Here is a 1075334-nt window from a genome sequence, read left to right on the forward strand (position 1 = left end):
GTGGGAAGTTTGGTGGTAAAAGGAAATAAAGAGATTAGATGGTAGCTTTATAGACTTAGGAGGAAATAGGACCAAGGAAAAATAATAGCCAACATTTAATCATCATTTATTTTAATTAACCAACACTTACATAGGACTTACAATGTGCCATGCACTGTTGTGTTTTACAAAAATGTATTCATTTAATCCTCACCAGTTTCCTATGAGATGGCTATTATTATTATCCACACTTTATAGATAAGGGAACTAAAGCTTACAGCAGTTAAATAAATTGCTCAAAGCCACACGGGAGCAACAATAGAGCTGAGCTCAACTATAGGCAGTCTGTTTCTAGAGTCCAGTTTCTTACTTTTCCCTCTGGGATGGTTTGGTAGTAGCTTAAGAAGGAAGTATCAAGATTTTTTCTTTTTTAATAGGGGAGACTTCAACTTGTTTGGATGCTAAGAAGAAGGAGCCAGTATTTTAAGAGAATGAACAAGAATTTCTGGTCCTAAGAAAGCAAGATCTCGGAGGATGTGAGTGGCCACAGTGGGAAACTATAGATGAAGCAGTTAGTTGTGGGCAAGAATTAGAAATAATTCTTCTTCTTAGACAGGAGGGAGATGGTGAAGATACAGATTAAACTTTGTTGTGATAAGAAGGAAGGTTGAGCAAATTCATATCAGATAGGCTTTTGTAAAGTTTCTGTGGAGGGAGATTGGGGATGTGGCTCAGAGCCTGAGTAGAAAAAGCTGCAGCTTCATGGAGTGGAACGGGAGTCGCCATTACCAATCGTGCTGAGGGCTGACTGGGGAGGCCTACCACGAGTACCAAACAGCCCTGTATCCAAAGCCATTTGCTGGGATCTCGCTCCCCTTCTGTCACAGTGTTTAATCAGTTGAGAATGACATAGGAGAAGCACATAGAGAACAACAGAAGATCAAATAGCACTTGTATGGCTTCATGTTTTCATGAAGCTCAGGGGAGGGAGGGATCTGCATGCTTCGGAGTAGCCAGGGAAAGGCTGGGGCTTGAGCTGGGGCTTGAGCTGGGCCTTGAAAATCAGGAGAATTTGTGGCATAGTATAGGAGGCAAGGAGTCCCTGGTTAACATTCTTGGCTGCTAACTGAAAGGTTGGAGGTTCAAGTCCACCCAGAGGCACCTTGGAAGAAAGGCCTGGTGACCTACTTCCAAAAAATCAGCATTGAAAACCCTAGAGAGCACAATTCTACTCTGACACACACAGGGTCACTATGAGTTGGAATTGACTCCACGGCACCTGGCACTGGTAGAGGAGGTGCAGTTTTTGGTGGTGGAGAAGGTGAGAGGAACAAAGGATCACAGGAAGGGAGGAAGGTGAAGCTCTTGATAAAAGCTTAGCTGTGGTGGGAGGTGGTGATGAGAGGAACAGTGTATTGAGGCCAGAAGACAACCCCACCCGAAGATCCACTCCTGAATTGGGTCCCCCTGAGCTTGTGTCGGCCTCCTTGGCTCTCTCCCGTCTCTGCTTTCCTTCTCTCCATTTTAATGATAGTTTCCTAATATACCATACTTAATGTTTTTATTTTATTCATTTAAATTGACTAGACTGTAGACGGAAACCCTGGTGGTGTAGTGGTTAAGTGCTACGGCTGCTAACGAAAAGGTCGGCAGTTCAAATCTACCAGGCGCTCCTTGGAAACTCTATGAGGCAGTTCTACTCTGTCCTGTAGGGTCACTATGAGTCGGAATTGACTCAATGGCAATGGTTTGTTGTTGTTGTTGTTGTTGTTAGAAGATAGACTCTGTGAGGTTAATTGTCTGTTGGTTCACTAGTGTATCTCCAGGGCCTAGAGACAGGGCCAGGGACAGAGGAGGCACTTAGTAAAATTTGCTCAAGGAAGGAATGTACAGCCATTTCAGGGTTAACCTGAGGTCCTTCCCATGTAGTCTCAGGAATCCCTGACCTCACAGTCTAACTGTGAAAAAAGCCTGACCAGAGAGGGTGGCAGCCTGCTTCTTGAATGGAGGCTGTTTTCTTTTTGGTCATTGCTTTCATTGTGGTAAATATACAAGTAACAAAACATTTGCTACTTCAGCATTCTTCACACATACAGTTCAGTGAGGTTAATACGTTCATCATGCTGTTCACCCATCACCTCACCATTAACCATTCAGAATTTTTCCTTCACCCTTAACTGTTCTCAAATGGGGGCTATTTGACACCCAGGTGAAAAGAAGGGGATCTGGATTCTGAGGAAAACTTCCTCCCAGTGGAGGTAGGGGTGAGTATGAAAGGACTGATGGTTTTTAGGCTAACTAGTAGGACTTGATGACTTCGGGAGGTCCTTAGGTTTTATAAATCTGTTCCTTCAGCACTCACTGGGGACTGTGCCAGCCCTAGTCAAAGGGCCCTTCTATTCTAGAGTCCTTTCCTGGATAAAGAGCCTGGCCAGGTAACAAGGGCCCCTTGTATCCTTGCCAGCTTTTTAGACTCCCAATAGGTAAAAAACATGATTTTTCCCTCACACATTTAGGTTTAAAATTGGCCTCAACTAGGAGATAAAACACACGATGTTCAGAGAGCAGGGCTCTGCCTGGAAGCGGTAGGCCCATTCATCATAGGTATTCCCAGTGGTCATGGGCCGTGGGTCTTGTATCCACCCTTGAGCTATCAGTTCCCTAGGCCATTAGCCAAAAACAAAACCAAACCCACTGCCACTGAGTCGAGCCCTACTCATAGCGCCCCCATGTGTTGTAGAGTAGAACAGCTCCTCTGAGTTGAGTCCTACTCATAGCACCCCATGTGTTGTAGAGTAGAACAGCTCCATAGGGTTTTCTTGGCTGTAATCTTCATGGGAGAAGACTCCAGGCCTTTCTTCTGTGGAGTCGATGACAAGCCACTGGCACCACCCAGGCTCAGCCCCTCTGTGAAAGGGTGGTCCAGTTTTCCTGTTCTGTGAAATGTGTGTGAGAATCCTCACTTGCTTTCCCTAACCCTGCACCAGCAGGATGAAGGAAATCTGATCCCACCTATGGAACACCTTGTGTTCCTGAAAAAAGAGGCACTTTACTTTTAGGCAGTAGCACTGCTGTTTTAAAAGTCAACTGGCCACTCGTCAGGGAGCTTGAGCTGGCAATTTCCTGGGAGCCTTGGCATGCGTCTGCAATCTCCAAGGGGGAGGGGCCCCTTACGCCAAATGCCCAGAAGGAAAGTCTCACAATGGGACGCCTCTCATGTCTGCCAAGAAGGGGTGAGCAGGTGGGGAAACCTGGTTACGCTTGTCAGTCCAGCCTCCTCAGCTGAAATGCCAGCCGTGAAGCACAACTCCCCACCCTGAGGCCAGGATGTCAGGATGTGAGGAAAGAAGTGGCCGGGGTGTGAGCCAACTCCCTGTTGTCAGGGCAGCCCTGCAAGAGCTGGGTCCCTTGGAGCTCCAGTCTCAGTTGGGGTTGGTGGAACAGCACTCGAGGGCTGGACTCTGACACCGGTCTCAAGACACATGTGTCGTGGTCACCTGATTGTGACGAGCAGGCGTGGAGTATCCACACTCTAGTCCACAAGTCTGATGGGCTAATGTTTGGAGGCAACAATGTGGGGGTGGATCTGGCTCCAGGATCAGCTGAGGGCCAAGTGTTTCCAATCACGTCTCCTCCCCGCTCTCCGTCTTTTCCTTCTCCCAAGCAGTAGACACCAACTCTGCTCAAAGGGCAGGACGGCATCATAGCACCTGCTCTGTACAAACAATGCCAGGGCTCTAACCCCACCTGGTAGCTGTTTGTCCTTAGGCAAATTACTTAGCGTCTCTGTGCCTTGATTTCTTTAAGTCCACCTGTAATTCTAGCTGCTGTCAAGTGATTCTGACTCATGGCAACCTCACGTGTGTCAGAGTAGAACTGTACTCTACGGGGTTTTCAATAGCTGATTTTTCAGAAGTAGATCACCAGGCCTTTCTTCCAGGGTGCCTCTAGGTGGACTCAAACTGTCAACCTTTCTTTCTCTTTTTAAATTTTATTTTATTGTCATTGTTGAAAATATACACAGCAAAACATACACCAATTTAACTGTTTCTACATGTACAATTCATTGACGTCGATTACATTCTTTGAGTTGTGCAAACATTCTCACCCTCCTTTTCTGAGTTCTTCCTCCCCCATTAACGTAAACATACTCACTGCCCCCTAAGGTTCCTAACTAATCTTCAGAGTTGCTGTTGTCACTTTGATCCCATATACGTAGTTCTTCTGACAGCATAATTCTTAAGGCAGAGATTTTTTACTAGTTAGCTAAACTATTATTTGCTTTTAAGAAGGCTTCACTGGATATTTTTGGTTCAAGGTTTAAAGATTATCTCAGGGCAATAGTTTGATTCCATGAGAGTTTCAATGCCTGTTCTGCATTTTTCCCCTTCTGATCAGGCTTCTTCCATTGAATCTTTGATCAAAAAGTTCAGTAATGGTAGCTAGACCAAATCCAGTCCTTCTGGTCTCACGGTAAAGGAGGCAGGCAAGCTGGCACCCTTTCTGTTAGCAGCTGTTTGCACCACCTACAAACTCCATGTTCTTAGTTGCTGTTGAGTTGATTGTGACTCATGGCAACCCCATGTATGCAACGTAGAACTGTTCCACATGGTTTTCAAGGCTATGACCTTTCAGAAGCAGATTGCCAGGCCTGTCTCTCAAGGCACCTCTGGGTGGGTTTGAATCGCCAACCTTTTGGCTAATAGCCAAGTGCTTAATCATTTGCACCACCCAGAGACTCCCTAGAAACTCCATAAAACCCCAAAACCAAATCTATTGCTGTCGAGTCGATTCCGACTCATAGCAACCCCATAAGACACACTAGAACTGCCCCACAGGGTTTCCGAGGAGTGGTTGGTGGATTCTATCTGTGGACCTTTTGGTTAACATTCAAATGCTTAACCACTGTGCAGCCAGGGCTCCAGGAATTCCACAGGACGATGAAAATAATGCTACCTATCTCAAGACTTATGAGAATTAAATGAGTTAATGCAAATGAAATGAATAGTGCCTGGCACAGAGTATGTCTCAATAAATCATTGTATTAAATAGCAATAATGCCTCTGACGGCCCTCTGGAAAGTTGCCACTGCAGACAGAACTAGGCAGAAGGCAATGAGCAATATTAAATTGATAAAGAGGATGGTTTAGTCCCACCCCCCATCTTCACCCATGGGCCAACCCCTTCCCTTCCCTGATCTTTGAAAACTAGTGTTACTTTTGTAACTGCCTTTAGGAATCCTCAGAATTATTCTCTGACATTGCAGAGCTCCTGCCTCACCCAGATTATACAGCTACAGTGGACTTGGTTAAACCTCTCCCCACCCCTAGGCCCTATAGATACGTTCTCCTGGGGGCAAAATTCTTTCCATCACTTTCTTTTTAGCTTCCCTGGCCCTTAAACTAGACTTTCAGTGGATTCTGGAGAAATATCAAGAACCAACACTAACACCCAGGCACCAGATTTATGTTTTCCAAGAATAACTTGTTGTTGTTGTTATTAGGTGCCATCGAGTCGGTTCCAACTCATAGTGACCCTACGTACTACAGAACGAAACACTGCCAGGTCCTGAGTCATGTGCACAATCATTGCTATGCTTGAGGCCATTGTTCCAGCCACTGTGTCAATCCATCTCCTTTCGCTGACGGTCTACTTTACCAAGCATAATGTCCTTCTCCAGGGACTGATCCCTTCTGATAACATGTCGAAAGTATGCAAGACGTAGTCTCGCCATCCTTGCTTCTAAGGAACATTCTGGCTGTACTTCTTCCAAGACAGATTTGTTTGTTCTTTTGTCAGTCCATGGCATATTCAACATGCTTCATCAACAAAGCTGTAAATTCTTCTTCGGTCTTCCTTATTCATTGTCCAGCTCTTGCATGCATATGATGCGATTGAAAATACCATGGCTTGGGTCAGGTGCACCTTAGTCTTCAAGGTGACATCTTTGCACTTCAACACTTTAAAGAGGTCTTTTGCAGCAGATTTGCCCAATGCAATGCGTCTTTTGATTTCTTGACTGCTGCTTCCATGGCTGTTGATTGTGGATCCAAGTAAAACGAAATCCTTGACAATGTCAATCTTTTCTCCATTTATCGTGATGTTGCTCGTTGGTCCAGTTGTGAGGATTTTTGTTTTCTTTATATTGAGGTGTAATCCATACTGAAGGCTGTGGTCTTTGATCTTCATCAGTAAGTGCTTCAAGTCCTCTTCACTTTCAGCAAGCAAGGTTGTATCATCTGCATAAAGCAGGTTGTTCATGAGTCTTCCTCCAATCCTGATGCCCCGTTCTTCTTCATATAGTCCAGCTTCTTGTATTATTTGCTCAGCATACAGATTGAATAGATATTGTGAAAGAATACAACCCTGATGCACACCTTTCCTGACTTTAAACCACTCAGAATCCCCTTGTTCTGTCCGAACAACTGCCTCTTGATCTATGTACAGGTTCCTCATGAGCACAATTAAGTGTTCTGGAATTCCCATTCTGCCCAATGTTTTCTATAATTTGTTATGATCCACTCAGTCGAATACCTTTGCATAGTCAATAAAACACAGGTAAACATCCTTCTGGTATTCTCTGCTTTCAGCCAGAATCCATCTAACATCAGCAGTGATATCCCTGGTTCCACATCCTCTTCTGAACCCAGCTTGAATTTCTGGCAGTTCCCTGTTGATATACTGTTGCAGCCACTTTTGAACGATCTTCAGCAAAAAGATGGTCTCTAAATTCAGGTGGGATATACTCAAGGTCATACTTTGGCTCTCATGGACTTGTTCTAATTTTCTTCTGTTTCAACTAGAACTTCCATATGAGCAATTCATGGTCTGTCCCGCAGTCGGCCCTTGGCCTTGTCCTGACTGATGATATTGAGCTTTTCCATCATCTCTTTCCACAGATGTAGTTAATGTGATTCCTGTGTGTTTCATCTGGCCAGGTCCACATGTGTAAATGCTGTTTATGTTGGTGAAAAAAGGTATTTGCAATGAAGAAGTCATTGGTCTTGCAAAATTCTATCATGCGATCTCTGGCATCGTTTCTACCACCAAGGCCATATTTTCCAACTACCGTTCCTTCTTCTTTGCTTCGACTTTGGCATTCCAATCACGAGTAATTATCCATGCATCCCGATTGCAAGTTTGATCAATTTCAGATGGCAGAAGCTGGTAAAAAGCTTCAGTTTCTTCATCTGTATCCTTAGTGGTTGGTGCATGAATTTGAATAACAGTCGTATTAACTGGTCTTCCTTGTAGGCATATAGATATTATCCTATAGTGGACAGCACTGTACTTCAGGATAGATCTTGAAATGTTCTTTTTGACAATGAATGTAACGTCATTCCTTTTCAAGTTGTCATTCCCAGCATAGTAGACCCTATGAGTGTCTGATTCAAAATGGCCAATACCAGTTCATTTCAGCTCACTAATGCCTAGGATATCGATGTTTATGTGTTCCATTTCATTTATGATGATTTCCAATTTTCCTAGATTCATACTTCTTACATTCCAGGTTCCGATTATTAATGGATGTTTGCAGCTGTTCTCATTTTGGGTTGTGCCACATCAGCAAACGAAGAACCTGGAAGATTTATTCCACATCATTAAGGTCGACTCTACTTTGAGGAGGCACCTCTTCCCCAGTCGTCTTTTGAGACAGTGTCCCGCTGCTATTCATAAGGTTTTCACTGGCTAATTATTTTCAGAAGTAGACTGCCGGGTCCTTCTTCATAGTCTTAGTCTGGGAACTCAGCTGAAACCTGTCCCCCACGGGTGACCCTACTGGTTTCTGAATACCAGTGGCATAGCTTCCAGCATCACAGCTACACGCAAGCCCCCACAGTACGACAAACTGACAGACACGTAGGAGATTGGTGACTTGTTGTTGTTAGGTGCTGTCAAGTCAATTCCAACTCATAGTGACCCTATGCACAACAAAGCGAAAAACTGCCCAGTCCTGCACCATCCTTATAATCGTTGTTTTCCTTGAGCTCATTGTTGCAGCCACTGTGTCAATCCACCTTGTTGAGGGTCTTCCTCTTTTCCACTGACCCTGTACTCTGCCAAGCATGATGTCCTTCTCCAGGGACTGATCCCTCCTGACAACAAATTATGTAAGACACAGTCTAGCCATCCTTGCCTCTAAGAAGCACTCTGGTTGTACTTCTTCCAAGACTGACCTGTTCATTCTTTTGGCAGTCCATGGTACATTCAATATTCTTTGCCAGTACCAAAATTCGAAGACATCAATTCTTCCTTGGTCTTCCTGATTCATTGTCCAGCTTTCACATGCATATGATGTGATTGAAAATACCATGCTTGGGTCAGGTGCACCTTAGTCTTCAAGGTGACATCTTTGCTCTTCAATATTTTAAAGAGGCCCTTTGCAGCAGATTTGCCCAATGCAATGCGTCGTTTGATTTCTTGACTGCTCCTTCCATGGGTGTTGATTGTGAATCCAAGTAAAATGAAATCCTTGACAACGTCAATCTTTTCTCTGTTTATCATGATGTTGCCTATTAGTCCAGTTGTGAGGATTTTTGTTTTCTTTATGTTGAGGTGTAATCCATACTGAAAAGGCTGTGGTCTTTCATCTTCATTAGTAAGTGCTTCAAGTCCTCTTCACTCTCAGCAAGCAAGGTTGTGTCATCTCCATAAAGCAGGTTGTTAATGAGTCTTCCTCCAATCCTGGTGCTCCATTCTTCTTCATATAGTCCAGCTTCTCGTATTATTTGCCCAGCATACAGATTGAATAGGTATGGTGAAAGGATACAGCCCTGGCGCACACCTGTCCTGACTTTAAACCACTTTAAACTACACAGTATCCCCTTGTTCTGTCAGAACAACTGCTTCTTGATCTATGTAAAGGTTTCTCATGAGTATAATTAACTGTTCTGGAATTCCCATTCTTCCCAATGTTTTCCATAATTTGTTATGATCCACACAGTCAAATGTCTTTGCATACTCAATAAAACACAGGTAAACATCCTTCTGGTCTTCTCTGCTTTCATCCAGGATCCATCTGACATCAGTGATGATATCCCTGGTTCCACATCCTCTTCTGAACCCAGCTTGAAGCTGTGTTCTGTATTTCTTGGCATAGATGAGTGAGCACCTCCAGCGCTGCATCTGTTTGTTGAAACACCTCAATTGATATTCCAGCAATTCCCGGAGCCTTGTTTTTTGCCAATGCCTTCAGAGCAGCTTGGATTTCTTCCTTCAGTACCATCAATTCCTGATCATGTGCTACCTCTTGAAATGGTTGAACATCCACTAATTGTTTTTTGTATAATGACTGTGTATTCCTTCCATTTTCTTTTGATGCTTCCTGCCTCGTTGAATATTTTCCACATAGAATCCTTCACTATTGCAACTCAAGGCTTGAATCATATTTCAATTCTTTCAGCTTGAGAAACGCCAGGCGTTTTCTTCCCTTTTGGTTTTCCATGTCCAACACTTTGCATGTGTCATTATAATACTTTACTTTGTCTTCTCGAGCCGCCTTTTGAAATCTTCTGTTCAGTTCTTTTACTTCATCAATTCTTCCTTTTGCTTTAGCTGCTCGACTTTTGAGAGCAAGTTTCATCGTTTCCTCGGACATCCATCTTGGTCTTTTCTTTCTTTCCTGTGTTTTCAATGACCTCTTGCTTTCTTCGTGGATGATGTCCTTGATGTCATTCCACAATGCGTCTGGTCTTCAGTCACTAGTGTTCAATGCGTCACATCTATCTTCAGATGGTCTCTAAATGCAGGTGGAATGTACTCAAGTCATATTTTGGTTCTCATGGCCTTGCTCTGATTTTCTTCAGTTTCAGCTTGAACTTGCATATGAGCAACTGATGGTCTGTTCCACAGTCGGCCCCTGGCCTTGTTCTGACTGATGATATTGAGCTTTTCCATCGTCTCTTTCCACAGATGTAGTTAATGTGATTTCTGTGTGTTCCATCTGGCGAGGTCCATGTGTATAGTCGCCGTTTATGTTGGTGAAAAAAGGTATTTGCAATGAAGAAGTTATTGGTCTTGCAAAATTCTATCATTTGATCTCTGGCATCGTTTCTGTCACCAAGACCATATTTTGCAACTACTGATCCTTCTTCTTTGTTTCCAACTTTCGCATTCCAATGGCCAATAATTATCACTGCATCTTGATTGCGTGTTCGATCAATTTCAGACTGCAGCAGCTGATAAAAATCTTTTCCTTCATCTTTGGTCCTAGTGGTTAGTGCGTAAATTTGAATAATAGTCGTATGAACTGGTCTTCCTTGTAGGCATATGGATATTATCCTATCACTGACAGCGTTGTACTTCAGGATCGATCTTGAAACTTTCTTTTTTGATGATGAATGCAACACTATTCCTCTTCAAGTTGTCATTCCCAACATAGTAGACTATATGATTGTCCAATTCAAAATGGCCAGTACCAGTTCATTTCAGCTCACTAATGCCTAAGATATCGATGTTTATGTGCTCCATTTGATTTTTGACAATTTCCAATTTTCCTAGATTCATACTTCTTACATTCTAGGTTCCAATTATTAACAGATGTTTCCAGCTGTTTCTTCTCATTTTGAGTCGTGCCGCATCAGCAAATGAAGGTCCCAAAAGCTTTACTCCATCCACGTCATTAAGGTCGACTCTACTTTGAGGAGGCAGCTCTTCCCCAGTCATCTTTTGAGTGTCTTCCAATCTGGGGGGCTCATCTTCCAGCACTATATCAGACAGTGTTCTGCCACTATTCATAAGGTTTTCACTGGTTAATGCTTTTCAGAAGTAGACTGCCGGGTCCTTTTTCCTAGTCTGTCTTGGTCTGGAAGCTCAGCTGAAACCTGTCCTCCATGGGTGACCCTGCTGGTATCTGAATACCAGTGGCATAGCTTCCAGCATCACAGCAAGAAGCAAGCCCCCACAGTACAACAAACTGACAGACACTCAGTGTTTCGGAAAACTGAGGCCTCCATGTGATGTGACCATGAATCCAAATTAATTAATTTTGTAAGTGTCTGTTTTTTCAGACAAGTGTTCCCTAAAATACTCGGGTTGGGGAAGGGGAGACCAGAGAAGGTAGGATGTACCAGAAACCCCAATTGTCATCTGCCCTCTGACACAAGATCGAGGACAGCCAAGGCTTCCATGTGCCACTTTTGTGGCCAGCCCTCTTCTAATCCTTTTCTAAACTCTGTTTCCATCTTTGGTGAGGAATGAGTTGAAGAATATACTGTAGTAGGAGCAGCTCGGCAGCCATATTCACCTGTGGAGCCTAGGCACACAAAAAGCCCATCGCCGTCAAGTCAATTCCAACTCACAGCAACCCTATAGGACAGAGTAGAGCTGCCCCATAGGGTTTCCAAGGCTGTAATCTTTGTGGGGAAACCCTGGTGGTGTAGCAGTTAACAGTTTGGCTGCTAATGAAAAGGTCGGCAGTTCGAATCCACCAGGCACTCCTTGGAAACCGTATGCGGCAGTTCTACTCCATTCTATAGGGTCACTATGAGTCGGAATCAACTCAGCGGCAATGGGTAATCTTTATGGAAGCAGATTGCCACATCTTTCTGGTGTAGAGGGGCTCGTGGATTTGAACTTTAGACCTTTCGGTTGGTAGCTGAGCACTTAATCACTGCTCTACTAGGGCTATTTAGGCACATAATAGGTAAGAAGTAAGTGAGCATTGCAAGTCTACACAAGGGTTTTCTTGGATTTTAATGGTGCCTCAGAATCACCTTGAGGTCTCCTTAAACCCTAGCTTGCTGGGCCCAGCACCAGGGTTTCCATTTCAGTAGATCTGGGCTGGGGCCTGAGAATTTGCATTTCTAACAAGTTCTAAGAAATGTCTAGGCTGCTATCCCTGGGACCACATTTGAGAAACATTGGTCACAGAAAAGGTCCCTGGGTGGCACAAATGGTTTTTGCTTGGCTACTAACCAAAAGGCTGGCAGTTCAAACCCACCCAGCAGTGCCATGGAAGAAAGGCCTGGAGATCTGCTCCTATAAACATTACAGCCAAGCAAAATTTATGGAGCTCAGTTCTACTTTGTAACACATGAGGTTGTCATGAGAGGAAACTGACTCAATGGCAACGGGTCAGGTCTACACAAACCAAAGGGGCTGTCCAGGTTTTCTTTAGCACCTCAAAGTCACTGGTTCCTTGTTTCTCCTTAATTCTTCTTCAGAGCAGCCGGGCTTATAGTGCTACCTTTAAGAGGGCAGGATCTGAGCTCAGACTACCTGGGTTTGAATGTGGGCCTCATCTCTTACCAGCTGTGCAATCCTCGCCAAGTTACTTAACCTCTCTGTGCCCCAGATTTCTCACAATAATAAAAGCTAACATTTTCTGAGAGTTTACTATGTGTCCCTGTATACACAGTTCTAATGAATTTACTATTTATTTATTAAATCCTTGTAAGATTATGAAAAACCAACCAAACCCGTTGCCGTCGAGTCGATTCTGACTCATAGCAACCCTGTAAGACAGAGTAGAACGGCCCCATGGAGTTTCCAAGGAGCGCCTGGTGGATTCGAACTGCCGGCCTTTTGGTTAGCAGCTGTAGCTCCTAACCACTGTGCCACCAGGGTTTCCAAAGATTATGAGGTAGGTGCTATTATTACCCCCAACTGAGGCACAGAAAGGAATAATAATAGTAAACACCTCATAAGATTATTGTGTGGATTAAATGAGATATTCTCTGTTAAACTTTAGTTTGAGCATCTAAGAATGTCACTTACTCCTACTATGGACACATGGATCTGAACGCCCTCTCCCTTCTTTTGAGATTTTTAAGAATTCCCCGGGAAAATGAACCACCCACTTCCTTCTGGGACCTCTGGAATCACATGCCCTAAGCTGTCCATCACCCAGACCCTCCCACAAAAGCTGGGCTCTCTTCTGACAGGCTTTCTGCCTCCAGAGTTGTCACAGTTCTAGGGGCCCTGGGGCATGTGTGGGTGGAGAAGTGGGAGTGTGGGGGGTGCTGCAGGGAGGAGGAAGCCTGGAAGCAAAGCAACGTGGTGTACGCGCCTGGCTAGGCAGCGAGTCCTGTTTATGAGATCTGACAGGGCGTCTCACAACAATGCAGAGGGTCTGCAAGCTCACTAGACCAAAAGAGAAGAGAGAGAGAGAGGAGAGGGAATGCCCCAGCCCCTGACCTGCGCCAGCACATTCCAGCATGATTGACACTGGTGATGGTCTTTGTTTTCCTACCAGAGCTGACGGGTAGGGGATAGAGACCGGGCCTTTGCTTTTCCTGGCCTTGACACATTTTAAGCTTTTTTTCTTTTATATCTTCCACAGATCAGGATGGAGGGATTTGGTAAACCTAGCCAGAATGTACATACTAACTGTTGTTTAATCACCATCATTGAACTGAGTGAAAAACTGGTGATTAAACCTTGTGGTAGGGAAAAAACACCAAAAGTTTAGTAAAGGAAAAAGAAAGTTTCACTCAGCATATATTCAAAAAGACAAAAGTGGGAAGCGGACAAGCACGCTGCCACAGCCGTGTCTGCACAAGTCCAGAGAATATTACAGAACAGGCGAGAACGGGAAAACAGACGAGCACACTGCCACAGCCGTGTCTGCCCAAGTCCAGAGAATATTACAGAACAGGCGAGAACGGGAAAACAGACGAGCACGCTGCCACAGCCGTGTCTGCCCAAGTCCAGAGAATATTACAGAACAGGCGAGAACGGGAAAACAGACGAGCACGCTGCCACAGCCGTGTCTGCCCAAGTCCAGAGAATATTACAGAACAGGCGAGAACGGGAAAACAGACGAGCACGCTGCCACAGCAGTGTCTGCCCAAGTCCAGAGAATATTACAGAACAGGCGAGAACGGGAAAACAGACGAGCACGCTGCCACAGCCGTGTCTGCCCAAGTCCAGAGAATATTACAGAACAGGCGAGAACGGGAAAACAGACGAGCACGCTGCCACAGCCGTGTCTGCCCAAGTCCAGAGAATATTACAGAACAGGCGAGAACGGGAAAACAGACGAGCACGCTGTCACAGCCGTGTCTGCCCGAGTCTGAGGAAATATTACAGAATAGGCGAGAACGGGAAAACAGACGAGCACGCTGCCACAGCCATGTCTGCCCGAGTCTGAGGAAATATTATAGAATAGGCGAGAACGGGAAAACGGACAAGCACGCTGCCACAGCCGCGTCTGCCCAAGTCCAGAGAATATTACAGAACAGGCGAGAACGGGAAAACAGACGAGCACGCTGCCACAGCCGTGTCTGCCCAAGTCCAGAGAATATTACAGAACAGGCGAGAACGGGAAAACAGACGAGCACGCTGCCACAGCCGTGTCTGCCCAAGTCCAGAGAATATTACAGAACAGGCGAGAACGGGAAAACAGACGAGCACGCTGCCACAGCCGTGTCTGCCCGAGTCTGAGGAAATATTACAGAATAGGCGAGAATGGGAAAACAGACGAGCACGCTGCCACAGCCGTGTCTGCCCAAGTCTGAGGAAATATTATAGAATAGGCGAGAACGGGAGAACAGACGAGCAGGCTGCCACAGCCGTGTCTGCCCAAGTCTGAGGAAATATTGTAGAATAGGCGAGAACGGGAAAACGGACAAGCACGCTGCCACAGCCGCGTCTGCCCAAGTCCAGAGAATATTACAGAACAGGCGAGAACGGGAAAACAGACGAGCACGCTGCCACAGCCGTGTCTGCCCAAGTCCAGAGAATATTACAGAACAGGCGAGAACGGGAAAACAGACGAGCACGCTGCCACAGCCGTGTCTGCCCGAGTCTGAGGAAATATTACAGAATAGGCGAGAATGGGAAAACAGACGAGCACGCTGCCACAGCCGTGTCTGCCCAAGTCTGAGGAAATATTATAGAATAGGCGAGAACGGGAAAACGGACAAGCACGCTGCCACAGCCGTGTCTGCCCGAGTCTGAGGAAATATTATAGAATAGGCGAGAACGGGAAAACAGACGAGCACGCTGCCACAGCCGTGTCTGCCCAAGTCCAGAGAATATTACAGAACAGGCGAGAACGGGAAAACAGACGAGCACGCTGCCACAGCCGCGTCTGCCCAAGTCCAGAGAATATTACAGAACAGGCGAGAACGGGAAAACAGACGAGCACGCTGCCACAGCCGTGTCTGCCCAAGTCCAGAGAATATTACAGAACAGGCGAGAACGGGAAAACAGACGAGCATGCTGCCACAGCCGTGTCTGCCCAAGTCCAGAGAATATTACAGAACAGGCGAGAACGGGAAAACAGACGAGCACGCTGTCACAGCCGTGTCTGCCCGAGTCTGAGGAAATATTACAGAATAGGCGAGAACGGGAAAACAGACGAGCACGCTGCCACAGCCATGTCTGCCCGAGTCTGAGGAAATATTATAGAATAGGCGAGAACGGGAAAACGGACAAGCACGCTGCCACAGCCGCGTCTGCCCAAGTCCAGAGAATATTACAGAACAGGCGAGAACGGGAAAACAGACGAGCACGCTGCCACAGCCGTGTCTGCCCAAGTCCAGAGAATATTACAGAACAGGCGAGAACGGGAAAACAGACGAGCACGCTGCCACAGCCGTGTCTGCCCAAGTCCAGAGAATATTACAGAACAGGCGAGAACGGGAAAACAGACGAGCACGCTGTCACAGCCGTGTCTGCCTGAGTCTGAGGAAATATTACAGAATAGGCGAGAATGGGAAAACAGACGAGCACGCTGCCACAGCCGTGTCTGCCCAAGTCTGAGGAAATATTATAGAATAGGCGAGAACGGGAGAACAGACGAGCAGGCTGCCACAGCCGTGTCTGCCCAAGTCTGAGGAAATATTGTAGAATAGGCGAGAACGGGAAAACGGACAAGCACGCTGCCACAGCCGCGTCTGCCCAAGTCCAGAGAATATTACAGAACAGGCGAGAACGGGAAAACAGACGAGCACGCTGCCACAGCCGTGTCTGCCCAAGTCCAGAGAATATTACAGAACAGGCGAGAACGGGAAAACAGACGAGCACGCTGCCACAGCCGTGTCTGCCCGAGTCTGAGGAAATATTACAGAATAGGCGAGAATGGGAAAACAGACGAGCACGCTGCCACAGCCGTGTCTGCCCAAGTCTGAGGAAATATTATAGAATAGGCGAGAACGGGAAAACGGACAAGCACGCTGCCACAGCCGTGTCTGCCCGAGTCTGAGGAAATATTATAGAATAGGCGAGAACGGGAAAACAGACGAGCACGCTGCCACAGCCGTGTCTGCCCAAGTCCAGAGAATATTACAGAACAGGCGAGAACGGGAAAACAGACGAGCACGCTGCCACAGCCGCGTCTGCCCAAGTCCAGAGAATATTACAGAACAGGCGAGAACGGGAAAACAGACGAGCACGCTGCCACAGCCGTGTCTGCCCAAGTCCAGAGAATATTACAGAACAGGCGAGAACGGGAAAACAGACGAGCACGCTGCCACAGCCGTGTCTGCCCGAGTCTGAGGAAATATTACAGAATAGGCGAGAATGGGAAAACAGACGAGCACGCTGCCACAGCCGTGTCTGCCCAAGTCTGAGGAAATATTATAGAATAGGCGAGAACGGGAAAACAGACAAGCACGCTGCCACAGCCGTGTCTGCCCGAGTCTGAGGAAATATTGTAGAATAGGCGAGAACGGGAAAACGGACGAGCACGCTGCCACAGCCGTGTCTGCCCGAGTCTGAGGAAATATTACAGAATAGGCGAGAACGGGAGAACAGACGAGCACGCTGCCACAGCCACGTCTGCCCGAGTCTGAGGAAATATTATAGAATAGGCGAGAATGGGAAAACAGACGAGCACGCTGCCACAGCCGTGTCTGCCCGAGTCTGAGGAAATATTATAGAATAGGCGAGAACGGGAAAACAGACGAGCACGCTGCCACAGCCGCGTCTGCCCGAGTCTGAGGAAATATTATAGAATAGGCGAGAACGGGAAAACAGACGAGCACGCTGCCACAGCCGCGTCTGCCCGAGTCTGAGGAAATATTATAGAATAGGCGAGAACGGGAAAACAGACGAGCACGCTGCCACAGCCGTGTCTGCCCGAGTCTGAGGAAATATTATAGAATAGGCGAGAACGGGAGAACAGACGAGCACGCTGCCACAGCCACGTCTGCCCGAGTCTGAGGAAATATTATAGAATAGGCGAGAACGGGAAAACAGACGAGCACGCTGCCACAGCCGTGTCTGCCCGAGTCTGAGGAAATATTATAGAATAGGCGAGAACGGGAGAACAGACGAGCACGCTGCCACAGCCACGTCTGCCCGAGTCTGAGGAAATATTATAGAATAGGCGAGAACGGGAAAACAGACGAGCACGCTGCCACAGCCGTGTCTGCCCGAGTCTGAGGAAATATTATAGAATAGGCGAGAACGGGAGAACAGACGAGCACGCTGCCACAGCCACGTCTGCCCGAGTCTGAGGAAATATTATAGAATAGGCGAGAACGGGAGAACAGACGAGCACGCTGCCACAGCCACGTCTGCCCGAGTCTGAGGAAATATTATAGAATAGGCGAGAACGGGAGAACAGACGAGCACGCTGCCACAGCCACGTCTGCCCGAGTCTGAGGAAATATTATAGAATAGGCGAGAACGGGAGAACAGACGAGCACGCTGCCACAGCCGTGTCTGCCCGAGTCTGAGGAAATATTATAGAATAGGCGAGAACGGGAGAACAGACGAGCACGCTGCCACAGCCGTGTCTGCCCGAGTCTGAGGAAATATTATAGAATAGGCGAGAACGGGAGAACAGACGAGCACACTGCCACAGCCATGTCTGCTGGAGTCCGAGGACCATTACAGAGTCATCAGTATATATTAACATTACAAATGAGCAAAACCATTGAAACCTTCACCTTTTGACATATTGGCTAGAAAGTGTGATCCTACATTTTAAATTGTCTTCCTTAATGATCATTGGTACAGGTTTCAGTAATGACAGTCAGGACGGTCTTCACTTGTCCCACAAATTTTCTGTTTTCACTAAATGTTAGTATTAAAAGATGAGTGGAAACTCTTGTGTTCTGTTTTATGATTCGTTTATGTGAAAGTTTCCCTAAAAGATATTTTCTAAGGTTATCCTAGCTATTGTCTTTATACCTCAGGGCCCAGTTGATATGTCCTTGTGCGTCCTTGTGAGTGCAGCCCCAGCTGGGTCACATTCTCCATGCTCAAGGACAGAGAATAATGACTCCAATATTATCTCCTAAATCAACCTTCAGAACTTTCTAGCTATGAGTAAAATAATCTGAGATACAAGGGCCCTTCCCTAGGAATGATCATTCATTCTTACCTCCCTGCAGCTACCCTGGCTCCTGAAGCTCCTGTCTGTTCCTGCACCCTGTCTTGTCTTTGGATCTGCTAATACCTTCTCACCCCTTGGAATATCACCTCCCTCAGATGGTCCCTTGTTTCCTCTTCCAGCCCCCACCTCTCACCATGGCTGGATTAGGTGACCTTCCTAGTTACTCTTCTAGCTCCAGCTCTTACCACCCATATTGTTTAGTGATGTTCTATTTACTTGTCTGGAGCCCTGGTGGTGCAGTGGTCAAGAGCTCGGCTGCTAATGAAAAGGTTAGCTGTTCGAAACCACCAGTCATTACTTGGAAACCCTATGGGGCAGTTCTACTCTGTCCTATAGGGTTCCTATGAGTTGGAATCGACTCTGTGGCAATGGGTTTGGGTTTTGGCATTTACTTGTCTGCTTCCTCCTCCCATCAGCATGAAGGCATAAGCATCTCATTCATCTTAGATTCCCAGTGCCGTGCACAGAGCCAGGCTGTCACTAAATAATCAGTACCTGTTTACTGACCAGCGTTTGTACATGTCCACCCTGTCCCCACCATTCTCCTACATGCCGTGGACCCCCTAGACGTGGAGGGCCTGATTCCTGCATTCAAAGAGGACAATGAAAGGCAGAAAGCACTCACAGAGTCATTCAGTTAGTTAGTGGTAAATCCTGACTGGGGTGAAAAGGTATGCAACACACTCCAGCTTAAACAAGGGCACATTGATGGGGCAGAGCAAAAAAAGGCACCCACTGAGTGTGTGAACTCCTCCCGAGTAGACACATCAATGAAAGTCAAGCCTAAGCAGAGACAGAAGAACACAGACCCACACAGAAGGCCTCACTGCCCAGGTTGGTGCTTTTCCAGACACCTAGTTTTTTTTTTTTTTTTTAGTTAGTTCATCCCAGGAGCCCCTGGGTGGTACAAATGGTTACTGTGCTCAGCTTCTAACAGAAAGGTTGGCAGTTCAAGTCTGCCCAGAGGCACCTTGGAAGAAAGGTCTGGTGATCTACTTCCAAAAAATCAGCCACTGAAAGCCCTAGGGAACACAGCTCTACCCTGACACACATGGGATCGTCATGGGTTGGAGTCAATGACAACTGGTGGTGGTGGAGCTCCTCCTGGGGTAACAATTCTGATGAGGCGAGCAGGTGCCCCAGGTGACCAGCTTTACAGGGAGCCCTTACCTACCTCTGGCAGACAAACCCACTTCCCAGTCCTCACAATTGCAGACTTTCTTTTTTACTCTAGTCAGCTAATACCAAACTCGAGTCCTTGGGCTTAAGGGGAACCAGAAGAAAAAGTATTTGGGTGATGGGGGCACATTTCTTTGCCACTGGACAGATTTCCCAAAAGATATCTCCTAACAAATCAGCAGCATTCTTTTTCTGCAGGACAGAGACAATGAAGATTAACGTTTGGGGTCTGGGACAGCGATTAGTCTGACCCTGAGCGGGGTCGGTATGTGTGCACCTGGAACATAGGATTCCATGATCTTAGTGCTGTCCCGGTGACTGGTTTCTGCTGGCCCACTATCTAATCTGTTTTGTATTCCTGCCACATTGCTTTTGTGTGCATCTAGTCTTCTTAATATAGGCGTACGCTCCTTCAGGGCAGGGTATGTATTATGGTGCTTCCTTTGTATTTTAGCACAGTCCTGGGGACTTGGGAGAGGGAGAGACAACCTTGATGAGATGATATAAAAATCAAGAAAGGCATTTGGCACAAAGCTCCAGGCCTATCCATGGTCTTTCCAACCAAGTGTACTTGGATTGCCCTAAATTTAGTCTTCTGATTTTATTAGTTTTATAAACATCTAGCTGAAACTCTGTGGAAAACTTCTGTAACAGGGAAACAGGCTCCACAAAAAATGAGTGCAATTTATTGTGGAAGTTCATAAAAGCTTTTCTGAGGCTACTAGGAAGCTTAGGTTAAAGTTAAGCAAAGGCCAGAGTTGCCTCCTGATTTTGGAGTAAAATCTGGCTCTACCAGACACCTCCCTTCAGTGAGCAATGGAGGCCAGATTTGGCAAGACAGCATGAAGAAAACTCATGGCTGGGACCAGTTTCCTTTTTCCACAAACACTAAAATTAGTTTTGCGTTCATCTAACCCTTGCAGCTGAGAGATCTGCAATAGCAAAGCAGTGACCTTTCTGGTGTCCAAGAAGAAATGACTAAGGAAAAACAGAAGGGTCATCTTCAAATATTTGAACTTTTTTTTTTAGAGAGAGGTGACTGCTTCTGTACTACTTACTATGGGAATGGGCCAGCACCAAGGATAGAAGCCACACGGAGGCTGATTTCAGCTCAGCATGAGAAACAATTTCTTATTGCTTTCAGCCATCTGAAATGGAAGGGTCTGCTTTTTGGGGTAATGAGTTTCCTAAAACTGAAGACATTTTTTAAATATTTAATTTTGTTTTTTGAACACACAAAACAATAAATGTTGGAGAGGCTGTGGAGAGATTGGAACACTTATACACTGCTGGTGGGATTGTAAAATGGTACAACCACTTTGGAAATAGATTTGGCGCTTCCTTAAAAAGCTAGAAATAGAACTACCATACGATCCAGCAATCCCGCTCCTTGGACTATATCCTAGAGAAAAAAGAGCCTTTACACAAACAGATATATGCACACCCATGTTCATTGCAGCACTGTTTACAATAGCAAAAAGATAGAAGCAACCAAGGTGCCCATCAACAGATGCATGGATAAATAAATTGTAGTATATTCACACAATGGAATACTACACATCGATAAAGAACAGTGATGAATCTGTGAAACATTTCATAACATGGAGGAACCTGGAAGGCATTATGCTGAGTGAAATTAGTCAGTTGCAAAAGGACAAATATTGTATAAGACCACTATTATAAGAACTCCAGACATAGTTTAAACAGAGAAGAAAATATTCTTTGATGGTTACAAGAGGGGGGAGGGAGGGGGGGTGGGAGAGGGGGAGAGGGGTAATCACTAACTAGATAGTAGATAATAACTACTTTAGGTAAAGGGAAAGACAACACACAATACAGGCAAGGTCAGCACAACTGGACTAAACCAAAAGCAAAGAAGTTTCTGTAATAAACTGAATGCTTCGAAGGCTAGTGTAGCAGGGGCGGGGGTTTGGGGACCATGGTTTCAGGGGACATCTAAGTCAGTTGGCATAATAAAATCCCACTTTGGAGAGTGGCGTCTAGGGTCTTAAAGACTAGAGTTTCTAAGGAGCGCCTGGTGGATTTGAACTGCCAACTTTTTCATTAGCAGCCATAGCTCTTAACCACTACCCCACCAGGGTTTCCAGTAATGTATACAGTAAGATGAAATTCAAAAGGAACAAAAAAGGTATATTATGAAAAGTTTGCACCCTTCCCACTCCATGGTTTGCATATATTCAGCTTTCTTCTGAAGAGGCAAGCTTTGTTACCTGGTGTTTAATCAAAGGCCGGACAACTCTCTAAGAGGCATATGATAAACGGGCCTTGGCTTCTGACGCTGTACAAGACAATCGCTGGAGAACCTTTCAAATCTCTTGGGTCTCCCACTTTAAATTTCCAGGTTCTCTCACGAAATACAAATCCACTTCTCAAGGATTGGGCTGGAAGCTTAGACTTGACGGTGGCAATGCTGGGCCAGGCTCTGAGAAGCCCTATGGCAATAGACACATGTCATTAGAGGAATAAAAAAAAAAGAGGAATAGCTAAGGAAAATGGAATGGAGATCGCTGTGCAAAGGTGGAGAAATTCTTTTACCAAACGTAGTCCTCCCCCACTGAAGTTCAAAACAGGAACAGAAATGCAGAGTGATTGGATGGGTGGGGGTCAACAACTGGGGGAAGGGGCTTTGGGGGAAGAGGGAGCCTAGGGGAAAGAGTAGAATGGAACGGTGATGGTATCAGTCAGGAACTGTGGAAAGTCCTCACTGCAGTGACCCCGGACAGTGGCCTTTCCTGCCTGTTAGAACACACCAAGTGCTCTTCTTGGTCTTTATTCCTGCCTGTCTATTGTTTTTTCCAGATTTCTCAAATGCTTCGAAAGCCTGTGCCAGAGACCTAGGAAGCATGGTTAGTCCCCTCAAGTACCGAGCTGGACTGTATAAATGGAGTCTCTTTTCAAGTATCTTGGAAGATTCAAAGGTATTTTTGACTTTGAAGGTGAGCTCAAGTCTCTGATCCTGACAGATGAGGTTCATCTGCAGCCTTCAAGGGCATCCACACCTAACAAATCCAGGCGGCATCTGTCTTATTTTGGGATATTTCCCCAGCACGAATGGAAGGAAGTGAAAAAAGGCAGAGCCTTCAAGCAGGGCTCCAGACTGGTCTTCAACAACAAGAGGTACAAGAGCCCACCTTGCCTATCTCTGGTCCAGCTTCTTCGAGGGAAAGCAAACAATAAGACCATTCCATTACCATCGTTGTAAAGATGGCAGCTATTCATTTTAAATGCCAAGTAGTCAGTATTAACCAAATGTAAATTGAAGAGAAGGAGTATATTTTTCTAGGCGTCCATTCACATCAGAAATAACAGAACACGTGGCGAGCAGAATTGGAAAGTATTTAAACAGTTTCTCACCCAAGATGAACGCACAGGTTATCTCATGAGGCGGATCACATGGCTCCGTGCTTGCAAGTAAGTGTGGCTTAAGTTTCACAAGCATCTGCTCACATATTAAGCACTTATCGACACTTTGTTCGGCGACCTTGGCCACAGGGCTCCCTGAAATGAGAGCTGGGCTGAGGCTGGGACTGTGGACGTCACCAAAAGCTACTTGAGGCAATGTTACTTGCACGAAAAATCCACTTCTACCAATCTCAATAATAATATCAAGGATAAAGGTAATGTTAGGAAGAGCTAATGTACAATAGCATCTAAAAGAATACCTAGGAAGAAATTTAATCAGGGAGGTGAGAGACTTATACACTGAAAACAATAAAACTTTGCTGAAAGAAATTAAAGAAGACTTAAATCAATGAAAAGATATTCTGTGTTCGTGGATTGGAAGACTTAATATTGTTTGGATGTCAGTACTACTCAAATTAATCTACAGATTCAACACAATCCCTATCAAAACCCTAACATCCTGTTTTGAAAAAATGGAAAAGCTGATCTTCAAATTCATATGGAATTACAAGGGGACCCAGATAGCCAAAATAATCTGGAAAAAGAAAAACAAAGTAGGGGGACTCACACTTCCTGATTTCAAAATATACTATAAAGCTACAGTAAACAAAAACTTGTGAGACTTGTATAAGAATAGACATATAGACAAAGGGAATATAATTGAGAATCCAGAAATAAACCCATACATCTATGTCAACTGAGTTTTTACAAGGATGCCAAGTCCATTCGATGAGGAAAGAATGTCTTCAACAAATGGTGGTGAGACAACTGTATCTCCACGTGTAAAAAAATGAAGTTGGACCCCTACCTCGCACCTATACGAAAATCAAGTCAAAATGGATTAATGGTCTAAATATAATAACGAAAACCATAAAAATCTTAGAAGACATAGGGGTAATGCTTCAAAACCTTGTTTTTGCAGATGGTTTCTTTTTTCTTTTTTTTTAATTTATTTTTTACTATTGTAGTTTAGATGAAGGTTTACAGAACAAACCAGCTTCTTATTAAATAGTACACACATTGTTTTGTGACACTGATTACCAACCCCATGGCATGTCGACACTCTCCCTTCTTGACCTTGGGTTCCCTATTACCAGCTTTCCTGTCCTCTTCCCGCCTCCAATCCCTGCCCCTGGACCTGTGTGCCCCTTGTCTCATTTTTTTTATGGGCCTGTCCAATCCTTGCCAATGGTTTCTTAATATGACACCAAAAACATGAGAAACAAAAGAAAAAAGTAGATAAATTTAACTTCATCAAAATGAAAAACTTTTGTGCATCAAAGAACTTTAACAAGAAAGTGAAGAGACAACCTACAGAATGGGAAAAAATATTTGGGAACCATACTTCTCATAAGGGTTTAATATCCAGAATATAAAAAGAACTCCTGTGACTCCACAACAAAATGACAAACAGCTCAATTTAAAAATGGGCAAAGCAGTTGAATAGATATTTCTCCAAAGAAGATATACACATGCCCAAAAAGCACATAAAAAGATGCTCGTTAGTCATCAGGGAAATGCAAATCAAAGTTAGAATGAAATACCACTTCATACGCACTAGGATGGCTATTATCAGAAAAGTGGAAAATAACAAGTGTTGGCAAGGACAAGGGGAAATGGAAACCCTCATGCACTGCTGGCGGGAATGTAAAATGGTACAGCCACTGTGGAAAATGGTTTGGCACCTTCTCAAAAAGTTAAGTATAAAATTGCCAAATGACCCAGCAATTCCATTCCTAGGCATACACCTAAAAAGTCTTGAAAGCAGGGACTGAAATAGAGACTTCCACACCAGTGTTGTTTAGCGGCATTGTTCACAATAGCCACAAGGCCAAAACAACCCAAGCCCATCAACAGATGAATGGATAACCAAAATGTGGTATATCTAAACAATGGGATATTATTCAGCCATAAAGAGCAATGAAGCTGTGATATATGCTGTCACATGGATGAAACTTGGAAACATTACACTAATAAGTCAGAAACAAAAGGACGGATATTATATGACCCCATTTATATGAAATATATAGAATAGGCAAATGCACAGGGACAAAAGCTCATTGTGATGGCCAGAGCTTAGAGGAGAGGGGAATGGGTTATCGCTAAGGAGCACTGATTTCTGTTTGGGGTGATGAAAAATTTTTAGAAGTGAATAATGGTGATGGTTGTGCAATGTGGTGAATATAACTAATGTCATTGAATTGTACTCTAAAAATGGTTCAAATGGCAAATGTTTTGTTATATATATTTTACCAAAATAAATTTTTTTAAAAAGAAGAGTTAACATATTTAAGTTCCTACCGTAGGAGATATTTGCAAAGAATTTGGCACGTATGCTCTCATTTTCTGCTCACAGCCCTTATTAGATAGGTCTGAGTTCATAGCAACCTTGATTTACAGATGAGGAAGCTGAAGCTTAGAGAGGGGAAAACAGGTTTCCAAGCTCGCGCACAAGCCAAGGCACAAGCCAGGCTGCCTAGCTCCTTGGATTCTGCTGTTAACTCTTCTGAGAGGAGTCAACGCAGGAGAAAACACAACACAACAGGGTAATTCCGAAGAATGAGCTAAGGGAAAAAAAAGAAGTGAACCATTAGCAAAGTGAATGCTGGGAAAGCCACGGGCAGGATGTGGTGACAGGCATGAAGCAGGTCGAGGTGAGTGCTATAGAACTAAATCTGTTCGTAGAACAATAGGCCTATCAGTGTGGTAGGGGAGGCCTGTGCCTTAAAGGAGCCCTGCTGACTGGCTATCATTTCTCCCTGGAAGGATCCCACCTCCCCCACAGGGCTGAACTCAGCTTTCTCCAGCATTGGTGGGTGAAGGAAATACCTGCTCTTCAGGTGGAACCAAGCCCCCCTCCCCCTCCCTAGTACATTCCTATAACCCATACAAGAACCCACTGACTGGATCAGGCTCTGGATATGACCTCAGTGTTCAGAGTGTATTGTGAAGAGGCTGTATTGGCTTAAAGCAGTCACAGTGGGCTGAGTACGTTTATCTCTAAAGAACGAACACGTATCCCGCATAAGCAGGAAACCCTATCAATTTAGCAATGTGAGAAATGGAGAGACTTTTAGCAAAAACTAGTATGAATGGTGTAAGTTGTGGGAGAACAGAAACAGTGGCCTGTTTGTCTTAATGAACTATACTTATTGCCAAACACAAAAAGAAGAACAAAAAGTGTTTTTGGTATACCACAAACAAGTGTTTCCCGTTGTCGTTGAGTAGATTCCAATCCATAGGTAATTAGAAATAACCCTCGTTCATCCAATCTCTCCATTACAAAGACATCTTCTATTTCTGTGATCTGGGCACACCTCATTCACATATGCCTCAGCCCTACTGGGGAGGCTTTGTGAGTTCTGAGGTTTCTTTCTCTCTTGCTTAGAGGAAGAGGCATCCGGCATGCAGAGGAGGGGTCTATGCGCAGTTCTTCCATTTTTCATACTAGGCTAGGGACAGAAAAACTTTTTGGCTCACAGGACACCACTGACATGCTGTTCTAAGCAGAAGGCCTCATCACACTATAGAATTTCTGTACCCAAGCCACCTGCAGCTTTACCCAGATCCCTTCTTCCCTTTGAGAGCTAATACACTGAAAACCCTCAGTGCTGTCCTGCTTTGAACACAGAGAGCCAAGAAGGTACTGCCACTGCTGTGCCGGAGCTCAGTCTTAGTGGTCATGAGAGCTGATGGTAAATCTCCAGAAATTTTCTGAGCTGACTGTGAAGTCGTTGGTATTTTGAAATTGGCCATAGCGGAAGTATTTACACCATAGAAATTTGGAAATACTACAAATTGTGGCCCTTTTTTTGAGAACCAAAAATAAGAGGCCATGGTTCATCACCAAACGTGTCATGCACTTACATAGTTTTCAGCAAACCTTGCTGAGTTTATTGACTGAGTGCCAGACCCTGTCGTGGGTACAAGAGCTATGGAGATAGGTGATGCATGATGCTTGGACTAAAAGAGGCCCCATCAACTTTGACCATTCTTATGCCTCCTGCTGAGACAACTGAACAGACTTCGGGCGATTCACACTTGTTATTGAGATATTCTCAAGTCTCTCCCACTTGCCATTATCAAGTATCCTGAGAAAGGTGTTCATAAGCTTGTAACCAATTCATCTCAAATTAACATCTTTACTAAATAGCAGAAAAATCAAGTACCTGACCCTTTAGAAATATTTTTCTTCCACTTTTTCTTCTTCTCCTGACCCTTTTTTTCTCCGGTTCCTTGGGGGGGTTTTCATGCCAAAGAAAAAGGAACATAGGGTAACTCCTTTGGGTAACTTGGGGCATTTGCTTTTGCTAGTGCCTTTGGGAGTTCTGTGAACTGGTTAATAGGGATTTCAAAAATGCTATTTATCATTTACCTGTTGCCATCAAGTCAATTCTGACTCATAGCGACCCTTGAGATGACACAACCTTGCTTGCTGAAAATGAAGAAGGCTCGAAGCACTGACTGATGAAGATCAAAGACTACAGCCTTCAGTATGGATTACACCTTAACATAAAGAAAACAAAAATTCTCACAACTGGACCAATAAGCAACATCATGATAAACAGAAAATATTGAGGTTGTTAAGGATTTCATTTTGCTTGGATCCACAATCAACATCCGTGGAGGCAGCAGTCTAGAAATCAAACGACACATTGCGTTGGGCAAATCTGCTGCAAAAGTCCTCTTTAAAGTGTTAAAAAGCAACGATGTCACTTTGAGGACTAAGGCTCACCTGACACAAGCCATGGTATTTTCAATTGCCTTTTTCATATGCATGCAAGAGCTGGACAATGAATAAGGAAGGCTGACAAAGAACTGATACTTTTGAATTATGGACTGCCAGAATAAAGAACAAATCTTAGAAGAGATATAGCCAGAATGCTCCTGAGAAGTGAGGGTGGCGAGATTTCGTCTCACATACTTTGGACATTTTTCTTAGTCGTCTAGTGCTGCTATAACAGAAATACCACAAGTGGATGGCTTTAACAAAGAGAATTTATTCTCTCACAGCTAGTAGGCTACAAGTCCACGTTCAGGGCGTCAGCTCCAGGGGAAGGCTTTCTCTCCCTGTTGGCTTTGGAAGAATGTCCTTGTCATCAATTTTCCCTTGGTCTGGGAGCAACTCAGTGCAGGAACCTCAGGTCCTGTGTTCCTCGCGCTGCTTCTTTCTTGGTGGTATGAGGTCCCCTTGTCTCCGCTCGCTTCTCTCTTTTATATCTCAAAAGAGACTAGCTTAAGACACTATCTAATTTTATAGATCTTACCAATATAACTGCCACTAATCCATCTCATTAACATCATAGTGATAGGATTTAAAATACAGAGGGAAATCACATCAGATGACAAAATGGTAGCTGATCATGCAGTACTGGGAATCATGACCTGGCCAAGGTGACACATATTTTGGGGGGGTACAATTCAATCCATGACAGACATGTTACAGGAAGGACCAGTCCCTGGAGAAGGACATCATACATGCTCAGCTAAAAAGAGGTAGGGCCTCATCGAGATGGATTGACACAGTGACTGCAACAGTGGGCTCAAACGTAGCAACAATTGTGAGGATGGCACTATAAGTTGGAACAGACTCGAAGGCACAGAACAACAACATTTATCGTTTATGTTTTAATCGTGTACCACAAATGGGTTTCTCACTAGTTTGCCCTTCCCCTCTGGTTTTAATTACATAGCTCGGTGTTCAGCATAAAAAATGCAAAAGAGAAAAAAAGACTATGTTATATGACCCTAATGCTTCTGTTGGCCGGAGCTGGAGTTAACCTCCTGGTTCTGCCACTCATCTGCTAAATAACCCCGAGCTATATAAAAACAGAAAAAAAAAAAGAAAGAAATCTTTTCTTTTTTTATAGCTTTCCTAATCAGTGTGTAACAGGATGACCTTTCCACCCACAGGGGCATTTAAAGGAATAACTGTGGGCCACTAGGATACTTAGAAAAGATAAAAGCAGTTGGTTACTATTAATCCAAGCTGGGCTAGTCCCATAGACAGGCTCTGCATTGTCTAGGTTATTAAAAGCCTTGGGTCCCTTACCCCCCACAAGAGCCATAATCTGATTAAAAGAACCTAAAACCATGACTGCTCAGAATTTCTGTTGAGGAAAAAGAGTCAGTGCTGTGGTTGCTCACAGGAAATGACGCAGGATCGGGTAACAGCCTGAAAGACCTGGGTTATGGGTGAACATGACTCCGGACATTCTCTTAGAGGAGCATGGAAATGGAAAACAAGTGTCAGCACCGAATATTCCCCTCTATTTATTTCTCCTTCTTTTGGGCTTCAGTTCTTTATCTTTGCTGATCCTCGTAGATACTTGCATTTTTAAGCCTCCTCTATTATAAAGGTTCCGAGCATTTTTGGAACACTTACTCTGTGATACATTCCTAAAACCAAAACCAAACCCATTGCCATCAAAACGATTCTGACCCAGAATAGAACTGCCCCATAGGGTTTCCAGGGCTGTAAGTCTTTATGAAAAAAAAAAAAAGCACACTGTCAAATCTCTCTCCTACGGAGTGGCCGATGGATTTGAACCGCCAGTCTTTCAGATAGCAGTCAGGCATTTCAACCATTGTGTCTCCAGGGCTCCTCCTGTGATGCATGCTGGGGATATTTTGGAGAACAAGTTGCTGTTCCTTCCCCTAAAGAAGTATGTCTTAGTTTCCCAGTACTGCTGTAACAGAAACAAGTGTGTGGCTTTAAAGGATAGGTATTTATTTTCTCACAGTTTAGGAGGCTTCAAGTCCAAATTCAGAGCGTGGATCTAGGGGGAGGGCCTCTCTTTTGTACTTCAGCTTCTAACCTGTTGCCAATGGTCAACTCATAGTGACCCTATAGGACAGGGTAGAACTAACTGCCCCATAGGATTTCCTAGGCTGTGATCCTTATTAGAAGCAGATTGCCACACCATTGTTCCAAGGAACAGCTGGTGGGTTCAAACCACTGAAGTTTTGGTTTGCAGCTGAGCACTTTAACCACTGTGCCACAAGGACTCCTTATTCAGCTTGGAGTTCTCGGACTTGTAGATACATCTGCCTCCGTAGTGTCTGTCTTTTCCCTGTTTCTGCTTGCTTCTGTGCTTAATCTGCTCTGTTTACATCTCAAAAGTGATTAAGACAAACCCTACACTTATTAACAAAGAAAATCCCATTCCCAAATGGGATTACTTCCACAGGTGTAGGGGTTGGATTCCAAAAGTATGATAGAAAGTATGATGCAGTAGAACACGATGATATAAGTATCTCTAAGTCAAGCTGGTCACATTAGGAGGAACTTCCTGGAAGAGGCGATACTGGGGTTAGTTCAGGGACAAGGAGATGCTAGCCAGGGGAGTGATGGGAAAAGGGTATTTCAAGCAGAGGGAAGAAAAGGTGCACAGAGATGTAAGAGAACAGTAAGTTCTCTTACCTCTCTTTCAAGTAAGAAAAGAGACTTCAAAGAACTCTCTGGAGTTTAAGGTTTGGGCAGGGTGGCATGGCGGGAGATGAGCCAGCAGAAGCCAGTCCCAGGATGCATCTATAAGTCTTGCTAAAGAACTTGCAGTTTATCTAGGAGAAAAAAGGAACTATTGAAGTATTTTAAGCAGGGGAATGGACCAGTTAGAATTGTGATTTAAAAAGCATTTTTAAATATAATTATAATAGTAAAATCTGTTGATATTTATTGAGCACTTATTATGTGCCAGGCATGTTTTAAGCACTTTTCTTGATATAATGCATTTCATTCTCACAACAGTCTTGCCTGAAGCCAAATGGTAGCAGTAAGTGGGGCCAGGATGCAAACCACGCCAGGCTGCCACCAGTGACCCTGCTCTCAGCCACTAAACTATAAACATATCTTATGTTATTGGCGTACTAATATTAATATAAATTCTCATTGCTTATCTTTTCCTTGTTGTTTTTCAATTTTAAACCAATTTTTACTCCCAGCAATTCTCATGCACGAAAGAGGTTTGACTGTGAAAAACTCTAGATTTCAGTTATCTTCAATAAGGCCTAGGGGATCCCAAATTAGAAAGCATGCACAGAAAATTCTGTGCCGGCTGGACTTCTTTGTGTGATGGTTGCACAGTCCCTCAGAGAAGATAACTCTGCAAGACTCCATCAGCCTGAGACCAGAAGAACTAGATGGTGCCCAGCTACCACCAATGACCACGGCGACAGGGAACACAACAGAGTCTCTGATGGAGCAGGAGAAAAGCAGAGTGTAGAACTCAAATTCATGTAGAAAGGCCAGACTTAATGGTTTGACTGAGACTAGAGGAAGCCCAGAAGACATGGCCCCCAAACTCTCTGTTAACCCAGAACTAAAACCATTCCCGAAGCCAACTCTTCAGACAAAGATTAGACTGGACTATAAAACACAAAATGATATTTGTGAAGAGTGTGCTTCCTAGTTCAAGTAGATACAGGAGACTCAATGGCCGTTCCTGTCTGGAAGCAAGATGAGAAGGTAGAAAGGGATCGGAGCTGGTTGAATGGACACAGGAAATTCTGGGCGGAAAGAGGGAGTGTGCTGTCACATTATAGGGAGAGCAACTAGGGTCACGTAACAATGTGCGTGTAAATTTTTGTATGAGAAACTAATTTCAGCTGTAAACTTGCACCTAGAGCACAATTAAAAAAAAAAAAAAACTCTGCAAGGTATTTCCCTTCGTTTCAGTCTGGAGCTTTGCTTACAATCCACAGGAATCCCTATCTTAGGCTCAGTTTCTGGATCCCTGAATGAGGATTAGGAGAGAGGATACTCATCTTCTATATTTCACTTGGAGCCCACTTTTGGGAATCGAATTCCCAGTTACTAATGGGCACATAATGACTGGTTTGATTTTGGGGAAAATCGAATCAGAGTTAATGAGGAACCATTTTTAAAAAACTAAAAAGAATAATTTTTCATCCCTAGAGAGCAAATCTTCTGCCTTTAGTAAGTCCCAGATTGTGTATGTTGTTGTTAGGTACTGCCAAGTCGATTTCTACTCATAGTGACCCACGTGACACAGTAGAACTGCCACATAGGGCTTTCTTGGCTGTAATCTTTATAGAGCAGATTGATAGGCCTGTCTCCTGTGGAACTGTTGGCTGGGTTTGAACTGCCAACCTTTTGGTTAGCAGCTGAGCGCTAAACCATTTGTGCCACCAGGGCTTCTTAGATTGTGCATAGCTCCTGGGATGTGCTGACAAATAGCAAATATTGCATTTACTTAATCCACAGACTAAAATTTACAGTGTACCTGCTATATGCCTTGTACCATACTAGCTAGAGATACAGAAATGGCGAAGTCATGATTCCTGCCTTCCAGCCACAGGAGGGGCTCAGAGTCAGCCGGTAGTATTCTACAGTGCAGGTGTTCACCATCTTATCTCTCTGAATACTTCCATCTCCCCGGTGGCCCTGGCCACATTTGTCCTTTGATTTGCAGGTAATCTTAAAACACTGCTTCTCCTGACATGTTCCAGTTCTGGGCAGTCATGCTGATCCAGGGAGAGGAGAGATGGCTTCTTCCTGCTTTCCCATTTGACTAACAAATGAGTGGGCTCATGCTAGACTGTGTTGTTGTTACAGGCTGGTTTGAGAGTTATTGGCCTGTGGCCATTTTTTAAAGGTAAAAGTGAAGAATTTTTATCTTAAGTCATCTGGAAAGAATCACTATTGCTTAAAGTATCAAAAGCAGAAATATCTCTAAAAGTAATGCCAGCCCTTTGGAGAATCTTTGAAAAGCCCAGCTATTTGGCCACCAGCCAACCTCAGCCTTTTTCCAAACATATAAATTCCTTCTTAGGAAGGTGCAAGCTAAAAGGGCCCAAAATGAAATGCTTGAGGATTAGTTGTCATGGAAACAAAGCTAGGCCATGAGTAGCACCCAGCCTCACGCTCCCTTCCCGTCCAGGCCCTGCTCTGGGGGAAGAGCCGAACAGAGGACAAAGTAACAGAACCAAAGATCAGGGGGTTACAGATCAAGGAGCCTTGCCTGCTCAGCATTTTCCAGGGGAGCCATCTTTCTCATCCCTGGACAGTTGGAGCCATGAAGAAAGTCAGGTTTGGAATTCATCCTTTTACATTAACTAGGGGCTATCGTCTTTTCCCTTCTCTTCTCCCTTTCTCTTCCTTTCCCCGTTCCTCTTCTCTTCATTTTTCTTGTTTTCTCTCTTTCCTTTCATTCTCTCCATCTCTCCACCTACTCTCTGTTTCTCACTTCATCCCGCTCATCCCCTCCCTAACAGTGTCGTACTGACCTCCTTTTGATACTCCCAACACTCAACAAACCAGTTCCTCAGCTGTCCTCTTCACCTCCCCAATCACCATCAAGTAACAGGCCAACATTCTGGAAAGACAAGATTTGTCTTTTACGAAGAAAATGAGGGCAGCCTCCTTAAAGAGAGATGCCAATCTCAGCTGCTCCTAACCCAGCATCTCACTAAGGCTTTGACATCATTGACATTATTTTAACGTAGTGCAGCAGCTAATAATAGCTTGGTTTTACAGGTATGAATTAAACATCTTTGTCTCCAGTGCTTAAGACAGTGCCAGGCCATAGTGAATGTATATGGTATTATCTGCTCAGCAACACCGATTTCCTTTGAAAACTGTGACTCTTCCCCTGCCTCACTTCATCCTTATGAGTTCTTATTTAATCTCTTGCCAATGGTCATAACTGATTGCTCGATGAGAGCACACCTGTCCAAGTTGGGCCAAGTGCCTTCTCTGGGATTTTTGAACTTGGGATCACAAGTGGTCAAAAGTATAAGGCATAAAGCTTGGAAGCTGCCAATAGTCAGGTTTCCCACCACATGAAAATAGGCAGGCTGCAAGAGAAGAGGGAAAATGACAACGCTCAGACAGCAGAAGAAAAAGATGGAGAGAGAATCTTCATCATATTAGGCCCTGGCTCTGTGGTTCCTGGGGTCAGCTGCATCCTTGCCATTCTTGTGGCTTGCTCGCTCTGGTAGATAATGCAGGATTTTTGAAACGTATGAGTTAAGTTTCTGTGACTTTTGACTGAAACAATCCTACTTCCTGTCATTTAGCAAGAACTTTGTAAATGTTTGCTGAATGATAAATGAGTTGTTTTTCAGTGCCCAAATGCAGAGTATCGTAAGGCTGGAAGATGTTGGAGAGGCCACTTGGGTTATCCCTCATTCTTTGGGAGATCCACAGGGACACAAGCCTAGGAGAAAGTGCTCTTATTTTTAAAGCCCTCTGTGATAATTAAGGTTGTGTGTCAACTAGGCTGAGCCATGATTCTCAGTGGTTTGGCAGTTACGATGTAGTTTGGCAGTTGTATAATCATGTAAACACCTCCATGATGAAAACTGATACAATGTGATCACCTCCATGTTGAGATCTTCTGTGAGTAGCCAATCAGTTGAAAGGAAGTTTCCTTAGGGTTGGGCTTGCATCCAATATATGTGAACTTTCTGGCAGAGCTTTCTGGCTTTTGCTCTGCTCTGGATCCTGCTTTCAGCTAGTCAGTATTTGACCTCCAGTTCGTGGGTCTTGGGCCAGCAGCCTATGGTCTTACCTGCCGATCTTGGATTCGTCAGCCTTTGCAGCTGTGAGTCAGCAGCCTGCTGTCTGACCTGTGGATTTTGGGTTCACTGGCCCATCAGGCTACATGAGTCAGGAGAAGCCCCAACTTGGTGCCTGACCCATGGACATGGGACTTGCCAGCATCTACAACCATGTAAGCCATTTCCCTGAGATAAAACTCTCTCTCTAATATACATATGTGTGTGTGTGTGTGTGCGCGTGTGTATAAAAACCAAAAACCCATTGCCGTCGAGTTGATTCTGACTCGTAGCCTCCCTATAGGACAGAGTAGAACTGCCCCATAGAGTTTCCAAGGAGCGCCTGGTGGATTCAAACTGTCGGCCTTTTAGTTAGCAGCCATAGCACTTAACCACTATGCCACTATGATTTTACTTCTCTAGAGAACCCAGCCTAAGACATTTGGTGCCGAGAGTGGCTCTAGAGAAACAAAATTTTAAGGATGAGTTTTCGAAATTGGTTCCCAAGTCTGGTTAGTCTTAAAGATGGTGATAACTCTGCTTCCAGTAGTAAAGAGGGCACTACTAATCCATGACGTGAGGTGGCAATAGAAATACACAAAATATCATCACCAATAATCAGGTATTGATAAGAGGTGAGGCTCTGGGTGGTTGCGTGTTTGATTCCTTTCTACAATTTTGTCAGAATGAGAAGTATAAGGAAGCTGGTTGGTGGTCCTACTTTTGCTAGACAAAGTGGTGAAAGAAGAAAATGAGCTCAGGGCTTCAGAGTCAAAGCTTGAGCGCCACATAAATGACCTCAAATATGCCACTTGTGCCTTGAAGAAAAAAAAAAAAAACCAAACCCAGTGCTGTCGAGTTGATTCTGACTCATAGCGACCCTATAGGACAGAGTAGAACTGCCTCTTATTTCTGGTTGTAACAGAGCTGATATTGCCAAAAACCAAACCCAGGGTCTTATTGTAGAGTGGCTGATTTACAATGCCAGCTGAATTCCCAACCACGAATGGTGTCTAAAGTCAAAGTGAGGGCATTAATTGGGAAGAAACAGGATCCTGAAACTTGGGTGGAGACATATGCGCAGATAATCAGGAGGGTGGGGACACTGAGCCCCTAAATTCCATTGAATTATTCCTGCCAACAGAACCAGCCCTCTCACTGCCATCTGAAGAGACTACTCTATCTTTGTCTGCTAAACCACCCTCCACAGTAAAACCATTAGCCTTTCTACCCCCATCTGATGAGATAAATCCAGCTGTGTCTGAAAGCCTTTGGCTGAGTCATTGCCTGGGGCATCACCTGAGGCAGATGCATTACAAGACAATGCTGAATGTTCTCAAAATACACCCCACCACCCATTTTGGTTTCTAGATCTTTAACTAGACTTAAGTCCCAGTGAGCCCCAAAATGTGAAGCACAAAGTGTGACCCAGGAGGAGGTACACTACACTCCAAAAGAATTGTTTGTAATACGTACAAACAGAAACTTGGGGAATATGTGTGGGAATTGCTACTAATGGTGTTGGATAATGGTGCAAAGAACATAAAGATGGCTCACTCTGAGTTTATTGATATGCATGCACCAGTTGAAATTGGAGAGCGGCAGCACTACAGATCCTTGCTGAGATCTCCCTGAGGGACAGTGGGGAAGGGAAATCTTCCCCATGGGCAGAACTTCGAGCAGTGCGCCTGGTTGTTCACTTTGCTTGGAAGGAGAAATGGCCAGATGTGCAACTGTATACTGATTCATGGGCTGTGGCCAATGGTTTGGCTGGATGGTCAGGGTCTTGGAAGGAACATGATTGGAAAATTGGAGACAAGAGGTATGGGGAAAAGTTATGTGGATAGACCTCTCTGAATGGTGAAGTGGAGATATTTGTGTTTCATGGGAATGCTCAGCTAAAGATGACCTCGGCAGAGGAGGATTTTAACAATTAAGTGGATAGGATGACGTGTTCTGTGGAAACCAGTCACCCTCTTTCCCCAGCCAATCCTGTCATTGCCCAATGGGCTCATGAACAAAGTGGCCATGGTGGCAGGAATGGAGGTTATACACGGGCTCAGCAACACGGACTTCACTCACGAACGCCGATTTGACTACAGGCACTGCTGAGTGCCCAGTCTGCCAGCAGTAGAGGCCAACACTGAGTCCTTGATAGGGCACCATTCCTCGAGGTGATCAGCCTGAAACTGGTGGCAGGTTGATTACATTGGACTGCTTCCATCATGGAAAGGGCAGTGTTTTGTTCTTATTGGAATAGACACTTACTCTGAATACAGATCTGCCTTCCCTGCACACAACGCTTCTGTCAAAACTATCATCCATGGACTTACAGAATGCGTTATCCATCATCATGGTATCCCATGCAGCGTCATCGCCTTGGATCAAGGAACTCACTTCACAGCAAATGAAGTACAAAAATGAGTACACGCTCATGACATTCACCAGTCTTACCATGTTCCCCATCATCCTGAAGCAGCTGGTTTGATAGAACAACGGAATGGCCTTCTATAGACTACACGTAGGGCACCATCTAGGTGGCAATACCCTGCAGGGTTGGGGCAATGTTCTCCAGGAGGCTGTATATGCTCTAAACCAGTATCTGATATATGGTGCTGTTTTTCCCATATCCAGGATTCATGGGTCCAGGAATCAAGGGGTGGAAATGGGTGTGGCACCACTCACTATTACCCCTAGTGACCTACTCGCAAAATTTTTGCTTCCTGTCCCCATGACCTTATGCTCTGCGGGTCTAGAGGTCTTAGTTACAAAAGGAGGAATGTTCCCACCTGGAGACACATCAGTGATTCCGTTGAACTGGGAGTTAAGAATGCCACCCGGCCACTTTAGGCTCCTTATGCCTCTGGATCAACAGGCAAAGAAGGGAATTACCATACCGGCTGGTGTGATGGATCCTGATTACCCAGATGAAATTGGATTGATATTACATAATGGAGGTAAAGAAGAGTATTTCTGGAATGCAAGAGATCCCTTAGGGCATCTCTTAGTGCTACCACGTCCTGTGATTTAAGTCAACAGGAAACTAGAGCAACCTAATCCTGACAGGACTACTAATGGCCCAGACACTTCAGGAATGAAGGTTTGGGTCACCCCACCAAGCGAAGAGCCACAACCAGCTGAGGTGCTTGCTGAGGGCAAAGGGAATACAGAATGGGTGGTGGGAGAGGGTAGTTCTAAATACCAGCTACGAGCACTTGCAGAAACAAGGAATGTAATTTTTATGAGTATTTCTTCCTTGTATGTGTGCATCAAATATTTTCATTTTTTTCACTTATAAAATATAAGACGTAAACAGGGCTAATGCATTTTCAGTTGTGCCTGTTAGTTGTATCATGTTAGGCACAAGTATGACTTTAAAATTGTCTTTATTCTGGGATTATGTACAGTTTAAGGAGATGCATACAGGTGCCAAGTTGACAGAGGGTGCATTGTAATGGTTAAGGTTGTGCATCAGCTTGGCTGGGCCATGATTCTTAGTGGTTTGGCAGTTATGCTATAGCTTGGCAGTTATGTAATGATGTGTTCACCTCCATGAGGAAAACTGATATAACGTGATCACCTCCATGATGGGATCTGATAAGAACAGCCAATCAGTTGAGAAGAAGTTTCCTTGGGGGTGTGGCCTGTAACCAATATATGTGGACTTTCTGGCAGAGCTTGTTGGTTTTTGCTCTGCTCTGGATCCTGCACCTGGCTCATCAGCATCTGACCTCTGGCTCTTGGGCTTTGTGCCAGCAGCCTGCCATTTTACCTGCCCATCTTGAATTCATCAGCCTTCACAGCCAAATGATGACTGCTTTTAACCCAACACTGCCACATTTGTAACTTATTTGTCAGTTCCTTAAGGTATCATCACCCTAATTGACTCATGTAACAGTCTACAAGTGAAGAGACCAAAACCTTAGATTAGCGTGGAAAGAAAATTTCTAAGCACAGAAAGTCACCAGAATAACAGCCCCCCAAACACAATTTCAGATCCATCCAGTCATGTTGCATTTAAAATTAATTGATGATTAATATTTATTGAGAGATATGCACTAAGGTGCTTTATATGATTACTTCATTTAATCCTCACAGCAACCCTATGAGATAGGTACTATATTATCATCTTGATGTCATAGATGAGGAGATCAAGATCTAGAGAGGCAAGTCATGTGCTCAAGATTACACTGTCCAGACTGAAACTCAGCTAGCATAAGCACAGAACCCAAGCTTGTAAAAACTACAGTTTATCGTCCCCATAGAGGCTGGCCCATTGCATCAGATCCCGTACCAAGTGCTCTTTAATCTTTAGCTTCTGGTCAGCTCTTCTAGGAAACCCTCTCTGCCCACCCCTGGCCCAGGCTAGGGGCCCTGCCTACTACCCTTTACATACCTCTACACAGCACCGCTAACATTTTATCTTGACATTTTATCTTTAACCTACAGCTATTGCCTGCCCAATTAAAGAGCCCTGGTGGTGTAAATGGTTAATAGTTGGCTGCTAACTGAAAGGTTGTCAGTTTGAACTCACCCAGCTGCCCATTTAGACTCTGACTTCTCAGAGGCGGATATTGGTTATATTCACTGTTGTATACATAGCACCCAACACAATGCCTGTTGTGTAGCAGGTTTTAATTGAATGTTTATTGAACAGACATAAACGAAATGGAGAAAAGCCCTGGGTTAACTGATGACCTACCCCCAGAAATAAACTCCCTTTACTTTCCTCCTGCTCTCCACAGTTTCTCAGTAGTTAAACTGATACCCTTTTGGTCTGACATAAAAGTTTCACAACCCTTTTGAAAATCACTAGTATGCAAAAGACAACTAATTTTTTTTTTTTTTAGCTAGAATTCATCTTCTGCATATCCTCACAAGCTAAAAGACTTTGTTCAGATTTACTTTCTTTATTTTGTATTATGAACACAACAAGCATAGTTTGTTTTAAATACACACGCACACACACACACACACACACACAAATGATTTCAATGTTGAATGCAATTTCTAACTGCAACCCCTGCCCCCACAGCTCATGATGTGGCCCCACTGAGAATCTCTGGGTTTCCCTTTCCCAGACTGGTTTCTAGTCCCTTGAATCTTGCCCAGTGGCTGAGCTTTGCCACAGGTAACCAGACTTCCAAGATGGTGAATTCCTTCCCTTCACACACACCCCTCCACCCCCACTCCTCACTCTGCTGGACCCCTCCATTTTATTTGGGCTCCAACTGCTGACCCGAACCCCACGGCTGACTGGGGCAAGATGTGTTCACTGACTCTGTTGCGCTCTTGGGTCTGGTCTGTCTTCCTACCCACCTCCCAAGCCTTGTTTATTCTGGTGGGCAAGTTTCCTGTCAGGACCTGGCTCTTTCTGGTCCCTCCTTGCCTTCCCATTCCAAAGACATGACACATTCAAATAAACCTGAATGTTTAACAGGCTGAGAGAACAGAGGCCTCTGCCTGAAGCAAACGTGTGGTATTTCCCACCCCAGGACAGCCCAACAAGATGAGGCTTGACTTTGCCTGGCAGTCAGTTTTATCCCTCAGAAGGTACAGGATTCCAAAAAGGGAATGGCTCCTTTGTGTTTAACTCTAACCAAGGCTGAAGGGATTTGCTGATAGGAAATCTTAGATTTCATGCTAACCAACAGGTGGTCCTGTTCACAATCACACAGACAGAGTAGGACGGGGAAGGGAGCTGCAGGTGTGGACTCAGAAAGATCTAAGTTCAATCCCCAGCTTAGCGTGAACCTGGGAGGTTATTTGACCTTTCTGAGACCCCGTTTCCCCATCTACACCGTGGGGATAACAGTAGCTATTTTGTAGTTCATTGTTACCGTACGGAGGAAACGCGAACTCACCGACAGTGCTGAACACCACCTGCCATTGAGTCAGTTCTGACTTTTGGAGATTGCCTGTTTGTCAGTGTGGAACCGTGCTCCATAGGGTTTTCAATGACTGATTTTTTCAGAAGTAGTTTGCCAGGCCTTTCTTCCAAGGCGCTTCTGGACTCCAACTTCTAACCTTGCAGTTAGCAGCCAGTGCGTTAATCACTTGTTTGCGTTAACCATTGACACCACCCAGGACTTGGACATGTAGTAGGGAGTACAATAAATGTTCAGCTGACCACCCTCTTTGTCAGCACACAGCATAGATTTGAAAATGTTAGTTTCCTTTTCCCTTAAAAAAACATTAAAACTTCATGTTTCCAAATGTTAACTAAAAACATGGGTTTGTTCCTCTGATCAGAGACCCTAAATGCAAAGCTTGGATGCTTATTATATCCATCCTCATGAGAATCTTCTTATTGTGACAGGTGTTTTTATTCTCATTATGCTGTTGCTGTTGGTCTGCCATCAAGTCCATTCTGAATCACAGCAACCCTACAGGACGGAGTAGAACTGCCCCTTAGGGTTTCCTATCCTGTAACCTTCACAGAAGCAGATTGCCAGGTGTTTTCCACCTCGGAGCTGCTGGTTCAAACTACCAACTTTTGGTTAGCAGCCAAGAGAGTAAACACTGTGCCACCAGGGCTCTTTATCCTCATTATAGAGCAGAGGAAACCAAGACCCATGGAGGTTAAGTAATACAACCAAAGGTACACAATTATTAAGTATCACAATTCTGGGCTTATCCCTGAGATGCTATCAACCCAATAATAGTAAGAATGTTACTTCATGCTCATCAGAAGCTCTGATTGGTAGTTACATATGGCTTTGATTAATAAAAAGAAAACCAATAATTATTTCCTAAGGGGAACTTATTTGACAGCAGTGCTTAAAACTAACAGAACATAGAGAGGGGTGGTATTTAAAGAGGTCTTTGACATTCTACAAAACAATTATCTTGGTCTCTTCAACAGGTTTATTTTAGGCTGGGTTCTCTAGAGAAGCAAAGTCAGTGAAGTGTGTGTGTGTGTGTGTGCATAGAGAGAGAGAGATTTATATCAAGAAAATGGTTTATGCGGTTGTACAGGCTGAAAAGTACCAAGTCCATGGATCAGGCTCTGCCTGGAGGCTTCTCCTGACTCACACAGCTGCAGGGGATGATGAACCCAAGATCGGCAGGTCAGAGAGCAGGCTGCTGGCTCATAGGGAGCAGAGGTGACAAATCCAAGATTGGCAGGTAAGATGACAGGCTACTCAAGTACCAAGAACCAGAGATCAGATGATGACAAGCTGAATGCCGGACCCAGAGCAGAGCAAAACCAGAGAATTTTGCCATGAAGTCCACATATATTGGATGAAAGCCTTACCCTCGAGGAAACTCCCTTTCAACTGATTGGCTGCCCATAACAATCTCATCATAGAGGAGATTATATTATATCAGGTCTCATTATGGAGGTGATTACATCATTACATAACTGCCAAACTACATCATAACTGCCAAACCACTGAGAATTATGGCTCAACCAAGTCAAAACATAACTTTAACCATCATAGTCTACCCCTTGTCAACTTGGCACCTGTACACATCTCCTTAAACCATACATAATCTCTAAAGACAGTTACAGAGTAATTCCTGCCCCTAACATGATACAATTAACACGTGTACAACTGAAAATGCACTAGCCCTGTTGATATTTTATAAGCGAAGAAAACAAAAATATTTGATGCATACTGTCATGGATTGAATTGTGTCCCCCCCGAAATATGTGTATCAACTAGGTTAGGCCATGAGACCCAATACTGTGTGGTTGTCTTCCCTTTGTGATTGTAATTTTATGTTAGGAGGATTAGGGTGGGATTGTAACACCACCCTCACTCAGGTCACCTCCTTGATCCAATGTAAAGGGAGTTTTCCTGGGGTGTAGCCTGCACCACCTTTTATCTTAAGAGATAAAAGGAAAGAGAAGCAAGCAGAGAGTTGGGGACCTCATAGCACCAAGAAAGCAGCACCAGGAGCAGAGTGCATCCTTTGAACATGGGATCCCTGTGCCTGAGAAGCTCCTCGCTCATGGGAAGATTGATGACAAGGACCTTCTTCCGGAGCTGACAGAGTGAGAAAGCCTTCCCTTGGACCTGATGCCCTGAATTTGGACTTGTACCCTATTAGAAAGTGAGAAAATAAATTTCTCTTCGTTAAAGCCATCTACTTGTAGTGTTTCTGTTACGGCAACATTAGATGACTAAGACACATACATAAAAGGAAGAAATACTCATGGCAATTAAAGTCCTCCTTTCTGCAACTGGTTATGTGGTCGTAGCTGGTATTTAGAACTATCTTCTTCCACCACCCGTTCCGTACTCCCTTTACACTCAGCAAGCACGCAGCTGCTTCTTTGCCTGGTAAGGTGACCCAAACTTTCATTCTTAAAAGGATCTAGGCCATTAGTAGTCATGTCAGAATTGGGTTACTCTAGTTTTCCATTGATTTTAATCACAGGGCATGGTAGTACTAACAGAGGTCCTAAGGGATCTCCTGCATTCCAGAAATACTCTTCTTTACCTCCAGTATGTAATATCAGTCCAATTTCCTCTTGGTAATCAGGATCCGGAAACTCTGGTGGCGTCGTGGCTAAATCCTACGGCTGCTAACCAAGAGGTCAGCAGTTCAAATCTGCCAGGCACTCCTTGGAAACTCTATGGGGCAGTTCTACTCTGTCCTATAGGGTCGCTATGAGTCCGAATCGACTCGACGGCAGTGGGTGGGAATCAGGGTCCATCATATCAGCCAGCATGGTAATTCCCTTCTTTGCCTGTTGATCCAGAGGCATAAGGAGCCTAAAGTGGCCGGGTGGCATTCTTAACTTCTGGTTCAATGGAATCAGTAATATGCCTCCATGTGGGAACATTCCTCTCTTTGTAACTAAGATCTCTACGCCTGCAGAGCACACGGTAGTGGGGACAGGAAGCAATAATGTTGCGAGTAGGTCATTAGGGGTAATAGTGAGTGGTGCCACTCCCATTTCCACCCCTTGATTCCTGGACCCATGAATCCTGCCTATAGGAGAAACAGTTGGTTTAGAGCATATACAGCCTCCTGGAGAACACGCCCAACCCTGCATGGTATTGCCACCTACCTGGTGCTGTAAATGTGTCTTTAGGAGGCCAGTGCATTGTTCTATCAAGCCAGCTGCTTCAGGATGGTGGGGAACACAGTAAGACCAGTGAATTGCATGAGCATGGCCCCATTTCTGCACTTCATTTGCTGTGTACTGCGTTCCTTGATCCTATGCTGGTGGGATATCATGATGGTGGATAAGGCATTCTGTAAGTCCACAGATGGTAGTTTTGGCAGAAGCATTGTGTGCAGGGAAGGCAGATCTGTATCCAGTGTGTCTATTCCAGTAAGAATAAACACTGCCCTTCCTGTGATGGAAGTGGTCCAATGTAATCAACCTGCCACCTGGTTGATGGCTGATCACCTCTGTGTTGGTCTCTGTTGCTGGCAGACTGGACATTCAGCAGTGCCTGTAGCCAAGCTGGCATTGGTGAGTGGAGGTCCTTGTGGCTGAGCTCATGCATAACCTCCATTCCTGTCACCATGGCCACTTTGTTCATGAGCCCATTGGACAACGACAGGTGTGGCTGGGGAAAGAGGATAAGTGGTTTCCACCTAAAGTGCCATCCTATCCACTTGACTGTTAAAATCTTCCTCTGCCAAGGTCACTCTTTGGTGAGCATTCACAAGACACAATATCTTCACTTCTTTGTGCCATTCAGAGACTTTGTCTCATGTATTTGGTCATGTTATCAGGCGGCACCATTCCCTGGAGAAGGAAATCATGTTTGGTAAAGTAGAGGGTCAGCAAAAAAGAAGACCCTCAATGAGATGGATTGACACAGTGGCTGCAACAATGGTCTCAAACATAACAATGATTGTGAGGATGGTGCAGGATCACTATGAGTTGCAAACGACTCGACAGCACCTAACAACAACAACAACATCTGTTTTGGAGCCCTGGTGGTGCAGTGGTTAAGAACTCAGCTGCTAACTAAAAGGTTGGCACATAACTTTTCCCCACACCTCCTTGTCTCTAATTTTCCAATCGTGTTCCTTCTAAGTCCCTGACCATCTAGCCAAATCATTGATCACAACCCATGAATCAGTATGTAATCACATATCTGGGCATTTCTCCTTCTAAGCAAAGTGAACAAACAGGTGCACTGCTCAAAGTTCTGCCCACTAGGAGGATTTTCCTTCACCACTGTTCCTCAGGGAGGCCCCAGCAAGAGACTGGAGTGCTGCAGCTGTCCACTTTCTAGTGGTACCTGCATATTGCACAGAACCATCTGTTAACCAGGCATAAGTTTTCTCTTCCTCAGTCAACTGATCTTAAGAAACTCCCCGTGAGGCCACAGGTGCAGACTGGGAGTTGGATGGTAATGTGATAGGAAAGGAGATCATGGGCATTTGGGTCACTTCCTCATGAAACTTACTTGTACCTTCAGGTCCTGCTCAGGTCTGATCTTGTATATACCACTTCCATTTAATGATGGAGTGCTGCTGTGCATGTCCAAGTTCATGACTCTGTGAGTCAGCCAACACCCAGTTCGTGATGGGCAGTTAAGGCTGCATGGTGACTTGGTGTTCTGGGGGTAAACATTCAGTTTCTTCTAAGGCCCAGAACAAGCCAAAAGCTCTTTCTCAAAAGGAGAGTAGTTGTCTTAGTCATTTAGTGCTGCTAAAAAAAAAAAAAATTTTTTTTTTTTTATAACAGAAATACTACAAGTGGATGGCTTTAACAAAGAGAAATTCATTTTCTTACAATCTAGTTAAATTTTTTTTTTTTTTAGTAAGCTAGAAGTCCAAATTCAGGGTATCACCTCCAAGAGAAGGCCTTCTTTCTTCATCAGCTCTGGAGGAAGGTCCCTGTCCTCAGTCTTCACCTGGACTAGGAGCTTCTCCAAGCAGGAACCCCAGGTCCAAAGGACACGCTTTGCTTCCGGCACTGCCTTCTTGGTGGTTGAGGTCCCTAACTCTCTGCTTGCTTCTCCTTCCTTTTATCTCTTGTAAGATAAAGGGTGGTGCAAGCCACACCCCAGGGAAACTCCCTTTACATTGGATCAGGGATGTGACCTGAGCAAGAGTGTGATATCCCACCCTAATCCTCTTTAACGACAGGCAGAGATTATGATTTATAACACACAGGAAAATCACAAAATGGAAGACAACCACACAATACTGGGGATCATGGCCTAACCAAATTGACATATATTTCTGGGGGACACAATTCAATCCATTACAGTAGCTGTCTGCAGAGGATGGCAAGGCTTTGCTCCAAAACCCTAAGGGTCTATGTTGTGATTCACCAATAGGGGCTTGCCAAAGACTGCAAACAGCACCTGTGTCTGCCACTGCCACCTCTTCAAGCACCATTAGATCAGCTGCATCTCACGGCCCAAGTGGCAGAGACACTTGCACAGCAGCCTGAACCTGTTGCAGAACCTTTTCTTGTTCTGGGCTTCACTCAAAACTAGCAGGTTTTCAAGGCACTTGATAAATAGGCCAGAGAAACACACTCAAATGAGGGGTGTGTTGCCTCCAAAATTCAGAGAGGCCCACCAGATGTTATGCTTCCTTTTTAGTTGTGGGAGGGACCAGATGCAATAACTTATCCTTTCCTTTAGAAGTAATATCTTGACATGCCCCACACCACTAGGGCTCAAGAAATTTCACTGAGGTGAAACGTGCGTGAATTTTTGTTGGGTTAGTTTCCCACACTCTAGGACACAAATGGAGCCCTGGTGGCACAGTGGTTAAGAGCTTGACTGCTAACCAGAAGGACGTTGGCATTTCAAATCCACCAGCCACTTCTTGGAAGCCCTATGGGCCAGTTCTACTCTGTACTATAGGGTCACTATGAGTCGGAATAGACTCAACGGCAACAGATACATAGCATGCAAATGTTTTACCAATAAGTCCAGAGTAACTGACATTTCTTCCTTACTAGGTCCAATCAGCATAATGTCATCAATGTAATGGACCAGTATGACATCTTGTGGAAGGGAAAGGCAATCAAGGTCCCTGTGGACTAAATTATGGCATGGGACTAGAGAGTTGATGTATCTCTGAGGTGGGCACCTAAGGTGTATTACTGGCCTTGCCAGCTGTAGGCAATCTGCTTCTGGCAGTCCTTTGAAACAGGTTGGGAGAAAAAGGTATCAGCCAGATCAATAGTTGTATACCAGGTACCAGAAGATGTATTAATGTGCTCAAGCAATGAAACCACATCTGGAACAGCAGCTGCAAGTGGAATCACCACCTGGTTAAGTTTTTGATAATCCACTATTATTCTCCAAGATAAATCTTTTTTTGCACAGGCCAATAGGCGGGCTGAATGGGGATGTGGTGGGAATCACCACCCTTGCATCCTTAGGTCCTTGATGGTGGCAGTAATCTCTGCAATCCCTCCAGGAAGGTGGTATTGCTTTTGGTTTACTATCTTCCTAGACTGTGGCAGTTCTAATGGCTTCCACTTAGCCTTTCCTAAGAGCCCTTACTCCACATGTCAAGAATCCAGTGTATGACCCATTGAGAGTTGCTGAATATTTTCTTTTCCTCAATGAACAGTCACTCTCGTAAAATGTTGTAGATCCCTTTGGGGAAGTCTGGGAGAAAGGTTAACAGTATATATTTTGACAGTGTAGTGGGGTCCCTCCTCAAGGGGACCCAGCTTCTCCTTCACTCGAGGAATTGTAGGTCTGTAAACTTGCTCAAGTCTGGGAACTTATTGAGTGGCCGTAACTCTCTCTTTTGGCAAATGGAGTTAGACTGCTGTTCACTTGACCTAAAATTCCTCCTCTTGTACAGACCAAGTAAATATTTAGTAGATTTCACAATTATTTTACTCCTAGGTACACCATGACTAAGTAGCCAATGCCATAAGTCCATGTGAGTCAGACTATTCTGATTACCGCTTTGACTCCACTGTCCATTATTGTAGTAACTATGCCCACCCTGTCTTTGTCAACTCAGTGCCATCATTTTGTCCATACCACCATAGGGTCCAATCATACCCATTGCAGTTAGGTATCTTAATTCAGTTAGGGCATTTCCTACTGTCAAATCTACCTTGCATAAAACAGCAATGACAGCAGTCTTCAATGATGTTGGGGGTCCCTTCACAAATTTGTTCCTCGCTGTTGTGATAAAAGGTATGTCCTCTGGGCACTCCATATGTGGTTCTGTGAGCCTAACCTGATAAACCCACTCTAACATGCCAATTCCCCTAATCCTCTGGGCTCCTTCTTTTCTACAGTATATGAAGGAGGTCTCGTACTTCAACTTTAGTGTAGGCCACCACATAATCCATTATTCAGCAACCCAACCAATTAAACTATTAGATCCTTTCCTAACCTCTTGAGTTGAAACACTGAATGAAGAATCTGTACTTAGTGGGCCCATGTCAATAAACTCAAATTGAGCCATCTTTATGTTTCTTGCATCATTATCCAACACCCTTAATAGCCATTCCCACACATATTCCCAGGTTTCTGTACATATTAGAAAAGTCAAGCAATTCTGGGTCACACTTTGTGCTTCACCTTTTGGAGATCACTGGGACTTAAGTCTAGTTATAGGTCTAGAAGTAAAAATGGGTGGTGGGGCTGTGTTTTGAGAACATTCAGCAATGACTTGTAAAGCATCTGCCTCAGGTGATGCCCCAGGGGATGACTCAGACACCACCCCAGGTGATATCTCAGACAGAGGCTCTTCAGACACAGTTGAGTTAATTTCATCAGATGGGGTGGAGGGGCTAATGGATTTGTTGGCAGGAGCAATTCAATGCAATTTAGAGGCTTAGTGTCCCCAGCTTCCTGATTATCTGTCCATATGTTCCCATCCCAATCAATACCCTCATTTTAACTTCAGACACCATTTGAGGTTGGGAATGTAATTGGTGTTGTAATTTAGCTACTGGTACAATAAAACTCTGCATTTGGTTTTTGGCAGTATCAGCTCTGTTACTACAAGAAATAAGCCTTCTTTTTCAGGACACAAGTGCCAACTTTGAGGTCATTTACGTGGTGCTTGAGCTTTGACTCTGAAGCCCTGAGCTCATCTCTTTCTTTCACCACTTTGTCTAGCAAAAGTAGGACCAACCAACCAGATTCCTTATACTTATTCTGAGAAAATTACAGAAAAGTATCAAGCATGCGATCACCCAGATCCTTGCCTCACTGATACTTGATTTATTTTGTGTATTCATATTACCACCTCACACCTTGGATTAGTAGTGCCTTCTTTACTACTAGAAGCAGAGTCATCAGCATCTTTAAGACTAACCAGAGTTGAGAACCAATTTAAAAACTCATCCTCATAATTTTGTTTCTCTAAAACTACTCTGTACCAAATGTCTTAGGCTGGGTTCTCTAGAGAAGCAAAACCAGCGAAGCATATTATATACATACAGAGGCGGAGAGAGAGAGGGAGAGAGAGAAATGATTTATATCAAGGAAATGGCTCACGTGGTCATCAAGGCTGGAAAGTCCCAAGTCTGTGGTGTCAGGCATCAGGCTGGAGGCTTCTCCTGACTCACATAGCTGCAGGGGCTGATGAACCCAAAATTGGCAGGTCAGAAGGCAGACTGCTGGCTCAAGTCCCAAGAACTGGAGTTCAGACGATAATGAGCCAAATGCTGGATCCAGCATGCCATACCCCCAAGAAAACTCCCTTTCAGCTGACTGGCTGCTCATAACAATCTCATCATAGAAGAGATTACATTATATCAGATATCATCATAATTGCCAAACCATTGAGAGTTATGGCCCAGCCAGGTTGACACACAACCTTAACCACCACAATGTCAACGTCATAAAAAGAGATTAAAAGAGACACAAATGCAAAATGTCAACCTTTATTTGATTCAGCTTTGAACAAACCAGCCACAAAAGACATGTTGGACACAACTTGGAAATGTGAATATGAGCTGAGTGAAGATAACAATAGGGAATTATTACTCATTTCTTGTTCAGTGGGATAACGGTATTACATTTTGAAGGAGAATTTGAAGTATTTAATGATAAAATGTCATGTCTTTATTTTAAAATGGTTTAGCAAAACAATATGTAGATGAAGGAAATGTGAAAAAATATAGACAGTTGTAGACTCTAGGTGGAAGACATATGGGTGTTCACTGTGTTATTATTTCTACTTCTCTGTATATTTGAATATTTTCATAATGAAATATAAATCAAAAAAGAGGACTGTGGGAATCCCTGATCTGAAGGAAGGGCTCCAGAGTTGTTGGTTCCTGCTCCTGTTCCTTTCAACATGTGTATCAAAGACTGAGAGGGAAGACAGGAGACCAGGTCATTAAACCTGGGAGGGCTAGTGAAGGATGGAATCTAGATTCAGAAAGGTAGTCACTGACTGGAACCTAGCCAGAGGAAACTTAATAAGGAGGAATATAAAACCTGTTGCTATGGAGTCGATTCCAACTCATAGTAACCCTATAGGACAGAGTAGAACTTCCCCTTAGGGTTTTCAAGGCTGTAAATCTTTAGGGAAGTGGACTGCCACATCTTTCTCCTGTAGAGCAGCTGGTGGGTTCAAATCATCGACCTTTCAGTTAGGAGCCAAGTGCTTAGCCACTGTGCCACCAGAGGAATACAGGGTCATGCACATAGGTTTAAAAAAAATAGCAGCCAGGGAAATGCTGAAAGAACAGCTGAAAGAACAGTAAAAAAAAAAAAAAAAAAAACAGTAGACGGACAAAAAGGCTTTAATTAGTGTGAGTCAATGTGAGAGAATGAGTGGGATGCAGATGCTAGGAAAAGTAATGCCATTTTAGTTTCCATTCCTAGAAGCAGGAGATCCAGAACGAGGGCAGTTAAGAATCCCATAGTCACATTTGACCAGACACACCTGGAGTTTTGGGCGCCACTTCAGCTGCCATGTTTTGAGTGACACTGGAGTGGATCTAGAGAGGATGACTGGGGCCATGTCATACTGGCCAAAGGACCTACGGATCTTAAGTTAAGAAAACTAAGGGGATCGTGGGCCATGTCATCAAATATTTCAAAGGCCATGGTTTTGTGCAAGAGGGTCTAGTTCCATGTAGGCAGCTCCACAAAAAAGAGCCAGGTGCACTTGTTTCAGCAAAGGGAAGACTTTTTGTAGAGCCGCCCCAGGGAGGGACTGGATTTATTAAATGGCATTGTGTAAAACATTATTGCTTCTGTTTAACCACAGGAGAACAAGGGTAAATTTGAGAGAGAGAGAAGAAAAGCAAGTGAAAGTGCTTTGGCAAGTTTAAAATGCTACGTAAGCTTGCAGGGTTTGATGCTATTGCCAGTAGCAGCATTTCAGTAGCAAAACTTCCAAAGGCCAGTGATAAAATTTATTCTTTAAACTGGATGCTTGCCTGAATTTTGTAGTATTCAAGGACTGTGTTTGAGTGTCAGGAAGACAAACAATTATGTTGATAGTTTATCGGGTTCCCAACTCCAAAGCTAGATAGCCCTCAGGCAACTTTAAAAAGGTTTTTTGTTTGCTTCATGTTGTTTGTTTCTGAATCAGTGAAACATGCAAATGATTCGAAATTCAGCGAGTAAACAGAGTATAATATGAAAAGTGCTCCCTCACAATTTCTGTCCCCCAGCCACCCAGTTCCACTCCTCAGTGCCAGCTAAGGTGCCAATATCTCTTTCTGGTTATTTTATTCACATCTGACTCTTTATGCAATTTCTCAATGTGAGAATCTAGGCCGGGGCTTCCTGACTTTTCTGGCTATGTGACATCCCTCAGGATGATCTCTGCTACATAAGACTGAATCAAGGACAGCCCCAAGAGTTTTAGGAGTAAGTTGTCCTTGAAACAACAAAGAGCTGCCAGTGCCCCATTTCACTATTCCGCAGTTGGCTGCCCAGGCGTTAAACATCTTGCCAAAGACTTTGCAAAGAACAAGATAACATCCTGTGTGGGTGAATGTGGCTACTTCCCCCTGACCAACTTTCCTCACAGGGTAACACAATTGCATCTTTGTCCCTGTCCAAAGAGGTGGACAGTTGGCGTTAAAGAGAGCGTTATTGCTGTAATCACAGGATGTTCAGTTGATAGCAGAGAGGAACTTGTGCTTATTCACACTCTGCCCCGTGCACGTGCTCTTCACTTACTTGTGTGTGTGCACGTGTGTGTGTGTATGTGTGTGCATTATTTCTCCAACTGAAATTCTAAGTTTCTCAGGAGTAGAATTCTAATACCTAAACCCTTTGTATCTTCAGAGCCCAAATTCAGGGGTCTTAGCTCAATTATTTTCTCATATTGCTTGACAAGCCTTTTCACCATTCTGAACATCTCTCAAGTATGTGCCTGGATAGCTCCTGCAGGGATATGGTGTCAGCATGAAATACTGCTCTTGACCCCAGTAAGTTATCATTTTCTAGAGAGGGAAGAGTTGCACATATGACACAGGGACTGTATTTAATGAAGTGCTACATTAGGATGGGCTGGAGGGGACATGGTTGAACACAATTGATCAACCCCACTTCCCCTAGCAGGAAGTTACGTTCTGTCCATTTCTAAAATGTTCTAATTTAACCTTGATTCTTAAGGATTTAGTTCACAGAGAATAAAACATTTGAGGTTGATTAATAGAAAAAAGGCCCAAGCTTCCTCCTCATCTTAGAAATCTTCTATGCTCCTCATCCCAAAGATGCCCCCTGACTTGAGTAACTGCACCCTGCACCCAGATAGGAGCATTCTCGATAGAGCTTTCCTTAGGAAAAGACAAGGCAGTTCTGCTAAACTTGTTACACTTCTGATACTCAGTGCAATGGGAACCTCCAATGTGATACCACAAGTCCCAGGAGACAACAGATCCCCTGACAGGCCTCCCCCAAGCTTGGACAGAGACAAGGAAAATCATGATTGACCCTGAGCCGAGCACAAGGCCATGGAGGCCCAAAGGGTTTCCCGATGTTAAGCTGGCAACTGAATGCAACAATGATTTTGAGTTAAATACCCAAAGAGTTATATTTTTAGAGCTACAGCATGACTCTTCCTTGAATATAACATTTCTCTGCATTCCCGGCAATGAAGGAATTGTGTTGATTGATTGGTTTTTGAGTTCCCTCTTGGGGTGAAGAAAGATGAAAAGTACGAGTGAGTCTGGTTCATGACTGTTGATTTTTACTATGACTTTTTTTTTTTTTTTAAGAATAGCAAAATCATATGTTAGCCTTGAAACAGAAAGCAAGCCAAGATTATCCATTTGGTAAAATTAATCTGAATTGTACATGACTTTGAACCATAAATAACATTATGACTAGATTTCCATAATGAAGAAATTGCCCTGGCCTACTGGTGAGAGATTTTGGGATAAACCATAGGAACATACTATACATAAAATAATAACTGCCATGCCCACATTATTACCTCTAAGGAGCCAACTCACTATACGAAAGGTTGTGCCAAAAAGGATGACAGGGGAACCATCTGACCCCACACTGGAAGTGGCAGCAACGGTTTCCGTGGTAAAATTACTTCCTTTAAACATTTACTACTGGTAAAGAAAATCAGGTAGCACAAGTATACGTAGATCTCTTTTCAAGTTTAAATTAAAATGGTGTCACTGGGTTGGTCATGTGGTGAAGTCTGTCAGAGCAGGATTTCTCAATTTAGGAAATTCACCCCTTGGTGCCATTACTCTCCAGGATTCGGTTGTAGGAGCAAAGGGAAAGAGGAAATTAACCAGCTGGCTAGCCATTCAACAGGGCTGCTGAGGGGGCATCTCTGAAGGGGCATCACTAGTGGACCTCAGATTCTGGGAACTGAGTTCACACTAACCAAAAGCAAATAAATTAATACTTAACAGACCATCCATCTAGAGAAATGACAGTTTAAAAGGAATTGAAATTATTGTGAATAGCTGGTCAGTCCACTCTAATCTTGCTGGCACACTATTTGAGAAACCGAATTAAGTTTACAAGGTTGCTGGGTAGACAATGATGCTGGAATGCCGTACTAACTCTGAAAACCTGCTGCTCCTGTTGCTCTAAATCCTGTGTCAAGCGAATCAGGTCACTGGGGTGGGTGCGTGAAAGCGTCTTGGCATCCCTTTTCCTGAAGGGATGGAGACAAAAGGATATATCACATAGACCAGAAGTTCTCCACGTGTGGTCTCGGGAGTCTATGAAACCCTTCCAAAGTACCTGTGAGGTCAAAATCATTTTCACAATAATGCTAAGGTGTTATTTGCCTTTTTATTCTCTCTCTCTCACAAGGGTACAGTGGAGTTTTCCAGAAGCTACATGACGTGATAATGCCGTCACTCTGGCAGCTAACAGAAGGCATGCTTGTGTACTGAGAATTTCTCCATTTTGATTTCTAATATGATAACTATCAATAGCTATAAGCCACATTTTTAAAAAGTTCTTTACATTTCTCAATATTTAAGTGTATAAAAGGTTCCTACAACTAAAAAGTTCAAAAATTACTAAAATAGACCGTCAGCAGGCTGGGACATCAGTCAACACTAGAGTGTTCTTTTTGATGGGATTTTGGAAGCATCCTACGTGAAGCCTTCTTAAAGAGACTTAGGAAGCATTCTATCTCACTAAGCCAAAAAAGCCCCAACCAGTTGCCGCTGAGCCGATTCTGACTCATGGCGACTCCATGTGTGTCAGGGTAGAGCTGTGCTCCATAGCGTTCCCTGTGGCTGATTTTTCAGAAGTAGATCATGAAGTCTTTCTTCCAAGGCACCTCTGGGTAGACTCAAACTGCCAACTTTTCAGTTAACTGTTCGCGCCACCCAGGGGCCCTCTATCTCTTTACCAAAAAAAACCAAACTGTTGCTGTGGAGTCAATTCTGACTCATGGTGACCCTACAGGACAGAGCAGAACTGCCCCGTGGGGTTTCCAAGGCTGTAAACTTTACGGAAGCAGACTGCCACATCTTTCTCCCTGGGAGTGGCTGGTGGCTTGGAACTGCTGACCTTTTGGTCACTTAACCACTGCACCACCGGGGCTTCTTTTTATCTCATTAACCCAAAAACCAAACCCACTGCCACTGAGTGGATTCCAACTCATAGGAACCTTATAGGACAGCGTAGAACTGTCTATAGGATTTCTAAGGCTGTAAATATTTACGGGAGCAGATTGCCACATCTTCCTCCCATGAAGAAGCTGTTGGGTTTGACCCGTGGACTTTTCAGTTAGTAGCCAAGCGTTTTAACCACTGTGTCACCAGGGCTTCTTAGCCACACAATATTCAGATTATCTCAAAAGCTCCAAATAATTGTTTTTTGGGCATGCATCCCCCTTAATGGCATGAGTATAGGTACCCCACATCTTGTTACTGGATATGTTATATTTGCAAAAATCCAAACAAGAAAACTTTTACCTGTGACATGTTTATTTTTCGACAATTATATGAAATGGGATCAGATCAATGCACACAGCCTTCACCTTGACAGGAAGTGCACACTGTTGTTGGAGTTCTTGAACTGGAGTGAAGCCAAGAATTATAGGAGGTCTGTTTAGGCACCAGGCCATTTGATCTAGATTTCTGAAGCCCATTCTTCAGATAGACTCAGCACACAGGTCGGTTCTCACCTGTTGGTGAGTGTGCATTCGGTCACGATCCTGGGATTCCACAAGGCCATTGTCTCTTAAGGAATGGAAGGGGTCTTTTTTATATGAGCCTTTCTGAAGCTGAGCACAGAGCATATGTGCCCACAAATAAAATATTTGAAAGCCTCGAGTTTTCCTTTGACTCCCTCATACTGCTGACACGTGGTCTAGGACAGATGTGGGGGCGTACATCCTCGCACCAAGGTAACCGAGCTAGAAAACACAAGCACTTGGCATGGATTTGAATGAGCAAAGATTAGCTGAATATCTGATACATGCAAGGCAGGAAAGGAGGTGACTGGGGGGGCAAGGCAAGGCACAGTTTCTGTCCTCGAGGGTTGCAACAATTGATCACTTGCCATTTTCCAGTTTTGCATCAAAGTATCCTGTCATTTACCAGCATAAACTGACAGAGATAAGCACCGAAGGGTGACCTCCATTTCTCTCCTTCCTTCTTAACAAACTAAATTCATACGGTATCCCCTGGGGCCGTCTCCAGCTCCCTGCCCTGAAGGAAGAGCTGAAATAACCTTCACAAAATACTCAGGTCTTAGAAACAGAAGAGTATTGTCTATTACAACATGGCTAAGAAAATTTAACCAAATAAAAGGAGATACACTTCCATGGCTCTGTTTCAATCAATAAATTTTTATAATCATGTAATTAAGCCATTTTGTCTTTGGGAGAAGTAGGTGAGAAGATAGTAACAAGAGCTAGAATACCAGCAACTCTTAAGAAAGGCAAGATTTAGTCACGTTATTGGAAACAGGAGGAAAGTATGAGGAGAGAGCCCCAGTGTTGGAAGCTGGCTTGTTGAGGTTGTTTTCTCCCTGGGAGCCTGGGTGAGATGAGCTCAGATGATCACTCACCGCCTCATTGTCTTGCTGACTGACTCCTTTCTGGGCAAGGAAGAGGGCTGCCTCTCCTGCAGAGTTTTGTAGGCGTCTGAGAACAGGTCTTGGAAGACAGCTATCCTAGGGCCCAGGATGGGCAGTCGGTAGTGAATGTTCTCTGGAGGGCAATGCAAGAAGAAGGAAGGACAAGGGCTCCTTACGTTCTACCCTTAAAGAAATTCAAAATAACTAAAGGACACCAAAGACTTTCTTAACCTTATAAAACAGATTCAAAATTCACAGTAGAATTCTTTGAGGAGAACCACCTTATCCCTCACAATAGTTAAGCTTTTACAAATTTCATCAGAGGTCAGAAAGGAGTACCCAGAAACATACAACTCAAGTATCAGGAGCCATTGCCAACTGAATTGAAATGAAGATAAAACGTGTCTGGAGTTGTAATGTGAGTCAAAAGGAAAAGAGGATTCAATTTTCAGGGGGCTTTTCAGGGACCGTATATATGGTTCTGAACTTTTTAAAACAAAACATAATCTTACAAAGTAGAGAGAAAGTGGTTGCATCTCAAAAGGAACCTTTGGCTTATGGAATAATTTATTCTAGGAGTCTTTAAAATCCTTATCATCCTGACCTTTTTTGCAAATATGATTTTATTTACGAAAGTTGGTTAATATTTAACTTTTCAGGAAGACATGTCACTTGAAGCAGAGTAAATCAAGGTATGAAACAACAGACTCCACTGGGAGTCTCTGAATAGTGAATGGAATTGGAGCCCTGAATTCTTTGGAACAAGTTCCTCAGTCCAGCTAAATGAGACCTTAGAGATGTTATGGAATCATACACACCCAGGATCCAGTTCAGTCTCATCACTACAATGAAGAGGAAACAGAGGTCCAGAGTCACAGGCACTGGTGAGCTGAGGGCCAGAACTCAGATCTCTTCAGTCCTAACCCAGCGCTAACGGTACCACGCCACTGTGCCAGGTGGTAGCCCAAGTCAGGTGGTTAGCATCTGTAGCAATGTTTATCAAGACCAAGAGTCATGGGACGCTTGGCTCAAGGCAAAGATAAATGAAACCAGAAGGAATCCCCATCACTTGTGGAGATAGGCCCTTTCATTCACTTGAGTCTCATTAAGAATTATGGGTAATACATAAGGTTTAGTTCATTCCAGAAAAAGGTTAGAAATCACTGTTGTGACCAACAGAAGGAGTTAGGCAACTACTGGCAGTAATGTTTGCTGGGATGAGTCGGCCACGTGGTATTTGTGACATGTCCACAGGGAACAGAGCCCAGCAATACGCAGCAAGTGCAGCAACATGGACATGTCTAAGCTATAGAAACCAGCGAGGCTGGGGCAGTGTCAGCAGTTTTCCGGGGTGACCAAAGGTGAAGGCTGCTTGTGCTGAGTGTCTGCTCTCAGCGGGGCAAACGGCTCTCTGGTTTTACAGGTGGGAACAAAGTCCCAGAGAGTTTAAACAATTTGGCCAAGACTATAGAGCAAGGCTTGGATCAGAATTCAGGTTTCTTTGCTCCTAGTCTAGTCCTTTTTCCATGATCTCAGAGAAAAACACCAGACCAAGGCTTTAGCTTAGAAGGGTCACAACTGGAGTTGACTGTAGATCTACTAAGCTTCAGCTCCTAAGCAGCTCCACAAGCCCCTCCTGCACACTTCACCTCCAATATTGCTGTCCTAGGTTGGACTGTGTGGGCAAGAACCAGGTCTGTCTAAGAACATAATGTACTGATCTTGTGTACACCAAGTCTAGCTCGTTCTCTGCTATTTGAAGTACACTGCCAGGGCTAATCAGCTGTGAAAGGCATCTTGTCACACTGTCCTCCATGGTCAGATAATAAACATTCTTGTTGAGGGCAGGGCATGTAATAGTGTGTGTGTGTGTGTGTGTGTGTGTGTGTGTGTGTGTGTAGGGAGTGGGGAGGAGTTAGTTCATCCCTCCGTGAGGGCAAGCCTGAAAAAGTCCAGGTTCAAGGGAAACTCTGAATGAATGTGTGGCTGGTACAGAGAACCTTGAAACAAATTGCACATGCCTGTCACTCAGTGCTCTTTTGGCTTCAAGAGAATGAGGTGGTCACAGACCAGAGAACAGTAGAGTGGGGAGCTTTCTTTGGGCGGATGCTCTTAGCTCTAGGCTCTTCTGTCCACTTGGGCTAAATAACAGCCATGAACTAGGCCAATGTTTTGGGGCAAATAAGAAGGGACTCACTGGGACTAACAGCCTCTCACTTCACTAGAGTAACATCTCCAAGCTTTAGCTCTTCCCTTGGTCTCTGGTCCTCCTTTCGGCATCCCCTCCTCCAAGACATCCCTCAAACTTCCTTTCTAGATGCCTTCTCAGCTCAGATCTGGCTCTAGCTCTCCTGCAACTCCCAGGGTGGAGCTTAGATTTCCCTATCTGTACAAAGTGAAGAAAGTGGTCTTGATTTTCCTTATTATGTGTATCAAATTAAAAAAAAAAAAACCTCAGATGGCTTCAGCTGATGTGGGAGCAAATGAGAAGATGTACAGACCTACTAAGGTGACAGCTTGTGCTGCATTAAACCCTCAAATGGTATCACTTCAAAAAGGCCCCTCTCGCCTTCACAACTTGGCTTCTCTAAAGGGTGAGACTTAGGTCAATGCTGAAGCTGGAGACAGAGCCTCTATCCTTTTTTCTATCAATAGTAAAGATAAAAATAGCAATGGTCAGCTGTTTAGAGAAGGCAGGTGTTTTAGGGGACCCGCAGGGGTGGCAGGTTTAGGGCCGTGGTCAGGCAATTTCAGGTGTGTGCGGACGTAGCTCCCTTCCCACCTTAATTGGTACCATCAAGACTGTTTGTGGGGGGACTATAGTCTGTACCACATACCTATGGGAATTCCTCAGCAAGTAGATTACAGGGCTCTTTAGAAGGAATGGGGCAGAGCCATGTGGTATGGAAGGGGCCTGGGAAGGAACATAACATGGATAAGAAGGGCAAGGAAAGCCTGAAGAGGGAACAGGTGGGGCTAGAGAGAGTGGAGGGCTGTAGATCAGCCAAAGCAGGACAAAAGGGCACCATGCAAAAGAGAAAGGGACAAGGAATGGGAATTTGTTCAGAAAATTTAGGAATTATTTCAGGAATTAATCTTTTCATTCTCCCACCCTGGGGTAGTCTGTCTCACACTAAAAGAACTCCAAAAGAAACCAAACCTGTCAGGATGTCATCATGGGGAGGTTTGGGTACAGTCTTCGCTCTTGATGGGTGAAGGCCCATCGTCCTGGTTGGAGGGAGCAAGAACACAAATCAGTGAATTGGTGAGGGCTTGGTGGAAAGGGATGTGTACTCATGCATTTTAAAACAGAGGTGGTCTCTCGGCTCCAGCACCTGTCAACCTGGTGACTAGGCCACTTGTGCAGTGGTGTGAGGAGACTGGGGCTACTACTTATCAAGCTGTTTTCACTTATAGCATTTTAATGGTCTTCAAGAAAACCTTCATTGTAAAAAAATGCTTTATTCCACTGTCAAAACATACATGGTCTGACAACAGGGGTATTAGAAAAAGCAACCTCCAATTTCCAGGAAAAAAAGTAGCAACTCTTCCAGACCAGTAACCTGCCCAGTGATTCTGGGATGTGGGACTTTATTTAAGGTACCGCACTAGCAAGATGAACAAAATGGGGCAAGGCTGTCAAAAGAATCTTCCACAGAAGAGTAAACCTGCTCAGAAATCCCTAATTTTAGATAGTCCAGTTATTCATTTAATGTCCATAAAGAATATTTATTAGAATTATTTTTATTGTGACCTGATATAAGAGCTCTTTGGAATTACAGAATCAGTATTAAAAAAAAAAAAAAAAAAACCAGTTGCCATTGAGTCAATTCTGACTCACAGTGGCCCTATGGGACAGAGTAGAACAGCCCCATAGGGTTTCCAAGGAGCGGCTAATTGATTCAAACTGCCAAAATTTTGGTTAGCAGCCAAGCTCATAACCACTGTGCCACCAGGGCTCCAGAATCAATATATATATATAAACAAAAACAAACCCGTTACCATGGAGTTGATTCCGACTCATAGCAACCCTACAGGATAGAGCAGAACTGCCCCATAGGGTTTCCAATGAGCAGTTGGTGGATCTGAACTGCTGACCTTTTGGTTAGCAGCCATATAGCTCTTAATCACCGTGCCACCATGGCTCCAGAATCAGTATAGGTAAATGTCATTAGCGCTGGAGCCTGTACTACCCAAATACCCATTTCCTCTACCACCCTGTCCACCTGGGCCAGGTACCTGGTACATAGTTTCAGCACACCTGAGTCCAAACCTCAGCGTGGAACAAATGGCCGTGAGTTCATAAAAGCAATCAGAACATCTGCCACTGTGCAGTGTAAGGTTACAAAAAAGACCTATTTATTTTCCCACATTATTGTTCTTTATATGAGGAAAAAAGATTTAAAGATTGCCATTAGATAACATATCACTTCTCTGGTTGGTCATATATAACTTTGGTTGTATTTCTACATTCCAGTCATAAGGCAGGTCTACCTATACTGGTGTCTTATACAAGGTGAGTATATGTTTTGAATTTTTGAAGAAAGTAAACACTGAGCCCTTTTCCCCTATCTGAGAGTTAAATACAGTAAAAAAAAAACCCAAAAAAACCCGATTATTTATAACCCAGCTAACCAGAATTCTGACTGGAATTTATTTCTGTTGCACTTGATCTTGATAAGAAAGCAGTAAATGACAACAAAGTAAACTGATAACAGGGATTTAGTTATTAAAAAGTAGCAGAGGCTGTCCTGAACTCAGGGCAGAGTGTGTGTAACCTCCCACGCCTTCTGAATTAGATATGTCATCTATACGGGCAATTCGTGTTTTGTTCTGCCTGAGTTAACAAAGAAATCTCCTATGCTACCCTTTACACTGTTCTTATGAAGGCAGAAAGGAAGATAATACCTGCTACAGTAGTTTCAATAGCTGTTCAAGCAAAAATACGAAAAATATGTTTGATTTCACCATAGCTAACCAGAGAATGAAACCAGTCAAGGAGTCCATTCCCTAAGTATTCTCTAACAATCTACTGACTATGTTTCTCAATCCACTATCCTGTGTCCCCAAACAAATATAACCAGAATTAAACTCATGTTCTGATTTAAATCTTTGGCTTACCTATGACTCATAAAATTCTCAAAGGAAAGTTTCAGGTCGTCTGGGATGAGCATAGTTCTTGGTTGCACCTGAGGAAGAAAGCCTTATTTAGAACATTGCCCAAAACTGCATTCCGATTGAAATAAACAACGCACCACCTCAGCGAACCCAAGTTGTGTTTAATACCAAAGTCAGTCGTACATCCTGTTGTGACGTGAATGAACCAGAGGGCACCATCCTGCCCTCCACGCCACAGGGTGTCTTTTCTTCCCTGCTTATCAGATTTTGCCCTTAGGTAGCTTGGGATTAGTACCCGTTGCCATTGAGTCAATTCTGACTCATAGTGACCCTATAGGGCAGAGTAGAACTGCCTCATAGGGTTTCCAAGGTTGTAAATTTTTACTGAAGCAGACCTCCACGTCTTTCTCCTGAGGAAGAGCGGCTGGTGGGTTCTAACCACCAACCTTTTGGTTAGCAGCCAAGCACTTTCGCCACTGCGCCACCAGGGCTCCTTTCAAGACTAATAAACCTTCAAATTCTCTTTGCCTAAATCACTCCCCCACGCATTCTTCTGGTCTCAGGTCAACTATCACTTTCTCACAGAGACTTCTGACGCCTTCTGTTCCTATTGTTCTCTGGGCTCCCTCTCTCAGAAGACTCAGCCTTTTTATGGTATTTATTGGCTTCCCTGAGAGACTTACAGCTTCGTAGGACAGAGACAATGTCTCTACTTTTATATTTCCAGGTCCTAATACAGTGCCTGTTTAAGAAGTATTTGCTGACAGAATTAGTGAATGAATGACCCCACTTTGAAGCACATTTGAAAAATTTAAGTGTGTCCTTCATGCAGGGCTAAAATCATTTATACAGTTAACAGTATTCCTGGTTAAGGGACATCACTTCCTTGAACTTTTTTTTACATTTATTACTAGCACTAGATGTTGATGTTCTTTTGGAGACCATGTTTTCACTAAGAAGCATTTATTTTTATTATTTCTCAAAAATTACTGTAGTCGTGACAATGAAAAGATAATCACAAAGATGTGGATGAAGGTGTACAGCTGGGTTACTAAGTGACTTGTAATTTAAATTTATGACTCAGAAAAACTCCAAATTACTCTGTGTCAAGGACCTTTAGAGGTGTTTGAAAATAGCAAAACAAAACAAAAAACACTGAATAGTAAGTCTACAAGAATGCCAAGCACCACTGTATTTAATCATTTTGTTCTTCTAACTCATCAGCCCAGGGGAGGATGAGGGTGAAGAAGGAAGAAGGTGATCTGATAATAAGTAGCATCTGGTGACGCAGTGGTGAAGAGCTTGGCTGCTAACCAAAGGTCAGCGGTTTGAATCCACCAGCTGTCCCTTGGAAACCCTATGGGGCAGTTCTACTCTGTCCTGTAGGTTGCTGTGAGTCAGAATTAATTTGACAGCAACGGGTTTTGGTACTTGTCTGGTAACAAGAGTAGTGGAGGAGGCAGAGGCTTCAGAGAGAAGCTAACAAGAGTCTTCTAGACACATAAAAAGAGATAAGAATGTACCAGAGACAGACTTTGCCTTTCTTTAAAATTTCATCTACAGCTGGCCCTGTTCCAGGCAAAGATGAAAGGAACTTTCTACCTCCTCCTGCATAGCATGACCCCTGATCTGAAGCCTTGTAACCCAGCTAGTACAACTGTTTCCCATCCTTATGTGTGAAGTGGGCTGTAGGGGCTATGTCAGAACAAAGCTGTCAAAGAGAGCATTTTGTCTCTGAGAAAAAGTGTGGTAAATTCCTATTAATTCTTGAAAACTCTGCAGTATCTTCTTCCAGATAGGCTTCCCTGAGCAACCTTTCACTCCCCACCAGGTCTATTTTTATTTACATTCATCATACCTTGTCGTAATTTATTTGCTTATCTATTTGGCTCCTTAAAGGCAGGGCTTACGTCATTACCATCGTCTTTTTTGTATGTGTGTGTGACTGACACATTACCTAAGTACCTGGCCCATGGCAGGCAACTGATAAATATTTGTTGAAATAAACTTAATTACATACATGGACTTCTGGAGCCAATTAACACATATTAGAGAATGCCTACCTATAGTATGTTCAGCTTGACAGTTACTTTTAAGAGACCTAAATATGTTAACAAGAGAATAATGCAAACAACAGAAGGGCTACAAAATAGGTGTTTTAAGGGGAAGATGAGCTGTTTGCAGTAGAGATGTGAAAAAAACAGACAATAATCTTGCTGAAAACCAAGGCCGATGACTTGGTAATTCACAACCATGATCACACGAGAATACAAGTAGTTACAAAGGACTATGAGTAGCTACAGAAGCCAGGTCCTACTTAGGAAATCTTTTCCTTCTTTCTTTCTTTTTTTTTAAAAGATGAATCCATTTTATGTTTCTATTTTAAAAAATATTTTTCTAATGCTAATCTTTTTTAAATTCAGACATAATTTACGTACCATAAAATTAACCATTTTAGAGTACACAACAAGTCAGTGATTTTAGTTTATTCACAAAGTTGTACAACCAACGCCACTATCTAATTCCAGAACATTTTTATCTCCCCGAAAAGAAACCCTGTACTCATCAGCAATCACTCCCCGTTTGCCCCTTCCTCAGTCCCTGGCACCACTAATCTTTCTGTCTCTAGGGGTCTGCTGATTCTGGACATTTTATATAAACGCAATCAGATGCTATGTGGCCTTTTTGTCTGGTTTCTTTCACTTAGCATACTACTTCCAAGGTACATTCATGTTGTAACACGCATCAGTACTTCATTTCTTTTCATGGTCAAATAATACTTATTATCTTGAAAGACCACATTTTGTGTATCCAACAGATGATGGATATTTGGGTGGTTTCCACTTTTGAGCTATTATGAATATGGGTGCTATGAATGTTCACCTATAAGTTTTTGTATGGACACATGTTTTCAGTTCTCGGGGTACATATCTAGTGAAAATGCTGGGTTGTATGTAACTCTGTTTTAGTTTTTGAAGAACTTTCAAACTGTTTGCCAAGGCATCTGCACTGTTTTACAGTCCCACCAGCAAGGTATGAGAGTTCCAATTTCTCCCTATCCTTGCCAACACTTGTTATTGTCTGTCTTTTTTATTATAGTGACCCTAGTGTGAAATAGGATCTCACTGTGGTTTTGACTTGTGAAATAGTATCTCATTGTAGTTTTGACTTATATTTCTCTAATGACTAACGATGTTAAGCAAAGGTCTATTCAAATATTTTGTCCTTTTTTTAAATTGGGTTGTCTTTTTATTGTGTTGTAAGAGTTGTTTATATATTCTGGGTGCTTGCCCCTTATCAGATATATGATTTGCAAATATTTTCTCCCATTCTGTGGGTTGTCTTTTCACTTTCTTGATACATAGTGTCCTGTGATGGACAGAAGTTTTTAATCTTGATGAAATCCAACTCATGTATTTTATCTTTTGTCATTTATGCTCTTAGCATCGTATTTAAGAAACCGGCCTAATTCAAGGTCACGAAGATTTATGGCTATGTTTTCTTATAAGAGTTTTATGGTTTTAGTTCTTACATTTAAGTCTTTGATTTTGAGTTAATTTTTGTATGTGGTGTGAGGCAGAGGTCTAACTTCATTCTTTTGCATGTGGATATCCAGTTGTCCCAATACCACTTGTTGACAAGATTATTTTTTTCTCACTGGAATTACCTTGGCACTTCTGTCAAAAATCAATTGTCTGCCAAATGTCCATCAGCTAATGAATGGATAAACACAATGTGGTATATCCATACAATAGAATACTGTTTGGCAAGAAAAAGGAATGAAGTATTGATACATGCCACAATTTGGGATAACCATTGAACACATTATGCTAAGTGCAAGAAGCCAGTTACAAAACGATCACATATCGTATGATTCCACTTGTATGAAATGTCCAGAAAAGGCAAATCTATAGTGACAAAAAGTAGATTAGTGATTGCCAGAGGCTGGGAGGAGGGGTTAGTGGGAGAAGGAATGAGGAATGATAGCTAATGGGTACCGGGTTTCTTTTTGGGTTGATGAAAATCTTCTAAGATTAGATAGGGGTGATGGTTGCACAACCCTGTGAACATACTAAAAGGTAATGAGTTACACACTTTAAATGGGTGAATTATATGGTATATAAATTAAATTTCAATAAAGTTCTTTAAAAAATTGTCCATAAATGTAAGGGTTTATTTCTGGACTCTTGATTCTGTTCCATTGGTCTATATGTCTATACTTAAATCAGTACCACACACTCTTGATTATTGCAGGCTTCTAGTAAGTTTTGAAATCAGAAAGCGTAAGTCCTCTAACTTTGTTCCTTTTTGAAATTATTTTGGTTATTCTGGGTCTCTTGCATTTCCATATGAATTTTAAGATCTGCTTGTCAATTTCTGCAAAAAAGGTATCTGGGTATTTAAAAGGGATTTAATTTAACCCATAGATCAATTTGGGGATTATTGCCATTTAACAACATATGGCCTTGGTGATAGAAACGATGCTGGAGACTGCATGATAGAATTTTGTAAGACCAACAACTTCTTCATTGCAAATACCTTTTTTCAACAACATAAATGGTGACTATACATGTGGACCTTGCCAGATGGAATACACAGGCATCAAGTTGACTACATCTGTGGAAAGAGACGATGGAAAAGCTCAATATCATCAGTCAGAACAAGGCCAGGGGCCGACCGCAGAACAGACCATCGACTGCTCTTATGAAAGTTCAAGTTAAAACTGAAGAAAATTAGAATGAGTCCACAAAAGCCAAAATAGGACCTTGAGTATATCCCACATGAATTTAGAGACCATCTCAAGAACAGATTTGACACACTGAACACTAATGACCGAAGGCCAGACAAGTTGTGGAATGATAAGGACATCATGCATAAAGAAAGCAACAAGTCATTAAAAAAGATAGTAAAGAAAGACAAGACCAAAACGGATGTCAGAAGAGGCTCTGAAACTTGCTCTTGAATGTCAAGTAGCTAGAGCAAATGAAAGAAATAAATGAAAAGAGCTGAACAGAAGATTTCAAAGGGCAGCTTAAGAAGACAAAGTAAATTTTGCTGAAGATCATTCAAAAGTGGCTGCAGCAGTATACTGAAAAGGAACTGCCAGAAATTCAAGCCGGATCCAGAAGAGGACATGGACCCAGGGATATCATTGTTGATGTCAGATGGATCCTGGCTGAAATCAGAGAACACCACAAAGATGTTTACCTGTGTTTTATTGACTATGCAAAGGCATTTGACTGTGTGGATCATAAGAAATTATGGATAACATTGCGAAGAATGGAAATTTCAGAATGCTTAATTGTGCTCATGAGGAACTTGTACACCGATCAAGAGGCAGTGGTTCAAACAGAACAAGGGGATGTTGCATGGTTTAAGTCAGGAAAGGTGTGCATCAGTGTTGTATCCTTTGATCATACTTATTCAATCTCTATGCTTGAGCAAATAATCCAAGAAGCTGGACTACAGGAAGAAGAACATGGCATCAGAATTGAAGGAAGACTCATTAACAACCTGTGATATGCAGGTATGCAGATGAGACAACCTTGTTTGCTGAAAGTGAAAAGGACTTGAAGCACTCACTGATGAAGATCAAAGACCACAGCCTTCAGTATGGATTACACCTAAACATAAAAAAAATCCTCACAACTGAACCAATAACCAACATTGTGATAAACAGAGAAAATATCGAAGTTGTCAAGGATTTCATTTTACTTGGATCCATAGTCAACACCCATGGAAGCGGCAGTCAAGAAATCAAATGACACATTGCATTGAGCAAATCTGCTGCAAAAGACCTCTTTGAAGTGTTGAAAAGCAAAGTTGTCACCTTGAAGACTTAGGTGCACCTGACTCAAGCCATGGTGTTTTCAATCACCTCATATGCATGCGAAAGCTGGATGATGAATATGGAAGACTGAGGAAGAATTGATGCCTTTGAATTGTGTTGTTGGTGAAGAATATTGAATAAATACCATGGACTGCCAAAAGAACAAACAAATCTGTCCTGGAAGAAGTACAATCAGAATGTGCCTTAGAAGCAAGAATGATAAGACTACATCTCACATACTTTGGACGTGTTATTAGGAGCGATCAGTCCCTGGAGAAGGCCATCATAGTTGGTAAAGTAGAGGGTCAGCGAAAAAGAGAAGGACGCTCCATGAGATGGATTGACACAGTGGCTGCAACAATGGGCTCAAGAATAGCAACAATTGTGAGGATGGTGCAGGACTGGGCAGCGTTTTGTTCTATTGTACATAGGGTGGCTATGAGTCGGAACTGACTCGATGGCACCTAACAACAACCACCCCCACAATATTGTCTTCCAGTCCATGAGTGTGGGATTCTTTTCACTTATTCATGCCTTCTTGAATATCTTTCAACAATGTTTATAGTTTTTGATGTACAAGTCTTGTACTTCTTTGATCAAATTTATCCCTAAGTATTTTATTCTTTTTGATGCCATTGTAAATGGAATTTTGTTAATTTCATTTCTGGATTGTTTTCATTGCTAGTGTATAGAACTACAGCTGATTTTTGTATATTGATCTTGTATCCTGCAACCCTACTGTACTCACTTATTTAGTTCTAATAGTTTTTTGTGAGTTAAGATTTTCTGTATTCCGAGAGTATGTCACCTGTCAATAGAAAGAGTTTTACTTCTTCTTTTCCAATCTCGATAGTTTTATTTCTTTTTCTTGCCTAATTGCCCTGGCTAGAACCTCCAGTACAATGTTGAATAGAAGTGGCGGGAGCAGGCACCTTTGCTTTGTTCCTGATCTTAGCGGGAAAACATCCAGTCCTTCACCATTAAGTATAACGTTAGCTGTGGATTTTTCGCAGATGCTGTTGATCAGGCTGAGGACATTCTCTTCCATTCCTGGGTGTTATTCTGTATTCCCTGGCATCTCCATTCAACTTGCTGCCGAGAAAGGATTGCTGCTGCCTAACCCCCGGAAGGACTCTGACGTGCTACTGCACACAGTGAGCTAAGGGTATCGCATCCTTGTTTCTAACTTTTTACATGTTTCCTACCTGGATCTGGGTGCACTAGTTCTGACAGCAGTAGGGAAGGATTCCCTGGGCACCTTGTATTTGAGGCCCTTCCTTGAGGTGGAGGAGTGGGCAATCTGGAAGGAAAGGCTGCAAACAGTAAAACCATAGCATGTGGTCCCGCTCCTGGACAAGGGCAAAGGACAGGGAGGAGGTCTTGAGAAAAAGGACAACTGTTGAAGTCTCAAGCGAGCCAGCTGGCCAAGGCCAGCTTAGGCCCAGGGTCAGTGTGTTCTAAGTGTGGTCACAAGTGAAGTGATTCCAGGAATAAGACCAGGAGAAATCCCAATCCTGGTTTCCCAGACTCTACTCAATGTTAATATTGAATGCTATGCTCCTATTTATGGTCAAAATAAACATTGATTGTAATATCCAGGTATGCCTTTGCCAATGGCTTTGGTTGAGTTTCCTAATCTCACACAAAAATTTCACAAAGCTGCTGCCCTCTTCCATGTCCTGCTAACATGTAGCACCTCTGCCATGCACTTATTGAAGGAGCCTCTCTGTGTCTCCTGTTTTTCTGCCATCCGTTGCTCTTCCTCTTATTGCACACCTAGCCTGACCTCTCTCCTCTAGTCAGAGGAGATTCGTAGGGCCTCAGGGTTGAAGAGACCGTTCCCTAAGCTCTACCCTAAACCTAATCATTTAGCTAAGTTAACCTCAACCGAAGTCTGATTGTTACTCTGACCCTAACAACCATTCTAATGCTAACCCTAACTGACCCTAGTCCTAACTCCGACCTTGGAAGACCTCTCCTTCAGCACCTCTAACAGATGGCAGAGGTGTGTCCTTGTTTCTTCCACATTCCCCTTGATATCCTTCTTTCTTCCTAGTACCCCTCCCATCCTGTCCCACCACTGATAATAGATACCCAGTGTAGGTGACATCTCCACCAGCTAGAAAGTACTATAGAATCTCTCTGCAGGTTTTTTCCTGAGGGACTGATGGAATTAATGATGAACCCCAAGATGAAGTGCTTGTTTCATGATGCTAATGGTGGAGGACTGTGTGTGTGTATATGGGTATGTGTGCACATGTGTGCTGTGTTGGGGAGATGCTAAGGGGGGCAGAAGCAGCTCCTTGTCCCCCTGCACCTGAACTCTATGACGATGCAGTCACCCTAGGTGTCTAAAATCAGGCAGCTCATCTCAACTCATCTCTTCCCCTCTGGCCCACCTACCTGGGTTCACTCTCGGCTTGCTGAAAATAGGGAAGGTTTATCATATTGTGTCAGTTGCTGGTGCTCCCAGGGCCAACAGCTCCTCACTTGCAGCCCTTTCCAAGGCCTCCCCTGCAAGGAGCCCCAGCATAGTCTCCTCAACGGGGCTTTGCTGGGGAGGCAGAGCTCTGCCCTCGGAGTGCCTGAGCCCAGCTCTAACACCCCCCTGCCTGCCACGCCACCTACCAGTTTCATTTCTCGACATGTGGAGCACAGCCGCCTGTTTCTGAGCAGCATGGGGTTACTCTGGCTCCCGCTCGCCTGAGGGGCGACAGACAGAGAGAAGTGAGGAACTGGTAGAGCACCTGGGGCAACAAACAGGTGGGGAAGGGTGGGGTGGGGAGAGAGGTAACAGTTCCTCCTTTCCTAAAACAGAGATGGAGGCTTGGGTCTCAGCCCCATTCAAGGTGGACGTTGAATTTGAGGTTGGCTGCAGCTGGTAGATTCTGAAGGGGCCTAGGCAGGAGGGAATGAGCTATAGACTCACTTGTGGCCTTGGCGGAGGCCTTGGGCCCCTGCATACAGTGAAGCAGGTATAAAGACAGCTCACAGAGGAGGCTGCAGTCTTACGGGGGCTCTGCTGCCCACCAGAGCACCTATGAGCTGCCACCTTTCATAGGTGGTGTGTTTTTCCTTTATCACACAAAGGCTGCTTTACCTGGACCAGCTGAGGATCTCTAACAGCCTAAGAAAGAATGAAGGAGAAAACTTCTCTCCTGCAAACCTCCTTAGCACCTCCCTGTCATTATCCTCTTTTTTGGGCTTTAACTCTGGCCCCGCATCCGTTCTCCAGCATCTGATGGTCAGCAACACTTGTGCCCTTCCTTGCTCCTGGGAGCTGCAAAGAAAGCCCGGAGCAGAACTGGAGCTGGTGTGTGGGCCATGTAACCCTCCTTCCTCTGGAAGCAGAGGCTGCTTAGGTGGGCAAAGACAGTCCCAGTGCGGGGAGGGGGAGGGCGCCCAGTCTGCTTACAGCTTTCTTGTTTCCCTTCTGCCGAAGGGTGAAAGAAAGGGCTTACTTAGGAGCATTGACACCTGGAACACAAGGTTTTCATCAGCATCTCTGATAAATGGTTTGGTTAGGGAGCAAGAAGGAACTTGTGGCTGAATCTGTTTGGGGGTTTTCTCTCGGCCTTCCTCAGTCACTGACACCAGCATTTGTGAGCCACGTTCATAGTGAGTGTAGAATATAGTGAAGGGTAAGGCTATGGGGCCAGCAGACAGCTGTCACCTGAAATCTGCTCCTTCGTTTGATTGGCTCGTTGACCTGTCACTACATGTGTGTGCAGGCCATGCCGTGTTCCATTCCTGCTATCCTGAAGCCTTCCTGCTCCGGTAGGTTTGTAGAGCCATGCTGCCTGGGGAGCACTTGGGGTGCTCCTGAGGTGGTCTTTGCAGCAGAGGTCTCCAGGTAGCTTCCCCTCTTAGAGACATGACACTTGGCTGGGCAATGCTGGGGCTGGGGTACTGAAAACTCTTGATGAAGTTGGAATATTTGACAAATATTTAAAATACATTCCATTTTTACAGGACATTTTAAAAGAATCAACTCAGTATTGCAGTGTCGTGGGTTGCTATGTGGAGCATGAGCGGGAATGACTAGATTCATTCATTCAACAACAAACATTTATTGTGGCCCCACCATGTGGAGGCACTGTGATAGGGCCACAAAGCTGAGTAAGACAGAGATCCTGGCCTCGAGGAAAACAAGGGAGGGATACAAATCCTTTCCTTTGCCCATTCAGCTTGGTTCTGGGGACACTGAGATGAATACAACACAGCTTCCCACCTCAAGCTGCTCACCATCCACCAAGCAGTGTACCAAGAAGTACGACAGTGTTGACGGTGCAATGACAGAAATATACTGAGACCACAGTAAAACCAAATGGAGCTACTGAGCTCCAGTGGATGGGCTGAGGGCTGGGGCAGAGAGGGAAGAGTCTGAGAAGAGTTCACAGAATATACAAGCTTGGGTAGGTGTTCGTGGGAAAACAGAGATGGGGAGGGCACTCTGAGCCCAGGAAACAGTATACAACAATATGGGGCAATAACGTAGCAAATCAGCTTCAGGGAATCCTTTGGGATGGCTGGACTGGGAGTGGGGAGGTAACGAGAAGAGAGGCCAGAGAGGAAATGTCTGTATGTGTGGACTCCTCTGCTTCTGGGCTAATTCAACTTTCTACCATGTGTTACCTGAGGCCTGGGAGTGGTATCCCCTACAGCTCAGGCTCTTCCCCCATCCCTCACATCTCTGATGTCTGAGACTCACATCCTTTTCTGAAACCTCACTTCAAGCTAGGATATATTGGTTATCAGAGAGGAGGCAATGGTACCTGTGGTTCTTCAGAAAAGTGAGACTACTACTGATGGGAGGAATTGGGAAAGGCTTCCTGGAAGTAGCATTTGCACTTGTTCTGAAAGGAGGAAGAGGGCCTGGACAGGTAGAGGTGGGGGTAGAAGAATGCTTAGGTGGGCATGCTTTTAATAGAGTTACAAGCAGCACTTGCCTTCCCTGCAGTTGATTCCTTCACCTGCCTTCACCTTTTCCAGACTTCAGGTTTCTGCATGAGAATACTGCAAGACCCTACAGTTTGGGATTCCATGTTCTGTAGGCCTCAGATCAGCCCTCCAGTCTTGCTTTCCCTCTTGGCCTCGAAGCCGAGGACCTCTCCTTCTGCAGCACTCCCCACTCCTTTCTCACTCTTACTTTCCTTAAGGCCAGCTCAGCAGCACCAGGAGGAATCCAGAATGAGCTGGCCAAGGTTCACAGCACAAGCCCCTGGTTACATCATCTTTAGAGTCACAACCACCAAGAGAAGACGCTCTGAAATCTTAATGGGGCGCTCATTCCTCGAGCAGCTGTCCACATGACAGCAGATGGCAGCTGTGACAGGAGAGTGACAGCAACCTGTTTGTAGCTTGGCCAAAGTATGATGCTTATTTCACCCAGTCCCCAGAAGCCAAGGCCTGCTCTTCACATTCCACAACTGAAAATATCCTAATGTCCGAGGTCAGTACCTGCTGTGGTTCCTAAGGCCTGGCTCATGGCCTGTCTTGGTCTTCTTGTGTCCACACACACACACACCTGTCCACATAGCAAAAGCTAAAAAATGGAAGCACAGATGGAGATTTTAAAAATAGACGTGGCGAGCATGCGTTGAATAGCAGTGACAGTCCTGCCTCTGTCCTTCTTGGCCTCTGACACCCGTACCCCCTTTCTTCTTTTTAATGGAGAGACCTCACAGGTCACCTAGTTCAGCTCTCTCAATTAATGCAATGAGGAAACTGTGGGCCAGAAAGGTTAGGAGGTTTGCCCAATAGCACACTTATTTAGTGGCAATCAGCCAGGAAGTTCTTTGGATTAAAGAGTTGAAGAAAAACTATATTTCCTCAGAGGAAGAGTGGGATCTTAGGACCCATATGATGCTTATACCCTTTAAAAAAAAAAAAATTTTTTTTTTTTTTTTTTTTTTGTCCAAAAATTAGTGGCCAGAGAACCATTTTTAATGTCCCAAAAGACTCTGTTGTTGTTAGGTGCCGTTGAGTCAGTTCCGACTCACAGCAACCCTATGTACAACAGAACGAAACACTGCCTGGTCCTGTACCATCCTCACAATTGTTGTTACGCTAGAGCCTGTTGTTGTGGCTACCATTGTCAATCCATCTCGTTGAGGGGCTTCCTCTTTTTTTACTCGATGGCAACAGATATACATATATGTGGAGCCCTGGTGGCATAGTGGTTAAAAGCCTGGCTGCTAACCAAAATGTCAGCAGTTCAAATCCACCAGCTGCTCCTTGGAAACACTATGGGTCAGTTTTACGCTGTCCTACAGGGTTGCTAGGAGTCAGAACCCTTCTTGACGGCACCTAACTACGAGAAAATATATATATATATATATATATATATATATATATACTACTTTACCAAGTAGTATACATATATACTACTTAACCAAGCATGATATCCTTCTCCAGGGATTGATCTCTCCTGATAACATGTCCAAAGTATTTGAGACAAAGTCTCACCATCCTTGCTCCTAAGAAACATCCTGGCTGTATTTCTTCCAAGACAGATTTGTTCATTCTTTTGTCAGCCCCTGGTATATTCAACATTCTTTGCCAACACCATAATTCAAAAGCATCAATTCTTCTTTGGTCTTCCTTATTCATTGCCCAGATTTCTGATAAGTTTTTTTTTTTTTTCAGAAGTAGACCCTCTTAGTCTGGGAGCTCAGCTGAAACCTGGCCGCCATGGGTGACCCTGCTGGTATTTGAATACCGGTGGCATGGATTCTAGCACCACAGCGACGCACAAGCCCCCAAGGTACGATAAGCTGACAGATGCATGGGGGAAAGCCAAATACAGTTTTAAAAAATGCTTTACTGTTCATTAGGAAAAAATTTCAAACAAACACAAAATAATAGACAGTCATGAATCCACCATTCATGGTTTTATTTCCATCAGTATATCAGGTCAGTGATGTCCATTATTACTTCCCTTTAAAAAAAAAAGTATCTGTGGTAGTATGTGTTTGATCAACGTAAACAGGAAAAGGACAGGAGTTTTTAAGGTAGGCTACTTGGTGGTCATGAGCTTTCAAAATTGATAGTCAATGAGTGAAAAACAATAAAAAGAATTCTTGAGAAAATTGGAAGTCTCCACCCTATACATTTCCCAGCTGTGCCTCTTTTTAGCCAGGGCTTTCTGCCACAGGTCTGCTAAAGACAAAATAAATGTGTTCCCATCTTTACTCTAACTCATCCGATTGGAACAAGAAACCCACGTCAAAGAGCGCAGAGAGAGAAGTGGGGACAGGGATTAAAGAGGGTGAGGGTGGCATTTTATAATCTGCTACGAACCTAGGAGCTCCAGCTAAATTTACACCCCACCCCCAGCAGTGGGCAAAAGTGTTTTCGGGTGTCCAGCTGCAGAGCTGCAGATCACTCCCACACACCTGCTCCTGCCACGCTGTGGATGGCTGAGTAAGGCACCTCTTGGCCTCAGTTATTCAGCTACTACCATACGCTTTCCTGTTTCACTGCATCTTGAAAGGTAGGAAGTTGATGCCTGTAGATGGCAGGTGCTAGTTGTGCCTAACAAAGGCGGCTCTCCACCGGAGATACTTAAAAGTGGGGAAAGGTTGAGGCTTAATTTCTTTATCTTTTATTTTTTATTTGTTTTTGTTCTTAGCTCTGCCTCTCCTTTTCTGTTTTTTGCCCGTCTACTTCTCTGTCTCTCTCTCTGTCTCTCCCTTTCTCTCTCCGTCTCTCCCTTTCTTTGTCTCTCAGCTTCTCTTCTCTCACTGTCTCTGCCCCTCCTTGACTCCTTGCCTCCGCATCCCCTCTATTCACTAGGAAGCACTGCTCCACACAGGTACACTGCATCTGCCGCACGCGGGGCTGCTCCTGGGCAGGAACGTGCAGTTCAAAGTTCTGCCCTTTGACCGGTGACAGTGAAGAGAGAGGGAGCCAGGTGGCAGGACCTTTGTGCCTACACATGGGGGCCAGGTCCTCTGGCTGGCTGCGGGCTGCCAGCAGCCTGTTGGCAGGACCCTGAAGTGCAGGTTGCAGGAACAGACTGCGTCCACACTGCATTCCACTCCCCTGAGAAACAACACAGTTTCTTTCCACAAAGGAGCAGCTGCCAGCTGAGCCCTGTTTGCTCACGGTGTCCACGTGTATGCCTTCATCCTCACAGCTGACTCTCGAGGCTGGAATCACATTTGAGGAGGTCTGTGTACCAGGCAGGCTTGAGGTACCTGCAGGCGTCACCAACAGAGCAGGGATCCTCGGTTCCCTGTTTGCCTTTCCAACGTGCAAGGACGATTCTCTTTCTCCTACCCACACCAGCTGACGGTCGAAAACACAAGGGCCCTGGTCACCCCCCGGCAGGGCCAGGGCGAGGTGCCTTGTTCTCCTCTGGCAAATCCGTTGCCATTCAGCAGATTCTGATTCATAACGACCCTATTGTAGGAGCCACGTATTTGTGACTCCTCACGAGTCGGCCCGAGACTGGCCTCCAGTGCGGCCTATTGGGTGACCAGCTGTTGCTCTTGGCTGGCATCTAGTGGCCAGCGGTGAGTATTGCAGGCGAGAACCGCTAAGCCCGGCCGGAGGATGGCCTCTCACTTCCGGTCATTGCGACCACACTGCTCCTCCGTCCGCTGGCCTGGCGAGCCCGGCCTAGTCTTAGCGCCTAGGATGCGACGGCGCACGAGACCCAGAGCTGACCTGGGACGAGGGGGCGCCCGGCGGCAGTGAGGTCCTGCCAAAGTAGGAAGTTCAGAAAGACGCAGTGGCTGAAGGCCTTCTTGTTGATTCTGCATCAACTGCGGCCCGTCGTGCCTCCGCTCACCCCCTCAGTCCGTGTCCTGGCGGCCACTCTTACCTGCTTGCCAAGGTGTCACCCAGGTGTTGGGGGTTAATGAGGTGACTGTCAAGCACAGCTCTGGCCCTGACCCTCCTCGGCTCAAACCTGGAATGTCTCCTCATGCTCTTGACCTTTGGGCCCTCTCTGCTCTGGTGGGGTGCCCACCCATCTCCTGGCTCCCCTAGTCTGGCTCTCCTCCCTGCACTCCCATGCTGCTGTCTGCCGACTCCTTGAGGAGCGTTTCCGGCACTTTCAGTCTCTGTGTCTTTGCTCTTCCCTTCACCTGAGAGTCCTTTCAGTGCCAGCTCCTCCCCTGCTCTTTGCTCTAAGTGTGATCCAGGGCACATGCCACTTCCTTTTCGGATTATCCACCTGCTGCACCTCTGCTCACCCCTCTCCCAACCTGGAGGTGACCTTTCCCTCCCCTTCCCCTCAAAGTACTTCGTACTGCGCTATGGAACTCCTGTTGTTGTGTACCTGGCCCATCCACCCACTCATTTGTGTAGGCTCCAACTGTGACTCACTGGTCTGTGAACTACATTAAAGCAAACACCAAGGGCTGGGTAAGCATCTGTCGGCTGCTCCTAATACTTGTGGCTCACATGGGCCTGAGATCTCCCGAGGGGCCAGGCGCTGCGTTCACTGCCTGCATCAGCACCAGGAGGGGTGTGCAGTTTTTCAGGTGAGGAGACCGCCTATCTCCCTCTGTGGGGAAATGCACCACTAAGGTCAGAGAATCCTCCGTACAGCATGCAGGGTCGCCGCGGGTTGTCCAGGAGCCAGATCCTTCTATACATTCTGTGAGGTGGAGGGGAGATGATCGGTTTTTAATTTAAAATTCCATAGGCGAAGGGTTGTAGGTGGGAGACATGAATAATTCATTTTGGGGGAGTGCCAGGGACTCCAGAAATTAGGATTGGCTCAGGTCACTAAGATTTCACAGTCTTCATGGGTTAGATCATGAAATGTTTACTTTATTGGTTTTGCTTTTTATGATTCTAACCTTATAGTTTTCTTATGCATGCTTTCTGTGTTGCTCTCAAACCACGTACGCATAAATCACTTACAATGTGATGTTAGAAATAGAAAATTTCTGAATTTAGAAATTGAAACCTTGAAGCTTGTGAAGTTTGTAGTAAACAACCTCTCTAAGATAGCCCTGCACCTGCATACTGTTACAAAGAAAATGCAACATATAACTAAACTGGTGTAAATTGGCCTCGGGATTTAAATGTGTCATAAACAACCTCCTTAATCTCTCATCTTGAAGAAAGATGCAACATACACCATCTGGCTGGCCTTAAGAAAACGATGTAACACAGTACTCTTGATTAAGGATGACATCACCTGGCCTGTACCATGCAAAGCCAAGGTGAAAAAAATCACATAGAAACCCTGGACTTTGGCACATTCACCAAAAACAAGGCAATGGCAAAGCGTCTCTCTGACTCCCTAAAGACGGAGAGCCTCTAAAATACTGCCTGCCACAGCCAACCTGAGACCCTAGCTATGGGGGACCTCCTCCAAGTTTGAGATGTGATCAAGCCTCCCTCCCAAGGCCACTCGTTAAATGCCTGAAGTCTAAAGACTGACTCTAACCATTGAACTAACAATGTAACTGTTAATTCTAATTCTCCAGCTCTAAATCAGTGTCTTGAGGTCTTACCTGTGTGCCTTGCCACAACTACTTTGCAGTAAACTAAACGAGTTTCTGTACGACAAATCTGAGTATTTCTCTACTTATTTCAAAATGAAAATCCCCACAGGATAAGCTTTATTCTTAATTCTAGGGGACTGGGGCCCGAAGGCACTTTGAGATGGGGTGGTTGGGGTGCTCATTTATTTCATGCAACAAGTACTCATTGGAGACTGATGATGTGCCAAGCGCAGGGCTGTGCTAAGGAGATAGGAAATGCCTTCGTATTCACATTCTATACCACCCCAGAAGTGCTATTGGTTTCATCTTAATATTTAAACAATTGAGTACCTTAGATGAGGCATCTGGAACTTGAAACAAAAATGGCAAATTCAAATCCTTCTTGGATGAAATCAGGAAAGTCGTAGAGGACTGAGGAGACCTGAAACATCAAAACATGAGAAAGTTAGAACCAGAATCAATGGACTGAAGAGCCAAACCCTCAGTTGCTTCAGACAGAACACCCCTGGGAGCTCTCCTCCTCCACCCCAATTCTGGACGGCCCAGGCCATAAAGGAGCTCCCAAAAGATGGCTTCACCCTCCTGAGTTCCTTGGGCTTCTCTGTCCCTTTTGTTTTGAACTAACTGGCGCCAATTCTGGATGGTTAGAGACAGTGTACAAATAAGGCAGGGAAGAGAGAGTTCATCAAAGCAGATGAGTAAAGTGCACCCCAAATCTCCTTCTGAAAGGATGAAGTTACTGATGCTTCACGAGTGCCTGTCCTTTCACTCCCGACCTGCTTCCCTGCCCACTGACACAATCCAGCCATTTCCTTCCATGGAGCATCATCTTCTCCCTCCAACCACTCTTTTCCTCCAGAAACATCCCTTCCAGGCAGCCAGTGATGCAGCCATGCTGCAAGCGCACACTGTTCTCTTCCCAGGGTGACCTGCCTGTGGCCGCCTCCTGGCTGCTGGGATTCCTGTCATTCCAGCGGAAGGGGCCACAGTGTGTGGGGCCTGGTGAGCACAAGTCACCTGTGTGTGTGCAGCACTGTGCATGCCCCCGGCATCCATGCACAGGGACTCAGGATGCTGGTAGTTATGCCAGGAATACCTCTTCTCTCTAACGAGGAAGAATTCCATCGTCCATTGTTCATGTATAACCAAGATGTGTGAAAGGAGTCTGGTGTTCAAGAGGCATTTGTTGTTTCATCCTCCTCACCATTTCCCTGGGCCCTGCGGGACCGGGGCAGTGGGTCGGAAGGAGCTCCTTCACTGCCTTTGTCTTGGACCTGCCCCAAATGCTGACCAGGAGAGACCGGAAGGCCAGGTTAGAACTGCTTCAGCGAATCGTAATCTTAAATAAACAGGACCTCTGTGTGAACGGAAGGGGCTTTGGAGATGGATGATGAGCGAGGCTTCAGCATAGTCAGGCTAACCTGAGAGAATAACAGGCCAGTGTGGGTCTGCACCAGGCACATGTCTCCCCTCCCCAGCCCCACAGGTGGGTCTGCAGAGCTCTGAGCTGGGGCATTCTGGGCACATTTCACTAAATGTCCTTTTACTTTTTCAGGCTGTTCTTTGTTAGAACTGCTTCCTCAAAGCTAGCTAATACTTAAGGCACGTCTAGACCATTTTGCCAAGGTCAGTAACTTAGAAAAGGGTTTTGCCAAAAATAAATAGCCAGATAGCCAGAACGCAGGGCTTTGCCAGGTGAGGAGTTTCTACTCCTTAAGGAACACTGACACTGAAACAAACCATCCTTTCAAAATACTTTGCATTCCTATCTTGCACTCCTGAAAGCTTAGGGCACCTCACAGGCACCGTCAGCTTGTTTTCTTAGAATTCTTGAGGTAGGTAAGCTCCATTTCTCTTAATGAGGGTTGAGAATAGTGGCCCGAATCCTCCCAGAATAGCAGTGAGTTGAGCTTCACTGCCCACCTGAGGTAATTTCTCCTGTGACTCGTTTAAGCTTGGCTGGAGGAGGACAAACCACCCCTTCCCTTCCCAGCTGCTGTCTACGGATATACACTCTGACACTCGGCACCTGGCTGGGACTGGGGGCAGGCACTGAGAATGCCACTTGTGTTCTTGGCCTGCCTTTCTCAAGCCCTCCTCGCCCTTCCCCACCCCTCTCAAAGGCTTATGAGTCCCTGGGTGGTACAAATGGTTAAGTGCTGGACTACTGGCCAAAAGGTTGGCAGTTCCAACCCACCCAGAGGTGCCTGGGAAGAAAGCCTTGGTGATCTGCTTCCAAAAGGTCACAGCCTTGAAAACCCTATGGACTGCGGTTCTATTCTGCACATGTGGGGCTGCCGTGGGTTGGAATCAACTGGATGGCAACTTACGACAATAACATGAAAAGCTTATATAATGAAGGAACAAGGGGGCTGGGGGCGGGGCAGCCTGGCACCAGGCACGCTTTGTTCCTGGCTGGAGGGACAGGTCCATTAGGTGTGTGGGTAGGATGAGACAGTGGGGTATTACCCTGTTAGAGGTCAAACACTAGCAATTTCACATAAAAATCCAAATTTCTGGCCTTGTTAGAAAAACCAGTATTTCCAGCAACTGGACTAAGGTACCCGCAGGCAACACTGGCTGGGGTTGAGTGTGGGCTGCTCCCTTTGTGGAGGGGAGTGGAGGGGTGCTCTATTCACTGCAGTCCCCATTTGGCCAGCTCTACTCATTTGTGCCCCTGACCTGATGCTCCTGAGTGCTTGAGTTTGTACCCCTGCCCCACCAATGAAAGATGCTAAAGTGTCTTTACTGGTGTTGATCCCTGGTGGTCTAACAACTCTTATAAGACCTGTATCTCCTGGTGTTATTTTGTAAGCAAGTTTTGGGCTTACTGAACCTCTGAGTGGCTGCTCTACACTAAGACACTAGGTAGAGTTTACATACATTCAAAGTTAAGTGAAAACAACAGAAGCGAACAACAAGCACTTGCAGGTGCTCTGAAAATACCGGAAGCTGTGTGACAGCTTATTGAGAATGTTGTTTTTTCAAAGGTGCAGCAGACAAAGCCACAGTATGTGTTACTGACATGGGGATGAGGCGGGAGCCACAGGAATGTCCCTCATGGAGAGTCACTTCTCTAGGGGCAGGAGGATACCTGGCAGTTACCAACAGGAGGAAAAACTCTTTGTAGCGAGTACAACCTATCTTGTAAGCTACCCTACATGCCGGTGCGCTGACCCCTCCTGTGGGTGTGATGTGTCTGTGACATGCCTATGAACTTCCACCCCCTCCCTGGCCAGCCCTTCCCCAGCCTCCCCTGGCTTCTCCCATCCAATTCCTGCTTATCACAATTTCATCCCCCTTCCTTCCATTTCCCCTTCGCAGGAGCATATCCAGGGGAGCAGCTCATCAAAAAAGAGGGGAGGAAGGGCATGAGGAAACCCAGTTATTTCAAGTGGCAGCACTGAAATGCTCTTTGCACAAAAATTCAAACAAACAAAGAAAACCCAGAAATATGTGCTCTATAGCAGTTTGTTTGGAAGAGGAGGGACTGGTGGCATTGGGAGAGATTGCCTCAAAGTCAAATTTAGGGAGTGGCTACTCTATAAAGACTGGAATTGCATGGCTCTAGGCTCTTGATGATTGAAATTTGAAAATTTCAAAACAAACTAAGGCAAAGTAAAAAAGGTGGGGTGAAGAGGGAGAAGGAGGCCAGGGCGTGTCTAGAAAGGTAGCATCCAGGGGCAAAATTCTCTGGTAGAGTTAAGATGTGGCAGTAGAGAGGGAAGTTATTTCGGACAGTATCTCCCCAGGCCATGCCTGTACTCAGTGCTCACTTCTGTCTGGGGAATACAGGCTATTTCAGGTTTTTGTGCACTTGACTTGGGTTTCTCAACTGCTCAGGCTTGCCCTTCTGATAACTACTCTCCACCCCTTATTAAGAAATCATCCTCTGTGAGACCTTTCTTGAAACCGCTGCCCTCAGAGGCTGAGCTGTTACCTTTTGGGAAGGCTGAGCACTAATGGCTTGTTTGTGAAGCTGGCCTCACTAAGCCAAGGAATCTTGTCAAATTTTGGAACAGAAACCTGAAGAGAAATGCAAAGAGGTTATTTTGTAGAATTTGTCACACTTGGCCCCTGCCATTATTACAATGATCAAACTAATCTGAGAGCAGCCATGCTTTACAGTCAATACTTTACAAAACATTTTCATGTTTTATATTTGACCTTTATAACCATCCCATGAAGTAGCCAAGAGCAAACACTGTTGTCTTCATTTAACAGATGAGGAAATCAAAACTTCCCCTGAGTCACAGAGCTAGTACGTGGCCTCAGGTCTGCTGACTTTTGTGTCCAGTATATCTTGTGTTCTACTGTATCTTTTTGCTTCTTAGTGCTTTCATCTGTTTATTCATCCTCTAATATTCCATGAGCACGGAGGACTATTAGCAACCTCCCGTGTCAAGCCTCTGGCTATGTTTTCAGCCACAGGGTCCTCCACTCTCACTCATTCCGGGAGCCAAAGAGGAAAGCACCAAGGTTTGAAACTAGAGAGAACTGGGTGTTAATCTCGGCCCATCCACTCTCCACCTGCGTGGTCTTGGACAAATGACAGTATCTCTGAGCCTCAGTTTTGCCCTCTACGAAAGGAGCACGATTTCATTACTTTGAAGGTCAAAGTGGAAGAAAGCAAGCCCCACGAGTACAGGGATTTTTTGTCTGTTCCACTGACTGCTTTATCAGGAGCACTTGGGAACAGTGCTTGACGCTTGTCCGTACTCGGTGAATACCTGCCCAAAGAACGCACGGATGCGTGGAATTCCCAAGCTGAGGACCGGGCTTAATAACAGGAGCTCAGTAAAAGAATTATTATTATTTTATATTATTATTATTAATTATTATTATTATTCTCTCTCGTCTCCCAGCCAGCGTCCACCCCTATCCTCGCCCGGCCCCCCACACCCCACTACCTCTTTCTGTCGGGATTAGCTTTCCCAGGTGCCCAGCGTTCGGCTTGGGACCAGGCGCAGGGCGAGCAACCAGCAGGGGGCAGCAGCGTCCTCGCGGCGCTCCCTGGGCGGAGAAGGACGCTCTGGCCGCGGAGGAGGTGGCGGACCCGGAAGTGTTCCTTCGCCGTCGCGACCCCGGCGCCCCGGATGGGGAAGGAGGCGGGCGGCCGCCCTCTCCCGGCCGCGCACCCCTGGGAGCCCGCGGGCAGGTGGGTTCCTAGTGGACGTCAGTGTTTCCGGGTCCCCTTCTCCTCTGCCATCCCCCGTAGGCCCAAGGCTGGATGAGAGGCGGCGGCAGGCAGGGGAGGCCCGGGAGGGCGGGAAGGGCGCCCCCAGGGCCACCCTGCCTCCGCCGCGACCCTGAAGGCGGGCGTTGCCCACATCGGCGCCGCACAGCGGGTGGCTGCGGGCTGGGGTCCCTGCTCCAGTGCGGGGGCGCCCAGGGTGTCTGGCTTGTGAAGCAAAGCCTATCGTGGTCTCCATGGAAGAAATAAAGGTTGGGCAGTAAGAATTTTCTTCGCGGGTTTGCTGGATTGGCCCTGGTGTTTCTGACTTTTTCCCGTTGTGGAAAAGGAGTGATTTTTTTTTCCGTCCTCACAGGAGTTTCGCGGTTTTAAGTCGGACCGTAGCTCTTCAAAGGATGTTCAGCTCGGTTAATGGTTGAAGAATCTTTAGTTCCTTTGAGCCCTTGGTTTTGGGTAAATAAACCGCAGAGCTCATACCTTTCCGTATTGTGCGGTTTACTGTTGACTTTAGAGCGGCCCCTCTGAAGCCCATCCACGGACTCTGGTATGGGAACCAGCAGTGAGGAGCTGGCTTAGAGGGAGACAGGAGGTGAGGCCCAGGCTTTGGGATCAGACTAGGGTTTGAACACTGGCTCCCCAGTTTACCACTGTGTTACCTTGGGCTGAAGTTACCTAAGCAATTGGAACCTCAGTCGTTTTCCTAGTTAAAGTGGAACTAATACAACTTGGAAAGATTATGAAGATTAAATGAAAGATGGTACGTAAGCCACCTAGCACATAGTAAAAAATACAGGTACTCAATAAATGCTAGCTAACAGTAGTAAGTATTATTGTTCAAGGAATTATAATTTTAAAATGTGAAATGCAGTTTAAATGTCCATAATTATGAAATGGCTACTACTGCTCAGACTTTTAGTGGGTTGAGTTGGTTTGATTTTTAACTCAGTCCTATCCTTGACCTTTCACAGCTTTTGTAGGTTCATAGTCTCTCTTTTTCTAGGAAGTTGCTGTATTGTCCTGCCTCAGAGAACAAGCTCAAGCCTAGCCTGGGTTGCTGCCTTTGAAAGCAAGGGAAGGTCTGTAAAATATCAACTACAGCACAGCATGGAATTTCCAGAGAACTCTTATTTCAAAACTTCATAAAGAACCAGAACTACATGGACTTCTGCGAGGGAGACTGACCTGGCCTGAGCTTGAGGGAAAGGATAATGTGTGACCAGCCAGTAACTAACACCAAGGAGGCCAGGTGGCAGAAGGTCTTGTATGAGCGACAGCCGTTTCCCGATAACTACGTGGATCCACGGTTCTTGGAAGATTTCCGGAAAAACATCTATGCCCGGAAATACCAATATTGGGCTGTGGTGTTTGAGTCCAGTGTGGTGATACAGCAGCTGTGCAGTGTGTGTGTTTTTGTGGTTATCTGGTGGTATATGGACGAAGGTCTTCTGGCCCCTCACTGGCTTTTTGGGACTGGCCTGGCTTCTTCATTGATTGGCTATGTTTTGTTTGATCTCATTGATGGAGGTGAAGGGCGGAAGAAAAGTGGGCGGACTCGGTGGGCAGACCTGAAGAGTGCACTAGTTTTCATTACTTTTACATATGGTTTTTCACCAGTGCTGAAGACCCTGACAGAGTCTGTCAGCACTGACACCATCTATGCCATGTCAGTCTTCATGCTGTTAGGCCACCTCATCTTCTTCGACTATGGTGCCAATGCAGCCATCGTATCCAGCACACTGTCCTTGAACATGGCCATCTTTGCCTCTGTCTGCCTGGCCTCACGCCTGCCCCGGTCCCTGCATGCCTTCATCATGGTGACATTTGCCATCCAGATTTTTGCCCTGTGGCCCATGTTGCAGAAGAAACTGAAGGCATGTACCCCTCGCAGCTACGTGGGGGTCACACTGCTTTTCGCGTTTGCATCCTTGGGAGGCCTGTTATCCATCAGTGGTGTGGGAGCCATACTCTTTGCCCTTCTGCTTGTTTCCATCTCGTGTCTCTGCCCTTTCTACCTCATTCGCCTGCAGCTCTTTAAAGAAAACATTCATGGGCCTTGGGATGAAGCTGAAATCAAAGAAGACTTGTCTAGGTTCCTCAGCTAAGTTAGGAATCTCCAGACTCCATTACTAAGGCAAGCTTGTAAACTAGCCTCCTAGCTAACCAAGATTTGAAGACGGAATTCCGTTCTGGGAGTAGCATGCTGATGTGGGTGGGAGAGCAGAGATTAAAAGAAAAAGTTAACCAAAGGCTGAGGTGGTGAAGGTCCTTATCCTTTCTATTATTCTGTGGATGACAAAGCTTTGTGGGCCGTCTCGAATTATTGCCTCTTATTTATTATTTGCTGTAACCAGTGAAGTGATGTGGCTTCTATTTATTAAAAAAACAACAACACATCAGTCGATTTGTCTCATGATTTTTCTGTAAGTAGGGGATAGACAAAGGGACATGCAGAATGAGAGAATAAAATTCTATGTATATAGACTTACTGTTTATATATAGAGTCACCGTGTATATAGAGCCACCGTATATATAGTTACTGTTGATATAGAGTCACTGTCCAGTTTAGTTGCCCAGGATCACAAAGTTGGTCGGTTAAACTCAGAGTTTCTGTTTAGTTCTGTATATATCCATAAATATATTTTAGCAAACATTTATGGGCAACTTTATCTGTCATTGGGCTAAGGTGCTTTTGTGGGGACACAAAGATGAACAATGTAGAGGCACTGCACTTAGTTGCTTACAGTCTAATGGAGACAGTGAAGCAAGTACACAACTATAAGAGTACTATGGGATGCTATGGGAGCTCAGAGAGACTGGGGATAAGTTCAGCTGGAATGATTAGGAAATAATGAAGGGGTTGGCATTTTAGGTTAGTCTTGGAGGATTTAAATGGGTAAAAGATGGTTGTTTAGAGCAAGATGGCAAAGGCCTTCAAGGGCCAGGTCAGTAACGTGAGCAAGTGAAGCTGGTCTACTTTGACTAATGGCAACTGTGGAAAACTGGAGAAAGCAAACCCTGTCCAGTGAGGCCAACTACTCTGCTCAGTCTGATTGTTTCTATTCAGAACTTGGGCCTAGATTCAGATCTTTGGAATTCAAAGGAAATTTCACTAGCAGCACACCTGATTTTTAGTATGAAATCTGACTTGTAAATTTTGTCTCAAGTTTAAATAAAAGGAACTCCTAGGCAGGCCACAAAACATTTGCAAGTAAAATGTGACTGTTACTACTGTGCCATGTGTGTTCTTGGCACAGAAGGGAGAGTATGTTTAATGGGAGTCTAAGGTTATGAAGACTTGCAGGGTGGGTGTTGGAGGGTGGGAGGTTTGAGTAACAATTTGGGGCCTGTGGATACTCAAGAATTTGGGCTCTAAATTGCAGGTAAATGGGGGGGCGGAGAACCCAGCTTGTTTAAGGAGGGAGTAAGTTACCAGATACTGGACTAGTTACTTAACTGCACTATGTCTCAGTATTTTCATCTGTGAAAGTGGGAATAATATCTATCTCTAGGATTGTGATGATTAAATGAGACCATATATACAGACTGCTTTAGAAGAATGAGAATGGCTGATAAGTCCCACTATTTAATGTTTTATTACTGTTCGTACATTGATAGGAAGACTTGAGAGCAGAGACAAGGTGTAAAAGGTAACAGGTGCCTTTCAGAACAGATGGTCTTCAGGGGGTAATTCATTTGGGGTAAGTTGCTCTACTGCCCCCTTCTTCCTAGATATTCAGAAATCTCATCAGGGCATGGTATTCCTAAGAAGTAATGTTCTTATTTCTCTAAACTTAGATTTATTAAACCTTGAACAGGATTTTGAACTAGTGCCTTCAGCCCTGTCATCTCACATCGTTTTTTTCTGATTAGAATTGGGACAGATGGCTATTATGTTTCATGATCAAAAATGGGTGGTTTTCTTGACTAAAGTCAATTGGACTAGTTTTATGGACCCAAGGACACTGGCCAATGGTAGAGAAGGGTCTCAGAGACAGACCTGTGGAGCCTGGAGCATCCATTTACTGACCTGCATTGTGTTTGGCCTTCTTAACACCTCTAGAGTGGCCAGATTTGGCTCACGTTTATTATATAGTCTACATCAAGAACAGGGCCAGGCATTGCTGGTTGAAGGCGGTAAAGAATTGTATCAAATTGTGTCATTTGTTTTTTATGTTTTAATACATTTGCCATGTTTGAATGAGTTTCCAATCACCAATTTTAGGGAACTTATATGGCAACCTATCCATGGATATGAACAGGGTTCCCGAAATTTGAACCACTTTGAAGAATGGCTCCTTCGTGGGATGAATTATGTGCCTGTGTCATTTACAGCTCTTTCTTATCACACTGTATAGGGTTTAGAGTCACCCAAGGTCTGATTCACTTTGGTGGTTGTAGAAGTTCAGTATGGAGGTGGCACAGGATGGGAAGTTGTGGATTGGATGTGGGGTGAAGGGTGGGGCAGGAGACTCTGTGGATAGAAGAATGGTGGTTGTGGGAGAAGGATATTACAACTAGAATGAACATTGCATTCTGGCAATGATGAGAAGCCTAGGGTAGATGGGCTATAGTGAGAGGGGATGAGGCCTGAGAATACTGAATACTTTGAATTATTGAATCCTGTAGTCAATAGGAAATTAAGGAGATTTTAAAATGGAAAGATTATGTATTAGTATATGCATACATATATGTAGAGAGCAGAATTTTGAACTGGTTCTAAGCAGTTCAGTCACGGTGACAGAAACAAGGGCAGCAAACATGTTGCATAGCAACCAAATCTTGCACATGGGCTTTTGAGTAGGAAACAGCGGTGCCTGGCTCTGAGATAGTGGCTGACTGTGCTGCTTTGAATGTGTGGTGCTCTCCACAGTCTTGCCAATAATCCACCCTCTGTATCAGGAAACTTTTCAGGAGCCAATAATCCAGCCTCCTGCATGAGGAAACTTTGAGGAGCCTGGTGTGGAAGATTAGATTATTGGCAGGACTGTGGAGAACAACACACATTCCAAGCAGCGCAGTTGGCTGCCATCTTTGAGTGGCTGCCTGTTCCCTGCTCGGGTCAAAAGCCCATGCACAAGAGATTTTGGTTGCTATGCGATGTGTAAACTGCCCTTGTTTCTGTTGGCCATGACTGAACCACTTCAAACTGGTTCAAAGCCCTGCCTTGTTCCCATCAGCCGTGACTGAACAGATTAGAAGTGGTTTGAAGCCCTGGTAGAGAGAGTCCCTGGGTAGTGCAAATGGTTAAGCACTTGGCTACTAACAAAAAGGTTAGTGGTTTGAATCCACCCAGAGGAGCCTTGGAAGAAAGGCCTGGTGATCTATTCTGACAGGTCTGTTCTGAAAGCCACTGAAAATCCTATGGAGCAGTTCTCCTCTGGGACATGTGGGTTGCCATGGGTCAGAGTTGACGGCATCTATCAACAAATATATATTTTGTCCCACCAAACATACCTTTCTTTCTTCCTATCTGTTAGTTCTGGCAGCAGTTTTTGGGGTGAAATTAGAGGTTGAGCATGGAGAGCAAAGAAATTATGGGGCCAGTGGTCTGGACTGAGGGGGGTGGCAGTGGGCACGAAGACGAGTGGCCTGATTAGAGAGATTTTCAGAGGATTTGGCAACTTCATGTTGGGAGGGAGGAAGAACATCAGAGGATGATGATGGGGCTTCCAGCCTGAGTGATTTTGTGTTTCCATTGACTGCCATGAACAAACAGAATTGGGAGTGGGTTTTAGAGGTGATGCCCATCGTGAGGTCAGAATGGGATGTGTTAACTGCGAAGTGCCTGAGGTGATGCATCCAGGCTGAAGTGTCCCATACACAGTATCCAGTGGACAAGGGCTCAAACTTCTGGGCATAATTTAGAAGGGTATTGAAATCTAAAGAGAACCCAGTGCTTCTTACTGGGAATTCTTTATATTGAGTGTTTGCCCCACAACCAGGCTATAGTGGAATTGGAAATGCATCACAGAAGGATAACCAGGATAATCAAAATGATAGGAATAGAGGGAAAGGGGCTGCCCCATGAATGTGGGTTAGAGACTAGACCACCACACTCTGGGAGGAAGGCTGGAAGGATATATAAACTGCCTATAAAATTGCCAAGGGTGAAAAGGAATGTTGATTTATCCACCAAGTTGTGACTTATTGGGAGGAGCGAAAACGAATGTTGATTTGTCCACCAAAATATGACTTGTTAGGAGGAGAAGACACCCTTTGAAATTTGGGCAAGACAAATGAAAATATAAATTTATACACTTTTTGCATTTAACTCCAAGAAGTCGGCAAATGCCTGGAATACAAATGGATTCCAAAACAGTTTGGGAAAAACTGCAAATGAAGAAGAGCTAAACCACTTGTAAGAAAATATTAAGAACTCCCCACCCTTAAGCGTTGCCAATGGCGTGGGATTCAGGCCGAGGTAGCGACTGGCATGACCTAGTGTGAGAGTTGCTGGGAAAGGTACTTATCACTTAGTTTCAGTCATCCAGCCAGTCTCTGAAATTGAAACCACACTTAAAGGGTGCCAACAAAATACCAGTGGTTTCCACTTACTGGGAATGTTATGGTGAATGTGAGCCAAGGGAAGGGAAGGGTTAAATCCGGATCTGTTGCATCTTGTTTGCATTAGATCTCCTCCCCTCAGCTCTGCTTCTTGTCACTCTGTATAAGATGGGAGGCTGGTGGCAGCGGGCAAGTGAGAGCCAGGAGGGAGGAATGGGGAGGCAGCTTTGCCCATCCCTCCAAAATGGTGCTAGGGATTGTAGTTGGGATGGGAGGGGTAGAGGAAAGGTTGCAGCTGTGCTTATCTTGTGCCATGATGTGGCTGATAAACGATGGGCATGTAGCTAGAAGCTGCACAGGGATGTGAGTGCAGCAGTAATCAGACACCCGCACACGCACGCACGCACACACAGCAGTGATCCTGTGTGGTGACCACAGTGATGTCAGTGTTATTCCTGTAAGCTGTGTCACTATTGTAAACTTTTGAGAAAGCCTTTGGGCAGCCAGCTTAAACTATGGATTTAAGAATTCATACCGAGCATATGAGAGGGTGCGTATGGAGCCATCTTCAAAGCCAAAGGCTCAAGGACAAAGAAAACAAAAATAAGCCAGCAGAGGGCATCAGCCACACAGTTATACAATATTTCAAATCCCTTGAATTTGGGGAAATAGGGCTGGGACATAGTGGCATCTTGTGGAAGTTATTCATATTCATTTTTATAATGAAATTCAGTAAGCGTCTTGAAGGTCTTGCTGAATTGTGGTTTTGGAAATAACTATACTGTCTGAGGTTCCTATAAGTTCAGGAAGAAAATGGCACACTGGGATTTAATGAAAAATAGTAGCTACTTTAGACACTTTATAGGAAACCCTCCTGGCATAGTGGTTAAGTGCTATGGCTGCTAACCAAAGGGCAGCAGTTCGAATCTGCCAGGCGCTCCTTCGAAACTCTACGGGGCAGTTCTACTCTGTCCTATAGGGTCGCTATGAGTCGGAATGGACTCGACGGCAGCAGGTTTGGTTTTTTAGGCACTTTATATGTTGTTGTTGTTAGGTGCCGTGGAGCTGGTTCTGTCTCATAGCAACCCTATGCACAACAGAACGAAACACTGCCCGGTCCTGCGCCATCCTTACAATCGTTATGCTTGAGCCCATTGTTGCAGCCACTGTGTTAATCCATCTTGTTGAAGATCTTCCTCTTTTCTGCTGACCGTGTACTTTACCAAGCATGATGTCCTTCTCCAGGGACTGATCCCTCCTGATAACACGTCCAAAGTATGTGAGACGCAGTCTCACCATCTTTGCTTCTAAGGAGCATTCTGGTCGTACTTCTTTCAAGACAGATTTGTTCGTTCTTTTGGCAGTCCATGGTATATTCAATATTCTTCGCCAACACCACAATTCAAAGGCGTCAACTCTTCTTCGGTCTTCCTTATTCATTGTCCAGCTTTCACATGCATATGATGCGATTGCAAATACCATGGCTTGGGTCAGGTGCACCTTAGTCTTCAGGGTGACATCTTTGCTCTTCAACACTTTAAAGAGGCCCTTTGCAGCAGATTTGCCCAGTGTAATGCGTTGTTTGATTTCTTGACTGCTACTTCCATGGCTGTTGATTGTGGATCCAAGTAAAATGAAATACTTGACAACTTCAATCTTTTCTCCGTTTATCACGATGTTGCTCATTGGTCCAGTTGTGAGGATTTTTGTTTTCTTTATGTTGAGGTGTAATCCATACTGAAGGCTGTGGTGTTTGACCTTCATTAATAAGTGCTTCAAGTCCTCTTCAGTTTCAGCAAGCAAGGGTGTGTCATCTGCATAACGCAGGTTGTTAATGAGTCTTCCTCCAACCCTGATGCCCTGTTCTTCTTCGTATAGTCCAGTTTCTTGGATTATTTGCTCAGCATACAAATTAAATAAGTATGGTGAAAGGATACAACCCTGATGCACACCTTTCCTGACTTTAAACCAATCAGTATCTCCTTGTTCTGTCCAAACTGCCTCTTGATCTATGTACAGATTCCTCATGAGCACAATTAAGTGTTCTGGAATTCCCATTCTTCGCAATATTATCCATAATTTGTTATGATCCACACAGTTGAATGCCTTTGCATAGTCAATAACACACAGGTAAACATCCTTCTGGTATTCTCTGCTTTCAGCCAGGATCCATCTGACATCAGCAATGATATCCCTGCTTCCACGTCCTCTTCTGAAACCACCCTGAATTTCTGGCAGTTCTCTGTTGATACACCGCTGCAGACGCTTCTGAAGGATCTTCAGCAAAATTTTGTTTGCTTGTGATATTAATGATATTGTCCTATAATTTCCACATTCAGTTGGATCACTTTCCTTGGGAATAGGCATAAATATGAATCTCTTCCAGTCAGTTGGCCAGGAAGCTGTCTTCCCTATTTCTTGGCATAGACAAGTGAGCACTTGCAGTGCTGCATCCGTTTGTTGAAACATCTCAGTTGATATCCCGTTAATTCCTGGAGCCTTGTTTTTCGCCAGTGCCTTCAGAGCAGCTTGGACTTCTTCCCTCAGTACCATGGGTTCCTGATCATATGCTATCTCTTGAAATGGCTGAACGTTGACTAATTCTTTTTGGTATAATGACTGTGTATTCCTTCCATCTTCTTTTAATGCTTCCTGTGTCGTTTAATATTTTCCCCATAGAATCCTTCACTATTGCAACTCTAGGCTTGAATTTTTTCTTCAGTTCTTTCAGCATGAGAAATGCCGAGCGTGTTCTTCCCTTTTGGTTTTCCATCTCCAGCTCTTTGCACATGTCATTATAATACCTTACTTTGCCTTCTTGAGATGCCCTTTGAAATCTTCTGTTCAGTTCTTTTACTTCATCAGTTCTTCCTTTTGCTTTAGTTGCTCGATGTTTGAGAGCAAGTTTCAGAGTCTCCTCTGACATCCACCTTGGTCTTTTCTTTCTTTCCTGTCTTTTCAGTGACCTCTTGCTTTCTTCATGTATGATGTCCTTGATGTAATTCTACAACTCATCTGGCCTTTGGTCATTAGCGTTCAGTGCATCTAACCTATTCTTGAGATGGTCTCTAAATTCAGGTGGGATATACTCAAGGTCGTATTTTGGCTCTCGTGGTCTTGCTCTGATTTTCTTCAGTTTCAGCTTGAACTTGCATATGAGCAATTCATGGTCTTTTCCACAGTCGGCCCCTGGCCTTGTTCAGACTGATGATATTGAGCTTTTCCATCATCTCTTTCCACAGGTGTAGTCGATTTGATTCCTGTGTATTCTGTCTGGCGAGGTTCACGTGTACAGTCGCTGTTGATGTTGGTGAAAAAAGGTATTTGCAATGAAGAAGTCGTTGGTCTTGCAAAATTCTATCATTCGATCTCCGGCATTGTTTCTGTCATCAAGGACATATTATCCAACTACTGATTCTTCTTCTTTGTTTCCAACTTTTGCATTCCAATCACCAGCAATTATCCACGCATCCTGATTGCATGTTTGATCAATTTCAGGCTGGAGAAGCTGATAAATATCTTCAATATCTTCATCTTTGGCCTTAGTGGTTAGTGTGTAAATTTGAGTAATAGTTGTATTTATTGGTCTTCCTTGTAGGTGTATGGATATTATCCTATCACTGACAACATTGTACTTCAGGATAGATCTTGAAATCTTGAATGCAATGCAACACCACTCCTCCTCAAGTTGTCATTCCCAGCATAGTAGACTATAGGATTGTCCAATTCAAAATGGCCTGTGCCAGTCCATTTCAGCTCACTAATGCCTAGGATATCGATGTTTATGCATTCCATTTCATTTTTGATGATTTCCAATTTTCCTAGGTTCATACTTCACACATTCCAGGTCCTGATTATTAATGGATGTTTGCAGCTGTTTCTTCTCATTTTGAGTCGTGCCACATCAGCAAATGAAGGTCCCAAAAGGTTTACTCCATCCACGTCATTAAGGTCGACTCTACTTTGAGGAGGCAGCTCTTCCCCAGTCGTCTTTTGAATGCCTTCCAACCTGGGGGGCTCATCTGGCACTATATCAGACAGTGTTCTGCTGCTATTCATAAGGTTTTTGCTAGCTAACTCTTTTCAGAAGTAGACTGCCGAGTATGTCTTCCCAGTCTGTCTTAGTCTGGAAGCTCAGCTGAAACCTGTCCTCTATGGGTGACCCCGCTGGTATCTGAATACCGGTCACATAGCTTCCAGCATCACACAACATGCAAGCCCCCACAGTACGACAAACTGATAGTCACTTTATATACATTACCTTATTTATGTCTTATAACAACCCTTTAAGACAGCTATTTTTCCACTTTACAGCTGAGAAGACTGAGAATCAGAGGGGACTACATTGACAGTTTGGGCTGTACATGCCTTCTTGACAACTGAATTGTGTCTAGGCATAAAGGCAAATTGGTAGACAGTTACATTTAATGCCTTGTCAAATCCATCTTCATCCCCTCTCTTACTCTCTTCCTTCAACATCCAAACATTTAGTATCTACCTTGGCCTACCTGTACATACTTTTATGATATTTGGCCTCAGGAATTTATTCACTCAACAAATATTTATTGAGCATTTATATGTGACAGTCACTGGTCTATGTGCTTGGGATATATCTATGATTAAAACAAAGATCCTTGACATAGTGGAGCAATAAACATATAATAAGTACATTGCATTACTGATAGAAGGTAAGAAATGCTATGAAAACCAGGAGAAGTGGCATGGTGTCAAACTGGGGTTCAGACAGGTCTCATGGAAAAGGTTAACATTTAACCAAAGACTTGAAGGAAGTGAGGGGAATAATCCAGATTTCCTGGGGAAGACCATTCCAGATACAGGGAACAGCTGCTGGAAAGGCCCTAAGGCAGAAGAATGCTTGGCATCTTGGGAGAAGAGCAGGCAGAGGCTGAAATGGAGTGAACAAGGAGAATAGAAGGTGAGGTCAGAGAGGCTGTGTGTGTGTCTGTGTGTGTGTTTAGGGGGGCTACATCATAAGATACATTCTAGGCTATTAAAAGGACCTTGGCTTTTATTCCGATTTAGATGGGAGCTGTTGGCAGGGCTTTGGCAAAGGAGGGACATGATCTGACACATGCTTTTAAAGGCTTATTCTGTTTACTGTAGGGCAAGAGTAGGTGCAGGGAGAAGCATTTGGGAGGCTGCTGCAGTAATCCAAGCAAGAGATGTTGGTGGCTCAGATCAGGGTGATAGCAGAGGAAGTGGTGAAAAATAGTCACATGCTGGATACAGTTTGAAGGTAGAACCAACAGGGCTTTCTGACAAATGTTGGGTGTGAAAGACAACTCATGAATGATCCTGAGGTTTTTGGCCTCAGCAACTGGGAAGATGCCGACTCCATCAACTGAGAAGGGAGTGAGGGGTGGAGTGTGGGTGGAGTTTTTGGGAGGTAGATCAGGAATTCAGTTTGGGGCATAACCAATCCAAACCAAACCCACTGCTGCCGAGTTGATTCTGACTCATAGTGACCCTATAGCAGTAGAACTACCCCATACGGTTTCCAAGGGGCAACTGGTGGATTCAAACTACCGACCTTTTGGTTAGCAGCTGTAGTTCTTAACAACTACGCCATCAGGGTTTGTTTGTGGGCATATTGGTTTTGAAATGTCTTTTAGACATGCAGGCAGAAATGTTGAGTAAGGAATTGGAGATATGATTCCGGAGTTTGGGAGAGATGTATGGAATAGAGATAAAAATTTGGAAATTATTGGTATGTAAATTGTATGTAAAGTCATGAGACTAGACATGGGGATAGACAGAGAAGAGGCCCACAGACTGAATTAAAATCTTGGGGAGAAGAAGAACAAGCAAAGAGTCTGGGACAGCACAACCACTGAGGCAAGAGGAAACCAAGAGAACTTAGTGTCCTGGAAGTCAAGTGCAGAATGTGTCTCAAGATGGAAGGGTGAACAACTGTCAAATTCTGATAAATTGAGTAAGACAAGGACAGAACTGACCATTGGACTTAGCAAGGAGAAGATCATTGGAATCCTTGAAAAAAAATTTTGTTTGGGGCAGTAGTGGGAGGAAACCCTGGTGGTATAGTGGTTAAAAGCTGTGTCTGCTAACCAAAAGTTTGGCAGTTTGAATCCACCAGGTGCTCCTTGGAAACCCTATGGGGCAGTTCTACTCTGTCCTATTGGGTCACTATGAGTTGGAACTGACTTGATGGCAATGGGTTTTTTTGGTAGGAGTAAAAAACTCTTTGGAGGGTTTACGAGAGAACAGGAGAAGAACTGGAGGCAGCAAGTACAGACAATTTTCTGGAATTTTTGATCCAAAGGGCAGCCAAGAAACAGGACAGAAACTGAAAGGGGAAGTGAGGACAAGGACTTTTTTTTTTCTTAAGATAGGAGAAATGATAGCATGTTTGTGTGCTGGTGGAAATGAAACAGTTCAGAGTAAAAACTGATGAGAGAGAGAGGGGAGCATTGCTGGAGCAGTATTCCTGAGTAGGCAAGAGGAGGTGGGATCTAGAACACCAGTGGAGAGATTGGCTTTAGACAAGGCCAGGAAGAGCTGATTTGTGGTAACAAGTGGGAAGGCAGAGTATAGGGATTCAGATGCTGGAAAGTGGGCAGATGAAGTGATAGAAATCTTTGGAAGTTCTTTTCTGATTGGAAACCCTGGTTGCATAGTGGTTAAGGTCTATGGCTGTTAACCAGGTGCTCCTTGGAAACTCTGTGGGGGCAGTTCTACTCTGTCCTATAGGGTCGCTACGAGTCTGAATAGACTTGATGGCAACGGGTTTGGTTTTGGTGAGTATGTAGTCATTAATTTAAAGTGAAACCAGAGAGCTTGGTTGTGTTTGTGTGTTTTCTAGACCATGAACAGTGACATGGGGCACACCAGAGTAGGTGGAGAGGTGGATTTACCCAGGGTAAACTGAGAGAAGGTTAAGGGAGAAAGGTATGTATGTACACACACACACAGGCATGATTATAATGATTGGCCATGGAGTTTAAGTGGGGTAAGAAGGACAGTGAACCTCAAGGGAATGGGGACAATAAAAATGTGTTAGAGGTCTTGGGGGTTATGAGAACGGAGGGAATAGACTAGAAAGATAGGAAGTGGAGGTCTGAGAGTGGATAAAGACAAGGGTGTACATTTGGAAGTAAGTAGCTGAGTAGGGTGGAGGGCAAGATCACTGGAGGAGTGATGTCCAAGAAAATGAGAGGCAAGGTGGGAGGGTGAGGATTACCTGCAGGGATGTGGCCATCCCCAAGAGTTAAGACAGGTGTAGTACTGGAGACAGTGATGATAAAATAGGAGCTAAAATTGTGAAGTAAGGGGGAATGAACTGGGGTTACATGAAACAAGGATGAGGGGTTGTGTGTGCTATGATCTGGTGCCATGGGGCTCAGAGCCGTGGGTTCTAGGGAGGAGGGCAAATGGTCTGAGAGCAAATGTGGGGAACAGCAGTCCCACCCCACTTCAGGTGCAGCAGTCTGAAGGTTGTGGACACAAGCAGCCACCTTTCAAGAAGGCTGCAAAGGAAGCAGTGCCCTCAGGGGAGAATCTGGCTTTGTCAGAGCAGGAAGGTGAAGAATCTGGCTTTGTCAGAGCCAGGGGACTGAAGATACAGGAAATATGCTGATCACAGGCTGTGAATTGCAGAGGACACAGTGGAAGGGCTTCAGGAGGGGAGAGCTGGGAAGAGGGGACAGGATAGGGACGTACGGAACTGTATGGGGATTAGAGGTCAAAGAGGAGGGCAACCTAGCCATCTAGGGGTTCTCGTGATGACTGATATAAACTGTGATAAAAGAGTTAAAGATATAAGTCCCAGGGGGTTCAAGGGAGGCCCCTCTGTGATACAAGTGGTTTGTGATTGGCTGCTAAAGTTTGATGGCTTGAACCCACCCGGTGACACTGTGGAAGACAGGCCTGGTGATCTGCTTCCGTGAAGATTACAATCAAGAAAACCCTATGCGGCGTTCTACTTTGTCACATAGGGTTGCTATGAGTTGGAATCGACTTGAAGGCAGTGGATTTGGTTTTTTGGTTGGGTTCACAGCAGATAGCAGTGGGTAAGAGTGTGCATGTTGGTGGGGAGGAGTGGTGCATTTCTGGAGGGTTCTCTTCACCTTGAAGGAGATGTGGTCTTTGTGCACAGGCCTCACATCATCATGAACATGCTATTACTGTTTGCTAGTGGGATTAATGCACTAATTCCCTGGGTAATGTGCATTTTGACAGGGGCCTTCAGTGGATAATGACACAAACTTCTGAGAACTGTGCAAACTTCCATCAGTGGTGTGGTGTCATCTGCAATGTTCTACAAAGTTTGATTCTGGGCAAAGTGACTACAGCTTAGGTGAGAGCCAGAGTTGAACTTAACATAAAGTCAGAACCAAGGCCCTGTGGAAGGTCAGGCCTGAGAAGGCACATGCCCTGGCCACTTGGGGGCACCCAGGTGTGCTGAGCTGCATGGGAGAGGTGGAGTAGAAACGGCAGAAGACCTGGTGGAATGAGCTAGCTTAGACCATGCCAACACTCTTGGCTTCCGTATTCTTTTCCCATCAGTATTGGTTTATCTTGGAAGACAACACCAATTGCGCACCAAACCAAAACACCATGTTCCTCCCAGGTACTTTACTGTGACTGATGAGAGGATTCCGCAGAGCGGGTAGTTAGGAAGCATGTGTTTCCCAACTGCCCGATGTTTGCTCACCACCATGAGCCTAGCCGCCCTGTCCTGCTGGAGCCTCCTTGTGCCCATCAGGTAACACAGGGGCCCTAAGGTAGGTATAAATGGCACCAAGGACCAGCCCAAGGTCTCCTGTCTTCTTCTGTCCGAAACAGACTGTTTCTGCACTCCTGACTATAGTGCTGTTGGGACAATGGAACAAACCGGTTTCATCCAGGCTGAGGTCGAGGGAAGCTACTGTTCCATGGGCACCTGTAAAGCTGGGTCAGAGGAGCCGCTCCACTTCCCAAGCGTGACTGGCTTGCTGCTCACCCCAGGATGGCCCATGGCCTTGTGCCACCCAAGTAACATTTGGACTGTGGATAGTGGAACACTGTGGGCCTCCTGCTCTTTGTAAACCGCAAAATAAACACATCTTTAGGCCCCTGGCAGCTTTTGTGTATGCAGCCGAGAGGATTTTTGTCTTTGAAAAAGAAGGCTGGCAGAAGGAATCGTTTCCTCAGCTCTAACTTGCTCTCTGTTGAGCAGCAGGAGAAGAACAAATAGCCTTGAAAGACCCTGAGCGACTAGGCTTTCTTGAAGTGTTATATAGAGCTTCAAAAACATACTTTGCCACCAGCTGTTTCAAGAGGTGGGTACTCCTGCAGGGCCAACTTCAGTGACTTCTCGGTCACTGTCCTCGGGACCCTTAAGACTCTTCCACCTCCTGGGGATTGCCGAGGCTTTCTCTGCTCCGTGCCTGCACTGGCGATGGCGCCTGTGCATGAGGTTCCTTGAAGATATGGCCTCGGGCTGAAAATCAAGACCTGATATAAAGTCCTATAAAATTTGATTTGATTGAACAGCGAGTATAGAAGTAGCAGTTCATTGTCTTGACTTGTCCAGTAGCCTGTCACCTAATCTGATTTTAATGCTGACCACACTGCAATTCAATAGTAACTGGTTGTAGGGTAATGCTACCCAGCTATATGCAGCCCCTCCTAATGGAATCAGCTTTGCTCTTCCCTGAAGTACGCTGGGGATGAATTTGGGATGGACTCAGGATAAGGTACGAGGCCAGGGGTGGCATGACTGGGCCAGCGGCCAAGGCCAAAGAATGCCTTAGCAACAAGAAGGAAAACATCTGGGCCTGGAGGTGAAGTCCCTGGGAACACTGACTGCCCAAGGATGTGGGAGAAAACAATGAGCCTTGGTCCCAGCTGGAATGGTATATAAGCTTGTGTCCCTTGCTAGGTGGTTGCGGAGCACTAAACTGGTCCAGCTGCCGCCCTGAGCCACGGTCCTGTAAGTAAGCTTCCCAAATAAACCATATGTCATGATCACTGGTTCACGAGTCTTTCTTTGGTCTCTTGGAGATGTGGCTGACCTTGGGTTCAGGTGCCGGTGGGTTGTTACTCAACACTGGTGTTATAAAAGAAAAAGGTATGCATTGTGGTAGTAGAGACAGCTGGCGTGCCCCTTTAAATGGTACCCAGGTGGTGTAGTATCATAAGCTCAATGTGATTTATTCAACATACGTTCTATTTTAAAGGGCTGCAGAGGTTTCTTTTCTTTTTCAGCAATCTTAATCTGCTATGACTGAGGGTCATGCTTTTAAAATGAGTTCACAGTTGGAAAGGTTCACTTCAGAGTCTCAGGGAACTGGGCTAAAGAAATCAATAACAATTTTCTGAGGATTTTTTAAAAAAAATCATATGTAATGCTGAGTTATAGACACAAGTACAGTTTTTTTTCATACTATAGAATAGTTAGGATTGAAGTGCATCATGTTTCAAAGCCATTAAAAGTATCCACGACTGGAGGTGAACAGCAAGCAGAGTTTACCTCCTTTTCTCCATTTGATTTTCAACTTCTAGGATGTCTTTTGAAACACCCCTCAATCTATACATGGTTCCCAAGGCTTATAGACATTTACCTACCAGTGGAACCTCCTAAGGAGAAGACTGGAGCTTTTTAAATTTGTTTCTTACCTTTAGTTCTCTCCTCTCCATCTCTTAGATGTCCAGGTCAGTTCACTGCTGCCCGTGGCAGCGTGCCTTCTCGGTCCAAAGCCTTTTGTTAGAAGCCAGCGCAAGTTAACAGCCCACAGTTTCAAAACCAATGTGTCTTTTTCTCAGCCAACACCTGAGTAATTTATAGTCTTGCATCATTCCATTAGAAATGAAAAGTTTGGTTTCTGATTGGCTAAAAATGAGTTCTATTCCTTTCTTTGTCTGAGGTCAAAATCACCACATTCTGGAACGTTAACATGTGAGAGTCAAGTAGTTAACCTGATTCTAGACCTCAAACAGCTGCTTCTGCCCGTTCATGTGAGAGTCAAGTAGTTAACCTGATTCTAGACCTCAAACAGCTGCTTCTGCCCGGAAGTCAGTACACACTTTCCCTGTATTATAACACTGTAGACTAACTGCCTGTTTAGCTATTTTGTAAGTTTCTTTTATCCTGTCACTTCTCTGATGTAATTACATGAGTGCAGGAAATGCTTGCTACATCGATGAAGGAATGAATGTATTTAAGGAATATTATGTTTATTAAGGAGTCCTGGTGGCACAGTGGTTAAGAGTTCTGCTGACCTTTTTTTCAGCAGTTCAGATCCATCAGCCCCTCCTTACTAAGGATAAACCAGGGTATGATAGTTTTATGCCTCCTGACCATCCTGCCTTGTCATTAATTCTGAAGAATGCTGTACCTTTCCAACTCGATCAAATACTGAGGGTGAGAGTGAGGGTAGAGTGAAGTAGACAAAGGTATATCATGAGACACAGAAACACCGTTAACAGTAAGTAGATGTTCACAAGCCTCAGCGTAGTCTCCCTCTGCTCCGGGCTGCTTCCTTTCTCCCCGATTCCCCAGCCCTCCTTTTTTTGTGCTGATAGAATGTGAGACAAGGGGCCTAATTCTTCACTGAGGAGACGGAGTAAGGTTACCAGAGAATCATTTGATTCTGCTCGTTCCTTGAGTTTTCCATTCTCATTGTCAGATCAGTATAAGTTTTAAGCATCTAAATCGTGTAACAATGTATAAAAATAAGTCCATGTTTACAACACAGTGGAAAAGTACCAAATACTTTAAAAGGATGAACTGGAGAAACCTTCCCATGGACAACTGTTTTTTTTGCGGGGGAGGTGGAATGAAATAATCTAAAAGCATTGGGTCTGTTGGGATGGGCATGCTATCTGATGGGAATCTCTCTGATAAGGGTATTGATTAAAAAATCAAATGCCTGGCCTGGAGGTGAAGGGAAGGGCAAAGGCTGAAGCTGTACATTCTTCTGTATCACCTTGATCACCTCCAGGGATGGATCGGCTGCTACTGATCCCCTGCTTTGGAGGCTCTGAACTTTTCTTAGTTCCCGGTGATTCTACCCGGTAGTCACTGGATGTGAGATACAAGTAAAAAGGAGGTAACACGCCATATGGATTTTAACCTCAGAAGCAAACTGGTTTTGCGCTTCTGAGTGAAGGGATCAGTTCTCAAAAAAGATTTTACAGTCCGCCTTCATGCTGGGGGTTCCTACCACGTCTTCCACATGGCTCTCTTGCCAGGGCTCACCTAGGTCAGGCGTGGAGTGAAAAGTGACAAACATTCTGACTCTTCCGCTGTGTGGTTTTCTATCTTCATATGTTGAAGTGAGGCACACTGGGAAGTGAGCTCATCTGGGAGGGCATACTTTTAAATTCTAATTTAGTCACGTCAGTCTTCAAACAAGAACATTTGGAATTAAACCTCAAAACTTTGGGCAGGCTTCAAATCCCATACTTCGCAGGATATACTATATACTAATATAGTACATATAACAGTAACAGTGCTATTGAGTATATATACTATACACTATATTACCTTAGTAATAACCATTCATTTGGATAAATCTTTGGACACTTTTTAAAAACACGAGAGCTTAAAATTTCAACGTTGGAATGAAAGATTAAGGCACAAAGCTCTTTTATTCCCCAAACTCATCTAGATTCCATTCTTCATGAAGACACCATTAAGAATCTTTCTTCTCAAGGTAGCAACGTTTCCTTGCCTTGTTGTACTTTCATTCTGGATGATACATTTTTCCCTGAATTTGCCAAATAGAATTTGTGAAGTTTGTTTCAGACCTACTGTTTCTTTACTGATCTTACATATATTTTATTTCCTACAAGAGTGTTTAGAAAAGCAACAGAAAGAGGAAAATAATATCTTGGTGAAACAATAGTTATTAACGGGATTCCTGGAGGCAGGGTGAAGCTATTCAGTCTGCCGTGACTTTTTTAGACACCTAAAATTTTTACTCTGTATGTTCATTCTTCTATTGGACGGCAGCTTCAGTCGAAGATCGATTACTGTTCTCCACCAAATAACACCTTAAATCACATGCTTTAAGAATGTAAAAACAATCTTTTTCTATTTCAGCTCCTTAAAAGATCAAATTATGTATTTGTTACCCTACCTGCTTTTAGTGGAAACAGACTTTTGTTTTTACTTGGGTCTTCATTAGAAACAGAAACTGAACACATTCCATGTTTTTATACAGAATAAATTTTGTTTTTATTATAGATAGAGATCAAAAATAAAATTTTTTATGTGCACATGACACATGGTGCAATACCACAGACAGACACGTTGTTGGGAACAAAAGGAGATGAATGATGGGGGTTAGGATGGTCGTCCTGGAACTGCAGGAGGGGGGCGCCTAGTGAAAACAAAATAACAAAGAGAAAAACACAGATGCAGGGGAAGAAAACGATGTCTAAATCATAAAACAAGTCCAAATAATACCATGCAAAAATACCCCACAAAAGTCAAATTCAGCTCAGACAAAAACATGCAGACGTGCAGGGAAATGAAAGAATGGCATGCGGCAAGGTTAGCAGCTCCCAGGACTTGTCCTGGTGACCAGCAGGGTGCTAGGTACGAGCCATCTGAGCCTGCTCAAAAATCTCATTATTTTGCACCACGGAATGATAAACTGAAATCTGTGCAATCATTTTCAGGTGAAATGGGAACCACACCAGAGCCAAATACCTTTTTAACTTGAGTGTTTGATCCTTAGCCCTGATTTTGTGACACTCAGCTATTTCCAAAGATTTCAACCAATGTCCTGAAACATCCATGGGGGGAGAGGGGACCAATACGGAAATATGGCAGGGGACACTTTTTTTACGGTGAAGGAAATTAGGTGTCAAAAGATCAGATGAGCGATAGAATCACAACACAGAAATGTCCGGGGTCCATCTAGGAGAGAAGGATTTCTAAATTAGAATTTGCTCCGGGTGAAGAGTCCTGCGTGTGATACGTGTGATAGCTGGAACCAAGCTGAGGGAAACTCGGCAGCTAGGTCTGGTCCTTGGTATCTCAGAGTGAGGTACAACTGAAGTTCTGATTTGTTCTGAACCGGGTCTGGTAAGTGAGACCTGGCTTGCTGGATCCTTTTGCACATCCCTAGCCTGGTGCGCACCTCATCAGGCCCACAGTGGTGAAATCAGGGTCCAGGGCTGTGCGTCATTTTGACATCAGCCTCTCTGATGTTCGTCTGCCAGGATGATGATCTGCTGCTAGAGAGGACACAGGAAACTCTACATCGTAACAAACAGCTCTGGAAGTAGGAAAACGGCCAAATGAAGCTTTTCCATTGGTTTCCAGCAGAAGTCTACACTTTGACTTCCTCTTTCTAACCAGCTTGGTAATGAACTCAACATTACCACGAGCCACAGCACTGTGCGGCTATTGCAGTGCCCTATTCTTGGTGCGGCTTCTTTTTGGCTACGCGTCCGCATGTTCAACACCGCACTCACTTCCACCTCACTCTGGTAACCCTTCAGTGAGTGGAGCAATGAGGTCTACAAAACACAAAAACAAAACAAACCAAACTGCGTTTTCATCTTCTATGAGGTGTTAATGGAGCCAAGCTGACAGGGCTATTTCTGAGCAGTGGTAAAAAGAAAAAGAGTTTACCGTCCCCAAAGTCCGAGACCAATTTTTCTTCAGTCTAATTTAAGCTGGCTAAGGAGGCCTCCCACCCATTTAAATGATGAAGAACTTATTACTGGTACATAACCTTTGAATTGCGGGGGGTCTGCAAGCTTTTAGCTTTAGATAGATCCAGGTAATGGTTATCCCTGGTGTTTTCATGAAAAAGTGTAATTAAATTCCTGTCAGGCTCAGTAAGATTTACCTCCTGCCCAGCAAACAGAAACTATTTTTGAGTTCTGAAGGGGCTTTAGGACACTTTAATTACCTCAGCAGGGCGGGGAGGTGAGCCATTAAAACTGAACAGCAAGTCCACAGTGCTGAAGGGACATTCTGTCAGCATATGCCAAAGCACTTTCCTGTTTGAGCTAGTCTGGTGTTCTAATCCAGAAACAGGATCAGAAACTTTACATCTCAGAATGTATTTCACAGACAGAATGTTTCCTTCAAAAATCAGGGTGCCGTTTACCCCCTCACAGCTTTTTCCATCTTCACTTATCCTGTATCTCACTTCCCCTGATTGCCAGAAAACACTGTTGATGATGACACTATTTCAGTCTCAGAGTTAGTTATATCATGGATCTCAGAAATTTGGGTTTTTGCTATTTCTTCCCCAGAATTTCCTATGTGACAGTCACAGGGCTGAAGTGCTGAAGGCAAGTGCTGAAAATAACACGAAGAGCTACAAGGCACTCGATACTGTCACTGCCTCCAGTATGAAAGTTTACTGACTACTCAGTGGCTAACTCATTTTACAGCTCAACACACTAGTATTCACCACATAAACAGACTTACCTAATCAAGATTATAATTTCGGGTTATTTCCTTTTAAGTATTCTAAAAAAAAATAATTTCATAGAAGTGGTGCTTGGCCAAAATGGGAAGGTAAAGAGGCAGGAAAGACTGCATGGAACACGGACACAATTCATATGTAAGAGACTCAATCATTGGTAAGAACAATGAATTACCCACATTCTCCTGGATCTACCTCCGGTCTGAGGGTGACATTCTTCTGGCAAGACGCCCGGGAAGGTCTGTCTTTTCTTTCACAATCTCACAACACTTTCTTTGCTTGTTTTCTTTGCCCATTGTTTAGGTAACTTAATATCCCAGAGCTATTTTTTTATAGACAAGCCTGAAGGCTTGGGAAAGTGAGGCAAGAAAGAATAGCATTCTTCTAAAGTCTTCTGTGATGATCTTTAAGAATTTTAAATCAACTTGGATCTCTTCCTTTACAATAATCTCATGGGAGGAATGTAATTAATTTAGAAGTGTGCTTTTCTTGCAGAGTACCCAGAAAAGAGTAGATGTCGCTAATTTGCTTCCTGTTTCTATCTGACCTTCCTCCTTGAGATTCAGACAGTGCTGTGACAAAGCACCGGAGCTCCAGGAGGATTGTCCTAAGCTGGGAGACCTTGTTGTTCTTACATTCGATTTTATCACCCGACTGTTTGTTACTGACAGGCTGTACTGGGACAATCACACTCAATACCTTTCCCTCTGGCCTAAAGCCACCAGGGCAGTGTTTTCTAGGGCACGTACCTCAGAACATTAGTCCTGTGAGATGCTCTGTAAATAAAGCTGGTACATTCAAATAAGTCTGGGAAACATGTAGACACTAACGTGCTCTTGAGATTTACAACACAATCTGATTTTAAAGTGTCTGTCAAGTCTTCCAGGAAAGAAACATTTCATTTTAAGTTGTCATTTCCAAAATAGATTTGATCAAGAAACCCTTGCTTTATGTGTATGTAAAATTTGTTAAAATCTCATGGAAAACTCTTTGGGAAACTCTGAATTAAGGCTGTTTTTTCAGCCAACGTCTTCTACATGTATTCCAATTACTACGAATACCAGCAAGTGGTTTTCAAAGTGGCAGTGCCAGGCACGTGACCCAAATACCAGATAGGTTTCTCAGTATAGAACCTAGGTGTTCCAGCAGAAAAACAAGAACCTTGAGAACAGAAATTGAGTTGATGTTTACATTGACAGCAGAATTGTTTTGAAAGTACAAATGGACAATCTGCCAAATAGTCACAAAAAGGTCCTTTGATTTTGGTAACTTTCAGTTGACAATTCTAGAATATATTATTAACATATTTTAGAATCAAGCAGTAAAGAAACAAGTGTACAACACGATCCTCCTCCAGTCTCTTCTAGTAAGAAGCTAGCTTCCTTTGATGGTGCCTCTCATGGAAGATGCATTGATACAAGAAATTACAACAAAAAAGGGTGGTTTAACACAGCAATCTGTCCAGTTCATCTTCTCACAATGACCATCTCCTGATCACAGAGGGAAAGTAAACCATCATCTCTCTCCTCTCCTTGTCTTCTGCTTTTTCATGGCTCAACCTGAGACTATTGATAATACCAATCAATAGATACTAATCTCTCACCAAATTTTTGTAACAGTCTTTTGTTCTCTGGAGACTCAGGACAAGGATGTATGTAATGGCTGAACTTTCTTCCATTCTTTGAATTCTGGGGAACTGAGGACTATACTGTTCCTTCTATGCCCAGAGCTCAGTTATTTCCTGTAAGAGATGCCTTCTGTGGGTCTAACACCCAGGCAAAAAGCATCTTTCCTCCTTCTACTTCCAGTGTTTCTCATGAGCCCTGACATTTTCAATGGCAAAATTTCAAGGTGCCTCTTGGTAGGTCTCACATCGCCCCTCCAGCTATCTAGGATTTGTGTCCTTCAGCTTTACCCAACGATGACTCAGGTCAGAAGTAAAACGTCTCCCACTCTCTTGCCTTTGATTTATCCAATTTGCTCCCTTCAAAAATATCATCCTTCCCCAAATGAATGACAGCAATGCAAATGCTATCATTCTCCACTTTGGTAACTTTGGGCTAATTCTCCAAAACAGGTATAAATATTTAGAAATTTCAGGTATTACTGAAATGCACAGGTATGACTCAAATATATACAAGAATGAAGAAGGGGGGAGTCCTTCAAATGGTATAATTTATTTCAGGTTCAGAGATACAGCTTCACATTTTCACAATAGGTGCATGTGACCTCCCGGAATAATTCAGGCTTTAGGAACTTACTTCAAAAATTCCATTCACAGAGTCCATATACCAGCATTAAGAAATCCCAAAAGTGCCAAGAAGACAGTAGAAAGTATTCTGGCTCATATTAATTACAGAATCAACAGAGAAGACACCATTTTGCTCTGTATACTCCTTCCTCATAAAAAAGAAAACTTCAAAATTTGATTCACAAAAGAGAGCAAAAAACACAGACAGGCAAGCAAAACAGGCTATACACATGAAATAAAACACAAATCAGGTAATAGTGTGGCATGTCTGGTTGGGGATAATTTCTATCAGGTTGGCAGCAGACAATCCAAGAGGTTAGACAGAGTAATTTTTTTACCATAGTTTTTAGAACATTAAATAATTAGCACAGTTTAAGGAATTAAAGGGTAAAAATTAACAAAGAAACTAACGCCTTGAGCTGAGCCATGTGTGAAACTCCAGATCAGAGAGGAGTCTCACCAGTATACCAGTATGAACAGGTCTTAAGACAAACAGGAGACTCTTTCTTGAGTTTCCTCTCTCTTGCTCTCACACACGCACACGCTCTGATATACACACACTCTTACGTATATTTACACACACACAAATAGCCAGGCATATATTACAAGGCATCAAAGTCATCTTAAAGTTTTACAATACAGAGCACCGCATAATTTTAAACATACCAAATAGACAGGATAATTAAGATTACCTAGAAGACACATTTGAGCCTTTTGGAAAGGGTTGAGTGATCTGGTGAACTAATTAATAGTTGTTTCTCTAAAATCATCTAGTGTCATTCGCATTGTTACATTCTGAGCTCACAGCTAGCAAGTCCACCAGGTGCAATGATACCAAGCCATGGCTTGAGTCTCATACGCTGTCTTCTTCCATCGAGTTCCACAGCTGAGACATCTACTATTTAGTCTTTATTCTCAGTGCTAAGGAGATTCCCATCAATTTCAAAACGTACCATTTGCCAAATGAAAAATATTCATTGGAAAAAGTGGATGACCTACCTCCAAGGTATTAAGTACCTTCGCCCTGGAATTTTAGCAAATTTGTTTAGAAAAATCCACTCATTTTATTACACTGTTGTATCCATCTACTTTCTCTTTTGATGTTTGCCACAGAAAGACAATGACTATGTAGACCAACAACCCCCCCCCCATTTAGAATTCTAATTACAGATCTTAAAATGTAGGTTTCCAGATTTCACACTTTCTTTTATCAAACTGCATTGGCAAAGGTAATTCCTTCTTAGATAACAGTGCTGTGAATTCCATGCACGTGCCTGCGGATGTTACTCACCATGTCATCTTGGTGGTTCTGAGGTTTGTACCTCTCAGAACGCATACAATCTGGAGCTGGAAAACTGTGTACCTCCTGTATGCCATGAGAAGTGAATTGCCGTTATCACGTATTACGGCATATCTCCCAAAGCTACCTCTTGTATTAGCACAGTTTAGAAAATATATTCATACACACATGGACTAAGGACATGTATACATAGATATTTACACCCCCATACATGTACATTATACAAAATGCACACACAATCACACTCATGCTTATGACATTTTAACAAGCGCTTTTAAACCTACCTACTCATTTTTTTTTTTCACTCAAAGGTGCACAAAATACATGTACTTACAGAAACAAAGTTTACTATGTATATAGTGTATACACAGAGACACATGCATAGGAAATATGTTCGTACACAGAAAAAAATGAACATTTATCACATACTGGTATTAGGTCCCTTTTCATATTTGAGAATTATGGCTACAGTCTATACTAAAACGTCATAAAATTAGCCTATATGACTCCTTTAAGTTCAGAAGGCTTATAGTTGTATCACAGGAACTGGTTTTGTTATAATTGGGAATAGAATGAGTTTGCATCTGAACAAGTAGGAGATTTGCTAATAAACAGATCCTACTGCTCTTCTATGATACAAAACACAGCTAAATGCAATATTCAGAAGAGTAGTCTTGGTAGATGATTTTTGGAAATGCAATATACCTGTTCTAAATCAATACTATTTCAATCATCTGTCCACAATTGAGTAAGTGGTTATTCCAGTTAGTCAATATGCATGCAAGGTTTAACATGTGACAATAAAGCTAGAGTTACCTATCAAACAAACATACACAGTTTATTTTTTCCAAGTCCTAAAACACAATGTTTTATTTTATTAGACTAGACACGATGGAGCTACGTCTACTATGCAGACAATATCAGAGCAGTCAGTTGGGAGAAGTCACAGAAGAAGAGAAGTGGTGTGGGGAACACTGAGGAAGCTCCACAGGTACATGCCCTCTGAGGTGCGGGCTGTACCTCAGACTACAGAGCTGAGAGCTTCGGGCGCCCTGGCATCTCCCTTCAGCAGAATACAAACTCTGAGAAATGGGATTCATACTGACAGAGCAATGTAGCGCTGCAGCAAGCTGGAAATGGTCTCCAACACGCCTGCTGAGATTCCAAGGAGACTGGGTTCTATGAGAAATAATTTAGAAGCAGAAAAGAGCAACAATGAACCCCAAAGGGCGACAGTTGCAACAGGGCAATGGCTGGACTATAATTTAAGCATAAAAGCCAAAGATGACAAACGCGATTGTTTACGACTGCGTAAGATCAGTGAAAAGAAACGTGGAAAAAAATGCCCAACTTTCTTTGACATGGTTTATGCTGATCTTACAACACACCAGTGGTTATCCACAGTATTTTCCTTTAACAGAAGGAAATTTTTGAAATACAGCAAAATGCAAAACCGCATTTAGCAGAAGGCCAAATCCTGAACTTTATAATCTGTTAGCTGTTTGTTTTAGAGAACTCAAAGGAAGAAGCAAAGGGAATCCTAAAAAGAAGGAATTTTATGAAAAGATCTCACTGCAGATTATTCTTTTTTACTGTGGAGGTTTACTTAAGATTTTTCCATTTAGCTGAGACACTATTTTAAAAATAGAGTATGTATTTACATGTCTGTTCCATTCACAGATTTAATTTTTTTTCCAGTGAGAAAAAAGAAGGCATGAGAGGACTCGTAGTGGTGATGTGCTTTATACGATCGCTTGTGACTTAAAAAGGTGAAATGCCCTTTTTCTATAGCATGTATTTTCCAATTTTTTGCTTGTTATAAATGGGCTAGTTGTAACCCTTTCAATACAATGCCACACACTTGGCAAGTTCTCTTTTTAATAATGGTTAAGAGGTTTTTTTTGTTTTTTACTTCATACTTTATGGGTGTCTGCTTTGGGTATAATCTACACAGGAAATTAAAGTTACGTTAACATACAAATCATGCTTGCTGCTTTCAAAGGGAGACATTTCAGTTGGCGAAACGTAATTTACTCCTGTAGAATATGAAGTAGTGTCCTGGGACGCCACTGCCCAGTGAATGCTTGGTCTGCTGTCTGGGAACAGTTAGCAGACAAAATTCCAGTTGGCTTCTGGCTGTTTCCCACAGGCTAGTCGTCTGGTCTTGGTAGCCCAAAAACTCAGCCTCGAGGCAGAACTATTAACCCCTAGGCTAACTTGCCCTTGTAAATTTCAGAAATTGCTGATTTACTTTAGATCTCAGTGCCTCAATACCTTCTTCCGGAGTGACCTGGATAGAGAACCTGAAGTTGTTCAACTGAAAAAGCACGGCATCTATTACTGACTCACTTTCCTTTCCATTCCTGGTTCCATTCTTTAAAACATGGTCATCCCATAGTAAGGCTCAAGATTTATTAAGAAAGCCGATTGTGGATAGTTACATTAAGCCTAGGATAAATTCTTACATGAAGGAATTACAAATTAGCAAGGAAAAGGAGTCTTATTTTTGTTCCAACCAAAACTAACAAATAATTAAATAAAGGAGTTGGTGTCCAAGTATAGGTAACCATGCCAGCAAATTATATCAATATGAAATATTTAAATATTTTTCATGTTGGCGGTCACTGAGACCTGTGAGGAGGTGAATCTATAAGTGAGTAAAGAAATTACATTTCCCCAGACACTTCTAGAAATGTGATACTTTGCTTCTTCCTGGAACTCTGAAATTAACTTGCCCAGTCTGTTGACTGACTACTGAAAAACAAGCGCTGATTCACTCCTGGATGAGCTTCTAGCATGAAGCAAAACACACTGGTATGAGGAGAGGCCCTTGCCAGCAAGCAATGCGTTGCTTTTCCTTTGCAAGCTACCTTCTGCTTCTGGAAAAGTTTTATTCTTACAGAATTGTAATTTAAAAAAAAATCATTTTCTAGCAGTCCTGTGAAATAAGGAGGAAGGCAAGAGGATGGAAATATGCAACCATGGAGACAGCAGCATCAGTAACAGACAACAGAACTTCTGTTGACCTAAACAGAATGTTGAGAAAAGAAATATGTACGGCTTAGTCTAAGCCCACCGTCGCATGTCACTGAAGGATGATGCTGAATGAGTTACCTGACCAAAGCAATTTCAAATATATGCAGGGCTCGGCAACTGGCCCCCGAAGTCCAGGGCTGCTCCACAAACCCACCGTGGTCAATAGCACATCGATAGCCTCCGGGGTCAGCAGATTGCAGGAGTCAAACCTCAAAGGTCTGACATTAGGAGCAAAGAAGAACGAGCGATGAGGGCGTTAGTGAGACCGGTTACTTGCCTACTGATGTCCATACACGAGGCTACTCATGAGTTACTGCAACGGTTATCAAATGGGTTGCTTTCGCGTAATTCATTAGTAATTAATCGCCACGTCAGACACTTCGTTTAGTCTAACAGGGAGGATTCTAGTGAACGGATTATAGTGGGACGAGTTGGTGATGGGGGTGGTCTCCGGCTAGAAGAGAGAAAGAGAGAGGTAAAGAAACAAATAGGGTAGCTGGCAGGAAGCTGTTCCCGGGGCCCTGAGGAGCCCTCACGCACATGCTCATGCACACATAGGCCAGCAGGAGGCGCTGCGAGCTGTGGGACGTTCTACGCGCTCACCTTTCACTCATCTAGCATTAGGTATGTTTTCATATACACACCTTTCTCAAGACAGAATAGTAACAAAAAATATTAAATCATTTGAACGCCATTTAAATATACTGCGCATTTCTCAGCCTTAAAAAAAAAAAAAAAGTCTACTGATTGCATAGAGTGAACTGCCGGAAGATAAAGCTACGAGGTACATCGGGCCCCAGAGAATGATGGTTTTCAAGTTTTATCTCTGCTTTGTATACTGCCTCTTTTTCTGACTGTTAGGGTATTAGTTAACACTTCTCATTATTTTAGCAGTAGCTGTCTCCAGTTTGTTTCATACTTTGCTAATTTGCGGGAGCTGAGAAAATGAAAAAAAAAAGGCTTCTAGAATTCTCTACAAGCGTAAATAGGTTCACGGTGAGTGCCTGCTAACTGCATGAGCTCTAGTTCCTGCTTTGAGCCTTAAAGGTTTTATAGAAGGAGTGGTAATAGTATTGCTCACTTTCTGGTTGGTAAAAATGTTTCTGATAGCCTGAGGTTGCTGAATAAGAAAACTCTAGATAATAGTACTATAGTTGAGAATTTTAACATTAACAAAAAATATCACTTATTCCCCGATCCCCTTCTCTAACTCCTAAATTCATTAGTAAGATGTTTTCTGTGTGTGTACTGGACCTCACCGGTAGTATCTAGGGGAATAATTTTTATCACCAACAAAATTCAAAAAGTTCTACAAATCAAAACCTTTCTTTTTTTGATAAGGCCCTCCACATGATTTTTAAAGAAAGACTCCTCTGTAGTTAAAATGTTCTGGCTATCAACTCTTCAGACATGGATTGGAGTGGACAATGGGTTGGAGAGGGATGCTGGTGAGGAGTGAGCTTCTTGGATCAGGTGGACACTTGAGACTATGTTGGCATCTCCTGCCTGGAGGGGAGATGAGAGGGTGGAGGGGGCTAGAAGCTGGCGAAATGGACAGGACAGGAGAGAGTGGAGGGAGAGAGCGGGCTGTCTCATTAGGGGGAGAGTAATTGGGAGTGTGTAGCAAGGCGTATATGGGTTTTTGTGTGAGAGACTGACTTGATTTGTAAACTTTCATTTAAAGCACAATAAAAATTATTTTAAAGAAAGTGTGCACAAAAAAAATGTTCTGGCTATCTTCTGCACTGGAAACATCAGATTCATCAAATCAAATGACATTTCTCAGTTGTGAAGAAGTAAAGTTAGAAAAGTTGAAGATAAAAACAATTATGAAATATTGTTAAAAATCACAGAGATATTAAATGAAATTAGATGGCGAAGGAAAAATCAAAGCAAATGAGATATTGTTGACTAGTGCTAAAAAACTAAAGCTCCTTGGAAACTCTATGGGGCAGTTCTACTATGTCCTGTAGGGTCGCTATGAGTCAGAATTGACTCCACGGCAGTGGGTGTTGGTTTTTAGTGCTAAAAATACTTAAGCGCAAACTCAGGTCTTAGTAGTTTCTTTTGCTTCCTGCACCTGAAAAATGCCTCAGAGACTTTAAAGGGAAAGTTTGCTTGGGAAGGTGCATTTCAATTTAATGCTCTGTACAAACCCTGGTGGCGTAGTGGTTAAGTGCTATAGCTGCTAACCAAAGGGTCGGCAGTTCGAATCTGCCAGGCGCTCCTTGGAAACTCTATGGGGCAGTTCTACTCTGTCCTATAGGGTCACTATGAGTCGGAATCCACTCGAGGGCACTGGGTTTGGTTTGGTTTGGTTTTATTTGTTGTTGTTAGGTGCCATCAAGTTGGTTCCAACTCATAGCGACCCTATGTACAAATGAGTGAAACACTGCCCAGTCCTGCGCCGTTCTCACAATCATTGCTATGCTTGAGCACATCATTGCAGCCACTGTGTCAGTCCATCTAGTTAAAGGTCATCTTCTTTTTCGTTGACCCTCTACTTTTATCAAGCATGAAGTTCTCCTCCAGAGACTGGCCCCTCCTGATAACAAGTCCAAAGTAGAATGTTTTTACCTTCCTCGCTTCCAAGGAACACTCTGGGGTTACTTCTTCCAAGATAGACTTGTTCGTTCTTCTGGCAGTCCATGGTATCTTCATTATTCATTGCCAATACCATAATTCAAAGGCATCGATTCTTCTTAGGTCTTCCGTATTCATTGTCCAGATTTTGCATGCATATAAGGTGACTGAAAATACCATGGTTTGGGTCAGGAGCACCTTAGTCCTCAAAGTAACATCTTTGCTCTTCAACACTTTAAAGAGGTCTTTTGCAGCAGATTTGCCCAAATGCAATACTTTGATTTCTTGACTGTTCTTCCATGGGTGTTGATTGTAGATCTAAGTAATATGAAATCCTTGACAATGTCAATATTTTCTCCATTTATCATGATGTTGCATATTGGTCCAGTTGTGAGGATTTTTATTTTCTTTATGTTGAGGTGTAATGCATACTGAAGTCTGTAGTCTTTGATCTTCATCAGTAAGTGCTTCAAGTCCTCTTCACTTTCAGCAAGCAAGATAATGTCATCTGCATATCACAGGTTATAAATGAGTCTTCCTCCAATCCTGATTGATGCCTTGCTCTTCTTCATATAATCCAACTTCTCAGATTATTTGCTCAGCATACAGATTGAATAAATATGGTGAAAGGATATAACCCTGACACACACCTTTCCTGATTTTAAACTACGCAGTATCCCCTTGTTCTGTTTGAGTGACTGCCTCTTGGTCTATGTATGGCTTCATTAAAGAAGCAGGTACTCGATTTTTAAAAGTGTAATTAGAGATATAGGCATGACAGCAGAATTAGACCAATCACTTTTTTAGTGATTGGACCAATCACTACTAGTGATTAATTTGAGTAGACAAATAAGTCCTCTTCCTACAGAAAGGAACCTGACCAACTGAAGTGTTCCGGCAATTTCACAATGGGGAAAACACTCTCTGATTTCCTTCTTACTACTGCACAAAGCCTCCTGCCCTTTCACTGGCGTATTGTTCATTTTCTTTTAAAATGACCATATTTATTTAACTCATGTCCTGAATCTTGAATCTACATCATTTTCTCCTTTGATGTAAAGTTTCTAGAGGCCAAAGGTCATGTCAATTTAACTCCTTCCATCCAGTGTTTAGTATGTTGCTACGTGCAATTACCTTCTCAGTGTCCTTTTGTTCACCTGCTGGATCTATTGTTCATCCTTTAAGACTCACCTTTGTGATGCCTTCTCAGAACCCACCTCCGTCTTCTGATACAGTTGCTTCCATAGCATCTCGTTGTATTTCTATTAGTAATTATCACACTGAATTCTAATTAGGTTTTTGTGTTTATCTTCATTGATCAGAAACGGCCTTTCATCTTACTCACCTTTAATTCCAACGGAGTCTAGCTCAGTGCTTGTCATTCATCATTGAATGTTCGAAAAATAAATGAATTAGTAAAAGTTACTTTACTCCTTGGAAGTAAGAAATCATTTATGAATGCTTGTGATATCTATCTATCTTTCCATGATACAAGGGCATTTGTCAATAAATCACTGCCGTGGCAACAAGGCCTGTAGGATTCAGACCCTTGGAAACTCCACCTATAAAGTATTTGACTGCTTCACTTTTTAGTAGGTGTTTGGATTATTATTACGATGATGATGGTGATCATATACTAAATTATAGATTCTCTGCCCACAGGGAGTTTGCCAAATAATCATGTATTCTTAGCAATTAAACAATTATGGGAGGGAGGGAGGGTGACCAGAATCTGAACTTGAAGGAGAGAAACTCTACCAGGAAGTTCAATAATGAGACTTAATTAGGGGATTTTATTTGAAAAAAGTAAACCTTAAGCTACAGATTTAGTGACAGGCAGGGTACAGCAAGGCGTGGTGCCTTGGGAAGTATTTTATGCCCAGGTGACAGCTTGGACTGAGGGCTGCAGCCAAGAGAGAAAGGAATGTAAACCGGGTACCCTTCTGATCCTTCTGGTCTTGGTTTAAACGTCACTCCTCAGTCTGTCCTAACCATCCCATAATTTTCCACCTCCCCGTCCATGACCACTTCTTGCTATTTGTATATTTCACAGCACATACTCCTATTTGGAGTTACTTACTTACTAGGTTATTGTCTCCGTCCCCTCCCCACAACAGACTGTGAATTCCTGGAGAGCAGAGACCACGTGCTTTCGATTTATCACATGTATCCAGCATTTAGTGTAATGTGATTAGAAGGCAGTAAATAAATACTTATTGAGTAATGATCAAACAAATGAATGCTTGAAAAGTGCCTAAACAAAGGTGTTTAACCAGGTTAGAGTCTAGCCCAGGTCAGGGCAAGCAGGTCTAATGAGGCCAGAAATACAACACTTTTGAGGCATCTGTCAGAGGCTTATATTTGATGGCAGCAGCATGCTTATATAGAGAGAGTCCTGGACCAGAAGTCAAAAGATGTGGATTCTAGCTCCAACTGTCAATTTATACAATCATTAATCCACTCAATTCCTCCAAGCTTCAGTTTCCTCATCTCTGCTACAGGGAACTCAGGCGAGATGACCTGTGTGGTGCCTTCTGGTTACGTACCACATGCATTACTATTCAGCATCTACTGCGTGGACTGCAGCATGCTGCATGATTGCAGAGAACTGGATTCAATTCAGAGTGGAGGAGGAGTGCAAGAGGACAAAGATGTAAACTATTACATACCATAAAACCAAAAAATTTCCATAAAGCACCCTGTTTTAAGTGGAAAACTTAAATTCCATAACTCGGACTCTGCAAATATATTCTGAGAAGTTTGAGAACGTAGTAATGTGGTCAAAACCAAAACAGGAGAAAATATGATTTTAACTGCTGCGTATAAAACCTGGAAGTCATTAGAGGATGCAGGATATAACAAGAGGTGACAGACTCTGAAAAGTAAGTGATGAGATCTGAAGGAAAGAGGCCAATGGTGAGGACAGAGAACAGGAAGATTTAAATACTCTGATGGGTGCAGGAAGTTTCATAAATCTCCTCCCCAAACCTTGGTCCCTGCTGATGGGACAAGGGGGCAAGAATAGGCAACTGCAGAAAGAAGGCAAAGGCCGAAGACCAGAACTAAGTTCCTGCTATACACCAGGCTTTTGCTTGTCTTGCTCACCAGAGTAGCCCAGAACTTAGCATGATCTCTGGATCAGAGTGCTTTTTTATTTATCAGATAAATAAGTTTGGAGAAACTATTGATTTTGTCTTTAAGGGTGTCCCTAGGGCCTTGCATTGAATAGGCACTGTGTACCTGTTTGGTGAATTAGTGACCTAAGAATAAAAGACAGCATTTCCATCATCTTCTCTCAAAATAATTATGACATATTTAAAATATTTCCAGTTTCAGGTTAAAGTAAACGATATATGTAGTTGCTTCATAATTAAAAATCCTAAAATAGTTCAGGCCATAAGAACCTCCCACCCTCCTACAAGAAATGAGTATTATTTTCTTTCTAAAACAATAAAAACCCCAGTAATCTATATATACAATGCTATCAGAAAGCGATTCAAGAGGAACACTAAGTTGTTCAGGGTGAATTTTCTTAATAAGCAATGCTAAGGCATGTGCCAACTTCAACACCAGAAAAGCATTTAAGGTTTACCGGTGAGGTTCGTTTCATTGGTCCAGTTCCCAACCATTCAAAGGGTTTCCAAAGACATTGATTTCATGAGAGTGTTTTGAGCAAGGCAAAGTTGTTTGTTTTGTACCAGATTTCCCTCAGCTATGTTGTTTAGTGATGGGCTTCATTAAGTAACCCGCTATACTGAAATGGACCATCTTGCTTTACTTCAGTGTTTATTGAAACCCTGTGTTGTGTGTGGGCGGTTTATGGCTAAGACAGAAGAGCCATGCTTCTGCTTCCAAATCAAAGGGAACAATGTAAGACTCGAAGTTGTATTTGTAGCTTCAGGGATGGCCCGTTTACAGTATTTTAGACAATGACAAGTTTTGTAAGACAGGCAAATGCTCATGCAGGGTGGGTGGCATTGTGGGGGAGAAGCTGGTTTCACTGATAAGAGAGAAAAATGCATTATTTGTTGCCTCATCTTATTCTCTTCTAAAAATGGAAGAATTAAAATTTTATCTGCTCTTCTTTGGATCAGCTGGCTCTGAGTGTTCACCCTGGGAGGCTGTTCTTAACAGGGGCCAGGGAAGACCCAAATGGGGCAAACTGCTTTGGGGCATCGGCAGGCGGTGCATGCGGTGAGGTGGGAACTGCCTCTCCTCTAGCTTCTTGCTTCTGGTTAGTGGAACACCAATGACTGAAATGGCCTGGTCTTTCAGCCCCTGCCTTCGTTCCCCCTCAGGATGGGAAGTGGGGATTATCTGACTGCAAAAGTGTGAGCCAGACTGGGCTATGAGCTCAGTCTCCTTCCTTCCCTATGCTTACACCAAGATCTGGTGACCCCCAGCTCTGGGCTCTTTCAGTTAGGCAGTCCTGTTGGCATGTTCTGAGGCGGTGATTCTCACACTGGAGGGAGCACTGGAATCCTCTGGAGGGCTTGTTAAACACGGATTGCAGAGCCCCACACACAGCATTTCGAATGGGTTGGTACGTTTCTAAAAAGTTCTTAGGCGATGATGATGTTGCTGGTCCTGGGATTGGGCTTTGAGAACCACTGCTCTGAAGCATAATAAATGATTTTTGACCTGACTTTATTAGCACGTCAGTTCATTTGACAGATAAAGTAAGAGCAAAAAGAGAAAAAGTGCTGAGAAAAGTCCTAGGAAGGAAGAAGAAATGGTTGTCAAAATAGTTTGATGTCTTTGGGAGTTAGACTTACACACTGGTCGAATCAGTTTGGGCTTGTTGTAGAGAGCGAGGCCTGATACTAGAGCGGTCTTCTTATATTAGTTATTACTGACAAGCACTTGCTCGAGGATGCTTTTGTTTGCTTATGAAAATGGAAGGAAGTATAGAAAATGAGTATCTTTAAACCTCCATCCCAAATTCTCATATTTAGAAAGAGTAGGACTGAAGTCCAACCTAAAAGTTAACCAAATAAAAAGGAAAATGCTTAAAAGCTATATACAAAGATTGGCATTTCTAGCAGAGGTAACTGCCCTGGGGGGAGTTATTTGCATAAAAATGACATAGAAGAGTCTCCTTTCATACCACCAAAAAAACCAAACCCACTGCCCTGGAGTGGATTCCGACTCATAGCGACCCTATAGGACAGAGTATCCATGGAGCGCCTGTCGGATTCAAACTGCTGACCTTTTGGTTAGCAGCCGTAGCACTTAACCACTATACCACCAGGGTTTCCTTTCGTACCACAGCTCAAACACAGTAAAACCTGCAGAAGCCAGAACCTGGGTAAGGTGGAAACCTGTCAGAGAAGAAAAATTCAAATATTTTCCACTAAATAGAGAGCAAGAGAAAAGTGGTGTCTGCACCCTGCCAAAGGCGGAAAACTTGTGAGACCTGGAAAAGCAAGGCAGTCCTGTTGAGTTCTGGCTCTCACAGGTTTCACTGTATAACTCTCAAAAATTCAATTTATACATAACTCCATCTAGGAACGTGGAGAGTTATAGACCCCAGGTTTCTAAGGGTGACTAGAATCTGATATCAACTTGCCCAACTTTTTTACTTTATTGATGAACTAGGTCCAAAAAAATGAAGGGTTTCATCTGCTGGTGCCTCCTTTCTTTTGGCTATATCTGACAAATTTCTTAGAAAACAAAAGAAAATGAAAACTGCTGAGTTTTCTGGAATTGCAAAGAATACTTCCCAAAGGGGACTCTGCAGAACCACTTGTCTCTGGAGCTGCTCCAGGCAAACATGGTTCTGGAGGCATCAGCTTGGGTAGGGTGTACCATACTGCATCTCCACCCTAGGAACTCAAATGCCTTGCTTCTCCATGACCTTCTTTAATCCTTGCATCATTTTTCAAGGTCTGAGGCATGCATATCTTATCATCTGAACTACATTATGAACTTCCTGTGAACAGAGATTACTCCTTGTACTTCTGTTATAGATTGAATTATGTCCCCTAAAAATATGTGTTCTAAATCTTAATCTCTATGCCTATAGTTATAAACCTATTTGGAGATGGGTTGTCTTTGTTATGTTAACGAGGAAGGATTAATGTAGGGTTTCTCTTGAGTCAATCTCTTTTGAGATATAAAAGAGATTAAACAAGAGAGCAGAGCAGAGATAGGAGAAGAGAGATGCCAAGCCACACGAAGAGTACCCAGGAGCAAAAGCTAAGGACCTTCCTCTAGAGCCCACAGAGACAGAAAGCCTTCTGCTAAAGCTAGTACCCTGAATTTGGACTTCTAGTCTCCTAAACTGTGAGAAAATACATTTCTGTTTGTTAAAGCCATCCACTTGTGGTATTTCTGTTATAGCAACACTAGGTGACTAAGACAATGTATTGCTGTCCCAACACCAAGAGAGGGGAGTGTCCCAACTAGTACTTCGGTAAGTAGGAATCAGTGGATTGACTCAGAGTGCCCTTCTAGGTGGAATGGAAAGGCAGCTCCTTCTGATCCAGGACCTTTCCTTCCTCTTGTGAACGTCTGCCCTGAGAGAACAGATTGTGGGACACGGTATTATACATTTCAACACTGTGTTTGTGGTTTGCTTCTTATTTTGAGTATCCATTCGATAAGCAGATTTTGGATAACTAGAAGGTATGAGGCTAACTTGAGAAAAATCCTTTAACAGTCATGACTTTGTCCACATGGAAGATATTTTCTAATTTCTCGTCAAAAATACTATACGATGCTATCCAGCATATTTTGGCCTTTTCAGCTTTAGGAAAAGTGAGCCAATATTGTCCAAGAACAGTTTACAGTAAATGTTGGAAAGAACATAGGACTTGGAGTCATTTAAAAGGTTTAAGGAATTCTCTAATGTGATTCTTGTTGTATATTAGAGCCAACATTTCTTTCCCCTGTGAAAATGAACCCATAATTTTATAATCTATGTCACTGGGAAAGTATGAATCAATTCATGAAATCTGATATACGAACATAAGAAGAAAAAGAGTCCCCAATTTTTATCTGTGATACACACAAACATATAATATCCTGTATAAACTAGCCTCTGAGATAAATGGTAATATAATCTACTTTGTCACACTTTCTTTACGTTGTCTTAAATATCTAACTTGGATTTTACCCAAAGGGATGGTACAGACGTGCCCACTTCCGTAGTTGCGGCAAAAAGGGAGTTTAAAGGATGATTTATTTGCCCTGATGAACTCTGCTCGGTTTACAGTCTGCAAGAAGTTTATGACAGCATTCACTCTGGCAAGGTTTTCAATAGAACAGAACAAGAGAAGGGGTGTTTGTGTTTTAAGTGGCTCTTAAAATACACTAAACATTGGACTAATTCATAAGCTAATTTTGATTAAGCATTGCAAGCACCTCATTTTGTATCCTTTCATCCCCTCAGTAAGCCCGGCTTATGTGCCAGGCACTGTATCAAGAGTCAGGATGCAGAAAGGAAGACAGTCCCTCACTGCTCCTAAGGAGTTTCTAGTCTAGCTGGGGAGAGAGGCAAGCAAACAAAGACAGGAAGAAGAGGAGTGCTGTGACAGGACTGTGCTCAAGGGCTTTTGGGGACACCTGACCTGGAGGTGGAAGGAGGCTGGGGGATTAGAAGGACTTCCAGAAAGGTTGCGGGGACTGGCACTTCAGGAACAGGAAATAGTATGTGCAAAGGAAAGAAAGCTAGAAAAGGTACTGTCTGTTTGAGAAACCAAGTGTCGTTCTTTATCACAAGCACCAAAACTACTTGTTTGCCCCAAACCTTAATTTATAAACTGGATATCTTAGAGGATTTTTGTCTGTATTAAATTTGATGTCTGAAAAGCATTACTTTTCAGATTAGTTTTGTAATATTTTGGCCCCTGCACTCTGTCATTAACAACGGGTAAGATGGGGAGAGGAACCAACTAAAAGAGACACACAGAAGCAGAAGGTAAGAGGAATACAGTGTTGACAAAACTACACACAGAGAAAGGAGGTGATATTTTAAAAAAGACTTACAAGCACATGGCTACTGAACAAAGCTAGGCAGTCCTTTCTAATGATTCCTCCCTCCCTCCTCCTCCTCCTTCCTTCCCTCCTTCCTCCCTCTTTCCCCTCCTTCCTTCCTCCTCCCTCCGTCTCTTCCTCCTTCCTTCTTCCCTCTCTCCCTCCCTCCTTTCCTCTCTCCCCTCCTTGCTCCTTCCCTCCTCCTTCCTTTCTCCCTCCTCCCTCCCTCTTTCTCTTCCTCCTTCCTTCTTCCCTCTCTCCCTCCCTCCTTTCCTCTCTCCCCTCCTTGCTCCTTCCCTCCTCCTTCCTTTCTCCCTCCTCCCTCCCTCTTTCTCTTCCTCCCTCCTTTGTCCCTCTCTCCCTCCCTTCCCTCTCTCTGCTCCCTCCTCCTTCCATCCTTCCCTCCCTTCCTCCTCCCTCCTTCCATCCTTCCCTCCCTCCCTCCTTCCATCCTTCCCTCCCTCCCTCCTTCCATCCTTCCCTCCCTCCCTCCTTCCATCCTTCCCTCCCTCTCTCCCTCCCCCTCCTCCTTCCCTCCTTCTTTCTTCCTACCCTCCCTTCTTCCTCCCTCCCTCCGACCCTCTCTCCCTTCCTGTTTGGGAAATTCCCAAGGTGACCTCCAAGAGCTTACATTCTGTAGAAACTTCACCTATCTGTTGATGGTGGATGAAGTAAAACGATTTGTGACCCTCTTCTATGCTTCTGGCCTCTTCTTTCTCTGTTTCCCCTCACTCCCACCCCAGGCACAGGGGAGATGGGGAGGCAGACTGCTGCCAGCTGGGCCAAGCAGGAGAGGAAATGGAAAAAAGAGAGGGTGGGAAGGAGGTGCTGAGAACTAGCTGCCAACCAGAGTGAGAGGCAAACTCATACCCTAAGGTGTACATTCCTTTGTCATCATAAAGTCAAGGAGAAGAAGAAACAGAATCAAGGATAGGGAGGGAAAAGGCAAGACTTCAAATCTGCGTATAAAACTGTAAAATTCATTTCTGCTTTGGGAAGATGGAAAGGCTTTTATACCCCTTTTTGAGAGAGCAAGAACTTTTCAGGCATGGGTAGTGACCAGGATGTGGGTATATATTTACCTCAGAGAGGGGAAATAGGAAATTAGAAACACTGATAAAAAAAAAGTTTACTGTCCATTTCTTTTTAAAACAAAAAGTGATCATGAGGAGTTTGACTTAGAGAGGACCTGTGTTGTACCCACACCTCATTTCTGCCTGTTCATGATACCTGCTGAATTAAGAGGCCAGTTTAAAAAGCACCACCTGGTATCTTTCTGGTCACTTCTATCAGTCCAACTGGTAAAATGGAGACAAAGAGTTACTGTTTCCTAATTATGAGCCCAGTGATTTAAAAAAAATTTCAGCAGGGGGAGCTCTAACATGTCTTAGCGCTCAAATGTCAAAAACAAAGTTTCAAAGCAAACGGAGAAATACAAACAGAAAAACAAACAAGAGAGGCAGTGTGCTCTGCAAGCTGCCCTGTCAGTGAGCAGATGTTTGACCAAGTCCAATTAAACGCTTCGTGCAAAGCCAAGTGATGGTACTGGTGGAGGGGGCAGGGTCCACGTTTTCTCCCTCCTGCCATCTCCTGGTTCGGAGGCATTAAACTGGGCCCAGATTTGTGGTGTCAGCTCTTAAAAAGGGGAGGAAAAGGCTGATTTATAGGCAAGTCGAGAAGTTATTCTTTCCCTCTTAAAGTGTGATAGTGTTTTCGAATGAATCTTTGACTGCGTTTTAAAAGTGAATTTTCACTGTTGGCTGAAGGCACTCGGGAATTCCTATGGTTCACTCTCCCTTACTCCGTGGCTTGTCGGGACTCTTAAAAAAATTTTTGTATGTATTAGATATTTCTATGCTATCTTTCTGACGTACCATTCAAAATGTATTGTTAAGGAAAGATTTAGATTACAAAACAAGATTTAATAATAGGCCAGTTTTCTAAAAACACGCACAAAGATTTTTCCAAAACAGTATGTAAGGGAATAGACAACAACAACAACAAAAAGACTGGAATAATAGAAACCAAATATAAACAGAAATTATTTCTGGGTGGTAGAATTTGGGGTGGATTGTATTTCTTCTTCATGCTTTTCTCTGTTTTATTAAAATTTTTCATAATGAACAATTGCTATACTTTCGAATCGACACAAATAACAAATATTATTACATAAAAGAGAGTTTGTTACTCCAAATGAAACGGGACTCCTCAGGTTCTGAAAAAGAGGACTGTGTAGCACACATTTAAACCCTACTTTAAGGCCATGTCCCTCCTTTACATTCTTATACTTAAGCATAGGATTTTAAGTGGCCAATAATTCATTTGGAGAATAAAAATATAGATTTGGAGGGCATAGTTTCATCTATGAAGAATAAGAACTTACATTGGGTGAAAATATATCAGAGTCCACCTACTTCTTAAATTGTCAAGGAAAACCCTAAATGTCTGAGTTTCAACAAAAGACTGTAAGAATGGGGCCACGTTGTTCTGTGACTGCCTTGTGTGATTTTGGGGGTGGCTGATGAGGCATTTCATCCTGGTAAGGACAAATTTGTACCACTGTGAAGTCATGATATCACCCCTTCCCTTAAACTTGCCCGTGGTCTCTTGGTTCCCCTCTCACTTCTTGGGTGACTACTGTGCCATTTCCTTTGCTGATTCCCCTCCCTTCTCCTACTCATCCCCCCTCCCCAGCCCCAGAGGAAATATTCTGTAGGCTCCTGGCCTGGGTCCTCTTTCCTCTTTCTCTGCTTTCTTCAGAAAAGCATCTTCTCCCTGGGCTTCAATTATCACCTTCCTGCAGAAAACTCCCAAATGTGCATTCTTAGTGGTATTGTCTCACCAGAACCACACATTGACATTGGCCCAACAATACCTCAAAATTCAGATACCTAAAACTGAACCCATGAAATCCCTCTCCTTGACTAATTTTGTTCCTTCTTTGATGTCCCAATTTCCCATAATCAACTCCTTCCCTGCGGCTCAGTTCTTCTACGGTCTTTGCCTCGTCTCTCCCAGTAAGTTACAGAGTCATTCTCCCTCCGCCATCATTCTCCCATCCATCCCTGCTCCCTTTGTCTGTTCAGGCCTCAGATGACTGCAGTGGCCCTGAAGCCCCCCAGTTCTACAGCCCATCACAGCTACCAGGTGACTGCTCTGAAGAGAAGCCATAACCACGTCACTCACCCTCTCATAAACAGCCTGCGATTTCTGACGGCTTGCTGATTTAATTCCAAGCTGGCAGCCTTGCTTCTAATATCCTCTAGGCCCAATCTTTCTTTACAGATTTCTGCCTGTCTACTTATTTGTACCTTATTCAGACAAATGAAAAAACTCCGCTATAATATGAATGAACACCACACTTCATGCACTGCTCCCTCTGCCTGGAGCATTATTTTCAATTCCACTGTTACCTCTAAACCGCCCCCCCCACACCTTTTGATTTTTCCTCTGAATTTTGTTTATTTCGTTGCTGTTGGGCATATACACACAAAGTGTACACCAATTCAACAGTTTCTACATGTACAACGTAGTGACATTGATTACAGCTTTCAAGTTGGGCACCCATTCTCACCCTCCTCCCTCATTAACATAAACCACTGCCCCCTAAGGTTCCTATCTCATCTTTCGAGTTGCTGTTGTCACTTTGATCCCACATGGATAGTTCTTAGAACATAATGGGGACTCTTTTTTAAAATGAGAGAAAATGCTGGGTTTGTAAAAATTGGTGCTAAAAGCGTAAGGAATCACATCTCTCCTGGGCCATATAAAGAGTCTGCAGAAAGAGTTGGAGCTTTCTAACATGCACACACCAACCGGGACACAAAGAATTCACTCAGGAAAACACCGAGGCTTATATGAGTTTAACAGTCACCGGAGCTTTAGGGCAAGGCTTCCATCCTGGACGGCGCTGTGGGGGTGGAACCCACGATGATCAAAATTACTTAACCTGAAGGAAATTTTCAACCAACTCCTTTTAATCTCTCGCCAGTAAGAAGTCAAACTTTTTGTTTTACACCTTAATGGTATGCCCACATTTAAAATTTTTATACAAGCTCCTACAGAAACTTTAACTAGACCAATTCAGACCAAAAGTCACTAAATAAAGCTAGTCTAGACGGAAAAATCTATGAAAACCATATGTCTTCTAGGCATCCGTCTTACAAAAACTGCCATCATCCAGGAGAAATAGGCTACAAAATATGCTCTCAGGAAAACACTGCCGTAGGACCAGAGGAGCCTGTGCTTAAAAGACGGCTGGATTCAGGGAAAGTACACCCGAAACGTTCATAAATGAACGGCCTCCATTCCCACTTACGTCTAACCAGTAACAAACAACACTGAAAGACCAGGCAGAGGCAGATACCATCTATATTTTGATTATTCTAGAAGGGATCAAGAAAGGTTACAGTTTTGTCCCTCCACACTCCTAGAGAACACTAGGCCAAGGGATCCCAAGGCAGCTGAGTTCTCATCCTCAAAGAACTGTTTGGAATAGCGATGTCCATGGGTGATGCTAAAGAACCGGAACATTTTCTTCTGATCATGACTTCATCCTGCTAGCCTGCCAAGCACTGTGAGAAGGCAGGTGTCTGACATAAGTAATTAAAGGTGTAGGGCCCCGCTGAGAGACAAGGGGAGTCACAGGGACGGGGGTACGGAGCGGGGGTACGGTGAGAAAGCCGTGAGGGGGGGATTTCTAAAAGTTTGCTTTTCTAACGGGACATTACTTGCTGAGCCTTCGCTATTAAAAATATTACACCTATACATTTTCACATGGCAAAATGCACTTGCATTTAATAAGTGATCTGAAACTCATAGAAAAAATTAGAATTGCAAACTTTAATGATAAAAAAATAACATTTTAACTGAAAACTATGAACAATCTGCGGAGACTAGGAAAGTATTTCTAAATTGCACAGATTCTGTGTGACCCTCAAATATATTTTGCTGAAAGTTCTTGCTCTTCAGGGAGGGGACTTTGGAACACTACTGTAGCCATGGTTATTGGCATGACCGCCCTGTGCATTGTTCGGTCACCTAGGGGCCTGAGTGAACAATATATATTAAACAGCCACATGGTGAGAAAGGGCCTGGGTTGGAGGAGGTGGGGACAGAAAAACGAAGGAAATCTATAAGACGTAATCAATCATACATCAACTTTTTAAGGAAAGACGAGAACCAATATTTCAACATATTTACTCAAAGGTAATTTTTTTTTTTAATGTGCTTTAAGATGAGTTTTCGATACACCATATAGTTTCCAAGTATTGAGGTGGCGATGAGGTGATGTGGAGTGTTTGAACATGAAAACAAATCAGGCCACCGTATCAACAGCCGTCATTACAGATTCATAAATGGAACTGTGGTGCATTTAAGTAAATTCATCAAAGCCTATTGATGGATGAATCAGGGGGATATTTCTGGTCCACTAATTTTAGTCCTGAGTACCTGGATGCTACTGTTATTAGAGCTAAGACTACAAGTTTGCTTTAACTCAAATGACATGCAGAACATGGGTTTTATTCTGACTTTAGATCTAGGTGTGTGGAGGGAGGTTACTGCAGTGGGTTTTCCAGTTAGTACATACACTGACATTTCCTTAATTTTCCACCCCAAGAGGCAATAATTAAGGTAGAATTTGCCTCATGTGAAGTTTTATTCTTTTAGTTATTAAAATATTTTCCAACACTACTGACAACCAAAAAGGAATTCTAGTTGTTTTAAAAATAAGCAGATGGTGCCATGAGTTTTTGTAGCTTTTCCTCCATGAATGGTGGTCTTGCGGTGCAGACTTACTTGGCGAAGGCCCTTGAGCACAATCCTAAGGGTAGATTTCCTTGAGGGAAAAATTTCATTCACTCTTAAAATTGGCTTTGAGAATAATCCTAATATAAACTTAAAAAAATACACATGGTACTGACTCTGAGTTTCAACATGATTTCAAAAATCGTTTTCTTCTCCTGCTTTCCTAAGAGGTCTCAGTGTACATGAAGGAGGATGTGTACTGATCTTTTGAGATAAACAACATACCTCAAATGAGTGTTACTGATTTAAGTAAACAGGCTGAAAATACATTTAGTTGATGATGCCTCATGAAAATCTGAAACCAAATACAGGTGGTATTCACACGGTGTGAGGCAACTGGGCTACTGGATTATAAAATAAGGTCTTTTCCATTGATAATAGCCCAGATCCTATGCAAAGCCACCTAGGGTCTCCTTGCACTGCCTCACCTCTGCTTAGTTTTCAAAACCGCCAGAGATGCTTGGGGATGCTGGTGTGATGGTCTGTCTCGGTGGTGGTGATTCAGGTCTTTAACTTAATCTCCCTTTAAGTTGGTTCACAGCCCTTGTAACTTGCCATTATCCCTTCCGCCAAAAAGAGGGTAAGACACGGAGCTTATTTCTGAATTTCATATTATTCTGGGTTCCCCTAAGATCAGCAAGAAGAGTATTTACACTGTCTCTTATTTTTCAGCATTGAACTCCCAGTGGGGAAAAATGTTCGACTTCAGGAAGATTTAGAATTCTCTGAGTAACTGCCTTGCCACAGATTATGAGTAATTAAGAATTTTACCACAATTCTGACTCATAGCAACCCTGCAGGACAGAGTAGAACTGCCCCACAGGGTTTCCTAGGCTGTAATCTTTATGGAAGCAGACTGCCACATCTTTCTCTCTCAGTGGCTGGTGGGTTCGAACCACAGATCTTTCGGTTAGCAGCTGAGCACTTAACCACTGTGCCACCAGGGCTGCTTGACTGGAAAATAGGAGTGGACATTTGCTAGTGCCGATGGGAATAGTTCCAAAATCATTCAAGAAATTAGGGCACTTGCTAACTGTGGGTTTAGACTCTGGCCTGTGTAGAGAGTTGCCATGTGACCTGGACTTCATCTAAACACTAATACTGTGGCCACAACATGCATGTGGATTCACCAGAAGAGAAGGGAAGAAATGCAGTTTATTTCTCAATTTCATATTAATCTTGCACATTCCCGGGGTTCCCACAAGATCAGCAAGAATATTGACACCTTGTCCTATTTTTCAGTGTTTAAAACGACTCCTCACGCGGACAATGCTGACTTCGTGAAGCCTGAGAACCCTCTGTCTCTGAGTAATGGCCTTGCCACTGATTATGAGTAATTAGGAATTTTGCTACAATCCTGACTCACGCCTGCACATTCTCCCTTCCAACACTGCCCCCACCCCGCTTTCTAAAACCTTGGCCAGAACCTAAAGTGTCATATGCTTTTGGCAACAATGTTTGGTAAGCCAGATGGATTTCATCTGGCAACTGAAGGGTGTAAATATGTGTTTAGAGGCAGAGGCTCCCCTGACAATGCTTACAGTATGTTGGCACGAATAAGCTAAAGGACTTCAGTGTCGGGCGTTTCAGAATTCTACATCTGAGCAGCAATGCAGTTACGATAAGCAGACAAAAGCCACCAAACCCTCAGCTAAATCCTTAACTCCTTTCTCTCATTGCCCGAGATAAGCATTTAAGGCACGCCCTGAGTGAAAGATGCAATATTTACATTTTCTTTGTGAAGGTCCTGGCTGTCATAGGCTAAAGCCTTAAGCGTGACTTAACTTTTGCTTCTCATCTTTCCTGTAACTGATAAGTCAGAGGGAAAGGAGGACACTCCGGCAGCCCATTCTTGCATTTGGTGCCTGGACGAGATCTAGAGGTGACCGAGCCCTGACTCAGGGTGTGCCCTGACCCATCACCTGACGGTAACCGTCTACACGTGAAGTCTTTGCTCACAGTGAGGGACCACAGGGGGCGGTGATGAAATCCAAGTGCTAGCCTGTGTGTGTCTACAGAGCTGTCTGCTTACAATGGGGAGAATTTTTTTTCTTGTCTTTGAGCTGACACCAACTTTTATATAGGAACGTTCAGCAGATTCCAGCTGGTGACAATTTGCTGCTGGATGGCCACAGGAAGAATAATAACCGTTTGTGCCTTTTTCACTGGCCAGCGGCCCCCCTGCCAGACTCCCGTCTCGGCTGTCTATTGCTCAGGTGAAGCCCAGGGCAGGGCTGGGTACCCCGAAACTTGAAGCGGCTTTCCCTTCGACAGCAGAAATGCAGAGCCCCAAAGAGAACAACGACCCAGCTATTTGATATTATTTGTCACGGGACATGGATGCAGTTGTACTTGGTTAGCCGAAGGCCGGCTTCCACGGGGCTAAAGCGGAGCCTGTTACGTTTACTGCTGCCGGCCGGCCGTCTGCATTTACGTTGCTCCCATCTTGCCTGACCTGGACCCCCCCACCCTTCCCTTTTTTCTTTTCCATCCGACATTGGATGTTTGGCAAAGTCAGGGATACACAGAAACCTGAAAGACAATCTGAAGTCTACCTGATGCATCTGCAAAGCTCCCGGATTGATTCTGACCTTAGGAACGCTGGCAGTTCTGTTCCCAGGCCTCGCCTAAACAAACTGCCAGTCATTCTCTACTGTGGGAGGGTGGGGATGTTTGTGTCAAGTAGGCTACAGCTTGCTAGACCCAAGGAGGAAACCACCAAACTAATTTTACTTTCACTTAAACCAGATTGAAACCAAGACCCGAAGAATGAGAAACTTTGACGTTAACCACGGATTCACCTCAGTGAAATACTACGTTACAACCAGAACCATAATGGAGTTCTAATGAGGCTTTTGATGGGATATTTAACTGAGGGGCTTAAGTTCAACTGGACACTTTCTTTAGTAAACAGCATGTGACTGAATTTCTGTTTTCCTTGAAGTACATTAAGCGTCATGACAGCTCATTTTAAACCTGCAACAAACTGTTAACTGCATCTGGGGTCTCAGTCACAAATTCTGTCACACACTAGCCTGGTGAAGCGCTGAAAATATCAAGAATCAGAAAGAAAATCCTCAATTTGTTTTGATTCTTGGCAATTATACTCTTAAAAATCTTTGCTTGACTTTGAAATCCAGTTGCTAAAAAAAAAAAAACATTCCCTGAATATCAGAATACCTAATTACAAATTTATTTGTTCTTGAAAGGGGGAGGATAGCTAGTGGAATAGAAAGCTCAAGGCTGAGAGCAGAAATTACAAGAAGAATTCATCAGTGGTCCAAGCGACACTCAGTGTCTAAAAGAAGTCACAATCTGAGAGAGCTGCGGGAGGGAGGGAGCCAGGGAGCGTCCAGCGCGTGGCCGAGGGGCGGCAGACGCAGGCTGGTCACAGCAGTTGCTCAATCGTCCATACACCCTTAGCCCACGGCTTCAAGGCTCTGCAGCTTCATCCTTCATGGCACCAAACCTTGATGTTAGGGATGCAATGACACACTCATAACAACCGTGGGTTTGTCCTTACTCAAAATTTGGGGGACTGGCTGGAAAGAAACAAAACAAGGAGACCTTATCCCTAAGTGAAAGGAATTCTATACTCATTGTAAATGACATCAACACAGAATTTAAGTAAAAGAGATAAAACATTGCAGGCCATCAAGCTCAAACACTTAAGACAGGATTAAAGTAAATTATAAGGAGAACCAAGTGGTTTTATCTCTGAAAAGAGAGAGAGAGAGAAAAAAAAAAGGGTGCGTTAATTGTCTCTTTACGTAGAGGGGCTTATATGTGTTTGGGGGTGGTTGATTTCAGAAGAAATGACTGAGAATGTGGGATTGGGGTAAGACGCTCGTGTAATGTCATGGAAACCGCGTGAGCCAGGCTGGGCCCAGGTAGGAGGCCCTGGGATGGTCCTGACGCTGATGGGACTGTGCAGGTAGAACAGGGCATCAGGCTTACCACATGGCTCCCCAGAGACTTGGGATGAAGCTCTTCTCAGTTTCCACCCTGTGTTTCTGCCATCTAGATGAGCTCGAGTAGAGGCCAAACCCCTTGGTGATTTTTTGCCATTTTTTAAAATGATATCATCAGACTTGGTGGACAAGGGTGGTTAAAAGAAAGTTGTTCCATTTTTCAATTTTTTTTTGGTCATGTGGGTTGAATTGAAGGTTGAGTGATGAGGTAAATGAAGTCTGCGTTTCCTTGGACAGAGACCCTTCCTCCCACCCTTGTCCCCTTTTGACCGTTGCAAAACAGCTTAGTCCGAGGAATGGGGAGAAGAGAAGACAAATGAGTGAAATAATGCCAGAGTCAGTTGTGGCCAGGAAAAACACACTCTGAATCAGTTAATTTGTTCTGTTAATGTCAAAGGATGTGATCCCCACTTAACTAGTTTTAAGAAGCTGTAACCAAAAATAACTACCTCAGCCCTCAAGTTAGTGTCTGGTGAAGATTTGGATCTTCAGTTAAGAGAACAGGGGCTCTAAGGAGGCAGTGGTGTCTAGGCTTATCTTCCTAAGCTAGTACACGGCTGGCTGGGATTTTCAAACAACAGAGTTTTAGCCCCTCCAGAGAAGTTGGGTGGGGATGAGTGGGAAGGGGGCAATCCAAACATTCTGGCAATAGAAAGTGTCCCACAAATCACAGATCTGTGCACACTTTCTAATGACAGAAGGATCCATAGTGGTAAGGAATGGATAGAGAGGCCCCCCTAGTTCAGGTGGAACTATTAAAACAGGCACGTAGGCTGCAATATTCCCAGCTCCCTCACTGAAGGGCTCGGTGCAGGTAAACCAGGACAGCCTGAGCAGCTGAGAAAAGCTGGGCCCAAGGTGACTCCACCTCCTCCTCCCTCTTCCTCTCCCTTTACATTGAAGCGGAAAGAAAGAGTAATAACGACACTCGTGGTTTCTGTACAACTCTAAGTGCTTTGGTTACCTTTGAATAGAGTTAAAATGAAAGTACGTATGCTCTTAAAAGTCAAGACCACAGCTTGCTAACAGAGCCGTGAGTTATCCACTAGAAAGCCACGCACAGGCACGTGCTGAATGGCAGACCTCTTTGCCGCTAGAAGTTCAGTTATTGCCTTTGTAATATTAAAGCCCAACAGGGAGCTGGCAGGACACTGTTTGTGCTGTCTTGTCACGTTACGAGTTCCTGGTTTCAGATAAGAGAGGAGAAAGGGCCCTTAAGAAAGCAAAGAACTTGGGGGGAAAAAAATCAAACTTCCTTCTTGGAAAGCTAAGGGTTGTTTTCCTGGAGATGATGGATAATGGCATTTCAACTGTTTCGGTTTTTAATGGAGAAAACGGAGGCCAATCACGGGGGGGAAAAGGGACGATATAAATAAATAGAACAAGGTAACGTTTCAGCAAGAACTTCCCTCAGCTTCTTTCTTTCTCTTTTACTTTCCTTCGTTTCCTCTCTCTCTTTTTGAAATCTTAAACCCCATTTCTGGCTTGCATTTGGTAGGATTCCTGCTCTGGCTTTTATTAAAAACAGACTTTGTGTGGTGAGAAGTCTCCATCTGAAGCTGGGCTTTAATGGGCATAAGGACCCTGACAGTCTTTCTCGCTCTCGCAGGTGACCCTGCTTGGAGGGGTTCCCCTCCCCACGTGCTGAACTGGCACTTAAACTGAAGGCTCAGCACAAAACCACCAACTTTCCTCTTTTACTCCCTTTTCAATTTTACATTTGGGACTCTTTGCAGGGCTAGATCAAGTTAACTCCGACTCTAACAAGAATATTCTAGAATCTTTGAATAATGCGACCATTGTGCTGTAAGTTCCCCAGTGCCGGCAGGTTAACCGGTGGCTCCGCTTTCCAGCTCTGCTGCCAGTGGCCCAGCCAGCTGCCCAGCACAGGCTACCATTTCCCGCCTGGCTCCTTCTGCCTGCGAGCTCAGAAATACCAACAGCGACTCCAGCACGCTTAACAAATCAGTTTAGCATTCAAAAGATGATATTTTTTGAAGGGCTTCTGGCAAGCTGGCTTATCTGAAACTAAGAGGTAAAGCAGCCAAGCGAGCAGACAAGACATGCACGTTCATTCCCGAGGACAGGCACCACCAGGTTGCTCTGGTTCCTTCTGACAGCGAAACAGACAAAATAGCCCACTTCAAGGCTCCTGGACCGACTCCGCCTCCCCACTCCCGACCCTACCCCTCCTCCCCGTCACCTCCATGCCTTCCTGGCACAATGGCAGACACCTTCCCAGTCAATCTGAGGTTTTCTAAACCAATACATTTGAGCTCGCTTATAGCGGGGCTCACTGATGAAATCGCGTGCGTTTTTCCCAAGTGAGTAAAGTGCTTTCGAATAGTACAGTACAGTGGCTCTCGGGGAGGAGGGTGATTTTGCCCCTCCTGGGGATACTTGTCAAAGCCTGGAGTCGTTTTTCAGTTGTCACAACTGCGCCTACTGACATCTAATGGGTAGAGGCCAGGGACGCTGATCAACTTCCTACAATGCACAGAACAGCCACCCACAACAGAATTATCTGGTCCCAAGTGTCAGTATTGCCAAGGCTGAGAAATCCTGGTGTAGTGGTTAGGAGCCTGGGCTGTGGAGTCAGCCTGCTGGGGATTACATCCCACCTCCACTATCGACTGGCCGAGCAATCTGGGGCAAGTTGCTTAGCCTCGGCACCTCATCCATAAAATGTGGCTATAGATCTATCTTGTTGGGCTGTTGTGGGCATTAAATAAACAATGTCTGTGTAGCGCTCTGAGGACATCGCCCAGCACAACAGCAAGAGCACAATATGTGCTGGCTATTGTCACTATTAGTACTAGATGTTTAGCTCAGTTCCAAATATGTTATAGGCCAAACCTATTAAGTTTAGGGGAAAAAATAGGTATAAGTAGGATTGAGAGGGCATATCTCCTCTTTAATGAGGACCAAAACGATAACACTTAGTAACAATCACGTGCTTTACAGCTTATTAGACTCCTTCTCATGTGATCTGGACAGCAGCCTTGTTGTTGACTTCTCCCCATTTCAGAGATGTGGAACTCCCAGCTCAGAGCTGAAAGAGATGCCCGAGGCCCAGCTCAGAGCTGAAAGAGATGCCCGAGGCCTTCGGCACTCAAGCTCTCCTGATTCCCAACCTCCTGCTATTCCCAATACGCCACCCTCTGTTTACTAGTTTAGGATCCCCTTCCTGCTCTTCAGACACCCCACAACCTGAAGATCAGAATGAAAATAGAAGCACCTTCATGGGTGGGTGGGCACATTCAAAGCCCCAGTCACTTCCGTTTTCACGGTACAGATACAGCAGGGTTTCCTTCGTGGAGCATGAGAATAGTTTTATTCTCTGAATTGATTTTTTAAATAATTAACTTTTTGTATGTGCTCATTTTCTTTCCTTTTTAAATTTGGAAAAAAAAAACTTAATGCCTTCTAACTTAAGAATCTACAGGGTTTACACATTGTATATATTTTGACTGTAAATGTATGAAGATGAGAATCTAGTAAGTTGCATTTACTTATTAGCTGTTTTGTTTCACATTTAGGCCTGAAGAGCTGCTTATAATTGTGTCCAAATGTGTCACTGAAATGCAGGATGTTCTGTTTCCTACACACAGCTGGTCATCACACACAGCAATCATTATGTCTAATGTTAAATTCTGCATGCATAGTTTTTTTTGTTTGTTTTTGAACAATTGCATATTAAACAGCCAGATTTTACTCCAGCTACATTAAGGTTTAAGAAACGCTGGTGGCGTAGTGGTTAAGAGCTACAGGGGCTAACTAAAAGGTTGACAGTTCGAATCCACCAGAACTCCTTAAAAACCCTATGGGGCAGTTCTACTCTGTCCTTTAGGGTTGCTGTAAATGGAATCGACTTGACGGCAACAGTTTTTTTTTTTTGTTTTTTTTTTTATATTAAACTTGACAATATTGGGCTTAAGAACCATAGTTCAGAGGGCAGATGGGTAATACTCCTTGAAGTCAGTGGTTTTCTATTATTCCTTTGGTAAGACAGAAGGCCCACGACACTGAGCAGATGTCACACCACAGCCCAGCCACAGCTCCTTTGTTTCAAAGCCCTCAGTTAAGTCCTATAAATGCCATTCATTTGGACCCAGTTTTCTTTTGTTCCATCTTGTATGTGCCAGTTGATAAATGAGAGGCTTTATTGACCACATATTGGTCTTTAAATGGTACAACAGGCTTAGCAACTTCCCCATGATCCCCCTCTAGGGTGAATATTGCAAACACACCTAATAACATTTTCGCAGTTTTCTTTTTCAAATCCGTTTTGTCTGTCCCACTACAAGAAGAGAACCATAGAGCCTCCCTGCCATTGTTTTGCTCCACTCCTTACCTTGGAACACTGGGAGGGGCCCTCGTGGGCCGAGATGGGACTTGCGGGGGGGCTCCAAATGAGTCAGCGCTGTTGGGAAAAGGAGGTAATGGGCCTGGACGGAATGGGACTGGGGGGGCCCCAGCGTGTGGGCCTGGAGAGGGAATGGCAGGAGCCGGTCCTCGGCTGGATGTGGGCCTCGTGGGGGGAGCACTTAGTGTTGGCCTCCTTTGGGCTGTGGGGCTTGGAGGGGGTGACCTGAGGAAAAAGACAGACAGCAATTTGCCCACTCCTGCTTCGTGTCTGAATTCATCTGAAAAAATATTTTATAACTTCCTAATTGTAAAAATTACTATTTTTTTTTTTAACTGAGTAATTCAGATACAGGCTGCCAAAGTCAACAGGTACGAAAGAGTAAAGGGTGGAAAGTAAGTTCCCTCGCCCACCTTTCGTTCTGCGAAGATGACCACCGTGGCAGTTTCTGTGTGTCCTTTTAACTGTGCTCTACTATGTACAGATGTATATTTTCTCTCTACATATAAATTCCTTTTTCTTGGTACATAAATGGCAGCACACTATACACACTACTCTACAACTTACTTTAAAAAAAAAAAAACTTCACATGAACTCGACTATCTTTTCATTTCAGTATTTACAGAACCACCTTTTTCTTTTTAATGGCTGCATGATATTCCATTGCAAGGATATACTGTGCTTATTTTTAAACAGAGTTATGATAATCTGGCCCTCTCATTCCTAAATTTAAACATCTCTCTTTCCTTCTTTTCTTTAGGTTCCTACTAGTTTGAGAAATCTCTCTTAGAAAAGGATATTGGATAAGTTCAGTGGGATTCAGGCGAGGTGGGGAGCACCTTCCTACCTGCGAGAGTGCTGTATCCAGGAGTCGTCCACTGGAGGCGGCGCAGGGGTGGACACAGTGGCAGTGCTGACGTCACCAATGATCACTAGCGCTTCTTTCAGCGCCTGGTACATTCGCAGCATCTCGTCCCGGCGCTGGGCCTGCTCAGCAGACTCTTCCATCAGGGTGTTTTGGTCCTCTGAAGAATATAACTGTGCTAGGAGCTCTGAATTGATGAAATCTTTAACCTGTCAGATCACCACAGAAAAATAAAAGCGGGAATGAATGAGTGACTCAATGGTCTAAAGGTGGCTGAGATTTTCAGAGGCTGTGGACAAAGTCCACAAATGTCCACTCTGGGAAGAGGAAGCATTGTGCATCTGGTTATTCTTATTTGCTTCATTATCATCCCCATCCTTAGTACTGGTGCCAGTAAAAGGTTTTCCTCTTGTCTGCAGGTGTTGAAAAGAATAACCGAGATTAGCTGAGGAAAGGGCCAAACCCTGCCGTCACCAGGACAGGGCTTGCTGGCTGTGCAGGCGTTCCAGTGATGCTGTCTGAGGCTGCTTGGCTTATAGGAGAAAGTACCGGGAGGCAAGCAACAGCATTTTGAACAGGAAATAAAGACAGAAAAAAAAAATCTGTGTAATAACTTAAATTTTCCAAGCCTTGCATTCCCAGCCCTTTACCTAGCTTTTACCAAAGTCACTGGCCTATTGTTAAGACCCCAGGTTTCAGTGTTGTCTCAGAAGTGGAATTAGGACCAAGAGTGATTTCACAGTTAACAGACACATAAAAACAAAGTGTGAGCAATACGTGTGAGTCTCAGGAGAGGGACTTTTGTGGCAGAATAAACACAGAAAGGATGGTTACGTTGTTGTATAGCTGTGAGAAGGTCATCACCAATCACCGTGTTTCTTCCAATCTAAGACACCATGGATTTTAAGTTACGTGATTTAATTCTCCCCATATACCTAGAAAACAATTTTTTTTCAATTTTATGGATGAAGAAACTGAAGGTCAGAGAGCTTGAGTGGCTTCCCCAAAATGACAGGGCATTCAGCTGGATCCCAAATCTTCCGACTTGAGGTCTAGTGCTCCTTCCACCACCCCACTGTGACTGAGTGCTTAAAAAGACGACTTGCCTGTGTGAACACCATTATTTTAGAGTGGTGTAGCGAGTAAGCCTACAAAAACAAGCCAATTTTGATTTTTCACTTTCTCTGTTAAATGAGAAAATTAACACTTATCCAGGGTCACTGGGTATCTGTAAGAAAGGCTAAACCCAAACCCAAAACCAAACCAGTTTCCATCAAGACGACCCCTCCTCGCGGCGACCCCACGTGTGCAGGGTAGAACTGTGCTCCGTAGGGTTTTCACGGCTGTGACCTTTCGGAAGCAGATTGCCGGGACTTTCTTCTAAGGTGCCCTGGGTTGGTTTGAACTGTCAATCTTGTGATTAGAAGGCAAATATATTTGCTACCATTCAGACAAACAACAGAACATCTGTCATGTGCTCAAAATTCCTGGGCTGTAGTTCAGTTTGTAACTCAGAGATGACCAGAGTCTAAAACATCCCAAAACCAAACCAAATCTACTGCAGCCAAGTCGATTCCAACTTGTAGCGACCCTACGGGACAGAGCAGAACTGTCCCAGAGGGTCTCCAGGGCTATCAATCTTTATGGAAGCCGACTGCCACACATTTCTCCTGTGGAGCGGCTGTTGGCCTTGAATTACCAACCTTTTGGTTAGCAGCTGAGCACTTTAATGACTGCGCCACCAGGGCTACTATCTAAAACATACACCGTCATTTTTTAAAATATATTTGAATTAAAAAAATTTTTATTGTGCTTTTTATTTTTTTTTTTTAGGTGAAAGTTTACAGAGCAAATTATTTTCTCATTCAAAAATTTATACACAAATTGTTCAGTGGCATTGGCTGCAATCCCTGCAATGTAGCACTCTCCCCCTTTTACCCCAGGTTCCCCGTTTCCATTCGTCCAGTTTTCCTGTCCCTTCCTGCCCTCTCGTCTTTGCTTTTGGGCAGATATTGCCCATTTTGTTTTTTATAGCGGATTGATCTAAGAAGCACGTTCCTCATCTGTATTAATTTATTTTATAGCCCTGTCTGAACTTTGGCTGAAAGGTGAACTTCAGGAGTGGCTTCAGTTCTGAGTTAGGAATGCGTCTGGGGGCCGTAGTCTCAGGGTTCCCCCAGTCTCTGTCTGATCAGTAAGTCTGATCTGTTTTTGTGAATCTGAATTTTATTCTACATTTTTCTCCTGCTCTGTCCAAGACCCTCTATTGTGATCCCTGTTACAGTGGTTGGTGGTGGTAGCCAGGCACTACCTAGTTTTTCTGGGCTCAGGCTGGTGGAGGCTGTGGTTCATGTCATTCATTAGTCCTTTGGACTAATATTTTCCTTGTGTCTTTGGTTTTCTTCATTCTCCTTTGGGATGGCACCAATAGCCGTATCTCAGATGGCTGCTCACAAGCTTTTTAGACCTCAGACAAACTCATCAAGATAGGATATAGATTATTTCTTTATGAACTATGTGATCCCAATTGACCTAGATGTCCCCCAAGAGCATCGTCCCCCAGCCCTCAGCTCCAGAAACTTGGTCCTTCCTGGTGTTTGGATGTGTCTAGGGAGCTTCTAGGACTGTGCTCCCTTTGTGCTCTAGTATATACATGAGTATACATGCTGTACATACAACTATGTGTGTGTAAAAAATCTACAGCCTAACCTATATAAGCACATGGGTAAACTCCTATATATCCTCCTACCCCTGCTTAGCATACATATCTGCTTGTAAGTTACTGTTTGTTTTTACTGTTGCTGTAGTATTTTATATGCTACAGTATTTACTGTGGTTCTCTCTTTTTTTTTTTCCTTGTGTTCCTCAAAGTATCTTCCTTTGCCTTGGTCAAGTTGTGCTGACTTCCCCTATATTGTATATTGAACTTCCCTTCACCAAAGTTAACACTCGTCTACTATCTAGTTACTGATTCCCCCCAATCCCTTGTAACCTCAAGGTTGTTTCTTTCTGTGTGAAACCTTTTCTTGACTTTTTATAATAGCGGTCTCATACAATATTTGCCCTTTCGTGATTGACTTATTTCACTCAGCATAATGTCCTCCAGATTCATCCATGTTGTGAGATGTTTCACAACGGTTCTTCACCCTTGCGCGTAGTATTCCTTTGTGTGTATGTACCATAATTTGTTTGTGCATTCATCTGTTGATGGGCACTTAGGTTGTTTCCATCTTTTTATTGTTGTGAATAGTGCTGCAGTGAACATGGATGTGCATAGGATGTGACGACTCTTATTGCTCCGGAATATGATTCTAGGAGTGGGATTACAGGCTTATACGGTATTTCTACCTCTAGCTTTCTAAGGAAGCACTGTATCGTTTTCCGTAGTGATTGTACCATTTTACACTCCCACCAGCAGTGCAGAAGAGTTTCCAGCTCCCTGCAGCCTTGCCAGCATTTACTGTTTTCTGAATTTTTGATCAGTGCCCTTCTTGCAAATTGTTCATTATTTTTTAAAAGTATCAAAACATGTAAATAATTCTATAAATTAAAAAATTCAAATCAACCACAGCTTCATTGTGGTGAAATGAAAACTGTTCCCTGAGCCTTTTCTTAAACCAAGAGTGATTCAAACATGGATGTAATCTAATATACAAGACGTGTTCAGGGAACCGTCTGGTGGAGTCGAGGGCCCATGTGTGATAGTTGTGGAGGAAGGTAAATTTGGCCAGGGAGGCTGGGGCCAGATGTGAAAACCTTGAATGCCAAGGAAAAGCGTTTGAACTTCATCCACTTGGCAATGGAGAGCCATGGAAGGCTTTTAAGCAAGTCAGTAAAACAATAAAAGAGAGTTTTTAGAAAAATTAATCTGGCTGTGATTGAAAAAGAATTTTCAAGGGTGGTAGTGGAGGTAAAGAAATGTGTTAGAAGCCTTTGCAGATCACTCATGAGAAGACGAGGGTTTGCTATGGAAAGGCTACTGTGGAATAGAAAGCGTGGGTAAATATAATGGCATTGTAAATGAACAGTCAACCGAATGTGGTGTGATTTGTGATTTGGACGTGAAGGCCAAGGTAGAAGAAACAATTACAGACACCTCAAGTGCTGAGGTCTGCGTTTGAGTAAAAGCATAGAAGATCAAAAGGCAAGAAAGAAAATCAGGTTTACAAAAAAAGACAGTAAGTTTGGCTTGAGGGATATTTCTTTTACTTTCTTGAATATTCGTTCACTTCTAAACACACTTGCAGGTACTCGAGGAGTCAGAGACACGTGCACCAATCTTCCATTGTTGGGTGTATGTGTGTGTGCCTGGACAGACGGTGCAACTCAAAACCAGACAATTTTCCTGGCAATGGCCAACAATTGGGTTAAGCTCTTTTGAAGCTTTACATTTTACTGGAGTATCACTTAGAATCTACTAAACACAATTTAAAAGATGCTTCTTCCAAGAATAGATTTAAAGCAGATCTGAATTAAGAAGCAACTGTCAAACAAACCACAAAATAAAATAGTGAGGGCCTGTTTCACCATTCTGATCAAAGATCTGCCTTGACTCAGCTCTTCCACTAAAAATGTCACACGACTAACGCTTTCCTGCCATCCAAATGTTTTGGCAATGTTTTCAAATAATGGGTATTACAGGCAGTCCCATTCCACACCCCCCCCCCCACTTTGAGTTTGTCTTTAAGTCGAATCTGTAAGTCAGAACAGTTAAGTACAGTTTGTATCTAACGTCAGTTAGTCAAATGTTTGTCTTAGTATATTGTACATAATGTACCTTTCTGTGTATAAAAAACATTAAAGAAACACTTCCAGATACACTAAAACCTCTTTAACATAATACAGTAATAATAATAATAATGTGTGATGTACATCACAAAGTAGCACCCCTTTGTTATTAGGAACCATTGTATGAACCTCAAATTTTAATATAATAGGCTGTGCGGCGGTTGGTTCTTAACTACTGGTCAGGTGTTGGTAACCTGGGTACTGCCTGTAGTAGTGTGAGAGAAAACGGCAATACAGCTAAGTGGGCTAAGAGCACGGGCTTTGGAATGTGACGGCTCTAACACTTATTGCTCTGGGCCAAATAACTTCTTTGGGTCCCAGGCTCCTCATCTGTAAAATGGGAATATCAGTAGCTACCTCATGAGTTGTTGTGAAGATTAAGTGAAATAACGAGTATAAATCCTCTAACACAATGCCCAGCATATGGTTAGCGCTCAATAAACAAAAGCTATTGTTTTTACAGTTGTTGTTGTTGTTAGGTGCCACTGAGTCTATTTCGACTCATAGTGACCCCGTGTGATGGAGCAGAACGGCCCAGAGGGTTTTCTAGGCTGTAATTTTTTAATCTTTATCGGAGCAAATCACTAGGTCTTTCTCCCATGGAGCCACCAGTGAGTATGAACTGCCAACCTTTTGGTTAGCAGCTGAGTGCTTAACCGCTGTGCCAACAGGGCTCCTTTTTCTTTTTTTTCTTTTTACAGTACATAGGCTAAATTGGCATTGGGTACATCGAGGTAGCAGAACAAGTAGAAAGCTGTTGTAGTAGTGCAGGCATCAAGGACATACAGTTAAGTACAGAGCATAGATGAACATTTTCTTTTGCATTCAAAGCAAATTTTTAGAAAGACCCTTCTACCTTCCTCCTGCTAGCTTAGTCTTGTAAGCCTATGACTGGAGTTTAGAACAAAGGAGGGGGGTTTCGGGGGAGTTTCCAGACACCCCAGGGACTTTCTGAGCAGTCTGTATGTCTAGGGAACAAACATGTAAATTAAGAATTCTGCGGGACCATTAGAGGCCAAGTAGATCCCTCCTGGAGGACAGCATTTAGAAAGTGCCTCACAGAACACAACATAAACTAATTAAGCTGGGACGTGAAATTTGAAATAATATTTATGCTTTTAATTACAGCACGTTATATTTGTATGGCTCTCAAACATTCTCACACACCAAGCTCCATGCCGGCGCAACCTCTACGGGCGAGATAAACAGAAATTACTGCGCCATGTCGTTCTGCTCAGCGTAAAGGAATGTGAGGCTGTTAAAAACCTTCTCTTCTGTAGCAACCTGAAATATGTCTGGATCTTAACCTTTCTTGGTCTTTATTACTAAGATCAGTTCAAAGCCCTCACAAATAGAAGAGACATTTCTAGGGTTTTCATGCAGCTCGGTTACCAAGGAGACCCTTGCTTTGGAACGGCTTCGTTTCTGGATAGGAGGACCAGAGTACGCAACAAAACCTGCCCACGGAGGTTATTTTAATTGCCATGTTTAATTTAGTGTAGTTTTAGAGGACGGCTTGGTTAGAATCTGGTGCTTTTTTTGGAGATCTCAGATCTACCTAAGCCTGCTTTCCTTTTTCCAGGGATTTAGTTTCGATAAAGACCAATGGAGATTTCCTTGTTTAAAAAGCAGCGCCCTTGACTCTCAGAAACATAAAGCTGGGCAAAAGAAATTAGACACAAAAAAGCATAAACTGTATGATTCCAAAGTTCAAAAACAGGCAAAACTAATCTACGGTGCGAGAAATCACGAGTCTCACCTTTGCGCGGGGGGCTGAGGGGGCAAAGAGTGGGGTTTCTGGGGTCCTGACCAGCTCTGTTTCTTGAGCAGGATGCTGGTTATAGCTAGACAACTATGAGGTGTGCATTTTCTGCACAAGTGTTAAGCTTCAATAATTCTTTTTTCACCCATAGGCTGACTTTAAGGAAATCTTTGCGCATACATGCAAGAAGTACAATGCCATTTATAGTATTTAAAAGGCGTTATAAATTGCTTTGTTTTTTCAAAATAACACCCTTCACGAAGTTTTCTCACCTGAAAATCCAAGTGTAAATTCTTGACCCTTGGAAAGAAATCAGTGCTCTGGCATTGAAGACGGTCTTTCTCCTCAAATAATGAACATTTAAAATAACATTTTTCTTCATGTGCATTAAAAGTACAGTAAGTTTTGAAACTAGGGCACATGTTACTAATTTTCCACCAAGGTGCCAGTGGACCTTCAGTGGTCCAGAAGCTCACGGTATAGGTGGGAGATGCCTTTAAGTTTCATATTTGTTCTTTTAAAAATTCCATAAAAACTTTATATTCTACTTTGTATTATTTGGGCTTGTTTTAATATGAGAAATGTGTTTTAAGTTACTTATTGGTTAAAATAGCTATCTTCTTCCTCTCCTCCCACCCCCCAATTAAATCTTCAAGTAAATTAGCTCCCCAGGAAGATGCTCTATGTACACCCTCAGGGGGAGGAGAAGACCCCTACTTTGAGAAGGCTCACTTGCAGTTTTCCTAACCCTGCCATAGGCCAATATCTGATGTTGAAATGAGAAAACACCAGACTATAAGAAGAAAGCTAGATTTTAATCTTGACTCTGCTGCCCTTAGCTGTGTGCTCCAGGACAAGTCTCCTAACCTCTCGGAGCCTCAATTTCTTCATTTACAAGCTGGGAAAAAGAATGGCTATCCAGCAGGAGGCTGATGTGAGGACCTCACAGAATCAGGTGTTGATGCCGAGGGTTTCATATACAGGATTATGCGCCGACGGGCCACACACAATTTTAGAATAAAGCTGGATCCATTTCCTTGCTTTTCGGGTGGAGAGCTTCTGGTGGGGTAAGCGGCGGTGAAGAGGCCATCAAAATGTGCCTGCCATGGGGTGTTAGGTGTGTGTTGGCTTTAGGGTCCCGGAGCCAAACTCTGCTGCTTTGCCTGTAGCCTGTCCAGAAGAACCGCCTGCCATAAACTTGCTATTTCTTTGTGCCGTTGTTACCTGGTATGTTTAAGTAATGAAACAGCTGCTGCATTTCAATAGACAAAGGCTTACAGTATGTCTGAGGCAAGGCATTTACTGCTGGGCTTTAAACTTCTTAAACAATTCCATATGGAGGCTTGAGTGGCAGAGCACTTAATGTAAACTTTCAAAGGAAACTGCCCACCAAATTCTGAACTTTATGAAAATTGGCTGAAACATATCCTTTTTCAGAAGGCAGAGTAGCCATTCCAATTTCAAAGAGGAAAGGCCACAGCACTGCTTTAGATAAACCAGAAATCGGGGACCTGTTTTAGGAATTCACAGGCTCTGGAGGGACAACTAGCTTTTTCACTCAAAGCCATTTATAGAAGCGGCAGGGTTAAGGGAATGGACTATAGAATTAGGAGTCCAAGTATTAGTTTTCTAGTTGTGATTACATCATTAATTCTCTCGCTTGAAGGTCTCTTCACTTTAAATCAAATAAAAAACCAACACACATGCATGGCTCAGGGCTGGGTGTTCACTATGCTTCAGTTTCCGTTTGTTCAACGGGGAGCTCTGGGAGTGAACAAAAGGAGCCTGGACACTCTGCACAAGAAAATGTCAAGAGAATATGAGTGCACATGTTAAAAGGGATTTTACATACGTAGTAAAAATAATACTCAAAGAAAAGTGGCTTTTCCTTCTTCTTCCCTCCCTCTCTCCCTTCCTTCTTCCCTTCGTTCCCCCCACTCTTTCTTTATTTTTGTGTTTAATGTCAAGGTCTAGGAGCCAGGGCATCTGGTTTTATTGCTGCCTTTGAAACTAATTTATACCATGACCTTGGCTATGGTATTTTTGCTGCACTTTATTCTGAGCAAATCCACACCTTTCTAGAGGAGACATCCAATGGGGAACACTGCAAAATGAGAACTTTTTAGTTTTACATTTTCTTTCCTAAGTTCCCTTTCACTGGTCAGTCACTTGTCACTTGTAATGGAAAATGATGAATCTGGGTAATAGGTATTTCAGCCATCCAGAAAATATCACAAAGGAACGGAAGAGACTGTGAGCAATGACCATGCCAGGATGGGCCGGACGTTAAAACGAGACAGCTCAGAACCACTTACGTTATTGATCATGAGGTGCATGATGGTTTTGGGAATTAGGTCACGGATACATTTGTTGATAATAGACATGTAGGAGTCTACGAGGTTGCGAATGGTCTCCACTTGTCTCTCCAGCTGTGGGTCCATGGAAAAGTTTTCTGCTTGTCCATTCTCCTCACTCTCAGTCTGGTAGATTGGGAACAAAACATGAATTGTCTCCCATTAGTACAAAAGAAAAAATACACCAGGCACTACCAGGTAATCAACTTCTGCTTAGCATGTTTGGAGTTTATACTACCACACGGTAACATCTTTATCTTATCGCACGTCCATTAATTCCAAAAAGAAATCAGAACTCTGCAGCTCTTATACTACTTTTAGCCTGCCACATTCTAGGAAAAGAAAGTATTCCAATTCTGAATGAATGTTGAGATGAATAACCAGATAAACAGTCTACCTAACACCATACCTCTAGAGAACCATCTCATTTTAAGCCATTTCCAAGCTGGCCAAAGAACTGAGTCCAGATATATGACGCAGATGTAAACCTCTGGGAGGAGTCTCCTGGGGATTCCACAGATTAGAAATAACCTTGGTGTTGTTCTGGAAATCCTGAGTCTGCTCTGAAACGGATCAGCCCCGATGCAAAACTAAATCTCCCAGGGCTGGCCTGGAGCCGCGTAAGAGATAGCAAGCATAATTCATTCTCCCATGCACTTGCTGGAATCTGTTATGTAAATTCATGCTGCTGTCATCACTACTAAAGGCTGGCTCCATTGTGAAAAATGTACAATTTTAACTTCCAACGTGTTATTCTTTGTATAAAGCAGAACACATCGATACACACAAAAAAATTGTGCAATAGGAGAAAAGCATCTGTTTTCTATACTATGGGACCTGAGTTAATTAATGTTGGCTTATTTTTTTTTATCCACCAGAGGCTGGGCTGGAATGGTATCTTCATCATTAAGGGCTGACCTATTGGCTTGGCTTTGAAATCAATTTAGAACAAAAGGTCTCTATTTCAAGTCAGACTGAACCATCTAACCCCCCGAACACGATACGGATATTGTTAGTGGTCTCGCTACTTTCTAGTGTTTGGAAAGATTTAATTGCAAATGCAAAAAAAGGGAAATAATTTATTGCTTCCAATGTGGACATGGAGTACTTTTCTTAGGAAATGTACATACTTTGATCTGCCAGCTTTGCAATCCTCCAATCAGTTCTAGGCACAGCACTGTGCTAAATAGCCTAGCTGGGTCTACAAATGCAGAGCCCTCCCACTGAATTAACATGCACACGTGAAAGGCAGACTATAGAACACCAAATTAACAACAGCATCGTTCACACAGCCTTCTCTCTCTCTCTCTGGAATATCTAACACTTTAAAAAATGTATTAAAACAATACAAGCTCACTCTAAAAAACAATAGTCAGTTTCCATCCCTGGGAGTATGGCCCATGCTTTAGAGTGACAGAGGGCATTTCTGAGGACGTGTACTGCTCCTACAGCAGAGGACTGGGGGGCTCAAAAATGAAAGCTGTTGCCCCATACCATTTCTTTGAAAATAATCTTTTTAGTCAATGAAAGAAAGAACTAAGTCAAGTCTGATACAGCTTCTCACTTTTATTGATAGTCTGTGATATAGGCACAAGAGGACCTGGGGTAGATAGGTAAAAAGCTAAGGCTACGAAGTGGTAAAATGATACAGGAAGGGTCAGCAGTGAAAAAACCAATCCCCTTCTCAACTTCTTTCTGGGGTGCATGTGCTCCACACTGCACCTGTATTCCAAGGATCAGCGGTAACTTCAGTGCTATTTCATGGGCACTGTATTTGAAAGTAAAAACTTTAGGTTCAAATTCAGGCTCTCTCAGGTGCTGGTTGTGTGGCCGTGCTTCAGCTACCTGATGTGACTGAGACTCAGCTTCCCAGCTTTAAAATGGGAATACCTGCCTGAAGACCTGTGGCAGCTAAATGAGATAACCTATACAGAATGACCCAGCAGAGGGCCTTGTGGGTGCTCAGTCAATGTTAGTTTCTTTTCCTTCCTGCCTGGATATTCATGGACTAAGATTAAGAGGGGTGTTTGACTCTCAACACAGTATGAAGATTTAGATGACAAATTGCAACACAAAACATTTTCAATTCAAGCAATATATGAGGCTTTTTTGATTGTTTTCCAACTCCATGTTTTCTGCAAGCTATTTGCCTTGCCTGGAATCCCCTCCTCCCACCAACCCTTTCCCTACCTGTGAAGACCTTTCATCTTTCAAAGCCCTATGTCCCTATCACCTGTTCTAGAAAAGCTCCTGGAAGCCCTCAGACCCTCCATATTCCACCTGTGCCTTGCACTCGCTTTTGTTATTTAATACCCAGCTTAGGCATATCCAGAGTCCTGGTGGTGAAGTGGTTAAGCGTTTGGCTGCTAACCAAAAGGTCAGCAGTTTGAATCCACCAGCTGGTCTTTGGAAACCCAATGGGGCAGTTCTACTCTGTCCTATAGGGTCGCTAGGAGTCAGAATCAACTCAATGGCAACAATTAGTATATTGGGGTCCCCTGCTAGACTTGGGGATCTTGTTTCTCTGTCCCTTCTCAGCACCCAGCACAGAGCTTGGTGCACGGGAGGAGCTGGAGTGAACACTACAGGAGAGCTAACCCAAGTCCAGGAAGCTGCCCAGTGCATTTCAGTGTCCCTAGTTTAGGAGTGGCTACTTGGTGAAGCAATGAAAGTGTAGAGAAACCCCAAGCTGATGGGCTAGGATCCTACTTGATAATAAAAAGGATGATAAGATAATTATGAAATTACATATATGAAGGAGAAAAGATGACCCACACCTTTAAGGAAAACACCTTTTATATAAAGCAGTACAAACCTCCATAATGAGTACAATACGATTCAGTTGTCTCTTTGATCTAAAACATACTTGGGTTTTGCTATAGTATTTGGCGTTATGCGGGTGATGGAATTTCAGCACCAACCTACTACCTCCAACCTATTACCTCTCCTGGGAACATTTACCAAGCACTTACTTGTGTTCCAGGCACTGTGCTATGCACTTTACACAGAAGATACCTGCCATGAGGTTAGGAAGTGGGTACCATTGTTGTTGTCAACCTACAGAAGAGGACTCTGAGGCTCCAGGAGCTAAGATTTCAACCCATGTGTTCAATAAACACAAGATGGGTACAATTTTAAACCAATTTCTTCTTTTGCTTAGGTGTGAAAAACAAGAAGTATGATCAAACAGTGAAAAATTCATATCAAGTAGGTTTCACAGATAATATATGTAAAAAGAGCTTTTTGGAAAAAGATGTCAATGAAGTACTGATATTTGCGAAAAAAATGTTTGGGTCAAAACAGAGCAGAATAAATAGTATTTATTAAATAAATTTCCAGAAATATGAAAAACCAGGTAAATTAAATCACACTCTACATTTTCATGTTGTTGTTGACAGGTTCCTTCGAGCTGATTTTCGACTGGTAGTGACCCCATGTGACAGAGCAGAACTGCTCCATAGGGCTTGCTAGGTTGCAGTCTTTACAGGTGAAGATCAACAAGTCTTCCCCCGCAGAGCAGAGCTGCTGGTTGGGTTCACATTGCCAACCTTCCAGTTAGCAGCTGAGTGCTTAACTGTTGCGCCACCTGGGCTCCTTCATTTCCACACAGAAACATCAAATTTCCCCATTTCACACTATTCTGAACATTTAGCCTTGCTTTACTGTTTTGCATATCAAAATATGCAAAAACACTGACTTTCACTGTTTGAAACCAGATACAACTAATAGGCAAAGTGTCAGAGTGAGTGAAGAAGAACAAATGTTCTAACACTCAACATTTGTGAAGAACTAAGAGGCGTTTCCAAAACAACCAACGGAACAATTTGAAATTCTCTTTGGGTTTTAGAAATACTAGTAGTGTCGAAGTGGCTAAGAGCCCAGGCTGCTAACCAAAAGGTTGGCAGCTTGAATCCACCAGCCACTGCTTGGAAACCCCATGGGGGAGTTCTCCTCTGTCCTATAGGGCTGCTACGAGTCCGAATTGACTGGAGGGCACAAAGACAACAGTAGACATGTGGTCACATACAAGTTGTAACTACTCTGACACCATGGACATGGTGGGAAGTCACAGAATTCAGAATACAAATTTGATGGCTTTAGAAAGAAACAAGCAATAATTTACCCTTCTGAAATGTCTAAGATGAATGGGGAAAAAGGCACGTAGATGGAATTCTTCTTTTAACTGAGTAATTGCAGAGAGCAAATGCTGGCTTTTCCCCACCTCCAGCTCTAACCGGATTCCCTATAGTGCTCTTTTCTGTATGTATAACACGGATGACTATGTATTTTTTCTTTGTTTAAATTACAGGATTGCAATAAGATTCTTTGCAGGCGAAGCTCTGAAGTGACAGCTGTTTATCATTATCCTCATCAAGGGAATGTAAAATAAAAATAGTAATTTGTCTCTGATCTTTGAGGCAAAAGAGAATGGTCTGCAAACATTTAACCTTTTATGTGCAGGTTCATTGATGCTGTTTACAAATGTGAATGATGTTGTAGAAACCAGCTTTCTTCTGAAAACACAATGGACAGACTTTCCTAGTGCCATTTTTTTTTCTAACAAGCTTTTGATAACTTTAATGAAATTTAAACAATAAAAAATAAACAACCCAGCTTTATAAAGGTGAGGTTGTTTCCAAAAATTAATATCATAACTTTCTTTCTTATGAAACTCTTTGCACAATATTTAAGAAATGAGCTGTTTTCCAAAATTTAAAGACTTTCTCCTCAAACCTTTAACAGGTAAGAGAATGAAACAGCTGCATGAGAAATAATTCCCGCCATACTTTGAAACATCATTACGGATGTTCTGGGCTTGACTGGGATGTCTGTTTTTCGTGTGCTTTGTTTTGTGTCTTCCTTTCCTTAAATTTCTTATCTAATTATGTCTTAGGCTTATTTGAGGACCATTGAAACTTTCTAAATAAGGTTGGTGACTTTAACTCCTTAAAAGTAGAATACTGAAATTCAAAGTATCCTGACAGTATGATGTACATAAAATAATACAGAGTGAATGGAGTGTTCGCTGCATCTATATTTACCAATGGGAAGCACTGGAAAATAATCTATAGATCTACACAAGTGATTTTTCTAGACAGCTGATGCCTACCCCTGGTGGTGCAGTGGTTAAAATTAAGCGCTCGCCACTAACCAAAAAGGTCTTTGGTTCAAACCCACCAGCCGCTCCACAGGGGAAAGTTGTGGTAGCCTGCTTCCATAAACATTTACAGCCTTGGAAACCCTATGGGGCGGTTCTACTATGAGTCAGAATTGACAGCAATGGGTTTGGTTTGGTTTGCGCATTTTTTTTTCTATTATTGTTACACAGCTCTCCACTGCCTTAAACAAGAGTGACAAATATTATTTAACTTCTCCATAATGTATCAGGTCATTGTCATGAAAATACTGTTAACTATGAATTTTTTTTTTTTTTTATGGTAACGCAGCTTTGAACTTTTCAGCCCCACACTGTCGAGAATGTTTTCACTGAAAACCTTTCCCTACTCCCAATAATCCAGCTAGTGTGTAGTGGCAAGGAAGGTAGAAACCAAACTTGTTAAAAACTGTGTGAGAAACATGCCTGAGGACGCTGCTGAGAAAAGGGTTAGGTAATAAACTACCAGGCTGTAGTCTAGCTCTTTGTGATAGGTATTTCACTAATTAATTCAACGAATACATAGTTAGCATCTATGGCAGACTGTAAGAGACACAGAGGCAGTCTAAAAACACAGGCTTTGCTTGTGAGCTTACACTTAAGCAGGGAGGGCATAGAATAAGAAAATAAAAAGTGTGAGGAAAGCCACTGAGCAGGTCAAAGAATATGCTAAATGAGCTCAGGACATGGTGGACCCCAGGGGTAATCTTTATGGAAGGGTAACCTTTGGGACAGACCTTAAAAATTGGGTGCGATTTCAAAGACAAAGGCTGGAACTGAGGGAACATGACATTGTTTTATCCCCAGTAGCCAGCCCAGTGGTCTCCATATAAACCCGTTGCCCTTGAGTTGATTCTGACTCATGGTGACTCCAGGTGTTTCAAAGTAGAACTGTGCTCCATAGGGTTTTCAATGGCTGTAATCTTTTTTCTTTCTTTTTTTTTTTTTAATTAATTCTTATCGTGCTTTAAGTGAAAGTTTAAAATCAGGTCAGTCTCTCATACAAAAATTTACATACACCTTGCCATACACTCCTAACTGCTCCCCCTCCAAAGAGACAGCACAGTTCTTCCCTCCACTCTCTCTCCTCGTGTCCATTGGGTAGCTTCTGGCCTCCTCTGCCCTCCCATCCCCCCTCCAGACAGGAGAAGAATGGCTGTAATCTTATACCACGGACTGCCAGAAGAGCAAGCAAATCTGTCTTGGAAGCAGTACAGCCAGAAGGCTTCTTAGAAGAGAGGAGGGCGAGACTTTGTCTCACAAACTTTGGACATGTTATCAGGAGGGACCAGTCGCTGGAGAAGGATATCATGCTTGGTAAAGTAGAGGGTCAATGAAAAAGAAAAAGACCCTCAATGAGATGGACTGACAGAGTGGCTGCAATGATAGGTTCAAGCACAACAACGACTGAGAGGATGGGGCAGGACTGGGCAGTGTTTCGTTCTGTTGTACATAGGGTTGCTATGAGCTGGAATCAGCTCCATGGCACCTAACAACCTGACAGGCTTTTCTTCCACAGTGCTGCTGGGTGGATTTGAACTGCTAGACTTTCGGTTAGTAATTGAGAGGAAACCACCCGACACATAAACCAAACCCATTGCCATCAAGTTGATTCCAACTGATAGTGACCCTATTGAACAGAGTGGAACTGCTCCATAGGGTTTCCAAGGGGTGCCTGGTGGATTCCAACTGCCAATCTTTTGATTAGCAGCCGTAGCTCTTAACCAGTACGCCACTTGGGTTCCCAAGGGTCTTAATAAACATGTGGAATTAAGAAAAAAACCCAACCCAGACCATTTTTAGTTATGCCTGAGATTGGGTTTTTGTTTCAGAGGGAACCTGAGGGACTGAGCTGCAGATACCCAGGGTGTTACTGTACAGTAAATGCGATTCATCTCTTGGACTCCTAGAACTGAGGTCTCAGAAGGGTTGCTTCTCTGCCTGGGCAGTATATATAACTATCTACAACCAGGGTTGCATGCTGAAAGATATAAAGAGTTTGATGAATCTGATTGAGGATGTCTACGTATTTGAACTGTGATTATAGCCAAAAATGCTGGGTGGCAAAGGGGATATCAATTTGAATCTCCAATCTGCAAGAAACATCCAAAATGCAGGAGAAAACACTGAGCCTACTTCGGTTGGGTCAGCCTGGATAGCCGCTAAGTTAACAGGCAGGACCCAGCTTTGTTTGCTCATGTTATTTTCATTTTTATTCTCCCTTGTCTCTCCTCCTTTACCTATTATTGTCTTTTTATTTTCCCTATTGCTTTTATTCTCTTTTCCTCTTTATAGTATCATAATAAATATTTTGAAACCATGTAAAATTAATGCAAAATTAAACAGCTATACAATAAAATCCTTTAGGATTTTAAAGCTATTGTTTAAAAAAAAAACTATTTTAATTTTGATGTAGCCCTGTACCTTTTTTTTTTTTAACTCTGGTTCAGCCCAATAGCTGCCTGGTGGAGTGTTTATTTCTGTGTGCTGCTAATACTTGTGTCTGAGTCCCTAATAAATAACTTGGATGATGATAGCAATGAATGACTGGAATTTAAAGGAATAAGGAGGGACTGCCTCACATGACTGACAGTCATTACATTTGCATTTAAGATGCATTGAAACAATTGCTTTTATCTGCGACTATAAAAATATATGGATATGAGGATTCTTAGACAAATATGAAAACTTATAAACCCTGTTCTTAGTTTCTCTTAATAGAAGTTATAATAATTCTAATATGGTTTATAATCTATCTAAAGATCTGTCTTGCTTTATATAACAGATGAATTGAAACATGAAAATTCATATATTAAATATTTTAAACACATGATCAAATATTGTTATTCAAATAATCTTACACAGAGGAAAATATATATACTGAGTTTGCTTACAATGAAACAAACTTTTTCTCCAGATAATAAATGGTCTCCACAGGAGCAATTTAAATGGGTTCTTTAAAAAGAACCACTCACCTCACCATTATTTTTGGTTTTTTAGATAATATTAGTAATTTTCAAAGGAACAAAATTATTTTAAACTGTTGATTATCAAAGATATGTCTGTGTTTGTTTAAAATTCACCTTTGTCACACAGAAAATCCTTTTCCCAAAAAGAACTAAAATTAGAATCCATTGATAAACATTTCCTTAAATTTCTTTTTTAGTGAATAAAACATCTCTTTGGAACCGCAAAACAGGAGCTGAGTATTTTCAAACAGGAAATCTCTAGAAAATGGTAAGAGGTAAAATGAGGGTGAACATACAAGCCGTCGTCCTATGACAGAGTATAAGACGATAACTTCTAACTGACGCTACGTTGCCCAGTGGGGTCTGCAGGTGCTGTGGGCAATGAGAGAAGCAGGATCAGTGAGGGCTATGATGGGGTTTACGTGGCTCACTCTAACCATGTACCCTTCATGTCACAGCATTCTTTAAGACAGACGGATGGAGGAATAAAAAATTAATCCACCTTCATCCCCTCTATTCAGCCACGAGGTCTTGCTACCCCTCTTCTAGATCAAATATAAATTTGGGGAGCCCTGGTGGTGCAGTGATTAAGTGCCCAGCTGCTAAACGAAAGGTCATGGTTTGAACCCACCAGCTTCTCCTCAGGAGAAATATGGGGCAGTCCGCTTCTGTGAAGATTTACAACCTTGGAAACCCTACGGGGCCATTATGCTCTGTCCCACAGGGTGTCTATGAGCCGGGATCCACTTGATGGCAGTGGGCTTGGGCCCTTCCTACTCTGGGTCCTGGTGCTTACAGTGGGGCTGCTCAACTCCCTGGCGACAGGTTAGTTTAGTTGGTCTGGCCAGTCCACTCTACACTCCAGTCCTCCCGGCCTCCATGGTGACGGGATGGCATGCGACCAAGCAAAACCAATCAAAGCACTTTTGTCAGAACTATCAGGAAAGAGACATCTCTTTCAGCTAGGAATGAAAACTTGTTAAGTAAGCCTGATAGGCGAGCCTGCCTAAGAATGGAAAGGAGCCTGAACCTGCCTGAGGAAGGAGCCAATGCAGAGAAGAGCATAGCTGAGACATAAATAGAGACAGATTTTTGAAGCAGTTGTTTGAGTGCCTGTATCCGGTTGAGACAGATCTACTTCTGGGTTGTGCAGTTAAATGCGGCAGCAAATGTCTTTCTTTTTTTTTTTTTTTTTAAGTGGAGTAAGTTGGAATTTAATTTCTTTTACCTATATCCTGAAGAATCCAAGTGAATAAAACACTTAAATATTATTCATCTTTCATGGCTTAATGCAAATGTAACGTACCTTGGATTGCCACAGCTAAAACGTAACATTCTCTTCTCTTTGCCCATGTGCACTTTGCTTAGACTTCTCACCCTTCGCCTTGCAACATAGCTAGGTATGTGAATAGAATTTCCCTCCCCAAAATGAAAGTGTCTTGAAGGCAGGGACCATAATGGTTGGTGGCAAATCTATACTTGATATAACAATAAGGTGAAAGCTATAGGATTAAAAAAGATGCTTAGTTGATTCTCAGGGGATACCATTACTACAATGATACGTTCTTAGCATATTAATACATAATCTGGTCAGTGGGCTATATTTTTCTTTTTTCCTTCAAGAAAATTGGGAGAGCAACTTCTACCACATGAAGACATCTCTGCATTGGAAGTTATTGTGAGAAAAAAAACTTAATGACAGTTAAATGTCAGAGAGTTTTCAAAAGGATTTACATATACTAAGACCCACTTAATCCTACAACAGTATGAAGTAGGTATGATTATTATGATTCCTACTTTGCAGGTGAGGAGCCTGAGTAACAGAGGAGTTAACTCACTTGCCTAAAGTCACTTAGTTAATAGCTGGTAGAGCAGAGATTCAATTCAGGCATTTTGATTCCAGAATGTACTCTCTCAACTACTGCATAATATTGCCTCTCCTCCATTCTCGTTTGGGTGGGCTTGATGCACAGCCTACCAGGAAGAGTGATGTGCAAAGACCCTGAGATGAAACCTGTGTTTCCAAATGCAGCTAGGATGACAAATATGCTCAGATGACACGTGCCTTATAGACACAAAATAATTCATGGTGTTGATCACGATGGAGACTCTTCTTTGATTCGGAAGTAATTCTTTTGCTGCTAATTTTGTAACATCGCCATCATCACAAATTTTTATAAACTCAAGTAAGCAGATATTACAAAACCAAACAAAACCCACTGCCCTTGAGTCGATTCTGACTCATAGCTACCCTACAGGACAGAGTAGACCTGCCCCATAGGGTTTCCAAGGAGTGCCTGGTGAATTCAAACTGCTGACGTTTTGGTTAGCAGCCAAACTCTTAACCACTGTGCCACCTGGGTTTCCATCAGAGATTACAGTCACAAGAAAAATCCCAGTGGTTTCATTTGTAAGAAAACACCTGAAGATTAGGGAAAAAAATGACCAAGCTTGCAAGACAGTAAGTAATCTGTGTTCTGGGAATGCCAATTTCATTACCTAAAAATGAATAGCTACAAAGAAATTTTAAATTATTACATCCATCATATGATTTGTTCAGTAGACTTTCTTAAAGCTCGTTCCTTTCAGGGTTAGTGTATGAAGGGGTTTTAAAACCTACGCAATGAAGAACTGGGTCATGTTATAAAAATATAAAAATGGACAAAGATATGAAAGAAAAAATCATAAATATTGTGAACCAAAATGTCAGCCAGTTTTCTTCTTCAAAAACATTTAAATGGAGGAGTATAGATGCATCATGGTCAAATTAACAAAGCACTAGAGAAAGCAGACAACAAGTTCAGGTATGCCAGCAGCATAGAAGGTCCTAGCCGATAAGCTACATGGTAAACAACAGGATAAGTGCTCAGCAGCCTTGATTCATTCTTCCTTACGTAAGTCCTGAATATGAAATATTCATATACTAAGTATTTTAAACGCATTACTGAATATTGCTATTTAAACAATCTTACTGAGAATTCTTCCTAAACTGATGAGTATTTATATTTGGAAAATCTCTATCTTTATATACTGAGCTTGCTTACCATGAGATAACCTTTCATCCAAACAATAAATGCTCTACACGAACAATTTACACGGTTTCTTTATAATTTTTCTTTTAAATTTCACTTGCTTTGTGTGCAAAAACTTCTCTAGTTGTAGCTGTCTTAGTAAAACCCCAAACAAATGAATGCAATGAATTAAAAAAAACACACAATCATGAAACTCTGTGGGGAGAAGCATTATTTCTCTCAAGAGCTTAGGAAAAAAAAAACTTTTAAAGAAACAGTCATAGTCAAGGGTTTTAGATTTCCCTGAGGTCTAGTGAACACCGTAGTTGATAAAGCCATCATCTGGATTTGATGGCAGCACTCCCCAAAGACCTCAAGATAACTTTTTCAGCCATCCCTTCACATGAGTTAGTGAGTACATCTTTGTCAAACATTCCATTGCCCAATGGCCTTACCATACAGATTAAAAAAAAAAATCTGTCAATAGGAGAGATGAAAGTAAAATCAGAAGAAAGTTGCCTGGTTAGGCTGCTGTGAATCTTATCTCCAACATTCAAAAATATAACCTACCTGGCAACAGCACTGAACTCCGTGACTCAGGTTTGGAAAACTACTTCCAAATTTGCCAAAAACAGAGCTAGTTCTGCCTCGGCAAATACTGGTATCAATTTAGGCAAATTTTCAGTTTTCAGAAGTTAGAAATTCACGAAGGTGATGAAAGTAAGATGGATGGAAGAAGCTGAATCTGAGGATATTGAGAATAACATTAACTGGACAAAGATCTATATGCCAAGAGTAACAACCATTGAGTGTGGGATATATTCTCTTCTTGTTACTTCTCTTCATTCCTCTTCCGAAATTGAGTGTGTGTGTAGGTGTGAGCATGTGTGTATGTGTATGTGTGTGTATTCTGCTTACATGACAATGTGGAGGACATAAAGTACAGAAAACAAAACTTCCTTTGCTTCACCGTAAAACTGGTTCGTTTTGGCTACCAAATTTTGTCTACTTCTCATAAAATTGCAAAAACCGAGAAAAAAGATGACTTACAAGTCAGCAATTTATACCTACATTTATAATAAAAGTTAAAATTATTCTAAGGTATATTTAATAGGAAGATGCAATTATTGTTTTAAAAAATTTGTATTTTAAAATTCATGGTTTATGAGATAATTCGTATCACTTGGTGTATAAGAGAAAAAGTTAATGTGGTATCTTTAAAAACTTTCTTCACCTAGAATGTTTTTTAAAACGAAGTTTAGGAGCAGGAATCAGACTATATCTCCTAACAAACTTTACTCCAATAATGATTTATTAGTGGATGAAGATGTCCCTTGAGAGAGTACTAAGGTAACTTTAGATTAAAGATGTAAATGTTGCTAAGAAAACCTATCAGTGCATGCATTCATAATTTCTACAAAATGGCTTCAAAATTCCTGAAAATGTTATTGTTAGTGAACACCAGGATTTTCCTTCTGCCAATTGGTTATGTCTATGCAATCCATATTAATGCTTTCAAATTAAAACAGATGTAATGATTTCTGAATTAAAGAAGTTTAGTTAAATGAAAAATGTGATAGAATCACTTGCCTTTGAAATCTCTCTTCACACTATAAAGGCAGCCAAATGAATCAAAATGTGACTGTGACAACATTATCTGTCTAATTCAGTACACTTTCTAGCAATATTCCTCAATCACCTACATCCGGAAATATGTATAAAATAGAAAGGTCATGATACTGATTTTTAGAGGGCTAATTCTATGAGTCGGATTCGACTCGAGGGCACTGGGGTTTTTAATTATAGAATGGAAATCCTGGTGGCATAGTGGTTAAGAGTTCAGCTGCTAACCAGAAGGTCGGCGGTTCAAATCCAACAGGTGCTTCTTAGAAACCCTATGGGACAGCTCTAACCTGACCTATAGGGTCACTGTGGGTTGGAAATGACTCAACGGCAATGGGTTTTGGTTTGGTGATTACAGAACACACATGATTTTAGGTAGCCTCACACTACTTCAAGGTTGTACACTTGATTAAAATCCAAAAAGAATTAAAATAAATGAAATAATCCTAGATGGTAATTCTTACCATCCCAATTTAACTCTTTTCAAATTTAATTATATTTTTCATATTACTACAAACAATATAGTACACAAAGTCTGTAGGAGAATTGCCAAATCAGTTACTGAAAACAGCTGGATCAAACCTACATTTGTAGCATTCTTTAAAAATAAGTTAAAAAAAAATCTACCTGACTTCGGTGGATTACCCCAAATGCTCAAGTCATTTACTTTGAGCAACAATTTAGAATAACATTCAGGAGTAATGTTATGGACTTGCACTGTGTCTCCCAAAAATATGTATTGTCCGTCCTAACTTCCATGCCTGGGGGTATAAGCCCAGTTAGGAATGTGCTGTCTTTTTTATGTTAATGAGGCAGGATTAGTGTAGGATGTGTTTTGAGTCAATCTTCTTTGAGATATAAAAGAGACTAAACAAGCAAGGGAAAGCAGAGATGGGGGAAGAGAGATGCCAAGCCACAAGAAAATCGCCCAGGAGCAGAAGCTCACAAGAGACAAGGACCTTCCTCCAGAGCCGACAGAGAGGGAAAGCCTTCTCCTAGAGCTGGCACTCTGAATTCAGACTTCTAGCTTCTTAAACTGTGAGAAAATAAAGTGGGTTAAAGCCACCTACTTGTGGTATTACTGATATAGCAGCACTAGATAACTAAGACAAGTATGAACTATGAGATCAGACGACCCATATTTATATCTTGGCTGTCACTTTGTGACTTTACTGAAGTTAACGTTCAGAAGTCACTTAGCCCCTCTAGGCCTTAGATTCTACGACTGTAAGACAGGATAGTAATAGCAACTTATGCATTTTATAAGGAGCCTTGGTGGCACAGTGGTTTAGCACTCATCTGCTAACTGAAAAGTTGGCAGTTTTAACCCTGGGGGAAAGATACGCAGTCTGTCCTATAGGGTTGCTATGAGTCGGAATTGGCTTGATGGTAACGATATTTTTTTCTTTTTTAAAATTTTTATTGTGCTTTAAGTGAAAGTTTACAGATCAAGTCAGTCTCTCACACAAAAATTTATACACACCTCGCTATATACTCCTAATTGCTCTCCCCCTTATGAGACAGCACACTCCTTCCCTCGACTCTATTTTCATGTCCATTCAGCCAGCTTCTGACCCCCTCTGCTCTCTCATCTCCCCTCCAGACAGGGGATGCCAACACAGTCTCACTCTTCACCAGTATCATTTTCTATCCCATAGTCCAGTCCAATCCCTGTCTGAAGAGTTGGCTTTGGGAATGGCTCCTGTCTTGGGCTAACAGAAGGTTTGGGGACCATAACCTCCAGGGTCCTTCTAATCTCAGTCAGACCATTAAGTCTGGTCTCTTTACGAGAATTTGGGGTCTGCATCCCACTGCTCTACCATTCCCTCAGGGGCTCTCTGTTGTGCTCCCTGTCAGGGGAGTCATTGGTTGTAGCCATACACCATCTAGATCTTCTGGTCTTGGGCCAATGCAGTCTCTGGTTTATGTGGTCCTTTCTGTCTCTTGGGCTCATAATTACCTTGTGTCTTTGGTGTTCTTCATTCTCCTTTGCTCCAGGTGGCTTGAGACCCACTGATGCATCTTAGATGGCCACTTGCTAGCATTTAAGACCCCAGAAGCCACTCTCCAAAATGGGATGCAGAATGTTTTCTTAATAGATTTTATTATGCCAATTGACTTAGATGTCCCCTGAAACCATGGTTCCCAAACCCCTGACCCTTCTATGCTGGCCTGCAAAGCATTCAGTTTATTCAGGAAACTTCTTTGCTTTTAGTTTAGCCCAGCTGTTCTGACCTCGCCTGTATTATGTGTTGTCCTTCCCTTCACCCAAAATAATTCCTATCCACTATCTAACCAGTGAAAACCCCTCTCCCTCCCTAACTCCCTCCTCTTGTAATCATCAAAGAATATTTTCTTCTACGTTTAAACCATTTCTCCAGTTATTATATTAGTGGTCTTATACAATATTTGTTCTTTTGCAACTGACTAATTTCACTCAGCATAATGCCTTCCAGATTCCTCCATGTTATGAAATGTTTCACAGATTCATCACTGTTCTTTATCGATGCATAGTATTCCATTGTGTGAATATACCATAATTTATTTATCCATTCATCCGTCGATGGGCACCTTGGTTGCTTCTATCTTTTTGATATTGTAAACAGTGCTGCAGTGAACATGGGTGTATATATATCTGTTCATGTAAAGGCTCTTAATTCTCTAGGATATGTTCCAAGGAGTGGGATTGCTAGATCGTATGGTAATTCTATTTCTAGTATTTTAGGCAGTGCCAAATCGATTTCCAAAGTGGTTGTACCATTTTACATTCCCACCAGCAGTGTATAAGTGTTCCAGTCTCTCCACAACCTCTCCAATATTTATTATTTTGTGTTTTTTGGATTAATGCCAGCCTTGTTGGAGTAAGATGGAATCTCATCGTAGTTTTGATTTGTATTTCTCTAATGGCTAATGATCGTGAGCATTTCCTCATGAATCTGTTTAGTGAAGTGACTGTTCATATCCTTAGCCCGTTTTTTAATTGGGCTATTTGTCTTTTTGTAGTTGAGTTTTTGCAGTATCATGTAGATTTTAGAGATCAAACGCTGATCGGAAATGTTATAGGTAAAAACTTTTTCCCAGTCTGTAGGTAATCTTTTTAATTCTTTTGGTGAAGTCTTTGGGTGAGCATAGGTGTTTGATTTTTAGGAGCTCCCACTTATCTAGTTTTTCCTCTGCATTGTTAGTGATGTTTTGTATGCTGCTTATGCCACGTACTACGGCTCCTAGCATTGTCCCTATTTTTTTTCTATGATCTTTATCATTTTAGATTTTATATTTAGGTCTTTGATCCATTTTGAGTTTGTTTTTGTGCATGATGTGAGGTATGGGTCTTGTTTCATTTTTTGCAGGTAGATATCCAGTTATGCCAGCACCATTTGTTAAACAGACTGTCTTTTCCCCATTTAACTGACTTTGGCCTATACTTTTTTTTTTTTTATACTTTTTTATTGATATAAATTGACCTCCGAGTACCACTTTTGCTGTATTCCAAAGGTTCTGATAGGAAGTGTTTTCATTCTCATTAGATTCTATGAATTTCTTTATTCCATCCTAATGTCTTCTATAGCCCAGTCCTTTTTGAGCAGGGTGTTGTTCAGTTTCCAAGTGTTTGATTTCTTTTCCCTGGTTTTTCTATTGTTGATTTCTACTTTTATGGTCTTATGGTCAGAGAAGATGCTTTGTAATATTTTGATGTTTTGGATTCTGCTAAGGCTTGCTTTATGACCTAATATGTGGTCTACTCTAGAGAATGTTCCATGTACACTAGAAAAGAAAGTATACTTGGCTGCTGTTGGGTGGAGCGTTCTGTACATGTCTATGAGACCAAGTTGGTTGATTTGTGCCATTTAGATCTTCCATGTCTTTTTGAGCTTCTTTCTGGATGTTCTATCCTTTGCAGAAAATGGTGTGTTGAAGTCTCCTACTATTATTTTGGTGCTCTCTATCTTGCTTTTCCATACTATTAGAGTTTGTTTTATGTCTCTTGCAGCCCTGTCATTGGGTGCATAAATATTTAATATGGTTATATCTTCTTGGTATATTGTCCCTTTAATCATTATATAGTGTCCCTCCTTGTCCTATGTGGCATATTTAACTTTAACTGTCTATTTTGTTGGAAATTAATATTGTCACTCCTGTTCTTTTTTGATTGTTGTTCGCTTGATATATTTTTTTCCATCCTTTGGGTTTTAGTTTGTTTGTGTCTCTAAGGTGTGTCTCTTGTAGGCAGCATATAGACAGATAGTGTTTTTTTAATCCATTCTGCCACTCTCTGTCTCTTTATTGGTGCACTTAGTCCATTTATATTCAGTGTAATTACAGATAGGTATGAGTTTAGTGCTATCATTTTGATGTCTTTTTTTGTGTATTGTTGACAGTTTCTTTTTCCCACTTAATTTTTTTGTGCTGAGTAGTTTATCTTTATATATTGTCTCTTATTTGTTGTTGTTGATTTTGTATCTGCTGAGTCGCTAATTTTTATTTTATTTTGATGCGTAGGATTGTTATTCCCCTTTGTGGTTACTTTAATATTTACCCCTATTTTTCTAAGTTTACACCTAACTTTTCTTTCTTTATATCACCTTGTCATTCTCTCCATATGAAAGATCTATGACTACATTTCTTAGTCTCTCTTTATTATTTTAATGTTGTCTTCTTTTACATAATAACATTGCTGTTTCCTTGTTTTGAGCATTTTTTTTTAAATCTTATTTTTGTGATTTCCCTGTCTGGGTTGACCTCCGATTGCTTTGTCCAGTGTTCTAGTCATGGGTTGATATCTGATGTTGTTGATCTTCTAACCAGATAACTCCCTTTTGTATTTCTTGTAGTTTTGGTTTGGTTTTTATGAATCCCTCTAAAATTCTGTTTATCCACAAATGTCCCAATTTCACCTTCATGTTTGAGAGACAGTTTTGCTGGATATATGAGTCTTGGCTGGCAATTTGTTTTCCTTCAGTTCTTTATATAAGTCATCCCATTGCCTCCTTGCCTGCATGGTTTCTGCTAAGTAGTCCAAGCTTATTTTTATTGACTCTCCTTTTTAGGTGACTTTTCGTTTATCCCTAGCTGCTCTTAAAATTCTCTCTTTATCTTTGGTTTTGGTAAGTTTGATTATAATATGGCTTGGTGATTTTTTTAAAATCTACCTTATATGGAGTTTGATGAGCATCTTGGATAGATATCTTCTAATCTTTCATGATACCAGGGAAGTTTTCTACCAACAAATCTTTAACAATTCTCTCTGTATTTTCTGTTGTCCCTCCGTGTTCTGGTACTCCAATCACTCGTAAGTTATTTCTCTTGATAGACTCCCACATGATTCTTAAGGTTTCTTCATTTAAAAAAATTTTTTTTATCTGATTTTTTGTCAAATATATTGGTGCCAAGTGCGTTATCTTCAAGTTCACTAGTTCTGCCTTCCACTTGGTCAATTCTACTCCTCTGACTTTCTACTGAGTTGTCTAATTCTCTAATTTTATTGTTAATCTTCTGAATTTCTGATTGCTGTCTCTCTACGGATTCTTGCAGCTTATTAAATTTTTCATTATGTTCTTGAATAACCTTTTTAATTTCTTCAAGTACTTTTTCTGTGTGTTCCTTGACTTGTTCTGCATATTATCTGATCTCTTTCCTAATCTCGTTCCTGATGTCTTGAAGAGTTCTGCATATTAATCTTTTGATTTCTGCATCCGGTAATTCCAGGAAGACACCTTCATCCAGAAGATCCCTTGATTCTTTGTTATGAGAGCTTGCTGAGGCAATCATGGTCTGTTTCTATATGTGACTTGATATTGACTGTTGTCTCCGAGTCATCTATAAGTTATTGTATTAGTTTATTTCTGTTTGCTTACTGTATCCTAGCTTATTGGTTTGTTTTGATATGCCAAAATGGGTTGCTTGAGTTAGCTTGATTATTTTCCCCTTTGAAGCTCTGACATCTTGTCACCAGATGGCTAGAGCTGTTATCATGTATATTAGTCTAGTTGTCCATTCACTTTTCTTGAATGAATTCAGCTCAAGTGTCCAGGTAGCTGGTCATCAAGTGTGTGGTACAGGCTCTGTCCTACAGCCTTAGAGGGGCGGGGTGATTGGTGTAGGTACCTGTATCTGGTTGTAGCAGGGAGTCACGCTCTGGACAAGGCAGGGGGCTGAGAACTGTCCCCCAAGTGTCTGTAAGGAAAGCATGTCTCTGTTCTTTAGAGCGTACAGGTGGGTGTGTTCTGCAGATGGGCCATGGGCACCCAATGGTTTTGGTTTTAAGGACTGGGAGGTACCAGTTATCCTTGGACCCCTGTCACGGGTGGCTGGTTGACCTGAGTTAAGCCACCAGTCCTTAGGCCCCTGACGTGGGTAGGTGAGGACCCTGTTTAATAGCAAAGCCGTGTCAAATATCAAACACTCACTTCTTCACCGCGCAGCCGAAATGGTTGGAGTCTGCCAACAAGGCCTATTCTCCTGAAACTGGCCCATACAGGTCTATGCAGGGAGGAAAGGTATTCAAAGTCCAGGGAGCATTTATGCCCGGACAGGGGTTGCTTCTGTCCTGAGCTCCCGAGGTTAGTGGAGCTAGCAAATTATCTTTTCCCCCAATCATGAATTTATTCTTACTCCAAGTCTGGGAGGATGGCTCTGGGTGCTCAACAGGACCTATCTCAGGCCCAGGGAAATCAACAGCCTTTGAAGCTGGCTTGGGAGTGGGGGGCGGGGTAAAATATACACAAGTACATAGCTTTTGCAGAGAGCGTCATTCTTCTCTGGTTCTGGAGGCGTGAGTAGGCTGTGCGGTTGGCTGCTTCTGCCTGAGGAACTGCGGCTGAATGCTACTACCAGCCTGCTGCAGCCACTCCCGGGAATGGCGCCTGAGGGATCCCAGCGATTCAATTTTCCAGCCATTCCTCTCTGCTTCTGAATCGTATCTCTGTCCCCCTGCCACTTCGTCCATTTTCGGACTTTGCCTTTGCTGTTCAGGGCCCCTAGCTTGTTGATATAGTCGTTTCACTTGTTTTTTGGGGTCTTTTTTTTTTAAGAGGGAGTGTAGGAAGCATCTGCCTATTCTGCCATCTTGGCCCCGCCTCCTTTTTTTTTTTTTTTAATATATATACACATTTTATTGGAGCCCTGGTGGTGGTATGGTTAAGTGGTCAACTGTTAACTGAAAGTTGGCTGTTTGAGCCCACCCAGTGGCTCCATGGGAGAAGTCCTGGTGATATGCTTCCCTAAAGATTACAGCCTAGAAAACCTTATGAGGCAGTTCTACTCTGTCACATGAAGTTGCTGTGATTTGAAAATCGACTTGACAGCACAGAACAACAACATACATTTCATAGGGTGGTGCAAGTATAGCCTTAAATGAGTTAATGCATAAACCTAACACATAGTAACTGCTCAATAAAAGTTAATTATTTTTTATTATTTATTGGTACAAATAATTTTATTGTACCAATATAATTATTATTTAACTGAAATTAATTATTTATTTCTATTACTGAAGATAAATGTTGTTACACTGACATTTGAATCTAGAAAATATGAGCTGGGGTTAAAAAAAAAAAAAAAGTGTCCCTTGCAGTCTCTGTTCTTGGGAGTATTTTCTAAAACAGAAGAAATCTGGGCTACAATCTTACCAACAAGTATTTGTGGGTTTTTTATATCAAATGTACGTACGTGAGTTTGGAAACCATCGACTTAATCTCCAGAGACCCATTCAGCTCTAACAACCTATCATCATAAAAAAAAGGAAGCCATATTTAAATTTAATATAAGAAGTCAGAGATACTCAGAAATGGTATGTGAGAAGTGAGTGTGCATTTGCTATAAGAATTCAAGCAAAGTCTATCAGGCTTGCTGAAAAAAGAACAGGGCTGCAATGAGTGAGGGGGTGGGCTAGAAATGATGACTTCTGAGAATTCTTCCAAAGATTTTGTGAGTCAACAGTGTGTCAAAAGCAGATATATTCACTTCTTTTAGTGCCAAAATTACACAGTTAAGGAAGATGTATAGACTTGCCAGTCAAAAGAGAAAAAGAAATTTTATTTGTACTATTACTAAGAAAGTAAACAATTAACAGTCAATATTTTTTTAAATGCCTTTAATATGCCACCTTAGTTGACCCTGAAAATAGTCTTATAAGACAGAAATACAGGGAGAGAATAAAATAAATGACATATTGCAGTGGGCAAATCTGCTGCAAAAGACCTTTTTAAAGTTTTAAAAAGTGAGGTGTTCCTTTGATGACTAATGTGCGCCTGGCCCAAGCCGTGATCTTTTCAATTGCCTCATATGTATGTAAGGAAAGTCAGGAAAGGTATGCGTCAGGGTTGTATTCTTTCACCATACCTATACAATCTGTATGCTGAACAAATAATACAAGAAGCTGGACTATATGAAGAAGAATGGGGCATCAGGATTGGAGGAAGACTCATTAACAACCTGCGTTATGCAGATGACACAACCTTGTTTGCTGAAAGTGAAGAGGACTTGAAGCACTTACTAATGAAGATCAAAGACCACAGCCTTCAGTATGGATTACACCTCAACATAAAGGAAACAAAAATCCTCACAACTGGACCAATGAGCAACATCATGCTAAATGGAGAAAAGATTGAAGTTGTCAAGGATTTCATTTTACTTGGATCCACAATCAACAACCATGGAAGCAGCAGTCAAGAAATCAAGACACATTGCATTGGGTAAATCTGCTGCAAAGGACTGCTTTGAAGTGTTGAAGAGCAAAGATGTCACCCTGAAGACTACGGTGTGCCTCACCCAAGCCATGGCATTTTCAATCACATCACATGCATGTGAAAGCTGGACAATGAATAAGGAAGACCGAAGAAGAGTTCATGCTTTTGAACTGTGGTGTTGGCGAAGAATATTGAATATACCATGGCCTGCCAAAAGAACGAACAAATCTGTGCTGGAAGAAGCGCGGCCAGAATGCTCCTTAGAGGCAAGTATGGCGAGAGTGCGTCTTACATACTTTGGATGTGTCGTCAGGAGGGATGAGTCCCTGGAGAAGGACATTGTGCTTGGCAGAGTACAGGGTCAGCAGAAAAGAGGAAGACCCTGAACGACGTGGATTGACACAGTGGCTGCAACAATGAGCTCAAGAACAGCAATGATTGTAAGGATGGCGCAGGACCGGGCAGTGTTTCGTTCTGTTGTGCATAGGGTCGCTATGAGTTGGAACCGACTAGACGGCACCTAACAACAACAACAACAACAACATATGTATGTAAAAGTTGAATAATGAAAAAGGAAGACAGAAGGAGAATTGATGTGTTTCAACTATGGTGCTGGCAAAGAATACTGAATATACCATGGACTGCCAGAAGAACAAACCAATCAGACTTAGAAAAAATACAACCAGAATGTTCCTTAGAAACAAGGATGGCAAGACTTTGAATCGCTTACTTTGGATGTGTCATCAGGAAAGACCAAATGCTAGAAAAGGACATTTTTATGGATTGAATTGTGTCTCCCCAAAGTATGTGTTTTAAATCCTAACCTCTCTGCCTGTGGTAATAACCACATCCGGCAATGCGTTGTCTCTGTCATGTTAATGAGGCAGGATTAGTATAGGGTGTATCTTGAGTCAATCCCTTATAAGATATAAAAGGAAGGTAAATGCCAAGCCACTCTGAGATCTCCAAGGAACTGGGAAACAGAAGCTGAGGAGGCAATGATCTTTCTCCAGAGCCGACGGAAAGAGAAAGCCTTCCCCTAGGACTGACACCCTGAAATGGACTTCCAGCCTCCTAAACTGTGAGAAAATAAATTTATGTTGGTTAAAGGCATCCACTTGTGGTATTTCTATTATAACAGCACTAGATAACTAAGACAGACATTATGGTTTGTAAAGCAGAGTACCAACAAAAACAAGGGAAACCCTTAATGAGATGGATTGACATAAGAGCTGCTACAATGGACTCAAATATACTAATGATTATGAAGCTGGCTCAAAAATGGGCAACATTTCACTCTGTTATACACAGGTCTTCACTAGTAGGAGCTAAATGGTGGCAACTAACAGCAACATCTTAACAGATATGCACCCTAGATATTATGCTGTAGAGGAGGAAAAAACTCCCTTACAGTGTAAATACCATTGTTTATAGCACTTGTAGAGTCTTTTTCTTGGTCTAAACTAGTTTAACAAAGAATAGATTATTACTACAATTAACCAATGCTACATATTAAACATTTAACATATGACCAGAAGTGTACTAGGTCCTCCGGGGGTTCAAGGGAGGAACACAGCACAGTTGTGATACTAAGAAGTTAATTATCTATTTGGGGAAGAGAGGAGTAAAAGGCTGGAAACAACGTGCCATAATGGTAGCATGTAGTAAGTGCTAAGTGGTATGGTGAAGATTGTAAGTGTAATTAGCTTTCCAAGAAGGGAGAGATTTCTGGAGGCTACAGGAGCCAGGCAAGGGCATTGTGAGAAAATGGGTGGGATCTGACTAGATGTACTGGGGGATGAAGACATCAAAGAACATCTAGGTGAAGGGAGCACACAAGCAAGGAAGGGCATGTAGGTAGTATTTCTGTAAACACATCAAGAAATTAGCTTGATGTGTTTACAGAAATACTGATGACGGCAGGGTGACGAATGTGTTGAGTGGGAGGACATAAGGATGGATCGTGAAGTGAGTGGTCAGACTGTGCAGAACCCAAATGTAATGGATTGAATTGGGTCTGCCGAAAATACGTGTCAACTTGGTTAGGCCCTGTGTGGCTGTCCTCCATTTTGTGATTTCCCTATGTGTTATAAATCATAATCTCTGCCTGTGGTAAAAGAGGATTAGGGCAGGATGTCACACTCTTGCTCAGGTTACATCCCTGATCCAATGTAAACGGAGCTTCCCTGGGGTGTGGCCTGCATGTGGCCTGCAACACCTTTTATCTTAAAAAAAAAATTTTTTTTTTTTTTTTTTTTTTCTTAGGAGAGATAAAAGGAAAGGGAAGCAAGCAGAGAGTTTCTTGCTCATACCACCAAGAAAGCAGTGCCGGGAGCAGAGCACATCCTTTGGACCCAGGGTCCCTGTGTGGAGAAGCTCCTAGTCCAGGGGAAGATTGATGAGAAGGCCAACAGAGAGAGAAAGCCTTCCCCTGGAGCTGACACCCTGAATTTGGACTTTTAGCCTACGTTATTGTGAGGAAATAAACTTCTCTTTGTTAAAGCCATCCACTTGTGGTATTTCTGTTATAGCAGCACTAGATGACTAAGACACCAAGTTAGGCTAAAGAGGTGAGATATGATGTGGGAGGCAGGCAAGGCCACCAGAAGGCATGTGATCAAATGCTGTTTTAGGGAAGATTAGTTTGGCAGCTGTTTACAGGCTGAATTTATTTAGGGAGGGTGAGACTGGAAGCATAGAGCCCAATCATGTATCTGTGGTAGTAAACCATGTAGGAGGTTATGGAAGTCTGGATCACGTGGGTAGTTGTAAAAATGGAGAGGTTGGACTGGATCTTAGAGGCATCTTAAAGAAAGGATAATTAGAATGCATTGACCGATTACATACAAAACTGAATGGGAGGTAAGAGTAAAATATGAAGCTCAGATTTCCAGCCTAGAAGACTGAGATATGTTGGCTTCACTCATTGAAGCAAAAACCAAACAAAACAAAAAAGAAAGAAAAAGAAAAGCAAGCAGGGAAACTGATTTTCATGGAGGGAAATCAATTTTGAGCAAATTGGGTTTGAGGGGATGCAAAGGATGGATCTGTTGGTGACTGGATACATAGAACCGAGAGTCTGAGTGAGAAATCATGCAGAATATGTAGATTTAGAAATATTCTCTACAGAGGGAGAAGCTATAAGAATAAAAAGCATGCTTAAAACGAGTGTACAGAGAAGACCAAATTCATCTCTGTGCTTGGCGAAGTCCCAATATACTGCATGTGCTCGATAAAAGTTTTCAGAGTGGAAGAATGAACAATGGAATGAAATGAGCAAGGGAGAGAGGAAAGCGTTTTTGGAATATGCACAGTAAAGGAGGTAGAAGAAGCGCCAGCAAAGGAGATCAAGAAGTGGGAAAGGTCCAAAGATTATGCAACATCATAAACCACTTTAAATTAAAAAAAAAAAAAAACTTCAAAGAAAAATGCAATCGTTAACAGTGCCAGATATTGCTAGGAAGCCAAAGGAGTGAGGACTGGTTAGTGGTTTTGTCTGAATGACTTGGGGATCCTTAACAGTGGCTTTCAGTTGCGGGGGAAGGATGGGGGAAGCCCAGAAGCTGGATTAGGAAGGTGAGGTAGGGAATGTGGAAAGGGGACTGAAAAGAAAGTATAAGTTATACTCTGAGAGTCTGGCAGAGAAATAATGGTAACTATTTTTTTTAGTATCTACCATGATTTTTTTTTTTTTTTAGTATCTACCATGATAACAGGGTCAACAATGTTTCTTTAGGGTAGTGAAGACGTGTGTATACATGACGTTAACAAAGGAGCTAGGAGACAAAAGACCATAGACACCAGAGAAGGAGGTGTGGGCATGACATTTCAGATGACATAAGAGGAATGAGACTCAGTACTGGATTTACAACAGAGAGATATTTAGAAAGATTCACCTCCTGTGCCATATTTCAGCTGTATCAGACTGTTCACTATCCCCAGACCAAACCATTTACATCACAAACCTAGCACCTTTGGACTTGCTGCTCCCTTGAATTTAAATGACCTTCAGCTGTTAAAACCTTTCCATTATTCAGGGACTAGCTCAAACACCGTCACCGCCTCTGTGATAACTGTCTCCAGCCAGACTGATCAGCATTGATCTCTCTTTCTTACATACCAATAGACGATTAAGTGTTTCTTAATATTTAGAATTTATATTCTTTGGGAATGTATTGTTAGCTGCATCACAACTGGTCTTTTCCACTGTATTTTGGTCCATTGTACACAGCTGGAACTCAATAACGTTTTGAGCAAAGGTGAAAATTTTCTGCTAAGATTTAAGGGAAAGATAAAAACAGAATAGGGGAAGAATGCTTGGCTGAGGCTAAATCAGGGACATTGGGCAACTTCTTCTGGTTGTCCTCAATGCTCTCCTGAAGAAAGAGGTGAGATACCTGCTGAGACGGGGAGTGCGGAACTGATGTGAGGGAAGATCAGATTTGGCGCAGGTGCCAGGCTAGTCATCATAAAGGTGAGCAAAAGAAGGTGTAGGTCCCATAAGCATTGTTGTTGTTAGGTGCTGTCGAGCTGATTCCAACTCATAGGGACGCTGTAGGACACAGTTGCACTGCCCCACTGGGTTTCAAGGAGCAGCTGGTGGACTGGAACTGCTGACCTTTTGGTTAGCAGCCATAGCTCTTAATCACTACACCACCAGGGCACCAAAAAGGCTCCCAAGGAGTGGCTGGTGGGACATCCTGTATGATATATGATGTATGATATATATGAAGCCCTATGTAAGCATTGGGCATCGTGAATTTGCAATGGCCAGGTTTTCGTAGCAAGTTTCTTTTGCCAGGAGTTCACAGTTGCAAGGACAGAAAAAGCAAACAGCGTGGAGACCCAACATTGTTGGCTGGATCAGTGAGCTTCCCACAATCCCTAACAAACATTTAACAAGGGAGTGGGCAGTGTTGCAGGATGCTGGTGTAGACACTGCTGAGATGCCAATTGGGAAGTTCAGGCTGAGGAGACAACCCATCGCAGCCTGTAAGACCAAGGCTCTCCACTTGGCTGTGGGGAGAAGTGCCGGGTCAATTTTAAAGAATGCTGACACCTAGCTCCCACCCCTGAGACTCTGATTTAGTTGGTCTGGGGTGAGGCCTGGGCCTCTGCATTTTGGCTAAATGCTCCAGGTTGAGAACTACACAGTAAGGAGAGACAGGTCTGGGAAAGCAGAAGGGGCTGAGCAATGGAACCTTCTACTGAACACAGAGCACAGGATGAAATAAAAATGCTATTTATGGTCTCAGGCCTGAAAATTCCCCAGGAAGAGAAGGGTCTGACTTTACATAAAAGAAAGTATCTATGTTTTAAGATCCAAATGTGATCTCAACAGTTTCCACTGGACAGACGTCACTATTCCCTAACCGACAGTCATAATTGGCACCGTGGCAGGCAGATAGTTGAGGGGTGAGGGAAAAGTTACAAAACCGCTTTCTAGTCTTGATTTCAGAAAGAAAGTGGTCCATCCCGGAACAGACTTAGAGGGTCCTTCTGAGACCCACTGCGATTTGGGAGAGACAAGGGTGGAGGTGACGTGGGATACACAGGAAACCCCACACTGGGTCCCACAGAAGGTCAACCCATGGCCTGGGACTGCGTGGGAGGCCGTGGAGCAGCGCTCTGACTTCAACTGTAAAAGCCAGACCCAGCGGTCCTTTGCTCAGTCGCCTTCTGTGGCTCTCATTCATAAATTTGGCTAAAAGGTTTTTGAATCCACATACATTTCCCGCCAGTATCACCTTTTGGGACTAATGAGTTCCTTAAGTTTATAACCTGCTATGTGAAGCAGATTTCTTTTCATTTGCCCTAAACTTGCTTCACTCTGTTTTAAAGAGTGCCCTCCTTGTCCGCTAAAGAAAAAGTAAACAGGATTATAAAATGAGGACAGATTGGCTGAAGTAGGCAGGGAGAAAAAGAGCTAGGTGTTAGAAGGAACCGCAGACGACCTTAAATCGGTAGTATAGTTTTAAAAGGCGAACGTGGCTGGAATGCGGGCATGTGAGTGGAGCTGAGCAGCCACCAGACAATGGCTCCATTGTTCTCCTATTCCCTAGCCCCTTCCAGGAGCTCTGCATGCTGTTTGGGGCCCCGTGCCTAAATGAAAGGGAGAACTCGGAATGTTTAGCAGATATCAATAAAACCCATTAAAACACTGAGAGTGGAATTCAGAACTAAAATGAAATGAATTAGGATTTTTCAAGCTAGAAGAAAGCCATTCTATAGAAAAATATCTTCGATGCTATGTATAAAATGGGAAATAGTTGTTCTACATTTGAATTTAAACGTCAAAATCCTTCCATTAGTTCTAAGAATGAACTTCCTGACACTGACAACTACATATGAGATAAAGTGGCAGCAGAAAACGACGCATTGTTTTTTTTTTTTCAAGTTCACATTTCCAAAATGATTTGAGGTTCATCTTGCCTTTGTACCTGCCTCAACGGATTAGGAAGGTGGCAGAATGAGTTGTTTACTCACAGGGGTCAGGTAAGAATGGATTGGATGAGTATGGATATACACATCTTAGAGAAAAAGAGATTTATGATTAAAATGTTAATATGTGTAATTTTAAAAGGTATAAGGAAACAAATATTTCAAAAACCTACTAAACTTAGTAGGCTAAATAGTAAAGTATCCGTTGCATTTTTTTCTTCCAAGGTCATAGTATGAAGTTGATTACAGCAAAGTCTCGTGTTTTAGTGGAAAATAGGGCAAAGGTTATGTACAACAGGAACCCAGTCCTGTGGAGCCTGCAGAACCTAGGTTAGGCTCATAAAACTGCTCATTAAAGTGCTCTGTTTTGAAGCAAAAGCAAATAAATGAGCTCAGGGAAAAGAGCCACAGAAATCGTCTAGAAATATTTCCATGAAAGACTGTGAAAATAGTCTTCCGCAGTTATAAGAAAGGTGCAGCTATTGCTTATACAAATAGCCCACACTTAAAAGATATTTAAATACCTTCCCTGCAATGCTGGTTTTGACCTTCTGCCAAAAGCTACTTAATGTCTTTTTTTTTTTTTTTTAATTTTTCTGAATAGACTCTATGATGAACAACAACAACAACAAAAAAAATAAAATAAAAAGGCACACACACACCAGAACAGTTTCAAACAGCAGAGAAAAACTGTTTAGTTATCTACTCTCCCTAACCCCCACACCTCTGCCCCAATTCTGGATAAAACAGCAAATTTACAAGTTAGTTTTACACTGGTTTAAAATCTTAATCTCAAATTACAGAAATGGAAAGTGAAAGACATCTTGAAAATGTATAGGGCTAAGCTTCTCTACAAAAAGTATAGACTGAAGAGTTTTAAATGAATACTACTAGTGGCTTGCCAGCAAGATAATGACCATCAAGAGGACTTCTCTGAAGGCAGTTAGCCCCAAAGCAATTCAGACAGACCGTGCTTACACAACGGCTGGCTGATATCTAAAGCCTCAAGCCAAAAACAACACCAACGGTCAGCAGCGCCCATCACTTCTAGAGGGAACTGGACCTCTGGATGCTGATTAACTGTGGGGGTGTCCAGACACCCATCTGACTTTATATGTAAATCCAGTGATACCCCAAGCCCTGTCTGAGTTACCAGGGGCAGCCTGGTGGAATCTCACTGTGCCAAGTGACTGATCGGAATGAGGCAAGCTCGAAGAAAACAAGACTGCTCCAGAAAGAAGAACAAGTAGCGTGTCATGTGGTCTGAATTCACACATGACTATCTGTGGCTTTTCCTTGCACCATTTCCACAGTCTGCTGGAATCAGGATGAGGGACCCGGGAGGGAGTAAATATGAGTGTGGAAATTTGTCCCACTACTTATTTTTTTCATGTAAAAAGAGCTACTGATGGCAATATTCTATTTTCACTTCTACAACTAATTTTATCTTATGAAAAGCAGTCTGGAGCTTGCTTGGGAGAAACAATAAATCATACTGAGAGATGTCTTCTAAAAGCAAGGCGGGATTGCAGTGGGCTTCCCGCCAACGTTTACTGTTTCAGGAAGGTTTTGCTGTTGTCGGTGCTGTGGCTGTTCCAGTCTAGTGGAGGAGGGAGCTGGCTGACAGTCTTCCAGAGATTTGGCTAAAATAAAAACAGAGCTAAAATTTTACAAAGCTAAACTAAATCGCACTTCCTGTGAGATAGCCTAGATACTTGATAAACACATCTTGGCCAACAGCTTGTCTCTTCAGAGTTAGCCACAAAGAGGGTATTTCCTAATTCATCCGGCTCTAAACAAAAAAAAAATCACTACTCTTTCCCACTGGCCTCTAAAACGCCCTATTCAGGAATAATGATTTCTTTACTTTAGTAGATTTTAAAACCAGCATTGTTCTTTCTACAGTGGTAGTTTACATTTCTACTCACACACACACACACACACACGCACATTCTTGCACAAGTTAGCATGATTTAAAGCCTCTCATTTTTTATTCTTGAAGCCCCAAAAGGGAAACTGTGATTCATGCGCCAAAGAACACAGTCATTCATTATTTTTTCTTTCTTTTGCCCTGTACACACACCCTCCCACAAGGATTAAAAGCAGACTGGGATGTGGGGTATGGAGGGAGCCGGAGAGAGAGGGCAGAGGGAGAGGAAGACGGCATTTCACCAGCCTCTACCACACCGATGCAACACAGTCGGCACCTTGTGCTTCAGACTCACTGTTTCCTTCTTTCTAAGCCTTGGCCCCGTTCTACTGAAGCAGACAGTGTCATCTCTCCATGGAACTTGGAGAGGTGATAACTAATAAATGGCCTTTCTGAATTACGGTGACGGAGGATGGATAGGCCTAGAGAAATGATAACAACCCTATCTTTAATTTAAAAATTAAAAACAAAATTTGCACCCTGATATAATTTCAATCTTATAAATAAGTTGCAAAATAAATACAAATAATTCTTGTACCCTCCTCACCTGATTCCTCAAATGTTAAGCATCTCGTTGTTGCTGTTGTTAGGTGCCATCGAGTCGGTTCCAACTCATAGCGACCCCATGCACAACAGAACAAAACACTGCCCGGTCCTGAGCCATCCTTACAATCGTTGTTATGCTCGAGCTCATTGTTGCAGCCACTATGTCAATCCACCTCGTTGAGGGTCTTCCTCTTTTCCGCTGACCCTGTGCTCTGCCAAGCATGATGTCCTTCTCCAGGGACTCATCCCTCCTGACGACACGTCCAAAGTATGTAAGATGCAGTCTCGCCATCCTTGCCTCTAAGGAGCATTCTGGTTGTACTTCTTCCAAGACAGATTTGTTTGTTTTTTTGGCAGTCCATGATATATTTGATATTCTTCGCCAACACCACAATTCAAAGGCGTGAACTCTTCTTCGGTCTTCCTTATTCATTGTCCAGCTTTCACATGCGTATGATGTGATTGAAAAAACCATGGCTTGGGTCAGGCACACCTTAGTCTTCAGGGTGACATCTTTGCTCTTCAACACTTTGAAGAGGTCCTTTGCAGCAGATTTGCCCAATGCAATGAGTCTTTTGATTTCCTGACTGATGCTTCCATGGGTGTTGACTACGGATCCAAGTAAAATGAAATCCTTGACAACTTCAGTCTTTTCTCCTTTTATCATGATGTTGCTCATTGGTCCAGTTGTGAGGATTTTTGTTTTCTTTACGTTGAGGTGTAATCCATACTGAAGGCTGTGGTCTTTGATCTTCATTAGTAAGTGCTCCAAGTCCTCGTCACTTTCAGGAAGCAAGGTTGTGTCGTCTGCATAACGCAGGTTGTTAATGAGTCTTCCTCCAATCCTGATGCCCCGTTCTTCTTCATGTAGTCCATCTTCTCATATTATCTGCTCAGCATACAGATTAAATAGATATGGTGAAAGAATACAACCCTGATGCACACCTTTCCTAACTTTAAACCAATCAGTATCCCCTTGTTCTGTCCGAACAACCTCCTCCTTATCTATGTAAGAGTTCCTCGTGAACACAATTAAGTGTTCTGGAATTTCCATTCTTCGCAATGTTATCCACAGTTTGTTATGGTCCACACAGTTGAACGCCTTTGCATAGTCAATAAAACACAGGTAAACATCCTTCTGGTATTCTCTGCTTTCATCCAGGATCCATCTGACATCAGCAATGATATCCCTGCTTCCACGTACTCTTCCGAAACCGGCCTGAATTTCTGGCAGTTCCCTGTCAATATACTGCTGCAGCCGTTTTTGAATGATCTTCAGCAAAATTTTGCTTGCGTGTGATATTAATGACATTGTCGTATAATTTCCACATTCGGTTGGATCACCTTTATTGGGAATAGGCATAAATATGAATCTCTTCCAGTCAGTTGTCCAGGAAGCTGTCTTCCATATTTCTTGGCATAGACGAGTGAGCACCTCCAGGACTGCATCTGTTTGTTGAAACATCTCAATTGATATTCCATCAATTCCTGGAGCCTTGTTTTTCCCCAATGCCTTCAGAGCAGCTTGGACTTCTTCCTTCAGTACCATCAGTTCCTGATCATATGCCACTTCTTGAAATGGTTGAACATTGACTAATTCTTTTTGTTATAATGACTGTGTATTCCTTCCATATTCTTTTGATGCTTCCTGCGTTGTTCAATATTTTCCCCATGAAATCCTTCACTATTGCAACTCAAGGCTTGAATTTTTTCTTCAGTTCTTTCAGCATGAGAAATGCCGAGCGTGCTCTTCCCTTTTGGTTTTCCATCTCCAGCTCTTTGCACATGTCATTATAATACCTTACTTTGTCTTCTTGAGATGCCCTTTGAAATCTTCTGTTCAGTTCTTTTACTTCATCAGTTCTTCCTTTTGCTTTAGTTGCTCGATGTTTGAGAGCAAGTTTCAGAGTCTCCTCTGACATCCACCTTGGTCTTTTCTTTCTTTCCTATGTTTTCAATGACCTCTTGATTTCTTCAGGTATGATGTCATTCCACAACTCATCTGGTCTTCAGTCATTACCGTTCAATGCGTCAAATCTATTCTTCAGATGGTCTCTAAATTCAGGTGGGATATACTCAAGGTCATATTTTGGCTCTCGTGGACTTGCTCTGATTTCCTTCAGTTTCAGCTTGAACTTGCATATGAGCAATTCATGGTCCATTCCATGGTCGTCCCCTGGCCTTGTTCTGACTGATGATATTGAGCTGTTCCATCGTCTCTTTCCACAAATGCAGTCAATTTGATTTCTGTGTGTTGCATCTGGCAAGGTCCATGTGTATAGTTGCCATTTATGTTGGTGAAAGAAGGCATCTGCAATGAAGAAGTCGTTGGTCCTGCAAAATTCTATCATTCGATCTCCGGCATTGTTTCTAGCACCACGGCCATATTTTCCAACTAGTGGTCCTTCTTGTTTCCAACTTTTGCATTCCTATCGCCAGTAATTATCAATGCGTCTTGATTGCACGTTCGATCAATTTCAGAGTGCAGCAGCTGATAAAAATCTTGTATTTCTTCATCTTGGGCCCTAGTGGTTGGTGTGTAAATTTGAATAACCAGTCGTATTAACTGGCCTTCCTTGTAGGCGTATGGATATTTTCCTATCACTGACAGCATTGTACTTCAGGATAGATCTTGAAACATTCTTTTTGACGATGAATGCGACACCATTCCTCTTCGAGTTGTCATTCCCAGCATAGTAGACTACATGATTGTCCGATTCAAAATGGACAATACCAGTCCATTTCAGCTCACTAATGCCTAGGATGGAAACCCTGGTGGCGTAGTGGTTAAGTGCTATGGCTGCTAACCAAAAAAAAGGTCGGCAGTTCAAATCTGCCAGGTGCTCCTTGGAAACTCTATGGGGCAGTTCTACTCTGTCCTATAGGGTCGCTATGAGTCAGAATTGACTCGATGGCACTGGGTTTGGTTTTGGTGTTTAATGCCTAGGATATCGATGTTCATGCGTTCCATTTCATTTTTGATGATTTCCAGTTTTCCTAGATTCATAATTCATACATTCTAGGTTCCGATTATTAATGGATGTTTGCAGCTGTTTCTTCTCATTTTGAGTCGTGCCACATCAGCAAATGAAGGTCCCGAAAGCTTTACTCCATCCACGCCATTAAGGTCGACTCTACTTTGAGGAGGCAGCTCTTCCCCAGTCCTCTTTGGAGTGCCTTCCAACCTGGGGGGCTCATCTTCCAGCACTATATCAGACAATGTTCCGCTGCTATTCATAAGGTTTTCACTGGCTAATGCTTTTCAGAAGTAGACTGCTGGGTCCTTCTTCCTAGTCTGTCTTAGTCTGGAAGCTCAGCTGAAACCTGTCCTCCATGGGTGACTCTGCTGGCATCTGAATACTGGTGACATAGCTTCCAGCATCACAGCAATATGCAAGCCCCCACAGTATGACAAATTGACAGACATGTTGGGGTTACATATCTTACCATGACCTAAATCAGGAAATTATCACTTACAATACTACGGTCCAGGGTCCAATCCTGGACCACACTTTGCACCTAGCCATTATGTCTCTTTGTTGTTGCCTGCCATCAAATCAATTCCACTCATAGTAACCCTGTAGGACAGAACAGAACTGCCCCATACTGTTTCCTTGGCTGTAATCTTTATGGGAGCAGATTGCCAGGTGGTGCGTTTGACCTGCCGACCTTTTGGTTAGTGGCTGAGTGCTTAATCATTGCACCACCAGGGCTCCTTATGTCACTTTAGTCTCCTTTAGTCTGGAAGGGTCCCTCAGTCTTCCTTAGTCTTTCACGACCTTGACACGTTTGAAGAGCACTGACCCGTTACTTTGTAGTATCCCTCGATTTGTGTTTGTCTGGTGTTTCCTTATTTTTAAATTCAGGTCATGCATTTTTTTTTTTTTTTGCAAGAAAATCACATAAATACTTTGTCCTTCTCAGTGCATCATATCAGGAGACATGTGGAGTTTCTAGTTTTTCCTCTTTGAAATTAATAGTATCTTGTGGGATGATACTTTGCAGCTATGTGAGTATCCCGTTTCTCATCAGACTTTCCTCTACTAATTTTAGCATCACTGAGGAGTCTCTCCAGAAACAATTATTACTGTGGTGTTTGCAAAAGACTTTTTTATTTCCACCTTTGCTTCTAAATTTATTAACTGGACTTCTATTTTAAGGGAGAGTTTTCCCTCATTTAACTATTTGTTCAGTTATTTATCTATGTAAGTATGGATTATTATTTTATCTATGGGTTAGAACCCATTACCCTCATTACTTACTTTGTTACTCACATTGTCCCAAGTTTAGTCATGGGACGCCTTCTTCAAGCTGGCCCCTGTGCCCTTCTGACACAACCCCATCAGTTGTTGAGTACTTGCTTTCCCACACCATGAAATATGCCAGGCTCACCTGCACTTTCTTTGCTCCAGTCCTGGAATAAGGCATTTCTCCAAAGACCCACCGGTTCCTTTAACTGGAGAAAAGGTATAAAATAAATCTATCTTTTTTTGTGAATCAGAGTGAATAAATAACTCTCCTAGTAATAAAAGGTCCCAGCACATGGTTAGGAAGAAACAAAGGCCCTGGATTCCCAGTGTTTTTCCAGGTAAACTTTTCCACAACCATAAACTTCAATACAATATAACGTCTTTCCCAGTACCCCTTAAACTGGAAATCCTTCCTAGACAGTGACCTTAAAGTCACAGTATTGATTGTTCCAGATCATTAAGAAATTAACCTAAAATCTGAGATATCAACAGATCTATCATTATCAATAAAAACTGAACTAAAATTTTACTGTGGTTTGCAAAGAGTAGCTTCACTTCAAATGAGTAAATCTTATACCACAATATTTATTTTTTCTCTGATTTTTTTATAAGTCAAAAGTAAACAAAAGATGATTAAAATATCTTAAGTGGTGATCTAATTAAATGAATAATAACCTGTTTAGTATTATACTTGTGGGAAAATAAAATTCACTGTTCACATGGCTTTTAATTCCCAATTAGACATTATCATTATTGTTGTTTTTGTTGTTTTAGCTACTGTTGGCTTAGATTTACCTGAATGTTTACATATTTCTTTGTCCATGTTTTCTGGATCATTTTCCTTCTTTATTCCTAAAGAACATTTTTAAAAGAAGTCTTTTTGTGAACATCTACTGGCTGTAAACTCTCTGTTTTTGTTTTCTGAAAATGACCTTACTTTTAAATAATACTTTAATTAGGTCTACAATTCTAGGTTGATAGTGTTTCCCTCTGTACTTTGAAGGCTACCCCCATTACTTCTGATTTCCACTGTTGCTGTTAAGGAAAAGTCTTGGATGTTGTTCCTTTGCAGTTGATCTGTCTTTTTTCCTCTGGATGCTTTTAACATTGTCTCCTTGTCTTTGGTGTTCTGCAGTTTCATTAAAATGTGTATCTGGGGGTTATCTGTAGTACTCCTAGATCTGAGATTTCATGACTTTCATCAATTCTGGAAAAAAATTTAGCTATTCTCTTCTAGCATGATGATTAAACACATGTTAGGCCTTCTTATCCTCTTTTTCACGTCTCAGATACTTTCCCCATTTCTCTGCCTCTTTAGGCTGTATTCTGGGTAATTTATTCGGTTATCTATATAGAGTACTGGCTTGAACTGGCTCACAAGAACTGATTGTGCACATCCCTTTGCAATTCTGTGTTCAGTGACAGCACCTTGGTAGCCTGAAATCATCCAAGGTGGCAGTGTTTACACCGCTGAAACTGGCAAATGCTACAAAGTAGGGCTTTTTCCCTGAAGAGCTGGTTGATAAATATCTATCAGCACACCACTGTAAGTAGCCCATTTTATTAGTCTCTAGTCAGCTGTCTAATCTATTTGTATGGTTTTAATTTAAATGATGGCACTTTTTATTTCTAGACATTCTATTTGGTTCATTAAAAAAATATACCTTGTCTTTAAAAAATATATAGCAGTCCTTTCTCTCATTTGTGATTTTTCCTGTCTTTAAATATTTTAAACATGGTCCAAAATCTTTTCTGCTATTTGCTATTTCTCTTGACTTACTCATTACGGCTTCATTATGTCCTTTTAAATTCTGGATTGTATATGCATGTTCAGCTGGGCTTTATGTGTATGACTCTTATTAAGCGTGAGTTGAGGGTGTGTCTCTCCAGAGAGTGTATGTATTTCTACAGGCTCCCAGAAATGCTTCCAATCTGAGTCTACTTTAAGTTAATTTCTCAGCTTTGTTTCTGCTTGACCATGCAAATGATGCAAATTTGAACCCCAAACCACGTGACAGAAGACCTATAAAAATGGATTCTTAAAAAGGAGACTTTTATTTTATTTTCTTCTACCCATTACACAGGCTGAGACAAAAAAAAAAAAAAAAAAAAAAAACTTCCTTGGTTTCTCTCTTTTTTGGCAAGTAGATTTTTCTTGCTTTACCATTTCACTGACGGTATAGTTCTTTTGAGTGTCCTGGCTTACTGCAGGGATCTTGGTTCCAATTTCCCAACTTATTCTGGCCGATGCCTTTTCTCTTGTCTGTCTAAGACTATGTAAACCAAAGCTCTTGTGTACAGGGATGACAAATGCCTCAAGGACATCTGTGGTTTCATCACTGGCTTTCCAGCTCCCTGTTTACTTTGGTGCTCCAAGGATTTCTCTTACTCCCGTGTGATCTCAGTCAGAAATTTAAAAGACCGTTTGTAACATTGTCCTCAATATTTGAAGGTGTTTTGAAATCTAAAATACCTGCCAGAAATCAAAGACCACATGTTTTTAAAAAGGTCCTTTCCTAAAATTATGATGGTTTAGAACAGTAACAATTTCAAAGCTGATTGGTACTTAGCCATTTCTTTTTCTTCAAAGAATTCTATAGCAAAAATGTTTTATATGCCACTTCCCCACCCACACATATCAACACATTTTTGTCTGGGTACCTGTGATATGTTAGGCACTATTAGCTATTTCAGAATAGCTGCTGATCCATATAAAACATTTTAAAAAACATGATCAAATAGAGTAAGAGTTTGATGCTGAAAAAAATTTACATCTTAACTGCCATTTTTGGCCCAATTTTATTTCTGTTTCACATACTGTAGATTTCTAGTTTCCTTTGGTGCCAAAAACAATACTGCGTACTACTTAATATAAATGTAGCACTCTACAGTTTTCAAATTTCTTTTATTTACATAATTTGTTTTCAGCATTAGATCAACTTTGTGGCATAGGGAGACTTACTATTTCCTTTTTCAGAAACTAAGAGTCAGAAAAGCTGGATAATTTTTCTAAGGACACAAAGTGTAAGTTGAAGAGCTAGAATTGTAATTCTGGTCTCCAAGCTCCAAGTTCAGTGATCAATAAATACAAATCAATCAGAAAAAATAGGACATTTTCCTATCTCTATGGGGAAGATGGGGCCCTGGTGGCACAGTGATTAAGAGCTCAGCGGCTAATCAAAAGGTTCGAATCCACCAGGTGCTCCTTGGGAACCCTAAGGGGCACTTCTATTCTGTCCTATAGGGTTGCTATGAGTCAGAATCAACTCAATGGCATTGGGTTTGGTTTTTTGGTTTATGGGGAAGAAGGTCTATTGGAACAGAAGACTGTGATTGAGATGGGGGACCTATGGACACATTTCAGCTATCGGCTCCTTTGCATATATTTTAAACATTTTTTTCAACATTGGATACAAAAATGATTAAGAGCTCTGAAGAAAACTCCTGGTTTCCTGACTGCTTCTAACACTTCCCTAACATTTTCTGTCTGTAAGTCTTAATTTCATTATCAGTAAGATAAGGACACTGCTGACATAAACCTTAGAACTGTTGTGAAAAATAAGAACAAATTTTGATGAAAAACTGATAATAATCAAACCTACATATTCTGAGGAATGCAGAAAGGAAATGTGTATAAATATGAGAACTGGGTTTTGATGAGCAGCAAGGGGCTCCTCAGGTATGGAATGAAGGGGAGGGTCTTTCAGGCAGAGGGGGCTACATGCACAAGGGTGCAGAAGGATGGAAGCTCATGGTGCACCCGTGGAACAGAGAGTGTGGCTGTCCGGTGGATGCAGCATCGCAGGTGTGTGCAGCTGGGGGCGCCGGGCAGGAAGAAGGCAGAGGAGAAATGGCCTGAGACAGGGACGAATGAATGAACACACTTCAGAGATTTTAGGGAAGTGAAATAATCAGATCTCTCGTGTGTGTGTATTTAATCTGTTGAAGAGGATTTTTGAGACTATTTGGTCCGCACTTACTTTTTATTCATTTAACGCCCTCCAAAGGACCTGGGTTAACCCAAAGTTCAGAGCACAGAAGGTGCATATGGGCTTTCCAGAGTGATGTGAGAGCAAAAATATTAGAAGCCAGAGGCTCAGGATGTTAATTGTCCAGAGCTGTGTCTTCTAAGGGCACACCAGAATGCCTGAGGGAAGCAGGCAGTGATTCTTTCCTTAGCACTACAACTTCCGAAGCTGAGTCATGTGGTATTTCTACAACCAGAGGTATATCCCAGATAGCTTTAAAAGACACACCCTTATTGGTTAAGATATTAAAAAAAAAAAAATTATGTTAGCTAAAGGCAGAGGGCTTAGCAGGTACGCTAGGGTACTCTGTGGCTAGACTTTCGTACAGTGCTATGTTGTGGTGACTTGAGGAATCTTTAGCTCCAATAAGTTCTGCAACATGGACCACTGGCAGAAGGACTGGTGTGTTGAAGGCCTGTCACCCCTTGCCTTTCTATTTTCAATTAACACTCATATAAAAAGAAAAATGTTCACATTAAAAATAGCCAACTAAAAAATATCAGGACTTCATTGAAATGATTTTTCTATCTTGAATGCAACAACAATTTTAAGATTCACCCTCTCCAGCATCACAGGCAAATCCTTGCAAACCAATAAACTGGAATTCTTGGTGAATTCTTACTCTGGTAGTGAGATTTGTAGTGACAGCTTTAGGGTCAAAAGTGCATTCCTGTTGTAAGTGGCCTACGTGGGATCATCCAGCGGAATGAAGTCCGGTATAACCCACACAGCTGTACTCTGAGAAGTAATTTTAGATGGTAGGATAACGTATGGCGGAGCTGTGCAAAACCACAATTCACCAGTGGATCGCGATGCCTTTTGGCAAACTGCTGTTTATTCTATTAGTCTCCTTGGGCTGTACGATGATCCGTACGATGATCTGGGAAGCTGAGGGATTGGAATTTGTCCCTTAAGCCATCTGTCCTCAGCTGCCAAGAGGTGGGCACGTCCTGACCTCCGGCATTAAAGCTGGGCAGAGTTCCATGGACCATCCCACTAAGAATGTGGTAATTGTAGCTCCAATGAAGACATTCTGTCTCAACAATACAGCGTGAAGAAAACTTTGCACTGTCAAACGCTTTAGGTGGTTCCTGTTCTTTTTAGCTGGCTAAAAGTCTGTTTTCTCTTTACCTATGTATAAAGTAAAGTGGTGTTTTGCAATGGTATGTTAGATTTTTTTTTTTTATTCTCCGTAGCACTAACTTAAAAACAGCTGAACTTGTTTTCCTGAAAACATGTAAAAACTCCTCAGCTGAGACCTGATGTATCAAGTTTCAGCCTGAAGAATTGTTTTGAGCTGATGGTTTATGCTGAAAATGCTGACAGATGTAGAACAGCCTCAGCAAAGCAATGTTTAAGGGAGTCCTGGGCAACGGACCATGTGGCTGCTCGGAAACTGCTAAGTTCTTGTTGCTAAACAATTTTACCTAAAAACAAAACAAAACAAAACAAAACCTAGCTTTTGTTATAATAAGTTTTTAACAAAGGTTTGGAGAAAGCCGTCAATGACTTTGTAGCTGAATTTCTGGAACCTGCTAGTTACCATTTTGCATTTTCTCTGGTACACAACAAATTCTTTTAGATTTATCTTACTAAAGGCTCAGATAAGAGCCACACTTCTGGAATTATGATCTTTAAAGCAAAAGGCAGATGTCTAAATTTTAAAAATAGCTGCAGGAAGTCCCCGGAACCTAGAGAATCTATATGGCAAACATTTGATGTTTCTGGCCATGATTTTTCTTTGCTGGGATACTAAAATGTGAGTCAGGGGCATTACAAACAACACAAGTCTGAGCAGAAACAACTGAATGTTTATAAGTGTTCTTCGGGGCTGCAGGCTTTCCCTGAAGAGTAATAATTTAAAGGATGTCAGTGGATGCAAATGAATTTCAGCCGTAAGAAGGAAGAAAAAGTGAATAGTACTTTTGTTGCTGTAAGACTTGGAATTTCAGACAGCCTCCATTTTGAATAATTTTCTTTAGCCTGCCTTCGTTTTCTGATGTTGTTTTAGTTGGGAATGATAGATGGTCTATCTCCTCCCCATGTCCTGAACTGTTCAGCAGTGTTATGCTATGTTGTTAATGGCCATCAGGTTCCGTGTGATATGCAGAGAGAAAAGTTCCCTGCTGATATAAAAAAGAGTATGAATTGTGTCTTGTGAAAAAGAGAGCAAAACCCTTTACAAAGCAAGTATAGCGTGAGTAAGAATCCATGCCTTTTTCTCCTTTTCTCAGTCCTCTAGCATACTCCAGGCTCTGATACTCTGAAAGAGCAACAGAGGTACTTCATTCTATTGCTGTGCTTGGAGAACTGTTTTTAACACGAATTTTTCTCCAAAATTAAGCACTTCCTTTCTTCCTCTCTAGTTATACTGTGGTAGTTAAACAAATCTCCTAACAATCTAATCTGAATGCTCCATGAATAGTCAAGTGGCAAAGAATGTTGGCTTGAAACGGGGAAGAAAAAATCCAGGACTCTAATTCATCAGTATATTAGTCATTAACAGGAGGGATATTTCATCTGCAGAAACATATATGTAAACAAGGAAAAATGGAAGGGTATGAAAATTGTGAGAGAAATCACAATGGTATTAGTGTACCAAAAAAAAAACTCTGAAGAACTGAAATTCCAAGTCAACTGCCACTAATCACCTAGAAGAAAGAAGATGTTCTATACAGCTTTTATCTTCTTCTTGGAAAAAAACAAAGACAGAGTGCTAAGTTGAAAGGGAAAACATAAAAGTTTCTGCCTACTAGGTTTGTCAAGTTTGCATGATTTGAAAAAAGAATCATCATTTTTATTTTTAGAAAGCTATTTATGTCAATTAGCATTTTATATGTACTATGTCCACCACCCATCTGTTGTTTTATTGTACCATGGGGGCCTGAATGTTGCTGTGATACCGGAAACTATACCACTGGTATTGCAAATACCAGCAGGGTCACCCATGGTGGACAGGCTTCGGGATAGCTTCCAGACTAAGACAGACTGGGAAGAAAGACCTGGTGATCTACTTCTGAAAAAACTGGCCAGGGAAAACTTTATGGATAGCAGTGGAACACTGTCTGATACAGTGCCAGAAGATCAGCCCTTCAGGTTGGAAGGCACTCAGAATACGACTGGGAAAGAGCTGCCTCCTCAAAGTAGAGTCAACCTTAATGATGTGGATGGAGTCAAGCATTTGGGACCTTTGCTTGCTGATGTGGCACGACTCAAAATGAGAAGAAACAGCTGCAAACATCCATTGATAATCAAAATGTGGAATGTATGATGTATGAATCAAGGAAAATTGGAAATTGTCAAAAATGGAATGGAATGCTTAAAGATCGATATCCTAGGCATTAGTGAGGGGGGAATGGATTTTGAACTGGACGGTCATATGATCTATTATGGTGGGAATGACAAATTGAAGAGGAATGGTTTCACGGTCATCATCGAAAAGAACATTTCAAGATCCATCCTGAAATAAGATGCTGTCAGTGATAGGACAATACCTATACGCCTACAAGGAAGACCAGTTAACACAACTATTATTCAAATTTACGCATCAACCAATGATGCCAAAGATGAAGAAATTGAAGATTTTTACCAACTTATCCAGTCTGAGGTTGATCGAACATGCAATCAAGATGCATTGATAATTATTGGTCATTGGAATGTGAAAGCTGGTAACAAAGAAGACGGATTGGTAGTTGGGAAATATGTCCTTGGTGACAGAAATGACCCGGGAGACTGCCTGACAGAATTCTGCAGGACCAACAACTTATTCATTGGAAATACTCTTCTTTCAACAGCATAAACAGCGACTACCATATTTCTATGCACATAATGCGCAACTTTTACATTTGTTTGCCAGCTGTGCCCTCCCCCTGCAATGTATTTTCATAAGCACTGCTATGCCAATTTTTTTTTTAATATGTTGCAGTAAAAAAAAAAAAAAAAAAAAATCAGCAGAGTGTGCATAAAAAATACCTTGCAGGGGAAGGACATGGCTGGCAAACAAATGTAGAAGGTGAACTTTATGTAAAAATACAGTATACGTGTGGAACTTGCTGGATGGAATACACAGGAATCAAATTGACTATATCTGTGGAAAGAGATGATGGAGAAGCTCAATAGCACCAGTCAGAGCAAGGCCAGGTGCTGATTGTGGAAAAGACCATCAGTTGCTCATATGCAAGTTCAAGTTGAAGCTGAAGAAAATTAAAACGCCCATGAGAGCCAAAGCATGATCTTGAATATATCCCACCTGAATTTAGAGACAATCTCAAGAATAGATTTGATGCATTAAACCCTAATGACCAAAGGCCAGATGAATTGTGGGATGACATCAAGGACATCATACATGAAGAAAGCGAAAGGTCACTAAAAAGACAAAAAAGAAAAAAAGACCAAAGTGGATGTCAGAAGAGACTCTGAAACTTGCCCTTGAACATAGAGTAACTAAAGCTAATGGAGAATATGATGAAGTAGAAGACATGAACAGAAGATTTCAAAGAGCGGCTTGAGAAGACAAAGTATTATACTGAAATGTGCAAAGTTCTGGAGGTAGGAAAATAAAATGGAAGAACACGACTGGCATTTTTCAAACTGAAAGAACTAAAGAAAAGATTCACGTCTTGAGTTGCAGTACTGAAGGATTCTATGGGCAAAATATTGAATGACGCAGGAAATAGGAAGCATCAAAAGAAGATGGAAGTAATACACAGTCACTGTATCAAAAAGAAGTGGTCAACATTCAACCATTTCAGGAGGCAGCATGTGATCAAGAACAGATGGTACTGATGGAAGACGTCTAAGATGAATTCTACAAACGGACGCAACACGGGAAGTGCTCACTCATCTATGCCAAGAAATTTGGAAGTCAGCTACCTGGCCATCCTGGCCAACCAAATGGAAGATATCAATATATACGTCTATTCCAAAGAAGGGTAATTCAACAGAATGTGGAAATTATCAAACAATATTATAATATCACATGCAAGTAAAATTTTGCTGAAGATAATTAGAAGATGGTTGTAACAGTACATCAACAAGGAAGTGCCAGAAATTCAAGCCAGATTCAGAAGAGGACATGGAACGAGTGACATCATTGCTGATGTCAGATTGATCTTGACTGAAAGTAGAGAGTACCAGAAAGATGTTTAACTGTGTTTTGTTGACTATGCAAAGGCACTCGACTGTGTGGATCATAACTAACTAAGAATAACCTTGTGTAGAATGAGAATTCCAGAACACTTAATTGTGCTCATGCGAAATGTGAACATAGACTAAAAGACAATTGTTCAAAACAGAACAAGGTGATACTGCATGGTTTAAAATCAAGAAGGGTGTGCATCAGGGTTGTATCCTTTCATCATACTTATTCAATCTGTTTGCTGAGCAAATAATCTGAGAAGCTGGACTATATAAAGAAGAATGTAGTATCAGGATTGGTGGAAGACTCATTAACAACCTGCATTATGCAGATGACACAACCCTGGTTGCTGAAGTAAAGCGAACATGAAGCACTTACTGATAAAGATCCAAGACTACAGCCTTCGGTATGCATTACACCTCAACATAAAGAAAACAAAAATCCTCATGGCTGGACCAATATCCATCATGATGAATGGAGAAAAGACTGATGTTGTCAAAGATTTCATTTTACTTGGATCCACAATCAACATCCATGGAAGCAGCAGTCAAGAAATCAAACAACGAATTGCATTGGGAAAATCTGCTAAAAAAGACCTCTATAAAGTGCTAAAAACCAAAGCTTTGAAGACTAAGATGCACCTTACCCAAGCCATGATATTCTCAATCATCTCATATGCATGCAAAAGCTGGACAATGATGTCCCTGGAGAAGGACATCATGCTTGGTAAAGTAGAGGTCAGCAAAAAAGAGGAAGACCCTTGACAAGATAGATTGACACAGTGGCTGCAACAATGAGCTCAAACATAACGAGGATTGTGAGGATGGTGCAGGACCAGGCAGTGTTTCATTTTGTTGCACATGGGGTCACTATGAGTCAGAACCAACTCGGCACCTAACAACAACAATTGTATTTGCAATTGTTCATATGCATGTGAAAGCTGGACAGTGAAAAAGGAAGACCAGAGAACTGATGCCTTTGAATGATGGTGTTGGTGAAGAATATTGGATATACCATGGCCTGCCAGAAGAATGAACAAACTCGTGTTAGAAGAGGTACAGCCAGAGTGCTACTTAGTGATGAGGATGGCGAGACTTCGTCTCACATGTTTTGGACATGTTATCAGGAGGGACCAGTCCTTGAAGAAGGACATCATTCTTGGTAAAGTGGAGGGTCAACAAAAAAAGAAGTCCCTCAACGAGATGGACTGACACAGTGGCTGCCACAATGGGCTCAAGCATAACTATTGTGAAGATGATGCAGGACTGGGCAGTGCTTCACTTTATTGTACACGGGGTCACTATGAGTTGGGACTGACTCCATGGCATCTAACAACACGTGACATGTCTCACACAGTGTACATACTGACTGATCCATGATGATGTCTCCTCTGCCTCTCCTCCCTCGTCCCTGGCCTCAGCTTGAGTTCTACTTTTACATGTGGATTTGGCGCAACATAAAGTTGCTACCCTGGCACTACAGCAGTCTTCTTCACATATGACTGTATCATTTAAATGAGTTTTAAATAAGCACCTAATTGAGAGTAATAAATCCCAAAGGCAAGAATACTCTTTGGCCAAAATGGTCCATGTAACATGTGCGTTCTTTAGAGTCTTGGTGAATACTGTCTTCATTTCCGTTCTGGTGAATTCAACTCAATGGATGAAAGTCTGGACATTTCTTTTAGCTTAATTTGAAAAATTGATATTTGGCAATGTCACATGACCTCGATATGCAATTCAGAATAGAATATTTTATCATGAATTTCATGTTAAAATGAGCTAAAATTAATACTAACTAGGTCCAAGACTACATCATACCATAACAGAAGAGATGAGATAAAAATGGGCCACTTAGGCAAACTGGGAAGGGAGAAGGAATACCACTGACTATAAAAGCTACCTCTGTGTCAGTGAAAGGCTGGATTTGTATACTAACACCAGCAGCAGCAATCACTTATTGAGAACTTCTAAGAGCCAGAGACTGAAGTAAGTGCTTTACTGGATTTATTTTTTCACCTGATCATTAAAGTAATCTTTGAAGGGTATGTATTATTGTCCCCAGTTTTCAGATGAGGAAACTGAGGCTGAACTAGTTTCAGTAATCTGTCTAGTCAGTGGAAGAGCCAGGCTTCAAAAACCCTTCCACCATCTCAAAATGTTCAATATACTTTAAGTGAATGATCAAACATGGGATGGAGAAACTGGTAGTGTATCCAAGGGTCAAAGAATCCTAGAGAAGTATAAGTAAGGGAAGATTTGACATTCCTGAGTATCTCTCTGGGGCAGGAACCCCTGACATGGGGAGTGGTGGCATCGAAAGGCTACTCTGAAAGTCTTGTTTGGTGTTCCTTAAGAATTATAAATTAGATTGTTTTGTTACTGACAATGTTACTGGGGAAATGGTGCTGGAAAGGGGTGGTGGCACCACTCTAGAATTTGAATTTACCATTTACTAGCTATGTGAAATTAGGTAAGTTATTTAATCTGTTCACACCTTAGTCTCTTATACCATAAAATGAAAATAAGAGAGCCAACCCACACAGATTTGTTTTGAGAACTGAATGGCATTTTTAAAGTACCAGCACAAAGCCTGACACATACTTAGGCATTAAACAAACGCTAGTTCCTTCCTCCCTTCTGTACCTAAATAAGTTTTACTAAAATTTTCATATGTTAAAAAAGTTATCACTAAGTTTTCTGCCAGCTTTTCCAATTATTGGGTTCCTTGATTTTGTTACTTTTCTTGTTTGCATTCGTGACAGTGCACAAAACACTCTATATACGGATATGTGATAAACTTTGATGGAATATTAGAAAGAACAGGGCAGAGGGGACAGAAGACATGTACCTGAGCTCTGGCTCTACCACTTGTCCACTGAACAATAACGCGCAGGTTAACTGTTTGCAAAGATTCCATTTCCTTTGTAGGTAGACCTATCCTTCTAGATTCTTTTAAGATCTCTTTTTTCTTTGGTGTTCTGTAGTTTGACAATGACATGCCTAGGTGTATATCTGTTTACTATTATTAGTTTTAAATATTACTTGGAATTTGTTGGGTTTCCTGATTCTGAGGATTTGTGTACTTCAACGATTTTACAAAGTTCTCAGCTAGTCTGTCTGTCTGTCTCTCTCCTCCTTCTCCTTCCATGCCTCCTCAATGTACTTCTAGTACACAGAATTGGATTAATCATAATCCTTGATTCGCAGCATACTCTCGTCACGTATGGATCAATTTTCTTTATGCATTTGTATTTTTAACTAGCTGCTTTTATAACTTAATAAGAAAAAAAAAACCCAAAAATAAGCACCTATGAATTCATTGCCAAAAACAAAAGCTAGGACTCTTTCAAGAACGTGTATCTACTCATATGGTACCTTCCACTAAGCCATCCCCCTGCTTGCCCCCACCCAAGGTAACCAGAAATAATAACAACTATCATTACTTATATTGTTTTACGGCATCTACATATAGTCTTAGTTATTTTTATCAGTTTTTTTATAAAAAGAGTTTATTATCTATAAACTTTTCTCACTTCTATTGCTAATTCATGCCACTGTAGTTCCCTTGCTTAGATGCTGAAATAATCCTCCCATTTGTGAATATACAATTTATTCATTTACCATCCCACTGACGACCATTTTGGTTGATTCTAGGTCTTCACCGTTCCAAACAGTGCTACTATGAATGCTCTGCTATGACTTCTTTGAATACTGCCTTTTGCTCATTCTTTCTATTCTCTCCTTCTAGAACTCTTTTTATATATATGTTAGACCTTCTCGAGATACAATCTTTGTTGTTTTTTCTGGGCTTTATTCTGGTCACTTATTAATTTTACTATAGATTCTCCAATTCATTAATTCTTTATTCATCTACATCTGATCTGCTCCATTGAATTTATTGCTATGATTGTATTTCATTTTTTAGAAGTTACTCCCCCCCACATAAGCTTGATCTCTCGTGCTCAATTTTACAAGTTTCTCTTTATTTCTTTAATATATTAAACATTTTAATTTTATTTCTGTGCCTGACAGTTCCAATATTTTATCTTTAGAGGTCTGATTTTGCTATCTGCTCTTTCTCCTGGCTCTCAGTAGTGGCTTGTTTCCTTGTGCTCCTTGTGAGCTGTTCATTTTTCTTGGAACTCTGAGAGAATTACTTAAGGCCTGGTTGAACTTGCATTTTTCCAGAAAGGATTTATGTTTGCTTCTGCTAATTTTCTCTGGGGTGCTACTAATCTAGGAGAATAAAATCCTGTACTTAAGGTTTTTTATTATACACATATAGTACAAAGTCAGACTTCACAGTCATATGAAGTCAGGCTTGTAGTTGTGTATTCTAAAGACAGACACCCCATCCCCTTCCATCTAGTGCTAAGGTCAATACAAGATAATTTCGTTCTGTATCCTTCTAAACACTGGATTTATTTCTACTATAACTTTAGACTAAGAGTACAAAATTTTGCAGTACCAGTCTTAGCACTGGGAGTGTCCTAAGCTTTATCAGTTTCTTCCCAGGCCTGCTTCAGCCACCGTGATAGAGGCTCAAGATCTAGAGTTTGTATGAAACCAGTAAGACGAAAGCCAGCTCTTGCACTCACTGTCCTCCCAGGTCTTCTGCTCTCACTTCATTTTCTGGCCCCTGTGGATTCTTTCCTTTCACTCTATTTGGCAATGCATTTAAAAATATATTCCATATATTTTCTTCAACATTTTAACTGTAATTGGGAGGGTCAATTGGGGAATCTTGTCTGTCATTCTGCTGAAAATGGAAGTCTGTCTGTCCCCATTTCAGCACTTCTTTCCCATTGCAATAGCTTCCTTGCTTCCAGCCCCACATCTTGGTATATTTGCTCACTCCCAGTATAAACACCCTTACAAAAATGTAAAGATAATCCCATGTCTAAAATTCTTCAGTGACTCCATAATACTCTTAGGATAAAATATAAACTCCCGTCCATGGCATACCAGGCCCAGAAAGATTTGTCATCTCTCCGCTACCCCATCCCCACCCTGCCTGCGCTTCCTCTGTAAATCTTCATACACGTGCCATAGCTACAGCCATCTGCCTTCACTGTCCCCCAGTACATTCTCATTTTTCTCAATCTTTACATATACTGTTCTGCTGCCTGCATCCACCGGCCTTCTTCTGGCCTTCTCCCAGTTTCTTACTAATAGCCTTGAAGTTACTGCCTCTTCAAAGCATTTTCTGACCTACATCCTTGCTTGTCAGGAAAGCATCATTAGGCCCTTCTCATCTCTACTTCCTGATGTAACTACGATAGCAGTTATCACACAAAAACCAAACCTAAACCGGTTGCCGTTGAGTCGATTCTGACTCATGGCGACCCCATGTGTTACACAGCAGAACTGCTCCATGGGGTTTTCTTAGCTGTAAGCTTTACAGAAGTAGATTTCCAGGTCTTTCTTCTGTGGTGCTGCTGGGTGGGTTCAAACCTTCAACCCTTAGGTTAATAGTCAAGTGCGAACTATTTGTGCGACCCAGGGATCTCCTTTATCACAGCAGGTGATAAAAACTGATTTTCTTCTCAGTCTTTCTATTAGACTAGGGGTCTTTGAGAACAGGGGCTATTCCATGCCGTATATCCAGCAGTGAACGCAGTGCCTGGTACATGGAAGGTGCTAACTAAATGTCTGTGAAATGAATAAGAGAATCAAATGGGCACAATTACACTTAAAAGTTTGGTAAACTTGGAGAGGAAGACTTACTCTAATGGTTATAACAGTGTACGTGTGCATACAGGTGTGTGTGTTTTAGATTATCTGTGCTTTATAATCATGCATAATTTCATGTCTTTCATCAATGAAGAAAACTGAGAGTTAACTTTCCATTCGCTCTGCCCTATAGATTTTGAAATGCTGATCTTACTACCATACCACCTCAAATGCCTTTGGAGCCAAATTAATAAGGAGAAAAGGGATAGTAGTTAGTTCATATGTGGTAAAAAAAAAAAAAAAAATTGTGTGGTAGGAAGCCCTTAATTCACAGTGGTCTGAGAACTGTTTTGTCTTCTAATATTATTTTCTCTAGCATAATCAATTTCCCTCTCTGAAAGAAGCTCAAATAAGAAATCAAGATACAGTTGAAAAAATAGTTTTTGAGAAACATTTTTAAATGTGATGAAACCAAAGCTGTCTGTTTGATTCCTTTCTATAAAATGGAGAGATAACTAACTGTATGGTCTCAGGGTAACGCCTTGGAATAGTCTGGAGAGGGAATTCTTATTCCCTTTATGAATACAATTATGTTTTCTTTTCTAAGCTATATTTTAGAAGAATGCCAGTTTAGCAAAAGTTCTTGGCACATCAGATTTGGACAGGAGACCCTACACATTAGTTATGAACAAACAATGGAATAAAGTCTTTACTGGCCATAAAATATGAAAATACTATAACAAAATGTTCGGAAAGCTTTTGGTATAAATGTATTAATCCCACGTGAACTTACACAGTGGGATACAACTGATAGAATGGCAACTTCTTTAGAAAAACAAATTTTGTGGTATGTTCGTATGTATCCTTTTGTGGGCATGTGCGTACACACACACATACACATACGTGGGCCACAGAATACAGAATTCTGATGACGGTTTTTTTTCCTCAAAATTTAAACCATCATCCATTAATATTTTGAAGCAATTCCTCGTCTATTTCCAGCCTGAGCTTAGTCTCATCTTGAAAACTCTGTGAGAAAGGGAAACAAGCTGCAGAGATTCCATCTGGCCAACAAGGGGCCTGTAGATCTGACTGTGGTTCAGCCTATGGCGCCATCAGTTGGGCTCCAAGTCAAAAGCTGTGGAAGGAGGTGATTAGCAGGGACTCTTAACCGCCCAGCTGGCAACAACAGACTTCTTATAGCCACTGGGAAAGTGGGTGGGAAGGGGTTCAGAGTTATTCTCTGAAACAACATTTCTCCTTTAGAACGGATGCTTGTAATTATAGAGCTATTTTCATGGAGAGAAAGTTAATTTTTATTAACATGCACATTGATGAATTTTTTTTTTTAAGGTGTCAATATTTAATTACAGAGTCCAGCCACTAGCAAGGACAATCATTACATCTTCTTACTCAGTTAGAAGATAAGAATAGAAGACAATACAATACCTTCTAACCAACTAACAAAGGTAAAAGGCGGGCCTGATCTGGGCATAGCGACCACCAACAATTCTTAGCAAAAAAGGGCACAATTCTCTACCCCATTAACTCTAGTAGAAATTAAACCAAGGGGAGGTCTTTTGCCAAAGCAATGAAAATACAATTATGAAGGTCACATTCAGAGGAGAGTTCTCTGAATCACTGGCCGGGCTGTTGATTTCTTAAAGTTGAGTGTTAAATGGAAAGAAATTGGCTAGGTTCAAGCCGCTAGATTTGGCCATAGATGTGATCATTTACAGATGAAGGCGAAGCAGCCCCAAAGTGAAGAGAAGATGAGAAGACTGTGTTCCAAGTTGACCAGCTGAAGGAAAGTTTATATTTAAAAAAAACAATCACTTGGTCAGTGACTCATGGGGAAAGAATTCTTAAGCTTTCTTCAGGGAAACCCCAGTAAATAACATGTATAATAAAATGGAGATGGTGTTGTCTGTTTTGTTAGACCATCCAGTCCACATAATAAACCATTTGGCAAAAAAAAAAAAAGAACGTTCTGAATATGATTCTCTCTGGGAAACCCCAAAACAGCAAGGGCTACTGTGGCTTCCTTACAATTTTACAGAATATTTTGTATCTGAGACTCGCATGTGAAATAAAAACTTGGAAGAAATGTGGGAAAAAAAATCTGCTTTTTGTTATAAGGTTGAGGATTTTTCACTTGGTTGCTTCCATGATTCACACAGCAGTCCTCTTTTCTGAAACACAAAACCACATATCATAAAAAGCAGCGCTGGCCCAAGTTAATTCTTCCTGCGCTGTCCCAAGAAGGAACCACTCTGTGTGTGCCCCACATGACATACAAGAGAAGTGAATGAAAGCTCTCGGCCTACATCAATTGACTGGAATGTGATGTAAATCATATACTTTAAAAGGGACCTGCAGTGGCACTTTTTTTTTCTGTTTTTAATGTGGGTTTAACTGACATAATCTACAGCAGTTTCAGTTCCTCTCTTTTTAATTAGCAAAAGCTTTTGGAATTTTGTTGTTTTTGGTCTCTAAAGACATTGTGCAAGGAAAAAAGGTTGAGCAAAATAAAATGGGCTCTAAATGATTAAAGAAAGCCCTGTTTGTTGGGGATAGGAATGGTCAAAGATTCACTATTCCCCAACCCCCTGCCCAGAATGCTTTGTTTAAGCCCCACGGTGTCTAATCAGTATGTCTTTAGATTATTTTATGTTAATTAAAACTATGGTTAGTTTCAGAGGCTAATGTATACATGTGCTTGTGGCTTCAAAGGCTTCCCAAATTACTGGCTGAGCCCCCTGGCCTCTGGCAGGCCTGAACTGTGATAAAACTGACCACATTAAACCAAGTTTATTGCTACGAAGTTTTTTTTTTTTTTAACTCAATGGGCAAAATACATTTTGCAGATTTAAAAAAAAAAAATTCTCATTTTAAAACACTCTTTCAGGACCCCCCGGAAAGGTTAAAAAAAAAAAAGGAAAATTGTAAAAAGAACAAAGGAACCAGCTTCTATCAGAAAAACTGGCATTATAGATTATAGACAGGCAATGGGTAAGACAGAAGCAGACTACGACAGATCATGACATGGACAACATTTCTGCTGTTTTCTTTTTTTTAACTACAGAAATGTTTCCATGCATTGATTTACTGAGAGCAAACCCTACAGAAAAAAAAAAATCAGTAAAAAGTGGTTAATACAATTTTTTCTCTACTTTGTGTTGCCCAGATTATAAACCTCACAATGAGTGCTCAGTGTTTGTCAATTACAGTAATTAGGAAAAAATCCCAGTGGTCAGCATAAACCTTGCTGGTAATGGCTGCAGAGTAGCCGTGGGTGGGAGCTGGGAAGGAGACGGATTTTCAAGATGTGAGCAAAAAACGTTGGGACCAGCAATGGGGACAGAGTAGTGCTTCTCCCATGGAAGAGAGGCTATCAATCCACAACTTATTTTTATTATATATATATATATATATATATATATATATATATATATATATATATAGTACTTTAGATGAAGGTTTACAGAACAAACTAGCTTGTTAAACAGTTAGGACACATATTGTTTTATGACATTGGGTAACTACCCCACGACATGTAGACACTCTCCCTTCTCAACCTTGGGCTCCCTATTACCCGCTTTCCTGTCCGCTCCTGCCTTCTAGTCCTTGCCCGTGGGCTGGTGTGCTCCTTTAGTCTCATTTAGTTTTATGGGCCCATCCAGTCTTTGGCTGAAGGGTGAACCTCAGGAGTGACTTCATTACTGAGCTAAAAGGGTGTCCGGGGGCCATACTCTTGGGATTTCTCCTGTCTCTGTCAGGCCAGTAAGTCTGGTCTTTTTTACTGAGTTAAAATTTTGTTCTACATTTTTTTCTAGCTCTGTTCTGCACCCTTTATTGTGATCCCTGTCAGAGCAGTCAGTGGTGGTAGCTGGGCACCATCCCGTTGTACTAGACTCAGTCTGGAGGAGGATGTGGTCCATTAGTCCTTTGGACTAATCTTTTCCCTTGTATCTTTAGTTTTCTTCATTCTTCCTTGCTCCTGAAGGGCTGAGACCAGTGGAGCATCCTAGATGGCTGCTCACAGGGTTTTAAGGCCCCAGACGCTACTCACCAAAGTAGATTATAGAACATTTTCTTTATAAACTATGTTATGCCAGTTGAACTAGATGTTCCCCAAGACCATAATCCCCACAGCCCTCAGCCCAGCAATTCGGTCTCTCAGGGAGTTTGGATTGTCTATGCAGCCTCCATGACCTTGCCTTGGACATGTTGTTCTGGCTTCCCCAGTATTATATACTGTCTTACCCTTCACCAATGTTGCCACTTATCTATTGTCTATTTAGTGTTTTTCCATCCCCAACTGTCCCCTCCCTCGTAACCATCAAAAATTATCTTTTTGTGTATAAACCTTTCCATGAGCTTTTACAGTAGTGGTCTCATACAATATCTGTCCTTTTGTGATTGACTTATTTCATTCGGCATAATGGCCTCCAAATTCATCCATGTTGTGAGATGTTTCACAGAGTCATCATTGTTCTTTATGGTTGCATAGTATTCCATTGTGTGTATGTACCACAGTTTGTTTATCTATTCATCTGTTGATGGGCATCTAGGTCGTGTCCACCTTTTTGCTATTGTGAACAATGCTGCAATGAACATGGGTGTGCACATGTCTATTCGTGTGACAATTCTTATTACTCTAGGATATATTCCTAAGAGTGAGATTATAGGATCATATGGTATTTCTATTTCTAGCCTTCTAAGGAAGTACCATATTGTTTTCTAAAATGGTTGTATCATTTTGCATTCCCACCAGCAGTGCAAAAGAGTTCTGATCTCCCTGCAGCCTCGCCAGCATTTCTTATTTCCTGTTTTTTTGATTTGTGTCAGTAATGCTGGGGAGAGATGGTGTCTCCCTGTGGTTTTGATTTGCACTTCTCTAATGGCTAAAAAAAATTTTTTTTTTTTTTTTTTAATGGCTAGAGATCGTAAGCATTTCCTCATGTATCTGTTAGCCATTTGAATGTCTTCTTTGGTGAAGTGTCTATTCATTTCCTTTGCCTATTTTTTAATTGGATTATTTGTCACTATATTGTAGAGCTGTTGGATTTTCTTGTAGATTTTAAAGATCAGACCTTTTTCTGATTTGTAATAGCCAATTTTTTCCCCCTGCCTGTAGGTTCTCTTTCTACTCTTTTTTTGTGAAGTCTTCTGATGAGCATAAGTGTTTACTTTTTAGAAAATCCCAGTTACCTAGCTTATCTTCTGGAGTTTCTGTATTGTTGGTTATGGTTTGTATCCTGCTAATGCCATGTATTAGGGCCTCTAGTGTTGATCCTATTTTTTCTTCTATAAGCTTTATAGTTTTTGACTTTATATTTAAGTCTTTAATCCATTTTGAATTAGCTTTTATATACGGTGTGAGGTATGGGTCCTGTTTCATTTTTTTTTTCAGATGGACATCCAGTTTTGCCACCACCACTTGTTAAAAAGACTGTTTTTTCCCCATTTGATGGACTTTGGGCCCTTGTTGAAGATCACATGACCGTAGGTGGATGGATTTACATCTGGGTTCTCAATTCTGTTTCCATCAGTCAATGTATCTGTCGTTGTACCAGTACCAGGCTGTTTTGACTACTGTAGCTGTATAGTAGCTTCTGAGATCGGGTAGTGTGAGTCCTCCCATTTTATTCTTCTTTTTCAATAGTGCTTTACTCCTCCGGGGCTTCTTCCCTTTCGGTATAAGGTTAATGATTAGTTTTTCCATCTCTTTAAAGAATGTTGCTGACATTTGGATTGGTATTGCACTGTATTTTTAATTTGCTTTGGGTGGAATTGTCATTTTCACAATGTTGTATCTACCTATCCATGAACATGGTATGTTTTTCCATTTGTGTTAATCTCTTTTGGTTTCTTACATTAGTGTTTTGTAATTTTCTTTGTACAGGTTTTTTACGATCCCTGGTTAGATTTATTCCCAAGTATTTTATCTTTTTAGGGGCTATTATAAATGGTATTGTTTTCCTGATTTCCTTTTCATCATTCCTTTTATTGGCGTATAGGAATCCAACTGATTTTTGATGTTTACCTTGTATCCTGCTACTCTGCTGCATCTTTCTATTAGTTCCAGTAGTTTTCTCATGGTGTCTTTTGGGTTTTCTATGTACAGGATCATATCATCCACAAATAGCAACAGTTTAACTTTTTCATTACCAATTTGGATGCCCCATTTCTTTTCCTCGCCTTATTGCTCTAGTTATGACTTCCAACATGACGTTAAATAGGAGTGGTGATAAGCATCCTTGTCTTATCCCTGTTCACAAGGGGAATGTTTTCAGCCTCTCTCCATTAAGAATGATGTTGGCCATTGGTTTTGCATATTATGTTGAGAAATTTCCCTTCTATACCTATTTTATTGAGAGTTTTTATTAGGAATGGGTATCGGACTTTGTCAAATGCCTTTTCTGCATTGATTGAGATGATCATGTGATTCCTTTCTTTCCTTTTATTAAAGTGGCGGACTACATTGATTGACTTTCTAATGTTGAACCATCCTTACATACCTGGTATGAATCCCACTTTGTCACGGTGTATTTTTTTTTATATGATGCTGAATTCTACTGGCTAGAATTTCATTGTGAATTTTTGCATCTATATTCATGAGAAATATTGGTCTGTAATTTTCTTTTTTTGTGATGTCTTTGCCTGGTTTTGGTATCAAGGTTATGCTGGCTTCATAGAATGAAATAGTTTGAGTAATACTGGTGTAAGCTCTTCTCTGAATGTTTGGTAGAATTCTCCAGTGAAGCCATCTGGACCAGGGTGTTTTTTTCGTTGGAAGTTTATTTTAATTACTTTTTCTATCTCTTCTCTCATTATGAGTCTGTTCAGATTTTCAACATCATTTTGTGTTAGTTTGGGTAGGTAATGTGTTTCTTAGAAATTTGTCCATTCCCTCTAGGTTTTCAAATTTGTTATGGTTTTTCATAACACTCTGTTATTATCCTTTTTATTTGTTGTGTCTGTTGTAATGTCCTCCATTTCATTTCTTATTTGGGTTATTTGCATCTTCTCCTGTTTTTCTTTTGTCAGTTTGGCCAGTGGTTTGTTGATTTTGTTGATCCTTTCAAAGAACCAACTTTTGGTTTTGCTGATTTTTTTTCTATCGTTTTTCTATTCTCTATTTCATTTACTTCTGCTTTGGTCTTTATTATTCCCTTTCTTCTGGTGGCTGTGGGATTTTTTTGCTGTTCTCTTTCTATTTGCTAAACATGTGTAGCTAATGTTTTGATTTTGTCCCTTTCTTCTTTTTTGATGTGTGCATCAATTGCTATCAATTGACCTCTGAGGACTGCCTTTCCTGTGTCCCAAAGGTTTTGGTATGATGTGTTTTCATTTTTGTTTGATTCTAGAATTTTTTGATTCCATCTCTGATTTCTTCTATTACCCAGTGGTTTTTAAGCAGGGTGTTATTCAGTTTCCATGTAATTGATTTTTTTTCCCCTTGTTCTTCCTGTTGTTAATTTCTACCTTAATGGTGCTGTGGTCAGAGAAGATACTTTGTATTATCTCAATGTTTTGGATTTTGTTCAGGGTTGCTCTGTTCCCTAAAGATGTGGTCTATTCTGGAGAATGTTCCATGAGTGTTGGAAAAGAATGTGTGCCTTGCAGCTGTTGGGTGTCAATCCTCAACTTATAATACAAGGGAATGTGTTCACCTATATCTGATTCTGATCACATATTAAATTCTCAGGATGAATTTAACCCAGAGATTTGGGAAGGGAATACTTTTCATTTGCCTCGTCATCTACGCCTTGGTTCAGGAACTCACCACCTTTCTCCTTGGCTTACAAGAATCTCCTGACTGAGTGTCACACGATCTAGCTATCTCACTCCTAGGAATATATCCTAGAAAAATAAGAGCCATCATATGAATAGACATATGCACACCCATATTCATTGCAGCATTATTCACAATAGCAAAAAGATGGAAACAACCTAAGTGCCCATCAACAGTTGAATGGATAAACAAACTATGGTATATACACACAATGGAATACTACGCAATGATAAAGACAGTACACAATATTGGGGAAGTCAGCACAACTTGACCACGGCAAGGCCATGGAAGCTTCATAGACACATCCAAACTCCCTGAGAGACAGAATTACTGGGCTGAGGGCTGGGGACCATAGTCTCAGGGGACATCTTGCTCAATTGGCATAACAGACTTTATAAATAAAATGTTCTACCTCCTACTTTGATGAGTACCATCTGGGGTCTGAAAAGCTTGTGAGTGCCCCATCGGGAGTAAGGGAGTAAGGGAGAAGGAGGAAAACCAAAGATACAAGGAAAGATTAGTCCAAAGGACTAATGGACCATAACTACCACAGCCTCTGCCAGACTGCGTCCAGCACAACCAGATGGTGCCAGGCTACCCCTACCAACTGCTCTGACAGGGATCACAACAGAAGGTCCCAGCCAGAGCTGAAGAAAAATAGAGCACAAAATTCTAATTCACACACACACAAAAGACCAGACTTACTGGACTGACAGAGGCTGGAGAAACCCTGAGAGTATGGACCCCGGACATCCTTTTAACTCAGTACTGAAGTCACTCCTGAGGTTCACCCTTCAGCCAAAGATTAGACAGGCCTATAAAACTAAATGAGACTAAATGAGCACACCAGCCCAGGGGCAAGGATGAGAAGGCAGGAGGGGACAGGAAAGCTGGAAATGGGGAACTCAAGGTTGAGAAGGGGAAGAGTGTTGACACACTGTGTGGCTGGCAACCAATGTCACAAAATAATATGTGCATTAATTGTTTAATGAGAAACTAATTTGCTCTGTAAACCTTCATCTAGAGTACAATTTTTTTTTTTTTTTTTTAAAAAAGAACGTCCTGACTGGTCTTCTGGCTCACATTAAATTCATCATCACACTGCTGCTAGACTAAACAATCTGAGCTTTTATAGCTTCTCAATAGCAAGCAGGATGAAGTACAATATACTCGGTGATTTGATCCCCTGCCTGGTCTCTGGGCACATGCTCCCCCACTGCTGACCTCAATGCGTCAGGTGTTGCTGTATGGGATCCCTTCCCCACCCATCCCTCAGGCTGCCAGATGCCCCTCCTTTAAGAGCTGTGGAACCATGAGCACACCTTTGGTCATCCTCTATTGTAATTTTCTGTTAGGTATGATCTTGATAAGGACAGAAATCATGACTTAGTTTTGTTTGTAGTCTTAGCACATAAACAACAACAAAAAAAACCCAAACCCGTTGCTGTCGATTCATAGTGACCCCATAGGACAGAATAGAACTGCTCCGATAGGGTTTCCAAGGAGCAGCTGGTGGATTTGACTGCTGACCTTTTGATTAGCAGCCAAGCTCTTAACCACTGTGCCACTAGGGCTCCTACCCACCCACTGCTGTCAAGTCGATTCTGACTCATATCGATCCTAGCAAGTGTTTAATACGGGCTTGTTGAACTGATCTGATGTGAAGTGAGAGAAATAATAAGTGATATAAAGCTCTAACATATAGGACAAACAGGAATGATGAAAGAAAGCTGGCTCTAGGCTTCCTTCATCTATCAGAGACTGAGCGATTATCTGGGAAAACCCAGGCAGGTATACTGGCTTCCTAAAGTGGCAGAAGTTTCAAGAAGCTGTTGCCTACAAATGTGGCTGAACACCAAGTGTTTGTTTCACTTCTGGTGCTTTGACCCCTAAGTACAGCATGGCAACAATCCATTGCAAACAACAAGATTTTGATGGACTAGTCTGCAAAGCTTGGACACCACTGATCCTGACCAGGAGACTGCCTATTTCTTACAACAGGACAAGGGCGATTGACAGAGACGAGGTTCTTACGGCAATATGAGCTCATGTAAGTGTTCTAGAAACAGATTAGTAGGAAAATAGACAGAAATAGATAAAACAGTGTGGGTATACATTTTTAAGAAAAGCATCTCCATCCTATCACTTTTTCCTAAAAGCAGCAAATACAAGTATCCAATACTGTGAGAAGTCAGGAAAGAAATTTAGTTAGAGACAGACTTTAAAAGAACGCTAAGATGGAAAAGCCTTTTACTCATTGAAAAGGAAAAACTTAACATACCAAAATATGACCAAATATTTCACAAGAGGTTGCCCCCAACTCCCCTTCAAAAGTAATCAAACTTTATTTTCCATTTGGAAAACCAAAGGTCAATGAACATCATGGTGAAACCTGGCAGAGGACAAAGTATGGAAATCTCCAATGAGAGGAAATGTGAATATAGTTTTTACAAGTTAAAAGAATATTTGTAAAAAAGCAAAAAGATTTAAAAAAAAAAACAAAACTTTATACCTGTACAGATATACTTTCTACTACTCGCATGTGTCAAGTTTAGATTCATTTTCATTTTTATTCTGGAATTAGAACGAAAACGAAGTACTGATTATACACTTAGGCTCATCTAGAAAAGTCCCTGAAGGTTTTCAGAGCTCTTTACCACACAGGTACAAAGAGGATGGTAATGACTTCCCCGAGCAAACAAACATACAGAAAAGAATAAGCAGCTATGCACCCTCAGGGCATACCCAGTGGCCGGTGGCTGCTCTGGTCACTTGCCATTAAGAAATATCTTAGACCTCTCTAGACCATCCCTCTAGCCCTGTTACTGCCAACAGTCCTTTTCAAGGAAGAACTGAATGACTCCCCACAATGAGCGTCAGAGCTCTGAACAGAATCTGTCTACAAGCTCCCGCCCTACAGGTAAAATGACTTGCTATTGCTCACAGCTGGCAGGGAATTGGGAAGGTGTGATCAGAAAGCTGAATTTCTGCTTTCAGAAAACCCAGACTTAGGCATGATTCTTACTGTTACACCAATCTGCCTCAGTAAAATCAAAGGCTGTGGGTTTAAAATCTTCCTTGGTGGTGGCAGAAGGGAAGTACTAACAATTTGTGTAACTTACACTATGGCTGGCACCCCGGAGGTCAGATTGGCTGTGCACAGTGAGGCAAGCAGTGGAGCTTGGGATGTGTTTTCCACATCAGGACAGACCGAGTGGTGGAGAGCCCACTCATACCTCCAGAATCAGTGTAGTAGGACCCATCACATGCCCTGAGCCATTCTCCCAGCCTTGGAAAGGGAACAAATTAACAAACAGGAAAAAAATAATCTGCCAGCTCCCCGAAGCCAGGAACTCAGGCAGAAACAGCTCCTTTGCCTAGGCACAGGCATAAGTGGTCCATGGACTTTGAATGCCTTTTACCCCTCATTAACACAGTATATATACCTGAAGCCTAATTTTAATTGTTTCAGCTATATGGTGGAGAGGCAGGTTCTTGACATTTGACACTGCTCTGCCTATTAAGCAGGGTCCTCACCTAGCCATATCGGGGGACTGAGAACTGGTGGCACCACCCACACCACCGGTGATGGGGTCCAAGAATACGTGGTGTCTCCTAGTCCTTATAGCCAACAGCATTGACTGCCTATAGTCTGGCTGCAAAACCCACCCACATATGTGCTCTAGGGAACAGGGACTTGCTTTCCTCACAGCCACTCAGGGGCAGCTGTCAGCCCCCTGTCTTGTTCAGCATGTGCCCTCCTACTGCAGCCAGATACCTGTGCCTACACCAATCACCCTTGCCCTTCTAGGACTGTGGGTGAGAGCTTGCAGCACAAACTTGATGACTGACTACCTGGCTACCTGAGCTGAATCCATACAAGAAAAACAAACTGACTCCTGGGCTCACATACCTAGTAACAGCTCTAACCACCTGGTGACAGGACGTTAGAGCTTCAAAGGTGCCAATAATCAAGCTACCTCACATGAGCAGACTATTTGGGCATATTAGAACAAAACAAAACAAGAAGCTAAGACACAGTAAGCAAACATAAATAAGTACAATAACTTCTTGATGGCTCGGAGACAACAGTCAATATCAAATCACATACAGAGGCAGACCATGATGGCTTCACCAAACTCCCAAAACAAAGATTCAAGAAATCTTCCGGTTGAAGATAACTTCGTGGCATTACCAGGGGTAGAATACAAAAGATTAATATACAGAACTCTTCGAGAGATCAGGAAGGAGATCAGGCAAAACACAGAACAAGCCAAGCAGCACACAGACACAACAATAAAGGAACTAAAGATTAGAGAAAAACGTAACGACAAATTTAACTGGCTGCAAGAATCCATAGAGAGTCAGCAAACAGAAATCCAGATTAACAATAAAGTCGTACAATTAGACAACTCAATAGAAAGTCAAAGGAGTAGAACTGAGGCAATGGAAGTAAGAATTAGTGAGATTGTAAGATAAAGCACTTGACACCAACATATTTGAGGAAAAATCAGATAAAAGAATTAAAAAAAATGAAGAAACCTTAAGAATTACTGGGATTCTATCCAGAGGAATAACCTATGAGTGACTGGAGTACCAGAATGGGTGGTGGGGAGGCGGTTAGCAGAAAACACAGAGAGAACTTTTGAAGGTTTGTTGGCAGAAAACTTCCCTGATATCGTGAAAGATTAGAAGATATCTATCCAAGATGCTCGTTGAACCCCACACAAGGGTAGATCCCAAAAGAAAGTCACCAAGACATATTATAATCAAACTTGTCAAAACCAAAGATAAAGAGAGGGTTTTAAGAGCAGTCAGGGATAAATGAAAAGTCATCTACAAAGGAGTGTCAGTAAGACTAAGTACAGGCTACTCAGCAGAAATCATGCAGGCAAGAAGGTGATAGGATGACATATATATAAAGCCTTGAAGGAAAAAAATTGCCAGCCAAGAATTATATATCCAGCAACACTGTCTCTCAAATATGATGGCAAAATTAGGAGATTTCCAGATAAACAGAAGTTTAGAGAATTTGCAAAAATGAAACCAAAATTACAAGAAATAGTAAAGGGAGTTCAGCTAGAAAATCAATAACATCAGATAACAACCCAAGGCTAGAAAACAGGACAGAGCAACCAGATATCAACCCAGACAGGAAAATCACAAAAATAAAATGTATACTCCTTGACTTCATCCCCAGATATTCTAATGCAGAAAACTCAGAGTAGTTCAGGGGTTTGCATTTTTAACTAGCACCTTGAGAAGTCTAATGCAGGTCAGATGGGCTACGTTGAGAATGCCTGGGCTAGCAGCTGCTCATGGTCCTCTTGCCTATTTTGTGAGCGTGTTCTGTATTGGGGAGGGGCATTTGATCAATTAAGTTCAGCAACTGCAGTATTAAGCAAAAATTGTATTTTCTTTATTTCAATTCTCTTAAAAAATCTTTAAAATTTTAAGGTACTCTGTGTCTCATCAAAACACAATGCAACCAACTACCTGGATCAAGTCTACTTCACCTTCTTCTTTAAATAGGCTGAGCATATTTGGCTGCTATAGAACTTTTATATAAAAAAATATAAATACAGAGGACTCTTGAGGATGGTAATCTGTAACTCCCAGGTGGAAACGGTTTAGTAGGCAGGTATATCAGAATATTAGCAGTGCTCAGGGAAGGCTGGAGCAAAGAGGGGTGCCATGAACATATTATGAATGTAAAAACCAGGCAGTAGCTCAGCTACAGATAGCCCAATTGATGTCCTATTAGGGCATTACCAAACACTAAGTTCTTGGGAGTCAGAGCAGCTAGTGGATCCAGAATCAGGGCAATTTGGTAAAGCTTAAAAGACCATGAAAATATAAAGAATAATAATACTGAATATAGCCAGCACCTTTCGAGAAGTTACTTTGTTTCCAGCACGGTTCTACATACTTCACACGCAGAGTATTAACTCATTTAGTCGTTGTGAGGGGAGAATTATCATCAAGGCCCATTTAACAAATGAAGAGAGGCTCCAGCAACTTGCACAAAGTCATCCAGTTATTAAGTAGCAGAGCTGGGGTTTGGGCTCAGACTGGCACTTTTAAACTGCACCTCTTTGTCTTCACAATTGGAAGTGTCGGTAGGTTTGCAGTTAAAGGAAACTACAGAGCAGCAGTGGCCAGGGAGAGAGATACTGAAATAATAATCAAGACAGCAGATGTTATGGATTGAGTTATGTCCCCCAAAATATGTGTTATAAATCCTGACCTCTATGCCTATGTTATAATCCCATTTGGGAATGGGTTGTCTTTGTTATGTTAATTATGCAGGATTAGTGTAGGGTATATTTTGGGTCAATATCTTGAGATATAAAAGAGATTAAACAAGCAAGCAGAGATGGGGGAAGACATTTGCCAAACCACATGTAGATTGCCCAGGAGTAGAAGCGCAGAAGAGACAAAGACCTTCCTCCAAAGCCAACAGAGAGAGAAAGCCTTTCCTTAGAACTGGCACCCTGAATTCAGACTTTCAGGCTACTAAACTATGAGAAAATAAATTTGTTTGTTAAAGCCACCCACTTGTGATATTTCTGTTACAGCAGCACTAGATAACTAAGACAGCAGAGTAGGAAGCTCCATACTTCCCTCCTCCCATGGAGAAAGGAAAACAAGCAGAAAACAACAGGGCTCTCCTTGTTAAAATGTTGGTGAACAGCCAGGAGATCAAGACAGTGGGATGAAGACTTGCAGACATTAGGAAGACTTGAACACATTTTTTCCTTGATGCCCAGTAGCTGGCCAGAGGCAGCTGCATTTCAGCTTAGGAGACTGGCCTCTGGCTCTGGAGTGAACACAGAGTTCTTTATTAATGGGTATGCTGTTTGTCTGCCCAAGTCAGTTGAATGACCATTCAAAGTACAAAAGCAAAGTGTGTCTCTCTGTTTCATCCACTTTGGAAGTTATTGGGGAACAGCACTGGGCACAGCCTGGGGCACTGTAAGGTGAACAAAGGAATCCATGGTAGCTTGGAAAAATGAAGGGTTATTGAGATGCCAGCATAAAAACCCCAGAGGAAGAATTTCTTTGGGAAATTGGGAAATTTAAAGACATCCAGGTACATTTAATTTAGAGAGCCAAGTGCACGTCCAGGGCAAGATGTGTGCCCAGAAAAACCTGAGGTAATCTTAAACTCTCTCCTCAGGTGTATCTCCCAGCTCAGTGTAAGCTTACTTCAGGATTGTCCCAGTACAGAGACAGTCTGCAAAGACTGCAAGACTCCCCCTTCCACACCCAATAGTTTTTCCTCTATTTGTTTCTGCAAAAATAGTTTGAAAGAGTCACTAAGCTAAAATCCTTCAACAACAACAACAAAAAGATAGAAGAGAAAGAAAGAAAGAAAAAATCTAGCAAACCCTGAGGGAGACAGAGAACCTGAGTTCTAAAACTACGATATAATATTATTGAAATGTCTGATTTTCAATAAAAAATCACAATACATATAGAGAAACTGATAAAGATGGCCCATTCAAAGGAAAAAAATTGGACAACAGGACCATCTTTGAGGAAGACTAGATGGCTTCCTATAGATACAGATTTTAAAACAACTGTTTTAAATATGCCCAAAGAACTAAAGGAAAATATGGACAAAGAATTACACCCTCTCCTCACTTATTGACATGGTTAGGTTCCAAAGACCAGGTCACTATGTGAAATAGGTGTTACACAAAAATGGAGGATGACCACATTAGATCACAACGTGGAGGACAACTACATCATTACACAACTGCCAAATTACATCATTACATAACTGCCAAGTTACGTCATTACATAACTGCCAAACTATTGAGAATCATGGCCCAGCCAAGTTGACACATCATCTTAAACATCAAAACCAGTATTACTCTTGCCTCACACCTTGGCATTTGTTACTGCCAGATGTATGTCATTAATGTGCAAAACAGTCAGATAGTAGATTTTTTACTATTGTAAATGTGAAATGTTGGATAATGAGACAGTTGATAAGTGAGGAGAAGGTATAAAGGGAATCAAGAAAACAATGTATGAACAAAATGAGAATATTAACAGAGTTCCTGCCAGGCCATGCTGCACTGCTGCAGGTGAGAGACCTACTGGGCAGCTGCCAGCCTGGGTCTCCCCCGCCCCCACCCATCAGCTCCTGCCTTGAGATTTTCTTTTCTTTTCCTTCTCCCTCTCACCTGGCCCCATATCCCATCTTTACCTCTTTGTGATGGGCCACCATGTGTTGCCTTGGCTAGGGAGGTACCAGCTGGCTGCCACCCTGGGCCCACACCACAACCACCCATGGATCCTGCCGTGACCTTTTTTTTCTCCCTTTCTTTCTCTTTTTCCCATTCTTCCTTCTCTTTCTTCCTCCCACCTAGCCCTCTATGCCACCTCTACCACCTGTTCCCACCAGGTCTTACTGCACCAACATGGGTAGAAAGCTACTGGCCTGCGGTCACCCTGGGATGTCATGCCCTATTTGGCACCTCCACTGTGCCATATTTTTTCACTTTCTGACTTTGCTTTCTCCCTTCCACCTAGCCCCACATGCCACCTTTACCTTTTCCCACTGGACCACGCTGCGGCTAGAGAGCCACTGGCCTGCTACCACCCTGGGTCCACTTGCCCCCAACCATTGGATTCTGCAGCACCATTTTTTTTCTTTCCCTTAATTACTTTTCTTTCTTCCTCCAACATAACTCCATATGACACCTCATCCCCTCTTCATCAGCCCTCAGGTCTGCCCCCCCCCCCGCACCTGCCAGCTACCCCTTTTCTTTCTTTGTCTCTCTTTTCTTTATTCCTATTACCTAGCCCCATACGTCACCCCACCCTCTTGCTGGCTTTTGCAGGGCTGCCACATGTAGAACATCCTTGGCTCTGGCCTGCCACTGCACCAGACTTGCACTGCTTCTCCCATTCCACCATTAGACCAGTCCTGAATGAGGGGAAGTGAGCCCATACCACTCCCCATATAACACACTGTCTCACTGGTGAAGGGCTGTGAATGCTCCCACATCACCAGGCCAACACCAGGAGACATATAGTACCTGCCCAGTCTGCACTCAGTCACTTCACCAAACCAGTGTACAGCAAAGTGGGCTAACCCTGCCTGCTGTTGCCCTGCCCACCTGAACAAAGTGGTGAGAGCTATCATGCCCACAGACGAGCAAGTAGCAAACCATGCCTGGGCAACCTGCCCTGAAATATCAAAACAAAACAAAGAAGGACAAAACACAATGAACACACAATCAATAAATACAGAAAAATAGTACCTTAATGTCTCAGAGACAGCAGACAATATCAAAATATATAAAAAAGCAGAACTAGATGGCTCCAGTAAGTGATCAAAATAAAGAATCAGATGACCTTTTGGTAGAAGAAAAGACAGTGGAACTACCTGGTATGGAACTCAAAAGACACATTTAGGGCTCTGCAACAGACTGGAAAAGAGATCAAGGAAAAGGAGACAAAACCAAGGAAAAAAATAGACAAAATCATGGAAAATATAGACAAAACCAGCAAGAATATAGCCAAAATAAAGGAAAACATAAACAAGGGAATAGAAGAATTCAGAAAAATAATACAAGAACAAAATGTCAAAATGGATAAATAATCAGAAATCATACAAAAACAACTAGAAATCCAAAAGATAAACAAAATTTCAGAAATAGATAACTCAATAGATTTTTTTTTTAATTAACTTTTATTGAGCTTCAAGTGAACGTTTACAAATCAAGTCAGACTGTCACATATAAGTTTATATACACCTTACTCCGTTCTCCCACTTGCTCTCCCCCTAATGAGTCAACCCTTCCAGTCTCTCCTTTCGTGACAATTTTGCCAGCATCCAACTCTCTGTATCCTCCCATCCCCCCTCCAGACAGGAGATGCCAACACAGTCTCAAGTGTCCACCTGATATCATTAGCTCACTCTTCATCAGCATCTCTCTCCTACCCACTGTCCAGTCCCTTTCATGACTGCTGAGTTGTCTTCGGGAATGGTTCCTGTCCTGGGCCAACAGAAGGTTTGGGGACCATGACCACTGGGATTCCTCTAGTCTCAGTCAGACCATTAAGTCTGGTCTTTTTGTGAGAATTTGGGGTCTGCATCCCACTGATCTCCTGCTCCCTCAGGAGTTCTCTGATGTGCTCCCTGCCAGGGCAGTCATCGGTTGTAGCTGGGCACCATCTAGTTCTTCTGGTCTCAGGATGACGTAAGTCTCTAGTTCATGTGGCCCTTTCTGTCTCTTGGGCTCTTAGTTATCGTGTGACCTTGGTGTTCTTCATTCTCCTTTGATCCAGGTGGGTTGAGACCAATTGATGCATCTTAGATGGCCGCTTGTTAGCATTTAAGACCCCAGACGCCACATTTCAAAGTGGGATGCACAATGTTTTCATAATAGAATTATTTTGCCAATTGACTTAGAAGTCCCCTTAAGCCATAGTCTCCAAACCCCTGCCCTTGCTCCACTGACCTTTGAAGTATTCAGTTTATCCTGGAAACTTCTTTGCTTTTGGTCCAGTCCAGTCCAGTTGAGCTGACCTTCCATGTATTGAGTATTGTCCTTCCCTTCACCTAAAGCAGTTCTTATCTACTAATTAATCAGTAAAAAACCCTCTCCCACCCTCCCTCCCTCCCCACCTCGTAACCACAAAAGTATGTGTTCTTCTCAGTTTATACTATTTCTCAAGGTCTTATAATAGTGGTCTTATACAATATTTGTCCTTTTGCCTCTGACTAATTTCGCTCAGCATAATGCCTTCCAGGTTCCTCCATGTTATGAAATGTTTCACAGATTTGTCACTGTAATAGATGGTTTTAAGAGCAAATTTGAAACAATGGAAAACAGAATCTTTGAGGAAAAATCAGAGAAAAGAAAGACGAAAAATGAAGAAAACCTAAGAGTTATGTGAGATACAATCAAAAGCAAAAATTTACGTGTGTTCGGAGTTCTAGGACAAAGGGGAAAAAAATGGAAAACACTGAGATTGTTAAAGATTAGCTGGCAAAAAACTTCCAAGATATCATGGAAGACAAAAAGCTGACCATCCAAGAAGCTCAATGAACCCTGTGTAGGGCAGACCCCAAAAGAAAGTCACCAAGACATATACTGCCCCATAGGGTTTCCAAGGAGTGGCTGGTAGATTCACACTGCTGACCTTTTCATTAACAGCTGAGCTCTCAAGCACTACGCCACCAGGGCGCCATATCATAATCACACTTGTCAAAACAAAAGACAGAGATAGAATTCTAACAGCAGCTCAAGAAAAACAAAAAGTGACTTACAAAGGGGAAACAATAAGACTAAGCTCTGATAACTTGGCAGAAGCCATGCAGACAAGAAAGCAATGGGATGACATATACAAAACCTTGAAAGAAAAAAAAGGAAAAAAACTGCCAACCAAGGATACTAAATCCTGCAAAACTCTCTCTCAAATACACTGGTGAAATTAGGACATTTCCAGATTAACAGAAATTAAGGGAATTTGTAAAAACCAAACCAAGGTTACATGAAATATTAAAGGCAGTCCTTCAGTTAGAGAACCAGCAATATCAGACAACAACATGAATCTAGGACACAGGACAGCATCAGCCAGATACCAGCCAAGGTGAAGAACTCTCAACAATAAAACAAAGCTAAAAGACTAAAAACAAGGAAACAGAGATGACAATCCATAAATGACAAAATGTCAAAACTATAAAAGGGGGAATAAATGGTGTAGGTACAGAACTTTCAAATGGAGATGAAGTCAAGGAGATACCAAGTAATAAAAGACTGGTTCAAGCTTAGGAAGATAGGGGTAAATTTCAAGGTAACCACAAAGAAGCTAACAAACCCACTTATCAGGATAGGAAAGAGGAAAAACAAAGTCTCAGTAAACACGAAATCTATAAAAACAAAAGCTAAGAAAAGAAAATTCACAAACAAAAGGAATTCAGCAGGAGAGTAAGAGGAACAAAAAAAAAATAAAGCACAACAATATGAAAGCAATAAACTCACACATATCGATAATCACACTGAATATAAATAGCTTAAATACACCTGTAAAGAGACAGAAAGTGGAAGAACAGATAAAAAAAATGACCCATCCATATACTGTCTACAAGAGACACACCTTAGACACTGACATAAATATATTAAAAATCAAAGGATGGAAAAAAAAAACCAAGCAAGCAGTAACCAAAAAAAGGCAGAAGTGGCAATACCAATCTCATATAAAATAGGCATCAAGGCAAAATCAAATATAAAAGACAAGAAAGGGCATTGTATAATGATTAATGGGACAATCCACCAAGAAAACATAACCTTAATAAATATCTACACACCCAACAACAGGGCTCCAAAATACATAAAACAAATTCTAACAGCACTGAAAAGAGAAATAGTTCCACTGAAAGGAGACAGAGGAAACTTCAACACACCATTCTCAGTAATGGACAGAACATTTAGAAAGGAACACTACAAAGATACAGAAGCTCTAAAGGCCGAAATCAAACAACTTGACCTCATAGATGTATACAGAACACTCCACCCAATAGAAGCAAAGTATACATTCTTTCTCAACATACATGGGACATTCTCCAGAGCAGACTACATTTTATGCCACAAAGCAACCCTCAATAAAGTCCAAAACAATGAAATAATAGGAAGCATCTTTGATCACAACACCATGAAAGTGGAAATGAATACATGAACACCAAGCAGAAAAAAAAAAAAAAATTAAACACATGGAAACTGAATAACACCTTGCTTAAAAACAACTGGGTAATAGAAGATATCAAAGAATGAATCAAAAAATTCCTAGGATCAAATGAGAATGAAAATACATCATGCCTAAACCTTCGGGACACAGCAAAGGCAATGCTCAGAGGTCAGTTTATAGTAATAAACGTACACATAAAAAAGAATGGGCCAAAATCAAAATGTTTACCCTACAACTTAAACAAATAGAGAACAGCAAAAGAAGCCCACAGCCACCAGAAGAAAGGAAATAATAAAGATTAGTGCAGAAATAAAAGAGAGAACAGAAAAAAAAAAAAAAGAAAGAAAGAAGAAAGAATCAATAAGACCAAAGTTGGTTCTTTCAAAAGATAACAAAGTCCGCAAATCATAGGCCAAACTGACAAAAGAGAAACAGGAGAAGATGCAAATAACTCAAATAAAATATGAGATGCAGGACATCACAACAGATGCAACTGATATAAAAAGGATCACAATAGAATACTATGAAAAACTGTACTCCAACAAATTAAAAACCTAGAGGAAATAGACAAATATCTAGGAACACACTACCTACCAAAACTAAGACAAACTGAGATAGAAAATCTGAACAGACCCATAACAAGAGAAGAAATTGAAGAGGTAATGAAAAAAACTCCCAACAAAGAGCCCTGGCCTGGATGGCTTCACTGGAGAATTCTACCAAATATTCAGAGAAGAGCTTACACCACTACTACTCAAACTATTTCAGGGCATAAAAAAGGAAGGAAGCTCCCAAATTTATTCTACCAAAGACAAGCAGAGAGGCCACAAAAAAGAAAATTACAGATCAGTATCTCCCATGAAAATAGATGCAAAAATGCTCAACAAAATTCTAGCCAATAGAATTCAGCATTATATAATAATAATAATACACCATGACCAAGTCAGATTCATACCAGGTATGCAAGGATGGTTCAACATTAGAAAATCGATAAACGTAAACCACCACATAAATAGAACAAAAGAATCACGTGATCATCTCAATCAATGTAGAAAAGGCATCTGATAAATTGCAACGCCCATTCCTGATTAAAAACTCTTAATAGGATAGAAACTGAAGGGAAATTCCTCAGCATAACAAAGGGCATCTATACAAAACCAACAGCCAACGTAATTGTGAAAAGAGAAAGGCTGAAAGTATTCCCCCTGAGAACAGGAGCAAGACAAGGATGCCCTTTATTACCACTCCTATTTAACACTGTGCTGGAAGGTCTAGCTAGGACAATAATGCAAGAAAAAGAAATAAAGGGCATCCAAATTGGAAAGGAAGAAGTAAAACCCAAACCAAACCAAACTCGTTGTCATTGAGTCGATTCCAGCTCATAGCAGCCCTATAGGACAGAGTAGAACTGCCACATAGGGTTTCCAAGGAGAAGCTGTTGGATTCTAACTGCTGACCTTTTGGTTAGCAGCCATAGCACTGAACCACTATGCCACCAGGGCTCCAGGAAGACATTAAAACTACCCCTATTAGTAGATGATATGATCCTACACATAGAGAACCCCAAAGATTCCACAAGAAAACTACTGGAACTAATAGAAAGATTCAGCAGAGTAGCAGGATATAAGATCGACATACAAATTCCACTGAATTCCTATACATCAACGAAGAGAACTTAGAAAAGGAAATGAGGAAAGCAATACCACTTACAATAGCCCCTGAAAAGATAAAATACTTAGGAATAATTCTAACCACGGATGTAAAAGACCTACACAAAGAAAACTACAAAACTCTACTACAAGAAACCAAAAGAGACCTACATAAATCGAAAAACATACCATGTTCATGGATAAGAAGACTCAACATTGTCAATCCTACCCAAAGTGATCTAGAGATATAATGCAATCCCTATTCAAATACCAACAGCATTCTTTATCGAGATGGAAAAACTAATCACCAACCTTATACAGAAAGGAAAGAGGCCTCAGATAAGCAAAGCATTACAGAAGAAAAAGAACAAAGTAGGAGGCCTCACATTATCTGATCTAAGAACCTACTATACAGCCATGGTAGTCAAAACAGTCTGGTACTGGTACAACAACTGACAAATAGACCAATGGGACAGAATTGGGAAACCATATGTAAATGCATCCACCTATGGTCAGTTGATCTTTGACAAATGACCAACATCCATTAAATGCGGAAAAGACAGTCTTTTTAAACAAATGATGCTGACAAAACTGGATGTCCATCTGTAAAAAGTGAAACAGGACCCATCCATACCTCACAGCATACACAAAATGAAACTTAAAAAGGATTGAAGACCTAAATATAAAACCTAGAATAATAAAGACTACAGAAGAAAAAAATACAGACAACACTAACACATGGCATAAAGAGAATACAAAACATAACTAACAATGCACAAATATCAGAAGATAAACTAGGTAACTGGGAGCTTCTGAAAATTAAACACTTATGCTCATTACCAAAAGAGTAAAAAGAGAACTTACAGACTTGTAAGAAATTTATGGCTATGACATATCCGACAAGGGTCTAATCTCTAAAATCTATAGAATACTTCAATACCTCAGCAACAAAAAGACAAAAAGTTCAATTTTAAAATGGGTAAAGGACATGAACAGGCACTTCATCAAAGAAGACATTCAGGTGGCTAACAGACACACGAGGAAATGCTCACAATCATTAGCCATTAAAGAAATATGAATCAAAACTACAAGGAGATACCATCTCACCCTGACATTACTGGCACAACTAGAAAAAAAAAAATGTTGGAGAGGTTGTGGGGAGACTGGAACCCTTATGCACTGCTGGTGGGAGTGTAAAATGGTACAATCACTATGGAAAACAATATGGCACCTCCTTAAAAAGCTAGAAATAGAAATATCATAGAAACCAGCAATTCCACTCCTAAGACTATATCCTAGAGAAATAAGAGCTGACACACGAATAGACATATGCACACCCATGTTCATTGCAGCACTATTCAAAACAGCATAAAGATGGAAATAACCTAAATATCCATCAACAGAAGAATGGATAAGCAAATTATGGTACATGCACAAAAAGGAATACTATGGAGCAATAAAGAACAATTATGAATCCATGAAACATCTCACAACATGGATGAATCTGGAGGGAATCATGCTGAGCAAAATTAGTCATAAAAGGACAAATATTGTATGAGACCATTATTATAAAAAGTCAAGAAAAGGTTTACACACAGAAAAAACACTCTTCGATGGTTATGAGGGAGGGGAGGGGAAATCAGTAGCCAGAAAGTAGACAAGTGTTAACTTTGGTGAAAGGGAAGACAACACACAATATAGGAAAAGTCAGCACAGCTTGACCAAAGCAAAGTCATGGACATGTCCTGGACATATCCAAATACCTTGAGGGGCTGAGTTACTGGGGCTGAGGGCTGGGGACCACGGTCTCAGGGGACATCTAGGTCAATTGGCATAACATAGTTCATGAAGAAAATATTCTACATCCTATTTTGGTGAGTATCATCTGGGGTCTTAAACGCTTGGAAGCAGCCATCTAAAATACATCTATTGGTCCCATGTTTGGAGCTAAGGAGACTGAAGAAAGCCAAAGATACAAGGAAAATATCAGTCCTAAGGAGTAACGGACCACATGAATCATGCTTCCCACAGTCTGAGCCCAGAAGAAATAGATGGTGCCTGGCTACCGCCACTGACCGTTCTGACAGGGATGACAATAGAGGATTCCAGACAGAGCAGGAGAAAAATGTAGAACAAATTCAAATTCACAAAAAAAGACCATATTGAGCTTCTCCATAGTTTCTTTCCACAGGTGTAGTCGATTTGATTCCTGCATATTTTACCTGGCAAGGTCCACATGTATAGTTGCTATTTATGTTGTTGAAAAAAGGTATTTTCAATGACACAGTTCATTGGTCTTGCAAAACTCTATCATGTGATCTCTGTCACCTTTTCTACCACTAAGGTCATAATTTCCAACTGCTTATACTTCTTCTTTGTTTCCAACTTTCACACTGCAATCACCAGTAATTATCAACACATCTTGATTGCATGTTTCAGACTGATGAAGTTGTAAAAATCTTCAATTTCTTCATTTTTGGCAGTTGTGGTTGGTGCACAAATTTGAATAATATAACTGTATTAACTGGTCTTCTTCGTAGGTTTATTTAGATAAAAGTATAAATACTAAATATTATAAATATGTGGTATGGGTATATAATGTATAAAGATGTAATTTGTGACAATCAATAACATAAAGGAGGGAGCAGTATAGGTACAGAGTTTTGGTTGGTATTGATGTAAACTAGTTTGTTATAAATTTAGAAAAGCAAAGGTAATCTCCATTTAACCATTAAGAAAATTTCTCCTAAAATGTGCATAAAAGGAAATGAGAAGGGAATCAAACGACTCACCTCAACAAGCAAACAACAAATAAACAAACCCAAACCAAACACACAAAAAAGGAAAGAATTCAAGGAAACAAGGGACAAAAAAGGTATAAGACACATAGAAAACAAACAGCAAAATGGCAGAAGTAAGTCCTTCTTTTGGTAATTACATTAAATATGAATAGATTGAACTCTCCAGTCAAAAGTCACAGATTGGCAGGATGGATTAAAAAAAAAAGACCCAATCGCATGTTTTCTACAAGAGACTCCTTGTATTTATTTTGAGAGACTTATTTTAAATCAAAAGATACAAATAAGTTGACAGTGAAATGTTGGGAAAAAAATATTCCATGCATGAGAAACCAGAGGAGAGCTGTGGCGACTATATGAAGAGCAGACAAAATAAACTTTAAATCAAAAGCTGTTAAGAGACAAAGAAGGACATTATATAATGATAAAAGGATCAATTCATCAAGAAGAGATAATGATTGTAAAAATATAAACACCTAATATCAGAGCCATAAAGCATGTGAAATGGAAACTGACAGAACTGAAGGGAGAAATACAGAGTTCTACAATAACAGCTGGGAGCCTTCAACACACCACTTTCAACAGAACATCCAGACAGAAGATTCAAAAGGAAATAGAGGATGTGAGTGATACTATAAACTAAACCTAACAGACACTCATAAAATGCTCTGTCCAACGATACAGCAGGATATACCTTCTTCTCCAATCCACATGGATCATTCTCCAGGACAGACCATATGTTAAGTTATAGAATAAGTTTCAATAAATTTGAAAATATTGAAATCATACAAAATATTTTCTCCAACCATAGTGGAATAAATGTAGAAAGCAATAACGGAATACTGTAAATCCCACAAAAATATGTGCAAATTAAGCAAGATACTATCAAAAAACCAATGGATCTGTGATCATAAGGTTGCATGTCAACTTGAATGGGCCATGATCCTCAGAGATTTGGAAGATATGTAATGATGTAATCACCTCCATGATCTTATATAATGTAATCTCCTCCATCATGAGATCTGCTATGAGCAGCCAATCAGTTGAAAGGGCATTTCCTTGGGAGTACGGCCTGCATCCACATATATGGACTTTCTGGCAAAGCTTGCTGGCTTTTTGCTGTGCTCTGGTTCCTTCATTTGGTTTGTCATCATCTGAACTTTGGTTCTTGGGACTTGAGCCAGCAGCCTGCCATTCTACCTGCTGATCTTGGGTTTGTCAGCCCCTGTGGCTATGTGAGGCAGGAGAAACCTCCAGCCTTACACCTGACCCATGGAGTTAGGGCTTTACAGCCTCTAAACAGTGTGGGTCATTTCCTTGATATAAATCTCTCTCTCTCTCTCTCTACACATACACATGCTTCACTAGTTTTGCTTCTCTAGAGAACCCAACCTAAGACAGGGTCAAAGAAGAAATCATAAGAGAAATTAGAAAATAGAGACAAATGAAAATGAAAGCACAACATGCTAAAACCTAGGGATGCAGCAAAGGCAGTACTCAGAGGAAAATTTATAGCTATGAACACCTACAGTAGAAGAGAAGAAAGAGACCAAATAAATTACCTACTTTATATCTTGGAAAATTAAAAAAGACCAATGATGCCCAAAGCAACCAGAAAGAAATAATTAAGAGTAAAGGAGAGATCAATGAAATAGAGAACAGAACAACAGAGAGAATCAACAAAACCAAAAATAGAACTGCTGACTTTTTGGTTAGCAGTCATAGCTCATAACCACCGTGCCAGCGGGGCTCCTTAGCAGTCTCACCTACTTTTCCCCTTGAAATCTATGCTTAAATTCACAGTTTCTGATTTATTTTCTTCTATCATTTATATTGATTTATTAAATCTTTCCACCAATATTTATGTACTATCTATTATGTGCCAAGTTGTAGAGATAAAATAAGTTAACAAAACCACAGGAAGTTCTTGTCTTCATAGAGTTTGAAGTACAGTTAAGAAGACAGACAACAACAAAAAATAAACCAACGGCAGAATATAAAAATATTTCTAACATAAAATCTTTTTTTCTGCTAAATCTGTTCGTATTCCCTGGCTGGTACGAAAAATTTAAATACTAGTTTTTCACTATTTGGGAAGCCTACCAATGTACCTCATGTGCAGCCACCTCCAGTCTGTAATTGGAGGCCTGTGTGTCGCTATGATGGTGAACAGGTTTCAGTGGAGTTTCCAGACTAAGACAGACTAGGAGGAAAGGCCTGGTGACCTACTAAAGAAAAATCTGTCAACAAAAACCCGTGGATCACAAGAGTCCAATTCCCAATGGATCATGGGGATTCTGCAGGACCAGGCAGCACTGCACTCTGTTGTGCATGGGATCACTGTTAGCTGGGGGCTGATTCGACAGCCACTAACAGCCTGTTTGTTAAGCAGTTGTAATAACCAGCTTCTTTAAAGACCTATGCCTAGACCAAAACCGCCCTGTAATTTTATAGGATCTAAGCTGAAACTAGGAAACTCTGGTGGCGTAGTGGTTAATTGCTACGGCTGCTAACCAAAGGGCCGGCAGTTTGAATCTGCCAGGCGCTCCTTGGAAACTCTATGGGGCAGTTCTACTCTGTCCTATAGGGTCGCTATGAGTCGGAATCAACTCGACGGCACTGGGTTTGTTTTTTTTTAAGCTGAAACTCAGATGTCAACCACTCTCTGATGTGATATTTTTATTCTGTAAACCTATGATACGTAAACTTTTTACTTCCATAATTCATCATGATTATAACCCTCTCAGCACTTTGTGTGAATTGGAAATGCAAAATCATGGATAGCTTTCATAAAGTTTGGTTTCTACAACTGACTTAACTTCATCACATTTGAAGAAAATCATAGTATCAAAGCTTATGCTGCTGTGCTTGAAAAATTCTACCTTTAAATGAGTTGAGCAAATTGATGATGGTGGCTTTACCTTTGGGCTTTAGTTTCCCCTGTCTTAGCCACCTGGCTTTTTAATCTTGATTGGCAGACAATATTATGAGTCGGAATCGACTCGATGGCAACTGGTTTGGTTTTGGTTTGGGGCAGACAAAACATTCCATACCTTAGTCAAGAAAGCTTTTTGTTTGACAATTCATGAGTTGAGTTGTTGCGTCATGTGAAAATCAAGAATGATGATGTTTAGGTTAAAACATTACAAAAAGTTTTCCTGATAAAGACTCAGATTTCTGACTCAGTCTATTTTGATATCTTGTTCTAAGGCTCAAACAGAGAAATATTTTAACTTTTATTCTGTTTTCATGGAATTCCAATTTTGAAATAAGCCGTTAGTAGAAGCACATAAAAGTTACCCATATTTATAAAATTTTTTTTTTCTTATTTAATGAAAGACATGTGTTCACATAAAAGTATTGGTAAAGGCAATTCTTTGTAAACAGTACCAGCCCTTGACCCTGAACCCCCTGCCCAAGTATGCAATTCCAAGCATGAAAACCTTTTTTGTTATTTTCTTGTCTCCTAAGGCAAAGCAGCAAATCAAAGGCCAGAGAATATTTTTCATATGAAATAGATACTGCTGAAACATGATGGGAAGTGAGGCTGTATACAGTTAAGAGTTTGCAGCGTGACCAGTTTCCGGTTCTTCAACCAATCCTCAGTGAGCTGGGCTCAGTTAATGAAGGGCATAGGTTCAGGGCTTCTTAGGCTTTGGTGTCGGGGGATTTTGCATGTCTATTTCATCAAGCACAGAACTGCTAACATACTGGGCTGGGTAATTCTTTGTTGTGGGGGCTGCCTGGTAAAATGTAGGATGTTGAGCGGCATGCTTGTCTTCTACCCATTAGATGCCAAGAGTAACTCCCTAGTCTGACGATTTAAAATATCTCCAGACATTGCCAAACATCCCCTGGGGAGCAAAATCGCCCTTGGCTGAGAACCACTGATCTAAGTAGAAACAATACTTAATTTTCAGCTTCTTACTGGAGGGGATAGCTGTAGCGATAGAAAGATTTTAACAAGCTGATCCTTTTTGTAAAGTTCTGTTTTGCTCTTTGCATCAAAATGGCCTCTTTTGCCCCAATCCCTTGAAGCATCTCCAATACTCCTTTCTGAAAGCCACTGTTACATAAATGAAAAAATTTGTGAGACTAATGGTGAATTACCACAAAAAGAAAAATAAAAACGTTTCCATTAGAAATTTTCTTCAGTTAAAACTTGGTCAATAATAATATTTTATCCTGAAGAATATGTCTCCTCATTACGCAATGTTGGTCTTTACTATCCCGTTTTGTTATATAATTCAAACTCCCCCAAAAAACCCCTTGTCATTGAGTCAATTCCAACTCATAGTGACCCTAGAGGACAGAGTGGAACTGCCCCATAGGGCTTTCGAGGCTGTAATCTTTACGAGAGCAGACTGCCACATCTTTCTTCGCCAACTTTTTAGTTAGCAGCCAAGCACTTTAACCACTGTGCAACCAGGGCTCCTTGTTACACAATTAACCAAACTATTTTCTTTTTAGAACTTTGTTTACAAGAGTCTGCTTACCCCAATAATTAAGACAAATCCATTCCTAACTCCAGACTAAGATAGTATACCTCAAGTGAGGCAAACAAAATGAAAATGCTTTAGAAAAGGAATATTGTTTTAAGTTAAAATATGCTAGTCCTCTTTGCTTATAGTTTCTTTAAGGAAAAAAAAATTTTTTTTTTTTCCAATTGCTGTTGAGTTGATTCCAACTTATGGTGACCCCAAGTATGTCAGAGTAGAACTGCACTCCACGAGGTTTTTTTCTGAAGTAAATCACCGGGTCTTTCTTATGAAGCACTGCTGGGTTGACTCAAACCGCCAACCTTTTGTTTAGCAGCTGAGTGCGTTAACTGTACCACGTCTGGGTCCTAAACAAGTGACTTACTTTAGGTTTTGTTCTGGGATGCCTGTCTGTTTATTATATCCAATTAGGCTGCTCCATTTTAATAAGCAGGCATATGGCGTCTATGCAGTAACTATTACCACCAACTGTGTCCAGACCTAAGCTCTGCAGGCCTTCTTATGCTCTCCTACAATGTGCCGCGTACTCACTTTTCAGTCCACTTAAATGGACTGCTTCCTCCTACACTTTTTGTGTAAAATTTTTTCTTATCCTATTGGATTCATAAATTTTTAAAAATAATGCATGAGTGCAGTAACAAGCAAATTAATACACGGATGTCTAAAGACATTCAAGAGTAGTAGAGGATCAGTTAACAATATCCCCTAACTTGTCTTCAAACTCATTTCCTACACTTTTCCCTATGTGCTCTCTCACTCTCATTCTTCTCTTTCTCTAGCTTGAAACTGAAGCCCCTCCTGGAGATCACCTTTCACCCAAATAATAGACAGGCCTTTAAAATAAGCAATAACACCTATGAGGGAAGTGCTCCTTAGAACATTCATCTGCATGAAACCAAAAGGGCAACACCTGCCCCAAAGCAAAGATGAGGAGGCAGGAAGGGGCAGGAAAACTGGACCAATGGAAACGTGGAACCAGGTGGGAATGGGCAGAGTACTGACACATTGTGGGAACTGCAAGCAACATCACGAAACAATTTGTGTATAAATTATTGAACAGGAAGCTAATTTTCTCTGTAAATCTGTAAACCTTCACCTAAAGCACAATAAGATGCCCCCCCCCACAAAAAAAAGAAAAGGTGATTCAGTGAGTGAAAAGAGCATATTTGCCCAGGTAGGGCAAAGGGAAGGAAGTTAACAAAATCTACATAATTGTTACATAAATAATCGTAATAAAGGGAATATATAATTTTTCCAAGTTTACTTTCTCAGATACTTAATTTCTACTATTTCTTTATATTCTTTTTCATTAAGTTTCATCCATTTCTTTTGTTATATATTTTCCTGTATTCAGTTTTCATCGTTTCACACTTCTTTTTCTTTCTAACCATCTTCCATTTAAATACTTTCCTCTTTCTCTTTTATTTACTTCTGTGTGTGTTTTAAAACCTTTTAGAAAATTTCACCAAAAAAAACAGTCATAAAAAGTGGGAAAATGACATGGAAACAAAAATAAAAATTGACCATACCATTAACACTTTGGTGTACATAATTCCAGAATTTCTATGTGTATCATCCTATATAAAATTTTTAAATAAAAATGGAATTATGCTACACATGATATACAGGTTTTTTTTTCCATTTAATTTAGCATGAGAATTTCAATTTTTATTTTTTTGAAATTTGCTATGTGGCATTCTGTTGAACCATTCATCTATGATAGTATTAATGCCATCTTTAAACATTAATAATTATGAACAATATTTCAGAATTATCTTTGAACACATACATTTGCACAATTATTAAATTATTTAATAAAGATAAATCTTTATGAGTGGAATTGCTGAGCCAAAAGGCTTGTACCTAACCAAGGCATTTGATACACATCACCAGACTGGTCTCTGGAAAGCCTGTGCATACACTCTCCCCCATGTGATACACAAGGATGGCTTCCTCATTGCCACTTGTCATGTCCATTCTTTCTCACTACTCCTAAAGTGCATGTATGTGTGTACATATATTTCTCCTTACTCCTAAAACATTTATATGTATATACATGTCCCTGGGTGACACAAAGGGTTAAGTGCTTCAATACTAGTTGAAAGGTTGCCAGTTTGAACCCACCCAGAGGCGCCCTGGAAGTCAGGCCTAGCGATCTGCCTTATAAACCCTATGGAGCAGTTCTACTCTGCACACAAGCCAACTTGACGGAAACTAACAATAACAACAACAATTAAAAACAACAAGAGTTGCTGTTGACTCAACTCCAACTCCTGGTGACCCCAGGTATGTCAGAGTAGAAGAGTATAACTGTGTCCCATAGTGCTTTCGGTGGCTCACTTTTCGGAAATAGATTGTCAGGCCTTTCTTTTGAGGTGCTTCTGGGTGGACTAGCATCTCCGTTCTTTGGGTTAGCAGTGTGTTAGCCATTTGCATCGCCCAGGGACTCACTTCTATTCTTATTGTCGTTGTTGAGTGGATTCCGACTCATAGTGACCCTAGAGGACTGAGTAGAACAGCCCCACAAGGTTTCCAAGGAGTGACTTGTAGATTGGAACTGCTGAACTTTTGTTAGCAGCCTGAGCTCTTAACCACTTTGCCACCAGGGCTCCATTCCTATTTTCCTATTCTAGAGAGTCAGAAATGATGTCTGGCAGTTATAATTTACAATTCTTGGTTGCTAGCGAAATTGAAACTTTTTTCATGTTAGTCTTTTTTTTTTTTTTCATAAATAAATGTTCTATTGATATCTTTGATTGTTTTTTTCCTCCCAATATGATAGGTTTTTCTTTCTTTTCAATGACCTGAAATAGAAACTATTTTGAGGATATTTAATTTTTTTATGTCATATATGCTGCACATATTTTACCAATTTGTCAATTGCCTTTTAACTCTTTACTGTCTTTTGTCCCAAACAAAGGAGTCCGTGGGTCGTGCAAATAGTTAATGTGCTTGGCTGCTAACCAACAGGTTGGATGTTCTAGCACCCAGAGACTCCTTGGAAGGCTACTTCTGAAAAATCAGCCATTACGAACTCTACGGAGTACAGCTCTACTCTGACACACACACACACGGGGGTCACCACGAGTCAAAGCCAACTTGATGGCAACTGGTTTTTTGCTCCTTTGCAAAAACTTTAAATTTCCGTGGTCTAAGCTCTTATATTTTTCCTTTTCTATTTTCTAATTCACCCACTTTTATTTTAATCTTTAATTTTTTTTTCTTTCCTTAGGTTTTTTTGTTGATCTCATTTCAACCTTTAAAATTTATTCACTTCCATTAAAAAAATTAATCCTGTTTAAAGCTATTAATTTTTTCTCTATGTATAGCATTGACTATATCTTACAACATTTCCTGTGTAGCGTTTGACCTGTTATTACATTCCAAATAGACTGTAAATTAGGTATTGGTTTTCGTTTGGATCCAATAGTATTTTGGAGTATATGACGTCATTCAGAAGTAGATGGGTTTTTATATTTAAAGGTTTCTATATATATGTCTAGTTTTCTGTACCTTACTACATATTCAATTCTATATATCTTTTAAATATATTTATGTGTATATAAGTATAAAATATTTTAAATCAATGTTATTTCTTATATTAGTCACATCCTTTTTAACCCTGATTTTTTGTCTAAAGGAGAAGGATTTTAAACTCTCATAACTGTAGTGATTTTGTATGATTTCCTGTAGAGTAGTTATAAACATATTAAGGTAAATTAACAAAATAACTACTTTTAGAAAAAAATGCTTTCTATAAGGGCTTAAATTTTAAAACAAAGCTTATCACAGTATAACATCTAAAATCACACTTGATGAAAATGTTTTCAAAACAGAGAATTTTTTTTGGTGGTGTTAAACCAATTCCATTAAAGATATCACAGAGCATATGAAAAGGACATACCTATAACACTGTGAGAGAAAGCATGTCAAAACAGCTATGATGTCTTAAATATTTCCCATTAACTAGTGAGAAGTCTTTTTGGACAGAACAGAAGAAATAAAACATATAAATAAGTACCCCAAGTACCCTTCAGAAGTGCTGCACTATCACACACTATGGGGTTTCTGAGTGCAGATCAGTCCTTGCTTCCCCGTAGAGTAGGACCAGTGAATTTAGGAACATATTGCAGATTCTAGCTCCCTTCTCAAGTCGTCTATCCCCAAATGAATTGTCCCTTCCTCCACCTGGTTAAGATTACAGTCAGGGTTCAAAAAGCAGGTACTGACAATGCTCTTTTAAGGCTGGTTTGCAAAAAAAAAGAACCAAAGGTTTATTGGTATTGTGCCGACTGACACAGACAATGCATTTTTATATGCACATGGAACTAAAACAACGCTTGGAGGCCAATGAGTTTTCATCCTTTCTTTTAACTTTAATGATATCCTTATTGGGTTATACACACACTTAGTGAACCAGATGGGCTCTCCTTAAATCCCAGGGAAATATATTTGCTAAAGCCTTTCTAAAAAATCAAGGAGAGTATATAGATTATTCAAAGAAAATAACCGTAACTGAGCTGACTGTACCTAAACTGCTTAGAACTTTCTGACTTTCAGTCCTGCATCTTAAACACAGTATTAGAGAGGAAACGTACTCTCTGCTTCTTCATCTACCAAGATTATAATACACATTATCAGTAAGACATTTCCAGGTTCTGAGGATGGGCTTTCAGCGCCTTTCCATAGTCTACAATATGTGAACAAAACAGTAAATCAGAAGGTGAAGGTCTGGCTTAAGAAGGCATAACAAATTATTAAAGATTTAATATCCGTGTTCTTCAGTGCCGTAAGTATATACACTTCTGTGTATCTTTTACTTAATTCATCAATTGTTAACATTTTGCCTCATTCGCTTTATCATTTGCTCTCTCATTACATATATGTACTATGTATCATAATTTTTTTTATGTATAATATGTACTTACACCTATATGTAAGTATATGCATATTATTTCTTCTGAATCATTTGAGAGTCAGTTGCAGTCATTATGCTCCTTTACCTCTAAATATTTCAGTGTGTATTTCCTAAGAACATAACTGCAGTTTAAGTATCAAAATTAGGAAATTTAATACTTATACAATATTATTTTCTAATCCACATTCTATACTCAACTTTTGCTCATTGTCCCAATTATGTCTTTTATAGCTAGTTTTGTCCTGACCCAAGATCCAATCCAGAACCAGGCACTGCACTTAGCTGTCATGTCTCTAGCGATACCAAAACCAAATCAGTTGCATTGAGTTGATTCTGGCTCATGGTGACCTCATGTGTGTCAGAGTAGACCTGGGCTCCATACATATATTTTGATGTCACTTGATTTGGCAAACTATTTTTGCAAATGACTGAAAATGAATTTGATGGATCACCAAAATGAGTACTCCAGGTATTAAACTACTTTTCCCACTAACGGAGGGTGACAACGTCCACTACCCTTGCTGAATGTGTCTGGAAATCTCTTTAACAAGGTATTTTTTTTTCTTTTTACTTTTTTTTATTGTACTTTAGATGAAGGTTTACAAAGCAAACTAGCTTCTCATTAAACAATTAATATACACATTGTTTTGTGACATTGGCTGCCAACCCCATGACACGTCAACACTCTCTCCTTCTCTACCTTGGGTTTCCCATTACCAGCTTTCCTGTCTCCTCCTGCTTTCTCGTCCCTGCCCCTGGGATGTTGTGTGCATTTAGTCTCATTTTGGTTTATGGGCATGTCTAATCTTTGGCTGAAGGGTGAATTTCAGGAGTGACTTCAGTACTGAGCTAAATGGGTGTTTGGAGGCCATACTCTCAGGGTTTCTCCAGTCTCTGACAGACCAGTACATCTGGTCTTTTTTTGTGAGTTAGAATTTTGTTCTACATGTTCTCCACATCTCCCCGGGATCCTCTATTGTGATCCCTGTCAGAGCAGTTGGTGGTGGTAGCTGGGCACCATCTAGTTGTGCTAGACTTAGTCTGGTGGAAGCTGTCGTAGTTGTGGTCCATTAGTCCTTTAGACTAATCTTTCCCTTGTGTCTTCAGTTTTCTTCATTCTCCCTTGCTCCAGATGGGGTGAGACCAGTGGGGTATCTTAGATGGCTGCTCACAAGCTTTTAAGACCCCAGATGCTACTCGCCAAAGTAGGATGTCGAACATTTTCTTTATATACTATGTTATACCAGTTGAGCTTGATGTCCCCCGAGACCACGGTCCCCAGGACTCAGCCCCAGTAACTTGGTCCCTCAGGGAGTCTGGATGTGTCTACTGAGCTTCCATGACCTTAAACAAGGTATTTTTTAAAAGTTTGTGAAAATAGGTATTTATTTAAATTGGGTTTTTTTTTCCTTCTCTGTGTAAATATCAAGGCCCTCTAATATGTATAAAATTATTTCATTTAACCTAACTAGAACTTGATAAAGAATTAGTTATTTTAAAAATTTATCTTGGTATATTTCTGTTCTATTTCTTCTTTTCAAATGTTCCTTCTCTTCAATCAGTGTAGTCAACCTTTTAGAATAAAAGAATCTTTGAGTTTAAAAAGATCGAAGTTAAGTAAAGTGATAGTAGATCTCTTTTTCAAAAGTAATAAGGGATTCATGAAGGAAGAGGTTAAATGTAGCTTTTCCCCATAACTGAAAATTTTTTATAGCACTCATTTCTGAACCTAGTATTCTTTCTAGTTTGTATTTCTGTTTCTGCACCATCACTAAAAAATTTGAGAGCTCTTGTTATAGTATTTAATTCACTATATTTCAAGTTTTTCTCTACCATTAATTTTCTTAATTTATCATCTAAGATGTTTAACCAAAATTCAAAGTCTCAAATAGAGAAATAAAATTAATAGTTTATTAAATTTCTAGGAATCTCCAAGCAAGAACGTACCAACAGAGGGCATCAAATTAAAGAAGGAAATAAAATGGCTTCTTTCTAGGGCAAAACATGGAGGTTACTTTTTTACCTGCAGGCCTCAGGTCTGAAAATGACATTCTGATTCACATTTGTGTTCAAAAGACAAAATCAAAACCAACCAACCAAACAAAAGCAACCACCCTTTCTCCTGCTGTATATGTCCATTTATATCCACAAACTGACTTGGCAGTCCTGGAGTCCTGTCTTCCTAATGGGAACCTGATCTGGACTCCGTGGTCCAGCGAGACCCGTCTAGGGAGGAAACACACTCCACCCTAAGCAACTGAGGATGTCACTATGCCGACAGAAAAACATTTTCAAAGGGAAAAATAAATAATGGGACGGGAAGGAAAATTTTTCTGAGCAACTGTGATCCCCTCACAAAAGGAAACTTTGCTTCTTAAGGAGAAATGACAAAGTACAAGAGAAATGTGAACTTTGGTGCTATGTTCCATCATGCATTCATAATGTAAATTTGCATTGATTGTAGAAGCTTGTTTTCCGGGAGCTTAGAGAATTTTTTTTTTTTTTTTTAGAGAATTAGCTCCCAAACCAGAAGCATAATCTAAAGAAAGATGAAGTATATCAATTTAGTTGTCACTGATAAAAATGAATAATAGGGTCAATACAGACACCACAAAATATGTGTGTGTGTGTGCGCACATAATATGTGTATTACAATTAACATATGTGGGAAGATGAATTCATTTCATCCGGATCATCTAAAGACACATTAATTGAGCAGGGTTCATTTTCTTTGAACCTGGTTAATAACATAAATAATAAAATGCCATGTACTAAACAAACAGCCTTTGCAAGTCTAAAATGAGTCACATTTTATAGCTGGTTTACGCATGTGGCAGGCAACAAGTCAGGTATGTTGCCTTGGGGACAACTCAGAACAAGCATTCCAGCATGAGAGGGAGAAAAGAATCTCCTATTCTCCTTCTGAAGGCTCCAGATCCATACTCTGGAGACAGCACAGCTTGTATTCCAATGCTTTCCATTTTCACTGAAATTCTAAGCTAAAGGCAAATAGCATGCAGATGTACTGTTTGTGATTTCAGGAGGCTCTTTTGTGCCAGAGTCCATTGTGAGTATACTGACCATATTTTTTCATATTTCTTAAGTACTGTATTAGCATTACATTTTGCCCAAACTCTCACTTACCGAAAATGTAAACAGTTAAAATAAGGCATAAGCATAATAAATACCAGCACCTACGAAGCATTCACTCTCTGATGAAAAAACAAAACAGCCGGCACTTGCTTCTCTGGCACCCTTCACCTAACACACCAACCCTACTGGCCCCGAAGGTCCCCAGTGTACCAGTGCTCACGGTGCAGGTGATGAATGCCGGTACTCTGAGGTCCTAGAGGGCCTTCAGCATCATCCTAGATGTGCCCTTAATGAGTAACAGTTCACGATTTTTTCGTTTCATTGTGGGTTCTATTACAATGATTTGAAAATCAGTAAACTGTATTAAAACTGAACATTTTATTACCCAGAAGGACTTTACCAAGCAAGATACAACAAATGGATGACTACCACTATGGAGAAGTGTTTTCTTTGGGGAGTTTCATAAATGCTTTTAAGCCATCAGTGAATCACTAGTGAAAAGAGACAAATCACAACTGCTCCTTGAGAGGTCTAAGGTTTGCACCTCCCTAAAACGTCAGCAGCAGGTCGCCTGATCTCCAGCATGCACAGACTCTCTACTTAAGCACCAAAACAAACAAAAAACAAACCCAAACCAAACCTGTTGCCATTGAGTCCATTCCGACTCATAGTGACCCTATAAGACAGAGTAGAACTGTCCCACAGGTTTTCCAAGTAGCGCCTGGTGGATTCAAACTGTTGACCTTTTGATTAGCAGCAGTAGCTCTTAACCACTACACCACCAAGCACAGAGCTCTTAAAAAGCAAACAAGAGCAAGCAGCACATGACATTCCAGGCAGAGACCCAATGCAATGGAAGAGACCAGGATTAGTCAGACTTACTATTTAAGAATTGAAACACATTACATGGTACAAGAACTAAAATATGGGCTTTTATTATCTGTCCAAATGTTTTTTCCAAGAGAAGCAGTATTAGTTAGAAATACCCTTTGCTTTGTAGAAGAAATCTTAAATCAATTTTTAAAGTTACCTACTGTTTTTAAAAATATACTGTGAATGGGCTGAGTTCAGCCCTTTGTATCCTTCACAAATGCCTATCTTGTGTAGTTCTTGTATTATTTTAACTTTATTAAATATTATTACTTGGGTTATAAGCAGTTAATCAAGATATAAATTTATGAAGTAACACATTTTCAATACCAACCACTGATGTCAACTTATTCCTTAATACCACATTCCATCAGACTAAACTGCAAAAGATTTCCCACATTTGCTTTACATTCTATATGTATGGCTTATGAATAGCAATTTTGATGAATTCCAGCTGGTTTAAGTATGTAGGCCTACCCATACATAACAGATCCTTTTCAATTCCTCTTGTATTGAAAAAGGCCCATTTTAAGTGAGCCACCTTGTAGGATGAAGTGCTAATATTTCTCCAAAGAAAACTCAAGGGAAAAAAAAAAACAAACACAAAAATTCCTGCCGAACTTGAGGCATTTTTCCCCAACTACATTATTATTACACTACTAATATAAGTAATATGTAGTTCTTATCTTTTGGAAAAGTTGAACTTGAAATTTAAACCAACCAGCAAACCCAAGAAAGACTAAACTGCTATTTATCTATTATAATGACATTAAAATACTTTGCACTACTTGTGTGCGTTGCCTAGTTTCACAGATCTATCATACACATCTCTGTCCCCCTCCGTTCCCCACACGTTCCTACTTCAATCCAGCTGGAATACATCAAGGGCACAGAAGCCAAGTCAAAAGTTCACCCCACCCTCCTCCACCATTTTGAGGCACCTTCAAAGTCAGAGCACTGATCTACTTCAGTTTCGCCAACAAAGCCAGCCATCCTTCTATTTAAGACTCCAGTGTGGGATTTTCACAACTGCATATTAACATGAGAGCTTTGATTTTGGTCAGAAACTTCAGCTGCACAGAGCTGCATGAGGTTGTTGTAGTCTTTCCACAGAAGATTATTAAAGCTTCATGATCTTCGCTTTCAGTGTCCATCTCTCCCCTCACACTATCAGCCTCTCGGAACTGCCCCAGCCCTGAACACAGCATGTTTCCCTCCCAAAAGGTTACAACAGGAGAGCCATTGTGGTAGTCCAAGTACACGTTTCCCCCACATTTTCACACCCCAGTCATTTGTGCATGGAACAGATGCAGTCACTTCAACTCACACAACAAGCACACTCTTGAGAAGACATTCGGGAAAGGAGGGGTTTGGGAGACAGAAAAGTGGCAACAGAACCAAGGACTTACTTTGTTGTTCCCCTGTGCGTGTAGCCGCAAGGAAGAAAAAAAAAAAAAAAAAGAAATACGTTAAACATGACTTTATTTTTTAATTATGAGGGTTTTTCTCACTAGAGCAAAATCACAAATGAGTAATTTTGTCCCTGATGGCCCATGCACACATATAGGGCACCCAGACCTACAGACAACTCAAAGGCTCTGGCTCTGCTAAATGCGATCCTACATTTATAACGGGAGAAATTATGACAGAGATCTCCCCCTTCTTTCTCCTCAGAATACTTGGGGTGTGGGAACCTGGCCAAAAAGAATAGGTTTGAATCGGTAATAAGTGAGCTGTTAGCATGAAAGGCAAAGCCTTCAGTACGTCTGCTTGCCCTTCCCCAACAGCCCCTCCTCCAACGTGCCAAGTGGTGGAAAATTTCATCAGCCAGTGCGTTTTTAAACAAACACTGCATCCTTGGTTTCAAAGAAGGTGGAAAAAAAAAAAAAGAGAGAGAGAGAAAAGGGAAAGGGAGTAGAGGAAAGGAGCGGTGGGTCTGGGGGGACAGGGCGAGCAGACGAAGTCACGCCCCCATCTGTACTGTTCGTCAATTCTGTAAATTACAAGTTTCGTCTTGGGCTGGCAGGGGAAGCAAAGGCTGTATAGTGGGGAAGCCGCCAAAATAAACACTGGTCCACATTCAAGAAAACGGGTCTGGAAAGGTTAGTCACAAAAATGTAGTCGTTTCTAAAAGCGACACTCTGGGTAGAGACACAGAGCGGCGGCAGTCGGAGGGCAAATGGCTCTCCTGTTTCAAATTGGCGCTGCAAGAGTGTGATTTATATCAAACAATTTAACTCGCATATGGCTTAAAAAAATACGACAGTGATTCATTACTCCCAGGGCAGCCCAAGTCCTCGCGAGGTCAGACCCTGTGGGGGAGACGTGATGGGATGTGGGCAGGGAACACATCTCAGTCCTCTCACGAGGGGCCCAGGAGGGGTTTCTCCAGACGCGGAGTGGAAGAGGGCTGTTGCTAAAGCGTCCACATCTGTGGAGGCGGCTGAGAACAGGGGGAGGAAGGGCCCTCTGAGATCAGCATACCGTCTGAAATTTAGGATGTGGAGGGGGAAACGCTACAAACAGACGTTTTCTGGAGAGCGGTGAGGCAGTGATCCCCGGAAAGTGTGTTTCTTAAAAAGCAACGCTAATTGGCGACTGGAAATGCCTAATCCAGAGACCATCACAGACATCATATTTAGTAAACATAAATTTAAAGACACTGATGAAATAGTGCAGAGAAGCTTCTTGGCATTGTGAGTTGCTATAGGTATAGCCGTTAATACCACCAGCTTATCTGAGACATGAATAACGGTACAAGAATGAATGAAGGGAAAAAGAGTCCATGCTAAAGAATACGCCAACTTTTCAATAGGCAGTAAAGATCCCCACGGGGAATTGAACAGGAGTAAAAGGCTATTTTAGAGCATAACAGAGCTCTGGTTCCCCCAAGAAGCACAATATTGCTGAAAATACCTCAGACAGAGTTTATTGCATCCCACAGCAGGGCGGCTTCTGATCTATTAAATACGTTTCAGGAGCTCCACCGAGTGCTTCTGCACATTAGGGAATGCCTGGCTCCCACACTCGGGCAGACAGTTCTGTCTGGAGTGGTAACAGTGATGTCACAAGAGTAGGAGGCCTGAATCCTGACACACGAAACACACAACCCGAGGACGTGGTATGGCTTTGCCATTTCTTCTTTAGTTCAATTATTTCCCCATTGTCTCTTCTGAGAGAGTCTTAACAGACATGAATGGTGAAATTTAAATTCCTGATATTTCCCTTCACTGCTCTGCTGAGTGGCAGCAGTTTATGTTTAAATCTCTGAAAATGATTTAACTTCGTTTTCCATCGAAGAAAAACTAAGACTCTTCTGAATTGACCTGTGCAGCGTGACGCTCAGCTGAATATGCCAAGAATAACGTGATACTTAGTGGGGCTAAACAGTGAGTGTTTTACAGCTTGTATTATTACACTGCAGAATAAATTCATTGGAGTGACCATCCCCATATTAACAAATATGTATGGAGGTCTGTGGCCATTCCTCTTCTCCCCTTAGAATGATACAGACACCCTTTACTCTGTTAGTTACCACAGAGGAAAACCTCAGTGGCAGAGTATATCCAGGAGGAATTTCTGAAATACCAAAAGGACTTCATTCTAAGATGTTTTCAATCTCCAAGGCAGTGCTATTAATTATGGTTGGGAGAGTCCTGAGTTCCAAGGAACAGTGACGCTCCACAGTGTTTCACTTTCTACTGTCATTTTTAATCTCTTAAGAAATAATATACTACAGGGAAGTGTCACCCATATAATACCTAGTAGAAACCTCTTAAAACGTTCTGAGGCGCCAATATGCAAAAGTGAATTTACACCAAATTTATTTCCAGGGCACGCCTGGGTCTGTGGCTGCTTCCTTCAGCTAGCCAGCAGGCCAGCATGGAAGGCAGCCTTGTGAATTCTCACTTCCCCTGAGAGTCTCTCTGGCCTCACTCAGGGCTGAAGAGAATCTGAGGCTGGCCTCTCTCTCAGGCAGCATTACCCCAAGCACTCCCTCTAAACAATTTGGCTTCCTCAGCCAACAGATGGGAAATTCTCCCTCACATGCCATGAGTCCCACTGGTTGTTTCCAAAGAAAAGGGAACTACTCAAGTGGTAATTATAGCTTCATGAACACTTTGAATTACTTCATGAATTACTCTGAATAATAATAAGAAAGGCTACAAGTGTTGCACACATTTAACATGCTCCAGGCACTGAGCTAGGTGTGGTATGCAAAAGCCTTTATTTAATCTTATAAAATCGCTCTGAGGAAGGCACTATTATTTTGAGCGTAGAGAAGCTGCCCAAACCATGCAGTTAATAAACGGTTGGGCTGGGATTAAAATGTGGGTGGATCTGACTCAAAGTCTCTCTCATTTCACTGCACACATTTTTTCAAAGATTAGAGCTCCTTAATGTTTATGTATAATTGAGTCATATTGTAAGGCAACAGAACTGTGTCAGAAAAACCAGGCTTTAGATATTCATTTGTATTCACATTTGTAAGAAAAATTTATTCACATGTGTCAGTAAAATAATCATTTTAATGGTTCTTTAATTTAGCCTCTAGCTACACACACACACACACACACACACACACACTTTAATTGTATCTCAGTATCATCAATGAAAATAATATTAATTTCAATAGAAATATCTTTATTTTAAAACTGTATAAAATCTTATATAGTTATTTAACAATGTAAAACTTTATCCGAAAAACCCTTCTGGCTCATAGCGGCCCTATAGGGCAGAGTAGAGCTGCCCCTAGGGTTTCCAAAGCGGTAGTCTTTACAGGGGCAGACTGCCACATCCTTCTCCCGTGGTTTACCAGCCCAATGTTGTGCAACCAGGGCTCCTCCAAAACTTTATAGAGGTTATAACTTCAAGTTAGTGGCCAAAAGAAATTGAAATAAAGAAGTGAAATTCTGTTATACCCAAATTTAGGCTTAAATATATTTTTAAAACACTGTGGCTGCTCAGAAATATCAGGTGACTGGTAGAATGCTAAATCTGTGGCTCAGATGGGTTACGTGTAAATTCCTGATTAAGTCAGCAGCACAGTGGGAACATGAATGCAGGACTCCTCATTTCAATTTTAAGGCCACGTGCTACTACTCAGATAAGAGTTCTACATTTTTCTTAGGGTTCAGAAAAATGAAGGGAGTGAAGGTAATCAGAAAATGTGCCTGGGAAAATAGATGAAAACAGCAAAATATTGCTGGCTGTTGTATTCTGCAGATACCCACTGTAGTTCTTATTGCAGTGTATTATATTTGCATCTTTCTCTTTCATGGACTTGGGACTCCTATAAAGTAAGAATTACATATTAAAAAAAAATTTGAATCTCTAGTATCTACCATAAGTGATAGATGAAGAGAAAGAAGAGAGGGAGGAAAAAGTGGCAGAAGAGAGGTAAAGAAAAAACTTTTTTGTAGGAAACCCCAAGAGAAATGACTTAAGAGGCAGAGAAACAGGGTAGGGAAACATTCTGATGTGATTAACATACAAACTTCCATCATGTGAAGATGAGGAAATAAAATATGGTGGGAAAAGCATGTTATAAAAATGTGTGGATATAGTACGTTAGTAGAGAAAAAAAAAGTTCGTTCAAAACACCATTGCATTCAAGTTTGTATGCTAGCTATCCATCTAAATGAAGTCAAACTTACACAATTAAAAAAAAAAAAATACTTAGAAAATTTTTCTGGTCAAAACAGAGGTATCTTGTGCCGAAAATTGTACTTTCTGACTCCAGACTTATATCTATGTGTGACACATAAATGTTTAATTATTAAGGTAGCCATTGACTGATTTGGTATCAACTTAATGGCTTATTGGTATAAAAGCAAAATGATACACTATTCAGAAGTCCTGAAGATTTACTTAGGTAGAGACATCACTGTTATTAGGTTAATCTGAGTTCTTTATCAAATCTTTCTAGATTGGGAATAACTGTACCTGAAAGTATCCTACTCCCCAAAAGAAATCTTTAGGTAAGCATTCTACTTAGATTGATTTCAGTTGTTAGCTGTCATTTAAACATCTGAAACAAAGCAATCCTATAATATGACTAGAGAATTTATAAGAAAAAAAATATAGTGCATAAGAAATATAGTTTATGATGAAAGCTGAGAAAAATGACATTGATGGCACACTGTCAAGTTTAATTTCCTATCTTTTCCTTGGTACGTATTAAAAAAAAAAAAACCCAAAAGCCTTTGTCTTGATTTTCCAAGCAACCATACCAAATACATATTTATAAAAATGATATGAAAAGAATCAAAACACATTATGTAGGAATCTCCAGATTTGTTTAAAATTGAGTATTCTGATTAAAAAACAGTAAATATTTTTGAGTATCTTCTTTGTGTAGAGCTATGGACACATGAAAACTCAGCTTTATGGCAACAGTTCACTGGGGATGGGTAATGTTGCTTTTCCAAGACTGTTTCCCTCCTGGCAAAGCTAGTGCGTCACATACAGGCACACCTCGTTTTACTGCACTTCTAAGATGCTGCCTTTTTACAGATGGAAGGTTTGTGGCAACCCTGAGTTGAGCAAGCCTACTGGTGCTATTTTTCCAACAGCATGTGCTCACTTCATGTCTCTGTGTCACAATTTGGTAATTCTCAAAATATTTTAAACTTTCCCATTATTATTACATCTGTGATGGTGATCTGTGGTCAGTGATAGTTCATATTACTATTGTAATTGTTTTGGGGAGTCACGAATCACGCCCATATGAGATGGCGAACTTAATCAATAAATGTTATGTGTGTTCTGATTGCTCCACCGACCGGCTGCTCCCCTGTCTCTCTCCCTTCCTCAAGGCCTCCCTGTTCTCTCAGACACAACAATACTGAAATTAGGCCAGTTAATAGCTCTACAACGGCCTCTAAGTGTTCAAGTGAAAGGAAGAGTCGAAGGTCTCTCACTTTAAGTCAAAACTAAAAACGATTACACTTAGTGAGGAAGGCATGTCAAAAGCCAAGATAGGATGAAAGCTAGGCCTCTTGTGCCAAACAGTTAGCCAAGCTGTGAATGCAAAGAAAAAGTTCTTGAAGGGAATTAAAGCTGCTACTCCAGTGAACACATGAATGATAAGAGAGCGAGACAGCCTTACTGCTGATATGAGCAAGTTTGCGTGGTCTGGATAGAATATCAAACCAGCCACAAAATTCCTTTAAGGCAAAGCCTAATCCAGAGCAAGGCCCTAACTCTCTTCAATTCTGTAAAGGCTGAGAGAGGTAAGGAAGCTGAAGAAGAAACGTTTGAAACTAGCAGAGGTTGGCTCATAAGGTTTAAGGAAAGAAGCTGTCCCCATAACATAAAAGTTCAGGGCAAAGCGGCAAGTGCGGATGTAGAAGTTGCGGCAGGTTACCCAGAAGATCCAGCCAAGATAACTGATGAAGGGGCCACACTAAACAGCAGGTTTTCAGGGTAGATGAAACAGCCTTAATATTGGAAGAAGATGCCATCTAGGACTTCCGTAGCTAGAGAGGAGAAGACGATGCCTGGCTTCAAAGCTTCAAAGGACAAGCTGACTCTCTTGTTAGGGGCTAACGCAGCTGGTGACTTTAAGTTGAAGCCAATGTTCCTTTACCATTCTGAAAATCCTGGGGTCCTTAAGAATTATGTTAAATCTACTCTGCCTGTGCTCTATAAATAGGACAACAAAGCCTGGATGACAGCACATCTGTTTACAACACGGTTTACTGAATATTTTAAGCCCACTGTTGAGAACTACTGCTCAGAAAAAAGATTCCTTTTCAGAATATTACTGTTCATTGACAATGTACCTGGTCACCCAAAAACTCTGATGGAGATGTGTTGTTGTTGTTGTTGTTAGGTGTCCTTAAATTAGTTCTGACTCAAAGCACTGCTATGTACAGTAGAATGAAACACTGCCCTGTTCTATACCACCCTCCCAGTCGTTGATGCTTGAGCCCATTGTTGTAGCCACTGTGTCAATCCATCTCGTTGAGGATCTTCCTCTTTTTTGCTGACTCTCTACTTTACCAAGCACGATGTCCTTCTCTAGGGGCTGATCACCCCTGATAACATGTACCAAGTATGTGAGACGAAGTCTCGCTATCCTTGCTTCTAAGAAGCATTCTGGCTGTACTTCTTCCAAGACAGATTTGATGGTTCTTTTGACAGTCCATGGTATATTCACATATACTATAGAGATGTATAAGGAGATTAACGTTGTTTTCATGCCTGCCTAACACAATAACCATTCTGTAGCCCATTGATTAAGGAGTAATCTTGAATTTCAAGTCTTATTATTTAAGAAATACATTTTGTAAGGCTATAGCTGCCATAGATAGTGAGTCCTCTGATGGATCTGGGCAAAGTAAATTGAAAACCTGGAAAGGACTCACAATTCTAGATGACATTAAGAACATTTGCAATTCATGGGAGGAGGTCAAAATATCAACATTAACAGGAATTTGGAAGTAGTTGATTCCAACCCTCATGGTTGACTTTGAGTGGAGGAAGTAACTGCAGATGTGGTGGGAACCGCAAGAGAACTAGAATTAGAAGTGGAGCCTGAAGATGTGACTGAATTGCTGCAATCTCATGGTAAAACTTTAACTGATGAGGAGTTGCTTCTTATGGCTGAGCAGAGAAAGTTGTACTTGAGATGGAATCTACTCCTGGTGAAGATGCTGTGAACATTGTTGAAACGACAACAAAGAATTTAGAATATTACATAAACTTAGTTGATAAAGCAGTGGCAGGGTTTGAGAGGACTGACTCCAATTTTGAAAGAAGTTCTACTGTAGCTAAAATGCTATAAAACAACATCACATGTTACAGAGAAATCTTCTGTGAATGGAAGAGTCAATTGATGCAGCAAACTTTATTGTTGGCTTATTTTAAGAAATTGCCACAGCCACTCCAACCTTCAGCAACCACCACCCTGATTCGTCAGCAGCCATCAACATCGGGGCAAGACCCTCCACCAGCAAAAAGATTATGACTCACTGAAGGCTCAGATGATGGTTAGCATTTTTTAGCAATAAAGTATTTTTAAGGTATGTACATTTTTTTTTTTTTTAGACATAATGGTATCGAACACTTAATAGAGTACAGTATAGTGTAAACGTAACTTTTATGTGCACTGGGAAACCAAAAAATTTGTGTGATTCTCTTTATTGTGACATTCACTTCATTGCAGTGGTCTGGAACTGAACCTGCAATATTTCCAAGGTATGCCTGTAATTTCTTTAAATGGTAACGTTATTTAGCATATTTACAATAGGTTTCATCTATAAAATCATGGCAATAATGAAGATATGGATAGATAAGTCAATATATTATATATATATATTAAATATATATAATCAAGCAAATTTGGAAGATAGGAAGTAAAGTATTTATGATCTCATTAGGCTATATTTTAATATCCACATTGTTTCTTCCCTCTCCTACTTGTTAATGAAAGCAGCTCTGTGACAGTAATTACATAATAATTATTATAAATAAAAATAGAGTGCTCACTCAGGCCCACCCTCTTGAGTGCTTTTCCTCCATTATCTCATTCAACCCGATGTCTATGACGTAGGGACTATTGTTATCTTCATTCCAGAAAGGAGAAGTTTGAAATGCCAACAGGGTAGCCAATCTTCCCAAGATCCCACAACCTGTATGTGAGCATCTGGCATTTAAATCTAGCTAGTTTGACACTGCAAACCCTGGTGGCATAGTGGTTAAGTGCTACAGGTGCTAACCAAGAGGTTGGCAGTTCGAATCTTCCAGGTGCTCCTTGGAAATTCTGTGGGGCAGTTCTACTCTGTTCTATAGGGTCAATATGAGTCAGGATGGACTCGAGGGCAGTGGGTTTAGTTTTTTGGAGTTTGACACTAAGGAGCCCTCGTGGAGTAGTGGGTAAGCGCTCGAGTGCTAACCGAAAGGTTGGAGATTGCAACCTACTAACTCTTCCGTGGGAGAAAGACATGGCAGTCTGCTTTTGTAAAGATTAAAGCTTCAGTAAACCCTATGGGGCAGTTCTGCTCTGTCCCGTAAGGTCGCTGTGAGTCTGAACAAACTCAGTGGGTTAGTTTGACAAAGAACCTTTGCTTGAACGCCCATGTCGTACTGCTTGTCATAATGTAGCCATAACAACCTTTTAAAAAGGTAAATCTCATCATGCCATTATGTGGCTCAAAACCCTCTAGTGGCTTTCTATCTCACTCAGAATAAAATCCCAAATGCTCACCATTTCTTTCAAAGGGCTCCTGACCACCCTCTTGGCAACACTTTTCTCTTCCTTTACTGTGTTCCAGACACACTGACCTTCTTGCTATCCTCTAAGACGCTAAGCAGGCTTTTCATTTCTATTCCTCTGCCAAGAATACTCTCCTTCAGACCTTCTTGTCATTCACTCTCTCTCTTCCTGGCATTGTTGTTGTGTGCCATTGAGACAATTCCAACTGCTAGCCACCCCACAGGACAGGGAAGAACTGCTCCGTAGGCTTTCCGAGGCTGTGATCTTTAATGGAGCAGACTGCCACATCTTTCTCCCACTGAGCAACTGGTGGGTGAACTGCTGATTTTTCGGTTAGCAGCTGAGCTCTTTAACCACTGTGCCACCAGAGCTCCTTGAGTAGTCGATTCAAATATCTGCTCTTCAAAGGGGACTTCCCTGACCACATTTATAAAATAGCACTCCCCCGCATTCCTCACTCTCACTCTGTCCCTTTAACTTACTTTTTTTTTTGTAGAACTTACCATTACCTCTTATAAAATTACACAATTAATAGTTACTTATTCACTCATTTATTATCTGCTCCATGAGGGCGGAACTTGATTGTTCATCTCTGTCTCATTACCGCGTAGAACAGTGCCTGGCAAAAAGCACACGCTCAACAGGTTTTTGTGGAACAAATGAATGCAAAAGTAAGGCTACGTGAATTTTAAAACACGTAATATTGTGAAATTATACACACTACCATCAATGGATAGGGACGTGTAGTAAAAAAAAAAAAAAGTAGTAGGTAATGATTATAACTGATGACAAAAATAAAAATAGTACTCCGGTTTTTAAATGACTTGTCATAGGTAGTCTTTAGTGTGGTACATATCTATGCAAATATGTATGCATGCAACAGGAGAAAAACTGGACAATAACAAAGAAAATCGTATATAGGTACTTCTGAACTTGGGTATCACCAAGAAAAGTACTAACTCCCATTTGTAGGGCCCAGGGTATATGAAAGGGTTTATTGTTTTAGGCACTAACCAGACAGGTCTAGGTTGAGAAGGGGTTAAGGGGTCTATAAGTGAGCTACAATAACAGAAATGAGGAGACCATTTAGGCACAAATCCTCAATCCTTTATTCCTGGAACTCTGTTAAATTCCAGTGTAACCCCAGGGATGTGGTCAGGTTTGAAATTGCCCCAGAGATGCTTCAAGTATCTTACACTGCACCCGTCTCATACTTTCTCTTGAAAGGACTCTATCCCAGTGTTTCGCCTAGAAACGATCAACTTATGCATGGTCAGTTCCATGAACTTATCTAGAACCAAGCAAGTACTGCGAGGGTCAAGATGGACCAAATTGCCAAGGCTCAGTCTCAGGACTTGTATTTCTGGGGAAAAACTTGGATAGTACAAGCTCTTGGGGAGAAGCCACTCATCAGCAGAGCCTGCTTAATGGTGTGTATACATTTGTGGGGTGTTTCTTCTAAAGTTTAAATTCAGACCAGTCTGTGTAATATTACATTTTCCAAAGAACACAAAGAGAAGGTCTGTTTATTAACTGGAATTAGAGAAGTGTCTCCAAGACACTTGAAGTATATTAATAAAGATAAGTATAAGTGGGGATAGCAATATAATTTATATTTTTTTGTTCTTTCACACTCATGATGACAGTAACCAGAGTTTAAATATAGATATAGCTATGGATAAAGGTAATACAGACAGAAAAAAAAGCAGATTTTTTAAAAATGGGAATAAGCACATTTTTAAGAATGTGAAATATTGGTGCTCTCATGATTGATGATATGTATCCCATGACATATATGCTGGTGATGTATATAACATGAGTGTTGCAGACTGCTTGTCTTAATGCCATAACAACTGTGGGACAGCATATAAAGGAAAATTTAAAAAACCAAAAAGCTCTCTTTTGGTCTGACATCACATATATCATGTTTTATGGCAGAGTATGACTTTTTTTTTTCTTTAACAAGTATACTGTTTACTTCTTAAACAGAAATCTAACGGAGAAAAAGAAATGTAAGCAAAGTATACATTAAAACTGTGCCAAATTAATTAAGTCAATAGAGCGCTTGTTTGTCCAGAATATGGTTAAGGTATTTTCTTAAATATGGTTAATAATAATTTAAAAATAAGAGATCCATTCAACTTACTAAAGATTTGTCGGGATAGACCCCAGCTCTTAGTAGAGACGCCTTCCAGCTGTCTACATCCTCCTGCGAGTCGCACGCCAGCTCAAGGAAGCGATAGTCTTTGTATACATTTCTGGGGTAAAAAAAAGAAAGCCATGCTCTTAGTTTTGAACCAAATTCAAGCAGGCTGCCACATCTTTCTCCTGCAGAGTTGCTGGTGGGTTGGAACCACCAGCCTTTCATTTAGCAGCCAAGTATTTAACTACTGTGCCACAGGGCTCCTTAAAGAGATACTAGACAAGTGCAAAACAAAGAAATAAAAATATGAGATGAGGTGGAATTAACATCAGGATAAACCATTTAAAAGCACTAAGTAGGATAAAAAGAAATATTATATAATATTAGGAAGAACAGAAAATACTCATAAGCCTCTCTGCACCAAACAACATAGTAAACAACAACAATAACAAAATGCTACTAAAAATCCAAGGTGAACTTGATAAAATACAATGTAGACAGAAATCTTAACATAAAAAAAACATAAGTCTTTTCAAATTGGACAAATGAAGTGTACAAAAATTTGAAAACATGTAGAGGAGATACGTGTCTTGAATAAATTTTTTTTTTTTTCAGTATTCACAAAACATTTACAAAATCTGTCATACATTTGGACCTACATACATACACACACACAATAGCAACACCAACCAACTTTTAAAGGGAGAGATTTTACAGGCCACATTCTTTGAGCCCACCCCCCTAAAAAAATTAGAAATGAATTTCTAAAAAAGAGACTGCCAAAAAACACTTAAGAAACATACTCCTAGATAACCTTTGTATCACAGGAAAAACCAAAATCAAAATGATAAATTGTTTAGAAAGCAATAAAAATATAAACACTCCCTAGGCAGCTAATGGAGCACTGCAAAGGCTGTGTTCCTAGGAAAATTTATGGCCTTAGTTAAATATGTTCATTTATAGAAAAAAGAAAAAATGCTCAATATTCATTTAGAGAAATTATGAAAAGGTAATAAAAATCAAAATAAACCAAGAAGAGGGAATTAATACAGATAAAAGGCAAAATTAATGACACAGAAAATACAAAAATAACATAAAAGATAAGCACATCCGCAAGTATTTTCCCCTTAGGAACAGATAAACCACTTAAAATCCTAATTAAGGGGGAAGACAGGAAAGAACAAACATATAGAAGATCACTAATGAGAAGGGATTCATAACCACAAATAGAGAGGAGACTGATAAAAAACAAGTATTATCAAAAAAAACCTAAGAACCTAGAGGAAATTTATAATTTCCTTAAAAACATAAATTACCAAAATTAACTAAGGAAGAACTAGAAAATCCAAGTGGCTTTTAAAAACACTACTAGAATTAATAAAGAAAACTTTGCTTAAAAGGAGCTAGCATTAGCTACGAGATTTATACAAAATTTACAAATATACAAAATATACAAAATTTAATGGTTTTTCTCAATACTACCGATAACTTAGAAATGGAAAAATATTCCATTCACCTTAGGAGCAAAACCTATAAAATATAGAGGAATAAATTTTACAAAACAAGACAATTATAAAATCTTATTAAATAGCCTGACACAGAATCTTAGTAAATGGAAAAGGCATGTCTGGATGAACAGACTTGATAGCGCTCTGCTACTAGGGTCTTACAGAGCGACTAGTACTAGCAGGTGTTCGATAAATACTTATTCGTATGTGGGTGAATAGTGAATTACATTAAACCACAAAAAACACTGAATAACATCTTAAAACACTTCTGCTAAATTTATAATTTTAAAGTGATTCTTCAGCAATGCTTTAATATTTTTACTCCCTGAGGAGATTGCACATCTTTATATGTTTATAGACATTATCTTCTTTTATAATAATTTCATCATATTTGGGGGGCAGTATTATTGCGATGGCGTCTCACTTTTTTAAAATTTGCATTTGCCTGACATATCTTTGACTTTCTTACTTTTATCCATTTATTTTTTTAAAAGACTCATATATTATAATTATCAACAACATAGTATTTTTTTTTTTTATCCCAATATGAAAATCATCACCTGTGATTTTAAATCACGCTTGTTTCTTGCTATAGCTGTGTGCTTGGTCTTAGTTTTGCCACTTTGATACATTCTTTTTTTTTAAAAAAAAAAAATGCTGTTTACTGTTTCTTTTGTTTATGCCATTAGAAATGAACTGCCTCTTTTGCTATCTTTTCCAGGGGTTTCAGTTCTACAGGTGAATTGATGAAGTGTTTCAAGTCATTCTTGAACTCATGTTTGTATATATGAAATTTAGGAGTAAAATAATAACTCCTTGCTTCTTGAGAAATTCAGCAGCTTTTGCTTTCTGCTACTGCATTTCATGACATTTGCTAATCTGTCTAGAAATATTCTTCTGGATTATTTCTGAATTAGTGTTTTCACATATCTTTCAAGAGTCTCCTTTTCTTTGTATTGTATTCGATTTTGTTACATTTAAACAATTATTTAGATGAAACCCTCTATGTTTTCCTTCAATCAGTGTTAATCATCAGGCATTTTCCACCTAGACTTTCCCATTTGTACGTTCTTACTTCAATTCATTTTTGAATTAGCTCTACAACAGAGAGCGGCTTGCTCCCTGGATTCCCTGGTGCAGTCTCTACATTTTTCACATGGATGTAGCTAGGATGAGTCAAAGTTTCTTTTTGTTGACTTTCTGCTTAGCCCCATTTTTTTTTTTTTTTTACTTATGCTAAAACATGCACTGGTCACTGGTAGTTTTTCATCCAGTTTGCTCCTCAATAAGTCTTGCAAATAGCTAACGGTCATCACTACTTTCCAGTTGTTTTTGGATTTCCCATCTCTTTTGTATATGACTGGATGCAGCAATGGACAGAGGAGGGTAAAAGACTCCTAACTATCTGCCTTCTTAAAATAAAATCATTTCATGTAATCTGTAGAGTTGGTAATAGAGCTGTTTAACAAATGAGGAAACTGAGGCTCAGGGAGATTGTGACCTTCCAGGAATCACACAGTTAATAAATGGCAGAGCCCATACCTACCACAGTGCTTGGCATATGGCCTCTGTGAAACAAATATTTGTTGAATGAATCAACAGTTGAATGCACTTGGATAATATTTATTTTCGAAGCCACCTTTATAATTTTTGACTCATCCTTAAATTTCTCCAGAAAACCTAAAATATAAAAGATTGAAGGGACAAATCTCAACAAGCAGAATGAGTAATTTTAGTTAAAAGTGGGACATTTTTAAAGGGAATATATTCTCTCTGCATGTAAGTTTATTACCAGAAAATTCGAAAGGTCATATCTTTGTGACAGAGCAGAAAGGGTCATGAATTATCTTGACAAAATTGAAATTTATCAGTTTTTAATTAACTAGTTACCTCTTTATCGTAGCTCTTAGCTACTACTTAGGCTTCCATCTGGAGGCATTTCCACTGAACACTTATCAGAAGGGACCAGTCCCTGGAGACCGACATGATGCTTGGTAAAGTAGAAGGACAGTGAAAAAGAGGAAGACCCTCAACAAGATAGACTGACACAGTGGTTGCAACGATGGGCTCAAACATAGCAATGATTATGAGGCTGGCACAGGACCAGGCAGTGTTTCGTTCTGTTGTACACAGGGTCACTCTGAGTCGGAATCAACTGAAGGGCACCTAACAACAACGACCGCTGAACGGGGCGAGTATCCTTTAAGATGTAAATGCATGGGGAAGGCAAAGCTGCGCAAATGCTATGGGAGCTCTTTGCCAGCTGGCAATCCAGAAGAGTGAAGAGGGCGCAGACTTTCCACATTCTCTAAGCAGATCCGAAGAATTCAGCTTTGGCCCATTCTCATTGACCTTTCTCCAGAGTATTTTCTTTCAGGGGCTCTTCACATGGAAAATCTTGATTTTTTCCCCCCCCTCAAAGGATAGCCAAATTCTTGAGAAGGAAAATAATTATCTGGTTGAAACATTAGAAGAGGGTCAAAGGCTTCCGGTGGCTTTGGTACTTTATTTTTGCCCATTTTTGAAACCGTCATTTTAGGCTGTCTGGAAATCCACGGAGAGTTGGATGCAAGTCTAAAACACTGAGCTGTGCAGATTGACTGCAAGTCTTAGAAATTCTGTGAGCGCAGCCCCCAGCTTCTCACCCCACGCTGTTGCTGTATAGATAACCCACAACGACTTGTACTGACTGCATTCTTTTTGTTTGTTTAGTCTATTTCAGCTGCAATCATGCAGATATGAGCTTCTGAACGATTTCACTATGAAACCAAGCTGACCCATGTGTTTTAAAGTTTGAAGAAGTAAAAGTCGTTTCAAAGCTAAAAAGAAGCCTGAGAAATTTTATCCCATAGGTAAAAGGTTTTCTTTCAAGTGTTGCAGTGAAGAGAACAAGACCCTATGATAAGCCCGTGTTTTGATTACATGTGTAACTTTCATTCATATGTCCCAAGAATGCCTTTGGGAGTTACACATATGACATTTAATCCCCTTACCTCATGATGGTGCTTTATACGTCTGAGACCAGATATTATGAGTTCCTCAAGTCTTCTGGTCTCCAAGCCAACAGTCTTGCCAATTTTTTCAGACATTTCTCATATGAAGAGGTTTCTAGATAAGCCAGTATCCTTCTTGCCCTCCTGTGAATTTGCTCATTTCTGAAAGGATTTTCAGAAAATGAGATCCCAGGAACTGAACACAAATCTTCAGGTGCAGTGTTACCAAGGAAAGTGGAATTTTCTGCCTGCTTTCTGGACAGTAAACTTTTACTAACGTAAGCTATTTTTTTATGAGCTTTTTGGCCTGCCGGGCTGAGCAGTAAGTAGAATACAGTAAAGACCTTGAGCTCTTGAATCAGATATGTTGCTTTTGTCAGGTGCCATCAAATCTATTTTGACCCGTGGCAACCCCTTGTGACGGACCAGAACTGCCTCACAGGGTTTTCTGGGCTGTACTCTTTACAGGAGCAGATTGACAGGTCTGGGTGGCTTCAAACTGCTAACCTTTCAGTTAGCAGCTGAGCACTTAACCGTTCCAGCATCAGGGCTCCTTGAGCCAGACATTCCTGGTGGAAATTCAGCCCATTCCATGTATTTTCTTAGATGACACTGGGTAAGACACCACCTCTGAGTCTCAGCTTACTCATCTATAAAATGGGAATAATAACACTATCTGCCTTGGCTTACTGTGAGGATTAAATAAGGTTTTATGTGTGAAGATCTTACTTAACACCATGTTCAGTTTAAGGAAAGATATACATAATACAGAAATCAGTATAATGCTTTATAATCACTGTCTTTAGGTCCATTGCACTTTACCTCCCATAAAACTAGGCCTCTCCTCTACTGAATGCAGCCAGACTTTTTAAAACATAACAGTAAAATTTACATTTAGCATTATTAAGTTTCATCTGGTTAGTTCTATTAACTGACACCCATTGGGTACCAACAATAACACTTCAGGTCTAGTTATAAATCCATCATATATGTACTATCAAGTCATATTTCTCTATTTCCCCTCATGGATACTCTAAAAGACTTTACCAAGCCTAAATATAGTATTTATAGTTAATTCCATCAAAAGTAAAGTTTGGTTTAACTTGTGTTTCAAGATTCAAAGCAAGTTCCTATTGAACACTGATTTCCTTTCTTAGAAAGTATGAATATCTTTTTATAACTCATTATGGGTTTATATAGCAGAGCATTGATGTTTGTCAGTTGAAATTTCCATTTTGTTTTCTTGGATAAAAGCCTCCACTGCAGATTTTTACTGATCCGCTGATCCTACCATGGTCACACTCATCATTATGGTCCTTATTTTCTCACTTCTATGTACACCCTGTTTACCACTACAACCACTACCTTGCAAACCTCAACCTCCTTTCCTGTCTTTTCCTCCACTATTTCATCTACCTAAGAAAACTACAATCTGATTATTTCCCTACTCTGCTTTCCTGCATCCAAGTTGCTAAACGATGCAAGAGAAAAGCCACACAATGATGCTTCACATTTGTAACTAAAAATATCAAATAGGCACCCAACTTTTCTAGCTATCCCTGCTATAATTCTGTACCAGATGATTACTTCCCACTGTACCAGATAATTTCATACATTTTCTTTTCTCAAATCTCCAATAAAGCCCTTCCCCACACACACATAGCTGATGATGATACTTCATACTTCATTGTGAAAATATATGCAATCAGATGAGAACGCTCTATCGTCCTTCTCCCAAATCCACCAGCCTACATGCCTCTGCAACCAGACTGCCTTTTCCTTGTACAATGAAAGGCCAACCCGTCAGCTACTCTGGGTCCCATCTCTTCTGACATCCTCATGTTTCTCCCAGGAGACTTTTCTACAAGGATTACTATCTATGGAGTTCTTGCATTCAGTACCATGGATGAGCTGGCCACTCACAAATGCCACACTTACCGCTAAGCTCCAGTGGCCACCTTGATTATTTCCACTTTCAAAATCTTAATTTATTCTCAAAGCTTCTCTTCCTACCTCATGTTAGAAAATGGCACTCGTGCCAGATGCCTTGACATCTCTTTCTCCCTACTTCATTTCCAGTCAGTCAATTCTGTCATTGTAGCCCCCAAATAAACCTCCTTTATTCTATTTCTACCGCCTCCATTCTAGTCCAGGACACCATCACCTTTCGCCTTGATCACTACAAAACCTCTTAACTGGTCCCTGCCTGACTTACCCACTCCCACTTCCGGTCTGCAGACAAATCTAACTGCATTGCTCCCCTTCAATGACTGCATTAAGATGCCATGGCCTACAGGGCCATAAATCACCTGGCCCCTGAGTCTTACTCACCAGGCTCCAGTTATCTGCAGCACAGACACACCGAACTTCTTCCTGCGTCAGTGTCGTGGCATGTGCTATTCCCTCAGCTGAAACAATCCTCCTTTTTCCCCTTTCCCTTGTTAGTATCTAAATGTCATGGATTGAATTATGTCCCCCCAAAATGTGTATATCAATTTGGCTGGGCCATGATTCCCAGTATTGTGTGATTTTCCTATATGTTGTAAATCTTGCCTCTACGATATTAATGAGGGAGGATGGGCAGCAGTTGTGTTAGTGAGGCAGGACTCAATCTATTGTGTCTTGAGGCAGCCTCTTGAGATACAAAAGAGAGAAGAGAGCAGGGAGACAGGGGGACCTCATACCACCAAGAAAGCAGTGCCAGGAGCCAAGCATGTCCTTTGGACCCGGGGTCCCTGTGCAGAGAAGCTTCTAGTTCGAGGGACGTTGGTGAGAAGGCCAACAGAGAAAGAAAGCCTTCCCCTGGAGCTGACGCCCTGAATTTGAACTTTTAGCCTACTTTACTGTGAAGAAATAAGTTTCTCTTTGTTAAAGCCATCCACTTGTGGTATTTCTCTTATGGGAACACTAGATGATTAAGACACTACATATTCTTCTAGTTTTAGTTTTAACCATTTCTCACCTTCCACAAAGGATAGGTCACTCCATTATAAATTCTCACAGAGGTCATAATTAACAGTTGTAGTTAAATAATTATTGTTTGCTATTAATCCCTTTACGATACTGTCAATGCCATAAGATTAGGAACCATGTTTCTCTTGTTCACAGAACCTAAGCACAGTGCCCAGTATGTAATTGTGAATTAATAAACGAATGAGAGACTGAAGCAATCACCAATACCAATACCTGTATTAGCTCGGGACTCTTCATTTCCTTAAAATACGTTTTCCTTATCTTTCAATATCACGGTCTCGGATCAATATAACAAATTAAATTGGAGGCTGGCAGTTGCCTACAGACTCCGAGTATCATGATTCACTTCCAAAAAGACACATTTATTTGACCTGAGTTGATCTGATATTCAATGCATGACACTTCCTTTTCCTGACACAGTGAAGAACAAAAAGTAAATAAATGAATAAATATTTGACATAAAATTTAAAATTTGTAGGAGAATTATTTTTAGCTATAAGAACATTGCAAAACACATTTACTGTAAGAGCAGCTGCAGAGTCAGCTGAGTCACCGCTGGTCCTGACCTTCTCTGGCTGCCAACGGCCATGGCGCCAGGTCCATGTCAGCATTAATCACGGTCACGATTAAAGAGCTGAAAATGTGAGCTTTGGCTATAACTGTGGGGGTCATGTTTATGATTAAAAAGGTCATAGAGAAGGAGGATCACAACTTAAATGGGTGGAAATTCTCACAATATAAACTATCTAATTCCTAAATATTCTTCCTCACACCAAGCTGCTAAAATAATCTGGTGTCACCGAAATTAAGAAGGTATCTAAATAAAAATAGAAAAGTTGGTAGTGATTAGTTAGTGGCATTTATATCCCTGGTCTCTTGGAGGGACCTTGGCTCCTGGCCTCTTTTCCTCAGCCTTCATCATCTCTTCCCCTCAGGGGGAAAAGGAGGGACTTGATTGGTAAGTTATAAAGGAGAAATTGAGCAAGCCTGTGCCCACAGGACACACGCATTTCTGTCCTATTCCAAGATGTTCTGGTGAGCTCTGCTGGTGTAGAGGCCTGTGGCTGCTCGGCTGAGGCTGTGATTACTGTGGCTGAAGTATCAGCAAGAAATGTAGCCACAGATCTAAAGTCCATTTGTTTCATGCCTTATCTGTTTGTTTGCTGTGTACTGTTTCTAAAAACAAATGAAAAAAAAAAAAAAGTAATTTGAAAGGGGAAGGAAAGGGTATGATTTACTGCCGCCTAAAACTCCAACAGTGAGGGATAGCTTTGAAGGGAGTGTGATGGTTTTGGTTTCAGATGGATTAATGAGGAAGTGACAGAAGGTTTCTGAGTGAAAATGCCCAGTAGGCAGTTGGAGATGTGGGACTGGTGTCTCAGGATAATAAATAATAACCATATTACATGTGGCTGCAATGCTGGGTGCCATGTGAATTTGTTTATTTTATTTTAATACAGCTTATTAGCTTTGTTAAGTATTTTCCCATAGGAGGACAAGCCAAATAGCCACAGGTCTTGTGTCTACTTGAGCATAACTAATAGCAGGCAAATTAGCCAAAATTACAATATTGTTTTAAAAAAAAAAAGTTGTTGCAATACAAACTTCGTTTTGCCCAAAGCAATGAAAGGCTTTAGAAGGGAACAAAAAGCAACTGGTGAGGAAAGCGAGAGAAAACCACAATTATTCTCAGTGTGTGACTTGCTTAATCTCAGCATTTCTAAAGTCTGAGGAAGAAACAGAGAGCAGCTATGGGCCCATTCGTGCAGTGTCTTATCACGTGCTGGGATTCTGCCCATTCTGTACCAGTCTGGCCTTTTCCCTTCAACACTTACTACTATATTTGAGAATCACTCTACCTGAGAGCTTTCATTTGAAAAATTAACACATTAAAAATCTGTCTAAGGAACAAGATTTATGAAGAACTATCAACATGGAGAAAATGGCATCTGATTCCAGAAGGTACAGTGTGGATCAAGAAGCCAAAATCAATGATCATGAGATAATATGAACCACTATGATTCATGTTAGCCTCCAAATACCTAGAGGGAGTCAGATGAGCATTCTTAGAGCCTGGGTTTGAAGTGAGCACATCTGCCTGTTGAGATACTATTAAAGAGTACAGAGTGAAGGAAAACTTAAAAGTCATGAAATGCACTCTCAGAATCATGGTATTAATCACATTTTTAGACAATGGCTCCTCACAAGACAAGCATTTTAAGTTATTTTAATATTATTATCTCTTGATACTGTTACTATTTTAAATCTTGGCATGTTTTATCAAAGTCAGTTCCTTGAACTCATTTTGGAAAGTTTTACATAAGTCTTTATCACATGATGCGGTGTGATGGATCACTTTTGTGTGGCCTCTCTAGCCATGGCCTTGTAATTCCCACCCAAGCGATTGGGCGGGACTGTGCAGATATGGTAATTGTGGCCCACCAAAGGGACTGGTCAGTTTCACCAACCCACTGGGCTTGAGGTGAGCCATCCCAGAGGCAGGAAATAGAGAATTCCACTACCACCAAGGAAGAACAGACAGGAGCCAGCTTGTCCTTTGGACCCAGGATCCCTGCCCTGAGAACCTCCTGGAAGCAGAAGACCGAGAGAGAGAGAGAGAGTGAGCTGTAACCCTAAAGATGCTGAGAAGCGGTGGCAGGAGGGACCCGGCTGCAGGAGACAGGTGGTAGGCTCCCCAGCCCATGGAGAGAAAAAACTGAGTGTCTTTAGGGAGAGGCCCAGAGCCAGGGAGGGGCATGCCTATGAACACAGCTGGGAAGAGGCTGTCCTGATGGAAGAACTGTATCCTGAGTGTTCCTGAGCCTGAATTATAACTGTTAGTTCCCTAATAAACCCAAAATCATAAGCATGGTCTCTGCGTTCTTTGTGGCCACTGCCATGAATTATCGAACCCAGCAGAGAAGTAGAGAGCGCTGTGGGAGGGACAGTTGGTGTTAGAATTGGTAAAGATGGCAGAGGGACGAAGCATGTCTGACCTCCTTGTAGAAATCAGCCTTGGGCTGTTGATCTTGATTCTGCTTCCCCCTTGGGAAGTTAGAGGAGGTCAGACAATGTCCCCATGTCACTTTTACACATGATAAAACCAGTCTTTGCGCCATTGTTCAGCCGGAGGCTTCAAAAAGACATCCTGGAAGGCAGCGCCAAGATGATGGAATAGAAAGATGCTTCCGGTGAGCCCTCTTACAACAAAGACCTGAAAAAATAAGTGAATGAGTATGTTTATGACAAGCTAAGAGCCATGAACATCAAAGGCAAAGTTAGAAAACAAACTGAGCAGCAGTGGGAGGAAGAGACAGTTCAGAAGTGGAAGGGAGTTACTGGACCTGAATCGCCAGAAGCCCTCAGGCATCATTCCTGGGAGCGGCTGCAGTGGGCTGGTACTGGCATTTGGCTGCAGTTTCTTCAGGGAGAAGCAGCCAGCCACACAGCCTACTCACACGTCTGGAACCAGAGAAGAATGGTGCTCTCGCAAAAGAAAAGTACTTGTTGTATATTTTACTGTGCCCCCTGCCCCCAAGCTGGCTTCAGTGGCTGATTTCCCTGGGCCTGAAATCAGCCCTGATGAGTGCCTAGGGCCATCCTCCAGGCCTTGAAGAAGGAATAAATTTGCAGCTGGGGGAAAAGATAATTTGCCAGCTCCACCAACTGGGGGAGCTCAGGACAGAAGCTGTTCCTGTCCAGGCATAAATGGTCCATGGACTTTGAGTACCTTTCCCCCCTGCATGGACCTGTGTGGGCCTATTTCAGGAGAATAGGTCCTTGTCGGCAGACTACAACTGTTTCAGCTATGCAGTGGAGAGGTGGTGGGTGTTTGATGTTTGACACTGCTTTGCATATTAAACAGGGTCCTCACCTACCCACATGAGGGGTCTAAGAACTGGTGGCTCCACTCAGGTCACCCAGCCACCCGTGACAGGGGTCCAAGGATAACTGGTACCTCCCAGTACCTTCAACCAAAAACTTTAGGTGCCCATGGTCTGTCTGCAGAACCCACTCACCTGTAGGCTGTAGGGAAGAGGGACGTGCTTTCCTCAGAGACACTTGGGGGGTGATTCTCAGCCCCCTGCCTTGTTCAGAGCATAACACCCTGCTGCAGCCAGTTACAGGCACCTACACCAATCACAACTGCCCCTCTAAGACTGTAGGAGAGAGCCTCTACCACACACTTGATAAGCAGCTACCTGGACACCTGAGCTGAATGCATACAAGAAAAGAGAATGGACTCCTAGACTGACATACCTGATAACAGCTCTAGCCATCTAGGGAGAGGATGTCAGGGCTTCAAAGGTGAAAATAATCAAGCTAGCTCCCTCAAGCAACCCATTTGGGCATATCAAAACAAACCAAAGCAAGAAGCTATGATACAGCAAGCAAACATAAAATAAACTAATAAAATAACTTACAGATGGCTCGGAGACAACAGCCAATATGAAGTCACATAAAGAAACAGACCATGATTGCCTCAACAAGCTCTCAGAACAAAGAATCAAGAGATCTTCTAGATGAAAGTGCCTTCTTGGAATTACTAGATGCACAATACAAAAGATTAATATACAGAACCCTTCAAGACATTAGGAAGGAAATCAGACAATATGCAGACCAAGACAAGGAACATACAGATTAAGCAGTTGAAGAAATTAAAAAGATATTCAGGAACATAACAAAAAATTTAATAAGCTGAAAAATCCATAGATAGATTGCAATCAGAAATTCAGAAGATTAACAATAAAATTACAGAAGTAGACAACTCAACAGGAAGTCAGAGGAGTAGAACTGAGCAAGTGGAAGACAGAACTTGTGAACTTGAAGATAAAGCACTTGGCACCAATATATTTGAAGAAAAATCAGATAAAAGGATTAAAAAAATGAAGAAACCTTAAGAATCATGTGGGACTCTATCAAGAGAAATAACCTACAAGCAATTGGAGTACCAGAACAGGGAGGGATAACAGAAAATACAGAGAGAATTGTTGAAGATTTGTTGGTAGAAAACTTCCCTGATATCATGAAAGATGAGAAGATATCTATCCAAGATGCTCATCGAACTCCACATAAGGTAGATTTTAAACGAAAGTCACCAAGACATGTTATAATCAAATGTGCCAAAATCAAAGATAAAGAAAGAATTTTAAGAGCAGCTAGGGATAAATGAAAAGTCACCTGCAAAGGAGAGTCAATAACAATAAGCTCGGACTACTCGCGGAAACCATGCAGGCAAGAAGGCAATATGATGACTTATATAAAGCATTGATGGAAGAAAATTGCCAGCCAAGAATCATATATCCCGCAAAACTGTCTCTCGAATATGAAGGTGAAATCAGGACATTTCCAGATAAACAGGAGTTTAGACAATTTGTAAAAACCAAACCAAAACTATAAGAAATACTGAAGGGAGTTCTTTGGTTAGAAAATCAATAATATCAGGTATCAACCCAAGACTGGAACACTGGAGAGAGCAATCAGATATCCACCCAGACAGGGAAATCACAAAAATAAATCAAGATAAAAATACCCTCAAAGCAGGGAAACAGTGATGTTATTATGTAAAAGAGGACAACATTAAAACAATAAAGAGGGCCTAAGAGATGTATTCATAGATCTTTCATATGGAGAGGAACACAAGGCGATACAAAGAATTAAAAGTTACATTTAAATTTAGGACAATGGGAGTAAACATTAAGGTAACCACAAAGGAGACTAACTATCCTACACATCAAAATAAAATACGAGAAAAAAAAATTGAGACTCAGCAGAAACAAAATCAACAACAACGAATGTAAGGAAAAGGCAATATATAAAGATAAACTACTCAGCACAAAAAATTAAGTGGGAAAAAGAAACTTTGCACAACACACAAAAAAGGCATCAAAATGATAGCACTAAATTCTTACCTATCCATAATTACGCTAAATGTAAATGGACTAAATGCACCAATGAAAAGATAGAGAGTGGCAAAATGGATTAAAAAACACGATCCCTCTCTATGCTTCCTACAAGAGACACACCTTAGACTTAAACAAACAAACTAAAACTCAAAGGATGGAAAAAAAAATATATCAAGCAAACAACTATCAAAAAAGAGCAGGAGTGGCAATATGAATTTCTGACAAAATAGACTTTAAAGTTAAATCCATCAGAAAGGATAAGGAAGGACACTATATAATGATTAAAGGGACAACATACCAGGAGGCTATAACCATATTAAATATTTATGCACTCAGTGACAGGGCTGCAAGATACATAAAACCAACTCCATCAGCACTGAAAAGTGAGACAGACAGCTCCACAATTATAGTAGGAGGCTTCAACACACCACTCTTGATGAAGGACAGGACATCCAGAAAGAAGCTCAAAAAGACACGGAAGATCTAAATGCCACGATCAACCAACTTGACCTCATAGACGTATACAGAACACTCCACCCAACACCAACCAACTGTACTTTCTTTTCTAGCGCACATGGAACATTCTCTAGAATGGACCACATATTAGGCCATAAAGCAAGCCTTAGCAGAATCCAAAACATCGAAATATTACAAAGCATCTTCTCTGACCATAAGGCCATAAAAGTAGAAATCAATAGCAGAAAAAGCAGGGAAAAGAAATCAAACACTTGGAAACTGAACAATACCCTGCTCAAAAAAGACTGGATTATAGAAGGCATTAAGGATGGAATAAAGAAATTCATAGAATCCAATGAGAATGAAAACACTTTCTATCAGAACCTCTGGGATACAGCGGAAGCAGCGCTCAGAGGTCAATTTATATCAATAAATGCACAGATACAAAAAGAAGAAAGACCAAAATCAAAGAATTATCCGTACAACTTGAACAAATAGAAAGAGAGCAACAAAAGAAACCCACAGGCACCAGAAGAAAGCAAATAATAAAAATTAAAGCAGAATTAAATGAAGTAGAGAACATAAAAACAATTGAAAGAATTAACAAGACCAAAAGTTGGTTCTTTGAAAAAATTAACAAGATTGATAAACTACTGGCCAAACTGACAAAAGAAAAACAGGAGAGGAAGCAAATAACCCAAATAAGAAATGAGATGGGCGATATTACAACAGACCCAACTGAAATTAAAAGAATCATATCAGATTACTATAAAAAATTGTACTCTAACAAATTTGAAAACTTAGAAGAAATGGTTGGATTCCTAGAAACACACTACCTACCTAAACTAACACAAACAGAGGTAGAACAACTAAATAGACCCATAACAAAAGAAGAGATTGAAAAGCTAATCAAAAAATTCCCAACAGAAAAAAGCCCTAACCAGGATGGCTTCACTGCAGAGTTCTACCAAACCTTCAGAGAAGAGGTAACACCACTACTACTAAAGGTATTTCAGAGCATAGAAAAGCACAATGGATATAGCTGACTCTTCAAGAAAAATAAATCAGATTCTCCACTGAAAAAAAGATCACGTACTTCAATGGCAACCCTGGTCTTGCATGGAACAGTAATACTTAAGCAGACAGACGATGAAGGTGATGGTCATATGATGAGTGCTTCATGGCACGCCCTTCATCCCTCCAGGGGAAAAATACAAACAACTTCAGAGCTGATCTACATAAAACCATGGGTGAGAGATACCTATTGGCTTAATAAACAGAGTTGAGATTTTGAGGTATATCTTTGGCCTTCAAGCTTCTATTAAGGGAAACTTCTATGCCAGGTATTTCTACAAAAGATAATTGAAGGATGGATAAATTATGTATCTGATTACATATCATTCTGTATAATGATTCTTATGGTATTCATTTATTGATTCATTTGATCAATAAACATTTACTGAGACACTACCCCATGCCAGGCATTGTGCTTGGCCCCGAGGAAGACATGGTGATTGAGAGAAACAAAGTCCCTGAACTCATAAAGTTTATATTCAGGCATCAAGTACAGAAAATGATGGTGAATGGAATGGCAAGACGCTAACTATTTACTGTCAAGGTACTGAGCAATATCCCAATATCCCAATGATATTTCTCTTTTACCCCCAAAACAAACCAAAACTAAAAACAGACATCTGTTTTATTCCAGTAAGTTTCATCATTTTAACAATTACTCAAAGGACTGAAAATAATTCATAACCCAGATAAAGGGAATCCTTACAAAGCTCCAAGTGGCTTTTAAAAATTGCTGTTTAAAAATGTCCACTACAAAGGAGTTTTTGACCAGACAGCTGTTTCAAGGAACAATGATTTCATGTCTTAAGACTGACTTTAAAATTGAGATGTCTTTGCCTTCCAGGAAAATTGAGCAGCTGTGGACATTATTTCACTTCTCTTTCTTTCACATATTACTGGATTTGATTTTAAGAAAAAAGAGGAAAAAAAGATATAAAAAAAATTGCAAGCAGCACAGAACAAAAACCTATTGCAAACTGAGCAACTGCAGAGTTTTAACACAGGAAAACAAAAGGCAACACCAAATCCCTTTTAAGAACTCAGCTGAAGAAGGAGACAACGTAGCACTTTCCTACTCAAACTTACCTCTTTCCTTGCTACGCTTAGAAAATGAGCCCCCTAAATTTCAATCCAGGTTGAGTTGCTTTTCTACAGGAATGAACACTCTCAAGGAATAACTAAAAAGGTTTCAGAACGTAGCAATGGAGAATCAGTCACAAATGAAAAATGTAAGGTACTTGCAACCTTTTCCCTTGCATGGGCCAGGCTCTGCCAGCCCACAGTGCCTGGTCCTTGGGTCCAGCTAAAAATGTGGGCTCATCAGTGAGGGTGCTGGAGAGGCTCCAAGGGGCTAACGGGGATACACACGAGGTTAAAGGTGAGGGGAAGAACCTTCCAGATGAAACCAGCAAGCAAGGCACTATCAAGAGCAATACAAAGCCCCGTTACATTTTAGCCCTTGCTACTGAGGAAAAAAATAAGAGGAAAATGACAATGTGGCACAAAGAGTTATGACTGAGAATTTTCTGATAATTCCAACAAGCCTCTGCTAATCACATCTCCCTCAGTGGCCAGCGAGGATCTAAGGTGGCTGTAACCTTGGGAGGATAAAACCACAGAGTAAAACAGGAGCAAATTGATGTTATGCTGTTGGAGCTCAGCAGGCATAAAAGCATTTCTGACCCAAAGATGAAGTCTCAACCCCAGACAGCCCCATGAGCTGTCCAGGTGCCTCGGCCGGAAGACTGCGCTTTCCTTCTCTTTCCATACGGGGGACACGTGTGAGTTTCCTGTAGGGGTCCAGTTACAAGACAAGGCACACAAGAACTCTGAGACTATCTCCAAGTAAAGCCTAGCATCCCAATGGAAAATCAAAGTGACATTTTAGTATGCAGAGTAGGCAAACAGATCTACCCCACCAGGGATATCCTTATCCCCTATCAAAACTCTTACCAACCAGTTATGTTTCTGGCAGTTTCATTCTTTTGAGTCTCGAAGGCTTTTGGTTTCCACAAAAATCAGTAATGATGTGGTGGAAAGAACATAGACTTTGGAGTTAGAAAGACAAATTCAAATGCTGGCACTTGTGGATTACTTGACTTTGGGTCAACTTACCTAAGTTCTCAGAGCCTTGACCTCCTCATTGGTAAGTGGGGATAGTGCTAAGAGGCTTGTTTTAAGGATTTGAAATGATGTGTGTAAAATATTTAGTACGGTGGTAGTGTTTATTATCTAAATGCAAATATTCCTAATGAAAGTTATTAGCTCAAGGGCCTGATTCCTACAAGATAAAGCTAACTGAGAAAAGCAGACTGAGGAGGAGCTGGGCACAGTGAACAGTGAGGATAAGGAACTGACAAGATCAAGTACAAACTTCAGCTCCTTCACAGTTCTGCCTCAGGCTGGATGAAAACACTGGGACAAACAGGGAAGCAAATATAGTAGATTTTCATCTTGCTAATATATTTTAGATGTGGTCTTGCCTACATGTGGGATGTGACAACTCTTGGTCCCTTTCAACTCTGACATTATATAATTCTAAAATTTCAAAGCAAAAAAAAAGGCTGCTCAACAAGTACATGTTAAAACCCTGTGCTGTCAAGTCGACTCTGACTCATACTGACCCTATAGGACAAAGCAGAACTGCCCCATAGAGTTTCCAAGGAGTGCCTGGTGGATTCGAACTGCCAACCCTTTGGTTAGCAGCCAGAGCACTTAATGACTACACCACCAGGGTTTCCAAACCAAAAACCAAACCAAGTGGAGTTGAGTCGATTCTGACTTATAATGACCCAATATTAGATTTTTCAAAGTATCAGTCAGGGAAGAAACAAGTACAACACTGCCAAGCAAAGAAGCTGACTTTAAGAACAGAACTATGAATTATGGAGTTGGATCTACAAACCAGCTTGACTCATGTTATAAAGAAATCACAAGATCAAGTTTAGTTACTATATTTAAAAAATTAATAACAACTATTTATATCAAGAACACTAGCTATTTGCAAAGTAATTTATAGTACTAAACACTGTAGATGTTTCCATGTGTTTTATTGACTATAGCAAAGCCATTTGACTGTGTGGATCTTAACAAATTATGGATAAAATTGCAAAGAATGGTAATTTCAGAACACTTAATTATGCTCATGTGGAACCTGTACATACACCAAGAGGCAGTCGTTTGAATAGAACAAGGGAATGCTGCATTGTTTAAAATCAGGAAAGGTGTGCATCAGGGTTGTATCCTTTCACCATACCTGTTCAATCTGTATGCTGCGCAAATAATCCAAGAAGCTGGGCTGTATGAAGAAGAATGCAGCATCAGGATTGATGGAAGACTCATTAACAGCCTTCGGTATACAGATGACATAACTTTGCTTTCTGAAAGCAAAGAGGACTTGCAGCACTCACTGATGAAGCCCAAAGACTACAGCCCTCAGTATGGATTACACCTTAACATAAAAGAAACATCCTCACAACTGGATCAATAAGCAGTATCATGATAAACAGAGAAAAGATTGAAGTGGTCAAGGACTTCATTTTACTTGGATCCACAATACATGCTCATAGAAGCAGTAGACAAGAAATCAAACGATGTATTGCATTGGGCTGCTGTTCATAAGGTTTTCACTGGCTAATGCTTTCCAGAAGTAAACTGCTGGGTCCTTCTTTCTAGTCTGTCTTAGTCTGGAAGCTCAGCTGAAACCTGTCCTCCATGGGTGACCCTGCTGGTATCTGAATACTGGTGGCATAGCTTCCAGCATCACAGCAACCCACAAGCCCCCACAGTACGACAAACTGACAGACACGTGGCGCAACTCAAAATGAGAAGAAACAGCTGCAAACATCCATTAATAATTGGAACCTGGAATGTATGAAGTACGAATCTAGGAAAATTGGAAATTGTCAAAATGAAATGGAGCACATAAACATCAATATCCTAGGCATTAGTGAGCTGAAATGGACTGGTATTTGCCATTTTGAATCAGAAAATCATATAGTCTACAAAATTATGCATCAACCACTAGGGCCAAAGATGAAGAAGTAGAAAATTTTTATCAGCTGCTGCACTCTGAAATTGATTGAACATGCAATCAAGATGCATTGATAATTACTGGCAATTGGAATGAGAAAGTTGGAAACAAAGAAGAAGGATCAGTAGTTGGAAAATATGGCCTTGGTGATAGAAACAATGCCAGAGATCGAATGAGAGAATTTTGCAAGACCAACGACTTCTTCATTGCAAATACCTTCTTTCACCAACATAAATGGCAACTTATACACATGGACCTTGCCAGATGCAACACAGAGATCAAATTGACTACATCTGTGGAAAGAGATGATGGAAAAGCTCAATATCATCAGTCAGAACAAGGCCAGGGGCTAACTGTGGAACAGACCATCAACTGGTCATATGCAAGTTCAAGCTAAAACTGAAGAAAATCAGAGCAAGTCCACGAGAGCCAAAATATGACCTTGAGTATATCCCACCTGAATTTAGAGACCATCTGAAGAATAGATTTGACACACTGAATAGTAGTGACTGAAGACCAGATGAGTTGTGGAATGACATCAAGGATATCATACATGAAGAAATCAAGAGGTCACTGAAAACACAGGAAAGAAAGAAAAGACCAAGGTGGATGTCAGAGGAGACTCTGAAACTTGCTCTTAAACATCGAGCAACTAAAGCAAAAGGAAGAATTGATGAAGTGAAACAACTGAACAGAAGATTTCAAAGGGCATCTCCAGAAAACAAAGCAAAGTATTATAATGACATGTGCAAAGAGCTGGAGATGGAAAACCAAAAGGGAAGAACACGCTTAGTGTTTCTCAAGCTGAAAGAACTGAAGAAAAAATTTAAGCCTTGAGTTGCAATAGTGAAGGATTCCATGGGGAAAATATGAAATGACAAAGGAAGCATCAAAAGAAGATGGAAGGAACACACAGAGTCATTATATCAAAAAGAATTAGTCGATGTTCAACCACTTCAAGAGGTGGCATATGATCTGGGACTGATGGTACTGAAGGAAGAAGTCCAAGCTGCTCTGAAGGCATTGGGGAAAAACAAGGCTCCAGGAATTGCTGGAATATCAATTGAGATGTTTCAACAAACAGATGCAGTGCTGGAGGTGCTCATTCACCTATGCCAAGAAATATGGAAGACAACTTCCTGGCCAACTGGCTGCAAGAGATCCATATTTATGCCTATTGCCAAGAAAGGTGATCCAACCAAATATGGAAATTATAGAACAATATCATTAATATCACAGGCAAGCAAAAGTTTCCTGAAGATCATTCAAAAATGGCTGCAGCAGTATATCGACAGGGAACTGCCAGAAATTCAGGCCGGTTTCAGAAGAGGATGTGTGGAACCAGGGATATCATTGCTGATGTCAGATGGATCCTGGCTGAAAGCAGAGAATACCAGAAGGGTGTTTGCCTCTGTTTTATTGACTATGCAAAGGCATTCACCTGTGTGGATCATAACAAATTATGGATAAGATGGCGAAGAACGGGAATTCCGGAACACTTAATTGTGCTCATGGGAAACCTTTACATAGATCAAGAGGCAGTTGTTCGGACAGAACAAGGGGATACTGATTGGTTTAAAGTCAGGAAAGGTGTGCATCAGGGTTGTATTCTTTTACCCTAGTTATTTTTTTTTTTATTCAATCTGTATGTTGAACAAATAATATGAGAAAAAAAGCTGGACTACATAAAGAAGAACGGGGCATCAGGTTTGGAGGAAGACTCATTAACAACCTGCGTTATGCAGATGACACAACCTTGCTTGTTGAAAGTGAAGGGGACTTGAAGCACTTACTAATGAAGGAAGATCAAAGACCACAGCCTTCAGTATGGATTGCACCTCAATGTAAAGAAAACAAAAATCCTCACACCTGGACCAATGAGGAACATCATGATAAATGGAGAAAAGATTGAAGTTGTCAAGGATTTCATTTTAATTGGATCCACAATCAACAGCCATGGAAGCAGCAGTCAAGAAATCAAAAGACACATTGCATTGAGTAAATCTGCTGCAAAGGACCTCTTTAAAGTGTTGAAGAGAAAAGATGTCACCTTGAAGATTAAGGTGTGCCTGACCCAAGCCATGGTATTTTCAATTGCATCATATGCTTGCGAAAGCTGGACAATGAATAAGGAAGACTGAAGAAGAGTTGACGCCTTTGAATTGTGGTTTTGGCGAAGAATATTGAATATACCATGGACTGCCAAAAGAATGAACAAATCTGTCTTAGAAGAAGTACAGCCAGAATGCTCCTTAGAAGCAAGGATGGCGAGACTGTGTCTTACATACTTTGGACATGTTGTCAGGAGGGATCAGTCCCTGGAGAAGGACATCATGCTTGGCAGAGTACAGGGTCAGCGGAAAAGAGGAAGACCCTCAACTAGGTGGACTGACACAGTGGCTGCAACAATGAGCTCAAGCATGACAACGATTGTAAAGATGGCTCAGGACCGGGTGGTGTTTCATTCTCTTGTGCATAGGGTCGCTATGAGTCAGCACCGACTCGATGGCACCTAAGAACAACAACAACATTGCATTGGGCAAATCTGCTGTAAAAGACCTCTTAAAAGTTTTGAAAAGCAAAGATGTCACTTTGAGGACTAAGGTGCACCTGACCCAACCCATGATATTTTCAATCACCTCATAGGCATGTGAAAAATGGACAACAAATAAGGAAGACCAAAGAAGAATTGATGCATTTGAATTATGGTTCTGACAAAGAACACTGAATGTACTGTGGACTGCCAGAAGAACAAACAAGTCTGTCTTGGAAGAAGTACAGCCAGAGCGCTCCTTGGAGGCGAGGATGGTGAGACTTCATCTCACGTATTTTGGACATGTTATAAGAGGAAGGACCAGTCCCTGGAGAAGGATATCATGCTTGGTAAAGTAGAGGGTCAGCAAATAAGAGGAAGACCCTCAACGAGATGGACTGACACAGTGGCTGCAACAATGGGCTCAAATATAGCAATGATTGTGAAGATGGCACAGGACTGGGTAGTGCTTTGTTCTGTTGTACACAGGGTCGCTATGAGTTGGAACCAAATTGACAGCACCTAACAACAACAATGACAAACACGTGTATCAAAACTTTGGGCTCTAAATCACTGTATGGGAGCAAAGAGCTGACCCAGAGATGTACTGCCTTCTAGTTCAGCACATTTCAAGCTTGCTTACATTGTGGGAAAAGGGATGTCTTGGCTCACAGGTCACCTGACCTCCATTTGGGGTAGGATTTTCCTGGTGACTCTCCTCTTGAGATGTCCATTGTGATGATTAACTTGTGGACCATGGAGAAGAGGGACAAATTTCAAGTGGATGGCTTAATTGGAACCATGTCATTTTACCATCTCTTAGACCATTACAACAACTTCCTAGGCTCCTTTTCCTGTATCTCTCCTCACCTCCTTTCAACCCACTCTGTGTTTCATTAGAACTATATTCCTCTCCATAGTACTGATAGCTCCCTCCTAAAATCGGGAAGAGTTCCTTATTCCCTAGCTTTAAAATTTCCTCAGATCAGCTTCAAGAAATCCCACTATTTAATTCTGCTCTATCACAGCATACCTGAAAAAAAATCTTATTATATTCAGTTTTCATAACCTCCTATTATAAATCTTCTCATTCCATCAAAGCAAAACTTGCTGTTTCCGGAACACTATTTTCTATCTTTGGCCATGGCTTTCCATATTCCAGCTTTCATATGTGGACTGCCACTTTAATCCACTCTTTTTACCTCATTCACAATAAAATATTTCAGGATAACTTAATTAATAATGTTTGGTTTGAACTACTACTCTCAGCTCTTTGTGTGTGTGCATGTATGTGTGTGCATGTGTAAAACTTGGGATACTATTAATTTTCATAATTTTGAGTTTTAGTGACTCTCTCTATAAACTTTTTATAATTGTTGTTCCTGTTCCTTCCTAATATTACCTTGGAATCTCTTCTGAATGGCTTTCTAAAGGTTTAATAAAATACATAATTTTATAAAAGCGGATCGTAAAGTGCCATATAAATACCCAGTGCTGCTTTTTGATATCCTCACAGAACGTGCAGTTACCATTAGATAAATGTTGCCTAAAGCTTAAGACTGAGGAAAAATCCAGCAAGCCCAAGGATATTAAGGAGCACTTCCACAATTTGTTCACTCACTTATTCATTCCTGAATAACTACTACATGCTAGGCACCGCTCTAGGCACTGAAGATACACCATACCTGTTGCTGTCGAGTTGATCCTAACTCGGCAACCCTGTAGGAGAGAGTAGAACCGCCCCATAAAGTGTCCAAGGCTGTAATCTTTGTGGAAGCAGACTGCCACATCTTTCTTCCATGGAGTGACTGGTGGGTTCAAATCACCAGCTTTTCTGTTAGCAGCTGAGCTTTTAACCACTGAACCACCAGGGCTCCCTACTGAAAATATAACAGTGAACAAATGAGACGAAATTCTTGTCTTTACAGAACCTATACTGTAATGGGAAAGACAGAAAAGCAAAAAAAGGAATGAAAATATCAAACAGTAACACGTGCCGTGAATAAAACAGAGCAGGATAAGGGGACAGAATGACAGAGGTGCCTCTTTAGGGAGGTGGCCAGAAAATGAGGTGGTGGCATTTGACAAGAGCCATGAACTGAAGAGGGGCAGTGGCTTATGAGAATTTCTGGGAGAAGAACATTCCTGACAGAGGGACCAGCACATTCAAAGCCCTGAGATAGGAACAAGCTCAACATATTCAAGGATCATAGGCTATGACAGCAAGTTTGCATTATTTTCCGCTGAGAATGTAGGAATTTACACAGAAATGTGACAGGATCTGATTTATTCATTTTGAAAAATCTCTGGTTGCCGCGTGAAGAACACGCTGGCTGGAATGTGGCAAGAGCAGAAACGGACCAGTGAGGAGTCTGCTGCAGTGGTCCAGGCAAGAGATGACTAGGTTGGGGAGACAGAGGGATGGGGAGAGGTCGTATTCTAAGCACACATCCCAGGAAAAGCCAGCACTATTTTCTGAAGAACTGGCTATGGGAAGTGAGGGAAAGAAATCAAGGGTTACTCCTAAGTTTCTGGCATGAGGGACGGGGTAGGCTGGAGGAGGAGTTTGTCTGGGTGGGGAAATGGAGATCTCAGCTTTAAACTGCAGTTAGTAGGAAGGAGCTGAGTATATATTTGAAGCCCAGGAGAAGCATGAGGGCTGGATACACACATCTGGGATCATCAGCATATAGATGGAGCTAGGGTACTCACTCAATATTCTCACACGATGACAGTGGTGACTGAAATGTTCAAGATGTCACTTAAAACCAAGATTGATAATATTTAGCACCAAAAAAAAAAAAAAAACAACCAAACCATTGTCGTTGAGCTGATTCTGACTCACAGCAATCCTATAAGACAGAGGAGAACTGTCCCACAGGGTTTCCAAGGCTGCAAATCTTTACAGAAGCAGGCTACCACATCTTTCCCCCAGGGAGAGCCTGGTGGGTTCGAACTGCTGACTTTTAGGTTAGCATCCAGCATTTTAACATTTGGCAACAGCAATGTAAACAGACCAGAACCATGAGTTTGCAAATTGTGTCTCTTGATTTGGGAATTATTCAGGTGCATACACCCCAAAAAAGAAAGAAAGAAAAACCAAACCCGCTGCTGTCGAGTTGATTCATTCATTTGTTCCTGAATAACTACCACATGCCAGGCACCGCTCTAGGCACTGAAGATATACCGTACCATACCTGCTGCCATCGAGTTGATCCTGACTCATAGCAACCCTGTGGGACAGAGTAGAACTGCCCCACAGAGTTTCCAACGCTGTAAATCTTTAAGGAAGCAGACTGCCACATCTTTCTCCCATGCAGTGGCTGATAGGTTTGAACCACTGACCTTTGTGTTGGCAACCGAACGCCTTAACCAGTGCACCACCAGGGTTCCTCATACCCTGGTGTATTGTGCATATGCAGAGCCATAAAAGACCCTGTATTGGTTATACAGGTTTATGGTCCACATCTACTTCATTAAATATTTTTTTATGCTTGTGTATTTCAAATGAGTGAGTTTTTATTATAAACATCTGTGGATTAAAAGAAATTATAAATACTCCCAACTATTTTTCTTTCCAACATAAAATTACGATTCTCCAGCTTTCTCAAAAATGAATTGCGGCCTCCAAAGGTGAGGCAGCATCAATCTTTTTCTCAACACTCACACTCGTTCACTTCCTACACTGAAAGGAGAAAAATCCCATGCTGTCTGGCACCGTTATGTTTATAAAACCAGATTGCTAGTGAAAATAAGCAAAGCAAATTTCAGCAACAACAACAAAAAAAACTGGCCTAACTCTCCAGGTTAAGCACGGGGAGTCTGATCTCATATGCCAGGAAATGTCACAGTGATAATAGAAACCACCAGAGAAAGAACAGTTTAACCTTCTAATTAAGTCAGTCTCTAGGGTCTGCTGGGGACCTCTCTTCAGGCCACGCTGGGGTTTACAACGGGAACGAGGCCGAATGTTAAAGGCAGTGGAGTCAATGGTGCGATGTGACATGAGCTGAGTTTACACACTTGTGCAACAAGCCACATGTTGACGCCCCGGTTTCTAACTGAAGACAGATGAAGCAGGGGTGTTTACGAGGAAGAGGGCCAGTGAGCCACGGACACCTGCCCTGTCCTCCTGGCCTGTCAAAGAGCAAGCAGTGAACGCCTCCTTGACAACAACCGTGCTTGTTATCTATTGTGAAATACTAGTGGCAGTACACAGCCCTGCAAAAAGCCTATAAATCATGAGTTGTGAAAAAATGTAGCATTAGTAATCTTTTTTTAAATCATGGGACTACTGACCTTGTGCAGAGAAAAGGGCAACTTATGCATCTAAGAAAACTAGACTACAGAGCACTTTTTTAAGCACTTTGCTGTTTTAATTCCGCGGTACCTTGGAAAGAACACAATAATAGTTCTGGATCAAATCTAGGGTCCACCTCAACAGCAGTAATCCAGACATGAGAGAGAAAGTAGAAAACATACCAGAAAAGGCAAAGAGGTCTTCCACGCAATCAATCTCAGGGCTCAGGGATGTTTTCCTTGAGAAACGGCTAAATTTTGATGCAGCCATAATTTCATATAAATTTCTTGGAAAGTGTCTATATCATGCCTCAGGATTAATGAAATTGATGAGGTCTCTCACTGATGGTAAAGCAGTTCGGTCTATTTTTTTTTAATCCAAAGGATCATTCCTCATTCTGTTAAACCGCTGTTGCTGTCACTTGATTTCGACTCATAGCAACCCTATAGGACAGAGTAGAACTGCCCCGTAGGGTTTCCAAGGAGCAACTGGTGGATTCAAACTGCTTTTGGTTTGAAGCTGTAGCTCTTAACTACTGTGCCCCAGAGCTCCTTCCTCATTCTAGGAGTTCACAATTTCTGGGCAGTGAAATAATCTAGTGGCATTAACACTGAAAATACCCCTCTCATCTTTTCAGACTGAAACATCCCAATCTTTTCAGTATGATCATGCAAGGTAATTTTCTTACCTTGTCAATTATTTTAATTAACATTTACAGCATCTTCTCTGGTTATATTGTACCTTTTCTTCCAACTGACTGAGAAGTTTTTATGTATCATGCTTTAAGTGTAGAACACTATGGTTTTGTACAAAAGCGGAACGTTTTCGTTCTTGATGATATTCACTTGTTTCTGGATCTCTTGACTACATTGCAGAGATACTTCCAAGGACTAATCTACAGAGACTCCTAGGTCCTTGTCACACACTGTACACAACTAGAGCCCAAGATCCTCTACCTACAGCCTGGATCATTTTCCTCTAAGTATATGGCTCCTCATGCTTTCCCACATCGCAATTAATCTTCCATTTTCCTTCTCACTACTAAAGCCCTGTAAAACCTTCTGAAAATTGTCCTTTCACTACCCAAGAAAGCCTGATCTGAAAATTTTGATTTTTTGCCGTGCATTTCTGGTTCTTTATACAGATGTTCAGCCTGGTCTGTGCATTTCAAATCTGAAAAATTGGCATCTTGGGAAATCTCATTTGACATACCATGACTGACAGATACATCATCTCCTCCCAATGCACTGTGAGTCATGAATGCAGAGAGGGAAGACCATCTTTGTGTCTATTAGCACCTACCACAGAGCCCAGCACATGCTCAGTGCTCAATATCACGCTCACAGGTGGGATCACTTCTATCCTCAGTCTATTTCTCTAAGACAGTTTCCTAGGCACATACATTTAAGTATATGTGTCTCCATAAAATGACCAGGCTTCATGGTCTGACAGAGACTTTAGAGACTGGAGGAACCCCTGAAGCTATGGCCCCCAGACGCTCTGTTAACACAGAACTAAAACTATTCCTGAAGCCCACTCTTCAGACAAAGATTAGGCAGGACTATAAAACGTAAAATAATACACGTGAGTAGTGTGATGCTTAGTTCAATCAGATGCATGAGACGGAATGGGTGGCTCCAGTCTGGAGGCAGAATGAGAAGGTGGGAAGGGACAAGAGCTGGCTGAATGGACACAAGAAACCCAGGGTGGAAACGGGGAGTATGCTGTCACATCATAGGTATTGCAACTGAGGCCACATAAAAATATGTGTATGGTTTTTGTATGAGAAACTAATTTGAGCTGTAAACTTTTACCTGAAGCACAATAAAATAAATACATTTGTCTCAATTCCACAATGATTTATATTTGTTAACAAACTTTACAGTAAAACTTTGCTAATAAAACTTAAATATAGAATCATCCATTGGTTATTCTTTATTGCCACACATATTTAACCTCTCAGAAATAGTTCAGAATAGCAAGACATGCTTTTCTCTTAAAGAAATTATCTTGCCTTTTCTCTTTTAGTTTTCACACCCTTTATTATAATTTACATTAGCTTAACTAATATAAAAGCCAGACTCCTGATTTCTGTAAATTAACAGTTCTAAAAGCATTGTCTGGGGGACTTTTGGGGTCCTTAAGACTCTTTCAAGATAGTTCTCAAAGTCAAAACTATTTTCATAACAATACTACTTTTTTGACTTTCATTCTTTTACGAGTACAGGGTGGCGTTTTCTAGAAACTACATGACATTCGATAATGTTGTCACTCAGGTGGCTAATGGAAGGTGAGCTTGTGTAGTCTGTTTTCTAGAATTTTCAAAAGTAGTATATACATTTTCAGAGATTAACCCATTTGCCCTTGGTCCTTCTTTTTTTTTAAAAAAAATTTTTTTTTTATTGTGTTTTGGGTAAAAGCTTACACAGCAAATTAGGCTCCCATTTAACAATTTCTATGCTTATTGTTCCGTGACATTGATTACGTATTTCACAATGTGTCAACATTCTCATTATTTCCATTCTGGTTGTTCTCTTTCCATTAATCTAGCTTCCCTGCTCCTCTTACCGTCTCATCTTTGCTTTAGGGTAAATGTTGAACATTTGGTCTCACATAAATTTATTTATTTATATTTTTAAGAGCACATTACTCACAGGTGATGTTGTTTATTGAATGAGCTGATCTGTTATTTAATCGGAAGGTAACCCTGGGTGTGGTTTCAGTTCCACGTTTAAAGGGTATCTCAGGATGATAATTTGGGGGGATCCGCTGGTCTCTATTGGTCCAGTAAATATGGCTTTTTTAAGATTTTGAGTTTTGCTCTACATTTTTCTCCAATTCTATCTGGGACCATCTATTGTGTCCCTGGTCAGAATGGTCAGTAGTGGGTACCATCTGGTTCTTTTGGTCTCAGGATAGATGAGGTCATGGTTTGTGTGGGCTATTAATCCTGTAGTTTCCTAATTGTGTCTTTGGTTTCCCTCTTTCTCTTTTGTTCCAGATGAGGAGAGACCAATAGTTGTATCTTAGATGGTTTTTAAGACCCCAGATGCTACTTACCAAACTATCATGTAGAACTTAAACTTTATGAACTATATTATGCGAATTGACTGAATTGTCCCATGAGACAATGGTCCTGAGCCTTCAAACCCAGTAAACCAATCCCATGAGGTGTCTGGTTATGTCTGGGAAGTATCTGCAACTGTGCCCCCTCTGTGCTTTATTATATATATGAACATATATACAGCACAAATATGTATAAAGCTATGCATACAGATACATGTACACACGTATGTACACAAAATACATAACTTTCTATACACATATGTGCGTACTTATCAGCCTATGTAGCCACACATATATTTTTTGGTTGATATCACTGTCATTGCAAACTAGTATATGTTACCACATTTATCCAAACTGCCCCTTCTTTGTGTGCACTGTCCTCAGTACTCCTACCGTGCTGTCACCACCTTCAGCCAGACCTGGCTGCTACAATACCTGGAGCCTCAGGGTCACCCCGAGAAATACACCAAGAACCAAGTATACTTTTTTATCTTGTTTTGCAGTGCTTTAATAAAAAACTTTCTAAATTTTAAAATATTATCTAAGATATTACTTTAGAATTTAATAATTTTACTCTAAAATGAAATAATATGTATTTGTATGTTTCTTATATTTAAGGGGTGCTCTGGTAAAAAAAAAAAAAATTTTTTTTTTCTGGTGGTCCAGTGGTTAAGTACTTGGCTGCTAACCAAAAGGTCTGCAGTTTGAATCCTCCAGCTGCTTCTTGGAAACCTTCTGGGGCAGTTCTACTCTGTCCTACAGGGTCACTATGAATCAGAATCTACTTGATGGCAATGAGTTTGGTTTTTTTTTTTTTGGTTTATATTTAAGAATGGATGCTTGACTTAAAAAAGATCTGAAGATTCACTTTCTCAACCCACAGCCACAACATCTACAGCTGAAGATGTTAAAAAAGGGAAGCCTGACACACCTGACTCCCAGAAGGGAGATAGCTAACCCAACACATACGACAAAGTTATAAATAAGAAATAAAAATACCATGGAAGCTATCTTTCCCTCAGCTTTACAGATTTTTATAATTTACCTCATTGTCTTATGCTACTGAACATTTCTGGACAGTATTATAATGCCAGTTAAGACATCATTTTGAGGCCAATCATTGGATATATAAAGAAAAATGAATCAAAAAATTTAAACATAGACATGATGAGTTCTTCGAAAGCCGAATATTGTTTGTTAGAACTTTTCAAGCTAGAAATGAACACATCACTAAATCATCTTATGGGGTGAGTGTTACACTGATGGGAGAAGTGACTAATAAGGATTTATACGGTTGACATGAATGCTTGATGGACAAGAAAGCCAAGGAAGAAAACCATCGTCACTTTCCAGTAACATTGTAACTTGTCTAACTAAGGATTTAGTTGCTGACATGAAGCTTTAGCTAAAAATCTCATCTGCAGAATTTGTGCCTTTACCTTAAAAAAGTACAAATCTAAAGACATAACTACACTTGCTGTGTTGGTTATATCTATCCGGAATTAGTACCAACTAATCCTGAAAGAAGATCTTCTTTTATGTGAACGCTTATCAACAAACGTGAGTGTTGTTGACGGTCAAATTGTAGAATAATTTTTTTGAATTTAATGGTTTATCTTGCAATAACTGTGTTGACATTTGCACTGATGGTGCAAAAGCAACGGTGGGTAAAAGCATCGGGGCCTTAGCACAAGGCTGTCCCAATGGCCATTGTCTTCTTCACTGCCACACTCTCACAGCAAAATTCAAGTTTCACTGAAGGCTGTCCTGGAGGAAGCAGTAAAAACATTCACTTTTATTAAGTCTAGACTCTAGATTTTACTATTCTGTGTGACTAAATGACAAGTCCATAAGCACTTCTACTAGATGCCGAAGTGGTTTTCTGAAGAAAAGGCCTCGTACAATTGAATTTTAAGCTAAACTAGCTGCTGTTATCACAAGATGCCGTTTTCACTTGAAAGGCTGACTGACTGAAAGACCACTTTAGTTTTTGGCAGACATTATCCCAGAAATACACGAAATGAGCCTGTCACTTCAAGGAAAACAATTGACAACATTTGTGGCCAATGATGCAATCGGGCTTTATAATTTTGGAAAACTTAGCGAACTAACACGTGCCTTCTGTGTCTGCCTGCCTGCTGCCCCTCCCGCCCCCACCAGGTGTTTTCATAAGTGTGCTGTGCAAATACCTTTTTTAAAATGTTTACAGTAACACGTGGAAGAGGACTGGCATGGCAGCACTTGCAGGGGAGGGGGCGCGTGGCTGACAAACAGACACAGAAGGCCTGGGTTGTTGCGTAACACGCAGCATATCTGCCACCATGGACTTGACAGCTGCTTCTTTTCTAACAAGATTAGTGGCTATATTAGTGAATGTGGCTTTTTAAAGAAATATTGTATAATGATTTGTGTGACTATTTGGAAGATCTGTATAAATCAGTGAGTTGATATTTTCCAAATGACAAAGGAATGATGTTACAAAACCACCTGTAAGTAAAAGATCCATTTGAAGCACAAGACAGGCTAATGGATTTTAATGTAACAAAGTATGAAAAGTTCACTGATGACTGACACTGACTTGCTGACTTTTGGTGAGGTGTCAACATTCACGATGATCCAAAAAGGTTATTAAGATACTCTTCCCTTTCCAACTACACATCTATGTGAGGCCGAATTTTCTTTGTATATATTGATCAAAACAACATATTACAATAGACTGAAAGCTGGAGGAGATACGAGAATCCAGCTGCCTTCTATTAAGCCAACCATTAAAGAGATTTCGAAAGCTGAAAACAATGCCACTGTTGTCACTAATTTCTTAAAATATTTTTGCATAAAGTCATACTATCATGTTAACATGAAGTGAGTCTATTACTGTTATTTAAAGGAAGAAGGAGAGTCAGGAATAGGAGGAGGAAATGAACAACTGCCTCCTTTGCCATGAGACCACAAGAACTGGATAGTGCCTGGCTACCATTGCTGAATATTTTGACCAAAGATTCTATAGAAGGGTCCTGATCAAAAGGGGGAAAATGCAGAACAGGATTACAAAGGCACACAGAATCCAGATTTTCTGAAGCCATTAAGGCTGGATGAACCCCTGAAACAATTGCCCTGAGATGATCTCTAAGCTTTAAACCAAAAATATCCCCTGAAGTCTCCTTAAAACCAAACAATAGTTTAGTTTACCTAGTAAATGAATGTCTGCCTTGAGCATTGCACTCTTTTAAGAACTATCCATATGGGATCAACTTGACAATAACTTGAAATATTAGATAGGAAACTTAGGAGGTAATCCAAAAAAACCAAAACCAAACCCAGTGCTGCCGAGTCAATCCTGACTAATAGCGACCCTATAGGACAGAGTAGAACTGCCCCATAGAGTTTCCAAGGAGCGCCTGGAAGATTCGAACTGCTGACCCTTTGGTTAGCAGGCGTAGCACTTAACCACTATGCCACCAGGGGGTAATCAGTTTATGTTAATGTCACTGAATTGTGCATGTAGAAATTGCTGAACTGGTGTATTTCTGCTGTGTACATTCTCAACAACAAAAAATAAAATAAATTTTAAAAAGTTCAAACATCTCAGTTTTAATTTCTAGCATTGGGCATAATCAGCGGTGTGTTAGAAAATGTTTAATAACTGGCTATCTGGAGAAAAAAGCCATGGTTTGTAACATTTGCCAATTTCCATGGTGTAAACCCTAAAAATTTTTTTTTTTTAAACCCTACCACTATGTCAAATTTCAAAATACAATGAATTGTCAATGAACTCACAAATTCCTGATATAACTCACATAATCCATATAAACAAAAGCTCTTTGAGGTCCTCAATAAATTTTAAGAGAGGAAAGGGTCCTGGGACCAAAAAGTTTGAGAACTGCTGGTATCGGTTTTATATGGCCAGTTTATTTTTAAATTAACAAGGCAATCATCAAAATACAGAAATATTTTAACTATCGTAGCACACTGAGCAGACAAGTTGTAAGTACTTATTTACTAAAATAAAATCATTCTACAACATTAAAAAGTGTACAGGCTAATATCTGGTATTATAACATGTATCACTCATTTTCCTATGAAAGATTTCAACGGAGTGTGGATTTAACACACAGTGAAAGCAAAGATAGATAGACACTGTGTTTGAATAGTCAGAACTATTTTGCAATTGCATTTTTGGAAATTGTTCTTTATCAGCTCAATAAAAAAAAAATACTTTCCTTAAATTCTAAGAAATGAACATAGGCAGTTTCAAAATTAGAAAAAAAAGTAAAGAAAAAACTTGCTACAGTTAGGCTCTGCAAATATTTTCTTTATGAAACCAGGCATCTGCTCAGAGTTAGCTGCAGAGTGTGACTAATGTTTTCTACCAAGGCATGTACCATGTCAGTTCCCTCCACTGTGGCTCTGTGTGTTAATTAAAATTAATTACACATGCCAGTAAATAGTTTCCCTCTGAATGCAGCAAACTGAAGCAGGATAATATAAGTTACATTCAAGGTATGTAATTCAAACCTTCACAATATTTTCTCTCAGCAGGTACAGTCAGTAAAGACATTCTTTACGGGCAAGCTGGTTCCGCACTAAATCAGTTGAGGAAAATAAAAAAACACTGCGCATGCAGTGCTAAGTCACAAAAAGGCACTCCTGATTGGTAAATGGACTTGACATTATAAAAAGCCAGATGTATAATATTCTTGAATGTACGATCTGATGCAGTTCAATGATCATCATATAGCTTCAAGTGTCCAAAGCACGGGGCTGCTGCTTTAGTAATAAGTCAGGACTCTATACGGTAACACTGGAAATGATGGAAAACACCATGCCTGCCAGAGTGCCCTGGATACATAGGTCAGCTGCAACTGATTTCAGCAGCAACAGATTTGAATAATAACCTTCTTTGGTTTTTTTCTACTATTTGATGTAAGCTTTTTTTCCCCTTTAATATGCAGATTGTTTTACAATATCCTATAGGTCATCTCTAAAAACGTGTTTATTCTAATAGTAAGACAGGCCCTTAATTTTCTTTATTTTTTTCCTTGAGAGGCCTCTACGGCTGCCAAAGAAATTTGGGTATTTAGAAACTTCCTTCAGGCTAGACCCAGTTAGGGAAATATTCACACTCCTGCTTATTCCTTTCTTAAGAGCTCTCCTCCTCCGGCTGCTGACTGAAATACATGAACGTTTGGCTCCCCCACCGCTGGCCTCGGCTCGAGGGGCGGAGGGGGCATGTCACCACAAAATTGCCACCACACTGGCTGAAAGGAAGCTATAGCGTACACTTGCTTTGATTCCACCCTTATCATAATTAACCAGAATGTAAATTCATTTTTTTTAAAACAGAAGTCTGAGACAAACCAGCTATCGTGAATCCAGCTCTTTAGTTTAGAATAACTAGTCAGTATTCAAAAAGAAAGCTAGAATTGTAAAAAAAACTAGCACATGGCTAAAGATATGGGATCATTTGTACTAGTCTCTTTTAAGACGGAATGACGAGCTGTCAGACTTTCTCTTCCATGACCACGACAGTGTCTCATTTAAAGACTGTATCTTAGAACCGACCCTCTATTTTTCTGCAGCCTTTTTGCAACCAGCGGCTGCCCCCCCATCATTAATGAGCAGCAGCTGGGACATTTTATGGCTCCCGAATGGAGGCACACTCTTGCCCCAAGCCGCCAGTGTCTGTCTGAAGGAGGTGCCGGGGTAGGGAATTGCCCATAAGCAAAGGGTTCCGTGAAAGAGGTTGGGAATGGGCAAAATGTTTGTTCTGAAATCCTAGAAGAAAAGTAAACTTGCTGTGAAGGACAGAATTTCTTTTCTTGAAATTTACACAGCCGTGCTGGGCTCATTCATCAAGACGGTCCTTGGATGGGAACCTCCTGAACACAAATGCTGCAAACACTTTGACCAAAAATCCCTGGTGGTCCTATAATGGCTTAAGACATAACTCCAGTTCCAACCCTTGGGAAGAAGGGAGCTGAATCTAAATGGCTGGCTCTATCCTCTCCATCTCTTTGTTTGAAACCCCCAAAGGCTCCTGAGGAGGACAGTACTATTTCTCCTAGAAAAATGGATCTGGGGTACACGCAGGTGTTTTAAGCATGAAGAATTCTTCCAAAGCCTTTTAATGGTATCTGAAAAAGTGGGAAAGCACAAACTTGCTATTTTTCTCCCTCAGAAAAGGCAGAAGCACTCATCCAAGTAGGGCATCACACTCAAACTCTTTATTTCAGAGTTTAAGTTGAAAACTAGTAAGAGAAGAATTTAAATAGATGGCTTCAAGTCACAAATATTTCATACGCAAGCAATTGTGCTGCCTTTCATAAGAATTTATCTTAGCTGTGAAATCAATTGTTGCAGACTTAGTTGACAAAAATATTACCAAACCATATTCGATTTCTGTCTTGGCGTGGTTGGTGAATGGAATAAAACCAAAGGGGCAGACGGTTTTGGTTCTGCAATCCATCTGCCTCCAGGCTCCTTCTTGGAATGTTTTTCCCCCTCCTCTCTAGTCTACCTAGGGCTTCCTAATGGTGCTATTTCACAACCAGAAAGATGCTCATAAAGGGAGAAGATGCGGTAGCGAGGACTAGGAAACTATTGCAATGTGCAGGGTCAGAACATACGACAACAAAGAGCTCTGCAGTGACAGCCTGGACCAAGGAAGACAACAGCCCAAAAAACAAAGTTCTCTGATTCAAAGATTTGGATTCAACCACTTTCAGGATATAACTTGCCCTTTATATTAACTTGCTAAACATGTATTCCTATCCAGTTCCTAGACAGGGCATGTGCACGGTTTATCTTCCTAGATTTATAGAGGGAAATAGACATATTGTGAACTCACAATCAATAACTCTGCAAAAGTCCTCAAGTCTCTGTCTCATCCATGTGAACTTAATAGTTCTAGCAGATAAAAGAAGAAGTCGCAACTCAGGACCGGAAAACTTAAGTCCTGTCTTTCGGCTCTCCTCCTCCCTAACTTCTTAAAAGCTCTGTATATTAGAGAAAGCCTGAGATTTCTTAACACTTTGCTACAACTGAAGAAGAAATGCAGATTTAGAAAGACTGGTGTAGATATCTACAAAGCACTTTTGAATAACAAAAGGTAGTGAGAACAGAGTTAAGACTGCATTTATAATAAAATATCTATTCTGTATTTTTTTTTTCTTAATCTCATGGAATTCTGTTCTATTCATTCAGCAAAACCCATTTTTACAGCTTGTACATAACTGAAAATTCTCAGGTTCTTCCTTTTTAAAGAAAGGTTTCTTTTTGGGCTTCCGCTATTTTCTCTAAGCTTTTAAATCTATATTTTCATTATCAGCCCACTAAGATCTGAGGTTCCAGGCTTCCAGAGCTCACCAAAAGAATGCTTTCTTTCTACTGACAACTGGCATTACTTATATCTTCTCCATATAACTGAGGAAAACATTTAACATCCATCCATTCATTCATTTGTGCTACTGAGAGCCTATTCGATGCCAGGCACTGTGTTAGGCCCTCAGGATGAATCAATGATGAAGACAAACACAGCTCCTCCCTCAGGGAAAGAAGTCCAGCAGAGAAGACAGACACTGAATACATTACTTCATTTTTAATTAATTAATCATTTTTATAAAACTAGAAAGAAAAGTAAAAGTAAAAAAAATGCAATAAAAAGAAAAAAGTACAACATCCTCTTAACACTCTGCGTTACCTAATTTCTGCATGTTTAAGTGTTTCTCACAGCAGCATCTCTGACACCTGGTTAATACCAGTTTACTTGGGCTCTCCTCTGGACAATGCATCAGATGGCAGTTGGCCTCATATCTGGTGGCATTTTTTGAAACTAAGAACAAAGTATGGGGGAAAACCAAACCTTTATATCCTACTAAAGTTACAGAAAAGGTACAATGTACTGGGTAAGTCATTTGACAGTCATAAAGAGTTTTCGCTCTTAAGCTGATTTTTATTTTCTCCACCAGGTGCTCTGGTTAGAGGATATTACAAACACCTCGTGTGGACAGATGGCCCACAGACATGCCCTAGACAAATGTAAGGTGTCACACACTGCATTTTCTCAACTTGGGCTGGTTACTGACTGAATCTTCATCTGACAAAGGAAAATCTTGAATCAGAGTATCCAGAAGATAAATAATTCTCATTTAGTATTCTGTGAGGCAAGAAGTAATGTCTTAAACATCATTTTGACAACAGTGGAGTAAAAAGAAAGTAATTTGTCCCGGAGTCTTGTATATGCTCCATGATCAAGCTTAATTGTGGCTCCTTACACAGAGTTTCCTTTTCTAGACCAAAATACTACATCTTTTCACTCTATTAAAATACCTATAAATATAAGCCTCCACTATCCCTATTTATGGAGGAGTAATTCCTTCCCTTTACACAAATATTTGATACTCAACCATCTCCAAAAGAGACACTTCCTTTCAAAAAAAGTTGTGGAAGACCACCTTTTGCCCAAGATATTTGTCTAATCAATCGCTTCTGCAAACAACTTAAATTCTGAGAAGTTAAGTACCTGGTGGAGGAAATAAAAATCAGTTTGAGACATGGAAGCTTCATAGACACATCCAAACTTCCTGAGGGACTGAATTACTGGGCTGACGGCTAGGGTCCACGGTCTCACGGTCTCAGGGAACATTTAGCTCAATTGATATAACGTAGCTTGTGAAGAAAATGTTCTACATCCTACTTTGGTGAGTAGCATCTGGGTCTTAAAAAGCCTGTGAGTGGCCGTCTAAGTTACCCTACTGGTTTCACCCCATCTGGAGCAAAAAAGAACAAAGAAAACCAAAGACACAAGGGAAAGATTAGTCTAAAGGACTAATAGACCACAACAACCACAGCCCCACTAGACTGAATCCAGCACAACTAGATGGTGCCCAGCTACCACCACTGACTGCTCTGATAGGGATCACAATAGAGGGTCCTGGACAGAGCTGGAGAAAAATGTAGGACAAAATTCTAACTCACACACACACACAAAAAGACTGGTCTGACAGAGACTGGAGAACCCCCAGGACTATGGCCCTTGGACACCCATTTAACTCAGTACTGAAGTCACTCCTGAGGTTCACCCTTCTAATTGAAAAAATTAGGCCCATAAAACAAAATGGGACTAAATTGGCATACCAGTCCAGGGGCAAGATGGGACAGGAAAGCTGGTAACGGGGAACACAAGGTTGAGAAGGAGAGAGCGTTGACATGTTGTGGGGTTGGCAATCAATGTCATAAAACAATATGTGTAATAATTATTTAATGAGAAAGTAATTTGTTCTGTAAATCTTCACCTAAAGCACAATTAAAAAAAAATCAGTTTTGAGAGTGAAAATTCTGACTCCCAAGTGACTTATCCAGTTCACTGTAGCTTTTCTGTAACTTTGGTAAGATATAAAGGTTTGGTTCTCCCCCATGCTTTATTCTTAGTTTCAAAAAATGCCACCAGATACAAGGCCAACTGCCATCTGATGCATTGTCCAGAGGAGGGCCCAAGTAAACTGGTATTACCCAGCTGTCAGAGATGCTGCTGTGAGAAATTTAATATATTAATATAGCCATAAAGGTATATGAATGGAAAACTTGAGTCCAGTTCCTTTCCAGCTACTGAATTGAAAAATATACTGCTCAACAATAAGAATAAAGAGCTATTCTTTTCAGAATGCGTAAAGAGCACATACTTGCTATATCGCAGTATTATTTGACATTTATTGAGTGTTGACAATGTGCTACGGACTAAGTGGAACAGTGAAACATCCTAAAATCATTTTCTGTAGGAATGGGGTAGGGGAGGGGAGGAGGGAAGTTGGAACACTTGGTAATGTTGATAAACCATATCCCGAATTGAAGCTAGAAAGCAGTGTCAAAGAAAGAATGCCTTATTTTAAAAGAAAACAAAGCTCCACAACCCAAGGCGCACTTAGGAAACACCATGTGGCTGCCCTACAAGCCTCCTGGACAGAAACAGATCTCCCCTGGCTACCAGAGCTGACATACCTTGAACCAAATGGGCCTTAGCATGACCTTAACACTGCAGGCCTGCCTGGGGAGAACAAAGACTGACACAGTGCAACCATTATCTAGACACAGTTCTACCAGAGAAAATGTGGCATTTCCAGCAAAATCAGGTGGAACAAAAACCGGGGGAACGTTCCAATCCTTGATTTCGACCGTGCCACAAAGAAGTCCAGGAATCTTTTAACTTAGATTTTTGAAATGGTTTTGTGATGCAATCCATGTGAGAACACAGTATTGGAACGTATCGATCTCTGCAGGTATCTATGATGCCCTCCCTCAAAGGCACAGAGGAGGGCTCAGGAATGCATATTCTTACCTGGAGTTTATGTAGACTAAATCAGTCTGTGTGTGACACTCACTCTCCTCCAGTGCTGAAGTCATTGCTACTGTGATAAGTCCTTCCATTTACAAAAATCTTAGCACAAAACACTGTTTAGAACGGCTCAAAAATCTGGTCACCAGCCTCATAAATATCATGTTAATTCATCAAGCCACTTGAAGCTTTTTAAAAGATGCTAAATGTATCAGTTCCCACACGCCTGATGATTGGGGACTACAGAATAACTGTTTTAAACTTTATAGTGGAAAGCTGAAATAGCAACTGAATGAGCACTTAGGAAAAATGCAGCAATACAAGAAGTAATGGCTGAAGTAGTTTTTCAGGAACTGTGGCAAGGGTACTGGTTTGTTCCAAAGCAGGGCTTTGAAAACGAGACTGAAAGCATTCCACCGAAATTTGTAAGACCCGACAGCAAACTGAAACACCTACAAAGCGAGATCAAAAATGTCTTCGTTTCTGTTCTTTTAGGAGCAATTCCAATTAAAGCCAGAGGTGTAATTGTTATTAGTTAATATATAAACTGTGGTGTCAGAAACACCCCTAGCTCAGGAGACATCAGACCTGGGTTCTAATTCTGGCTCTGTCATTAACTGCTTTTGTGACATGGTGAAGGCATTTAACTGTTACAGCTGTCAGCTCCTTAACCTGTGTGGTGAGGAGGACAAACAAGGTCATCTCTAAGTGAATCCTAAAAAGCTGTGATACTTTATACTTATATTACTGCCAACTCCCAATGTTCACATAGAAACTCTTATCCCCAAGCCAGGGGATCTCACATGGGGCCACTGAATGGATAAATAAATTGATTCGAGACACTCTGCCATGGAAGACAGATATGAGGAATACAAAGTAGTGGAAGCATTTAGAAAATCTCTTCTAAATTAACCAAGGAGAAATTCATTTAAAGGTTGGGAAAAAGAATGCTTTTTTTTTTTTCTTAAGTGATTTTGTCTCAAAAGAAAGAAAAAAAATGGAACATAAGCTCAGAATCCATGTCTAAGTGGTGAAAAGAATATAATTTAAGTATAAAACCCAGTGCTGTTGAGTCTGATAGAGTTATTTTAAGCATATTGGCTTTTGATAGACATATGGTTTTCCCTCTGTGTAGAAAATGAAAATACACAAACTTACATGCATAAGGCCAGTTCAGTGAACTCTATAGAAACAAAAAAGAATTGGTCTTATTTTTGTCACTAAGAGTTTGCCTTCGAAGTTAGCACCTTCTCATCCAGGAGAAGCTGACAAAAGATTTATCAAAGTACCGTTTCCACCCATTTGTTTGGACTAATACTATTCCCTTCTTCTGGTATTCCATTCTATTTCCTCTCTACCAGTCATGTCAAGGCCTAATGAGGGTCACCTTCTATGGTACTAACTCCATTGCTTGTGGCTTAATCCTACACCCTGTGTTACTCTAGCATTTACATTCTGAAATGGAATACACTATCATGTAATTCAGTTAAATGTCAGCTTTTACACTACAACCCAGTTGTTTCATATATAATTTCCTTACAACTAGACTCACTTTTCTTCCTTTTTTCATTCTTCATTGATTTCTTAAAGTTTATATCTTAGGATCAGTGAATGATGAATGTTGTTGTGACATTCATTGGTCATTACAAATGTCATGAAAATAAGATCACATGTTATATTGCATTTAGAGTGCCAGCACTGACATGCAGGGCTGAGTATGCAGACATGCTTAATAAATGCTTTAGAATGAATAACAGAACAAGTATTTATTGAGAGAATTAGAGAACGAGATCTGTCTCTAACTGGTTTATAAAACATTCATGTCTAAACGTACAGTGAACCACAGTTCCAGGTTCATGTTTATTACAATCTTCACCACTGGGGGTAGTCAGGAACATAGTTTTGTGTTTCTACAATCTAATGGCAGCAAGAGACCACTTCATTGAAATCAAAATGGCAGAAGAGAAACTTTTAAAACTTTTAGAAAACCATTATTCTAAATGCCTAAGCTCTCTCAAAAATGAAAGACATCTCTTAAAGAGTCCCCCCTCAAAACAAAACAAAACAAAACAAAACAAACCCAACCCAACCCAGAGGAAATACATCTATTACCACTTTTGCCACTGGGTGGAATTGGTTCTAAACCAAAAAGCTTGGATTTTAATGGCCACAAAACAACAGGAAAAAAATCTTGGAATTTATACAAGGGCTGGGACTTTGCAAAGAACGAACTAGAAAAATAAAATAAGTCCACTGCCAAGGAGAGATGACAGGCAAGTATATACTGGTCTGGTCACAAATGAAGAGAGCATTAGTGAACTGAAGACAGAACTAAAGAAATCACCCAAAATGAGGCACAAAAACAGATATACAAAAGAAAGGCTTAAAGACACGAAGAACAGGATAAAACAATCTAGTGTACATCTAAAAGTAATTCCAGGAGGAGAGACAATGAAAAGTCAAAAAGAAAATGGCATAGTTTTTCAGAATTTACGAAAACCACGTTTTCTTAGATTTAGGAAGCACAATGAACCCCAAGGAGGACACATAAAACAAAACACAAGCATAGCAACATCATAATGAGACTTCAGAACATCAAAAACAAAGAGATATTAAAATCAACCACTGAGAAAAAAAGATTATTTATAAAAAGGAGCAACAATTAGCATGACAGCTGACTTCTCAAAAGCAGTATGGAAGCCAGAATACAGAGGAATAATAACTTTAAAGTGATGACATAAATTATCACTATATAATTTAATATCCCGCTAGATTATTATTCAACAATAAAAGTAAAATAAAGATATACTCAAGAAAACAAACACCAAAATGAGGGCCCATGAGTTGGAATCAATTTGCCAGCAACTAACAATACCACCAACTACCAAGTAGCATCCATTGATGGAATTCCTAAAAGGTGTACTTTACTGTGAAAGAAAATGAACCAAAATAAGCACTTGGAGTAAAGAGGGAAGGTGAACTCAGAAATTGGTAGACATGTTAGTAAACCTAAACAAGCATTGCCTATATGAACCAATCACAATATTGGCTAAGGTGGTAAAAAAAATAGATGGAACTCAAATACTGGATAACAATAACAGAGAAAACCAGAGGGGCTCACTGGAGTTAGTGTTCTAAGGTCATTTTGGACAGAGAGTAGAGAGGCTAACTTTAAATTTTAAGTCAAATACGAATGTCAAAAATATTAAAGAGATGTCTAAAAGAATAGAAATAAGAGTGTGCAACTTCCAAGCCAGGAAAAACGAAAATGAGGCTGAATTAAAGGAAAGGAAGGCTGGAAAAGAGGGGCAAAAGTATAGTAAAGCAAGTTAAAGAGACAGACTAAAACAAAATGTTCAAATCAAATTCAAACGCATTAGTAGTAATAATAAAAATGTAAAGTGGCTAAACTCATTCATTAAAAGAAAAAGATTTCACACCAGATTAAAAACAAATATATCTATATGCTATGATAAGAGACACAATAAAAATACAAAAAAAGAAGGCAAAAGGAAATAAAACGATATACTAAGCAAATATTAACCAAAAGAAAGGTAGTATAGCTACATTATTGTTGTTGTTGGGTGCTAGAGGGTTGATTTCAACTCATAGTGGCCCCATGTGACAGAGTGGAGCTGCCCCACAGGCTTTCTAAGCTGTAATCTTTACGGGAGCAGAGCGCCAGGTCTTTTCTCCCTCAGAGCCTCTGAGTGGGTTCGGTTAGCAGCTGAGAACTTTAACCATTGTGCCACCAGGGCTAATTAAGATCAGATAAATTTTAAGGCAAAGAACACTATTAGGAATAAAGAGGGCTGCCACAAAATTATTTTTAAAAAGTGTCAGTGGGAAGATACAACAACTCTAAATTTATATGAATCTAGTAACATCAATTGGCCTCAAATACATAAAGCAAAAATTAAACTTAGTAAAAAATCCAAACTCACAATCATAAAAAGAGATCTTTAACATGTCTCTGATAAAGTGATACTGTTTATGGCTTCTATCTGTCTCCCTGCCAACACCCTTCTCTAGAATGTGATCTAGAATGAATAATCTTTTTTTGCCAATTTTATTCACAGACGTATTTTAAACCCATAGAGCAGTGCCTGGCACAGAAACAGGCACCTAATATATACTTGTTGAACGTCTGACTTAACCAAGGTGGAATAAAAACAGTAACTATAGAGACTGAATGACACAATTAACAGGCACAACCCAACTGACTCTCGTGGGACCTTGCACTCTCAAATTAGCTAATGTACGCTCTTCGCAAGCACACAAGAAGTATTTATAAAAATTCACTATGTACTAGGCCATATTGTCTGACCATAATACAATTAAGTTAGAAATCAACAACAATACGATAACATTCCATGCACTATAAAATGTGAATAAAAAACCAAACCCACTGTCCTCGAGTAGATTCCAACTCATAGCGACCCTACAGGACAGAGTTCCCAAGGAGCGCTTGGCATATTCGAACTGCCGACATCTTGTTTAGCAGCCATAGTACTTAACCACTACACCACCAGGGTTTCCATAAAATGGAAAACATACTTCTAAATAACTCATAAGTCAAAGAAGAAACCAAAATGGAGATTAGGAAATGGAATTGAATTACAATAAAAATATTGTGTTTCCAAAAATATCCAGAGGAAAATCTACAGAGTTATATGCATATCCAAGAAAAAGAAAAGATAAAAACTGATTGGCTAAGCATCTAAATTAGTAAGCTAGCAGAAAGACCAACAGAGTAAATACAAAGAAAATAGAAGGAAAGAAAAAATGAAGAAGAGAGAACTGAAATAGAAAAATAAATAAATTAAAAAATATATATAAACATATATATATATATTTTTTATATGATAGAAGATTGGAAAAAAAAAAAAAAGCCTAAAGCTGGTTTTTTCAAAATAGACAAAACTCTGGCAAAAGTTACCATGGAAAAAGAAGATAAGGCTTACTCTTAGGAATGAAAAGGGGTCAAATGTTCAGATACTACAGAGATTAAAAAAAAAGAGGGAATTATGAAAGATTTGATGCTAACATATTTAAAAACAGATAGGATTGACACTTGCCTAGAAAAAATATCATTTACCTAAATCAAATCATGAGAAAAATACAAAACCTGAACAAATCTATACGGTACTCATTGAAGAAATTAAATCACTAGTTAAAAGTTATTTACCAAAAATACCCACCAGGGCCAGGTGAGTTCTACCAAACATTGTGATTACTTCACAGTTAAACCCTATCTTACTCAGACTGCTCCAAAGAACACTGAGGGCCTTGTCCTACCTGAACGCATGAAGCTAACAGAACCTTGATATAAAAACCAGGTGGGGTCAGCACAAACGTCCAGGCAAGACATTTAAGTGCTAATCTCACTTATGAACACGTAACAAGCCTAAATAAAATCTTAGTAAATCTAAAACAGGAACATACAATAAATAATAAAACACCAAGACTTAGCTCAGGTTAATCCCAGGAGACCAAGAATGGTTTAACATCCTAACGTCCTACACCACATTAGCAGGTTAAAAGAAGAAAAATCATAGAATCTTCTCTGCAGAGGCAGAAAAAGCATTTGATAAAATTCAACACCCAATCATGATTTACAAAACAAAAGCTTTAATAACTAGGTACAAAAAAGATCTGATATCAGGTGCCTACCAGAAAGTACTGGACTATAGAATTTTAAAACCCTTCTCCTTAAAATCAGGAACAAGACAAGGGTGCCCCCTTCTATTCAACATCATACTGGAGATCCCAGCCAGCACAAAAACAATTTAAAGAAATCAAGATGCCAAAGGAAAAGACAATGGAAAATGATCTGACAGGAGTCTCTTCTGAAAGTGGCTGAAGAGTTCAATACCTTTGAGAAGTCCAGGATTCCAGAATACCCAGACTCCTAGAAGCCCAGAGTTGTCTTATTTTGGTGACTCTGGCTCTTTTTAAAATCCACAGCTGTACTTCATCTAAAGACATGCTCTACTGCTGTCTTATTTTTACTTTGCACCAAGCCCTTTTATAACCTACACTTTTCAGGGTAACCGAAGATTCAAATTGACTTTGACTTCCCGTGTGGTAGTCAGGAGTCCCACCCCCTTCGTCCAGGCAAGAAGGCTGAGCAGGCCTCTGAGGATTCCCTCAGGGCCTCCCAATCCTCCACTGCCCCGAGAAAGGTGTGTAAACAGTAATGAGGGTGGCCCTCGTACCAAAGACTCACTACTGCTCTCTCCAGAAACCTTCTTATCCTTACCATCTTCAGTGTTTTTTGCAAACTAATACCAAGGCTTTTTTAAATCCCATTTTAGTATTTGGTAGGGGAGCTGTATTTAATTTTCTTTCCCCTTGATTCCTTAAGTGCCTTGCTCTTGTGGGTTTTCCAAGTATTTCTGTGCAATGAGTCACGCTGAGCAACTGACTGGGAATGTAGGAAGAAGTCTTCTTCTCCAGCTATTCTGATTTACTCTGTGGTTGACCCTGGGCCAGTCCTTGAATCTAATCAAGCAGCTTTGCTCGTTGCTAAATAAAGGTAAAAGGAGGTCTGGAGGAAGGGGTTAAAATTAGATTCCACCAACTAATGATGCATTCTCTTAATAACTAATAAAAATTAGTTAGCTTTATCCTATAACATTTCCATTTGAAAAAAAATCTCCTTGCCTAGTGGTGGCCTATTTACAACTCTCTGTCTTGTCCTCCTGGAGGCCTGGTGGTTAACCATTTGGCTGCCAACCAAAAGGTCAGCAGTTTGAATTCACCAGCCGCATCTTGGAAACCCTACGGGGCAGTTCTACTCTGTCCTCTAGGGTCGCTCTGAATCAGAATCAGCTTGATGGGAAGGGATTTTTTTGTTTGCTTTTTCCTTGCCCTCTGTTACCCCTCCATATGTTTATTTAACTTTACTTCTGAGTTTCAGTGAACACCTACAGCACTCCATAATGATCAGTTTTGATGTCACAGGTGAACAGCAGTAAGAAACGCAGAAGTGAGAGTTAAAGGAACAGCAGAATTAGACCCAGAAGTCCTGACATAAATTCCAGCCCCCCCCATGTTCTAGTTTCATGATCTAAAAAAGTAAAGTTCTCTGAGCCTAAATTTTGTAAAATGACAACCACATACACCACCATATCTTTTTAAGTCACAGAGCTTTTGTTAATAAAAAAATCAAAGATAATCAATGTGGACAATGCTTTGAAAAACTGTAAAGTACCATATATTATACATACTAACTGTGTAATTCTATCCACTGATGTAAGAATTTAGTTATATATATATATGAAGGTCTTATTTAAGTGATTTCCTTCCATGCTGAACAGATACTGTTAAAACTGTAACTGAATAATTTGTAAGTATGTAAACCATAAATTCAGCACAAGGAAGACTCGACGGTAATAAAATGTAGCTTAAGAATGGAAGCATGCTGATTTGCGTGCCTGTTGGAAAAGCAGAGAAATAAACTAATTCCTACTAGATGATCCCTCTTATTCTAAATTTTAAGCCATAACTCATGGTGGAGCTAAAAATATAAAATAAACAAAAGGAAAACAGAAGTGTTAAACGGTTTTGAGGTGGGACCGAAGGGGCTACTCTGGAACATGTAGGAATTCAAGGGAACAAAAGTCTGAAAACAGAAACGGCTTCATTTTCTTACCTCTGCTCCGTGTTAAAAAGTGCAAAGATGTGCTTGCTAGACATAAAGCTCTTTTCCACATCCCGAACTTTCAGGTTATCCAAGGGAAGCATGTATTTCTTTTCTTTTTCCTATTAAAAGAGAGAGAGAGATTGGCTTTAAGAAACGATCTTAAGGCATGCCAACAGCAACGTAACACCTGAGTTGGCTAAGACCGACTACACAATTGTGATATATCACACGTATTTGATACCAGCTACCAAGTACAATTGTCTGAGATAGGAGACTCCAGGGATGCTCAGCATGTGGGTCAGAAGAAAGGAAGGGCTCTGTGACCGAGAACACACGCGGTCCTCCGTTCTTGCCCCCTCGTGCGGGCCCCTCAGATGTTTTAAAACATTAGTTCGATATTAAGAATTTAGCCATCTGTTAATATTTAGCAAAAATGTTCTGGTCCTAATTCAATGAGAAATGCCAGATGGATTTCATTGCATATTTTATTTGCAACCTCGGCAGTTTTGATAGCCAGTGCTGGCAGGGGATGGAAGCACAAGGACCCTGGTATCAAATGCTCCCTGTAAACTATGATACAGCACTGAAAATACTTCCCTAGTTTGGGTCTAGAATAAAATATGTGTCCAGAAATTGTTGAGCTCATTGGGTTGAAAAGAATCCATTAGAAGTAGACTGATACAGTAAAACCTGAGACAGCCGGAAGCTGTGTAAAGCAGAAACCTGTTAGAAAAGGAAAACTCAAATATTTTCATCTAAACTCAGCGATAGAAAAGTGGTAAGACTGCACCCTGTCAGAGGCAGAAAACGTGCAAGACTCAGGAAAGCAGGGCAGTCACAGTGTTTCAGCTCTCACTGTATTAACTAAAACAAGTTCTCTTTTGAAATTAACTTTTTTTTTTTTTTTTTTAGGAAGACAATGGATATTGGAAAGATAAGGTCTGAAAACGGAACCAGACTCATTTCAGTAAAACATATTGGATGCCAAAGAATTATTAGAAATATTGACTTCTAGGGACAGTCCAGGGACAATATTACCATGTGTATAAATGCCTAACTCTCAGGATCATAGGAGAGAGTCAAACACTTGGATTCAGAAACCTAGTAAGCACTTATTGTTGTTTGTTGTCAATGAGTAGATTTCGATTCATGGTGACTCCACGTTTTACAGAGTAAAACTGCTCCATGGGGTTTTCTTGGCAGTAATCTTAACGGAAGCAGATCACCGGGCCTTTTCTTCCACAGTACCACTTGGTGGGTTCCAACTGCAAACCATTAGGTTATCAGTCAAGTGCAAACTGTCTGCAGCACCCAGAGACCTCGAATACCTATTGTTGTTATGTGCATTCAAGTCAATTCAATTTATGGTGACTGTGGGACAGAGTCAAACTGCTTCATAAGGTTTCCTAGGCTGCCATCTTCATAGGAGCAGATCACCAGGTCTTTTCTCCTGTGGAGCTGCTTGAGTGGGTTCGAACCACTGATCTTTCAGTTAGCAGCCAAGTGCTTAACCCCTTTGCCACCAGAAACCCAAAAAACCCAAACCCCTTAGCACTGAATGGATTCTGACTCATAGCAACCCTATAGGACAGAGTAGAACTGCTCCATAGGGTTTCCAAGGTGTGGCTGGTGGATTTGAACTGCTGCTTTTTTGGTTAGCTGCAGAGCTCTTAACCACTGCACACCCAGGGCTCCTTCATTACCGATTACCAGGCGCATTTTAGCATGGACCTTGTTACATGGGTCGTCCTTTGTATGGCCTCAGGCTATAGCTCTGGTGCTGTGCCTGAGAGAGAGCAGGACTAGACTCCAGGGGAAAGCATGGAGAATTCACCACAGTTCTAATAAGCAACTATTAATGCCTATCACAAATGTGTGCACTGCACCAACAGGCTTGACATAAGCCTTTTTGTCCTACAGCATATAGAGCACTTTCTTGAGAATCTGTGAAGGGGCTCTGCAGCATGGAGCAGAACTCTTCCATGCTCCCTAGACAGGTTGTGGGCACCATGTTGTATGCAGGCCCCATAGAGAATATTTGCAGGGAACATCACTGGCTTTGCCACTTCTTATTGCCAAATTAAGCAGGGTAAAGTTGGCAAGAGCACATTAGAATAGCTAAAAGGTGGCACTCTACTTGACACAAAGTAAGGCAGAGTGAAACAGCTGAAAGCTGGCTGGAGAACAAATGGCTGCCTTGGCAAATACTATCTTCAGAGAAAAGAAAAAACAAAACAGAAACTAGATGGGAATGGGAGAAATGTAAGAAAAGATGGAAAAGCAAAGCACTATAAAAATGCCAATATTTCTTGTATACAAATTAACAGTATATTAGCAAACACAAGGGTATCCCCAAAGAGCCAAATATAGAATTTAAACAAATGAAGTATCATAGTTGAGTTTAATTTGCTTAAAACAAATGTCAGACTATTTTAGGACAGAATTCTAATAAGCAAGAGCCTAGACTGAATGAAAATCTATCCAATGTATAATCAAATAAAAATGCTTGAGACCCAGGGAACATTTTTTTTTTTAATTGGACTTTTTTCAATGCCCTAAATTTAAGCAGCTGCATTTTTATTCTCATGCACCATCCTATTCAACCTTCGAAATGATGGATTTGCCTTTTAATGGGAGATCTGTGTTTCATTGTAAAGATGGAACACAATGTCCTTGGCTTGTTTTCTACAGAAGTAGCCTCCCTTCTGTACTGCATTCTTGAGCATATAGCGAAGACTGAAAATCCAGCGTTCAGACGTTAAATACTGGAGAAATGCACACATATGCACACAGGGAACAGAAAAAATACAGTTTCCATTTCCAAGTACTAAATGTCATTTATCCAGGGTTCTGAAGACACATTGCTAGATTATTGCATAACAAAGAGTTTGAGGCTGACAAGGAAAGAAGAAAGAGAAGATAGATTTGTTTAATTAAAGTTGTAAGTCAAATGGAGAACTAGAGACAGCAGAAACTGTAAGCAGTGAAACAGGATATCATGGGTATTTCAGAAATTCCTGTTGATTTGGGGAAAGAATGATGCTGTGCTTAAAGAACATCTTGAATCTGAAATAACTAAAATCAACAAAAGAAATGAGGAGGAAAGAGGATACATAATTCATAAATGGCCTCCTATCTGGTCTCCTTGCCTCTAAGCCCGCTAACATCTCCAGGTTGGACAATTTTCTAAAACTACTCTGTCAAATTCATTATAATCCTTCAAAACTTTCAACATCTCACCATTATTTATAGGAGAAAATCCAAGGAAGTCCTTAATGTGACATTTGAAACACCTACACAATTGACCCCACTGTGATTTGTCAATGATATCTCCTCTATTCCTCCATAAGAAGTCTCTCCTTCAACCAGATACATCTATTTACAGCCCTTGAACGTACCTCTGTGTCTTTACCAACAGTCTTCCCAACTTGAGATACTCTTTCAATGCCTCCCTACAAATCAATATTTATTATTTAGAGTCCGGCTCAAGCTAGAACTTCTGTGAAAAAAATTTTCCCAAGCTTCTAACTGTCTTTCTGTCCCATCCCCAGTGTCTCTTTCCTTCAAGTTCATATTATAGGTATTGTTTATTTTGTTCATTTTGAATTTAATTTTATATATGATGTCCTCATCTTATAAATGCTTTCCATTCAAAAACCTTTGTGGAGGTTGTTCATTTGGGACTCAGAACGCTCAGCCAAGTTGGTTGTTCAAGTAGGTTAATTTGCGAAGAGAAACAAAAAGTGGAGGATATTTTCTACAATATTTATAAACAGACAAGAAACAAAATTAGATATTTTAAACATTTTATCTTGAATAGATATTTTGGAGGAAGCACTTGTAAAATTATAGAGAAATATTTTTTTAAAGGACATTCGGAAAGGAATTTCTGAATATTTTCAAAAGCTTCGGAGGCTAATGGCACCGACTTCACATCAGTCTTTTCTTCACCTGTAAACACGGCGCCTTCCCTTTTCTTTCCCCGATAGGAGGGTCACCAGCACTGTTTGCATGGGAGGTCCACGGTGACATTCTTTGTTCAAACTGAAAGGTAACATGAGAGAGCCAATATTGTTTCTCTGTAGAAACTTGGCAAGAGTTAGACGAAAGAGAAAAAGGATAGGCCAAAAGAGGCTGCATCTATGCATGAAAGAGTGTGGTCTGGGGTAGAATTAACTGAACTATGAGAGAGAAATCAAGGTGGAGGGATGTAGGAATTACGGAATGGCCACCCTGTGTGCTCGTCTATCTTGAAAGGCAACAAAAGAGTTAGTGAGGGATAAACTACAATGGCTAGTGTAGTGTTGGATGACGAAGTTTACACAGCATATGTTATAAATCATTTTTTAAATTGACTTGAGAATGTCTCATATCCAACACCAAGTGTTGAGTAAGATACTTGACAGTCACATCTATTTGAGAATCAAATAAAAATTCTACTAAAAAAAAAAGCTGTGTAAGATGCTTCCCCAAACCGTTACAAGGTTTAGGTGATCACCATGTTTATTTCTATCTTTGTTTGTGTTGCTTTCACTTTCTAGGAACATCTTCTCTGGAAGAAGGTGAATCCTACCTAACCATTGCCATCAAGTTGATTTCAACTCATGGCAACCCCATGTGTGTTAGAGTAGATCTTATGGAAGTAGATCGGCAGGCCTTTCTTCTGAGGTGCTCTGGGTGGATTCAAACTGCCATGCTTTGTCACCTTGGAATTTATGTCAGATGACACTTCCTCCATGAGGTCTACTCTGATTACCACATGTCATAGACCTCTTTCTTCAACAGCTCTCAAATTGTCCACAGATTTTGTTGGAGGCTATTTAGTATACTATTTCTAATTTTTGTTCAGCTAGCCTCTTCAAGAAGGAGCTCTGGTGGCGCAACAGTTATGCGCTTGGCCGTTAACTGAAGGTTGGGCGGTTCAAACTCACCAGTGGCTCCGTGTAAGAAAAGACCTGGCAATCTACTTCCACAGAAATTACAGCCTGGGAAGCCCAGTGGGATAGTTCTTCTCTGTAACACACAGGGTCACTATGAGTCAGAATCAACTCAACAACAACAACAACAGCTTTTTCAAGTAGATTGGCATCTCCTTGAGGGCAGGGATCACTGTCATAGTTCTTTTGTGTTTATACCTATCAGTTACTATGCTGTTGCATGCACAGATATTGCTTAAAGAACAATTGATTCATTGTCGATAATGTATTACAAATAAGATTCCAATATGGTGGGTCTACCTATACTGTCATGTTAAAAATTCTCTAACCAGCTGTGATAGAAAAACTTATTTTTAATGCTTCAAATATTGATTTTAAATGAACTTACAGCTTTCTGCTTAGTATCATGTAGTTTGTTAGGTGAAGTTTTACTAACCTAGGCCAATATACCTGATTTGACTTAAACTAACCTCATGGCCTAACCATATGAATGTACTGTGAAAATCCAATATACTTCAAAAAAATGTTTTAAAAAAGCAGAGATTTTGATCTTAAGAACTGACATAAATTTTTTGAAAAGGATAAGGCAGAGAAGAGAATAAAGAAAAACACATGAAAAAGCCAGTAATGGCACCAAATTTGTTTTTCAAATATGTGATATTTGTTACCCTTCTTCACAGGCTTGCTCTGACATTTTAAAGCATCATGTGGATATTTCTGATAAACAATCAGAGTAGAAATAGGTTCCATGCTCCTGAAAACAGCCAGGAGCCCTGGTGGCGCAGTGGTTAAGCGTTCGGCTGCTAATGAAAAGGTTGGCAGTTGGACTTCACCAGCCACTCCTTGGAAACCCTATGGAGCAGTTCTACTCTGTCCTGTAGGGTCGCTATGAGTTGACATCAGCTCCACAGTAGTGGGTTTGAATGCTGTGCTTCATTAGAGCACAGACTCCTAGTTTTGACCGTCCCTGCTCTGACCCTTGCATTATAGCGTTCCGTGTGCATCCTCCACGGCTGCTTTTACCATACTTGTACTCCGAATGTGTCAAACGTCTCTTCGCCTTCTGAGAGACGTGGCTTGCCCTCTCTTGGAGCTGCACGTCCACGGGCAACGAGTGGAACACCCTATGGCACAACGGCACCAACAACATGCACACACCGCCCAGGTGGTCCTGCTGTGCCACCCTAGGGAGAAGGGGCTGAAGGATTTTGCCACTCAGCTTTCTCTCTCTGTGGTCTGGGAATCCCGCTGTGTCATCCTCTGCTGTTGGGTCTCTCCTTCCTGGGTGGTGGTGGGCTCCTCTTCTTTATTCTGGAATTGGCTCTCTATTAAGGCAAAACTGACCAATCCCCTTGGTAGGTCACAATTACCCTATCACACAATCACCTGGGTGGGAGTTACCAAGATCATGGCTAGAAAGGCCACGCACAGAAGTAATTAATCGCACCTCAGACTCACTAAGAGTTACGTAAACACAGAAATTCATCATGCTCCCCATTTCCACCTCATTGTCTGGGATGACACTGTATTGTCCGTCATTGTTGTTGTTGCTTTAGTTGCCATCGAGTCAATTCTGACTTACGTGTGCAGAGGAGAACTACTCCATAGGGTTTTTAAGGCTGTGACTTTTGGAAGCAGGTGGCCAGGCCTGTCTTCTGAGGCACCTCTGGGTGAATTCAAAATGCCAACCTTTTAACTAATAGACGAACACTTAACTGTCTGCACCACCCAAGGACTTCTATTGTCTGTCACAGTAAATTCACACTCCTCAATGCAGGCCCTGCACCAACCACGGGACTCCTGCTTCCCAGGGAAGTCCATGCTTTTTCACATTCCACATGGAACACATGCAGCTGTATCTTCTGTCTTTGTCTCTATTATTTCCTCCACTAGAAATTCCTCTGCCTACCTGCCACTCCACTTCTCTGTGCCTCAAAATCCCTGCAAAAGATTACATACCTAGCTCAGACTTAATTTGCTTTTTTTCCTCAAATGTGTGATAGGTCTCATATTTCTGTCTTCCTTCCCCATCCCACTTGTAAACTGTCTTTTTTTTTTTTTTTTTAATCAGTGGAATCATTTTTCAAAAAAAATTTCTGGCACCAAAGCGCAATACAGGAAATAGATTAAAATGCAGAGCTCCTCGAGATGAAGCAGGGCTGAGGCTATCAGAAAAACCTGTCCACCAAGACTCACCCTGGGGCCTTGCTATTGCCTCTGACACACCCCCAAGAAACGTGGCCGGAACATGCACGCACTACTAGTACAGGCCTGGTTGTCCGATCACTGTCCACAGTCTGGTGCACCGCTGGCCTTGTTCTCCAGGTGTTGCCACAGTGCCAGGGTCTGTCCTAATCCCATGTCTGCTGGAGCCTGATGCTTTGCTCATTCCTTCAGGTCTCCTACATCAAGCAGCTCCTTCTCACTCCTGCGACTTCTAACTGAGGAAACATACCTCCCAGAACTACAGGTGTAGTTAGTCTAACCCTTCCAGTTCAACCTCTGCCATGCCCTGCCTACCTGCTTGGGCACTGTGATGTGCCCACCTAAAACTCACCCTACTCTGCAGAGCTCTGGAGCCAGCAGAAGCTTCTGCCGTGGCCAGGCACTGCACTCAGACCAGCTGAGACCCTCCTCCACCATTTCCAGATTTCCTCTACCAATTCCTTACACCGTAATCATTATGTGAGACCTCACCAGCACTTGTGTACTTGGTTTCTACTTCATTCCTTTGTACTTCTGTCTTACTTTCTAACAAGCTTCAAATGGAGAAGAAATGATGGAGAAAATAGAACAAGGAGAGCTACAGAGTGGAAGTCCCCTGCCAGTTAAAGGGACACAAACTCGCCATCTTGGACTACAGTCACCAGTGAATGCAGACACGGAGTATGAGAGGGCAGCTTCACGGAGCTCCCAACAGGAGACAGAGCACCTGGTAACCAGGGATACATGTTTAGCAACCCCTCACCCTTCTGCCCTGTATGCTGCCTCCACAAATTCCCCATGTGGGAGAGACACAAGCTCACTGCCACCCCAGGTCTGCCCAGCCCCCAACAGCCTGCTCCTGCTGTGCCACTTTTTTTTCTCCTTCCCATTTTTCTCCCTCCCAACTAGCCCCGTGTGCCACTTCCACCCCTTCCTGACAGGCCACACCATGGCGCTCAGCTAGAGAGCCACAGGCACACCGCTATTCCAGGTCTGCCTCCCACCCACCCACCTGCTCTTGCTGCGCTGTTTTTTGCCTTTATTTTCTCCTTTTGCCTTTCTTCCTCCCACCTAGCCCCATATGCCACCTCCACCCCGGGTCTACTCCACCCCCACCCACCAGCTCCCGCTGCACCATTGATTTTGTTTCTTTCTCTTCTTTCTCCTTCCCACCTAGCTCCACACATCACTTCCCCTTAATTCCAACCAGCCCTGTGGTTGTTATATTCCTATCTTCTGGTGGCTGGTGCTGCTCTCTTTCTATTTGTTCCAGTTATAGGGTGAATGTTTTGATTTGGGCCCTATATTCTTTTTTGCGTGCATTTATTGCTGTAAACTGATCTCTGAACACTGCCTTTGCTGTGTCCCAAGGTTTTGGTATGATGTGTTTTCATTCTCATTTGATTCTAGGAATTTTTTTTTATTCCTTCTTTGATTTCTTCTATTTTCCAGTGGTTTTAAACAAGGTGTTATTCAGTTCCATGTATTTGATTTTTTATCCTTGCCCTTCCTGTTATTGATCTCTGCTTTTATGGCATTGTGATCAAAGAGAATGCTTTGTATTATTTCAATGTTTTGGATTTTTATTGAGGGTTGTTTTGTGGCCTAAAATGTGGTCTATCCTGGATAATGTTCCATGTGTGCTGGGAAAGAATGTATATTTGCTGCTGTTGGGTGTTCTATACATGTCTGTGAGGGCCAGTTGCTTGATCTGGGCTGTTAGACTTCTGTCTTTGTTGAGTTTCTTTCTGGACGTTCTGTCCTTTACCAAAAATGGTGTGTTGAAGTCTCCTACTATTATTGTGGAACTGTCTATATTTTCAGTGCTGTTAGAGTTTGTTTTATGGATATTGCAACCCTGTATGTGGGTTTACAGATATTCATTAAGGTTATGTCTTCTTGGTGGGTTGTTCCTTTAATCACAATATAATGTCCTTCCTTGTCTTTTATGTTAACTTTGCCTTAAAGTCTATTTTATCTGAGATTAGTATTGCCACTCCTGCTGTTTTTTGGTTACTGTTTGCTTGATCTACTTTTTTTCCATCATTTTATTTTAAATAAATGTATGCCTTTGTGTCTAAGGTGTTTCTTTTGTAGACAGTATGTTGATGGGTCGTGTTTTCTTACCCATTCTGTCACTGTCTCTTTACAGGTCCATTTAAACCATTTACATTCAGTGTGAATATCTATAGGCATAAGTTTATGGTGTTGCATTCATCATCAAAAAGAACATTTCACGATCTATCCTGAAGTACAATGCTGTCAGTCATAGGATAATATCTGCATGCTTATGAGGAAGGCCAGTTAATATGATATTCAAATTTATGCACCAACCACTAATGCCAAAGATGAGGAAATTGAAGATTTTACCAACTTCTGCCATGTGAAATTGATCAAACGTGCAATCAAGATGCATTGGCAATTATTGCTAAATGGAACGTGCAAGTTGGAACCAAAAGGAAGAGTAGTTGGAAAATATGGCCTCAGTGACAGAAATAATGCCAGAGATCACAGGATAGAATTTTGCAAGACCAATGACTTCTTCATTGCAAATACCTTTTTTCAACAACATAAATGGTGATTATACACATGGACCTCACCAGGTGGAATACACAGGAATCACATTGACTACATCTGTGGAAAAGACAATGGAAACGCTCAGCATCATCAGTCAGAACAAGGCCAGGGGACCACTGTGGAACAGACCATCAATTGTTCATGTGCAAGCTCAAGTTGAAGAAAACTAAAACAAGTCCTTTAGAGCCAAAGCATGATCTTGAGTACATTCCACCTGAATTTAGAGACCATCTCATGGATAGATTTAACTCATTAAACATTAATGATCGAAGACTAGACAAGTTGTGGAATGACATCAAGGACATCATACATGAAGAAAGAGGTTATTAAAAATACAATAAGGAAAGAAAAGGCCTAAATGGATGTCAGAAGAGATTCTGAAACTTGCTCTTGAACACAGTAGCTAAAGCAAAAAGGAAGAAATGATAAGGACAGAGCTAAATAGAAGATCTCAAAGGGCAGCTCAAGAACACAAAGTAATGAATTATAATGAAATGTGGAAAGACCTAGAGTTAGAAAACCAAAAAGGGAAGACCATGCTCAGCATTTCTCAAGCTGAAAGAACTGAAGAAAAATGTCAAGCCTTGAGTTGAAATACTGAAGGATTCTACACGGAAAATATTAAACGGTGCAGGAAACATCAAAAGAAGATAGAAGAAATACACAGTCACTGTACCAAAAAGAATTAGTTGCTATTCAACCATTTCAGAAGGTAGCATATGATCAAGAACCAATGGTAATAAAGGAAGAAGTCCAAGCTGCACTGAAGGCATTGGCAAAAACAAGGATTCAGGAATTGATGGAATACAAATTGAGATGTTTCAAGTGCTCACTTGTCTATGCCAAGAAATTTAGAAGACAGCTGCCTGGCCAGTTAACTGGAAGAGATTCATATTTGTGCCTATACCAAAGAAAGGTGATCCAACAGAATGGGGAAACTATCAAACAATATCATTAATATAAGGCACAAGTAAAATTTTTCTGAAGATCATTCAAAAGTGCCTGCAGCAGTACATCAACAGGGAACTGCCAGAAATTCAAGCCAGATTCAGAAGAGGACATGAAATGAGGGATACCACTCCTGATGTCAGATAGATCTTGGCTGAAAGCAAAGAACACCAGAAAGATGTGTACCTGTGTTCATACCACTCCCCATCCAACATCCCACCTGTCTTAGTCATCTAGTGCTGCTATAACAGAAATACCACAAGCAGATGGCTTTAACAAAGAGAAATTTATTCTCTCACTGTCTAGTAGGCTACAAGTCCAAGTTCAGGGCATCAGCGCCAGCGGAAGGCTTTCTCTCTCTGTTGTTTCTGGAGGAAGGTCCTTGTCAGCAGTCTTCCCTTGGTCTGGGAGCATCTCAGCACAGAACCTCAGGTCCAAAGGACGCGTTCTGTTTCTGGCACTGCTTTCTTGGTGGTACGAGGTCCCCATGTCTCTCTGCTCTCTTCTTTCTTTTATATCTCAAAAGATTGGTTTAAGACACTACCTAATCTTGTAGACCTCATCAGTATAACTGCCACTAATCTATCTTATTACATCATAGTGATAGAATTTACAATATATAGGAAAATCACATGAAATGGTGGATAATCACACAAGACTAAGAATCGTGGCCCAGCTAAGTTGACAGATAATTTTGGGGAACACAATTCAATTCATGACACCACCTATCTGATGAGGGACTGTGAACACTCCCACACTGCTGGACCAACATCAGGAGGCAGACAGCACCTGCTCAGTGTGCCCTCAGCCACCTCACCAAGCCAGTGTCCAGTGAAGTGGACTCGTCCTTTTTGTTGCTGCCCTGCTCACTCACACAAGGTGAGTGAGTCTTGTGCCCACAGATAAGCAAACAGCAATATACATCTGGTCTGCCAGCCCTGATGTATCAAAACAAAATAAAAAAGCAGGACTAAACAAACAAACATACAATCAATACATAAAGTAATACCTTAATGTCTTGGAAACAGCAGATAATAACAAAACACATAAATAAGCAGGACAAGATGGCTCCAGCAAGTGACCAAAATAATCAGATGAGCTTCCAGTAGAAGAAAAGGCATGGAACTACCTGATGTGAAATGCATTGTGGTTAAAGTGATGGACTACAAACCGAAAGGTTGGCAATTTGAAACCACCAGAGGCTCCACAAGAGAAATACATGCCAGTCTGCTTCTGTAAAGATTAAAGCCTTGGAAACCTTATGGCATCACTATGAGTTGGAATCAACTAGACAGCAGTGAGTTTGATTTTGGTTTTCCAAGAAATTAGGGAAGAGATCAAGGAAAACACAGACAAAACCAACAAAAACATAGCCAAAAATCAAGGAAAAACACAGACAAAGCAATGGAAGAATTCAGGAAAAGCAATAATAAAAGAACAAAACATGAAAATAAACAATTAGAAATCATATAAAAACTCAACTAGAAATCCAAAAGATAAAAGACAAAATTTCAGAAATGGACAACTCAATAAAAGGGTTTAGGAGCAAATTTGAAACACTGGAAGACAAAATCAGCAAGACTGAAAACAAACCCATAGACATTATTTGAAGAAAAATCAGAGAAAAGAATGACAAAAAAGAAAATCTAAGAATATGTGGGACACAATCCAGAGCAAAAATTTGTGCATGATCAGTGCTCCAGAATGGGGAGAAAATGGAAAACGCAGAGAAGATCGTTGAACATTTTCTGTCAGAAAACTTCCCAAATGCCAGAAAGACGAAAAGCTGATCATCCAAGAAACTCACTGAATCCCATATAGGATAGACCCAAAAAGAAAGTCACCAAGACACATCATAATCACACTTGCTAAATCCAAAGACAAAGAAAGAATACTGGGAGCAGCTTGAGAAAAACAAAAAGTCACTTACAAAGGGAAGCAGTAAGAATAAGCTCTGATTATTCAGCAGAAACTATGCAGGCAAGAAGGCAATGGGATGACATATATAAAGCCTTGAAAGAAAAAAAACTGCCAACCAAAAATAATATATACTGCAAAACTCTCTCTCAAATACAATGGCTAAGTTAGGACATTTCCAGATAAACAGAAATGAAGGGAATTTGTAAAAACGAAATTAAACTTACAAGAAATATTAAAGAGAATCCTTCAGTTAGAGAACCAACAACATTAGACCACAACCTGAATCCAGGACACAGGACAGCGTCAGCCAGATACCAACCTGGGTAAAGAACTCTCAAGGATAAAACAAAGCTAAAAGACTAAAAACGTGGAAACTGAGATGTCCATTTGTAAACGATAATGTCAAAACAATAAAAAGGGGAATAAAAGGTATAGGTAGAAAACTTTCAAATGGAAAGGAAGTCAAGGTGATATCAAGGATTAGACAGGTCTATAAAAGAAACAATAACACATGCGAGGAGCGTGCTTCTTAGTTCAATCATGTACACGAAACCAAATGGGCAACATCTGCCCAAAAGTAAAGGTAAGAAGGCAGGAAGAGACAGGAAAAATGGATGGATGGAAATGGGGATCCTGGGGTGGGAAAGGGGAGAGCGTTAACATACCACAGGGATTGCAACCAATGTCATGAAACAATTTGTGTATAAACTAATTTGCTCTGTAAACTTTCACCTAAAGCACAATATAAAAAATTTTAAAGTGAATTTAAAAATTATCAAAGTATTAAAGAAAAAAGGGAGACTATTTATTGAGAACATGAGAATACTAGTTCCACAGGCTGTTGAAAACTACAACACTACTGTTTACAGCTAGTAAGATGTTACAGCTATAGAAATGTACAGCTACCCATCTTTTTATTTGGATTTTAATTCCCTGCTTTAATCAGAATGACATTTTGAGTAGTAAACAGCATATGTGAACCAAAAAACCAGCCCGTCGAGCAGGCTGCTAATAAATAATGTTTCATTGGAGTTTTTCTTGGGCATTGAAGAAACTGCCCTGGTGCGCTTTTGATGGGCTGTGCTAGTAGGTCTGAGAAAACTCCACAGTTTACATGCCATTGGCTCAACGGCTGCTGCCACTGTCCTCAGAAGCTTAAGTGGAGCTACACTTGGCATATTTCAGCTGGGTAAGGAAAATACAATCATGCTTGTCATTAACCCAGCTGAAGTACCCCACTCTTTTCTCTGGCTCCTATGCTTGCTTTAAAGTTCGATTCAATTTCTGCCTCCTCCAGGAAGCCGCATGGCCAGACAGGCCACTGGAGGGCTCTCTCCTCCATTTTCACAGCAGCCCCCTGCCCTTGGCACTTACCATATGTTGCCCTGTATTTTAAAATACATTTTATATCCTCAAAATGTTGAACATTCCCCACCCCCACTAAAAAATTCATTTTTATAATTTGAAAGTGAGAACATTAAGTATTTTATTCTTGATAAATCCTTACATTTAAAGAAATATTCATATGTGAGAAACTGTGTGTATAAGAATGATAATGACAAACGTACCAAAGAATAAATTACAAGTACTGATGGCTGAACATGGCAGATTGAGCCCATGCATACAGTTCTTCTCCCCATGCCTTACTGTAATGACGGGGTTGTAGTTGTGCGCCATCGAGTTGATGCTGACTCATAGTGACCCTATAGGATAGGGCAGGACTACCTCATTGGGTTTCCTAGGTTGTAATTTTTACGGGAGCAGATTGCCAGATCTTTCTTTCCACTCAGCCACTGGCGGGTTCCAACTACTGACCTTTTGGTTAGCAGCCAAGTGCTTAACCATTGTGCCACCATGGCTTCTCATAATGACAGTAAAGGGATAAAAAGATATTGATCCACAAGGACAAAGGAAATGGTAGAGGAGAAAAGAGTGGACAAGAGATTTCCAAAAACGTTTGGAAGAGAGAAAGCAGACACAGGAGCTTTAACTGACCTAGCAGAGAGGAAGGGGTTATTGTCCTAATTATCTGCAGAGGGAGGGGATGGAAGAAAAGCCACCATTTGGGTTGAGTTCTTGGAGGCACCCGATACCACAAGCAAACAGGTGTAGTTGTGGGGTGGAAGCAGCAAGGCTGGATGGAAGTCATTTCCTCTACCCACGGCAGTCTACTACTCTGCCCAGCAGGAGACTGGAGGTTTAGTCGTTAGAGAAATCACACCAAAGAAGTTTTGGTCTCAGAGATACCAGGCAGGGGGGATGGGATGGGGTAAAAACAAGAGAATTTAGTGGAAGTCTACATACTAAAATGTTGGCCCTCAGCCCACTTCCTGACCTGCCAGCAGCCAGATGGGTTTCCCTGCTCCTACCAGGTGGGATATATTGGAGTGTCCTTCTGGGGGAGGATAAGATGGTTAAGTTTCCAGAGAAAATATGTCACATACTTGCATCTCAGTGAAAAGGCCAGCTTAACTGCCTGAGCACCTCACTGAGAGGCCGGTCATTCGAAGGCTCCACCCACATATAAGTAGAGTTTCCAGTTAGCTGAATGGCACAGGATCTCAGTAGAGTAGGCCTGTCAAGGCTACTAACCGGCTGGACTGGATTCTGAGGACGGGCCATCTCAACGCCCACTGCAACGTCCGTTTAATGTTTCAGTTCAATTCAAACCTCTCTGTTCCTTCCCAGCCTTGCTCCTGTAGCTAGGGCTCCGGATGAGATTTCGTTTCAGCCACTCAGATCTACTCACGCTAGACTTTGCTTCAGAGCTGAGTCCCATGGGAGAGAAGCAGGCTGTGCGGCACCTGTTGTGTTGGCCTGGGTCGCGGCAGAGGTGGCGTGCTCTGGATCCCATGGCTATAATGGTGACGCCCTGACTGCGCAGCCTCCGCAGTGGTGGCAGCCACAGCTCCTTTGCAAGCTCAGGCCTGAAATTCAGTTTTGAGAGCTGCCCCTGGAAACCCACTCTAGTTCTATAATTTTGCACTCCCAATGGTTCTTTTTACAATTTATACTCAACAAACTCTTTTCTACTTAAACTAGCTAGAGTAGATTTTGTTGTTGGCAGTTAAGAACTCTGAATATACAGTAGCAATATTTAGTTAACACATATTACAATGCCTTAGCAAAAATGAATAGCCAACAACCAGAACAGAAATCAATGAGAACGTTCACGAGCAGTGAAGAATGCAACCAATGTCACTGAACAATTTGTATAGAAATTGCTGATTGGGAGTATAAACTGCTCTGTAAATCTTCACCAAAAACACAATGAAATATTATTAAAAAACAAATAGCTAGTAAAGCAGAATAGCATTAACCAGCAATACTTCATAAAAAAATAATAAATGTGTGTGTTATATGTATATGCAGTTTTCCAGTTTCCAAGATAATTCACTCGAGCAAAGAGTCTGTAACCAGGAAAAAATTATATACATGATAAATAACATACATGAGAAATTTTCAATTAAAAATTCCAGGTGTGAGTGAGAGGGGTAGCATCTGAACAGCTTTACAAGACAGAAAATAAAGCCATAGATGTGGCTAAAACAGAAAGCATTCCTGGTGACGCGTATTCACAAACTACCACAAGCTGCGTCTGTAACAGCAGGGTGCCTCACAGGTTACATTTTCTCTCCTAGCGAGCTAAGTGCATGCGATTACTTTGTATTTTATACTTTTCCAGTTACTAGGAAGGAAAAAATTTACTTAGCATAGCAAAGCCTGCTGCAAGCACTTTAAATTAACATATTTCACGTGCTTAAGGGTCACTCTTCCCTCATCCTTTTCTGTGTCAGAAGGCAACACAGCTTATATTCTTCAAGCAGAGAAACTTTCAGGTTTGAAATAGTGATTGGATTACTTGAAACAGTATCCAGTAGAAAAAGGACTCTTGCTAGCAAAAGGCACACAGAGAAGTATCTCTCAAGTCTGACTTCTTCAGTGGCCGAACGTTAAACCACAGAGTAAATTTAAGAGACACCGCAAACTCTGGAATGATGTTTCTTCTTCAAACAGCTTTTAAGTGCATATTAATCATACAAAATTCTACATGTATAGCCTGCTGGCTCTACTTTTACTAAATAAAAGTGTTATTTTGACTGAAGATACCACACATTTGTAAAAGTTCAACCTAATGAAAGGATCTTGTTTACTAATACAGCACTATTTTTACTTATTCGAGCAAATGGGGGTCAGAATGGCATAAATACAATCCTCTGAAAATTCCCAGAACTCAGCAGATGAATGATTTAAAATTTCCCCCTTCGTTTGTCACCAAGTTGCAGACAAAAATCAAAGCTGAATTTGCCCCTTCCTCCCCTATCATTCCAGCAAAGAAAGACTCAAAAGGAGCCGGCACTAAGAAAAGAACCACAGGGCCTGAGTATTCAACCAAATTAGTCTCTGCATGAAGCTGAGTTTCCTCCCTCTGCTGATGCTAACATAATTCAACGAGGCTCCTTCTAGGAGGGAAAGAGTCCCTTTGAAAAGCACAGCTGAGTGGCCCCGCCCTCCATCCTTAAACGAGAGCTTCTCTCTGGGTTCTCGGAGAGCAGACTCCGAGACCTATAAGGGAGAGGAGCCCCTTCCCTAAGCCTTCTGAGACTCAGCCCTGGGCTCAGGATGACATTTGGCTGGATCGCTCCATGTACAGCTGGTGGTCTGTGCACAGCCATTGGCTCGGACTCGTTTCTGCGCAGAAAGAGGGCTTTGGACAAGGGAAAAAGAACTAAAGGAGTTCTCCTCCATCAATTCTAATCCTGACTCCTAGCCTGCCCACTGCTTTCTGGGGGAAGGGTGAAGAAAACTGAAAGCTTGGATGGGGCAAGAGAAAGGTGGGAGGGAGAGGGAAAAGGGAAAGGGGCGAAGTGAGAAGGTAAACTGACTATTCATAATTGGGGAAGAATTAAAGCTGCCGTAGCCAGGACTGTTCTCTGCTGTCACAGCACACTCAGGTGGGCCTCACCCCCCTCAGAGAAAAAGACTGTTTAGAGAAGACTCCCAGGAGGGTCCCTGCAGTAAGGCGAAGGACAGACAGTTTGGGGTGAAGACCTGGGGATTCACCCATGGGCTTGGACACTAGCAATGTGAACCCCAGAGAGTGGCTTGATTTCTCATTTCTGTATGGAGGTGATAATTCATACCTCGTAGGGGTACAAGGATTAAATGAGATCATGGAGCCAGGTACTTCCAATAAATGCCTATTTTCTTTTTCATGGAAAAAATCCTTTTAGCCATCATCTTCCCACCCATAAAAACAGTAGGTGTTCTCTCTTCAACAGATTTACAACTAACTGTAAGCTTTTTATACTTCTAAACTACAGAATTACAGAAAAATGAAGGGAAAATAGGAAATTAATTACATGCCCAGTGGATAAACACACATTGAACTTGAACAATATCAGGCCAGGAGGGTGAAAAGCAGCGGACTGTTATTAGCAACTTTAAACTATGCTTTTTTATTCCGGGAGGGTTTATAAGAAAATCAGGATTGTGGGATCGTGTCCACAGCCAGAGAGAGGAAACGCAGCTGCAAGCTGAGGGGCGTGTTTGGTTCTCCTCTCACTCCCACAATGGGTTGCCCAGAACATATTAAGGAAGTACTTGGGGGAAATTCAAGTTCTGAAATAACTATAAAGATAAAAAATCCATAATTAAAGAATCATTTACCTCTTATTTCAGATCTTTAAAAAAAAAAAGAATGACCAAGAGTCTCAAGACTGGCTAGACCAAACTACAGCTTCCATTCAAGCAGCTTTTCTCTTCTCTGCTGGCTCCTAACCAAGATGCCCTGGGTCCGCTGCTGGTGCTGCCACCTCCTTTCGAAGTTTCTCCCTGGGCTATACCCCAGAAGGTTTCCCGTCGCTCCATCTGTCCTGTATTACCAGCTGGGTGTTAAGAACCAAGAAGAGGGACTGTGTGCTTATCTCTGCAGCTCCTACACTAGTAGGCACCTGGTGCCATTTATTCAATATCAACTCGTAGCAACCACATGTGTGTCAGAGTGGGACTGGGCTCCGTACGGCTTTCAAGGCTGTGACCTTTCAGAAGTAGATAGCCAGGTCTTTCTTCTGAGGTGTCTTTGGGTGGACTTGAACCTCCAACCTTTAGGATAGCAGCCAAGTGTGTTAACTGTTTGTACCACCCCGGGACTCCTGGGGTATCTTTAAATTATCCCAAGAGGTAGCTGCCTAGTCCACGGCTGGCCTTAAAAATGCTAACTCCTTCTCCAGTTCTTGGAAACCCTGGTGGTATAGTGATTAAGTGCTACGGCTGCTAACCAAGAGGTTGGCAGTTCAAATCCACCAGGCGCTCCTTGGAAACTCTATGGGGCAGTACTACTCTGTCCTGCAGGGTCGCTATGAGTTGGAATCAACTTGACTGCAGTGGTTTTTTTTCTCCAGCTCTTAGGGTGGTAAGTTTAGGGCAGTGTTTCTTCAACTGAAGTCCTCCAAGCCCCAGAGTTGGTGAGTTCTTACGAGAATTGAAAAAAAAAAAAACTGTGTTGGTATTTAATAAAATTAGCATTAGGGATTTTCTGAATTGTCTAGGGGACCACTTTCTAAGTGAACACTGCTGCTCATTTACACTGCCCATGTTGTGTGGTGGAAGTACCTCATTTGTAGTACACTAACGAGAACACAGGAGAGACTGATGGAATACTTTGATTAGGTACTTTCCTCCAATGACATCGCAGTGCCCTGGGTAGGTGAGAGGATAAAAGTGACAGGAGAACTGTGGGCCATACAGCACAGGGTAGCCCAGGTGTGCTGATCTCCAAGGCACCTCTGCCTGGTAGCCAGAACACATTCCTGTTGACTAGCTAATGATTTATCATAAAAGAACATCATCTCTCCCACTAATGCCGATCAAGAGAGTTTCTCAGTGATATGGTTCTGTTTGCATTTGACGTGCAGTTTTGGTTTGCTATTTTCTATGTAGAACAATAAGCATAAAGTAGATATTTAAGTATAAAAAAAGTTTTCTGTTTGTATATATTTAAGCAACATTATGAATAAAAAAATTTGTCTATACTCAGAATTCAGGGGGCGTCTTTCTTTCAAGGGTGTTTGCGCATTACTCAAATTTGAGAAACATTGGTTTAGGGAAAGTATATCTGAAATCCTTTTAAAAGAGTTGACATATTCAAAATGTTGTTGTTATTGTTAGTGGCCACTGAGTTTACCCTCAACTCATGGTGACCCCATGTACAGCGGAACAAAACTAGGTACAAGTAAATGACCTCGACGTATAAAGAATTTGGAGCGATCTTAGAAGTTGCTTCGATCTTTAACTGTCCTCTGCGAGCCAGGAGTAAAGCTCAGGTCTGGCCCTCAGAGCCCAGGAGGCCCAGTCATGCTTGGGGCATACACCAGGTGTCCTTGGGGGATTACTTCCCTGCTCTGGGCTTCAGTTTCACCATGTGTAAAGCAAGGATAACACCCAGGCTCAGCCCTTTACACTGAAAAATGAAAACAAACAAACCTGACTTTATGGGAACAAAGAAGCAATAGACGAGAAAGCATTTTCATCTCTTCTGGGCAGGGAGGGGGGAAGGTATTATTTAAAAGAGGAGCTCTTGAAAATATCTCAACAATACGTGTCTAATTCATACTGGCACATGTAATTTAATCTATGTTTAATTTTTGCTGAAAATGATCTGCTTCCTTTTAAAACCTGGGTTAGTAAAATGGCTGAATCGTTTGACTCAATCAGACAGACCCACAGAAGAGTGACAGACCCATGGAAGAGTGACAGACCTCTGGGGAAAGACAAAAGGGGCCCTGGTGGTGCAGTGGTCAAGCACTGGGCTGCTAACCAGCCTCGGGAGAAAGATGTGGCAGCCTGCTTCAGTCAAGATTACAGCCTGGGGAACTCCATGGGTCAGTTCTACTCTGCCTATAGGGTGGCTATTAGCTGGAATAGGCTGGAAGGCAGTGGGTTTGGTTCTTGGTTTTAGGGGAAAGACACAATATGGTTGATCCCTCAATAAGAGACAAGAGAGTGAGAATAGGACACAAAGGAAAAAGAAGAGAGAATTCTGAAGAAAAACGTGGTGTCAGCAGTAAGACAAGCGGCATCACATTCAGACATCACCAGGGAGCTGGTGGAAAGGGTCCTTCTTCTCCTGCTAACAGCAAGGAAGCAGCGGTAACAAGGATTTTCACCCCTAAACCTCAGTAAGCACAGACAGAGAAGTTTCGCACAGGCAGCACCAGCCCAACGAACACTCAGAACAACCCAGAGGGAGTTAACAACAAACACAAACACTGAATGTGACCCCACTTTATTGGGCAGGATGTATACTCTCCTCCTCCTCTCTTCTTCCCTGGTCTTCCCCCCACCTTCCTCTTCCTCCTACTTTTCCTTTCCTCACTTGCTCTAAGCTGAAATAATTACTGAATTATTTAAAAACCGAACTTAATCCATTTTTGTTTTATTACTCAGAAGAACTGCATTTCACTATCGGAACATTAATAACTATATAAAATGACAAACTGCAGATTCCCTTCTTGTTTTTAACCACCTGTGTTAAGGAGTACCACGCATTTGAAATAAAACTAAAGTGAACAGAAATACACTGCCTTTCTAGAAGTACCGCCCGCTCTCTTCTCCTCAAGGGTAAATCTCGGTTCTTAGAAAGTCACGCCAATGTTGCACTACACCACTGTCCTTGTGGCTCATCTAGGAAGTCTTCCTTGACATGTGAAGTGACATACCTGCTTTAAAAGACCCTTCAGACTTCTTTGCGGAGCGTGGGTTAGAAGTGCCCAAGAGCAGAAGCAGGAAACCAAATAGGAGAGTAACACAGAAGCAGGAAAGAGAGAATGGTCATCTCAACTAGGGTGGACACTGCAGAGAGAAGCGGCTGGGTTTGGGATGGGTTTTGCAGGGTAGTAATGTTTGGTAAACTATGGCTCTGCAAGCTAAATCCAGCCTCAGCCTGTCTGTACGTTCCCAATAGCTAAGAATGTTTTTTATTTACATTTTTAAAAGGGCTATGAAAAGAGAAGAATATATGACAGAAACTGTATGTGGCCTGCAAAGCCTAAATATTTACTATCTATTTATTTACTATCTATTTACAGAAAAAATTTGCTGACCCCTGGAGTAGAGTCAACAGATACTAAAAATAAACCAGATGGATGGGTGAAAAAAAGAGTGGTCTACAGGGTCGCTATGAGTCAGAACCAACTCGATGGCAATGGGTCTGCAAGGAGCAGGCTGTTTTGTTAGGAAAGTCAAATGTGAGATGCCCTTCAGACATTCAAGTATATATGTGAAGAGGGGAGTTGGATATCCAAGTCTGGAGTTCAGAGTTGGAGACACAATTGTGGTGTGGTGGGTGGTACTCACATACATATAGCATATACCAAACCCAAACCAAACCCAGTGCCGTCGAGTTGATTCCGACTCATAGCGACCGTATATGGTACTTATAACCACAGGACTAGATAAGTTCAGATGGAGGGGGTGTGAGGCAGAGAAACTGATGGGCTCAGGCCAGCCTTAAACACACCAACACTGAGAGGCAGAAGAGAGGAGGAAGAGCAAGCCAAAGGAGGCTAAGGAAGCAGAGCTAGTGAGGAAAAACCAGGACAACACAGTGCTCTGGATGACAAGACAAGAATGTGCTTTAAGATGGAGAGAGGGGTCAATTATATTTACTCTTTCTAAGAAACAGTAAGATATGGATAGAAAATTAACCATTACATTTGTCAAGATAAAGGAAACTGATAAGCATAAGACACACTGTTTTGGTGGAGCAGTGGAGACAGAAGCCTGCTTCTAGATGGTAAAGAGAGAGTGAGAGGGGAGAAAGTAGAGAGAGTGACTACAGACGTGTTAAGAAGAGATATTCCCAAGGGACATCTAATGCCCAAGTTGTAATAAAAAAAGAAACTGCATGTAAGAAAACACTGACTTAAGAGAACATTTTGACTTTGTTAAAATACTGTTAGTATGTTTATTTTTCCCATTTTTTAAAAGGAGTGTATCCTATACAATAGTGGGCACAAAGTGGTTAAACAAAGGTTCAAAGTTTTTTTTTTTTTTTTTTCCTAGAGAGTCAATAGAGCACTAGGGATTCTGGGCAAAGCAACCAATTCCCTGAAACAATATGCAAAGTGTTGTGAATTCATCTACACTGGGAGGGGGTGGGGTCTCAAAAATCAACTGTGTTAACCAGCAATACCATTTGATACTGCTCTGGTGAGGCACCCTGTGCTTTTGAGTGAATTCCGACTCATAGCGACCCTATAGGACAGAGTAGAACTGCCCCATAGAGTTTCCAAGGAGCACCTGGCGGATTTGAACTGCTGACCCTTTGGTTAGCAGCAGTAGCACTTAACCACTATGCCACCAGGGTTTCCTGGTGAGGCACAGAGGGCTATAATTTTAAGGAATTTCATAGGTTTGTTGTCACATCCATGAGTCTGCTTGATGGGGAAAACCCAATTTTTAGCTTGTATCCTAATCATGAGCTTTGTCCCCACAAAATAAAATAGTCTCATTCATTCTCATGTGGGACAGAGCCCAGCATACAGGGAGTTGTCAGAACAGAGGCCAACCAAGAACCACACAACACAGCAGAGCCACCACCAGGGTTACAGGCTAAGGAGGAAGTCAGTTTTGCCTCTCCTGGTGAGGGGATTAGAAAACAAAACCAAACTCTTTAGGAACAGCAGAGAGGGAGCTCTGAACAAATACAAAGGCAACGGATGAGTTTTCTAAACATTTTCTTACATATAAAAGAAGACAATATCCTGGCAAAGACCAGCAGCACAATAACAAAGTGGCACACACCAAGAAGAATCAGCACAACTTGGACAATGAAAGAAGTGTCCAGGGTTTTCCTCAGTTTCATGGTAAGAAGAAACAAGTAGTTTACATAAGAATCTCACTGCAGGCATGTGTATGTGAGTGTGTGCACACATGTGTGTGTGTATATACATGCCGTTGTTTAGGTGCCGTCGAATCAGTTCTGATTCACAGCGACCCTACATACAACAGAACGAAACACTGACCGGTCCTGTGCCATACTCATAATCACTGTTATGCTTGAGTCCATTGTTGCAGCCACTGGGTCAATCCATCTCACTGAGGGTCTTCCTCTTTCTCAAAGACTCTCTACTTTAACAAGCGTGATGTCCTTCTCCAAGGACTGGTCCCTCCTGATAATATATCCAAAGTATGTGAGAAGAAGTCTCACCATCCTTGCCTCCAAGGAGCACTCGGGCTGTACTTCCTCCAAGACAGACTTGTTCATTCTTCTGGCAGTCCATGGTATATTCGATATTCTTTGCCAAGACCATAATTCAAAGGCATCAATTCTTCTTTGGGTTTTCTTTATTTCTTGTCCAACTTTTGCATGCATATGAGGTAAATGAAAACACCAGGGCTTGGGTCAGGGACAACGTAGTCCTCAAAATGACATCTTTGCTTTTCAACCCTTTTAAGAGGTTTTTGCAGCAGATCTGCCCAATGCAATACGTTGTTTGATTTCTTGACTGCTGCTTCTATGGGTGTTGATTGTGGACCCAAGTAAAATGAATCCTTGATAATGTCAGTTTTTTCTTTGTTTATCATGACGTTGCTTATTGGTCCACTTATGAGGATTTCTGTTTTCTTTATATTGAGGTGTAATCCATACTGAAAGCTGTAGTTTTTGATCAGTAAGTACTTCAAAAGTCCTTTTTGCTTTCAGCAAGCAAGGTCGTGTCATCTGCAGATCGCAAGTTGTTAATCCGTCTTCCACCAATCCTGATGCCACGTTCTTCTCGATATAGTCCAGCTTCTGGGATTACATATACATATACACATACTTTTATTAAAACTTATTTTATTATACTATACATGGATATGTAGGTAATAAAAAGGCAGTTCTTATTTCATACTGTGAACTCAGCCATTCTCCCCAAGTCTTTTTATTAATCACTTGAGTTTTACAATTCCAAAAGCTATTGCTATAGTCAGATCTATGGACAGGGAAGACTCAACCTGATTATTATAGATAATATTATTGCACTTAGAGTAGCAAAAAGTGTTAACAATCAGACCTCACATAAAGATGCCTTAGCCAGGCACATTTCTAAGTGTGCTATTCATTACAACTAAGTGCTACTGATTCACACACACGCACACATTCATTATGTATTTAATTGCCATTTGATTGTGAACGCTTATTGGCTTTATGGGATTTAATTGTATATAGAGCATGTATTTTAACTACTTGTTTCATGTCTGTCTCTCCTACTAGACATAGTCACTTGAGAGCAGGGATATATTTGTTAGTTCTAGAACTCTGAACACGATAAATCAAAAACCCAAAACTGTTGCCGTCGAGTCGATTCCAACTCACAGTGACCCAATGGGGCAGAGTAGAACGTCCCACAGGGTTTTCAAGGCTGTAATCCTTACGGAAGAAGACTGCCACATCTTCCTCCTATGGAGCAGCTGGTAAGTTTGAGCTGCCAACCTTTCGGTTAGCAGCTGAGCACTTAACCACTGAGCCACCAGGGCTCCTTTCTGAACATAACAGACCCCTATAATTGTTTGTTGGATGAATGGGAATTAAGCATAGTGGTTGTTTGACTCAATATAGAGTAATTAAACTCCAGTGAGTTTGCATAGAGGAGCCCTGGTGGTGCAGTGGTAAAAGTGATAGACTGCTAACCAAAAGGTTGGTGGTTGGAAACTACCATCGGCTCTACAGGGGAAAGATGTGGCAGTCTGCTCCCGTGGACATTTACAGCCTTAGAAACCCGGTGAGATCGCTATGAGTCGGAATTGACTCAATGGCGGTGGGTTTGAAGTTTTTCGAAGTTTTGGTTTTGTATAGTCATTGATTTCCCAGTTGTGTTTTTTAATCAGGTGAGAATGAAATAATCATGAAAGCCTAACTCTTTAAACAAAAAAAGGAGCTCTGGTGGCACAGTGGTTAAAGCGTTTGGCTGCTAACTGAAAAGTCAGTGGTTTCAACCCACAAGCTGCTCTGTGGGAGAAAGAAGTGGCAGTCTGCTTCCGTAAAGATAATTTACAGTCTTGGAAACTCTATGGGGCAGTTCTACTCTGTCCTATAAGGTCACTAGGAGTTGGAATTGACTCGACAGCAACAGGACTCTTTAAGTAATTTATGGCAAAAATCTTGGCCAAACCATATTCCAAAAATACACAAGCTTTCCATGGGAACCATGTATAGATGAAGAATGTTAGGAAGGGGCTACTGCTTACTGGATCCTGAGGTGCTGCTTCAGCTGCTTGGGAAAGTGTTTTCCATAGTGGAAAGTCGTAAAAGGAGAGGTCTTTGGTGAAAGCTGTTGGTGGAATTAAAAAATAAATAAATTGTATTCTTACAGAAGACACAATTTGTAGGACTATTTTCCATTGAGTCATTAAATAAATGCAGGGTGTTAACCAGAAAATACCTGGGAATATACCTAACAAGGAGTGTGCAGAGCCAGTATAAAGAAATTTACAAAAAGTTATGCTGAGGGACACAAAGATGAAATAGAGAGACAGACCTTGGACTAAAATCTCAGGATTACAAAGTTGTAAAGTCTTCCTTAATTAACTAACTATAATAAAATCTGAGAGAAAAAAATTCAATATCATTTTGCAAGAGGTAACCTGACAAAATGATTCTATTTGGAAGAATAAACAGGTGACATTAGTGAGGAAAAAAAGAAAAAAGAAAGTAAGTGGGGGAAATACGTTCTCTCAAACATTAAAATCAAAATTTAATGTAAAAAAATGACAAAATGGTAGACATTACAAGCCTGCTGTAAAGGTCCACTGGCAGACAGTGAGACAGAAAATAGCGCAGAAAGAGAGGAACATATGTGGGAGCTAATGATAACAGCAGCACCACAAATTAGACTCCTGAATGCATGATTTTAGAAAAACTAGTTACCTGTCCCTCTCCCAAAAAACTTTGAGATGAGTTAAAACTCAAAGTGATAGAGTATAGTATGGGTGATGATTTTGGCTAAGATTGGAATTAAAAAAAAAAATCTTTTGGTATTTTGACACAAAATGGCTATGGGGCACTTCTTTGTGGCAAAATAATGGACAGAATTGAAAAACAGAAGACAATTTGAGAAAAAGTACCTGCAACATATATGACTAAAAGATTATAATAATGAAACTCAAAGGGCTTTAAAAAAATCTGTCCAAAAAAAAAAAAGGTAGGTTGGGCAGGGCCAAGATGGCTGACTAGGTAGATGCTACCTCGGATCCCTCTTGCAACAAAGACTCGGAAAAACAAGTGAATCGATCACATACATGACAATCTACGAACCCTGACCATCAAACACAGATCTAAAGAGTTGACCTGAGTGACAGGTGAGCGAAAAGCTGCGCCCTGAAGCAGCAACCGCTTCTGGATCCCGTGACCCACTCCACAGCCTTGAGCCCTCGTAGTTCCCTGGTGCCGAGTGGCAGGGCTGATTGCAGCTTGCTGAGGCGGGGCAGGCATAGGACACAGCCCTAACCCCTAGCCCCTGGGGTAACCTCCATAGAGACTCAGCTAGCGCAAGCAGGCTGTACACTGACGTGGCTAAGGAGAGAACGAACGAGCAACCACGGGGAAGCCACGACTGTTTTCGGAGCCTGGAGCCACCATCCCAGTCAGAAAACCTTGGTGCCGGGTTTTGGACTAGGCGCAGGGGAGCTGAGCATGGCATCCTGAGAAGGGGCAAACACGGGACGCAGCCCTAGCCCCCTGAAGTGACCTCAGGGGAAGCCCAGCCAGTGCACGCAGGCAGCGTAGTGACGCGGCTGACAGGAGGAGAAGTCACCAGGAGGCAGCGACTGGTTTTGGAGCCGGGAGTGCAGCATCCCAGCTGGGGAACCATGGCGCTGGGCTTTGGACCGGGAGCGGAGGAACTGACCACGGCTTCTGAGACAGCACATGCACAGGACGTGGGCCTCACCCCCGGGGGCAATCTCGACCCAGCCAACACACACAGGCTACCTGCCCCTTGGGAATCTCAGATAAAACAGTCCTCACCAAGCAAGATAAGTAACTTTGTCTATATTCCTGGGTGCTGCTCTCTCCTGTATATCTGATCCCTCCCCTCCCGTTCCCAGGTGGCTTCATTAACATTGGAATTTCCTGGGCCAGAGAGTGAAGTGCTCTACACTTTTTTTTTGTTTGTTTGTTTGTTTGTCTTTTCCTAACCCATTCTCCTGGCCTGAGAGAAGCAGCTACAAAAAACCCAGGGACCAAAAATCCTTCCCTGACTTCCTGAAATTGGACTAAAAATACAGAACCAGCTCCAGCCAAGCATATGTGATCCACAGTCTTGGGCTTTCATCCCTACAGGGAACAAGGTGGCTATTAAAATGCGAAGGTAATTCTGATAGGGATCTGACTGTAATTATTTTAGCTGATTACTAGAAAGACAAGTTTCCCAGGTCTGATATCTCTACCTATTAAACACAGCCCTCACTGACCCACAACGGGGAACTGAGGGCTGAAGCTCCACCCAAACCACCTAACCTCCTCTCATAGGGGTCTGAGGATAGCAACATCTACCAATCTGTAGAGGTACATGCATTGGGTGCCTAAGGTACAGCTGCAGAGCCCACCCACCAAAGTGCTTTAGGAATAGAGACATACCTACATCACTGGCACTTGGGGAAAGCCTGTCACCATCCTGCCCCCCCAGAATGTGACCCCCTGCTGCTACTAGAATCTGGTGCACACAACTATCACCACTACTCCTCTAAGCGAATAGGTGACAGTGTACCCCACACACTTGGTGACCCAAAATCAGATTCTACTCAAGAATAGTGAATGGACTCTTAGGCTTATATTTCTGGTAATGGCCCAAACCACCTGGTAAGAGGACAGAAGTGATTTAAAGGCTACAACAATCAAGACAGCACAACCTAGTAGCCCATCTATGTATATTGAAAGAAAGCAAAACAAGATAAGACTCAGCGAGCAAAAATAAAATGAATCATTACAATATCTTATAGATGGCTCGGAGACAGCAGTCGATATCAAACCACATAAAGAAGCAGACCATGATTGCTTCTACAACTCCCCAAATTAAAGAATCAAAATCTTTCCCAAATGAAGATACAATCCTGGAATTGCCAGATGTGGAATACAAAAAACTAATTTACAGAATGCTTCAAGACATCAGGGATGACCTCAAAAATGAAATAAGGCAATCTACAGAAAAAGCCAAGGAACACACTGATAAAGCAGTTGAAGAAATCAAAAAGATTATTCAAGAACATAGTGGAAAAATTAATAAGCTACAAGAATCCATAGAGAGACAGCATTCAGAAATCCAAAAGATTAACAGTAAAATTACAGAATTAGACAACTCAGTAGGAAGTCAGAGGAGCAGAATCGAGCAGTTGGAATGCAGAGTGGGGGAGCTGGAGGATAAGGCAATTGACACCAATACAGCTGAAGAAAAATCAGATAAAATGATTAAAAAAAAATGAAGAAACCCTAAGAATCATGTGGGACTCTATCAAGAAGAATAACTTGCGTGTGATTGGAGTTCCAGAACAGGGAGGGAATAACAGAAAATACAGAGAGAATAGTTGAAGATCTGTTGGCAGAAAACTTCCCTGACATCTTGAAAGACGAAAGGCTATCTATCCAAGATGCTCATCGATCCCCATTTAAGATTGATCCAAAAAGAAAATCACCAAGACATATTATCATCAAACTTGCCAAAACCAAAGATAAAGAGAAAATTTTAAAAGCAGCCAGGGATAAAAGAAAGGTCTCCTACAAAGGAGAATCAATAAGAATAAGTTCAGACTACTCAGCAGAAACCATGCAGTCAAGAAGGCAATGGGATGACATATATAGAGCACTGAACGAGAAAAACAGCCAGCCAAGGATCATATATCCAGCAAAACTCTCTCTCAAATATAAAGGTGAAATTAAAACATTTACAGATAAACACAAGCTTAGAGAATTTGCAAAAACCAAACCAAAACTATATGCAACACTAAAGGAAATTGTTTGGTCAGAAAATCAGTAACATCAGATAACAACACAACACAACACAAGGTCACAGAACGGAACATCCTGAAATCAACTCAAATAAGGAAATCACAAAAACAAATTAAGATTAATTTTAAAAAGAAAAAAATGCTCAAAACAGGGAATCATTGAAGTCATTATGTAAAAATCACAATAATCAAAAAGAGGGACTAAATACAGGAGGCATAGAACTGCCATATGGAGAGGAAAACAAGGCAATATAGGATGATACAAGCTAGGTTTTTACTTAGAAAAATAGGGGTAAATATTAAGGTAACCACATAGAGGTCTAACAATTCCATAACTCAAAATAAAAACCAAGAAAAACATAACGACTCAGGAAACATAAATTCAACTACTATGAAAACGAGGAACACACAATTTACAAAGAAAAACATCTTAGCACAAAAAAGTAAGTGGAAAAATGAAATTGTCAACAACACACACAAAAAGGCATCGAAATGACAGCACTAAACACATATTTATCTATAATTACACTGAAAGTAAATGGACTAAACACACCAATAAAGAGACAGAGAGTCAGACTGGATAAAGAAACACAATCCATCTACATGCTGCCTACAAGAGACACACCTTAGACTTAGAGACACAAACAAACTAAAACTCAAAGGATGGGAAAAAAATATATCAAGCAAACAACAATCAAAAAACAAGAGGAGTAGCAATATTAATTTCTGACAAAAATAGACTTCAAAGTTAAATCCACCACAAAGGATAAATAAGGACACTACATAATGATTAAAAGGACAATTGATCAGGAAGACATAACCATATTAAATATTTATGCACCCAATGACAGGGCTGCAAGATACATAAAACAAACTTTAACAAAACTGAAAAGTGAGATAGATACCTTCACAATTATAGTAGGAGACTTCAACATACCACTTTCGGAGAAGGATAGAACTTCCAGTAAGAAGCTCAATAGAGACTCGGAAGACCTAATTGCTACAATCAACCAACTTGACCTCATAGACCTACACAGAGCACTCCACCCAACAGCTGCAAAGTATACTTTTTTTTCTAGTGCACATGGAACATTCTCTAGAATAGATAACATATTAGGTCATAAAACAAACCTCTGCAGAATCCAAAACATTGAAATATTACAAAGCATCTTCTCAGACCACAAGGCCATAAAAGTGGAAATCAATAACAGAAAAATCAGGGAAAAGAAATCAAATAAATGGAAACTGAACAATACCCTGCTCAAAAAAGACTGGGTTATAGAAGACATTAAGGAGGGAATAAAGAAATTCATAGAATGCAATGAGAATGAAAACACATCCTATCAAAACCTCTGGGACACAGCAAAAGCAGTGCTCAGAGGTCAATTTATATCGATAAAGGCACACATACAAAAAGAAGAGCCAAAATCAGAGAACTGTCCCTACAACTGGAACAAATAGAAAGCGAGCAACAAAGCAATCCATCAGGCACCAGAAGAAAACAAATAATAAAAATTAGAGCTGAACTAAATGAAACAAAGAACAGAAAAACAATTGAAAGAATTAACAAAGCCAAAAGCTGGTTCTTTGAAAAAATAAACAAAATTGATAAACCATTGGCCAAACTGATTGAAGACATACAGGAAAGGAAACAAATAACCCGAATAAGAGACGAGATGGGCCATATCACAACAGACTCAACTGAAATTAAAAGAATCATATCAGATTATTACAAAAAATTGTACTCTAACAATTTGCAAACCTAGAAGAAATGGATGAATTCCTAGAAAAACACTACCTACCTAAACTAGCACAATCAGAAGTAGAACAACTAAATAGACCCATAACAAAAAAAGAGATTGAAAAGGTAATCAAAAAACTCCCAACAAAAAAAAGCCCTGGCCCGAACGGCTTTACCGCAGAGTTCTACCAAACTTTCAGAGAACAGTTAACACCACTACTACTAAAAGTATTTCAAAGCAAAGAAAATGATGGAATACTACCTAACTCATTCTATGAAGCCACCATATCCCTGATACCAAAACCAGGTAAAGACACAACAAAAAAAGAAAGTTACAGACCTATATCCCTCATGAACATAGATGCAAAAATCCTCAACAAAATTCTAGCCAATAGAACTCAACAACATATCAAAAAAATAATCCACCACGACCAAGTGGGATTTATACCAGGTATGCAAGGTTGGCTTAATATTAGAAAAACCGTTAATGTAATCCACCATATAAATAAAGCAAAAGACAAAAACCACATGATCTTATCAATTGATGCAGAAAAGGCATTTGACAAAGTCCAACACCCATTCATGATAAAAACTCTCAGCAAAATAGGAATTGAAGGAAAATTTCTCAACACAATAAAGGGCATCTACAAAGCCAACAGCCAACATCATTCTATATGGAGAGAGCCTGAAAGCATTTCCCTTGAGATTGGAAACCAGACGAGGATGCCCTTTATCACCGCTCTTATTCAACATTGTGCTAGAGGTCCTAGCCAGAGCAATTAGGCTAGACAAAGAAATAAAGGGCATCTGGATTGGCAAGGAAGAAGTAAAATTATCTCTATTTGCAGATGACATGATCTTATATACAGAAAACCCTACGGAATCCTCCAGAAAACTACTGAAACTAATAGAAGAGTTCGGTAGAGTCTCAGGTTACAAGATAAACATACAAAAAATCACTTGGATTTCTCTACATCAACAAAAAGAACATCGAAGAGGAAATCACCAAATCAATACCATTCACAGTAGCCCCCAAGAAGATAAAATACTTAGGAATAAATCTTACCAAAGATGTAAAAGATGTATACAAAGAAAACTAGAAAGCATTAGTGCAAGAAACTAAAAGGGACCTACTTAAGTGGAAAAACATACCTTGCTCATGGATAGGAAGACTTAACATAGTAAAAATGTCTATTCTACCAAAAGCCATCTATATACACAATGCACTTCCGATTCAAATTCCAATGACATTATTTCAAGTGATGGAGAAACAAATCACCAAATTCATATGGAAGCGAAAGAAGCCCCAGATAAGTAAACCATTACTGAAAAAAGAAGAAGAAAGTGGAAGGCCTCACTCTACCTGATTTTAGAACATATTATACAGCCACAGTAGTCAAAACAGCCTGGTATTGGTACAACAACAGGCACATAGACCAATGGAGCAGAATTCAGAACCCAGATATAAATCCATCTACATATGAGCAGCTGATATTTGACAAAAGCCCAGTGTCAGTTAATTGGGGAAAAGATAGTCTTTTTAACAAATGGTGCTGGCATAACTGGATATCCATTTGCAAAAAAATGAAACAGGACCCATACCTCACACCATGCACAAAAACTAACTCCAAGTGGATCAAAGACCTAAACATAAAGACTAAAACGATAAAGATCATGGAAGAAAAAATAGGGACGACATTAGGAGCCCTAATACAAGGCATAAGCAGAATACAAAACATTACTAAAAATGACGAAGAGAAACCAGATAACTGGGAGCTCCTAAAAATCAAACACCTATGCTCATCTAAAGACTTCACCAAAAGAGTAAAAAGACCACCTACAGATTGGGAAAAAATTTTCAGCTATGACATCTCCGACCCGCGCCTGATCTCTAAAATCTATATGATTCTGTTAAAACTCAACCACAAAAAGACAAAGAACCCAATCAAAAAGTGGGCAAAGGATATGAACACGCACTTCACTAAAGAAGATATTCAGGCAGCTAACAGATACATGAGAAAATGTTCTCGATCACTAGCCATTAGAGAAATGCAAATTAAAACTACGATGAGATTCCATCTCACTCCAACAAGGCTGGTATTAATCCAAAAAACACAAAATAATAAATGTTGGAGGGGCCGTGGAGAGATTGGAACTCTTATACACTGCTGGTGGGAATGTAAAATGGTACAACCGCTCTGGAAATCTATCTGGCGTTTTCTTAAAAAATTAGAAATAGAACTACCATGCAACCCAGAAATCCCACTCCTCGGAATATACCCTAGAGAAATAAGAGCCTTTATACGAACAGATATATGCACACCCATGTTTCTTGCAGCACTGTTTACAATAGCAAAAAGCTGGAAGCAACCAAGGTGTCCATCAATAGATGAATGGTTAAATAAATAATGATATATTCACACAATGGAATACTACATATCGACAAAGAACAGTGATGAATCTGTGAAACATTTCATGACATGGAGGAACCTGGAAGGCATTATGCTGAGTGAAATTAGTCAGATGCAAAAGGACAAACACTGTATAAGAAGACCACTATTATAAGATCTTAAGAAATAGTATAAACTGAGAAGAACACATTCTTTTGTGGTTATGGGGGGGGGAGGGAGGGGCGAGAGGGGTATTTACTGATTAGTAGATAAGAACTATTTTAGGTGAAGGGAAGGACAATACTCAATACAGGGAGGGTCAGCTCAACTGGACTGGACCAAAAGCCAAGAAGTTTCGGGGATAAACTGAATGCTTTGAAGGTCAGCGGAGCAAGGGCGGGGGTTTGGGGACTATGGCTCAAGGGGACTTCTAAGTCAATTGGCATTATAAACTCTATTATGAAAACATTCTGCATCCCACTTTGAAGTGTGGTGTCTGGGGTCTTAAATGCTAACAAGTGGCCATCTGAGATGCATCAATCGGTCTCAACCCACCTGGCTCAAAGGAGAGTGAAGAACACCAAGGTCACATGATAACTATGAGCCCAAGAGACAGAAAGGGCCACATGAACTACAGACTTAACATCATCCTGAGACGCCCAGCCACAACTGATGACTGCCCTGACAGGGAGCACAACAGAGAACTCCTGAGGGAGCAGGAGAACAGTGGGATGCAGACCCCAAGTTCTCATAAAAAGACCAGACTTAACGGTCTGACTGAGACTAGAAGAATCCCGGTGGTCATGGTCCCCAAACCTTCTGTTGGCCCAGGACAGGAACCATTCCCGAAGACTACTCATCAGACATGGAAGGGACTGGACAATGGGTTGGAGAGAGATGCTGATGAAGAGTGAGCTACTTGTAACAGGTGGACACTTGAGACTGTGCTGGCATCTCCTGTCTGGAGGGGAGATGGGAGTGTAGAGAGGGTTAGAAACTGGCAAAACAGTCACAAAAGGAGAGACTGGAAGGAGGGAGTGGGCGGACTCATTCAGGGGAGAGTAAATGGGAGTATGTAGTAAGGTGTATAAAACCTTATATGTGACAGACTGACTTGATTTGTAAACTTTCACTTAAAGCACAATAAAAATTATTTAAAAAAAAGAATACTGTAATAGTCAAGCAGCAAAGAATAATTTTAGCAGTTCTCAGATGATGAAAGACAAGTGGTCAATGAGATAGAAGACACCGAACCTCACTAATGATCAAAAAAACTCATGAAAGCTACATGTGTGTATATTTGCATATTAAACTGATAACATTCCATACTGACCAGATTTGGGGAAATGGAGATTTTTACACACTCTTGGTTGGAATATTTATTGGCACAGCCTCTTGGAGAACAATGGGGATATGAAAATATTTATCAAAATTTAAAATGTGTTCATCTTTGACCCAGTAATTTCATTTTCTATATTTAAGAATGTAACCTAAGGAAATATTTACACAGATATACCTATATGAAATGTTACTTGCTGCATTACTGTGCAAAAACTAAAGAAAACTTCAACGCCCATCAACTGGGGACTAGTTAAAAAATTGTGTTACAAATTAACAATAGGTAACATTTATTGAGTGCTTATTGTTCTAAGCATTTTACCAAATTCAGAGTTATTTTATACTTCCGGCAGTATTATGAAGTCAGTGCTGCTATCATCTTAGTTTAAATATGCGGATAGTAAAGCACAGAGAGTCTACGCACCATCCAGTCAGGTAGCTGGTGGAAGGAAGGGAGCCAGGTTCCAGAGCCCTGCTCTCAACTTCCATTTCTCTGTGCATGAGACACTCTGTAGTCAGTAAAGGAAGGAGCTGCATAGACATGCCCTGATTCATGAGCTGGTTCAAGATCCAGTGAACAAGTTGGTTTTTTTTTTTTAATTATATGTATATTTAAAAATAAAAAATACCTCTGTCTTTATGGTGTTACATTGACTTAAAGTCTGAAGTCTATACAGGGTTTCTTCTAGAGAGTGGGGTAAGAAACACGGGGGTTGTAGGAGGCTGTCACTTAAACCTACAGATTTGCCTGTGATTTCTTTTGCTCTTTAACATTTTTTTTATGTACAATAAACACTCATTAAAGATATTTTAATTTAAAATAGAGATAATGTGGACCCATCAATTTCTGTTCTACAAGTTTATCCCGAGAAGATAAAATGGATATAAATATGTATGTGCAAATGATGTTTATTTTGACATTTAAAAGAAATAGTTAAAAACTAGAAACAATGTAAATAACCATCAACAGAGGGCTGATTAAATAAATTATAACAAATTCATACAAAGCAACTTGGTATAACTATGGAATAGAGTGACACATCTATCTTTGGTGGGAAGAGCACCAACATATTACTTGACTAAAAGAATCAGGGTGTAGCACACATAATATGTTATTGCTGTTAGCTGCATTCCAGTCAGGTCAGACTCAGGGCAACCCCAAGTGTGCAGAGTAAACTGCTCCACAGGGTTTTCACGGCTGTGACTTTTTGGAAGCATATTGCCAGGCCTTACTTTTGAGATGCCTCTGGGTGGGTCTCAACTGCCAACTAGTTAGTAGTCTAGTGTTAAACCATTTGTGTTACCCAGGGACTCCCTGCATATACAGTATAATTCTATTTATACTAAAATTATATAAATTCATGCATTTACATTCAAAGAGAGATGTCTAAAGGAAGGGTTAGTGGTATTTTTTCTCTGAACGGTGAGATTTCTTTTTTAAAACTTTCTAATCCTCTTTAATTTTTATAAAATGTTCTTACAGTGAAGTAATTTTCATTTTGGAAAATATAGAGTTGATAAAGCTTTTTTTTTTTCCTCAAAAAAAAAAAAAAAAACAAAAACTGTTTTTCTCCCATTTTTTTAATGCTGTCTATTCCGGCCTCAAAATAAAATTCTTAGCCCTTTCCCCTTGTCGATCTTTATTATCCCAAGTTTCTACAAATCCTGAAATGAAACAGAGTTCTTAAAATTGCCTGTCACACAGACCCCAAATTCTCATAAAAAGACCAGACTTAATGGTCTGAATGAGACTAGAAAGATGCTGGTGGTCATGGCCCCCAGACCTTCTGTTGACCCAGGACAGGAACCATTTCCGAAGCCAACTCTTCAGACATGGATTCAACTGGACAATGGGTTGGAGAGGGATGCTGGTGAGGAGTGAGCCTCATGGATCAGGTGGACACTTGAGACTATGGTGGCATCTCCTGCCTGGAGGGGAGATGAGAGGGTAGAGGGGGTTAGAAGCTGGCAAAATGGACACGAAAAGAGAGAGTGGAAGGAGGGAGCAGGCTGTCTCATTAGGGGGAGAGTAACTGGGAGTATGTAGCAAGGTGTATATAAGTTTATAAGTGAGAGACTGACTTGATTTGTAAACCTTCACTTAAAGCACAATAAAAATTATTTTAAAAAAATTGCCTGTCAACATACCACCAACTTGTTAGTGCATTTTTATATGAAAATAGAGTAATACCTTAGGAAGGAGATGTACCAGGGAGTTATGGGAGGAAAAAATGGCTGTTTAGTAACAGTTGCTAGTGAAAGAGTTTAGAGGAGAAGCTATCAAAAGAAGGAAGACATTCAGAAGGTCTTTTTGTTCACACGTGCGGCCAATGAAAAGGGTTTTTTTTTTTCCTCCAAAAAGAGTAAAGACTAAATTGATATGACAAGAAGGATGTACATGCCACCAAGGAAAATAGCCTGGTGTAATGGGAGGAGAATACTGGCTTGGGTGGCAGGAAACCTGAGTTCTAGTCCTACCTCTGACCAATACTGTAACTCTGGGCATGTCATGTAAACTCTCTGAACCTGTTTCCTCATGTAAGAAACGAGAGGTCAAGACCAGATCCTTGGTGTTCAAACTGAGAAAAACCAGTGCTCTAAGGTTTCTCTGGAGGTGCTTCAAGGGCCACCATGGAAGCTGCAGAGCCCAGAGGCAAGAAGGCAGGATCCTGGGCTCCCACCCTGCTGTAACCAAAGTGACTCCATTTTTATTTATTTCACATGATGGGATTTCATGGAGGATTTTGATTGAATAAAGAGTTCTAATGTTGAAATGCAAAAAAAAAGGAGAGACGGAAAAGTTTGAAAACCACAACTGGCTGATGTCTGAGGTTCCTTATAGCTTTAAGTTCTTATTTTAAAATCAATCTATGCCTCAGAATGTATGCTAGTAAGCAATGGAAATGCAGTTTGCCCGAAGAGAATTTCCAAGTCACTGAACATCAATCATGGAGCGTCTGTGATGCTAACATGTGGCAAGTTGATTTTTCGTTCCCTGGAGTCAATTTGCCATCTGCCTCATCTTCATCAAAACATTAATTTCGGCTTAATCCCCTTTCTTCCTCTCTGGTGGTAAACAGACCTGGCTCACTTTGAAATAAAACAAATACAGTACAGCTATGCTTTCATATGCAGGGTGGTTTCCATTTGATTAGTATGGAACTCTAACATATTAAAATGAATTCAGCAGTTCAGCTCTGTTCTGAAATAGACTCAAAGTCTAAAACATGATTCAGATAAAATTTACTAAGATTCACTAAATGTATCGACGATTTCCTACATGAAAGAGACAGTGCAAGGTGTGTCTGATGATAGAAATGTGGTAAGACTCTGCTGTTAAGGTAGTCTCTACTCTCTGGCAAGAGGAGAAGTCAAATCTATGTGCGTTCAAAGAACATAAGGTTTTATTAGGCTGGGAGCAGTTCACAAAAGGCTTCGAGAGTCCTGAAGGTTGGGCAGGATTTTATAGGCATAGGTATAAGGAGAGGTATCTATGGTGAAAAGAATGCTAGACTAAGAAGTTTCAATTTAATTCAACAAGCAATGGGGTAGGTAGGAAGCATGTGTGCTTTATGAAGATTAATTTGGTATTGAAACGCAGCATAAATAAGAGAAGGAAGAGACTAACCACTGCGGTACCGGCTGCTCCAGTGGCCCAGACAAAGAGGTAATGAAATGGAGTGATGGCAGTGGGAATATCTAGGAAGTGATCGATGCGAGCTACACCTAGAGCCCACCACCTGACTGTCAGTTTGCTGTAATGTGGTTTCTGGTGTGTCGCTGGAAGCTCTGCAACCGGTATTTCAAATACTAGCAGGGTCACCCATGGTGAACAGTTTTTAGTGGAACTTCCAGACTAAGACAGACTAGGAGAAAAAGCCTGATGATCTCCTTCCAAAAATTAGCCAAAGAAAACCCTATGGATCATAACAAATTATTGCCCAATATAGTGCTGGAAGATGAGCCCTTAGGTTGGAAAGTGCTCAAAATACAATGGCTGCAACAATGGACTGAAGCATACCAAAGTTTATGAAGGTGGTGCAGGGCTGGACAACATTTTGTTCTGTTGTACATGCCATTGCATGAATCGGAGCCAACTCATGGCAACTAACAACAACACGTACAGCAGAATTCGAAGGACTTTTTTAGAGGATGTAGAGCACGCAGGAAGCTATTACAACAGTCAAAGAAGAAAGCAATGACAGCTAGGACTACTGTGGCTGTGGTGTAGAAGGAGGAGAGGAGATGTGTTTGAAAACTATTTACAAGGTAAAATTGTTAGGGATTTGGTGATGGATTGGATATGGAGGTGATATTCACTGAGACAGAGATGAAGACAAGCAGGGACCATGAGTTCCATTTTAGATATTTTGAGGTTGAGGAGCCTTTGAGACATCCAAGAGCAGCTAGAGAAATGAGAAAAAGGGAACTCTCTGTTTGAGATATTTTTGAGGGATAAGATGTTTTCAGAGGAAAGTTAGATTTCAAGGAAGGCAAGAAGTTTAAGGATTATGGGTAAAAATTATAGGACACATGGGAATTTTTCACAACAGAATGAAGGTTACAGAAGAGAAGGTGGAAGGGGTTCGTAATGGAGCCTGCGGTTGAAGAATGTGTCTGAAGAGGTAGTATAACCGAAATGAGATAATTTTGATTAGGTTTTATATGCATACTTAATATAAAAGAACAAGGGATGTGAATACTTATTTTTCTGGGCTTTGTGTGTGTGTGTGTACTAGCGTTCAATGAATGAACAAGTTATCTCTTCTGAGATCTCTGACCAGTGGAATTTTCTCTTCATCACATGTCTGAATGTTTAGAGCTCTGTTAATGTTCTATTTAGTTCAAGTGGTTGTATGTTGGTTCTTTGGCGCCATTGTCAATAATAAAATTCAACAAAACAAACCCCTAAATATGGCTTTGTTTTTCTCTTTTAAGCATATCTGATTCTCAGCCCAAACCAAGATCCAATTTTTTCTTCTTATGTGGGAGACAAGTGTAAGTGACTGATGACCATTAAAATTGCTTCACTCAACAGGCCCCCTGCCCTTTTGCTAACCTATCTCTTTGCGTGGCCTCCCAAATCCTTGCTTCCCTATTATCTATAATCACCACCCTTGGCACACACCTCTGTCCCTTTGCCAGCCTCCCCCTATACACTCATTCCTTGTGAGGGGAGGAGTCAGGGAATCTGGATTTTTAACAAGCTTCCCAAGTGATTTTTGAGATTAGGAAAATTTGAGGAAAAACTCTGCAGTTTCTGCAGGGAGCACTTTGAGGAGGCAGGAGAAAAGCAGGCTGGGCAACGTCCCCTCCTTCTGTCTCACCCGGACTAGGTCTGTGCCTGATCTCTTTTCACAGGAGGCTTCTACACAAGTTTTCATTTGAAGCAAAGATGCTATCACTCAAAATTATTGAAAATTATTGTCTTGGATCCAGTACCACTTCTGACTTTCCTAGTTTCCCTGCCCATTCTCACTTCAACAATGTACTCACAACCACCCTGAAATTCCTTGATAATCAAGAATTGATTAACATTACTGAGGGCCTACTATGTAATTAGCCCTGGTGGCACAGTAGCTAAGAGCTTGGCTGCTTACCAAAAGGTCGGCAGTTTGAATCTACCAGGTGCTCCTTGGAAACGCTATGCAGTTCTACTCTGTCCTATAGGGTTGCTATGAGTCAGAATCGACTCGATGGCAGCAGGTTTGCTTTTTTTTTTTTTTTTTTTTGGTTTATTATGTAATAAGCTTGGTTATAGGCATTAAGCATACAGCATTGAACAAAACAGTCAAAACTCTTGCCCTCGTCTCCCCTTTTGGTAACAACAGACAAATAATAAGGTAGAAAAATAAAAAAGTAACTATTTTAGAATATTAGAAAGTGATGATTGTCAGAACAATAAAGCATGAAACGGGGAATAGGGAGTGTGAGAGGGTGAGGGGGTGTGTGTGTGTGTGTGTGGAAGGCCTCATGAGAAGATGACCATTGAGTGAAGACCTAAAAGAGGCTTGGAAATAAAAAGGGTGGATATCTGGGATAAAAGCATTTCTAGACATAGGAAACACCAAAAAAACAAAGAACAAAACCAAGCCCGATGCCGTCAAGTTGATTCTGACTCATAGTGACCCTAAAGGACAGAGTAAAACTGCCCCACAGGGTTTCCAAGGAATGCCTGGTGAATTCAAACTGCCAATCTTTTGGTTAGCAGCCATAGCTCTTAACCACTGAGCCACCAGGGTTTCCAGGAAACACACAGTAGATGTTAATTTGTCTTAGCAGAATGAATGAATAGCAATGTACGAATTCCTTCACCAAGGCAATTCTGGACTCTTGCAGGCCTTCTTCCCCTTCCTGCTGTTACAGTGGGTGCCATTTCCTTTAGCTGGAATCCCCATCTAGACTGCAGTGGTCAAATCACCAAGAACATTCATTACTGATACAGTCAAAAGTTCTCTGAGAGCCAAAGAGGGCATGTGACTTGTCCAAAGTCACAGTGCTAAGTAGGGGCAGGTCCAGGGCTTCTAACTTCCAGCCCCAAGTTTTTTTGGTTGGGAAGAGCTTTAATATGTAGACCAGAAATCCAATGAATTCATTTCTGATAGAAATATTTTCTTAATGAGTATACACTCAGTTTTCAAGATTTAGCTCAAGTACGGTCCTCTCTTGTATATCCCCTACCCTCACCTCCCAAACGCTCTCTGTGCTCCACTGTGTCCTGTGCATGCCTTTAGCCCGACATTTACGACACTTCATTTTATTGTTTCCTTGAAGACTAGAACCAGGCCTTCTGCTCCATGTGTCTACCCTTCATAGCAGTATCTGCTGCATAATAAGAGTTCAATAAATGTTTGTAAAGAGAGTAAATGATTTAGCATTTTAATTGCACAAAATGTTTTAGAGCCTTTTCCCCTGATTAGAATAAGTCAGAAGGTTAAAAAGGTAAAAAAAATGGAGCATGACAACATACTAACAAAATCCACTGCTATAAATATTGCTTGCTTCATCACAGCGTATTTGTTTCACATTTAACTTTACATTATTCTGGAAATGAATATTGTTATTTAAAAATAATGATAAGAAAAAGAAATAGGCTAGATGTATGAACTTATTAACTTTCTAGGTATTTTCTACATTAAATAAATATCCTTAATAATAAATTATTTTTCTTTGAATACCACTGTGAGTTCCCACACCTCCTCATCCCTCAATAAGAAGAAAAGATAAAGAAGTAAAGAGAAAGCAGGATGAGGACAGAAATGAATGAAAAGCATGTGAAGCAATCGCATCAACTGTCTCATAACCCCAAATCTTCCTAAACCTAAATCCTCCAGCTGCTCCTTGGAAACCCTATGGGGCATTTCTACTCTGTCTTATAGGGTCGCTATGAGTTAGAATCAACTCGCAGGCAATAGATTTGTTTTTTGTTTTTTCTTATGGTGTTATTAACAAATAAAAGAATCACCCAGTATTGTCACTGCTTGACAGAACCCAACCAGCTACACTGTGATATTTTGATGTTTACTGGTTTAATACAATATCCCCTCACACTTCAGATCCAAATTCCACCCGGCCATCCCAGCCAGTTCCACTTAGGCTCACTGGTTTCCCTTCCTGTCTTATTTGGTAATGCCATCTCCGTTTCTTCTACCACTTAATCTTCCCTGAGAAGCACTACTCTTTCTGACATCTGTTCCTTTCCCATCCGCCGCTGTGAACTCTGAGATAAAGAGAAGGTTTTAAGAAATGTAAAGCTCATCTGTCAACTGGCTTCCCTGCCACCTGTCAGGGGCCTCAGGCTTCTCCCATGTGCACTCTTTACCCTATGCAGACTGGAAGCATTGACCGCTGAGCTCTCTTTGGAGAATTTTCCCATTCTCCAAATGTTTTCCCCACTAACTCTCTGTATGTTGTATTTAATCACAATGTACCTGATCGCTCCCCATTGCAATCACTTTGCATACAGCTCTGCTGCCATAGTTTCTGCTGTATCAAAAGCCTGGTACCTCATGAAATTTCTATCCAGTCCTAAAACTCCAAGGTTCAACTTTAGGGTTTAACCTAATCTGGACGTTTGAAGAGTTATCACAGCTGCTGCAGCCGCCAAGATGGGTATGCAAGCAAATAACTCTTACTATTTGATGACCTCATCATATTTGTTCATGCCCTTAAAATCTTTAGGTTGGATTAGTGTAATGAATTCTGGTTTTAGGGCTGTCCTTGAAGACGACCTGGGAGATTTAGTGAGCCCGCCTACCTCAGGATCCTGGTCAGATGAACAATGCTTCACTTTAGACATTTTACTTGTAATCTAGAAAAAGGTAACCTTATACTGTTCTTGTTGAAAATTTTGCCTGCTCATGTACATTTTCCCAGGGTCTTCCATTTTGAGAATAAAATTGAGACATGAGTTTCCTATATAAAATGAACTATTCCGCACCCCCTCCCCGAGGAAAAAAAGCACCATCTGAACTGCTTCCTCTTCACCAGGGAAGGCAGGTTTAATTTAAAGAAACTGCCAGCAGGTTTTCGCTGGCTACAGAAAGGTATGGAAAAGGGCTGTCCATCGTCAGCTTTTCTATATCTTCTCTCCATTTCCATCTCCCTCTTACTCTCTTAGAAACCCTGGTGGCTCAGTGGTTAAGAGCTATGGCTGCTAACCAAAAGATCAGCAGTTCAAATCCACCAGCCACTCCTTGGAAGCCCTGTGGGGCAGTTCTACTCTCTCCTACAAGGTCGCTATGAGTCAGAATCAACTTGATGGCCATGGGTTGTTGTTCTTACCCTCTTACTGTGAAGCCTTCCCTGACTGACTTCCCCCTTCCTTCTCCCACAGCCCACCAGGCCCATCCTATGTACATACATACATATAGATAGGTAGGTAGATAGAAAGGTAGAAACAGGCGCAAACACTCAGGTCTCTTAGTCCTGGAAAATACTAATCACTGTCTTCTCTATTCATATAGCCAGATTGTCACTTCTTGTTTTATATTATGCTTAGTTGTTTTTAAGTGTATTTTCCATGTTAGAGCCCTTGAAGGTTTTAATTTTTACATTTCCAGAATCTAACACAGTGTCTAGTGCATTGTATACACTCAAGACAGATTTGTCAAAATACTTCATTTAATTTTTAAAGCCCAAGTGATACAGGCATGTGATAATAGTCCAGAGTGTTTGGAAGGCCAGACGATAAAAAGCAAGCCTCCCATCCCATCCCTCTCCACTTCTAGGCCCCCTTTCCAGATACCATTTCTTTTATTGTTTCTGTGTTTAGATCTTTCTTTCCATAAACCTATATAATATGCTTACACTTTTACTTCCTGATTTAGCCACTTTAGACAATAGCTACTGACTTCTCATTAAAGAGGGGGCTTTAGCTCATTCACAATACCCCTTACAGCTCCCTTCCCAAGGGTTGGTAGTTAATAAGTACACAGTCCCTCATCCAAAGTCCTTCGGACCATATATGCCTCAGAATTCAGAATTTTTCAGAATGTATGAAGGTAGTATTGTGCTTAGACCATAGGTTACAACCTCCTCACATTAGTGCTTCTCCCGTAAATATATGAACAGTCACATTAAACCAGATACATAAGGATTTTAAGTAACTTCACATTAGTGCAAATCAAGATTTGCCAAAAAAAAAAAAAAAAACTTGCCAAAAGGTAAGATAACTTCAGCGTCTTACCAAGAACCACAAGTAACATCAATTGCTCCTTGCCGTTACTCTAATTCAACACCCTGGTGGTGTAGTGGTTAAGATCTATGGCTGCCAACCAGGTCAGCAGTTCAAATCCACCAGGTGCTCCTTGAAAACTCTATGGGGCGGTTCTACTCTGTCCATAGGGTCACTATGAGTTGGAATCGAATGGATGGCAGCAGGTTTGGTTTTAGTAACAAGATACATTGTTCCCTCACTTTTCTAATGTACTTTTCTTACATTTTCTTACATACTAACTCCAGGCTCAAACCACCCAATTATTTCGTTTCTGTCAGTCTCACTATTATTTTCTAATTGTACTATACAGCTACTTTCTTATTAATTGCTTTTAACTAAGAGTCTGGCTAAATATGCTATTTTCTTTCTTTCACTCTCCTCTGACTTGATTGCTTACTAAGGTACTTCTCTGTAATGGTAAAATGTAATGGTTGTTGTTGTTGAGTCAAATTCAACTCATGTTGTACATCACTGTAATTATTTCTACAGAATAGGAAGGAATTTCACAAGTGGCATATAGTATCTTCTAAAATAGTAGTAGAATTGATTTTTCAGAAACTAAATTAGTCAGGAGAAGGAAGAGAAGGCAAGAATGAGGTGAAGAGAACAAATAAGAGATAGAATGGCAGGCAGTGAGCAGAAGAAAACAAAGCGTGGAGCCAAAACCAGACTAGACAGGACATCTGTAATGGAAAAGCACCCTATGGTTCACTGAAAGCTTTGTCCTATTGAATCTCCACTTGTTTTGACATGAAAAGAGCCACCAGGAGCACTGAATTATCTCAGAGGGTAAAAGACTGAATGCAGATGGTCGGCAGGCCTGAACCATAACCAGAGGAGCACTGGTAGCACAGTGGTTAAGCACTTGAATGCTAACCAAAAGGTTAGAGGTTCAAATCCACCAGCCGCTCCGTGGAAGAAAGATGTGACAGTCTGCTCCTGTAAATATTACAGCCTAGGAAACCCCCTGGGGCAGTTCTACTCTGTCCTATAGGGTCACTATGAGTTGGAATCAACTTGATGGTACACAAAAACAACCATAACCAAGAACATGGCTTCGCAGGAGCCATACTGATTTTGGATCTCTGAAAGTAGTGCTGCTGCTTCTGAAAGAGGCAGAGTCAGCGGTGAAAACAGGGTGGGAGGACACTCCCGAGCTCCCAAAGATCTCCCCACCTCTCCATGTGTCAGGGGACAGGGGCAACGCTGTAAGGGTCAGTGAAGTCAGGACAGCTATCACTATGTGGGTGGTAGTGCTTATGAACCGGAATTCTACTCAGAGCATTGTCTTCCTAGGAAAGATTCTACTTTCAATGGAATAAATACAGATGTATCGTCTCCATTAGTAAGGTGAGATTCTTGTGAAGCTTGGAAATGGCCTCATGAAAAAAATAAAAGATTATGAAATTTAATGTCCAGAATCCACTGCTGATGGCACGTATCAGGTATCAAACTAGAGTGGGAAGTATCTAGGTGGGAAACTTGGTTTATTCTGGATTTGAAATCTGAGCATAAGCGAAGGTCATAGACATATTCAACAATTGCTTTATACACATATTCCCCTAATGTTTCTGTTCACATTTGCTCTGAAGAAGCTCTGGTGATGACAGACGTGAAAAGCATGTTACATTTGCCCAAGGGGTCTGCACGCATAAGAGCCGATGTAAAGGCTAATTTCCAAAATGTGAAGATAACTTATACCCCCACTTTATCGCTTCATGAAGACACATTATCAGGCAAGGTTGGGAGAGGTCCCTGCACCTCTATGCTTCCATTGTCCCAAGGTGTGCCACACCCTCTTCCCTGCATGGATGTCCTCACCAATCCCTGAGGCCTCCGAGAGAGCACTCCAAGGTTCCAGGTCATGTGTATAACTTGGGCCTTAATGCATAGTTATGATCAATCAAATCAATGACTACGCATGACTGCATCAGCCCCCCACCCTTCCTAAAGTTAGTTCTCCAGGCTTGGATCTGTGTAGCCCCGACTTGCCTGGCTGTTTTGGAAAACAAAGGCATCTCGAGTCCTCCGGTTATTTTCATAAACCAGTGTCAAAAGGCCAAACCAAGTTTCTTGTCCCACAGAGTTAAATTCCACCTATTGAAAAGAAATGTTCACTGAGAGGAATTAATAATTTTTCTCTAATTTGGTCTTGAGTATCTCTGAATAACTTTAACCGTTCAAATTTAGAAGCCAACAAGATTCAGTTTTGGGCTTTAGATGTAATTGAACGGGTTGAAACCTTCTGTCTGGTCGTTCTGTTTTGACCGAAGCATCCATCACAAGTGAGGAAGCCAGGTTTTTGCTTTTTTAAATGGAGGGTAATTATTTTCAGGAACGAAGAGATCGATGCCCTCTGGCTATTCTACCATGTCATCACTGCTGTGGTAGAACATATCTGAGATAAAAATGCTGGTAAGGAAGTTAAAGTAACCCCAATTTTATTACACAGTTTTCCCTGAACATTTTCAGAGATAAACTACACAAGATACATGTGAATTTTCCAAGGGAATTTACCTTTGAATGGAGAAGCCATTCTGCAATATGATTTCCCTGTATAATATTAAGAGGCTATATTTGGATGAAGTCTTATTTTAGAATTAAATGACTAAATTATTTTATTCCAGTTCAGCACCTTTTGTCTTAAATCTCCTTTGTACATTTTTGCTATTTGTTCTGTTTTGTTTCTGATCATCATGCCCTCCACTGGGAGCTGGGAGAGGAAAGGAAGAGAGAACACCAAGTCCAGTGTTCTTCCTTCTCTTCCCACACCTGTCCTCTCCGTGTAACTCTTACAGGTGGGAGTATTATTTCATTCTTACTACTGAACACAATGACTGATTTTTAATATTAATAAGTAGTAATTTATTCCACAATCTCTCTATACATAAACTGTTATGCATTTACTTTTTAATTTATATCCTGGTTCACTTCTTGCCACTTTTGCAGGATATTAACTACAGTATGCAATAATTAAGGTGCTACAAGGTCCTGAAATGCTTCTGACTTATCACAAACAAATTTAATTACATCTAGTAGAGCTTTCACGGTGAAGAGTATTTACCACACTGCAATTCTGTGTGTGTACATACATATGCATACGTATGTGTGTATACATACGTGTGCATGTGTGTGGTATGAGCCGTGTGCATTTATGTATAAACATCTTTTTGTTAGTGATAATATTTAAATAGCTACAATAATATATTACCCAACTAGGACTTCTAAACTTTTTCTCCTTAAGAACTATAATGGGTTTCCATGAAGTTTTGGAATAGATTTTGTAGGTATTCAGATATAAATTATAAGCTCAAATGAAGATCAGGGAAAAAGCTATGGACCTATAATGAGCTCTGATGTAGAGTTATTCCCCTGGTGTAAAGATGCTACAAGTGTCTAATAGCTTTTGCTTTTTAAGGGTTCCTTCGGCAGTTACACAATATGAAGGGAAGACCCATCATCCAGAAAAACCTTCCACCTGAAGGAGCTGATTAGATTTTCTTCACAATAAAAACTGTAGTTGTACCAAACGATGATGGCTGTTTTTGCTTAAATTTTTAAAAACATGGCTGCAAAATAATTTCTAGAGGTATTTAATTTCTTTGAAGCCAAAACTCTTTCCTTAAAACGATTGTTTTAATTGCTCTGTAAAATGCTCCAACTTTTATTGAAGCATCCAGACAAGCACAGCTCCTAGAATTTTCAGGAACTGAATGCTCCATGTCCCCGACACTCAGATCAAGAATCAGAAAATCCCCAGTCCTCCAGACAGCCCATCATGCCCTCTTCTAACAGTGGCTTTTAACCAAAGATGTGGAAGCCATTTCTACAAAGAAGTAATTTCTGAGGCAGGGCTGGAGTGAAGAAAGGCCATGCAGTGGTTTCGAGTTCTGCTGGCCTGAAGCAAGCTGGTGCCGTGTGCAAGGGGCTCCCTCTGAATGTCCTCTGCCCATCTGCTGCTGGTGGAGTTAGCACTCCTGTCTCCTGTTGTCAGGGAGGGAGGAGGAAGAGGGGGAGGACAGAGCGTGGGAAGAGAAGGCAGAACACTGGACTTGGTAGGCCCAAACCCACTTCTTGAGATTCGGGTTTTCTTCCTTTAATTAGCTGTCTGACCTTCGGCAATTTAATTTACCTTCCTAGGCCTGAGTTTCCTTTATCTACCAAAAGAGGAAGTTTGACTAGATGATCTCTACAGTTTGTTCCAAAGCTAAAATGTCATGATCTCATATGAAAGGCAGCTTGGGTGCATGGAGGAGATGAGAACGCACCAGAAAGCAAAGAATGGCTCTTCGCTCCCCTCCAGTGCTGGCCTGGCTAAGGGGCCTTCTGCCCTTTACCTTCTTCCTGTTTGCTGAAAGCACACGTGGAACATGATTAGAATTATTTGATCACCTCCTCTTCTGTACCAAAATCATTTTGTGATTTTAACAAATAATTACTAAAATCATAAATGCATAATATTATTGGATTCTTTTTTTAAAATTCCTGGTGACAATATAAAGTAAAAGGTTTGGGCTTCGAAAATAGAATCTCATACCTCCTTCTGAAAAATAATAAGAATTTCAGTTCACATGTACATGTAACAGGAAATACTCCAAAAATGTGATGCTCATGGATGAGTGGATAATTTGGGTCAGTTTTGAGGCAAACCTCGCTCAAAGAGTGGTAATAACCGATTTTTTTCTGAAAAGCGATTTTATATCATATAAAATATCTTCAGCAACTGCACAACAGTAAAAAAACGCATATTGGCTTCTATTTAATAACTTCCAAGCTTCTGATGATTGGCTACAGGAGTGACTGTTGGGAAGAAAGCTCCCAGCAGTGGTGACGAGCCTCCATGTGCTACGAGCTGAGTTGCGATCGACACCAGGGACTGTGCAACCTCCCAACTTCTAGCAAGAACATGGAAACGGCTATGAAAACAAGAAAGAGCAATTTCATAGCTGATATCCTTCCTGTCCTGCCTTTACTAAGATTCAAATATCTTCTCTGCATTTTCTTTTCCCGGAGTCACTGGACTTTTTTGAGGTCACATTACAAGAGGGCTGGCGACTGCTCTGCTGCAATCATCTGAACCAGGTGAATAAAAACCGAAGCAAGGCCTGTCGGCCACAAGCCCCTCCTTGCTACCGTTTAGGAACAGATGCAGTAGAAAACGTGACCCGTGTGATCTCCATTATGTAAAAACATTATGATAAGCCCTTCAACCCCCTCCTCCATCCTCACAAAGCAGACAGAACGACACTCACAAACTCCACGTTCCATTTTCTTTTCAATTTCTACCTGTTCCTTGAAAAGCCATTTCTTCACATTTATTCTCTGACCTTATTTTCACTTCTGCAGCAGGAAAACTAGACATAAACTCAAGTTTTTGGAACCAATATATACTTTTGAATGTGTGGTCTCCACAGGTTCAGACTTTTACCTTTTTTTTTTATTCTCCTAACTCATCAGTTAGGAAAAAATAATTTAAACTAGACATCGTCTATCAAACTCAGAGCTGTAACTTTCTCCAGTCACAATCAGGCCACATGACATACTTAGGGATGTAATAAAACATAAGAAAAACATATTCTAGCTGCTTGCTCTTTTGAAAAAAGAATGCTTTCAGACAGTAATCAGTTGCATTGTGGTGGAGATTTCTGCAAAATGCATTAAGAAGTTCACGCCTGTGGCAGCGGTTGCTGCGCACATTCTGGAATGTCTCCCAGACCCTAAGACTTTTTCCAGACATCTAGGAGGGACTTTAGTATGACAGAGATTCTGCTCTGAGTCTTTAAAAAAACCGTAGAAGGAAAACTTTTGAAGGTTCAGTTTCAGCTGGATTTTGTTTCTTAGACAGCCGAGTTGCCTAGGTTATGGAAAATACTAGTAATTATGGAGTGATGATAATCTCTTTTTTCTGAAGCCTTTATTAGTCAATCAAGGTATTGGTTAAACAGCAACGCTATTTGGTTTTCTAAGGGTCTTTATGGCTAGATTCTATCCTATCCCAGATAATGAAAGCACCAAAAGGTATTATGATAATACTTCTTTAAGCTTTGGAAATAAGATACATCTCTGCTTACTCAACTGCCTTAAAAAAAAAAAAATTTTTTTTTTTTTTTATGTAGCAATAAAAAACAAAAACCAAACCCATTGCTCTTGAGTCAATTCCGATTCATAGCGACCCTATAGGACAGAGTAGAACTGCCCCATAGAGTTTCCAAGGAGCGCTCAGTGAATTTGAACTGTTGACCTTTTGCTTAGCAGCCACACCACTTAACCACTACACCACCAGGGTTTCCTTATGTAGCAATAGCAATTTTAAATTAAAATTTTTCTCAGGAGTTTGCCTTGGAGAAGGGTGGCTGAAATCACTGGACCTAAGAAGTACCGTTTAATCATTTCTTTCTCTATCACGTTTAATTCTAAAGTGTTCACTTACAAGTGGCTTTTGCTGTGGCTGGGAATAAAATCTGAACCCAGAAATTTACATTGTTTAAACCCTAAAGAACATACTGAAATATCTAGGACCTCAGGTTTGCCACAGACATACGCTTTCCACTTTCTTCTCTCTCTCAAGAGTGTAACTGTGTTTTGGACATCTTCTACCTTCTACAAATCTAACTTATCTTACAAATGAAATAAACAAATGAACGAAAAATTGTTTCTAGTCATTTGTTTCACATTGTATCTTGATGTCCTTTAGAGTTTTTTCTGGTTTGTTCAGCTGTAAATTTACAATTTCTTTATTATCCTTGTATTGGCTTAGTATTCCTTTTTTGCCCTTCAGGCACCTCAAGTTCCAGCTCAGCTCATTCTGTCCCCCAACCCATACAGCTCCCCAAAACACTGTGGTGCTTTTACTCCACTCTTCATTTCGATCCTCTGGCAAGGGCCAAGAGTTAACGGCCCTTTAGGGAGGCAGACGTCATTTTCTTTATCTTACTGATTCTTTCATTTCTTTGTGTAGGACCCAAAGAGTCCAAAGGCACCTTCATGCTCTCTCCATTATATACAAAACATATCAGATGTCATTCACAAGAGAAGTGGTTTCGAGAAAGCGCTAATACAGAAGTCAGAAGACCTGAATTATGCTTCAAACTTTGCCATTTGTGAGCAGGTAAATGAGGAAATCACTGAACTTCTCTGAGCCTCGACTTACTCACTTGCAAAATGGGAATAAGACCTGCCTGGCCTACCTTACAGCTTTGTTACAAGGATCAAATGAGATAACTTATGTCAAGATACTTCTAAGTTAGTATCTGTAAAGAGCTTAGGTATTTGCTACATTATAGGTGTTAGCCACTCTATTATTTTAATTATAACAATAAATAATCCTTATTATCATTATTAGACCTGCAAAGCACAAACAAATAAGGAATAACTGGCAACTGCAATTTCCATGGCTGTATAATAAAAAAAAAACCCTGTTGCTGTCGAGTCAATTCCGATTCACAATGGCCCTTCAGGACAGAGGAGAACTGCCCCATAAGGTTTCCAAGGCTGCAGTCTTTACAGAAGCAGGCTGCCACATCTTTCTCTCATGGAGTGGCTGGTGGGTTCGAACTGCTGACCTTTCGGTTCATAGCCGAGCACTTTAACCGGTGTGCTGCCAGGGTTCCCTGGTTGTATAATACCATCTTATAAATTTGTAGCATTTTAAGAATTTTAATTTTATAAGTCTACTTAGTTATTTAAACCCAGAGAGCGGTAACTGATGTGATGAAGCAATATTTAGATATACTCATTTCCCAGGTGATTAAAAAAAAAAAAAAACAGCCTAGGAAATACTAGGCTGAAAAAAATCACTGGGCTTCTTGAAATGCTCTGTAATGTTATATGGCTTGCTGTTTGCCTGAACAGACCAGATCTTTCTGGAGCTGCAGCTGTGGACTGGCCGAGTCCAGGCGGGAGCACCCCAGACACAGGAGTATATAACTGTAAAGTGGGGTCTTGTAAGAGGTAGCCGAATCCCCTCCCTGTTTCAGGGCGACTATCAACAAACACTCCAGTCTCCCTCAAGCCAGTCAGAGACCAACCAGTTCAGCCACCCAAAGCAGCTCCCAAGCTGTATGGATCGCTTATGGGAGAACCCAAACCATTGCCGTCAAGTCGATTTTAAATATTTTTTTAATTTTTTTAACCCTATAGGACAGAGTAGAACTGCCCCATAGAGTTTCCAAGAACCGCCTGGTGCATCTGAACTGCCAGGCCTTTGGTTAGCAGCCATAGCTCTTAACCACTATGCCACCAGAGTTTCCTCTGGGAGAACAGAGATGTCTAATACACCAGAATCAGGTCCAGCCCTAGGCAAAACTGAAAAATAATCAAATGTCACCCTTGGGCCCTTCCCTCTCTTCTCCTTCTCTTCCTGTTAGGTCTCCTAACACCAGTTACTTCTGAGAAACTGTTTTAATACATATTTCTGGGGTCCATGGAATTGGGGTGATCCATCAAGGACATTTGCCCTTAGGTGTCCTTTTGAACCTGGAGACTTGAAGCTAAAAAAAAAAAAAATCACCTTTGAGCCAAACGATGGTCTAGATAAAGCAGTAAGGCTGTTTTGCCTTGGGCATTGTACTCTTTTGAAGAATTCAGTCAGTTTCCAGAAATTGAGACTTCAAAGGTCAAACTGGGAGCTATGTTTTAGAGTAAATCAGTAATTATTTTAATTGTTATTCAAGACAATGCTATATGAAAATCCTTCCTGAGCACAAATTTGTTTATCAGTTCTGTTCCAACCCTTTTTTCCACAGCAATGCCGATCAGATTTGACATGAGTGTTCCAAGGTTTTCTCACCTTTGGAACATTTTTGCCTCTCTAGTTGAAATGTTACCTCAATTTGCAAATTGCATATTCAATAAACTTCAATCTCTATTGTTGGCTTACTATGATTTTTGTTTTAACATTTCTTATCTACCTGGGTCCATGCAGTTCAACACATTTTCTTTTCCCCCGGGTCCCAAGTCTTCACTGCTTCTGAATACTTCCACAGAAACAGTTGATTATACACAAATCACACCAAAATAAAATGCAGAAGTGTTTTGAAATCGATAGCAGAAGCTGAAAATGTTACACTATTATCACTTCTAGGAGTCTGCACCTGGCAGTATAAGGAAGCAGAGGGTATGTGGTGCACACCTTCCTTGGACTACCTGAAAACAAAAGCAATGAGGACAAGCCGGCAAAGCATAAAATAGTGATGTGAAATCACAGTACGTGGGGACGAACTTTGGAAGTAGGTCCTTAAACTCAAAGACCAAAGCCAGCAGCTCTGCTGTGTCTACTTTGTAGCCCCCACTACTTTGGTCTCCTGTCTTCTCAGCCTTGGGGGAGAGCGGCAATTTGACGTTGGGCCACTCCCAATCATCGTTCTCACTTTGTTGGTATGAACATTTCTGTACTTGGTCTATCTCCCCATTAAATAAATAGTCAGCTTTTGGACAAGAAGGGATTTTTTTTACTCTCTGAGCAAAACTATATAGACAGTAAATGTTACAGCAGAATTCTGAACGAAAATAAATGTAGGTTTTTTTTTTTTTTTTAAGAAATATTTACTTGTAAAGGTGCACATAATTTCTTAACATCTTCAAAAAAGTCCGAATCCAATGTAAAGTTGAAATCCAGTGCTGAAATACTATTATACATCCTGGTAAACAACAGAAATCTGTTACGAAGTGTCATTGTCTTTATTACAGGAGTCTCACTCTGAACTCTGAATTTCCAAATAGCAAACTAAAAACTGTTTTCAATGCCGATGACAATGGATAACCAAAAGTTATCTAACACAACCTTTGCAATCTCAGCTTTAATTCATAGAACATACTCTTAACAAACAAAAACTTATTTCCCAAATTTCAAATTATAAGAAATAAAAGCACTATAAATGTAGGGATCAAATCCAAACGCCTTTGCCCCATTTCTCTACCGTACCCCTTGGGGACGAAGCCCACATCATACTCATCTTTGTACCCTGAGCACCTGGCACAGAGTGGATGCTAAATAACTGTTTCCTGAATGAATGTAAGAAACGGAAGTTTAAAAAAATATTCTAATAAGGTCCCATCACAATGATCTACTATGAGACTAGTAGATCCAAGGGCAGCTGCAGTTAGCGTAGAATTATCCAAAATGACCCCTTAACCTGCATCATGGTTTGAGCCAAAGTAAACAAGGAGCTGCTGACCTGGTTACCGCACAGGGTGGACTCTGAGCGTTACCCGCACCACGGTCACCGTGTCAGTATCACAGCACAGTACCGGGACCCTCAGCATCAGCTCAGCATTTCCTAAGCTTGTGGAAGTGGCACTAAAGACACGCCCAATGTTTCTGCTTTCCTTGCTAGAAAATGGAGGGCAGGTCATCACTCCTCGGACTCCACGCCAGAGCTGAGGAAGAATAACAAATGCCAGGACACGTAGCCAGGGCAAGTAGGTCCGCTGCTGCTTAGTATGTACTGTCAGGCGTTGTGGGGTGACGGGAGAAACAAGACACTACCAGGAGCATCTCACGGACAGAGGGAAATGTAACAAAGGCCAGAATAGGAACTCACAGAGGGAATGATGTTCTAGCCTGGGGGGCTTTGGGAGGCTTCATAAAGGATGTGACATTTGAGCCAGCTCTTAGGTTTGAGTATAAATCCTCCTAGCAGAAAACTGGCTCAGGGAAGATGCTTCAGGTCAGCAGTGCTCAGAGCACGGACAGGCCTCTAGGAGTCAAGAAGATGCTTCCAGGGGGTCCACAAAGTCCAAGCTACTTTCACAGTAACTAAGGCACTATTCGCCTTTTTCACCGTGCGACATTTGTACGGATGGCGCACAAAACTGCGGACACCTTAGCACACATCGAGGCAGCAGCATCCAGTTGTACTAGTAGTTGTATTCTTCAATGCCAAGCACTTGCAGTTAAAAAAAAGCCTAGTTTACACAAAAGTTTGTTCCGATGAAGTAGTAGAAATCACTAATGTTACTGAATCCTGACCCTGCAGTACACGCCTTTTTCATATTCCCTGTGATGAAACTAAGGGCCCTGGGTGGCGCAAATGGTTTGCGCTCAGCTACTAAAGGTTGGAGGCTCGAGCCCACCCAGCAGCGCTGCAAAAGTAAGGCCTGGTGATATGCTTTGCTAAAGATCACAGCCAGGAAAACCCTATGAAGCAGTTCTGCTTTGTAACACATGGGTCACCATGAGTCGGAATTGACAGGTTTGTTTTGTTTTTGGTCATCACAAAACCCTTGTGCCGCGTACTGAGCTTCAATAGCTGTTCTGAGGAGAAGCGCTCCTGAGATCTTTGAGCTGTGCTGTTTTTCATGGAGCGCTATTTTCACTTGAAAGAATGACAAGCTCAGGGACGCAAAGTGCTTCACATGCCGTGAGGTCACTCTTCTGTTAAATTTGGCTTCAGCTGGATGTCACTTCATGGAAAACTGACAGTATTGGTCATGAACCACAAAATTAGAGCTTTTAAGTGAACAGTAGGATTTTGGAAAACTTGAATCTTGAACTTAACAATTTCCCAATACTTAAAGACTTGTTTGATACGATCAATGGTGACATTAACCAATGTGGTTTTTTAAGTGTATAATTAAAGGGGTAAACATTTGGAAGATCTATATGGAATTCAGAGAACCAATATTTTCCAAATGACCAATACGTGATATTATGAAATTATATATGCACAAAAGACCCACTAAAAGTACAAGTGAGACAGACCAATGGATTATAATGTATCAGAGAATAAAAAGTTCACTGATAATTTTTCAAATTCCATATTGCAACTAACTGTTAAAAAAAACTACCACTTGCTGAGTTTTGGTGTAGTACAAATGGAGAATTAGTTAATTGACACAATTATCTGAAAAGGTTTTTAAAATATCCATTCTTTTTCTAAGCACGTATCTGTTAGAGGCTAGATTTTCTTCATATCCTTCAACCAAAAGAACATACAACAGACCGAATGCAGAAGCAGATATGAGACTTCAGCTGTCTTTGATTAAGCCAGACATGAACAAAGATTTGCAAAAATGCAAAACAGCATTATTCTTCTAGCATTTTTTGCTTTATGAAAGGCATTTTTTACACAAATATATTATTTAAGTCAACATGTAATGGGTTTATTATTATAAGAATTTTTTAAATATTTTAAATTCTCAATTTTCATTTCTAATATGGTATATATTAACATAAACAAAGGTCCTGTTGGGTTTTTAATACTTTTTTTTTTTTTTAGAGTTTAAAGGGCTCCTGAGACCAAAAAGTTTGAGAACACTGTTCCATTTATAGGAAATAGCTGATATAAAGTACATGCAAGGGAAATACAGCTAGTTCTTCACATGGAAACAGGCAGAGGTTGCTCTGAGGAGGTGGTTTGGGATGATGGCCAGGTGAAAGGTAAAAGTGGGGCAGATTACAAAAGAAACTGCTAAAAAGTTTGACCTTTATCCTCTATTCTTTCAAGCTTTCCTGACCCTAACCCATGGTCAGAAATGCATTTTGCACCACGAAACACTACCCTACCACATACGTATTTACATGTTTACATAAGATGAAGCAGTTTTACATGCTAACACCCTAAGGAAACACAACGTGCTGTGATGCTTTCTTCTATTTCATTTAAAAAGCTGACTGCAATTCACTAATTTGATTTCACTACTCATTCGTGTCTTGTAACCGACAACGTGTAAAACACTGCTCTACGTAAAGGAGAATCAGGGGCAGCAGCCCTTTTACCCAGAAAAGGGACATGATCACATTTGTGTTTCCAGAATCAGTGTATAGCGTGGAGGGTGGAACATTCGGGACATGTGGTAACTGTCCAACATCTTACCAAGAAATAGTAAGAATACAACCAGAGGCAGGGGATGGTGGAAGCAGCCGTCCTTGAGAGAAAAAGAATTAACAGGGTTTAAAGACAAGTTGGGTGTCCAAAAACAAAAAACAAACCAAACCCATTGCCGTCGAGTCGATTCCGATGCATAGCAACCCTATAGGACAGAGTAGAACTGGCCCACAGAGTTTCCAAGGAACACCTGGTGGATTTAAACTGCCAACCTTTTGGTCAGCAGCTGTAGCAATTAAGCACTAGGCCACCAGGGTTTCCAGGTTGGGTGCAGTGCTTGTAACATGCGAAGGACACAACCACGATGACTCTAAGTTGGTAACTGGGAGAACTGTGTGGCTGCTGAGGACACTAACTAAGACAGAAGACGTAGGAGAGCAATAGGTTTGCAGGGCATCAGGGTGGGGGTGGAAACAAGCCAAGGGAGGTTGGCTGAGATTTAGGTGGGCTGGCTTTCAGATGCCTGCAAGATACTCAAGTAGAGATGACCAATAAGGGAATAGAAACTCGGTTCTACTGAAGTAGAAAGAAATCAAGTCTGCAAACACACAATAACTGAAGCTAGGTCACTACCCTGCCATTTTGGGAACACTGTTAGTCCTCTCAGTTCTGTATTCACACTCTCAGGTGTGCTCTCTTTGAGCAAAAACAATACACTGTTTATGTGAAGTAACTACGGACCTATAAGACACGGTATGACTACAAACAATAAATAAAAACATATACGCCAATTTTAAGTTTAAAACCAAATTCACCAAGGCCATTACATTGTGAGGGTTTCTCAGCACGGCTCAATCACACAAAAGAATGGCCATGCACGTGGTCCTCATTAGACTGTGCCACAGCATGGCAGGTGCTGCACACAGCCACGAAAACCTTCTACAGGGCTATAAAATCTCAGTGTGCACAAGGGTATGAATACTTTAGGCGCTAACTGTATGAGAGTGCTCTACTTGCTTTTCGTCTTTTTAAATTTTGTTTTGTTTTTGTACAGATCAAAGGATAAAGTATAAAAATACCCATATCATATGAGTGGAGAAATATTAAGTCCACAAGCATTTAAAATTTAGGGTAAAGTCCCTAATTCAATTAGTTTCTTTTTAAACTCCTCATGTCAGACTTACTTCTTGTTATTAGATACGTGTTTAGTGGCAGTGGGATCCTTTGTACAGTGAATTTCGCTGGAAATATTTCCAAGGCCCTTATGAGCATTATAAGTGTGGCACATAGAGAGACAGACATCAAGAATCAAACTGGTTAAGTCAACTTGTAAACATAACACTCTGGATTAATATCCAATTTAGTAATCAAACTTATATCAGAATTGATTCATTACTTCATACAGCCTTGTAACCAAGGAATTACACACATTTTATTTTGGTACTAACCAATAGACTACACTATTTTTTTTTAAGAGTATGCCATTTTAAATAAAATACTGTTACTAAACTTTTTTTTAACAAGATGCGCTAATTTTGCTTGTATTAAACAACAAAAATAAAAATAAACACCCTATGATAGAGTACAGAGAAGAAATGCAGATTGAAAATGTGATAAGCTCTATGAGAAGTAAAGCAAGAGTCAGCTCTACAAAGGAAATCTGGTTGTTTATCATAATAATCACGAATCTCAAAAAAAAAGAATCGTTTAGTGTTAAACACACGCAAATGTCTGGGATCAGATATTATACAAACAACTTGCCGCTGCTACTGCTGCTAAAATGTTGTTCCCTCATAACCTGCTTGGGCAGCCCGGCGGCCAAAAACTGCCCCAAGGCTCAGACTTGTCAGTGCAATGTTTATGCCTCAGTTTCTGTGACCAAAAGAGCCTGAGCGCACCATTGAAGCACAGCGCTGAGTCTCAGCGGATGCAGCACTCGAGGGCTCGTGATAATCTAAACACAAGGTCTGGAGAAAGCAGCCTGTGGCTCAGCCCTTGGGGAATATGAGGTACCTCAATTACACAATAGCAGTTAGCAGATCAGAGCAGAGATTAAAGAGCCCCTGCAGCTCATTCTTTGTCCCGGGCCCAATATTTAATCATAGCCAAAGAGTAAGCAGAAGTTTAAATTACAAGTCTAACTTCCTGTTTTGTAACATTTAATGATCAGGTCACCCCAGCGGGGCGCAGGTTGTATGCTTATTGTGTCTACTCAGGTGTGCTCTGGTTTGTGCAACAGAGAATTTCTAAAAATGGAAGGTCAGAGTGAATCACATTTTTATAACTCTATTAATATTTCCTCCAATGACAAATGTCATCATTTTGGAGTAAGCTTCTTTAGCTTTATATTTTCTTGACTGACTGTTGGTCAGCCTTCTCTCAAACAGTAAACTGTCTGTCGTTCAACATTAAAATACACCAGGTGACAAAACCAGTTAAAAGGACTGGGTAGATTAGTCTTTTGTAAAGTGAAAAAGTTTATGATATAAATAATAAGCTCATTTCTCTTCTTATAGTTGTGGTTTTCTTAGTTAAATGTCTTATATACCTTCGATATTTTGGAGAAATTCAGTTCATTTCACTCAATATTTATTGAAATGTTCCAGCCACTCTGCTAAGTCCTAGAACAAGACACATATAACGTATATAAACTATTAATTATGGAAAAGTGTGAAATATGCCATATAAAAAGTAGATACAACTTGAAGCTCAATAAAAGTTAATAAAAAAAAAAAAGTAGATACATGGTTCAGAAGTAGAATATTTGAAAGAGCAACTAACCAATTCCTTGAAAGACTCAATCTACTAAAACTCACACAAGAAAAAACATAGTCTGAACAGATCTACGCATATTAAAGAAAATGAATCGATGACTAATAATCTTCTAAAAAAATAAAGGACCAGGCCCAGATGGTTTCACCGAAGAATTCTATCACACATTTAAGGAAGAAATGATACCAATTCTCTACAATGTCTTCCAGAAAATAGAAGCAGAGAGAACACTTCCTAACTTATTCTATGAAGCCAGCATTACTCTAGCAATGCATTATAAAGAACAAAAACAACTAAAAAAGAAAGACCAATACCACTCACAAACGAAGATGCAAAGATCCTCAACAAAATATTAGCCAGTTGAATCCAACAACCCATAAAAATAGTTATACACCACAACCAAGTAGAATTTATCCCAGGTTTCCAAGGCTTGTTCAGCACATCACATCAACAGGTTAAAGAAGAAAAACCATATGGTCATATTAATAGATGTAGAGAAAGCATTTGACAAAATACAACACCCATTTGTGATAAAAACTCTCAGCAAACTAAGAATGGAAATGATCTTCCTCAATTTGACAAAGAATATCTGCAAAAAACCAATAGCTAACATCAAACTTAGTGGGGGAGAAACTAGATGCTTTCCCTTTAAGATCAGGAACAAGGCAAGGCTCTTCCCTCTCACCCTCCTTTTCAACATCATACAGGAAGTCCTAGCTAATGAAATAAGACAGGAAAAAGAAATAAAAGGTATACAGATTGAGAAGAAAGAAATAAAACTGTCTTTGTTTGCAGATGATATGACTGTCTGTAGAAAATTCCAAAGACTTGACAAAATAACTCCTGGAACTAATAAGCAATTATAGCTAGGTTGCAGAATACAAGGGTAATATATAAAAGTCAAATGCTTTCCTACATAGCAGCAATGAAAATTTGGAATTTGAGATGAAAAACACAATACCATTTACGTTAGCACCAAAAAATGAAATACTTAGGTATAAACCTAACAAAATATGCACAAGATCTATATGAGGAAAATGACAAAACTATGATAAAAAGAATCAAAGAAAATCTAAATAAACAGAGATATTTGATATTAATGGATAGGCGGACTCAATATTGCTAAGATGTCAGTTCTTCCAATTTGATTTTATAGATTCATAGAAGCTCAATCAAAATCCCAGCAAGTTACTTTGTGACTATTGACAAACTGATTCTAAGGTTTATATGGAAAGCCAAAAGACCCAAAATAGCCATCACAATACTGAAGAAGAACAGATGTGGGGGACTGACACTACCTGACTTCAAGATTTACTATCAGGCTACAGTGATCAAGGCCGTGTGGTACTGGTGAAAAAGACAAATATCGATAGAACAGAATACGTTCCAGAAATGTTGTCGTTATTGTGTGCTGTTGAGTTGATTCCAGCTCATAGTGACCCTATAGGACAGAACAGAATTGCCCTATAGGGTTTCTAAGGCTGTAAATCTTTATGAAAGCAGACAGCCACATCTTTCTCCCATGGAGTGGCTGGTGGGTTCAAACTGCTGAGCTTTTAATTAGCAGCTGAGCACTTAACCACTGCACCACCAGGGCTCCAGAGTCCTGAAATAGACCCACGCAAATATAGTCAACTAATCTTTGACAAAGGAGCAAAGGCAATTCAATGGAGAGAGGACAGTTTTTTCAACAAATGGTGCTGGAATAACTGGACATCCAGATGCAAAAAAAAAAAAAAAATCTAGACAAAGATCTTACACTTCTGATAAAATTAATTCCAAATGAATCACAGACCTAAATATAAAACACAAAATTATAAAACTTCCAGAAGATAAAGGAGGAGAAAATCTAGGTGACCTTGGGTTTGGTGATGTCTTTTTAGATACAACACGAAAAAGCACAATCCATCAACGAAAAACTTGGTAAGTTGGGCTATGTTAAAATTAAAAACTTCTGCTCTGTGAAAGGCACTGTTAAGAGAATAAAAAGACAAGCCACAGACTGGGAGAAAATATCTGCAAAACACTTATCTGATAAAGAACTTGAATCCAAGATATACAAAGAACCCTTAAAACTCACCAACAAGGAATACAAAGAACTCAATTAAAAAGGGGACAAAAGATCTGAGTAGACACCTCACGAAAGAAGATATGCAGATGGAAAACAAGCATATGAAAAGATGCTCAACATCATAGGTCATTACCCATTGTTGTTGAGTTGATTCCAAATCATAGTAATCCTACAGGCCAGAATAGAACTGCCCCATATAGTTTCCAAGGAGCTCTTGGTGGATTTGAACTGTCGACCCTTTGGTTAGGAGCCATAGCACTTAACCACTACACCACCAGGGTTTCCATTAGGGAATTGCAAATTAAAACAAAAGCGAGATACCACCGCACACCTATTAGAATGGCTAAAATCCAGAAGACTGGCAATACCAAATGCTGGCAAGGATGGGGAGCAAGAGCAACGCTCATTCACTGCTGGTGGGAAGACAAAATGGTACAGCCACTTTGGGAGACAGTCTGGCTGTTTCTGACAAAGCTACGCATAGTCATACCATAAACTCCAGTAATACGGTCCTAGGTATTTCCTGGGTCACTAGTAGAAGGCACCACGATGAGTGGATAACAGGCAGACTCCGGCCCAGACACACTGGCATTTTCAGTTCCCCTCCATCCTTTATCAGCTAAGTGACTTCCTGCAAGGTGTCTAATTTCCTTATGTCTCAGTTTGCTCATCTGTGAAGTTGAGTTTTTGCCTCAAAATGTAACGGCTAGTTAATTTACGTAGCATGCTGAAACCAGTGCCTGGCACATGGTCAGCACTACGAAAGTGTGAGATACTATCAGGATCGTTATCACTATGATTAATTATTAACTGTGACTTTAAGCAAGTCATTTCACCTGTCTGAGCTCCAGTTTGGGTAGCTGTAATGTAGCAAGACAAAACACCTGCCTGGAGGAGTTGATGTAGTAATTAGTGACAGTGTAAAGTACGCCAAACAATGTCAACCATTTGATAAGGTTACTATCTGCTATTCTTAACATTATACTATAATAATGCATACTGGAGAAGTGAAAAGAAATCTAGAGACCTCGCTCTCACCCCAGGCTCTGCTACCTGAGATAGCATTTAACGTTCCTAGCCTTTAACTCAGTTTCCTTACCTGTGAAATGGGGGTAGTATCAGGCCTCCAAGGGATTGCAAAGAGGGACAAATAAATTAATGGATTTTTTAAAATATATAAAGATACAAGGTAAAGCAATGATATTTGCAGAAAGAAAATGAATTTGCCTATTAATAGTATAAAACTAAAACCCATTGCCATTGAGTCGATTCCAACTCATAGCGGACCTATAGGTCAGGGTAGAACTTCCCCATACAGTTTCCAAGGAGCGCCTGGCAGACTTGAACTGCTGACCTTTTGGTTAGCAGCTGTAGCACGTAACCACTACGCTACTGGAGTTTCCATTAATAATATAGTTCGCATATATTTTACACTATTTGAATAACAATTGTAAGGATGGCGCAGGACCGGGCAGTTTTTCGTTCTGTTGTGCATTGGGTCGCTATGAGTTGGAACCAACTCGATGGCACCTAACAACAACAAATTTGAATAAAGTTCTAGGTGACCTAAATCAAGATTATTTCTTCAATCTACAAACAAAAAATGAGTCTGAATCATGCCTGATATAAGGAAATGGGAGAAGTGAAGAGCAGTTCAACAGCCATAGAATTATAAAATTTGGTATAATCTGAGTTTTGTTCTATGGAAAGTAGAGGGAAGGAGAGAAAGTGGTCTTCCAGAAATGTCTGATAAAACATGACTGAGGAAAACTGTCCTTGTGGGACAAGAAAATACAGGCAAACCTTAAAATGAGGAAGACCTAGAACCAGGTGACTCCACCTGTACTCATCTGCAGTCATTTATTAAGGATCCCTGAGCATTGAGCTAAACATAGCAGAAGAAATGAAAAGAAAAATAATGCATCTTGTCTATTCTCAAGGAATTATATATAGTCTTATTAGAGAAATCAGATCTATACACAGGAAAAAAAAATTAAAGAGAAAAGGATGAAGCACACCTGGAAATGACGGGCGTTACTTCCAGGGAGGGAGGAAGAGGGGGTTGTAGAGGGTCAGGCAGAGGGTCTTGACTGTAATTTTTTTGCGGGGGGTTGATGCAAATATGCTATAATGCTAAGATTTTATTAAAATGGGCAGTTACTTCTGTTCTTGATTCATATGTGTATATTTAAAATATCCCATAGTAAAAAATAATTTAAAACAAGCAAAAATAATAACAACCGTCACTCACTGTACAAAGTGTGGGTGGCCACCCTGGGAGAGTAGTGACTTGGAGCCGCTGGCAAGGGAAGGCAGTCAGGAGAAGCAAATGGAGCAAGATATCAGCATGGGTAGGATTCTGATGCAGAGAAGGGAGGGAAAGGAAGCCTGTTCAAACCTCTGATCAGACCTTAGAGAAAACACTGATATAAAGTTGTTAGGTCCCTTCTGGGAGGTGTTCTGACATTTGAGAGAGAGGCAGAGGTGGGCAGGATATGAAGAGAAATTTACGAGGTAAGTTTTCTCTTTACCTTGAGGGCACTTGGCCAAGGGGACCAGTTCCTCATTTAGAGAAGACATCCAGGTGGTACAGAGTCAAACTTTATAGAAACAAACCCTATGGAGCTAGGGAATGGGCTTCAGGACTGGAAAAGCCTTGAAAATCATGTGTAATGTTCTGCAAATGTGTGCAATACTCTGAGGAAGGAGTCCATGACTCTTATCATGTTCTCAAATGGGTAAATGGCCCCTAAAACTTTAAGAACTGATTCTAGGATGGCAAAGATGGGTCCAAACACTTTTATCAATGACTGATTCTGATTTCTTCAGCTGGGTGGGCCATCACTAGAGGGTAAGAACCCCCTTGGAGAAGCAGGACCTAACTACCCTTGTATCAAAAAAGGTAGATGCCTGCATCCTGGACCTCCCAGAGATGGCTAAACTCTTGTTATGAACCCATGTCATCTTCAAAAAGGGGGGCAAGGCACTGTCCTAGAGCATTTGCCAGTAAATGAAAGAAAATTTGCTCTGTTTTATCTGCAGTTGGTACTACCTTACAAGAGTCAGGAGAAGAGAAACTGTATTTTGTCATTACAAAGTGAAGAAAAAACCTGACACAGGGTTAGCATCAGAGTCCAGGGTCCCTAACCTCTGCTCGGCTCTTAAGGTCATGCTATCTTTCTGGTTTATATCTCCACATTTCTTGGCATCTGTAACCGACATTTAAATTAACTCTTATGCACACTGCGTTCGGAGGTAAATTCAGTTGTAAGCAAAAACAACTTCAAAAATCTAAAGTCTTTACTCCCTTCTGGACCCTAAGCACTCAGAAGATGTGTTTTGTCAGCTCCCATACTCTGGAATTTCTTCCCAGAAACTGAGTTAAAATGACATTTCTGCTTCTTCCCCATTTCTGCCACAATTCCAATTATAAAACAATGTAAAATTCAACAACTGTTTGCAATAAAACTGCTTAAAATTAAAGCACAATTTTTATTTGAGGATGAGCCAAATTCCTGAGAATAAAACAAAATATGACTTCTTAGATGTTTCTACAAGTTTATTATGACAGTGGAACTAAATTCTTCCATATTATTTTACTTCCAGCTCCAAACCTCTATAAAATCACCTTAGTTAACTTGATTAAATATTTAGTAACCTTTAACTGTGAAGCAGTGTTTGCAATGCACTTACAACAGAATCTCACAAAATGGCTGAACAATTACAAAACTCTGGAAGAATGGCTCCGAAGTGCACGAACACATTAAAAATCCTCTGCTCAGGCCAGGTTGCCGTATAATTCTGAACAGTGTGACTGTGCGTCCCTTAGAGACCCTTTGGAATTTGGCTCCTATTTCAGCCTTTCCTCTGCCAAGCATATAGAATGAATTAGGTGAAGCCCTGTTACAACACTCCACCCACAATGGCGGCCAAGAGAGCTGGAGGTTTTAAACCCACAGTTGAACTTTAATGTGAAAATGGTTCTGCTTTTGAAATTGAGTTTCACTTCCCTTTCTCCTGCGCTCACCCCTTCTTCTCTTCCCTCCAATTTTACTCCCCAGTGAGAGAATAAAATTGGAGCAAATGTAAACAGGAAGCCTAAAGTAAACAGTCTAAACGCATATTTGTAGCCTTGTAATTTCAGGTATTCACACACTACAGGGGCATTTTGATCTTACTGCTGATGTGAATAAAGAAGGAGGCCATTCGGCACTTCCTTCAATTCCATTTTAGCTGTTTTCCCAGAGTGCACTGGAGCCCTGAGCAGAGAGCCTAATTTGCTTCATCTGAGAGCTCCCTGCATACTGCTGACTGACAAAGCTCACCAGCCTCCATTTTATGCTCTTTCCCCATCTTTTACCATATCTACTTCTATTAAAAAAAAAAAAAACCAAACCCGTTGCCGACGAGTCAATTCCAACTTATAGCAACCCTATAAAACAGAGTAGATCTGCGCCATAGGGCTTCCAAGGAGAGGCTGGTGAATTCTAGCTGCCAACCTTTCGGTTAACAACTATAGCTCTTAACCACTGCACCACCAGGGCTCCTCTATTCTAGTAGTAACCAACTGATGCTCTGAAGGGTTAACACTTCTTCCAACTCAGAGGTTACGTCATGAGATTGCTTCTCTATGGCTGCTTGAAATATAAATTCTTTTCCCTGATCTTAAGAGTCATATACATATCTCCAAGCTACTAGAATGATCCCACATAATGTTTGCTTATGTTTCTTTCTCATTAAGTGACTGTGAGCTCCCAGAGGCCAGAAACAAAATTAACTTTGCATTCCTAGCACCTGGCATAGTGCATTCCAGAACGTTCTGCATTCCAGGCAATATGTTTAGTCTCTCTGGATTCGGCAATGAACAATAGAGATATAGCTCCTGGCTTTCTGCCACTTACATTAGGGAACAAATCCACAAATAAATATGCACTGATAAATGAGAAAGGAGCCCTGATGGCACAATGGTTAAGCACTCAGCTGCTAATCAAAAGGTTGATGGTTTGAATCCACCAAGTGGCTCCAAAGGAGAAAGACCTGGTGAAGGTCTGCTCCCATAAAGATTACAGCCTAGAAAACCCTATGGGGCAGTTCTGTTCTGTCACATGGGGTCACTATGAGTCGGAATCAACTCATGGCACCTAACAACAACAGCAACAATGATAAACTAGAACAAGTGCTCCATGGGAGAAGGAGAGGGTGCCATGAGACAGGGTGACAAGGAAAGTCTAATTTAAACTTGAAAGGGAAGTTAGAGAAAGCAACTCTGAAAAAGTCATGTTTATGTTGACTCTTAACACTGAAAGAATTTAGGCAGGTGGAATGAACAGTTTTCGTGGCAAATGGACTAGCACGTGTGAAGGCCCTGAAGTAGGAAAGAGATTCATCTCTAAGGAATAAAAGAAAGGGGGCTGGTGTGGATACAATGGAGTCCCTTAATGTATGTGTTGGCGGGGGAGAGGGAGTATGCTGGTGTAAGACAAATGGGAAAAGGCAGGAAAAGGTCAGGTTGTGGGGGTCAAACTAAAGATTTTATATCGTATCCTAAGTGCAGCCATGACCACTGGAAGGTTTAAAGGAAGAGAGTGACAAGATCTGATTTATGCTTTTGAAAGATTACTCTGAGGGCTGCATAGGAGAAGGCAGAGGGACAGAGTGACGCAGGAGACAATGACAGACCACTGAAGTAGTCTAGATGAGCAATAATGATCGCGTACATACCCCTGCTGAACATATAGAGAAAACAGGTCCACTGAAGCAAAGCAATTAATCCAAGGTGAAATCATCTCAAAGTGGTGCAACCGAGTCAAGAACACAGATTTCGCAGTTATTGTGGGGGCTGTTTCAGTGTCGCTTTGAGTACTACTCGAGAAATTTCCACTACCTTTCTCTGATTCTTTAGTGAGAAAATGTTTGAATGCATCTACCAAATAACTAGCCATAATTGTAAGCGAATGATATGCTTTCCTGTTCTGGAAATTGAAGATTTTATCATCTGCCAGATTAAGCACATTCCTCACTAAAAAAAAATTCATAAGGTTTTGCTGCATTTGGGTTTTGAAACACAGAATGATTGCATATTTCCAAAACTTACAGAAAAATAATTCTAGAGTACTCATTTACCAAGTCCGAAGTATGACATCAAAATACAATAGATGTTAATTTACTTTTTTTTAACTTTAGATAACATAGAATATTTTTAATATCATGAAATTATATATCCATAGGGTATGTAAAGCCAATATACTTAGCTTTCCCAGAAATTATTTGCATTCCAAACCAAAACTGGGTAGCAAATATATTTCTGCTGAGTAGAATGCAGAGACAACGTAGAGGAGCACAGGCCTGATGTAGAGATGGAGCCGTATATGCACATGACATACTGCACATGACAATGCAGTTCCCTCTGGGAAAGGAACTGAGAAAATGGACCCATGCCTGTTTTGATGTAAGTTATTTCCAAAAATTATGATATTAAAATTAGACTTTAAATTACATAACTATCTGCACAATTGGAATGATATTAGATAATCAACATGTATTCTTAAAATAAAGTGTTAGTGCTGTTCTAATAGTGAAGTTTTATGATAGAAACCTGAGAATTGGGGTCCTAAATCTGGCAATGGGTTTGGAATTCTTCCTAAAATGGGATAAAAGTTTTGGGATTCAAAATTTCTCTACTCTTGTTTTTTCTGCTTGAATAAAAGATAATCCCAATCTATGGTCTCTGTCCCCCACATGTCTGTCAGTTTGTCGTACTGTGGGGGCTTGAGTGTTGCTGTGATGCTGGAGGCTATGCCGCCGGTGTTCGAATACCAGCAGGGTCTCCCATGGAGGACAGTTTTCAGCTGAGCTTCCAGACTAAGACAGACTAGGAAGAAGGACCCGGTAGTCTACTTCCGAAAATAATTAGCCAGTGAAAACCTTATGAATAGCAGCGGAACATTGTCTAATATAGTGCTGGAAGATGAGCCCCCCAGGTTGGAAGGAATTCAAAAGACAACTGGGAAAGAGCTGCCTCCTTAAAGTAGAGACAACCTTAATGATGAGGATGGAGTAAAGCTTTCAAGACCTTCGTTTGCTGATGTGGAATGACTCAAAATGAGAAGAAACAGCTGCAAACATCCATTAATAATCAGAACCCGGAGTGTACGAAGTATGAATCTAGGAAAAGTGGGAATCATCAAAAATGAAATGGAACGCATAAACATCAATATTCTAGGCATTAGTGAGCTGAAATGGACTGGTATTGGCTATTTTGAATTGGACAATCATATAGTCTACTATGGTGGGAATGACAACTTGAAGAGGAATGGTGTTGCATGCATCATCAAAAAGAAATCTCAAGATCTATCCTGAAGTACAATGCTGTCAAGTGACAGGATAACATCCATATGCCTACAATTCAGGTGGGATATACTCAAGGTTGTATTTTGGCTCTCGTGGCCTTCCTCTGATTTCCTTCAGTTTCACCTTGAACTTGCCTATGAGCAATTGATGACTATTATTCAAATTTACGTACCAACCACTAAGGCCAAAGATGAAGAAACTGAAGATTTTTAACAGCTTCTACAGTCTGAAATTGATCAAACATGCAATCAAGGTGCATTGATAATTACTGGTCACTGGAATGCAAAAGTTGGAAAATGAAGAAGGAACAGTAGTTGGAAAATAGCCTTGGTGAAAGAAACAATGCCAGAGATTGAAAGACAGAATTTTGCAAGACCAATGACTTCATCGCAAACACCTTCTTTCACCAACATAAACAGCGACTACACACATGAACCTCACCAGATGGAACACACAGGAATCAAATTGACTACATCTATGGAAAGAGATGATGGAAAAGCTCAATATCAACAGTCAGAACAAGGCCAGGGGCCGACTGCGGAACAGACCATCAATTGCTCATATGCAAGTTCAAGCTGAAACTGAAGGAAATCAGAGCAAGGCCACGAGAGCCAAAATACAACCTTGAGTATATCCCACCTGAATTTAGAGACCATCTCAAGAACAGATGTGATGCATTGAACACTAGTGACCCAAGACCAGACAAGCTATGGAATGGCATCAAGGACATCATACATGAAGAAAGTGAGAGGTCACTGAAAAGACAGGAACGAAAGAAAAGACCAAGATGGATGTCAGAGGAGACTCTGAAACTTGCTCACAAATGTCGAGCAGCTAAAGCAAAAGGAAGAAATGGTGAAATAAAAGAACTGAACAGAAGATTTCAAAGGGCGGTTTAAGAAGACAAAGTATTACAATGACATGTGCAAAGAGCTGGATATAGAAAACCAAAAAGGAAGAATACGTTCGGCATTTCTCAAGCTGAAAGAACTGAAGAAAAAATTCAGGCCTTGAGTTGCAATCGTGTAAGATTTTGTGGGGAAAATATTAAATGACACAGGAAGCATCAAAAGAAGATAGAAGGAATACACAGAGTCATTATACCAAAAAGAACTAGTCGATGTTCAACCATTTCAAGAGGTAGCATATGATCAGGAACCAATGGTACTGAAGGAAGAAGTCCAAGCTGCTCTGAAGGCACTGACGAAAAACAAGACTCCAAGAAGTGATGGAATATCAATTGAGATGTTTCAACAAATGGATGCAGTGCTGGAGGTGCTCACTTGTCTATGCCAAGAAGTATGGAAGACAGCTTCTTGGCCAACTGACTGCAAGAGATCCACATTTATGCCTATTCCCAAGAAAGGTGATCCAACTGAATGCAGAAGTTATAGAACAATATCATTAATATCACACGCAAGCAAAATTTTGCTGAAGATCATTCAAAAGTGGCTGTAGCAGTATATTGACAAGGAACTGCCAGAAATTCAAGATGGATTCAGAAGAGGATGTGGAAGCAGGGATATCATTGCTGATACCAGATGGATCTTGGCTGAAAGCAGAGAATACCAGAAGGATGTTTACCTGTGTTTTATTGACTATGCAAAGGCATTCAACTGTGTGGATCATTACAAATTATGGATAACATTGCAAAGAATAGGAATTCCAGAACACTTAATTGTGCTCATGAGGAACCTTTACATAGATCAAGAGGCAGTTGTTCGGACAGAACAAGGGGATACTGACTGGTTTAAAGTCAGGAAAGGTGTGTGTCAGGGTTGTATTCTTTCGCCATACCTATTCAATCTGAATGCTGAACAAATAATCCGAGAAGCTGGACTATATGAACAAGAATGGGACATCAGGATTGGAGGAAGACTCATTAGCAACTTATGTAATTCAGATGACACTACCTTGATTGCTGAAAAAGTGAAAAGGACTTGAATCACTTACTAATGAAGATCAAAGACCGTAGATTTCAGTATGGCTTGCACCTCAACATAAAGAAGACAAAAATCCTCACAACTGGACCAATGAGCAACATCATGATAAATGGAGGAAAGGTTGAAGTTGTCAAGGATTTCATTTTACTTGTATCCACAATCAACGCCCACGGAAGCAGCAGTCAAGAAATCAAATGATGCATTACATTGGGTAAATCTGCTGCAAAGGACCTCTTTAAAGTGTTGAAAAGTAAAGATGTCACTTTGAAGACTAAGGTGTGCCTGGCCCAAGCCATGGTGTTTCCAATCGCATCATATGCATGTAAAAGCTGGACAAGGAATAAGGAAGACCAAAGAAGAAATAACGCTTTTGAATTGTGGTGTTGGTGAAGACTACTGAATATACCATAGACTGCCAAAAGAACAAACAAATCTGTATTGGAACAAGTATAACCAGAATGCTCCTTAGAAGCAAGGATGGCGAGACTGGGTCTTACATACTTTGGACATGTTGTCAGGAAGGATCAGTCCCTGGAGAGGGACATCATGCTTGGCAAAGCACAGGGTCAGCAGAAAAGAGGAAGACCTTCAATGAGGTGGATTGCCACAGCGGCTGCAACAATGAGCTCAAGCATCACGACGATTGTGAGGATGGCGTAGGATCGGGCAGTGTTCTGTTCTGTTGTGCATAGCATCAGTATGAGTCGGAACCGACTGAATGGCACCTAAAAACAACAACAACATGACCTCTGTACCTAATGAGGGCCACACTCTAATTCCAAGGGAAAGTCTTTAAAGACTGCACACGCTGAGTAGAGGGGGGAGCCCGCAGGGTAGGAAGTCTTCCTATGCTCCACTTTAATGAGTACTTCTAAGCAGGTTCATTACAACTTAATTTCATCTTTATTCTCATTCTTATACAAAGGCATAGGAAAAGCGAACCACAGAGAAAGCCACTTCTTTAGAAATTAGTTTACTTTATCATTTGATTTGGTTATCGTGTTTTTGAGGAACTATTTCTCGGCATTTAAGGAGACAAGATGTCTTATTACTTCACCTCTGCTACACATGGGGTTGTCATAGTACTGACTCGATAGCAACTGGTGGTGGTTACCATTTAAGATACATATCATGGTGGGACACCAACCTGTAAAGGTTCTTGTTTAGAGTACCTTTGTCCCCCTGTTTCTCATATTCCAAAGTTGTTAGGTCCTAAGTTAATTTCATGCAGACAAAGTCAGTATTATTACATCCATTCTTATTCTTTATCTTGTGAGCTAAGCATTTTGAATGCTTAGATCCTTATAGGGTGTCTATGAGTTGGAATCAACTCAATGGCAATGGGTAAGCATCTTAAAAATAAATCCTTGTCTTTGCACTAGCTTCTCTGGCTGTTCTTGGATTTTTTTAAAAAAAAAAATAATAAATTCCACAAATGCTCTTATACTTCTTTTCCTCTTAGACTTTGCTTCCCATCTTAAATACTTTCTCCACAGTAGACAATTTTTTTAATATAATTTTTATTGTGCTTTAAGTGAAAGTTAACAGTAGACAATTTAATGTTGCTCATTTCTAAGAGTAAAAAGTTCCAGTTCATGACAACTAAAAACTCAAGAAAATCAACAGTCATTCCTGAAATCTCTTGCATATTGTCATGGATTGAATTATGTCCCCCCAGAATATGGGTATCAATTGCACTTAGCCATGATTCCCGGTACTGTGCAATTTTCCTATATGTTGCAAATCCTGCCTCTATTATGTTAATGAGGGAGGATGGGTGGCAGTTGTGTTAGTGAAGCAGGACTCAACCTACAGGATTGGATTGTGTCTTGAAGCAATCTCTTGAGATATAAAAGAAGCAAGCAGAGAGACAGGGGCACCTCATGCCACCAAGAAAGAAGCACCAGGAGCAAAGCACGTCCTCTAGACATGGGGTTCCTGAGTAGAGAAGCTCCTAATCCGGGGGAAGATTGACCAGAAAGACCTTCCTCCAGAATCAACAGAGAGAGAGAGCCTTCCCCTGGAGCTGACACCCTGAATTTAGACTTTTAGCCTACTTTACTGTGAGAAAATAAACTTCTCTTTGTTAAAGCCATCCATCTGTGGTATTTCTGTTATAGCAGCACTAGATAACTAAGATACATATTATCTTCAAATGGAGTGCATGAAGTTGTGGCAACAGCCACCAAGAACAGCCATAAGGCAGGTTGATTCTTCAGTACCTAAGAAGTTAATTAAAAAACAAAGACACCAAGAACATACACGATTACAACTGATCTAGCTTTACCTATTTGGTTTCAGTCAGACATGACGAATTCTTTCAAATAGTCCTAGTTTATTTTTGAGGGGGGAAAAAAAAACCCTGTCTTCAGACAGGACATAGGGGAGGAGCTACGTGGCGATGTTTTACAGATGCACATCTGGATACAGTCCAGTTATTCCCCTTAAACATTCCCCTGCTTGTTTTCATTTTGCTCCATGCTTTGGCATTCATAAATTTGTGAGATTAATTATATGTCAGCAGTCTGCAGGGCTGGAGCTGGGCACCACTTTAATAGCAATACAACTACAAGACAACTCTGTGAAGAAATACATCCATATTTTTAAAAAGGAAAGTACAGGCACATATTTCATTTCTGTTTAATATTGTGGCATTGACATTGTACATAAAGAAGGCAGTGTAATCTTTCAGAAAGTTGCCTTCTAGCAAGATTTATATAAACTCAACCATTTTGAAGCATAAGAAAGGGCCCATGAAGAGGTACACTGGAGGGTTTGAGACTGGGCATTTGTGTTCCTTGCTTTCATATGATCATTTGTGGGGGGCGGGGAGTGTCAACAGAATGTGTTTCTTGTTCTGGAACTGTGCCAACAATTAAAATCATCTTTGCCAAAAAAAAAAAACGAAAAAACTTATCTCAGAGACGGTGGAAAAGCATCTTTGTTTTAAACTATATTTTGAGAAGTCTCATATGCTTTCAAAACTACCATATGAAAAGAAAAACTTGAAATCACTTTCCCTGGTGTTTGAATCAAACAGTCTACATTATGAGCCCAATAAAGGAAGGGCTTTGTTTCCCAGAGCTGGCATGCAGTAGGTGCTCAGTAAATGCTGGTTGACAATGAAATATTTTAAAAATGTTGGTAACCAGGAGGTGGTCCAAGATGGCGGAGTAGTCAGATGCTTCATAGCATCCCTCTTATAACAAAGGCCCAAAGAAACAAGTGAATTGGATATAGATGAAAACTTAGGAATGCTAAGCATCAAAGACAAGACCAAAGAATCAGACTGAGCATCAAGGGGAAGGAGAGACAATACAAAAAACAGTGGAAATGGAGATTTTTGGATCACTGGTGCCCTGTTAGCAGAACCTGAACAGCACAAAAATATTGAGACAAAGCAAGCAGCCTTCCCAACCGAAACTCCCACCATCTGGTGCAGTCAAGCAGGAGCGACTCCGCACACACGTCCAGACCAAGACAGGAGTACTTTCCACCCTGCAAAACTTAAGTGCAGGCGGAGCCAAGATGGCGGACTAGGCAGACGCTACCTCGGATCCCTCTTACAACAAAGACATGGAAAAACAAGTAAATCGATCACATACATAACAATCTACGAACCCTGAACAACAAACACAGATTTAGAGACGGAGAACGAACTAATACGGGGAAGTGGCGATTGTTTCCAGAGCCTGGAGCCAGCGTACCAGTCAGGTACGGCACAAGCACAGAGAGCTGCTCCACCCCCCTGAACTAACCCCGGGAGGGGGACCAACCGGTTCCGCGGGCGGCGTGGGATGCAGCCGGTAGGAGAAGTCCCCGGGAGGCAGTGACTGGTCTTGGAGCAGAAAGAGCAGCGTCCGAGCTGGGGAACCGTCCCGCAGGGATTTGGACTAGACGCAGGTACGGCATAAACACGGAGAGTGGCTCCACCCCCCTGAACTAATCCCGGGAAGGGGACCAGCCGGGTCGCGCGGGCGGCGTGGGACGCAGCTGGTAGGAGAAGTCCCCGGGAGGCAGCGACTGGTATTGGAGCAGGGAGAACAGCGTCCCAGCCGGGACACTCGGTCACGGCACAAGCACGGGGAGCTGCTCCACCCATCTGAACTAACCCCGGGAGGAGGCCCAACTGGTTCTCGGAGGCGGCACAGTCACGCGGCTAGAGGGACGAGAAGTCCCCGGGAGGCAGCGACTGATTTTGGAGTCAAGAGTGCACCGTCCCAGTAGGGGAGCCTTGACGCTGGGCATGGGGCTGGAAGCGGAGGATCTGACCGTGACTCCAGCGGGCCAGACCCCCCGGGGGCAATCTCCACACAGCCAGCACACATAGGCGACGCGCCCACGGGAATCTCAGATATAATAGTCATTCCAAGCAAGACAAGCAACTCTGGCTATATTCTGACGTGCTACTCTCCTATCTCTCTGTTCCCTCCCCCACCCTCCCCAGGCGGCTTCATTAACATCTGAATAGCCTGAGCCAGAGGGAGAACTCTGATAGGGATCTGACTGCATTTTTTTTTAGCAGATTTTCTGGAAAAACTAGTTTCCCAGTGATGGCTCGGAGACAACAATCCATATCAAACCACTTAAAGAAGCAGACCATGACAGCTTCTCCAACCCCCCAAACAAAAGAATCAAAAGCTTTCCCAAATGAAGATACAATCTTGGAATTATCAGATACAGAATATAAAAAACTAATTTACAGAATGCTTAATGATATCACAAATGAAATTAAGATAACTGCAGAAAAAGCCAAGGAACACACTGATAAAACTGTCGAAGAACTCAAAAAGATTATTCAAGAACATACTGGAAAAATTAATAAGTTGCAAGAATCCATAGAGAGACAGCATGTAGAAATCCAAAAGATTAACAATAAAATAACAGAATTAGACAACGCACTAGGAAGTCAGAGGAGCAGACTCGAGCAATTAGAATGCAGACTGGGACATCTGGAGGACCAGGGAATCAACACCAACATAGCTGAAAAAAAATCAGATAAAAGAATTAAAAAAAATGAAGAAACCCTAAGAATTATGTGGGACTCTATCAAGAAGGATAACCTGCGGGTGATTGGAGTCCCAGAACAGGGATGGGGGACAGAAAACACAGAGAAAATAGTTGAAGAACTCCTGACAGAAAACTTCCCTGACATCATGAAAGACGAAAGGATATCTATCCAAGATGCTCTTCGAACCCCATTTAAGATTGATCCAAAAAGAAAAACACCAAGACATATTATCATCAAACTCACCAAAACCAAAGATAAACAGAAAATTTTAAAAGCAGCCAGGGAGAAAAGAAAGGTTTCCTTCAAGGGAGAATCAATAAGAATATGTTCTGACTACTCAGCAGAAACCATGCAGGCAAGAAGGGAATGGGACGACATATACAGAACACTGAAGGAGAAAAACTGCCAGCCAAGGATCATATATCCAGCAAAACTCTCTCTGAAATACGAAGGCGAAATTAAGATATTTACAGACAAACACAAGTTTAGAGAATTTGCAAAAACCAAACCAAAGCTACAAGAAATACTAAAGGATATTGTTTGGTCAGAGAACCAATAATCTCAGATATCAGCACAACACAAGGTCACAAAACAGAGCGTCCTGATATCAACTCAAATAGGGAAATCACAAAAACAAACAAATTAAGATTAATTAAAAAAAAATACATGTAACAGGGAATCATGGAAGTCAATAGGTAAAAGATCACAATAATCAAAAAGAGGGACTAAATACAGGAGGCATTGAACTGCCATATGGAGAGTGATACAAGGCGGTATAGAACAATACAAGTTAGGTTTTTACTTAGAAAAATAGGGGTAAATAATAAGGTAACCACAAAAAGGTATAACAACTCTATAACTTAAGATAAAAACCAAGAGAAACGTAACGACTCAACTAACATAAAGTCAAGCACTATGAAAATGAGGATCTCACAATTTACTAAGAAAAACGCCTCAGCACAAAAAAGTATGTGGAAAAATGAAATTGTCAACAACATACATAAAAAGGCATCAAAATGACAGCACTAAAAACTTATTTATCTATAATTACCCTGAATGTAAATGGACTAAATGCACCAATAAAGAGACAGAGAGTCACAGACTGGATAAAGAAACACGATCCATCTATATGCTGCCTACAAGAGACACACCTTAGACTTAGAGACACAAACAAACTAAAACTCAAAGGATGGAAAAAAGCATATCAAGCAAACAATAAGCAAAAAAGAAGAGGAGTAGCAATATTAATTTCTGACAAAATAGACTTTAGACTTAAATCCACCACAAAGGATAAAGAAGGACACTATATAATGATAAAAGGGACAATTGATCAGGAAGACATAACCATATTAAATATTTATGCACCCAATGACAGCACTGCAAGATACATAAATCAAATTTTAACAGAATTGAAAAGCGAGATAGATACCTCCACAATTATAGCAGGAGACTTCAACACACCACTTTCGGAGAAGGACAGGACATCCAGTAAGAAGCTCAATAGAGACACGGAAGACCTACTTACAACAATCAACCAACTTGACCTCATTGACTTATACAGAACTCTCCACCCAACTGCTGCAAAATATACTTGTTTTTCTAGCGCACATGGAACATTCTCTAGAATAGACCACATATTAGGTCATAAAACAAACCTTTGCAGAGTCCAAAACATCGAAATATTACAAAGCATCTTCTCAGACCACAAGGCAATAAAACTAGAGATCAATAACAGAAAAACTAGGGAAAAGAAATCAAATACTTGGAAAATGAACAATACCCTCCTGAAAAAAGTCTGGGTTAGAGAAGACATCAAGGAGGGAATAAGGAAATTCATAGAAAGCAACGAGAATGAAAATACTTCCTATCAAAACCTCTGGGACACAGCAAAAGCAGTGCTCAGAGGCCAACTGATATCGATAAATGCACACATACAAAAAGAAGAAAGAGCCAAAATCAGAGAACTGTCCCTACAACTTGAACAAATAGAAAGTGAGCAACAAAAGAACCCATCAGGGACCAGAAGAAAACAAATAATAAAAATTAGAGCTGAACTAAATGAATTAGAGAACAGAAAAACAATTGAAAGAATTAACAAAGCCAAAAGCTGGTTCTTTGAAAAAATTAACAAAATTGATAAACAATTGGCTAGACTGACTAAAGAAATACAGGAAAGGAAAAAATAACCCGAATAAGAAATGAGAAGGACCACATCACAACAGAACCAAATGAAATTAAAAGAATCATTTCAGATTATTATGAAAAATTGTACTCTAACAAATTTGAAAACCTAGAAGAAATGGATGAATTCCTGGAAAAACACTACCTACCTAAACTAACACATTCAGAAGTAGAACAACTAAATAGACCCATAACAAAAAAAGAGATTGAAACGGTAATCAAAAAACTCCCAACAAAAAAAAGCCCTGGCCCGGACGGCTTCACTGCAGAGTTCTACCAAACTTTCAGAGAAGAGTTAACACCACTACTACTAAAGGTATTCCAAAGTATAGAAAATGACGGAATACTACCCAACTCATTCTATGAAGCCACCATCTCCCTGATACCAAAACCAGGTAAAGACATTACAAAAAAAGAAAATTATAGACCTATATCCCTCATGAACACTGATGCAAAAATCCTCAACAAAATTCTAGCCCATAGAATCCAACAACACATCAAAAAAATAATTCACCATGATCAAGTGGGATTTATACCAGGTATGCAAGGCTGGTTTAAAATCAGAAAAACCATTAATGTAATCCATGACATAAATAAAACAAAAGACAAAAACCACATGATCTTATCAATTGATGCAGAAAAGGCATTTGACAAAGTCCAACACCCATTCATGATAAAAACTCTTACCAAAATAGGAATTGAAGGAAAATTCCTCAACATAATAAAGGGCATCTATGCAAAGCCAACAGCCAATATCACTCTAAATGGAGAGAACCTGAAAGCATTTCCCTTGAGAACGGGAACTAGACAAGGATGCCCTTTATCACCGCTCTTATTCAACATCGTGCTGGAAGTCCTAGCCAGGGCAATTAGGTTAGGCAAAGAAATAAAAGGTATCTGGATTGGCAAGGAGGAAGTAAAGTTATCACTATTTGCAGATGACATGATTATATACACAGAAATCCCTTAGGAATCCTCCAGAAAACTACTGAAACTAATAGAAGAGTTTGGCAGAGTCTCAGGTTATAAAATAAACATACAAAAATCACTTGGATGCCTCTACATCAACAAAAAGAACACCGAAGAGGAAATAACCAAATCAATACCATTCACAGTAGCCCCCAAGAAGATAAGATACTTAGGAATAAATCTTACCAAGGATGTAAAAGACCTATACAAAGAAAACTACAAAGCTCTACTACAAGAAATTCAAAAGGACATACTTAAGTGGAAAAACATACCCTGCTCATGGATAGGAAGACTTAACATAGTAAAAATGTCTATTCTACCAAAAGCCATCTATACATTTAACGCACTTCCAATCCAAATTCCAATGTCATATTTTAAGGGGATAGAGAAACAAATCACCAATTTCATATGGAAGGGAAAGAAGCCCTGGATAAGCAAAGCACTACTGAAAAAGAAGAAAAAAGTGGGAGGCCTCACCTTACCTGACTTCAGAACCTATTATACAGCCACAGTAGTCAAAACAGCCTGGTATTGGTACAACAACAGACACATAGACCAATGGAACAGAATTGAGAACCCAGACATAGATCCATCCACGTATGAGCAGCTGATATTTGACAAAGGACCAGTGTCAATTAACTGGGGAAAAGATAGCCTTTTTAACAAATGGTGCTGGCATAACTGGATATCCATTTGCAAAAAAATGAAACAGGACCCATACCTCACACCATGCACAAAAACTAACTCCAAGTGGATCAAAGACCTAAACATAAAGACTAAAACGATAAAGATCATGGAAGAAAAAATTGGGACAACCCTAGGAGCCCTAATACAAGGTATAAACAGAATACAAAACATTACCAAAAATGATGAAGAGAAACCCGATAACTGGGAGCTCCTAAAAATCAAACACCTATGCTCATCTAAAGACTTCTCCAAAAGAGTAAAAAGACCACCTACAGACTGAGAAAGAATTTTCAGCTATGACATCTCCGACCAGCGCCTGATCTCTAAAATCTACATGATTCTGTCAAAACTCAACCACAAAAAGACAAACAACCCAATCAAGAAGTGGGCAAAGGATATGAACACACATTTCACTAAAGAAGATATTCAGGCAGCCAACAGATACATGAGAAAATGCTCTCGATCATTAGCCATTAGAGAAATGCAAATTAAAACTACGATGAGATTCCATCTCACACCAGCAAGGCTGGCATTAATCCAAAAAACACAAAATAAGAAATGTTGGAGAGGCTGCGGAGAGATTGGAACTCTCATACACTGCTGGTGGGAATGTAAAATGGTACAACCACTTTGGAAATCCATCTGGCGTTATCTTAAACAGTTAGAAATAGAACTACCATACAACCCAGAAATCCCACTCCTAGGAATATACCCTAGAGATACAAGAGTCTTCATACAAACAGATATATGCACACCCATGTTTACTGCAGCTCTGTTTACAATAGCAAAAAGTTGGAAGCAACCAAGGTGTCCATCAACGGATGAATGGGTAAATAAATTGTGGTATATTCACACAATGGAATACTACCCATCGATAAAGAACAGTGACGAATCTGTGAAACATTTCATAACATGGAGGAACCTGGAAGGCATTATGCTGAGCGAAATTAGTCAGAGGCAAAAGGACAAATATTGTATAAGACCACTATTATAAGATCTTGAGAAATAGTAAACCTGAGAAGAACACATACTTTTGTGGTTACGAGGGGGGGAGGGAGGGAGGGTGGGAGAGGGTTTTTTATTGATTAATCAGTAGATAAGAACTGCTTTAGGTGAAGGGAAAGACAACACTCAATACATGGAAGGTCAGCTCAGTTGGACTGGACCAAAAGCAAAGAAGTTTCCGGGATAAAATGAATGCTTCAAAGCTCAGCGGAGCAAGGGCGGGGGTCTGGGGAACATGGTTTGCGGGGACTTCTAAGTCAATTGGCAAAATAATTCTATTATGAAATCATTCTGCATCCCACTTTGAAATGTGGCGTCTGGGGTCTTAAATGCTAACAAGCGGCCATCTAAGATGCAGCAATTGGTCTCAACCCACCTGGAGCAAAGGAAAATGAAGAACACCAAGGCCACACGACAACTAAGAGCCCATGACACAGAAAGGGCCACATGAACCAGAGACCTACATCATCCTGAGACCAGAAGAACTAGTTGGTGCCTGGCCACAATCGATGACTGCCCTGACAGGGAGCACAGCAGAGGACCCCTGAGGGAGCAGGAGATCAGTGGGATGCAGACCCCAAATTCTCATAAAAAGACCAAACTTAATGGTTTGACTGAGACTGGAGGAATCCCGGTGGCCATGCTCCCCAGACCTTCAGTTGACACAGGACAGGAACCATCCCCGAAGACAACTCATCAGACATGAAAGGGACTGGTCAGCGGGTGGGAGAGAGACGCTGATGAAGAGTGAGCTAATTATATCAGGTGGACACCTGAGATTGTGTTGGCAACTCATGTCTGGAGGGGGGATGGGAGGATAGAGAGAGAGGGAAGCCGGCAAAATTGTCAAGAAAGGAGAGACTGGAAGGGCTGACTCAAGAGGGGGAGAGCAAGTGGGAGTAGGGAGTGAGATGTATGTAAACTTATATGTGACAGACTGATTGGATTTGTAAACGTTCACTTGAAGCTTAATAAAAGTTATTAAAAAAAAAAAAAAAACTTAAGTGCAGCACCCTATCCACAACACCCAACCTAGCACCCCATGCTGGAGGTACACGGGCCCACGGGGCACTCTACCTCCTCTCGGCCATCACCCTCTCTGCTCGCAATCACCACCAGCGGCTCCCACCATTGCCCTGTTCCCAAAGCCAGGAGCCCACGATTGGGAGATGTCTGCCCCTTCACTCAGCTACTTACACTGGGAGCCCACGGTTCTCTAGCGCCTTCTCCCCTCAGTCACCCACACTGGTGCCCTGCTAGCTGAGCCTGCACAGCACAGCCACACTGAGACAAAGCAAGAAGCATTCCCACTCAAAACGCCATCACCTGCTGTAGCCAAGCAGGAGTGACACTGCAGAGCCAGAGCCAGATAAGAGTGCCTCTTGCTCTGCTCACACCCACCGGGGCTCTGCTACTTGAACCTGTATAGTGTAGCCATATTGACACAAAGCCTGTAGCATTCTCAGCTGAACCACCATCACCTGATGCAGCCAAGTAGGAGTGAATATGCCCTCGTGGCCAGAGCTAAATACCCATGCCAGGATCTCAAGGACTGGTTGTACCCACCTACTCCCTATAGCTACCCGCTCAGGGGCCCAAGGACAGGCTGCACAACCTCCTTCATGACACACTCTGGTGGACAGGGGTATGCCCTCCAACTGGGCTCCCATGGACAGGCAATATCCCCTCTGCTTTGTCCCCTGCTTCACCCCCTCTTGCAACTAGAGACTTGTGCCTGCTCCAAACACCCCAGCCCTGCTCAACCAGGAACATCAGTGAGTTTCCACACAACCCACCTAGTGACCAACGATCTGGCACCCTCGCCTCTGACCACCAGACAATCAACAAAGCACATGCACAACACCCAACCCAGCGACCAGGGAGAAAGATCCCTGCACCCAGAGTGAGGTAACCAGCTGCACAGATGTACCACCTCACCAGAAACACCACCTACATTCTCAGTGGCCCTGCAAGATCAGCAAAAAGAGACCTGGACTCACATACCTAGTCACTGCTTCAGCCACCTGGAGACAGGAGGTGAGAGCTTCAAAATGGCGAGAAGCAAAAAAAGCGGCACACACACTCAGCCTACTCAGATATATCAAAACATAACAACAACAACAAAATTCAGAATGTAGAATGCAAACATATAATAAATAAATAAATATTTTAACTTCTTGATGCCTCCGAGAGACAGTATCAAATCATATAAAGAAGCATGACAAGACGGTACAGCCAAGTAACCAATATAAAGAATCAGAACACCTCCCAAAAGAAGAAAAAGCAATGGAAGTACCTAATAGAAAATTCAAAAGACTAATATACAGGGCTTTCCAAGAGACAAGAAAGAGATTAAGTAAAACACTGACAAAACCAAGGAAAAAAATAGAAAAAAAATCAAGGAAAAAAACAGACAAAATCAAGGAAAGCACAGACAAAGCAATAGAATAATTCAGGAAAACAATACAAGAACAAAATGACAAAATAAATAGACAACTGGAAACCATACAAAAACAGCAACTTGAAATCCAAAAGATTAACAATAAAATCTCAGAAATAGACAATTCAATAGAAGGATATAGGAGCAGAATTGAACTAATGGAAGACACAATTAGCAAAATTGAAGACAAATATGTTGACAACAATTTGTTTGAGAAAAATTCAGAAAAAAGAATAAATGTTATTCAACCAAAAAGCTCAATGAACCCTATACGGGATAGACCTCAAAAGAAAGTCACCAAGACATATCAGAATCAAACTTGCCAAAACCAAAGAGAAAGAAAAAATCCTGAGAGTAGCTAGGGAAAAACGAAAAGTCACCTTCAAAGGAGAAGCAATAAGATTAAACTCTGATTACTCAGAAGAAAACACGTGGGCAAGAAGACAATGGAACGACATGTATAAAATCTTAAAGAAAAAAAAAATGCCATCCAAGAATTACATATCTAGCAAAATTGTTTCTCAAATTTGATGGCAAAATTGAGACACTTCCAGATAAACAGAAATTAAGGAAATTTGTAAAAACCAGACCAAACTTACAAGAAGTATTAAAGGGAGTCCTTCAGATGGAGAACAAACATCAGACAGCAGTCTGAGATTTGGATACAGCATAGACCACCCAGATACCAACCCAAATAAAGAATTCTCAAAAATAAAACAAAGCTAAATAACTGAAACCAGGGAACCAGAGACTTCAATATGTAAATGAGGACAACATCAAAACAAATAAAGAGGGAATAAACAGTGTAGTTATAGAACTTTCATCTGGAGAGGAAATCAATGTGATATCAAGAGATAAAAGATCATTTTAAACTTAGGAAGATAAAGGTAAATTTCAAGGTAACCACAAAGAAAGTTAACAAACTGTGATCGTTAAGGTTGTGTATCAACTTGGTTAGGCCATGATTATCAGTGGTTTGGTAGCTATGATATAGTTTGGCAGTTGTATAATGATGTGATCACTTCCACGATGAGATTTGATACAATGTGATCACCTCCATGATGGCATCTGCTGTGAGTAGCCAATCAGTTGAGAGGGAGTTTCCTGGGGGGTGTGGCCTGCATTGACTATAAGTGGACTCTCTGGCAAGGCTCATGGGCTTTTTCTTGCTCTAGATTCTGCAGTTGGCTCCTGTTTGTCTGACCTCTGGTTCTTGGGTCTTGAGCTAGCAACTTACCTGTCATCTTTCCTGTTGATCTTGGGATCTGTTGATCTTCACAGCCTGTGAGCAGGAGCCCTGCTGTCTGACCAGCTGGTCTTGGGTTACCCAGCCCCTGCAGCTATGTGAATCCAGAGAAGCCTCTATCCTGACCCACAGACTTGGGACATTCCAGCCTCTACAACTGCGTGAGCTATTTCCTTAATGTAAATCTTTGTCTCTCTATATATTTATATCCGTTACTGGTTTTGCTTCTCTAAACACAACTTCAGTTACAGTGAAAGAAATGAAAATAAAATCTGCAAACAAAAAGAACTCAGCATAGAAAATTTAGTAAAACAAAGAAACCGTCAACACCACAAAAAAGTACAACAAAATGATAGTAGTAAACTCATAACTATTGATAATTAGACAGAATGTAAATGGATTAAATGCACCAGTAAAGAGACAGAGAGTGGCAGAATGGATTAAAAAAAAAAAACACAACTCATCAATATGCTAACTACAAGGGACACACCAGAGGCACAAAGACATAAAAAAACTAAAACTAAAGGATGAAAAATATATATCATGCAAACAATAACCAAAAAGGAGCAGGAGTGGCAATATTAAAGGACAAAATAGACTTTAAAGCAAAATCAACCATAAAAGATAGGGAAGAACACTATATAATGATTAAAGGGTTAATCAACCAGAAGGACATAACCATAACGAATATTTATGCACCAAAAGACAGGGCTCCAAAATACATAAAACAAACTCTAACAGCACTGAAAACATATAGACAGTTCCACAATAATACTAAGAGACTTCAACACACCACTCTCAGTAAAAGAACACGTAGAAAGAAACTTAACAAAGAGAGGATCTATAGGCCAAAATCACTAATGTGACCTCATAGACATGCACAGAACAGTCCAACAAACAGCAACAAAGTATACATTCTTTTTTTACCCACATGGAACATTCTCCAGAATAGACCACATTACAGGCCACAAAGCAACCCACAACAAAATCCAAAACATTGAGATAATACAAAGTATCTTTTCTGATCACAGTGTCATAAAAGTAGACATCAATAACAGGAATAGCAAGGAAAAAAAAAATCAAATACATGGAAACTGAATAACACCTTGCTTAATAATCACTGGGTAACAGAAGAGATCAATGATGCAAAAAAAAAAAAAAAAAAATCCTAGAGTTTAATGAGAATGAAAGTACATTTTACCAAAACCTTTGGAACATGGCAAAAGCAGAGTCCAGAGATCAATTTATAGCAATAAACACACACATCAAAAAAGAAGAAAGGGCCAAAATCAAAACATTTACTCTACAACTTGAACGAGTAGAAAGAGAGCAGCAAAAGAAGCCTACAGTCACCTCAAAAAAAATAATAAATATCAGAGCAGAAATAAATGAAAGAGAACAGAAAAACAATAGAATCGACAAGACCAGAAGTTGTTTTTTTGAAAAGATCAACAAAATTGACAAACCATTGGCCAAATTGACAAAAGAAAAGCAGGAGAGGAAGCAAATAACTCAAATAAGAAATGAGATAGGTGACAGCACATCAAAACCAAATGAAATAAAAAGGATCATAACAGAATACTATAAAAAAAAACATACTCCAACAAATTTGAAAACCTAGGGGAAATGGACAAATTTCTGGAAACACACTACCTACCTAAACTAATGCAAACTTAGGTAGTAAAACTAAACAGACCCATAAGAAAAGAAGAAATTGAAGCGGTAATACAAAAACTCCCAGCAGACAAAAGCCCTGGCCCCAGTGGCTTCACTGGAGAATTCTACAAAACATTCAGAGAAGAGCTCACCCCAATACTACTCAAACTATTTCAGAGCATGGAAAAGGAAGAAATACTCCTAAATTCACTCTATGAAGCTGGCATAATGCTGATACCAAAACCAGGCAAAGACACCACTGAAAAAGAAAAATGACAGACCAATATTCCACATATGCAAAAATTCTGACCAAATTCTAGCCAATAGAATTCAACAGCATATGAAAAAAATACTACATCATGACCAAGTGGAATTTATACTAGTTATGTAAGGATGGTTCAACATTAGAAAATCAAAGTAATTCACCACATAAATAACACACAGGAAAAGAATCACATGATCATCTCAGTTGACACAGAAAAGCAATTTGATAAAGCTGAACTCCCATTCCTGATAAAAACTCTAAGCAAAATAAAAAATAGAAGGGAAATTCCTCAACATAATAAAAGGCATTTATGCAAAATCAACAGCCAACATTATTATTAATGCACAGAGACAAAGCATTCCCGTTGAGAACGGGAACCAGACAAGGATGCCGTTTACTATCACTCTTATTCATCATTGTGCTGGAAGTACTAGCTAAAGCAATAAGGCAAGTAAAAGAAATAAAGGGCATCCAGATTGGTAAGGAAGAGGTAAAATTATCGCTATTCACAGATGATATGATCCTATACATAGAAAATCACAAAAATTTCACAAGAAAGCTAATAGAACTAACAGAAGGACTCAGCAAAGTAGCAGGATACAAGATTGAGATACAAAAATCAAATAGATTCCTCTAACCAACAAAGAGAACTTTGAAAAGGAAATCAGGAAAACAATACCATTACAATAGCCCTCCAAAAGACAAAATACTTAGGAATAAATCTAACCAGGAATGTAAACGACCTATTACAAAGTAAACTACAAAACACTGCTGCAAGAAACCAGAAGAGGCCTACATAAATGGAAAAACATACCATGTTCATGGATAGGAAGACTCAACATAGTGAAAATGTCAATGCTTCCCAAAGTGATCTACAGATATAACACAATTCTGGTAAAAATTCCAACAGTAACTTATTGTTAACTTTATATGGAAAGGAAAGAGGCCCCCGATAAGTAAAGTATTAATGAAGAAGGAGAACAAAGTAGGATGCTTCACATTACCGGATCTTAGAACCTACTGTACAGCCACATTAGTCAAAACAGCCTGGTACGGGTACGATGAGAGACGCACAGACCAATGGAACAGAATTGAGAACCCAGATGTAAATCCAACCATCTATGAGCAGCTAATATTTCACAAAGGGCCAAAGTCCATCAGATGGGGAAAAGGCAGCCTCTTTAACAAATGGTGCTGGCAAAACTGGATGTCCATCTATAAGAAAATGAAACAAGACCCATACCTCATACCATACACAAACACTAACTCAAAACGTATCAAAGACCTAAATACAAAATCTAAAATTACAAGGATGATGGAAGAAATATAGGAACAAGTCTAGGGGATCTAATGTATGATATAAATAGGATACCAAACATAACTAAAAAGGCACAAACAGCAGAAGATGAACTAGATAAATGGGACCTCCTAAAAATTCAACACTTACGCTCATCAAAAGACTGCATCAACAGAGTGAAAACAGAACCTACGGACTAGGAAAACAATTTTGGCTGCAACATATCTGGTAAGGGTCTAATCTCTAAAATCTATAAAAAATTCCGACACCTCAACAACAAAAAGACAAACAACCTAATTAAAAAATGGGCAAAGGACAAAGGACAAAAGGACCACATGAACCACAGCCTCCACTAGCCTGAACCTAGAAGAACTAGATGGTGCCTGGCCACCATTACCAACAACTCTGACAGGGATCACAATAGAGGGTCCAGGACAGAGCAGGAGAAAAATGCAGAACAAAATCCAAATTCACACAAAAAAAGACCAGATCTACTAGTCTGACACAGAATGCAGGAACCCCTGAGACCATGGTCCCTGGATACCCTGCTAACTCAGAACTGAAGCAACTCCCAAAGCCCAATTTTCAGACAAAGATTACACAAACCTATAAAACAAACAATAACACACGTGAGGAATGTCCTTCTTAGTTCGATAAACTATATGAGCTCAAAGGGACAATTCCTGACCAAAAGCAAGATGAGAAGACCAGGAGGGACAGGAAAACTGGATGAATGAATCCAAGGTAGAAAGGGGGAGAATGCTGTCACGTTGCAGGGACTGCAACCAATGTCACAAAACAATTTGTGTAAAAAATTTTGCATGAGAAACTAACTTGCATTGTAAACTTTTGCTTAAAGCACAATAAAATTACATACAAAAAAAAAAATGGGCAAAGGATACGAACAGACACTTCACCAAAGAAGACATCCAGGTGGCTAACAAACACATGAAGAAATGCTAGCGAACATTAGCGACTAGAGAGATAGAAATCAAAACTTTGATGAAATGTCATCTCACCCTGACATTACCAACACTAATCGAAAAACAAAAACAAATGTTGAAGAGATTGTGGAGAGACTGGAATTCTTATACACTGCTGGTGGGAACATAAAATGCAAAACGATATGGTGCTTCCTCAAAAAGCTAAAAATAGAAATACCATATGCTCCAGGAATCCCACTCCAAGGTATATTCCCTAAAGAAATAAGATCTGTGACACTAATAGGCATATGCACACCCATGTTCATTGCAGCATTATTCACAATAGCAAAAAAGATGCAAACAACCAAAGTGCCCATCAACAGATGAATGGGTCAACAAACTGTGGTACATACACATAATGGAATACTATGCAACAATAAAGAATAACGATGAAGCTGCAAAACATCTCACAATATGGATGAATTTGGAGGACATTATGCTGAGTGAAAGAAAGCAGTCACAAAAGTAAAAATATTATATGAGGCCACTATCACAAAGAAAAGGTTTACAGTCAAGAAAAAAAACAAAAAACAAAAATCTTTCTTTGATGGTTACCAGGGATGGGGGGTAGGGAGAGAAAATTATGAAATAGATAGAAGACACATGTTAATTTTGGGAAACAAACAAAAAAAAAACCAACATTTTGGGGGAAATTTTGAGAAAGGCAATACAAAATATGGGGGAAATAAAAAAAAATAACATGATAAAGGACACTGAGAGGAACACAAGGACAAAGGGCAACAACAGTTATTACTATAGCACAGAGAATCCTGCAGCAACAGTATTAACAGTTAACACTATTTTACAAGTGGATACATAGCTAGATAGATATAACCAGAGGGTTAGAGGGTATAAGGGAACACACCCCCATGTGCAGATATAGGTATGGCAGTGGATATTTCTACATGCATAATTGTAAGTGATGCTTATACATCAATATAGACAACACAGCACACAAGGGTGACAGTCAGGGCAACTTCTAGGCTCTAAGGTTATGGACCATAGACTCAGGGGATATCTATGTCAACCGGCATAACATAGTTCATAAAGACAAAGTTCTGTATCCTACTTTGATGAGTAGTGTCTGGGGTCATAAATGCTTGCAAACGGCCATCTAAGATATAACTCTTGGGTTCTTACCATCCGGAGCAAAATGAAATTAAGACAATCCAAGACTCAAAGGAGCAGTTAGTCTACAGGACTAATGGACCATGTGAACCACTACCTACGTGACCCCGAGAACAGAAGAGCTAGATGGTGCCTGACTACCAATACTGATCACTCTGACTGGGATCACAACAGAGGGTCCCAGACAAAGCAGGAGAAAAACTGAAGAACAAAAAGTCAAATTCACAAAAAAGACCACACTTACTGGTCTGACAGAGACTGGAGGAACCCATAAGACTATGGACCTAAGACACCCTTGCCGAACCAGAACTGAAGCCATTACTGGAGACTCCCCATCAGCCAAACCATAGACAGGCCCATAAAATAAACACCACCACCCGAGAGGAATGTGTGCCTTAGAACAATCGATTATGAGATCGAAAGGGCAACATTTGCCCAAAAGCAAAGGTGAGAAGGCAGGAAGGGGTAGCAATTCAGGATGAAAGGAAACGGGGAACCTAGGAGGGAAAAGGGGGGAAGGCAGGCACATTGTGGGGAAATGGAACTAATCTCATGGGACACTTGTGTACAAACTATCAAAGGGGAAACTCATTTGCTAGGTAAGATTTCACCTTATGCACAAGGAAAAAAAAAAACAGTAAAGGAATTTTTAACAAAATGTATTCTCCTAATCCCATCACCCAAACACTGGGTGATTTCTAGTTCACTTCTGAATATTCCTTTCTATTATTCACACTTCTCTTGTGAAGTACAAGAGTTGCAATTTTAAGTTATTATATCACACATTTTCCTAAGTTGAGACTTTTTGTAGTTATTTATTGTTTTCTTGTTTGCATAATATTCCACTCGCTACTGTGCCATTTGTCTTTAATATTACCATATTCTAAGGTATTTTAATCATTGTCAATTTGTTACTTTTATGGAGAGCACTGAAATGAATATCTTAAAGGGGCTTTTATTATACATCATTTCTTTTAGGATAAATTCTCAGGAGTGGCATTACTGAGCCATTGAGCTCAACGTTTTTATAGTTTGTGATGTTTTTAAGTATACCAGTTTCATCACAGTCTTGCCAACATCGGATCTTTTTTAAAATTTTACGAATGTAATGAATGCAAATTAGTAAACCGACATTATTTTGATTAGAATATTTTACGTTTATTTGTCTACTGTTTTAGGTCCCTGAGTGGTGCAAATGGGTTTTCACTTGTCTGCTAGCCTAAATGTTAGTGGTTCAAGCCCAGCCGGTGGTACTACAAAGGAAGCCCTGGCAATCTGTTTCCATAAAGATTGCTGTCGTTGTTAGGTGCTGTCGAGTCAGTGTCAACCCATGGCAACCCCATGTGACAGAATGGAACTGCCCCCATGAGATTCTCTAGGCTGTAATCTTTACAGAAGCAGATCACCAGTCTTTCTCCCATGAAGCTGCTGAGTGGTTTCACCCACTGAACTTTTGGTTGGCAGTTGAGTACTTAACTGTTACACCAGGGCTCTCTCTGTAAAGATTACAGCCAAGGAAGCCCCACGGAGCAGATCTACCATCGAACACATGGGGTTGCCATGAGTCGGAACTGACTGGACAGTAATGGGTCCACCTACCATTTAAGTGTGTTATTATATATATTGTCTAAATTATTTGTTTATTAATCTACTATAAATTAAAACAGCCTTTCTAAATATTATGGAGACGAATCCTTATTCACAGTTATGTAAATGTTTTCCCAATCCATTGGTTCTGTCTTTACGCTGATTTTGCCATTGTCTCTACATAGAAATTTTAAAATTTTCAGTATTGCCTATTGCCCTCAACCAAAGGAAGTTAACATTTCCCTGCAGATCTAATAAATCTAGGTTCTGTTTTCTACCAAAAAAAAGAAAGTTGGTAACCAGATAACGTCTTCTTTTTTAACGTAATTTTGCATTACATACATGATGAGGAAACGTGTATCAGGTGCTGTGCCTTTTCACAGGTAAATACTACATGCCAGAGTTAAATAACAGGTAAGTGAATTCCCATGTGTACACATAACCTAGCAGAGTTCTCTGGATCAAAATTCTAGGCTTGGTAACATCACTAAGGGAAGGGAACTGGCAGCTTCTCTTCTAACCTTCCACACAAACATACTGTCACTGGAAAAGTGTGCAGCGTTCTTCTGGGAAATAATTAGGGCTCCAATGACTGCTATAATACCCTACCGAAGAAGGGAGTGGGAAACCTTTTCATCCTCTGTGTTTCTTCAAGTATGCTATATGGTGGCAAGTTTTACCTAAATCAAACCATAAGCCAGCACTAAGCTCAGAGCTACATACACAGCAAGATGTATTGCAGCTAATGTGCTGGATCTACTTGACCTTAGAATATTTATCTATCCGAATCTCTGCTATGTAGATATACAAGAAGGTTGAACTCAATGGTGCAACTCAAGATGTCATTTGAAAAGCAAAATCACACAATCTCCTTTAGCTGCAGTTTTTTTCCTGTAAAACGAGGTAATAACATTAGCCCTATCTACTTCACAAGGGGATCCCGAGAATCACATTAATGTGATCGTGTCAAAGCAGTCAGCAAACCATAAAGCACAAACACATGTTAGAGTCCACGAAACGTTATTAATCATTTTATAATCTACTCATGGTTCTAGGTTAAAAACCGAAGAAACGTAATAGCTCATTCCTTACATAAATTAGAACTTATTAATTTAGGGACTAACTGGAATTATGGTAACAAAGGCACATTGATGAGATTTCCACCCAAGAGATTCCTACATGGCAAACTACCCTGTGTTCATGATAAAGCAAGGGAAGAGTGGTCTGGTAACACGAGGAAATGCTGCATCAAAACACTGTAAATTTGACTCAGAGACATGATATTTGTAACATATTTACAGATACAATTATGTTTTATCTAAGCCAATCAGTCTTTATTACCTGAACTTGTACCTATTAATGGTGGCACTCTAGTTGTAGATTCAAACTCTTGCTATATATGTCATAGGCAGAAAGTGTCATTAACCTCTCAGAGCCTTACTTTCTTTATATATAACCTGGTAATAACACCTACCTTGAGGGAGATCGTGAGGATTGAATGAGGTGAGATGCCAAGAAGTGCTTTTCACACAGTGGCTGTTCAGAACTTACTGGTTTTAGGGGTCAAGAAGGGGAGAGTGTTGACATGTCACGGGGGTGGCAGCCAATGTCACAAAGCAATGTATGTGTTGATTGTTTAATGAAAGGCTAATCTGTTCTGTAAACCTTTATCTAAAATACAATAAAAAAAAAAAAAAGAACTGGTTGGATTAGATAATTATTAAGTCCAGATTTCCAAAAATATGCTGGAAAAGTCAGTCCAGAATTAAATAAGCCCAGAAATAGTCCAGAAGCAAATGATCAAGCCTGACGTCATTAACACACGCAAATATTTATAAATATTCCTATACACATCAATTTTCTTAGAAAGTTCATGTAAGTTATATAAAAAATGAGATAAGCCATAGCAAACAACCTCTTCCCCTCTTTTCAAATGACATCTTGAATTCACTCACTGTAATATTATTTTAATAGAATAAAACTTCAAATTGCTTTACTAATGATGTAATAATGGTTAGTACTTGTATGATCCTTTAACTTTTCAGAGCACATTCGTATCTATTATTTTATTTTGGCTTCCTGAAAAACACTTTAGAGTACTGACATTATCTTGAATTCTGTATCTGATTTTAAAAACTATAGGACAGAATAGGAAACCTTAGTGGCGTAGTGGATAAGAGCTAGGGCTGCTAACCAAAAGGTCGGCAGTTTGAATCCACCAGGCGCTTCTTGGAAACTCTATGAGCCAGTTCTACTCTGTCCTATAGGGTCCCTATGAGTCGGAATCCACTCAACGGCAACAGATTTGGTTTTTGGGTTTTGGCTGGTGGATTGAAACTGACAACCTTTTGGTTAGCAGCCGAGCTCTCAACAACTGTGCCACTGTGGCTCCTTAAAAGCTAGTAGTGGTAACAAACTTCATAAAAACTGAGACCCAGCAGGACCAGTTAGAAAAGCTCTGGGAGCACCAATGGACAAATAACACTTCTCCACACATAAACCAAAGGCCACAACCAACAATCGATTAGGCACCACTAGATCACAGCTGGTGGAAGCTGTCTACATTCCTTGTCTTGTGGCTCCTTCCTCCACCTCGTCAAAGACAGCAGCACAGCATTTCCTTTCCTCCCAGATCTGTGCTTCCATCCTCACACCTTCTGTCTAACTCTAGCTCCACTGCCTCCCTCTTAAACGAACCCTGTGATTACACTGGGCCCACCAGATAGTCAAGAATAACCTCCCCATTTCAAGGTTCTTATCTCAATCACAAATCATACCTGCAAAGCCTCTTTTGCCAAATGAGGTAATTATTCACAGGTTCTGGGTGTTGGGATGAGGCTGTCCTTGCAGGCCACTCTTCAGCCTATATATACCAATCCTGGCACAATGTGGGAAGGAACTCTACAAAGCTGCGTATAGAAATCATTGGGGCTGGCCACCACAAACTTTGTTTTCTATCTACTCTCGACCTTGAGCACTCACTGGTCATTTCAGCTGGATCTATCCGAGTTTCATGTATCATTAAAATGTACATCATATGCGATAAAGCAAGTACAGTAAAATATCAATGGTGGTAGTGGTGGCAGGTATACAGATGTTAACTGTAAAATCCTTTCAAGTTTTGTAGGTTGGAAATTTTTACCGTGAGGTGTTAGAGAAAAAAGTATACTTCAGCTCCCATCCCCTTCAGGAAATTTTCTTCCTCACTATTGGTTCTTAGCAGGTTATCCCACCTCTAGTCTCTTATTATATTTATTATCTATACCACTCACTTGGCTTTAAATACTATCAGCTTTGTAATGTCGCTGAAATAAAATACATGAAGGGATGTTTCCATATGATACTGTTAGGGCTTCAGGAAATGAGGGCTGCTATTTTCCCATGGCACAATCTATAACTATAGTAAAAACCAAACCCAGTGCCGTTGAGTTGATTCTGACTCATAGCAACCCTACAGGACAGAGTAGAACTGCCCATAGAGTTTCCAAGGAGCACCTGGCAGATTCAAACTGCCGACCCTTTGGTTAGCAGCTGTAGCACTTACCCACTACGTCACCAGGGTTTCCATAACTATAGTTAGTACTTGATAATTATTATTTTTTTAGTACTCAATAATCATTAATGAATAATTTATTACCAATAGTTTTTGAGTAGCTAAGATATGATTTCCTTGCTACATCAGTTTACTTATAACTACTTTTAAAAATTAAAGAGGAAAATCAAAGTGCACACATAATGAATAAAAGAAAATTGTTTGTAAATACAGATCTTTCAGTCCATGGTACTATGGCAGCTTGTGTGTTGCTTATGATGCTAGAAGCCATGCACCGGCATCTCAGGTAGCAGCAGGTCACCCATGGTGGGCAGGTTTCAGTGGAGCTGTGTTGTGATGGATTGCTTTTGTGTGACCTTTCTCATCACAGTCCTGTAACTCCCACCCAGTGACTGGGTGGTACTGTGCAGATAAGGTAACTGTGATCCACCAAGAGGATTGGTCAGTTTTGCCATCCCACAAGGTTTAAAACAGAGCCAATTCCAGAGCAGGAGAGGATCTCACCACCACCAAGAAAGAACAGCCAGGACTGGAGTGTGTCCTCTGGGCCTGGGTCCCTGCGCTGAGAGGCTCCTGGAACTAGGAGACTCAGACAGAGAGAGAGCTGTAACACTGAAGACAGTGAGAAGCTGTGGGAGAGAAAGAGTGGCAGGAGACTGGCAGGATTTCACAGTGGGCTTCCAGGCCCACTGAGCGAGAAAACTGAGTACCTTTTGGCAGGAGGCGCTGGCAGAGTAGGGTGCCTCCAGGCACTTGATGGAGCTAAGTTTGCCAACCCACAGAGCTAGAGCTGAGCACCTTTGGGCCGAGGCTTACTGGCAGAGTGGGGTGCCTTGGGGCACTTAAAGAGCTTTGTAACACTTGCCTGAGCAGGGCAGAGGCCAAGGAGCCGGAGAGAGGTGTGCCTGCAAGCACTGCTGGGAAGAGACTGTCCTAATGGAAGAACTGTATCCTGAGCATTCCTGAGCCTGAATTGTAACCTGTTACTTCCCTAATAAACCCCATAATCATGACTATTGTCCGTGAGTTCTCTAGTGCCATTGTAATGAATTATGGAACCCAGCAGAGAAGTAGAGATTGCTGTGGGAGTGTCAGTATTGGTAAAGATGGCGGAGAGAGGCAGCATGTCTCACTTCTGCCTCATAGGAATCAGCCTTGGGCTGTTGATCTTGATTCTCCTTCCCTCTTAAGAAGTTAGAGGAGGTCAGATGCTGCCCCTACACCATTTTTACAGGAGCTATCAGAGTAAGACAGACAAGGAAGAAAGGCCTGCCAGATATAGTGCTGGAAGATAAACCCCTTAAGCTGGAAGAGGCACTCAAAATACACAGCAGCCACAACAATGAACTCGAGCACACCAGTGTTCATGAAAGATGGCACAGGGCCGAGCAATGTTTTGTTTTGTTGTGCATGGGGTTACCATGAATTGGAGCAGACTTGATGGCAACTAACAATAATATATGTGTTTTTTCTTATCTTTCCAAAAGTGAAAATACATTTGTGCTCATCTGGTCATACCCTTCTACCTTGTCTCCTATGTGAGCAATGGCAGTAATTTGGAACATAACTGACCAAGGTCAGAAGAGAGTCTGTGGCAATGAAACAGATAGGCTGTTGCTATAAATGTAATTTCCGGATACTTATTAGAATGCGGCACACTTTAATGAACTGAATTTACTCTAGACCCCGATATATATGGAAGATAATTACTTCTAAAATTCAGCACCTCCACAATTGATTGGTTATCTCACTATTCAAGTATTTCTTCTTAAAATATATGAAAGCTAAATAGCACCTTTCTGAGCCATACTGTGATAGCTTACTCAGGAAATGTTTGCTAGTGTTCACAATGAATGCTTACTATAAGCTGCTTTAATGGTAGAGAAGTAACTTGAAACATGGGAATATCTTCCACTCATTTTGAAAGCATAAAACAAACAAAAAAATAAAGTTAATCTATTTGCAGTCTACATACCATTCACAGTACGTAGGGTCTGCCAACGCTTTGTCAGTGGACACTGCTTTTACTGGACCTTTAGTGTTCTTTCTCTGATATAAGGTAAATTAACAAGTCATTTAAGCAGTAAGTAAAGGAAACATTAAGCACGACACCGACTCTAAGTATAACACTACGGCATTTGTTCAAAAATGTCAGCCAAGGAAGATAAATCACCAAGGTGTAACTTGTCAGTCCCTCCTAAACCAAACAGCAAAAATCAAGAGTTGGTGTCCAAGTCTCAGATGCTGCCAAGGAAAAAAAGTGTTTTTGGTCTCAAATCTTCTCCAATCAGTTATGGACACATTTATTTCAAAAGAGCATTTTCACTTGACAGTGGACCCACAGTTAAGAAGGAAAGGTCTCAAAACCTTGTATTTAAAACTTAAACTTATGCTCCATTAATTTATATTTCCTTCCTGAGCTGATGGAAATCTAGAAACTATTCTATACTTAATCATCAAATTGGTTTAAGGTTCAACTACAGTACTTAAAAGAAATATCCTCTAATATTGAAAGCATAATAATATCCCTTCATTTTCCAGAGACCATAGTTTAAAAAAGTTGCATCATTTTAAATATTTCTAGCCGGTGAACCAACAGAACTAGTTTTTCCTATAACATATGGTTATAGCATGACTCTTGCCTCCTTACAGATTTCAAGTTCTGCGTTTAAGATGCTAATTTCCTCTTAGGTATGTGGACTCTGAAAACTGTCGAGCTGGCTTGGTTTTGATTGTATGATCCTGAAGACTTAAGCTGGAGGCAGCTCCAGTTAAGGATGAAGAAGCTTTTATATTCATCTTATAAATGTAAAATTATTATAGGCCTAGCAAAATTAACAAATTATAAATCTTTGAAAGACAAACATGATGGCTTTAAAAAGCACTTTAATGCTTTTCATTCCAAGTAAATCTAACCATAGTTTTATTCCCTTTTTAATTTATCCTGAAATCATTCCTTGGAATAAGACTTCTCTCTGGTTAGCTTCAGGATTTAAAATTCTCTTCTAAGACTAAGTCTGGAATTTTCAGTTGGACATGAATCTCAATATATCCCAAGCTGAAATAATTATTTTCCCTACCATTGCTACAACCTGTACCTTTTCTTAAACTCCTCGTTTAGCTATTGATTCTGCCATTTTGCCTGCTTGCTGAAGCGAAAACCTTGGAGTCACCCCTGACTCTTCTCTCTCAACTCCCTCATCCAACTGCTCACCCAAAGTCTACTGATTCCATGATTTTAACAACCCTCTTCCTTCCCCTTCTGTCTGTCTTCCCTGTCAGTGCCTTAGTTCTGGCATCCGCCATCTTTCACACAAGTAACAGTCATTTCTTACATGTTCTCTTGTCTCCCCTTTCCCCTCCTTTCAAACAGTCCTCCACACCTCTACCAGAGCAATCCATCAAAAGCACAAGTCTGATGACATCATTTCCCTGCTCAGATCCCTTCAGAATCTCTGCCTATACCTGTGTCTCACAATCTTTTTATGTTCTAATACCAGTGACAAACAGAATTACTAGATGACATTAAAAGGTGAACACTGGTTAGAAAACATGACTTTCTGAAAAACAGGATCTCCCTCCGTTCCTCCCTCAGCAAGCAGCCCTTCAGCATCCTTGAGAAGAACGTCCTTCTTCCCCAGCGTGCCTCCTATACACTCAGGAAGGCAGGTCCTTTGGTGGGCTGCTTAATTCTACCACATTTCTTTGGTGGTTGGCTTGACTTTACATCACATTTCCATCTTATCTCTAATTGACATAGAGCGTCGGGTACCCTTCTCTATATACCACATCACGCAATCTGCTAACTCAGCATAAAGCCAGCACACATCAGTATAACAGAATATATTTTCAGATATAACAAAAATGAATCCTGGTGCTGGTGGAGGCATGGAGTCCCTCTATAAAAGGCTTGGGCTTCCTCAATGGGCACAGCAATCAAGTTGTGAACCACTTACCAGAAGGAGGGAGTTTCAGCTCTTGGGCAGGCTCCCTGTCCTGCTCCCGTTTATATTTCCAGACACAGTTCCCATAATCCCTCTCAAGGCACCCTGTTTATTCCTTCAACAAATAATTATTCCTTCAAGAAATATCAAGCACCTATTATTTGCCAGGCCACAGGTGCTATTCTCAGTCACGTGTAAAGTACCCTGAGCACATGACACTCTTTCACTTCAAAGTCTTTAGACTTGACGTTTCTTCTGTCTGTAATATAGCTCCCACTCCCCCTTCTCAGTGTACTTAGGAGAATATAAAGACTTAAGAACTGTTATTTACAGGGCTGTGTGTGTGTGTGTGTGTGTGTGTGCGCGCGTTTGGCGTTACCCTATTTATGTCCATCTATCTGAACAAACGGTGTCAAGGTAACTACACAAATGTCTGTTAAATCACTTTAACAAACACCGTTTGATATTGTTATCAGCTGAACCCTTTTGTCTAACGTTGAAATCAGCATGTTTTCGAAAGCCTGCTTGCAGCTCCTCACTCGCACCAAGGTGGAGCTGGTCCTGAGGTCTTGCAGAGAAGGTATAAACTGTATGCAGCTACTCTGAACACCAGCTTTAAACAGATTATGCAAGTACATAGGAATTTCAGATAAAATACACTTCAAATCTACTTCCCTTCCTTTGCACAAGTCATCGTGCTCCGAAAGGGACATTGCTACTCAGCGTACCTCATTCCTATATTCTACTCATATGCTGTTATATGACATTAAATGTTACTTTTCAAATACAACGTCATAAATTACGCAACAGCATGATCGTAATGACCGGCGAGAAACCGTTCTATTGTTCATATGTTCCCAGAAAGTCGAAATAGTTTAACTTACATGGCGATTTAAAAAAATAATGCAGACTGCATCAGGGGAGAAGAATCGATATCCGCGGTTAGTTCACACCAGGCACAAGCCCTCCTCTGTTCGAAATCATGGGCCTTTTTGTCACAGCTTCCTTTGGACTCATTAGAGCGATCAGAGGTGTGTCCTTTGAGGCACAAAACTATTCGATCTTTATATCTCTAAGTTATGTTGAAAAGAAACAGAAAAGACAGACCAGGATATAGAAGAGATTGTGAATTCAGTGATGGACAGAAGTTAAAACTCCAGGCTGATGAAAAATAACATCGCTATTTGACACCATGGCACACAACAACAACAACATTCCCCAAAGAGTGTGGAAATATCAGTCAGCTTTTATTCTAACTCTGTTTTAGTGTAAAATGAAGACAGGGTTGGTATGGTCCCCGGAAATGCTAAATGTCATTTTCCTTCTAAAGAGCTTACTATATTGCAGTTGCTAGGCTATGAGGTTACATAATATTTCATTGTGTCTTCATTTACATTTTATAGATTCGAAACTGAAGTGGCCCCAGGCCTTAGAGCCTATAAATGGTGGCCTGGCTCCAGAGTCCACACTGCTCACCTCCACCCTCCCTGGTTAGTTGTCAGCAGCTTGAATTCAGATATCAGCTTTGCCACTTATTAGCTGTGGGACATGAAACAAGACACTCAGCCACTCAAGATTATTTCCTCCTCCAGCATTGGAAATAATGGTGCCTCCACTTGCAAAGATTATTGTGAGAATAAAGAATGTATTTTACATATTTTAATGTTCAATGTATGTAAATTTAAAACATAAATAGAGCAAAACAAAAAATCCAGTTTCTTTTCATGTGATAGTCTTCTACTGTCTAATTCTTCTCCTCTGAAACATTGACATAGAAGCTGGTTTGCTTTGCCCTGCAAAGGATTTCTAGCTCCTTCCAAACCTGCTTCCTAAACAAGCAGAAAAACAAGTTAGAAAAAAAAACACTAAGTTTACAAACAAAGCTACAAGGGATTTCTTCACACACTGTCAAGCCTAAAGCTTTACTGTTAAGTTTTACTCTCAATTCTTTGATGCTATTAAAACAGAGAGTCAAAAGTTCTTCAAAAGAAGAAAAAGAAACACAATTGTGGGTATTTCATCTAAATACCACAGTAAACCATTTCACAGTTACAGAAACTGAGGTTCACATCAAATAACAACTTAGTCCAACATCACTCAGCCAGTAAATGGCATAATAGGAACCTATATCCATTTTTTTTTTTTTTTTTTTAATATCCATAGAGGAAACCCTGGTGGCGTAGTGGTTAATTACTATGGCTGCTAACAAAAAGGTCAGCAGTTCAAACCCACCAGACACTCCTTGGAAACTCCATGGGGCAGTTCTACTCTGTCCTGTAGGGTCGCTATGAGTTGGAATTGACTTGATGGCAATGGGTTTTTTTTTTTTTTTATCCATAGCTGCAAATACATACTTTATAACAAATTGGGCTTACTCATGACATTTTCTCTTAAGGCACAAAATCTTTCTAAAGTTTCTTCCTATCCCCAAGTTTAGTAACTCAACTTAACTAGAATATTAATAAGGACAACTTGATCAAGGCTCAGTGGCATTAATGGTCATACTTAGAAACCTTACAAGGCAAAAATGCAAGCAATGGATCAGCTATTTGAAAACTGAATACCCTTATGCAAAGTGGTTTTTCCTTAGACCTGACGCCCAGGAAAGCTTGTGAAAAGATTATATAATTCTTCTGATTCATGAAGATAACAGTGAATACTTTCCATGTTTTTCTTCTGAGACACAGCTGTCATAGAGATGTAGCTGGGAGAGCAGGGCTTAGAGTAACCAGGAGCCCAAGTGGCAAATAAAAGAGAGTTTGAACCATTCAAGCTGTGGGAATACCTGACCTCACGTCATTCAAGTTGATAGAGAGCTGGAAGACACCTTTCTTCTTCCAAATATCTGGAGTGGGGGAAATGCAGCTCAATAGGAAATTTCTCCCCAGACAGAGGAAGTGTAGAGACATGGGAGGGCTCTGTCTTCTAACAGGAGTTCATGGTGATGATAACTGAGCAAGACACAGTATGGTGAACCTTCTCAGTTAGGTAAAACCTGAACTATGTGAATCATCGTTTTAAAAAAAAGCCAATATATACAGCTAAAACCTAGCATTATTTTCATCATTTCAAATACTTTTTATTAGTTATAAACTTTTTTGCCATTAGGCTTCTGCAAATTTAAATACAAAAGAACCCAATTCATTCCAAAATGTATGCTCTTGGAGTAATAATATAAACCCCTTATTAGGTTCATCCACCTCTGGTTATTGCAATGTGGTTTGCAAAACTTGATACCCTATATCTAATTTTAAAATGTCTGTAGGTTTTCATCCAAGCAGGTCTCGACAAGCAATAAGACTGTGTGAGTGGCCTGTGAATGCCAGCCCCCCAGCCCTTTGCACTGTCTCACGTAGAGTGGGCCAGGGCCACCTTGCAAGCCTAATGTCTGCGTTAGGACTTCCTGTGTGGAAACCTGCTTTGCATTTAGTACTTCCACGGAGGCAAAGAAGGCTACAACAGGAAGAGAGTACTTTCAACTAAGTCAAGTCTCTCAGGGCTCCCATACACTTCAATCGCCTCGTGGAGACAAGCCAGGGTATTTGTTGCTCATGAGCAATTCTAATTGCTCCAGTGCCCTGTGGTAATCCAGAAACATACTTGGAGTTGTTCCAGAGAGCTGTTCTCAATCAGGCAATTGTCCTGATAATAGAACAATTGCACACTCAGCTCTGTTTAAAGCGTCCAGCCTACCATAACTGCTAAACCTTTTGTTAAAACCTACAAGCTTCCTTTCTATCCTCTGTGTCAGAATATACAGGAAGAAATGTTGGACCTTAACGAGGAAATGGAAGGTGTGCTTCCTGATTTTTCCATTGCAAAGTAGTACTGCTTTCAAGAAAAGACTGGAAAAATGACATGGAGACCGTATTGAACAACTATTAAACCAGAAAAGACATTCATTCCTTCAGTAAATATTGCAGAGTGAATTATGATATGGGTGGTTAAAACTATACGGAAAAGCTTATTTTGTTCTGAAATATAGCAAGGCCAAGCTGATGCTCAGGAAAACAGCATAAATGTCCATGAAGTCTAAAGAGTATAATTACTCCCGGAGACGATGTGTCCATGTTTTCCCTGCGTAGCCTTTTCTCTGAAGAACCCACACCCTCAAAGCATCAGGAATTAATCTCCACTCTAAAAAAAACTTTTTTTTTTCTATAGGAAATGGTGCTTAAAAAAATCTTAGTGTGGTAATATGAGTGATCAAGACAGAGTCTAAAACTTTTGAACAATGTGGGCTACATAACTAGAGTTGGATTTGAACTCTCAGTACCCTGAGTTTGATAAATTCTTTGAAGGTCAAGTACATGCTTGTTTGTATCAAGTAAATAAGATAAGTGAGGCCTCCAATGTGTAAGATAATCATGAGGTTTTCTTTCCTGGTACGTAATGAGCTATTTTCAGTTTAAATTCAGTAAGAACTCAATTCTTAGCCATTTATATAGACCTGAAAATGAGTTCCTGGATGAGACAGGCTTCATTGCTCTTTTTTAGTCTCTGGGCTCCACAGTTTGCCATTTCAGGGTTTTAGAGAGCAAAGACAGGGAGGGCAGCAGGAATTCAAATCAGTAAGCTCTCTTTTTTAGCAGCTCTCATAAAAATTTAAGAGATCAAAGTGACTAGCAAAAACAGACGTGGAGAGGGGAAGGGAACTGTAATTATTATATTACGAATTCAACAAACATTTACTAAGCGTATACTATGTTCTAGGGACCTTGCTTATGTTAGATAGTAGGGATATAAACATTGATTAAAACCCACATTCCTTGCCTTCAAGGGATTCATGGTTAACTCTACTTGATAACTGTTGGTAGAAATAACAGTTTGCAGCACACATTCCTGGAATTAAACAAACAAACAAACAAACTTTGTATACTCAGATACGTAGGTCTGTAAGTCTCTATACGGAAAATGACCACGAAGATGGCGGATGTAGCCATACCACAACATACGTAAATCCTGTGTTGTGAGGCACTTTAGTGCTGATGTCTACATCATGATTAAATACATATATTGACTGCAGGAGGAGAAAGGACAAGAAATCACAAGAATGTGATTCTCAGACATTTTGTGTGAAAGCTGAGGACCTGTTTACTTAAGGGCCCTGGCCATAATTAACCCACCAACTAACTACGACTTCCAGCTGCACTTTATTATCATTTGTTTCTTTCAACACGTGTGTACTGAGTGCTGCCCTATTCTGTGTATAGAGGATACCATCAATAAAGACTGAGTCCCCACTCTTGAGGAGCTTGCAGTTTAGTGTAGGAGATACACACATAATCCAACAACCAATACAGTGTGATACCCCTAAGTAATGACAAGATACAACTGGATCCCAGAAGACGACCTTCTGACTAAGCTGGCCAGGGGAGACAGGAAAGCCTTCCTTAAGAACTCTTTCTATTAAGCTTCATGTTGCAAACGACCAGCATAGTGTCTGGCACATATAAACGCAACTGATAAAAACTTGTGGAATGAGTGACTATTCTAAGCAATGTGGAGAATTCAAAAAATATGTAATAAGATCCTGACTTTGAGCAGCTTAAAAATTCTAGCAGAAAGATGATATATATATAAATTAATATTATAAAGGGGTTGTAGTAAATAAAAGTGCTAAAGGTTTATATACAATATTTGCTGTAAGAATACAGAAGACAGATGTATTATTTTGGGCTGGGGATGGTTAGGGAAAGCTTCTTGGAAGAGGTGAGATATAAGATGTAACTTGAAGGGCTGCTGTAGACTTCATGAGGTGGTGGAAGGATGGAAAGAATCCTGTAGGGAAATTCCCGCCGAATGTCCATGAGGAGACCAGTCTGGCTAGAGATTTGGGGAAAGGTAATAGTAACCTAAAGGAGCCCTGGTGGTATTGTAGTTAGGTGCTTGGCTGCTAACCAGAAGGTCAGTGGTTTGAACCCACCAGCTGTTCCATGGGAGAAAGATGTGGTAGTTTGTGTCCATAATGATCATAGCCTTGGAAACCCTATGGGGCAGTTCTACTCTGTCCCATAGGGTTACCATGAGTTGGAATTGACTTGACAACAATGGATAATAGTAACCAACTGTAACCTGGAAAAGTAGCACAGGGCTTGATTTAAGAGATTTTAAATTTCAAGGCTAAAGAGTTTGAACTGTGTCCGGTAAGTAATAGGAAGTCAACAAAAGTTTTTGGGCAGTGTGATAACATAAAAGCTGTATTTTTTTTATTTTTTTTTTATTTTAAACATGTAGGAATATCTTTAGTTCCTTAAAGACATATGTTGTTCTGTGCTGTTGAGTCGACTTCGAATCATAGCGACCTTATAGGATAGAGTAGAACTACCCTATAGCATTTCCTAGGGTATAATCTTTAAGGGAACAGATTGCCAAGTCTTTTCTCCAGTGAAGCCTCTAGGTAGGTTTGAACCACTGACCTTTTGGTTAGCAGCTGAACTCTTAACCATTATGCCACCAGTGTTGACTGACATATTGAAAGACATATTCTCTCACTCATTTCTTCTGAAACACATTGTTGCTTTGATCTATCTTTCATTCTCCACTTTTTAAAAGAAACTTTTTATTTTGAGATAATTTTAGATGTACTAAAGAGTTGGAAAAACAGCACAGAGAGTTCCTGCACACGCTTCACCCACAAAAGGTCGATTTTTGAAAGATTAGTTAAGGATCACTTAGGTCATTAACACATACATCCATATAACCAGACTTACTAAGATTGGTTCTTTGGACAGACCGAACATGGACACCTGCTGAAACTGGATCTGAAGCCTACAGTGTAAGCCTGGTTAGAATGACAAAGTTGTACTCGTGCCAAGCTCTCAGCCTCAAGAAAAGGAGTTATATGTACCATTACCAAAAACACACGGCATGTGTGCTCTGAGCAAAAGCACAGCAGAGCTGCAGCGTGGCTCATCCACTTCCCACCACCATGAGAGTTACCAATCCTGGTGCCTTGGGAGAAAGCACCTTTCAGACCACTCCCCCCTGCCACCTTCCTCACACGTTGCCTCCACACCCCCACCCCTAAAGAGCCTTGCTGTGGTTTGAGCCAATGGGCCACCTTTGCTAAAAGGCAAACAGGAATTAGGACCCAGGCTGCTCCCACAGGGTCAGGCTCCTCACTCTTATTTGAGTCCTTCTTACATGTGGCTGGAGTCTGATAAGATTAGGACAGAAAAAGCCACCTTTGTTTGAAGGTACATAGGCCTCACCACCTCAGGAGAAACGGCTGCTCCGCATAGGTGGTCACGCCCAGCTGGCCAAAGTTCTTTGGGCTGGGAATTGGGGCCAAATCCCCAGCAAAGAATGAGGTGTTACTCTGCTGTGGTTCCTTCTTCAGAAACCACGAGGGGAGCAGTTGTCGTGGTCTCAGGGAGGACTGGGTGTTTCCGGTCTTCTGGCCATAACACCAAGGAACAGTACCTGCAAGCGGACACAACCCTCAATGCTGCCTGTTGTCTTAACCTGCATTTCATCACACTGGCACACAGTTCGGTCTCCGAAAAAAGGAAAAACAGGTGCTAGTTCTCCGCCTCTTTCCCTTTATCACTGTAAGAGAAGACGAGCTGTTTCCATCTGCACTTTCTTCTCTTATTTGAAAAAGCTAAGTGAATAATTCAATATAAAGTCTCAAAAAGCTGTTCGAACGAACAGGCAGAACCCTACCAAATATTTGTTAACCTAAGTACCTAGAAAAGGACACACGTTTCTGTATCGACGGAACATTTAAAAAATTTGACAGGTCTTCATTCTCAAAACATCTCCCGCACCTATTACTCAGGTCACCTTATATGGAGCCCTGGAAACAATGAAAAGAATAAAACTCTCACATAGCGATCTGAGCATAGGTTGAGAAGGACTGAAGTAAATTATTCTGGGAAATCTGATGGTATTTTTTCAGTTCTAAAGAAGAATTTGTAAGAAATTTTAATAAGATAAAACTGGAGTATTTAAAAGATACTTTACATCATAATGTAACATTTTAAGTTAGGCAATGCATTCATAAGGAGCCCAGGTGGCACACTAATTAAGCACTCATTTGTTAACCAAAAGATTGGTGGTTCGAATCCACCAGCCACTCCGTAGGAGAAAGATGTGGCACTCTGCTTCCATAAAGATTTACAGCCTTGGAAACCCTATCAGGGACAGATTACCCAATAAGCAAAGTATGCATGGGCTTACTTATGCTTACTTATTAACCTGTAGTGCACAATTTCACCTGCGACAAAAACTATGTGCAATTTTGCAGTATAGATTAGTAAATAAGCACAAGTAACCCTGTGCATACCTTGCTCACTGTAAGCCATGTGTACCTTGCTCACTGTAAGCCCTGTGTACCTTGCTCACCGTAAGCCCTGTGTACTTTGCTCACTGTAAGCCCTGTGTACCTTGCTCACTGTAAGCCTGTGTGTGCCTTGCTCACTGTAAGCCCGTGTGTACCTTGTTCACTGTAAGCTGGTGTGTACCTTGCTCACCGTAAGCCTGTGTGTACCTTGCTCACCGTAAGCCCTGTATACCTTGCTCACCGTAAGCCCTGTATACTTTGCTCACTGTAAGCCCTGTGTACTTTGCTCACTGTAAGCCCTGTGTACCTTGCTCACTGCAAGCCCGTGTGTGCCTTGCTCACTGTAAGCCCGTGTGTACCTTGTTCACTGTAAGCTGGTGTGTACCTTGCTCACTGTAAGCCCTGTGTACTTTGCTCACTGTAAGCCCTGTGTACCTTGCTCACTGTAAGCCGTGTGTACCTTGCTCACTGTAAGCCCTGTGTACCTTGCTCACTGTAAGCTCCTGCATACCTTGCTCACTGTAGTAAGCCCGTGTGTACCTTGCTCGCTGTAAGCCCTGTGTACCTTGCTCACTGTAAGCCCGTGTGTGCCTTGTTCACTGTAAGCCCGTGTGTATCTTGTTCACTGTAAGCCCTGTATACCTTGCTCACCGTAAGCCCTGTATACTTTGCTCACTGTAAGCCCTGTGTACCTTGCTCACTGTAAGCCCTGTGTACCTTGCTCACTGTAAGCTCCTGCATACCTTGCTCACTGTAGTAAGCCCATATGTACCTTGCTCGCTGTAAGCCCTGTGTACCTTGCTCACTGTAAGCCCATGTGTGCTTTGTTCACTGTAAGCCGGTGTGTACCTTGCTCACTGTAAGCCTGTGTGTACCTTGCTCACTGTAAGCCCTGTGTACCTTGCTCACTGTAAGCCCTGTGTACCTTGCTCACTGTAAGCCCCTGCGTACCTTGCTCACTGTAAGCCCATGTGTACCATGCTCATTGTAGTAAGCCCGTGTATACCTTGCTCGCTGTAAGCCCTGTGTACCTTGCTCATTGTAAGCCCTGTGTACCTTGCTCATTGTAGTAAGCCCGTGTATACCTTGTTCACTGTAAGCCAGTGTGTACCTTGCTCACTGTAAGCCTGTGTGTACCTTACTCACTGTCAGCCCCTGCGTACCTTGCTCACTGGTTTACCTGCCCCTGCCTATGGGGCAGTTCTACTCTGTCCTGTAGGGTCGCTATGAATTGGGATCAACTCAATGGCACACAACAATACATTCACATCATTCAAAATCCAAAAAACAAAAAGAGGTATTCAGAAAAGAGTATCTTTCTCATCCCTGACTGGAGTATTTTTTAAAGCAGAAGAAATACATAAGAAAGTCATTTTTTTGGTCTATTTTGTATGTTTATTTGTGTTTCAGAGTAATTGTTACCCTGACAACATCTTACATTAAGCTACCTAACGTGAATCAGGAGGTCAGAAGTTACTATCAAATGTTTGGAAAGCAGCCCTGACGTGTATTATTTGACCAAAGATGACTTTTTTTTAACTTACAAATTATGAATTCTCTAAGGGAAATTTCAAAGATGATAATCAAGCATTAACAACAGATAGACCTTTATATTCTACAGTAAAACCTACGAAAGTTGGAATCTGTGTTAGGTGGAAACCTGTAAGAAAAGGAAAATGCAAACACCTTCCACTGGTATTGGAAGGCAAAGGAAAGGGGTAAGACTGCACCCTGTCAAAGACAGAAAACTTGCAAGACCCAGAAAAACAAGGCAATTCCATTGAGTTCCGGCTCTTCCAGGTTTCACTGTACTAGGTTTGAAGTATTTTCGTTATATAAAACTCCATGTAAATAATCAAAAGTAGAGGTTGGGTAAGAAATTATGCATTGCTTTTCAATGACAATAATAGCACATATGGCTGTTTCTTAGTATAAAAACATTTACTAACATTAAGTCCATGCCCAATATATTTCTGTTGAATGAATGCTTTGAAGTATATAAATAACAAGAACTTTAACAAAATAATGGAGGCAGGAAGAACTAATTTTCATTCCTCTGCAGATACACTTTAGCCGGAATACTGCCTTGGAGAATATACCTTTAGAAAATATGATAACCAATCATCCAAGCCAAATGGATCAATTCCACCATTAAAAGATAATCACTGAGAGCAAATCCATGGTCCACCCTGGTGGTATATTCTGGAGTCTGACAGCAGTCAGTTCCACCGATTTCTCCCTTTTGTTCAATCCAGGTAGCAATCTTTGGTAGCAATTTACACCAATTTACTGTTTACTTTCCCTTGGAAGATGAAGTGGTGCTGAACATCCTTCTTTCACTGAAATCTAATTTACTTTAAGGCAGTGAAGTGGATTTTAAGCTTCTTCCCCAGTCAAAACAACACCCACTTCTTTAACCTCCCCCACACATTGCCAGATTGCAACCTGGAATCATTTCAGTTGCTCATTTACGGTGTCCTTCTCAAGTTTTCCATACCTCTCCCAAAATGCAGATGCTGAAAAGGGATCGTGTCGCTTTATACCGAACCAGTGCCAAGCAGAAGGTGTCCATTACTCTTTTTTTTTTAATAACATTTTATTGTTTTTTCAGTGAAAGTTTACACAGCAGATTAGGTTCCCATTTGACAATTTCTACACAAATTTCTCAATGACATTAGTTTTCAAAATGTATCAACATTCTCTTTAATTGTGTTCTGGTTGTTTCATTTTCAGTACTCTAGTCTCCCTGCCCCCTCATCTTCTCATCTTTGCTTTAACGTAATTGTTGACCTCTAACCATTACTCTTGATTGAGCTTCCCTTCACTCCATTCCGACGGCACTGGGTGGTTTCTGGGTCACTCCATTCCAGTAATACTCAATATTGATTTATCTTGTATCATTATTTCATTCAAATACTGTAAACTTATATTCTTAATAAGAGTCCTATAATGTTGAATTTAAGCAGAGAAAAGGACCACAATAATAGTTAGGTCTTGGTTTTTCTATTAGCTCTGTCTTGTTCACTTGTTCCTCCTGAACTGTGTTCTATTTTGTGTGTGTGTGCTAAACATACATGTAACGAATTATTTGCCATCAACATTCTTCATGTGTATACTTCAGTGACATTAGTTATGTTTATCATGTTGTCTAACTATCACCATTTCCCATTTCCAAATTTTCCTACCACCATTGGCAGGGGCACATCGCATTCTATTTTTCACTCATTATTTGTGTGAACAGCAAGTACCACTTTGTATTTGGTTCATACTGGAGGTTAACCCCACTGCCTAAGTTAGTGACACCCAAAGACGACTGAACTTATTTAAGGTCTGTCGTCAAAGTCAATGATGAAAAGAATAAGTAATCCAGTCCTCAAACCAAAGTTAGTAAACTCAAATTGTTTAACAGTGTGTTGCAGCCTATCAAAGGGTAATTTTATGATTTTTAAGAAGTAATTCATATTTTATACCAGACTAATAGCTTTGTATAGTCCCTTAGTGAAAATCTATTATGGGCATTAACTAGCATTTTGCATTTATTTTACGGAGACACTCCGAACACGGAGCAAACGCATTGCCACAGTTCCTGCTGCAAACAAACAGCGAGGCCAGGAAGAGAAGGAAGTTTTCTCACGTTCTATCCTGTGTCACAACTGATGATCACGTCCTCTATGCCTAATATCTGTTTTCATTTCAAGAAAATCCACTTAACACCAGATCTCAATCACTTCTGGAAACTAAGGAAGCTTGTTTACAGCATATGGCTAACTTTCGAAGGAGGGCCGATCAATTTCGTCTCCATGGGGCAGGCTACGCTGATCCCTGCCGTCCAGGGCAGTAGCATAGTGTGACATAAACTCCCTGCAGCAGACACACAGTGACAGAGCCATTTTGTGATGGAAATTGACTGTCAAGTAAAAGGCCTTCTTCGGAAGAGATTGTGCTGAGAAAGCATAAGCCAAGGAGGACAGCTGCAAGTCTGTGATGGATCTAACAGGAGTCACAGGTCAGGTGTGTTCTGCGCAGGGGTGCCTTTTTTCTCTACCGTCACTTTTTTACACAGCTTAACATTGAACAGAAAGTTAAAAGAGACCGAAATTAGTAAACAGTGTTGATGGGTCTCAAGTTGCAAGATAATTTTCCAAAGGAAGTATGTACCCATTTCTATGTCTTGGCCCATGTGCCGCCCTAATTTTGTACCACATTTGTGAGAATGTGAGCATACATGTCTATCAACAAGCAAAACAAGCCTTATGTTTAAAGCTCCATCTGGGGATAAAGAAAAGAGCCATTAGAACAAGATCTCCTGCATGTTTTTATCAACGCCGAGATTAGTCATACAATGGATTATGATTTTAATGTTTAAAGTAACACCTAATTTATCAAGCCAGGATGCTTAAAACTGTAGTACGCATAGTGGATGGTTAAGGAATCTTTTATTTAATTGTAAGTACTTTGCTTAGAGCATCAATATTTTTTCTTTGTTATACATCAAAACCATGAATAAAATTACAGAAATTTTATGTATATACTGTACACATGGATTTTTAATTTGTATTTAAAGATTTTATTCTTAGCTAGCTTCTATTGACTGCAAGCATTTTTTTTTAACCAGTAGAAACCAATAGTCTTCTGCCCAGCTCTGCAGGCCCTCCATCATGCAGTCCCACTGTATTTACGCCATCTTGTTTGCCTCTCTTCTCCACTGCACACCCTCTGTCCTAGGTAGGATATCCTGGACACTCTTCAGGCCTATCTCTTCCATGCTCTGTGCCTTTGCTCACATTCTTCCCCTTAACAGGAATGTTCTCCTTTTTCCAGACGCGTTTTCATAGCCTATCCATTTTCAAGGTCTACCTTCTCATTGAAGAAGCCTTCACTGGTACATACCAAATCCCCTTCTTTATGCCCATCAGTGTGCCACTCAGATATTAAGCAGGTCCCTAGGGCTGACCTCACCTCCTCCTACTTTTTACCTAACCCTACTCCAGCTCCACTGGCCTCCAACCACACTCTTGCCTCAAGGCCTTTGTATTTGGGATTCGCTCCATCTGAAAGGCTCTCTCCCCAGCAATCTGCACGTTCAATCCCTTACGCCTCACAGATATTTTCTCAAACATTACCTTTCCTAATGTCCTCGTTTAATATTACACTCATTCCCAGGATTCTCTATTTCCTTTCTTTGCATTATTTTTCCCATTGCACTGGATTGCAAGTGTTACCAGGGCAGGAACTTTTGTCTATTGTATATCCCCCGTGCCTAGAATAGTATCTGCCACGTACTAAGTACTCAAAATACCTGCTGAATAAATTAAGTGAATTAATGAACGGGAGCTATTCAACAAGTGCTTGATAAGTAAAACAAATCGAGTGAATTTGCTGGAAATTAGCTATGTCCTACATGCTTGGTAAGTTTTATTTAATCCTTACAGCACTCTATGAGAAAGGTTCTACATTATCCCAGCTTTATACATGGAGAAAGGTAACACAAAGAGATCATGTAAATTACCTAAAGTTAAGCAACTGGCAAGTGGCAGTGTGGGACTCAAGACTAATGCTTTTTGAACTTTATATGTCCTTTGAAAATTTGCTGCAAAAGGCCTCTTAAAAGTGTCAAAAAGCAAAGATCATGTTCAGCAGTAAGGTGTGCCTGACCCAAGCCATGGTATTTTCTATTGCCTCATATGCATGTGAAAGCTAGACAGTGAATAAGGAAGACTGAAGGATTATGCTGTTGGGGAAGAATATTGAATAGACTATGGACTGCCAGAAGAACGAATGCTCCTTAGAAGCAAGGATGGCGAGGCCATGTCTTACATACTTTGGACACGTTATCAGGAGGGACCAGTCCCTAAAGAAGGACATCATGCTTGGTAGAGGGTCAGCAAAAAAGAGGAAGACCCTCAATAGGATGGATTGACACAGTGTCTGCTACAATGGGATCAAACACAGCGACGATTGTGAGGATGGTAGGACAGGGCAGTGCTTCCTTCTACTGTACATCAATGCTTTTTCAGTCTTCCATATTCATTGTCCAGCTTTCACACACACAGGAGGCAGATGAAAATACCAAGGCACGGGTCAGGACACCTCAGTCCTCAGGATGACTTAAAGGGGTCTTTTGCAGATTTGCCTAATGCAATATGTCATTTGATTTCTTGACTGCTGTTTCCATGGATGTTGATTGTGGATCCAAGTAAAATGAAATCCTTGACAAGTTCAATATTTGTGAAAATGCATATTTATCTGAAACACTGAAATTATTGCCTTCCGTTTTAACAATCGTTTTTGTCTTATGCCATCCCAAGCACGCTCATTGAAGGCACAAATTTTGTGTTATTTATATTTTTATCTCCAGCACAGAATTTGTAACACGGTAGGATCTTAATGGAAACCCTGGTGGCATAGTGGGTAAGTGCTACGGCTGCTAACCAAAAGGTTTTTTAGGATCTTGATAAATGTTTATGGAGCGAATGAGTGAATGAAAGAACAAATGAATGGAGTGACTAGAAGTTTTATTTTCACATTTCCTTTGAAAGATGGTGCCTTCCAAGGACACAAGACTCCTTGGCTATGAATGTAGGCTTAGACAAATTATGTATTAGTTGTTAAGCGCAGCCAGCTAGAAGTTTTCGAATTGGAAATTAAAATAGTAAAAAAGCACCATGATAAATAAACCTTAGTTACTCAGCCTTCCCTTTCCACAAAAAAAGTGGCAGAGAAACCAAGCTACAGGAGGAAAAGTTTTAACCCACTTAAGTATATAGTCAACTTTATTTTATAATATTCTTAATTTTATAGGTTTTTAAAAGTACTAGGCCTCCTGAGTTCAGAAAGGCATGTCCATTCCTGCTAAACACAGGCATGTATGATTTGGCCATGTTTATTAAAGGAAAATCACAATTTGAATGTTTGGTTTTTATGTTTCAAATGTTAGCTTTTTTTTTTTTTTTTAATTAACAGTATTTTCACCAGGTTTATTCCTCTTTAAATGCCAATCTCATAACACATTTAAACTGTATGAGGGTCAAAAAACAGAAAACTAAAAAAGAACCTTCAGGGTATTTTTCTGATTAAACAAACAACAACAACAACAACAGTCCAACGCTTTTCCTTCCATCTACTCTGCCCATACCCCTTTTCCTAAAAGGATTTTTTAAAGAGCTAGACTAAAACACTACATTCAAGCTCCCCTAGTCCTAGAAGGATGATCTGAAACTGACAAAATGAAAGGGTTCTCCCGCTTGCTTCCCTTGTCTGAGTCCTAAACTAATGTCTGCTTACCAAAGACCAGAAGGAGCCTTTCACGTGAATTCCAGCTGAAGCAAGTGTTACAGCTAGAGGCTGCACATAACAGGAAACGCAATTACTCATCCATTCCACTGAGGTATCTAAGACTAGAAGACTCAACACATTTTTTCTCTTCTTAAAGGATCCTATGGGAGGGGATTAAATTTCGAAAATTCCAAAACACATTTACGATACGGGATTTAAAATTTTAATCCCTTTGCCATTCCCTTTAGCTCGAAACAGCTTGTTTATCTTTTTCCTGCTAGCACAAAATGCGGAGCAGAAATGGAAACCAGATTTCTTTATGTAGTGAATTTCATGTGGTTTCCACATTTCTCCTGGCAGTGGTTTCCCGGCAGACATTCATCTAAAAAATTCCTCCTTGAGTGATTTTTAAAATAAAACGGCATTTGTGGCATTTTGTGGCACATTCTAAGCACACTCTCAAATGCACTATAAATGGACTACACATTATAGCATTCTGCATTGCAGTTTACGCTGAAAGCTTTGGTAATGGTAAATAAAGATGTTAAAAATATAATCTAGGAAGGTGATTTTTGGTGGCCTTCATTCTTTCTTACTTAAGAAGGGATTCCTTTTCTTTGACTCTATATTCAGGAAAATAGCAGAATGGCCGTGGTTCCACTTGGAAATCCACTGGGGCATACATAGAAACTACAGGCATGGCCCCTGACCTCAGGAAGCTTATGAACAAGTTAGAAAGGTGAAACATAAATATCATAACAAGTCAGACAATAAGCTAAGGAGGGTCAGCATATCATAAGAAATAAATGGATAAATGAGAGGAATAGATAATAAGGTCTATATGGGTGATATGGAAATATGTGCTACACAATAGTCTTTGGAGCCACGAGAAAGTTGGTTTTAAAGTAAAACAGTGTGACCAATCTAAAGTTCCATCATTCTCTGTCTTCCCTTCCCTTTTGAAGACATGTAACATTAAAACAAACAGAAAAATAAATAAAAAGCCACAGGCTCGCTCTTTTCCTCCTTGGTTGCCTGAAGAGTGACTGTTATCACTGTTAACTATCCAGGCCAGGAAGTTTGTGACAAGCCAAGCGCTTCAGAGGGAACAAATGGCCATCAATGTCCTTCACCCTGGGAGATAACGCGCCTAAGGAAAACTAGCCAACCTGTACAAGACACTAGATGTCATCTTTGTGTTTGGATTCAGAACCCGTTTTGGTGGTGGCAACACAACGGGCTTACACATGCTTTACCACCTCTTGGATTACAGAAAGAAAGATGAACCCAAACCCAGACTTGCAAGGCATGGCCTGTATGAAAAGAAAAAGGCCTCATGAAAAGAGTAAAAGGAACACAAGAGCACAATGAGGAAAGTTAGGGGGACCGCAAAGGCCAGTGCAGTGCCAGCAAAAAGGAGCAAAGATTCTGCAGGATTCATAAACTGTAAGACCACCCCTGCCCCCTGCAAAAAAAAAAAAAAAAAAAGCCACTGGCTCATAAAAGAGTTATTTTAAAGTTCACGTGAAAGTATAAAAGCAATTTAATTTAGTTTGGGAGCTGTTTTTAAGCAATGTTCAGATAGAGTTAAATTCATCTGCTCTGAAATCCAAGGAGAAGAAGCCAAATTTTACTGAACAGTCTAATAAATATTTTTACCAGTAGCTCAATGCCCACTCTATGTCCAGAAGAAGAAAGCAATAGGAACAACAGAAATGGGAGCTATAAAATGGAAATAGGAAGGGAAAGATGACCAGGAAGAATTAGGGCTTACAAGAGGGAAGAGCTGTGCAGAGTCTCTCACCGAGCAGACGAGAGGTGGGGAAGGGAAAAGAGGAGGAGAAATGAATAAAGATAATTAATAAACCTCTTTGACTGAATGCCTTTTGATCACTTGACGGAGGTGTAGTGTGGGTAGTTAACACGTACCACTGCTCTTTGACAAAATCACTACTTCAATATTCTCCACTCCTGTTTTTGCATGTTTAGGGGTGCAATGGTCGCCAAGGGTAGAGACGGTGTTTGCTACAGCGCCATAACTGCCTGCCTCGAGACAATGTCACGACAATTCGCCAAACTGTTGCCACAGGAGCTAGTGCAAAATGTTTTTAAAAGCGTATGTTCAGGCCTCTCAACCACCTCTGATGTAAGGAACCTTCCACTATTCGACTCTAAGAACATATAGCACAGCTGAACTTGAACCCGTCAGTACTGCTGCTCCTTCTCTTATACCTCAGTTCTATTTAAGAAAACAAAGGTTTAATTTAACATCAAAGAAGTGGAATTTGTTCAAGAAAGTGAAAATTTTGAAATCAAATATAGTTAATTAAATCTGTACAAATACGAAATCATCCAAGTCTTCTGCTCTAGGGACTGAGAGACTTGGTTTTAGTGTTTTCACCGTTAATTCAAAACTCCTATTTCACAGTCATACATTGACAATCAAAGGGAACTGTGTTATGAAAATTATCTTATGTAGTTGGAACCATTTTTAACATGGTCTTTCCAGTTTTTATCAGCGTGCGCATACACAAAAAAATTCACTGAAACTCTCCAGTACTGAAGGTGAAGGAGACATGTGTTGTGGGAACGGTAGTTTGAAGTGGGGAGTTGGACGCAGTCAGAACACTGGGTATGTGCATACATAGGACAGAGGCGCTGAAAATGACACAGCGGTGCAGCAGAAGTGCATTCATCTAAGTGAGCCCACGTGTACTACAGTCACAACAAAATCAAATCTCACAATAATAAAATAAAGCTAGCGCTGGCATTAACTCCAACAGGATCCAGCCTACTCAGTGCTAGCATTACTGGGTGACCACTACCAATTATTTTCTGGTCTGAAGGCAAAGACGGAACCAGAATTAAGGCTGATTTACAAAACAGATAGGGCAAAATGTACTGGAAAATCAGCTTCCACTAGCTTTCCTGTTCTTTGTCAAAGGTTAAAAATAATGAGGGATTCAACTTTTCAAAAATTACCCAATTGAAGTGTAGTACTGAAAACGTCATCATGGTCTGAATCATAATCATGGGAGGGAAGTTCACGATCCTCAAACTGGCTCCAGTGCTGCCAGAAGGCACATAGTTCTGGAAAAGTCAAAAGACTCCTCCTAGGCTACTTATCCTAGCTCTTTTTTACTCTTCTCAGAAACCTTGAAAAATAAAAAAGACTCATTAGTGAGCTTCTTAGTAATAACTCCACAAGGCCCTGAAAATGCCTGCGCAAGGAAGCTGAACTCCAAGCGCCTACTTCCAATGGTTGACGTGCACACTACTGACCAGGTGGCACCTGAGGCCACCCCAAACATTTTCAATGGGATCAAAATCCCTTAAAAAATTAGTAAAAAACCTACTAGTACTACAGCAAAAAAAAAAACAAACAAAAAACAAAACAGCGAAATGAGCCATTATTTCAAAAGTAATCATAATCCATACTGGCCAATGAAATCCAAGGGTAGTTTTTTCTTGAAGAAACTAAGATGAGATGAAAAGAAAGTATATTGTACCAGAGGAAAACATTTTATCAGGGAGCAGAGGACTGAGGGTGAACTACCTGTTCCCCAAACAAAAGTGAACCAACAGTACACAGTGTGTGTGTAGTTTTTAAATGCAGACAGCCATAACTCCATATATGTAAAAGTCAATCCTTTTAAATGTTGCATTTGCAAACTTACAGAGGTATTTCCTACCTACTGTGCCCTTGTTGGAAACCCTGGTGGCATAGTGGTTAAGTGTTATGGCTGCTAAAAAACAGGCCAGCAGTTTGAATCCACCAACCTCTCTTTGGGAACTCTACGGGGCAGGTCTACTCTGTCCTATAGGGTTGCTTGTTAACCTTCAACCATTGCTGTAAAGCTCTGAGAGGTACAATTAAAAAAACAACACAACTGAAATGCACACATGCTAACACTACTTTAACCTTAAAAAAATAAAAAGGGAAGAGGATTAATTTTGATGGTGATAATAGTCGTGTAGATATTCCGGTTTACTTAAAAAATACATATACATATATATACATGGTAAATGTATACACACTAAACATACACAAACACACATGTATATACTCATGCATATATATACATTCATACATACGTATTAATATATAAGCATACAAAAACTGTAATAAAAGCAGATAAACTCAGAGGAAAAGAAGATCATTATTGCCTTTTCAAAGAGTTTCTCTGAAAGATTATTTTAAGGAGTTAGCTCCCACTACAGAGTTTTAAAAATAACGCTATTTCTTTCAGAATCAAGTATTTCCTACCATTATTACCTGTTTGGCACACACATGATTCATTTACACAACGAGATTACAAACACCTTGAGGAAAATGACATACTTTGTTCCTCAACAGTATTTGTGCTGTTCAGCCTTTGGAGTCGTGGACCCGGTTTTGAACCCGTGTCAGTAACTGAGTAGAGCTGGGTGCCTCCATGCATCCTCACAGCAGGCCCTAACCTGCTAGAGGCCTAACTCTGGGCCACACCTGTTCTAAACTCTTCTCACACATTAACACATTTAATTCTCACGAAAAACTTGTTTTATAGATAAGGAATATCAGAATAGTTAAATAATTTGCCAAAGTCAAATAATAATAATTAATGGTGAAACCAAGACTCAAAGCCAAGCAACCTAGCTCCAGAACCCTCACATCACATGCCTTCTTGAGCCTTAGCTTCTTTATCTGCAAAAAACAAAGAAAGCCTACTTTTCAGGGTTCTTAGGTTAAATTATATGACATGTGAGAAATGCTAGCACAGGGCCTAGCTTCAGAATAAGTGCTCAAATTAAAAAAAAAAATATTGTTGTTGATGTTAGGTGCAGTCAAGTCAGTTCCAACTCATAGTGACAACAGAACGAAACGCTGCCCAGTCCTGTGCCATCTTCACAATCATTGCTATGTTTGAGACCATTGTTGTAACCACTTTGTCAATCCATCTCATTAAGGGTCTTTCTCTTTTTTGCTGACCCTCTACTTTACCAAGCATGATGTCCTTCTCCAGGGACTGGTCCGTTCTGATAACATGCCCAAAATACGTGAGAAGAAGTCTCGCCATCCTTGTGTCCAAGAAGAATTGCAAGACACATTTGTTTGTTCTTCTGACAGTGCATGGTATAATCAATATTCTTCACCAACACCATAATTCAAAGACATCAACTCTTCTCTGGTCTTCCTTATTCACTGTCCAGCTTTCACACGCATATGAGGCAACTGAAAATACCATGGCCTGAGTTAGGCACACCTTAGTCCTCAAAGTGACATCTTTGCTTTTGAACACTTTACAGAGGTCCTTTGTAGCAGATTTGCCCAATGCGATACATCCTTTGACTTCTTGCCTGCTCATTCCAAGGCCATTGACTGTGGATCCAAGTAAAATGAAATCCTTGACAACTTCAGTGTTTTCTCCATTTATCATGATGTTGTTTACTGGTCCAGTTTTGAGTATTTTTGTTTTCTTTATGTTGAGGTGTAATCCATACTGAAGGGTGTGGTCTTTGATCTTCATCAGGAAGTGCTTCATTCAAGTCCTCTTCACTTTCAGCGAACAAGGTTATGTCACCTGCATATCGCAGGTTGTCAATGAGTCTTCCTTCAATCCTGATGCCGTGTCCTTCTTCATATAGTCCAGCTTCTTGGATTATTTGCTCAGCATACAGACTGAATAAGTATGGTGAAAGGATACAACCCTGACAAACACCTTTCTGATTTTAAACCACTCAGTGTCCCTTGTTCTGTTTGAATGACTGCCTTTTGGTTCCTCATGAGCATGATTAAGTGCTATGGATTTTCCATTCTTCACAATGTTACCCATAATTTGTTATGATCTACACGGTAGAATGCCTTTGCATAGTCAATAAAACACAGGTAAGCATCTTTTTGATATTCTCTGCTTTCAGCCAAGACTATCTGACATCAGCAATGATAACCCACGTTCCACATCCCCTTCTGAATCTGGCTTGAATTTCTGCCAGTTCACTGTTGATGTACTGCTGCAACCATTTTTTGGTTATTTTCAGCAAAATTTTATTTGCGTGTGACATTAATAATATTATTCGGTAATTTTCGCATTCTGTAGGGTCACCTTTCTTAGGAATGGGTGCAAATGTGGATCTCTTTCAGTTGGTTGGCCAGATAACTGTCTTCCAAATTTCTTAGTATAGACAAGTGAGTGCTTTCAGCATTGCATCCATTTGTTGAAACATCTCAGTTGGTATTCTGTCAATTCCTGGAGCCTTGTTTTCACCAATGCCTTCAGTGCAGCTTGGACTTCTTTCAATATCATTGGTTCTTGATCATATGCTACCTCTTGAAATGGTTGAATGTCAACCAATTCTTTTTGGTACAGTGACTCTGTATATTCCTTCCACCTTCTTTTGATGCTTCCTGTTTTGCCCATAGAATCCTTCAATCTTGCAACTTTAGGCCTGGATTTTTTCTTCAGTTCTTTAAGCTTGAGAAATGCCGAGCATGTTCTCCCCTTTTGATTTTTTAACTCCAGGTCTTTGTACATTTCATTATAATACTTTACTTTGTCTTTTCAACCCACCCTTTGAAATCTTCTGTTCAGCTCCTTTATCATTTCTTCCATTCGCTCTAGCTACTCTACGTTCAAGAGCAAGTTTCAGAGTCTCTTCCAGCATCATTTTGGTCTATTCCTTCTTTCTTGTCTTTTTCATGACCTTTTCCTTTCTTCATGTACTATGTCTTTGACATCATTCCACAACTTGTCTGGTCTTCAGTCATTAGTATTCAAAGCTTCCAATCTGTTCTTAAATTCAGGTGGAATATACTCAAGGTCATACTTTGGCTCTTTTGGACTTGTTTAAATTTTCTTCAGCTTCAACTTGAACTTGTATATGAGCAATTCATGGTCTGTTCCCGCAGTGGGCCCCTGGCCTTGTTCTGACTGATGATATTGAGCTTCTCCATCATCTCTTTCCATAAATGTAGCCAATTTGATTCCTATATATTCCCTCTGGTAAGGTCCATGTGTATAGTCGCCGTTCATGTTGTCCAAAAAAAAGGTATTTGCAATGAATAAGTCGTTGGTCCTGGAAAATTCTATCATTTGATCTCTGGTATTATTTCTACCAGAAACCCTGGTGGCGTAGTGGTTAAGTGCTACGGCTGCTAACCAAAGGGTCAGCAGTTCTAATCTACCAGGTGTTCCTTGGAAACTCTATGGGGCAGTTCTATTCTGTCCTGCAGGGTCACTGTGAGTCAGAATCAACTCGACAGCAGTTGGTTTGGGTTCGGTTTATTGTTTCTATCACCTAAGCCAAATTTTCCAACTACCAATCCTTCTCCGTTTCCAACTTTCACATTCCAATCACCAGTAATTATTAATGCATTTTAACTGCATGTTTGATCAGTTTCAGATTGCAGAAGTTTGTAAAAATCTTCAACTTCCTCATCTATGGCCTTAATGGTTGGTGTGTAAATTCGAATAACAGTTGTATTAACTGGTCTTCCTTGTAGGCATATGGATATTATCCTATCACCGGCAGCACTGTACTTCAGGATAGATCTTGAAATGTTATTTTTGATGATGAATGGGAAGCCATTCCTCTTCAATTTGTCATTTCTGGTACAGCAGATGATAAGACTGTCTGATTCAAAACGGCCAATACCAGTCCATTTCAGCTCACTAATGCCTAGGATATCGATCTTTATGTGTTTCATTTCATTTTTGACAACTTCCAATTTTCCTAGATTCATACTTTGTACCTTCCATGTCCTGATTATTAATGGATGTTTGCAGCTGTTTCTTCTCATTTTGAGTCATACCACATCAGCAAATGAAGGTCCTGAAAGCTTTACACCAGCCATGTCATTAAAAGTTGGCAGCTCTTCCCTAGTCGTCTTTTAAGTGCCTTCCAACCCGAGGGGCTCATCTTTCAGCACTATCTCAGAGAATGTTCCGCTGCTGTTCATAAGGTTTCACTGGCCAATTTTTTTTTTTTTTAGAAATAGATCTCCAGGTCCTTCTTCTTAGTCTGTGTTAGTCTGGAAACTCCACTGAAACCTGTTCCCTGGGGGTGACCCTGCTGGTATCTGAATACCAGTGGCATATCTTCCAGCATCACAGCAACACACAAGCCCCCACAGTTCGACAAACTGACAAGGCTCGGTTTCTTTATCTGTAAACCCGGAGAAATCCCACATTTCGGTGTTATTGGATTTAATTATGTCACACGTGAGAAATGCTAATACCCAGCCTAGCTGAGAATAAGTGCTCAAATAAAAAAGTATTAACCACCCAAAAGAAATCTTTAAAATGGAAAACGGAACACCTTCCTTTATCTAAAGCTTTTTTGCACATTGTAGGCCTGAGTTTCACTGAAGTTATATAATCTGATTCTGCATGGGAAATTAAAGCCATATTTGGTTGATTAAAAAAAAAAAAAAAAAGTTTTTTTTTTTTTAATATAAGTGCTTATAAAGACACAGGATTAATAACATGTCAACATGAACCCATTTATATGGCAATTGTTTTTCTTTGTATGTAAAATAAAACAAATTCCTACGGTGGCGTAAATCAAAGTGTTTCAGTATGGTCTCATGTGTCCCTGGAAACTTGAAGAAATTCTGTAGCGACTCAACAAAATTTAAGTTGCCGGTTAAAGTGCCTACAATATACACAACTGAATGGGTATCTGCTGGAGCAAATCCTCTGAGACATTCACGTACTTTTCATTTCCCCTTTTGCACATACCAGAGGATGATAAATCCTACAATAAAGACAATGTGGCGAGTTTTACCCAAGCACACCTAAAATCATTTAAAGACTTGGAGCTTCTCAAATCACCTACCACATAATTGCAGGTACTCTGGGTAAAGCCGAAGCTTTCCCTTCATACACATACTTGCTTGTAGCCCATATGCTTTGCTTGCACTCATAGCCACAGAAAGGATGCTTTCTCTACCCCTGAAAAAAAAGTGGTTTCTGGGTCTTTATGTGACACACATACCAATTTTTTTTTTTTTTTATATCATTCATGCTCATTCCAGAGTAGCACTAGGCAAAAAAATATTAGTGATGCCAAAAGACATCAGGAGTCAACATTTTACAACTGTCAGTAACTGGAGGACATCACGTTTCTCTTGTCCAAGGGAGCCAGGGCTCATTTTAAAGTCTGATTACAGCATAGAATTCAACGGGCGCTCACAGCACATAGCATTCAGAAGATGCTGGCCAGCTTGAGGGCTGGAGCAGGCAGCTCACTGCATTCCTGGTATGCTCTCACTTAGTCACTTCGCTCTGCCTTCCCCTGAGGATTTTAAACAGTGCTTCGAATTTTACTGGAGTCATAAATCACATATTTACCTTCACGTGACTGGTATTCAACAGAGTCAGAGTTTTCAAAGTTTGTCTGCCGGATGTATTATGTTGCTGAAATATAGAAATAGCTGCCGTTGCAAGCCAGTGGTTAGTAAAACCCAAAGACCCAACAGTATCTTTCCCAATCGATTTGAGGAAAGAATGTTTATAAAATATATACTGCTTTTGGTTAGGGGCTGATTTCTAAATAAACAGATTCAGCATTGGAAATTCTAGAGACAAGCAAAACAAGACGCGCATTAGAAAACGTATTTTTAAAATCAACTCTCACAATCTTTGCCTCTTGTGAAATTTAAGACTAAAATCGGTCGCATTGAGTTTCTGATTTACAGCCACTCCAGTTTAACTTCTTTTTCAGTCATCGAGGAAAACTGCTCACTCTTTGTTAGCAGAATACTTTCGTCTATTTTACAATGTCTGATGCTGCGTCTTTGCTTAAGAAGGCATTTTGCTTGCTATGATCTAAAGGCGGCCACTTGTTTGAGTCAGGGGAAGTGGAGAGGAAAGCTTCCCTACAACTCTTCTAGTCCTTTTGGACCTAAGGAAATAGGAAATGTTGGCGGTTAAGGGACTGCATCCCCCCCCCCAAAAAAAAAGTGCTAACCCACACAACATAACGCAAGTTAAGCGGGGCTATCTTCCCTAATTTGCAAATGAACTCAAGTCAACTAGATTTTTATCCCAGCTACAAACTGGAAAGGAGAAAACAAGAAAGGAAACCCCGTAACTTGGTTAGATCCTACCTTTCGCACAAGATTATATGCCCAATAGCCGCACAGGATGTTTCCAGGAGACTAAAAGGCCAGGAATAAGCAAGAAGATATCGCTGGCCCAATGTTCACATTGATTACGAAAAGAATAGTGCAATCTGATACACAGCTGTACAACACATATATAAACGTTAACACTGCACTGTTTGCCGTTTAAGATAAAAAAAATAAGATAACATTAATTCTTAAATAATTACCATGACAAACATTTGATCAGAAACCACATGTATACTATATAGCCTTTACTCATTCTTCCAACAGTTTACTGAATACCCTACTACAGCTGGTAAAATAAAATATAGAGATACTGTCCCTGCCTTCAACTAGCTTATACTTTATTTGGAAATAAAAATCCAAATATATGATATACTAAATAGAAAAAATAAGAGTCCATTACAAAACTACGAGAGCAGAGTAGATAGTTAATTGCTAAATTAATCACAGGACATATAAGTGCTATAAGAATTCAGTAGGAAAAAGAAAACTGTTTCTATGGGCTGGCTGTATACTTCTGAACACAGGCACTTAAATCAGAAAAAAAAAGCTGAGTTTTGCCGGGTACTGTAATCCCACAAAGTAATGTCCTTAACTCCTCTGAGCCTTGGTTTTGTCATCAATAAAATGGAAATGATGAAAATATGTACTCCCATACAGTTATTATAAGGAACTGACACACTGTATGTGAAAGGATTCTGTAATCTGTAAAGAAGCTGTTTAATGAGCACTGTGTAAAACGGATCACACCAAATCCTTAGGGTTAATTTGGTTTTGGGGGAGCTGAGCAGAAAGGGCTAGGTTGTCAGAGGGGAAGATGATTAACTTTTTCCTTACATATTTCTCTGCTGTTCAAACTTTTCTAATGTATGTGTACTATTAATCTCATAACAAAAAAATTTAAAGCTATATAAATACTACCTGAAATACATATATCTGGATATCATAAAGCATTCTAATTGTAAACACTAATAAGCCTGTCACTTTACATATAGATGAATTAGTCCTAACTGAAGCAAGTCCCAGTTCTGGTTTCAATTTGAGAAATTCTAAAGTCATAAACATTTGCCAAGCTTGGGAACGATACCCAACTGGAGCAATGTTTCCTTTCCGTGACATTTTAAAATACAGCAGACTTAGTAGTTACCCTGAACTATCTGTGGATTTGAAAAATCCATTTGGTCAATAACTTTTGAAATAAGCATGTTAAATAATGTTGGTTCCACAAAGGCAGGTCTTTGTTGTGTCTTAACTTTGCTTTCTAGAGCCCATCATATTCCAGGTATTTAATAACTTTACAGTCGCCAAGCCAGTACCAAATCAACGCCAAGGACTCCATACAGCATGGCAGGCTTTTCAACTAAGCCTGATCACAGATTCACATTCCTAACACTCTAAGTGAGCGTGAGCTCTCTGAGGGCAGGAAGTCCATCTTGCGACTCTTCGCGTGCCCAGTCCCTGGCGTTGTGAGAGGCCTAGGAACGTTGTCACTCCTGGGTGCCACTGAACTGACCCTGACTCACAGTCACACCTTGTGACGGAGTAGAGGTTTCCTAGGCTGGAATCTTTATGGGAGCAGATCTTTCTCACGCACAGCAGTTGGGTGGGTTCAAACCACCAACTTTTTGGTTAGCAGCCGAGTGCTTAATCATTGTGCCACCAGGGTTCCTTCGGCACATGAATAAAAAATCCATTGCCGTTGAGTCCATTCTGACTCAGTGACCCTACAGGATAGAGTAGAACTGCCCCATAGGGCTTCCAAGGAGCGGCTGGTAGATTTGAACTGCTGACCTTTTTGGTAGCAGCCAAATGCTTAACCACTGTGCCACTAGGATTTCCTGGCATGTAAATAGGCAAAAGTAAATAATTACGGAACTACTTGAAAGAACCAAACCAGTTGCTGGCTGATTTTTTGAAAGTCAATTGCCAGGTCTTTCTTCCAAGGCTTCTCTGAATGGACTTGAACCTCGAACTTTTCAGTTAGCAGCTGAGCATATTAACCACTTGCACCACCCAGGGACTCCTATTTGGAGAAAAGATAACCCTAAAACATTTTAGTCAACTGGAAACCAAAGGAGACAGACACATGTGCTAAGGGGAACACAACCTACCTGTTTCTGTGGAAAAAAAAAAATCATTTAAGATGTTCTAAAAGCAGTAAAGATAAATGCAAATTTGAATCCCTTGAAAAAAATCATAAAATCCCTATTTGGTGTAGGTAGGACCATTTGAGAAAGTAAGTTGTTATTGTTCTGTGTGCCGTTAAATTGATTCCAACTCACAGTGACCAAACAGGACAGAGTAGAACTGCCCCATAGGATTTTCTAGGCTGTAATCTTTAAGGGAAAACCCTGTGGCGTAGTGGTTAAGAGCTATGGCTGCTAACCAAAAGGTCGGCAGTTCGAATCTTTAAGGGAGCAGATTGCCAGGCCTTTTCTCCCAGAGAGCCACTGGCGGGTTCGAATTGCCTACCTTTCAGTTAGCAGTCAAGCGCTCAACCATTGTACCACCATGGCTCCTTTTAGAGAAAGTACAGCTGTATGGAATAAGATGAAATCATGGAGCAGTTTGATGAGAACCATCTTTCATTTGTCTTACCCAAAATTTCAGAGGGCAGGATAAAAAGTTTCACAATTTGTGGCAGAAACAAGTTCACACTTGGAATGCGGGATTCCTAGCTGGCTGCTATTTCACTGGCTCGTGGTTCCCCTATGATGACTTGTAATTAAACATACAAACCAAACCAAACTCATCCCTGTCGAGGTGATTCCAACTTATAGCGACCCCGTAGGACAGAGTTGAACTGCCCCACGGGGTTTCCAAGGCTGTAACAATCTTTACGGAAGCAGACTGCCACATTTTTCTCCCGCGGAGTGGCTGGGTCCAAGCTGCTGATCTCCCTGTTAGCAGCTGAGTGATTATCCACATATAAAAAAAAAATATAGACCCTTAAAAAGGACAGAGTTGGTATCCTATTCACACGTAATAAGACTATTAGAATGTATTCAGTCACACTCACATACTTCCAGTATTACGCAAGCAAAGATGGGAAAAAAGGGAGGGGGGATTGAGTCATACTAGGCTCACTCGAGCTATGGAATAGGCCCTAAAGATACAAGTATGGGAGCGGAAGTACAGTGATATGAAGTAATTCCTCTGCTCTTCATTGATGATTTAAATCTCTTGCGAATGATGTGCTGAGTGCTAATCTCTTTGTTCCTTCCTAAGCTGCCAGGTAATTCATTTTTATCTTATTTAATCCTCCTCACAAGGTAACCAGAGCCTGCCATAACTTTTAAACCCCTTAACCTGTTGCTGCCAAGTCAATTCCAACCATAGCAACCCTATAGGACAGAGTGGCACTGCCCCAGAGGATTTGAACCCCTTGCCAAAAACAAATCAAACCAAACCCACTGCCGTCGAGTCGATTCCTACCCATAGAACCCCTTAGTGGTACTTGAATTCAAGAGAATCCATTTTACGAAAAGCAAACGCTTTAAGATGGGTCTCACTTAAAGCCCTTTGAAATAGTCAACCCAATGCATATAAAAGAGATATAATTTGTTCTACTCCTCAAATGTGTTATAGAAGGCCAGTAGAAATGAAATGTTTGGGTTGTAATTAATTCCTTAGAGAATGCTGACTTTCTTAGTTTGGTTGCTCAAATTAAATTTGGAAGCTACCTAGAAATTTTCTCACATTTTGATCTCTGGAAGGGCAATTAATCAAGCTCTTGTTTGAGGCAATTCTTTAATCAGAACTCTGTGGAGGGAAAGTCAGAGAGCTGTATATTTGGAATATTCAACAGCATATATAATTGAAAACAGCAACAACAGGAGAAGAAAAGTAGATTCCAGTGGGCTGATATCGTATAACCTTTGGTCAAGCAGTACTTGGCAAATTTCAACAGACCTAGTTAACCAAAGATAAAACTAAGCAGCAGAATATGGCTGAAACAAAACGAAAGTATTCAAATAGAATCAGGAGCTACCAGCGGGAATCAATGCTATCGAGCAGCAAGGATTTACCAGAGGCGATTTGTTAGGAGACCAGAGCCGTTACTTCATAGTAAACCCAAATAGTAGATGCTTGAAATTAAAACATTAACGTTTCTGTAGGTCAAGCTATACACCGCATTCAGAGAGCCAGCCAAAATAGCTGAGGAAACGGGGAAGGCCACATGTGGAACTAATTACTCATGTAGGGGCCATGACAAAGAACATTTCTCCAGACTTTTCATGGGGGCTTCACTTTCAGGAAGTCGCTATAATTACTGTTCAAGTCTAGGGCAGCCTGCAAGCCGCTGACAGATCCGACAGACAAGGAGGAGGAGGGAAAGAGGGGGAAAAATGAACTTATCTGCCCTTTTTGACGGGTGAAATACCAGAAAATAAAGTACCACAGGAAAGCTCGAAAAGGTTTCCAAATGAGCCCTGACTCCCAGTGTTCGACTTTCTGTTTACTTTTTTATCTGCCCTCCACCTTCTGATTACTTTCCTAGCCTGGATCCGACAGAAAATTTGTCCTCTACGCTAACTCACTTTCAGTTGGCCACGGCAGAACTGTACATCTTGACTCTTTTTTTACAGCTTTTCCATACTGGGGCCCACTTCCTGCCCAGTTGAGAAAAAAAATCTGGCCTGAAGATGAAATGACTGCTTAACATTACACTAAAACATCTGGTACCATTTTCTGCACAGACCCACGTCTGAGAGCAGCCATTCCAGCGGTCTCTCCAGCGGCACAGCGCATACCCAAACCTCCCCAGGGTGACATCATCCCATATATGGACTCTCCAGCCCAGCCCTCCCCCTTTTCCTGGTCCTAAATTCATTGCCAGTTCCCCAGTCTGCAGCAAAAGTGCCACGTCAAGACTGGAAATCACAGCCTCGAGTGTGTCTCAGGCAGTGCAGAGGGTTCAGGGGGGAAAGCCGAACGCGGCCCCCAATGCAGGAAGGGAGGCTTTTCCCAAAGACCAGGAGAGGATTTTAAGGAAATAGATGGAAGCTTCTGGAGATCCTGCTCCGTCGCCCCAGTGTTCAGACTACCTGTTCAGGACAATGCCGTTGTACAGTAGTCTGCACATTGGTTAGACTGGGCAAGGGACAGCAACGCCATGGACTGCTGGGGACAAAATGTGCTGTTTCCGAGGAGAAGACAGTTGTTGGCTCTTTTTTCGAATCTCATATCCAGTGTTTTTCTTCACAGGTCTTGCACACTAGGGACCAAGAAACCCTTGGGGGCACTTCAGGAAAAGACTGCTCAGGGGAAGACCTGCGGGTAAGGCCTTCTTGACTACTCCCCTAGGTGTGTGTTCAATGACGTGCGTTCAGATGCGAGAGAAACAGGTCTCTACTGATGGGTACTGATGGATTTCATTTTAAAAGAAAAATAAATGCCTGGTACATAGCAATTTACACTTTGTTATCTGATTTCTGAAGATTTAGCATTCAAGTATTTTCTTTAAAGTAAAGGTTTTCCCACCTCAAAATGAAATACGATAGAAATCACTCCAGTCACTTAAGAATAATTTAACGAGGATAGTTTTGAAGTAAATATTCAGAGACTTAAAAACTTATTTGAAGGCAGGCTGTGTGTATAACTCTTAACACCCTAGGGTTGAATCCATTTTGTATCAAAGTAAAAATACTTGTTATTTTTTAAATGCCAAATGGATTGTGCTTTCCTGAAAATTTACTTCTATAATATAAATAATAGTATCTAACAATAAAAGGAGAGCCTGCCTAGTTCTTGCCAAGCAGACAATGCGGATGGGGCTGGCCCTCAGAAGACAGCCAACCTGGACCTCATGGAGTCTGCAGCCGAGTAGATCAGGGAATAGAAACATCTATCTTTACATATCACAATATGTATCTGTACATTATAATACAAATAAAGTCCAAGATTGGTTGATGACTATTGGTCATCTGAGCCTGCCTGACTATATTTTACAGTCCTTCTACTTCTCTGGGCATTTAAAATGATAAGTTACTTTGTCTAGAATCCCACTGATAAAAAAGGAATTTGTAAACGAAGGCAGAAGTTTTCTTTGGTCAGTTTCCAGCAGTCCAGGAGGTGAAGGAGGGTGGGAGAGGGGGAGGAAGGTGGGAGGGAGGAAAACCCTCAAGCTGAATGAAATCCCAATAGAGAAAATAATAAAGAGAAAGTCTGGGTTGCAATATGATCTGTGCTGAACTTTGGTGGTGGGTTCCTTAAAGAAAGTTCTGGAAAAATGTTACCGCCTTACCCCTAAATTCCCTCAATCCCCATTTATCTCTACCCCCAAACCATTCTATAGAATGAAAACATCTTCTGTTCTGTAGGCTTTTTGCGAGAAATGAATATAATCTCTTTTGTCCTTCTGTAAACTCTTTAAGGCTACAATGCTTTCTGAACAAATTCTATAAATTATACCTTTTGCGACAATTAAAAATTCTCAAGTTCTCTTTTGCAAACATCTTAGTACAAAAATTTCTCCAAGTTGTCTCTTGTCAAAAATTTTTATTTTTTAAAAATTTCCCTTCTGATCATTCCAAAATTGGTGTAAAGAACATATAACTTTTCTCATCAGTTCATCATTTTTAGGTAAAATGTAGAAAGCAAGGAGAAATTTGGCAGTCTAAATCACTTGGATGATAAAATTAAGTCAACCCTTTTTTATTGTGACTTGGCAACTTCCATATTAATTATTTAAAAAAAAAAGTGATATTTTTTAAGTTTATGTAATTTCTTTTATAGATAAAAACGTTTTAAAAACTATTAGGTAACTTATGGGAGACTATTTTTTTTAAGAAACATTTTTACTTATTGATAAAATTACTAAAGAAGAAAGATAAGCTTTATGGTACCTTGGCAATGTTTAAGGCTTCTCAAATTTTCTGTCTTTTGTTCTTTTGAAATGATTGAATTTCGTAACTTGTTTCCAATTAATGATTGAATTTAAATTTCTTTATTCAGATTAAATGGCCTTTTCATTTCAAAGAAACTAACCCCTAGTGGTCCCTCCCCTATTTTCTCCCTCTTACTTTTAGTCTGGAGACAGAGGGACACAGGCCATTCTTGGCATGCATACAGGAGTGGAAGTTTAAGAATTACTTTGCAAGGGGGTAGCCAAGGAGACCCCCACATGCTCCGTGGGGCACATGTCCTGCTATGCCAACCCACTTCTGATGCAACAAATGCAAAGATACAATGCTTATCTTTCAACCGTATGAACTAAAGACCACAAGTAAAGCTCACTTTATAAACCTTTGCTGAATGAAGTCAGCATGTTCCTTTATACGCGGGTACGTGTGCCAACATTTATATACACATGACAAAAAATAACCTTGTCTATTTCCAGGTAATTAGAATAATCTTTAATTTTATCTTGATATTACTTTATAAGGAGATATACAAATATTTTAGGGATCATGGAATCTCTTCCAGAGGGAAATAACCCACAGTGAACATCTTCAACTAAAATTACCGCTGGATATGATGGTAAGTGTGAGTATTAAAATTAAACATTGTACATCATCATGAAGCGAAAATTGATTACAGGGCCTGTCCTAACTACACTTTATAGAAATTTTGCTATTATTTTTTGTTTTAGTGTATGGGTAATAGAAAGTCAGACTAGGTACTGGGTTAAAAGAAGAATTTTTTCTGCCATCTAAGAGAAAGAAAATTCAGAGCCTTAGCTTCAACACGATCATTTCTTAATTGGAAGAGGATCAATACCAAACAGTTACTCACATTTTCAAATCTATTTTGTTTACAAACCATAGATCTCATAATCAAAGGAAGTTTGTTTACAACAGACACAATCTTACACTGATCGCTTTCCTGTAATTAGTCAATAGGTTTAATGTCCTTCCCGATTAGCATCCGGGCTAGTGGCCCAGATAACGTGTTTATATATTTAAAAATATACCATCTACCACCACCTCTCGCCTACAGACCACCCAAGTATTTGAGTCTGTGGGAAAGAATTTAGGCATAAACGCCTCATGAAAGAATTATTTTCCATTTTTTTGGATTGAAATCTTAAACTGTTAGAGGATATAAAAAGAAAATACTACTTGGTAATGTAAAAAAATTCACTTAACCCTTACGCGTGCATCCTCACTAAAGAGAAGCCAGAGCTTTCGGTTATCCTACAAGAGATCTGTTCTGAAAAACAATCCACTTTCCTTTCCGCTAAAGAGAAAAGCTCACTCATCATAATAATTTTCAAGTAATAACTAAGAGACCATCACTCAGAAATCCTGGCTTAAAATAACAAAAAGGTCAAGCTTTAACCTGAGAAGAGACAGGAAATTCCTGAATTAAGATCGAAACTTTCTTAACTCAAAGCCCATTTTACATCAGTGCCCTGCAAATGATGTGGGTATAGATTTACCCGTTTTTCGAAGGTCTCTTACTAAGAACATTTATCAACTTCGGTAAGTAGGGACAAGGAGGTAAATTAAGAAAAATAATTAAGTCTTGACTTAATGTTTCCTGAGTTCAGTCACGACAGCCTGTTTCCTGGAAAAGCCCTGGTTTAACTTTGCTGTAGAGGGCTTAGAAATAATTACTTTCTTGAATTTTTCTTTCTTAAGAAATAAAAGAAAAAAAGAGGAAGAAGAAGAAACAGGACATAATAGCCATATTAATAGTTACATGGTATGATATAATGTAAACAGCTCTTTCATATTTTATCTAGTATTTTAAGTGCTAATAAATTAATACTCACCCTACAGTTTGTGAGACAGAAGAAAAATCTTAACTATTTTTCATCCTTTCATCTTTTTAACAAGTTTAGGTGCAGGCTGAACATGACTATGAAGTGTGCATATGCTACGTTCTTACCACAATAATGTTTCAAAGATCTATCAGAAACATAAATTGCCCCAAAGCACTGTGAGCAATAATTTTTCAGCAAGATTTTTTTTCCCCTTAAGAACAGTTATGGATTTTCAGATTAAAATTTCTGAATATCTTGGTTTAATAAAACTGTTTTATATTCAAGGATAATACATGAACTCACAAATATTTCTTTTTATTTTTTCAGGTTGCATGAATCATTAATTGAGAGAGTTAACTGGATCAAATTATTTATGGGAGAGAGAGGGAAAACTATACAGTGATATCTAATTTCCCTCAAAATAGTCTTTGTGAGCGAATCACTCTATAGTAACAACAACAATAACAAAATAACATTTTAAGGTACTTTTTTTTTTTTTGCATGCTCTGACCTTGTAATTATTTAAAGAGCAGCCAAATTTACTGATATTTTTGATTCTGTCAAGAGAAAAAAAAAAAAGTTCATCTATTCAGAAGTGATGGCCCAAAACAGAATCAGGCATTTGTTTTTTTTGAAATTAAATAAATGAACAAAATTGTACTTACCAATTCTTTGTCACAACTCTACCAAATCTAACCACCGCATACAAGTTCATCTTTGTTGAAAACTGTCATTTGTTCAGTCTTTAAAAATGACTTGGTTCTCCATAAAGCTTCTATTTGCTATTTATCTCAGAATTTTACAATTAAAAATGAATAACAAGCTATTTGTTTCTTTTAAAGTTCTTGGAAAACATTCCGAGGTATATATGCTTTGGACAATTTCTTTTTTTTTAAAAGAAATTCCATTTACTGGAATTTTGACTATCTGGATATTTTGTTTTTAGAAGGACAGAGTATTTGTTAAATACCTTTATGGATGTGAATTGATAATTTATATTAAAATAGACAATAGAATTATTGTTTATTCACCAGAATTAAAATTTATATCTGTATATATAACACCATTAACTCTTCCTTATATAAATCATAAGGAAATTTTCTAAAGGGTCTGGTTTTAATTTTTGGTTATTAAACGAAGCTTCCTTTTCTGTGTTTAAGGTACTATTTTGTAATTCTATTCCATTAACAACGCCCAAAACATGTTCTGAGCACTCTTGTGGGTACCCTTACAGTTTATACTCTTTGATGCCGGGCATAGTGCTGTAGTTAATTTAGAAGTATGTAAATTAAGCCCACAACTGCTTTTTATTTGGTTTTCGCCGCTCATACGCAGAAGCTTTGCATTAACATGCAAATGAGAAATTTAAATAACTTCTCCTTGTTTAATAAAGTACCGGTAAAAATAGATCCCCATGCAAAGCCTCATTATAAAAGCATCAGATACCAAAGACGGCCGGCTGGGTTGCCAAATACATTAGGCCCATTAATTATTTTGAAAATGGCTGCCGTTTCCATGTAAATGACAAGTTTCTCTTTCATAGGCAAGGTTATGGTACTTATCTCCTACAAGAAACATGTATAAACATAGTCTCTATCTTTAACTTCAGTATTAAAATATGCAGAGTTTACGCGAAGAGGAAAAACATCTGGTTCAATTACTCTGAACTCTGACGGCATGTGGGCCAGTAATAATATGAACTGGATTTAAGAATAAACCTTGTGTTTAACCTTCCCCCCCCACCCCAAAAAACTTCAGTGTGAGTTTTCTGTTATGCCAGTTATCCGTGTTAGCATATTTGGAACAAATGTATGAATGCATTTTCTGAATAAAGCCAAAAGCCTAACTTGTTTTTAGTTCTATAATGTTTTAATGTTTAATTCTATTGTGTGTTTTTCTCCCTTTCCCCTTGCCCTCCCAAATCACCAAATCTGGATAACAGACTGAGTGTATCTGCCCATGAGCAGAGGAAACCTGGAGGAAGCAGGGCCTGGCTGGACGGAGTTGTCATGTGTCTGCCTGTCTACACTTGCTGTGCAGAACATCCGCTCACCTGTACAGCAGGCACAGACAGGCAGTCACACGACAACCCAGCCTGAGTGACAACCAGCCACTGAGAGAGCAGCCCTCACACCATAGCATCTACACCAAGAGCTACCGCCACAGTGAGGGGTGCGGGGCCTGGGGTTTTCATCTGTTGGCTTAATACTTAATGCGCATGTATTAGTATTATTTTATCATTTATTTTGATTCGAATATTGAAACCCACCAAAAGTCAAGTGAGTGGTGCCTATGAAATATAATAAAACCCATTTCTAAAAATGTTCCTGTGCTTTCTATAGTTCTCTTTTCCTAATTGTTGTCAGTAAATCACTGCCCTTGACCTTTACTGTGCACAGCTTTGCAACACCCCATAACCAATATAACAAAAGTCAATAAAACAATATAACTTTAGTCTGATGCTTGACAAAGAACAAATGAGCTAAGTTTAGTTTTCTATAGCATGATTTTTTCTTCAAAAAAAGAAAAGAAAAAGGGGAAAGGATAACGTTCTAGAAGAGCACATGTTTTGAATTGCTAAGCTCCACCAGTCTAGGGGAAACCCTGGTAGCATAGTGGTTAAAAGCTACGGCTGCTAACCAAGAGGTTGGCAGTTCCTTGGAAACCGTATGGGGCAGTTCTACCCTGTCCTATAGGGTCGCTATGAGTTGGAATCGACTCGATGGCAATGGGTTTGGTTTTTTTTTTTTTGGCCAGTCTAGGTAAAACAGAGTGAAAACAGTATTTATTTTCAATATAATTTCCAAGTGTATTAAAATAATTGCTTTTACCTTTTTGATATATTGAAAGCTGAAACTGAAACACTGATATTTTGAAGTGTCATGATATATACCAATTTATTACTATGTCATTGCTTAATTAAGGAGCTTAGATTACAGTTCTAGGAGTGGAATTCACCAGGCAGTACATTCACTTGGAATGCGTGCTCCCATTCACCGTCAATTTTCAAACTCTGAAGAGTGTCAGGCAATTCAACACTTCCAAAAAGAACAAAAAGAGAGATTAATAAATATGCAGTGAACATTTTGTCCTATCTTCTGAGGAAACATCAAAACTTCAGCTTACTCACTACCAACTAGTGTGAAATGACCAAGTCTTACTTTCTGTATATGAATATTTCAAACACTTTAGGGTAAAAAGTGGGGAGAAGGGTAAAACTAGAAATTCATCAATTCTGATTTGATTGTTCTTAAAATGTTTTAACTTTGATACTTAAAATTAATTTTCAGCTTCCTTGGAAAGATTCTGGTCAAGTTTAGAAAAATATAACACAAAACTACCCAAAAGTATCTATTTTTTAAAAAATTAATAATTAAACATTTCAAGTATATATTTTAGACTAAAGCAAGCAAACTATTTACATTCAGAGATTTCATTTTTACAAATGAAAGATGTAGTCTTAAGGCTAAGAGCCTCATGAAGTTCAAAAATTCTATGATTTTGTGGTATTTTAACCAAACCGGACACTATAGTTTCTTTAAAAAAAAAAAAAAACTGAGGGATAGAGGAAACTATAAAGTAAACATATGATTAAACATCTTGCGTTGAAGAATCTGGCCTTATGGAAATACGTCATCTAAGATACACTTCTGCAAAACACATTGCACAAGGCAGGTTTTTACCTTAAGTAAAAGTCGGTTGGCAAGCATATAAGGTATTAGACAAGACTTCACAAAATGTAAAATATAAACAGGAGGATAAAGTAAAAATGCCTTACAGACTATTTACACAGTGCCACCAAATTAAAAGGCTTTGCATAGCCTCTACTGGGGTTCCCCACAGGAGTCAACATATGGAATCCTTTTCTTGGGGCCGGCATGGCAGTCCCAGGACAGAGCTGATAGCGCTCACGGTGACACCATGGCTGCGTCAGAGCAGGAAGAAGACTGCTCCACACACCATACTCCAAAGGGGTGCCTAGGAGGGCAGCCAAGCTGTCCTCCAGGAGTCACCTCAGGAGAAGGTTTCAAATAAATTTCCCTTAAAACCCTGAGGTTAACATTTTGGTTTTACTTTTTTTTTCTTAGCTCTCAAAAATACTTGAAATTGTTGTTTTTATTTTTTTTTTTTAATTCTTTAGATGAGGCACATTTTAAGACTTTACTCTTCAGAGGAAGAATAATATAAAGTGTAATGTTCTTCCAGAATACCTTTAGAGCAGAACAAATGATACATGGAGGCAAGTGGGTTCCAAGCTGTGTTTTTAATGAATCTGAAATAGCATTTGTTCTTATGATTTACTGAATAATACCATATTTTTTTCCAAAATTATAAATCTTTGGATAATGTTGGAATGTAAAAATGCTTAAAGCATAACATAAGACAGTCTACGTATGCAGCTAAATTCATGAAGAATTTTCAGTAACGTAAACAGATTAAAGTTCACTATTTATTGGGAGTTTTTTTGTAAAAATACCTAAGTTTTGACTAACTACAACAATTTAACAAGGAATGTGACCAGTGTCCACGGTGTTGATCCTGTGACCTCCTCCATAAATAGGAGGACGCTGGTCTAGCAATGGGTTTTTTTTAAAAGTGTAAGTGAAAATGGAAAGAGAGCTGAAGATTTGTATAATTTCTAGGTCTCAAAACTTTGGCCATCCAGGGATACAGCTGTCATTTTGTTTCCTATTACACCAAAGTTACATCTGTCATCTGTTACAGCTACACAATAAAAACAATACTAATTAATATCCCTATAAGTAAATTAGGAACCATGGTGGCACAGTGGTTCAAGCGCTTTTTGCTAACCAAAAGGTCAGGGGTTTGAACCCACCAGCCATTCAGTGGCAGAAATATGTGGCAGTCAGCTTCCGTAAAACTTTACAGCCTGGGAAACCCTATGTGGCAGTTCTACACTACTCTGTCCTGTAGGGTCGTGATGAGTCAGAATTGACTTGATGGCAGTGGATTTTGGTATAAGGGAATTATATAATCTCTTTATCAAGTTATCCAAACACTTCAGCCCACAAAATGAGGCCTGTAATTTCCTAAGCGTCCAAAGAAATGCCCTTATTTCAACGCAGATTTTAGATTTTCTTCAATAGTGAAAGGTTAGCACATTTCCACTGGAAATGCTTCTGTTAGCATTACCCTATTTTCCTCTGGGAGCCCTGGTGGCACCGTAGCTAAGAGCTCAACTGTTACTCAAAAGGTCGGCTGTTCGAATACACCAGCCTCTCCTTGCAAATCTTATGGAACATTTCTACTCCATCCTATAGGGTGCTATGAGATGGAATCAAATCAATGGCAATGAGTATTTTCCTATGTGAGTCCCACTATGATTTTAATCTGTGTATTGGACTAAATATATAGACCCCCACGAATCTGTCAGTTTGTCATACCATCGGGGCTTGTGTGTTGCTGCGAAACTGGAAGCACGGTATTCAAATACCAGCAGGGTCACCCAAGGCCGGCAGGTTTCAGCCAAGCTCCCAGAAAGAAAGACTAGGAAGAAGGACCCAGCGGTCCACTTCTGAAAAGAATTAGCCAGTAAAAACCTTATGAATAGCAGCAGAACATTGTCTGATACACTGCTAGAGGATGAGCACCCCAGGTTGGAAGGCACTCAAAGTACAACTGTGAAGAGCTGCCTCCTCAAAGTAGAGTTGACCATAATGACGTGGATGGAGTCAAGCTTTTGGGACCTTCGTTTGCTGATGTGGCATGACTCAAAGCGAGAAGAAACAGCTGCAAACATCCATTCATAATTGGAACCTGGAATGTATGAAGTATGAATCTAGGAAAATTGGAAATCTTCAGAAATGAGATGGAACTCATAAACATCAATATCCTAGGCATTAGTGCACTGAAATGGACTGGTATTGGTCATTTTGAATTGGACAATTATATGGTCTACTATGCCAGGAATGACAACTTGAAGAGGAATGGTGCTGCATTCATCGTCAAAAAGGACATTTCAAGATCTAATCTGAAGTACACTGCTGTCAGTCAAAGTATAATATCCATACACCTACAAGGAAGACCAGTTAATATGACTATTATTCAGATTTATGCACCAACCATAAGGCCAAAAATGAAATTCAAGATTTTTACCAACTTCTGCAGTCTGAAGTTGATCAAACATGCAATCAGGATGCACTGATAAATACTGATGATTGTAATTCAAAAGTTGGAAACAAAGAAGGATCAGTAGTTGGAAAATATGGCCTTCATGACAGAAATGATTCTGGAGATCACATCATACAATTCTTCCACACCAACAACTTATTCATTTTTTTCACCAACATAAACAGTGACTATACACATGGACGTCACCAGATGGAATACACAGGAATCAAATCAACTACATGTTTGGAAAGAGACGATTGAAAAGCTCAACACCATCAGTCAGAACAAAGCCGGGCACCGACTGTGGATCAGACCATCAATTATTCATAAGCAAGTTTAAGTTGAAGCTAAAGAAAATTAGAACAAGTCCATGAGATCCAAAGTACGAACTTGAGTATATTCCACCTGAATTTAGAGACCAACTCAGGAACAGATTTGACACATTGAATACTAATGACCGAAGACCAGACAAGTTGTGGAATGACATCAAGAACATCCTACACGAAGAAAGCAAGGGGTCATTAAAAAGACAGGAGAGAAAGAAAAGATCTAAATGGATGTCAGAAAAGACTATGAAATTTACTCTTGAACGTTGAGTAGCTAAAGCAAAAGGAAAAAAATGATGAAGTAAAAGAGCTGAAAAGAAGATATCAAAGGGCAGCTCAAGAAGACAAAGTAAAGTATTATGATGACATGTGCAAAGACCTAGAGATAGAAAACCAAAAAGGAAGAGCATGCTCAGCATTTCTCACGCTGAAAGAACTGAAGAAAAAATTCAAGTCTCAAGTTGCAATACTGAAGGATTCTATGAGTTGCAATACTGCAGGAAGCATTAAAAGAACATGGAAGGAAAACACAGAGTCACTATACCAAAAAAAATTGGTTGACATTCAACTGTATCAGGAGGTAACATATGGTCAGGAATCGATGGCACTAAAGGAAGAAGTCCAAGTTGCTACTGAAAAAATTGGGGCACTGGCAAAAAACAAGGCTTTGGGAATTGACAGACTACCAATTGAGATGTTTCAACAAATGGATGCAGCACTGGAAGTGCCCACTTGTCTATGTGAAGAAATTTTGAAGATAGCTACCTGGCCAACTGACTGGAAGAGATACATATTTATGCCTATTCTCAAGAAAGGTGATCCAACCGAATGAGGAAATTATCAAACAATATCATTTGCAAGCAAAATTTTGATGAAGATCATTCAAAAGTGGCTGCAGCAGTATATCAACAGAGAACTGCCAGAAATTCACATTGGATTTAGAAGAGGACGTGGAACCAGGGATATCATTGCTGATGTAAGATGGATCCTGGCTGAAAGCAGAGAATACCAGAAAGATGTTCACCTGTGTTTGACTGACTATGCAAAGGCATTCGACTGTGTGGATCATAGCAAATTATGGACAACATTGCAGAGAATTGGAATTCCAGAACATCTGATTGTATTCATGAGGAATCTATACATGGATCAAGAAGCAGTTGTTTGAACACAACAAAGGGATACTGCAAGGTTTAAAGTCAGGAAAAGTATGCTCCAGGGTTGTATCCTTTCACCATACCTATTCAATCTGTATGTTGAGGAAATACTCCGAGAAGCTGGACTATATGAAGAACAGGGAATTATGACTGGAGGAAGACTCATTAACAACCTGCGTTATGCAGATAACACAACCTTGCTTGCTGAGAGTGAAGAGGACTTGAAGCACTTACTGATGAAGATCAAAGACCACAGCCTTCAGTATGGATTATACCTCAGCATAAAGAAAACAAAAATCCTCACACCTGGGCCAATGAGCAACATCATGATAAACGGAGAAAAGACTGAAGTTGTCAAGGATTTCATTTCACTTGGATCCATAATCAACACCCATGGAAGCAGCAGTCAAGAAATCAAAAGATGAATTGCATTGGGCAATCAGCTGCAAGAGATCTCTGTAAAGTATTAAAAAGCAAAGATGTCACCCTGAGGACTAAGGTGTGCCTGACCCAAGCCATAGTGTTTTCAATCAAAACACCACGCTTGCAAAAGGTGGACAATGAATAAGGAAGACCAAAAAAGAATTGACACCTTCGAATTGTGGCATTGGCAAAGAATATCGACTATACCATGGACTGCCAAAAGAACAAACAAATCTGTCTTGGACGAAGTGCAACCAGAATGCTCCTTGGAAGCAAGGATGGTGAGACTGTGCCTCACATACATGTTGGACATGTTGTCAGGAGGGATCGGCCCCTGAGAAGGACATCATGCTTGGTAAAGTAGAAGGTCAACGAAAAAGAGGAAGACTCTCCAAAAGATGGATTGACACAGTGGCTGCAACAATGGGCTTAAGCATAACGACAATTGTAAGGATGGCACAGAACCAGGCAGTGTTTTGTTCTGTTGTGCCTAGTGTCGCTAGGAGTAAAAAACAACTCGACGACACCTAATAACAACAACAACAAATATATAGGAACCACTACTCGTCTGTCGATTTGTTGTACTGTGGTGACTTGCATGTAGCTGTGATGCCTGAAGCTATGCCACTGATATTTCAAATATCAGCAGGGTCACCCATGGTGGACAGCTTTCAGTGGAGCTTCCAGACTGAGACAGATAAGGATGAAGGACCTGGCAATCTACTTATAAAAAAATGGCCAGTGAAACCTTATGAATAGCAGTGTAACATTGTCTGATACACTAACGGAAGACAAGCCCCTCAGGTTGGAAGGGGCTCAAAATACAACTGAGGAAGGGCTGCCTCCTCAAAGTAAAAAAAAAAAAAAAGTAGGCTGACCTTAATGACATAGACGGAGTAATGCTTCCGGGACCTTCATTTGCTGATGTGGCGTGACTCAAAATGAGAAGAAACAGCTGCAAACATCCATTAATAATCAGAACATGGAACGTACAAAGTACGCATCTAGGAAAATTGGAAGTTGTCAAAAATGGAATGTAATGCATAAAGACTGATATCCTAGGCATTAGTAAGCTGAAATGGACCAATGTTGGCCATTCTGATACAGACAATCATATGGTCCACTGTGCTAGGAATGATGAGGTGAAGAGAAATGGCTTCACGTTCTTCACCAAAAAGAACGTTTCAAGACCTATCCTGGTGTATAGCATTGTCAGTGTAACATCTATATGCCTGCAAGGAAGGCCAGTTAATACAACTATTACTCAGACTTATCTGTGGGTTGCTATGAGTCGGAATCGACTCGACGGCAGCGGGTGGTGGGTATGTATCAACCATTAAGGCCAACAAAAAGTGAACTACGTTTATTATTCCTATCATTTTTTTCCCCAGATCTATTGTCTTTGGAGTGTAGCTCAAGGTGCCATCCTTCCCACAAACACCATTACCGTCATCACTTCTATGATCTTCAATGATTTGGGTACTTCTTAGAATCCATTTGCATTGTTCCTGTTTATATCCATTGCCCTCAAAAGTGTAACTGGGCCTCCAAGTCTCACCTTGCTCGCACCTTGAGGCCTGTCTTATGCATCATTGTTGTGTCTGAAACACTCACAAATCCAACCCCAAGAGGAGTGAAATTAGAGAGAAATACATTGTACATGATACAACAAAAGTTCAAAAAAAAAATGTTCCTTTAAAGCAGCTCTCTTCCATCAAATTTCCACCTTTTTTTTTTTTTTTTTAAGCAGTTGCCTATGCCCAGCTTTCGGGCTAGTACCCCTCTAGCCCTCTTCTTCCTTTTTTTTTTTTTAATTTTTATTGTGCTTTAAGTGAAAGGTTACAAATCAAGTCAGCCTCTCATACAAAAATTTATATACTCCTTGCTATACACTCCTAGTTGCCCTCCCCCTAGTGAGAGAGCACACTCCTTCTCTCCACTCTATTTTCATGTCCATTCAGCCAGCTTCTAACCCCTTCTGCCCTCTCATATCCCCTTCAGACAGGAGCTCCCCACATAGTCTCCTGTGTCTACTTGATCCAAGAAGCTCACTCTTCACCAGTATCACATTCTATCCTATGGTCCAGTCCAATCCCTGTCTGAAGAGTTGGCCTTGGGAATGGTTCCTGTTGGGCTAACAGAAGGTCTGAGGACCATGACTTCCAGGGTCCTTCTACACTCAGTCAGACCGTTAAGTCTAATCTTTTTACAAGAATTTGGGGTCTGTATCTTTTTTTTTTTTTATCCTACTGCTCTCTTGCTCCCTCAGGGGTTTTCTGCTGTGTTCTCTGCCAGGGCCATCATCAGTTGTAGCCGAGCACCATCTAGTTCTTCTGGTCTCAAGCTGATGTAGTCTCTGGATTATGTGGCCCTTTCTGTCTCTTGGGCTCATAATTACCGTGTATCTTTGACGCGCTTCATTCTCCTTTGTTCGAGGTGGGTTGAGACCAATTGATGCATCTTAGATGGCCATTTGCTAGCGTTTAAGACCCCAGATGCCACTCTCCAAAGTGGGATGCAGAATGTTTTCTTAATAGATTTTATTATGCCAATTGACTTAGATGTTCCCTGAAACCATAGTTCCCAAACCTGTGCCCCTACTACGCTGGCTTTCGAAGCATGTGGTTTATTCAGGAAACTTATTTGCTTTTGGTTTAGTCCAGTTGTGCTGACCTCCCCTGTATTGTGTGTTGTCTTTCCCGTCACCTATAGTAGTTCTTATCTACTATCTAATTAGTGAATACCCCTCTGCCTCCCTCCCTTCCCACTCTTGTATCCATCAAAGAATATTTTCTTCTCTGTTTAAACTATGTCTCGAGTTCCTATAATAGTGGTCTTATACAATATTTGTCCTTTTGCAACTGACTAATTTCACTCAGCATAATGCCTTTCAGGTTGCTCCATGTTATGAAATGTTTCACAGATTCCTCACTGTTCTTTATCGACGCATAGTATTCCATTGTGTGAATACACCACAATTTATTCATTGATCCATTGATGGGCACCTTGGTTGCTTCCATCTTTTTGCTATTGTAAACAGTGCTGCAATGAACATGGGTGTGCATATATGTGTCCGTGTAAAGGCTCTTATTTCTCTAGGATATATTCCAAGGAGTGGGATTGCTGGATCATATGGTAGTTCTATTTCCAGCTTTTTTTTTTTTTTTTAAAAAAAAAAAAAGCTTTTTAAGGAAGTGCCAAATCAATTTCCAAAGTAGTACCATTGTACATTCCCACCAGCAGTGTAGAAGTGTTCCAGACTCTCCACAACTTCTCCAACATTGATTATTTTGTGTTTTTTGGATTAATGCCAGCCTTGTTGGAGTGAGATAGAATCTCATTGTAGTTTTGATTTGCATTTCTCTAATGGCTAATGATGGTGAGCATTTCCTCATGTATCTGTTAGCTACCTGAATGTCTTCTTTAGTGAAGTTTCTGTTCATATCTTTTGTCCATTTTTTAAGTGGGTTGTCTTTTTGTAGCTGAGTTTTTGCAGTATCATGTAGATTTTAGAGATCAGGCACTGATCGGAAATGTCATAGCTAAAAACTTTTTCCCAGTCTGTATGTAATCTTTTTACTCTTTTGGTGAAGTCTTTGGATGAGCATAGGTGTTTGATTTTTAGGAGCGCCCACTTATCTAGTTTCTCTTCTGGAGTTGTGCATTGTTAGTAATGTTTTGTATACTGTTCATGCCATGTATTAGGGGTCTTAGCATTGTCCCTATTTTTTCTTCCATGATATTTATCATTTTAGATTTTATATTTAGATCTTTGATCCATTTTGAGTTAGTTTTTGTGCATGGCGTGAGGTATAAGTCTTGTTTCCTTTTTTTGCAAAAAGATATCCAGTTATGCCAGCGCCATTTTTAACGAATGTCTATTAACAGACTGTCTTTTCCCCATTTAACTGACTTTAGGCCTTTGCCAAATATCAGCTACACATATGTGGATGGATTTATGTCTGGATTCTCAATTCTGTTGCATTGGTCTATGTGCCTGTTGTTGTACCAGTACGAGGCTGTTTTGACTACTGTGGCGGTATAATAGGTTCTAAAATCAGGTAAAGTGAGGCCTCCCACTTAGTTCTTTTTCAGTAATGCTTTACTTATCCAGGGCCTCTTTCCTTTCCATATGAAGTTCGTGATTTGTTTCTCCATCTCATTAAAAACTGTCACTGGAATTTGGATCAGAATTGCATTGTATCTACAGATCGATTTTGGTAGAATAGACAATTCTTACAATCTTAAGTCTTCCTACCCATGAGCAAAGTATGTTTTTCCACTTATGTAGGTTTCTTTTGGTTTCTTGCAGTAGCGTCTTGGAGTTGTCTTTGCGTAGGTCTTTTACGTCTCTGGTTAGATTTATTCCTAAGTATTTTATCTTCTTGGGGATTACTGTAAACGGTATTGCTTTGGAGATTTTCTCTTCGATTTTCTTTTTGTTGGTGTAGAGGAATCCAACTGATTTCTTTATGTTTATCTTGTATCCTGATACTCCACTGAACTCTTCTATTAGTTTTAGTAGTTTTTAAGAGGATTCTTTAGGGATTTCTGTGTATAAGATCATGTCATCTGCAAACAGGGATACTTTCCCTTCTTCCTTGCCAATCCGGATGCCCTTTATTTCTTTATCTAGCCTAATTGCCCTGGCTAGGACCTCCAGCACAATGCTGAATAAGAGTGGTGATAAAGGCCATCCTTGTCTGGTTCCCAGTCTCAAGGGGAATGCTTTCAGACTCGCTCCATTTAGGATGATGTTGGCTCTTGGCTTTGTATAAATGCTCTTTATTATGTTGAGGAATTTTCCTTCTATTCCTATTTTGCTGAGAGTTTTTGTCATGAATGGGTGTTGAACTTTGTCAAATGCCTTTTCTGCACCAATTGATAAGATCATGTGGTTCTTTCGTTTTATTTATATGATGGATTACATTAATTGTTTTTCTAATGTTGAACCACTCTGCATAACTGGTATGAATCCCACGTGGTCACGGTGAATTATTTTTTTGATATGTTGTTGAATTCTATTGGTTAGGATTTTGTTGAGGATTTTTGCATTTAAGTTTATGAGGGATATAGTACGTAATTTTCTTTTTTTTGCGGTGCCTTTACCTGGTTTTGGTATCAGGGATATGCTGGCTTCATAGAATGAGTTTGGGAGTATTCTGTTCTTTTCTATGCTCTGAAATACCTTTAGTAGTAGTGGTGTTACCTCTTCTCTGAAAGTTTGGTAGAACTCAGCAGAGAAGCCATCCGGGCCAGAGCTTTTTTGGGGGGGTAGTTTTTGATTACCTTTTCAACCTCTTCTTTTGTTATGGGTCTATTTAGTTGCTCTACCTCTTTTTGTGTTAGTTTAGGTAGGTAGTGTGTTTCTAGAAATTCATCCTTTTCTTCTAGGTTCAAATTTGTTCAGTATACTTTTTCATAATAACCTAATATGATTCTTTTAATTTCAGTTGGGTCTGTTGTAATATCACCCATCTCATTTCTTATTTGGGTTATTTGCTTCTTTCCTGTATTTCTTTTGTCAGATGGCCAATGGTTTACCAATTTTGTTAATTTTTTCAAAGAACCAGCTTTTGGTCTTGTTAATTCTTTCAATTTGGGTAATTCTTTCAATTGTTTTTCTGTTCTCTATTTCATTTCATTCTGCTCTAATTTTTATTATTTGCTTTCTTCTGGTGCCTGAGGGTTTCTTTTGTTGCTTTCTTCCTATTTGTTCAGGTTCTGGGGATAATTCTTTGATTTTGGCCCTTTCTTTGTATGTGTGCATTTATTGATATAAATTGACCTCTGAGCACTGCTTTCGTTGTGTCCTAAAAGTTCTGATAGGAATTGTTTTCATTCTCATTGGATTCTATAAATTTCTTTATTCCATCCTTAATGTCTCCTATAACCCAGCTGTTTTTGAGCAGGGTATTGTTTAGTTTCCAAGTGTTTAATTTATTTTCCCTGCTTTTTCTGTTATTGATTTCTACTTTTATGGCCTTATGGTCAGAGAAAATGCTTTGTAATATTTCAGTGTTTTGGATTCTGCTAAGGTTTGCTTTATGACCTAATATATGGTATATTCTAGAGAATGTTCCATGTACACTAGAAAAGAAAGTATGCTTGGCTGCTGTTGGGTGGAGTGCTCTGTATATATCTATGAGGTCAAGTTGGTTGATTGTGGCACTTAGATCTTCCGTGTCTTTATTCAGCTTCTTTCTGGATGTCCTGTCCTTCACTGAAAGTGGTGCTTTGATGTCTCCTACTATAGTCGTGGAGCTGTCTATCTCACTTTTCAATGCCGTTAGAATTTATTTTATATATCTTGCAGCCCTGTCATTGCGTGCATAAATATTTAGTAAGGTTATATACTCCTGGTATATTGTCCTTTAATCATTATATAGTGTCCTTCCTTATCTTTTATGGTGGATTTAACTTTAAAGTCTATTTTGTCAGAAATTAATATTGCCACTCCTGCTTTTTGATTGTTGTTTGCTTGATATATTTTTTTCCATCCTTTTTTAGTTTGTTTGTGTCTCTAAGTCTAAGGTGTGTCTCTTGTAGGCAGCATATAGGCGAATCATGCTTTTCTACCAATTCTGCCACTCTCTGTGCACTTAGTCCATTTACATTCAGTGTAACTACAGATAGATATGAGTTTCGTGCTATCATTTTGATGTCTTTTTTTGTGTGTTGTTGGCAGTTTCTTTTTCCCACTTAATTTTTGTGCTGAGTAGTTTATCTTTATATATTGTCTTTTCCTCATATTCGTTTTTATTGATTTTGTTTCTGCTGAGTCTCTATTTTTTTCTTGTATTTTATTTTGATGAGTAGGATTGTTAGTCTCCTTTGTGGTTACCTTAATATTTACCCCTATTTTTCTATGTTTAAACCTAACTTTTGTTTCTTTATATCACCTTGTCCTCTCCATATGAAAGGTCTATGACTACATTTCCCCTCTTTATTGTTTTAATGTTGTCTTCTTTTACATAATGACATTGCTGCTTCCTTGTTTTGAGCATTTTTTTAACCTTGATTTATTTTTGTGATTTCCCTCTCTGGGTTGACATCTGGCTGCTCTGCCCTGTGTTCTAGTCTTGGGTTGACATCTGATAGTATTGATTTTCTAACCAGAGAACTCCCTGTAATATTTCTTGTAGTTTTGGTTTGGTTTTTACGAATTCTCAAAACTTCTGTTTATCTGGAAATGTCCTAATTTCACCTTCATATTTGAGAGACTGTTTTGCTGGATATATGATTCTTGGCTGGCTACTTTTTTCCTTCAATGCTTTATATAAGTCATCTCATTGCCTTCTTGCCTGCATGGTTTCTGCTGAGTAGCCTGAGCCTATTCTTATTGATTCTCCTTTGTAGGTGACTTTTCGTTTATCCCTAGCTGCTCTTAAAATTCTCTATCTTTGGTTTTGGCAAGTTTGATTATATGTCTTGGTGGCTTTCTTTTAAGACTTACCTTATGTGGAGTTCGATGAGCATCTTGGATAGATACTTTCTCACCTTTCAAGATATCAGGGAAGTTTTCTGCCAACAAATTTTCAACAATTCTCTCTGTATTTTCTGTTATCCCTCCCTGTTCTGGTACTCCAGTCACTTGTAGGTTATTTCTCTTATAGAGCCCCACATGATTCTTAGGGTTTCTTAATTTTTTTTAATTCTTTTATCTGATTTTTCTTCAAATATATTGGTGTGAAGTGCTTTATTTTCAGTCTCACCAATTCTGCTTTCCACTTCCTCAGTTCTGCTCCTCTGACTTTCTATTGAGTTGTCTAATTCTGTAATTTTACTGCTAATCTTCTGAATTTCTGGTTGCTGTCTCTGTATGGATTCTTGCAGCTTAGTAAATTTTCCATTATGTTCTTGAATAACCTTTTTGATTTCTTCAACTGCTTTATCTGTGTGTCCCTTGGCTTGTTCTACGTATTGCCTGATCTCCTTCCTTATCTCATTCTTGATGTCTTGAAGAGTTCTGTATGTTAATCTTTTGCATTCTGCATCTGGTAATTCCAGGAAGGCACCTTCAACCATAAGATTCCTTGATTATTTATTTTGAGAGCTTTTATCAGCAATCATGGTCTGCTTCTTTATGTGTTTTGATATTGACTGTTGTGAAATTGAAGATTTTTAAGAATTTCTGCAATGTGAAATTGATTAAACATGTAATTAAGATGCATTGATAATTACTGGTGATTGGAATGAGAAATTTGGAAATGATGAAGTATTGGTAGCTGGAAAATATGTCCTAGGTGTTAGGAACAATGCCAGATACCATAGGATGGAATTTTGCAAGACCAATGACTTATTCATTGCAAATATCTTTTTTTGACAACATGAATGGCAGCTATACACATGGACCTCACCAGAGATAATACAGAGGAATCAAATTGGCTATATTTATGGAAAGAAATGATGGAGATGCTCAATATCATCAGTCAGAACAAGGCGATGGACCTACTGCAGGAATAGATCATCAATTGCTCATATGGAAATTGAAACTGAAGCTGAAAAAAATTAATACAAGTGCACGAGAGCCAAAATATGACTTGGAGTATATCCTACCTTAATTTAGAGACCATGTCAAGAACAGATTTGAAGCTTTGAACACTAATGACCAAAGGCTAGGTGAGTTGCGGGATGACATCAAGGACATCATACACAAAGAAACCAAAAGATCATAAAAAAGATGGGAAAAAAGGAAAGACCAAAATGGATGTCAGAGGGACTCTGAAATTTGCTCTGGAATGTAGAGTAGCTAAAGGAAAATGAAAAAATGATGAAGTAAAGGAACAGTAGATTTCAAAGGTCAGCTGAAGACAAAGTAAAGTATTATAAAGAAATGTACGAAGACCTGTAGTGAGAAAACCAAAAGGGAAGAACATGCTTGGCATTTCTCAAGCTCAAAGAACCAAAGGAAAAATTCAATCCTCAAGTTGCAATGTTGAAGGATTCTACGGGCAACATAGGCGGGATCAAAAGAAGATGGAAAGGATACACAGAGTAACTGCCCCAAAAAGACCTGGTCAAGGTTCAACCGTTTCATGAGGTAGCATATGATAAAGAACCCATGGTGCTGAAGGAAGAAGTTCCAGCTGCACTGACGGCATTGTTGAAAAACAAGCATCCAGGAATGCAGGAAATACCCATTGAGATGTTTCAACAAAGAGATGCAATGCTGGAAGTACTCACTCGTCTATGTTAAGAAATTTGGAAATTTTGGCCAGCTGACTGGAAAAGATCCATATTTGTGTGCATTCCAAAGAATAGTGATCCAAAAGAATGCAGAAACTATGAAATAATATCATTAATATCACATACAAGTAAAATTTTGCTGAAGATAATTCAAAACAGTTGCAGCAGAACATCGATAGGGAACTGCCAGAAACTCAAGCTGGATTCAGAAGAGGATATGGAATGAGGGATATCATTGCTCAGATCAGATGGATCTTGGCTGAAAGCAGAGAATACCAGAAAGATGTTTGCCTGTGTTTCATCAACTACGCAAAGGCATTCGACTGTGTGAATCAAACAAATTATGAATAACATTGCAAAGAATGGGAATTCAGAACACTTAATTGTGCTCATATGGAACCTGTTAATAGACCAATAGGCAGTCACTGAAACAAAACAAAGGGATAATGCATGGTTCAAATCAGGAAAGGTGAGTGTCACGGTTGTATCCTTTCACCATAGTTATTCAATCTCTATGCTGAGCAAATAATTGGAGAACCTGGACTATGTGAAGAATTTGGCATCAGGATTGATGGAAGACTCGTTAACAATCTGTGATATGCAGAAGACACAGCCTTGCTTGCTGAAAGTGAAGGGGACTTGAAGCACTTACTGTTGAAGATCAAAGATTACAGCCTTCAGTATGGATTATACCTCAACGTAAAGAAAATAAAAACCCTCACACCTGGACCAATAAACAACATCATGATAAATGGAGAAAAGATTGGAGTTGTGAAGGATATCATTTTACTTGAATTCATAATCAACACCCATGGAAAGCGTAGTCAAGAAACCAAATTACATATTACATTAGGCAAGTCTGCTGCAAGTTATTGTTGTTAGGTGCTGTCAAGTTGGTTCCAATTCGTAGTGACCCCATGCACAACAGAACAAAACACTGCCCGGTCCCGCGCCATCCCTACAATTGATGCTATGCTTGAGCCCATTGTTCCAGCCACTGTGTCAATCCATCTCCTTGGGGGTCTTCCTCTTTTCCGCTGACACTGTACTTTACCAAGCATGATGTTCTTCCTTAGGGACTGATCCCTCCTGACAACATGTCCAAGTATGTAAGACGCAGTCTTGCCATCCTTGCTTCCAAGGAGCATTCTGGTTGTACTTCTTCCAAGACAGATTTGTTCATTCTTTTGGCAGTCCACAGTATATTCAATATGCTTTGCCAACACCACAATTCAAAGGCGTTGATTCTTCTTCGGTCTTCCTTATTAATTGTCCAGCTTTCACATACATATGATGAGATGGAAAATACCACGGCTTGGGTCAGGTGCACCTTAGTCTTCAAGGTGACATCTTTGCTTTTCAACACTTTAAAGAGGTCCTTTGCAGCAGATTTGCCCAGTACAATGTGTCTTTTGATTTCCTGACTGCTGGGTGTTGCTTGTGGATCCAAGTAAAATGAAATCCTGGACAACTCCAATCTTTTCTCCGTTTATCATGATGTTGCTGCAAGAGGCCTCTTTAAAGTGTTAAAAAGCATAGATGTCACTTTGAGGCCTAAAGTAAGACTGACCCTAGCTATGGAATTTTTAGTTACCCGAAGTGCATGAGAAAGCTGGACAATGAATAAGGAAGACCTTATTATAATAAGGAAGAACTGAAGCCTTTGAATTATGGTGCTGCCAAAAATTTTTGGACTGCCAGAAGAACAAGCAAATCTGTCTTGGAAGAGATACAGCCAGAATGCTCCTTAGAAGCGTGGATGGCAAGACTTTGTCTCAGGCTGGGTTCTGTAGAGAAGCAAAATCAGTGAAGCATGTGTGTATATATACATATTATAAAACATTTCTGTTATGGATTAAATTGTGTCCCCCAAAAATACATGTGTCAGCTTGGCTAGTCCATGATTCCCAGTATTGTGTGACTGTCCACCATTTCATCATCTGATGTGATTTTCCTATGTGTTGCAAATCCTACATCTATTATGTTAATGAGGTGGGATTAGTAGCAGTTATGTTAATGGCACAAGACTCAATCTACAAGATTAGGTTGTGAAATGACAGTTTTCTTTTTATCTCCACACCTTGACCTTTTCTAAATTCCTCCCAAGAAATGTGCAAGATACATTCACAATGTATGAAAAAAAAATTGCTGTCAATTCCAACTCATAGTGACCCCATGTGTGACAGAGCAGAACTGTTCTCCACAGTACTTTTTTTTTTTTGATGTAATCTTTACAAAAGCATATCTCCAGGACTTTCTTCTGTGGCACCAGTAGGTGCGTTCGAAACTCCAACCTTTATGTTATCAGTCGAGTGTAAACCGTTTGCACCAAGCAGCAATGTGAAATTAATTTTCTGGTTAAATAATCTTCAATGTAGGAAGTCAAATTTATAAAATCAGAAGAAGAAAAAACAACCCACTAATCTCCAAATTAAGAAAATTTTAACATATTTTATCTGTAATAGTAATTTTCTTTTTAATTTAGTAATTTCATTTAGGCACTTGAGACACTAGGACATGATGAATTGGCATCATTTGCTTAGTTGTTCAATCATATATTTGCTCAACCAATATTTAGTGTCTCCTATCAGTAAAAAAAAAAAAAAAAAAAAGTTTTTTTTTTTTTTTTCAGTGTTGTGTCCAGTGGTGGTGGAACAATGGATAACACAATGGCTTATGGTCTCAAGAGGCTTACAGTTTAGCAGAAACTTACACACCCATCCAATACTTAGCAAGTGTGATAATTGTTACATCAATTTTCGCCTTCTAGAAATTCTCTTAAATCCATCCATTTCTATCAATTGTCATCAAACCACGTTAGCCCAAACTATCATATTTCTGAAGATGGAAGGAATACACAGAGTCATTATAACAAAAAGAATTAGTCGACGTTCAACCATTTCAGGCGGTGGCATATGATCAGGAACCGATGGTACTAAAGGAAGAAGTCCAAGCTCCACTGAAGGCATTGGCGAAAAATAAGATTCCAGGAATTGATGGAATATCAATTGAGATGTTTCAACGAACAGACACAGTGCTGGAAGTGCTCACTCATCTGTGCCAAGAAATTTTGAAGACAGCTAATGGCCAACCCACCGAAAGAGATCCATATTTATGCCTATTCCCAAGAAAGGTGATCCAACTGAATGTGGAAATTATCAAACATTATCATTAATACCACACGCAAGCAAAATTTTGCTGAAGATCATTCCAAAGTGGTTGCAGCAGCATATCGACAGGGGTAGGTATGGTGAAAGGATACAACCCTGATGTACATCTTTCTGGATTTTAAACACAAGGTATCCCCTTGTTCTGTTCCAAAGACTGCCTCTTGATCTATGTACAGGTTCCTCTCTCTCCTAGATCATAGCAGTAGCTTTCAAACAAGTCCCCTGTCCAGTTTTGCCCTCCTCCAATTCATCCTTCACAAGGTGTAAGGAAAAAAAAAAAAATTGAATTCTGATCATGTACTTCTCCAGCTTAAAAACTTGAAAGGCTTCTCATCATTCCTAAGATAAAGATCAAAACCTTCAATGTCTTTAGAGGTGACATTCCCTTTCTTTCATGGTTCCAGTCACATGGGCCTCAACTCAGTTCCTTAAATCATCAGGTTCTATCCTGCCCCGGGGCATCAACACAAATCATCTTGGACCACCCAGTTTAAAGCCTCCCCACTCATGACCCCCATCTCAGGCACTAAGTCAAACATACTGCTGGTTTTACTTTCTTCATAGCCTCTAATCAGCATCTGATAGGTTTTCCTATTTGTTCACATGTTTTCTCCACTAAAAAAAGTCTTTCTTGAGGGCGAGTACCATGAATTCCTTGCTGACCACTTCACCATGAGTGATGAGGATAGGGCCTGGTACACAGCAGATGCTCAGTAAATATTTGTTGAAAAATGTTTAGGCAATTAACCGCACAGCACTAACACTTAGCGGCTGCCTACGTTACTCTTTCTGTTTGAGCCTCCATCTTCATCTCTAAAATGGAGAATGTAAATAAATAGACTTAGCTCAGTGTCTGGTAGGCTATAATAATAAATGTCAACCATTATGTTGACGATGATCAGTACCGACAAGATCATTCAGGTTGAAAGCCGACTATCATGAGTTGAAGCAGATGTAGTAAACTGGGGAAATGTTATGTACGACCACAATTACTGCCTAACGAGAGAGCATTTTGTTACACAGAAGGCTATTTGGTTTGGTTGAGCATCTTGACCAGGTTGGATATGCAAAGATGAGCCTGCAGAAGAGGCTGGACCAAATGCTGAGGAGAGCTGAGCTGTTTTATATAACAGAGCAAGAAGCACCTTCAGTTTGGGACAATCCGGATGCACAGTGCCAAGGCAAGAGATGAGAGGGAGGAGAAAGAGAGAAGCTAACGTGCTGTTGTTGGGCTGAGCCAGTACAGGCTAAAGCTTCCAGGGACACCTAAGGAGGGTGTTCACTAGCTAAAATTTCTATGCACAGGGGTTTCTAACATTCTATTTGAGTATGTTTGAATTGTTGTATTGCTTCTCCTGAATCCTTAGTAAAGTACTAATAGCCTTGTATTATTATTTTGGCAGAAATTAAAGGTCCTGAGTATCATCCATGGCAGATCACAAGGGACCATGTGTGGACACAGGAGACTGCATGTCCATGCTCTGTCCTCACCCACAAACAGCTACCCCTTGACCACACAGGCACAGGGGTGTGCACACAGGCAGGATGCCTTTGGAAGGATAAGACCAAGACGGGGTCCATGCAGTCTCTGGAAATGCTCTCAGGGTTGTTCGTATAGGGAATGCCAGAGTTTGGGGCACCACAGCATGATCTAGAAAGAGGGTCAGGCTTGAGGAAATCTCCTCAATGATAAGTTATAAACTGTCTGACCCTGTGAAAGGTGGTCTATTTCTTTGTATGTTGCAGGAACCCCTAATCCTGGAGCAATGTTAGAGGATAGCATGCAGTCAAGTAGCTAGATTATGGCTACCATAACCACACTGTTACTATAAAGACTCCCTGAGGATGACGTGCAAATTTAGCATTGCCTGGGACACAGGTGGAAAACTTTCTATTAAGCTCATCTATCAGTAACTTTACAAATAACATAATTGGTATACGGAGCACTGGTTCAAAAAGTTCAGTCACAGATGTTAGAGGAGGTTCATAAATCCATCCAAAATTCAGGGACAGAGTGGCTAGATCCATTCGAGGTAAGAAAAAAAACAGAGAAAATTCTGGGGGACTTACTATCACAATTGTGCCAACTCTTGCTTAAAATTATTATGAAGGGTTATCACACTATTTTTTCTGCCAGCTTGGAAAGGAAACCATACAGTTTGATTACCATCGACTCTAGCTCTTGGGTGAGGTATGGGAGAACCATAGGCTGAAGGGGAGATGGCATGGAAAGTCTCGCTGAAATCATGGCATCCAAGTTCCCTCTGACTGTCCGAACCCTACCCTTCTCCGCTGAAAATCCCAGATCTCTCCTATGCTATCTCACAACAGGAAATGACAATGATTAGGAAATTAGAAGACATGTGAGTCAAAGAATGACACCACAGTGGGAGAGTTTGGTGTCTTTGTAATAGTAAGAATAAAAATATCAGTATGATATCTTCATGTTTATTAGAGCACTTATTAATTTGTGATTTCTTAGAGTCCTACAAAATAAATCCCCCTTAAGGCGATTTGGTCAGCAATGACCCCATTTGATAAATGAGAAGACTGAGGCTCAAAGAAGTGAAGTGCCTGTTCAAGCACTGGCGGTAGCCATAGGCAATCCACAACCTCTAGCATCTAGCCCTTTCCAATGCAACAAGCATATGGCCTATAGGATCTTTTGTCCACTTAATGGCACCCGTGGAAAACAGTTTGAACCATTGTTTTTGAATCACAAATATGTTTCATAAGCCATTTAGATTTATTACAAACTTGTCATAAGTTAAATTAAACCATATACATGCTCGCATGACATAATATGCTATTTATTAAATCGTCATTTAAGTTATAATGAAAGCATACCAATCTAATTACATAAGAAAGCAGGAGAATGGCAGAACACAGAAAAAAAATAACAACTCTCTCTGAAAATTTGAATATAAATGTATCATTGAATAAACAAATGAATTTACAACTAACATAATAATATTTCCTGAGTCACTTTTGCTTGTCTAAGAAAGGTGAACTGCTATGGAACTGGATTATCAAAGCATGTAGGCACTGATGTGGTGTAAACAAATATCACAGGAACAAAGTATAAGTACTCAACCTACCAATAAACGGGTTCAAAAAGTTGAAAGAGAACTCAGGTTTATTTTCTCCAAAGAATATTCTAAATTTTGGGTCCTCAAGACTGCCCACAGAAGCATGTTTAATCCACGTGTAGCTGGACCTTTATGGAATCTAAGCACCATTTACAACGTTGCTGCTAAAGAATGGGTATTCAAGGTGCAAACTTAAGAGGCCAGGGAGGGATGGCTCCTCCTGACATTTTCTCCTTTGGTCCCTTTCCCACACCCTCTTTCCAGCCTTGGCTCTGACCAGACACTAATTTGTGGGTGAGCAGCATACGGGAAGGACCAGTGCAGCCCCTTCCCTTCTTGCCCTGGCTCAGAAAGAGTATGCAGTGGCAGGAAGCTCTGGAAAGAGAAGCAAATGGAGCAGAACAGAGAACCACAGCGGTGGGGAATGAGGGCTTCATGCTCCACTCACACAGACAAGTTGAAGATGGGGGTCACTCTTCAGTCAGGCATTAATATTTTGAAAATTTTCAGTACTATCTCTTGAGCAGAATTGCTAATGGGTGACTGCAGTGTAGCTGCACTGGGCCCTCCAGCTTCCTCCCATACACAGCTGCCCTGAACTCGAGTGTTCCTCATCACCTCTCGCCTGGACCACTGCTACAGTCTCCTAGCTGGTCTCTCTTCCATCCTTGCCACTCTCCCTCCTTCTGCAAACGCATCCCATCCCACACAGCATTCCAAGCAGACACAGTGATCTTGCTAACACATAAACCCAATCCTGCCACACCTGGCTTAAACACTCCCATGGTTTTCCATTATAAAGTAAAACCTGGGAAAGCTGGAACCTGTGTAAGGCAGAAACCTGTCAGAGAAGGCAAACAAATATTTTCTAGTAATAGAGAGCACTACAAAAGTGGCAAGACTGCACCCTGTCAGAGAGGGAAAACTTGTGAGACCTGGAAATACAAGGCAGTCCCTTTGAGTTCCAGCTCTCACAGGTTTCGTGGTACTTGGCATAAAATCTCCATCATGGCTGTCACGGCCCCACCAAGTCCCTCTGATTTCATCTCCTACCTCTTCCCACCTCTGATCACAACCTTCCAGCCACAGGCTTCTTGCTTGGTTCCCATCTCGGGTTTACACTTACTGGTCCCTGTGCCTGGAATGTTCTCCCACAAGACCTTCCTTCCACACCGTGCATCATTCTAGTCACTGCTCAAATGTCACATTCTTCCAGTCTCCCAATCTAAAGGACCCTCCCTTATCACTTTCTAGCTCATTGCCCTGTTCACTTTCACCGGAGCACTTAATGTCTGCAATTATATTATTGTTTGTCTTGTTTATGAGTGCTAGCTAGTTCCATTAGAGTGGAAACCAGGTCTCTTTTCCATGTTAAAATGATCTAAACTGAGCAAACAAGCTTTTCCTAAAGTTTCCTCACCTAAATCACTCCAGTTTATTTCAAGGGTAACTCCCACCCTCCCCTCCCCTCCACTCAACTGCCTTTCCACAGAGGTACTTTTAATAAAATGCTCACGGGCACTCATTATAACTGAATACCTTTATTTTCTATTGCATTCAAGTATGTGCCAGGGAGTTTCAGCAATGAGGCTACAGAGGAAGTAGATGAGTGGCAACCAGGAGCTCATCAAGCTCTCAAGGCTTCTCCTAGCCTTCAGGGAGCATCGTGTGCCTTCCAACGGGCTTATTACCCACAGCAGTAGCTACCCCAGGACTAGTCAAGGCTGAGATGTCTGAAAGTCATGTTAATAAATCCTCTATGGGACCAGGTTGGCTTGGACAACTCCAGGCACATCTGACATGCTTACCCACATTTGTAGTTCTTCGAGAAAAAATTTCCTTCCAGGAAATAGGCTCAGAAGCCAGGCAGCCTGGGTCTGAAGTCCTGCTTTACCACCAACTAGCTATGTGACCTTGGGAAGTTACTTATCTTCACCGACACTAAATGTTCTGCAATAGGGGAAACTGAGTCCCATAGAAATAGTTTGTCAAATGGCATTTTTAGCTTCCTCGTCTGAAAAATGGGGATCATAATATTATCTATCCTTAGGGTTGCAGTGGGGATTAAAAGAATTATTTATGTAAAACATTAGCTACCACTATTATGATTCCTCAGCAAAAATCTTATGCTTTCCCTAAAATAACTGGGAAACACTGCTAAGTATTGAAATGTACATAAATGATCTTCTAAATTCCTGGGAACAAAAATGTATCTACGATAACACCTCACAGGGCAACTGAATACCAAAGAAGACAAACTACTGATTTTTTCTCTAGGGATGCACTCAGGGCTCTTGAAGCTGTGGCCTTTAAACATTAGAGCTTCCCACAGAAGGGCAGAGATTTCCAAGCAGCCAGCACAGGAAAGAAACCATTGCTAACCCTCAGGTTTTTGCAACAAGGATTCCACTATTGACTGAGGTCAGTGAAATACATGCCATAAAAGTTTAAACATCAACTTTTGAACAAACGTTTCGTTTAGACATCTCTATAGTATTTGATTTCCCTTATTGCAGAAAACAGGGTGCCAATCAAACAATCATCCAATATTTATTAAACACACAGACCACTTGAGAAATGAACATGGAACTTTTCCCTCAAGAACCGACACAGGAACTTTGAGAAGTTTTCAGAAGCTATCAAGCCAAGACAGGAGGGCTTTCAACCAGAACCACGGGCCCCTTATTGCCAAATAAAATTGGAACAATCTCACCTGTTAAGTAGTTTTGCTGTCATGCAGTATTCTTATCTAATGTTTACATGCTACATTATAAGCTCCAAAAATCGGTTGGGTCAGACCACAGCTATTAAAATTTCTAAAACATAGTTTAATTTCCATCCATGCCCTCTCAAATTCAGCAGTACCACTTTTACAACACTGTCATGGCCCAGCAAGGCTGATAGGATGCTTTCTGCACTTTTAGAGGGATCAGGCTGAAAGGAGTAGCAAGTCACAGGGCCAAAATTATTAACATCCAGCTTGAACCAGAAAGTCCTAACTGTCATAATTCAAGCTTTTTCATAGATCTCAAGCTCCCAAAGAAAAAATTTATATAAACAATTATCTGGGACTCACTTGAAGAATAGTGATTTGGACATTTCCCAAAGTCTATCATTTGAGACAGATGTCACAGCAACGATCCCCAAAATGCATCATTCACTCTGCATCATTGTTCTTATTTTCATTGGTAAGATGTTTTAGTACCTTGGTCCTGTTCAACACATTACTTAGTGAATGTTTTCTTTCATCATACCAACACCTTTACATTATTATAAACAAGAGAAGCTTCCAACCACTGGCCCCTAACTCCATTTTTTCAGGTAAACAAACATGATGACAAAGAAAGAGGAAAGGAAATGTGAAGAAAACATTGTAAAATTAAAAATCTATGAGGAAAAAATAATGCATCTTCAAATGAACACCTCAAGCTAAATCTTAAAGGTAACCACTAGTATCTCAGATTTGTATATTACAATCATACCAATTAATTTAAAATTAGCAACACTTTAATAAGAAAACTCGGTCGATCTCTGTGGCTTACCTCATCATCTTTATACCAGGACAAGCTTTCAGCGGTAAGGACAAACCAGTATCCCTTGGAGCCCCCTTTCATGATGCCAATGTTGCTGATGGTTAGCCAGCCCTTGCGAATCACCTACGAAAGAGCAGCAATCAGCAGAGACGTTGAGTTTAACATAAGTCAACTTTTACACAGGTCTTAGACTAACTGACATTAAAAACAAGATAAAAATTGCAATCAAAACAGCATTGTTCCCCCAAAGCTCAACTTCTTTTAAGCTATTTGAGATAATTTATCTTCCAAAAGTGCAGATGACCAGACGGAAGTCTCTTCCGCTGACGAATGCAATCAAAATTGTGGAATTATATAGATGGTGGAAGCAGAGTTACTAAAATAACAGGAGCGACATGAGGCTGAGGATGAGTTGGCTTGCGCCAGGCCTACTTATGGCTGGGCTGCTACAAGGAAAATGTACTTATCTAGCTGACTGAATGAATAACAGTAGACTCACACCCACTGTTCTCCCCTTTCAGCCTACGGGCCCACTAACAGTAGACTGTCACACCCACTGTTCTCCCCTTCCAGCCTATGGGCCCACTTGTTTGCCTGGCTTGCATCTCATTGGGATCTCCACCAGAGACTGGCCAGCAAATGGCAAAAACAAGAAACTCAAGCCGACCAATCAGCTTCTTGTTAACAGTTCTAAATAAGGCTGAGTAAGGGGAAAAGCTGGAACAATAAGCTAAAGTTAAAAGTTTATAGTTTTTAATGGTCTTGATTTATCCATCTACTTCTGGTTGTTATTTGCCATGCTATAAAACATGTAGCATCTTCATAAAACCTTTTACCAGCTTTTCAATTTTAAAATATAACTTGGATTTGAGATTTGACAGAAATTATTTATAAGTGGCAAGTAAGTAAAAATGTAGTATTTCTCACAGTTGTTATAAAATCAGATTCTGTTTTCCATATGGTATAGCTGACCTTCTGCTCTATGCCAGATTATTTTTGTTGGCATAGAACCAGAAAATTACTATCTGACATTGTATGACACAGTTCTAAATGTCAAAAATTGTCCCACACCTAAATCATTCAATATCCTAGAGATCCTGAAATATTTAAAAATTACTTATTAATGAATTAAAAAACAAAACAAAACCCACTGCCATGGAGTCAATTCCAACTCATAGTGACCCTACAGGACAGAGTAGAACTGCCCCATAGGGTTTCCAAGGAGTGGCTGGTGGATTCAAATGGCCGACACTTTGGTTAGCAATTGTAGCTCGCTGTAGCTCTTAACTGCTGCACCGCCAGGGCTTCTATTAATGAATAATGAATGTCAAATCCTAAAGTAAGATGAAAATACCCCAATAATCAGATTTCATTTTTATATTGCTACTATGTTTTCTAGTTGAAGGAGGAAGTCCAATCCCAGGGAATATTTCGGAATAAACAAAAAAAAAAATTTTTTTTTTTTATCATTATAGAGGAAACCCCGGTGGTGTAGTGGTTAAGTGCTATGGCTGCTAACCAAAGGGTCAGCAGTTTGAATCAGCCAGGATCTCCTTGGAAACTCTATGGGGAAGTTCTACTCTGTCCTATAGGGTCACTATGAGTCGGAATTGACTTGACGGCACTGGGTTTGGTTTGGTTTGGTTTGGTTTGGTTTGGTTTATCATTATAGAACTTCTAAGCCTCTCTCCACACTTACAGTCCGTGGCACCCTTGATATCCTGTCTCCACAGCTGCCAGGTGCCCATTCTCCTTTTTAATACTCTGTGGCTTTTACAGACCGCCCCCTACAGCTCCCCACTCAGACCCAGACTAAGGCAATTCTATCCATTGCTCAAAATTATCCTCTACTTCAGAAAGAAAGAAACCATACTTCTACCAGCTATATCATAATCATTTCAAAAAATAGGGATTCCTGTAGCCATGTGTGGCTATCAAGCCCTTGAAATGTACCTAATCAGAATTGAGATGTGCTATAAGTATAAAATACACAATGCATTACATGCTGAAATAATAATATCTGGATATACTGGGTTAAATAAAATCTATTATTAAAATCAATTTCACTTGTTTTATTTTTTTAATGTGGATACTGAAAATTTTAAATTACATGTATGCCCTATATTAACTTCTATTGAACAATGCTGTTCTGGAATGATTCTGAAGTTCTTGGGGCCAGCAACTCAGAATGAATAGAGGAAAAAGACTAAGTTGTAGAAAGTGGCAGAGCGGAGGCCATGTTGAATCTGAGGGATCTGTGAGAAACATGGAAGTGACCCAACCTCTGAAGCAAACAGGAAAGGAGATGAAGACTTGGAGGTCACCAGCATATACGCAGGTGGAAGTCAAACTCTCTGGGGGAGTAACAGTGGCCCATGGTGGAATACTGGGTGAATACCAACATTTAAGAAGTGGTTACAAAAGAATGTAAAAAGGAATGTCAGAGAAACAGGAGCAAAGATGTCATGGAACCCAAAGGTGAGGTGACTCTCCAGAAGCATATGATTGGGAGTGTCAAATCCAGCACAGAAAGACACAGAAAAGGGCAATGGAAACGTCCTGGTGTCTTTAGCCTTGCTGGGTTCAGTGCGGTTGGGGATGAGAAGTCAGGGTTCATTGAGTTGTAAAGTGAATGGGAGGTAAAAAATGGAGACAATGACTGAAGAGAGTTCTTTCTAGATGAAGGTGAAAGACAGTATAACCGGAAGAGGGCACAGTGTCAAAGGAGGTTGTCATTTTAGGATGGGCAAGAAGTGAACATATTGGCCTGAACAGGAATGGAGGTGCCTCATCTTGTGAGCTGCGGGAAGGCTGGGGAAAAGTGAGGGCAGAGGTAGGTACTTTGTGAGTAAAAGAGTAAAGAGTTTAGAAAGGTCCTATTTGATGTTTTCATTTCTCTTAATAAGAGTAGAGACTAAATTTCCTGCAGGAAAGTGAGGGTGAGAAGTTGGAAAGAAGCCTTGAGGACAGTGAAGTAGCATTGGGACAACTGGCAATTGAATGAGAAAGTAAACAGAACTAAAACCAGTTGCCACCGAGTCAGTTCCTACTCTTGGTGACCTCATGTGTGTCAGAGTAGAACCATGCTCTGTAAGGTTTCAATGGCTCATTTTTCAGAAGTAGATCACCAGGCCTTTCTTCCAAGGTGCTTCTAGGTGGACTTGAACCTCCAACCTTGCAGTTACCAGACAAGAATATTAACTGTTTGCACCACCAGGGAATCACAACTAGAACTAGTAAAAAATGGTTGAAGGATGAGAGTGAAAACCAGAAACTTGTAGGAACCTCAGTCAACATAGTTGTTTTATCTTCTGTAGCAGCACTCTGCAGACCTCATATAAAAAAGAGATAAATGGGGAGTTGACCCAGGGTTTTGAATTTCTGGACCCAAGTGACCTAGATACAGGGGTGCCTCAGTCACCTAAAAACTAAAAAAAAAAAACCTCGTAGCCATCCAGTCAATGTCAACTCATAACAAACCTATAGGACAGACTAGAACTGCCTCGTAGGGTTCCCAAGGAGCAGCTGGTGGATTTGAACTGTTGGCCTTTTGGTTAACAGCTGAACACTTAACTACTGTGCAACCAGGGCTCCCTTATTCATCTAGTGCTGCTAAAACAGAAATACCACAAGAGGATGGCTTTAACAAAGAGAAATTTATTCTCTCACAGTCTAGGAGGTTAGAAGTCTGAATTCAGGGTGTCAGTTCCAGGGGAAGGCTTTCCTTCTCTGTTGGCTCTAAGGGAAGGTCCTTGTCATCAATCTTCTCAGGTTGAGGAGCTTCTCAGAGCAGGGACCCTGGGGTCCAAAGAACACACATTCTCCTGGCTCTTGTTTCTGGATGGTATGAAGTCCCCATGTCTCTCTGCTTGCTTCTCTCTTTTATATTTCAAAACAGATTGACTAAAGACACAAACTAATCTTGCAGATTGAGTCCTGCCTCATTCACATAACTGCCACTAATCCAGCCTTATTAACATCATAGAGGTACGATTTACAACACATAGGAAAATCACATCAGAAGACAAAATGGTGGGCAATCACCCAGTGTTGGGAATCATGACCTAGCCAAACTGACACACATTTTTGGGGGACATAATTCAGTCCATAACAAGGGGTGTAAAGATGTTGAAGGTTTTGGGCAAAAGAGCAATTCAGGTGATCATCCATTCAATCTAGGCCAGGCAGAGAAACAAGACTGGAAGAGAGTAAAAAAGGTAGAAATCAGAGATAAAGGTACTACAGCTACAGAGGCCAAAAACAAATAAATAAATAAAACCCAAACCCTTTGCCATCAATTTGATTCTAACTCATGATGACCCCACGTGTTAGAGCAGAGCCGTGTTGCTCAGGGTTTTCTTGGCTGTAATCTTTACGAAGCAGATCACCAGCTCCTTCTTTCAAGGTGCTTCCGGGTGGGTTCTAATTGCCAACCTTTCAGTTACTAGTCAAGTACAAATTGTCTGTGCCACCCAGAGAGGCTGATGAGGTCAAAAAAGTAGATGCTATGTGAGTCAAGGTAAGAATGGAATTTTGTAGTTTAAGATGACATGAAGCAATAGTTGCCTGATCTTACTAGCACCATTGATTCATCTCTCAAAGATGCACCCCTGTTTCTAGAAGTATTCAATGTCTTGGCTGAAAAAGATATTTATTAAACATCCTTTAGTCCAGTGGATATATTCAACTAAGCTATAAGGAAATTGAGTCACTAATAATAGTTCAAATTAAATTTGCAAAGAATTGACATAAAAAAATTAGAATAGATTCAAGAGTATCCCTATGACATTCCAATATGCTTTCTCATTTGGAGAGAAAAAGAACAGGATTACAGCTACCAGGTTGTGACTCCACATGGCCCACACCCCTTCATACGCACCCATGGAAGCATGTTCAGCGCTGAATGTTGTCAGCAGGTGAACTGCTGTCATAAAAAGCTTAAGAAGCTCCTATCCAATCCTAGCCCTTCCTTTTTTTTTTTTTTACATTTTTTTTTTTTACAGTAGAGGGAGCATATTCACCACAAATGGAACATTTTCCCTGGTGATTGATTAGTTCAAAATAAGAAACGAGAGAAAACAATTTCTAATGTACTTTTTCACTAAGGAACTGAGGAATAAATCATGGAATCAAGGTAAAACCAGGGCTTCAAACTGGTTCATTCTGGTTTGAACCCCTGCTGAAAATTTGCATTTCCATCCCAGATATACTGAATCAGAATCTACATTTTAACATGATCCCCAGGTGATTCTTATGTATAATAAATTTTGAGAACCACTGCTCTACTAGTGGTTCTCAGAACTGGTCCCTAACCAGCAGCATTAGCATTGCCTGGGAACTTGTTAGAAATGCAAATTCTCAGCAGGGGTTTGAGTTTGAACCAGAATGAACCGGTTCAAAGCCCTGGGTAAAACAGAGGAGGGAGACAGAAAAAGGCAGACATTCAGGAAATATTGTCAGAAGACTCATGGTAAAAATGCAAGAGGGAAATTAATAGAAAGAAAACGAAGGAAAGTAGGTGGAGAAGAGAAGATAAAGACTACATACAATTTGCAAAGAATGCCAAGAGAAATGGGATTGGTGGGAGAGTCCTCTCAAAGAGAAAGAGATAAAATGTTTATTTTGTATTCAAATTTAAAATTACCAAAATAAATCCATCAACATTCAGTACAATAAACATTGATGGCCTCTTAGTGTTTGAATATCAAATTCTGTTTTGAGTACCCGAGTAAACAAGAGCTAGCAAGCCCATAATTACATGAGGAGAAAGGACCTTGAGAGCTGAAAGGGCATTTTCTTATTTTAAAATTTACTGCCATAAATATCACTCAAGCTTCTTTTGCCAAATACAGAAAATTTGAAAGCAACTGCAAGACCAGCAATGGGGAGCCCATCACAGCCCAGCCTCTGCTCTTGGTGGCGAGCCTACCCAAAGAGGACGTGTGCCAGTTAGCTTCCTCCAGGTTATAAGAAGGCACGTCTTGTCAGGGTTGGTAAAACCTATATGTTAAGGGTAAGCTCAGACTCCAACATCTGGCCAGTACACTGGCTCATAAAATCAATACAAACACAAGGAGTAAAATTATGGGGAGAAAAAAAGAACATGTAGAAAAGTTCTTGGGTGGCCAAGGTTTTGGGTCTTGAACTTTATTTGTGAGTAGGGCGTTTTGACCTTGGCCTTGCTTATGGTAGACCATGCAAGGTTGTTTCAGCTGTGCAGTTGGCTTTGAACTGTTTCAGCCTAAGTGGAAGTTGCAAGCCATAGACCATTTGGTATATTTGACCTTGGTAGATTATAAAGCTCATCCATCGGCTTTATTCACAGATGAAGGGCTGCCTCTATAAAGGTAGGACTTCACCCACCACAGAGCTCAGGACCTATCTGGGCAAATGCTGGAGTGAGGTGGGGGGTTAGGCAGAGGCACAGGCCAGGCCAGTCTCCCTGCTGGTGCGTGGGAACTACCTTTGCAAGACACAGGCACCCTCAGGATACAGGGTGCTCCTCAAATTTGGCAGGCAGAGATTTTCTAAGCAGGTGTGATAGACTAAACTACAAGGGAAGGAGTCTTTCTATATATAGGCCTTTTAGGCCTCAAGAGGGGGAACTGTATTTCCACTCTTAACCTGTAAGACAGCTGAGGTCCGTGTGTACCACAGAGTACTCTTGAGTTTCTAACTTTAATTCATTAGGGCCAGGCCTCAGTGGACAGGGCTAGATCAGCTGTCTCCAGTGCCATTCTGAACACAGGGTGGAGGCAAGGAGGGTGCTGTGGGGAGCTAATCTGAACTCATTGTTTATTTATAGATCCAAGGGTCAATCCTCAACATGCAAGCTGGCTCTGGGTTAATTACAGAGCAGCAAGAAAGTCTCCTTAGGAGGTCGGGGCTTCTTAAACCAAGAAATTATGTAACAAGAGGCAGAAAGGGAAACACAAAAGCAAAATGGAAGCGAAAAATTACGAGTTTTGAACACGCTGCATGGGAAAGGGAGGCAGGTCAAATAAGACATAGTGACCGGACTGCCACCACTACAAATCCCTGACTCTGCTTTAGGACGGGATTGTTCCTAGCATCCTTCCCTAGCCTGTGTGTATATGGAAGGGTTTCCCCCACAGTAAATGCATAGTGACAAAATTAACCTCTGAGGGAGGGACTTCTCCCAATAAGTTTACGGGTTCACAAGCAACTAGAGAAAACCAGCAGCCTGGTAGGGCTAAAACCAGGAAGGCTTTCTCCAGCTACCCTCTTTCATTCAGACACCCCTGAATGTCTGCTGTGGCCGGCAGCGACACTTAGCAAAGGGGTCTGGGAACATAAATGTTGCTGGGAGAACTGTTTCAAAGACCAGGGAATCAATGACTTTTATTGAATTGGGTTACTGTGGAGCAAGTGTTGGAATTATCTTTTGTGTCCCACTCTGCTTTATTTATGAAGTGAGGAACACAAGAGGCTACTTTAACTTGGCAGTCCCAGAAGGAACAACTGTTATAATGGAGGACAGCTCAGGCTGCAGCTGCTGAAGGAGCCCCAACTCTGCCTGGGCAAGAGAACCTCTCTGGCTGAGACTGAAAGAGGAAGAATTGGGGGCTGACTTGAATATGACTTTAGACTTTAATTTCACAAGTAACTTTGCAAACTCCTTTGAGAATGTACTCTTTGGACTTTCAATTCTGGAAACTTCTTAGTAGGAGGGGGTTCATAGTCACAGTAAAGGCATTTCTATTTTGTTGGCATTTTATTACTGAAGCTTTAATGACTAAACCCAAAAGAATAAAAGGGGGAGGAAGGCTGAGGAACATTGCTAAGGGGTGGGATGGAGAGGCACGCCTGTTGTTTTCTCACTCATTTCTACCCAGGAGTGAAATGACTTCTCAGACTGGTAAATGCAGAACGAATAATCAGGCAAGCACAGTCCAGGACCCTTCTTTCTCCCCTTCCTCCCACAGAGGGCACACACTCTAACAGAGGAAGGAGGGAGCTTGTGCCTGCAGTTTTGAAAGATGACTCCAATTCAGGAACATGTTCACAAGGTCTGTCTCCCCTAAGAAGCTCATTAAGTCAGTCAACAGGTGTTTACTGATGGCTTATGATGGGCCAACTACCAGTCTATCAGTGGAAGCTTGTATGTTGCTACTATGCAGAACAGGTTGCATCAGAGCTTCCAGGCTAAGATGGACTAGGAAGAAAGGCCTGGCATCTACTTCTAAAACTCAGCCAACAAAACTCTTTGGACCACAACAGTCCAATCCACAACAATCATGGGGATGGTGCAGAACTGGCAGCATTTTGTTCTGTTACGGACAGGGCTGCCATGAGTCGGGGGCTGACTTGACGACAGCTAACAGCAACAGGATGGGTCAGGTACTATGCCAGGTGTGTGGGATTCAAGGTAGACAATGCAGGCTCAGCTTCCCTGCCTGTATAATCACAAACAAGGTCCTCTGTAATGATGTCCAGGTGTGTCTTCTCAGTGGCCTGGCATAATGTAAAAAATAGAATTTTATAGTGGTTAACGTATGACTGAATTAACAAGTCTCATCTTATGACTGAGACAAGTAAAAAAGCTGTGAAAACAAGCAAATAATATGAAGGATATATAAAGGGATTCAAAGAACAATCAACTTAAGACACAAAATAATGGAATATTTGATATAAGTTTTTTTTTGTTTGGTTTGTTTTCAAGTTTCTACAAAACCAATTTGTCACTAGTATGAATAAACTGCCTAAGTGACATTTGTGTATTTGGATGTTCCTTTCATGGTTTTAACTTTCTAGGAAATTGGAGCATAGAGTTTCATAAGTATCTAAAATAGGCAAAGTTAAGAATCCAATTTGACCCCATCCTAGGAATTCCAGAATAATGACAACAGCTACCATCTACTAAGCACTTATTCTGTGCCAGGCAATGTGCCAAGAGCTTCACACTTATTATTTGTTTTAATCCACATAATAATTTATGCGGGAAGTGATATTATTTTCCCTATGTTACAGACTAGGAAATTGTATTCGGGCTCCTGTCTGCTTCATGGCCAAGCCCATGCTTGAACCTTTCTTACAGGAGCCTAAGCACTGGTTGGCATTTTGTTCCACTTCACAGAGCACACTCTGAGGGTACGGCCTCTTAGTTCTGTTTGTTGCTGTTGGGTGCCGTCAGTTGTTCCGGCTCAGAGAGACCCTATGTACAGCAGAAAGAAACACTGCGCCATTTTCACAATCGTTGTTATGCTTGAGCCCACTGTTGCAGCCACTGTGTCAATCCATCTCATGAAGGTCTCCCCCCTTTTCACTGACCCTCCACTTTACCAAGCATGATGTCTTTCTCCAGGGACTGATCCCTCCTGATAACATGTCCAAAGTATGTGAGACGTAGTCTCACCATCCTTGCTTCTAAGGAACATACTGATTGTTCTTCTTAGCTTTAGAATAAAAAAAAATCTCTCTGGCGGTCTGATTTCAGAGCCCCAGTCCTTAACCCACAACACACATGGGGATGTTGCCTACAGTAGTGTTTCTAATAGCAAGAATTACAAACGACCTATTTGTCTAACAGGAAACTGGTTAACAGAGTATGATATAATCTGATGATGTTAAACTAAGCTGAGGAAAAACACCTAACACATGATATAAGAAAAAATTTTGAGAGAGTACGAATACCAGGCTGGACTCTCCAGTCAGACTGTCTGTGGTTGACCCCTACCTCCAATACTTGCTAGCTTTGTAATCTTGGGTGAGTCTTTTAACCTCTCCTCTCTTTGCTCAATTTCCTCACATGTAGACCACTCACTACAAAAAGACATTATCCTTGGTAAAGTAGAAGGCCAAAGACAAGGAGGGAAAACCTCATTCAGATGGGTTGACTCGATAACCACAACAACACACTCAAACATACCAATGATCATGAAGATGGCTCAAGACCAAGCAATGTTTTGTTCTGTTTTACAAAAGGCAACCATGTGTTGAAGCCAACTTGACAGCAAATAACAACAACATGTAAATAGTAGTAATAATATCTATCACATAGAATTGATGTGACGATAAAAAAAAAAAAGGAGTTAATACACGTAAAGGCTTTAGATCAGCCTATTATTATTATTATCTGTGGTATTATTTCAGTTATATTTTTAATGCCAACATATAAAAACGACTCTAATATACACCAAAATGTTAACTATGATTGTTTATTGGTGGCAAGATATAAAGTTATATTTATTTCCTCCTATAATTTTCCTGTAGTTTTCATATTTTCCACAATATTCATGTTATTAAAAAGCGAGTTGGCCTCACGTTACTGCTTGTTTAAAACAGGCCATTTCTCGAGTTTTCCTTTAATGTGTACTGAGCTCAGCATGTGGGAAACTGCAGCGGGTTACAGCCAATCCAGTGGTGAAACAGCCCTAAAGCACAACATAAAAAGAAATAATTCTGGAATATTATATGGGAAATCACTGTGATGAAAGAAGTCTGAGTATTTTAAACAAGGAGCTGATTTGATTGAAAGAAACATATTAACAGTGTACAATAAAAACTGATTGAAAATAAGGGACCAATATTTAATATCCATAGTAAATGTCCTTTTTTATTTGAAGTTAGAGCTGCCAAAAAGATAACTTTCAGGTTTCTCTGAAAAATTCAACCTTTATTTAATAACACTTGGTATAAGTTTAAATTGTAGCCACTTAAATGAAATTTTATAAGTTAAACCCAACTCCAAGTTATTGTTGAATGAAATAACCTCACTATGTACCTATGAAGCCCCCCACTTTTTTTGGAGGGACTACCCAAAATCACAAAACCCATTGCTATCGAGTTGATTTCAACTCCCAGGCACCCTAAAGGGCAGAGCAGATCTACTACACAGGGTTTCTGAGGCTTTAAGTTTTATGGAAACAGACCGCCACATCTTTCTCCTCTAAAGTGGCTGGTGGGTTCAAACCATCAACCTTTCAGTTAGCAGCCAAGTGTTTAACCCACTGTGCCACCAGGGCTCCTTCCCAGTACCACAAGGGTTATTTTATGATGCCTCCATCACCTTCCATTCATTCTGACCTTTAAAAGCACGTAAAATCTCTTTCCGGTGAGTAGCACTTCTGGTACATTGGCCCATGACCAAATATGAGTACATTTTTCATGCCTTGTGGCTTACGAGGCTATTGTACTAGCTTGATTCTCAAAATGATTCCTAAAGACCTTCTTCCCTTCTCATTGTATCCAAGAATTTGCTCAAATTCCTGTTTATGTGTTATTTTTCCCATATGCATGGCTATTTCTGAGAAGCTTGCTAAAAGTGGGCTGTTTATTCTCAGAGTTTACTTACCTAAACCTCTACAAGATCCAGGCCATTAACCATGATGAAAATCAGGGCTCTACTTTTTTCACTTTCTTTCCTGTGTATCTTTTCCATGTGCAGAGCTTCCTTTGAAGTTAATGGGAGCCCTCCATGTGGAAGAGATTCCAACTGATGCAAAACAGAGTGAGAAGTAAGCCCGTCATCTAGTTCTCACATTCAAGGACACAAATGCACACACACAAAGGAAAAGATAACTCATAATTAGCAAGGTCTGGATAAAATTTGGATATTTTGCTAAAAATAATTCAGAGCTTCTTGAAGAGGGAATAAAAAGGGGGGGAGGGGGGTATGGTCCCCTACTTTCATGGAGCTTTTAGACAAATGGAGAATAGACATTAGTCAAAGAATCACAGAGATAAAAATAAAATTACAAGTATGGTCAGTGCTGCCAAGGAGTAGTTCAGTACCTAAAGAAAGTTCTGACCTGTGTATAAAAAGGCTTACCTGAAGATTTTAGCACAAGAGCTAAAATCTGAAGGGTGTGGGAAGGGGGTGGGAGATGGGGGCTGGGAAACTCAGCATGGCTGTAACAAAGAAAGCAAGTGTGAGCCTTGTGCAGGACAGGCCTGGAGAGGAGACAAACCATGCTTGGCCACGTAATTTATGTGAAGAAATTTAGTCTTTACCCTGAGAGGAATGGGAAGCCTTTGAAGTGCTTAAAGTAGGGCAGCAATGTAAGATTTGTATCATGAAAAGTTCCCTTCCAGCTCTGTTTTGGTGAAGATATTAAAAAGAGGGAAAAGGATGCTGGGAGATCAGATAGCTGACAATTACAAAAGCCTAAGCCATAGATCCAAAATACAACCTTGAGTATATCCCACCTGAATTTGGAGACCATCTCAAGAATAGATTTGATATATTGAACACTAATGACTGAAGACCAGACGAGTTGTGGGATGACATCAAGGACATCATCTATCAAGAAAGCAAAACGTCATTAAAAAGACAGGAAAGAAAGAAAAGACCAAATTGCATGTCAGAAGAGACTCTGAAAATTGCTCTTCAATGCAGAGTAGCTAAAGCAAATGGAAAAAATGATGACGAAAAGGAACTGAAGATTTCAAAAGGAAGCTCGAGAAGACAAAATATTATAATGACATGTGGAAAGACCTGGAGTTAGAAAACCAAAAGGGAAGAACACAGTTGACATTTCTCAAACTGAAAGAACTGAAGAAAAAATTGAAGCCTCAAGTTGCAATTTTGAAGGATTCTATGGGCAAAATATTAGACAATGCAGGAAGCATCAAAAGAAGATGGAAAGAATACACAGAATCACTGTACCAAAAAGAAATGGTTGGTGTTCAACCATTTCATGAGATAGTATATGAACAAGAACCGATGGTACTGAATGAAGAAGTCCAAGCTGTACTGAAGGTACCGGTGAAAAACAAGGCTCCAGGAATTGAAAGAATGTCCTTTGAGATGTTTCAACAAACAGATGCAGTGCCAAGAAATTTGGAAGACAGCTACCTGGCCAACCGACTGGAAGAGATCCGTATTTGTGCCTGTTCCAAAGAAAGGTGATCCAAAACAATGCGGATATTATCGAAGACTATCATTACTATCACACACAAGTAATATTTTGCTGAACGTCATTCTAAAGTGGCTGCAGCAGAGTGTCAACAGGGAACTACCAGAAATTCAAGCCAGATTCAGAACAGGACATGGAGTGAGGAATATCATTGCTGATGTCAGATGGATTCTGAAAGCAGAGAATCCTAGAAAGGTGTTTACTTGTGTTTTATTGACTATGCTAAGCATTCAACTGTGTGGATGATAACAAATGATGGATAACGTTGCGGAGAATGGGAATTCCGGAACAGTTAATTGTGCTCATGAAGAACCTGTACATAGATCAGAGGCAGTCATTCCAACAGAACAAGGGGACACTGCATGGTTTAAAGTCAGGAAAGGTGCACATCAGAGTTGTATCCTTTCACTGTACTTATTCAATCTGTATGCTGAGCAAATAATCCGAGAAGCTGGACTATACGAAGAAGAATGGGACATCAGGATTGGAGGAAGACTCATTAGCAACCTGCGTTATGCAAATGACACAACCTTGCTTGCTGAAGGTGAAGAAGACTTGAAGCACTTACTGATGAAGGTTAAAGACCACAGCCTTCAGTATGGATTACACTTCAACATAAGGAAAATAAAAATCTTTACAACTGAACCAATAAGCAACATAATGATAAAGATTGAAGTTGTCAAGGATTTCATTTTACTTGGATCCACAATCAACACCCATGGGAGCAGCAGTCAAGAAATCAAACGACACTTTGCATTGGACAAATTTGCTGCAAAAGACTTCTTTAAAGTGTTAAAAAGCAAAGATGTCACTTTAAGGACTAAGGTGTGCCAGACCCAAGCCATGGTGTTTTAAATTGCCTCATTTGCATGCAAAAGCTGGGCAACAAATAAGGAAGATGGAAGAACTGACACCTTTGAGTTATGGTGTTGGTGAAGAGTGTTGAATATACATACCACAGACTGCCAAAAGAAAGAACAAATCTGTCTTGGAAGAAGTACAGCAAGAATGCTTCTTGGAAGTGGGGATAGTGAGACTAGGTCTCACATACTTTGGACAGGTTATCAGGAGGGATCAGTCCCTGGAGATGAACATCATGGTTGGTAAAGTAGTGGGTCAGCAAAAAAGAGGAAGACCTTCAATGAGATGGATTGACACACAGGGGCTGCAACAATGGGCTCAAGCATAACAAGGATTGTGATTGTGCAGGACCAGGTAGTGTTTCGTTCTGTTGTACATGGGGTTGCTATGAGTGGGAACTGACTCAATGGCACCTAACAACAACATCGCTCTACTATACATGTTGGCCGAGAAACCCTACGATGTATTGTTTCTGTGGCTTGATCGAGAGGTGAGCAGCCAGATTGGAATGGATGGGTGACAGAGCTGAAGTTTTCCCACACAACTCTGATTCCATATGATGAATCAATACCTTTCCAACATCTTTTACATGCAGAAAAAAAAATCTTCCAGAAAGGCAAAGGAAAAAAAAAAAAATTGGCAAATGAAGAAACCATATATCGAAAAAGAATCAGTTTTAAAGAAAATTCTGGGAATTTTGGCCCATAAAGGGAAGATGTAGAGTCATTCAACCATCTGAGTTAAGTTGATAGACTGGTTTATCAATGTGAAATGATGAGGACTGTGAACAATTTACAGGGTATGATTTTCTAGGACACTCCACAAAAAAAAAAAAAAAAAAGAAATGTATTTATTCTGTAATACCTTTGAAGAAGGGTACCAATAGTATTACTAAGCAGATGTCCTCAGCACTTATGTGTTAAGTAATTATTAGTTGCCAATCCTTCATACAAGATGTACCACTGTAAATACTAATCTTCTAGGGAAAAAAATGCATCTATAGATCCAGTGTGGAATGCCAGTTTCGAATCTCTTCCAACACAAGGAAATCAGGAACCTTCCTTTCCAACATGTTGGGTGATTGATTATTCTGTAGATTTTGGCAGTGCAGGCTTGTAAGGCTACTGATGCTAATAGATGAATAGCTGAGGGTGATTGGGGCTTCCTACCTGTGCAAAACCACAGATATACCTTCCTGTCAGGTCAGCCACCCCCATTAACTTTAGCCTGAGATCCCAGGGAGTAGCTTTCCAGCTCCCCTTTCAGTGCCACAATCTCTTATGTCCATCCCAGCTATCTTTCTTCCTCTGGCCTACTGAGGAAGAGAACGTGTCTTGCAACTTCTGTCTTGCCCTTTGGTCTCAGAACCCTTTTCAGCATTTCTAGGGATTTTCCTGTTAGTTAATTATAAGGATCCCTGGTGGCACAAAGGGTAAGCACTCACCTAACCAAAAGGTTGGCTGTTCAAACCCACCAGAGGTTCTGTAGGAGAAAAGACCTGGAAATCTGCTCCCATAAAGATTGCAACATTGGAAACCCTATGAAGACATTCTACTCGGCCCTGTAGGTTTACTATGTGTCAGAATCAACATGACGGCACCCAAAAATTACAAGGAGGCAGAATAAAAAGGCAGGGACTGTATCAGGAAATGTCCAGGTCTACAGGAGTGAAAGGAAATAGGGGCAGAAAGAGGAGGAGGTAAATGAATAGGCTTCCAGCAGGAAGAGAAGAGAGGGCACATGTGAGAGCCTTCTGCAGGTTCTCTTTAGGATGATCAGATGTGTGTATGTGTGCTAGAGACGCCAACATGGAGGGCAGAAACACACAAAATCCTATTGCAGGCAGCATACCCCAGTGAAGGGACAAGACAATGAAGAACTGGGAAGGAGAAATAAACATGTGAATGTCCCACGGTTTCTGATAAAAGCAGAGCCCAAACTGAAAGAACTTATATTTGAGTAATTGTACTAAAACACGAAATATATTTAGCTAGCAAGTGCTAACTTTTCAGAGGCAAAGATAAGCTGAGTGTAGGTATTAGCTAGACATACAAGATCCATCCATCCATCAAAGGGATGACTTCCTATGTTTACTGAGCACCTAGGGTGTGTTCCAGGAGTCCCTGGGTATTGCAAATGCTTAAGCACTGGACTACCAACCCAGAGGTGCCTCAGAAGACAGACCTGGTGATCTGCTTCTGAAAGTCACATCACAGTCTTGAAAACCCTATGGAGCAGTTCTACTCTGTACACATGGGGCTGCCGTAAGTCAGAACTGACTTGAAGGCAACTAACAAGAGCAATAACAGTGTGTTATATTAAGTTCTAGGGACTAGAACTTATATTCTAGTTGTAGGGGTGGAGTATAGGAACAGATAATTATAAAATATATCTGAGAGTGATAAGTACTATGGAGAAAAAATAAAGCAATATGAGAAAGACAGTGAGTGTCCACAGTGTGTGTGGTTGGGGCGGGGGCGGGGGGGTGGAGTGAGAAGGGAGAGGGGATTGCTTTTTTACTTTGGTAACCAGGAAATACAAGTTATAAGATTATATTTCAGCAGAGACCTGAAGGAATTTAAAAAGCAAACCATGTGGATAGGGTTTGGTGTAGGAGGAACGGGGATGAGGGATGGAGGCCAGGAAACAGAGAACAGCAAAGACGCTCCTATTCCCACTAAGTCCAGGCTCATAGGGACCCTACAGGACACTGCAAAACTGCCCCATACGGTTTCAAAGGATGTAATCTTTGCTGAAGCAGATTGTCACCTCTTTCTCCTATGGGGGTTCTGGTGGGTTTAAACTGCCAACCTTTCGGTTAACAGCTGAGTGCTTAACCACTGCGCCACCACGGCTGTTGCAAGGGAGCTGCCTTAGTTATACTGAGTGAGGGGGTTGGTGGGAGATGGGACGAGAGAGTAGGAGGGGCCAGAAGACACAGGCCTGAGAGCCAATGGAAGGACGAGGTTTGATTCTCAGGAGGAGGAGATGTGATTAGAGGGTTCTGAGCAGGGAAATGACATAATCTGTCATGTTTTCAAGGGAACCCTCTGGCTGCTGTGTGGGGAAGAGGCTACAGGAGAGTGAAAGACGAAGCAGGGAGAGCAGTCAGGTAGCTGCTCTGACACCCAGGGGAGGAAGGCCTGTGCACAGTGGTAGCCATGGGGACAGGGAGAGGTGCTGAGGCTGGTTGAGTTAAAGTTTTATGGTAGAATTCCAAGAATTAAAAAAAAAAAAAAAAAAAAACTTTTAATTATGAGTCCAAGAAACAGAAAGAACCACATAAATCAGAGACTACATTAGCCTGAGATCAGAAGAACTAGATGGTGCCTGGCTATAATCGATGACTACCCTGACAGGGAACACAACAGAGAACCCCTGATGGAGCAGGGGAACAGTGGGATGCAGACCCCAAATTCTCATAAAAAGACCAGACTTAATGGTATGACTGAGTCTAGAAGGACCCCAGAGGTCATGGTCCCCAGACCTTCTGTTAGCCCAAGACAGGAACCATTTCTAATGCCAACTCTTCAGACAGGGATTGGACTGGTCTACGGGATAGAAAATGATACTGGTGAGATCAAGTAGACACATGAGACTACACTGGCATCTCCTGTCTGAAGGGGAGATGAGAGGGTGAGGGGGTCAAAAGCTGGCTGAATGGGCACGAAAAGAGAGAGTGGAGGGAAGGTGTGTGCTGTCTCGTTAGGAGGAGAGCAACTAGGAGTATATAGCAAAGTGTATACAAATTTTTGTATGAGAGACTGACTTGATTTGTAAACTTGCACTTCAAGCACAATAAAAATTTCAAAAAGAAAAAAAAAACCTTTATTAATAATAATAGTAAAAATGATCAACAACCCTTAATGAACATTTCCTATGCATGGCGCACTCTACGTAAATAACCTCACTGAACCTTCTCAACCACCCTATGACCCTATGAGGTTTGCACCGCTATTCTTCCCACTTGAGCTTTGGGTACTCTGAGGCACAGACTAAATTTTACATCGAAAGTCCCTCAGCTAGGAAGCGGCAAGCTGGGGCCCAAACACATCTAGGATTCCGGGTCTATACTATTAACTACTGTTCTATAATTTGAGGGACTAAAAAGATAGACATCACTCTAGAATTTTCTCTCATTCAATAAAAACTGATCTTTATAGGATCCAGCAGATATTTCATAAAGCTCATCTATTAGAAAATGGAAAGACGGAGAGGTTCAGTGCCAGCATCACTGGGATGAAAGAATCACTTGTATTTGAAAGCCACAAGCATACCTTTATAGAGTAGAAAGGGCCAAGACTTCATAACTGAATTCTAGCTCCACCACATTGGTTGCATGACCTCAGGGAAAATGCATAGCCTTTTGAGCCTGTTTCAAGGAAGCAAGCAGGTTAGGAGCTCAGGCGCTGGTACTGGACTTACAGGTTCAAATCCTAGCTCTACCACATGCAAGATGTGTCATGTTGGACATGTTACTTAACCTCTCTGTGACTCCGTTACCTCAGCCAGGGTGCAAGTATGTTGTGAGGATTAAGGAAAACAATATACGTAAAAAAAATTACATGGAAAGTACTCAGAACAGGGTTTGCCTTTGGTAAATGCTCAATACATATTAGATGTTTTATTATGAGCCATCGAAATGCAGATAATATTAAAAAATTACATGTAAAGTGCTCAGAACAGGGCTTGTCTCTAGTAAATACTCAAGACATATTAGATATTTTTATTATTAGCCATCAAAATGTAGATAATATATACTCTGTATTTTTTTAACACACTGTCTAATACAAAGTCATAATAATAATAGCTATTATGATGAATCGATTTATTAAAAAATCATGTATGCCAGAGAATGCTAAGTAGAAGTATAAATATGTTTAGAAGTTTCTGGGTAATATAACTCTAAGAAAAAAAGGAGTCAATCTATGGTATCAATTCAATAAGCAATAGATAATCTGCAGTAGCCCCATGGATCTTTCTTCTCTGAACATTTATTGTGCTCCTCGTCTGAATTTAGCACTTTTGGCATCCTATCTTGTACTGTTTGCAGTTCTTCTGCAATTGTTCCCATTTTCCCAATAAGAATGCAGCTTACTGGTTGAGAGCATGAACTTTCTGGGTTTGGATCTCAATTCTGCCATTTGCTAGCTGTGTAAACTCAGGCACGTACTGAACCTAACCAAGGCTCTTTTTTTTTTTCATCTGTGAATTGGTGTTAATAACCCTAATGCCAAATTGATGCTGTATTAAGTGAAATTAATGCATGTAACATAAAGTACTCAGAAGAATGGCTGCCATCTGGTGTATGTTCGCTAAATGGTAGATATTATCATTTATAGATCAGCTGTGCTTTATACTCCTAATACTTACACCTTCACTAGCACACAGGTTATTCAGTAAAGTATTTGTACAGTGTCCTGGAACCCCGGTGGTGCAACAGTTAAGAGCTTGGCTGCTAACCAAAAGGTTGGCAGTTTGAATCCACCAGCTGCTCCTTGGAAACCTTATGAGGCAGTTCTACTCCATCCTATAGGGTCACTATGAGTTGGAACTGACTCAACAGCAATGGGTTACAATGGTTCTAAACTAGGGACAATACCAATCCTAACAGGGGTTTGTAAATGTGTGGCAGGAATACATTAGTGTCACAATATCCGGGAGTGCCACAGGCATCTACTGAGTAGAGGTCACAGATAACAAATGCCACACAAAGCTCAGAACCACTCGCTAGATGAAGAACTCTCCCACGTAAAATGACACTAGCACCTGCTGGAGTCCAGTCTATAATCCAAAACTGAGTGGTTAGCTCTAAATTTTAATTGTTTAAATCAGGTTTGTCATAAGATTGGAATTTACTACATTCAGAATCACGTTTCGGAGTTATATGCAATAATTTTCCTGGTGCCTTTTTTATGGGGGAAACTTGAGTAGTCACCACAGGCAAGCCAGGAAAAATAACTGTGAGTAACGGTTACATTTAGAACTCAATTTGTTTTCCTGTGGGTTATAAAAGCCAATGTTCAAAGTTAACAAGCAGCTTCAATATATTCTAGCCTTTCCCTTTTGAATGCTAACATCGCAGCTTATAGTCAGTAATGTATAGATCACTTCCATATCTGACCATTTACTTCTAGACTTTAAAATATTAACTCTTACACCCAGTGAACAGTTATCTGTTGGACACTGGCATGAACCAGGCTCTCTTAGACACGGGGAACACAGAAGTGAAACCAGTTACTACTGATCCTGCTCTCACAGAACTTACAGGTGGAGAAGTCAGATATTCAACAAGCAGGCACACAAACACTGGGTAAGAAGGGACATGGTTCTACAGGAACACAGAGCCAAAAATGGAAACCCTACAGAGCAGGGGACAGGAAATAGTGTAGAAGTCAGTGAAAGTCCTCCTAAGCAAATGACGCTTGGACTGAGGTGAGTGAGGAGGTTTTATTCAGGCAAACATGGAAAAGAAGTGTTCCAGACACAGGAAAAAGTGCACAGAAAGCCCAGTCACAAAGACCCTGGACCACACGGGAAACTGGAGATCTGCTGGCACACAGAACTCAGGACAGAGAGTGACACAACAGTTAAGTGCTCAGCTGCTAACCCGAAAGGTTGGCAGTTCAAATCCACCCAGCGGCTGTGGAGACAGATGTGGCAATCCTGTAAAGACTACAACCTAGAAAATCCTATGAGGCAGCTCTACTCTATCGCATGGGTAGCTGTGAGTCAGAATCAACTCAATAGCACCTAACAACAAGTAGCAAGAGAAGGAGCTAGAAGCAGTCAAGGAATGGACAATGAATGTTAAAGTCTGGAATTTATCCCAAAGGTAAAAGCTGTACTTTCAAACAGTTTTAAGCAGGAAAGTGACATGTTCTCTTTTTTTTTTGCTTGCATGAAAAGAAATCCACATCGAATGTTTCACTTTTTTGTAATTTCGGGGAAAAGTCTTAAGGGAAAAAGCTAAGAAGCTTCCTGAACACAAACACTTCAAGAGACAGAAGAGCAGGGGCAGGGGCCTGAGGACCATGGTTTTGGGGGACATCTAGGTCAACTGGCATAGCAAAGTTTTTTAAGAAAATGTTCTGCATCCCACTTTGGAGAGTGGTGTCTGGGGTCTTTAAAGCTAGCAAGCGGCCACATAAGATGCATCAATTGGTCCCAACCCACCTGGAGCAAAGGAGAGTGAAGAACACCAAAGATACAAGGAGAATATCAGCCCAAGAGAGAAAAGGTCCACATAAACCAGAGACGCCATCAACCCGAGACTAGAAGAACCAGATGGCGCCCAGCTACCACCAATGACTGCCCTGACAGGGAACACACTGGGGAGCCTTTGATGGAGCAGGTGAAAAGTGGGGTGCAGAACTCAAATTCATGTAAAAAGACCAGACTGAATGGTCTAACCGAGACTAGAGGAGCCCCAGAAGACATGGCCCCCAGACTCTTTGTTAACCCAAAACTAAAACCATTCCCGAAGCCAACTCTTCAGATAATGATTAGACTGAACTACAAGACATAAAATAATACTCATAAGGAGTGTGCTTCTTAGTTCAGGAAGATACACCACCCTAAACGGACAGCTCCTGTTTGGAGGTGAGATGAGAAGGCTGAAAGGGACAGGAGCCAGCTGAATGGGCAAGGGAGACACAGGGTAGAAAAGGGGACTGAGCTGTCACATTATAGGGACTGCAGTTACGGTCGCATAACAACATGTGTGTAAATTTTTGTATGAGAAATTAACTTGAGCTGTAAACTTTCACCTAAAGCACAATTTAAAAAAAAAGTCTTCTGGGAGAGTGGTGGAACTTCTGGTTAAGATAAGTCTTTTAATTATTTGTGGATTTTAATTACCTACATTCTTCCTGACCTCCTTAATCATAGCTAATTGAAAATTGGCTGTAACTTAAAATACTCTGCAAGGAAACTTAATAAAGTGAGGTATGAAACAGATGAATTCCTGATTTTTACTGAAAACTGAAGAGCATTCTGATTTCTGGTGGGAAACAGAAAGCCCTGGTAAATCTCAGTCATCCAGAGCAGCTATTTTGCTTAATCCTGTAAACTGGTTGCAGATGTTGGCTCACACAGCTAGGCTCTGCATCTGTAATTTTAAAACTGTCTCATATTTCTAAAACTCGACTCCGCGTGCACCGGAAATCAGCGAGATGAATTATGAACTCCAGGAAGAGGAGAAGCACGAGAAATGCCAGAAGCGATAGGAGATAATCCTGGGGCAGTGGTTGGGCTACGAGCACAGGATGAGTGAAGGATGACACGGTTCCTTCCTCCAGGACACGGATCCTGCAGCCAGGCATCTGAAAATGAAACCCTGCAAGTGGATGTAGCAAACAAGAGGAAGTCATGTATAGATAGTCGAGTTCTTAAAAACAAACCCTCCTTTTCTCTCCCCCCTTCCTCACTTTACAGTAGGTCAACAGGAAGACCAGAGTTGCTGGAAAAGGAAAGGATTTTAAAGAAGAAAAAAAAAAAAATCAGGAACAGAAATGTACGCTAAAAATTTCCTACCTTAAATAAGAAAATCTTATTTAATAGAATAGGGCAGAATGCAATAAAATGACTTGCTTTTAAACTGTTTTATTTATGACAGTGCTTTTTTTTATAAGACATTTGTAATACGTCAACAGAGACTCAAATCAAAACTCATAAAAGGGGCTAGGGACAAGTAAACTCCACAGATAAAGAATTCATATTATACTGCAAACAAAGAATAACCATAAAACCATAGGCTTTAGGAAATACTGAAATTATGATGATGACTGTATTTCGCATTTATGTTGTATTTCACTTTTATCTATGTGCACTACTTCCGAGCAGTGCTCCACTCAGGCATACATTATAGCACATGGAGCAATCTGCCCATAGGGACCATCCATCATCACCGGCTAAGTGCCTAAATAATCTCACCAGGACCAGGACAAGAACTTCAGCCAGTTACGTGGTCAGGCAAGGGCACAGTGCAAAGCTGCAAGGAACTTAGGTTCAGTTATGAAACCAGGTCACTCATTTCCTGGACAGGGAACATTTGTTCCCATAGAATTCAGCCTAACAGAATTCCCTGTAGGTGTGGAATGGGTCGGTTGCTGTGTAAAAGACATTTTGTAGTAACTTTGGGGATAAGAAATTTTAAATCTTTAGTTTAAGAGATCATCTCTGATATGTTTTATTTATTTTCTGCACTTTTAAAATTAGGAAGTATATACTGCCAGGCAAATAAATCACGTTGGTGTTTCCAAGGTTTTGCAGATAATCCGAGGCCACCACTCACTCTTTCAAACTACTAGGGCTGCTCCAATTAAATCCCAATTTTGTTGTAACTACTCCCAAAGGAAAGATAGTATGATTCCAAAGAAGCTATGAGAGATTTGCTCATTGCAAATGGACAGGAAGTGGGGAGGGGGGCTTAAAAAAGGGGTGGGAGACTTGAACTCATATGTATAGCTACTATACGGGAAATCTGAGACCCTAAGCTTATAGGCGGAAACCCTGGTGGCCTAGTGGTTAAGTGCTACGGCTGCTAACCAAAAGGTCAGCAGTTTGAATCCACCAGGGGCTCCTTGGAGACTCTATGGGGCAGTTCTACTCTGTCCTATAGGGTCGCTACGAGTCAGAATCGACTCAACGGCAACGGGTTTTGTTTTTTTTAAGATTAGGATATATACTTCTCCGAGGAAAGAAAATAAGATTGCTCTGAAATGGGATTATCTCATTACAAAAGAAATTTTTTAAAAAATGGTAAGATGTGCCAGCAATTTACACTAACGCCAGGATTAATGCTCTTGACATTTAGGTACCTCGACAATGCCCTGAAATTGAGACTCAAGACAAAGAAGTGAGTCCAGGGCAACGCCGAAAATGGAGCTCTCAAGGCTGACCACTAGATCTCCTCTGCCTGACTGATAGGGTCACCATGAGTTTTCATTTCTAGGAAGATATATTTCAAGACCTTGTCATCAAAGAAACTTAAGAATGTAAAGATGTCTCTGTATTTTGAGGAAACTAGATTAAACATTCTGACTCAGGGAAAGTTCTGTAAATGCTATCACACTGATTGTGAAAATACTCATGCTTCAGGAGCAGAAACTGCAATGTGCCTCGGTCAAGGTGAATCTGGAACATGCTTATGTTGGGTGGGTTTGATTTCAGTGTGGAAAGCAATGCACAAAAATAACAAAAGAGCTCTACTGGAAATGCATACAAGAATTCTCAGTAAAGGCTTCTGTTTTCACCGTGATTAGTCAACAGCGGTATCCTTTTAAAAGGGCCTTCTGGTAGGGAATAAGGACATCATCACTAACAGAAGGTACCACAGCACTTTTATAGGCAATGAGGCTTTATCATTGGTCCTTTGCTAATTTCTTAATTTGCTAAATTGAAAGGATTGGGGGTCTCTCAGTATAATGAGTAAGGAAATCGGCATCCCCATCCCTGGAATCTTGGGCAGATCTCAGCCAACAACCGAAAGCCCTCTCGTTCCTGTTCCCATTCTGCTTGGTAACTATACTGAGTTTTCACTGCCTTTTTAAGGCCTGCTGTAACTCCACTCCCCCGACTCCTGTTAACAACCTAGTCTTCTGTTTTATCAAGCAAATCGAGATGATCAGGAATGAAGCGCACGGTATTCTTTTCTCCCTAGTTTCCCTGACATCTCTCTTTTAGTAGGAATTTTGATCCTTTTTTTTTTTTTTTATAAAAAATAACTTTACTGCAAAGGCAAAAATATACTAAAATTAAATAACAGCAAAATAAACTTATGGTAAAACAGAAGAATCCCCCCTCAGTTACCACATAGGGTTTATTCTAGAGAAGTAAGGATGCTTAGTAAATCTATTAATACAATAAATTATATAATTTGTTCAGTATGTAAAACCATGATCACCTCAATGAAACTTAATGCCCATGGCTGACAGAGAATCTCAGAAACGGGGGAACTGATAAATTTATTCCTTTATCACAATAAATACATTTTAAACCAAAAGCCAACATCAAAAGTAATGGTAATAGGCTATAAACATTCCCATTAAAATAAAAATCAGCTAAGAACACTCATTATTATTTTATATTGTCCTGAAAAGAACAACATATGAAAATAGATGTAAAAGATAAAAGTATACAAATGGTTAAGATAAAATGTATAAATAAGTGAAAAACTACTAGACTATTGGAGAATCCAGTAAAATGCGCCGATGCACAATACATATGTAAAAATCAATAGTTTCACATGGCACTAAATAATTACCCAAAAAACCAGTTTGTGGAGTTGATTCTGACTCACAGTGACCCTATAGGACAGCGTAGAACTGCTCCGCAGAGTTTCCCAAGGAGCGCCTGGCAGATTCGAACTGCTGACCCTTTGGTTAGCAGCCGTAGCACTTAACCATTACTTTTTAAAAATAGGTCATTTCTACTTACAGCTATTTTAACTAGAAGTTTGAATTTATCTACATTAAGAAAAAAAAAAAACAGTACATTATAATAAACAACAACAACAAAAAACACTTCATTGGACAGAATGACCAGATGTTGAATATTGTAACTTCTTCCTTTATCAATTTATAGGTTCGATACACACCCAATAGAAACTCAAATAGAACTTCAGTTAGAATAGGACAACAAGATCTTAACCTTCAACTGAAAGAAGTAATATACAAAAGCCAAATACAACTTTGGAAAAAAGAGTAATGAAAGGAAACAGCCTAGCAGAGATTAAAACGCATTAGCAGCAGCAGTAATTAAAAAACGTGTCACTCACTTCACCAAAGAAGAAATGTTCATGATCATTAGCCACTAGAAAAATGCAAATCCAAACTACAATGAGATACTATCTCACCCCAACACTACTGGCACTAATCAAAAAACAGAAAATAACAAATGTTGGAGATGTTGCGGGGAGACTGGAACTCTTATGCATTGCTGGTAGGCATGTAAAATGGTACAATCACTGTTGGAAAACAATATGGTGCCTCCTTAAAAAGCTAGAAATAGAAACACCATACAATCCAGCAAACCCACTCCTAGGAATGTACCTTAGAGAATAAGAGCCATCACATGAATAGACGTACGCACACCCATGTGCACTGCAGCATGATTCACAATAGTAAAAACATGGAAACAACCTAAGTTCTCATCAACAGATGAATGGATAAATAAATTATGGTACATACACACAATGGAATAAGGAAGACCAAAGAAGAATTGACACTTTTGAATTGTATTGGCGAAGAATATCGAATATACCATGGACGCCAAAAGAATGAACAAATCTATCTTAGAAGAAGTACAACCAGAACTCCCTTGAAAAGCAAGGATGGCAAGACTGTGTCCTACATACTTTGGACGTGTTGTCAGGACGGATCAGTCCTTGGAGAAGGACATCATGCTTGGCAGAGTACAGGGTCAGCAGAAAAGAAGAAGACCCTTAACGAGGTGGAATGAGACAGTGGCTGCAACAATGAGCTCAAGCATAACAACGATTGTAAGGATGGCTCAGGACCGGGCAGTGTTCGTTCTGTTGTGCATAGGGTCACTATGAGTCGGAACCGACTTGACGGCACCTAACAACAACACATACAATGGAATACTACTGAACAATAAAGAACAATGGTGAATCCATGAAACATCTCACAACACGGTTGAATTTGGAAAGCATTATGCTGAAGTAAGTTAATCACAAAGGGACAAATATAGTATAACAACCCAAGACAAGGATAGTTGTTGGATATGAGGAAGGAGAGGGGTAGGAAGAGATCACTAGATAATAGACAAGTGTTAACTTTGGTGAAGGGAAAGATAGCACACAATATGGAGGAAGTCAGCACAACTTGAACAAGACAAAGTCGTAGAAGCTTCCTAGACACATCCAAACACACTGAGGGACCTCGTTACTGCGGCTCAGGACTGGGGACCATGGTCTTGGGGAACATCTAGCTCAATTGGCATAAAAGAGTTCATAAAGAAAATGTTCTACATTCTACTTCGGTGAGTAGCGTCTGGGGTCTTAAAAGCTTGTGAGCGGCCATTTAAGAGACATTTATTGGTCCCATCACATTAGGAGCAAAGGAGAATGAAAAAAACCAAAGACATATGGAAAACATTAGTCCAAAGGACTAAGGGACCACATGAACCACAGCCTCCACTAGCTGGAGCCCAGAAGAACTAGATAGTGCCCAGCCACCACTACCAACTGCTCTGACAGTGATCACAGTAGAGGGTTCCAGTTAGAAAAAAAAAAAAAAAAATTTTTTTTTTCCAGTTAGAGTAGGAGAAAAATGTAGAACAAAATTTAAATTCACATAAGCACCAGATTTACTGCTCTGACAGAAACCAGAGGAATCCCCAAGACTATGGTTCCCGGACCCCCTTTTAACTCAGAACTGAAGCCACTCCTGAAGTTCACCCTTTAATCAAAGATTAGACAGGCCTATAAAACACACAATAACACACACAAGAAGGATGTGCTTCTTATTTTAGTCAAGTATACGAGAACAAGTGGGCAACATCTGCCCAAAAGCAAAGCTGAGAAGCCAGGAAGGGATGGGAAAACTCAATGAATGGACAAGGAGAACCCAGAGTGGAAAGGGAAAGGGGAAGAGTGCCGACACTTTGCGGGAATTGCAACCAATGTCACAATTTGCGTATAATTTTTTCTTTTTATTGTGCTTTAAGTGCAAGTTTACAAATCAGGTCAGTCTCTCATACAAAAATTTACATACACCTTGCTATACACTCCTAATTGCTCTCCCTTTGATGAGATAGCACAGTACTTCCCTCCACTCTCTCTCCTTGTGTCCATTAGGGTAGCATCTGACCCCTCTGTCCTCTTATCACCCCTCCAGACAGAAGATGCCAACATAGTCTCATGCGACCACTTGATCCAAGAAGCTCACTCTTCACCAGTATCATTTTCCATCCCCCATTCCAGTCCAATCCCTGTCTGAAGATTGGGCTTTGGGAATGGTTCCTACCCTGGGCTAAGAGAAGATCTGGGGTCCATGGCCTCCGGGGTCCCTCCAGTCCCAGTCTGACCATTAAGTCTGGTCTTTTTATGAGAATTTGGGGTCTGCATTTTTATCCCACTGCTCTCCTGCTCCCTCAGGGTTTCTCTGTTGAGTTCCCTGTCAGGGCAGTCATTGGTTGCGGCCAGGTACCATCTAGTTCTTCATCTCAGGCTCATGTAGTCTCTGGTTTATGTGGTCCTTTCTGTCTTTTAGGCTCATAATTATTTTGTGTCTTTGGTGTTCTTCAGTCTTCCTTGTTCCAGGTGGGTTGAGACCAATTGATGCATCTTAAATGGCCGCTTGCTAGCATTTAAGACCCCAGATGCCACTTTCCAAAGTTGGATGCAGAATGTTTTCTTAATGGATTTTATTATGCCAGTTGACTTAGATGTCCCCTGAAACCATGGTCCTCAAACCTCCACCCCTGCTACACTGGCCTTTGAAGTGTTCAGTTTATTAAGGAATCTTCTTTGTTTTTGGTTTAGTCCATTTGTGTTGACCTCTCCTGTATTGTCTTTCCCTTCACCTAAAATGAAACTTATCTACAATATACTTAGTGAATACCCCTCTCCCTCCCTGCCGCCCTCCCTCCTCTTGTAACTATCAAAAGAGTATTTTGTTCTTTGCTTAAACTGTTTCTCCAGTTCTTATAATAGTAGTGTTATACAATATTTGTCCTTTTGCAATTGACTGATTTCACTCAGCATAATGTCTTCCAGATTTCTCCACGTTATGAAACGTTTCATGGATTCAACATTGTTCTTTATCGATGCATAGTATTCCATTGTGTGAATATACCAAAGTTTATACATTCATCCATTGATGGGCATCTTTGTTGCTTCCAACTTTTTGCTGTTGTAAACAGTGCTTCAATGAACATGAGTGTGCATATTCTGTTGGTGTAAAGGCTCTTATTTCTCTAGGATATATTCCAAGGAGTGGGATTTCTGGACCGTATCGTATGGTAGTTCTATTTCTAGCTTTTTAAGGAAGCGCCAAATCAATCTCCAAAGTGGTTGTACCATTTTATATTCCCACCAGCAGTGCTTAAGTGTTCCAGTCTCTCTACAACCGCTCCAACATTATTTTGTGTTTTTTGGATTAATGCCAGCCTTGCTGGAGTGAGATGGAATCTCATTGTAGTTTTGATTTGCATTTCTCTAATGGCTAATGATCCAGAGCATTTCCTCATGTATCTGTTAGCCGCCTGAATGTCTTCTTTAGTGAAGTGTCTGTTCATATCCTTTGCCCATTTTTTAACTGGGTTATTTGTCTTTTTGTAGTTGAGTTTTAGCAGAATCATGTAGATTTTAGAGACCAGGCACTGGTCGGAAATGTCATAGCTGAAAACTTTTTCCCAGTCTGTAGGTGGGTCTTTTTACTCTTTTGGTGAAGTCTTTGGATGAGCATAGGTGTTTTATTTTTAGAAGTTCCCAGTTATCTGGTTTCTCTTCGGCATTTTAAGTACTGTTTTGTATTCTGTTTATGCCATGTATTTGGGCTCCTAACGTTCCTATTTTTTCTTCCATGGTCTTTATCATTTTAGACTACGTTTAGGTCTTTGATCCATTTTGAGTTATTTTTTGTGCATGGTGTGAGGTATGGGTCTTGTTTCATTTTTTTGCAGATGGATATCCAGTAATGCCAGTACCATTTGTTAAAAAGACTATCTTTTCCCCTAATTAACTGACACTGTGCCTTTGTCAAATATCAGTTGCTCATACGTGGATGGATTTATGTCTGGATGCTCAATTCTGTCCATTGGTCTACGTGTCTGTTGTTGTACCAGTACCAGACTGTTTTGACTGCTCTGGCAGTATAATAGGTTTTAAAATCAGGTAGAGTGAGGCCTCCCACTTTGGTCTTCTTTTTCAGTAATGCTTTACTTATCCAGGGCCTCTTTCCCTTCCCTATGAAGTTGGTGATTTCTTTCTCCATCTCATTAAAAACTGTCATTGGAATTTGGATTGGAATTACATTGTATATATAGATGACTTTTGGCAGAATAGACATTTTTACCATGTTAAGTCTTCCTATCCATGGGCAAGGTATGTTTCTCCAGTTACGTAGGTCTCTTTTGGTTTCTTGCAGTAGTGCCTGGTAATTTTCTTTGTATAGGTCTTTTACGTCTCTGGTTAGATTTATTCCTAAGTATTTTATCTTCTTGGGGGCTACTGTAAATGATATTGCTTTGGAGATTTCTTCTTTGATGTTCTTTTTGTTAGTGTAGAGGAATCCGACTGATTTTTGTATATTTATCTTGTATCCTGATACTCTGCTGAACTCTTCTATTAGTTTCAGTAGTTCTTTTGAGGATTCCTTAGGGTTTTCTGTGTATAAGATCATGTCATCTGCAAATAGAGATACTTTCACTTCTTCCTTACCAATCTGGATGCCCTTTATTTCTTTATCTAGCCTCAGCCTAATTGCTTTGGGTAGGACCTCCAGCACAATGTTGAGTAAGAGTGGTGATAAAGGGCATCCTTGTCTGGTTCCCGATGTCAAGGAGAATGCTTTCAGAATCTCTCCATTAAGGATGACATTGGCTGCTGGCTTTGTATAAATGCCCGTTATTATGTTGAGGAATTTTCCTTCTATTCCTATTTTGCTGAGAGTTTTTATCATGAATGAGTGTTGAACTTTATCAAATGCCTTTTCTGCATCAGTTGATAAAATCATGTGGTTCTTGTCTTTTGTTTTATTTATATCGTGGATTACACTAATTGTTTTTCTAACTTTGAACCATCCCTGCAAACCTAGTATAAATCCCACTTGGTCATGGTGAATTACTTTTTTGATATGTTGTTGAATTCTATTGGTTAGAATTTTGCTTAGGATTTTTGCATCTATGTTCATGAGGGACATAGGTCTGTAATTTTCTTTTTTTGTGGTGTCTTTAGCTGGCTTTGGTATCAGGGAAATGCTGAGTTAGGGAGTATTCCATCCTTTTCTATGCTTTGAAATACCTTTAGTAGCAGTGGTGTTACCCCTTCTCTAAAAGTTTGGTGGAACTGCAGTGAAGCCATCAGGGCCAGGGCTTTTTTTGGGGGGGAGGGGGGGAGTTTTTTGATTACCTTTTCAATCTCTTTTTTTGGTATGGGTCTATTTAGTTGTTCTACCTCTGTTTGTGTCAGTTTAGGTAGGTAGTGTGTTTCTAGGAATTCATCCATTTCTTCTAGGTTTTCAAATTTGTTAGAGTACAATTTTTCATAGTAATCTGATATGATTCTTTTAATTTCAGTTGGGTCTGTTATGATGTCACCCATCTCATTTCTTATTCGGGTTATTTGTTTCCTTTCCTGTATGTCTTTAGTCAGTCTGGCCAATAGTTTGTCGATTTTTTTCAAAGAACCAGCTTTGGTCTTGTTAACTCTTTCAATTGTTTTTCTGTTCTCTAATTAATTTAATTCTGCTGTAATTTTTATTATTTGTTTCCTCCTGGTGCTTGATGTCTCTTTTGTTGCTCTCTTTCTATTTGTTCAAGTTGTAGGGACAGTTCTTTGATTTTGGCTCTTTCTTCTTTTTGTATGTGTGTATTTATTGATATAAATTGACCTCTGAGCACTGCTTTCGCTGTGTCCCAAAGGTTCTGATAGGAAGTGTTTCCATTCTCAATGGATTCTATGAATTTCTTTATTCCCTCCTTAATGTCTTCTATAACCCAGTCTTTTTTGAGCAGTATATTGTTCAGTTTCCAAGTATTTGCTTTCTTTTCCCTGGTTTTTCTGTTATTGATTTCTACTTTTATGGTCTATGGTCTGAGAAGATGCTGTGTAATATTTTGGTGTTTTGCATTCTGCAAAGTCTTGCTTTATGACCTAATATGTGGTCTATTCTAGAGACTGTTCCATGTGCACTAGAAAAGAAAGTATACTTGGCTGCTTTTGGGTGGAGTGTTCTGTATAAGTCTATGAGGTCAAATTGGTTGAGTTTGGCAATTAGATCTTCCATGTCTTTACTGAGCTTCTTACTAGGGATGTCCTGTCCTTCACCAAAAGTGGTATGTTAAAGACTCCTGCTATAATTGTGGAGGTGTCTATCTCACTTTTCAATGCTGATAGAGTTTGTTTTATGTATCTTGCAGCCCTGTCATTGGGTGCATAAATATTTAATATGGTTACATCTTCCTGGTAAATTGTCCCTTTAATCATTATATAGTTTCCTTCTTTATCTTTTGTGGTGGATTTAACTTTAAAGTCTATTTTGTCAGAAATTGAAACTGCCACTCCTGCTCTTTTTTGATTGTTGTTTGTTTGATATATTTTTTCCATCCTTTGAGTTTTAGTTTGTTTGTGTCTCTAATTCTAAGGTGTGTCTCTTGTAGGCAGCATACAGCTGGATTATTTTTTTTACCCAATCTGCAACTCTCTGTCTCTTTATTGGTGCATTTAGTCCATTCACATTCAGCGTAATTATAGATAAGTATGAGTTCAGTGCTGTCATTTTGATACCTTTTTTTTGTGTGTTGTTGACAATTTCATTTTTCCACTTACTTTTTTGTGCTGAAAAGTTTTTCTTTGTAAATTGTGTGTTCTTCATTTTCATTGTAGTTGATTTTCCCTCAATCATTATGATTATCTTGGTTTTTATTTTGAAATATGGAATTGTTACTCCTCTTTGTGGTTACCTTAATATTTACCCCTATTTTCCTAAGTAAAAAGCTAACTTGTATCGCCCTATATTGCCTTTACTTCCTCTCCATATGGAAGATCTATGCCTCCTGTATTCAGTACCTCTTTATTGATTATTGTCATCTTTTACATAATGACATCAATGATTCCCTGTTTTGAGAATTTTTTTTTTATTAATCTTATTTTGTTTTTGTGATTTCCCTATGAGTTGATATCAGGATGTTCTGTTCTGTGTCCTTGTGTTGTGTTGATATTAATTTTCTGACCAAAGAATTTCCTTTAGTAATTCTTGTAGCTTTTGTTTGGTTTTTCCAAATTCTCTAAGCTTGTATTTATCTGTAAATGACTTAATTTCACCTTCATACTTGTGAGAGAGTTTTGCTGGATATATGATTCTTAGTTGGCAATTTTTCTCCTTCAGTGCTCTATATTTGTCATCTCATTGCCTTCTTGCCTGCATGATTTCTGCCGAGTAGTCTGAAATTAGTCTTATTGATTCTCCTTTGTAGGTGACTTTTCACTTATCCCTGGCTGCTTTTAAAATTTTCTCTTTTTCCTTGGTTTTGGCAAGTTTGATGATAATAAGTCTTCGTGATTTTCTTTTTGGATCAATCTTGTATGGGCTTCGATGAGCATCTTGGATAGATATCCTTTCATCTTTCACAATGCCAGCGAAGTTTTCTGCCAACAGATCTTCAACTATTCTCTCTGTATTTTCTGTTATCCCTCCCTGTTCTGGAATTCCAGTCACATGCAAGTATTCTTCTTGATAGAGTCCCACATAATTCTTAGAGTTTCTTCATTTTTTTAAATTCTTGTATCTGACTTTTCTTCAAATATATTGGTGCCAAATTGCCTTATCTTCCATCTCCCCAATTCTGCATTCCAATTCCTCAATTCTACTCCTCTGACTTCCTATTGAGTTGTCTAATTCTGTAATTTTATTGTTAATCTTTTGAATTTCTGAATGCTGTCTCTCTTTGGAGTCTTGCAGCTTTTTAAATTTTTCACTATGTTCTTGAATAAGCTTTTTGATTTCTTCAACTGCTTTATCTGTCCCTTGGCTTTTTCTGTAGATTGCCTTATTTCATTTCTGAGGTCATCCCTGATGTCTTGAAACTTTCTGTATATTAGTCTTTTATATTCTACATCTGGCAATTCCAGGAATATATCTTCATCTGGGAAAGGTCTTGATTCTCTGATTTGGGGGTTTGTAGAAGCAATCATGGTCTGCATCTTTATGTGATTTGATATCGACTGCTGTCTCCAAGCCATCTATAAGTTATTGTAATGATTTATTCTATATTTGCTCACTGAATCTTATCTTCTTGTTTTGTTTTGTTTCAATATACCCGGATGAGCTGCTAGAGCGCACTAACTTGATTGTTGGAGCCTTTGAATTACTTATGCCCTGTTACCAGCTGGTTTGAGCTGTTACCAGGTATATGAGCCTGTGAGTCCATTCACGATTCTTAAAAAGAATCATCTCACGTGTCCTGATAGTGGGTCACCTAGTGTGTGGTGTAGACTCTCACCTACTATCTTAGAGGAGTAGTGGCAGTGGTTGTATGCATCAGTTTCTAGTAGTGGCAGGGGGTCACACCCTGCACACCCTGAGGAGGGCAGGGTGCTGACAGCCTTCTCCCAAGTGCCAATGAGGAAGGAACGTCTCTGTTTTCTAGAGCACTCTGGTGGTTGGGCTCCACAGCTGTACCTTAGGTACCCAATGCTTGTACCTCTAAAGGCTGGTAGGCACCACTATCCTCAGATCCCTTTAGCAGGTGGCTAGGCGGTGTGGATGGAGCCTCAGCCCTCAGTCCCCTGCTGGGGGTCAGTGAGGGCTCTGTTTAATAGGTAGAGTGGTATCAGACCTCCAAAACCTGCCTCTCCACTGCTCAGCTGAAACAATTACAATCAGATCTCTAACAGAATTGCCTTTGCATTATAATGGCCACCTAGTTCCCTGTAGGGGTGAAAGCCAAAGGCTGTGGATCTCTTATGCCTGGATGGAGCTGCTTCTGTACTGTTATTCCAGTTTAGGGAAGTCAGGAAAGGACTTTTCCCCTGATTGTTAATTGCTGCTTTTCCCAGGACAGGAGAATGAGTTAGAGAGAAAAAAAATGCAGAGCACTTCTCTCTGGCCCAGGGAATTTGAATGTTAATGAAGCCGGCTGGGGCAGGGAGGGGAGGGATCGGATAGGTAGGGGAGAGTAGCACAGTAAAATAGACAAAATCACTTATCTCGTTTGGTGAGGGCTGTTTTATCTGAGATTCCAGAAAGGTATGTAGCCTGTGTGTGCTGGCTGGGTCCCCACTGAGATTGCCCCAGGGGGTTAGGGCTGCATCCCATGCTTGCCTTGTCTCAGGAAGCCACCATCAGCCCTAACACACTAGCTCCAAAGCCCAACACCAAGGGATCAGGGCTGGGGGGCTGCTTCTGCACGGTCCTTCACTCCGCTGTCACTCAGGTTGGTTTGTAGCCTGTGTGTGCTGGCTGGGTCCCCATGGTGATTGCCCCTGGGGGTTAGGGCGGCGTCTTGTGTTTCCCTTGTCTCGGGAAGCCACTATCAGCCCTGCTGCACTTGCTCCAAAGCCCAGCACCAAGGGATCAGAGCTGGGGCACTGTGTGCCAGGCTCCAGAACCAGCTGGTGCTTCTGCACGGTCTCTCATTCCCCTGTCAGCCACGTTGGTGTGTAGCCTGCATGTGCTAGCTGGGTCCCTATCTAGATTGCCCCAGGGGTTTAGGGCTGCATCCTGTGCTTGCCTTGTCTTAGGAAGCCACAATCAGCCCCAGTGCTCTGGCACCAAATGACACCAAAGCACTGCACCAAGGGCTCAGGCCTGGGGCGTGCCATACCAGGCTCCAGAACTGGTTGCTGCTTCAGCACGTAGTCTCTCGCTCCCCTGTCACTCAAGTCAATTCCTTAGTTCTGTGTTTGATGGTCAGAGTTCGTAGATTTTCATGTATGTCAGTGATTCACTTGTTTTTTTGAGTCTTTGTTGCAAGAGGGGTCAGTGGAAGCTTCTGCCTAGTCAGCCATCTTGGTCCCGCCTTCCCAGCAGTCTGTGTATAAATTTTTGAATGGAAAACTAATTTGCGCTGTAAACTTTCTGCTAAAACACAATAAAAATTTTCTTTAAAAAGCTAGCATTAAAAAAAAAAAAGCATGTCACTGTACAAAAATCAACAGATGGATGGACAAGGTAAACAATCCAGATACAAACTGTAGGTTAAGAGCTCATCTTTGACCCAGACTAGATCAAAATTCTGCCACATACATTTATGACCTAGGGTGAACTATATAAATTTTCTAAGCTTCAGTAATACCATTTATAAAGCAGGAGACATAACAGAACCTATTTCATAGGGTTGTTATAGAATTGCATGAGTTGATGTATGCAACACACTTAGGGAAACGCCCAGTAGAGTCGGCTGTCAATAAACATGAGCTGCTAGGATTATGACACTATTATTGTTAACATAATTATGTGATCAAGGAAGCATCGCAAACCAATGGTGATATCATTGAAATTTACTATCTTAGAATAAAATTTTTCATAATAATAACAGCTGATCGTTACTGAGTTGTTACAATGTGCAAAGCACTGCTCTCAATGCCTCATATAAACTAATGTGTTTAATCCTCACAACAAACCTAGATACAGTGACCATATCCCTTTGGTAAATGGGGAAACTGAGACACCAAGATATTAAGTAACCTGCCCATAGCTGGTGAGTGGTCAAAAGTGGCTGTGGTTTAAGAGGATAGAAGTATATGATCAGCAGGAAAATGATTTCATTTTCACATTAAACATAAAAATTTATACAACTATTAGAAGAAAATATAAGTAAGGTAAAATATAAAGGCCACAAAAATTGAAAAAAAAATTTGCCAAAATCAAAATTATAGCCTTTTATTTTATAATGCACTATAAAGTTAAGATAAAGTGACCAAAAAAAATCAGGAAATACTTGCACTGTATGTAATATGCATAAAATTAATACCTAGACTATAAAAATATCCTAAAAATCACTAAGAAAAAAAAAAAAACAGTCCTCCAAAAGGGATAAAGGACTTGAGCAGACATATCCTAAGAGAAGAGACACATAAATGTCTATTAAATACATGAAAGAATGCTCAGTAAGCTGCAATAAGTGAAATGCAAATCAAAACAACAGATTACTCTTTCCATCCAATTATCAAAAATTATATAAAATAGAATATACAGCACTGTGTGCATATATATGAGGACAGGGGTCGTTTAGTGGTAGAATTCTTGCCTTCCATGAGGGAGATCCAGCTTTGGTCCCCAGCCAGTGCACCTCAAATGCAGACACCACTCATCTGTCAGTGATGCTGAACAAGTTTCAGCAGAGCTTTCAGACTAAGACAGGCTAGGAAGAAAGGCCTGGAGATCTATTTCTGAAAAGCAGCCAGTGAAAACCCCAGGGATCACAACAATCCAATCCCACTGTGCATGAAGTCGCCATGAGTTGGGGCTGACCGAGTACAGTTAACAACAACAACGTGTGCTCTGAAATGATAACGCTGGTTTACCCCTGTGGAGGTGAATGGGGTTGGGAGGGGTCCAGGGCATATTTACTTTATCTGAATCACTTAATTTTTTCACAATGAGAATATATTCATGTATTTTTTGTGTAGCAAATGAAAATTACAGGTTTAAAATAGCCACGTCGACACTTTGTGCTAAATAAGCTATACATTGTATATAAGGCAAGGAAGCAAGAACTAGAGAAGCTGAGGAGTAACCTGGGCTTTCCTAGGTGACAGCTCAGGTGTCAGTGTCTATCCTGACCAACTACGGAAAAAGTTTCTGCCCAAACACCTAGATGAGCTAGCTGGCGAAGGATGGAAACGTGCGCAGCCTTGCTACAATGAGGCTGCTGTAAACGCGGGTGTGATACCCAGGAGCTACAGACTGGCACTGCTTAGTAACCGAAGGAGTAAGGGGAGGGCTACGGGCTTGGCCAGTGATGGCTCCACCCAGAGGGAGAAAACCGGCAACTTTTGGTGTAGGCTGAAATAGCAACCCTCCACCCACGTGTCTGGGCAAAAATAAAGTGAAAGCTCCCTGTCCAGGGAGGAGGAGCGCACAGTATGTAAAAGAGTGGAGATTAAAACGGTGAGACCTACTCATCCAGGACCAAGAGAACTGATACGATCCCAATGTCCATAAACATTAAAAACAGCCAAGAACAGGAAGATAGTGAGCGGCGGGCATGTTCAGGTCTGAAGTAACAGAGGTTAATGAAATAATAAGTTCTCCAATATGTGACATTAAAACTAAAAGAGGCTATAAAAATTCCACGGAATTCAAATCATACAGGCATTCAGTTTACTTGAAATCAAACATACCACACTTTGTTGGAAAGAGAGCTGAGGGAACAAGAGAGACAGAGGGAGGAAAAGAGAAGCAGGCAGGGTGAGGGAGGGAGTTGTGGGACAGCTGGACACAGGCAGGAGGAGAAAACCCTTCACCTACCCAGTTACCCTCTCTCCTGGTAAAACAAGACCAAGCCTCTACTCCCCAAGGAAAGACCACAGCAGAAGTGCAGGGGCCATTATTCTGACTACTGAAGGGATATCACAAGGTAATTTTCATTAGACAGGATTTTCTCCACACTGATCTTAAACCCTAAACCCTCAATTAAGATGCAATTTGACTGTAAAAATATAGTAATAATATCTGTGTATTTTCTAGAAAAAAAATCATAACAGACAGACATCAAAAAGATACAGAACAAATTAGCAGGCCATACATTTCACTACATATGGTTTTCATGGACTCCACTCTCTGTTGTATTAAAACAATGGCTGTTGTATTTTATCAGCTGTTGACTGGCCCCTCTGGAGATATTTTCATAGAATTAGGGGATTAAAGGACAACAGATTCTAATAGCTATTATACTTTTACATTGTTAATCAGATTAATTTATACCAGACCACGTTCATTTTTTTTTCAGGATCTAATAGCTTTTTTTTTTTTAATAGCTTTAGTATAAGAAAATTTTTGAGGAAGTGGTAAAAATAATAGTGAGTGAATTTAAATGATGTGACTTGCCGTAATTGAGACTATTAAATGAGATTCCTGATGCGCTTTATATACCATCCCAGGCAGTGCTTAAACGGTGGTTAAGAAAACAAGGTCTGGATTCCAACTGTCTGGATCCCCACACTGGTGCTGTCATTTATAAACTGTGTGACCAGGGATATTACTCGGCCTCTTCACGCCTCAGTTTCCTTCTCTGTAAAACCAGGATAATAAGGATTTTTTTTTTTTTTAAACCACGCGGGCTTAGTGGGAGGAGCTAATGAATCCATGTGTATAAAGCACTTCAAACAGCTCCTCACTGAAGGCCACTGTTACGGTTTCTACAGAATTGATGGCAGTGGACAGCCATTCCTCTCCTGACATCTTTTTTGGTAGATAACAACTTTTCTAGTTGGCTGGTTTTAAAAATGTAAATAGCCAAACCTTCAAATGGATTTACAGCTCCACACCATGTTTGTGAATCTCACCTTCGCTGGCCCAATCTCTCTCTCTGTTTTCTCCTCTCCCCACCACCTCCCCCCCACTCCACCCTGCTCTTTCTTGAGGGGTGGTCTGAGACTGGAGAGGGGAGTAGGCAAAAAATGAATGAGAAATAAGGGAGGTGGCATATTACCATTAAAAAGTGCTGAATGTTTAATATTTTCCTCATCATAAATTATTAATAAACTACAAAGGTTTTAGGAAAATAGGTAAATTCTCAGGAAATAATCTTCAAAAAAATGACTAACCAAAGTAATCTGTTAACAGCACTGTGCAGAGGTATAGTGAGCACAGGACTGCTTTATCTCAACAACAGAAGGCATCAGAATTTTCTCAAAACAGATTAAAAAAGAAAATATCTTTTAAAGCTCCAATGTTTTAATTTACAAAGTCTTAGTTTTATAAACAATTAAGATACATCAGCATGTTATATAGCTAACGCGTAGGTAAAGTGTTGTTACAACAAACCATTTGTTAAAAAAGGGAGAGAAAGAAGAAGAGAAAAGGAAGGGAAGGGAGGGGAAGGGAAGAAAAGAAAAAACCTTTAGGGGGCTAAGGAAAACAGCAGTCCCAGAATGGTTAGCATTTAGTTTATAAATTTAAGGGTTTAAATGTCAGGCTAAGTGGCAACAGGCCACTACACTACCCCAACAGGAAGAAACACAGCTAAGAATAATGGGCCTTATTTTACATATAAGGTACATTCTAGAATAGCTGTGATAGGGACACATGTTAGCGTGTCAAATTATATTCCCACTGACTTGAACTGCATAATTTCACATATGCAAAGCTATCCAAAACACCTAATAAAAAATGCACTTAAATTTTGTTGCTGACAAAGAAAATGAATACTCGTAGGCATTATATATTTTAAAAATATATCCTTATTATTGTGTTGTTGTTAACAGCTGTAGAGTCGGCCCCCAACTCAGGGTGTCCCTGTATACAATGGAACTCAATACTTCCCTGTCCTGCACCATCCCATGATGGGTTGCCGAACAGACCATTGTGATCCACAGGGCTTGCAATGGCTGCTGTTCAGAAGCAGACCACCAGGCCTACCTTCCTAGTCTGTTTTAGTCTGGAAACCCCACTGAAATCTGTTCAGCATCACAGTAACATGTAAGCTGCCACTGACAGACAGGTGGTGGCTACACATGAGGAGCACTGGCTGGGAATCAAACCGGGTCTCCTGCATGAATGAAAGAATTCTACCAATGAACCATACCTTGCTACAAATCTTTGAGAATTCTTAATTTTTCCACTTAGTCTTTAAAAACAAACACGAGCATTGATAGGGTTTTCGTTAAAATTGACTACCCTGAAGATCAAAAGAGAGATAGGCCAACATTTATTCAACTCTTCCATTAACTGTTTTTTTTTTTTTTTTTACCTAATTAAAAGAACTTAATAAAGAGCGGATAGCTGGCTCTAAACATTTAGAACGTCCATTAAAAATGCATATTAAACTGCAAGGACCTTTGAATTGCTTTCATCTTCTTATAGCCTGAAGGAGCTTGTCAAAATATTGGTGGGGAGGGGGGTGCACTTTTCTTGTTTTATACTCAGAACATTGTTCTCAAAAATTAATCCATTAACCATAACTGTTGGAAAAACAGAATCATTACCCTCATGTACTGAGTAAAGGTGAATATGCCCTAAATGAATAATCTCAAGGTAAGTTTACCAGCATTACTTTTTTAATTGGAAAAACATCTTCAATTAAATATATGACCTTTTAAAAAATATTTACTAAATTTTAATTAAAAAATGTATGCCATTCATATCTAAAGTTTTTCAAGTGTTATATTTGTTAAAAACCAGTCATTAAGAAAATATGATTAATAGAAACACTTCACTTTTCATTCATTCATTTAGGAGTCCCACCCAGATGATTGGGTGGGACTGTGTAACAGAGTAATGTGGCCCACCAAGGGGACTGGTCAGTTTTGCCTTAAAAGAGAGGCAGTTCCAGAGCAGAGAGGAAGATCTCACCACCACCAAGGAAGAACAAGCAGGAGGAAAGAGTGTGTCCATTGGGTCCAGGATCCCTGTGCTGAGAAGCTCCTGGAAGCAGGAGACCAAAAGAGAGAGTGAGCTGTAACCCTGAAGGCACTGAGAAGTGCTGGCAGGAGAGACCCAGCAGCAGGAGATGGAGTAGTGGGCTTCCTGGTCCATGGAGAGAGGAAGCTGAGTGCCTTTGGGCAGAGACCCAGAGACAGGGAGAGGTGTGCCTGTAAGCATAGCTGGGAAGAGGCTGTCCTGATGGAAGAACTGTATCTCTGAGTGTTCCTGGGCCTGAATTGTAACCGTTACTTCTCTAATACACCCCATATTTATAAGCATGATCTGTGAGTTCCGTGTGGCCATTGCAATGAATTATTGAACCCAGCAGAGAAATACAGAGTGCTGTGTGAGGAATGGTTGGTGTCAGAATTGGTAAAGATGGCAGAGAGAGGAGGATTGTCTAGGCTCCACTTCATGAGAGTTGGTCTTGTGCTGTTGATCTTGGTTTTCCTTCCCCCTGGTGAAGTTGGAGGAGGTCAGACACTGCCCCCATGTTGTTTTTACAGTTGGTGTCAGAAGTGGGATCCTTTGCAATGGCTCCAGACTCTTGAAAGCATGGAATTAGTAAGAGAAAGAAGGAAGGGGCTTAGGAAGTGAAACTTTTGATTCTTAGATGCTTACTTTGGTTGTTGTTACTGGTAATGGCTGAAGGGAAGGTTATGCTGCAGCTGAAGGGAGAAAAGCCCCAGCTGGAGTGGCCTGAGGTAAAAGCCAGGCCAGATAAACAAAATGATTGATAGGGGGCCAGAGTCTTCTGGTTCCACCCAGCCATTCCACCCAGCCAAAGGCCCAAGGCCATATGCATATGAATGGGAAGACAGTTAAGGCACAGAGAAGAATAAACTGGAATGTTTTAAAACAGTTATGTGTTTAGAGTTATGCGTTTATCTGAATGTATTATGAATATTGAATATTTCTCCTACCTAATGTTGTAAAGCAGACCTAAAGATAGGCTAGAAATGAATATTGGGTATTACAGATTATAGAGAATGTGTAACTCCGCCCTCAGACAATACTTGATTAGATATGCTAAAATGGGAACCAGGATTTGACTGAAGGAAACACAGGCTGTTAGTTTGAATGCAGTATTCTGTGTACAGATTGGGTCTGAGGTAGAAAACCTGAGCCCCACTGAGATTTCCATTTGAAAAGACATGCAGCACCACCTAGAACTGCTGAGAGAACAGAAGATTTGCATTTGAAGGAAGAACTTACAGGGAAAAAAGTGGCTGTTTTGCTTTTTAATTTCAAGCAAGTGGTTTGCTGTTGGATGCATCGTGGCAAGAAAAGTCAGTGCCTATTGGAAAGAACCCTCTTCCAGGACTGCAAGTTAAAGGGAGCCAGCGAGTAGATAGCTCGGTCTGCTCACTTGTAGTGACCACCTGGGCCCACTCAACGAGTAGAAATGGGGGAAGTGCAGCAATGACGAGATGGACTGAGTCTGGACATGTTCCACTGGCAGTCGTTGACCCAACCCACAGGGGCTAGGAATGAGTGAGAGCAAGGGCTGGCTGGAAGTAAATGGAGTTGTATAGACTCCTACCTAGCCCAAGGGGTCTATGGATGAGAGTGTGTGAAGGGGCTGTCTGAAGTGCTGAGAAGTATGTGAGAATACTGGAGCCTGAGGCTACTACCCATTGTGACCTAGCTTGGATGGCTAGGGATGAACTGACAAGAACCCCACCAAAAGAAGAAAAAGATGTTTGATACTGTGAGCTGGTGTAGACTGCTGCAATTTTATGGCTTGCTCTGGACTTGACTTTGCTTGTGGATGCAGATGCTCAAAGTTCCACCTGGAACTGAAGATTCTTCAAGACCGATGAACATGCCTGACTCCTCAGAGTACTGGTTAGATAGGGATGGGCAATTTAAGCACTGGCTATCTAAAACAGGGGACAGATAAAGGCATGAAGTGGCTAGCTTACATAAATGTGCTTACCTTAAATGAGGGGGACAAGGGAGGATCCGCACTGAATACATTTTTCTTCTCCTGATGGGTCTGGGGAAGAGACGGTGGGGGGAGATGCCGATAGGATTATATGATTCACCCGTGAGTGCTAACTGTTAACAGGGTTAGTTGTGATTGTAAAAACTGTAATTGTAGAAGTTGTAATTACCAAAGAGTGGACTAAGGGGGAGGCACTGCTGGATGGGAGTACAGTGGATGGACCTAAAGTCTCTTAGATGTTTTATTATGCTCATACCTCCTGACGCTCAGAGCAAGGGACTATTTTTGTCAGAGGCCAGAAAGGGTGAAGACGAGATGACTTTTGGAGAATCTGACCAGATCAGATGGAAATCCGAAGCAGAGAGAGAGCTATAACCCTTAAGGCTTTGAGAAGTGGTGCGGCAGAGACCCAGCAGCAGGAGATGGTGTAGTGGGGTTCCTGGCCCACGGAAAGAGAAAGATGAGGGCCTGCGAGCATACTTGGGAGCACAGCTGGGATGAGGCTGTCCTGAAGGAAGAAGTGTATCCGGAGTGTTCCTAAGCCTGAATTGTAAACTGTTACTTCCCTAATAAACCCCATAATCATGAGTATGCTGTTAGTTTTGTGTGGCCATTGCAATTAATATCAAACCCAGCAGAGAAGTAGAGAGTACTGTGCGAGGGGCGGTTGGTGTCAGAATTGGTAAAGATGGAGGATACAGCAGGCGTCTGGCCTCCACCTCATGGGAGTCAGCCTTGTACTTTTGATCTTGGTTCTCCTTCCCCCTGGTGAAGTTGGAGGAGGTTAGCCACTGCCTCCAAGCTGTTTTTACAAAGAGGTATTTGCTGAGCATCTTTTGGGTGTCAGGCTTTGCAAAGTAAAGGTGAACACAGAATATGCAGATATCATTGTTGTTTAGTGGCAATCGCCCCACAGGGGGTGGGGAGGGGGAGGGATGCTCAATTAGAAAGTAAAAGCAATCCAGTTATTATTTTCCTTGAAATCTAACAGAATAATAAAAAGTACATAATGATAACAATAGTTTTTGTTGTTGTTGGGTGCCCTGGAATCAGTTCTGACTCATAGTGACCCAATGCACAACAGAACAAAGCACTGCCCAGTCCTGCGCCATCCTCACGACTGTTGCTGTGTTTGAGCCCATTGTTGCAGCCACTGTGTCAATTCATTTCATTGAGCGTCTTCCTTTTTTCTGCTGACTCTCTGTTTTACCAAGTATGATGTGCTTCTCCAGGGACTGATTCCTCCTGACAACATGTCCAAAGTAAGAATAATAGTAGTAATAATAACAGCAGCAAGCACTTTATATAGCACTTAATATCAGTTTTTTTTTAATATCAGCCAGTCCCTATAGATATCTAACTTGTATTATCTCATTTAAGCCTCACAGCCACCTATGATCTGATTACGATTATCAGCCTTTTACAGATTAGACACCTAACAAACAGAAAGGTTGAACAATTTGCTCAGGGTTATACAGTGACTTCACAGTCCCAGCTCTGAGCCATTTCACTGGATTGCCTGTCCATCTAGTATAATCAATATAAAGGAGGAGGGGGAAAGGAGGGAAGTGGAAAAAAACAGAGGATGAATTGGAAAAAATCATTAAATTTAATCAATAAATGAACCATGGGCTTTAATAAGGTGTTAGCCGTCTTACATTCCTTCAAGAAGACAACATACACAAGAATCCTACAATCCAAATTAAACTGTTCTGAAAACAATGCTCAGCAAGTCCTTATACCAGTCATCCGTGGTGCACCTCCTCTGGTGCCTAGTCTTCTTCTAACAGCAGCTCTGACTTTCAGATAGAGAGGCAGCCTGCCCTACTTCCAGCCCATGTGATCTGGTGAGGAGCCACCCCAGTCCCACATGATCCTGGCCTAACCCAATCAGTGCATCTCATTCACTAGCCACCAGGATTGGTTCAGGAATGAGCACATGATCCAAATCAGTCCAATCAGAGTGAACCTCATGAGTTTTTTTAAAGAATTCTGGGAGCAAGACTCATTTATTTCTTTTGGATTCAAACCAGGAAGGAAATCCCCTGGAAGCTGCTGGAGGTCATCTTGCAACTGCTTGGGGCCCAAGAATGGAGCAAACAACAAAGAAGCAAAACCAAATAATGGAAAGAAAGGAACCAGTTCATCATGACACTGTTGAGCCATGGATTAAACAGCACTTACTCTATCCCTGAAATGTTCAATTACGTAAACTAATAAATTCCTTTTCTACAAGGTCACTTAAGTTGAGTTTTCTGAAACTCATATCTCAAAGAATCCTAACTGATAAAGCTATTGGGACTAGGAAGTGGGGCGATGGTGGGGGTTAAGAGTAACAGACCCTAAACTGGAATTGGCTGAGAGGAGGAAGAAGGTGGGAGGGCTGTGAGGAGTCCTCTATCTTAGGCTCAATTCCAACTCATAGCGACCTTATAGGACAGAGCAGAACTGCCCCATAGAGTTTCCAAGAGTGCCTGGTGGGTTCGAACTGCTGACTTTTTGATTAGCAGCCGTAGCACTTAACCACTACGCCACCAAGATTTCCTGTCTCAGTCTAACCAAACAAAAACCAAACCAGTTGCCGTCAAGTCGATTTCGACTCATAGTGACCCTAAAGGACAGAGTAGAACTGCCCTCTAGGGTTTCCAAGAAGCACCTGGTGGATCTGAACCACCAACTTTTTGGTTAGCAGCCATAGCTCTTAACCACTACGCCACCAGGGTTTCCTATCTTAGGCTAAGAAGGTGGAAATCATTGTTACCCATTAGTAAAACAGCTGACTAACCTCTTTTAACACTAGGCTTAAACCATGTATTTACAGAGGCTGAAAAACTAGGGGACTTGATAGGAATTTCAGGATTTTAGGGTGGGTTGACAATTTTCAAGACCTGTAGAGGGTCATAAGAAAAACAGACTAGTGTCCATTGACCTTAGCTTTCAGACAGCAGAGGAAGAAGAAACCCGCTTTGATAAGAAAGCTCTTTTTTGCTTGCAGTCTACAATTTAAGGTTGAAAACCTAGTTATCTGGAGACCTGTAAGCTTGGGAAAGCCAAATTTCCCACTCCAATATAATGTTAAAGCAATACAAGGCACATCGATGGGAAATGAAACAAACAATAGGTCTGGGACTAGGAGGTACAATGATACCCAGGCTCCTGCAAACATCTGCGCTACTTCCTATTCAAGGAAAGAACGAGTCTTCCTCATTGTACGTCTGCAGTCTAGGGCCAAAGAGCATGTCAGCTATGTGTCTTCCTGCTGTACTCTTGTGTTAAAAGAATGAGGTATCAGTCATGCAGATGTCACATCAATCCTCCCAGCCTCAACATATCCTGACCCTCAACATACTCAGATCGAGAAGCTTCATCTCCATTTTTCTTCAGCTACACACACCTTCTGAAAACAATGTTGCACAAATATCTGTAGCTATCATTTGTCAAGCACCTCTGCCATTGTCTGTTCTTTGTTATTCCAATAACATTTATGACTTTCAGGTGGTACTCTCTTGCTTTTTAAACCTAAAATACGAAATCTCAATAACTTCAATCTCCAACCCTACCGCCTCTTTCCCTTAATCCTAGTACCAATTTTCTCTGACTTCGGTAAAACCTCCATTGCCCTGGCTTGCCCATTTCCTTTCAATTTCCAGTCAGCGTCATCTTTTGTCTCTTTTTTCTCCTGGTCAGATTATAGTTCCCCATCTCCCTTGCAGTTCATTGAGCCCACATGACCGAGTCAATGGAATGTGAATGAAAGTCATGTGTGCCACATCCAGGCTGATTCTTCAAAACCTCCCTTTCTGGGGCTTCTTTCTCTTTCCCATCTGCTGGAAGAGTGAAGAGGATTCCCAAGTCCCTGTCTGACCATGTGAGGTAGGGATGCCCTCCATCCTTGTCCATCTTCACTAGACTGTTACAGCAAGGTGAATTAAATTTTATTACTTTAAGCTAGTGAAATTCTGAGAGTGACTGTTCCTTAGCTGGCCTATCCTGACTAATGCATCAATCAAGAGCATTCATATTAGATTATACAATTCTTTACTTCAATCCATCTCTCGTTAAAGCTTTAACTCATCTTCCCTCTTGAACTTACATGTTGCCCTCCTAGAAAAACCCCAACTCAGGATATCAATTCAGTTGTCTGCTTTCTCAGCTTTGTGCTATCTTCCAGCTGTGGAGCAGAAGAGCAATTCATAAGACCAAAAAGACTGGTGTCACTGCTATACACTCAGGTGGTCTCCAACACTGTGCAGGACCTCTACCAGCCCAATTGTCAACTCTGCCATGTCTCTTGAGCTCTCAGAAACATCTAATACTATTGATTACTCCCTCCTTGAAACTTTCTTTCCTTGACTTGTATTCTACTGCTCTCCAAGTCTTCCTACCACTCTTGGCACTTTTTAGTTCCTCATTCTGTCCCAGCTCTTCCTTCTCCGCCATCCTTCACTTGCTCTCATCATTTGTTGGTGATCACATTTAGTGCCACAGCTTTAGCTACCATGCATATATGGAAAACTCTAAAATTTTATGTCTCCAGTCTAGACAAGTCCTGAACCCCTAATGATCTCTCCCATAGAACCCCTAATGATCTCCCCCATAGGCACAAACAAAATACCCAAGCTGAATTATCTTCTCCTTCCATCTCCCCTGAAACCTGCTCCTCCTTCTGCACTCCCTTTGTCAGTGGATTTTCCTAGCTGTAAGTCTGGAAGGATGACTTAATGTCCTTCATTCCCTCCCACAGCTACTCGTTAACTCCATCCAAGTCTGTTGTTGTTGTTGGGTGCCAATGAGTTGATTCCTACTCATAGTGAACCCATGTGACAGAGTCAAACTGCCCCATAGGATTTTCTTGGCTATAATCTTTACAGAAGCAGATCACCAGGTCTTCCTCCTGTGGAGCCACCAGGTGGATTTGAACCACCAACCTTCTGATTAGGGGCCTAGCACTTAACCTTTGTGCCATCAGGGCTCCTTCCAATTCTAGCCTCTAAATATATCTTGAAACTCTTCTTCTCCTCCATACCTCCTGCTACCGACATTTGTATTTTCTTACCTGAGTTACTTAAATAACATCTTCACCAATTTCCATATCTCTAGTTTTACTCTTCTAAACCTTTAGATAGGGCTGACACATAGATCTTTCTAACATATAAGTCAGGTGATATCCCCTTCCCTAACAGAAATCCTTCAGTGGTTCCCCACTGTCTGTGAAATAAATAGATCTCTGTCTCTTCTGAACTGTAGACACTTTTATCCAACCTCCCATTGGGCAGCTATACTTGGCTATCATAGTCAACAAATCCACCCATTCTGACTCTGGATCCAAATCTGACTTCCTTGCTATGTTCCTTTCTCCATGAAGAATACCACCACCTTACCTGTTGCCTAAGTAAAAAATCTGGATAGCACCCCTTATGATTCCCCAGCCCTCTCTCCTTCCATTACAAATCCTATGGATTCTCCCACTTGAATTCATCTCTTGAGTTCATCTCCTTCTTCTCAAATCCAGTATAAATTCCCTAGCCCAGACCACCATAATCTCTTATCTGCAACTGCCTCCTAACTAGTCTTCTTTTTCCAGTCTTGTCCTCCCTTCAAAACCTCTTCTCCACACTACAGCCAGAATGATTTTTCTAAAATGTTATTATGATCCTGCTTAAAATCTTACAATATTTTCAGAATCACAAAGTTAGCTTTCATAGAGTTTATGTCCTAGTGAAGGAAGATGAAAAAAATGAACCAGATTATTTCAAACAATAAAATGCACTAGATAGAGGCAGGACACTGGATAAAGTGGGGACTTTAGACCAATATTCAGGGCCGACCTCTTGCAGAGTGATGTTTCAGGGAGACCTGGAGGATCAAAGGAGCTAGCCTTGAAAGAGGGGGCAGACTTCAAATTGCTTACTTACCATCATCCCCACTGGACTGTGAGCTCCCCAAGGACAGGGCCCGTGATTTATTCATCTTTCTGTCCTAGACATTCACCACAAATTTTGGCACACGTGGGTTTCAAATACATGTTTGATAAGTGAGCAGATGAACAAAGTTTAAATTTAAATTTTTGATAGTCCAACTTTAGGCTATTTAACTGTGTGTTCACATTTTTTTGTATGTTCGCTGGCATCAACTTTTGGAACTATTAAATTTCTAGGCAGACAAAAACGGCTGGTTTTAGACTTTAAAGAAGTTTCGTGCTCCTTAAATCCTTCTAAAATTTCTTCAGAACAGATGCTACACAGGTCTTACAACCAGGAACCCTATGAAGATGTTAGAATGGGTGACCCACATGCCAGGATACAGTGGGGTGTTTCAGCCCCATCAACCATACGAGCTGGCATCATTGGGTAGGCTGGGCTCCAAGGCTCCTGGCTTTGAGCCTCTGGGTAGGCAAAAACCCAAATCAACATCAGACAACCAGATTCATAAAGAAGATGGCCTCAAGTGATTATGTTTCACTTTAGTTAACCAGGAAAACAATATAAAGAACTCCTTAAAATATAATATTGTATAGCATATAAATTATTGGATTTGATTCTGGAAAATAAAATATTTAGGTCCATATTCCCTTACTCGCAAAACTGAAAGTTTTTGCCTTTTTTTGTTTTTTTAAACAAATTTGGCAGCAAAAACTGACCTGGCATAAGGCTATTTATTTTTTCATTTAATCTACTTGGTGTGATTATTCATTTGTTTCACTAAGAAATACAAGGTATTTGATTACAGGGTGACGCCTCTGACCCCAGAGGGGTGTTAGGTAATATATGATATATGCAGTGTATTATCTTTCTAAAATTCAAAAAACTGGCTTTCAAGGCACATCAGGCCCCAAGGGTTTTAGATAAGAGATCTCTACTATAACACTGACACAATTCTATTATCTTGAGTTATAAAAATTCAAAAATGTGTTGGTTTTGAAGTACTCAGCAAAAATAAAGTCACAGAAAAACAATTAGCATGATGATAACATTTGGAAATAGTATTACTGAAAGCTATTTCAAGTTTCTTTTTAAGGCCTATTTAAAGTGTGCCTTTATGACTTTTTTTTTTTATGACACTATGGAAGCCCTGGTGGCGTAGCGGTTAAGAGCTGTAGCTCCTAACCAAAAGGTCAGCAGTTTGAATCCACTAGGTGCTCCTTGGAAACCCTATGGGGCAGTTCTACCCTGTCCTATAAGGTTGTTAGGAGTCAGAACCAACTCGAGGGCAAAGGGTTTGGGTTTTTGTTGTTGTTGTTGTCAGTGACGCTGTACTATTGTTTTTCCTCTATGCACATACTTCTGTGAGCTAGAGATGCTTCTGACCCTGAGAAAAGTGTTGTAGGTGGATCCTTCATGCCACATCCAGCCTTAAGCTGTGTATTGCTGTCAGCAGATTAATTTGCCATAGTTTCTAATTTTCCCATGTGTTTCATTTTCCTTGTAGCTTCATTTTTTTTTTCCTCCCAGAAGCTTCAAGAAGCAGCACCTATCTGCTGGGAGCAAGGTTTCTACTCTTTGCAGGACACACACCTAGTACCAGGCTGCAAATCTTATTATGTACATGATTTCTGATTTTCACAATCACTCTGCAGAGATATTTTCTATTCTCCCCATCACACAGTTGGACAGACTGAGGATGAATTTGTCCAAGGCCAGATGGCTAGTAAGTGGCAGAGCAGAATTTGAACCCAGGAATGTCTGGCCCCAAAGTCTGTTTCTTCAAAAATACCAAAACCAAAACAACAAACCCATTGCCATCCAGTCAATTCCAACTATAGCGACCCTATAGGACAGAGGAGAGCTGCCCTATAGGGTACTCAAGGCTGTAGTCTTTACAGAAGCAGACTACCCATCTTTCTTCCCAGGAGCAGCTGGTGGGCTCAAACCACTGAGCTTTCAGTTATCAGCCAGGCACCTTAACCACTGTACAACCAGGGCTCCTTTTCCAAAACACCAGAGGGCATCTAGTTGGCCATGCTCCAATCTTATTCTGAACTGGTGCATAGTTGGAAGGAAGACATTAAGGTTGCTTCATTCATGGAAGAAATGAGAATATAATTGTTAAAAAAAAAACAGAGACAAAACCAAATTTACCTATGTTAGTCACTTGATAGTACATTTATACGTCTATAAAATGAATACATAGTATCTGGTTTTAAAAGACTCAGCTCAAAAACCATATAAAATGTCAATCAATATAATTTTTTTAAAATAAATGCAAATAATTGGAATTAGGTAGATCAGATGGTCCACATTGACCCACCTTTCAGAAGCCCCATCTACTTTATCGGAAACGTAATCAAACATACAGAAGAGAAGGGCTTAAACCTTACAACGACACAGCATAAAAGGACAGAGATGAAGATCATTAATGATTTTAATTATTTTAAGGCCCATTACAATTAGAGAAATATCAAAGCACCCACGGTGTTAAGGGTTGATTACTACAGCATTTTAGGTTTACTAGTTCATACCTTTAGATCACAGCTAGTTATTAGCAGTGAAGGGGTGAACCCTCTTAAAAGGATTTTATTTCAATGATAGGGTGTTATGGACAAGACAATCTAAGTTAAAAAAAAAATTAGTAGCAAGCGCTAGTTGAGTTAATCAGTTAAAGACAAACTGTGCCCTTGGGAAGCTAAATGAAAAAGCAACGGTAAGCTTACAGAACTTAGCTCGTACAATTTGCCTTGAAGGCGGAAGATTGGTTCCCTGAAATAGCAAAGAATTATATGCTTTAGTTCAGAAAAAAAAGTTTTTAAAGAAAACTCTGTTATTACCTCTTTTCCTTTCAAAACAATGGGGGGAAAAGCTAGAGCACAGGTTTCGATTTGTTTAATAATTGTACCTCTGATTTAAAAAAAGAAACAACTATAAAATCATCATTGTTTTGACTTGAAAAGAAATAACAATGCAAATACTCATTATTATCACAGAAAACCTAAAAGAAACAGCAAACTGCCGGAGTTAACGCAATCTCTGCAGAGCGCTGTTAGTCGGAGGCAGCCGGTCAGCCCAGAACACAAAAGCTCAGAGGATCAGGTCTTCATAGGAGTTATGTCTTCATTAGCCAGCAGGAATTTGGTGGCAGAGATTAAGGCCAACAACCACCTTCCTTATGAGCTGTCCCTTCACTGTTACCAAGCTGTGCAAATGTGTGAACTAGTCAGCGGCACCACAAAGCTCATGCGACTACTCACCGTATTTTAACCTTGAACTGTTTCGTGGATTCAAGGTTAAATCAAATTTAGGGGTAATGTAAGCAGGCAAAACAGGACACAAGGAGCCAAATTTGACAAGCAGAGCAAGTAGCGGAAAAGTTACTTGAAATAAATCAATATGGTTAACTGCATAAGATAGCGACAAAAAAAAAAAGCAATTCATTCCAAAAAAAAACCTCTAAAAGCAAAACAAAAAAAGCTGCATTTCAAGCCCAATTTGCACATGATTAATTTGCATTTAAAAAACAGTCAGGCAAGCGATTTAGTTCCAGTTGCCTGGAGCATGCATCACTGATTCTCTCGTAGGATTCCTACCTGATTTCCGATTGTGTTTTTCTTGTGAACCTGACTGCTCCTCTGCTGAGCACTAAGAAAAGCAAAGGAAAGCAGCACTGAAGAAACACGTAAGATTGTTTTCTGAACAAGTAACAGATTCTAAAACACACAGGCTTTAAAAGTAAATCAATCAACAACTGAGGCAGTGCTAAAATAAATACAGGTCAGCTTAGCTCTGGAAGTAAAATCAACTCAGTTGAACTTCTAGTGGCAATGAACAATCACGAACCAAAATATAAGATAACCCACAGGAGGAAAAGCTGTGTTAACAACAATTTGAGTCAAGGTGAGTACTGGTGAAGTCCCAGGGGCATACAGGGTCGTTGTGATAAAAATTAATGGTTAGTCTTTATTAAGCATATACCATGTTCTAGGAGTTTTACAGATAGGAGTGTTTGAATTCTCACAGCAATCCCAGCTACTATTATTCTCACTTTTCAGATGGGGAGACTGAATCACAAGCTAAGTGGCTTTCCCAAAGTCACTCAGCTAACAAGTGGTGGTACTCAGTAGTCTGGCTCCATATTCCAGACTCTGTGATATTATCCAATTTCACTGCTTTAAATTCCACTAAGTTCTGACTACTTCCTTAGGACATCTCCAGCCTGGACGTGTCTCCCAGACCCTACACTCATCTGTGTTCCTGATAACTCAACACCTCCACTCGCACATCTAATAAGTCACAACGGAAGGCCTGATCTCCCCCCTAACATCTGCTCCTGGCACAATCCTTCGCTTTTCCCTGAGTGGCAATTCCAGACTGCCAAATGCTCAGGCCAAAGACCCTGACGCCTCTTTTCTCTCACACCTACATCCGATCATCAGCAAAAGCCGTTGGCTCTATTTTCTTAAAATGTATTTAAAGTTCAACCATCTTTTTACCACTTCCATTGTTACCACCTTGGTCCAAGCCACCATCATCTCTCACCTGGACTGTTGTGATCACTTCCTCTGTGCTTCCACGCTTGTCCCCCTAAAGGCTATTCTCAACACAGAAGCCAGAGAGATTCTTGTAAAAAGGAGACCATGTCGCCTGTTTGCTAAACCCTCCAATGCCACACGCTATCCTTCCCCTTGTGGTAAAAGCCAAAGTCCTAAAAACGGACTATGAGGCCCCACTCTACCGATGCCTGCCTTGCTGCTCTTTGACTCATCTCCTCCTTCCCACCTCGCTCACTGGGGAGGTGCAGCCACACTGGTCTCCTTGCTCTTTTCTGAACCCACAAGGCACACCATTCCCCCACATATCTGCATGGCTCCCTTTACCCCCTCCTAAAAGCTTTTACTCAAATTTATGTTTTCAGCGAGGCCTACCCTGACCTACCTATTTAAAACTGTATTCCTCCCCGTCTTCAGCACTCCCGTCCCTTTACTCTCCTGTATTTCTCTCTGTGTCTTTTCCACCTTCAAAAATACTATCAAAGCCAGGTGCTGTTGAGTCGACGCCGACTCGTGGCAATCCCATGTATGTCTGAGTAGAACTATGCCCCATAGGGTTTTTTCAGCAGTTCATTTTTCGGAAGAAGGTCATCAGTCCTTTCTTCTGAGGTGCCTCTGGGTGGACTCGAACGTCCAACCTTTGGGTTAGCAGGCAAGTGCGTTACTGTCTGCATCATCCATGCTGCACACAGACTATATGGTTTACTTATTTATCACATTTATTGTCTGTCTCCATTGGACTGTAAGCTCCTTGTGGACAGGGGTTTTTGTCTGTTTTGTTCACTGCTGTGTCCTCAGAGTCTAGAAAGTACCCAACACATAGTCGGCTTCAATAAATCTCTGTTGAATGAAAAACCCAATGAGGCCGATGTCCTTATAGGCTCCATTTTACACATGAGCACAGAGGGGTAAAGAGCTGGATATGACCCTAACAATTTAACCCCAGAGCCCACACTTTTGGGGTCTACATTACTCTTAAATGAAAGCCCCTCATAAGGACTTCAGAACTGAGTGTATTAACTGATTTTATTGTCCTGCTGTAAGGTTTATATATACACACACGCACACACACATATTCAAAAATTTTATCATGGCTTCAGTAAGAACTGTGGAAAAGGCTATTAAAAACACATTGGTGGTAATCACCATGGACATTAAAGAATGGTAAGATTATCAAAAACAATCCCGAAGAAACAGTGCACCAGAAATCAGAAAATGTGAATCTCAGTTTTACTAAGTAGACATGTGAATTTGGATATCTTTTTACCATGTTTTTCTTGTCACTAAAAAAAAAAAAGGAAGGAGGGGTAGAAAACTGGAACAGAAAATTGTTAAAGCTGCCCCTGGTCTAAAATCATGCATTGTAACATTTAGAAGGCACTTTAAAGTGATATTCCCTGTGAGAAAGGCATACAGAATCAGAGGTTCATCTTCAAAATTAATTGAAGTTCATTAAAGACAAACATGTGGTACCTTTGTAAAACTTCCATGAACTGTCTTATGCTGAATGAACACTGAAATTCTAATGGAAGGAACATATTGTTTTGCCTTAACTAAAACTTTTAAAGTTTTTTTTTTTAAATAATATTTTATTGTATTTTTGGTGAAAGTTTACATAGAAAAAAGGTCCCCATTCAACAATTCCTACAGAAATTGTTCAGTGACACTGGTTATATTCCTCCCATTGTGTCAACATTCTCATTATTTCCTTTCTGGTTGTTTAAAGTTCCCATCCGAATTATTATGGATTTTTCACTTGCTAGCTGTTTGATTTAGCAAGCTCCTTAACCTCCCTGAGCAAGTTTCTTGATAAGTACAAGGGGAGTAAAATGCACCTTACTGAGCTGTCAGGAAAAATGAAGTTCTGACATATACAAGGAAAAAAAATGAAGGCTTTTTGGTTGTTCCATGAGTAACACCTAAAAATACAGAAAGCGTTCTCAACCTTTTCTGTATTTGTAAGAGAAATCATGTATAAGAAAACACAACTCATTTTGGTTATTATTTGGTTATTACTCTAGCAATACCCAACTGTTTAACCGGTTCTTTAATGGCTTATGGAATCTGTTTTGGAGATTGATGGAATAGTCTAAAATGGGGAAAACGTAGATTAAAGACATCAGTCAACTGTTTAAAATGATGGAAAGTTATGGTTCAGCAGCACGTTAGAAATCAACGCCACACAGAACGGTTGCTTAAAACAGCAGACTTCTGTAATCCCGTCGGGTGCTAAAGCTGCTTCCCTCCCTCTGAAACTCAGGAGAAACTACGCACTATATTCAACTGAACGTGGGGGCAGGTGGGCGAGGAAAGGCCGAGCGTGCTTGGTCACTGAAGACATTTTGTGTGCATTTTCTAATTTACTAATTTCAACTTTTCTTTCTCATTTTATGTTATCTTTCTAGTTTTTACCTTCAGTGTTTAATTCCCTTAATCACTGTAAAATTCATCTCTCTTCATCCATCTGTCTCTATAATCCAAATCTACATTACCCATGTTTTTGCAGGTGAAAGCAGTGAAATTCACATCTGTTAGTGACCAGGGATCCAACGCACCCACACTGCCCTCTGGCTGCCCACGATCCCCTAGTGACTTAGTGTCTTAAGCACTACTCTTCCTAGTGTTTCAAATCTTTGCCGTACTTTCTTCTTCCCCTAAATGTCACCTTTCCAGGCCCTCCAAGCTTTCCTTTCTTCCAGGAATAAATGGAGAAAATACTACTATAACGTGATCCTGCCTTCTTTATGAGTTATGGTTATCTCTTCCAAGCATTTGTGTTTTAGGTTTTGTGTTTTTTTTAAAAGAGGAAATGCCTTAGAATAAAGCACTGACTAACGGTGACAACTTGAAAACTATGAGAGGCCTACAAGTGTTTACTTTGGAGTAAACAAACTATTGGAGGTCCTTGAAATCACCTAAAGGAAAAGAAGCTAAAGATAAAGCAAAAGGCACAGGGATTGTTGGTGACTCCTTGTACCACCTGAGGCAAAAAGTGTGGCCTAAATGGACCTCTGTCTCTCGGCTGTAAAGGCTGTGTGTGTGCGTGCACGCACTTTTGCACACGCGCGCATTCAGGTGTGTGTGCGCGTGTGAGCGAGAGAGACAGATAGGAGGGGGAGCAGACCGCACTAGCTGTTTCCTAGGCACCTAAACCCATTGCCATCGACTCAATTCCAACTTACAGCGACCCTACAGGACAGAGTAGAACTGCCCTGTGGGTTTCCAAGAAATGGCTGGTGGAGTCCAACTGCCCATCTTTTGGTTAGCAGCTGAACTCTTAACCACTGCACCACCAGGGCTCCTTAGGTACCAAAAAAAAAAGGAAAAAAAAAAAAAAGCAAAGCCCATTGCCCTCAAGTTGATTTCGATTCATAGAGACCCCAGTAGCTCCAATATTCCTTGAGATGTAAAGTTACTCTCAGGAGCTTGTGAGCTTGGCTAGATGAAGGAATGTCCACTGGCGAGTTTCCATCTACTCCCAAGGCATATTTAGGATCTACCACTTACAAGAATATGCAGGAGGAAAAACAGATTTACTTTACAAGCCAAACTGAAATATAAATATTAGAACAAATACTAAATTATCTTTACTTTTCACCTTAAAATAATCTTTTTTGCAGCAACTGACTCCATAAAAGCAAAGATACTCTTGCTAATGACTTATTTAGGTATTTGAAGTTACTTCGTAAGCAACAATAAAAAAAAGCAGCCTAGTTAAAAAACATCTTTTATCATCATTCTTCTGTATGTGATGTTACTGAGCTAAAAAATTTTCAAAATACTTATGTAAGAAGGTGTTCATGGGAAAACATGTAAGAACTTAATTTGAGGCCTTGAACGTATTCTGGGTCGTAAGTACTTAAGTGGTTATCTCTGGAATATTATAAAACATATCTATGTGTAATGTTTGAATCTGAAATAATTCAATACTTTTGAGCACCACCTCTCTGAAGGTACTTTGTAGAAGACAGAACATGAATAAGGTATGGTCATTGTCATCAGAGTCTACAATTTAGTTAGTACAAGTGATCAGATAAATACACAAAACACACACACACAAGAGATTAAGCTCTCAGGAATACATATATGAGGACATAATAGAAAGCAAAAAAGAAAATGTGCTGTTTCAAATGTGGGACAAAATGATCCCATATCTTATTACTTATGTAGGTATAAACACTGTGTGTTTGTTGTTGTTAATTGTGTAAGTTCCTGCTACACGCAAGTCCCTAAAGAAAGCTTTGCCGGTACACTAACCCACATAAGGCATGATTCCTGAGCCCAGACATAAGGACTTTAAAACTATAGAACAAGTGGTTTAAATTTTTTTTGTAAAAATAAGAGCACATTAGAAAACATTGAAAGGAGAAAAAAAAAGTTGTTACCCTTAGTTCAAATTTTTTTCTGCATATTCTCTTCAGTCCTTGTCCATGTGCGTACACAATAAAAGATTCAAAGAAGAAAAGAGTGCCACAAGGAGATTTATGATCATTTGTCAAATAAATCCTATGCATAATAATTGTTCTGAAAGTCCAGAAACAAGAAAGATTATTTTGGTCTGATATGACCTGATATTTTTCTAGAAGATTTAGAAGATACAAGCTTAACAGAGGAAGACAACCAACATTCGCTTTTCAAGTGAATAACAGAGTAAAGTGAGGAGGTAAAGAGAGGAGGTGTGCAGGGTAGCTGTGAAAAGTAAAACTATTATGGCAAAGTTATATAATCCTGGGCTTGGATTTGGAAATAACCTTAAAAGCCATCTAGTAAAACTGTTTGTTTGGGTCAATTTGGGAGAATTTGGCCATTACAATGGAGGCAAGAGAAAGTATTCAAAGTTTCTAAGCAAGCAAATGGCAGGGTCAAAGCAGTGTTTTAGTAGAACTTACCTCCCTGAAATGGGCAGTATTGACTCTGAAGTGAGGAAGACTGGAAGCGGTCAGCCCAGCCTCCCTTCTCCCTGACTGCTGGAGTCCTGCCCAACTTCAAGTCCAGTCAAGCACTATTTCTGGTAACACCTCCAGTTATCTCTCCTTTCACAAATTCCCAAAGCCCTTGGCTTGCGCCTGCATTATGTGAACAAGATTATGTATAGTCAGGTATCTAGCTCCTCTCCAAAACTGAACAACGGCTGCATTAATCTTGGCCTCTCCCTCTCTATCCACTGACATCACCTAGTTTATGGGAGTTTCCCGTGAGATGTTTATGGAATTATATTCATGCCAGGATTATTTGTAACCAGACCATCAATGTTGATCTGCAATAGGAAATTTAAATAATTGGAAGGAGCATGTCACAGGCATGAGCTGTAAGGTATGGTTCCTTTGTTGTTGTTGTTGTTAGGTGCCGTCAAGCCAGTTCTGACTCATAGCAAGCCTATGTACAACAGAATGAAACACTGCCCAGTCCTGTGCCATCCTCACAATCCTTGCTATGTTTGAGCCCACTGTTGTGGCCACTGTGTCACTCTATCTCTCTCTTTTTCACTGACCCTCTACTTTTCCAAGCATGCTGTCCTTCTCCAGGGACTGATCCCTCCTGATAACATGTCCAAAGTATGTGAGATGAAGTATCACCATCCTTGCTTCTAAGGAGTATTCTGGCTGTACTTCTTTCAAGACAGATTTATTCATTCTTCTGGCAGTCCATAGTATATTCCATATTCTTTGCCAACCTCATAAATTAAAAGGCATCAATTCTTCTTTGGTCTCCCTTATTCATTCTCCAGCTTTTTCACACATATGAGGAGACTGAAAATATCATGGCTTGGGTCAGGCACACTTAGTCCTTAAAGTGACATCTTTGCTTTTTAACACTTTAAAGAGGTCTTTTGCATCAGATTTGCCCAGTGCAATATGTCCTTTGATTTCTAGACTGCTGCTTCCATGGCTGTTGATTGTGGATCCAAGTAAAATGAAATCCTTGACAACTTCAATCTTTTCTGCATTTATCATGATGTTGCTTATTGGTCCAGCTGTGAGGATTTTTGTTTTCTTTATGTTGAGGTGTAATCCATCCTGAAGGCTGTGATCTTTGACCTTCATCAGTAAGTGCTTCAAGTCCTCTTCACTTTCAGCAAATAAGGTTGTGTCATCTGCATATGGCAGGTTGTTAGTGAGTCTTCCTCCAATCTTGATGCCAAGTTCTTCTTCATATAGTGCAGCTTCTCAGATTATGTGTTCAGCATACAGATTGAATAAGTATGATGAAAAGATACAACCCTGATGCATGCCTTTCCTGACTTTAAACCACGCAGAATCCCCTTGTTCTGTTTGAACGGCTGCCTCTTGGTCTAAGTATAGGTTCCTCATGAGCACGGTTAAGTGTCCTAGAATTTCCATTCTTCAGGTAAGAAGGGCCCTTTCATGGAGGACACAGGACAATCAGCTAGATTCATCATACTCAAGTTGTGCTGTCCAATACAGTAGCTGGTAGCCACATGGGGCTATTTAAATCTAAAATTCGATTAGTTAAAATTCAGTAAAATTAATAATTCATTTCCTCCATGTCTCTGGTCACATTACAAGTGCTCAGTAGCTTCGTGTGACTAGTGGCTACTGCACAGCTCAAATTATACAGTATGTCCATCGTCACGGGTCGTTCTACTACACAGCTCAGACTATATAATACCTCCATCATCATGGGAAATTCTGCTGCACAGCTCAGATTATACAATATCTCCACCGTCATGAGAAGTTCTACTGCACAGCTCGGACTATACAATATCTCCATCATCATGGGAAGTTCTATTGTGCAGCTCAGACTATACAATATCTCCACCGTCATGAGAAGTTCCACTGCACAGCTCAGACTATACAATACCTCCATCGTCATGGTAAATTCTACTGCACAGCTCAGACTACACAATATCTCCATCATCATGGGAAGTTCTGCTGTGCAGCTCAGACTATACAGTATCTCCACCGTCATGAGAAGTTCTACTGCACAGCTCAGACTATACAGTATGTCCATCGTCATGGGAAGTTCTATGGTGCAGCTCAGATTATACAATATCTCCATCATCATGGGAAGTTCTACCACACAGCTCAGACTATACAGTATGTCCATCGTCATGGGAAGTTCTACCGGGCAGCTCAGATTATACACTATGTCCATCATCGTGGGAAGTTTTACCAGGCAGCTCAGATTATACAGTATGTCCATCATCATGGGAAATTCTACCAGGCAGCTCAGATTATACAGTATGTCCATCATCACGGAAAGTTCTGCCACACAGCTCAGACTATACAATATCTCCATCGTCATGAGAAGTTCTACGGTGCAGCTCAGATTATATAATATCGCCATCGTCGTGGGAAGTTCTACCACACAGCTCAGATTATACAGTATGTCCCTCGTCATGGGAAGTTCTCCTGCGTGCGCAGCACTGCTCTACACCAAAGAAGCTCTTTTAGAAAGTTCTATTATGTTACCCTGAAGAAAGACTATGAACACTTCCTGAGAATTCCAAGGGTACAACTTATCAGATGGAAGCCACCCTTGACCAACCAGATTGAAGCCAGGGGGAGAAGAAAACTACATGACGTCAAGCCCCCTACAGAAACCTGAGTGAAGTCTCAGGCTAAATGTTACCCTAGAAAATCCTGCAAAACTTGGGGACCCATAAAAAAAAAGGATGACTTATTTCTCAAGATTCATTGTAAAAGTGAAGATAAAGTTCAGAATAATAGTTCTGATGATCAAAGAGGAAAGTGGAAGTTCACTCTTTAAAATGGTTCTTGGAACACTGGAATTTGTAAATTATTTGAATAGGCGATATTAATGTTGTTGCTCAACCCTGTATCTACCTGATAACTATCGCAGTAAGGAACCAAGCATTATTTTCTGAATTTGCACAGAAAAGCATAAAAAGATCTTTTTATGGTCCCATACCTAGGTTATTTGATTCTAGGACAGAACATTCTCACATAAAAATAGGAACTAGAAACACTATTATAATAGAACACAGCGAAGTACCAGAGAAAAGCAAAAGAATGTAAAAGGAAAGACCAAGGACTAGTCTGGAATTTGGCGCCAAGGTTCACATATACTGCCTTTGGTAAAATGGCAACAGAGGCATTCCAGAGGATCAGGAAAGAGATATAATGAATGTTACGACCCATGGAATTTTCATGGTGCTCAAATGACAAGAACTGAAATCTGCAGACTGTATCATTGCAACTGTGAGAAAACAGGTGTTGAAACCTACTCAGCAGATTAAAAAACAAACAGACCTTGGTCTGCTGCATATAGCATAAAGAGATTGCTTTAATGGTCTGTTTCTGAAGCCCATCTTTTTCTGAAACCACTGGAGAGCACAAATCTCAGTAAGTCAGAGGCACGTTGTGGCCATGGACAAATGAAGAAGAGCACGAACATCTGAAAGCTCACTTCCCGAGGCTTTCGGCTAACAAGCTTGCCTTTCTATTCAGGCAGCAGGATTTCTTGAGAAGGAGAAATGAGAGAAGAAACAACTGAACTAGCTTTTATTTTCTTAAATAACAAAAACTAGCTAGATTGCATTTAAAAAACAGAATTTACGGGTTTTTTTTTTTCTTCCAACAGGAAACAATGAAAAATCAAAACCCATAAATCAAGAGGAAGGTTATTCTTTTTTCTGACCTACTGAAGTTTTAGGTTCAGAAACTACATTATAGTTAAAAATCAAGCTTTTATAAGGAAATTCCAAATCAGGAAATTCCAAAGCAAGCCTACAGCAGAGCTTACTTGGCCACGTTACACGTGGTACGTGTTTTACGGTCCGTGTTTAACAAACAGCTGGGAGATGAAAAAAAAAAAAAAGTTCCACATATTCCACATGGCAGAATAAATTCTATAGCAGAAAGAAGAATTTTGAAATGTCTTAAACACTGCTCTGAAAGTTAATTTTCCATTAATCTAATTTTAGCAATTTGTTTCTTTTTTTTTGAGAGGAAAAAGTCATCTCAGTAGAAAGAAACTCACATGTGCAAAATACTATGTACATCACCATCCTATAAATCTGAGAGCCAGTTCACCCCCTTTTGGCAACTGTCTCAAAATCTCATGAAAAAAAGTGCTTAGTTTCCTCAAATCCAAACCTTAATTTCTATCTTTGGAGCTTAAAAATACTTACATAATTGTCTTCAAATATGGCTTGACTTTTCTTCCTTGATGGAAACAGCATTCCTGCCAACTTTATAATTTAGAGCTACAACCAGATTTTTTTCATTTTTAAAACACAAAAAGTACCGCAACCCCTCAAAGTGATTTTGAAATGAACATTTCTTCAACTTCATAATTATTCCACGGCACGCTGAAATGTACTCCAACTCAGTATATGAGTAGAAAGAACGTTTACCTCTGAGTCTTGTTCCAAAATATTACATTTGAAGATAATGACATTATCAACTAAAAAAAAAAAAAACCCAATGGCAATCACACTTCAGCCATTATAAATTCCATTACAAAGTAAAATAGTGCATCTAGTAATCAAAATCCTGTGTGTATATGACACAGTCTCGCTTTTACAGACTAAACCACAGTTTTCAAAGCATTTTTACACAATTTCATTTATTTGATCCTCTGACCATCCTGAAAGGTATACAAGACAAGAATTATTATTCCATTTTCTGGATAAGTAAACTGAGATACAGAAAGCCTAAGTGACCTGCCAAACTCAAAGTTGATCAGTAGGGAAACTCGTAAAAATAACCGGGACTGCTGCCTCCCAGACCAGTCCTTTAAAGGACATTCAGATATGCAGTTTAAATCTGATGAGAAATATGCAAAGTTGCTGGATTTCTAGGGCAGTCTCAACAATGCTTTTTTTCCCCAACATCACAAAGGTGTAGTAGTCTACCTTCAAACAAAAACTAAACCTGTTACCTTCAAGTCAATTCCGATTCATAGCAACCCTATAGGACAGAGCAGACCTGCCTCACAGGGTTTCCAAAGCTGGAAACCTTTACAGAAGCAGACTGCCACTTCTACGTTCTGAAGAGCGGCTGGTGGGTTCGAACTGCTGACACTTTCGGTTAGCAGCTGAGTGCTTTAAGCAATGCATCAGCAGAGCTCCTGCAGTAGTTTATCTTACCGCTGGAAAATGGGAGCGGTCACTTGGATTACATGGACTGCATGAAAAGGCTGTGTTTAGAAGTATTTAAATTTATAAAATTATATACCTTTGAAAACCTAGAAATCAATATGATAATGTAGTCCAACAACTTCTGAAGTAGAAAATATTCAAATTTACTAGGGAAGAAAAATTTGAACCATCTGTCTTTTAAAAAAAAATTAAAAGGGTAATCTAGAAAAAAAAAAATGTTTCAAGAAAAGTGGGTGGTGGGATTTAAACTGTAGCTCTGGCCACATCACAAAAAACTTACAGCTTAAATCTTCCCAAACTGATCGCCGCCTTCTCCACATGCCCCCCTGAATGAGGTACCACAAGGCCGCACTGCAGTGTTCTTTCCACTTCTAAGTGACCATGCCAGCTCTACATCTGCATTTGTTACCTTTTAATAAGAACTTAACTGACATTTGTTATCAATAAAAAATCAACATTAAAGGCAGCATTCCTGTTGTTTGAAACGACACAAGGGTTTGTTTGTTTTAGAAACTCCTGAAAGGGCGAGTGAGATAAATGGAGAGTCAGTTTAAATTTCTACATGTGCTTCTCTATACTGTTCAAATATTAAGTAAACCCCTAAAAGGCAAAAACATTTTTTTCTTTTTCTTTCTTCTCCCCGACCCCTACTTTCCCACCCCCCAGCTCACAGCAACTGGAGTTGAGCTTGGCACGGGCCACATGGAGTTCAGACCATGGTGGGAGCCAGCAGAAATTCTCAGATCCACCTCGCAGGCCTAGGGACACAGAGGCAGATTAGAGTCTCAGTTTCTTCCACTGGTGACTTTGCAGAAGAAAATGAGCAGCAGAGATGGTGAGAGTCATGGGGGCAAGAAGAGAAAGGCGGCAGGTCTCTGTGAAATGCCTGTGCAAGAAACACCTGTCTAGAAGGTGGGATGGGCAGTGTGGCTAGGAAGACAACTAGACAAGGGAACTTACTTATCACTGTGTTCTAACAGTTTATATGTGTGTCACAGACAGGAAAAGATTGAGCAAATGAACCTAGCACACAGTAGTAATAGCCAATGGATGTGAAATACCCATACGCTGTTGTTAGGCCGTCACAACTACATGCCAGTAAGAGTGGCACAATGTTCTGTTGAATAAGAAGGCCTTTTCTTCCCAAAACATGCATCTAAGTTCCTCGGGCCACTGTTGAGTTTCTTCTTCTAACACTTTGGTTTTCTTCTTCTAGGTCAGGATATATAACTAAATAGATTAGTTTTACATTTTGATGCATTTTATTTGTCCCTGCTCTTGAATACACAATTCAAGTAAATGTACATTTGGAAACCCTGGTGGTGTAGTGCTTAAGAGATACAGTTGCCAACCAAACGGTCGGCAGTTTGAATCCACCAGGTGCTCCTCGGAAACCCTATGGGGCAGTTCTACTCCATCCTATAGGGTCACTATGAGTCCGAATCAACTTGATGGCCATGAGGTTTTTTGTTGTTGTTGTTTATATTTTATATAATTGAAGTTGGAACCACTTACATGCCGTAAATACATTTGAGAGTTAGAATCAAGGCTCTTCAAAAGTAAACAAAAACTGGTTTTATTTAAGGGCAGGAGAATTCAGGGTCTTGAAAACGTCACATGGTGAATAACCAACCCTGAATAAGCTAATGTCTACATGGCCACATCTATGAGGAATTACAGTATATACACAAGTACATATAAAGCATGTATCATCTCATATGCATGCGAAAGCTGGACAATGAATAAGGAAGACCAGAGAAGAACTGATGCCTTTGAATTATGGTGTTGGCAAAGAATACTGAATATACCACGGACTGCCAGAAGAAAGAACAAGTCTGTCTTGGAAGAAGTACAGCCAGAATGCTCCCTGGAAGTGAGGATGGTGAGACTTCGTCTCATGTACTTTGGATGTGTTATCAGGAGGGATCAGTCCCTGGAGGAGGACATTATGCTTGGTAAAGTAGAAGGTCAGTGAAAAAGTGGAAGACCCTCAAAGAGATGGATTGACACAGTGGCTGCAACAATGGGCTCAAGCATAGCACCGATTATGAGCGTGACACAGGACCAGGCAGTGCTTTGTTCTGTTGTAATAGGGTTGGTGAGCTGGAACCGACTCAATGGCACTCAACAACAACAACCACAACATATAAAGCATATACACTTTATAGAAAAGAGACTGTTCATTCCACAAGATTACACCTAAATTCGAAAGGGAGTGTTGAAAAAGAAAATAGGCCTCTACATTCTGATTTAGGGAAGTTGAGATCACTTGTATCCTGTGAATTGCACTTGATATTTCAAATTTATGTGAGAAATTGTCCCCAAACAAATGTTAAATGTGCATCTGTTACTGCACATCTATGGGAGTTCAAGTACAAACTGCAGATCATCGGCCCAAAACAATGAGTGTCTAAGACACCTAAGATTTCACATGCTGTGTGATAAAGGAGCCAGTCACTTTATCGAGAGAACAGTGAATACCCCTGCCACATGGCCATGAGGCTCAGGCTCCCTAAGGAGGAAGACTGGGGCTAATCTTAACACAGACTGCACTCTCAAGTGGTAGGGGTGTAGTGGAAATTTGCAATGTGTTTTCTATACAAAACAGGAAGGAGGAATGCATACGACAATCAAACGTCTCACGTACTTTGCGAAGCCGATGAAGTCTTCGTGGTTGGTGTTGATGTAGGAGACTTGGATGTCAATCAATAGCAGTACCTATAAGTTAAAGAGAAACACTGCACTGAACGCTCATATTAAAAATCTCACACAGTAAACTGAGTAATTGCCTGCAAATTATTTATCTCCATTTAATTTTATAAAAAGAATGTTTCAATTAGAATGAAAAGTTGCATTACTTTTTTATTCATTAGACCGTCTTAATTATTTTACTCTAAATTCAGAAATTAATTACAAATCTACATGAAAAGTATGAGTACCACATGAGAACAGCACTACAACTTACAGACATGGACTACTTGCTAACTTAACACAGGTGCCATAATTTTTCTGTTCCTCTAAAATGTAGGGATAATGTTCAAAAGAAGGGCAAGAGCGTAAAAGAAGACATGTGGCAAGAATTAGCAATATCATCTCTTGTTTTTCCTCTCAATCCTTTTCTCTCTCTTTAAGATCCTTCTAGGCAAGCAAGTGAAGCATCTCACCAACCAACTCCAAAAAATAACATACAAATAAACAGAAAGACTTTTTGAGGTCAATAAGCTTGATGATCAAATCAATTAAAATGCCTGCTTCGGTCAGGACTCTGCTGAAAAATTGCCTCAGAGGGCTCTTCCCTGCCCATTCTATCTCAGTTAGCACTCTTGTTACTTTATTTTTATTCTCTTATCCTGCCTTATTTCCTTTGTAGCACTTACCACTAGCTGACAGTAGGTTTTTACGTAGTAGGTATGTACGGACCTCACCTGCTCTATCTACTGCCATATCCTCAGTACCTACAACAGTGCCTGGCACATCACGTGCATTCAATCAAGATTTGAGAAGGGATAAATTGAATGCATGTTCCAGGCAACACAAAAATATTATAATCGTAACATACTTATAAAGTAGAAGATGCAGAAGGTCCCTCTTTAACGGGGAGACAATGAGCCTGAGGGAGAATGACAGAGGAATGAGCAACCAGAGACTGTGAGAAAGAGGGTTTTGTTCCAGAGATATTCAAAACTAAGTTCCACTCCCTGTAAGTTTCCTTTTGTTCTCCCCACTGAGCCACTTCTTTTGCTAGGATGCTGAGACTTGTCCATGGGGGACAAAGCTTAAGAATCATAACAAAGAACCCCTGAGTGAGGAGGAGAGAAGTGGGATGCAGACCCCAAATTCTCATAAAAAGACCAGACTTAATGTTGTGACTGAGACTAGAAGGACCCCGGAGGTCATGGTCCCCAGATCCTCTGTTAGCCCAAGACAGGAACCATTTCTAAAGCTAACTCTTCAGACAGGGATTGGACTAGACTATGGGATAGACAATGATCCTGGTGAAGAATGAGCTTCTTGGATCGAGTAGACACATGAGACTATATTGGCATCTCCTATCTGAAGGGGAGATGAAAGGGTAGAGAGGGTCAGAAGCTGGCTGAATGGAGTTGAAAAGAAATAGAGGGAAGGAGTGTGCTGCCTCATTAGGGGGAGAGCAATTAGGAGTATATAGCAAGGTGTTCATAAATTTTTGTATGAGAGTCCAACTTGATTTGTAAACTTTCACTTAAAGCAAAATAAAAATTAAATAAATAAATAAATAAGAATCCCTGCCTCAATACCTCCATAACTCTGTACTTGGACTTTGCAACATAAAAATAGTCATCAAAGTCATCAAAAGTTCATTCAACAAATATTTACTGTCTCCCTTCATTGATGTTAACTTTTTTTCTTTGGCCAGAGGAGAAAACAACTTCATCTATAACAAGATATTACTCAAAATCAAGGTCTGCTCTTTGAGAAACAGGCAAAGGTAAGAGTCTCATAGTAACCCTACATGACAGAATAGAGCTTCCCCACAGAGTTTCCAAGTAGCGCCTAGTGGATTTGAACTGCCGACCTTTTGGTTAGCAGCTGTAGCTCTTAACCACTACACCCATCTGGGTTTCCAAAGGTAAGAGTGGTAATGGCAAAGTCTCTTTCTCTTTGCTCTATTTATAAACTAAGGAAGTGGTAACGAGGGGACCAGGCATATAATACAAATTGGGTATTATAAATAGGTAACGCAAGGAGACAAGGTGGCACAACCGGTTAAGTGCTAGGCTGCTAATCAAAAGGTTGGTGATTTGAACCCACCCACAGACTCCATGGGGGAAAGATCTGGCAACCTGTTCCCATAAAGATTACAGCCTAGGAAATCTTACGGGGCAACTGTACTCTGTCACATGGAGTCTTTATGAGTGGAATCCACTCGATGGCGCCTAACAACAACAACAAATAGGTAATGCAGTCAGAGATGAAAGAGAGTGGTGAGTATTACGGCAAACAGAAGAACGTGGGCACCACCTAAAGAAAGACACGTGGACATATTTCAACAGAAAAAGTAATTCAGGAGTCTCTGGGTGGTGCAAACTCCTAAAAGCCAAGGTATTCAAGGTAACAGCTTCATAAACTTTTTCCACATGATGCTACGTGGTGGGCATTTCCTCAGGAAAGTCTTCCCTGATCCTCACCCCCTACCATCACCTAAGACCAGTCTGGATCATATTATTATTCTTACACAGCCTATATATCATAATTATATCTTATATATTATATTCACCCATGGCACCCTATACTGTTCATTTGTGGCATTACCACAAATGTAATTAATTATTTATCTAATTCTTTGTTCGATGGAAAACCCAGGTGGTGTAGTAGTTAAGTGCTATGGCTGTAAACCAAAGGGTCAGCAGTTCAAATCCACCAGGCACTCCTTGGAAACTCTATGGGGCAGTTGTACTCTGTCCTACAGGGTCTCTATGAGTTGGAATCAACTTAACAGCACTGAGTTTGGTTGATGTTTCTCTTCACTCCAAGACTGTAAACCCCATGGAAGCAGAGCTTATGTCTGTCTTATTCATCATTTTATCTCCAGAATTTAGCGAGATGTATATAATAAAAAAAAAAAAAAGTGGCTAATAAATACTTGTGGCTGTAAATTTATTAACTACCTACCAACTTTGAACAACACTTTGCTTTAAAGGGAGCAGTTTATTTCTATATAATTAGTATAGGGCCACTTTACCGTTTCGCAGTACCCAACGCTATGGGATCTGAGGATTTGCTTTTGTGGCTAATCTGACCTGGTCATCTGACCAAATCTTGCTGTCAGTCACAAGAGGAACTGATAAAAAGGATAGAATGAATCATCCCAATGGATTATTCCACCCCTGCAACCAAAAATAAAGTCAAGGTGCAGGGGCTATTGGGTCAATAGCATCATACTTTTATGAGACAGTTTCATATTATCAGATACAGTTTTCTGTTTTATCTCTTAAAAAAGACGGACTGAAGAGTTAGGAGGAGTGATCATTATTGGATTATCTGTGGTGTTGCATGTACTCTTCCCACAATAAGGCCAGATTCTGTGGAATGTTATACTCCCAAAGCCACTTGGCTAGAAGTTTTACCAATAAACTATGATATTTAAGCACAAATAAAGTGTTGCCACTATAAGCAGGCAAAATATCTGCATAGTTCTCTGCAATGCCAAAGGTTGTCATGAATGTCTTGGATGTTCATACACATTAACTTGGACTGCAGTATATGAAAAAAATGGAAAAGAAGTAAAGATACAGCTGTTCTCATTCTTATTCCTGGAAACCGAAGAGTCTGTGTTCATCCTAGGAAAAGAGCCAGGTCACATGTAAGGGAAGAAAAGGGAAAGAGCACATTTTTTCTCTCTTTTTAAAAAATTTCTCAGAGTTTCTTACTGCTTTTTTTCACCTAAGTTTACTATTCAGTTCAAGAAAAATAAAGCTATCCCCGGAAGCAGTAATCTACCATAAAGTCAACCACCTTGACATGCAATTACATGCATGAAGTACCTGGAATAGAACACAGCATACACAGATGTTCAAAAAACCACTGCTTAAGAAAAAAGCTTGAGAGATGGAGCCAGCAGGGCACCCTAGACAGATGCATCGTGCCATCCTTCTGCAGCAAAAACCCGAAAAACTAAGTAAAACAGATACAAATGTCAAGCCTGGAACTCTAAGCATCTAAGATCAAGCACCGAATGGAAGAAGAAACTGAAGAAAAATAGTGAATGAGGAGAGATACGAGCAGAGGTCCCCTGCCAACTAACATGGCACAACGTCGCCATCTTGGAGCACAGCCAGCAACAACCCTGGAGAGGGAGTACGGGAAGGCAACTTCACAGAGCTCCCAACAGGAGACAGAGCACCCAGCAACAAGATAAACACACTTCCCTACCACTCACCCTCTGCCCAGTACAACACCTCCATCCTTTCCCAATGGGCCATGCTGCACTGCCTTGGCTAGAGAATACTAGCCCACCACAAGCACAGGTCTACCCCCTCTCACCTGTTGGCTCCTGCAACACCATTTTTTTTTTCCATTTCTTCCTTTTCTTTCTCCCTCCCACCTAGACCCATACCCCACCTCTACGCCTTCCCACCAGGCCACGCTGCTCCACTGCAGGTAGAGAACCACTGGTCCATCACTGTCCTGGGTTCCTTCCACCTCCACCCACTGGCGCCTGCCATGCCATTTTTTTTTCCCCCCTTTTTCCCCTTTCTTCATTTTCTTTCTCCTTCCCACCTGGCCCCAAACACCATCTCTACCACTTCCCACCAGGCCAAGCCCTATTGCCACAGGTAGAGAGCCACGAGCCAGCTGCCACCATGGTTCCCACCCACCCCTACCGGCTCCTACCTGCCCCTACTTGGCCCATCCACCAGCGCCCACAGCATCATTTTTCTTCCTATCTTCCTTTTCTTTCTCCTGTCCACCTAACCCTGTACGCATCACTGTGGCTAAAGAGCCACTGGACCACCACTGCCCTGGGTCCCCACAACCCCCCCAACCAGTTCCCACCATGACATTTTTTTTCTTTTCCTCTTTCTACCTTTTCTCTCTCCTGCCAACCTATCCCAGAACACTAACTTTATCCCTTCCAAAAGGGCCAAACAGCACTGCTACAGCTAGAGAGCAGCTGGCTGGCCACATTCTACCACCCACCTCTTCCCCTTCCTGCCAGCCCCCAGGTCCACCGTGTACCCACTGGTCAGCGATCCCTCTTTTTACTTTCTCTTTCTTTTCTTTTATTTCTTCCCCTCACCTAGCCCCATATGCCACCTCTTGTTCCTACCAGCCCTTGCCAGGTCACCATGGCTACAGAATCCCCAGGTCATGCTCCCCACAGCATCAGGCCCACACTGCCCTCCTCTCCAGCCACTTGACCAGTTGCTGAATGCAGGGAAGTGAGCCCATGCTATGCCCATCTGACATCTCTGCCTATCTGGTGTGGGGCTGTGAATGCTACCACACCACTGGACCAACAATCAGGATGCAGATAGTGCCAACTCAGTCCATCCTCAGCCACATCACCAAACTGGTGTACAGTGAATCAGGCTCACTCTGCCTGCTCTTGTCCTGCCCACCTGGACAAGATGGTAAGAGCTATTCTGCCCACAGAGAAGCCCACAGGAAAGCGTGCCTGGCCCAACCGCCCTGACATATCAAAACAAAACAAAGAAGCAGGGAGAAACAAACTAACATACAATCAACAAATACACAAAATAAGACCATAATGTCTCAGAGACAGCTGATAATATCAAAACATAAAAAAGAAGGATAAGATGGATGCGACAAGTGACCAAAATAAAGAATCAGACAACCTTCTGGTAGAAGATAAGACAGTGGAACTACCTGATATGGAATTCAAAAGGCTAATATGTAGGGCTCTCTGAAAGGTTGGAAAAGAGATTAAGGAAAACACAAATTCAAGGAAAAAATAGATGAAATCATGGAAAACACAGAAAAAAACAAATGAAAACATAGCAAAAATCAGGTAAAACACAAACAAAGCAATGTAAGAATTCAGGGAAATTGTCATGGATTGAATTGTGTCCCCCCAAAATATGTGTCAACTTGGTTAGGCCATGATACACAGTATTGTGTGGTTGTTCTCCATTTTATGACTGTAATTTTATGTTAAAGAGGATTAAGGTGGGATTGTAACACCCTTACCCAGGTCACATTCCTGATCCAATATAGCAGGAGTTTCCCTGGGGTGTGGCTTGTACCACCTTTTATCTCTCAAGAGATAAAAAGGAAAGGGAAGTGAGCGGGGGGGGGGGACATCAAACCGCCAAGAAAGCAGGACTGAGAGGAAAGCGTGTCCTTTGGACCTAGGGTCCCTGTGCAGAGAAGCTCCTAGTCCAGGGGAAGATTGATGAGAAGGACCTTTCTCCAGAGCCGACAGAGAGAAAAAGCCTTCCCCTGGAGCTGACGCCCTGAAATTGGACTTCTAGCCTACTAGACTGTGAGAAAATAAATTTCTCTTTGCTAAAGCCATCCACTTGTGGTATTTCTGTTATAGTAGCACTAGATGACTAAGACAGAAATAACACAACAGTGAAATGTCAAAATAAATAAATAAATTAGAAATCGTACAAAAACAGTAACTAGAAATCCAAAAGATAAACAACATAATTTTCGAAATGGACAACTGAATAGACGGTTTTAAGAGCAAATTTGAAACAATGGAAGACAGAATCAGCGAGATTGAAGACAAATCTATGGATGACTTTTTTTTTTCGGTGAGGAAAAAACAGAGAAAAAAATGAAGAACAATGAAAAAAACCTAAGAGTTACGCAGGATACAATCAAGAGCAAAAATTTGCATGTTTTCAGAGTTTCAGTACGGAAGGAAAAAATAAAGTGGAAAACACTGAGAAGACTTGAAGATTTGCTGGCAGAAAACTTCCAAACTATTATGAAAAACAAAAAGCTGACCATCCAAGAAGCTCAACAAACCCCATATACAATAGATTCCCCAAAAGAAAGTCACTGAGACATATAATCACACTTGTCAGAGCCAAAGACAGAGAAACAATCCTGACAACAGCTAGAGAAAAACAAAAAGTCAGTGACACAGGTGAAACACAAGACTAAGCTCTGATTACCTGGCAGAAACTATGCAGGCAAGAAGGCAGTAGGATGGCATATATAAAACCTTGAAAGGAAAAAAAAAAAAAAATTGCCACTCAAGAATAATGTATCCTGCAAAACTCTTTCTCAGATATGATGGTGATATTAGGACATTTCCAGATAAACAGAAATTGAGGGAATTTTTAAAAACCAAATCAACTGTACAAGAAATAATAAAGGGACTCCTTTGGTTAGAGAACTACAACAACAAAAAAAAAAAAACAGACAATATCCAGAATCTAGGACACAGGACACAGGACACAATCAGACAGATACCAACCTAGGTAAAGAGCTCTCAATAATAAAACGAAGCTAAAAGACTTAAAACAGGGAAATATAGAGGTCAATCTGTAAATGACAACAACATCAAAACAACAAAAGGGGGAATAAACAGTGTAGGTATAGAATTTTCAATTTTTTAAGGAAGTCAAGGCAATATCAATTAATAAAAGAATGGTTCAAACTTAGGAAGATAGGGGTAAATTTCAAGGTAACCAAAAAGATAGTTAGCAAATTTACTCATCAGAATAAAAAAGAAGAAAAACAGACTCAGTAAACACAAAACCTATAATAACAAAGAAAAAAGAAAATCCCCAAAGAAAAGAAACTCAGCACAGGAAAGTAAGAGGAACAAAGAAAATGTTGGCATCACACACACACACAAAAAAACAGCACAACAATATGACAGCAATAAACTCATACCTATTGATCATCACGCTGAATATACATGGCTTAATGCACCTGAAAAGAGACAGAGTGGCAGAATGGATAAAAAATAGTGCAACCCATCCATCTTATTTTTATCAATCTGCCATCAACGAGAGACACACTTTAGACACAAAGACATAAATATATTAAAGTCAAAGGATGAAAAAAATATGTATCAAGTAAACAGTAACCAAAAAAGAGCAGAAGTAGCAATACTAATCTCAGATAAACTAGATTTTAAGATACAATCCACCATAAAAGATAAGGAAGGACATTATATAATGATAAAGAGTCAATCCATCATGAAGGCATAACCTTAATATCGATGCACCAAATGACAGGGCTCCAAAACACATAAAACAAATTCCAACAGCACTGAAAAGAGAAATAGACAGTTTCACAATAATAATAGGAGACTTCAACACAGCACTCTTCGGTAAAGGACAGAACATCTAGAAAGAAATCCAAGAAAGATAAAGATGATCTTATGGCAAAATAAATCAAACTGACTTCATAGAAAACTCCAACCAACAGCAGCAAAGCATACACTTTTTCAGTGCACATGGAACATTCTCCAGAATAGACCACATTTTAGGTCACGAAGCAATCCTCAATAAAATCCAAAACACTTAAATAATACACAGCATTCTCTCTGATCATAACGCCATAAAAGTAAAAATCAATAACAAGAAGAGCAAGGGAAAAAAAAAGCAAATACACAGAAACTGAATAACACATTGCTTAAAAAGCACCAGGTAATATAAGAAATGAAAGATGAAATAAAAAAATTTTTAGAATCAAGTAAGAATGAAAACACATCATACCAAAACCTATGGGGCACAACAAAGGCAGCGTTCGGAGGCCAATTTTTAGCAATAGGTGAACACATCAAAAAAAGAATGGGTCAAAATCAAAACGTTAACCCTACAACTCAAACAAACAGAAAGAGAAAAGCAAAAGAAGACCAGAGCTACCACAAGAAAGAAAATAATTAAGATCACAGCAGAAATAAATGAAATAGAGAATAGAAAACAATAGAAAGAATAAAAAAAAACAAAAGTTGTTTCTTCAAGCTTCTTGGATCGAGTGGTCACATGAGACTATGTTGGCATCTCCTGTCTGGAGGGGAGATGAGAGGGCAGAGGGGGCCAGAAGCTACCCGAATGGACATGAGGAGAGACAGTAGAGGGAAGTACTGTACTATCTCATCAGAGGGAGAGCAATTAGGAGCATATAGCAAGGTGTTGGGTTTTGGGTAGCAAGGTGTATATAAATTTTTGTATGAGAGACTGACCTGATTTGTAAACTTTCAAGTAAAGCACAATAAAAATTAATTAAAAAAATTTTTTTTCTTTGAAAGGATCAACAAAATCGACAAGCCATGGGCCAAATTAACAAAACAAAACAACAACAACAACAACTGGAGTGGAAGCATATAACCCAAAAAAGAAATGAAATGTGGGACATTATAACAGACCCATCTGAAATAAAAAGGATCATAACAGAGTACTATGAAAAACTACTCCAAAAATTTAAAAACCTAGAGGAGATGGACAATTTCTAGAAGCAAATTGCTTACCTAAATTAATATAAACTGAGGTAAAAAATCTGAACAGACCCACAACAAAGTATTGAAAGGTAATAATAATAATAATAACTCCCAACAAAAAAGAGTACTGACCCAGATGGCTTCACTGGAGAATTCTACCAGACATTCAGAGAGCTTGCACCAGTATTACCCAAACTATCTCAGAACACAGAAAAGGAAGGGATACTTCTGAATTCTTTCTATGAAACCAACATAAACCTGATACCAAAACCAGGCAAAGACACCACAAAAAAAGAAAATTACAGAACAATATCTCTCTGAATGTAGATGCAAAAGTCCTCAACAATATCTAGCCAATATAATTCAGCACCTGCTTAAAAAAAAAAAAAAAAACACCACTACCAAGTGGGATTCATACCAGGTATGCAAGGATGGGTCAACATTAGAAAACCAATCAATGTAATCCAGAACATTAATAAAATAAATGAATCACATGATCAGGTCAATCAATGTAGAAAAAGCATTTGATAAAGTTCAAAATCCATTCCTGAAATTAACTCTCAATATGATAGGAACAGAAGGGAAATTCCTCAGCATAATAAAGGCCATCTATACAAAATTTGCTCTTAAAGGTAGAGTAGCTAAAGGAAAAGAAAAAAATGGCAAAATCAAAGAGTTGAACAGAAGATTTAAAAGGGAGCCTTGAGAAGACAAAGAATTATGACATATGCAAAGACCTAAAGTCAGAAAACCAAAACGGAAGAACATACTCAGCATTACTCAAACTAAAAGAACTGAAGAAAAAAATCAAGCCTCAAATTGCAATACTGAAGGATTCTATGTGGAAAATACTGAAAGGCACAAGCAGTAACAAAAGAAGATGGAAGGAATACAGAGTCACTGTAGGAAAAAGAATTGAACAATGTTCAATCATTCCAGGAGGTAGCATATGATCAATTATCAATGATACTGAAGGAAGAATTCCAAACTGCACTCAAGACACTGGCGAAAAACAAGGCTCCAGGAATTGACAGAATAAAAATTGAGATGTTTCAACAAACAGATGCAGCGCTGGAAGGGCTCATTTGTCTATGCCAAGAAATTTGGAAGACAGATACCTGGTCGGCTGACTGGAAGAGATCATATTTATGATTATTCCAAAGAAAAGTGATTCCAACTGAATGCAGAAATTATGGAACAACATCATTAATATCACATGCAAATAAAATTTGCTGAACATCATTCAAAAGCAGCTGCAGCAGTACATCAACTGGTAACTGAAAAATTCAAGCCAGATTCAGAAGAGAATGTGGAACAAGGGATATCATTGCTGATGTCAGATGGATCCTGGCTAAAAGCAGAGAATACCAGAAAGATGTTTACTTGTATTTTATTGACTATGCAAAGGCATTTGACCACGTAGATCATAACAAATTATGGATAATATTGGCAAGAATGTGAATTCCAGAACTCTTAATGGTTTGCCTGAGGAACCCGTACACAGATCAAGAGGCAGTCATTCAAACAGTACAAGAGGATACTATGTGGTGTAAAGTCAGGAAAGGTGTGCATCAGGGTTGCACCCTTTCACCATACTTATTCAATCTGTATGCTGAGCAAATAATCTGAGAAGCCGGGATATATGAAGAAGAATGTGGCATTGGGACTGGAGGAAGACTCATAACCTGCGTTATACAGATGACACAACCTTACTGGCTGAAAGTGAAGAGGGCTTAAAGCACTTACTGATAAAGATCAAAGATCACAGCCTCAACATAAAACAAAATCCTCACAACTGGAACAATAAGCACCATCATGATAAATGGAGAAAAGATTGACGTTGTCAAGGATTTCATCTTACTTAGATTCACAATCAACACCCATGGCAGCAGCAGTCAAGAAATCAAACAACACATTGGACTGGGCAAATCTGTTGCAAAAGACTTCTTTACAGTGCTAAAAAAGCAAAGATGTCACTTTAAGGACTAAGGTGAGCCTAATGGAAGGTGTGGTGTTTTCAATCATCTCATATGTATGTGAAAGCTGGACAATAAATAAGACTGAAGAAGAATATATGCCTTTGAATTATGGTGTTGGCAAAGAATACTGAATATATCATGGGCACTCAAAAGAACAAACAAATCTATCTTGGAAGAAGTACAGCCAGAATGTTCCATAGAAGCAAGGATGCTGAGACTTTGTGTCACATACTTTGGACATGTTATCAGGAGGGATCAGTCCCTGGAGAAGGACATCACGCTTCGTAAAGTAGAGGGTCAGCGAAGAAGGGAATGACCCTTAATGAGATGGACTGACTCAGTGGGTGCAACAAGGGCTCAAGAATAACAATGATCATGAGGATGGCATAGTATCACGCACTGTTTTGTTCCGTCATACATAGGGTTGCTGTAAGTCGGAATCAACTCGATGGTACCTAATAACAACAACATATGAAACTAACAGCCAATATATTCTCAATGAGGAGAGTCTGAAAACATTCCCCTTGATAACAGGAACAAGAAAAGGATGCCCTTTATCATCACTCCTATTTAACATTGTGCTGGAAGTCCTAATGGGAGCGATAAGGCAGAAAAAGAAATAAAGGGTATCCAAGTTAGCAAGGAAGAAGTAGAACTATCCCTATTCACGGATGATAAAATACCACACATAGAGAACCCTAGAGATTCCACAACAAAACTACGGAAACTAATAAAAAGATTCAACAGAATAGCACAAGATAAACATACAAAAATCAGTTGGATTCCTACATACCAATAAAGAGAACAAAGAAAAGAAAATCAGAAAAACAATACCATTTATCCACCTGGTGGATTTGAACTGCCGACCCGTTGGTTAGCAGCCGTAGCACTTAACCACTACACCACCAGTGTTTCCACCATTTATAATAGCCCCTAAAAAAATAAAATAGGAATAAATCTAACAAAGGACATAAAAGACCTATAACAAAGAAAACTAGAAAACACTACTGCAACAAACCAAGAGACCTGAAAAAATGGAAAAACATACCATGCTCATGGATACACAGGCTCAACATTGTGAAAATGTCATTTCTACCCAAAGCAATCTACAAATACCATGAAATCCTGATTCGAATACCAATAGCATATTTTAACAAGACTGAAAAACTAATCACTAACTTTCTATGTAAAGGAAAAAGGCCCAGGATAAGTAAAGCGTTACTGAAAAAAAAAACAAAGTAGGAGCCTTCCCACTACCTGAGCTCAGAACCTACTCTACAGCTACATTAGTCAAGATAACGTGGCACTGGCACAATGAGAGATACATTGACCAATGGAACAGAATCTAGAACCCAGATGTAAATTTGACAAAGGCCCAAAGTCCATTAAACAGGGAAAGACAGTCTGTTTAACAAATGGTGCTGGCAAAACTAGATGTGCGTCTGCAAAAAAATGAAATAAGACTCATACCTCATGCGATGTACAAAAGCTAATTCAAAATGGATCAGAGACCTAAATATAAGCCCTGAAACTATAAAAAACCATGGACAATAAAATAGGGTCAACACTATGGGCCCTCATGTACGGCATAAACAGCATACAAACCATAACTAACAACACAAAAACACCAGAAGATAAGGTGCATAAATGGGATCTCCTAAAAATTAAACGTTTATGCTCATCAAGAGATTTCACCAAAAGAGTAGTAAGAGAACCTAAAGACTGGGAAAAGATTTTGGCTATGACATGACCAACAAAAGTCTAACCTCTAAAATCTATAGGGAAATCCAACATCTCTACAATAAAAATACAAATAATCCAGCTAAAAAATGGGCAAAGGATATGAACAGAACCTTTATAAAAGAAGATATGCAGGTGGCTAACAGACACAGGAAGAAATGCTTGCAATCGCTAGTCATTAGAGAAATGCAAATCAAAGCTACAATGAGATACAGTCTCACCCCGACATTACTGGCACAGATCAAAAAATAAATAAAAATAAAAAATGTTGGAGAGGTTACAGGGAGATTGGAATTCATATGCACTGCTGGTGGGAATGCAAAATGGTGCAACCATTTTGGAAAATGATATGGTACTTCATTAAAAAGCTAGCAATAGAAATACCATACAATCCAGCAATCCCACTACTAGTAATATATCCTAGAAAAATACATCCTTAAAAAAAAACCAGTAATATATCCTATTCGTCACATGAATAGATATATGTACACCCATGTTTACTGCAGCATTATTCGCAATTGCAAAAAAATGGAAACAATCTAAGTGCCAGTCAGCAAAAGAATGGGTAAACAAACTATGGTACATACACAAAATGTAATACTAAACAACAATAAAGAACAATGATGAATCTGCGAAACATCTCACAGCATGGATGAATCTGGGGGGCATTATGCTGAGTGAAATAAGTCAATCACAAAAGGACAAATACTATATGAGACCACTATAATAAAAGCCCAAGAAAAGGTTTACACACAGAAAGAAACGATCTTTGATGGTTACAAGGGAGGGAAGGGGTGGGGAGGGAAAAACACTAACTAGATAGTAGATAAGTGGTCTATAAAGAAAATGTTTTATATCCAACTGTGGTGAATAGCAACTGGGGTCTTAAAAGCCTGCAAGCGGCCATCTAAGACACATCTACTGGTCCCATCCCGCTAGAGCAAAGGAGAATGAAGAAGACCAAAGACACAGGGAAAGGTTAGTTCAAATAACTAATGGACCACAACTACTACAACATCCCCCAGACTGAGTCCAGAACAACTAGAACGTTCCTGGTTACCACTATTGACATGGCAGGGATCACAATAGAGAGTCCTGGGCAGAGCTGGAGAAAAATGTAGAACGAAATTAAAATTCACCAAAAAAACCTAGGCTTGCTGGTCTGACAAAGACTGGAAAAACCCTGAGAGTATGGCCCCCAGCCCCCTGTTAACTCAGTACTAAAGTCACTCCTGAGGTTTACCCTCCGGCCAAAGATCAGACAGGTCTATAGGGCCAAAAATAACACACGTTAAGGGTAGTGGTTCATAGTTCAATCATTTATATGAGACTAAAGGGCACATCAGCCTGAAAGCAAAATGAGAAGGCAGAAAGGGACAGGAAAACTGGGTGAACAGAAACTGGGAATCTGGGATGGAAAAGGGGAAAGTTACGACGTATCACAGTGTTGGCAACCAACGTCACAAACCAATTTGTGTATTAACTGTTTAATAAGAAACTAATTTTCTCTGCAAACTTTCACCTAAAACACAATTAAAAAAAAAAAAAAAGAAAGAAAAGATTACAACACACACACACAAAAATTCCTAGAATCAAAAGAGGGTGAAAATACATCATACCAAAACCTTTGGATCATGGAAAAGGCAGTGCCCAGAGGTCAACTTAGAGCAATAAACACACACATCAAAAAAGAACACATCAAACTTAAAATGTTAGCCCTACAACTCGAACAAATAGAAACAACAGCGAAAGAAGCCCACAGGCACCAGAATAAAGGAAATAAAGATCAGAGCAGAAATAAATGAAATAGAGAACAGAAAATCAACAGAAAGAATCAAGACCAAAAGTTGATTCTTTGAAAATATCAACAAAATCGACAAACCACTGGCCAAAATGACAAAAGAAAATTAGGAGAGAAGTAAATAACCCAAATAAGAAATGAGATGGGGCACATTACAATACACTCGACTGAAATAAAAAGGACCATAACAGAATTCTATTTAAAAAATGTACTCCAACGGACAAATTTCTAGAAACACACTATCTACCTAAACTAACACAAGCTGAGAATGAAATCTGAACAGAACATTACAAGAGAAGAGATTGATGAGGTAATAAAAAAAATTCCCAACAAAGTAAAGCAGTGGCCTGAACATGCAGAGAAAAGCTACCAAACATGCAGAGAAAAGCTCATACCAGTACTCCTCAAACTTTTTCAGAGCATAGAAAGGAAGGAGTACTCCTGAATTCAGTCTATGAAGCCAGGCAAAGACACCACCAAAAAAAAAAACAAAAAAAAACAAATTATGGGCCAATATCTCTCATAAATATAGATGCAAAAATTCTAAACAACATTCTAGCCAATAGAATTCAGCATCATATCAGAAATACAATAAACCATGACAAAGGGGTATTCATACCGGGTATGCAAAGATGGTTCAACATAAGAAAATCAATCAACATAATCCACCACATAACAAAAGAATCACATGACCATCTAAATAGATGCAGAAAAGGCATTTGATAAAGTCCAACACCCACTAATGACAGAAGACCAGATGAGTTGTGGAATGACATCAAGGACATCATACACAAAGAAAGAAAGAGATCATTAAAAAGACAGGAATGAAAGAAAAGACCAAAATTGAATGTCAGAAGAGACCCTGAAAATAGTTCTTGAATGTTGAGTAGCTAAAGTGAAAGGAAGAAATATTGAAGTCAAAGAGCTGAACAGATTTCAAAGATTGGCTCGAGAAGGCAAAGAAAAGTATCATGACGATATGTGCAAAGACCTGGAGATAGAAAACCGAAAGAGAAGAATATGCTAGGCATTCCTCAAGCTGAAAGAACTGAAGAAAATATTCAAGCCTCAAGTTGCAATACTGGAAGATTCTACAGGGGAAATATTAAATGATGCAGGAAGTATCAAAAGAAGACAGAAGGAATAAAGAGTTACTAGAGCAAAAAGAACTGGTCGATGTTCAACCATTTCAGGAGGTAGCATATAATCATGAACCAAGCACCACTGAAGGCATTGGAGAAAAACGAGGCTCCAGGAATTGATGGAGTAACAATTGAGATTTTTCAACAAACAGATGCAGCACTAGAAGTGCTCACTAATCTGTGTCAAGAAATTTAGAAGACAACTACCTGGCCAACTGACTGGAAGAAATGATATTTATGCCTATTTCCAAGAAAGGTGATCCAACTGAATGAAGAAATAATCGAACTATATCATTAATATCACATGGAACTAAAATTTTGCTGAAGATCATTCAAAAGCAGCTGCAGTAGTATATCAACAGGGAACTGCCAGAAATTCAAGCCAAATTCAGAAGAGGATGCAGAACCAGGAATATCATAGCTGATGTCATATGGACCATATCTGAAAGCAGAGACTACCAGAAAGATGCTTATTTGTGTTTTATTGACTATGCAAAGGCATTTGACTGTGTGGATCATAACAAATTATGGATAACATTGCGAAGAATGGGAATTCCAAAAGCCTTAGTTGTGCTCATGAAGAACCTGTACATAGGTCAAGGGGTAGTCATTCAAACAGAACAAGGGGATACTGTATGGTTTAAAGTCAGGAAAAGTGTGCTCAAGGTTGTACCCTTCCACTATACTTATTCAATCTGTATGCTGAGCAAATAACCTGAGAAAATGGACTATATGAAGAAGAACAAGGCATCAGGATTAGAGGAGGACTCATTAACAGCCTGTGTTACACAGATGACATAGCCTTGCTTGCTGAAACTCAAGAGGGCTTAAAGACCACAGCCTTCAGTATGGATTACACCTCAACATAAAGAAAACAAAAATCCTCAGAACTGGATCAATAAGCAACAACATGATAAACAGAGAAAAGATTGACGTTGTCAAGGATTTCATTTTACTTGCATCCACAATCAACACCCATGGAGGCAGCAGTCAAGAAATGTAAAGGTGCACTGAATTGAGCAAATCTGGTGCAAAAGACCCCTTTAATGTGTTAAAAAATAAAGATGTTACTTTGGAGACTAAAGTGTGCCTGACCCAAGCCACTGTGTTTTCAATCACTTCATATGCATGCGAAAGCTGGGCAATGAATAGGAAGACTGAAAAAGAATTGATGCCTTTGACTTGTGGTATTGGCGAAGAATATTGAATATACCATGGACTGCCAAAAGAAGGAACAAATCTGTCTTGGAGGAAGTACAAACAGAATGTTCTTTAGAAGCAAGGATGGTGAGACTACATCTCACGTACTTTGGCCTTGTTATCAGGAGGGATCAGTCCCTGGAAAAGGACATCACGCTTGGCAAAGTAGAGGATCAGTGAAAAAGAGGGAGACCCTCAAGAAGATGGACTGACACAGTGGCTGCAACAATCATCTCAAGCATAACCATGATCATGAGGATGGCGCAGGACCGGGCAGTGTTTCATTTTGTTGTACACAGGGTTCCTATGAGTAGGAACTGGACGGCACCTAACAACAACAAGAACACCCCTGTTCATGATAAAAATTCTCAGTAAAATAGGAATAGACAGGAAATTCCTCAATATAATAAAGGGCATCTGCACAAAAACAACAGCTAACATCACTCTCCATGGAGAGAGGCTAAAAGCACTCCCCCTAAGAACAGAAGCAAGGCAAGAATACCTTTATCACCAGTCCTATTTAACATTGTGCTGGAAGTTTTAGCTAGATCAGTAATGCTCTAATAACAAAAAAAAAACATAAAGCACATCCAAACTGGAAAGGAAGAAGTAAAACTATCTCTATTTGCAGATGATATGACCCTATACACACAGAACTCCAAAGATTCCACAAGAAAACTACTGGAACTAATAGAAAGATTCAGCAAACTAGCAGGATACAAGATAAACATACAAAAATCAGTTGAACTCCCATGCACCAACGAAGAGAACTTGGAAAACAAAATCAGGAAAACAGTAACATTTATAACAGCCCCTAAGAAGATAAAATACTTAGGAATAGATATAACTAGGGACATAGAAGACCTTTACAAAGACAACTACAAAACACTACTGCAAGAAACCAGAAGAGACTTGCATAAATAGAAAACCACACCATGCTCATGGATAGGAAGACCCAACATTGTGAAAACACCTATTTACAGATATAATGCAATCCTAATCCACATACCAACAGTATTCTTTAAAGAGCTTGAAAAACTAGTCACTAACTTTATATGAAAAGAAAACTTTATATAATGCATAAGCAAACCATTATTGAAGAAAAAGAACAAAGTAGGAGGCCTCAGAATCTACTATACAGCCACGCTAGTTGAAACAGCCTGATACTAGTACAACAACAGACACATAGACCAGTAGAACAGAACAGAGAACCCTGATGTAAATCCATCCAACAATGGTCAGCTGATCTTTAACAAAGGATCAAAGTCCGTTAAATGGGAAAAGACAGGCTTTTTAACAAATGGAGCTGGAAAAACTTGGTGTCCATGTATAAAAAAAAGGAAACAGGACTCATACCTCACACCATATACAAAACTAACTCAAAATGGATCAAAGATGTAAATATAAAACCTAAAATGATAAAGTTCATGAAAGAAACAATGGGGACGATGCTAGCGGCCCTAATACATGGCATAAATACAATACAAACCATAACTAACAAAGCACAAACACCAGAAGATAAACTAGGTAATTGGGAGTGCCTAAAGATTGAACACTTATTGCTCATCAAAAGACTTCACCAAAAGAGTAAAGAGAGAACCCATAGACTGGGGAAAAAAAATTGGCTCCAACATATCTGACAAGGGTCTAATTTCTAATATCATTATAGAATACTTCAACACCTCAACAACAAAAGGACAAACAACCCCATTAAAAAGTGGGAAAAGATATGAACAGACACTTCACCAAAGAACACATTCAGGCAGCTAAAAGACACGAGGAACTGCTCACAATCATTAGCCATTATAGAAATGCAAATCAAAACTACAATGAGATGCCATCTCACTCCAACATTAGTGGTACTAATAAAAAAAAAAAATAACAAATGTTGGAGGGTTGTGGGAAGATTGGAACTCTTATACACTACCGATGGGAACGCAAAATGGTACAGCCATTATGGAAAATGATACGGCACCTCTGTAACAAGTTAGAAATAGAAATACCATACGATCCCAATTCTAGGAATATATCCTAGAGAAATAGGAGCCGTCACACGAATAGACATATGCACACCCACGTTCATTGCAGCATCGTTCACAAAAGCAAAAAGATGGAAGTAACCTAAGTGCCCATCAACAGATAATGGATAAACAAATTATGGTACGATACACACAATGGAATACTATGCAATGTTAAAGAACAATGATGAAGCCATGAGGCATCACACAACGTGGATGAATCTGGAGGGCATTATGCTGACTGAAGCAAGTTAATCACAAAAGACAAATATTGTATAAGACCACTATTATAAATGCCCAAGAAAAGGTTTACACACAGAAAGAAACAATCTTTGATGGTTACCAAGCAAGGGAGGTTTGGGGAGGGGAAATCACTAACTAGATAGTAGACAAGTGTTAACTTTGGTGAAGGGAAAGACAACACACAATATAGGAGAAGTCAGCACAACCTGAACAAGGCAAAGTCATAGAAGCTTCCTAGACACATCCAAACACCTTGACTGAGTAACTGGGGCTGAGGTCTGGGGACCATGATCTTGGGGAACATCTAGGTCAACTGGCATAATAACATAGTTCATAAAGAAAATGTTCTATATCCTACTCTGGTGAGTAGCATCTGGGGTCTTAAAAGCTTGCGAGTGGCCATCTAAGATACATCTATCGGTCTCACCATATTTGAAGCAAAGGAGGATGAGGAAAACCAAAGACATAAGAAAAATATTAGTCCAAAGGACTAACGGACCACATGAATCACAGCCTCCACAAGCCTGAGCTCAGAACTAGATGGCAGGTGGCTACCACCACCGACAGCTCTGACAGGGATCACAAAAGACGGTGGGACAGAGTTGGAGAAAAATGTAGAACAAAATTTAAGTTCACAAAAAAGACTAGACTTACTTGTCTGACAGAGATCGGAGGAACCCCTGTACTGTGGCCCTGCACATCCTGCTAACTTAGACCTGAAGCCTCTCCTGAAGCTCACCTTTCACCAAAGATTAGACAGGTCTATAAAACAAACAATAACACATGAGGAATGTGCTTCTTATATCAATCAAGTATACAAGACCAAATGGGCAACACCTTCCCAAAAGCAAAGACAAGAAGGCAGGAAGGGACAGGAAAACTGGACAAACGGACAAGTAGAGCCCAGGGTAGAAAGGGAAAGGGGGGCGGGGGGAGAGCGCTGACACATTGCCAGGACTGCAACCAATGTCACAAAAGAATTTATGTATAAAATTTTTTAATGAAAAACTAATTTGCACTGTACACTTTCATGTAAAACACAGTAAAATTTAAAAAAATACCATTCAAGACAGAACAGAATTTGTAGATTATAGTACCATTATATATCTGCTCTGTGTATTTTTCACATCTTGATGTATATTATTTTAAAAACAATTTGTGCTGTATACTTCCACCTAAAACACAATAAAAATTTTTTAAAAAGGAAGCAGTACTTGCTGAGTGACAAAAATCAGACGTACAAGCTTCTTAGATATTTTATATCGAGCATTTCCCTGTCTCTCTCTTCTTATGCATGCAGACATGGCCTACACCCCCTTTTCTGCGGGGTACCTCCTTCCCATCTTCCACCAGGTCTCTGGAACCAGCTATCAAGTGGCCTAGAGCTAAGAGTAAAATCCGGACTGGGGGCAAGAAGGGGTTGAGTCTATCTCAGGAAGCTTATTGGGGAAGAATCCTCATTAAAGTCGTCAAAATCTCAGAAGAGAAGCAGTATGCTGCAGAAGGCAGTTCCTGTTGCCGCATGCTGACACCGCTGTTATCAGGACCAGCTAACCTAGGTTTTGTGCTCCTGCTGGGCTGTAAAACTTTTACTGGCGGTCTGATCTTAAATGAATCTCACCGTATTACAGGAATCATAGACTAATTGTCATGCATTTCCTTACATTTTGGAGGCTCTTTAAATGAGCCTTAAGAAGAAGCAAACTCTTTTTTGTAATTTATGTGGGTGGTTTTCTAAAAAAAATATTGAAGACTCCATAGACTGCTTTGTTCAAAATATTGAAATAGAAGCATGGGTTCCCTTATAAGTCTTTCTGTTATTATCTTTCTACATGGAAAAGAAAGGCAATACAATTATTAAAAATAAGTTACAGCAAAAAAAGAAAAAGGAAAAAGCTCCCAGACTTGTTTTCTGTATTTTTAATTTTTAAGATTTGTTCCCATAAAGCTTCCAAATGAGAGGCTGGTAATCACTCTATTAAAAAAAAAAAAAAAGCTGCAAAATTGCCACAAAGCTGTTCCAGTGAAGAGGCCTGAAAAAATGGAGTTCTCTCTGAGTAGCTACTTCAAAAATGCCCATGGCAGCACAAAGTTCAGAAATCTAATGTGAGTTTCTAGCCCAACTGCCATATTCACGTTATCAAAAATATGCATTTTTTTCCATGCCTGACAGGAACGTATGAGAGGTGGCCTCTACCAGCTTCTACAGCTGGTGACTGCCACACTAGGTGCCTAAGAGTGTCATTTAGGAAGAACACACCTGCCCCGTCCCCACCTGGGGAATGAATTAATCACTGCATCAGAATTGCAGATGGAAGACAATTTTCTGTGAAATGAAGAAAGACATTTCTTCCACATTTCTACTGTGTTATAGCTCTTCGGATGCATGGGAATAACAACAAAAATAACTAACGTTAAAAACTAAGAGCTGTGCTTAAATTAATTTTATCCTCACAAAATGCCCATGACTTAACTATCATTATCGCCCCACTTTTAGATGAGTAAATTAAGGTGGTAAGATGTCAAGTAACTTTTCTAAGGCTACACAGAAAACGTATGGTAGAACTTGGATTCAAACCCAAGTAGCCTGAGGCCAGAGCCCACAGTCTTAACCACAATGCCAAGTCTGAGTACATCATTTTGTTAAAATAAAACCTCTGGTACATGAAACATGCAGAAGCTACCAAGTGACTTACATATGATCGCAAAATAGTTAAAATAATAATTGCACTGTTTACTCAATATTGTTTTTACATAGAATCCCTAAGAGTTAAGTAGGATATATTATAGCATGAATTTTATAAAGACACTAAATTGAAATGGCTAGCGTATTTACTTTAGGTCAGGAGTATAGCTGACAGCAGAATTTAAGTCTTCTCAGTCCAGCAGGTGGGTGGGGAAACCTCTGGCCCGGGGCATCACACATACACACACCTCACACACACACCACACCTCACACACCACACACACACACACCACACCTCACACACACACATCACACAAACACCTCACACACACACCCCTCACACACAGCCCTCACACACACACACCTCACACACACCTCTCACACACACATCTCACATAGACACCTCACACACACACCACACACACACCTCGCACACACACATCACGCAAACGCCTCACACACACACACCTCACACACACACACACCTCACACACACACATCACGCAAATGCCTCACACACACACACCTCACACACACACCTCACACACAGACACCTCACGCACATACACCTCACACACATATATATACATATCTCACACATCTCACACACACACCTCATACACCTCACACATACACAAACACCTCACACACACACAGGCACCTCACACACACACAGACACCTCACACACACACCTCACACACACAAACAGCTCACACACACAGACACATCACACACAGAGACACCTCACACACACAGAGACACCTCACACACACACCGACAGCTCATGCACACACACACCTCACACAGACACCACACACACACACACACACACACACACACAGTCTCTCCCCATGGCTTGTTTCTATCTCTTCCTTTGATTTTATCTTCCTCCTTTTCCCCATCTCGCTCCCTGCTTTCCAACTTCTCGGGGAATCACAAAATCTTTGAATGCTAACTTACTGAGGCTTTCAGAGACCATACAGACCAAAACCCCAACATTCTGCAGGAGAATACAACAGTCCAAAGACGTTGTGATCTGCCCAAGAACATGGTGGTACTTTGTGGAGAACACGTGGTCTAAAGCCAGCGTTCTCACCACAATGTCACACTTGAAGCCACGTGATGGAATTTAGGAGTACTTTTTAATCCTTTGTACTTCCTATTATAATCTTTTCTAAGTAACTCAGAAAAAAAAATACATTTAAATTTAAGGACCTTTTATTATTTTCATGTAGTACTCAACTTTTTTTTCATGAATTATCCTCACTTGAAAAATAATTTTTCCAATTCACAGAACTAGGATTACCAGTATTAGACAATTTCAAGACAACTGACAACTGCTACAAACCATACACATTTACAAAATAGTTAGAACTGTTTGAAAGACCAGTTCTTAATCTTATTTTTTCCAATCACAGATTGCATGGAAAAGCTGTGACCATTCTCCTGAGAAAAAAATTAAAACACTGAACACCTTGCATAACATTTTAGGAGTTTATGAATATCCTGAAGCCCGTTGTTGACCTGGCAAAAGACCAAATGTGTCTTAAAGACCAAGTGTGGTGCGTTTCTGGATTAGCGGTTTTCCACATGTGCTGTGTCCATTGCTGGGTGGGGGTAAACATGATGATCACGGAGCACTGCGGGAAAAATTACACAACTTCTATGTTGTTTGTTTCGTACATTTCGTCCTTCTAAAGTCTTTATATTTGTTTACATTTTATAGCATACATAAGACATTCGTATAGTAACCAACCAAAAATCAGTTGCTATCCAGTTGATTCCGACTCGTGACAACCCCATGTGTGTCTGAGTACAACTGTGCTCCATAGGGGTTTCAATGGCTGATTTTTCAGAAGCAGATTGCCAGGCTTTTCTTCTGAGGCATCTCTGGGTAGATTCAAGCCTCCAACCTTCTGTTTATCACCGAGTATATCATCTGTTGCACCACCCAGGGACTTCAGTGTAGTGACACATGTATGTATAACTAACAAGTAAACACATTGTCCTGTGTACTCAGCTATTTTTTTTCCCACCAAGGAACAAGCCACCTGTTGGATACCACCAGATATCCTCAGAGAGACCTTTTTCTTCCCACAAGGACCACCTGTCTACCAGGTGGGGCCTCTCCTCACCTGGTCCTTTGTCTTCCCTTCTCGCTCGCGAATGTGGTTAGCAACAATCCTTTCTGTTTCCTCACAGAGTCTGGGGAAGTTAGCCAGCTGTCAGAGAAAAAAAAAAGATCTGAGTGTTAATACTCAAAAAGTTATACCACACAAAAGAATGAGAGATAAGTTATGTTTTCTTACAGGAATCACTCACTAGAATTCTGAAAACAAAAGAATGACAGGAAGACGGCCTCAAACTATAATCAAAAGTAACTCGTTACCTGAAAGGGAACACTTCAAAACCAGCAGAGCAATTCCCTAGAAAGAAAACAGATATCCAGATACCATCTAGCTCTGTGCTCTGTAGAGTGGGCACTTAATAAACTTCAAAGATGAAGAGGATGGAAACGAAGATAAAAAAAAGAGGATAGTGACAAACATTTATAGAGCACTGACCATGTGCCAGGCTGTGTGCTAGGCACCTCATGAATTACTTCATATAGTAGTCACGCTAATCACAAGATGCAGGTCTTATCAGTAATGTCATTTTATAGAGGAGGGCAGTGAAGCACTGAGCGGTGAAGTAACTTGTCCAAGACTAGACATCTCGTAAAAGATATGACCAGGATTCGAAGCTGAGCCCTTGAACTCCAGAGCCCATGGTTTTAGCCATTACTCTTTGAGGATAATACATTCCAAGAGCCATGAAGAATAACCTTTATTTTCTTTTTTAATCCTCCCGTAACAAATGTGTGTGTGTGGAGAGGGGTCATGTTTTTTGGTACAACTTTAGAAACAATTCTGGTCAATTGCTTACACCATCTGAATTTTGGGGGTAATTGTCCAAAATGCTGTTTGCAAAAGTGAACAAATATTGAGTTGTTCTCAATATAAGGAAGAAAAAGAACAGGATGCTATGAGAATGTGTTTCCTTATCTAGAAGGAGGACTAAGTCAGGCAAAGGTGTGTGGGGATGGCGGGGGAAGGCGGAGCTTGCCAGGCACAGGAGTACGTGTGGAAGCACCAGGAAGGGACAGCCAGCGGGAAGGAGGAAAAGAAAGCCAATGCACAGACTAGGGAGGATGGTCCAGAGGCAAAGTTGGAAAGGTGGGAGGTGGCCAGACCAGGGAGATGCTTGCAGGCCTGGTTAAGAATTTTGGCTACTGAAGCAACCCAGGTGGGAAATGACAATGGCGTGGACTGGGATGGCAGCAGTGGAAACTGGGAAAAGGTTAATTGCAATGATATAAAAAGCACTTATAAATTCATAAAAATAACATTTATAACCAATATGAAAGTAGGCAAAAAAAAAATGATATTTAATCATAAAAGGAATTAATGGTTAATAAGCAAAAGAAAAATATTGAACTACACAAGTAGTATCAAGAAAGACAATAACTATTTTTTTTCTTTTTAAGGGATTTGCCCCAAATTAAGTACTGATTTACTACTTTTTAAATTGTACTTTAGATGGAGGTTTACAGAACAAACTAGCTTCTCATTAAACAGTTAGTACACATATTGTTTTGTGACATCGGTTACAAACCCCACGACATTTCAACACTCTCTCCTTCTTGACTCTAAGTTCCCTATTACCAGCTTTCCCATCCCCTCCTGCCTTCTAGTCCTTGCGCCTGGGCTGGTGTGCCCATTTAATCTCGTTTTGTTTTACAGGCCTGTCTGATCTCTGGCTGAAGGGTGACCCTCAGGGGTGACTTCCTTATTGAGGTAAAAGGGTGTCCTGGGGCCATACTCTCAGGGATTCTCCAGTCTCTGTCAGCCAGTAAGTCTGGTTCTTTTTTTGTGAGTTAGAATTTTGTTCTACATTTTTTTCCAGGTCTGTCAGAGCAGTCAGTGGTGGTAGCCGGGCACCACCTAGTTGTGCTGGACTTAATCTGGTAGAGGCTGTGGCAGCTATGGTCCATTAGCCCTTTGGGATTAATCTTTCCTTATGTCTTTGGTTTTCGTCATTCTCCATTGCTCCAGACAGGATAGGACCAGTGGAGTATCTTAAATTGCCAATCACAAGCTTTTAAGACCCCAGATGCTACTCACCAAAGTAGAATATGGAACATTTTCTTTATAAACTATGTTTTGCCAATTGAGCTAGCTGTACCCTGAGATCATGGTCCCCACAGCACTCAGCCCAGCAATTTGGTCCCTCAGGGGGGTTGGATGTGTCTATGGAGCTTCCATGACCTTGCCTTGGACAAGTTGTGCTGGTTTCCCCAGTATTGTGTACTGTCTTACCCTTCACCAAAGTTACCATTTATCTATTAAAAGACAACAACTATCATGTTGGCAAATTGCTATAATCATTTTTATAAGACTTAATGCCGGTGAAGGTATAAGGAGAGTAGCACAGTCAAAACTGCTTAAGAAATATCAGAGAGAACAATCTTTCTAGAAGCAACTGGGTGATATGTATCAAGAACTTAAAAAACATATATATCCATCAATCTAATTACTTCACTTGCAGGATTCTGAGCTAAAATGATAAGGACGCTTACCACAGCATTACCTGAAACAGCAAACAAAACTCTAAACCACCTAAATGTCCAATGATATTAAATTAAGATAGATCCATTTATGGGATATCATGTGGCCATTTCAAACCATATTTTTAAATAACATCTAATAATAAAGTGCTTATAATATGATGTTAAGTGAAGAAAATTAGGTTAGTAAATATATAATCTGATTACACACAAATACACAGTGTACCTATCACCATAGCCCTCCATACGCCCTTGATACCCTTCAAGAACTTGACAAATCCCAAAATTCATGAATAATCTTGTAGCACATAGTACTTCCTCTAACTTTCAAGCAGTTGGGTTTAGGTCTTCCTGAGACACAGCTGCCCCAGGGTCACCGAGCACAACAATTTACAGTGTACGTGATGCACACTAGTGTCTCAGCAAAAGAACATTGTTCAGTGCTTCATGGGGCCATCGTGAGCACAATATCACGGCTAGATGTTAAATCCTCTAATGCAGCAAATCTGCTGTTTGTGCACAGAGAAGCTCTGGAAGCAAATGCTACAAAATATTAATAGTGCTAAACTCTGAATTATGGGATTGTGTACCATCTTCCATACATTTCTCAATTTCCAAACTTTTCTACAGTGGACATAGTGTTTTGTAACAACATCATAAAAGCACAGAAACCTGGCTGCTGTGGTCACCACAAAAACCACAGCTCAGTGTCTCTTTATAAGTTCACTAACCCTCACCCCCTTACTGTCTGAATCCTAAGAAGTAGGCTTGTTTGAGGAGCTTACTGCATGAACTATAGCAGGATACCAGTGGAGCTTCCAATTTCAGTTTTGGAAATATTCTCCAGGGAAAGTTCTATCACCCCAGAAACCCTTTTTATACTCTGAGAATGCTAAGTTATATTTTGAAAGGGTTATGAAAGGCTTCAAAATGTAGAAGGGGTAGCTGATCAATACAGGTCCTTCTTCTTGAGTGCAGACCTGGGTGGTGTATCTGGCACTAACCACTGGCCTGTTGTAGGTCACCAGAGCAGGTGTTTCTCATCTGCACTGAGACACTAAGGGATCAGGGAATCCTTTGTTTTTGACAACAGCCTCACAAATACAGAATCACCGCTGCAGAGATGTAACCGCATAAGCAGTGGTGGTCCACAGAGAAGGAGTGGGATGCCTTTAACAACATTTAGGAAATGGATTACAGCTGAAGACTATTTTTAAAACATCAAGGAGTGGCAATATAAGTACTTATTCAGAAACTAAATACTTGATAGATGAAGGATCCCAGGCCAATACTTGAACATCATTAAGTCAGGGACAGGCCAAAATGATGACTGTACCATTAAGTACGTTCACCTAAGACAGTCTCCAATCTACTGGCTTTGATAGAAGGATTGATTTTTTCAATCACTTATTTATTTTAATTTCTTTTGTTATTGTTGAGAATATACACAGCAAAACATAGAGCAATTCAACAGTTTCTACAAGTAACATTTAGTGACATTGATTACATTCTTCAAGTAATTCACACCTTCCTTTTCTGAGTTGTCCCTCCCCGATTAATACAGACTCACTTCCCCCTAAGATTCCTATCTAATCTTTTGAGTTGCTGATATCAATTTGATCTCATATATATAGTTCTCAAAAGAGCATAATGCTCAAGGCAGATATTTTTTACTAGATAAGCTAAAACACGGTTTGGTTTTAAGAAGACTTCAGGGGATATTTTTTAATTTAAGGTTCAAAGATTATCTCAGGGTAATGGTTTCAGGGTTTCATCCAACCTTCATGGCTACAAGAAGTCTGGAGTCCATGAGAATTTTAAATTCTGTTCTGCACTTCCCTCCCCCCCTTTTGATCAGGATTCTTCTATAGAATCTTTGATCAAAATATTCAGTAATGGAAGCTGGTCACCATGCAGTATAGAAGCAAATAACCACACGTTCCTTATCCTCCTCCTATTCCTGACTCTTCTCCTTCCTCTGTTGCTTCAGATGAATAGAGACCAATTATTGTGCTTTGGATGGCCACCTGCAAGCTTTTAAGACCTCAGCCACTACACAATGAACTAGGAGGTAGAACAGAAGCAGTAAACATGTTATTAGGCCAATTGATTGGGATGACCCATGAAACTGAAACCACTACACTAAACCTCCAAACCAAGAAACCAAATCCCATCAGGTTTTTGGTTGTACATAAGCTGCTTCAGCAGCTACTGTTTTTGTTGTTGTTATAAATGTATCTGTCACATAACTTTTGCAAATTCAACTTTTTTACAGGTGTACAATTTATTGGCAGCAATTACAATAATCAGCTGTGCAACCCTACCCTTATTCAATATGATATCTCCACCACCATTAACCCTCACTTTCCTCTTCCCTCTCACCCTGGGAACCATTAATATGTTTTGTTGTCTACACATTTGCCTTTTCTCATCTTTTTACATAAGTGAAGTTATATAATATTTATCCTTTTGTGATTGGCCTATTTCACTCAGCATAATGTCTTCCAGCTCCATCCACACTGTAGCATGTTTCAAGACTTCATTTCTCTTACTGACTGAGTGGTATTCCATTGACTTGAATAGATGTTTCACCAAAGAGGACATTCAAATGGCCCCCAACACATGAAAAGATGTTCAGCATCATTAGCCATCAGAGTGATGCAAATCAAAACCACGGTAAGATACCAGTTCACTCCCACTAGGATGGCTAAGATTAAGGAAAAAAAAAAAAACAAAATAATAAATGTTGGTGAGGATGTGGGGAAATTGCAACCCTTACTCATTGCTGGTGGGAATGCAAAATGGTACAGCCATTGTGGAAAACAGTGTGACGGGTCCTCAAAAAAAGAAAATCTACCATATAACCCAACAATTTCACTTTTAGGTATATACCCAAAAGACCTGAAAGCAGAGACTCAGAGATGGGTACACCAGTGTTCATTGCAGCTCTATTCACAATAGCTGAAAGGTGGCAAAAGCCTAAATGCCCATCAACAGATGAATGGACAAACAAAATGTGGTACATGGATACAGTGGATTTTTTTTTTTTAAGTCTCCTGACTTTTCCAAGTTTACTACCTGTCATGGGTTGAATTATGTCCCCCCAAAAATGTGTGTATCAACTTGGTTAGGCAATGATTTCCAGTATTCTGTGGTGGTCCTCCATTTTGTGATTGCAATTTTATGTTAAAAAGATTAAAGTGGGATTGTAACACCCTTACCAGGTCACATCTCTGATCCAGGGTAAAGGGAGTTTCCCTGGGGTGTGGCCCGCACCACCTTTTATCTCGCAAGAGATAAAAGGGAAGGGAAGCAAGCAGAGAGTAAGGGACATCATACCACCAAGAAAGCAGCACTGGGAGCAAGGCGTGTCCTTTGGACCTGAGGTTCCTGCGCTGAGATGTTCCCAGACCAAGGAAAGACTGATGCATCACAAGGACCTTTCTTCAGAGCTGACAGAGAGAGAAAGCCTTCCCCTGGAGCTGGCACCCTGAGTTCGGACTTCTAGCCTACTGGACTGTGAGAGAATAAACTTCTCTTTGTTAAAACCATCCACTCATGGGCTCAATTTCATCAGGAAATAGAAAGTATATTATCCTATATTCTAAGTGGAACAAAAGAGAAAAAGAACACAGTATAAGAACTGCCCTCATAGAGGCAAAGGAGGAGCAATGTAGAAGGAGACAACAGCAGTATAAGATCTAGGCATTACTGAAAGGCAGTAATTTGTTTCAGGGCCTCTCCTACTGGGATGGCTTTTAGCTGGTTGATTATGAAAGGGTACTGGGAGTGTAAAAATTACCATATCTCAAATTCAAGGCTCTAGTCGCAACTCTGCTTATGATACATACAGGAAGAAGAAGGAAAAAAGTCCTACTGACATTCAAAGTAACTTCTGGTTAGGGTTTCTGCCACTCGTTTCATTAGCTCATTCCCCAGGAGTCCCTGCTCGGTATGGATGCCCCTTTACTTAATTCTAAAAGACACTCCACTCTGATTGCTCAGTTCAATCTCTCGCCTCCTCCCCATGTCTCTTATTTAGGGTATAATCCGTTAACTCATCCATTTAAGTTGTTATGATTTTCAATCTCTTTTGCTCTGGATACTGAATTAAAAGTCTAAGTTGTAAGAATGTGTTCATTTTGTCAGTCATAACACTTCCAATCAGATGTGCCAAAATAACACTAATTTAGAAGATGCCATGTTTTAGGACTTTATTCCCCTACTGTTTATTTAAATATTGTGTAAATTTATTTATGTAAGATCAAAGAATTAAGGTTTTGCTATTGGTTGTAATAATGTTATACTCCTAAATTTATTTCACATCAGTCACTCATTTAATAAACATCCACTGGGCGCTTGCTATTTACCAGCTCTATGTTCAGCTATGTCAAAGCACTCGATATTAAAAACTGCACGGTCTTGAATGCCAGGTAAGACTATTCAGATAAAGTGCCATACAAGACGGAAATATTACACACACACAAACACACACACACAAACCACAAGGGAAACCACACAGAAATCAAAGGCTGACTCTGCTCTGAGAAGGCCTCAGGATTTGATGTTTAAATGACAGAGAAGCTTCCAGGCAGAAATGGACGTCCGTTAAAAGTCAAACTACTTGTAAATAGCTCTTTGTTCAAATTATATTGACCATTCTTAAATAACAAGAAAGATTCAATGGAGAAACAATATATATTCAACTCTAAGAGAAAATTTTAATTATACATGTCCTGGGGGAACCAGAACTATAATTTTTAAAAATACACAAAAGCATGTTTTAATAATAACAAATAAGTGTTATTTAATGTTTAATTATTTTGGTGGGATCTCAATATAAAAATTTAATCTTAAGCATAAACCACATTTTCCCTAGAGAATAAAAATCACTTCAAAGACATTTCTATCCAATAAAATAAAACTTATACACCTGGAAAATTTATTAACCATTGCTTAATCAGATTATGAGATCCATACTATTAGGTTCCTCTTGGAATGAGCATGAGACCGGGCAGGATTTCTATAGCTTCAAGAATAATTGGTTTAGTGCCTTGAGCAAAGACTCAGCTTATTAGGTGACCACCTGTTCATAGTTGCATACCAAACATGATTGAGAAAAAAAACTAGAACCAGAACAAGATTTCTTTTAGGTACATGATTTGAGAAGACTGGTTTGGCCTATCTAAAGATATAAGCTCTGTTTTCATCAAAAAGCTATACACCTTCCAGTGCTGGCCACTTCCTACAAACTGGGTATCGATAATGATTTCACTGCTCAAAAAGCACACAGTAATTTTATTCCATTTTCTATGAATTGAAACATAAAAATCCCTAGTAATTCTTTATCTGCATATGGCATAACGTTGTGCTTATTCAACAAATGAGGAAATATTCATCTTAGCATAAAACATTTGCTGCAGAAAAAAATTGAACAGAGGTATTCACATTTACAAAAATGAGTGAAGATAAGCAACGCGGTTAGCGGCTGAGCGCTTAAATATAGCACCACCTTAGTGTGAAGAGATCAAGAAATGGCGAGTTTCTCTAATATCACAGGGTAAATGGGAAAATGGTTTACTGGGTGTTCTGTATTTTAAGAGCACCATATGGACAGTCTAAGAAAACCTACATGAAGTATGAAGAAAGGATAAGGGATCCCCCAGGTCCCAACCAGGTGGTCTCGGCTAAGTGATCAGGCAGAAATACTGTTAGTCCCCCTTCTCAAAATTAAGAAGACTCAAATCCCTAAACCTCAAATATTTTCTACAAATGGTGGGAAAAACTGGGAGGCATATGTAGAAGAATTTTCTAAACAGAGACATGATGAGAACTCTAGTGTTACCTGGCAAATGCTAAGGAGTAAGAATAGAAAGTCCAACCTTGGGTGAAATAAAAGGGAAAGATAGAAGAGACATATTCTCTTACTAAGTAATTCAGAAAACATCCAAACAGGAGATTAGGGTGGGGACACATGGCATCAAAACAACACCTGAAGGTGATAATCAGGTTTTCATCTCCTCTTTCTTCCACGTTTCTCTCTGGTAGGCATATTAATGAGCAGCTAAAGTGGAAAAAGAAAAATCAAAACAGGAGGGAGGAGGAAAAGCAGAGGCCAGGATACATTATAAATGAAGAATTTATTATAAAGATCGTAAATCCCTTTATGAATTCTGAGATTCAAAGGCATGACTCCTATCCCTTAAAAACCAAGCCCTAAGCCTGAATTCCCTATAACACCCAATAAAAGGTTCCAACTTTAATAATCAGCCTGATTCGAAACCTGAGTACCCTAGCTTATTACATGAACCATCTCATATACGCAAAGCACAGCACAGGGTTTGTGTGACTGGCCAGCTGTTCGAGGACAGGAAATGCAGGTGATTTTGGACAGGTCAAAACCACAGCACAACTATCCTAGACTGAAAAGAAAAAGGACTCTGTGAACACGATATTTCATAGCCGTTGTTCTCCGTCCTATAAACTTTCATGAACCCTAAGCACGTGGCTGTTGCAGACAAACTGGTTGTCACCTGCTGAGTCAATGGGGCATCATCAATTTATTCTTTTAATTATTCAATCAATAATTATTATTGAAAACCTGGATGTTTCAGAGGTTGCAAAGAGTGATAAGTTTAATAAACCAAGATCTTAACCTCATTGAACCTACATTCTCAATTTCCATTTATTGTCCAGCCACAACCATAAAAGACATATATAAGCCCGCTTTTCAGACAAAAATTCTCCCAACACAAAGATTAGACAGGCCTATAAAACAAACAACACCACATGAGAGGAACCTGCTTCTAATTCAACCAAATATCCGAGACCAAATGGGCAGCTCCTGCCCAAAAGCAAGATGAGAAGGCAGAAAGGGACAGGAACTGAACCTATGGATACACGGAACCCGGAGTGGAAAGGGGGAGCGTGCTGTCACATTGTGGGGATTGCAATCAATGTCACAAAACAATATGTGTTATCAATTTTTAAAGGAGAAATTAACTTTGAGCTGTGAACTTTCACCCAAAGCCCAATAAAATAAAAAAGACACGTATAATCCATGTAATCGGAATGTTGCAAAGAAAAATGAAACTTAGTAAATGGAGAGTGAGGTGTGTGTGCACGTGTGTGTGTATGCCGTGTTTGGGGTTATGCACGTGCAATTGTAGAAAGAAAAATCAGAGAAAGTCTGATTAAACGACATTGCATTTGAGCAGAGACCTGAAGGAAGCAAGGATGTTACTATGGATTGAATTGTGTCTCCCAAAAATACGTCGTGTTGTAAATCCTAACCCCTATGCCTGTGGATGAGGCCTTGGTGGCACAGTGGTTAAGAGCTTGGCTGCTCACCAAAAGGTCAGCAGTTCCAACCCACCAGCCATGCCTTGGAAACTCTATGGAACTGTTCTATTCAGTTCTACAGGGTCACTAAGAGTCAGAATTGACTCAACAGCCACAGATTTTTTAAAAAATAATACCTGTGGATGGACCCCTGCTAGTGCAGTGGTTAAGAGATTGGCTGCTAACCAAAAGGTCAGCAGTTCGAATCCACCAGCCATTCCTCGGAAACCCTATGGGACAGTTCTGCTCTGTCCTATAGAGTGGCCATGAGTCACAATAGACTTGATGGCACCGGTATATCTGCGGAAGTAATTCTATTTGAGAATAGGGTTTTCTTTGTTATGTTAATAAGGTTGTTATTTGTATACGGTTTGTCTTAAGCCAATCACTTTTGAGATATAAAAGAGCAGATCAGGCCTAGAAGGAAGCATAGTTGAGGAAGACAGATAACAAGCCACCTGAAGATAGCCAAGGAACCCAGGAACAGAAGCGGAGAAGATACAAGGATCTTCCCCCAGAGCCGACAGAAAGAATGCCTTCCCTTAGAGCCAGTGTCTTGAATTCAAACTTCTAGCCCTGGTGGCACAGTGGTTAAGAGCTTGGCTGCTAACCAAAAGGTGGATAGTTCGAATCCACCAGCTGCTCCTTGGAAACCCTGTGGGGCAGTTCTACCCTGTTGTATATGGTTGCTATGAGTTGGAATCGACTCCACAGCACCTAACAACAACAACAAACCACGAGAAAATAAATTTGTTTGTTAAAGCCACCTAACTTGTGGCGGTGGTGTTGTTGTTGTTAGGTGCTGTCAAGTCAGTTCCGACCCATAGCGACCCTATGCACAACAGGACGAAACACTGTCCGGCCCTGCGCCATCCTTAACAATCCTTGTTATGCTTGAGCTCGTTGTTGCAGCCACTGTGTCAATCCACCTCGTTGAGGGTCTTCCTCTTTTCCGCCGACCCTGTACTCTGCCAAGCATGATGTCCTTCTCCAGGGACTGATCCCTCCTGACAATACGTCCAAAGTATGTAAGACGCAGTCTCACCATCCTTGCTTCTAAGGAGCATTCTGGTTGTACTTCTAAGACAGATTTGTTCCTTCTTTTGGCAGTCCATGGTATATCCAATATTCTTCACCAACACCACAATTCAAAGGCATCAACTCTTCTTCGGTCTTCCTTATTCATTGTCCAGCTTTCACATGCATATGATGTGATTGAAAATACCATGGCTTGGGTCAGGTGCACCTTAGTCTTCAAGGTGACATCTTTGCTCTTCAACACTTTGAAGAGGTCCTTTGCAGCAGATTTACCCAATGCAATGCATCGTTTGATTTCTTGACTGCTGCTTCCATGGCTGTTGATTGTGGATCCAAGTAAAATGAAATCCTTGACAACTTCAATCTTTTCTCCATTTATCATGATGTTGCTCATTGGTCCAGTTGTGAGGATTTTTGTTTTCTTTATGTTGAGGTGTAATCCATACTGAAGGCTGTGGTCTTTGATCTTCATTAGTAAGTGCTTCAAGTCCTCTTCACTTTTAGCAAGCAAGGTTGTGTCATCTGCATAACGCAGGTTGTTAATGAGTCTTCCTCCAACCCTGATGCCCTGTTCTTCCTCATATAATCCAGCTTCTCGTACTATTTGCTCAGCATACAGATTAAATAGGTATGGTGAAAGAATACAACCCTGACACACACCTTTCCTGACTTTAAACCAATCAGTATCCCCTTGTTCTGCCCAAACAGCTGCCTCTTGATCTATGTAAAGGTTCCTCATGAGCACAATTAAGTGTTCTGGAATTCCCATTCTTCGCAGTGTTATCCATAGTTTGTTATGATCCACACAGTCAAATGCCTTTGCATAATCAATAAAACACAAGTAAACATCCTTCTGGTATTCTCTGCTTTCAGCCAGGATCTATCTGACATCAGCAATGATATCCCTGGTTCCACGTCCTCTTCTGAAACCAGCCTGAATTAATGGCAGTTCCCTGTTGATGTACTGCTCCCGCTGTTTTTGAATGATCTTCAGCAGAATTTTGGTTGCGTGTGATATTAATGATATTGTTCTATAATTTACACATTCGGTTGGATCACCTTTCTTGGGAATTAGGCATAAATATGGATCTCTTCCAATCAGTTCGCCAGGAAGCTATCTTCCATATTTCTTGGCATAGACGAGTGTGAGCACCTACAGCACCGCATCTGTTTGTCGAAACATCTCAATTGATATTCCATCAATTCCTGGAGCCTTGTGTTTCCGCCAATGCCTTCAGAGCAGCTTGGACTTCTTCCTTCAGTACCATCGGTTCCTGATCGTATGCCACCTATTGAAATGGTTGAACATTGATTAATTCTTTTTTGTGTAATGACTCTGTGTATTCCTTCCAACTTCTTTTGATGCTTCCTGCTTGGTTTAATATTTTCCCCATAGAATCCTTCGCTACTGCAACTCGAGGCTTGAATTTTTTCTTCAGTTCTTTCAGCTTGAGAAACACCGAGCATGCTCTTCCCTTTTGGTTTTCCATCTCCACCTCTTTGCACATGTCATTATAATACCTTATTTTGTCTTCTCAAGAGGCATATCTGTTAAACACCACTAAGAAATTAAGACAGGTGTGGTCCATGCAGATATCTGCAGGAAGACCATTTCAAACACTGAGGACAGGAAGTGCAAAGACCCTCCAGGCATGACCCCTTAACCTTCTGAAGAACAAGGAAGCCAGCTTAGCTGGAGCGGGCTGAGGGAAGCGGAGAGTGGGGGGATGAGTTAGAGATGAGTTAGAGATCACGCAGGGCCCTGAAAGCCAGGGGAACCTGTTCAGTTACTTGTGTTCAGAGCCAGATACTCACTTACCTATCCTACCACAAATGAAGCATCCTTCTATAGCACTTTTTAATGGAAAATATTTCCCTAGGATTCTAACAGCCAACTAAGGCATCGTTTTTTTTTTTCTTAATTGATTTTTTCTTTAAATCAATTAATTGGTATGATGGTGATCCAAGAATGTGGTTTCCCAAGAGGCCAAAAAATGGCACAGTTGCTAGACCATGGTTTCAAAACCAAGATGTTCCTCCCAGTGCTTCCTGAAAAGGACCTTGGTGCTGTGTGAGGAAGCATTGGAGAAGAGAGGTAAAGAAAAGCAGCCGAAAACTGGTGCCTACCAGACAAATACCAAAGCTGAGATCTCCATGGAGCGAAGCCAGGCGGCTTATAAAGCTCTACCATCCCTGTCTTGTCCTCCACTGCCCTAGAGATAACAGAGGCAAATATCTGAGAAGAAATGCATCCCCCCAGGTTAGATGTCTAGCTTAGTGCTTGGTTATTTAAATATGTATAAATCTCACATTTTTCACTACTGTTTGTTTATGTGACTTAAGAAAAAAACACTTAAAGATTTTTACACAAAAGACTTTCAACATGTATAGCTGTAAATAAAAATACCGTTTTAGCTTTAAGCATATATTTATGCCACAATATAGCTAGAGTGACCACACATTTCAAATTGCCTGAGGCAGTCTTGGTTTGCTTCTAGTATTCCAGTGAACGTATTAGTAGCACCCTCTTTCACTCTCAAAAATGTCCCAGGTTGTATGATAAATTATACGATCGCCCTATCCATGGCTCAAAAAAGTCAAGTAATAAAGTCCTGGCACTCAATTCTAATTAGAATTACTTTGCTTTTGCAAAAGATCTTAATTATACCAGTCTTAAAATAGAAGTTGAGGGTAGATATATTAAGGTCAAAAATCAAGAAAATGAAAATAGGACTGGGGAAGGGATAGACGTTTGAAAGAAAACCTATCCAAATAAAACTGAGTATAGATTTCTTTAGCATCAGGGTGACATTAAAACATCTAAATCGTTAAGTATTTAGAGAATGCTTCTTCAGCAGGGCTAGTCATTGTGCTAGGCGCTAGGAGTAAGAAGATAAAAGACACAGCTCTTTTTTTAAAAGGAACTAATGGTCAGACCCTCAATAAGATGGACTGACAGAGCGGCTACAACAATGGGCTCAAAAAAAAAAAAAAGCAATTGTGATGATGGCACAGGACCAGGCAGTATTTCTTTTTGTTGTGCACAGGGTTGCTATGATGTGGAACCAACTTGACGGCACCTAACAACAACAACAACGGTCAGCAGGAGCCCTGCTGGCACAGTGGTTAAGAGCTACGGCTGCCAACCAAAAAGGTCAGCAGTTTGAATCCACTAGCCGCTCCTTGGAAACCCTATGGGGCAGTTCTACGGGGTCATTATGAGTCGGAATCAACTCAACGGCAAGGGGTAATAGTCAGCAAGAGGAGGCACTCACATAAGCAAATAAATTAGAAACAAATCACAATGCAATATCATAAATGCTTTGACAGAAGAAACGCAGGGTGCCGTTTGAAACATTGAGAAGGAATGGGAGTGGAGAGCAGGAAAGGACTCACAGAGGCCCTCCAGAAAGATTTCTGTGAAAAGACGATGACTGAGCCGGACACCCAAAAATAGGAGCGGATGGCAGGTGAAGGTAGAAAGAAAGGGAGACATTCCAGACAAAGGAGTCACATGTGCAAATGGCAAAGGCATGAAAAATCTTTCAGGTCAGTGCAAGTCACTCAGGATGGCTACGGCCAACAGGAAGTGCCAACAGATGTGGCTGGAGAAGAGTTTGGAGATCAGATGGTAAAAGAAAATACAACCCTAAATATTTGAACTTTATTCTCAAGATAGGAGGAGCTGTTGGATAATTGTGAGGTGAGAGGCTAAATACACAGCTTTATTTTGGAAAGGCCACTTTGACAGCAGTGGGAGGGTGAACTTGAAGGTGACCAGACTAGAGGTAGAAAGGTCAGTTAGGAGCTCACTGGAGTAATTCGCATTAAAAAAAAAAAAGTTAATTCCAACAGCTGAAGAAGTAATTGGAGATGAGAAAGTAAAGACAGAAAGCAAAAGCTACCTTTTTCTCCAAGAAGCTTAGCCTTAATAAGACAGTAGAGTAAACCCTTTCCCTCACTCTGTAGCAGACTAAAGAGCAGACAGTTCCAGTAAAGAGGTTTGAGTGAGAGGGATAGATGTAGGACTCATCAATATTTTGAATGGTAGGTGAATTACAGGAGATCTGATCTGCCAGGGAGAAAGAAGTACAGAGTGAGAAGAGAAGTAAACCAGGACAAACCTCTGGGAAACTCCAGTGTTTAGAGGCAGGCAAAGGTGGATAAACTCTTGAAGGAGATCAAGGAGGAATCATGAGACAGATGGAAAAGGACCCATGAGCGAAGGGTGTCAGTTCCAAGAAGAGGGTCGGATACAGCATCATGAAAAAGAATCCATTAGATTTGGTAATTAGGTCTCTGGTTGACCTTTGTCATAATTATTTCAGTCGAATGGTGGGGTGGAAGCCAGATTTAGAGGCCTGAGGAGTTAGAGACGAAAAAGTAAAGACAGCAAGCATAAAGTACTTTTCTGAAAAGCCTGGCCATGAACAGAAGGAGAGAAATAGGGTAAGAGAGGTAGGATTTTGTTATTGTTGTTAAGTTTTTTTACAGTTAGCAGAGGTATGGCTATAGTTATATTCTGATTAGAAAGAAAAACGGTGATGATTCAGGAAAGAGGAATCAGAAGAATAAGCTCCCTAAGGAGGAGAGAGTACAGGAGAGCAGCATGGCGTTGGTCACGGATGCCACCTCAACAGGGACAGAGCTGAGGAGGGAAGACGGCATGAATACAGGTAAGTTTGGAGGTCAGACGACAAGAGGTCAACATTCCCGATGTGGTCACTATTTTCTCTGCAAAATCATCACTGAAAGGAAGGACGAAAGCGATGAGCAGAGGGTTCGAAGGGAGTGTTGAAAGTTTAAAATCACTACTGCGAAGAACACAGGAGGTCAATATGTAATAATACGTTGATGGATTACTGGGTAGTACTTAAGACTGGATTGAGGATGAAGACTATAAATGTACCATGGCACCAGTCCACACAGGTGAACAATTATTTGAACGCCTTTCAGCATCCTGAGGGAAAGGGAAATAAAGACAAGTGGTGAAATTCACCAGCCTTGGCGTTTTGACAGGTGGCAAAGTTAATTCAAGCAGCGCTGAATTCATAGGTTAGGAAGTTTAAGGCGGATGTGCTGGTTATCAATTTATTGCCTCTCAGTTCCAAATTTAATCATCTTTTTGCCACCTCTCTGAAATAATTCTGGCCCTTTAAATATTTATCCTTTGCCAGATGGCATCATGTTAAGTTCTGTCAGCAGAGGGTGCTAGAGAGACACTAAAAAAAAAAACACCAGTGCCGAGAGAGAAACTGCAGAAAGAAAAGGTTCGGCTTCCTGCTTCCAGCGTGCTCCTTGGGCTGGCTCCTGCAATGCCCAACAGCCAGCCGCTGCCCCCAGCACTCCTCCTCCCTGGGCAGTTTTGTAGCACAGTATCTCCATCCAGTGAGACGTCTCCCCACTAATGGCGTTCCCCTTCCAGCAAGTTCCACAGGTAGGCTTCCAGCAAGTTCCCCATTGCGGTCTCCCAGCAACTAATCTACCTTTCAGTGAGCTATGTCTGTGCCCTCTTCAAGGAGCCCTGGGTAGGGGGCTTATCCTTGGGTGCTCTCCTAGGGGCAGTACCTCAGCACCTGCTCCTTGTATCTACCATTCCTACACTCTCTAACAGCCCCTTAACTTCCTACTGGCCCACCCCTCATTACTCCAATACCCTGCTATAGTTAATACTTTTTTATATTAAATACTCCTACTTAAACACTGTGTGTGGTTTCTTTCTCCTGACTGGATCCACACTGATACAGTGGACAAGGAAGAAAATGAAATCAGGAAAAGACCAGTAGGCTGGAAGAAAACAGAGATACCAACGGTCTGAAGGTCTCCTTGAGTTCAAGGAACAGTTAAGGGAGAGTAAAGGAGAGATCTGGGAGGATGGGAGCCTTAACAGGATATTAGGTGTAGGCAAGAGCCATTTTCTCCTTCCAGCACCCTTCAAACCTTGTTCATAAGGTAGGAACTTCCACCAACACTTCTGGTTGGTTAGATGGTGAGAACCTAACATTCTTAAGTCCGCAGCTCTCTACTGAGTGGGGTGAAAACACTAAGTCACTGCTGGCATCTGGCTCTCTGACTGTTGCTGGTTGACACGCCACAGGGTTTGAAGCAGGCCAGAATACCCTATGCCGCTTATGGGTGCCCATCTGCTCTACCCACCCAACTCTCTTCACCAGTGTGGGCTCTGAGGTTGAATGCTAGAAGAGGAAGTAACAAGAGGCTACCACTTTAGCAGAAGGTCCCAGCCACACTTCCCAATCTAGATTTATCAGCAGCAAAGCAGACAGTAAATTTCAATCTTCCTCTGAGCTCTCATATTAATTTCCAACTGACTTAAAACCAAAGAAGAGTAGGAGGGGATGATGGGCATTCTGCAAACCCCAGAATTAGAGTTCACAATTTCTGAAGGATCTTTTGTAAAACATTTGCCTGTGATGACAAGGACCAGAAGAGGTTATGGAAGTGCTGAAGGGAGAGCCACTAGACTTGAAGAGCTCGAAGAAAAGTAGCTACTAGATGTTGGACACCTTCTCTACATGGACAGCGAAGTCTTCCAGGTTTGAAGGTGGGATTTGAAATGAAGAAGAAAAATGTAAGGCAGGTTCTAAAGATCTTGATGAAGGCAAGAGAGTGGCCAGCAACTGGTGATGACAGTGACTATACAGGAAAACAGTGGTAAAGAGAGGACCACTTGGGCCTCAACAGAGACATTTTATAGGAAGGTGAAGGAATAATGTTTGGAAGGCCCCAAAAGGGGCGGTAGGCAAATGTCATGCCCAATCCAGGCCCTTAGATTCTTCAGGTTTGGGTCACTGAATATCTTTCTCTGAAGAGAGATACAGGGTAAACAATAATCTCAGGGACAAAGTCAGGTTTGACTTAAGGCGACATATAGAATGTCCTGAGAAGACAGTGAAAATACACAGGAGACTTATCCAGAGAGCACAACAGAAAGGGAAGTTCCAAGGGTAGAGAGCAGAGATGCCAAAAAGTGCCTGGGAACAAGCTGTCTCATCCCATGCCATCAGACTGACTATTGACTTTCCAGTTAGCTGGGTAAATGGGAAATGATAAAAAAAAAAAAAAGTGATTCATGCATACCATAAACACTTTATGTAACTTAAAACATAATGTACACACATGTGCCAATCTTTTGATGTAAGGCCAAGGCTTGTTCTCTGCATATGGGTCCACTGATTGGAGTTGTGCATCTTCGGTCTTACATAAAACACATCCTTCATCTACGATTTCCAGTTTTGCTGTCTTTAAAGTAGAAGGGGAACCTGAAGACACGTGAAATCATCTGAGTATAGAACCCATCCAGATTTTTTTAATCCTCTCCAAATTCTTCTAGCATTGTTTTGCATACACCTAGTCAATGCTTTTGTAGCTAACCTTTATCAAGTCTTTACAAAGCATTCAGCTTAGTTTTCACAGAAACAAAATTTTAAGGTTTTTTTTTTTTCCATTTAATCAGGTAACTTGAAAAGGAACCCTGGTGGTACAGTGTTTAAGCACTCAGCTGCCAACTGAAAGGTCCGTGGTTCGAACCCACCAGCCGCTCCACAGGAGAGAGATGTGGCAGTCCGCTTACGTAAAGATGACAGCCTTGAAAACCCCACGGGGCAGTTCTACTCTGTCTTAAAGTGTCGTGACCAGTCGGAATCGGCGCCACGGTAATGGGTTTGGGTTTGGTTTTGATCAGCATACTTGCCCTCCACTTAAACTACGTAGTTAAAATAAATACAACTGGTATCATCAGTTTGAGGACAAACACAACACAAACGACCCTTGGAAAGAAGACAGATTAACTGTTGGGATCAGGAGGACATGGGCAACCTAAAGAAAGGCCTTTTGGCTGATGCCCTCCGTTTGCTGACAGCGGCAGTCAGTAGAGTTAATTTGGATTGCAGCACCGCTTGATCCTGTAAGTCAGTTAAGGGGAGGTCCATGAAGTGTGCTTGAACTGTACCGGGGATAAGATCAATTGCATTTTGAGAAGGGAGAAAAGACAGCAGATGTGAAGTAAGCATCCTTAACTGACTTCAAGCTTCCAAAGGAAAGCTTGAATAAAGGTTGCTTTTTTTCCTTCCACATGTACATTCTTTTTCCCTGTCCTTCAGTTCCTGTAAGTTCCTTAGGCTTTTCCTATTCTGGAAAAGAGAGGCTAGGACTTTAAGAAACAAGGTGGAATATCAACAAGAGGTCTACAAAGGGGTCCAAACCTGCAGAGCCACTTCTGGGTCCCCAGATTTTTTTTTTTTTTTAGCATTCACATCTAGGAATTTAGCTTGCTTGCCTCTCACTATTTATGTATTTTCTTTACCCTGTATTCTTCCCCCTCCATGTAACTAGAAACCAAAACGCATATTCATTCTCATTACCTGTCTCTCTCAGCCTCTTTCTTTCTTCCCATTGGTTTTTCAGGGAAGTTACTCATAGCAATCATAGAGAAAGAAAAGAATATCAAACCTGACAAAAATATCCTTCTTTGCAAAAATGGAAAGCCTAATTCTCAAGTTTATATGGAACTGCCAGGGACCGCAACTGTCAAAGAGACCTTGAAAAAGAACAACAAAATAAGAGGACTCTCACTTTCTAATCTCAAACTATAAAACAGTCTGGTACTGATTAAATGATAGACATATACACCAATGGAATAAAGTTGAGAGTCCAGAAATAAACTCATACATTTATAATCAACTGATTTTCAACAAAGGTGCTAGGCAGGGATGGATTACCCAAGAAGTAAGGTAAGCACATGCTTAGCGCATCAACAAAACAAGGGGACCAGCTGTCCAAAGTAAAGACCCACAGATGCCAAGCAGATAGGATACAAGAAAAACCAAGCACTGCAGTGGAAGGGAACTGGGAGGGCACTAAATGAGATTGATACCATTTTATAAGTTTTATATACAATACCAATTATATTTTCCTTTTCATTTTGAACCAATTAGGTATAACTTCACATTCAGCTCTCTCTCGTCAACCATGTAAGAGCATGGCAGTGGCACTATAATCACGTAACTTGTGACACATCTGGTTTTGTACAAAGTGAAATAAAATGTGTCTTCAGATTGATCATACCGTTGTATTTGTAACATGCTCTTTGCCATCACTCTTGCCCCTGCCAAGTGTCAGCAGTAGTCCAATGAACTGTGAAGATGCAGCATCAAAGGACAGAAAGTGAGTGTGCAAGTTTTAAGCATTATTTCAAGATGAAAAACACTCGTGGAGATCTGCAAAGGGGTCACCAACAAACATCATTCGACAAACAAATGAAATTATTTCCAACTGCCTTGTAAGTAGAGCCTGGGTGGCACAGTGGTCAAGACTAGGCTGTTAACCAAATGGCCAGCAGTGTGAATCCACCAGCTGCTCCTTGAAAACCCTATGGGGCAGTTCTACCTTATCCTAATAGGGTCGCTATGAGTCGTGATCAACTCGACGGCAACAGTTTTTTTGCCTTGTAAGTACTATTTCTTTTGAGTATCTCAGACTTGAAGAAGAAAATTACATATTCCAAATCAATTTTCTTTACTTATTAATTTTCAACTCAGAGCCCTGGTGGTGCAGTGGCTAAATGCTCAGCTGCTAACCGAAAGGTCGGCAGTTCAAATCCACCAGCTGCTCCTTGCAAACCCTATGGCACAGTTCTACTCTGTCTTATAGGGTTGCTATGAGTTGGGATAGACTCAAAAGCAACAGACTTGAGTTTTTCTGGTAATTCCCAACTATAAGTTTTTGTGTTAATGTCTAAATTTGAATGTAAATTTTACTTCATAAACTTAGTTTTATAAATTTTATTTATTCTCAAGTATTTGAATTTATTTACTTCAGTAGAACCAAATTTAAAAAGTGACATAACTTTATATCCAGGTAAAATAAAATGGAAACAACTAAGTGGAGCGCAAAAACAAAAGCTAGTGGAAGATAAACAGAAAAAGATTTGTGAATCCCTAAAGACAATTCTAAAATTAACTTCTTTTTTTAAAACATAATCAGAAGAGACTTCTCTCATTGAACACTCAAGTTTAATGAGTACAAATCATTGTACTAGTACTGTTAGTGCTGAAATTACTAATAGCAATACGAATATAACAGGATTTGTTCCAAATTCTGCACCCATTCCTTGCTGGAATAAAAGAACTAATAATGGTATAGAAAGTGAAACTATTTTAGAATCTGAAATTGTTGCATCTGCAGACCCCCTAAATAACAGAAACAGAGATCATGCTTTGTGGAATAATATTTCTGCCAATGATGTAAATTACTGGGTCAAAGAAAAAAAGGCCAAGTGATCGTTAACATCAAGTTTGGACCATTGGAAAATTCATGCTGAAACTTTCTGGATGGTAAACAAGCAAGGTTCTGTAGCCAGAATATATTTCTAGGGTGCAAAGATAATGGAGAAAATTATAAGAGGGAATGGCTACTGTATTCTCCATAAGTCAGCTCGTTATATTGTTTTGTTTGCAAACTACTCAGTCCTAAATCATTTAATTCTCAATTAGCTATGGATGGATTTAGCAATTGGTGCAACTCAAATATGATTGATAAACATGAAAACAATTCAATTTACAGAGATCGAATGTAGTCATGTTTAAACAGAAGACATGGTTTTGGCTTAACTCATGAACTGAGAACACAAATTAATGAAGAACATCAGTATTGGAAAGCCGTTTTGCAACATGTTGTTGCTATCATTATAATAATTGATGAATGTGGACTATCTTTTCAAGGAAGAAATGAAGTATTTGGAAATTTGTTGGGTTTACTTGAGCTTGTTGCTCAGTTTGATCCATTTTTAGCAGATCACATCTCAAAATATGGTAACACAAAAAAGGGCAACCCATCGTATATGTCTAAAACAACGTGTGAAGAGTTAATAACTTAATAAATGATAAAGTTTGATCAACTATTTTCAGTGAAATAAGTATAACTTGGTATTTGTTTGTCTGTAGATTCCACTCCTGATCTTTCTCATACAGATCAGGTAAGTACTGATTTAAGATACATATCTCCAATTGATGGAAAACCCGTGGAGCAATTTATCACACTTAAAATGTCATATAGGTGAAGAAATTGCAAATCAAGTACTTCATTATTTATGTGATGTTTGCAAAACTGATTTTTCCAAGTGCAAAGGTCAGTCCTATGACAATGCTGCCAATATGTCAGGGTGCTGTAAAGGCATGAAACAAAAAATTTTAGAATGTAGTGAATATGCCATTTTCATACCATGTGCTGTACATTCGCTTAATCTTGTAGGACCTAATGCAGTAGATTGTTATCCAGAAGTAGGTTCTTTTTCTACTGTTCAACTACTCTACTCATTTTTTGCCACGTCTACTAACCAGTGGGCAGTTTTTAAAACATATTTAGGCAATGATCGAGTATTAAAATGTCTTTCTAATACCTTTTGGGAAGGGCATGCTATAGCAACAAGTGCAATCCTGGAATCATACACTCAAATTCTAGATACCTGTCTTAGTTATCTAGCGCTGCTGTAACTGAGATATCACACATGGAGGGCTTCAACAAACAGAAGTTTATTCTTTCACAGTCTAGTAGAAGTCCAAATTCAGGGCATCAGCTCCAGGGGAAGGCTTTCTCTCTGTTGGCTCTGGGGGGAACGTCCTTGTCATCAATCTTTCCCTTGTCTAAGAGTTTCTCCGAGCAGGAACCCCAGGTCCAAAGGATGCGCTTTGCTTCCTGCAATGCTTTCATGGTGGTATGAGGTCCCCCGTCAATCTGTTTATTTCTCTCTTTTATATCTCAAAAGAGATTGGCTTAAGGCACAATCTAATCTTGTAGATCTCATCAACATAACTGCCATTAATCCATCTCATTAACATCATAGTGACAGGATTTACAACACATAGCAAAATCATATCAGATGACAAAATGGACAATCACGTAACACTGGGAATCATGGCCTAGCCAAATTGATACACATATTTTTGGGGGACACAATTCAATCCATGACATTCCACCCTCTGGTCCCCCAAAATTCATGTCCTTGCCACATGTAAACACATTCACCCCAACATATCATGGCAAAAATCTTAAATCAAATCCTAGTTCAAAATCTCATCTTCCGCAAAATTCCTCTTTACCTGTGAAATCCAGAAAACAAGTTATCTGGTTTCAAAGTACAGTGGTCGAACAGGCAGGCACAAGCTAAACATTTCCATTACAAGTGGGAGAAACTGGAGGGAAAGAAGGCATAATAGGCACCAAGCAAGTCAGCAGAACACACTGCCCTAGCCCTCAAGGCTTGAAAGTAATTCTCTGTTCTCTGAGACCATTTACACAATGGCTCTGCCTTCTAGACTCTAGATATCAGCCATGCTCTCTGGATTCTGGGTGGAGGCTCTTTGACCCTGGGCTTCAGCTCTGCCTTCCAGTTCCACTGGAAGGGCAACTCTGCTCCCTCGACTTTGGGGGGCCCCATTCTCCTAGTCCATCTGAGTGGTGACTCCACCCTTAGAAACACAAGAGGCCATGGCTCCACCCTTTGAAACTCCAGAGATTGTGGCCATACCCTTTGAGACTGAGGCAGCTTGGCTTCCTGTGTTCCTAGTCTCTTCAGCTTCTGCTTCCTGGTTTCTTGGCCTCTCATGTCTCATTGCCCACATCTGCCCTACTGGAGAGGGTGTTCCAAAGCTCTCTAGTTCCACCAGTAAGTGCCTGGAGGTGCCCCAATCCACCAGTAAGCTTCAGCTGGAAGGCACTTGGCTCTCTTGGTCCGTGAGTCAGCAGCCTAGCTCCACCAATAAGTGCCTGGAGGTACCCCAATCTGCCACGAAGCCTCCTGCGCAAAGGCACTCAGCTCTCTCGCTCTACAGGTCAGCTCCAGCGCCATATCGTGCTGGTTTCCTGGTTCCACTACTGCTGATCCTCTGCCACTTCAGGTCCTCTGTCACTGCTGCTTGTGTTCTGCGCCATCTCCGGTGTAACACCTCTCCGCACTTCCCTCTGAGTCCTCTATCCATCCATTCACAGCTTCAAAACCGCTTCCGCATTTTAAGTATCCGTTAGAGCAGCATCCCATTCTTGGTCCCAAATCCTCTTGGTTATCTAGTGCTACTGTAACAGAAATACCACAAGTGGGGGGCTTCAACAAACTGAAGTTTATTCTCTCACAGTCTAGTAGGTTAGAATTCCAAATTCAGGACGTCAGCTCCAGGGGAAGGCCTTCTCTCTGCTGGCTCTGGGAGGAAAGTCCTTGTCATCATCTTCCCTTTGTATAGGAGCTTCTCCGTGCAGGATGCACGCTGCTCCCAGTGCTGATTTCTAGGGTCCCCCGTCAATCTGTTCACTTCTCTCTTTTATATCTCAAAAGAGACTGGCTTAAGGCACAATCTAATCTTGTAGATCGCATCAACATAACTGCTGCCAATCCATCTCATTAACATCATAGTGATAGGATTTACAACACATAGCCAAATCACATCAGATGACAAAATGGCAGATAATCACACAATATTGGGAATCATGGACTAGCCAAATTGATACACATATTTTTTGGGGGGACACAATTCAACCCATGACAATGCCTTAGAAAATATTGCTGAAGACCAGGCACAAAAAAGGCGATACCAAAAGAGAAGTTGAAAACATCATCAACAAAATGCAAACACTAGAGTATGTATTTATAGTGGTTATTTGGAATAATATATTGTAGCATTTTCATTGGACAAGTCAAGCTCTCAGTTTACTCAGAAGTAAATTTAAAGATATGCACAGATCTCTACCAGGCATTAACAGGGTATTTATATAATTTAAGAAAGATTTTGAAAACACAACAAATAGTGCCAAATTATCAATTTGGTGATTATCAAGCAGTTCACCAACACAGAGAGGCATTAGAAAGAAACAGGTAAATGATGGAAGTGCTCCATCATTAAGTGCCGGTGATCCATTTCACATAATCACATACTGCACCATTATTGACACACTTGAATCTTGCCTGAAAAGAACTGCAGAAGTGTATGTAGTTCTTCCAAATAGATTTTCCTTCTTAAACAACGTGGCTATACCTGATGAAGAGTGTGTAAAGGCGTCCAAGAAATCGGAGCAGGCTTATCCCAATGACTTAAATACAAACATTTATGGGGAAACGTGACAATTTCATTCTTACATGAGAACTAAGTTTACAGGTTCAGGAAAGACAAACTTTACTTATGTAGGAATGTATGATTCCACAATAGAAGATAAAATACAATGCATATTTCCCAATGTTGAAATTGTTTTATGCATATTCCTAACTTCAGTCATCACAAACTGCAAAACAGAACACTCATTTCTGTTCCTAAAGTGATTAAGAAACCCTCCACATACAACAATAATTCAAGAAAGACTCAATTCACTATCCTTATTATGTATGGAAGTAGCTTATTAGTGGTACGGTTACAAGGGGTGAGAGGGAGAGGAAAACGAGGAGTCATTGCTTATGGGGCACTTAGTTTCTTTAAAGGGTGAGAGAAAAATTTGGAAATGGATAGTGGCGATGGTTGCACAACATGGAAGTAATTAATGTCGCTGAAAAGGTAAAAAATGTTGACATTAAAAAAAAAATCTAACAAAAACAGAGGTATCTCTTCTTTCAAGAAATGTTCACAGTACCAGTGTTAACTCTTACACAGCAAGGCCTACCCTATCCTAAATGCCATCACTGATTTCCTTCTTGCATTTTCCAATACAAGGCACTCCTTTCATATCCCTAGGGATTCAGCACGCACTCTCCGTATTCTCAGAGAGGAGTACCCAGTACTGGGGAGTCTCTCCCCTACTCTCTGTAGCATAGATTCAATAGATATCACATGGTAGAGAATATCGAGTGCTGCTAAGATGGCCATTTATAGATCAGCTACTGTTTACCTGGCACTTACTACAGCTAATCACTGTGTTAAATGACCTGTAGGCTTCCAATATCATCTTGTTTAATCCTCACCAGGGTGGTATCATCATCATTATTGTTACCCCCACTTCAGATAAATTAACAAAACATATAAATATAACCTTATGTTACAGGGTTTAAACCCTTTAAACCCTTATCAGTTCCTCACGAATAAATAGCAGAGTAAGGACTTGAATCTAAGCAATTGGATCTCAGAGTCTAGGCTCGTAACCACTACACTACTCTGCCCAATCCCAAAACACCAGGCTTAAGTGGAATTCATTTATAACTCAGAAGAACATCCGTACTGATATCCACAAAATCAGTGATTCTCTTCTGTCATGGATTGAATTGTGTTCCCCAAAAATGTGTGTATCAGTTTGGCTGGGCCATGATTCCTGGTATTGTGTAACTGACCACCATTTTGTCATCTGATGTGATTTTCCTACATGTTGTAAATCCAGCCTCTATGATGTTAACGAAGGAGGGTGGGTGGCAGCTAAGTTGATACGGCAGGACTCAATCTACAGGACTGGATTGTGTCTTGAGCCAATTTCTTTTGGGATATAAAAGAGAGAGGTGAGCATATAGACAGGAGGACCTCATACCACCAAGAAAGCAGTGTCGGGAGCAGAGCTCGTCATTTGGACCCAGGGTTCCTATGCAGAGAAGCTCCTAGTCTAGGGGAAGACTGATGAGAAGGACCCTCCTCCAGAGCTGACAGAGAGAGAAAGACTTCCCCTGGAGCTGACACCCTAAATTTGGACTTTTAGCCTACTTTACTGTGAGGAAATAAAGTTCTCTTTGTTAAAGTCATCCACTTCTGGTATTTCTGTTATAGCAGCAGTAGATGACTAAGACACCTTCCCTTAACAATTACCCCATCCATGTACCATAGGAAATAATCAGTTTAGAGCAGTCACCTAGTTGTCCTAAAGTGATTTTTAACTGTTTAAAACAAAAAGAAAAAAAATCAGCTGACTAAAATATACTGTTTCTGGTCTAAGCCAATGAGATAGAATGGAATTATAAAGGACAACATGCTTGTCTGTCATGAAAGCAATTCCCACCCAGTACTTCCCACAATTCTTCCTCCTGGGCAAACAAAGTATGGGGTCAGGGAAAGAGGGTCAAGCTGCAGAGTAGGAAAGGTGGTGAAACCAAGTAGTTACTTATAGAAAAGTCAAATGATTCACACTTACTTTTTTGGTGCATTTCTTGACAGTGTTGATTAGTTCTTGTATTACCAGATCAACACTCTTCAAAGAAGGCCCTTTCAGCTTCACAATTTGCTTTTTGACTATCGCTTCAAACGCCATGTCTGGGGTAAACAGCCCTGTCCTGAGTGTAAAGAAAAAAGTAACAGATTTAAAAAATTAATAATATCCAATAATCTCATGAAAAATATTTAAATTTAGATGCCACTTAAAGTAAGCACGTAATACTCAGTTTTTAAAGTTACACAGTGACTTGTTCCATTCACGGTACCATTTCTAACATCTTTAATACCACTATTCCATAATAAATCCCAATCTATGGAGGATTAACATTACCTAAAACAGTGTCCAAAATGTTTTCATGGCATGTAATGTGGCTTGTAACTGATATTTAACTGTAATTTGTCTCAGCTCACTGTTTCATAGTAATAACAAGGAATGCTACAATTGAAATGGTGTCCTAAATTTAAATTCCTATTTCAAAGGTATTCCAAAAGCAATTTTTCTGCCTTTTGAGGATACCAGATAATCGTCACTTTTTTTTGCACACTGAAATGGCAGAGTTCCTAGACTACACACTATATCCTTTCCAGGAGAGCTGTAATTACAGTGAGCTCACTGGTTCCCAGTCTGAGGTCCTGGAGTCCTGAGGGTAGACAAAGGCAGTAATGGGGAGCCTAATTTTAACATGGTTAGTTAAAATTTCAATAACTCATTTTAATATTCCAGGATACCTAAACTAAATTATAAATTTACAAATGTAACAAACGATAACCCAAAAAAAACAAGTGTCTTTCCCTTTTGGCTGGAATTAGTTCAAATGAATGCCATAACAATGCTTAATTCATGCTAAGCAGAATCCCAGAAAAGCAATTAGATGTACCTTTGAGTCATAAAAGGTGAAAATCACTACCTGAATTGAAACACAAGGCCAATGGAAAAAAGCTACAGTACGAGGGATCCCTGAGCATCAAACATGCCTGACGACTTGCAGGCTCAGGCTTTGCACTTGGTCCTTCCCATGCTAGACCCTCCTTCTCTTCCCATCTCACCTCTCCTATTTGATTAACTTCCCTTCCTTCGACACTTAATTCCATGCAGCCTGTTTTGGGACATTTCCTTAACAATTTCCTTACCCCAGCTTCATTCAATGCCTCCTCTTATCATTCACTTAGCACTCAGCGCTCACCTCCACTTCTAACTGTGCTAATCATAAGACACCTTATTACTATAATTTCTCCACCCTGGGTAAAGAAGAACATCGAAACCATTCAGTCTGGCATTAAAATTCTCTCGTCTGATGCTTATCTTCCTTTATAACATTATTTCTCCCCTCCCTTTTTATGCTCCCTGTGTTTCAGGTAACCGGGACCCTTTGCCTTCGCACACACATATTCATACTGATACTCTACGTCTTTGTACTGTTCATTTCACCCTTCTCACACTTTCAGCCTGTCCAAACTCCCACTGTACTCAAAGCCCAGATAAAAAGCAACTACTTCCTACCATTCACCATCTACAATTCTATTGCTGAGAGTCTTCCTTCTTTGAACCCCAACATGCTATTTTGCACTGCAGTGTTCTGGGCACATGTTTTAGTTCATTACTATACTGGTAAGGAGCCCCAGTGGCACAACGGCTAAGGGCTCAACTGTTAAACAAAAGGTTAGCAGTTCAAACCCCTCTAGCAGCTCCATGGGAGAAATACGGAGACCTGCTCCTGTAATGATTACGGCCAAGAAAACCCTATGAGGCAGTTCTAACCTATCACATGGGACCGCTATGGGTCAGAACCAACTCGATGGCACCCAACAACAAAACAGTGACGACACTGGTAGGGAGTGTCACGATCACATTTATCTTTGTGTGCCTCACATGGACTGTCTTCCCTTGTTCAAGGTTGACATTCGGTGTTAGCGGAAAAAGGACAAAGACGGCTTCTAGCAATCAAAATTTTGATAGAATCAAACAGGAACAAAACACTTCAAATTTAATATATTTAGAAGCCTAAGTAATCACATCAATAGTATGTCCTATACTCAGGACACCGTACACCTCTTATCACCTCATAGGCAAATTAGCCACAGAAAAATAACAACTGGTCTCCTTTGTTGGTATGCACGCAAATCAGAAAGCTACCATACTCAATTACTGAGCTTTTGTTATATTTAACAAAAATGTACTTGGTATGGGGTTTGATAGTTAAGTAAAAGCACTATATTTGCTAAGTAAAAATCCCTTATGACCCTGAAAATGTGATTTGGTTCCACTTAGGGTCAATCTTTGCCCTCTCTGGTTCTGTTCCCAACAGTCTGAATTTGTCCTTTAGCCAGAAGCTGAAACACAACTGACAATAGAAAGAGGACACCTCCTTCATATGAAGGCATCTAGGAAGCAGGCGGCCTAAGTTTTATTAACGTGAACTCAGGTCACCTCATTTTAATGTCGTTGTTGTTGTTAGCTGCCATCTAGTCGATTCCGACTCATGGTGACCTCATGTGCACCAGAGTAGAACTGTACTCCTTAGGGTTTTCAAGGCTGTGACTGTTCAGGAGCAGATCACCAGGTCTGTCTTCTGAGGTGCCTCTTAGTGGGTTTGAACTGCCAACCTAGTGTCGAGTGCTTAACCACTTCCGTCACCCAGGGACTCTTTCAATTTAATGTATGTTCCATTTAGCCTTCTGTTCGTGAACTCAAGACACGTGTTTTAAATTAACCTTTTCCGATCAAAGTTCTTTAAAGACAGAAAATTAAAATAATCCTACTTTATACAAAAGAAAATTCGGGTACCAGAGTTACCCCATTCCACCCTCCCAGCTTCATGTCCCTCTGCACTCCAGTCAAAATGCATGACTCTTGGCTCCACAAATGCATGCTGCTCTCCCCACCTTTATGCCTTTGCTCACACTGCTCCTAACACTCAAAGGCCTGTCTTCTACCCTCCAGCCTCAACAGCTTCCATTCCATCCTTCCATCCCCTCACTTCTCATTGCACCCCACCCACCCCACACACACGCAAACACACACAGACACAGACAATACACCTGTGACTGATGAAATCGTTCTTGCTTTCTAAACAGGCAAGGTTTGACTCAAAAGTTACAGTTCTATTAATTTTTTCCAATGATGCTCCACAACTCTCGGCAAAATTAATCTGTCCTTCCTCTGTGTATGCAATGACTACTTGTGAGCATGTCGGGCCTCTGTCACTGAAAGGTAAGATTCTTGAGAACGAACAGTCTTGCTCACATGTATCTCCCCGACTGTGCCGAGCACAGTGCCTTGAGGAAGACTACAATATGAGAAATTACTACTGAACACAAACTAAGATTTCCTGTTTCTTACTCCCACCTCTGTGCTGTACCCTGCTCAGAGGATGAAAAGGCAACTTTACTAGTGGTTTATGAACATTGATTTTCTTTTGGCAGCTTGAACTGAAGACAAAACAAAATGTGAACCACTTGCCTGATGCCATGTATGTTTTTGATTGCATAGCTTATTTCTCTTCGCAGTTCTTTCTCATTGAACTCCATCTGCAGATGCAAAGTGAGCCACGGTTAGGACACTTAATTCCTTTGAATAATAATAGTGTTGAATATTAAAGAATGAGAATAACTTGACTTAGTTATTAATAAATGGATATTCATGCCTCTCTTAACTTAAACCCAGATGGTCAAAACCTCTTTTTATACAAAGTTCAAGGCAGCACAGAACAGCAGGGATTTCTGGGAGCTTTAGTGCAATGGATTTCTAACTCTCCTATAGATAAGGAGTGCTCTGCATAAAGGACACCTTCTGGACAAAAATGTGGCCATCCATTTGAAATTCATAACTCTTCATTCCATTCCTGAATACACCAAATTTGTGGCACAAACAGATGTATAAATGAGTGTGTCACCTGATGTGTGTGCAAAGCAGTGCAGCCCCCCAGAGATTAACAATGGATGGTTTTTCTCCCTGGCCATCTGAACCACCTGAGTTCAGGCCTCTTTATAAAAGGAAATTAATGATATTTTACTAATCCAACACAGGATAAATTGTATAGACATGTCCCAGGAGTTCTAAAATTTATTTGAATGTAGGATCAAAGTGTCGCAGAGCTTAGGCGGGGAAAAGATACCAAGAGAACATTCGGTCGAGCTCCTGATTTCTGAGATTTAGCTTCTTCAGCCTCACTGTCTATTCTTTCTCTCCCTCACAAGTTAAGCCATAGGACAATGAGCTGCTTCAGTTCTGTACCATGCTCCCTGGCTTCACAGCACAGGCCCTTGCGGCAGGCCTCTTTCTGTCTGGACCGCCTTCTCCCCCGCCCCTCCTACTCTTTTCTTAATTAATTGCTCATCCTTCCAAACACAGCTTGGAAGCCAGGTTCCCTTATTCAGGTCTGTGGGCTGTGTTTCCATAGCACTGTGTGCTGGAGTTTATCACATTACTTAGCACATTTTAATGAAATTATCTATTTACCCATCTGCCTCCGACACCAACACGTAAGCATCCGCCTCTCTGCAGGTAAGGCAAGTAGCATAGTCCCTATAATTATGTAGCTGTCTATCAGGCATTTCACACTTAACATGTCCCAAACAGAGCTCTCGATTCAACCCCCACCCCCCTCTCCAGCCCTCCTCAGGGTCCCTCATCGATGGTCACCGCCGTTCACTCGGTTCTGTAAGTTAAAACCTTCTCCCATGGTTAATTCCTTTCTTTCTCCCATCTGCCGTAGCAATCTAAGTCTTATCGACCCTACCTTCAAAATCCCAAATCCATCCATTTCTCTCTGTCGTCCCTTTCCCAGCAGCATTTGACTGTGAAGCCAAAGAACCTCAAGCTTCAGGGCTTCTCCCTTGCATAAGCCCCTCCCAGGACCCTGTGCCTACTTGTCTGTTTGTAATTCTGTGTTCTTTTTCCTAAAACTGTATAAGCGTTGTTGTTGTTAGCTGCTGTCGAGTCAATTCCAACTCCTGGCAACACCACGTGTGCAGAATAGAATTGCTCCGTAGGATTTTCAAGGCTGTGATCTTTCGGAAGCAGATTGCCAGGCCTGTCCTTCCAAGGTGTCTCTGGATGGGTTTGAACCACCAAGCTTTAGTTGGTAGGCCAGCACTTAACCATCTGTGACACCCAGGGACTACTGTATAGGCTTCAGTCTCCACAAAACTAGGATCTAACCCTGTTCTTGCCTTACTGTTTTCTTTATCCGACTTGTCTTCCTGGATTCACTCCTGCCCCTTTACAATCCAGCAGGCATAGTGTTGTTTTCAAATTATTAACCAAATCAGGTCAAACCCTGCTTAAAACCCTCCCATGACTTTCCATAGTTAAAGATAAATGGCTCACCACAACCTAGAAAGCTGTGCGTTGACTCTCTAAGTTCATGTCAGACCTGTCTCTCCTTCGGTCAGGTCTGCACGAGCACATCTATTCTTCACCTGCCACACTCATCCTCTATCTCTACACGGCTGCCTCCTTCATGCCATTCTGATCATGGCTTAAATGTCCTCTACTCAGACTTTTCCTGACCACCCCATTGAAGGAGGCTCGCCCAGCCCCTTCCTCTCACATCATGTTACTATAATAATACTTGGTATTTTCTTATTTTGTCTATTTGTTAATTTTCTGTCTTCTATCACTGGACAAACAAGAACCTCCTCTGTCTTGATCACTGGTACCTGGAACTCTGAAATCCAGTATAGGATCCATAAATATTTTTAAATTAATTAGACAACAAATAAACATCACGGGAACTCAGTATTTGTTGAAATTATCCAAAATGTGGTTAAATCCCAGTAAACAAAATCAGAACCATCAGTAAGAAATATTTCTTTCCTGAATTTCATCACCTGAGTATGGTTTCCTTGTGTTTGTTTGTTTGTTTGTTTGTTTGTTTGTTTGAAGAACTGTCTTAGTCCCATACCACCCTCAGAATATTTTATCATCAGTTATGGAGGGCCGAATATGGAAATGAAGGGAGGGGAAAACAGCATTCAGTACAAACCTTTACTATCTCAAATGGAAAGCGTTCATGGAAAATACGATTGATTTTAGCACCACCTGAGAGTTCCAGGGTATCTACTTGATCCCCTGACCCTTCAATTCTCTTCTCGAAGTCCACGGCAAACTGCTGAACCATCCTACGATAGTGAAAGAAAAATAAAGTCAAGTTAAAGTAACAAGGCCTTGTACGTCTCGTTTTAGTTTACTAGAGTTATTCCTTAGAAGTCTTTTCCTGGTGTTTCTAGTGGCACCCACTGGCAGAGTTAAAACTGCACTCTCTTCGGCGCCCAAAGCGTGAATATATAAAATACACACGACTTAGATTTATTTTAGACATTCAATTAGAATGAATATTTTAAATATCTTCGTCATGAAATGCATTCTGTCCATTTGGTTGCAACCACGAAATGTTCAGTGGAGAATACTTAAGTTACAAATTAAAGTTAAGCAATACAACTTTATGTAGAAGAGCGAGATGTGCCACAGCTCCTGCAGCATCACCCCCGTGTCCTGAGAGCCACCAAGTGTTCATTCCGCCTCCTTCACATCCCCCACCCAGTCTTCTTCAATTCTTGCTGGGATTACCAAACCTGCCTCTAAACAGCCAGCCTGCTTTCGGGTTTTTCCTTGTCAAGGTCAGGCCTCACCCTGCCAGGCCAATGCAAATTTGTGAGCCCTCTGCCATTCCACAACTAGCTCTAACTTTGTTTTTCAATGGCTCCTCACAATTGAATAACTTTAACACATCACCCAAGATTCTTCATGGTCCGGCCCTGGCTACCTCTCCAGCCCCATCTCTCATTACTCGCCCACTCACCTTCCACGCCAACCACACAGAAGCTATTTGCAGTTGTCCCTGTGCTTTTACCTGTTTTTCTTTCTGCTCAGATGCCATTCCCTCTGCTTCTTCTTTCTTTGCTGGTTAATTTCTGTCTTTCAAGGCTCAGTTGAAGCATTAGTTCTTCTAGGAAACCTTCCATGACCCACTGCCCTACTCACCAGCACTCCTCATTGTTGCCCAGGTCAAGGGCCCCTCCTTGGTTTCCTCAGCTGATTTCTAGCATTGCACTTAGCAGAGTACATGGCCATTGCCTGTTCATCTATCAGTCTCTCCCTTAAGGGAAAGGATCTCATTTATCTCTCCCTGCTCAATGTGGAGCCCTGGTGGTGCTGTGGTTAAGAGCTCAGGCTACTAACCAAAAGGCCAGCAGTTCAACTCCAACAGCCACTCCTTGGAAACCCTATGGGGCAGTTCTATCCTGTTCTATAGGGTTGCTGTGAGTTGGAATTGACTCGATGGCAATGGATTGTATCATGGATTGAATTGTGTCCCCCAAAAAATATGTGTCAACTTGGTTAGGCCATGATTCCCAGTATTGTGTGGTTGTCTTCCACTTTGTGATTGTAATTTTATGTTGAGAGGATTAGGGTGGGATTGTAACACTACCTTTACTCTAGTCACTCCCTGATCCAAGGTAAAGGCAGTTTCCCTGGGGTGTGGCCTGCACCACCTTTTATCTTTCAAGAGATAAAGGAAAGGGAAGCAAGCAGAGAGTTGGAGACCTCATACCAACAAGAAAGCAGCACCAGGGGCAGAGCGTGTCCTTTGGACCTGGGGTTCCTGTGCCTGAGAAGCTCCTCAACCAAGGGAAGATTGAGGACAAGAACTTTCCTCCACAGCTGATAGGGAGAGAACGCCTTCCCCTGGAGCTGACACTTTGAATTTGGACTTTTAGCCTACTTTACAGTGAGGAAATAAATTCCTCTCTATTAAAGCCATCCACTTGTGGTATTTCTGTTATGGCAGCACTAGATGACTAAGACAGAATTTGGTACCAAGAGAGTGGGGTGATGCTCTAACAGATACCTAAAATGTGAAAATGGCTTTGAAACTGTGAACAGATAGTTGCGACAGTGGCAGAGAAGCAGCAACAGCAGTGAACCAACAGCAGCAGAACCAGGAGACCAGCACAACTGGAGCTGACCCAAGGAGCAAGAAAGCTGAGCGCCTGTGTGCAGGAGGCTTCCTGGCGGAGTGGGGTGCCTCCAGGCATTTATCAGTGAGCTACAGAGCTTTGGAACACTTGTTCCAGCAGGGCAGATGTGGGCATGAGGCCCAAGTTGCTGAGAGGCCAAGAAATCAGGAAGCAGAAGCTGAAGGGACGAGGAACACAAGAAGCCGAGCTGCTCAGTCTCAAAAGGTATGGCCAGGACCTCTGGGGTTTCAAAGGGAGGAGTTGCCACTCAGATGGACTAGGAGAATGGTGTGCTTAAAGCCGAGGGAGCAGAGTTGCTGTCCCAGTGGGCCTGGAAGGTGGAGCTGAAACCCAGGGCCAAAGGGCCTCCACTCAGAATCTGGAGACTGTGGCCAATACCTAGAACCTGCAGGGCAGGGCCATTGTGTAAACTCTCTCAGAGAACAGAGGATTACTTTCAAAGCTTTAAAAGGGCTAATGTAATGTGTTCTGCTGACTTGCTTGGTACCTGTAATGCCTTCTTTCCCTTCAGTTTCTCCCATTTGTAATGGAAATGTCTAGCTTGTGCGCGTTCTGCCATTGTACCTTTGGAATCAGATAACTTTTATTTTAGATTTCACAGACGAAAAGGAATTTTTGGATTTTGTGCTTGGAACACTACCTTTACTCTAGTCACTCCCTGATCCAAGGTAAAGGCAGTTTCCCTGGGGTGTGGCCTGCACCACCTTTTATCTTTCATGACGGGGTGAATATGTTTTGCATGTTACAAGGATGTGATTTTTTGGGGTCAAAGGGTGGAATGTCATGGATTGAATTGTGTCCCCCCCAAAAATATGTTTCAACTTGGTTAGGCCATGATTCCCAGTATTGTGTGGTTGTCCTTCATTTTGTGATTGTAATTTTATGTTGAGAGGATTAGGGTGGGATTGTAATACCACCCTTACTCAGGTCACTTCCCTGATCCAAGGTAAAGGGAGTCTCCCTGGGGTGTGGCCTGCACTACCTTTTATCTCGCAAGAGATAAAAGGAAAGGGAAGCAAGCAGAGAGTTGGGGACCTCTTACCACCAAGAAAGCAGCACCAGGAGCAGAGTGCATCCTTTGAACGTGGGGTCCCTGTACCTGAGAAGCTCCTCAGCCACGGGAAGATTGAGGACAAGCACCTTCCCCCAGAGCCAACAGAGAGAGAAAGCCTTCCCTTGGAGCTGGTGCTTTGAATTCGGACTTTTAGCCTACTTTACCATGAGGAAATAAATTTCTCTTTGTTAAAGCCATGCACTTGTGGTATTTCTGTTATGGCAGCCCTAGATGACTAAGAGTGATTGGTTTTCTCTAACATATGAAACATTCTCAATAAATACTAATTTAATTAATGAATGAATTACTTTAATATAGAACCAAAAAACTCATTGCTGTTGAGTCGATTCCAACTCATATTGACCCCATAGGACAGAGTAGAACTGCCCCATAGGGTTTCCAAGGAGTGGCTAGTGAATTTGAAATGCAGACCTTTTGATTAGCAGCCGAGCTCTTAACCACTGTGCCACCAGGGCTCCACATACTTTAAGATAATGGGTAAGAAAAAAAAAGAAAGAAATATACTACAGGGAGAAAACCGACTATTTTCATTTGCGATTACCAGATTTTGAAACTACAATTTTAATATGCTGGAAACACAAATTCCAATTTGTAATAGGAAAAAAAATTCAAACCATCTAAATCTTGCATCTTTTTATTCTCTTTCATCAAAATCATGATGAATTAAAAGTACCTTCAAATTATTTAGACCAGAAAAGCTGAAGTATAATTGGGTTTGGATATGCTCATGTATATACAATAATAATCTGATGCTTTTCTAAAATATCTGGAAATTTTAGAATATTCATCTCTAGTCACTCCCTCCCCCAAGGCCTACTCTCTAGCCACCTGGTCCAGTTACTGATGCTGGAACAAGCTGCATCAAAGTTCACACAAATTCTCTTGCCCTCCTCTTACACCTGACAAACTCTCTCCATACTTCAGGGTCCCACTTTTTATACACTGAACTGTGTCCCCCAGAAATTTGTGTTGGAATCCTAACCCCTATACCTGTGGATATAATCCTATTTGGAAATAGGATTTTCTTTGTTATGTTCATAAGGCCATATCAGGTAGGGTGTGTCCTAAATCTAATCACTTCTGAGTGATACAATGAGTAGCACAGACACAGAGACAAGGAAGCCAACACAGAGGGAGACGGGCACTGCAGGAAGCGACAGGGGTAGATGTATCTACAAGCCCAGGAACTTCAAGGACTGCCAACTACTAGAAGCTGAAAAAGGAGCCCTGGTGGTGCAGTGTTTCAAACCTACCAGCTTCTCCGTGGGAGATGGATAAGCAGTCTGCTTCCATAAAGATTACAGTCTTGGGAACCATATGGGGCGTTTCTACTCTGTCCTATAGGGTCACTATGGGTCAGAATTGGCTCAATGGCATCAAGTAGAAGCTGAAAGAAGCAAGAAACGACCACCCCCCTAGAGCCACATGCTGAATTTGGACTTCTAGCGTCCTGAAATATGAGAAAATTATTTCTATCCTTTAAACCCACCCACTTGGGGTACTTCTGTTACTGCAGCACTAGGGAACTAAGACACCTCTCAAGTACCGCTTTCTCTGTGAACTCACACCTTCTCTCACGTGTAACTGCTTCCTCATCTGAGCTCATCTCATACTTACTAGAAACATAGCATTTATTAGATTTAAATACAATCAATTGTTATATGTCTGTTTCCCCCGCTGTACTGTGAACTCGTCTCGAGGGCAAAATTCTTATTCATTTTTGAGTCCCCAGCTGATAGAACAGAGAGAGGGACTGGGTAGAATACACAAAGAGGTGGGAGGGAAGGAGGGAGGGAAGGAGAGAGAAGGGAAGAAGGAAACATGTCAGAAAGCACAAGGCAGTGAAGATGGAGCTGAGTCAGCCCCCTACAAGGAAAGAAGCTAGCTGTGCAAAATTCTGTAATCTGAGTCCAAGGAAGTCACAGAAGCAAAACCCAGTCTTTGCAAGAAGAGTTTCAGTTGGATGTTAAGGCCTACACAGAAACGACTTTCTCTTTTCTGTAACTCACAGAGTTTTTACGGGAGCTTAAACAAGGCCAAGAATAAAAAGAATGGTAAACTATGAAAGAGCTGAATCCAAGAAATAAGATGACGTGCTTGCCACTTAGATTATTTGAGCATTTAGAAATCTCCCCACCAGGAAAGGAATTACACTATGCATTTTACTTGCAAAACTAAGAGCATTTTGATAGCAAGACTGCAGAGCGATAATGCAGCTGTAAGAACATCTGAGGTCCTCAGATAAGAACATCTGAGGTGGGCCTCAGGCATCCTGGACCACAAGCTGTTCAGTGGGCTCTTCTGCTTCAGAGGGACATGAGGGAAGTGGCAGCACTGGGATAAAAGGTAAGGTGAGGCTAGAAGGGATGAGAGAGGGAAAATGCATGTGAGACACAGGCGGCTGGTCGTTCTCTAACAACTCCACTCTGCCACCCCGACATCGCTCAGGGATAAATCCAGCAGCCCAAGGATAAGAGGTGAAGAACGTGGAGGAAAAAGACGTTTGGTGGTTTTCACATTTTCCTTTTTGAAGGGCTATATTAAAATCTTTACAGAAAAGGGGGGAAAAAGGTAATTTACATGTAGCCTTATTATCTTTGCTTTTTTGATTAAATCCTTGGTTCTCATTCCACTGAAAAATGCACACAGATAAACCACATGAAATAACTGAAATAAAAAGATAAGTACAAGTGATATTAATAGAAACCACTGTAAAATACACATGGCATTTCCGACAGGAAATATGCCCACTTCTAAAGACTGAGGACCAAAAAATACCTGCAGAATTATCACTACTGGCTTTACTTACTTACTGAATCCAATTTTTAAAACACAATGAAATTAGGCATGGGGTGAGCAAGTGGTCAAATTTATAATAAGAGAGTAAGATCGACAATTATTCTCCAAGAAAACAAAGTGTCAAGAGTCACAGTATAACATATACAGAGCCTCATATACTTTTCTTGCTTCTTCTGTAAAGCCTAGAAAAATATCATGACAAACAGCCTAAAGCAAAAACAAACTGAAGAAATCAGTTAAAAATCCTGAGGAAGCAAAGGGCAACTCACTGCAGCAATGCTTTGGTCTTCCTGGTAGGGTCTTCTGGTTTGAAGTTTTTGTAGGCTTCTACTTCATGTTCTATGGATAGCAACTGTCCCTGCAGTTTGTTCCTGAAGTTTGGCAGGGTATCTCGAATGTGGTTGGTAAGTTGCTAAGTAAAACAAAACAAAAAAATCATAAACACATATCATGCACTGAAGATTAATTCATGAGATAAAAATTGAGCTTAAATGTTTTTCTAATCATTCAATACATTTGAAATCACATATACACATGAGACTGACTGTGAAAGATAGAAGGGTGGTGGGAAGAAGTTCCAATTCTCCTCCACTGCCTATGGGGATGTTCAAAATTCTTTCCTTTAGAGTCACTCACTTGGGCTATCCCTTTATGTCCGAGGAGACCCTGTTAAAATGCAACTAAAGTTACTACTGAGGCCACCCAGTAATACCTTACTATGGATTGATTTATCTCATCACCTACCTTACAAAGAGAAAGCCTAAGGTAGAATGTGGTAGAAATGAAGGAAGTCTAGAGTTACAGGCACTCCCTGATGTCCTCAGAGTGAACTGTCTTACCACACTGGTGGACCTCGGGCAGTCAAGGGTGCCAGAAGTGCCCGCTAGTTGTTAACTTTCTCTCCATTCTGCACTTTAGGCAGGTGCTTCTTCTTACCTCCACCTCTAGGTCCCAGACCAACACCTTCACCAGGTAGCATATAAAAAGCTCCATGGCTGAGCAAAAGTAAGCTCTCTCTACAATTGACATTTCTACCTGATCATCTAACTGGCATTTCCACTGAGATTGCCTTGTGGCACCTCAAGCTCAGTGTGATGAAAAGTTCTCTAAGAGATTCCCTAAGAACACATGATTAATTAAGAACAAAGATGGAACGTGAACTCTGACTATTTAGCTCCCTACCTTACGTTTCTTCTATTACAATGCAGTTAAGGAAAAGTTTGAATTAAAAGGAAGAAGTGGGAAAAAAAAAGGCAATCTTCTTGTCTTGAACTGCTTAAGTAATAAACACAGAATCAGGGAACAGAGAGAATGTAAACTTCCTAGAAATACAGGCAAAAGAATAATAACTTAAAAGTTGAGAGAATAAACATACCTAGACTGAATAAGGAAAACATTTTAAATCATCTTTATGAGTTTAACAGGTTATCTGAGTACATCTACTCAATAAATCTATAGTTATTCATCAATGGTTTTAACTGTATTAATCTCAGGCCCACTGTAATGACTTACTGTTATTACCGTGGCATGTGGCTCTGAAGCAGAAAACAAAAGGATGAAGAAGACTCATTCCCAGTAGAAAGGTCACAAGAAACAAGCTTCCTGACTGTAAAGAGTAATAGCAATGAAGAGAAACCAGCAGCCAACTCACCGCCATGTACGTTTGGTAAATAATAAGGATACCTGATTTCCTCCGTTTGCTTCTCAGCTATGTCAACAGCAAAGCAATACTGTGGACCACTGTTTCCTTTCTACAACACTTCTTTCCTTGGCTTCCAGCTCCTCTCATTTTCCCCTACCACCCTGGATATTCCTTTTCTATTTCCTTTACCAATTCATCCTCCTCCACCTGACCTGTAAATGTCAAAACTCCTCAAATCTGTGTCGTAGGCCTCTACTTTTTTCACTCTCTGCTCTTTACTAAGACTCTCATTTCATCCATGGCTTCAATTAACATCCAAATGCCTGTGGCTGCCAGTATTCTCTCCAGACTGACCTCTTATCTTTGCTGCAGACATATATATCTGACCACCTGCTTGACTTCTCTTGGATGTGTCAACTACACCTCAACCTCAACACGTCCAAATTGAGCATCTAATCTTCACTTCAGGGTTTCCATCCTGGTGACATCATAATGATCTAGAAACTCAGATGTTATCTTTGACTTCACCTCTCCAGCATCCAATAGAGCTAATCCATTGCCAATTCTCAATTTTCCTAAACTTTTCTCTAATCTGCTTATTTTCAACTTCAATATTCTCACCTAAGACCAAATTACCATCATTTCTCACTTCAACTCCTAAGTAGTCTTCCCATGTCTACTCATTTTTTTTTTTTAAATAATATTTTACTACCTTATTTTCTGGTGTTTGTGTGTGTGTGTGTGTTTATTCCATACTTAGGTCCCCTAGTGTTGACTCTATTTTTAATTCCATGATCTTTACAGTTTTTGGTTTTATATTTAGGTCTTTGATCCATTTTGAATTAGTTTTTGTGCATGCAGTGAGGTATGGGACCTGTTTCATTTTTTTGCAGATGCAGTTTTGCCAGCACCGCTTGTTAAAATGAATATCTTTTTCCCACTTAATGGACTCTGGGCCTTTTTGAAAGATCAAGCAGTTGTAGATGGATGGATTTACATGTGGGTTCTTGATTCTGTTCCATTGGTCAATGTATCTGTCATGGTACCAGTACCAGGCTGTTTTGACTACTATGGCTGTGTAGTATGTTCTGAGGTCAGGTAATGCAAGGCCTCCTACTTTGTACTTTTTCTTCAATAATGCTTTACTTATCCAGGGCCTCTTTCCTTTCCATATAAAGTTAACAGTTAGTTTTACCATCTTGTTAAAGAATGCTGTTGGTATTTGGATTGTGATTGCCCAATATTTGTATACCGCTTTGAGTAGAAATGACATTTTCACAATGTTGAAACTACACATTCATGAGCATGGTATGTTTTTCCATGTATGTAGGTCTCTTTTGGTTTCTTACAGTAGTGTTTTATAGTTTTCTTTGTATAGGTCTTTTACATTCCTAGTTAGATTTATTCCTAATTTTTTTTTTTTAATGGGTTATTACAAATGGTATTGCTTTCCTGATTCTCTTTATTTGTGTATAGGAATCCAACTGATTTTTGTATGTTTATCTCATATCCGGCTACTCTGCTGAATTTTTCTTGTGGAGGCTTTAGAGTTCTCTATGTATAGTATCATATCACTCATGAATGTGAATAGTTTTACTTCTCCCTTTCCAATTTGGATGCCTTTTATTTATTTTTCTTGCCTATTGCTCTAGCTAAGACTTCAGCACAATGTTAAATAAGACTACTGTGGTCAATTCCAATTCATGGCAACCTTATAGAACAGTCTAAAACCATCCCATAGGGTTTCCAGGGAGCGGCTGGTGTCATGAGAATGATGTTGGCTGTGTATACAAACTAAACCCACTGCCATCAAGTTAAATCTGACTCGTAGCGACCCTATAGGACATAGGAGAACTGTCCCACAGTGTTTCCAAGAAGCACCTGGTGAATTTGAACTGCTGACCCTTTGGTTTGCAGCCATAGCTCTTAACTGCTATGCCACGAGGGTTTCCTGGTTTTGTATAGATGTCCTTTATTATGTTGAGGAATTTCCCTTCTATTCCTATCTTGAGACTTTTTATCAGGAATGGGTGTTGGACTTTGTCATGGACTGAATTATGTCCCCCCAAAAATGTGTGTATCAACTTGGTTAGGCCATGATTCCCAGTATTCTGTGGTTTTCCTCCACTTTGTGATTGTAATTCTATGTTAATAAGGATTAGGGTGAGATTGTAACACCCTTACCAGGTCACATTCCTGAGCTAATGTGAAGGGAGTTTCCCTAGGGTGTGGCCTAAACCACCTTTTATCTTACAAGAAATAAAACGAAAGGGAAGCAAGCAGAGATTGGGGACCTCACACCACCAAGAAAGCAGTGCTGGGAGCAGAGCGCATCCTTTGGGCCTGGGGTTCCTGTGCAGAGGAACTCCTAGTCTAGGGAAAGATTGATGAGAAGGCCAACAGAGAGAGAAAGCCTTCCCCTGGAGGTGACATCCTGAATTTGGACTTCTAGCCTACTTCACTGTGAGAAAATAAACTTCCCTTTGTTAATGCCATCCACTTTTGGTATTTCTGTTATAACAGCACTAGATAACTAAGACAGACTTTACTGAATGCCTCTCTTGCATTGATTGATATTATCATGCAATTCTTTTATTTATATTGTGGATTACAGTCATTGATTTTCTAATGTTGAGCCATCCTTGCATATCTGGTATGAATTCCACTTGGTCATAGTTTTTTTTTTTTTTTTAATATGATCAGTAGTTGGAAAATACAGCCTTGGTGATAGAAACAATGCCAGAGATCGAATGATAGAATTCTGTAAGACCAACGACTTCTTCATAGCAAATACTTTCTTTCACCAGCATAAATGTCGACTATACACATGGACCTCACCAGATGGAACACACAGAAATCAAATTGACTACATCTGTGGAAAGAGATGATGGAAAAGCTCGATATCATCAGTCAGAACAAGGCCAGAGGCCGACTGTGGAACAGACCATTAATTGCTCTATGCAAGTTGAAGCTGAAACTGAAGAAAATCGGAGCAAGTCCACGAGAGCCAAAATATGACCTTACGTATATTCCACCTGAATTTAGAGACCATCTGAAGAATAGATTTGATGCATTGAACACTAGTGACTGAAGACCAGGCGACTTGTGGAATGACATCATATATGAAGAAAGCAAGAGGTCATAGAAAAGACAGGAAAGAAAGAAAAGACCAAGATGGATGTCAGAGGAGACTCTGAAACTTGCTCATGAATGTCGAGCAGCTAAAGCAAAAGGAAGAATTAATGAAGTAAAAGAACTGAACTGAAGATTTCAAAGGGCGTCTCCAGAAGACAGAGTAAAGTGTTAACAACGACATGTGCAAAGAGCTGGAAATGGAAAAAAAAAAAAAGGGAAGAACATGCTCGGTGTTTCTCAAGCTGAAAGAACTGAAGAAAAAATTCAAGTCTCGAGTTGCAATAGTGAAGGATTCTATGGGGAAAATATTAAACGACACAGGAAGCCTCAAAAGAAGGTGGAAGGAATGCACAAAGTCATTATACCAAAAAGAATTAGTTGATGTTCAACCATTTCAAGAGGTGGCATATGATCAGGAACCGATGGTACTGAAGGGAGAAGTCCAAGCTGCTCTAAAGGCATCAGCGAAAAACAAGGCTCCAGGAATTGATGGAATATCAACTGAGATGTTTAACAAACAGATGCAGCACTGGAGGTGCTCACTCGTCTATGCCAAGAAATATGGAAGACACCTTCCTGGCCAACTGACTAGAAGAGATCCATATTTATGCCTATTCCCAAGAAAGGTGATCCAACCAAATGTGGAAATCATAGAACAATATCATTAATATCACACTCAAGCAAAATTTTGCTGAAGATCATTCAAAAACAGCTGCAGCAGTATATCAACAGGGAACTGCCAGAAATTCAGACTGGTTTCAGAAGAGGATGTGGAACCAGGGATATCATTGCTGATGTCAGTTGGATCCTGGCTGAAAGCAGAGAATACCAGAATGATGTTTACTTGCGTTTTATTGATTATGCAAAGGCATTCGACTGTGTGGATCATAACAAACTATGGATAACACTGCGAAGAATGGGAATTCCAGAACACTTAATTGTGCTCATGAGGAACATTTACATAGATCAAGAGGCAGTTGTTTGGACAGAACAAGGGGATACTGATTGGTTTAAAGTCAAGAAAGGTGTGTGTCAGGGTTGTGTTCTTTCACCATACCTATTCAATCTGAATGCTGAACAAATAATACGAGAAACTGGACTATATGAGGAAGAACAGGGCATCAGGATTGGAGGAAGACTCATTAACAACCTGCATTATGCAGATGACACAACCTTGCTTACTGAAAGTGAAGAGGACTTGAAGCACTTACTAATGAAGATCAAAGACCACAGCCTTCAGTATGGATTACACCTCAACATAAAGAAAACAAAAATCCTCACAACTGGACCAATGAGTAACATCGTGATAAACGGAGAAAAGATTGAAGTTGTCAAGGATTTCATTTTACTTGGATCCACAATCAACAGCCATGGATGCAGCAGTCAAGAAATCAAGACATATTGCATTGGGTAAATCTGCTGCAAAGGACCTCTTCAAAGTGTTGAAGAGCAAAGACGTCACCCTAAAGACTACGGTGTGCCTGACCCAAGCCATGGTATTTTCAATAGCATCATATGCATGTGAAAGCTGGACAGTGCATAAGGAAGACCAAAGCAGAACTGACGCCTTTGCATTGTGGTGTTGGCGAAGACTATTGAATATCCCATGGACTGCCAAAAGAACGAACAAATCCGTCTTAGAAGAAGTGCAACTGCAGTGCTCCTTAGAAGCAAGGATGGCGAGACTGGGTCTACACACTTTGGACATGTTGTCAGGAGGGATTAGTCCCTGGAGAAGGACATCATGCTTGGCAAAGTACAGGGTCAGGGGAAAAGAGGAAGACCCTCAACGAGGTGGATTGACACAGTGGCTGCAACAACGAGCTCAAGCATAACAACAATTATAAGGATGGCTCAGGACCGAGCAGTGTTTCATCCTGTTGTGCATAGGGTCACTATGAGTCGGAACCAACTCAACAGCACCTAACAACAACAACAAATTCTATTGGCTAAAATTTGGTTGAGAATTTTTGCCTCTATATTCATTAGATATATTGGTTTATAATTTTCTTTTTTTGGTGTCCTTGTCTGGTTTTGGTATCAGGGTTATCCTGGCTTCATCAGATGAATTTGGAAGCATCCCTTCCTTTTCCATGTTCTGAAATTTGAGTAGTACTGGTGCAAGCTCTTCTGTGAATATCTGGTGGAATTCTCCAGTGAAGCCACCTGGCCCAGAACTTCTTTTTGTTGGAAGATTTTGTTTGCTTGTTTTTGTTACTTTTAAATGTCTTCTATTGTTATGGGCCTGTTCAGACTTTCTACCTTAGTTTGTGTTAGTTTCAGTGGGTAGTTTCTGTAGAAATTTGTCGATTTCCTCTAGGTTTTCAAATTTTTGGAGTACAGTTTTTCATAGTACTGTTATGACCCTTTTTCATTCATTTCGATCTGTTGTAACATCCCCATTTCATTTCTTATTTGGGTTATTTGTATCCTCTCCTGTTCTTTTGTCAGTTTGGTCAATGGTTTGCCAATTTTATTGATCCTTTCAAGGAACCAACTTTTGGTCTTGTTGATTCTTTCTATTGCTTTCTGACTCTATTTCATTTAATTTTGCTCTGATTTTTAAATTTCCTTTCTTCTGGTGCCTGTGGGCTTCATTTACTGTTCCTTTTCTTATTTGTTCAAGTTGTGTCGCTAAGGTTTTGATTTTGTCCCTTTCTTCTTTTTTGATGTGTGTGCCTATTGCTATATATTGACCTCTGAGCATTGCCTTAGGTGTGTCCCATAGGCTTTGGAATGGTGCATTTTCATTCTAAAAATTTTTTGATTCCATCTTTGATTTCTTCTATTATCCAGAGGTTTTTAAGCACAGTGTTATTCAGTTTCCACAAATTTGATTTTTTTCCTTGCTCTTTCTGTTGTTAATTTCTATTTTTATGGTGTTGTGATCCAGGAAAATACTTCGTATTATCTCAATGTTTGGGATTTTGTTGAGGTTGCTTTGTGGCCTAAGATGTGATCTATTTTGGAGAATGTTCCATGTGCAATGGAAAAGAATGTATACTTTCCTGCTGTTGGGTGGAGTGTTCTGTGTATATCTATGGATAATTGTAACCTTAAGATCTTCTCTATCTTTGCTGAATTTCTCTCTAGATGTTCTGTCCTTTACCGAAAGTAGTGTGTTCCAGTCTCCCACTACTACTGTGGAACTGTCAATTTCTCTTTTTAGTGCTGTTACAGTTTGTTTTATGTATTTTGGAGCCCTGTTGTTGAGGTATATTTATTTATTATGGTTATATCTTCATGGTGGACATCCCTTTAATCATTATATTTTTAAAATTACACAATCATATTGCTGTCTCATAGCCTCCAAATACTCACCTTCCCTCAATTTAAAAGTACAAACTTTACACTAGTCTGTATTATGTCGCTTAAATCAGAAGTATACCATTGCTTTTGATTTTATCTAAAATTTCTTCAATTGTTCGAGGGTTCAAATACAATGTCACACATGGGCTACTACTGTGTTAGCCTCTACTGATACCTCCAAAAATCTAACAGTCAGAACATTCAGTAAATACTTGATTGGATGATTAATTCAGTTCATTGCTGCGATTGTTGGTGATGGTGGTGGTGTTGTTAGTTGCTGTCAAGTCAATTCCGACTCATGGATACATGCACAACAGGACAAAATGTTGCCTGGTCTGTGGTATCTTCATGCTCACTGGTATGTTTAGTCCATTGTTGCAGCTATTGTGTAGTGCCTTTCTACGTCGGGGGCACATCTTCCAGCACTATACTGAATAATATTCTGCTGTAATTCATAAGGTTTTCATTGGTCAATTTTCATAATTAAATCATTAGGACTTTCTTCCTAGCCTGTCTTAGTCTGGAAGCTCCACTGAAAACTGCCCACCGTTGGTGACCTTGCTGGTATTTGAAAATACTGGCGACAAAGCTACCAGCATCATAGCAACATGCAAACTACCATGGTACGACAAACTGACAGACTGGTAGGAGAAATCTGTTCATAGATAAAAGTTAAAGTATACTGTGATAGTTATGGCTGTGTGTCAGCTTGGCTGGGCCATGATTATCAGTGGTTTGGCAGTTATGATATAGTTTGGCAGTTATGCCATCATGTAATCAACTATATGATGAGGGCTGCTATGAGCACCCGATCAGTTGAAAGGGAGTTTTCTTGGGGGTATGGCCTGCCTACCAGTGTATAAATCGATGTTCCAGAAAGGTTCTTGCTCTGGATCCTGCATCTGGCTTGTCATCATCTGACCTCCGGTACTTGACACTTGAGCTAGCAGATTATCTGCTGGTCTTGCATTCATTAGCCTCCACAGGCTATGAGCCAGCAGCATCCATCTGACCTGCTGATCTTGGGTTCATCAGCCCCTGCAGCTAGGTGAGTCAGGAGAAGCCTCCAGCTTGATGCCTACCCCATGGACTTGGGACTTGCCAGCCTCTACAACTGTGTGAGCCATTTCCTTGAGATAAATCTCTCTGTTTCTCTCTGTGTGTGTGTGTATATATACATATATGTAGATGTGCACATCACCGATTTTGCTTCTCTTAAGAACACATACCTTAAACAAAACAACAAAAAAAAAAACAACCCATTGCCATCAAATCAATTCCAATTAACAGTGACGTCTATGTTACACAGCAGAACTGCTCCATTAGTGGGGTATATATAAATTTCAAACATTAATTCTCCTTTTCAAGGAAAGCTGCTCGCTATATTGAGTCAATGTAATTAATATATAGAAAACAGGAGTGGTCCCTGCATTCGATGAGGCTTAATGTTAGTAAAAAAAAAAAAAAAGTAGGGGAAGGGAAATATGTAATTGGGTGTGCACTGAGGATCTATGGAAGAAGTGCATACAGTTTGTGGAAGTTGGGAGGCAAAAGGCACAATTTTATTTGTGGTAGGGAGAGCGCTTATTTGGAAAACCTGCATAGATGAGTAGACATCAATTATCCCTTAATTAGAATTTGTTGTTTTAAAGGTTTTAAATTAATAAATAGATCAATCCGAAACAAAACCATACAGAAATATCTAGGAAGTAGGGACAAGATGGCACCGTAGTCAGACACTTCCGGTGGTCCCTCTTACAACAAAGACCCAAAAAAAACAAGTGAACCAATTATATATGACAATCTAAGAGCCCTGAACATAAAAGCCAAAGTTGAAGAATCAGGCTGAACGGCAGGGGGAGGAAGAGATGGTTCAGAAGCAGCAAGCAGTTGACAGACATGACCCAGAAGGAACTGGCACCCCGCAGGCTGGACCGGCTGGTGCCATTAGTGAGGCAAGCTGTGACACTTGGGATGCATTTTGTACAACAGGAGAGACTGAGCAGCAGAGAGTCTGCTCAATGTTCCAGAACCAGCGAGAAGCGGTGCTTAAATGGCAAAAGATAAGTACGTCCATCTACCTACCACGTGAAGCAAAACACACCCCCTTAGGGAAGAACCTATCTCCTATTTACCAGCACCTTCCCCACTCTGTGCCAGGTCCAGGCCAGCTTCAGTGATTGCTGTGTCCCCTGGGCCAGAAGTGGGACCTGTCAGGTACCCTGAGCCATCCTCCTGGCTTTGGAGAGGGAACAAATCAATGAACAGGAAAAAATAATCTGCCAGGGCCCCTAAGCAGGGAACTCAGGGAAGGCAAAGCCCCTTTGCCTAGGCATAGGCATAAATGGTTCATGGACTTTGAATGCCTTTCACCCCTGCACAGACCTCTGTGGGCCCATTTCAACAGCGTAGGCCTTCATTAGCACACTACAACAGGGTACATACCTGAAGCTTATTTTCAACTCCATCAGCTATAAGGGCAGTGGCAGATTCATGACATCTGATACCACCCTGCCTATTAAGCAAGGTCCTTTTCTACCTATCCACATCAGGGGCCAAAGGACTGGTGGCTCAACTCACACAACCTAGCCACCTGGGACAGGGGTCCAAGAATAAGTGGTGACTCCCAGTCCTTACAACCAACAGCATTGGGCGCCCACAGTTCAGCTGCAAAACCCATCCACCTACGCATGCTAGGGAATAGGGGTGCGGTTTCCTCCCACTCAGTGGATGCCGTCAGCCCCCTGCATTGCTCAGCACATGGCTTCCTACTACAGCCAGGTACCTGTGCCTGCTCAAATGACCCCTGTCCATCTAGGACTGTAGGTGAGAGTCTGCACCACACATTTGGTGACCAACAACCAGGACACCTGAGCTGAATACATACAAGAAAAGTAAATGGACTCCTGGGCTCACATACCTAGGAACAGCTCTAATCACCTGGTGACAGGATGTGAGAGCTTCAAAGATGCCAATTACCAAACTAATTCACACGACCAGCCTATTTGGGCACATCAAAACAAAACAAAACAAGAAGCTAGGACAGAGTAAGCAAACATAAAATAAATAAATATAATAACTTATTGATGGCTTGAAGACAACAGTCAATATCAAATCACACAAAGGGGCAGACCCTGATGGCTTCAGCAAGCCTCCAAAACAAAGAATCAAGAAACCTTCCACAGGAAGATAACTTTTGGGAAATACCAGAGGTACAATTCAAAAGATCAATACACAGGGCTCTTCAAGTGATCATGACGGAGATCAGGCAAAACGAAGAACAAGCCAAGGAACACACAGATAAAGTAACAGAGGAACTTAAAAAGGTTAAACAAGACCATAATGACAAATTTAACAGACTGTAAGAATCTACAGAAAGACAGCAAACAGAAGCCCAAAAGATTCACAATGAAATTTCAGAGTTAGACAACTCAATAGAAAGTCATATGACCAGAATTGAAGCAATCATAGTCAGAATTAGTGAGACTGAAGATAAAGCACTTGACATCAACTTATTTGAGGAAAAATGAGATAAAAGAATTTTTAAAATGAAGCAACCCTAAAAAATATGTGGCACCCTATCAAGAGGAATAACCTACGAGTAATTGGAGTTCCAGAACGGGGGCGGTTAACAGAGAATACACAGAGAATTGTTGAAGATTTGTGGCAGACAATGTTCCTAATATCGTGAAAGATGAGAAGATAGTTATCCAAGAAACTCATCAAACCCCACACAACGTAGGCCCCAAAGAGAGTCAAGAAGACATATTATAATCAAACTTGCCAAAACCAAACATAAAGACAATTTTAAAAGTGCTAGGGATAAATGAAAGGTCATCTACAAAGAAGAGTCAATAACACTAAGCTCAGATTATTAAGCAGAAACCATGCAGGTAAGAAGGCAATTGGATGACATACATAAAGCTTTGAAGGAAAAAAAATAACAGCCAAGAATTACATATCCAGCAAAACTGTCTCTCAAGTATGATGGCAAAATTAGGGCATTTCCAGATAACGTTTAGGGAATTTGAAAAAAACTAACCAAAATTACAAGAAATATTAAAGGGAGAACTCCAGTTAGAAAATCAGTAACATCAGATAACAACCCAAGACTACAGCACAGGACAAAACAATCAGATACAACCCAGATAGGGAAGTCACAAAAATAAATGAAAGCTAAAACACTGAAAATAGGGAAATAGAGACACCAATGTGTAAAAGATGACAACATTAAAACAAAAAGGAGCAATTACATAATGTACTTATACGTCTTTCATATGGAGAGGAAATTGAGGTGATACAAAGAAAGGAAAGATTGGTTTAAATTTAGATAAACAGGGGTAAACATTAAAGTAACCATAAAGGAAACTAACAATCCTACACATCAAAATAAAAAACAAGAAAAACATAAAGACTCAGCAAACACATAATCAACAATGACGAAAAGAAAATACGTAAAGAAAAACAACTCAACACAGAAACTTAAGCGGGACAAAGAAACCATCAATAACACACAGAAAAGATATCAAGGAGGCAGTGCCAAGTTGGAATACACAGACGCTTCCAGTGAGCCCTCTTACAACAAACACCCGAAAAAACAAGTGAAATGAGTATATTTGTGACAAGCTAGGAGCCCTGAACATCTAAGGCAAGCTTAGAAAACAAACTAAGGGGCAGGGGGAGGAAGAGAAAGTTCAGAAGCGGAAAGGAGCTATAGGACCTGAATCATGGGAAGCCCTCACGCACCATTCCTGGGAGCAGCGGCAGCAGGCTGCTAATAGCATTCAGCCGCAGTTCCCTCAGGGAGAAGCAGCCAGCCACACAGCCTACTCACACTGCTGGAACCAAAGAACAGTGTTCTCAGCAAAAGCTAAGTACTTGCATATATTTTTTACTGCGCCCCCCCAACAAGCCACCTTCAGTGGCTGATTTCCTGTTGCCTGAGATAGGTCCTGTTGAGCGCCTAGAGCCATCCTCCCGGCCCCGGAGAAGGAATAAACTTGATATTGGGGGAAAAGATAATTTGCCAGCTACAGTAACCAAGGGAGCTCAGGATAGAAGCGGCTCCTGTCCATGCATAAATGGTCCGTGGACTTTGAGTACCTTTTCCCTCTACATGGACCTGTGTGGGCCTATCTCAGGAGAATAAGCCCTTGTTAGCAGACTCCAACCATTTCAGTTGTGCAGCAGAGAGGTGGGGGTTTGATGTTCAATATTGCTTTGCCTATTAAACAGGGTCCTCACCTACCCACATCTGGGGCCTAAGGACTGGTGGCTCCACTCAGGTCAACCAGCCACCCACGACAGGGGTCCAAGGATAACTGGTACCTCCCAGTCCTTACAACCAAAAACACTGGGTGCCCATGGTCCATCTGCAGAACCTACCCACCTGTACACTCTAGGGAACAGGGACACTTTCCTTAGAGACATGTAGGGGCAATCTGAGCAACCTGCCTTGTTCAGAGTGTGAAACCCTGCTGCAACCAGATACCAGCACCTACACCAACCACCCCTGCCCCTCTAAGACTGTAGGACAGAGCCTGTACCACACACCTTATGATCAGCTACCTGGACAACTGAGCTGAATTCATACAAGAAAAGTGAGTGGACTCCTAGACTGATGTACCTGATAAGAACTCTAGCCATCTGGGGGCAGGATGTCGGAGCTCCAAAGGTGAAAATAATCAAGCTAGCTCACTCAAGCAACCCATTTGGGCATATCAAAACAAAACAAAGCAAGAACCTACAACACCGTAAGCAAACATACAATAAACTAATACAATAACTTATAGATGGCTCACAGACAACAGTCAATATCAAGTCACACAAAGACACAGATGATGATCACCTCAACAAGCTCTCAAAACAAAGAATCCAGGGATCTTCTAGATGAAAGTGCCTTCCTGGAATTACCAGAGGTGGAATACAAAACATGAATACACAGAACCCTTCACAACATCAGGAAGGAAATGAGGCAATACACAGAACAAGCCAAGGAACACACAGATAAAGCAACTGAAGAAATTAAAAAGATTATTCAGGAACATAACGAAAAATTTAATAAGCTGGAAAAATCCATAGACAGACAGCAATCAGAAATTCAGAAGATTAACAATAAAATTACAGAAGTCAACAACTCAACAGAAAGTCAGAGGAGAAGAATTGAGCAAGTGGAAGGCAGAATTTCTGAACTTGAAGATAAAGCACTTGGCACTAATATGTTTGAAGAAAAACCAGATAAAAGAATTTTAAAAAATGAAGAAACCTTAAGAATCATGTGAGACTCTATCAAGAGAAATAACGTATGAATGATTGGAGTAACAGAACACAGAGGGATAACAGAAAATACAGAGAAAATTGTTGAAGATTTGTTGGCAGAAAACTTCCCTGATATTGTGAAAGATGAGAAGATATCTATCCAAGATGCTCACTAAACTCCACATAAGGTAGATTTTAAAAGAAAATCACCAAGACATGTAATAATCAAGCTTGACAAAACCAAAGAAAAAGAGAGAATTTTAAGAGCAGCTAGGGATAAACGAAAATGCACCTACGAAGGAGAGTCAATAAGAATAAGCTTGATCTACTCGGCAGAGACCATGCAGGCAAGAAGGTTATGGGATGACTTATTTAAAATATTGAAGGAAAAAAATTGCCAGCCAAGAATATAATATCCAAAAAAAGTGTCTCTCAAACATGAAGGCGAACTTAGGACATTTCCAGACAAATGGAAGTTTAGGGAATTTGTTAAAACTAAACCAAAACTACAAGAAATACTAAAGGGAGTTCTTTGGCTAGAAAATCAATAATATCAGGTATCAAGCCAAGACTAGAATACTGGGCAGAGCAATCAGAAGTCAACCCAGACAGAGAAATCAAAAAAATAAATCAAGATTAAAAAAAAAAACACTCAAAACAGGGAAACAGCGATGTTATTATGTCAAAGAAGACAACATTAAAACAATAAAGAGGGACAAAAAAATATAGTCATAGACCTTCCATATGGAGTGGAATGCAAGGCGATACAAAGAAATAAAATTTAGGTTTAAATTTAGAAAAATAGGGGTAAATAATGAGGTAACCACAAAGGAGACAAACTATCCTATACATCAAAATAAAATACAAGAAACAAATAGAGACTCAGCAGAAACAAAATCAACAACAACAAATATGAGGAAAGAACAATGTGTAATCTACTCAGCACATAAATTAAGTGCAAAAAGGAAACTGTCCACAACACACAAAAAAAGACATCAAAATGATGGCATTAAATTCCTACTATCCATAATTACGCTGAATGTAAATGGAATAAATGCATCAATAAAGAGACAGAGAGTGGCAGAATGGATTAGAAAACATGATCCATCTATATGCTGCCTACAAGAGACACACCTTAGACTTAGAGACACAAACAAACTAAAACTCAAAGGATGGAAAAAAACATATCAGGTAAACAACAATCAAAAAAGATCAGGAGTGGCAATATTAATTTCTGACAAAATAGACTTTAAAGTTAAATCCACTATAAAGGATAAGGAAGGACACTATATAATGATTAAAGGGACAATACACCAAGAATATATAATCATATTAAATATTTATGCACCCAATGACAGGGCCGCAAGATACACAAAACAAACTCTATCAGCATTGAAAAGTGAGATAGCTCCACAATAATAGTAGGAGACTTCAACACACCACTTTCGGTGAAGGACAGGACATCCAGAAAGAAGCTCAATAAAGACACAGAAGATCTAAATGCCATAATAAACCAACTTGACCTCATAGATGTATACAGAACACTCCACCCAACAGCAGGCAAGTATACTTTCTTTTCTAGTGCACATGGAACAGTCTCTAGAATAGACCACATATTAGGTCATAAAGCAAGCCTTAGCAGAATCCAAAACACTGAAATATTACAAAGCATCTTCTCTGACCATAAGGCCATAAAAGTGGGAAACAGTAACAGAAAAAGCAGGGAAAATAAATTAAACACTTGGAAACTAAACAATACCCTGCTCAAAAACAACTGGGTTATAGGAGACATTAAGGAGGGAATAAAGAAATTCATAGAATCCAATGGGAATGAAAACACTTCTATCAGAACCTTTGGGACACAACGAAAGCAGTGTTCAGCGGTCAATTTATATCAATAAAACCACACATAAGAAAAGAAGGGCCCAAATCAAAGAATTATCCCTAGAACCTGAACAAATAGAAAGAGAGCAACAAAAGAAACCCTCAGACACTAGAAGAAAGAAAATAATAAAAATTAGAGCAGAACTCAAAGAAATAGAAAACAGAAAAACAACCAAAAGAATTAACAAGACAAAAGCTGGTTGTCTGAAAAAAATCGACAAAATTGATAAACCATTGGCCAAATTGACAAAATAAAAACAGGAGAGGAAGCAAATAACTGGAATAAGAAATGAGATGGGCGATATTACAAAAGATCCAACTGAAATTAAAAAAATCATATCAGATTACTATGAAAAATTCTACTCTAACAACTTTGAAAACCTAGAAGAAATGGATGAGTTCCTAGAAACACACTACCTTCCTAAACTAACACAACCAGAAGTAGAAGAACTAAATACACCCATAACAAAAGAAGAGATTGAAAAGGTAACCAAAAAACGTCCAACAAAAAAAAGCCCTGGCCCAGACAGCTTCACTGCAGAGTTCTACCAAACTTTTAGACAAGAGTTAACACCACTACTACTAAAGGTATTTCAGAGCATAGAAAAGGATGGAATACTCCCAAACTCATTCTATCAAGCCAGCATAACCCTGATACCAAAACCAGGTAAAGACACCACAAAAAAAAAAAAAAGAAAGAAAGAAAATTACAGACCAATAGCCCTCATGAAAGCAGATGCAAAAATCATCAACAAAATTCTGGCCAATAGAATTCAACAACATATCAAAAAAATAATTCACCAGGACAAAGTGGAATTCACACCAGGTATGCAGGGATGGTTCAACATTAGAAAAACAATTAATGTAATCCATCATATAAATAAAACAAAAGACAAGAACCACATGATCTTATCAATTGATACAGAAAAGGCATTTGACAAAGTTCAACACCCATTTATGATAAAAACTCTCAGCAAAATAGGAATTGAAGGGAAATTCCTCAACATAATTAAGGGTATTTATGCAAAGCCAACAGCCAACATCATCCTAAATGGAGAGAGTTTGAAAGCATTCCCCCTGAGAACAGGAACCAGGCAAGGATGCCTTTTATTACCACTCTTATTCAACACTGTGCTGGAGGTCCTGGCCAGAGAAATTAGGCTAGATAAAGAAATAAAGGGCATCCAAATTGATAAGGAAGAAGTAAAAGTATCCCTATTTGCAGATGATATCACCTTATACACAGAAAACTCCAAAGAATCCACAAAAAAAAAACTACTGGAACGAATAGAAAATTTCAGCAAAGTATCAGGATACAAGACAAACATCAAAAAATCAGTTGGATTCCTATACACTAAAAAAAAAAATTTAAAGAGGAAATCACCAGATCAATACCATTTACAATAGCCCCCAAGAAGATAAAATGCTTAGGAATAAATCTAACCAGAGACGTAAAAGACCTATACAAAGAAAGCTACAAGACACTTCTGCAAGAAACCAAAAGAGGCCTACGTAAGTGGAAAAACATCCCTTGCTCATGGATAAGAAGACTCAGCATTTTGAAAACGTCAATTTTACCCAAAGCCACCTACAGATACAATGCAATCCCGATCCAAATTCCAATGACATTTTTTAATAAGATGGAGAAACAAATCACCAACTTCATTTGGAAAGTGAAGAGGCCCCAGATAAGTAAAGCACTGCTGAAGAAGAACAAAGTGGGAGGCCTCACACTACCTGATTTTAGAACCTATTATATTGCCATGGTAGTCAAAACAGCCTGGTAGTGATACAACAACAGAAGCATAGACCAGTGGGACAGAATTGAGAATCCAGACATAAATCCATTCACGTACAAGCAGCTGATATCTGACAAAGGCCCAAAGTCCATTAAATGGGCAAAAGACAGTCTCTTTAACAAACCATGCTAGCATAACAGGCTACGTAGCTGCAAAAAAATGAAACAAGACCCATACCTTACACCATGCACAAAAACTAACTCAAAATGGATCAAAGACCTAAAAATAAAATCTAAAATGATAAATATCATGGAAGAAAAAATATGGGCAACACTAGGAGCCCTAATACATGGTATAAACAGAAAAGAAATCATTACTAACAATCCACAAACTCCAGAAGAGAAACTAGATAACTGGGGACTCCCAAAAATCACTTATGCTCATCAAAAGACTTCACCAAAAGAGTAAAAAGACAACCTATAAAAAAAAATGGGAAAAAATTTTTGGCTACGATGTATCTCATCTCTAAAATCTATAAGATACTGTAAAATCTCAACAACAAAAGGACAAATAACCCATTTAAAAAATGGGCAAAGGATATGAACAGGCACTTCACCGATGAAGACATTCAGGCAGCTAACAGATACAGGAGAAAATGCTCATGATTATAAGCCATTACAGAAACGCAAATCGAAACTACAGTGAGATACCATCTTACCCCAACAAGCTAGCATTAATCCAAAAAACACAAAATAATAAATGTTGGAGAGGTTGTGGAGAAACTGGAACACTTATACACTGCTGGTAGGAATGTAAAATAGTACAACCACTTTGGAAATCAGTTTGGCACTTCCTTAAAAAGCTAGAAATAGAAGTACCATAGGATCCAGCAATCCCAGTCCCTGGAATATATCCTAGAGAAATAAGAGCCCTCACACAAATAGATATATGCACATCCATGTTTACTGCAGCACTGTTCACAATAGCGAAAAGATGGAAACAACTTAGATGCCCATCAATGGATGAATGGATAAACAAATTATGGTATATTCACACATTGGAATACTACACAATGATAAAGAATAAAGACGAATCTTCAAAACATCTCATAACATGGATGAATCTGGACTGCATTATGCTGAGTGAAATTAGTCAGTCGCAAAAGGACAAATATTGTATGAGACCACTATTATAAGAGCTCAAGAAAAGGTTTAAACACAGAAGAAAACATTCTTTGATGGTTACAAGGGTGGGGAGGGAAAGAGAGGGGTATTCACTAACTAGATAGTGGGTGAAGGGAAAGACAACACACAATACATAGGAAGTCAGCACAACTGTACTAAACCAAAATCTAAGAAGTTTCCTAAATATAACCAAACACTTCAAGGAACAGAGTAGCAGGGGTGGGGGTCTGGCAACCATGGTTTTAGGGGACATCTAGGTCAACTGCTTAAAGGCTAGGGCTGATAACCAAACGGCAACGGTTTCAATGGCAGGTCAACTGGCATAACAAAGTATATTAAGAAAACATTCTTCATCTCACCTGGTGAATGGTGTCTGGTATCTTAAAAGCTAGTGAGTGGCCATCTAAGATGCAACAATTTGTCCCAACCCACCTGGAGCAAGGGAGAATGAAGAACACTGAAGGCATAATGAAAATATGAGCTCAAGAGATCGAAAGGGCCACATAAACCAGAGACTCCATCAGCCTGAGACCAGAAAAACTAGATGGTGGACGGCTACCACCAATGACTACCCTGACAGGGAATACAACACAGAGTCCCTGACAGAGCAGGAAAAAAGTGGGATGCAGAACTCAAAGTCTTGTAAAAAGACCCAAATTAATGGTCTGACTGAGACTGGAACCCCAGAAGACACGGCCCCTGGACTCTCTGTTAACCCAGAATTAAACCATTCCCAAAGCCAACTCTTCAGACAAAGATTACACTAGACTATAAGACATAAAATGATACTGAAAAAAGTGTGCTTCTTAATTCAAGTAGATTCATGAGATTAAATGGGCAGCTCCTGGCCAAAGGCTAGATGAGAAGGCAGAAATGGACAGTAGCTGGTTGAATGGACACAGGAAATCCGGGGTGGAAAGGAGGAGCGTGCTGTCACATTATAGGGACAGCAACTAAGCAAGTAGGGTCACATAACAACGCGTACATAAATTTTTCTATGAGACACTATCTTGAGCTGTAAACTTTCACTTAAAGCACAATTTTAAAAAATGTTAACAAAAAAATCTATCATAACTCTACAAATTGGTGTTTCAAAAAAAGATCCCATGAGATCAACTTTTCAGAGGCACACAACTTTAACTTAAGATAATTAAAAATTGTGAGTAGTGTGCTAAATCTTATGCCTTGGTTCACTGTTCCTAAATAAATGTGTTCCTGCTTTGAACACTGGTTTTTCAATAATATTAAGTTGAATTCTATTTACTGAGAATTGTAATGAAATGGATCCAAATATGCATTCTTACTAATTCTTATACTTAAGCTGAATGTCTTGTTTTGGAAAAAATGATTTAAAAAAAAGAAATATGAAACCCAGTAGTCACTTACATATTTCATAACTGTTCTTGTTGCTTGAAAGAACACTAAGTACAAACACCTTGATTTTTACCTGATTAAGAACCTTCTGCAGGTATGGGGTGCCCATTCGATCAGCAATATGTCTGTAAGCCGGGTGGGAAAGAAAAAATTTCCTTTCTGCCAACATGGCGGCCTTAATGTCCTTCTTCCCATCTATGTCCTTCTGGCTTCTGTTTACCACCCCCACGTAACCTGAAACAAAACACAAACCTATGGAATTGGGGACACTTTTGGTTACTTATTCATGAGAAGCATTCAAGGCTTTCAAATAGGCTGAATATGAAAAGCAAGATTATTTTTAAGGTCTGAAGGATGAGTTCCTTTACAAAATTCCCTTTGAGACAGCAGTATGTGACGAAGGCCTCTGGTTTGGCTAATAATGATAATTTTTTTAGCATCAACATGATAATGTCTCTTGCCCTTAACAACTTTGTGCTTTTTAATAGAGTATGTATCTTGGCTCTTTTGCCATATAGCAGGCAAACAAATCAGACTTCAAACAGAGTAGTATATATTTATGCAGACTATGATGAATATTTATACCCTCCCTTAAAACCCCCTCCTATTCCTGTTTTTTAGTCCTGTTATTTTAAGGAATAGTTCTCCACTTGGATAATTTTTAACATATCATTTGGGAACATTGCTGTCTTCTGCCATTCCGTAAAAACCATAACTAATCATAATCCCATTCCTTGCAACTGGAAGACATTAAAACTAAGTCTCCCACTGGCTTCCCAATCATTTCCCTGCCGTGTCATCCAGTGAAGTCGTGTAGACCGCCAGTACGTTACCCCTGCGAAGAGGCAGCAGCTTGTTCTCTAACACATCCCTGGCATCTGTTCCTTCATCCATAAGATCCAGCTTGGTAATGACTCCAATGGTTCTCAGACCTGCAGCATGAACAAAACCAACATTAAACGATTTGGAGAAAACTAACACATTTTAGAGACATATGTCTCATAGCTAAATGCAAAGCATGCATATTTCTGCTCCTTGTTCCTCTTGGTCTTACTTTGTTTTCTTATCCACGACTACCCCAAACTTGTGAATTTTTTTGTGATGAAGAGGAGAGTTGCAAATTCACTTTTTTATAAGATAACTTTCGATTCAAATGAGAAAAAAACAAATAGCTGTATCACCAAAATACTGATAAATATATGAGTTTATTTTCTTATAATGTATAAATACCAATTGTGTATTTTAATTTTCCTCACTGCCCTCCACATAATATGGGTGCTTTAAAATTTTTATGGATTGCATTTTAAGAACAAATAAACAAATACAGACCAAAGATGAGAGTGTGTCATATACCAAAGATTATTATTTTCCAGCTCTGAGCATTTGAGGTAAAAAAAATAAAAAGAAGAAACTTGGATTTCACATAGTACCATTACCAAAAATAATCGTGCAAGTCTCACAGCATTCACTATTCCTCAGAAAAGGAAATATGCTTTAATGGAAAGAAAACAGAACTAGGAATTATGAGACCTGGATTCTAGGCTCTAAGCAGGTCACTTAACTCTCTGGGTCTGTTTTTCTCATTTGTAAAATAAAGAGCTGGAAGCTTGACCTCCAAGGCTTCTTTCAGTCATAAAATAATGTAAGAATCTAGTCATTTTATGTAACAGGTCAGACACACTGCATTTGTCCTCTGCATTCTTCATTAGATGAAATGGATAGTATTTACCCAGTGATTCACGCATTAAGGGCATTTCTTTGGTATTCCAGTTACACATGGTTACTTGATTTACCTTCTACTTGACATCACTCTCAAATAATGATGGCTAATATTTATTAAAGGAGCCCTGGTGGTGTGGTGGTTACAATGCTCTGCTGCTAACTGAAAGATTGACAGTACGAACCCACAAACTGTTCCACAGGACAAAGATGTGGCAGTCTGCTTCCATAAAGATTTCAGCCTTGGAAACCCTACAGGGCAGTTCTACTCTGTCCTATAGGGTTGCTGTGAGTCAGAATCAACTCACCTGGAATGGGTTTTTTTGGTTTGTTTGTTGATATTCATTAAGCCAGCTTCTGTTATAAACAGTTTGTATTATTAAATCACTTAATAACAAAAATAGCCTAACAATTATTTCTTGAAGATGAAGAAACTAAGACAGAGAGAGGTTAAATAACTTCCCCAAGGTCATACAGGCAATCTGGTTCTAGAATCCATCCTTTTAACAAATATATTGCTCCTCACAGTAAAATGACTTTTTAAAAAAAAAGACAAACTAACAAGGTCAAAGAGAATGAGAGAATGCTACAGAAAAAATGTTGGAACTGGAAGCCTAAAAGGATGACTTAATAGAGCAGAGAAAAAGAAAAACCGTATCTGAGAAAGACAACAGTTGGAGGAGCCCAGAAGCTAGATATTATACATCACAGCATCTCAGACTCAGGCCCTGAGCTCGAGAACCAATAGCTCTGAAAACAGTGAAAGAGGTGGTAGACAGTTGAGGATGAAAACAGGAGCGCTGGGTGGGAGCTATCCCTGATCCATCCCACCATTAGAGTACAGGTTTATCTTCTATAAAGACTAAAATAGAGAAACTCTGAACTCAAGGATGCTTGGCCCAGTTTGGTGGCTCAGATATTGAAAGAGGATGATTAAGTGAAATTCCACATACTGAATGGCATGACACGCCCCTCCCTCCCAATTCCATTTCCTAATTTAGCTTCAAGAAAGTACTGGCTGGCAGGCTATTATCCACAAGGCAGAGACTGCAAGAATCCTATCTAGGAAAATTAACTATTCCAAGAGAAAAACACAGATATTGACATTAAGAGGAATCCAATAGGAACAGCCCAATAAATCACCCTGCTGTGAAGTCTACCACTCAATATATCAAGCACACCCACAGAGAGCTTCCACTCACCTGTCACTATTTCACCTTGAAATATAAATGAACAGCTAAAGATATCCTCTAATATGAGGCCAAAATAAAACAGAACATGAAGAAAACTACACGCACTATTTTGTAATGCAAAATACAGAAGAAAACTTTATTATTCTTATCAATGCCCTAAGAAAGAAAGGCAAACTCGTTGCATTCAAGAAACAAGAATAGAATGCCACATAAAACAAATAGTCAGGAAAAATTTTTTTTTAAAAAAATAAGACAACACAAATGAAAACATAAGAATATTTAGAAGACAATGCTGAGGAACTCTTGCAGAAAACAAAAGAAAAAGAAGTAGATAACAGGAAAGGAAAACAAGCTGTAAAAACTAGAGCTGATATTCCAGAAAGACAAAGAGAAAACATCCTGGAGGACAGGAGGTCCTATTGAAAAAACATACACATACAACATGGCACATCAGTATAAGATTTCATAACAAAGAAAGTCACAAACACCTCAATACAAGGACTGGGAATCATTACAGTAACAGTCTTCCCAGCAGTAGCACTAGATCAATGTCTTCAAAAATCTGGGGGAAAAATAATTTGTAACCTAGAATCCTACACTATCTATGACAGTAGAAACAAGGTATTTTCAGCCTGAAAAAAAAAATCTCTAAATATTTTTATCCACTGCCCCCCCCCCCACTGCTCCCCCCCATCTCCTTTTTTCAGGAAGCAACCATTTCTTTTTGGTATGATGACTCTGTGTATTCCTTTCATCATCTCCAACATCAGAATTTTGCTCATTGAAGTTTTCACTATTGCAACTCGAGGCTTGAATTTTTTCTTCGGTTCTTTCAGCTTGAGAAATATTAACCATGTTCTTTCCCTTTGGTTTTCTAACTCCAAGTCTTTGCACATTTCATTATACTATTTTACTTGGTCTTCTTGAGCAGCCCTTTGAAATATCCTGTTCAGCTCTTTTACCTTGTCATCTCTTTCATTTGCTTTAGCTGCTCTACGTTCAAGAGCAAGTTTCAGAATCTCTTCTGACATCCATTTGGTCTTTCTTTCCCATCTTTTTAATGACCTCAGCTTTCTTCATGGATGATGTCCTTGATGTCACCCCACAACTCATCGGGTGTTTGGTCATTAGTGTTCAATGCGTCAAATCTATTTTTGAGATGGTCTCTAAGTTCAAGGGGGATATACTCAAGGTCATTTTTTGGCTCTCGTGGACTTGTTCTAAATTTCTTCAGCTTCAACTTGAACTTTCATATGAGCAATTGATGGTCTATTCCGCAGTTAGCCCCTAGCCTTGTTCTGACTGATGATATTGAGCTTTTCGATCATCTCTTTCCACAGGTGTAGTCAATTTGATTCCTGTGTTTTCCATTCAGTTAGACCCATATGTATAAAAAATATGTATAGTCACTGTTTATGTTGTTGAAAAAGGTATTTGCAATGAAGAAGTCATTGGTGTTGAAAAATTCTATCATGTGATCTCCAGGGTTGTTTCTGTCACCAAGGCCATATTTTCCAACTACTGATTCTTCTTCTTTGTTTCCAAGTTTCATATTCCAATCACTAGTAATTATCAGTATGCCTTGATTGTAGTCTGATCAATTTCAGACTGCAGAAGTTGGTAAAAAATCTTCAATTTCCTCTCCTTTGGCATTAGTGGTTGGTGTGTAAATTTGAATAATGGTCATATTAAATGGTCTTCCTTGCAGACGTATGGATATTATTCTATTGCTAACAAGATCAGGATAGATCTTGAAATACTCTTTTTGACAATGAATGAGACACCATTCCTCTTCAATCTGTCATTCCCAGTATAGCAGACCACAGGACTGTCTGATTCAAAACGGCCGATATCAGTCCATATCAGCTCACTAATGTCTAGGATATCCATCTTTATGTGTTCCATTTCACTTTTGACAACTTCTAATTTTCCTAGATTCATACTTCATACATTCCAGGTTCCAATTATGAATGGATGTTTGCAGCTGTTTCTTCTCATTTTGAGTCATGCCACATCAGTAAATGAAGGTACTGAAAGCTCTACCCCATCCACAATATTAAGGTCGACTCTACTTTGAAGAGACAGTTCTTCCCTAGTCATATTTGAGTGCCTTCCAACCTGAGGGGCTCATCTTCTGACACTATATCAATGCTCCACTGCTATTCATAAGGTTTTTACCCAGGTACCATTAAAACTCCTTGCTGTCGAGTTGATTCCAACTCATAAAGCTCCTACAGGACTACCCCCATGGAGTTTCCAAGGCAGTAATCTTTACAGAAGCAATTGCCACGTCTTTCTCCTGAGGGGTGGCTGGTGGGTTCAAACCTCAACCTTTCAGTTAAGGTTTAACCACTGTGTTACCAGGGCTCCTTAGGAACTATTAAGCTCACTGCTGTTGAGTCAATTCCAACTCATAGCAACCCTACAGGACAGAGCAGAACTGTCCCACAGGGTTTCCAAGGAGCGGCTGGTCGATTTGAACAGCCAACCTTTTGGTTAGCAGCGGAATGCTTAACCACTTAGCCACTAAGGCTCCTGGCATCATTAAAAAATTAGGTAGCTTAAATAATCAATGGACTCCTGCTGGGAGACACAAGACCTACACTAAGTGCCAGGAGAAATTTCAAAAGCAGTGTCGTTTAAAAGTACTCTTCTGGGAAACTAAGGACGCAGATAAAAATAATAATAGGAAACATTTATTGAGCACTGATTATGTGCCAGCCCCATTTAGGACTCAAAACAACAATCCTATGAGATAGATACTATTATTACATCATTTACACCAATAAGAAAACCCTGGTGGCATAGTGGTTAAGAGCTACGGCTGCTAACCAAAAGGTCAGCAGTTCAAATCCACCAGACGCTCCTTGGAAATTTCTCAGTGAAAGAACCACTCTATACTAAAATTTTCTTATCTTTGGAGTAATTCTTTCTTTTCTCTCTTCCTTTCCTCTTCCTTTTCTTCTTTCTGCCTCTATTCCTTCTCTCACTTCCTTCCACAAATATTAAATATTTCAGGTATTTTGCTAGGTTCTGAGAATATATTGATGACCAAGATAGAGTCTGTTACCACAGTGTCAATAACTTTTATGTTTTCTATTATTTACTTAACACTTTGCCTAGTACCAAATGCTGTGCCTAGTACCTGATGATTTTGGACATGAAAACTGTGTTATTCAGAAATGTTAGAAGTAAAAAGAAAATGATGTTCATGGAAAACTTATAGGAAAAAAAGATGAAACTATCCCCATTTATCACTGATTGCCTTCAGAAATAAAATATTCCACAATCCTTGCCAAAGAGAAAGAACATTTACTTCAAAACTCCCCAAGTCCCACCAAATTCCAAACAAAAAAATGCATTAACTGAAGGACATCTGATTTCCTAAGTCTGTTTTAAATTTTGCTATATACATTTTTACACTAACTTTTTGTTGATTTTTTTTCTGCGTTACTGTTGTTTCAGTGTACACAGTGTTCCAGATTACTTTTTTTGGCAACTGCTAATGCGGTTCATGGCTTGGTTTTGTCCCATTTCCTAATTAGATGAAACAGCACGCTTTTATAATTTAGATGCGCATATAAACTAAAGAAATGGCAATGTTCTCATAGGAAAATCGCTGTGCTGACAATGGACCTAGGTAACATGGTGTACCCAAAACCCACCCAGTGCCCTCGAGTCAATTCCGACTCATAGCGATCCTACAGAACATGGTGTAATGGTATTATATTTATTCTCTGAAATTTGCATTTTAATTCTTGTCTGATCCTAAGCAAAATTATGTTTCACTCTAGTTATTACTACATATGAATACAAAAAGTGATGCATTGAAGAAAAGAGCTGCCATAACAAAAACCTGGTTTAGCAGGCAGGTGGCAAGGAAACAAATACTGCAACTTATAAAGATAGAGATTCGTGGTATGCACCAATTGCATACTTTGTAACCTGCCATATGTGATAAGTTGTGAGGCCGACTAAGAGCCTGCTGAAACAAGATGTTGGAAAAGAGCCAGAATGTTCATTTTTCAGGAAATGTTCCTTTATACTTAAGGCAAGACACTTAAAAAAGTTCACTCAAGAAATTTATCATTTTGTAAGCAGAAATAAAAGGTACTGAAGAGAACATAGAAATTTGAGTTTTTCATGGGTGAAAAAGCTACCTGCTCTTATGACTCAAACAAATGAAGAAGATACTAAAAAGACTCTGAGCCATAAAAGTCCACTAAGAATTTTCCATTAAGCAAAGGGGTTCAGTAATGTCTGCTTCTGAAATGTAATAGATTTCTTTTTGTGTGACCTTTCTAGCCATGGTCTTGCATCTCCCACCCAGGTGACTGGGCAAGACTGTGTGACAGGGTAATTGTGGTCCACCAGTTTTGACCTCCTGCTGGGCTTGAAATGAGCTACCTTAGAGGTGGGAAAGAGACGAGCCCACCGCCACCAAGGAAGGAGAGACCAGCAGCAGGAGATGGCGCGGTGAGCTTCCCAGCCCACGGAGAGAGAAAGCTGAGTGACTTTGGGTAGAGGCCTAGGGCCAAGGAGACACGTGCCTGTGAGCATGGCTGAGAAAAGGATGTCCTGATGGAAGAACTGTATCCTTGAGTGTTCCTGAGCCTAAATTGCAACCTATTATTCCCTAATAAACCCCTTAATCGTGAGTATGATCTGTGAATTCTGTGTGGCCATTGCAATGAATTGTCAAACCCAGCAGAGAAGTAGACAGTGCTGTGGGAAGGACAGTTGGTGTCAGAGTTGGTAAAGATGGTGGAGAGAGGGGCCATGTCTGACCTCCACCTCATAGGAATCAGTCTTGGGCTGTTAATCTTGATTCTCCTTCCCCTTTGTGAAGTTAGAGGAGGTCCCCAAGCTGTTCTTACAGCTTCTCACTATGAGAGTAAAAGATTCAGGCATACCTTTCTGCTGAAAAAAAAAAAAAAAAAAAAAACTACAGGAAAATTGGAAAGAATATATGAAACAACTGTTTTCAGACGTAAAACAACAGATTTTACAAGACTATGATATCTGAGGAAGGGTAAACAAGCAAGGTAGGCCATACAATTAACTCACTTTCTACCTAGAAGCAATTTCTGTGGAGTATACTGCAAGAAGGAAAAATCCAGAGAGATTCCAGCTGTCTTGCTTAGTTGAGGAGACAAACGCTGGAGTTCAAGGAGGTCAAGACAGAACAATGTACCAGATAAAAGAAAGCTATGAGGAGAGAATAAGCCCTGAAATTTGCATCAGGATTCCCTTGGGTCTCTGAATACATACATGCATACGGTAAAAGTCCACATGACTGGGTAAAAACAATTTCTAGGGAGCTCTGGACCAAACAATTCCTACAACTCACACAGGGCTGGGACTCATTGAAGTTCCCACCACCTAGAATAGAGAGGCCCTGCTGAATACAAGGACATTTGGTAGAGACACCGAAAGAGTCCAAACTCAGTTTGACCCAAAAAACCTAAAAATAATAATTTTAAGAAATCAATATGAGCTGCACATCCAACACAGAATACCATAAAATTCAGTACCCAATGAAGTAAAAATTCAGTACCCAATATCCATGATTCAAACAAAAATCACTAGATAAACAAAAAAAGGAGAATGTGACACATTATCAGGAAAATAAAAGTAGTCAGTAGGATCTCACTAGAAACATTGTGATTCACAGACAAGGAAAATAAAACAGCTATTATAAATATGCTCAAATACTTAAGGACATAAAAGAAAATATAACCTCAATGAGGAGATAAAAAGGATGATATCTGAAGAAATAATGGCTAATTTTTTTCAAATTTCATAAAAACTATAAATTCATAGGTCCAAGAAGCTCAAAGAATCCCAAGCACACGAAGAAAACCCCATTAAAGTATACCACAGTTAAATTGTTGAATAAACCCATATCCACTGCCATCAAGTCAATTCCAGCTCTTACCAAGCCTTTAAGACAGGGGAGAACTTCTCCATAGGGTTTCTGAGGCTTATGGAGGCCTGGTGGCATGGTGGTTAAGCACATGGCTGTGTACCAAGTGAGTGAACCCACCAGCAGTTCACTCACTGGACACTTTGCAGGAGAAAGATACGGCAGTCTACTTGGAAACCCCATGGGGCAGTTCTACTCTGTCCTATAGAGGCGCTAGGAGTAGGAATTTACAGGCAGCAACAGCTGCTTTAATCTTTATGAAAGCAGGCTGCCACACCTTTTTCCCTAGGAGTGACGGGTACTTTTGAACTGCTGACCCGCCACCAGGGCTCCTCAAATATCTGAATAGCAGCGATAAAAATAAAATCATAAACGTACAGGAAAAAACAAGTAAGCGGTACAGTGATGAGAATAACTATAGCCTTCTCATCAGAAACTATGAATGCAAGAAGACATTAGAATTACATCTTTAAAATATTAAAAGAAAAAAAAATTTCCCCTAGAATTCTATACCTACTAAAAATATTTTTCAAAACTGAAGGCAAGAGGCAGAGCCAAGATCACAGAATAGACAGACGCTTCCAGTGAGCCCTCTTTAAAACAAAGACCCGAAAAAACAAGTGAAACAAGTATGTTTGTGACAAGTTGGGAGCCCTGAGCATCAAAGGTAAGCTTAGACAATGAACTGAGGGGCAGGGGGAGGAAGAGACAGTTCAGAAGTGGCGAAGAGTTACCGGACCTGAATCGCAGGAAGCCCTCAGGCACCATTCCCCGAGTGGCCGCAGCGGTGGCGGTGGGCTGGTACTAGCGTTTGGCTGCAGTTTCCTCAGGGAGAAGCAGCCAGCCACACAGCCTACTCACACCTCTGGAACCAGAGGAGAACGACGCTCTCGGCAAAAGCTAAGTAAATATTTTACCGTGCCCCCCCACCCCCAAGCCGGCTTCAGCAGCTGAATCCCTGAACCTGAGATAGACCCTGGTGAGCACCTACAGCCATCCATCCTCCCAGCCATGGGGAAGGAAAAAACTTGCAACTGGGGGGGAAAGGATAATTTGCTAGCTCCATTAACTGGGGGAGCTCAGGACAGAAGTAGCTCCTGTCCAGACAGAAATGATCCATGGACCTTGAGCACCTTTCCCGTCTGCATGGACCTGTGTGGGCCTATTTCAGGACAATAGGCCCTTGTTGGCAAACTCCAACCATTTTGGCTGTGCGGTGGAGAGGTGGGTGTTTGATGTTTGCCATTGCTTTGCCTACTAAACAAGGTCCTCGCCTACCCACAGCAGGGACCTAAGGACTGGTAGCTCCACTCGGGTCACCCAGCCACCCACGACAGGGGTCCAAAGATAACTGGTACCTCCCAGTCCCTACAACCCACTTTGGGTGCCCATGGTCCCTCTGCAGAACCCACCCACCAGCACACTCTAGGGAAAAGAGATGCATTTTCCTCAGAGACACTTGGGGGTTGGTTCTCAGCCCCCTGCCTTGTTCAGAGCATAACCCCCTGCTGCAATCAGATACCGGTATATACACCAATTACCCCTGCCCCTCTAAGACTGTAGGACAGAGCCTGTACCACACACTTGATGATCAGCTACCTGAAGACCTGAGCTGAATTCATACAAGAAAACTGAGTGGACTCCTAGACTGATATACCTGATAACAGCTCTAGCCAGCTGGGGACAGGACACCAGAGCTCCAAAGGAGAAAATAATCAAGCTAGCTCACTCAACCAACCCATAGGGGTATACCAAAACAAAACAAAGCAAGCAGCTATGACACAGTAAGTAAGCATAAACTAAGACAATATCTTATAGATGGCTCGGAGACAACAGTCAATATCAAGTCACATAAAGAAACAGACCATGATCACCTCAACAGGCTCTCAGAACAAAGAATCCAGGGATCTTCTAGATGAAAGTGCATTTCTGGAATTACCAGAGGCGGAATACAAAACATGAATACACAGAACCCTTCACAACATCAGGAAGGAAATGAGGCAATACACAGAACAAGCCAAGGAACACACAGATAAAGCAACTGAAGAAATTAGAAAGATTATTCAGGAACATAATGAAAAGTTTAATAAGCTGGAAAAATCCATAGACAGACAGCAATCAGAAATTCAGAAGATTAACAATGAAATTACAGAATCAGACAACTCAATAGAAAGTCAGAGGAGCAGAATTGAGCAAGTAGAAGCTAGAATTTCTGAACTCAAAGATAAATAAATCACTTGGCGCTAAAATATTTGGAGAAAAATCAGATAAAAGAATTAAAAAAAATGAAGAAACCTTAAGAATCATGTGGGACTCTATCAAGAGAAATAACCTACAAGTGATTGGAGTATCAGAACAGGGAGGGATAACAGAAAATACAGACAAAATTGTTGAAGATTTGTTGGCAGAAAACTCCCCTGATATTGTGAAAGATGAGAAGCTATCTATCCAAGATGCTCATCGAACTCCACATAAGGTCGATGTTAAAAAAAAGTCACCAAGACATATTATAATCAAACTTGCCAAAGCCAAAGATAAAGAGAGAATTATACGAGCAGCAAGGGATAAACAAAAAGTCACCTACAAAGGAGAGCCAATAAGAATAATCTCGGACTACTTGGCAGAAACCTTGCAGGCAAGATTAAATATGAAGGTGAAATTAAGACATTTCCAGATAAACACAAGTTGAGGGAATTCGTAAAAACCAAACCAAAACTACAAGAAATACTAAAGGGAGTTCTTTGGTTAGAAAATCAATAATATCAGGTATTAACCCAAGACTAGAACACTGGACATAGCAACCAGAAGTCAACCCAGACAGGGAAATCCAAAAAAACAAAGCAAGATTAAAAAAAAAAAAAAAAGCCCAAAACAGGGTAACTGATGTTATTAAATAAAAGAAGACAACATTAAATAATAATGAGAGACTAAGAAATGTAATCATATACCTTCCATACGGAGAGGAAGATACGGCGATACAAAGAAATAAAAGTTAGTTTTAAATTTAGAAAAATACGGGGAAATAATAAGATAACCATAAAGGAGACAAACTATCCTACTCATCAAAATAAAATACAAGGGAAAAATACAGACTCAGCAGAAACAAAATCAACAACAACAAATATAAGGAAAGGACAATATATAAAGAAAATCTACTCAGCACATAAAATCAAGTGGAAAAAGAAACTGTCAACAACACACACAAAAAAAGACATCAAAATGACGGCACTAAATTCATGCCTATCCATAATTACCCTGAATGTAAATGCACTCAGTGCACCAATAAAGAGACAGAGAGTGGCAGAATGGATTAAAAAACAAATCCGTCTATATGCTGCCTACAAGAGACACACCTTAGACTTAGAGACACAAACAAAAACTCAGCGAATGGAAAAAAATATATCAAGCAAACAACAATCAAAAAAGAGCAGGAGTGGCAATATTAATTTCTGACAAAATAGACTTTAAAGTTAAATCCATCAGAAAGGATAAGGAAGGACACTGTATAATGATTAAAGGGACAATACACCAAGAAGATATAACCATATTAAATATTTATGCACCCAATGACAGGGCTGCAAGATACACAAAACAAACTCTATCAGCATCGAGAAATGAGATAGACATCTCCACAATAATAGTAGGAGACTTCAACACACCACTTTCAGTGAAGGACAGGACATCCAGAAAGAAGCTCAATAAAGACACAGAAGATCTAAATGCCATAATAAACCAACTTGACCTCATAGACATATACAGAACACTCCAACCAACGGCAACCAAGTATACTTTCTTTTCTAGTGCACTTGCAACATTCTCTAGAATAGACCACATACTACCTCATAAAGCAAGCCTTCGCAGAATCCAAAACACTGAAATATTGCAAAGCATCTTCTCTGACCATAAGGCCATATAAGCAGAAATCTATAACAGAAAAAGCAGGGAAAAGAAAACAAACACTTGGAAACTGAACAATACAATGCTCATAAAAGACTGGATTATAGAAGACATTAAGGATGGAACAAAGAAATTCAGAGAATCCAATGAGAATGAAAACACTTCCTATCAGAACCTTGGGGACACAGCAAAAGCAGTGCTCAGAGGCCAATCTATATCAATAAATGCACACATCCAAAAAGAAGAAAGGGCCAAAATCAAAAAATTATCCCTACAACTTGAACAAATAGAAAGAGAGCAACAAAAGAAACCCACAGGAACCAGAAGAAAACAAATAACAAAAATTCGAATTGAACTACATGAAATAGAGAACAGAAAAACAATTGAAAGAATTAACAAGACCAAAAGCTGGTTTTTTGAAAAAAATCAACAAAATTGATAAACCACTGGCCAAACTGACAAAAGAAAAACAGGAGAGGATGCAGATAACCTGAATAAGAAATGAGATGGGCAATATCACAATAGACCCAAATGAAATTAAAAGAATCCTATCAGATTACTATGAAAAACTATACTCAAACAAATTTGAAAACCTAGAATTCCTAGAAACACACTACCTACCTAAACTAACACAGAGGTAGAACAACTAAATAGACCCATAACAAAAGAAGAGATTGAAAAGGTAACCAAAAAGCTCCCAATAAAAAAAGGCCCTGGTCCAGAGGGCTTCACTGCAGAGTTCTACCAAACTTTCAGAGAAGAGTTAACACCACTACTACTAAAGGTATTTCAGAGCATAGAAAAGGTCGAAATACTATCAAACTCATTCTATGAAGCCACCATATCCCTGATACCAAAACCAGGTAAAGACACCACAAGAAAAGAAAATTATAGACCTATATTCCTCATGAATGTAGATGCAAAAATCCTCAACAAAATTCTAGCCAATAGAATTCAACAACATATCAAAAAAATAATTCACCATGACCAAGTGGGATTCATACCAGGTATGCAGGGATAGTTCAACATTAGAAAAACAATTAATGTGATCCACCACATAAATAAAACAAAAGACAAGAATCACATGATTTTATCAATTGATGCAGAAAAGGTATTTGAGAAAGTTCAACACCCATTCATGATAAAAACTCTCAGCAAAACAGGAATAGAAGGAAAATTCCTCAACATAATAAAGGGCATTTATACAAAGCTAACAACCAACATCACCCTAAATGGAGAGAGCCTGAAAGCATTCCCATTGAGATCGGGAACCAGGCAAGGATGCCCTTTATCAACACTCTTACTCAACATTGATCTGGAGGTCCTAGCCAGAGCAGTTAGGCTAAATAAATAAATAAAGGGCATCCAGATTGGCAAGGAAGAAGTAAAAGTATCTCTATTTGCAGATGACATGATCTTATACACAGAAAACCCTAAGGAATCCTCCAGAAAACTACTGAAACTAATAGAAAAGTTCAGCAGAGTATCAGGATACAAGATAAACATACAAAAATCAGTTGGATTCCTCTACACCAACAAAAAGAACATCGAAAAGGAAATCACCAAATCAATGCCATTTACAGTATCCCCCAAGAAGATAAAATACTTAGGAATAAATCTTAGCAGAGACGTAAAAGACTTATACAAAGAAAACTACAGTACACTTCTGCAAGAAACCAAAAGAGACTTACATAAGTGGAAGAACATACCTTGCTCATGGATAGGAAGACTTAACATCATAAAAATGTCTATTCTACCAAAAGCGATCTATACATTTAATGCAATTCCGATCCAAATCCCAGGGACATTCTTTAATGAGATGGAGAAATAAATCACCAATTTCATATGGAAGGGAAAGAGGCCCTAGATAAATAAGGCATTACTGAAAAAGAAGAATAAAGTGAGAGGCCTTACTTAACCTGATTTTAGAACCTATTATATTGCCACAGTAGTCAAAACAGCCTGGTACTGGTACAACAGATACATGGACCAATGGAACAGAATTGAGAATCCAGACATAAACCCATCCACATATGAGCAGTTGATATTTGACAAAGGCCCCAAAACAGTTAAATGGGGAAAAGACAGTCTTTTTAACAAATGGTGCTGGCATAGCTGGATATCCATCTGCAAAAAAATGAAACAAGACCCATACCTCACTCCACGCACAAAAAACTAACTCAAAATGGATCAAAGACCTAAAAATAAAATCCAAAACGATAAAGATCATGGAATAAAAAATAGGCACAACGTTAGGAGCCCTAATACATGGCATAAACAGTATACAAAACATTATAAAGAATGTAGAAGAAAAACTAGGTAACTGGGAACTCCTAAAAATCAAACACCTATGCTCATCCAAAGACTTCATCAAAAGAGTAAAAAGACTACCTACAGACTGAGAAAAAGTTTTTAGCTATGACACTTCTGATCAGCGCCTGATCTCTAAAATCTACATGATACTGCAAAAACTCAACTGCAAAAAGAACCCAATTAAAAAATGGGCAAAAGATATGAACATGCACTTCACTAGAAGACATTCAGGTAGCTAACAGATATATGAGGAAATGTTCATGATCATCAGCCATTAGAGAAACGCAGATCAAAACTACAATGAGATTTCATCTCACTCCAACAAGGCTGGCATTAATCCAAAAAACACAAAATAATAAATGTTGGAGAGGCTGTGGAGAGATTGGAACACTTCTACATTGCTGGTGGGAATGTCAAATGGTACAACCACTTTGGAAATCGATTTGGCACTTCCTTAAAAAGCTTGAAATAGAGCTACCATACGATCCAGCAATCCCACTCCTTGGAATATATCCTAGAAAAATAAGATTCTTTACATGAACAGATATATGCACACCCATGTTTACTGCAGCACTGTTTACAATAGCAAAAACATGGAAGCAACCAAGGTGCCCATCAACGGATGAATGGATAAATAAATTATGGTACATTCACACAATGGAATACTACGCATCGATAAAGAACAGTGAGGAATCTGTGAAACATTTCATAACATGGAAGAACCTGGAAGGCATTATGCTGAGTGAAATTAGTCAGTTGCAAAAGGACAAATATTGTATAAGACCACTATTATAAGAACTTGAGAAATAGTTTAAACTGAGAAGAAAACATTCTTTCATGGTTATGAGAGGGAGGAGGGAGGGAGGGAGTGAGGGTGGAAGGGGGCATTCACTAATTAGATGGTAGATAAGAACTACTTTAGGTGAATGGAAAGACAGCACACAATACAGGGGAGGTCAGCACAATTGGACTAAATCAAAAGCAAAGAAGTTTCCTGAATAACCTGAATGCTTCAAATGCCAGTGTAGAAGGGGCAGGGTCTGGGGACCATGATTTTAGGGGACATCTAAGTCAATTGGCATAATAAAATCTATTAAGAAAACATTCTGCATCCCACTTTGAAGAGTGGCATCTGGGGCCTTAAACGCTAGAAAGCAGCTAAGATGCATCAATTGGTCTCAACCCACCTGGAGCAAAGGAGAATGAAGAACACCAAGGACACAAGAAAATCACGAGCCCAAGAGACAGAAAGGGCTACATGAACCAGAGACTACATCATCCTGAGACCAGAAGAACTAGATGGTGCCCGGCTACAACCGATGACTGCCCTGACAGGGAACACAACAGAGAACCCCTGAGGGAGCAGGAGAGCACTGGGATGCAGACCCCAAATTCTCATAAGACCAGACTTAATGGTCTCACTGAGACTAGAAGGACCCTGGTGGTCATGGCCCCCAGACCTTCTGTTGGCTCAGGACAGGAACCATTCCCAAAGCCAACTCTTCAGACATGGATTGGACTGGAGAATGGGTTGGAGAGGGATGCTGGTGAGGAGTGAGCTTCTTGGATCAGGTGGACACTTGAGACTATGTTGGCATCTCCTGCCTGGAGAGGAGATGAGAGTGTGGAGGGGGTTAGAAGCTGGTGAAATGGACATTAAAAGAGAGAGCGGAAGGAGAGAGCAGGCTGTCTGTCTCATTAGGGGGAGAGTAATTGGGAGTGTGTAGCAAGGTGTATATGGGTTTTTGTGTGAGAGACTGACTTGATTTGTAAACTTTCACTTAAAGCACAATAAAAATTAAAAAAAAAACAAACTGAAGGCAAAATGATGACTTTTTCAGACAAACAAAAGCTGCGATAATTGTTGTTATAAAACCGGCACTACAAGAAATAGTAAAGGAAGCTCTTCCAGCTGAAGGAAAGTAACACCAGATGGAAACTCAGATCTATACAAAGGAATAAAAAGCTCAGGAAATGATAACTATATGGGTAAATACAGAGAAGGTCTTTCTCATTTTTAAGGTCTTTAAAAAAAGTAACTATTTAAAGCAAAAAGAATGACCATGCATTGTGAAGTTTGTAATACACCTATAAGTCACATGGCAAGATGGCAGATTTAAATCTAACTCGAGTGATAATTATATTGAATATAAATGGTCGAAATGCCACAATTCAAAGCAGAAATTTTAAGTTGGGATAAAAATGGAAGGTAAAATTATGTGCTAGTTACAAGAAACATACTTTAAATATTAAGAGAATGGAAAAGGTATACAATGAAAACATTAATCAAAAGAAAGTTAGCATAGCTACTTTAATATCAGATCAAGTAGATGTCAGAGCAAGACATATTACCAGGGATAAAAAGGGATATTCATAATGAAAAAGGGGTCAATTTGTAAAGGAGACATAACAACCTTAAATGTATAAACAACCTAATAACAGACCTTCCAAATATCTAAGCAAAAGTTGTTGACAGAACTAAATGGCAAAATAGACAGATCCACAAATACAGTAGGAGACATCAACATTCCTATGTCAGTAATTGAGAGAACAAGTAATCAGAAAAATCAAAAGAAATATATACAATAGTAGAACTAGCCCAGACATTGACCTGAGTCAGTAAGGGAGACAAAAATAGTACTATTTTCAAGCATTGAGGTCAAAAATAATCAAAGAAAAAGTAATTAATCTGATTTTTTAAGTTGATGAGACAGATACAAGACTTAAGTAACATTATCAACAAATTTGACCTTATTGACACCTATATAACACTCCACCCAACAACAATAAAATTCTTTCCAAATGTACATCGATCATTCTTCAAGACAGACCATACATGAGATCATAAAACAAATCTTAAAAAGTTTAAAGGGAATGATATCACACAGAAATTAGTATCAGGAAGTTATGTGCAAAATCCCAAAGTATTTGGAAATTGAACAACACAAACCTATGAAACTCTATAAAAGACAAATCTAATTTACAGTGACAGAAAGCAGATCAGTGACTTCTTGGAGACAGGAGTAGGAGCTGATTAGGAAGAAGCACAAGCGTAATTTTTGGATGATAAAAATATCCTATATTATGGTTGTAGTGGTAGATATATGGGTGGATATATGTATCAAAACTCATTAAACTTAACACTTACATGGGTGCCTGTCTACCCAAGTCTACCAGGAGGTAGCCTCAAGGTAACCACAAGAAGCTGAAAGAGACAGAATGAGGTTAGTTGCAAAGAAGCAAAGAAACATTTAAGACCTATGTCTAGGAAAAAGCTTTGGGTCAGTTAGTACATAGAATTAACTAGAAGCAGAGAGTTGAAAAGCTTACGATGTATTTGAAGAAACTGTGATCCCAAAGAAAGAAAAGGCCTGGCCTAAAATGAGCCTTTGATTATTTGAGTCTTAAAATAACCTGTAAGTTTAAGTTTTTACAAGTAAAAATCAAGCTGTGAAGGCTCTCATAGAAAGCTGTCAAGATCATAACCCCCCATTTCCACTTCAGGTGTGATCACAGAAGATAATGGACAAGGAAGAAACTCCCCCATGGTGGAGCCCAGGAAAAGCAATGGACAACGAACGAGGGAGCCCTCCCCGAAGACACAGTTAGTGTCTAATCAAGAAACATCTCTTAAAGGCCAGGGTAGGAAGCCTTTACAATGCCTCTCCAATAGGATTCCATCATTGCTCTGGACCTGGGACTACTGTTTATTTCTCATTCTTACTTTTTTCACACAGGAGTTTTTATTGCAGATAATAACATTCATGCTTCACACACAGTCCTCAGCAATCTATTTGGAATCCTGAACGGATACCTCAGGCTCCTGACAGAACCGCAAAATGTTCTGCTCCAGAACAGGGACTCTGTTGGCAATGGCATGGAAAATCCGAGTTATAGCTGGTTAGTCTGTGACCAGCCAACACCATGAAATCTCTCATTGGATGTCACCTGCCTTCCCAAACGAGATCCAAGCTCCTCTGGTCCTCTGTCCTCCCTAAAAAGATTCCATTAATTCGACTGGCTCTACTGGGACTCATTAAATAGGGAACGTGATCAGCATTATATAGACCACTTATAGACCACTAACAGCACCCTTCTCAGAAACCATGGTTTAAAAACAAAACCTTGTATAGGTAATACAACTGCTTTGAATGGGGTGGCTCTGGCTTTGTGCAACATGTTGTTGTTGTTGTTGTTAGGTGCCATCAAGTCGGTTCCAACTCATAGCGACCCTATGCACAACAGAGCAAAACACTGCCCAGTCCTGTGCCATCCTTACAATCATTGTTATGCCTGAGTTCATTGTTGCAGCCACTGTGTCAATCCACCTCGTTGAGGGTCTTCCTCTTTTCTGCTGACCCTGTACTTTGCCAAGCATGATGTTCCTCTCCAGGGACTGATCCCTCCTGACAACATGTCCAAAGTATGTAAGACATCTTTCCTGACTTTAAACCAATCAGTATCCCCTTGTTCTGTCTGAACAACTGCCTCTTGATCTATGTAAAGGTTCCTCATGTGTACGATTAAGTGTTCTGGAATTCCCATTCTTCGCAGTGTTATCCATAATTTGTTATGATCCACACAGTCGAATGCCTTTGCATAGTCAGTAAAACACAGGTAAACATCCTTCTGGTACTCTCTGCTTTCAGCCAGGATCCATCTGACATCAGCAATGATATCCCTGGCTCCACATAAAGTGTTGTGCAACATAAAGTGTTATAATGGTGATAATCAATGCATGAATGTGCAGGAAGCCTTGGATAAGTGATAGGGTTGTCACCTCCAAGAAAAGGGAGGCAAGGATGAATGTGAGGCAGAGGTTGGTATTACTGAGTTTAATAGCTATACGCTTCCTGAAAATGCAACAGCTGTTGGTTTTTTGAGTATTGTTAAGACTTTCTTCAAGAAAAATAACTTTGTAAGTCTGAAACCCACAAGCCACAGGCTAGTTTTTAACCAATGAAACAAATCATTTTTATATAACATTTTTTTTTATAGTGTTTACTATGTGCCAAGCAATTTCTTAGCACTTTGCTTACATTCATTTAATCTCATAACAAACCTAGGAGATAGGTACTATTATTATCCCCATTTTACAGATGAGAAAACTGAGACACAATAAGATTAAGAAAGTTGCCCAAGATGACACGCCTATTAAGTTGTAGAGTCAGGATTCAAACCCCGGAAGTTTGGGACTGTACTCTTTCAAAACGTAATTTTTGTTTTATAGTTTTACTAACGTAATTTCTTATTAAGGCAAAGTTTCCTACAAATGTTTCTCTGTCATTTTAGCAGAGCAGCTTATACTTTCATTCCAGCATGCTGACTGCTTCCTCCCCTTTCTGCCTTTCTGCTGGGCCTTTCCAGGGTGCCATCTGGAACCAGCTTTATTGTCACCAAAGTACTCCACCATGCTCATGCTCTGGTCTAAACAACAGCTCTCCCCTCCTGCCTTCCTTTAAACCCATTTTCCCCTTTCTGCCTTTCAGGGGAAGACTACATATTCTCCCAGGTCCCATAGAGCCCAGGGATGGAGGGAAAGAGAATGGAGGTAGGAAAAGTTTTCTTACTCCTCAGTGCTTCTACCAAATGCCCAGATGCCCATTATCTACACACGCACACACACACACACACACACACACACACTGCTGGGTTTACCATCATGGTAATCCTCACTACCTTTGTTGTTAGGTGTCATCAAGTTGGTTCCTAGAAAAGGTTTTATGTTTTGTTCTATTTTTTAATGGTCATATTAGTCAGTCCTGTGCCATTCTCATAGTCACTGTTAGGCTTGAGCCCATTGTTGCATCCACTGTGTCAGTCCATCTCATTAAGGGTCTTCCTCTTTTTCACAGACTCTCTACTTTACCAAGCATGATGTCCTTCTCCAGGGACTCATCCTTCCTGATAACATGACCAAAGTATTTGAGACAAAGTCTTGCCATCCTCGCTTCTAAGGAGCATTCTGGCTGTACTTCTTCCAACACAGATTTGTTCTTTCGGCAGTCCATGGTATATTCAATATTCTTTGCCAACTCCACAGTTCAAAGGGGTTGATTATTTTTCGGTCTCCCTATTCATTGTCCAGTTTTTATTATCCAGGACATCATGAATGTATGTGTGGATGACTTACCCAGCTCCCTGGCTATGTAGTTCCTGACCTCATCCATTCAGTGATTTTCTCCTGCTCAACTTTTTTCCATGACTTCATGCTGGACATTAATTACCTGGATTTGTCCTGGCCCTTAATCATAAACTCTACTATTCCACTAATTACAAACTCCTACCCTTCCAACTCCCTTACTGTCTTCCTGTGACTCAGTCTCATCCAGAATCCCCAGCCCTGAACAATCTTAAAAGTTCACAGGCCCTTTTTGGCTTCACTTTCTTCCCTTCTTCCAAGAATCTCATGGCCCATCTTTCCAATTATTATTTTGCCAATACCCTTAACTGTTTTTCCTACTTTGTCTTCCACCCAACTCATCCTGCACAATCCTGGCCCAAAAGCCATCCAAGTGTTCCCTCCCAGTCCCTCAGTTGCTGAGCGTTTCTGGGAAATCTAACGATGGACCTGGGCCTCCGTGGAATCCTCCAGTGCTGCCCACTTTCCCCTTCCCGCTTTCCCTCAGTGGTTGTTCAAAACCTTTCTCCTCAAATATCTTACAAGCCCCCTTCTCTCGTATTCTCCCTACCCCACACTATTTCGCAGCAGATAACCCAGCTTCCTACTTACTGAGAGGAATCTGTGTCAACAGGCAGTAAATTCTTCACATGCCTCCCCAGATACCTAAAAACTAACCTCCATCTGCACATTCGCTTTCTTCTTTACTTGGGTCCCGGTGGAGAGAGAAGTTCTCCTTCTACCCAAGGTTCACAGCAGGCACTCGAGAGATGTTCCACAGAAGAAGGGGGGAGGAAGAAGGAGAAGCAAAAGGGAAGGATGAAGAGAAGGAAAGTAGAAGGAAGAAAGGGAGGGAAGGTGGGAGGGAGGGAGGGAGGGAGGGAGGGAGGGAGGGAGGGAGGGAGGGAGGGAGGGAGGGAGGGAGGGAGGGAGGGAGGAAGGAAGGAAGGAAGGAAGGAAGGAAGGAAGGAAGGAAGGAAGGAAGGAAGGAAGGAAGGAAGGAAGGAAGGAAGGAAGGAAGGAAGGAAGGAAGGAAGGAAGGAAGGAAGGAAGGAAGGAAGGAAGGAAGGAAGGAAGGAAGGAAACCAGAAAGCTTTCCAGGTAAAATGAACGTCTTACAGAAACTGAGAAGAGTTTTTATGTTTTATTCTATTTTTTAACAGTCATATTTTATTTGCGCTGCCCACAGGATAACGTTATGGATCTGGTTTGGATAGATATTAGAGAGACAGCTTGTAGATTATGTTTTTGTAGCATTGCTTTAAAAAATGTTAATGGAGATGTTAGAAGCTCATGATTACATCAGAATTTTGGGAGTAAGGTTTAATACTGTAGGCAACTATTAATTGTGTTTTAAATGTCTTTGAATTCTGAAACAAGAAAAACGAGAACAATTGTTCTGTAACACTAAAAGATGATTTTAATTAGATACTTCCACCATGAATAGCAACGCAGCACTAATCCATATATTACTATAAAGAGAATTCTAAGATTCATTTTGCTTATTTTTAATTAAATTCAGAGAAGGAATATGTTTTATTGATATATTTCTTATAGTTCCTCTCATGAATAGTGTTTCTTTTCTACATTCAAGTTTTAACTCCACAAAAAACAACTCAAGGACGTTTTAGACTTGCTCAAGTAACGTCTTTATAGTGACCCCCAGTGGCAAAAAGAATGAACAGGTCAGTTTTAATAATCCACATTCACTGGTCTTTCACACGGATAAAATCTTGCTGATAATAACAGTAAGTTCCATTTTTTGGAATTTCCCTTTTGTCAAAGTGCCTTCACATTTTTGTTTGTTTGTTTGTTCATTGTGTTTTAGGTGAAAGTTTACAAATCAAGTCAGTCTCTCATACAAAAAGCCATACACACCCCTCTGTGCACTCCCAGCTGCTCTCCCCTTAATGAGACAGCACGCTCCTCCTCTCCACGCTATATTCCCCGTGTCCATTCAACCAGCAACTGTCCCCCTCTTCCTTCTCATCTCACCACCAGACAGGCGTTGTCCACATACCCTCATGTGTCTATCTGAGCGACGAAGTTCACTTCTCACCAGCATCATTGTCTATCTTATAAAAAAAATCTTATAGGCGAGGCCAATCCCTGTCTGTAGAGTTGGTTTTGGGAATGGTTCCAATCTTGGGCTATCAAAGGGTTCAGGGACCATGATGACTACCAGGGTCCCTCCAGTCTCAGTCAGACCATTAAGCCTGGTCTTTTTACCAGAATTTAAGATCTGCATCCCACTGTTCTCCTGCTCTATCAGGGATTCTCTGTTGTATTCCCTGTCAGGACAGCAATTGGTGGTAGCTGGGCACCATCTAGTTCTTCTGGTCTCAGGCTGATGTAGCCTCTGGTTTACGTGGCCCTTTCTGTCTCTTGGGCTCATATTTACCTCGTATCTTTGGTGTTCTTCATTCTCCTTTGCTCCAGGTGGGTTGAGACCAATTTATGCATCTTAGATGCCCTCTCACTAGCATTTAAGACCCCAGACGCATCTCACCAAAGTGGAATGCAGACTGTTTTCTTAATAAATTTTGTTATGCCAATTGGCATAGACATCCCCTGAACCCATGGTCCCATCTGGCCCCTCACCCCTGCTACTCTGACCTTCGAAGCTTTTGGTCATATTGAGGAAATTACCTTTGGTTTAGTCCAGTTGTACTGACTATCCCTGTGTTATGTGTTGCCCTTCCCTTCACCTAAAAAAACTTTTATCTACTATCTAGTTAGTGAATATCCCTGTCCCTCCCTCTCCACCCTTGTAACCATCAAAGAATTTTTCTTCTTTGTTTAAACTTTATCCAGAGTTCTTATAATAGTGGTCTCATACAATATTTGTCCTTTTGCAACTGACTAATTTCACTCAGCATAATGCATTCCAGATTCCTTCATGTTATGAAATGTTTCACAGATTCATCCTTGTTCTTAATCTTGCATAGTATTCCACTGAATGAATATATCATAGTCTATTTATCCATTCATCCATTGGTGGGCACCTTGGTTGCTTCCATCTTTTTCCAATGAACATGAAGGCTCGTATTTCTTTAGGGTATATTCCAAGAAATGGAATTGCTGGGTGTTATGGTAGTTCTATTTGTACCATTTTAAAAGGAAGCACCAAATCGATTTCCAAAGTGGCTTCACCATTTTACATTCTCACCACCAGTGTGGAATTGTTCCAGTCCCTCAACAACCTCTCCAACATTTATTATTTTGTGTTTTTTGGATTAATGCCAGCCTTGTTGGGGTAAGACAGAATCTCATTGTAGTTTTTATTTGTTTTTGTTTTTTTTTTTAAAGTTAATGATCGTGAGCATTTCCTCATGTATCTGTTAGCAGCCTGAATGTCTTCTTTGGTAAAGTGCCTATTCATATCATTTGCCAATTTTTTTAATTGGGTTATTTGCCTTTGTGTTGTGGAATTTTTGCAGTATCATCTAGATTTTAGAAAACAGGTGCTGATCAGAAATGTCATAACTGAAAACTTTTTCTCAGTCTGCAGGTAATCTTTTTACTCTTTTGGTGAAGTCTTTGGATGAGCACAGATGTTCGATTTTTAGGAGCTCCCAGTTATCTAATTTCTCTTCTGGTGTTTGTGCATTGTTAGTAATGTTTTGTATACTGTTTATGCCAGGTATTAGGGCTCCTAGCATTGTCCCTATTTTTTCTTCCATGATCTTTACCACTTTAGATTTTATTTTTAGGTCTTTGATCCATTTTGAGTTGTTTTTTGTGCATAGTGTAAGGTATGGGTCTTGTTTCATTTTTTTTCCAGATGGATATCCAGTTATGCTAGCACCATTTGTTGAAGAGACTGTCTTTTCCCCATTTAACAGACTTTGGGCCTCTGTGAAATATCAGCTGCTCATATGTGGATGGATTTATGTATGGATTCTCAATTCTGGTCCATTGGTCTATGTATCTGTTGTTGTACCAGTACCAGGCTGTTTTGACTACTGTGGTGGTATAATAGGTTCTAAAATCAGGTAGTGTGAGGCCTCCCACTTTGTTCCTCTTTTTCACTAATGCTTTACTTATCCGGGACCTCTTTCCCTTCCATATGAAGTTGGTGATTTGTTTCTCCATCTCATTAAAAAATGTCACTGGCATTTGGATTGGGATTGCATCGTTTCTATAGATTGCTTTTGGCAGAATAGACATTTTTAGAATGTTGAGTCTTCCTATCCATGAGCAAGGTATGTTTTTCCACTTATGTAGGTCTCTTTTGGTTTCTTACAGTAGTGCCTTGTAGTTTCCTTTGTATAGGTCTTTTACGTCTCTGGTTAGATTTATTCCTAAGTATTTTATCTTCTTGGGGGCTATTGTAAATGATACTGATTTGGTGATTGCCTCTTCGATATTCTCTTTGTTGGTGTAGAGGAATCCAACTGATTTATGTATATTTATCTTGTATCCTGATACTCTGCTAAACTCTTCTATTAGTTTCAGTAGTTTTCATGAGGATTCTTTGGGGTTTTCTGTGTATAAGATCATGTCATCTGCGAATAGAGATATTTTTACTTCTTCTTTGCCAATTTACATGTCCTTTATTTCTTTATCTAGCCTAACTGCTCTGGCTAGGACCTCCAGCACAACATTGAATAAGAGTGGTGATAAAGGGCATCCTTGTCTCGTTCCCGTTCTCAAGGGGAATGCTTTCAGCCTCTCTCCATTTAGAATGATGTTGGTTGTTGGCTTTGTATAAATGCCGTTTATTATGTTGAGGAATTGTCCTTCTATTCCTATTTTGCTGAGAGTTTTTATCATGAATAGGTGTTGAACTTTCTCAAATGCCTTTTCTGCATCAATTGATAAGATCGTGTGGTTCTTATCTTTTTTTTATTTATGTGATGGATTACATTGGTTTTCTCATGTTAAACCATCCCTGCATACCTGGTATGAATCCCACTTGGCTGTGGTGAATTATTTATTTTTTTTTGATATGTTGTTGAATTCTATTGGCTAGAATTTTGTTGAGGAGTTTTGGATCTAAGTTCATGAGGGATATTGGTTGGTAATTTTCTTTTTTTGTGGAGTCTTTACCCGGTTTTGATATCAGGGTTATGCTGGCTTCATAGAATGAGTTTGGGAGTATTCCATCCTTTTCTATGCTCTGAAATACCTTTAGTAATAGTGGTGATAATTCTTTTCTGAAAGTTTGGTAGAATTCCCCAGTGAAGCCGTCAGGGCCCGGGCTTTCTTTGTTGGGAGTTTTTTGATTACCTCTTCAATCTCTTCTTCTGTTATGGGTTTATTTAGCTCTTCTGTCTCTGTTTGTGTTAGTTTAGGTAGGCAATGTGTTTCTAGAAATTTGTCCATTTCCTCTAGGTTTTCAAATTTGTTAGAGTAGAATTTTTCATAGTAATCTGATATGATTCTTTTAATTTCAGTTGGGTCTGTTATGATATCGCCCATCTCATTTCTTATTCGGGTCATTTGCTTCCTCTCCTGTTTTTCTTTTGTCAGTCTGGCCAATGGTTTATTAATTTTGTTAATCTTTTCAAAGAACCAGCTTTTGGTCTTGTTAATTCTTTAAATTTTTTTTCTGTTCTCTATTTCATTTAATTCTGCTCTAATTTTTATTATTTGCTTTCTTCTGGTCCCTGCGGGTTTCTTTTGTTGCTCTTTCTGTTTGTTCAAGTTGTAGCAATAATTCTTGGATTTTGGCCCTTTCTTCTTTTTGTAAGTGTGCATTTATTGATATAAATTGATCTCTGAGCACCTCTTTTAGCTGTGTCCCAAAGGTTCTGATAGGAAGTGTTTTCATTTTCACTGGATTCTAAGAATTTCTTTACCCCATCCTTAATTTTTTCTATAATCCAACTGTTTTTGAGCAAAGTGTTGTTCAGTTTCCACATTTGATTTCTTTTCCCTGATTTTTCCTTTATTGACTTCTAGTTTTATGGCTTTATGGTCAGAGAAGATGCTTTGTAATATTTCAATGTTTTGGATTCTGCTAAGGCTTGCTTTATGGCTTAATATGTGGTCTATCCTAGAGAATGTTCCATGTGTGCTGGAAAAGAAAGTACACTTGGCTGCTGTTCGGTAGGGTGTTCTGTATATGTCTATGAGGTCAAGTTGGTTGATTGTGGCATTTAGCTCTTCTGTGTCTGAGCTTCTTTATGGATGGTCTGTCCACTGAAAGGGGTGCACTGAAGTCTCCTACTATTACTGTAGAGCTGTCTATCTTTCTTTTCAATGCTGTTAGAGTTTGTTTTATATATCTTGAAGCCCTGTCGCTGGGTGCGTAAATACTCAATATGGTTATATCCTCCTGGTATTTTGTCCCTTTAATCATGATACAGTGTCTTTCCTTATTCTTTGTGGTAGATTTAAGTTTGAAGTCTGTTTTGTCAGAAATTAGTATAGCCACTCCTCCTCTTTTTTGATTGTTGTTTGCTTGATATATTTTTTTCCATTCTTTGAGTTTTAGTTTGTTTGTGTCTTTAAGTCTAAGGTGTGTCTCTTGTAGGCAGCATATACACGGATCATGTTTTTTTATCCATTCTGCAACTCCCTGTCTCTTTACTGGTACATTTAGTCCATTTACATTCAGTGTGATTATAGATAGGTATGAGTTTAGTGCTGTCATTTTGACGTCTTTTTGTGTGTGTGTGTTGTTGACAGTTTCATTTTTCCACTTATTTTTTTTGTGCTGAGTACATTTTCTTTGTAAATCTTGTGCTCCTCTTTTGTATTGTTATTGATTTTGTTTTTCTGGAGTCTTTATGTTTTTCTTGTATTTTATCTCTATGTGTAGGATTCTTAGTCTCCTTTATGGGTACCTTAGTATTTACCCCTATTTTTCTAAGTTTAAACCTAACTCGTATCTCCCTATATCACCTTGGTTTCCTCACCATATGGAAGATCTATGACTACCTTTATTTTAAAAAAAAAAGATTTTATTTTAGTCCCTCTTTATTGATTAATGTTGTCATCTTTTACATAATGACCTCGCTGATTCCCTGTTTTGAGCATTTCTTTATCTCGATTTATTTTTGTGACTCCCCATCTGGGTTGATAGCTGTTTGCTCTATCCTGAGTTCTAGTGTTAGGTTGACATCTGATATTATCAATTTTCTAACTAGTGAATTCCCTTTAGTATTTCTTGCAGTTTTGGTTTGGTTTTTGCAAATTCCTTAAGTTTCTGTTTATCTGGAAATGTCCTCACTTCCCCTTCATATTTGAGAGACAGTTTTGCTGGATACAGAATTCTTGGCTGGCAATTTTTCTCCTTCAACACTTTATATATGTCTTCCCATTGCCTTGTTGCCTGCATGGTTTTGCTGAGTAGTCTGAGCTTATTCTTATTGATTCTCCTTTTTAGGTGACTTTTCACTTATCCCTGGCCACTCTTTAAAATTTTCTCTTTATCTTCAGTTCTGGCAAGTTTGATTATAATATGTCTTGGTGACTTTCTTTTGGGATGTACCTTGTGTGGAGTTTGATGAGCATCTTGGATAGATATCCTTTCATCTTTCACGATGTCAGGGAAGTTTTCTGCCAACAAATCTTCAACAATTCTCTCTGTATTTTCTGCTATCACTCTCTGTTCTGGTACTCCAATCACTCGTAGGTTATTCTGTTTGAGAGAATCACACACGATTCTTAGGGTTTTTTCTTTTTTAAAAAATTCTTTCATCTGATTGTTCTTTGAATATATTGGTACCAAGTGTTTTATCTTCAGTCTCACTAATTCTGACTTCCAGCTCCTCGATTCTGCTCTGCTGACTTTCTACTGAATTGTCTAATTTTGAAATTTTATTGTTAATCTTCTGAATTTCTGATTGCTGTCTCTCTATGGATTCTTGCAGCCTATTAAGTTTTTCATTATGTTCTTGAATAACTTTCTTAATTTCTTCAACTGCTTTATCTGTGTGCTCCTTGACTTGTTCTGAGTTTTGCCTGATCTCCTTCCTGATGCCTTGAAGAGTCTGTATATTAATCTTTCGTATTCTACATCTGGTAATTCCCAGAATAGATCTTCATCCAGAAGAGCCCTTGATTCTTTGTTTTGGGAGTTTGTTGAAGCAATCATGGTCTGCTTCTTTATGTGATTTGATAATGACTTTTGTCTCTGAGCCAACTATAAATTATTATATTAATTTATTTTATGTTTGCTCACTATGTCCTAGCTTCTTGCTTTGTTTTCTTTTGATATGCCCAGATAGGCTACTAGAGTGAGCTAGCTTGATCATTTGAGCTTTTGAAGCACTAATGTCCTGATACCAGATGGCTACAGTTGTTACCAGGTATATGAGCCTAGGTGTCCATTCACTATTCCTGTATAGATTCAGCTCAGGTCTCCTAGTAGTCAGTCACCTAGTGTGTGGTGCAGGCTGTCACCTACAATCTTAGAGGAGCAGTGGTGATTGGTGTATGCACAGGTTTCTGGTAGCTGCAGGGGGTCACATTCTGAGGAAGGCAGGGGGCTGACAACCTTCCTCTGAACGTCTGTGAGGAAGGTACGACCCTGTTCTCTAGAGTGCTCTGGTGGGTGGGCTCTGCAGCCATATCATAGACATCCAGTGTTTTTAACTGTGAGGACTGGTAGGCACCACTTGTCCTTGGACTCCTGTCACAGGTGGCTAGGTGGTGTGGGTGGAGCCTCCATTCCTCAGGCCCCTGCTGTGGGTAGGTGAGGGTCCTGTTTAATAGGCAGAGCAGTATCAAACATCAAAAACCTCCCTCTCCACCACACGGCTGCAACAGTTACAGTCAGACCTCAAACAGATTCACCCTTGCAATATAACAGCCAGATCATGTCTGCTGTAACAGGGCCACCTGGATCTATGCAGGGGTGAAAGACAAAGTCTGTGGACCGCTTGTACCTGGACTGGAGCCACTTCTGCTCTGAGTTTCTAGATTAGGGGAGTTGGCAGAGTATTTTTCCTTGATTTGTTCATTTGTTCCTTCTCCAAGGCCAGGAGAATGGCTCAGGAAGCTCAGCAGGACCTATCTCAGGCCCAGGGAAATCAACTGTTAATGAAGCCAGCTGGAGCAGAGGGAGGAGGGATCAGATATATAGGAGAGAGTTCTTTCAAAAGGAGGAGCTATTAGCCACGCAGTAAATTGAACAAAATCACTTATCTTGCACCGACAGCACTGTTTTATCTCAGATTCCGGAGGCATGTGTAGATTGTGTGCAATGGCTCGGTTCCTGCCACAGTTGCGCTGGGGGGTCAGGGCTGTGGCACCTCGCTTGCCTTCTTTTGCTGAAGCAGCCGCATCCTAAATGCCACCACCAGCCCTGCCACGGTCACACCAGGAGGTCAGGGGTACGCCTCTTCACTTGCCTTCTTTTGCTGAAGCAGCCTCACCCCTGAACACTACCACCAGCCCCACCACAGGGGAATGGGGCTGAGGTGCTGCCACCAACTCGGCAACTCCTTGCTGCATCTGCACTGTCTCTCCCTCCCCATCACTCAGTCTGATTTCTTAACTTTGCCTTTGATGCTCAGGGTTCCTAGCTTGTAATCGATTCACTTGTTTTTTTGGGTCTTTGTTGTAAGAGGGACCACTAGAAGTGTCTGACTATTCCAACATCTTGGTCCCACCCACATTTTCTCTTTTGATTAATCCAACACCCCTAAAAGTACAAATAGTATTACTCTTATTTTTAAAAATCTAAATTATGGAATCAAATCAAATATGAACACGCACACATATTTATATTCAAGTTATAAACCTATTCTCTTTCATAGTAACTTCCATAACCAAGGCTATTTTATTTTTCCCAATGAAAATAGTGTATCAAAGAGCATAAGCTTTTATAAAAAGCTTTTTTAAGCTTACAAGACAACTATTTTTGTTGTCACGTTTTCAGCTCAAAATAAGACTCACCTTGCTTTTTAAAAGCTTTTTAAAAGAAATGAAAGTTTTCTCTATACTTGGGCAAGCCCACCTATCTGTGTACAGGTAAGCTACTCTCTGTACAAGTGAGCTGAGTTCTAACATAAGATTTTTAAAACTTACTTGAATTTTATATGTGTCAGACTCTTAAAATTCAAGTGTATACAATGCAAAATAGCAACATGACTTCGAAATGTGCATCTGTCATTCTCAGACTTCAGACTATATTATTACGACTATATCATCCACATGCGCCATCAAAGTTCTGCTCACTGGACTGTCAGGGCATGTGCATTTGTGATCCCTGCATTCACAGAGCAAACATCTAGCTTATTCCTTATTCAACTCTAACACACAGAAGATGCTCAACTTAAAAGGATGATAAATTGAGCAAATCTGATATAAAAAAGAGATTTTTCAAAGACCATAAGCATTTTGGTCTTAGATCTCTATTCTTATTACTTTCTCCATGGCGGGGGGGGGGAACTGATTTTTATGAGTCTCACTATCAAAAATATACTAAAAAAAAAAATCCCCTTAGAAGTAAAAATATGGTTTCTTTTAATTACACATGTAAATGATTTCTTCTTAAATAATAAGATATTTTCACACGTATGAATTAATCCAATTAATATCAGGTAGGATTTGGATGCTCAATGCAATTATTTAGCATTTATTAAGCTTTTTAATTCAGTCCAATATTTAATCTAAGAATTTGAAGGTAAAATGGGAATCCAATGAAGCATAAAGATCAGCTGTAGAGACAGACACACTATCTGAAAACAAGTGTCCTCCATGGATTGCTTTATATTTGCATTTCATAAACATACTCACTATATTGCAAATGCTTGACTTAATGCCTGGATGTTTAAAGGCTCTGTTTAACAGCACCTACATGACCAGATAGAAAAGTGACCCCTGCTAAATGTTGTCGAAGGTCAACGCATGTCAGTTTACACCACCCATGGGCTTTAACTTCTTCCAGATGAAAGAGGCAGACTTGGTGAAAGGCAGAAGCTTGAGGAGGTAGGTAGGACGCATGCATAAACAAATAAATAAAACAAGTCTGCCTCCAGATTAGTGGCAAATTCTGGCCCAATACCTAAGTTTCATCTCAAAAGGGAAAATGGCGCCCTCTTTCCCACCCAGAGGCTTCAACCTTTTGGTTATTTTTTCTACTCCAAGATCTCTGGTCATGCTACATTTAGACATGAAATTCATTTGGTGTGAAATAAATGACCATGAAAAGAATTTTCAGGCACATTTGCCTCCTAGTCAGGCCTCTGAACAAGCTCAATGGGTAATCCTAAAACACTGCCATGCCTGGAAAACAAAAGGCACATCGACAGTCTTCATGGGTAAAGAGCACATGCCCAAGTAATAAAACAACACCACCACTGACTCCTCTGCTTTCCATGTAGAGGATGTGTGTCTCTCTTTTTGATGAATTGCTCAGCTAGGGTAGAACAATATCTATAAAACATGCAGATGTTAGTGTCACTTCTAACCATGATGAACAGTAGTGTAAACATAGTGTCTTTAGTGTATGACCATTAGAGCCTATTAGGAAACCCTGATGGCGTAGTGGTTAAGAGCTACGGCTGCTAACCAAAAGGTCAGCAGTTCGAATCCACGAGGCGCTCCTTGGAAACTCTATGGGGCAGTTCTACCTGTCCTACAGGGTCGCTACGAGTCGCAACTGACTCAACAGCAGCAGGTTGAGAGTCTATCGGGATAGGTAGATCTGACGCCATCATAAATGCATCTAATGTAATAAATTCTATCTTCCCATCAACCACTTCAGCAATTAACTTCATCTGTACCCATACCGTCTATCTTTCCTACTATTAAAAATTTTGGGTGAACAATCCAAATCCTCTCTTACTTATGGCCAGGACTTTCACAGTGCCCTGCTTCCCATCCCCCTCCCCTAAATCAAAACTTTTTCTCCTCTTTTTGTCCTGCCTTTATCTTCATCACCTGCAGTTATCCCATCTCTGTTCTGCATCACCAATCTCCCTCTCTTCCGGATCATTCCCATCAGCACAGAAACATGCTGTAATATCTCCTATCTTCTAAAACATTCTCTTGGTCTTACATCTCTATAGCTAGTGTCCCATTTTTCTGCTTCCCTCTACATGAAAGAGCTATGTATATACCCTGTCTCCATTTTCTCATCTTTAAATTGCTCTTGAAGCCTCTACAACCAGATTTTCTTACCAAACCCTTCTTATCAAAGTCGCCAGTGACTTTCAGGTGGCAAATCTAGTGGTCAATTCTCCACCCTCACTTGCATTAGATGAGAATATAAGTCTGGTTTAGACACAAAGATCGTAGATAAGAGTGCCTTAGACCCAGTTCAGTTCAGACCCAGAAGGTTGCTTTCTTTCTGTTTACTAGTGGATCTTGCAGCGAGCAGTGCAAAGGGCTTACAATTTAAGAATACAAGTGAATGGCTGCAGCTTCCCAGTGCCCTGCTGATCCTCACAGAGCAGTGCTTTAAATCTGAAGTTGAACACCACCTGTACAGACTGGGAAGTCAGCAAGCCAGGAAAAAAAAGAAGTATGGGTCTTGTATGCAATTAGGTTGGGTGCAGGCTGCTTCATTGCAGTGTAAGAGAACTCTTACAACTCCACAATTACCAACTACTGTGTCCCATTTCTCACTGTGTTACTGGGCTTCCAGGAGGTTTCCAGACAGTAGGCTGGCCTTGACATATCACATCACCCTTCATGATCTCTCAGCAGTATCTGACACAGCATATCGCGACGTCCTTCTTGAAACCCTCTTTCCCCTTGGCTTTTGCAGCACTCACTTGGTTCTCAACCACTTCTCAGTCACTTATGCTTTTCCTCCTTCCCTTCCCCACTATTAAACACTCAAGAGCCCTCAGCTCCTTCCTTGGTCCTCTTCTCTACATTCATCTCCTAAGTGATTCGGTGGTGCAACAGTTAAGACCTTGAATGTTCACCAAAAGGTCGGCAGTTTAAACCCACCAGTGGCACCAAGGGAGCATAAACCATGACGGTCTGCTCCTGTAAAGATTTCAGCCTAGGAAATCCTACGGGGCAGTTCTACTCCATCACCAAGAGTCAAAATGGATTCCCCAGTGCACAAAAACAACAAAGTGATCTCAATCAACTAGTCTGAAGGCTTTAGATATCACCCATAGGCTTATAAGGAGTCCCTGGGTGGCAAAAATGGTTTAGTGCTCAGCTACTAATCAAAAGGGGTGGCGGTTCAAACTCATCTAGAGGTGCCTCAGAAGAAAGGCCTGGTGATCTGCTTCCGAAAGGTCATAGCCATGAGAACCCTAGAGAGCGAAGTTCTTCTGCACACATGGGGTCACCATGAGTCAGAATCAACTTGACAGCAACAGGTTTGGTTTCCTTTTTCACAGGCTGATAACTCCCAGTTTCAGAATTCCAACTCCAAACTCTGCCCTGAACTCCAGTCTCTTATATCAAACATTGCAGGCTGGGCAATCTAATAAGCATCTCTAACTTTACATGTCCAGAATAGAATTCCTCAGACATTTTCCTCTCCTAATATTCCCAATCTCGGTAAGTGGCATTATCATTACATTATCTCAGAGTAAGCTCCTCTGGTGAAAACACTTAGAGTTGTTTTTGACTGCTTTCTTTCTTTCACAGCAAAACATCAGTAAACTCTGTCAGCTCTACTTTGGCAGTGCATCTTGAATCTGACCACACCTTCCCTCAGTACCATTACTCTCTTGTTCCAAGCCACAGCATCTCTCTCGCTGCTCTTTGCCGAATAACCTAACTGGTCTACTTGCTTTGCCTCATGGCCCTCTTCAGTCTCTTCTCACACAGCCGGACTGGCCTAGGAAACATAAATCAGATGTCGCTCTATACTCAAAACCTTCTAGTGGCTGCCCATCACACTCCGAACAAAATACAAAGTCTTGGTCATCACCTAGAAGACCCCTCATGATCCAGGCCCTGCTATCTCTGAGTGTAGGCCCTAACACAGTCTTCCTCTCACTGAGATCCAACCTCAGTGGTCTTTCTGTTACTAAAACATACCAAGGCAGCTCTGCTTCCAGTCCCTCATGCTTGCTGTACCCTCTGCCTGAAACACTCAACCTGTCACAGGGCTTGTTCTTTCTCTTCATCAGGTCCCTGCTCAAACGCTGACTCCTTAGACCCTCTGTCTAAAATACATTCCCAGTCATTCTCTCTTCCCTTATCCTGTTTTATTTTTCTTCATAGCACCTATCACTACCTGACATTACACTAACCTGGCATTAAACTAATTGTTCATCTGTTATCTGTTTCCACCATTACAATATAAGTTCGGTGGTTCCTTGAATTTTATTTTATTCACCACTGTATTCATGGTCCTCAGAATGGGGCCTGGCACATGGTAGATGCTCACTAACTATCTACAGAATAAATGTGCAATCTACTGCAATAATCTTTATAAATGAAAGTAATGTAGCCATATTAAAAACTGATAAGCAAAAGCACGATTCACACTAAACCAATTGTGGCAATGCTGAGTTCCTGTGGGAAATAATCAAGAAGCATTCACATGAGCATGTAAACATGGATGCTTCCAAATCAAGTATTTTTCTAGCATTTATAATATTTGCTCTAGAAGTTCAGTCTTTAAGTTTGTCAAGGGATCTGTTTCTTACACAGATTGGTACAGAGATATGCTAATAAATCTCTGTCTTACAAAAGAATTACAAGGCAAAACCAAATTCAACGTACCATATGACTCTGTCAGGCAAGTTTTGCTCTAATTTTTTAAATTGTGATGTGTGTTCACGGTTATACCTGAATAAAGTACTTACAAAGCAATGGATGTGAGAAAGAAGCTGGTGTAGCGGAAAGAAGAAGAGCTACTGGCAGCAGAGACATGTGGCCTCAGACTCTGCTTCTACTACTTAGCAGCTGCTTGACACTGAGCAAATCTATACCTGCTGTAAACTCAGTTTCCTGCTATATAAAGTGGGGGCAATGCCACCTGCCCGGCAGGACACTTGTGGTTATAACATGTGACATAGTGTTATTACATAACTCATTTCACTGGTATCAATACACACTGTGAGCTAGATCACACCCCCTAAACCGTGAAAATGTTCCTATCAGAAAGCAGGTCCTCTGTAATATCATTCTCCGGGGACTTTAGTGGCCTGACACATAAGAAAAGATGAAGTGTAAAACCAATAGCTTATTGTTTTTATAAAAAAGGGAGGGAGGTCAGAATACGATCAGAGAGTATTTATTCAGCACCTGCCTAGTGGTACAACATACAGAAATTTACACTACTGACCACGTGCGCTTTGCCTGGCTCAATGGACGCCTGATGAATGTCTATGGACAACGCACTAATAAACTAACAAAGGGAGTGACTGCATTGTTAATGCATATGAGCAGAAATTCTAAACAGCTGGAGGAACTGCTACTCAGAGTAAGCAATGCTGTCTCCATAGGTGAGGCTTTGCTAGGAGTCCCAGTCTGTCCCCTTATTCTAAATATGTGAGTGGCAGCTAGAACAATGCCTTAAACATGTCAAGTCAAGCTAAGGACTGTCCTCCTTCTGCTCCATCCCAGCCACTACCTGCCTAAGGGCCTCTTTCACCTACAGTTATTCTAGAAGTTGGCAGGTGAATCCATAATTATTTTTATTTTATGATACATTATTAAAATATTAAAAATAATCTCATTATAATTTCATTTTAAGTGTTATCAACTCTTGATTCATATAGTGCGGGGGGTAGTCTGAATTACAGAATGTTACAGGTTGTCTTAAAGATAGGTGTATTACCACTATAAATTCTATACAACAAATAAAATAACAAAGCTTGGTAGAGTTTCCTTTAAATCTTTTCAAGAGAAAAATAATTGCTAGCATTTGATTAGCCTTTTAAAGCTTATAACATCTTTTCACGTAAATTTATCTTATCACAACAACCTTTTCGGGTAAGGTTTATTATACTCTCAGTTTACAGATGAGGTAATGCAGTTCAAAGAAGTTAAACGACTCGCCTGAGGACACACAACCAGGAAATGACATAGCTGCTTCCAAACCCTACCTTCTTTCCCCTGTACCATTTAATAAGGCAGTTAATTGAGGAGTGGTCTGATGAAGTAGAAGGAGCACTAGATGGGGGGAAGGAGGGTGAGAAGGCAAGCCTATGACAAGCACCCTGTGTGGCTGCAGGCACGATACTCGACCTGTGAGCACATCACCGAGACAAACCTCCTCACCCCGCACTGGGATAACTGTCCAGCCCACCTCACAGAACTCTGGACCTGTGAGCCCATCACCGAGACAAACCTCCTCACCCCACACTGGGATAACTGTCCAGCCCACCTCACAGAACTCTGGACCTGTGAGCCCATCACCGAGACAAACCTCCTCACCCCGCACTGGGATAACTGTCCAGCCCACCTCACAGAACTCTGGTGAAACTAAAGCCGAAGCGCCGGAAAGGTTAGGCCCTCTACATGGACAAAAACATACGCAAAACGTTCAATAATTCTCCTGACTAGGAGTTTGACCTTTTATAGAGTTCAACCATTCCCCTTGAAATTGTTCTGAATATCTTCACTTACTCAGTAAAAATATTTTTCACAAATGATGCCAAAGATAAGCTTGAGTTTTATCTAGCCACAAATTTGGGAGGTTGTATGTATAATGGGAGAATCATTTCATGCTAAAACTTATTTTTAATAAACATCTTAATTATCTAGTGCTGCTATAACAGAAACACCACACATGGATGACTTTAACAAACAGAAATTTATTTTCTCACAGTCTCGGAGGCTAGAAGTCCAAATGCAGGGGGCCAGCTCCAGGCTTTTTCTGTCAGCTCTGGAGGAAGGTCCTTGTCATCAGTCTTCCCCTGGTTGAGGAGATTCTCAGTGCAGGGACCCCGGGTCTGAAGGCTACGCTATGTTCCTGGTGCTTCTTTCTTAGTGGTATGAGGTCCCCGTGTCTCTCTGCTGGCTTCCCTCTTTTATATCTCAAAAGAGATTGGCTTAAGATATAACCTATTCTTGTAGATTGAGTCCTGCCTCATTAACACAACTGCCTCTAATCCTGCCTCATTAGCATCAAAGAGGTAGGATTTATAACATATAGGAAAATCACATCAGATGACAAAATGGTAGACAATCACACAATACTGGCAAACATGGCCTAGCTAAGTTGGCATGTATTTTGGGGGGACACAATTCAATCCATGACAATATAGAAAATACAGAATATATCCCAGCATTATCATATTTATGTTGCAGAAGCTTTTTATTTTGAACATCATTATGCAAATAGTTTACAACTAATGCATCCACATGAACCACCTTCCCACACGTATATTCAAATATATCCAAGTCCTGCTTAGGTGAAAATGGCCAGTCTATGTCAAACAGGTTTTATATAGTACAAAGTAGCTACTGCCTAAAATAGACTATCTCTCAGAAAATTACATAATCCTTCACCTTCATGAATAAGATTCTAATTCAGATACCCTGGAATAAAGAACGATCCTTATTATCTAAATAGGTCAACCTCTTCATCCAGGCAGGGCTTGAGGAAAGATGCACATGAGGTAGTGAGGTAAGAACAGGCCACTTGCATAACAAGCCAAACCAACCCTGAAGACCAACAGGGTGGCAGGTGTCACAACCAGATGGCCCTCATCATCCCAATTCAAATGTGTTTTATATGAACATTTTCTGTTGATATAAGATAACAAAATGGGGGACGATAGCAAGAATGTCAGCATAATGACATCCAAAAAGCCGCTTCTCCATCAAAGCAACAAGAACACTGGCAAAAATTATGAAAATCAAATTTTTCAGATCTCAGAAATTAACCAAAGGATTGCAACAATCTTAGGAGAGTTTATGCAAGAAAAACTACTGAATCTCAGTAAGAACAATGAGCTCCGTGGTGTTTGAACTTGTCCTATTCCTACTCTGCTCCCCTAGCTCCACGGTAGCATTGAAAACCAAAGCCCCACAATCACAGTGAAAACCAGTAGCCTAGCAGTCATTGAGGAAAAGAGAGCAAGTTTAGAGCTTCCCAACGTAACAATTTTCAGAAAAATATAATGATTTAACCTATCTGGCAGTTCCCTAAAAAATCCACTCCCTGGGCTTGTCTTTATTTGACCGGATTCAGAGCTTACTCATTGCAAACAGCCCTCCTCACCACTCCACTACCGGGAATAATTCATCAAAAAAATCAGTGGCAATTGTTTAACATCACAGCTTCCTCAGGTGGTGATAACAGTTGGGGCAAACTAGAAGTTGGATTAAAAAAAAAAAAAACTTTAGAGTAAAATCTGGGAGTGAGATGGTCTAAAGTTCCTTAGAAAAGCTCAAACACATTTCTGGGACAGTAGAAGACTAGGCACATGCCTGAACTGTGCACATGCTCAGGAAATACATGGGAAGGTCCTAAGCTGTCACCTCTGGATAACCCCGAGGTTCTGCACAAGCAGGAAATGAAGGTTAAGGCAGGGTTGTTAACTGCCTGGCTGAGCATTAAAGGCATACCCCAAAATGCACACCAAACGCCTCACTAAAGGGTGGGAGACTTATGGACAAGTATTTAAGGAAATATCCATCCAATCATTAGGTAACCACTAAAAAAACAGAAACTTCAGTAGCCACTCGTGATAAAGAATATAGACTTTACAGAATTAGTTTTAAAAAATCACTAATCAAGGAGCAGCAGCAAAAACAAACCCTGGAGAGGAGAGAAATCTGATTTCCAGAGTTGCCATGTCATTGTATTTAAAATGTCCGGTTTTCAACAAATACTACGATATACGCAAAGAAACAAGAATGAATGGCCCACACATAGGAAAATCGTTGTTGTTGTTACTGCTAGGTGCTGTCGAGTCAGCTCCAGCTCATAGCAACCCCATGTACAACAAAACAAAACACTGCCCTCTCCTACACCATCTTCACAATCATTAAGCCCATTGTTGCAGCCACTGTGTCAGTCCATCTGGTTGACGGTCTTCCTCTTGTGCACTGACCCTTTACTTTTTTTTTTTACTTTACTTTACCAAACATGATGCCTTCTCCAAGGACTCGTCCTCCTAATAATATGCCCAAAGTATGTCAGATGAAGTCTCACAATCCTCACTTCTCAAGGGCATTCTGGCCATACTTCTTAAAAGACAGGTTTATTCATTCTTTTGGCAGTCCATGGTATATTCAATATTCTTCGCCAACATCATAATTCAAACGCATCGATTCTTCTACAGTCTTCCTTATTCATTGTCCAGCTTTCCATGCATATAAGGCAGATGAAAATAGCATGGCTTGGGGCAGGTGCATCTTAGTTCACTAGGTGACATCTTTGCTTTTCAACACTTTAAAGAAGTCTTTTGCAGCAGATTTCCCCAATGCAATATGTCATTTGATTTCCTGACTGCTGCTTCCATGGGTGTTAATTGTAGATCCATGTAAAATGAAATCATTTAATGTCAACCTTTTCTCCATTTATGATGATGTTGTTTATTGCTCTAGTTGGGAGGATTTTTCTATTCCTTATGTTGAGGTGTAATCCATACTGAAGGCTGTAGTCTTTGACCTCCAAAAGTTAAGTGCTTCAAGTCCTCTTCACTTGCAACAAGCAAGGTTGTGTCACCCACATATCTCAGGTTGCTTATGAGTCTTCCTCCAATTCTTAAGCCATGTTCTTAATACAGTCCAGCTTCTCAGATAATTTGCTCAGTATACAGCCTGAATAAGTATGGTAAATGATACAACCCCGACACACACCTTTCCTGATTTTAATGCCTGCAGTATCCCCTTTTTCTGTTCGAACGGCTGTCTCTTGGTCTATGTACAGGTTCCACATGAGCACAATTAAGTGTTCGGGAATTCCCATTCTTCACAATGTTATCTATAATTTGTTATGACCCACACAGTCAAGTACCTTTGCATAGTCAATAAAACACAGGTAAACATCTTTCTGCTATTCTCTGCTTTCAGCCAAGATTCATATGACATCAGCAACGGTATCCCTCATTCCATGCCTTGTTCTGACTGCATCTTTAATTTCTGGAAAACAGTTGTTTTTGTTGTTATTATTAGGTGCTGTCAAGTCAGCACTCACTCAAAGCAACCCCATGTACAAAAGAACAACACACTGCCTGGTCCTGCACCATTCTCACAATCTTCAGCAAAATTTTACTTGCGTATGATATTAATATTATTGTTTGATAATTTCCACATTCCAATGGATCACTTTACCTTGGAATGGGCACAAATATGGATCTCTTTCAATTGCTCAGCTAGGTAGCTATCTTCCAAATTTCTTGGCATAGACAAGTGAGCACTTTCAGCGTTGAATCCATTTATTGAAATATCTCAATGGGTATTTTGTCAATTCCTGAAGCCTTGTTTTTCACCAATGCCTTCAGTGCAGCTTGGACTTCTTCCTTCAAAACCATCGGTTTTTGATCATATGCTAACTCCTGAAATGGTTGTATGTCAATCAATTCTTTTTGGTACAGTGACTCCTGTATATTCCTCCCATCATGTTGTGATGCTTCCTGTGTCATTCAATATTTTGCCCATAGAATCCTTCAGTACTCCAAGTCAAGGCTTGAAATTTTTCTTGAGTTCTTTCAGCTTTGCTTGAGTGCCAAGCACGTTCTTCCCTTTTGGTTTTCTAAATCTAGGTCTTTGCATATTTCATCATAATACTTTACTTTGTCTTCTTGAGCCACCCTTTGAAATCTTCTGTTTAGCTCTTTTACTTCATTTCTTCCATTTTCTTTAGCTACTCTATGTTCAAGAGCAAATTTAAGTCTCTTCTGATATCTATTTTGGTCTTTTCTTTCTTTCCTGCCTTGTTAAAGATTTTTTGCTTTTGTTGTGTATGATGTCCTTGATGTCATCCCACAATTCATCTGGTCTTCATTTTTTTCTTTTTTTTTCAGTCATTAGTGTTCTATGTGTCAAATCTATTCTTGAGATGGCCTCTAAATTCAAGTGGAATATATGCAGGGTCATAACTTGGCTCTCATGCACTTGTTTTAATTTTAATCAAAATTTAATTAAGGAAAACTGTTAGTCAGTAGAAACTGTCACCGAAGAAGCCCAGATACTGAAGCTGCTAAACAAACACTGTAAATCAACTATGTTGAATATGTTCAAAGAACTAAACAAAAGCATATCTAAAGAACTAAAGAAAAGTATAAAAATGGTGTTTCACCAAATAGAGAATATCATTTGAAAGATACAAATTATTCTTAAAAAGAGCCAAATAGAAATTATGGAGATAAAAAATAAAATAACAAGATAAAGATTCACTAAACCAAAAAAACCAAACCTGTTGCCATCAAGTCGATTTCAACTCATAGCAACCCTACTGGATAGAGTAGCACTGCCCCACAGGGTTCCAAGGAGCACCCGGTGGATTGGAACTGCTGATGTTTTGGTTAGCATCTGTAGCACTTAAACACTACGCCAAGAGGGTTTCCAAAGATTCACCAGAGGGGCTCAAAAGCATATTTGAGCAGGCAGAAGAAACAATCAGCAAACCTGAAGATAGGTTAATTGATATTCCAGTCTGAAAACAAAAAAAGTTAATAAACCTACTTATCAGAAGAAAGAGCATAAAGACTCGGTAAACACAAAATCTATAATAATGAAACAGAAAAAAATCCACAAACAAAAGGAACTCAGCTCAGAAAAGTATGATGAACAAAGAAAACATCAGCACTACAAAAAAAAAGAACAATATGATAGTGATAAGCTCTTACCTATCAATAATCGCACTGAATGTAAATGGCTTAAACAAACCAGTAAAGAGACAGAGAGTGGCAAATGGATAAAAATACACGACCTATCAATATGCTGTATACAAGAGACACACCTTAGACAGAAATACATAAATACATAAAAATCAAAGGATGGAAAAAAATACATCAAGCAAACAATTACTAAAAAAGTGCAGGAGTGGCAATACTAATCTCAGATAAAATAGGCTTCAAGGCAAAATTCACCATAAAAGATAAAGAAGAACATTACATAATCATTAAAGGGACAAAAAAAAAAAAAACTCACTGCTATCAAGTTGCTTCTGACCCATACCAACCCTACAGGTCAGAGTAGAACTGCCCCCCAGAGTTCCCAAGGAGCACCTGGTTGATTCAAGCTGCTGACATTTTGGTAGCAGATGTAGTTCTTAACCACTACACCACCACTAGGGTTTCCATTAAAGGGACAATCCACCAAGAAGTCATAACCCTAATAAATATCTACCCACCCAACAACAGGGCTCCAAAATACATTAAGAAAAAAAAAAAGCTAACAACACTGAAAAGACAAATAGGCAGCTCTACAATAATAGTAGAAGATGTCAACACACCACTCTTGGTAAAGGACAGAACATCTAGAAAGAAACTCAACAAAGACACAAAAGATTTAAAGGCCACAAACAACCTACTTGACATGCTAGACATACATAGAACACTCCACCCAACAGCAGCAAAGTATACATTCTTTTCCAACCCACACAAAACATTCTCCAGAAGAAACCACATTTTAGGCCTCAAAAACATCAAAACAATACAAAGCATTCTCTCTGATCACAACCCCACAAAAGTAGAAATCAATAAAAGAAAGAGCAAAGGAAAAATAGGAAAGTGAATAACATCACACTTAAAAACAACTGGGTAATAGAAAATATCAAATAAGGAATCAAAAAATTCCTAAATCAAGTAAGAGTTAAAACACATCATACCAAAAACCTTGGGACACAGCAAAGACAGTGCTCAGAGGTCAATTTAAAGCAATAAACACACATTAAAAGAGAAGAAATGGCCAAAATCAAAATGTTATCCCTACAACCTGAACAAATGGAAAGAGAACTGTGTAAAATAAATAAATAAATAACAGCTCACAGGAACCAGTAGAAAGGAAATAACAAAGATCGGAGCAGAAATAAATGAAACACAGAACAGAAAAGCAATAGAAAGAATCAACAAGGCCAAAAGTTGGTTCTCTGAGATCAACAAATAGGCAAACCATTGGCCAAACTGACAAAAGAAAAACCGGAAAGGAAGCAAAAAACTCAAACAAGAAATAAGAAAGGGGACATTAGAACAAACCCAACTGGAATAAAAAGGATCATAACAGACTACTATAAAAAATTGTGTACCATGGTCTTGAGGGACATCTAGCTCAATTGGTATACCATAGTCTATAAAGAAATTGTTCTACATCTGATTGTGGTGAGTAGCACCTGGGGTCTTCAAAGCCTGGGAGAGGCCATCTAAGATACATCTACTGGTTCCATCCAGGCTGGAACAAAGGAGAATGAAGACCAAAAACACAAGGGAAAGATTAATACAAAGGACTAAGGGACCACAACTACCATAACCTCCACCACACTGAGCCCAGAACAACTAGATGGTGCCCAGTTACCACCACCAGCTGCTCTGGCAGGGATCATAATAGAGGGGTCCAAGACAGAGTGACAGAAAAATGTAGAAGAAAATTCAAATTAAAAAAAAAAAGGCTTACTGGTCTGACAGAGACTGGAGACACACCGAAAGTACACCCCTGGACACCCTTTTAACTCACTACTGAAGTCACTCCTGATGTTCGCCCTTCAGCCAAAGATTAGACAGTTCCATGGGGCCAACAGAAACCCCTGTGGTGTAGTGGTTAAAAGTTTGGCTCCTAAGCAAAAGGTCAGCAGTTCGAATCCACCGGGTGCTCCTTGGAAACACTATGGGGCGTTCTACTCTGTCCTATAGGGTTGCTATGAGTCAGAATCAACTCAACGACAACTCAAAGACAAGATATTTTTTTATAGGGCGAACAATAACACATGTGAGGAACGTGCTTTCTGATTCATTTCATGCACAGGAGACTAATGGGCACACCAGCCCAAAAGCAAAGACGAGAAGGCACAAGGGATAGAAATGGACAAGTGGAAATAGAGACCTGGGGTAAAGAAGGGGAGAGCATTGACACATCACAGGGTTGTCAACCAATATCACAAAGCAATTTGTGTATTAGTTGTTTAATGAGAAACTAATTTTCTCTAAACTTTCATCTAAAGTACAGTTTTTAAAAAGTAAAAAAAAGAATACTATGAAATATTATACTTCAACAAATTTGAGAACCTGTAAGAAACGGACATATTCCCATAAATACGCTACCTACCTAAACTAACACAAACTGAGATAAAAAATCTGAACAGACCAATAACAAAGAGAAGAGATTGAAGAAATATATTGTTTGTACTCCAACAAATTTGAGAACCTTTAAGAAATGGACATATTCCCATAAATACACTATCTACCTAAACTAACACAAACTGAGATAAAAAATCTGAACAGAACAATAACAAAGAGAAGAGACTGAAGAGGTAATAAAAACATTCCAATGACAACAATAACAAAAAGCTCTGGCACGGGCATCTTCACTGGAGAATTCTACTAAACATGAAGATAAGAGCTCACACCAATACTACTTAAACTACTTCAGAGCATAGAAAAGGAAGGAATATTCCCTAATTTATTATTTTTTTTTTTATTCTTTGAAGCCAGCATCACCCTTATGTCAAAGCCAGGCAAAGACACCAGAAAAAAATAATTACAGACCAATATCTCCCATGAATTTAGATGTAAAAATTCTCAACATTCTAGCCAATAGAATTCAGCATCATATCAAAAATATAATACACCATGACAAAGTGGGATTCATACCAAGTTCGCAAGGATCGTTCAACATAAAAAAATCAATCAACATAATCCACCACATGAATAAAACACAAGAATCACACGATCATCTCAATTACAAAGATAAAAACTCTCAATAAAATAGGAACAGGAGAGAAATTTTTCAATATTGTAAAGGGCATTTATGCAAAACCAAAAGCCAGCATCATTCTCAATAGAGAGAAGCTGCAAGCATTCTCCCTGAGAACAGGAACAAGACTGTTGTTGTTGTTAGGCAACCTTGAGTCGGTTCCGACTCATAGCGACCCTACGTATGACAGAACAAAACACTGCCTGGTCCTGAGCCATCCTTACAATCGTTGTTATGCTTGAGCTCACTGTTGCAGCCACTGTGTCAATCCACATCTTTCAGGGTCTTCCTCTTTTCCACTGACCCTGTACTCTGGCAAGCATGATGTCCTTCTCCAGGGACTGATTCCTCCTGACAACATGTCCAAAGTATATAAGACGCAGTCTTGCCACCCTTGCTTCTAAGGAGCATTCTGGCTGTACTTCTTCCAAGACAGATTTGTTCATGCTTTTGGCATTCAATATTCTACGCCAACACCACAATTCAAAGGCGTCAACTCTTCTCCGGTCTTCCATATTCATTGTCCAGCTTTTACATGCATATGATGCGATTGAAAATACCATGGCTTGGGTCAGGCGCACCTTAATCTTCAAGGCGACATCTTTTCTCTTCAACACTTTAAAGAGGTCTTTTGCAGCAGATTTACCCAATGCAATCTGTCTTTTGATTTCTTGACTGCTCCTGCCCTGGCTGTTGATTGTAGATCCAAGTAAAATGAAATCCTTGACAACTTCAGTCTTTTCTCTGTTTATCATGATGTTGCTCATTGGTCCAGTTGTGAGGATTTTTGTTTTCTTTATGTTGAGGTGTAATCCACACTGAAGGCTGTGGCCTTTGATCTTCATTAGTAAGTGCTTCAAGTCCTCTTTACTTGTAGCAAGCAAGGTTGTGTCATCTGCATAACGCAGGTTGTTAACGAGTCTTCCTCCAATCCTGATCCCCCATTCTTCTTCATATACTCTAGCTTCTCAGATTATTTGCTCAGCATACAGATTGAATAGGTATGGTGAAAGAATACAACCCTGACACACATCTTTCCTGAATTTCAACCAAACAGTATCCCCTTGTTCTGTCCAAACAACTGTCTCTTGATCTATGTCAAGTTTCCTCAAGAGCACAATTAACTGTTCTGGAATTCCCATTCATCGCCATGTTATCCATAATTTGTTATGATCCACATAGTCGAACGCCTTTGCATAGTCAATAAAACAGAGGTAAACATCCTTCTGGTAATCTCTGCTTTCAGCCAGGATCCATCTGACATCAGCAATGATATCCCTGGTTCCACGTCCTCTTCTGAAACTGGCCTAAATTTCTGGCAGTTCCCTGTCAATATACTGCTGCAGCCATTTTTTAATGATCTTCAGCAAAATTTTGCTTGCCTGTGATATTAATGATATTGTTCTATAATTTCCACATTCAGTTGGATTACCTTTCTTGGGAATAGGCATAAATATGGATCTCTTCCTGTCAGTTGGCCAGGAAGCTGTCTTTCATACTTCTTGGCACAGACAAGTGAGCACCTCCAGCGCTGCATATGTGTTTGTTGAAACATCTCAGTTGATATTCCATCAATTCCTGGGGCTTTGTTTTTCACCAATGCCTTCAGAGAAGCTTGGGCTTCTTTCTTCAGTACCATCAGTTCCTGATCATATGCCACCTCTTGAAATGCTTGAACATCAACTAATTCTTTTTGGTATAATGACTCTGTGTATTCCTTCCATCTTCTTTTGATGCGTCCTGCATCATTTAATATTTTCCCCACGGAGTCCTTCACAATTGCAACTCAAGGCTTGAATTTTTCTTCAGCTCTTTCAGCTTGAGAAATGCTGAGCGTGTTCTTTCGTTTTGGTTTTCCATCTCCAGCTCTTTGCACATGTCATCATAATACTTTACTTTGTCTTCTCGAGCCACCCTTTGAAATCTTCTGTTCAGTTCTTTTACTTCATCAATTCTTCCTTTTGCTTTAGCTGCTCAACGTTCATGAGCAAGTTTCAGAGTCTCCTCTGACATCCATCTTGGTCTTTTCTTTCTTTCCTGTCTTTTCAATGACATCTTGCTTTCTTCATGGATGATGTCCTTGATGTCATGCCACAACTCGTCTGGTCTTCAGTCACTAGTGTTCACTGTGTCAAATCTTTTCTTCAGATGGTGTCTAAATTCAGGTGGGATATACTCAAGGTCATGTTTTGGCTCTCGCAGACTTGCTCTGATTTTCTTCAGTTTCAGCTTGAACTTGCATATGAGCAATTGATGGTCTGTTCCACAGTTGGCCCCTGGCCTTGTTCTGACTGAAGATATTGAACTTTTCCATTGTCTTTTTCCACAGATGTAGTCAATTTGATTTCTGTGTGTTCCATCTGGAGAGGTCCATATGTATAAAAAAAAAAATATGTATAGTCGCCATTTATTTTGGTGAAAAAGGTATTTGCAGTGAAGAAGTCGTTGGCCTTGCAAAATTCTATCATTCAATCTCCAGCATTGTTTCTATCACCCAGGTCATATTTTTCAACTACTGATCCTTCTTCTTTGTTTCCAATTTTCGCGTTCTAATCGCCAGTAATTATCAACGCACCTTGATTGCATGTTCGATCAATTTCAGACTGCAGCAGCTGATAAAAATCTTCTATTTCTTCATCTTGGCCCTAGTGGTTGGCGCGTAAATCTGAATAATAGTTGTATTAACTGGTCTTCTTTGTAGGTGTATGGATATTATCCTATCACCAACAGCATTGTACTTCAGGATAGATCCTGAAACATTCTTTTTGATGATGAATGCAACACCATTCCTCTTCGAGTTGTCATTCCCAGCATAACAGACTATATGATTGTCTGATTCAAAATGGCCAATACCAGTCCATTTCATCTCACTAATGCCTAGGATATACATGTTTTTTATGTGTTCCATTTCATTTTTGACGATTTCCAATTTTTCCTTGATTCATACTTCGTACATTCCAGGTTCTGATTATTAACGGATGTTTGCAGTAGGAACAAGACTAGGACACCTTTTATCACCACTCCTATTTAACATTATGCTGGAAGTCCTAGCTAGAACAATAAGGCAAAAAAAAAAAAGAGAGAGAGAGAGATAAAGGGCATCCAAATAGGAGAGGAAGAAGTAAAACTATCCCAATTCACAGATGATATGATCCTATACATAGAGAACCCCAAAGATTCCGGAAGACAACTACTGGAACTAATAGAAAGATTCAGCAGAGTAGCAGGGTACAAGATCAACATACAAAAATCAGTTGGATTCCTGTACACCAACAAAGAGAACTTTGAAAAGGAAATCAGGAAAACAATACTACTTATAATAGCCCCTAAAAATATAAAATGCTTAGGAATAAATCTAACCAAGAAAACTACAAAACATTATTTCAAAAAGAAGAGACCTACATGAATGGAAAAACATACAGTGTTAATCGATAGGAAGACTCAACATTGTGAAACTATCAATTCCACCCAAAGCAATCTACAGATATAATGCAATCTCAATCCAAATACCAACAGCATTCTTTAATAAGATGGAAAAACTAATCACCAACTTTAGATGGAAAGGGAAGAGGCCCCAGATAAGCAAAGCATTACTGAAGAAAAAGAATAAAGTAGGAGGCCTCCCACTATCTGATCTCAGAACCTACTGTACAGTCACAGTAGTCAAAACAGCCTGGTACTGGTACAATGACAGACACACAGACCAACAGAACAGAACTGAGACTCAGATGTAAATCCATCTACCTATGGTCAGCTGATCTTTGACAACGGGCCAAAGTCCATTAAATGGGGAAAAGACAGTCTTTGTAATAAATCATGCCGGCAAAACTAGATGTTCATTTGTAAAAAAATGAAACAGGACCCGTACCTCACACCATACATAAAAACTAACCCAAAATGGATTGAAGACCTAAATATAAACCTAAATACATTGTATAAATACAATACAAACCAGAAGATAAACTAGACAACTGTGAACTCCTAAAAATTAAACACTTATGCTCATCAAAAGACCCCATCAAAAGAGTAAAAAGAAAACCTACCGACTGCGAAAAATAATTTGGCTACAACACACCCGACAAGGGTATAAACCCATACCCACTGCCACTGAGTCAATTCTGACTCATAGGGACCCTACAGGACAGAGTAGAACTGCCCCACAGGGTTTTCAAGGAGCACCTGGCGGATCTGAACTGCTGACCTTTTGGTTAGCAGCCGTAGCACTTAAGCACTACGCCACCAGGGTTTCCAATCTCTAAAATCTATAGAATACTTCAACACCTCAAAAACAAAAAGACAAATAATTCAATTAAAAAAAATGGGCAAAGGATATGAACAGACACTTCACCAAAGAAGACATTCAGACATGCCAACAGACACATGAAGAAATGCTAGTGATCATTAGCCATTACAGAAATGCAAATAAAAACTTTTTCCCTTTTGGTTTTCTATCTCCAGCTTGAGATAGAAAAGGTTTACACACAGAAAAAAATAATCTTTGATGGTTATGGGGGGGCGGTGGGAAGGGGAGATCACTCACTAGATAGTAGACTAGTGTTAACTTTGGTGAAGGAAAAGACAACATACATTATAGGGGACGTCAGCACAACTTGTTCAAGGCAAAGTCATAGAAGCCTCCTAGATACATCTAAACACCTTGAGGGACCAAGTTACTGGGGCTGAGGGCTGGGGATCGTGATCTCAGGGAACATCTAGGTCAATTGGCATAAGATAGTTCATAAAGAAAATGTTCTACATCCTGCTGTAGTGAGTAGTGTCTAGGGTCTTAAAAGCTTATGAGCAGCCATCTGAGATACAGCTATTTGTTCTATCCTGTTCAGAGCAAAGGAGAATGAAGAAAATCAAAGACACAAGGAAAATATATATCCAAAGGACTAACAGATCACATGAACCACAGTATCCACCAGGCTGAGCCCAGAAGAGCCCAGGTAACTCGCTACCACCACCAACAGCTCTGACAGGGATCACAATAGAGGGTCCCAGACAGAGTGGGAGAATAATGTAAAACAAAATTCAAATTCACACACACACAAAAAAGACCAGACTTGGTCTGACAGAGACTGGAGGAACCCCCCAGGCCATGGCCACCGGATACGCTGCTAACTCAGAACTGAAGCCACTCTCGAAGTCCACCTTTCAGCCAAGGATTAGACAGGCCTATAAAACAAACAATAACACATGTGAGGAATGTGCTCCTTAGTTCAATCGAGTATACGAGACCAAAAGGGCAACACCTGCCCCAAAGCACACAAGAAGACAGGAAAAAAAAGACAGGAGGGGACGGGAAAACTGGACAAATGGACACGGGAAACCAGAGCGGAAAGGGAAAGGGGGAGAGCGCTGACATATTGTAGAGATTGCAGTCAATGTCACAAAACAATTTGTGTATACAGTTTTGAATGAGAAACTAATTTGCACTGTAAACTTTCACCTAAAAAAAAAAGCATAATTAAAAAAAAAATTCCTAGAATTGGAGAACACGTGGCTCTGTATTCAAAGGGCACACCCCTGAGTGCTCCTGCATGACTACTTCTAACTGACGCACACGAAGACCATCACCGGGGTCTCTGAAGTAAACTGTTATTACTAAGCTCAGAAGAAAGAAAAATAATCAAAACATCTGCATACAGAAGGGACTTTCCTGGACTCTGAAATACAAACAACAGATAATGCCCTGGTTTTTCAATATATATTTATCTTAAATAAGTATAAACTAAATAATATCCTACATGCACTAAAAGAACTTCTTCTTTTACATAAAGCAAACAAAAAGTCAGAAAGATTCTCCCTTGGGAGTATATTCAGGTTAACTTTTATAAAAATATAAAAAGATTATCTGAATTGTGTTGTACCAGAAGTTTATTTCATTGACTTTGTTTAAATAGTCCATGAGGCTTAAAAATGTTTATTTTTCTTAGATCTCAGTTAATCATATTTATTTTTATAGGTGTTAAATATTTTCCCTAGTTATTTTTCTTTTAGTGTTTTAAAGACAGAAGAATTAACAATATTAATGGTGACTGGTTATAGCAATAACAAAATCAGGTCACGAGAATTTGTTACCTTTAAATATACTCAAACTCTTGACATTTTAAAGTAACTCCCTCTCAATTTTAAAGTAACACACTTACCTTGAGGGTCAACTTCTTTAGCTAGCTTCAGTGCATCTGAGTTTGCAAGGTCAGTATTGGCTGGGGTAACAGCCAAAATCAAACAGTTCTCCCGCGTGATAAACTGCAGAATCATTTCTCTGATCTGGTACTCGATATCTGGTGGCTGATCCCCCACGGGCACTTTAGTAATTCCAGGCAGGTCGATAAGGGTTAGATTTAGCACTGTGTGGAGAGCACAGGAGAGTTTTACATACACCCTGAACGCTAGGTGACATCAACAATGCAGAGTCATCTGTCACTTAATGGAGACAAAACAAGCTTCTGCACACTGTGCCTCTGAACAACAGCAATCCAAATACAGAACACAAAACAACGCTGCTAGTTTCCTCCATTTTTATGACACGGTTGTACTATGCCAAACGATCATGTTAACATAATTTGAAAGGCACTGATTTGCACGCATAACAGTTTTCTCAGAGAGCTGTCATATCTGTAACTAGGCAGTGACAACTAAAACACTGAACACTAAACGCATATGGTATCTGCCAGTCTTATACAGGGCCTTCTAATGTAAAAATACTCAGGGTTAGATCTGCCTTTTCCCTCAAAAGCTTCATAGGTTATTTACAGAGGTTTTGCCACTTAACCTACTGGAAAGTGTTAAGTATCGTGGTGCTGACGGGGGACTGCAGGCTGTACAACCAGACTCACGGAGCACGACCTGGAATGGTTACTGACAACTCTGCCTCCAACCCAACCTAGCTGTTGTCCTCTGTGTACACAACACAGTTGGCACCAAACCAAGTCCTCCTGGGAAGACGTAACTGAGCCTCTGCTCTTTGTGCTCTGCTTTAAAAAGTAAAGATCAGGGTAGGGAATTAGTAACAGAGCTAGGTAGGGACTTAAAGGCCAAAATCTGTCCCACTAAAGATTTAGTCAGAATACAGGCTATTTCCCATCAGATACCACGAGGTGATTAAGAATAGAGGCTATTTCCCATCAGATACCACGAGGTGATTATCTAGTTTATAAGTTTCTGCAGACAATTTGTAAAAAAATCACAATTGATTCCTCTGGAAGAGAATAAATATTCAGGGCCATGAGGAAATCCAACAGGGGGAGACTCAACCATATTACCAAGTACCTCCATGATTCTGCAAGCTCTGAATGTATTAAGAATAGAAGTTCTCATGCATAGCCCACTGAATTCTGCAAGTGTATAATAAACATAAAGGAAAATTCCTAAATGATTAACTCAGTTCAGATTTCTTTTAAAGCTGTCTCCTCTTGCCTTCCGAGTAATGAAGCCATAAACTCTGCAGCATACCACATCTAGCAGCATCCAAACACTACTGCAGAAGCCCAATACTTTTAGGGGGAACAAATTATCTTCTCTACAAATAATGTATGTTAATGAACATAGTAAGAATTTGAGGAAAGGAATTTGGAGTGTTTTTATTTCACTTACCATGTGGGGAATAGACTCGTAAATTAATGGGGATGGGGGAAATGCCTTTATTCATCCCAGTCACTCGATCTGTTTCTGCTTCAATCTCCTGGCGAACTTCATCAAAATCTGTGAACTTTTTTCCTTTGCAGTGTAGAAATTCAGCGTATTCTACGACAGACAAATTAATACAACCTAAATTCACATACTCTTGCCATAAGGAAACAGTTTCTTTAATTACAAGTCAAGTTTTCCATTAAAAATGAAAAAAAGCAGTTATTAAGAATCACAGTTAATACTTCAGAAATATCACCACAGTAAAAATGCCAAGGATGCTAAATTTGCTCGTTTTTAGTCAAGCGATTAAGTACTATACCAAAAAACAAGCCAAACCTGATTCCGACTCATAGGGATGCTGTAGGACAGAGTAGAACTACCCCATAAGGTTTCCAAGGAGTGGCTGGTGGATTAGAACTGCTGACCTTTGGTTAGCAGCCAAGCTCTTAACCACTGTTAGCAGTACTTAAACTATTGAACAATTCAAGGATAATTTTGGCATTCCAAATGATAAAGCAAACAACAGCATCTAATTGTCAAAGAAATTAGATAAGGGTACACACAAAGCCTACCCACTAATCCTATCAACATTTTCTTTTTTGATATCACCACTTCATTAAGAAGGAATGCTAAGTTACATAACCAAAAAAAAAAAAAACCAAACCCACTGCCACCAAGTCGATTCCGACTCATAGCAACCCTATAGGACAGAGTAGACCTCTCCCATAGGGTTTCCAAGAAGGTGGATTTCAACTGCCAACCTTTTGGTTAGTAGCCCAAGCTCTTAACCACTGTACCACCAGGGCTTAAGGAGAAAAATTTAGAAATAAAGTCTGCTTAATTCTTTTTTTTTTAATTTTTATTGAGCTTCAAGTGAACGTTTACAAATCAAGTCAGTCTGTCACACATAAGTTTATATACACCTTACTCCATACTCCCACTTGCTCTCCCCCTAATGAGTCAGCCCTTCCAGTCAGTCTCTCCTTTCGTGACAATTTTGCCAGCTTCCAACCCTCTCTACCCTCCCATCCCCCCTCCAGACAGGAGATGCCAACACAGTCTCAAGTGTCCACCTGATACAAATAGCTCCCTCTTCATCAGCATCTCTCTCCTACCCACTGTCCAGTCCCTTTCATGTCTGATGAGTTGTCTTCAGGAATGGTTCCTGTCCTGGGCCAACAGAAGGTTTGGGGACCATGACCGCCGGGATTCCTCTAGTCTCAGTCAGACCATTAAGTCTGGTCTTTTTGTGAGAATTTGGGGTCTGCATCCCACTGATCTCCTGCTCCCTCAGGGGTTCTCTGTTGTGCTCCCTGAGCCTGTCAGGGCTGCTTAATTCTTTAAAAGAATATATGGGATATCTTAGCTTAAAAACATACTATTAAAAATGCCATGTCAATTAGTGTAATTAAAATGACATTTTCTAAAAAGAAAAAAAAAAGAGAATATTACATCAGAAAAAATTTACTTCCAACCTAAAAAATAATAATAATAATGATCAGTCTGTAGGCAGAAGGAAAAACTCTTAGCTAATAAGGAACAGCAAACTAGTTTTTATTTCAGTAACATCTTACCAACTCTTGTACTGTCCATGTCTACTCCTGCTTCCAGAGATATCAGGTATATATTGGGAAGCAAACCACTTGCTGTGGGGTCAATTCTGCCTCATGGTAACCCCATGTGTGTCAGAGTAGAACTGTGCTCCACAGGGTTTTCAATGGCTGATTTTTCAGAAGTAGACTGGCAGGCCTTTCTTCCGAAACCCTCTGGGTGGATTTGAACCTCCAACCTTTCAGTTAGCAGCCAATCACATTAACCACTTACACCACTGAGGACTCCTATAAATAGGGAAGCTGGTACTATTAGAAGGTCCCCAAGTGACACAAATGGTTTGTACTCAACTACTAACCTATAGGTTAGCAGTTCAGAATCACCCAGTGGTGCCATGAAAGAAAGGCCTGGATACCTGCTTCTGTAAAGATTACAGCTAAGAAAACCCTGTGGAGCAGCTGTACTTTGTAATACAAAGGGTTACCATGAGTCAGCATCAACTCAGCAGCAATGTGTTTATTTTGCTTGTTTGTTTCTTTGTTTTTTGATACTATTAAACCTAAAAATTTGTTATAATTTTAAAAAGAGAACAAATTTTAACAAATGTTTTAGCTTCTCTAATATGTAGTTGAAGAATTGCTCTACCAAAATTAGACTAATGTTAGGCAGGTTGGGCCCAACGTTTATACTGCACCCACTGTGGCAAGGCCAGTAAGGGGAGACAACCAAATATGAATAAGTTATGGCCCGCTCTCTTTAAGGAGCTTAGCATCGACTTGAGGAGCTAAAGATTCTATCAGAGAAAAAATCTAGCACGCAAGGCAGCAAGCAGTGAGTGCTGATTTGCATGTAAATGACAGGAAAGGGAGAGGTAGGAGAAAGGGCTTCAAACCCAAAAAAGACAGTGGGATATGAACTGAGTGCTGAAGAGCAGGAAGGATTTCAATATGTGGAGAGAAAAAGAAGTCTTTCGGAAAATCAGAGAATCTTAATAGCTTCAACAAATCCCTGGAAGCTTATCCTCTACCTTCTGCTTGAAGTCACTCATTGATGGGGAACTCAGGCTTTGATCCCTTTGAAAAGACTCCTATTGGAAAATATTTTCCATATACTGATATAAAATCTGCTTTCTTGTCATAGTCCATTGGTGCAACTTTTGACCCCTGGAGCTACTCAGACAAGTCTTCTCCTTTTTTTCACTGAACTTTTTAGATGAAGGTTTACAGAACAAACTGGTTTCTCATCAAACAGTACACACCTTGTTGTATGACAATGGTTTAACAACACCACGACATGTCAACACTCTCCCTTCTCAACCTTGGGTTCCCTATTACCAGCTTTCCTGTTCCCTCCCACCTGCCCCAGGGCTGGTGTGCCCCTTTAGTCTTGTTTTTTTCCATGGGCCTGTTCAATCTTTGGCTGAAGGGTGAACCTCAGGAGTGGCCTCATTACTGAGCTGAAAGGGTATCCAGGGGCCATACTCTCAGGGTTTCTCCAGTCTCTGTCAGGCCAGCAAGTCTGGTCTTTCTTTTTGAGTTAGAATTTTGTTTTACATTTTTCTCCAGCTCTGTCTGGGACCGCCTATTGTGATCCCTGTCAGAGCAGTCAGTGGTGGTAGCTGGGCACCTTCTAGTTGTACTGGACTCGGTCTGGTGGAAGCTGTGGTAGATGTGGTCCATTAGTCCTTTGGAACAATCTTTTCCTTGTATCTTTAGTTTTCTTCATTCTTGATGTTGGTTGTGATTTGTATCCTGTTAATGCCATGTATTAGGGCCTCTAGTGTTGATCCTATTTTTTCTTCTATGGACTTCATGGTTTTTGGCTTTATATTTAGGTCTTTGATCCACTTGGAGTAAGTTTTTGTATTATGGTGTGAGGTATGGGTCCTGTTTCATTTTTTGCAGATGGACATCCAGTTTTGCCAGCACCATTTGTTAAAATGACTGTCTTTTCCCCATTTGATGGACTCTGGGCTCTTGTCGAAAATCAGGTGACCACAGGTGGATGGATTTACACTGGGTTCTCGATTCTGTTCCATTGGTCAATGTATCTGTCATTGTACCAGTATCTGGCTGTTTTGACTACCATAGCTTTATAGTAGATTCTGAGGTCAGTTAGTGCAAGTACTCCTACTTTATTCTTCTTCTTCAATAGTGCTTTACTTATCTGGGGTTTCTTCCCTTTCCATATAAAGTTAATGATAAGTTTTTCCATCTCTTTAAAGAATGTTGTTGGTATTTGGATTGCTATTACATTATATTTGTAAATCGCTTTGGGTAGAATTGTCATTTTTCACAATGTTGAGTCTACCTATCCATGAGCATGGTATATTTTTCCATTTATGTAGATCTCTTTTAGCTTCCTGCAGTAATGTTTTGTAGTTTTCTTTGTATAGGTCTTTTACATCCCTGGTTAGATTTATTCCTAAGTGTTTTATTTTTTAATGGGCTACTATAAATGGTATTGTTTTCCTGATTTCCTTTTCATTGTTCTCTTTATTGGTGTATAGGAATCCAATTGATTTTTTTTTGTTTGTTTGTTTATCGTGTATCCTGCTAATCTGCTGAATCTATTAGTTCCAGTAGTTTTCCTGTGGAGTCTTTTGGATTTTCTAAGTATAGTATCATATCATCCACAAATAGGAAGAGTTTAACTTCTTCATTATAAATTTGGATGCCCTTTATTTCTTTTTCGTGCCTTATTGCTGTAGCTAAGACTTCCAACACAATGTTAAATAGAGTGGTGATAAAGGGCATCCTTGTCTTGTTCCTGTTCTCAAGTGGAATGTTTTCAGCCTCTCTCCATTGAGAATGATGTTGGCCATTGGTTTTGCATAGATGCCCTTTATTATGTTGAGAACTTTCCCTCCTATACCTATTTTATTGAGAGTTTTTATCAGGAATGGGTGTTGGACTTTGTCGAATGCCGTTTCTGTGTCCTTGGAGATGATCCTGTGATTCTTTTCTTTCCTTTTATTTATGTGGTGAATTACATTGATTGATTTTCTAATGTTGAGCCATTCTTCCATACCTGATATGAATCTTGCTTGGTCATGGTTTTTGTTTTTGTTTTTTGATGCTGAATTCTATTGGCTAGAATTTTGTTAAGAATTTTTACATCTATACTTATGAGAGATATTGGTCTGTAACTTTTTGTGGTGTCTTTGCCTGGTTTTTGGTATCAGGGTTATGCTAGCTTCATAGAATGAATTCAAAAATATTGCTTCTTTTTCTATGTTCTGAAATAGTTTGAGTAGTACTGGTGTAAGCTCTTCTTTGAATGTTTTGTAGAACTCTCCAGTGAAGCCATCTGGGCCAGGGCTTTTTTGGTTGGAGGTTTTTTTTTATTGCTTTTTCAATCTCTTCTCTTGTTATGGGTCTGTTCAAGTTTTCAATGTCATTTTGTGTTAGTTTGGGTAGGTAGTGTGTCTCTAGGAATTTGTCCATTTCCTCTAGGTTTTCAAATTTGTTGTAGTTTAGTTTTTCATAATACTCTGTTATGATCCCTTTTATTTCAGTTGCGTCTGCCGTAATGTCCCCCATTTCATTTCTTATTTGGGTTATTTGCATTCTCTCCTGTTTTTCTTTTCTTCAGACAAGTCTTCTTCCATGTGAAAAGGCAGGGAGATGATCTGGGTGTCGCACACAGAGTTCATCTCCTTCCTGATCTCCTCCCACCACCTTTCCTGACTTGTCGTTCACTGGTCAGGCCTCCTGGTGGCAGACACAGATTTCTCAGCAATATCTCACCTCCTGAACACTGGAAAAAGTGCAAACTCTCAATGTAGAACAAGTTCATGCTTAATCTACCAAAGAACTGAAATGACTTAACCTTCCAAGTGCTGGGATGAGAGTCAGAGACTTTACTTAATTTCTGTCTTTTCAGACAATGTGTATGGATATGAATATCTTTCTAGTTTAGTTTCTCCACATAATAATATGTGCCACTTCTGAAAAATGGTAAGCTAAGATTCCTGAAAGCTCAGTCTTCTAATGGTGGAAGTATACACAAGAAGCCTCAATGGGCTTCAGAAAGTTTGGCCTGAAGAGATTACTTGTCATTTGGCAGATTTTTTCACATATTTGCCCCATAAGAGGTGCTATTTTTATTAGAATATAAATTACTCAATGCCTACTCAAGCACCATATGAACTTAACAGTTTGAATAACAGAAATAGAGGACAAAACAATAAGAAAAATAAAGAAGAACAAAAGAAGTCAGATCCCAGAAAGTAAGGAAACAAAAATGAACAAGTAAGTGAGTCCAGGTAATTTATAAGAAATGGAATTGTACTCTCCAACTAAATATATTCTGTGGAAACTACATACTTGAGAACTTAGAGTTGTCATAATGACCACTTTCACAGAATTAATAAGATCAGGGACCACGTTTTCTATTATGTTACCCACTGCTGTCGATTCGGTTCCAACTCATAGCGACTCTATCTGTTGTTGTTGTTGGGTGCTGTCATGTCGACCCTATGTGCAACAGAACAAAACACTGCCCGGTCCTGTGCCATCCTCAAAATCCTTGTTATGCTTGAGCACATTGTTGCAGCCACTGTGTCAATCCATCTCGTTAAGGGTCTTCTTCTTTTTTGCTGACCTTCTACTTTACCAAACATGATGCCCTTCTGCAGGGACTGATCCCTCCTGATAACAAGTCCAAAGTATGTGACACGAAGTCTTGCCATCCGTGCTTCTAAGGAGCATTCTGGTTGTACTACTTCCAAGAGAGACTTGTTCATTCTTTTGGCAGTCCACGGTATATTCAATATTCTTCGCCAACACCATAATTCAACGGCATCAATTCTTCTTCGGTCTTCCTTATTCATTGTCCAGCTTTTACATGCATATGAGGTGATTGAAAACACCATGGCTTGGGTCAGGTGCACCTTAGTCTTTAAGGTGACAACTTTTTTTTTTTAACAATTTGAAGAAGTCTTTTCCAGCAGATTTGCCCAATGCAATGTGTCATTTGATTTCTTCACTGCTGCTTTCATGGGTATTGATTATGGATCCAAGTAAAATGAAATCCTTGACAACCTCAATCTCTGTTTATCATGATGTTGCTCATTGGTCCAGTTGTGAGGATTTTTGTTTTCTTTATGTTGAGGTGTAATCCATACTGAAGGCTGTGGTCTTTGATCTTCATTAGTAAGTGCTTCAAGTCCTCTTCTCTTTCAGCAAGAAAAGTTGTGTCATCTGCATAACGCAGGTTGTTAATAAGTCTTCCTCCAATCCTGATGCCGTGTTCTTCTTCATATAGTCTATTACTAATCAATAAATATAACACAAATGTGGACTTAATTTGTTACCACTAGATGGCGTCTGCTTGCTTTCTCAGTATACAACTAGTATCCTTCCAGAAGGCTGTAAAATCAATGAGATTTTCAAATTAGATTTTATATTCATTCCTGAATCCCTGAAATGCTTTTTATCTTGAAACTGAAGGATTAGAATTGTAAAGGATCACCTCAAATCTCAGACAGATTTAGAGATGCCTGTATTTATTTATTATTTTAGCTAGTATTTATTGAGTTCCTGCTACTTTTCAGCCACTGTTATAGAAACTGGAGATTTAATAGAGAAAAAAACAATGAAGCTAAATTCTAATGAAGGAAAACAGAAAACCGTGTGTGTGTGTGTGTGTGTGTGTGTGTGTGTGTGTCCTCACATGTGCCAGGAAGGAGCATTCCTTTGTTATATGGTTAAAGAAGGTCTCTCTGATATGATGAAGTGACATTTGAGCAAAGACTAAAGAAAGTGAAATCATACACCTAATAAGGGCTTAATATGCAGGATATATAAAGAACTCCTACAACTTAACAACAAAGAGAAAACAACCCAATTAAAAAAAATGGACAATACATGAATAGTCATTTCACTAAAGTGGATATATGAATACAAGCACTTGAGAAGATGTTCAACGTCATTTGTCATTAGGGAGATGCAAAAAACTACAGTGAAACAACACCTTTTCCCCACTAGAATGACTATGAAAAAACAAAAATGGGAGGTGACAGGTGTTGGTGAGGATATGGAGGAACTGGAACCCCCATCCATTGCTGGTGGGAATGATTGTAAAATGGTACAGCCACTGTGGGAAACAGATTGGTGGTTCCTCAAAAAGTTGAACATAGAACCGCCATATGACCCAGTAATCCCAATCCTAGGTATATACCCAGAAGAAGTGAAGGCAGGAACACAAACAGAAACCTGTACACCAATGTTCACTGCTACATTTTTCACAATAGCCAAAATGTAGAAAGAATTGAAATGTCCATTAACAGATTAATGGAAAAACAAAAGGTGGTATATAATACAATGGAATATTAACCACTTAGAGAAATGAAGTTCTGGTGCATGTCGTAACATGGATGAGCTTTAAAACATTAAAAAAAAAAAACAACCCAGTGCCGTTGAGTCAATTCCAACTCATAGCGACCCTATAGCACAGAGTAGAACTGCCCCATAGAGTTTCCAAGGAGCACCTGGCGGATTCGAACTGCTGAAAACATTATGTCGAGTGAAATAAGTCAGTCACAAAGACAAATATTGTATGATCCCATTTATATGAAATAGGCAAATGTACAGAGACAAAAGTTTATTAGGGGTTACCAGAGGTGGGAGGGAAGGGGAAAGGGGCTTAGGGAGCACTGAGTTTTCCGTTAATGGTCACAGAACACTTTGGGAAAAGGACAGTGGTAACAGTTGCATAACATGATGAATGCAGTCAGCGTCACTGAACTGTACGTGTAAAAACTGTTCAATTAGCAACTGTTATATTTTTACCCCCCACACACGCACAAGACTCAAGTGAGTGAGGAAGCAAACCATGCCTTAAGTGAGGGCATTCGGGCAGTTGCCTGAGGCAGACTCCCACTTGGCATGTTGGAGAAAGCCCAAGGAGGCCAATGGGACTGGTGCACCGTGCTACAGAGAGCTAGGAGATGAGGTCAGAGGTGTGGTACAGATCCCAACCACCCGGTGCCTATGGGCCATTTTAAGGACTTTGGCTTTTACTCAGAATGAGACAGAAGACCATATGAACAGTTCTGAGTAAAGGGAAAAGTGATTTGAGGTGTTTTAAACAAATTAGTGTGCTGCTGTGCTGAGAACAGAAAATGGGGAGCAAGACAGGAAGCCAGCTATTCCAATAATCCAGATAAGAGATGATGGGGCTTGCACCAGGGTGGCACCCATGCAGGTGGTGCGAAGTGGCTGAACTCCAGTGGATTTTGAAGTAAAAACCAACAGGACTTGCTGATGGATTAAAGATGCAGTATGGGAGAGAGGAGTCAGGGTAACTTTGAAGAGTTTGACCTCAGCAACTGGGAGAATCCTGAAATGGAGAAGACTGAGAGGAAGAGGTTGGTAGAAGAGGGAGCTGGGAATCAGGAGTCTGGTCTGGGAATATTAAGCCTGAGATGCCTATTACGCACCCACTCAAATGGAGAAACGAAGATGCTGATAATGGCATGGATTGCACAGGGGCTGTTGTTCTTGTGTGCCGTCAAGTCAATTCTGACTCACAGAGGCCCTATGTAACAAAGAACTGTCCCATTGGGTTTTCTAGGCTGTATTCTTTACAGGGGCAGATCACCAGATCTTCTCTCCCGTGGAGACACTGGTAGGTTCTAACCGCCTCCTTTCAGTTAGCAGCCAAGCACTTAACCATTGAGACACCAGGGCTCCTTGCACAGGGGTAGGAGATAAAACTAACATGTACAGTTATCTGATAAGTGTATATTTATTCCAAAAATTCCCCAGAAGATGGCAATCAAGGGCTGAGGAAAAAGGTGGCTTTTTCTAATTAGCACGAAAATGCCTTTGGGGCTAGGTGCATGAGTGTTTCATCCACGGTCGAGCTAGAGATACATGTTTGGGATTCATTAAAGTCAGGCAAGTGGATAAGATGACTAAGACAGCAAATTACATAGGGAAGAGATCAGTGCACTGGGCCCTGAGGAATTCCAATGTTTGGAGGTTGCTCAGGAAATGGGGACTGGCAAGTAGTAGTCAACAAGCGAGAGAGATGACCTAGTCAAGTGAAGGGAGTGTTTCATGAGGCAGGAGACCTTCCACTTCATGAAATACTGTGACACATCAGTTAAGACAAGAAATAAAGATGGAGTACAGAATCTGGCTACTGGAGGTTTCTTGAAGGGGACTGACAAGAACTGCTGCAAGTGGAGGAGTGTGAAGGAAAGCCAGATTGAAATGAGCCTAAAGGAGAATGGGAGGAGAGGAAGTAGAGACAGATTATAGACAATTCCGTCGAGGAGTTTTATTATAAAGCAGAGAGAGGTGAGAGTGCATCTGGAGAGGACATAAAGTCCAGGGAGGGTTTTGTAAAGATGTGCAAACTAACAGCATGTTCATAAAAAAAAAAAAAAAAAATTTTTTTTTTTATAGGCTGATGGTAATAATACAGTATTAAGGGGAAAAGTGATGATGCAGATGGAAGAAAGGACAGTAGCTGGAGTGACATTTTAAGGAAAAGGAGATAGGAGACATTAGACAGGAACAGGCTAGTTTATCCACAGGAACAGGAAAGAAGCAGAACAATGAGTGTGAGTGAGGCAAATGAGTAGAAGCAGTGGTAGTGAGAGCACATGAAAGCTCATCAGGTGTGAGGATTTACCTTATTTGTCGAAATCATTTTATGTCCCAAAAAACATTTCCGCATAGACTCTCACTGGTTAAACCCTACAAATATTACTATTTCTACCACAGAATACTCCTCTCTCTGTGTCTCTCTCACCCACACTTACACACACACACACACAGCCACAGAGTGATCCTAAATGAGCAATGTAAGAGTAACCACAGCAGGGATGTCCACTTGGGCCTAATCTACATCCATCACTGAGTTTTAGACCTGCGCACCATATCAGAGGAACTGACAGTATAGGAATGGCAGAATCCTTTTTTCTATGAGGGCCCAAAGAGCCTCCTAGGAAATAATGCATTCCACAGGATGGAAAAGCTGGCAAAACCAGCTAACTTGTGTTGTCACAAGGCATCTATCTGTAATTCATCCTCTACCCAGGCTCAGAGACCCACAGGTCTGTGTCCCCTTATCTCTAATGATACATTGAAAAATGTCAGATCACACATCCAACTTTCTAATAATAAAAGCATGGCAACCATAACTACAATATAGCTATATAGGATAAAACTGGCAATAAGGTGAGTTCCACTAGCAACAAGGTAAGACAGTCCTGTTGAGAGAGCCTTGTCAGTAGTAACAGACCAAAAACAGGTGGGTAGCAGAGGTGGACTGTATGGTTTTTGTACAACCGTCCACAATCAAATTGTTACTAAGGAAGATAATAAATCACCTTATATCATTAAATAATTCCTAAATAAATCTTTTTTAACAGTGTAGAGTTGAAAAGACCACAGTTTTATCTCTCTTGAAAGGACTAACACAAAACTAATGGATCACTTACAATACCCACCTCTGAATGAGAGAGTTCACATGAGTTTGGGGATACAGGAAATTATAACAGCCAGGACAAACAATACAATAGGCTATCCAAGATGATCAATAGTTAGACTCCTTAAGAGCTGGTAAATGTGTGTCTACTGGAGTTTTATGCAAAAGATGAAGAAATCAAAGATTTTTACCAACTTTTGCAGTCTGAAATCCATTAAACATGTGATCAAAATTCATTGATAATTACTGGTGACAGGAATGTGAAAGTTGGAAACAAAGAAGAATCGGAAGTTAGAAAATATGGCCTCGGTGATAGGAATGACACCAGAGATCGCAGGATATAATTTTCCAAGACCAATGACTTCTTCATTGCAAATAGCTTTTTTCAACAACATAACCAGTGACTATACACATTATACACATAGACTTTAATGGATGGAAAACACAGGTATCAAATCAACTACATCTGTGGAAAAACACGACAGAAAAATTCAATCTCAGTTGGCCAGGGGCCAACTGTGGAACAGATCATCAACTGCGCATGTGCAAGTTCAAGCTGAAGTTGAAGAAAATTCGAACAAGTCCACAAGAGCCGAAGTATGACTGAGTATATCCCATCTGAAGTTAGAGATCATCTCAAGAATAGATTTGACTAATTGAACAACAATGGCCGAAGACCAGACAAGCTGTGGAATGACATCAAGGACATCAAACATGAAGAAAGTAAGAAGTCATTAAAAGGATAGGAAAGGAAGAAAAGACCAAAATGAATGTCAGAAGAGATTCTGAAACTTGCTCTTGAACACAGAGTAGCTAAAACAAATGGAAGAAATGATGAAGTCAAAGAGCTGAACAGAAGATTTCAAAGGGCAGTTCAAGACGACAAAGTATTATAATGAAATATATAGAAAACCAAAAGGGAAGAACACACTTGATGTTTCTCAAGCTTAAAGAAAGGAAGAAAAAATTCAAGCCTCGGGTTGCAGTATTGAAGGATCCTGTAGGGAAAATACTAAACAACGCAGGAAGCATCAAAAGAAGATGGAAGGAATACACAGAGTCACTATACCAAAAAGAATTAATCAACATTTTACCATTTTGGGAAGCAGTGTATGATCAAGAACCGATGGTACTGAAGAAAGAGGTCCAAGTTGCACTGAAAGCACTGGCAAAAAAACAAGGCCAACTGAGACGTTTCAACAAATGAATGCAGCACTGGAGATGCTCACTAGCCTATGCCATGTCAGTTGCCTGGCAAACCGACTGGAAGAGATTCATATTTGTACCCACTCCAAAGAAAGGTGATCCAACAGAATGTGGAAATTATCAAACAATATCATTACACACAAGTAAGATTTTGCTGAAGATCATTCAAAAGCAGTTGCAGCAGTACATCAATAGGAACTGCCAGAAATTCAAGCCATATTCTGAAGAGGGCATGGAACAAGGGATATCATCGCTGATGTCAGATGGATCATGACTGAAAGCAGAGAATAGCAGAAAGATGTTTACTTGTGTTTTACTGACTAAGCAAAGGCATTCGACTCTGTGGATCATAACAAATTAGAGAAAATGTTGTGAAGAATGGGAATTCCAGAACCCTGAATTGTGTTCATGAGGAATCTGTACGTAGACCAAGAGGCAGTCGTTCAAACAGAACAAGGGGTTTAAAGTCAGGAAAGGTGCATGGCAAGGTTGTATCCTTTCACCATCCTTATTCAATCTGTACGCTGAGAAAATAATCCGAGAAGCTAGACTATATGAAGAAGAACGTGGCATCAGGATTGGATGATGACTCATTCACAACCTACAATATGCTGATAAATATAACCTTCCTTGTGAAAGCGAAGGCAACTTAAAGCATTTACTTATGAAGATCAAATACCACAGCCTTCAGAATGGATTACACCTCAACATAAAGAAAACAAACACCCTCACAACTAGACCAATGAGCAACATCATAATAAATGGAAAAAGTATTGAACTTGTCAAGAATTATATTTTACTTGGATCCACAATCAACACCCATGGAAGCAGCAGTCAAGAAATCAAATGATCCATTGCATTGGGCAAATCTGCTGCAAAAGACCTCTTTAAAGTGTTAAAAAGCAAAGATGCTCCTTTAAGGACTAAGGTGTGCTGGACCCAAGCCATGGTGTTTTCAGTTGCCTCATATGCATGTGAAAGCTGGACAATGAATAATGAAGACTGAAGATGAACCAATGGTTTTGAATCATGGTGTTGGTGAAGAATACTGAATATACCACGGACTGCCAGAAGAAGGAACAAATCTGCCTTGGAAGAAGTACAGCCAGAATGCTCCTTAGAGGCAAGGATACTTTGGACATGTTATCTGCAGGGTCTCAGCCTAAGGCATTTGGTACCAAGCATGGTTCTAGAGAAACAAAATTGTAAGGATAAGATTTCTAAATTGTTTCTCAGGTCTGGTTAGTCTCAAAAATGTTGATGACTCTGCTGCAAGTAGTTAAAAGGGCACTGCTAATCCGTGGCATGAGGTGGCAATAGAAATACACAAAATGTCACCATAAATAGATCAGGTATTGGTGAGAGGCGAGGCTCTGGGTGATCACATATTTGATACCTTTCTATAATTTTGTCAGAAAGAGAAGTATAAGGAAGCTAGTTGGTTGGTCCTACTGTCGCTAGACAAAGTGGTGAAAGAAAGAGATGAGCTCAGGACTTCAAAGTGCCTTATAACCTCCTCAAAGTTGTCACTCGTGCCTTGAAAAGAGCCCTGATGGCACAGTGGTAAAGACCTTGGCTGCTAACCAAAAGGTCAGCAGTGCCTTGAAAGAAAGCCTCATTTTTGTAAGCAACAGAGCTGGTATTGTCAAAAACCAAACCTAGAGTTTTATAGTAAGAGTCGCTGAATTAAGATGCCAACTGAATTCCCAACATAACTGGTGTCTGAAGATAAAGTGAGGGTATTGACTGGGAAGAAACAGGATACTGAAACTTAGGATGGGGACATAGGGGCAGATAATCAGGGAGCTGCGGACACCAGACCCCTAAATTCCATTGAATCACTCCTACCAACAAAACCAGCCCTCTCAATCTTATCTGAAGAGATTATCTTTGTCTGCTAAACCACCCTCCTACTAAAAGCATTAGACCCTCCATCCCTATCTGATGAGATTAACCCAGCTGTGTCTGAAAAGCCTTTGTCTGAGTCATTGCCTGGGGCATTACCTGACACAGGTGCCTTACAAGGCAAAGCTGAATGTTCTCAAAATACATATAACCACCAATTTTGGCTTCTAGAATTATAACTAGACTTAAGTCCCAGCAAACTCCAAAAGGTGAAGTACAAAGTGTAACCCAGGAGGAGGTACACTACACTCCAAAAGAACTGCTTGACTTTTCTAATATGTACAAACAGAAACCTGGGGAACATGTGTGGGAATGGCTACTAGGGGTGTGGGATAATGGGGCAAGGGACGTAAAGATGGATCAGTCTGAGTTTATTAATATAGGCCCATTAAGCACAGATTATTCATTCAATATTTCAGCTCGAGAGGTTAGGAAAGGATCTAATAGTTTATTTGGTTAGGTCACGGAAGCATGGATTACATAGTGGCCTACACTAAATCAAGCTGAAGAACCAGGCCTGCCGATACTATAGAAGAAAGTATCCAAAGGCTTAGGGAAACTGGCGTGTTAGAATGGATTTATCAGGTTAGAACTACAGACCCACACATGGAGTGCCCAGAGGACACACCTTTTACCACAACACGAAGGAACAAATTTGTTAAGAGATCCCCAGCATCCTTGAAGGTTTCTGTGATTGCTATTTTATGTAAGTCAGATTTGACAGTGGAAACTGCCCTAACAGAATTAAGACACCAACTACAATGTGGCTGGATTGGACCCCAGAGTGGTTAGAGCCAAGTGGCAACACTCAATTGACCAAGACAAGGTGGGTGTGGTTACTGTAATGGACAGCAAGGTCAAAGAAGTAATCAGAATAGTCTGACTCGTATAGACTTATGGCACTGGCTACTTAGTCATGGTGTCCCTAGGAGTAAAACTGATAGAAAGTCTACTAAATATTTATTTGATCTGTACAAGCAGAATTCTAGGTCAAGTGAACAGAAGAATACCCTGAATCATGAGAGCAGACAGTCCCAGCCCCTCAATCAATTCCCAGGCTTGAGCAACTTTACAGATCCACAACCCCTTGAATGACTGGGAAGCTGCGTCCCCTTGAGGAAGGATCACACTACACTGCTAAAAATTTACACTACTAATCTTTCTCCCAACCTTCCACAAAGGCCTTTTAGGAGATTGATTGCCCTTTGAGGAAAAGGAATTTCAGACTTTTGGGGGACTACTGGATACTGGTTCTGAATTGACACTAATTCTAGAAGACCCAAAATGTCATTGTGGCCCACAAGTTAGAGTGCGGGTATATGGAGGCCAGGTAATGAATGGAGTCTCAGCTCATGTCCATCTCACAGCAGGTCCAGTGTGTCCCTGAACCCATACTGTAGTGATTTTCCCCAGTTTCAGAATGCATAATTAGAAGAGATATACTCAGCATCTGGCAAAACACCCACACTGGATCACTGACAAGTGGAATAAGGGCTATTATGGTACGAAAAGCCAAGTGGAAGCCATTAGAACTGCCTCTACCTGGGAACATAGTAAACTAAAAGCAATACCACATTCCTGGAGGGGCTGCAGAGACTACTACCACCATCAAGGACTTGAAAAGTGCAGGGATGGTGATAACCACCACATCCTCATTCAACTCGCCTATTTGGCCTATGCAAAAACCAGATGGATCTTGGAGAATGACAGTGAATTATTGAAAACTCAACCAGGCGATGATTTCAATGGCAGCTGCTGTTCCAGATGTAGTTTCATTGCTTGAGCAAATTAATACATCTCCTGGTACCTGGTAAGCAGCTATTGGTCTGGCTGATTTCTTTTTCTCCATACCTGTTTTGATAAACCACCAGAAGCAGTTTGCCTTTAACTGGCAAGACCAGCAAAACACCTCCAGTGTCCTACCTCAGAGCTATATCAACTCTCCAGCCCTATATTATAATTTAGTCTGCAGGGACCTTGATCGCCTTTCCCTTTCACAAGACATCACACTGGTCCATTACATTGATTACATTATGCTAACTGGACCTAGTAAGGAAGTAGTGTCAATAAGCCTGGACGTATTGGTAAAACATTTGTGTGCTAGAAGGTGAGAAATTAATCCCACAAAAATTCACGTGCCTTCCACCTCAGTGAAGTTTCTAGGGGTCCCGTGGTACAGGGCATGTCGAGATACTCCTTCCAAAGTGAAGGATAAGTTATTGCATCTGGTCCCTCCCACAACTAAAAAGGAGACACAATGTGTAGTGGGCCTCTTTGGATTTTGGAGGCAACACCCCCCTCATTTGGGTGTGTTGCTTTTGCCTATAAATCAAGTGACTTCAAAGGCTGCTAGTTTTGAGAGGTGCCCAGAACAAAAGAAGGCTCCACAAGATGTTCTGGCTGCTGTGCAAGCAGCTTTTCCACTTAGGCATATGATCTGGCTGATCCAATGGGGAGGATGACACATACTGTGAGAACCCGTCATCCTCTTTCCCTAGGCACTTCCGTCATTGCCCAATGGGCTCATGAATGAAGTAGGCATTGTGGCAGGAATGGAGGTTATGCATGGGTCCAGCAACATGGACTTCCATGTTCCAATGTCAACTTAGCCAAAGCCACTGCTGAGTGCCCCATCTGCCAGTAGCACAGACCAATACTGACTCCCCAACATGGCACCATTCCTCGAGGGGATCAGTCAGCAACCTGGAGGCAAGTTGATTACACTGGACCACTTCCATCACGGAAAGGGCAGTGTTTTGTTCTTACTGGAATAGATGCTTACTCTGAATACAGATTCGCCTCCCCTGCACACAATGCTTCTGCCAAAACTACCATCCATGTACTTACAGAATGCCTTATCTACCATCACAGTATTCCACACAGCATCATCTCAGATCAAGGGACTCACTTCACAGCAAATAAAGTGTGGCAATATATTCATGGAATTCACTGGTCTTACCATGTTCCCCACTGATTCTGAAGCAGCTGATTTGACAGAATGATGGAATGGCCTTCTCAAGACACAATTACAGCAGCAGTTAGGTGGCAATACCTTGCAGGGTTGGGCTAATGTTCTCCAGGAGGCTGTATATGCTCTAAACCAGCGCCCACCATATGGTATTGTTTCTCCCATAGACAGGTTTCGTGGGTCTAGGAATCAAGGGGTGGATATGGGAGTGGTACCACTCACTATTACTCCTAGTGACCCACTCACAAAATTTTTGCTTCCTGTCCCCATAACTCTGTGCTCTGTAGGTCTAGAGATCTTAGTTCCAAGGGGAAGAATGTTCCCACCTGGAGACACATCACTGATTCCTTTGAACTGGAAGCTAAGAATGCCACCTGGCCACTTTGGTCTCCTTATGCCTCTAGATCAACAGGCGAAAAAGGGAGTTACTATATTGGCTGGTGTGATTGATCCTGATTACCAAGACGAAATCAGATAGATATTATGTAATGGAGGTAAAGAGGGATATGTCTAGAATACAGAAGATCTCTTAGGACATCTCTTAGTTCTGCTATGCCCTGTAATTAAAGTCAACGGAAAACTACAGCAATGCAATTCCAACATAATTACCAATGGCCCAGACCCTTAAGGGTAAAAAACCATGACCAGCTGAGGTGGTTGCTGAGAGCAAGGGAAATGTGGAATGGGTGCTGCAATAAGGTAGTTCTAAATAACAGTTACAATCACATGACCAGTTCCAGAAATGAGGACTGTAACTGTTATGGGTATTTCTTCCTTGTATGTGGGCATCAAATGTTTTTGTTTTCTTCACTCATAAAATATAAGATGTAAACAAGGCTAGTGCATTTTCGCTTGTATGTGTGTTCGTTGTATCATGGTAGGCGCAAGTACGACTTTACAGTCTTTATTCAGAGATTAGGTAGAGTTTAAGGAGATGTAAACAGGTGCCAAGTTGACAAGGGGTAGGCTGTCTGTGATCGTTAAGGTTGTATGTCAGCTTCACTGGGCCATGATTCTCAGTGGTTTGGCAGTTATGATGTAGTTTTGCAGGGGTATAATGATGTAATCACTTCCATGAAGAGACTGATATAATGTGATGACCTCCATGATGGGATCTGCTGTGAATCGCCAATCAGCTAAAAGGGAGTTTCCTTGGGGTGTGGGCTGCATCCAGTATAGGTGGACTTTCTGGCAAGGCTTGTGTGCTTTTGCTCACTCTGGATCCTATAGCTGGTTCCTGCTCATCCGACTTCTGGTTCTTGGGACTTCAGCTAGCAGCTTACCTGCCGATCTTGGGATTTGATGGCCTCCACAGCCTATGAGGCAGAGGCCTGTTGTCTGACATGTCAATCTTGGGTTTGCCAGCCCCTGTAGCTACATGAGTCAAGAAAGGCCTCCAGCCTGGCCCACGGACTTGGAACTTTCCAGCCCTACAACCGCATGAGCCATTTCCTTGATATAAATCTCTCTCTCTCTCTCTCTATATATATATAATTACATATATATATAATATACATATATATAATGTATATACAGACATATACATTATATATGTATGTACATTTATATATATATATATATATATAAAAATCCAGTACCCGTTGCCGTCGAGTCAATTCCAACTCATAGCGACCCTATAGGACAGAGTAGAACTGCCCCACAGAGTTTCCAAGGAGAGCCTGGTGGGTTTGAACTGCTGACCCTTTGGTTAGCAGCCATAGCGCACTGGTTTTGCTTCTCTAGAGAACCCAGCCTAAGACAATACAGTAGAGGATCAGTGAAAAAGAGGAAGACCCTTGACAAGATGGATTGACACAGTGGCTGCAACAATGGGCTCAAACATAGCTACGATTATGAGGATGGTGCAGGACCAGGCAGGGTTTCGCTCTGTTGTGCATGGGGTCACTATGAGTCAGAACCAACCTGATGGCACATAACAACAACAACAACAAAAAACTAGTGTGCCTGAAGATTTAACAATTTCATCTCACAGTTTTGATGCATATTGAATAGTCCAATATCCAGTAGCAGGAGCTCTCTTGATATGTTCTCAGGGTTCCTTTCATTCTAAATGCTTGGTAGTTGGGCACATAAAATGGTGTCCTTCTCAAATAATTCCAGGCTTCAGCTCAAGAGCAATCTGAACAGACAGTGCAGAGGATGCAGATCATGTGTGTGTAAGTACTGAAACCCTGATAAAGCATCCATGAATTCTATTTGTGTTAGTATAACCTGTCTTTGTTGAAATTCATGGCATGTTTTCAGTTTCACAAAACGAGATGCCTAAGTTTAAAAACGTTTCCTGTTTCCTCAATGTTAAAAATAGCCTACATTTGAAAAAAAAACATTTGAAGCAAAACTTAATTCTCATTTTTATATCAAAGAATGATTTGGGGGAAAAAGGCGGGTATTAAAAAATCAGAGCTATCGCTGTATTTTTATTTCTCTGTAACACATTTTAGCACTGTCATTTCTACTGGTCGTGAAAACAAATTATGTTAGGTTACAACTGACAAATTGGGGGAAGGATGAGATGGCTTATGCCCGGGCATCGTTCCAACCATCTGTGAAAAGCACAGCATGACCATAAGAATTTAAGTATTTGCAATATGCCCCTTCCGTGGGGAAAAATGTGCATATGTTTCAATTAATTAAGGTTAAGTAAAGAGGAATAATTATGGACCATGAGAATATAACCTCTTGTCAATCATCACTCTAAAAACTGGGGTCCACAATGCATTGATCTGAATCTTATTTCTGAAATGTCTTAAATAACAATGTTTTGTGAGCACAGAACTCCAATGAAAATAAACAAGGAACGTTTTTCAACGCAACTAGCTGAGTTCATTAGCTGTAAAGAGCATCTATGTATGAATATATCTAAAAACCCATTTCCTCAAAGGCAGGGGCAACCTTTAATTTTCTGTGTTTCTCTAATGCCTATCGCATTCAAAGTAAGGAATATCTGTAGCTTTCTTCCTTCTTCTTTAAAGTGCTCCACTTTGCATACCATACAGCAATGTCAGGTTTGAAAAGCACCGCTTACATCAAGCCCTAAAAGTCATTCCACACTGAAGGCAAGGCCCTAGAATTACAGTCTAGTAAGCAACAGGGTGGGTCACATATGGATTCTATAAGACCCAAATATGAAGCAGAACTCAACTGGGTTGCTAAGGTCAACAGGGAAGATCCTAGCAATCAGAAAAAAAGAGGAAATTCAAAGAAGCAAACAACTAACCTCAGGGAGTCCAGCAGTGGGTGAAAGGTAAAGATCTCAGTAGGAGGCTTAGGAACAATGGGGTGAGTGGGAGCAAGGAGCACCAAGATTTCACAGCAGACAAAAGGCTGATGGCAAGCAGGTATCAGAGATACACAGACTAGGGTTTAGTACTACAGGGTTTCTGGCTCTCGTACCCCTGAGGCAGAGAAGATCAACACAGAGCTCCAGACCCAAAGGAGCCAGACAGTACCAGGCAAAAAACCAAGACACAAACTCAGTCATGGAAGGGGAAGGCAGAGGCTTGTTCACAAGATACAGAGCCAAAGTCCAGAACTCAGGGTCAAGAGAGATTGTTACCAATGCTGCCTTGGTATCTACTGTTCTACGATAACCTTTACAGCTGCTAACCAAAGGGTCAGCAGTTCAAATCCACCAGCTGCTCCTTGGAAGCTCTATGGGGCAGTTTTACTCTGTCCTATAGGGTCACCATGAGTTGGAATCTACTGGACAGCAACAGGTTTGTTTTTTTGTTTTGTTTTGGCCTAAGGGCAGGTCTGGTTCTAAAGCATGGGTAAGGCTGATCCTACATGTGAGGGTAAATGTCCCCAGATAACTGGAGTAGTTAGTGCTGGCACATGAGACCAAGGCCAACATTTTACAGAAATCCCCAGAGATGGAGGCTTGCATGGAATATTCTACCATGAGAACCCAAAATAATAACCAGAGAATCAACAGCTGTTACTACCTACATAGCTTCATTTAGTTCCATACTTCCTTCAAAGGGCCACAAAGAATATAACAAAAATCAACTCAGCTTCATATTCACAGTATAAAGCAATCAATAGACAAACTCTATTCCATCTTTAGGTGTTGAAAGCAAATAAAAACCTGGGCAAAACTGTAAAGTGGGTAGTTAAGTCTCAGCAGTATCTGGCATATTTTTCAACCTCCTCCTTGAAAGCCTCTTCTATGGACTACCATTATTTTGTATGTTCCTAATTTTACTCCTTCCTCACTGGTTGCTCCATTTATAACTTCTTAGTTTATCATTCCTTCTCTTTTATGCTTTTAAATATTGGAGCGCCCCTAGACTTCACTCTAGGCCTTCTTCTCCTTTTTGTCATCTCTATCCTCGCTCTAGGTAATATCACTGACTCTGGAGCTCAATCCAAAAACAAGAGCCATTTTTGGATCTTTTCTTTTCCTTAGCTCTCTCCAAACACTCTCTTCTCAGTTCCTCCACTATAGCCATCCTACTTCCAAGGTATTACCACCTCTTACCTGAGCATTCTAACTGTTCTCCCTGATTCCATTCTTGCTCCAATGAATCCATTCTCCACTCAGCAGCTGGGCTTACCTTATTAAAACATAAATCGGATCATGCCTCTCCCCGGTTTAAAGCCTTTAAAACCTTCTACTAGTTTCCCAGTGCATTTAGAGGAGTCCAAATTCCTCACCCTGGCCTACAAAGTCCTAGGCAGTCTGACCCCTGTCTACCTCTCTGAGCCAATCACTACCATTACCACCACTCACCTTGTTCAAATTGCTGCAGCTACAATGACCTTCCTTCTGTTCTTCAAGCATACCAAGTTCATTCCCACCTCCGGGGCTCTGGACAAGCTGTTCATCTTCTGCAACGCTCTTCCCCCAGACCTCTGCACGCATGCCTCCTTCCTGTCATTTACTTCTCTTCCAAAATCCACTTAGAGAGGCTTTCCTCATCAGACAAACTAAAGGAGCAGCTCTCAGCCACACTCTATCACATCATCCAAGTTTTCTCACTAGACTATAAAAAGCGCTGTGAAAGCAGAAACACTGTCTTGTCCTTGCTGCGCCCCCAGTGCCTAAACAGTGAATTGTATTGAGCAGGCAAGCAATACATATTTGTTGAATTAAAAAGCAATTAAATAAATGAATGAATCAACAAATAAGCACTGGAGGAGGCCTGAGGTTTATGGGAAGGGAGAAGAAAATTACCACTAATGTGTCATCTGACGTATTTGGTTTGAGATATCTTTGAAATATCCAAGTGGAATTCCAAGCAGTCTCTTGGAAATACGGGTCTGGAGATTAGCCCAGGAGATACAAATGTGAGGGTCACATATGCACAGGTTGTAACTAAAGTCAAGGTGTGGAAAAGATTGTATAAGGGAGAGTGCAAGATGATACCGAGAGGAGCTGTGGGTAGGTGTCAACTTTAAAGGCCAAAGAGAGGAGAATTGTGACCGCAAAGGACAGAGAAAAAGGCAACCAAAAAAGTAGAAGGAAAACAAGGAGTATTTGGTACCATAGAAGCCAAAGGAACAGAGGAAGTTTCAAGAAGGAGAGCATAATGGATAGGGTCAAAAGCTGTTGAAGGGGCAAGATAAGTACTGTCATTGGAACTGATAGAAAATGAGTGTGTGTAATAGTTTCCCGAAAACTTAAACAGTGGTCTACATACAATTTAAACATTTCTTGTTATTTCAATGATTTTTGCTACAGATTACTCTGTTTTCTTAAAAATTATTTTATCTGCTTTTTTATGCCCCCCACCTCTTATTTTTTTTTTTTTTTTTTTTGGTCTCTTCCCTTGCTATTGGGTTTACAGCTGTCACTTCTTGCTGTCGGCAATGCGTGTTTTTAGCCACATTTCTATTCTAACTTGTACTCATATAATTATCACTCTAGACTGAGATATCCAATAACCCAGTACATAAGATCTGAGTCTAAAATAAGGCTGGAGAGGCCCAGAGAAGGTCAGGACCCTGCTAAGGGTAAAACCCAAGAGCTCTAAACCATAGATTTTGTAATACTAATTCTGCCTGTCCAAGGCTCTTTTTGCTTCCTCCTGATAATTAGCTAAGGTTAGAAACTGAAATTGAAATATCAAAAAAGAGGTTTATGGATAAATGAGGTATTACAATGCTATTTAAGAACAATTGAATGCACACATATTCAGGCCACCAAATGATTCAATACCATTCCTTGTTTTAATAACCCATCAAAAAACAGGATGATTTGCCAAGTAAAAATTGTTAAATTGAAATTGAAATGGTTAGACTCTGTCATGAAAATGCAAATAATCACATATAAATATAGAAAATACAATCAAAAGTCTAAGACTTCAAAATGAAAATATTGTTTCCCCACATAACCTGAACACAAGAAATGAAGCTTATAAATGAGATCTACGTAGTAATCACCTCAGAATTACACGTAAACAAATACGTAACTAAAAATTTGTTCTCAAGGACAATACTGGAGCTACAATACATAATAACATACCTTAACGGCTTAGCCAACCTTTTGTTTTCTGTAACAATGTACCTTTATGCACATGCTTTCAGCAACACCATTCCATCTAAATATTTGAAGGAGATTTGGTGTATTTGATGAGTTCTTCAAATGTCTTCAACAAATTTCTGGAGGCTGCTATCAGTTGGAACCAGAGCCAACTTAATATCTGTATATGATGTGAGGTATGGACCAAAATTCTTTTTTTGCAATATAATTCTCCAATTTTCCCAGCATCACTTGTTGAAAAGACAATCATTTCCACTGAATTGCCTTTGTTAAAAATCTATTCTTTACATCCCAACATAAAGAAAACAAAAATACAACTGGACCAAAAAGCAACATCATGATAAACAGAGAAAATACTGACTTCGTCAAGGATTTCATTTTACTTGGATCCACAATCAGCACCCATGGAAGCAGCAGTCACAAAATCAAACAATGTACTGCATTGGGCAAACCTTCTCAAAAGAGTATTAAAAAGTAAAGATGCCACTTTGCAGACTAAGGTGCACCTGACCTAAGCCATGGTGTTTTCAATCACCTCATATGCATGTAAAAGCTGCACAATGACTAAGGGAAGACCAAAGAATTGACGTCTTCTAATTACGTTGTTGGCAAGAATATTGAATATACCATGGACTGCCAGAAGAACGAACAAATCTGTCTTGGGAAAAGTACAGCCAGAAGACTCCTTAGAAGCAAGGATGGTGAGACTTCATCTCACTTACTTACTTTGGACATATTATTAGGAGGGGTCAGGTCCCGGAGAAGGGCATTATGCTTGATGAAGTAGAGGATGAGCGAAAAACAGGAACAAGTCAACAAGATGGACTGACACAGTGGCTGCAAGGAATGGACTTAAACACAGCAATATTGTGAAGATGGTGCAGGACTGGGCAGCTTTTTGTTCTGTTGTGCATAGAATCACTACAGATCAGAATCAATTCAATAGCATGGAACAACAACAACCCCATAGGGTTTCCAAGGCTGTAAATCTTTACAGGAGCAGGCTGCCACATCTTTCTCCCACAGGGCGGCTGGTGGGTTCAAACCGCCAACCTTTTGGTTAGCAGTCAAAATCAGGTAGTGTTAGTTCTCCAACTTTGTTGTTATATTTTAAAGTTATTTTAGTTATTCTAGGTACTTTCCATTTTCATAAGAATTTTAGAATCAGCTTGTCAATATCTATGAAACAACTTAAATTTTGAACCTTTATCTATAGCATTGTTCACAGTACTACTGAGAAAAGTTTTACTTCTCTGGCCCAAGCTTGCACATACACTCACATATACACACACACAGCATGTTTAGCTAAAACCATAAGAACTTTTCAGTGACTGCTCTGTTAAATGTATTAAACTTTAACAAAATTACAAATTCTCATAACTGGGAGGTACATTTCCTCTAAACTCAATCCCAATAATCTCTTAATTGATGTTGGGGCCACACAAAAATATTTATTATCAACTATGTCCCAATCACCATGTAACTAATTTATATAGTGTAGCTTAGCCATAAGTACTATATAATAATGTATAAAAAGTCTAAATAAATACAAATAAAGATTTTTATCTTGAATATATAAAAAATTCTTAGCATGATATTCATAACTTATTGTGTAAAACTAATCTCTACATTAAAATTCAAGGTAACGTCCTCCAACAAGATGTCTTTGTTTCATAAATAGCAGAGAATATCCCAGGACTTAGACAACAGAACCAACTCAACCATTTCTTGAAGATGTAAATAAAAGAAAACTAAAAATTGCCCCTAGTATGAAGAAAAGTCAATTCATGGGGCAGCTCAGTTAGCCTACAAATTATCTAAATGGAGATAAATAAATTTAAAATACTTTAAGGTCTCCCTTAAGTGGTTTTTGTTTTTAATCCCTAAACCAGAAACCAAACAAAACCCGCTGCCATCTAGTTGACTGCGACTCATAGCAACCCTACAGGACATAGCAGAACTGCCCCGTAGGGTTTCCAAAGAGCAACTGGTGGATTTGAACTGCTGACCTTTTGGTTAGCAGCCAAGTTCTTGACCACTGCGTCACCAGGGCCCCAGAAGAATTCTTATTAAGAACATCCAGCATTTAGCAAAACCTAATGCATTCTATGGTCATATTTAAATGATGTTTTTGTTGTTTTTTCCAATCTATAGAAGAATTCTGATCAAAAGGAAGAAAATGCAGAACAGAATTTCAAATTCTCATGAAATCCAAACTTTCTTGAGCTATTGAAGCTGGATGAACCCTGAGATAATTTTTAAACCTTAAACCAAAAATATCCTATGAAGTCTTCTTAAAACCAAACAACTGTTTGGCTTAACTAGTAAAGAATGTGTGCCTTGAGTATTGTGCTCTTTTAAGAATTATCTATATGGGATCAAATTGACAACAGCAACTCGAAAGACTAGATAGGAGCCCTTAGGGAGTTTATGTTAATGGTGGAGGAACAATTCAGAAAAGGAGGGTGAGAATAGTTACAGAACTTGAAGAATGTAATCAATGTCACTGAATTGTACCAGTAGAAATTGTTGAATTAGTTAGTATATGTTCTGAGTGTATATTCTCAACAATGACAAAAAATGAAATGAATTATTTTTAAAAAATGATGCTACCTTTTTTTTTTTTCCAACTCAACTGTGTATAAGTTAATGCTTAACTACAATAGTAACCAATTATCTCAACAGGAACTTAAATCTCACAAGGACACTCATCTTCTTTAAAGAGGCTCAAACATGGAAGTAATCAATTATTTTTTTCAAAAGAGGTTAAAAATTATAGGAGCTGGAAAAAGGGCAATCAGTAAGGAATATGTGAGAAAAAAATCATCTTGCTTGGAAAACAACTGTACTCATTTTAGAGGGTCCTCAAATATATGTATATCACATGGATCACAATGAAAAGCGCAATCTCAGCAACATGTAGTAACAAAATATATCATATAAAAATTGATTTGAAAACTTGCTATATAACTTGATAACCCCTCTCAGTAGTTTCATTAGGTTAGAAAAGCCCATCCAAAATATCTGTATCATCCCTCTCTCAACTAAGATAGCTATAAGTAAACCATTCCTAAAAGAAAGTAGGTTTCCCCTTGTTAACGTTTTCTCAGTCAGCCATGCCTGTATGGCATTCTGTATTCAAGGACACTAGTGATTAAGAACTTTGGGGTCTGACCCGGGTTTTAAGGTTCTGCCATTTCCTTATCGGGTGATCCGGGAGTCCCTTAACTTCCTCAAGCTTCAGTTACCCTATCTGTAAAACGGAATCTCTTTTGTGTGTTGCTGTAAGGGCAAGAGCATGGTCACGTATGCTTTGGTCACTAAATTTCTCCTACTGGCTAGTCCCTGGGGCTAAACAAATACTTGTTAAATCAAAGAATTAATGGATGAAAGCATTCAACACATAATAAGCCCTTAATTTTAAAAATAATCAAAGAAAACTTACATAAGCAATGGCTTTTTAAGTAGCAATGGACTTAGTCTCAGCTAGGCTGCAGCAGTCAGGATTTAAACCCAGACATTCTGGCTCCAGAGGGCAATTCTGATAACCGTCTCACACTGATTACTTTCCTCCTTCAAGCTCTCCCCTCCCTGGGGGCTTCCCATCCCAGCTTTTCACAATTTCTTTGTTCTCAACAGTTCCTTCCTTCTGCCTCCCCTACAGGGCCTTCTCCCCAAGTCCAGGAACCAGGTCTCCTCTGTTTTTTATACACAGTTCTTCAGGTTTCTGGGTCACAGATCACTTTGAACATCGGAAGAAAGCTCTGGAAACTTTCTCTAGAAAAAACTGCGTATAATTTCAGAGCATTCATAGATAACCCTCCTCTACTCTCTTCCCTTCTGCACAGCAAACACTTCATAAATGGTTTACATCATTACCATGATTATTTTCTATGCCTATCAAAACAGCACTTCCACCAGGAAACTTCCTTTCATCACGCCACTGTGAAGGATGCTTTTCTCCTCTGAATTTTTTAGGACTCTATATGCTTTGCTCGTGTGATTTTACAGGTGGAAAGAACCTTAGAAACACTGTCAAAGCCAATGTTCTCATTTTATAGGTAAGGGAACTAAGCCCCAGGAGGTCGCATAGCAAGCTCAAGAATATTCATATACCACTTACTACATATTGCATAGCATAGCAATTATTTATGTGTCTCATCTCCTATATGACAATGAAAGTGCTTAGAGGGTAGGGACTGTATTTCACATTTTTGATTTTACAGTCCTTAAGCACTTTTTTTTGTTTGTTTTTTGTTTTTAAAGGACAGGAATGATTACAAGCTTAAGTGAGTGAATGGATAGTGCCTAGTTAAAACTGAACTCCTATTCATTATTTTTCAAAGATTCATGAGGTCTTGAATGTCTCCTTCTGTGTTTCAGAACCTGCAGTGCTTTTTTCCTCATTCAGTATGAGCCAACCCTCCGGAGCAAAATCTTTTTCTGAAACCCTCTTTTTAGGAGCCATCTTCTCTCCTTCTGGCCTAATCAGTTATAGACTGGTTTGGGAAAAGACTCTCAGAACTTCATTTTAGTAAGAAGCTTAATACCATAAAAATTATTGTATTTTCAGTCTCCCAAAATCTGTTCTGGTTTCTATGATAAGATTTTCTGTCTCCTTGGTGAGCAAGCCTTCAGTTGCACATGGTGCTTCTTAGGTTACAGAACTGAGACTGTCTTCCACTCCGCAACATAATACGTCATTTCAACTGGGAGTTGAGTTTTCTGGACATACTGAAATCTACTATCCATTAAGGAACTACTACTACAGCAGATACAAAGTGTTAAGCTCTATTTTACAACCTTGAAGAATTTACCCAAGTTGGAGAAAGAAGACAAACTTGTGAAAATCAATGATTTGAATAAAATTTCAAGACAGAAGATATCGTAGTGAGGGACTGTCAAGCACATGACACCTCCTGAAGCTACGTGGGCTGAGCGGAGGGAGAGGTCTTTTCAGAGGGGCAGTCTGTAAAGGATTCATGGGAGGGGTAGGATGTGAGTTAGATTTAGGAGGACAGATAGAATTGGGGGAAAGCCAAGAATAGAAAAAAGAATATCTTAAACTGTAAACAATGATTGATAAAAGCATTAAAGTGAAAAAGCAAAAAGGGATTGGATTAGGAGTAAACTAGCTTGGCCAGTAACAACCAATATTCAATTTAAAAACAAAAAACAAAAAAACTGTTTGTTGAATGTATAAGTGAAAGCAGAAAGCACTTATGCCCACCTCTCTTTGTGGGCAAATGTTAAATGAGATGATGCACATAAAGTCTTTAGCACAGTGCCCACCCAATAACAAGAATGTAATAAATGTAAGCTATTTAGTTATTGTTATTAGTAGTATGTTCTCAAAAATTATCAACATAAAGGTAGTGGCTAAAATTTAACGAGGACTTCATTTGATTTTTACCTTTTTTTATATATAAACTTATTGTGCTTTAGGTGAAAGTTTACAGAGCAAATTAGTTTCCCATTCAGTTATTTATACACAAATTGTTCTGTGACATTGGTTGCAATCCATGGGATGTGTCAGCACTCTGCCCTTCCCCACCCTAAGCTCCTGTTTCCATTTGTCCAGTTTTCCTGCCTTTTCATCGTTGCTTTTGGGCAAATGTTACCCTTCTGGTCTCATACAGATGATTGTTCTAGGGAACACTTTCTTCATGGGTATCATTGTTTATTTTAATGGCCTATTATTTGGGTAAAAGGTGATCTCCTGCAGTGGCTTCAGTTCCAAGTTAGAAAGGTGTCTTTCAGTTTATAACCTGTTAGAGACAGAAGTTTCCACAGAAGACAAAACTGTATTTTGATAACAGCTACCTGATTCTTCTTTGTTAACATCCTCAAAGAAGAAACTGAAGAATTTATAGAAGGCCATTGAAAAACACCAACCAGTGAAAAGTCAAAGAAGTGACAGTTCTCTACTCAACACCATATATATAGTATTGCTCTTGTGGTCCCAATAGTGATTTTGACTACACCCAATCTTGGCCTTAAAAGCTGATTTTAGAAAGCAGCACATGTGTAAAATGGAATTGTACTACCGCATTTTGTAGTTGAATAATGTCCCTCAAAGTTCATGCCAACCCAGAACCTCAGAATGTGACCTTATTGGGAAACAGTGTCTTTACAGATATAATTAGTAATTAAGATGAGGCTGCACTGGATTAGGGTCAGCCCTAATCCAGTCACTGGTGTCCTTACAGAAGAGCACAGACACACAGGGAAGAAGGCCATGTGAAGATGAAGGTAGAGATTGGAGTATTGCAGCACAAGCCAAGGACGGCTAGCAACCACCAGAAACTGAGACAAAGGCAACCAAGGATTCAGAAGGCACATGGCCCAACCAACACCTTGATTTCTGTCTTCTTGCCTTCAGACTATGAGAGAATAAATTTACCGCTTTATGATAATTTTTATGGCAGCTGTAAGGGTGAAAAAAAAGGTTGCCTTTAAGTCATCCTGACTCATAGTGACCCTATACAACAGAGGAGAACTGCTCCATAGAGTTTCCAAGGCTGTAATCTTGACGGAAGCAGACCGCCACATCTTTCTCCCATGGAGCAGCTGGTGGGTTCGAACCACTGACTTTTCAGTTAGCAGCTGAGCGCCTAATCACTGTACCACCAGGGCTCTTCGGGAAGCTAATTAATATACATATAAAAATTCATATTCACCCCAAAGATAACACAGAGGATAATTATACATCTTACCAAAAATATTTTCATTTGTCACATTTAAAATAGAATTTGAATCCAAAAAATTATTTTATACACATATTTATAGGATATACCTGTTGTATAAGTCGGGATATAAATTAACACAAATTAACTCATGTCAACACCCAGAGCAAGCCTGGAAAAGAGGAATTATCCTGGGTAAACTGTAATTTCTCTACACCTCAATTTCCTCTACATAAAATTGGAATAATAATACAATAATAATATCATCTACCTTGTCCGATTGTTGTAAGGATTAAATAAGTCAACATAAGCAAAGTACGTACACAGTGCTTGGTAAACACATACGTTCTAAGTGCCATGAAAATGTAGCTATTAAGATAGTGATAATAATTATTTCTGTATAGTTAGAAATACAACTTTTCTCTATCATGAAGGCAGAATCTGAGACATGTTCTTACAAGCGCCAGCGGTAACCACCAAAGTTCACCATCAAAACACTTCGATAACACAACAGCAGCATATTTTTGCATTTGGCACTTTAAATTCACCTTCACATAGCAAGCATTTGCTTGTCTCCATAAAATACTAAAAACTATATTTATCTCATTTTTTTCCACTGTATATCTCAGTAAACAAATGTAACGTAAGAATGGACCTCCTTCCCTTTCAACCATAATAATCCCTTGGGACTAACGTTCTTAATATCAGAAAACACTATACAAAGCTACATCCCCATGGAAGAGCATTTTAGTTACAATGGAAAAAGAAGATCAAGGGAAGCAAGAATTTGTAAAGAGATTTATTTGAAAAAATTAGCAGCCAAGCCCTGAGTGTGCACCTTCTGCCCATGGAAAGGCAGACTGGGGAGACACCCTGCTCAATACCTCAAGCCTAGACAGAGACCTTTCAGAGAGCTTGAAGCCCTGCATCTGAGGGACACTGAGGACAGAGTGCCTGACTCAGGCCAAAGAAAGCTCAAGCCTGTGGTAGTCGATTGCCCAGGGCAAAGGACAGAATGCTGTAGTACTTCCCATGGACTTTTTGGGCCAGCAGGTTCTTGATCACATGCTACTTCCTGCAATGGCTGATCATCAACCAATTCTTTTTGGTATAGTAACTCCGTATATTCCTTCCATCTTCTTTTGATGCTTCCTGCATTGTTCAATCTTTTACCCATAGGATCCTTCACTATTTCAACTTGAGGCTTGAATTTTTTCTTCAGTTTTTTTCAGTTTGAGAAATGCCAATCATGTTCTTTCCTTTCAGTTTTCTAACTCCAGGTCTTTGTATATTTCATCATAATGCTTTAGCTTTTCTTCTTGAGCTACCCTTTAAAATCTTCTGTTCAGCTCTTTTACTTAATCATTCTTGTGACGGCAACTAACAACAACAAGTGTGTTGTTCAGGAGGGATGACTGGGAGGGTATGGGAACTCCAACAGGAAGTATCTGTATGGACCAGATGGCCAGAAAAACAAGAGGTTTCCCATACCAAAGGGTGCTGCGATAGAGGTCCCTAGGGAAGAGAAATGGTTGAGAGGGCCCATGGAAGCACCATGAGACAAGGAATCGCCCAGCCAAGGGAAACAAGGCCTTTCTCCAGACCTCTCTGCCCGTCTCAAATCCTGCTTATTCAACTTACCGGTTACACTTAAAATAAAACACACTCAGAGATGTAAAGTACAGTTTATTTTTATTATTTGGTACAATGCTATTCTCATTAAATAGATTGGAAAAAAAAAAAACTCTCCTGTACTTTTTTTTTTTTTTGTACTTTAGCTTTGAATAGTACAAGAGATATTAAATGCTCACAGGTGACAATGACCATATCTTGTCAAAACTTAATAGGTCAAAAGTATATGCACCTAGCTAACATCATGACTGCTCTCACTGCTATAGTCTTTCTTTAAAGTCTCTCACATAAATAGACTTTAAAAGAGCTATCACACGAATAGACATATGCACACCCAAGTTCATTGCAGCATTCTTCGCAACAGCAAAAAGGTGGAAACAACCTAAGTGCCCATCAGCAGATGAGAGGATAAACAAACTATGGTACATACACGCCATATGGTACATACGGTACATACGCACAATGGAGTACTACACAACAATGGAGAAGAATGATAAACCTGCAAAACATCTCACAACATGGATGAATCTGGAGGACATTATGCTGAGTGAAATAAGACAGTCACAAAAGGGCAAATACTGTATGAGACCACTATTATAAAAACACATGAGAATGCTTCCACACAGAAAGAAACAATCTTTGATGGTTACGAGGGAGGGGAGGGGTGTGGAGGGAAAAACACTAACTAGATAATAAATAACGGGTAATTTTGGTAAAGGGTAAGACAGTACACAACACTGGAGAAGTCAGCACAACTTGACCAAGGCAAAGTCACAGAAGCTTCACAGATGCATCCAAGCTGTCTGAGGGACGGAGCTACTGGGCTGAGGCCTGGGGACCACGGTCTCAGGGGACATCTAGCTCAATTGGCATAGCGTATAAAGAAAATGTTCTACATCGGACTGTAGTGAGCAGCGTCTAGGGCTTAAAAGCCTGTGAGTGGCAATCTAAGATCACCCCATCCCAGCTGGAGCAAAGGAGAATGAAGAAAACCAAACCAAAGACACAAGGGAAAGATTAGTCCAAAAGTCTAATAGACCACAGTTACCACTACCTCCACCAGACTGAGCCAAGAACAAGTAGATGGTATCTGGTTACCACCACTGACTGCTCTGGCAGGGATCACAACAGAGGGTCCTGAACAGAGCAGGAGAAAAATGTAGAACAAAATTCAAATTCACACACACACACACACACACACAGAAAAAGACCAGCTTGTTGGTCTGACAGAGACTGGAGAAACCCTAAGAGTATGATCCTTGAACACCCTTTCAACTCAGTACTGAAGTCACACCTGAGGCTCACCCTTCAGTCAAACATTAGACAGGTCTATAGGGCCAACAATAACACTTCTGAGGAATGTGCTTCATAGATCAATCATGCATACAAGACTAACAGGCACACCAGCCCAAAAGCAAAGAGGAGAAGCAGGAAGCAGGGAGGGACAAAAAACTAGACGAATGGAAACAGGGAACCTGGGGTGGAGAAGGGAAGAGTGTTGACACATTGAGGGGTTGGCAACCAATGTCACAAAACAATATATGCATTAACTGCTTAGTGAGAAACTACTTTGCTCTGTAGACTTTTCACCTAAAGCACAATAAAAATTTTTTTAAAAAAAGTCTCTCACTCCCTTCTGCCCTCTAGCTCTTCCTTTCTAGCCAGTCTGGAGCCCACTGCTGATCATGCGGCCTATCCCCTCAACAGCATCTTCTTCTCCCTTGTACCACTGTCCCTTCCCTTGCATCCAGCTTACAAAACCTAGAAGCTACTTATCCCGCTGTGGCGCCGATGAGTCTGACAGCTATCGGGAGATACCTTACAGCAGTGCAGTCATCTTCAGCATAATTTAATGCTCTCCAAACTCAGCTGGAACCTGAGTACCAACTGTCAATCGTAGGCTGTATTTGGTTAGCGTCCTCATCCTCTGCCGCTACTCCAAACCTTTACTCCCTCTTCTGACTCAACTCCTACCCCAACCCCGTCCTCAGCAGAACTTTCCTGCTCAAAGCCAACTCTAGTTGGGTTCTTGACCCCTTGTCCTCCTGCCCCACCTCCCAGGACTGTGCTGCATCAAGCATCCCTATTTGTCCTTTATCCTTTCCTCCTCTTCTGACTGCTTCCCTTGGCGGGCAAATGTGCTAAGTCTCTCCCATTCTATCAAAAGTACAGCTAGCTACCACTCATCTTTATCCAAACATTCTTCTACAGACTCTGTACCCACTGTACCACCTCCCAGCCACCCCTCCTCACACTGCAGAGCCCCCACCAATCTAAGAAAGAGCTTAGCAAGATCAGCACTAAGCCTCCTAACTGCCAAGCCCAGTGAGCGATTCCCAGACCTCACCTTACTAAACCTCCTGGCTGCCATCTGACTCTGACAATCACCCCTCCTTCCCGAAACTCTACCCCTTGGCTTCCTCCACGTTCTCTCTAGGTTTCCCTCCTACCTGTCCATCCATCCCTTCTCTGCAGGGTTCCTCTTTCACCTCCTGATAGTGAAATGCTGGTGCTCCCTGGGATCCCTTTGTTATTCACTGTTTTTCTCATTCCTTCTGCTTGATTTTTTATCCACTTTTTTGTTTGAAAGACAACTGTATATTTGTGACTTCCAAATTAGTGTATCTCCCCTAAACTGCAGGCTTCCATATCCATCAGCTCAGATGGGCTTCAAGCACCTCGACTCACCATTTTTCCTGAGTACACCTACAGGTTTCTCTATTTACTTGACATTCCCGCCACTGATCCAGTGATCCGAGTTAGAAACCTGTGGATATCTTTGCCTGGGCAGCTTACTCCACAGTGTGCCTGAAGTCTTGTTCCATTCAATTTATCCTCCCCACCATTATCACAGCAATCCTCGTAACATGTCACCATGACTGTGCCACCCCCTTCCTCTGTCACCTTTGTCCACAGGCTCCTCTTGTATACCACCCTCTCTGACAGTCACACCTACATGCCATACACTCCAGCATCCTCAGTGCTTCCTCAGCTCCCACTGACTCACTCCAGAAATACCCTCTATCTCACACACCCACACACACGTTCACATACGCGCGTATATACACATACCCTTGCACACAAATGCACACACACACACCCCTTAACCTGGCTAGCTTCTATGCATCGAGATTCCGCTTAGGCATTTTCTCCACAGAAAGTTTCCCTTTAATGCCACTGCCTCTGCCCAGCACCTGTCAGGTCAGGTGTTTCTCCTTTTTAGCGTTCTAACATATATATAGTTATAGTTATCATCATGGCTGTGGGTATGGATATGGATATAGCTTTATCATTTCATTAACCACATTGTACAGAAAGTATGTTCTAATTCCCTGACTCCTCTTCTGGCCTATGGGTTTCTACAGGGCTGACACGATCTCATATTCACCTCTGACTCCCCTGCATCTGCCAGACAGCCTGAAACACAGAATGCACCCATACATACTGAAAGAATAAGTTCTATCATAAGTTTTTTGGGTGTAACCATGAAAGCTATTACATTATTTTATTAAAATTATTTTATTTTTTAAATGATCAGCTTTACCATATTTTATAAATCGACATTTGTCAAATTTACTAAAGTACAGCTGTACGTAGCTTCCAGGCCACTAAGCTGCTCTTTAACCAATGCATTCATGCAGGTGAATCAGTTATGCCAACTACTCCCTGGTAAGAAATGCCACTTAGCCAGCCCTCACCTTTTCACAGAGAGTGAGAGCTAAGAGCCCATCCATGCAGCTGGACCTACACAGTCAAAAGTTGCTATCACAGAACAGTACTACTCGTAGAAGTACGTATTTCAAATTTTTACTTTAACCTGACGAGTCAGGTTGTATTTTTTTAAGAGAATATCAATTTAAGTTGTTCTAACGGAACTTCTCTAACTTCAGATTACAGTGGCATTTTATTAGTAAGTTAAACATCCCTAATTGAAACAGCACTGCTTAACACCAAATCACTATAATTCATTAATTCTCTGCTGAAAACATATTTTTAGCTTTCTCAGGAAAAACTGCTCAACCATGTGTTGTCCCCATTTCCTAGTTCCATTTATCCTACTTGAAATGCTACAGTATGAAAACGCGTTTTCATTACAAAGCATTCATTCTCTGGCGGTATTTTCCATTGGTGTGATTCAGACTTTTCTGGACTCATCACCAAGGAATAAAACTCCCCTTGCAGTAACAAGCAGGCACAAAAATTGAAACAAAAGGTGATTAGATATAAAAATGTCACTGCCCCCAGAATGAACTGCATTTCAACCATAAGAGAACTAAGTAGAAAAATGATTTAAGAGCATGAGGGTTGACAGTCACTCTGCTATCTTAAGAAGTTTTATTTTCCATTTTGTCATCAAGTAGTAATCTACCCTGCACCCAGAAATCAAAGACAGGTAAGACATGTGTGAGAGAGAACAAGGTTGTTTTGCTGCTCTAGAAAGTTCTCAACCCTGTTTTGGCCGGCATTATTTTGCCCCCAGTGATCCGGATGAGGTTAGATGGCAAGCGTAGCTGATTCTGACTCATGGCAGCCCCATGTGTCACAGAGCAGAACTGCTCTATAGGGTTTTCTTGGCTGGAATCTTTACAGAAGCAGCTCAACAGGCCTTTCTTCCACGGCACCACTGGCTGGGTACAAACCTCCAACCTTTAGGTTAGTAGCCAAGTGCAAAGCACCTGCACCACCCAGGGACCCCTTATTACAACCATACAGGACGAACTGAAATAAATCAAAATCAGAATCCAAAATTATCTCAACAAGATGGAATCACCAGTCAAATTTAACAAAAGAAATTTAATATCATAATAAATGTAAAGTCCTGCTCTTAATAACACAAGTAGAGGATCCAGGCAAAGTGCTTAAGCTCAGTATATGCAAAAAAGACAAGAAGGTTTTGGCAGTTATAGTGGACTGCAGGAAACCTTGGGGGCGTAGTGGGTAAGTGCTACGGTTGCTAACCAAAAGATCAGCAGTTCGAAACCACCAGGCACTCCTTGGAAACTCTGTGGGGCAGTTCTACCCTGTCCTGTAGGGTTGCAATGAGTCAGAATTGACTCGACGGCAACAGGTTTGGTTTCGGGTAGTGGACTGCAAGTTCAATATAAATCAATAATGCAATATACCTGCCCCAAGACAAACATGATCTAGGACTGCATTAACTGGAGGTTCTTCTCCAGAACACAGGGGCCAATGCCCCCTCTGAGTTCTTGGCTGGGCAGAGCTCACATACATCGCATGCAGTTTAGGCGTCCTGCTTCTACAGCTATCCTGACCACTGGAAAAATGACAAAGGATAACGACCACAATAGTTAGCAATCTCAAGCCCATACCCCAAATCTTTCCCAAACAAAATTAAAACAAAAGCGCAACGGGAATCCAATGTTTTTTATTCTTAAGACTTTTTTTTAAAAAACTTAAACTTTCTTTGTACCGTTCCTGGCTATTAGGAATCCTCTAGTTAATTTTTTTTAATGAGTTAAGAAGAATGAGGAGGAAGAAGGGTATTCTAAACAAAAACAAAGAACTGAGCACAGGCTATACTGAATACTTCTCTAAATTCTCACCTATTTAAAGCTCAGATACCTGGTAACACTTAAAGTGTAAGATGATTTGTCTGAACTTCTAAAACCATAAATAATTATCGTAATTGAAGGTGTGCACCTGGCATATAATTACAAAGGGGGAAAGAACTGCCAAATTTGTGATCTGTACATAATAGCAAATATTACATTCAGCTAGCATATGCTCTTTGAAAGAAATATATCCTCAGGAACCAGATATGAACATGATGAGGCCATAAATACATTAGTCCTCTAGATATCTGCATTTAATACCAACTAAAAAAGGCGACTTCTTATACAACAATTTTTAATTAGTTGGAATTTGAATATTTTAAAACCTTGAAGTCTTTTCCTTCCAAAAAAGGACTATTATGTAAATGCCTAGAATTATCGCCCATTTTTTACCAAAAGCCATGGTATAATAATTACCTCTTTGAATTGAAAGAATATAACAATGTAAAAAGAGAGTGTTTTATTCACATATTGGCAGTAAAATCAGTGCTGTTAAAGATGAGAAATACAAGTTACAGCTCCCTAAGAGAAGAGAATCATAATTTGAAAATGTAGATATATTACTTGTTCCTGTCATAGAAGTCCCTTGTGCTCTATGGTAGCAAAGAAGCTAAGTTATTTGATGATTCATATTGCAAAATAACTTTTCAAAATAGCTAATGTATGTATAGAATTCCGTCCATCTAAATACAAACACCATGTACTAAATTTCATGTCATTAAATTTACATGGAACATGGACTTCCACTATATTTGCACCCGCTAAAGCTTAAACTGGATAGGCTCTGACAAGATCTTAAATTCAGCATTCAGTGGGGGTAGGAAGGAACCCATTCATTCATCCAAGAAACATTTATACAAATGCCTACCATGTTCCAGAAGCTACACCAGCTGCATGTAATACAAATATAGATAAGACATGGCCTCTGCTCTCAAGAAGTTTACTGACTACTAGGTCAAACAGGTAAAGCCCAAGTTAAGGCTTGGTGTGATGGCTGTTATCAGAGAAGCCTGTACAAGGCTCGGAAACCCCGGTGGCGTAGTGGTTAAGTGCTACGGCTGCTAACCAAAGGGTCGGCAGCTCGAATCCACCAGGCGCTCATTGGAAACTCTTATTAGAGAAGCCTGTACAAGGCTCGGAAACCCTGGTGGCGTAGTGGTTAAGTGCTACAGCTGCTAACCAAAGGGTCGGCAGCTCGAATCTGCCAGGCGCTCATTGGAAACTCTATGGGGCAGTTCTACTCTGTCTTATAGGGCTGCTATGAGTCGGAAGTGACTCGACGGCAGTGGGTTTGGTTTGGTTTTTTGTACAAGGCTATGAGAACAAACGAAGCACACAAATAATTAGGTGAAAGAAGATGTTGGAGAAGGCTTAGACAACAGGTGTCAGCTGAAAGAACAGAAATGCATGAGGAAGAGAAGATGACAGAAGGAATTCCAGACAGAAAGAAAAGGCTGAGAAGTGTCATCACGGTCACTGTAGCTAAATCGGAGAGCTCAATGAACAGCACAGAAGAAAATGAAACTGGAAGGGAGCTAAGCCCTGAGGTCTTTGAGGAGAAATACTTATATCCAGAAACTTAAGCAATCTTAAACAATCTATTTATGTTTTAGGGAACAGCTGTCCACTGGTCTTGTAAACATCTACATAACTTCCACCTGTACTGCTTTCAGTCTTCTTACCAGAACCAGCAGCCATCGAGTTAATTCGAATTCATGGCGACCCTGTGTGTGTCCCAGTAGAAATGCTCCATAAAATTTTCATGACTGTGACCTTTTGGAAGCAGGTTGTCAGGCCTTTCTTCCAAGGCACCTCTGGGTGGGTTCAAATTGCCAATCTTTCAGTTAGCAGTGGTATACTCAACTGTTCAAGTCACCTAAGGATTTAAGTCTTCTTAAAGATGCATTCTTAAAGGCCTTTTATTTCCAGTTCATCTTGTATATCACTTCAGGATTCTTAAAAGGTATTCTTCAAATATGTATGTTATTTCCCTGCTCAGAAATCTACAATGGCTTTCTGCCTCTCACCATAAAATTCTAAACTACTCTACCAAGTGTTCACTATTCTCTCTAGCCTAGCCTCACCCTGCACCAAGTCCGCCTCATCCCACTGTGGAAGGAGAGATCTGCTCACTGCCTCCTGTGTGTCCCACCTCAGTCCTTGCTTTAATTCTGACTTTCCACCTAGAGTATCACCCAGCTTGCCCTCTAACTATCTAAAGCACACATCAGATTAGGGCCTTCGCTATGCCTTCTCCAACTACTCAAACCTACTTTGATCTCTCTTTTCCTTGAACTTATTTTGTACTGAAAGTCATGATTGCACAGCTTATGGCTGAACGATCAATTCTGTCCAGTCTCTCCCCAATCAACAGGAGGTGGGGCCAAGACGGCAGACTAGTCAGGTGCTTCTGGTGAAGTGATTACATATATGACAAGTCAGGAGCCCTGAACATCAAAGGTAAAGTTAGGAAATCAGACTGAGAGGCAGGAGGACGGAGAGACAGTTTAGAAGCAGTGAGGAGTTGCCGGACCTGACTCGACAGGAACCGGAGCCCTTCAGGCATGATCCCCTGGGGTGACCACAGCAGGGCTGGCAGTAGCATTTGGGACACAGTTTTCTCAGGGAGAGACTGCAAGTTCCACAGTCTATTCATGCCTCCGGAATCAGAGAACAGTGCTATTGGCAAAAGCTAAGTACTTGCATCTAATTTGCCACACCCCCAACCCCCAAGCCAGCTTCAGTGGTAGTCGATTTCCCTGGCACTGAGCTAGGTTCTGCTGCACGTCCTGAGCCATTCTCCCGCCCTTACAGAAGGAATAAATTAACAACTGGGGGAAAAGATAATCTGCCAGCTCCCCTAAGCTAGGAACTCAGGGCAGAAGTGGCTCCAATCCAGGCACATATGGTCCACAGTCTCTGAATCCCTTTCACCACTGCATGGAGCTGTGTGGGCCGATTTCAGCAGCTTAGGCCCTTGTTGGCAGACTGCAACAGTGTATGTGCCTGAGGTCTGACTTTAACTGTTCTAGCTGTGCAGTGAAGAGGTGGGTTTTTGAGGTTTGACACTGGTCCTCACCTACCCACATCAGGGGCCTGAAGACTGGTGGCTCCACCCATACCACCTAGCCACCCATGACAGGAGTCCAAGGAAAGTGGTGCCTCCCAGTCCTTACAACCAAAAGCACTGGGTGCCCATGGTCCAGCTGCAGAACTCAACCACCTGTGCCCTCTAGAGAACAGGGATGTGCTTTCCTCATAGACACTGGGGGGGTGGCTGTCAGCCCCCTGCATTGCTCAGAGAGTGACCCCCTGTTGCAACCAGATACCTGTGCCTACACCAATCACCCCTGCCCCTCTAAGACTGTAGCACAGAGCCTGCATCACACACTTGGTGACCAACTACCTGGACCCCCAAGCTGAATCCATACAAGAAAAGTAAACAGACTCCTAGGCTCATATACCTGGTAACAGCTCTAGCCATCTGGTGACAGGACGTTATAGCTTTAAAGGTGAAAATAATCAAGCTAGCTCTCTCAAGCAGCCTATTTGGGCATATCAAAACAAAACAAAGCAAGAAGCTAGGATACAGTAAGCAAACAAAATAAATTAATACAATAAATTATAGATGGCTCGGAGACAACAGTCAATATCAAATCACATAAAGAAGCAGACCATGATCACTTCAACAAGCCCTCAAAACAGAATCAAGGAATCTTCTGGATGAAGATGTATTCCTGGAATCGCCAGAGGCAGGATACAGAAGATTAATATGCAGAACTCCTCAGGACATCAGGAACGAGATCAGGCAAAACACAAAACAAGCCAAGGAACACACAGATAAAGCAGTGAAGGAAATTAAGAAGGTTATTAAAGACCACAATGAAAAATTTAATAGGCTGCAAGAAACCATAAAGAGACAGCAATCAGAAATTCAGAAGATTAACAAAGAAATTTCAGAATTAGACAACTCTGTAGAAAGTCAGAGGAGCAGAACTGAGGAAATGGAAGTCAGAATTAGTGACATTGAAGATAAAACACTTGGCACCAATATATTCGAGGAAAAATCAGATAAAAGAATTTTAAAAAACTGAAAAACCCTAAGAATCATGTGGGACTTTATCAAGAGAAATAACCTACGAGCGATTTGAGTACCAGACAGGATGGGAGAACAGAAAATACAGAGAGAACTGTTGAAGATTTGTTGGCAGAAAACTTCCCTGATATCGTGAAAGATGAGAAGATATCTACCCAAGATGCTCATTGAACTCCACATAAGGTAGATCCCAAAAGAAATTCACCAAGACGTACTATAATCAAACTTGCCAAAACCAAAGATAAAGAGAGAATTTTAAGAGAAGCTAGGGATAAATGAAAAGTCACCTACAAAGGAGAGTCAATAAGAACAACCTTGGACTACTCAGCAGAAACCATGCATGCAAGAAGGCAATGGGATGGCTTATAAAAGCACTGAAGGAAAAAAATTGCCAGCCAAGAATCATATATCCAGCAAAAGTGTCTCAAATATGAAGGTGAAATTAGGACATTTCCAGACAAACAGAAGTTTAGGGAATTTGCAAAATCAAATCAAAAACTATAAGAAATACTAAAGGGAGTTTTCTGGTTAGAAAATCAATAACTTCAGACATCTGCCCAAGAAGAGCACAGGACAGACAACCAGATATCTACCCAGATAGGGAAATCACAAAAATAAGTCAAGATTTAAAAAAACACTTAAAACAGGGAAACAGCGATGTCATAATGTAAAAGATGACAAAATTAAATCAATAAAGAGGGACTAAGAAATGTAGCCATAGATCTTTCACATGAAGAGGAAGTCAAGGTGACATAAAGAAATAAAAGTCTGGTTTAAACTTAGAAAAACAGGGGTAACTATTAAGGAGACTAACAATCCTACACATCAAAATAAAATACAAGAAAAACATAAAGACTCAGCAAAAACAAAATCAACAACAATGAAAAAGACGACAATACATAAAGAAAAACTACTCAACACAAAAAAATTAAGTGGAAAAAAGAAACTGTCAACAACACACACAAAAAAAGACATCAAAATGACAGCACTAAACTCATACCTATCCATAATTATGCTGATTGTAAATGCACTACACGCACCAATAAAGAGACAGAGAGTGGCAGATGGATTAAAAACAAAAAACACAGTCTGTCTCTCCAATCAACAAAACTGGAAATCCCCAGAACAGGAGCATGACTTTACCTTCAACTATACGTCCCATCAGGGCTTGGAGAGTACTGGATGAACTGTACAAGTGATGATCCAATAAACAAATACTACTGACTGATACATGGAGCAAAGAACACATTTTTTTAACTCAAAAAAGTATGAAAATCTTGATTATTATACGCTAGGTTTTAGATAACATCACATTTTTAATTATTTTAATGTCATCTTTCTAGTTAGGAATCACTGCCATTGCCACTAAGTCATGTCCACATTGTACAACACAACATAAGGGAAAGAAGAGGCCCTCTCTGAGTGAAAAAATGCAAAATACAGTAATGAAAGAGTTAGCTTCTGGATTCAAACTGTCAATTTATACTACTGTGCTTAGGACACTAACAATGGTATTTCAAAGAAGAGAAAACTACAGGTCAAATGTGCTAGGTACCCACCAAGGTCACACCAAAATCAGCAATACCATTTACGTATCCTTAATTTTGCTGCAGGAGCCACTGCTGTCTCTTCAGAAATCTGATTATTAAAACCGTAAACAAAACCCATGGCCATTGAGTCAATTCTGACTCATAGCGACCCTATAGGACAGAGTAGAACTGCCCCACAGGATTTCCAAGGCTGTAAATCTTTATGTAAATCCCTCAGAGCGGCTGGTAGGTTCAAACCACTGACCTTTCAGTTAGCAGCCAAGCACTTAACGAACCACCAGTATCAATATCAAAGCATGTCTGGGATGACACAGCACACTGCCCCAAAATAAACAGTAGTTTCTGAACATGACTAAGGCGCAAATACAGAGTAACTGGGTGAATGGACATACAACATTTTAACAGATTTATTAAAGCATAAAGCTGTTAAAATGTTACATTCTCTTTAGTATAAAAATCAAATAATATCTAAGTGAAGCAGCTTTATTTTCACTTCTGAACCAATACACACAAAGGAGTTACATAATCGAGGAAGTCACATAACACTGCATTTGGTAGAGAATGCTTGAGTGCCTGAAGGTCAGGAAGTAGAACAGATTTTATAATTTAGCTGTAGTTTAAAGTCTTGACCTTAGTACTTCCTCTATCTAGATTCCGTTTTAAGCACAAGTGTTTTGGTCAGATTTCCACTTAGGAATTTGGCTTCTTCAGGAAACGTGTCTATTTGAGGAAGTATGTCACCAGGGGTTTCAGCAGAACAAGTAGCACGTAGTCGCTATTTGCCTTGGCAGCACTTCTTTCAGTGACCCATGTTATCAGTGGAGAGCCGCCTCCTTTTCCTCTCCAAAAGTGATCAGGTCGCTTAGATGCTCATTCAGATGGGAGCTTATCTACATAACGTGGACATTTTCACCCTGACATTGGCCACTTGATATCTTATCATGTCATCCTTCCATGCCCAAACACCCAGAACTCTAAAAAATGGCAGTTAAACTTACGCACTCAGACAAAAATATCAAGGTTCTGTGTTCTCAGAGCACTCTTAAAACATCTCAGTATTAATACGTCCTACTTTCCTTATCCATTATAAATTAGTACCTTGATTAAAAATTTAGTGAGACTGCTGAAATTGGCAGGCCTTAAGCAATTTGCCAATAAAAATTTATGTTTGGTATAATGTAATCACACTTGTACAAGTATTTTCAAATATGTTATTTTGCTTCTCCAAAATGTTGTATTTGTGTCATCAGCTGTCAAACTGACTAAGTTGCTGTCTATTCACTACAAGTAAATGTTTTAAAGATTAGAAATAATTTATAAAGCGTTCTGAACTTGCTGAAGATGGAATTACCTTAGGGTGCTAACCTTGGGTAGAAGCAGAGCTGTAGTCACCTATGTGGTGTGATTTTAAGAGCTTGAAAGGCCCCTACAGACCAAAAACAAACAACAACCAGAACAACATTTAAAACCCTCCCTTCCTCAACAAAAACATCCACTAGTAGAGATTAATTTCTGTAATGTACAGCATCTTACTTTTTTCTATTAAAATTCAGATGCTTTTGAAAAGGCTTTCAAGGTGCTAGAAAGATATGAAAATTCAGACACTGGAAGAGAGAAGGAGACACGTAATGAGTAAAAATGGGACCAATGAAAACAAATTTAATTTGCTTGACTATTTTATGAGTTTACATGTGAAAAACTCTACATAAATATGAAGAGAAGCCATCATTATTAAATACCTGAAGCTATGATTGATAAAATTTTGAAAGTAAAGCCAAATAAAGAGATTCAGTATTTACTGTGAAGTACTGATTTTTCTCAGCCTAATATAATGAAATTAAAAAATGAGTAATAGTTTTTTTTTTTTTTTAATATCCAAAGCTAGTTAAATTAGAAACTTTGAAGAGTAATGTCCATCCCCTCCCCCCGACACCCACAAAACTGGCTGTAAGAAATTAACCTAAGGACAGTATAGCAGAAACACACAAAGAAATGTCCTAGTGGTCACAACTCTTTTGACACTGGGGATACAGGTAGACACAGAAAGAGGAGAAATGAAGCCTCGGTCCAAATGCTGCCCATGATCCACAGGAATTACAAACCCCACCGCCTACCACCATGCTGCCAACAGGGCAGCAGTTATCAGCTCCCTAATTTATCTGCCCCACTTCTGATAGCCCCACCACTGCCACCAATCCCTCCACTGCCGCCAAATGAAATGGTGAACAGGCTGCCCACCAAACTGCATAGCATTGAGCATATTCATACGTACACTTATCACAAGTTCACAACTACCTTATCACCCAGCTCACAGCGAGGCAGCAGGGAAAAGATGCTTATCAATCAGCATTAGTTTACCACAGCTCCCCTGGTCTCCCTCAAGCTTATAGAAATACAGGTGGGAAAGCTAGAGATCAGTAGCCTACACAGATAGCCCTTATTAAGTCTGAGAGGCCACTGACTTGCTTCCCCAGCTATCCAATAACCTTGGTTATTTAAAGATACGTGGTTAAAATAACCACAGCGCGTCTGTCAGTTTGTCCTACTGCAGTGGCTTGCAAGTTGCTGTGATGCTGGAAGATTTGCCACCGGTATTTCAAATACCAGCACTGTCACCCCTGGTGGACGGGTATCACAGGAGCTTACAGATTAAGACAGACTAGGAAGAATGACCTGGTGGTCTACTTCTGAAAAAACTGGTCAGTGAAAACCCTAAGAATAGCAAAAGAATGCTGTCTGATATGGTTCTGGAAAATGAGCCCCTCGGGTTGCAAAGCAATCAAAAAATGACTGGGGAAGAGCTGCCTCCTCAAAGTAGAGTCAGCCTTAATGACATGGATGGAGTCAAGCTTTCAGAACCTTCATTTACTGATGTGGCACGACTCAAGATGCAAAGAAACAGCTGCAAACATCCATTAATAACTGAAAAATGGAACTGAGAACCCAGATGTAAATCCACCCACCTACGGTCACCTGATTTTCAACAAAGGCCCAAAGTCCATCACATGGGGAAAAGACAATCTTTTTAACAAATGGTGCTGGCAAAACTGGGTGTCCATCTGCAAAAAAATGAAACAGGACCCATACCTCACACCATACACAAAAACTAATTCAAAACAGATCAAAGGCCTAAATATAAAACCAAAAACTAAAAAAATCACAAGAAAAAATAGGGTCAATGCTAGAGGCCCTAACACACGGCATTAAGGGGATACAAACCATAATTAACAATACACAAACACTAGAAGATAAGCTAGATAACTGGGAACTTCTAAAAATTAAACACTTATGCTCATCAAAAGACTTCATCGAAAGAGTAAAAATAGAACCTACAGATTGGGAAAAAAATTTCTACTATGACAAATCCGACAAAAGTCTAATCTCTAAAACCTACAGGAAAATCCAACATCTCTACAACAAAAAGACAAATAATCCAATTAAAACATGGGCAAAGGAAATGGACAGACACTTCACCAAAGAAGACATTCAAGCAGCCAACAGATACATGAAGAAATGCTCACGATCTCTAGGAAGTCTTCCTCTTAGGCTGGGTCAGGTGTCTCCTAGGTAAATCTGGGCTGCTACCCTATGGCAGACCCTGAATGAGCTGCCTTGGGAAGTGCTGTGCGTCTTCCTCATTTTCACTGACATCCGTGTTTTGTAGCCGAGTTGTCCGCAAGTCCATTAGAGAAATGCAAATCAATACCACAATGAGATACCCTCTCACTCTGACATTACTGGCACGAATCAAAAAAATAGAAAATAACAAATGTTGGAGAGGCTGTGGGGAGACAGGAACTCTTACGCACTGCTGGTGGGAAGGCAAAATGGTACAACCATTTTGGAAAACAATATGGCACTTACTTAGAAAGCTAGGAATAGAAATACCACATGATCCAGTAATCCCACTCCAAGGAATATATCCCAGAGAAATAAAGCTGCCACAGGATTAGACATATGCATACCCATGTTCAATGCTGCATTGTTCACTATGGCAAAAAGATAGAAACAACCTAGGTGCCCATCAACAGATGAATGGATAAGCAAACTATGGTACATACACACAATGGAATACTACACAACGCTAAAGAACAATGACGACTCTGCGAAGCATCTCATAACATGGATGAATCTGGACGGCATTAAGCTCAGTGAAATAAGTCAATCACAAAAGGACAAATATTAAATAAGACGACTACTATAAAAACCCATGAAAAGATTTACACACAAAAAGAAACAATCTTTGATGGTTATGAGGGAGGGGAGGGGTGGGAAGAAAAAAACACTACATAGACAATAGATCAGTGGTAACTTTGGTGAAGGGTAAGACAGTACACAATTCTGGGGAAGCCAGCGCAACTTGTACAAGGCAAGGTCATGGAAGCTCAGCAGACACATCCAAACTCCCTTAGGGACCAAATTACTGGGCTGAGGGATGTGGGAAACATCTAGCTCAATTGCCATAACATAGATTATGAAGAAAATGTTCTACATCCTACTTTGGTGAATAATGTCTGGAGTCTTAAAAGCTTGTGAGCAGATATCTAAGACACTCCACTGGTCTCACCCTGTTTGGAGCAAGGGAGAATAAAGAAATCAAAGTCACAAGGGAAACATTAGTCCAAAGGACTAATGGACCACAAGTACCGCATCCTCCACCAGACTGAGTCCAGCAAAACTAGGTGGTGCCCAGCTACCACCACCAATTGCTCGGATAGGGATCACAAATAGAGGGTCCTGGACAGGGCTGGAGAAAAATGCAGAACAAAATTCTTACTCACAAAAAAAAAAAACCAACTTACTGGTCTGACAGAGACTGGAGAAATCCCGAGAGTATGACCCCCAGACACCCTTTTAGCTCAATAATGAAGTCATTCCTGAGGTTCACCCTTCAGCCAAAGATCAGACCAGCCCATAAAACTAAATGAGACTAAATGGGCACAACAGCCCAGGGGCAAGAACGAGATGGCAGGAGGGAAGAGGAAAGCTGGTATTGGGAAACCCAAGGTCGAGATGGGGAGAATGTTGTCATGTCATGGGTTGGCAACCAATGTCACAAAACAATATGTTTATTAATCATTTAATGAAAAGCTAGTTTGCTCTGTAAACCTTCATCTAAAGTACAACAAAAAATTAAAAATGAAATTTAAAAAATAATAATAATTGGAACCTGGAATGTACGAAGTATGAATCTAGGAAAACTAGAAGTCATCAAAAATGAACTGCAACACATAAACATTGATATCCTAGGCATTAAAAAATTAGTGAGCTAAAATGGACTGGTATTGGCCACTTTGAATCAGACAATCATATAGTCTACTATGCTGGGAATGACAAAATGAAGAGGGATGTGCCATGCTCTTCATCAAAAAGAACATTTCAAAATCTATCCTGAAATACAACACTGTCAGTGATAGAATAATATTCATAGGTCTACAAGGAAAACCAGTTATTATGACTATATTCGAATTTATGCACCAACCACCAAGGTCAAAGATGACGAAATTCAAGTTTTTTTTTTACCAACTTCTGCAGTATGAAATTGACCAAACATGCAATCAAGATGCATTGATAATTACTGGTGATTGGAATGTGAAAGCTGGAAACAAAGAAGGACGGGTATTTGGACAACAGGGCCTTGATGACAGAAGAGAAAAACGGAGATTGCATGAAAGAATTTTGCAAGACCAATGACTTCTCCCTTGCAAATACTTTTTCTCAACAACATAAACAGCAACTATACATGTGGACCTCACCAGATGGAAAACACAGGAATCAAATCAACTACATCTGTGGAAAAGTTCAATATAATCAGTCAGAATAAGGCCAGGGGCCAACTGCAGAACATACCATTAATTGCTCATATGCAAGTTCAAGTTGAAGCTGAAGAAAATTTAAAAATTCCAAGAGAGCCAAAATACGACCTTGAATACATACCACCTGAATTTGGAGACCATCTCAAAAACAGATTTGACCACTGAATACTAATGACCAAAGACCATACAAGTTGTGAGAAAGACTTCTAGTACATCATACATGAAGAAAGAAAAAGGTCATTAACAAGGCAAGAAAGAAAGAAAAGACCAAAATGGATGTCAAAAGAGACTCTGAAACTTGCTCTTGAACATACATTAGCTAAAGTGAATGGAAGAAATGATGAAGTAAAAGAGCTGACAGAAGATTTCAAAGGGCATCTGGAGAAGACGAGGTAAAATATTATAATGAAATGCGCAAAGACCTGGAGTTAGAAAACCAAAAGGAAAGAACACGCTTGGCATTTCACAAACTGAAAGAACTAAGGAAAAAATTCAAGCCTCAAGTTGCAATTTTGAAGGATTCCACAGGCAAAACACTGAACAACGCAGGAAGCATCAAAAGCAGAAGGAAGGAGTATGCAGAGTCACTGTACCAAAAAGAATTGGTCAATGTTCAACCATTTCAGGAGGTAGCACATGATCACAAATTGATGGTATCGAAGGAAAAAATCCAAGCTGCACCGGAGGAAAGACGACAAACAAGCCTCCAAGAACAGACAGAAAACCAACTGAGATGTTTCAACAAAGGGATGCTGCACTAAAAATGCTCACTCATCTATGCCAAGAAATTGGAAGACAGCTACCTGGCCAACTGGCTAGAAGAGATCCATAGTTGTGCCCATTCCAAAGAAAGGTGACCCAACAAAATGCAGAAATTATCAAACAATATTATTAATATCACACACAAATAAAATTTTGCTGAATATAACTCAAAAGTGGCTGCAACAGTATATCAACAGGGAATTGCCAGAAACTCAAGCTGAATTAAAAAGGGGATGTAGAATGAGGGATATCATTGCTGACATCAGAGGTATCATGGCTGAAAGCAGAAAATACCAGAAAGATGTTTACCTGTGATTTATTGGGTATGCAAAGGCATTTGACTGTGTGGATCCTAACAAATTATGGTAAAACATTTTGACGAATGGGAATTCCAGATTCCCATTACGCACACACGGGAACTGTACATAGACCATGAGGCAGTCGTTTGAATAAAGCAAGGGTACGCCACATGATTTAAAATCAAGAAAGGTGTGCGTCAGGGTTGTATCCTTTCACCATACTTACTTAATCCGTATGTTGACCAAATAATCAGAAAACCTGGACTATCTGAAGAAGAACATGGCATCAGGATTGGTGGAAGACTCATTAACAACCAATATGCAGATGACACAATACTGCTTGCTGAAAGTGAAGAAGACTTAAAGCACTTACTGATGAAGATCAAAGACTACGGCCTTCAGTATGGTTTATATCTCAACATAAAGAAAACAGAAATTCTCACAACTGGACCAATAAGCAACATAAATGAAGAAAAGACCAACGCTGTCAAGAATTTCATTTTACTTGGATCCATAATCAACATTCATGGAAGCAGTAGTAAGGAAATCAAATGACGTATTGCGTCAGGCAAATATGCTGCAAAAGACCTTTTTAAAGTGTTAAAAAGCAAAGATGTCATTTGAGGGCTCAGGTGTGCCATGGTATTTTCAGTCACCTCATATGCATGGGAAAGCTGGACAATGAATAAGGAAGACAAAGAAGAATTGACACCTTTGAATTATGGTGTTGGTGAAGAATACTGAATATACCATGGACTGCCAGAAAAATGAACAAGTCTGTCTTGGGAGAAGTACAGCCAGAGTGCTCCTTGGAAGCGAGGATGGCAAGACTTTGTCTCACATACTTTGGACATGTTACCAGGAGGGGTCACCTCCTGGAGAAAGACATCATGCTTGGTAAAGTAGAAGGTCAATGAAAAAGAGGAAGACCCTTGATGAGACGGACTGACACTGGGGCTGCAACAATGGGCTCAAACATAACAAAGATGATGAGGATGGCACAGGGCCCCACAGCATTTCCTTTTGTTATATGGGTCGCTATGAGCTGGAACCAACTCAATGGCACCTAACGAGTTAAAGTAATTAAATTTTAATTTAAAATTATAAATCTGAACCACAACCTTTTTAACAGTTTATATCTTTTAATAACTACCCCTGTGAAGTTCTCAGTCTTGGAATCACCTAATATTTAACTCCAGTCAGAATATCTAAAGGCAAGGCCACCTATTTTAGGAAGATGTATAGTCCTTACAGCAAAAAGATGGGCTCATGAACTGATCTGGCTTTCCATATTATCTCTGCTGGAGGCCTGGTGGTACAGTGGCTAAGTGTTCAACTGCTAAGCAAAAGGGCAGCAGTTCAAATCCACCAGCTGCTCCTTAGCAACCTTAGGGGGCAGTTCTACTCTGTCCTATAGAGTTGCTATGAGTCAGAATCAACTCCACAGCAACAAGTTTGGTTTTGGTTTATTATTTCTGCTGTTATTCCTTAAAAGACTGAAGTTGAGATGATGTTTTCAGCAGTCAAGAGCTAATAAAGCAAGCAAAAGCAGGCAACAAGAAACGGTCTTCATTAAATTCTTAAGATTGATCTCTCCCCTGAAAAACATGGCAATATCAATGGTAACCATCTGCAGAGTGTACTGGAGGTAGATATTAAGATGAAGTTATAAACTTCAGAACTCCAAACCTGAGTCCTTTCAAATCCCTTGCAGACTCATCTACCTTATAACCTGTCAGAAATTCCCTCTGTCACCTAAAAATGTTTGGACTTCACATCTTTATGGTAACTCAGAGGAATCATCAAGATTTTAGCAAATCTGGTGCTTTTAACTTGGGAGAAAATGCCTCACTCACTTGATATTCCGTGTTTCTTTGGTAGCTTCTTTATAAGTGAGAGATATATTACCAAAATAAGTGAAGAGGTGAGAGAAACAGTATGAGGTAAACTCTATCTGGGAGGTATATTCTAAGGTTCTTTCACACCTCACAGCCATAAATTGATGCCCAAGAACGACCCCAGCAAAGTTTTCATAAACAATGAAAAAACAATGTGATCCTCAATGCTGATCATTAACAAACAAGATTAAAGATTAACTGTGTTTTACTTCCACTTCCAGCCATGCTGGAGTATCAGGGATTGAACTGAAACCCAAACAGATACCAAGGTCTCCCTAAATTGAGGAGCCAGAGTTCAGAGTTCAAGAATGCCAAGGCAGCTAGAATTTTCTGGAGCAAAATACTAAAGAGAAGAGAGTGAAATAAAGTTCCGGGGACAAGCAGATGGGTCTCCTTGAGTGCATACACGTGAGGATACTACAAGGCTGGGGAAAGAAGTAGGTGGAACAATACTCAGAGCTCACGTGGGACTTAGAATAGTTAGTGTTCCAACCAGCAAAAGTGGAAATTTTTACTAATACCTGTGGCTTGAAGTAGAGTCAATAAAAAAAAAAAAAGTCAATAATGGGGTCAAATTAGCCCTAGATTAGAGGCTGTTCTGGAGAGGCCCTAACAAATTTTAAAATAAAGCCTCATAGAGATCAAACTGATGCCTAATAGCTTAATTGAATACCAGAATAAAGTTCAAAATGACTTTTTTTTAATCTAGCACCCAACAACATAAAATCCACAATATCCAATAAAAAATTATTAGGCATGGAAAGAAACAAGAAAATATGACCCATATCCAGGAGAAAACTCCATCAATAGAAATAGGCACAGAAATTATACAAGATGAAATCAGTGAACAAGAACATTTTTAAAAAAGCTATTTTATAAATATACCCCATATGTTCAAGAAGATATATGAAACCATGAAAGTGATGAGAAAAGAAATGGAGAACATTAAGAAGACCCAAAATGAACTTCCAAAGATGAAAAATGCAATACCTTAAATGAAAAATACACTGTATGAGGTTAACAGGAGATTAGACACTACAATGGAAAAGATTAATGAATTTTAAGACATAGCAATAGAAACTATTCCAAATGAAAAACAGAGTGAAAAAAATATTGGGGGGCGGGAATGAATGGCCATCAATGACCTGTGGGAAAATATCAAGCAGTCAAACACATGTGTAATTGAAATGTTGGAAAGGCAGTAGGGAAGTACATAAAAACTATTTGAAGGAATAATGGCTGAAAGTTTTCCAAATTTGATGTGAACTGTAAATCAACAAGCCTTTCTGTTTTCCTCGTTTCCTTACAATACGGTCTCTGCAAAGAAGCCAGACAAATCTTAAAATATAAATCAGAATATGTTACTCCTTGTCTTAAAACTCTTGAGAGACTTCCCATTCCAATTAAAATAAAATTCAAACTGAAAATCTAGCAGTATCTTCTCCTACCTTCTTGTCTAGCCTCAAGAGGTTCCATATTCCTTTGTGCTCACTATGATCCAGCCACATTGGTCTACTTTAGGCTCCTACAGGACACTAAGCTCTGTCTTACCCAGGGGGCCCTTGCACTTGCCAATATCTCCTGTCCAGAACAGTTTCCTCCTACATTCTACATGTATTGCTCCTTCTAATCCTTAGAACCTGACCTTAAATGACACCTCCTCACAAAGGGCTTTTGATCACCCTATATCAAGTAGGCTACCCACCACCAACTCCAACTGTTTCCAATCTTAGCCCCTTGATCCAGAGCAAGATGAAAATGAAAGTTATTTTAGACATATATTTTCGGCAGCTTTCTAACCATTAAAAAAAAAAGACTCTTAGATTACCAGCCCAACTTCCACCAGCTCATTCCCTTTGCTTCTTCTGTCAACTTCTCCGTTCCTCCACTGTTGAATGAATTTATCTTACATTTCCCCTTGAACTGGTGCCATTTTGTTATTGTATTTCTTTTAGGTGTATAATTTAAATAAGGGTTTTAATTTTGTATTTTGTGCATTTCTTTACATAAAATTTTGCTATATATTTCTAGCACTTTTACTTGAACAATTAATAACTAGGACCTCTCACATGGTTCCTCGGAAAAGACTTAACTCAATGCTACCCCCTCACAGAGCAGTAACTTAGATCCCACATATGAGGTCCAGATTCCAGTTAATTTTTGATCCACTCAAGTAGAAAAACACTGTCAGATGTCTTATTCCAATTAAAACAAAAGGGAAAAAACAAGCAAGCTGCATTTGAAAGCATCCTACGCCAAAAATATCGATTATCTTTCCCCCAACTTCTTACTCAACAAATAGGCAAGCCTCCTTTGCTAAATCCACACTATATTTTATCTACCCATCCTCAATTCAAACAAAAAAAACAAATATTTTTGTATAACGAAAAAGTGCAAAGAAATTGCCCCCAATGAAAGGCGAAACAACAAAATAACAAACTGTAGTAAACTGCCCTTATGCAAGAATTTATATATGTGTGCGTGAGTATTCATTTCCACATGCTTTTCTTTAACCACAAGTGTCTTAGATAATTGGTGCTACTGTAACAAAAATACCACAAGTATTTGGCTTTAAAGAACAGAAATTTATTTTCTCACAGTTCTGGAGGCTAAAAGTTCAAGTTCAGGACATGGCTCTGGGAAAGTCCGTCTTTTTCTGCAGCCCCAAGAGCTCCTGTCTCCCCCCTGTGTCTCTGTGCCTATTCTGGTCTTTTTCTAACTCAGACATAGTAAGGTTTAGGGTTCATCCTATACTTCTCTGACCTCATTAACATAAAAGAAAACCTCTATTTCCAAACAGGATCACATCCACAGGTACAAGGGCCAGGAAATGAACATATTTTTTGGAAGGACACAATTCAATCCATAGCAACAAGAAACTCAGTTTTAGCATATACATATTACAGGTCACTGCTGTAATATGATAATTAGAAAAAAACAGTATTGACATATAGAATAAGAAATAAGAGTGTGGGCTGGTGAGGGACTCATTCAATAAAATCATTTTTCCTTCTAATTAGCATGTGAGTAAAACAAAGAATGCATCAAGTGTGGCAACTATGAACAAGGACTCGACAGCACCAAACAATAACAACATTATACTATCAGGAAAGTATTCAAGAGTGTGGTTATTCTCACCTGTGGGACCATACAGTACAAGCCTTCTAAGGTAGGGACCGTGCCTTACATATCTTTGCACACCCCTTGGTAACCTAAAGAATTTTCTTTAACATGACTAGAGAACAGGTGCTCAATAACATTCGTTGAGTAAGTGTTCTTTAGTCGCTGACTTTTACGAATAACCAACTTTAACAATCTCAGCAGCATAGATACAAAATAAGTCAACAAATTTAAAGGGCAAATAGTTTAGACAAGAGTTAAATATTTAGACAACTTTTCAAGAGTACATCTACCATGTAAATCAAAGTAGACTTATATTCAACTTAATTATGTTTATATTTAGTCAGAATCCTATACTGATACCTGGGCAATAAAAAGTTATATAGAATTACAGAGTCTGATAAGAACACTGACATATACATACACAGCAAAATGAAAATGTTAAAATGACACTATGATGAAGAATAGCTAGAAATATCATACACAGATCAAGAAAAGGAGTTGTGATGAAGAATGAGAACAGAGGTAAAAGGATACTTAAAAGGGAAATAGCAATTAACATGCCTTAGATTAAAGACCCTACAATAGCTAGAGACCCCAAATTGCTTTCCGCAAGACTTACAGATGAGTGCTTCCTAAGTCCTATTTTTGGTAACGCTTATAAAATGCTTATGCTCCCAAATTTCTATATAATGGAACAGTAAAAACTGAAGTTAGGTGAGAGAGAGAACTCCATCCAGCGTATTACTCGTGCGGAGGTAAAAAACAAAATCAGGTGTCTTTAAATATCAGCCAGCATGAGAAGAACAGGAAAACAACTCAAGAAACGTGGTATGCGGTACACAAATTTGCAGCTTCTCTGTTGCCTGGCACGCTGTCTGTTTAATGAATAGATTAATTAATTAACTAATTAATTAGGATAAAAATTTACACAACAAATACACTCTGGGAAAATAATGAGAAGAAACTCCACCAGGCTTGCAAGAGATTGTTAACATTAAAAAAAAAACATTAGACTAACATAATTACTTAAAAAGTGCTTACTGTGAATCTAGTTCTCTTCGTAAAATAAATACCTTCGGTAGTACAAAATCATCTTGTAAGCCAGCAGAGTAGCTAAACTATGTTCTGCTCTTACGCTCCTTAGACAACAGAACAACCAGCTTTTTATATGTGCAGCCATATCATTCAAAAGGACATAACTCTCCCTGCCCTGCTGGCTAAATGGCTACCCGAGTTACACTCAGGGGAAAGAGGACACAGACTGTGTCGGTAGGAAGGATACCGCATGCCCTCAGAGGAGGAGGAGGCAGAGAAAACACATTCAGACTACTCTGACTCATCCAACCAATACAAATACACGGGACACCCATGGTCGACAATTTCTGTTGTTAGAGGCCCAAGGGGAAAACAACGAGTGGGAAGGGGTAGGTAAGTAATACCACTGGTTGACTTAGACATACCAAACCAAAAACCAAACCCAATGCCTTCAAATTGATGAAGGCATGATGTAAAACAAGCCTATTAATTTTTTTACTATAAGAAATCATACCACTTCCTCTCAGATTTAGACAAGTACTAACAACTCTACAGCTTATCTTTTGGCCTCCTCAATATCAATTATTTCCACTTTATTTCTTAATCTTTTTTAATGGGAGTAAGGAGGCGGATAAAAGAAAGAAGAAGCTCAATATTAAGGCACTTGGCATCTCCCTTCCAGCCAGCCCTCTGTAAGCAGACATAATTCTGAAACAGACATTACATGGGCCAAAGAGGTCTAAGGTCAGAGAATAATAATTTTTGGTTTAAAAACAATTGGCAGATACAAGCCTCAAATATCTTATCCTAAAAAAGATTAGGGATAAACAGACCTAAAATATAAGAAATTAAAGTCAACTCAAAAGTTACCCCGACCTCTCAATCTTTAGTGTTAACTCTGTAGAAATGTACTTTTTTTTTTTTTCATTTTCTTTGAGGAGAAATATCTTGAATTTGGTCATTCCCTTCCTATATGGCAGTCACCTAACTGTGAAGAAATAAAATTTGGGTCAGGTTTGCTTAGAATAGCTCTTTGACTTTTCTCAAAATTTTGAGAGTTGACTGCAAACTGCTCTCGATTTTATGTTGGAATGTACAAAACTGAGCTACTTGAAATTTTAAGTCTATTAATAAATGGGTTGCCAATGTTTAAGCCAAGAAAGAAAGGTAACAAAAGAAAATGGGCAAAAATAACAGTTTCAGAGTGTTGTCAGCAAAAAAAAAAGGAATGAATATAACCAGTAATTCACAGTGGGATCCCAATAACTAAGCATAAAATGATACAAGTTGAATTTCTTGAGTTATGCAAATATTAAAAGAGCAATGACCTGGAAAACACAATCAAACCAGATTTAAAGTAGGTCTGGATAGAAGTCCCAGATAGCACTACTTTTTTTTCCTCTCAAATATAAGATTTATAAGAATCCTGAAAAAAGAACCATTTTGACCTCCCAAGGAAATAAGTTATAAACTGGGGAATTGTTGGACAAAGTCCTACCTTAATACATGTATATAGCCTTACATTGCTGTCCTTTTAACAAGAATGTCACTCCACTCGGGACCTTTGGAAGTTAGTTTATTACGTTGTGTCCAATATTCATTGAATAATAACTCAAAGTATCCCCCAGGAAGAGGAATTCCTTTAATCCCTTCTATGCCTGTGATCCTCAGACTTCTTGGAAAACCTAACATCTCCACTGCCCTACTCCCCCACAAAATAGTTTGTCATTTATTTGAGCTAGTTCACATTTTCCAGAATGAACTTGGGGGTCAGTGAGAATTCCTGGGCTTATCAGAAATCAAGGAAAAATATCCCTGGCTCCAAGGGTTGAGCAGGCATGCACTTACTATTGCAAAGATTTTACCTGGATGGTTGTACTCCCACACTAAGGCCTGCAAGGTGAGTTGATTATGTAACAACAGTGCTTGGTTCTATTAGACCCTTAACCTCTGATAATCTAGGAAGATCCTCGGGCTCTTAAAACACCAGGGCCAGCTGTGCTGGTGTCTGAGCCAGCTGCCCAGGCAGCAGGAAGAGAATGCAGTTCAATGTCGAATGAGTGCCTGGTAAGTTCAAGGCACAGTGCTTACCGCTGTACAAAAATTCCATGCCCAAACAATTAAAAAAAATGTCATTTACCAACAAAAAGATTCTATTAGAAGGAAGTAGCAGGGAGATATCTAGAAAAGAGTGAAGGACTGAGATGAAACTGTTATAAGCTTTTCTCAAAGTGTGATTTAAAGACCAGCATCTTTACTAGCGAACAGCCATCTAAGGTGCAACAATTGGTCCCTAACCACCTGGAGCAAAGGAGAATGAAGAACACTAAAGACACAAGGAAAATATGAACCCAGGAGACAGAAAGTGCCACATAAACCAGAGACTCCATCAGCCTGAGATCAGAAGAACTAGATGGTGCCCAGCTACCACCAATGACCGCCCTGACAGAGAACACAACAGAAGTCTCCCGTGAAGGAGGAGAAAAGTGGGTGCAGAACTCAAATTCTAGTAAAAAGACCAGAATTAATAATCTGACAGACCAGAGGGGCCCCGGAAGACATGGCCCCTGGACTCTCTGTTAGCCCAGAACTGAAGCCATTCCCAAAGCCAATTCTTCAGACAAAGATTAGACTGGACTGTAAGACATAAAATGATACTTGTGAAGAGAGTGCTTCTTAGCTAAAACAGACACATGAGACTAAATGGGCAGCTCCTGTCCAGAGGCGAGATGAGAAGGCACAGGGGGACAGGAGCTGGTTGAATGGACATAGGAGATCTGGGGTGGAAAGGAGGAGCGTGCTGTCACATTATAGGGAGAGCAGCTAGGGTCACATAACAATGTGTGTATAAATTTCTGTATGAGAAACTAACTCAAACTGTAAACTTCCACTTAAAGCACAAAAAAAAACTAGATAAAGACCACCGTCTTTAGATGCACCTGGCAATAATCATTTAAAATGCAGATCCCTAGGCCCTACCCCAGACCTAATGAATCACAACCTCTGAAGGTGATGGCCAGGAATCTGCACCCTTAAGATGCTCCCCAGGGTATCTTATGCACGTGAAATTTAAGAATCACCATATTCAAGGGGGTTTGTCACCTGCAGTCCATATGGAAGGCACTGGGACAGAAGGCCAAAGCTGTAGTTAAAAAAGAATGTTTTCAGAACCACATTTTTGTTTTCACCATTAGGTTAACTTGTTCTAATGAAAACAAACAGTAAATCCTCTGCAAAAATAAATGTCTTATTCTAAAATACCTAATTAAATTTCAGATGTTTAAAAGTAAAACAAATGAAATAGTTTTAAAAACATTGTACAAAGTCGTTATTCAAAACAATATTTGAATGCTTCCAAAAAGTATGTATCAGTCTAGTTTATGCAACAAGAAAGCAGTCCTGGTTATTGCACATAAATTGGGATTTAGTCTAACTCATCTACAAATTTCTTTTAAGCATCTCATCCGTGAAAAGCTAAGACATGTTTCTCTAGAATTAATTACTCACTGACTACTGTACTAGGAAGCAACCCCCTCAAAGAGTGGCATACCTCCCAGCACCACTTGTTTCACATTTGGCTCGGTTCCACTCAGGCTGACAGTGCTCAGAGGAGGAACTGAAGGTGAACCAGGCGCAGCCCCCTGCTCAGGACAGGTGACTCGCCACCTTCAGGAGCCCTGCTGCTGCTTCCCAGAGCCGCCGCCTCAACTCTGTGTCTCCACATTGCCCTGTTAGTTACCTGGTGCGTCAGAAACAAGGTTCTGAGTTCTGTACCAAGCATCTCTCTTTATTACAAAGGTTAATCACAGCAATTCCAACCTAAAATCCAAAATACTGAAAAATAATAGTTCTCCAATAAGTTACAAAGGTTCCAGGGTGGCGTAAATGGTTCGCACTAGACTACTAACCTAAAGGTTGGCAGTTCAAACCCACCCAGCAGGGCGGCGGAAGAAAGGTTTGGCAATCTGCTTCTGAAAAGACTATAACCCCGTGGAGCGGTACTACTCTATAACACATGTTGTCACTATGAGTCAGAATCAACTCAATGGCAATGAATTTTAATAAATTAAAAGTCATATACAATTTTTAAAATGGATAGATTTTATATTGTACGTTCAAATGCATTGAAAAGGTGGTAAATCAAATTTTGATGAATTAACGATATACCTGACATGCATGAATGGAGGAAGCTGGCGAGGAAATCTTTCACAAAAGAAAGAACACTTCTATAATTTGAATGACCCCTAATTTATTCATTTTGTGATATTTGATCTTAACATCTTCCTTCCTTACACTAATATTATTGAAGTAAAGCACATTGAGGCACTACCGTACCATTCAGAAAAATGTTTTAACACAGAAAGCTTTTCCAAGAGGCAAGCCATTTGTCTTTAACCATGACCAACAGGCTCTACTTTGTCAAGTCCTTAACGGTAACCTTGAATGTTAAGAGCGACTGAGAGTCTGATATCTCAAAAAAAAAAAAAAAAAAAAAAACCTCCTTCAGGGGGCATATCAAATTTCAAATGGATCATTTTGTAAAACAGTGACACTTTTGATATGCTGAAATGTATTCAGCAGTTCATCAGACAGTTACACTCAGACACATTTGCCTTCTCAGTTGGCACATCATTTAGCCAGTAAAGAGTCTGAGATCAGGTACTGAGGAGACACCAGTAGTGTGCTGGTAAATGTGTAACAACTGACTCCCTGGGGGATGGAGGGGGGAAGGAGCCCTGGCTGTAGGGTTAGCCAATGTCCACAGTGTAAACATCCCCACCACGACCAATTTTAAGTTCCACCATGATGTCACTGAACACGGAGCTGGGAAGAGGTGTGCAGAATCGGCTCTCGGGAGCCATTACAGCAGGTTTCAGCACCGCACAGGGGAGGCCCACAAGGCACCTGAAAACTGCCCTTCTGTCTTATAAAGGCCCTCTCCTGCTCTAGATCACTGCAGTCCTCATCCAGCACCTCATCCCTTCCTTTGTCCAGTCCTTGTCCTCATAAACGCTTCTCTCTGAACCCAGATCGCCACAGTCCTAACCCTTATAGTAATATTCACCCTTCTTAATTAAGCAGTGGTAATAAACTCTTCACCTTCCTCACTGCTGTGTGATCTCCTGGAACGCTTTTCCGTGAGAAGCAGTAACTGTTCTAAAGTACATTACACGGAGTAAGGCTTAGGGCTGGTGACTACTTTCTTGGTGTGGTTTCGCAACCAGTACAGCGGTAGATGGAGAACAACAGTTACGTATTACTGAATGGACACAACGTTGGGATAAGATGGTTACCTATGAATTAGCCAAACAATTTCCTCTTCATCATGTTTATGTTTCTTTCATAGAACATACCCCATAAAAGATAAAGTGTGCCCTGCAAATATAAAAGTAAGCAGCAGAAATTTCCTATTTTAAAAATGCAGTATTAACAGGTTACAGCCTCAGACAGTTACAGGTAACAATCCCTGCCCTACCAACAGTGCAGCCTTGAACAAACTGCATAACCTCGCTGAGGCTTTCTTTCTAAAATGGGATTTACACTATCTATCTCAGAAGGCTCTTGTAAGGATTAAGTGAAAATACCTGCAAAGTGCACCCTGCTAATGCATAAGTAATGCTCAAAAATGGTAGTTATTATTATGGTTTTCTACATGGTACATGTCCTGGGGCTACCAATCCTTATAAGAGATTATCTGGAGAAAATACAGGAAAATCTTTGCATTAGAACATTTAGCTATTCCCAATGCGCCCTAACATCCCCCGCCTCTGACTCTGGGGCAACCACGGCCCCAGCTCTTACCTTGCCCAGGCTCTTACTGCCCAGGGCTGCTCTGTGAAGTCCAGCCTCAGGAATAACCCTTTGTAAAGCACAAGGCTAGCAGCTCTCCTTAATTAGAAACAGAAACTAAAACATCTTTAAGAGATGCAAAGCCAATAGAACAAAGTCCAAAGACAGCAAGAGAGCTACTCAATTTATTTTACGCTGACTAGTGTAGCTTTGGAACCCTGGTGGTGTAGTGGTTAACAGATTGGCTGCTAATCAAAAGGTTGTCAGTTCAAATCCACCAGCCACTCCTTGGAAACCCCATGGGGACAGTTCTACTCTGTCCTATAGGGTCACTATGAGCTGGAATCAACTCAACAGCAATGGGTTTCGTTTTTATTTTTTAGTGTGGCTTTGATATAATAACTTGAGAATGATAGATAAACAGACAGATAGATAAAATATGTAAATAACTAAAACTAGTGGAATTACTTCAGAAGTACATTAAAGGAATAAGTTACTATAATCAAGTATATCTTAACAATACAAGGAAACTTAAATAAGAAATCTATAAATGCAAAGGTAAACAGATCAAAGAACTTTTTTAAATGATCATCTCAATAAACACCAAAATGGCACTCAATAAAATCCCATACCTTACTTATGAGGCTTTAAAATCATTTAAAACCTGAGGTTAAAATATCTATTTGCCAGGATAAACAAATAGTAAACATTATACACATAGTTTAATACAAGAGGCATTTTCATCATAAGAACAAAAGAAGGGTAGCTACTGAACATTGTTTTGAAAGTCCTGACCAATGTGATAAGACACCAAAGAGAAATGAAAGACACAACTAATAGAAATGAGAAGACAAATGGTCACGATCAGCAAACACACTGTCTCCTACTTCCTCCTCACAGGAGGCATCCCTCAACCCTCTGACAGTACCGACTTACCTGCAGCTTCCCCCACATTCTCCTCTTTCCATTTGGTTGCAGTAGAAGACGTATTCCCCCGTTACCCCCATGTGGAAAGCTAATTTCTTTCTTGCTCTCCAATCCCTCAGTCACTTTCTCCTTTTCTCTCTCTTCCATTCAGTGGCTCCTACTTTAAAGCTCTAATCCTCCTATCTTGTTTGGTTTCAAGGTTCCTGGGCCCACAAGACCCTACGCAGTCAGGCTCTTTTTTCTTGCCATCATATTGGGTCTTTACCCATCTCCGACTACCCCTCCTTTCCTCCCTCCATCTCCAGTCCCACTGGCCTCCTTGATAAATGTCTAACACACAGCAGCTGCTACCTTAGAACCTCCTCATTTACAGATACCATCACGGCTAGACTGTTCATTTTCTTCAGGAATCCCAATTATCACCTCTTCAGACAGGCATTCTCTGCCACCCTGTGTACAATAGCAAGCTTGCCCCACCCTGGCCTACCCTATTCCCCTGAGCCTGCTTACTTTTTTACAGAACTTTATAAAACTTTATTTTCTTTACAGAATTTATTATCAGCTAACATTCTATGTGTTTCTTTGGCTTATGTGTTTTGCTTGTTGTTCGTCTCTCCCCAACTAGGCTGTAGGCTCCATGATGATGGGGATTGTTACCTGGCACATACTAATCACTTAATAAATATTTGCTAAATTAATAAATCAATCAAGAAAAATTTGTATATATGGGATTGATTCCAATTAGGTACTAAAGGAACAAACAAATTGCATGAGCAGCTGACACACATCCTGGCTTACTTCTTCCTGCCATTTTGTTAGCCCTCCATCAACTCAAGCCTACGGTCATGTGGGATTTCCACATGACTAGCTTATTTTCAATGAAAATAATTGAGCCTGGTTCTCAGCTGGCACCAGCTGGAGTAGACTGCTGCAATGTAAAAGCCCCCATTCACGAGCATCTGAAGGGCTACAGTGAATGGACATTCTCCCTAAAGTAAGAATTTCTTGCCTACTTTGCTTGAAAGGAGAGGCAAAACATGAGGTACGATCCTCAGTAATTAATGGGAAGTGATGAAAGAAGGGTCAGAGGCTTAGAAAGGGCAAGGTTGGGTCACTGGAGACAAGAGGTATGAGGAAAAGCATGTGATGTACCTTCTTGAATGAGCTCAGTGTATAAGAATATTTTTCCCATGTCAGAACCCACCAAAAGGTCTCCACTGCAAAGAAGGTTCTTAATATTCTGGTCAATAAGCCTCCCTTCTCAGCCATCCCAGTGTTTCCATGCTAAGAATTTGTTAAATAAATTAAGATATGCAGATGAAATGGCTCTATAACTGAAACGCCCGAGAGAATCAATTAAAAATATTTTAAACTCTCAAAACTAGAGTAGGATAGCTAATTAAAAAGTAAAAATTAAAATATCAACGTTGTTGTGCGCAGTCGAGTCAATTCCAACTCATAGAAACTCTACAGGACGGGGTAGAACTGCCTCACAGGGTTTCCAAGGCTGTAATCTTTATGGAAGCAGACTGTCACTGGTAGGTTCAAACTACTGACCTTTTGGTTAGCAGCTGAGCACTTAACCACTGTGCCACCAGGGCTCCTTAAAATACTGATAATGTTCCCACAGATCAGCAATGAGGAGTTAGAAAAATTAATGGAAAAAATCCCACTCAAACCACAAGAACAACAAAACACACATATGAATACTCTAAGCTAGAAATGTGTGGAGGCTATATGAAGACCATCAAAAATTTTACTAAGAAAATTTGAGCAAATCAAAGGATATAGCATAACCCCTGGATTGAAAAGAAGAATGGGTAGTTTAAAGGCAACAATTCTTCCCTAGTGAATCTACAGGTTTAAAATGTTTCTAGTAGCAATCGTTCGTCTTTACAAAATTAATCTAAAATTTGCCACACAAATAGAAAACAGCCCCTGAATAAAAATAAGTAATGGGGGGAGGGCTCTAGACCTGACAGATAGATATTAAAGCAAATTATAAACCCATTGCCATCAAGTCAATTCCAACTCATTGCAACCCTATAGGACAGGGTAGAACCGCCCAGCAGGGCTTCCAAGGCTGTAATCTTTATGGAAACAGACGGCCACATCTTTCTCCTGCAGGGCAGCTGACCAACCTTTTAGTTAGCAGCCAAGCACTTAACCACTGATTCACCAGGGCTCCTTTACAGCAAATTATAAAGTCAGTAAAGTAAAATGCTATCATATTGGCACAACAGAATAGAAAAGATATTCAGAGTTGGTAGTTAAGGCAATGTTTGGAGTAGATAAAGGAGAATGTTTGGAGTAAAATTTTTTGGAGCCTTGGCATACATACATTTTTTAAAATTCTGATAAAGTAAATAACTAAATGTAGGGGGTAAATGTATGAAAAGGAAGAAAATTGTGCTAAATATCTTTCCTTTAAATTTAAACATACATATTTCACAACCGTGATGAGGGAAATCTCCACACACTGAAAATGGTAGCACCAGACTGTGAAGCACAAAGGGCTGGGTCTGGATCACAGTCACTGCTGTATCCCCAGAGCCTGGATTAGTGCCTGGAGCAGTGTAGATCTGTAAGTAATTCATTTCTTATCCGAGTAACAGCACTTGAGCCCATTACTTTTGATCAAACTCAGCAGAGATTCTTTAAAGTAAAAATTGATTAAGATATTTGCAATTAATGAGGCATGATCTTGATAAGTGCTTAATCTTAAGCATTCAAAGAAATTGATAGGAAAAGTAATAAAATCCTCAAAAGGAAATGGGCAAAGACAGAAATAGACAATTCACAAAAGAAGAAATACAAATGGCAAATAAACATGAAAAAATCTACATCACCAACTGTAAGAAATAAAATTAAAACAAGGCACCATTGGCCTGTCAAATTCTCAGGGTGTTAAATGGAGCAAGCCCAGCACATTCGGTGTAGAGACAGAGACAGAGATAGACACACATATACACGTATATGTATGCATAACAAAGACGCACATATACGTGTATATGTATACATAGACGCACATATGCACGTATATGTGTACATAGACGCACATATGCGTGTATATGTGTACATACATAGATGCACATATGCATGTATGTGTACATACATAGACACACATGTGTATATGTTACATACATAGATGCACATGTGTGTATGTGTACATACATAGACACACATACGTGTGTATGTATACATACATAGACTCACATATACGTGTATATGAATACATACATAGATGTACATATACATATGTATACATACATAGACACACATACATGTATATGTATACATACACAGACACACATATAGATGTATATGTATACATACACAGACACACATATAGATGTATATGTATACATACACAGACACACATATAGATGTATATGTATACATACACAGACACATACACATATGTATACATACATAGACACACATATACATGTACCTGTTTACATACATATATAAGATAGATTTTGAACTTTCTTATTTAAAAAAATACCCCAAACACACACATGCATACAAGAAAGAAGTCTATCAAAGAGTTATTTGTAGTTATGCTGTACTGTAAAATTATACAAAAGGATTAAAATGAGAAAATATTACTTTTCTAGTCAGGAAAAAAATAGGAGGTGCTAAAAACAATCTATATTCACGGGAATCTTTCCTCTCAATGTGATTGAAGTAACTAAAAAAGCAACGAAGAAGTGTGCATTCTGGAGAGAAATGCAGGCAGCTGCCCAAAGTAGAGCGTGATCACAAAGACATTTCTGTCGCTACAAGCCAGCATCCAGGAAGGGAGGCGACAGGCGCCAGGGGCTGTGTCCGTCCATGCAGTAAGGCTCTTCATTCATACCTGCTTTGGAAGTAACAAGCTGCAGCACAAGAGGCCGTCTCGTTACGATGCCTGATCCTCGAGGAAGAAAATCCCTAAATAAAAAAAATAAGAAATAACAGATTAAGGTATTAAGGAATTCTGACCATCTATAAATTTATGTCAAGTTCCACAGTTATTCTCATAATTCTCAAACTTTCAGTGCATTACTCATCTAAATAATGCTAGACCCATTTTATAAAAGAAGATTTGGTAAATTTAAAAAGGGTAAGAGGTCTTTATATTGAATATGAAGCCATGTCCATGACTTATAATGACCACACTGGAGTATATCGCTCAATCATTTAGCTAAATTTAATAAGTTTGCACTAAATTTCTATGTGTTACCAATTCATTATTGATTTTCAGAGAATCAGAATTAATAAAATTAGTAAAAACACTTAATACTGAAATTAATCCTTAAACTTTTTCATGATTAAACAATCCAGTACTCTGTCCTGCTTCCAGATCGGTATTAGCACCTTCTAATATTGACCGTTGGAAAAGGTACATTATATCTTTTAATATTCTGGAAATTTTCTCCAAAAAACCACTCCTACATAAAATATGGAAGCCCTGGTGGTGTAGTGGTTAAATGCTATGGCTGCTAACCAGAGGGTCAGCAGTTCGAATCCACCAGGCACTCCTTGGAAACTCTATGGGGCAGTTCTACTCTGTCCTATAGGGTTGCTATGAGTCGGAATCGACTCGACGGCACGGGGTTCGGTTTGGTTCGGTTACGTAAAATACAGTATCAAATAGAGGTAAATATTGTGTCTCTAGTAATTAACAGCAGGAAAAAAAATTACAACTTAAGTTTTATGTTTGTTCTCATTCTTGATAAATGGGAATTTTTGATAAATAAACATCTGAAAATGGCATGTTAATATACACTAGACCAGTAAAACTGCAGTAAAGAAAGTATTATATAATTACATCTGCAATGCCACATAAACCATTACTGATTCTGCAATATCAAAGAAGAATTCATGCTTATAACACAAGTTTTAAGAGCATTCAGAATACCTCACAACTTTCAGAAGAATTATCATTTAAAAAATCACTGCATTCCATTCAGAGTGTTTTTTTGACTCAACTGCAGTGTTTCTCAGAGAGTGGTCCCAGGACCACCAGAAAGTGTTAAAATAGCCTCAGACATCCAGGACCCATGTGAACTCAGAGGTTCTGGGGAGGTGTGCAACACCTGTACTCTTAACAACTTCCCCAGAATTCTGCCGCTCACCAACGTTTGAGATCACCAGCCTGAAGTCATGATACGTTAGTCAATGATTCAGTGGGCAATAACTACAAGTTTTCTAGGAAACCTGGCAGGACAGAACTTCAATACAGGAAGATTTTCAATAAACAGCTTAATAAATAGACAAAGGCCAGCAGGAATCTACAAAATCCAAGCCTTTAGTTGCACTGATATTTTAGAATTCAGAGTTATAGGCATAACGTAAGCAATATTCCCCTACTACAGCTTCCGTATTTTGCAAGTTCCAGTGTCACTATGAGTCGGAATCAACTTGTCAGCAAGGGGTTTAGTGTATATTCTATGACGGCAGAAATAATACTAAACAGCCTCTTAAGTAAGTCAATGACTTTACTCCTTAATTGGAAGTGCTACAGATCATTTAAAAAGTCAGTATATGAGACTAAAATAAAAAGCAGTGAAATTACAGACTTACATTAGCTCTAAAAAAATACCACCTGATATAAATAATACTATTTAGTCATTCTGGAGCCACCCCTGGTGGCACAGTGTTTAAGAGCTCAGCTGCTAACTAAAAGGTCAGTTGTTCGAATCCACCAGCCACTCCTTGGAAACCCTACAGGGCGGAAAAGACTCACTGAGAAACTAAAATGTGATATGGAGATGCGGCCGGCACGGCTTCACACTAGATAGACAATGTGGTATACAATGTGTTAGGTAGAAGCTGTAGGCACCAGAAGTTTGAAATCTAATGGGAATATAAGGACACACACACAAATAAAAAACCATTAGAGAGGAAGAAAAAAAAGCCTCATTGCTGTCAAACAGATTCTAACCTATAGTGACCCTCTAGGACAGATATGGCTGCCCCATAGGGTTTCCAAGGAGCAGCTGGTAGATTCATACTGCCAACCTTTGGTTAGCAGCTGAGCTCTTAACCACTATGCCACCAGGGCTCCCCGTTAGAGAAGGGAGCAGGTAAACTACCCTGGAGAACAGAAAAGACAGAGACTGATATTACTCTCCTTACATAGGTATCTTAACTATATCTATATCCATATCCATATCTATACCTATATCTATATCTAATCTATATAATTCCCTGGGTGGCACAAATGGTTACGTGCTCAACTACCAGCCATAATAAGGCTGATGTTTTGAACCTACCCAGCAGCTAGCTCCTCAGGAGACAGGTCTGGCAATCTGCTTCCAAAAGGTCACAGTCTTGAAAACGCTATGGAGCAGTTCTATTCTGCCCACATGGGATCACCACGAGTCAGAATCGACTCAACAGCAACTAACAACAACGAATATAAATAAATATATATACGTGTATATGTGTGTGTGTGTGTGTGTGTGTGTGTATATAATTTAACAATTTGAATATTCTCCACGGACTATAGTAGAATATTTGCTATTGGGGTGATATCAATAATTATTAAAAATTTAATGAAAACGAGCAGAGCACTTACTTGTGCCTACAACCAAAACAGAGATAAATGCGAGAATCACAAGAGACAAAGGGAACAACAAAACTCCACGGTAAAAAGTTGCAGGGAATCTGTTAGAGCTGTGAGGACCATAGCCAAGGTTTTAGGATATAGCCATGCCAAAGAGTGCTAGACAGTCTTAAATGGCTGAATGATGTCATTTAATTGAAAATCTCTTCAAAAATAAAAGAAAAAGAACAGAAAAGAAGGAAGAAAGTTTAGTTCCTCACCACTTTCATGCTTGAACCTGTTTTGACTCAAGCTTCTGCCCACATATTTAAGGTAGGTGTCCTAACAATCCCTTTGAACATTATTAAAGCAAAATGGGATGTATTCAGAACTTTAAACAGCAAATAATTATCATGTGTTGAGCTGAAAAGTAAGCCCACAAATACATCAAACATTTTTCTCTACTTTTTTATTAAGCAAACAGAAGTTTACATTAGGATTCAGATATTCAAGCCTCGAGTTGCAATAGTGAAGGATTCCATGGGGAAAATATTAAACGATGCAGGAAGCACCAAAAGAAGATGGAAGGAATATACAGAGTCATCATACCAAAAAGAATTAGTTGATGTTCAACCATTTCAAGAGGTGGCATATGATCAGGAACCGATGGTACTGAAGGAAGAAGTTCAAGCTGCTCTGAAGGCATTGGTGGAAAAACAAGGCTCCAGGAATTGATGCAATATCAATTGAGATGTTTCAACAAACAGATGCAACGCTGGAGGTGCTCACTCGTCTATGCCAAGAAATATGGAAGACAGCTTCCTGGCCAACTGACTGGAAGAGATCCATATTTATGCCTATTCCCAAGAAAGGGGATCCAACCAAATGTGGAAATTATAGAACAATATCATTAATATCACATGCAAGCAAAATTTTGCTGAAGATCATTCAAAAATGGCTACAGCAGTATATCGATAGGGAACTGCCAGAAATTCAGACCGGTTTCAGAAGAGGACGTGGAACCAGAGATATCATTGCTGATGTCAGATGGATCCTGGCTGAAAGCAGAGAATACCAGAAGGATGTTTACCTCTGTTTTATTGACTATGCAAAGGCATTCGACTGTGTGGATCATAACAAATTATGGAGAACATTGCAAAGAATGGGAATTCCAGAACACTTAATTGTGCTCATGAGGAACCTTTACATAGATCGAGAGGCAGTTGTTCAGACAGAACAAGGGGATACTGATTGGTTTCAAGTCAGGAAAGGTGTGCGTCAGGGTTGCATTCTTTCACCATATCTATTAATCTGTATGCTGAGCAAATATTCGGAGAAGCTGGACTATATGAAGAAGAACGGGGCATCAGGATTGGAGGAAGACTCATTAACAACCTGCAATATGCAGATGACACAACCTCTCTTGCTGAAAGTGAAGAGGACTTGAAGCACTTACTAATGAAGATCAAAGACCACAGCCTTCAGTATGGAATACACCTCAACATAAAGAAAACAAAAATCCTCACAACTGGACCAATGAGCAACATCATGATAAATGGAGAAAAGATTGAAGTTGTCAAGGATTTCATTTTACTTGGATCCACAATCAACAGCCATGGAAGCAGCAGTCAAGAAATCAAAAGATGCATTGCACTGGGTAAATCTGCTGCAAAGGACCTCTTTAAAGTGTTGAAGAGAAAAGATGTCACCTTCAAGACTAAGGTGCCCCTTACCCAAGCCACAGTATTTTCAATCGCATCATATGCATATGAAAGCTGGACAATGAACAAGGAAGACCGAAGAAGAATTGACACCTTTGAATTACAGTGTTGGTGAAGAATATCAAATATACGATGGACTGCCAAAAGAATGAACAAATCTTAGAAGTACGACCAGGATGCTCCCTAGAAGCAAGGATGGCGAGGCTGCGTCTTACATACTTTGTACGTGTTGTCAGGCGGGATCAGTCCCTGGAGAGAGACATCATGCTTAGCAAAGTACAGGGTCAGTGGAAAAGAGGAAGACCCTCAACGAGGTGGACTGACACAGTGGCTGCAACAATGAGCTCAAGCATAACAATGATTGTAAGGATGGCTCAGAAACAGACAGTGTTTCATTCTGTTGTGCATGGGGTTGCTATGAGTCGGAACCAACTCAACGGCACCTAACAACAACAACCATAAATGGGCTCGGATATCCAACCCCTTCTTATTACCTGTCCTACTTCCAACACATACCTCTTCACCAAAAGCCTAAAGATTCTGGAACCAAATCTGGCTATTTGGAAATCTCTCCTGACTTCACAAAAGTCACTGACATGCAACAAATCACTACAAAGTCATTTCTCTCTTCTGATGAATGAGCAGTTAATCTAGCATTTTGAAAATACACCTCACTCTGATACTCCAGCAAAATAAAAACCATATGCCCAACATACTCCAGCTGTGTGAGCTAAGGGATGAGTCCTGAATGAGAGTCAGAAGACTCTTCTTTGAATCCTAGCTCTACCACTGAATGGGCCTCCATTTCTTTTACTACTTAAACTGAGGTAATCCTAACTATGACCCATACTGTTGTATAGATCAAATAAGATGCTACATATGGCAGTAGTTTAAAATACCTAAGCATCAAAGAAAAAATAATAATTATTATTTTTATTATTGCTGCAATATAGCCACAACGTGGTATTCTCTTATTAAGTCCCTACACATATTACCTTAACATTTCAAGAATGGAATCTGGAGATGAGGAGCCTCAGAACCCTCCTAAACTGTGTGTGCCCTTGGCGTTAAGCAGCTACAAGGGTTGGAAGGCCCAGTTCCTTACTCCTGCTTCAAATGGCAGCCAGCAACTGTCACAAACAATTTTGAATGATGTTTTGAATGTATCTAAATATATACTGAGTGCAGTTTGCATTGAGTGCAATCCTCCATTTGAATTTAATTATTTTCGGTACAATCGGTGATTGGTTTTTTCTCATAAAGCACATCATATGTGGAAAAATTACTTGCTAAATTAATGCTAGAAAAATAATGAATGTGCCTTTAGTATTACTTTGAATTTAAACTCTATGTTTTTTATTTATAGTCTAATACATAAATATAAGAAAATCTGCATACCATTTTTCTCAAAAATGGACCTTTAATCAAGGCAAAGAGTGAAAAAATTACCCTGAAGACTAAACATTATGGATTTACTAGGCTGTACTGTGTGAATGCCTTATTACGGTTGGACTGTACAGATTAAATGGCACACAGAGTGCTTCTTTCTCCATGTCATATAGCAGCTACAATTCAAATGCCTTTCTTCTCTCTCAATACACCTTACAAAAGCATTAATCTACACAGTCTTAGCAGCTGGTCTTCAGGCAATAAGTCAATGCTTTTTCATAGATTCTTGACACCTGGAGAAAAAAGGAGAGAATAATTCCAGTATCATAGTCTAAGAAACACCTTGATATAATTTCTCATTGGCACTTCTAAAACTTAGTACCAAGAAACATTATTATTGCTCCACTAGGAAATTATTGACCTCTTAAAGCCTGAAAAAGAGAAGTAAATTTGTCATATTGCCTGAAACAAAAGGAATTTTTGCTCTTAGCAATGAATAATTACATAGATGGTTTTCTTCAATATAGATATAAATGACTACCCCCCCCCACCCCAAGAAGAGGAACAAGACAGGAATGCCTTTTATCACCACTCCTATTTAACATTGTGCTGGAAATCCCAGCTAGAGCAATAAGGTAAGAAAAAGAAATAAAGGATATCCAAATTGGAAAGGAAGAAGTAAAACTACTCCTATTCATGGATGATATGATACTATACCTAGAGAACCCCAAAGATTCCGCAAGAAAACTACTGGAACTAATAGAAAGATTCACCAGAGTAGCAGGATATAAGATAAACATACAAATATAAGTTGGATTTCTATACTCAAATGAAGAGAACTAGGAAAAGGAAATCAGTAAAGCAATACCATTTATAATACCATTATATATTATATATTATAATACCATTTATAATAGCCTCTAAAAAATAAAATAATTAGGAATACATCAAACCAGGGATGTAAAAGACTTATACAAAGAAAACTACAAAACACTACTGCAAGAAAACTAAGGAAACCCTGGTGGTGTAGTGGTTAAGTGCTATAGCTTCGAACCAAAGGGTTGGCAGTTCGAGTCCACCAGGGGCTCCTTAGAAACTCTATGGGGCAGTTCTACTCTGTCCTCTAGGGTCGCTATGAGTCTGAATTGACTCATGGCACTGGGTTCTGGGTTTAAGAAAACAAAACAGGCCTACATAAATGGAAAAACATACCATGCTCAAGGATAGGTAGATGTAAATGATCATTAACCAAATAATTGTTCAACAAATAAATGTTTACTCTCCGCCACTGGGAAACCCTGGTGACGTAGTGGTTAAGTGCTACAGCTGCTAACCATATGATCAGCAGTTCAAATCCACCAGGCGCTCGTTGGAAACTCTATGGGGCAGTTCTACTCTGAACTATAGGATCACTATGAGTCGGAATCAACTTGACAGCAACAGGTTTGGTTTTTTGGGTTTTTGTCTGCCGTTCACCGAAGAGGTAAGCCATAACTCACAGTCTCTCTTTGTATATAACTCCTGTACAAATTCATTCAAAGATAAATAGGGTCAGTCTAGGAGGCGAAAGACATTCAAATGATCACAATAAGCATGGCAGGTATTACGGTTAAGCTCTGCACAAGGTGTAGTATTGGAACAGAGCAAAGAATAATCAGTTCTGGTTGGGGGACCGATCAGAAACAACTTCAGAGAAGAGCCATGAGGTAAGTGGCATTCCACAGAGGATCAGGATGTGTTAAGACATAAAAGACCTAGATAGCATAGAACATTAAGAAACTGCATAAACTAACAGCAACTAGAAATCCGAAATATAAACAACAAAATTTCAAAGATGGACAACTCAGCAGAAAGTTTTAGGAGCAAATTTGAAACAACAGAATACAGAATCAGTGAGACTGAAGACAAATCCATGGCCACCATTTCATTTGAGGGAAAATCACAGAAGAAAACGAAGAAACAGTATGAATTATGTGGGGCACAGTCAAGAGCAAAAATTTATGCACGATTGGAAGTTCAGAATAGGGGGAGAAAATGGAAAACACTGAGAAGATTGTGGAAGATCTGTTGGCAGAAAACTTCCCAAACATCATGAAAGATGAAAACACACCATGCAAGAAGCTCAAAGAACCCCATATAGGACAGACCCCAAGAAAGTCACCGAGGCATATCATAATCACACTTCCCAAAACAAAAGACAAAGAATCCTGAGAGGAGCTCAAGAAAAAACAAAACTCACAAAGGGAAAACAATGATACTAAGCTCTGATTACTCAGCAAAAACTATGTAGGTAAGAAGGCAATGGGATGACATATATAAAACCTTGAAAGAACAAAACTGTCAACCAATAACAATATATCCTGCAAAACTCTCTGTCAAATATGATGGGGAAATTAGGACATTTCCAGAAAAACAGAAATTAAGAGAATTTGTACAAACCAAACCAAACTTACAAGAAATATTTAAGGGAGTCCTTCGGTTAGAGAACCAATAGTATCAGACAACAGCTAGAATCTAGGGCACAAGACAGCATCAGACAGATACCAACCTATGTAAAAAAATTAAAAAAAAAAAATTCTCAATAATAAAACAAAGTTATAACACTTAAAACAGGGAAACAGAGATATCGATCTGTAAATGACAACACCAAAACAATAATACAGAGAATAAACAGTGCAGGTATAGAACTTCCAAATGCAGAGGAAATCAAGATGATATCAAGTAATAAAAGACAGGTTCAAACTAAGGAAGATAAGGGTAAATTTCAAGGTAACCACAAAGAAAATTAACAAACCTACTCATCAGAATAAAAAAGAACAAAAGTATAAAGTCTCAGTACACACAAAATCTATAATAATGAAAAAAAAAACAAAAGCCACAAACAAAAGGAACTCAGGAATATAAGAAGAACATAAGAATATAAGAAATATAACAGGAACAAAGAAAAAGTCGGCACCACAAAAAAAGGCACAACAATATGACAGCAATAAACTCGTACTTATCGATAATCATATTAAATGTAAATGGCTTAAATGCACATGTAAAGAGAGAGAGAACAACAGAATTGATAAAAAACCAAGACCCATATATATGCTGTCTATAAGGGACACACCTTACACACAAAGACATGAATATATTAAAAATCAAAGGATGGAAAAATAAATATCAAACAAGCAGTAACCAAAAAAGGGCAGGAATAGCAATACTAATCTCAGACAGAATAAACTTTAAGGCAAAATCCATAAAAGACAAAGGAGGACATTATATAATGATTAAAGGGACAATCCACCAAGAAGACATAACCTTAATAAGTATCTATACACCCAAAGACAGAGCTCCAAAGTACATAAAGCAAACTCTAACAGCACTGAAAAGAGAAATAGTTCCACAAGAATAGTAGGAGATGTCAACACACCACTCTCAGTAAAGGGCAGAACATCTAGGAAGAAACTCAACAATGGTACAAAAAATCTAAAAGCAAAAATCAACCAACTAGACCTCATAGACATATATAGAACACCCCACCCAACAGAAGCAAAGTATACATTCTTTTCCAATGCACATAGGACATTCTCCAGAACAGACCACATTTTAGGCCACAAAGAAACCCTCAATAAAACTCAGAACATCAAAATACTGCAAAGCATTTTCTCTGATCACAACACTATAAAAGCAGAAATCAATAAAAGGAATGGCAAGGGAAAAAAAAACAAATATATGGAAACTAAATGACACCTTGCTTAAAAACAATTGGGTAATAAAAGAAATCAAAGAGGGAATCAAAAAATTCCTAGAATCAAATGAGAATAAAAACACATCATACCAAAACCTTTGGGACACATCAAAAGCAGTGCTCAGAGGTTATCAATTTACAGCAATAAACTCACACATCAAAAAAGAACAACGGGCCAATATCAAATGTTAGAACAAATGGAAAGAGTACAGCAAAAGAAGCCCACAGCCACCAGAAGACATAAAATGTTAAAGATGAGAGTAGAAATAAATGAAATAGAGAACAACAACAAAATAGCATCAACAAGACTAAAAGTTGATTCTTTGAAAACATCAACAAAATCGACCGACCACTGGCCAAACCGACAAAAGAAAAACAGGAGAGGACGCAAACAACCCAAATAAGAAATGAGATAGGGGACATTACCACAGACCCAACTGAAATAAAAAGGATCATAACAGATTATCAAAAATTGCACTACAACAAATTTGAGAACCTAGAGGAACCAGACAAATTTCGAGAAATGCACTACCTACCTATACCAATACAAATTGAGATAGAAAATCTGAACAGACCCATAACAAAAGAAGAGACTGAAGAGGTAATAAAGAAAAACTTCCAACAACAAAAAGGTCCTGGCTCAGCAAAGACGGCTTCGAAAAGGAAATCAAGAAAATGACAACCATTTATAATCTCCCCTAAAAAAATAAAATGCATAGGAATAAATCTGACCAGGGACATAAAAGACCTATACGAAGAAAACTACAAAACACTACTGCAAGAAAACAAAAGAGATCTATATAAACTGAAAAACAGATATGCTCATGGATAGAAAGAATCAACATTGTGAAAATGTCAACTCTACCAAAAGCGATCTATAGATAGAACACAATCCTGATCCAAATACCAACTTCATTCTTTAACGAGATGGAAAAACTACTCACTAACTATAGATAGAAAGGAAAGAGGCCCCAGATAAGTAAAGCATTACTGAAAAAGAACAGAGTTGGAGGCCCCATACTACCTTGATCTCAGAACCTACTCTGCGGCCACGGTAGTCAAAAACAGCCTGGTACTGGTACAACAGACACACAGTACCAATGGAACAGTATTGAGAACCCAGGCATAAATCCATCGATCAGCTGATGTTTGACAAAGGCCCAAAGCCAGTTAAACGGGGAAAAGACAGTCTCTTTAACAAATGGTGCTGGCAAAACTGGATGTCTATCTGTAAAAAAAAAAAGAAACTGGACCCATATCTCACACCATACAGAAAAACTAATTCAAAATGGATCAAAAACCTAACTATAAAACCTAAAACAATAAAGATCATAGAAGAAAGCATAAGGAAAATGCTAGGGGCCCTAATATATGGCATAAATTGAATACGAACCATAACTAATTATGCACAAACACCAGAAGGTAAACTAGATAACTGAGAGCTCCTAAAAATTAAACACTTATGCTTATCAAAAGACTTCATCAAAAGAGTAAAAGGAGAACTTACAGACTGGGGAAAAAAAAATTTTGGCTACAATATATCTGACAGGGGTCTAATCTCTAAAATCTATGAGACACTGTAACACCTCAAAACAAAAAGACAAATAATCCAATTAAGAAACGGGCAAAGGATGTGGACAGGCACTTCACCAAAGAAGACATTCAGGAGGCTAAAAGAAACATGAGGATATGCTCACGATCATTAGCCATTACAGAAATACAAATCAAAGCTATGAGATACCATCTCACCCTGACATTACCAGCATTAATCAAAAAAGAAAGAAAGAAATGTTGGAGAGGTTTCAGGCAGATTGGAACTCTTATACACTGCTGGTGGGAATGTAAAATAGTATCACCACTATGGAAAATGTTATGGCGCCTCCTTAAAAAGCTAAAAATGGAAATACCATATGATCCAGCAATCTCACTCCTAGAAATATATCCTAGAGAAATAAGAGCCATCGCACATGTTCACTGCAGCATTATTCACAATAGCAAAAAGATGGAAACAACCTAAGTGCCCATCCACAAATGGATGGATAAACAAATTATGATACATACACATAATGGAATACCATGCAACAATAAAGAACGATGAATCTGCGAAACATCTCACAACGTGGATGAATATGGAGGGCGTTATGCTGAGTGAAATAAGTCATTGACAAGAGGACAAATATTGTATGAGACCACTATTATAAAAACCAAAAAAAAAAGGTTTATTCGCAGAAAAATCAAAACCGTCTTGGATGGTTCTGACGTTGGGGACTGATGGGATGAGGAAATCACTGACTAAATAGCAGACATGTTAACTTTGTTTGAAGGGAAAGACAACACACAATATAGGGCAAGGCAGCACTGCCTAGTCAAGGAAAAGTTAGAGAAGCTTCCTGTTGTTGTCAGGTGCCATCAGATCCATTCCAACACATAGTAACCCTATGGACAATGGGATGAAACACTGCCCGGTCCCGTGTCATTCTCACAATCATTGTTATGCTTGAGTCTATTCGCTATTCATAAGGCTTTCACTGGCCAAGTTTTTCAGAAGTAGACTGCCAGGTCCTTCTTCCTATTCTGTCTTAGTCTGGGAGCTCCACTGAAACCTGTCTACCAAGAATGACCATGCTGGTTTTTGAAATACCAGTGGCAAAGCTTGCACCATCTAAGATACATCTATTGGCCCCATCATGTTTGGAGCAAAGGAAAAAGAAGAAAACCAAAGACAAAATGAAAATATTAGTCCAAAGAACTAACGGGGCCACATGTACCACAGCCTCCACCAGCCTGAACTCAAAAGAACAAGATGCTGCCGAGCTACCGTCATCAATTGCTCTGGCAGGGACCACAATAGAGGGTCCCAGGCAGAGCAGGAGAAAAACGTAGAACAAAATTCAAATTCACCAAAAAAAAAAAAAAAAAACCCAGACTTACTGGTCTGACAGAGACTGGAGGAACCCCCAAGACTACAGACCTCGGATACCCTGCTAACTCAGAACTGAAGCCATTGTCAAAGTCTACCTATCAACCAAAGATTAGACAGGCCTATAAAACAAACAATAACAGACATGAGGAACGTGCTTCTTAAATCAATCATGTATACAAGACCAAATTGCAACACCTTCCCAAAAGCAAAAACAAGAAGGCAGGAAGGGACAGGAAAACTGGATGAATGGAGATGGAGAACCCAGGGTAGAAAGGGAAAGGTGGAGAGTGGTGAAACTTTTCTGAGATTGTAACCAATGTCACAAAATAATTTGCGTGTAAATTTTTGAATGAGAAATTAATTTGCACTGTAAAATTTCACCTAAAACACAATAAATTTTAAAAAAGAAAAGAAACCGTATATATTAAAGATAGGCCAGGATAAGGCAAGGATGAGTCTGGAGAATGAGGCAGAAGCAGATCTTAGAAGCCTTCAGTTGTAGTCTGTTTGCTTGTTTTTTCTGTGAGAGCAGAAAGTTAATAAAATACAGAGTTTATTAAAACAGAGTTTTAGGTTGGAGCAATAATATTACCAGATTTGTAATTCAGAAAAGTCACCAGGGAACTACATAGAGAATTTTCAAAAAGGCAAAGACTAAAGATGGGGAGGCTAGTCACTAGCCAGTACTGGTCATTTAGGAAGGAGATGATAAGTGTTAAGTCCAAGGCAGAAATGGAAGAGATGGAGAGAAGAAAACAGAACAGACAATTGACAGGATTGAAGGAGTCCCGGTGGCATAGTGGTTAAAGCCCTTGGATGCTAACTGAAAGGTCAGTGGTTGGAACCCACCAGCTGCTCTGCAGGAGAAAGATGTGGCAGTCTGCTTCTGTAAATACATACAGCCTTAGAAACCCTAAGGGGCAGTTCTACTCTATCCTATAGGGTTGCTATGAGTCCAAATCAACCGGACAGCAATCAGTTTGGTTGCTGGTTTTTGGAATGATCATTTTGATGTGGAATGTAGTGATATGGTGGAGTTAGAATAAATCTCACATTTTTGGTTTGAGTAATCAATTTAATATGGTACTATTTTTTTTTTTTTTTTTAATTAACCAGGGCAGGAAATGTAGGCAGATCTGGTTACAGCTGATATTTATATAACATTTATCATGTGCCAGGCACTTATTCTAAGTGCTTAAATATATTTATTTAATCCTCATAGCAACCCTATGGTATAGGTACTATTGTGATACTTCACAGACAAGGAAACTGAGGCACAAAATGGTTATACACAGTAAAACCTGCAAAGGCTGGAACCTGTGTGCCTTAGTCATCTAGTGCTGCTATAACAGCAATACCACAAGTGGATGACTTTAACAAAGAGAAATTTATTCTCTCACAGTCTAGGAGGTTAGAAGTCCAAATTCAGGATGCCAGCTCCAAGGGAAGGCTTTTTCTCTCTGTTGGCTCTGGGGGAAGGTCCTTGTCATCAATCTTCTCCAGGTCAAGTTGCTTCTCAGCGCAGGGACCATGGGGCCAAAGAACATGCACTCCTGGCTTTTCTTGCTTGGTGGTAATGAGATGCCCCTGTCTCTCTGCTCGCTTCTCTTTATATCTCAAAAGAGATTGACTAAAGGCACAACCTAATCTTGTAGATTGAGTCCTGCCTCATTAACAGAACTACCTCTAATCCTGCCTCATTAACATCATAGAGGTAAGATTTACAACACATAGGAATACCATATCAGCTGACAAAATGGTAGACAATTACACAATACTGGGAATCATGGCCTAGCCAAGTTGACACACATTTTGGGGCGACACATTCAATCCATAACACTGTGTAAGGTGGAAACCTATCAAAGAAGGAAAACTCAAAATTTTTCCACTAATAGAGAGCAATAGAAAACTGGTAAGACTGCACCCTGTCAAAGGCAGAAAGTTTGCAAGGCCCTGAAAACCCAGACAGTCCCATCAAGTTTTGGCCCTCATAGGTTTCACTGTAGCTTGTTCAGGATCATATAGCAAGTAAATGACAGAGTCAGGACTCAAACCTAGAGAGTGTAACTGTAGCATCTGTGCTCTTAGCCATTAGACTACACTACACTGTGGAAGAAATGGAGGAGGAAGGTGATGTGCCCCTGTTAGGACATGGTGATCCTGAGGTGCCTGGAGAACGTCCAGATGAAAACAACAAGTGCACGGCTAGATGAAACAGTTGGAACTCTGGACAAAAATCCTATTTGACAGTCATTGGTAGAGCAGAAAATTGAAACCAAGAAAATAAACGAATGGAAATTAAGAGGAGAAGAGTGATAAATATGGACCCTGAGAAATACCACCATTTAAAGGACACCTAAAAGAAGGGAAACTTAGAGACTGAGAAGGGGCCCTTAGAGATTAGAATACCAGAAGTCAGAGTTTTCACCAAACTCACGCTAGCTTCAGAGACATCTCCACTTAGATGTCTCTAACATTTCAACTCATTGTCACCTATCCAATTTGTTTCCCCTCCTTCATTCCCAATCATTCTATCATCAGCATCTGCACCATTATTCTCCACACACGTCACCAAGCCCGGCACCTGGAAATCACCTTCCTCCGTCTTCTCCTGTCTCTGTCCTCCAAACTGGTCACCTAGTCCTGCTGATGCTACTTTCTTAATACCTCCTGAATCTGTCCTCTCTTCTCTATTTCAATCACCACTCCAGGTGCCACTAGTTTGCATACAGACTAGGACAATAATCTCCCAATTAATTTCCCTGCATCCAATTTGAACACCCTCCAATCCAGCCTCCACAGTGACCGGCCAGCAGCAGTTTGAGATGATGGAGATATGACAGCAAACATAGCAGACAAAAGCCCTGTCCTCAAATGACGCCTCTGTGAGCACTTGCTCTCTCACATTCAGTGCCCTGGAACAGCCTAGTTCGTGCTCCTTTCAGGGAAGGGCCTTCCCCGCTGCTGACTCCAACCAACGCCTACCTGGTCTTCAACACTCAGCTGCACATCACCTTCTCCGGGAAGCCTCCTTTGACTTCCCCTGTACATACCTCTGGCTGAACTCTTGTCACACTTGCCTGTTTTCATATCTACTCCCTCATCCCTGTACTCCTCCAGAGCCCCCTTCAGTGCCCAGGCATCAGATATTTTTAACACTTTCCACCTACCCTTTTGAGAAGATTCCCCAATGGTCCATATATTCATAACACGGAGGAAAACCTTTCCCCAAATGGCAGGCAGCTAAGTAGCATTCTACATGGATAGAAAGAACAGGTAAGATGGCTTTCAATTTACCAGCAATTTGCTGTGATCATTTAAATTAATACTTTTATTATGAACATTTAAGATCCAAAAGTATTAACCCAAGTACAAAATGCAAGACACTAGATGAACCAGTATTACTGACTCTGTCTAAAGACAAAGAATGAAATTTCAAGGTAACAAATATTTTTAAGAATTTTTTTAAAACACTTTTAAAAAGTATTCCTTAAGAACAGAAAAGTCTCTTCCAAATATTGATCTTCAAAGTATAATTTTCTGTGCTCCAAAACAATTCTGTAGGATAGTCATTTAAAATGATGATCCAAGACAGAAAGAGAGAGAAAGACAGGCCAAGAGAGAGAGAATGGGAGAAGAGGAAAGAAGGAAAGGAGGGGAGAGACAGACGGGCAGGGAGATCACTGCCGAATACCTCCCACCCCCGCCACAAGAGGTGCTGAGCACAGATCCCACGCGCTGCAGACATGGTGCTGTGAAAGCTGCTCTGGGCTTGCGTGCCCTGACCCCAGAGCTTTGCCAGCCATCACAACGCCACCATAATTGCCGAAGGAAGTAATTATGCCCAAGCCCACGGTTTCATTGGGAGTTTTCCACGGCCATTTCCTCTTTTTTCCTAAATTCTTGGCACACATTAAGAATATTAACACAGATTTGTGAGGGATTATGTTTTGCTTGTATCAGTTACTCTATAATTTGAAATATCCAATACCACTGAAAAACACAGCTACAAATCCAAATGCAGAAAGAAACACAATGCTTTTATTTTTTCCTTGACACCTAAGAAATGTCAATTTTACCTTTCATTGACAAAACTCAAAATCTCTAAGCAGTGTGTTTTCATTAAATCTAGGATCAATAATAATAGCTCCCTTTGAAACATTCAGAATGCAGAAGTTTCTGAGCTGATTGAAGAAGCTGGCTCTCGGTGTGCTCTCGCTACCAGGAAACACTCTCAACAACTCTACGCCTCTATATGTAATCCATTTTATTTACTTGTTCACAAAGGCAGTTTGTTCAAGAATTTAAAGCACCTGACTGATAGGTCCTGGCACAAAACAGAGGTGCTTAGCTTTCACTAAATTCCAAATCATAGATTATACCTTACTCTGGCTAGCTGCCAGAAGCCCTGGTGGTGAAGTGGTTAAGGGTTCAGCTGCTAACCAAAAGGTCAGCAGTTCGAATCCACCAGCCATTCCTAGGAAACCCTTTGGGGTAGTTCTATTCTGTCATATAGGGTGGCTGTGAATCGGAATTGATTCAACGGCAATGGGTATAATGGGTTAGCTGCCAAGCAAATGGATGACAAAAGGGACTACTGAAAAAACTACCCGTTGCCTACCCAATATCCATTTTCCCCTTCTTCCTTATTAACAGAGGCCCAGTTTTGTTGGGAATGACAATGTGCCCAGCTTCAGTAAGTAGATAGGTAGGTAGGCAGGCAGGCAGACAGAGAGAGAGAGAGAGAGAGAGAGAGAAAGACATTCCAAACAACTGGCCGACCTATATTTTCCAGCCTCCCTGGCAAATTGGATGTCCACATGTGATTAGAGGTTGTTAGATGATATCAGGAGCCCTGGTGATGTAGTGGTTAAGAGCTTGGCTGCTAACTAAAAGGTGGGCAGTTCAAATCCACTCCTTGGAAACCCTATAGGGTAGTTCTACTCTGCCCTATGCGGTCACTATGAGTCATAACAGACTCAACAGCACCTAACAACAACAAAGAGAGCTCCTTTAAAATCGCCTGCTTGAGCTGATTTGTACCTTTTCCCTTCCTCTTCTTCCTTTTCCCTGCCTGTTATATATGGCACCAGAGCGGCAGCGGCCATCTTACCACCACAAGGTAACTTGAAGATGGAAGCTATATACTAAAGATGGCAGGTTAAAAAAGACAAAGCACCTAGGAAGGTCGTGACATTAGGAGTAACTGAACCAGGCTTGAACTCTTGAACTGCCTAAGAAAAAAAGAAAGAGACAAACAATGTTATAGACCAGTGTTTCCCAACCTTATTTTCATTATCACCCCTCATGGGACATATTGGAGCCTTACTGGACATTTTTCCATAATCATCATCCCATTAAATTTCAATATCATAGACATAGTATGTATCAATATATGTACAGCATGTATCTGTGTGCTATGTATATATACGTAAAAGATCTCTCTCCCCCAGAGTGATTCTCCCCCTCAGGCACAGTATCACTCCAGTACAGAATGTGCCCTATAAATAACAGATAAAGAGAACCCTAACGTTAAACATTCAATCTTGTCAGTTACCCCTTCGTGTAAGGTTTCTAAAAGAGATGAATGTGAAAAGGAAAAGGCCAGACCAGTTTGCCTCAAACCTCAGTACATTCCCATCCATCCCTGGAAACATAGGCCGGCTCTGTGTAACCCTCATTTGGTCTAGGTAAGAGGCAGGCCTAAAGCCCAGTAGCAAAGAGGCTGAAAGGCCTCTCTTGCCTCTTTCCATGAAGCCCACACATGAATCCCAGACCTTTGTATTTTGACCCCGTAGTGGCTAGGAAAGGCCCACCTGTACAAGACCACACCAGCCAGTGAGATGAATCAAGAGCAAGAAAACACTTATCCCAGTGCTTAGGGCGGGGTCAGTCTAGATGGCTCACTTCCCCTAGGAAGGTTTCAGAGGGAGACATGTGGTCTAGTCACTGTCCTTGGTCCTGAATGTCTATACCAGTTATTTGGCAGGGAGCTGGAAGAAAAGAGCATGGATAAAAGTAGAAGGCAGTTTCCTCTCCCCTTTGTTCTTTTGTTTTCACTTTTTCTAAGATGTTGGAAGAAAAATGAGGCATTTGATTGGAAGCCAAAAAAGTATAGGTCAGTGTCACCCCTAAAACAAAACAGAACTCCATAGTCATAATCTATTTACAAAGAATGGGAGTCTGGTTTTCCAATTATCAGGGAAGAACGTAAGGGAATCCTTGAATCCAGCTCCTAACTAACTTTCTGTAAGTCTCATCCATCACTCTCCCACACAAACCTTTTACTCCCAGAACTATCTGGCTCCCAAATGACTTCATGCTAATTTCAGCCCTCTTTGTTGACTCCTCTGACACAGGAACCCCTCACTAATGCCCCTTTCTTTACCCAGCTTGTCCTTAAACATAGAGCACTGGTGTAGCCTCCTATGGGGAGTATTTCCTGATATGCAAATAGATTTAAATGTGCCATCTCTTAAATCTCAAATTACCATGAGCCCCAGTCAGTCTTCCCCCTTACAAACCTCCCTGAGGATAGGGACCATCTCACTCACTTCTGTAAGGCCAGGTTTCACACAGCATCTGCCCAAAGAAGGTGCTCAATGATTTGATGGGCACATAAAGTCAGCATTCTATAAATTAAAACTCTGAAATTACCAGAAAGATAAATTTTCAGGGGTAATTTTTTAAAATCAGAAATACCAAACCAAAAAACAAACCCACTGCCGTCAAGTTGATTCTGACTCATAGTGACCCTATAGGACAGAGTAGAACTGCCCCATATGGTTCCTAAGGAGTGCCTGGTGGATGTGAACTCCCAACCTTTTGGTTAGCAGCCGTAGCTCTTAACCACTACGCCACCAGCATTTCCTAAATTAAATATATAGTCATCATACAAAGATACAAGGTAGATTACGGGTGGTGCAAGAGGTTTGTACTCGATTACTAACCTAAAGGTTAGCAGTTAGACCTACCCAGTGGTGCTGCGGAAGAAAGCAGGCCTGCAGATTTGCTTCCGTAAAGATTATGGCCAAGAAAACCCTGGGGGGAAGTTCTATGCTGTAACATACGGGGTTGCCACGAGTAGGAATTGACCTGATGGCAATAGGTTTTTTTTCTTTTAAATAAGGTATCACACACGCAATATATTGCTTTATTTTATTACCTGAAATATATCTTTCTCTTATCTATTTAATTCTTTTCCTTTTTGTGATCTTATCCCATTGACTATGAAAATTTAAAAGATTAAAGGAACAAAAAAGAAGGAAAAAGAAAACAGATTATATATTTAGCTATTTAGTTATTTCTTATCTTAAAAGTTACCCCAGCGAGCCCAAGAGACAGAAAGGACCACATAAACCAGAGACTACATCTGCCTGTGACCAGAAGAACAAGATGCTGCCTGGCTACAACCGATGACTGCCATGACACAACAGAGAACCTCTGAGGGAGCAGGAGAGCAGTGGGATGCAGACATCAAATTCTCATAAAAAGACCAGGCTTAATGGTCTGACTGAGACTAGAAGGACCCTGGTAGTCATGGGCCCCAAACCTTTTTTTGACCCAGGACAGGAACCATTCCCAAAGCCAACTTTTCAGACAGGATTGGACTGGACGATGTGACAGAGAGGGATGCTGGTGAGGCGTGAGCTTCTTGGATCAGGTGGACACTTGAGGCTATGTTGGCATCTCCTGTCTGGAGGGAGATGAGAGGGTAGAAGGGGTTAGAAGCTGGCAGACTAGACACGAAAAGAGTGAGTGGAGGGAAGGAGTGGGCTGTCTCATTAGGGGGAGAACAATTGGGAGTATGTTAAAAAAAAGGTGTATATAAGTTTTTGTGTGAGACACTGACTTGATCTGTAAACTTTCACTTAAAGCACAATAAAAATTAAAAAAAAAAGTTACCCCTGAAACTATATTCCCAATGAAAGTTTAGGAGCAATATTTTAATAGCTCTAAGTCCTAAAAAGTACTAAAAGTAGCAAGTGGAAGCACATAACAGAATTCAATAAATTCTTACTTCCTATTCAATAAATTCCGACTAAAGGAAGTATATTAATGAGTAAACTTAAGATAAACTCAAGAACGTCCTTATCTACACTTCCCTGGGTATACCCATTAGATTGTGATGGTTAACCTTCTGTGTCTACTTGGCTAGGCTGTAGTGTTCAGTTGTTTCTTCAAACACTAGTCTGGATGTTGCTATGCAGGTGTTTAGTAGATGTGATTAACATTTACAATTAGTTGACTCTAAGTAAAAAAGATTACCTTCAATAACGTGGGTGGGCCTCAACTAATCAGTCGAGGACCTTAAGAGCAAAAACTGAGGTTTCCCACAGAAAAGGAAATTTTTCCTCAAGAATGTAACATACAAATCCTGCCAGAGTTTCCATCCTGACAACTGCTCTACAGATTTCAGATTCAAGACTGCCAGAGTCCCCAGTCTGATGTTCATCCTGCAGATTTCAAACTCAAGACTGCTAGAGTTTCCAGCCTGACACCTGCCCTATGGAATTTGGACTGGCTAGCCCCCACAATCACATGAGCCAATTGACTGGAAGGACAGATGGATGTGGATGGATGGACGGATGGGCGGATGGGTGGATGGGCGGGTGGGCGGGTGGATGGATGATGGGTGGGCAGGTAGATGGATGGGTGGGAGGGTGGATGGATACAAGATATATACATAAATAGATATATGGATAAATGAATGAATAGATCAACAAATACATACATATGTATCTCCCCTATTGGTTCTGTTTCTCTAGGGAACCCTGACTAATACAGACTATACTATGCATTCGTACATATTAAGAATTATATGTAAACTATCCTCCTTTGCCATGAGACCAGAAGAACTGGATGGTGCCAGGCTACCACGACTGAACATTTTGATCTAGGATTCCATATCAACCAAGTCAAAATATAAAGTTCAATCATATCAATCAATCAAAAAGGGGAAGATGGAGAATAGAATTTCAAACTCTTATGGACTCTAGACTTTCTGGGACCATGAAGGTTGGATGAACCCCTGAAAGTATTGCCTTGAGATATTTTAAATCTTAAGCCAAAAATACCCACCTAAGTCTTCTTAAAACCAAACAACAGTTTAGCTTAACTAGTAAAGAATGTCTGCCTTGAGCAGTATATTCTCAACAACAACAAAATAAATAAAATTAAAAACAAAGAATTATATGTAAACTAAATGTCCACCAACAATAAACTTATATAGCCTGTGAGTATGATGACAATTTTGTTCACAGTCCAAATTATCTCTGTGCTAACCTGATCGGTGGCTTCCTTCTTTATCTGGAGTTGAGAGCACCTCAAAGCATCATTTGTCTCAGCAGCAATGTTGTCCCTTCTCCTAAGATCTAAGAGCACACTTTAAAAACATGCACACAAGGGATGCAAGGAAGGTAGTATTCAGACATATATCTATAGCTATAAATGCCTACATTAAAGAAAAAGATTTCAAATCAATAACTTACTTTACACCCTGAGAAACTAGAAAAAGACGAGCAATCTAAGCCCAAAGCTAGCAGAAGGAAGGAAATAATAAAGATCAGAGTGAAGATAAATAAAACAGAATAACTATCAATTCTTTTTGTCAAAACAAAACCAAAAGTTGGTTCTTTGAAAAGATCTATGAAATTAGCAAACCTTTAGCCAGATTATCAAAGAAAGAGAGATGATGTAAATAATTAAAATCAGGAATAAGAGTGGGGGCATTACTACCAATCACAGAGAAATAAAAAGAATTATAAAAGACTACTATGAACAATTGTACACCAACAACTTAGATAATCTAGATGAAACAGACAAACTCCTAGAAACACACAAATTACCCAAATTGATTCAAGAAGAAATAGAAAATCTTAGCAGACTTACAACAAGAGATTATATTAGTAATCAAAAACTTTCCAACAAATGAAGTCCAGGAGAACACATGGCTTCTCTGATGAATTCTACCAAACATTTAAAGAAAAATTAACATCAGTCCTTCTTAAACTTTTCCAAAAACAGGACAGGAAGGAATGCTTCTTAACTCATTCTGTGAAGCCAGAATTACCCTAATACTGAAGCTAGATAAAGACAGTAAAAGAGAAGAAAACTACAGACCAATATCCCTTATTAATATAGATTCAAAAACCCTCAACAAAATACTATCAAACTGAATCAACAGTATATTAAAAGTATTATACACCACGACCAAGTGGGATTTATCCCAGGAATGCAAAGATGGTTCAACATAAGAAAATTAATCAGTGTAATATATCACATTGATAGAAAATAGAAAAAATTCACATAATCATCTCAACTGATACAGAAAAAGCATTTCACAAAATCCAAAACCCTTTTATAATAAAAACACATAGCAAAATAGGAATAGAAGATAAATTACTCAACATGATAAAGGGAATTTATTAAAAAATCCACAGCTAATATCATACCTAATGGTGAAAAGCTGAAAGTTTTCTCAATAAAGTCAGGAACAAGACAAAGATGGTAAAAATCAAATATCTGATAAGGGATTAGTATCCAGAACAGTTAAAGAACTGTTTCAATTCAACAATAAAAGACAACACAGTTAAAAAATGGATAAAGAGTTTGAATAGCCATTTCTCCAAAGAAAATATACAAATGACCAATAAACACAAGGAAAGATGCTCAACGTCATTAGTCATCAGAGAAATGCAAATCAAAATCACAATGAGACACCACTTCACACCCACTAGGATGGCTACTATCAAAAAAAAAAAAAAAGGAAAATAACAAGTACAGTGAAGATGTGGTCATATGGTAATTCTAAGTTTAACTTTCTAAAGAAGTTCCTCAAAAAGCTAAACTTAGAGTTACCATATGGCCCAGCATTCCACTCCTATATATACACACACAAGGATTAAAAGTGGGGACTCAAACAGATACTCATATGCCAATGTGCATTGTAGCATTATTCACAACAGTCGAAAGGTAAAAACAACCCAAGTGTCCATCAAGAGAGGAATGGATAAACAAAAGGTGGTATATCCATACAACGAAACATCTCCAGCCATAAAGGGAAATGAAGTTCTGATATATACTGCAATGATCTGTTTTGCTTTCCTCAATATTGGTTACAATTTTGAAGCACCAGATCATGAAACTATTGAGAAGGCAAAACTAGAACTAGAAACCCAAGTTTATTCACTCTCGGTTCTATACGTTTGGTTAGGGCATGGTTGGATCTACCAGGTTTCCAGTGGCGCCAGGTGTTGCCTAGAGTGGTAACAGCTCAGGGGCAGGTCTACCCTGTATGGAATTAGCCCTTTACATTTCCTCCGCATACTACAGAAAGTACAACACTTTCTACTTCTGCAGTGGCTAAAGCAATATTAGAGAGCCCAGTTACTCAACAGGCACTCCTTTCCACAGTCCCACAGATGGTCTGTCCTGGTTTCCGGGGACTTGTTTGAGTTAGAGGTAGAACATTCACAGGGATCTGGGCAGGCTTTTATGGCCCACAAGCTACTGGCCAGAGGCAGAGCTGTGGTGCCCTTTGGAGCCACACAGGACACTGATGGTTGGTACTCAGGCTCAAGCCTGTTTGTACTTCCCTTGGAAATTTTGGTATATGCTGCTTTAATCATTTTTATGGTAAAAAAAAAACTCAAAAACTTTGAGGAGAAAAGAGCTAGCCAAGCAATTTAACTGAAGATACCATAAAATCAGGGAGAACATTAGAGAGACTATAGAAGCCTTCGAAGCCCTCAAGTCACCTGCAGTGGGGCCAGTCTTCTGAGTTTACAAACTGTGTTTGTCAGCCCTCAGTAAAGATGCAAACAGGTTCACCTTTACACTGGAGGATACAGTAGGCCTTCTCAACAGAGAACAGAGAAGCAAGTCCTCTAAAATTTCATTCCACAGAATGATGATGGCTTGTCTAAAAGGACAGACACGGTCACTCGAAGAGTCATCAAAAATCCCTCCATTCCCAAGTGATTGAGGCCAAGAGTATCGTAAAGGCATCTCAGAAGAATGTAGAACAACGTCAGAGGGAAAGACTTGACGGTTTTGATGAAAATGTTCAAGAAGGTGCTGAATGGAAGGAAAGAGTATGGGAACTGAAGGAGTAGGGGAAAATGCTTGAAGATATCACCACAAGGTTGTAAAGCACAGCAATAGCCAGTTAAAAAACTCTGACTGAAACTATGATACAGATAAACTTACCCGATCTCTGTAGAGATTACACAGATAATGGCAACTCAGAATTAGACAAAAAGAGTGAATCAGAAAATGGAAACCAAGATTATCAGAAGTCAATCTGAAAAAACTGATGATTTCCTTAAAAAAAAAAAAAACTTGAAAGAAAAAAACAAAGAATATTTAAGAAGTTATGTCAAGAAAATCAAACCAAAGAGTTTACAGGCCAAATTAAAAGTATTCAACCAGAACAGGCATCTTCACAGTGAGACAACGCACAGTTGGCAAGTGAGACTCAAGAGCTTCAGCTGAAACTCCAGCTACTGCCTGGACGACACAATGAACATGAAATGCAACTCTGCAGAAAATCAATGGAACAGAGAAACTCCCACCTAGAAGTAGAGAAGAAACATCCCGAAGCGTATGAAAACTTCAGTCTCACACACCAACACCTTGACTCCTACAGAAAGATGACCAAAGACTTAGAGAAACAACTGGAAAGCACCATTTCCTTCGATCAAAGATGGATTCGCTCCCATGAGCAAACAGCTGAAGAAAGTTGACTTGCAGTTGAGTCAAGCAAGAGAAAGATCAATGATCTAGAAAAGAAAATGGTCTCAAAAGGCAAAAATTGGCAGAATTAGAGTCTGAAATCTAAGTTTTTCCAAGTGACCTCTCTGCACCTGCTATTCCACATGCAGCCCTGGGCAGTGGCCCAAGAGGGTCAGGTTATCCCCTGCACCATCAGGTGCCCGGGGAGGAAAGGGGTGAGCTGTGAGGGTGCAGGGACCCAGGGTGATATACAGGGCCGATCCAGCTTTACAGCAGCCAACCCCTCAACACCCACAGGCACACAGGACATCTGATGTGTTTTCTTTCTTTAAATTAATTCTGACTGATGTCTTTTCAGTTTAAGTTCTGTTGCGTAATCAATGCTGCATTTGCTTTTATTAAAGTTTTATATAAATACATTTCCTAGGAGAGTGTTTCTAGAATATACATTGTTTCAATAAAATTCTTAAGAATATATATTACCATTTCATTGGACCCTCTAGAATTAGATCTTATATAAGTACTGTGTTTTAATTTAATCAGTCCACTATTACTTAAACTATATTTGAAGTCTGACACGGCCAGGTGGAGATGTTTGAAACATTAAAGACCATGTCTGTACGCTATGCAGTGTGATAAGAAATCTGTATAAGTAACCTCATATTTGCCTCAATAAATGTTGACTGGTTTTAAAAACAACAAAAAAGCAAAAAAAAAAAATCAACGATAACCTCACCCCCCCCCCAGCTGAACTTATTAGTATTTTAATTAGCTCATTCTTAAAATAATAATCTTGGGGAATTGACATTTAGAAAGTATTTGCTTATTTTGTTTATTTCTTTTTAATCTTTGTTGTTATTTACAATATCTTTACAGTTTTGACATTTCTAAATTTTATGCAATCAAAATAAAGTATGTTTTATGGAGGGAAAAAAAACAAGCTTTTGAAAATTTAAGAAACTCAAATGAGAACAGAACATTCGGCTGAAGACAGAATGATCAGGACTGGCAAGATTTACTAACGAATCAAGGGCATTTGTTTTGAAGCTAGTATTTACCATAGGCAGCTGAGAACAGAGAGATATTAACGAAACAGCTCTATTCAAATACGAATTTCTCTATCTTTACTGGAGGTTTATTAGATAAATAAATAGTACGTATTTCTCTGGGGTGACTTTAAATACTTATTTTTAAGTCAGTATAGTATGGTGACTAAGCACACAGATTCTAACATTTAGCTGCCTGGGTATGAAACCACTGCTTATCAGTTCAGCTGCCTCGGCAGTAATTTGGGGGAAAAATAATACAATCCCTAATCTGCTAGTAGCCAGGTGTGATATGCAATTCAGACTTTTTCAGGTTTCACAAAGGTAAAACAATGCATAAAATATATACAGCATAACACCATCAGTGGACTTCGAAGTAATAGTCTGGAATCAAACACACTAATATTTCTGCCGCAAAACAAACGAACAGTCACGTGAGAGGGGTAAATAGAAACTAGGAACAGACTCATATCACTTAGGTCAAGTTTTCCAGTAAACTAAGTTTACTTAAGCTTTGTCAAGTAAGATACAAAAATAATGTTTGGTTTTTAGAGGATTTTACATTTTAAAATTGCAGACAAGAGGATTAAAGTACTTGTAATAATACCTAGCACACTGAAAGTGATCAAAAAATACAGGCTGCTCTTATCATCATCATCATCATTATCATTATTTTTGGAAGAGAGAAACTAAGTTACACTGAAATTTATTTAGCAGTAATTTACCCAAGTTTGTTTCTGGAACTAATATATCTCCCTAGCAACAAGCAGACATTCTCCTTTGCTAACCATAGACATATGGCTTTAGGGTGAACTAGATCCTGTATGGAAACCCTGGTGGCCTAGTAGTTAAGTGCTACAGCTGCTAACCGAAAGGCTGGCGTTTCGAATCCACCAGCCACTCCTTGGAAACCGTATGGGGCAGTTCTGCTCTGTCCTATAGGGTCGCTATGAGTCAGAAGCAACTTGATAGCAACAGGTTAGTTTTGTTGGGTTAGATCCTGTTTATCACACCATATCTAGATTTTTAAGTGGTATGAATAGGAAATATATATCAAAATAAACATCTTTAATCTTTTCACCTGCTTCCTCAGAAGTCATCAGCTACCTGAGAATTCATTCTGTAAGAGGCTCTGTTGTTAACACTGCTTTCCACAAGAAAAGGCTAATCTGAAACATGGAATGGAAGCTTAAATTGACGAAAGAGTCAGCTCACATTCCAGCCCCAGTGTGCTCAATTCAAACACAGAATGAAATGAACCTCTGGCATCTGGAGTATTCCACAAGCGTGTGGCAAGTGTTATTTCTAGCCACTTAAAAGCACCAGTGAAAAGAGCTCAAATACTTAGGGAAGAAAAGATCTCCACTGCCATGAGGAGAGGCATTTATTAGCACTTAATGGTCCTCTTTCATTGCCTTTCCACAGACCCATCTCTGACTGTTCCAATTATAATTTCAAGCATGAAAAACAATAATGGTAAAAGTCTATAGTTCAGTGTGTGCATTGTGAAAAAAAGGTCTTGAACAGCACAAACCACATATGAAAATACACAGCAACACAGATCTGGGAAGGCAATATCGTGATAAATAAAGAGGAGATGGCAGGGAAAGAGTATGGTCTGGGCATCAAGAACCCCAACTTAGGTTCCAGGTGTGACCTCACCATGTTATTTAATCTGAGAGAGTCAGTTTCTACGTCTCTAAAATGTGAGGACAAATTTCTTCTAATGTCTCTGCTAATTCTAACCCTATCAGTCTCTGGTGCTAGAAATAAGTCAAGATACACAGAATCTAATCCCACCGCTGGCTTTCTAAGCAATCGCAAGTAATTCAAGGCTTCCTGCTTTCACTTTCATAGCTGGGGAGATTAGTACCCTCTTTAAGTTACACGAAGACAGGAACTATGTCTTTTATTTTCGCCCCACTAGCTTGCATGGGGTAGCCCTGGTTGCACAGTGATTAAGCACTCGGGTGCTAACCGTAAGGTCAGTGGTTCGGACCCACGAGCCACTCTGAGGGAGAAAGATGAGGCAGTCTGCTTCAGTAAAGATTACAGCCTTGGAAACCCTGTCGGGCAGTTCTACTCTGTCCTACAGGGTCACTATGATTTGGAATTTGACTCAGAGGCAATGGGTTTGGTTTTTGGTTTGACTTGGCTTGTCACATAGCAGGTGCTCGAAAATATTAGGAAGGAAGGAAAGAAATCGGACACTACGGCAAAAAGGGAAAGGGGGTCAGATCACCTAAACCACTAGAGGGACTCCGTTTTTTTCTGAGTGAAATAGGAGCTATTAACGGATTTTGAGAAGAAGAGTGACATGATCTGACTTACATTTTAAAAAATTATGTCAGCTATTAAGAATAAACTATTAAAAAAAAAAAAACCCATTGCCGTTGGATTGATTCCGACTCATAGCGACCAATAGAACAGAGTAGAGCTGCCCCATAGGGTTTCCAAGGAGCACCTGGTAGATTCGAGCTGTTGACCTTTTGGTTAACAGCCGTAGCTCTTAACCACTATGCCACCAGGGTTTCCAAGAATAAACTACAGAGATCAGAAAAAGCAGCAGGAAAAACAGCAGATATCAGAGTAACAGAGGCAAAGAACCATGGCGGCTTGGAAGAAGGTGGTAGCGGTGGAGGTGGAGAGGTGGTCAGATGCTGGGTATATTTAAAAAAAAAAAAAAAAACAGAGCCCATCTGGTGTTATTTCTACTATGCAGCGCAATGTGGTGGCACAAAACGATTTTTGTTTTCAGAAAGACTTGGGTTCAAATCCCAGCTCTGCCTAATTGAGCCTAAATTTTACATCATCTCTTTTGGAACCAACTTGACAGCACCTAACAACAACAGGTCTATAAAATAAAAAATAATATCAATTACTCTGAAAAGGTATTGTGAGGATTAAATAATGCATAGCAAGAATTCAGTTAACAGGGGCTCCTTTCCCTACTTTTATTATGATTATTTGTTACAGACATATCTAAAATATGGAAAGCCCAGGAAATCATATCTGGAAATTGCAGGTGGACATTTCCTGAAGTTAAGAATTTCTAATGAAGTAACATGTAGTTTCCAAAGTAAATCAGCATCTATAAGATAAAAAAAATTACTGCACAGTTTTCATTAAAAACCAAAAATAGTAGATTTAGTATCATTAGCAGTGAGATTCTGCACATTTCTTGACAATCTGGTTCATCATCTCCTAAGAAGACCAGTTAATGGTGGAACACCGGGAGCAGCTCTCAGGGGCAGGAAGGCTTCTTGGCCTTTGAAATGCGTCGAAGTTATGTAAAAAGTAACAGTCATAGAAAGGAATTCAAAGTGTTTGGGTTTTCTTTTCTTTTTTTCTTTTTTTTTACAGCATTTAACTACAGCTAAAAATGTCTTACTAATGCTTGACAAGTTACTTCATTCATTTCTCCCACAAATCTCTGATACCTGCAATGCTGCAGGCCTTGTGAAGAGAGTGAACGACACAGTAATAGTGGCATTCCTCAGGGAGCGCAGTCTACTACATCCTCCTTCACTCTGCTATCACATACTGGAAGCACACTTTACTCAAATCATAATGGGTCATCTCTGAAAAGCTCTCTACTTCCGAAACAGTCCATTATATTTTCAGTCCAAAGACAGTGCTTTTAAGCCTACGCATTCTTTTCACCCTCACAATCTGCTTGCCTCCAAGTAGATTTTCCTGTCTGGCCTCTTCAGCCGTCAGTAAGATTAATTTTGTGCACCACTCCCAAGTCAAACCTCCTCAGAGTACTTCTCTCATCTATAAAGAAACTGTTCCCTAATAACCACGTCATCACGGTAAAAGTCCTCCTCCAAGGTCTTCTCCTATGTGCAGTATCACACTAAGTAAACACTTTTTCACTATTTCTCCCCTACCCCAACCCTCTACCCCCCAAAATCCTCAGCTCAGTGAGGTCTCCCCAGAACCCTCCCCCTACATACCAAATTCCTCTGCTCCATGGCTTTGCCATGGTGTTTCTGTTCTAAACATTTTATTCAATCCTCGCAAGCAGCCTGTGATTTCAGCAAGGCAGGCGTTATCTCTATACTGCAAATTAGTAAGCCAAGAATTATTTTTAGACTCCCTCCTCTCCACTTATCCAAAAAGGAGAGGTGACGCTGGACATGAATTGTGAATGATAAGTAAGCATTTTCCAGGATGTCAGGAAGAGGATGAGGACCTTCTGGGATGGACGTGTAAAGGTCAAGGAGGTGTGAGAGAGAAGAATGTATACGTTAATGTGCACGGACATGAACTGTATACACACAGCTGTGAACAGCTCCGCAAAAACGAGATGCAAGGAAAATCACGTGTTCTTTTATTTTTCAAATTCAAATCAGTTCAGGCTTTGAGACCATAATACAATCATGTCAGTAAGAAGTCTAACATCAGACACATTTAAGGGCTCTTCCTTCACCGTTTGAGTTGTGTCAGAACCCCAGAAGTGATGTAATGAAGAAAAATGTAGGTGAGGACGGTAGTCATTGGTCCTTGGTGACCCCTGCTGGAGATGCTCACTGTCTGGGTCCGTGTGGCCCTGTTGAAGGTGTCTCAGCAACATGGGTAGCATCCACTGCTCACCCTCCCAGCCACTGTGCCAAGTTAGCATGAAGGTCTGCACCATGGGTGTCAAAGTCCCTGGCACCCACCTCATCATACCTACTTGGGAATCTCCAAGGTAACTTCAAGCTAGAGTACCAGCCTCAACCACCCACAAAACTGACCATTTCCAATCTCCATTCCCTGGGAAATGTCTTTTTTTTCCCCTGGGAGAGTTTGAACGATCTTCTAAAGGTAACCAGACTTTCATTCCCAGCCTCTTTCAAAAGTGTTGTTGTTATGTACCATCAGTTCTGACTCACGGCAATCCCATAAGACAGAGCAGAACTGCCTAGTAGGGTTTCCAAGGCTGTAATCAGACTGCCATATCTTTCTCCCGTGGAGTAGCTGGTGGGTTCAAAATGCCGAACTTTCGGTTAGGAGCCAAGCACTTAACCACTGAGCCACTAACAACTCTCTTTCAACAATAAAGAGGCTAAATTGTTCTTCCAAAGGCTGTAGGCATTAGATATTTCTAAAAGCCTGGACCACGGATTCTAGGACCATCAAAGAGCCTGCTTACCTTCCTTAGGAATTAGGAAGACTCAGCCTTTAGGAACACAGTAGATAGCTTTTCATCCCCAAGGATGGACGCACGCTTCTCTTAATGCTGCAGAACATTAAAATTTTAAAGTGCGCAAAATCTATACAGAATTTACAGCTATTACCTCTTTTAAACTTAAGGTCACTTAAAGCCCCTTTTCTCAGCGTGTCATGTTTACAAGTTTTTAAGTTCAAAGATCATCTAAAACCCTCCATCCAAAATGTCTTCTTCAATTGATTCCCACATTAAAATGTGTTACAATTAAAAGACAATGGATTACAAGTAAGAAACAGTCTGGTCCTGACACTAGTTTTAGGACTTTGCTGAAACTCTTTTACCTGCTTTCTCATTTCTAGTATACTTTACTCTCTCCAGTGTATTGCGTGATACATTAGTAAATAAGGCAGTTCTTGGGGAAAGTCTCTAAAAATTGTAATGTGTGGAAAAGTATGTAAGGTGGTGTTACTGTCAACATCCATCTTGGAACATACATTTACATAGAAAACCTACATCCTGAAATATGAACTCCATAAAGGTAATACCAAGCACAAAGGAGATACCTACAATCAAGTTGTTCTTATTTTTTTAATTATATTTTATTGTATTTAAGACGAAAGTTTACAGAACAAATTAGGTTCCCATTTAGCAGTTTCTACACAGATTATTCAGTGATGTTGGTTACACTTTTCACAATGTGTCATCATTCGCACTCGTTCTGTTCTGGTTGTACTGTTTCCAGTGCTCTAGTTTCCCTGGCCCCTTACCTTCTCATCTTTGCTTTAGAGTAATTTTTGGCCATTTGGTCTCCTATAGATGGTTTTTTAAAGGAGCTCATTACTCACAGGTGACAGTGTTTTTTAGCTAAAAAGATCTCAAGGGATAACTTCAGTTTAGGGTTCAAAAAGTATCTCAGAGTGATAGTCTCAGGGAGTCCTCTAGTCTCAACTGGCTCAGTGAGCCTGGACTTTTCAAGAATTTGAATCAATCAAGTCATTTTTAAAGTTACAGTATTTGCTACTCTCCACTCTCTGACATTAATCTGCATATATAAGACATTTCTCAGAAATCAATCAAATTTGTTATTTCATTTCTCACAATTAAAACTTTTCCGTATGCTCTCACCCCATGTTCACCCCCACTTCAAAGCTTCAAAGGCTTTTCTTAACATGACTGTGGTAGAAAATTCTCAGGGTACAGGAGAATATGAATAGTTTTTAAACAGTACCGGTAGCTTTATATGACAAACAGAATTTCCAGTCCTTGTCAATCACCTGACAACCTGTCATCACCAGCAGATAAGTCAATCACCAAAGGAGGCTGCTTCCAACATAAAGACTTTGTCTCAAGCTTACAGAGTGCTCAGCAAGTGAACATCAGTGTAAAAGGCAGTGATGAAAAACATTCCTTGAGCCAACCGTCATTTACTAAAATAATAGTTGAGATTTAAGTCTTTGATCAATTAAAAAAATAGTCTCTCCTTTTTAACAAAGATTATCACTCCTGAACACAATTCTATAGAGTCAACAACACCCCAGGTCACTACTTTGATTTGATTTTAAGCCATTGTCCAGATTTCAGACACTTGCTTATAAAAGAGAAAAACACTTCCCAAGTCAGGAATCTGGGACCTTAAAAGGTCTCAAGGCTTATCCTTCCTAAATGTCGACAGCACTGCCACAATTCAATCATGAGCATTTTTACTTTCATTTTAAAGAACTTTGATGTTAGTCCTTGACAATTCTCAAAGGATAATTAAATACTCGTTTCTTTAACTGGTAAAAGAAATCCAATGGATCTTTCATATTTGATTTTTAATAATTTCTATGATAGATTACTATTTCAATTAAACACATTCAAAAGGGAAAAACAGGATATTTTAGAATAAAAATGTTAATATTTGCTACCACAAAACTAATAAAGTTAAATGTTCTCCAGGGTTAGGATATAGTCTGGGGGAGTAGGATTGTCTTATTCTTGAAAATTTCTGATGATTCATTAACCATTTTATGATCTCACAGGGCAATACAGACTTAAAATGACTAAAAAAATAAAATGTACTATGGAAATGTAAACTTGAACTGATAATATAAAGCATCCTTGACATTCCCTTCATGTATGGCCAGGTTTTCTATACCTTCTACTCGTAACAGTTCTATGTCTGGGCAATCTACGTAAGAAGCACTAACACTTGAGCATCCTACAAAAAATAATAATAGAGTAGGGCCCTTTGGGAAAGACCCTAGCTAGCTAGCACTGTAGTTGCCAAAATTTTATTCTAATGGAAAAACATAAAATGTAGTTGGCATTGTCTTGTCTTTGTAAAACACAGTACAACATATATTTAAACATTTCTTGGTAATCAGAGTCTGAACTTGAAACATCAATTATTGTACACAGTGATGCCTTCAGTGAAATTAAAGAGGCCTGACAGCCCTGAATAAATTGTGGGCTTTATTATCACTTCTTCTGGAGGCTTCTTCAATGTCTGTCTCCTCCTCTGCTGTCAGCACCCTGGGTGACCCTCTCCCTGCCATCAGGGCCCCTGCTCTTCTAACTCCTCTCCTCCTGTTCCTAGTCAGCTGCTTCTACTCTGCAGTGGGTGTAGGTGTCAGATAAACCAGCCTGCTGGAGATGTGTGGACATGAGCAGGCCCTGGGCACCTACACTTGATAACGTAAGTATATTATCATATTCACTTTAGTTCTCTCAACAAAGGAGGTAACACAATAGCTCTTAATAGTCACCTGTTATGGGTGAATAAAGAGGCAGGAGGGGTTAAAGGACTCACCTGCCATCACAGGGGTTCGTCAGTAACACAGTTGAGGCTGGAGCCTGATATTCTGACTTCCAGTTCTACATTTTTCCTAAAGAGAGAACCACCTCTCAAAGACACTGCCTTAAAGATGTAGTTTTCTCTCCAGGCATCTCCACCATAAGAAATAAATAAATAAATAAATAAGGGACCCATTAAAACCCTTTAAGAACTATGCTACCAGGGTTTCCATAAGGGACCAGCATGTCACTAATAGCTTGAGAGAAATATGTCAGCAAATATTCTTTACTTTTTACAGAAGTTAATCACTTTATATTAGGGGGAAAAAATGCTTAGATCATAGATTAAACTAGAGATTAAGAAGAAGGCTAGGTTAAGAGAAAACTACAGGACTCAGATCTTACAATTCCATCTGGGAAACACTAAAAGTTAGGGCTTAGAAATGGGCCCTTGGCTAACCTACAAGTGTGCAGAGATGGAGTTAAAGCCCCACGTAGCACCGCGCTCCCCAAACCCCTCACCTGTGCTGATATAGGTACGTGCAGCATCGCCCAGAAGTCTCTGAGAGGCAGATCTCAGCAGAGTTATGCACCTATACCCATAAGCCCTTCTCTCCTGCATACTCAGAGACCTCCTTCCAGCCATTTCAGCCTCTCATTTTCAAATGCTTCTTATAGAAATGTTCCAGCCTACCATCTTTGCGGGAAAACAAGCAAATGAACATCCCCATCTCTCTTCATTCTTATTTCACCCCTCCACCGCTCTTGCTCCTCACCCTTCACCCTTCCCCTCCACAGCCAAGCTTCTTCAAAGATTCTAAAACCATGCCTCCCAGACCTCTAATGCATGCCTCAACCACTGCAATTCAGGCCAATCCCTACCTCACACCTGAAACTGCTCTCACCATATCACCAATGACCTTCTTATTTCTAAAATCAATTAGACTCCCAGAATTTATCTTACTTCTTTCAGCAACACATGATATTGCTGACATCTCTCTCCCCTCCCTTCATCTTCTCTCCCCTCCTCTTTTCTCCTCTCCTCTCCTGATGCTTTCTCTGCTAACCTCCCTGGCTCCATTTTCTCTCACTTTTCCCCCAATCTCTCTCCTTCTCAGGCTCTTCTGTTGTCTACTCCTTCTCAGGTTTTTTCAGCCATTTTCTCATTTTACATGTTCCCCCTCAGTGGTTTCATCCACTCCTTATTAATGGTTCCCAAGTTCATGTATCTCCGCTCCAGGCTTTGACTTGTTACCAATATACTACATGAACCCCAAACTCATCAGGTCCCAAGCTGAACACGCCACTGTCCTCTTCAAATCTGTTCCTCCTTGTTTATTCCCTACAATAGTGAATGGCACCACTAAATCACTCAGTCAACCAATTAAAAATCTGGGCAGCATCCTTGATTTTCTCCATCCCTTACTGTCTTAGCTCAAGCCCTTATCATGTATTCATTGCCAATCCCCCACCCTTTGCATCCTCTTCTTTTGCTATCCACTGAACTCTCTGCAGTGTCCCTGCAGATTCCATCCCTTTTTCTTGCTTCCTCAACTTCACGTGAAGCTTCTTCTACCTGCAGTACCCCCATCTCTCATCCATGTCCTCAGGACTTGGCTCAGGTATCAGACCCTACAAAAAGACTTTTCCTACCCTGACTAGGCTAGGCGATGGTGCCCATACTCGGAGCTCAGGTATTATTTCTGGGAACCTTACTTTTTTTTTTTTTTTTTATTATAGCGCTGACTATATGTGTTTGTCTATTTGCTGTCTTCCTAAAAAAGGCTGTCAACTCCCAGCCATGTCGAATTCACACCTGTGTATCCAAAATCTAGCATGACTCTTTTTATATCATAGGCTCTCAATAAATGTTTTATGAATGAATAAATAAACCCTGAGTAACTTCTACTGTACACATTTTCTGTGCTTCCTGCCATCTGTTATTACTATAAAAATCCTACCCATTCTTTATCACCTCATTCAATTATCATTTCATTTGTGAAAGTTTTCCTGATTCCCACTCATCTGGTTCTCTTATGGTAATTAATTAGAACACAAAACAGACAGGGACACCTGAATTCTCACTTTTCCATTACACCACTGCTTTACAGTAGGAGGCATAAAGGGAAGGATGGCTTAGTTCACCTTTTAGTTGCTTCAAAACTAGTGCTTAGGATTCTTTAGAGGAAGGCACATTCACATTTGAAAGAAACCAAAAGCAACATGCAAGCAAACCACTCCCCACTTCCCCACAGCCAAAACTCAGCAGCATCTCACAATAGAGCTTTTAAGAGGAGTTACAGACCCTGTGTGTAGTGCTGCTTACCAACCATCACATGGCAGCAGGGGAAAACACACCAGCACCAGATCTGAGACAAAGTGCAGAGATGACGCCCGCTCTGTTCCTGCTGATGCTGCTGAGGCCACTGCTGTCCTAGCGAGCCTAACAACAAACAGGCCTCATGCGCCTGCGGCTCAGTTGGGCCATCCGTGTGCACGGGCATCCCACAGCTGTGGGGCCAACATCGGGGCAAAAGGGGGGCTCCACTGCCCTACAGTGTTACCACAGCTTCCAATGCAACTCATCGTCCCCTTCACCTAAAAAGCCAACAGCATGGCCTAAACTGCTGAATTAACTGCAGCTAAAATGAAATTGTAACTGGAAATAATATGAACGTCCAAAAAGAGGGAACTTATCACATGATGGATGCTAAGCAACCATTAAAGATGATGTAACAGAGTGGTTAACAACATCAAAACAATACAACCTATGCTGTTAAGTGAAAAGCAAATTAACAAACCCAAATGTACAACATGATCTCATTAAATTTATATAATAAACATTCTTAAATCATATTACATAACAGCATAAGATAAATTTACACCAAAAAGTTAAAAGTGGTTAATTTCTAGGTGACTGGATTATAGGTGATATTTCACTTTCTTATGTTTTATCTGTATTTTCTAAATATTTCTCAATGAACATGTATTTCTTTAATAAGAAGGAAAGGCAAGCTTTTAAAAATAAAATTGTCATCTCTTGATTGAAGTCTATCAATCTCTAAATCTTCACAAATATATATGTTAATTTATATCCTAAAGATTTAAAGTAATTTTTTTTTTTTTTTAATCTCGGTCTTACTGGATTTTATGAGAGATGGTACAAGGTCTGGAGGATCACCAGGTCAACAAAGCACCGTCTTCATGTGCTCAATAAAATGCTTACCTGTCAAACTGGGTTCCAAATGAAAACAATAATGAGAAATGTACTAATTTTAAATTAAGTTCTTATTCAGAAAAAGAGCTTTAGGCAAAGTCAGAAAACCAAGGTTTAAATTCTACCATTGGCCTATTAGGTCAAAGATCACATTGTCAGTCCTATTATTTTCAAATGTAGAAAATACCAGGTTGTTAACAGTAAATCCAGTTAGTGAATCTCACTCTATTCTTGTCAGATGCAACATAATTCTAAAGTATGACCTACATGTCATAGCTTCATAATCTGACCTATATACGCCCTGAATAGGTTATCTCTCTCCTATTTAAATCCTTAAAATGTTATATATACAACAAGAAAAAGAACTGCAAAAGGGGAGTTCTACACAAATACAATTATTGGTCAAAGGGGAATAAATGTCAAGCCTAGAAGCTTGAATAGGGCTTTTGTCAACATTTATTAAACAAAATCTATTTGGCCAAAAGTAATTTAAAAGTTTAGCTGTATTTTTCTAATAAGCCAATATTTACCAAAACAGTATTAAAAAGTCAGGCAGAAAGACAAGCCAGGGAATGATTCATTACAGAATCATTTCAGAAAGTTCAAAGTCATAGACATCCTAGATTCTATATTTTCCTATTAATAAGCAAGATAATTCAGCAAGATTTATTTTTCTATTCATTTAGCAGATATTTAAGTGTTCTCTATGGTATATATGTACTAACCTGGTTGGTTGGGCTGGTTGGGCGGGTTGGGTTGGTTGGTTGGTTGGTTGGTTGGTTGGTTGGTTGGTTGGTTGGTTTGGTTGGTTGGTTTGGTTAGTTGGTTAGCTGGTTTGCACCAGATAATTAATTCTCCATACCATTTCCCTCAGTTAAGACAAGGCTGACAATCACATAAAAATCACATAGACACGATTATTCACTGCTGTCCAATCTGTGACATCTGTTTTATCCACTAAAGGTCTACCCCTGGCATCTGTGAAGTAGGATAATAACTAAAATTGTTTTTAATAGCCTTCAAATAAAATTGGACTGGGGCGGAGAGAAGCTGATTCTAATGAAAGTGTACAGTGTAAAATTTAAATTGCACATTTGGAGGAAGCAGAACAAACCTTACCTGGCAGAAGTTTTGTTTGTTCATTTTTGATGCTCTGACTGGACTTCAAACCAGCCACATTAAAAGGCTCTACGTTCACTGTCAGTTATTTTTTAACTGATCCATGAAATTCAGCAGTGTAGGATTCACAGCTTCTGAGAGCACTGAGGGGCTAATAGGTGGCTGATCTACAATTTGGAGCACTGGCCCAAACACAATATCACACATGCAGAAGGTGCTCAAAAAATGTTGTTAAATGCAGGAATATAACCCTGTTTCATGTAGGAGATGTTGCTGAGCGGCCACTCTAGGAGAGTCCCAAAGCCGTCAAGACTCTAAGAGGGTTCAGAAATGAAATAAGGGAAGAAACAATACATTAAGGTACGATTAAGGTACGGTGACCCTAGGGAGCAAACTTTCCCACAGTGCCCACAAGTTTTATTTCACTGTTAACACTGCTTAAAGTTCTAGCACTGGGTAGAATATATTCGGATCAATAGGTGCTTTTCTTTGACAGGAAACCCTGGTGGCGCACTGGTTAAGAGCTATGGCTGCGAAGCAAAAAAAAGAAAAGTCGGCAGTTCAAATCCACCAGGCGCTCCTTGGAAATTCTGTGGGGCAGTTCTACTCTGTCCTATAGGGTCACTATGAGTCGCAATCGACTCGAAAGCAACGGGTTTGGTTTGTTGTTTTTTTGTTTGTTTTGGTTTTCTTTGACAATGTAAATAATTTGGAGATTAAGGAGTATAACCGTTTAACATGGCTTTTATCAGAAAAACTGTAGGGGTTTTGTCATATTGTTTACTAAGTCTATAAAATACAATTATTTATTTAAGATTATGAGATATCTTTATGATAACTTAATAACCACCGAAAGTTTTAGTTGTTTAGTTACCTCCATGTAAATAATATAGTGGTTTACATTTCAGTTATATTAGGTTGAACCACTCAAAATTATTAGTTTTTCTGGTCAAAAATGGTCAAATATTAAATAATTAAAAATAATTTGGGCTGTATGATAATCAACACTATGCCGTTGTCAGAACTCATAAAACTTTACAGTATATACAGTGAACCTCAATAGTATAATTTTTTAAATCCTCATAAAACTTTACAGCATAGAGAATGAACCTTAATAATACAATTTTTTTCATCCTATAGGGCAAGAGGAGATCCCAGGTGGAATACAGAATGTGACAAAAACTAACTGTATTACAAATGTATGAAACAACCTCACTGAAGGGGTGGGGTAAAAAGGTGCTGACCTACCTAAATTTGGAAATTAACAGAGACTGTAAGAATAAGGGCAAAAGAAATTGCACAGAAGCACTGTACTCTAGTTGATAAAGTTGTTTGCCATGGGAGTACGACTTAATGACTCTGATATTGCTGCACTTGTATACTGGAATTGAACAATTAAGTAAATGAATGACGACTGGTAAAAACCAAGCTTCTCACTGCTGAAGTGGGAGTTTACAGATAAGTAAAGGCGGGAGGCTGGAATGACCCATGTGGTAATGGATTCAGTTGGTGACATCAATATGAACTCAAGTTATCACAGATACAGATGATTACATACAAAAATATTTATAGATAAGTGTGCACACACTGGTTAGTATACACACATGTATCTCGTTGCTCCATTAGCTGAGAGTGCCTAGAAGAATCATGAACAAACTTAGTGCCCAGGTCTTGGTTTCTAATGCCATTTCCCAACAAAAGTAACCAGGTTTCCTTGGAGAAAACGGCTGGTTCTAGGACTAGGGCAGGAAATATACAAGATGAGCCTGGAGCATCTTATAATGCTAGAAAGTAAGGAAGTGCTCAAAGAAATACATACATACACACACACACACACAAAGGGACACAGGAGCCAACTGAAAGCGCTCCCAAGGGAACAATGTGAGCAAAAAATATGTGTGTGTGTGTGTCTGTGTATATAGACACATAGTAGTATTGGAATATAATCCAAAGTCTTATACTTGAGTCTGTACTGATGTTTTAAAAATGACTGAAGAAATATACAAATGGGAGAGAATAAATCAATCTCCCATGCATAAGAATTTATGTAGCTACTCCATCCATCCTCAAGGGGGTACAGCAACACTCCACACTCCTGAAGTGCGGGCTGCACGTAATGACTTCCTTCCTAAGAACACAGCATGGAAAAACAGGGGACATAAAAGGGTAACCTTCCAGTGGAGACATCCGATGGACACTATCTCTGCCAGGTAATCAAGTCACCATCAACAGTGATAAGTCATGTTGACGGTATGTACCCTTGACATGATGTGAGGAAAATGGCACTTTCCCTCTCTGGTCTTCATCCTCAAAACATATAACCCCAGTCTAATCGTGAGAAATACATCAGACAAATCCCAAATAAGATACAAAATGCCTAACCAGCATTCCTTAAAACTGTCAAGATAATAAAAAAAATTAAGGAAAGTCTGATAAACTGTCACAGCCAAGAGTCGCCTAAGAAGACATGGCTACTAAATGTAATGTGGTATCCTGGATGGGATCTTGGAAAAGAAAAAAGGACATTAGGAAAAAACTAAGGAAATCTGAATAAAGTATGGTCTTTGGTTAGTAAAAATGCATCAATATTGGTTCATTATTTGTAACAAACACCACGCTGATATAAAATATTAATAACAGAAACTGAGCGTAGGGGATACGAGAACTCTCTGTACTGTCTCTGCAATTTTTCTGTAAATCTAAAACAGTTCTAAAATAAAAGTTTATTAAAAAAAATAATGTGCGAAGAGCTGAGGTATTTACTGCATATGACAGCCACCAAATTTATTTTCTAGCCCCATACAGATACAGCTTACATTGGGGTCAAACCCTGCTCCAGCTTTCTTACATGGGAAACTCCTGTCTGATCTTCTGGTCACTGCGTCCTTTTCTCTTTGATATTCTGCCTCTCTTGGGTGGGCTGTTGGCCAGACTAACATAATTAGGTTGAGTGGCCATATAAAGTCATTGGAAGATTTTAGAAACGAATGTATTTTTAAGACCAGGCTTTTCAATAACTGTGTGGTGTGACTTGTAGAAACTATATTCATTGATATGCTACTTTCAGATCAGAATGCATGACTATTTGCTTTTTGCTGCTATTACTGGTCTCTAATAATCAAGACATAAAAATTATCTTCTAAGTAGATTTATACACACCATCCTCCCAAAATACACACACACAGAGTTGAAAGATATTACTATTCTAGCATGAACTAAGGAGTCTGGGTGGCACAGGCAGTTGCAATCAGCTGTTAACCTAAAGGTTGCCAGTTCGAACCCACCCAGTGGCTACATGAACTGAAGGCCTGGCAATCTGCTTCTGTAAATATTACAGCCAAGAAAACCCTATGAAACAGTTCTATTCCCTAACACGTGGGGTTGCTATGAGCCAGGGGCCGACTCGACGACGGCAGTTAACAACAACAACAAAGCACGAGCTATGTCACTTTTACAATTCTCAAACTCGTATTGCAGGAGCAGTGTCCAAAAAAGGAGGAGGGCACCAATTTAATAATTTTCCCCCCATTAGAAATTGCTTGTAAGTTAATCCAACTGACATCTAAAAGTGCATATAAATTCTTTTCCAAGCAGACAGTCAGGGAGTAGCTAGCAGCCACTCTTCTAACTTTGAAATAATAAAAAAAAAAAAAAAACATTAAATGCATTTTTAAAGCTGATTTTACTACAGGAAAATCACCAACTCCATTTAAAATAAATTTTATATTTTTTCTTCAGGAAAGCATCTGGTAGTTTTCTAGGAAAATGAACCAACTAGTCATTTTTCTACTTGGCCAGAAATGCTACTTCTATATAAATTCATGGAATAAGAACTTACATACAAGGCTGAGGGAAGCTTTAAGAAAGCCAAATTTTAAAATAAATCAGGAAACAGATTCAAACACCATTAAGAATATTATTTTTGGTACCATTCTTACAGTACAATACCAAACTGAGCTTTAAATACGTGCTTACAAGAGGACATGCTTGCCGGGCTCAGTGTTTCTCTTTTGATGTGAGCTGTAGAGAATGTGAACGTAAAATGTAAATGAGAACGTACAGCCAAGTACAGTTCATTTTAAGACACTAAATATCAGCTTTAAAAGACAGGTTTGACGAGCAATCCCCAGGCAAGCCATCAGCCAAAAAAAAAACCCAAACCCATTGCTGTTGAGCTGATTTCAACTCACAGAGACCCTACAAGGCAGAGTAGCGCTGCCCCATAGGGTTTCCAAGGAGCGGCTGGTGGATTAGGTAGGGTGCCTCTAACATTCAATTACTCTCCTCCTCTGGCCCTCTAACTGGAGAACCCACAGTGTTTGAAAACAAATACTGGAGACTGCACCCACGATCATCATTTGATTCACTGATCCAATTGTAAATAATTAGGCATAGTTTGGGGAATAAAACCCAGTGCCATCGAGTCGATTCCAACTGATAGCGACCCTATAGGACAGAGTAGAACTGCCCCATAGAGTTTCCAAGGAGCGCCTGGCAGATTCAAACTGCCGACCCTTTGGTTAGCAGCCGTAGCACTTAACCACTACGCCACCAGGGTTTCCATACCCAACCCACTGGTATTTGAGGTAATTTTTCCATATGTGCTAGTTCTCAGCACTCAATATCACTATACACCTGCAAAATATGGCTGGTAAGTCCTGCTTGAAAAAAACGACAACAACATAAAATGAGGCTTAAACTGGTACCAGAATGGCTACAAAACATCTAGGTGCCCGCATGTGCACTGTGGCTGCACTGAATATATTAAATAGTAATACCAGAAATGAAGACACTCAAAGCTTCATCTTTCAATCTTTTATCTGATTGATCCCTGAGGAAAGTTTGGTCAGTTCCTGCTAAAATATCCCAGTAAGGAACAGCTTTAAGGAGGCTCTACCATCTTCCCTCTTCAGTAGTTTTGCCTCCTCCTGCCGCTGGAAGAAGCTTTCCATTTAAAAAATAAACCTTTTTGGCCTTAGCCGTTTCATAAACTTCAGCTAAGTCTGAGATTCAGCCTGGCAAGTTCCCGCTGCTCTTGTGCTTTTCCTCAGTTGTATGCCCCCCCTCCATGATACACTATTTTTTCTTATACTTCGTGCTCAGAGAGTTGTCTGTATAAATACTCTACTCTGTTAGTTAAACCAACTTGCCACTTACTTTCTCTCCTGTTTAGATCATTCATATATAAATGATCAGAATTCTTTATTATCTACCATCCTCACGTGTCAGTCCCTTCTAAAACATCTCCCTTTTGTCTGTTGTTGTTAGTTGCTGTCCAGTTCATTTAATTCCCAATACTCCTCTGCCTTGGTGTTATAAACTGTAATATGGATACCTTCTCCTGGGATTCTTTATGTAGCTATATCAACAACACGTTCTTTTCCCATCATTACAGGATGCAGAATTACAACTCCCTCCCCTGCTTCTGCCACCTTTAAAGAGGTGACACTGTTGGCACTGGTTGTATTATAAGACAAGAATGCATGGATGCTCTGGTTTTATGACAATGGCTCACATCTGTTCAATACTGTTTTCAAAATGTTTTCACATCTATTATCATATTTGATCTTCACAATAACCTTAAAAGTTTGGAGAGACAGGTATTATCATTTCAAGGCTTAAAACAGCCAGATGATTACTTAAGGTCACATGGTCAAGTAAATGGAAACAGGGACCTATTTCAGGGTCCTATCCATTATACTGCCTTCCTCTTCTTTGAATAGAATTAGGCTTCCAGCCAACATCAGAATGCTGCAAGTTCCCCGTCACTATAATTTCTTACATCTCTGCCAGTTTTAAAATCTATATTAAGAACTCTTTTAAATTTTTCTAAGAGATACAGAGTTTGTTCTCTGGGGAACTGACATATTTCCCCCTTTCCTACATGAGAATGGATTTCAGATGACCTTCGTTTTATTCTCAGCCCTACTATCTTTTCACTGTACAGCAATGGGTCTTGGATTCAAAACTGCACTGTAAATATACCATAACTTTTTTTTCTATTTCATAAGGAAACAATTCTTCTAACCATAAAGAAAAAGAAAAATTTCTCTTACTTACCTTCCTCTAGATTCTTAACACATAATGACAATAACCACCGGATTTCTAAGCACAGAGAACAGAATAAGAAAAAATGGGCTTAAGTTGCAAAGAAAGCTTTAAGTTGGAGATAACTAAGAACTCTTCAACCATGGGGTATTAAGGCAAACTAGAGAAGGTATAATGGAATCAACCCCTTTTAAACTTTCTAAAGTCAGCCAGATTTTTGCCTATGTGAACTGTTTTACATATATTCTAAAGGTCCTATCTGTTCTCGTTGAGAAAAAAGATAATGAGAAAAACCCAAATATCAGATGATGCTTTAAAATAATTTAAAAATTTGGTTATAATAACTAAACAATGAATGAAACAAATCCCAAATCTTTTCTAATATTGACAGTTACCTTTACCCGTTGCCTTCGAGTCGATTCTGACTCATAGCAACCCTATAGGACAGAGTAGAACTGCTCCATACAGTTTCCAAGGAGTGCCTGGTGGATTTGAACTGCCATCCTTTTGGTTAGCAGCCATAGTTCTTAACCACTACACCACCAGTGTTTCTATTACTGACAGTTATACATGCATATTTACACATATGTAGGCTGCATAAATGTTTATAAATTAAGAAATGTCAAAACACAGATAGCAGAGATCTTTTTCTTTTTAAAGCATGTGAAAGCATTACCTATTTAGCAAAGTAAATAAAACAAAACAAAAATAAAAGGTTTACCTTATTTCAAGGGTCCCAAAAATCACTGGGAAAAGACTCATACTGAATAGGATGATTTTGCTACCCTGGCATATCAAACAACTTGTTTAAGAATAGACTAAAAATTGACTTCATATATTTAATTAATTGGGGGAAAAAAGCTGAAGAGTTTGGAGAGTATGCCTCGCAGGGAGGGGATAGTTACCTGTCTGTGTATCTGTGTGCACGTATGATTATCTCAGAAGGGTACAGAAGAATTCTGTAACAGTGAACAGCCCTTAAAAAGGAGAATTGGGGCATAACAGACCAAGAAAACTTTTTTTTCTTCCATATACCCTTTATACCCTGAATTGGAAAAATCATAAGTCTGTATTAACTATTTATAAGAAAATTATAAATTAAAAAAAATTTTCAAATAAATAAATGAAGTGGCACACCCCGTCAAAAGGGGAAGAAAAAACAAAACTGGCTTTATATTTAATGCATCCTTGAAAACTATGGAAAATCATTTAAATTATTGCACATAAAAACAATTCTTTTTTAAAGGTCCAGCATCCAGAATGTAACTCAGTATGAACAAAGAACAGACACAATCTGTGTTTAGAAGTAATGGTTCTAAATAGCCCATTAGTTCAGGGCTACGGCCTTGGGCTCTGCACCCACCAGTAATTACATGTGACCCTGGGCAAGAGACTTTCTCCTCAATATCCTTGTTTTTTAAATGATGGTGTTGAGTTAAATGATTTCTAAAATCTTTCTATCTCTGTAATTGTGAGATTCTATGACTAGCCACAGAAGGCTTCCACTGGCCTGAATCCAGTCATTTGTAGCTGCCAATAGGGAATAGCAAGCTCCTTGTCCACAACCCACAGGTAACTGGGTTTGCCCTCACAGCAATAACATCTTCAGTAATTCAACTGCCTGATACATCTACCTCTTCCTGCCCTTGTATGTGATGATACATTCCACATTAAAAAATAATTGTACTATAACCAAGGGAAATAACTTTCTAGTAAAAAGACGTATAATGACTCTCTCACGAATAAAACCGGAAAAGACGAGGACAACTCTGTGTGTCAATTTGGAAAATAAAAAATTAAAAAATTGCTCTTAAAAGAGCTACACGGAGCTGAACTAATGCTTACAGTGTAGTCATTAAGCAAATGCCTTTGTAAATGAAATTACTAGCCACATATTCACTACTAATGACTCCTAAACCTAACCCTCAGGTTTTAAAGACTAAAATTTGTATTCCCTCCCCCCTTATTTTTTTTTTTTTTAATTAAAGCCACTGCCAGAAAATAGTAAGCTTTGATTCTAACGGCTCTATTAAGGACTCCCATATGACTCCCAAATTCCTATAAGATAATGTAAATGAGAAAGGCAAAAGTAATTTTCCAGGCAAGCAGTGACTGACCTTGTGGAATTCTTAAGCAAAAACAAAACAAAAAGAAATGGAAAACAAGACAGACAGGCATCGGGAAAATTCATTTCAGCCACAGTAACATCGACCAGTCCCACCAATTATATATCCGCTTTGCCCTCAAGTTTTCGATCTCCAACTCTTTTTAAAACAATTTTAAGCACCTTATTATGAACCTCCATTGCCATCCCAGCTATTATATACCCATTAGATAGCCACCTGGTTAACAGACAAACACTGAAGTCGCATGTACTTGGTAGTGACTGGATTTACCATCTCTTAGGCTCTACAGACAAATCACTTCAACCACAAATAAAAGATATTACCATTTATGGAAGAATAGCAGCTTAATCACTTGACAGGTTTCCTAAAGGAGAGATTACCATCTTATCCTTGTGTCATGCGTTAACAGGAACCAAGGTCTTAATTCTTAATCTCACAAAGAGGCGCCCAAATTAATTTACTATCCTAAAATGTAGTAAGTTAACAGTTATGCAGTAGTTTTTAGCTCATTATAGTCTAGAAGTCAACCTGATTTTAGCAAAAGTATCTGAATTTAAGTTGACACCAGTCCAGCTATTGCTCCCTCAGAAAATTCTGCTACTGTCAACAGTCTTCTGAGATCTTTGATCAGGCCCACACTCAACCTTTGCAGGTCCAGGGCAAAAGAACTCCTAGCTTAAGGCCTACCCACTTCTCATCTGACTCCCAGTTCCATCCCACACTCTAACAGCAAGATTACAGGCACCCAATCCAAAGTTCAAGAGCCATCCTTTCCACCCACTGCTGTGTAAAAAGCTACTCCTTGGCCACCCCTTGGGCCTAGAAGGATGTACACCGGTGTGGTCACCCTTCAGGAGACAGGCAACGAGGCCAAAAGCAGGCCCTGGAGTCAGCATGAGGTCATTGGGCAGGGAGTTTGGGAGTACCAATTACCTGGTACATGGTTTAGAGGTAGGGAGGGTATGAGTTGTAGGTGGGCATATCCTTGGCCCCCAACTTCCAGCACCATGGGAACAGGTGCACTCGGAAGAAAGAAAGAGGCCCTCTAAAATGCAAAGCCCAAGATACAGACCCCAAAGCACAGGTATAAGTTGGTACCACTGATAGGTCCTACTATTCCTGGTTATTTGAAATCTCAAGGATTTTTCAGAGGCCTTTACTCTAGAAGATACGAGGCCCAAGCCAAACACAGCTGTGTGCTCTCTCCCCTACAGCTTCACAGAATAAAATCAGATTAAAATGAACATAAAGGGCACATCCTTTGAAAGAAAAATGACATCACTACATGACAATCATGGTGTGTATGTTTTGCCTAGGAGATAACGAAGGTTATTATCCAATTCCATAAAATAATCTCCTGTTGTTGTTTTTTTTAATACCAAGTATCATAGCCACTTTCCCTCCATAGATTTTCTTCACCAACTAACTCATCGACAGCCAGCAGCAAAGGGTCTCTTTTTCATTTAATTATTTATTTTATTGTGCTTTAGGTGAAAGTTTACAGCTCAAGTTAATTTCTCATACAAAAATTTATACACGTACTGTCATGTGACACCAGTTGCAATCCCTACAATGTGATAGCACATTCCCCCTTTCCACTCCAGGTTTCTTGTGTCTCTTCAACCAGTTCCTGTCCTTTCCTGCCTTCTCATCCCACCTCCATACAGGAGCCGCCCTTTTGGTCTCCTGTATCTGGTTGAACTAAGAAGCACACTCCTCACGAGATTTATTTTATGTTTTATAGTCCAGTCTAACCTTTGCCTGAACACTGGGCTTCAGGAATGGTTTTAGTTCTGGGTTAACTGAGCATTGGGGGCCATAGTTTTGGGGTTCCTCCAATCTCCATCAGACCATTAAGTCTAATCTTTTTACATGAATTTGAGTTCTGCTTCACACTTTTCTCCTACTCTATCAGGGACTCCCTGTTGTGTTCCAGGTCAGGGCAGACATGGGTAGTAGCTGGGCACCATCTAGTTCGTCTGGTCTCAGGCAGCTGCAGTCTCTGGTTTATGTGGACTTTCTGTCTCTTGGGCTAATATTTTTCTTGTGTCTTTGGTGTTCTTCATTTTCCTTTGCTCCAAAAGGGTTGAGACCAATTGATGCAATTAGATGGCTGCTCGCAAGTTTTTAAGACCCCAGACGCCACTCACCAAAATGGGACGCAGAACATCTTCTTAGCAAACTTTGTTATGCCAATTGACCTAGATGTCCCCCAAAACTATGGACTCCAAGTCCCAGCCCCAGCTACTCTGACCCTCAAAGTATTCAGCTGTGTTCAGGAAAGTTCTTAGCTTTTGGTTTAGTCCAGTTTAGAACATGGGTGTGCATATGTCCATTCATGTTACAGCTCTTATTTCTCTAGGATGTATTTCAAGAATGGGATTGCTGGATCATACGGTACTTTTATTTCAAGCTTTTTAAGGAAGCACCAAATCTTTTTCCAAAGTGGTTGTACCCTTTTATATTCCCACCAGCAGTGTGTAAGCATTCTAGTCTCTCCACAACCTCTCTAACATTTATTATTTTGTGATTTTTGGATTAGTGCCAGCCTTGTTGGAGTGAGATGGTATCTCATTGTAGTTCTGATTTGGATTCTCTAATGGCTAATGATCGTGAGCATTTCCTCATGTATCTGTTAGCCACCTGAATGTCTTCTCTGGTGAAGTGTCTGTTCATACCAGCAAAGGGTCTCTTAAAGTTCAGCACCCAGGAGCAATGTTCTTGATGCCCTGTACTTTAGAAATTATTCTAGTTTGGGGGACAGTAAAGGAGTCAGATAGCTACACAGTTCAGGTGAATATTTCCTCGTATCAGACACCATGATAGGAGGTAGAAACAGAGAGATGAGTAAGCTGTAATATGTACTGGATTGGTTATAATAATGGCCCCATTCACATATCCCAGTATCCACGATAGTGTCTCTAGCCTTGGCCAGATGGTTTACTTTGGATAATGTGACAGTAACAAATGTGTCAGAAGCAGAGATTTGAAAAGTTACTGCATATTAGGGTTTGCCCTCCTGCTGCCCTTGAAATTCCTGTTGCTACCATGTGAACAAGTCCAGGCTACATGAGATGAGAGACAATGAGAGAAGAACTGAAGTGCCCCAGTTGTCAATCAGCCAGCCCCTAGCTGACCCAGCAGCCATCCATATGAGTGAGCCCTAGCAGAAATCAGCTGAGCACTGCTGAGCCCAACCCAAATTGCTGATCCCACAGAATCATGAGCTAAGCTAATGGCTTACAAAATGCAAAGCCTTACAGGGAAAACAAATTGTATACAATTGATCACAATACAGTGTAAGGGCTCTAATAATGTATCTAAGGACAAAATATACGGATAACTCAGAGAAGATGATTAACTCAGTTGGGTCCAGTGTGGAGGGGTAGGGTATTAGGAAAACATACCAAGAATTATGAAGATGGCTCTGGACTAGGCAACATTTCATTCTGTAATACATAAGGTCTCTGTGAATCAGAACTGATTCAATGGCAACTAATAATAACAACATGTGCTCATTAGGTAAAAAATTTTAAATATAAGTAAACAAAAAAAATCAATTATAATTCCACTGTCCAGCAGTAATCAGTGTTAATATTTTATTTTAGACCTTTCCAGACATTTTTACACACACATTTTTCATAAAAACAATCTGCATATTCTTTTATAACCTGCTTTGTTCACACAAGAGTATGATGTCATTCCTTGGCAACAAATGCAACTCTTCACCATCAGGTTACAGGCTGCATATCAGCATACCTTGAGACGTACCAAACACTTGACTTTTAGGTTATTTCCAGTTTTTCTAACATACATAAATTTATAAATAAACAAATACCCATATCATTAATTATGTCACAGATACATTTTTGTAAGGGAATAATGATCTTGCCCTACAATCATAGGGCTGTCCCTAGCAGGTGCATCTGAACTAAATACTCACTAAAGACGTCTTTCTAGAGCCATTAGATGTCAATCTCCAATCAATTATACCGGAGCTAACATAGACCATAAACAATGGGGACCTCATTTTCCAGGATAATCTTATATACAAGGAATCTTATAAAAGTATAAGATTAACTTACATATGATTATTGATTTCAGAAATTGTGTTTATAGAGAAAAATAAAAGCACGTCAAATCAGTATTGTCTCAGTCATATGGTTACCATACATTGAGCACATATTGCTAATGCCACCTTTCCAAAATGAAGGCAAATGGTATGCCCTCAATTAATTTATTTATATATTAATGGGATGCTTAACTTCCTGAACAGAATGGACCACAGAACATTCTTAAAGTAAAAAAAAAAAAAATACACAACACAACTAACCTATCCGAAGTATGCTGATGTAGAATCATAGAATGTTAAATCAAAAAGGGGCCTTGAACATTTATACAAAGCCAACAGCCAACATCACCCTAAATGGAGAGAGTCTGAAAGCATTTCCCTTGATAACAGGAACCAGACAAGGATGTCCTTTATCACCACTCTTTTTCAACATTGTGTTGGAGGTCCAAGCCAGAGCAATTAGGTTAAATAAAGAAATAAAGGGTATTCAAATTGGCAAAGAAGTAAAAGTATCTCCATTTGCAGATGACATGATCTTATACACAGAAAACCCCAAAGAATCCTTAAGAAAACTACTGAAACTAATAGAAGAGTTCAGCAGAGTATCATGAAACAAGATAAACATACAAAAATCAGTTGGATTCCTCTATACCAACAAAGAAAACATCGAAGAGGAAATCACCAAATCAATACCATTTATAATAGCCCCCAAGAAGATAAAATACTTAGGAATGAATCTAATCAGAGACGTAAAAGACCTATACAAAGAAAATTACAAGACACTACTGCAAGAAACCAAAAGAGACCTACGTAAGTGGAAAAACATACCTTGCTCGTGGATAGGAAGACTCAACATTGTAAAAATGTCTATCCTACCCAAAGCAATCTATATATACAATGCAAACCCGATCCAAATACCAATGACATTTTTTAATGAGATGGAGAAACAAATCACCAACTTCATATGGAAGGGAAAGAGGCCCCAGATAAGTAAAGCATTACTAAAAAAGAAGATCAAAGTGAGAGTCCTCACGCTACCTGATTTTAGAACCTATTATACTGGCACAGTAGTCAAAACAGCCTGGTACTGGTACAACAACAGATACATAGACCAATGGACCAGAATTGAGAATTCAAACATAAATCCATCCACATATGAATAGCTGATATTTGACAAAGGCCCAAAGTCTGTTAAAATGGGGAAAAGGCAGTCTCTTTAACAAATTGTGCTGGCATATCTGGATATCCATCTGCAAAAAAATGAAACAAGACCCATACCTCACTCCGTGCATAAAAACTAACTCAAAATGGATCAAAGACCTAAATATAAAATCTAAAATGAAAAAGATCATGGAAAAAAAAAAGGAATAATGCTAGGAGCCCTAATACATGGCATAAACAGTATACAAAACACTACTAACAATGCACAAACATCAGAGGAGAAACTAGATAACCGGGAGCTCCTAAAAATCAAACACCTATGCTCATCCGAAGACTTCACCAAAAGAGTAAAAAGATTACCTACAGACTAGGAAAAAGTTTTTGAATATGACAATTCCTATCAATGTCTGACCTCTAAAATCTACACGATGCTGCAAAAACTCAACAACAAAAAGCTAACCCAATTAAAAAACGGGCAAAGGATATGAACAGGTACTTCACCAAAGAAGGTATTCAGGTGGCCAAGAGATACATCAGGAAATGCTCATGATCATTGGCTATTAGTGAAATCCAAATCAAAACTACAATGAGATACCATCTCACCCCAACAAGGCTCACATTAATCAAAAAAAAACACAAAATAATAAATGGAGAGGTTGTGGAGAGACTGGAACACTTATACATTGCTGGTGGAATATAAAACGGTACAACCACTTTGGAAATCAATTTGGTGCTTCCTTAAAAAGCTAGAAATAGCACTACCATGCGATCCAGCAATTTCACTCCTTGGAATATATCCTAGAGAAATAAGAGCCTTCACACAAACGGATATATGCACACCCGTGTTCATTGTAGCACTGTTTACCACAGCAAAAAGACAGAAGCAACCAAGGTGCCCATCAATGGACAAATGGATAAATAAATTATGGTACATTCACATAATAGAATACTACGCAATGATTAAGCAACAACGAATCCCTGAAACATCTCGTAACATGGAGGAATCTGGAAGGCATTATGCTGAGTGAAATTAGTCAGCTATAAAAGGACAAATATTACATGAGACCACTATTATAACAACTCAAGAAAAAGTTTTAACACAGAAGAAAATATTTTTTGATGGTTACAAGGATGGGGAAGGAGGAAGAGGGGTATTTACTAATTAGACACTAGACAAGGACTATTTTAGGTGAAGGGAAAGACAACACGCAATACAGGAGAGGTCAGCACAACTGAACTAAACCAAAAGCAGTTTCCTGAATACAACCAAATGCTTCAAAGGTCACAGTAGCAGGGACAGGGGTTTGGGGACCATGGTTTCAGGGGTATCTAGGTCAAGTCACATAACAAAATGCATTAAGAAAACATTCTGCATCCCACTTTGGTGAGTGGTGTCTGGGGCCATCTAAGATGCATTAGTTGGTCTCAATCCACCTGGAGCAAAGGAGAATGAAGAACACTAAAGATATAAGGCAAAGATGAGCCCAAGAGATGGAAAGGGCCACATAAACCAGAAACTACATCAGCCTGAGACCTGAAGAACTAGATGATGCCCAGTTACCACTGATGACTACCCTGACAGGGAACACAACAGAGAATCCCTGGTGGAGCAGGAGAACAGCAAGGTGCAATTTAGGTTTCACCATTACATGCACTTCTGTAAGACCTGAATTCAGAGTCAAGTTAAATGGCAGAGAAGCAACACGGAAGGTACTTGTTTACTGGTACAGATCTTGCAGTCACCATGCAGCTCTGAAGCTAACAGTGCTAGTGGCAATTCGATCCTATACTCACAGCTAAGGTAAAATATTCTGGAAGACAATAGTTGCTTCATGACTCTTGGTTATGGCTATGGTGGCGTGATCCTGAAAGCAGAAGGAGGCATACAGACTTCTGGGTCCTCAGTTTCCTAGGCATAACAAAGGTAGCAGTTCCCCTGGCAGCCACTCAGGTGGTGTTGTTCCGGGAGGCACTCCTGGAGGCCTAGCCTATAGTCTAATCCTCCAGCCCTTCCAATAGTTGTTGTTGTTAGCTCCCATCAAGTTGGCCCCCACTGTGCACAACAGTGGAACAAAATGCTGCCCAGTCCTGCGCCATCCCCGTGATCGGTTACAGATCAAACCATTATGAGCCACAGGATTTTCACTGGCTGATTTCTGGAAATAGATTACCAGGCCTTCTTCTAGTTTTGTCTTAGTCTGAAAGCCCCACTGAAACCTGTTCAGTATACCGATACACAAGCCTCCACTGACAGACAGGTGGTAGCTGCGCTCAAGGTGCATTGGCCAGGAACCTAACCCAGATCTCCCACAAGGAAGGCAAGAATTCTACTGCTGAACCACCGCACAACACACGACATAGGGGAAGTCAGCACAACTTGACCAAGACAAAGTCATAAGGCTTCCTATATACATCCAAACACCTTGAGAGACTGAGGGCTGAGGGCTGGGAACCATGGTCTCAGGGGACATCTAGGTCAATTGGCATAACACAGTTCATAAAGAAAATGTTCTATGCTCTACTTTGGTAAGAAGCATGAGTTCTTAAAAGCTTCTGAGTGGCCGTCTAAGATAAGCCTATTGGTCCCATCATGTCGGAGCAAAGGAGAATGAAGGGAATCAAAGATACAAGGAAAATACTAGTCCGAAGGACTAATGGACTCCATGAAACAGCTTCCACCAGCCTAAGCCCAGAAGACACAGATGGTGCCTGACTACCACCAACAACCGCTCTGACAGGAATGACAATAGGGGGTCTCAGACAGAGCTGAAGAAAAACATGCAATAAAAGTCAAAATTCAAAAAAAAAAAAAGACCAGGCTTGCTGGTCTGGCAGAAGCTAGAGGAATCCCCGAGACGACATCCCTTGGATACCCTGCTACCTCAGGAATGAAGTCACTCCCAAAGTCCACCTTTCAGCCAAAGATTAGAGGGGCCTATTAAACAAACAATAACACACACAAACAGCGTGCTTCTTAATTTATCAAATATGTGAGACCATACAGGCAACACTCGCCCAAAAGCGAAGAAGAGGCAGGAAGGGACAGGAAAACTAGATGAACGGACACAGAGAGCCCAGGGTAGAAAGGGAAAGGGGGAGAGTGCTGACACACTGCAGGGATTGCAACCAATGTCACAAAACAATTTGTGTATAAATTTTTGAATGAGAAAAAAAAAGTGAATTTGCCAACAAATTCCAGTTTTTCCAAACTCCAAAGAGAAAATAAAGGAATTTTAAATCAATATTTTCTGATTATTCAATTTGTACAAGCGCTTTACTCATTGCCATGGAAAGACACAACAGAAGAGGAAGGTATCAATCCTTGAAGAATTATGATTTAAAGGGAAAAAAGATTTCAAGCCTTTTTTTTCCCAAACTTTTTTTTTTTATAATTCATTTAAGGCTCCTCAAACTGTTAGGAAATCTCATCTTGGGGAGTTTTGGGTCATCTTATCTTTAATACCTACTCAGTCACTCTTCCTATCCATGTGGCATATTTTTACATGACAATTTTACTTTGTTTTTAAATTCTCTCAGAACATGAATCAGGCAAAGCCAGCAGGAGCTGTCACCATGCTGAGAACCACTGTCCTCAGTGCTAGAGGAAAAGCTACAACTCAGCTCAGCAAGCGCGGGACCTCACAAAAGAGCACCCACTCTCACTGTCAGACTGTTCATGATCAGACGCTCCGCCCAAAACTTCACCATGATTTGAACCTTGCAGATATGAATGAGGCAATTCACTTATTGTGAACTTGAACTCTTCAGTGCTACAGCTAAAGGTCAAGGAACTGGGTTAAGGAGAGCATGCTAGTGGCGTGCTGATGGGGCCGAGCCTGGAGAAAACCCAAGAAAGGGACTTTTTTACATAAGTGAGAAAGGCACAGTATGAATGCCTTCAAGCAACATAACCCAGTCTTGGATTTTTAGGAATTTGATTATTTAGTTTATAGAATATCCATGTCCTTTGACACTTCTTGCGTTTACCATAAATCTTTTAACCACTTCACCAGTAATTAGCACCTTTTTTATAGAGGTGCTGATTTTTATAATTTTATAGAGGATGAGGAGCCCTGGTGGCACAGCGGTTAAGAGCTCAGCTATCAACTAAAAGGTCAGCAATTTGAATCCACCAGCTGCTCCTTGGGAACCCTATGGGGCAGTTCCACTCCGTTCTATGGGGTCGCTATGAGTCGGAACCGGCTTGACACCAATGGGTTTGGGTTTTTTTGGTATAGAGGATGGAAAGGAGCCCCAATGGCTGAGAAGTTAAAGCACTAGGTTGCTAACCAAAAGGTCAAATTGTGTGTTTGTGTGTGTGTGTGTGTGTGTGTGTGTGTGAGAAAAGGAGCCCTAGTGGTGCAGTGGTTAAGCACTTAACTGCTAACTGAGAAGTCGGAGATTTGAACCCGCCAGCTGCTTCATGACAGAAAGATGTGACGGTCTGCTTCTGTAAAGATTACAGCCTCAGAAACCCTATAAGGCAGTTCTACTCCATCCTACAAGGGCCACTATGAGTCAGAATCGACTCAACAGCTATGGGAAAAGGATAGAGGATGGAAATGAAATTGAAGTCAAACTCAAGATAACCCAGTTTCACTACTTGGCAATAAGTTCAGCAAAAAAGATCTGTTTTGGAGAAAAGTCTTTAAGATGAATGGAGACCTCAGCTTGGGCAAATCCAATTTATGAGAAAGGAGATTTATAAAACATGTAAATGAGAGGGTATCTTAGTTATCTAGTGCTGCTATAACAGAAATACCACAAGTGGGTGGCTTCAACAAACAGAAATTTATTTTCTCACAGTTTAGGAGGCTGGAAGTTCGAATTCAGGATCCCAGCTCTAGGTGAAGGCTTTCCCTCTGTCAGCTCTGGAGGAGGGTTCTTGACTCTTTGAATTTCTGCTCCTGGGCAATCTTCATGCAGTTTGGCATCTCTCTTCCCCCATCTACACTTCTCGCTTGTTTAATCTCCTTTATATCTCAAAAGAGACTGACTCAAGACACATCCTGTCTCATTAGCATAACAAAGACAGCCCATCGCCAAATGGGATTATAACCACAGGCACAGAGTTTAGGATTTATAACACAATAATTATTGTAGAAGAGTACGTGGAACCAGGGATATCATTGCTAATGTCAGATGGATCCTGGCTGAAAGCAGAGAATACCAAAAGGATGTTTACCTGTGTTTTAGTGACTATGCAAAGGCATTCGATTATGTGGATCATAACAAATTGCGAAGAATGGAAATTCCAGGACACTTAATTGTGCTCATGAGGAAATTGTATATAGGTCAAGAGGCAGTTATTCAGACAGAACAAGGGGATACTGAGTAATTTAAAGTCAGGAAAGGTGTGCATCAGGGTTATATCCTTTCACCATACCTAGTCAATCTGTATGTTGAGCAAATAATCCAAGAAGCTGGACTATATGAAGAAGAATGGGCATCAGGATTGGAGGAAGACTCATTAACAACCTGCATTATGCAGATAGCACAGCCTTGCTTCCTGAAAGTGAAGAGGACTTGAAGCACTTTCTAATGAAGACCACAGCCTTCAGTATGGATTATACCTCAACACAAAGAAAACAAAAATCCTTACACCTGGACTAATAAGCAACATCATGATAAATGAAGAAAAAATTGAAGTTGTCAAGTATTTCATTTTACTTGGATCCACAATCAACAGCCATGGAAGCAGCAATCAAGAAACCAATAGACGCATTGCATTGGGCAAATCTGCTGCAAAGGACCTCTCTAAAGTGTTGAAAAGCAAAGATGCCACCTTGGAGGCTAAGGTACGCCTGACCAAAGCCATGGGATTTTCAATCACCTCATATGCATGTGAAAGCTGGGCAATGAATAAGGAAGACCGAAGAAGAATTGACACCTTTGAATTGCAGTGTTGGTGAAGAATATCAAATATACGATGGACTGCCAAAGAATGAACAAATCTTAGAAGTACGACCAGGATGCTCCCTAGAAGCAAAGATGGCAAGGCTACATCTTACATACTTTGTACGTGTTGTCAGGAGGGATCAGTCCCTGGAGAAGGACATCATGGTTGGTAGAGTACAGGGTCAGCGGAAAAGAGGAAGACCCTCAATAAGGTGGATTGACACGGTGGCTGCAACAATGGGCTAAAGCTTAACAACGATTGTAAGGATGGCGCAGGATTGGGCAGTGTGTAGTTCTGTTATGCATAGGGTCGCTATGAGTCAGAACTGACTCGATGGCACCTAACAACAACAACAATTACGGGGGACACAATTAAATCCATAACAGAGGGTAATAATATTTCTTTGCTTTATAAAATTATTCCACTTAGGAATATGTTCAATAGACATATCATCTTTGGGTTTAAAATATGCTTTAGTTTACCAAAATGTGCTTTACATATGGTGTTTCAAGACTATATCTAAAGAAAAGCCTACCTGTGCCATGGAGAGGGGGAGAGTGGCTAAAATTAAGTTATTTTAACTTACTTCTGTGGTTTCAGAGCTATCTGAAAGCAAAGTTCTGTGACTCAGGTTTTCAACATTAGCTTTGTAGATTGAACACTATACTTTTATTTATATCATTAAAATCAGTAAATGGAAAAAGTAATGTGAGACACGGATGAAAAAAGTCTTATTTTCCTTAACCATAAGGTAGAAAATAAGTATTGCACATGCTGATTCCCAATATGCCAGAATGATTTTTCTGTAACTTAGCTAGTAACCTGGAACAGCGTTAGCTTTCTAAATGAAGTCCTTAAAAAGATAAAAAGAAATGCCCTGAGCAGCAAAAATATTTAAATTTAAAACCACAAGTACTTCCATCAGGAACTACCATTACAAAATCTTAATAATAATCTTCTACCCAGAAACATGACATTTTACTAATAACTGTGGCACAAAAGAAGTGTTTTCACTCCTTCTGGGTTGTAGTCAACAAATGCCATTTGTTCAACAAATGTTTGATAGCCGTCTACAATGTGCAAGGTATTTACTCTCGGAGTTACAAACATGGTCCTAGTCCACACAGAGCTTAATCCAGGAAGAGGGGAAAGATACACATGAGAATAACCACAAAATCACACAGTGTACAGACATATCCAAGAACGGTCCATGGGGCTACGCCAGAAGAGAAGAGATGGGGCGTAGCTGGGGTTATCAAGGAGGGCTCCACACAAGATGGCATTTGAACTACACCGAAAGAGACAAATGATATGCTTGATTTAAATACGGAGTGATAAACCAAAAAAAAAAAAAAAAAGACCAATCCAGTTACCCCTGAGTCAGTGGTAACTCATGGCGACCCATGTGTTTCAGAGCAGAACTGTACTCCACAGAGTTGCCAAGGCCTGTGTCCTTTCAGAAACATTGCCAGCTCTTTCTTCCAAAGCACCTCCGAGTGGGTTCAAACCATTCACCTGTTACTAGTCGAATACTTAACGATTTGTGCTACCCAGGACTCTCAACAGTGATAAAAAGGGTGAAAAAAAAAAAGGAGCAAATTGTCTTTTTCTTGTTTGGATTTTTACTTGGAAAATTTCACACATATACAAAAGTAGAGAGAGTAGTATAATAAATTCACATGTACCTACATCTAGCTTCAACAGTGCCAACCACGGCCAATCTCGTTTCTTCTATTCCATGTCCCACTCTCCTACCAGATTATTTTGAAGCAAATCCCAGACATCATAACATTTCATCGGTAAAGACTTAAGTATACACCTCTGAAAGAATCTTTTTTTAGACTTACCAGAGTATTTATTTAACAAACACTGTCCTCATGAGCCCTGGTGGTGCCGTGGTTAAAATGCTCAGCTGCAAACTGAAAGGTCGGCAGTTCGAACCCACCAGCTGCTCCTTGGGAAAATGATGTGACAGTCGGCTTCCGTAAAGATTACAGCCTTGGAAACCCTATTGGGCAGTTCTACTCTGTCCTACGGGGTCGCTATGAGTCAGGATCAACTCAAGACCAGTTAGTTTTCTCATTTTTGTTTTTTAACCATCCTAAGTGCTTTACAAATATCAACTCATTCAATCCTTAAAACAATACTATATGGTAGGTAGTATTGTTATCATTTCACAGGATGAGAAAACTAAAGCCTGGGGAGGTTAAGCAACTTGCCCCATGTTGTCCAGCTAGTAAATGGAAAGCTAGGGTTTACACTCAGACATTCAGGCTCAGATCCACACTCTTTAACACTACACTACACTACACTACACTACACTACACTACACTACACTACACTACACTACACTACACTACACTACACTACACTACACTACACTACACTACACTACACTACACTACACTACACTACACTACACTACACTACACTACACTACACTACACTACACTACACTACACTACACTACACTACACTACACTACACTACACTACACTACACTACACTACACTACACTACACTACACGTAAACTTACTCCTCCAGGGGCCAAACTTAACTTAGGCAAAGGCCATTGTTTACATCCTATGTTCCATCTTGTACTCAAAAAGAAACTGACAGTTCTTTAACCAAGAAGGAAAGGTACAACCGCACACTTATTCCAACGGAATAACACTGGCTTTTTAGTAGATTTAGCACATGTAACTCCGTAAACGCAGTAATAAACTCTCCAAAAAAAAATGAGTGCCAGGATAGTAAGCTATCCAGGCTCACTAACAATGAGTGTATACTTAATGAGTAAAGAACTATTTGAATATTATATTTTGATAACAAAAGCTCAAGATTCTCAATTTTTTTAATTTAATTTCACCAACTATACCACTGCATATGTTCTCACTTCGAGATCTAAACACAAGAACTCTCAGACACCACTAAAACATTGAATAATTTTGATTTGCAGAAATTTCACAATTAATTTATTTTTAAGGAATCTTTAGCTATAAAAACTATTGGTTTCCACAATTCTTTCAAATAATTAAGAGATTAAATTAAAATTTAATCACAAAAATATGCATATGTGTGTATATATATCCATACACAATATATGGACATATATTTAAAAAAAAAAAAAAAAAAAAACCGTTGCCGTCAAGTGGCTTTCAACTCACAGTGACCCTATAGGACAGAACAGAATGCCCCATAGGGTTTCCAAGGGGTGGCTGATGGATTTGAACAGCCAACCTTGTTGTTAGCAGCCAAACGATTAACCACTGTGCCACCAGGGCTCCATGCATATATTAGTGCAATCCAATTTTAATATTTAAAAACCTAGATATCTGATAAAAATATATATATATGTGACACCCAGTTTTAAAATACAGAAGAACGACCGTAGCTGATAAGGAATAGAGAAAACTCACTTCATGTTACAATGTTTTCAAATGTGTTCCAGGAAAAGAACTGTCTACCATTTGCTAAATGATATATTTTAATAGGTACTTTAGCTGTGGCCGGAGGCCTTCTCACATTCCTTTCCTGCGGTCAAGTGACACTCAGGAAAAAACAGAAACTTTCCTACTTTGGAAAACACTCTCAGTAATGATGTCATATAATGAGAAGACCAACCTAAATGTGCCTCTGGCTTGCATTAGAGCTGAATCCATCAGGAAGTAAAGGAAACGGTTCCTAAGAAAAGATTTGATAATATCATTAGGAATGCTTATTATACTGTCATTGAGGGGAAAGATAAAAGAATATTATTTTCTTACTTTCTGGAGAAAGGAAAAGAAAAAAATATAATTTTTCACATTTTAAGCCTAATAGTTAAGAATATCAGACATTTATTTCACAGCTTCTGGGGTTTAAAGGCTGCTCTTTAGAACAGGGGGACTGAACACTTCTATAAGAAATGTCTGCTTCTCATCCTAAAAGCCACATATCCTTACATTGAGACCGATCTAAGGAGGGAGACACGATTAATGCTCTCATCTTCTTCACGTCCTTGCTCAAGCATTACCCTTTGCCTTCTAGACATTCCTGATCCCCTTTGCCCTGTGTTGCCTTATATTTTACTCTATCCCTAACCATCCTCCAATCTACCATATAGTTCACTTATTTATTGTGTTTGTTGCCCATCAATCTCCCCAGCTGGAATGTCAGTCAGTTCCTTGAGGGCCAGGAACTTTGTCTGCTTTAAGGGCTTTGTTCTCCAGCTCTTAGAATAGGGTCTGACACATAGTAAGTGGCTGAATTCTGTTTTAAATAACTTTTGAACTAGTAGTAATACCTTATAGCTAACATCTAGGGAGGACCTGCCACAAACCAAGCACCATACTGTCCCCTTCAAATCCATTATGGAAATTCCCAACAGCTCTGTGAAAAACATACCATTTTAATGATCAGAAAAGTGTCATCTAATGAGATTGTGTAACCTGGTCAAGGATACACAGCAAGTGAAGCTCATTCAAGATCTCTTCCTCTTGATGTATGATTCAACTTGACTTCTTAAAGGACCGATGTCATTATACCCGCAGACAGGCAACTTTGGGAAGCTCCCGATGGGAGGCAGAGCACCTGGTAACCAGAAACACAAGCTTTCCCACCCCTCACCCTTCTGCCCATTACACCAAATCCACCCTTCTCCAATGGGCCATGCCATGATGCCTTGACTAGACAGCTACCAGCCTGCCACCAACACAGGTACCCCCTGCCACCACCTGTCAACTCCCACCAAACCATGTTTTTCCCTTTCTTCCTTTTCATTCTCCGCTCCCCCCCCCCCAGACTCTTACACTGTATCTTCCCCCACTCCTTGGGCCACACCACACCACCACAGCTACAGAGCTACTGGCCCTCCCTTTCTACCTCCCACCTATCCCCATATACCACCTACTCTGACTTCCCACTGGCCCCCAGGTCTGCCCTACCCCCACCCATTGGCTACTTTTTTTCTTTCTCTCTCTTTTCTCTTTTTGTACTCACACCTAGCTCCTTAAGCCACCAATCCTTCCTGCCATCCCTCACCATGCCACCATAGCTACAGAATCCTGGCTCAGGCCCGCCACCACACTAGACTTATAATGCTCCTCCCCTCCCACCACAAGAACACCTGGTAACCAAAGGGAAGCAAACTCATACATCTCCCCATACGACACCCCTGCCTATCTGGCAAGAGGCTGCGAAAGTTCCCACACCACTGGACCAACATCAGGAGGCAGACGTTGTCCACCCAGTCTGCTCTCAGCACCTCACCAAACCAGTGTACGGTGAAGCAGGCTCACCCTGCTTGCTGCTGCTCTGATCACCCCAACAAGGTGGTAAGAGCTATCACACCCACAGACAAGCAAGCAGCACAGCACACCTGGCCCGAACGCCCTGATATATCAAAAACAAAAGAAAAAACAAAGGAGGACAAAACATGCAAACACACAATCAGTAAATAAAGAAAATAATACCTTACTGTCTCACAGACAGCAGACAGTATCAAAATATATTTTTAAAAAAACAGGGCAAGATGGCTCTAATAAATAACCAAAATAACCAGATGACCTCCTAGTAAGAGAAAAAGCACTGGAACTACCTGATACGAAATTCAAAAGACTAATACTTATGGCTGTCCAAGAGAAGAGATGTGAGATCAAGGAAAATGCAGCCAAAACTGAGGAAAAAATTGACAAAATCATGGAAAACAGACAAAACCGAAGAAAAAACAAACAAAGCAATAAAAGAATTCTGGAAAATCATACAAGAACAAGATGTAGAAATAAAAAAAAGCAATTAGAAATCATACAAAAACAGCAACTAGGAACTCAAAAGATAAAAAATAAAATTTCAGAAATGGACAACTGAATAGAACTCAGGAGCAAATTTTAAACAATAGAAGACAGAATCGCTGAGACTGAAGACAAATATACTGACTCCACTTTCTTTGAGAAAAAAAATCAGAGAAAAAAATGAAGAAAACCTAAGAATTATGTTGAACACAATTGAGAACAAAAATCTATGTGTGATTGGAGTTCCAGAATAGGGGGAGAAAATGGAAAACACAGAGAAGATTGTTGAAGATTTGCTAGTAGAAAATTACCCAAATATCATGATAGATGAAAAGCTGACCATCCAAAAAGCTCAACAAACCCCATACAGGATAGACCCCAAAAGAAAGCCACCAAGACATATCATAATCACACTTGTCAAAATCAAAGACAAAGAAAGAATCCCGACAGAAGCCCAAGAGAAATGAAAAGTCACTTTCAAAGGGGAAACAATAAGACTAAACTCTGATTACTTGGCAAAAACTACGCAGGCAAGAAGGCAATGGGATGACATGTATAAAACTTTGAAAGAATAAAACAGTCAAATGAGAATAAATATCCTGCACAAATATCTCCCAAATACAATGGTGAAATTAGAACATTTCCAGAAAACAGAAATTAAGGGAATCCAGAAAAACCAAACATACCTTCGATTAGAGAATCAACAACATTAGGCAAAAACTGGAGTCTAGGATACAGAACAGCATCAGCCAGAGACCAACCTAGGTAAGGAACTCTCAACAATAAAACAAAGCTACAAGATTTAAAACAGGTAGACAGGGTGTCAATCTGTAAATGACAACAATGTCTAAACAATAAAAGGGGGACTAATGGCCTAAGTAGAGAACTTTCAAATGGAGAGGAAGTCCAAGATGATATCAAGTATTAATAGACTGGTTCAAACATAGGAAAATAAGGGTAAATTTCAAGGTAACCACAAGGAAAGTTAACAAAACTAATGCATCAGAAGAATAATACAAAGTCTCAGTATACACAAAATCTATAATAACAAAAGAAAAGGAAAGAAAATCCACAAACAAAAGGAACTCAGCACAGGAAAGTAAGAGGAACAAAGACAATATTAGCACCACAAAAAAAAGCTCAACAACATGAGAGCAATAAACTCATACCCATCGATAATCACACTGAATGTAAGTAGCTTAAATGTACCTTAAGAGAGGCACAGAGTGGCAGAATGGATAAAAGAGCGCAACCCATCAATATGTTGTATATAAGAGACACAAAGACATAAATGTATTAAAAATCAAAAAATGGAAAAAATATATCAAGCAAACTAACCAAAAAAGGGCAGAGGTGCCAACATGAATCTCAGACAAAACTGAATTAAAGAAAAAATCAACCATAAAATATAAGAAGAACATTATATAATGATTAAAGGGACAATTCAACAAAAAGACATAAACTTAATAAATACCTACACACCCAAAGACAGGGCTCCAAAATACATCAAGCAAACTATAATGGCACTGAAAGGTGAAATTGGCAGTTCTACAATAATGGTAGGAGACATCAACACACCACTCTCAGGAAAGGAAAGAAAATCTAGAAAGAAACTCAGCAAACATACAGAAGATCTAAAGGTCAAATGAACCATAAACATACACAGAAGAGTCCACAACAGCAGCAAAGTATCCATTTTTTTTTCCAGTGCACGTGGAACATTCTCCAGAAGAGACCACATTTTAGACCACAAAGCAACCCTCAATAAAATCCTGAACATCAAAATAATACAGCACATTCTCTCTGATCATAATGCTATAAAATAGAAATCAATAACAGGAAAAACAAGGGAAAAAAATCAAATACATGGAAGCCAAATAATACCTAGCTTAAAAACAACTGGGTAATAGAACTCAAAGAGGGAATAAAAACAATTCCTAGAATTAAGTGAGAACGAAAACACATATCAAACACTTTGGGACACAGCAAAGGCAGTGCTCAGAAGTCAATTTACAGCAATAAAAACACACATATTAAAGAAGAAGAAAAGGCCACAATCAAAACATTAGCCCTACAACTTGAAAAAACAGAAAAAGAACAGCAAAAGCCCCCAACAGGCACCAGAATAAAGGAAATAATACAGACTAAAGCAGAAAAAATAAAATAGAAAACAGAAAAACAATAGAAAAAAATCAATAAGACAAAAACTGGTCCATCCATCCAGGGCAAAGGAGAATGAAGAAAACCAAAGACACAAGGAAAATATAAGTCCATAGGACTAATACGCTACATGAACCACAGCCTCAACTAGCCTGAGCCCAGAAGAACTAGACAGTGCCTGGCTACCATCACTGACGCCCTGACAGGGATCACAAGAGATTGTCCTGGACAGAGCAGGAGAAAAATGTAGAACAATATTCAGATTCACAAAAAAAAAGGACCAGATTTACTGGTTTACAGAGACTCGAGGAACTTCCAAGACTATGGTCTCCAGATACTCTGCTAACTGTGAACTGAAGCCACTCCCAAAGTCCACCGTTCAACCAAAGATTAGACAGGCTTGTAAAACAAACAATAACACGTGTGAAGAATAATTCTAAATTCAATCAAGTATACAAAACCAAACAGGCAACACCTGACCAGAATTAACGCCGAGAAGGCAGGAAGAGACAAGAAAACTGGACGAATGGACAGGGAGAAGCCAGGATGGAAAGAGAAAGTGGGAGAGTGCTGACACATTGTGGGGATTGCAATTAATGTCACAAAACAATTTGTGTAGAAAATTTTCGAAAAAGAAACTATTTGCACTGTAAACTTTCACCTAAAATATAATAAAATTAAAAAATATATATATATATATATATAAATTCCATCACATTCAGAGCAAAGGAGAATGAGGAAAACCAAAGACACAAGGAAAATATTAGTCCATAGGACTAAAGGACCCCATGAACCACAGCCTCCACCAGCCTGAGCCCAGAAGAACTAGATGGTGCCCTGCTACCACCACTGACTGCTCCGACAGGGATCACAATAGAGGGTTCCTGACAAAGTGGGAGAAAAATATAGAACAAAATTCAAATTCACAAAAAAGAAAACAAAAAACAGACTCACTGGTCTGAGAGAGACTGGAGGAACCCCTGAGACTATGGCCATCGGACACCCTGCTAACTCAGAACTGAAGCCATTCCTAAAGTTCACCTTTCAGTCAAAGATTAGATAGGCCTATAAAACAAACAATAGAACACTTGAGGAACTGAGCAACGTGCTTCTTAGTTCAATCAAGTATACAGGACCAAATGGACACCTGCCCAAAAATAAAAACGAGAAGGCAGAAAGGCACAGGACTCCTGAATGGCAGGACAGGGGCAATGCAGGGTGGAAAGGGAAACAGGGAGGGTGCTGACATGTCGCAGGCATTGCAGACAATATTGCAAAACAATTTGTGCATAAATTTTTGAATGAGAAACTAATTTGTCCTGTAAACTTTCACCTAAAATACATTAAAAAAAAAAAAAAAAAAACACAAATTATAGCCAAGAAAATCCTATGGAACAGTTCTATTCTGTAACACATGGGGTCAGCATGAGTCACAAGCAACCGGTTGGCAACAGGTTTGGTTTGATTGTTTTGTTTTTGCTATGGTCGTACACCTAATAACAACCAAAGAATCGTAAGTCTATAGAACTTTAAAGTTCATAATATATTTTTACAAGTATTATAAAATTTAATCTAAAGTATTAAAAAAAAATCTATAATCTTGCTCTTTAAGTGACTCTAAAAAGAGAAAGAACATCTTGTCTAAAATAGATTTGAACGAAAAAGAAATATTCAAAAGAGAGCCCTCCTAAGTGGAAATGTCCATAACTTCTAGAGGAGGAATTAGCTTTCCACATTTTCTCTTCCCTAAAGAAATGGACTAGGAGAAAATTAACATGGTTCTACAAACTGAGGCTGAGCACAACTGAGGCCTGGCCGGCATGCCAAGAGACGGGCTGGAGCCCATCCTCTTAGTGTCCAACTACTAACATCTTGACTTCATTTTTCTAGGAAATGCTGATTGAAAAAGAATAAGCAGAAACAACTTTTAACTGAGAATAAGTCATTCACTCTTAACATAAATTAATTTGACAATATCTAACATTAAAAAAAAAAAACAGTGAGTGCCTACTATGTGCTCAACAATATGGGAAATCCAGTGCAGTTTCAGGCACAGTCCCTCTCCTCATAAACTAGTCAGGAAGACCAGCTATACCTATGTGAAGATGAACAATAGAAAATTAACAGCAAAAAGAAAAAAATACAAAAGACAAGTGATAGCAAAGAAGCTTTATCATCTCAAGAAATACCAGGCATTTAGTGATTCATTGCAATGTCAATATGATTTTTAACTTTCTGCTAGAAAGTACTACACTCTTGAAACCCTGTTAAAATTATACATATTCTTGAAGGCCCAACTCAAATGTGACAAACTCTGTAATTTTCCCTGACCTTGTCTCAACCCTGTTCAAGGCTTTGTTTTCTCTCATATTCTCCATCCACATCCGATGAGATGACGTACTGACCTCCCTGCTGGGCTATTAGCCACTTGCATGAGAGCAGAGGCCATAGCACGTACCTGCACAGAGTCTGGCAGCCAGTAGGGGCTTAGCAATTGTTGGCCAAGTGGAACACAATAAAAAATTTACTATCTCTTGAACCCATAGGATCTATCATCCTTCAGAAAACACTTAACACATGGCCTTTGACTTACTAGGGGATTGAATTTTAAGAGTTCTATTTGGCAGGTAAAAGCAAAACAACAACAACTATAAACTTCAAAAAAAAAAAAAAGAATTAGAATATGTAACTTCCATAATCATTGATACAGCAATAGAGCAGTGGTTGTCAAGCAGGGGTAATTTGGAAATTTGTGGAGGTTTTCCACAATGTTTGCGAACCCAGGGATGTTAAATATCCAGTAATTCTCTAGAGAATCCTATACACAGAACAATTATCACACATCCTGCACAATTTTCCAATTTTTATCGCACATTCATAAAGTAAAATTATCTGTGCTGGAGCCTAACTCTGCTTTATATATAAACACCAAGGATTTACACAATACACTGAATTATCTGGGAATACAACTACTACGTAAACTGAGAGAAGACTGAACTTTGGCCACCATTTTGGAAATTCAAGTCTCTGACAGCAGTGAGTCTTGTGGTATCTGAGTCCTCAATACGACGTTCCTGTATCCAAATGTTCTTATGGCCCTAGGCATGGAGTACAGAATGGTGAGCAAACATACACGACTGTGTATCATGTCCCTCTCCTTACCAACAGTGTACCCCAGTTCCTCTCAGTTCACGCCCACTGGCCCTCTCTGTCCCTCACTCTGGCAACACTCAGTGCAAACTTTGGACTTTTGACATTTGAGGTCCTTTAAAATTCACCTTCATTAACATATACTGAACCCTCTGACTAAGCTCCTGCCTGTAAACCTCAGGTTTATTCATGTCTTCATGCCATCCTTTTTTCTTTTTAATTTTCTTTTTATTGTGCTTTAAGTGAAAGTTTATAAATCAAGGCAGTCTCTCATACAAAAATTTATATATGCCTTGCTCTATACTCTTAATTGCTCTCCCCCTAATGAGACAGCATACTCCTTCCCCCTACTCTCTCTTTTTGTGTCCATTCAGCCAGCTTCTGACCCCCTCTACCCTCTCATCTCCCCTCCAGACAGGAGGTGCCAACAGAATCCCATGTGTCTACTTGATCCAAGAAGCTCATTCCTCACCAGTATCATTTTCTATGCCACTGTCCAGTCCAATCCCTGTCTGAAGAGTTGGCTTTGGGAATGGTTCCTGTCTTGGGCCAACAGAAGGTCTGGGGACCATGACCACCAGGGTCCTTCTAGTCTCAGTCAGACCATTAAGTATGGTCTTTTTATGAGAATTTGGGGTCTGCATCCCATTGCTCTTCTGCTCCCTCAGGGGTTGTCTGTTGTGTTCCCTGTCAGGGTAGTCATCGATTGTAGCCAGGCACCATCTGGTTCTTCTGGTCTCAGGCTCATGTAGTCCCTGGTTTACCTGGCCCTTTCTGTATCTTGGGCTCATAAATGCCTTGCGTCTTTGGTGTTCTTCATTCTCCTTTGCTCCAGGTGGGTTGAGACCAGCTGATGCATCTTAGATGGCCACTTGCTAGCGTTTAAGACCCCAGATGCCACTCTCCAAAGTGGGGTGTCAAATGTTTTCCTAATAGATTTTATTATGCCAATAGGCTTAGATGTCCCCTGAAACGATGGTCCCCAAACCTTCGCCCCTGCTATGCTGGCCTTCGAAGTGTTCGGTTTATTCAGGAAACTTCTTTGCTTTTGGTTTAATCCAGTTGTGCTGGCCTCTCCTGTATTGTGTGTTGTCTTTCCCTTCACCTAAAATACTTCTTATCTACTATCTAGTGAAAACCCCTCTCCCTCCTTCTCCCCGCTTCATGCCATTCTTTATTCATGCATTCCTCCTCCTGATACACCCTCCACCTTTCCCTCTCTTTTCCCAAATCCCATCATCTTCCAGGACCCACCTCAAGTGACACCTTTTTCATAAAATATTCCTGGGTATTGCCTGTCAACATGGATTATTTCCCTTTGGATTGCCCATCACAAGCACAAGCTTTTGGGGGAACTGACTGTGCTCACCTTACCATTTTATTTTTATACTCTTATGCTAGTTCCTCATTGTTTCATGTCTCATTTTTCCCCCAAGTGAACATAATTTTGAATGCAGGGACCACTGTACATACTCTATTTTGTAAATTAATAGGCATGGAGTAAGTATTCAATAAAAAAAACCTACCCTAACTGAAGATCAACCCTTTATTCTTAATTTCAGGGAACTAAGGTCAACCTTTTGCAGGACACAGAAGGGCACATGAGAGACTTAAAAAGCTTTCAAGTCCCAAATAAGTAAAGACTTCCTGGTCATCAGCTACATTACAAAGAAAATATTAAACACATCAGGTTTTAACTAGCCCCACCTAAAATTTATCTTCAGTAATGTCTTCTTAATGAGGCTGTGTAGCCCTCATAGCACAGTGGTTAAGAGCTTCAGTTGCTAAGCAAAAGGTAGACAGTTCGAGTCCATCAACTGCTCCTTGGAAACCCTATGGGGTAGTTCTACTCTGCCCTGTAGGGTCATTATGAGTTGGAATAGACTCAACGGGAATAAGTTTCTAATGAGGATACAGTAAGAATCCATAAAAATTGTGTATGTTACTAAAATTACTTTAAATCATTAAGGAATATAAAGGGCAGTTCGTGTCAAACATATTATTTAATAATATTTTCAGATTAATGGAAAACAGTAGCAAATGTTCTAGCATTTAAACATGTCCTAAAGCAAACCATCGCAATCCTAACTGCAGGACTAGTTCTTCACTGGGTATTTCTGTCTCCTTAGGCACTACATCTACACTTACAGTAGCTCCTACCAAGCCAAAATAACCAAACCCGTTGCCGTGGTGTTGATTCCAATTCACAGGGACCCCATAGGACAGAGTAGAACTGCCGCATAGGATTTCCAAGAAGCATCTGGTGGATTCAAACAGCCGACCTTTTGGTTACCAAGCAAGCTCCTAACCACTGTGCCACCTGGGCTCGAGCGCCTACCACTGCTCCCTAACTACATCTTTGCAACTCAAATGACCACTGAAGAAAACTGAGTGTCAGATATGAGCTGCTATAGTTAAAACTACCAGAAACATTAGAACTTCTCACACTTAAAAACCAACATGAGTTCAGGTAAAAGTCCCCACTTTTTTTTTTCTTTTTTTTTAATTTTTATTGTGCTTTAAGTGAAAGTTTACAAATTAAGTCAGTCTCTCACACAAAAACTTACATACACCTTGCTACATACTCCCAATTGCTCTCCTCTTAATAAGACAGCCCGCTCCCTCCCTCCACTCTCTCTTTTTGTTTCCATTCTGTCGGCTTCTAACCCCCTCTACCCTCTCATCTCCCCTCCAGGCTGGAGATGCCAACATAGTCTCAAGTGTCCACCTGATCCAAGCAGCTCACTCCTCACCAGCATCCTTCTCTAAACCATTGTCCCGTACAATCCCTGACAGAAGAGTTGGCTTTGGGAATGGTTCCTGTCCTGGACCACTGGGGTCCTTCTCGTCTCAGTCAGACCATTAAGTCTAGTCTTTTTACGAGAATTTGGGGTCTGCGTCCCACTGCTCTCCTGCTCCCTCAGGGGTTCTCTGTTCTGTCATGGCACTCACGGCAGTCATTGATTGTAGCCAGGCACCATCTTGTTCTTCTGGTGGCAGGCTGATGTAGTCTCTGGTTTATGTGGTCCTTTCTGTCTGTTGGGCTCGTAACTACCGTGTGTCCTCAGTGTTCTTCATTCTCCTTTGGTCCAGGTGGGTTGAGACCAACTGATGCATCTTAGATGGCCGCTTGCTAGCATTTAAGACCCCAGATGCCACTCTCCAAATGGGACACAGAATGTTTTCTTAATATATTTTATTATGACAATTGACTTAGATGTCCCCTGAAACCATGGTCCCCAAACCCCCGGCCCCACTACCCTGGTCTTCAAAACGTTCAGTTTATTCAGGAAATTTCTTTGCTTTTGCTTTAGTCCAGTTGTGCTGACCTCGCCTATATTGCGTGTTGTCTTTCCCATCACCCAAAGTAGTTCTCATCTACAATCTAATTAGCAATACCCCTCTCCCAGCCTCCCTCCCTCCCCACTCTCGTAACCATCAAAGAATATTTTCTTCTCTCTTTAAACTACTTCTCGAGTTCTTACAATAGTGCTCTTATACAATATTTGTCCTTTTCCAACTGACTAATTTCACTCAGCATAATGCCTTCCAGGTTCCTCCGTGTTATGAAATGTTTCACAGATTCATCACTGTTCTTTATCGATGCATAGTATTCCATTGTGTTGAATATACCATAATTTATTTATCCATTCATCCGTAGATGGGCACCTTAGTTGCTTCCATCTTTTTGCTACTGTAAACAGTGCTGCAATAAACATGGGTGTGCATATATCTGTTCGTGTAAAGGCTCTTATTTCTTTAGGATATATTCTAAGGAATGGGATTGCTGGATCTTATGGTAGTTCTATTTGTAACTTTTCAAGGGAGTGCCAAATCAATTTACGAAGTGGTTGTACCATTTTACATTCCCACCAGCAGTGTAGAAGTGTTCCAATCTCTCCACAACCTCTCCAACATTTATTCTTTTGTGTTTTTGGATTAATGCCAGCCTTGTTGGAGTGAGATGGAATCTCATTGCAGTTTTGATTTGCATTTCCCTAACGGCTAATGATCATGAACATTTCCTCAGGTATCTATTAGCTACCTGAATGTCTTCTTTAGTGAAGTGTCTGTTCATATCTTTTGCCCATTTTTTAATCGGGTTACTCATCTTTTTCTACTTGAGTTTTTGTAGTATGATGTAGATTTTAGAGATCAGGCGCTGATCGGAAATGTCATAGCTAAAAACTTTTTCCCAGTCTGTAGGTAATCTTTTTACTCTTTTGGTGAAGTCTTTGGATGAGCATAGGTGTTTGATTTTTAGGAGCTCCCACTTATCTATTTTTTCTTCTGCATTGTTAATAATGTTTTGTAAACTGTTTATGCCATGTATTAGGGCTCCTAACATTGTCTCTATTTTTTCTTCCATGATATTTATTGTTTTAGATTTTATATTTAGGTCTTTGATCCATTTTGAGCTTGTTTTTGTGCATGGAGTGAGGTATGGGTCTTGTTTCATTTTTTTTGCAGCTGGATATCCAGTTATGCAAGAACCATTTGTTAAAAAGACTGTCTTTTCCCCCATTGAACTGTTTTGGGGCCTCTGTCAAATATCAACTGCACATACATGGACGAATTTATGTCTGGATTCTCAATTCTATTCCATTAGTCTATGTACCTCTTGTTGTACCAGTACCAGACTGTTTTGACTACTGTGGTGGTATAATAGATTCTAAAATCAGGTAGAGTGAGGCCTCCCACTTTGTTCTTCTTTTTCAGTAATGCTTTACTTATCTGGGGTCTCCTGCCCTTCCATGTAAAGTTGGTGATTTTTTTCTTCATCTCATTAAAAAATGTCATTGGAATTTGGATGGGAATTGCATTAAATCTATTAATCACTTTTGGTAGAATACATATTTTTATACTGCTAAGTCTTCCTATCCATGAGCAAGGTATGTTTTTTCACTTACGTAGGTATCTTTTGTTTTCTTGCAGAAGTGTTTTGTAGTTTTCTTTGTATAAGCCTTTTACATCTCTGACAAGATTTATTCCTAAGTATTTTATTCTCCTGGGGGCTCCTGTAAATGGTATTGATTTGGTGGTTTTCTCTGCAATCTTCTTTTTGTCGATTTAGAGGAATCCGATTGATTTTTGTATGTTTATCTTGAATCCCAATACTCTGCTGAACTCTTCTATTAGTTTCGGTAGTTTGCTGGAGGATTCCTTAGGGTTTTCTGTGTATAAGATCATGTCATCTGTAAATAGAGATACTTTGGACTTCTTCCTTGCCAATCTGGATGTCCTTTATTTCTTTATCTACCTAATTGCTCTGGCTACGACCTCCAGCACAATGCTGAATAAGAGTCATGATAAAGGCCATCCTTCACTGGTTACCGCTCTCAAGGGAAATGCTTTCAGGCTCTCTCCATTTAGGATGATGTTGGCTGTTGGCTTTGTATCGATGCCCTTTATTATGTTGAGGAATTTTCTTTCTATTCCTGTTTTGCTGAGCATTTTTATCATGAATGGATGTTGACCTTTGTCAAATGCCTTTTCTGCATCAATTGATAAAATCATGTGATTCTTGTCTTTTGTTTTACTTGTTTGAAGGATTACGTTAATTGTTTTTCTAATGTTGAACCATCCCTGCATACCTGGTATGAATCCCACTCAGCCATGGTGAATTATTTTTTTGATATGTTGTTGAATTCTATTGGCTAGAATTTTGTTGAGGATTTTTGCATCTAAGTTCATGAGGGATATAGGTCTGTAATTTTCTTTTTTTGTGGTGCTTTACCTGGTTTTGGTATCAGGGATATGGTGGCTTCATAGAATCAGTTTGGGAGTATTCCGTCCTTTTCGATGCTCTGAAATACCTTTAGTAGTAGTGGTGTTAACTCTTCTCTGAAAGCTTGGTAGAACTCTGCAGTGAAGCTGTCCAGACCAGGGCTTTTTTTTTGTTGGGAGTTTTTTTGATTACCTTTTCAGTCTCTTCTTTTGTTATGGGTCTATTAAGTTCTTCTACCTCTGTTTGTGTTAGTTTACGAGGTAGTGTGTTTCTAGGATTTCATCCATTTCTTCTAGGCTTTCAAATTTGTTAGAGTGCACTTTTTCATGGTAATCTGAAATGATTCTTTTAATTTCAGTTGGGTCTGTTGTGATATCGCCCATGTCATCTCCTAATTGGGTTATTTGCTTCCTCTCCTGTTTTTCTTTTGTCAGATGGCCAATGGTTTATCAATTTTGTTGATTTTTTCAAAGAACCAGCTTTTGGTCTTGTTAATTCTTTTAATTGTTTTTCTGTTTTCTAATTTCATTTAGTTCTGCTCTAATTTTTATTATTTCTTTTCTTCTGGTGCCTGAGGGTTTCTTTTGTTGCTCTCTTTCTATTTGTTCAAGTTGTAGGGATAATTCTTTGATTTTGGCCCTTTTTTCTTTTTATACGTGTGCATTTATTGATATAAATTGACCTCTGAGTACTGCTTTTGCTGTGTCCCAAAGTTTCTGATAGGAAGTGTTTTCATTCTCATTGGATTCTATGAATTCCTTTATTGCATCCTCAATGTCTTCTATAATCCAGTCTTTTATGAGCAAGGTATTCCTCAGTTCCCCAGTGTTTGATTTGTTTTCCCTGCTTTTTCTGTTATTGATTTCCACTTTTATGGCCTTATGGTCAGAGAAGATGCTTTGTAATATTTCAATGTTTTAGGTTCTGCTAAGGCTTGCTTTCTGACCCAATATGTGGTCTATTCTAGAGAATGTTCCATGAGCACTAGCAAAGAAAGTATACTTGGCTGCTGTTGGATGAAGTGTCCTGTATATGTCTACGAGGTCAAGTTGGTTTATTGTAGCGTTTAGATCTTCCATGTCTTTATTCAGCTTCTTTCTGGATGTCCTGTCCTTCACTGAAAGTGATGTAGTGAAGTCTCCTACTATTATTGTGGAGCTGTCTATCTCACTTTTCAATGCTGATAGAGTTTTTTTATGTATCCTGCAGCCCCGTCATTGGGTGCATAAATATTTAATATGGTGTATCTTCGTGGTATATTGTCCCTTTAATCATTATATAGTGTCCTTCCTTATCCTTTCTGATGGATTTAACTTTAAAGTCTATTTCGTCAGAAATTAATATTGCCACTCCTGCTCTTTTTTGATCGTTCTTTGCTTGATATATTTTTTTTCCATCCTTTGAGTTTTAGTTTGTGTCTCTAAGGTGTGTCTCTTGCAGGCAGCATATAGACGGATCTTGTTTTTTAATCCATTCTGCCACTTTCTGTCTCTTTATTAGTGCATTTAGTCCATTTACATTCAGCATAATTATGGATAAGTATGAATTTAGTGCCATCGCTTTGATGTCTTTTATTGTGTGTTGTTGACAGTTTCATTTTTCCACTTAATTTTATGTGTTGAGTAGATTATATATTGTCCTTTCCTCATATTCGTTGTTATTGATTTTGTTTCTGCTGGATATCTGTTTTTTTTTTCTTGTATTTTCTTTTGATGTGTAGAATAGTTTGTCTCCTCTGTGGTTACCTTATTATTTACCCCTATTTTTCTAAATTTCAACCTACCTTTTATTTCTTTCTATCGCCTTCTCTTCCTCTCCATACAGAAGATCTATGACTATATTTCTTAGTCCCTCTTTATTGTTTTAATGTTGTCTTCTTTTACATAAGAACATCACTGTTCCCTTGTTTTGAGCGTTTTTTTATCTTGATTTATTATTGTGATTTCCATGCCTGGGATGACTTCTGATTGCTCTGCCCAGTGTTCCAGTCTTGGTTTGATACCTGATATTGTTGATTTTCTAACCAAAGAACTCCTTTAGTATTTCTTGTAGGTTTGGTTTCTTCGAATTCCCTAAACTTCTGTTTATCTGGCAACGTCCTAATTTCACCCTCATATTTCAGAGACAGTTTTGTTGGATATAAGATTCTTGGCTGGCAATTTTTTTCCTTCAATTTTTTATATAAGTCATCCCATTGCCTTCTTGCCTGCATGGTTACTGCCGAATAGTCCGAGCTTATTCTTACTGGCTTTCCTTTGTAGGTGACTTTGTTTATTCCCAGCTGCTCTTAAAATTCTCTCTTTATCTTTGATTTTGGCAAGTTTGATTACAATATCTCTTGGTGACTTTCTTTTAAAATCTACCTCATGCGGAGTTCGATGAGCAACTTGGATAGATATCTTCTCATCTCACGATATCGGGGAAGTTTTCTGCCTATAAATCTTCAACAATTCCCTCTGTATTTTCTGTTATCCCTCCCTGTTCTGGTATTCCAATCACTCGTAGGCTATTCCTCTTGGTAGAGTCCCACATGATTCTTAAGGTTTCTTCTTTTTTTTTAAATTCTTGTATCTGATTTTTCTTCAAATATATTCAAGTTCAGAAATTCTGCCTTCCACTTGCTCAATTCTGCTCCTCTGAGTTTCTATTGAGTTGTCCACTTCTGTAATATTATTGTTAATCTTCTGAATTTCTGATTGCTGTCTGTCTATGGATTTTTCCAGCTTATTACATTTTTCATTATGTTCCTAAATAATCTTTTTAATTTCTTGAATTACTTTATCTGTGTGTTCCTTGGCTTGTTCTGCATATTGCCTCATTTCCTTCCCGATGTCTTGAAGGGCTCTGTATATTAATGTTTTCTATTCTGCCTCTGGTAATTCCAGAAAGGCTCTTTCATCTAGAAGGTCCCTTGATTCTTTGTTCTGAGAGCTTGTTGAGGCAATTATGGCCTGTTTCTTTATGTGACTTGATATTGACTGCTGTCTCCGAGCCATCTATACATTATTGTATTAGTTCATTTTATGTTTGCTTACTGTGTCGTAGGTTCTTGCTTTGTTTTGTTTTAAAACACCCAGATGGGTTGCTTGAGTGAGCTAACTTGATTATTTTCACCTTTGGATCCCTTACATCCTATTCCCAGGTGGCTAGAGATGTTATCCTGTATATTAGTCTAGGAGTCCATTCACTTTTCTTGTATGAATTCAGCTCAGGTGTCCAGGTAGCTGATCATCAGGTGTGTGGTAGAGGCTCTGTCCTACAGTCTTAGAGGGGCAGGGGTGATTGGTGTAGGTACCGGTATCTGCTTGCAGCAGGGGTCACACTCTGAACAAGGCAGGGGGCTGAGAATCATCCCCCCACGTGTCTCTGAGGAAAGAACGTCCCTGTTCCCTATAGCATACAGATGGGTGGGTTCTGTAGACGAACCATGGGCACCCAGTGTTTCTGGTTGTAAGAATTGGAAGGTACCAGTTATCCTTGGACCCCTGTCACAGGTGGCGGGGTGACCTGAGTAGAGCCACCAGCCCTTAGGTCCCTGATGTGGGTAGGTGAGGTCCCTGTTTAATAGGCAAAGCAATGTTGAACATCAAATACCCACCTCTCCGCCTCACAGCTGAAATGGTTGGAGTCTGCCAACAAGGGGTTATTCTCCTGAAATAGGCCCACACAGGTCCATGCAGAGGGGAAAGGTAATCAGTGTCCACAGACTGTTTATGCCTGGACAGGAACTGCTTCTCTCCTGAGCTCCCCACGTTAGTGGAGGTGGCAAATTATCTTTTCCCCCAGTTGCAAATTTTTTCCTTCTCCAAGGCCAGGAGGATGGCTCTGGGTACTCAACAGGGCCTATCTCAAGCCCAGGGAAAGCGGCCACCAAGGCCGGCTTGGGGTGGGGGTGGTGGCACGGTAAAACATACCGAAGTACTTAGCTTTTGCTGAGAGCACCTTTCTTCTCTGGTTCCAGAGGTGTGAGTAGGCTGTGTGGTTGGCTGCTTCTCCCTGAGAAAACTGCAGCCAAACACTAGTACCAACCTGCCACCACCACTCCCGGGAATGGTGCCTGAGGGCTCCCCACAATTCAGGTCCAGTAACTCCTCGCCGCTTCTAAACCATCTCCTTCTCCCTCTACCCCTCAGCTCATTTTCTAAGCTTGCCATTGATGTTCAGGTCTCCTAGCTTGTCATAAACAACTCGTTTCACTTGCTTTTTGGGGTTTTTGTTGTAAGAATGCTCACAGGAAGCGTCTGTCTATTCCACCATCTTGGCTCCACCTCCTTCAGTCCCCACTTTTAACAAGTTGAAGGTTAAATTAAACTGAAAACAATGGGTAATAAGTTAATTTCTGTCCTGAGGCAGCACAAAACATATACTGCTATAAGGATTAGCTTTAATTCTTTAAAAAATAAAAGTTAGGCAGGGGAGAGAAATATTTTAGCATAATAACACAGCATCATACCCCAGTGAGAACTAACAATTACTAGTCTTAACATGAATCCATTGACATTCAAGTCAATGGAAAAAGAGAAAATGAACAGCCAGAAAATTTCAGGGTGAGAGCTTAAGCTTCTGTGTGGATATGGACACAGGAGAAAGAAGGTTAGTATAGGTAAAGAAGAGAAATTCTACAGTAAACAAGTACAACTCTACAGTTAGCTACAAAGACAGATACAACTACCTCTGAAGAGAGAAGCTGAGCACAAGTGAAAAACACACACTCGAGATCTTAGGAAACTTGAATTCTGCTCAGATCCTGAGTGGCCAAGCCTGGAGCAAGCAGATGACAATTTCTTAGGCATGTGGATGGTAGCACAGATGGGGAGGGCAAAGGAGATGGCACTCTGGTTACCTGTCACGTTTTCCACATACCTGAATTCAGAGTGAAAAATAATAGTTTGTTCCCAGATCATTCATAAAATTTATGGTTTTTTCCCAATGACCAAAATACCTGATCTTTGGATACACAGCCTAAAAACATACCTGCAATAACAATTAGCAATGCAGCTGTGGTTTAGGAAGTTGTATAAAAGAACACGAAGAAGTTTCTTTTGTTCCTTCTCAACACTGCAGTTGCTTTATCAATGAAAGAGAGAAAATCAAAAATAAAGTTTTCTGCTTAATAAAGCCTGCCAGAGCTCCCGAGAAGTATACGCATACCTCGGAGATACTGTGGTTCAGTTCCAGACTACTACAATAAAGCTAATATCACAATAAAGTGAGTCACTCAAATTTTCTGGTTTCCCAGTGCATAAAAGTTATGTTTACACCATACTGCAGTATATTAAGTGTGCAACAGCATTATGTCCAAAAAAAAAAAAATGCGCATACCTTAATTAAAGAACACTTTATTGCAAAAAAAATGCTAACCATCATCTGAGCCTTCAGCGAGTTGTAATCTTTTTGCTGGTCAAGGTTCTTGCCTCAATACTGATGGCTGCTAAACAATCGGGGTGGTGCTTGCTGAAGTTTGGGGTGGCTGTGGCAATTTCTTAAAATAAGGCAACACTGAAGTTTGCTGCGTCAATTGACTCTTCCTTTCATGAAAGATTTCTCTGTAGCATGAGATACTGTTTGACAGCACTTTACCCACAGTAGAACTTCTTTCAAAATTGGAGTCAGTCCTCTCAAACCCTGCCACTGCTTTATCAACTAAGTTTATGTAGTATCCTAAATCCTTTGCTGTCATTTCAACAATGTTCACAGCATCTTCACCAGCAGTTGATTCCATCTCAAGAAACCACTTTCTTTGCTCAGCCGTAAGAAGCAGCTCCTCATCTGTTAAAGTTTTATCATGAGATTGCAGCAATTCAGTCACATCTTCAGGCTCCACTTCTAATTCTAGCTCTCTTGCTATTTCCACCACATCTGCAGTTACTTCCTCCACTGAAGTCTTGAACCCTCTAAGTCATCCACGAGGGTTAGAATCAACTTCTTCCAAACTCCTGTTATTGTTGGTATTTTGACCTCCTCCCATGAATCACAAATGTTCTTAAGGGCATCTAGAATGATGAATCTTTTCCAGATGGCTTTCAATTTACTTTGCCCAGATCCATCAGAGGAATGACTACCTATGGCAGCTATAGCCTTACAAAATGTATTTCCTCAATAATAAGACTTGAAAGTCGAAATTACTCCTTGACCCAGAGACTGCAGAATGGATGTTGTGTTAACGGCATGAAAACAACATTAATCTCCTTGTACATCTCCAACAGAGCTCTTGGATGACCAGGTGCATTGTCAATAGTCAGTAATATTTTGAAAGAAATCTTTTTTTCTGAGCAGTAGGTCTCAACCGTGGGCTTAAAATATTCAGTAAGCCATGTTGTAAAGAGATGTGCTGCCATCCAGGCTTTGTTGTTCCATTTGTAGAGCACAGGCAGAGTAGATTTAGCATAATTCTTAAGGGCCCTAGGATTTTCAGAATGGTGAATGAGCACTGGCTTCAATTAAAGTCACAACTGCATTAGCCCTTAACAAGAGAGTCAGCCTGTCCTTTGCAGCTTTGAAGTCAGGCATTGACTTTTCCTCTCTAGCTGTGAAAACCCTAGATGACATCTTCTTCCAATATTAAGGCTGTTTTGTCCACACTGAAAACCTGTTGTGTAGTGTGGCCCCTTCATCAGTTATTCTCACTACCTTTTCTGGACAGCTTGCGGGCTGCCCTTCTACATCAGCACTTCTTGCTTCACCTTGTATTTTTATGTTACAGAGATGGCTTTTTTCCTTAAACCTCATGAACCAACCTTTGTTAGCTTCAAAATTTCTTCTGCAGCTTCCTCACCTCTCTCTCTGGATTAGGCTTTGGCTTAAGGGAATGTTGTGGCTGGTTTGATCTTCTATCTAGACCACTAGAACTTTCCCCATATCAGTAATAAGGCTGTTTCACTTTCCTATCATTTGTGTGTTCACTGAAGTAGCACTTTTAATTTCCTTCAAGAACCTTTGCCTTGCATTCACAACTTGACTGTTTGGTGCAAAACGCAGAGCTTTCGGCCTTTCTTGGCTTTCAACATGCCTCCCTCACTAAGCTTAATCATTTAAGCTTTTGATTTAAAGTGAGAGACATGCAACTCTTCTTTCACTTGAATACTTAGAGACCACTGTAAGGCTATGAATTGGCCTAATTTCAAAACTGTCATGTCTCAGGGAACATGGAGACCTAAGGAAGGGAGAGAGACAGGAAATGGCTGGTGGGTGGGGCAGTCAGAACACATACAACATTTAGCAATTAAGTTTACCATCTTATATGAGTGCGGTTCGTGGTGCCCCAAAACAATTACAACAGTAACAGCAAAGATCACTGATCACAGATCACTGTAACAGATATACTAATGATGAAACAGTTGGAAATATTACACAAATTACCAAAACGTGACACAGAGTCACAAAGTGAGCACATGCTGTTAGAAAAATGGCGTCAACAGACTTGCTCAACGCAGGGTTGCCACAAAACTTCAATTTGTGAAAAACGCACTATCTGTGAAGTGCCATAAAGGGAAGCACAATAAAATGAGGTATGCTCGTGCTGACTTAGAAGAGAGCTAATTTTCCTTCCTTTCTGTCTGAAAAATTGCCTAAGTTGTGACATCTCTAACTCAATTATTCTTGTCTGTGAAGATGCCGTTAAATAGGTAGAGTTGAGCATTTCAAACAGATCTGCATGAAGCTATTTCTTGCTCAAAATTTTCCACTTATTCACACAATGCGCGAATTGCAGTGTTGAAGTTGAAAACAGGAAAAATCACTTGGCTGGGTACCAAGTACTTCAGGGTGGTTTGCTTTCTCCCCTTGGCCTGAGCAGACCGCAAGAGAGACGGATGCCGGGCATGCCACAAGCTACGCTCAGGACACCACTCAACAGCCTCACCAGGGAAGGCGGGGCCCAGGCCATGAACCAAAGAATTCCAAAACTGGTCGACCCAAAAAGATCCTGCCTCTTAGGAAATCACTCTTCTCTCACTCAAGCAAGAAGAATCCTTTCAAGAAATGCTGAACCACCAACACTGTTAGTAGCAATGAGGATACAGTGTGGAAAAACACAGATATCAAGCATGCATTCAAGAGTATTCAGAAAAGCTGAACTCAGTGTGAAGTTTCGGAAATGGTTAACCAGCTTATTTAATTTATACTTTACAACTTCTATAGGCATAAGAGTGACATGATAAACATCTATTTTTAAAGGCTAGAAGCACTTTCAAGAAGTATAAAACAAAAATTCTAAGTGATAAGAAAGCATTATGTCTATTTAATTGATAGTGGGTTTTTTTTTTTCTTTCTTTCTTAGCAGTATATGAAATAATGGTGCATCTTAAAATTGTGGCATCTTTAAGAGATAAAATACGGTTCTTGTTAGTTGCCATCAAGCCAACTCCTGGGGACCCCATGTGTACAGAGCAGAACTGCAGTCCATAGGGTTTTGAAGGCTGTGACCTTCCTTTTGGAAGCAGATTGCCAGGCCTTACTTCTCAGGTGCCTCTGGGCAGACCTGAACCACCAACCTTTCCGTTAGTAGTCCAGCACTTCACCACTGCCCCACCCAGGGACTCCTTGATAAAATGTGGTAGATTATATGTATATACATACAAATTTCTCACCAAGCACCAAATACTAGGATGACGGGGATTCCCTTTGATACTCAAATAAATTCAGGACCTATTAAATAAATAATAATTTCCAAAATGGGTAATAAATATGAAGTACACATTATCCCAAGAAGAGGTTAGGGTAAAAATAAGTGGGTCCAAAGGCAATGTAGAAAAATTTATGAATGACAATATTATAAATATGTGAAGAGAAGTTTAGGGTTTTTTGGTTTAGGATTACCATCTAAAAGGAAAACCATGTGCCCTGGCATTTCCCCATGGCACATTACTTGGAGTAGCCATTAGCAGAAAAATCATGGACCTTATGAACTACAGATGCGACCTGACATAGCCTAGTGCAGATGTGACTTCTATATTCCAAATATTTGAGGGTTGAAGCGTGAACAGCCACATTAAAAGAAAAGTTTTCAGTGAAATAACCACGGTAGGAGCAAGAATGGGAGTAAAGCCCAACTACGTAACCAGTAACTGTTGCCACAACAAGCTAGCCAGCATTATACCAAATTTCAAAAGCAACCACCTCTCACGTGAATACAAGTTTGCTTCAAATCTATGAAACCCTGATCTTCAGCTCATTTATTCTCTGGGGAGGCCTGTCCTAAAAGTCTGACTTCTATCCCTGCCCGCGTGCTGTGGGAAGTGCCCCCTGCTGGCTTCAAAGGCTGTGCTCCATGTGCGGTTACACACGTAGCTTGAAAGCTTAAAAACATTTGGCTTTTATTAGACCCTAACAAGCACCTAAGCTTTGAAAATAAGACCTAAAAGCAGCTTCTAAAATATGGCTCTAAAATACAATGGGTGTGTTTTGACAAATGATACCAACTTCTCAAGATCTATGTGTTTTCTCAGCCAATGACGATGCATGTAACCCTGCAAAATTTACTGAACATCTACTCTGTAAAAGTTATAGTGTGGCATGCGATAGGGACCTATGGATGCTGGAAATGCAATGCACAGACACTTATAACTTAACGGGGCACATAAAATGTCAACCAATATTTAGAAAGTCCATAAGTTCTATTCGAAAAATATAAGTGACAGCTTTAAAGATAAAAACACAAAAGAAAGTACAACTAATTTAAGCTGGAAAATTAGGAAAGGCTTCATAGAGGAAGCAATATGTAAATTTCAACTTACCAATTCTCTGAATATGATTCCTGAGATCTTTGAGGGAAGGAGTAATTATTCTCATCTTTAACTCCACAATAACTAGCTCGATCCTTAGCATATAACAAAAAACCAAACCCATTGACGTCGAGTCGATTCCGACTCACAGTGGCCCTACAGGAGAGGGTAGAACTGCCCCATAGAGTTTTCAAGGAGCGCCTGGCGGATCTGAACTGCCGACCTTTAGGTTAGCAGCCGTAGCACTTAACCACTACGCCACCAGTATTTCCCTTAGCATATAGCACTCAGTAAAGGTTTGATGAATTGAATTGTAAGAGAAATAATAGAGCAGAAGCATTCTAGATGGAGAAAATAGTCTGAGTAATGACAAAGTAGAAAAATTACAAGGAATGTTCCAGAAAGTGGTACCTACAGTGTGCAAGCCAGAAGAATGAAAGATTATACTGGAAAGCAGTTGGTGACCAGATCTTAGAAAACTTTAGAAGTCATTCCAAGTTAGACTCTCACACCCATGTTCACTGCAGCATTGTTCACAATAGCAAAAATAGAGAAACAATCTAGATGCCCATCAACAGATGAATGGATAAACAAACTATGGTACAAACACATAATGGAGTACTACACAACAATAAAGAACAATGATGAATCTGCAAAACATCCAAAAACATGGATGAATCATGGAGGGCATCATGCTGAGGGAAGTAAGTCAATCACAAAAGGACAAATACTGTACGAGACCACTACTATAAAAACTTATGAAAAGGTTTACACACAAAAAGAAACAATCTTTGATGGTAACAAGGGAGGGGAAGAGTGGGATGAAAAAACACTAAATAGACAATAGATAAGTGGTAACTTTGGTGAAGGGTAAGACAGTACACAATACTAGGGAAGCCAGCACAACTTGTCTAAAGCAAGGTCATGGAAGCTCCAAGACACATCAAAATTCCCTAAGGGACCGCACTGCTGGGCTAAGGACTGTGGGGACCATGGTCTTGGGGAGCATCCAGCTCAACTGGCATAACATAGTTTATAAAGAAAATGTTCTACATTCTACTTCGGAAAATAGCATCTGGGGTTTTAAAAGCCCGTGAGCAGCCATCTAAGATCCTCTACTGGTCTCACCCCTTCAGGAGCATGAAGAAATGAGAATGAAGGAAGAAAGGAGAATGAAGAAAACTGAAGACACAGGGAAAGATTACTTTAAAGGACTAATGAACCACAGTTACCACGGCCTCCACCAGACTAAGTCAAGTATAACTAGATGCTGTCTGGCTACCACCACCAGCTGCTCTGATAGGGACCACAATAGAGGTGATTTTTCTCCAGCGCTGAAGAAAAAACATAGAACAAAATTCCAACCCCACAAAAAAAAGACCAGTCTTACTGGTCTGACAGAGACTGGAGAAAGCTCAAGAGTACAGTCCCTGGACACCCTTCTAGCTCAATAATGAAGTCACTCCTGAGGTTCACCCTTCATCCAAAGTTTACACAGGCCCATAAAACAAAACAAGGCTAAAGGGGCACACCAGCCCAGGGGCAAGGACTAGAAAGCAGGATGGAACAGGAAAGCTGGTAATAGGGAACCCAAGATCGAGAGGGGAGAGTGTTAACATGTTGTGGGCTTGTTAACCAATGTCATAAAACAGTACGTGTACTAATTGTTCAATAAGAAGCTAGTTTGTTCTGTAAAACTTCATCTAAAGTATGAAAAAAAAAGAAGTTAGGACTTTATTATGCAGAAGAGGGGAGTGATGACAATTAGAGTTATGCTTTAAGAGTATTTAGGATGGTTTGGATGGCACTTGATACTAGAAGAACTGAGGCAATTAAAAAAAGCTATATTGGGCAAGAGGAAAGAAAGCTCTAAACTGGGACAACAGAAACAGAAAAGGAAAAGCACAGACAGGGAGCAAAGGCACCACTAAAATACCACCAGTTGCTGTAGGTTGAATCAACTGACTCACAGCAACCCCATGTGTGTCAGAGCAGAACTGTGCTCCATAGGGTTTTCAATGGCTGATTTTTCAAAAGCAGATTGCCAAATCTCTCTTCTGAGGCACCTCTGCGTGAACTTGAACCTCCGATGTTTCGGCTAGCAGCCAAGCATGTTAACCATTTGCACCAAGGGTCACCGTGAGTCAAAGCTGACTTGACAACAACTGGCTTACCACCGAAGTAGAACCCACAAAACACAGTGGATGTGGAAAGAGAGCAGGATTGAAGAGGATATGAAAGGTTCAAGGTTTGTTGACCCAGAGAACAGTAAAGGCCATCAACATACATGAGAAATGAGCTATTTGGGGAAGATAATGATGCTGGTAGTAAAACTATGAGCTTTTAAATTGAAATCTCAACAACCATCTGAAAATATGGGGCTGATCATGGGGACTCAAGACCCCAAAGTCACCCGCCCAGCTGAACTCCGATAACAGGTGAGATCACAGGGGAAGGATATGTATGTCGCAAAATACGAGAAATTGTTTGCAACTCAGCTGTAGAGGAAGCTATATGAATATGCTTCTTCTTCGTTACTGATGACAAAACTAACTGATCATATTTCACTTTTTGCCCTAACTACCAGGGGGCCTATGTGTGGTCAATCCCAGTATCATGACAGTCTTTATGTTTGGAAATTTTCCATTCTCCATTTCTGGTCTCACCTGGATTATTTCTTTTTCTTGGTCCTGCCTCTTCACTTCTACTTTAATTTACTGTTTCATTTCATGTGCCCAATATCTCTATGAATATTTGCTGAAAAAAAAGAATGAATAAATGAGCAAAGATGTTTTAGAGAATGTATTTTCTTTTGTGAAATGTGAATATGCTCTCCTTTGTGGAAATACAGAATATAAATAAATTTAAATTTAAAAATGGTTTTAGCTGCAGTGAAGGTAATTATCCTCTCATGAATTACAAGAATGCTTCTCTCTAATTAAGAAAACCTTGCTACATTTTAAGTAAGTCTGTATTTTAAAAGGCAAATTAAGGAATGATTAGTTTTATTATAAAACAATTTCACTTCACAAAAGGATTCTCCCTCTAAATTAGAAACTGCCAAGTTACACAAAAAAGAAAAAGCTTTTTTTTTTTTTTTAGGAATTAGAATCTTTGGCCAACAAAGTCTGAAGATTAAAGCATCTCTAAAATAACAATGCATATCATGAAGAAAATACTATTCACAAATATTCTATTTAAACACCATTTTTAAAGAGAAACTATTGAGTAAAATGAACCACACAATTCTATTTCAACAATGTTGTACCCATCTCAAATAGAGGTGTTTTGATGTACATAAACTGTAGAGCATATACTTCTAAAGTACACATTCAGTGGTCTTCAGTATATTCACAGCATTGTACAGCCATCACCACTGCCAAACAGAATATTTTCATCACCCCAAAAGGAAACTCCATAACCATTAGCAGTCATTCTGCATTTCCCTTCATCCCAGTGCCAGACAACCACTAACCTACTCTCTGTCTCTATAAATTTCCCTATCCTGAACATTTCATATCGATGAAATCATACAATGTATGATCTTTTGTGACTGGCTTCTTTCACTTAGCATAATGTTTTCAAGCTTCTTCCATGTTGTGGCATATATCAGCACCCCATTCCTTTTTATGGCTCAGCAACATTCCCTCATATAAATATACCACATTTGCCTATCTAGTCGTCAACCTACGGCCATTTGGGTGTTTCTACCTTTTGGCTATTATGAGTAATGCTGCTATGAACATTCACATACAAGTTTTTATATAGGCTTATGTTTTCGATTCTCTTAGGCATATACCTAGATATGGAATTACTGGGTCATATGGTATCTCACATTTAAACTTTTGGAGGAACTCTCAAACTATTTTTCAAAGCACCATTCCCACCAGCAATATATGATTTCTCCACATCCAATTTCACCACAGCCTCTTCAACACCATCTTTTTTATTATCGCCATACTAGCTGGTATAAAGTTGTATCACATTGTACTTTTGATTTACATTTCCCTAGTAACTAATGACTTGGGCATCTTTTCATGTGCTTACTGGGAATTTCTTTATCTTCATTGGAGAAATGTCTATTCAAATCTGTTGCCCATTTTTTAATTGGGTTATTTGTTCTTTTTATTGTTGAGTTGTAAGAGTTCATTAAATATTCTGGATATTAGTGCCTTATCAGATATATGATTTGCAAATATTTTCCCCAATCTGTGGGTTGTCTTTTCACATTCTTGATAGTGTCCTCAGAAGCACAAAAGTTTCTAACTTTGATAAAGTCCAATTTATCTTTTTTGCTTCTTCTGCTTTCAGTGTTGTAACTAGGAACCAAGATCTTTAAGATTTACACCTATGTTTCTTCTAAGACTTTTATAGTTTTACCTCTCAGATTTGGTTCTTTGATCCATTTTAAGTTAATTCTGCATAAGGTGTGAGGTGGGAGTGCAGCTTCATTCTTTTGCATGTGCTTATCCAGTTGTGACAGCTCCATTTGTTGAAAAGTCTACCCTTCCCTCATTGAATTGTCTTGGCACCACTGTCAAAAATCAGCTGGCCACAACACTAAATCCATTCAATGGGGGAGGAAGAGTCTCTTCAATAAACAGTGCTCGGAAAATTGAATATCCACATGCAGAAGAATGAACCAGGGTCCAACCTTACATCATACACAAACCTAATTCAAAATGGATCAATGGCCTTAATCTGAAAACCAAAACCATAAAACTTGTAAAGGAAAATTTAGGGATGAAGGTGTTGGACCTGGCTTTCTGTGATGGACTATCTGATATGACAACAAAAGCTTGAGAAGTTAAAAAAAAAAAAAATAGATAAATGAGATGCCATAAAAATGAAATACTTCTGTCATCAAAAGACTTTATCAAAAAAGTGAAAAGACAGTCAACAGAGTGGCAGGAAATTTAGGGGAACCATATATCCGACAAAGGTCTAATATCCAAAATTCATAAAATACTTCAACTTAACAAAAAGAGAGACAACCCAATCAAAAAATGGGCGAAGGACTTGAACAGACATTTCACCAAGGAGGATATTCAAATGGCAAACAAGCACATAAAAAGATGCTCGAAATCATTCGCCATTAAAAAATAAAACCAAACTGGTTGCTGTTGAGTCTATTCTCAATCAAAGCAGCCCTATAGGATAGAGTAGAACCATCCATTAGGGTTTCCAAGGCTGGAATCTTTACAGAAGCAAACTGCCACATCTTTCTCCTGAGGAGTGGCTAATCAGTTTGCAGATGAGCCCTTTAACAACTTCATTAGCCACTAAACTCCCTCCACCTCCCCCCCCAAAAAAAACAAACCCATTACAGTCTAGTCAATTCCAACTCCTAGCAACCCTACAGGACAGAGTAGGACTGCCCCATAGGGTTTCTAAGGAGTGGCTAGTGGATTCAGACTGCCGACTTTTGATTAGCAGCCAAACTCTTAATCACCACACCACCACAGCTCCTCATTAGGCATTAAACCCATTGTCATCAACTCCATTCCAACTCATAGCGACCGCATAGGACAGAGTGGAACTGCCTCACAGGGTTTCCAAGGAGCAGCTGGTGGATTCAAACTGCCAGCCTTTTGGTTAGTAGCCAAGCTCTTAACCACTGCACCACCAGGGCTCCATTAGACATTAGGGAAATGTAAATCAAAACCACAGTGAGATACCTGCTCATACCCATTAGTGTGGCAATGACTTAAAAAAAAAAAAAAAGGAAAATATGAGGTGTTGGTGAGGTTGTAGAGAAACAAGAACCCTCATCCACTGCTGATGGGATTCTAAAGTGATAAAGCACTGCAGAAAACAGTTTGGCGGTTCGTCAAAAAAGATGAAGATATGGGCAAAGACAGTCTTTTTAACAAATAGTGCTGGCAAAACTGGGCGTTCATCTGTAAAAAAATGAAAGAGGGCACATACTTCACACCATACACAAAAACTAATACAAAATGGATCAAAGACTTAAATATAAAACCAAAAACTATAAATATTATACAAGAAAAAACAGGGTCAATGCTAGAGGCCCTAATAGATGGCATAAATAGGATACAAACCATAATTAACAGCACACAAACACCAGAAGATAAGCTACATAACTGGGATCTTCTAAAAATCAAACACTTAACGCTCTTCAAAAGACTTCATCAAAAGAGTCAAAACAGAACTTACAGACTGGGAGAAAAAAATTGGCTATGACAAATCTGACAAAGGTCTAATCTCTAAAATCTATAGAAAAATCCAACACCTCTACAACAAAAAGACAAATAATCCAATTAAAAAAATGGGCAAAGGATATGAACAGATACTTCATCAAGGACACATTCAGGGGGCTGACAGACACATGAGGAAATGCTCATGATCATTAGCCATTAGAGAAAAGCAAATCAAAACTATAATGAGATACCATCTCACCCCATCATTGTTGGCACAAATCAGAAAATAACAAATGCTGGAGAGGCTTCGGGGAGCTTGGAACTCTTATGCACTGCTGGTGGGAAGGCAAAATGGTACAACCATTTTTGAAAATGACACAGCACTTCTTTAAAAAGCTAGAAATAGAAATACCATACGATCCAGCAATCCCACTCCTAGGAATATACCCTAGAGAAATAAGAGCTGTCACACGAACAGACATATGCACACCCATGTTCACTGCAGCATTGTTAACAACAGCAAAAAGATGGAAACAACCTAGATGCCCATCAACATATGAATGGGTAACAAACTACAGTGCACACACACAATGGAATACCATGCAATGTTAAAGAACAATGATAAATCTGCGAAACATCTCACAACATAGATGAATCTGGAGGGCATTATGCTGAGTGAAATAAGCTAATCACAAAAGGACAAATACTGTATGAGACCACTATTATAAAAACTCATGACAAAGTTTACACACAGAAAGAAACTATCTTTGATGGTTACTAGGGAAGAGAGGTGTGAGGAGGGAAAACACAAACTAGACAAAAGATAAGTGGTAACTTTGGTCAAGTGTAAGACAGACACAATACTGGGGAAGGCAGCATAACTTGACCAAGGCAAAGTCTTAGAAGCTTCATAGACATATCCAAACTCCCTGAGGGACCGAACTACTGGGCTGAGGACTGGAGACCATGGTCTCAGAGACATCTAGCTCAATTGGCATAAAATAGTTTATAAAGAAACTGTTCTACATCCTACTTTGGCAAGTAGCATCTGGGGTCTTAAAAGCTTGTGAGCAGCCATCTAAGATATTCCACTGTTCCCACCCCATCTGGAGCAAGGAGAGTGAAGAAAACCAAAGACACAAGGGAAAGATTAGTCCAAAGCACTAATGGACCACAACTACCACAGCCTCCACCAGACTGAGTCCAGCACAAGTAGATGGCGCCCGGCTACCACCAACGACTGCTCTGACATGGATCACAGTAGAGGGTCCCGGATGGACCTGGAGAAAAATGTAGAACAAAATGCAAACTCACAAAAAAAGACCAGATCTATTGGTCCTACAGAGACTGGAGAAACCCCGAGAGTATGGCCCCTGGACACCCTTTTAACTCAATACTTAAGTCACTCCTGAGGTTCACCCTTCAGCCAAAGATTAGACAGGCCCAAAAAACAAACAATACTACTCATAGCTTAACCATGTACACAAGACTAATTGGGCACACAAGCCCAGGAGAAAGGACGAGAGCGCAGGAGGGGACAGGAAAGCTGGACAAATGGAAATGGGGAACCAAAGTCAAGAAGGGGAGAGTGTTGACATTTGTAGGGTTGGCAACCAATCTCACAAAGCAATATGTGTATTATTTGTTTAATGGGAAACTAATTTGCTTCTGTAAGCCTTCCTCTAAAGCACAATCAAAAAAAAAAAAAAGTTGAAGGCAGAACTACCATATGACCCAGCAATTCCATTCTCAGGCATATACTGAAAAGATCTGAAAGTAGAGACACGAACAGACATCTGTACACCAATGTTCACTGCTGCACTATTCACAATCACCAAACGTGGAAACAATTAAAATGTCCATCAGCTGATGAATGGGTTATATACATACAATGGAATATTATTTAGCCATAAACAGAAAAGAAGTCTTAGTGCATGCCGCGATACGGATAAACTTAGAGGACATTATGCTGAGCAAAATAAGTCAGATACAAAAGGACAAATACTACATGAGAACACTAATAAGAAATTAGCAACTGCATAGAAACCATGGTGAAAAGATACCACGCTGGTGCACATCTTTTCCGATTTTAAACCACACGTACAGTTTCCACATGAGCACAATTAAGTGTTCTGAAATTTCTATTCTTCCCAATGTTATCCATAATTTGCTATGATCCACACAGTCGAAGACCTTTGTATAGTCAATAAAACACAGGTAAACATCTTTCAGGTGTTCTGTGCTTTCAGGCAAGGTCCATCTGACATCAGCAATAATATCCCTTATCCTACGCCCTCTTCTGAATCCAGCTTGAATATCTGGCAGTACCCTGTCCATGTACTGTTGCAACCATTTTTGAATTATCATCAGCAAAATTTTACTTATGTGTGATATTTCTGCATTTTGTTGGAACCCTTATCTTTGGAATGGGCACATATATAGATCTCTTCCAGTTGGCTGGTGAGGTAGCTGTCTTCCAAATTTCCTGGCAAAGACACGTGAGCACTTCCACCATTGCATATGTTTGATGAAATACCTCAACTGATATACCATCAATTCATGGAGCCTCGTTTTTCATCAATGCCTTCAGTGCAGGTTGAACCATTGATGCCTGATCATATACTACCTCCTGAAATGACTGAACATCGACCAATTCGTTTTGGTACAGTGATTCCTTCCAACCCTTTTTTATGCTTCCTGCATTGATCAATTTATTGCCCACAGAATCCTTCAACATTGCAACTCGAGGCTTGAATTTTTTCTTCAGTTCTTTCAGCTTGAGAAATCCCAAATGTGTTCTTCCCTTTTGGTTTTCTAATTTCAAGTCTTTTAACATTTCATTATAAAACTTTATATTCTCCTGTGGGGTTGCTAGTGTCTCCTCAAGTCGCACTTCGAAATCTTCTGTTCAGCACTTTTACTTCATCATTTCTTCCATTCACTTTGGCTACTTATGTTCAAGAGCAAGTTTCAGAGTCTCTTCTGACATTCATTTTATTCAATCTTTTCACTGAGCAAAAAATCCGAGAAGCTGGACTATATGAAGAAGAATTTGGCATCAGGATTGGAGGAAGATTCAACAACCTGTGATGTACAGATGACACAACTTTGCTTGCTGAAAGTGAAAAGGACTTGAGGCACTTACTCATGAAGATCAGAGGCTATAGCCTTCAGTATGGACTACACCCCAACTTAAAGAAAGCAAAAATCCTCACAAATGGCCCAATAAGTAACATCATGATAAATGAAGAAAATACTGAAGTTGTCAAGGATTTCATTTTACTTGGACCCACAATCAATGCCCATGGAAGCAGCAGTCAAGAAATCAAATGCCGTACTAGCATTGAGCAAATTTACTGCAAAAAAACCTCTTTAAAGCATTCAAAAGCAAAGATACCACTTTGAGGACTAAGGTGCATCTGACCCAAGCCACGGTATTTTCAAGCACCTGAATGACATGCATGTGAAAGCAGGACAATGAATAAGGAAGACGGAAGAATTGATGCGTTTGAATTATGGCATTGATGAAGATACTGAATGTACCACGCACTGCCAGAAGAATGAACAACTCTGTCTTGTAAGAACTATGGCCAGGATTCTCCTTAGAAGCAAGAATGGAGAGGCTTTGTTTCATGAACTTTAGACAAGTTATTGGGAGGGAACAGTCCCTAGAGAAGAACATCATGCTTGGAAAACAGCGCATCAGCAAAAAAGAGGAAGACCATCAACAAGATGGATTGGCACAGTGGCTGCAACAATGGGCTCAAACACAGCAATGATTGTGAGGATGACGCAGGACCAGGCAGCATTTCATTCTGTTGTACATGCAGTGGCTATGAGTCAGAACTGACTCAAAGGCACGGAACAGCAACAATAGAAATCGTAAGTAATTAGTGGTTACCACCGGCAGGATGGAGCCAGAAAGTGGGGGCCTTTGCTTAGAATGAGCTGAATGAATATTAATGATGCTACAATTTAGAAAAAGACAGCAGGAATGGTTGCACAACTTGAAGAATGTGATCAGTGTCACTGACGTGTACATGTAGAAAATGATGAAATAGTGTATGTTTTGTTGCAAGTATATCACTATAAGAGAAAAAATTTTTTTTTCAATTAACGGACCATAAATGTAAGGTTTTATTTTCGGATTCTCAATTCTATTCCATTGATCCACATGTCTATCCTTATGCCAGTACCACACTGTCTGGATTAATGCAGTTTTGTAGTAAGTGTTTAAAACAGGAAGGGTGAGTCCTCCAACTTTGTCCTTGTTTTTCAAGACTGTTTGGGCCATTCTGGAGCCCTTGTATTTCCAAACTAAACAAAACCAAACCCAGTGCCGTTGAGTTGATTCCAACTCATAGCGACCCTATAGGGCAGAGTAGAACTGCCTCATAGAGTTTCCAAGGAGCACTTGGCAGATTCGAACTGCCAACCCTTTGGTTAGCAGCCGTAGCACTTAATCACCGTGCCACCAGGGTTTCCCTTATATTTCCATATGCATTTTAATATCGGTAAGTCAATTTCAAAGGCAAACAAAGGAGCAACAGCGCAGTGAGTGTGTCCAGGCATGATCTGCAGCTGAGTGAGAGACTAACAACAGATAATCTGCAGAGGCTGGACCACGCGAGGCCTTTCATAACACGCCAAAAAAAAAAAAAAAAAAAACTGTCCATATTAGGAATTGAGCAGTTTTTACCAGAATAGTGACATTGTTTAATTTGAATTTCATATCAATCAAATTATGGCTGAGAGAAAGTTAGACTGAGGGAGTTACAGATGGGAAACACATCAGGAGTCCATTGCTATATTCCAAAAGACAAAATGATGACTTGGACTCAGCAGCAGATGTAGAAATTAAGCATAGGTGGTCAATCTCAGAAATACTTGGAAAGTAGGTGAAGCTGCTTTGAGACCACTGGCGACTTTGGCAAGGACGGTTTCAGTGCACTGATACAGGAAGACACATTTCATTCCTTTCCACAGCTGCAGAATTACTGGGAATTGTGAAAGTGGTTCCATATCTGGCTGTTTTCAGAAGCATCAGGAGAGCTGTTGAAAAGCACAGACTTCTCTGCCTTAACTCCAGACCCCACTGAGCATTTGGAGCCCAAGAATCCTTATTTGGACAGGTTCCCCAAGTAAATCTTACACAGACATTGACATATCTGCTTTGGGAAATGCTCGAATGAACCAATCTTTCAAGTATAATCATCCCTTGTAATTCATTCTACTTGGTTCCTGAGTTCAGACAGTGAAGGCTGTGAAGGGAAGCAAAGAGCTACACCAACAGCTAAAGGGAGCAGGCGTTAAGATGGGAGAACATGAGTCGATTTATATGATTAACAACATAGAGACAGACGTACAGGTAGGAGAAAAGATAACTCAAAATCTAAGAAACAAAACAATTTGTGTATAAATTTTTGAATGAGAAACTAGTTTGAGCTATAAACATTCACCTAAAAGACAATAAATTTTTTTTTTTAACTGAGGCACATAGGCTGAGAACATTAGTTTACCAAACTAAGAGCATTCATTTATCAAACACAGGCAATTTTATCTCTGTATGTATAAAATAAATCTCTTACTGAAAGTCATGATCTTTACTCCCAGTACCAACCCATCATAAGTCAACAATTTCATTAGCAAAGACTCTATAAAAATTAAATACCTAAAAAAGCCATACGCAAGATATTGTGAGGAACACCAGCAAAGAGTTTGCAGTCTGCCTGAGGGGACAAAAACTAATGTAAATCAGAAAGTCAGGAACTTGGGGTGCTAAACAGTGTGCTAAATGGCCACAGGTCATCAGGAGGTCAGAGAAGAGCACAATCAGTTAGACAGAGGGGTCAGGTGGGGTTGCTTCATGGTGACGTTGAGCTTGGTGCTAAAGTGGGAAAGATTTGACCAGTTGGAAGTGACAGGAGGATACATTTCCCCTCCTCCAGGCTTACTTACTTCTACAAATTTTACTACCATTCCTCCAGTGGCCCAGTCAAAGTCTAGAATCATTTTTGATTCTCTCTCTCCCTTTCCCTCACACACCATCTGTAATCATAGACTCTATTTCTGAAATGCCGTTTCCCTTTCCATCATTAAATACATTGGCTCAAGCCTCCATGACAACTACAGAATTAAATTCCCAGATGTCTCACTTCTATACTACAGTTAATACGTGGCCACCTTAATCATCCTAAAACCTGACTCCAGTCATGCCACAGAACGTCTGACAAACCTTTCAGATCTCCTCACTGCTTTCTGAATTAAGCACTAATTCTTCATCTTAGCAATCAAGTCCCTCTTCCACATGGCCCCAGTTTACTCAGCCAGCATTATCTGCCCCGGCTCCTCTTACAGGCACCTAGGCCACATGGAAAATTCTGTATTCCCTAAACACGTCCTTACCTCTGTGCCTCTGACGCCTCCTTAAATCGATCAAATTCTTACTTTCTAACGCCCATTTCAAATCCTCTTTCATGAAATCTTTCCTGAACTCTCCAAAGAGATACACTCTTCTTCTGTGATCATCTAGAATACTCTGTACCTCTAAAAGCATCATATTCTGTCTAAATTCCCATCCTCAACAATAATAACCATAAACACATAACTACATTACTACAGGAAACCCTGGTGGAGTAGCGGTTAAGTGCTATGGCTGCTAACCAAGAGGTCGGCAGTTCAAATCCACCAGGCGCTCCTTGGAAACTCCATGAGGCAGTTCTACTCTGTCCTATAGGGTCACTATGAGTCAGATTTGACTCGACGACAGTGTGTTTGGGTTGTTTTGTGTTACTACATGCCAAGCACTATATGCTTTACATGCATTAACTAATTTAACCCTCACAACCATACCATGAGGTAAGTACTACGATTACCCAATTTTACAGATGAGGAAACTGAGGTACAGAGAGGTTAATTAATTTCCTAAAATCATACAGCCATTGAGTGGCAGAACCACGATGTGAACTTGGCAGTCTAGCTTCACAGAGTACATTTTCTTAGCCTCAACACTACAACTTCTCAAGCACGCTCTGCGCTAGTCTACACGAGACCCTGTTGAGGGCAAAACGGTGTCTTTCACAAAGTAGTACTCAAATATGAGTGGATTATTTTAATTCCTGTTGGTCACAAAATATCATGCTCTGCCCAGGTCATTTGCATTCCTATACAATCAGGAACGACCACAGCATACACAGAAGAGGTGACAAAAGTAGAGGAAAATACACACTCAGGAGAAGCAGAAAACAAACACCAGACAGGTAGGAGACTTTGAAAACCAAGAGAGATTTTAAAACAGAGGTGGTAACTGCAGGTTCCTAAGAAAGACAGAGACAGAGCTGCATTTTGGAAATTAATCTGGGAGCAACAACATTCAGCATGGAACTGATGAATGAGAAATGCAGGAAGTGAGAGGACAGAATGCTGTCAGAGTAATCAAGTGGTGGAGAGGTGGTGGGTGGTGGGAGGGCCCAGGCTAGAACGGTGGAAATGAGAATGAAGAGGAAAGGGTGAACCTAAAAGATGTTTTGAATAAAGAAATTTCAATATATATTAGATCTAAGAAGAAGGTGAAAAAGAAGGAAGACTAACAAATTATTTTCTTTAAGTATCTAGACTGGTATACTACTGAAAGAAATGGAATTTAGGAAAGGCAGGTTTTAAAATCTAGCTGTTAATTCTTTTTTCAAAGAATAAATACACTTTACCACTAAAACGTCTTTATCCATAGCTGCTTCATGGAATTAGCCATTCCACAAAAAACTCCAGTGTCTTTACATTCACACACTGACATTCACCACTATTTTTCAAAGGCCTGGGAAGACTGGGCCCAGGGAGGTCTTAACCCTTTTTTTATATGTCTGCCATTTCTCACCTACTAGAGATAGCCTATAGAAACATACTTTTTTTTTCTTTTTTAAAGCCAGGTTTCTCTCTGACATCCAGCAAGCCAAATCATAGCCTCTAAGTTGAAAAGAACCTTCAAAGTCCTTTTGTTCAAAATCCTTTTGTTCAAACTCCCTCCAGACACGATGCCAAGGCACCAGCCAGTCCCTGTACTTATGGTGATGGAATACATACTCCTCACAGACAACCCAGCCCATTTTTAAACTGGTGTGTTGAACAGTCTCTCTTACATTAAGAATGGGTCTGTCTGCCTGTACCTTTCACCCATATCTTCTATCTTCTAGAAATATAAAGAGTCATTGCAATCTTTCTGCAATTAATAGCTCCTCAAATATTTGCAAACAGCATCATGACCCCAGCAACAATTTTCCAAAAAATACTTCTCCTAAGAATTGTTAGCCTGCTCACCTTGATAATAACAGTACAGTGCTTATCAACCCTTGTACTCTCCGGGGTCACTAAGCTCATTGAAGGAGCTGTTGTACACACAAAGCCTCACACACTTTCTGGCACACAGTACACTCATAATATGACCGTGTGTAAAGGACTCGGTGAATGCACAAATCCATCTGCTAATATAATTTTCAAACAACCCTTTCTCAGTTGATTTTGCCTTCTACCTATAAACAAACAAGTTTATTAAACTCTCTCTGCCCTCAAATATCAAATTTCATACAAACAAAACATAAACCCAGAAGAAATCTAGCAGGAATGTAGGTAAATTAGACATTCTAATAAATAAGAAATCTGGGATAAGAAAAAGACAATTTTTATTGCATACCTGCTTGGAACATATGAATTTTTATCACCTGTACCTGTTACTTTTTCAATTACAATTAGTTAATATAACAAAATAAAAACAATAAAATGATCTCCATTTTACCTCGTACTAGTGGAATAGTACACTGTGAATTGCACCTTCTATAATAAAAAGGTATGTCCTACCACTTAAATATGCTGTTGTTGTTAGGTGCCATCAAGTTGGTTCCAACTCATAGTGACCCTATGTACAACAGACCAAAACACTACCCGCTCCTGTGCCATCCTCACAATTGTCTAAGCCCACTGTTGCAGCCACTGTGTCAACCCATCTCGTTGAGGGCCTTCCTCTTTTTTGCTGACCCTCGACTTTACCAAGCATGATGTTCTTCTCCAGAGACTGGTCCCTCCTGATAACATGTCCAAAGTATGTGAGACATAGTCTCCCTATCCTTGCTTCTAAGGAGCATTCTGGTTGTGCTTCTCCCAAGACACATTTGTTCACTCTTTTGGCAGTCCACGGTATATTCGATATTCTCTGCCCACACCACAATTCAAAGGCATAAATTCTTCTTCAGTCTTCCTCATGCATTGTCCAGTTTTGCATGCATATGAAGTGAATGAAAACATCATGGCTTGGGTCAGGTGCACCTTAGTCTTTAAGGTGACATCTTTGCTTTTCAACACTTTAAAGAGGTCCTTTGCAGCAGATTTTCCCAGTGCAATGCATCTTTTGATTTCTTCACTACTGCCCGTGGGTGTTGATTGTGGATCCTGGTAAAATGAAATCCATGACAACTTCAATCTTTTCTTCTTTTATCATGATGTTGGTTATTGGTCCAGCTGTGAGGATTTTTGTTTATGTTGAGGTGTAATCCATACTGAAGGTTGTGGTCTTTGACCTTCATCAGTAAGTGCTTTAAGTCCTCTTTACTTTCAACAAGCAAGGTTGTGACATCTGCATAACACAGGCTGTGAATGAATCTTCCTCCAATACTGATGCCCCATTCTTCTTCATATAGCCCAGCTTCTCGGATTATTTGCTCAGCATACAGATTGAATAGGTATGGTGAAAGGATACAACCCTGATGCTCACCTTTCCTGACTTCAAACCACACAGTATCCCCTTGTTCTGTCTGCACAACTGTCTCTTGATCTACGTACAGGTTCCTCATGAGCATAATTAAGTGTTCTGGAATTCCTATTCTTTGCAATGTTATCCATAATTTGTTATGACCCACACAGTTGAATGCCTTTGCATAGTCAATAAAACACAGGTAAACATCCTTCTGGTATTCTCTGCTTTCAGCCAGGATCCATCTGACATCAGCAGTAATATCCCTGGTTCCACGTCCTCTTCTGAATCTGGCCTGAATTTCTGGCAGTTCCCTGTCAATATACTGCTGCAGCCGTTTTTGAATGATCTTCAGCAAAATTTTGCTTGCCTGTGATATTAATGATATTGTTCTATAATTTCCACATTCAGTTGGATCACCTTTCTTGGGAATAGGCATAAATATGGATCTCTTCCAGTCAGTTGGCCAGGAAGCTGTCTTCCAAATTTCTTGGCATAGATGAGTGAACACTTCCAGCGCTGCATATGTTTGTTGAAACATCTCAATTGATATTCCGTCAATTTCTGGAGCCTTGTTTTTTGTCAGTGCCTTCGGTGCAGCTTGCACGACTTCTTTCAGTACCATCGATTCCTGATCATATGTTACCACTTGAAAGGGGTGAAAATTGACTAATTCTTTTTGGTATAATGACTCTGTGTCTTCCTTCCATCTTCTTTTGATGCTTCCTGCATCATTTAATATTTGCCCCATAGAATCCTTCACTATTGCAACTTGAGGCTTGAATTTTTTCTTCTGCTGCAGCTGCTTTTGAATTATCTTCAGTAAAATTTTACTTACATGTGATATTAATAATATTGTTCAATAATTTCTGCATTTGGCTGGATTACCTTAAATACAGAATCATCAAAGAAAGGACTAGGGATACTATTAGATTTAATTTGGCCCAGAGGCTTTCAACAATTTTGAGGACAACTCATAGTAAGAGATACATTTTGTAATGCAGCTTAGTACACATATACAGAGCCCTGATGGCGCAGTAGTTAAGTGCTTGGCTGATAACCTAAAGGTCAGCAGTTTGAATCCATCAGCCACTCCTTGGGGCACTACCCTATAGGGCAGTTCCACTCTGTCCTATAGGGTTATTTTGAGTCAGAATAGACAGACAACAGGTAGTACACATATACAAACATATAACTAATGTAAAAGTTTTACAAAGCACCACTTACCATCACTACCTGGAATGTACTTTGATACTTCTTTTAAGGCTGCCACAACCCATTAAATTGATACCGTGCTCCACTAAGAAGGGCTGACTCAGCCTGGGTAAGTGGCTTGTACAGAATCATGTAGCTGACTCATTCATTTAGCTCCTGCTGCAGGAGGACCATTGTGTTGTAGACAATGAGAAATGAGACACAGCTCCTGATTTCACAGCGGCTGAAACAAGTTGGGCAAATAGACAAGGCAACCAAATGGACAGAAAAGCATGAGCAAGGACTACAGAGTACCACCCAACCAACCAGCTGCCACGCAGCAGATTCCAATTTATGGCAATTCCATACGTGCCAGAATAAAATGGTGCTCCATAAAGTTTTCAACGGCTGATTTTTCAAAAGTAGATCATCAGGCCTTTCCCCCAAGTGCATCTGGGTAGACTTGAACCTCCAACCTTTTGGTTAGCAGCTGACTGCGTTAACATTTTGCACCATCCAGGGACTCCCTACCACTGAGTAAACCTACTGCCATCGAATCAATTCCAACTCATGGCGACCGCATGTGTTACAGGTCAGAACTGCTCCATAGGGTTTCTTGGATGTAATCTTTATGGAAGTGCATCACTAGGCCTTCCTTCCATGGTGCCGCTAGGTAGGTTCAAACTACCACCGTTTAGGTTAGTGGTCGAGCACAGACTGTTTGCACTGCCCGGGGACCTTACCACAGAGTGAAAAAACCTACTACCATCAAGTCGATTCCAACTCATAGCAACCCTATATGACAGAGTAGAACTGCTGCACCGGGTCCAGGGCTGCCAACCTTTACATATACAGGCCGCCACATCTGTGATGTGTGATGGTTAAGATCCTGTATCAACTTGGCTGTGCCATGATTCTCAGTGTTTTGGCAGTCACATAATGTTGTACTCACTTCCCTGTTGAGATACGATACCTGATCAACCCTATGATGGGATCTAATGTGAGCAGGTACCAGCAGGCGTGAGCCCTGTGGCGGCTCACTGTCCCCCTCGGCCTTCATGTCTCCACCCTCCACCGCCATGCTCTTACTTCTCTGCTTGCTGGAACTTTTGCTTGTTCCGGATCCTGCAGCTGGCCCCTGTTCACCTGACCTCCAGTTCTTGGGGCTTGAGCTAGAGGCTTACCTGTGGTCTTCCCTGCCAATCTTGGGACTTGTCGATATTCACAGCCTGTGAGTAACACCCTTCTCTCTGGCCTGCCGATCTTGGGGTTGCCAGCCCCTGTGGCTACATAAATCAGGAGAAGCCTCTTTCCTAACTCTCAGACTTGGGAAGTTACAGCTTCTACAACCACGTGAGCCATTTCCTTGATATAATCTGTCTCTCTATATATACATATATGTATACGCTTTACGTGAAAACCCTGGTTGTGTAGTGGTTAAGCACTACGGCTGCTAACCAAAGGGTCAGCAGTTCGAATCCACCAGGCGCTCCTTGGAAACTCTATGGGGCAGTTCTATAGGGTCGCTATGAGTCAGAATCAACTCGACGGCACTGGGTCTGGGTTATATGCTTTACTGGGTTTGCTTCTCTAGACAACCCAGACTGAGACAACATGATATATACATTTTTTAGGGTTAAGTAAACAGACTATGTTCTGTTTCCTAAATTGAATCCACCAAGACTACAGTCAGTATTCAGCTAGTTATATCAGTATTTCTAGTGAGAATGCAAAATTCTCAGCATGCAATAGTTGTTGTCTAGGAAGCCGGACTCAGAAAACCATGAATACTAGGATCCATGAAAATAGATTGTGGGCCTTTTCCCTTCATTTAAATATACGAAAAGAATGGATCTCAGTTGTTTTTAACCAAAAAATATAAAACACACACACACAGTTTTAAACCTCCTCTAGATAAGACGCCCAAAGCTATTCTTATACAAGGTTCTGAACCATACCTAGTAATATAAAGATAATAAAATTCCAAATGGAAGCAGTTAACTAGTTCAGAGCTAAACTTTGTGGTTATCAAGTTGAGAAAATGCCAATCAAGTCGGAATATGAATCCTTCCACCGAAAACAGTCGTCATGTATTACTACCACAGCATCTACTACAAAAACGTTCGTATTTCTTTCAAGGTCTAATAACACCAGATACCACTGTTTTTTCTCTTAAATCCTGGTCCCTGGCTGTGGATCTTCTCTGTTCCTTCAGCTTAGTCCGTGCTCTTGCAAAGCAGTCTGTTTCTCCAGTTAAATTTCCCCAATTGTTTTCCGACTCCACCCCATCTCTGCCTACAATTTCATCCAACATTTCCAGAAGAGAAAGATACGCTAAGAATGGTTTACTTCATATCACAGAATCAAATACCATCCTTAAAATTAAGGCTCTATGAAAAGGTCTGAAATAAATTTCACCAAAATCCATTTTAATTCTATGATCTCTATTATATTCATTCTATTATCTTCATTACCTGGAGTATTCACCATGTAACCCTAGCACGTCACTTAACTTTTTCCAGCTTAATCTTTCCTCATTTCTAAATTGAAGTCAATAAAATACTTCTACTATCAGCCTGGGAATATTATAAGGATTAGTAAAAGACTAAGTGGAAAAGTGCTCTGAAACCTTGAGAGGGAAGGGTGTATACACTGGGTTTATGTTCTGTGCATCCAATTAAAGAAAAAACAAATACACTGTGGCAATGCTAAACGTGGACCATGGTTTCTTTAAAGAAGGCCCAAATATTCTCTAAACTACCTTAGCCTGATCTATAAGTTAGCGTTTTGATGCAGCACAATTTTCCAACATTCACAAGAAAAAAATTATAAATACACATTATCATCTATTTTCCCTCTTAAACTGACTTTTGTTTTTAAAATATTCAGAAAATGTCCAGTCTAAATAAAAGACTTAAACTAATATTAGTACCTGCTGCCATTGAGTTAGTTCTGACTCATGTCGACCTCATGTGTGTCAGAGCAGAACTGTGCTCTGTAGGGTTTTCAAAGACCGACTTTTTGGAAGTAGATTGCCAGGCCTTTCTTCCAAGGTGTCTCTGGGTGGACACAAACCTCCAGCCTTTTGGTTAGCAGCAAATCATTTGCACTACCCAGGGACTCCTTAAACTAACAGTTATCAATTATTGAATGCTTATTACATGCCAGACACTTTACGTATATCATCTTACTTAGAACTCACACACACATAAAAAATAAAATAAGGCCTGTATTATTATCCCTATTTTGCAGATGAGGAAACTAAGTCTCATTGAGGTTAAATTCCTTGCACAGGGGCCAAGCTTCGAGCAAGAATCAGAGGTGGGACTCAAACACATCTCCATCAGCCCAAAAAGCCTGCACTCCATTGGCAAGACTCCTTTTCAAATATTGGCTCTTTGTGGATCTAAGAAAACAAATATCATAAACAAGATTAGTCATCCATTAATTACTTATATGGATTAGTGCTTTCAATTCCAGGCCACTAAAGGACAGTGAGGTCCTTTGGAGGCCCTGTCCATATCTAATATGTATATATGTGCTACTCACAGGGGTGTCATAACCCTGAAGCATGAGAAATTAAAATAAGTCACTGTCACGAAGAAGCAGTGAAGCACACTTTAAACCCCTGGAAATAGCTCCCATTAGGGATGCTAGAGAAAAACAAGATCTGAGGCAATGTTGCACTGTTCAGATAATTTAGGGATCCAATGTATCACCAATAGCTACCATGTCTGTCTTACCAGTTAACATCGAGGATTTAACATGATATTAGTGCCTGTTGAAGTTCACTGTTAAAATAATTTCTGGGAAATCTATGGGAATCATTCTAAGAACCTAAACCCAGAAAAAGCAAGACTATGAAGTAGGTAAACTGAAGGATGAATATCTGCTACACAAATATATCTTTTATTTTACCAAAACGATCGCCAATTTCTTTAAATAGCGACCTTTCCCTTTATAACTTTATAACTTTTCATAAACTTGGCCTTTCAGTAACCATCCCAGGCACAACTTTCTAGCTAATGTCCATGAAGTGAATAAATGTTTGAATATGAAAATATGAAAATATCTCATGTGTCTCTTCCTGGCCCTTCTGGTCAGCAAAAGTTATAATTTACTCAAGAGTAAACTATCTTGGCCAAGTTACCTTGTCTTAGCCTGAGCAAAATTCTGCTTCCTGACTCCTTCCACTATTCCTTGTGGAAAACCAATGTTTTAATGTCACTTCTGGTCTATCAAGGAGGAGAAAAAGAGGGACCCACGGAAGGTGACGGGAAGAGGAGGAGGTAGGGTGAGGATGAGAGGGAGGCACCCTAAAACAATAAGAGGAGGAAGAGAAGACAATGAACTGATGCAGGACTCCTACTTCTGAACACCAAGTTCCAAACCCAACGCTGGCTCTGGTTTTGACCTTGGGGGCCTCCAGGAAGGTAGCAAAGATCAAGCCAGGAGAAAGCTTCTTACAGCAACCCAGTGAAATGCCAGTCCTTGCGAATCATAAGGAAGGAAAGCTAAGCTACCTGTGACTGGGGGAAAAATCATCAGTGTGGTATTAATAAACCCTCTAATTTGTTGGAACACTTTTTCATTCAAGAATATGCACACCGTTTAGTATCCACCCTTCCCAACCCTCTCACTTCCCACGCTCTGAACAACACAGTCCATTCTCAGGTTTGCCCGCAAAGCATTTCCCTGACATTTCTGTCTTCAATTCATTCCACTACTTTCACTTAAATACCTTATTCTTACAAAAAGAAAATAGAATTCCACCTTCCATAAGTATTAGTGCCTTGAAGGTCCTTTAAAGCAGTTGGCTGGATCCATCCCACTGTCAAATAGTCTTCACTGCAGCCTCTTGGAGCCCTGGTGACGCCGTGGTTAAGCATTCAGCTGCTAACCAAAAGGCTGGCAGTTCAAATCCACCAGCTGTGCCTTGGAAACTGTTGGGCAGTTCTACTCTTTCCTATAGGGTCAGTATGAGTTGGAATCACCTCGAAGGCAATGGGTTTTGTGGGGTTTTTTTTGGTTTGTTTTGTGTTTTTGCATTCAGTTACACTTTTAATCTCTCCAACCTCTTTTTCTTTCCTGCTACTTTTCTCTCAGGTCCTCTCCAATGTATACTATCTCTTTGTGATAAAGTAACAGACTAAATTCAATGCCTTGTTGTTAAGTCTCACACTGAGACACAGTTCGCCACCTCCCTGCTTTGACATTGATACTTTAGTACAGGCAGCCTTGAGCTAAAACGATACTGGCAGCCAAATGACACGGGAAACTCACGTATTATCTACTTTTCACTTAGATCCCAGCTCAATTTCAGAATTACAGTTTTTCAGGGTTGTTTGGTGCACTTTATTTTGGTTTTTTTAAAAATATAAATTGACAGTATGAGTTTTTTCTATCCAACTAGCTTGCATTATACCCAACTGCCTTCATTTTCCATACTGATTTTGACCACGTGGTCTCATACCTTACCCTGTGTTTTTCTCTTTTTATACATCCATCGGTTTTTGTATATTTATGTCTCTGTTCTTATTCAGTACACTTAGTCAGAACTCAGTAAATGCATGCTTACTGACTTCGCCTGCCCCATTTCTCAAGATTACCTATGTCATATCCAAGGCTAAATTCCAGCTCGACCACTTACTAGTGTGTGGCCCCAGGCAAATGACTTGTCTCTCTAACTTTCAGTTCTTCCTCTTTTGACATGGTGATGTGAAAATAGGTAAGGTATAGAAGGCATGGAACTATATAACAGGTCCCAATAAGGATTAAACAAATATTGGTTCCATTCTTCCCTCCGCTTCATAGAAAAGTGTTTAGTATAATCCATTAGCCCGTTGCCGTCGAGTCAATTCCAACTCATAGAGTTTTCTAATTAATGCTAAGAGTGTGAGAAATTGCAAAACAGGCTTAAAGATAGGAAAAGCTTTGGTCAGACAGGAAGTTAAGTTGGATTATTCTATGCAATACAGTAGCTTGAGGCTCTCTTAACTTGGGTATGGTGGGAAAGGAAAAAACACCAATTTCTTTCTAGCTGCTCGCAGCTATCTCTTAAAAATTAAATAAATAATAATAATAAACAAAGCTTCATAATTTAGCTTCACTCATGGGGCCTACCAAAAAGGAACTATGTAACAAAAACACCTAATGTACTAAACGTTTGTTCCATTTATAGAGAACCCAACAGCCTGCCCTCTAGCATAGCTACCTGTTAAGTGTCCATTTCTCCAAGGCTCTGAATGGCTGTCTGCTCAACTTCATTCTTAAAGAAGTTGAATCAAGTGCATTTTTTGATGTCTGTTAATCATTCAGTCCAGCTCACTTAGTTATATTGCTTCTGGGACATTATTGATTTAAAAAATTTAATTGATTGCAATAATTAAATTCTACCAACTAGAATTTGTGATAACCTAAAAGTATATTATGTAATGTTAATTCAGCAAAAATGCCTTTGGGGACCAGACTTACTAGCCTGACAGAGACTGGAGAAACCCCGAGAGTACAGCCCCCAGATACCCTTTTAGCTCAGTAATGAGGTCATTCCTGAGGTTCACCCTTCAGCCAAAGATTAGACAGGCCCATAAAACAAAACAAGACTAAAGGGACACACCAGCCCAGAGGCAAGGACTAGAAGGCAAGAGGGGACAGGAAAGCTGGTAATAGGGAACCCAAGGTCAAGAAGGGAGAGTGTTGACATGACGTGGGGTTGTTAACCAATGTCATAAAACAGTATGTATACTGTTTAGTGAGAAGCTAGTTTGTTCTGAAACCTTCATCTATATTACAATTTCAAAAGAAGAATACTTGAGACATAATTGCTGTCATCCTGATTATTTATTAGTTTTATCACTGTTCTATCCAAAGCCATAGCCAGAAAGGACATTTCCTACTGCAGCCTATGATGACAAGGAAGGAGGGGGCAAAAATGTGGCTGGATCAGCAGAGACTTGAGCACCTCTGCCCACGAGCCACTGGGTGTGCACCGATGCAGGGGATGCGATGGCAGATGAGCAGATCTGGATTGTCCCAGTGCTACACATGGGGTAGCCATGAGTTAGCATCAACTCAACTGCCAGTGTTACGGATTGAATGTGTCCTCCAAAAATGTGTGTCAACTCAGCTAGGCCATGGTCCCCAGTATTGTGTAGTTGTCCTCTATTTTGTGATCTGATATGATTATCCTATGTGTTGTAAATCCTAATCTCTATGATGTTAATGGGAAAACCTGGTAGTGTAGTAGTTAACAGCTATGGCTGCTAACCAAAAGGTTGCCAGTTCAAATCCACCAGGTGCTCCTTGGAAACTCTATGAGGCAGTTCTACTCCATCCTATAGGGTCAATATGAGTCAGAATTGACTGATGGCAATGGGGGTTTATGATGTTAATGAGGCAGGATTAGAGGCAGTTATGTTAATGAAGCAGGACACAATCTATAGGATTAGGTTATATCTTGATTCCATCTCTTTTGAGATATAAAAGACAGAAGCAAGCAGAGAGAAGAGGGAACACATGCCAACAAGAAAGAAGTGCCAGAAGCAGAGCTTGTCCTTTGGACCCAGGGTCCCTTCAACTGAGAAGCTCCTAGACCGGGGAAAGATTGTTGACGAGGACCTTTCCCCAGAATCAACAGAGAGAGAAGGCCTTCCCTGGAGCTGGCACCCTGAATCTGGACTTCTAGCCTCCTGAATTGTGAGAGAATAAATTTCTGCTTGTTAAAGCCAAAAAAAAAAAAAAATGTCTTTGGGATTCCAGGTTCCACCAATTCATTGTTGGATGAAGAAAATTTCATGTTTTTGTATTTCATGTAGATAGATCCTTGGAAACCATGAACCATGGTTTTCAATAATTTATCACATTTTAATTGTCAGCACCTATTTATCTGATAACTATGGTACCTGGAAGCCACTTCTTGAAAAATACTCACTAATTCAGATGCTTTGATGTGTTAACAAAGTCCTATCCCTAAAACAAACCTATTTCTGAATTAAGAAGTTTTACTAATATGAATGCTTCTGCGTCTAATCTCATTTTCAACTAGAGGACTCCTACCTCCTCAGTTTTTAAATGCTCTCTTGAAGTAAGTAAAAGGACTTAAGAATAGATTAGTGTTTGTCTAAAAAACCCACTGCCGTCGAGTCAATTCCAACTCATAGCGACCCTATAGGACAGAGTAGAACTGCCCCATGGGGTTTCGAAGGACCGCCTGGTGGATTTGAACTGCCAACCTCTTGGTTAACAGCCGTTGCACTTAACCACTACACCACCAGGGTTTCCAGTGTCTATCTAAGCCATATAAATGATTTTAGATTTGTTTTTAATTATCTGGTCATGTTTATTCAACAAACGCATCAAATGGCTCATTTTTAAGGTTCTCCCCCCAAATTGACCTTAATTTGATAACCAACATACACAGCTTTGGAAACCTCACGGCTAAGTGTATACACTTTGTTGGAACACTGCCACAGTGAAATGAACTTCCCCCAACACAGTCACTTGTTTTTAAATCTCTTATTTGATCCCCATTAACTGCAAAATCTATTTTATTTGTGCAGAGTTGAAACTCTATTTGTCACTCAGACTAGAATAAAATAACACGGAATCCTCCATCGAAGAGCTAATGTTTCTAACAAGTATATCATTAAAAAACATTTGCACATTAGCAACTAGTACAGCTTTCACTTAACACCTCTATAAGAAAGTTTTATGCACTCTGAACACATACTCAGAACTGAAATAAACAACACAATTACATTTAAAGCTCCCTTCAAGAAGACCTACTAGAGTAAGGGCAAATACTTACCTTGTAGCTAAAGTTGCTTCTGTCTAAGGAGTAACCTCAAATCCTCTGCAGATTTATACATAAATACAATACATGTAATTGTTCATATAGCATATTTACATAGGTGGTATTTTAAGTGCGATCAGAAAAAGAAGTTAAAAGCATTAATCCCAGAAATCCATAAACTTCAATATGGTACAGTGATTTAGCATGGGCAATGGTGCGCGAAGCAGCCCTGGTGGAGCAACAGATAGCGCATTTGGCTGCTGTCCCAAAGGTTGGTGGTTGGAACCCACCTAGCAGCTCCAGGATCTGATCCCATAAAGATTAAATCCAAACCAAACCAAACTCACTGCCATTGGGTTGACTGCTACTCATAGTGAGTCCGTAGAGATTAACCAAAAACCCAGTGCCATTGAGTCAATTCCGACTCATTGCGACCCTATGGGACAGAGTAGAACTGCCCCATAGAGTTTCCAAGGAGCACCTGGTGGATTCAAACCGCCGACCGTTTGGTTAGCAGCGGTAGCACTTAACCTCTACACCACTGGGGTTTCCGGGTAAAAAATCCTAGAAGGCAGTTCTGCTCTGTCGCGCGGGGTCACTATGAGTCAGAACCAACTCAGTGCCACCTAACAACATGGAACACAAATACCTGGAGTAGAATCCTAGCTCCATTGTTTTATGTAAAATTAAATTAGCCTCGAGAAATTTACTCCAACACTCTAGATCTGTTTCCTCTTCTGTAAAATAAAACTCAAAAAGAATACCTTCTTTTTTAGGTTTTTTATGAGAATTACATGAGATTATCCATGGAAACACATGTATAGCATAGCACCTGCCACAGAGCAATCACTCAATAAATATTAAGCTTTATTGTCATCATCCTCATTTTACTGTTAAAAAAATAGACATGAAAGTAGTTGAATAAATTCAATCATTCTATACATAAACCAGACCAATGGGGAGACCACAAGCTAACTACTGAACCCCTATATTCAGACCCTCAGTCTCAGCTTCTGTTCCGTAGACCTTACCCTGCCTCTCACTACCAGCATATATCTCATCCTGAACAACCGAAAGAACAATCTGGTTAGTCACACTATATCACATTAACATGCAAATTCATCACTTCAGCAAGAACACCAAAAACAAGTGGTTCATTCATGACTCATTTTATTCATAACAATCTCAAACTTGTCACCCCAAAATCGGTTTTTACAGCTGCAGTTAAATGAAGTAAACATATTCACATCCAAATTCACTCAGTGGTGTCAAAAATAAATAAAATGCAAGCTATCTGAGAGAAGATATGGTTAGTTCCAAAAGTGTGAATTGTTAAGTATTAAGGAGAAAATGCATCATTATTTTCTGAAGAACAAGCTCAAATCACAAGCAAACACCATTCATTTACACAAGCAATGACCTCTTGTCTTATGACTACATTCGATAACTGCACTTTAGGTCCGAGGCTTAAAATGAAAACAACTACACAGAAAAGAGGACGTTGGCATCCTTAAAGGAAAGGGCCTTATCTCTACTGCAAAATATCTGAATAATAAAAGGCTAAAACGTTATAAGGGAATAAGCATACTTTTTTCTTCCTAGGCCAAATCTCTTATCAAAATAGAAAACCCCTTCTTCCCTAAGGCTGGTTTATAATTAGAAATTAGATTCCTCAATAATTTAATGACTGAAACCTTTATTAAAGTCAAATGACCTTTCGAACTAAATTTCCTCCTAATATATAAGGTCTGCTAGCCAGGTAATACTAAAGGTCGTATATTGTCATTAAATGATTTTTTCCTCTATGTCCATCGTTCGATTTGACATTCTAACAGTAATAAACAATTGGTAAAACTTTCAAAAGTATTATAAATTACTAATGCATTCTGGTAAATGCTGTGATTTGTGTATTTATACTATACCTATTTTCCATTCTTTCATGAAAAATATTCAAGCTAAGATATTTTACTCATATATATATATATATGAGTAAATTACGGCATTAAGAAGTGTGTTAGGATTTGAAAACCTGGAGAGTAGAACTGAGATACGTATACAAAATTGACATTAGGTTCAAAAATTCTTGCCACAAACTGCACTGATAATACAGGCTCATCCAAATACGCATATAAAAAATGCATAAAAATAGGATAATTGCACTTTAAGAACTTACATTCTTAATCATTATTTGTTTTAAAACACAAACGTAATTAAATGACTATTAAGGCATCCTGATGGAATGCTCTCAAGTGTGGAAACCCAAAAATATATGGTCATCAAACCTCCCTCCCCTATGGATGCCACTTTAAATCCGGTGAATTTCATCTGAAGAAAATCAAAGAAAGTAAAGCCCTGAACCTGGAGTACGTAGCTGCCGCGCGTACAAGCTTGAAATGACATGTTCATCAGTCACTTCACCAACAGCCCAAGATGACACAGGCAAAATGCTTTACCATCACTTTTCTCATTACTCGAAATCAATGACAAAACTAAGGCAAAGTGTTAAGTGACTTACTCAAGGATATCAGCCAGTACGTAGTCAGCAAATTTGACACGTTTATCAGGTTCCTTGGCTTTTTAGTTCACACAGGGGGAAAAAAAGGAGTCTGCTCCAAAAGGAGCATCATCTGGGAGAAATGAATACGCACTTTACGAATACAGCGTTCCCAAAGGAGATGTGAGAACAGCCAGCTCTCCTTAAATTTTACCCACCACCAAACGCAAACAATAAAACAGGAACATGGACAAGAATCTTCTAAGCCGCAAGCCACTAACCAGCAAAATCAAAAAAGTACAATCTCTGGACTGTCCCCTCTCCAGCTCACTTGCTCGCTCCTGCTCGCTCTCCTTCTCCTCTCTCCTTTCTCTCTCTCTCTGCTGCTGTGTATTTCCACCTGGTTCACTACCAGGAGACAGATTTCAGCTTTCATAACATGCTTTCGAATGAGCTTTTCTTAGCAAACGTCTGCACACCTTAAGCCAGGCCGTTAAGGTCACTTATTAATCCCTTGTGAATTGCTCAGTGGAGGAAATGCTGGTTCCTAATTCAAAAATTAATTCTTTAGCTTTTTTTCTTATTAAGAGGCACGAAGAAAACCATAACTCTAATTTAGATTCAGAATGTTATCTTGAAGACTCGCAGGGCAAACAAGAGCTGAGGGAATGGATGACGATGCTGGCGCGGGGGAGGGAGGGCAGAGAGAGTACGAGAAGGATGCGGGTCCATTCCGAGAGGATGCAGGAATGACAGGGCACCTGGACTACACAAGCGCACGGTGGCCGGCGGCGGAGTAAGCCTCGGCGTCCCCGGTATCTGCCTGAAGCTGTGGATAGGTGCGCAGGGAACACACCACCTTTTATTCCTCGACTCCCAGGAGGAGAACGGTGGGGAAGCGTGGCTGGATAAAGCTTCACCACAACAAACGCTTTCTTTCTCCTCGCACCCCGCCTCCCCTGCTGGGGGCAGGCGACGACGGTCTCCAACAGCAGACAGCTGAGAAGAGCCGAGAACCCGGGCGCGAGGGAAAGCGTCTCCGCGGGGCGGCGGGGGGTGCTCCGCCGAGAGCCTCGGGGAGGGCGGCAGTAAAAGGACCGGGATGTGGAGCCGGGAACACGCCGGGGAGCCCGGGAGGCGCCGGGGCGCGCTGCGCAGCCAGCTGCCCGGGGCAGGCGCGCACCCGGCGGGCGAGGCGCCCCGGCCGCGGACCCCCGCCCCGACCCGCCGACCGGAGGCCGGGAGGAAATGGCTTTGTGTCGCAGGATGGAAGACAGGCGGGAGGGCCACCGGGCGGGGGTGGGGACGGAGGATGCCGGAGTCGGGAGGACCGCGCCCGCCCGCCGCACCCCGCAGCCGGTCCACGTCCCCAGCCGGCGGCGCGCTCACCTGCCCACGAAGTTCTCGAGCACCGAGCTCTTGCCGGCGCTCTGGCCGCCCACCACGGCGATCTGCGGCAGCTCCAGCAAGCAGCTCTGCCCCAGAGCCGAGAAGGCGTCCTGCAGACGGTTCACCAGCGGGATAAGCTCCTCCATCTCCCGGTTCCCCATCCTGCCTGCGCGGCCGGCCGCCCGCCCGCCGGACGCTGTTCGCCTCGGCACCGGCCGCAGCCCGGGCCGCTGTGCGCTCGCCGCCGCCGAGCTGGGCTCAGTCCGCCCGGTCCTGGCGCAGACGTCGGATCCCGCCGCCCGCTCGCCGCTCGGCGCCTGACAGCTAACGACTCGCAGCGCGCCTGCGCGGCGGACGGGGCGGGGCCTGACTCGGCGACGGCCCCGCCCGCGCCCCGCCCGCGGCTGCTCCCCCCAGGGCTCCGAGCCAGACCCCGGCCGCCGGTGCGCGCATGCCTCCCAGCTGCGGCCAGATGCCACGGCCTCGGCCTTGTGCTGCCAAGGCTCAGAGACGAGGTGAAGCGCTCGGCCGGGGGATGGCACGAGCTCATCATCAGGCGGCAGCCCTGCGCCCTTGCAGCAGCTGCCAAAGCCAAAGCCACATGGCAGGCACTACACGGATGACTACACAACGCTGTCACCAAGGGCATTAGAGCTTCCACCGCCACCGCCGGTGCAACGCCGCGAGGGTGCCTTCTCCAAAAGGAAATCTGGCAGTGTCACGCCCCGCTCCAGAACCTGCGACGGCTCCTCTAAAGGTGGCCGGCCTGACGAAGTCCGAATTCCTCAATTTGACGTTTATTTCAGGCCCTGCGTAGTCTGACCCTAACCGTTCAACTTCAGTGACTTCTCCCCAGGTCCACTCAGCAAAGGTGGTCCCTGGGGCTTCATTCTCCCTTCCCCTATTCCATCTGCCACGCTCATTGTGTCCTTCGAGTCTTCTCATGCCATTTCTCCTCCCAACCTATTTTCTTCTGTAGTCTCTCCATAACCATGTACTCTGCACCCATTCTGTTAAATTTAGCAAGTCGAGAAGCCTCTGTGTGTTGGGTTCAGTGCCTGGCGATGGAGACACAAAGGCCTTGCTTCTCTCAGCCTCTCCTTTCCTTAGAAAGTCATCTGTTCCTCGAACATTCATACTCAAGATTTCATTCATGGACATTTTCTTGTCTCATCCTTCCTTCTTTGCCTGAGGACTTCCCCATGATTTTAATTCTACATAAAGGCTAGAAACTACAGAACTCTAAACTGCTGGCAAAAGTCTCTCCTGCACTCCAGACTGTACTCAACCGTATCCTGGACCTCATTACTTGGGAAAAAAAAAAAAACAAGAACAACTCAAATGCCCATCAACAGGCAAATGAATAAAGAGTACATACTGTATGATTCCGACTCATAGCAACCCTACAGGACTGAGTAGAACTGCCTCAGAGAGTTTCCAAGGAACACCTGGTGGATTTGAACTGCCAACTCTTTGCTTAGCAGCCATGGCACTTAGCCACCATGCCACCAGGGTTTCTAAAACTAATCTGTGGCAATAGAAATCAGAACAGTGTTTGCCTTTGAGGGACTGGGACTGACTGCAAGCGACCTGAGGGAATTTTCTGGAGCAATGCAAAATATTCTATATCTTGATTAGGATGTGGGTACGTATTTGTCCAAACTCATCAAACCAAGCATATATTTGTGCGTTTTGCTGTATGTGAATTACACAGCAATTTTTTAAAAAATAGAGAAAACCAAACAAAACTGAGCATATCATCTTCTCCAGTGAAGTGGAGCATGTTTTTCTAAGAGTCCCTCCTTGGCCCACCACATGGTAGCAGCCACGAAGGCAGAATATAACTGACTGTACCTCTGACCACAACCATGTGCACCAGGGTGGGCACCAGGCCTCAGGTGAGCCAATTAGAGCCCTTTTCCCTGACTATGGAATTGAGAGAGAGATTGGGCTTTTTCTGAATAAATTTGGAAACTATTTTTAGTGACTTTTTCACCAATGGGAGGGAGGTGCAGAAGATTCTGGTCTTCAGAGAACAAAAAAATAAGACACAATGAGAGAAACATAAGGAAAACAGAGAGAAGCCCCCATAGTACTTGTGTCCTGGTTCTAGTTCCTTTCTGATACTCAATTACAATCCCGTTTTGAGTTTCATGATCCACCTTCCCCTCCCCCCATAAGTTTATAATAAATTCTTCTCTTTACTTAATTCAATTTGGATTCCTTTAACTTGCAACCAAAAGAATCCTACTTAATATATCCTCCGGCATGCTCCCCATCTCAGTGAGAGGCTCGCCCAGCCCCAATCCAGAATATGGAAGACATTCTAACTCCCCCTCTCTCCCTATCTTCTTCATCCTGTCAGTTCCAAACTGTTATGGATTGAATTATATCCCCCCAAAATATGTGTTGTAAATCTGTGCCTCTATGCCTGCGGTTATAATCCCATTTGGCAATGGGTTGCCTTTGTTATGTTAATAAGACAGGATTAGTGTAGGATTTGTCTTGAGTAGATCTATTCTGAGATGTAAAAGAGATTAAACATGGAAGCAGAGATGGGGGAAGAGAGATGCCAAGCCACATGAAGATCAAACAGGAGCAGAAGCTTAAAGAGACAAGGACCTTCCTCCAGAGCTGACAGAGAGAAAGCTTTCCTCTACAGCCAGCACCCTGAATTCACATTTCTAGCCTCCTAAACTGTGGGAAAATAAATTTCTGTTTGTTAAAGCCACCCACTTGTGGTATTTCTGGTATAGCAGCACTAGGTAACTGAGACACAAACCATGGCGATTCTACCTCTGGAACCTGTCTCCTCCCTCTATTCCTGCTCTCAATGCATCAGTTACAACCGTCATTCATTGACCAGTCACCCTTTTCTTCACTTTCTGTACGTAAGTTCCCTGCATTACGGCACCGGGCACATTGCGTTAAGTTGCCAGTTTACATGTCTCTCTTCCATTGAGGTGGTAGGCAGAGTAATGATCCCCCAAAGATGTTCACATTGCAATCCCCAGAACCTGTGAACATGTTACCTCACATGGCAGAGCCAAGTCTGTAGAGGTGATTAAGTTTACAGGCCTTAGGTTGGGGAGATTATCATGGATTATTTGATTATCCAGCCTAATCACATGGATCCCTAAAAACAGACAGCCTTTCGTGCTATGTCAGGGGGATGTAACTACCGAAGAATGGTTAGAGAGATGCAATTTTGCTGGCTTTGAAGAAGGAGAAAGGGGGCCACACACCAAGGAATGCAGGCAGCCTCTAAAACCCATTGCCATCAAGTCGATTCTAATGCATAGCAACCCTATAGGACAGAGCAGAACTGCCCCATAAGGTTTCCAAAGAGCAGCTGGTGGATTCGAACTGCCAAACCTTTTGGTTAGCAGCCAAGTTCTTAACAGCTGTGCCACCAGGACTCCAGCTGCAAAAGGCAAGGAAACAGATTCCCCCCTAGAGACTCCTGAAAAGAATCCAGCCTCCCTGATTTAAGGCCAGTGAGGACTATGTCAGACTTTTAACCTGCAGAGCTGTAAGATAATAAAATTATGTTGTTTTGTGGTATTTTGTTGCAGCAACAGTCGAAGACTAATACAAGTAATGATAACCTTCATGAGGGCACGATCTACCCTTATGATTCTCAATGCCTAGCACAGTGCTTAGCATCTAAGGAGACCATAGTCTTCTGGGGACAGACATAAACACATGATTGCAACACAATGCTGCAGGTAAAGGAGCATGAGAGGAGTAACAATTCTGGCTGTCTCAAAATGGATTGACGCAGTGGCTGCAACAATGGGCTCAAGCATAACGACTGTGAGGCAGTGTTTCCTTCTGTTTTACATAAAGTCGCTCTCAGTCGAAGTGACGCGAGGGCACCTAACAACAACAGCAACATTGGCTGAAAGCAAGCCCTAAGAGAGGTGTTACAAAAATTGTGAGTAGTGACAATATCCCTGGAATAAATATTTAGCTTCTCAAGGAAAAGCACATATTTGAATATATGAACTCAGGAACTGATGTTTTTAAAACTCAGTCACATTACAGCAGAGTCACGTCTCATATACTTCCCCCAGTGCCTAGCTCAGCGTTCAGTAAATATTTATGTAGCAGAAATGAACTGCAACTTGAAGTATTTGAAGCATCTGTCTTGTTGTCCATTATAAGTATCACCAGACAAATAATATTGTTACTCTGTATATAATTTAGGGCCTCTTTCCCTTCTTCAGTTCTTTCTCCAGAAGCTTTCACTTGAGGAGATTTTAGATCTTACTTCAAACCAGCTTGTCTGTGGCATGTTTTGAGTTTTATTAAACTCAGTGAACAAGCAATATAGACACACAGGCTGGTTGACACATAGGACTCTCAGGGCTTTTCTCCATCAGCCTAGACGGGTGGTTAGAAGGTAAATCCTACCAATTTTATTGTCCATGTTCTTCATCAGCTGTCAACAGGAAGCAAAATAACTCTGGAAGAGCCACTCACGTCTTCTATCCCTAGCACTACGGTTAATTTGAGATCTGACAGATGGAAGCTCACCAGTAGTTCCATCAAAGCATGGTTAAATCAAGACAAACACAGGGCAGAAAATACAGGTAGGAAAGCCTAAGGCGATAAGAAAGAAGGGTTAGAGGGACTCTCTACGTCTCTGATACCTGACTTTGCAGCCAGTTTGGGCTTCCTTCTATCAAGCTGTGTTCGGCTTTAAGCATAATCTATATATATTGAGGGAGAACAGAAATCATATTGGATTTCTTTCAAAGAGAAGCTCCCCTAGTGCTGTTTAAATGTCATTTGTTGAATTAGGTAACGCTATCTATATTATCTATATATCTATTAGGTAAGCTATTTACAATTTTGTTAATAAGGTCTTTTCAATGAAGCAGGGAAATACCATGAATAAAATATTAAATAAAAAAGCAGGATCTATAATTTTACATGTAGTATTAAATAAAAAAAAAAAAAATTTTTTTTTTTTTATTATCTTACCTATGTGAAAAAACTGTCTAGAAAAAAAAATAAAAGAAATGTACCAAAACATTTAATGTTACTCTCTGTGAGAAGACATGGAAAATTTTTATTGTCCTTTTCCTTTTACTTTACAAACTTTCAACAATAAGCATGTACTACTTTTATAACTAAAAAAAAGTTAAATGCTATTTGATCTAACCATAATTGGTTTACATGCACACCAGCTTATCAGCAACGTAAGTGTTGTACAATGTAAGGTTTAAATAATTTTGCACATAGAAAAAGGAGAGTCTACAAATTCCCCTACCACCCAAATGTTTACCCGTCATTGGCAGCAGATAACCACCTAATGATCACCAAGATTTTAAAATAGGAAACATTTCTCTCTTAGTCATCTAGTGCTGCTATAACAGAAATGCCACGAGTAGATGGCTTTAACAAAGAGAAGTTTATTCTCTCACAGTCCAGTAGGCTAGAAGTCCAAATTCAGGGTGCTGGCTCCAGGGGAAGGCTTTCTCTCTCTTTTAGCTCTGGAGGAAGGTCCTCGTAATGCATCAGTCTTCTGTGGGTCTGGGATCATCTCCGCACAGGAACTTCAGGTCCAAATTAAGACAAGGGAGCAAAGGCCCTGAGATTAGAGGGTGCCTGTTTAAGAAATAGCGAAGAGACTGCCGTGGTTAGAGGAGAAGCAAGTAAAAGAGAAATAGACTATACTATAATGGAGGTAATAGGGGGTTGAGTGTGGAACCTAGAGACTTAGTAAGACAAGGAACAGAGGGGCTCCCAAATCTGCAAACAAAGTAACAAGAAATAGGCCAGGGCACAGAAACAAAGCCATTCCCCAAGAACAATGGGGCAGGGTATCTAAAAATAGCCTGCAAACTTCTTTAAAGTTGCCTTTCAGAAGTAGCTGGAGAAAACCAGGTCCAGGGACATGAGCAGAATATCCACCTGTGACCTCTGTGTGACCTTCCACCAGGGGCAGTGAAGGGCTACAGCCCCATCTGGGGAATCAAACCAGGGGAGCGGGAGAGTGCGCAGGCATGACACCCCATAATAAGTCCTGCTACAAATCCCAGAGGCCTCCAGGACAGGAACCATCTTAGAAAGCTGCTGCACACACGCCTTAGTTAACATATCCCTGCCTGTGCCTATGAATAAACATGAATCTTTTTCCACCCAAGAACTTTTAAAAACTTGGGTCTGTCTTTTGTTCTGTGAGATGAGGGTAAGCATTGCTCTAGGCCCTCCTCGTCTCTGCTTGCAAGCCTCTTCAATAAAGCTCTGCTCGTGTGGAAAACTACATGCCTTACCTGCTCATTCTTCAGTGAGAGGCAAGAACCTTATTCTGGTAACAAAAGGACACGCTCTGCTCCCGGCGCTGCTTTCTTGGTGGTATGAGGTCCTCTTGTCTCTCTGCTCACTCCTCTCTTTTATATCTCAAAAGAGATTGGCTTAAGATGCTATCTAATCTTGTAAATCTCATCAATATAACTGCCACTAATCCATCACATCACATCATAGTGATAGAATTTACAACACGTAGGGTAATGACATCAGATGACAAAATGGTAGACAATCACACAATACTGGGAATCATGACCTAGCCAAGTTGGCAGATACTTTGGGGGGACACAATTCAATCCATGACAACCTTTCTTCCTCAAACAGCAGAAGTGCTACCAACTCAGGCTACCATCACATGGACAATCATTAGCCAAGAGCACAGTATACCAAACTGTAGGCTTCACAGATGAACAGTCTGTACAGGAAGCAGGTACATGAGCTACATTTTGTTTGCTTAAAGCATATGTAAAAAACCTGTGACATCGCTAAGCCAGACACAAAAGACGACATTCTACGTGAATCCAAATACGTGAAATTCTAGAGAAAGCAAAACTAATCTGTAATGACAGAAAGCAGTCTGGGCTGAGGGTGGGGCTGGGGAATTGACTGCAAGGGAACACATGCAAATTCTATCTTGATTCTGGTGGTGATTACATAGTTGTATATATTTGTCATTGAACTGTACACTTAAAATGGTGCATTTTATTTTATGTAAATTGTGCCTCAATAAAAATAAATATCCTATGGCATTTATGATGCACCCCTACGTGACATGTAATGGTAATACAGAGTGTAATAGTCTCAATCTGGTGACAACCTTAGGAACAGGCAGTCACAGTCATGCTATGTTTTGAGAGTCCAAAATAAAAATACTTTCCCCCACCCCAGAAACTTGTAATGATGCTAAAATTCTGTTAGTATAGAATCATTATGGTATTATGGAATTTCCAAGTATTATATTAACAGCAAAAACCTCTTGGAGAAGGGAGAGTAACACCTTAAGCCACTATCAAGTATCTCTTAGAAGAAACTACCTCCCAACAGTGACAGCTCCGGAAGGTATCTTGGGCTGGGTTCTCTAGAGAAGCAAAACCAGTAACCAAAAAAACCAAACCAAATCCAGTGCTGTCGAGTTGATTCCGACTCATAGTGACCCTCTAAGACAGAGTAGAACTGCCCCCGTAGAGTTTCCAAGGAACACCTGGTGGATTCGAACTGCCGACCCTTTGGTTTGCAGCTGTAGCACTTAACCGCTACGCCACCAGGGTTTCCAAAACCAGTAGAGTACATATATATATATATATATATGAAGAGATTTGTATCAAGGAAATGTCTTACATGATTTTCAGAGGTTGTATGTCCCAAGCCCAGGGGGTAGAAAAAAGGACTCTCCTGATTCATGGAGCCACAGGGGTTGGCAAACCCAAGATCAGCAGGCCAGAGAGCAGGGCTGTAGCAGGCTATGAAGACTGAAGAATCTCAAGATCAGCTGGTAAGCTGATAGGTCAAGTTCCAAGAACCAGAGATCAGATGAACAGGAGCCAGCTGCAGGATCTAGAACAAGCAAAAGTCCCAGGAAGGAACTAGGCAGAGGAGGGCAGAAAGATGAAGGCTAAGGGGGTGGTGAGCCGCCACAAGCTCTGCCCCCACTGGTACCACTCAGCAGATTCCATCGTGGGGATGATCACATATCAAATTTCAACAGGGAAATGATCACAACATTATACAACTGCCAAAACACTGAGAATCATAGCCCAGCCAAGTTGACACACAATCTTCACCATCACAGAGGGACAGGAAGGGGGGCAAAGGAACAATAGTGGAGAGGGCCTGCAGGCAAACCAGAGGGAGAGGATCCTAAGACAAACATTAGCTATTTCACTAGGGCTTCTCTCTTTCATTTTATAGGAGAAATTTAAATCTTGGAAAAGTTCGCCCTTGAGCATACACGTAAGGAAGGCCCAATGGAAGCCCACTTCCCTCCTTTCTGAATGTTTGTGAAAATTGCTAATGATGAACAACATCGACAGCTTTGTTCTGTGCACTGCTTTATATCCACAAACGGTTTTCATGTCTGCTATTGCAATAGCCCAACTCAGAAGCATCTGAAGTATTAACAGACAGATAGCATTAGCATTCCTATCTCACAGTTAAGGAAACTGAGGCTCGGAGAGCTTGAGTGGTTTGGCCAATTTCACACAGCCAATAATTCCCAGAGATGTTTCCTAATGTGCTTCAGTGGCCATACTTGGATCATGCCCACAGGAAAATCTCGAACCTGGTGACATAATACCTACATTTGCCAATCTAATACTGGGAGTAGGAAATTATTGGTAAAGTATTGTCCTGAAAGTGTTTCTGAACAAAACCAGGTTTTATCCTCACAGATATTATTTCAATTGCCATGACCTAAAGGCAGGAGATTGAGATTCAAGTTCCTACTAGATGTATGACTTACTCTCCCTCCTAGGCTTTAATTTTAACTGTAAGATGGGTATATTAATGTTTATTCTTCTTAATTTATAGAATTGTTATGAGATCAATAAATAATGAAACTAAAATATTATGTAAACTACACTAACAAATGACTGTAAGATATTTTATTTATGCTTATCAAACTTACAAAGAAATTGTAAATATATTATCAACAGACTTTTTCCTATAGATTGACTAACGTACAAATGATGCCTATGGTAAAAATTTAGGTGATAAAAATATTCATCTCTCTTACTATTCATGCATCATCAATTTTAGGATTTCTTCATCTGGTAAATAAGAGTTGTAGAAGAGTTTGCTCTTAGGAAGAGCCCAGAAATAACCAAACAGAGAGTGTAATTGAAAGTAAAAATTCACTAGGAATCAAGCATCACACAGTACTAGAAACAAGATGAGTTTTCACAAATATGTATGAACATTCAGGAAGCAGCAAGTAAAGAGGAGGCAAAAACAGGCTAAGAAGGATTTTGACGGAGAAATTACAATAAAGCTGAATTTTTTTACAAATTCTGTTGTTTTCCATGTAAAACTTAAAATAGGATCAAGGTTGCCAGTGGTACAACTATGATTTCCAGATTCTCCAGCAAAATTGTGCTAAGGAATCCTGTACCTCGGCAGCCCAGGATCTCCAAAAAGGCCTACTTCCTGAAGACACCTCTTTATACTTTTCACAGTGCCTGCTCAAGTAGAGCTCCAGCCCCCTCGCGCCCATCAACCTCCAATCTCTTCCAGCCTTGACCACTTGCTGACCCTCTCCTGGCTACCAACCTCATTTGTATGCAGAAATATTTGTATATGTAAGAATTAGTCCTTTATCAAGTCTGCCAGTGAGCCCTGGTGGTGCAGTGGTTAAGAGTTCAGGCTACTAACCAAAAGGTCAGCAGTTCAAATCCACCAACCGCTCCTTGGAAACCTTATGGGGCAGTTCTATTCTGCCCTATAGGGTTGCTATGAGTCCAAATCCACTCGATGGCAAGGGAGTAATGAGCACTCATTGTGAGAAATTAATACATCCCAAGGCCTCATAGCTGAACCTAAAAAAAGGTCAAAACTGTAGACCCTTGATTTTATCACCCCATGTTCCAGTCACTGCTTGGTAAAATAGGCTCCATGCTTCCCTTTATGACCCGCAAAAGCTCCTAAATCTATAATAGCTTGAGGAAATTAGATTCTGTTTTGTGTTTGTCTCCAAACTCACAGCTTTATTTCAGCAGGATAAATGTTGTCAGACGTGTGCTGATAGAATAGGAAGAAACAATTCACATAAAAGGGAGCAGGTAGGTTCGACCCCATCTTGCTTTTAGGCAATTAATTTTTTTATTGGCAAAAACTACCAGCAAACACCCTCTTGCAGAAGAAAATATGTTCTGAGAAATAAAAATTCATAAAGACAGAGCTCCAACTCCAGAGGTACGAAATCCCTTGTGATAGTTAAGATTGTGTCAACTTGGCTAGGCCATGATTCTCAGTGTTTTGGCAGTTGTATAAGGTCGTGATCACTTCCCTGTTGAGATTTGATACGTGGTCACCCACATGATGGGATCTGCTGTGAGCTGGTACCAGCAGGGGTAGAGCCTGTGGCAGCTCACTGTCCCATCAGGCTTAATCTCGCCACCCTCCATCGCCTAGCACTTCCTTCTCTCTTGCCAGGCTTTTGCTTGTTTTGAATCCTGAAGCTGCTTCTTGTTCATCTGAGCTCTGGGTTCTTGGGACTTGTGCTAGCAGCTTACCTGTGGACTTGCCTGCCGATCTTGAGATTCATCAATCTTCACAGCTTGTGAGCTACAATCCTGTCTCTGGCTTGCCAGTCTTGTGTTCACCAGCCACCGTGCCTACATGCATCAGGAGAAGCCTCTTTTCTGACCCACCGACTTGGGACATTTCACCCTCTACAACGGCATGACACATTTCCTTGATATAAATCTCTCTCTATTTATATACGTACTTTTACACTTTACTGATTTTGCTTCTCTAGAGAACCCAGCCTAAGACATTCGACACCGAAGGTGGTTCTAGAGAAACAAAATCGTAAGGATGAATTTTCTAAACTGGTTCTCAAGTCTAGTTAGTCCTAAAGATGTTGATGAACCTACTCCCAGTACTAAAGAGGGCACTGCTAATCCATGGCATGAGGTGGCAATTCAAATATGCAAAATGTAACCACAAATAGATCTGGTATTGGTGAAAGACAAGGTTCTGGGTGATTCCATGTATGACACCTTTCTAAAATTTTGTCATAATGACAAGTAACAGAAAGCTGGTTGGTTGGTCCTACTTTTGCTGGACAAACTGGTAAAAGAAAGAGATGAGCTGAGGGCTTCAGAGTCAAAGCTCAAGCACAGCATAAACAACCTTAAAGTTTCCACTTGTGCCTTGAAAGAAAGCCTTATTTCTTGTAGTAACAGAGCTGATATTTCCAAAAAACAAACCCACAGTCTTAACGTAAGAGTGATTGAATTACAACGCCAACTTAACTGCCGAACTCAAGGGATGTCTGAAGTTAAAGTAAGGGCATTGATTGGGAAGAAGTGGGATCTTAAAACCTGGGATAGGGACAAATGGGCAGATAATCAGGAAGCTGGAGACACTCAGCCCCTAAATTCCATTGAATCACTCCTGCCAACAAAACCATTAGCCCCTCCACTCCCATCTAATGAGATCAACCCAGCTGCATCTGAAGCACCTTTGTCTGAGTCATTGCCTGGGACGTCACCGGCAGAGGCTTTACAAGACAATGCTAAATATCCTCAAAATATCTCCCCACCAGTTTTGGCTTCTAGACATATAACTAGACTTAAGTCCCAGCAAGCCCCAAAAGGTGAAGTACAAAGTGTAACCCCCTCTGAAAAAACTACTTGACTTTTCTAATTTGTGTTCAAACAGAAACCTGGGGAACATGTGTGGGGATGCCTGTTAAGGGTGTGGGATAATGGTGCAAGGAATATAAAGACGGATCAGTCTCAGTTTGTTGATACGAGTCCACTAAGCACAGATTCTTGATTCACTGTTTCAGCTCGAGAAGTTAGGAAAGAATCTAATAGTTTATTTGGTTGGCTCGCTGAAGTATGGATTACGCAGTGTCCTACACTAAATCAAGTTGAAGTACCAGTTCTGCCTTGGTTTACTGTAGAAGAAAGTATCCAAAGGCTTAGGGAAATTGGCGTGCTATAGTGGGTTTATCAGGTTAGACCCACAGACATACACATGGAATGCCCAGAGGACACACCTTTTATCACAACAGTAAGGAACAAACTTGTAAAGGGAGCCCTAGCATCCTAGAAGACTGCTGTGATTGCTATTTTATGTAAGTCAGGTTTGAGAGTGGGAACTGCCCTAACTGAATTAAGGCACCTAACTACAACGGGGCTGATTGGGGCGCATGGTGGTAGGGGCCAAGTAGCAGTGCCCAATCTACAAAGACAAGGTGAGCATGGTTACTGTAATGGACAGGAAAGTAAAAACAGTGATCAGAATCGTCTGACTCGTATGGACTTATGGCGTTAGCTATATAGTCATGGTGTCCCTAGGAATGAAATAGATAGGAAATCTAAATATTTACTTGATCTGTAACAAGCAGATGAATTCTAGGTCACTGAACAGCAGTGTAATTTGAATCACCAGAATAGAGAGTCACAGCCCCTCAATAAATTCCCAGACTTGAGTGAGTTTACAGACCCACAACCTCTTGATTGAAGGGGAGGCTGGGTCCCCTTGAGGAAGGACTCCAATACACTGCCAAAAACTTCTATTGTTAATTTTTCTCCCAGCCTTCCCCAAAAAGACCTATGACCTTTTGTGACACTGACTGTTTATTGGGGAAAAGGAAATAATCACATTTTGGGGGGATTACTGGATACTGGCTCTGAACTGACACTAATTCCCAGATACTGAAAACATCACTGTGGCCCACCAGTCAGAGTGGGGGGCATATGGCAGCCAAGTTATTAGTCTCACAGTAGGTACAGTGAGGCTTCAAACCCATCCTGCAGTGATTTCTCCAGTCACAGAATGCATAATTGGAACAAATATACTCAGCAGCTGGCAGAACCCCCACACTGGATCTCTGACAAATGGAGTAAGGACTATTATGGTAGGAAAAGCCAAGTGGAAACCATTAGAACTGTCCCTACCTAGGAAAATAGTAAACCAAAACCAATGCTGCATTCCGGAGGAATTGCAAAGATTACTACCACCATCAAGCACTTGAAGGATGCAGGGGTGGTGATTCCCACCACATCCCCATTCAACTCACCTATTTGGCCTGTGCAAAAAACAAACGGATCTTGGACAATGACAGTGAATTATCGAAAACTTAACCAGGTGGTGACCCCAATTGCAGCTGCTGTTCCAGATGTGGTTTCATTACTTGAACAAATTAATACATCTCCTGGTACCTAGTATGCAGCTGTTGATCTGGCTAATGCTTGTTTCTCCATACCTATTTTGAAGGATCATCAGAAGCAGTTTGCCTTTAGGTGGCAAGGCCAGCAATACATCTTAAGTTACCTACCTCAAAGTTACATTAACCCAGTCCTATATCATAATAATTTAGTCCACAGGAAACTCGATCGCTTTTCCCTCCAACAAGACATCACACTAGTCTATTACACTGATGACATTATGCTGATTGGACCTAGTAAGGAATACAAGTCAATGACTCTAGACTTATTAGTAAAACACTTTTGTGCTGGATGGTGGGAAATTAACCCCACAAAAATCCAGGCACCTTCAAACTCAGTGAAATTTCTAGGGGTCCAGTGGTGCAGGGCATGTCCAGATATTCCTTCTAAAGTGAAGGAAAAGTTATTGCATCTGGCTCTTTCCACAACTAAAAACGCAGCACAATGCATAGTGGGCCTCTCTGGATTTTGGAGACAGCATATTCCTCTTTTAGGTGTGCTACTACAGCCTGTTTATCAAGTGACTTAAAAAGCTGCTATTTTTGAATGGGGCCCAGAACAAGAGAAGGTTCTGCAACGGGTTCAGGTTGCTGTGCAAGCCACTCTGCCACTTAGGTCATATGATCTGGCTGATCCAATGGTGTTTGAAGTGTTCATGGCAGATAGAGACGCTGTTTGGAGTCTTTGGCAAGCCCCTATTGGTGAATCACAGTGTAGACCCTTAGGATTTTGGAGCAAATCCCTGTCATTCTCTGCAGATGACTACTCTCTTTTTGAGAAACAGCTTTTGGCTTGTTACTGAGCCTTAGTAGAGACTGAATTCCTAACCATGAGACACCAAGTCATCATGCAATCTGAGCTACCCATCATGAGCTGGGTATCGTTTGACCCACAGACCCATAAAGTTAGACACGCACAGCAGCATTTCATCATTAAATGGATTGGGCCCAAGCAGTACCTGAAGGCAAAATTAAGTTGCATGAAGTGGCCCAGATGCCTATGTCTCCATTCCTGTCACATTATCTTCCATCTCCCAGTCTGTACCTATGGCCTCATGAGGAGTTCCTTATGATTAGTTGACTGAAGAAGAGAAAACTTGTACCTGGTTTACAGATGGTTCTGTGCCATATGCAGGCACCACTCAAAAGTGGGCAGCAGCAGCACTACAGTCCATTTCTGGGACCTCCCTGAAGGACATTGGTGAAGGGAAATCTTCCCAGCGGGCAAAACTTCAAGCAGTGCACTGCTTGTTCACTTTGCTTAGAAGGAGAAATGGCCAGGTGTGCTACTGTATACTGATTCATGGACTGTGCTCAATGGTATGGCTGGATGGTCAGGGACTTGGAAGGAACGTGATTGGAAAATTGGAGACAAGGATTTATGGGGAAGAGGTATGTGAATAGGCCTCTCTGAATGGGCCAAAGAAGTAAAGATATTTGTGTCTCATGTGAATGCTCACCAAAGGGTAACGTCAGCAGAGGAGGATTTTAACAATCAAGTGGATAGCATGACACATTCTGTGGAACCCAATCATCCTCTTTTCTAAGCTACTCCCATCATTGCTTAACAGGCTCATGAAACAAGTGGTCATGGTGGCAGAGATGGAGGTTATGCATGGGCCCAGCAACATGGACTTCCACTCACCAAGGCCAACTTGGTTACAGCCACTGCTGAGTTCCCAATCTGCCAGGAGCAGAGACCAAAAGAGCACCCAATATGGCACCATTCCTCGAGGTGATCAGCCAGCAACCTCGTGGCAAGTTGATTATGTTGGACCACTTCCATCATGGAAAGGGCAGTGTTTTGTCCTCACTGGAATAGACACTTACTCTGGATATGGATTTACCTTCCCTGCACGCCGTGCTTCTGCCAAAACCACCATCCATGGACTTACAGAATGCCTTAGCCACCATCATGATATCCCACACAGCACTGCCTTGGATCAAGGGACTCATTTCATAGCAAATGATGTGTGGCAGTGGGCCCATGCTCATGGGATTCACTGGTCTTAACATGTTCCCCATCAACCTGTAGCAGCTGGCTTGATGCTAGAATGATGGAATGGCCTTCTAAAGACACAATTACAGCACCAGCTAGGTGACAATATCTTGCAGGGTTGGGGCAATGTTCTCCAGGAGGCTATATATGCTCTAAACCAGCATCCAATATATGGTGCTGTTTCTCCCATAGCCAGGATGCATGGGTCCAGGAATCAGGGAGTGATAATGGGTGTGTCATCACTCAGTATTACTCCTAGTGACCCACTCACAAGACTATTGCTTCCTGTCCCCATGACCTTATCCTCTGCAGGCCTAGGGGTCTTAGTTCCTAAGTGAGGAATGCTCCCACCTGGAGACACATCACTGATTCCATTGAACTGAAAGCTAAGTTTGCCACCTAGCCACTTTGGGATCCTTATGCCTCTGAAGCAACAGGCAAAGAAAGGAGTTACCATACTGCTGGTGTGATTGATCGTGATTACCAAGAGGAAATCAGATTGATATTACATAATGAAGGTAAAGAAGTATATGTCTGGAATGCAGGAGACCCGTTAGGACATCTCTTAGTACTACCATGCCCTGCGATTAAAGTCAATGGAAAACTAGAGCAACCTAATTCCTACATGACTACTAATGACCCAGACCCTTCAGGAATGAAGGTTTGGCTCACCCCACCAGACAAATAACCATGACCGGCCAAGGTGCTTGCTGAGGACAAAGGGAATACAGAATGGGTGGTGGAAGAAGGCAGTTCTAAATACCAGTTAAGGCCATGTGACTGGTTGCAGAAATGAGGGCTGTAATTGTTATGAGTATTTCTGCTTTATATGTGTGTATCAAATTTTTTCTTCACTTGTAAAATATAAGATGTAAACAAGGTTATTGCATTTTCAGTTGTATGTGTGTTTGTTATATCATGTTAGGCCCAAGTATGACTTCCTAATTGTCTTTCTTCAGAAATTATGTATGGTTTAAGGAGATGTGTACAGGTGCCAAGTTGACAAAGGGTGGACTGTGATGGTTAACATCGTGTGTCAACTTGGCCGGGCCATGATTCTCAGTGTTTTGGCAGTCATATAATGTTGTGATCACTTCTCTGCTAAGATTTGATACATGATCACCCCCATGATGAGATCTGCTGTGAATCAGTGCTGGCGGGGATGGGGCCTGTGGCAGCTCACCACCTCTCTCAGCCTTAATCTCTCCACCCTGTACCACTTAGCTCTTCCTTCTCTGCTTGCTGGGGTTTTTGCTTGTTCTGGATCCTGCAGCTGACTCCTGTTCATCTGACCAGAACGTTCTTGAAACTTGAGCTATTGGCTTACCTGCGGTTTTGCTTACTGATCTTGGGATTTGTCGATCTTCACAGCCTGTGAGCCTGTTCTCTGGCCTACAGATATTGGGTTTGCTGGCCCCTGCAGCTACGTGAATCAAGAGAAGCTTCTTTCCTGACCCACGGACTTGAGAGATTCCAGCCACTAGAACTGTGTAAGCCATTTCCTTGATATAAATCTCCCTCTCTCTCTCTCTCTATATATGTATTTTTTTTTTACGCTTTACTTGTTTTTCTTTTCTAGAGTACCCAGCCTAAGACACCCCTACTTCCATTAGAGAGTGGTATACATATACCCTGCTGTAGAACAGGAAGTTGTAAACACACACACACACAGAGGCTGAATCCCCTTGAGGCCACTGACATTTGCTCCACCAAGAACTGTTTCCAGAGGCCGTGACGACAGCAAGAAAACAATTACGTTTCCTGTGAATGAATGTGCACATGTTTTCTGATGAGCCATTCATCAAATCACCTGATAAAAAAATGCATTTTCTTTAAAAAACCAATGGCTAGTTAAAGAAGGGTCTGGATGGATTTGGTGTTGAACTTGTATCCATTGACATGATTTCTCTCACAATCCAAAGGGGCTAGGCACTGCTATCTCGAAGAATGTGCCTCATTTCCAAGTAGTTCACCCAATTGATTCAGGCTTTTCAAAATTATTTCTGCTTTCTTATTCCAAAGGCTCCCACTTGTCTCAGTCAAAACAGAAGGAGAGAATCAAAGAATTCTCTTTTAGGGCAATTGACTAGAGAGTTGATGACGCTATGTCTAATCCTGCAACATTGGCTGAGGGCTCCTTTATTATATGCTTCTCATCTCTGTTTCAGGAACTAGCTCCATTTTAGACTAGCAAGAACTGGGACACAATACCTGCTGTAGGCAAACCTGGTTAATGGAAAACAGTCACAGTCAAAAACAAGAGGGAGAAAGTTTTTTTTTCATGCCATAATTAATAATCTGCACCTTGCATGGAAACCCTAGTGGCATAGTGGTTAAGTGCTATGGCTGCTAACCAAAAGGTCAGCAGTTTGAATCCACCAGAAACTCCTTGGAAACTCTACGGGGCAGTTCTACTCTGCCCTATAGGATCACTATGAGTTGGAATTACCTCGACACCAATGGGTTTTTGTTTTTTTTACAGGTGCCTTGCATATGGATCTTCTCTTCTGTTCCTCATCTCCCCTGCTCCTGAAACTCCTCTACTGTGTCTTCTGCAATTCACAGTCCATTATTAGCATAGTTTCTTCAATCCTTAACTTTTCTCCAAAATGACTAATAAAAACCTGGTGCTCCCCTAAGGACCCTGTTTCTACCATGGTAGTCTCAAGCAGTAGTTATTGTCTCTTTTATACCCCTCAACTTCTAGGCCTAAAAGTAAAAGAGAACTCTACTCATTGTTATTTCTAGACCATCGTCTGTCCCTTTCCCTAAAAATGTCCAGCTTTGAATATGTATCATCAAGTCTATTATCACCTGTCCCTCCTTGTTCCAGACATCTACAAACCTCTTGGTAATTCCTCCTGTTTCAAAGATTTTAGTTTATGACATACCATCTCTCCCTCTTACAATATTCTTGGTGATTTCAGTTCAATATCAATAATACTTCCAACACTGTCCTCTTTGCTCTTTGATCTGCTCTCCAATGATTTGGTCCTCTACCCTACTTGAGCCACTCTCCTCAGGGTACCTTGTAATTACCAAAGTCTACAACCACCTGTAATCTCAAATTCAAACATCCACATGCAGACCTCCCTCTATTTTCTTTCTTTAGTGCCCCAGCTGCAGTAATCCTTCAGCCCTACTGAGACCAACAATTCCCTAATCCCACCATTCGTACATAAATCAAGAGGCAGTTGTTTGAACAGAATAAGGCGATACTGCATGGTTTAAAGTCAGGAAATGTGTGCCTCGGGGTCGTATCCTTTCACCATACCTATTCAATCTGTATGCTAAGCAAATAATCCAAGAAGCTGGACTATATGAACAAGAACAGGGCATCAGGATTGGAGCAAGGCTAATTAATAACCTGCATTATGCAGGTGACACAACCTTGCCTTCTAAAAGTGAAGAGGACTTGAAGCACTTTCTAATGAGATCAAAGCCTTCGGTGTGGATTACACCTCAACACAAAGAAAACAAAAATCCTCACAAATGGACCAATAAGCAACATCGTGATAAATGGAGAAAAGATTGAAGTTGTCAAGGATTTCATTTTACTTGGATCCAAAATCAACACCACGGAAGCATCAAAGAAATCAAAAGATGCATTGCATTGGGCAAATCTGCTGCAAAAGACCTCTTTAAAGTGTTAAAAAGCAAAGATGTCACCTTGAAGACTAAGGTGCGCCTGACCCAAGTCATGGTGTTTTCACTTGCCTCATATGCATGCGAAAGCTGGACAATGAACAAGGAAGACCAAAAAGAATTGATGACTTTGAGTTGTGGGGTTGGCGAAGAATATTGAATATACCATGGACTGCCAAAAGAATGAACAAATCTGTCTTGGAAGAAGTATGACCAGAATGCTACTTAGAAGCAAGGATGGTGAGACTACGTCTCACATACTTTGGACGTGTTATCAGGAGGTATCATTCCCTGGAGAAGGACATCAAGCTTGGTATAGTAGAGGGTCAGCGAAAAAGAGGGAGGACCTCAGGGAGAAGGATTGACAGTGGCTGCAACAATGGGCTTAAGCATAACAACGATGGTGAGGATGGCGCAGGACAGGGCAGTGTTTCCTTCTGTTGTACGTAGGGTTGTTATGAGTCATACTCGGCAGTACCTAACAACCACGACAATAACAACAACCACCGGTTCACTGTGCTTCACCCCTTCATGTCCTTATTTCCCTCCCTATCCTGTTTAAATGCCATGATCTATCATTATAAACACTTTCCTGCATACACCTTCCACTCCTTTGCTTCTCTCTCAATTTATCATACTTGCTTAGCAAATCCCAACCCTGAGTAAACCCAATCTCCTCCCTCTGTGCCTGCACCCAACATTACCTAGACTCATTTTAAGTTAATAACTATGAATCTCAAATGGACCCGGTAATACTACTGCCTTTCCACAGTCCATTCACTTTCCTACTTTCCTAAATGACAATTTCATACCTTCTCCTCTCTTCTCAGACCTCCAATGTCTCTTCCCACTTCCTTATTCTCAGATGATGAATTGTAACCTATTTCAGTCAGCAATCAGAAGAGAAATTCTGTTAGCTTCCACCAGTCCAAATACCAACCTACCAGTTTCTGTACTGTATACTACGACTTCTCTAGTGTTTCTATAGATGGACCATCCAAACTCCTGTCTAAAGCTAACATCTCCACATGTGCACTAGACCCCACTTCCTCTTCTCTACTCAATTACCACAATTATCTCTTCTTCCCTGTATTATTAATCCCTCTCCTAGTGGATCATTCCGATCAGCAGGCAAACATACTACCTTCTCCCCAGTACTTGCTCCATCATTTTTCTTTCCTATCTCAGTTAGTGGAAGCTTCATCCTTCCATTTGCTTAAGCCAAAAAACATGGTCATTCTTGACTTCTCTCTTTTTCTCACACCACACATCCAATTCGTCAAGAAATCATTCTGGCTCTCCCTTGAAAATACATCTCAAATCTGTTATTTCACAGTTTCTACTGTAACCACTCTGGTCTAAACCAAACCCATTGCTGTCGAGTCGATTCTGACTCATAGTGACCCTATAGAGCAGAGCAGAACTGCTCCATAGAGTTTTCAAGGAGCGCCTGGTAGATTTGAACTGCCAACCTTTTGGTTAGCAGCCGTAGCTCTTAACCACTATGCCCACAGGGTTTCCGACTCTGGGCTAAATGCTAAAAACCCGGGCTAAAAAATGCTAGACACTAACAAATGCTTAGATTATTACAGTGGCTTCCAATCTGGCCTCCTTACTTCCACCTGTATCCTCTTACTAGCTATTCCCAGTAGAGCAACCACAGTGATCCATTTGAACATAAGTCCCATCACGTCACTCTTCTACTCAGGACTGGCCAATGGCCTTCCACAGTACTCAAACTAAAAGTCAAAATCCTTACAAAGATCTACAAGGCCCTTCATTGCTTGTTCTGCCAACCCCTTTCTGCTTCCACTCCGACTTTATCTTTTAACTCTCCCCTTCGCTCATTTTGCTTCAGCCACACTGACTTCCTTGCCTTGAAAACGGCTGACATTCCTTTGTAGGGGTTTTTCACCTGCTCCTCCCTCTGCTCAAAACACTCTCCCTTCAGATGGTCCTGAGTTTCATTCCCCTACCTCCTTTTTAAGTCTTTGATCAAATGTCACTTTCTCAGGGAGACTTTACGGGACCGTTCTGCTTAAAACTGGACTCCCTCACACACACTTTCTATTCTCCTTCCCTGTTTTATTTTTCTTCATAGCACTTATCAGCTGTGAATATCCTATATAATTAACCTTTCAATTTTTTGTTTCCTACACACACATCTGAAAGTAAGCTCCATGAAGAGAGAGGTTTTTTTTTTGTTCACAGCTATCTACCCAGTGCCTCATAGAATACCTGGGACAAAAAAAAAACAAAAAAACCAAACCCATTGCAGTCGAGTTGATTCTGACTCATAGCCACTCTGTAGGAAAGAGTAGAACTGCCCTATAGGGTTTTCAAGGAGTTGCTGGTGGATTCGAACTGCCGACATTTTGGTTAGCAGCCGAGCTCTTAACCACTATGCCACCGGGGCTCCACATAGTAGATGCTTAAATGTTTGTTGAATGAATGATTTTAATGCTGCAACTAGGTGTTGTATATTGTTTTGTATTCATCCATGTGTGCAAGTCTAATAATATTGTAAGCTACTCAATGGCCAGAATCATGCCATCAAGTTTCCTGACTTTGCTCTACAGCATGAATCATAAAGATAGACTTACACATTAAATACCTATTGAATTGAACTACCCAATAAATATGACCCTGATCAAACCTTTTCCAAATCTCTGACCCACAGAACCTGAGAGAGACAATAGAATAATTGTTGTTGTTTAGAACCACTATGTTTTAGAGTATTTTACTACACAGCAGAAGCCTCTTAAACCACTCATATCACTTTATTTTTGGAAGTTAGGAATAATGCCCTTCTTATTAAGCTAGCTGTGTCATGCCAAGTTTTCTCTCTAGCCAATAATTTACATACTCACCAATAAAATGGTTAAACCCACCGAGTATTGTTATTGGTTAGGGTAATCGACTGATGTAATAAATATTCTAGATCCCAAAATGCATAACAGCTCAAAACATAATAAAAATTCATTCCTTGCCATTTAGCTTCTGTGGGAAATTTTGGAAATGGATAATGTTAGTGATTAGACAACACGATAAACATAACTAATGTTACTGAATTGCACGTGTGAAGAATGTTGATATGGCAAACAATTTACATATATATTAACCACAACAAACAAGAAATGAAGAAAAGAAAAAAGTAAGAAAATCTGAAAAAAATTTTTTTTATTTCTTGCTCATGTGACAGATAGTACAGGACAAGCGAACAGGTTAATGGGGCGGTTTTCCTCCATGCAATCAGTCTAGCAGAAGCTCTGCCATCCTCAGCAAGCAACTTCTAAAGTTACCCTGGAAGTTTTCTCCATTCTAATCAACCAAAAAGGGAAAAGAGCATGCAGGAGCACTCTGTCACATGGCCATGCCTGTTCAGAGGGAAGCTGGGAGATGCAGTCTAGCTAAGTAAGAGCCCAGGAAGTATGGTTGCCAGATTTAAAAAAAAAAAACAACAGAATGTCATGTATTTTTCTGGCAACCTACCAGTAAGAAAAGGAATTTTTTTTTATTTAACAGACAGTATCCAAATAAAAAGTCCTGGTGGAATGATATCTCACTATATAGTCTTAATATGTCTTAGTATGTCCCACACCCAGAATGCTCAAGACCAGATTCCAACAGCTCAAAACCAGAGGAGTTTGTAGATTGCATTTGTGGACTCACAAAGAAATACTTAGATCCGTTTGTGAAAACACAAAGGCAAGAAATTACAGAAAAAGGGAAACAAAGAAATCAGTGGTTAAGAACTCAGCTGCTTACCAAGAGGTTGGCGGTTCAAATCCACCAGCTGCTCCTTGAAAATCCTATGGAGCAGTTCTACTCTGTCCTACAGCGCCCCTGTGAGTCAGAATCGACTGGATGGCAATGAGTTTCTAAAGATAATGGCCACAACCTGGAAAGACCTTGTAATGAATCAATAGAAAAACAATGTGAGCATCTACAGCAGATTCATCCAATGTCTTTGTATTGACTTATTTCCCTGGCAAAATATTTGACCTTATATGTTGCTAACAAGGAGCCCTGGTGGCCACAGTGGTTACAGAGATCAGCTGCTAAGTAAAAGGTTGGCAGTTCAAACCCACCAGTGGCTCTGAGGGAGAAAGATGTGGCACTCTGCTTCCATAAAGATTTAGAGCCTTGGAACCCTATGTGGTTGCAATGGATCAGAATCAACACGACGGCAATGGGTTGGGTTTGGTTTTGGTTTCTGTGCCTTGTTGCTAACAAGAGACAGAAGATGGTGGAGAGGAGCCAACAGATTTTAGGAACCTTCTCTATGACCTGGACACGACCAACCCTCCTTAATTATCTTCTCCTTCCACCAAAATAATCATTCTGACATTCTCTTACATAAGGGGAAACTTATTCTGACAATTTCCACTCAGGCAGGCACAGCCCAGCCTACAAGGGGTCTCCAGCCAGGACCCTACTAATTAGGTGATTAACTTGGGGAAAACTGAGTTTGATTGACAGGATGAGAAAAGTATCATTATTCTTGAGAGTGGGATTAAAATTTTTTATTATACAAATATTTAGTGTCAGCTTTCAATTAAAAACATTTCAGAATGTTCCTAATTTCTGGAGGAAAGGTTAACTGTTAGGGATGGGAGACTGAATTTTAGCAGTAAGGAAGAAAATTACTTGCTGGAAAAACCTAATCAGGGCCTGATTGCAGAGATTATCTCCAATTAAAGACCTCCATGCTATATTACTTAGTTCCTTAACTCTTCTAAACTTAAGAATTCTAGAGAGGTAACATAAAAGGTGTTAAAAGGTAGCACCAATATGGTTTCTAGTTTCATATCATTTTCCACATTTCTCTGCTTTAATGTAAATCTATTTTTGTAGCTAACAAAACTGTGATGTGAGATTATTCTGGGGATGCTCAATTTTCTCTAATGAGAGATACATTACCTGTTTGCTTGCCTCAAAAAACTGGCATCAGAAAGTGGCAATAGCCCCGGTGAAGGAAAAATAGAGTCTAAGCAAGCGTTGTCAAAATCAATAGCTCACAGAAGACCTCATCACAGGGAGCTCATTTGTGGATTTCTTCTTGGAGTCTCCCAAAACACCCACCAACATTGTAGAAGCTCGTCATCATTCCGCATACCACAGCTGATGGAAAATAAAGGACAGAGGTCATGCTTTAACACAGGAGATAAATCGGAAGTCTAATCAAAGGTCAAAGGTCACTCAACAATAAAGGCAGGATTGAAATTCACAAGTTGTCCTTCCCCCTTTAAGAGATACTGAAGACCACGAAATGGGGGATTTGCTATTTGCCCCATTTGTTTATCTAGAGCAGATGTTAAAATAAAAGCATTAATGCAAAAAAAAATAAATACCATTAATAGCATGTTGTTGTTATTGTGAGGTGCCACTGAGTAAGTTCTGACTCATAGCAACCCTACGTACAATAGAACAAACACTGCCGGGTCCTGTACCATCCACATAAAAGTTGTTATGCTTGAGCCCATTCTTGCAGCCACTGTGTCAGTCCATCTCTTTGAGGGTCTTCCTCTTTTTCACTGACCCTCTACTTTACCAAGCATGATATCCCTGTTGATAACATGTCCAAAGTATGCGAGACATAGTCTCACTATTCTTGCTTCTGAGGAGCATTCTGGCTGTACTTCGTCCAAGACAGGTTTGTTCCTTCTTTTTACAGCCTGTGGTATATTCAATATTCTTCGCCAACACCCCACTTCAAAGGCAATAATCCTTCTTCAGCCTTTCTTATTCATCGTTCAGTTTTCACATGCATATAAGGTGACTGAAAACACCATGGCTGCAGTCAGGCACACCTTAGTCTTCAAGATGACACCTTTGTTTTTTAACACTTTAAAGAGATCTTTTGCAGCAGATTTGCCCGATGCAATGCATCTTTTGATTTCTTGACTGCTGCTTCCATGAGTGTTGATTGTGAATCCAAGGAAAATGAAATCCTTTACCATTTCAATATTTTCTGCTTATCATGATGTTGCTTATTGGTTCAGTTGTGAGGATTTTGTTTTCTTTATGTTGAGGTGTAATCCATACTGAAGGCTGTGGGCTTTGGTCTTTATCAGTAAGTCCTCTTCACTTTCAGCAAGCAAGATTGTGTCATCTCTGCATAACACAGGTTGTTAATGAGTCTTCCTCCAATCCTGATGCCCCGTTCTTCTTCATATAGTCCAGCTTCTCTGATTATTTGCTCAGCATACAGATTGAACAGGTATGGTGAAAGGATACAACCCTGACGCACACCTTTCCTGACTTTAAACCATGCAGTATCCCCTTGTTCTGTTTGAAAGGCTGCCTCTTGATTTATGTACAGGTTCCTCAGGAGCACAATTAAGTGTTCTGGAATTCCCATTATTTGCAATGTTATTCATAATTTATAATCCACACAGTTATAATGCCTTTACATAGTCAATAAAACACAGGTAAACATCCTTCTGGTATTCTCTGTTTTCAGCCAGGATCCATCTGACATCACCAATGATATCCCTCGTTCCACATCCTCTTCTGAATCTGTCTTGAATTTCTGGCGGTTCCCTGTCGATATACTGCTGCAGCCATTTTTTAATGATCTTCAGCAAAATTTTGCTTGCCTGTGATATTAGTGATATTGTTTGATAATTTTCACATTCAGTTGGATCACCTTTCCTTGGAATAGGCATAAATATTGATCTCTTCCTGCTGGTTGGTCTGGTAGCTGTCTTCCAAACTTCTTGGCATAAACCAGTGAGCACCTCCAGCACTGCAACCATTTGTGAAACATCTCAGCTGGTATTCCGTCAATTCCTTGACCTTTGTTTTTTGCCAATGCCTTCAATGCAGCTTGGACTTCTTTCTTCAGTACCATTGGTTCCTGATCATAATGCTACCTCCTGAAATCATTAAACATCGAACAATTCTTTTTGGTATAGTAATTCTGTGTATTTCTTCCACCTTCTTTTGATGCTTTTTTGCATCCTTCAATATTGCAACTCAAAGCTTGAATTTTTTTTTCAGTTCTTTCAGCTTGAGAGAAGCCGAGTATGTTCTGCCCTTTTGTTTTCTATCTCCAGGTCTTTGCACATGTCATTATAATACTTTGTCTTCTCAAGCTGCCCTTTGAAATCTTCTGTTCAGCTCTTTCACTTCACCATTTCTTCCTTTCACTTTAGCTACTCGAACTTCAAGAGCAAGTTTCAGAGTCTCTTCTGACACCCATTTTGGTCTTTTCTTTCACGTCTTTTAAATGACCTCTTGCTTTCTTTATGTATGATGTTCTTGATGTCATTCCATAACTCGTCTGGTCTTCCATCATTAGTGTTCAACTTGTCAAATCTATTCTTCAGATGGTCTCTAAATTCAGGCACAAAATACTTAAGGTTGTACTTTGGCTGTTGTGAACTTGTTCTAAATTTCTTCAGTTTTAACTTGAACTTGCACATAAACAATTGATGGTCTGTTGTGCAGCCGGCCCCTGGCCTTGTTCTGACTGATGATATTGAGCTTTTCCATCCTCTCTTTCCACAGAGGTAGTCGATTTGATTCCTCTGTATTCCATCTGGTAAAGTCCACATGTATAGTCGCCATTTATGTTGGTGAAAAAAGGCATTTGCAATGAAGAAGTTGTTGGTCTTGCAAAATTCTATCAATCTCCCGCATCATTTCTATCACTAAACCCATATTTTCCAACTGCTGATCCTTCTTCATTTCCAACTTTTCCATTCCAATCACCAGTAATTATCAATGCATCCTGATTACATGTTCAGTCAATTTCAGACTGCAGAAGTTGGCAAAAATCTTCAATTTCTTCATCTTTGGCCTTAGTGGTTGGTGTGAGTAAATTTGAATAACAGTCATATTCACTAGTCTTCCTTATAGGCATATGGATAGTATCCTATCACTGACAGCGTTGTACTTCAGGATAGATCTTGAAATGTTCTTTTTGATGATGAATGCAACACCATTCCTCTTCATGTTGTCATTCTTGGGATAGTAGAGCACGTGATAGTCTGATTCAAAATGGCCAATACCAGTCCATTTCAGCTCACTAATGCCTAGGATATGGATGTTTATGTGTTCTATTTCACTTCTGATGATTTCCAATTCTCCTAGATTCATACTTCTTCCATTCTACATTCTGGTTTTTAATGGATGTTTGCAGCTGTTTTTTCTCATTTTGAGTCTTGCCACATGAGCAAATGAGGGTTCCAAACATTTGACTCCATCCACATCATTTAGGTCGACTGTACTTTGAGAAGGTAGCTCTTCCCCAGTCATATTTTGAGTGCCTTCCAACCTGAGGGGCTCATCTTCTGGCACTGTATCAGACAATGCTCCACTGCTATTCATAAGGTTTTCACTGGCTGATTCTTTTCAGACATAGACTGCCAGGTCCTTCTTCCTAGTCTGTCTTAGTCTGGAAGTTCAGCTGAAACCTGTCCACCATGGGTGACCCTGCTGGTATCTGAATACCAGTGGCATAGCTTCCGGCCTCACAGCAACATGCAAGCCCCACAGTACAACACACTGACAGACGCATGGGAGATTAACAGCGTAGTTTTAATAAACATCTCTAAAAAAGTTCAGCTAGTTCCATATCCCCACCATTCTCTGAGAGTGTTTACTAGGCTCCATTTGCAAATAAAAGGCTGCTCTGAGTGACTCAAAGAGAGCTGAACTAACCTACATACATGTGAGAATTCACTACCTAAATCCCACTAAAGATCCACTCAAGGGCAAAAGAGTATTGTTAAAATGCAATTGAGTTTAAAATGCAACAGGGAATGAAATGATGCTCAACATCATTAATCATTAGGGAAATGCAAATCAAAACCACAAGGATATACTGCTTCACACCCACTAGGATGGCAATTATCAGAAAATGAAAAATAAAAGGCAGAGCCAACATGACAGCCTACACAGAGGCACCATGCTGTCCCTCTGCAGCAAAGACCCAAAAAACTAAGTAAAACAGATACAGTTGTCAATGCAGTAAACCTAAGCATCAAATGAAGGGATAAAAAACTAGATTAAAACCAAATGGAAGAAGAAACTGACAGAAAACAGAGAACGAGGAAAGATACCAAGTGGAGGTCCCCTGCCAACTAACACAGCACAGTGTTGCCATCTTGGAGCACAGCCAGCAATGGCTCTGGACAGGAAGTACAGGAAAGCAACTTCAGGGACTTCCCAGCAGGAAACAGAGCACCTGATAACCAGAGGAACATGCTTTCCCATCCTTCACCCTTCTGGTCAGAAGCAAGAAATTCCCTATCCCAGTAGCCCTCACAGCCAGGGTCCATGATATGAGCCCTCACATACCCTCCAGGTGTGATTTTTTTTTTCTTCCTTTTCTTTCTCCCTCCCATCTAGCCCCATAGGACAATACTCCTCTCCCCCCTCCCCGCCCTTCCTGCCGGCTTCCACTGAGCCACCATTATTTTTTCTTTCTCCATGCCAGTAGCCCCATATACAACCTTCCCTCACCACCAGCCCCTGGGTCTGCCCTATCCCTACTCACTGGCTTCCACCTCCTTGCCATTTTTTTTCTCTCTTTCTTTCCTTTGTCCCTCCCACCTACCTAGGTATGCCACTTCCTCCCTTCCTGCTAGCCACTGGTGCACTGCTGCACAGAGAGAGCCAGGTACACTCCACCCCCACCCACCATGTTGCCATTTTTTTTCTTTTTTTCATCTTCATTTTCCTTCTTTCCTTTCTCCCTTCCACCTAGCCCTGTATGTCACATTCCCTCCCTTCCCACCAGCCCACAGGCCCACCATGGCCTGACTCGCTGTCCTCCACCACACCACCATTTTTTTTCTTTTTCTTCCTTTTCTTTCTCCCTTCCACCTAGCCCTGTATGCCACCTCCCCCACTTGCTGCCGATCCCCACCACACCACTGCAGCTAGGGAGCCACCAGCCCACCATCACTCTTGGTCTGCCCTGCCCCCACCTGCCAACTTCCGCCACACCGCCATTTTGTTTCTTTTTTCCTTCCTTCCATCTAGCCCCATACACCACCCCACACCTCCACACCTCGCCCACTCGCTGGTGCCAACCACACAGCCATTTTTTTCTTTCTTCTTTTTCTTTCTCCCTCCCACCTAGCCCTGTGCACCACCTCCCCCCTTCCCACCAGCCCCCACCACACTGCCCCAGCTACAAACCCACAGGCCTGCCACCACCTCAAGACCACTCAGCCTCCATCCATCAGCTCTCACCATGCCACCATTTTTTTCTTTATTTTCTCTCTCCTTACCAACTAACCCTGTAAGCCACGCCTCTTCCTTCCCACCAGCCCCCACAGCACCCCCACAGATAGAGTGCCACCAGCACACCAGCCCATAGCTGCCCTGGGTCCAGCTCACACCCACCGGCTGGCATCCAATGCACTGCCCCTTTTTTCCTTCCATTTTTCTTCTCTTTTCTTTGTCCATTTTCTTTCTCTTTCCCACCTAATCTCATACACCAACTCCTCCCCTTCTAAACCAGCTCCAGTTCTGGCCCACCCCCACCAACTGGCTACTGCCATGCCCTGCTTTTACTTTCTTTTATTCTCTTTCTTTCTCCCTCCCACCAAGCCCCACACATTCCCTCTCCAACTTCCTGCTGGCTCCCACCACACCGTTGTGGCTAGAGTGCACCTGGAGTTCAAGCACACCACAGCACTGGCATTACTGCCCCTCCCCTCCCACCACTGGACTGGCTGCTGAATTGGTGGGAAGTGAGCCCATATCACACTCTGACACCCCTGCCCATGTGGCAAGGGGCTGTGAATGCTCCCACATCACTGGAACATCATCAGGAGCACACAGCACCCACCCAGTCTGCCCTCAGCCACATTGCCAAAACAGTGTACAGCGAAATGGGCTCAACCTGCCTGCTTTTGTCCTGCCCACCCAGATAAGATACTGAGAGCTAATGTGCCTACAGATGAGCAAGCAGCAAAGCACACCTGACCCTCCTACCCTGACATATCAAAACAAAACAAAAAAACAGAATCAAACAAATGAACATACAATCAATAAAGAAAATATCTTAATGTTTCAGAGACAGTTGACTATCAAAACATGAAAAAGCATGACAAGATGACTCCAACAAGTGACCAAAATAGAGTGAGATAAGCTTCCAGTACAAGAAAAGGTATTGGAATGACCTGATATGGAATTTGAAAGACTAATATTTAGAGCTCTCCGAAAGATTAGGAAAGGCATCAAGGAAAACAGACAAAATCTAGGAAAAAAAAATACAAAAATCATAGAAAATACAGACAAAAACATGAAAACACAGCCAAATCAAGGACTACAAAGACAAAGCAATAGAAGCATTCAGGAAAATAATACAAGAACAAAGTGTCAAAATAAATAAACAATTGAGAATCATTAAAAAAAAAAAAAAGGCAACTAGAAATCCAAAAGATAAACAATAGAATTTCAGAAACGGACAACTCAATAGAAGGTTTTAGGAGCAAATTTGAAACAATGGAAGACAGAATCAGCAAGATTGAAGACAAATCTGTGCATCCTTTTTTCTTTAATGAAAATTCAGAGAAAAGAATGAAGAAAACCTAAGAATTATGTGGGGCACAATAAAGAGTAAAAATTTGCACGTGATCAGAGTTCCAGATCATGGGGAGAAAATGGAAAACACAGAGATTGTTGAAGATTTGCTGGCAGAAAACTTCCCAAAAGTCATGAAAGATGAAATCTGACCATCCAAGAAGCTCATTGAACGCTGTATAGGATAGACCCCAAAAGAAAGTCACCAAGACATATCATAATCACCCTTGCCAAAACCAAAGACAAAGGAAGAATTCTGACAGCAGCCCAAGAAAAATGGAAAGTCTTTTACAAAGGGGAAACAATAAGACTAAACTCTGATTACTCTGCAGAAACTCTGCAGGCAAAATGCCAATAAGATGACATGTATAAATCCTTGAAAGAAAAAACTGCCAACCAAGAGTAATATATTCCGAAAAACTTTCTCTCAAGTACTGTCATGGATTGAACTGTGTCCCCCAAAAATATCTGTCAACTTGGCTAGGTCATGATTCTCTTGTATAATTGTCTACCATTTTATCTTCTGATGTGATTTCCCTATATGTTGTAAATCCTATCACTATGATGTAATAAGATGAGTTAGTGGCAGTTATATTGGTGAGATATACAAGATTAGATAGTGTTTTAAGCCAATCTCTTGAGATATAAAAGAGAGAAGCAAGCAAAGAGACATGGGAACCTCATACCACAAAGAAAGCAGCACCAGAAGCAGAGCATGTCCTTTGCACCTGAGGTTCCTGCGCTGAGATGCTCCCAGGCCAAGGGAAGACTGATGACAAAGACCTTCCTCCAGAGCCGACAGAGAGAGAAAGCCTTCTCCTGGAGCTGACACCCTGAATTTGGACTTGTAGCCTACTAGACAGCGAGAGAATAAATTTCTCTTTGTTAAAGCCATCCACTTGTGGTATTTCCATTATAGCAGTACTAGATGACTAAGACAAGTATGATCGTGAAATTTTAGAGCATTTCAGATAAACAGTAATTAAGGGAATTTGTAAAAACCAAACCAAACTTAAAAGATATGTTAAAGAACCAATAACATCAGACAACAACTGGAATCTAAGACACAGAACATCAGTCAGATCCCTACCTAGGTAAAGAATTCAGTAATAAAACAAATCTAAAAGACTGAAAACAGGGAAACAAAGATGTCAATCTGTAAATGATGACAATGTCAAAACAATAAAAGGGAGAAAAAACAGTGTAGTTATAGAACTTTCAAATGGAGAGGAAGTAAAGATGATACCAAGCAATAAAAGACGAGTTCAAACTTAGGAAGATAAGTGTAAATTCCAAGGCAACCAAAAAAAAGTTAAGAAACCTATTCATCAAAATAAAAAAGAAGAAAAGTACAAAGACTCAGTGAACACAAAATCTGTAATAACAAAAAAATTGAAAAGAAAATTGAACAAAAGGAACTTGGCACAGAAAAGTAAGAATAACAAAGAAAACGTTGGCACCACACACACACACACACAAAAACGCAACAATATGATGGGAATAAACTCATACCTGTCAATAATCACACTGAATGTTAATGACTTCAATGCACCTGTAAAGATGCAAAGAGTGGCAGAATGGATAAAAAACACATTACTCATCGATATACTTCTACAAGAAACACATCGTAGACACAAAGACATAAATACTTTAAAAATAAACAAATGGAAAAAAATATACAAAGCAAATAGTGACCAAAAAAGAGCAGGCATGGCAATATTAATCTCAAATAAAATAGACTTTAAGACAAGGAAGGCCATTATATAATGATTAAAGGGACAATGAAGCCCTGGTGGCACAGTGGTTAACAGCCTGAATGCTAACCAAAAGGTTGGCAGTTCAAATCAACTAGCCACTCCTTGGAAATGCTTTGGGGGTAGTTCTACTCTGTCCTGTAGGGTTGCTATGAGTTGAAATTGACTCAATATGCAATGAGTTTGGTTTTGGTTTAAAAGGAACAATCCACCAAGAAGACATAACCTTTATAAATACCTACACACAAATGACAGGGCTCCAGAATACATAAAACAAACTTTAACAAAACTGAAAAGAGATACAGGCAGTTCCACAAGAATAGCAAAAGACTTTAACACACTTCTCTCGGTAAAGGACAGAACATCTAGAAAGAAACACAACAAAGACACAGAAGATCTAAAGGCCACAATCAATCAATTTGACCTCATAGATATGTATAGAACACTCTACCCAATGACAGCAAATTATACACTCTTTTTCAATGCACATGGAATATTCTGTATGTGAAATGGAATAAACCACATTTTAGGCCAGAAAGCAGTGTTCAAGAAAATCCAAAACTTCAAAATAATAGAAAGTGTTTTCTGTGATCACAATGCCGTAAAAGTAGAAATCAGTAACAGGAAGAACAAGGGGGAAAAAAATCAAATACATGGAAACTGAATAACACCTGGCTTAAACTGGGTAATAGAAGAAATCAAAACCTTTGGGACACAGCAAAGGCAGTGTAGAGAGTTCAAATTACAGCAATAAATGCACACACAAATATGTTAGCCCTACCACTTGAACAAATAGAAAGAGAACACCAAAAGAAGCCCATAGGCACCAACAGAAAAGAAATAATACAGTTTAGAGCAGAAACAAATGAAATAGAGAACAAAAGAACAGTAGAATTAACAAGACCAAAAATTGGTTATTTGAAAAGATCAACAGAATTGATAAACGATTGGCCAAATTGACAAAAGAAAAACAAGACAGGAAGCAAATACCCCAAATAGAAATGACATGGGGGACATTGCAACAGAACAAACTGAAATAAAAGGGATCATGACGGAATACTATGAAGAATTTTTTTCCAACAAATTTGAGAACCTAGAAATTGGACAATTTCTAGGTTCTCAAATTTCTAGAAACACACAATCTACCTAAATTAACACAAACTGAGATAGAAAATTTGAACAGACTCATAACGAGAAGAGACCGAAGAGGCAATAAACTCCCAACAAAAAAAAACACCCACCAGATGGGTTCACTGGAGAATTCTACCAAATATACAGAGTAGAGATCACACCACTACTACTCAAACTATTTCAGAGCATAGAAAAGGAAGGAAAACTCCATAATTCATTCTGTAAAGCCAATATAACCCTGATACCAAAGCCAGGCAAAAACACCACAAAAAAAGAAAATTAGAGACCAGTATCTCTCATGAATACAGATGTCAAAATTCTAGCCAATAGAATTCAGCATCAGACCACAAAAATAAGAACACACCAAGACCAAGTGGAATTCATACCAGGTATGCAAGGATGGTTCAACATTAGAAAATCAATCAACGTAATCAACATAAATAAAACAGAAGAATCACATGATCATCTCAATTGATGCGGAAAAGGTATTTGATAAAGTCCAAAACTTATTCCTGATAAAAATGCTCAATAAAATAGGAATAGAAGAGAAATTCCCCAACATAAAAAAGGGCATTTGTACAAAACCAAAAGCTAACATCACTCTCAATGGAGAGAATCTGAAAGCATTCCCCTCAGAATGGGAGTGAGACAAGGATGCCCTTTATCACCTCTCCTACTTAACATTATGCTGGAAGTCCTAGCCAAACCAATAAGGCAAGAAAAAGAAATAAAGAGCATCCAAATTGGAAAGGGAGAAGTAAAACCGTCCCTATCTGCAGACGATATGATTCTATACATAAAGAACCCCAAAGATTCCACAAGAAAACTACTGGAATGAATAGAAAGTGTAATGGTTAAAATTGTCTGTTAACTTGTCTGGGCTATGATTCTCAGTGTTTTGGCAGTTGTGATGTTATGATCACTTCCCTGTTGAAATTTGGTATGTGATCACCCCCATGATGGAATCTGCTGAGTAGTGCTGGTAGGGACGGGGCCTGTGGCAGCTCACTGCCCCCTCAGCCTTCATCTCTCCACCCTCCGCTGCCTACTTCCTTCCTGCTCGCCTTACTTTTTCAGCTTGTTCTGGACCCTGCAGCTGTCTCTTGTTCATCTGACCTCCAGTTCTTCGGACTTGAGCTAGCAGCTTACCTGCCAATCTTCGGACTTGCCAACCTTCACAGCCTGTGAGCAAGAGCCCTGCTTTCCAAACTGCCAATCTTGAGTTCACCAGCCTCTGTGGCTACATGAATCAGAAGACTCTATCCTGATCCATGGACTTGGGATGTTCCAGCCTCTACAATTGTGTGAGCTGTTTCCTTGAGATATATATATATATATCGATTTGAACTGCTGACCCTTTGGTTAGCAGCTGTAGCACTTAACCACTACACCACCAGGGTTTCCCTCTTACTATAAGAGTGGCTGAATTACAACGTCAGCTCAATTGCCAACCTCGAGATGTGTCTAAAGTTAAAGTGAGGGCATTGACTAGGAAGAAATGGGATCCTGAAACTTGGGATGCAGACATATGGGCAGATAATCAGGAAGCTAGAGACACTGAGCCCCTAAACTATGTTGAATCACTCCTGCCAACAGAACCACTCCCATCTGAAGAGATTACTTCCTTTTTGTCCACTCATCACCCTGCTGAGAAAAACCATTAGCCCCTCCACTCGCATCTAATGAAATTAGCCCTAGTCCAGCTGCCTCTAAAGACCCTTGCCTGAATCATTGCCTAGGACATCACCTGAGGCAGATGCTTTACAAGACAGTGATGAATGTTCTCACACTACCAATTCTGGTTTCTAGATCTATAACTAGACTTAAGTCCCAGCGAGCCCCAAAAGGTGAAGTACAAAGTGTAACGCAGGAGGAGGTATGCTACACTCCAAAAGAACCACTTGGCTTTTCTAATATGTACAAACAGAAACCTGGGGAATTTGTGTGAGAAAGGGTATTAAGGGTGTGGGATGATGGTCCAAGAAGCATAAAAATGGATCAGTCTGAGTTTATTGATATGGGTCCACTAAGCACAGATTCTTCATTCAACGTTTCAGCTCGAAAAACTAGGAAAGGATCTAATAGTTTATTTGGTTGTGTTCCTGAAGCATGGATTTTGCAGTGGTCTACACTAAATCAAGTTGAAGTACCAGACCTGCCTTGGTATACTGTAGAAGAAGGTATCCAAAGGCTTAGGGAAATTGGCATGCTAGAGTGAATTTATCAGGTTAGGCCCACAGATCCACTCATGGAGTGCCCAGAGGACACATCTTTTACCACAACTGTGAGGAACAAATTTGTGATGGGAGCTCCAGCATCCTTAAAGACTGCTGTGATTGATATTTTATGTAAATCAGATTTAGTGGGAACTGCCCTAACTGAATTAAGGCACCTAACTACAATGGGGCTGTTTGGACCCCATGGTAGTAAGGGCCGAGTGGCGGCACTCAATCAACAAAGACAAAGTGGGCATGGTTACAGTTACGGACAGTGGAGTCAAAGCAGTAATCAAAATAGTCTGATTCCTATGGACACAAGGTGTTGGCTACTTAGTCATGGTGTCCCCAGGAGTGAAATAGACAGGAAATCTACTAAATAGTAACCTGATCTGCACAAATGGATGAATTCTAGGTCAGGTGAGCAGCAGTCTAGCTCAAATCACCAGAATAGAGAGTCACGGTCCCTCAATCAATTCCCAGACCCACAAGCCCTTGAATGAAGGGGAGACTGGGTCCCCTGGAGGAAGGACTCCGACACACTGCCAAAATCTCGTGCTGTTAATCCCTCTCCCAATCTTCTCCAAAGGGATCTACAGCCTTTTACAAAAGTGACTGTTCAATGAGGGAAAGGAAATAGTAAGACTTTTGGGGGATTAATGGTTACTGGCTCTGAGCTGACGCTACTTCTGGGAGACCCAAAACATCATTGTGGCCCACCAGTCAGAGTGGGGGAATATGGAGGTCAGGTTATTCATGGATTCTTGGCTAACGTGTGTCTCACAGTAGGTCCAGTGGGTCCCTGAACCCATCCTATAGTGATTTCCCCAGTTCCTGAATGCATAATTGGAATAGATATAGTCAGTGACTGGCAGAACCTCCACATTGGATCCTTGACAGATGGAGTAAGGGCTATTATGGTAGGAAAAGCCAAGTGGAAGCCATTAGAGCTGCCCCTACCTAGGAGAATATTAAACCAAAAGCAATACAGCATCCCTGGAGGAACTGCAGAAATTACTGCCACCATCAAGTACTTGAAGGATGCAAGGGTGGTGATTCCCACCACATCCTCATTCAACTCACCTATTTGGCCTGTGAAAAAACAGAAGGATCCTGGAGAATGACAGTAGATTATTGAAAGCTTAACCAGGTGATGATTCCAATTGCAGCTGTTGTCCCAGATGCAGATTCATTGCTTTAGCAAGTTAATAAATATCCTGGTATCTGGTGTGCTTCTATTGATCTGGCTAAAACCTTTTTCTCCATAACTGTTTCAAAGGACCACCAGAAGCAGTTTGCCTTCAGCTGGCAAATCCAGCAATACACCTTCACTTGCCTACCTCAGAGCTACATCAACTCTCCAGCCATATGTCATAATTTTGTCCACAGGGTCCTTGATCACCTTTCCCTTCTACAAGATGTCACACTGGTCATTACATTGATGATGTTATGCTGATTGGACCTAGTAAGGAAAAAGTGTCAATGATTCCAGACTTACTGGTAAAACATTTGGGTGCTAGACGGTGGGAAATTATTCCCACAAAAATTCAAGCACCTTCCATCTCAGTGAAATTTCTAAGGGTCCAGTGGCATAGGGCATGTTCAGATATTCCTTCTAAAATGAAGAATAAGTTATTGCATCTGGCTCCTCCCAGAGCTAAAAAGGAGGGACAATACCTAATGGATTTTGAAGGCAGCATATTCCTCATTTTGGTGTGCTACTCCAGCCTATTTATCAAGTGACTTGAAAAGCTGCTAGTTTTGAGTGGGGCCCAGAACAAGAGAAGGCTCTGCAACAGGTTCAGGCTGCTTTGCAAGCTGCTTTGCCACTAGGGTCATATGATCTGCCTGACCGAATGGTGCTTGAAGTGTCGGTGGCAGATAGAGATGCTGTTTGGAGTCTTTGGCAGGCCCCTATTGGTGAATCATGGTGCAGACTCTTAGGATTTTGGAGCAAAGCCCTGCCATCCTCTGCAGATAAATACTCTTCTTGTGAGAAATAGCTTTTGGCTTGTTACTGGGCCTTAGTAGAGACTGAACACTTAACCATGGCACAACAAGTCACCATGCGGCCCAAGCTGCCCGTCTTGAGCTGGGTGTTGTCTGACCCCAAAAGTTATAAAGTTGAATGTACACAGCAGAACTCCATCATTCAATGGAAGTGGTATATACAAGATCTGGCCTGAGCAGGACCTAAAGGCATGAGTAAGTTGCATGAGGAAGTGACCCAAACGCTCATGGTCTCCACTCCTGTCACATTACCTTCCATCTCCCAGTCTGCACCTATGGCTTCATCAGGAGTTCCTTATGATCAGCTGACTGAAGAAGAGAAAACTTGTGCCTGGTTTACAGATTGTTCTGCACCATATGAAGGCACCACTCAAAAGTGGACAGCGGAGCACTATAGCCCCTTTCTGGGACCTCCCTGAAGGACAACAGTGAAGGGAAATCCTCCCAATGGGCAGAACTTCGGGCAGTGCACCTGGTTGTTCATTTTGCTTGGAAGGAGAAATGGCCTGATGTGCGATTGTATACTGATTCATGGTCTGTGGCCAATGGTTTGGCTGAATGGCCAGGGATTTGGAAAGAACATGATTGGAAAATTGGAGACAAGGATTTATGGGGAAGAGTTATGTAGATAGACCTCTCTGAGTGGGCCACAGAAGTGAAGATATTTGTGTCTCATGTGAATGCTCACCAAAAGGTGACCTCAGCAGAGGATGACTTTAACATTCTAGTGTACAGGATGACACGTTCTGTGGAAACCAGTCCTCTTTCCCCCAGCTACCCCCATCATTGCCCAATGGACTCAGGAACAAAGTGGCCATGGTGTCAGGGATGAAGGTTATGCATGGGCCTGGCAACATGAACTTCCACTCACCAAAGCTGACAAGGCTATAGCCACTGCTGAGTGCCCAATCTGCCAGCAGCAGAGACAAACACAGAGTCCCCGGTATGGCACCATTCCTCGAGGTGATCAGCCAGGAACCTGATGGCAAGTTGATTACATTGGACAACTTCCGTCATGGAAAGGGCAGCGTTTTGTCCTTACTGGAATAGGTACTTACTCTGAATATGGATTTGCCGTCCCTGCACACCATGCTTCTACCAAAACTACCATCCATGGACTTACAGAGTACTTTATGCACCATCATGGTATCCCACTCAGCATTGCCTGTGATCAAGGGACTCACCCAAATGAAGCACAGCAGTGGGCCCATGCTCATGAATTCACTGGTCTTAATATGGTCCCCATCATCCTGAAGCAGCTGACTTGATAGAACAATGGAATGGCCTCCTAAAGACACAATGACAGTACCAGATATGTGGCAATACCTTGCAGAGTTGGGGCAGTGTTCTCCAGAAGGCTGTATATGCTCTAAACCAGCTGTTTCTCCCATAGCCAGGATTCATGGGTCCAAGAATCAAGGGGTAGAAATAGAAGTGGCACCACTCACTATCAACCCTAGTGACCCGCTGGAAAGGTTTTTGCTTCCTGTCCCTGCAACCTTATGCTCTGCAGGTCTACAGGTCTTAGTTCCAAAGGGAAGAATGCTCCCACCTGGAGACACATCACTGACGCCATTGAACTGGAAGCTAAAAATGCCACTTGGCCTCTTTGGGCTACTTATAACTCTGGATCAACAGGCAAAGAAAGGAGTTACCATACTGGCTGGTGTGGTTGATCCTAATTACCAAAAGGAAATCAGATTGATATTACATAACTGAGGTAAAGAAGAGTATGTCTGGAATGCAGGAGATCCCTTAGGGTGTGTCTTAGTACTACCATGCCATGGGATTAAAGTCAATGGAAAACTACAGCAACCCTATTCCAACATGACTGCTAACGGCCCAGACCCTTCAGGAATGAAGGTTTGGGTCACTCTACCAGAAAAGAAGTACAACCGGCTGAGGTGCTTGCAGAGGGCAAAGGGAATACGGAATGGGTGATAGAAGAAGGTAGTTCTAAATACCAGTTATGGCCACATGACCAATTGCAGAAACGAGGACTGTAATTGTTATGAGTATTTCTGCTTTGTACATGTGCCTTCATCTCTGCCCTCCGCCACTTATTTCCTTCCTGCTTACCTTGCCTTTCTGGCTTGTTCTGGACCTTGCAGCTGCCTCTTGTTTGTCTGACCTTCAGTTCTTGGAACCTGAGCTAGTAGCTTACCTGCTGATCTTGGAATTCATCAGCCTTCACAGCCTGTGAGCAAGAGCCATGTTCTTTTACCTGCCGATCTTGGGCTTGCCAGCCCTTGTGGCTATGTGAATCAAAAGTCTCTATCCTGATCCATGGACTTGGGATGTTCCATCCTCTATAATTATGTGAGCTGTTTCCTTGATATAAATCTCTCTCTCTCTTTCTATGTATTTCCTTTTCTTTCTCTATGTATATATATGTATATGCTTTACTGATTTTACTTCTCTAGAGAACCCAGCCTAATACAGAAAGATTCAGCAGAATAAGAGGATACAAGATCAACATACAAAAATCAGTTGGTATCCTACACACCAACAAAGAGAACTTCAAAATGAAATCAGGAAAACAATACCATTTATAACAGTCCCTAAGAAGATAAAATACTTAGGAATATATCTAACCAGGAACATAAAAGACCTATGCAGAGAAAACTACAAAACACTACTACAAGAAAAAAAAAAAAAGAGACCTACATAAATAGAAAAACACAGCATGCACATGGATAGGAAGACTCAACATTGTGAAAATATTAAAGCAATCAACAGACACAACACAGTCCAAATCCAAATACCAACAGCATTCTTTAATGAGATAGAAAAACTAATCACCAACTTTATATGGAAAAGAAAGAGGCCCTGGAAAAACAAAGCATTACTGAAGAAAAAGAACAAAGTAGGAGGCCTCACACTACCTGACCTCAGAACCTACTATTCAGCCACAGTAGTCAAAACAGCCTGGTATTGGTACAATAGACACATAGACCAATGGAAAAGTATCGAGAATGCATATGTAAATTCATCCACCTACGGTCAGCTGATCTTTGACAAAGGACCAAAGTCCTTTAAATAGGGGGAAAAAAAAACCCAAATCTGTTGCCCTTGAGTCAATTCCGACTCATAGCGACTCTATAGGACAGAGTAGAACTGCCCCATAGTTTCCAAGGAGTGCCTGGTGGATTCGAACTGCTGACCTTTTGGTTAGCAGCCGTAGCACTTAATCACTATGCCACCAGGGTTTCCAAATGGGGAAAAGACAGTCTTTTTAATGAATGGTGCTGGCAAAACTGGATGTCCATCTGTAAAAAAAAAATGAAGAAGAACCCATGCCTCACACCATACACAAAATTAACTCAAAATGAATCAAAGACCTAAACATAAAATCTAAAATGATATACATCATGGAAGAAAAAATAGGGACACTAGGAGCCCTAATATATGACATAAACACAGTACAAAACATAACTAACAATGCACAAACACCAGAAGATAAGCTAGATAACTGGGAGCTCCTAGAATTTAAGCACATATTCTCATAAAAAAAAAAAAAAAAAACTTTACCAAAAGAGTAAAAAACAGAACCTACATTCTGGAAAAAAATGTTGGCTTCAATACAGCCAAAAAAATTCTAATCTCTAAAATCTGTAAAATACTTCAACGTCCCTACAACAAAATAACCCAATTAAATAACCAATTAAAAAATGGGCAAAGGATATGAACAGACACTTTACCAAAGAAGACATTCAGGTGGCTAACAGATACACAAGGAAATGCTTGTGATCATTAACCATCCGAGAAATGCAAATCAAAGCTACAATGAGATACCATCTCACCTGACATTCCTGGAATGAATCAAAAAAACAGAAATGAACAAATGTTGGAGAGGTTGTGGGGAGACTGGAGCTCTTGTGCACTGCTGGTGGGAATGTAAAGTGGTACAACCACTATGGAAAATGATACAGTGCCTCCATAAAGAGCTAGAAACAGAAATACCACATGATCCAGCAATCCCATTCCTAGGAATATATCCTAGAGAAATAAGAGCCATCACACGAATAGACATATGCACGCCCAAGTTCATTGCAGCATTATTCACAATAGCAAAAAAATGGAAACAACCTAAGTGCCTGTCTTAGTTATCTAGTGCTATTATAACAGAAATATTACAAGTGGCTGGCTTTGACAAAGAGAAATTTATTCTCTCATAATCCAGAAGGCTACGTGTCCAAATTCAGCATGCCAGCTCTAGGAGAAGGCTTTTTCTCTCTTTTGGCTCTGGGAGAAGTCCTTGTTATCAATCTTCCCCTGGTCTAGGAGCTTCTCAGAGCAGGAACCCCGGGGCCAAAAGATGTGTTCCGCATTCAGCACTTCTTTCTTGGTGACATGAGGTTCCTCATTCTCTGCTCCCTTCTCTCTCCTTGTATCTCTTGTAAGGTAAAAGGTGATGCAGACCACATCCCAGAGAAATTCCCCTTACATTGGATCAAGGTTGTGATCTGAGTACGGGTGTTGCATCTTACCCTAACCCTTTTTAACATAACCTAACCTTGCCTTGGAGCCCTTGTGGTACAGTGGTTAAGAGCCGGGCTATTAACCAAAAGGTCAGCAGTTTGAATCCACCAGTTACTTCTTGGAAACCCTATGGGGCAGTTTTACTCTGTCGTGTAGGGTCACTATGAGTAGGAATCAACTCGACAGCAACGGGTTAGCTTAGGTTAATCTTGCTTCATAAACCACAGGTAGAGATCAGAATTTATAACACGTAGGAAAATTACATCAGATCATAAAATGGAGGACAGCCACACAATACTGGGAATTATGGCCTAGCCAAGTTGATGACACACATTTTGGGGGGACACAATTAAGTCTGTAATAGTGCCCATCAACAGACAAATTGATAAACTATGGTACATACACACAGTGGAATACTATGAATGACAAAGAACAATGATGAATCTGTGAAACATCTCACAACTGGGATGAATCAGGAGGGCATTATGCTGAGTGAAATAAGTCAATCACAAAAGGACAGATATTATATGAGACGACGATTATAAAAACTCAAGAAAAGGTTTACACAGAAAAAAAGTCTTTGATGGTTACGAGAGTGGGGAGGATGGGGAGTAAAATCACTAGATAGTAGACAAGTGTTAACTTTGATGAATGGAAAGACAACACACAATGTTGGGGAAGTCGGCACAACTTGATCGAGGCAAAGCCATAAAGCTTCTTAGACACATCCAAACACCTTGAGAGACCGAATTACTGGGTTTGAGGGCTGAGGGCTGGGGACCATGGTCTCAGGGGACATCTAGGTCAATTGGCATAGCATGGTTCATAAAAAAAAAAAATTCTACATCTTATTTTGGTGAGTAGTGTCTGGAGTCTTAAATGCTTGCAAGTGGCCATCTAAGATACATCTATTGGTCTCATGTGGTCTGGAGCAAAGGAGAACGAAGAAAACCAAAGACACAAGGAAAATATTAGTCCAAAGGACTAACAGACTACATGAACCACAGCCTCTACCAGCCTGAGCTCAGAGAACTAGATGGGGCCTGGCTACCACCACAGACTGCTCTGACAGGGATCACAATAGAGGGTCCTGGACAGAGCAGGAAAAAAATGCAGAACAAAATTAAATTCACACAAAAAAGACCAGACTTACTGGTCTGACAGAGACTGGAGGAACCCCCGAGACTACGGCCCAAGCACACCCTGCTAACTCAGAACTGAAGCCACTCCCAAAGTCCACCTTTCAGCCAAATTTTAGACAGGTCTGTAAAATAAACCATGACACATATGAGGAACATGCTTCTTAGTTCAATCAAGTATAGGAGATCAAATGGGCAACACCTGGCCGAAAGCTAAGAGGAGAAGGCAGGAGGGGACAGGACAAGTAGATGAATGGACACCAGGAGCCTGGCGTGTAAAGGGAAAGGGAGAGAGTGTTGACACATTGCAGGGATTGCAACCAATGTCACAAAACAATTTATGTATGAATTTTTGAATGAGAAACTAGTCTGTGCTGTGAACTTTTACCTAAGGCACAATAAAATTAAAAAACAAGCAAAAAAAGGAAGCAGTACTTGCTGAGTGACAAAAATCAGACGTGCAATCTTCTTATATATTTTATATAGAGCATTTCCCTGTCTCTCTCTTCTTATGCATGCAAACATGGCCTACACCCCCTTTTGTGTGGGGTACCTCCTTCCCATCTTCCACCAGGTCTCTGCAACCAGCTATCGAGTGGCCTAGAGCCAAGAGTAAAATCCGGACTGGGGGCAAGAAGGGGTTAAGACTATCTCAGGAAGCTTATTGGGGAAGAATCCTCATTAAAGTCATCAAAATCTCAGAAGAGAAGCAGTATGCTGCAGAAGGCAGTTCCTGTTGCCGCATGCTGACACCGCTGCTATCAGGACCAGCTAACCTAGGTTTTGTGCTCCTGCTGGGCAGCAAAACTTTTACTGGCGGTCTGATCTTAGATGAATCTCACCGTATTACAGGAATCATAGACTAATTGTCATGCGTTTCCTTACATTTTGGAGTCTTGGTAGCGCTGTGGCTAAGTGTTTGGCTGCTAACCAAAAAGGTGAGCAGCTCAAATCCACCAGCCGCTCATTTGAAACCCTATAGGGCAGTTCTACTCTGTCCTATAGGGTCACTATGAGTCGGAATCAACTCGAAGGCAATGGGTCTTTGGAGTCTCTTTAAACGAGACTTAAGAAGTAACAAAAAAGGAAAATAACAAGTGTTGGCAAGGATGTGAAAAAATTGGAACACTTGTACATTGCTGGTGGTTATAAAATGGTGCAGCTGCTATGGGAAAAAATTTGGTGGTTCCTTAAAAAGTTAAACATACAGTTACCATGTGACCTACCAATTCCATTAAAAGAATGGGGGGAAAAAAAAACAGCTTCGTAAAGCTCATTGGAGTATTAATCAGAATAGCCAAAGGTAGAAACAACCCAAATGTCCTCCAACAGATGAAGGGATGAACAAAATGTATATACACGCACTGCAGTATTATTCAGTCATCAAAAGAAATGAAGTACTGAAACATGCTACAACATGGATGATAAACCTCAAAAACATTATGTTAAATGAGAGCTCTCAGAAACAAAAGGTCACGTATTACGTGACTCCATTTATATGAAATATCCACAAGAGGTAAACTCATAAACACAGAAAGCAGTTTAGTGTTGCCAGGGCCTGAAGGGAAGGAAAAGGAGCTCTGGTGGCACAGTGGTTAAAGTGATCGACTGCTAACTCAAAGGTTGTTGGTTCAAAACCTCCAGCAGCTCCTGTAAAGATTTACAGCCTTGGGAACCCTATGGGATCACTATGAGTCAGAATCAGTTCAGTGGCAGTGGTTTTTTTTTTTGTTTTCGTCTTGTTTTTTTGGTGGGGGTGGGGAGGGAGGACAGCGTTAGTGCTTAATGGGTATGAGATTTCCTTTTGGAGTGATGAGAATACTTCGGAATAAGATAGAGGTAACAGTTGCACACATGGTGAATGTACTAAATGCCACTGAAGTTTACACTTTCGAATGGTTAACTCTATATTATGTGAATTTTACCTCAATTAAAAGAAATGCGACAAGGAGGGCCCACCTAGGCCTATGCACACACCATCATCCTCAGCCCTTGACCAGGGCTTGGCAGTCTTAAGTTTAAGTTGGAGTGTGACACAGCTGATCTTTGGTCGTGGGAAGCCTGGTTTCAGCCTCACACAATCACAGCCCTGAGCCTGGAGGAGAGAGCAGGGCTGGAACAAACATCCTCTGTGGCCCTTGGGCGTCTGAGCGGGCCATGTTCCCATCTGTCCTCCAAAGGGAACTGATCGTGGTGCAGGCTATGCTTTTCCTCCATAGTCTTCAGCCTGTTCCAAGATCACCTATTGGCTGTAGGCTCACCTTGAAGTCCAAGAAGCTTTGGTATTGCTCTAGGGACCTGGGCTGTGCCCCATGGGCTCCGGGCCAATGCCTTCTGCATCCACAGCAGTGTTTTCGAATAGTCTCTCATTAGTAGCATTTGCACTGATGCTTGCCCAAAGAAATTTGGATGATGTTACTTTAACTTTCCCTTTCATGGCTACCTCCTGAGTCCTAGACTATTAACATTCACGCAACAAGTACTTGGCTGCTAAACACTGCTTTTAGGCTTTACAACAACTTGACAAACTATTTGGAAGACTATCACCACCTTCACTCAACTTCTCTTTCTATTGAACCCCAGAAACAAAAGATAGGGGAAGCGTGCCCAACATGTCACAGCCTCTTAATAAACTAAACATCTTGCAGAGAGCAGTCATTTTCCGTCTGGGAATTTCTAGCATTGCAGTCCATGCACAAACTAATCTTATGCAAATCATTTATCAAAAGCATATGCTAACCTGCTCCCTGTGGCTCCTCTTTTGCAGGCAATGGGATTTCAAACATCCTTGGAGATATCAGAGAGACATAGCTGACAGTACAGAGACCACTGCTGAAGGCACTTTCTGTCGTCCCACGTATTCTCTCCTCTCACTGAATAGCGGAGCACCAATACCATATTTCTTTATTGATTCACTTGACAAATATTTCTTGAAGCCCTTTAGAACACCATGTCCAGCATAAAAGATCAAAATAGGAATAAGAAACAAAGATATAAGCTCAAAGAATGCAAACAACTCAAATATTTTAACCTCTTTTCAAAAAGGGCTATTTCTAAACCCAAAAGGAGGATAACAACCCTTAACAGGTCAGTGTGTTGGCACCTCAGGACCCAGTTTCCAACTCAAAACTCTATTCTTCTGAGCACCTTGCCTGATTGTACCTGTCTGATTCTGATCATTCCTGTACGTACTGTTTCATTTTGCATATGTGGCTGCCTTATTTTATCATTATTTATTATATCTGTATATTCACATAACTTCATATCTTTCTGTGTATTTCACATATATTTATATAGATACAGGAATACACACACACATAACTTATCTTTTTAAAAACTAATATACAGGATTTTGGGGGAGGAGGGGCTAGGTCTTCTATGTGTCATCACCGTTTTTAGAGCCCTCCCATCCTTTTTCCCATGCTCAGCCCCAGCACCAGAAGTGGGCTGTAGACTCAGTAGGGTCTCAAGAAGGGCTGGTGAACTAGGTGGGAAGTAAGGAAATTACTCCAGCCACTCTGACATTATAGCTCCCTCTTTACCCAATAACTTCATACTTAACATACACAAGTCTTTCAGGGCTTTTCTTCTTCTTAAAAAATAACATTTTATTGTGTTTAAGGTGACGGTTTACACAGCAAATTAGGTTCTCATTTAACAAGTTCTACACTTTCACTGATGTTGGTTACGTTTTTCAAAATGTCTCATCTTTCTCACTCATTCCATTCTGGTTGTGCTATTTCCAATACTCTAGTTTCCCTGCATTCCAGGTTCCGATTATTAATGAATGTTGGCAGCTGTTTCTTCTCATTTTGAGTCGTGCCACATCAGCAAATGAAGGCCCCAAAAGCTTTACTCCATCCACGTCATTAAGGTCAGCTCTACTTTGAGGAGGCAGCTCTTCCCCAGTCATCTTTTGAGTGCTTTCCAACCTGGGGTGCTTATCTTCCAGCACTATGTCAGACAATGTTCCGCTGCTATTCATAAGGTTTGCACTAGCTAGTGCTTTTCAGCTCAGCTCAGCTGAAACCTGTCCTCCACGGGTGACCCTGCTGGTATCTGAATACCGGTGGCATAGCTTCCAGCATCACAGCAACATGCAAGCCCCCACAGTACAACAAACTGACAGACACATGGGGGAATCTGGAATGTATGAAGTATGAATCTAGGAAAATTGGAAATCGTAAAAAATGAAATGGAACACATAAACATCAATATCCTAGGCATTAGTGAGCTGAAATGGACTGGTGTTGGCCATTTTGAATCGGACAACCATATAGTCTACTATGCTGGGAGTGACAACTTGAAGAGGAATGGTGTTACATTCATCGTCAAAAAGAATGTTTCAAGATCTATCCTGAAATACAATGCAGTCAGTGGTAGGAAAATATCCATATGCCTACAAGGAAGACCAGTTAATATGACTATTTCTTCAAATTTACCCACCAACCACTAGCAACAAAGATGAAGAAATAGATGATTTTTATCAGCTACTGCAGTCTGAAATTGATCAAACATCCAATCAAGATGCAATTACAATTATTGGTGACTGGAATACGAAAGTTAGAAACAAAGAGGAAGGATTGGTAGTTGGAAAATATGGCCTTGGTGATAGAAACAATGCCAGAGATCAAATGATAGAATTTTGCAAGACCAACGACTTCTTCACGGCAAACACCTTCTTTCACCAACATAAACGGTGACTATACACATGGACCTCACCAGATGGAACACACAAAAATCAAATTGACTACATCTGTGGAAAGAGATGATGGAAAACCTCAATATCATCGGTCAGAACACAGCCAGGGGCTGACAGTGAAACAGACCATCAATTGCTCATATGCAAGTTCAAGCTGAAACTGAAGAAAATCAGAGCAAGTCCACAAGAGCCAAATATGACCTTGAGTATATCCCACCTGAATTTAGAGACCATCTCAAGAATAGATTTGACACATTGAACACTAGTGACCGGAGACCAGACGAGTTGTGTAATGACATCAAGGACATCATCCATGAAGAAAGCAAGAGGTCATTGAAAAGACCAGAAAGAAAGAAAAGACCAAGATGGATATCAGAGGAGACTCTGAAACTTGCTCTCGAACGTCGAGCAGCTAAAGCAAAAGAAAGAATTGACGAAGCAAAAGAACTGAACAGAAGATTTCAAAGGGCGGCTCAAGAAGACAAAGTATTATAATGACATGTGCAAAGAGCTGGAGATGGAAAACCAAAATGGAAGAAGAACACACTCAGCATTTCTCAAGCTGAAAGAACTGAAGAAAAAATTCAAGCCTCGAGTTGCAATAGCGAAGGATTCTATGGGGAAAATATTAAACCACGCAGGAAGCATCAAAAAAGTTGGAAGGGGTACACAGAGTCATTACGCAAAAAAGAATTAGTCAATGTTCAACCACTTCAAGAGATGGCATACGATCAGGAACTGATGGTACTGAAGGAAGAAGTCCAAGCTGCTCTGAAGGCATTGGTGGAAAAACAAGGCTCCAGGAATTGATGCAATATCAATTGAGATGTTTCAACAAACAGATGCAACGCTGTAGGTGCTCACTCGTCTATGCCAAGAAATATGGAAGACAGCTTCCTGGCCAACCAACTTAAAAAGATCCATATTTATGCCTATTCCCAAGAAAGGTGATCTAACTGAATGTGGAAATTATAGAACAATATCATTAATATCACACTCAAGCAAAATTTTTCTGAAGATAATTCAAAAACAGCTGCAGCAGTGTCTTGACAGGGAACTGCCAGAAATTCAGGCTCTTTTCAGAAGAGGACGTGGAACCAGGGATATCATTGCTGATGTCAGATGGATCCTGGCTGAAAGCAGAGAATACCAGAAGGATGTTTACCTGTGTTTTACTGATTATGCAAAGGCATTCGACTGTGTGGATAATAACAAATTATGGATAACATTGCGAAGAATAGGAATTCCAGAACACTTAATCGTGCTCATGAGGAACCTTTACATAGATCAAGAGGCAGCTGTTCAGGCAGAACAAGGGGATACCGGTTGGTTTAAAGTCAGGAAAGGTGTGCATCAGGGTTGTATTCTTTCACCTTACCTAGTCAATCTGTATGCTGGGCAAATAATCTGAGAAGCTGGACTATATGAAGAAGAACGGGGCATCAGGATTGGAGGAAGACTCATTAACAACCTGCGTTACGCAGATGACACAACCTTGCTTGCTGAAAGTGAAGAAGACTTAAAGCACTTACTAATGAAGATCAAAGACCACAGCCTTCAGTATGGGTTGCACCTCAACATAAAGAAAACAAAAATCCTCACAACTGGACCAATGAGCAACATCATGATAAATGGAGAAAAGATTGAAGTTGTCAAGGATTTCATTTTACTTGGATCCACAATCAACAGCCATGGAAGCAGCAGTCAAGAAATCAAAAGACACATTGCGTTGGGTAATCTGCTGCAAAGGACCTCTTTAAAGTGTTGCAGAACAAAGATGCCACCTTGAAGACTAAGGTGCGCCTGACCCAAGCCATGGTGTTTTCAATCACATCATATGCATGTGAAAGCTGGACAATGAATAAGGACGACTGAAGAAGAATTGACGCCTTCAAATTGTGGTGTTGGCGAAGAATATTGAATATATCATGGACTGCCAGAAGAACGAACAAATCTGTCTTAGAAGAAGTACAGCCAGGATGCTCCTTAGAGGCAAGGATGACGAGACTGCGTCTTACATACCTTGGACATGTTGTCAGGAAGGATCACTCCTTGGAGAAGGACATCATGCCTGGCAGAGTACAGGGTCAGCGGAAAAGAGGAAGACCCTCAAGGAGATGGATTGACACAGTGGCTGCAACAATGGGCTCAAGTGTAACAACAATTGTAAGGATGGCGCAGGACAGGGCAGTGTTTTGTTCTGTTGTGCATGGGGTCGCTATGAGTCGGAACCGACTTGATGGCACCTAACAACAGTTTCCTTGCCCCCTTACCTTCTCATCTTTGGTTTAGAGCGATTTTTGACGATTTAGTCTCCTACAGATGATTTTTTAAAGGAGCTCATTACTCATGGGTGACATGCTTTATTTTATGAGCCAGTCTCTTATTTAGATAAAAGTTGACCTCAAGGGATAATTTCAGTTTAAGGTTTAAAGAGTATCTCAGGGCAATAGTCTCAGGGAGTCCTCCAGTGTAAACCAGTCCAATAAGTCTGGATTTCTTAATAATTTGAATTCTGTTCCACATTTTTCTCCCATTCTGTCACATGCATCTATTATGGCCTTGATCAGAACAGTCAGTAGTAGTAGCTGGGCACCATCTAGTTCTTCTGATCTCAGAGTATAGATGAGGCCTTGGTTTATGTAGACTATTAATCTTGTAGACTACTTCCTTATCTGAGTCTTTGGTTTCCTTCTTTCTCTTTTGTTCCAGACAAATAGAGAACAATAGTTGTATCTTAGAAGGCTACTCACAACCTTTTAAGACTCCAGACACTACACACCACTTTGGGGTGTGGAACATAAACTTTATGAACTATATTATGCCAATTACCTGAGTTGTCCCACAAGACTATGGTCCTAAGTCTTCAGACCCAGAAATTCAATCTCATAAGGTGTTTGGTTATATCCAAGAAGTATCCATAACTGTGTCCCCACGTGGTTTATTATATATGAATATATATGCGTGGATACACACGCCTGGATGTACACATACCTACTGATACATCTATCTGTGCACACATATATACCCACATATTCATACCCATATACATATATGCCTATATACGTATTTGTATAATCACAAGAATTTTTTGTTTGTTGTTGGTGTTGCAAAATCCTTCAGGGCTTTTCAAAGTCTTCTATCTACGTTATCTAATTCCATTCTCACACACTGTAAAGTAGGTAGAGATGTTCCATTTTACTGATGAACAAACTGGGAACCAGAGAGGTAGTTGACTCATCTAGCTAGTAAGTTGTGCTAGATAGTTTGTTTGCCCCTCGGGTTCACTTTCCCTATTCCCCACCCGGCTCTCTTCTCCAGGAGGCTGACCTGCATGGCCCGCATCAACAGCTCCCCTGCTGTCTGGCTTACAGTTGGATTGGGCCAATGGAAGAATCCAAGATGGGAGGGTGAAAGGAGAGTGAGGTAGGATTTTTTTATTAATTGCCTTTGCTCCCTTCCTGTTGGTTCACTATAAGTCAGCTGAGACCCTCAAATGACGGCCACAGCTTCTCTTAGGTGGCCTTCTCCATACTTCTACTCCCTCCAGCCTCCATTAGCCACTCCTTTCCTGTGCTTCTTCAGCCTGATAATAGCTCCCCACACTTGCTTTCCTGGGGGCCCTGCACCATCCATTATTGGTTTCCCTGACGGCTGCAATTGCCCAGTGTTAATGTGCCATCTCTCTTGCCAGGGTCACTTACCCAATTCTTTGGGCTCCACCTCTAAACACTTGCTGGCTCTGAAACCAAATCAGAAGAAAGAAACTCATAGCATCACATGGGGCAGCTCCTAATACCTGTTATATGTAAGGATTTTTCAGGGTACAAAAGCTCCTCAAATCAAGGCTACTCAGCTCATACGGTCAGCTAGGGAGCACAAGAGTCTGTACCTGCAGACAGCTGTAGCTTTCTCTTTGTAAACAAGCCAACCCCAGCCACTGAGGCATTAGTAGGAGCAAGACAATGACTCATCAGAGAAGCTGCAGTCACTTGACCCCCTGTGACTCAGACACACTTTGTTGTCAACAGGATGCTGAGCTGAATAAAAACTGAATAAACCCATGCTTTGCCTCGCTCAGGTTCCTGGCAATCAATGAGTTAAAAATCAATAAGAATATTATTCTATCTGATTATACTCTCAATTATTTTCCCTGTAAGCCCTCCAACCTCCCTCTGCCATCCTTCCTCTTTCCACCCCATTCTCAAAAAAAAGCTTATTACTGAAAATGAATCAGATGGAGGGCTGTGCTTCCAAGATAACCAGCAGGCAGCCACCAGCCAGCACTGCACTTCGTTTTAATCATTTTGTGGTGCTTGGTATCCACAACTCCAGAGCCCCACTTCTCCTGGCTTCCAACTTTAGCTTCTGCAAGGAACTCAATTTGAGAGGCAGTGTCCTCAGCTGACTGGCTTCAAATCCATCCTCTTCCCCAGTTCCTCTCTTATTTGAGACTCCATCAGTTTTTGTAAATTTAAGACCTGTGCCATTGACCTAGCCTCGCAAAATTTTTGGTATAATAACTAGATAGCGTGTTGAGCATAACACGTTCAATGAAATGACAACGAGCAATTACCAGGTGTCAAGCATCATGCTGAGGCCTTTACTTTGGTTATTCTGTTCAGTTGTCTAAGTAACCATCAGAGGTTGTGCATGCGTGCATGTATGTGTTCCAGATGAAGACAGGCTCATAGAAGTTAAGCGACTTAGCCAAAGTCACATGGTTAGTGATGATGGAATTTGAACTCAAATCTGTCTCTCAATTCCATACTTCTAACCATTGTCCTGTTCTGTGTATATTTAGTCATTCAAATTTCAAAAGCCAGGATTCTTTACCTCTAGAAAGAAATTCCCAAGAGAAGGCAAAATATGCCCTGTATTTTTTTAATTAAATTTAGCACCCATTTATTAAGTACCTACTGTGTACTAGGCACTGTGCAAGGTACCAGTGGCACAAAGGTGAAGAAAACACAGTCTCTGCTTTCAAAGAGCTCACAATCTATTAGAGGAACAGTTTCTGAATTTCTTTTAAAAACCTTTGGTTTGCCTTCAGCTCTGGGATTATGTAAAATTTAATTTTTGCCTTCGTTTATGTCAATCTCATAACTGAGAATTTCTGCTTCCTACTCAACAACTTCAGCTGAGAACAGAAAAGGTGATTACTTATGTGGATGTGGGGAAAAGGACCTAGTTTTATGCTAAGTAATTTGGGCCTCGTCTTTGGCTCCTAAGAAATAACCATTGGAGTAATTGGGGGTGCTGTGGTCTGGGACTTCTAGGCTACACCTAAGAATTCGTGCTGGCAAGTAGGGGCTGGCCAGACCAGAAAAAATTCACCAGGGAGTTTGCTATCAACTAGTCTCACAAGGCATGATTTAGCCTATCATGTAAGGATGGCCAATAAAATCCCAGAACATGAAGGCTCAGAGAGCTTCCTGCTTGGTGATAACATCTGCTCTCAGTAGGATAACACCTCCCTTGGGACAAGGAAGCTCCACACTGGGAACCCTCCCAGACCATGCCCAGGTATCTCTTCATTTGTATCCTTTTTGAGTATAACAAATCTGTACCTGTAAATATAGTATACTCTGTGAATTCTATGAGTCATTCCAGTGAATTATCGAACCCAACGGGGCAATGGGAGCCGGCAGATCAGAAAGTGAGAGTGCTGTGTGGACTCCTGAGCTTGCGGCTGGCATCAAGCATAGTGGGAAATCAGCCCTGGTTTTGTGGCCAGCAGGTGAGAAGTTTAGGGTGTCATATAAACTCCCCAAACTTGCAGCTGGTGTCTGCCTATTTGGCAGTTTGAAGGATGGTGCCCTTTCAACTTGTGAGCTCTGATCTAGGCTCCAGTGGCTAGGGTCGGGGGCAGGGAGTGCTGTGGGGGTGGCTGGCGATGAGGATGGGGAAGGGAATGTGAAGATTGAATCAGTCCCCACATTTTGGAAATTGGATTTGTGTTGATCTTTACCTCACAGTGTATATTTTACAAAGAAACTGTACATTGCCCTCACTACTGCTAAAGGGAACAAAGGGACAAATGTTTGAAATAAGAACAGTTCCCAAGAGGCCAAGATACAAGGTCACGACACCCACACGGCAGGATTCATTCAAAAGGCATTTCTCGAGCACTTACTATGAGCCACGATTAACGCTGTGTTTGGTAACGCACACAGGAAAGACTGTCCTCACTCTCAGGGACTTACTATGAGCCATGATTAATGCCATGGTTGGTAACGCACACAGGGAATGTTGTCCTCTCTCTCAGGGACCTATAGTGTAACGGATAGAAAGACAAGTAAATCAGCCTGGCTGGAGAAAAGTCAGTTTGCACATGAACACAGGAGAGGAGAATCTGCTGGATGAGGGAGTAGCAGGGAAAATAGGGGTAACAGGAAAAAAGTGAGACTTCAGCCAAGACTTGAGGTTAAGTGAGAGTTACCCAAGGGGGACAGGTTGAAAGGAGAATTCTAGAAAGGAGACAACTTACACAAAGGCAGGGGAGCCCTAATGGTGCAGTAATTAAGCGCTCGTTGCTAACTGAAAGGTCAGCAGCTCGAACCCACTGGGCATTCAGTGGGAGAAAGATGAGGCAGTCTGCTTCCGTAAAGATTTACAGCCTTGGAAACCTTTTGGAGCAGTTCTACTCTGTCCTATAGGGTCGCTATGAGTAGGAATGGACTCAACACCAATGGGTTTTTATTGGACACATGTGTGAAATTCACACCATTAAAGTCACCCTATCATGTTGTTTTTTTAATCTTTTAAAATAGGTAATATAGTCATGGTTCAAAAATCAAAACATTATAAAAATATACACATTGAAAAATTGTGTTTCCACGCTACCTCCATCCTCCCCACCCCTGCCTCTTAGGTAACTACTCATGATACCAAAAATCAAACCAGCTGCCATCAAGTGGATCCTGACCAACGGCGATCTCACCACCGGGAACAGTCAGAGAAGCCTACTCCATAGGGTTTTCAATGGCTGATTTTTCAGAAGTAGATTGCCTTTCTTCCAAGGTGCTTCTGGGTAGCCTTGAACCTTTGAGTTTGCAGATGAGCACGTTGACTCTTTGCACCACTAGTCCCTCCTATATCCTTTCACTGCTTCTTTATGCAAATACAAATCAATACCAATATAGAAATACACATAATCCAAGCCTTTCTGAAGACGTGTGCATTTTTTACTAGGCTAAAGGTTTGCATTAGCTGCGAAAAGTAAAATATTATCCATTTTAACATTCAAAAGAATGATTTCTTGGACTGTTGTTATTGTTAGCCTTTATGGGTGGAGTGCCCCCAAATACCATTACACATAATGCTCTCCACAACTTCATTTTATAGATGAAGAGAAATGAGGCTTGGGAAGTTCATTTCACCGTCAGGTTCGGAGAGCTAGTGAGTGGCAGAACCAGAAAGACACCCCCTTCTTCCTGCACCCTGTGTTGGAGAACTCACTTACCACTCATCTAGTTAATGGAGCTGGAAATCTCAGTCTCCCTTACTCTTCCACATAGTCAATCACCAAGTCTTATCAATTCAAACCCCTCACTATCTTTCCAATAATGTATTTTTTGAATGCTTATTATATGAATGGAGTTCCTGGACAGTGCAAACTGTTAAGGAGCTCAGCTGCTAACCAAAAGGATGGAAGTTCAAGTCCACACAGAGGCACCTTGGAAGAAAGGCCTGGCAATCTACATCACCCCCGCCCCCAAAATCAGCCGTTGAAACCCCTATGGACTCAACAGCAACAAAAAATAAAAATAAAATACATTATTTTTTTTAAAACATGGAAAGAAAGAAAATTCTATGGCTGTTGTCACTGTTAGGTGCTGTCTAGTCGGTTCCGACTCATACCGACCCTAAGCACAACAGAATTAGACACTACCTGGTCCTGCACCATCCTTAAAATCATTGTTATGCTTGAGCCCACTGTTGCAGCCCCCATATCAATCCATCTCATTGAGGGTCTTCCTCTTTTTTTTTTTCTGTACTTTACCAAAGATGATATCCTTCTCCAGGGGCTGATCCCTCCTGACAACATGTCCAAAGTATGTAAGATGCAGTCTCGTCACCCTTGCCTCTAAGGAGAATTCTGGTTGTACTTCTCCCAAGACACATTTGTTTGTTATTTTGGCAGTCCACGGTATATTCAATATTCTTCGCCAACACCACAGTTCAAAGGCGTCAATTGTTCTACGGTCTTCCTTATTCATTGTCCAGCTTTTACATACATGTGATGCAATTGAAAATACCATGGCTTGGTACAGGTATATGTTAGTCTTCAAGGTGACATCTTTGCTTCTCAGCACTTTAAAAAGGTCCTTTGCAGCAGATTTGCCCAATGCAACGCATCTTTTGATTTCTTGATTGCTGCTTCCATGGCTGTTGATTGTGAATCCAAGTAAAATGAAATCCTTGACAACTTCAATCTTTTCTCTGTTTATCATGATGTTGCTCATTGGTCCAGTTGTGAAGATTTTTGTTTTCTTTATGTTGAGGTGCAATCGATACTGAAGGCTGTGGTCTTTGATCTTCATTAGTAAGTGCTTTAAGTCTTCTTCACTTTCAGCAAGCAAGGTTGTGTCATCTGCATAACACAGGTTGTTAATGAGACTTCCTCCAATTCTGATGCCCTGTTCTTGTTCATACAGTGCACTTCTTGGATTATTTGCTCAGCATACAGATTGAATAGATACGGTGAAATGATACAACTCTGACACACAAATTTCCTGACTTTAAATCACTCCGTATCCCCTTGTTCTGTCTGAACAACTGCCTCTTGATCTATGTAAAGGTTCCTCATGAGCACAATTAAGTATTCTGGAATTCCCATTCTTCACAGTGTTATCCATAATTTGTTATGATCCACATAGTCGAATGCCTTTGCATAGTCAATAAAACATAGGTAAACATCCTTTTGGTATTCTCTGCTTTCAGCCAGGATCCATCTGACATCAGCAATGATATCCCTGGTTCCACATTCTCTTCTGAATCCAGCCTGAATTTCTGGCAGTTCCTTGTCAGTATACTGCTACAGCCACTTTTGAAAGATCTTCAGAAAAATTTTGCTTGAGTGTGATATTAATGATATCGTTCTATAATTTCCACATTCAGTTAGATCACCTTTCTTGGGAATAGGCATAAATATGGATCTTTTTAAGTTGGTTGGCCAGGAAGCTGTCTTCCATATTTCTTGGCATAGACAAGTGAGCTTCTAGTGCAGCCTCTGTTAAGACATCTCAATTGGTACTCTCTCAATTCCTGGAGCCATGTTTTTCTCCAATGCCTTCTGTGCAGCTTGGACTTCTTCCTTCAGTAACATCAGTTCCTGATCATATGCTACCTCTTGAAATGGTTGAACATTGACCAATTCTTTTTGGTATAATGACTCTGTGTATTCCTTCCATCTTCTTTTGACGCTTCCTGTGTTGTTTAATATTTTCCCCAGAGAATCCTCCACTATTGCAACTTGAGGCTTGAATTTTTTCTTCAGTTCTTTCAGTTTGACAAATGCCAAGCATATTCTTCCCTTTTGGTTTTCTATCTCCAGCTCTTTGCAAATACTTTGTCTTCTCGAGCCACCCTTTGAAATCTTCTGTTCAGTTCTTTTACTTCATCATTTCTTTCCTTTTGCTTTAGCTACTCATAGTTCAAGAGCAGGTTTCAGAGTCTCCTCTGACATCCATCTTGGTCTTTTCTTTCTTTCCTGTCTTTTCAATGACCTCCTACTTTCTTCATATATGATGTCCTTGACATCATTCCACAACTGGTCTGGTCTTTGGTCATTAGTGTTCAACACGTCAAATCTTTTCTTGAGATGGTCTCTAAATTCAGGTAGGATATACTCAAGGTCATATTTTGGCTCTTGTGGACTGGCTCTGATTTTCTTCAGTTTCAGCTTGAACTTGTATATGAGCAATTGATGATCTATTCCCCAGTTGGCTCCTGGCCTTGTTCTGACTGATGATATTGAGCATTTCCATTGTCTCTTTCCACAGTGGTAGTCGATTTGATTCCTGTGTATTCCATCTGGAGAGATCCATGTGTATAGTCACCGTTTATGTTGGTGAAAAAAGGTATTTTCAACGAAGAAGTCATTGGTCTTGCAAAATTCTATCATTTGATCTCTGGCATCATTTCTATCACCAAGGCCACATTTTCCAACTACCGATCCTTCGCATTCCAATCACCAGTAATTATCAGTGCATCCTGATTGCATGTTTAAACAACTTCAGACTACAGATGGTGATAAAAATCTTCAATTTCTTCATCCTTGGCTTCAGTGGTTGGTGTGTAAATTTGAATAATAGTCATATTAACTGGACTTCCTTGTAGGCGTATGGATATTATCCTACCACTGACAGCATTGTACTTCAGGTTAGATCTTGAAATGTTCTTTTTGATGATGAATGCAACACCATTCCACTTCAAGTTGTCATAGCCAGCATAGTAGACTATTGTCCAATTCAAAATGGCCAGTACCAGACCATTTGAGCTTACCAGTGCCTAGGATATCGATCTGTACGCATTCCATTTCTTTTTTGATGATTTTCATTTTTCCTAGATTCATACTTCGTACATTCCAGGTTCCAATTATTAATGGATGGTCGCAGCTGCAAGAAACAGCTACAAACCCTGTAGAGCACAGTTCTATTCTGCCACACGTGGGGTTGCCATCAGAATCAATTTGGTGACAACTAGTTTGTTTTCATTTTTAGCTCATCAGTGAGAGCATTTTTAAGTCATGTGGCCTACGTTCTAATTCCATGCAAGAATCTAGTCTACCCCAGGTGACCAGGTGGTTATCCAGTTATCTACTTGAACCCTCCAGAGTTGGAGAAGCTTGTGGCCTCAGTTTGTAATCCAGTCTAAGGAGGCTTTAATTGTTGGAACCTCTATAATCACATTGTATCATATATACATTTTTTAAATTAGCTCCTTAGGACCAGAGGCTGTTTCTTATTCATCTCTGAACCTGCTCTAAAGAGGTGACTCAAGAAAACATTCAAGGAATAAATGGAGAAATCCATCTTTCATATTGAGATTAAACGATTCTCCTAGCCATTAAAGTAACAATCCTTTTTCTCTCTCAGGCATATCCTATTCAACTATGTTATCATGTCCAGTTAATAAACAGTATAAGAGTGAAATATTGGGGTCACATCCCAGGAGATGGTCAGGATATGTAGGAGGCCCTGCAGAGCTCTGGAAATAAGCCCTGATCCAGGAAGAGGTGAATGTGCTTCCAAGAAGAACAGCTTATGATCCTGATCCACCAGCTGAGAAGAAATGGGGTTCCTCCAGGGCAGTCACCAACCCAAAAATCACCACCCTGCCCTCTGCCAATCTAGGTTCCCATCACTCCAGTCCCAGTGCCCTCGAGTAGATTCCGACATCACTATCTTCACTAAATTCTTGCTGCCACAAACCAAGGAATCAAAGAAAGTGATACATGTATCTGTGGGGGTGTGTCTGTCTGTCTTCCAAAGACTGCCTCACTGAATTGTGGCCCTTCCGCCACTTTCTCTTCTCCAGGGGAACAACCTCCTGACCTGGACCACCATCACTGCATGTACCTTGGTGTATTCACATACACAGGGAGGGATGATCCAATAAGCAAGGTAAGCATGTATTTATGGCATCAACAAAACAGGGGCACCAGCTGTCCAGAGCAAACACCCATAGATGTCAAGCAGACAGGACACAAGGAAAATCAAGCACTGCAGTGGAAGGGAACTGTCAGGGCACTAAATTAAATTGATACCAGCTCCAGTGCAAGAGAATGTACCGGCTGGAAATAAAGTTCACGTAAGGTCAAAAGAGAGCCCACACACAAAGTTGTTTAAGCTATGAGGCCCCTACCACTTCAATACCTTCGTTGGTATCTGCCTCCTATCGTCTTTTCTCATGTAATTAAACTCCTTATCTTGGCAGGTCTCTTGGGAGTATACTGTTTCTTTCCAATGAATAACAGGTGGGGGTGGGCTATCGAGTCTAACTCTTACTACATTCACCTAATATGCAACCGGATCCAACATGAGCAATTACTGGGCAAGAATAAATTATATTAATAGATAACAGGTCTCTGATCCAGTCTGAGAGAACTCTCATGTACCTCCACATCTCCTGATCCAGCAACTCCAGCCAGGAGGGCCAGCAATGCTCTTTGCTTTTGCGCATGTCCTGGTAAAAAAAAAACAATGGGAACTCTACTCCCAGATGACTCAAAAAAGCAAGGGAACTCGAATAAGTCAACCATTGTAATAAATTCAATCAAGTTACTTTTTAATTGTACAGCATTTACATACAGAGCTCTGTCCTAAGTTTTATAAACAATAATATTTACAATTTTAAAATATATTTGGCATACACGCAGATGCAATCTGGCATACATTTAATATAACACAAACATGGGTAACAGTTTAATACTAACAGCAAATACCCCAAAAATACTGGAAATACTAATATTTATCTAGCACAAAAAGTTTTAATTTACGTATCGAGTGAGTTTCTTTTTTATTGTCTACTGCAGGAGACACAGTGCTTGATATTACTCTATATGTGCTAATCAGTGAGGTTTTAGGCACAGCAAGAGGTTGTAAAATCCAATTATTTATTTATTGTGCAAGATATGTTTCTCTTTTGCACCAATGAGTGTGTTTCTAAATTCATTGTCCAAGAAAGCAACAAAGGACGTTTATCAAAACATTACATTTATATTTTATCAGAATATTTACATATCTCCATGCAAGGAAATTAAACAATTCCTTGAGGAAATAAATTAGATGAATATTTAGATATAATGAATTATATAAATCATTTTATTTTCCATTTCCCTTCAGACTTTCCTTTAAGAAATTGATTAATATTGTTATAAGTCACAAAACAAATCTGCCCATTGAAAAAGGGTGCTATTGTTACATCAATTATGTATGTATCTCTGAATATGGGAGTTGAACAATTCCACAAAGAAATAAAATGTACATTTTATGAATTTTGTATATGATAACGATTATAATTTCCTTTTCATTTCAGACCAATCAGGTATAACCTCACATTCAGTTCTCTTTCATTGACCACATACGATCACGTCAGCGACAGTATAATCACATGATGTATCTGGTCCTGCACAAAGTGAACCAAAACACATCTTCAGATTGAGCATTCCCTTGAATGTGTATCATGCTCTTTGCAAGCGCTGTCACCTCCATCAGGTAGTAGTCCAAAGAACTGTGAAGATGCAGCATCAAAGGACAGAAGGTGAGTGTGCAGGTTTTAAGGTATTATTTCAAGATGAAAAACAGTTAGAGATCTGCAAAAGGCCCATCAACAAACATTATATGACAAATAAATGAAATTATTTCTGACTGCCTTTAAATTCATTTGCTTGGTAGAACCACTTAATTTTATATTCAGGTAAAATAAAACATCAACACAATTTCATATCCAGGTAAAATGAAACAGCAACAACTAAAGCTGAAAACAAAAAAGAAAGCTAGCAGAATATAAAAAGAAAAGGATTTGTGAATCCCTAAAGACAATTCCAAATTTAACTTCCTCTTTAAAATATAATTATGAGAAGGGACTTCTTCCATTGAATGCTCAAGTTTAATGGGTACAAATCATTGTACTAGTACTATAAGTGCTTAAGTTACTAACAGCAATATAAATATAACAGAATTTGCTCTGAATTCTACATTCATATCTTGCTATAGTAAAAAAATTAATGGTGTAGAAGGTGAAACTATTTTAGAATCTGAAATTGTCACATCTGCAGACCCCATAAATAACAGAAATATAAATCCTGCTTTGGGTAATAATCTTTCCAATGATGTAAACTACTGGATTGAAAGAAGGTCAAGTGATTGTCATCATCACAGTGGACCATTCAAAAATTCATGTAGAAAATTTCTGAATGGTAAACAAACAAGGTTCTGTAGCCAGAATATATTTCTGGGTGTAAAGATAATGTGAAAATTACAAGACGGAGTGGCTACTGTATTCTCCATCAGTTGGCTTTGTATATTGTTTTGTTTGCAAACACTTCAGCCCTAAATCATTTTAGTCTTGATTTGCTACAGATGGATTTAGCAGTTGGTGCAACTGGGATATGATTGATAAACATGAAAACAGCTCAATTCAAAGAGATTGGATGTTGTCATATTTAAACTGAAGATGGTTTTGGCTTAACTCATGAACTGGAAACACTAATGAAGAACATCAGTATTGGAAAGCCATTTTGCAATGTGTTGTTGCTTGCATAACAACTGCTGAGTGTGGACTACCTTTTAGAGGAAGAAATGAGGTGTTTGAATCTTCACAAGATGGAAATTTTGGGGGTTGACTTAAACTTGTTCTGTTTGATCCATTTTTCTCAGGTCGTATCTCATAATATGGTAACATAGGAAAGGGCAACCCATCGTATATGTCTAAAACAACATGTGAAGAATTTAAAAAATAAATGATAAAGCTCAATCAACTGTTTTCAGTGAAATAAGTATAGCTCATTATTTCAGTTAGTCTGTAGATTCTACTCCTGATTTTTCTCACACAGATCATCTAAGTATTGTGTTAAGATACATATCTCCAACAAGGCAAACCTGTGAAGCCTCTTATCACATTTACTAACTTAACAAGTCACACTGGTGAAGAAATTGCAAACCAAGTACTTCACTATTTAGGGGAAGTTTGCAAATTTTACCTTTCTAAGTGCAGAGGCCAGTCCTATGACAATGCTGCCAATATGTCAGGGCTTTATTAAGGAATAGAACAGATAATTTTAGAACATAATGAATATGCCATTTTCATACCACGTGCTGTGCATTCACTATGTAATACAGTAGATTGTTTTCCAGAAGCAGTTGGTTTTTTCTCTACTGTTCAGTTACTCTATGCATTTTTTGCCACCACTACTCACCGATTGGCAGTTCTTAAAACATTTTAGGCAATGATCAAGTATTAAAACATCTTTCTAATACATGTTGAGGAGTGCATGCTGTAGCAACAAGTGCAATCCTGAAATTGTACACACTCAAATTCTAGATGCCTTAGAAAGTATTGCTGAAGACCAGACACAAAAAGGCAATACCAAAAGAGAAGCTGAAAACATCACCAACAAAATGCAAGCACTAGAGTATGGATTTATGTTGGTTATGTGGAATAATATATTGCAGCATTTTCATTGGACAAGTCATGCTCTCCAAGATTCAGAAGTAAATTTAAAGACATGTGAAGATCTCTACCAGTCATTAACAGGGTATTTATATCACTTAAGAGAAGATTTTGAAAAATTTGAAAACACAAGAAATATTGCCAAATTATCAGTTTGCTCATTACCAAGCAGTTCACCGTCACAGACACATTAGAAAGAAACAGGTAAATAATGGAAGTGTTCTGGAAGTATCATTGAGTGCCAGAGATCCATTTCACATAACCACATGCTACACCATCATTGACATACTTTAATCTTGCATGAAAAGAAGGTCAAAAGTGTATGAAGTTCTTTCAAATTGATTTTCCTTCTTAAACAATGTGGATACACCTGATGAAGAGTGTGTGAAGGTGTCCAAGACATCAGAGCAGGCTTATCCCAATGACTTAAATACAAACATTTATGGGGAAACGTGACAATTTAATTCTTACATGAGAACTAAGTTTACAGATTCAGGAAAGACAAATTTTACTTAAGTAGGCATGTATAAGTCCGTAATAGAAGATAAAATACAATGCATATTTCCCAATGTTGAAAGTGCTTTATACATATTCCTAACTTTAATGATAAAAAAAACTTCGCAGTAGAATGCTCATTTTTGATCCTAAAGAGACTCAAAAACCCACAGCATACAACAATGGTTCAAGAAAGACTCCATTCATTATCCTTATTATGTATGGAAGTTGTCTTAGTCATCTAATGCTGCTATAACAGAAATACCACAAGTGGATGGCTTTGACAAAGAGAAATTTATTCTTTCACAGTCCAGTAGGCTAGAAGTCCGAATTCAGGGCGCTGGCTCCAGGGGAAGTCTTTCTCTCTCTGTCTGCTCTGGAGGAAGGTCCTTGTCATCAGTCTTCCCTTGGTCTGGGAGCAACTCAGTGCAGGAATCTCAGGTCCAGAGGACGCACTCTGCTCCCAACACTTCTTTCTTGGTGGTATGAGGCCCCCCTGTCTCTCTGCTCACTTCTCTCGTTTGTATCTCAAAAGAGATTGGCTTAAGATACTGTCTAGTCTTGTGGCTCTCATCAATATAACTGCAGCTAATCCATCTTATTACATTATAGAGATAAGATTTACAACACATAGGGAAATCACATCAGATGATAAAATGGTAAACAGTCGTACAAGGGAATCACGACCTAGCCAAGTTGACAGATATTTTAGGGGGACATAATTCAATCCATAACAGAAGTATATATTGTTCAGCAGCTTAATTGTGATGAAATCACTGAAGAATTCGTAAGAGCAAAGAATAGAAAGAAATGATTTTAATTATAACATGTTAGAGATGAAAGATTTGTCTAGAAATAAAATATAGTAATATTTGTTTTCTGATCCTTAAGTTTTATTTTATGACATCTTTTCATGTGTTGATTTATAATTACAGAATTTATTACAAAACTTAAGCATCAAAATTGAAGTTGTCTTAGTCATCTAGTGCTGCTAGATTTAAAACAAAACTGATCAAAATAATTTTTGCTGTGGGAGATCAACAGAATTTTACATTGATTGTTGAAAAAACTAACTTCATTGACTCATTTTCATTGTTGTAGAATATGTGGAATATTCTTTTTGTAGAAAATGTGGTATATAGTAAAAATTTCAGTACACAGCATCCACTAAAATGTTTATAAGCCAGGTCATTTCCTTCTGCTACAATGGCACACGCTACTTCTGTGTTCAGTTACTAATATTACAGTCATGTTTTAAAAGAAGTTACATTATGGATAGCTAAGACACACACACACACACACGCATGTATCCGTATCTTATATATTCCGTTCAAATGTGTGAGTAAGCAGAGGAGGGGACACCACAGACGATCAGTGTTTAGGGCCCTCACATGCCTTAATCTGGCCCCGAACATACAGAAGTAATTTTTATGCCAAAGTAAAATATTTGGAGGGAAAAAGCACTAAGTGGAGATAATAAATTCACAAGGTTCAAGAAAGTAGAACATATTGAATGAGAGGCAGTCCTGCAGAGCAAGATCTGCTCTTGAGATAACTTTACTTCTCCGAGCTTCTGTTTCCTCACCAGTAAAGCAGGGATAGAGATACCACCTGCCTCAAAGGTTGTCGTGAGGAGTAAGTGAAATATAGCATGTAAAATACTTACCACAGTGTCCAGTACATGTTTGATTGCTAAATATCAGCTCATCATTGTCACCGTCATCCCACTTGGCCCACTGGCTGGGCACAGGTTCTCCTCCCTTCCCAGTCCACAGGTTCCTTCCCCAAACCTGGTCCCCAGGATCACGGCTGTTTCTTGCTCTTCCACACCACACTCCCTGAGGCCAGGCTTAACTCTTTCACTATTCAGGGGTTGTGAAAAGGAATCCTTTGTCTGGGCCCTTTGTCTGGATCTGGTTCACAGAATTGCCAGTAATCCTCTGATACCCACCCCCCCACCCAAGAAATTCTCTCACTCCCTTTTTTTCTCATTTTCCTTGACGATGGACCAACACAATTTAGGCAGCTCCAAATTAGCTCCCTTCTTATTGCCTTCCGTTTACTCTTCCCTACCTTTTTAACATAGTAAAACAAGGATCCAAATATTTCTTAAAAACCATTTTAAAAAATTTTACAGCATGTTGTTGTTGTTGTTAGCTGCCATCAAATTGGCCCCCAACTCATGGCAATCCCAGGCATACTAAACTCTTCCACTTAATAAATCTCATTTTATCTTTATAGCAGCCCTATGAAGGACTACTATCCCCTTTTTAAAGATAAGGAGACAGATCCAGAGAGCTGATACAACTTGCCCAGGGACCCAAAGGTAGTTAAGAGTGGAGCTGACATTCAAACGGTTCCCTGAAACTCATGGTTGGCCCCTCGGCCACCTTCACCTAGTGCCGAGTCACTCTAGGTTATGCAGCCTGAGGAGGAGATGCAGGACAAAATCTCTGTCTTCCTAGAGACGGGGTACTGGGACAGAGGGAGGGAGGGGGGCTGCTGCCCTTGTCTTCTCACTATTCTTACAGTGAAATGAGCTAGATATGCTGGTACACGCCAATGGCACTGTGATAGGCTACCTTCAGCTTTCCACTATGATTATAAGAATTACTTCCAAAGAACCTAAGCCATCTCACTCCATCAAGTATTGATGGCACTCTCTGTGTGTTCAACACCTTAGAACACACAGAGACCTCAGACCTAGCCTAATAGCCCCCAGAAGCTTCTAGTCAGGGAGATGACATTAAGAATATGAGACAATATATAATAAATTGTGGAATTGGACAATAAAGTTTGTGAATGTCGAAGTAATTCAGAGAAAAAGTAGATTCGTGAGAGATGGCACAAGAAGGAAGACTTCATGAAGGAGAAGATACTTGAATGGAAATGAGAGAATGTGTTGTGAAAGAAATGAGGATTGGATGGCTAATAACAGATACTCCCAGTGAACTTAGTGTGCCAGGCACATATACATATAACCTCTCAGATTCTAATCAACAGGAAGGCAGGTGCTTTTATCCTCATTTTATAGGTAAGGAAACCGAGGGTCAGAGGTGTTAAGTAATTTATCAAAAGTCAAAAATGGTGGATCCAGGATTCAAAAGGAGGTATATCCAATACCAAAACTGGTGCTTCTTCTACTATCTGTGCTGCTTAATGCTGGCAGGTAAATCCAAGAGCTAAAACAAACATTTTTTGATCTATAAAGACATTCTGCTGAGAGAAAAAGAGTATGGTGAGAAGAGCAATGTAACTAGAATTAGCATACCAAATTTTAATTATGTTTCAGTATCCAACTTGTTTGATAAATCACTTAACCCTTTTCAATTTCCTTATCTATAAAAAAAAAATATCTATAAAATAGAGAAAATTCTAGCACCTATCTCACATAATGAAATATCGTATTTCATCCTCATAATATTATAAAGATGAAATAACCACATGAATATGACTAACACATATTAAACACCTAATTTTAAGTGTAAATTTTAAAAAGCAATTAAAACACCTGTATCATACTATATACCTCATTGGATTTACCTGAACTCATCTCTAACGACTGTTAGCATTTTTAAGACCCAAGCGGTGGGGAGCACTGTTAGAAAGGGCAGGGAACCTTTGGGCAGCCCTAAAACTATTAGTGGAGCCCTAGTTGTCAAGCGCTCAGCTATTAACCGAAAGATTGGCAACTAGGACCCACCCAGTGGCTATGTGGGAGAAAAATGTGGCGATCTGCTCCCATACATTACGGCCTAGAAAACCCTACCGGATATTTTACTCGGTCACACGGAATCACTATGAGTCGAGAGTCGATTTGATGGCACCTAACAACAACACATTAAAACTCTTAGAAGCCTTTGTGCTCTAAGAGCTATCACTCTCTCTCCAACTCTGACCTCCCAGGCCCCAGGCTGTTACCTCTGAGTGTTCTCTCCTGAGAACAAGGAGTTTAGGAGAGAGACCTCTACCACACAGAGAGTCAAACACCACCTCTGTGAGAGCACGAGCTGGACACACAGCCTACACTCCGTAAATAGTGGTCAAATAGAACTGAATTCCCCAGGTCCCTAAACGTCAGCCTCCGGGACCAACCATTTTGTGGAATCAAGAAATGATATGTCACCATGCCAGAAGGACACAGACATGTGGGTACGTGTGTGTGCACGAGAGAGAGGACACTAGGGAATTGAGGCAGAACCTTTTGTTCCAGTCCCTCCTCCTTGTTCCATAGCCCACTGGGCTGCATAGGAGCTCCTGGAAGCAAAGTGCTCAAGTCTCCTTATAATGGCTGAGTGCCAGGAAGGGGCCTTGAATCATCTCATCACCTGGTCAGCAGGAGCTATTTAAGCCAGAGCTGTCTTAGGAAGAAAAGTGTCCTTTTATGAATTTCTTGGCTTTCTTCCTAACAAGCGATTATTTATAGTCCAAACCTAATACAATCGGAAATTCAGACTTAGGTTTCTGACTTGAGAAAAAAAAAATGACCACCTTCTATTTATATAACTATAGTTAATACCTTTCTTTCCAAGAGCTCAAAGTACTTGGTGGTTTTCCCTTGTAAATTCAGAAATACATGTTAGGGTTTGGAGGAGCTAGCAGTCCTGCTTGAACTAGAGGGGCCAGTACACTGGGTCACTGGTGTTAGTCTGACTTCATGCTATCCCGGTGTCACAGAGGCTGTTGGGAAAAGACAAGGAAGGGTGTCCTGTCCAATCACGTATGCACTCACTTATTTATTTATCAATAATCATTTATTAAGGACCTTTTTGTGTGCCAAGCCCTGCCCTAAGCACTTGGGAGAGAAGGGAGTTTTAAAGAAAAATAACCTAAAGGACAGGGTTATCTCTTTAAATGAGACAGGAAACCAGGCTGAAAACATGGGGCCTATGGAGTGTGCGTGGTCTAAAGGGTAGCCCCGGAACACAGCAACTGAAAGGTTCCCTTGGGTTTTCTGAAGTAGAAAACTTGCATGACTTGACTAAGATTATACAGATGGCTTAAGTCAGGGACTGGCCTGAAATCCAGCCCTGACTGCATTTTAGGTGACCCCGTGAGTGCACTGCAGTGAAGAGAGCTCAGGCTTTAGAATAAATTCTAGCCTTACCCTTTATTAGCTCAAAATGAAACCTCACTAAGCTACTATTTTCTCATCTGAAAAACAGGGATAAAAAATACTCATTGTAAGATGAGGTGGTTATCAGAGTTAAATGACATGCTGTAATTTCCACTTCCAACAAGGGCCAGATGTCCTCTCCTACTGGAAACAACTAAATAAAAGACAAAATACATGAAACAATGGTTTTGAAGGCATTGGGCATCAGGCAACAAAGTACAGTGGTCCTTAAGGGATAGGAATCAAGTGAGGTGAGCCTTATGAGTGCCCCAGCTTACTGGCTTGAGTTTCCAGGCCACAGCGCAGGGGGAGGGGATCCACAAAACTTAGTGGACTCCCTGAGTTGAAGAGACAGAGCTGGGAGTCCAGAAAGACCAGGGCACTTAGAATTTCAGGGCAGAGAGTTTCGTATACAATAGAGGACTGAAAGGGTCCACGAACTCATACAGGTTGAGGGTTAGTTCTTGTTTCCAGAGTGGAAAATCTCATAATTCATGGGGTATTAGGTAGAGTTTTGCCACAATGTCGGGGAAAAATAAACCTTAAACTCTATGTTGCTCTATGTTCCTTACCACAAAGCTTTAAAAGCAAAACCTGAAAGGATCAAACTGTCTCCAAGTAATTTAACTGTGTTCCAGAATAAAGCCAAAGAATATTTACGGGTATACATATATATCTAGCACTCAACAATGTAAAATGCACAATGTCTAGCATTCAATCAAATATTAACAAGCATGTAAAGAAGCGGGAAATAAACAACTCATAAAAACACCCAGTGCCCTCGAGTCGATTCCGACTCATAGCGACCCTATAGGACAGAGTAGAACTGCCCCATAGAGTTTCCAAAGAGCGCCTGGCGGATTCAAACTGCCGACCCTTTGGTTAGCAGCCGTAAAACAACTCATACTGAGGAGAAAAATCAATCAATCGAAACCAAACCCAAAAAGATACAGATGATAGAATGAGTAGACAGGACAGTAAAGCAGTTATTATAACTGTATTTCATAACATCTAAGAAGCTAGAGGAAAGATCAAATATTTTAAATAGAAATATATATAACACAAAAGATGACCCCAGTCAAGCTCACAGAAATGAAAACTATGTCTGGGATGAGAAATACAATGGAGGAAATTAATGGCACATTAAAGATTGCAGAAGAAAACGTTAGTGAATTTGCAGACCTAACAACAGAAATCACCCAGAATAAAAGAGCAAAAAAGAGACTGAGAAAGTAATAGAGGAAAAACCGAGCTGTGGAATAGCCTCCAGCAGCCTAACATATGTAATTGGAGTCCACAAGAGAGAGAAAAAAGAGGGAAGGAACGAACAGAACAAGAAATATGAAGAAACACTGGTCAAACATTTTCCAAATTTTATAAAAACTATAAACCAATAGATCCAAGAAGCTCACAGAATCCCAAGCATGAGAAACAAAGAAAACTACATCAAGACAACTATAATGACGTTGCTTGAAAACAGTGATAAAGAGAAAATCTCAAAAGCAGCAAAAGGAAAAAGATATATGAACATTATTAGGAACGTCTTTATGTCAATACATTCGACAACTTAGATGAAATGGACAAATTCCTTGAAAGACACAAACTACCAAAGTTCACCCAAAAAGAAGTTTTTTTAAAAAGTCTAAATATCCCCGTATGTATTAAATAAATGGTGTTTGTAGGTAAAATCCTGCCACAGAGAACACTCCAGGCCCAGACGGATTCACCAGTGAATGGCACCAAGGATTTAAGGAAGAAACAATTCCCACTCTACACAAACACTTTCAGAGAATTAAAGTGGAGGGAATATTTTCCAACTCTTTCTGAGGCCAGCACTACTTTGACACCAAAATCAAATAAAGACATTTTAAGAAAATTACTGACTCACATTCCTCATGAGCATAGACACACGCACAAAAAAAAGCTAAAGAAAATTTTAACAAATCTAATCCAACAGGGGTCCTGGTGGCACAGTGGATAAGTGCTCTGCCAACTGAAAAGTTGGCAGTTTGAACCCACTAGCCACTTCATGGGAGAAAGATGTGGTAGCCTGCATCTGTAAAGATTTACAGCCTTGGAAACCCTATGGGGAAGTTCTACTCCATCCTACACGGTTGCTATAGGGTCGCTATGAGTCAGAATCAACTCAACAGCAACAGGGTGTTGTTGTTAGCTGCCGTCAAGTTGGTTCCGACTCATAGTGACCTTATGCACAACAGAACGAAACACTGCCCGGTCCTGCGCCATCCTCACAATCGTTGTTATGCTTGAGCTCATTGTTGCAGCCACTGTGTCAATCCACCTCATTGAGGGTCTTCCTCTTTTCTGCTGGCCCTGTACTTTGCCAACAAGATGGCCTTCTCCAGGGTCTGATCCCTCCTGACAACATGTCCCAAGTATGTAAGACGCAGTCTCGCCATCCTTGCTTCTAAGAAGCATTCTGGTTGTACTTCTTCCAAGACACATTTGTTCATTCTTTTTGGCAGTCCGTGGTATATTCAATATTCTTCACCAACGTCAGAATTCAAATGCGTCAATTCTTCTTCAGTCTTCCTTATTCACTGTTCACTTTTCACATGCATATGATGCAATTGAAAATACCACGGCTTGGGTCAGGCACACCTTAGTCTTCAAGGTGACATCTTTACTTTTCAATACTTTAAAGAGATGCTTTGCAGCAGATTTGCCCAATGTAATGTGTCAAGCAACAACGTAATCTAATAATATTTTAAAAGAATAATGCATTATGACCCAAGTGGGTTCTATTCCAGAAATATAAGGTTGGTTTTAAAAAAATAATTAATGTAATTCACCATAATAACAAACTAAAAAAAGAAATTTCAACAGATGAGGAAAAAACTTTTGACAAAAATCCAACATCCATTCCTGATAAAAATTCTCAGTAACCTAGGAATAGAAGGCAGCCTCCTCAACCTGATAAAGGACATCTATGAATTGACTCAACAGCACACAACAACATGAAAAACTTACAACTAACATTACAAATAGTGGCCAAAGACTGAAAGCTTTCCCCACAAGCAGGAGCAAGGTAAAGATGTCTGTTCCCACTATTTCTACTCAACATTGTACTGGAGGTGCTAGCCAGTCTAATAAGACAAGAAAAAATACAAGGTATCAAGTTGGAAAGGAAAAAGTAAAACTCCTTTTATTCACACATGATTGTCTACATAGAAAACATTATGAAAACTAAGAAAAAAACTACTGGATTAAATGATTAGCAAAGTTTCAGCATGCAAAATCAATATATTTCCATATATTAGCAAAGAACAATAAATAGAAATTTTAAAATACCATTTATAATAGCATTAAAAATATGAAATATATATGGATAAATCTCACTAAGGATGTGCAAGACCTGTACACTGAAAACTATAAAACATTGCTGAGAAGACTTAAATAAATGGAAGAAGACTCAATATTTTTAAGATGTCAATTCTCTTTTAATTGATCTACAGAGTGAATGCAAATACAATCTAAATCCCAGCAGGTTTTTGTTGTTTGTGAACACTGACAATTTGATTATAAAATTCATATGGAAATGCAAAAGGCTTAGAATAACCCAATTTTAAACAAGAACAAATTTGGAGGACTTACACTATCCGACTGCAAGACTGAATGTAATGCTATGGAAATCATGACAGTGTGTTACTGGCATAAAGACAGCCAAGAAGATTAGTGGGACAGAGTAGAGTCCAGAAAGGGATGCACACATATATAAACAATTGATTTTTGACAAAGGTGCAAAGGCAATTCAGTGGAGAAAAGATCATCTTTTTAACAAATGATGCTGCAACAATTAGATGCACATATGCAAAACCAAAACACCTCTGAGCCATAACTCCCATCATATACACAAATTAACTCAAAATGGACTCAGAAAATTGAAAGTTGTCAAAATGAAATGGAACACCTGAAGATAGATATCCTAGGTACTAGTGAGCTGAAATGTCCTGATATCAGCCATTTTGGGTTTTTTTTTTTTTTATTGTACTTTAGATGAAGGTTTACAGAACAAACTAGCTTCTCATTAAACAGCTAGTACACAGGCTGTTTTATGACATTGGTTCACAACCCTACAACATGTCAACACTCTCCGTTCTCGAACTTGGGTTCCCTATTACCAGCTTTCCTGTTCCCTGGGCTGGGGTGCCCTTTTAGTCTCATTTTGTTTTATGGGCCTCTTTAATCTTTGGCTGAATGGTGAACCTCAGGAGTGACTTCATTACTGAGTTAAAAGGGTGTCCAGGGGCCATACTCTCAGGGTTTCTCCAGTCTCTATCAGGACAGTAAGTCTAGTCTTTTTGTGTGTGTGTGTGAGTTAGAATTTTGTTCTACATCTTCCTCCAGCTCTGTCCAGAAACCTGTATTGTGATCCCTGTCAGAGTGGTCAATGGTGGTAGCCAGGCACCATCTAGTTGTACTGGACTCGGATTGGTGGAGGCCATTACTGGTCCATTAGTCCATTGAACTAACCGTTTCCTCGTACCTTTAGTTTTCTTCATTCTCCCTTGCTCCCCAACAGGTGAGAGCAGTGGAGCATCTTAGATGGCCACTCACACAGGCTTTTAAGACCCCAGGTGCTACTCACCAAAGTAGAATGTAGAACATTTTCTTTATAAACTATGTTGTGCCAATTGAGCTAGATGTTCCCCAAGACCATGGTCCCCACAGCCCCCACTCCAGCAATTTGATCCCTCAGGGAGTTTGGATGTGTCTATGGAGGTTCCATGACCTTGCCTTGTACAAATTGGGCTGGCTTCCCCATTATTGTGTGCTGTCTTACCCTTCACCAAAATTACTACTTATCCATTGTCTATTTAGTGTTTTTCCATCCCCTTCCCTCCCCTCCCTCGTAACCACCAAAGATTGTTTCTTTCTGTGTGTAAATCTTTTCATGAGTTTTTATAGTAGTGGTCTCATATAATATTTGTCCTTTTGCGATTGACTTATTTCACTCAGCATAATACTCTCCAGGTTCATCCATGTTGCGAGATGCTTCACAGATTCATCGTTGTTCTTTGTAGTTGTGTAGTACTCCTTTGCGTGTATGTACCACTGTTTGTTTATCCGTTCATCTGTTGATGGGCATCTAGGTTGTTTCCATCTTTTTGCTATTGTGAACAATTCTGCAATGAACATGGGTGTGCATATGTCTATTTGTGTTATGGCTCTTATTTCTCTGGGATATATCCCCAGGAGTGGGATTGCTGGATCATATGGTATTTCTAGATTTTTAAGAAAGCGCCATATCATTTTCCAAAATGGTTGTGCCATTTTGTATTCCCACCACCAGTGCATAACAGTTCCAATCTCACCACAGCCTCTCCAACATTTGTTATTTTCCGTTTCTTTTATTTGTACCAGTAATGCTGGGGTGAGATGTTGTCTTGCTATGGTTTTGATCTGTACTTCTTTTTTTTTCTCTGATGGCTAATGATCTCAAGCATTTCCTCATGTGTCTGTTAGCTGCTTGAATGTCTTTTTTGGTGAAGTGTCTGTTCATTTCCTTTGTCCATTTTTTAATTGGATTTTTTGTCTTTTTGTTGTAGAGGTGTTGGGTTTTCCTGTACATTTTAGAGATCAGGCTTTTGTCAGGTTTATAATAGCCAAATTTTTTCCCCCAGTCTGTAGCTTCTCTTTTGGCTCTTTTGACGAAGTCTTTTGATGAGCCTAATTGTTTAATTTTTTAGAAGATCCCAGTTATCTAGCTTATCTTCTGGAGTTTATCTGTTGTTAGTTATGGTTTGTATCCTGTTAATGCCATGTATTAGGGCCTCTAGCATTTATCCTATTTTTTCTTCTATGAGCTTCATAGTTTTTGGTTTTATATTTAGGTCTTTGATCCATTTTGCGTTAGTTTTTGTGTATGGTGTGAGGTATGGGTCCTGTTTCTTTTTTTTTTTTTTTTGAAGATGGACATTCGGTTTTACAGGCACCATTTGTTTAAAAAGGCTGTCTTTTCTCCATTTGATGGACTTTGGGCCCTTGTCGAAGATCAGGTGACTGTAGGTGAATGGATTTACACCTGGGTTCTCAATTCCGTTCCATTGGTCAATGTATCTGTCTTTGTACCAATACCAGGTTGTTTTGGCTACTATAGCTGTATAGTAGGTTCTGAGGTCAGGTAGTGCAAGTCCTCCTACTTTATTCTTCTTCTTCAATAGTGCTTTACTTATCTGGGGCCTCTTCCCTTTCCATATAAAAGTTGTCGATAAGTTTTTCCATCTCTTTAAAGAATGTTGTTGGTATTTGGACCTGGATTGCTTTTTATTTGTAAATCTCTTTGGGCAGAATAGGAAACCCTGGTGGCACAGTGTTTAAGAGCTTGGCTGCTAACCAGCAGTTTGAATCTGCCAGGCACTCCTTGAAAACTCTATGGAGCAGTTCTACTCTGTCCCATAGGGTCACTATGAGTCAGAATTGACTTGATGGCAAATGGCTTGGTATTTTTTTTGGTTGAGTGGAATTGTCATTTTCGCAATATTGAGTCTACCTATTCAAGAGCACAGTATGTTCTTCCATTTATGTAGATCTCGTTTGATTTCTTGCAGTAGCGTTTTGTAGTTTTCTTTGCATAGGTCTTTTACACTCCTGGTTAGATTTATTCCTAAATACTTTATATTTTTTAGGGGCTATTATAAATGGCAACATTTTCCTGATTTCCTTTTTATCATTCTCTTTATTGGTGCATAGGAATCCAACTTATTTTTGTATGTTTATCTTGTATCCTACTACTCTGCTGAATCTTTCTGTTAGTTCCAGTAGTTTTCTCATGGAGTCTTTTGGGTTTTCTATGTAGAGTATCATATCATCCACAAATAGGGACAGTTTAACTTCTTCATTACCAATTTGGATGCCCTTTATTTCTTTTTCTTGCTTTATTGCTCTACTGGGACTTCAAGCACAATGTTAAATAGGAGTGGTGATAAAGGGCATCCTTGTCTTGTTTCTGTTCTCAAGAGGAATGTTCTCAGTCTCTCTCCATTAAGAATAACGTTGGCTGTTGGTTTTGTATAGATGGATATTGGCCATTTTGAATCGGACAAGCATATGGTCTACTATCCCAGGAATGACAAATTGAAGACAAATGGCATTGCATTCATCGTCAAAAAGAACATTTCAAAATCTATCCTGAAGTACAACCCTGTCAGTGATAGGTTAATAGCCATAGGCCTATAAGAAAGACCATCTAAAATGACTATTATTCAAATTTACACACCAACCACTAAGGCCAAAGATGAAGAAATTGAAGATTTTTTACCAACATCTGCAGTCTGAAATTGATCAAACATATGATCGCACTGATAATTACTGGTGACTGGAATTCGAAAGTTGGAAACAAAGAAGGATAGTAGTTGGAAAATACGGCCTTGGTGACAGAAACAATGCCGGAGAGCACATGACAGAATTTTGCAAGACCAACTACCTATTCATTGGAAATACCTTTTCAACAACATAAATGGCAGCTATACAGATGGACCTCACCAGATGGAATACACAAGAATCAAATCGACTAACTCTGTAAAAAGAGGTAATGGAGAAGCTCTGTATCATCAGTCAGGGACCGACCGTGGAACAGATCATCAATTGCTAATATGCAAGTTCAAGTTGAAGCTGAATAAAATTATAACAAGTCCAAGAGAGCCAAAGGACAACATTGAGTATATCCCACCTGAAGTCAGAGGTTAGATTTGATGCATTGAACATTAATGACCAAAGACAAGTTGTGGGATGAAATCAAGGGCATCATACATGAAGAATGCAAGAAGTCATTAAAAAACACAGGAAAGAAAGAAAAGACCAAAATTGATGTCAGAAGAGACTCTGAAACTTGCTCTTGAACATACAGTAGCTAAAGCGAATAGAAGAAATGATAAAAGAACTGAAAAGAAGATTTCGAAGGTCAGCTCAAGAAGGCAAAGTATTATAATGAAATATGAAAAGACCTGGAGTTAGGAAACCAAAAAAGAAGAACACCCTTGGTATTTCTCAAACCGAAAGAACTGAAGAAAAAATTCAAACCTTGAGTTGCAACGTTGAAGGAGTCTATGGGCAAAAAATTGGAAGACGTAGGAAGCATCAAAAGAAGTTGGAAAGAACACAGAGTCATTATACCAAAAAGAATTGGTCAATGTTCAACCATTTCAGGAGGTAGCATATGATCAAGAGCCAATGGTATTGAAAGAAGTCCAAGCTGCACCGAAGGCACTGGCAAAAAACAAGGCTCCAGGAATTGATGGACTGTCAATTGAGATGTTTCAACAAATGGATACAACACTGGAAGCATTCACTCATCTATGCCCAGAAAATTGGAAGACAGCTACCTGGCCAACTAACTGGAAGAGATCCGTATTTGTGCCCATTCCAAAGAAACGTGATCCAACAGAATGAGGAAATTATCAAACAATATCATTAATATCACATGCAAGTAAAATTTTGCTGAAGATCATACAAAAGCAGCTGCAGCGGTATATCAACAGGCAACTGCCAGAAATTAAAGCCAGATTCAGAAGAGGATGTGGAACCAGGGATATCATTGCTGACTTAAGATGGGTCCTGGCTGAAAGCAGAGAATACCAGAAAGATGTTTACCCGTGTTTCATTCACTGTGCAAAGGCATACGACTGTGTGGATCATAACAAATTATGAATAACATTGGGAAGAATGGGAATTCCAGAACACTTAATGTGCTCATGCAGAACCTGTACAGAGATCAAGAGGCGGTCATTTGAACAGTACAAGGGGATACTGCGTGGTTTAAAGTCAGGAAAGGTGTGCATCAGGGTTGTATCTTTTCACCATACTTATTCAACCTGTATCCTGAGCAAATAATCCAGGAAGCTGGACTATAGAAGAACAGGCATCAGGATTGGAGGAAGACTCATTAAGAACCAGTGTTATGCAGATGATACAACCTTGCTTGCTGGAGGACTTGAAGCACTTACTGATCAAGATCAAAGACAATAGCCTTCGGCATGGATTACACCTCAAAATAAAGAAAACAAAAATCCTCACAACTAGTCTAATAAGCAACATCAGGATAAACGGAGAAAATATTGAAGTTGTCAAGGATTTCACAGTACTTGGATCCACAATCAACACCTGTGGAAACAGCAGTCAAGAAATCAAATGATGAATTGCACTGAGCAAATTTGCTGCAAAAGACCTCTTTAAAGTGTTAAAAAGCAAAGATGCACTTTGAGGACTAAGGTTCTCCTGACTCAAGTCATGGTATTTTCAATCACCTCATGTGCATGCAAAAACTGGATAATGAATAAGGAAGACTGAAGAAGAACTGATGGGTTTGAACTATGGTGTTGGGGCAGAGTATTGAATATACCATAGACTGCCAAGAGAACGAACAAATCTGTCTTGGAAGAAGTATAGCCAGAATGCTCCTTAGAAGTGAGCACGGCAAGGTTTTATTTTACATACTTTGGACATGTTATTAGAAGGGACCAGTTCCTGGAGAAGGACATCATGTTTGGTGAAGCAGAGAGCCAACGAAAAAGAGAAAGATTCTCAATGAGATGAATTGACACATTGGCTGCAACAATGGGCCCAAACATAGCAACAATTACGAGGATGCTGCAGGACTGGGCAGTGTTTCATTCTGTTGCACACAGGGTCACTGCGAGTTGGAACCAACTCGATGGCACCTAAGAACAACAAAAGCACAACGCAGAAAAGAACAAGGTGATAAACTGGACTTCATCAAAGTTAAGAATATCTGCTCTTTGGACACTGTTAAGAAAATAAAAAGAGAAGCCAGAGAACGAAAGAAAAGATTTGCAAATCTCATATCTGATAAAGAACTTGTATCTAGAATATATAAAGAACTCTGAAAACTCAATAATAAAAAAATTAACAATCCAATTTTTTTAATGGGCAAAATATCTAAACATACTTTGCCAAAGAAGATATACAAAAAATGGCCAATATCATTAGCCATTAACTAAATCTAAATATATAAATATTAAAAATATTTAAATTAAAAGATATCTAAATATCCAAAATTAAAAAGACATCTAAAATTAAGAAGACTGACCATACTAAGTGTTGACAAGGACATGGATCAACTGGAGCTTCCATAAACTGCTGCTGGGAATGTAAGATGGTACAACTACTTTCAAAAACAGTTTGGCTGTTTCTGAAAAAGTTAACCATACACCTACCATAGCAATTCCATATGTCCATACAAAAACTTGACATGAATGTTCACAGCAGCTTAATTTGTAACAGCCAGAAACTGTAAATTACTTAAACATTCATCAAGGGAGGAATGGATACACAACTTAAAGTGTAGCCATACAATGGAGTACTCCTCAGCAATGAAAGTCAATCAGCTATTGATACACAGAACAATACAATGAATCTCAAAATAAATTATGTTGAGTGAAAGTAGCCAAACAAAAAAGAGTACATACGATATGATTCCTGTAATATAAAATTCTAGAAAATGCAGACTTATCTATAGTGACAGAAAGCAGAACACTGGTTACATGAGGATAGAGGTTGGGGTGGGGGTGCAGGACAGAGGGAGAACGAAGGGGCATGAGGAAACTCTTGAAGATGTTCATTATCTTAATCATGCTAATTGTTTCATGAGTGTATACACATGTCAAATCTTATCAAATCGTACACGTTAAACACGTGCAATTTGTCATACGTCAATTTTACCTCAATGAAGCTGCTTTTAAAAATTACACGATGTTTATATGGCACCTCTCACATAGTAGGTCCTCAGTAAATGTTAATCTCTTCCTTTTAACAAGTATACTTTACAGCTATGAACTAACAGAATCTGAATTTCTGGTTACAGGAGCTCTTTTCTCACCAGAAGACTGCAGGAACCACGTCTAAAAGGCTAAACTGCTGAATCATCTTTCTTGTCAGTTTTTCGAAGGTTAGCAGCTCTGTATCAGCAATGCCCCAGACAGCCAGGCAGTGAGGAAGGCCAGCCTCGCTTCCCTCCTCTCCGTGTCATCCCCCAAGCCACCAGCGTTAACAGCCTAACCCAATTTGATGACCCATCGGAAGGCGAGGTTCTCGGGTTTTGTACCCCCACTGCCCCAGCACAGTGTCCGGTACGTAGCTAAACCAAAAATAAAGCAAACCCATTGCTGTCAGGTCAGTTCTGACTCATCGCGACCCCGTGTGTTACAGAGCAGAACTGCTCCATAGGGTTTTCTTGGTTGTAATCTTTACAGAAGCGGATCACCAGGCCTTTCTTCCACAGTGCCACTAGGTGGGTTTGAACCACCAACCTTTTGGTTAGTAGATCAGCACACAATTCTTGTGCCTCCCAGGGACCTCAGTATGTGGCCAGTGCTTGGTAAATGTTGCGAGAAGGAAGAAACGAAGGAGAAGAGCAAAGTTTCTACCCCTGCTCCAGCCCGCCTGCATGGTGGCCTCTGGCTCTCCCAACGTGTACTGCCTTTAGATTCTTAGAGATAATTGTGCCAGCTTACTCCTCATGATGGGTGTATCCTGAATTTCCCCAGTCCCACCAGCCTGGGGAACAGGTGAGGTCACACTAGCAGTAATGTAGGTCCCAGCAGAGCTTCCAAACAGGGCATTCCAAGAAGCCCCAGTGTGTCTCCTAAAGGCACAGAACTCAAGGCTGGCAGGCGTTGCTTTTGTTGTGGTGCGGGAGAAGGGCCATGAGGGCAAAATTGGTGCAGGGCCACCCCAGAGGGCTCCGACAGTAGCTAATGCACCCCTGAGAGGCTTGGCCTGGTCTCCAAGCAGTTCTGCTTTAGAAGGTTAAGTACAGCTCAGAACAGGAGGCAGCGGGAATACCCCCCCATTTCTGGCCCAGATCCAGCAGCGCTGTGGTGCAAAGACAGAAGGGGATGCATTGCCATTTTGGCATCTTGAGTGGTCTGCAGCTTTGCCAGTGCCAAGGGAGACCAGAGCAAAAGGCTGAGAGGCCGTTCTAGACTCCCGGGACAGACAGAAATCATCGAGGTTGGGGGAAGGGACATGGGCTTTAGGACTCACTATGCAAGTGAGAGCATGAGGTCTAGGAAATTGGAGCCATTACTGCTAATCTGACCTCATCGGCGCCCCCAGGCTGGTGGGCTGGGGGAATTCGGGATACACCCACTAGAAAAAGATCTCGTGGGGAATGAGCTGGCACAGTTATCTCTAAGAATCTAAAGACCATGCCTTAAGAAAATACACATTTTAAAATTCCCAATTAACTTTAAACACTGGCTTTTCAGAGTGTTGCTTTTCTACTCATCACTTTCAGATATGTTGAAAGTTAGCTTATCTATGGGTTCTTATTATTCCTGTAAATGCTTACCTTCCAAAATGCCTTCCAAAAGACTACAAGACCCTGCTGTTATGTGCTGTCGAACGACTCTAACTCACAGGGACCCAAAATGGCGGAGCAGAAATGCTCCCACTGGGTGGGTTCCAAAAGCCAACCTTTCAGTTAGCAGCTGGGCACTTAACCACTGCACCACCAGGACCCCTTATAAGATACTGTAGGCATAGTCAAATAAGTTCATTTCAATCATCTGAATGTGGTCCTCAGGAAAACCTAAAGAGCTGACTCTAATTAACAAGGAAGAAAGGCCTTGAACCACTGCCTTGAGGCCTCGCTCTGGGTGAGCTGAGCTCTGCAATGACTACAGTGTTTCCAATGCAACAGAGCAGTACCTGGGACATATTCCAAATCAAACCCGACCCACTGCCATAGAGTCGATTCCAACTCACAGCCACCCTAGAGGACAGAGTAGAATGGCCCCATATGGTTTCCAAGGAGCACCTGGTGGATTCCTACTGTTGACCTTTTTGGTTAGCAACCATAGCTCTTAACCACTGTGCCACCAGGGATTCCTGGCACCTATTAGGCACTCCATAAGTGCTTACTGAACACCAAAGCCAAAAACCAAACCCAGTGCTGTCGAGTCGATTCTGACCCATAGCGACCCCATAGGACAGAGTAGAACTGCCCCCCAGTTTCCCAGGAGCACCTGGTGGATTTGAACTGCCAACCCTTTGGTTAGCAGCCGTAGCACTTACCCACTACGCCACCAAGGTTTCCCTTACTGAATAGGAGAATCATTTAATAATGTCCTCGTGAATTGAATCTGTTTGCAATGCTTTGACAGATTGCAAAATGTGTGCCACCTTCCTTGACCAAAATAATGGTAACTTCATCTTGCCTAACAACTTTCTTTGCATACTCTCGAACATTTGCTCATTAACTCCTTCAGGTAGTCTACTAGCACCCACAGGAGACTGGTAAAAAGCCAAGCCTTATTTTAAAGAAGACAGACAGAAATAGCTATTTCAGAGTTATAGATTAAATCACAACCTAATCAATGCTATCGCTACAAAATGTAGCAGACCGTGTCCTTCAGCAGGTCAACAAGCCCTGAGTGCCAGCTTCTCAGCCTGTTCCCACCTAGAACCAGAAAAGCAGACAAGAGTTTGTGTGAATGTGTCCCCTAGATGAATAAAATGTATCATTATGATTTTAATTTAGTGTTCACTTCTGTGCTTTTTAATAAAGGAAAAGCCTTGTTTTGCCACTCTTGGTTTACAAATACTTATATAGAAGGAGGAAACCCTGGGGGTGTAGTGGTTAAGAGCTTCATCTGCTAACCAAAAGGTCAGCAATTCCAATTTACCAGGTGCTCCATGGAAACACGATGGGGCAGTTCTACTGTGTCCTGTAGGGTCACTCTGAGTCAGAATCCACTCAACTGCAATGGATACATATAGAAAAGATCTGACAAATTCAAGCACTTAAAACTCCACAAAAGATGGCAAAGCATCCTGATTTCCACGAGAAAAAGACTTTTTTAAAACAATATGCTTCAAAGAGTTCCAGTGGCCTTCAAAGTGCCTCCCTCTTTCTAGGCCTGGAAGATAGTATCCTGGAGAAACTCTTCTAAGCCCTCCTGGTTATGGGAATCGCTTGGGGGCTTTGAAAAACGCATAATCCTGGGGTCAAAATGGCGAGCCAGTCTACGGTTGCAGCATCGGGCCAGTGGCTGAATGGTATTCCAAAACGGTATTACAACGCTGCAGGCAGGGGTCAATAAACTCAGGTTAGTGCGCGATGATACCATATATGAGGATGGAGATGTGAAAGAAGCCGTAAGAAGGCTTCCTGAGAACTTTTATGGTAACAGGATGTTTTGCATTAAGAGCGCCCTGGTCCTGGCCATGAGGCACAGGTCTACCCTAAAGAGCAGTGGATAAAACACGAGGATAAACTCTACCTGGAACCATACCTGGAAGAAGTTATTCAGGAAAGAGGAGAGAAGAGATGGGCAAAAAAACCGTGTAACTGAAATCTGTGGATGCAGCTGTCCTGAGTATTTTTATGAAGTTCGTTCAACCTGAGATGTACAATTTAACAACTATCTGGGCTGCAATTGTATTACTTTAAATAAATATCTATGGTAATCCTAAAAAAAAAAAAAAAAATCCCTGGGCTGTACCCTTACCTAGCCCATCACCCCTCTGAAGGCACGCCGAGACTCTGATACTGCAGGCCTGGGATGGGGTCCAGAACTTGCATATTGAAAATGATCCCCAAGAGGCCTTGTTGAGCAGCCAGGTTTGTAGACCACCTTCTACACTGAGCTGCTATATAGAAAATTCCTGGAACACTGAGCACAAAATCAGGCACTGCTTTCCCCTTGTTTTAAAGGGGAGGACTGTATCCCCTAACCTACCAAACCTGATGATTTACGTTGTTGTGTGCCAGAGAGTGGATTCCAACTCATTGCGCCCCTATATGGCAGATACCTACCCTATAAAGTTTCCTAGGCTGTAATCCTTATAGGAGCAGATCTGGTCTTTTCTCCCGAAGAGTAGCTGGTGGGTGCGAACCTCTGGCTTTTCACTTAGGAGCCTAGTGCTCACCCACCGCACCACCTTGGCTCCTTGATGCATACTCAGGAGCTAAAAACTCAAATGCTTGCAGGACCAGGAAGGTAACACACACACATGGAGGGGCAGTGGGGGCCGCAGCAAATGTGGCCATCTAAAAGGGACAGACTGCTCATGTACAGCCGAGTATGAACACAGGCTCCTCATGCTGCCACAACTTCCAAGTTTTCAGAAGCCAGAAATCCAGATTTTATATAAAGTTTCCTGTGAGGGCTAAACCACACACAGCACATGATTGAGAGGCCCTGCGAGCTCTGCTTCTGTGGAGCAGCACAGGCAAAGCCGTCGCTGCAAATTTCACTTCAGCCAACTTCCCCCTCTTCTACTAATTTACTATTGTTGCTGGGTGCTGTCCAGTCAATTTTTGACTCATAGAGACCCCATGTGGCATAGCAGAACTGTCCCATAGGGTTTTCTAGGTGTAACCTTTACAGGAGTAGATCAGCGGGTCTTTCTCTCACAGGTCCCTGGGTATGAACCGTCAACCTTTTGGTTAGCAGCTGAGCACTTAACTGTTGCCATCACCAGAGCTCCTACTAGTTTATTATTATGACAGAAATGACTTACACCATCTTGGCAGAAAACTTGCAGACATGCCAGCTCAGGCCCAGATGCACACCATTACATTTTTATGTATTTAACGCCTGCTCGCCTTTTTGGAAGGAAGCAGGATGATGACTTGGTAATTTCAGGTTCATAACTCACGAGCATCTTAAGTATGCTTCTTCGCTTTAAGCTCCCTCATGCCCTATTAACCTTATCCTATTGCTCTATTTCTGGTCATTATTTCTAAAATCAGGGATGTAGGGAGAAGGGACCCTTGGCTCCATGCAGGGCTTCACCCATTGCAGACACGGTAGGCTACTGACTCATCAGAGAAATGTAGGCAAAGTGGCAGTCTGTCCTTGTCAATGAGAGAAAGCAGGAAATACTGGACCAGATGAAACAGCTGCTCGAGAGTGCCGCTCTCCCAAAGGAAATTTTGTAGAAATCCCACAACTTAAATGTGTGGTTGCTAGTGCCATCTGCTGGGAAGCACGTGAACCAGCTCTGTTCGTGAGTCCTGAAAAGTGAGTTCTGTCTTTGGTTGCTTCAACCAAACCCATTGCTGTCAAGTGGATTACGACTCATAGCGACCCTATAGGACAGAGTGGAACTACCCCATAAGGTTTTTGAGGAGCGGCTAGTGGATTCGAACTGCCAACCTTTTGGTTAGCAGCCATAGCTCTTAACCACTGCACCATCAGGGCTCTTCAATCACTTGAACCCTTTGTCATCGAGTCGATTCCAACTCATAGCGACCCTAGAGGATACAGTAACCCAAAAAATATACAGTAGAACTGCCCTATAGCTTCCAAGGAGCCCCTGGTGGATTCAAACTGCTAACCTTTTGCTTAGTAGTCAAGCTCTTAATCACCGCATCACCAGCACTACTCCTCAGCCACTTGACGTGGCAGCTTTTATGGAGGCTGGGCCCTTTCCTGCCTGATGCAGCGAGCATCTAAGAAGACGCAGCCAACACCTGATCATCCTCTGTGCTGCTCCTGCGCCTGACGCGCCCATGCTGGAACGGATCAGTTTGCTTGACTGTCTCCCGAGCTAGGTGTTGAGTTGGTAACATGGGCTGTCTTTCCTCCTGGGATCCTTGGCACAATCAGTGCCTGGCACCAAACAGCCTCTTAAAAACAACAACAAAAAAAAGATGCCTATTGAATATATAAAATAAAAACCCAAGTTAACAATCCTGCTTCTTGTTGATGATTGTTGACAGATTACAGGAACCGGACGGCAAGACAAGCCTCAAGTGGGAAACTGGGCTGCACAGGGTCTCCTCTTCTGGGGTCTAAGCGTTAAGCAACTGTCAGGATGCTCGCTCAGGACCCAGCTGGCGGGGGGGTGGGGGGTGCAGGACATCCGCCTCCTCATACCACAATCACCCACCAGCAGGGCAAAGACCTAGGTGTCGGTGGGCAGGGAGAATATTCCAGTGAGCAAGTCCCTGCTGCTGCTTGCATCTCAGGGCAACTGGTGGTCACTGATGAGTACTAACTCCTTCCTCCTTCCCCCTTCCCTCATGCCGGCCATTCACAGAGCCCCCCTCCGCCACCCCCACCCAGCTGCGCAGCGGCACTATCCAGAAAGTATCTAAAAATTCGGACATAGAAGCTGCTCCCTGGACCAATGAAATCAAAATCTCACAGAGGTGGGGCCCAAGTCTAAGCAGTTTTTAGTTTCCCGGGTGTATCTGTTTCCTTTTGCTGCTATAACAAATTAAAACAAACTTATTGGCTTAAAACAAGACAAATTTATTACCTCAGAATTCTGTGGTTTGGAAGTCTGAAATGGGTCTCGCTAGGCTATCTTTGAGGGCTGTGACTGGTAGCTACAGCTTGTTCCTCATTTCATGCTCACTGAGTGCCTGGGCTGTCTCCTGACAGTGGAAGTCACAGGCCGAACGTGCCTTGAAAATGTGTTTTATTGGCCAAGATTTTAATACCAAGATATTTCTGTCTCCCTGTTACACATGCACACACACACATGATGTCTGGCTTGTCTAGCTACACTGGGACAGCATTCCAGCAGGACAACCCTCAGCTGTTGTCTTTACATGGGCATTCACTCTCCAGGCTGCCACAGGTCTCATCCTACCCTGTTTTACTTCTGGTTTGCTTCACATATTTAAGTTACTTGCCTGGCTTGGTAAGCCCTTGAGTTTACAACCCTCCCCTTCTCCGAAGTCTTCATGCCTAAACTTGGGCAGAATTCCGGTAAAGACCCATTGGCCTGTGAACTCTCCAGTGGCACAGATAGCTCTGCCCCCACAGACAAAACCCTTTCCTTACCACGCAGGGAGAGGCCGCGCAGAGTCAGACCAGGGTTCGTGTTAACAGCCTAAGCCACCAACTATTCTGACGAACACTCTCACAGCACGGAGAGCACACCTGGCCTCAGCAATCACACAATCCGCACGGTCTTGAGCATGTCTGAGAGGACGTACGTGTCATCCCAGCCCCTCCCGAGCCCCCTCAGGGTCCGCTCCAAGGCCTGGGCCGTTTCCAGGAGCTCCGGTGCAGCAAGCTTCGGCTCCGGGTGCAGTTGGCAGAAGAGGATCTCGTTGACTTCACCCTCAATTCGCCGGACATACAGGAGGGGGAATACTGCCTTGAGCCCCGCTAGCACTGAGTCCTTCAGCCCAGAGTCTCGGCACACGAGGTTGAGGATAAAGACACCTGTCAGGTGGAAGGAGAGAGTCAGGATGCCTGCAGACCAGGGGGACCATCAGAGGCAAGCTTCAGCTCTGAGGAAAATATCCTAAGAGAGGCAGTGGGTTTGCAGGACACGGAGCACTCAAAGGTAGAAAGGGAAAGGCGTGGGGAATACATGATGATATCATTTCCGCCCCTCAGTTTCTGAAACAATTGCTTTGAGAAAGAATTAATACCACAAGAAAGAACTTACCAGCTCCACAGGGATTATACACCCTTGACATACACGTCATACAGTATCAATGTATGAGAGGACCCAGGTGACCTTACACCAAATCGCAACGCCTGGGAGGCTGTGAACATCAGGGTTAAGAGTGCCAGCTTTCAGGGGACACGAAGCTGGGCTGGAGCCCCAGCCGGGACCTCATGTTATCTTGGCAAGCCTTTGCCTCAGTTTCCCACCTGAAAGTGTGCCTATTACATCCTGCCTAGGGCAGTGCATGTGGGAAGCAGTCAAGTGGTAGCCAGCACCGCCACGCTGGTGGTCGTGTATACTGCTACAACCGCTGCAGAAAACTGCTTGGCACCATCTATGGAAGCTGAACCCACAACCCAGCAATGACAATCCTAGGTGTATACACAACCGAAAGGCATGGAACAGAATGTTAATGGGAGCGCTATTCGGAAAAGTCCAATAGAGGAAATAACCCAAACACCAACAGTAAAATGGATGAGATGTCCTATAATCCAAAAAGATACTATTCTGTTACACGGGTGAGAAAGAATCGATGGATTTGTTCTTTGCTACAATGTTAAGGAGATGTGGTCCGAAGACACTACGCAGAAATAGAATGAACGACGTAGAACAACACTATGGATGAGTACCACAAACATGTCGAGGGAAAGAAACCAGGCACTTAAAGACTGTACCCTTTGGAAGAGAGGGATGTTACTAGAAGGGGTTAAGAGGTGGGCTTCTGGGATGCTGGCAACGTTCTGCATTTGACGCTGATAAATTAGGTGTTACTTGGGGAAACTCATTTTCTAAACAAAAATGCTATGTGCATTTTCCATTAAAAAGGTAAATTTTAAAAAGGGTCCTTCCTAGCTGCCCATCAACAGATGAATGGATTATCAAACTGTGGTACGCACACACAACAATAAAGAACAATGATGAATCTGTGAAGCATCTCACAACACAGATGAATCTGGAGGGCATTATGCTGAGTGAAATAAGTCAATTACAAAAGGACAAATATTGTAAGAGAACACTATGGTAAAAACTCATGAGAAGGTTTACACAGAAAAAGAAACAATCTTTGATGGTTATGAGGGAGGGGAGGGGTGGGAATAGAAAAACATTAAATAGACAATAGTTAAATTGTAACTTTGGTGAAGGTTAAGACAGTACACAATACTGGGGAAGCCAGCACAGCTTGTACAGGCAAGGTCATGGATGCTCCATAGACACACCCAAACTCCCTGAGGGACCGAATTGCTGGGCTGAGGGCTGTGGGAACCATGGTCTTGGGGAACATCTAGCTCAATTGGCATAACATAGTTTATAAAGAAAATGTTCTACATTCTACTTTGGTGAGTAGCGTCTGGGGTCCTAAGAGTCTGTGAGCTGCTATCTAAGATACTCCATTGGTCTCACCCCTTCGGGAGGCAAAGGAGAATGAAGAAAACTAAAGGTACAAGGGAAAGATTAGGCCAGAGGACTAACGGACCACGTCTACCATGGCCTCCACCGAGAATGAGTCCAGTATGACTAGGTGGTGCCCGACTTCCACCACTGACTGCCCGGACAAGGATCACAATAGAGGGTCCTAGACAAAGCTAAAGAAAAATGTAGAACAAAATTCTAACTCAAAAAGAAGGACCGGACTTGCTAGCCTGACAGAGACTGGAGAAACCATGAGAGTATGACCCCCAGATACCCTTTCAGCTCAGTAATGAAGTCACTCCTGAGGTTCACCCTTCAGCCAAAGACTGGACAGGTCCATAAAACAAAATGAAACTAACGGGGCACACCAGCCCAGGGGCAGGGGTTAGGAGGCAGGAGGGAATAAGAAAGCTGGTAATAGGGAACCCAAGGTTGAAAAGGTAGAGTGCTGACATGTTGTGGGGGTTGCTAACCAATGTCACAGAACAATGTGTGTACTGACTGTTTAATGAGAAACTAGTTTGTTCTGTAAACCTTCATCTAAAGTATAATAAAAATTTTTTTTTAAAGGACTCTTCCCTCCTCCCTCTCCAACCTTTTACTCTCCATACCTTCAGAAGTCAAGATGCTTTTGACATTTTGCAGGAAAGCTTGGTCCACAAACGCTGGGGGTGGGCAGCTCATTCCCAGTGTTGGGTCCTTACTGTCCACGTCAAACATTATGACGTCGTAGCGAAGCCGTGCTGGGAAAGAGAAGCAAACAAGTCCTCGTCTTTGCTGGATAAAATAACCCTGTTCATATTCCACAGCACGTCTCCTCCGTGACCTTGGTGAGTACCGGTGGCTAAGTCAGGAGAGGACATGGAGGATGTGGTTTGCCTGGAAGGGCACTGAAGTCACGGGTGTGCACACATCACAGCAGGATGGACCTTCACCTCATCTACCTCCACATAAGAATCTTCCAACAAAGGCACACATTAATGGGATCCACCCTTGTGGGAACACTGCTTAGCTCAGAATTGATCCATACCAGCGGTGTGCAGACCTGGCCGAACTTAGACTCACCTTGGGGGCATCTAAACCTTCACAGAACCCAGGCCCCCCTTCTGACCACCTGAGCAGAAACCCTGAGTGACAGGGGCAGAGGGAGGAGAGAGGGGAGCCTTGGGTGTTTTCTTAAGCTCTCCAGTAACCCTAAATACTGTCAGGGCTGAGAACCACTCATGTACACAAAGCAGCCTTCAAGGCCTTTGAGGGCTGACCCAGCAAACAATAACTTGACCTTAAGGAGATCTGTGGTAACTCAGCATATGTTGCCCCTGAGGAGAAAACGTCCCTGAAATTTGAGATAGTGTATCTTTTCTAGTTATTCGAACAATAGCTGGTTCAAGAAAGAGATGACTTTGCAAAGTGGGTGAGAAGGAACCTAGGATGCACTGGATCTGCTGTCATGACGTCACATAGTTTTAACAGAGGGCAGGACGAACAATGAGACTGTGCGAAGGATTATTCTATCATCAGTAAGTATTTACTCAGGACGACTACAGGCCCAGCACTGTCCATAAGCACAGATCTGAGTTTGGTCTTTCAGAGAGCAGAACATGCTGGCTCATCAAAGGCCACAAACACACAATGGCCCACATCTGCAGCCCTCAGCACTCCAATCACCTGGACGGTTGTGGCAGTTAGAGAAGGCAGGCAAGGCTGTTCAAAACCCACCCACAGGTTAAGAACAACACCAGCAGCAATCACGGATTGAGGACCTCCCACCTGCCTGGCGCCTGTGTTAAATGCTTCACATGTATTTGTTATCTTGGGCATGGGCCCCCAAACTGGCCCTCGTCTCAGCCAGCCAACCTGTGAAACTCTGATATGGTTACGGTTCAGTTTACAGTTAAGATTAAGGCAGTGTCTGCCCATCCCAGCAACAAACCCTAACCCCAGGCAACTTGAATTTGCCAGGCCCGTACTGGAAGCTATTCTAATCTAGTGAGAACTGGAGATCTGTTATGAAATGAGCAGAGCAGCAGAGGGTGCCCTGAGTTCCCCAGAGGGACTGAAGCAGCCTGACTTCTCCTCAGGCACTCAAGCTTTGTAAGCATCCAGGTCACCAGGAGCCTATATACAGAGTTTACAAAACCATGAGAAAGGCGGCTGTCTCCGGTATTGCAGAAAATCAACACGCCTTTTGTCTTAACTCTGGGTACAAATTTTTAGAGCAGAACGGACCCTTAACTCCGGCAGCAGGTTGTTGTTAAATGTTGTTGAGTTGATTCTGACTCATCGCAACCCCAGGGGACAGAGTGGGAACCGCCCCACATAGTTTCCTAGGCTATAATCTTTACAGACGCAGATCATCAGGTCTTTCTCCCACAGAGCTGCTGGATGGGTTACAACTGCCAACCTTTCAGTTAGCAGCCTAGCCCCTAACCACTGCGCCACCTGGGCTCCTTTCAGCAGCAGGAGGACTACCAAAATTCCTAGTGAACAGCATCTGAGTCAGGGTCTCTCAGCCTCGGCACTGCTGACATTGGGAACTCGACAACTCCCTGCTGCGGGAGGTCGTCCTGCACACAGTGGGATGTTGAGCAGCACTCCTGGCCTCCACCCACCAGGTGCCATGGCAGGCTCTCCCTAGGTTGTGACAAGCACAGGCACTGCCAGGTGACTCCTGAGAGGCAGCACTGACAAGCTGACAGGTGCTGATCTACACCAATGCTGTTTTGCTCTCTTACTGGCCTCCACCCCCAGCTGGAGGATTTGCAGGAAACACCTCCAAACACACCCCCCACCCTTTCTTCTCCCTTTCCTCCCCCAGCTACAGACTTTAGTTTCTTGGGAGGGTGAGGAAGCGCAGGCTTACAGGGTCAGAAGAGAAGCCCGTTGGTCTGTTAGCACCACTAGGGCCGCAACAGTCTGTTTCACTTATTGCTGTAGCCCAACACTAGCGCGTGCTCAGCGTGTGGTTGACACTCTGTATGTATTCAGTAAACACATCAACAAATGAACAGGGGAATGACAGGATGGCATTGATGCCACCCTCTTAGAGATGAGTTCTAGAGGCTCTTGCAGGCCTGACAAGCTTGGATCCGTCTTCCCTAAGCTCCCCTCCAAATTCCCCAACGGTAGTACCTTCTCCTCCTCGCGCCAGGCTGGTGACATAGTCCAGACCATCTGCGATGTGGACCTGCATCCGGTCGCTCTGAGAGAAGCCGAACCACTGGGTGGCCACTTCCAACATAGAGGGGTCAATCTCCACAGCGTCAACGCAGGACTTCGGGAAATGATCGTGGACAAAGAGGGGGAGGCTGCCCCCACCCAGGCCTACCACCAACAATGCCAGTGGGGTCTCTGTGATAAAAGAATAGAGCATCACTTTGGCATCTGGGAAGCTTTGTACCAATCTTGGGCAGGGCAAAAAAGGGAATCAGGTTCTGCCCAGGAGATATAGGATTTAGAGAACTGGCTTTCTTGTCTCATCCCAGGAATTCAGGAATCAAATTTGACATCTGAAAACTCAACCCTGACTTCACAATGACCAGGTCTGGAAGATGAACTAGTGTGTTATTATTATGGTCCTTTAAAGATCCCAAAGCACTCAGCTGACACTGAATCAAGGGTCCCCATGATAAGTGTTATTATTCTCCTCTAGGAAACAAAGGGACAATGACTTAAGAAATTTTTTTCACAATCACAAGGAAATGTAGGTGGCAATGTCCACTGCCCCACTTTGGACTCAAAGGCCACAACCATGCTCTCAGACAACCCAACAACACAAGGAAAATCCATCCAAGTTCCATAAATTACAGAAAACAAAGGCCCAAGTACCATCCCTGAACACAGACCACAGGAACTTGTCTTGAAGAAAGCCAATAATCACCAAAAGGAGACACACCTTGAGGATTAAATCTAAGAACCTAGACTCCAGGGTCAACACAAAGACAGGTCAAAACATAGGGTGCTTCAATGAGGAACACGCAAGGGATCTGAGAGAGGAAAGTTCTGAGTGTAGACAGAAAAACAAACATTTTTGCTCATGTGATCAGATCCAAACCTGTTATTAGTGATAAGGTATGAGTGCACTAACTATATATAATACGGGTTTTTTTTTTTTTTAAAGGAGCAATTCAAGTCAGAATTCCTTCTAACGCTCAAGTAACGTATTACTGAAAAGCCAGAAATTTCCTTAAAATTCCAAGGCACTGGTGACAAGATTTTAAACCATCTAGTTACACAGGTATACACGTATGTGAAAATTCATCAAGATGTAATTAGCGAAGTATGTCTGTTTGAGCACCGTGCTCTTTTAAAGATTTATACGGTATCAAATAGACAACAACTTGAAAGGTTGGACAGGAAGCTTGGGGAGCAGTGAGTTTATGTAAATGGGGGAGGAACCATTCGGAAAAGGAGGGTGAGAATGGTTGTACAACTTGAAGAATGTGATCAATGTCACTGAATTGTACATGTAGGAATTGCTGAATCGGTTTATGTTTTGCTGTGTACATTTTCAACAATAAAAAAATTCATCTAGCTTAATTTAAGATTTGTGTACCTTACATTCCTCAATGAATATATTTTATATCTCACCTTTAAAAAGAAATGAGTAGGAGAAAAAGAATGAGATATTTAGATACCAACACACGAAGCCGTCTCAAGGTTACAAGCTAAGCTTGAGGCAAAAGTTCATTAACTCGGCCAATGGCTGGGATGAAGGAAATGTGTGCATTTGCCAGTCCACAACCACTGTTCTCAAAATGCAATGCAGCTGACACTGACTGCCGATGTCTGTAACCTCACACGCTCCCCTTACCTAGGAGCAGCTCCGAGTTTCTCAGCAGGGCGAGGCCAGCGATCATGGCTTTGTGGTGTTCACAGCAGAGGTAACTCTTGTCAATAGCTGCAGGGACCGCATCTGGCGTGTCAGCAGGCCGCTGCTTCTTCCTATCCTTTTTGCGCTTCTTCTGGGCTAAGTGAGAGAGAAAGAGGAGTGAAGTCCTATGCTTAGTATGCTAATGCAGGGAAGCAAAGGATACCAAGATCTGGCCTGAACAGATTCACAAGAGCCAACTGTTGAATATGCAGGGATTTTGCAAGCTGGCTGACATCAATGCTGGTAGCCGGAAATCAGCCACAGTGGGAGTATTTATACCATGGAAATTGGCAAACACTACAAACCCAGAGAGACTTGTTAAACATTTAACAGCACAGCGCTGGATATTAGGGAGTCAGAAAAGGCAACGCGGCAAAGTGGCAAAGACACCCCCAAGAGCCTGGAAAAGGTCAGCTGAGGAGCCCCAGCACCTCCCTGCTGAGAAACGTAAGGCCGCTGCCAGGGAAGACGTTTACTCATAAAATTCTTCTAGTAATTTAGTAATCACCTTCTCTGTACCAATTAGTGTTGCAGGGCTTTTATTCTTTTAGCTCTTGTGACTGCCCTATAACAACCCTATTATTCAATTCTCAGCAGGTGGAAAAATTGAGGACCTGAAGAGTTAAGTAAACAAGCCCAGAATCAGTAGGTAGTGCAGCCAGGAGTAGGACCTAGGACTGCCTGTCTCTAAGACCTCTCGTCTTTCCACTGTGCCACACGGACAGCCAACGCGTACCTCCCTGCCGTGCAAGGAAATCCCAGGTGTTCACGTAAGAGGAGAAACAAGAGGCCCCGCCACTGCCCTCTGCCCACTCCCCAGATTGCTCAGGGCTCTCACACTGAACAGACGATCCGTGTTTTCAGAGAACAGCCTCATCCCTCGCAGCATCAAGACTGATGTGCACCACGTGGCGCTCTTCAGAAACAATAAATCGTCTTTAATGTGCCTGCTTTCTTACTGACCAATCCTCCCAAGAGGTGGGCCGTTCTCACGGGGAGAACATGATACCAAGAAAGCAAGAAACCTGGCAGCCGTGGAAAAACCTGAAACCCAAACTGGAGGGCACGATGTTCTTTGCAGAATTTTTACTGAGGTTTTAGAGATGAAACTGAACTGGCCCACAGCCAGAGTGGCCACATAACAGGGCAGGAGCTCGATAAACCCCTAAAGAATCCCATCCTGCTGAGGGGTAAATCCACAACACTAGGGTTCTGAATTCTCTCTCCAGCTCCTCCCAGGCAGCCCTGCCAGAAGGACAGACGGTCAGGTAAAGAGAGTGACTGGGAATCAGAAACCCAGTCTCAGATTCCATCACTCAATCTCTGTGCTCGAAAGGGAGGATGTGCTGAGGAGGGGCAGAAGGGAACTTCAGGAGATGGCCTAGGTCTACACTGTTCACCGCGGTAGCTGCTAGCCACCAGTGGCCAAGTAAACCACAATTAAATAAATATTCAGCCCTCTGTCACACCAGCACATCTCAAGCACTCAGTAGCCACACGTGGCCAGTGGTTACTACACCCGACAATGCAGATAGCAAACATTTCCTGCACTGTGGCAAGTTCTACTGAATAAAACTAAATAGCCTCTGGAGTCCCTGGGTGGTACAAATAGCTAACATGCTCAGCTGCTAACTGAAAGGTCAGAGGTTCAAGCCCACCCAGAGTTGCCTTAGAAGAAAGGTCTGGCGATCTACTGTTGAAAGATCAGCCATTAAAAACCCTATGAGCACAGTTCTACTCTGACACACGCAGGGTCCCCATGAGTCTGAATCAACTTGACGGCAACTGGTTTTAAATGACGCCTAAGGTACCCGTGAACTCTAAAACAGGTGACAGTGAGTTGTGTGGTGGAGGAGGGCAGAGCTCACCTGCATCCCGTGTTGCTGGCACACCTCACAACGGCCTACTGAAATAATACACAGGAGCACACGAGCAACCTGACAACAGAAGCTCTTTAACTGAAGGTATTACAGTGATTGCAGTGTTCACTTGGTAAGCCACCACCCTGCTTCCTGCCATTTCACAGCCAGGTCTGCTCGAGAACAGAACATATGCCTCTAACTGCTTATCGCCACTCATACCCTAAAATCCCAGATGGTAAGAAAGGGCAACCCAGAGCCACGTGCCTCGGGGACCCAGGTCCATCCACATCCCAGCCAAGCTCTCACCCTAAATGGAGAGTCCACGGCAGGCCCACTCATCGCCACCAACAAGCTCACCTCTGTGAGACACATCCTTGAGCAGCCTGGCTTCTGACTGCACCACGTTCCTGTTGTTGAGGAAGATGAGCCGCCGGAAGAAGTGCTTGTCATCCCCCTGCACATCCTCAACGACAAAGTCACCACTCATAGGGCTGCAGTCTCGGTGCTGAACCGTCCGGATGCCAATGTCCCCACCCACAGACAGAAAGGGCACCTGAAGCACAGCCAGAGACACAGGACAGGGTGAGTCACCAGCTTCAGCAAGGAAGAGCACCTGCAATCCCTCCCTTTTGTGTGTATGTAAGGACCATTGTTGTTGGGTACCAAGGAGTGGATTCTGACTCCTGGGGACCCCATGTGACAGAGGAGACTGCCCATAAGATTTTCTTTTTTTTTTTAATCTTTAGGGAGCAGATTGCCAGGTTTTTCTCCCATGGAGCCACTGAGTGGGTTTGAACCGCCAACCTTTTAGTTAGCAGCCAAGTGCTGAACCATTTTCACCACCAGGGCTCCTTCTACATAAGGACACAAAGCCCATTTCAAGGTTCTGGGCATCAACCAAATTCCAAAGATTTGCTATTCTACTGGAGCACTTTTCTGGGGCCCAGAAGTAGATCTCAAAAGGTTTAATTCATCTTTTGAAAATCAACTAAACACATAACCATTAGTACAATGCAGTTGGTTCTCCCGAAAAAAATCTAAGAGCATCTTATCGGTGACCCCAAAAAGGTCTCACAATGGTCCAGAACAAAGAAAGCTAGAGGGAACCCTCAGGAAAGGGCTGTAATTACAAGAAAAGGAATCTGAACAGGATAAACATAATAAAATTCAGGGTAAGAACCACCCCAAATTTAGAGAAATTTCTCTTCCTCCAGTTATTGTTTTCTTCCCATTTTTTTTAAACCTCAGGAGAAAAACACATTTTGCCCCTAAACTTTTCCCTTGGTCCCCCAGTCTTCACATCTTTGTTTTTAAAGACTTCTAAGAATGGTAATTATCATCAGTGATGCCTGGCTTTACAGAGAAGTCAGACATAGTAAGAGAAGGTCACAAATGAACCACCCAATGGGAGCTAGCCTTGCTGAAAGAAGTCTTTCTGATGGACACCAACCTCAAAGCCTGCCCAGGAAGAATCAAGCACACATCCTTCTGTAAGCTCAAGTCAGTCTAGCAGGCAGAACCACGGGCTGAGAACCCAGGTTCTTTTCTTCAGATCTGTTACGACAGTACCGAGCCTCCAGGTACTTGGATTTCCCCCTATCAGGAAGGATAAACTCTTACCATACACCCTGGCTATGAGGTCAGCTGGCAATTACGCACGTGACTGGGAAGGCACAACACAGGCGCCGTCTCCTCACAACACCGCGTCACCATTCTGCACAAATCTTCAGTTTCCTTTCCATTAAAACACCAGACCAGCCTTGCTGATACCCTGAAAACTGTGCTGACCTGTGTCTGGGCCCCTTCCCATTCCACCCTCAGATAACGATGGACCTGAGAAGTAGAATGGCCAAGGAAGTCCCGTGCAAAAGTGGGGAAGAAGAAACGCAGGGTTTGGGGAATCCACGCTGTGAAGTGCCGGAGACTATGGCGTGTAGGGTGTTTCCTTCCAGCTCGCCCTTGGTCCGAAAGGCCCCAGACACAGGTGCTACTATGGTTCTGAACAAGGGCACCTGCTCACCCTCCTCTAAGTGCCTGGGACAGGGGAAGGTGTTTTTCTGTCCACTTAGCCCTGAGCTGCTGACATACCCTCCAGAACAGACTGGGGTCACCGGCTCTGGTCCTTGCTCCTTCCAAGGCCCCCTCTGCCCTGCTGGCTGCTAAAGTGACTTCTCCAGAGACCTGTGCAGCTGCTGCCAAAGCTCTGCCTTGGTTACCTGCTGCTGGGCGGGCATCCCCGCCGGGGCCAGCTCCATGACTCTGGCCGACAGCTCGGCCTGGATGCTGTCCATGCCTTCGTACTGCTGACCTCGGTGAAGGGCCACTGTGACCAGCCTCCTGAAGCCTGCACTGGCCGCCAGCTGCTTCCGACCCTCCTCCATGCCGAAGAGCCACTCGGTCTCCCGGCCCTGGGGGACTGGGAAAAGGGACTTGGTGACAGGGAGTCCTGAGAAGAGGGTTCAAGCCCACATCTAATGTGCCCCACATGGCAGACAGCCAGCCCCCGTCCAGGACCAACATCTCTTCCAACCATGACCCACTGAGGCCTATCGATTCCCTAGTGCGCAAGGCCCAGAGCAAAGCAGCCCATCAGACAGGAGGCAGGGCCAAGGGGTGGATAAGAAGTGTGAGCGTGTACATAGGGGCAGGGAGGCAGGCAACTAGTGCAAGCAAAGTAACAAGAATGCTAGTGCAGACATTATGGTTAGCAGTATACAAATACAAACTAATCAGATCCTCACAGTGGCACGAGACGCGGGCATTACTGTTAGTATCATTCCCATTTCACAAATGAAGAAATTGAGACCCAGAAGTTCCATTATTTGCCCAGGTTCACAGAGCTAGTAAATGGTGAAGCTGGGCCTCAATCCAGGCAGATGGCTTGAGTCCATACTCACACCCACTGCACTGTTTGTTCCCACGAGTGGAGTTAACATCATGGAATCTCTCTTGGAAAAACGGCTCGGCCACCAAAAACCAAATTATCTGCATGACCATATCAGCACTTTGCATTTGACTAGAACGTTCTACTTTTCAAAGTATTTCCTCACGCTACCTCTTTTGATTCTTAAGGTAAATCTGGTGTCATTTATCCCTGTCCATAACAACAGATAGCACTTATAAAGCACTTACAACATGCCAGGCACTGTTCTGAGTGCTTTTACATGTCTCACGACTACACAAGACTATCATTATTCCCATTTTATAGACGAGGAATCAGAGGAGCAGAAACAAAAGTAACTTGTCCAATGTCGCACTGCCAGAAAGTGACTATACCAGGACTGGAACCCAAATGGTCTGTTTCCAGAGCTCCTTTTTTCAGCTACTACTCTGTACCACCTCTCCAAAGTCAGCAGACAAGCACAGTGACTTCTCTTGGTGCTGCAGCTCACAGCTCACAGAGCTGGAACTAGAACCCACGCCTTAGGCCAGCTGTCCAGTGTTGCTTCCACTGCTCTATGCTACAAAGGAACACCTCTACACGTGTGATTTGCCTAAGTTCCTATTATTTCTCTCTCCTCCCTATCAACCTTATCCTCACACTTAGTCAAGCCTTTGGAAAAGAAGACAGGAAGGAATAAATCTCAGTCTAAGCAGCAGCTGGAGAGCTACTTTCCCTTCACATGCCTTGCCCCTAGCTACTCTCTCTGGGGCCCTGCAGGATACAAACAGCCAAGACATAGCCATCTACCAAAGTCTGCACCCCAGCCCTAGCCCCAACCCCTGGAAGCCAGCCCCTCCAGGGAAGAGAAGGAGCAAGGCCAACTCACTGATGAAAATGGCAAAATGATTGTCCCTCGATGGTTTCACAGTGGAGCTGTCCACCACGTGGAGGGTGTAGCGCGGCTCCCCCGTGTCCCCATCACACAAGTCCAGAGACACACTCCCCAGCCCAGCCTTGCGGCGTAGCTGGCTGCACAGCCAGGCATACTGCTGCCGTTCCAGCACCGCCTCAGCCAGCCGCTCAGCACTCTCCAGCCGCACAGGCTTGCCCTGCTCCTGAGCACACAGCTCAAAGATCTGCAGGGCAGAGCCAGGGACTGGTCTGAACTTGGTCATGATGAAGGCAAAAACGGGTAGGGAGAAGTGATGCTCTGCTTCCAACACCTGGTCCTGGCTGTTGGCCACCTGGTGCACCCTCACCATCCACCCCTCCCCAGCGAAGTGACCCACTGCTTTCTTCAGGACGTGAGCCTGTGCCAGGGAGATGCAGAGGTAGCGACCGCCCACCTGCAGGACACGGCCAACCTCAGCCAGCATCCTGTCCACCTGCTGCAGGGTCTTCTCCTCCTCGTCTGTCAGGACAGCGTCCAGGGTGCCCTTGTCCAACACCACCTGGAACGAGGCATCGGGAAACTCCATCTGCATCATGTCCATCTTCAAGAAGCTCATGTGGGGCCGCCGACTGGCATTGTGTTCCCTCATTTGCTTGATGACAGCCTCGCTGATGTCAATGTTCACGATATCCTGATAGCCCACATCGTACAGCTGCTCGCTCAGCTCTGAGTTGCCGCACCCAATCACCAGCACCTGGGGAAAAACACGGACGAGAGGGAGATGGTGATCAAAGCGAGCGAACGTGCTTCAGACACTTCAAGGGATCTAGTCTTGCCTTGGCTGCTGCATGTTTTCAGGAAGTGGAGATGCTACTGTCAGGAGAAAAGAGCATTCCAGAGTTGATCTGGACTCCACCCTGAAACATCACTGGTTAGAGAAACTCACTAGTGAAAACCACGTTCAGCTACAACGATACAGACTATGTGAGAGTGGGCTTTCTATGTTGCAGAAAACAACCTGATCACGGGTGTTCTTTTCTCTGAAACAAGCATCTATTACTCAAGAACTGAGAGGAAATCGTAGGCTCCAAATAGAAGTTACAATTGAAATCCCCTGCTGTTTACTTTACTGTTGAAACCTAGGCCTGGTGTGACCCTATTTCCTCAATCCACTCATTTTTTTTTTTTTTTTTTAACTCATGTCAGCTCCACCAGGCAGTAAGTTGTGTTTTGTGAAGACTCAAATCTTACTCCCACCTCAGGTTTCCACCTCATGATATTCAGCTATTTTCTGAAGCACCACCTATAATGCACTGTTGTGCCTCTCTCTGGGGAGGATCTCCCATGTGGTCTTCAAAACTCAACTCAGATGTCACTATAACTGGAAAAGCACGGTACAAAGAGAAGTGCACGCATTCTGAAGCCAGACAGGCCTGAGTTCAAATCCTCGTGTGAGCACTTACTACACCTACCTTATCTGGGGCAAAAAGCTAGCTTTCAGAGTCTCAGTTTCCCCGTTTGTAAAATGCATTGACCACCACTCCCCAGAGAATTATTGAGAATCCATGATCACACACACACACACACACACACACACACCATCCTGTAAAAGTCTTGTTTCCTCCACCAACTTAGGTTTTTCTATTCTTCCTCCTTGTTTCTGTACAACCCCATCGGCTACAGAACCTCCAATGGTTGTACTTACTACTTCCCACATTTAATCATCGTCTCTAGTTCTGGAAGGTGCTCAGGGTTTACGTTTTAACGCTCTCATAGCCCAAAGGCTAAGCACAGTTCTGAATATGGAACTCGAGGGCGCACTGAACAACTATTTGAAAAACAGTTACTTATCAGTGAAACCAGGAGCACTGCCTGCTCCACTGGAATACACAGTGACAGAGGAGCCCAGGGGTCACACTCAGAGAAGCTACAATTTCAGGAGGAGATATCTAAGTTGGACTGCTAAAGACATCATTCTTCCACTAAAGCCATTCGAATATGAGCTGGAGGTGGGCGAAATTCTGTTACCTGAACACCTGAAAAACCTCTTAGTGAATTTTTAAATTTGACTTTTTGCCGGAACTGTGCATTGGAATCGTGAAAATACGGGCCCGAATAGGGCTCTAAGCCTGCAACTCTCTACCAAGTGCAGGATTACTGCTGCTAGTTCCTACCTAGGAGCCGTGGTGGCAGTGGTAAAGCGCTCCGTAGCTAACCGAAAGGTCGGTGGTTGGAACCCACCAGCCGCTCCAGGAGAGAAAGACGTGGCAGTCTGCTTCCGGAAAGATTTACAGCCTTGGGAACCCTATGGGGCAGCTCTACTCTGTCCTACAGGGTCGCAGAGTCCGAATCGACTCGCCCGCAACAGGTTCGGTTTTGGGGCTTGGTTCCCACCTTCCCGAGCACACAGGGCTATCGAGCCGCGCTCCTTACCTTTTCTCTGGGCTTGATATATTTGTGTAGCACCCCGCACAGTTCCAGGTAGGTTCCATACCACTCGAAAGCTTTCTTTCCTCGCAGCTGGAAGAACTTCTCCCAATACTCGACGGAGCCAAACTCCTTGGAGCTTTTAGGTAAGAGATTCATGTTCCCACTGCCTGAGCTGCGTCTTCGAGACTCTCCTACTCCGTCTCAGGTGCCGTCCGAGGGGCTCATCCACACGCAGGTGTCGGGACACTGCAGTGGGAATTCTTGCCACAGGCAAACAACCCCATTGATTTTTCCCCACTCAAACACCTTTACAGGTCGAGCGCACGCGCGCGCAACACCCCGCCAAAAACACACTCATCCCCTCCGAGCGCCCGAAGCTCCAGCCCACGTGGTAAACCCCTCACACTTTCTCAGAGCGTAGAACGCAGCAACCACATCCGGGTTCGGGGATTTCCGATTGGTCGGCCGCCCAGAGCGTTCCAGCAACTCATTCGTCACAAATTTCGCTCCTGGCACCCCATTGGTTGAGACTCGCGCGCCACGCCCGCACTTTGTCGCAGGGTCGGAACTTCACAATGACGTAGCGGGGCGGGACCACGGGCCGGAGTCGGGGCGGAAGTGGTCGGACTGTCCGGATGTGAGCCTGGCGTCCGGGCGCCGTGCTGGGGGAGGCTCCCTGGGAATGGGGCCTCCAGCTCGTGCGGAGAACGTGCGGGCCCCTCGGGGTCTGATTTCGTTTTGTCTCGGAGCTGGCCTTGTGTCTGGTTTGAGCTGAAGGCCGCCGACGGGGGGTGCAGTGGAGGAGGGGCCGAAAAGAAAAATGAGTAGGGGTGGGGCAGGGGATGAGCAGAGCCAGTCGGTAGTGGAAGAGAGCTGCCTGTCCCAGCCCTGTCCTCATCTCCATCTCTTCTCCTTAATTAGCCTCTTTGTTTGTATAATTAAGGTTTGAATTAGAGGTCAATGGCACGTGGCTGTAAATTTTCTGCACCAGAATGCAGGGTTCACGATCAATAGCGTGAGAACATGAAATCCTGGGTGACAAGGTGACAGCTAGGTACTCAAAGGTGCCTCATCTCCCTCAAGGCATAGTATGCAGAATTTCAGACTTTCATTTTGATACCCTGCTGTTACCTATAAGTAGTTGCTGCTATTTGGTATTTTGTGTGTAATGAACTTACTGTATTTTCAGATGCTTACCTGTGCTAATCCCCTAAGGAGATTCCTGTGAAGGACCCTATTTTTAAATGACTAAAATAGGTATGGTTCTGGAGGTTGGAAATCCAAAACGGGTCTAACCTCCAGAACTGTAAAAAAATTAATTTGTATTATTTAAGCCACTGAATTCATAGTAATTTGTTATCGCAGCAATAGTTGACCTGTCCATCTCCACCCCCGCCAAATTGTCAGCACATAGCACAGCATAAGCAGGAGAGTGAGAAAGTAAGCAGTTGGGATGGAGGGTTTGCTGTGGGAGGATAGTAGCAGAAACTGAGGTGAAGGTCAGGTTTTGAGGGTTCTTTGTTCCTAGCATTTAGATTAAATCTTTCAGGCCGCAGGAAGCCAGCCGAGGACCAGGGTTGTGGCAGTTGAAAGGAGCAGATAGGAGACATGTTCTCACAAGAAACCGAAATGCTTAACGACTGGATGATGACGGAATAAAGGACTGAGTGAATCAGAATGACTTCCACATTGACCTCTGGATGACTGGGGGAATAGTCTATAAAAAGAAACAGAAGGTGAAAGAGGTGTCCTTTGTAGAACTGTTGCTTGAAAGAAATTATGAGATCATCACACTAGTAAAAACCAGAGCTAAAAGCTGGTCTACCCACCCCCATGCCTATCCCAGGGCTCCTGGCCACCTCACGTTTTATCGTTGGTGTCCAATTGGAGTCTGTCGTCCAAGACATGAAAATGCTTCATGAGCAGTAGGTTGTAAGATTGGTTAAAGGAATGTCTCCTTGGTGTACAGGGAGTGGCTCATATAATGCTGGAAACTATTTCATTCTGGAAGTCTTTTTTGGAAATGTGTGTGTTTTCCACATTTGGAAAGTCAGAAGTGGTCTCCTGTGTCTTGGAATAATCGAAGGCGGGCACGACATACTAGAATAATTTTGTAACCATTTTATTAGCTGAGAATCAATACTTTCTTGAAGATATTGTTGACCTGAGAAGTCATTTGCAAACTAATGTTGCCTTCCTAAGATTGGGAAAATCATAATAGTATTTATTTTACTTTGTACAGCACTTTGCAATTTGACAAGCATTTTTCTCATATGCGATTCTGAATTCACCAGAAGTTAGTTCAGAGCTGCAGGGTTAATTCTGACTCTGGCAGATTTGACCCCCTTTGACTGGGAGAACATGTCAGCCTTGCACAAGACTAGTAAATTAATATCACTTTAGGAGATGATTACACGCTAGTTTCTTTAAAATGTATGTGAGCGTAACTGAGACAAAACTTGAATTAATTGAGGATAAACTGAAAATCTTATATGTGACTGGGTGAATTCAGCCCTACTTGTCTCTGGGTATTTGATTCCCAATATCCTTTTTTTAAGTAGTGTCCTACCCTGTTCTGTGGGCATCTGTAGAGCACTGATTTCTTGATAAGCATGGACCGCAGGCACATATATAAATGGCCAGTTGTATGCCTTTGGGGATAACATTTTGAAAGTGCGGAAGCCAGGGAAGAGGGGGAATGGTGCCCAGGGCATTGGGCCCTAGATGAAGAGGCTCACAAAGCTTCCTTGTAGCCTTCCCCCGCCCCCACTCCGGGGAAAAGTACAAGGGTCAAGCGTTACAATGTTTTCTCCATAATTTTGTTCAAAACCTCAGGTCTTTGCAGGAAAAAAAGAAAAAGAAAAAACCTTGAAAAACAACTTGTTTTTCTCTTAAACTCGAGCACTTGGCACCTTCAACCCTGTGCATCTCACACATTCCATTTTATTGGATGATCTCTGTCCTTGGCACATAAGAAAATATTTTTCTACCACCTACGGAAGGGATTTAAAATATTTAATAAAGAAAATTTATTTAAGTGCTCTACCCAAAGGTATTTTTTAACACTCAGATCCAGAGCCCTCAATGAAACTAGGAAAACAAAACTCCCTCCAGTCCAACAAAGAAGTTAGAGTTACTGATAATCGTCTCTAAAACAAAAACTGTTTTCTTGCCACGAGAGGGCAAGAAAGTTCTTTTCCTAAGAAGATTCTCAAGTTTAACATGCCAGAAATTTTTATTGTCCTTTATCTGTCCTGGAGCTGTGTATCTTTATTCTCAGTAGTCTGACAGTAGAAAAATGTTTTCCTAATATATGGAGATTTCATCCAAACAGCAACTCTAGTGTTTGAAGAGTCAACAGAGAAAAGTCCTCAGAGAATTGGTGTGGGTATGTCTGGAGATAGCTGGCAGGTGGAGGGACCCTTGGCCAAATTAAATTCCTGTCATATAGTCGGTGACTGTATGTCATAGGAGGCATTGGTGGTTCAGTGGTAGAATTCTTGCCTTCCAAGCAGAAGACCTGGGTTCAATCTCTAGCTAGTCTGTCATTGGGGGTTTGTGTGTTGCTACAATGCTGACAGGTTTCAGTGGTGTTTCCAGACTAACACAGACCAGGGAGAAAGTCCTGAAAAGCAGCCAGTGAGAACCCTGGGAATCATGATAGTCTGATCTGCAGCTGACGTTGGGGATTGCTCAGGACTAGGCAGCATTTCTTTCTGTTGTGCATGGGGTCACCATGAGGTGGGGGCAACCTGATGGCAGCTAACAACCACAACAGTCTATCATAAAGGTTAAGGATGAGGAACTTGGGATCAGAAAGATTTACTGCTTTCTCAGTGTGTCAATTTGGCCCAATTTCTTGACTTGGGGTCCTTTGCCTAATGGCTTCCTTTGCTTCCTTTCTTGACCACACAACAGCCAGAGTGATCTTTATTTTCATTTTTTTAGAACCATTTTTTAAAATTGAGGCATATTTCATAGAACATAAAACTTACCATTTTGAAGTTTAGACTTTAGCAGTCTTTAATATACTCAATATGTCATTCAGCCATCACCACTATCTTATTCCATTAAATTTTTATCACCCCCAGAAGAAACCCCCTATTATTAGCAGTTAGTCTCAATTCTCCCCCCTCCCAGCCCCTGGCAACCACTAACTTTATTTTCTGTCTCTATGGATTGTCTATTCTGGACATTTCAAATAAATGGAATCATACAATATGTGGCCTTTTGGTCCGGCCTCCTTCACTCAGCCTAATGTTTTTTTCAGTGTTCATCTGTGGTATAGCATGTGTCAGTACTTCATTCCTTTTTAGGGCCAGGTAATATCCCATTGTATGGATAGAACACATTTTATTGTCCACTTATCAGCTGATGGACATTTGGGTTGCTTCATCTGTTTGGCTATTGTTACGGATTGAATTGTGTCTCCCCAAAATACGTGTTGTAAATCGTGACCCCTCTACCTATGCACATACTCCCATTTGGGAACAGCGTTTTCTTTGCAATGTTAACGAGGCCATATCAGTGTAGGGAGCGACAGAAGCAAGCAGGAATGGGGGAAAGATAGATGCCATGTGGAGATCTCCAAGGGACACCAAGAAGAACGCAGAAAAAGCTGAGAGGGATTTTCCCCCAAACAGAGAGAGTCTTCCCCTAGAGTTGGCGCCCTGAATTTGAACTTCTAGTCTCCTAAACTGTGAGAAAATGAATTTGTTAAAGCCACCCACTTGTGGTATTTCTGTTATGACAACATTAAGAAATGAAGACAGCTATTACGAATAATGCTGCTGTGAACATTCACGTGCATATTTTTGCATGGACATGTTTTCAGTTACCCAGATGGACCTAGGAGTGGAATTGCTCAGTCAGATGGTAATTCTGTCTAACTTTTCGAGGAACATAGTGACCTTTTAAAAGTGTTAATCTGTTCTTGTCACTCTCCAGTGGCTTCTCAGTGCATTGAGGATGAAATCTGGACTCTCGGCATGCCCTTAAGTTCCTCCATGATCCAGACCCTGATCATGTTTCCAATCTCATCTTCTACCACTATCCCAGCTTTACCAAGCTCCAGCCACACTGGTTTGCTTCCTTGTCTTCAAAAATGCCAAATTCCTTCCAGCCTCACAGCCTTTGGTTTTGCTCTTCTCTCTGCCTGGAGCAGCCTTTCCCTTGATTTACCTTCTAGTTTCAGCTTAAACATTTCCTCCTCAGAGCTACCTCCTCTAACAAGCCTATTTGAAGTAGGTCCCCTTTGAGTCTCAGACTCAGACACTTTTGTTCCCTTCAGAACACCTAGCACAATTTGCAATTGTATAATTTTTTTTTCTCTTTCCTGCTAGAATATAAATTCTATGAGGACAGCAACTGTGTATCTTAAACCCCACACCTAGGTTAGTAATGGGCACACGAGGCACAACATTTTCTTTTTTCTAAATGAGCAAATGAACCTATGTAAAACAGAAATGTTAATATCTGCTTGTGTAAATTAGGTGCTGTAACTTATGTGCCACAGAGTAAGAGCCCAACCATTATTTTTAGGGTATGACATATCGATTGTACCAGGCATTTAAAACTCATTTCAACCCCGAGATTCTCTGGAATGGTATGAGGGTGCTGGGAAAGGCAAAGATATGTGCGTATTAGTAAGCAAAGAGCCTGCACTCTAGTCAAGGATGGTGTCTTAGGCTGGGTTCTCTGGAGAAGTACAATAGGGGAAGGGGATAGATAGATTTGTCTCAAGGAAATGGCTCATGCGGTTGTAGAGGCTGGCAAGTCCCAGGTCCATGGGTCAGGCTTCAGGCTGGAGGCTTCTCCTGACTCACATAGCTGTATGGGCTGATGAACAAAAGATCAGCAGGTAAGATGACAGGCTGCTGGATCACAGGCTATGGAGGTTGATGAATCCCAAGACTGGCAGGCCGCTGGCTTACAGCTGTCGAAGCTGACAAACCCAAGATTGGCAGGTAAGATGGTAGGTTGTTGGCTCAAGTCCCAAGAACTGGAGGTCAGATGATGATGAGTTGGATACAGGATCCACAACAAGCAAGCAAGCCTTACTAAAATGTCCATTTATATATTAGATGCAGGCCACAACTCTGAGGAAACTCCCTGTCATGGATTGACTTGTGTCCCCCCAAAAAATGTATCAACTTAGTTAGGCCATGATTCCCAGTATTCTGTGGTTGTCCTCCATCTTGTGATTGTAATTTTACGTTAAAAGGATTAGGGTGGGATTGTAACACCCCCCTTACCCAGGTCATCTCCCTGATCCAATGTAAAGGGAGTTCCCTGGGGTGTGGCCTGCACCACCTTTTGTCTCTCAAGAGATAAAAGAAAAGGGAAGCAAGCAGAGAGTTGGGGACCTCATACCACCAAGAATGCAGCATCAGGAGCAGAGCATGTCCTTTGGACATGGGGTCCCTGTGCCTGAGAAGCTTCTAGACCAGGGATAGATGGAGGACAAAGACCTTCCTTTAGAGCCTACAGAGAAAGCCTTCCCCTGGAGCCTATGCCCTGGATTTGGACTTGTAACCTACTAGACTGGGAGAAAATAAATTTCTCTTTGTTAAAGCCATCCACTTGTGGTATTTCTGTTCTGGCAGCACTAGAGGACTAAGACACTCCTCTTGCAACTAATTGGATGAAAACATCTGATCACATCATAGAGGATGACTACATCTTTATATAACTGCCAAACCTCTGAGAATCATGGCCCAGCCAAGTTGACACAACCTTAATTATCACGGTCCACCCCTTGTCATCTTGGAACCTGTACACATATCTTTAAACCATATATAATCTCTAAACAAAGACAACTACAACTACATAACTTGCCCCAACACAATACAACTAACATATGTACAACCAAAAACACACTAGCCCTGTTTACATGTTATATTTTATAAGTGGAGAAAACAAAAAATATTTGATGCACATATACAAGAAAGGAATACTCATAACAATTATAGTCCTGGAGGGAGAGAGCAGGCTGTCTCATCAGGGAGAGAGTAATTGGGAGTGTGTAGCAAGGTGTATATGGGTTTTGTGTGAGAGACTGACTTGATTTGTGAACTTTCACTTAAAGCACAATAAAAATTATTTCAAAAAAAATTACAGTCCTCATTTCTGCGATTGGTCATGTGGTCGTAACTGCTATTTGGAACTACCTAGTTCATTCACTCATTCCATATTCCCTTTGCCTTCAGCAAGCACCTCAGCTGGTTGTGGTTCTTTGCCTGGTGTGGTGACCCACATTTTCATGCCTAAAGGGTCTGGGCCATTAGTAGTCATGTTGGAATTGGGTTGCTGTAGTTTTCCATTGATTTTAATCACAGACCATGGTAGTACTAAGAGATGCCCTAAGGGATCTCCAGTATTCCAGACATACTCTTTTTTACCTCCATTATGCAACATCAATCTTATTTCCCCTTGGTATTCAGGATCAGTCACACCAGCCAATATGGTAACTCCCTTCTTTGCCTGTTGATCCGGAGACATGAAGAGCCCAAAGTGTCCAGGTGGCATTCTTAGCTTCCTAGTCAACAGAATCCATGTTGTGTCTCCAGGTGGGAGTATTCCATCCTTTGGAACTAAGACCTCTAGACCTGCAGATCATAGGATTGTGGGGATAGGAAGCAAAAATTTTGTGAGTGGGTCATTATGGGTAATAGTGAGTGGTGCCATACCCATCTCCACCCCTTGATTCCTGGAACCATGAATCCTGGCTATGGGAGAAACAGCACCATATATTGGACACTGGTTTAGAGCATATACGGACTCCTGGAGAACATTGCACCAATCCTACAAGGTATTGCTGCCTAGCTGGTGCCATAATTGTATCTTTAGAAGGCCATTCCATCATTCTATCAAGCCGGATGCTTCAGGATAATGGGGAACATGGTAAGACCAGTGAGTTCTATGAGCATGGGCCCATTGCTGTACTTCATTGGCTGTGAAGTGAGTCCCTTGATCTGAGGCAGTGCTGTGTGGGATACCAGGATGGTGAATAAGGCATTCTGTGAGTCCATGGATGGTAGTTTTGGCAGAGGCATTGTGTGGAGAGAAGGCAAATCTATATTCAAAGTAAGTGCCTATCCCAGTAAAAATGAAACACTGATCCATGCTTGAAGTGGTCCAACATAATCAACTTGCCACCAGGTTGCTGGCTGATCACCGTGAGGAATGGTACCATACTGGGGACTCAGTGTTGGTCTCTGCTGCTGGCAGGTTGGGCATCCTGTGATGCTGGCCATGTCAGCTTCAGTGACTAGAAGTCCATGTTGCTGGGCCTATTATAACCTCTATCCCTGCCACCATGGCCACTTTGGTTATCAACCCACTGGGCAATGAGGGGAGGGGCAGGGGAAAGCAGATGTCTGCTTTCCACAGAACGTGTCATACAATCCACTTGATTGTTAAAGTCCTCCTCTGCTGAGGTCACCCTTTGGTGAGCATTCACATGAGATACAAATATCTTCATTTCTTTGGCCCATTTATAGAGGTCTATCCAAAAAAAAATAATAATAAAAAATATATATATTTTTTTATCCACGTATCTCTTTCCCTCTACCTCCTTGTCTCCAGTTTTCCATTCATGTTCCTTCCAAGTCCCTGACCATCAAGCCAAACCATTGGCCACAGTCCATGAATCAGTATGAAAATGCACATCTGGCCATTTCTCCTCCCAAGCAAAGTGAGCGACCAGGTGCACTGCTTGAAGTTCTGCCCACTGGGAGGGTTTCCTTTCACCACTGTCCCTCAGGGAGGTCCCAGAAAGGGGCTGTAGTGCTGCTGCTGTCTACTTTCGAGTGGTGCCTACATATGGTGCAGAGCCATCTGTAAACCAGGCATGAGTTTTCTCTTCCTCAGCCAATTGATCATGAGGAACTCCCCATGAAGCCATAGGTACAGACTGGGAGATGGAAGGTAATGTGACGGGAGTGGATTCAATGGGCATTTGGGTCACTTCTTTGTGCAACTTACCTGTGCCTTCAGGTCCTGCTCAGGGCCGATCTTGTATATACTACTTCCATTGAATGATGGAGTGCAGCTGTGCATGTCCAACTTTATGGCTCTGTGGGTCAGACAACACTCAGTTCATGATGGGCAACTCAGGCTGCAAGGTGATTTGGTGTCCCATAGTTAAGTGTTCAGTCTCTACTAAGGCCCACCAATAAGCCAAAAGCTGTTTCTCAAAAGGAGGGTAGTTATCTGCAGAGGATGGCAGGGCTTTGCACCAAAATCCTAAGGGCCTACACTGTGATTCACCAATAGGGGCCTCCAAACAGCATCTCTTGCTGCCACGGACACTTCAAGCACCATTGGATCAGCAGGATCATGTGGCCCAAGTGGCAGAGCAGCTTGCATGGCAACCTGAACCTGTTGCAGAACCTTGTCTTGTTCTGGGCCCCACTCAAAACTAGCAGCTTTTTGAGTTACTTGATAAATAAGGTGGAGTAGTAAACCCAAATGAGAGATATGTTGCCTCCAAAATGTAAGTGGCCTGCCAGGCATTGTGCCTCCTTTTCAGTTGTAGCAGAGGCCAGATGTAACAAATTATCTTTCACTTTAGAGGGACTATCTCGACATCCCCCACACCACTGGACTCCTAGAAATTTCACTGAGGTGGCAGGCACTTGAATTTTTGTGGGATTAACTTCCCACGCTCTAACAAGCAAATCTTTTACCAAGATGTCCAAAGTAATTGACACTTTGTCCTTACTAGGTCCAAAAAGTGCCCACCAGAGGACGGAGTACCCACTACCACCAAGAAGAAGAGCTAGGAGTGGAACACATTCTTTGAACCTGGGATCCCTGTGCTGAGAACCTCCTAGACCCTGGAGACAGAGAAGTGTAACACCAGAGACAGTATAAGAGTGTGAGAAGCAGTGGCAGCAGAACCAGGAAACTGGTGTAAGATGGTGCAGTGAGCTTCCTGGTCCATGGAGCAAGGCCATTACAGTGGGTGTACTGAGCCACAGAGCGAGAGAGCTGAGTGCCTTCAGGCAGGAGGCTTCCTGGTGGACTCTTTAGTGGAACTAAAGAGGTTTGTAACACTTGCTTGAGCAGGGCAGAGGCCAGGCCAAGGAGTCAAGGCACTGGAAAGCAAGGCCTACCTGTGAGTTGTCCTGATTGAGGAACTGTATCCTGAGTTGTTTCTAATCCTGAATTGTAACATGTTACTTCCCTAACATACCCTACTCTTGGTACCAAATGTCTTAGGCTGGGTTCTCTAGAGAAGCAAAACCAGTGAAAGGTAGATAGATACAGATAGAGATAGAGATAGATAGATATAGATATAGATATAGATATAGATATAGATATAGATATAGATATAGATATAGATATAGATATAGATATAGATATAGATATAGATATAGATATAGATATAGATATAGATATAGATATAGATATAGATATAGATATAGATATAGATATAGATATAGATATAGATATAGATATAGATATAGATATAGATATAGATATAGATATAGATATAGATATATCTCAAGGAAATGGCTCTCACAGTTGTAGAGGCTGGCAAGTCCCAAGTCTGTGGATCAGGCATCAGGCTAGAGGCTTCTTCTGACTCATGTAACTGCAGGGGCTGACAAACCCAAGATTGGCAGGTCAGGCAACAGGCTGCTGGTTCACAGGCTGTGGAGGCTGACAAATCCAAGATCAGCAGGCAAGATGGTAGGCTGCCGGCTCACGGGCTGCAGAGGCTGAGCAGTCCCAAGATTGGCTGGCTGGATGGCAGGCCACTGGCTCATGGACTACGGAGGCTGACGAATCCAAGATTGGCAGGTAAGACAGCAGGCTACTGGCTCACAGGCTGTGGAGGCTGATGAATCCCAAGATTGGCAGGCAATACAGCAGGTCACTGGCTCAAGTCCCAAAACCCAAAGGTCAGATGATGAATAGCTGGATGCAGGATCCAGAGCAAGCAAGCGACCTTTGCCAGAACGTCCGTATATATACTGGATGCAAGCCACACCCCCAAGGAAACTCCCCTTACAACTGATTGGCTGATCATATCAGATCATATCATGGAGGTAATTACATCGCAAAATGAAGGATGACTACATCATTACTTACTTGCCAAATTACATCATTATATAACTGCCAAACCACTGAGAATCATGGCCCACCCAAGTTGACACGCACCTTAACCATCACAGAGAGCAATCATGCCACCAATAGGCTCTTCCATGCCTGGGACATACAGATCCAGATGCAGTTGTTTGTCTTTCATTCAGAAACTCCTAGTACCCCCAGGTCCACCCACACCTTGTGAAGAGGCTGGGATAATTCAAAGCAGGACTTCTAAATCTGGGGGCCCTTGGGTGTCCATGGATAGAATTCAGGGGGAGAAAAAAAAGATTTTTTTTCTATGAACTTGGATGGGGCAAAAATTACATCTTTATTTTCACTAACCTCTAGCAGAAATTCAGCATTTCTTTCACTTGTAAATGTAGACAAAAAATCAAGCCCCCTCCAAAAAAAACTCCTTAGCATTAGCAGTAACTGTGATTTTGATTCCAATAAAAATCACTAAGATTTCTGTATCACAATATAGTTGTTGTAGCTATCTTGAAATATTGTTTATGTTCATTACTGATAAAAACCATAGTAGATGTTAGGCCTGCCACTCAATTGTATTATTGAATGAGCTAATACAAAAGTATGTATCTTAGTGTATCACAAACTTTGCATTTAAAATACTTTGATAACATTATTTCAATGTAACTGGCTTCCATTACAATCCTGTGGGTTTTATTTTGATGCATTTAGAAACATTATTTTAAGTGTAGGTTCCACCAGACTGCCAAGGGAGCCTTGGTAGATAAAGTGTTTATTAAGCATAATGCCTGTCACTTAATAAGAGGGTCATGAATGATTCTTCACGGTCCTGATAAATTTGTCTCTTACACTTTTGGCTCTGCCTTGAATCTGTAATTATGTAGAGACTAGAGTAGAAAGGCCAGCTTGGTGCTTCAGGAAAACTTGACTACATTTTTTAAAAATGTTGCTAGGGGCAGACTTACTCACCTGAATGTTTCATCCTCTAGGAAAGTTTGAACTGTATCTCTTTAAGGTATTCTGATGACTCATTCCATTCCTTCCGAATAACTGCTCATCTACCACTTGTGGCCATAGCACCCCAACTTCCGGTAACGGAGAGCTTGTGATTTGTGATGTCATTTTAACTCAGTAAAGTGAGACTGTGACTCTGAGACCAAATTTTCTTCGATTGTGTATTAGGGCTTGAAATGAGTCTCTACTTAGAGAGAAAGAGGGAGGGCGGGAGGGAGGGATCAACTGAAATCATAAAGGCATTTAAAACTCTGATAAAGGGAAACTGCCTGACAAACGTATGTGTGTATGTGTATATATATATAACTCTGTATATATAATGGAGGTAAAAGTTTATGCTTAATACAGCCTATTTACACATTTCTTCTCATTGCTGAAACCATAAAAGAATATGCTTTTTGTAATTAATTTTTATCACGCAAAAGGTATGTTTATTATTACATTATTGGTAGACACTGGTTTTCAAAACAAGTTTATACAGACTTCAAAAATCCTAGAGTCAGAGAAGGTGAAATCCATTTAACTGCTGTTCAAGCCGCGTTGTGTGCTGCTGCTACACTCACATTCACAGTTCTCAAAGTAAGAAAAACTAAACTTTTTAAATATCAGCTTTGAAGTAGATAAGTTTTCAGTAAAACATTCACTAGTCAGGTTTGTTCTTCTAAAATGGGAGGAAAGGCTTTTAGTAGGAGATGTTTTTTTAAAAACCAAACTCAACATGTCAGCGGCAAATTCTACTTAGAAGTAAATTGGTTCTGAGTGACCAAAGGGCAAAGTCGTTTCTCCAGCTGGAGTGAAAACTGGAATATAAATCACAAGCTTTAGAGAATTCCTAGAGCACACTGTGCGCTGCTTTAGTACAAAATAAATTTGAAATAGGATTCTCAAATTTATGACTTAACAGCACAATTTTTATCCAGTCGATAAAATATATTCAGAGGCGTCAAAGGCCAGGAATGCCGCTATTGATGGTTATTCACAAGAACTGGGAGAATGTAGCACTGATTTAAGGAGCCTTTCTGAAATCCAGTGATGGAAAGCTAATGAACAACCCTGTCTGGTCAACACAGGAAGCTCCAGTTTCACATTTAGCTACAATACTGAATAACACAGTCACTGTTCTGATACATTTTTTTTGGGGGGACGAAAAAAAATCCCCCAAACAGAATCATGGCTTGGAAGTAGTATTATCGTATCGAGAGCCTGGAAAGACACCACAAAATCACCCCCAAGTAGAATCTACCTTGTAAATAGAAATTCTGGAACCGACAAGGACAATAACTGAACTTAGAGTAGCCTGGGAAGATGGGAGCGTGTGGCCACAGCAGCCACTGGGCAGACAGGAAGTCTGTCTGCACGTAGATGCTGGCGCCGACGCAGGGGTGTCTCAAGCGTCTGCTTGGAGCCCCGTGTCAGTGCAGGAATCCTGAGATCGCATGCAGATGCAAAAGCTTGTGCACACATTTAAAAAAAAAAAACTTGAAAAATATAAACTCAAAAGAAATTTTTCATCAAGAGTAAACTCTTTATCAGCCCATGTTGCAATAAACAGGTTCCAAAGGAACCATGAGTCCATCTGTCAAGGTGTCCTTCAGAACAACTCTGTTAGGGGTTGAATTGTGCACCCCCCACCCCCTCCCCGACACACACACAAAATATGAGCTGTAAATCCTAGTGCACCTGTGGTTATAATCCCGTTTGGGAATGGATTTTCTTTATGTCACAGGGGATGTCTTGAGTCAATCTCTTTTAAGATATGGAAGGAGCAGATTTGGATGCCAGACCACATGAAGATCACCAAGGAGCCAAGGAATAGAAGCTGAAGAGACAAAGACCTTTTTTCCTCCCGAGCTGACCAAGAGAGAAAGCCTTCCCCTGGAGCCTGCGCTATAAATTTGAACTTCTAGCCTCCTAACTTTGAGAAAATAGATTTCAGTGTGTGGAAGCCACCCACTGTTAGTATTTCTGTTATGGTAACATGAGATACCTGTTGCCGTCGAGTCGATTCTGACTCATAGCAACCCTAGCAAACAGAGTAGAACTGCCCCGTAAGTTTTCCAAGTAGTCCCTGGTGGAATCGAACTGCTGCCCTTTTGGTTAGCAGCAGTAGCTTTTAACCACTATGCCACCAGGGTTTCTAGCAACATTAGATAAAAAGACAAATTCTAAGTGCTAGTATTTTTTAATTTACTATCATAATGTCTTAGAAAACAAGGTTTGTAATTGCTGTATTATAAAGGAATGAGGAAAAAAGTGGCACAGTGATTGCCAAAATGCTGTCTTTAAAATTACTCCATCAGGATGGCTATGCCTGAGCTACAGGCCAGAGAAATTTCCTACAGTTTGTCTAATATCCCGTGTTCCAGACCTGGACCTACTTAACATTAAAGAGTACATTATGAGCTAGTATTGTGAATTCAGAATTACAGAAAAGATGCTATGAAGTTTTCTGGTTACTTTTTTTTTTTTTTTTTAATGAAGTTAGATGCTTAATAAACTCAAAATGATGAAAATGACCAGAGCCAGAAGGTCCAGGGAGTTCCCTGGGGTGTGGCCTGCATCACCTTTTATCTCTCAAGAGATAAAAGAAAAGGGAAGCAAGCAGAGAGTCAGGGACCTCATACCACCAAGAAAGCAGCATCAGGACCAGAGCGTGTCCTTTGGACATGGGGTTTATTTATTTATTATTAATGATTAAAAATAAACACAAAATACGAAAAATTGAACATATGACATGGCAAGCCACGGATGATTTAGAAAGTTGTTTTCCAGTTAACACTTTTTAAAAAGTATTTTGGTTTTTTACCCTTTATGAATAAAAGACAGAAAGTGCCTCCAAGGAGACAGAATGTGAAATTAAAATGGAACTTCAGGTATATTGATAAAGTGCAATGACTACATGGAATTCCAACATAAATATTTATCTAAAGACAGTGATAATGACTGATGAGGTTTACAGTAATCAAACTGCCTTTGTTTCATTTCTTCACTTTTTTTTTTAAGTCAAAATTTTCATTGCTCGTATTTTTTCCCCTTCCACTGTCTTGAAATGCCAAAAGAAAATCCTACCAGTCAGGTAAACTTTGACTAGCCAGTCCTCAGTAATAGTAATATAACAGTACAGAGAAAGAGAGAAGGACATCTGTACAAATGAAATGGACAAAGTCTCTACTTACTAGCCAGTCCCCCGAAAGAGTAATACAACAGTACAGAGACAGAGAGAAGGACATCTGTACAAATGGAATGCAGAAAGTCTTTACTTACTAGCTTGTCCAGAGGCCCACCAACATTAACTGACATTGAGTTCACCAAGATCTCGTGACATTCTTAGAAGCCGGTAGCCTGAGAAATGAAACTGGAATTGAAAAAGCCGTAGACTCTGTAAGGGTCATTAACAAAGTGCTTCTAGGATCTCCACCCTTTGGAATGCTGAAACGCTTTCTCTTGCTTTCACTTCCCTTATTTTCTTCTCATTCAAAAGGTAATTTTAAAAAGTTAGAATCGCTTCAATAAATATTTATTGTGTGCCTGCTCTGTGCAGGGTATCATGGAGGTTGAAAGGGAATCTAAGACACAGTTCTTGATAAAGGAACAGTCAGAACCATGCTAGCCCGGATCTTGGCAGCTGCTGAGCCATCCTTTTGTTCGTCTTTTTGCTAAGACGTATTCACTAAGGCAGCTGCTCCAAACCTCTGCAATTCTTTATGCTGCCACCTCCCACACTGCTTCCCTAACCCTTGGCAAAAGACCTCACTTGCCTTTTTACTGAACATTTTAAGCCTATCTGATATGTGTTTCCTTAGTTTCTCTCTTTTCCATTTCAAAATTTCTGTATCTTTATCAATCACTTCATTCCTTCTTGCCTTCACAGAAGAACCATCTCTCCATCTTGCCAGGTCTCACCTCTTACACTCTTAAACCCTGGCCCTCCTGCCTCTGCAGGGACATCGCCTCGTTGTTGTTCCTTTTTTGATTTGGTTTGATGATCTCTCTCTCAGGCTGGCCTGTTTCTCCCTGTGATAGTTAAGGTTGTGTGTCCACTAGGCTGGGCCATGAGTCTCAGTGGTTCAGCAGTTGTGATACAGTTCGGCGGTTGTGTAATGATGTAATCACTTCCATGATGAGATCTGATATAATGTAATCACCTCCATGATAAGAATGCTATGAGCAGCCAATCAGTTGAAAGGGAGTTTCCTTGGGGGTGTGGCCTGCACAAAACATACGTGGACTTTCCGGCAAAGCTCCCTGGCTTTTGCTCTGCTCTGGATCCTGCTTTCAGCTTGACAGCATCTGACCTCCAGTTTTTTGAACTTGGGCTAGCAGCCTGCTTTCTTACCTACTAATCTTGGATTTATCAGCCTTTGCAGCTGTGAGCCAGCCGCCTGCCGCCTAGCCTGTGGATCTTAAGTTCGTCAGCCCCTGCAGCTACGTGAGTCAGGAGAAGCCTCCAGCCTGACACTTGACCCATGAACTTGGGATTTGCCAGCCTCTATGATTGTGTGAGCCATTTCCTTGAGATAAATCTCTTTCACTTCCTCTCTCTCTATATATATGCTTGGCTGGTTTTGCTTCTCTGGAGAACCCAGCCTAAGATAGTCCCCCATTCAAAAAAAAAAGCTTAGTTATTTCTAGATAGTATCTTCACCACACTATCTTCAAGCTGCAACTCAATGTGCCTTTTCCCTTTACAATGAAATTTCCTGAAAGAGGTAATCTGTACTCCGCAATTCTACTATAAATTAAACTCTTACAATCTGGCTTCCACTTTCGTGACGTTTCTGAAACACTTCTGGAAGATCAGTCATGGCCTAGGAATCAAATCTAGTGGCTCTTTCTAGCCTTCTTCCCTCACCCAACATTTCACTGGAGTTTTGTTTTTGTTTTTTAATTGTGTTAAATATATATGCAACAAATCTGATGTTTCAGCAATCTTCACATGCACAGTTCAGTGACATGTTCAGCATTTTATTCAACCATCACCCTCTCTGAAAGTTTTGATGCTAAAGACCTCTCCTTCTTTGTTACACTGCCCTGTCTTCATTGTTCTCCCACCACTCTGACTACTTCTGATTGGCTGCTGCTTGTCCTCTCACCCTAATTTCTGCCATTTTCTATATATATACCCTTCCTTGGGAGTCTTCATAGGGATGATGGTTGAAGTTGAATGGCAAGGTGAGGCCTCCAAAGAAAAGTGCATGTAAACAAAAGGGCAGACTTCATCACCTTGCTTTCTGTCTTCCCCTGTGTTTCTCTTTAGTGGACAAAAGGAGTGAGAAGAGAAATAGGTCAGGGTTGCATTTCTTTAGAGTCCCTGGGTGGTACAAACAGTAAAAGAGGTAGACTATTAAGCAAAAGGTTAGAAGTTCAAGTCCACCCAGAGGTACCTTGGAAGAAAGCCCTGGCAATCTACTTCCAAAAAATCAGCCATTGAAAACACTATGGAGGATGGTTCTACTCTGACATGCAGAGGGTCACCATGAGTCGGGGTTAACTTGAGGGCAACTGGTTTGCATTTCTTTATGTAGGACCATAGCTCCTGTCAGACAACTTCAGCTGTGACTTTGGCCTTGTTCTGTTGACCCTCCCTGCTCTTGCCTCTTCATACTTAGGCATAGTAATAGCTTCCTCCTATTTTGAGTCATCTTCGAAACGCTGGTGGAATAATGGTTAAGAGTTTGGCCACTAATCAAAAGATTGGCAGTTCGAGGTGCTCCTTGGAAACCCTATGTGGCAGTTTTACTCTGTCCTGTGGGGTTGCTATAAGTCAGAATCAACTCAATGGCAATGGGTTTGTTTTGTTTGTTTTTTTTGGCTCTGAGTCCAGAGGCATATTAGCACCCCTAGTTAATTCCAGTTGTGTTTTCAATTTATTTTTAAACTCCAACAAATAATTCACTTTTGATTTATAAATCATCTTAGCCAATCCTCCTATTTGCTAATACATATATAAATATATATGATATAGAAATTTATATAAAAACATATATTTATATACAAAATGTAAAATATATACTAGTCACTAGTATATTTATATATTAATTTATATATAAAATATGTTTATATTTTTTTAATATATAAAATGTATGCATTATAGACATTAGCAAATACGAGAATTGGCTGAGATGATCTATAATATATATATTCCATAGTTCATTTGACTTATAATGACTCACTTACTTGGCTCAGATTTAACAGTTGCTTAGTTTTGTATTTCTGTGAAAGCCTGTGAGTTCCTGGAACACCATGAAGAGAGTAGCTGTCACGTATCTGACAGATGAATTTATTCATTGTGGTTTAGCACCCAGGGTATATATTATCATCTTCAGCAAGAAACTGAAATTGTATTTGACCTTCAACAGGCTAAAACCTCCTGAATCAAGTCAGATCATTACAGAACGGTAAGCTCAACAGATTCTACCTCTATGATGCTTTAAGAATTAACTACCTAATTTCTATCTTGAGAGCTGTCATGGATTGAATTGTGTCCCTCAAAAATATGTGTATCAATTTGGCTATGCCATGATTCCCAGTATTGTGTGCTTGTCCACAATTTTGTGACTTTCCTATGCGTTGTAAATCCTATCTCTATGATGTTAATGAGATGGGATTAGTGGCAGTTACGTTAATGAGGCAGGACTCGATCTACAAGAATAAATAGTGTCTTAATCCAATTTTCTTTGAGATATACAAGACAGAAGCGAGCAGAGAGACATGGGGACCTCGTACCACCAAGAAAGTAGTGCCAGGAGCAGAGCGTGTCCTTTGGACTGAGGGGTCCCTGTACAGAGAAGCTCCTACAACAAGGGAAGGCTGATGAGGAGAACCTTCCTCTAGATAAGACAGAGAGAGAAAGCCTTCCCCTGGAGCTGGTGCCCTGAATTTGGACTTCTAGCCTACTGGACTGTGGGAGAATAAAATTCTCTTTGTTAAAGCCATCTACTTGTGGTATTTCTGTTATAGCAGCACTAGATGACCAAGACAAGGGCAAAGCATGTGGCCAAATTTAGATAAAATATTTATCTCGCCTTAATTCAAACATGTAGCTCTACAATATTTACAAGTATACCCAGAGTTATCATTTCCTATTCTTGGACAAATTTGATAATCTCATCTCTGAACTGTGGTTTCTACACTGAAAAAGTGAGGAAAATTATAATGTTTCTAAGGGGGTTGTTGTGTAGAAATGAAATAACATATGCCAGTCTCTAAGCATAGTGCTTAGAGAAAAGTTGGCATTTAATAAATGGAAGCTACTTTTAAGTTTTAGAAAAGTTGCAGTAAAACAAATCAATTCACAGCACAATTAGAGCATACACAGGTTGCTCTGATGTTGCCATCTTTGTGCGAGGCAATTTCTTTAAGGTAAAATCCTTGCAACTTATCATGACACCAATAAACAAGAAGACTTAGAAGAGGAACAAAGTCTCTATGAGTAGTACGTCTTATGATGTCACACCTCAAGTTCTCTGAGTAAAATGTAGAACATTCTCATTTTATTATATATATAAAACCCGTTGCTGTCAAGTTGAATCCGATTCATAGCGCCCCTATAGGACAGAGAAGAACTGCCCCATAGGGCTTCCAAGGATTGGCTGGTGGACATGAACTGCTGACCTTTTGGTCAGCAGCTGAGCTCTTAACCACTGTGTCACCAGGGCTACACACACACACAGTTCCCTGGTAGCACAAATGGCTAAGTGCACTGCTGAGCAAAAGGCTGGTGTTCGAATCCACCCTGCAGCTCCACAGGAGAATGACCTGTAGTCTCTTTCCGTAAAGATTGTTGTTTTTGTTAACAGGTACCATCGAGTTGGTTCCAATGCATAGTGACCCTATGTACAACAGAACGAAACACTGCTGGTCCTGTGCTATCCTCACAATTGTTGCTACGTTGTAGCCCATTGTTGCAGCCACTGTGTCAATCTGTCTTGTTGAGGGTTTTCCTCTTCTTCGCTGACTCTCTGCTTTACCAAGCATGATGTCCTTCTCCAGGGACTGATCCCTCCTGATAACATACCCAAAGTACGAAAGACGAATCTTGCTACCTTCCCTTCTAAGGAGCATTCTGGCCATACTTCTTCCAACACAGATTTGTTCATTCTTCTGGAAGTCCATGGTATATTCAATGTACTGTGCCAACACCATAATTCAAAGGCATCAATTCTTCTTTGGTCTTCCTTATTCATTGTCCAGATTTCACATGCATATATGAGGTGAATGAAAATATCATGGCTTAGGTCAGGAGCACCTTAGCCCTCAAAGTGACGTCTTTGCTTTTTAACACTTCAAAGAGGTCTTTTGCAGCAGATTTGCCCGATGCAATGCATCTTTTGATTTCTCGGCTGCTGCTTCCATGAGCGTTGACTGTGGATCCAAGTAAAATGAAATCCTTGACAACTTTAATATTTTCTCCATTTATCATGATGTAATCTTTAAGAAAACCCTGTGGGACAGTTCTACTCCGTCACATGAGGTCACTATGAGTCAAAATCAATGTGATGGCACCTAAAACAACATAAATATTTAAGAAAAATTAAACTACAATAGAAACTGTCCTAACTAACCAGACTCCACTTAACCTGGTTGCTGTGTTACTCATCACTTTCCCTTCTCTTTGCAAACCACAAATGGTGTAACTGAGACCACTGGCAAGTTTTCTTATGGATGTTAAATTAAAAAGTAGCATTATTATATATCAGTGTTAAAATTTCTGAATTTGAAAACTGTACCATGATTACAAAGAAAATGTTCTTTTTCTTAAGAAATACTCGAAGTATTTAGGGGTAAAGGGACATGATGTCCGTAACTAACTCTCAAACAATGTGGGGGGAGTGTGGGGTAGCATATATCTAAAGACAGAGAATAAAGCAAATGAGGCAAAATGGTAACAACCCCCTTGAGTTAAGCCATGTAAACTCTCTGGCCTGCTGATTCTTCCTCTGTTTGGAGAAAAAGAGAGATGGGCTGAACTATTTCAGTGTCCCTCAAACTGTGAGTCATGAAATCCATTTAGGGGTTGAGGCCAGCGTTTAAAAAAATGTTAACAGCCAGTGAGCCTGGATAAAAGGTTTGTAAGAGTTCTTTGTACTTTGTAAGTTTGAGATTGTTTCAAAATAAAAAGCAAAACACACTAACACCATATTTACCAGGACCCAAGGCCCTCTGAGCACATGAGGCTAATGGGTTAACTGATATGCCTGTGCACTTCCTTTCTGAACTAGTTATGTGCTTGTCAAGAGTCAACTGGTGAAAGATAACAAACAAGGGCGAAGCATGCACAGCTTGACAAAGGTAAACAATATCACTAAAATGTACACAAGAAAAAGGGCCTTTTGATGATTGCTAAGGCACACATACTTTTGAAGCAACAGCAGCGACAACCAAAAAATATATGTGCAGGTATATCTGTGTGTATGTATCCATATGTGTGTATGTATGCATATGTGAAAATCCACAGGTTTTATGCATATGTGAGTATATGTTGTATATATAGGCATATGCATGTGTACGTGCATGTTTGTGACTGCGTGTACATATATTCTTATATATGATAAAGTACATAGGGGCACAGTTACAGATACTTCTTAGATATAACCAAACACCTCGCAGGATTGCTTTCCTGGGTTTGAAGGACTAGGACCTTAGTCTCGTGGGACATCTCAGTCATTTGGCATAATATAGTTCATAAAGTTTATGTTCTAATCCTAGCTTGGTGAGTAGTACCTGGGGTCTTAAAAGCTTGCGAACAGCCATCTGAGATACAACTATTAGTCTCTACTCATCCAGAGCAAAAGAGAGAGAAAGAAACCAAAGACTCAAAGAAGAAACTAGCCTATAAGACTAACAATTGACAGGAACCATGTCCTCATCAACCCTGAGACCAGAACTAGATGGTGCCTCGCTACCACTACTGACTGTTCTGATCAGGGCCCTGATAGAATGGGAGAAAAAATGTGGAACAGAACCTCAAATTCCTAAAAAAAAAAAAAAAAAAAGAGAGAGAGAGAATCTACTGGACTCTTTCAAACTGGAGGATTCCGAGATTATTGCTCTGAGATACACTTTAAACCTTGAACCAAAACTAGCCCGAGATCACCTTTATTTAAATAACAGGTTGGCTCACAAAATAAAGAATATCACTGGTGAGTACTGTGCTGCTTTAAAAAATTATCTATATGAGATCAAACAGTCAACCATTACTTTAAAACAAAGATGAGAATGTAAGACGGCAGGGAAACTAGATTGATGAAAATGGAACAACCAGAATGGAAATATTTAACCAATGCCACTGAACCATTTGCATAGAAATTGTTGAATGGGAACCTAAACTGCTATGTAAACTTTTTCTGAAAACACAAAGAAAATATTACTTTCAAAAAAAGAGTCAATTTGTATTTGTACACTAAAATATTTTTACTTTTATCATACCTATGGAATTTAATTAAATATTTAAACTAATGAAATGTAAGTCGATTCCGACTCATAGCAACCCTACAGAACAGAGTAGGACTGCCTCATAGGGTTTCCAAGGAGCTGCTGGTGGATTCAAACTACCAACTTTTTGGTTAGCAGCCAAGTTCTTAACCACTGCGCCACCAGGCCTCCATAACTACAAGTACAATATTATTTTCCTATGAAAACTAAATTGATAAAGGTGAACAATAAAAATCCATACTAATGGAAGATACTTACTGGTACACCAGTGTTCATAGTAGTGTTATTCACAATGGCCAAAAGGCAGGAACAACCCAATTGCCCATCAATAAATAAATGTACAGTGAAACATGTGAGAGCTGGAACTAGAAGGGACTGCCTTGTTTTTCTGGGTCTCTTAAGTTTTTTGCCTTTGATAATCTTACCACTTTTCTGTATGAGTGGAAAATATTTTAGTTTTCCTGCTCTGACATGTTTTTGCTTTGCACAGATTCCAGTTTTCACAGGTTTTACTGTATAAACAAAATGTGGTCTATACAGAGAATGGAACATTAGTCAGTCATAAAAAGGAATGAAGTTCTGAAACATGCTATAACATGAACTTTGAAAACATTATGCTAAGTGAAATAAGCCAGATATAAAAAAAAAATATCGTATGATTCCGTTTACAGGAAATACTTTGAATAGGCAAATTCTTAAAGACAGAAAGTAGATTAGAGGTTACCAGAAGTTAGAGGGGAGGAGAGAAGGGGAGTTTATTGCTGATGGGCAGAGTTTTGCTTGGATGATGAAAAAGTTTTGAACAACATTGTGATTTCTCAAGTAATGACACTGAATTGTATACTTCAAAATAGTTAAAATGGCAATTTTGTTTTTCATATTTACCACAATCAAATTTTTATAGAATCATTGTAGAATTATGTATGGGTAAGAAAAAACTGTAAAACTTTAGGAAAAATTGTACAAAATCTAGACAGACTTTGCACTCAAATTGATTCAGCGGTGTCTTTGTTTTTGCTCCGCTTTGAAGAAAATGAAACTAGAAATTGTAAACAATGCAATTTGTAATAAAGACAATGGGATGCTCGAACCAGCAGATTCCCGCTTGGTTAAAAAGTCTTGGCCCTACGCCAAAGACTGGTGCACCCCGGCCCAGGTTAATACATGAGGTCTCTAAGTACAGTGTGCCCACTTCACTCACACAGAAGGAGCCAACTCAGTATGAAACATCTCTATTTTATGCTCAGATTACATAGCTGACACGACGTTTTCCAGGGAATCATACCCTTCAAATCCACCTGGGTTCCTAACGCATTTACCACAAACGATCCTAGCCCAGGGGCATGCTGCTAAAGGAAGTCCATACACACGGACTCTCTTGCTAGCAAATGCCATTTAAGAAGTTTAGGTTGCATCTCCTGCTTGCTTGCCGATCTGCTTAACTCTTTCCTTCTCAGTCACTTAGGGACGAAAAGTGATCTTCCACTGTCGATTTACATTTGAGGGATGGTGAACTTTTGTTTATATGCTTATAATTGATTTATATTTTTGTGTTGGATGAGATACGATTGCAACAAAATATTAAAAGCTGGAAAGTAGACGAATCAGTGGTGATCATCTTATTAGACTTGAGAAACACGACTCCTAAGCAGGCCATGAAGCAACCCGATTTATACAGCAAAATTAGAGGACCAAGATCTGAATAACTGGAGTTCAAGAAAGAGAAGATAGGATGAAATAATTCAAGTTGGTAAGGCTGGAACCTAGCACTAACTCCAAAGTTCAGTACTATTTATACCCTTTCAGGATGAGTATATATATTTGTTCCATATTAACTGTAAAATGACACTTTCAAAGCTTTCACGAATGTCAGGGATAGTCAAAGGGACTTTGTTCAGGTGAAAAAAGGTTGGGGCTTGCAGTACTCACCCTTCCCCAAAGAATCATACCCAATGATTGGCAGGATTAAAGAATTATGGTGAAAAAATAAACTAATAAACAAAGAGTGGATCATTCATAGAAGCTATGCAATGACATACCCCCACTGCTCAATAATCATATAACATTGCCTTAAGTTGACAGAGTATGGGCTGAGGGTATAATTGGCTAAAGCTATAATTGGCTGAGGCACCAAAGCAAGAAAGCCCCAATAGACAAGCAGATAAACCCATGAAAACAACTAATCTAATAAAAAGAACATCTGTATGGAAGCCCTGGTGGCTTAGTGGTTAAGAGCTACAGCTGCTAACCAAAAGATTGGCAGTTCAAATCCACCAGGCACTCCTTGGAAACTCTATGGGGCAGCTCTACTCTGTCCTTTAGGGTCACTATGAGTTGGAATAGACTCAGTGGCAATGGGTTCTTTTTTTTTTTTTTTTGGTATCATCTACAGAATCTGGGATAGTCTCACCATCATGCCCAGGCAAAGGAACTATGAGAGGCTTCCGTTCAGTCTAAGTCAGCCTGGTTCTCAAGCAGTAGACTCACAGGTAATGTGTGAGTCTAACACCAGGCTTTCAGGAGCTTCCACCTACAATGCCGTGGCTCACTGTTTCTCACCAATCAATCGGAATCTCAAAGTAGTGCCTGGGCATAAGCGCTTTCTAAAGCTCCCTGGTGATTCAATGTCACATGATTCACCTATGGGTTGAGAGTCTTTGCCCTAGACAATGCATCTTTCAATTTGTTGGTGCATTTTTAAGTCAAAGCAAACACCAACCAAAAGAGCAGCTGGTAAGAGGGTGTCTATTCTTTCCTCTCTTTGTGTCCCAGAGCTTTCCTCCTCTTGTTGTCTCCTCCTTCTTAGACATTCATCCTTATTTTTATGATGTCTTTTTAAAGTGCCTGGCACAGCATTTCAGATCGTTAAAACACAGTATCAGCAAATGACCCATAGATAACTTAAAAAGATGTGTAGTAAACACATGACAGGAAAAAGGAGTAAAACAATCCAGCTGGGCATGTGTGGGAAGAATGGATAAATAAAACAAATAATAGAGAGCAGAGACAACATTAGTTGTTTGTATTAGTATATCCAGCTATTGCAGGCATAGAGGTTTAAATATGACATGAAATGGGGAGGGGAGGAGGTAGTGAACAGAACAGGCATGGTCACCCAGAGGTGATTTCCCACCTGAAACCTGAAGGCTCTACCGTATGTTTGGACTTAATTATTCTAGGTTACAACTAAGATACAAACTGTCTTAGTCATCTAGTGCTTCTATAACAGAAATACCACAAGCGGAGGGCTTCAACAAAGAGAAGTTCATTGTCTCACAAGCCAGTAGGCTAGAAGTCTGAATTCAGGGTGCCGGCTCCAGGCGAAGGCTTTCTCTCTCTCTGTCTGCTCTGGAGGAAGGTCCTTGATGCATCAATCTTCCCTTGGCCTGGGAGCATCTCAGCACAGGAACCTCAGGTCCAAAGGACACGCTCTGCTCCCAGCGCTGCTTTCTTGGCTTATGAGGTTCCTGTGTCTCTCTGCTTGCTTCTTTTATAGCTCAAAGGAGACTGGCATAAGACCCTATCTAATCTTGCAGACCTCATCAATATAACTGCCACTAATTCATCTTATTACATCAAAGCAATAGGGAAATCACATCAGATGATAAAATGATAGACAACCATATAATCATACAAGGGAATCATGATCTAGGCAAGTTGACAGATTTTGGGGGGCGGGCACAACTCAACCCATGATAGAAGGGAGAGAACACTGTCCAAACTAGCTGTGTGAGCTCACAAGTCTCCTCTTTGAACCACAGACTCCTCATACCTAAAACGAGGAGACCCGACTAGCAACCCTCAGCATCTGTTGCCAGGTCTGACTCTGATTCTATGAACAGGGATCAAACGGACTTCCTTCCCTCACAAAAGGCCCTACACAGCCCGAAGCCTTGGGCTGCGAGCCATCCTCCTCTTACTACTCGACTTCCTTTGCGGAGGCTGGGGCGACCCTCTAACCGCATCATCAACCTCAGTCACGAGCACGCCCTCGGCGCCCCACTGCCGCATCCCCCGAGCGCCCTCGCGCGAGCCTGGTCCTGGCTGGGACCTAGAGACCCAGTTGTTCCTCCCCGGAAGTATGCTGTAGTTCCGGGATCCGGGTCTACGCTCGGGCGGCCACAGGTCTGCCCACACAGAGGAGGACCTAATCGACTCTCTCGACGATCTTCGAGTCCTGGCCCCGCCCCCCCGCCCGGCGCCAGGCCGCGGAGCGCCGATGGGCTCGATGAGCCGGGGGCGCCCTGCGGCGGAGCGGCGGGGGACGGGTCTGCGGCCGCTGCCTCGGGCTCCCGCCTTCCTGCCTGCTGCCCGCTCCTTCCCCCGCCCGCCCGGCAGAGCCCGCTCTGGAGAGCCGCCCGAGCTCCCCCACAGCCACAGGTACTGGCGCCGGCGGATCGCCACGGGGGGGCCGGCGTTGGAGGAAGGGAGCGGGGACGACGCCCCTGCCCCGCCTCCCCCAACGTCCGGTCGGAGCGGGCCCCTGGCCGGGGGCGGGGGGCGAGGGAGGCCGGGTCCCGGGGGGCGAGGGGGGGGCGGGGGGCGGGGGGCGGGGGAGGCCGGGGGGCGAGGGGCGAGGGAGGCCGGGACCCGGGGGGCGAGGGGGGGCGGGGGGCGGGGGAGGCCGGGCCGCCGGCGGGGGGCGCGGGCGGAGGGGGCTGAGGGATGGGGGCCGGGGTGCCGCGGGGAAGGTGGGCGAGCCCTGGGGTGTGCGGATGGGGGCGGCTGAGAAGAGGCCCGGGCCCTGAGGGGTGCTCTGGGGGGTGGGAGGACAGCAGTGCCTGGGACGGGGAAGGCTAGGCGGAGCGGGCGGAGCAGGGAGGCCGGAGGCAGCAGCCGCGGTCGGCGGACGGGGTCTGTGCGGCCCCCGGCTGTAGGAAGGGCATGGAGCTGGGGAGAAGGAGCGTCAGCCCTGCGGCGTTTGGACGACGGGGAGGTGGCGTCGGTCATTCACGCTTTGACAGGTTTTGTGACTGGCGTCTCCAGGCTCTGTCCGTCCGAGACACTTTATTTCCGTGAAACTGCACCCACCAAGCCTGCTGACGCGCGAGGAGGGAAGAGGAGGCAGGAAGGGAGTGGAGGCAGAGGAAACGGAAGCCTCTGCTCGGATTCAGGCTTTTTGCCAAGTGAAATACATAGGGTTTTTGCATAAGGCAAAAAAGAAGCCAACATTGATTAAACAACGTGTTAGAAGTTTATTACGTGTAAAACCACTGAATAGGGAAACCACTGGATAGAGAACGTGCCACTTCTTTAAAAATACATATATTAAAATTTCAAGGTACGGCGATGGCATAGGAAGCATATCCTGATGTGACAGTTTTCAGTGAGGTTAGTGGTTGTCTGTCCTAAGTGTTGCAGTAGGTCTTGAAGGCGCTCTTATTTCATATGTACCTAGGCACAAACACCTAATTTCCATGGACTGTTTTGCCGGTGAAATCTTAGAATATGTGCCAGTCTGATTTCTGCGCATGGCTCATTTCTACTGGTTATTTGGTACAAATGTCGTCAGTTGCCCTGATGTATCAGTGTAGCTAATTAATGCCTCCTCCTTTGCTCATGGCTTTTCTGTTTGGCAGACACTGGTTTCTTGCTTTCATGAGCCTGATATTTGGATTATCACACCTGGAAATCATGTTTGCTCATCATTAAACTTGTGGCTTTACCCTATATTTCATAAAGATGTTATGCCAGTCTGTTGTTTGCTTTGGGATGTTGAGGCAGCCCGTTTGTAGGATTTAAAAGGTAAATAAGCACAGGTGTGCATACCTGATATGTATTTATATATATATGTATATGAAGCACCTCAGATTCTTCAGTTGCTTCCTTTGTCATCCATTTTTCCATGCATTCTGAAACATTTCTGCATGAACGAATCATTCTGAAATCAAAGTATGATAAATGGCCAGAGGTACTGACAGAAATATTGTGGAATGAAGAACTCTGCAAGAGTTTGGTTGTTTCAGGTGTTTAAATTCCTACTTCGGAAGCATTTCTTATCCAAGAAAACTGTCTGTGACAATTTATTTTGACAGGAAGCTGATTTAGAATATTAACTTTTATTTGGTTTACGAAAGTGGACTCTGACAGCATTTGAAGATTTTAGAGGCGTTTCTTCTTGTGGGGCTTTTCTGAGGGCTACCTACTGGGTTGTTAGAGGGAAGGCTGCCTTTCTAAAAGAATTTTATAACCTGGTGAGCAACCAATTGAGTAAATATTGAAAGTGATAATGCACAGCCTTAGACTGGTTTAAGCTGATATTTCTGCTATTTAAATGAGTTAAGTGACTAACACTGTTACTTATTTCTAGTAAGCCTCAATTTTCTTTTAATTTCCAGTGCCTGCTTTGAGGGAGTGTTGTAAGGATTAAAAGAAAGTGCAGGTAAACACAGGAGCAGAGTGCCCAGCACGTAGTAAAACATTTAGAACATTTTAGGTGCTCTTGATAATCACCTCCTAAGCCGAGATTCTGAAATCTCGTATTGCGCGTAGGACAGCTTTTTCTCACATAAATGTTGACTATGTTGCATACCCAGGCATTTTTCTGGAAAGTCACAGTGCATATGAGCGCATTAAAGGCTGTGGGAAGTTCTGTAGCAAACAAAACTGCCTTCATTTAACCCAGTCATTACCAAACTTGTCCTGTGCCTTGAATGTTAGAGTTTGCGGAATGTTTTTGCATGTATTATCTAATTTGATCATTCCAACTCCATGCAGAAGCCTAAAAATCACCATTTTACAGAAAAGGAAATGGAATCTTGTTTCAGCAGCTAAAAGCGAGAGAACTAAGACTTCCACTGTTTTCTGACTCCAAGTTAAAATCTTAGAGTCATTATGTTTTAGTTTCAGAGGACCACTTCCTATTTTTCCCTTTTCCGGGACTATTTGCTCTTTTATTTTGCAAAAACCTTAAGTCACTCATTTCCTCTACCCACCCCCCCAAAAAAAAAACCAAACCCAGCGCCATCGAGTCGGTTCTGACTCATAGCGACCCTACAGGACAGAGTAGAACTGCCCCATAGAGTTTCCAAGGAGTGCCTGGCGGATTTGAACTGCCAACCCTTTGGTTAGCAGCTATAGCACTTAACCACTACGCCACCAGGGTTTCCTCATTTCCTCTACAAGTGCTCCTAAGGTTTTAGCTATTTCCCATGGTTTTAGCACCTCATACATGTCGAGGCCCAGCATGAGAGGGGAGTAGTCAGAGTCAAGAGAAGTGAGGCTTACATCCAAAAGTCTCAGATCTGATGAAATTTATTTTCTCTTAAAGGTGGTAAATTGTTACTCTACTGGGAAGTAGGAAAATACTGCGTGAGTAAAAACTATGCCTCCCAAGTTCAAACGCCACCTGAATGATGATGACGTTACTGGTTCTGTGAGAAGTGAAAGGGTGAGTCGAGAATCTTCAGCTTTAAAACAGATTCAACATAGGTTTTTGTTCCTTTTATAAATAATTTGTTTTTTTAGAAAAACCTAAAATGTATGGCTATATTCTAATCCTATTTGTTTTAAATATACTGGGAAGTATGTATTACTTGGATTGGTGACTCATTGAATCCTACTTCCATTATCTACCAAATCATGCTCATAGCTTCTTTCTCATCTTTGGAAGAAACTTCGTACAAAGTCACAATGTCTTATTCAGAATCTTTCAGATTTTAGAAAGGTAGTTAAGTATGTATTATCTAATAGCTTTTTGGGGACTTAAAAAAAACCAAACTAAATCCATTGCCGTTGAGTAGATTCCTACTAATAGCGACCCTATAGTTGGGTAACGAAAACTCAGACCCATTGCTGTTGAGTCAATTCTGACTCATAGTGACCCACTAGGAAGAGTAGAACTGCCAGATAGGGTTTCCGAGGCCGTTAATCTTTACAGAAGCAGATTGCCACATCCTTGTCCCACAGACCAGTTGGTGGGTTCAAACCGCCAACCTTTCAGTTAGCAGCAGAGTGCTTAACCACTGCACCACCAGGATTCTGGGACTTGGTTAACACCTTGAAATAAAACACATTAATATTTCTCAGTGATATGTGTGATTAGTTTAAGTATATAGTTAATATCAATTCAGGTCAGGTTTCCCTTCAAATGAATTTTGGTACCAAACTTACAAAACCTTCTAGTTTTTAGAACTTTTTAGATTTTGGAATTTCAGGTAAGGGATTCTGGACCTGTAATTGCCTCAGAGTCCAGAGGATTTTTTGTATAATGGTTTAATTTCTGGTTTATTCCAGAAACATTTTATACAGGTAGGTAGAAATCTAGAAATTATGTAGCATTTTGGAAGAAGACAGTTGGTGTTTGTTCTAGACAAGTTGTTCTTAGAATAAGTACTCAGTGAATATAGAGGGAAGGAATAATGTTCTTACTCCTTTTTCCCAGCATCCTGAAGCCCTCCCTCACTCCCTTCTTAGCATTCATTCATTCACTCATTCACCCAATAAATATTTATCACCCACCTTCTGTGTGTTAGGCAGTGTGCTCAGAACTGGAGGGCAGAGTCTTTGCCAGTAAGGGGCTTATGGTCTACTTGACTTTGTTTTACATGTTTCTTCTTATACAACCTTCCCAACCCCATATTATCCACTTTATCCAACATTTTATGATTCAGAAGTGTAAATTGAGTACAGCATAATAAACATTTGTCTTCCTTATTCTCTTTCAACAGTTTTTTTTTAAGGTGGTTAGAATCTACCAGTAGATTAAATCCTAGTAAGCTTTTTAAAGTAAGCATTATATATATGCTTAAAAACGTAATACGTATAGTCCTAAATCAGTTCCACTACTGAGACTGTAACTATAATATTTTGTATTTACATTATGAGTTGATGGCTTTTAGAATTTATTGTAAAAAATAGGATGTTGGCCATTTATTTAGACAGACCTCCTTTTTGGATGTTTATCAGATTTTGAAGCTTAAGAACTGATAAGTCCTAATAATCTATAAGTTAAAATTTTGAAAAGTATTGCCCCCCTTTCTCATTGTACTTTTCTTTTGTAACAGCTTTATTGAAATATAATTCACATACCATACAATTCACCCATTTAAATTGTACAGTTCATTGGTATTAAGTATGTTCACAGAGTTGTGTAGCCATTACTATAGTCAATTTTAGAACATTTTCCTCATCCTAAAAAGAAACCGTGTGCACTTTAGCAGTCATCCTTCTTTCTCCCCATTCCTTCAGCCCTAGGCAACCACAAATCTATAGACCTGTCTGTTCTGGATATTTCATGTAAATGGACTGATAGAGTATGTGACCTTTTGTGACTGGCATCTTTCACTTAGCATAATGTTTTCAACATTCCTTCATGTTGTAGCAGGTACCAGGACGTCATTCCTTTTTATTGCCAAATAATATTCCAGTCTATTTTTCTTTAACAAAGAGAAATTTATTTCTTCACAGTAAGTGGCTGAAAGTTCAAATTCAGGGCTTCAGCTCCAGGAGTAGGCTTTCTCTCTCTGTTGGCCTTCTCATCAATCTGCCTGTGGACTAGGAGCTTCTCCACACAGGGACCGTGGGTACAAAGGACGCGCTCTGCTCCTGGCACTGCTTTCTTGGTGGTATGAACTCTCGTGCCTCTCTGCTCACTTCTGTCTTTTATATCTCAAAAGAGATTGGCTTAAGACACAGTCTAATCTTGCAGATCTCAACAATATAAGTGCTACTGATCCAGCTCATTACATCATAGTAATAGGATTTTCAACACATACGGAAATCACATAAAATGGTGGACAGTCACACAATACTGGGACTCATGGCCCAGCTAAGTTGACAGGCATTTTGGGGGGGACACAGTTCAATCCATGACACCATCCTAGTGGTATCTTACTGTGTCCCATTATACTTTGACATTGTATCCCTAGACCTGACTTGTTGAATGAACGAGTGAAAAGGCACTGGTTTTCATGGTGTGTTTCCCAGTGTACAGCTAAAGGAAACACACCATATCTTTAGTATCTTCATCCTCTAAGCTATATAAACTGCATCATAAATGTAATGATTGTCTCCTAATACTTACCAGCTAGAATATCACTCAAGAAGTAGTAGTTGAAGGAATGAGTTAATGCATTGATTTCCCTGATTATTATTGATTTTGAACATCTTTTCATGTGGTCATTGGCCATTTCTTTTCCTATTGAGAATTGCCTAATCCTATCCTTTGACTATTTTTCTATAATATTTGTTTCTTACTGATTGGTTGGAGCTCTTTATATCATACAAATATCAGTTCTCTAGTCTGAATGTATGTTGCAAATGTTTTTTTCCAGTCTGTTACTTGCCTTTTGTTTATGACATCTTTTGTTCTTCAAGTTTTAATTTTTATGTAATCAAATCCTTCAATCTTTTTCTCGAAGGCTTCTGGGATTGTTACCTAGGAATAGAATAACTTGCCCATCTTAAGAGTTAAATAGTATTTCATATATTATTTAATCACATTTTAAATACTATTGTGGCCATACCCTATAGGTTTTCAACCGTAATGTCCTCACTGTCATTCATTTCTAAATCTGTTCAACTTCCATTTACATCTTAGCATAAGAGTTTTTTTTTTCATAAGAGTTAATTAAAAGTGTTTTAAAATTTCTTTCTATTATTTGTTTCAATTTTTACTGCATTGTGGTCAGAGAACATGGCCTGTGTAATTTCCTTTTTTTGGGAATTTATTAAAATTATTTTGTGGCTTTTTCATTTTTTGGGTATTTGAGAATAAAATTTGCTATTTGGGTACAAAATTCTATACATTTGTTTTTTGTCTGTTTGATTTGACCATCTCTGGAGGTTATGTTAAAATTCTCCCTGTGATTTTGAATGGGTAATTTCTCCTTGTAATTTGAACAGCTTTGACTTTATATATTTCGTGCTATATTGTTAGGTGTACATTGTTGCTTCTTAAATCTACTTGGTGGATTGTGTGTTTTATCCTTAAAAATCTTATTTGATCATTTAATGATTTTGCCCTAAGATTCCTCTTTGAATTTGTATTGCTAACTCTTAACATTCTTTTTGTTAGAATTTGCTGATGTACGTTTTCCTTTTTTTCATTCTTTATTTGATATTTATTTTAGGTGAACTACTTATAAACTGATAGGGCTGGATTTCATTAAAACCCTAATCATAGAGTTTTTTATTTTAAATAGAGGAATTCAAACCATTCACATTTATTGTGATAACCGATGTGTTCGGGCTTTTTCTGCACTAGCTGCTCCCTCTGCCAGCAACCAGAGCTCTTCATCCTGAGCTTTGTTTGGCTGGCTGCTTGTTATCATTTGGATCTCAGCTTAAATTTCACCTCTTCGGAGTGATTTTCCATGACAACGGAATCACATGTAGCCACTTTGTCACTTTCTGTCCCACCACTGTTTTAATTCTCTACAAAGCATTTATCCCTGTCATATACTTTTCTATGAGAGCTTGGACCTTGTCTGTCTTGTTCAAAGCTGTGTGTGCTTGGTACTTGGAACAGTGCCTAGTTCCTGAGACATGCTCAGAAATATTTTTTAAATGAGTTTATTGAGTACATCTTTGTTTTTATTTTCTCTTTAATGTATGTTATGTGTTAATTATTATACGGAGGTACAATATTATATTTTTCTTTTTCCTCTTTTCCCTTACTTTGTTTTTTTTCTCAACACTCTCCCTATTCCCAGCATCACTAAGCAATTGAGAAATTTTACTTTCTTTTGTTTGTTATTGGTTAACTTTATATTTCAACAATAATGTTTAAATCTGTGTTCTGTGGAAGCACACTAAGAAGTATGCCTCTTCCATTGTTCTTTTTCCATTTTAGCTCTTTTCCTCCCCCCTCTGCTCCCCTCCCCTCCTCGCCAAGACAAGTATATTATTATGCTTTTAATTCCTCATTTTGCTCTCCCATTCCCAGCTCTTGGCCTTTGTTAGAAAAGTGTTCGGCTCATTTTTAGGCTTTTTCTTATGTTAAGCCTTTTTTTTCCCCCAGTAGTAAGTTACAGTTGACAATCACATTATCATCATCCATTTAGATTTGACCAGACATTTTATTAGATTGATTGATAGTATGAATCTCTGTCTTACGATTTTTGCTCTGGTTTAATTTTCTTTCTGGCTGGTGTAATTCTTTGAGTAATTTCCTCAGAAGAGGTACATGGACGATGTCTTCATTTCCTGTTGCTGCTGGGACAAATTACCACAAACTTAGTGACTTACAGTAACAAAGATTTATTATCCTACAGTCTGGTGGTCAGAAGTCCCGAATGGGCCTTCGTGGGCCAGGACATCTTTCCTCAGGGGCATTGAGGGACAGTCTGTTTCCTTGCCTCTTCTAGCTTCTAGAGGCAACCTTCATTCCGTGGCTCATGTTCCTTCCTCCATCTTCAAAGCCAACAGCATAACATCTTCTGCCTCCTTTTATGAGGACCCTTGAGATTATATTGGGCCCACCTGGATGATCTAGACTAATCTTCTCACCTCAAGTTCTTACATCTGCAAAGTCCCTTTTGCCTTGCAAGGTAATATATTCACAGATTTCAGGGACTAGGGTGTAGACATCTTTGGAGGGTCATTTTTTTGCCTGTATCAGGTGATGTATGAGACCTTGTGTGTCTGAGAAGGTCTGTTTTTCACTCTTATTTAGCCTGTTTTTTGGGCTTTATCCCCCCTTTTTGGGGAAAGGCAAGAATACTTTCACTTTAAGGAGAATAATTGCATTTTATAACGCAAAATTATAAAGTCATTTCTGTTTAGAAGTTCAGATATGTAGAAGGCTGTTTGTGGACTGAGAAGCTAAAAGGTGGACTGTGCCAGTTATGAAGCTCTTGCTTCTCAGCTCCAGACCTACCCACCTGTACTTTTGCAAACTGCGTTTCTCCTTTACCTATGTTAGTTTCTGCTAATAGAGACAGGAAGGCAAGAGGAAGGAGAAGGGACTGGATTCTTCCTGACCGTCTGCAGTTCCTTACTCCCACAGCCGTCTTCAATGGCCTTTCAACCTTTGAGTCAGCCACAGGATTCTGAAATTGTAAACCTTTTCTTTGGGGATTCTTTGAAGGTTGTTCCATGTCTTTTAACTTCCAGTGAAGTATAAGTAATCACTCTTCCTTCTGTCTGGAAGCTTGGAGTTAAGAAATCTCATCAGGATAGGACTTGTTTCATTACTCCTTCCTGGCAGTTAGTCCTCTGAATCTGAAAACTCAAGTCTTTTTCTTCTTTTAACAGAGAAATCTTTTGGAAGATGATTCAGATGAAGAAGAGGACTTTTTTCTGTAAGTTTTTAAACATGTATATATAGCTTTGAGGTGTAATTGACATATAGTAATATATACATATATATGTTTAAGTGTATAGTATGAATTTTGACATATGTCTACATTCTTGAAATGATCACCAAAATCAAGATAACAAACATAGCCATCACTCCAAAGTTTTCCTCATCACCCCTGGTAATCCATCACTCTCCCAGTCCCCAGGCAACCACTGATTTGCATCATGTCACTATGGATTAATTTGTGCTTTCTAGAATTTTATATGATTGGAATCATTAAGTATGTCCCTTTTTACTGGCTTCATTTACTCAGCATAATTATTTGGAGATTTGTCCATGCTGTTGCGTGTATCAATAGATTTTTTCTTTTTATTGTTGAGTAGTATCCCATTCTTTCTTTCCTTTCTTTTTTAATGACCTTTTGCTTTGTTCATGTATGATGTCCTTGATGTTATCCCACAACTCGTCTGGTCTTTGGTCATTAGTATTTGACACATGCAGCAAGTCTGGTCTTGAAATGGTCTCTAAATTCAGGTGGAATATACTCAAGGTTGTTGCATGTGATATTCATGATGTTGTTCCATAATTTCCACATTTGGTTGGATCACCTTTCTTGGGAATAGGCATAAATATGGATCTCTTCCAGGCAGTTGGCCAGGAAGCTGTCTTCCATATTTCTTGGCATAGATGAGTGAGCACCTCCACCGCTACATCTGTTTGTTGAAACATCTTAATTGATATTCCATCCATTCCTGGAGCCTTGTTTTTCGCCAGTGACTTCAGAGCAGCTTGGACTTCTTCCTTTAGTACCATCAGTTCCTGATCATATGCCATCTCTTGAAATGCTTGAACATCGACTAATCCTTTTTGGTATGATGACTCTGTGTATTCCTTCCATCTTCTTTTGATGCTTCCTGCATCATTTAATATTTTCCCCATGGAAACCTTCACTATTGCAAATTATAGAACAATATCATTAATATCGCACGCAAGCAAAATTTTGCTGAAGATCATTCAAAAACGGCTGCAGCAGTGTATCGACAGGGAACTGCCAGAAATTCAGGCGGGTTTCAGAAGAGGATGTGGAACCAGGGATATCATTGCTGATGTTAGATGGACCCTGGCTGAAAGCAAAGAATACCAGAAGGATGTTTTATTGACTATGCAAAGGGATTCGACTGTGTGGAAAATAACAAACTATGGATAACATTGAGAAGAATGGAAATTCCAAAACACTTAATTGTGCTCATGAGGAACGTTTACATAGATCGAGAGGCAGTTGTTTGGACAGAACAAGGGGATACCGATTGGTTTCAAGTCAGGAAAGGTGTGCGTCAGGGTTGTGTTCTTTCACCATACCTATTCAATTTGTATGCTGAGCAAATAACCCAAGAAGCTGGACTATATGAAGAAGAACGGGGCATCAGGATTGAAGGAAGACTCATTAACAACCTGCATTATGCAGATGACACAACCTTGCTTGCTGAAAGTGAAGAAGACTTGAAGTACTTGCTAATGAAGATCAAGGACCACAGCCTTCAGCATGGATTGCACGTCAACATAAGGAAAACAAAAATCCTCACAAGGGGACCAATGAGCAACATCATGATAAATGGAGAAGAGATTGAAATTGTCAAGGATTTCATTTTACTTGGATCCACAATCAACAGCCATGGAAGCAGCAGTCAAGAAATCAAAAGACGCATTGGGTAAATCTGGTGCAAAGGACCTCTTCAAAGTGTCGAAGAGCAAAGACGTCACCCTGAAGACTAAGGTGCACCTGACCCAAGCCATGGTATTTTCAGTCACATCCTATGCTATGTGAAAGCTGGACAATGAATAAGGAAGACCGAAGAAGAATCAGTGCCTTTGAATTGTGGTGTTGGTGAAGAATATTGAAGATCCCATGGACTGCCAAAAGAACAGACAAATCTGTCTTAGAAGAAGTACAACCAGAATGCTCCTTAGAGGCAAAGATGGCGAGACGGCGTCTTGCATACTTTAGACATGTTGTCAGGAGAGATCAGTCCTTGGAGAAGAACATCACGCTTGGAAGAGTACAGGGTGAGTGGAAAAGAGGAGGACCCTCAATGAGGTGGATTGACACAGTGGCTGCAACAATGAGCTCAATCATAACAATGAGTGTAAGGGTGGCTCAGGACTGGGCAGTGTTTCGTTCTGTTGTGCATAGGCTCTCTATGATTCGGAACCGACTCGACGGCACCTAACAACAACAACAGCATACTCAAGGTTGTATTTTGGCTCTTCTGAGCTTGTTTTAGTTTTCCTCAACTTCAACTTTGAACTTACATATGGGTGAAAAGACAGGAAAGAAAGAAAAGAACCAAAATGGATGTCAGAAGAGACTCTGAAACTCGCCCTTGAACAAGGAGTAGCTAAAATGAACAGAAGAAATGATGAAGTAAAAGAACTGAACAGAAGATTTCAAAGGGTAGCTCGAGACGACAAAGTAAAGTATTATAGTGAATATGCAAAGCGTTGGAGTTAGAAAACCAAAAGGTAAGAACACGCTAGACATTTCTCAAGCTGAAAGAACTGAAGAAAAAAATCAAGCCTCAAGTTGCAATAGTGAAGGATCCCTGAGTAAAATGTTGAATGATGCAGGAAGCGTAAGAGGACATGGAAGGAATACACAGAGTCATTGTATCAGAATGAATTGGTCAGTGTTCATGCATTTCAGGAGGTACCATATGATCAATAACCGTTGGTATTGAAGGAAGAAGTCCAAGCTGCACTGAAAGCATTGTCAAAAAACAAGGGTCTAGGAACTGATGGAATACCAGTTGAGATATTTCAACAAATGGATGCAATGCTGGAAGTGCTCACTCGTCTGTGCCTAGACATTTGGAAAACAGCTACCTGGCCAACTAACTGGAAGAGATCCATATCCATGCCCATTCCAAAGAAAGGTGATCCAATGGAGTGTAGAAATTATTGAACAATCTCAGTAATATCACACAGAGGTAAAATTGTACTGAAGATAATTCAAAAACAGTTGCAGCAGTACAGGGACAGAGAATTGCCAGAAATTCAAGCTGGATTCAGAAGAAGATGTGGAAGGAGGGATATCATTGCTGATGTCAGATGGATCTTGGCTGAAAGCAGGGAACACCAGAAAGATGTTTACCTGTATTTTATTGACTATGCAAAGACATTTGACTGTGTGGATCATAATGAATTGTGAATAACACTGCAGAAATGGGAATTCCAGAACACTTAATTGTGCTTATGTGGAATCTGTATGTAGACTAAGGCAGCTGTTCAAACAGAGCAAGCGGGTACTGTGTGGTTTAAAATCAGGAAAGGTGTGTGTCAGGGTTGTGTCCTTTCACCATACTTACTCAGTTTGTATGCTAAGCAGATAACCTGAGAAGCTGGACTATATGAAGAAGAATGGGGCATCAGGATTGGAGGAAGACTCATTAACAACCTGCAATATGCAGATGACACAACTTTCCTTTTTGAAAGTGAAGAGGACCTGAAGCGCTTAATGATGAAGGTCAAAGACTACAGCCTTCACTATGGATACCTCAGCATAAAGAAAATAAAACCCTCACAACTGAATCAGTAAGGAACATCATGATAAACAGAGAAAATATTGAAATTGTCAAGGATTTTGTTTTCCTTGGATCCACAGTCAGTGCTCATGGAAGCAGCAGTCAGCAAATCAAATGCCGTATTGCATTGGGCAAGTCTGCAAAATCCTCTTTAAAGTGTTAAAAAGTAAAGATGTCCCTTTGAGGACTAAGGTGCACCTGACCCAAACCATGGTATTTTCAATCATCTCCTATGCACGTTAAAGCTGGACAGTGAATAATGAAGACCAAAGAAGAATTGATGCCTTTGGATTATGGTGTTGGCAAAGAATGTTGACTATACCATGGATGCCAGAAGAGCAAGTCTGTCTTGGAAGAAGTACAGCCAGAATGCTCCTTAGAAGTGAGGATGGCGAGGCTTTGCTTCACGTACTTTGGATGTGTTTATCAGAAGGGGTCAGTGCTTGGTAAAGTAGAGGGCCAGTGAAAAAGAGGAAGACCCTTCAACGGGATGGATTGGCATAGTGGCTGCCAGCAATGGCCTGAAGCATGGCAACGGTTATGCAGATAGCACAGGACTGGGCAGTGCTTTCTTCTGTTATACACAGAGTCCCTATGAGTCGGAACCGACTTGATGGCACCTAGCAAGAACAACAATAATGACGAATGATGTTTCGTGGTCCTATTTGTCATTCGCACATCTTCTTTGGTGAGGTATCTGTTGAAATGTTTTGCCTGTTTTGAAGTTGGTCATTTGTCTTCTTATTAAGTCATAAGAGTTCTTTACATATTCCAGAAACACATTTCGTTGTTGGATATGTGTTTCGCAAGTATTTTCTCCCAATCTGTAACTTATTTTTCATTTTCATAACAGTATCTTTTACAGAGCAAAGTTTTTTATTTTGATGAAATCAATTTATTGAAAAATTTCTTACGTTGTTTTTGCTATCTTGTGTTGTATTTCAGAAATTTTTGCCAAACCCAAGGGCACTAAGATATTCTGTGTTTTCTTCCAGTGGTTTTATAGTTTTTAACTCTTACACTTAGGTCTGTTACCCATTTCAAGTTAATTTTTGCTTATGGAATGAGGTAAGGATGAAGGTCCTTTTTTTTGGACATGTGGCTGTCCAATTGTTTCAGCATCATTTGATGAAAAGATTATCCTTTGCCACTGAACTGTCTTGGGAACTTTGTACAAAGTAACGGACCATATATATGGCGTGCTTTTTTTTTATTTCTGTACTAGGAAACCCTGGTGGCATAGTGGTTAAGTGCTACAGCTGCTAACCAAAGGGTTGGCAGCTTGAATCTGCCAGGTGCTCCTTGGAAACTCTATGGGGCAGTTCTACTTTGTCATACAGGGTCGCTATGAGTCGGAATCGACTTGACGGCCCTGGGTTTTATTTCTGTATTCTTTTCTTCCATTGGTCTATATGTCTGTCTAATATCAATATCAATATCACACTTTTTATTACTATGATTTTATAATAAGTTGCAGTGTAGTACAGTGTATGTCTTTCAACTTTGTTCTCACACAGAGTTCTTTGGCTATTAGAGATTCTATGCGTTTCCATATAAATTTTAGAATCATCTTGGTAATTGCTTAAAAAGTTGCTGGAAGTTTGAGATTGCATTCAATCTATAAATAAATCTGGCGAGAGTTAATATCTTAACAATACTGAGCTTTCTGACCCATGAATATGTCATATCTATTTAGATCTTTGATTTCTGTCAGCAGTTTTATAGTTTTCAGTGTCTAAATCTTGTACATTTTTTGCCAAGTTTATCCTTAAGTATTTTATAACTTCCTGATGCTACTAAAAATGGCATTGAAAAAATTTTAATTTCCTGTTACAGGCAGTCCCCAGGGTATGAACATCTGACTTGCGTCCAACCCATAGTTATGAACCAAACCCTGTAAGGTGTATTATATTATATTAAAAATTTGAGGTACCTACAACAGTTTGTAATAACAAACGGGTGCAACTTTGTGATGTGCATCGAACCATTGTTATTACTGTATTGTTATTATGTTAAGGATGTTTTTAATGTGTCTGGAAGTGTTTCTTTAATCCTTTCCGTGCTTAGGAAGGTGTACTGTATACTGAGACAAACATTTGACTAAATGGCGTTAGGTATGAACTGTACCTAATTGTTCTTACAAATGTGACTTAAAGAGAGATTTAGGAACAGAACTGGCTCGTAATCCAGGGGAATGCCTGTGTTCATTGCTAATGTATAGAAATGCAATTGATTTTACAAATTGCCTTGGTATTGTGTAACCTTGCTAAATTCACTTATTATTCCTAGGAGCTTTTTTGTAGATTTCATTAGAATTTCTGCAGAGGTGATTATGTCATTGGCAAATAAAGGTACTTTTACTTCCTCCTGTCCAATATATGGAGCCCTGGTGGTGCAGTGGTTAAGAGCTACTGTTGCTAACCAAAAGGTCGCCAGTTTGAATCCACCAGCTGCTCCTCGGAAACCCGATGGGGCAATTCTCTTCTGTCTTATGGGGTCGCTATGAGTCGGCATCGACTTGACTGCCATGGGTTTGGTTTTTTTGGATCCAGTCTATGGAGTCCTGGGGGCACAGTGGTTAATACCTATGGTTGCTCACCGGAAGATCAGCAGTTTGAATCCACCAGCCTCTTCTTGGAAACCCTGTGGGGCAGTTCTGCTCTGTCCTGTAGGGTCGCTGTGAATCAGAATCATCTTGACAGCAGGGAGTTTGATTTTATGCCCTGGTGGCGCAGTGGCTAAGAGCTCATCTGTGAACCAAAAGGTCAGCAGTTCGAACCCACCAGCTGCTCCCTGGAAACCCTGTGGGGCAGTTCTGCTCTGTCCTGTAGGGTCAGTGTGAGTTGGAATCGGCTCAGCAGCTGTGATTTTTTTTCCCCGGTTTATGCCTTTTGTTTTTTTTCTTTTAGCCTGTTGCTCTGGCTAGATCCTCCAGTACAGTATTGAGTAATCGTGGTGAGGGAGGACGTTTCTTGCCTTATTCCTGATCTTAGGAAAAACTGTTCAGCCTTTGTCCCTTAAGTTGGATATTAACTGTAGGTTTTCTGTAGTTTCCCTTTATTAGGCTGAGGAAGTTCTCTTGTACTCCTAGTTTGCTAAGAGTTTTTTTTTTTTTAATCAGAATTGATGTTGGATTTTGTGAAGTGTTTCTTCTCATCTGTTGAGATGACCGTATGGTTTTTCTTCATTTGTCTGTTAAAGTGCTGACCTATATTGATGAATTTTGGAACTTTAAACCAATCTTGCATTCTTGGGACAAACCCTATTTGGTCATCATGTAGTATCCTTTTAAACGTTGGAATCAGTTTGCTAAGATTTTTTTAAGACTTTTTGTGCCTATGTTCATGAGAGATATTGGTTGGTTGATAGTTGTTACGGATTAGATGGTGTCCCCCCCAAAATGTGTCTCAACTTGGCTGAGCCATGATTCCTGGTATTGTGTGGTTATCCTCCATTTTGTGATCTAGTATAATTTTCCTATGTGTTGTAAATGCTAACCTCTATGATGTTAATGAGGCAGGATTAGAGGCAGCTATGTTAATGAGGCGGGACAGGAACTCTGGGATTAGGTTGTATCTTGGGTCAGCCTCTTTTGAGATATAAAAGTGAAAAGAGAGGAGAGGGACTTCCTTACCACTAAGCAAGAAGAGCTGGGAGTGTAGCACATCCTTTGTAATCAGGATCCCTGTGCTGGGAAGCTGCTGGATGAGGGGAAGATTGATGACGAAGAGCTTACCCCAGAGCTGACAGGAAACCTTTCCCTGGAGCTGGCGCCTTGAATTCGGACTTCTAGCCTCCTAGACTGTGAGAGAATAAACTTGTTTGTTAAAGCCACCCACTTGTGGTATTTCTATTACAGTAGCACTAGATAGCTAAGACGGAATTTGTTACCGGAGGAGTGGGGTGCTGCTCTAACAGTTTCCTACAACGTATAAGTGGTTTTGAAACTGCAAATGGGTAGAGACTGGAAGTGTTTTAAGGTGCCTAATGGTAAAAGCCTAGATTGCCTTAAAGAGACTATTGGTGGAATTATGGACGTCAAAGATGATTCTGGTGAGGGGTCAGAGGAAGTGAAGGGAGCTGTTACATTGGAGAGGGCGGAGACTTGGAGAAGCAGCAACAGAGGAATGATAGCAGCAGAAGACGGCACTAGAGAGCTGAGAGCCTTCGGGCAGGAGGCTTCCCTGTGGAGCGGGGTGCCTCCTGGCACTTATTGGTGGAGTGAGGCTCCTTGAATCACAGAGCGAGAGAGCTGAGTGCCTTCCAGCCAGTGTTTACTGGCGGAGTGGGATGCCTCCAGGTACTTATCAGTAGAGCTTTGTAACTCCTACCCTAGCAGGGCGTAGGCTGGGCTGGCCCAAGAGGCCTGAGGGGACAAGAGGCCAAGGAACCAGGAAGCAGAAGCTGAAGAGGCAAGGAGCACAGGAAACACAGCTGCTTCAGTCTCAAACAGTATGACCATGACCCCTGAGGTCTCAAAGGATAGAATCACAGCCTGCTGGGTCTCAAAGGGTAGGGCCACAGCCTCCTAGGTTTCAAAGAGTCAGGTCTTCACTAGCTTGATTCCAGAGAGTGGAACTTCCATTCACAAGTGCCAGGCGATGGAGGTAGGGCTTCCATGCCAAAGGGGCAGAAGAAGGAAACCTACTGGGGGCGAGGGCTTAGGGTCACCACTCAGACAAACAAGGAGAATGGGGCTGCCCAAATCCAAGGGAGCCAAGTTGCCATCCAGTGGGCCTAGAAGGTGTAGCTGAAGCCCAGGGCTGAGGGGCCTCCACCCAGAATTGGGAAAGTATGGTCAACACCTCTAGTGTGGAAGGCAGGGCCGTTGCCTAAATGGTCTCAGAGAACAGAGGATTATTTTCAAGGCTTGAGAGCTAATGTCGTGTGTTCTGCCGAGTTGTTTGGTGCTTCTTCTTGCCCTCCGATTTCTCCTGTTTGTAATGAAAAAGTCTACCTTGTGCCCGTTCCACCATTGTACTTTGGAGGCAGATAACTTGTATTCTAGATTTCACAAATGAAGAGGAATTTTGCACCAGGATGGAATATGGACTTGGAGTTGATTTAAAACTTTTGGGATGATATGTTAGGGTAAAAGTCTTTTACATGTGGCAAAGACATGAATTTTGGGGTGCCAAAGGATGGATTATGAATTGAATTTTGTTCTCCCAAAATGTGTGTCAGTTTGGCTAGGCCATGATTCTCATATTGTGTGCTTGTCCTTCCTTTTGTGATCTGAAGTGATTTTCCTATGTCTTGTAAATCCTAACCTCTATGATGCTAACAAGGCAGGATTAGAGTTACGTTAATGAGGCAGGACACAGTCTGCAGAATTAGGTTGTATCTTGAGTCAATCTCTTTTGAGATATAGAAGAGAAGCAAGCAGAGAGGAGAGGGACCTCATTACAACCATGCAAGAAAAGCTAGGAGTGGAGTGTGTACTTCGGACTCAGAGTCCCTGCTGCTGAGAAGCTCCTAGACCAGGGGAATATTGATGACAAGAACCTTGCCCCGGAGCTAAGAGAGAGAGAAAGACTTCCCTGGAGCTGGTGCCCTGAATTTGGACTTCTAGCCTCTTAACTGTGAGAGAACAAATTTCTGTTTGTTAAAGCCATCACTTGTGGTATTTCTGTTACAGCAGCACTGGGTGACTAAGAAAAGTTACATCTTTTTGTTTCGTTTGTTTGTCTTAAGTTACTGCTGGGCCCCATAGAATGAGTTGGGAAATGTTCTCTCTCTTTCAGTTCTCTTGAAAAGTTTGTGTAGTATTGGTATTATTTCTTCCTTAAAAGTTTGGTAGAAATTAACCTTGAATCCATCTAGTTCTAGAATATTCTTTGTGGAAATTTTTTTTAACTTTTAATTTAAAATAATTTTACATTTATGGAAGAGATGCGTAGATAATACAGAGATCCCATTTGCCCTTCACCTGGCTTCTCTTCGTTAGTTTTATGTAACCATGTAACATTTATCTGTAGTAATCTCCCTCTCACATTTCTAACAGTAATTTGTGTCTTTTCTCTCTTTCTCCTGATCAGTCTGACTAGAAATTTATCAATTTTTACTTCTGAAAGAATCAGCTTTTTTTCCCCATGAATATTTTAAAGCCTCCTGTTACTTAATAGATAAGACAAACATAACTGCTTCTTTTTTTTTTTTAAAACCTATACCTGGTGGCGTAGAGGTTAAGTGCTGTGGCTGCTAACCAAGTGGTTAGCAGTTCGAATCCACCAGCAGCTCCTTGGAAACTCTATGGGGCTGTTCTACCCTGTCCTGTAGGGTCGCTATGAGTTGGAATCTATTGGACGGCAATGGGTTTGGGTTTTTTTGTTTTATATTTGGGTTAATTTTAACCCGATAATTTTCAGATTATATATTTTACTTTTATCGTTTCCTCATTTAATGGCTGCTTTTACTTGCTTGGAAACCCTGATGGCATAGTGGTTAAGCGCTATGGCTGCTAAGCAAAGGGTCGGCAGTTTAAATCCGCCAGGCGCTCCTCAGAAACTCTATGGGGAAGTTCTACTCTGTTCTCTAGGGTCGCTATGAGTCCGAATCAACTCGACAGCACTGGGTTTGGTTTGGTTTTGGTTTACTTGCTTTGGAGACCCAGGTGGCGTAGTGGTCAAGTGCTACGGCTGCTAACCAAAAGGTTGACAGTTTGACTCCACCAGGTGCTCCTTGGAAACCCTATGGGGCAGTTCTACTCTGTGCTGTAGGGTCGCTATGAGTCGGAATCGACTCGATGGCAATGAGTTTGGTTTTCAGTTGACCAGTTCTTTTTTGTTCTTGCCTAGTTTTAAGGGATAGCCTCTGGTTCCAATATTGATATTTTGTGAGTTGCAATGTTAACTTTCACTTTGAATCGAATGCTGGTCCAGTGAGTGTTTAGTTAGAGCTTTAAAGATTTAAGGAATATAGAGTAATTAAGGCAAAGATGATATATTCTGTTTATAAATTATGTTAAATTAACTGTCTGTAGGCAGACTTTTCCATCTAAAAATGTGTTTACTTCCTCAGTAGTTGTTTTCTTCACTTCGTTGAAAAATTGCTATATGCCTAGAAGTTTAAGAACCTATTTTATTTTTAGCCTTGTGGTTTATACTTTCTTCTGTATCTTCACAAGAATGATAATTACTTAAAATATCAGAAAGTTTTCACGTCAAGAATATTAAAATGAACAATAAACAGATGATAATTTGAGAAATGTTGATATTTTCATACGTTCTTGTATTTTCCCTTTGCTTTATGTTGGTAAGTTTAAGATGAGTAATAAATGAAACATACTTAAAAATGTTTAGTGTTTTGAGTGAATTTTTTCTCTCCATGTCCCTGCCAGTCAGCATAGTATCATAGCCTAAGGTCAAGGTGAATTATATTTTCAGTTGTTATATTTCAGCAGTTATTGATTAGAACCACCTGTATATAATATATAATTAATGATTATATAAACCTTGATTTCTCTGAAAGTTGTAACAGTTGGAAGTGTTGGGTTAGCTATGGCCAGCAGTAAACACCAATGAAGTCAAGAGAGGCTTCCACATCATTTAGTTCCAGCATTACCAATAACGGGTGGCTCCTTGAAAGAGATGACTGATCATGTTTAGAATTCAGCTTAGTTGTCTGTGTATGTGTGTGTGTTTTCTGGGTTTTTTTTTGTTTTTTTTTTTTAAGTACTATCACTACTAATATTTGCTTGGTATTTCATTTTAGAAGGGGACCATCTGGACCAAGATTTGGACCGAGAAATGATAAAATTAAGCAGTAAGTTCCTGAGACACTCATTTGTTTAAATGACTATCATATTTCTGTGTAACCAGGTGCTGGCATGAACCAAATCTGGCTGCCACCTGTTTTTGTAAATAAAGTTTTATTGGCACACAGCCACACTCATTTGCTTACATATTATCTACTGTTGCTTTTGAGCTACAGTGGCAGAGTAGTTGTGACAGAGCCCTTATGGCCAACAAAACCTAAAATAACTACTATCTGGTCCTTTTCAGAAAAAAAATTTGCTGACCCATGATGTGAACTAAATGTAATTCCTGGATTATAAAAAAGCCCAATTCTTTTTATTTTCCCAAAGCTATAAGGAAATGCAATTTCTGGTTGGTGGTTTTTGTTTTTTTGTTTTAACTTGATTGCCTTATGTCAGATCCACTTATTAGTGTAATCTGAAGGTCTGTTTTAGTTTTAAATCTATAGCCTGATTCCCATTTTTAGAGTGATAATAAAAGTAATATGACAGATTTAATTGTTTGAAGAGTAATATCTTTTTTATCTACTTCCAGAATCTTTTCATATCTGTAACTTATCCTAATCCATGTATCGATCTAAGTTTTATGGCTAATTTTCAGTTTAAAGCCTTTGCTGTATATACAGTAAAACTTGCAAAAGCCGGAATCTTTGTAAGGCGAAACCTGTCAGAAAAGGAAAATTCAAAATTTTCCGCTAATGGAGAGTGATAGAAAAGTGGTACACTGCACCCTGTCAAAGGCAGAAAACTTGTGGGACTCAGAAGAACAGAACAGTCCTGGCGAATTCCAGCTTTCCGAGGTGTCACTGTGTTATTGGTGTTAGATGCTGTAGTGAATGTATCTAGTGTTTGAAGGCTATGCCTCCTGGTAGGGAGGGAGAAAGAATGGATAAAGCAGTGAATCACACATTAGGTTGAGGGAAGGACCCTGGACCAACTGACCAAGCTGTAAAGACTATGGAAGGCAAACTGAGGGGCCAAGAGTCACTTTCCTAATCCTGGAAATAGCTGGCACTGTAATAGGTTATCTAGTTATCGGTCAGATACTTGGGCTTTAGTTAGATAGCTGTTGGTGTGAAGAAATACGTCCTCGTCCTAAACCTCATTCTAGCTAATAGATTTCAAGATCCAGAACCAAGGTACCAACAAATTGATTAAAGTACCAGATGTGGTGTATTGGTTTTCTATTGCTGCGTAACAAATTACATGACCTCAGCAGCTTAAAACCACACACATTTATTATAGCACAGTTTCCATAGGTCAGGAGTTCAGGTGTGGCCTGGTTGGGCCCTCCGCGCAGGGTCTCGCAAGGCTGCAGTCAAGATGTCGGCCAGGGCGATGTTTCGCCTGAGGCTCAGGATCAAGCTCATGTGGCTCTTGGCAGAATTCATTTGCTTGTAGCTGCAGACCTTGCGCTGCTGCTTTTCCAAGGCCAAAAGGAAGAATGTGTTCAGGGAATGCCTGAGCCCTCTCTAAAGGGCTGACCTGATCAGGTCAGGTCCACCAAGAAGAGTCTTTATTTTGATTACTCAAAGTTAAATTCATTCCAACCCAACCCACTGCTGTCTAGTCAATTTCATCTCAAAGCAACCCTATAGGACAGGGTAGAACTGCCCCATAGGGTTTCCAAGGCCGTCAGTCTTTGCAGGAGCAGATTACCACATCTTTCCCCCGCATAACAACTGGTGGGTTCGAACCACTGACCTTTCCATTAGCAGTGGAGCGCTTTAATGACTGTGCTACCAGGGCACCTGTTAAACTGGTTGGGGACCTTAATTACATTGGCACAATCCCTTCACTTTTGTTAGATAACAGTGTAATCACAGGAGTGCTATCCCATCACCTTTGCCACCTTTTGTTGGCTAGAAGCAAGGTAGAGCTTTCACCCATGCTCAGGAGGAGAGAGTTACGTGAAGGCGTGGGTATGGGGGCAGGAGTCACAAGACCTGTCTTACAGTTCGCAGTATATTATGCAGTGTTGAAGTTCCACTGTTCCATTATACAAATTAACTAATAAGGATTTAAATTGTTCTTCCACTGATATGTGTGGGACATTTTACTGCTGCTCAAAAGCTGAGAGCTGGTTGATTCCAGAACTGTGACAGACAATGTACAGGGTGAGCCTGGAACATCAGAAAGTAAAGAAATGCTCAAAGTGTGCTGGAGATGTGTGAAAAGGACATAGAAACCAATGTGAATGGGCCCCCACTGGCCAAACCTGGGCAAGAATTAGCGTCAAAATAAACAATGAAAGTTCAGTATCATAATCCATCAGCATCCCCATTTTACAGTAAGAAATTCAGGCTCAAATAACAAGTGTCAGAGCTAGGGGGAACTGACCTCAAAATGACTTATATAAGATGTGGATAAGTACATTTCTCGGAGCAGTGTAAATGACAAATGTGGAGTTACAATCTATTGCTGAATAAATGAAAATAGAAAGCAAATCCTCAGGTTTGCAAAGTGGTGCTTTTGTCTCTGGTATGACAAGTTAGAGCCTTCCCTCCTTCTGGGGGGTGACCCCTCATTAATAAATTGCACCTGGACTATAAGTGAGCTACAGATACCTGGTGAGAAGCCATAACTTTGAGCCTTCCCTGAGTGTGGTATAACTTGTATACTTGAGCATGCTCGTTGTTGCTAGGACCCCGGAAGCTCTGCTTATGGGGCTGTGACAGGAGAAGTAGTTTCTCTGGAGAATGACAAGTCTAAGTGTCAGGCACACAGGACAAGGCAAGTCCAGGCCTGACTGCTTTGTCTGGTAAACATACAGTGAGCCACTTTTAGATTCAGACAGTTTATTACCTACATAGACAGTGATTGGAAGTTGCCAGCTCCCCAGGTCCTTGTCCCACACACCAAAAATGGCAATACCAAAACAAAAGGGCGGATGACTACAACTCGAGTTGTGGGATACACCGTTGCTAAGGAACCAATTCCAGATTGCAGCTGAGTTGCCTGTAGGCAGCAGATATGGCCTGCAGAAAGCTTCATACCTCATCAGAACCTGGGAGGTGACAAGACTCTTTCTTCTGACAGCCTTCCAGGGGAGATGGGTGAGTGGGAAATGGCCTTACAAGCCACTCATCCTCTCCTGTTCCAGGAGGCTCATGGAACATTTTGCTAAGACTCAGATTAGCTGTGGTTCTGGCCTTCTGCTGCCAGCTCTTTATGAAAGCGCCAGGATGCCACGGCAGAGCTGTTCCTTTACACTGAGCCAGAGCGACTCTTGTACCCACCCACGGGGTCTTGTTCTCTTACGCCTCAGCTTCTACTAGAGAAGGGGACTCCACTGATGACGCACTTGTTTTTGTCCTTTGTTTCCTGTCTAGTATCCTGCAGAGTGAGCCTGGTACTGGGTGTGGCCTACGGGGTCTTTTGAGTATGATTTTCTAGCTGAGCCCTAAAACCACTGCCAGTTGTACAGAGTGGGTATTATAGACTATATGTCTAAGTGTGTATGCCAGGCATACACACATGGATATGTATATGTATATATTAAATTACCACAATAACTTTGGTGATTACAGAACTTTAGAATATTAAGTATAATGGTTCTTGCTCTAAAGCGGAGGGCCTACCAGATTTGGTAAGAAAGTTACATCAGAATACACAAATTACACTTTGTTGAGACAACCTCATTGTCTTAGTTATTCTCTCACACTCTAGGAGGATAGAAGTCCGATTTGAGGCTTTCTGTCAGCTCTTGGGGAAGGTCCCTGTCATCAGCCCTCCCCTGGGTCTAGGAGTTTCTCAGTGCAGGGACCTGGGTCCAAAGGACTTACTCTGCCCCTGGCTCTTTTTTCTTGATGGTGTGAGGTAGCTCACCTCTCTGCTCCTTCTCTCTTTTATGTCTCAGAAGGGATTTACTCAAGATACAGCCTAATCCTGTAAATTGTGTCCTGCCTCATTAGCACAGCTGCCTCTAATCCTGCCTCATTAACATCGTAGAAGTTAGGATTTACAGCACATGGGTAATTATATCAGATTACAAAATGGAGGACAACCACACACTATGGGAATCATGACCTGGCCAAGTTGACACACATTTTTGGAGACCACAGTTCGATCCATGACATACACCAATGCTCATCTAACCAAGGCCTGACTTACCATTGTGCCCAAGATGGTGGAGCACAATTTACATCTTACGCAAGGACAGTTCTCTGGTGTTAACTTAGTATCCCAGATTGTTAGCACTGGTGAGTTCCTTATGTTAAGATACGTTATTATCTGTCGTTATAACATTTAAGTGCAGGGTATTTCTTGTCTGCATGGGCAGATACGATATAGCAGCAGCATTGTTGCTTTGTTTGAATTTGACTGGCCACTAATTATTATTTTGCTAATATTTATTGTGTTTTCGGTGAAGGTCTACACAGCAGTTTAGGTTGCCATTGGTTACATTCTTCACAGTGTGTGTACCTTCAAAGGCCGCAGATGAGGGTGTAAAGTATGAAAACTTTGTGAGATATGGGTGAGTGTGGCATGTTGCAGACTGTGACTTTCTCTCAATGGAAGAGAGCTGGCATTTATCAGACGTGTGCTAAGTGGTAGATGCTGTGTTAAGTGCTCGAAAAACACTGTCACCTTTAATTCTCACAACTGAGATGAGATTATTCTCTTCATTTTAAAGGTGAGAAAATAGGCTCAAAGAGGCTTGCAAAGTGACTTGCCAAGTTGCGCACACTGTAAGTGGTAAAGCTGGATTGCAGACTCAGGTCTGTGCGCATACAGAAGTCAAGCTGTCTCCTCAGCTACGGAGCTTCCCTGTTGATATCGGAACAGGGAGATTTCAGGAACACAGTGCTATCAGACTCTAAAACCAAAACAAACTAAACCGCTTGCCGTTGAGCCCATTCCGACTCATAGTGACCGTATATGACGGAGCAGAACTGCCCCGCAGGGTTTTCTAGGCTGTAATCTTTACAGAAGCAGACTGCCATATCTTTTTCATGCTGAGCAGCTGGTGGGTTTGAACCATTGACCTTTCCGTTAGCAGCAGAGCGCTTAGCCACTGCACCACCAGGGCTCCTGTCAGACTCTAGGAGGATTTGGAATAAAGTTGAAAACGTCTTTTTCTTTCTGCATGTCTTTATCTTTTCCTGGGTATGTTGTTCTCTTTCCTGTCCTTTCTTCTACCACGTGACCCTCCTTTAACTGACAGTGATACAAATCTCCACTCCTCCTTCACAAACCTGCTTTTCCTTTGAGATCTTAATTTTCTGTTTCGTTTTGGCTATCATCCACTACCGTTCATTTGCTCAGATTATTAATCTAGGAGTCCTCTACCCTTTTCTCTCCCTTGCTCTCCCATCCACACCTGATCGATCACTTAGCTTTTGAAATACTCCTCTTACATACATATATTCCTTAGCCAAGAGCTTTCCCACTGTCCACCGCCTTCTTTACTCTACCCAGTTACTCTGATCCAGGCTGAATTCACACAGGCTTCAGTGTCTCCTAGAACACAATTTACCTGTCCATTTTGGAAACCGAATGTTTTCATGTGTTTCTAACATACTTGGGCAAACTCTTTATTACCCTTAGTGTATATAATATAAGGAGCCCTGATGGTGCAGTGCTTAAGCACTTGGCTGCTAATCAAAAGGTCAGCGGTTCTAACCCACCAGCTGCTCCACTGGAGAAAAGACCTGGCGACCTGTTCCCGTAAAGATCACAGCCTAGGAAACCCTACAAAGCGGTTCTACTCGGTCTTACAGGCTGTCTATGGGTTGGGATTGACTCGACAGTACACAGCAACATCAACATGTATGTAATATTCATAGCTGTGTCTGTGTGGTGCCTCAGCAGCCTACTGAAAAGGAGATGAAACTGTCAGAATCAAGTTGTCTAACTAAATTCTGCTGTTAATGGGCATTCTGGTAGTATATTTGTGGGTTACATTACTAGTCAGAAACAGGGCTAAAAAGAAACCGTCTAAGTTAAATATGTTGTCTTTAATTGCCTGTGTACTTACGCTCAGAAACGGAAGAACATTCTTAGAAAGCCTTAAACTTAAAAATTGTATAGTTGAACAATTCTCTGAGAACTTGCTATTTTCTATCATAGCTAATAAAAGTTTCGAAAATTGTAAATATTCTCAAAAGAAGAATAAGTACTTTATCTTTTTATTTCAAATAGTGTTCAGAATCAGGTGGATGAAGTTATTGATGTCATGCAAGAAAATATCACAAAGGTAATTGAAAGAGGGGAGAGACTAGATGAACTACAGGACAAATCAGGTACAGACACTTTATCTGTTTCTTGGTGGTGTTAATACGTGTTTTAGTAGCTTATTTCTTCTCCCGTTTGTCTAGCCAAAGACTAGGAATGATGGCTTAGGAAACTGACATTTGGTTCTTAAGTTTATGATTTTAATGGTTTAATTTTAACTCCCTCGACTTCCTGTCATCCTCTTACTGTATGATTTCTTAAATTGTTCAGTTGAGAAGAGAGAATTTAAAAATTCATTGTTGGAAAGTTAGAATAGAAAAAACAACCCTTGGTTATATTTTTCTTTTGCTTTATCGTGTTGTTGTTCGGCTTTGTAGTTCTTTTGAGCGCAAGGATTAGAGGTGTAATCGCTTTTTCCAAAACTTATTTCAAACTTATCTGATATTTTATTTTATGTTTTCTTTGGTAACTTCATAGTCCTTTACCGACAGGCATTGGTCTTTGTATCTATAACAGTTCCTGGCATATAGTAGGCACTCAAACATTGTTTGAATGGTGGACAGCTGAGTACCCGATCATTAATCCTTGACAGACTTATTTAACAGAAAATATATACTGTTTTGCTTCAAAATCAGTCCACTTTGATATCATCTAGGAATCTAACCTTCACATGTAAATATCTTTCTTTAGATGTGCCAAGCATTTAAAATTTTAAAGGACATTTCCTTACCAGAATTTATGTTTATTTAAAGGCATTGATGCCGTGGAAAGACTTCTCTTAATCTTATAGTCAAAATGGATTAAATAAACTGATTTACAGCAGTTATTTTTTTTTAAATACAAAATGCCAGAATTTGTGGGTAGAAGAAAGGGAGGCTGTTGTTTTCGTGCTTAAAAAGGAGTGAGTTTGTAGAATTAGAAATTAATATTTTCTTTGTGTGACTAGATAAACCAATCCTGTTATGTCGTTTAATCCTTCTCTCCATCCTCTGTGTGATATAGAAAGCTTATCGGATAATGCAACTGCTTTTAGCAACAGATCCAAACAACTTCGAAGGCAAATGTGGTGGCGTGGATGCAAAGTAAGTGAATCAGAAGGTATTAGTAATATTGGATAGCGTCTCAAGTGGGTTTTAAAGATGCGAAGGAAGAAGGGCCTCTAGATCATAAACTCTGAGAACACGGGCAGCAGCTGTCTGGCTTCTTATTATGTCTTCTGAACCTGGGACAGGTAGGAACGCAATAAACATTCCTCAGAAGATTCCTGTTGGCACGGGAATAACTACAGGAATGCATCAGGTGCCTAAAGTGGTGCTTTCATACATTTCTTTGTAGAAAATAATCCACGTTTCAGTAATAACTGGCTCTAGTAACAAATGTAAATTTTTATATTTATATTCTTTTAACTTACTATTAGTACTTTTTAGAGGCACTTATAGCATTAAATGTAGCAATACTAAAAATAATAAAATGGAAACTACAGAAAAAATAGAATTTTCTGTTAAAAGCAGTTCACATATTGGAATTTGTTATGGAAAATGAGGTTAAGAAAAAAAGTCTCTCCTCTCCCTTGTTATTCCAGACAGTGTTCAATTAGACTCACAGAAGTTTTTAACAAGGGAAAGAAGTGTAGAATCACTCCATACTAATATATTCCTGCAAAACATTTTATAGAAGCTAATTTACTTCAAATATGGCTGCTAAACATTAAAGAGTTTCTTTTAAGATTTTATGGTGAATTTTGTATCATGTGAGCAAAGCCTTTATTTTTCTCCTAAGTCTATGTGTCATTTTTTACTTTGTTGAAAATTTTAGACGTGAGTTCATTATTATTAGTCTCATTTTCAGATTTAACAATAACTTTTCTGAACTTGAGCTTGCTGTATGCTAAGTCTTTCTTCCAGGAGTGGCCTTGGACTCACTGTTTTCTGTCTACTTGTTGACTCCTCTTACTTTCAGAAGTAGACCTGCGTTTCCCACCCTTGCCTAGAATATTGAGTCCTTAAATTTCCAATTGTGTACACTGGCTTGAAAGAACAGAAGGTCCATGAGCCGTTCACGCTCCCCCATCACACGTACCCATTCATGTAGCCACCACAAGGTGATCAGAGTGTGCAGCTCACCAGGACTGTCTTCCCCCGCTCCGAGCAGACAGCTGCTGCAGGCCTCTATTTACTGACCCACTTGGGCACACACACAGAGTTCACTACCTGTCTTACCTTTCAGTGTGACTGGGGGCAACCCTTTACAGACCTTTACCTGAGGATGTGGAGGGAAGCTATTACACAGAAGAGCGGGCAGCTCAGGCAAGCTAGTGTTCAGGATTCAGAAACTCTGCCTGGGGAGAGTGCCTAGCCTTCTTTAACCATATGTAAGGACTTTCATTTTATGCTTTATGGGGTTTAGGTAAGGTTTAGGGGGAAAAAATGGAACTAGATTCTTAAACGGTGTCTGTAGCACGCCGAGGACCTTTGGGGATCACTGACAGCATGTATTGGAAGCCATTTTTCTATAACTTAAGCAGATCGTTTAGAGTAGCAACTATAGCTTCAGTCTCACACACCCCATTAGCGCCTCACTGTGTTGCCACTTGTCCAGGACTGCCTCTGCATGCCTGCCACGCTCTGGGCTGTTTTTCATAATGATGATTTAGGAAGGGGTTTAAGAAAAGGGACAGAAAACAGATCAGGGTTGCCAGTGATGAAGATTGCATATAATGGGGCATGAGGGAACTTTGTGAGGGGGTGGAAATATTCTGTATCTTGATTGCGATGGTTGACAACTGCCTTATTTGTCAAAACCCATGGAAATGTACTTTAAGAGGGTACATTTTACTCTATATAAACTACAGGTTCCCCCCACTATCTGAAAGTAAAGCATTCCTATGAAACCTTTTGTAAGCCAAAATGTCATTAAAGGGAAGAAGCAATTACCATTAATTTATATGGGAAAATTTTTGATTGTTCCCAGACCCAAAAATTAACCTACCATATCATACCAAATAGCACATAAAACCTTCACAAGCTCTCCTAGGCTTTTTTCACACCTTAGGATGCATCTTGCTCATGGATGCATGAAATAAACCGAGATAAAGCACAGACATGGTCAAACCCGTGACGGCTTGATGCTGAGATGCTGAGTGTGGTTCCCAGGGAAGGAGCTTGGTGTCGCCACTCTAGCTGCTCGGGATTCGTGCTGCTGCTTTAACAGCTTGCTGCAAAACAAACGCCGGACGCGGTTACTGCTTTTCACCTTTTTTCATAAAAGTGAATATCCTCTTCGTATTTCTTTTGGTTAGCGTAAACAGGTACTAATGTAGGTCTTTCATAAAAGTGATGTAAAGCAAACTTTCGAAAAGCGGGAGATACCTGTATACCTTAATAAACCAGACAAATAAACAAGCAAACTAGCGACTAGGGGGTAGTGGAGAGGGAGAATCCCTGACACCTCTCTAAGCATCTAGGAGCTCAGATAAATGGGTTTTTGTCCATGTCATCTGGAAGAGATCTTTGAGCATATATGAGTACAATACTGCCATTTTTGGCTATAAACATTTTCTGGCAGTGCTAGAAACCCAAGGAAGAAAACTCTACTCATTAAGGTGTCAAAAATTTATATTGATATTTCCATTTAAATCTTTTAAATGTTAAGGTTAGCACACATTAACAGGGCAAATTCATGTATGTTTTGGGCAAAGTTGAAAAACTAAGATTGTAATTGCTTTAGAAGTATTGTTAGATTAAAAAAAAAGATTAAAGTATAGTATTATGTGAACCCATATACCTACTAAAAATACAACTCCTCTCTCCATCTGGTCTCAGTCTGTTTCTACAGTTTTTGGTTATAGTAATTAGTAATTTTTATAGGCATTGGTGTCCAAATTGTAAAGCTTCCATATATTCCTCCTGGTCATTTTGTTATTGTCATGAATGTAATGCCACTGAACTGTCAAAGTAATTTATTTCAGTGACAACTAATTGGCTAGTTGGTTGCTATTTATAATCATCAGAATGTTTCATCTGTTTATATTAACTGGGTATCTTTTTTTCTGAGTGAACCATCTTTAATCAGTTATGTGTGAAAATGTTTGATGAAAACAAGGCTTTCATTTGAATTCATCAGGAAAATCAAATCAGTTTATAATTTAGGCATTTTAGGATTAAATATGAGTGGGACAATTTTTATAAAGAGAGATGAGGTGGGCTTAAAAATTAAGTAGCTGATCAAGGACTAATCTTACTGAAACTGGCACACAGAATGCTCTTAGGTAAGATATTGATTAAATTAGGTTACTCATCAAGAGTCTAAATTATATTTCTCAAATGAAGCTAAGAGAGAAGGAACTTAAACTTTGAGAATAAGTGCTATAAAAAATGCTGCTGTAATAGTGCAATTGGATGCGTGTGTTACTGGTCATATCCTGGCTCTCAAACAGTTACTAAAATATTGTCTGCTTTTCCTGGCCTCATGTTAGAAGTCAGCCTGAGAGAGAAAGGGTCCAGGTCCTTGAAGACCTTGTTACTATTCACTGTAGAGTACAGCCTTGAACAATAAAGTGCAGCCAAAAAAAAAAAAAAAACTTAAATTTGGGGATGCAAAACAGTCAGCAAGTTTATATGACAAAAATTTTGACTAGAGGAGGCAGGGCCAAGGTGGCAGAATACCCAGACAATTCTGGCAATCCCTCTTGCAATGAAGACCTGAAAAAACAAGTGAAACGATTATATTTATGGCAAGCTAGGAGCCCTGAAAATCTAAGGCAAAGATAGAAAACCGACTGAGCAGCAGGGTCAGGGAGAGATAGTTCAGAAGTGGAGAGGAGTTGCCGAACCTGAATTGCCGGGATCCCTCAGGCACCATTCCCAGGAGTGGCTGTGGCGGGCTGGTATTCAGCCACTGTTTCGTCAGGGAGAAGCAGCCAGCTGCACAACCTACTCACACCTGTGGAACCAGAGAATAATGGCGAACTTGGCAAAAGCTAAGTACTTAACGTTTATTTTACTGTGCTCCCCTGCCCCAAGCCAGCTTCAGAGGCTGGTGATTTCCCTGGGCCTGAGATAGGCCCTACTGAGCACCAGGAACCATTCTTGTGGCCCTGGAGAAGGAATAAATTTGCAATTCGGGAAAAAGATAATGTGCTAGCTCCACTAACCTGGGGAGCTCCGGACAGAAGCACCTCCTGTCCAGGTGTAAACAGTTGTTGGACTTTGAGTACCTTTCCCCCCTGCATGGACCTGTGGGCCTATTTCAGAATAGGCCCTTGTTGGCAGACTGCAACTGTTTCAGCTGTGTGGTAGAGAGGTGCGTCTTCAATATTTGACACTGCTTTAGCTATTAAACAGAGTCCTCACCTACCCACATTTGGGGCCTAAGGACTGGTGGCTCCGCTTAGGTCACCCAGCCACCCACGACGGGTGTAAGGATAACTGGTACCTCCCAGTCCTTAAGACCCAAAGCATATGGGTGCCCACGGCCCATCTGCAGAACCCACCCACCTGTACGCTCTAGGGAACAGGGATGTGCTTTCCTCAGAGACACTTGGGGGATGAATCTCAGCCCCCTGGCTTGTTCAGAGCTTGACCCCCTGCTGCAACCAGATACAGATACCTACACCAATCATTGCTGCCGGTCTAAGACTGTAGGACAGAGCCTGTACCACACACTTGATGAGCAGCTACCTGGACAACTGAGCTGAATCCATACAAGAAAAGTGAATGGACTCCTAGACTGATATACCTGATAATACCTCTAGCCATCTGGTGACAGGACGTCAGAGCTTCAAAGGCAAAGATAATCAAGCTAGCTCATTCAAGCAACCCATTTGGGCATAACAAAACAAAAACCAAGAAGCTAGGATACAGTAAGCAAACATTAAATAAACTAATATAATAACTTCTAGATGTCTCAGAGACAACAGGTCAATATGAAATCACATAAAGAAACAGACTGAACACTTCAACAAGCTCTCGAAAGAATCCAGAGATCTTCTAGATGAGAGTGCTCTCCTGGAATTATCGGATGAAGAATACAAAAGATTAATATACAGAACCCTTTAAGACATCAGGAAGGTGATCATGGAATATGTGGAACAAGCCAAGAAACACACAGATTAAACAGTTGAAGAAATTAAAAAGGTTATTCAAGAACATAATGAAAAATTTAATAAGCTGGAAGAATCTATAACGAGACAGCAATCAGAAATTCAGAAGATTAACAATAAAATTACTGAATTAGACAACTCAATAGAAAGAGAAGCAAAATTGAGCAAGTGGAAGGCAGAATTGGTGAGCTTGAAGATAAAGCACTTGGCACCAATATATTTGAAGAAAAATCAGATAAAAGAATTTTTTAAAAATGAAGAAAACTTCACAATCATTTGAGACTCTATCAAGAGAAATAACCCATGAGTGATTGGAGTACCAGAACAGAGAAGGATAACAGAAAATAGAGAATTGTTGAGGATTTGTTGGCAGAAAACTTCCCTGATATCATGAAAGATGAAGATATCTATCCAAGATGCTTATCGAACTCCACATAAGGTAGATGTTAAAGTCAACAAGACATATAATCAAACTTGACAAAACCAAAGCTAAAGAGAGAATTTTAAGAGAAGCTGGGGATAAACAAAAAGTCACCCACAAAGGAGAGTCAGGACTACTCAGCAGAAACCATGCAGGCAAGAAGGCAAGGGGATGACTTATGTAAAGCATTGAAGGAAAAAAACTGCCATCCAAGAATCATATATCCAGCAAAACTCCCTCAAATATGAAGGTGAAATTAGGACATTTCCAGATAAACAGAAGTTTAGGGAATTCATAAAAGCCAAACCAAAACTACAAGAAATATGAAAGGCAATTCTTTGGTTAGAAAATCAGTACTATCAGATATCAACCCAAGACTAGAAAGCTGGACAGAGCAATCAGATGTCAGCCCAGACAGGAAAATCACAAAAATAAATCAAGGTAAAAAACCGCTCAAAACAGGGAAACAGTGTTGTTATTCTGTAAAAGAAGACAACATTCAAACAATAAAGAGGAACTAAGAAATGTAGTCATAGATCTTTCATATAGAGAGGAAGACAAGTTGATATAAAGAAATAAAAGTTAGGTTTAAATGTAGAAAAATAGGAGTAAATATTAAGGTAACCCCAAAGGAGACAAACTATCCTGTACAGCACAATAAAATACAAGAAAAAAATAGAGACTCAGCAGAAACAAAATCAGCAACAACGAATAAGAGGAAAAGACAGTATATAAACTACTCAGCACAAAAAATTAAGTAGGAAAAAGAAACTGTCAACAACACACAAAAAAAGACATCAGAATGACAGCGTTAAATTCATACCTATCCATAATTACGCTGAATGTAAATGGACTAAATGCACCAATAAAGAGAGAGTGGCAGAATGGATAAAAAAAACATGATCTGTCTATATATTATCTACAAGAGACACACCTTAGCCTTAGAGACACAAACAAACTAAAACTCAAAGGATGGAAAAAATATATATATCAAGCAAACAACAATCAAAAAAGACAGGAGTGGCAGTATTAATTTCTGACAAAATAGACTTGAAAGTTAAATCCATCATAAAGAATAAGGAAGGACACTATATAATGATTAAAGGGACAATATAACAGGAGGATATAGCCATATTAAATATTTACACACCCAATGACAGGGCTGCAAGATACATAAAACAAACTCTAACAGCATTGAAAAGTGAGATAGACACCTGCACAATTATAGTGTGAGACTTCAACACACCACTTCTGGTGAAGGACAGGACATCCAGAAAGAAGTTCAAAGGCACAGAATATCTAAATGCCACAGTCAACCAACTTGACCTTATAGACATATACAGAACACTCCACCCAACAGCAGCCAAGTACTTTCTTTTCTAGTGCACGTGGAACATCCTCTAGAATAGACCACATATTAGGTCACAAAGCAAGCCTTAGCAGAATCCAAAACATCAAAATATTACAAACCATCTTCTCTGATCATAAGGCCATAAAAGTAGAAATGAATAACAAAAAACAGGGAAAAGAAATCAAACACTTGGAAACTGAATAATACCCTGCTCAAAAAAGATGGGGTTATAGAAGACATTAAGGATGGAATAAAGAAATTCATTGAATCCAGTGAGAATGAAAACGTTTCTGTCAGAACTTTGGTACACAGCAAAAGCAGTGCTCAGAGGTCAATTTATATCAATAAATGCACACATCCAAAAAGAAGAAAGGGCCAAAATCAAAGAATTATCCCTACAACTTGAACAAATGGAGAGCAACAAAAGAAACTCTCAGGCACCAGAAGAAAACAGATAATAAAAATTAGAGCAGAATTACATGAAATAGAAAAACAGTTGAAAGAATTAACAAATCCAAAAGATGGCTCTTTGAAAAAATTAACAAAATTGATAAACCATTGGCCAAACCAACAAAAGAAAAACAGGAGAGGAAGCAGATAACCCGAATAAGAAATGAGATGGGCGATATTACAACAGACCCAATGGAAATTAAAGGAATCATATCAGATAAGTATAAAAAATTGTACTGTAACAAATTTGAAAACTAGAAGAAGCAAATGAATTCCTAGAAACACACTGCCTACCTAAACTAACACAAACAAATAGAACAACTAAATAGACCCACAACAAAAAAAGAGATTGAAAAGGTAATCCAAAACTCCTACTAAAAAGTCCTGGCCCGGTCGTCATCACTGCAGAGATCTACCAAATTTTCAGAGAAGAGTTAACACCACTACTACTAAAGGTATTTCAGAGCACAGAAAAGAATGGAATACTCTCAAACTCATTCTATGAAGCCAGCATATCCCTGATACCAAAACCAAGTGAAGACACACAAAAAAAGAAAATTACAGACCTCTATCCTTCATGGACTTAGATGCAAAAATCCTCAACAAAATTCTAGCCAATAGAATTCAGCAACATAAAAAAAAAAAAAATTCGCCATGACCAAGTGGGATTCATACCATGTATGCAGGGATGGTTCAACATTACAAAAAAAATTAATGTAATCCATCATGTAAATAAAATAGAAGACGAGAATCACATGATTTTATCAATTAATGCAGAAAAGCCATTTGACAAAGTTTAACACCCATTCATGACAAAAACTTTCAGCAAAACAGGAATAGAAGGAAAATCCCTCAGCATAATAAAGGGCATTTATACAAAGCCGACATCTTCCTAAATGGAGAGAGTCTGAAAGCATTCCCCTTGAGATGGGGAACCAGACAAGGATGCCCTTTATTACCATTCTTACTCAATGTTGTACTGGAGGTCCTAGCCAGAGCAATTAGGCTAGATAAAGAAATAAAGGGCATTCAGATTGGCGAGGAAGAAGTAAAAGCAACTCTATTTGCAGATGACACGATCTTATACACAGAAAACCCTAAGGAATCCTCAAGAAAACTACTGAAAATAATAGAAGAGTTCAGCAGAGTATCGGGATACAAGATAAACATACAAAAATCAGTTGGATTCCTCTACACCAACACAAGAACATTGAAGAGGAAATCACCAAATCAATACCATTTACAGTAGCCCTCAAGAAGATAAAATACTTAAGAATTAATCTTACCGGAGATGTAAAAGTCCTATACAAAGAAAACTACAAGACACTACTGCAAGAAACCAAAGGAGACCTACGTAAGTGGAAAAACTTACCTTGCTCATGGATAGGAAGACTTAACACTGTAAAAATGTTCTGCTAAAAGCAATAAATAGATACAATGTAATTCTGATCCAAATTTCAATGACATTTTTTAATGAGATGGAGAAAAATATCACCAATTTCATATGGAAGGGAAAGAGGCCCCGGATGAGTAAAGCATTACTGAAAAAGAAGGACAAAGTTGGAGGCCTCACTCTACCTGATTTTAGAACCTGTTATACTGCCACAGTAGTCAGAACAGCCTGGTACTTGTACAACAGATATATAGACCAATGGAACAGAATTGAGAATCCAGACATAAATCCATCCACGTATGAGCAGTTGATATTTGACAAAGGCTCAAAGTCAGTTAAATGGGGGAAAGATGGTCTTTTTAACAAATGGTGCTGGCATAACTGGATATCCATCTGCAAAAAAATGAAACAAGACCCATACCTCACTCCATGCACAAAAGCGAACTCAGTGTATCAAAGACCTAAATATAAAATGTAATACAGTAAAGATCATGGGAGAAAAAATAGGGATGTTAGTGTCCCTAATACATGGCATAAACAGTATATAAAACATTACCAACAATGCAGAAGAAAAAGTAGATAACTAGGAGCTCCTAAAAATCAAACACCTATGCTCATCCAAAGACTTCACCAAAAGAGTAAAAAGACTACCTACAGACTGGGAAAAGTTTTTAGCTATGACATTTCTGATCAGCACCTGATCTCTAAAATCTACATGATACTACAAAAACAGAACTACAAAAAGACGAATAACCCAGTTAAAAAATGGGCAAAAGATATGAACAGGCACTTCACTAAAGATGACATTCATGTAGCTAACAGATACATGAGAAAATGCTCACAATCATTAGCCGTTAGAGAAACACAAATCAAAACTACGATGAGATTCCATCTCACTCCATCACGGCTGGCATTAATCCAAAAAACACAAAATAATAAATGTTGGAGAGGTTGTGGAGAGTCTGGAACACTTGTACACTGCTGGTGGGAATGTGAAGTGGTACAACCACTTTGTAAATCAATTTGGCGCTTCTTTAAAAAGCTAGAAATAGAACTACCATACAACCCAGCAATCCCACTCCTTGGAATATATCCTAGAGAAATTAGAGCCTTTACATGAACAGATATATGCACACCAATGTTCATTGCAGCACCGTTTATAATACCAAAAAGATGGAAGCAATGTAGGTCCCCATCAGCAGATGAATGGATAAATAAATTATGGTATATTCATACAATGGAATACTGCGCATTGATAAAGAACAATGATGACACCATGAATCATTTCATAACATGGAGGAATCTGGAAGACATTATGCTGAGTGAAGTTAGTTGCAAAAGGACAAATATTGTTTAAGACCACTATGATAAGAACTCGAGAAATAGTTTAACCACAGAAGAAAATATTCTTCTATGAGAGTGGGGAGAGAGGGAGAGGGGTTTTCACTAATTAGATAAGAACTATTTTAGGTTAAGGGAAAAACAACACAGAATGCAGGGAAGGTCAGCACAGCTGGACTAAACCAAAAGCAATGAAGTTTCCTGAATAAACTGAACGCTTTGAAGGCCAGTGTAGCAGGAACAGGGGTTTGGGGACCATGGTTTCAGGGGACAGCTAAGTCAATTGGCATAATAATATCTATTAAGAAAACATTTTGCATACTGCTTTGGAGAGTGGCGTCTCGCGGCTCGCAGGCGTACATTTAAGATGCATCCATTGGTCTCAACCCACCTGGAGGAAAGGAGAATGAAGAACACCAAAGACACAAGGTAATTATGAGACCAAGAGACAGAAAGGGCCATGTAAACCAGAGACTACATCAGCCTGAGACCAGAAGAACTAGATGGTGCCCGGCTACAACTGATGATTGCCCTGACAGGGAATACAACAGAGAACCCCTGACGGAGCAGGAGAGCAGTGGGATGCAGACCCCAAATTCTCATAAAAAGACCAGACTTAATGGTCTGACTGAGACTAGAAAGATCCTGGTGGTCATGGTCCCCAGACCTTCTGTTAGCCCAAGACAGGAACCATCCCCGAAGCCAACTCTCCAGACAGGGATTGGAGTGGGTAATGGGATAGAAAATGGTACTGGTGAAGAATGAGCTTCTTGGATCAAGTAGACACATGAGACTGTGTTGGCATCTCCTATCTGGAGGGCAGATGAAAGGGCAGAGGGGGTCAGAAGCTGGCCGAATGGACATGAAAAGAGTGGAGGGAAGGACTGTGCTGTCTCATTAAGGGAAGAGTAATTAGGAGTATATAGCAAGGTGTATATCAATTTTTATATGAGAGACTGACTTGTTTTGTAAACCTTCACTTAAAACACAATTAAAAAAGAAAGTTTTTTTACAACCTTCCCAGGAATGTGACTGTTTATTGATGATTTAGTGTGATGTGATACAATGCACAACAGAAAGCTTTGACGATTAAAAAGTCCAACGTTAATATCTTTCTTATGCCTTTTTTTTTGTGTGTGTCTTGTAGATAAAAGCCATCATGGCCTTGGTTGCTGTTATCCTTTTGGTAGTGATTATCAGTAAGTATTTACTGGAGTATTACTTGTTGGGGACATCATTTGTTTTAGAGTTCATTTAAATTCCCTTTTAAGTTTATTTTCGGTTGGCTTAGTATGACTGATGTTTGGTTATTGGGTTTTAGTATGACTGATGTCAGGACAGAGTAATGACATCTGACCTGAGGCAGGGGCTCATAACCTGGAACCTATGAATCCCTGGAAATGCTCTAAATTGAGAATGTGCAGATGTACATTTTTATGAGGAGTGAATTTATATCTTTTCTCAGATTCGCAGTGGAAATTTTCCTCTACCTCCCCGCCCCTGCCCCCCCCCCCCCCAAAAAAAAAGTAGGACTGAGTGACTTGTCCAAGGCCAAAAATGGGTACTGTTACACTCAGGACCACCCACATTTTCTGTCTGTTGTTAACTATCAGGCGTGGCAAACTTCATCTCATAACACTCTGTTTGAAAGACCAGATAAGTTCTCCAGATGATGAAGGGTTATTTTGTTTATTTCTTTGGTGTTTTTGAATTTGAGCATGATTTTAGCCATTAGAGCATAGCTCCTGCTCCTTTTTTTCTTAATATTCTTTTTTTATGGTCAGATGATTTTTAACATCTCCTTTTCTCCAAAACCTATTTACCTGTGTTTACCGGGATTTTGTGTAGATTTGGAAAGTATCTCAAAATTAAGCATTTGAAGAACTCTATTTCACTGTTCTCTTTTTAAACAGAAAAAAGTTTTGCTGAAAAGAAATACATATTGTGGACTGTTTGGAAAATGTGGAATGACATACAGTTAATGTAACTGTTGTGTATACTCTAGTCTCATGAATGTGAGCATGCTTTTTGAAAATAAGATAATATACATACTTTCTAATAACTGTATTGTGAATTTTTTTTCTGTGTTGTTAAATACTTTTTACAATATTTTAGCAGCTACATGCTGTGCTTATACTAACTATCAAAATCCCGTTGTTGGATGTTTAGGTGATTTTAGGAAAGTTTTGCTTCTTTCCCATTTAAGTTACTTAATATCTGAGATAGAAATTGAGTCCTCATTAGCCATTTCCAAAAGTGGTCACAACTATGTTTAGGAATATTTCTTCTTATGTAGCATGTGAATCTGATTTTGATCTGTTCCTCTTTTCATTTTTTCTCTTGCAGTTCTTATAGTTTTGAAATACCGTGCTTGATTTGATGACAGAGATCTTCATTAAACAAGATCCGGGACAATAATAGTAATAAAAGTTTGCTGCATCAGTTAAATGAAACCTATGTAGGTAACTTTCAGAACTTCTTTTTCAAGAAACTGAGAAGAGGCAAGTATCCCTTCAAATTGGAGCATTGAGAATGTCCAGTTATCTTCTTCCCTTCTAACAAAATGTGCTTTTAATAATTATGTTTAAGGCAAAAATAACCAGCCTCTATTTTGCCATATTCCAAGGGTCTAATTTGAAACTAGATACTTGCCAGTTCACGATTTGTGTGTATAGTTAAATACTGATGATGATATTTCATGCTGTTATTTTAATGGCCTAAGGACTTGAACTACTGCCTCAGTGTGGGAGTCCGGCGAGGTCAGGGAGCCTCTGCAGAGCACCAGAACATTGTGCTGAGAGAGATGCATATCCGTTTGGTCAATGTTTGCAAGGAGATCATTCTTCTCACGTTACTGTTGCTTCGCAAGCAATTTCTACATGTTTATGGGTGTAAGAAAACTGAATGTTGTAAACATTGCTGCCTTCAGGCACAACTAAAAACATTCCAGTAAACCTATTTTTTACCTTATAAGGGAATGTATAATAATATTTTGGCATTTGTACTATGGAAATGGGAAACATGAATAATGGAAAGTCATAGCTTGTCACCGTAAAACTGGAGATAATGAAATATTCGGAGAACATCATTGGAGTGTTTGAAAATGACCAGTATATAGCTGCAGATCATGGTCCAGTCTGTTTTCAGTTAGCCTCCAGTAAGGTGGGACCAGTGATAATATGAGTAAATGAAATCCACAGGTCATTTATTCCCTAGTTTCATTTTCACTAATAGCTCCCCTCTTTAACTCCAGCCAGCCCTTTAACCAGAAGTACTAAAAGTAGCAAAATCATCTGCTTTGAACTGATAACCTTTGCGTTCCCTTGATCGTTTTCCGGGCAATGCGTGTTGTACAGTAAAGGGTCAAATCAGCCAGTAGTAATGAGTAATCAGGAGCCTGGGTAATCTGTGTGCAGGGTTTGACCCGTGTTTATAATGTTATGTTGTTAACTTTAAAATGTGCCAACCTCCTTGTGTTATTCAAGTCATTGTGAAAGTACGTAGTCCATTAATCATGTGTGTGGGGAGGAAGCTTTGTAATAAAATTGGATATTCTTCAGAAATCTGTATACCTGGACATCCTGAGAGAATATACTCTCTACATTTTATGAACTCCCTAAATTTGAAATAGGAATACTAGACAATAGGAGTATTTAAATAGAAAAAAAAGATCCTGTATAGGTTTTTACTTTTATTTTTTTGTTATTTTAATTCAAAATGTATGAAAGATAGAATCCGTTTATGGTTTTTTTAGTTCGTTTTAAATTCTGCAGGATTACTACCAAGAGGCAAAAATGTTCTATTTAGAATGGAAAGGAATTTGAAAGGAGAGAGCAGATTAAGAGACATTCAAGATACGTGCAAGTTACGAAGATGTAAATATAACTGTTAAATTTTATAATTTGTTAAGAGCGTTAAAAAAAGAGAGAGGTCTTACATACTATTGGAGTATGGTCTCTCCATTCTTTGTAGATATCAGCTAATGTAAACAGCACCTGGGCTCTGATAAACCCTTTGAGAAAATGGGAGACCCAGGAAAAGAACAGTTCTAGAATTGCAGTAGCTAATAGTTTCAGCTGCAATGGAAATCTTTGAGTGGGCAGAATCAGGCCTGATGTGTGTTACATGTGTCCTTTATTTGGGATTGGAACTAGAATCAAAAGTGGTTAATTTCCCATCGGTTAGTGTAGAAATCTGATTTCTCCAGGATATCCATAAGTAAAGATGAAGAATGTTTCTCAAAGACAGTACCAACCAGAATCCACGTTTCTAGTGTTTCTTTTAATAAAGCATACCACTTTCAAATAAATAAGTATAAAAAATGGAGTAATTACAAATTTTAATCATAGAAAATAAATTTTATATGACAATATTATAGACATATTGTTCTCTTTGTAGTTAAATACGCTTCGGAGATTACTGGCGGCTGACCTGTTAACCGTCAGAACTTTGTAATGGGGCTGGTTTGAGTCACAGTTTATCACTTCATCTTCCTGGTCTTGAGTAGTCCTGAGACAGTTACAGTGGTAACCTAGGAGACACGAGTCGTCTTAACATCAAAAACAGAAGAAAAAAAGATATCTTTCAAACTGATGCCAGGCCCACCTTCCTTCCCTCCCTTAATCATTGGTTTTCTCGTTCAGCTCAGATCATCCTGCGCTTGAGAAGTGAAGTTTTACCACCATCAAAACTGTCATTATTTAACAACAGTGAAGATCAGCAAAAAATTGTAGCTTTTCAAATACTAGTTGATACCGGTGAAATCAGGTCATTCTGTTTTCATAATGCCTGAACACACACTTGTGGTTTGTGTTTAATTACAGAAGCCTGTTACCCTGCAGCGATTTTACGATGATAATGCTGATCGGTTGACCCCCTTCTGACTCTAACTATATAACTATAACCTGCGGTCTTTTGGTTCTTATATCCTAGCATGGCTCACTGGAAATCGTCCTCAGAATGTATAAACTCAGGGATTTCTGGATGAAAGGAAAGTTCAGTATTGAAAGTGGAGCATTACCTAAAAAGAAGGAAGAGCATTGAGCACACATCAGATACAGAAATATTCATGTTAGCTGTCCTATATAGTCTTTCTGTGCAGCTACTCTGCATTAGAAAAACTTCAGCATTTTTGATAGCAAAAATTGGCATCTTTCAGCTCTGCGTGCATGTGGATACCCTGAAAATGATACCTGTACAGACTGAAGAGGCAAGAATAAAGAGAAATTGAAATCCCTTATTGTCAGTACGCCCTTAACTATGCGTGATGCCTCCTCAGCATTGTTGCCCACGCTGACTCTGCGTCTGCGTCTTTGTGTGCGGTGTGACTAGGAAATACGCAAGAAACTGGTGTTCACGTTGAGACTGAATGCCATTAGATGTCCGTGGTTGCACTGAGTCAGAATTACTAAGTCAAGGAGAACTCACTGTCCTGTATAACTCACTGTTCTGGATAACTCACTGTCCTGTATAACTCACTGTTCCGTTAGTCAGATCTGTTTTCATATGGAGCTATGACTGGAGTCAGTGTTTTTTTTCTGTGAGTGAGGAGTAAGAGCATGAATCAGTCAAAAGCACTTGTCCGTTTGTTTCAGAATGCAGTGTAGTACTCGTGTTTGTGCAGGAAGTCGCCACAAAGTCACGCTGGGTCGTAAGGAATGGAAGGTACCCAGCTCCTCAGTCTGTCCTTCATTGCCTTTTCCACGTTGTAGGCGAAGGGCACCATTCCTTCGACTGGTGTAGGGCTTGGGCCTTCTTTGTAAGTTTGACATGGGTCTCACTTTTTTGGGGGGAAACTAAGTAAAGTAAGGGACAGGGGACTGCAGACTCTTCTGGTTCCTGCTGTATGCCGAGAAGCTGCTTGGAGCAAATGAATAGGAATTAGAAGGAAAGTATGACAGACCCAACTAAAGGGAATAAATGCGAACACGAACTTGTGAAAACACCATATTTTTGTGTCTCCCCAGCACCCAGCACAAAGCTGTACACCTGGCAGGCGCTGGATAAAGGTGTGTTGAATGAATGTTTCAACAATGGATGTGCGTAGGAAGTCCCAAAGGTGGCAGTATGCTAGCGTGTGCGAGTCGTCTTGCATGGTGCTCACTTCGGAGGTGGCGTGATTGACGTAATAATGGGGCCTTTAGCCTTTACTAAGAGTTACTAGTGCTATTGTATAATCATTGAATATAGAATTCTGGTTTCAGAGTATTCCGTTAGGTTCTTTGAGGAGTCCTGGTGGAGCAGTGGCTAAAGCACTAGGATGCTAACTGAAAGGTTGGCAGTTTGAGCCCACCAGCTGCTCTGCAGGAGAAAGATGTGACAGTCTGTTTCCGTGAAGATTACAGCCTAGGAGACCGTATGGGGCAGTTCTGCTCTGTCCTGTAAGGTTGCTATGAGCCAGAGTTGACTCAGTGGTAATGGGCTTATTAGGTTCTTTACAATTGAAGAGCTCTTGGAATAAAATTATTAACTATTTTAAGACTACAAAGTAAATTGCATAAATCAGAGATTTTGATCAGTAAAATGTCAGAAGTCAGACTAAGAAAATACAAGCACTTTGCTTTTTTGCCTTGGGCATATGCATTGTTTCACATACCACACTCCTGTATTTAACCATTTCGATAAGTGCCTTTGATGTTAGAAGATGTTTGATGGAAGATGAACTAATGTAAATGCCTTGTGCCCTCTTCTCTAGCTTCTCAGTTCTTCATAACTATTTTTGCCAGTGTTTCGAAGTTCAGTGCTTTGTTTTCCTCTCAGATATTTATTTGTAGCCCTCCCCCCCCCCACACAGTGAACAGTAAACTAAACTGTTTCATAGAAAACAGTTTAAGCTTAAGCACTTTGGCTTATTCAGCATGTGTTACCTGCTGCCTTAACTTCAGAGCATAGGTTATTTAAAATAAATGTGCCTAATAAGCCCTAATTTAATCATTCCTGTTTCCCAATAAAGTACATAGAAGAAAAAAAGAAATTAGTTTACCAAAAACTATACCTCATATATAACCTGTTGACAGACTGTTGACAGGAGGAATTCCTAAGTGTGAAATCACTGAGTCTCAATGCTGAGAAGACAATTGGTGGAAAATACTCATGCTTTACCTCAGTGCCTCCCACTTGAAAGAGGAAGGCAATATCTTGGCTCAAGGACTCAGACTCATATGTCACAATCAGAAAGCCTGGCACCGATTCCTCAGCTGCTGGGGTGCTGCCTTTAGAGGCAGCTAGAGTACACATTCTCTCCAGCCCCTCTACCCACACACTAAACCGAACCAAAACCAAACCCAGTGCCATCGAGTCGATTCCGACTCATAGCGGCCCTATAGGACAGAGTAGAACTGCCCCATAGAGTTTCCAAGGAGTACCTGGAGGATTTGAACTGCCGACCCTTGGGTTAGCAGCTGTAGCACTTAACCACTACACCACTGGGGTTTCCACCCACACACTAGACTGTCAGATACCCAGAGGAGGTGTGGGAGGGGGATGATACTGGGGCAGGCTGTACCCTGGGACATGTAGTCGCCACAAGTAAAGTGGAATGTAGATGGAAAGTACCCTGCGGATGAGTGATGGTATTTAATATAATTTGACCATTCGGTCTGTGAGAGAACCAGGTGGGAAGGTCAGATCCCACCTACATCCAGCAGAGTCATACTTAGTAAATACCTACTGAATGCTAAAAACTGCACTGGAGCAGTAAACCGCCTGCTTTTCAGCTACAGATATAACACAGGGTTTGGGCTAGTAGCCAAATGTGTTCATTGAGAGGGGCCAAGGGCAGTGAATGCACGCATCCCCTTTATCGAGAAGTAGGTCTAGATCTCATCATCTAAGGATGTGTTACCTGATTAGAGTTCATGCCCTGGAGCAGTCGAGCCAAAGAAACATACTCCAAGTCCGAAAGAGTGAGAGTTTATTAAGGAGATGTCGACATCACCAGGGACCAAGCAGCAGCACTGGCTGTCTCTTTGGAGCCCCCAAGAGCAATTTTACATTAGTGCTTACAGAGAATCTTACAAGCGTTACACGTGCCTTTGTAGCCTGCAGATGGCCTGTCTGGAGGAGTTATTCATTACAAGATAGTGACAAAAGACTCTATCAGACTAAAGAGATACATGCTGGACATCTCTTTATCAGGCTAAAGATAAACATATCAGGCACCTGGCCTCTGGTTTTCCTGTGGTGGGGGGGTTGTTAAGTCACAGAACAGAACAAAACAAAGTTATTTGCCATCAGATTAAAACAAAGAACAAAGTCATTAACATTAGGTCAAAACAAAGTCATTAACAGAGGTATGTGAAGGAGGGGCAGGCAGAGGCTGGAGAAAAACTTATTGGTTCATCATGCCCTTTTGTCACGCTCTCAGTCGCCCATTTTGAAAAAGGAGAAAACGTGCTGGGGAGTATTTGGGTCACAGGATGTCTAAAAAGATAGAGCATGGGTCTTAGGAGTAACTGTAGCAGCAAGGGAAAAAACATGCCCCATCGCTCCCAGTAGCAAACAAGCATGCTGCTGTTTATTCTGTCTTAAACTCTCTCTTCCCCACTTCCCCTGTCACTTTGACCCCATATCTTTGCTCCTCTTCACAGCAGTAGTCCTTGAAGACGTCCATACTTGCTGCTCTAGTTCTTTTTTGACTATTTTTTGGGAAATATTTCAGTCAAGCTTTTGCCGTCATTCTCCACCAAGCCTACTCTTGTCAAGGTCACCAGTGACCTCTGCACTGCTGTATCCAGGGGAGGAATCTCAGCCTTCATCTTTGCACATCAGGACATTTGATGCAGTTGATTACTCGTTCCGCCTTGATACACCCTTCCCGGGCTTGGTGTCCTCTTGCCTTGCTGGTTGCTTCTCCTCTTCTCACCAACTCTTAACGCTGGAGTGCTCCAGGCTCAGGTTCTCAGTCCACTGTCTCTCTACAGCCCTTGGTACACTAACTCCGTGGGTAATCCTGTAATTGGAAATGCTGTCTGTATGCTGACAAACCTCCAGTTGATGTCGTCCACACAACTTGAGTTCAGACTCATAGCCAGCATTCTGTTTCACATCTTCATCATTCATTTCAAATTTAACAAGTCCAAAACAGAACTCTAATTCCCTCTCCCAAACCTACTCCCCATGCGTTTGTTCCCATCCGCATTGAAGACAACTGAGTCCTTTCAGTTACTTAGGCCTAAAACCTCGGAGTTATCACTGATTCCTTAATTTCTTTCACAGTGCACATCCAATTCATTAGAAAAGCCGCCTGGTTCTGTTACCAGAGAATAGCCTCGGTTCTTATCTTTGGTGTAGGAAAGAATTCGAACACTGAGACAAATAGTGCAAAGCAAGCAGAGGTTTATTAGTTAGCAGGGGGTTAATAGTGAAAGTACACTTGATCAGGGAGTGTCAGGCGGGCTACTCAGAGAGAAAGGGTCTGAGAGCCTGGATACAGTCGTTTTCTTAGAGCTTTATATCCTTTTCTCATGGCACCGCCTTCCCTTTTGTTAACTTTCTTAGGGCTGGAAGCTTTGTTGGCTTAACATTTAACCAAGTCAGGGACCCTGTAGCGACCATTTTCTCTCTTTCTTTCCCAAGTGCAAGCTCTCCCCTTCCCCCTTATAGTTCTACCTTTAAAATATATCTAGAATCTGACCAATTCTTATTGTCCCCACTGCAACCACCTAGTCTTTAGCTATCATCATCTCTCACCTGGAATACTGCAATTCTTGTCTAATTCCGTGCCCAGTTAGTTTACCCAAGTGGTCCCTCCTACCATAGTCTGTTCTCAACAGAAGGGTGAAAATGATTCTTTCAAATTGTTATCATGTCATTCCTTTGCTGAAAACTCTCCAATGGCTACCCACCTTCCTTAGACTAGAAGTCAAGTTACCTTTCTGACCTCCTTGCCTGCATTCTCCCCCTCACTGACCGTGCTGCAGCCACACTGGCCCCTTCCTGTTCCCCAAACACACCACGGCACCCAGCTCAAGTTCTGGGTTCTCACCAGTTCAACTTTGATCAATAAAGACACCACCAGGGTTAGGAACAGAGAGGATTTATTCCGAGCCTGTACACAAGCTGAGGCAGAGGAATGTAGCCCTTAGATTCTGCCTGTCTTAGGTTACACGGGTCACATCTTTATCTCTGAGGAAGGAGGAAGTTCTTAAATCATACAAGTACAGGTGTTCACATTCTCTAACATACTAAGCCAATGAGCACAATACAGTCCTAAACTTATTGTAATGTTAGCATGTCTCATTATCCTATCCAGTCTCCACCTAGGGGAGTGGTTTTCACTGTGTTCATGAGCCCTTTTCTGACCTGTGGGCTTGAGGTTCTGGTGCAGGGGTTGGTAGTTGACAGTTGTGTTCTCGTGGTTATTGTTCTGAAAGTTTAACAGGGAGTTGTTTTGTTCTTAGCAAGCTTTGTGTAAACTAGACTCTTTCAGGACACACTGATGGTGTCAGCCAGGCATGCTTGTGCCCCAGGCCTTTGCACTTGCTGTGTCCCCTGCCTGAGAAGCTCTTCCTTCTATAGCTACATGGTCAGTTCCCACACATCCCTTGTCTTTGGTCATATTTCACCTCAATGAAGTCTCTCCTAGTATGCCGTCCAACCCCTTACCCTATTTTTCCAAAACATTTAACCCTAATAATTCTGTAATTTCTAATTTGCTTAATTATTATGTTTATTATTATTGTTATTTATTGTCTTCCTCCCAAATCCCAAAATGTAAGCTTTATGAGAAAAGGTATTTTTGTCTGTTGTTCTCTGATACATGCTGCCCTAGGCTGGATTCTCTAGAGAAGCAAAGCGAGAGAGAGAGATTTATATCAAGGAAGTGGCGCACACAGTTGTAGAGGCTGGAAAGTCCCAAGTCCGTGGGTTAGGCGTCAGGCTGGAGGCTTCTCCTGACTCACATAGCTGCAGGAGCTGACAAACACAAGATTGGCAGGTCAGACAGCAGACAGTTGGCTCAAGTCCCAAGAACTGGAGGTCAGGTGATGAGCCAGGCACAAAATCCAGAGCAAGCAAAAGGCACCAGGTTTTACCATATGTATTGGATGCAGGCCCAAGGAGACTGCTTTCAGTTGATTGGCCGCTCATATCAGATCTCATCATGGAGGTGATTACATTATATCAGATCTCATCATGGAGGTGATTACATTATATCAGATCTCATCATGGAGGTGATTACATCATTACATAACTGCCAGACTACATAACTACCAAACCACCGAGAGTCATGGCCCAGCCAGGTTGACACACAACCTTAACCATCACTATCTCACTATGCCAACCCCCACTGCAACAGTGAGTGTTAGAGAGTACTCAATAAAAAATGGTTGAATGAATGAGTCACTTGTTCAGAAGATACAAAGGAAGGCCATAATTTTGAAAATTGTGTACTACAGGAAATAAATGGATTTTTCAAATACCTCAACATGTGCAGTAGGATGCAAGACATGGCATCCATAATTCAAAAAACCATAAAAAGAGAAAAGGGTGAGACAAAAGAATAATTACATGAGTTATGAAGACAATCAGGTCAGCTAAAAGGGGGGAGCAAGTTAAAATAAGTGAGTTTCCAGGAAACAAGTTGCACCATAATTTATGAAACCCTTTACCGAAGCAGTAAAGAATAGAATTGGCTGCAGAATACCGGTGACGTGGAAGGGGTACTCAAGAAGCTGCCACATAATACAAGAGGAAAAAGACCAGATCTGTAGATGAAGAGGGTGATGATAGATCTAGAGACAAAAAAATAAATTATATAGTATTCTCAGGAAATAAATCCAAAAAAGTGAAGCAGAAGCAATAAATAAAAAAAGAGATCCAAGATGAGAGTGTAGTTGATGCCACATAACGTCCCTCAGATTAAAGACCTGAGAAAACAAGTGAATTAGATATAGAGGCCAGCTTTGGAACCCTGAGCATCAAAGACAAGGCTGAAGGATCAGACAGAGCAAGTGCCAACTGGATGGAGAGACTACAAAGACAGCAGACAGGAGAATCACAAATGGCCAGCACTGTGCCAGGTGAACCTGCACAGTGCGGCCATATTGAGACAAAGCAAACAGCTGTCCCGACCAAACCCCCATCACCTTTTCCAGCCAAACAGAAACAGCTCTGCACCCATGTCCGGAGTCAGGCAGGAGTGCTTCCCGCCCTCTGAAAGTTAAGGGCACTTACCTCACCCAGAGCCCATCCCAGCCACCCCGCATGTGGAGGCCCATAGACCTGCGGTGCCCCCCCACCCCCTCATCTATCACCCCTGCACGATCACAGTCTGGTGGCACCGACCACCGCCCTGCACCCTGAATCAGGGTCCTGCTGGCCAGCGGCACCCACTTCTCTGCCTAGCCACCTGTGCCAGGGGCTTGTGGACTGGTGGTGTCCCCTATTCCACCCACCCACATCTGGGGCCTGCAGATTAGGTGGCACACCCTCACCCATGTCATGGGCTCACCCTCCTAGTGGGCACCCCTGCCTCGCCAGCTCCGCCACTTGTACTGTCACCTGAACATATAACCTGCTTCCTCCCCTTGCTGCTTTTCTGCTGGGCCTTAAAAGGGTGCCATAGGGAACCATCTTTATTGTCACCGAAGTACTCCAACATGCTCAAGCTCTTGTCTGAACAACAGCTCTCCCCTCCTTTCCTTCCTTTAAACCAAATTTCCCCCTTTCTGCCTTTCAGGGGAAGACTACATATTCTCCTAGGTCCCATAGAGCCCAGGGATGGAGGGAAAGAGGATGGAGGTGGGAGAAGTTTTCTTACTCCTCAGTGCTCTTACCAGATACCCAGATGCCCATTGTCTACGCACACACACACACACACGCACGCATGCACACGCCCTCTGTCTCTCTCTTTCTGCTGGATTTACCATCATGGTAATCCTCGCTACCTTAGTTCCACCATTATCCAGGACATCATGAATGTATGTGTGGATGACTTACCCAGCTCCCTGGCTATGTAGTTCCTGACCTCATCCATTCAGTGATTTTCACCTGCTCAATTTCTTTCCATGACTTCATGCTGGACATTAATTACCTGGATTTGTCCTGGCCCTTAATCATAAACTCTACTGTTCCACTAACTACAAACTCCTACCCTTCCAACTCCCTTACTGTCTTCCTGTGACTCAGTCTCATCCAGAATCCCCAGCCCTGAACAATCTTAAAAGTTCACAGGCCCTTTTTGGCTTCACTTTCTTCCCTTCTTCCAAGAATCTCATGGCCCATCTTTCCAATTATTATTTTGCCAATACCCTTAACTGTTTTTCCTACTTTGTCTTCCACCCAACTCATCCTGCACAATCCTGGCCCAAAAGCCATCCAAGTGTTCCCTCCCAGTCCCTCAGTTGCTGAGCGTTTCTGGGAAATCTAACGATGGACCTGGGCCTCCGTGGAATCCTCCAGTGCTGCCCACTTTCCCCTTCCCGCTTTCCCTCAGTGGTTGTTCAAAACCTTTCTCCTCAAATATCTTACAAGCCCCCTTCTCTCGTATTCTCCCTACCCCACACTATTTCTCAGAAGATAACCCAGCTTCCTACTTACTGAGAGGAATCTGTGTCAACAGGCAGTAAATTCTTCACATGCCTCCCCAGATACCTAAAAACTAACCTCCATCTGCACATTCGCTTTCTTCTTTACTTGGGTCCCGGTGGAGAGAGAAGTTCTCCTTCTACCCAAGGTTCACAGCAGGCACTCGAAAGATGTTCTACAGAAGAAGGGGGGAGGAAGAAGGAGAAGTAAAAGGGAAGGATGAAGAGAGGGAAAGTAGAAGGAAGAAAGGGCGGAAAGGAGGGAGGGAGGGAGGAAGGAAACCAGAAAGCCTTCCAGGTAAAGTGAACGTCTTAAAGAAGTTGAGAAGAGGTTTTATGTTTTATTCTATTTTTTAATGGTCATATTTTATTTGCACTGCCCACAGGATAACCTTATGGATCTGGTTTGGATAGATATTATGGAGACAGCTTGTAGATTATGTTTTTGTAGCATCTTTTTTAAAAAATGTTAATGGAGATGTTAGAAGCTCATGATTACGTCAGAATTTTGGGAGTAAGGTTTAATAGAAAAAAAAATAGTGTAGGCAATTGTGTTTTAAATGCCTTTGAATTCTGAAACAAGGAAGACGAGAACAATTGTCCTATAACACTAAAAGATTTTAATTAGATACTTCCACCATGAATTGCAACGCAGTGCTAATCCATGTATTAATATAAAGAGAATTCTAAGATTCATTATGCTTATTTTTAGTTAAATTCAGGGAAAGAATATGTTCTATTGATTTCTTATACAGTTTTTAGTTCCTCTCATGAATTGTGTTTTTTTTTCTACATTCAAGTTTTAAATCCACAAAAAGCAACTCAAGGACATTTTAGACTTGCTCAAGTAACGTCTTTATAGTGACCCCCAATGGCAAAAGGAATGAACAGGTCGGTTTAGTAATCCACGTTTAGTGGTCTTTCACAAGGATAAAGTCTTATTGATAGTAACAGTAAGTTCCATTTTTTGGAATTTCCTGTTTGTCAAAGTGCCTTCACAGTTTCTTTTGATTAATGCAGCACCCGTAAAAGTACAAATGGCAGTATTCTTATTTTTAAAAATCTAACTTAGGAAATCAAAGCAAACATGAACACACACACATATTTATATTTAAGTTATAAACCTATTCTCTTTAATAGTACCTTCCATAACCAAGGCTATATTATTTTTCCCAATTAAAATGGTATATCAAAGAGTGTAAGCTTTTATAAAAAGCTTTTTTAAGCCTACAAGACAACTATGTTTTGTTGCCATGTTTTCAGCTCAAAATTAGACTCACCTTGCTTTTTTAAAGCTTTTTAAAAGAAACAAAAATTTTCTCTATATTTGGACAAGCCCATTTATCAGTATACAGATGAGCTACTCTGTACAAATGGGCTGAGTTCTAACATAAGATTTTTAAAACTTACTTGAATTTTATATGCATGAGACTCTTAAAATTCAAGTGTGTACAATGCAGAATAGCAACATGACTTTGAAATCTGCATCTGTGATTCTCAGACTTCAGACTATATTATTGCGACTATATCACCCATATGCCCCATCAGAGTTCTGCTCACTGGACTGTCAGGCCATGTGCATTTGTGATCCCTGCATTCACAGAGCAAACATCTAGCTTATTCCTTGCTCAAGTCTAACACACAGAAGATGCTCAACTTAAAAGGATGATAAATTGAGCAGATCTGAGATAAAAAAAGATTTTTCAAAGACCATAAACATTTCGGTCTTAGATCTCATTACTAATTTCTGCATTTGGCGGGGGCGGGGGGGGAACTGATTTTTACGAGTCTCACTCATTATTAGAAATGAGTTAAAAACAGCCCATTTGAAGTCAAAATATAGCTTCTTTTAATTACACATGTAAATTATTTCTTCTTAAATAATAAAATATCTTCACACATGAATTAATACAGTTAATATCAGGTAGGATTTGGATGCTCAAAGCAATTATTTAGCATTTATTAAGCCTTTTAATTTGGCCCAATATTTAAGAATTTGAAGGTAAAATGGGAATCCAGTGAAGCGTAAAGATAAGCTGTAGAGACAGACACACTGTCTGAAGACAGGTTTCCTCTATGGATTGCTTTATATTTGCATTTCATAAACATACTATATTCCGAATGCTGACTTAATGCCTGGATGGTTCAAGGCTCTGTGTAACAGCACCTACGTGACCAGATAGAAAAGTAACCCCTGCTAAATGTTGTCGAAGGTCAACGCATGTCAGTTTACACCACCCATGGGCTTTAACTTCTTCCAAATGAAAGAGGCAGACTTGTCGAAAGGCAGAATCTTGAGGAGGTAGGTAGGATGCATGCATAAACAAGTAAATAAAGCAAGTCTGCCTCCAGATTAGTGGCAAATTCTGGTCCAATACATAAGTTTCATCTCAAAAGAGAAAATGGCACCCTCTTTCCCACCCAGAGGCTTCATCCTTTGGTTATCTTTTCTACTCCAAGGTCTCTAGTCATGCTACATTTAGACATGAAATTCACTTGCTGTGAAATAAATGACCATGAAAGGAATTCCCAGGCACATTTGCCTCCTAGTCAGGCCTTTGAACAAACCTCTATTGCAGACAAAATGCTTGATGCTAAAATACTGCTTTGCCTGGAAGATAAAAGGCAGTGAGGCAGCCAACATGGCACTATAGACAGAAGCACCATGCCATCCCTCTGTAGCCAAGACCAAAAAACTTAGTAAAACAGATATGTCAGTCCTGGAACCCTAAGCATCAAATGAAGGAATAAAGAACTCGATCACACGCCAAATGGAAGAAGAAACTGACAGAGGACAGAAAACGAGGAGAGCTATGAAGTGGAATGTGACACAGCTTTGCCATCTTGGAGCACAGCAACAACCTGGACAGGGAGTACAGGAAGGCAACTTCACAGAGCTCCCAACAGGAGACAGAGTGCCGGGTAACCAAAGGTATATACTTTCCCACCCCTCAACCTTCTGCCTTGTATGCTGCTTCAGCCACTTCCCCAACAGGCCACGGTCGCTTGGCCAGAGAGAGACTGGCTCACTGCTGCTCCGGGACTGCCCTGCCCCCACCAGCTGGCTACCTCACTGTCAATTTTTTTTTCTCTTTTTCTTTCTCAGTCCCACCTAGCCCCCTGGACTGCCTCTGCCCATTCCTGAGGGATTTGCCATACCACCTGGCAAGAGAGACACCAGCTCGCCATCACCCTGATTCCACTCTGCCCCCAAAAGCTGGTTCCATCAGTGCTATATATACATTTTTAATTTTTTTTACTTATTTCTTCTCTCTCTTTCTTTCCTTTCTCTCGCCCATCTAGCCCTGTAGGCTGCCCCCACCCCTTCTTGAAAGGCTATGCTGCACTGCTCAGTAAGAGAGCTGCCAGAACATGGCCCCCCTGGGTCTGTCCTTCCCCCACCCACTGGGTCCTGTTGGGCCACCCCTTTTTAATTGTTTTGTTTCTCAGTTCTTTCCTTTCTTTCTCCAACCTAGCTCAGCACATTACATCCTCTCCCTTCCCTACTGCCTCTCTGCACTGCCCACTGAGCACCGCACCCCTGAGCAGCACCAGTACAGAACTCCGGACACCTGGACCCTGCTCTGTCCTGCCCACTGGCCCCACCCCACTAAGCACTATGCCTCTGAACAGTGTCGCCCCAGACCTCAAGACCCCTGCACACCCCTCTGCACCACCCCCTGATCCAGCTCTGTAGAGCGTCACGACGGGAGCAGGAACGGTGCAGACCCCAGGACCCTGGCTGGTGCCCCTGGCCCCAGCTCCATGCTCCCCTTCAGGGCAGGCATGGTCTGCCAGACACCCAGGCCTGCCTACTGTGCTAACCCCAGACCTGCCACATCAGCCCCAGTTCGTGCCACAGACAAATGACCCATCCCCACCCCGCCCCCCTGGACATGCCCTGCTGCATCATAGCTGAGCAACTGGCCTTGCCCGCCTGGACAAGGTGGTGATAACTATTGTGCCCACAGAAAAGGGAGCAACAAAACATCTGCCTTCTTGCCCAGATATAACCAAATAAAAAAAAAGCAGAATGAAACAAACCTACAAACAATAAATTCTGAATGTCTTAAAGACAGTGCAAACTATCAAAACATAAAGAAGACAGGACGGCTCCAGTAAGTGACCAAAATAAAACACCAGATGACCTTCCGGTAGAAGAAAATGCACTGGAACTACATGATATGGAATTCAGAAGTCTAACATTCAGGGATCTCAAAGAGATTAGGAAAGAGATAAAGGAAAACAGACAAAATCTGGAAAAAGCAGACAAAATCAGGGAAAACACAGACAAAAAGATTAAGAAAATAATACAAGAACAAAATGTCAAGATAAACAATTGGAAATCATACAACAACAATTAGAAATCAAAAAGATAAAGAATAAATTTAAGAAAGGGACAACACAGTAGAAGGTTTTAGGAGCAAATCTGAAACAATGGAAGACAGGATCAACAAAATTGAAGACAAATCATGGATACCATTTTGAGGAAAAATCAGAGAAAAGAGTGAAGAAACTTGAAGAAAACCTAAGTACTATATGGGAAACAATCAAGAGCAAAAATTTGCTGTGATCAGAGTTCTAGAACAGGGAGAAGTGGAAAACATAGAATCACTGAAGATTTGCTAACAGAAAACTCCCCTAATATCATGAAAGATGAAAAGCTGACCATCCAAGAAGCTCAGTGAACCCCATATAGGATAGACTCCAAAAGAAAATCATCAAGATATATGATAATCACACTTACTAAAGCAAAAGACAAAGAATCCTGAGAGCAGCTCGAGGAAAATGAAAAGTCACATACAGAGGAGAAACAAGACCAAGCTCTGATTACTCAGAAGAAACTATGCAGGCAAGAAGGCAACGGAATGACATATATAAAGCCTTGAAAAAAAATGCCAACCAAGAATAATATATCCTGCAAAACTTTCTGTGTAGCATGATGGTGAAATTAGGACACTTCCAGATAAACAGAAATTAAGGGAATATGTAAAAACCAAACCAGGGTGTCAGCTCCAGGGGAAGGCATCCTCTCTCCGTCGGTCTTGGAGGAAGGTCCTTGTCATCAGTCTTCCCAAGATCAAGGAGCTTCTCAGGCACAGGGACCCCATGTCCAAAGGATGTGCTCTGCTCTCAGTGCTGCTTTCTTGGTGGTATGAGGTCCCCGACTCTCTGCTTGCTTCCCTTTCCTTTTATCTCTTGAGAGATAAAAGATGGTGCAGGCCACACCCCAGGGAAACTCCCTTTACATTGGGTCAGGGAGGTGACCTGAGTGAGGGTGGTGGTACAATCCCACCCTCATCCTCTCAACATAAAATTACAACCACAAAATGGAGGACAACCAGACAATACTGGGAATTATGGCCGAACCAAGTGATACGCACATTTTGGGGGAGACATAATTCAATCCATGACACCAACCTAGGTAGCAAACTCTCAAGGATAAAACAAAACTCAAAGATTTACAACAGGGAACAAGACAGGTCAATCTGTAAATGACAAGAATGTTAGAACAATAAAAGAAGGAATAAATAGTACAGGTATAGAACTTGCCAATGGAGAGGAAGTCAAGGTGCTACCAAATTATAAAAGACTAGTTCAAACTTAGGAAGATAGGAATAAGTTTCAAGATAACCACAAAGAAGTTTTACAAACCTACTCATCAAAATGAAGAAGAAAAACAAAGTCTCAGTAAACACAAAATCTACAAAAACAAAAGAAATGAATAAAATCCACAAAGAAAATTGAGCACAGGACAGCAAGAACAAAGAAAAAGCATCACACTAAACATAAATGGCCTAAATGCACCCATCAAGAGACAGAGAGTGACAGAATGGATTAAAAAAAAAAACAGGACCCATCAATATGCTGTCTACAAGAGGCACCTTAGAAACAGACATAAATATATTAAAAATCAAAGGATGGAAAAATATATCAAGCAAACAGCTACCAAAAAAAAAAAAAAGAGCAGGAGTGCCAGTACTAATCTCAGACAAAACAGACTTTAAAACAAAATCCACCATAAAAGACAAAGAAGGGGATTATATAATGATTAAAGGGACAACCCATTATGAAGACATAACCATAATAAATATCTACACACCCAATGACAGGGCTCCAAAATAAACTCTTAACAGCACCGAAAAGAGAAACTGACAGTTCCACAATAATAGTAGGAGACTTCAACACACCACTTTTGGTAAAAGAACATCTAGAAAGAAACTCAACAAAGATACAAAAGATCTAAAATCCAAAATCAACTGGCTTGATATAGACATATACAGAACACACCACCCAACAGTAGCAAAGTACACATTCTTTTCCAGTGCACATGGAACATTCTCCAGAGTAGACCACATCTTAGGCCACAAAGCAACTCTCCACAAAATCCAAAACACTGAGATAATACAAAGTGTCTTCTCTGATCACAACACCCTGAAAGTAGAAATTAGTAACAGGAAGAGCAAGGAAAAAAAATCAAATTCATGGAAACTGAATAACGCCTTGCTTAAAAACCGCTGGGTAATAGAAGAAATCAAAGATGAAAAAAAAATCTGTAGAATCAAACAAGAATGAAAATACATCATACAAAAACCTTTGGGACACAGCAACGGCAATGCTCAGAAGTCAATTTATAACAGTAGATGCACACATCAAAAAAGAAGAAAGGGACAAAATCAAAACGTTAATTATATAACTCAAACAAATAGAGAATAGCAAAAGAAACCCACAGCCACTAGAGGAAGAGAACATAGAGCAGAGCAGAAATAAATGAAGTAGAAAATAGAAAAACAAATTGGCATCCAAATTGGTAAGGAAGCAGCAAAACTGTCTCTATTTGCAGATGATATGATACTAAACATGGAAAACCCAAAAGACTCCATGAAAAAACTACTAGAACTAACAGATTCAGCACAGTAGCAGGATACACGATAAACATACAAAAATCAGTTGATATCCTATGCACCAATAAAGAAAACTTTGAAAGGGAAATCAGGAAAACAATACCATTTATAATAGCCCCTAAAATTTTTTTGAAAAAAAAAAAATCTAAACAGGGACTTAAAAGAGCTATACAAAGAAAACTACAAAACACTACTGCAAGAAAACAAGAGACTTACATAAATGGAAAATCATAACATGCTCATGGATAGGAAGATACAACATTGTGAAAATGTCAATTCTACCCCAGGCAACCCACAAATACAATGCAACCCCAATGCAAATAACAGCAGCAATTCTTTGAAAAGTTGGAAAAACTAATCATTAACTGTATATGGAAAGGGAAGAGGCCCTGGATAAGTAAATCACTATTGAAGAAGAAAAATAAAGTAGGAGGACTCCCACTACCTGACCTCAGAACCTACTATTCATCTATGGTAGTCCAAACAGCCTGGTCCAGATACATTGACCAATGGAATAGAATTGAGAACCCAGATGTAAATCCATCCAGCTAGAGCCACCTGATCTTAGATAAAGGCCCAAAGTGCATCAAATGGGGAAAAGACAGTCTTTCTAACAAATGGTGCTGACAGAACTGGATGTCCACTGCAAAAAAAAAAAAAACAGGACCCATACCTCACACCATACACAAAAACTAATTAAAAATGTATGAAAGACCTAAATATAAAATTATAAAGATCATAAAAGAAAAAATAGGGTCAACACTAGGGGCCCTAATACACGGCATTAACAGGATGCAAACCATAATTAACAATACAGAAAGACCAAAGATAAGCTAGACAACTGGAATCTTCTAAAAATTAAGCTCTTATGCTCATCAGAAGACTTCGCCAGAAAAGTCAAAAGAGAACCTACAGGTTGGAAAATATTTTTGGCTATGACAAATCCAACTAAGTTCTAATCTCTGAAATCTACAGGAAAATCCAACACCTCTACAACAAAAAGACAAATAGTTCAATTAAGAAATGGGCAAAAGATACAAAGAGACATTTCACCAAAAAAGACATTCAAGCGGCTAACAGACACATAAGGGAATTCTCAGGATCACTAGCCATTAGAGAACACAATGAGATACCATCTCACCCAACATTCCTGTCATGAATCAAAATAAATAAATAAATAACATGTTGGAGAGGCTGCAGGGAGACAGGAAATCTTATGCACTGCCGGTGGGAATGCAAAATGGTACAACCATTTTGGAAAACGATATGGTGCTTCTTTAAAAAGCTAGAAATGGAAATACCATATAATCCAGCAATCCCACACCTAGGAATATATCCTAGAGAAATAAGAGCTGTCGCTTGAATAGACATATGTACTCCCATGTTCATTGCAGCATTGTTCACAATAGCAAAAAGATGGAAACGCCTAGGTGCCCATCAGCAGATGAATGGATAAACTATAGTGCATACACACAGTGGAATGCTATGCAACAATAAAGATCAATGATGAGTCTGTAAAGCATCTCACAACATGGATGAATCTGCTGGGCATTATGCTGAGTAAAACCAGGCAATCACAAAAAGACAAATATTGTATGAGATCACTACTATAAAAACTCATGAAAAGATTTACACACAAAAAGACATAATCTTTGATGGTTACAAGAAAGGGGAGGGGTGGAGATGGAAAAACTAAATAGACAATAGATAAGTGGTAACTTTGGTGAAGGGTAAGACAGTACACAATGCTGGGTAAGCCAGCACAAGTTGTCTAAGACAAGGTCATGGAAGCTCTATAGACACATCCAAACTCCCTGACCTGTGGGCTGTGGGGACCATGGTCTCAGGGAATATATAGCTCAATTGACATAACATAGTTTTTTTGTTTTTTTTTTTAATAATTTTTATTGTGCTTTAAATGAAAGTTTACAAATCAAGTCAGTCTGTCACATATAAGCTTATATGCACCTTACTCCATACTCCCACTTACTCTGCCCCTAATGAGTCAGCCCGCTCCCTCCTTCCAGGCTGTCCTTTCGTGACAATTTTGCCAGTTTCTAACTCTCTCTACCCTCCATCTCCCCTCCAGACAGGAGATGCCAACACAGTCTCAAGTGTCCACCTGATACAAGTAGCTCACTCTTCATCAGCTTCTCTCTCCTACCCATTGTCCAGTCCCTTCCATGTCTGATGAGTTGTCTTTGGGAATGGTTCCTGTCCTGGGCCAACAGAAGGTTTGGGGACCATGACCGCCGGGATTCCTCTAGTCTCAGTCAGGCCATTAAGTCTGGTCTTTTTATGAGAATTTGAGGTCTGCATCCCACTGATCTCCTGCTCCCTGAGGGGTTCTCTGTTGTGCTCCCTGTCAGGGCAGTCATCGGTTGTGGCCGGGCACCATCTAGTTCTTCTGGTCTCAGGATGATGTAAGTCTCTGGTTCATGTGGCCCTTTCTGTGATAACATAGTTTTTAAAGAAAATGTTCTCCACATTACTTTGGTGAGTAGCATCTGGGGTCTTAAACGCTTGTGAGTGGTCATCTAAGATACGCTACTGGTTGCACCCTGTCTGGAGCAAGAGAGAATGAAGAAAGCCAAAGACACAAGGGAAAGATTAGTCCAAAGGACTAATGGACCACAACTTCCACCAGACTGAGTCCAGCACAACTAGATGGTGCCCAGCTACCACTGTTCTGACAAGGATCACAATATAGGGTCCCAGACAGAGCTGAGAAGAAGGTAGAACAAAACTCTAACTCACAAAAAAAGACCAGACTTACTAACCTGACAGACTGGAGAAATCCTGAGAGTATGGCCTCCAGACACCCTTTTAGCTCAGTAATGAAGTCACTCCTGAGGTTCGCCCTTCAGCCAAAGATTAGACAGGCCCATAAAACGAGACTAAATGGGCACATCAGCCCAGGGGCAGGGGCAAGGAGGTGAGAGGGGACAGGAAAGCTGGTAATGGGGAACCCAAGGTCGAAAAATGGAGAGTGTTGACATGGTGTGGGGTTGGCAACCAATGTCACAAAACAATATGTGTATTAATTGTTTAATGAGAAACTAATTTGCTCTGTAAACCTTCATCTGAAGTAGTATTAAAAAAAAAAGAAAAAAGTACAATAAAAAAAGAATTCAGCATTATATATATTAAAACACACACACACACACACCACGACCAAGTGGGATTCCTACCAAGTACGCAAGGATGGTTCACTATTAGAAAATCAATCAATGTAATCCACCACAAAAATAAAAGAGAGGAATCACATGATTGTCTCTATTGACACAGAAAAGGCATTCAATAAATTCCAATACCCGTTCCTGAAAAAACTCTCAATAAAACAGGAACAGAAGGGAAATTCCTCAACATAATAAAGAGCGTCTATACAAAACCAACCAAAAAAAAAAACACCAAACCCAGTGCCATCAAGTCAATTCCAACTCATGGTGACCCTATGCGACAGAGTAGAACTGCCCCATAGAGTTTCCACGGAGCGTCTGGCGGATTCGAACTGCCGACCCTTTGGTTAGCAGCCGTAGCACTTAACCAACAGCCAGCATCATTCTCAATGGAGAGAGGCTGAAAATATTCCCCCTCAGAGTGGGAACAAGACAAGAATGTCTAGTATCACCATGCCTAACATTGTGTTTGAAGTTCTAGCTAGAGTAATAATGCAAGAAAAACAAATAATGGTCATCTAAGTTGGTAAAGTAAAAAAAAAAACCAAACCCATTGCTGTGGAGTCGATTCCAACTCATAGCAACCCTACAGGACATAGGGTTTCCAAGGAGCACCTGGTGGATTCGAACTGCCAACCTTTTGGTTAGCAGCTGTAGCTCTTAACCACTACACCACCGGGGTTTCCGAAGAAGAAGTAAAACTGCCATCCCTGGTTAGGTTTATTCTTAAGGACTTAATTTTTTTAGGGGCTATTATGAATGGTATTGTTTTCCTAATTTCCTTTCCATAGTTCTCTTTATTGGTGTATAGGATACTGTCTTAGTTATCTAGTGCTGCTGTAACAGAAACACCACAAATGGATGGCTTTAACAAAGAGAAATTTATTTCCTCACAGTAAAGTAGGTTAAAAGTCCAAATTCAGAGCATCAGCTCCAGGGGGAAGGCCTTCTCTCTCTGTTAGCCTTCTCATCGATCTTCCCCCGGACCAGGAGCTTCTCCACACAGGGACCCCAGGTCCAAGGAATGCACTGTGCTCCCGACACTGCTTTCTTGGTGCTATGAAGTCCCCCACTCTCTGCTTGCTTTCCTTTCCTTTTATCTCTTGTAAAAGATGGTGCAGTCCACACCCCAGGGAAACTCCCTTTACACTGCAAAAGGGATGTGACTTTAGTAAGGGTGTTACAATCCCACCCTAACCCCCTTTAACATAAAATTACAACCGCAAAATGGAGAACAACCAGATAATACTGGGAATCATGGCCCAGCCAAGTTGATGCACACATTTTTGGGGGGACATAATTCAATCCATGACAGATAACAACTGATTTTTGTATGTTTATCTTGTATTCTGCTACTCTTCCGAATCTATTAGTTCCAGTAGTTTTCATGTGGTGTCTTTGGGATACACTATGTATTGTATCATATCATCTATGAATAGGAATAGTTTTACTTCTTCCTTAGACCTTGGGTTCCAAAACACCTCACAATATGGATGAGTTTAGAGGACATTATGCTGAGTGAAATAATCACAAAAGGACAAATAATGTATAAGACTGCTATTATTAAAAAAAGAGAAGTTTTACACATGGGGGAAAAAATTCTTTTGATGGTTACCAGGGATGGAAGGGGGAAGGAGGAAAAATTACCAACTAGATAGAAGACACATGCCAATATTGGTAAAGGGAAAGCAATACACAATATGGGGGAAGTCAGCACAACAAGACAAAGGCAAAGGAAGACACTGAAAGGAACACAAGAACAAAAGGGCAACTATGGCAATTACTATAACAAAGACAATCCTGCAACAATAATATTAACAAACAATAATTTACAAATGGATACCTAGGCAGATACGTATGCTATAGAGGTGTGAGAGGGTGTAAGGGGGAACATCCACCTGCAGAGACAGGCTTGGATGTGAATAGTTCTACGTAGGTAACTGTAGGTGCTGCGTGTATGTTAATATAGACACTAGCGCACAAAGACCACAGTCACGGAAACTTCTTAGACTTAACCAAACACCTCACAGGACAAAGTTCCTAGGCTTGAAGCCCAAGGACCATAGACTCGGGACATCTATGTCAATTGTCACAACACAATTCATAAAGACAATGTTCTGCATCCTACTTTGGTGAGTAGCCTCTGGGACCTTAAAAGCTTGCAAGCGGTCATCTAAGATACAATTATTGGTCTCTTCCCAACCAGAGCAAAAGAGAGTGAAGAAAACCAAAGTCTCAAGGGAGCAATTAGTCCAAAGGACTAATGGGCCATATGAACCACAGGCTACACGACCCCGAGATCAGAAGAACTAGATGGTGCTTGGCTACTACTACCACCGCTCTGACTGGGACCACAACAGAGGGTCCCAGACAGAGCGGGAGAAAAATGTAGAACAAAAAATCAAATTCACAAAAAAGACCAGATTTACTGGTCTAACAGAGACTGGAGGAACCCCTGAGACTGGCCCTAAGACACCTTTCTGACCTGGAGCTGAAGCCATTCCCAGAGACTACTTTTCAGTCAAACAACATACAGGTCCATAAAATAAACCATAACACCCGAGAGGAATGTGCTCCTTAGAGCAATCAATTATACAAGATCAAAAGGACAACATCTGCCCAGAAGCAAAGATGAGAAGGCAGGAAGGGGTAGAAAATTGGGGCAAAAGGAACTGGGAAGCCCAGGGCGGAAACGGGGAGAGTCCTGACACATTGTGGGGAATGCAACCAATGTCAAGGGACACATTATGTACAAACTGTTTAATGGGAAACTAATTCACTCTGTAAACCTTCACCTAAAAAAAAAAGCACAATAAAAATAAAGAAATTTATTAAAACAAACCTTTAAAAAGCCCTATATATTTTTTATATGACAAAAAGTTTTTATCAAATATAATAAGAAATAAACATATTAAGATCACAAGATTAAAGGGAAAAACACTATAAGCATCGGGGCAGGAACATTGGTTACCTAAAAGGAAGCAAATTTAAGCTTGCCTTGGCCTTCACTGTAACACTGAATTGTCGAACACTATCTGCGTGTTTTTTGAGGGGAATCAACAGTGAGTCAAGAATTTTATACACCAGCCCGTTATCACTTATGCATGAAAACCACACACATGCATATCACACTGTCCTTACAAATATGAAAGCTCAGAGAAATAACGTCCTTGTTTTTGTCTTTTGGAAATTATAATGGAAAACATACAGTGAAGGCAGCTAAAAGAGAAATCAAAATTGAGATACTGAAAGATCAGATCATTTCACTCTTCTACTTAAAACCCTTTGATGGGTTCTTGTACTTACAGCAAAAATTAAGCTTTTTACCTTCTATCTTAGTCATCTACTGCTGCTATAGGAGAAATACTGTTACCGGAATAAGGTTCTTGTCTCTCACTGGTCAAGAATGAGCAGGTAAGGCACGTAGTTTTCCTCACGAGCAAAGCTTTATTGAAGAGGCTTGCAAGCGGAGACGAGGAGGGCCTATAGCAACGCTTACCCTCATCTCACAGAACAAACGACAGGCCAGAGTCTTTACAAGTTCTTGGGCAGGAAAAGATTCATGTTTATTCATAGGCACAGGCGGGGATATGTTAACTAAGAGGACTTATTATGGGGTGTCATGCCTGCGCAGTTTCCCACTCCCCAGATTCGATTCCCCAGATCGGGCTATAGCCCCTCACTGGAAGGTCACACAGCGGTCACAAGTGGATGTTTTGCGCATGTCCCTGGGCCTGGTTTTCTCCAGCTGCTTCTGAAAGGCAACTTTAAAGAAGTTTGTGAGCTATTTTTAGATACCTTGCCCCATTTTTCTGGGGAATGGCTTTATTTCTGCCCATTTCTTGTTTGCAGATTTGGGGGCTTCTCTGTTCCTTGTCTTACTAAGTCTCTAGGTTCCACACTCAACCCCCTATTACCTCCCTTATAGTAGTCTATTTCTCTTAACTTGCTTCTCCTCTAATCACAGCAGTGTCTTCACTATTTCTCAAACAGGCACCCTCCGATCTCAAGGCCTTTGCTCCCTGTCCTAATACCACAAGTGGATGGCTTTAACAAAATAAAGTTTATTCTCTCAGAGCCCCATAGGCTAGAAGTCCGAATTTAGGGCTCTGGTTCCAGGGGAAGGCTTTCTCTGTCGGAGGAAGGGCCTTGTGATGCACCAGTCTTCCCCAGATCTGGGAGCATCTTAGTGCAGGGACCTCAAGTCCAAAGGATGTGCTCTACTCCTGGCACTGCTTTCTTGGTGGTATGAAATCCCCATGTGTCTCTGCTCACTTTTCTTTTATATCTCAAAGAGATTGGCTTAAGACATTATCTAATCTTGTAGACCTCAATACAACTGCCACTAATCCATTGTAGGAAACACCGATGGCGTAGAGGTTAAGTGCTATGGCTGCTAACCAAAGGGTCAGCAGTTTGAATCCACCAGGTGCTCCTTGGAAACTCTATGGGGCAGCTCTACTCTGTCCTATACGGTCACTATGAGTTGAAATTGACTCCGTGGCAGTGGGTTTTTTTTTTTTTTAATCTATTTTATTACATGATAGTGATAGGATTTACAACACATAGGGAAATCACATCCCAAGATAAAATGGTAGACAATCATACAACGGAATCATGGCCTAGCCAAGTTGACAGCTTTTGCGGGGGACACAGTTCAATCCATGACACCTTCCTTTTTACGTACTGTCAGGATGGCAAGAGTCACATGATTTAAAATTAAAATTTGCGATGTTTTGTATTAGAGTCTCCACCGGACACAGCACAAAGTAACCCAAGAACAGTTTAATGAAGGGATTATTAACAAACATGTGGGTAGGGTGTAAAGAAGCTCCCAGGGATACTGCAGCACATGGGACTGAGGGGTGAGGGAAGGAAGAGGTTATAAACCCTGGACGGAGTAAGCCATTTGGAGAGGGCTATCTTGACCTATGGTCTAGGGATGCAGGCAGCCTAATGCAATCTTAGAGGGAGGCATCCAGGGGAATCAATATCCTGATCTCATTCTTCTTACTCTGTCAGGTCTGGTACTGGGACTCCCCTTTGTCTGAACCTGACTAGAAGCCAGAGGGCAAGGAAGCCCAGTCATACAGTCCGTACAGGTCACCTTTCTGAAAGCAGGGTGCCAAGTGCATCCAAGGCCCATTCCCCAGCTATTGTGAATGTTGGCTGTTAATGCCACACGGTTGCCCCCTTCTCTGGAGAATTGCCCTCAGCCAGTGGGAGTCACCTTGCGTAGAGGTTACACCCCACCCTCAGGGACCAATGATTGACTGATACCAACTAAACAAATAATTTATAAGGATCAGCACAAAGCTGCTTCCTATGAGGTGGACGTTCAAGATATCCCAAATGTCCACCTTTTCCAAGCTGCTGTCCCACTCCATCATCTCTAACATCAGCTACTCCCTCTCCCCTCAGCACTCTCCCTCCCATCTTTGGGTTCCCTAATTTGCTGCAACATTTCACAAAACTCATAAATGGCTCGCGAGGTTGTGGAGGGTGGCAAGTCCCAAATTCACGAGTCAGGTATAGGTTTCTCCTGATCTGCGTGGCTGCAGGAGCTGAGGAATCCAAACCAGCAGTTCAGACCACAGGTGGCTCAGAAGGCTGTGGAAGCAGATGAATCAGGTCACAGGATAGGCCACCAGCTCCGGGAGCTGTGGAGGCCTGGGAACCTCAGAATCGACAGTTCAGATAGCAGGCCCCTGGGGAGTCAATTGATCTAGATCTACATGCAGAATGTAGAGAGAGAGCCTTGCCAGAACACACACATAGCTTAGATGCAGACCACACCCCAGGGAACGGCTTAACTTTAATAAGGGTGGGGCTTGAGTCACACCCTCCTGCAAGGCTGCAACCCAAGACACACCTTATCCCAATTCTGCCTCATCAACATGTAGAGGTCAGAATCCACAACACATAAAACGCAGGACAACGACCACATAATATGGGGAATCATGACCTAGCCAAGTCAACATATAACCCCAACACTCACAAGTTCCACATAACTGATTTGCATCGTCCCACTCAATTATTGTGTGTGAGTCACAAAGACCATGGCTAGAAGGGCCATATTAAGTAATTCATTGCACCCCAGGCCACCCCTTGGCTCTTCTAACCATTGACCCTTTCACACTTGAAGGATTAACTCCCCCCTCCCAATCATTTTACCAGTCCAAAACAGTCATTAATGATTAGTCCTTCAGTAGGGCAGACGTTGCCTCAAGGTGGACAGCTCTATGGTGTGATCTATGCTTCAGTGGATGGACACACACACACACACACACCTGTCTTGGGATCTGGTAAAGTCTAGACTTGCTCAGTCATTCCTCCATTTCTTATTCTTATCCATTTCTCCATCTTATCCTGCTTCCCTTGGTCCTTCAGATGTTTTCTTCTGAAGAGCGAGCGCTCCAACAACAAATCACATGCACCTATTTCCCTCTATGAGGCTCTGCTTCTGATGAGCCCAGCCTAAGATGGTGGGCCCCAGGAGTGGTCCTAGGAAGCCTCTAAGGATAGGATTCTGGAATTGGATCACCCACTGATTAGAGGGCAATAAGGATCTCATCGCGAGCGGCAGGTGGAGTATCAGTAGATAGCCCCTGACATGCAGCAGCAGTGCAATGGCTAAGATGATCACCTCCGGTCAAGTGGGACAGGCAGTATCTCTGGCTTTTGAGAGGAACAGAGGATACGGTAATGACAAGGACTTTGGAATGGGGTGACTCTGCTGAACACCATCACAGCTTAAAAAAAAAAAAAGACATGCAGAATGATCAATCACAAATTTAAAGCAAAATGACAGAATGAAAATCTCCATGGAAGTATTTAAAGAGACCCTCATTTCCTGAAGCTCAACGGCAAAGACAGCTGAACACCAGGCTCAGAACTTAAGTATAAGAGGGGTAGAACTTCAGAGAAGGATGAATTCTCAGCCTAGACAAGTCTCCTCTGCCAAAGTCAAGGTCTTGGTAGGGAAGGAGTGGGACCTTAAGATTTAGGATGAGGATATCTGGGTAGATGCCCTTGAGAATCTTATATTCCCAGACCCCCCCGGAACTCTCCAGGCCTGCAGAAGTGGTCCAGTCTCTCTTGTTGAAAGATAAAGCCCCCTTTTCCTCCTCATGCCCACTTGCTTGAAAGCTATGCAGCAGCCTCCAAGGAGACAAGTGACTTACAAGACAATGCTTGCCCATCTCGGGATTTTCTCCCACCTCCCTGCCTTGCCCCCAGGCCCAGATCCCTCTGGAATCAAGGCTCAGAGAGAAGCTTAACAATTTGCTCAGCATCGCACAGGCAATGCATGCTAGAGCTGAAGCTGGGATCTAAGGGTTCATTACGAAAGTAATGGCCGGATCTGTACGTCAAGCTACATCACCTTGTGCTAAGGCAGTTTTCCTTTATAAATAAATCTCTGGTACTTAAACGGAGTCTGTTTTCTGTTTTTCATAGTCAATAGAGATGGGAAACAGGTGTTCAATATCTTCTTACAAAGAGGCATCATAATCTCAGAATACTAAGTCACTACTCAGCCTGCTTTCTCGTTGTTCCTACTTTTCTATCGGCAAGGCTGGCTACATAATTTCTGGGACCCAATGCAGAAATGAGGAGCCCTGGTGGCGCAGTAGTTAAGTGATACAGCTGCTAACCAAAAGGTCGGCAATTTGAATCCACCAGCTGTTCCTTGGAAACCCTATGGGGCAGTTCTACCCTGTCCTGTAGGGTCACTATGGGTCAAAATCAACTCGATGGCAACGGAGTTAATTTTTTTTGGAATGCAAAATGAAAAATGTGGAGCACCTTGGACAAAAAGCAGGAGGAAAGTGCCATTAAAGTACTAATATATTTTTTCTTCAAAAAATTTTATTAGTCATAAAGCATAATAGGGATAATCATCATTCCAAGTAAAGAAAAATTAAAATTTTAAATCATTAAAATGAATTTTACCATTCAACTTTATATTGTGCAATGCTAGTTTTAAATGCAAATATAAGAGCATTTAACTTGTATGTGGAATCACCTAAATTATAAGCATTTAACTTGTATGTGGAATCACCTAAATTATACAATTCACATTTTATAGCTTGTAGATGGGTATGTATTTCATTCTTACCAGAACAATGAAGATGCTGCACAAAATTCGTCTCACTTATCGACAGTGTGCACATTCTCCCAACACGCTCTACCTTCAGCTTACTGAGGAGTCAGAAGGACGGAGAGGGAAATGAACTAGGAGTGGCCCTCTTTCTCTCTTTCCTCTATGTCATCGTTTTTGGCATAAGCGGTTGGCTGACACAGGAAAATAAATGCCAGTAAGAAAGGACACGGTAGGGTTCCTGGGTTGTTCTTTCTGAGTTGGAAGCCGGTCCTGGTTCTAACGCAAAGTGCGATCTTCTGGGGCTACCGACACCCCTGCTAACTCCGTTGTAGAACTGTCGAACTGGAACAAGAGCACAGACTTCCGGCGGACCTGTGACGTGAGGGCATTCACTGAACCTCAAGGCAAGATCAAGTTAAATATGTTACGAATGGTACAGGCAAAGGGTGGCAAGGCATGGTGGACGTTCTACTCAAGTGCCTGCTCCACTGTCCCACTGAACTTCGCTTACGGAATGTAAGTTCAGAGGTAAAATCATTAAGAATTTCAATACAGCAACACAGAGGTTTCAACCAAGTGTGGTGCCCTTCTGAGAACGGGTGTCTGCACCTGTCGCATTCGCAGGAAGCAGCTGTTCTGCCTTGGAGCACTGGCACATTCTCAACACCTATCTTATAATAGGGGTCCCCATATGCTGAGCTTAGGAGTTTGAGTTTGGTAAGGTCCAGGGTTTCCCAGGAGTGGCCAGAGGCTTGGAAATGCCGACCTTTTTTGTTTAGCAGATAAGCTCTTAACCACTGAGCCACTAAGGTCAAGCATAGTGTGAGAATTATCTCACAGAGCTTGTTGTCGTGCTTCATGTTAACTTAAAAAAAAAAAAACCAAAAAACCCAAACCTGTGCTCTGTTGCTGACTTTCTCTCTGCTCATCTTCAGTATCCTCTTCTTTAATACCAGGCTTTTTCTCTGGTCCATCAGCCCCTTGCTGCATACATCCTCCCCATCTCAACCTTGTAGTTCTCTTCTAAATTGACCAATAGTCTGGGGTTGGTAGGATCATACTTGATTCAACTTTTGTAACCCCAAGCCTGACATTAGGTTGTATGCTAAACCACATCGAAACAAACCTCATATTGCATTGATGAATGAATTATTTTACGTAATCCTAGTTTAATTAAAAAAAAATCCTTATTTAAAAATAAATATCTTGAGGCGATCCTTCTACCTGTCATTCAGTCATTGAGTCATTTATTCAATTACTTATTCAGTCACAAATACTTATTGAACATCTCCTCGGTGGCAGGCACCCTCCTCGCCTCTTTTGGGACCCTTCTTTCTCATTCCTCCCTTCACCGTTTTCCTCTTTGATTCAAGGTTGAGGAGTGGTGATGACTGCAGAGGAATATCTGCCGTATTTTCACCACCATATTAAACTGAGTCTGTTTTCTCTGTTTCCGTAGTCAGTAGAGGTGGGAAATAGGTGCTTAATATCTCCTTACAAAGAAGCGTCATAATCTCAGAAATCTAAGTCACTACTCAGCCTGTTTCTTGTTGTTCCTACTTTTCTGTCAGCAGGGCTGGCTACGTAATTTCTGGGGTCCAATGCAAAAATGAGGAGCCCTGGTGGCGCAGTAGTTAAAAGGGCAGCTGCTAACCAAAAGGTTGGTAGTTCGAATCCACCAGCCGCACCTTGGAAACCCTATGAGACAATTCTACTCTGCCCTGTAGGGTTGCTATGGGTTGAAATCAACCCGACAGCAACAAATTTAATTTTTTTTGGAATGCAAAATGAAAATGTGGAGCACCCCCCCCCAAAAAAAACCAAGCTTGTTGCCATGGAGTTGATTTTGACTCATAGTGACCTTATAGGACAGAGTAGAATTGTCCCATAGGGTTTCCAAGGAGCGGCTGGTGGATTCGAACAGCCAATCTTTTGGTTAGCAGCTGATATCTTAACCACTGTGCCACCAGGGCTCCAGTATTTCCACCCCACTCTTCCTAAATTTCGTCCCACCTGTTACTGGTCTTTTACTCCATATGATTGGCGAACTTTTTGTGTTAGTACACTGTCCGTTGTTGTTGTGTGCCGTCAAGTCAATTCTGACTCACAGTGACCTTGTACCAAAAAACCACACCCGTTGCTGTCGAGTCGATTCCGACTCATAGCGACCCTATAGCAACCCTATAGCGACCCTATAGGACAGAGTAGAACTGCCCCATATGGTTTCCAAGGAGCGCCTGGTGGATTTGAACTGCCCACCTTTTGGTTAGCAGCTGTAGCTCTTAACCACTATGCTACCAGGGTTTCCAGTGACCTTGTAGCAACCCTGTAAAATACAGTAGGGTTTTCTAGGCTGTAATCTTTACAGGAGCAGATCGCCAGGTCTTTTCTCCCTTGGTGGGTTTGAACTATTGAACTTCCAGTTAGCAGCCAAGGGCTTTAACCATTATGGCACCAGGGCTCCTTACTATCGCGCCTATTTTCTCTAAATCTGTCCTGAAAAGAAATCCTCCTGGCCTGATGGATATAAATTTTTCACAAGGCCAAGTAAATATTCATTGTTGCCAGGAAATGCCCTTTGTATAGAAAGAGATTGTAACAAGAAAAACCTAACAGTTTCTCAAAATCCCATCAAATCCTTTTACCCCCAGCTGACTGTTCCACTCGCCAATGTCTTTTTTCCATTCACTCGCTCGGAGCTAGTGCCAAGTCAGAGTCAGAGCACTGCTGATTTGGGAGGTTTCCAACAAGGAGAGTCTGCCCTGAGCTCATCGTTTTCTCACTCTTTTTGCACCCTTCTCCTCCCTCACCCTTCTTTCCTCCCTCACCTCTCTCCATCTCCTTTATCATAATGATCATAACTAACATTTTTAAGCCCTTAAGCAGTGCCAGGCACAGTGCTGGGTACTTTATATGCATTATCTCAAAATAGTTACTTTGTCACAAACACTCCATTGTTGAGGATATTAATTAAACAAACAAGCTTACTTTATTTCTGCTCTAGTAATAAGGTGAATCTTAAATAATTTATCATAACACTATTAAGATAAACCAGTGGTTCGAAAACCCAGTTGCCATTGAGTCTACTCTAACTCATGGACACCCCATGCGTGTTCGAGTACAACTGTGCCCCATAGTTATCTATGGCCAATTTTTTGGCAGTAGATTGCCAGGCCTTTCTTCCAAGGTGCCTCTGAGCAGACTTGGACCTCCAATTTTTTGGTTAACAGCCTTACCCATTAACACTTTGCACCTCTCCGGGACTCCAGTGGTTCACAACTAGGGTTGATTTTGCTCCTCAGGGGGACATTTGGTAGTGCCTGGAGGTATTCCTGGTCATCCCATGGGGTGGGTAGTGGAATGGGGGTTGTGTGCTATTGGCAACTGGTGGGGAGAGGCCAGGGGTGCCATTAAACATCCTACATCACACAGGACAACCTTCCACAACAAAGAGTTATCTGGCCCAAGAGTGTCAAGAGTGCGGAGATTGATAAGCCCTGAGATAGACTAATCTTTTATAGGATTTGGAAATGATGTACTATTAAGAAATACTTAGTTTACCATTGATTCTTTTACATCAAATTATACAATTTTAAAAACACTATTAATTTTCACACCTTCCTGTAATCACCAGAACTATGTTTCAAAACATTTAAAACAACTATAAGTCAAAGACTGTCTATAAAAAGAATTAAAAAAAAATCTTTTAGCATTATAAAAAATATAATTTCTTAATGGAAAAATCTTATTAGCTCAATGAACTCAATGAGAAAAACTGGGAAAATCTATTTGTTTTGAAACTTTTCCCCTCTCCCCTTCAGTCTTTGCCGGCAGGCACAAAACGGTTTCCTCTCCTTGAAGCTGAAACTCTGATTTCTCCTCTTACTTTTCTGGGGTTGGGGGGCGTCTTCAGCATTGTGAAGGCAGGGTTTTTAAGCCTCTATTTCAAACAAATGTTAGGCTCCCCTCGTGAAGCAAAGCCAATAATTTCCTTTCATTTCTGATATCTAACTTCCTATTCTTCTACTTTAATTAATGTGACGTTTTTCTTATTCAGCGTCTTTACCTCAAGTAGTGTCAGTTTTTTTCCTGGCTTTCCTGAAAAAGCTTATGTTTTTCCGCCCAAATATTATATTATCTTGCTTTCCCAAAAAGCGCGTGTTGACTTCTAAGATTTGTCTTTGTAAACATAGCCCGACTCCCATTTCTTAATGGGTTTTACGCTTGAGCTTTCGTCTGCACCCAACTGTTTACTTGGCCAATTTGGCTTAGTATTTATAGGGTCGCTGTGAGTCGATATCAACTTGATGGCAATGGATTTGGTTTTGGGTTTCAAAGTTGCCTGTGTAAATACGAGTGCCAGGAACAAAACCCAGGAATCTCGAGTCTCACTGTTTATTTTTAAAGCCCATATTCCTTTTATTTAAGAACACCTCTTCCTCCCCCTTCACCCCTCTTTCCATACTAAATCAGCTTTCAAGACAGGGCTCATTTTAGAGCCACAAAGCCTTGTTTATCCTGGCAATGTAGCCGGCAGGTTTTGAATTCTGAACAGTATGCGCTATTTAAGGGGCGAGGAGAGGAGAGAAAACAGCTTTCCCAGAAGATGCAGCTAAAATTCTTACCAATCTACTTTTCAAATCTGGAAAGATTTCTCATTTTATTATAAGAAAGACTAGTTGAAGGCAATTGTTGCTTGATGACTCAAAAGCAGCCCCAGACTCGTTTTTGTAAACAGGTTCTCTCCCTGAAGGCCCCGGCCTCCACGCAGGCCTCAGTGCCTCCTGCCTTTGGCCGGTCACCGGAAGTTTCTGTTATTTCTAAATGGACACTTTGATGAGATACTTGCTGTGCTGCACTAATTGAAGGGATAAGTCAGCTCCGAAAAGACTAACGGCTCCCTCGGCATCCTGCCTGCAGTTGTAGTTGGCCTCACCACGGAAACTGGATCCCTGCATTTGGCAGCAGCCGCCAACCGTAAACTGACTCCGGATGTGACAGAAATAAACAGGAGTATGATTTAAAAACAAGGAGTGTCAATATGACCATAACTTTCCCACTTCCGCCATAACTGTTTTGCTTGATGTAGATAAACACTTGGGTTTCACCCAGGTACAGGTTAGACTCTCTTCTATTAAACTCGAGCATCACGTGTCACCACCATTCAAGTCTTAGCTCTTCCATGAAGATTTATGAAAATTTCTTCCCCTTAACGTTTGAGGAGTGAGTGCTTCAGCAGAGCCCTGACCCCCCACCACATCTCCTTCCACAACAACTATTTCACAGTTGATCACCTCGTGTTAATCCTAATCCTCTGAGAAAGGAGCCTGCTTGCATGGGATTGCACACAGATATTCTTAAAGCACAGATTCCCTCTTCAGACTTTTACCTGTGAAATTCTCCTTTTTCACTCAAAAACCAAAGTAAAGGACTTCTTGTCCTGCAATAGTTTCCTTCCTGTCCAAAACAAACCAAAACAAAGCTGCCAAGGAACCACTGATTAGAGCCCCTCTCAGCTCTTCTCCGCATACTTTCTGTCACTTTTTTTCTCTGACGCCCAAATCTTGGCAACATCTTTTGACTTTTCTTCTGGTTCATCAGCTTTCTCTTCATGTATATCTGATTGCTATTTAACCTATACCTGAGTTTCTGGTTAGACTGACCATGTATGTTATTTTTAGGAGTTGTATTTATTTTTCAAATCTGCCTATTCTTTTTTTTTTTTTCAATAAAATCAGCTGCCATCAAGTTGATTCTGACTCATGGTGACCTTATGTGTGTCACCATAGAACTGTGCTCCGCAGGGTTTTCAGTGGCTAATTCTTTGGAAGTAGGTCACCACAGGCCTTTCTTTCAAGGTGCCCCTGGGTGGACTCAAACTTCCAACCTTCAGTTAGTGATGGAGCACCAACCATTTGCACCACCCTATGTCTTATTATTTTCTTAAGATTTCAGTTCTTTCCCTTAAGTTTTCAATTATGTTTGAAATGCCAGTTTTACTTCTTTTTCATATTATTGTTGGCACAATAATATGAGGTTCTTGGATTCCACTCCCCCTGTTCTTACTTTAAGGACTAAGGTGTGCCTGACCCAAGCCGTGCGTGTGTGGTGTTTTCACTGAGTTCTAAACCTAAGCATTTCTGAGTTACAAAAGGGCTGAATAGTCCCAGAGCCACCCACAAGGGAAAGAAAGCTGTCAGGGAATGCCAGAGGGTACCAAAGGACTCCAGGGACTTCTGACAAGGAACCATGCCCTGAATACAAACTTTTGGCCTCTGAACTGTGAAAAAATAAATTCTTGTTCTTTAGAGCCACTCACTTGTGGCATTTTTCTGTCATGGCAACACTAGGTAATTAAGACAATGGCTACTAAAAAAAAGGAAAGAAAGGAAAAAAAAAAAAAGCCCTGACAGTGCCAAGTGCTGGTGAGGCTGTGGAGCAACTGCGACTCTCATACACCACTGGCGGAAATGTGAAATGGTGCAACCACTCATAAACGCGCACTTACCGTGTGAGCTAGCAGTGCTAGGTTGGGAGAAAACCCAAGAGAGAATAAAGGTACATGACTACACAAAAACCTACACATAATTGTTTATAGCAAGTTAGTAATAGTCCCAAAGTAAAAACAACCCGAATGTCCACCAGCTGGTGAAAGAATAAACATACTATGGTACATCCCTACTGGGGCCTGCTCCTCACCAATAAAAAGGAACGAACTATTGATACAAGCAATAACATGGATGAATCTGAAAAACGTTACCCTAACTGAAGAAGCCAGAAACAAAAGGCTACATCCTATATATTTTATTTATATGGTATTCTTGAAAAAGAAAAACTGCTGCATAGCAATCAGCGGTGGCCGAGGGTCAGTGAGTAGGGGAAGGGATTTACTAAATGAGGCATGAGGGAACTTTCGGGGGCAGTGGAAGTAGTCTGTACTTTCATCATAGTGGTGTACACGTAACTGTTTCTATTTGACAAAACTCATACACCTAAAAAGAGTGAATTTTACTGGATATAAATCATACTTCAGTACACCTGACTTTAAAAAGTTAAATTATATTACAAAAAAATACAAAGATGAAAATAAAAATGACCAAAATTCTCATCACCTAAATACAATCACTGTGAACATTTTGGTATATTAATATCTAGATTCTTACATACAAAATACAACTAAGGATCACATTGTACATACAGTTTTATGACTTATTTCATTTAGCAAAATGTTGTAAATATCAATATTCTCCTGAGATTTTATTTCTGACTTTTCTATTTCATGGCATGTGCTGGTTTTCTCAACTAATCACCTATTATTGAAAGTAAGGGTTTCCCCCAGTGTTTTGCTATTATAAACACCGCTTCAATCAATACCATTAAGGCTTAGTTTTCACACATTTATAAAAGTGGAATAATGGGGTTTTGGATTAAATGATAAGAATAGAGATATCCTATGATAAAATCACTGGTTTAAAAAGTGACCGGTTTAATCAAAGGAGAATGAAGAACACCAGGACACAAGGTGATTACGAGCCCAAGAGACAGAAAGGGCCACATGAACCAGCGACTACATCATCCTGAGACCAGAAGAACTAGATGGTGCCCAGCTACAACCAATGACTGCCCTGACAGGGAACACAACAGAGAACCCCTGAGGGAGCAGGAGAGCAGTGGGATGCAGACCCCAAATTCTCATAAGACCAGACTTAATGGTCTGACTGAGACTAGAAGGACCCTGGTGGTCATGGCCCCCAGACCTTCTGTTGGCCCAGGACAGGAACCACTCCTGAAGCCAACTCTTCAGACAGGGATTCGACTGGACAATGGTTTGGAGAGGGATGCCGGTGAGGAGTGAGCTTCTTGGATCAGGTGGACACTTGAGACTATGTTGGCATCTCCTGCCTGGAGGGGAGATGAGAGGGTGGAGGGGGTTAGAAGCTGGCGAAATGGACACAAAGAGAGTGGAGGGAGAGAGTGGGCTGTCTCATTAAAAAAAAAAAAAAAGGGGGAGAGTAATTGGGCGTGTGTAGCAAGGTGTATATGGGTTTTTGTGTGAGAGACTGACTTGATTTGTAAACTTTCACTTAAAGCACAATAAAAATTATTTAAAAAAAAAAAAAAAGTGACCAGTTTAGTCTATTTCTCCATTGCTGTAAAGTTTCCAGCTTCTTCCTCTTTCTGACGTCCTCTTTTCTGAAGCAGGGTTTAGGGAGGCCGAGTGGCATAGCCAACACGATCTGTGCCCCAGCTCTGCCCCTTTATGACTGGGTAATCGTTGTACACACTAGCTTTCTTATCAGTGAAGTGGAGATGAAAATAGTACTCTGTGCCCACACTGATAACAATACTTGGCTAACTGGATTTCCATCTCTAATCCCCTGCTCTCTTGCTCACCTCCATTACAGACAGGCTGCAACAACTAAATTATTGCCTTCCCACTCTCCTTTGCAGCTGGGATGGCTAAGTGACATGGTTCTGGCCAAGGAAAGGTCTATGGGAAAAGCTTCTACTTTTCTGAAAGAAGTGAAGATGTCCCTGGTGCATGCTTCTTCCTCGCCCCCTTATTCCAGGCTTATGCACAGATGTGACATCTGGAGCAGCCGTCTTGCAACAAGAGGTGACTTCCATGAGGGTGAGAGACTAACATGATCGTGATGGTGAAGTGGAAGGTCAAAGGAGCCTGGATCCTTCATGACACTGTTGGGTCACTGCACCAGTCCCAGAAGGTCACCTCCAGGCCTCCCGTTAAATGAGAAAAGTATTCTCCATCTATTTAAGCCAGGTTCTCTGTTACTAGTAGATGAAAGCTTTTGTAAAAGACAAATGAGGAGTATGTGTGAGGTTGTTGCTGTTGTTAGTTGCCATCGAGTTCAGATCCCCACATTCATCATCACTCATGCAGTGTGTGCAGAGAGACAAGATGAAGACGTTGATTGGTCACTCACCGCTGAGCCTCAGCTTCCTCACTTTAAAGATGAGGCTATATATACCTGAGGGGTACCGTAAACGCCATAATTAACGTAAGGGAAGCACTTGGCATTTCCTACGAGCACCTTAAACAGGAGTTTGGCTCTCATACCAGGACACTGGCCACCTCTGCGTTCCCAGGCTCACTGGTGCAGACCCCTGTGTTCAAATCACCACTCTTTTTGTGACCTTGGACAGAGCCTCACTTTTCTCATCTGTTAAATATTATGATAGTAATCGTGCCTACTTTATAAGTGTTATGAAAGATTATGAGGTAATCCAAGTTAAGTGCTTAGCATTATTCTTGGCGCACGGATGTGCTCAATAAATGTCAGCTATTATTATCGTGAAAACTTGCAGCCCTTCGTTTTGGTTGGCTCTTTCCCTTTAGCATATAAACACATTAAGTTTGTCCACTGTTTAAAAAAAAAAAAAGGTAATAGCTCTCAGATATTACATTTTATTCATATTTCCCCTTCAGTTTATTTTTCTCTTTTTGTATTCCCCCCTTGGCCTTTGGCAGAGTGTACACTCCAAGTCAATGGCTAAGGAGTCAGCAATGGCCACCTGACCAAAGGCCAGTCCATACTGGGGGCAGGACAAGCACACCGCACAGAAGAAGAGCATGAGGTTCCCAATCAGAGTGTCATCTGTCTGAACCCTGGCTCCACTACTGTCTAGGTGTGTGACCTTGCGAAAATTGTGAGTCCTCTGTGAACCTCAACCTCCCCACCTGTAAGCTGGGGTGAGAACATCTGCCTTGTAGGACTGCAGCGAGGTTAAAAAGAGGTTGTGTTTATAAAGTTGAGTTGCTTCGGTGGTGCAAATGACTAACATACTTGGCTGCTAACCAAATATTGGCAGTTCAAGTCCACCCCGAGTTGCCTTGGAAGAAAGGCCTGACAATCTACTTCTGAAAAATCAGTCTTTGGAAACCCTATAGAGCCCAGTTGTACTTTGGTGCACACAAGGCTACCATGAGTCAGAACTGACTCAACAACAACGGCTTTATGTACATAAAGTACACAGCACAATGCCTGGTACATAGTAGGCACTCAGTCCATGAAAAGTATTAATCATTCTCTAAAATATAAAGTACTGTATAGCTTGCAATGTAGTTGAGGTGCTAAGAGTAATGCATAGAAAATGATTCAAGAACAATCTGGAATCTGTTTGCCACCATCGTTATGAAGACAGAAGGGAGCGTGTGTGTTGAATCCTTTGAGCAGGGGTCCATTAGAACAAGACTGAGCTGAACACTGAGGAATGGGTAGGTCTGGGTGGGGAAAGTGAGAGGCTGGAGAGCAGTGCGAGGAAAATGGGCTTTCCTGGAGTCAGAGATGGTGCAGGACATCTTAACAACCCTTTCCAATCCTCTAATTACTTGGCACTTGTGGTGGGAGTGAGTACTTCAAGATGTCTTGCATTTGAGTAGTGCTTTGCATTCATTTCTCATTTGGGCCTGATAACAACCCTTTGCAGTAGACAGTGAAATAATTGTGGACCATAGGAAACATGAGATTCAGAGAGGTGAAATAAATTGCCTAAGGTCCTCCAGCTTACCCAAGTGACAAAGCTGTGACACACACTTGGGTCTTTTGGCTTCAAGGCCAGATATCTTTCAGTGAACCAGGGTTGGGGCTCCATTCTTTAAGCAGTAGGGATTCACTATGAGTTTTTGAGTAGGCAACGGACAGAACGAACACAGGGAGTAGGGAAGATTAGCTCGACGGGAGGATCTAGAACATGTGGGAAGAGATGGAGATCAGAACTAGGACAGCCTGTGGGACACTGTTAAAGAAAGGCTCTTGAGGTGATGAACACTGGGAGACACTCTGAGGGCAGAAACAACAAAACCAGCAACTTACTTCACACAAGGGCAAAGGTGAGAAAGTCAAAGAAAGCAGATACAGGCTCTATGTCTAGGAGGGAGATAGTAGGGAATTTGGGAGGAGGAACAGGTTCAGAAAGGGCTGAAATAGAGCTGGTGGGGATGGGAGGTAATCTGAGAGGAAGAAAATGGCTTTGTTTTTTGGCAGGACGTTCAGGCAGTTGGAAAGCGGGATTGGTGTGCAAGGAATCAGGGCTGGAAAATTAAATTTGGAGTTTGTAGTTGAAGACATGAGAATAGATGATGTATTTTGCCTATTACTACATAACAAGTTACCTCAAAACTGAGCATTTGCTGTCAGGTTCTATGGGCCAGGAAGCCTGAAGTGGCTTAGCTGAGGGGTTCTGGCTTAGGGTCTCTCAGGACCCTACAATCAAGGTGTTCAGTGTGGGGCTGGGATGGCAGTATCCACTTCCAAACTCCAAGTGGTTGTTGGTAGGAGGCTTTACTTCCTCACCAGATGGGCCTTTCCCCAGGGCTGCCCTCAACATGGCTTCTTCTCAAATGAGTGATCCAACAGAGGGAGAAAGAGCATGAGGGGTTCAAGAAGGAAGCCACAGTACTTTAAAATCTAATCTCAGAATTGAGATTCTGCCTCACCCTGTTGGTCTCACAGAGGAACCCCGGTACAGTGTGGGAGGAGACTACAGAAGGTGTGACTACCAGGAGGCGGAGTCATTGGGGGCCATCTTGGAGGCACTCTACCACAGATGAACTCCGAGCAATTGTGCGTACTGTGAGAAAGGTAGAGACCTGTAGGAAGAGCCCTGGGGCACTCATATGTGGAGCCGAACGAGGAAAAGAACACGGGTAAGTCAGAGGACGAGTCCCTGAATGGTGCAAATGGTTAATGGGCTGGGCAGCTAACTGAAAGGTTGACAGTTTGAATCCACCCAGAGGGGCCTCTGAAGAAAGGCCTGGTGATCTGCTTTAGAAAAATCAGCCATTAAAAACCCTATGGAGCACAGTTCCTTCCTGACACACATGGGGTTGCCATGAGTCGGAATCAACTCCATGGCAACTGGTGGTGAGTCAAAGGAGGAGCAATGCGAGAAGCAGCAATAGATTTAGGCAATGTCTGTGTTGCTGCAACCAGGGTGAAGAGAGTTTCCAGAAAGAGTGCAGAATCAACATTAAAGCCAGCAATGACAGGAAAAGATATAAACGAAAACCCAAAGTTATAATTAACTTCTGCTGCTGCATTGTGTACTTGGTTTCTATTTATTTACTTGTTTTTGTTTTTGGCAGATTAAGTGCTTGGCTACTACCTGAAAGCTTGGTGATTTGAACTCACCCAGCAGCTCCACAAGAGAAAGACCTGGGTAATCTGTTCCCGTAAGGATTACAGCCTAGGAAACCCTGTGAGGCAGTTCTACTCCGTCCTATAGGGTTGCTGTGAGTGAGAATCGACCTGCCAGCACCCATCCACAACAACAATCTTTTAAATTATTTCTTGCTGGTGCTAATAGTAAAATTATTCTGAATTCCCTAACCACAAGCTGGCTACCTTTTTGTGGTAAAGTAGCCTGGGATGCATTGGTAGCTTGTTATGGAGCTATGTCAACAGGTAATCTGCAGTAGATGTAACTTCCGGGAGGACATTCATGGGTCATTGATACAAAGACATCTGAGTGTCCACAGCTGATGTTTTTCCTCAAAGTTCCCAATTGTGCCTTGAAAGAAAGCCTTAATTCTTGTAGTAACATAGCTGATATTGCCAAAAACCAAACCCAGAGCCTTATCATAAGCATCAAAAGAGTGACTGAATTACAATGCCAATGGAATTCCCAGCCTCAAATGGTCCTGAAGGTAAAGTGAGGACATTGATTGGGAAGAAATGGGATCCTGAAACTTGGGATGGAGACATTTGGGCACATAATCAAAAAGCTGGGGGCACTGAGCCCCTAAATTCCATTGAATTACTCCTGCCAACAGAAGCAGCCCTCTCGCTTTCCTCTGAAGAGATGACTCTATCTTTGTCTGCTGAGCCAGCCTCTTCAGTAAAACAATTAGCTTCTCCACCTCTTCTGGTGAGATTAGCCCAGTTGTGTCCGAAGAGCCTTTGTCTGAGTCATCCCCTGGGGAGGTGGCTAAGTCGTTGCCTAGGAATTTCCTGTGGTAGACGCCTTATAAGACATTGCTGAATGTCCTCAGAACATATCCTCAGGACCCATTTTTGCTTCTAGACTTATAACTATGCTTAAGTCCCAGCAAGCTCCGAAAGGTGAAGTACAAAATGTGACGCAGGAGAAGGTACTCTATACTCCAAAAGAACTGCTTGACTTTTATAATATGTACAAACAGAAACCTGGGGAATATGTGTGGGAATGGCTATTAAGGGTGTGCGATAATGGTACAAGGAACATAAAGATGGATCAGTCTGAGTTTATTGATATGGGCCCACTAAGCACAGATTCTTCATTCAGTGTTTCAGCTCAAGAGGTTAGGAAAGGATGTAGTAGTTTATTTGGTTGGTTCACTGAAGCATGGATTATGTGGTGGCCCACACTAAATCAAGGTGAAGTGCCAGACCTGCCTTGGTATGCTATAGAAGAAGGAATTGAAAACCTTAGGGAAATTGGCATGTTAGAGTGGATTTATCAGGATAGAACTCACAGACTCATACGTGGAATGCCCAGATTACACGTCTTTTACCACGATGGTGAGGATGAAATTTGTGAAGGGAGCCCCAGCATCCTTGAAGACTGCTGTCATTGCTATTTTATGTAAGTCAGATTTGACAGTGAGAACTGCTGTAACTGAATTAAGACACCTAACTACAGTGGTGCTGATCAGACCCAATGGTGGTAGGGGCCAAGTGGCGGCACTCAATCGACAAAGACAAGATGGGTGTGGGTACCATAATGGACAGTGGAGTCACAGCAGTAATCAGGATAACCTGACTTGTTTGGACTTAGGTGTTGGCTACTTAGGCATGGTGTACCTTAAAAAAAAAAAAAAGTACCTAGTAATGAAATAAATGGGAAATCTACTAAATATTTACTAGGTCTGTACAACCACAAGAATTCTAGATCAAGTGAACAGCAGTCTAACTCAAATCACCATAATAGAGAGTCACAGCCCTTCAATCAATTCCCAGACCTGAGCAAGTTTAAAGACCCGCACCCATTGAATGAATGGGAGGCTGGGGTCCCCTTGAGGAAGGACCCCACTACACTGCCAAAAATTTATACTGTTAATGTTTCTCCTAGCCTTCCCTCAAGGGATCTATGGCCATTTACAAGTGTGATTATTCACTGGGGAAAAGGAAATAACCAGACTTTTAGGGATTACTGGATACTCACTCTAAATTGATGCTAATTCCAGAAGACCCAAAAAGTCACTGTGGCCGAGCAGTCAGATTGGGGGCATATGGAGGTCAGGTTATTAATGGAGTCTTAGCTCAGGTTTGGTTCTCAGTGGGTCCAGTGGGTCTCTGAACCCATCCTGTAGTGATTTCCCCAGTTCCAGAATGCATAATACTCAGATCTGACCAAACCCCCAGATTGGATCCCTGACAAGTGGAGTAAAGGCTATTATGGTAAGAAAAGGCCCGACCTAGGAAAATAGTTAGCCAAAAGCAATACCACATTCCTGGAGGGATTGCAGAGATTACTGCCACCGTGGAACACTTGGAGATTCGTGGGTGGGGTGATTCCCACTACATCCCCGTTCAGCTTCCCTATTTAGCCTGTGCAAAAAGCAGATGGTCCTTGGAGAACAGGTGGTGACTGCAATTGCAGCTGCTATTCCAGATGTGGTTTCATTGCTTGAGCAAATTAATACATCTCCTGGTACCTGGTATGCAGCTATTGGTCTGGCTAATGATTTTTCTCCATACCTGTTTTGAATGACCACCAGAAGCAGTTTGCCTTCAGCTGGCAAGGCCAGCGATACACCTTCGGTGTCCTACTTCAAGGGTATATTAACTATCCAGCCTATATCATAATTTATTCCACAGGGACCTTGATCACCTTTCCCTTTGACAAGCAGTCACACTGGTCCATTATATTGATAACATTGTGCTGATTGGACCTAGAAAGGAAGAAGTGTCAAGGACTCTGGAATTATTGGTAAAACATTTGCACGCTAGAGGGTGGAAATTAATCCCACAAAAATTCAGGTGCCTTCCACCTCAGTGAAATTTCTAGGAGTCCAGTCATGTGGAGCATGTTAAGATATTCCTTCTAAAGTGAAGGACAGGTTATTGTATCTGGTCCTTTCCACAAATAAAAAAAGGAGGCACAAAATCTAGTGTGCCTCTTTGGATTTTGGAGGCAACATATCCCTCATTTAGGTGTACTACTCCAGCCTATTTATCAAGTGACTTAAAAAGCTGCTAGTTTTAAGTGGGGCCCAGACCAAGAAAAGGCTCTGCAACAGGTTCAGGCTGCCGTGCAAGCTGCTCTGCCACTTAGGCCCTATTTTCCAGCTGATCCAATGGTGCTTGAAGCGTCAGTGGCAGAGATGCTGTTTGGAGTCTTTGGCAGGCCCCCACCGATGAATCACAATGCAGACCCTTAGGATTTTGGAGCAAAGTCCTGCCATCCTCTGCAGATAACTACTCTTCTTTTGAGAAACAGTTTTTGGCTTATTACTGAGCTTTAGTAGAGACTGAACACTTAACCACGGGCCACCAAATCACCATGTGGCCTGAGTTGCCCATCATGATCTGGGTGTTGTCTGACCCACAGAGCTATAAAGTTGGACATGCACAGCAGCAGTCCGTCATTAAATAGGAGTGGTATATATGAGATCAGGCCCCAGCAGGATCTGAAGGCACAAGTAAGTTGCAACAGGAAGTGGCCCAAATATCCACAGTGTCCACTCCTGTCACATCACCCTCCAACTCCCAGTCTGCACCTTTGGCCTTATGGGGAACCCCTTATGATCAGTTGACTGAAGAAGAGAAAACTCGTGCTGGTGTACAGATGGTTCTAGATGATACCAAGAGGAAATTGGGTTGATATTATATAATGGAGCTAAAAAAATACTATGCCTTAGGGCCTCTTTTAGTACTACCATGCCCTGTGATTAAAGTCAATGGAAAACTACAGCAACCCAATTCCAACATGATTACTAATGGCCCAGATCTTTCAGGAATGAAGTTTTGTGTCACCTACTAGGCAAAGAACCACAACCAGCTGAAGTACTTGTTGAGGGCAAAGGGAATACAGAATGAGTGGTGGAAGAAGGTAGCGCTAAATACTGGTTACGACCATGTGACCAGTTGCAGAAATGAATATTGTAATTGTTATGAGTATTTCTTCCTTGTATGTGTGCATCAAATATTTTTGGCTTTTTCCCTTATAAAATATAAGATGTAAACAGGGCTAGTGCATTTTTGGTTGTATGCATGTTAGTTATATCATGTTAGGCTCAAGTATGATTTTATAATTATCTTTATTCAGAGATTATGTATGGTTTAAGGAGATGTGTACAGGTGCCAGGCTGACAAGGGGTGGACTGTGATGGTTAAGGTTGTGTATCAGCTTGGCCGGGTCATGATTCTCAGTGGTTTGGTAGTTATGATGTAGCTTGGTATCTATGTAATGATGTAACCACGTCCATAATTAGATTTCATATAATGTAATCACCTCCATGATGAGCTCTGCTATGAGTGGCCAATCAGTTGAAAGGAAGTTTTCTTGGGGATGTGGTCAGCATCCAATATATGTGGACTTTCTGGCAAAGCTCGTGGGCATTTTCTTGCACTGTATCCTGCATCTCCAGTTCTTGGGACTTCAGCTAGCAGGTTACCTGCCGATCTTGAGTTCATCAGCCCCTGCAGCTACCTGAGTCAGGAGACGTCTCCAGCATGACCCACAGACCTGGGACTTTCCAACCTCTACAACTGTGTGAGCCATGTCTTTGCTATGGCTGTCTCTCTGTGTATGTATAGATATACACATTTCACTGGTTTTGATTCTGTACAGAAACCAGCCTAAGACACTGTGCAATAAAAGAATTCAGAAAGGAAATGAATAGATAAAAATGTTTTAGTAATGAAATCTCTGTCTTTAATAATACATGTCACTTTGAGGTATTATCTTAAGTTTACTTAACTTCGGTCAGAGAGTAAGGAAGAACTAGCCGGTCACTCTGAGAGCACAGGCTCACCTCCGAGCTCTCATACTTATCGACATGTCATTTTCTGAGACTCAGCAACAAAATTTCCTCAACATTAACACTGGGAAAATATTAAGCATTTAGTTGTTTTTGTTGATAGTTGCTGTCAAGTTGATTCCAACTCATGGTGACCCCATGTGTGTGCAGAGTAGAATTTCTCCATAGGGTTTTCAAGGGTGTGACCTTTCAGAAGCAGATCACCAGGCCTGTCTTCCAAGGTGCCTCTGAATGTGTTCCTTTTCAATTTGTGCCACTCAGGGGCTCCAATTGCCTGGTAGGGCGGCTGAAAGAATTCCAGAGAATACATGTTAAGTGCTTACTACATAATCAGGGCTCAATAAATGGTGGCCCTTTTATAAGGAAATAATTCTTAACCTTTGTATCACTCAGCAATATTACATCCGAAGCAAGTTCTGCTTTTTAAATTTCTCTAGGTCACAATTTTTAAACAGCTTTATTGAGATATAGTTCACATACCACACAACCAACCCATTTAAACTGTACAATTCAATGGTTTTTAGTGTACCAAGTTTAGTCCAGGACCGCACTGGTTACCTAACAGCCTATACAGAAGGTGCCCATTGCTTCTGCTCTGATTCTGCACAAAGCAGGATGCATAATCTCACTTCATTTGGGGAACCCAAAGCAGACATCCTCACATGTGCTTGGGCAAATCTAGTCTTTAAGTGGTTAGTCAGTAGATTGGGTCGAATAGGAAAACCTAAAGAGCCTTTGTAAAGTTCATTCTTCAGGGCTCTCCTGCAAAAGCGTTAAATTTAGAAATTTGAAGGGGGTTAGAAGGCTCTATTCAGGTCCTGGTTCCATTTACCAGCTACGTGGCCTACGGTACATCAGTTAACACCTCTGACCCACAGTCCCTTCATTTTAAAGGAGGAATTAGAATCTTTGCCCAGTTTACCACACAGGATTCTTGTGAGAATTAAATGAAATAAAATATGTGAAAGTGTTCCATAAACTCTTAACCCTTATTCAGGTGTATGTCTTTGGCGCTGTAATAAATAATCCGGAAGAAAGAGCCTCAGCACTAGGAGAGTGCTCAGGCTGTGTCCACTGTTATTTTAAGGACTGGCGTGGCTCCTGACAGCAATGATACTTCAGGAAGGGTGAGATCCCATACACTCAGCCCACCAGCGAGGCGTTAAGAAACAGAAACGAGATGGCCTTAAGGACACTTGTCCAAATGAAAATTCCAGGGCAGCAAATAATGACGAAAAATAAATTTTTTGTTTTTAACTTTAGGAAAGAATTATACAAATGAAAGGTCAACGAATAAAGAAAACAGTTTAAAAAACAAACGGAAAAGATGTTTTCAAACTGATAATTGCGTATCCATTCCTTAAGAACAGACTTCCATGGGGACTTGAAGGAAAAATGAGAAAAACATAAAAAGTATAATCTGATCAGATCCCAAAGTGGGTTGTTATAAACAAAGCAAAACAACAAAAAACAGACAGCATCACCATGTGGAGGTGAGCTCAGGAAAGTCAGTCTAGAGAAGGACATAAAAATAACAGCAAAAACAAAATTCTCCCAATACAGGAAGCACATGGGGATCGAGAGGCTGAACATGTCATAATGTCTCCACTTCTATATCAAGAGATACAAACAATTGACTGGAGTCAATCTGGGTTTTAAGGGAAAGATGAAAGAAAGTAAAAAGACCTAGTTAAAAGGCAACTAGAAAATTGAGCGTTGCATTAGCCATCTTGTGCTGTGATAGCAACAAACAGAAACTTATTCTCTCACAGTCTAGAAGGGTAGAAGCCTGAATTCAGGGCACCAGTTCCAGGGGAAGGCTTTCTGTCTCTGTCGGCTCTGGGGGAAGGTCCTTATCATCAATCTTCCCCTGGTATAGGAGCTTCTCAGTGCAGGAACCATGATCCAAAGGTTGTGCTCTGCTCCTGGCTCTTCTTGCTTGGTAGTAATGAGGTCCCTCTCCTCTCTCTCGCTTTGCTCTTTTATATCGCAAAAGAGATTGACTCAAGATACAACCTAATCCTGTAGATCATGTCCTGTCTCATTAACATAACTGCCTCTAACCCTGCCTCATTAACATCATAGAGGTTAGGATTTACAATACATAATATAATCACATCAGAGCACAAAATGCAGGACAACTACACAATAGTGGGAATCAAGGCCTAGCCAAGTTGACATATATTTTGGGGGGACACAATTCAATCCATAATAAGTGTACTTGAATCAGCAGAACCTGTCAGCAGGGACCCTATGGGATGTGCTGTTAGTAAGTCCAGTTGTCTTAAGGAATCTCAAGAAACTCTCCAAAGATAATTAATATTTAACTGTTTGAATTTTAAATATGTGATACAAAATCAATATAAATGTGAATAACAATTTTTAAAAATAATATTTTGTGTTTTCAGTGAAGATTTGCACATCAGTTCAGGTTCTGATTCAACACAAATTGTTCACTAACATTGGTTACATTCTTCACAACGTATGGACATTTTTATTTCTATTCTGGTTGTTCCATTTCCATTCATCTCATTTCCCTGCCCCCCCGCCCCCCAACATTCTCCTCTTTGTTTTAAAGTAATTGTTGACCCTTTGGTCTTGTATAGGTGATTTTTTAAAGGAACACAGTACTTACAGGTAATATTCTGTATTTTACAAGCTGTGCTGGTTAAGGTTGTGTGTCAACTTGCCAGGCCATGATTCTCAGTGTTTTGGCAGTTATGATGTAGTTTGGCAGTTGTCTTAGTCATCTAGTGCTGCTATAACAGAAATACCACAAGTGGATGGCTTTAACAAAGAGAAATTTATTTCCTCACAGTCTAGTAGGTTACAAGTCCAAATTCAGGGTGTTGGCTCCAGGGGAAGGCTTTCTGTCTCTGTTGGCTCTGGAGGAAGGTCCTTGTCCTCAATCTTCCGCTGGTAGAAGAGCTTCTCAGGTGTAGGGACTCTGTGTCCAAAGGACTCTCTCTGCTGCTGGTGCTGCTTTCTTGGTGGTATGAGGTCCCAAACTCTCTGCTTGCATCCCTTTCCCTTTATCTCTTGAGAGATAAAAGGTGATGCAGGCCACACTCCAGGGAAACTCCCTTTACATTGGTTTAGGGAGGTGATATATATTTTGGGGGGACGTAATATATTTTGGGGGGACATAATTCAATCCATGACAGCAGTTATGTAATGATATAATCACCTCCATGATGAGTAGCCAATCAGTTGAAAGGGAGTTTCCTCGGAGGCGTGGTTGAATATATTTGGGCTTTCTGGCAAAGCTCACTGGTTTTTGCTAGCTCTGAATCATGCATATGCTTCGTCGTTATCTGACCTCCGGTTCTTGGGACTTGAGCCCTCACCTTACCTGCCGATCTTGGGATTTGTAGCCTGTGAGCCTGCAGCCTGCTACCTGACTTGTCATCTTGGGATTAGTCAGCTTCTGCAGCCCGTGAGCCTGCAGCCTGCCATCTGACCTACCATTGGAAATCACTAACCTCCCCAGCTTCAATTCTTCGGACTGATCTACTATGGCTCGTATTCACAGGCCTGGTGGTCTTTTTCAAAGTGGGTTATTTTTCAGTCTTTGAATAGGCCCCACTTTCTCTCTCTGTGTTTCCCTTTATATCCTTGCTGTTGTTGTTGCTAGCTGCTGCCGAGTCAGCCCCCAACGCACGGCGACCCCATGTGTTACAGAGTGGAACTGACCCATAGCGTTTCCTAGGCTGTAATCTTTATGGAAGTGGTTTACCAGGCTTTTCTTCCATGGAGCCGCTGGGTGGGCTCGAACCACCAACCTTTAGGTCAGAAGCCAATCACAAACCGCTTTTACCACCCATGCTCCTTTCATAGCCCTATGACCTCCCAAATGCCCTTGTGAAAGACCCCACCCACCTGTGGTTAGAGGAAAATCGGCTTAACATGCCATACAGTAAGGTTTTCCAAATGGTCATGGGATTAATGATGGAATCTGGAGGCCTAAAACTGTCAACAATATTATTGTGATGATTTAAAGGTCGTTTGACTTTAATTAAGGAGTCCTGGTGGTACAGTGGTTAAGCATTCGGCTGCTAACTGAAAGGTCGGTAGTTCAATCCCACCAGCTGCTCCAAGGGAGAAAAATGTGGCAGTCTGTTTCTGTAAAGATTTACAACCTTGGGAACCCTGTGGGGCAGTTATACCTGACTCCTAATCCAATTTGGTGGTTTGAGTTAACCCAGAGACACCTGGAAGAAAGGCCTGGTGAGGTATTTCATTATCAACTCAATAGCAGTGAGTTTTGACTTGAATTAGATGGAAACAGGACATTTGGAGCTTTCTGGACCCTGCTGAGAGAGCTGTCACCATACCCACTCAGTCATAAAAGTCTTCCTCTTGGAATAGGAACATGCTTCCTGGTTATACAACATGGCTGCCTCTGCTGGGACCTGCCCTTGGAAGTTTCTCGCTTTTTCATGAGGAAGGGATACCCCAGTGCTGGGCAAGTGCTGGATGAGAGAGACTGTGCGGCGTCCTCTGCTTTGAGACCTCTCTTTCCCTCCTGCTTTAGGCCAACAGGAGGTGGGAGGCAGCAGTAAAGCGAATATGTGTGCTCAATCTGAAAGTTAGCCTATGCGCCTTGCTGTGAGAACCCAAGGCATACCTGTAACCATGTCTATAACCCAGAGGCCTCAACCATCGTTAACACATCATCTGTACATTGTACAGGTCTCATTACAAACACCAGTCCTTTGTGAAGTCTTTGCTGATCACGAGGGAAATCTCCTCTTCTGGACTTCTCTAGCACTTAGGTTACAGGAATAGCTGTACACAATGTTTGTAGCTTGAAAACTCCTTAGGGCAGATCCTATGTCTATACATCTGTGTATGCTTCATGGCCCTTAACATGTCCCACCCATTGCTATGCTATATAACTTTATGGGAGCAGACTGCCAAGTCTTTCTCCAGCGAGCGGGTGGTGGGTTCGAACCACTGACCTTTTGGTTAGCAGCCAAGTGCTTTAACCACAGCACTACCAGGGCTCCTCCTATCACATAGCAGGTGCTAAATAATGAACAGTTTGAACGAATTACTAAATGAGCAAGGCAGCGGATGAAAGTTGTTATTACTTCAGGGGGCCCAGCAGGATGGAGAATGCTGTCATGAGCTCCCTAGCTGAAGATGGATCAGTCTTCTAATTTAGACTAATCAAGTTCTAGATCAAAAAAATCAATAAACCATTGGCCAAACTGACGAAAGAAACACAGGAGAGAGAGTAAACAACCTAAATAAGAAATGAGACAGGTGATATCACAACAGACCCAACCGAAATAAAAAGGATCATAACAGAACACTACGAAAAATTGTACTCCAACAAATTTGAGAACCTAGAGGAAATGGACAAATTCCTAGAAACACACTACCTACCTAAACTAATGCAAACTGAGATAGAAAATCTGAACACACTCCTAACAAGAGAAAAGACTGAAGAGGTAAAAAAAAATAAAACTCCCAACAGATAAAAGCACTGGGCCGGACAGCTTCACTGGAGAATTCTACCAAACATTCAGAGAAGAGCTCACACCAACACCACTCAAAGTATTTCAGAGCACAGAAAAGGAAGGAATACTTTGAAATTCATTCCATGAAGCCAGCATGACTCTGATACCAAAGCCAGGCAAAGACACCACAAAAAAAAAAAGAAAGCCACAGACTGATTATCACTCACGAACATAGATGCAAAAATTCTCAACAAAATTCTCACCAATAGAATTCAGCATCACGTCAAAATCATAGACTAATCAAGGTCTGATCAGTCCCTTCCCTGGTCCTCATTTTAATGCTATTAATTCACAATTTTATTCACTACAGTTTTGTGGTAAACCTCCTTGTCTGTGATGAGATAAAGGCATAAAAAGCAAAACAAGGCAAAAACAAAAAAACCCGTTGTCGTCAATCGATTCCGTCTCATAGTGACCCTATAGGACAGAGTAGAACTGCCCCATACAGTTTCCGAGGAGTGCCTTGTGGATTCGCACTGCAGACCTTTTGGTTAGCAGCCGTAACTCTTAACCACTAGGCTACCAGGGTTTCCAAATATAGGCATACATAAAATAATTCCATTTGGGACTATCTGTGTGTGTTTGGGAGAAAGGCAGGCACTGTGGAAGCAAACTCCTTAAAACCCACAGCAAAGGCTTTCTCCTCGGGGCGGGGGGGCACACACCAAAGAGGTGTCCAGAGCCTCCTCAGCAGCCTAGAACAGAATGCCACTGGTTGCTTTGTTTTCTGTTGGTACTTGAGTCATTCATCCACTCATGCATCCATTGAAAATTTAGTGAGACGTGAGGACAAAATGGTGGGCGAAGGAGTCACAGCCTCACGGAATTTACAGTTTTGATGGAAGAACTGCCTGAGAAAGCCAGGAGCTAATAACTTAAATCCAGCGCTGAAAGAATGGAAATAAGCACAGCTTTGAGCAACTGTGGAGTCCCTGGGTGGTGCAAATGGTTAACGTGCTTGACTACTAATCAAACTTGGTGGTTTGAGTCCACCCAGAGACACTTGGAAGAAAGGCCTGGTGATCTACTTCTGAAAAACCAGCCACTGAAAACCTCATGGAGCACACGTGTCCTCTGACACATACTGGGTTGCCATGAGTTGGAATCAACTCAAGGACAACTGGGTTGGTTTTGAGTAACTGTACACCCCAAAACCAAACCAAACCAATTGCTGTTGAGTCGATTCCAATCATAGAGACCCTATAGGACAGAGTAGAACTGCCCCATAGGCCTTCTAAAGATCAGCTGGTGGATTCGAACTGCTGAGTTTTGGGTTAGCAGCCGAGCTCTTAACCACCGTGCCACCAGGGCTCCTGTGCTCCCTTAATAATGACGCCTCTGTCATGCCTCCCGGTGCCTCGGTCCTGCAGCAGAGGCCCCCAGACCAGTGCCTTCCCATCTGCTGGCAGTGTGCTGCAGCTGGCTGAAGCGCGCCCCAGGAGCATCTTCCTGGCTGGCTGGCGCATCTGGGCTGGAGGCCTCCTGGCTCCAGGCTCCAGAAAAGAAATGGAGACGGAACATAGTCTAACGGAGAATCCAGAGTGGACAATGTCTCTCAGGGGGAAAGGGGTCTCCAAGTCCAGGAGAATTCCAGGAGGTGGGGACACTGGCGCTGAAAGGTGGCGAAAGGCGGGAAGGGGAAAAGGACAAGCTGAGGCAGTTCATGGGGCTGCGAGTTTCCTGCTTCTTCTCAGGGGGATTTTTCTCTGTTTTTAGGAGAATAGTTCTGGTGGATGGAAGGTTGCCAGTTCATAAAATCAGCTGTGAAAGCTCAAGGGTGTCATGAGTTTTCCTTCACTAAAGGCCTTTATTTGATAGTTATATAGGTAACAAGCACTTTTCCAGGAGCACCGATTCATGGGAGAAGCAACTGGGGTCTTTCATGTATTCTGGGCAACCACCGGGCACCTCGGTGGGCTCAGCTTATGCAAGAAGGCGGAAAGCCTCTGGGGTCAGGAGACCGCAGCTTGCTTTCTGGTTCTGTCACTGTTTGGCTGTGTGGCTCTGGGCAGGACCCAGGGTCCCTGGTCCCTAGCTTTCTGATCTGTAAGTGCCCCGGTGCTCTAGGGCTTTGGGAACAGTTCTCTGCTATTCCATTTCAGAGGGAGATGCCGAGGGCAGGCAGCTGGCAGAGCTCAAGCAGCCGAGATGCCGTGGAGGTGGTGAAGGAAGGCAGAAGGTGAAAGCTGGGTCCGTTCTTGTCACACTAGGCTCTGGGAGAAGAAACGGCCGTGAGCCACACTGACAGGAATGCACAACAAACCAAACAGCCACGGTTTCTTTCCCTCAGCGAGCACAACTGCCATGAACCGTAAAGAACGCTGAGAGCAACTGGAGGAAGTTTTTGCTCACGTCCAAAACTTGGGCTGGAACAAGTGAAAATACCAGGGCTTGTTAAACTCTTCATACCTGACCAGCACGCCCTCAGCCAAGAGCCACCGACCGGCCTGCAGCTTAGCAAGAGGGAGAAAAGGAATGAAGAAGAAGAGAGGGTGGGGTATGGCAGAGAAAGACAAGGATTCATTTAAAGGGCAGTGGGAGCTGACTAGAGGGCCGCAGGAATCACAGACCACATGTTCCTGGATTATACAAGGCAGCCGGACTTCTAGTCCTGTGTTCTTCATTTAACAGCAGAGTTATCTCGAGCAGGTCGCAAGGTATAACTGGAAACCGGTTGCCATCAAGTCCAACTCATGGTGACCCCACGTCTGTCAGAGTACAACTGTGCCCCATAGTGTTTTCAATGTCTGATTTTTGGGAAGTAGAGCTCCAGGCCTCTCTTCCAACACGCCTCTGGGTGAACTAGAACCTCAACGCAGCCGAGCATGTTAACACTTTGTTGATGTGTTAAGTACCACCCAGGAGTTTCTCTAGGTATGAACTGAAAGCAATAGGATTACTTAGGTTTCTCTTTATCAGAAACTCTAGTTCCATGGAGTTGGCAGCGTAGGAATGATCTTAGTCCTTAAATGAAAAGAAAACGTTCTTAAGAGTAAAGGCAAACAGATTTGAACCTAGTTCTTGCTGACTATATTTTTTTGAAAAATTATTGCAGTGATGTTTACTATCTGATTCAGATACTGTTTAGTTAGCTGTGATGGACACTGATTCATAAATGTCTCAAGTTCAGGTCTAACTTTAGAACCTGTCAAATAAGAATAGAAGCTTTAGAGCAAAATGTGTTTTCCCGTATCTTGAGGTGAGTCTGCCAGGGCACACCTGAGATATCTGCTTCACGAATACTGAAGATTTAATTGAAATCAGACAATATACAGTCGCTCAAGTCCAAATGTTGCTTTAAAAGTTAAATGGTGAGGCTACCACACGTGCTGACTTGTGTGGACCTGCGACGGTTCTCGGTACAGCTGGTAGATTTTTGTTAGTTTTTCTCTTTGTGTCTTTTAATGGAAAGCAGGGATTCTTAACCTGGGGCCCAGAAAGTTGGGGAATTCGGATGGGAAAAAATTGCATCTTTATTTTCACTGCCTTCTGACTAAGATTTCCATGTAGTATTTCCTTCCAGTATAGACACAGCCCCTGACCTACAGGAGTATTAGCACTTCCTGTGACGCTGTAGTCAGTAGAAATCACAGATGTCTTCATATCATGTTCCCGTAGTGGCCAAACCAACCAAAACCAAACCCAGTGCCGTCGAGTCGATTCCGACTCATAGCGACCCTATAGGACAGAGTAGAACTGCCCCACAGAGTTTCCAAGGAGCGCCTGACGGATTCGAACTGCCGACCCTTAGGTTAGCAGCGTGGCCAGTATCATAAAATATCATCCACAGTCAATATTTTTTACAGTTAGACTTCCCTGCTAGATCTTGTTTTCAATGTGCTAGTAAAGAAGTCTTGTGTATTTCAATTTTTTTAAATAATTGTATTTCAATATCATTTGTTTACTTTATAATTCTACATATTTTCTACATTTAAAAACACCTCTCTGAGAAGGGTTCCAAAGGTTCACACACACACACACTCTCACACTCACACACTCACACACACTCACACTCTCACACACGCACACACAGAGAGTAGGAACTAGTCCAAAGGCTAACATGCAAGGCTGAGATTAAGACGTTCTCCACAGATACGCCCACACTGGCTTTAAAGCAGGGAGTAAGGGAAGAAGTCCACGGTAGACGCTCTAGGACAAGGCTGCCAGGGAAGGCCAGTGGGAGTGCTGTCCCCACCTGCTGACTGGCCCGCTCTTTCTCCGTGGCTGCTGCAGAAGCAGACTGTCTCTGGCACGTCTGTACCCGGTTCTAGCACGGTGCCTGGTGCGGAGTACGTGCTCCTTGTGTGTGTGCAAAACGGGGTGGGATGCTGGAGGTGGGGGTGCTGGGGCTATCTTGGGGCTGGGGGTGTGTGTAAAGTGGGACATCCTGGTTTGAAAGAATTTCAAAACAGACTTCTTTACAGAGATTTTTTTAAGAGTCTTGCTGGCAACGTGAAAACAACCCCCCCGTGTGCAGCCCCACCCGGCCTCACGTGGCCACTGCTTTCTCCCCACATGTGGGGCTGGCTTCCCTGCACGTATAAAACTCTCTGGAGCTCAGGCATGAGCCGGCGGGGCCACGCATCCAGGCACCTCCCCGTGCGCAGAGCTTTCCAGAGCAAGCCTCGGACTGAGGGCATCTGTGCACGCTTCTAGAGCTGTGGACCCACCATGCCAGCTGTCCAGCTGCTCCTTCTGGTCTGCCTGGCATGGGGTGTGGGGGCCAGGACCGCCCAGCTCCGGAAGGCCGACGATCGGAGAGGCCGATGCCAGTACACCTTCAGCGTGGCCAGCCCCCATGAGTCCAGCTGCCCTGAGCCGGGCCAGGCCATGTTGGCCATTCAGGACCTCCAGAGAGACAGCAGCACCCAGCGTGCAGACCTGGAGGCCACTAAGGCCCGGCTCAGCTCCCTGGAGAGCCTGCTCCAGCAGCTGACCAGGGATCAGTCTGCCAGACCCCAGGACACTGAAGAGGGGGTGCAGAAGGAGCTGGGCACCCTGAGGAGGGAGCGGGACCAGCTGGAAAGCCAAACCAGGGAGCTGGAGACAGCCTATAGCAACCTCCTCCTTGACAAGTCTACTCTGGAGGAAGAGAAGAGGCACCTGGGCCAGGAGAATGAGGACCTGGCCAGAAGGCTGGAAAGCAGCAACCAGGAGGTAGCAAGGCTGAGAAGGAGCCAGTGTCCCCAGGCCCGAGACATGCCACGAGGCTCCAGGGAAGGTAGGAATGCCAGCTGGAGGGCCCCACGTCCAGCAGGTGATATGGCTCATGGTGACCTGGCACAGAGGGCCCAGACCTGCCCTTCCTGTCCTTGCTTCTCGCCTAGAGTCTGCACACCCAGCACAAGGCTGAGCAGCTGAGGAAGGCAAAGCAAACACTTGCGTGTAACCTATTGCTGTCGAGTCGATTCCGACTCATAGCGACCCTATAGGACAGAGTAGAACTGCCCCATACGGTTTCCAAGGAGCACCTGGTGGATTTGAACTGCCGACCTCTTGGTTAGCAGCCGTAGTTCTTAACCACTATGCTACCAGGGTCTCCACTTGCGTGTAGTATCAGTAATTTAGCTCCTGGTAGTTTAGTTTAGGTCAGTGGTTCCAAGTTCTTGTGGGTGTCCATGACAAGATTTTCACAGTTTATAGCCAAATGAGGAAAGTAAGGGCCAGGCAAGACATATGTGAATAAACCAAAAAACCAAACCCGCTGCTCTTCTGACTCATAGCAACCCTATAGGACAAAGTAGAACTGCTCCATAAGGTTTCCAGGGAGCGGCTGGTGGGTTCAAACTGCCAACCTCTTGGTTAGCAGCTGAGCTCTTAACCACTGTGCCACCAGGGCTCTGTATATGTATATATATGTATATTTGTATATGTATATGATCAGTACAAAGTTGCCAAGTGTCCATTTTGAAAATGATCCTTTCTTGAATATTTGTTAAGAGGTTGTTATACCTACCTTTTGGTGTTAAAATGACCTCTATTTATGACATGACAGTAGATTTATGAAATGATAATGGGTGAGGTTTTCTTTTTAAAGTCCTTCTTTGGCAAAATAAAGAGGTGGCAACCCTTTGTCAGTTCCCTCAATATGTTGTTTTGGAAATGTCACTACTTTCCTGCGTCACCAGACCCAGCCCTGGGGCAGGTTTTTCTAGCTGGGATGCTCTTCTGCTCGTCCCGCTCTCTGCTTCCTGAAGGTGAGTCTGTGAGTGCGTGTGTGTGTGAGAGAGAGAGTGTGTGTGTGTTTGTGAGTGTGTGCGTGAGTTGTGCACGAGAGCGTGCATGGGTGTGTGTGGTAGTGGTGGTGGGGGGCGCACATTGCTCCCATTAGTTGGGAAGACAGTATCTCACATGTTTTTGTGAAAGCTGTGCTCCCAAATAGCCACTGTTTAAAAGATTTTCTAATAATAAGGGAACAACAGGCAAACCCAGATCACAGGGCAATGAGTTTAGATTCTTCGAAGATGCCAATGTCGAGAGAGAACGAAAAAGAAAAGGGAAGGGCCTGCTCTAGCTTAAAGGAGACCAAAGAGATCTGTGAGGAGCCCTGGTGGCACAATGGTTAAGCACTCGGCTGCTAACCAAAAGGTTGGTGGTTTGAACCTACCCAGCAGCTCCGGGGGAGCAGGGGAGAAAGACCTGGAGGTCTACTTCTGTAAAGATTACAGCCTAGAAAACCCTATAGGGCAGTTCTGCTCTGTCCTACAGGGCCACTCTGAGTCAACCGACGTGGCAGAGCCTAACAACAACAAAGAGACCTGGTGACCAAACACAGCTCATGATCCTTGATTGGCCGCTGCATCAGGGGAAAAGCTAAAGGCACAGGCTTGGGATAACTGGGGAAATGAGAACGTAGGGTGCTTATTAGGCTGCATTATTATTAATATATTCAGTTTCTTGGGTGAGATACTGTATTTTGGTTTTGTAGAAGAATATACTTGTTCTTAAGAGACATGTGCTAAAGTACCTAGGGGTGAGGGGCCACCATGTCTGCAGTTCACTTTCAAATGGCTCAGCAAAGTCTTTAAGTACAGAGAGTGAGTGAAAGAAAAGTAAAGGGAATGTGGCAAAAATATTGACAGAAGTGGGTGGTACCCCCCAAAAAGTTGCTATCATATTGATTCCAACTCATGGCGACCCCGTATGTTTCAGAGTACAGCTACGCTTCATAGAGTTTTCAAGGTTGTGAACTTTTGGAAGCAGATTGCCAGGCCTCTCTTCCGAGGGGCCTCTGGGTGATTGGTACAAGGGGTGTTTATTGTACTATTCTTTCAACTTTCCTATAGCTTTGAAAATTTTCAAAATAAAATGATGGGGAAATATATTTTTTTAAAGCTTTCTACATAAAAGGCAAGATAGGTGTGAGGCTAGAATCCCTGAGAGTTGCTGCCTGGGTGGGACCCTGGGAAAGTCACGGACCCTCTGCATCTTGGTGTCTTAGCTATAAAATGGCAGTGGACATTTCTGCTGTGAGTAACACTTTTTGTGACGTTCAAATGAAGTGACTTTATAAAACGTAAAGGATTTTTTAATCCTATACTGTTAGAGTTGGAAGAGATCCAATTCTGAACTTAACAAAGAAGGAAAGTGATGTCCAAAGATGCCAAGAGGCCCAAGTTTCACAGCTGATTAGTGGGAGAACTTAGGCTAAACTTCAGCTGTTGAGGACAAATGAAAAAAATTACGATTACTAAAGTATGATGAGGTGTTAATTATTTCAGACTGTTAACTGAATGAAGTTAAGTCTCAACAAAACTCTGTGCACGTGTGTGTCCGTGGTGTGTGGTGTTTGTGTGTGTGTGTGCGCATGTATGTGTATGTGTGGGAATTGTGTGTGTGTGTTAAATAGAGGCAATGTTTCTTTTTTATTGTCTGTAGCCTTTTAACAAGTTTTTGGGGGATTTCCTGACATGTTCTCTAATTTTATGTTTCTTTTTATCCTTTCCTGCTCCTTTACTTTTAAAATAAGGCAAAATCTAGTTATAATGGACTCCGAACTTGGAAGTCCTTTTCGCGTAGGGGATTTTTTCGCCAGCAGGAAATTGCATTAGTGTAAGAATGTAGAACTGGAACGGGACCTAGAGCACCTGATGCCACTAGCTCATTTTTGCAGATGCGGAAACTGAGGCCCAAACGGGTTATTGAACTTACTCATGCCGTCTCGCCAGTTAGCCCCAGAGCCACGGCTGGAATTCAGGCCTCTCCACCTGTGTGTGATGACCTTCCAGGACCCCCAGTTGTGATTTAGCTTAGAGAACCTAAAAATGAAAGACAAAAGTACTTTTAAACATCAGGGAAAGAAAGCTCGGAACAAATGTCTCCTTCAGGTCCTCGATTTGCGTCAAGTGGTATTTTGGGGAGCTGGAATTTAAGTGTGGGTGTGCTTTTATGTAGGTTTGGTAGTCACTGGGGTGTGGAGGGTTAGGGCTTGGTGAGGCTGAGGAAATGCGGTAAGGGCTGAGAAGGTGGACTTGTTCTTACCCCTCAACACTGGCAACGGGTTTGAGTTTTTGGTTTTATATATATATGCATACGTGTGTGTGTGTGTGTGTATGTGTTTATATTTATGTGTATGTGTGTATATATATGTGTGTGTGTATATGTGTTTATATGTGTGTGTATATATGTGTTTATATGTGCATGTGTATATATGTGTTTATACGTGTGTGTATATATGTGTTTGAGTGTGTGTATATGTTTATATATATGTGCGTGTGTGTATATATATGTGTGTATGTGTATATATAAGTGTTCATATACATATGTGTGTATGTATATATATCCCTGGGTGGTACAAATGTTTAATGTGCTCAGCTGCTAACTGAAAGTTTGGAAGTTCGAGTCCACCAGTCACTTAACTAATCTTCACTTGTGACGGCCTGTAAACACGTTGTCACCCTTCCTTTTGTTCATTTATGTAATGCTGACCTAACTTTTCAGGCAATGATGAGAATGACTACAATACTCATTACAATGTCATTTGCCAACATGTATTGTTGTTAGGTGCCATCGAGTTGGCCCCCAGCTGACGGTGACCCCATGCACAACAGGATCCATAGGGCTTCCGTTGGCTGATTTTCAGAAGTAGATGGCCAGGCCTTTCTTTCTAGGCCAACATGTATAAAAGTATGTAAACGAAAACCCGTTGCAACTGAGTCGATTCTGACTCATAGAATTGCCCCATAGAGTTTCCAAGGAGTGGCTGGTGGATTTGAACTGCTGACCTTTTGGTTAGCAGCTGTAGCACTTAACCACTATGCCACCAGGGCTTCCAAAAGTATGTAAACAGGTAATAAATTCAATTTCTAGGTGGAGCTCTCTAGAAGGTGAGTCTATAAAGTAGAGGTAAAGAAGATAGGGTAGAGCATACAGAAAATTTCCAGAATTTTGTAACAGACGTGAACTTTAAAGCACAGAAGGACTATATGTTGATAGGAAAAGACAAATAAAGGTCCTAAAAATTTCAATTTTCTGATACAATATATTGCTTAACATTTTCACAATCTCTTTTTGTTTTTCCCTTTGTTCAGAATGAAACATGAGTGATTTTGAAATATTCAAGAGAAATTTTAGTTTTTGTACGTCTTTATTGAGGAACTTTTTATTTGTGATTTCTTAAATAATCCTCAAAACAATTTTATAAGTTTGTGAGCTAGGAACACTGAGGCTCAGAGAGGTTGAGTACCCTGCCCAAAGCCACACAGCTGATAAATGGCAGAGCTGAATGAGGAAGCTGTAACTTCTGGCCCAGCTCAGGCCCTTAGCACAACTGCTTCCCTGCCTTTGGGCCTTGCACCTCTCCTGCAAACCTCCGCCTCATGCCAGACATCTCCACTCAGTCTGACTCTTGCCAGATGCTTCTGGCTGACTTGACCAAGAGGCCGGTAGGCTCATAATCCAACCATCCCACCTGCCAACTAAGAAGCGGCCCTTCATCATTCTGGAAGCCATACCCTGACATTGTGTGTTAAGGAGGTTCTTGTTTACTGCAAAGAAGGCTCACGAGGCATGGTTCCTGCCAAGAGTGAGGGGAAAAGAGCCGGTGAGCTGCAGGGCTCCTGCTCTGAGACCTGAGGGTTTGGTGGGACCAGGAGCTGAGCACCCACCAGGCACCTCTTGTTTGGACATGGGGAGGAAGAGGTGGTGGCCCACACTAGGCAGGGGGACATCGGTCTATCGGCCCAACCCCCTCTTCCCCGCCCAGCGTGCTGGCACGCACTCTCACTATTTTAACAGCCGCGGCATGGCAGAGGCTGCACAGAGGCCGGGTTTGAGAGCCTTTTGGCTGAAAGTTTTCTTCAGCTCCTTTCAGGGAGAAAGCTTTTCTAACACTGTAATTCATCAAAGCTAAATGCCAGGAAAGAGCCCTGGTGGTGCAGTGGTTAAGTGCTCAGTTGCTAACTGAAAGGTCGACAGTTTGAGCTCACCAGGCGTTCCTTGGTAAAGATTACAGCCTTGAAAGCCCAATGGGGCAGTTCTACTCTGTCCCATAGGGTCGCTATGAGTTGAAATCCACTCTAGTTTGATTTAAACATCAGCAACTGAAAAGGGAGCTCTGATTCCAGAGATGTGAAAGTATGTGTGGCTTCAGATTGATGAAATACGGTACATCTAGAAGGGTAAAGAGCTAGCCACTCACTAGAATCGTTGGCGCCTAAGTGTAAATTTAGGTGAGCTGAGCAAAGGACAAAAGACAGAAAATGTCTTCCTGACCTTCTCTGGAGCTGCACGGATTTCCCACCCCAATGTCCTGGACACCTGAGCTGTGAGCCACCCCTGCTGCTGCTGGTCACTGAGGGCCAGAGAACCGCCTGGTGGCTATGGCCCTGTCCTTGTATTCCAGGGCTGTTGCACAACCGCGCTTTCACCCAAAACTAGTAATGTGTGAGACTCTAAACCAAAAACCCACTGCCGCCAAGTCCAACTCACAGTGGCCCCACAGGACAGAGTAGAGCTGCCCCACAGGGTTTCTAAGGAGTGACTAGTGGATTTGAACTGCTGACCTTTTGGTTAGCAGCCATGCCCTTTAACCACTGTGCCACCAGGGTTCCGTGTGACACACTGGGCCAAGCTGATGTCTGAGTCCTATACACCCATGTCTCCCAGTTTGCCACTTTCCCTTCTCCGTGGCTCAGACCACGTCTAAATCCCTGCAGGAATCCTGCACGCTCTGTCTTCCTTCTCCCAAACTGGTTGCAGAGAAAGGTCTGATGGAAAGTTTTAGCTGAGTATGTAAAGCTTAACATGTTACTTCTTACAGGAATATTTGCATTATGACAAGCGGGAGAAAAGAAAACAAGACAAAAGCAAACAAGCAGGGAATCGTTCATTATTGAATTTCAGGCATCTGAGAAGACACCGAGCGTCTTACCCATGTTCCTAAAATCACATCTCACCCACTCAGAAATCGGCCCTGCTAGAGGGAATTAATTTGTGTATGAGCTTATTTTATTGTGTTTTGAATACCTTGCTAGGCACACTGGTATATAATTTATTATTTTTTAGCTTTCTATTATAGAAATTTTCAAGCCTTTATAAAAGTTTCAGAACTGAACAAACCTCAATGTATGCATCACACGGCTCCAACAGTTGTCAACAGAGTCCAATCTTGGTTTATCTGCCTCTCTCCGTGCCCCCCATCTTGAAGCAAATCTCAGACACCACATCTCTGAAAACCTATTTAAATACCATTCTCAGCATAGTCAGTCCTTGAGGCAGTTTTCCTCACAGTACTATTTTGTCTCTTTCTTTTAATACAGCTTCTAAATGGAATTTGGAGAATTTGGACTTCCAGGAACTGAAGTCAGAATTAACTGAGGTCCCTGTTTCCCGAATCCTGAAGGAGAGTCCATCCGGCCACTCCAGGAGCAAAGAGGAAGACATGGGTGTGATGTTAGATTCTTCCCTCTTGTGCCCACTTGGTCTTTATCCACATCTAGTCCCATGTTTAGAGTTAGCCCACCGGGAGGGACAAGCAAGTAACTTTCCTGGGAGCAGAGCAGGGGGATGGAGGGGACAAGCATTCTCTCTTTGTTCCTTTCCGGGGCCAACTGGCCACAAGTCAGCCTTTCCCGAGCAAAGCTCTGTATCTTACCTCTCATGCCTGGATGCTTGGCTGGCCTGGGCTGCACTCGGGGGAGAACAAACCCAGTTGCCATTGATTCACCTCCAATGTGTGTGTCAGAGTAGAGCTGTGCTCCACAGGGTTTTCAGTGGCTGAATTTTTGAAAGTAGATCACGGGCCTTTCTTCCAAGGCACCTCTGGGTAGACTTGCACTTCCATCCTTTTGGTTAGCAGCCGAGTATGTTAACCATTTGCACCACGCTGGAACTCTGGGGGCAGGTGAGAGATGGTTTATTCCAACCACTTTATTGTCACATAGAATTAATTACACCTGAACAATCACGTTCTTCAGTGGATCCCTCACGTCTCTGTCTTAGAGCCAGGTGTACACTGCCATCCACTCTTCACACAGTCTACAAAGCATGTCTTTTCTGAACTTTGGGCACTTATAAAAGCACAATCTCTCCTTCTTCAAAGTGTTCCCTGAGGCCTTCCGACTAAGACTGTGGTTTTCAGTAACCAGCTGTCGGTGTCGTTAACAATGACTGCTAGCACTGAAGGACGCACACAAGGACCCACCCCAGTGCCGTTGAGTCGATTCCGACTCATAGCGACCCTATAGGACAGAGTAGAACTGCCCCATAGAGTTTCCAAGGAGTGCCTGGTGGATTCGAACTGCCGACCCTTTGCTTGACAGCTGTAGCACTTCACCACCACGCCAACACACAAGGACAGGGGTTGTAAAATCTTCACAGCATAATTCTCTGAGCTGTGAGCAGCAAGTCTCTGCCTTCTGTGAGAAAACCGAAGGTGCCTGCCAACGCACAGAGATTTGTTGTGATTCAGCTAAATCTAAACACCAGCCATCGCTTCATTAATTTTAAAAATTATATTCAGTTTTTATTTTATTAAAATAAGTTGGCTAGGCCTTAAACAACTATTTTATAGAAATTATTTTTATAATGAGTTTATTTTTTCATCTCTTTAAAATGATAACAGGCAAAGAAGTCCTAAAAAGAATAATACAACGAGCACCGACAAGTCTACCGCTCAGCTGAAGTAGAACGTTACTGATAGAGTTGAAGCCCTCTCTGTACAGCCATCAACTTTACAACCCACACTGCACAGACAAAGCTCAGTTCACACCCAGACTGCATGCATGTTTACCAGGCATCTAGTCTGCGCCAAGCATTTGTTCTTGTTGTTAGCGGCCATGGAGTCGGTTCCAACTCATGGCCACCCCACGCACAGCAGAAAGAAATGCTACCTGGTCCTGTGCCATCTCCATGACTGACTGCAGATCGAACCATGGTGATCCACAGGATTTTTGTTGCCTGATTTTTAGAGGTAGATCTCCAAGCCTTTCTTCCTAGTCTGTCCTAGTCCGGAAACGCCCCTGAAACCTCTACAGCATCATAGCAACACGCAAGCCTCCACTGATGGGTAGTGGCTGGTCAGATATTGAACCTGGGTCTCCTGAATGGAAGGCGAGAGTTCTACCACCGAACCACTACTGCCCTTCTATTTAACACACAGACACACACACACACAGACAGGGGGCCCTGGTTGCGCAGTGGTTAAGCATTTGGCTGCTAACCAAGAGGTCAGCATTTCGAATCCACTGGCCACTCCTTGGAAACCCTATGTGGCAGTTCTACTCTGTCCTGTATATATTTAACATCTATAATCACATTTAATACTTACAACAGCCCTAGTACCCAAAACGCTATTATTGGCTCCCTTTCACAAATGAAAAAACTGAGGCTTAGGGACCTAAGTAAGTTTTTTGAAAATCACACAACCATTGGTGTCAAAGACCGTGTTTAAATCCAGAGGGGCTGTTTCTGGGGCTCTTGCTTGCTCTGCCATGCATTTAAGTTGTCATGTTCTGTATTTGGAAAGATTACAAATAAATATGTATATTTTCTCAACTCACCAGGATGTGGAGAGCTGGTTTGGGTAGGAAAGCCTATCACTCTGAAAACAGCTGAAGCAATCACTGGCAAGTATGGCGTGTGGATGAGAGACCCCAAGCCCACCTACCCCTACACTGAGGAGACAACATGGAGAGTCGACACGGTCGGCACAGACGTCCGCCAAGTTTTTGAGTACGACCTCATCAGCCAGTTCGTGCAGGGCTACCCTTCCAAGGTGCACGTGCTGCCCACGCCGCTGGAAAGCACGGGCGCCGTGGTGTATGAGGGGAGCCTCTATTTCCAGGGCTCTGAATCCAGGACTGTGATCAAGTACGAGCTGAGCACTGAGACGGTCAAGGCCGAGAAGGACATTCCTGGAGCTGGCTACCACGGGCAGTTCCCCTATTCTTGGGGCGGCTACACAGACATTGACTTAGCTGTGGACGAGACAGGTCTCTGGGTCATCTACAGCACCGAGGCCTCCAAAGGTGCCATTGTCCTTTCCAAACTGAACCCAGAGAATCTGGAAGTTGAGCAAAGCTGGGAGACTAACATCCGTAAGCAGTCAGTCGCCAATGCCTTCATCATCTGTGGCATCTTGTACACCATCAGCAGCTACTCATCAGCTGATGCTACGGTCAACTTTGCTTATGACACAGGCACCAGCAGCAGCAAGGCCCTGGCCATCCCATTCAAGAACCGCTACAAGTACAGCAGTATGGTCGATTACAACCCCCGGGAGAAGAAGCTCTTTGCCTGGGACAACTTCAACATGGTCACCTATGACCTCAGACTCTCCAAGATGTGAAAAGCCTCCAGGATGCACCAGGACAGGCAGAAGATGATGTCCAGAGTTTTGGGCGAAAGCAGGCTGAAGGGAGAGCTGGCCATCCAAAGCCCACGCTGCTTTCCTCTGCTTCCCAAGCTTTCATTAACGTGCGTGAATGTGCACTGTCACTGTATCTGACTGCGGAATAGCCATCTGGGGACTCAGTGGGTTTCCCATTATAGTGGGTGCTCTTTTCTTCCACCAGCTGTTAAAGGGAAGTCTAACTGAAATCGTTAAAGTCTTCCGGTGATTTGGGGCAAATGCTGTAATGCATAGTGGTTTTTTTAATGAAAACCACAGGGCTTTTTCTAAATGACCCTCACTGGCTGAAGAAGGTACATTTGGAGTAGACTTTGGGGAAAACCAGGTTGTCCGTGTAGAGTCCAGGGCCATCCCCCGTTCTTGCTTGTTCAGTTACACCGAGCCACAGTGAAAAGCTACGCTTCCTTTGGAGGAGAAGCAGCTCTCGTGGCCAGCGCTGCACGTACTTACGCTGAGTTTACTACACTTGGCTTCTAATGCTTCTGGTAGGGTCCAGTTGGGTATTACATAACACTTGGTTGTGAAATAAAGTTAGCCTACAAAACATTCTTATCCTTGAACTTGATACTTCGCCTAAGAGGGCAAACTTCAAACATCAGGTAATTCCTTTGGTTTAAGAGATGTGATTGTAGACGCTAAAGAGGCGTGTGTGTGTGTCTAGCTGTGTGTAACTGAGAGGCCCGTGCCTGGTTTTGAGGTGCTGCCCAGGATGACACCAGGCAAAAGTGGAATCTAACCCTTCTCATCCCCACCTCCTGGTGTCCATTGGCCCTTCCTGAATAATCTTTCCGTCTGCCCCCAACAGGCCCTCTCTTCATCCTCCCTCTGCTTCGGTTCTCATCTGCTGTCACGGGCATAAATTCCACAACCGCAGGTGAACGAACCTTATAGATTTTCTATCACTGAATTTCTATCTTGAGCTGCCACTGAACCTCCCGGTAGAGAACTTGATCTTGCCAATTCAGCTGGGACACCAACCCACCAGTGAGCTGCCAGTTCTCCTCGAGGTGGTGTCTATGCCTGGGATGACGGGGGTGAGGGCTCATGTGGCATTCTGGCACGGAGGGGGAGGACTCTGTTAGCGTCCATCTTCTGCGCTAAGCGGCATTTCCATTTCTTGTCACATGCAGTTTTTGTCATCACTGCAGATGCCAGCATTTTCTGCTGATGTCCACGTCTCCCTGTCTACCTCCAAGTCTGGCATCCTCCATGTCCTGATGCTCAGACACAGCAGGTGTGCTACTTTTTTGTAGCCTGTTCTGTACTCCCCGCCACCCCGTGCCCCGAACCTTTCAGGAGCCTGCCCCCACCACAGGTAACTCGGGGAGCTCTGGCCGTCTCCTCCTAGACGAGCCTCAGGGCCCCTTTTGCTCTTGTGCTGCTGCCCCCTGTTGGTGTGGAGCCGCTTCTCCTGGAGGTTTGCCGCCTACATGGGCTTTACCCGGACAGGAGTACAGGCCTCCTCTGCTTTCACACGCCCCAAACTACCTGGACACAAAGGCCTGGTAGGGACTCTCCAGCAGCTAAGCTCTCTTCTTCTCTCTGAAGTTCCCAGGCTTTGTTCAGATTGCAGGGATAGGGGAGTATAAGCACGTTGCTATGCAATTTGTTATTTTTTAGCTTTTATGAAAATTTTCAAACATTCACCAAAGTAGAGAGAACAGAATGAACCCCAATATCCACGTCACTCAGCTTCAACAGTTATCAGTGTGGACCGATCTTGTTTTCTCTCTCTCTCCCTCACCTCCCCTTCCCACTATCTTAAAGCAAGTCTTGGACCGTGTGTCTTCGGAAACCCCTTTAATGGGACCAGGACTAAGCCTTTTGATCTCCATGAAAACCAGCTCTTGAAAGTCAAAGCTTTGGCTTAAAGCCTATCCTAAAGAGTCCATTTCGAAATGCAAAGCCAAGAGCTGGACTTTTCTTTCCCAGCCCAGCTCCCCCCAACCCCTTACCCGCCCAGCCAATCTTCATTTAGGCAACGCATACTATGAATAAATAGGCAGAGGATGAGAAGCAAAGCCTTGGCAAAACTGGTCGCCGTTGAGTTGACTCCAACTCACGATGACACCATGTGTGTCAGAGTAGAACTTGGCTCCACAGGGTTTTCAATGACTGATTTTTGGGAAATAGATCACCTGGTCTTTCTTCTGTTGCACCTCTAGGAGGACTCAAACCTCCAACCTTTCAGGCAGCAGTTGACCCTGTTAATCTTTTGCAGCACCTAGGGACTCTGAAACCTTGGCCAACCCAGTGAAACCCAGTGCCGTCAGACCCCAAAATGTCTATCCACCAGGTATTACCACTCTCCCACTAAGAGATGACTTCTAAAGACTCAAAGTCCCAGAAGACAGAGTGCATGAACTCATTCACCCAGTTAAGCACCTTTAGCTGCCAGGTGCTTAAATGAGAAGCACCAGGTAAGGATGCACCTTTAGGTGATGAAATCAGCGGCCACAGCACAGACACAGATGAGGCACATCCTGCTCGCACAGCCCTGCCCACCCTCCTTTTCTTTCCTTCCATCAGCTACTGCTTCTGGCTTTGGGGTGGAAGATGACGGTGTAGGAACGGGAAGGGGGGCGGGCAGAGGGATAAGGAAAATCCTTTCTTCACTTAGCTTCCAGAACATCAGACTCCTTACATCACTGACTGTCCCTTCTTGGTTCCTTTTGCTGGTTCCTCTTTTAAGCCCCAAGCCCTTAAGACTGAAGTGTCCCAGGGCTCAGGTCTTTATCGACTCACTGCTCCTATGATCTCATCTACTATCATGGCTTTAAATACCATCTAAATGCTGAATTTTGGGTTTTTTAAATGCTGATGGTCCCCAAATGTGTATCTCCAGCCCAGACATGACTCCTGAACTTGATTCATACATGCAGTTGCCCACTTGACATCTCCACCTGGATGCCCATTAGGCATATCAGACAATAAAAAAATGAACTTCTGAGTTTCTCCACTCCACCTGCACCGATACCCCAAATTTATTCTTGTTGGATCTCAAGGAAACTCCATCCCTGCAGTTGCTCGGGTCAAAATCCATCATCAAATCCTTTTTCAAATCCATATATCCAAGAATCCGACCATATTTCTCACCAACCCTAGTGCTGCTACGCTGGTCCAATTGACCTTGTCTGTGGGGCATCCAGATGGCAGTAGCAGGTGCTCAGAGCATGCTCCTCTCCCCGGCCCAGGTAA

At 40.9% G+C, this 1075334-nt stretch overlaps 6 protein-coding genes, 3 long non-coding RNA genes and 2 pseudogenes across 28 annotated transcripts; 7 read left to right on the forward strand and 4 right to left on the reverse strand.

The window, feature by feature from the left end:
- Positions 1-54688: 54688 nt before the first annotated feature.
- On the reverse strand, positions 54689-82125 carry C3H1orf105 (chromosome 3 C1orf105 homolog). Its single transcript, XM_049881205.1, has 8 exons — positions 82119-82125; positions 81149-81234; positions 77539-77629; positions 69368-69442; positions 60913-60980; positions 58952-59019; positions 55783-55924; positions 54689-55126 (listed from the first exon to the last, which is right to left on the reverse strand). Exons 4-8 carry the CDS (start codon positions 69416-69418, stop codon positions 55081-55083), a joined length of 375 nt encoding a protein of 124 aa, XP_049737162.1. The 5' UTR covers positions 69419-69442; positions 77539-77629; positions 81149-81234; positions 82119-82125; the 3' UTR covers positions 54689-55080.
- Positions 82079-84798, forward strand: PIGC (phosphatidylinositol glycan anchor biosynthesis class C). 2 transcript variants are annotated; one of them, XM_049881203.1, is made up of 2 exons: positions 82079-82366; positions 83403-84798. In XM_049881203.1, the coding sequence occupies exon 2, from the start codon at positions 83611-83613 to the stop codon at positions 84502-84504; it is 894 nt and encodes a 297-aa protein (XP_049737160.1). In that variant the 5' UTR covers positions 82079-82366; positions 83403-83610; the 3' UTR covers positions 84505-84798. The 2 variants fall into 2 exon arrangements, with proteins under 2 accessions (XP_049737160.1, XP_049737161.1); XM_049881204.1 differs by lacking the exon at positions 82079-82366 and adding an exon at positions 82404-82653.
- Positions 84799-102165: 17367 nt separating this feature from the next.
- DNM3 (dynamin 3) lies at positions 102166-837646 on the reverse strand. Of its 8 annotated transcripts, none has more exons than XM_049881209.1 (21): positions 837338-837646; positions 723243-723316; positions 656579-656728; positions 655129-655332; positions 603951-604049; positions 603191-603351; positions 582862-583004; positions 576723-576858; positions 574196-574263; positions 570716-570854; positions 543762-543848; positions 519553-519623; positions 505859-505910; positions 505005-505034; positions 453383-453496; positions 292369-292478; positions 245543-245654; positions 145345-145509; positions 136462-136688; positions 135603-135839; positions 102166-102252 (listed from the first exon to the last, which is right to left on the reverse strand). In XM_049881209.1, exons 1-21 carry the CDS (start codon positions 837496-837498, stop codon positions 102216-102218), a joined length of 2577 nt encoding a protein of 858 aa, XP_049737166.1. In that variant the 5' UTR covers positions 837499-837646; the 3' UTR covers positions 102166-102215. The 8 variants fall into 8 exon arrangements, 7 of the variants coding, with proteins under 7 accessions (XP_049737166.1, XP_049737167.1, XP_049737163.1 ...); XM_049881210.1 differs by lacking the exon at positions 102166-102252 and adding an exon at positions 102300-103399; XM_049881206.1 differs by lacking the exon at positions 102166-102252 and adding an exon at positions 109489-111363.
- LOC126073489 (40S ribosomal protein S24-like) lies at positions 408589-412109 on the forward strand (annotated as a pseudogene).
- On the forward strand, positions 422301-428665 carry LOC126073940 (uncharacterized). 4 transcript variants are annotated; one of them, XR_007516883.1, is made up of 4 exons: positions 422301-422954; positions 425055-425129; positions 426685-426839; positions 428300-428665. It is a non-coding gene; the product is annotated as an uncharacterized LOC126073940 (long non-coding RNA). The 4 variants fall into 4 exon arrangements; XR_007516882.1 differs by having other exon boundaries at positions 422301-422927; positions 425035-425129; XR_007516881.1 differs by having other exon boundaries at positions 422301-422927.
- Positions 837647-916037: 78391 nt separating the features above from the next.
- On the reverse strand, positions 916038-939155 carry METTL13 (methyltransferase 13, eEF1A lysine and N-terminal methyltransferase). 2 transcript variants are annotated; one of them, XR_007516884.1, is made up of 9 exons: positions 938723-939155; positions 936284-937043; positions 934730-934929; positions 932871-933066; positions 930592-930747; positions 928911-929129; positions 926390-926521; positions 923750-924136; positions 916038-922584 (listed from the first exon to the last, which is right to left on the reverse strand). XR_007516884.1 is itself a non-coding variant. In XM_049881216.1 (8 exons), exons 1-8 carry the CDS (start codon positions 938873-938875, stop codon positions 923862-923864), a joined length of 2091 nt encoding a protein of 696 aa, XP_049737173.1. In that variant the 5' UTR covers positions 938876-939155; the 3' UTR covers positions 923046-923861. The 2 variants fall into 2 exon arrangements, 1 of the variants encoding a protein (XP_049737173.1); XM_049881216.1 differs by lacking the exon at positions 916038-922584 and having other exon boundaries at positions 923046-924136.
- Positions 919961-920302, forward strand: LOC126071541 (cytochrome b-c1 complex subunit 7-like; annotated as a pseudogene).
- Positions 939156-945157: 6002 nt separating the features above from the next.
- LOC126073945 (uncharacterized) lies at positions 945158-954248 on the reverse strand. Of its 2 annotated transcripts, none has more exons than XR_007516887.1 (3): positions 954083-954248; positions 947705-947795; positions 945158-946326 (listed from the first exon to the last, which is right to left on the reverse strand). It is a non-coding gene; the product is annotated as an uncharacterized LOC126073945 (long non-coding RNA). The 2 variants fall into 2 exon arrangements; XR_007516888.1 differs by lacking the exon at positions 954083-954248 and adding an exon at positions 949248-950253.
- An 11200-nt stretch (positions 954249-965448) lies between these two features.
- VAMP4 (vesicle associated membrane protein 4) lies at positions 965449-1007439 on the forward strand. Of its 7 annotated transcripts, XR_007516885.1 has the most exons (9): positions 965450-965632; positions 968523-968642; positions 974450-974496; positions 985787-985837; positions 991974-992074; positions 993009-993088; positions 1004210-1004261; positions 1005409-1005520; positions 1005785-1005872. XR_007516885.1 is itself a non-coding variant. In XM_049881222.1 (8 exons), the coding sequence occupies exons 2-8, from the start codon at positions 968577-968579 to the stop codon at positions 1005435-1005437; spliced, it is 426 nt and encodes a 141-aa protein (XP_049737179.1). In that variant the 5' UTR covers positions 965450-965632; positions 968523-968576; the 3' UTR covers positions 1005438-1005877. The 7 variants fall into 7 exon arrangements, 6 of the variants coding, with proteins under 6 accessions (XP_049737175.1, XP_049737178.1, XP_049737180.1 ...); XM_049881222.1 differs by having other exon boundaries at positions 1005409-1005877; XM_049881219.1 differs by lacking the exons at positions 965450-965632; positions 1004210-1004261; positions 1005409-1005520 and adding exons at positions 966041-966583; positions 967591-967634 and having other exon boundaries at positions 1005785-1007439.
- Positions 1007440-1034633: 27194 nt separating this feature from the next.
- Positions 1034634-1054244, forward strand: LOC126073944 (uncharacterized). The gene is made up of 3 exons (XR_007516886.1): positions 1034634-1044424; positions 1046251-1046444; positions 1046883-1054244. It is a non-coding gene; the product is annotated as an uncharacterized LOC126073944 (long non-coding RNA).
- Positions 1054245-1061658: 7414 nt separating this feature from the next.
- Positions 1061659-1072670, forward strand: MYOC (myocilin). The gene is made up of 3 exons (XM_049881217.1): positions 1061659-1062506; positions 1069045-1069170; positions 1071289-1072670. Exons 1-3 carry the CDS (start codon positions 1061957-1061959, stop codon positions 1072071-1072073), a joined length of 1461 nt encoding a protein of 486 aa, XP_049737174.1. The 5' UTR covers positions 1061659-1061956; the 3' UTR covers positions 1072074-1072670.
- The last annotated feature ends 2664 nt before the right edge of the window (positions 1072671-1075334 follow it).

This window comes from Elephas maximus, chromosome 3 (genome assembly GCF_024166365.1).
Source record: "Elephas maximus indicus isolate mEleMax1 chromosome 3, mEleMax1 primary haplotype, whole genome shotgun sequence".
NCBI classification, from domain to species: Eukaryota; Metazoa; Chordata; class Mammalia; order Proboscidea; family Elephantidae; genus Elephas; species Elephas maximus.

Bases quoted from the DNA above. Each gene is read 5' to 3' on its own strand.
- C3H1orf105 (XM_049881205.1), bottom strand. From the start codon at position 69,418: ATGCTGCTCAGAAACAGGCGGCTGTGCTCCACATGTCGAGAAATGAAA. The intron at 55,925-58,951 runs GTTTGGTTTCTT...ATTGCCCTCCAG, and splicing joins CCATGATGACATCCTGACAG to AGAACATTCACTACCGACTG. The intron at 55,127-55,782 runs GTGAGTGATCAT...TGTGTTTTCTAG, and splicing joins GTCAGCAAGACAATGAGGCG to CTCGGTTACCTTGGTGCGAG.
- PIGC (XM_049881203.1), top strand. From the start codon at position 83,611: ATGTGTGACCAGCCAGTAACTAACACCAAGGAGGCCAGGTGGCAGAAG.
- DNM3 (XM_049881206.1), bottom strand. From the start codon at position 837,498: ATGGGGAACCGGGAGATGGAGGAGCTTATCCCGCTGGTGAACCGTCTG. The intron at 656,729-723,242 runs GTATGAATGAAG...TGTCTGTCGTAG, and splicing joins GCTTGTTACTTCCAAAGCAG to AATACGCTGAATTTCTACAC. The intron at 603,352-603,950 runs GTAACGTACTGG...GTTTTGTTTCAG, and splicing joins GCTGCTGCCTCTTCGCAGGG to GTTACGTGGGGGTGGTAAAC.
- METTL13 (XM_049881216.1), bottom strand. From the start codon at position 938,875: ATGAATCTCTTACCTAAAAGCTCCAAGGAGTTTGGCTCCGTCGAGTAT. The intron at 930,748-932,870 runs GTGAGCTTGTTG...TCTCTCACTTAG, and splicing joins CAAGGATGTGTCTCACAGAG to CCCAGAAGAAGCGCAAAAAG. The intron at 926,522-928,910 runs GTACTACCGTTG...TCTCTTTCCCAG, and splicing joins CCTGGCGCGAGGAGGAGAAG to CACGGCTTCGCTACGACGTC.
- VAMP4 (XM_049881218.1), top strand. From the start codon at position 968,577: ATGCCTCCCAAGTTCAAACGCCACCTGAATGATGATGACGTTACTGGT. The intron at 992,075-993,008 runs GTACAGACACTT...TGTGTGATATAG, and splicing joins TGAACTACAGGACAAATCAG to AAAGCTTATCGGATAATGCA. The intron at 993,089-1,005,784 runs GTAAGTGAATCA...TAATGGCCTAAG, and splicing joins TGTGGTGGCGTGGATGCAAA to GACTTGAACTACTGCCTCAG.
- MYOC (XM_049881217.1), top strand. From the start codon at position 1,061,957: ATGCCAGCTGTCCAGCTGCTCCTTCTGGTCTGCCTGGCATGGGGTGTG. The intron at 1,062,507-1,069,044 runs GTAGGAATGCCA...CTTTTAATACAG, and splicing joins GCCACGAGGCTCCAGGGAAG to CTTCTAAATGGAATTTGGAG. The intron at 1,069,171-1,071,288 runs GTGTGATGTTAG...TCAACTCACCAG, and splicing joins GAGCAAAGAGGAAGACATGG to GATGTGGAGAGCTGGTTTGG.